General features: G+C 35.8%; 8 protein-coding genes and 1 long non-coding RNA gene across 14 annotated transcripts in view; 4 read left to right on the top strand and 5 right to left on the bottom strand.

Annotated features, from left to right (window-relative positions):
- LOC150092294 (tetratricopeptide repeat protein 39B-like) overlaps window positions 1-28027 on the bottom strand; it is a 240941-nt gene extending 212914 nt beyond the window's left edge. For both annotated transcript variants that reach the window (XM_090414906.1, XM_090414907.1), the window contains exon 1: window positions 27990-28027. In XM_090414906.1, coding sequence (XP_090271032.1) covers window positions 27990-28022 — 33 coding nt within the window. In that variant the 5' untranslated portion in view covers window positions 28023-28027. The remainder of the gene's footprint in view (window positions 1-27989) is intronic.
- Window positions 28028-60857: 32830 nt separating this feature from the next.
- Window positions 60858-106020, top strand: LOC150092293 (nucleoredoxin-like protein 2). 2 transcript variants are annotated; one of them, XM_090415066.1, is made up of 4 exons: window positions 60858-61048; window positions 73340-73420; window positions 76832-77127; window positions 94445-106020. In XM_090415066.1, exons 3-4 carry the CDS (start codon window positions 76835-76837, stop codon window positions 94581-94583), a joined length of 432 nt encoding a protein of 143 aa, XP_090271192.1. In that variant the 5' UTR covers window positions 60858-61048; window positions 73340-73420; window positions 76832-76834; the 3' UTR covers window positions 94584-106020. The 2 variants fall into 2 exon arrangements, with proteins under 2 accessions (XP_090271192.1, XP_090271191.1); XM_090415065.1 differs by having other exon boundaries at window positions 73294-73420.
- A 12808-nt stretch (window positions 106021-118828) lies between these two features.
- On the bottom strand, window positions 118829-186163 carry LOC150092292 (glutathione peroxidase-like). 2 transcript variants are annotated; one of them, XM_090414934.1, is made up of 7 exons: window positions 186095-186163; window positions 151003-151067; window positions 139575-139672; window positions 135560-135707; window positions 132980-133125; window positions 126625-126709; window positions 118829-119110 (listed from the first exon to the last, which is right to left on the bottom strand). In XM_090414934.1, the coding sequence occupies exons 1-7, from the start codon at window positions 186117-186119 to the stop codon at window positions 119069-119071; spliced, it is 609 nt and encodes a 202-aa protein (XP_090271060.1). In that variant the 5' UTR covers window positions 186120-186163; the 3' UTR covers window positions 118829-119068. The 2 variants fall into 2 exon arrangements, with proteins under 2 accessions (XP_090271060.1, XP_090271059.1); XM_090414933.1 differs by lacking the exon at window positions 186095-186163 and adding an exon at window positions 185908-186080.
- A 30668-nt stretch (window positions 186164-216831) lies between these two features.
- On the bottom strand, window positions 216832-232007 carry LOC150092291 (uncharacterized). Its single transcript, XR_016550586.1, has 4 exons — window positions 231941-232007; window positions 230131-230199; window positions 229543-229635; window positions 216832-217243 (listed from the first exon to the last, which is right to left on the bottom strand). It is a non-coding gene; the product is annotated as an uncharacterized LOC150092291 (long non-coding RNA).
- A 39289-nt stretch (window positions 232008-271296) lies between these two features.
- Window positions 271297-732922, bottom strand: LOC150092290 (glycogen debranching enzyme). Its single transcript, XM_090414998.1, has 28 exons — window positions 732784-732922; window positions 725355-725508; window positions 712557-712779; window positions 708448-708784; window positions 683234-683452; window positions 662872-662977; window positions 642839-642971; window positions 615110-615322; window positions 603507-603831; window positions 593410-593533; window positions 566170-566333; window positions 552158-552259; window positions 529341-529493; window positions 507528-507678; window positions 481012-481243; window positions 457292-457551; window positions 440360-440493; window positions 425833-425966; window positions 410711-410892; window positions 395119-395221; window positions 390106-390331; window positions 387181-387292; window positions 370490-370625; window positions 348942-349054; window positions 323269-323477; window positions 312909-313006; window positions 303601-303688; window positions 271297-275287 (listed from the first exon to the last, which is right to left on the bottom strand). Exons 2-28 carry the CDS (start codon window positions 725494-725496, stop codon window positions 275006-275008), a joined length of 4701 nt encoding a protein of 1566 aa, XP_090271124.1. The 5' UTR covers window positions 725497-725508; window positions 732784-732922; the 3' UTR covers window positions 271297-275005.
- A 60-nt stretch (window positions 732923-732982) lies between these two features.
- LOC150092289 (coiled-coil domain-containing protein 130 homolog) lies at window positions 732983-848833 on the top strand. 3 transcript variants are annotated; one of them, XM_090414952.1, is made up of 8 exons: window positions 732983-733116; window positions 744122-744255; window positions 753253-753427; window positions 777605-777689; window positions 796147-796319; window positions 805631-805769; window positions 813901-814312; window positions 848817-848833. In XM_090414952.1, exons 1-7 carry the CDS (start codon window positions 733114-733116, stop codon window positions 814308-814310), a joined length of 1119 nt encoding a protein of 372 aa, XP_090271078.1. In that variant the 5' UTR covers window positions 732983-733113; the 3' UTR covers window positions 814311-814312; window positions 848817-848833. The 3 variants fall into 3 exon arrangements, with proteins under 3 accessions (XP_090271078.1, XP_090271077.1, XP_090271076.1); XM_090414951.1 differs by lacking the exon at window positions 848817-848833 and adding an exon at window positions 830667-830684; XM_090414950.1 differs by lacking the exon at window positions 848817-848833 and adding an exon at window positions 823671-825716.
- Window positions 848834-859057: 10224 nt separating this feature from the next.
- LOC150092288 (guanine nucleotide-binding protein G(I)/G(S)/G(O) subunit gamma-12-like) lies at window positions 859058-891501 on the bottom strand. Its single transcript, XM_090414948.1, has 2 exons — window positions 891311-891501; window positions 859058-861872 (listed from the first exon to the last, which is right to left on the bottom strand). The coding sequence occupies exons 1-2, from the start codon at window positions 891400-891402 to the stop codon at window positions 861767-861769; spliced, it is 198 nt and encodes a 65-aa protein (XP_090271074.1). The 5' UTR covers window positions 891403-891501; the 3' UTR covers window positions 859058-861766.
- Window positions 891502-910337: 18836 nt separating this feature from the next.
- Window positions 910338-928508, top strand: LOC150092287 (uncharacterized). Its single transcript, XM_090415137.1, has 4 exons — window positions 910338-910418; window positions 918014-918135; window positions 923695-923936; window positions 927511-928508. Exons 3-4 carry the CDS (start codon window positions 923861-923863, stop codon window positions 928377-928379), a joined length of 945 nt encoding a protein of 314 aa, XP_090271263.1. The 5' UTR covers window positions 910338-910418; window positions 918014-918135; window positions 923695-923860; the 3' UTR covers window positions 928380-928508.
- A 15017-nt stretch (window positions 928509-943525) lies between these two features.
- On the top strand, window positions 943526-1046737 carry LOC150092286 (acid-sensing ion channel 1B-like). Its single transcript, XM_090414837.1, has 9 exons — window positions 943526-943904; window positions 950969-951188; window positions 962075-962256; window positions 974429-974559; window positions 977988-978165; window positions 990579-990650; window positions 1003656-1003743; window positions 1018299-1018393; window positions 1046456-1046737. Exons 1-9 carry the CDS (start codon window positions 943526-943528, stop codon window positions 1046626-1046628), a joined length of 1518 nt encoding a protein of 505 aa, XP_090270963.1. The 3' UTR covers window positions 1046629-1046737.
- The last annotated feature ends 65423 nt before the right edge of the window (window positions 1046738-1112160 follow it).

The following is a 1112160-nucleotide window of genomic DNA, read 5'->3' as shown; positions in this document are numbered from 1 at the left end:
CTAGATTTGAATCCAAGTGTTTTCGAAATGGATTCATCGGTATCGATTACGACATGGGGAAAATTTCAGATAAAATATTGGATGGTGAGCGAATTAAGAACTATACACAGATTATACGAGCAAATGAAGAGTGCCCAATATTTTTACAATATTTTCAAACATAGAAATCTTATATAATGGCTACAGATAACAGCAATGCAGTCTTTCTCCAAACTTTAATTAATGAAAAAATAAAGCAAGAAATCACATGATGTAATCATAATTAAATAAATTAAATCATGGTTAATTTCCATAGAGAAATTGGAAGAACGACCTTCTGTTGATGGTTACTATACTAATTCCTACGACTGGACAAGACTTGGGTTCGATTCTCGTCGTAAAAAGAGGAAAACTTGAGTTTTCATCCCACATACAGGCAAATCGGCAAGGAAAACATTTAATTTACAGACAAAAAAAAATACTATTGGTGGTGGTGGTGTGCGGTAGATGGTGTGTGTAGATGATGGTAATAGAGTTGTGTATAGTTGGTAGGTTAGTAGTGGATATGGTGAGCTGTGCGTAGTAGAGTAAAATAGAGTAGAGTATGGTGTCCTTCCTCGATGAGTTCTTAGATTTTGAGGAGGTGTCGTGTAGTTCGAGTGTAATGAGCATTAAACATAGTATTTTAGAAACTATTGTCTTTAATAATGTCTTTTATTTTTTTCCAGTTTAAAATATAGAAAAAAGACCTATGTGATGTACACCTTCCGTCAAAAAGAAACCGAACTTTTCGAAAATAGAAGAAACTAATGGCGACACCTTTTGAATCTTTTTATTGTCGAAAGCGGCAACCTTCATTAGTGTTGTGTCAACTGTTCATGAAATTTGTTTCATTAGAAGCCGAGTTTTAGTGCCAAGAGTGACAGTGTGTTTTCAAGAACGGTCGGAAAATGAGTTTCAAACAGAGTGCTGTGATTGACTTTTGTGTTAAACTTGGTAAACGTTTCATCGAAACGCATCAAATGCTTCAGAAAGCATACGGTGAAGAATGCTTACCCGTACTCAAGTTTACGAGGGGTTTAAGCGATTTCAAAGTGGTCGTGAGTCGCTTGAGGACGACGAAAAGCCGGGCCATCCAAAAACTGGACTGAGCGAAGTTAACATCCAAAAACTGCGTGATTTCATCAAAGAAAACCTGAAATCGTCCGTGAGATTGATTGAAGATGAATTGGGGATTCCAAAATAAACCTGTGCACAACATTTTGACCGAGAGTTTGGGCCTTCGTAAATTGAATTCGCGATTTGTTCCCCACAAGTTGACCGACGACCAAAAAAAAGTATCGAATTGAACACTGCAAGAACCTCATTAAAACCGCTCGTAAGGACTCAATCTTCCTTGAAACGATCGTTACTGGTGACGAAACGTGGTGTTTTGATTATGAGCCCGAAACAAAGTGCCAGAGTGCTGAGTGGAGACCACCAGAAGAGGGGAAAAAAGTCGCTTGGAGAAGTCAAAAGTAAAGACAATGCTGATTTGTTTCTACGATTCCAAGGGCATTATTCACAAAGAATTCGTTCCTCCTGGCCAAACGATCAACGGTGAGTTTTATCTCGAAGTTTTGAGGCGATTGATAGCAAGAATTCGTACGTGCTTATTAATATCGTGACGACCGACCGTTCGTCAAAACACACTGTCACTCTTGGCACTATAACTCGGCTTCTAATGAAACAAATGTCATAAACAGTTGATACAACACTAATGAAGGTTGTCGCTTTCGAACAAAAAAAGATACACCAGGTGGCGCTACTAGTTTCTTCTATTTTCGAAAAGTTCGGTTTCTTTTTGGACCGATGGTATATATTAGTTCCTCTGCTCGTTTATCTCACTTCCAATGCAGGGACCGCATGTTACACTTTGATGCGCCTTTTGTTAGTACAATCCTCAAACCGGCCTGCCGCTTTCGGAGGGGGGAGGGTGTATTTTTGACTGTAGCAGCGTGTTCACGGGAATGGTTGCCTCTTCTGAGGGACGCAACACCCGAGTTTCCGGGAGAAAAAACCCTACCCACATATGAGACCGGCTAACTCACCTTTAGTCGAAAGAGACCAGAGAAAGGTTCACTCAATTGACGGAACATTACGGAGTGGAAATAACTAGAATGAAAGACAATAACTGATATAATTAAATAGTTTTTAGGGCATATCGATCGTAAAGGGGACACATTCCCTTATGTCAAATGACGTCTCCTTTAGGAGGAAGATTTACCAAGTAGCACGAGACGGTTGCCTTAGAGCAATGATCGTTTTTCCTTCCGCCTTTTTATACCGAGGATGAGTGGCGGAAAGGAGATACTAGTACACAGCATGCTTCAGGAAGTGATTTCTATTTAACCACACCTACAATATTTAGTGAACCACATTGTAAATTGTATTCTTTTAGAAGGTTTTGGAAATTTAGGAAGAACCACTCAGATGAAGAAAAAATATATCTGTGATTACTGATGTGAATGTTTCCAGTTGGCAGCACACTTAAAGATTTTTTTTTTTTTGTCGAGACAGTTTGAGTTTTTAACACGGTGAATGTAACTTCGGGACTTAATTTAGTCGCTCCTTCCTTCTGAGATTCAAACACAATAAGTGCTTCGTTGAAGTAAATACTAATGGCGTATTTTCCCTTAACAGATTTTACACTTGTTCCAGGAAGTCTTCTTTATAAAAGTCAAAATAAACTGTAAATAATAACAAAAACATTCACAACCAATCAACCAAAATTGTTTACTCTAATTGAAAGAGTAATTTCCCGTGAAATTCCAAATAAAGATGTTATTTCGGTTACGATTTCTTTGATAACTTTGAAATGTGGTTGATGTTCGTCTACTTATATTCGAACACCGATTCTAACCTACAAGAATTATACTCGAAATATACCAACTTATTGTGAATTACAACGGATCTATTTCGCAACAGGTCTCCTTCATAATAATTATACTTCACCAGTACGGATGTTGTAATTATGTTGACAGCATTTCTTAACCTGTGGCCTCAGCCGCCTGGGAATCCTTGATGCCTACACAGGGGGGGGGGGGGTCTGAGAGTGTTCAGGAAGTTAAGTAATTGTTCCTCATAGATTATAAATAGAAAAAAAAAGCAAAATATGAAAAATTGAAGTTTCCATTAATGCATTTGTGTAGTTTTAAGCAATTTTCCTACCCCCAACTCTCGCACATTTTAATGTGTGTGTGTGTGTGTGTGTGTGTGTGTGTGTGTGTGTGTGTGTGTGTGTGTGTGTGTGTGTGTGTGTGTGTGTGTGTCAGTTACTGAACTACGCTTGATTTAGAACTACACCCTCTGTCCAAAAAGAACCAAACTTTTCGAAAATAGAAGAAACTAGTATAGTTGGTAGTTCGGAAAATGAGTTTCAAACAGAGAGCTGCGATTGACTTTTGTGTTAAACTTATTAAAAGTTTTACCGAAACGCATCAAATGCTTCAGAAAGCATACGGTAAGGAATGCTTATCCCGTACTCAAGTTTACGAGTGGTTTAAGTGATTTCAAAGTGATCGTGAGTCGCTTGAGGACGACGAAAAGCCAGGCCGTCCAAAAACTGGACCGAGGGAAGTTAACATCCAAAAAGTGCGTGATTTCATCAAAGAAAACCTGAAATCGTCCGTGAGATTGATTGAAGATGAATTGAGATTCCAAAATCAACTGTGCACAACATTTTGACCGAGAGTTTGGGCCTTCGTAAATTGAATTCGCGATTTGTTCCCCACAAGTTGACCGACGACCAAAAAATGTATCGAACTGAACACTGCAAGGACCTCATTAAAACCGCTCGTAAGGACTCAAACTTCCTTGAAACGATCGTTATTGGTGACGAAACATGGAGCGACCGTTCGTCAAAACACACTGTCACTCTTGGCACTATAACTCGACTTCTAATGAAACAAATGTCAAAAACATTGACAGAACACTAATGAAGGTTGCCGCTTTCGACAACAAAAAGATACAACAGGTGGCGCCACTAGTTTCTTCTATTTTCTAAAAGTTCGGTTTATTTTTGGACAGAGGATGTAGTATTCGCAACTGCTTACAGAATATATCTAATCCGATAAATGATCTGCATAGTTTTTTTCTGATCAATGTTCAGTACTTAGTGTGGAACTTGAGAAATGTTGAGAAATTTTGTTCCTGAGTCCTGTTCATCAAAGGGAATATTACTTTTGGAATTTGAATGTGCCTGGTATTAACTGCAGACAAATCTTTAATTTCCACAATTTGACCTAAGAGCGTCGAGAGGAATACGTGACATTTGTCTTTCGGCTGGAAAGACACTTGGATTCGAATCTCGTTTAGAACGCAAGGAATTCATGAGGGTTTTCAACTGAAAATTTAGTTGGTCTCATAAGGATGTTGGAGGATTATTTTTCTGTAAGAAACGGTTTTTTTTATCCCACAAAACAAGCAAATCAACAAGAGAAGACACTCAGCTAATGGGCAAATACATAACCTCCATAGCCTTAGCTGATTTGGTCTCAATGACTTTTGTAATTCGTACAATAGTCAATAGAACTTCGGTCTTTTTTTTTTTTTATCATACTAAATGCACAAATTCCTAAATATAATCACAGTTACATATAACTTGTCGATAAGCATATTATATGTAATTGGAATTCGCTCAACAATTAGCAAGCGCATGCAAAGCTAAATGCTATGATTATTTTGGTCATAATTGACATACATTTCATTTTTGACATTTTATCAATCGAGCATGTTATTTATCCTGGTCAGATTTCAAATTTTAATGATGCAAAAAGTAAAAAAAAAAGCTGTCGTGATCTTATTTCAAGAACTTGCAGAAAGCCCTTGGACATGTACACTGGAAACAACGCGTTTATGGTTATAATTGACCTCCATTTGTTCAAAATGAAGGTAAAACAACTGGCGTTGCTTCAATTTTTTTATTATCTCACAGAACAGGAAACAGTCCTACATAAGGGCCTAGAAATGACCTAAAAGTTACAGTGAGAACAAAACCAAAAGAAATAAATCAAGTTTCCTCGAAAGTGACTTCGCATTAAGGAATAGCTTGTGGATAGAGGAGTGAATGTTCATTTTCTAGAACGACCAGGGGCGAATTCTCCATACTTGCTGCGCAAGCTCATTACTTGAGAGCGAAGTAATATTTATTTGTTAATAAATGCATGCATTTATAAGCATTCCATTTAGGCTTTTATTTTTGTAGACAGAAGACGTCTTAAGCTTGCGCGGCAATAACTGTGCTTTGTGTATCGAAGCCCGATGCTTGCTCGTCTAGTCAAAGCTACCTTGGCTTGCTCAGTTGTAGGAGCTTCCAGGTCCTCGCAGCAGCACTGTGATTTCATGCGCGCGCATAGCCATTTCACGTCGTCTCACTCTGTTGCTTAAACACAGGCCATACGCAGTCAACGTAGCTCTAGCCAGTGAGCTTCAGCCAGCCTTTACAAGTGTGCGTGTTGCTTGGGAAAATTAAGTTACAACCAACTTTTTATGGCGATGTTATTGACCAGTTCATAAAGAACTGTAGGGCAGAATTTATATTCAAGTAGTTAAATTGAAAAAGATAGAATATCATTTGTAAAATAAATGTTGTATTTGTATGATTAAATGTACATACATTTCTAATATATAATTTTAAATGGTCAGTAATTCATTATTCCGCTAATCAGACTTCAATCGCACTTCTCACTCCCTGAATGATAACAACAGTAAGCGTGAATTTCAAGACCAGCATTCGCCCCTATTTGTATTCAATGTTGGAGGAGGTCATCACTGCCACGTTTTTGCATAGGGCTTCGTCAAATGAAGCAAGAACTATTTCTTTTTGCGAGCACTTTTTTGTTGTTTTAAAGCAAAATATTAGGTGTGTGTGTGAGTGTGTGCGCTCGCTCGCACCAGAAGTATTAAGGAAGATTTCAATATCTCTACCCATTTCAATTTCAAAATCAGCATTACCATTGAAAGAAAATACCAGACTTTTTTTGTGCACGCAAGATACGATGTCTGTAAGAAATTTCTGTATAATCAGTTTCCTTTGAAGCATTATTTTTAAAGCAAGAATTATATATGTGTATTCTTACCGGAATGGTAAAGAGATTTTATAGTTCCTGCCAACCACGTTTGCGAAATAAAAATTGCAGCATTTATTTTGCAAGAAAACACAATGAGTCATATTTTATCATCGGTTCGATAATCACACTCCTTTTCGAATTTAAAATGGGGGGGGGGATACGAATTTTTACGATGATAGAAATCAGAATTACTATTATTAAATCTCCCTCCCCCCTTCTTTCCTCTTGGCAAACAATGCAGTTTATTATTAGATTTTATTGATTTGCCGGTAATCAGTGGCGGCTCGTGGCTTGAAATCGTGGGGGTGCTGCAACCAACTTTCGAAATATACACACACACTGTAAGTATACGTGTTTGGATAAAATATCAAAATTATGGTAAAAATTTAAAAAAAAATTAAACATGAAACAATATTGTTTATTATCGATAAAATTATACAGTTTGATATAATTCAAAATTACTTCAAAATAAAATCCATTATCATAACCCCAATAATGTTCTAAAATAACAAACGTTATGTCTTTAACTGTAATGTCCAAATATTTAAAGAGACGGAGTAAACACGATAAACAGTACGAACACACTACTACTGGCGCAAACTGCATATAAAGAACAGTGGAACTGCGCGACGGACAATGCCGCATTACGCTCATAGCTCGCATCTTACTATGGCGTGCATATACTTGCGCGCGTAGCAATATGACAGTGTGGTAAACACAGTGCTGCTAGCGCCCTCCTAAGTGCTATTAGATGGATTTTTATTATTTTTTCTACAAAATAAGAGAATTGTGGGATTGTAATGATAAAATTAAATATTGCAAGCAAATATAAGTAAATTAATAAATATATTTATATATCGAGAAATATTGGGGGTGCTGCAGTTCCGTACTGCCTATGCACGAGCCGCCCCTGCTTCCCAAATTCTAGAAGTCGTCTTCTCTTTCTTCCACTTGATATCCTCACTAGAATCTTAATTCTTCACAGCCAGTTATTCTAACAGTCAGTTCACCTCCTTGGGGGGTTTAAACGACCACCGTTTCAACTACCCTTTTCTAAACCACTAACCAAGCTGTAAGAGAGATTGATGTTGAGGTAACTTCTCACTCCTAGAAAGAGTCATTAAACTGTTCATCTTTTATTTTTAAATCCTTTAGTGTGTGTGCGCGTGTCGTTTCTTGATATTTGTACATCTCTCACCTTCATATGATGATGGTTTTTGTTTTGTTTTTTCGATAATGTTATTTTCGTTAAATCACGTGCTATCCAACTTGCATATACCAAAGTGAGCATTATTTACATTTTGCACTTCGATTCTGAAAAACCAGTCTAGTCACGCTAGACTGGTTTTTGCTCAACGTGGCAAGTCATATTTATCCAAATGGCAATGCACGTTACAGCACATCGATAAGAACAAGGTCAATGTCATTTCGTATACTTTTGTGCGAGTAATGTTGTCCCCACGTTCTTTTAAGCTCAGGTGTAATTGTATCAACCGGATTGAATTAGTTATAGATAAGCTAAGAATACCGCACTCAATTCTTCCTTATAGTTCAACTCCAGTGTTCTGGGCCACTGACCTAAGACAAAGTTTATTATGCAGTAACAAAAGATTAGTTCGAATTGCTAATTCAAACAACAAAATTAGAAAAAAATATTGACGGTACACTATTTTTATGTACTATATTCTAAAGGCTTACAACTTTTCGTGATGGTATTCACATGCTGTATACATCTAAATATTTCTAACCCATCTACTGTGGACTAAGGATTACATAATCTGCGAACTCAAGCCTCTAATAATTATTTAGAGTACTTAGACAGATTCCCAATAGCTGCCTCAACGTTTCAAAGTTTAATTCAAGATAGAAATGAAAAAAAAAATGTTTCTAACAAAAGTATTTTGGCCTTTCAAAGTTTAACTTGACATAATATACCCAATAATGTATTGGTAGATCACTCCGGTCTTGTTTGCTTTGTCCTATTTTCCTTTTAAAATTGACATAATATATTTTATTTTGCAGGGTCCGCGTGTTACTTAGATGCGACTTCTTGTTAGTACTACTCCCAACCGACCCGTCGCCTGGTCTGCCGCTGGGGGGAATATATTTTTTTGACTGTAGAGGCGTATGTTCATGGGGCCGGTTTGCCTGCTTGCGGGATGAAAAACGCCAGATAAACTGGCGGAAAAAACCCTACTCACCGCGCCCAAGACCGGCTAACTTGGCTATGCCTGAGGAAGATCCTCAAATTCCTCACGTCTACAACGGGAATCGAACCTGGGACACTCCTTCCCGAGGCATATGGTTGCGAAGCGCAAAGCCACTATGCTAACCGCACGGTACATAATATATTTTATGATGCATTATATATAGGTACATACATCAACAGAGCCTTTCAAGCAGCTTCTTGTCTAAATTATCCTATTTGCCTTAAAGAGCAGTCAAACATTTTTTTTTAAAGGAATCTTTTTCAGCTATTATCTAAAAATATGCTAAGGAACTTGTACAAAAATTCAATACAATGACGAGAGGCTCCAAAATAACAGTATTAATCGTTATTTAATGTATTCTTCGACAAAGTGTATACTGGATCGAGATCCATGGACGTATATTAAGCATGTGTTAAAAAGCGTAGCTTTATTTTGGGGAATATACAGTTAAAGTTATGTCCTAAAAATTTATAAAAATCCTTTATGGAGTTTGAAGTTTTTAAAGATTATCAAACTTCTGCACCCATTTCGTTATAAGGACTTTTCAACTGAAGGTAAGTTAACAGGTCTTATACACAGGTGAGATGATTGTCCTTCTGCAAGTCGGATGGTTTTTTCGTGAGCAAGAAATGCACCCTTGCCAGAAAATATATGCAAGCGAGAGATGCAACAGGCTGTAAATATATTGTTGATACATCCACATCTGGATTCCTGTGCTCAGGTCTAGTCACCTGGATTCCTTGAAGGTGAGGAAGTGGTAGAAAAGCTTCAAAGGCGAGTGACCAAGTTTTTTTTAAAAACTGGGGAAGGGGTAGCCAGTTACCACCATTAGCAATCAGAGATAGTTGGCCCAAAACTATCAATGATTTTGACTGGCATCCAGGGAAGAGTATAAGCAGATCACTCTGCCATCTCGTGGTATCTGACCTTAACACTACATATTATTGTCTGAAATAGTGAGGGCTATGCAGTCGAATTTCTTGAGCTGCAAGATTAAAAACCTCAGTTTCCTGGTCGTGCCAGGTATCGACTAACTCGGAAACGTGTCGAAGAAAGGCTTAGAAAAAGTTCCTCTAGTCTATGACTAAAATAAAACTTAGAATGACTGTTCTCTGAGCAGACTCGCGCTAGGATGCAAACATTTCCTCATGGTCATGCAGGCTTGCGAAATAAGATAGCAATAAAACTGCCTGGGAAAGTTAGATGAAATAGATGAAAGACCATCTATATTATAACAAAGTAATGTTTGAAGGAACATAAATGAGAAAATTTGTATTTTTAAAGTTTTCAGAAAAATTGGACAAATACTCTTTATTGAAAAATGAGGTTCTTATCTATTATTGTTCTGTAACATATTCAGCATATCCAAAATTAAATATAAAAAATTCGTTACAAATTATATATAAATAACAGTCTGCATAATTGTTATGAAGGAAATAGTAATCACTTATGCGACTACTGTTAGTTATACATACATTCCATAGGTCCTTTTCTGCATTGCGCTACTGAAAAATTATCAACGACATAACTGACTAAGAATTTGTGAACTGTCATGTTCGATCCTCAGTAAACACACTTTTAAATGCGGTTACTTCAGGCAATATTTCAGTTTTTGTTAATTTAAATTTGTATTGTTTTTCACTATTTTAAATGCTACCTTTTATTATTAATTTAAGTTTGTAGAAATCGTTCATATTCTAGAAATATTTAGAGCCATAATAGAGCCGAGATATTGGTCATAAATAAAATTAATGCTTAAAAAATTCTATATTAATTTCCGTGTTTTTTTATTTTTTTAATGTTAATCTCACCCACGAAAGACTGTAAACCTATATTACCATAGTGGGATTGTAGATAATCTGCAAATCCTATTAAATTTCGATTTTTCATTGATGTTATTATAAGTTGTCGACGGCCCTAGTATGCAAATATAAGGTAAACGTCCCCAGATTAATAAGATTAATAAGAAGGAGGAATAAAGACAAAATGTGAATGGATTTGCTTTATGCTAATTGGATTGTTAACTGGTTCAACTATTTCTGCAGGCAGACCGAATTAAATTAATGCGACTTTAAAAGGAAAGAACTAAACTTGTTTCCATTGATCTGTTAACATATGATCTATTGACCTAAAAGTGTCCTACCGTAACTACATTTTGTAATTGATTAACCTATTTACATAAATATACATAAAGATCTTTCTTCAAATCAAATTATAAATTATTTTAGTGGCTTTTTTACTTGTTCTTAAAAGACTGATGGTCGATTCAAATTTTGAGAATTCGTTATTAGCTGAGTCATGTTAGAAACACAAATTTATATTCGCTTAAATGCTTTTATGTAGAATATGTTATATACTTAATATATGGTAATTGTGCACACACACACACACACACACACACACACACACACACACACACACAAAAGTTCAGGACAGCATGCAAATCTATGGGACTTTTTATAATCCATAAAAATAACATATACTGGAGTTCTATTGGTCTGAAGATTAAAATTCTTAATAATTCAAAATTAATTAAATATTGAAATCCCTATTAATTCTTTCAAAATGGATCTGTTTATTGTACGAACTTTATTCCTACGATTTTCACTTCAGATCATTTTAATTTTTCCTTTTTCGAACTCTGACTAAATCATGTCCAACTACTAATTGGACTCATAATCTACATAGCTCATTATTTTTACTACGGTAAAAATAATGAGCCATGGTAGATGATTAGTAGTAGAGCCTAGAGGTTCGGTGTAATGGTCGAGAGGGAGAATTGTACAGTGTGTCCTCCCGCGATGAACCGTTGGACTCCTTGGAGGTGTCACGAATAATAATAATAATAATAATAAATTGTAAGCAAGTATTGAACGTACTCAAGCGAGCATTAGTCAGCCACCAAATTGTTGTTTACTTCTGAAATAGAGGAAATATAAAAGCAGTGTGTGCGTGTGGGTGGGTGGGTAGGTAGGTGTGTTCTACTGGCCGGTTTGCCTACTTTGAGGGAATTAAAACAAGAGTTTCCGTGCGGAAAAGCTCTTCTACCTCCATATTTACGTGATTGGTGTGATGCTATCATATTCCCATCGTTTACTAGAGTTCTGATGTGCTTGAAAGCGTTTAGTGTTTGGTCTCTACAGTAGATTCCGAATTAGTTTAACATTTAGCACATTCAGAGTAATATGCAATGGGTATCTAACCTTTCATGAACTGGATTCATATTAAAATATAAAAATTATGATGATCTTCACTGCTCATTCCAAATTGGTGGATCAGCATTACAGTTTTGGGGGAAAAAACTGTCAGATATACAAACTCAAACTTACCAATGATATCTGTATTCTGTGTATCTGTATATCTCTGGAACTAATGGTTAGATAATGTATAACCCTGCTCTATAGATTAAACACACCGTTTTCAAACCAATTCAGACATCCATTGAAGTCATCTACCACCTAAAGACATTCACAAAGTATCCACGCCTGTGATGGGATACGAATCTACAGCCGGACAGCCAGGGCGTCATCCTATCCCCTCCTTTGTGGCTATTGGACAAAAATTGCAATCCAGTTGTATGTATATTGCTTCCCATAATGCGTCCTCATATTCAACATTTCATAATCCAGCTTATCACTTCAACTATGCGTGTATGTTCTTTATGTGCACTTTTTTTGTATTTAACTGAAATCCAGGCATTCAGACATACGCACAGTAGTCTAGATAAAGTTTGATCAAGGCTAAATAAAGAGGAAAACAGTGAGTGAACATAATTTCCTTATGTTCGAAAATGAAATTTATATCTTATCTTCACAGGCCTTGATCTATTGTTTCCTTGAAAGGAAACAATGAGGGCTTCATCTTTGTAAGTTGGGTACAAGAGTCATTAGCAAGGAAAGCAGGGTTTTTTAATGAAAATTACGGCAGGCATTGAATGCGGCAGAATGAATCTGCGAAAAGTCGTGCTATTCATTGTAGAAGACACCCTACAATCATGTAAGACATTAATCTTCAACTTACGATCCCAGCCGGATATATTATTCATACAACAATACTTTTTTCTGTACTCATGTTACCGAGGAAGTGATTCAATATCTAGTTTGGCTTTGAATCACCTTCTTGCTCCCAGTGAAAGTAATGTGACAGCCAGATTATTTGGTTTAAAAAATACAAAATTATCCTTGACAAAATTGCCAAGAAAATCATAACGTAATTGATGCTTAGCAGAGTGGACAACGTATCCGTTCTCCAACCAACAGGCTGTGGATTGGAATCCCAACGTGGAGATGGATGTTTGCGAAAGCTTTCAGAGATGAATTTCACTGTTCGGTGTGAGACCACCGCCCTCTAATTGGCCACCTGGTGGCATGAAAAAGTTCTATGTTTGGTCTCGCGACAATAGTTATGGCGAAAACTTATTTATTTCGTGCTTATGTCTATAAGCACAAAATAAAAAAGACACTCAAGGAAATATACAAAATTTAAATCATTATCATTATTTTGATAAAGATATCAAAATAATGATAATGATAATGAGAATCATATCAACATAAAGATTAAATCACCTGAGTGAAAAAAAAATAATAGGCGTATTGTATTGTTTTTAAATCTCACACATGCAAAGAAGAAATCTTTTCTATCATTTTATTATTCTTTATGTAGCGACAGGTTATCATATCAGAACAGCTAATTAGTTATCATAAAACGAACCCACATCCTATTGGAAAGAAGAAACTTTCCCCATTAGGTTGCCAAGGCCGATATTCATATGGTGATTGATGATCATGCTTGTTTATTTCTGTAATATAAACCAACTCAAGTTTATTTTGTAGTCTGATTTTCCTGAAATCAATTAGCGTTTGTTAATAAAGTTTCCTCTAGTGATAGTTGAGTTCACCTGATTGCCATCTATTGTCTGCTAGATGAACTGCAATTTTATGGGGGAAAAAAAATAAACTCCAGAAAATCTCTGCTGTTTGGAATTATAAACGCAACTAAGACAATGATGATAGTGTGTTATGTCTCCTGGCAAGATATGCTGTTGTTATTTGACGGATAAGGAAAGTCATGTTGGCTTTATATGAGAAGTAAATTATCTGTTGAAAGGCCCTTATGAAGGTTGTTTACATTCCAGACAGGATTCGATACAAACATCCAGTGCCGGCTCTAGGGTCTTTGTTGCCCGCATGCAATTTCTATCTAAGCGCCCATGTAACGATCCGGGCGTGTGTGGTTCTTTTACGACAATAAAAATTTAAATTATTTGAAATTTCTTAAATAAATTTTGACAGAACAGCCACACGTTGGTTCGCTAAATGTAACGAACCGGGGATGTTGACTAGGCAGGATAATCGTTAAAAACTCGAATATTCAAAAAATTCTCAAAAGTTAGAGCAAATTTTGATAAAGCCACTTATAATGATACAGGGATTATAGCCTTCTCACCGACCCGAATCGCTAACAAAATTAAAATGAATTTTAATTAAAGTTAAAATTAATTTGAACTAAAGTTTAAAAAATTCTTGCATTTTACAAGTTACTAAATTCTTAGTAACTTGTAAAAAAGTTTTAATAATTTTTATAAGTGGAACTGTCTTTTAGGAAAATAAAAGACACTCAAGATAGATGAGAAAATAAGAAAAGAATTCAGAAATAATTAGAACATTTAATATAAGTATTCGAAAAATAAAATCTTCACAGAATAACAGAAAATAAATTAAATTACATAAATATACTTGACATTTTTTTATTAAAGTTTTAGGGTTTTTGATTTCATATTCATAAAATTAGAAATAATGGTCTTAACGTCTAATTCCGCACATACATCATTTTCAATAGCTATTAACGCCAAACTAACAAGCCTCTTTTGTGACATACTTGTTCCTAAGTAGATTTTAATCAATTTCAACTTGGAAAAAGAACGTTCACCGCTCGCTACAGTAACAGATGAGGTTAGTAGTATTCTTAAAGCAATTGAAAAGTTAGGGAAATATAAATTATTAGACACAATAAAATTAAGAATATCGAAAGGGTTTTGAATATTTAAATTATCCTTCCGAAAAATATCCCGGAAAGCACATAACTCGTCATATTGTTCTATTGCATTTACGTCTTTATTGTCGCCGTCCTTCAAGAGAATCTCTAAATCGTCAAACTTTTTTCGTAAATCTTCGTTATTAATTTGTAGTAATCTATACAAGAAATTGAAATTATCATAATATGTTTTTGGCTGTTCAAAACATTCTATTAATGAACACGTTGCAACTTCTAGAAGTGTATAAAACACATTCACTCTAAATTTATCTTCTGGCGATTGTGGAGTTTCGTCATGACGCTCGTAGTCAAATTGTCGCGTCTTCTTTTGTCGTCGGACTTCCGTACCAGGTTTAAATTCTTGTTCTCCATCCACCTCTTCACTCAGTTCTTTTGCCGTTTCAGAACTTCTTTAAAATTTATCTGATCCATACTCTTGTAAGAATATTTTTAAGTTTTCGATAGATTCTAAAGCTAGTGTAATGTTCATATTTTTGTCTTGAAGCATTTTACTCACAGGTTTATTCTGTTAAGTAAATCATGCCCAGTTATAAGAGAGCAAATAAATTTGTAGTCCTTTATTTTAGCACATAATGTTTGTGCTTCCTGCTGAGTTTCTTTATTAAAATTTTCATTATTTAAAATTTCAAAAAGTGCATCGTAAATTTCTCCTAACTGATATCGTAGAGGGCGGATTGCATTAATTTTACTTTCCCATCGCGTTTCTGATGGCTGTTTCAATGTCAAATTTTTTACGAACTTTAAAAGAATTGCCCAACGTTTGTGAGAGAATGAAAAGAAATTGTATATTTCTTGAATAATTGCAAAGAAACTAATTGTATCTGCATTCACTTTGGCTGCATCGTTGATTTAAATTTAGAGTATGAGCAGCACATTGCACGTAAAAAGCTCGAGGATTTTTGTTCAAAAGCAAATTTTCGAGCCCATATTTTTCCCCTTCCATATTTGTCCCATTGTCATACCCTTGACCTCTCATGACTTCAATGGGAATGTTCCATCTTTCCAGTTGTTCCATTATTGTTGCACATAAACCACGTCCTGTGGAATCTGATATATTTGCAAAACCTAAAACGTTTTCCCTGATCTTGACAATTCCATTGTCACAGGAAACAAAGCGAATAATAATGGTCTGTTTTACTTGCATCAGGTGTGCAGTCTAAAATTATGGAATAATATTTAGATTTTCGAAGTGATAATAAAATTGTATCCCTGATTGCGTTACTTAAAGTTTCCAATATATCATTTTGACTGTCTTTACTCAAATAGTGTACTCTATTGTTTCATTGTAGGGCCATATTGACATGACTTTCCATAACGGGATCAAACTTCCCAAACAGTTCGACTAATTTTAAAAAATTGCCGTTATTCCTTTCATATAATTTATCAGATGATCCGCGGAAAGCTAAATTTTGGCTACCAAGGAATTTTATAATTTCAATCAAGCATTCTAAAACACTCGTCCAATGTTCCTTTTCCATTCCATACATGCTGTGAGATCTGGCAATCAATAGTAGTTTTGTTTTTTAAATTTTTGTCGAGTTCCTTCCATTTTAAGAAATTTTTCATGTGAGTTAAACTAGTCTCATGTCTATGCAAAGTGGTACTTACATTTCTCCAATCGTTATAACTTTCTACAAGACTACTTGATTCAGTAGGTGCGGAATAAATGAGCCATGTTCTTGGCACGAGCTCCCCGTTTTACATTTTTCTATTATAGTACGTGTCGCCAAATTTACGACCATATGTATCTCTGGGATATATTATATTTTTCTATTGAACAGGTCCCATTTCAATTAAAACAACTCTTAATTTTTCATCAATATTTCCCCATTCACCTGGATCTTCTAAATTTACAGAGACTAACAATGTGTTAGTTTCGTGGTCAACTACAACTAAAATCTTCTCCTAACTGTTTTTCACTTAAATCATGCGTCTTGTTATCTTGTTCAATAGTACTTTCATGCAAACTGGATGATATGCACGGTTCTTCAACTCTGATTTCTGATGTATGGAGTTGGTTACAATCTGCATCAGAATATTTTAACAAATTTATTAAGAGCCCCAGTTTGTTTCTTATTATCTGCTTCTTTCGCAGCATAACGCTTACGATTTTGTGCACCGGAGAACTTTTTTTTTAAATTTTTGATTCCATTTCTATTTTATATCCACAAGAAATTATTACACAACGCGACACAGAGACGAAATAATAGTCTGCACTGCGCTACTGTCAGTAGGCTGTTGTTGCTAGGTAACAAGTCATATGATATGACTAGTTACCTAGCAACAAATGTTTTGTACGAAAATTCGTTTCTGCGCATAAAAACTGTTCATCGTTTCACTTTAGATAGATTGCAGTAGAAACAACAACTTGCAGGCAAGCATTTAGCCTGCTCTCGCTGCAAAATTATAAACATACAATTTATATATAATTTTTTTTTTTAATTTTTATTCGGTGTATCATTATTTATTTATTTTAATATTGATCATTCTAAGAATTTTTTGTTTTTATGATAAAAATTTTGTTTCTTAAAAATGAACTTATGAACCGTACCCCTGCGGTCGATGCCCACATATCCCGCATGTTCTGAATGCTCGCTTCCGCTGGCCCTGCAGACATCGCTCAAAGACATTCACATTAGGCATTCACAATGTTTCCGGATTGGAGTATAATTAGATATCAACAGTTTGTTTTTTTATCACAGCGACTTTAGGCAAGTGAAGTCATCCTACTATGATGGACCTGCCAGTTGAAGAACGTGCTTGGTTTGTTTGGTGAAATTTTGTTATAAAATCGGCAAAAACTTTAGTGAACCATGATTAACAAAAATAGTATTTGAAGACAATGACCGGGGACATACAGAAGTTTGAGTGAGTTTTTTTTCAATCTATCTTTTTAAATAAGGATGAATCTCACTCGAAACTGATCTGCCCTCTGGATGACCATCCAGGTCGGAAAGTGGAGAAGTTGTCCAAGTTGGCGAACCAAATGCGACAACTTGGGTCGAATCATTTCGAACTAACTTGGCAAGTTAGTTCGAAACGGTTGAAGATTAAATATGTAAGAATTTGCAGAAAATTTTGGAATCTCCATGAGCTCGTTGCCACTCTGTCAGCTAAGGTTCTGCACGCAAATTGTCCCAAACTATGCGCACGTCTGCTTACATTTTTTTTTTTAGCTGAAAATCGAACGCCGTACGTTTCTTAACTGTCACATTCGCCGGATTTGACTCCACTGTGTGTGTGTGTGTGTGTGTGGCTTGATGACATCACCAAGGCATTAAACGAAATTCATTACACATAATTGTAATCACAAACAAGCCAGGTGCTTTTTTTGAATATTCATACACTTTTAGCGTAGTTAAGGGAAAACTAAAATACTTTATTATTTAATACCCACAAATCATGATTAATGGCTTAGAATTTTGTTTTAGTTTTCTCAAACATTACTCATACATATTGATTGATAGGAAGATTTTTTGAATCGCCAACACTATCATTTTTACAATGGCCTGTACAACTTGGTATCAACAAATATACGTGCAGGTTAATGAGTCATGCTCTACATGGTTTCTAAGTAGAAGAGGGGCAGTAGGTTGCTAAGTATTTCCTGAAAGATAGAAGAATTCAAGGAACTCAGTCGTAAACTGATCATTCTTCAAGTTCTACGAAAAGTAACAAAAGAGGATATTTCCTATTAAACTAAGCATGTGTCCGCTGAAAGTTATTCATGCATGCTTGTATTAGTTGGGAAAATTTGACGAAAGCACGTGATTTTGCGTGTTGATTTCGAAAATTTCGAATATTCAAAATCTTTGCACTATGATGATGTAAATTGGAATGAGTTCTCGAAAAAACGGCACCATTTACACACAGTCGGTGGTCTGACAATCTCTGCTTAAAAAATCCCTAGAATCATATAAATTAAGTGAGTATTAAATCCAACATCATTTCAAAGCCGAATACAGAAAATATAAAAGTTTCGTGCGAAAATTGACCACAGAGCTTGCGGGAATACACTTTTATAGTTTCTGTATTTGGCTTTGAAATGATGTTGGATTTTGCATCGCCTAAATGAAGCCTTTGGCTCTTTATTTTAGTGAACCCTAGAATCATTTCCGGTCATCGCACAAAAGGAACCTTTACAAGGGCTCTGATTTAAAGTAGAGTTAGCGTGTCATTTCTGAAAGCAAAATAACACTTACAGTTTATATATATAATACAATACTGTCACCTCGTGGCCTTAATTGCTTGCCATAATCGAGCCACAAACTAGCCAATTAACCAAACTTTCGAAAATACCTAACACAAGAGTCTATATTTTCCAAAACTAGGAAGCATGTCGTGTAAGTTGCGCAACCACTATGTTGACCTCCCCTTTTTTCCCTCAGCCCCTTTTGGAGATGGGAGGAAAAGGAGGTCAACATCATAGTTACACGAATTGTTTAACTCTTAGTCCAACTTAGTACGGTCTACAACATATCACGTTAATGTATGATGGATCAACAATGTTTCGTGGATGGAATTCGCATAAGAAAAAGCAAAATATCACTCTAAAGGCGCTATTTATTTATTTATTTATTCATTGATTTAACCATCTGACAAGTGTGAATATCAATGATCTCTGCAACTAGCAGTTCAAGGCAATGGTCTATAACATATCCATAAAATTATATCTACAGTATATATCTATATATGGGAAGCACATATGCTTTCCAGTCAACACATTGGGGCGTGAAATCTCACTGTAGGCATGGATCTTTAGGTAATAGATAATCTTCTTCACCACCACCCTGTGGTGATGAAGATTATCTTATTGTAAAGGATAAAGTTTATAACCTTTCCCGGGTGTGATTCACATTAAAAATAAATAAAAATCAAAACTTGTATCGGATGGAGTTTACAGTTGGGCAACTTAAAATTAAGCACAGATTGAAATAAATGATATGATCAGAAATATTCTTCGAAAACAGTACTTACACTGATATATCCTATCAATGTTCTCGTTATGTATTCAAGTGAGCTACAGTTTTTACTTTTAGAGAAGTCTAGAATCTTCTTATATCGAGAACATGACAGATGCCTTCCATAATACACAATAATAATGCATTTTAGTTTTAAAACAATTTCGTGTGTGTGAAGATTCTAAACGTCATAAAGAAAAAGAATTGTTGTTTTTGTGTTCAACGTACTTGAATTACTGACCGCTAAACATGTTCAAACTCCATAAATTATGCAAACCTATGTTGTTTTTAGTAAGTGTCCTACCAACTGCAGGAAAAAATTAGTCGCAAAAACTTTATAAACACATTAAATCCTCATTACATCCGTTTTTTTTTTTTTTTAATGTTCCAAACGGATGATAAATGATTTGTTTACAAATACTACCCCTATGTTCCCAGCTGATAATTTTCTGTTGACATTCGCCTGGACGACATACATATTCAACTGCTGTCTGCGCATAATAGTCTTAGTTAATTGTCATAATTATATTCTACTCGCACAGAATACGTTTCCTTGCTTCAACATTTTGAAAAAAAAAACATTTTATACTGATAACGCACTTTCAGATTTGAGATAAGACATTCATTTCGCAGCATCTAACTACAAGCTTATTTTGTTATGAATCTCTAGATTTTGATTATACAGGGTGTCCCAAAATTCAGGCAAGATTTAAATTTAGCGCTATTTGTGCGGTAAAGTGTTGCCAACGAGAAAAAAAAAAGACAGCGTGACAGCTGACAGTTCAGGATTATTAAAAATGGAGGGCTACACGAAAGAACAACGCATTTTCATTGTTGAGCAATATTTTAAAAATAATGAAGGTTTGGCAGCTACGGTTCACAATTTTCGTACAAAATATGGTCGGAATAGTGATTTAACTTCATCAACTGTGAAAAGATAAATTAAAAAATTCAAGGAAACTGGATCGATTAGTGATATTATACACTCTGGCCGTCCTTCAACAAGTCGTTCAACAGAAAACATCGAAGCAGTTCGTGAGCGTGTTGCTGAGAGTCCAGGAACATCAATTCGGCACCGTGGTCTTGAATTGGGCATTTCGAGAAGCTCTCTACAGCGTATTCTCACGAAAGATTTGTATCTTTATGCTTACAAAGTTCAAGTGACTCAAGAACTGAAGCCTACTGACCACACACGCAGCGAAGAGAGTTCGTTGAATGGATTATGGAACAACAACAAGTGGATACTTATTTTTCGAACAAAATCATCTTCAGCGATGAGGCTCATTTTCATCTTGATGGCTTCGTTAATCGACAAAATTGTCGCATTTGGGGTTCAGAAAATCCACGAGCGATTGTTGAGAAACAAATGCATCCACAACGTGTCACTGTTTGGTGCGGATTTTGGGCTGGAGGCATCATCGGTCCATTCTTCTTCGAAAATGCGGCTGGTAAGGCAATAACAGTTAATGGTGCTCGCTATTCGCGACATGATAATCCATTTTTTTGTGCCTAAATTGCAAGATATGGATGTGGACGACATGTCGTTTCAACAAGACGGTGCCATATGCCACACAGCCCTAGAAACAATTCAATTATTGCATGAGTCATTTCCTGGTCGTGTAATTTTTCGTTTTGGCGATCAGAATTGGCTGCCCAGATCATGTGACTTAACGCCGTTGGACTTTTTTCTGTGGGGTTTTTTTGAAGTCTAAGGTTTATACCAACAAGCCCACGACCACCCACGCCTTGAAGGAGGAAATTGAGCGCTGTATCAACGAAATTCAGCCACATTTATGCAAAACGGTCATGGAAAATTTCGACAAAAGAGTGCGTATGTGCCAGCAAAGCCGTGGAGGCCATTTACCCGTTTAACCCTATACTGTATACTCTATGAATCAATAAGAAATTACAATTTTTAATTAAAAACCTGTGTTTTCTATCAAAATTACTTCTTGCGTGAATTTTGGGACACCCTGTAAAACCCAGCACTCAAGAGAAGGCAGAAACATCAATCGTAAAGTAAAATTTTAAACTCCAGTTATAATATTTACCATGACTGATGAAAAAAGCCTTTTGAAAAGACACTTTTGAAATAAAAAAAACAATGAAATGTTCTCTCATAACAATTCGCGGTCCAAACATAATGAAGCAGGAAGAAAACGTAAAGAAATATTTTTATCTATATTTATGTGTTGGGTTATTGAAAATCACTTGGCATGGTGAATATTTTCTGTCATATATTTGTCTTCATTACTTTCATCATCATTTGTAAAATACGCCTTCCAACTAGTTCGTACAAAGGAAAGCACTACTTCGCTTTTAACAGATGCATTTCCCTTCTGATAAATAGGTGAAGGGCAGCGGTTGTCACTTTAGCGTTACAAAGTATTTATGCTACCGATGAAGGTAGTGGAATCTAGTAAATAGAAATGGCCATGACTGTTTTACCCTCGGTATTAAAATAACATGGCTGTATTCAACAACAAAATACCTTGTTTAAATATTTTAAAAGCTTTCTTCATTCTCTTGGAACTGTCAGCAATTGAGAAACTTCTTTGTTCTTGTCAACGCACCATGCACTTAATTCAATAAAAATGGTCATACTCAAGAGCAAGATAAATATTTTGTTTCCTGGAAATTCTAAAAACGAAAATGCTTAAGAATAAATTTCGATGAAATATTCAAATCTTAAGCCGCATGTATACGGAGCACCCATAAAGAAAACGAAGTTACTCTCAAGATGGAAAAGTTCAGGACTGGTTCTAGTAGCTGTTGAAAAGTGTGCGGTTTGTCAAAGTTAGCAAGTAATGAATTTATGACAGACAATCACAAAAAAAAATAAATAAAAGCGCATTTCGTAATGTTCTTGTATAGTGAAACAAGAGATGCTAACCCTAAATAGCTATGTAATTTAAACAAGGTTAAGCAGTGTCCCAGTTTAAATGAGTTCTAGGTTGTGCATACTTGATGAAAGATTGGTTTCCCAATAAAAATAGGATAATCCTAATAACTGGTTTTACTGGCATGAGCTCATAGGTATAATTTTTCCCCTAATTTTGTCATTACAAATGCTTCGATTAAAACCAAAATTGAAAAGTTTTGGCAAAATTGAACAGATCTATTTACATTTATATCTTCCCATTAAACACATGAGATTCAATGGTATCATACCCACTTAACTGGGCTTGGTAGATATCGAATTAATGTTATGATGGGGCAGCTTATCCTGCCTGCATAGTTTATTGCATAAACTATTTAATTATGCCATTAAAACTATGAACAGATTGCAGTTATCCGGTGCATAACAACAGCTGTATTATATCAAAATATATATGTAAGCCTGAGGATTTCGCAAAAAGTTTCAAAAGTGAAAAAAAAAAAAAAAACGAAGCAAAACTATTGCTTCGTTCGTTTTTATTTTTTATTACTATTATTACTGTTGTTCTTGGTATGCTTGGACTACATCTTCCGGACCATCAACGCGGAAGATCTTGGTTTTACCATTAGAAAATCCACCCACACCATGCAAATAACCGATCTTATCTTTGCACTTATTGATACAGAACCAAAACTGAGATGCACAACAACATCTCAGTGTACTAGAGGCACAGGCTAAACTTATTGGTCTGCAGATCAACATCCAAAAGTCCAAAGTATTCTCAATAGGTTGTGAAAAGTTTATACTTCATATCAACAATAAACCCTTAGAAAGGGTCAAGGACTTTCAATATCTTGGTTCGCACATCAGCAATACAGAAAATTATATCAAAAAACATAAACAGCTGGCTGTAGTCTTCCACAACAAACTCCGTCCCATATGGAAATCATTATTAATATCATTAAAGACAAAATTAAGGCTACACCATGCAACCAGTAGATCCATCTTCTTGTATGGTTCTCAAACCTGAACAATAATCACCAAAAAACTACATATCTAATTAACTCCTTCGAAACTACGTCTCAGACTGATCCTTGGATACACTTGGCATTGACCGTGTCACTAACTCTATTGTGCCAAAACTGGCTAAGCAAGAACCACCTGTCAGTACAGTAAAAAAATTACAACTCAGATGGCTTGGACATTAACTCAGACATCCTGAAGTTTCACCCTTTTTGGAATCCCTTATCCTGTACGAACCAGAAGATGGCAATCAAGTAGAGGAAGACCATGTAAACAATTTTGGAAATACATCTGGGAAACCATCAATAGGATGAACTGTAAAACCCATCTGATATCAGTAAAGTTTGCTACCAGTTAGCTCTAGATAGAGAGACTTGGAAGACCATAATTTGCAATCTTTAAATTTTAATGTAAATCTCTTTTCCCTTTTCACATTTATTATTATAATATTGTGAATAAACTATGATGATGATGATACAACAAATTGGTGCGAATACTATAACAGGAAGACTGTAGAAATTTGAAAAAAAAATGTGGTTATATTTTGCTTTTATCATGAAGAGTGGAAAAGAATATGATTTTGATATTTTGATTTGTGAATTTCGGATTACTAAAATTAATTTAAATATAGTGTATTTCGCTGCTGTAAAGATGAAGGAACATCAGTAGAAAATTATGAATGACGGTCCCCCCCCCCCACACACACGCGCCAAATAGACATGAAGAGTTAGCTGTTGACGTGATTAAGTGTTCCGTGATGTCAATGACCAATCCGTGTATATTTAAACATTGAAGTAATTCGGGAAAGGGAATACCGCTGTTTATGACCGGTCATAAAAATTGCCTGCAAGCCGATTGCAACAATGGGCGGCGTATCCTCTGTTCTCAAAACTGAACGAAATGACATCTGTGTAGCAAATGTCAATGACCAATCAGCAAGGAAGTATAAAGAAAATTTTTCCACCGAAATTGAAGATCAAGGTAGTCTGGATCCGGTTCTCAAATCTAGTAATACTGAATACTTTCTTAGTAAGGGCGTATTGTAGGGTGAAAGTTTCGAAACCGTAGTGCCGTGATTTTTTTAAAAGTAACAGGCATGCAGATTTAAATTTTAATATGAATAAGAGACAAGGGACTTTGTTTAATTTTGGTGTTAAGAAATCTTTTAGTGAAGGTGTTTGTGACGCAACAGATAGTAATTCATCCACCTCCAGCCTACAAAGCAATCTCCAAGATGTACAAAAGGAGGGGAAAACTACCAGCACACATGTGTACTAATACTCTATGATTATGCCATAATTATTTATTAATATATTACAAAATAACCAAGGTGTTCCGTGAAAATTTCAGGATTTGTGAAGTGTTTCGTCGTAGGAAAATTCTGGTAAACGCTGATGTAGAAGATAGCGTGTAAACACGCAAAAGGCGACATCCGGGAAATAAAAATTTTGTTTATCCAACATCTCTGCATATTCACCTCAAACTGTGTTGCAACTTTGGGCTAGACAGCATCTCATTGGCGCAATAACCAGATATTTTAAAACGCAAAAAGATTTGATAATAGCAGTATAATTTAAAGACAAGACTAGGAGGCGTTGTACTACCAACAATTGAATTTGAATGGCTTCTCTAAGTGGCAGGAAATCGAGTGTCTAAGGCTCCTTGAAAGATGTACATTTTGGTTTATAGTTTCAGTGCTGGTTATTTTTCATTATCCTTCAATTTTTGGCACTCTTGGGTAATGACAACTGATTATAATATTCAATAAGGGGGGGGGGAATTCTTTTCTTATGCATTTTTTATAGTTATCTTGCATGTAATTAGTCTATAAAAAGAACCAGTGGCGCACGTAGGATTTAACCTTGCTTAATTTAAAATAAATAAATAAATCGAAGCACATTATTCTTAAACAAAATATAACTTTGGTGGAGATATTATTATTGCTCTCAGAATAAAACAGTATGAATAGTTAAATTTTCATTGCTCTCTCTCTCTCTCTCTCTACGAAATCAAGATTTAACCAATCGTCAAATAAGAAATAAACTTTTATCATTACGGTTATTTTTAATTATTACTATATCATTGGCCTAAATTATTCTTATCAGTATTTTCATTACTATAATTAGTCTGAAGCTAAAAGAAAAATCGACAGAGCTCAGACGATTTCACAGTTGCATTCCTATCCCAATAAAGGGTATTATCAGTACTTAAACATTAAATTAAAAAAAATTAAAAAAAAAAAGTAACCAAACCACTAAAGGCGTTTTAGTTGCCCAACACACCAATCAATCAACAATAAACGCTTTATTACAGAGCGCTATCTGAATACGTCTTCTGACACGAATCAAGTACTGTTTCTTGCAGAGGTAGCTTTGAAGGAAGAAGGAGACTACCTGTAGCCTCGAGGTGCTTAGTGGCCTCTTACGGTTACGCTCTAACCCCTTAAAAAAAAATCAACAGGCCTCGAGTTTCCTTATCTACCTTGTGACTTAAAAAAAAAAAAAAAAAAAAAAAACTAGCCGTCATTAAACAGAGCCAGTTTAAAGTTCCAGACAATATGAGGAGAATTCTGGGAAAAATTTTGGGACTACAACTACATGAATAAATTCTAAGCAGTTGATTAGGAATCTAGAAATAGTGGTGTTCGTATTTCATAACAAAATTTGAATAAGGGGGATTCCAATTTAAGTTTGATTCCTCTTAAAGTGATGAGAGAGAGATGAGAAAAGATACCTACGTTACTGTTACATGTATACTACACTTGTAACATCATGCGATTAACGTGTAATGTGTTAATCCCAAAAATGCAATTGTTCGCTCGTCGTTAACCAGTATGACATCAAACAGTTATAATATCATTAGCCTGATCAAGAAGGCGTATCCATTTATCATAGGACGCTGTTCGGGTCGTCGCACATGTTTCCGATGACAGCCTGGGGGGGTAGCCTCAGGAAACACATCCACATGTCTGAAGTTGTCCGTTTGTCGGTTCATTAAGCTATCTTTTTAATTTTATTAGGAGGAAACGAATCTGATAAATCAGTTTCTTTGTTTATTACCTAAAAAAAAAATGCAGTTGCTTTAACAATTCTATAGTTCGTGAAGGATGCTTAGCAACAGTATTAAAATATAATCTTATTTTTCGGTTGTCCTCTAGGGCGCGTAAACTATATAGGTCGCATCTCTCCTTTCCTGTATTCGGTCGTGCGCCCCCTCTTCACCTGAGCTGGTTCCGTTTTATAAAATGTCGACCGTAGAGTCACTGAGCAGCTTATGAAAGAAAACGACAATCTAAATGGTCTTTGTCTTATATCAGCAAAGTGCTGAAGAAACAAAAAAAAGATCCTAAAAGCGTTGTACAATAGAATATTGCAAAACGTCTCCAATTTGAGTAATGACGTGAAAAAAAGTAATAAATAAAAAATAAGGTTTTTTGTGACTTTTAACAAAATGGATCTGCTGCGTTTCTGTTTGTAATGATTCTACTAAGCCACTGCTAAGGAATTTCAATTAATTACTTTGTTGGTAGAGTAACACAATGAAGTTGAATCCTCCCAAACAGGTTCCAGGCCTCCCTCTGTGGAGAGACTTCCATGCTCTCGCTGTACCTGTTCAGAACCTTCACTGGACCCTGAACTGTCGCCCTTTACTCTACCTCATATCCAAACACTGGGTTTCACTTTGCAGTTATGCAACAAATAAGAGTATACGATACTTTAGTACACTATACGATATTGACTCCTGCAGTTAGTATCTTGTTTTTTTTCAAGCTTTTTGTTTGTTAGTATATTCAGTATGAACGAAAAAAAGTCTATAAAATAGTTCTTGTTATAAAAAAATTAATATGCAAAATTATCTTGTCAAATTACAAAAATCTTAAAAAATAACTTTGTTACATCCATCAAACTTTAGTTTTTATTTTATAAACAATGCACTTATGATTATATTTATGTTTTACTGTTTACGGTATCCCTTTGAATAGGTTTATAAATTTTAGTAGCCCGCAAGGGAATGTTAATACAGAAAACAGTCCTCAGCAGCAACAATTGCTCTCCCCCCCCCCAAAGGGGCACTTGCAGCAGACCTGTCAGCGAACATATACAACAAAACACAAAAAATGAAACAGAAAACCGCGTTGTACCTGGATTAGTTTAAAAATAATAATAATGGTGCATGGAATTTACGTGATAGATTGAAAACACTGTTGCCTAGTATGTAAAATCCTTTGCTACTGCCTTTAAAAAATCATACTTAATATTTTCTTCATCACATTAACTTTTATTTAAAAAGCACTTTTAGATTTATTTTATTTATTATAGAATTGAGTACACTTTTTTTTTTCAATGCTAGCTTATTCAGACAAAAAAGTGAACAAAGCTGAATCTCTCCTCACACCTCTCATTTAAGAAGCGCGCATCCATGTCGTGACAACGAAATAGTAAATATATTGGTTTATGGCTATTTCATTTTAATATGTGCTACTAGTTCATATTGATAGATTGGTCAAAAACTAGTCGCATTAATCAAAAATTAAAATGTAATGGCAACCCCATCACAGGAAAATTAGATCCCATAAATTACCGCACAAGCCATTGCTATATATTTTCGTTTTCCACATTGCTAGAATATTAAAATATGATATTTTAATTATAAATTAAAATGTACTTTTTTACAGCATTTTATAGTGAAATACGAAGTTTAGTAATTAATAAAAAAATGAAAGTAAAAATAATACTCCAATCAATTTCTTAATACAGACGTTTTTCCTACTTACTTCAGGTTCACATTCATCCCCATCCAAAGCCATGCTTGTTGTTCTTTCAAGTATCACTATAGAAATACTGTAAGAACAGCATCCGGCCTGTATTCCAATATGCACTTCATAACCCGGAAATAAAGCGCCATCTTTTGGCCAAATATTTTCCTCTGTTTACTTTTTTGTTCACGAGACGTTATGACGTTGAACAAGGGGTAGCGAAAACCGGTTAGTTTCAAATGATTACAGTGACTGAAGAGGGACACGCGGAGACGTTTACTTCACCTCCCCCCCCCTTATTCTTACAAAGAATCATTTGTATACCCTTTCTTTTAATGAAATAAATTATGTGAGCTAAGTTAAACGTAGGGCTGTCGTATGTTTTTGGGTTAAACTCCGGAAGATCGTAAGCCAGTAATTGGCTTTTCAGGCAGATTTTTTTTTTTTCCCAAAAAAAATGGAATGCTTATAAATGCATGAATTTATAAGCATTCCATTTAGGCTTTTATTTTTGTAGACGGAAGACGTCTTAAGCATGCAAGGCAATAATTGAGCTTTGCGTTGTGTATCGAAGGCCGATGCTTGCTCGTCTAGTCAAAGCTACCTTGGCTTGCTTGGTTGTCGGAGCTTCCAGGTCCTCGCTGCCGCACTGTGATTTCATGCGCGCGCATAGCCATTTCCGCTCCCTTCATGTCGTCTTAAACACAGGTTACAGTGGCGCACTGGTCGCATTGCATACGACCTATGATTGAGCATCTGCAATGATCGCTAATGCATAAGTAGTATAGAAATAGAAAACACGACGCAACATAAATAAAAAAAAATGAATTTTAATTAGGAAAAGATTTTTGGAAATTTTTCTGGTGTTTTTTTCCTTTTTCTCTTGGAGGGGGCCAGGGTCCCTTGGCCCCCTCCCTGGGTGCGCCACTGACAGGTCATACGCAGTGAAAGTAGCTCTAGCCAGTGAGCTTCAGCCAGCCTTTACAAGTGTGCGTGTTGCTTGGGAAAATTAAGTTACAACCAACTTTTTATGACGATGTTATTGACCAGTTCGTAAAGAAGAACCGTAGGGTAGAATTTGTATTCAAGTAGCTAAATTGAAAAAGATAGAATATCATTTGTAAAATAAATGTTGTATTTGTGTGATTAAATGTACATCAGTTTCTAAATATATAGTTTTAAATGGTCAGTAATTCATTATTCCGCTAATCAGACTTCAATCACACCTCTCACTCCCTGAATGATAACAAGAGCAAGCGTGAATTTCAAGCCCAACATTCGCCCCAGTATGTATGCAACTACTATTGAACTGTTCAGTTACTCCTAATAAAGTTTTTTACACTACTTACTGCCTTGTGTTATTTCTATATCTTTGTGTCCCTGTTAGTACCTTCCGGCAGCGTTTCCGGTCATGCTTTTCTATGTGAATATGATTGATTTTTATATTCTCTACCTCCAATCAAAGTTTGTACGTATAATTTTGAACCACCCTGTATACAGTTCTCTGACATATCCGGGAGTTAATTGCCTGAGGTGAAACTACTAGACTCCATACGATGGGAAGGGACAGACAGAAAAAAAATCTACTGAGTAACGCGTTGAGAAGCATGTCGGAGTCATAGAATATCATAGGAGTGAGACTAAGGCGCTGCCATCAAGTCTTGTCTTCAGCTGATCCGAATTGATTCCTCAATGGAAGGACAAATTCTATGGAATCAATCAGAAGTCATATAACGCGGACAAAACCGAGAGAGAAATCTGCAGAGATCTTTTTAGACTGTGCATGTTGAATATAATGCCTAGCATTATGTTCAAATATATTGATAATTATTCAAATGCTTTCGAGCTCTAGTACGCAAACAGAAGTAAGTTAGCGTGCACAATACATGTTCATAACTAATTTGAATTATCACGTGATAATTTATGAATGGTAACATGTATTATTATACAGCAATCCCTCGATTAACGCGCCTAATGCGTTCTTTAAAACAGGCGCATTAATCGAAAACACACTAATAAATCCCACTAACGTGGAATTCTTCTTCTTTTCCATCACTGATAGTCCTTTCTTTCAAGGTTACAAAGAGACAATGCTTTTGATTTAATAAGGCAAGTGTTTAGCGGGATCCGTTTTTGGTTACAATCTTCGATCCATGTAAAAAGAAGTCTCTCTAATTTAATCATTCTAATACTTTGATTTTCAGTGCATGCATGATGAAATTCAAGCAGCCTTACCTTTCTCTTTGTATTCAGCAGTTGATTCATTCATTTTTGTGTTCTTGTCCTATCTTTGCTCTGGACTCGTCTTGTTCATTTTTTTTTATTATTTCAAGTTTTTCTTTTAATGAGATTACTTTTCGAATCATTTTCACACTTTTATTTTTTGCTCTAATTCTTTTACTTATGATTAAAGGTTAAGAAAATAATTTATAATAAAAAAAAATAAGGAAAACAATTGCACGAGATATGATCAGCAAAATGCTACGTAAAGCAGACGACATAAATTTTGGCGGTAAATTTTGGACATAGTGTACGTGGAAATAGTGTAGTATGCCATTAATAATTAACTTTGTAAAATGTTTCAAATCGGTAACTAAATTATTTAATCCAGGTGAGTGATTTTTTTAAAATAGTTAGCCATAAAAAATGTATAAATCGAAAATGTTTAAAATCTGTAACATTTATTTTTACGATGTATATAGGCGCACTAATCGAGTTAAAATTAATTATCATTTTTATTATCGTGATTTACGTGAAGTCCGAGAGTGGTGTTATAGTAGTGCATGAACTGCTCCTTAGACGTGTTAGCCCGTGAGCGTGCTTGCTAGTGGCCATCTTAATAGAAAACGAAATTATAATGCGGGACGTGTGCATGCATAATAGCAGATTTATTAAGAAATTCATTTTTTCGCCGAAGTTTTTCTGAGAAGTTTTTCTGATATTAAACTGTGCAGATGAACTCGAAATCCGTTTGTATCATTCGACACGCCACATAAAAAGTTTTGAATAATACAGTCATAAAATACATAGAATTTATTCTAATAAAAGTCACCTTGTGCATTCAAAATTGCATTTTTATGAGTGAGAAATTCCACAGTTTCAGTCATAAATCTTATACTTCTAGGAAGGTTAAATTGCCAAATAATATGGAAAAATTTTCGCATTTTTTCTCAGTTAAATTAAGAATATGGACTATTTATATATTAATGACTGACAACACAGATGAAATAATATGCAAGTTATTTAAATATGTTAATTAACTTATATAAAAAAGTTTCGTTACAGAAACCTTTGTAACGAAACTAAAATGACTGTTGCTTCAATAATGTAAAATATTAGTGCAATTAATATAATAGTGAATTGAACTGTAAACGCTTTTTTTATTAAAAAAAATTTCAACAGCTGCAAATCTGTCTTTGATAAGGCAAGAAGCCCCTCTTAACTTCAGATACGTCAGAGAGCATGAATAGTACAAGCTGAAATCAACAGTGCGTCTTCGTAAGATAAATATATATAAAAAATAGCGTTTATATGATGCTAGAAAGAATATGCCAAACTTCAGGAGTTAATTTCTTGAGTGATTTTAAGCTAAAAGTTAATATATAAAAAAACTCAAAGTTGTATTCATGATAAAGCACTAGTAATAACACAGATGCTTATCTGAACTCGTATCACACATGGTGTGGTTCCCACGAGTACTCATGCATTTTCAGAGCTTGTAAACAATATACCGTTGTGTGCGTTGGCATATTTAACTGTGTGCTTTTACTGGAAAGAAGCAGGTTAAGTTTTCAAACAAGTTGTATGCTGGCATCCATTTCATTTGAGTTTTTGTATTGAATACAGCTTTCGGCAACGCGAGAGCTGTGGTCGAGGACTCACCCACGGCGATTTCTCAACTGTATGTTCCTAATGGACAAGTTTTTTATATCTCAATAACTTTAATCACCAAGTTCAAAACACCAAAAGTGCTTCAAGCAGTACAAGGTAGTCCTGTAACAAATATTCAGACAAAATCAACGCCTTGGGTTCTTACCACAATTGTTTGGAGGATGTTGAGTAAAGCGCATACAACATTGTTTTCAAACTGGTCACGTGACATAATTTCGAACACATAAATGACGATATTATAGCAGTTTCTGGTAATAATTTTTTTTCCAGGAAAAAAAAATCTTGCGTTTTCATCTAGCAACTTATCAAAATCTACACACACACACAACACACACACACACACACACGCCTCAATAAGAGAAAGTAGGTAAAAACGTATACAAAATTTTGCACTCAAATGAAAAATAGAGAAACTCCGCTTCCAAATTTCACAATTTACATGATCAGACCTTACTTGCCCCTCCCACTGCAGAAAATTAAATAAATGGATAATTAAAATTATCGCGAAGTATTCAATTACCATTTTATAGATAGACGTATGGTGATATAGAAATATGTTCAGAAAGGCCATTAGATCGATATACGATATAAAATTTGAAATTGTTGACTCCATTATGATAGCTCTCTTTGAAAAGATAACGATGGTATGAAGACTAGTTGCGTATCCCATTTCCCAACACAACTCCCTGTCTTCCAATGAGTTCCACTGTGTAACAAGTTTTTCAATGCTGTATCACTTGGATAATGACAGGGAACAGTAAATTCAGTGCTATGCGAAGCTCTGGAAGTAGAAGCAACGAATTCATCTTAGTGAATTCGTTGCTCGTGAGTTGCCCTTGAACATTATGCAAGGAGTCAAAGAGATCAAATTTGAAACTGTGGAACATTCTTTCTACAGCCAGGACTTGGATCCATGACTCTTGTTATTATTATTATTATTATTATTATTATTATTATTATTATTATTATTATTATTATTATTATTATTATTAATACACAGTCAAAACAAGATATCATATAAATAAAAATATGACTGGTGATACAGAACAATTCAGATTCTACCCAAGAATCTAAGAATAGTCCGTCAGGTAGCTTCGTATAATATGGACTGTTCCAAGTAATGCAGTTTTTTGTAGGTCATATGAGGTCACTTTGTTGATGTTTAATTGCTGTAAATAGTTGGATGGCTTCTTTGAAGTTGCATCAAGTGCACCGATAACTATTGGGATGACTTTGGTGTGTTTAAGCCACAGTCGGCCAACTTCGATTGCCAGATCTCGATATTTAGTAATTTTTTCTAGTTCTTTGTCGTTAATGATGTTATCACTGGGTACTACAATGTCGATAATCCAAACCTGTAGATGTTCGATAATGGTGATGTCAGGTCTATTGTGTTCCAAATGCCGATCAGTTCGTATTCTAAAGTCCCAGAGAATTTTTGCTGTTTCGTCTTCCATTACAGTCTCTATTTTATGCTGCCACCAGTTATCAGAAGTAGGAAAGCCATATTTTTTGCATACATGCCAATGAACTGTTTTGGCCACTTGATCATGGCGGTATTTATAGTCAGTTTGAGCTATTTTGTTACAGGCACTGATTAGATGTTCTACAGTCTCATCTTTCTGATCGCATAATCTGCATATGCTGTTATATTGATATTATTATTATTATTATTATTATTATTATTATTATTATTATTATTATTATTATTATTATTATTATTATTATTATTATTAATACACAGTCAAAACAAGATATCATATAAATAAAAATATGACTGGTGATACAGAACAATTCAGATTCTACCCAAGAATCTAAGAATAGTCCGTCAGGTAGCTTCGTAAAATATGGACTGTTCCAAGTAATGCAGTTTTTTGTAGGTCATATGGGGTCACTTCATTGATTTTTAATTGCTGTAAATAGTTGGACAGCTTCTTTGAAGTTGCACCAAGTGCACCGATAACTATTGGGATGACTTTGGTGTGTTTAAGCCACAGTCGGCCAACTTCGATTGCCAGATCTCGATATTTAGTAATTTTTTCCAGTTCTTTGTTGTTGATGTTGTTATCACTGGGTACTACAATGTCGATAATCCAAACCTGTAGATGTTCGATAATGGTGATGTCAGGTCTATTGTGTTCCAAATGCCGATCAGTTCGTATTCTAAAGTCCCAGAGAATTTTTGCTGTTTCGTTTTCCAATACTGTTTCTATTTTATGCTGCCACCAGTTATCAGAAGTAGGAAAGCCATATTTTTTGCATACATGCCAATGAACTGTTTTGGCCACTTGATCATGGCGGTATTTATAGTCAGTTTGAGCTATTTTGTTACAGGCACTGATTAGATGTTCTACAGTCTCATCTTTCTGATCGCATAATCTGCATATGCTGTTATATTGATATTATTATTATTATTATTATTATTATTATTATTATTATTATTATTATTATTATTATTATATTTTTGTCTCCAATCGCAGGTAAGTGTAGGTCTATTCTATAATTAGATTTTAGATGTCGTCTTTGATCTCTATGTCTTCCACCTAGAAGTTATTGAAGTAGCTTTTTTGGGTAGTTTCGAATTGTTCATTCTTTCAATATCTTCGATTCATTTCTTGTATTTTTTATGTGACCCTTCCTGTCCACGAAAGATTGTAACCCTCCAGTGCATTCGCACCATGGGCGGACATAATAATTTTTTAAAAGACCAAATTATTAATTGTTGATCCATTCTCAGACCACCAGCACGTAACTATTCTTGAACTTTATAATATCATTAGCATCCAAAAGTAATCGACTCATAACTTTTAAGGTAAAAAAGTAACATTTGAACTAGATGCAATGAGAACATAACTATCCTACGTGTGTTTGGGGGATAAAATTATAATTGCAATAAAAACATACATCCCTCAGATTTCCTAAAGGAAATTAATGCATATATTTGACTACACAAACATTAACATAAATTAGCAACGCAAATTCTTTCAATGTTTAAATAAATAAGGTTATGGATACAACAGTTAAGACATTGTTGTTCTTGTTTGCACGCAAAGCTGATTTTAAAGGTCATGCGCCGAAATTTGACTTCATGGATGCATTTTTTTTCATGCTCTTCTGAATACAAAGTCAAAGATGTCATGCGTATAAAAGTTTTGTTTCTTATAATAATCCAAGTAAGCCTCGATGTTTCTGCTTATAATCCTTTAATAATGTACTGCTAAGTTCCTCTCTCTGTCTTTTATTCATTTTTCATTATGGACGAAGTTAAAATACCGGCCAAGACGTCTATAGACGTTCACTTTATCATGGATGCGAAGTGCTTATTAAAATTGTAATACCATTGTTATAACAATGAAATATGTGATGGATACGAAGCGTATGCGGATGCGTATTTGATCCACAACGGCCGGTAAGGTGGTTAAACAGGCTTACATAATATACTAGTCCCACAACATAATAACGGGCACATTCTTTTGTCTGACTTTAAAGCGCATCTACAACCATGTGATGAATTTATGTAACTACTTTCATTGTGAAAATGACCCACATCATCGTTAACACAGATTCCCTTTGAAAATGAGGGATACTCTTTTCCCTGTCGCAATATTTTGCGTAAGTGGGATACCTCATATGAAACAGAAATCTTGAGAATGGTAATTTACTGATTTAGCTAATAATTTATGAAAAATTTCCAAACTGGATTCTCTGACACTTATGAATCTGTGACTTAGTAGTTCTGTGAAAAGCTTCCGGTATTAAAACCACAATTCAATATAAATAACTAGTTAAATAAAAAATAAACAATTAAAGAATAAATAACCTTACAAGTTTCGTAAGTTGTTAGACTTACATCATTAGGGATATCAGTAAAAAATAATACTGTGCGCAACCAAAGACTAGAAAAATTCATTACGCATATTAGATGTTATCAGAACTTTATAATTGGTACATACAAGTAAGTAACCTGAATAAAAATGTTAAATTAATTACTATATGAGTGTTTGAACCAGTGGCGACAGGTGAAAATTTTAAATCGGGTGCTGCATATACAACATAAGAAAAATAATTCATTTTTCCTAATCAATAACCAATTTATTAATAAGTAAATTTACATATTAAAGATTTGCTTTATTAAAAATATTTCACCCTCGCCACGAACAAACACCAATAATAAAAGTTTCGTATCTCACAGAAATAACGCGCGCAAGTATACAAGTTATCTATAGCGACATTGCTCCACGAGCAGTTTCGGATTCACTTGTTACGTGCAGTGATACACGTGCAAAACGAATATCAGAATCTAGCGGCAACTGACCGAACGTGATATTTTTGATACTGCGTTAGATCGCAGTGCATTTGTTTCGTAATCTAAAGCGTTAATCGAAACAATTCCAATTATTAACTATTCAATCACTGTCGAAACGTAAGCTGTAACCTTTAACATGTATTGCATTTATATAATTTTGTGAGCATTGTTATTATTTATAAACACAAACAAAATTTAATTTTTTTCATTTTTTCCTTGGGGGCGCTGCAATGTTGCGGTGCTTATGTACAATCTTCCACTAGTTGGAACACTGCTAGTAGTTGCGTTTACGTTCTGTGACATTAGAACCATTAAAACCAAACTACTTGATTTATGTTATTTTCTTTTTTTTGACGTCTTTTACATGTTCAGACATACGGATCTCCCCCGACCTTCCAATTTAGCCTACATAACCATTCGGCCAGCTTAGCACAAGGCCGTCACCAGATTAGTGCGCCCCCAAGAGGCAAACAGTTAAATATCGCCCCTGATGGATTATAAGACAAAAATATAAGAAAATCTCCAATTGCTATTTTGTCTTTATTACAAGAGAAACATTAATACAAAATAATTACATAATAATACATAATAATATTAATTAAATGTTTGCTCTACAGGGATATCACACCATAAATTAAACTGTTTATAAGCTCTTCTAAATTTAAATTATAAGCTATGTCCACCTCTATCGATATAGTTGCTAGACCAACCGATCTTTCTTGGGTCATTGCTGTTCACAAATAATTTTTAATCAGTTTAAGATTGAAAAACTTCTTTACTCACTTGCTATGCTAACAGGAATTGTTAACAATATCCTTAGCTGGGTGATTACATTGGGATAAATTTCTAAAAGATTTTGTTTATATATATATATAATGAAATTTGGTGAGGATCACTTTATTTGTATTATTTTTGAGAGAATTTTTAATTCTTCCAATAAATCTATGGCATCTACACCAGATGTAAAATATCTTGTAGCCCTAATACGGTGCTTACAACAATATGACTAAGTGTGTATCCTTAATTAAGTGGAGCCGTGAGGTAGGCTGCCTCTATGCTATACCCTGTCGATGGTACTTGGTTAGCTTGTCCACTCTCCAGTCAAGAGGCTGTGGATTCGAATCCCACCATGGGCATGCATGTTTGTGATTATCTGTGGAAATACTAGTGGTGGTGATGGTCGGCGGTAGATGGCGTTGGTGTAGTTGCGGTCAGCTGGTGGATTGTGAGTGGTGGAAGCAGAGTTGTAGAGTAGATTTCCTCCCTCGATGAGTCTTTGGACTCCTTGGAGGTGACAAGTAATAGTAATAGTAATAATAATGCCACAAGAGCAATGAATCTCATAAACGCCTGATTTTTCATAGGATGATGTACTGTTTTTGGTGGATCTAAGAATCTGGAGACTTTAGGCAAAGGTAAAAAAGCCACTTTGATGTTGTGCTCATGGAGCAATGTAGGCACTTTGTCTATAGGTGTCTGCAGAGGGGGGGGGAGGAAACGGGGCACTTGCCTTCCCTGGAATCGTTTAAAAAATTCCACAAATTACAATCTTAAAAGTGACTGAGATGTGTAACCTTTCACTCTTGACCATGGGATGATTCGTTCATCTTAAAATTTTATTAAGGGTTGGCCAGTTTCTTCCCTCAGCAGGGTTACCATAGAACATGTGCTTCATCTATTGCAGTAATAAAACACGTGTTCCTGCTTTTGGTTCATCTTTTTCTGATATGTGAAAAAAAAATGTTCATTACTGTTGTGAACAGCGACCAGCTCGTTGCCCTCTGCGTCTAGTGAGTCACTGAGCGAAGTGCAAATTGTGAATTTATAGTGAAACAGATTTAAGAAGAAAAATACATTTTTAAAAGGTAAGTGTATGTAATTCTATAATCTCCTTGTGAAAAAAAGTAAATAATTAAATAAAAATTTATTGATGTAATTATTTATCTCCAAGCTTTTCCCCTCCTCCTGGCAAATTTTGTGCTGACGCCCATGGCTTTCGGATACACAAATCGATGCGATTCTTGGAACATCGATTCAAAATGACTCTGTCTAGTCAATTTCATCAAATAATTTATTAGAATATGATATTGGTTCTTACTTTGGAGTTTATGCTATAACACCAACTGTAAAATTTGAAATCCTAATACTTACGATGTTCCCAAAAAAGGACTATGATTTCAAAAAAGATTCTTCTGGAAAGAGACAGCTTAGATTTGCTTGGTTAAAGGAGTACTCATCATGGTTGTGTTATCAAAACTACAAAAAAAGTGTGTTTTGCAAATTTTGCGTTTTGTTTGTACCAAAAGTACATCTAGGATGTCAAGGCGCATTTATAAAATATAAAAATTTTAACCGAGCCACCAGAAATCACGTCATCCCAATGGCACAAAGAAGCCTATTGACGCACAGAATTTTATAATAATCCATAAACATCCAAAAAAGCTATAATTTGTCAAATTGATAAATCAATAATATAGAGTCCGATAGAATTAAATTAGGTTCTATTTTATCAGCCATTGTATTTTGTACCACAATTTGCCGTTAGGGGGAAAAGGAGTGATTCTGGAAATGTACATGATTTATTTCAATTTTGGATCGAAGCGAGAGAATTAATTTTAAAAGGTCATTTGATGAAAGCTTCTGCAAATGGCCAGTGCTTCTGTAAGAACTAAACATCAACTAATAGAACTTTGTGAAATGGAAATATGAACGCATTGTATCTGCTGCAAATAAATCTATTGGAATTTCAATGTTAGTTGACGAAGCAGCAGATATTTCTGGGATGGAACAGCTTTCTCTTTATTAGGTTTGTTGACGAAAAAAAAAATATATAAGGGAAGAATTTTTAGGATTTACAAAATTCTATGATATGGAGTTATTTTATTTTTTAATTATGTATTTTATTTATTTCTTTATTTTTAATTAATTAATTTATTTATTAATAATTTATTAATTTTAAATTTATTCATTTATTTTAATTATTCATTAATTATCTATTTTATTTTATTATTTAGTTCAATAAATAATTAAATGGATGAACAATTCTTCCATTGTTCTTGACCAAATAACAAAAATATCGTCAAATGTAACGTAACCAAAATTTTGGTTTCTTCTGATAGTTTTTGATTGTATTCGTTTCAAACTATCTAAAGCTTACTCATGGCACTAAATTAATATAGATTTACAGCCTTCTGTAGGTGAATTTATCTAAATATCACCATGGTTATGTTATCAAAACTACAAAAAGGTGTGCTTTGCAAATATTGCGTTTGGTCTGTACCAAACGTACATCGGGAATGTCGTTCGCCTTGGTGCGCCACTGTTGTCAACTATTCAATAAATTTAGATGGAAATAGATTCTGTATATGAATATACGCATTCATGTGAATTTATTTTTAGCTAGTAGTCCGGTATGAATTTTTCTTAAAAGGAAATATTGGTAATAAATTACTATAAAATAAAAGCAGGGACATGAATATTGCTATCAAACATATGGAAATTATTAGAATTTCTCGAGGACTAAAGAAAATTTTTTTAAAAAAAAAGTTTCGAAAATTGCTTTAATATTTGCAGAACAAATTGCTACCCACTTAGACGAAAAAAAAAATAGAGAACGCAGTATTATATATATAAAATAGCTTGGTATCTTTAACATATATTATACCCAGGGTAAAAAACTTTTTACATCTATCTTTCATCCTGAGATTTTTATTTAATAAGGTCAAAGCACCTTTTGGTAACTTGTTTTGGTAAAATACTTATAAGCTCTGTATTACTTAACTTTGGTATTTCTAAGCCTGGCTCCCACTGATGAGACCTCAATAAAGGTCGAAACCGGTCTGGGTAGTGGCCCCTTGCCTTTAATGCATAGTAGCATACATCTCCTCAAAGAGATGGGCTTTGCATTAAAGGTAAATATTAAGAATAGTGATTAGAGCTTATTCCAACTTTACCAACGAGTTGCCTTGGACTTGTACTACTTTACGGATTACTTAGACTTGCAATTACGTGCAGGCGCAAACTTGACTTATTTGTCTGTTTGCTTACTTGGGAAATGGAGTAAAAACCAGGTTTAAAATAGCTTGGTATCTTTAACATAATTATATCCAAGGTTAAAAATTTTCTACACACACACACACACACACACACACGCACACACACACACACACACACATATATTATTTTATAAATTATTATATAAATTATTTTTATTTTTCTGTCCTAGATGTGACATGAACAATGCATGCAGACAGAAGAAAATGCGAAATTTTTTTGATCCACAAAAACTTTTCGGCGCTTTTTTTTTTTTTTGGTAAGTAATTTTAAGCCACACATTCATATTTTGCACAATGGACACGCAAAATATAGGGTAGGTCCCGCTCTGTATAGATTCTCTGTGTAGATGACGTTGTCCCAAAGTGTCTTTTTGAAATTTAAAGTTTCCCAACTTGATATAATTAGAACTAGTCTACTTAGAATAAGAGCCCTGCAGTATATTTAGAGGAAAAACTGGTTAAGAAAAAAGAAAAAAAAATCTAAATGGTTGAGAAAGGTGATCTGATATTTTGGTTACTAGATAAACGATTTGATTTGGATCATTGCTCAAATCAAATACATCAACATCAGTCTCTCTTTTGCAGCTTGGTTAGTGATTTAGAAAAGGGTAGTTAAAACGGTGGTCGTTAAAAACCCCTAAGGAGGTGAACTGACTGTTAGAATAATTGGCTACACGCGTATCCTACTGTAATCATAGCAGGATACGCTTGTACTTCCTGAATTGCTCCAGACAAAATAATAAACAGTAAACTACTAAAAAACACACGTACTAACCACAGTGATAAGTTTTAATACGTAAATATTTCATCCCAAGTATCTTGGGATATCCTCAGTGCAGTAATTCAAACAATACTAAGAATAACTCTTTCCAGAGTGATTCGGATAACGTAAAAAAACAGTGCAAGAATGAGAGAGTTTCTGAAATGAAGGAAAGAGTGTTGTATGGTGACTCGTTATTAAGAGGGGTGATAGATGGCAGTGTAACTAAATCGTACTTACCGGGTGCGAAATTTAAGGATGTAAGTGAGAGTATTAGAGTGCAAAAACAGAGGGTGAAAGAATTAATAATTGTGGCGGGTACGAATGAATTGAAAGGTGATAAATTTTTTATGAGAGAGGACTTGAAAGTATTGTTAAAGGTAGCGAAAGAAAAGAGTGACAGAGTTAGAATGGTTAGTCTGTTGCCGCGGTATGACAGAGACGAGTTTAGGAGGAGGGCCATAATTGCAAATGACATTATGCGTAGGTTATGCAGACGGTGTATGGTGTGGAATTCGTGGACGTGTGGAATGAGTTTGAAGGGCGAAAGGACTCATACAAGATGGATAGCCTGCATTTGAATGGAATTGGTGTGCGGAGACTGGAAAGAGTGTTGCTGAATGAAGGGAAAATGGATGTGCAAAACCAGGGAAACTAGATCTATCAAGGAGAGGGGGGGATGGATATGCAGACATCAGTGAGACAGATGAGTGTAAGAATGTATATAATGTACCCGAGCCAGCACTAAGGACAAAAAATGGGAATTGGTCATTTAGAATAACGTATCAATATAGGGGTGGGACTAAGGGATCACTGCATTTCATGTATACTAATGCCAGGAGTATTAGGAACAAAAAGGAAGAATTTTTGGCCTTGATTGGCTCTTCCTGGCCACAGGTTATTGGCATTAGTGAAACATGGCTGACGGAAGATATAGATAGTGGGATAGAATGTGTAGGTTATAGTGTGTTTAGGAGGGACAGAGAGAATAAAATGGGGGGAGGAGGTTATTGATGATAGCTGATGAACTGCAGCCAAGGAGAATTAAAGTTGTATCGCAGGATAGTGAAAGGAGCTTATTTGAGGCTATTTGGTGTGAGATTGAGACTGGCAGAATAAAATATACAGTTGGGTGCTGCTATAGACCAGGTGATGGATAGATGGTGGAGATAGTATGCATAAGGAAATTGATGAAATGAGTGTAAGAAGGGTAATTATTATGGGGGATTTCAACTATGGTAACATTGATTGGAAGGAGGAGAGGACACATGTGAGGAAGGAAATGGATTTTATTCAATTATTAAGGGAAAACTATCTGAGACAGCATGTAATTGAAAATACTAGGGGTGTGAGAGTGCTTGACCTGGTAATAGCATCTCAGAATTTGACTGTAATGAATATGACCACGTTGCCACCAACTGGTGAGAATGATCATAAGGTCTTGACCTGGGAGGTGGCTAAAGGTGTGGAATTTTCGATTAAGACAGGGTATATGTGGAATTACCATGCTGGCAAGTATGACAAGCTTAGGGGGATTGCTTGGATCAGAGCCATGGCATGTACAACTGCAAGGGCTGGTCGTCGATAGAGCATGGGAAGTGGTCAAGGAGCATTTACAGGAGGTAATGGCTGATTGTATACCTAGGGTCAGAAGAGTAAAACAAGTAGGGGTTAAATGGATGAATAACACCATTAAGCTTGAGCTGCAAAAAAAAAAGAAACAACTGTGGAGGGAATTTAAAGAAAGGGGTGACCTGCAGGCACACGAACGGTATAAAGTGCAGGCCAGAAAGGTAACGAGTGTGGTAAAAAAAGCAAAAGCGGACTATGAAAGGAAACTAGCTTTGCAAGCAAAAGAGAATCCAAAACAGTTCTTTCAATATGCTGCAAGCAAGAAAAAAAACTGTGCACGGTAAAATGATTTTAAGAAATGACGATGGTAAGGAGGTCACTGAATCAGTCGATATAGTGGAGTTACTGAGCGCGCACTTTGCAAAAGCATATCATCCAGGTGGTGACATTGAAAAAATGAAGGAACCACTAGTTTATACGGGAATAGTGCTGAATGAAGTGGAGGTGACTAGTCTATTACAGAACCTTAATGTGAACACATCTGAGGGATTGGATGGTATACCGGCACGGGTCTTGCGTGAAGCGGCTAAAGAATTATCAGTGCCCTTGACCATGTTTTTTAATCTGAGTCTCAGGTCTGGCTTAGTCCCGAAGGTGTGGAAAGAGGGGAAAATAGTTTCACTACATAAAGGAGGATCCAAGACTACAGTTGCAAATTACCGACCGATCAGCATATCAGGAGTCGTTGTCAAGGTCTTAGAGAAAGTAGTCAAGGGAAAAATACAGGAATGGATTGATGAAAACGAGATACTGTACAGGGGACAGCATGGCTTTGTGAAGGGTAGATCATGCTTCAGTAACTTGCTCAAGTTTTATAACAAGGTGACGGCTGAACTGGATAAGGGAAATGGGTTTACAGTGATACTGCTGAACCTGGCAAAGGCGTTTGACAGGATACCACATGGAATACTAATCCGTAAACTACAACATATGGGAATGGATATAGGGCTGGTGAGGTGGATAGGTGGTTGGTTGATGGAGAGATATCAAAGAGTAGTTTATTCAGGAGTAGAGTCCAAAAGACGGTCTGTGACTAGTGGTGTGCTGCAGGGTTCTATTCTTGGACTACTGCTGTTTAATCTGTTCATTAACGATATAGGGAAGGATCTAAGTGGAACAATTCATTTGTTCGCTGATGATGCAAAGTTGGGTAGGGCAATAGCGAATGCAGAAGATGTCAAAGTCTTGCAGGATGACTTAGATAGATTGGAGTTCTGGGCTAAGGAGAATGGATGTCAATTTAATGTGACAAAATGTAAAGTTATGCATTTTGGGGCGAAAAGATTAGCAGCAGTATACCACATTGGTGGAACTGTACTCCAAGAGATTGATGAGGCCAGGGACTTGGGTGTGTTGGTGATTAGGGAGATGAAGTTTAGGAGGCACACTGCAAAAGTAGCTAAATCAGCTCATCAACTCACTTGGTTGTTGAAAAATACCTTGACGAGCAGAGACAAGCAAGTTATTCTACCTCTGTACCGAGCCTTGATAAGACCTCATCTCGACTACTGTGCCCAGATTTGGTCACCTCGGTTCCTTCTTGATGGGGAGGAGGTGGAGAGGATCCAGAGGCGAGTGACTAAGATGATAACAGGTCTATGGAATGAACCATATGAGAACAGGTTGAAGATTTGTGGGTTGCAGAAACTAGTTGATAGGCGGAGGAGGGGAGATATGATCGAGGCATTCAAATTGCTAAAGGGATTCTATCGGATTAATTCAGAGGATATTTTTGAGATCAGGACTGGTGGTGGGAGAACTAGGGGACACCTATGGAAGCTGGGCAAGAGTATGGTTAGCAGGGGTGTTAGAGCTGGGTTCTTTACTTTTAGAGTGGTAAATGAGTGGAATAAGCTGCCAGAGTCTGTTGTGGGTGCTATGACGGTGAACGAGTTCAAGACAAGGTATGATAGATACTGTGAGAATGTAATCGCATAGTTGTGTGGACATGATGTTTAGGGCCTCCCTCGATGAGTCTAAGGACTCCCGGAGTCGCCCGAAATAATAATAATAATAATAATAATAATAATAATAATATGCAGTTAGGGCGCATGATTACAATGGAATCTTAATATGCGTGCAGTAACGTGTTATGGAAGTAAATAAAAAATATAACTGAACAAAAAAAAAAAATTAACATATATAAAGATTATTTTACACAATTTTGTATGACAATTTTCCATACTTTAAGGAATAGTAAGAACGTCGTTGCGGTTTAAATTTGGTCTGTGTAGTAGGACTTCAGCACTTTCTTTATATAAACCTTCATGTTTATATAAAGATATATGTAAATCTTTATATATATTAATTTTTTGTCAGTTATATTTTTAATTTACTTCTATAACACGTTACTGCACGCATATTGAGATTTCATTGTAATCATGCGCTCTAACTGTATGTTATTTTTAGCATTGTTTGAATTACTGCACTGAGGATGTCCCAAGATACTTGGGAATGAAATATTTACGAATTAAAACTCATCACTGCGGTTAATACGTGTGTTTTTTAGATAGGAATTCACCACGGGGTTCATGATATTAAAACAGTAAACTAAATTGATTTGCAATACTATCTTTTGTTATTAGCCATCCCACAAAGGACACTAACAATCCCTCTGCTTTCTACAGAACCAAATTACTCATGTGTATACTGAAATAATTAAAATTAAATAACAAATTTAATACTTCTTAGGATCAATTACATACCTTGGTTCGTTTGCATTTTCAATTGACAGAAACTGCTTCTCAGCAGTTTTACATGAAACTGCATTTATGTAAGGTCTGCTCACCAAAGTTGGGAAACGTATAGTAGTGTATTTTAATGCAACCCCCCCCCCCCCCTTATCTGCGTTTTTTTTTTTTTTTGTTCATATTGTTCCCACCCACAAATCACGAAATGTTATTTGCAAAATTCATTATAATGTATTTCGAATGAAAAAAAAAATTAATTAAATAATATTTATTTAAAAAAATAAAAAAAACGGAATACAAAAACCATCAAGGTGTTAGTTTCTAATATGAATTTACATATATTCCTTTTTCTTGTGACCAATTAGTAATTACAGATTCTAAGATAATCTTCAGAAAGCTGTTCTGAATCTAAAAGAAATAGCCGAAAATTTCAGAACGATAATATCAACAGAAGAATCAAAAACAATGCCACGTACTAAAATACCATGGTGTACCGCTGAGAGGTGGAATTTACATTAAAAAATATAAATAAATAAATTAAAAAAAAAGCATAGTAAAGAACATAACTTTTCAATAGTTCTCGGATGACAAGTAATTTTAGCTACTAAAAATAAACTAAAAATAATATATCAATTAATCTATTATTACTCTAATCTACACAGGCTCCCGGGAATAAAAAGGCGTTAGCTGATTTTTTTTTTTTTTTTACTCTAATCTAACTTAATCTAACTTTTTAAATGGGAAGTTTACATTTTTTTTAATATGTTGCATACAAGATCCGTTTTTGTCCTTGTATGATAAAAAGTGAACCAATTAGAAATTTCACTTAACATTGAGAGTATAATGTTTATCTCAGTTATAAATGGGACACTACTGCCATCTGATAGGAGTTTTTGAAAATTGGTGACGATTGTAAATACGGTAATCAGTGGAATGTGTGTTGAGTAGACTGGTGTCAAATAAAACTATTAAAAAAAAAAAAAAATCAGCTAAAGCCTTTTTGTTCCCATGGAACAAATGAACAGCATATTGATTTATAAAGGTCTTATCATATCGCAGATATTTGCTATTGCAATATTTAACAGGAAACAGCTTGCGATAATAAATTGGAAAGAGGAACTGGATGGAAAGGATATCAATGCTGCTTGGGCCATACTCAAGAACTATTTGGTGGAGTCAATATCAGAGTGTATTCCAAGGGTCAAGAGGGTAAACAGAGTGGGTGTAAAATGGATGAATCAAGAGATAAAGTATGCAGTATGGAAGAAGAAGGTATTATGGAAGAAACACAAAATGAGTATATATAGCAACAAGTTGCATGAGAAGTACAAAGAGCAGGCGAAGAAGGTGACTAGCTTGATAAGGGTAGCAAAAATGCAGTATGAGCAGCAGTTAGCTAAAGTGGCCAAAAAAAATCCTAAGGAGTTTTTTTCGATATGTCGCCAGTAGAAGAAAGAATGATTATGGTAGAATGGGATTGATTGGTGAAAACGGAGGAATGATAACCGCTGCGGAGGATATAGTTGAGATATTTAATGAGCAATTTCTAAAGGTATTTTATTCTTGCGAATGTGACATCATGCAGAACTTGAAAGTAGTGGGAGAAGAGGAGGAGGAATTGTTAGTAAGTGAACAGGAGGTATATAAGGCTGTGGGACTTGATGTGAATAAGGCTGTGGGACTTGATGTGAATAAGGCTGTGGGACTTGATGCTATTTCACCACGTGTCTTGAGGGAATGTGCCAGAGAGTTAACAACAGCTTTTGTATAACTTTTCAACATGAGTCTCTCACTGGGCCTAGTTCCAAAAGAGTGGAAAGAGGGTAAAATTGTTCCAATTCATAAGGGAGGTGATAAGAGTAAGGCTTTGAATTATAGACCAGTCTGTATGTCTGGAGTGGTGGTCAAGGTATTAAAGAAGTTAGGAAGAAAATTCAGAATTGGGTTGACAACAGAAAAATACTCTTTGGTGGCCAGCATGGAAAATCATGCTTTAGCAACCTGCTTACTTTTTATAATAAAGTGACAAATGCGTTGGATAAGGGTATTGCATATACAGTGGTATATTTAGATTTTGCAAAGGCGTTTGATAAATTGCCACATGACAAGCTGGTAATTAAATTGGAACGGATGGGGGCTGAACAGTAGATTGCTTCACTGGATTGGAGATTGGTTGTCTGATAGGTATCAGCGAGTTGTCTATGGAAGAGCGATATCCAAGAAGAGGAAAGTTACTAGTGGTGTACCTCAAGGGTCTGTTTTGGGTCCATTGCTGTTTAATTTGTATGTAAATGATATCTGGAGAGGTCTGAATGGTGATGTGCAGTTGTTTGTAGATGATGCAAAGTTGGGCAGAGCTATCAGGAGTGGTGTGGATGCTGTAGCTTTGCAAGAGGACTTGAATACACTGTCTGAATGGGTAAATAAGTGGGGATGTCAATTCAATGTCTCAAAGTGTAAGGTTTTGAAATTTGGGAAGCAGAGATGGGATGTAAAGTACACAATCGGTGCGAATATCTTGGAAGAGGTAGAGCAAATGAGAGATCTGGAAGTGATTGTAGACAAGGACCTAAAATTTCGGGGACATGTTACTAAAATAGTGAAGACAACACAGCGGATAATGGGAATGATGCGGAGGACATTGACTTGTAGAAGTAAGGATGTTATGGTTCCTTTGTATAAGGCTTTGATCAGGCCACATATGGATTACTGTGCATAGATCTGGTCACCTGGTTTTCAAAAAGATGAAATTGCGTTGGAAAAAGTTCAGAGGCGATTGACTAAGGTGGTTTCTGGTCTCTGGAATGTAGAGTATGAAGACAGATTGACAAAATGCAATTTGCAGAAATTGGTGGATAGGAGGAGGGGGGGGTATGATTGAGACATATAAGCTGTTGAGTGGTTATTACCAGATTAACGTCGGGGAGGTTTTGCACAGAATAGGTGAGGATAGCAGGAGAACAAGAGGTCATTCCTGGAAGCAGTATAAGGAGGGTGTGAGCAAGGGAGTGAGGAGCAGGTTTTTTGCATGGAGAGTGGTGAGTGATTGGAATGCTTTGCCCGAGAGTGTGGTGTGTGCAGAGACAGTGAATATATTTAAGGCACAGTATGATAAACTGTGTGTATAACAGTGGACCTCCCACGATGAGTCTTTGACTCCATGGAGGTTTTTATAATAATAATAATAATAATTAAATTTTAGTGCTCTTTTAAAAACGTAAAAAAATGATTATTTATTTTAATAGCAATAAATATAAGCAGAGCTGGTTCTTTGTCAGTAAACAGCAAAAGAGGATCAGCTAACGACTTTTTATTTCCGTACAGGGAGTAGGCGAGGCCGAAGGAATAAAAAATAATTCTGTTTATAAAAAAAGATTCTAGTTGCCATTGCATAATAAATAAAAGAGCCCTGACTCTTTCTACGTGTAAATAAAATAAAATAAAAAAACTAGGAACAAGAAGGATGAGTTTTTGGCCATGGTTGGCACTTCCAGACCACAGGTTATTGGTATTAGTGAAACATGGCTGACTGTAGATGATATAGCTAGTGGGATTGAATGTGATGGATATAGTGTGTTCAGGAATGACAGGGAGAATAAAATGGGGGGAGGAGTATTGTTGATGATAGCTGATGAGCTGCAGCCAAGGAGAATAGAAGTTGAATTGCAGGATAGAGAAAAGAGCACATTTGAGGCCATTTGGTGTGAGATTGTGGCTAGCATAACTAAATATACAATTGGGTGGTGCTATAGACCAGGTGATGGAATAGATGGTGGAGATAGTATGCACAAGCAAATAGAAGAAATGAGTGGAAGGAGGGTGATTATTATGAGAGATTTCAACTATGGTCATATTGATTGGAGTGAGGAGAGGACGCACGGGAGGAAGGAATTTGATTTTATGCGGTTATTAAGGGATAACTATCTGCGACAGCATCTAATGGAAAATACTAGGGGTCAGAGAATGCTTGACCTAGTAATTACATCTGAGGATTTGGCTGTAACAAATATGACCACATTGCCACTAATCGGTGAGAGTGATCAGGTCTTGATTTGAGAGGTGGCTAAAGGTGTAGAATTTTCAATTAAGACAGGATACATCTGGAATTATCGGGCTGGAAAGTATGACAAGCTTAGGAGTTTGATTGGTTCAGTGCCATGGCATGTACAACTGTAAGGACTAGAATTCGATAGTGCATGGGAGGTAGTTAAGAAGTGTTTGCATTAAGCAAGGCTGACTGTATACCTAGAGTCCGAATAATAAATCAAGTAGGGGTTAAATGGATGAATAAGCTTGAACAGCAAAAAAGAAACAACTATGAAGGGAATTTAAGGAGAAAGATGACTGGCAGCCACACGAACGGTATAAAGCGCAGGCCAGAAGGGTAACAAGTGTGGTAAGAAAAGCAAAAAAGGATTACGAAAGAACATTGGCCATACAGGCTAAAGAGAATCCTAAACAGTTTTTTAGATATGTAGCAAGTAAAAGGAAAAATGTACATGGCAGAATGATTTTAAAGAATGCCAATGGTAGGGAGGTAACTGAATCAGTTGATATAGTTGAGTTACTGAGTGAGCACTTTGCAAGAATATATCATCCAGGTGGTGACATTGCAGAAACGAATAAACCAGTAGATCATATGGGAATTGTGGTGAATGAAGTGGAGGTGAGTAGTCTATTGCAAAACCTCAGTGTCAATTCATCTGTAGGATTGGATGGTATACCAGCTCGTGTTGTACGAGAAACAGCTAAAGAATTATCAGCACCCTTGACCATTTTGTTTAATTTGAGTCTCTGCTCTGGGTTAGTCCTGAGGGGGTGGAAAGAGGGGAAAATATTTCCACTGCATAAAGGTGGTTCCAAGACTGCTGTTGTAAATTACCACCGATTAGCATATCAGGAATCATTGTCAAGGTCTTAGAGAAATTAGTCAAGAAAAGAATACAGGATTGGATAGATGAAAATGGGATATTGTATGGTGGACAACATGGTTTTTTGAAGGGAAGATCATGCCTCAGTAACTTGCTCACGTTTTATAACACAGTGACGGCTGAACTGGATAGGGGTAATGGGTTTACAGTAATACTACTGGACCTTGGCAAGGCTTTTGATAGGATACCACATAGAACCCTAATCAGTAAACTGGAGCAAATGGGGATAGATATAGGGTTGGTGAGATGAATAGGAGGGTGGTTGAAGGAGAGATACCAGAGAGTGGTTTATTCAGGAGTTGAGTCTAAAAGACGGCTTATGACTAGTGGAGTACCACAGTGCTCTGTTCTTGGACCACTGCTTTTCAATTTGTTCATCAATGATATAGGAAAGGATTTGAGAGGAAGTGTTCACTTGTTTGCTGATGATGCAAAGTTGGGTAGAGCAATTATGAGTGCACAGGATGTCAAAATTTTACAGGATGATTTGGATAGTTTGGAGGACTGGGCTAGGAAAAATGGATGTCAATTTAATGTGGCAAAGTGTAAGGTTATGCACTTTGGGGTGAAAAGAATAGCAGCAGTATATCGCATTGGTGGAACCGTACTCCAGGAGATTGATGAGGCCAGGGATTTGGGAGTGTTGGTGGATAGGGAGTTGAAGTTTAGGGGCACATTGTAAAAGTGACTAAAACAGCTCACCAAATCACTTGACTTCTGAAAAATACTTTAACATGCAGAGACAAACAAGTTTTTGTTCCTCTGTATCGAGCCTTGATAAGACCCCATCTGGACTACTGCGCCCAGTTATGGGCACCAGGGTTTCTTCGTGATGGGGAGGAAGTGGAGAGGATCCAGAGACGAGTGACCAAGATGATAGCAGGTCTGTGGAATGAACCTTATTAGAATAGGTTGAAGATGTAGGTTGCAGAAATTGGTCGATAGGCGAAGGAGGGGTGATATGATTGAGACATTCAAATTACTGAAGGGTTTCTATAAGATTGATCCAGAAGATATTTTTGAAAATATGACTGGTGGTGGGATGACTAGGGGCCATGAATGGAAGCTGGGAAAGAGCGTGGTTGGCAACGGTGTTAGAGCTAGGTTTTTTACTTGGAGAGTAGTGAATGAGTGGAATAAACTTCCAGAATCTGTTGTTTGTGCTACGACCGTGAATAAGTTCAATGCAAGGTATGATAGATACTGTGTGAATGTCGAATAGTTGTTATTGACATGATGTTAGGGCCTCCCTCGATGAGTCTGTTGACTCCTTGGAGTTGCCCAGAACAATAATAACAATAATAATAATAACAAAATGGTGCTATTTATTTGACGGGAAACAAACTTAATTTGAACTTAAACTCAAAACAAACTTGTTTAATCTTTTACCCAAGTGTAAGCAAAGTTTTAGTGTGATGCATCTTCACAATTAGGCTACTTGTATATAGAGGCTAATGACTTCACATCAGTTGCTTCAATATCCCATAATGCAAAGCACACACCCTTTTCCTTTCGGACATGTGTAATGCTATGCATTATGAGAAGGACCACTACCCAGAACAGTTTTGACAGTTATGGAGGTCCTGTAAAGTGCGGGGGCCTCTCCAAAAAGAGGTTCTCAGTTTTTGGAGTTTTAGTGATGACTCAGTGGAGCAATAGCTTCACTTAGTGATAAGCAAAAATCTACCTTAGCAGAACCACTTCACTTCACAATACGAATGAAATGTTCAAAACCGCCCAATTTTCAAAAACTTGGAACGGTGATACTTCAAAGGTCACCGTCCACTATCTACAGTGTCCTAAAATGGGTCACTGTCTCAAGTAGTTCACAAGTAATCAATGCCCAAAAGGGTCACTGTCTGGAATCAGGAAAACTCCACCTGTAACTAAGTCGAACTTCAGTCCAGCACAACCAGACACAAGTTCCATCATAACCCAAGCCTTTGCTCAGTGAAGCTTTAAACAAACCACCAGAGTGTAGGGGCCCATCGTTCTTTTCAGAGACAGGCAGAAACCTGAAGAGAGTTAAAACTGCTTTACTTGACAGGTAGCAAACCCAACACCAGTAACATACAGACACAGGAGCTATACGAGGTTGTATTAATGGAGAAGTCATATATTTCCAATACCACTGAAGATCTATCACCTTATTGTTTTTGGTCCTGAAGAAATTTTTGGTCCTGTTGGCTTCTTCTCCTTTTGATTCCACGAAAGGTAGAACTATGTTCATGTGAAGTGGTGCGATGGTTTATTGAAAATGACGTGTGAAGTTACATGGAATTCAGGTATTAACCTTATTGTTGTTAAAATACTCTAGATCAGAGATAATTATGGAAAGTGTTTTCGATTACCATTAAATTAAATTTGCCAAGAAAGTATATTCTTTCATAAAGTGTATACAAACAAAATTTGCACTTGAAGTATATTCATGACTAGACTTCATATATATAGTTGCCTCATTGTAAAGTTTTGATACGCATCACCTGAACTATTGTGTGTGCTGATCTGGTCTTCTGGTTTTTCAAGTGATTCAGATAGAGTGCAGAGTGTGCAAATGTGAGAGTTAAAGATAATACAATAGTAGGACTGTAGAATAGATTATGAGGACAACAATGTTGAGAATTTTCGGACTGCAAACACTAGCAAACAGGAGAAAGCGGGGTGGTATGATACACAATTTCAGACTTCTGAAAGGATTATATAGAATGACAGTAGATGGAATTTTTCATTTAACAGAAAGAATGCAGAAAGGATGAGAGGTCATCCATCCAAGTTGAGAATGAATACTATCATGAAAGGGGTGAGAGCTGGTAATTTCCTCTCATAGAGCAATGCATGACTAAATTCGCTTGCGTTTGGTGGTGATGAGTGTAGATAGTGTGCATAAATTCAAACGAAATATATGGAATAATTTAAGAATTTTTTCAAATAAAAAAGGAATAAACAAAATCCACTAATGCCTTTTTATTTTACAAAAGAGAATAAGCAAAATTTAGCTCTAACTTTTTTAAGACAAGTGGGTAGCCAGTCTACATCCTTGAAGTCTATACTTATAGTGAACCAAGGCTATCGGTGAATTAAGACTTTACAGTAGAGAGAGAGAGAGAGAGAGCAGATGGTTGCTGCCCTCTTCTGCCTGAAAACCTTAACAATCACACACACACATATACATATATATAATTATATTAAATTAAATCAGTTACATTCAATTTAAATGTCTTTATTTGTAAATTTTTCTGCTACGTGGCTTGTGTGGAAGTGGCGCTTGCATCCTCTGCACTAAGCCGCCCAAAGGTAGACTTAAGTTCAAGTCTAGTCGTCGACTGGAGGAACTTTTGTAAGCCTTTCGTCGACTGGTTCTTCAGTTAGTCGATTTCTGCACAGGAAATCGGTTTTTTCTCCAGATAACTCAATAAAATCGACCATAGAATCTACATTATCTCAGTCAGTAACATATCCTGTTAGGATTAAGTACCAAGATAGCAGTACCTGTTTTCCCATCACTTCATCGATTGCCGCTTATAATTAACGATGTCATGGGCCAGCTATCTCTGATTGGCTACATGGAGAGATTGAACTGTTCACTCAGTCTTCAAAAGCTAGACAGGGAAGAGCTCATCTACTCCCTATAAGGGAATAAAAGGCAACTAATTTTTTATGGGCAGTAATATAAACTGAGTGAGAGGCTGGAACTCTTAACGTGAGCTACTGAATGGATTACTTTGGCATGTTTGTTGAAACCAAGACTTGGGAATTTTGAGTTAAATGAAAAATAAAAATGCTCATCCCAGCAAGAATAATTTCAGTAATTAGGTCATAAGAAGTACTTTGATAAGGAGAGCAAAGCAATAATCAGACATGGAAAAGAGGGACAGAAATCCTGAACAGCATCTTGTTGGAGACCATAGTACCATAGGATATGATGCTGAGATTAGCTAGGAGAAAGACGATCTGTGAAAAAGGAAACACAAACCAGGATCTGGTCAGAGTTGTCGAAAGAAGAGCTAACACAGCAGTGAATTTGGAGCAGCTCTGGTTAAGAAACGACCACAGTGGTTACAAGAATTTTGAGGAATTCTGGTAGGTAAATAGGTTAACAAACGCTGTTGGATCACTAGTGACAGCAAATAATTTTGCTTCTATACCAGCTTGGCCTGTGAAGTTAGAGAAAGGGTGCCAGTTGGAAATGTGGTTGTTGATGATGAAATTATTATTTCATTGTTTGGGTGATTAGACAGTATTTCAGAGAAAGATAATCACAACGGTCAGTATACTCATCAAAATTAGTTCAGCCATAAAGGTGAGCCATGAAATGAAGACAAAATGAGACAAAGAAATCGTGAGGCAAAGCAAGCTTTATAAAGGAAATTTCTGGTGTGATAACCTGTCTGATAAAATCTAACAAAAGCACATTCCCATTTCCCTTCCTACAGAAGGCATCCTTTATGATGTAGTAGATAAAGTTTAAGTGTGCTTAAATCATAGAGGATGCCAGTTGCTGTTCTGTGATGAAAGAAAAGATTGGGTTTGGTTGTCTGTAAGTAGGTGGTGTACATTTATATTTTGGTATTAATCTTTCAGATGATGGCAAAATCTATGTAAATGGTTTCTTTACATGAGGTTTGCTGGATTTTTGGACACATTTCTGCTCGGTGGGGTTGGGGACAACGAGATGAGAACATTTACTTATCTCACTTTACCAGATGCCGTTTATAATTAGTGAAAATCTTGGGCCAGCTCCCTGTGATTGGCTACCAGTGTAGATTAAACTGCCTCTCATGCCTTAAACGTTACACAGGACGAAAACGTCCTCGCCTGTTTCATATAAGGTAAAAACGCATTAGGGTTCTATTATTAGTGTTTATTTGCAATTTTTTTCCAAATGTATTAATTTTTTTGTAGACTTTTAACTACAGTAACAATATAATGTTTCATCCTGTCTTTCAGATCAATGACGTATTAAAAAGTATAGAGTATAGGTTATGCAGTAGGTTTAAGGATTTGTGGATACTGCTACTCTGGCACGGGGAGTTCCCAGGCTCCAATCCAAGCATGGCCTAAACTGAAACCCTCTGCAAGCCATATTCGGAGTCTTTGCTGATAGAGTAAGCAGCAGGATTATATGCCAGCTGATGGGGAAGCCTCTCCAAGTGTTACCAACAGCTTCGGTCCCCTGTAATATCTCACAGAAGCCTAAGGAAACTGCTTTACAGCTGCCATTCAGTGGGGGGGGGGATATTCTGGATCCTTAGTTGAATGACATATTGAGCAAGACCATCAGCAGCAGTGCGTGTAGGAAGAAAGAAAGAGGACAGAAATTCGGTAGAGTCGAAACTTGAAAACAGCCACTTCACATTCCCAGAGAGCAGGATGTTTCTGGTCGAACAGTCACCTACCACTCAGAGGTTTAGATGGCATTTTCTGAAGTTTTTTTTTTTTTTTTGTGTGTGTGTGTGTGTGTGTGTGTGTGTGTGTGTGTGTGTGTGTGTGTGTGTGTGTGTGTGTGTGTGTGTGTGTGTGTGTGTGTGTGTGGACTCTCATGCATGAAACGTTGTAAACCTAGAGTCCATTATTCCATAATTAGGAAAAGCTACGCTTTTATCACAAGAAGATGGAGTCGGTATTTATTTATTATGTTATATTTAGGTCAGGTTTACTTGGGTGGGAAGGGTTATATATTGAACGTCACTTGCCCATTAATGCCTACTGTACATAACATTCATATTAATAATGGTGACGTAATCACTAGGAGTTGCTGGCGCTTTACTGCAAAAATCACTCATTCCATACACTTTCCCCCTATAGAATTTTTTAGGTTGTCACTTTAATGTTTTCATTCCACTTCACTCTCGACCACCAAGCGTGGCAGTGTTTCACTGAATAAGATGAACATGCAGTGGCATAACCAGGTGATATGCACCAAGAGCGAGTGATTATTATGGACTGCCCTTTAAACTTTCTCGCTAATTGTTATTTTAACATACACACACGTAAGAAATCAGTTTTTAAATATTTCAGTTATTCAGAACTGATTCATAGCATAAATAAGGTAATCAAAATCAATTCTTAGGTATTATTATTAAATCAGCTAACGCCTTTTTATTCCCGTATATAGGGAGTAGGCGAGGCCATTTAGCCCTATCTACTTTTGGAGACTGATTGGGCAGTTCAATTTCCACTGGTACCCAATCAGAGATAGCTGGCCCATGTCTATCACTAATTAAGCAGAACGCATTAAAGAGAGACGGCTCAATAGGTGCCGCCATCTCGTGGTCCCTAACACTCGTATTTAATGTCTGAAATAATGTGGGTTCTACGATCGATTTTCTTGAGATTACGGGACGAAAAACCCGAGTTTCCGGAGAATAAACCCGCTTGCCGTGCCAGAAATCGATTAATTCGGGAACCAGTAGGAAAAAGGCTTAGAGAAATTTCTTCTAGTCGCCGACTAGAATCGAAACCAAGAAGTCCCCCTTTATGCGGCCAAGCGCCGTGGTGTGCAAACGGCACATTCACTGAGTTACACAAGCTCTCAAGGTATTATTATTATTATTAAAACATCCATGGAGGTTTTAATAATAATAATAATAATAATAATAATAATAATAATAATAATAATAATAATAATAATAATAATAATAATAATAATAATAATAATAATAATAATAATAATAATAATAATACTTTTTAATAATAATAATACTTTTTAATAATAATAATAATAATAATGAGCCTGTGTAGCTCAGTGGATGTGGCGTTTGCACACCACCGCGCTAGGCCGCACGAAGGAAGTCTTGGTTTCGAGTCTAGTCGGCGACTAGAGGAAATTTTTCTAAGCCTTTTTTCGACCGGTTCCCGAGTTAGTCGATCTCTGGCACGGGCAAGCAGGTTTTTCCTCCCGGAAACTCGGGTTTTTCGTCCTGTAAACTCAAGAAAATCGACCGTAGAACCCACATTATTTCAGACATTAAATATATTGTGTTAGGGTTAGAGACCACGAGATGGCGGCACATTTGAGCCGTCTCTCTTCACTGCGTACCGCTTAATTAGTGATAGCCTTGGGCCATCTGTCTCTGATTGGGTACCAGTGGAGATTGAACTGCCCACTCAGTCTCCAAAAGTTAGATAGGGCTAAATGGCCTCGCCTACTCCCGTATATACGGGAATAAAAAGGCGTTAGCTGATTTTTTTATTTTTTTTTAATAATAATAATTTTTAATAATAATAATACTTTTTAATAATAATAATAATAATAATAATAATAATAATTTTTAATAATAATAATACTTTTTAATAATAATAATATAATAATAATAATACCTTGAGAGCTTGTGTAACTCAGTGAATGTGGCGTTTGCGCACCACGGCGCTTGACCGCACAAAGGAAGACTTCTTGGTTTCGAATCTAGTCGGCGACTAGAAGAAATTTTTCTAAGCCTTTTTTCTACTGGTTCCCGAGTTAATCGATTTCTGGCACGGACAAGTGGATTTTTTGTCCCGTAAACTCAAGAAAATCGACCGTAGAACCCACATTATTTCAGGTATTAAATACTAGTGTTAGGGACCACGAGATGGCGGCACCTGTTGAGCCGTCTCTCTTCATTGTGTACCGCTTAATTAGTGATAGCTTTGGGCCATCTATCTCTGATTGGTACCCGTGGAGATTGAACTGCCCACTCAGTCTCCAAAAGTTAGATAGGGCTAAATGGCCTCGCCTACTCCCCATATACGGGAATAAAAAGGAGTTAGCTGATTTTTTTTTTTTGATTTTTTTAACAAAACCCCCATGGAGTCAAAAGACTCAACGCAGGAGGTCCACTGTTACACACACACAATTTATCACAGTGCACCTTAAATCTGTTCACTATCTCTGCAACCACCACACTAATCAGCAATGCATTTCAATCACCCACCACTCTCCATATACAGCTTCCATGGATGACTTCTTGTTCTCTCCCTATCTTCACCCATTCTATGTAAAACCTCCCAACATCCCCCTAGGAATTTTGCCGCCCGATGCAATAGCATATTTTGCCTTCCCTTCCTTCTACAAAAAAACCCTTTTAATGACGCCTTAAAAGCCATGATGATAAGCAAAGCTTCAACATGTCTGATCATAAATTCTAAAATAGAGCATTAGCTAATTAAAATTCATAATTAATGAAAAATTATCATAAACTATATATTTTTTTTTACAGAAAGAGAGAGACAATTAACCCTTTAACGGTGGAATTTTGTTCTGAAAATATACATTTGCATGGGCAATTAAAATCAAGCGAAGACGAGTAAACTCATCAAATGCAGAGTAAATGCACCTGTAGTATATTTTAATTAAATTATAACAAAGTGGCAATTATCAAAGGTTAGGTTATTTGAAAAATCAATAATTTTATTGCTCCAAAATTCATTAATATCACAAATACTATCCACACAATCTAAACAATATTTTGTGATGGAGGCGAAGAGTTGTGGTAAATATATATATATATATATTTTAGATTTTAGAACACGTGTCATATTAGACGCAACTTTAAAATAAAAAATCAGCTAACGCCTTTTTATTCCCGTATACGGGAGTAGGCGAGGCCATTTAGCCCTATCTAACTTTTGGAGACTGAGTGGGCAGTTCAATCTCCACTGGTACCAATCAGAGATAGATGGCCCAAGGCTATCACTAATTAAGCAGTACGCAGTGAAGAGAGACGGCTCGAATGTGCCGCCATCTCGTGGTCCCTAATCCTAAAACAATATATTTAATGTCTGAAATAATGTGGGTTCTACGGTCGATTTTCTTGAGTTTACAGGACGAAAAACCTGAGTTTCGGGGAGGAAAAACCTGCTTGCCCGTGCCAGAGATCGACTAACTCTGGAACCGGTCGAAAAAATGTGCCGCCATCTCGTGGTCCCTAATCCTAAAACAATATATTTAATGTCTGAAATAATGTGGGTTCTACGGTCGATTTTCTTGAGTTTACAGGACGAAAAACCTGAGTTTCGGGGAGGAAAAACCTGCTTGCCCGTGCCAGAGATCGACTAACTCTGGAACCGGTCGAAAAAAGGCTTAGAAAAATTTCCTCTAGTCGCCGATTAGACTCGAAACCAAGTCTTCCTTCGTGCAGTGGTGTGTAAACACCACATCCACTGAGCTACACAGGCTCTAGACGCAACTTAATACTACAATATTTTAAATGATTATGATTTTTAAAAATTATACAGTACAATGAAGTTTTATTATGTCAAAATGTAACTAACAACATCCTGAAGTCTTGTTTCAACAGAGAAGGAATAAATGCCTTCATGATTTTTTTGCGTATAGTTTAGGCCAATTTTGCCGTCCCTCAAAAAAAAAAAAAAAAAAAAAAACTTGTCCCCCCGTGCAAATGCAGTGTTTCATCGTCGGTAGAGCCGGACCTAACCCCGACATTAATTTGTTACTAACCTCTTAACATCTTATATGTAGGCTGGCCATATTTCCTTGAGACTAAAACGGGACATTGGGATGGCAAAAACGGGACAGGGGTTATGTAATATTCATCAAAAATTAGACGATAAAAAAGTTCTATTGCATAAACATATTGAGCTTATCATTATTCTTCAGTGACAGAACCCATACAAAAATTTAGATAGACGTAGAGGGGAGATTGTATTTCACCACGATCGTACCATAAATATTTCTCCGATGAATTGATCTTATGCAGCAAATTTCGGTCTTTCAACATCTTATCATAAAACTTCTCACATTTCATGACACAATTTTGTCTTACAAATGACATAGCCCTCATTATCCCAACACTAAATCTAGATTTCTCCTTTGACCACATATTCTTCATAACAAAATATTCTCTCAACAGGTGCTGTACTTCCTGGAAGACAAAGAAAAAAAAAAACCTTATAATATTACAAAAGTTTTGAAAGGCTAAGCGTTTTTCGCTCATGTCAGAAAAAATCTGTACTTTTGTTCCATTACTTGTACATAGTTTGTCCAGTTAAATAAATTTGAATTCTTTCTGTAGATTATCATTAAAACTGCAGTTTCTCCTCTTTAATATTGCAAGGATAAACATAAAGCTTTAAAAAAAAATGAAATTTAAAACACCGGCATTGAATAACAAATGCCCGGTTAGCATACGGGCAAAACAAAAACTAACGCTAGCAGAACAGACACCGCGTCTGAGACTTGCAAGTGTTGCCAACATGCATTTTTTAAAAAAATTTTCTCTGAATAAATCACTGCAGTTATCGATATTTAGTATCGAACAATGCGACTCCATGGTTATACAAATTACTGGTATTCATGATACTGATATACGATTATATGTTATGAATAATAATTTATGATTGACCAATATTAAAGTATATTTATAGTTTTTATTAAAAACGGGACAAAATCCTAGCTATCTTTAGTAATATGTCCATAAAATTTTAGGTCCCTGTCCCATTTTCTGCACAGAGAGTAGCAAACTGAAAAAATATTGCAATCCTCAAAGGGATTTTTCCGCCCTCTGGATTATGGAGTTATGTGACAGTCAACCTTCCACCAATTACGTCACCGTGTATAGGTTGCATTTTCTTCAACTTACGGAGGGTAATTTTCTTCAGCCTATTAAAAGTTTAGTAAAAGAATTTGGTTTCTGTGGTATTCATTTGCGACATGTATATTTATTAATTTTTGAATCTAATACATAAACACCAGTACGGTCATTCATATTTATTTTAAACAATATTATTATTATTATTTTTAATAGACGGTAGATTGTAAGTACACACGTGACGACTTTGAGTTCTGCTACACGTGCAGTGGACCCTGAGCAGGTAAGATCGAAGTAGCCTTCTATGTGATTTCAAACTTTTACTCGAAGGTGTGAGTACGTTGGAATGCAAGAAAAATTCATAAAGAGAAAGTTTACAAATAGTTAAGAAAGTAAACGAAATTTAAAAAACCATGAAAATAAAAATATTGTAACTTATAAGTTCGGTCTTCTATATCGTAAAATCGCGGCGTTGTAGATTCTTTCGAGCGGAATGTTCAGCTAAAGAAGGGTAGAATTTTATCTTGTCTAACGTTCTTTAAATTGTTATTTTTTTTTCGACAAATTTAATATAATGACGAACTTCACCAAAGTAATTAACGGTAAATTCGTGCAACGTGTCATTTCGTCCACTGATAAGTGCAGAGGTATGCACCCTTATCAGAGAAGGGAATTCATACTCTGAAAGCATATGCAACCGATTTGGACATAGTACCTTAGCATTTAAATTACGTGTTGAATAACAACGTAGCTCTTTCAAGTGGCATATGTGTTTGCAACATACAACTATTTCTCCCCCCCCCCCCCCCCCGAGTTTTTTTGGAAAGAAAAAAATTCATTAAAAATTGATAATTTTTTGTTCAAAACGTTTGTTTATAAAATTTAATTATGCTAATTAAATTATCTAACCACATGAAAATAAGTGTGTGTGCACGTGCATATATGTATAAATATATAAACTGCGAAAGTTTCAAAACTGACCGTAGAGCTTGCGAGAATACAGTCTTTGGCATGGTGTTGCCTTAGTATGCACTATTTAAAAGAGTGTTTCAGTGTTGCCATGTCATCATATATTTGCCTTTTATCAGTTCTCAAGTTTCACTGTCCTTACAGCTGTTTTGAACTGTTGGTTCTCATCGGAGATCAGGCAGAAACCTTAAAATGACAAGAATCCTCAGTCAACCAAAGAAGTTCTGTTGCAGAGAATTGTATTTTTCATAAGTGAACAACAATCGGTGCTTCCGAGTAGTTATCAAAGAAGAGTATTTCAGTGTTGTAAAATAAACAGATCGATCCATATTTCATGCACTACTTAAGAAACTCAGAAAGGCTTTTTTTTTTAAGTAGTGCAAGTTAAGGCAACTCTGACATCTTTATTAGGAATTCTGAGTTTCTACATATACACCATTTGACTACAAAATAGGCATGTATTTTTAATATCTCCTATTTCTGTTTATTTTCCATTGCCGAAATGAAGACTTTTAGGATCTTCTTTTGATGAAAAGAGAAAATAAAATTTTGCTATCTCTAAATATTAAATAATAGCTGTCAAAATTTTAAGTAGAGTCAAGATGCTCCAATTTGAATAAGTGAGATAGATATTGAAATGGAGGATATTATAGATTCGTTATTTTATAGTTAAATGTAGAAGCAACTTAAAAGTTTTGAAAATTTACCAGAGAGTTTGTAAGAACAATAACCCTGTCATAAGCTTTATAGAAAAATTTTCTCCATTTCTTACTTTAGTTTGTTTCCTTATTTTTCTATAAAATATAGATCTCTCTGTCAGTTATATAGCAAAATAAGTCAAATATCAGTTTCTCGGCTCTATTGTTTAAAATTTGATTATGTACCTACCTAAATATCACTTATGATGAATCAAATGTATGTGTTAAGGCTTGATGAATCTATCTTTTGGGAGTGTTGGTGGATAGGGAGTTGAAGTTTAGGGGGCATATTGCAAAAGTGGCCAAAACAGCTCATCAAATCACTTGGTTGCTGAAAAATACTTTAACAAGCAGAGACAAACAAGTTATTGTTCCTCTATATTGAGCCTTGATAAGACCCCATCTAGACTACTGTGTCCAGATATGGGCGCCAGGGTTTCTTCTTGATGGCGAGGAGGTGGAGAGGATCCAGAGACGAGTGACTAAGATGATAGCAGGTCTGTGGAATGAAAACCTTATGAGAACAAGTTGAAGATTTGTGGGTTGCAAAAATTGGTTGATAGGCGGAAAAGGGGTGATATGATTGAGACATTCAAATTACTGAAGGGTTTCTATAGGATTAATCCAGAAGATATTTTTGAGAATAGGATTGGTGGTGGGAGGACTAGGGGCCATTACATGGAAGCTGGGCAAGAGTATGGTTAGCAGGGGTGTTAGAACTAGGTTTTTTATTTGGAGAGTGGTGAATGAGTGGAATAAGCTGCCAGAGTCTGTTGTGGGTGCTATGATCGTGAATGAGTTCAAGGCGAGGTATGATAGATACTGTGTGAATGTCGAATAGTTGCTCTTGACATGATGTTAGGGCCTCCCTTGATGAGTCTGTCGACTCCTTGGAGTTGCCCGAGATAATAATAATAATATCTGACAGTTACAGTGGTGAAAATTTTTTGTCTTCATTTCTGCATGTAAGTGTTTTGAACTTAGTCAGTTTGAAGCCTGGGGTTTCAGGCTAATGAAACTTATTCAATGCATTAATAAAAGGTGAATATTCAGGTTGTAGGTGGAGTTTGTGTTTAAATAGTGCAAGCCAGGGTAACTCCGATTCCAGTCTTGTTCTCATAAGCTTGCTTGTAAATTTTTGAAACTACACTTTCTTTCTACATTTGGCTATAAAATATAGATGGATTCATAATATCCTCCATTTTGATATAATAAAACTATCATTTAATTTGATGGAAAACATTGTTTAAAAAACAGTACAGCATAAAAATCAGAAAAATTATTGCACTTATTATTTCAAATAACAAATATTAACGGAGAATTTTAAATTGTGTAATATAGAGAATAATTATGGATTTAATAATCCAAATGAATTTGTGATAAATTATGATGTAGGAAAATGAATGTTTCAACATTTTTTGCAGTAGCATACCTGGTTTCTTCATAAATATTTCTGACTTCTGAAAAAATCTCTTTCAAGAAACACACCGGTAGCTAGTGCTGAAAGGAATATTCTGAGAAATTGTACCGTCTAATAAGTCTGCTAATTTGCCTTGGAAAACCCTTCTATTTGAATGGTCACACAAGATAAGGGGTGCCTTTTCTGACATTGTTATGAGACGTGACAGGAATTTTTCTGCCAGATACGGAATCTTTCTACAGATTAGGCCAAAGCCAAATATTATTATTATTACATAACATCTCGAGGGAGGGTACCTACTCTACAACTCTCCATCTCCAATCCACCAACCACAACTACCTTCATCATTTACACCATCGGCATCTACTGCCAACCACCATCACTAGTATTTTCACAGACAATCACAAACATCTATGTCCATGGTGGGATTCAAACCTGCAGCCTTTCGGCTGGAGAGCAGATATGCTAACCACTTGATTAGCATATCTGCTCACCTGCAAAAATATATCTGAAAAACTAAATCGGCTGAATACTGAAGCAAAACTGAATATTCAGCACATCCCTATTTGAATGGTCGCACATTCAAATGTGCGATCATTTTCAAATTTTAGTGTTCCACTTCATGTGTGGAAACAATATTGTAATATAGGGCAAATTTCTTTTCCTTTCGTTCATGCTTACATGGTGATCAGAATACATTATGGAAAATTATGGAGACATCTACCGTGTTAGAGCAAAACTTTAGTTTAATATAAACCAAAATGAACACTCGACGTTTCGACCTTCATATTAAGGTCATCATCCGAGCATACACATATATACAGAGAAACAAGCTGCACTACAATCTACATGGTTTGCTAAAGTTACTGACCAACCATTACAACAATTATTGACCTGATCTCTGGTGAAAAAAAAAAAAACCTTTACTACATCAAAGTTAGGATCCTATTATTATTATTATTATCTATTGGGTTACAAAATTAAATTGGGCTGGAGAGCAACATGTTTTTATATATATATATATATATGACAGAATGATCATTGACTCGGTTAACATACATAGTTTTATGAAAAAAATTGAATGACTAGAACCGAGATTTAATTAAAAAGGTTTTAATATAAACACACTACTAGTTTCGGCCTGTAACAGCCTTCTTCAGGTGACATTATAAAAGAAAAAACACTAAACATTGAGGGTTAAAAGACTATGAACAACATAGACAGTCTTTATACATAATTAGCATTAAAACGTTGTAGTTGTATTTGAAGCTGTTCTTTCATTTGTTGCATTGTTGGGAGAGTGCGTGCTTGCTGCATCACGTGAACGCCAATACATGATTACAGCTGAATGACTATCTGGGAGGTTGTAGCTTAAGTTGTTATTTAGATGAACAGGATTGAAGATGATTTCTCTCGATTCCACAATTTTTCTCTCTATTTCGTCACTGCAACGGAAGATGTTTGTAGATTTTTCCCAGCAGACTTTGTGACTTTGGTTATCATCATTAGGATTAGCCGAGAAGAGGATATGACTTGATAATGCACTTGCTCGCTGTCTCTTGTAAGTAATGTCTCTCATGTGTTCTTCCATACGCATTTCTACAGATTTGTCTGTCTGACCGAAATAAGGAATATCGCAGTCACATAATATTTTATATACGCCAGGGTATTTGAGTTGATGATGGCAAGGTTTTGGGTGGCTAATTAAGGAACGGATCTTTGGAAGTGGAGTGAACAAGGTTCTGATATTGTATTTATTTAGAACTTTTGCTAATTTATGTGAAACAGTACTTATGTAAGGAATAGATATATTGCTTTTGAATCTATTTGTTTCTTCTGAGTGATGTCTGGGAGGATTAAGAAGGAATTTGTTAATGATTTTCTTGGAATATCCATTAACTTCGAAAGAAGTTTTCAGATGGTTTATTTCTGTAAGCAGTTTTACTGCTGAGCTTGAAACGGATAATTCCTTGCCTTTTCTTGATGTCAAACTGACTCGCCCTTCTGCTGGTAAACTAAAAATATCGATATATAGAAAACCCACACATACCAACAGATATCTGCACAGTCAATCCCATCATTTCCCTCCTCATAAGCTTGGAATAATTTCCACCTTGGGACATAGAGCCTGTTCTCTTCTTGATGATCCAAATGAACTGCTTACAGAAATAAACCATCTGAAAACTTCTTTCGAAGTTAATGGATATTCCAAGAAAATCATTACCAAATTCCTTCTTAATCCTCCCAGACATCACTCAGAAGAAACAAATAGATTCAAAAGCAATATATCTATTCCTTACATTAAGTACTGTTTCACATAAATTAGCAAAAGTTCTAAATAAATACAATATCAGAACCTTGTTCACCCCACTTCCAAAGATCCGTTCCTTAATTAGCCACCCAAAACCTTGCCATCATCAACTCAAATACCCTGGTGTATATAAAATATTATGTGACTGCGATATTCCTTATTTCGGTCAGACAGACAAATCTGTAGAAATGCGTATGGAAGAACACATGAGAGACATTACTTACAAGAGACAGCGAGCAAGTGCATTATCAAGTCATATCCTCTTCTCGGCTAATCCTAATGATGATAACCAAAGTCACAAAGTCTGCTGGGAAAAATCTACAAACATCTTCCGTTGCAGTGACGAAATAGAGAGAAAAATTGTGGAATCGAGAGAAATCATCTTCAATCCTGTTCATCTAAATAACAACTTAAGCTACAACCTCCCAGATAGTCATTCAGCTGTAATCATGTATTGGCGTTCACGTGATGCAGCAAGCACGCACTCTCCCAACAATGCAACAAATGAAAGAACAGCTTCAAATACAACTACAACGTTTTAATGCTAATTATGTATAAAGACTGTCTATGTTGTTCATAGTCTTTTAACCCTCAATGTTTAGTGTTTTTTCTTTTATAATGTCACCTGAAGAAGGCTGTTACAGGCCGAAACTAGTAGTGTGTTTATATTAAAACCTTTTTAATTAAATCTCGGTTCTAGTCATTCAATTTTTTTCATAAAACTATATATATATATATATATATATATATATATAATAAAAAATAAATAATAAACTGTGATTATACATATAAATTTCAACCAATTGGTATGGAATAGTTTCCAATAAAAGCTGAAAATTGCTTCAAGTCCTCAAGCCTGCTATCTACTAAGTGGGCTGAATATGTGTCATCCAAATTCTTGGAATTTTTATGCCATCATTATTGTTGAGGTTTGGGTGGTTAATCAGAATTTCACAGGCTTCTTTAAATTTTCTTTCATACCAGGTTTTTGTATGATGTAGTTTTCCAATCGATTTGGTGTAGAGTGTTGAGAGCGTGATCTGAGAGGCATGCTTCACCAAAATTGTTATATTAATGTGTCTTTTGTGTTCTTTTTTTATGTTTAGGGATTGTATGTTCAGTTTCACCAATATAAGGTAAGTTACAGGTGCAGTAGATGCAACAAACTCTAGGATGTGCCAATGGGAGGAGAGGATCTTTAGAAGAGTTGAATATGTTTTTTAATTTTATAGGTAGTTTAAAAGTGGCATTGAGATTATAATGATATAGGATTCTGTTGATTTTTTCTGATAACCCTATAATGTATGGGATGGCTATGGTTTTACTGTAATCTATATTCTTTTCTGATGAAGTTTTATGAAGAACTTTATTAATAGTATTTTTGTTATAGCCAGTATTTATAAATGTGTCGCTAATAATCTTTAATTCTTGTTTAAGAGCTTGTTGATTAGAGAAAATTGTTATAGCTCTGTTTTTAAGGGTGTTAATGACTCCAAATGTTTGCGATGGGTGATAATATGAGCATTACCATATCACCACCCATCGCAAAAATTTGTTAGTCCAAGGAGAGAGATCTGATCTTGTGTGAAGTTTGGGGTATTATAAAGGAGAAGTGAGGTGTGCTCTTTTTGCATGAAGCAAGGCAAGGTTGTTTTGAATATGGTGCTTGCCAGAAGTTGGTTGACAAGCTAACCCATTTATTGGCTGGTTAACTGGTGGTTGGTTATTTGAAGGTTGAACTCTTACAAGTTATCAAGAAATTACTGGGCTAAAGGGATCTGATATGGTTTCCTTGCTTTGCTGGTGTTAGTTGTTAGGAATATGTTGCTTCATTGTAGGTTGAGGCTGGTCTGAAAGCATTCAAAACCAGAGTTAGTAATTATTTTAATGTTGAAATGAGTAGACTCAGGTGCTTTTTTTTTTATTGACTGCATATATATAGTAAGAAAATTTCAATTTGGTGGTGAGTTTTAGAGAGATCAGTTAACATAAAACCTTCAGCTAGACAATTTTCTTTGTGTGCTATTGTTAACTATAGACTACATAAAGGTTTTTATTTATTAATACCTTTCAGAAGTAGTTTATTTGGTCACCTGATTTGATCACTTGGTTTTTGAGGGAGATGATATTTTGTAATGGCACCTGAGGAGAGTGAGAGGTCTATGGAATGTTGGGTACAGATTAAGAGAAAATTATTTACAGAGCCTTGTGTATATGAGGAAGAAGGGTGATATCATTGAGACATAAATTGGAAATTTTTTTCTAGATTAATTTGGAAGAGGTTTTATATAGCATGGATGAAGACAGAGATTAGAACCAGAAGCACTTCATTAAAGTTATATAGGCAGGTTTTAAGCTAGGAAGGAGCAAGCTTTTCACATAGAAGGTGACATGTAGAATTGCATTTCCCAAGAGCATGCTGAGTGCAGAAACAGTGAATAAATGATAGAGGAAATAACCTGTAAGGAAATGTTGTTTGCTGATGATGATGTGAAATTAGGTAGAGTAATAATTAATCAAGGCAACATGGAGTGCTTGCAGGATGATTTAAATAGGCTGCCAGTGTGGGCAAAAGATGATGGGAGTCAGTTTAATGTGGAGAAATGTAAAGTTATACATTTTGAGATAAATAGATTACAAACCGTGTATCACATTGATGACACTGTATTCCAGGAAATAGATGAAGCTAGAGATTTAGGGGTGGTGGTGGTAGACAGAGAGTGAAAGTTTAGAGGCCATTTTGCTAAGATAGCCCATAAGATTACTTGGCTATTGAAGAACACTTTAACAAGTAGAGATAAGGAAGTTGTTATTCCTCTTTATAAGGCCTTGATATGTTCACGCCTGGATTACTGTGCTCTCAATCTTCTGAATCCTCTTTACGTAAGTGATGGAAAGAATTCAGAGGTGAGTGACTAAGATAGTGAGAGGCCTGTGGAATGTTCCAGATGAGGATAGATTAAGGGTGTATGGATTGCAGAAGTTAGTTGATAGTAGAAAAAGAGGGGAATATGATAGAAACATTTAAATTGCTTAAAGGGTTTTATAGGAAATGTTATATAGGAAATTACAGGGGAAATGTTTTAGTACTTGGCTAGAGGAACCAGAAAAATAAAGATGTGGTTAGTAGGAATGTGTGGATTAGATTTTTTTGCTTGGAGAGTTGTGAATGAATGGAATGGGTTGCCAGAGTCAGTTGTGAGTGCTTTGTCTGTTAATGGATTCCAGGAGAGATATGATAGATTAGGTCTTCTGCGATGAGTCTTTGGACTCCATGGAGGTACCCATATAATAATAATAAATGTAAGAAGTTTAACATCAGTTAAAATTATAAATACTCAAATACTGTAGTTATGTTCCCCCAAAATAAGTTTGCCATTAGCATTAGCAGCTGAAAGGTTTTAGGATAAGGATAACCTTTCACCACTGATAAAAGAATAAAACCTCTGCTTCTAAAATTGTCAGTTTTTTTTTTTTTAATCATCATCTGATGTACAGGATAACAAATAGTACTGTATAATTAATTTCATGTTCTTACTTGCTTCCTATCAATTTTTTTTTTCCATGTTAATTTATTTGTTGGATTTGGCATTTCAATTTTCTAAAGTACCACTAACTGTTTCAGTCTATATGTATCTTTATGTTCATAGTTTATAGTTTTTTTTACTGCCACCTTGATCTCAAATACTGTCTTGCTAACTTTTTCTCTCCCATTCTGTTTAACTACCAGCATACTATTTCAGGTTAGTTTTGCTAACACATTTGTGATTTATAATAATTATTAAAAAAAATAATTATTTCTAACATGGTTGTAATCTCCATAATTGAAATGAATTCTGATCACTGTGTAACACTAAAGGAAAGAACACATTTGGGAGTTCTCCTTCATCACTGTGTAAAGGTCTATCATCCAAGAGAGAAGATATTTGTTGTGACAAGAACTAATGTGAGAATGGAGGTTGATGAATTGTTGAAGTACTTAGGATATTTCAGAATCTCACTGCAAATATGGCCAGGAGATTAGATGAATATCAGATTGCATTATCTCAGGCTATTTAACTTAAGTCTCAGCTCTGATAATGTCCCAGTGGAGTGGAAGGAAAGAAAAATAGTTCCTTTGCATAAAGGAGATAAGATAGGTAGTAAATTATACACACCCATCAGTATCATCATTGGTAGTAAAAATATTGAAACAGTTTGATCATAAAGAATTCAGAAATGGATGAATAAGAATATAATGCTCTATGGAGACAGTATGGATTTGTGAAGGGGATAAGTAACGTCTTGGTAATTGCTAATAGGTATAGGTAATGCTGTAATATCTTTCAATTCTTTGTTTTTGCTTTTTGGTTTATACTTATTTTATCTGTCTATCTATTTCCTTACTTAACATTACTTCTCCCCCCCCCCTTTTCTGCTGCTAGTTAGACCTCGTTTTGAACATCTATCTAACGTGACAGTCCCTGAACCATCACACAATATCAATTAAGAAATTTATTTTCTTTACGACTGTGCCACTTAATTGATCTTTTATGCTTGAAAGTCAGGGCGAGAAGAGGACAAAAACTAATCTAACACTTCTATACAGTTTCCTAAAATGTAAGTCGTGGTTCGATACTAAATTGTACTCCCGCAGGTTCGTTAATGTTTTTCGGCATAATGCATTGGCTTAGGAATGAGAACCAGGTAATTATAAGAACAAAACATTTATTATCAAGTCTAAGATATGATACATAGCATAGAAAAAGTTGATTAAAGATTATCTTAAACAAACTGCACTTTAAATCACAAATTAACTCGCTATCAGAACAACATAAACTATAATGTTTTCACTAGCAGAATGACTTAATCTAGCTTGATATAAAAGTATCTTCTATAGCACAATCTAGCTCATAAGTATGCACAGTTATTCTAGGAAGGATATTACACTTAATTCTCTTCCAACACATTCACTACTTATATAACACTATTTCAAGCAGCTTATGAATTAGGCAACATTAACAAAACAACTTCTTCCCTTATAAAAATATTCACATATAACCTCCAGTTAACAAATAAGCTCTCTCTTTCTTTTACGATTTCTAGTTATAATCGTATTACATACTGCAAACAAAATGAAGGCTTACTTGTTAATAAATCTCGAGAGGAAGGTCCGATTTCTTTAGTGACACATGTAGAAACTCTCAACAGGTCAATCCTCGATAGTTTTCCTTCGACATACGCACTGGAGTTCTACCCATAGCTATCCACAGCCTAGAGCAGGCATACATCTGCCATCGGCGGCGGGAGGAACGATCATCCTTCTACTCGGGAAGGAGCCCTTGTAGGTGAAGAGCACAGGTCCAAGAGAAAATCAGCCAAAGGTCGAAAAGCCTTGAATCACGTGCTGCATTGCCCTTTTATTCTATTCTCAGTCCTTTGTTCTAATTTCAGAACATCCCAGGATTAGCCACAAGCAATGAATGAATCTACGTCATCGCTAGCCGCGTGACCTTACGATTTTGGTGGCATTCGGCGCTAATCTGGCTATCTTTTTAAGCTCTTAATAACAACTCTAGAGTGCAGGTGCCTTTAACAGCATTTATACTTTCACATTTTTATATTATTGCAACTAACTAAGTACATTCTTTTATTTTATTATTTCAGACAAAATTTATTGTAAAATATTTAGCGAAAATTCTTTAAACAAAACTTATTTATCACGATATTTTACAATGCCTTGATTGATTACTAACTTTTTTATAATATTGGTGGCTGAGTTAGATAAAGGGAATGGCTACACAATAATACCACTGGATTTCAAATGCATTTGACAGGATACCACATGGAATGATGTCATAAAAATTGGAACAAATGGAGAAGAATACAAAACTGACCATATGGATACGAGAGTAGATGATAGAAAGATACCAATAGTAGCATGTAGAGGAGCAGAAGCTGACAAGCAGGTGACTAGCAGTGTTCTGCAAGGTACTGTGCTTGGACCATCATTGTTTAATTTGTACATAAATTGTATACAAAAGATATGATTTAAAGAGAAATTCAATTGTTTGCTGGTGATGCAAAATTAAGAAGTGTAATAGTTAATCAGTGCAATGTAGAGAACTGATAAGATATTTTCGTAAGCTGACAGTGTGTGGGCAAGAGATTATGGGTATCAATTTAATGCAGAAAAGTGCACGAAAACAATGAATCCAGGGATTTGGGGATGTTGGTATAGAGTTGAAGTTCACAGAACATCTTATTAAGATGGCCAAGGTAGCTCATAGGATTACCTGGTTATTGAAGAACCCACTAACAAGTAGAGATGAGGAGTTATCATTCTTCCTTATAAGGCCTCTATTCAGTCACATCTAGATTACTCTGTGTAGGTCTGGTCATCTAGGTTTCTTGTGAATGAAGAAGTGGTGGATAGGATCCAGAAGCAAGTGGCCAAGATGGGGAATGGTCTGTAGATTGCTCCCTGTGATGATAGATTGAGGGTTTGTGGGTTGCAAAAGTTGATTGATAGGCAGAAAATTAGGAGATATGATAGAAACATTTTGAAGTTACTAAAAGGGTTTTATAGGATTGATATAGAGTAAATAGCACATTTTTTGCTTGGAGAGTAGTAAATAAGTAGAAATGGTTGCCTGCCTGTTTTGAGTGCTTTGTCAATCAGTGAATTCAAGAAGTACAATAGATATTGCATGTTAGTTTGGATCTCATGGATGAGTCTTTGAACTCCGTGAAGATACACATGCAGTAATAAAAATAATGAATAATAAAAATATATTTTCATATTCAGTTAACTGTTTTTTGCAGTTCAGCTTTCATAAATTAAAATTACTTTGAACTGTTGTGTATTACTGATTTAGTATTTTGGATAATTTTTTATCATATTATTTATTTGTTTGTTTTTTATTGTAATTAAAAAAAAGGAACAAGTAACAACAGCAACAATAAATCAAAATTTGCAACAAAAAAACAAGTAATATGACAGTGAAAACAGAAATGCAGAAATCAGCTGTTTAAAAGCAGAAGAAAAAAAAAATTTTTTTTCTTATATATATATATATATATATATATATATATATATATATATAAAATTAGTACTGTTAGTTTTGCTTTGAACTTGTTTATCTGACTAGTTCCTGGAGGCAAATGTAACTTCCTGCTTCTCCTATCTCTGAGTAGACAGAAATATTATCACTACATTCTGGGTCTTCATTGCTGTTTTTGGATTTGCTGTTACTAGTTGGACTTCAACAGAATAATGTAAGTTATTTTTATGTTTCATTTTGCTTGGCTTATTTTAAATAGCTATATAGACTTGTTATGTTCATGTCAGTTTATTCATAAGTATGGAAAGAAATATAATCCTGAGTTATCTATTTTATTTGCTGTTTTTTATATTATGATGTGATCTGTTTTATTAACTGCCTAAAAGACTGTACCATTGAATTTTGTATTCCTCTTCTGCTTTTGACTTTTGTGTGTTAAGATCTCATTGATTAATTCATTGTTAGAATTCATTTAAACACATGTATAACATTTTTTGGGTTTCAGGTTATTTGGTTTATTCATGCTTAAAAAATTATAACTTCAAGTGAATATTTTATTTTGTTTATTTTATTCATATCTGCTTAAGTAGATGCTCATAACGAATTAATAACAGAATTACTTTGTTAATTTAAATCTTTTTATTTGTAGAATTTTCAGTTATGTTTCATAGCCATTTTTAGTATAGGAAAATAATCACAATAATACAATAAAAAATAATATAATAAAATAAATTATCAAGTCTAATTTATTTTATTGTAATTATTTTAAAATAATATCACATTTTCAATTGAACTGGTGCTCTCTTTTTTGTGATTGTTTTCCTATAATCATATTGAAAATGACTATGAAATATAGCCAAAAATTCTACAAATAAAAACATTTAAATTAACCTAAGTGGTATTGTCATTTAGTTATAATGAATTCGTCCATCTATAATCGAGACATAAGGTCTCTGTTTTAGGTTGATAAGTACGGGATATGGCTATTAAATAACGAGACCGGTTGCAAAAATGTGGTTTATTATTACAATTCTACAACTTAATTGTTATCCCCCTTCAACATACCCCCCTCTATCTATACACCGTTGCATATGATTTTTCATTGTTGGAAGCAGTGCTGCAAGTCATCAGGTGTTATCTGCTTTAGTAGCATTGCTGTTTTCTCCTTTACCTCATCCACTGACTGAAGATGGGTGCCCTTCAATGCAGATTTCAACTTAGGAAAAAGGTAAAAGTCACATGGAGCTAAGTCCGGTGAGTAGGTGGATGGTCCAACACTGGGATCTTCTTATCAGCCAGATACTGCTTTACAGACAGTGCACTGTGGGCTGCAGCATTGTCCTGATGGAGAATCCAAGCATTGTTCTTCCACAGATATCAGGTCTCTTCTTCCTCATTTGTTCGCTTATCTTGGTCAGAACCTCAAGGTAATAATGCTGGCTAACTGTCTGACCCTCTGGTACCCATTCAACCATTACCACGGCATTGATATAAAAAAAAAAAAAAAAACGATCGACATTGCCTTCAGTTTTGACTTGCTCATTCATGCTTTTTTCATTCTTGGTGACGTGGGAGTTTTCCTGTGCATCAATTGTCTCTTTGTTTCTGGATCATACTGGAAAATCCACGTCTCATCACATGGAATTTCACAAGGAATTTGAGATGAATGCGCTTCACATTCATCCAACAAAGCGACTTCACATGTGTTTCTTTTATGACGAACTACGAGTGACAGCAAACAATGCATATCTCAACTGCTTCTAGAACAAGTAGGATCGTACTGGAAAATCCATGTCTCATCACATGGAATTTCACAAGGAATTTGAGATGATTTGCTACTCGAGTTTAACATTAGACATTATTCTAGCAAAGCCACTTCACATGTGTTTCTTTTATGACGAACTACGAGTGACAGCGAACAATGCATATCTCAACTGCTTCTAGAACCTTCAAGGTCATTCACGGGGCAAGCGCATCCCACTGCTACGAGTACATGATTCACAGCGCACCTTGCCTCATTATTTAATAGCCACACCTCGTAGATGCTGATATAATGATGCATATAAATAGAAGAAGAGAACAGTGAATATTCCAACAGAATATGTTGATGTGAATAAAATAAACAAAATATTTACTTGGTGGATTAAGCAATAGTGTGAATGATGCATATTAACACCCCAACCAGCCATGACATGTGTAGACATAGAGCAAAATCTGGATAAGATTCTGTAATACCTATTGAATAACATGGATAAGAAGTGCAATTTGATTTGCACTTCTCACTATTTCATCCACCACGGCCGGTAGAGAGGTTAAGAAAATATGCACATTTGTGTATAACAATATTAAGTCCCAATGCAAATGATGTTAAGGGAGTGAAAAACACATGACATTTCCATAACATAAAGTAGGATCAATGAAGAGGTGGGGGGGGTAATAAATTGGTCAGTATCTCTGAAGCAGTGATTTAGGCTTGAATTTTGATGAAAGTGTTAATAAAAATATGATGCTGAGGAATGAGACATGACTTTGTGTGTGTGTGGGGGGGGGGAGGTACCTTGATGATATATTCACGTTCTGCAATAAAGTGACTGTTAAATTAGAATAATGGAAATGCTACAACCATAATATTGTTGGACTGAACGTTTAGACAGAAGACTGTTGTATAAATAAAATTTTCACAAATGAAGATGGATATATAGAACTTGTGATATAGATAAGGTGGCTGATAGATATTAGAGTACAGCAGAGTACATTTGAGTAAAAAAAAAAAAAATAAATAAATAAAAAAAAAGAGAGTAAATATATAAGATAAAATATATTTTAAGTGATTGTAAATGGCAGTAGTGAGTAACAATCAAAGTGAATGAAATATGAGAGAGTAGAAAATGATTACAGACATAAGAATGTTTTGGGAAAATTTGGAGAAAAGAACAAGGCTAATAATAATGGTAAGTATTATTAGCCTGCTAAATATCTGCGCAGGACATGGACTAGTTTTACTAATACCATATTCCAACATAAAAATGTGTACAAATTCACATGGAGAGAAGATGCAAGAAATAAAAAATCTTGTTAGCTATGTCGAAAGTGATGCTATCATAATGGTGATATAAAAACTGAAGAAAGGATGTTCCTAATGTCAAAGCAGTTTCAGTAAATTGCACTTTATTCAGCCATTCATTAGCTATTTAATATTCAGTTCATATTACTCACTTGCAGAGATGATGATAGCTTATCAATGGCTGCTGTCATGTGACTTCTTATACTTTGAAAAATTATTAAATGAAATAATGACTGACAGAGCAGTGGAAGAATATCTTCTCTATAGGTGGAAGATGAATTTCACCACCTAGTGTGAGCCCTACCGAACTTAATTGGAGACCTTAATGGGCTTCAAAAATTATGTTTGGTATTTAGAGCAGGGGTTCAGGTTATGTAAAAATAATTATAAAAATAGTTTAAAAATAATAAACTTAACCTATCCATAATACTAGCATCACATAAAAAGTGAGTTATTACAAAAGCATTATTTTTGTTATTGTATTTCCAAGTAATGATGGTACTGTTGTTTATTTTATATATTTATTTTGCTTGCTATTAAATATTTCATTAATATCAACAGAAAATGGAATTTGTCAGTGGTCAGAATTTGGTAAAAAAGGACAAATCAGAAGTTTCTGCTGATGAAGTTTTGGCTGATAAAGAAATAATTGGTTTCTACTTCTCTGCCCATTGGTGTCCACCATGTCGTAATTTTACTCCAATCCTTGCAGATATGTATAATGAACTTAAAGATGATAATACTCCTTTTGAGGTCATCTTTATATCCTCAGATCAAACTGCTGAAGCTATGTTTAGTTACATGAACCAAAGTCATGGTGATTGGTTTGCAATGCCATTTGATTCACCAAAAGCAAAGTAAGTTTTTACAAGTAATGATTTTATGACTCAGATTTCCCTTTTACATTTTATTTTATCATTAACTCTGATTTTTTAAATTTATTTTGTTATTATTATTGTTAACCTGTTCTTATCATATATGAATGATATTTGAAGATTTAGAAAATAGAATTGCACAGCCTGTTTTGTGAATCTTTTTATTATTTATTCATTAGAAAATAGAATTACACAACCTGTTTTGTGAATCTTTTTATTATTTATTCATTTTGCATATCAGTCCTGCACACAAAAGGACATTCACAAGACATTTATAGAACCTCTTAGTCAGAAAAATACAGATATAGACATGGGGGGGGGGGTTAATTCATGGTGTAAGCAGGAATGATTAACTATTGCTCATGTTTTAGAAGAAAACTTGTGGAGATGCCGCCTTAGCTCGACAGAAGCCATAAAAGTACCTAAAGGGCAAACGTAAACCAACTAGATGTTATACTGAAGAGCTTGTCACTATAGCAAAGAGGTAGACTATTTAATTAAAACTAAAAGAACAGTGGAAAATTTAAATGCAACTGATTATAACTCTGTGGTGTAGCAATGGTTATTTTTTTAAAATATAATGGCACGTGTTCTTGATTTGAACTATAACCATTATCAATTTCCTGATATTTACCTTCAAGGGGGTGTACAGGCTACTATGACAGTACTACACGATTATTATCATCATCATCGAATTCCTGCGATGTAAACTCGAGAGGTGTACAGGATATGATAGTACTACATGAAAAATTTACATCATTACTAACTTCCTATCTACAGTTTTCCTCCAAATCACTCTGTTACCTGTCAAGACTCCTACATTATCAGATCTTATATTTCTATCTTCTAAGGCACTTTTTACCATATCAATCATCTCGGTCTTCCTCTGGTTCTTTTTCCTGCCAACCTGGCAGAGAACATTTGTTTTGCTAATCTTTCATCTCCCATTCTGTTTAAGTGACCATACGGCCTGAGCTTAGCTCTGCTAATGCATTCCTGGATGCTGACAATGTCAAGTTCTTTCCTAATATCCTTGTTGATGCCATCTGTTCATGCCCCTAATCTTTCTCACGACTCTTATCTGTGGTCTCTAGTTCTTTGTCAAGTGTTTTTCTTCTAACCCTGTTCTCAGATCCATAAGTTAAAATTGGATTGAACACTGTCTTGTACACAGCTAATTTAGTGTTTTGACTAACTTCTCTCTTATTCCATATCAATTTATTCAGTTGACTTCCTACCATACCAGCTTTGTTGAGTCTGTTGTCTGTTTCCATATTTAATTTACCACCATCATCATCATTATATTCCTGCCATGTACAGGATATGATAGTACTACATGAAAAAAATTACATCATTACTAACTTCCTATCTACAATTTTCCTCCAAATCAGTCTGTTACGTGTCAAGACTTCAACATTATCAGATCTTACATTTCTTTTGTCTAAGGCACTTTGTACCGTATCAATCCACCTATATCGTGGTCTTCCTCTGGGTCGTTTTGCTGCCAACCTGGCAGAGAACACTTGTTTTGCTAATCTTTTTTCGTCCATTCTGTTTAAGTGACCATACCACCTGAGATTAGCTCTGTTAACGAATTCCTTGATGCTGACAATGTCAAGTTCTTTCCTCATATCCTCGATTTTAATATGATATTGCCATTGATGCCATCTGTTCACGCCTATAATCTTTCTCAGGACTCTCATATCTGCGGTCTCTAGTCTTTGGTCAAGTGTTTTACTTCTGACCCAACTCTCAGATGCATAAGTTAAAACTGATTTGACTGTCTTGTATACACCTAATTTAGTGTTCCAACTAATTTCTCTCTTATTCCATACGAATTTATTCAATTGACTTCCCACCATACCAGCTTTGCTGATTCTGTTGTCAATTTCTATATTTAATTTACCATCTTCATTAAAAATTGTGCCTAAGTAGCTGAAATGTTTTATTTGTTCCACAGTTCTCCATTCACAACAGAGTTGACATTTTCAATGATTCTGCCTATTTTCATTGTCTTTTTATTGCTGACCATACCATATCTATGACAACAGTTATTCAATTTAGTCAGTGAATCTTGCAGACTGGTAACGGATTTATTTAGAAGTATAACATCATCCGCATAAAGCAAAGAGCTGACATTAACATCTCCAATTTTGATATCATGTTTAATACCATTTTCCTTCATAATGTGATCCATATAGATAATGAATAACAGAGGGGATAATGTACATCCTTGTCTTCCCAGATTTAACATTAAACCATCTCCCTGTACTTCCTTCAATTCTAACTGCTGACTTACAACTCAAATAAAGACTAAGTATTGCTTGATATAATACCCCATTGACACCATATAACTGTAGCATATTGAATAGCTTCTCTCTTGGCACCTTGTCATATGCCTTTTCCAAATCGTTAAAACTTAAATACAGATCTCTGTTATATTCCCATGCTTTCTCAACTATTTGTCGTAAAGTGAAGATCTGATCCTGACAGCCTCTATTTGGCTTGAATCCAGCTTGTTCTTCACCAAGCTTTTCTTCCACAATTCTTCTCAACCGTTTCTCAAGTATACTTGCATAGATCTTGCCAGGAACAGTAAGTAGGGAAATACCTCTGTAATTCTCACATTTAGTTTTATTTTCCTTTTTATATATGGGTACTACGAGAGCTCTACTCCTATCATCGGGAATTCGTCCCTCTGTCCAGGCTTTCTGAACTATGCAGTGCAGCCACTGTAAGACTCTTATACCACCATACTTCAGCATTTCTGGTCGAATATCATTTACTCCTGCTGCCTTTCCACATTTCAAGCCTTTGGCTTTTTCTACTTCAAGTATGGATATGTATTCCTGGCTGCATGCCTGGTCAGTGTTTTTTACCACTGTGCTGTCATCACTGCTTGTTTCATTTAGCAGTTTTTCAGATTAATTACTCCATACTTCAAGGATATCTTTTTCTCCTGTTTTCATGTTACCTTTATCATCTCTAACTCCTTTTACAGCACTCTTTCCTCCATTCCTAAGCTTCTTCTTCAAGAACCTCCAGAATATTTTGCCACCTTCTTGATATTTATTTTCTATATTCTTGCCAAAGTCCTCCCCTGACTTTTGTTTAGCTAGTTTTACACAGTGTTTAGCATTCGTGCATTTGTCTCTGTATTCTCTAAGAGCACAAGCTGACTTATTTGCCAGGAATTTTTGATATGCTTTCTTCTTTTCCTTCACTGCCTCTTTAACTTCCTATGTCCACCATGGAGTTCTAATTTTTCTATCCTTGCAGACAACTTCACCACATGCCTCTCTAGCTGAATCAATCAGGGCTTTCTTCAAGGCTTGCCACTGAATCTCCAAGGTTTGATTCCTGTTCTCAAACTCTTTCATTTTTTTTTCAACAATCTTTGTGTATTTTAGTCTACAGTTCACATCTGAGAGCTGCTCAACTTTTATTCGCTTTAAAACCTTCTTACATGTTATTCTTTTCAATATGAAATTCAATTTTATCCTGCTCAAGACTAAATAGTGATCACTTCCAATTTCAAATCCTCTTTACACTCTTGTGTCCAGCACCAGGGAGAAAACATCACTATCAACAATAACATAGTCAATGAGACGTTTTTTTATTCCTCGCCTCTTCTCTCCATGTGAATTTGTGCACATTTTTATGTTGGAATATGGTGTTAGTAATAACCAGTCCATGTCCTGAGCAGAAATCCAACAGATATTTGCCATTATTATTAGCTTTGCTCTTTTCTCCAAATTTTCCCAAAATATTTTTGTATGTCTCACAATCATTTCTTACTCTGCTATTTAGATCCCCAAGAAGGACCAACTTTTCCTTTTTCATTGTGTCAGTTGCTTTTTTCTAAAGTCTCAAAAAATTCCTCCACTTCTACCTTGTAGAACCTTCTATTGGACCATAGGCACAAATACGTTCTCATATTTGCCCACATTACTCTACTTGAGACTGACTGCCATTCAAGTAGATTAGCCTCATATTTTGTGTTGAATACTATGGCTACTCCTTCTTTTCCTTGATTGTCATTGGCTGAATATAACATTTTGTATTTATTGCTGAGAAAGATCTCGCCAGTTTTTGTCTTTTTTGTTTCAGTCACCCCTATTATGTCAATTTTTTACATATCTAATTCATCAGATAGCTCCATTTCTTTGCCATTCAGGCTTCTTATGTTGATAGTACCAATCTTTAACTCTGGAAATGTTGAGTTGTAGTTTGTTTTCAGATTTGTTCCAGTAGCTGACTTTTCGCTGTTCACCCTGGTTCCCTGGCGAAAACAACGGGGGCCTTGTTTAAACGAGTGATACCCTAGCCGGCATGAAATTTTGTCATTTTGTATTTTGGTTTAACCAATAAGAATACAATTTGGTCGGCTAAATCCCAAATTGCCAGCCCATCCTCGTTCATTCAGTATCCAAGTAGATACCCAACAGGGTGCACCATGAGAAGGTGAGTGTTGGACATTAGGTCAGAAGGCTTGGTCGTTTCTACACATTCCTTTAAAGGCTATGTGGAGGTCTCCTCTCAGTTATACAGCTCTGACCCTTAAGCACCGCATTTAATTTACCATCTTCACTAAAACCCTGCCTAAGTATCTGAAATGTTTTACTTGTTCAATAGGTTCTCCATTTACAATGCAGTTGATATTTTCAATGCTGCTGTCTATTTTCATTGTCTTTGTCTTGTTATTGCTGACCCTCATACCATATCTATTACAACAGTTATTCAATTTAGTCAGAGAATCTTGCAGACTTGTAGCAGATTTATTTAGAAGTATAACATCATCCGCATACAGCAAAGAGCTGACATTAGCATCTTCAATTTTGATGTCAGGTTTAATACCACTTTTCTTCATAATGTGATCCATATAGATAACGAATAACAGAGGGGGATAACGTATATCCTTGTCTGACACCAGATTTAACCTTAGACTATCTTCCTGTACTTCTTTCAATTCTAACTGTTGACTTACAACTCAAATAAAGACTAAGTATTGCTTGTTATAATGCTCCACTGACACCATATAACTGTAGCATTTTGAATAGCTTGGAACCTTGTCATATGCCTTTTCCAGATCTACAAAACTTAAATACAGATTTTTGTTATATTCCTATGATTTCTCAACTATTTGTCATAAAGTGAAAATCTGATCCTGACAGCCTCTATTTGGCCTGAATCCAGCTTGTTCTTCACCAGACTTCTCTTCCACAATCCTTCTCAACTGGTTCTCAAGCATACTTGCATAAATCTTACCTGGAATACAGAGGTATGTGAGAAATACCTCTGTAATTCTCACATTCAGTTTATTATGATTAGAGTAGAGCTCTCATAATTTCCTTTTTATATATGGGTATTACTCTAATCATCTGGAATTCATCCCTCTGTCCAGGCCTTCTGAACTATGCAGTGCAGCCACTGTAATACTTTTATACCTCCATACTTGAGCATTTCTGGTCAAATATCATCTACTCCTGCTGCCTTTCCACATTTCAGGCTTTTGATGGCTTTTTCTACTTCAAGTATGAATATGTATTCCTGACTGCATGCCTGGTCAGTGTTTTTTACCACTGTGCTGTCATTACTGCTTGTTTCATTTAACAATTTTTCGTAATTACCCCATACTTTGAGGATATCTTTTTTCTCCAGTTTTCATGTCTCCTTTATCATCTCTGATTCCTTTTACAACACTCTTTCCTCCATTTCTGAGCTTCTTCAACAACCTCCAGAATATCTTGCTTCCTTCTTGATATTTATTTTCTATGTTCTTACCAAAGTCCTCCCATGACTTTTGTTTAGGTAGTTTTACATAGTGTTTAGCTTTCTTATTTGTCTCTGTATTCTCTAAGAGCACAAGCTGACTTATTTTCCAGGAACTTTTGATATGCTTTCTTCTTTTCTTTCACTGCCTTTTTAACTTCCTGTGTCCACCACAGAGTTCTGATTTTTCTATCCTTACAGACAACCTCGTCCATGCAGTTAGCCTGGTGGCTGTGTTCTTTGCAACCATAAGCCTGGGGAAGGAATGTCCTAGGTTCAATTCCCATCGGAGACATGAGGAGCTGAAGGATCTTCCTCAGCCATAACCAAGTTAGTCGGTCTCGGGCATGGATAGTAGGGTTTTCCCCCAGTTTATCCTGGGGTGTTTCATCCCACAAACAGGAAAACCGGACTCGTGAACATACAGGATATTATCATAGGATATAGTACTGCAAGGAAGGCAACAGGAAACCACCTTGCTCATAGTCACTTCCCTAGTAAGGTAGTGTAATTTTTTTGTTCTTTCATGTCTTTTACTATGCTTTGACTTTAGTTTCTCTTATGTATTTTTCCTTCTCTATAGAGCCTCTAGGATATTCTATTAACTTGATTTCTGTAAGACATCCCCTTTTCGAGCTCAGGCAAACTGATTTGTTCAATTACTCTGCCAGCCTGGGTCTAAAGATAGAAATGTCTTATCCTGAGGAAAGTTCACAGAAATAAAGTGCCACTAAAGTTATCTAATTATATTAGGAAGCTGTAGATATCCTAGCCTTGCAGTCGTAGCCCCTTTACTCTTATTTTAACCTGGATATTCCCCACACTTATAGGTTCGATTATTTAATGAGTGGTGAGTCAGTCATCCTGGTCAGAATACACATATGCATACTGAATAACTAAGAGATTACAAACATTTAATAAAATATTAAGGCAATACTAAGGTAAATTCTGTCTAAAGTTTTACACTCAACTCTCGTACTTAATATACACAAGCCATGATTACATTTAAGACACCTGATTAATAAGTTTCACATTAGTCAGACGTGAGATGGTGCTCCTCTGGCACAAAACATTTGTTTAAACTCTAAAGGCATATATAAGTTTAATTATCAGTTCTATTACAACTTCCGTTGAAATCACATAACACTAGGATTCTCAGACAGATAGTTAATGAGATTCCTTTGATAGTTCCTGAACGTTCTTGGGTATCAAAGTTCACTTTCCTTTCACTGAAGATCTTAAACTCTTTCACTCACTATTATCAAATAATATGGGTACGAAATGAAAGTACTTATCTAGACTGCTTGGGTCACATCAATTCCTTCGTCTGTTTCTTTGTGATGGAATGTTGCTGCTGCCATAACCTGTTGCCACGTGGGATTCACCTGCATGATATGAATTTTGGCACTCGCTCTAGCTTCCTAACATCGGCATGTTCTCGCCGATGGCCCGCACTTTTGTTCTGGCGTAATCTGGTGCTTCATCTAGCCAGGATATGCTAGTCTGCGGGAGCATAGGAACTGCCCACCACGGGCACTGCACACTGAGAAAATTCTGGAACAGAAAAAACGAGGGCAGTTCAAACCCGCGCTGCCATATATATTTCCTTTTTCAGCGCCCTCTATTCTGAGCTCGAACTTCACACACAGGAGTTCCTTATTTGTTCCTACTCGGTGACGTCATTTCATTACCTTACGGAGTCATGTTTTCAGGAACGTGTACCATGAACATTTTTCCGTGAATTCTATAGCTACGAGCGTTACATCACGACTGTGGTATTTCCATAACCTTCGACCTTTTGTTAGCAGTGTACTCAGTGCACTAACTTTCTTGTTTACACAAGTTTTATACTATTGCTGAAATTTTATCATATATTTAAATTTACATTAATTCTGTTGGATTGTCTTAGATTGTAGAAAGCCTCAGACTTAATACTTTTTCTTTAATCATATTCTACTAGTTTGACATGATAATATTTCACTACTAAATTTAAATTGACTGCAAAAAGGACAAGTATGTTTCTCCAGTTAGATATATCTTGTTAGATCCTGTATGGGTGATTCTTATTTTAATAAAGTCTCCCATTCACGATCTAACAGTAGCATAGCTGTCCCTACCATCCTTATGGATGAAAGGGAGCTAATCGTCATCATCATCACAGGCAACCTCACCACATGCCTCTGTGGCTGAATCAATCAGTGCTTGCCACTGAATCTCCAAGGTTTGGTTCCTGTTCTCAGACTCTTTCATTTTTTCTTCAATCATGTTTGTGTATTTTAGTCTACAGTTCACATCTGAGAGCTGCTCAACTTTTATTTGCTTTAAAACTTTCGTACATTTCAGCTATTTAGGCATGATTTTTAGTGAAGATGGTAAATTAAATATGGAAAATAGGCAGAAACATTAAAAATATCAATTGCATTGTGAATGGAGAACCTATAGAACAAGTATAACATTTCAGCTACTTAGGCATGATTTTTAGTGAAGATGACAAATTAAATATGGAAATAGACAACAGAATCAACAAAGCTGGTATGATAAGAAGTCAACTGAATAAATTTAATAAGAGCAAAATTAGCCAAAACACTAAATTAGCTGTATGTATACAGCTAATTTACATTTACAATTTACATCTAATTAGACAGTATTCAAGCCAATTTTAATTTATGGATCTGAGAGCTTGGTCAGAAGTAAAACACTTGAACAAAGACTAGAGACTGCAGATATGAGAGTCCTGAGAAAGATTATGGGCATGAACAGATGGTATTGATGGCAATATCATATTAGAAACGAGGATATTAGGAAAGAACTTGACATGGTTAGCAGATCTAATCTCAGGTGGTATGGTCACTTAAACAGAATGAGAGAGGAAAGATTAGCAAAACAAGTGTTGTCTGCCAGGCTGGCAGGAAAAAGACCCAGAGGAAGACCGAGATATAAGTGGATTGATAAGGTAAAAAGTGCCTTAGAAGATAGAAATATAAGATCTGATAATGTTGGAGTCTTGACGGGTAACAGATTGATTTGGATAAAAATTGTAGATAGGAAGTTAGTAATGATGTAGATTTTTCATGTAGTACTTTCATATCCTGTACTCCTTAAGGGTACGTGTCAGGAATTGATAATTAATAACATCACTTGCATGAAGTAAAGTGCTGAATTGAATATCTGCAATCTTGATAGCAAGCCTAATACCACTTTCTTTCATGATGCAATCTATATAGATAATGAATAACAGTGGAGATAATGTTCACCTTTGCCTCACATCTAATTGAATAACATCCAACATAACATCCAATTGAATAACATCCAAACATCTTTGTATATCTTCAATTCTAACTGCTGACTTACAACTCAAATATAGACTAGATATTGTTCAGTATGACATCCCATTTACACTATATAATTGTAGCATTTTGAATAGTTTTCTCTTCACACTTTGTTACATACCTTTTCCAGTTCTGTAAAACTTAAATATAGATGTTTGCTATTTTTGCTGATTTTTTCTGAACTTTGTGTTAAAATGAAAATCTGCTACTGTCAACTTTTATTTGGCTTGAACCCAGCTTGCTCCACTTATACAAGTCTTACCCAGTAAACTAATTTCGCTGCAGGTCTCACGTTGTCATTTAATTTTAATTGACAAAATCATTCGAAGTGATCAATAATTCTGAACCTGGCTGGATAGAATTTCACGAAATTTGATATTTAAATCATTATTGAAATTTTTCTAGTTATTTCAACATTTTGACAACATATAAAAGAAAGAAAAAGGTTCCGTGACATGGTTGCCAACCTCCTTCTAGGGGATGACACTTGAAGAAGATTTCAACATTGGTTTCAGTCAGACTTCATAGTTCAAAATTAGGGAAAAACAAAATTATATCCTAAGGTCTGTAACTATACAAACATTCAAAAACAATGAAATACTTCAAAAACAAGAATCAAACCTTGGAGTATCAGTGACAAACTCCTGAAAACATTGATTCAGCTAGGGAGGCATGCAGTGGCATTGTCTGCAAGGACTGAAAAATAAGAGCATCGTGGAGGACACAAGAAGTTAAAGAGGCATTCCTGGAAAAGAAGATAATATTTGAAAGAATATTAAATGAAACAAGCAGTGACAGAACAGTGTTATAAAATATTCAGGAGAACATGAGGTAAAAAAAAAATCTATCAAAAGCCTGAAACATGGAAAAGCAGCTTGAGTAGATATTTGAACAGAAATATCAAGAGGATGGTAAATTTGGAGGTATAAAAGTTTTGGTGGCTGCGTAATTCAGAGGACCCCTGGCCAGATGATCAAATTCCAGATGACTGGAGCAGAGCTGTTATAGTTCCTATCTATGAAAAAGGGGTAAAAAAACTGAATGTGAGAATTCAGAAATTTAGCAGAGAAATTTCTCTGCTAAATGTTCCAGGTAAGACTTATGCACAAGCATACTTGAGAAGAGGCTGAGGAAAAATTGTGGAAGAGAAACTTGTGGAATAACCAGCTGGATTCAGTCCAATTAGAGGTTGTCAGCATCATATTTTCACTTTACAGCAAATAGTTGAGAAATCATGGGGATATGACAATGACCGTACTTAAGTTTTGTAGATCTGGAGAAGGCATACAACAAGGTGCCCAGGGCAAAGCTTTTAGTATATGTTACAATTATGTGGTGTAAATGGAACATTATGCACAGCCATACATAGTGCATATTTTAGTTTAAATCAGCAGTTATTATTGAAGGAAATATGGGAAGATAGTTTCATGTAAAATCAGGGATTAGAAAATGATGCACAATATCCCCATTCTCATTCATCTATACAAATCACAATATGAAAGAAAGTGGCATTAAACCTGATATTTGAATTGGAGATAATACAAATGATGATTTACTTCTGAACACATTCATTTTAAGTCTCTGGGATTCCTAAATTGAATACAAATTTGGCAGGAAACTTTAGCTGCATTCTGAATGGAGCCTATAGAACAAGTAAAATATTTCAGCTATTAGGCACAGATTTTATGAAGATGGCAAATTAAATCTGGACATAGACAACAGAATAAGCAAAGCTGGTATGGTGGGGAGCCAGTTATATGGCATGAGAGAAAAAATTTAGTGAAAACACTAAATTAGCAGTATAAGTGTTCAAATCAATTTTAAGTTATAGCTCTGAGTTAGGTTACAAATAAAGCTCTTGATCAAAGATTAGTGACCACAGATATAAGAGTTCTGAGAAAAATTTGGAGCCTGAACAGATGGCATCAATTTCAGGATCATATTAAAACTGAAGAAATTAAGATGGAACTTGACATTGTTTACATTCAAGAATGTGTGATCAGGGTAATCTAAGATGGTAATCTTTCCTCTCCCATTCTGTTTAAGTAACAGAAAGGGAGAGGAAAGCTTGATCCTAAGATGGCAGGAAAAAAGACCTCAAGGAATATCCATGTTGATTGATTCTGTCAGGAGTGCCTTAACAAATCAAAATTAGATATGATAATATTGAAGTGCTGAGAAGTAAGAGACTAATTTGAAGAAAAATTGTTGATAGGAGATTAGTAATATATAAACTTAATCACGTAGTACTCTCCTAATAGCCTATACATTTCTTGAGGGTATATATCTTAGGAAATTGATGTTGGTGGTATGTAAAGCCAGAAATGTGTTGCTTGTCATAAACATAATATAACTTTTGATGCACTTGTCATATTTTTACAAAAGGTGTCATCAGTTAATAGAGTTCTTTAAATAATTTAAATTATGGCACAGACATCACGATCATTCTTGAAAATATCTACTAAAATATCAACAGTTGTAAATTCAAATCCAAATATTACTTTATGTAAATAATTATAGTTGGCCCTCACTACAGCAAACACCATTATAACAAACCATTTGCTGTAATAAACTACTGGAAAGTCTCAACCAAAACTCCATAAGAATAAGGCTGTGCTAGAAGAAATTCATTGGGTGAACTCTCCACTAACAAACTATTCCCTTGGTTTGTAAGTTTGCTATATTGAGCATTTGCCCTATAAGAGATGCTAAACCTAGTATCTCTTTGGTACAGTGGGTGTGTGTGCTACAATAGTTTATTTTCATTGTTAATTTTAGGTTCAAGGTTCTTGATGAAAAACCCCTTTCCTATTTTTTACTGATAAAAATGCTTGAAATGATTTGTGTGTGTGTGTATGTATTATTTTTTCTTCTGTAATTAGACTTATGCGAGTATACCAAAAGTGGTTGTAGATGTGTTGTGATGAAAATGCATCTTTTTATAATCATCTTCAGTCATTTCCTTATGTTGAAATTATGTCATTATTCAGTAATTCTGTCAGACTTCTGAATTTATTTTATCCTAAAATGGTTACAATCTCTTTATTAAAATGTAATACATTTTAATTATTTTTGACCATTTTTACAATCATGAGATACTTCATTTTACAGATGAAGTATTTCATGTCATTAAATAAAAATGTGTCACAACCTGCATGTGGGTTTCCCTCTGTTAATCTTCTGAAAATAATATTTGCTTTTATGAATCTTTGTTATATCCTTTATCCTTGTCAGTTCTATCATCAGTATCAGCATTAGCCTCAAGTATGTAAAATTCATAACTTCTTCCACTGCATATTGGTTATATTAATTTATTTTTGGTATTTATTATTCAGTTTACAAACTTTTATTTTATTCATATTTAAGTCCATTGATATATATATATATATCTATGGGGTAGCCAACCAAACTATATGCTCTGTTGGCTTAAACCAGAAATAAGATGAAGAAATGATGAGATTTCATGCTGGTTAGGGCATTTCCTGGTTAAACAAGACAGACCCACACTGTTTTCATCAAGGACCAGGATGAACAGTGAAAAGTCTGCTACTAGAACAGACTCAAGCTCAACTTTTAGAAGAAAAAGAAGAACAAACCCAACATCAGAAGAATTGAAGATAGCAACCATCATTATAAGGAGTATTAATGGGAAGAAAATCGAGCTTACAGAACTGGAAAAGATTTAAAAAAATCAAAACAGGTGAGCTCTTACTATATAATAAATATAGGATGTTATATTCTGGCAATAATAATCAAGGAAAGGAAGGAGTAGTGACAGCATTCAACACCAAACATAAACATAAAGTCTGAAAAAGTTTCAAATAGATTTATGTGGCCATATTTCAAAATGTGGAAATGGACAATGAAACTTATTTGTGCCTATGGTCCCACAGAAGGATTGCCCAAGGAAGAAGTAGAGGAATTTTTTGAGTCGGTAGCTGACATAAAGAAAATGGAATAAATAGTACTCGTTGGAGATCTAAACAGCAGAGTAGGAAGTGAATCCCACCAGGCATATAGAAATGTTATGTTAAAATTTGGAGAAAAGGAAAATGACATTAGGAACTTGAGATTGTTTGCATTCAAGAATCTGTGAGTAGGGCTAATCTAAGGTGAAGGACAAAGCTAATAATAATAAGTATCTGCCGGATTTCTGCTCAGCATATGGACTAGTCATTATTAACACCATGTTCCAATATAAAAATGTGCACAAGTTCATGTGGAGAGAAGACATAAGAAATAAGAAAAGCCTCATTGACTATGTTATTGTTTATAGTGATATCTTTATGCTGATTCAGGATACAAGAATGTACAGAGGGTTTGAAAATGGAAATGATCATCATTTAGTTTTAAATAAGATAAAACTGAACAGCACATTGAAAAAGAACAGTATGTAAAAAAGTTCTAAAAAGAATTAAAGTTGAGCAGCTTTTACAGGTAAACTGTAGACTGAAGTATACAAACATTATTGAAGAAAAAATGAAACATTTCAAAAATAAGAACCTAACCTTGGAGTCTCATTGGCAAACTCTGAATAAAACAGTGATTGATTCAGGCTAGGGATGCATGTTGTGAAGTTATTTGCAAGGATAAAAAAAAATAAGAATGACATGGTTGACACAAGAAGTTAAAGAAGTCCTGGAAAAGAAGAAAGCATACCAAAAGTTCCTAGCAAATAAGTCAGCAGATGCCCTAAAAGAATAGAGAGAACAATGTAAGAGAGCCAAGCTATGTGAAAAAGTAGCTAAACAAAAGTCATGGGAAGACTGGTAAGAATATAGAAGGTAAATATCAGGAAGACTGCAAAATGTTCTGGAAGCTATTGAAAAAGCTTACAATTGGAAGAAAGGATACTAGGAATCAAAGATGATAAAGATAACATGAAAACAGATGATAAGGATATCTTATATGTCTGTAATCTAAATACAGGTATCCCTTGATATATGTGGTTTTGATTAGTGCACAAAAAATTATTGTGACCATAAATTTGATATATGCGGTATCAAATTTGATTAGTGCTACCCAAAAAGTTTGAAAATAAGCAAAGCATTGGACTCGGTCAATGAAACCGATCAGATCATGTGGTACAAGTTGTGCTCCAATGTTAGTAACTCACTCTTGGCCTCAGTCTCAGTGCTTCAGTTTATCAGCAGAGCGTGGCATGTATAGACATATATGTATTACAGTGTATGCTTATGCCTATCTGCATATCACATAATTTTCAAATTATGTAAAGCATTACTCTTCGTAACCATGGCCTCAAAAAAGAGTAATAAATGAAAACTTATAACTTTGGATATTAAAATTGACATTATTAAAAGGTTTGATAACGGAGAAAGCAAAGCAAACATCAGAAGAGCTCTAGGCTTTGGTGAATCAACTATACGAGTCATTTTGAATAAAGTGACTGAGTACTGCGAACAAGGCAAAGTGACATTTGCATCTTTGAATCTTTTGCCTGAATCTGCAAATAAATTTGGTAGTTCTATTAATCACGTCAACGAAGTTATCGATAATATTGTTTTGATTGGAAGTGCTCTTGGCTTTGAGAATGTCAATTCAGAAAATATTCGGGAATTATTGGAATCACATTCAAAAGCCCTAAGTAACAAAGATCTTCTTGGAATCGAACATCAACAGGCATACGAAGAGGAAGAAGAAGAAAAGGAAAGTGAAGAAATGGAAGATGTATCTAAAGCAATCACTATCAACGAACTTGAAGAATTGTTGTTTAGGACAATTGAGAAGGCAAAAGAACTTATACTAGAGATAGATCCAAATGTAGAGAGAGAAGCATGAACATTAGTTACGGTTTAGATAAACAAATTGATTGTTATCGCAAAATCATGGAGGAGAAAAAAAAAACTGCTACCACTGTTCAATTTACATTAGATAAGTTTTGTTTTATAAAATATAAATATTTAGATAAGTTTTTATGTAACAAATATGTATAAATAAAATATATAAATATATGTCACCTTCATAAATAAATGATGTTTAAATTTTTATATTTTGCAGGATTCATTATAATTATTCCCATTAATTCTTAACATTGAATAATGCGGTTTTGATATATGCGGTGTCCATCAAGGATTAATTAACCACATATATTAAGGGATACCTGTAATTACTTTGAAAAACTGTTGAACGAAATAAGCAATGACACAATGGTAATAGAAAATTTTCAAGCAAAATGCAAACAGGAAAACATATCAGTACTTGAGGTAGAAAAAGCTGTGAAAAACATGAAATGGGGAAAGGCAGCTGAAGTAAATGATACTCGATCAGAAATTCTCAAATATGGAAGTATAAAAGTTTTACAGTTGCTACACTGCATAATTCAGAGGGCCTGGTCAGAAGGTCAAATTCCAGATGATCGGAGTACAGCTCTCAGTACCTATCTATAAAAAAGGGAATAAAGCCGAATGTGAGAATTATAAGAATTTCTCCAATAAGTCCAGGTAAGATTAATGCAAACATACTTGAAAAGAAGCTGAGGAAAAAGTGTAGAAGAGAAACTGCGAGAAGAACAAGCTTTATTCAGGCTAAATAGAGGTTGCCAGGATCAGATTACACAGATAGTTGAGAAATCATTGGAGTATGACAAGGATCTGTACTTAAGTTTTGTTTCAATACACTACAGTGATATGAAGTAAATGGAACATCATACAGGGCAATACATAGCCTATATATTAGTTGTAAGTCAGCAATTAGAATTGAAGGAAGTACAGGAAGATGGATTCATGTAAAATCAGGTGTAAGACAGTGATGCACATTACTCCACTCTTATTCATTAAATGGATCACATTACGAAAAAAAAAGTGGTATTAAAATAGGAGATATTAAACTTACCCCTTTGCTTTATGCAGATGATGTTCATGCACTCCTAAACACATCCATTTCAAATCTCTAGGATTCTCTAACTAAATTGAATAACATCTGTAACAAATTTGGCATGAAAATCAGCAATAAAAAATAGGCAGGAACATAGAAAACTTCAGTTGCATTCTGAATGGAGAATTTATGAAACAAGTAAAATAGTTCAGCTATTTATGCACAGTTTTTAGTGAAGATGGCAGGTTAATCTGGGAATAGACAACAGAATAAACAGCTGGTATGGTGAGTAGCCAGCTGAATAAATTATATGGAATAAGAGAGAAATTAGCCAAAACACTAAACTAGCAGCATACAAGACAGTGTTCAAATCACTTTTAAGTTATGGATCAGAGTACTGAGTTAGAAATAGAGTAGTAGATCAAAGATAGAGAGAGATCATAGATATGAGAGTTCTTGGAAAAATTAGGGGTCTGAACAGATGGCATCATTGGCAGAATCATATTAAAAATGATGACATTAGGAACTTGAGATTGTTTGCATTCAAGACTCTGTGAGTAGGGCTAATCTAAGGTGATATTGTCACTTAAATAGAATATGGGGGGGCAGATTGCAAAACAGATGTTTGATACCAAGATGGCAGAAAAAAAGACCCAGAGAAAGACCAAGATCTGGTTGCATTGATTCAGTCAGACAACATTCATTGAGGGTGCACATCAGGAAATTGATGAGGATGATGATATCAGTTTATGGTTCTCACTTTTCCATGTAGCTAATTTCTCCAATAACTTCGTGTCTTTTCAGTTTGAAACTTAGTTCTAACATTTTTATCTAAGTTTTCTTCATTTAGTGAAAGTGGTGATCTCGTCTGTTTCAAATGTTTGAAACAGATACTTTACGAGATAAAGTTTCAAGACTATTGTTTTGCAATAGCCTTGAAACTTTATTGATGCATTACACACTTGTAATGATCATCTGGAATCCTGCAGGTTATTGTACTTTGTATACTTACCTTAGCATACAACAGTGGAAGTCTTGTAACTGTCAGTGACTGATCTGATATATACAAGACAAGGACCATGCAACATTTAAAGAATAGTCAAAATAGTACATAAAATGTCTTACCATTATATTAAAACCTGATACTTTTTAAATCATAAATTACTATATTTAAAAAATGGTGTCTGATTTTTAAAGTCTTATTAATTGTCAATGACTAGATCTGTTACTTTTTTTTTTTTTTTTGAATTCTGCTTTGAAATATCATAGAACATATTTCGATAATTTAAGCTTTTATACCCCTCCCCCCTACACACACTGGCATCTGTGTAATATTTTGCTGTTTGACTAATTTTTTTTTATAGGGACATAAGAGAGAAATATAAGATTCAGGGCATTCCTATGTTGATAATAGTGAAGAAGGATGGCACGCTTATAACTGAAAATGGCCGTGCTGATGTACAAAGCAAGGGCCCTACAGCATTTAAAGAATGGTCAAAATAGAAAATGTTAAGAAATACTGAATATAATAATGCGAAGTTTTCTATACATCTTGGAGGTAGCTTATTCTTCGTATACTGTCAGGTTATTTCTCTATCTGTCTATCCTTTGAGAGATATTTTAGATGTTTTAGATTTTAAACTACAAGTCTTAAAAAAACTTTTTCCTTATAATGGCTAATTAACACCTTGTACTTAAATTGATAACTATCAATTATTTAGTATGCAGTTTTTGTGTATGTAATACCCCACTTGTGAAGTGACAAAACCTGTTAGCATCGGTGCTATATGTGGACAAGTGGTTAGCAAAAAAAGAAGGAATCTACTGATGTATATATTACTTGTTAATACTTAATTAAATTTTAAAGGTGACTGTTCCTAGACAAGTATGGTATGGTACTAAGTATTAAGGAATTTTAGTATTCCATAATACATACTACTTGCAGCATTTAAAAAATAATCAAGATAAAAAAGCACTGAGTATAATACTGACATGTAAGATTTTATATTATTGCCTTATCATCAGGATAATATATTATATTAATTTTTTAAATTAAATATTATAATAATATTTTATATTATTACTTAATATCAGAATTACCTTATCTTAGTATAAAGATATGTTATTTTAATATATATCTAGTTATTCTTTTATTTCCATGTATCTCATAATCTGAATAGATTATCTATTCCTACCTTTTAAAAAACATACCTACTTATCTGTCATCATTATTTCCTAAACATTACAGAATACTCTGAATAGCTTATCACAATTAACTTTTCATTATTATTAGCTACCTGTCAACAGTCTTCTTCTGAATTAAGCTGTTATTTATCAGATCTCTAATATTTTCAGCCCTTACATTTTACTCTTTGGAGGCACTGCTAACTCGTTATTCTACACATTTTAGTCTTTCTCCAAGTTTATCCTGCCATTCTTGCCACCTGTTATGCTACTGTTTAAGTACCATACCATTTGAGATTAGCTCTCCTTACACATTTAATATTATTAATATAAATTTTCTTGTTGGTGTCTTCATTTTTAATATAATTCTAGTATTGATGTTATCTGATTCTCAAAACTTATACCTGTTATTTCCAAATTTCAATATGGCTGTTTTATTTTAATCCAGATTTCAGATCCATAAGTTGAAATTGGTTTTGCTTGTATACTGCTAATTTGGTTACTGCCGATTTCCAATTTTTTTTCCTCTCAATATTCTCTAAGAGCATGTCCTGACTCACTTATTATGAACTTTTATATAATTTCTTGTGTGTACTTCCATGTGAACTTAAAAGTTCACATGAAGTTCTGGTGTTTCTCTCTTTCAGAGACCATTCACATTCTTTCCTGTCTGACTCGGTGTTTTCTTCAAATTTTGCCACTAATCTGTTTTATTTTTGTTTTCAAATTTCCTCCACTCACTAATTTCATCTGCAGTTCACATCAAGAAGCTGCTCAAATTTAATATTATTTTTAAAACTTTCATACATGTTTTTCTTTTCATTGCAATACCCATTTTAATTCTACTCCAAACTGGATAATAACATCATATTGAAATCCTTGTATATTCTTGTATTCTGAAAGATATGACTATCAACAATAACATAAGTGGGTTTTCTCACTCTTTTGCTTGTGAATTCATGTACATATTTGTTGTATGTGGGTTAGTAATGATTAGTCTGTCATGAACAGAAATCCCATAGGTATCCCAGATTTTTCCTGTATATTTGTGACTTATTTCTTACTCTGCTGTTTAGATCACAACAAGAATCATCTTTCCTTTGGCTGTATGTTAGCTGTCCTCTGTCGCATGCCTTTTTCCTCAATTTATTAACGACTTTTCAATGGTACCATAAGCACAAATAAGTTGCATTTTTGAATTTCTGATTTTGAAATTTGTCCATAACTTCACTTGAAAATACCTCTCATCAGGAAGCTTATCTCAGGTTTAGTATTAAATGAAAGAGTAAATAGAGTTTTTTTAATTGCTATTTTCTAAGTAAATCATCTTTTATTATTATTTAGAAATTTCCATCCATTTTAGTCCTGTTTGTTGTCAATATCGGTTATATTTGCATGGTGTTTCTGTTATTTCTTCTGCTAGTTCCTCTTTTCCATTGATGGTACCTTTTGATTCTCTAAAGGTTTTTCCATTGACTTATCACTGTTTTCTCTAATTCCACAGTTAAAGGGAAGGAACCTTGTTGAGCTGTGTGATGTCACAGTCTTCATGACATTTGATTATGTTGCACTATCATAATGTTATGAGTGGTGATTTTCCAAATTGCGGGCCTGTCCTTATATGTTCAATATTCAGGTGGCTCTGCTAAAAAAGTATGGCATAAGAAAATAAGAACTGACATTAACTCTGGTTAGTTCTCAGTATTCCTTACAGACTATGCAGAGGTTTCCTTCCAGTTATCTAGCTTTTACACTTAATTAATCCCATATTTAGTTGCATGTTTGTGAAGTAGGTCCTAATGTATGCATTTCTAATGTAGAAATAAAATTTTTTGACTTGGGTTATATAAACACACAGATAACAATGCCAATACTAACTAGTACTAATTAGCATCCATTTGAAACTGGAAATATATGTGGTGTCCTTATCAAAAACATATTTTTATAATCTGATAAATATATATATATTTTATAAATAAATCCAAAAATATAATTATATTGCAAATAAGATATATCATTATTATTCTTCATCAGTATAAATGTATTCCTTATAAGCAATAATACAAACATTCCCTTCTCATAATTCCATGTTAATCTGATTACCTTGTCCTTTTCTTATGAAGTTATATTGATGTGAATGGAATTTACTTTATCCAAACTGGAATTTATGATGAAATTGTCATTTATATATAAATTAACATCTTTAGAGGGGTCCAAGTTGGATGATTGTTGATATATTTATAACCATTTCCATGTCTAGTTCCTCAGCAAGACATATCTTCTGATTAAAATATCCTTAAGTCCAAATATTTAAAAGGAAACACACACACATAAAATGCCTGTTGATATAGTTAGATATGTTTAAATGCAGGTATCTTTATTAGAGTCCTAGAACTCGGGAGATATTCTACTTGACGCCTCCACAGCTCAGCATGACAAATGCCCTTAGTATGGAAAGATTTGAGTTTGAACTAAATCTAGGATGTAGAAAACACTTATGAGAGAGCTTTACTAATGTACAGTGAGTTACCAGTCTCATGCAAATTTGCAGGATTTTCCCCATAGAACTTTTGTTCCCTTTCCCTGGAAAAAGAGACAAATCAGCCAGTGAACACACATGTCTGTTATGATACTCCACAATGATAGTTACCTTGGTATTCTTATTTCTTATTCCTTCCCTTCTTTTTTACCTTGTGGTGTCGAGGATTTTTCTACATTTAACTGCTACCATATTGAAGATAAGTGGTTAGCCCTATGTCTCCAAGTGTGTCCTATGTCTGTAGACGCGTCTGTTCACGGGCTGGTTTGCCTGTTCTGGAGACAAAAACCCCGAGTTTTCAGGTGGGGGGAAAAACCCTACCTCCATATGAGACCAGCTTATTCACCTTTAGTTGAAAGAGACCAGATAAAGACCTCGCATCACTGATGGGAATGGAACTCAGCTCTTTCTGGCCAAAGGGCTTTGTCTATACCTATGGAGGCTCTTACCTTGGTATAATATTAAATAAATCTTCAATCATTCCAACATGAAAAAAAAATTAGTCCTCATACCCTTTCTGACCAACCATTATTTTTAATTCCAGGGATACCACCCCTTTCTGCCATATATTGCAAAATTTCATCTGTCTAAAATTCCTTGCTCTTTGTTATATTGATCTCTGTTACCCTCTTTTCTACTTATTTACCAAAAACATATACTCTTGTAATCTAATAAACCTGACAAACTGTCTCATAATCTTTCTGATTATGAGACAGTTTGTCAGGTTTTCTGGTTCTGAAAAAAAAACCCAAAAACCAAATTTGAGCATAATAGTCTAAATAAGGTGATATCATAAACTTACAAAGAGAAACAAATTTGTTATGTTTTGCTCTTCAGTCTCTTTTCAGATATCAAACTGTTTTACCACTTGTGCAATGTATCCTTGAAATTTAACCCATTGTCTGTATGATCAGTTCTTGCAGCCAAATCCTGGTGGTATAATGTAGTCACTTCATTCAGAATGTAAAACTTGATACTTGACAACTTTGAACTGACAACCATTATCATCTGTCCATCAGACTTGTGGTTACTAATGTCCCTGAATTTCAGTTTCTGACATTCATAACATCGATAATGCACAGTGTGCAATCTCTTCAATCCAGAATGCAAAGCTTCCTATCTGGAATGGGAAATGGATAAGGAATAATCAGAATCATTCCTTATCATGTTTCTCAACTAGCATCATCATCAGATCCATTTGAACTGTATCTTCCATCATTAATCTATAAATTAAACAGTTAGTCCGAGTACAAGGCCTGTGCCATGCACGAGTTATTTTCTATCTCTTAGTTTCTGCTCAATCACGAGTGAAAAATAATCTATTAAAAATTGCTAACATAGGATAGGAAAGAGAATCATTATTCCAATTACTAATATTACTTTATTATTGAAAACTATTTACATTTAAAAGCAAAATGAGGAAAAAACTTAAGACTATTACTGCTTCAGTAATAATTTTAATATAGATTTAATTGCTTGATCTTTAACATCAAGGTTAACATCTGGGTGCATGCATATATGTATGACATCATGCTCTATTTCATCTTACTACAGCAAATCACAAAATAACTAATTTAGCCAAATGTTGACTGTAGTGAGACCTATAGTGTGTTTGTAGGAGAAAATTTATAATCATAAATTATAAGTCTGGTTCCTAAACTGTGCACTGCAACACCCCAGGGTACTCTAATGCACAGTTGGGATTATGAAAGCAGTTCTATTTATTAAGTCTTAATAAACAACCTGTTAGGTATTTCTTTTGACCTAGGGGCAAAAGAAATATGGGAATCTCTGTGTAAGCTAATTAGTGAGTTTCACTGGTATTAATTAGTATTGATTGTGTAGCTTCCACCATGATAGTTTAGGTGGCTGTATATGAACATGTGAATAATGAAATTTCATTTTATAAAATTATCAACTAGTAATTAGATTGATCAGTTATCTATGAGTATAGATGTACATGATTGATTTGGTTTTGGAAGGTTCTGTTGTATGGCTTACTCATTTGATTTGAAATTGGACACCATGTACCAAACAATATCTTAAAAAAAAAAACATAGTCCTTAGTCTTCCTCTTATTTTTGGTTAAAAAAATGAAGGTTATCTGAGGCTTCACTTTACTGAGATTTTATAGGATAACTGCATTTAAAACTTTTCATTGCATGATAGAGTCATCCTTTAGGTTAAATAATAGTGTGGTTGGCATGGGAGATGTTAAAATATATTTTTTATAAGAAATGGTGAGTGGAATATCTTTCCAGAAGAAGTTGTGAGTATTGTGATCTTCAAAAAGAAGTGTAACAGACATATAAGTTAGGGTTATCCTCCCACAAATGAGTCATGGAATTTTGTTAAGGTGCACAATAAATAATATATTATTAATAATGTTCTTGTTGCTTCAGTGTATACAAAATATTTTTTAAAATAAGAAATGGCATACTGTTTTGCATGTGTTAATCATGTAAGTTTATGTTAAACAGCTGTTGTTTAAATTTCTATATGAAAAAAAAAAAATGTATATATATTGTATATGTATATGATAACATCAGTAACTACAAACATGTATTTCAGTTGATGAAATACTTTGGACCAAAGCCATTGCTCAGGAAAAGTTTTTGGTTAGTCAGAAAAAAAAAAAATATATATATATATATATATAATAAATTAAAAAAACACAAAGAAAACTTTAATTTTATTGCTTATCTAGGTTTTAAACACACACATACAGTACATATATAATAAATACCCAGGAATGAAATTATTATGCATTGCAAGGTTTGCTATACTCAAAAAAGACTAATAAAAACACGAAAACTGCTTCTGTTTTCTTATATCCTACTGAAGTTGTATTAAAATCAGTGTTATACTTATTTGATAATCTGTTTTTGTGTGGCAGTCCTACCATAATTTTAATTTTAAATCATAATTCGAAGTTATAGTGTAAATCAAGTGGGCCACAAACTAGATTTTCTTTGTATTCAGCATTTCTTTGAACTGTTTAAAAATGGATTTTAAAATGTGTTTGTTTTGTTTTTTCTTCCTAAGCTAGAAACTTCCTTCCAGCTTTTTCTTCCTTTCTAAGCTGGAAACTTCAGTTTTCTAAGAAACTGCTTGGATTTTGTGACATTTCAATTATTATCCCCATCCTCCATATCAAAACTTTTCTAACTTTTTTTTCTTCCTCCTCTCTCCACAAAAAAGGTACATCATTTCAGGATAACACCTGAAGCTTCAAGCACAGAAAGATACTTTTCAAACAATGCAGTTGAATCATTTTGAAATATGTGGAATGAGTAGTAGACCTCTCTTTGGTAAATATTCATAGGGCTGAAATCATTTCATTTAAATGAGTGGACTAGGACAATTTTGCATTGGTAATATAGCTTTATATGCAATTTCATGTTAAAAAAAGATTTCACATTTTCTTGATATATATACAAAAGAAAATACTTTTGAACATTTTCTTTTGCTTTCATCTTTCAACATTGCAAAGCTAGGAAATATGTGATTTCCATGCAGTGTACTAATGCTCTTCAAAACACACAAATTGATAACATACAGATACAGGCTTACAGATAAATAAAATTGCTGATTTCTGTGACGTCACACAACACAAAAAATGTGTTTTCTCACAATTGATGTGAGAAACAACATAAGAAATGCATCTGTAACTAAAATTATGGTAAATCAAGAATAGCATATCCTTCTCTTTTTACAGATTAAATGGTAGACACTGCTCTTTGCTGCACAGAGACCATTGCAAGACTCAGGCCTGCGAGAGGCTATACGTTTATACTGATTCCTAATTCCATACGTGAGAGTTTAAGGGACCTATAAGCATATCACTGCTGTGTGTAGAATACAGATGAGGACATAAATTCGTTGATTTTTTTTTTTTCCCCCGAAGAGTTTAGGTTTGTTCTTGGAATACTTCATGAAAAAGGCTGTTGCAGAATAAGAGGAAGAATAGAAGCAGATTCAGTGTTTGCAGTTGCACAGGATTCTAAGCAGCTGTTGCTCTTGTGTTAACATGTGCAAAGTGGAAGAATGATGGTTGGCAATTCACTATAACGGTGATCATGGAAGTAATGTAGAATAGATAGTGCTGAAACACTGCACCTGTGAGGCAGAGGTTGAAATGGATCTGTGGAAGAGAGAGAGAGAGGGGGGGGGATCATCTGTAAGCCTAATTGCTCACATCTAGATGTTATCAAGGATTTTAAGGGAAGTTTTAGGTACACTATTCCCCCCCCCCCCCCCAAATCTGAGCAGTACTCCAAACATGGACAGATTTGGGATTTTAAGATAGTTAAGAGTTGGTTAGTGGTAAAATAGGCTCTTGAATGAAAGAGAATGCCAAGGAGCCTATTGATTTGTGTATTACTGAGGGTAAGTGTAGGCGAGCTGGGATCTCTTTTGTGTGAGAAAATAAAGACTGTTTTGGTGGTATTGAACAGGACAAGGTTGTCTTTGTACCATCGAAGATTAGTATGTAGATCAATGTTTAAGACTGGATGTTGTAGCCTGAGATGTCAAGTACTGCATGATTTGTCAAATGAGTAGGATGAGCTTAGAGTACTATCACCTCCAAAGTTGTGGATAGGATTAGTGTTATTGTAAGTAGATCATGTATATACAGAAAAAAGTAGGTGATAGGACAACCTTGAGACACTTCAGAATTGGTAAAGCTTGAAGAGAGAAAGCTATCTACAATGGCTTGCAGAGAAAAAGCTGGTTACTCAATTACAGAGGGTGGAAGGAAGGGAGATGAAAGAATGACAGTTTGTTTAGTTGGCCTCGATGCCACACGCGGTTGACACCTTTGGAAATATTGAAGGTGACAGCACAAGTTTCTCCAAACCTTGCCATGGTACATGTTCTGTAGTGGGTAATGTAAGCTATGAGGTTGGCTGTGGATCTTGAAGGGTGGAATTCTCACTGGTTGGCCTCTAAGTATTGGAGAAGTTGGCTATTGATGACTTTCTCCATTATTTTAGAGGGGATAGGTGAAGGTAGTTGGTCGGTAGTTTGACTACACTTCTGTTGTCCTTTTTGAAATAGGATGGATATGAGATTGCTTCCATGCATTGGGATAAGCACCAGATATTATATTAAATCAGAGACGAGTGTTAGCTCAGGAGCACAATGTTTGAAAACAGTTGGAAAGATGCCATCATGACTAGAAGGCTTTTTGGTATTCAAGTGTAGTTCTTTTTGTTGAAGAACTTAGGAGGCATATATTGTGCTTGCTTGTATTCTGATATTCCTTTGTTTATGTAGGAATTCAAGTAAAAGAGTGATGTCAGGAGGTTAACTTTGTATTTGGGTGAAGCAACAGAGGTGGTAGGATGAGAGGGATGGGAATTCAGGAAAGCAGAAGTCTCATCCAACTGCCTTATCAATGATTGATTTGCATATGTTGTGTGCTTTGTTATAGGCAGAGTATGACGCTGGAGTTCTTGATGTTGAGCCACATGCGGTAAGCTGAATTTTTTTTTTCAACTGCTTTGATACATTTTTGGGTGGGCCAGGGCTTGGAAAGCAGTGAGGATTATGGGTTGAGTGGAGAATGAAGGCTTTCATACCAGTGAATATAATTTCGTTCACAGCAGGTGTTATTATCAGGTGAGTGGAAGCAATAATCAGACCAGGGAAAAGAGTAGAAATTCCAGAAGTCATCTCAATTGACTTGTGCGAAAGGATGTAAGGTCAGAAGTGAATGGAGGAGTGGCGTTCTGTGAGAGATGTACAAGATTAATGATCTAAGTTGTAGAGAGGAGAGGTGACCTCTACTGTATCTGGAAGGAGAACTGATCAAAAAGAGATACGAAATAGTCGGAGAGTTATCAGGAATTTAAGTTGATGTGTGCTTTGTGTTTGATCATTAGTTACAACAGACTTGCTTTTCGTCTTGCTTGGTCAGTGATGTTGGAGTAGGGGAGCCAGCTGGAATTGTGGATGTTGAGATCTATCAGAAGGATAATCTCACTGTTAAGATAGCTGGATTAGAGGTGGTAGAGTTTCATGGAAAGGAATGTGAAGAGATCTGAGTAAATATCAGTTTGGAGACCAGTAAATGCAACAAATGAATTACTAAATGGGACAAGGAAACCATGAGCCAGAGGTCAAAAGCAGTGAATTCTAAATTAGCCATTCTCTGGCAGGCTGTGTCAGATCTCACAGGTGCAGGTGTCACCCTTGTGGTGAAAAGAAGTAGTTTGGACAGTGGCAGATGCTACAATCTGGGTTTGTGTCAGGAATAAGATGTCTAATTTGTAAGACCAAGTACTGAACATCATTTATGTTGCCATGATGTTAGTAAAGTGGTTATGAAAGTGAGGTTTTAGTGAAGAGAAGTGACTTGAAATCAGCATCAGCAGTGAAGAATTTCCTGACCTTCAACAAGTATGACCATTAATTTCTTAAAATTTGGGAGAGCTGCATTAAGACTAGTTAGCCAAGTTGTGGTTTTATTATTTGGGATTATAGTCAGAGCAACAAGGGCTATGAGGCAAGTTTACTAATTGTGTGCTTTGCATGATAAAATACTACCTCATGATGAGACAGCTAGGATTTATTAATGTCATTGGAAATTGTAGCAGTCAAAGCCTAATTTAAGTACTCCATAGCTGACAAGTTCTTCCTTGTCTATGTATATACAAAATGCAAAAAAAAAAAAAAAACTTTTCACCTTAGAACATGAAACAAGACATGTAAACAGCTCATAATTGCTTGTCTGTAGTGGTCTCAAATGATTGTTGGAGTAGATGAATTCTGTGGTATTTAAACATTGGATCAAAGACTTCCACATAACATGTAAATTAATGCTTAGTTCCTGTTGAGGGAGCCATGTGAATGAATCGTTTTTGTAAATTCTTGAATGCTCTGAGATATGCCTGATTTAATCCATTAAATCAAAATACATCTGCTGTCCAAAAAAGAAACAGAACTTTTCGAAAATAGAAGAAACGAATAGCGCCACCTGTTGTATCTTTTTGTTATCGAAAGCGGAAACGTTTATTAGTGTTGTGTCAACTGTTTTATGACATTTGTTTCATTAGAAGCCGAGTTATGGTGCTAAGAGTGACAGTGTGTTTTGACATACGGTCCGACAATGAGTTTCAAACAGAGAGCTGCGATTGACTTTTGTGTTAAACTTGGTAAAAGTTTTAAAACGCATCAAATGCTTCAAAAAAAATACGGTGATGATTGCTTATCCCGTACTCAAGTTTACGAGTGGTTTAAACGATTTCAAAGTGGTCGTGAGACGCTTGAGGACGACGAACAGCTGGTCCATCCAAAACCTGGACTGAGCGAAGGTAACATCCAAAAAGTGCGTGATTTCATCAAAGAAAATCCGAAATCATCCGTGAGATTGATTGAAGATGAGTTGGGATTCCGAAATCAACTGTGCACAACATTTTGACTGAGAGTTTGGGCCATCGTAAATTGAATTCGCGATTTGTTCCCCACAAATTGACCGACGACCAAAAGTATCCAATTGAACACTGCAAGGATCTCATTAAAACCGCTCGTAAGGACTCAAACTTTCTTGAAACGATCGTTACTGGTGACGAAACGTGTTGGTTTGAGAATGAGCCCGCAACAGAGTGCTGAGTTGTGACCACCAGAAGAGGGGCATCCTAAAAGAAGTCGCTTGAGAAGTCAAAAGTAAAGACAATGCAGATTTGTTTCTGCGATTCCAAGAGCATTATCCACAAAGAATTCGTTCCGCTTGGCCAAACGGTCAATGGTGAGTTTTATCTCGAAGTTTTGAAGCGATTGATAGCGAGAATTCGTCGCGTATGGCATGAATATCGTGACGACCTACGTTCGTCAAAACGCTGTAACTCGGCTTTTAATGAAACAAATGTCATTAAAAATTGACACAACACTAATGAAGATTGCCGCTTTCGACAACAAAAATATACTACAGGTGGCGCCGCTATTTTCGAAAAGTTCGCTTTCTTTTAGGAAACCGAAATTTTTTCCATTCTGTTTTGTTCTCACTGTAAAAGGGCATATAATGCTGCAGTGTTATTTGCACTTTTGTAACAACTAAACACATTCTGTATTTTCAACACGTGTTTCACTCTTTCATATATGGTATATTCATAGATATAGATGTTAATAGTTTACTTTTTATTATTATTTTTTTCTTCTGACGTTTAAGGAGCCATTCTTTGTGTATTTAGACCATTAAAAAGTTACTAGCTCTAGTTTTGTCTTTGCATTGTTTTTCTTCAAAATTTCTGAATAACACTACCTTCCTATCTCTTATTTCCTTATAGAGAGTAGGCGAGGCCGTTTTAGCCCCCCCCCCCCCTCTAGATTTTGGAGTGGGCTGTTAGTTAAATATCTAATGGTAGCCAACAGAGATAGCTGGCCCAAGACTCTCTAATTTTAATCGACATTTAATGAAAAGACGGAAGATAAGTGTAGCCCTCTCGTGGTCCTAACACAGTATCTTATTATCTGAAATAGTGTGGTTTCTGCAGGCAATTTTTTTGAGTTTAAAGGATATAAAAATCTGCTTGGCCGTGCTGCCAGAGATCGACTAACTCAGGAACCTTCGAAGAAAGGCTTCTAAAATGTTCATTTAGTACGCGACGAATTCAACCTTCAATTCAATCTTTCCTCAGGCAGCCTAATACTGCAGATGCAAACTTCACTGATCTATAAAGGCCTGTCTGCTACAATTATAAATTATTTTCAAAATTATTTCCGTAGACACTTGAACAACGTGGGGGTTATAGAAGCGACTCCCCCCCCCCCGCGTTGTTCGAAAATCCGCGTATAACTTTTGACTTCCCAAAACCTTAACTATTAATAGCCAACTTTGACCAGAAGCCTTACCGATAATATAAACACTCGATTAACACACATTTTGTATGTTATATGTATTATATACTGTAATCTTACAATAAAGTAACCTAAAGAAAAGAAAATGTTATTAAGAAAATCATAAAAAAGAGAAAATCCATTTATAGTACTGTGCTGTATTTATCAATATCATAAGTTTACGTGAATCGTCTATCAGTACCTACATCAATATTGTCTTATAAGATACAAAACACTGTAGATGTTAAACGTATTACTAACACTAGACATCAAAATAAAAAGATAATGTGAAAAGGAAATTCACCTTTATTTACAGGTATAACGATTCACGCATTGATAACGAAGAAGTATCAATATGATTGCTTTATGGTAGCCTAGTGTAATCAATACGATTGCTTCGCGGTAGCCTAGCCTATAGACTGATGAATGAATTATTTATTATTATTTTATGCTAAGCCCATTTATTCTCCAAAACGTTAGATAGGGCTGAAATAGCCTCGCCTACTCTCTATACGGGAATGAAAAGCGTTAGCTGATTTTTTTGATGATTTAATACTGCATATTTACGTTTTACATTTTTCTAGACTGCGAATGGCGCCATCTACTGTCTAAGTTTGTGTGCGTAATTGTTGATAAATTTTACTTTTTATAATAGATTTATGTATACTTAATAGTAGTAAATGATAAAATAGACTAGTATCTACATATATTTTATGCATTCACGACATACGAACTTTTTCTTAATTTTTTCGATGTTTCTATGCCACGCGGTTCGTTTCCGAGTTTTTTGAAATTGTTGCAAATCTCCAAAAATTTTTTCAAATATATTTATTCGAAAAAAATTCCGCGTATAAGTGGACCCGCGTTCATCAAGGGTCAACTGTAATTAGTACATAAAGGTTGGTCGATTAGGGCATCTGCTACTAATGACTCACGAAAAAAGTTAAGCAAGTTTGAGCTCGGTTAGTAGTTGGAAGAGGCCAATCGTTCAATGCTGTTGACACATTCACCCTCGATCAGTTTTTGGACTCCCTGGAGGTGTCACATAATAATAAAACCTGGTATTTATCATTCAAACAAACCACTCTGTCACTCTCTTGTAAAAAGTAATAAATTATCAAGTCACTGCGGGTTCGAATCCCGCCGTGGGCATGGATGCTATGATTGTGAAAGTACCAGTGGTGGTAATCGGCGGTAGATGGCGTTGGTGTTAGGTAATGAAGGTCGATGGAGTAATGAGATGAAGAGTTGTAGAGTAGATGCCCTCCCTCGATGAGTCTTTGGACTCCCTGGAGGTGTGATGTAATAATACTAAAATGATTTATCATTCTGTAAAACCATGCTGCCCCTCATAGAGAAAAATGGGTGTATACGAATGTTAGAGTAACATTCGTATACACCCATTCTTGAATTCTCTTTTTGACTAATTTTTCTAACACTTTTACCATCACCACTCTTGAGAAATTGATTGGGCTACAATCTGCTACTGCAGTCTTAGAACCTCCCTTATGCAAGGGAATTGTTTTTCCTCTTGCAACTCAACTAGAGCTGAGGTTTAATTAAAGAGTTTAGTCAGAGACATTGTCAGTTCTCTTGTACATTTCTCCATAACGTGAGCTGTTATCCCATCTAATCCACAGAATCTCAATGTAAATTGAGATTCTGTGGCCTTAAAATCTCGAACGCATCCACCTCTGTTCCCGCATAAGTCACAGTATAATATACCCTTGCAAAGTGGTCCCTCTTAACTATTTTATCTGCTTGTCACCTCACAACTATAAGCACAGGTTATTCTTCAATAGTCAGTCTTCCTCTTACTTGCCATATAGGGAAAGAACTCTGTAGGATTCCCTTTGGCCTGGCCTGCTAATTTCTTCTCATAATCTGATTTTATCCTCCTTATCATACTGATCACCTTTCTTGCCTTACTCATCTTTCTCTTTCTATACCCTCTGCAGCATTTTCTTTTTCTGAAGCTCATGCTTAATGTTATTATTCATCCAACTCCTTCCTGATTAACGCTTGTTACCTTAGGTATACAATTTGATAAAGCTTCCTCTAGTTGTCCCTTAACTATTTCTTTCTAAGCCTGTGGTGATCACCTGCCTTATAGTTCCACATACATACTCCTTAACAGAATATTCCTTATTTTTTAACAATCACCACTTGGTCATTTCACAATCAGAGGCAATGTAGCTCCATAGATTACAGATGACTTCTGATCCTATGCCAGGTCTAAACTCTTGCTTTACAGGTGTATAAATTCAATTTCCTTCCTGCCACGTGATCATTCTTCAGTATCTCCATAGCAAGTTCCCAGTGACAATCACTCGACCTGCACTCGTACTAATTTTCTGATACGTCTTCCAGATTATCGTTGGAACTCCCCTGGCCTATATCAGCAACCACCCATATATTTTGTCTTAGTGGCCTTGATGTCACACCTGACAGTTTCATATAAACAACCACCTTCCTGCCTATTGGTTTTGACTGCAATTCATCAGTTATCATTAGCAGTTCCCATGCCTTGATCCTATCTTCCCTAACCATACTAAACTTTCACAGTCTATCCTTATAACTACATCTGTTAGCTAAGTCTCAACTATACCTTTAACTTTTGGTTCTAACGAATGCCAAAAACTACTTGTTCTGGATACTTCGGGAATTAGTGTATAGACTGTTAGGACCTCAACCACCTTTTCTTCCTGCATTAAGATTAGATTCCACACTCACTTGCCTCGTGGGTGTCTTCACAGTCATTCACCCTAATTGCTCAAGTCTTCTCGACTTTGTGCTTCAGCATTCTTGGTGAACAAAACTTTCCCCAGATGCCTAACACCAAAACCATCTAGATTCAGTCTGTTAGCTCTGACCAAAAGTTCAAAATCTCTACATCATTCCTTCTGCACAGCCTGGTTATTGATTTGTTTGCTACCAGGGCTCGATTCCTCTATCACAGCATAACAGACAATCTTCACCTTCTTGCTCTTCATTGTTGCTTTGTCCAACTTCTTCACATCCTCCCTCATAGAATACTTCTCACCTCTCAGATCATTAGTACTAACCAAGACTATTACTTCTTTTGTCTTATCTTTTTGCATCTGGATGGCATGACTAATATCATTACTTTCAGCAACAAGGAAACATAATTTTGTTATACTTTCGTTAATTACTCCACTGCTAATAGTCTGTTTACATAATTTTCTCTTACCTTGTTTTTCTCGTTTGTTCACATGATTTCAATTATTTACTTTGAACCACCTACTTTTTTTTCCAATCTCTTGCTGCATCTTTTCGATTTCACGCTTTGTCCTCTGAAGGATAATGTGCAAATCACGCTATTTCCTTATTTAGGTCTATTTTGTTCCCCTTTATTTTCACCGCCGTACGTTCAGTATTCATTCCGACTTTAGCATTTTCCATTTTACCGTCGATATTGTCTACTCTATTAACATTCGCCTCGTTCTCGCAACCTAGCTGGCACTCACTATCAAAGCACTTAATACACACTCATCCACCAGTTTCACTCTCCATCCATTAAACCCTTTCATTTTCGTGGACTATATCTCACACACACGCTACACTGCACAAAATCACGTAAATTCAAATCTCAGTTACTTCATAAGAAACTTATTCGGTTCTTGAGAGAGATCCCACTTGAGAACTTCACAATCGCACTAATAATCTTAAGACCATTTTGGAGTTCCCTAGAGAATTAAGATTATATCTTCATTTTCTGCACCCTCTCATTCCTTGCACGTACAAAAATGCATAAGGAAAATACTCCATTGCAGCTAACTGTAGAAGTTGACCCATTTACTCATAAGTTATCTAACCATCTGCCTAAATTATTGAAAAGTTTAAGTTTTACACACTCCCACATGAAAAATTCTGATTGTATTCATAATTGAAGACAGTCTACAAAGGGGTGAAATCATGGCCAGTTTTAATGTCTCTTCTCTCTATTAAAGTACTCATCAAAGAAGAATTAACCCTTTTAAAAGATAACTTATCTAAATAAAGTTATGCCACTATTGTTTCATTATTGTATAAATTCAGGATAATTTTTACTTGGAAACACTATCTACAAACAGAAATCCACTCCAAAACTCCCACTTTTATGCAGCAGCTTAAGTACAGATTCTTGGTTCCACAAATTCTCAACTATTTGTTGTAAAGTGAAAATCTTGAAATCTGCTATTGGACCTGAATCCAACCTTTCTTCTCCAAGTTCATAATTTATCTTTGCCACTTCCCCAAGGATGCTTACATTTCTCTTACCTGGAACATTTAGTAGAGAAATTCCTCTAATTCCGACATTAAAATTTATTTCTTTTATATATACAGGGTGTTCGGGATAAATTTGACATATTTATAATTAATTATATTTTTCCGTAAGTTACATGTATTAACACACACTTCTCTTCATTTAAAAGTTTGGACCCTTCTTCATTCATATACAAGATGTCAGAAAGGATGGATAGCTGGAACCCACCTGAATCATGGAAGAGAATAACTTGTATCATGATGATTCGTGCCCGCCATCAAAATAAGGATATTACGACTGCTGCCCAATGCTCCCTGAATACAGTAAAAACAATCAGGCATGAACTAGAGACTTGCAATGGTGACTACGAGGATGTAGCAAGAAGAAAGATCCCTAGCAGACGATCTGATTGCGTTCGTACAGCAGAATTCCTCGCAAATCTGCAGGAACAGGTGTTGAAGAACCCTGGCATTGGAATTCGGGCTTTGTTCGTGGAGTTGATAACTGTAGTCAAGCCCTGGATAACAAGGGTAGCCAATGGTAGGCCGTATGTATGGCAGCAGGATTCGGCCCCTTGCCACACCTCTGGGAAAAGTCAAAAATGGTTGTCTGAAAATTTCTACGACTTCACCAGTCCAAATGTTTGGCCTCCAAACGCCCCAGACCTTAACCCCATGGATTATTTTGTATGGGGCGCAGTTGAAAAAGACACCAATCGCACTTCCAGTAATACAAAAGCCCAGTTAATGGATAAAATTAAAACAGTTTTTGCGGCCCTTCCCAGGGAGACTGTAGCATCAGCTTGTTCGAGGTTCCGAAGCAGAATTGAAGCTGTGATCGATGCTAATGGTGGTTATTTTGAGTAAATCTTGTTGATAGTATTGTAATTAACTCTGCCTGTAATGTTTTTTTGTCAATTCATTAAATTTAATAGATACAAAGAAGATTTTCTTTTTCCTTACGAAACTGTCAAATTTATCCCGAACACCCTGTATATAAAAGGAACTACGAGAACTGTAGTCATAGGAATTAATTCGACCTTTTGAACAGGGGCTTTCTGAATTATCCAGCATAACTTTAATATCTCCGTAGTTGAGCATTTCTGCTTGAATATTGTTACTCCAGATGCCTTTCTATATTTCAGGCTTTCGACAGATTTTTCTACCTCATGTATTGATATTGTCTACATTCATCTTGATAATTTTCTACAACTGTTCTGTTATCGATTGGGTCATTTAACAGTTCAAACTAAGTATGGAAGACTTCTAGAATATTATTATTTTTCATGTTATCTTTATAATCTTTGATTTCATTTATAGTACTCTTATTTCTAAGCTTTTTTTTTTTTTCTTCAATAGTCTCCAGAAAATCAAGTCACCTTCTGTCTGTTATAGAATCGCCTTACACACTCTTCTGTTTTTAAACAGTCCTGAAACTTTTGAGACAATTTTAGATTATGGCATGTTCCTTCTGAAGCACAAAGTTTGGAAACTGCATTATCTTGTATTCTTAATGGACATGTATAGCTCAGTTAGAAGTGACATTTACACTGTCTGTACTAGGCACAGCCTGACAGAAGACTTAAGTTCATGTTTTGTCGCAAATTAGAGGGAACTTTTTTTTTCTAAGGCTTTCTTCAACCAGTTCCCGAGTTAGTCGATCTCTGACACAGGCAAGCAGGCTTTTCAACTTGTAAACTCAAGAAAAATCAATGACAGAATCCACATTTTAGACAATAACATTGTGTTAGGGAACACGAGATGACACATCAGTTCTCTTCATCACATGCCACTTATGAGTCTTCAGTCAGCCATCTCTAATTGGCTACCAGTGGAGATTGAACTATCTACTCAGTAAATAAAGGTCAGATAGGGCTAAAATGACCTCACATACCCCTATAAGGGAATAAAACAGGTTATCAGATTTTTTTTTTTTTTTTTAAATGAACTCTAGGACTTTTGCTTAGCTGCTTTCACACATAGCTTAGGTCTTAAATTTTCTCTGCATTCTTTTAGGACATTTGCTGAATTATTTGCTAGGAGCTTTCGGTATCCTTGCAACTTAACAGATGCCTGATTCAATGTTATCTGGAGAGTTTGTCTGTGATACACCAATGTTCAGTTTGTGAACTGTTTCATTTTTTCTTGATGTTTGTATAGTTGAGTCTACAGTTTATCTGTAAAAGCTGCTCAACTTTAATTTATTTTTTAAATTTTTGCACACCGTTCTTTTCAATCAGTTCACTGAAAATTCTTAGAATTTGCCTTTGAAATTTCCCTCAATGAACTGTGAATCTATGTTTTCAATGCGATATTCGTTTTTGCCCTATTTAAATCTAAGTGATCACTCTTGATTTCATATCCTCTGTATACTCTTGTATCCAGAGTCTACTTGAAGATATCAGTCAACAGTCAATAACTCTGTTCTCCTCATGTGAACTTGTGCTCTTCTTTATGCTGGATTATGGTCCTAGTAATGACATCTATATCCTGAAAAGAAATCAGAAGGTCCCATTATACCCAAAACGCTCATGTATGCCACAGAAGTGATTATGCCAGGAAACACTAGGAGTGAGTGTCTAAGAAGAGATCTGGTCTTGACAGTTATTGTAAATGATCTTAAAGCTTGAGTGAGCACTACAAGGTTTATCATACGAGGATGAGTAGAGAGTGCTATAATCAGCAAAACTGAACAGGATTTTGAAGTTCATGAAGTGAATAACCTGATAAACAACTGGCACTCCAATTACAAAGACAGACCATAAGATGGGAATTTGCCAAGAAGCCCTAATGCCAGATCACAAAGACATGGGTTTCTCCAAGCTTTTCAATGGCATGTTTCCAGCAGTGAGATCTGCTGTGGGTCTTGATTGGCAGACATTAACTAATCAGACAACCATTGGCCATACACAGATGCCAGCTGAGTATAACAGTGTACAGTGATACAGTGCAGGTGTTCTTTACCACATGCACAATAATAATAATATATATTATTTCATATTATTCAGGGAATCCAGCAGACACCATTATTATTAGCCTTGCATTTTACTCCAAACATTTCTAAGTTAAGAATTCCTAATTTGTTGTTCGAGTCTTCACAAGGACCAACTTTTCATGCCTTTTCTAATGACTGGAATAAGTTCTGTTTCTTTAATTTAAGATCTCTTTACTACTGATTTTCAAAATCAAATTTGTTTCAACAACTGTTCAAGTTAAGAAATCTGCAGAAAGACAAATTATTTAGGAGTATTATATCTACATCACTCAGAATTCAATTTTTTCTTAGCCTCTTTCTGAGTATGTTTGCATAAATTGTAGGGCCACAGGCAGAAACGAATTTCATCCCATTCTCTATTTTGATGTTTTCCATCACTATTCCTGGTCATTCAGAAAGAATATTTTATGTTTAGTGTTGAATACTACAGCCCAGGGGCGCACCGACAATATGTGCAACGCACACAGGTGCCAGGATAGTAAAGGCACCAAAGATTTCAGGCGAGGAGGAAATACTTTAAAAAAATATTATTCATTAATTATATTTTATAGATTGGTCTTAAACAAGTTCTTTATAATCACTTATTTTTTTTTATTCCTTAAGATCTTATTTTATTCTGATCCTAGTTCTAACAAGTAGTTTAGCATAAACTAGTAAAAACTTGAACTTGCATGAGTTGACTATTTACAGGATGACGCTCGTTTGAATTTGTTTAATCTTGTTCACACTTGCATTTGCTCTAAACATATACAAGAAAATCTGCTGCAGTTTTTAACTTCATTCTATATTCTGCTATTTATCAGCAGAATATAGGCAACATCTTGCAATATACCTGAATCGTCATGAGAAAAATGTAAATCATTTGAACAATTATAAAAAATGGACAATTAATTACATCCTTAAAAAATAAAACTTGTATTGATCATTTGCAACAAACAGTTTTAGATAAAAAAGGAAATGTTGGTATGAAGTTATAAAGAGAATAATTTTTGTAGTACAGTTTTTAGGCAAACAAAATCTAGCTCTTCAGTAAAAGTAATAAACTTTATAATCGCAATTTTTTAAAATGCATTGAGTTGTTAGAAAAGTTTGATCCTTTTATATCGGAACACACGCGACATGTAGCTAATGATCCCGACTTTAAAAATATGCCCTCCTATTTAGGAGATAAAATTCAAAATGAAATACTCACTTTATTGACATCAAATATTAAAAATAACGTTTTTATAAAGTTTTTTTTTTTTTTTTTAATTGAGGGGAGGGGTCTAGGGGCTCCAACAAAAGTTTTGCACACAGGCGCCGGACACTGCTGGCACACCCCTGCTACAGCCACTCACTCTTTTCCCTAACTGCTTAAATATATTTCCCAATAAAAATAGCATAGGCCTTGTTTAACCTGGATGATGCTCCAGCCAGCACAGTATTTCATTATGATTGAATCATGCAACAAATGAAAACCATCGGCACATCCAAAATGACTGAAATGGACAACAGCAGAACTCACCTCCTGTTCAAATGGCAGCCATGCCTTCTGGTCTTTTGCAAAATAGCTTGGATGCAACTTCTGCGCTCCACCTCTCATCCAGATTGCAACAGTCTTATTAGAATGCTGACTGCTCTCACCTCCGTCTGATCCAAAAAATGGCCATCAATAGTCAACCTTTTTTTTACTATCCTGAGCAGAGGCCCAGTAGTCAGTTACCACCAGTGATATGGATTGCTGTACCACATGGTAGATCTGAGCATACACCATTCCGATGTAGGGTGGATTACAAGCCACGGAAAGGTTAGGAGGAATGTGCTATTGCCATTGACATTTGATCATGTCGTGCACTGAGGCTGCTCAGTAAAATAACATTTGGTCCACTTTCTGCCCTCTAATTGGGTCACCAGTTTTTTTCTCTAATCATTAATTCACTTTGTCATTGATGGATAGCTTCCCCACCAATGCCTCAGTGTTCAATTATCTCCTAAATGAAAATGACCTCTCATCGGACAATAATCATATTCAGTTTTTCTGATCATACACTCCATGCCTTCTACTCATTAGACAAACTGCAGCACACAAGCATTCCAAGCTTCAAATATTCTTAACCAGTGCCCTAAACAATTGCCATGCCATTTTTTAAAGGGGCAAGAATTATCTAAATCACCTTCAATACCACCAAAAAGTTTTTTCCTGACAAAAAAATTTTCCTTCAATAACACATAAATCACTAGAAGTTAGGCATCTCCCCCCCCCCTCTGCACAAAATGTTATCTACTACAACTTAAGAGAAATGGCAATGTTCTTTCTTGCTTAACATACACAAACATCATTAATGCATTGAGTTATTTAAACATGCTTCTTGTGTGGGATTGATTACATATGTACATAAACAGAAGCATGCTACAAAGATCCAGAATCTACTCCATTTAAAGGTACAGAAGAAAAAAGCAGTTCTGAAGACTGGTCACATGGATCAGAAACTGACAATGCACTAAGATCCATCTCTCTGTAGGTCAAGTTGTTAGTGTCACTGAAGGTAAAATTCTTATATGATACTACATTATTTAGAACTATTATTTAGTTCTCAAAATGGTTCCTATCAAATCTTTCTTAAGGAAGCAGGAAAAGTTTGATCGGTGGAGATTAAGAAATAAGGAGTATAGGCAAGCACCAATTTTAAGTACAGGTTACCATGGATGCAAAGTGCATATTAAAATTGTAATACCATTGATATTACATTGAAATATATGATGGATACAAAGCATATGATGATGCATATTTGATCCATAATGGCCAGTAAGGTGGTTAAATTAGAAATGAAAACTTCATGTTGACTGCTCTATGAGCAAGAAAGTTATCATGCAAAAATCTCCATCCAAAACATTCCAAATGTGACCTCATGTGTTTGATTCTTGCCAATACTTCATTATCTCTTAATGAAACTTGCATTTGAAAGTCTCTTCTATGAAGGCATAAATTCATTATTGATTGCACCCATGTAATCAAAGAATTTGATTAACAATTTCTGAAAATGAATTTATGTTTGCAAGTTATATCCCCATTCTACACTAGTTTTTTCTTTAGGATCCACATAAAGAATGCAGTATGAACTTTGCAGTTTATCTTACTCAAGTATGTATTTAATACATACTTGATCTTACCAACTTGTTCACATTCAGTTCATCTGCCATCAATAAGTGTCCATGTACCACCTCTTGCAAATACAGGGTGCACTTGGCATACTAATTATGGGTTGGAGGCAGTTTTTGTTCTGCACTACAAGAATTACTTTCCACATCCTGTCCTCTTGAAAAACAAACCACTGAATTTGTGTTTGGGACAGAACCACAAGCTATTTCATAACATTTCACATTTCAGTGCAGCTTTACATAATACTTGATTTTGAGCTGTTGTTCCATTGTCAGGACTTAAATGCACAGTATTTCACAATGCAATCTCAGTTAATGGTTAACAGAGGAGCTAGCAAGCTCAATTCAATGCATTTATAGTGGAGACCCTCGTGGAATGATCCTCTTACTGTAAAAGTTTTATTCCGGCCCCATTACTTCCTTGGAACATGGTTTACACCAATATTTAAATACACCCAGACCTGAAATGATTTTCAAATACAGCTACTACTGATATACAGAGAGTGCCAAAATTATACTATTCTTGTCACATGAATAGCAGCATTTGTTCAGTGAGATATCCCATTTCAAAGGATGCAAGATCTAGATTATTATTTTTTTTTTGTGACATTTCTGGCTTAAGGCCTCCTGTTCAATTGTGTAATTATTATTATTATGTAACACCTATAGGGAGTCCAAAGACTCATCGAGGGAGATATCTACAACTCTGTCTCCACCAACCGCAACTACCTTCATCTACACCAATGCCATCTACTGCCTACCACTAGTATTTTCACAGACAATCACAACGTCCATGCCTATGGCAGGATTCAAACCAGCAGCCTTTTGGCTGGAGAGTGGATACACTAACCACTCGGCCAACCAGGCTGGTAATAACAGTAATCTGTCTTTACTACTCTCCAAATTCTGAGGTCACCATGTCTTCTTACCCAGAATCAGGATTTTCTGGCAATACAACAGCACTGAGTAACAAAATGACAAACTAAAACCAAGAAAATACATTTCATTTATTATTATACAGCTTAGTAGCTGTTAATGAGATATTAGCAGAAATCACCAGACCTAACAAGTAAAACTTTTATATTTCAGTATGACATTATAGATCAAATCTTGTTAAGTACACAAGAGAAAATAGGTTAGTACGATTTTTTCTTTTACCGCCACATCAGCTCTAGCATCACAAACCAGCATATTTGATTGTCAATTTCAGTTATAAAATCTTTCACCTTTAGATATGATCTGTTGTGGCACTGTTTACTGAAAGTTTTTTCATCAACTGTTCATTAAAAAAAAAAAAGAGAACAAGCTTGTATGTCAAGGTTACAAGCTCATTCAGAGCAGGCTTTTACAAACACTCATGCCTATGGTGGGATCTGAACCCATGCCCTGTTGATCAGAGAGCAAGTGTACTATCAACTCAGTTAAAATTTAGTGCTTGATTTCTATTTTCCTAAATTTATTTTTTTACATTCATTAACATGCTTTTGTGATTTCTTTTATCTGTTCATTTACTGGCTTTGGCATACTTTATATATCTCTTCCTTTCTGATCAAATTTTGTTTGTTTTTCTCCAAACACTAAGAAAACTGTGGGAAATTATAAATTTCAATTATGCAACTTTGTAAAGGTTTACTTGAAAGAAGTTTGGAAATCTTAGGTATTAAATAAATTTAATTCCAATCTATTTTTACATTCTCAAGAGAGCAAAGAAATGAAATATTTCAGCATTCAGTGATTATATGCGTGAATGTCATGTAATTTCAGATCCTTAAAAACAGCAAACAGTAAAACTGAAATAGTAAATTTTAATTATCAGAAACTATCATTTCTACAATGGTGAATTTCTAATCAGTTATATAAGTGATCCTTTAGAAATTCAAAAATTCTATCTCCTTACAGAATAACTGATAATCTGCATTGGAAAAACTTTCATCAGATTCTACCTAGCCACTGTTAAGAGGTTTACAGGTAAATCATCATTGTTGCATTCCGTTTAGCATGAAAACAGTTATCTATAGGAGCATGCTAATCTTCAGCGAAATATTTCAAAAGATCTGGTTCAATTGCCTGTTAGAAATGAAAAATATTGTTTTAAAAATTGAAAAGATTACAAATGGTTAAAAAAAAAATGTTTAATTGTCAAGGTGATTAAAAATAAATTCAAAAATTTCAAATATTAATGCAATTCCAATCTAACAGCAATGAATTCACATAGAATGCAAGAAAAATAAATACATTTTAAAGAAACAGAATTAGGGAAAGGGAATTGCAGTTCGATTCCCATTCCCTAATCTGTGTTGTCTCCTAAATCTCACCTGTTTAACACCAATTATGTCAATATGGTATTCTTTTGTAATTCCTCTGATAGCTCCAATTCTTATTTATTTTTTATTTATTTATTTTTTTGACACCTCTTATATTGATGGTGTCAATCTTCAAACTCAGATTCTACACATGATTTAACAAACTTTTTATTGGAATCTGAAGTTATATCTTGACCAAACAAAATAAACACTACTGCACCATCTGAACTCGTGTTTCCAACTAAGGTTTCACTGAAAGTGAATGAACTATGGAGATAGAGTAATTATCAGCATAAATTTTAACATTAATGAATTGTTAAAGAATATTATACAAACAAAATGAATGGAAATTTTTGGTTATATTTTTAATTCAAGTGCATTATTGTTTTTAAGCTGCAAAACACTACTTGCAGGAATATCCAAATTCAGTTTTATTTCTAACCAATTAGTCAGTTTTAAGATTACACTGAGATATACGGTTTTGATTAGCTTTAGAACTTTTAACTTTATATTAGGCCTAATCGCTGCTGCAGGTGGCAATTAAGTCTAATTCAAAGTCAGAACTGGCTCCCCCCCTGCCCCCGTCAGCTATCTTCTCTAAGCACTTGAATTTTTTTTTTTTTTTTACTTGAATCACAATGGGATATTTTTCTGTTATAATCAGAAGTATCTATAACTAAAAGAGCTCTTCTTTTCCTTTGTTAGCTTTTGCAATAATTAAGTAGCTGTTGTATCAAGGATTTCAATGCTTTATACTTGCTGGAAACAGGTTAGAGTTTAAACATACAATTTTCAAACATAATAAATTATAATTTTCTATGACAATATAGAATATGGAATAAGACTTCTCTTCCAGTTTTAATGTGCCTTAAACCTGGAAAGAGTTAGGGGAAAGGGAAACCTTTCATAGAGATCACTGTACAATGTTTAATACTGTGAAACTGCCAAAATCATAAGGTGTAGAGAATTTAACTCTGCTGAGTGACTTATGAAGGCAGGAGGAAAATTTTAAAAATGGAAGAAAAAGGAATCAAAGATGACAAAGGCAATATAAAAACTGAACATGAGGATATTCTGCCATTTCTTTTTCCTCTCTGAAGTAATTAACTTGACAAATAATTCAATAGCATCAAGTGACAGAGCAACGACAGGAAAAAATATTAGAAGCTTGAACATGGAGGGACAATAGATACCTAGTGTTCTTCCACTTTCATGATTTGATCAGAAATGCTGAAGTATGTAAAGTTTAGTTACAGCTACACTGCATAATTTAGAAAGCTTAGATAAATGAAATCCTAGAGGACTAGAATAGAGTAAAGATCTTTATACCAACATATAAAAAGAGGAATAAAACTAAACGCAAAATTTACAGATATTTTTATATTAAGTATTTCATAAAAGATTTAAGCAAGCATACTTATCTTAAGTTGAGAAAGGCTAAGAAACACCAAAGGGAAAACCGATGAAGAGTGTGTCAAATTTAGACCAACAGGGATTGCCAAGGCTGTTGTATCAAGATTTGTACTTTATAGTCAGCAAATCATGCAAGTATAAACAAATATCGAAGTGCTACTGATCTTGTTTATACTCATGATTTGTTGACTATAAAGTACAAATCTTGATACAACAGCCTTGGCAAATATGTACCTTACATGCTTGTTCAAAAGGAAGAAAGATGCAACTGCTCAAAACACAATCTGTGTACACCATACAGAGCAACAGTTTAAATCATAAATCTGGGTTGCAGAAAAGATTTTGTTTGGTTATCAAGTAAATTATAATAGACAAATTATATTTCTGTTTAATCCTATACCAAAGTGCAGACAAACAGTTTGCACTGAAGTATCTTTATTGACCAGGTATAATAGAGATTGATGACTTTGAATCAATTGCCTTAGTATCCTATAATGCAATGCACTATGGGAAAGGTCACTATCCAGATTGGTTTCAACCTTTAAGGATTCCTCAGTATCGAGGAATCCTCAAAGGTCAAAATCCTGATATTTTTACTTTATATTGCAATAATGTTTTTGAAATTTAATTTCAAAAACAGGAAATTGTTTATAATTAGTAAGTCTTGGGCAGCTATATCTAACTGGCTACTGGTAGAGAGTGAACTATCCCTTCTGTCTCCACAAGGGCTAAAATGGCCTCACATACTCTCTGTAGGGAGTAGGTAAGGCCAAGTGAAATGTGTGATAATTTAATAAAATTTTATGTACTAAATACTTAATAGACAGTGAAAAATCTAATATCATTAAATTACGTATGATTATTTGCCTACTAAGGAAAGAAAAAAAACTTTATAAATTTCTAAACATACATCTGTGTGTGTGTGTGAGTCACTCTTAAAGATGCCGGTATGACATAGTCACACTGCTCAGCATGAATGTGTTAACTGTTTCTATTAAATCTGAGTCATTACATAATCGTTTGGATGACTATTCCTGATTGGAAACAATTAATTTGCAAAATAATTTTATTTTTCTGCTCAAAATCATCTCATAAGTTGTATTTAGATATATGGAAGACAGCTCATAGGGCACTTTAGAGATTATCCTATATGCACTCCATTAATTTTTGTAGTCTTGCAAATGGGCTGAAAAATGGATTGCCTGTTTCAGCAAAGGGTTATAACAAATAGAGAAGAGGCTTTCAATTTAAGAGTTGCCAAGGAGAGACTGACTTGGTTTATAGACACTAATGCCACCTCAATGCATCTGTGAATAAGCTATAAACTAGTACTTCTGCATTTTATCGCTATTGCAAGAGCTTCCCATTCAAATTAAACATCAACTGGAAATCTTAACAGCAGGTACTAAGGAGCAGAAAACTCCAGCACAACCTGTAAGTACTTTTAATGCATTAAACCAGATATATTTTGATCTAAAAATCGGCCACATGCAAGCACCTGCTATGCCTACCGTATGAAGCAAAGATGGCGGCACAAAAGCCAACGATGAACAAGCACCCTGTGCTTCGTCTGCAACCGCAAAATTGATATCAGCGATAAAAAAAGTGCGAATTCTGTTGCCACTGGATACATACTTCCTGCACAAAAATGGAAGAATCGGCACACAATATATATATATATATATATATATATATATATATATATATATATATATATATATATATCGACCTTAACCAGCCCTATTTCTGTTCGCTGTGCCTCCCGTCTGTAAAACAGCTCCTGAACTTAGGCAAATGAATTAAAAACCTCTAACAACACATCAGTGCTATGAATGAAACTTTCCTCCAAAATACGAGCACTAGAAACCAAGCTCAAATCAATTGATGATCAACGGTGCACGACTCGATGGATGCCAAAAACAAAAAAGAAAACAGAAAAGCATCGAAAGAAGACCAAATTAGTAGAAGAATGCGACATAGATCCTAAAAATATCGTCAGGTGCCATTATTTCAGACCCATATACAACAGAAAGGACGGAACGAACATTCTATGCGTCGTAAAAGTGACTTGTGACAAGCCAACAAGCACACCAAAACCAATAACAGGGATCAACAGGTTCAAAGACACTTGTCCACAATTGCACATATATGCTCGAGCAGATTTATCATTTGCACAAAGAGAACAAGGACATCACCTTCGCAACTTGCAGAAAAACATCAAAATGGTGACTACAGCTTGACCATCGGCTACAGACAAGCTAAATTGGTGCAAAAACCAAGCAATGCAACTAGCAGCCACCATGGTGACCAGTAAGCAGACACTGCATAGAAAATATGCAAGACCCCCCTGCAGTCAAACATGACTCACAAAACCCTACAAATCCAATAGCTTCATTTGATATCAAATCTCACCTCCCCTCAAGCACTATTCACCTCACCCTCGCAAACTACACAATCTAACTCTTTCGACCTAAGAGTGGCGTCTGTACATCTGTTCTGACATACCTTGCCAGAGAGCACCCAACATAGAATTGTCCAACTCTGACCTTTTTTGGATGAAGATATCCCTATCCAACTCAGTCAAATTCACAAACTGTCTATCGCTCCCCTAATGCAACCAACCACTCTGAGCTCTTCAATTTCCTCTCCTTAAAAATTGACTTTCTCCAGTCTCACTTTCCCAAAAGCGAAATCATTCTCCTAGGAGATTTTAATGTCCACAACACCAACTGGCTTTCCTCCTCCAGCTGTACAGATCTTGAATGCAGAGATTCTGAAACATTCATCATCACCAATGACCTTACACAACCAGTTCAGATGCCAACCAGAATACCTGATAACCCAAACCACTCTCCAAATACCCTAGACCTCTTCCTGACCGATGACCCTTCCAAATATACAGTGAATGTAGAGAGCTAGGCAATTCTGACCACAACCTAGAGCTCATCTCCTCCCCCATGCAACAATGCATACACAGCCACTCCTATACAATAGTTTGGCATTATAACAGTGCCTGTCAAGTAGGACAGCCTCCGCAACTTCTATGCCTCATTCCCATGGTTAGACTATTACTTCCGACCCTCCAACCCAAACACTTAACTCATAACCAAAGTAATCCTCACTGGCATGGAATCATACATTCCCCACAGTACTCTGACCTGCCATTCCCTAACTAAACTCTGGTTTTCCAAAAGATGTGCCAAGGCTGTACAAATGAAAAACCAAACATACCATTACTGACTCAAATCAAGTATCCCATCTTCCTTTAGAGCTTATACCCAAGCTCAAAATAAATGCAAAAAAAACAATCGATGCTTCCAAAACAGAGTCCGAAAGAGCAAAAAGCAGGAAATTAGCAGCCAAGCCTTTTGGTCCCTTGGCAAAGCAATTGGTCATAACTTCTGCCCATCACTATTCCCACCTATATCCTACCCAGATGGATCCAATGCATCATCATCCATAGAAAAGGTTAATCTCCTGGCCTCACACTTTGCTTCCAATGCACTCATAATTGACAATGGTAAAATATCCCCCAACCATTCCAGATGCCCAACATACAACGCCCACTATATCCTTTTTCCAGAAAGAGATCAGCAAAATAGTGTCCAAATTAGACACAAAAAAGTCTCTCGGCCCTGATGGCATTCCTCCAATTGTCCTGAAGGTTTGTGCACCAGAACTGTCTCCTGTCCTATGTCGCTTAAATATACTGTCTTACTCCACTGGTGTCTATCCCAAAGCCTGGAAATTGGCCTATATTCAACCATTCCCAAGAAGGGCGACACGTCACTGCCATCCAATTACCGCCCCCATCTCGCTCACCTTAGTCCTGTCTAAAGTAATAGGAAAAAAAGCATCAATTCCCAACTCCTACACTACCTTGAAGCTATCTGCCTAATAAACAACCGCTAGTATGGATTCCGTTGCTGCCAATCAACAGGAGGTCTGCTCACACGTGTCACCCATCTCTGGACAAATGCCATGGAGAAGTTTGGCAAATCTCAAGCGGTTGGACTTGATATCGCCAAGGCATTTGACCAGGTCTGGCACACGGCTTACTAAGTAAGCTGTCATCGTTTGGTCTATCTCAAGACCTCTGTAGTTGGATTGCCAGCTTTCTGTCTGGATGCACACTATGTGTGGTGGTGGATGGTTCCTTATCCTCTCACCATTCAACTAATGCCAGGTTTCCTCAAGGTTCCGTTCTCTCACCAACCCTCTTCTTACTATATATAGCAATGATCTACTCAAGCTTACCTCCACCCCAATACAGTTTTGCAGACAGCATACTGCACTTCTCTCTTTCTTTTGATAAACCTTACTCCACAGAACAGCAACCACCACTGCCCTCAATTCAGACCTCCAAGCCATCCTTAAATGGGGTTCAGATAACCTAGTTGATTTCAATGCAAATAAAACCCAGTACTATCATTTCTCATAAAAAACCATTTTCTCCCAGTATTATTTCTGACAACACCCAACTTTCCACACAATCTGAGATTTCTCTTCTTGGAATTACTCTGACATCAAGAGTCTCTCCTGGCATAAACACAAACATTGCATCCTCAGCTTCTAAAAAACTAAGATTTCTCTTTTGCTGAAGATGTTACTTCACCCCTGAACAGCTGTTAACCCTATACAAATCCGCCCAACCATCGAATACTGATCCAAATATGGGGTGGGGGCTCCCCAAAAAACTCCCTCAAAATGCTCAACTCAATACAGAGGTGAGCAATCAGACTTATTAATGACCCATCTCTTACCAACTCACCCCCACCCCCCCACTTTCACACAGACAATCTTTGCACTATGTGTTTTCTACAAATATTTGCATGGAAAATGTTCATCCGAAATAGCATCAATAACTCCCCCACTTAGTACTAAGCTCGGAACACGTGCAGCAGCTGCTGCACGTGTTCCGAGAAACCCACAGAACAAGTTTCTTCTCCTTCATCTGCTATACTTTATAACAGCCTTCCCCTTGATGTGTTCCCTAAGGAATACAATATATAGTTCGCCCACAGTTTGTCTCTGCTTGGCATCTTGCAATAGTCGATTCATGCTGAAGGGGAGAAAGAAATGAAGGACGTACGAATTGGTAGCCAACACGCGAAATCACGTGCTTTTTAGGTAATATTTTCCAACTGTTATACAGAGTCTCGAATCTGTGGGCAAACTATACCAGGGCTGTCTGACCTTAGGTAATCCAAGGTCACATTAAAAAAAAAAGTGTACCAGAGGACCGCATCCAATGCGTATCTAGTAATTTAGTGAACAGCAGCGACACAACCTCATTATTGCGCACTAATCATGCGCTCTCGTTCTCTGAGCGCCCAGAGCATGAGCATTAGAACAAAACACTGTAAGAATGCTACTTTGACACATCTAATATTTGAAAAACACGTGGGTATATAGTGATGTAAAAACACCAAATAAAATAACCGACATCGAGATTATCAATTAGTGATAGAATTAGTATGCATTCGGTTCAAATTATTATTTTTTTTTGCTTGTGAAAATCAAAACCCACAGGTGGCCACACCATAGGCCGCGTTATGGACAGTCCTATAATATACAGTCATTCAAATACAATGTGAACAAGTACCTTCTTTCCCAACCCACTAATATAGGTGTACTATAGGTGTAATATATGGTACTAATATAGGTTGATCTATCAACCTCTCATGTATGGGCGCAACATAAAAAAAATAAAATAATAATGCAACTCCATTTACTAGATTAAGCTACATGTCAATGAATTATTTGATAGGCTCAGTTTATAAGCCACTGCAAATTAAGTCCTTATGAAAGACCAATTTCTATTAATTACAAAGAACATTCAGTAAAATGTAATGAAATACATACATTTGGATCAACGTTTGGTCCATATCTCTTAACTGGTAATCCCTTCTTGTTAATTAGAAATTTTGTGAAGTTCCACTTGATAAAACTAAGAATAAAAATAGATAAAATAATTACAGAAGAGTTGCTTACATTGGATTAAAAAATTGAATGTTCAAGTGAATACGACATAGCAATGCTTATTTTTCTTAAGCAGCACCCCTGGGGTTTGAATGCACTAGCTTTTTCCTGTGATTTAATGAAAATATATTATGCCATAGATGATGCATATTCAGACACGTACCTGGAGTACTTTATCTTCTTATCTTCCTAACTTGAAGCATAAACTGAGACAATACATCATTGATGAGTTTTAGAATTATAAAACCAAATAACCATAAAAGAATACATGAAAAACTATCTATTTTCACTTCCTAGAGTAGAGCGCTCTTGGCACCTTTGAATATGTCACGTTATAACAGCCCATAAACTGTAATGTTAACATTTTTATTCATTGATTTTTGGAGGTTTCATTATATCACCACATCATTCCTTTCTGGTTTTAATCTTGCCATGTATTTTTAACTTTCACTTTTAATTTTCCAGTTAGTTTTAATTCCATTGTAATTTATTCTTTTATGGTTGTTCGGTTTTATGATTCTAAACAACTCATCGATGATGTATTATCCCAGTTTATACTCTAAGTTCCATATTTTCAAGATAAGGAAGAAACGAACAAAGTACTCCAGGTCTACCCCAATATATACATGCATATACCTTAAGTTTTCAAGAAAATAAGCATTACTATGCTGTACTGAGAAATTGATAGGCTCAGTTTATAAGCCTATTAATTTCTCAGTACAGAAGAGCTACACGAAAAAAAAAATGTCAGAAACAGGGTTTAAATGAATATTCAAATTGGCATGTTTGATTACATTTTAAATGCTCATTCCCTTCAGGTAAGTGCTAATGTTGCACTGCAAACAGCCAAATATGTGTTTGTTGGTAGGCAAAGAATGTTCCAGATTTTGTATGTCTTCTAAATATAATAAACTTAACTCCTCTCCTTCCCACACATTCAGAGTAATAGGCAGCTGAGACATAATATTCTTTTTTAAATTGGCATCTATTGGATGAATTTAAATGTTTGGAGGTACATTTTCAATATACTCGGGAGTGTGGAAAGTTAATATATAATACAAAATCATAATACTATAACAATTTTTTCTACTTGATTACAAAAGTGAATTATATTCTTGTTTAATCTTTTATCCAAGCATAGCAAACAAAGCTTATGTAAAGTATCTTAATGATTAGGCTACCAGTATATCAGAGGCTGATGACTGCACATCAACTGCCTTAGGTTCCCAACAATGGAAAGCACACATCCTCTTGAATGTGAATAATACTATGCATTAAGGATGGGGGATTATTATCCGAACAGGTTGACCTTTACTGAGATCTCATCAGTGGGAGCTAGACCTCAGTAAAGGTCGAAAGCGGTAATGGCAAAACATTTTGCCAGCAGTAAAGAAAACAACACTAGTACATCATGAAAAAAGAAAGTGTGCTATTTGGATTTAAAAGAAATGAAAATATATCAAACAATTCACAGGCAAGCAAGATTATTTCAAAATCTGTTAACTAGGAGTAGAGATTAAAAGGACTGTATTGCAGTTTGTTAGGGAAGATATTTCCAATATTGAGTACAAAGAGAAAGCACCAGGTCATTGATGGAAGGTAAAGTTCCATCAGAAAAGAAATTGGAAGTTGATTTTTCTCATGGCAAGAGAGTAGAATATGTTGCCCAAGGGAAGCAAGTGAACATCAGTAAATAATGTTCAAGAATGAGAGGTAATTGTTGAAAGGTTATTATTTTAGGTGGATCATTAAATGTAAATAAACTGATACAATATAAATAAGCTAATATGCAGAGCAGATCTGTATAATGAGTCCTGGACTCCATAAAGATTACAAATGTTATCACACTACAGAAGTTGTAAAACCAAACTTTGCAACCCTACATGAAACAAAAAGCAGATGTGTATTTCATGCTCCACAACTCAAAAAATTATTTTTTCCTTTCTCAAAACCCAATGCAATGAACTATATGCTAAATGAGCAGTCAGTCAAGTGTTAAATTTTTTTCTGCTATATAGCCCAAACTGTATATATCCTGAATATGTATGGATGCTAAGAGTACTACATAATTAGATGTGTGGGAGAGAAAAGTCAACCTTTCAAGTATGTTGTTTAAATATGATCTTCAGATCAGTTTTCTCATGCATTCTTGAATGATAATGTCTAGTTCTTTTCAATGTCTTCATTTTTAATATCATTTTAACGTCATCTGTTTCACTCTATTTTTTTCTCAGAACGCTTGTCTCAAGTCTCTTCAATTAACTATTTTATTTTCAACTTAAATTTCAGATACATAAACCAGAACTGGTTTGAACAATGTCTAGTGCATTGTTAGTGAAGTGCTTGCTTTTTTTCTCTCTCATGCTCCAAAGAAATTTATTCAAATGACTCCCCATCACATCAGCTATATTTATTCTATTATCTATTTTGTCAATATCACTAAAAAAAATTGTGCTTAAATATTTTACTGGTATAGGTTTCCCAAAGAATGTGGTCTATGTTTTCAAGTATTTTCATTAGTTTTATTGCTGATTTTTATACTAAATTTGCTACAGCAGTTATTCTATTTAGTTTAACTAAGTTCCAATTTATTTATAGTAGATTTAAATGTACATTAGTACACATTTCCGAAAAGTAAAAAGCTTAGTTTTAACCTCTTTAATCCTGACATCAGGTTTAATGTACTTTCACGATGTTATCCACATAGAAGTCCAAATGTAGAAAACATCCTCTGGCTGCAAAGGCCAAAGTGCTACTTTTGCCATTTCATTTGTGCATCCACTTCTTAGACAGCACCACTGTAAAAATCTCTAAAGAGACAAAGCTAATCTCTTGACAACATTCCTTTAATTTCTATACAAATCATTTATTACTATGCTAGATATATTGCACATGCCACTTCTGGTCTTTTAGCAGAAAGACCAAAGTAGTTTGATAAATTAAATCAAAATTTAAGTAATAACCTAGATACCAACTCTTTTCTAATCCTGATGGTATTGCCTTTAATTGCATGCAAGTTATGCTTTGGAACCAATGCCTATCTTATGTCATTTCTACATTTATACTCAAATATCATCATACTATAACATGAAACAAACCAATACTCAAGAACACTAAAAACATAAGGAGGAGGGGGAGGGGGAATGTACCCAAACTATCAAATTTATGACCTCACCTCAGTTCTCTTTAACACGTTCATTGCCAAGCTGAAAATTGGAATTTCGTGTGGTGGCCAAATTTTTTTACTTGATAGCAATGTCCACGCAATAATGCATGATCGGCCGACCGGTGAGAACTCGCATCACGCGATATCGCCTGATTAGCAATGAACGTTTTAAAGTAATACAGAATTGTCATCAATAAATGGTTATTATCTATCCCAGTTTCGTCTATATATGAAAACAAATGACGCTATAGTTATTCTTTTATTAGCATAACTATAGCGTCATACTTCTAGTCATTTTACATACCATGTGGTGCACCACTCAACTTATACTAACACCAATCTTCAATGCCTTAGTACCATGAAATAGTCTTCTTTTCTACAGATCAGTAAAATTTCCTTTTTGATAATATCCAGAATCACATCCAGCTTTTAACTAATTTCTTAACAAGATTTCTGAACATTATTAACTATGGAAATTGGCATTTTAGTTAAATGCCAATTTCCATAGTTAATAATGTTCAGAAATCTTGACTACTTCTCTTCCCAAAAGGGATGCCTTGTTTATTTAGCTTTATTGACAAAGTAGTATCCCTTTCTTTCTATGGACTCTTTGCCCAATGTCCACTTTATTAATTTCTTAAAGAAATTTGAACAGCTTTAGCAACTTAAATCCTGATGAAATGTCAAATAGTTAATTAAAAATTCTCTATATTCAAATGTAGATCAGTAAATCTTATTAGCCTTTGAAGTAAACTTTAATTTTTTTCTGCGATTTCTAAATCCATTTCATGGTATTAAAAGAATTCCCTAGTCCATAAAATTTGTCTATTACTGTACCTCAGTAGAGGTACAGTAATGATTTTCACAAATCCCTTCAATATATGCTCACTAGCACAATACACATTTTGCAAGTTCTGTCTTTTATGGAGATGAGAACTGTGTTAGAATAATAATGTAAACCAAGATAATTGTCTGACATTTCATCCTTCATATTACAGTCAGCATCTTGAGTACACATAAGATATGCTAGACTACAATGCACAGAGTATGCCTAAGTAACACTAATTTAGTCAACTCTTGAAGCTACTGACAACCTCTGGTGGAAAAAAAAAAAACCTACACCAAAGCTAAAGTCCTGTTATCCATATGACTAGAGATCACTAGCAGTTAAGTAAAACAAAAATAGCATTAATGGTGGTCAAATCAATATCTAAAATAAGAACTTAAATTATTGCATAGTTCTGGAGTAGGATTTGACAGAGAACTTGAAACAGAAGTTATATGGGTTGAATGTCATCCTGTCATCTATATTCTTGAGATTTTAATCCATTGTTGAGTTTAAGATAGTTGATAAGAATATCACAGGGTTCTTTAAATTTGCATTTATACCAAATTTTGCTATGAAGTAAGGAACAGGATACAGTGCATGAACAGAAAGACACCAGTTCTTTACATTGTACCAAACTCAGTATGAATGCAAAGTTAAAGCCTGTGAAGTTCTAATCAACCACCTAATCTCAACAATAATGGCATATACACCTCAAGAATATGTATGGCACACATTCAACCATATTAGCCTCAGCATAACTTGTTTCAAGTTCTAAAGCAATCCCTACTCCAGGACTCTAGGCAATAATTTCAGATTTTGATGTTAGTGATATCTAGTCATTAAAAAAAGTTCCACTCCCTCTTCACAAGAGGTCTAACTAGTGTTAACAGTTGACGAAATTATTGATATGTTGTGTGGATTGCAATGTACCTTACCTTGTAGGTGTGTATGTCGCAAGACTCTTGCATCCTGACAAGAGAATTCAGATGATTAATATGAATTTTTTTTAAGCATTACGTAATTATCTTATCTTAGATTTATATTATTACAATAACTAAGTTTTTTTGTTTTTTTTTAAATTTCATAATGATTGCAGATCACTAACTACTAAAAGAAAGGTTTATAGTAGTCATATACTGCATGACTACTATAAACAATGAATATTTATAGTAGTCATGCAGTACAATTAAGAATTCTCATATGACAACTTGAAAAATCCACAATTTACTGAATATCAATAATTTTCCACACACATACACAGCAGAAGTAAAGATAACTAAATACAATAAATGTTAAGAATGTATACTTGATGCATTAATGTATTTTAAAACAATCATCAAATCTAAACTATGTAGTTAATTAAAATGCAAAAAAAGATAGTGAAGACTAGGTAAATGAAGCTTATCAAGGTAAATAAAGCTTATTTTGTTCTAAATTTTTTATTTTAATAGTATAATCTGCACATATTTAGTTTATTATGAAGATTGCATGCAAGTGACAAATTTAAGATAACCTAACATTTTGAAATTTAAGCATTCATTCCACATTTTCATACACTTATGTCTCCATTGCTGTTTGCATTTGTACTTTTTTTTTTTATGTTTTGTGCTCTTATGCTTGAATAAAAATCAAGAATTAATCAATATTGTAAAAGGGAAAAACAGCCTAGGCCTACTTAGGACATCTAAAGAAACCATAAATGTAACATTCTCCAGGTAATACTAGAAGGTAATATCTGGAAGAATAAAAATATCATGGCTAGACAATATTAATAACTGGATTAAACTGAACACAGCTCTTAATCAGGGCCACTAAAGACAAGTAAATTTGCAAAAGGTGGTTGCTGAACTCAGTTAGGAAATACCGCTTAAAGAAGGTGTTTGGTTCAAGCCAATCCACTAGTGTTATGGTTGTTAACGTACAATTTCCCATGACTTCCTTTGTTTATGTATGTTTGCTGCCATTTCCTTTGTCTACTAATTGTGATATCAATTTGCTAGGAAGTTCAGTTTGCTATTACAAACTGTTTCTACTTTTATTTGTAATAGTGAGCTTAAAATAGAATTGGTCCTATGGCTTAGGCTAGGGACTTTTCCACAGTCAGATCAATTTGTTAGTGTTTTTTGCTATAATGCAAATCTACTGTAAACGCCAATATATTGCTAGGATCAAGCATCACTGGTTGGTTAAAATGAACAAGTGATAAATGAATTTGAAATGAAAACAACTTTAAGAATACTTACTTTCCTAAAGTTCCACCCTGTTTAGTTTTTAAATATTTCCACAGAGGATGAGCATCTTCACCATTCACATTAATTTTACTAAACATATCAAACTGTACATTAAACTTCTTTACAAACTCCTTAATCTCAGCTTCACAGCCAGGTTCCTATATAATATAGTTAAAAAAATTAGTGCAATGACTCAAATTGTTAAAACTAACTTAATAGCACAAATAAAGAAACAAGACAATGATCTTAATGTTTAAATGTAATTTATTCTCACTGCACCATGTGAGACTACTGCTACCATCTTATTTGATGCCAGAAGTGGTTTGAAAGTTCCATGTTTACTCACTAAAACCAGTTTTCTAGTACTGTGAGCAATTACTTAGAAGTACTTTAAATACTGTGGGTGAGCCTAATGGTTCTATGTGCTAAAGAATTATCTTTCATGGGTAAGAGTTGCATTAAAAAAGTGCTCACTGTGAAGATTCATAATGCTGCCTCTGTAGCAGGTGTGTGTGTGGGGGGGGGCAACAGGATAAGACATTTGATTTTTTCACGAGAAGTCTTTACATGGACCTTTTTCCATAAAGGCCAGTTAGCTAGTCTCATACAGAGGAGGTAGAAAGGTTTTTCCTTTCCAAGAAATAACATTGTTTGCAAGATGGAAACCTAATGTATAGGATCTAATTTTTCCCCATCCTATAAGACTAAAAATCATCAATTTCCTGATATGTACCCTCAAGGGGTGGCTACTATAATAGCACTACATAAATAAGTTTACATTATTAATCTCCTTTTCAACAATTTTCCTCCAAATTAGTCCATTACTTGTCAGCACTCCAATATACTGTTGTTATATAGCAATTTGTTCTAAGGCACGTCTGAATGAATCAATCCACCTAGATCTTGGTGGATTGATTTCCTGCCATCAAACAGCTGTTTTTGCTAGTTTTATTATTATTCTACTATTGATGCCATTTATTCACTCTCTTTATTTTTCTAAGAACTCTAATATCTGTTGTGTTTAATCTTTGATCTAGTGCTTATTTCTAACCCAATTCACAGATCCATAACTTAAATTTGGTTTGAACATGTCTTGTATACTGCTAGTTTAATGCATTGGCTAATTTCCCTCTAATTCTATATAAATTTATTCACGTGGCTCCTCAGAATACCAGCTTTGTTCTGTCGTCTATCTCTAAATTTAATTTACCATCTTCCCTAAAAATTGTGCCTAAATAGCCGAAATATTTTACTTGTTGTACGAGGGTGTGCTGAAAAGTTGTCAGTTCCTTCATGGTGATTATCACATGTCTTATATATCCTAAAAGAAAAGAACAAATTATTACAATTTGGGTTATAGCAATGATTATAGCAGTTGTTTTAAAGGAATGTTCTTTCCTAATATCCTCATTTTTAATATGATTCCTGCGATTGATGTCAGTACTTGAGAGAATCTAAGAGATTCTCTGAAGTACTAAATAGATTCTCTGAGAATCCTGATATAGAAAGCAGTCTTGGAGTCACTTTAGGCCTCAAATAAATGTGGCAGCAGGCATAATAGCAACTGAAAATCATCTACCACCTAAATACTCGCACAAACATTCATTCCACAGTGTGACTCATCTTTAGTTTCTGTTTAGTTGCAGATGGGAAATAATGTAAATGTGAGAACGTTTTAATCTAAAAATTTTAGATTCAAATGCTCTAACATTTGTTGTACTATAAACAAAATCAAACCTGGGTCATTCCAACTAAAGAAACACAAACATCATTCTCAGATATTTCAAAATAACAAATTGGCAAAAATATACATAATAGAGCCATCCCCGGACTTAGGAAATACTCAACTTAAAAAAAAAAATAAAAAGGATTCATGGAAATTTTTTTTTCTTGCAAATATGGCAGTATTTGTTCTTGTTCTATCTGAAAAGAGAAAGTGGCAGTAAGAGTGATAGACACATAAGTAAATATAAAAAACAGATTTGGAGATGAAGATGAAGACAAATTATTAAAGTGGACAAATGTCATCCATTTAACATAATATATGAACTGTCTCAGTATTTATAGTTGGGTTGGTATGATGATAAATACTGATAATATGAAATAAATCAAGGAATCTACACTTTTAAAGCCAAACAATTATAAAATGGCAATGTTAAATGCTACTTATGAAACTTAAAATATCACTGAAAGACAACATACAAAGATGCTCTTTTAACCTATTGATGACCCCAAACAGCTAGTCTAATACAGATAAAGAAAGCCCCAAGATGTTTCAGAAACCTGTGAGTAGTAACAGTTGGTTCAATCCTTTTAATAATGCTAGATTTTATAATGCGAATGCAAGTTGTAAAAAGTTTTTTTTTTTCTTTCTTTTTACAATAAAAAAATTCCCAATATTTGTCCCAAATCATCTTTCATACCAAGTAACTCGCACCAATATCCACTACTTGGTAATATCATTACCAAGGGAGACATAAAAAATGACCTAACACTAGAGTCGAATTCTGACTTACAAAAATATTCAATTCAGCAAACCATTTTGTAAGTTTGGGAATGTTTATATAGGTAAAAAACTAGAAGGGATCTTACCTGACTAGCAAACTGATTGCAAGGAAATCCCAGGATACGCAGGCCCTGAGAATCCGAATATTTTTCATAAAGAGCCTGCAACTGGTTATAATTTTTGTTGGTTGCACCTCACTTAGAGGCAACATTGACAATTAGGGTGACATGGCCTCTGAAATTGAATGAATTTAAAAAAGGTTATTATTTTTCAATATAATAGTTTAACAGAATATTCTTATCCTTTAAAAAAAACAAAGCAACAGTTAAGACTGACTGAACAGTAATAGTGCATTGAGGTTTAAATTAGGATTCATGCTGGTCTGTAGTGGAATATTTTGGTGAATTAGCAATTACAGGTACACAAGTTATATTCCTGATTTAATCCTTTATCCAAGTATAACCAAACAAAAATTTGCATGCAAAGCATCTTCACAACTGAACTAGTGCATATAGAGACTAATGACCTTACATCAATTGCCTTAGTATCTCATAATGCAAAGTACACATCCTTTTGAATGTGTATAATGCTGTGCATTATAATTTTTCACTGGGTGTATAACCAAGTGAAAAAACTTTCAACATACATCGAACAGTAATATTCTTTGTTGAAGATGCAGGACATTCCATTAGTTTAAATGATAAATTAAACATATTTGGTCATTTGAAAATTAAACATACAAACTTATTGTTTTAATACTGACCATATGTAATGCATACAAACATCGTACATTCTTTGCCTACCAGTTTCGCTAGCAAACTGTCTAGCTTTTTCAAGGCGTAACGGAAAAGCATTAAAAAACTAGTAAATGCAAATTGAAAGGAACATAAAAATGTAAACAATCTAGTAGCCAAGGTTACATGTTCGCGTGACAGACTATTCATTAGCACGCATGCGTGTTTGTTGTAAACGCGTAATGTGATTACTGGCTAGCTGTAGTTCAGATGGATTTAGAGAGAGGATCAGGTTTTTCCATGAACTGTTCAGAATAGTACCCTGATTTCTGCTGAGGTTTCTGCCAGTTATTAACACTATTATGGCTTCCTTGAATAAATGATGTCTGTAGTCGTCATCCAAATACGGCATGGTTCTGTTTGGTAACTCTATCGTGTGGTTAGACGTACAGAAATGATGTGCTAAGCCGGAAGAAATACTTCTGTTGTGGTTTACATCATCAACATGTTTTTTTTGTCTGGTCTCTAAACACCATGAAGTTTGTCCAATGTAGACAAGACCACGTTTTTATGTTCCTTTCAATTTACATTTACTAGTTGTTGTTTTTTTTTATGCTTTTCCATTATGCCTTGAAAAAGCTAGACAGTTTGCTAGCAAAACTGGTAGGCAAAGAATGCAAGATGTTTGTATGCATTACATATGGTCAGTATTAAAACAATAAGTTTGTATCTTTAGTTTAAGATGTTCATTGCCCCAAGCTGAAAATTGGAATTTCGTGTGGTGGCCAAATTTTTTTTACTTGATAGCGATGTCCACGCGATAACGATCGGCCACCCGGTGAGAACTCGCACCACACGATATCGCGTGATTGGCAATGAACATACTGTCTCATACTATCTTGAATCATGAAGTTATTCTTGGATCAAGCAGAAGTAGACTTTTAAACCTGACTAACTGTTTAAATACTTTAGTTCTGCTCCCCTTCCTCCAAATACATTTTCCAACTTTGAAACAGAATTTGATGCATAGCTTTAATATTATTCATTTTTTAATTCTTCTTTAATCACATTCTCTCTAAAACAAAATGTAGCTTATAGTCTTAAGTTATTACTTAAAAAATAAAGGACATGGGCTGGAATGGCATGCCTGGCAAAGGATAAGTATCCCTGTCTAGTCTGGAATTTTTTTTTAATTTTTTTTTTTTATCAGACCTTGAATATCTAATGCTAAAAATTTAAGGTAATTAATAAACAAATAAATATTAAAAACAAATTATATAAACCTTTCGATGACTAAATGTCACTGAAATGTCCCCTCTACTTCTGATATACAGGCTATGTGGAAATCTGAAATATTTAATTCAGCTCAATGGAAACAAAGCAGGATTAGGAATCATGTAAACATTTTTAAAACTCAATACACATAATGTAAAAATTTATGTGTTCATGACAGTACAACAACTTAGAACTGCCATCTTTCATTTGATGGATCTACATCTCTTACCAATACTTGCAAAACAGGAAGACCCAATAATTTTAAAATAAGAATAGGAATGAGCCAAAATTTTAAAGCAAAAATTTCGATGAAACGAACCTCAAATATTTCATCATCTTCAAACTGGCATGTACCCTCAAGGGGTGGTACAGGATATTATGATAGTACTCAATTAAAAACTTACATCATCAATAAATTCCTATCAACAATTTTCCTCCAAATCAATCTGTCAAGCTAATATTATCAGATCTTATATTCCTGTCTTCTAAGGCACTTTTTGCTGTATCAATCCAACTATATCTTGGTCTTCCTCTGGGTCTTTTTCCTGCCAACCTGGCATGGAACACTTGTTTTGCTAATCTTTCCACTCCCATTAAGTGAACATACCACCTGAGTGAACATATTAAGTGAACATACCACCTGAGATTAGCTCCACTAATACATTCCTGGATGCTAACAATGCCAAGTTCTTTCCTAATATCCTCGTTTTTAAAATATGATATTGTCTTTGATGTCATCTGTTCATGCCTCTAATCTTTCTCAGGACTCTCATATCTGTGGTCTCAAGTATTTTATTTCTAACTCTGCTCTTACATCCAATAAGTTAAAATCTGTTTGAACACCCTCTTGTATACAGCTAATTTAGTGTTTTGACTAATTTCTCTCTTATTCAATATCAATTTATCCAGTTGACTTCTTACCATACCAGCTTTGTCAATTCTGTTTCTATTGTCTATTATTTCCATATTTAATTTACCATCTTCACTAAAAACTGTGCCAAAGTAGCCGAAATGTTTTACTTGTTGTATAGGTTCTCTGTTCATGACGCAGTTGATATTTTCAATGTTTCTGCCTATTTTTATTGTGTTTATCTTGTTATTGCCGATTTTCATACCAAATTAAGTATTTTTGGTGTATTAAAGGCAAACTTAATATGACTGGAAAAGTCCTTTTATTATTTGCCTAGTCTATTTCTTTTTTTTTTTTTTTTTTTTTTTACCTTGATGAAAGAACATACCTCAGTATATCAAGTTGCTGAGTCATCTGCTACCACCTATCCTAATTCCCATCTTAAACTCATCCAGTACTAGATGCATGATGTCCTCAGATATTGAACATGTGAGAAGAAAGTAGATATTTTTGCTTACCCACATCCAGTTAGTTAACTATATACCTGTTCTCACAGCTCTTGCTCTGTGTAAAAGTTGATTATTAAGCTGATAATGTGCTGAGAAAAATCCATTTCCTTCATTAGTCCCCACAATTCTGTATGTCAAACAGTCAAAATATTTTGGGTAATCTATGAAGTACATAAAAAAACCTTCTATACTTCTCAATCTGCATAAGATCTGATCTGTGGCATGTGTGCCCTTAAAATAAACCTGCTTGTTCCTCAGACATCTCAGCCTCAATCCAGTGTAGAATAAAATTTATTTTAATTTTGTATGAATGAGATCAATAGCATAGTGCTATTGTTCTTGCAGTCCTTCACATCACTCTTCTCATGCAGCAGTACAATACTAACCTCTTCTAGTATGCGTCATACTCTCAATTCCATCCTGAAATCCAGCTTTTTCTTATCCTCTTCTGAAGTATGCTTGCATAAATCTTACCTAGAATTAGAGGGAAATTCCTCTGTAATTCTCACATTTTTTTTTTTTTTTTTGCTTTTTAAAGATGGGTACTAAGAGTTCTATTCCAATCATCTGTAATTCAATCTACTGACTATCTTAAAAACTTTATACCTTCATCCTGGATCATTTTTGGTCAAATGCATTTATTTAAAAGTATAATATCTGCATAAAGATATCAATCTAAAATAAAATCAATACATTTCATGTTTCAAAAGTAAAATTTACTAATTAGCCATACCTGTATTTATCCAAAGATACTTCATTCCCATCAATATCTGTGGCTGTGAATTCATAAATGGAAGAGGCATTCTTCCAATTTTCCTGACCTGATGTAGCCTATTAAAAATAACATTTTAATAGTAATATAAGCAGCATGCAAATATTTCAGAATGCATAATCATTATATATCAGCCCAATGCATAAGCGATAGAGTAGCCTATAAGCACCTAGTAATAATTGCCTATAATAAGCACCTATAACATCTAGTAGGTCCCTTTTTCATAAACACAGTGTCTTAAACACATTCAAATTCTCTGCAAACACCATGCTCTCAGGCAATGCAATCCAATCATTCACAATTCTCCATGCAAAAATCTAACCTGCTTCTCACTCCCTCCCTATATAGCTTCTGGGGATGACCTCTTGTTCTTCCCTAATCTCTCACCATTTTATGAAAAACCTTTGACGTTGATCTTATAACAATCCCTTACTAACTTGTATGTTTCTATCATATCCTTTTAAATAATAAATTACATTGATAACCACAGTAATTAACTTTAATGAAATAAAGGTGCAAATATTTTCTCCTAAAATTAACAATTAATTTACGGATAGGTACTATGGCAAAGTTAAGGCCTAATGCATTAGTTTCAGTGTCAGATAACGGACATCCAGAAATATTCATAATTTTTTTCTTTTGCTTACGGTATAAAGATACCATAAGCAAAAGAAATACTTTTGCATCAGTTTGAAGCAATGTTTTTCATAAGAACGGACTAAAAATTGTTTAGAAACATGAAGAACGATATCCAGTAATTTGTCATCCAGGACAGCTGAAATTCTTCTTTCAAGATCCAAAATAGAATGCAAAATGAATATTAGATGCTAAATCTTTTTTAGTCGCCCGAAGTTGGTTCCATATCAAGGAAAAACGTGCATGAATATAAATTGCCTGAGCTCCAGGAGACCAAATAGTTTCTCTAAATCTAGCAAACGTAGGAATAACTTTGCTATCACAGCATTTTTTGAGAAAGGCAATCTGGGCGCGAAACTTACCTTGTAAAACCGATAATTTTCCTAACTTTCATGTTTTTTTAGCGAATTCTTCCCCGCAAAGGATAACAAGTCTAATCTTTAAAAAGGTACCCATAGCATGACTATAAATAATAAATAACCACAGTAATTAACTTTAATGAAATAAAGGTATAAATAATTTGTACTGAAATTAACAGTTCTGTAGTACCTAAATGCATCCTGTATCTCGATTTTTTGCATAACATTGAATGCAATCTGTTGGGACTTTCTAACAGATGCTAATAAACTACAATTTGAAGTTGCTGCTTCACTTTTTAAAAGCAAATTACCTCCATGTAATTTATCAAGTGCTGAAACCTGTGTGCTAACCTCATTAAAAAAAAAAAAAAAAAAGCAAAATATCTATTTCAAAAGATGATAAAGGAAAGCGGTAGTGGTAATGAATAAGGCTGATGACTATGAGAGAAAAGTAGACTGCCTTTTGAAAGATACCTCCAGCTATCAAGAAATCAATCATAACTCTACAAAATCGCAAATTAAACAATTACATAAGCTGCTTGAAGTCAAAATACCATGGACCATTCATTTTGGAAGAACTCATTTATATGGCCTCCCAAAAATTCACAAAGAAGGTTATCCAGGAAGACCCATCGTGAATTGTACTGACTCTCCCACTTACAGAATTGCTAAATTTCTATCAAGTTCATTAACTGCCCATACTGGACAATCCAGATCTTTCATCAAAAATTAACACACATTTTCTTAAACAAATCAAGGATGTTCAAATACAAGAGTGACTTGTAGTCAGTTTTGATATTGTTTCCCTCTTTACTAATATTCCATTATCTGACACTATCAATTTACTATATGATGATTACCCTCTGGATATTGCAAAGATTTTTGAATTTGTTATACTATTATGGGTAGCCCTCTGTCTCCACCTTTGGCAAACTATTTTTTGAACCATCTGGAAGACACCTTGTTCTCATCCATTCATCCCCAACCTTCTCTTTGGTTTCATTATGCATATTGGGCGACCTTTGCCCCTTCTTACTGAATTATTGGCATTCTTTCATGTGTAGAAATTTGCTGATAATTATTCTCATGTAATGTGAGCCCTTTTTGTTGACTTACAGTTACATTAAAGTATAAACACACTAACTACAATACAAACAGTTCTTATTCTAATTTGCCAGTTGCTATTTATTTTAAAACATAGTTAGATTGTGCCAAATGATAACTATGCTCATTTAATGGATATCTTCTGTTAGACTCTGGGAAGGTGACCTCATTTAGAATGAGGTCGCCCGTTTCAGATCTAACACTGTATTCCCACAGTAGAGATGTTTCCATTGAAATGAATTGCTGCTGTGGCATTGGTGTATGCTGATTTGATGGTGCTGATGTAAGGCTCCTCCACTTGTTGGTTTCTTAATGCTTTAAGTATTGCACAAGTTTTAAGTGAATCAAAGGCTTTCTCATAGTCAATAAAACCAAGACATAGTGGTAATTGATATTCATTACACCGTTCAATAATCTGCTGTACAACTTGAACATGGTCCATTGTGCTAAAGTCCCTTCAAAAGCCTGCCTGTTCTTTTGGTTGTACTAGGCCCAGAGTCGCACAAAGTCTATTAGCTAAGACTTTTGTAAACACTTTGTAGACCACTGATAGTAGACTGATAGATCAGTAATTTGTCAAGTCTTCTATATCACCTTTTTTATGTATCAGAATTAGGGTAGCCTTCTTCCATGTTGTTGGTACACCATTTTTCTTCAGGCATAAAGTAAATAGTTTTGAAGAGTTCGTAGATTATTTCTCCACCTGTTTTTAGAAGTTCAGCTATAACTTCTAAAAACAGGTGGATTTTGGAAGCTTTGGATGCTCTGCATAACTTCTTCTGGTAGAATCTGTGGTACTTCAGCTGTGTTGTAGTTGTCTTCTTCATTTAACTGATCATCCTGGTATAATATTGAGTAGAATTCTTCAATTCTTTTTGCTATAGCATATCTATCTCGTGATGGTCCTGTCTTGTAGTTTGACTGCAACCATCTGTTTGCTGTCCATCAATTGCTGTTTGGCTTTTTTGAGACTATGGTTGTTTTCAATTGTTGTATGAATTTACAATTGAATTTTCTTATTTCTTCTGTGATACATTTTCTGATTGTTTTGCACAATTCCGTGTATTCAATTTTATTCTGTAGGTTAATTGATTGTTTCATTTCTTCATAAGCTGTTTTGTTTCTTCAGAGATTGTCTTGTTTCTGTTTTGTGGTACCAGCTATTTCAAGTGAGCATTGTAAAAGGCTTTGGATAATAATGTCATTACTTTCTGATAGATCAGCATTGTCATCTATAATAAGATGTTTAAATCTATTGTTTAGTTCATGTTGGAATATATCTTTTTTAATGTTGAGTTTGTGTACATCTATGTTTTGCTTTGATTTCCAAAACATGTTTTCTTCTTTCTTTTTGGCAGTTTATTTGAATCTTACTATGTACCATACGATAGTCACTTCCAATGTTGAAAGTGTTTATAACAGAGCAGTCTTGAAAGATGTTTTTCTTATTGCTGAGGATAAAGTCAATTTCACTAGCTTTTCCATGTCCACTTTCTATGTGTTTTTTTTTTTTTGAAGAAGGAATTCATGATATACAGATTTTCTTTTTCTGCAAATTCTATTAACCTTGCTCCTCTGTCATCTCTCATCCCAAAATTTCCCATTGAGCTTTCATCAGAATGTTGAATACCAATTCTAACATTAAAGTCTCACATTACAATTCTGAAATGATGTTTTCCTTTATTGTAGAACTGGAATATATCATGATAGAAGGCTTCAATTTCTTCATCAGTATGACTTATTGTTGGTGCATACACTTGGATGATTTTAAGAGTATCTTTTCGAGATTTCAATAACAATACTTGCTATTCGATTGGATACACTGTCAAATTCCATTATGTTGTTCTTCAGTTTTTTGTTAATCAAGAATCCAACTCCACTGATTCTTTATCTTGACCTCTATAATATAATATGTCTCCATTTTTTAATCGAAGAATTTCTTCACCATTACGTCTGACTTCGCAGAGTCCAAGAATGTCCCATTTTAGTCACTTTAGCTCTTCAGTTAGTTCAGTTAACCGTGCTTCACTGCTCAGAATCCTACAGTTTAATGTTCCAGGCTCTAGTTTCCAATGGCAGCATGATCTGGTTACCGGGGGATTCTTAGCACCCTCTGCCTTCATGTTTAACTGCCTGCTGCCATAGGTAATGGCAATCCAGCCTCCGAGGAATTAGGGCCCATTTTATTTCTGTCAGATTCATCTTAGAAGGTTAGGCCATTAATTCACCTAACCTTCTAAGATGAATCAGACAGAAATAAAATGATCGGATAATCACGCTGGCCAAGTGCAGGCTGCTGAATCGCAATATTTTCACATGAGATTGCCAGTCCCAAAACCACTGGTCGACTGCTCTTTATTCAATATATTCAGAGCTACCCTGATATCCAATGGATGGCAGTCAGGGTTTCCCCCCATCCGCCACTTGGGGGAAGTGCTCGGTAGCCCCGAGTTTATTAAATAATTCTTACAGAAGTAAGAATTATTTAATATTTATTAATATTAATTTCTAGCATGCAGCAACAATTTTAATTGGTAATCCATCGACTGTTATGTACTTTGTATTCCATTCCTCTGAACTGTTTGTTCTACACTGATGTACTGTTAATTTCAGTACAAAATATTTGTACCTTTATTTCATTCAAGTTAATTACTGTGGTTATCGTGTAATTTATTATTTATAGTTATGCCACAGGTACCTTTAAAGATATCATCCCTTTTCCTATCCACTAGACTCTGCAAACTGCATTGTCTTAACCTTTCTTCATATTCAACATTCCAGAGATCAAACTATTTTATTCAGTTGACTTTGGACCCTCTAACATTGCTTGATCCTTTTGAAAAACAGGTGATCATATATGCATAGTCCATATATGATCTAATCAGAGCCTTATACAATGGAATCAGAATCTCCTTACTTCTGTAAGTCAGTGTCCCCTACATCATTGCCAGAATTCATTGTGTTGTCATCACAATTTTGACGTGTCCTCTAAATTTTAGATCCTTACCCACCACCTCAAGATCTCGCATTTCTCCCAACAATATATCCCCGCCAAGAGTAAATTCTTGTTTTCCAAATTTTAAAACCTTACATCTAACATTGAACTGTTAAAGCTGTTAATATCATTAACATCTTTTGTTTATGATAATTTTCCAGACAGATTATTTAAGAAAATGAAATCATATTTCCTTCCATCTTGATTTTTTTTTTTTTTTTTTTGTTGCAAGCTTGAAACTATTTACATGATTATGCAATTACTAGATCCATAAAAGTTGGAGATAAAACTTCAAGGAATAGTTTTCATAAACATCCAACTTCCTGACATTATGGGATAATGTGACAATACTACATAATTAGGTTTACATTACTATTATCTCTAGTCATTAATCATCCTCCAAATTCATTACAACTTTTTAGCATTACAGTATTGTCACATCTTATATTTGGTTCTAGGATACTTCTAACTGCACTTATCCATCTAGATCACTATCTTCCTCTGGGTCATTTTCCCCATCTCTTGGCATAGAACACCTGATTTGCTAACCTTACCTTTCTCATTTTGTTTATGCATTCTGAAATGCTAACTATGTCAAGTTCCTTCCTAATATCTTAATTTTTAATATGCTTCTACCATTGATCGAATTGTTTACTCTAATTTTTCTCCCCCATATCTGTCATCTAGCTTTTGAACAAATGTTTTATTTCTAACCAAACTCAAATCCATGCACCAAGGGGTGCTTGGTGCATGGATATGCACCAAGTGCATGCACCTTAAGCACCAAGGGGTGCTTAAGGGTCAAAGCTGTATAACTGAGAGGAGACCTCCACATAGCCTTTAAAGGAATGCGGAGAACCGACCAGGGCTTCTGACCTAATGTCCAATCCTCACCTTCTCATGGTGCACCCTGTTGGGTATCTACTTGGATACTGAATGAACGAGGATGGGCTGGCAATTTGGGATTTAGCCGACCAAATTGTATTCTTATTGGTTAAATCAAAATAAAAAATGATGGTACAACATGACAAAATTTCATGCCGGCTGGGGCATCGCCCGGTTAAACAAGGTCCCCGTTGTTTTCGCCAGGGAACCAGGGCGAACAGCGAAAAGTCAGCTACTGGAACAAATCTGAAAACAAACCCCAACTCAACATCACTAGAGTTAAAGATCGGTACTATCAACGTAAGAAGCATGAATGGCAAAGAAATAAAGCTAGCTGAGGAATTAGATAAGTACCAGATCGACATAATAGGGGTGACTGAAACAAAAAAGACCAAAACTGGTGAGATCTTTCTGAGCAATAAATACAAAATGTTATATTCAGGCAATGACAATCAAGGAAAAGAAGGAGTAGCCATAGTATTCAACACAAAATATGAGGCTAATCTTCTTGAATGGCAGTCAGTCTCAAGTAGAGTAATGTGGGCAAATATGAGAATGGGGAACTGGACGATGAGACTTATTGGTGCCTATGGTCCCACAGAAGGTTCTACTAAGGTAGAAGTGCAGGAATTTTTTGACGCTTTAGAAAAAGCAACTGACACAATGAAAAAGGAAAAGTTGGTCCTTGTTGGGGATCTAAATAGCAGAGTAGGAAATGATTGTGAGACATATAAAAATATTTTAGGAAAATTTGGAGAAAAGAGCAAAGCTAATAATAATGGCAAATATCTGTTTGGATTTCTGCTCAGGACATGGACTGGTTATTACTAACACCATGTTCCAACATAAAAATGTGCACAAATTCACATGGAGAGAAGAGGCTAGGAATAAGAAAAGTCTCCTTGACTATGTTATTGTTGATAGTGATGTTTTCTCACTGGTGCAGGACACCAGAGTGTACAGAGGATTTGAAATTGGAAGTGATCACTATTTAGTCTTGAGCAGGATGAAATTGAATTTCATATTGAAAAGAATAACATGTAAGAAAGTTTTAAAGCGAATAAAAGTTGAGCAGTTCTCAGATGTGAACTGTAGACTAAAATACAGAAAGATTATTGAAAAGAAAATGAAAGAGTTTGAGAACAGGAATCAAACCTTGGAGATTCAGTGGCAAACTCTGAAGAAAACATTGATTCTGCCAGAGAGGCATGTGGTGAGGTTGTGTGCAAGGATAAAAAAATCAGAACTCCCTGGTGGACACAGGAAGTTAAAGAGGCAGTGAAGGAAAAGAAGAAAGCATATCAAAAGTTCCTGGCAAATAAGTCAGCTTTTACTCTTACAGAATACAGAGACAAAGTAAGAAAGCTAAACAGTGTGTAAAACTAGCTAAACAAAAGTCATGGGAGGACTTTGGCAAGAATATAGAAAACAAATATCAAGGTGGCGGCAAAATATTCTGGAGGTTGTTGAAGAAGCTTAGGAATGGAGGAAAGAGTGCTGTAAAAGGAGTTAGAGATGATAAAGGTGACATGAAAACAGGAGAAAAAGATATCCTTGAAGTATGGAGTAATTACTTTGAAAAACTGCTAAATGAAACAAGCAGTGATGACAGAACAGTGATAAAAAACACTGACCAGGCATGCAGTCAGGAATACATATCCATACTTGAAGTAGAAAAAGCCATCAAAGGCTTGAAATGTGGAAAGGCAGCAGGAGTAGATGATTGCCACTTTCTAGCTTTTCCTACTTAATTTTCTGATTTAGCAAATTGACCTCAACACACTTTATTCTTCTCAGCATAGCTGTCAAAAACTGTGGTCAGATTAAAATGACATTTGATGCACATATACACACGTGGGTTAGAGAATAAGAGCTTAAAAAGTTAATGCTGGCACAGCTAGTAGAATAAAGGGTATAAGTTCTCTTGGGAGGAAGAAAGTGATCTGTTTAATATATACCATCAGTAAAACAATGTTATATCCCAATTATAAAGCTTTCAACAGCCCTTTGTCACAATAATCTATTGCTAACCAAGATTTTAAGCATAGCTGGAAATTGGAATAGCCATAGCTGAATTGGATGTACTAAATCCCATCAGTGAAATGCTTTTGCACAGGTTTTGCATAGATTGATCTGAGGTAATTATCATTCTACATAAATGTCATCAATTCACACCTCAGCTATTTAAGTGCAAGAATGAAAGTTCTGATCTCAGACATGTAACAGTACATCATGCTATACAGCTATTTTCAGCAAGCAATGCATTATTTTGCTTAGCACACAAGGATTTTCCAATATGCTCTGATGCAACTACAGATATTCACACTATTTCCATTCAAACATGAGGGACTCTTTCCAAAGGATATTCAAACTACTGATTGTCTACCTCCATGTGTGCTATAAGCTATGCAAGTGCAAATCACTGATTTTAATTTAATTGCTAGCTCACTTTGTGCAAAGACAGTACACTGCCTATGAGGAATTGGAGAATGAGTGTTGAGAACTTTTTTGTATCTGTATTTAATATATACTGCAGCCAAGGAGAATTGAAGTTGTATCGCAGGATAGTGAAAGGAGCTCATTTGAGGCTATTTGGTGTGAGATTGAGACTGGCAGAATAAAATATACAGTTGGGTGCTGCTATAGACCAGGTGATGGAATAGATGGTGGAGATAGTATGCATAGGGAAATTGATGAAATGAGTGGAAGGAGGGTAATTATTATGGGGGATTTCAACTACGATTGATTGGAAGGAGGAGAGGTCACATGTGAGGAAGGAAAAGGATTTTATTCAATTATTAAGGGATAACTATCTGAGACAGCATGTAATTGAAAATACTAGGGGTGTGAGAGTGCTTGACCTGGTAATAGCATCTGAGAATTTGACTAATGAATATGACCATGTTGCCACCTATTGGTGAGAGTGATCATAAGGTCTTGACCTGGGAAGTGGCTAAAGGTGTGGAATTTTCAATTAAGACAGGGTATATGTGGAATTACCGTGCTGGCAAGTATGACAAGCTTAGGAGATTGCTTGCTTGGATCAGTGCCATGGCATGTACAACTGCAAGGGCTGGACGTCGATAGAGCATGGGAAGTGGTCAAGGAGCATTTACAGGAGGTAATGGCTGATTGTATACCTAGGGTCCGAATAGTAAAACAAATAGGGGTTAAATGGATGAATAACACCATTAAGCTTGAGCTGCAAAAAAAGAAACAACTGTGGAGGGAATTTAAAGAAAGGGGTGACCTGCAGGCACACGAACGGTATAAAGTGCAGGCCAGAAAGGTAACAAGTGTGGTAAAAAAAGCAAAAGCAGATTATGAAAGGAAACTAGCTTTGCAAGCAAAAGAGAATCCCAAACAGTTCTTTCAATATGCTGCAAGCAAGAAAAAACTGTACATGGCAAAATGATTTTAAGGAATGACAATGGTAAGGAGGTCACTGAATCAGTCGATATAGTGGAGTTACTGAGCGCGCACTTTGCAAAAGCATATCATCCAGGTGGTGACATTGAAAAAATGAAGGAACCATTAGTTTATACGGGAATAGTGATGAATGAAGTGGAGGTGACTAGTCTATTACAGAACCTTCATGTGAACACATCTGTGGGATTGGATGGTATACCGGCACGGGTCTTGCGTGAAGCGGCTAAAGAATTATCAGTGCCCTTGACCATGTTGTTTAATCTTAGTCTCAGGTCTGGTTTAGTCCCGAAGGTGTGGAAAGAGGGGAAAATAGTTTCACTGCATAAAGGAGGATCCAAGACTACAGTTGCAAATTACCGACCGATCAGCATATCAGGAGTTGTTGTCAAGGTCTTAGAGAAAGTAGTCAAGGGAAAAATACAGGAATGGATTGATGAAAACGAGATACTGTATAGGGAACAGCATGGCTTTGTGAAGGGTAGATCATGCTTCAGTAACTTGCTCAAGTTTTATAACAAGGTGACGGCTGAACTGGATAAGGGAAATGGGTTTACAGTGATACTGCTGGACCTGGCAAAGGCGTTTGACAGGATACCACATGGAATACTAATCCGTAAACTACAACATATGGGAATGGATATAGGATTGGTGAGATGGATAGGTGGTTGGTTGATGGAGAGATATCAAAGAGTAGTTTATTCAGGAGTAGAGTCCAAAAGACGGCCTGTGATTAGTGGTGTGCCACAGGGTTCTGTTCTTGGACCACTGCTGTTTAATCTGTTCATTAACGATATAGGGAAGGATCTAAGTGGAACAATTCATTTGTTTGCTGATGATGCAAAGTTGGGTAGGGCAATAGTGAATGCAGAAGATGTCAAAGTCTTGCAGGATGACTTAGATAGATTGGAGTTCTGGGCTAAGGAGAATGGATGTCAATTTAATGTGAAAAAATGTAAGGTTATGCATTTTGGGGTGAAAAGATTAGCAGCAGTATACCACATTGGTGGAACTGTACTCCAAGAGATTGATGAGGCCAGGGACTTGGGAGTGTTGGTGGATAGGGAGATGAAGTTTAGGGGGCACATTGCAAAAGTAGCTAAATCAGCTCATCAACTCACTTGGTTGTTGAAAAATACCTTGACGAGCAGAGACAAGCAAGTTATTGTACCTCTGTACCGAGCCTTGATAAGACCTCATCTCGACTACTGTGCCCAGATTTGGTCACCTCGGTTCCTTCTTGATGGGGAGGAGGTGGAGAGGATCCAGAGGCAAGTGACTAAGATGATAACAGGTCTATGGAATGAACCATATGAGAACAGGTTGAAGATTTGTGGGTTGCAGAAACTAGTTGATAGGCAGAGGAGGGGAGATATGATCGAGACATTCAAATTGCTAAAGGGATTCTATAGGATTAATTCAGAGGATATTTTTGAGATCAGGACTGGTGGTGGGAGAACTAGGGGACACCTATTGAAGCTGGGCAAGAGTGTGGTTAGCAGGGGTGTTAGAGCTGGGTTCTTTACTTTTAGAGTGGTAAATGAGTGGAATAAGCTGCCAGAGTCTGTTGTGGGTGCTATGACGGTGAACAAGTTCAAGACAAGGTATGATAGATACTGTGAGAATGTAATCACATAGTTGTGTGGACATGATGTTTAGGGCCTCCCTCGATGAGTCTAAGGACTCCTGGAGTCGCCCGAAATAAATAATAATAATATGTTAATATACAGATACAAAACATATGTTATGTATTATAATCATACAAAATTAACTAAGCTTTTCAATATTGCGCTATAAAATATCCAAATTTTAGAATTTTTGGATCACCCTTATATAATTCACATGGCGTTTCTACAACTGAATTATGTTAAGCACATCTACTTTAGACTTTATGGATAGTCTTAAGGTAGAGTGATCCTATTGAATTAAAACAAAAGTGAGTAGTTTAGAAAAGAGAAAATTTTAGTTACCAGAAATAACTTACCATTAATGAAAACTTTGAAGTTAAACTCCACAGAAAGCCACTTGAAGCAATTAATGATCCTTTTACTTAAAAAAAAAAATTAAATACTAACTGTAAAATTCATAATTTTTACTCTGAATTTTTGTAAAAAAGTTTCTTGATGGCATTTAAAAATACTTAACATCTCAAAAATGGGTAAAATATTCCTAATTATATCAAAATTATTCAGAAAGTCATTCTAAATCAGTTATGCCAATAATTCTAGATCAGTTAAAAACAGTATAAATGGGACATATTCAATTTATATTACTGATATACTGAGCATGAGATAGAGCCTTGATTCAATATCCATCACATTTTTGTGATGTACCCAACTAATAGATATCTAAGATAGGCTAATAACTGAGACTTAGTTTTTCAAATTGTATTCTGTATTAGTTGAAACATTAAAGCATGTGTGTCCAACCTTTTGTCTTTCTGGGCCACACTGAGTGAAGAGGAATTGTCTTCGGCTGCATATAAAATTTATAATATATGCTAAAGTAACAAAAAACTTCCTTTATTTTTTAAATTTTTTATTTTTTTATTAACATTTAAAAAAAAAAAGAAGTTAGCATAAACACAAAACTAGTGAGATATTTGGCCTTATGTGAAACCAATGCATCATTGTTCTGGTTTGATGGAAGTAGTTGCAATTCGTAATGAGCTCTCAAGGTTCTGGTCAGAAATTTTTGATCCAACTTTACTCTTCGTATGCTTCATTCTTGAAAATAGTTATTCACAAATGTACATACTACTAAAAACCGATGACATGAATAAAGCATGATTGTGAAGCAAAGGATATTTTTCTCTTGGAAGATAGGTCATATAAAAAAAAGAGCAAATTTTTCTTTGAGTTGAATATCTGATTGCAACTCTATACATTCCATTTGAAAATTCAAAAGATAATGTATTTATGTTGACTGAAAATAAAAGTCGCAAATATGCAAAAAAAAAACTAATTTTTTCTGAAATCTTGAAACCTATTCTCAGTCCATGCAGTTAGCCGAGTAGTTCTGCACTTCACAATCATATGCATGGGAAAAGGAGTGTCCTGTGTTCAATTTCTGTCGCAGACATGAGGAGCTTAAGGATCTTTCTCAGACATAGCCAAGTTAGCAGGTCTTGGGTGTGGACCGCAGGGTTTCTCTCCTGTTTATCTGGGGTTTTTCCTCCCACAAGCAGACCCCATGAACACACACTTCTACAGACATAGGATTCCTCCAGGAATAAGAAGTAACCAACCTACTCCGTAGGATTTCGGTTCTGAATGTCCACACGGTAAGAAGTGTAGGTCTACGCATGAGCGTAAATTGGGATGATTCTCAAATTCTTGTATCAAAACAAAAAGAAAGACAGCATATTTTTCGCATCACATAATAATGTTAAAAGTTTAAGATCTTATGAGACCACACGTGGCCTGGACACCGCTGCCTTAAAGTATGTGGTTTTATATATGATTGTGCAATGGAAAAGTGATGAGACTGAAGAAGGGAAGGGAGCAGTTATTGCAGAGATGTAAATGAGGCATTGTGGAATCACAGGATTGTTAGGGACAATGAAACAGGGCTGTAAGTGTTAACCACAATATAAGAGGGAGATGAAGCTGTTATGAATGGCATAACAGGTTGGATGTGTAAGAGATGATGTTCTTCAGTAGAGACAAAATACAAATTGAAAATACAAAAGAGTTGGTTGCTAGAAATGGTTTGCATCTGAGTGAGAGGCAGTGTGAAGACAGGCAGATTGCTGCTGAGGGAAAGGGGTATGCCTGTGTCCAAGTGGAAAAAGAAACACAAATTAGACAGTGGGAATGCACTGTTCGTATGTATAATGTTATGCATTAAGGGAAATTCAATTTTATCCTGCTCAAGACTAAATAGTGATCACTTCCAATTTCAAATCCTCTGTACACTCTGGTGTCCTGCACCAGGGAGAAAACATCACTATCAACAATAACATAGTCAATGAGACTTTTGTTATTCCTTGCCTCTTCTTTCATGTGAATTTGTGCACATTTTTATGTTGGAACATGGTGTTAGTAATAACCAGTCCATGTCCTGAGCAGAAATCCAAACAGATATTTGCCATTATTATTAGCTTTGCTCTTTTCTCCAAATTTTCCCAAAATATTTTTGTATGTCTGACAATCATTTCCTACTCTGCTATTTAGATCCCCAGCAACGACCAACTTTTCCTTTTTCATTGTGTCAGTTGCTTATTCTAAAGCATCAAAAAATTCCTCCACTTCTACTTTAGTAGAACCTTCTGTGGGATCATAGACACAAATGAGTCTCATTGTCCAGTTCCCCATTCTCATATTTGCCCACATTCCTCTACTTGAGACTGACTGCCATTCAAGAAGATTAGCCTCATATTTTGTGTTGAATACTATGGCTACTCCTTTTCCTTGATCGTCATTACATGAATATAACATTTTGTATTTATTACTCAGAAAGATCTCACCAGTTTGTCTTTTTTGTTTCAGTCACCCCTATTATGTCGATCTGGTACTTACCTAATTCCTCAGCTAGCTCAATTTCTTTGCTATCAGGCTTCTTATGCTGATAGTACCGATCTTTAACTCTGTCGATGTTGAGTTGGGATGCGTTTTCAGATTTGTTCCAGTAGCTGATTCTTTGCTGTTTGCCCTGGTTCCCTGGCGAAAACGGGGGGGGGGGGGGGGGGGCTTGTTTAACCGGGCGATGCTCCAGCCAGCATGAAATATTGTCATGTTGTACCATCATTTTAGATTTTGGATATACCAGGGAAATATCCAATAGAATAACAGATAGTAGTGATGGGAGAATAACAGTTTCATCCTTGTAAATACAAAGATTAGATGAGTAAAGAAGCAATTTTTTTTTGCAGAGAGAATTATAAACCAATTGAATGCACTGTTGAAGTGGATGATAAATGATATATATATATATATATATATATATATATATATATATATATATATATATAGCATTGAATACAATTGCAGTCTGCAGAGTTGTGCCTCTCAAGATGTGTTGCAACTCTATGGAGGCCCAGAAGAGAAAAGTCACTAGCACTGTGCACCTAGGGGAAAGGGGGGTCTGTTTTAGGACCATTTCTGTTTAACCTATATGTTAATGATAGTAGGGAAGATTTGGATGATTGATATTCAGTTGTTTGCAGATGCAAAGTTGGGATGAACTATGAGGAATAGAGCAGGTGTGGACGCACAAGAAGACTTGAACCGGCCGAGTGAATGGGCACTGGAATGGAAATGCTAATTCAATGTTGCAAAATGTAAGGTTTTAAAATTTGGAAAACAAAGATAGAAGGTAGAATTTATACGTGATGGGGATATAGTCATACCCCGAAGTTACGCGGTAGGTGGGACCAACTAAAAGCGCGCAAGTCGAATTCACGTAACTCTGGTATAATTTTGCATGTAATTTATATATACAAACATACAAAATATTAGTTAATTGGGACCAAAGGTTTACAAAAACACATATTTTAAGAAATATAATCATAATTTTAGTTTTTCATACAATTATACATAAAAAAATAAAAGTTATTTCTATGTTGATGGTTTCATAAAATCTAATAGATTCGTCTGACGGCATAATGTCTTTTTCTTGTCACGAAAAATTTCTTCATAGCAAGCTAATGATTTTTTTATTCCTTGCCTTGTGGCTACAATTCGTTCCTCGTTAGAATCTATGTCCTCCAAAATCTGTAAACCTTTCTTTTATGATTTGTTCTTACTGTGGATTCCTGTATATCGAACTTCTTTGCTAGCTCACAAATTTTCATTCCGCCTTCAAAATCCATAATAATGTTGAGTTTTGTTTCCAAAGTCAATGTTTTTCTTTTCTTGCTAGCTGTAGAAGAATCGGACTTGCTTCTTTTGGACGACATTATTATATTTTATGTGATAAAATTTTTATCAAGAACATAACATTTAAACAATCGCATGGTTTGTAGACTATAAAAATCGTGTATGAATGGAGACCGTGTGAAATGAGGTGTGAAGCAGGACAGGAACACATACATATAAGAAACCGCATAACTCCGGATTCGCGTAAGTCGGGGTATGACTGTACTGTTGGAGGCAGAGCAAATTAGAGATCTTGGGATGATGCTGGATAAGGATCTAAAATTTAGAGTCCACATTGCCAAAATTGTGAGGACAACAATTGAGGGCACCGACTTGAAGTAAGGAAATTCTGGTTCCATTGTACTATGCCTTGATTAAGGTCACATATGTGCTAACAGTAGTCCATATGTGACCATACAGATTTGGTCACGTAGTTTTCCAAAAGTATGAAGAGATGTTGGAGAGGGTCAAAAGGCAACTGACACTAAAATAGTTTGATCTCAAAAATGCTGAATGGAAAGAAAGGTTGAGACAATGCAATTTGCAAAATCTAGTGGATAGGGGGAAAAGTAATGATATGATAGAATGTACAAGTTGGTAAAGGGATTGTTATAGGATTAACCTCCCTACCGGCTAGGACGTCTATAGACGTCCAGATAAATCTGGATACGATTCAATACACCTGTTGAAGGAACATGGATAAGAAGTGCAATTCGGCCAGCATGTCCATTAGAAGGTGTGATAATCCCTCTCGCTGAAGAGAGCACTTAATCAGATTATCTCAGGCTCATAGCTGTGTCTCAGTTACCTATAACAAGAAATGCACTTCCTTGTTCTATCCTGGGTAACTGAATTTTAGTTATATTGGATAAACTAAAAATATAGAAATTATTTTTATTTTCTCTTTTTATCGTAAAATACAATTTTAATGCCTGGACAAAATAAAGATCCTTGCCTAATTTCTTCACTTAAATATTGCGTTACATTCCAGAACCAATTTAGTTTTTAATTTTTTTTTCTAATTGCTTACTCTACAAACCATTTTCTTTGTTCTCGAAGAAATTAATTCACAATAATTATTTGAAATATTATTTAACAAAACCAGCTGCCGACGTTTGATGATATATTATATTTTTGTTCAAAATCATGATTCGAAGTATACTTCCCAGATTTCCTGAAGGACATGCTTGAGCGACTTTGCTTTATAAAGAATAATGAAATTCTTTAAACATATCACTAATTTTTTTCTTTATATTGTATTCTACTGTTCTTTTCACTTTCACCTTCTTGGTTTCCCGGTCATTACAAAATAAAATTAACGGTTATGATTTAAATTGATATGTATATATTTTCTGCTAGTTCAGATATTATGCTCCAAATTTATAATAAGCAATACTTTTGCTTATATATGTATATATTTAAATTACAAAGTTTTGTATTAAAAATTTCCACTATAAAAGTTCGACAGAATCAACAATATTATTGTCATATTTCTTTTTCTCGTGTGGGAGGAAAACGATAAAATGCCACTCTTGTAATTGTATCAGATGTTCTAATGGCAAAAATAGTAAGAAAAAAAAAATCATTTGTACTTTCTTTTCAAAACACAAAGTGAGAACATTGTAAATTCACCCATTGAAAAAGAAAATACTCCATATTTTTGTTGTGCTATCTGATTTTTTTCTTGTAGTACAAAGAAGAAATCACTGCGCATAAGATGGTAGAATACAAGAGGGCAGAAATCTGTAGATTGATTACATTATAGCTGATAGAGAATTCATGCCAGAAAAATTATTTATGTAAGAGTTCTAACATCAGCAGATATAACGATATTTTCTTCTAGTTTAGATAGGTGACATTATTGAAGTAGCTAAATCTTTGCTACTATTTACACTAAAATGAATGGGCACGTTTCCGAAGTGATTTACGTTCAAAACAGTTGTCTTGTGAACGATTTATAAAATAAATTCTCTGAAATATATGCAAATTGAATAAGTCTTCAATATAACCTTCCTGCCCTCCCCAAAAAATAAGATTATGTGAAGTATATGGTCCTTTTCTTTTAAAATAATTCAAGTCCTCTTTTTCAAGATAATTATATGAAATAATTTATAATTTTTCGATAATAAAAATGAAACTGATCGTTATAAATTAAGAACTTATTTCAGCATAAATACTGTATCAGCCTGTAAAAGAAATGTCTGTATTTTCTTCTATGTTATATGTCTACTAATCAACAATTGAAAACAAAACACGACATTCTTGATGTATCTCGGACTATAGCTTGAGGCACTTTAGTGTCCCTTCTAGCTAAGCGTTCTCAATTTTCTTCCTCAATAGCACTGAGTAATCTAAGCCTTTACCTTTCCCACCAGCTAAGAGGATTACTACAAGTATTTCTAAGACGTAGATTACTTCAGATACAGCACCCAGAAGCATAAGTAAAAATATTTCGATTATTTTAAGAAAAAGAAACTAAAATAATACTACTGAACTTTCTTTTGTGTGGTATGCATATAAACAATTTTATGTGGTGAAAATATAGCATAGTATTTCTAAAATTTCAAATCATTTCAGCAGACAGTAGAACAGCTGGTTTTAGATTGCAAAGAAATAGTGCAGAATTAGAAGCTTCAGGGTACAACAATCTTATTGCCTTATTTCTTTTATCGAAACGGTAAAAGAAGTAATAGATTTTGAATACTGTCTAGAAACGTTTTCTAACCTGCAGAAATTTAGAGTGGTTATGTAATTGAATTCCAGGAGAGGATAAGGATGGGGAGGGGGTAAGCATTAGCAAATATTCAAAATGAGCATAAATGTTGAATTATTCTGTATATGATATCCTTCATATTATATTTTCAACATATCTACGGTGGTTACGCATTGGATATTATAGTAATGTGCATCCTACAAAAAAAAAAAAGGCTAAAAATCCCTGCTAAAACATCATTGGATATAAATTCTCAATACTAAAAAGATTCACAATCGGAAACCGAGTTATGCAATATAACATCGTTTGTTGTTCATAAAACAAAAAAAAAAATCGTTTCTAGAACTGAAATGTGATAATCCATATAGCAGTATTTTGCTAGGAAAGAAAGCAAAAGGTCATATTTATTTCAATAAATATTATTTTAAAATATAAATACGTGCCATAATATGTTCAATGCAAACATCTGAAAATTCGCGAAAAAAGTTGTTTCTATATTGGAACAACCAGTGCAACTGTTCCGTTGCAGTGATTTGAAGAATAAATTTAAAATACAGCAGAATTTGCTACTACTAAATAGATTCATTGCAAAGGCTGATCGATGGTCATTTCAGGATTAATTATTTTCGCACATGTGAAATTCGTTTCAAATTTTGCGAAGAAACACAAATCATTTTAGAGGCAAAAAAGTCAAATATTTTAGGACAGTAAAGAAAATTCCAAGTAAAACAGTGTGTGTAAAGACAGGTGACACAAACTGTTAGTCAGACACTAACAGTTAATCCACGAATGGCTCTAAAATAACCGTAAAGGGATTAACGGTGGAGGGAGGTAATGGCATGATGAAAGGGACAATGCCGATGAAGTTTTGATCCATGCAGAATGCTATGGTGGGGTGGATATTTCATCCACCTCAGCCGGTAGGGAGGTTAACACAAAAGAGGTTATTCATAAAATGTTGGCAGAACAGGTCATACCTGGAAGCTATATAAGAAGGGTGTGAACAAGGGAGTGCAAAGTAGATTTTTTGCATGGAGAGTTGTGAATGATTTTGAATGCATTGCCTGAGAGTGTGAGATCTGCAAAGAATTTGAAAGCATTAAAGCACAGTAAGATGAGCTGTGTGTATGACAAAGACTTCCTAGATGAGCAACTCCAAGATGCAAAATTAAATATGAAAATAATGCACAATGAGAGAAATCTGCTGTTCAGGATTATGCCCAAAGAAACTAGTTCTACAAGCCAGTGTGTATTATTGTAAACTGTGTGTTCCAGCCACTGTTTTGTGGGATGGAAAACCCTGTCACCAACAAGACTCACTAACCTTCAGATGAACAAAACCCTTATAAATTTCTTCACATCCCAAAACAGGATCTGAACAAAGGTCTAACCAAAGACATTTGTTGATATTGACTGTACTAGTCTCAGAAAAATTTGCCAAAACACCAAACTGGCAAGATTACGTTCAATCCAATTTTAACATATGAATCTGAGAGGTGTATTATAAATCAACAGACTAAAAACTGAGACCATGGATACAATAGTTCTGAAAAAAAATAGAAGACTGAAAACAGATTGTATCATTGACAGAAGAATATTAAAGATGGAAAAAAAAAAAAAAAAAAAAAAAAAAAAAAAAAAAAAAAAAAAAAAAAAAAAAACATGAATATTTAAGAATATAAACAGTTAATTCTTGATAGTATGAACACAAGGGGATGGGAAATGAAAGATCTGCAAAACAGGTGTCTAAACAAAATTTGCAATAAAAGACATGACGGGGGGAAAAAAAATGAACTGAATTGATGCAAAGTGCTTCAGAAGTTTAAAATTAAATCAACAAACATGACACACGTCAATGTTTGAAATATTCTGTTGAACTACCACATCTAATACACCTCATGACATGGATATGCTAGAAATTTTTTTTTTTTTTGTTCATCCCAATTCACCAATCCACAAAGATGGTAACCCTACAGTACATCAGTACCATTGGCAGGATAAATTAAAGACAATTGTTTCACGTTAAGTGAGAAATGAATTTCATTACCTGAAGACAATCTCAAACATCCATGCGTTTGTATGATTTGAACATATAGCTTATTGGTTGAAAAATGGATATATTAACCATATGACTAACTAGGATAGAAAATTACCGTATAAGACGATGCCTAAATTTTAGACTATTTCTAGGTTTTAAGTTTATGTCGGTTGTATAAGACTGTCCCCAATTTCTTCTTTCTTGTATTAATGCAACATTAGGTATTGTTGTTCACCAATTGATCAACTATTCACCTTAAGACAGCTAATAGAAAAGACACTAGAGTACAACCAAAGTTGCTACATAAATTTCATAGACTTTCGTCAGGCATTTGATTCAATCCGTAGAAGAGAACTATGGAAGAATTTGGAATTCCCAACAAAACCATAAAAATAATAATCTATATGAGAAATCTTAAAGTGCAATACAAATGGAGGACACCTTAACCAACTGGTTCCACACAGAGAGCACAGTAAGACAGGGATGCAATCTGTCACCAGACCTGTTCAATCTTACACTGGAAGAAGCAACCAATAAGGCCTTAAACAATGAAGACTTCAGAATCAAAATTATATGGGAAAAATGTGACAAATTTAAAATTTGCAGACAACATTGCATTACTTGCAAGCACAGAAGAAAATCTACAGCGAATTTCTGATAAAATCAAGGAGGAGTGTATAAAATCTGGATTCAACATAAATATAGACTAAACAAAAAGTATGCAAATGGGAAAAAGAAGCACCAATCTGAAAATTGAAATTGAAAACTCCACCTACCTTGGAGGAGTTATCGAGTACAATGGTGAAATTATAAAAGTTATAAACAGACGAATCAGTCAAGCATCCCAAACTTTTAGACGACTTAATAAAATATGGAAGTCAAGAGACATCAAACGAGTAACAAAAGTAAGAATCTATGAAACAATGGTCCTCCCAATACTCCTCTATGGAAGTGAATGCTGGAACCTCAAAAAGGCTGAAGAGACAAAATTATTAGTTAATGAAATGGGTCGGCTAAGATTACCTGGAGTATCTCTGCTGGATCGACTAACGAAGACATAAGAAACGACTAAAACAAGAAATAACAATAATAGACAAAATCCAAGAAAGAAGACTGCGATGGTTTGGCCATGTGACCAGAATGGGAAAAGAAAGACTACCATCTAAAACGACGAATACAACAATGGAAGGCAAAAGATCCAAAGGACGGCCCAAAATTAGATGGATAGAAAAATAAAAGAGGACCTGAAAACCAAATCACAACAAGTGACACCAAACTGGACAGAATTGTTCGGACTCTCTCGGGACAGACAGAAGTAGAAAGAGTTCATTCGGCCTCATCCACATAGATGATGGGAGAGAGAAGAAGGTATTGTTGTTATATCCGTTATTTTTATATCTATGCAAATCCTTTATTTTTTGCATAGCACAGATTTAGTATTTACTTGAATTACCCTAATTTATTTATTTTATTTAGAGTATGATGTACAGGTCTCAGGATAATACATACATATTACATAAAACAAAAACAATTTGTAAAAATCATTAAAAGGGGTACACTAGGTTGAAATGATTAAACATCAAAATTAAGAATCAGATCCTTAAATTCTGGATCCACTTCAGGGATTCTGGGGTCAGTTTAAAAAAGTCCTCATTTGAGAATGAGTAGATAGGGCACTCAAGCACAATGTGATTGATGATCTGGATCCCTCTTCCGCATGCACAGTTTGGAGTATCGGACCAGCTCCATTTATGCAAGAGATGCTTGCATCTCCCATGTCCTGTTCTGATCCAATTTAAAGTGGTCCAGACATGTCTAGGGAGATCGAAGCCCTCCAGACGAGATGTCAGATTTGAAATGTGAATTTGAAGATTGGAGGTATGTTGAAACCAATACTCTCCCCATGACTTGCATTGGTTGAAGTTCTGGTTATTTATTTGTATTGCACTCCTCCATGCAGGATGCCTGGATTTCAGTCTTTGTGAAGTATGGAAGGAAATGTGTGGATAGGCAAGGAACTGTTTCCAATTATTTTTGTCCATAATTTGTTTAAGGCTTGGGTCACACAGAGCAAGGGAGGGACTATATTACTGAGAGTTGGGAGCCAGTAGCCAGAAGTAGATCTCAAAGCTCCAGAGATTATCCTCATAATTTGATTCAGCTGGGCATCAACTAAAGAAGCATGTGCACTGTTCAGCCACACAGGAGCACAATACTCAGCTGTAGAATAGACCAAAGACAGTGCAGTAGTAAGCAGTGTGTTGGCATCAGCAACCCAAGAAGTACCAACAAGTTTATGTATTATATTTCAAGTTTTTAATTTTCCAGCAATATTTTCTAGATGATATTTAGATGTCAAACTTCTGTCTAGGGTAACTCCTAGGTATTTTGGATGACTGTTAAATTTCACCTGTTTATTTCTGAAATAAACTTTTGGGATATAGTTGGCCTGGATATTACTTAAATGAAAGGATGCTACTTCAGTTTTGTTCAGGTTAGGTTGTAATTGCCATCGTCTAAAGTATTTATCAAGTACAACCAGATCTGCAGTTAAGGTGTTCAGTTTTTTGGCATGTTGAGTTGCAATGGCAATATCGTCAGCATACATGAAGCTCCGTGATGCTGTCTCTGGGATATCACTAATATATAAGTTAAAGAGCAATGGGGCAAGAACTGACCCCTGAGGGAAGCTATTTTTAATCTTAAAGAATTTACTTTTGGATTCATTGAGAGATACTTGTATCCATCTACTAGTATTTGATTAATTAGGTTGGCTAGTTTTGGCAATGGGATAGTTTCTAGGAATTTTAAGATAAGACCCTCTCTCCACACTGTGTCATAGGCAGTAGAGAGGTCTACGAATATCGCTATTGCTTTCAATTGTTTTTCATAACCGTTCTCTATAAAGGTTGTCAAGGCCAGTACTTGATTGCAACAACTTCTGTCAGGTTTGAAGCCAGCCTGTTCCTGTGGAGTTCTGTTATGTATATTTGAAGAAATTCTATTGTATAGCATTCTTTCAAGAAGTTTCAGGCAGATGCTTAACAAGGCAATTGGACAGTAGTTGGAAGCAATTGTAGGATCTTCGCCAGGTTTTTAGATAGCAATGATTCTAGATATTTTAAAAATTGATGGAAGTAGGCCAGAGTCCAGGATGTTGTTGTTGTACATGGCAGTAAGCCATTTAATAGTTTCTGGTTAGTGAGTCCAGCTGCCTTCCCAGTCCTCAATGAGTTAACTGCCTGGGAAGTGAAAGCCTGAGATAGTTATGATGGTGATAGATCTGTTTTAAGATTTTTTAGTTTTTGTTTCACCTCTCTCATAGCTACTTTATCTTGAGGATATTTAGTCATCAAGACTATATGCTTTGCAATGCGTTTTGGATCTATGGTGGGCAGTTTACTAGAAGTCCTTGTATTAGGATGAAGCTTCCTAATCAGGGACCAAGCTTTTCGACTGGAATGAGTAAAATTGTTCATTATTTTAATTCATTTGTCTTTTCTAGCATTGTTAAGAGACTTCAGTAACTCAGTGGCAACTGTAAGGCTATTATTAATACAGAATTCTTTATACAGTTTTTCACTGTCACTATTCCAGCCTGGGATATAATCTCTCCTAAAGCCTCTTGGAATGGTTCGTTTGGCAGCACCTGTTTCTTAAAAGAGTCCCAGTCAGCTTTGAGAAAGTTCCACAAGACCCTCATCCATTCTACAAGTACTTTGGAGTATATAATATACCTTGTTCCTGTGGTGTTAGTTACGTTGGTCAGACCTCTAGAAGCGTCGAAACGAGACAGAAAATACTGTTCTTATGATTGGAATTTTTAGGCCTACTTTATAGATTATAGGTCGATGTTGGCTACTTGGAAAACTAATACTTTCCTAGAGATGGGAATTTGGCCGCCATTATCGTCTGCAGTACAGAAGCACAAATCAGGGTTATATTACCCTAATTAAGTGATTAGCCATTATTTTAATTAATTATTAATTTTGCATTTTTTTTTAATTTTAGGATTATTAAAATTGTCATTTAAAATCATGGAACCAGCAACGAAACGAAAAAAGTATGAGGCTCGATTTAAAATAAGGGTAACTGAAATGGCAAAGCAAACTAAAACTGTGCAGGAAATTATGCCAACCGAGGAGTATACTGAGTTCTGTGGAATGGGGATCAGTTGCTGGATGGAAAGGATATTGACAGTGTATGGGAAACATTTAAACAATATTTAAATGATGCGATATCAGAATGTGTCCTGAGAGTTCGAAGAATAAATAGAGTAGGAGTCAAATAGATGTATAATCTTATTAAGCAAGAGATTCGTAAGAAAAGGACCATGTGGAAGGAATACCGTTTGCATAAGGATGATGTCTGTTATGAACGTTATAAGCAGCAGGCTAGAATAGTCACAACTGTTGTACGGAAAGCAGTCTGATTATGAAAAGAAACTGGCTCTGCATGCGAAAGACAACCCACAAGAATTCTATCAATATGCTGCAAGTAAAAGAGAGAATGAATATGAAAGAATAACTCTTCTAAATCCAGATGGAGTGAGGGTTACTGATGCAGAACAAGTTGTTCAGTTAATGAGTGCCCATTTTGTTAAAAGCTATCAACCTAGTGAATGCAACATTGAGCTCACTGTTACCTCTTCACTAGATGAAGAAAAACACAGGTATGTGAGGCCAAGGTATTAGAGCTGTTGCACAAACTGAATAAGAATTCAGCAATAGGGACTAATGGAATATCAGCATGTGTGCTAAAAGTGTTCAGCTGAATTGATCATTCCTTTAATATGAGTCTCAGAACAGGGAAGATTCTGCAGGAATGGAAGCAATGCATGGTAATTCCATTGCACAAGGGTGGTGCAAAGACTGATGTATCAAACTATCGACCAATTAGTATCTAAGGAGTGGTGGTGAAGATTTTAGAAAAATTAGTTAGGGCCCACATTCAGAAATGGGTTGACAGTGAATCTCTACTTTGCAATGAACAACATGGGTTTACTAATGGAAGGTCATGTTTTAGTAACTTGCTCACATTCTATGACAATGTTACCATTGAACTAGACAAGGGGAATGGATACACCATGATACTTTTGGATTTTGCTAAGGCTTTTGACAGAATACAACATGACAGACTGCTGCATAAATTGGAGAAAATGGGTTTGGGTTATACAACATTAGCATGAATAAGAGGATGGCTGACTGACAGATATCAAAAAGTGGTATATGGGGGATCTGAGCCTGCAAGGTTTAAGGTAACAAGTGGTGTACCACAAGGATCAGTGCTTGGTCCACTGTTATTCAATCTGTACATTAATGATATTGATAAGGATTTGACAAGCGACATAGTTATTTACTGATGCAAAGATATGCAGGGCAATCGTGAATGCTGCTGATATGCAATCCTTGCAAACTGATTTGAATAAGTTGGAATTGTGGGCATTGGAAAATGGGTGTCAGTTCAATGTCAGTAAATGTAAAGTCATTCACTTTGGCATGATTACTTATCCAATGTCTTATTATGTTGGTGGGATTAGGCTAGGGATCTTGGAGTGTTAATAGATAGGAAGTTTAAGTTCAGGGGCCATGTGGCAAAGATTGCAAATACAACTCAAAAGATAATTGCAATGCTCAAACGAACGTTCACATGTAAAGATAAGGAAGTTATTTTGCCTCTTTACAAGGCTTTGATAAGACCTCACTTGGACTATTGTGTGCAGGTCTGTCTCCTGGTTTCCGATGTGATTCTGATATATTGGAGAAAGTACAAAGGCGAGTGTTAAAAATGATATCAGGATTGTGGAATAGTGGTTATGAAGACAGCTTGCGAATTTGTGGATTGCAGACACTAGCAAATAGGAGAAAGAGGGGTGATATGATTGACACTTACAAACTGCTGAAAAGGTCATACATACAGGATTTCAATTGATGGAGGGTAAGGAAAGGACGAGAGGTCATCCTTGGAAGCTGAGAATGAAGGGTGTAAGGGCTAGATTTTTCTCTCAGAGGGTGGTGCATGATTGGAATGTATTGTCATTGGATGTTGTGAGTGCAAGCAGTGTGAATGAATTCAAGAATAAGTATGATAGCTGGTGTGTGTAGTATGTGGCCTCCCTCGATGAGTCTGACTCCCTGAAGGTCTCTCTTAATAATAATAACTGAGAAGACGGTAAGAGAATGGAGGAAGAAAGAAGATATTTTAAAAAAATTGCCAAAGAAAAAATGTGCGATGAGAACAGGGATCACCCGAATCACGTTGTAGAATGGGTAGTCAAACTAAGGCAGAATGGTTATCTTGTTACAAGAAATATGATTAGAGCATATGCACTAAAATGATCAAAATTGAATCCAGATGAACGTATAGAATTTCAAGCTACTTCAGAATGGTGTAATCTTTTTATGAACAAAAATCTGGTAATACGACAAAAAACTACCAGCAGATCTTGACCACAAACTTACCAGTTTCCATAAATTTATTATTCAGTTGAGACAAGAACATAAATTTCTATTGTCAAATATTAGAAATATGGATGAAACTTCTGAGCTTTGATATGATAAGCAATAAAACAGTGGAGTGTAAAAGGTAGTAAGAGTGTGCTAGTTTGAAGTACAGGTCACGAAAAAACAAGGTTTACAGTTGTGTTGTCATGTTTGGCTGATAGAACCAAGTTAAAACCAATGATCATCTTCCTTCAGGTGTTTTTGTACATTTTCACAAAAAAGGATGGATGGACGAAAATGGTGTGAAATTCTGGATAAATAATATGTGGAACACGTGACCACCTAGTTGCATGTTCCACACATTCCATGTTCCATACTAATAAACACTGCCTATTTTCTTATATAATGATGTATTGTAAATACCTAAATGTTCATCCAAGAAATTAAGCTTCCCTTTTTATACTTGCCGTAATACAAGACGACCCATGATTTCGAGGTTATCTTGGGGTTTTCTGTAGTATTTGAGAGTAGTCTTATATGCTGACATATATGGTATATTCTAAAAATGGTCATTTATAACCATTAACAGTTCATGGATCTAGAAGGCTCATAAGAGATTAACAGGCTAACACCTTTCTCAATCTCCTAATAGTTTGAGTTAATTAGCTGTCATGTATTTATAATTCTAAGTTCATGAACCTTACCTATGAAAAGCTGTTAAGCCAATAATGCTTACATACTAGTACTATGAAAGGGCTTAGGGTTAAATAATACAGTAATCCTGCTCCAAAGATAAAACAAAACTGAAAATATGAAAGACCATGTTTACATTGTTGTCCAAAATCTTCCCTTTAATTGCAACACTTCATATTGAGTTAATGCCAAAATTTGTCACTTGCTATACTTAATATTTATTGTAGTTTAATGAATCAAGATGTCTCTGCACTTCTAAAGGCTAGAAGCTAAAAGAAAAATAATTTTTGTTCAAAGAAGTAACAATTGTTTGTGTGATTATTCACAAGAGAAGCATTACTTTTGCTAAATGGTATAATGCATTTGTTATAGCTCAGTCGGTATAGATGAAACCCTTTGGCTGGAAAGACCTGGGTTCAATTCCCATCCAAAACGTGAGGAACTATATCTGGTCTCTTTCAACTAAAGATTGAAAGAGACCAGATATAGTTAACCAGTCTTATATGGAGGTAGGTTTTTTTTTTTTTTTTTTTTTTTTTTTTTAACCTAGAAACTTGGGTTTTTTGTCTCCCAGAACAGGCAAACTGGCCCCATGAACACACACACTAACAGACATAGGTGGCCTCATGAACACACATCTACAGACACAGGGCTAATCATCTTATTCTGTAAGCAGTTGCAGTTTCAAATCTTAATAGGCCACACCTAATATGAACATAACAGGTCATATGAACATACATCTACACACATAGGGCTAACCACTTTATCATCTAAGCAGTTGCAGTTTCAAATCTTAATAGGCCTCACCTAATATGAACATAACAGGTCACTAGAGCCTAAAATGGGAAAGGAGGAGGATAATGCATTTGTTACAAATTCTTGTGATGATCTCAATTACTTAAACAAAACCTGGCAAGAAAATATATTCTTGTTTAATACTTTATGCAAGTGTGAAAAAAGTTTGTGTGTGAAGTATCTTCATGACTAGGCTACTTGTATATAGAGAGTAATGACCTCACACCAATCGTCTTAGTATTACCATAATGCAAAACACCACTTTTGGACATCTAATCCTATGCATTATAGCAAGGGCCACAACTCAGACCCAGAAGAAATACCAAGGTTGAGTTAATGTAGAAGTCATATTTTCCCTAAACAAGTATGAGAGAAAGGTATCAACTTTATTAAAATACAGATATTTAAATCCTTTATCCAAGTGTGAGGAAAATGTTTGTGTGTGTGAAGTATCTTCATGACTAGGCTACTTCACAATGAAGATACTTCAAGCACAACTCTGTTTGCTCACACCTGGATAGAGAATTAAACAAGAATATAATTTCTTGGCAAGTTTAATTTAAAGTCATAACCAAGTGAAAAAACTTCCTACAACTATCTGTGATCCAGAGTATTTTATAAGATGATACACCATGGCTGCCTGCTTCCTGAGAAGTAGAGGTTCTGCTCACTGAGTGGAGTCACTGCTGAGTTTAGTAGTAATCCTTTAGGATTGCTCAATAAGATTTAGTGATCTTGTACATCACTCAGTGTTTCGAGAGGCACCCCTGCAATTTAACAATATCTCAGGAAAGGTCAAAACAAGTCTGAGTAATGGCTGGCCCTTCCTATAATGTACAGAATTATACATATCGGAATGGGTGCATTATGGGATACTAAGGCAATTGATGAAGTTGTTAGCCTTGTCATGAAGATACTTCACATGCAAACAATTTTATGACAAAATTGTTTGCATGTGAAGTATATGCAAAATGAAGTATAACACAAAAGCACTTAAAGGAAAATAAAACATGAGATTTGGCAGATTGTATAGCAAAAGTTAAATAACAGTGGAGAGGATAAACAGGTATTAAGCAGGATATTACAGATATTGTGAAAGAAAAAGATAATGGTGAAATAGATAAAAGGTAGCAGTAATAAGTAAGGCATACAAAGTACAAGCTAGAAATGTCAGAAGTATAATAATAAGAGAAATGAAAATAAAGGAAACTAGTGAGACAGGCTAAGATTTTTTTTTTTTTTTAAATGCTGCCAACAAGAAAAAACATTTATGTAAAATTCCGTAGTTAGAGACAATGCTACTAGAGTTGAAGATAGAAGATATAGAATTATTTAATGATTATTTAGGCATTTCACATACTGGATGAAGTTTTATTCCAATGGGCAAGAAACAAGTCAGAGGTAAATGAACTGGAACTGTTTAAAAGGATACCAGATTAGATTTTGCATCTAAGAATGTCTTAAATTTAATCACAGTCCTTGCCCTCAACATTCTCTGCCAGTGTATTCTAATCAGTCAATACTTCCTATGCAAGAAAATGTTCTTCATCAAGCTTTTATGCATTTTCAAGAATAGCTTCTCTTTTTTTTAAGCATTTCAAAAATCCAATATTTATCTGGTAAGCACTTCAGAGAGGTGATCTGCTAGCAACATTCAAGACACGAGTAAACTGGATAACATAATATTAGAATCCAAGGGAAACAAGTTAGTTTCTGTAATTTAAACAGAGGGCTACATAATTCATTTAGTGTATACTCTGAAACTTGTGAAACTTTACAACACTCCAAATCTCAACCTCTCTCTCTCTCATCATAATCAGTTACATAATCCTCTATTTAAATTATAAAAACTAACCTTTTTATAGTGTATTCTCCTGTTTACTCAGCTGTAACCATCACAAGGAAATTATACAAGGAAATATTAAACAGTGCGACTCGTGACTCACATTTCGAATGTCGCAAATGATCTGTTTAATGATGTCCTTGTAATAAGGAAGAAATGAGTTAATTTATTATTCAACATACGCATGCTAACCATGTCTACAGTTTACATTTCTCCAATTTATCCTCAAACCAAATTCTTGAATATCCACAGCACTGGAATTATCTTCTTAATTCTTGTTCTGCATCCTTTCTGTGAGATCCATATCACAAAGAAAACCAGATAAACAAATGTGCATAGCAAGATAGATATGGTTTGATCAAAGTTTTATATATATATATATATATATATATATATATATATATATATAAAAAATCTTGTATTTATCACATCTTGTGGCACCATTAAATCTAAAACCTTGGGTCCCCCTATCACATGCACAAGCTCCTGCTGTGATGGAGTTACATTACAAAAAGTAGATCTCTTCTAAAGATATTCCATATTTGTTTTCTGGACAAAGCATAATCATTTCCTTTAACACACACGAGCTCACGCTATATTTTTGGGCCTGCATGAAGCCAGAAGACTCATTGTAAGAGGCCAAACTCTCAGATTACAAATACAGATTATTCCCTGGAAATGAACACATCTAGTATTGGGACATTTAACCAATCCATTTATTCACCACTAGCAATGGAGAAAGTTTCCTTTTTTATTTCCTTACTTGCATGACACTAATACAGTTTTCAGGGATGCCTTCTGGTTTCCAGTCGGCTATGCATAATTAAAGGAGTCATATTTTTCAACAAACAGTGCAATTAGAGACAACTGGGATAAAACTGCACTAACTAATGAATCACATCCCCTCTCCAACAGAAACTGCCATATAGATCAAGCAAAACCATATGTTGTCGGTGGAACATAAGGTTTTGCTCGACACCACCCCCATCGTTAACATGTTAAAACTAAGAAATATATAGCGAATGTGTTTCAGATATTATGGAATTCAGTTGAAGGGAATTAGCATTTCAACTCAACTGTTGAAATGCTAATTTGTCTTTGGTTCGCGAGATCTTTTGTTAATATCGCACCAATCATATGCAGTTCTTCGCATCTCAAGTCTTGTAAATTACTGATAATTTTTGCTTGAAATAATGGGAAAGAAGATGAAGCTATTTGGGTAGATGAAATTTGATGATGCACACACAAAGAAACTGTTCTCAATGCCAAAAGTAGTGATAGCGAGTAGGAGCTTCTTGGTAAGACGCACCATTTTCAGTTTTTTTCTGAAAACTTTAGTTTCCAAAAATTCCCACACTATCTCGCAACACGATTTTTTAGCCTTTAATTTTGAGAAAAAAAGTTAGAGTTATATTCGAGTAAATACAGCATTTTTTTTAAACTTTTAAATTCTTACGTATGGATCATTGGTTATAGATTGGATTTATAAAACCCCCAAAAGAGAGCAATATAGCAAATACAATTAGCTGTAAACAACAAGGAAACATTGATATTGCATCTGGATCAAATGAAATTGATGAGTGTGTTGTCTGACATCTCTACAGAACCAAAATTTAAAAATAAATCATATTTTTTGTTTACATGAACATATAAATTCAAATAAAATAGATATTTAATTTTAATTAATTAATTAATTTTTTAATTAATTTATTTAAATATTTTTTATTAATTAATGTATTTATTTTTTTATTTTTAATTAATTAGGAGTACTTGGTAATAAGGAAAATTTAAGAGGAGGTACACGATATCTGAAGTTTGAGAAACACTTCCCTACACTAAGAGAATCTTCTCACCAACTTATGTTTCCATCATATCGCCTCTTCTGTCTGCCAAGCTCTGCATGCACATTCCTTTAATCTCTTCTGTCTGCCAAGCTCTGCATGCACATTCCTTTAATCTGTTTCATATTCATGTTTTCATTTCATATTAATCTGGCTATGCACTAACATTTTCTTATCATACAACTATCCCAGTAACCAAATCTATTTGTAGAAATTCTGTTGTTTCCTGATTAGTGCTTTATAGTGGAATTATTGCTTCCTTATCCATATTTGTTAACATACTTCTTATAGCAGCAAATTTTCTGGGTAACCTTCACAACATTTGTGATGAGCTTCAGCTGTCTATCTCCTAAATAGATCTTCTATGGAAAGTGCATGACTACACTTATGCAACAGTGAACTGATATCCAAATTCATCTGCCCAAAGAACAACTTATTCAAATCCTCAAGTAATAGCATCACAGAGCTTCCTGAAATTGCTCTTCCCAATTCAGCATCACCAGCCAACAATCTAATATCGACTCTCAAACCTAACTATATCAATATACATAAGCAACAACAGTCCCAAAACAAAACCCTGTAGCATACTTATTACCTTTCCCTTTTGAGGCAATGTACCTCCATACACAACTTGCTGGCTGTTTTCAGCCAACCATCCCTAACATCAGGTTATCAACTGATCAATCACCACCTTATTCGATTTCAACAGCAGTTTGTAATATGGTAATTATCAAATGACTTTGCAAAATCTAGAGAATGCTAATGGCTATTGGACAGAATCACCACCATCCACTTTTTAATCCCCAGACAACTATTCTGGAGTGGAACAATATATATTTTTGGAAATATATTTCTAACCTATTGAAACAATTTATGTTTAAGTTCAAGAATATCTATCTTTTAGGATTTAATCCAGAGCAAAATATTTTTCACCTGGGTAAATCATTCCAGTTGGGAGCAAAAAATTTCACGCTCAGATAACAATGCTCTGAAATATGTGTGCACACGTGTATATATTTCTGAAGATATTTCCAGGTCAGAACAAGAAAATTCTCTCAGAAAATAATGATCTGTCTGAAAAACGCACATGCACATAGCGTGCGTGCATGCGTGTTAACACTAATGTTCGAAAGTTGTTAATGTTGACATTTCCTAATTACTGTCAACATTAACTGAATCATATCATTAAAGTACGAAAAAAAAATATTATTTCTCGCTTTAACTAGTCAATATTCAAATTAACTGGTAGAGAAAAGTATGTCTGAAAACCCATTAAAACCGCTAACGTAACCTAACCAAATGCTATGCAAAATAAGATAACTTGTTGATAATAAATTGCATACGTAAAATACATCACATGAGAAGATAGGTACTCATTAGATAATCTTTGCATGTTTGAGATAAAATTTCAACTTTACCTAATGATATTTAGTTAATGTGTACATCAAATTAGTTTGTACATTATCTAGTTAAATGTACAGAGTGCATTTTTATTTTTCAACTTCTGAAAGGTACAGGTAATGTGAACATCACCTATGGAATCTGCAGATTCTGGTTCCACACATAAATGGTAACATTATGTATAACACACACAGTATAAGTGTGTACACGCATGTTTTTCAGATGGAGAATTATTTTCTAGGAGTGAATTTTTTGCTCCAACCCAGAAATATATCTTCAGATATATATGCATTGTGTGTATGCACGTGCATGCATTTTTCAGAGTGAGCATTATTTTCTAGGAGTGAAATTTTTTGCTCCAACCTGTTAATATATCTTCAGAGGAATAAATTGTTCCAATCTGTTGAGATAAAAAATTTCTATCTGGAATTATTGATTGATCTGAGAAGAACATTTTAAAAGGAACTTTTTCTTTTCCCTACTCCAAGGTATTCTGTTTCAAGGCTAAGCATATTTTTCCTCATACAGAAGTTTTTAATTTGTCATCTGCACCTCAAACAATACCTATGAGTTGCAAAAACTAACTACATTTAAGGAGGAAAACACAGAACTAAAATTTACTGTCTAGAGAAGCATCTGAAACCAAAAAATGTATAATTATTACAAGTGATGAATTAGGAATCATGAATAGAAGCTATTATGCTCACTATAATTTCCAGCTTTGCATCATACTTTAAAATGAATTTTTTAGTTATAGATTAGCCATATCACTACATGTGCTGAATGCCAACTTATGAAAGTTCAAACTTCTCCAATATAACAACTTATTTGTGAACGAAGATTTCTATTGAATATCATTGTCTGGCAATGTATTTATTATTCTTTACAAACTAAACCAAAACTACTTATTACATGTGTAAGCAGATGTAGCAAGTACAGAAAGAATTGAATCTTCTCAAACTGGATTTACAAGTCAGCTGGTTCAGTTGAGCATTTTCTGAAAAGTAATGAAATTTTACCACTCCTTTCCATGTTCGGACTATTCCTCCCATTCTCCTGATCTAAAACCTGCTCAGACCAATTAACAAACAATTCTCACTGGAATGAAGGTATTCATCTCTCATTCCTGACTACTTGACTCTGATTCTCCAACAAGTGTGCCAAAAATTGAGAAAAGAAGTCTGAAAGATGAGATTAGGCAAATGGAAGGGATGGATACAAGGCAAATCAGAATAGGAGTGAGAGTTATGGGAATGATAGAAGAGGAGAGAACAGAAACAGTAAAAGAGAGGGAATGAGAGAGATTTATGGGAATGATAGAAGAGGAGAGAAGAGAATAGAAACAATGGGAGAGAGGGAATGAGAAGAATGCGAGGGAGTGCTGGAAACAGGGATAGAATGATGCCATGAGGACAGGGTAAGTAGGGAAAAACAGAGAGAAAGTGTTGGGGAGGGAGTGAGGGATGCAGGTGCAATCAAGGAACAGTGGTAAAATGTGATGTATGATCGATGATCCGTGGTGCAAGATAGGATGCCAGAGGAGTGTTTGCCTGGAGGAATGATAGGAAGTGTGGCTATGGCAATTAGACGGGGCGAAAGGATGGATGAGATTGTGATGGTGGGCATGAACTACTTGAGAGGCAGTCTAAATCGGGTGGTAAGAGATCTAAGATTCATGCTTGAGGTTGTACAAAAGAAAAGCATAGAGGAAAGACAGTGTGTGTATGTGTTGTCCAGGTATGATAATTATGAGCTGAGTAGAAGAGCAATAATAAGGAATAGCATGATAGCCAGAATGTGTCAGAAGAGAGGAATGAAATACATGGATGCTTGGAGGGCATTTCAGGAGAGAAAGGAACTGTATGCAAGAGACTGCTTGGTCTCTCGCATACAGTTCCACAACATGTCTTCCAAGTCAAAACCACATGGTCACTCTCTCTCTACCTGGGGAAGAGACGTCATCTCAGTTATGAGCTCTTCTGATGCTATGACCAAATCCAGAACTCTTGAATCTCTTGCTCCCTTTATTACATGTTGTGTAATAGACATGCAGGAGTATTAAAAGTGTTACACCTGATATCTTAAGAATGTAGAATTCTCAGCTATCATGGTATAACATGAAGAATAAATAAATTAAAAACCCTGCATAAAAGATAATAGATGAATTATTTAAAAGAAAAAGAAATATTCTTGCATCCAATAAAATATATAAAATATAAAGGTGTTTGTTGAACTAACAAAAAAAAAGAAAGAATATACTAATGTTGTAATATGATATAAGAGAGAAAATTTAACTAAATAAGACAGAAAAGGATTAGTCATAAGAGATGGTATGTGAGAGGCTAGAGATTAAAATATTAAGTAAGTTCATTGAGAAATTTTGGAAAGGGGATTAAGTTAGAGGCTAGCAAAAGAAAAACAGACTATCGCTCCGGGCCGATTCCCGGATTAAGACATTGTTACGGGCTCACCGACCAAAGGATGTTTGGCAGAAAAACGCCACCCTAATTGGTCGGTGAAGTAAAATCAAGTAGGGAGCGGAGAAAATAAGTTATAGAAGGTGCTGTTAGGAGAGCAAGTATAAAAGGGTTGGAAACCCCCCTCCCCACAAGGCTTTTTTAAACTTTTAGGCTTTTGGTTCTGTTCCAGGAGAGTTCTTCGCGAGCTCCTTCGTATGGGTTTCACGGTGTTTTCCTGAGTGGCAAGATTGGAGTTATATCTCCGTCGTCACAACACGGAAACAAAACTGAGCGGAATTTCGGTTCCGTATTTCCTATGTAAGAAGCGAAGAATGCCATATAGTCGAGGTAAAGAAAGCATAATTTTTGTGTTTTAACTTCAGCGACAACCACGAAAAAGGGAAAGCTGTAAAGAAATCAATATCCACGTCGCGAGTTGCACAGCCGTTATTTAGACGATTCAAAGTGTCCTGAATAACGAAAGGTAAAGACCGCGTAGGCATAGTTCAATTCAAAAGGGAACATAGGAGAAGCAGATTATCGGAGCGGTCATACCAGGATACTTCAATCAGAAAAAGATAGAGGCCCATATGGAAAACTCAGGAAAGAAAGGTACTGTAAATTATATCTTGTGTTAACTAAGATTCGTCTGTATTAGTTATCATTATTCTAATACTGAACTGTTGAAGTGACCAAGAAAACAATACTAGGACTTTAGTATCTGACAGAATATATTGAAAGTAAGCTGGCTAGTGTTAATGTTATATGAGTAATTAAGTGTCCTGAGAATTTTGCATGTCTAATATATTGTATAAGAAAGTTTAAATGTCATGGTTATGTGTTAGTGCAGTAAATGGTTTAGTTAATCTACTTAAGTTTGGATAGTTAAATAGTATGAATTAATCTTACATGTCCATGTCATATGAAATTACGTGTTGAATGTGTATGGCGGCATGATCGTAATACCCATTATAGGATCATAGCTTAATTATTTATGATAAGCTAATGTCAGTTTGTAAATATTTAGTATAGCATTGAATTGAGTAATAACTAAAATTTGAATTGTACCATGTTAAGGAATTTAATAAACCTTTTGTCCAATGATAAAACAGTTGTCTGCAATTGCTGTCCAATGCACCACTTGAAAAATTACGAACCTAATCACGCGGGAAAATAATGTGTTAAGAAACGAGATAAAGTGGCACGACTGCAACATAGTTACACTTTGACATATTTTAGTTCTTTCTCCTTGAGAAAGAACTAAAATCTTAAAATATAAATTCTTAAACTAAATGTCCCAAAAGGTGCAGTATAATACAAATATTAGGGATACTAAGGGGAGAAATAACTTAGATATTAGTAAAAAAATCATGGTGATATCTCGAGCATAGATAATAGTAGAACATAGATAAGTGGAAATTATTAGATAGAATAAAAATCATAAATTGGGACACAACATTATATAAGAAAAGGGAACCTATGTGGAATTATAAGGCAGGTGATTATAATAGTCTTAGACGTCAACTTGGGAAGTTCCATTGAAAGAGGAATTAGAAGGCCAGGATATCGTTAGTACTCGGAAAATTGTGGAGGAATATTTGTTGGCAGCAATAGTAAGCTGAATTCCACAAGTGAAGAGGACACAATTTGGAATAAAGTGAATGACAAACAATATTAAACAGGAACTGCATGCAAAAAAGATGCTATGGAAGAGATAAAAGGAGACAGGTGAAGAGCAGATGCATGAAGAATATAAGACACAGGCCAGAAGAGTGACTAGTATGGTAAGGAAGGAGAAACTGGAATATGAGAGAGATTGGGCCCTAAGAACCAAAGAAAATCCTAGTGAATTTTTTAGCTATGTGGCCAGTAGGAGGAGAAATGATTGTGGAAGAACGACATTGTGGGATAAAAATGAGAATAGAGTGACTGATGCAGAGGACATAGTGGAATTGCTCAATGAACACTTTATTGGAGTATTTCATCCTGGAGGAGTAAATTTTAATACTAGAGAGATAAGGCAGGTTTAAGGTTTAGAGGCTAGTGTGTTCCAAATACTGAGTACTCTGGATGTCAGCAAAGCTGTGGGACTGGATGGTATATCACCATGAGTTTTTAGAGAATGTTCTAAAGAATTGACATCTCTGTTGAACTAGCTTTTCAATGAAAGTCTAGCTATAGAGAAAGGTGCCCAGGGAATGGAAGGAAGGTAAGATAGTGCCATATATTGTTGTCAATGACATTGTAAGCAGATTGCAGGGGAGGGGGGTATTCAGTTTGGGACACTGCATACTCTATTAGAGGAGCTATACTTGAGGAAGTGGCATTGCATAAGGGCAGAAGCAGACTAGAAGTGTCTAATTATAGGGCAGTTTGTGTGTCATCAGTAGTTGTTAAGATCAGGGAGAAATTGAGGGATGGTATACAGCACTGGGCAGATGAGGGTAATGTTATCCGTGAAAGTCAACATGGATTTGTGAAGGGAGCACTCTTGTTTTAGTAAAATGATAGCCTTCATAATAAAGTTACAAGAGCAGTAGATGTAGGAAATGCATATACTGCCATTTTCTTGGATTTAGCAAAGGCATTTGACAGGGTACCACATGATAAGCTGATGTTTAAGTTGCAGCACATGGGTCCAGATGTCAGATTGGTCAACTGGATTCAGGATTGGCTGTCCGATAGGTATCAGAGTTGTGTATGGTAGGGCAGTTTCAAGGAGGCAAAGGGTTACAAGTGAGGTCCCATAGGGACCAGTACTGGGACCTACATTGTTTAACCTTTATATCAATGACATCGTCAGCAGACTGCAGGGGGATATTCAGTTGTTTGAGGATGATGTGATGTTGGGAAGGGTTATTAGTAATAGTGCATATGTGGTAGCCCTGAAAGAGGATTTGAATAAGCTAGACAGATGGCAAATGAATGTATGTGTGTGTGGGGGGGGGGGGAGTAATGCAGCAAAATGTAAGGTCCTGAGGTTTGGGATACATCAATGGGACGCTGCATACTCTATTGGAGGAGCTATACTGGAGGAAGTAGGAGAGACAAGAGATCTGGGATTGATGAATGATAGAAACCTGAAATTTAGAGAACATATTGCAAAGGTGGTGAAGATAACACAGACGATTGCTGCAATAATGAGAAGGACGCTGACCTGCAGAGATAAAGGAGTTATCATTCCGTTGTATAAGACCTGATCAGACCACACTTAGACTGTTGTTCTCAGATTTGGTCGCAGGATTTGAATGGGATAAATTAACTGTGGAAAGAGTTCAAAAGGCAAATAACAAAGATGGTTTCAGGAATGTACAATGTTAGTTATGAGGATCGGCTGAGGGAATGTGGACTGCAGAGTTTGGTGGATAGAAGGAGAGGTGATATGATTGAGACTTTTAAACTGTTGAGAGGTGGTTACAGGGTTGACACTGGGGAGTTCTTTCACTTTGTTGAACAGCGGGAAGGTGTGATGACAAGGGAGCCATCCCTGGAAGTTACGAAAGGAAACTGTGAGCAAGCGGGTGAGGAGTAGTTTCTTTGCATTGCATGGAGAGTGGTTGAACCATGGAATGCATTGCCTAATAGAGCAGCGAGAGCAAGAACGGTCAATGAGTTTAAGGAGTGGTATGATAGACTAGGACTGACCTCCCATGATGAGTCCTTTGACTCCATGGAGGCCTGAATAATAATAAAATATAAAAATAAAATAAATTTCTTTTACCATGGAACCTGATTCACTCTGCAAGTCTTGAGTATTTCGGAATTACAATGCTACAGGTATACCTTCATGACTTTACTTCTTTTCATGGAGTTATTACTATTTTCATGCTCCTGATCCAAATAATTCTGTAGTTCTAACTGTAATGAAAGCTTTCATCTCCACTTTCATTCAAATTCCCACCTACTATCCAAGCCTGGTTTCTTATAACAAGTGCAGCATTCACATAAAGTCAACATTTCATAAACGACTTGAATTCGGAATTATATTCATACGTTGACTACAAATGCAGCTCATAATATATGGGGAAAAAATAAAATAATTCAAAGTTGATTTTTAAAGGGCCAAATAAAATAAAAGGAAAAAAAAACTTGCTCTTGTCTAAATGGTAGGTGAACCTTCTATGCCAGGGATACTGGATGCATCCACTGTCCATGCTTCCACCACTGCATAATCACCCAAGGATATAGCAGATCTACTTTTCTTCTCCAACTCCTGCACAGTTAACAGCAAAATTCTTCCCACAATACCAAACGAATTCATCAAGTAGCTTCTAGTTCTTGTCAGAAAGAACTATAGAAGCTTATACAGAGACAAGTCTTCTAGTTCTGATAGTATTCCTCTAGCTGTGCTCAAAAGCTCCAGAATTAATACTGGCCCATTCATATCGGATGTGATCCAAGTCTTTTCAATCTTTTCTACTCATCTGGCATTTACCAAACAGTATGGAAATAAGCAAGAAAAAATGGTGAAAAGTTATCCAGCAAATTATTATCCAAAGCGTTCTCGTATTATTCATTATTCTTAATAAATCATGAGGGCAATCAACAGCCAACTTTCTTACCTGAAGGACTACCGAATAATTACCAAACAGAGATACCGATTTGGCCACTCAATTCAAAGCAGATCTCCTAGATATCAATATGTACATATGTACCTCTGAACACAAGACATGGAAAGATTTGAAGAACCTCAAATGGCTTTTGACATTTCGGAGCATTTGATTAAGTCTGTCACAAAGACCAGCTCTACAATTTGGTAATGGCCTGCTTTCTGTTCTTTGTAAATGACTCACCAGCATCCTTTCAGTTATTCTATACTGATGGGTTTCCTCTCCTGAGATTCTTATTATTACGGACAAATGCAAGGAGTCCTTAGACTCATCAAGGGTGGCCCTAAACATCATGTCACAAACTATTCAGCATTTGTACAGTATCTATCATACTTTACTTTGAACTCATTCACAGTCATGACACCCACAACAGACTGGCAGCTTATTCCACTCATTCACCACTCTCCAAGTAAAAAACCTAGTTCTAACACCCTTGCTCAGTTTCCATGGATGGCCTCTGATTCTCCCACCACCACCACACCTGTTGTGAAAATTTTTTCTGAATGAATCTTGTAAAAACCCCTCAGTAGCAGGCCTGGCTGGCCGAGTGGTTAGCATATCTGCTCTCCAGCAAAAAGGCTGTGGGTTCGAATCCCCCTGTGGGCTTAGATGTTTGCGATTTTCTGCAAATACTACTGGTGGTGGTGGTGTGTGGTAGATGGCGTTGGTGTAATTGGTGGAGATAGAGAGCTGTAAAGCAAATGCCCTCTCTCGATGAGTCTGTGGACTTCCTGGAGGTGTCACGTATAATAATATTAATAATTTGAATGTCTCAATCATATCACCCCTTTTCTGCCTATCAACCAGTTTCTGTAACCCACAAATCTTCAACCTGCTCTCGTAAGGTTTATTCCATAGACCTGCTACTATCTTGGTCACTTGCCTCTGGATCCTCTCTACCTCTTCCCCACCACCAAGAAACCCTGGTGCCCAGATCTGTGCACAGTAGTTAAGATGGGGGTCTTATCAAGACTCGATAAAGAGAAACAATAACCCACTTGTCTCTGCTCGTCAAAGTATTCTTCAGTAACCAAGTGATCTGATGAGCTGCTTTAGCCACTTTTGCTATGTGTGCCCCCCCCTAAACTTCAATTCCCTATCCACTAACACTCCCAAGCCTCTGGATTCATCAATTTCCTGGAGTATAATTCCACCAGTGTGGTACACTGCTAATAATCTTTTCACCCCAAATTGCATAACTTTACACTTTGCAACATTAAACTAACATCCATTCTCCTTAGCCCAGTAGGGCTATTGCCCTACCCAACTTTGCATCATCGACCAATAAATGAACAGTTCCTCTCAGATCCTTTCCTATATCATTAATGAACAAATTAAATAGCAGTGGTCCAAGAACAGAACCATGTGGCACACAGCTTGTCATAGGCCTTCTTTTGGACTCTACTTCCAAATAAACCACTCTGATATCTCTCCATCAACCATCCTCCTATCCATCTCACCAACCCTATATCCATTTCCATGTGATGCCATTTACTGATTAGAATTCCATGTGGTAACCTGTCAAAGGCTTTTGCAAAGTCCAGCAGTATCATTGTAAACCCATTACCCTTTTCCAATTCAGCCATCACTGTATTATAAAACATGAGCAAGTTACCGAGGCATGATCTACCCTTCACAAAACCATGCTACCCCCCCCCCCCATCCAATATCCAATTTCCATCTATCCATTCCTGTATTTTGCTCTTGACCAACTTCTCCAATACTTTGACGACTCATGATATGCTGATCGGTTGGCAATTTGCAACAGCAGTCTTGGAGCCTCCTTTATGCAATGGAACCATTTTCCCCCTCTTTCCATCCATTTGGGACTAACCCAGAGCTGAGACTTAGATTGAACAATATGGTCAAGGGCACTGACAATTCCTTTGCTGCTTCACATAAGACTCAAGCTGGTATACCATCCAATCATACAGATGTATTCACATTAAGCTTCTGTAATATGCTATTCACCTCCATTTCATTCACCCTAGTTCTCATATAAGCCATCAGTTCCCTCATTTCTGCAATATCACCACCTGGATGATGTATTCTTGCAAAATATTCACTTAGTAATTCTACTATTTCAACTGATTCAGTTACCTTCCTACCATTGGCATTCCTTAAAATCATTCTGTCATATACATTTTTTTCTTTTACTTGCATATTGAAAGAACTGTTTAGAATTCTCTTTAGCCTGTTTTGCTAACTTCTTTTAATAATCTGCTTTTGATTTTCTTACAACACTAGTTACCCCTCTGGTCTGTGCCTTGTACTATTCGTATGCCTGCAGATCACTTTTCTCCTTAAATTCCATCCACAATTGTTTCTTTTTTGAAGCTCCAGCTCAATGGTGTTACTGATCCATTTAACTCCTACTTGATTTACTCAGATTCTAGATATGCAGTCAGCCATTACCTCAACTCGAACACTCCTTTACCACTTACCATGCACTATCAACATCTAGCCCTTGCAGTTTTGCATACCATGGCACTGATCCAAGTAATCTCCTAAGCTTGTCATACTTACCAGTCCAGTAATGCTGAAGTAACCTGGGGTCCAGTACATAAATGACCTTACTGATTACAAACCACCAACTAATCCCAACTTTGATTATGTTAATACTCCATTCCTCTTCCAAAGAATGAAATGTTATCCCTGACAAACTTGTGTATAGCATAATTTCTTAAATAATGGCTTCACACATGTAAGAAAAAAACAAATAGAATTTATTACTCCTATATATTTTGTTCAATATGCCATGAGCTTCATCCAGGGAGAAGGCAGAAGAACTGGTAACATTTAAATTCTGAATACAAGGACGAGTCATGCAGCATGTGTATATGTGTCTCATATACACATGCTGCATGAGTAATGAGGTAAAAGAGATTTTTTGCCTGGCAAGTGGTGAACGAGTGGAATGCATTGTCAGAGTAGATAGCAAGTGTTCTAACACTGAACGTGATCCAGGCAAGGTATGATAGTTATTGTGGTCTGCGAGTGTTTGACCTGCTGCGACGAGTCTTTGGACTCTGTAGACTTACAAATGTTGTATCAATTATTTCTTCAGCCTCCAAAATCTAGGTGTCTTTTTCTACAAGAGACTACTCAGCTCTACAACTGCTAAAACTATAAATCCCCACTCTGCCAATCCCTGGAACAACATTATCCCTAGACCTCAATGGAGTCAAAGACTCATTGTGAAAAGTCTCCCTGTCATACATACATATAGTTCACCATACTATGTCTTAAAAACATTAACACTCTCTGTAGACACCACACTCCCAGGCAATGCATTCCAATCATTCACTACTCTGCATGCAAAAAAAAAACTCCTCTCTTTTGCTCACACCCTTCTCATACAGACCAAGGCAAGAAGGAATTCCCCCCCCCCCACACCTCTCCCAACATTCTACGAAAAAACTTCAACATTAATCTGATAATCCCTTGCCAACTTGTGTCTCTTATATCACGCATCCTATCTACCAGACTAGATTGCTTCTTAACCTTTCTTCATACTCAACATTCTACAGACCAGAAACCACCTTAGTCAAATGTCTCTGAACCCTTACCAATACCTCTTCATCTTTATGAAAGACAGATGACCAAATCTGTGCACAGCATTCCATACTGACCTAATCAAGGGCTTTAAACAAGAGAACTAGAATCTTCTATAAGTCAGTATGCTCAGCATCATTGCCAGAATTTTGTGTTATAAGCAGAACATTTCCCATAAGATTATGGGCAATACTCTGCTTTCCCCTAAGAAAGCAAGGACACAAGTATCTCCAATGCTCAACATTTTCACTCACTGACTCAAAAGCTAATTTCTCCTCCCGCTCTCTTTCATGCTGGCAGGGTTGGCTGATTGTTTAGTGTATCTGCTCTCCAGCCTGCAGGTTCAAATACCACTAAGGACATGGATGTTTGTGATAGTTCTACTAACCATTTACCATATGCACTGCTATAAACCCATGTCCTGACACGGCATGACCTTGGGTATCTTTGTGCCATAAAAAAAAAAAAATCAATGTAATTATTATTACATTAATCTGTTCATTGAAACAGCCTCCCTTCCTCCTATGTTTCTGTAAAACTAAAACCATCAGCTGTTCAAGAAACAGATTATTTTCTCCTTGCCCTCAAAAGTTCACAATAAGGTACTGATATATTTGGCAACCTTTCATGCATGGAATTGATATAAATAATGGATTTTAGCACTACTTTTGAAAAAGAATAGCATGTCAAAGATACTTTTGTCTCCAATCCCCCCCCCCCCCCACTTCAAAAAATAATCAATCTAATTTACATTCAACTTATTTTTGGGGTGAAATTGTGATACTAAAAAGTTGTAAAGAATTGAATTTCAAAATGAAAAACAAAATTTAACTAGGAAAAATTATTTTCAATTCCAGTTTAATGCAGGAATATAAATTTAATGTATTATCTGAAATTATTATTATTACATTAACTATCCTGGAGTCAAACACTCATAGAGGGGGAAAGATTTTTATACTATTAATAATACAATTTTTTACATTACATTACGGTGTGAAAGAAGTATACATATATTACAAAAGTCCAGACTTACATTCTCTCCAGCCTGCAACATATCTCTCATACCAAAGCTTAAACTTATTCACAACATACTCAGGCAATGTATTCTGCTCACCCACCATTCTCCATATAAAAAAAATGCTTCTCAATGTCTTATCACTACTCCCTTGTACAATTTACAAGGATGTCCTCTGATTCCTGTTCATTCCTTATTATCCACTATGTGAAAAATCTCTCATATTCATCTGGTAAATATCTCTCAAACTTAAATGTCTTCATTCCCTCCAAACTAGGTGACCAGATTTGAGAACAATAATCCAGAGGTGGCCTGATCAGGTTCTTATACAATGGAATTACTACCATTTGATATCTGTTGTTTAATGGTTGTCTTAATATTGCAGCATGGCCTTTAAAGTTCAAATTTCGATCCATTATAACCTAATGATCCCATGCTTCCCATCATCTCAAATATCGCGTTTTCAGATCCCAAAATTCAAAACTTTACAGAGGTAGTAAGCCTTTCTCCTGGAAACTTAAATTTTTCATTGCACATACAGGAAAATTAGCCATGAGAGCACATGCAATTTACAGACAAAAAATACTGTTGGTGGTGATGGGTGATAGATAGCACTGATGGTAGTAATGTCATGCATATTTAGAGAATTAAATGGTACAGGAAATGGCAAGATGCATGTAGTAGAGTGCCCACCCACAATGAGTCCTTGGATTCCTTAGAGGTGTTACGTAATAATAATCTGGCATTCCTATTAATTTGCCCATTTTTCCAGTATTCAGCATAAGTTCAGATCCTACTGAAGAGTCATTACATCAGTACTACACTCCAGTGGCACACTCAGGATTTAATCTTGGAGGGGGCTGAGAGCTCAAGATTTAACCTTGAGGGGGGGGCGAGTTGAGTAGACGATTTGCGAATACACACTACGCATCACATACGACCTATGACTGAGCATCTGCAGTGATCGCTAATTCATAAGTAGTATAGAAATAGAAGACAGGACACAACATAAATAAAAAAAAATGAATTTTAATTAGGAAAAGATTTTTGGAAAATTTTCTAATGTTTTTCCCTTTTCTTTGGGGGGGGGGGGTGCCCGGGCCCCTTGGCCCCCACTCTGGGTGCGCCACTGCTAAGGAATTGTTTTTGTTTACGCATTTCGATTTGTTTACAAAAACCACTTAGAAAATAGTTGAAGATTATAGCGAGAAATTGCGTGCCTGGTGGAGAAATGGTATGTTAGTAGCTTGTTAAATAAATAACCAGAAATGCAAATTTTTCCATACGATTATTTCAGCCCAATAAAATTCACGGTTCTAAGTTCGTTTGGTTAGTTACTTCATTTTTCTATCTTTCGAGGTAACGTACTTCAACCATTAAACAAGACAGTGACCGGAACGTAAGGACTATTATAAACATCAGCATTCTTCATACACATATATGAATTTTTTTCATTAAACATGCTTATCTAATAATGAAATGCCGTTGAGAATTCGCTATTTTAACTTATTCCAAGGAAAGGCAATTACTCGTGACCTCCGAGAAAGGTTCGTTGGCAAGTTAAATTTCAACGTGAAGATTGCAACTTCTCAAACTCCATTAAATTCGAATTTAAATCTACTCACGATTTAATTTCTGATACCAGTTGTTATTAAAGCTGAACAAAATATAACCGATGCATCCGACTAGAAGTATCCCTAAAACACGATTCATATTGCATCTATTCATCTATTTCATTCTTAATTTTTTTTTTTAATTACATATATTATATTTTTAAAAAAAGCATATGACTAGAAAACCTCCAACACTTACAATGCCGAACAAACATGCAATGCATTCCACTACATGGGCTCCACTATACAAAACATGTATGACGTAATGAGTAAAGCGCCACCTTGTTGTTAACCCTTTGACATATAAATTATTTTTAAATTCTAAATTCGTTTGAAATTGACGCGAACTTCGTAACGTCTGCGATACATGAAAATCAATTTTGGTGCAATAAACAAGTCTTTTGTTTATTGCACAAAAATTTATTGCACTAAAAAGAATTTACCTATCCCATCCTCATCCGTCCCCTAGGACAGGTTGAGTCTCCTAATGAGGGGTTTACAACGAATTAATGCAGCCGGCTCGTCACTCCTCTGCTGCATCCACTAAGGGCAACTATTTATGACTGTAGATCCGTATGGGGGTGTGTTTACGGAGCCTGGGAGACGAAATTTTTTTCTGGGTGTAAAAAAACCCTAAATCCGTATAAGACGGGCTAACTCACCTTTAATCGAAAGAGACATGATAACGGTTCCTCACGCCTTGGACGGGAATAGAACCCAGGTCTTTACCGGCATGGTTGGCCGACTGGTTACCAAATCCGCTCTCCAGCCAACAGGTTGTGAGCTTGAATCCGTCGTAAGCATGGATGCTTGTGATTGTCTGTGAAAATATTAGGTGGTGGTGGTGGACAGTAGATGACGATGGTGTAGATGTTGCAGTTGGGGTATGATGGGTGGATGAGGTTGAGTGGTGGAGATGGAGAGTTGTAGAGTTAGGTGCCCTCTCTCAATGAGTCTTGGACTCCCTGGAGGTGTCAAATAATAATAGTAATAATAATAAATAATTGAGGCCTGTGTAGCTGAGTGGGTGGTGCGTCCTCTGTGCTGGGTCACTCGAATTCAGACTTAAGTTCAAATCTAGTTACTGACTGGAGGAACTTTTTCTAAGCCTTTCTTTGACCAATTCCCGAGTTAGTCGAGCTCTGGCACCGGCAAGCGGATTTCTTATCCCGTAAACTCAAGAAAATCGACCGTAGTACCCATATTATTTCGATATATCTTGTTAGGGTTGGTAAGAGCAGATGACAGCACTTTTGTTTGCACAGCCTCTTCATCGGTGGCTTCTATAATTAGTGATAGATATGGACCAGCTGTCTCTGATTGCTACCAGTGGAGATTGAACTTCCCCTCAGTCTCCAAATAAGTATAAAGATAGGGTATAAAGGATTCACCTACTCCCTATAAGGGAATAAAAGGAGTTAGCTGATTTATTTATTGTATCAGATAAATCAACTAACGCCGTTTTATTCCCGTATAGGGAGTAGGCGAGGCTTTTAGCCCTATCTAACTTTTGGAGACTGAGTGGGCAGATGAATCTCCACTGGCAGCCAATCAGAGATAGCTAGCCCAAGGTTATCACTAATTAAGTGACATACAGTGACGACTCAACAAGCGCCGCCATCTCGTGGTCCCTAACCTTACATAATATATTTAATGTCTAAAATAATGTGGGTTCTCCGGTCGATTTTCTTGAGTTTACAGGACGAAAAACCCAAGTTTCCGGGAGAAAAACCCCTTATTGTGCATAAATGAAAATAAAAGAAATCATTTAACAGCTTTTTTTTTTTTACCGTAAAGGAGTTGGTGGAACATCTTCGGTCATAACTAACGTATTGAAGAAAATAGACAGCCAATCTCCCTCATTTAAGTCTTCAGTGATTATGGGCGCAATCTATTAATGAAGAAATGCTTATCAACAGAGGAAATATGGCAGGTGAATAGAGTCGCTCTTCTGGGAAAAACTCAACCCTCTCACTAAAAAACGTCGAAATCACACTGTTACAGATAATAATACAAGTGTTATGATTAAGAACCACGAGATATACTTTTTTCTTTTTTTTTTAACATCATCTTCAAAAGTCATGAAAGCATTAAATTCTAGTTTTGAACATCGAATTTATGTATAGCACGACCGACAAACATAAATTCGATGTTCAAAACTAGAATTCAATGCTTTCATGACTTTTGAAGATAATGTTAAAAAAAAAGAAAAAAAAGTATTCCATTCTAAAACGACAGATTGAAAAAGATGAATCCAGAATTTTCACTCCAATTAATGACAGAAACAAAAGACATAAAAGTCATACCGAAATCTTTGCAGAGTAATAAGGATATCGTTGTTATTATGGTAAATGTGCTATTCCTAATTTCCCTTCCACTAATAGTGAATATATACTGTTCACCAATAATTGTCCAGACTCAGAAAATTACATTTGATACCAGCAGGCGAATCCCGATACCGGATATGTCCACATTTGGCTTTGATGACCTTCTGCACTATTTGGGGGAGCCTTTCCACCAATGGGCAGCAGACATCAGGTGGAATTTGTCTCCATTGAGCTGCCTTCATGGGACCATTGACAATGACCAGTGGTCCCACTCCAAACCAGCCGAATGCATCCCACACCATTACTACTCCACCACCAAACTTTACTGCAGGTACAATGCAATGTGGTAACAAGCATTCACCAGGCTACTTCCACTCCCACACGTTGCCATCAGACTGGAAACAGGTGAACCTTGATTCATTGTTCCAGAGGACCGTTTTCCACTGGTCAATTGTGCATTTCACATACTCTTTGCACCAGGCCAGAACAATCGACTTGTTGGTTGTTGTAATATTCAGCTAATGTGCCGTTGCTCTTCCGTTGAAATCCAGTAAATTGAATTATTTTCGTACCGTATTAGTGCTTACCATGGTGTTACTGGCACTCTGGAACTCAACATGGATGGTCTGTGTATATTGTAACTGGTTTTTGCGTGCAGCCAGTTTTAACACCCTCTTGTCATTGTCAATCATTTTCAGTGGCTGACCTACGTGATTTCCAGTACGTGATGCCAGAACGTTTCTATCACATCGCCATTGATTTTGGATGCTCCAGTTGAGCGGCCATGGCACGTATGGACATGCCACCAATGTGACAGCCCACGATGACATGACACCTCTCTCGAACTCAATTAGTTCACATCGTGTTCTCATACCACCTGTATTCAACCACTATGATGAAATACTGCTTGCTATTAAGTGTACACCTGTTTTTATGTTATTAACAAAACTGGAATGTTCAATAACTTCAGTTAACAGGAGGATCTAGACAATGATTAGTAGATAGTGTGTATTAAAATCTCATTGCTTGTCTGCTTTCTTTTGGCATTTATTAACCACCTTACCGGCCATTATGGATTAAATACGCATCCTCATACGCTTCGTATCCATCATATATTTCAATGTAATATGAATGATATTACAATTTTTATATGCACTTCGCATCCATAGTAACTTGGACGTATATATCCGTCCTGGCCGGTAGCGTGGTTTTACACTGTTACTTCAGGCTAAAAATACATCCGCGACTGTGATGTAGATGTAGCACATATCTCTTTCTCATTTATAAATCATCTAAGCTTAAGATAAGCAAAATTCAACCTCCAAATTTCTCTCAAATAAGTGAAAAGACTGCTGTTTGTCAACGAAGGACACATCTCCTGATTGCAGCAGATTATCTTCTTCTTCTCATGTCGAATCAAATATTTACCTCTCTTGAATTCCTCAAATGTATGTAATCGCTTTTGCTTTAGGAGTTTTTACATCTGGGAAACTATTGGACATTTAGTTAGTCAAGCAGGGTAATAACTTGATATAGCTATGAAATTCGAATACAGTTTTAATATGAATGCTTGCAATTGTCATTAGGTAGTAGATAATTCGTTCTATATATCACTGCCACAATATATATACTGTGCATCTGAAATTGCTTGAAAAGATATATATTTGATGAATACATCAGAATTTCTACATGATCTAGTTCCTTCTTCTCTAGCTATATATATAGAATAAATCGACAATGTTTTGTCAGCGAGTTTTTCATAAAATAACCAAATCATATTACACAGCATTCCTGATGTTCTTGCTAATGTTAAATTGACTTCAACACCTTAAAGATAAGCGTCTTTGCTTAAAAAAGGATGCGAAGCATTTACATTAGTTTGTTGTCTAGTTCTAAATAAAGAGAGCAGGAGGAGAAGAACCAGAAACGCATATATCTTTGGCACATGCAGGTTTATGATGAACAATACATTTCTAACTATATAACATATAACAGAAATAGAATCTGATGTAATATGATAATCTGCTACAACTTTCATTTTAATGAGCGCTATTCAATAGTTTAGAGATATAATATCATCCCACTTCGATTATTATGACTTTATTTACAGAACGGAAACAAGCCAAAACAAGATATCATTCAAGCGACAACTAAACTGGTGATACTGCACAATTCAGGAACTGTGCAATATCACCATCCAAGAATCTGAGAATAGTCTCTCACATCGCGTAGTAAACAGATGATACAAATAACGCGCTTTTTTTGTAGATTATATAGATAGATAATAGATAGATGGATGGATAAGTACGAGTCAGAAATTATTGTGAAGAGCTGTATGCAGTTTTCCAGGTTTTGAATCTGAATGGGACGGTAAACGAATAAAAAACGCTCACTAACGAGGAAGAGTTCTAGTTTGTGGAAAGATACAAGTCAGAGGGAGCTAAATCTGAGGAATAGGGTGGATGTTCCAACAATTCATAGTGCATATCCCTTAATTTACCCATTGCCAAAACACCTTTGTGGGTAGGTGCATTGTCCATGAAAGATGATTTCTTTCTTCTGCAAACGGGGTCTTTTCTAACGAATTTTTTTCGTCTAGTCTGGGTAAAAGATATGAATTCCCCATTATTGTTTTACCCTTTTCAAGATAATTCATAAAAAAAATGCCTTTAGCATTCCAAAATACCGATGCCTTATCCTTAACTGCTGATGGTACCGACTTTGTCTTCTTTAGCGCTGAACAACCGACGTCTCCACTATTTTGACTGCTGTTTGGATTCTGGTGTGTAATGGGGAATCCAAGTCTCATCCATAGTAATAACTCCACGCACAAAATCAATTTTATTCTTGTTAAAGCGCTCCAACCACTCTTCAGAGAGAATTTCATGCAAGTGCGTTTTGGATCTGCTGTGAGCAAGCGTTGCACCGATTTTGCACAAAGGTTTTTCATTTGCAATTAATCAAGCACAATATATCCTACACGTTCTTTTGAAATACTTATAGTCTCTGCAATTTCACGCACTTTGACTCGCCCAGTCATGCAATACCATATTGTGCACTTGATCAATGATTTCTGGTGATGTTACACTTTTTAGACGTCCTTCAAGTGGCTCATCTTCAAGGCTGGTACGGCCACGTTTAAACTCGGAAGCCTATTTCTTAATTGTAAAACGAAGGAGAAGAGTGCCCATAAACTTTTATGAACTTCGAATGAATTTCGTTTGGCGTTAAACCTTTTACAAAAAATTTTATAACCGCACGATACTCAATTTTATCGATTTCAAGGGATACAGACAAGGTGTGCCAACTTAAGATGCACCAACTCACAAGCAAATAAAATTAAAAAAATATATATATATTTATATATATATATATATAATTCTGCAGATAGTGTTAGGTTCTATGGTCGAGGCCTAGAACCTTTCAGATCACCATGGTACATAAAGGAGGGGAATTTCTGACATTGGTCAGCTCGACTTAGTCAAAAATATTGGCGTAAGTGAGACCTGGTTGACAAAAAATGATGTGGTTACAGGGATAAATTGTAAAGGGTATTGCATTTTCAGAGAAGGCAGAGAGAATGGGACTGGAGGAGGAGGAATATTAATAATCGCTGAAGAACTTCATCGAACAAAGATATAATTTAAAGAATATTGTAGATCTGAGGGAAATGATTGATTTGAGGCTCTCTAGTGATAAACAGAGGCCAATAGGACAAAAATTTATTTTTTATTATTGCAATTGACAATCAAAAGGATCAAAAATGTGGATTAAACACATCGGCAGATTAGCACAGTGAGTGCAGGCTGAGCAATTATAATGAGAGACTTCAACTATGGAGATATAAAGTGGAAGGAGGAAAGGATATATAGGAAAATGGAATTGGAATTTATACAGTTACTAAGGGATAATTACCTGAAACAGCAGGTGATCGATGAGACCGGGAGTTTGAGAGTGATCTGGAAAAAGCATCAGAAGATCTGTCTATAACTACAGAAGCAACTCTGCTTCGATTGTGAATAGTGACCATGCAGTCTTATCCTGGCTGGGAGGTTGCTTGTCACGTAGATGTATTAACAAGAAAGAGTTTATGTTAAACTAAAAACGGGCGATTATTAGGAGGTATCTTGAAGCAGTGTCATGGCATAAGACGCTACATGGAGTGAATGCATGGGAAGTAATCAAGGTTTGTTTGAGTGAGACAATATCAGGGAGCATAAACCACGTAGTGAATATAATTGAGTATAAACCGAGTAGCGAATGTGCAAGTGGATGAGCAGCAATATAAAGCAGGAGCTGCAAAAAAAAAAGCAACGTGGAAGGAATATAATCAAAAAAGTGATCAGCATGCTATAAAAGTAGAAGCAAAAAGGCATCTAGTTTGGTCCTAAATCAGATTTTGAGAGAAAATTAACTAAGCTGCCCAAAGTAAATCGCCAGGTAGCAAGTTTAGCGAAAGAATGCTTATGGAAGGATTACTTTACTCAGTGCTCATGCTAGGAAAGTAACAGAAGAAATATTTTAGTTACTAAGGATATATCATCCAGGTAGCCTTTGAAATTACTTACGTGACAGAGACTGATATGAGAATTGAGATAGATGAACTAGAGGTCCTCGATATTGAAAAATATCGATATGAAGAAGTCGATATCTTCCATGTAATTTTAGGACAGCCAGGCTTTCTCTTTCTTTCTGGGTTCCATTCCAGAACTACATGCCAGATTTCTTCATGATCTTCCTAAGTGTATGCCCAATCCATCTAAGTTTTCGTTTTTTGATTTTTCGAGGTTGACTGTTTGCTGGTTTATTCTTTTCCAGAAGTCTTCGTTAGTAATAATTTGTGGTCATCAAATTCGAAGTACACTCCGCAGACATCGGTTTATGAATATTTGTAGTTTTCCTTGTATTTCCGTTGAAACCAGCCACGTTTTAAAAGAACTGATTTAATACATTTATTAAATATTTTTAATTTTGTATTCGTGTGAAAATTTTTCATTTTCCATACTCGACTAAATTTAGTAGCACCCGATGCTTTATTTATTTTCCATGATATTCCTTTGGCATGTCGCATTGTTGTCTGTTCTAGCCCATGATGTCTGCTATCTCCCTTATTATTTATACTGGTGCTAGATCAAGATCAAAATGCACTCCAGATACATTTTGAAAGGGATGTGACAAATATCCACCATGAAGCACCTGGCACTGGAATTCGTTACGTCCTTTCTGTATGAGGTTTATTATCTTCTGTGGCATTACTTTGTTTTGAAGTGCATTCCACACACAATCTCTAGCAATGGAATCGAAGGCTTTTTCATAATCCACAAATATTAAATATAAAGGAGAGTTAAATTCACCCAACTATTCGATTATTATTCTTAAGGTGTTGATGTGGTCTATACATGATCTATTTGGCCTAAAACCAGGTTTCTCTCTTCTCATGCCCTCATCTAAAATATTAAACATTCTTAAAAGAATAATTTTGAAGAAAATTTTGTTAACGACATATAATAGGTTTATCCCCCCAAAAAAATCCCCTAACGCTTTTTATTCCCGTATAGGAAGTAAGTGAAGCCTATTCAGCCCTATCTAACTTTTGGAAACTGAGTGGACAGTTCAATCTCCACTTGTAGCCAATCAGAGACAGCTAACCCAAGACCAGTGGCGGATTAAGGATAGTTGGGGCCGCTAGGCAAATTATATTTGTCCCCCCCCCCCAAAAAAAAACAATAAAAAAATTTAAAAAAAAAGTTAGGTGGAAATACATGAAATTTTGTACTTTTGAAATTTTTGACCTTCTGGATTTTTCAGCCTGTTAAAGGGTTAAAGGATGATAAATAATAAAATTTTTTATTTTTACAAATTTTTTTAAAAATTTTTATCAGATTTTTTTGTATGCAAGTGTATGCAAACAAAGTTTGTGCCTGAAGTATTTTCAGGACAGGGTGACTCGTATATAGAAGCTAATGACTTCCTATCACTAGCCTTAGTACTCCATAATGCAAAGCACATATCCTTACGGACATGTATAATGCTATGCATTATGGGAAGGGTCACCACCCAGACTGCAGACTTTGTTTGCTTACACTTGGATAAAGGGTTAAACCAGGATTATGATTTCTTGGCATCTTTAATTTATAGTATAATCACGTGGAAAAACTTCCTAAGTGAATAAAGTTTAAGACATATTTAAAAAAAATCAGTTAACTCCTTTTTTTTGTTCCCGCATAGGGAGTAGCCGAAGTCGTTTTAGCCCTATCTAACTTTTGGAGACTGAGTGGACAGTTCAAAAATCACTGATTGCCAATCAGAGATAGCTGGCCCAAGGCTATCACTAATTAATTGGTATGCAGTAAAGAAGTGGCCACCAAGTGTCGCCATTTCGTGGTCCCTGACCCTAACACAATAATATTCCCATTTATGACAACAGTGTCGGTATGTGGGTAGGAAGGCCGATTTTTTTGAATTTACAGGACGAAAAACCCGATTTTCTTGGAGAAAAAACCCGTTTGCCCATTCCAGACAACAACTAACTCGGGAACCGGTTTAGAAAAGGCTTAACAAATGTTCCTCTAGTCGGTGAACCCAAGTTTTTGTCATGCAGTCAAGGGTTAAAGAGTTCAATCGCCACTTCTACAGAGCTACACAGGATTATTATTATTAAGGGAGTCAGTGGCTCATTGAGAGAGACCATATTATCTGAACGATTTATATATGTTCTCGAATTCATTCCCACTACTTGCACACACTCCACATTCAGTAGCAATCCATTACAATCACGCACAACTCTATCAGAAAAAAAATCCAGCTCTCTCTCCACCTTATCAGCATTAACTCTCAACTTTCAAGGATGCCCTGGAATCCTTTCCCCCAAACTCCATAAAATGAAAATTTTCACTTACTGAAATTTTGCATGCCTGTTTTGGAGTAGTTTAGTTAGTGTAATGATCATAGAATGTTTTGGAGATCATCCACGAAAAGCGTTTAGAATTACAAAAGGACTGACTTATTTGAATCGAATTTAAGAATTTCTTCACGGGGACCTATTGCAGTGGATATAAAAGTAACTTCCATTGAGCTAGAGGGACTTTAAATTTTTTTTTAAATATTTATACATACATTAAACATCTTGTGTGACACTGCACCTTATAATTTTACAGAGTTCAGCACTAAGTGCTGCAATTCCGATATTGAATTTCAATTAAAAATTTTTAGTAATACTTTTTGCCATTATATTATGTATTTACAACACATGTTTTTCCAATATTAACAATGAAGATAATACAGAATATTTTGAATAATTTTTTGTTTTTTATTTTAATTTTTATTTATTTATTATTATTTTTTTAAGTTTGAGAAAGAATGATTATACATACAAATCTCTGCATTTGCTTATAAGGATTACTTGTAGATCAGTGAGGCAGGTTAATCCCACCTACTTCAAAGCTTGGGTTAGCTTTTATGAAGAGAGTGGGATTTAGCCTTCACTGTTTGTGTTGTTGCTACTGTTTATGGGATGTAGGTTGGATGCTAGTGATTTGAATTTGTGTATATTAGTGTTAATGGTTTCTTAACTTTGTTGGTGTATTTTCCAGAGTTCGTTTTTTAATGTTCTGTAGTTATCTACGTGTTTAACTTTCTTGGTAGGTTGTTGAGTTGCGTGGGTATCTGATGTGATCTCACAAAAGAACCGTATGAGTTGTTGAAGGATGTGGGGATGTAGAGAGTTGTAGGTCGTGTTATACGATATGTGTCTCTGTTGTTTCGATAAGTGATGTTGAAATAATTCCTTGTTAATGTCATGTAGTGTTTTAGGTTTTTAATGCTCAGAATTCTGTGTATCGCCATGTGCTTGTCGGATATTGATTGTTGCGTGTAAGGTGTCCATATCACTGTTGACACGATTTTCCTGTGTAGCATTTCTAATTTTGTTAGGTGGCTGTTTGATGTATTTGCATAGACTGTTATTCCGTATCTGAGTAGGGATTCGCAGATACCGTGATATAGGAGTTTTTTATGTTGGATGGAATAATGTCTTTAACTTAGAAGAGTTTTGCTGCGATGATCCGGAGTTTGGTGTGTGTAGGTATTCTATATGTTTTGTCCATTTAAAGTGGGAATCTATATAGAAACCAAGGTATTTTGCGTGTGTTACAGGTTTGATTTCGGAACAATGGAAGGTATTTTTGCTGTTAATGCAGCGGTATGTGTGAATGCAGGGAGTATGATTCTTGAGTTGTGTATTATCAACATCTGTGTTTTGGTGCCGTTGATTAGAATTACGTTTTGATTGAAGTATGTTGTGATTTCGTTTAGGTCTTGTTGTGCTTTGCTGAGAGCTGTGTTAATGTCTGTATGGATTGTTAGTAGTGCAGTGTCATCTGCGTATTGAAATATTTCACTTCTTATGGATATGTTATGAATATGTTATATGTTGAATAGAGTGGGTGATAATATGGCACTTTGAGGTACACCGTGTTTTACTTGTATACTCCGACTGTGACATGTACCTATATTTGCTACTTGGGTTCTGTTTGAGAGGTAGTTCTTGAACCATGTATGCAGTGTTCCTCTTATACCTATTGAGTATAGTTTGGTGAGTAGTACGTCATGTTCAAATGTGTCAAATGCTTTGGTTAGGTCCAGCAGTATAAGGACGGAGTACTTGTTTTTGTCGAGAGCTCTGTTTATTGTGTCTGCGATGTCTTCTAATAAAGTGATGGTGCTTTTTGTTTTCTGAAAGCCGTATTGGTTTTGTGGGATGATGTTATACTTCTGTAAATAGCTTTGTAGTCTGGTGTGTGTTATTTTTTCAAGAATTTTTGAGATGACTGGTAGGTAGCTATTGGTCTGTAGTTCTGAGTATCGTTTCCTTTGCCGTGTTTGTATATTGGCGTAATTACTGCAGTTTTAGTTGTTGTGGAATAATGCCTGTGTCGAGTATTATGTTCACGCGTTTCAAGAGATTGGATTTATTTGCTCAAAGTGTGTTATAAGTCTACGAGTCTTATTTTGTCTATTCCTGAAGTGGTCTTTGGTTTTAGTTGTAGGAGTGCTTCTTTCAGTTCATGTTTTGTTATGGATGCAAAATACATCGTTTGTTGTTGAGTTTGTGTCGGTAGTTTTGTGTTGATCGTTGGTAGTTTGTCTTTTTTGAGTTGTGTCATGTGGTTTGTGAAAGCATGGTTGAATGAGTCTGCTAGTTCCTCTTAGTTTGTGTCCTGACCGAAGCTTTTTGCAATAAAATCTTTTGCTGAAGTTTTCTTTTTTCGGGTTACTAATTCGTTGAGTGTGGCCCACGTTTGTTTAATGTTGTTGTTATATTCCATGAATTTTTGGAAGTAGTATCGTCTTTTTGCCCTACGAATTTTTGTTGTTAGTTTATTTATTGTGTTGTTCTATAAGGTTTGTAAATGTGTGTTACTGGGTGACTTTTTAAGTTTTTTCCATAGATTTTCTTTTTCAGTAATAGTATTTAGTATGTCGTCATTTATCCTTGGATTATTATCTGTTTGTCGCTTCTTCGTTTGTGTAGGTATTGTTGCTTTTTTGTATATTTCTGTGAACTTTAGTTGAAAATTCTCGTATAATGTTACAGGATCGTTTATTTTAAGTAGGGAATTCCAGTTTGTATTTTTTACTTGGTTATCGACAATGCTCTTTAGTATGATCGAGTTTTGTCGACTTTTGTGGCGGTGGGGGAGGGTAGGAAACGTAATAAAACGAAATTTAGACAAAGTAGTGATCTTCAATTTTTACGTTAATTACTGATGATGTATATGTATGGATGGGAGCCCGTATGTTGATATGATCACTGCATGATTGTGTTAGTGAGTTATTGAGTATTTCTTCTCTTGTTGGGGAGTTAATGGTAGGGTTTATGTTGTACTGACTTAGTATATCAAGATAGGTGTTAGTGGTTGAAGAAGCGTGGTCAAGAGTATTTATGTTAATGTCTCCTATTAGGATGAGCCTGTGTGTTGTACGCGGTTCAATGCCGCTTAGCCATATTTCTAACTCGTGAAGAAAACTGAGTGGATTATTATCTGGGGGTCTGTACATTAATATATAATAATAATAATAATAATTTTTTTAATAATAATAATAATTTATTGATTGCTAAAATATTTACACATACAATAAACATCTCGAGTGGCATTGCAACTTATAATTTTACACAAGTGCTGCATTCTCTACATTGGATTTTAATTAAAATTTTCAATAATACTTTTTTTGCCGCTATATTATGTATTTACAACACATGTTCTTCTAATATTAACAATGAAGTTTATACGGAATTTTTTTGTATAATAATAATAATAATAATAATAATATATATATATATATTTTTTTTTTTTTTTTTTTTTTAACTGTAATAACATTATATTTATCATCATACAGAGTATGATACATGTATACAATAAAGTATACTATTATATTTTCTGTTCAGTACAAATGTAGAGTACGGTGATTTTATTTTTAAATATAAATGTACATAATTTTTTTTTTCAATATCATAGCTTATTATTATACAGCCTATTTACATATACACAATTTGTTTTAATTTTTTATTTATTTATTTATTTTGACAATGACAAGGTTAATAATAATAACAGTAATAGTGATTTATTGATTTCTAAAATATTTACACATACAATAGACATCTCGAGTGACATTGCAACTTATGAGTTTACAGAATTCAGCACTAACTGCTGCATTTTCTACATTGATTTCAACTAAAATGTTTAATAGTATTTTTTATATTATGTATTTACAACACATTTTCTTCTAATGTTAACAATGAAGATTGTTCAGAATTTTTTGTATAATAATTTTTTTGTTTATATAATTTTTTAATTATAAGAATAATTGGTTGCATTATTTTTTTCATGTTACATACGAGTATTATATTAATCATATTATCACATAATAATCAGTATCTTCAGTATCTTCTTTATTGTTGTATACTATACCAACTGTTTCATTACATAGTCTGCGTCTTTGGTTATAAGGATTACATGTGGTTGAATGAGGCGAATTAATCCCACCTACTTCGATGCTGGGTTAGTTTTTGTGAAGAGAGTGGGATTTAGGCTTCACCATTTATTTTGTTGCTGCTGTTTATGTATGGGATGTTGCCATTGGATGCTGGTGATTTCTGATGTGTATATTAATGTTAATGGTATATTAATTTTGTTGGTATATTTTTCAGAGTTCGTGTTTTAATGTTCTGTAATTATTTATGTGTTTTAAATTTCTTGGTAGGTTGTTGAGTTGCGTGGGTATCTGATGTGATCTCACAATAGATCCGTATGAGTTGTGGAAGGATGTGGGGATGTAGAGAGTTGTAGGTCGTGTTATACGATATGTGTCTCTGTTGTTTCGATAGGTGATGTTGAAGTTATTCCTTGTTAATGTCATGTAGTGTTTCAGGCTTTTAATGCTCAGAATTCTGTGTATCGCCATGTGCTTGTCGGATATTGGTTGTTGGTGTAAGGTGTCCAGATCACTGTTGACAAGATTTTCCCGTATACTGTTTCTAATTTTGTTAGGTGGCTGTTTGTTGTGTTTGTATAGACTGTTATTCCGTATCTGAGTAGGGATTCGCAGATACCGTGATATATGAGTTTTTTATGTTGGATGGAATAATGTCTTTAACTTGGAAGAGTTTTGATGCGATGATCCGGAGTTTGGTGTGTAGGTATTCTATATGTTTTGTCCATTTAAGGTGGAAATCTATATAGAGACCGAGGTATTTTGCATGTGCAACAGATTTGATTTTGGGACATTGGCAGGTATTTTTGTTGTTAATGCAGCGGTATGTGTGACAGTGTATCGATAGTTGTACGGGACGCATGATTCTTGGGTTGTGTATTATCAACACCTGTGTTTTGATGCCGTTCATTAGAATTGCGTTTTGGTGGAAGTATGTTGCGATTTCATTTAGGTCTTGTTGTGCTTTGCAGAGAGCCGTTTTGATGTATGCGTGGATTGCTAGTGGTGCAGTGTCATGCGTAATGAAATATTTGACTTCTTATGGATATGTTATGAACATCGTTAATGTATATGTTGAATAGAGTGGGTGATAATATGGCACCTTGAGGTACACCGTATTTTACTTGTATACTCCGACTGTGACATGTACCTATTTTTGTGACTTGTGTTCTGTTTGAGAGGTAGTTCTTGAATCAAGTATGCAGTGTTCCTCTTATACCTGTTGAGTATAGTTTGGTGAGTAGTATGTCATGTTCAAGTGTATCAAATGCTTTGGTTAAGTCCAGCAGTATAAGGACGGCATACTTGTTTTTGTCGAGAGGTTTGTTTATTGTGTCGCGGATATCTCGTAATAAAGTGATGGTGCTTTTTGTTTTCTGAAAGACGTATTGGTTTTGCGAGATGATGTTGTACTTCTGTAAATAGTTCTGTAGTCTGATCTGTGTTATTTTTTCTAGAATTTTTAAGATGACTGGTAGTGTAGCTATTGGTCTGTAGTTCTGAGTATCGTTTCTTTTGCCGTGTTTGTATATTGGCGTAATTACAGCAGTTTTTAGTTGTTGTGGAATAATGCCTGTGTCGAATATTATGTTCACGAGTTTCAAAAAGTATTGTATTTATTTGTTCAAAGTGTGTTATAAGGTCTGTGAGTCTTATTTTGTCTATTCCTGGAGTGGTCTTTGGTTTTAGTTGTAGGAGTGCTTCTTTCAGTTCCTGTTTTGTTACGGGTGGAAAATACATCGTTTTTTGTTGACTTTGTGTCGGTAGTGTTTTGTTTTTCATTGGTAGTTTGTCTTTTTTGAGTTGTATGATATTGTTTGTGAAAGCATGGTTGAATGTGTCTGCTAGTTCCTCTTGGTTTGTGTCCTGACGGAAGCTTTTTGCAATAAAATCTTGTGCTGAAGTTTTCTTTTTTCAAGTTACTAATTATAATAATAATAATATATTTTATTGATTGCTAAAATATTTATACATACAATAAACATCTTGTTGTGACATTGCACCTTATAATTTTACAGAGTTCAGCACTAAGTGATGCAATTCCTACATTGGATTCCAATTAAAATTTTTAAAGGAGTTTATACGTGCCCGCAAGTGCTAAACGATGTATAAAGATGAAGCAAAATCAAGGCTGCTTTGCTTGGAAGTCATAAAGCTGGAAAAATGTTTCCATAATTCATGTAATATTTGGCACGTGTAAAAACACAGCATTCAGCGGGGTTCATTCTGGATAGCGACGCTAGGAGTTACACAAATTCCGAGCGTTTTAACATGTTTCAAATAGCTGTCATAGAACTTCAAATGACAAACGAACACAAGAAATACTTGTAAATGTTGCTGTTAATATTACTAATATGTTGCTGAGCACAGAGACATAAACAAACCTCTTCTTGTTTCTTACTACTACCATTTGTTTTTCCCACTTCTTGTAATGGTTATCTATTAATACAGCAAACACTTAGCGCAATACTTAATCAGTTATCAGACAGACACTCCAACTGACAGTGAGCCAAAATGTAGATCAAAATGACCTTGTCTACAGAATACTAAACATTATGCTGAAGTGATTAGTTTTTGTTAGTATACTATAACATCGATATTGTTTATACAAATAAAAATAACTTCACACAAAAATTCCAGATTAGAATAAATTATTACACAATTTCTTATCTTTTTCTTAACTAGGGAATTTAGGGAAAAAAGTTAAGAAACGTTAAAAAAAACCCAGACAAGATAACAAATATAGCAGATAAATAAGAGGAAGTTGGTTAGATGACAATGAATAATATTAATAATAAGAAAATAAGGCAATTAATATCTAAGAAAAAAGAAGTAGTATTGCATGGTGATTTTCTCATGTCCTTGAGAGTCAATACTTCGAGTTTTCCGGGAGCGAACTTTAATGATACGACAGACGCAATCAAGAAACAGAAAGAAAAGTAAAGAACATGGTAGTGCTTGTACGAAAAATGATTTAAATAGTCATAAATATAGCATGGGAGTGAAAGGATTGGTGGAAACAGCAAGAATGAAGACTGAGTGAGTGAAAATTGTTAACATATTTCCGAGATACGATAGTACTAAGTAAGACGTCTCTATGAAATGTTTTCAGTCGACTTTTTTGCTACATAAATAAAACATTATTAAAAATGGCGACTTCATGATAGTTTTAAGTAAGACAATCCAGATAGTGGTTTCAAGCATTCTAGCCATACTTGGTGCAATTTTTGTATAAATACCGTTACACCAAATTTTATGTGAAGTGAAAATAATTATTTATTCATTTCAAATATACATCCAGATGAAATGGCCATTAACACAATAATTTAAATTTTATAAATTTATGCGAAAATTTAAATAACGGGATTGGGATGCTTTCACCTGCTGTGTCAGTAGACTACATTGCCTAATCAATTCAAATATAAGATGTTTTCAGTGGAACTCTAGAAAGGCATTCATTTGATATCATTCACAGATATATATGACTGTAGTAGAACCTCGTAGCTCAGTTGGTATAGATGTTTGAAATTTTTATGCTAATTTAAGATACCAGTACAAGAGGTGAAAGAATTTGTGAAAATCCAAACTATAATTATGCTGACTGCCCTTCACTAGATTTAAATTAACACCGCATTCGAAAGATCTGCTTATAAAAGTCGCTGTTTTAAACCAAATTCAAGATAACTACCAAATATAAAACGAACAGAACAGAGAAGTACTTGAGCAAGGTTATTGGTTATTTGAAAAATGATATGACATTTATACAAGATATCTGTGTAACATTGTGGAAACTTCGATAATACTTGTTTGTAGAAGAAAAGCTACTATAGAATCGATTGCAATCTTTGAATAAAGGAAATTTATCTACGCCTATTTCAACAGTTTCACGAGTTGGTTGATTTTTTGTGCAGACAAGTAGGGTTCGCCCCTGCCTCTCCAGAAAACTTAGGTTTTTAAACCGCATCTAAGATATCCCCCTAGAAACATTTTCATACAACCCCTGTTCATTATTTTCTACTAAAATACGAGTATATCAGCTCCCTTCGTTCATATTTGGTTTGGTTAGTAGTTGGAAGGGGGTCAATCGTTCGATGCTGTTGACACACTCTCCGTCGATGAGTCTTTGGACTCGCTGGAGGTGTCACATGAAAATAATAATAATATACTGTGCTATTCTACTAGAGACCGTTATCCTAGACTTACAAGCATTGTCAGAATTCGCAATTGTTTCTTTTATTTGTGGCCTCTGCTTTAAGCTCTTGTGACATACTTTATTCACTGTGCCAAAAGAAAGAATGAAGTCCCTCATAGATATAGGTTTCTCCATTGAAAGCATATTAAAGAATGCTGCGAAATAATGCTCATTATCATAGGCTCAATTTCAACCTCATTGGTTGCGTTAAATTATTCTAGTTATGATTTGTTTCACCACTGGTGAGCATTTTTCTACTTTAAGTATTATTATGATCTACATCATCAATTTTACTTTTAACCACATTAATAATCCGTGCTCATTGAACACATTGGCCACGTAATTAACCTCATAAGAACTGCTATGAAATGCTATGAACTGCAATGTAGAAAGTGATGCATAGCATCACTTTCTACATTGTCCTTTTTTGTTCAGTTAACTTCAAACTAGTCTCAAAAGGCTAATATTAAATCCTTGATTAGTATTTGGCCAAACTGTTTGAAAATAACCATCTCTGTATTCTGTATTTTGTTAAATTATTTTTTTCAGTGATTTAAGAACATATAAATTGCTAAATTTCCATCCTGCTTAAAGGAGGCTTCAAGTGACTTAAAAAAAGCTTAATGTGTGGCCTCTGGAAAAGAATTCCTGGATTATCTAACCAATAACTTGCACCTCATTCACAGTAATAATGCGTGATAGATTTAAAACCTTCTGAGGGTAGGATTCATGTAAAAAAAGGCTTTCATCACAAATCTCCATCTTCACTTCTTTCAGTATGTTGGCAATAGTATGATTTCAGTATGATTTCAATCGAAGGTGAGTTAGCCGATCTCATACGGAGGTAACAGGGTTTTTTCTCCCGGAAACTCGGGTTTTTCATCCCGCATACATACAAATAGGCCCTTCAGAACACACGCAATTTACAGACAAAAATTACTAGTTGAGGTGGTGTTGGAGGTAGGCGGTAGATGGCGTTGATGGAGATGATTCGTAGTAGAGGTTAGGTGTAGAGACAGTTGTAGGTGTCCTCCCGCGATGAGTCTTCGGACTCCTTAGAGATATCAGGAATAATAATAATAATAATAGTTACACACAAATTATTAACAAATTCAGTTATTATTATTATTATTATTATTATTATTATTATTATTATTATTATTATTATTATTATTATTATTATTATTATTATTATTAAGGGAAGGCATTGTTGCCTAAATGTTAGTATATTCATGTAATTATATGAGAGATAATAAACTAAAAAAAAAAAATTATAGAGGGCGCTGTGTAGGCATACGAACGTGCGTGCGATGATATCGCTGCTGCAGTTTGTTATAGTTTTAAAGTGGTTCCAACCCCTGTTTTAAGTTAAAAGTGTTCCCAAGGAACCCTACTTATCACGCCGAAGACAGTGATAAAAAATTCAACGAGATCGGCTAAGAAGAAACCGAATTTTGAAGTATTGAAAAGTGAACAGAGAGGACCGTGGTCAACAACGAGCGAAGAACAAAGGACGTCGCCATCTTTACAATCACGCCATAGCTGCCCGAGGGAAGAAAACTGAGTCATGAAATGTATCAAATGCCTGGAGGATTTATCGTCCGCAGAAATAATATAATTTGCACGAAATGTAGTAGGATTTTACACTTAAAATGTGCCGGCCTTTCAGAAACAACCGGGTAACATAAATATAAATCCGATGTAACACGCGAGGAATGGAAGTGCGTACTCTGTAGGATGAACAAAGAAACGCACCTAAAGTAGCCACCTACGACGCAGCCGATTATACCGGAGGCAAAATCAGACAACGAACTGAACAGATAAAAAATGCAGGTGAGTCCTGTAATTTCAACTCTTTAAATATACTAATAGAAAACGGTCTACAGACCATAAAAGCCAGCTTAGTAGACCTTGTACAAGAACTCTTTAATAAACAGAACGAACAAATAACACAAAAATCTAGCGAATATGAAGATTTGGTAAAACATAATAATTTAGCGGTGATAGAAGTGTTGCAAACGGTAAAAGAAATTAAAATGAGAATTAACACACTAAATGACAGGAAACACAATTTGATGAAAGAGACATCCGAACCCCGTCAAGAACTTCATTCTCTAAAACTACAACATGAGCGTTTAAATCAGCAACAACATAAAGAAGATCTTGTCATATACTGTCTTCCTGAAACTGCACCTGCAGAAAACCTCAGGGATGTGGTTTTAAAATTAGGCAGTGCAATTGATATCCCCCTACAGCTTAACGACATTCAGACCGAAATCGGATTCCTAGGAAGAGCAAAAACCAAGGCTTGCCACGACCTGCAGCAGTCATAATTCGTCTTATGAGCAAGTCCACAAGAGGCAATCTCATAAAAGCCAGTAGGCAGAAAAAACCAGTTGCCAAGGACTTGAACGCAGAGCAAGATAATACACCAATCTTTCTATCCGAATATTTAACACCATTCAACCAGAATCTGTTGCACCAAGCAAGAAAAGCAAAAATGGAAAAAAATTACCAATTTTGGTGGACCAGAGATGCCAAGATATTCATAAGGAAGTCACAAACTTCAATGCCAATACAAATTCAAAGCTCAGGCAGACATATAAAGGCTGCTACAGTGAAACAAAATCCTCCTAATTAGCTCAAAAAGAAGCTCACAATAAAAAAGAATGTGAACCATCAAAACAGATGCAATAACACAGAATATATCGGCAATTTCACTTTGATCAGATCTTTCAGATCATTCATTTGACTTCCCAAACACCTGCCTACTTCCAACACAGCAACCAAATCAATACTATATATATATATATATATATTAGGATAACCAAGCAATTTTATATGCTTGGTTATTTTAGCTCCTAATCCCAAGTATGCAAACAATTAAGTTTGCGCCTGAAACAAAGTTCAAGTCTAAAGATGGTACAACACCAGGGCAACTCATTGTAAAGGTGGTTAAAGCTTTGATCACTATTCTTAGTATTTTCCCATAATGTAAAGCACATCTCACTAGAAGATGTATACTGCAATGCATTATGGGTGGGGTCACTACCCAGGAAAATATGGGAAAATAGTAAGAATAGTGATCAAAGCTTTAACCACCTTTGCAATGAGTTGCCCTGGTGTTGTACCATCTTTAGACTTGAACTTTGTTTCAGGCGCAAACTTAATTGTTTGCATACTTGGGATTAGGAGCTAAAATAACCAAGCATATAAAATTGCTTGGTTATCCTAATATACAATATACCCAAGTTAAAAATTTATTCTCATATATATATATATATATATATATATATATATCAATCCATGAATAAATGACGACATACTAAATTCTATTACTATAAAAGAAAATCTATGAAAAAAACTTAAAAAGTCACCCAGTAAAACACATAACAAACCTTATACAAAAACACAAGAAATAAACTAACAACAAAAATTCGTAGGGCAAAAAGACGCTACTACTTCCAAAAATTCATGGAATATAACGACAACAGTAAGCAAACATGGGCTACAGTCAACGAATTAGTAACCCGAAAAAAAAACACTTCAGCACAAGATTTTATTGCAAAAAGCTTCGGTCAGGATACAAACCAAGAGGAACTAGCAGACTCATTCAACCATGCTTTCACAAACAACATGACACAACTCAAAAAAGACAAACTACCAACGATCAACAAAAAACTACCGACACAAACTCAACAACAAACGATGTATTTTGCACCCGTCACAAAACATGAACTTAAAGAAGCAATCCTACAACTAAAACCAAAGACCACTCCAGGAATAGACAAAATAAGACTCACAGACTTATAACACACTTTGAGCAAATAAATCCAATCTCTTGAAACGCGTGAACATAATACTCGACACAGGCATTATTCCACAACAACTAAAAACTGCAGTAATTACGCCAATATACAAACACGGCAAAAGAAACGATACCCAGAACTACAGACCAATAGGTACACTACCAGTCATCTCAAAAATTCTAGAAAAAAATTACACACGCCAGACTACAGAACTATTTACAGAAGTACAACATCATCTCACAAAACCAATACGGCTTTCAGAAAACAAAAAGCACCATTACTTTATTAGAAGACATCGCCGACACAATAAACAAAGCTCTCGACAAAAAGAAGTCTGCCGACCCTATACTGCTGGACCTAACCAAAGCATTTGACACATTTGAACATGACATGCTACTCACCAAACTATACTCAATAGGCATAAGAGGAACACTGCATACTTGATTCAAGAACTACCTCTCAAACAGAACACAAGTCACAAAAATAGGTACATGTCACAGTCGGGGTATACAAGTAAAATACGGTGTACCTCAAGTTGCCATATTATCACCCACTCTAATCAACATATACATTAACGGTGTTCATAACATATCCATAAGAAGTCAAATATTTCAATACGCAGATGACACTGCACTAGTAGCAATCCACACAGACATTAACACAGCTCTCTGCAAAGCACAACAAGACCTAAACGAAATCACAACATACTTCCACCAAAACGCAATTCTAATCACCGGCACCAAAACACAGATGTTGATAATACACAACCCAAGAATCATACGCCCCGCATCACTATCGATACATTGTCACACATACCGCTGCATTAACAACAAAAATACCTGCCAATGTTAAGAAATCAAACCTGTAACACACGCAAAATTCCTCGGTCTCTATATAGATTACAACCTTAAATGGACAAAACATATAGAATACCTACACACCAAACTCCGGATCATCGCAGCAAAACTCTTCCAAGTTAAAGACATTATTCCACCCAACATACAAAAACTCCTATATCACGGTATCTGCGAATCCCTACTCAGATATGGGATAACAGTCTATGCAAATACATCAAACAGCCACCTAACAAAATTAGAAACACTTCACAGGAAAATCGTGTCAATAGTGATCTGGACACCTTACACGCAACAACCAATATCCGACAAGCACATGGCGGTACACAGAATTCTGAGCATTAAAAACCTGAAACACTACATGACATTAACAAGGAATTACTTCAACATCACCTATCGAAACAACAGAGACACATATCGTATAACACGACCTACAACTCTCTACATCCCCACATCCTTCCACAACTCATACGGATCTATTGTGAGATCACATCAGATACCCACGCAACTCAACAACTTACCAAGAAAGTTAAAACACGTAGATAACTACAGAACATTAAAAAACGAACTCTGGAAAATATACCAACAAAGTTAAGAAACCATTAACACTAATATACACATCAAAAATCACTAGCATCCAATGCCTACATCCCATACATAAACAGTAGCAACAACACAAACAGTGAAGGCTAAATCCCACTCTCTTCATAAAAGCTAACCCAAGCTTCGAAGTAGGTGGGATTAACTTGCCTCACTTATCTACAAGTAATCCTTATAAGCAAATGCAGAAATCTGTATGTATAATCATTCTTTCTCAAACTTTAAAAAAAATAAAATAAAAATAAAATAAAAAATTATACAAAACATTCTGTGTAATCTTCATTGCTAATATTAGAAGAACATGTGTTGTAAATACATAATATAAAGGCAAAAAAGTATTAATAAGTATTCAGAATATTGTCTACCTTTTAATTGAAAGCTAATGCTGAAAACAGTAACTCGAATATGAATGATCTATTTTAGTTACAATAAGAAAACGAGACTTTCAGAAGTGTATGATTAATATAAACGAAGACAGTTTAATATGGTTTAATATTAACCACTTTTTTGTTAAAATATTATAATATTTCAAAACGTCGGATTTTAAGACATGCATATTTGAATATGCACATTTTTTTGATTTAACTATATGACACAGTACTATTCTATCTATAGCAATCGAGTGATGTACTAAAAATACACCAGATGGCAGACAGAACGATTGAATGTAACGAAAAAATTCGTTTAATTGTTCGGCGATGTATTTTATTATTAATATAACGATTCGTTCACTGTTTAAAACTAATAATTGAAAACAGACGAATAAGGTCAAGGAAATATAACACTTCAAAGTGATGTACTGAAAATACACCAGATGGCAGATAGACCGCCTGAAAGACCGAAAAATTCGTTAATTGTTTGCCCTTGTATTTTATTATTAATATAAAGATGTGGTCACTTTTTAAAACTAATAATTGAAAACAGACGAATAAGGTCAAGAAAATATAACACTTCAAAGTGATGTACTGAAAATACACCAGATGGCGGATAGACCGTCTGAAAGTAACGGAAAAATTCGTTAATCGTTTGGCGTTGTATTCTATTATTAATATAACGACGCGTTCACTGTTTAAAACTAATCATAGGAAGCAGGCGAATAAGGTCAAGGAAATATAACACTTCGAAGTTTTCAGGAAACAGATGTCATTGAGAATAAAGAAGTCATAAAGTTTCTAAGAAAGACAAGGTTATATCGTTTTCTTGGAAGTTTTCAGGAAACGACGCATTTATCGGAAATGCTGATCACCTGCGTTCTCAGTCGATGTAAGAAACTAAACTAACGGACTGTTTTCGATATTCCATTAAGTTAAAGATCTAGCTTCAGTATGATGTATTAGCATTTTCAAAATATTATTGATCAATGACAACTGCAAAATGACAATAAGATATTCATAACTCATTTCCTTTTTCTTCTCTTTCTGAATTGATATACCCTTATAAAATTGTGGCTTCTTTCTATGCTGGGGAAACAGTCATGGACCTTATAAGCAATATATTTTCTAATTTATAACTAAACGTGTGTTCACGTTTTTAGATAAGGGTGTATACGTGTCTGGTCTCACTCGTATGAAGTTAGCAAGGTCTCGTCCCTACCAGAAAATAGTTTTTCTTCTTCTTGTTGTTCTTTTTTTCCCCCATCCTGTAACACAAATTAATTGATCAGAATCCCCCAATTAACAGGCATAATACATTGGCCTCAAAACTTTAGCTGTTTTAGCCGTAATTCTACGTAACAACAACCCGAAGACAGCCTGCAGATAATGCATCAAGACAAAATCTGCTAGCATTAGGTTTCTTCAAAGGCAGTTGATGCTGAACGAATTAGTGATCTACGGAGGTAATACATAAAATGAGTTTGGTATTATCTTATGTTTAAGAGATTATCAGAAAATTTATACTCATGCGCTCCATTTTTTTTCTTTAATATCCTCAAAAAACATTTCAATCAAAGCACAGCAAGTTTTTTGTTCTGCAGCAGTAAGCAACATCATTGAAAAAAAAAGAGATAAGAATAAGAAAGAAAGATAAACAGTAAAATAAATAAATACCTTCTCGCAGGATCGAAAATTCTCTCAATAAATATACGTGTGCTAAGTCGGTGTATTTTCATGCCTCGAAACCTATTAGCTCTTCTTAACTAACATCCAGTCAGCTTTCACAAATTATACGTCACCTTTTTTATATTACATGTTCAAGATCCTTCCTTTCCTCAGAGAAGGAATTTATGCACATCTTCAATATCTCATAAGGCCTATGTTGCATAATGGAAGTGGCGCTTGTGTTCTCTGCACTTGGTCGCTCGAAGTTAGACCTAGGTTCAAGCATAGTCGCCGACTAGAGGAACTTATTGTAAGCCTTTCTTCGACCGGTTCCCGAGTTAGTCGATCTCTAGAACGAGTTTTTCCTCCTGGAAACTCGGATTTTCTTGAGTTTGTCCCGTAAACTCAAGAAAATCGACCACAGTACCCACATTATTTCAGAATGACATATCCTGTTAGGGTTAGGTACCAAAAGATGGCAGCACTTGTTTGCTGGTCTCTTCATCAGTAGCCGCTTATAATTAGTGACAGATGGGCCGTCTATCTCTGATTGGCTACCAGTGGAGATTGAACTGCCTACTCAGTCTCCAAAAGCTAGATATGCTATAAAGGCCTCAGCTACTCCCTATTAGGGAATAAGAGGCATTAGCTGATTTATTTATTATCAATATCTCATATGAGAAACTGTGTAATGAAACCATTTTTGGTTTTTAATTCCTTTACCAATGTGGCATTTTAATTCTTGATTGTATTGCTTCAAATGAAAGCTCCTCTGTAACACAATGCCACGCCCCTTCAGCATTTTCTTTTTGTTTGGAGAAAGACTAAGATTTAAATCTCATGCAGAAAGTGAGAAATTTCTATATGGACTTTTCAACCGAAGGTGAGTCAGTTGATCTCGTGCGATAGTAGAGTTTTTCTTCTTGAACCTCGAGAGTTTCATCAAGAAAAGTGCTTTCTTAACAAAAATTAGTACGTCTCATTCTTAAGTGGTGGTGGTGGTGTTTCGCTTTCCAAGCATCGACTCATATAATGGGCCCACAAGTGAAGTCTGGGTGTAAAGTGTTGGTTAAAAGTATTCTGGAGGTTTTCTAAGCCTAATTTGAACTAGGCTAAAAAGAATACCGGAATTAGATATTTAGGAGGAAGAAGAGTCAGGAACTTGGATTAGAGACGGTAAAGGAACATGAAATAACAAGCTACCTAGGGTAAGGGATAACCCCCCCCCATTAAGCCAAACAACTATCACTTTAGATCTTTCCTTACCAATAACCCTTTCAAAAGAAACCGAACATTTAAATAATAGAAGAAACTAGTGGCGCCACCTGTTGTATCTTTTTGTTGTCGAAAGCGGCAACCTTCATTAGTGTTGTGTCAACTGTTTATGACATTTGTTTTATTAGAAGCCGAGTTATAGTGCTAAGAGTGATAGTGTGTTTTGACGAACGGTTGAAAGTCACGATATTCATGCCGTACGCGACGAATTCTCAATATCAATCGCTTCAAAACTTCGAGATAAAACTCACCATTGAGCGTTTGACCAGGCGAAACGAATTCTTTGTGGATAATGCCCTTGGAATCGTAGAAACAAATCAGCATTGTCTCTACTTTTGACTTCCCCAAGCGACTTTTTTTGGGATGCCCCTCTTCTGGTGGTCTCCACTCAGCACTCTGGCGCTTTGTTTCGGACTCATACTCAAAACACCATGTTTCTTCACCAAAAACGATCGTTTCAAAGAAGTTTGAGTCCTTACAAACGGTTTTAATGAGGTCCTTGCAGGGTTCAATTCGATACATTTTTTGGCGTTGGTCAACTTGTGGGTAACAAATCGCGAATTCAATTTATGAAGGCCCAAACCATCAGTCCAAATGTTGTGCACATTTGGATTTAGAATCCCCATTTGTTGTATTGCAGTATACCAAATGATTAATGTCCGTAATTTCAATAGTACTTTTCCTGGTTTGTCTATCTTTCAGTCCAGTCCCGAAACTTTCTTTTAAGTATAACAAAAGTTATTATATATATAAATATATATATAAATATGTATATAAATATTATATATATATATATATATATATAAATTGCAAATCCCCTCATGCCCAAATGGCAGTTATCGGATTCTTGGTCCTTGATAAAAGTGTTGATCGTAACTCCTACACATCCCAACTACTCACTAGATGTTTTTCTACACAGATGATTATTGGAAAAATTTTCCTCCCGATGCATCAAAGGCGCCGCCCAGATGTCTCTTATATTTTTTCATCATGAACAGGAAAATCTTGAGTAACTTTTACCAATAATCAATGATACCAATAATCTTTCGATAATGACAAATATGGCATATCCCTCCCATTCTATACAAAGACCTGGCTAACAGAGCGAATCCCATCTCACGCCATCTTTTAACACTTTTATTTTACTCGCATCTATCATATAGCTTGGAAATGGGTCCATAACCAACCTACTTCAAAAAATACTTAGATCATCTGATTACAAATACATTCTCAATGAATAAGGGCTTTCCAAAATAACGGAAAAATCCACTAACCACCAATTTCTGCACATGCTGGAAGTTTCCTCGTTGGCAATGAATCACCACAGCTGTACCACAGACACCTTTCTTATGTTGATCCTCACTGGATGAACGCTATATACATTTTTTTTTTTATGTTGGGCCCATATACGGGAGGTTGGCTGGTCAACCTATAGTATGTTAATACCGTATATGGGTGATGGGTTGGGAAAGGAGAAACTTGTTTATATTTGATTTGTACGCCTGGGAAATACGTCAGGGGGGAAGACTGTTCCACAGTACCGCAGTAGCAGGGATGAAGGAGAAGAGAAAGAAACTTGTTCTGTGGGTTTCAAGGTGTACTGTGAAAGGATGTTGGGCGGCAACTTCGTGTCCAATGGGTTTAGTACAGAGTGGGGGAATTATTGATGCTGTTTCAGATGAACATTTCCCATGGGAATATTTATAGAATATACAGATTGCAGATACTAAGCGTCTATGTGAAAGTGAGGGGAGCGAGTTGGTGAGAGATGAGTCATTTATCAGTCTAATTGCTCTCCTCTGTATTGAATCAAGCGTTTTAAGGGAGTTTATAGGAGCTTCACTCCAGATGTGAGAGCAGCATTCGATAGTTGGGCGGATTTGTGACTTCTATAATGTCAACAGCTGTTTAAAGGTGAAGTAGCGTCTTGAGAGAAAGAGAAAACCCAGTTTTTTGGAAGCTGAGGATGCAATGATTGTGATGTGTTTATGCCAGTAGAGGCTTGATGTCAAAGTAGTTCCGAGAAGAGAAATTTCATCTTGTCTGGGACTTTGAGTGTTATCGAAAACAATGCTATGGGAAAATGGTTCTTTTTTTGTAAGAAATAAGACAGAACTGGGTTTTACTAGCGTTGACGTTGACGAGGTTATCTGAGCCCATTGGCGGATGTCTTTTTTTTTTTTTTTTGTCCAACTTCATTTTACTACTCATGTTAATATTATTCTACAGACAAATATTTGCCCATGAATGGGTAACAGTAGTGGTGATAATGTTTATGCCAAGTACGATCAGTATGGACTCCTGAGCTGGACTCCTTACTTTGATTCAAAAATTATATTAAAAATAACTGTTGTTTATTGAAGTATAATAGAATGCATATACGTGCATGTTTAAATACACATTAATCCATACCCGTTTGCGGAACTAGTATCAGATACCATTAAAATATCAGCTATTTTTTTGCTGGTATTATAAGTCCAGTTAACTGGATGAAATATATCACGTATCCATTCTTGTTATAACCAGATGTAGAAACGTCATAATTCCGATTTAAGTTTCTATATCTGACTATAAGAATGGTACATCATACCCTTCATGGTATTAACTTAACTGTTTTGTTCTAATTTTAATTATTTATGTATGCGACTGTCAAGAGTTCATTTTGAATAATATAACTTTCTGACAAGGTTTGCTATACTTTTGAACAATCAGTTCAAACAGCTACCAGGCTGGTGAAATCTAAAAGTACTAATAAAAGGCGAATAAAAGTATGGACTCCTGAGCTGAGTTCATGTGTTTTAAGTACCAAGGATACTTACTCCGATGTCAAAAATTATATTACCATAAGCCAGTGTTTCCCAACATTTTTTGGATCATGCCCCATCTCAACGCCTCAGATTTTGATGCCCCCCCCCCCAGCATAATAGTCAGCCAAGTTCTGAAAAAGTACAATATAACTAGGTACTTTAAATAAAAAGGGAGCATGGGTAAAACTGTTTTAATTTGACTTTCTTCAATGAATATAAATTTTATATTACACTTTGTATATTATAAAACATAAATCGACCTGAACTCGGAAAAATAAAATCCAAATTAATGCGATCCTTGAGCTTGATGTCTGCTGCAAAGAGTTTTTATTTGAGGTACTAATTTAGTCATTTTCAATCTCAAATCCGCACGGTTTGTGATATCCAGATGATTTCTTTTTTTCAGCAACAAGTCATTTAGAGCACTAAAGCCACATTCAACTATATATGACGACGGGAAGGGCATCCGTTTTTTTTTTTTTTTTTTTTGCAAAACTAGTTTGAATTTCGGTATTTCGTTTCTGCCTCGTCAGAAAGCCATGCCATTGTTCCTTTTATATTAAATAAATTTCTAATAGACTCATCATTTTGTTTTTCTGAGAGTTCTTCTTGATACTGTATTTATGTTGACTCCTGTTCTAGTGATGTCAACTTTTTTCTCGGAAAGTCAGAGTTGAAACATCGACAATTTATCGCGGACAATGGTGAATTTTTTGAGTATATCGGTGATGAGGTGACGAATGCAACGTCATTTTCTAACTGTCCCCCAAAATATTCAAATTGTCCCCCTGTGGGGTGTACGCCCCACGTTGGGAAAAACTGCCATACGCTCACTGGTAAGTTTTGAAGCTTTTAAGTCTCGGTATCCGGCTATAACATGAATAGTTATATAATATTCATTATGTTAACTTATCCTGCCAAACTGAAGCCTTTTAGGCTCTGTATTTTAACACAAATCTTAAATTTTATACACACACACACATTCATGTGTGTGTATAAAAACGGTCCTCAGCTGAGGACGTTTTTATATGTAAAATTTGGGAAATGCTTCTCTGTGATACTAACATATTGTCAGGTTTTGAGCCTTTAGATTGAGGATAACTATGTATAAAAAATATAAATAAATAAATAAGGATAAATGGTTGGTTTAATTTTTCCCAACTAAATTACTGCTAAATGAATATCAATATCTCATATTGATATTCATTCAAAAGAGGATTACATAGATTTGTTCATCAAAGTTGGAAAAATAAATAAAATTGATGCTCATTGAAAAAAAATATCCTTAGTCCACCCACAGTACAAGATGTGTTATAGGTTTCCTAACTTTTTGTGAGTGAGAGCCACATAACAAACAAACAAACAATGAATACAATGCATAAATGACTTTTATGGCCTTGTCAAAAATAAATAAAATACTGTTAAAAACCTTTATTATTGTTGACAAAGATCGATTTCATTTATGATTAGTAATAAGATGATGGCGACCTTAAAAAGATGAATTTAAAAATATTCTTCAGAATTCTTGAAGGGTGATTTATCTTTCGCGTTCACGGTAGTTTGTATCTACGCAGTTTAGTTACATCATTTATATCATAACTTCGTGTATTCAGCAGGACTGATGAAAAATCCGAAAATTGTGAGAAAGATATTTATGAAAATATGAAAAGATTTTTCATATCTTTTTATTTATTTATTTATTTTGTAAAAAAGAAACTGAATAATTGTTTCCCTGACAGTATGATATAATCATTTACTATTTTCGAGATATTTTAATAGATATATTTTCAGGTATATCTTAAGGTATTTAAAGTAGTAACGAAGGTTACAACCTGCAAAAGTGCTGCCATCTTGCGGTCCCTTATCCTTAAAAACAAAGTCAGCAGTAGAATTCGCTTATCAGAGATAATAGTAATACTATGTTTAAGGATTAGGGACCGCAAGATGGCAGCACTTATTTACCCCTTCTTTCCAAAAGACATTAAAGGAAACAATTAAAACAGCAAACAACTTGACTTACTAGATTTATTTATACAAATATAATTTAAACAAACAGTGCTTTTTATAAAATGAGGTGAATTTGTTTACATTGAAAGTATTTTATTGAAATTGATTTAAGTACATCACACTTGCATTGCGCTTTATTGTTATAAATTGTTATAAATAAAACTAATTAATTTTGCAATGTGCCTTTTATTATTTCGATGATATTACTAGAAAACACTGGCTGAATTGGAATAAAAATATCTTCAAAAGAAGACTAATAGCGCTCTGTGAAGAGACATCATCAGAATGGTTTCGTTGATAATTAGAAGTACGCTAATATTCCTTCCAATGAAATAAAGAGCCAATGTTTACCCCCCCCTCCCATCTTCCTATAATTCAACCATATTTGTACCTTAGTCCCCGGATTCGAACAGCAAAATGGTGTAAGTGATAACAGTGTTTACGATCTGAAAGGGGGAAAAATACATTAATCCACTTCAGTGGTTCATTTGTGTGAATCAAAATTAGCAGCATAAAATATTGATGTTTCCTATTGTAAGTTGGACTTGAATTAGTCGCAACTTAATGTATTACCTTCTCATTTTATTATTCTTAAAATTCTGATATCTTTCTTATAATATAAACTTTTATATTTTAAAATAAACGTTTTTTATTTTAAATATTTACTTATAAATAAATATGTGTTTATTTATTTAAACAACATGTAATGAGTTGTAATAAAATAAAACACGTTACAATAGTAAATAAATAAACATATACATACACCTTTCCAAGATGAACTAGAGATCCATGGAAGAAGTAGACCCAACTCTTCTCTATTACGGGAGAGGCTATCGTCAACAGTTAGGATTTACAGGCTGAATTTCTATAGAATGGCAATATTATTTTCTCTAGAAGTTGGCATGTAGGTCACACTCTCAACTGACGTCTTAACTCCGATTTTACAAAAGATACCTTATAAGATTGAGATCAGTTCCATGTACTCCATGCTCTTGCATAACTGTTGCAGATGATATGGAGCATTAATATCTGGATACACAATTCACTTCCCTGGCACCGCTTTTAAGCAACATACTATTGTCCAGAACGTTCATATAACGTTTCATGTTAATATTTCAGATGATACATGCCATGAAAGGGCAAATCAGAAGCATATTCACCGTATTATCACAGCCATCACACTAAAGGGAGGATAATACACTCTATTATTACATAATTCTCGTAGTAGCCATATCCCAAAACGTATTGATATCGTTTATTGTGATTTGTCTCCATAAGACAGCTTTCCAACAGCTATCGCTCAATCATATTTCTGCTCCATAAACGTCTAACCCGAGATTTGTTTAGGATGAGGAGGACTGACTGGAAAGGCATTATTATGAACTGCGTGTTATTGATGTCAACTGCATGTGTTTTCCAGTTAAATTGTCTGTTCCATTGGAGTCTTTCCGATCTAAAGCCATTATCGCCAATCACGCTAGGGCTCCTCAGAAATTCTATAAATTTAATATCTTACTGCAAATGTAGAATTTAAAAGTTTGTACATGTTTAACAACAAGAGCCTGTGTAGCTCAGTGGATGTGGCGTTTGCACACCACGGCGCTTGGCCCCACGAAGGAAGACTTGGTTTCGAGTCTAGTCGGCGACTAGAGGAAATTTTTCTAAGCCTTTTTTCGACCGGTTCCCGAGTTAGTCGATCTCTGGCATGGGCAAGCGGGTTTTTCGTCCCGTAAACTCAAGAAAATCGACCGTAGAACCCACATTATTTCAGACATTAAATATATTGTGTTAGGGTTAGGGACCACGAGATGGCGGCAGATTTGAGCCGTCTCTCTTCACTGTGTACCACTTAATTAGTGATAGCCTTGGGCCATCTATCTCTGATTGGTACCAGTGGAGATTGAACTGCCCACTCAGCCTCCAAAAGTTAGATAGGGCTAAATGGCCTCGCCTACTCCCCGTATACCGGAATAAATAAAAAAAAAAAAAAAAAAGGCGTTAGCTGATTTTTTTTTTTTTTTTAAGAATTTTGAAAAAGAATAAAATTCATTATTAGAGATATAGCTTCTCATAGAATAAAATTTTTAATTGGTTTTAAAGCCATTTTACAATATATAGTTTCATCAATAAGGACATCAGGAAATTCACGATCAACTTGTGTAGTTCGAGATCGAACCAGAAGAAAATTTCATCAGTAAACATGAAAACCACAGACTATGAAGCGCACAACTATTCCTATTGGGAACTCTGTACTGGTATTTTAGTTTTATTCTCATTAACCAATAAATTAATAGACAGCAGTTTTGAGGCTTCGTCACCAGAGGCGGCTCGTGCATAGGTACCACGGAACTGCAGCAACCCCAATTTTTATTAATTTATTTATATTTGCTTGTAATATTTAATTTTATCATCAACAATCCTATACCATTCTCTTATTTTGTATAAAAAATAATAAAAATCCATCTTGTAGCACTTAAGAGGGCGCTAGCAGCACTGTGTTTATCACAGTGTCACATTGCTACGCGCGCAAGCATATGCACGTCATAGTGAAATGCGAGCTATTAGCGTAATGCGGCACTGTCCGTCGCGCAGTTCTACTGTTGTCTATATGCAGTTTGCGCCAGTAGTAGAGTGTTCGTAGTGCTTATCGTGTTTACTCCGTCTCTTTAAATATTTGGACATTACAATTAAACGATTTAATTCTAATGTCCAAAAATTGTAAATCCATTCCTTTAATTACAATTAAAGGAATGGATTTTATTTTTAAGTAATTTTGAATTATACTATGTATAATTTTATTGATAATGAACAATATTTTTTCATGAAACAAAACAAGAATATATTTTAATTTTAAGTAATTCTACTGTAAGCCACAAAGCGAAATATATTGACATCATTCTCCTATTTTATTCATTATTTATTTTATAACGTCAGAGATCAGCTAACGAACTGTTTATTTGAATGATATAATCACGTAATCACAAGAAAGATATTTATTTAACCAAATATTTCGGTCTGGAAATAGCAGACCATCGTCGGTGGTATTACAAGAACAGTTTAAAAAATATACAAGCTAGAATACTAACAATAGATCGTTGAAATTAGAACATGCCGCGTGATGTTATATCACTAAGTATGAAACGAAATATTTTGAAGTAGAAACATGATTGAATTTGCTATTAAAAAAAAAAAAAAAAAAAAAAAAAAAAAAAAAAAAAAAAAATTAATGGGTAATCTTGATTAGGCTTTCCCAGATTTTTGATATAGATATGCAGTCATTACGATTCAGGTTGGGATGATGGAGCAAGGCCTCCACGCTTTCCTTGAACAAACGTTCGAACCTATAACGGGATCTATGTAAGAGGCGCGTTTTGGACCAAAGGATGCTGTGGTCAGTTTCAATCCCGTGTTGAGCCAAACCAGACTTTTCAGGTTTATTGTGAAGAATGGATGATTGATGTTCTTGGATTCTTTTTTCAAGAGAACGTCCAGTCTGTCCAAAGTAAGAGAGATCACAGTTGCAAGGAATTTGATAAACTCCAGGAAGAGATAAAGTTGAGCGTTTGTCTTTAGGAGAAGGAAATTGAGAAGACAATTTGTTAATAGGAGAATACGTAGCTGTTAAATCATATTTCTTCAAAATTCTTGCGATAGGTTCTGAAATACCGGAGATATAAGGAATAGGTACTCGACGTATTGAATCTTTGTTGTTTTGTGGAGGATTATAAGATGTAAGAAGACGTTGAATACTTTTTTCAGAAAAGCCATTGAGTTTCATGTGTTGCTGGATAGTAGAAAGTTCTTTCTGTAGATAATCAAAAGTAGAACAATTAGTTTTGGCTCTTTTGATGAGACATTTTATAATTCCTGTTTTATGACATGGATGATGGGCTGATTCTTTCAGAATATAACGACCTGTGAATGTTGGTTTCCTGTATACTGTAGTTGTAAGAATATTTGAAGATGATCGGATGAGGAGAACGTCTAAAAAAGATAACTGGTTGTTTTCTTCTAATTCCATAGTAAACTTTATGCGATGATGTAAGGAATTAATACTGTTTAAAAAGGAAGATAAAGTGTTTTTACTGTGAGGCCAAATAGCAAATATGTCATCTATATATCTTACCCAAAAAGATGGTAGAGGGAAACTAGATGTGAAGAGGACTTTTTCTAAATGTTCCAAATAAAAGTTGGCTAAAGCTGGAGAAAGAGGACTTCCCATGGCTGTTCCTTCTACTTGGCTATAAAATTTGTTTTGACATATGAAATAACCAGAATGTATAACGAAATCGAATAGTTTTATAATATCTTGAGGAAAGATGTCAGCAAGTAGTTTTAAAGTTTCCTTAAGAGGTACATTGGTGTATAAAGATTCTATATCAAAACTAACCATAAGATCTGTAGGTTGTAATGAGACATCTTTTAATTTTTCTAAGAAATCTGAGGAGTTTTTTAAAAAAGAACTCGAGTTGCCAATGTAAGATTTCAGTAATTTAGCTAGATATTTGGCTATACGGTAAGTAGGAGAATCAATGCAATCTACTATTGGACGAAGAGGATAGTCAATCTTATGGATTTTTGGAAGGCCATAAAATCTAGGAGGTCTTGCAAAATGAGTTTTAAGTCTTTCAATTGTGTCTTTATCCAAACTGATGACTTCATCAAGGAGAGAATTTAATTTCTTTAGTTGTCTGTTGGTTGGATTATAATCAATTTCTTGATATGTGGAGCGATCTCGAAGCAAAAGAGAAAGTTTTCTTCTGTAATTTACTGAGTCCATAACTACTGTTGCTTTTCCCTTGTCAGCTTTAGTGATAATGAGGTGATTATTTTTTCTCAAGGACTGTAAAGATTTCATTTCAGAAGGAGATATGTTAGAAGGAGGAAGTTTAGCCTTAAGTAGAGAAGAAGCGACTTCTAGGCGAAGAGCATTAGCTTTATCGCTGGTTAGATGATTAAGATTCCTTTCAATGTTAACTAGGAAATCTAGATATGGTATTTTATTTGGAACAATAGAAAAATCATGTCCTTTTGAAAGGATGAGGGTTTCGCTTTTAGTCAAAGGACGTCCGGATATATTTACAATCCAATTATCTGGAGTTATGAATGGCTTGGATTGTTTAGACGAAAGAGCCTCATATTTACGGTTAAGATGTTGACTTAGTTTATTATAAGCACGTTGAGTAGAACGTTTAGCTACATTTAGAACTATGTGAGAAAGATGTGGATCCAAATTTGTGGATATATAGGTGCGTAAATCAGAAGTCTGATGACTGTGAATAGCAAGATCACGTTTAGCAGCTTTAAGTTGATTACGGATTAGAGATAAACTTGTGTTCCGGTAAATATTATGAGCTCCAGGAGATTTTATTGTTTCTTTAATCTTAGCGAAATTGGGAATAATCTTGTTGTCGCGGCACTTTTTTAAGAAATTAATCTTTGCTCGTAACCTACCTTGTATAACTGAAAGTTTTCCTAATTTACCAGTTATTTTGGTAGCATTTTCCCCGTGAAGGATAAGAATTTGTTGTTTTAAGGATACTTGCGACATAAGACTGAATGATATAATCACGTAATCACAAGAAAGATATTTATTTAACCAAATATTTCGGTCTGGAAATAGCAGACCATCGTCGGTGGTATTACAAGAACAGTTTAAAAAATATACAAGCTAGAATACTAACAATAGATCGTTGAAATTAGAACATGCCGCGTGATGTTATATCACTAAGTATGAAACGAAATATTTTGAAGTAGAAACATGATTGAATTTGCTATTAAAAAAAAAAAAAAAAAAAAAAAAAAAAAAAAAAAATTAATGGGTAATCTTGATTAGGCTTTCCCAGATTTTTGATATAGATATGCAGTCATTACGATTCAGGTTGGGATGATGGAGCAAGGCCTCCACGCTTTCCTTGAACAAACGTTCGAACCTATAACGGGATCTATGTAAGAGGCGCGTTTTGGACCAAAGGATGCTGTGGTCAGTTTCAATCCCGTGTTGAGCCAAACCAGACTTTTCAGGTTTATTGTGAAGAATGGATGATTGATGTTCTTGGATTCTTTTTTCAAGAGAACGTCCAGTCTGTCCAAAGTAAGAGAGATCACAGTTGCAAGGAATTTGATAAACTCCAGGAAGAGATAAAGTTGAGCGTTTGTCTTTAGGAGAAGGAAATTGAGAAGACAATTTGTTAATAGGAGAATACGTAGCTGTTAAATCATATTTCTTCAAAATTCTTGCGATAGGTTCTGAAATACCGGAGATATAAGGAATAGGTACTCGACGTATTGAATCTTTGTTGTTTTGTGGAGGATTATAAGATGTAAGAAGACGTTGAATACTTTTTTCAGAAAAGCCATTGAGTTTCATGTGTTGCTGGATAGTAGAAAGTTCTTTCTGTAGATAATCAAAAGTAGAACAATTAGTTTTGGCTCTTTTGATGAGACATTTTATAATTCCTGTTTTATGACATGGATGATGGGCTGATTCTTTCAGAATATAACGACCTGTGAATGTTGGTTTCCTGTATACTGTAGTTGTAAGAATATTTGAAGATGATCGGATGAGGAGAACGTCTAAAAAAGATAACTGGTTGTTTTCTTCTAATTCCATAGTAAACTTTATGCGATGATGTAAGGAATTAATACTGTTTAAAAAGGAAGATAAAGTGTTTTTACTGTGAGGCCAAATAGCAAATATGTCATCTATATATCTTACCCAAAAAGATGGTAGAGGGAAACTAGATGTGAAGAGGACTTTTTCTAAATGTTCCAAATAAAAGTTGGCTAAAGCTGGAGAAAGAGGACTTCCCATGGCTGTTCCTTCTACTTGGCTATAAAATTTGTTTTGACATATGAAATAACCAGAATGTATAACGAAATCGAATAGTTTTATAATATCTTGAGGAAAGATGTCAGCAAGTAGTTTTAAAGTTTCCTTAAGAGGTACATTGGTGTATAAAGATTCTATATCAAAACTAACCATAAGATCTGTAGGTTGTAATGAGACATCTTTTAATTTTTCTAAGAAATCTGAGGAGTTTTTTAAAAAAGAACTCGAGTTGCCAATGTAAGATTTCAGTAATTTAGCTAGATATTTGGCTATACGGTAAGTAGGAGAATCAATGCAATCTACTATTGGACGAAGAGGATAGTCAATCTTATGGATTTTTGGAAGGCCATAAAATCTAGGAGGTCTTGCAAAATGAGTTTTAAGTCTTTCAATTGTGTCTTTATCCAAACTGATGACTTCATCAAGGAGAGAATTTAATTTCTTTAGTTGTCTGTTGGTTGGATTATAATCAATTTCTTGATATGTGGAGCGATCTCGAAGCAAAAGAGAAAGTTTTCTTCTGTAATTTACTGAGTCCATAACTACTGTTGCTTTTCCCTTGTCAGCTTTAGTGATAATGAGGTGATTATTTTTTCTCAAGGACTGTAAAGATTTCATTTCAGAAGGAGATATGTTAGAAGGAGGAAGTTTAGCCTTAAGTAGAGAAGAAGCGACTTCTAGGCGAAGAGCATTAGCTTTATCGCTGGTTAGATGATTAAGATTCCTTTCAATGTTAACTAGGAAATCTAGATATGGTATTTTATTTGGAACAATAGAAAAATCATGTCCTTTTGAAAGGATGAGGGTTTCGCTTTTAGTCAAAGGACGTCCGGATATATTTACAATCCAATTATCTGGAGTTATGAATGGCTTGGATTGTTTAGACGAAAGAGCCTCATATTTACGGTTAAGATGTTGACTTAGTTTATTATAAGCACGTTGAGTAGAACGTTTAGCTACATTTAGAACTATGTGAGAAAGATGTGGATCCAAATTTGTGGATATATAGGTGCGTAAATCAGAAGTCTGATGACTGTGAATAGCAAGATCACGTTTAGCAGCTTTAAGTTGATTACGGATTAGAGATAAACTTGTGTTCCGGTAAATATTATGAGCTCCAGGAGATTTTATTGTTTCTTTAATCTTAGCGAAATTGGGAATAATCTTGTTGTCGCGGCACTTTTTTAAGAAATTAATCTTTGCTCGTAACCTACCTTGTATAACTGAAAGTTTTCCTAATTTACCAGTTATTTTGGTAGCATTTTCCCCGTGAAGGATAAGAATTTGTTGTTTTAAGGATACTTGCGACATAAGACTGAATGATATAATCACGTAATCACAAGAAAGATATTTATTTAACCAAATATTTCGGTCTGGAAATAGCAGACCATCGTCGGTGGTATTACAAGAACAGTTTAAAAAATATACAAGCTAGAATACTAACAATAGATCGTTGAAATTAGAACATGCCGCGTGATGTTATATCACTAAGTATGAAACGAAATATTTTGAAGTAGAAACATGATTGAATTTGCTATTAAAAAAAAAAAAAAAAAAAAAAAAAAAAAAAAATTAATGGGTAATCTTGATTAGGCTTTCCCAGATTTTTGATATAGATATGCAGTCATTACGATTCAGGTTGGGATGATGGAGCAAGGCCTCCACGCTTTCCTTGAACAAACGTTCGAACCTATAACGGGATCTATGTAAGAGGCGCGTTTTGGACCAAAGGATGCTGTGGTCAGTTTCAATCCCGTGTTGAGCCAAACCAGACTTTTCAGGTTTATTGTGAAGAATGGATGATTGATGTTCTTGGATTCTTTTTTCAAGAGAACGTCCAGTCTGTCCAAAGTAAGAGAGATCACAGTTGCAAGGAATTTGATAAACTCCAGGAAGAGATAAAGTTGAGCGTTTGTCTTTAGGAGAAGGAAATTGAGAAGACAATTTGTTAATAGGAGAATACGTAGCTGTTAAATCATATTTCTTCAAAATTCTTGCGATAGGTTCTGAAATACCGGAGATATAAGGAATAGGTACTCGACGTATTTCTACTTCAAAATATTTCGTTTCATACTTAGTGATATAACATCACGCGGCATGTTCTAATTTCAACGATCTATTGTTAGTATTCTAGCTTGTATATTTTTTAAACTGTTCTTGTAATACCACCGACGATGGTCTGCTATTTCCAGACCGAAATATTTGGTTAAATAAATATCTTTCTTGTGATTACGTGATTATATCATTCAGTCTTATGTCGCAAGTATCCTTAAAACAACGAACTGTTTATTTTTTGTATTCTGCACGTGTTAATGCATAGTAATAACTCTTAATACCAGTTGATGCCACCACATTGTTAAAGGGTGTCCAATGAAGAAGAAGGAGACCGAAAAAGAAAAAAAAAAACAGTTAGTTGGATTGTGGTTTAATAATATCGGCCAAAGCAGAGATCGGTGTCTACAGATTGATAGTAAACTGTCACAAAGAGATAGAATAACCATAAATTCAATATCATCAATCATCTGAAACCTCACGTTTTTATTATAAGGTACTTAAGTGTGGTTAACTTGAACTGCCTGGCAATAAGAATGTCATTTGTCATCTGTATACACTTGGAAAAGAGGCTGCAGTATATATTGATTTTCTACATATATCACTTTTCTGGAAATCAGAATACTAAACTTTAATATTTTACTCAATTGCAGCTTCCACTTCTTGTTTAAGCATCATTTCTGTCATAAAAAGCCATTATAGTTGCACAAGATTGTTCCGATGAGTTTAGCATAATGTTGAATCGAAAATATTATCGAACTTATGATCCCAGATATACCAAATTATTTTCATTATTTATTTGTTTGTTTTTGAAAAATCTATTTTCTCTTTTAAGAAAACAAGCTATTGTGTGACGTGTTTCAAATGAAATACGTCACACAATAGAAAAAAGTGAAAATAAACATACAGGGTGGCCATAAAATACCTTTCCCGCTTTGGAGGCATCTATAGTTAAACCAATAAACGGAATGAGACCAAAATTTATATTGAGACTTTTGAAGGCATGGGGAGATGATTTCTGCGAGAAAAAAAAAGTGGTACCAAAAGTCACCGATAGGGGAAATTTTGGCGCTGGCGGAGCCGAAAACAAGCGATTAATTACATTAAAGGCAGATAAAATGGAATAATAACATTTCGACGGTGTAAGCGACAGCCGTCACTCATTCCAGCTGGATATTGAGCGTTACAATGATAATAATAATAATAATTAAACTAAACCAACAACTTGCGAGAGACACACAAATCAGTGTAGTGATTGAACTCACAGGAAATAATGTTTTATTCATCAGAATCAGGGTCCCCTGGACCACATACACGATTTTCAATGTGCTGACCTTTCTTGTATACAACAAATTGCATCCGGTGTGCCACATGCTCTACAGCTGAGCATAAGGAGTCCGATTGGATGTTCATAACAGCCCTTTTTATGTTCTCTTTCAAAACATGCAAATTGGGAACGCCACCAACATACACAGTGGATTTCAAATACCCCCAAAGCCAAAAGTCACATGGAGTGATATCCGGGGATCGAGGCGGCCTATGTCGTCGGAAAGAACTGACTGATAACCCGACAGTCATTCGAATAACTGCCTGAACGTTCCCAATCTGTTTTTAAGTGGAATTGGTGGCGCTGCTGTCACTTGCGCACAGTAAAATTTGAATAATCCTTTTTACCTGCGTTAACTGCAAATATTTGTCTGCTATCGGCTCCGCTAGCGCTAAATTTCCCCTATCGGCGACGTTTGGTACTAAATCTTTTTTTTCGCGGAAATCATCTCCGCGAAAAATCATCTCGCCTTCAAAAGTCTCAATATAAAATTTGGTCTCATTCCGTTTATTTGTTTTTAACTGATGCTTCCAAAGAAGGATATTATTTTATGGCCACACTATAAGAAAACTAATATGAAAATCGTTAGTCTAAACTTATTTATTGGGATTTCTTGTCAATTTTTATATTCCACTGTACTGTGTTCAGCGTTTTCAAGTTTATATGCAGGTCCAAACCATGCTTTTCAGTATTACTCATTATTTGTACCACACAGAAGACAGTTGCTAGTTGCTATGAGAATGCTATACTTGCAGGAAATCAGGAACTTATCAAGGAACGCTATAGATGTTCTCAACTGCGTTCTAACCAAATATATGTTATGAAGTTTGGTCCTTAGTTGGTTCACTATGGACCAACTCTTTAGAGGGAGTTGGCCCTTAGTGGAACAGAAAAGGTTACTTAGTGTCAGGTGGGGATTGAAAGCTCTGCATGGTTTGTATTTGTTCAGAATTTTGGCTACGGTATATATAGAATTCCCTGTTCCTATAAGTTTAATCTACTGTGGACAGACAAGACGATCAGCCGCCATCCGCACGGAACACAAATAATATTGGCAATCGTGATCTAGATACTAAGTCATGATTCTGTGACCAGAATCTAAAGTATGGTCTTGCAAACTATGTTCCAGATACATTTCTCAGTAGATCCGAGGCATCCAACAGGTACCAGCAAAGACCACCCCATCTAATTAGGATGCTAATCTTTTGTCCACCTGTTTCACTTAGTTATGTGTTGCCTTTGTTTGTGTGTGTGTGTGTGTGTGTGTGTGTGTGTGTGTGTGTGTGTGTGTGTGTGTGTGTGTGTGTGTTACGTTTTCCTCCCAAAAGTAACCCTACCAGGGTTACTTTTGAGTTTACTTATAAATGATTAGCAATGGTCGAGTAGAACAGCAGTGCATGCTTGATGCTCAAAATTCTATATCACGTCAATATGAACAGACAGTGAAGACTCGTCATGTACTAAGTACATGACGAGTTATGGTGTCCCCATTTCCGTCTAGAATCAACACAAAAGTGTGTATGTCCATTTTCACTATGATGGAATAAGGTTTATGTTTTTTAACTGTTATTAACAGAATACGCTGTTTATCCTGACAGTCAAAGTTTATTCTGATTGTTTATATATAGTGCTATAATAATACATGTAATAATTTTAATTAATAATAATAACACCAGGCTATGGCGATTATGATTTTCAGTAGAAAATAGTTAAATAACTGACAAAGAAAGTGACCATGAGACGTTATTTATTGATCCTAGAACTGCAGCCCCCCCCCAAATTTTCTCGATATATAAATATATTTATTAATTTATTTATATTTCCTTGTAATATTTGATTTTATCATCAACAATCCTATACAATTCTCTTATTTTGTATAAAAAATAATAAAAATCCATCTTGTAACACTTAGGAGGGCGCTAGCAGCACTGTGTTTACCACAGTGTCATATTGCTACGTGCGCAAGCATATGCGCGTCATAGTGAGATGCGAGCTATTAGCGTAATGCGGCACTGAGCATCGCGCAGTTCCATTGTTGTTTATATGCAGTTTGCGCCAGTGGTAGAGTGTTCGTAGTGCTTATCGTGTTTACTGCGTCTCTTTAAATATTTGGACATTACAATTAAAGACATAACATTTGTTATACTTTTTATTTTAGAACATTATTGGGGTTATGATAATGGATTTTATTTTTAAGTAATTTTGATAAAATTATACCAAACTGTATAATTTTATCGATAATAAACAATATTTTTTCATGTTTAATTTTTTTTTTAATTTTTACCATAATTTTGATATTTTATCCAAACACGTATACACTGTACTTATAGTGTGTATGTATATTTCGAAAGTTGTAGCACCCCCACGATTTCAAGCCACGAGCCGCCACTGGATACTATACATGAAAATTGGTTTGATACATATTTCTTCATTCATTCAATGAACAATATCAATCTGGTGATTCACTTTAAACAGATGATTATTCATTTGTCATTAATCCAATGTTGCTAACAATGTGGAAAGTATATACTTACACTTGTAGTAAGAGGAAGGTCCAAAGTGAAGAAATACGATGCAGTAAAGGAAGGTTGGTCCTTTTCATGCAAAGAAATCATGAAACTCAGTATCTGAAATCGAAAGAAAAAGAATGTCTTAAGAATTCTACGAAAATAGATTATATTGAGTAAATCAGTTTTTATTTCTTCTTGAAGCTTTTTATATTCTAATTAACACTAATGTGTGTTTTTCAGAGAGAGAGAGTTTTGGTTATGTGCAATTGCAGCCAATGTAGCTGTGAGAACAATGCAGTATGTTTGTTAATATAGTACGCTCACAGATCGAGACCATTCGACACTTCTGCGCATGTCAACAGAAGGAGAATCCATTCCGATAATAGGGTAATCAATCTGTATTGTGTGGTCGGACTTATACACGTGTTTGCCCAGCCGTTTGCTTGCTTTGTCAGTAGGATTTGAATCTCAACTAAACGTCATCATTTGGTTGAAAACCAGAGACGACAATCCCTCTCACTGTCTTTCTATTTCTAGCCTACGACTGAACACACACGAGAATGGAACAACAGAGAGAATGGAATGCTAACATTATTAGAATATTTCACATACCTGAACATAATCTTCAATTGGCAAATCCTTAACGGCCAGTTTTCCTAATAGCGAACGGGTCTGTGATGCCTGAATAAAAATAAATGAAAATATTTAGAAAATAATTTTTTAAATCCCCTGTAGTTCTTTAGAAAATATTTTTTTTAAAAAAATCTTCTACATTTTCATTTAAATTTGAATAATATATTTAATTTGCATGTTGTTGCTTTCCCCCCCCCCCCAACTAGGTGACAGTATTTAAGTCCTAGTAATTCGACTGCAAATTATTATTATTATTATTATTATTATTATTATTGGTTATTCCATTGGAGTTCATGGAGTCCTCCAAATCTGCTAAAAACGTCCATACTTTTTATGCATTCTAACAAAACTAGTGAATCATAAATAAATAAATAAACTTTACACTCGCATATCGATTGGGCATTATGATCTCAGCTACTATTTACTATTTCTATTATTTCGGCCTCTGCGCTCGTGCCCTCTTAGAGATGGCAGTTAATCTGTTGCGATATATTAACAATAAACACAAGTCAATCAGCTGTATGTTCGAATTTTCATACCTTTTCGTGAGGTTTCAGCGATTATTGCACACTAGGGGAAAATAACAGCAGGGAAGTGACGGCATTTGTGGCAATACTGAACGATGACATTTTGTGTTTAATGTTCCCGAAGTATCTAACGTATATATGTTTGTGTGCGTGTATATTTCGTTAAGGATATTATCGTCTTATAGTGTTAAAATGTTAGTCTTAAAATGTTAGTCCTTCATGGCATGAAACCACATCCTTTTTTTACCTCTCCTTAATTCAATACGTCGAAGATCGCTATAAAACAAGAGTTAACTAACAAAATTAAATAATCTTACAAAATAATAATAAAAAACTTATCTGTTGCTGGTGTCTATCAGTGTAAACAATAACATCATGTTCATGGAACAAAATGAAACGTTTGTAACCGCCAGTTATAAAGTAGTAACACGGATAGTTTTTTTTTTTTTTTTTTTTAAACTACGAAATTAACACAAACTACTATTTTAAACATTTCAACACTTACGCCCCACTCGGTAATATTTCAAAGCTTAGATACTAATAAAATGCATATGCTGCTTTTGACATTTTACATAATTTTTCCAATATCTATCATGAACCATTTAATCATGAGTATTGAAGTGTAAGTTAGGAACAGGGCGAATTGAAGAAAACTTTCTTCCGAAAAATAAGTCAAAATACAAACGTGTTTTTCAACGATATGGTTAATCTGATTAATTTTTATTCATTAATGTTCTTTGTATATCTTAATAATTATTTATGCATTTTAAATAAGTTAAAGATTTATTGCCGTAATTATTCATAAAATTAAATCAATAAAAAATAATGAATAAATAAATGAATTTATGAAAATGAAGTGGTGAGTGCATAACCATTGAATCAATTCAAGATAATGTATGACACACATAATCTCTGTTAGATTAATAATAATAATAATAATAATAATAATAATAATAATAATAATAATAATAATAATAATAATAATAATAATATTTGTACTATTATTGTATATTTGTATAATAATATTATTATTAAAAGAAAAGGTGGCGCTTTGAAAAATTTTCCGTGATGTTTTTACGTCTGCTTTTTCGATAAACGAAAACTCATTCTGAAATCCTGTAAACAGGGCTAGATGTTGGTATTTCCTTTTATTGTTCACGATATAAAACAAAACATTATAAAAACATTTTTATTATTCTAATCTAATAACTAAAGGAACATTGCAATATTTTCATTATATAAGAATATACTGTGACACTTACTTCTTCTTGCATTTGGGCAATGGCGAATGCAGGAAGGAAAAGAAGCAAATACGATGCCCATGCATAAATTGCACTGCCCAGAAGCAGCCACATGGGTATGTCAGTTCTAACAACTTGATAAGTAGCAAGACAGCATCCGATTGTATTTCCTACACAGAGATAAAGTATTGCAGGAGAGGTTGCTTTGCAGTATTCATTAACCAATCGACAGCAATCCAAATATAGCAGTCGAAGTTGGCAAACGTTGTAAGGATATTTTGAAGGGTCTGAATGAGTAACTGGAGATGCATTTGCCAAATGTTTTATCTCGGAATTAATACGACGGAAAACAATCTGAAAATACTTAGAAAAATACATCATCCAACTAGGAATATAGATCCAATCGATTAAAAACATACTGTAAACTATATACACCAATACTCCAAATATGATAGCTCGTGTTGGACTAATGAGGAACTTGGGAAGAGCTTGAACAGAATAAAACTGAGAAGCTGTATGCAAAGAGAGAAATATAACAAGAAAAAGGGTAGATAAATAAAGCCCTAACATTAGCAATCCATATAGCTTTAGTTCCTTAATATCAGCTCTTGTCAATAAAGCCTTTTTCATATTCTTAGTACAATCTTGTAAAAACTTCAAGAATTGTTCCTCTTTTATGAAATTCATTGTCCTCATGAAGAGAGAGGTTATTAATAAATAAGCAGCAGCTGCATAATAAACTCCGACAATTGTCTTGCGTTTTGGGTCTCGTCGGAGGATATTCCCATTTTCGGAAAGAACCACAAAACCTTGGACAGCTATATAACAATAAATTAAAACTGCATACAGCATTTGGAAGCTACATTTCTTCACCTTCATTTGAAATATGTTTTTGGATCGCAGTCCATTCATTATGGAGAGTCCTACCAAAATGTGTAAAACAGAAATCATTTTAGAGCCAGGTAGAATATTCCAAGATTTGTTAACAGCAACTTCATCAATAGGCAATATTTCTTCAGATGATTGACTTTTTGTTCGACAGCAACTCATCTTGAATTCCTGGGTGCTATATTCCGGTGGGGAAAAATATCCTCCAGAAATGAGAACGATCACTGGAATAGAACCTCAGAGTAAAATCTAGGATTCTCCTTCAAGTGGAATGCAATTCTTTGCAGTGAACCATTACAAAGCTAAGTTTAGGCTACTCGCTAAATTTTGTGCCATTAGAGGAATATCAGAAACTAAGCAATTTTTAAGAAACGCCCCCTCACGGCACACTCCTTGACTACTATCAGCAGTGATGCTTTGCACGTAACATTCGTGATTCTACTGTTTTCGATTTTTGTATAATCGTTTATAGATTTTTATTTTTTTATTTTTTCTGTAGAAATTATCATGGATACAGTGGGAACGAGACAGCTGATGACAAGGTGGGTGGAGTCGAAGCTTGCTTCAGAATGATGGGTTAAAGATAATGGAAATTCTGTAGAGAGGTTTAATGGTAATCTGATTATAGACTTCTATTAAACGACAGTGGGTTTTCCTAATATATTGGGAAAAAAATAAACTTTTGCTACAGAGTTGAAGTAGTAGATAATGTGCGTTGGGGAGAGGTATTTCAACATAACTTTTCTTGTTATAGCACTATTTGTACATAGCTCCTTAGATAAACCGTGCATTAATACTCAGAGAACGATGTATGGGGCCATATATCGTTACAGATATTTTCTAGTCGTATGAAGGACGAAAGGAACATTATAAGAGATTTCAAGGTAAAGATAATTTATTCGGTTTCAAGAAAAATTTCAAATTTCTGAGAAGAAATCCTCTGTTACTTCTATAGGCAATTGAATGAATTACTTGCATTGGTGTAATTCTAACTAACCAGCGATCATTGGAAAGTAGTGCGTTTTTTTAATTCAAATTTGATAGAATAGAATACTAGCCTTCTTCCATTGTACTGAACTTGGTTGAGAACAAATGCAGTTAGCATCGTGAAGCAATTTAGTCAACTATGAACAAATGTACTTATGTGCATGACTTTCTAGTAGAAATTCTATTGTTGTTGTGATTAATATCTAATAAAAATAATTAATAAATTCACAGTTTGCTAAGTTTCTAGTGGCGTGTGTTCTCCAATTTTTCTTTCTCGATCATCTGGCTTATTTACTTTCCACTGAAAAGTCCTTAGAAGTATTACTAGCACCACAAACGGTATTCAAACAGTATCCAATCAAAAGGGCGTCCTTACTACCTGATAATGTATGGTAACGCTTCAAAAAAGAGAATATCTACTTAAATTATTCGTAATTATTAATAGGAAAGGACGTCTTTATATATTATTGAAAGAAAAATTGATTAGTAGAGTCGTGATTAGTGTGACAACGTAGCTGTATGCCAGTGGAGTTAATTTTTTTTTTTAAGCTTTCCTTTCAAATCGCATCAAAATAAGCTGATATCTCAAAGTTTAATTTTTAGTGAATAGATTCATTGCAGTTTTATTTTATTTATTTTTTAATTTTTAAAGATTTACTGTCTTAGTTCAACGATGCAACAATACAATACGACTAGCTATTTAGAAAATGAATACTTGCAAAAGTAGGATTATTCAAATTCATGATATTTATATAATAATTTATCGAGAGCTTCTTTGTTAATAGGCTTATTTTTCTTCAAGTTCCCCATTCATCCAGAACGGTAATAGATTGAAACCTCTCACGTAAAGCTTTACTATTAAAATTCCCTTAAATTAAATTAATTATTTATTAATAATGATAATAATAAATACTCTTTACAGTACCTTTATAATTGTTTAAAAGGTCCCTAAATAGGACGTATTTCATTTAGGCTTATTAATAACATATGTTAAGGTAATGAATTAATAAAGTAGCGTTTAAAGTTTCACCTTTCAGGAACTCAGGTACGGAGATATCAAGCTTTTTGTTGTTTTTTTATCCTGCGTGTAAATAGTCCAGAAAACATGCGCCATTAACAGACGAAAATACTATTTGTTTACAGTGACGTAGTATGTACGGTGGTTGTGTGGTGTGGAGCGCCCTCTCGCAAATGAGTCCTAATAATCATTTTTATTTTTTAAGTGCCGATAAAATGAAAATCAGAAGATAACATATTTTATAAAGTTCTTCAGGAATGACTCGAGAATAAGTAAGTAGATTTTGTAAACTTTTGCGTGTTTTGATTAAAAAAAAAAGAAAACTGAATAATTAAAGTATGATATTACTTTTTACATTTTTAGAATATTTGAGATTAGGAACTGTTGAAAGCTATATTTAAAACGATGACAGATACGACTTAGTAATAATGCTGTATGCGATTCTCCAAGAAGTGCAAGATCACTATTGAATGCCTTAACAGCAAACTTCAATCTAACTAAATTAATTTTCCCAAGTGAACTGTTTTATTGAAACTAGAGTAGATAGATACATTTACTACAATACTAAATAATATCCCAGAAAATCTTCATAAAGGCTAATTAATTTTGCCTCTTGTCACAGTTTATTGTCATGTATCACGTGAGAACAGTCAGTGTTCGCTTGTCATCATGCAGAAGTTCAACCACTGTCTGATTACTGGAATAGAAATGTCGACAAAATAAGATTCCGTTAATGACAGAATGTGCTGTTGCAGTATATTGTTTTGGCTACGTCTTCAGTCTCCGGATTCGTACAGCAAAATGGTGTAGGTGATAACAGTATTTACAATCTGAAAGGGAAAAAAAGATGCATTAATTACTTTGCTCATTTTAACGATAATTAAAAAATTAGCAGTTTAAAATCTTGGTGATATTTCCGTTGTAAATTACTCATAAATTAACATCGCAAATGCAAAATAGTTCGTTTGGTAAAATCTATCGCTACATACTGTGTATGTTAACGATTCTATTCTGCTTGTGAATCAATAATTAAAGTAAATTTTTAATTTCTGATCGTAATAGGCTATGTCTAATACAGGCCACTAGGGCCTAATATATATGTAAGCAGGAGGAGGATATGGTTATATAGTATAAATAATTAAACAACACTTAAATACGATACGAGAGTTCTAAGGAAGATTATGGAGGAAGAAATTTGACATTGTTAGCATTTAAGAGTGTATAAGCAGAGCTAATTTAATGTGGTATAAGAGGAAAGATTAGCAAAACAAGAACTCGAGGAAGACCATGACCTAGATCGATTGATTCATTCAAAAGTGCCTTACAACAAAGAAATGTTAGATATTGCAATATTAACGTTCTAACAAGTAATAGATTAATTTGGAAAAAATTGTTGATAGGAGATCAGCGACAATGTAAACTTAATCAAGTAGTACTCTCATATCCTGTACGAGGGTGGTCTGAGAAGTTCTCGGCCTAACGATGAAAAAAAGGATTTATAATTTCAAAATTATTTTTATTTTTCAACATAATCTCCCTTGAGACTAATATATTTATCCCAGTGATGCTCCAGTGCCATTATCCAGTCCCTGTACTCAGTAAGATCTGCAAAATATCCCTATACAGCTGCATTCACCTCTTGATTCGAAGAAAAAAAATGCTGACCAGCAAGGTAGAGTTTTAGTTTTTTGGAAGAGATAGAAATAAGAGGGAGCCAAATCTGGAGAATAGGGTGGATGTTCCAACAATTCGCAGTGCAGCTCACTTAATTTTCTCGTTGCCAAAACACCTTTGTGGGAAGGTGCATTGTCCTGATGAACGATGACTTTTTAATTCTGCAAACCTGGTCTTTTCTCACAAATTTTTTCATCTAGTCTGGTTAAAAGATCGGAATAATATTCCCCGGTTATTGTTTTACCCATTTCAAGATAATTAATAAAGAAAATGCCTTTAGCATCCGAAAACACCATTGTCATGGCTTTTCCTACTGATGGAACCGACTTTGTCTTCTTTGGCGCTGAACAACCGGCTTCTGTCCACTGTTTTGACTGTTGTTTGTATTCTGGTGTGTAATGGTGAATCTAAGTCTCAATCATAATAATAAATCGACGCACAAAATCAGTTTTATTCTTGGTAAAACTCTTCAAGCACTGTTCAGAGATTTTCATGCGAGTTGGTTTTTGATCTGCGCTGCACCCATCTTGCTCAAAGCTTTTTCATTTGCAATTCTTTATGTTAATATATCCTACACGTTCTTTTGAAATGCCTGTAGTCTCAGCAATTTCACGTATTTTGACTCGCCGGTCATCCAATACCATATCAATGTGCATTTGATCAATGATATATGGTGTTGTTACGCTTTTTGAACGTCCTTCATGTGAATCATCTTCAAGGCTGTTACGGCCACGTTTAAACTCGGCAGCCCATCTCTTGATTGTCGAAAACAAAGGAGAAGAGTGCCCATAAACTTCTATGAACTTCGAATGAATTTCGTTTGGCATTAAATCTTCTTTTACAAAGAATTTTATAACCGCACGATACTCAATTTTATCCATTTCAAGGGATACAGATAACACTTTTGCTTCAGACAGTTGTATAAAACAAACTACTTGATAGAATGACTCGCAATTTGACATGGATACTTATGACAGATGTCTCAACTTAGAAAAAACATCGTGCCGATAGTGTTGCTATCTATGGTCGAGGCCGAGAATCTTTCAGACCACCCTCGTATATAATCAGTAAATGAGAATACAAAACAGGAAATTGGTGACGATGATGAACATCATATTTCAGATTGACTTTTCACTAATTGTTGATAATGGGAAGAGTGAGAAAAACAGGAAATTTTGCCCTTTTATGCACCAGAATGGACAATCGTTTCCCATAGGAGTTCAACGTGTGTTACCTCTTGCTCTGAACTAACATGGTAGATATTCCCCAGTTGTTACAAGGAAGTATTATAAAATGCTAGTGAAGAAACAGTTAGAACAAATCAGAAGTGTTAATTTTTGACAGTTAAGTTTGGAGAGTATATGAAATGATAATATTAATTAAATTAATTTAATTTAAACTTAAATTCATTTAAATCAAGAATGAATTAGATGAATCTCGTAGGTTAAATAATATCAACTGGTTTAGGTTGATTAGCATATGCAATTAGTAATTAATATATTATTGATAACATTACAACTTTTCTGGGATGTCGGCGTATCGTGGCCTCAAAGGAAGAAATATTAATAGGCTCTATTTTAGTCAAAAAGTTTCGACTAGAGGAAATATTTCTGGACTTTCCCCCCTCGGTAATCAGCAATTCGATTTTTCCAATTCGAATCCGAAACTGTTTCCCAGTGATTCGATCTGTAGAACAGATCATTTGAATCCTTGTTAACTGAGTGAATAATATGCTTGCTAATTTTTGTTCAGTATACCAAGTGGCATTGTTGATATCTTCTGCATTTTACCAAGATATTTACTTCATTTTCGATTCCTTTATGAACTGATAAAGAAATGCAGTCAGAGAGGAGGAACTAAAAATTCCACATTTCTGACTGCATATTTTCATCGGTTCATCAAAAACATCCACTTAAGCCTTCATCACAGGGATTAGATAGAGCTTCCAAACTAATTTTTTTGGTTTAGAAGCTGTCGCCATATCATAGCCTTAACAACAACAAAATTAACGTCGTTTTTGGAGATGCGGGATTAAAAACCCGAGTTTCTAGAAGAAAAAATCTACTTGCCCATGCAAACATCGACTAACTAGGGGACCTTTTTAAACAAAGGCTTAAAAAAGTTCAATAAAAAGACTAGAATTGAACCTATAACGCTTTCTTTGGGTGGTCTAGCACTATCGATTCAAATGCCATATCCACAGAACCATTAAAATAAAGTGTTACGTGTGTTTAGTTGGTAGCTACTTAATCAGTTTGCAGATCTAATTCCAAATATTCAATATTTGTTTTCGGTTTTCTATGAAAAAAAAAAACGTTTTACATAAAAAAAGACGTCATTAGTATTATGGAAATAATAACAACAACAAAAATCTACTTACGCTTGTCATAAGGGTAAGGTCCAAAGTGAAAAAGTACGATGCCGTAAAGATAGGTTGGTCCTTTTCATCTAACGATAGCATAAAACTCATTATCTGAAATATTAAAAGACAGAATAAGTAACATTAGTACATTTAGTTATGTTACTCAGTCTGGTTTTATCTAATAAAATAACTATTTTTCGTACAATAATTAAGTTTTTTTTTTTTAACAAGTAAATACTTATAAGGTGTTAATGCTTATTTTAACGAATAAAGTCTTACAAAATAGAGACTTTAAAGCAATTATAAACATAAAAATTACGGTTAAATGTTTTCTACCTTTATTTTCTGATCAGTTATGACTGCCAGAGGGCTAAATGTTAAGGTGTGGTTAAAATCTTTAACATCACCCACGCTTTTGTAGGATGCTGATTACATTTCATACATTAAAATTGGAATCTAATGCCTGTGCTTCGAATAACAAGTATTGGTTTCCAAAAGATCTGAAATTATTATCGTTTACATTTTGGGAATGATTATCGACAAAGTAATCTTCTAAGCTAATGAAGAGATTGAAAAAGATATTAAAATATCCATAAATAATATAAATAAAAAAATGACGAAATTAAAAAATATATATGTATTCAATTTACAGTACTTCATCATCATCATCACGAACCATGGGCTCACTGCCAGATGGTGTCCGATGCCTGTTTCACTATCTTCTTCCACCTTTCTTTGTCCACTGCAAATTGTCGCAGTTTCTGTACACCCATTCCACACCAGTCTTTTATATCGTCTATCCGTTCTCTGTATGGTACCTCTTCTGTTTAAACCATCCAAAATACCAAACATAAATGTCTTTATCTTCCGGTTCTCACTCATTCTACAGATGTGTCCAAATAATTGCAGCTTCCGTTTTATAATCTTCTGCATTAGATTCAGTTTTGGTTGTATCTTCTGATAGAGCTCTTCATTGGTGATTTTCTGTACCCATCCTATTCTTAGAATCTTCCTGTAACAAGTTCTTTCAAATTCCAAAATTCTTTTTCTTGATTCCTTATTTATTACCCATGTTCAAGATCCATACAGTACACCGCTAAAGATGCATGTTTCCACTACTTTTAGTTTTGTTCGCAGACTGATCACTTTACTTTTCCAGATGTTATCCATGGCCTTCAGATTTGTTCTTCCCTTTGCAATCCTGAACTTTATTTCTCTTTTACAGTCCAAATCATATGTCAGTTTACTTCCCAAATATGTGAATTGTTCTACATTTTCTATATCAGTTCCATCCACTTGTATCTTGGTTTCATGTTCTTCTCACCAAATACCATTGTCTTTTTTTTTTTCAAAGTTCATAACAAGTCCAAATCTCTTCCCTTCCTCATTTAACAGTTTCAGTGTTTTTTGTAGTTCTCTTTCGTCTTCTTCAATAATAACAATGTCATCTGCAAATCTCAGATTGTTAATTCTCATTCTGTGTACAGATATTCCTTTGGCATCTTTTTCCATTTTATCCATTGCTCTTTCTAAATGTGCGATGAAAATGCCTGGTGATATTAGGTCTCCCTGTCTAGTAACTCTGCTTGTTCTAAACCATTTCCCCAAATCATCACCTATTCTACTGCAACTGCATTCTGATAACAGTATTATATAATATATTATAAGTATTGTATAACATAACAGTAATAACATACTCGTTACAGTACTTAAGAAATTATATATTGCTTTTTTTGGTTGTTGTTTTGTGTCTAGAGCAGGGTTTCCTAAAGTGTGTTCGGAGCTCGGAAAATTATGCAAAATCTCACTTGCCATGGTAAAAGAAAAAAGTACTTTTTCAAGACCCCCCCCCCCACACACACAGTTTTTTTTTTTTTTTTTTTTTGAGTGATACGTCCTAGTAAGTCGATAGGAATTCCATAAAGTAATTAATAATGCCGTACTGTTGTTTGCAGAATATTTCGTTTGTGTGAAAACCATTCCAAGAACGAAAAGTCAATAAATAATAAACATACGAAGAACCAGTAAAAACAACATTGATCTTTAGGAAAATATAACTTGTTACATTAATATTTGTTGCTGGAATGACCTACTAGTATATCATTCTGCGTGTTTTTTTTGTTATTTTTTGTCGCCATAAGCAAGCAAGCAAGTGAACGTATTTATCGTGTGTGTGTGTGTGTGTGTGTGTGTGTGTGTGTGTGTGTGTGTGTGTGTGTGTGTGTGTGTGTGTGTGTGTGTGTGTGTGTGTGTGTGTGTGTGTGTTAAGTGACAGAAACGTCCAATGATTCCATAACCAAGTTTAATATTGTGTATACTCATATATAAGATAAAAATATCAGATGTTTCACTGGTATTATATACGGTGGTGAGGCCGGCGATGCTCCATGGAGCGAAAACGTGGCCTATAGTAACGGCACAGGAGAGGAAGATGGAGGTGGCGGAGATGCGGATGTTGAGATGGATGAGTGGTGTGACAAAGAAGGACAGGAAAAGGGAATGAATACATCAGAGGGACGATCAAGGTGGGACCGATCGGTAAGAAGGCACAAGAAAGCAGGCTGAGGTGGTTCGGTCATGTAGAGAGAAGGAGGTAAGGAGCATGTTGGTAAACGAGTGGAGCGTATGGAGGTGGAGGGAAGGAGGAAAAGAAGCAGGTCCAAACTCAGATGGAGGGAGAAGGTGGCAGAGTCGGGAAGATGCCCTGGACCGGAGAATCTGGAAGAAGACGATTAAAGATGGGAACGCCGATCCCGTTTAACACGGGATAAGGCATAGCGAAAGAAGAAGAATATACAGTGGTGGCTCGTGGCTTGAACTTGAGGGGGTGCTGCACTTTCGAAATATACATACACACTATAAGTACAGAAGTACAGAGTATACGTGTTTGGATAAAATATCAAAATTATGGTAAAAATTTAACATGAAAAAATATTGTTTATTATCGATAAAATTATACAGTTTAGTATAATTCAAAATTACTTCAAAATAAAATCTATTCCGAGCCTGTGTAGCTCAGTGGAAGTGGCGTTTGCACACCACCGCGCTAGGCCGCACGAAGGAAGTCTTGGTTTCGAGTCTAGTCGGCGACTAGAGGAAATTTTTCTAAGCCTTTTTTCGACCGGTTCCCGAGTTAGTCGATCTCTGGCACGGGCAAGCAGGTTTTTCCTCCCGGAAACTCGGGTTTTTCGTCCTGTAAACTCAAGAAAATCGACCGTAGAACCCACATTATTTCAGACATTAAATATATTGTGTTAGGGTTAGAGACCACGAGATGGCGGCACATTTGAGCCGTCTCTCTTCACTGCGTACCGCTTAATTAGTGATAGCCTTGGGCCATCTGTCTCTGATTGGTACCAGTGGAGATTGAACTGCCCACTCAGTCTCCAAAAGTTAGATAGGGCTAAATGGCCTCGCCTACTCCCGTATACGGGAATAAAAAGGCGTTAGCTGATTTTTTTTTTTAAATCTATTCCTTTAATTGAAATTAAAGGAATGGATTTGCAATTTTTGGACATTACAATTAAATCCTTTAATTGTAATGTCGAAATATTTAAAGAGACGGAGTAAACACGATAAGCACTACGAACACTCTACTACTGGCGCAAACTGCTTATAAACAACAGTGGAACTGCGCGATGCACAGTGCCGCATTACGCTAACAGCTCGCATCTCACTATGACGCACATATGCTTGCACACGTAGCAATAAACATCATGCTGCTAGCGTCCTTCGCCCTCCTAAGTGCTACAAGAAAAAAAAAAACTATTTTAATAATGTACAATAGGTTTACGATAGGTCGGATTGACATTAATGTTAGTGCTTTTTTGGAATATGATCGTGTTTTTAACTTCGAAATTGACCAAAATACACCATAAAGGCACATGACTGAATACATTTAATATTAAGAACAGGAAGTAGAGGCTGTCTGTGGTGTTCTCATCATCTTTCACGTAGTACACTAGCAGATAATACACTCAACTATGGCAATGGTGAAGCTGTAGACCAAGCAGCTGGATGAGTTAAAAACAGACAGAGCTAAAATACTTTATCATACATCTCTGAGGTTAGATCTTTATTTTCCCATACTGTTCAATTTAAACTAACTGTTATTGTATTAACTTTTAAGTAGCTTTTTTTTTTTCACTTCTGTCTGTGTTATGTTTTCACTATCAATAGTTATTCCGAAGAATTTAAATTCTACTGCTTGTTCAAATAGCTTTCCAGCTTAGTTCCACATTACTTATTGTTTCTTTTGCAAGTACCTTACTGTTTTTTCTCTTTTGATATTTCCATGTTAAAAATGCTAAATATCTGTGAGAATTATCGAGGTAATCTTCATCACCTGCAAGTCCATTTCCTACAAGTTCATCTTCGTTTTCTGCAAGTAATACCACATCATATCCATCTGGAAAGCCTTCTAAAGCATAAAAATGAGAGAGTCAAAATTATTAGTTAATTACCAAGAGTTGTTACAGACCTAGCGAATCAGTTGGTGGTAATGATGAAGAGCATTGCCAATCACCCTGATTGGTGCTAAACGAGAAACCATCATTGATTTGATGCATCAGTTAAAGACGTGGCAATGCTTTCGTTTGGTGAGAGTGATCATGTGATACGACATGAGAAGTAGCTAAGAATGGCAATGTTCCATTCAGAAATGATTACACGCTGAACTGTAAAGCAAACAGTTATGACCAACCAAGAGAATACCAACAAATAAGGTTGACAGTTTGCCTGTTAACTTGGTATATGCAACATGGAGCGCTACCTCTACACTAGATGAAGAAATTCAGGTGTATGAGGAGGAGGTACCACAACTATTTGTATAAACTGAATAAGAATTCGGCATTGTGAGCTCATAAGATATCAGTTGAGAAAGAATGTATGAAGATTTCAGTCTTGTATCAATGACCGATGTATGACACATCAGTATCTCTTGGAGTGATTAAGAAAATTTTGGTAAGAACTCGCGTACATAAATGGGTTGACAGAGGACCTGTACTTTGCAACAAATAACATACGTTTATTAAGAAAAGGTCATGTTTGAATAAATGACTCTATATTTATGCTGCTGCATTAGATAACAAGGGAGATGATTGCACCATGATACTTTTTTGGCTTTTCTAAGGCTGTTGATAGGATACAGAATGGAAGGCTGTTGCATGAGCTGGAGGATCTGGGACGGTATTAGAAACTATTCAGTTGGATAAGAGGATGGCTGTAGTTCAGTATATAGACGAAACTCTTTGGTCAGAAAGACCTGGAATTGATTCCAGTCAGTGACGTGAGGACCCTTTATTTGGTCTCTTTCGACCAAAGGTGAGTTAGCCGATCTCGTACGGAGGTAGGGTTTTTCCAACCGGAAACTCGGGTTTTTCGTCCCCAGAATAGGCAAACCGGTCACATGAACACACACACATTACAGTCATGAAATCGCTCTTAGGGGGATGCAGCAGCGGAGTGACGAACCGGCTGCATTAATTCGTCGTAAGCCCCTTATTAAGGGGAACTCAACCCGTCCTAAGGGACGGATGAGAATGATAGAATAGGAAGAGGATGGTTGACTGACTGACAGATATCAGAAAGTGGTACGGTGGCGGTGAGCATGCAAGATTTATGGTGACCAGTGGTGTACCCAGGAATTGGTCCTTTGTGCATTGTTATTCAGTCTCTAATCATATTTTGATGGATTGTACAGAAGACCTAAAGATGTTTGTTGACGATGCAAAGATGGGCAGAGTAATCAGGTATGCGATTGACATGTAGCACTTCCAAATGATTAGAATATACTGGATTTGTGGATATGTTAATGCGGTTATGAACTGAATGTTAGTAAACGTAATGGTATGCACTTTAGTTTAATGATTTATCAATAGCGTATTATACAGTTGAGATTATGCTAAAAGAAATTGATTAGGTGAGGGATTTGGGGGTTTAAGAAGATAGGGAGTTACAGTTTAGGGATCATATAGGATGATAGCAATTCCGTAGATAATTTCAATGCTGAAAGGAATACCGACATATAAGGAAGTCATTTTTCCTTTTTTGCAGGCTGATGCGATCTTACTTGAGCCACTGTGCACAAATCTGGTCTCTTGATTTTCGACGTGACACAGATACATTGGAGGAGGGGATTAACAGGGAAGTATTCAAGAAGATTTGGGACAGTAGGATGTAGATTATTAGTAGAAACTGAAAATGCGGCTGCAGATGCTAACAGACAGACGAAAGAAGTGATATCATAGTGATCTACAGTCTTCTGAAACAGCCATACAGGATACCTTTAAGTGGAATTTTTCATTTTACTCAGGACATGTAGAGGACGAGAGGGCATCAGTGAAAGTTCTGAAGTCAAGAAAGGGATGAGATCCAGATTTTTCTTTTATAGGGAGATACGTGACTGTAATTGTAAGTTAATAGATAGGGTGAATGAATTCAAGAAAAGGTACAATTGCAGGTGTTGGTGATATTTGGCCTCCCTGAGACCCCTGTAATAATAATAATAATAATAATAATAATAATAAACATTCGAGCAAATTTAAATTATATTTTTTCATTTTTATTTCAGTTAAGTTATATTTCTAAAATTCTGTTATTAACTGTTATTGCATCTATAGCTGTAATAATAACAACAAAAAAAAATCAGCTAACGCCTTTTTATTCCCGTATACGGGAGTAGGCGAGGCCATTTAGCCCTATCTAACTTTTGGAGACTGAGTGGGCAGTTCGATCTCCACTGGTATACCAATCGGAGATAGATGGCCCAAAGCTATCACTAATCAAGCGGTACACAGTGAAGAGAGACGGCTCAAATGTGCCGCCATCTCGTGGTCCCTAACCCTAACACAATATATTTAATGTCTGTAAATAATGTTGGTTCTACGGTCGATTTTCTTGAGTTTACAGGACGAAAAACCCGAGTTTCCGGGAGGAAAAACCCGCTTGCCCGTGCCAGAGATCGACTAACTCGGGAACCGGTCAAAAAAAGGGAATCGGTTATAAAAATTTCCTCTAGTCGCCGACTAGACTCGAAACCAAGTCTTCCTTCGTGCGGCCAAGCGCCGTGGTAATAATAACAGACTTTTAGAAACCGAACTCGTAATTTAAAATTACAGTGTATTTAAAATTCCAAAGAAATTACTTATTTTATATTTGTCATTTCGTGATTATTTTTTCCCAAATAACAAAGATTTTGATTATTTAAAATAGGTCAGTTGCATTATACGAATTTCTCCTCTGTGTATAAGTATACGCAACGATATTTACCTGCACACGTTCTTCAGGAGGTATATTCTGAACAGCTAGCTTTCCTAATAATGTTCGAGTCAGTGATGCCTAAAAGAAATAAATACTTATTAAAATTAAACAAACATTAAACAGCTAGAAAATTAGCGTACTGGAACTGAAATGCCAATAATCTTATACAAACGTTAATAAGAATATATTTTCCATAATATAAATAAACTAATCTTATGGTTACTTAAATTAAGGGGATATTAAATCCCACATAGTTTTAAAACCGAATAAGAAACTCAAAGATTGGAATCAGAGAGTTTCTTGCCGAATATAGTAAACTATAAAGTATCGGCGACACTAGCGTTAGCCAATGCAAGTGACCCTAGTACGTAGTACAATACCGGGCAGCTCGTTGCAAAGGTGGGGAAGTTCAGATCGCTATTCTTAGGTATTTTCCATAATGTAAAAACACATTTCCTAGGAAATGTATGCTGTTATATTTAATGCCCGGTATTGTACTACGTACTAGGATCACTTGCATTGGCTAACGCTAGTGTCGCCGATACTTTATAGTTTACTATATTCGGCAAGAAACTCTCTGATTCCAATCTTTGAGTTTCTTATTCGGTTTTAAAACTATGTGGGATTTAATATCCCCTTAATTTAAGTAATGTTTTCATTACCGAAATGAAGCTTATTAGCTCTTTATACTTAAGTAACTTAATGGTTGCACCTGTTTGGAAAACTCGTTCGCAGAGTACATAAGTTCTTTTTGCTATACACTTTGGTATTAGGTCTAGCTACTCACTGATGAAGCCTCAAAAAAGGCTGAAACCGGTCTGGATTGTCTCTTTATTCGGTAATGTTTTCATTGCCGAAATGAAGCTTATTAGCTCTTTATACTTAAGTAATCTTATGGTGATTCCAAAAAAGTCAGTTTGCTCAAATATAAAATATAATAGTGTGGATGGCTATTCTAGCCATAAAATCTCGGAAATAAAAATGAAACTTCTGAAGATTAGATTTAAACGCATGCCATTTTCAGGAAATAGACGAGGGTGGTCTGAAACGTTCTCGACCTCGATCATAGATGGCGACACTATCGGAAAGTTTTTTCTTCTAAGTTGGTACATCTGTCATAAGCATCCATGTGAAATTGCAAGTCATTCTGTCAAGTAGTTTGTTTTATACAGCTGTCTGAAGCAAAAGTATTGTCTGTATCCCTTGAAATGGATAAAATTGAATATCGTGCGGTCAGAAAATTCTCTGTAAAAGAATGTTTAACGCTAAAAGAAATTCATTCGAAGTTCATAAAAGTTTATGGGCACTCTTCTCCTTCGTTTTCGACAATTAAGAAATAGGCTGCCGAGTTTTAACCGTGGCCGTACAGCCTTGAAGATAATTCACGTGAAGGACGTCCAAAAAGTGTCCCACCACCAGAAAACATTGATCAAGTGCACAATGTAGTATTGGATGCCCCGCGAGTCAAAGTGCGTGAAATTGCTGAGACACTAAGTATTTCAAAATAATTGCAAATGAAAAAGCTTTGCGCAAGATGGGTGCCGCGCTTGCTCACAGCAGATCAAAAATGCACACGCATGAACATCTTTGAACGGTGCTTGGAGCGTTTTAACAAGAATAAAACTGATTTTGTGCGTCGATTTATTTATATAGATGAGACTTGGATTCACCATTACACACCAGAATCCAAACACCAGTCAAAACAGTGGACAGAAGCCAGTTGTTCAGCGTTAAAGAAGACAAAGTCGGTTCCATCAGCAGGAAAGGTCATGGCATCGGTGTTTTGGGATGTTAAAGGCATTTTGTTTATTAATTATCTTGAAAAGGGATAAAACAATAACCGGAGAATATTATTCCGATCTTTTAACCAGACTAAACGAATATATTTGTGAGAAAAGAAACCTGGTTTGCAGAAGAAAAAAATCGTCTTTCATCAGGACAATGCACCTGCCCACAAAGGTGTTTGGCAATAGGAAAATTAAGGGATCTGCACTACGAATTGTTGGAACATCCACCCTATTCCCCAGATTTGGCTCCCTCTGACTTCTGCCTCTTCCTCACTGGTCAGCATTTTTCTTCGAATCAAGAGGTGATTGCACCTGTAATGGGGTATTTTGCAGATCTCACTGAGAATCACTACAGGGACGGGATAATGGTGGTGCTGGAGCATTGCTGGAAGAAATGTATTAGTCTGAAGGGAGATTATGTTAAAAAAATAACTTTGAAATTATGAATTCGTGTTTTCATTGTTAGGCAGAGAACTTTTCAGAACAGTTGTGGTCAGTTTTATAGAAACGCCACAAATTGAAAGCATTGCATCGTCCGGAATGTTGAGATATCTCTTGGAGTTTAATGTTCATGACACTACAAACAGAGGTTCAATGCCAAACCCGGAAAAACAGGACCATACCATCGCCACCTTCAAATTTCATATTTGGGATTAATCACTATGGTAAGAGACGTTCACAGGGTATCCGCCACACCAACACCAGTCCATCTGCTTGGTAGAGAGTGAAGTGTGGCTTGCATATTCGGTCCTGCCATGGCAACATATATTGTAAGTCATGGTTGAATATTTTTGTGCAGATTGGTGTTCCAGTCGATGTCCGAAATTCCGAATTCAACATGTCGGCAGACGAATGGCAGGTTCTACATTTATCCTTCTTGGCAATCTAAGGTCACGTTCGATGAGTGTGGTGGGTTATCTACTGTGGGTAGCACTTGCAGTTGATTCCCTGCGCTTCCATATCAGTATGGTGTCATGAACTGTTGACTTGGAATGACTCAATTTGTCAACAATTTTCCGAACAGATAGGCATGCAACATGACATCCTATCACAAAGCCTCTTTCAAACTCCGTCAGTTCCTTTCTCGCAGCCATCTCAACCAAATACAGTTGCACTGACTCGGGAGCTTCATATTTATCCAATTCATACCGGCGACAAACACGTGACTCGTTACATGGCACGATTCATCTTGTTCATGGAGGTGTTCGTTGACTTCTTCTTTCCAAGTAGTGTATCTTAAAAAAAAATTAGTGATGCAATATACGAATGTGATCCTAGATGTCAAAGAACAAATAGGGTAGGAGTGAAATGGATCAAATCTTATTAAGCAAGAGATTCCTGTGAAAATATGATTTGGATGTCAATTATGAAAATTTTAAGGCACAGACCAGAAAGGCTACAATTATTGTATGGGAAGATTAGTGTGACTAATAAAAGAAACTGACTCTGCAAGCTGAAGACAAAGGATTCTATCTTTATGTCGCAAGCAAAAGAATGAATTAATATGAAATAATAACTCTCATCAATGGTATACGGGAGAGGAATCAGAAGAGATCGTTCAACTAATGAGTGCTTATTTTGCTAAAAGCTGTAATAGTGTATATAATGAGCTAAACGCTACCTCTACACTGGAGAAAGAAACTTAGGTGTATGAGGTACAAACGGAATATGCATTCAGCAATAGTAACTGGTGGGAAATTAGGACGGATACTAAGAGAGCGTTCTTTTGATTTGGCTGTCTCTTTGACTTTAGTTGTATAATTTGAATCTAGTAACGGAAGATTCCAAGGAGTAGAAAGAATGAATAATAATTTCATTGCACAAGGGTAGTCTGTCTAACTATCGACCTTTCAGTATCTCTGGAATGGTGGCGAAGATTTTGGAAAAGTCGATAAGACATCGCATACCGAAATTGCTTTACAATGAATAGCATTGGTTTACTAAAGGAAGCTCATGTTTATGTAACTTGCTCGCATTTTATGATGTCAAGATTGAGTTAGAGAAAGGAAAATGCATACTCCATAATACTTTTGGACTTTTCTAAAGCTTTTGGCAGGGTTCAGTATGGAAGGTTGTTGCATGAATCGGAGGATATCAGATTCGATTATAAATTACTAGTTTGGATATGACGATGGCTGAGTGACGGATATCAAAGAATGGTCATGGGGGATGCAAGCCTGTGAGATTTAATGGAAGTTTATTTTGCACTTGGTTGGACTATAATAAATTTAGTTTAAGCCTTTATCCAAGTGTAAGCAAACAAAGTTTGCACCTGAAAATATCTTCAGGACTGAGGTAAGGTGGTACAACACTAGGAAACTCGTAGCAAAGGTAGACCAAGCTCTCATCACTCCTTGTCTCAGGCGCAAACGTTCTTTGCTTACACTTGGATAAAGGATTAAACTAAATTTATTACTGTAAGATTTAAGGTGATCAGCTTTATACCCCCAGAAATCAGTGCAGTGACATGCAATACTTTGAGAATGAGTTGAATAATCTGTAATTGTTATGTACTTTGGTGTGATGAGATATCCAACGGTGTGTTATATTGGTGGGATTATGTAGAAGAAACTAACCAAGCAAGGGTCTTTTGAAATTTTAGCAGACAGGAAACTGAAGTTCAAGGGTCATATAGCGAAAATCGAAAGTACAACTCAGGGAATAATTGCAATGCTGAAATTAACACTGACATGTAAGAATAAGAAAGTCATTTTGCTTCTTTACAAGGTTTCGATACAATCCCATTTGAACCATTGTGCGGGATCTGGTCTCCTTGTTTTCGAGATGATACGCAAAATGATATCGGGACTATGGAAGGTAGATTATGAAGTAAGATTGAGAATTTCTGGACTAGAGACGCTAGCGGACCGAAGGGAGAGAAAGAGGGGGGATGATATGATAGACTTACATACTTCTGAAGGGTTATGCAGCACACTAATGAATGAAAATTGTCATTTTATGGAGGTGGGGGAGAGAATGAGAGGACATTCATGAAAGTTGAGAATTAATTCAGTCAAGAAAGAGGTCAAAGCTAGATTTTCCTCTAGTAGAAGGAATATCTAGCTTTCACCACTTTCTTCACTGGAATGCTTTGCCTTTGGAGGTTGTGAGTGCAGATAGTGTGAATGAATTCAAGAGAACCTATGACCAGTGCCGTAACGAGGGCGTGGCGAAAGAGGCGCCTGCCACGTTGCGCAACTTGGTTTGGGGCGCAAAATGTATAACATTTTTGGGTTGGGGGGGGCGCAAGTTAGACACTTGCCACAGGCGCTTCATACCCTCGTTACGTCACTGCCTATGCCATGTGGTGTGAGTGATATGCGGCTTCCCCAATGAGTCCCTGACTCCATGGATCTCTAATAATAATGATAATAATAACAGAAACTGAAGATCAGTATGATAGCAAAGCGAATCGGCGAAACAGGTATTAATCAATTTAAGTGATCTTTGTTGTATGCAGTTTTTCAGGGATTTTAGGAAGTTTTTGGAAATTCATAAAATATATAATGTATAAAATAAAATAAATCAAATCTTCAATTTAATTTATCCCAGAGGTAGAAATTTTATCCTTATCTAAGAGTAAAATTTCTGTCCACAGCACATTAATAAATTCAGTACTTGTGATTTCTTTTGAGCTTATGTTAATTTTTGTGATTTCTTACTAGAACTGTTGATATTGAGATCACCAGATGTCACTGACGCCCTTAGTGACAGTTAGTAGTTACAGTACAGTACATTAATTAGTGGTTACAGACATAGATATAGACATGTGCGAAATTTTATTCATCTGTAAGGCGTCTTGCGTAATCTTGTGGTAGCGTTCTGTCAGGCTAGCTAGAATGACAGGTGAAAGATTGTTATAGTTTCTGTTCTAGACACTAAATAGAAACGGTTTTGTTGTTGCTTTACTTTCCTGAGCCGGTTCCCGAATTATTGATCTTTTGTGCAGACAATTAGGGTTTCGTAGGGATGCTGTATTTTAACGCCAAAAATAATTGACCTAAGAACTCAAATAATTATACGAAAGCAGACATATGGAATGGATACCAACTTCCCACCAATTTCAAAATTTATAACTAAATATTCACACGTATACCACAGTAATTAAATCTCAATAATATGTAGATATTTCGTCTTAAGCATCTTAAGACATCACAGTACAGTTATTACAATGCTAGTAATTATATTCAAAGGAACAGTTAGTGCGCATGCTTACATTAGAATCCCTCTTTGCATACAGTAGCGTGTTTGAGAACTAAAAAAATTCGGCGTAATTTAAATTAAATTAAATATATTTGATAAATTTATTTTATACAATTAAGAATAATAATTTTCCAGACTTTTGGGATAGTGAGACAGTCATTACAGTTAAGATTGGGTCTGTGACGTAAAGCTTCAGCACTTTCTTTATATAAACGCTTATGTTTATATAAGGATTTATGTAGCAGCTTGGTGTTTTTCCATTGTATCCTACGGTTAGGGTTTTCAACTTCATGTTGAGCGAGGCCAGATTTGTGTAGTTTGATTAGACGCATGTGGTCTTGATGTTCAGAGATGCGTTTACTTATAGATCTTCCTGTTTGTCCGTAGCGCGACATCTTACAAGAAAACTGAACTTCATATACGCCAGGTAGCATCATAGGTGAGAATTTGTCTTTTGGAGAGAGAAGATGGAAAATTGTGGATCTGGTGGATTGGTTTATATTTCTTCATTATTTCTGACAGACGTTCAGAGATACCTTTGATATATATGGTACAGGAGTCCTAAGGGCTTCTTCTTGTCTGAGCTGATGATTTTTTGAGTTACAAAATACTCCACAGATGAAGATTCCACATTTGTATTGAAGAAATAAATTAATATCATATCAGAATCAGTGTAATTTTCATGAACGTTAGTATTTTGAGATAGTTTTCCTTACCTCTTGTTTCATCTTTGTTGCCATCACAGCTGCAAAAAGGATACAACTATAACATGACAATCCGTATGCTATGGATCCTAAATATATCCAATACGGTATTATGTCACTTCTAGTTAACATGTAGGCTGAAAGGAAGCAACCTACAGTATTACCCACACAAAGAACAAATATACCTGGAGAAAGTAATTCATTAACTGTAAGCACTAGTTGGTAGCAATCAAGGTAAAGCAGGTGAAGTCGATCCACTGGTATTCTGCATGGTAAATAATTGTTTCTTAATCGAAGATAATCATTGATAGCACCAAAGAAAGTCTGGAATAACCGTGACAAATAAATGACCCACAAAGATATGATTCCTACATCAGTAATAATAAAAGCATAAAAAATGGCAGTTAATATACCGAAAATAATTTGCAAAAACGTGGATGAGAGCACAAATGTTGGTAATGCTCCAACATTTTTCAGATGTACCACAGTTAAAGAAGCCGTTAAGCAGCAAAAGCTATAATTTAATCCAAATACAATGGCTACAATCTTCACAAGAAATTCTACTTTTGATCTTTGGCTTTGGTTTAGCTTTATGGACAGTTGGGTGTTACTACAATCTTTAAGAAAATTCATGAATCCTGATGCACGGAAAAGTAATATTAGCCGATAAATTATCGAGGATATTAACAACTGAGACACGGCGATGTAGTACACAATCATGATTACCTTTCTTTTTTTATTTGCTCTAAGATCATTGGCATTCAAATAACACACGTAACAGCCGAATGTTGAATTAAAGATCGTACAGATGATTCCATAAATTTTCAGAAAACTGAATCGTTTCACATAGATCTCGAAAGCGTTGGCTGATCGTACTCCATGGATAAAGAACATTCCTTGGAGGGTGAAGAGAAAAGCCATGATTCGAATCCCAACAAGTGAATGCCCCCGAAGTTCTCTTCTTTTGTTGAAAGGTTTAGTGTCAGAAATTATAACAACACCGTTATCTTGAAAGCCTCTTCTACGAACCATTGTCGCTATATAATTTCCTAAATTAAGTAGTTAAAACGAAAAATTTTTGAAGAGAAAGAACTGCGTATCTTGAAGTATTGTGGACGAATGGATATACAAATCTTCAGTACATAACAGACGATCAAACTCATGCTTTTTTTTTCCTCAAATGTTAGCAACTTTATATATATGATGGAAACTTCTATATCGAAGTGATGCATATCGAATATCCTGTAATCGAAAGAAGTTATGTTTGTAATGTTGTCGATGTACTATAATGATGTTCGGAAACAGAGAACCATTTTCTCATCAACATATGCAAATCTATGTGTAATACCAAAAACGGTTATCGATGTCTAAATATATATGTAGATTCGACAAAGGTTATCGATGTCTAAATATATATGTAGATTCGACAAAGTTATTTCATTTATGTACTTTGTGCATCAACGCATGTTTCAACTGTATATTGAAATCCGATATCGAATTCTCAATATCAAATTACCGAATGATTTTCTTTATTTACAATATTATTTTTTGAAATGTTATAAATCTACTTTTCTGTGATAAAATGACTGTTCCTGTTACACGTTTTACAAATCTTGTTATTAATGCATGCAAGAGAAAGAGTAACAAAACATTATGATTTTAATGTCCATACTGCAGAAATTGATCCATTATCAGAGTTTGTTCCGAAATACTAAGAAAACTGGGAGTGCCACACATTTATTAAATGTTTAGCGACCCACATCGTCACCACTATCAACCAAAAGTATGTTTATGCTTTAGGAGTATATACAATACATTCCAGTTGAAAAGACTTGGATTAGTTTTGAGCAAGGATTAAATCCCCGTCTTTGCAATTCACCACATACAAACAAGTACAGAAACATAAACACATTTATAGCGGATCTTCAATGGAAGCATTTTCTTGTAACTGTTAATATTTGGTCTCTTGACACTAAGTATGAGAAATATTATTTTTGGATTTATTAGTGGACCTTTGTTCGTTATAAATATATAGAATCGTCGAAAAACTTCGCTATCTAAGTCTGTCTGACTTCTTCACAGCAAGAAATGGGTACACTAACGTTAAATGCTAAAAAAAGAATGAAGTAACAACATTTAAATTAAAATTGAAATGACAAGTAACATCAAGAGCATGGACGGGGAGTCTTAGTCATTGTTTGTTGATCGCGTTTTATAGTTTTTCGCGAAGTTGAGTTCTGCTAAAGATAATGAATTTATTGAGCTTTTCTGAATGTCTTTTAGTATCATGAGTGAATCCGACACTGCTCGTTAAGCAGTGTCGGATTCATTTCTTACGTGTAGTGACAAGTGCAAACGAATATCAGCGAGTCTAGCCGGAACTGAACGAACGAACGTGATAATTCTGACACTGCATTAGATCGCAGTACATTTGTTTCGTAATCTAAAGCTTTAATGGAACAATACCAATTATTAACTATTCAATCAATGTCAAAACATAAGCTGTAACCTTTATCATGTTGTATTGCATTTATATAATGTTGTAAGCATTGTTATTATTTATAAACACAAACAAAATGAAGCCTGTGTGGCTCAGTGGATGTGGCGTTTGCACACCACAGTACTTGACTGCACGAAGGAAGACTTTGATTCGAATCTAGTCGTCGACTACAGGAAATTTTTCTAAGCATTTTTCCGACTGGTTCCCGAGTTAGTCGATTTCTGCCAAGGGCAAGCGGATTTTCCTCCCGGAAACTCGGGTTTTTAGTCCCGTAAACTCAAGAAAATCGACCGTAGAATCTCCACTATTTTCAGACATTAAATATATTGTGTTACAGTCAGGGACCACGAGATGACGGCACTTTTTGAGCCGTCTCTCTTCACTGCGTGCTGCTTAATTAGTGATAGTCTTGGGCCAGCTGTCTCTGATTGGCTAGTAGTGGAGATTGAATTGCCCACTCAGTCTCCAGAAGCTAGATAGGGTATAATGGCCTCCCTTACTCCCTATAAGGGAATAAAAGGCGTTAGCTGATTAATTTATTTTTTTTATTTTAACTGTATCGCATCAGATAAAATAAGAAAAAAAAAAGATGTGCTCTTTCTTTTGCAGAGATGTGTGCAAAACGTTAAATGAATTTTCAGGCAACTGAAGATCATTTCGATATAGAAGGAACAAAGTGGATAAAAATAGACAGAAGAAACCTGACACAGTCACCATTTAATTGTAACCGTCTAGAATAAAGGTTGATTCACGTGTATGCATAATATATGACCATGAGAAAACAGGAAACTTAAGTTTAAAAGACAAACGACAGACCATAAAATGGGAACTTACATAATAAAATTTCATCCCAAACCCATTTTTCTATTCAGTGATTATTTATTAGTTTTATGTAAAGTTTAAATTAACGTTTATTGGATTATTTTATTATTATTATTTTAGAAAAGATCAAAGCAAAAGCATCAAGGTGATAATTTGGTTCTAAAAAGGTGTCTTCTGTTCTTAGGAATAGGTTGGATTAATTTCCACATATCAAGATAAATGCGGAAAAATTCCAGAGGAACATAAAAGTATGAAAGAACAATACGAAAAAGGACTCAATTGTAGTGCACTGCTCTTTGAGCAACTGGAGAAATACCAACAAGTTGCTAATTGAAAACGAAGAACTGAGTACTGAAGAAATCTAGAAATAAACTTTTGTAATAAAAAAAGAAGGGTGCAATAATTATAATTAATATTAATCTGATTTGGTGTTTAATTTTGATATACTGTTAAATATCTAAATTTTTTTTATAATCAAAGTTGTGGTAATTTGTCATGAAAGTTAAATTAATATAAGTCCTCAAAAGTTCGTATTTTCTCAAGTTGCGAAATACTCAACAGATGAAGATTCCACATTCGTATTGAAGAAATAAATTAATATAATATCAGAATCAGTGTAATTTGCATGAACGTTAGTATTTTGAGATAATTTTCCTTACCTCTTGTTTCATCTTTGTTGCCATCACAGCTGCAAAAAGGATACAACTATAACATGATAATCCGTATGCTATATATCCTAAGTATATCCAATACGGTATTATATTACTTCTAGTTAACATGTAGGCTGAAATGAAGCAGCCTACAGTATTACCCACACAAAGAACAAATATACCTGGAGAAAGTAATTCGTTAACTGTAAGCACTAGTTGGTAGCAATCAAGGTAAAGCAGGTGAAGTCGATCCACTGGTATTCTGCATGGTAAATAATTGTTCCTTAATCGAAGATAATCATTGATAGCACCAAAGAAAGTCTGGAATAACCGTGACAAATAAATGACCCACAAAGATATGATTGCTACATCAGTAATAATAAAAGCATAAAAAATGGCAGTAAATATACCGAAAATAATTTGCAAAAACGTGGATGAGAGCACAAATGTTGGTAATGCTCCAACATTTTTCAGATGTACCACAGTTAAAGAAGCCGTTAAGCAGCAAAAGCTATAATTTAATCCAAATACAATGGCTACAATCTTCACAAGAAATTCTACTTTTGATCTTTGGCTTTGGTTTAGCTTTATGGACAGTTGGGTGCTACTACAATCTTTAAGAAAATTCATGAATCCTGATGCACGGAAAAGTAATATTAGCCGATAAATTATCGAGGATATTAACAACTGAGACACGGCGATGTAGTACACAATCATGATTACCTTTCTTTTTTTATTTGCTCTAAGATCATTGGCATTCAAATAACACACGTAACAGCCGAATGTTGAATTAAAGATCGTACAGATGATTCCATAAATTTTCAGAAAACTGAATCGTTTCACATAGATCTCGAAAGCGTTGGCTGATCGTACTCCATGGATAAAGAACATTCCTTGGAGGGTGAAGAGAAAAGCCATGATTCGAATCCCAACAAGTGAATGCCCCCGAAGTTCTTTTCTTTTGTTGAAAGATTTAGTGTCAGAAATTATAACAACACCGTTATCTTGAAAGCCTCTTCTACGAACCATTGTCGCTATATAATTTCCTAAATTAAGCAGTTAAAACGAAAAATTTTTGAAGAGAAAGAACTGCGTATCTTGAAGTATTGTGGACGAATGGATATACAAATCTTCAGTACATAACAGACGATCAAACTCATGCATTTTTTTCCAAATGTTAGCAACTTTATATATATGATGGAAACTTCTATATCGACGTGATGCATATCAAATATCCTGTAATCGAAAGAAGTTATGTTTGTAATGTTGTCGATGTACTAAAATGATGTACGGAAACAGAGAACCATTTTCTCATCAACATTTGCAAATCTCTATGCGCAATACCAAAAACGGTTATCGATGTCTAAATATATATGTAGATTCGACAAAGTTATTTCATTTATGTACTTTGTGCATCAACGCATGTTTCAACTGTATATTGAAATCCGATATCGAATTCTCAATATCAAATTACCGAATGATTTTCTTTATTTACAATATTATTTTTTGAAATGTTATAAATCTACTTTTCTGTGATAAAATGACTGTTCCTGTTACACGTTTTACAAATCTTGTTATTAATGCATGCAAGAGAAAGAGTAACAAAACATTATGATTTTAATGTCCATACTGCAGAAATTGATCCTTTATCAGAGTTTGTTACGAAATACTAAGAAAACTGGGAGTGCCACACATTTATTAAATGTTTAGCGACCCACATCGTCACCACTATCAACCAAAAGTATGTTTATGCTTTAGGAGTATATACAATACATTCCAGTTGAAAAGACTTGGATTAGTTTTGAGCAAGGATTAAATCCGCGTCTTTGCAGTTCACCACATATAAACAAGTACAGAAACATAAACACATTTATAGCGAATCTTCAATGGAAGCATTTTTTGTAACTGTTAACATCTGGTCTCTTGACACTAAGTATGAGAAATTTTATTTTTGGATTTATTAATGGACCATTGTTCGTCGAAAAACTTCGCCAGCTAAGTCTGTCTGACTTCTTCACCACAAGAAATGGGTACACTAACGTTAAATGCTAAAAAAAGAATGAAGTAACAACATTTAAATTAAAATTGAAATGACAAGTAACATCAAGAGAATGGACGTGGAGTCTTAGTCATTGTTTGTTGATTGCGTTTTATAGTTTTTCGCGAACTTGAGTTCTGCTAAACACAGTGAATTTATCAAGCTTGTCTAAATGTGTTTTAGTATCATGAGTGAATCCAACACTGTTCGTTGAGCAGCATCGGATTCATTTGTTACGTGTAGTGACAAGTGCAAACGAATATCGGGGAGTCTAGCCGAAACTGAACGAACGTGATAATTCAGATACTGCGTTAGATCGCAGTACATTTGTTTCGTAATCTAAAACTTTAATGGAACAATTCCAATAATGAACTATTCAATCAATGGCGAAACATAGCTGTAACGTATAACATGTTGTATTGCATTTATATAATGTTGTAAGCATTGTTAATATTTATAAACACAAACAAAATTAAGCCTGTGTAGCTCAGTGGACGTTACGTTTGCACACCACAGTACTTGACTGCACGAAGGAAGACTTTGATTCGAATCTAGTCGTCGATTACAGGAAATTTTTCTAAGCCTTTTTTCGACCAGTTCCCGAGTTAATCGATTTCTGCCATGGGCAAGCGGTTTTTAGTCCTGTAAACTCAAGAAAATCGACCGTAGAACCCCCACTATTTTCAGACATTAAATATATTGTGTTATAGTCAGGGACCACGAGATGACGCACCTGTCGAGCCGTCTCTCTTCACTGTATGCTGCTTAATTAGTGATAGTCTTGGACCAGCTGTCTCTGATTGGCTACTAGTGGAGATTGAACTGCCCACTCAGTCTCCAAAAGGAGTAAGATCGGGTAAAACGGCCCCGCCTAACTCCATATATGGGAATAAAAGGCATTAGCTAATTTTTTTTTTTTAAACAAAATTTAAATTTTCCGTTTATCCTTGGGGGTGTGCAGTGTAGCTGTGCTTATGTACAAGTCACCACTGGAAATATCCCTATCAGATATCTGTTGATTATATTTGATTATGTCGACATTTCTTACTTAATATCCTAGAGTGCCTGCTGTAACCAGCTGTATGGTTCTTAACATCACCTGTTCCTTTATGCATTTATTAATAAATTGAAGAAATATTCTCAGAAGGCTTTATCTTTTCCGCGTACATAACGGTGGCAGTTCTATCCCAAGTTGTTTTGACCTGTTTTTATACGTTGTAAACTTTAATCACATTTCTCCTGTATATGAGATTGTCTGTCACCTAATCCAATACTGATAATACTAGATAGTTTATTGTCTATCACATTTCTCCTGCAAATCTAAAATATCTCTTAGAAGGATCTAAAAGTTCGCCTGCATACTCTTTACAACCCTTGATAGTTAAACTTTCAGCAATGCTAAGAAGTGCAGAAAGCTGGTCCTGCGAAATGTCGACTTCACTTCCATACATGAAACTCACCATCACTTTCGGATTTATGTTTTATCCTTGACGGTCATAATGGAATGTTTTCAAGAATTGTCAATAAATGACCTGAAAAATGATTGACCGCACGCATTTATTCCAGCGACGCTCCAGGGTCATTATCCCATCCCTTTAGTGGTTCTCATTAAGATCTGCAAAATACCACTCTACAGCTGCAATCACCTTTTGATTCGGAAAAAAAAAAAAAAAAAAAAAAACTCTGACCACCGAAGAAGAGTTTTAGTTTTTGGAAGAGATAATAGTCAGAGGGAACCAAATCTGGGGAATAGCGTGGATGTTCCGACAATTCATAGTGCAGACGCCTCAATTTTCCCATTGCCAAAACACTTTTGTCAGCAGATGCATTGTCCTGATGAAAGATGATTTGTTTCTTCTGCAAACCGGGTCTTTTCTCACGAATTTTTTCATCTAGTCTGGTATATTCCACAGTTATTGTTTTACCCATTTCAAAATAATCAATGAACAAAATGCCTTTAGCATCCCAAAACATCAATGCCACGATCTTTCCTGCTGAACAACCGGTTCTGTCCACTGTTTTGACTGCTATTTAGATTCTAATGTATAATGGTAAATCCAAGTCTCATCCATAGTAATAAATCGATGCACAAAATCGGTTTTATTCTTGTTAAAATGCATCAACACTGTTCAGAGATTTTCATGCGTGTGTGTGTCTTTTTGATCTGTTGTGAGCAAGTGCGGCATCCATCTTGAGCAAGGATTTTCATATGCAATTCTTCATGCAAAATATATCCCACACGTTCTATTGAAATGCCTATAGTCTCAGCAATTTCACGTATTTTGACTCGCCGGTCATATGGACCATGAAGGATGGGGAATACGGACATTCCGCTATGCCTTCGCTTCTAGTGCATGCACTGTTCACACTGCCTGTTGATTGTGCCACTAGGGCATTCATTACGAGCTGCCAGCAGTACACCGTCGCTTTATAGAACTCTCATTCCTAAGCATCTGCAAATGAGGCATGCGGTACAGCGCCCTCTATCGGTGAAAAATTTTAACTAAATTTTTCTCCCTGCCAAAAATAAATTCCCCTCCTTGAGATTCACTTTCATTCAAACCACACTCTAACATACCAAATTTTCTGATTTTGATGAATTATTGAAATATTGCAGAACTTATGGGACACCCTGTGTGTGTATGTATATATATATATATATATATATATATATATATATATAAAACTGTACTGTATAAAAAGTTGAATAGCTGTTGTAATAGATATGGTATGAAGGTCAGCAATAAAAAGACAAAGACAATGAAAATAGGCAGAATCATTGAAAATGTCAACTGTGTTGTGAATGGAGAACCTGTGGAACAAGTAAAACATTTCAGCTACTTAGGCACAATTTTTACTGAAGATGGTAAACTAAATATAGAAATAGACAACAGAATCAGCAAAGCTGGTATCGTGGGAAGTCAATTGAATAAATTCATATGGAATAAGAAAGAAATTAGTCGGAACACTAAATTAGCTGTATACAAGACTGTGTTCAAACCAATTTTAACTTATGGATCTGAGAGCTGGGTCAGAAGTAAAACACTTGACCAAAGACTAGAGACCGCAGATATGAGAGTCCTGAGAAAGATTAGAGGCGTGAACAGATGGCATCAATGGCAATATCATATTAAAAATGAGGATATTAGGAAAGAACTTGACATTGTCAGCATCCAGGAATGCGTTAGCAGAGCTAATCTCAGATGGTATGGTCACTTAAATAGAATGGGAGAGGAAAGATTAGCAAAACAAGTGTTCTCTGCCAGGTTGGCAGGAAAACGACCCAGAGGAAGACCAAGATATAGGTGGATTGATACGGTACAAAGTGCCTTAGACGATAGAAATATAAGATCTGATAATGTTGGAGTCTTGACAAGTAACAGACTGATTTGGAGGAAAATTGTAGATAGGAAGTTAGTAATGATGTAATTTTTTCATGTAGTACTGTTATATCCTGTACACCCCTTGAGGGTACATGGCAGGAATTTGATGATGATGATGATGATGATGATAAAACTGTACTTGAAAAGAAATCATATTATTGTTTTAATCCTTACCCAAGTGTAAGCAAACAATATACACTGCTTAGAAAGAATTCACAGATACCATAGTGTGAGGAACAAATGGCCATGGCACCCACCTTAATAAGGTGTAGAACATCTTTTGCTTTGATTACTGCAGTAATCCTATGGGGAACTTTGATACATGTATGATAGCGATCAATGGAAATTTTGGACCATTCTTTCTGGAGGCATGTAATGAGGTTCTGGCTTTGTGGAGCAGACATCCGTTGACCTCACCTAATGCTCTAGTTCATCCCACAGATGTTCAATAGGGTTGAGATTGACACAGTGCATTGTCTTGCTGAAAGGGACAATGTTGTTCTATAGAAGTATTACGTTGTTCAAAAACCACAAAAACAGGAAGTATTACGTTGTTCAGAAACCACAAAGAGTTAAATGTTCATGACACCACAAACAGAAGTCAGAAGCCAAACCAAGAAGAAAAGGACCAAACCAGCACACCTCCACCTCTGAATTTCATAGTTGGGGTTACGCACTCTGCTAAGGAATGTTCACCGGGCATCCACCACACTCACACCCATCCATCTGCTTGGTAGAGGGTGTAGTGTGATTCATAACACACCTTTTTCAAGTTTCCATGTCCCACTGTACATGCTCTTTGCACCACTGAAGACAACGCTGCATGTTGGTTTGGGTAACGTGGGGATCACATATTGCAGTCCTGCCATTGAAACCTATGTTGTGAGCTTCAGTTCTGAATGCTTTTCTGCAGATTTGTTTCAGTTGATTCCTGGAAATCTGCATTCAATGTGTCGTCATGCCAAATGATGGTTGTTATATATTATCCTTCGTAGCATCCTATGGTCATGTTGGCTGAGCATAATGGTTATACCACTTCATATAGCACTTGTGATTGACTGAATTTGCTTAACTCTCAGTTGATTATCACTGCTTGTTAACCTGTGATGACCAAATTTGTCAACAATTTGCCAAACAAGCATCCTATCACAACACCTCTTTCAAACTCCATTAGTTCTCTTGTTGCAGCCATTTCGTTCCGTACACAGGTGCATTGACTAGGAAGCATCATATTCCTCCAATTTATACTGGCTACAAACACAACTTGTTATATGGCATGATGTAACTTGCCCATGGGAGGGTGTCTGTTGACTTCTTTCCAAGGAGTGTAAACATTTATAACCATATGGTATAGGCAGAACTCTTTAACCAATTAAGCAGTCATTAAAATCTTTAAATAACTCTTTAAATAGTTAATCAGCTGGTCTGTACCCTCAGTATCATTGACAGTTGAGACCACAGATACTGCTGATTTTGAAGATCCATTATATGGGCACTTCCATGGAGTAAAAAGATTCGTCGCGGGAAACAATCTATCATACCTCTCCTTGAATCTGCTAACAGACAAAGCATTCACAACTGACTTTGGCAACCCATTCCACTTATTAACAACTCTCTAAGCAAAAAGTCTAGTCCTCACAACCCTACACACCACATCTTTATTCAACTTCTAGGGATGATCCCTTGTTCTGGTCCCTCTAGCCAAGAGCTGAAACATTTCTCCTGCATCAATCCTATAAAACCCTTTAAGCAACTTAAATATTTCTATCATATCCCCTCTTTTTCTCCTATCAACCAACTTCTGCATTTCACACACCCTCAATCTATCCTCATAGGGAACATTCCACAGACAACTCTCCATCTTGGTCACTCATTTCTGAATCTTCTCCACTGCTTCCACATCACCAAGAAACTCAGGAAACTAGACCTGAGCACAGTAATCCAGATGTGGGCGTATCGAGGCCTTATAAAGAGCAATAGCTTCCTTATCTCTACTTGTTAATGTGTTCATCAATAGCCAAGTAATCTTATGGGTTACCTTAGTAATGTGTCCTCTAAACTTTAGTTCTCTCTCTCTCTCTCTCTCTATCACCACATCTAAATATCTAGCTTCATCTATTTCCTGGAGAACAGTGCCATCAATGTGATACACAGCTTGTAATCTATTTATTTCAAAATGCACAACTTTACTTTTCTCCACATTAAACTGATACCCATTATCTTTTGCCCACACTGGCAACCTATTTAAATCATACTGCAAGCTCTCCACATCATCTTGATTAACTATTACTCTACCTAATTTTGCATCATCAGCAAACATCTAAATATTTCCATTCAGGTTATTTTCTATATCATTTAAGTACAAACTAAACAGCAATGGTCCTAGTAATGAACCTTGCAGCACACCACTAGTTACCTTTTTTTTCCACCTCGATTCTGCCCCTCCATATACACCTTTTTGATATCTGTCCAACAGCCACCCTCTTATCCATTTAACAGTGTCATATCCATCTCCATTTGTTCTAGTTTGCATAGCAGCATTCCATGTGCCACTAGGCACATGGAATGCTGTCAAATGCCTTGGCAAAATCATCATGTACAATTTCCTTTTCCAATTCAGCTGTTACTCTATCATAAAAAGTTAGTAAATTACTAAGACATGACCAATTCTTCACAAAGCCATGTTGACCCTCATACAGCATCATTTTTTATCTATCCATTCTTGAATTCTCTTTTTTGACCAATTTTTCTAGTACTTTTACCACATCTGAGATACTGATTGGCGTATAATTTGCTGTTGCAGTCTTAGAACTTCCCTTATGCAAGGTTATTTTGCCCTCTTTCCACTTCCTTGGAACTCTACCAGAGCTGAGACTTAAAGAGCCTAGTCAAAGGCATTGCCAGTTTCCATGCATATTCTTGCAAAACCCTTGCTGACATCTCATCTAATTCCAAAGCCAAACACCTCTGTTCCCACATTAGTGTGTCACATAGATTAAAGCAGTAACCTCACTAGGATGATGTATCATTGCAAAATGGTCACTCAGTAACTCAACTATTTCATCTGCTTCTGTCTCCTTGTGACCATCATCACTCATTAAGGTTAATTTTCCATAATCATTTTTCCTCTTACTTGCCACATAACGAAATAACCCTCTGGAATTTCCTTTAGCCTGCTTGGCTAGATTCTTCTCATAATCTGATTTTACCTTCCTTGCCATGCTGGTCACCTTTCTTGCCTGAATCTTGTATTGTTCATGGGTTTGCTGGCCACCTTTCTCTTTATATACCCTCCATTAATATTATTCATCCATCTAACTCCTACCTGATTAACCTTCCTTACTCTAGGTATACAATTTAATACTGCTTCCTCTAGATGACCCTTAACTATATCCCATGCATTACTAACACCTTGCAGTGTTTTATGCCATGGCTCAGATTTAAGCTTCTTTCTAAGCTTGTCATAATCATCTGACTTGTAGTTCCACACATACCACTTCTTGACAGAATATTCCTCATGTTGTACAGTTTCCAAGTCAAGACCGCATGGTCACTTTCACCAACTGGAGGCAATGTTGTCACCTTGGTTATGGATAGCTCTTCTGATCCTAAGACCAGGTCCAATATTCTCCCAGCAAGTGAATAAATTCTATTTCCTTTCTGTCATGTGATCTTTCTTCCTTCCAGTCTATGCCTCCATAGTTGAAGTCCCCCATAATAATCACTAACCTGTACTCATTGTGCTAATTTGGCGATGCATATCTTTCAGATCATCTGTGGAACTCCCTGGCCTATTGCAACAATCAACTGTATATTTTGTCTTACTGGCTTTAATCTCATACCAGATTGAATATCAAACCTATAAGCATCTTTCTTCTCAAGGACTAGGATTACGAAACTGGGAACGTTGTCCAAAGGCTACACAGGCACATTTTTGTAAGTTTTAATAGATTTAATATTATCAGTTTTAATTCAGTTTTTGAATATCTATTATTAAATTTTATTTATCATAAAATAAATCCATTATTGCTTTTTATTTACCAAAAGGAGTAGGCAAGTGGGTAGCACCTCCACTGTTATTTATCAAAGATAGCTGAGCCTGTGACTATTAATGAATTTGAAGGTATCAAGTATGATAGAATACTGCTGTCATTCTTTAATCCTGAACCTTAACTGGTATATCATCATCAAATTATTGATATGTACCTTCAAGGGGTGGAGAGAATACTATAATGGTATAGTATACTGTAACTGTATTACACATAGTAATACTCTTATCTCCATTTCCTCCTCTCTTTTCAGATGACTTACAGCATGATTGGCAAGGATTTGCTAATCATGCTGTAAGGGCCCCATTTGAGAATAACAGTAAAACAGTTTTGTAGCTAGCCCTAATTAGTGTGTGGGACCAAATCTCATAGTAATAGATCTGAAAGCTTCTCGATCAATAATTGCTAAATCCTGCTGCCACTTACTCTGCCAGTTCATATCTTCAGGGAGAAGATCAAGTGCTGTGGTATGAAGGGAGTACTGTCAAGATCACATGTGGACAGGAGACTGAGCCCTCTCTGTATGGGCGATATGTTTGCGAGTCTATGACCAGACCCCTACTCCCTCAATGCATGCTCTTATTCCTTATTTATTTCTTCTTCCTTATATAATGAATTTCAACTCCATACTTCGGATTATAAAAAAAAATCTCCCACAAAAACAGTTCAAAATAACAACATAAAAAAAAGCAAAAAAATCCAAACAAACCAAAAAAGGAAAAACAAAAACTTAAATGCAAAAAAAAACCCCACAAACATTAATTCTTACGAAGAAAAAAAGTTTCCATATCCATTTCACCAACATTCATAGCTTAAACAGCAATATAAATGATGTGCACCACCACCTACAGTCATTCAAACTGGATTTATTATTCCTAACAGAACCTCATCTGGAAACCTCAGTAACTACTCTCCACCATGACTGCCCAAACACACACATTCTCTCTCTCTCTGCCAATCTCTTTTCATATGCCAATTCTCCATTCTCAAGACATTTGATCCCCTTCCTGGTTAGTGTCTTATATTCCTCGTGCATACGAGTACCCTAATCTAAATACCTTTCCTATTACATTTTCATCTTCTTCCAAAACATTCATGATTATTCCAAAACAATTATTCATGACATAATTTCATGATTCAGTTATTTTTAGCACCATGCCTTATATTTTTCATTCAGCAAACTGTTCTCTGATCTTCTTCCTCTTCAGCAACTGCATAATTTCATAATTCATCCTAAATCTATTTATCTTCCTGTATTTAGGAATACAGTCTGCTACCGCCAACAACAGAGATTGACCTAAGCAACAGTATTCACTGATTTTACTTCTCTTTTATCCTACAAGGTCACCTCTCTGAGTTTAGTGACCTTTTCGGATAAGAGAAGTAAAAAGATGTTTGAACATGAGCACAGAAAATTACTCATTTAACTTTTTCAGCAAAATTAAAAAAAAAAAAATGCATGAAATATATCCATATTTACATGCACTAATACAGGGTGTTCGGGATAAATTTGACATATTTATAATTAATTATATTTTTCCGTAAGTTACATGCATTAACACACACTTCTCTTCATTTAAAAGTTTGGACCCTTCTTCATTCATATACAAGATGTCAGAAAGGATGGATAGCTGGAACCCACCTGAATCATGGAAGAGAATAACTTGTATCATGATGATTCGTGCCCGCCATCAAACTAAGGATATTACGACTGCTGCCCAATGCTCCCTGAATACAGTAAAAACAATCAGGCATGAACTAGAGACTTGCAATGGTGACTACGAGGATGTAGCAAGAAGAAAGATCCCTAGCAGACGATCTGATTGCGTTCGTACAGCAGAATTCCTCGCAAATCTGCAGGAACAGGTGTTGAAGAACCCTGGCATTGGAATTCGGGCTTTGTTCGTGGAGTTGCTAACTGTAGTCAAGCCATGGATAACAAGGGTAGCCAATGGTAGGCCGTATGTATGGCAGCAGGATTCGGCCCCTTGCCACACCTCTGGGAAAAGTCAAAAATGGTTGTCTGAAAATTTCTACGACTTCACCAGTCCAAATGTTTGGCCTCCAAACTCCCCAGACCTTAACCCCATGGATTATTTTGTATGGGGCGCAGTTGAAAAAGACACCAATCGCACTTCCAGTAATACAAAAGCCCAGTTAATGGATAAAATTAAAACAGTTTTTGCGGCCCTTCCCAGGGAGACTGTAGCATCAGCTTGTTCGAGGTTCCGAAGCAGAATTGAAGCTGTGATCGATGCTAATGGTGGTTATTTTGAGTAAATCTTGTTGATAGTATTGTAATTAACTCTGCCTGTAATGTTTTTTTGTCAATTCATTAAATTTAATAGATACAAAGAAGATTTTCTTTTTCCTTACGAAACTGTCAAATTTATCCCGAACACCCTGTATATTATTTTTTTGACCTCCACAGAGTCAGGATTCATTGTGGGATGTCAACACTAGTCAATAAAAAGTCTATCATACCATTCGATAAACTCATCCATCATTTGAGATTTCACCACTATCTCAGGCACTACATTCCATGCTCCTATCACTCTCCATGCAAATAAACTTACTTCTTACTCACTACTGCTTTCTATAACTTCTATAGATGGCCCCTTGTTCTACCATATGAAAAATCTCAGTGTTAATCTGATAGCACTTTAATATCTCAATCATTTCCTCCCCCTTTTTTTGTCTTCTATCCACCAAACTTTGCAGTCTGCATGCTCTCAGTCTATTATTAAGTCCACCTACATAGGACTTTAGTGTCACCCACGTGGTTGGGCTTAGTATTGTATGATATTTGTGTGCATGTTACGTTAATTGTTTTTGTAATCCCCTTAGATGTCCTAGTGACTAGGACGAAATATAGGAAGTATTAAATTCTATTTTAATTCTTTTTGAGTGTTGTAAAAAATCCATTAAGCCTCCAACATGATTACGGACATAGGATACACTGGGGCGTAGAGCTATCCACCTTATCCTGTAAACAGTTTGAGGTCCGATGATTAATAAACCCTCGACACCGCAAGGTAAAAGAGAGAAATGGAAGATGAGATGAGATGAGATAATAATAATAATTATTACTTCCCATTTTTTTACCAGTGAGTAGTAGCATCCCCTATTGTTATCAGAGATCTCCAGGAGTTAAAGACTTATTGAGGAAGAAGGCCATATATCAATAACACAGTCTATCATCCCTTCGCTTAAAACTGATTCATGCTTGATGCACTCATCATTTTAACAGGTAAACTCTTCCACTCATTCATTGCTCTGTGAGGGAAAAATCTGGCTCTCTCCCCTTTCTTAACTGCACACAAACTCTCAACTTCTATACATGTCCACTTGTCTTCTTTACATTTTCTGTATAATGAAAGATATCAACTAGTATCCTTTCAGAGATTTATAGGGTTCAATCATATCACCTCCACCTTCTCAAGTTTAGAAATGTTGGCAGTCCACACACACTCTTGATCTATCTTCATAATCTACATTATTTAATCCTGATATCATCTATGAAGCTCTTTTTTACATCCACTCCATGGCTTCTTTCTCTTGGACAATGGGAGGCTAAATCTGCATATATCAGTCTAGGAACAGTCATATCAAGGACTTGTAAAGAGGCAAATGACTTCCACATCAATGTTTGTTTTCTTGAAGTAATATCTACAGTCTCCTTTACGTGACTCTCAAACTTCAAATTCCTATCCACTATATTCTAAGATTCCTAGTCCCACCAGTTTCTCATAGCATAATGCCAGTATTATAATATGCCATTGGAAATATTATGCCAAAGTGCAAAACTTTACACTTACTAACATTCATCTGAATGTTAGTAAAGTTCAAATCATTTTGTAAGCCCTATATATCAGTTGTATCCCTAATTGCATTGCCTATCCTGCTATTGTCATTATTACTCTTTGACATCTAGATAATTACTGAGTTATTTGAAATGCTCAGTGTACTATTCTGAACTAAAAAAATTATGAATAGCCATAAGTAGTTCATTTTTTAAAGTTATGCTTAACATTTGAAAACATTTAACAACAATAAATATATGCATGCCTTTGACAATTTATTTCTGAAAATATAATACTTTCATGCAGCATAACTAATATGAAGTGATAGAGTAAAACATAAGTAAAAACTAATAGTGTTAAAAATGCCTCTTGAGCTTGAAAATTCTCTACAAAGATTACATAACTTTATAGGAAATTTATTTATGCAAATAAAGGATGCTTAATTAATACTTATTAAAATTATTATTTTTCATAAACTTATGGGAAGGGCAATCAATTAAGCACCAAACTATCCTGATGTGTTTATATGTCTTTAATTACATGGATGTGAGGTTATTGAATAATATAACATTTTGATATTCTTGAAATAAGTTGGATATGAAATTAACAATTTTGATATATTTTATCTGTGTGACCATTTAGCTGTTAAACTTCAGTCTGTTTTTCTTCCGATGGGAATAAATAAATTTCATAATTTTCTCATATATGTGTATGTTCTTGTTCTGAAATACGAGAGTATCAATAATTAATTAAATAACTGTATTTTATTTGTAAATAATAACTACACATTTTTTTTACCATTACAGAAAATTTAAAATTCGAATGAGATATTTCATATCACAGTAACTATCTTTATATATATTAAAAATAATTTATATTTTTATTTATGTACACTAATAATAACTAACAGAAGTCTTTTTGGATTTATTTGCATGTTTTTTACTTTTTTTTTTTTTTCAACTTTAACATGCAGCATATGAATTAAAACACTACCTCATTCATCAAAATGAATGTTTTTAAAATAACACAATCTTTGAAACAATCATATTACAACACAAAGACAGTTTAGTGCACGATTCCTATATAAATCCATTTCCACTCACCATTCACTATACTTAATTACTTAATAATAAGAAAAATAGGACTTTATGATTTAAAATTTAAGAAGCATTACAGAATCTATGCTAAGCTCTGTCATTTAATATTTTGCAGATGTTTCTTACAAAACTGCATTACAAACAATTCTATGTTGAATGTTTTTTTTTTTTTAAATAAATTTTTTTTTGAATTTTCTGAATGGAATCTTTGTACTTCTCCTAGGATACATTAGCAAAATTAACAAGTTTGTTAAAAATAACAAACTTGTTAATCCAAACTTTCTTAGCAGACTAAGAAAGGCTTCCTTAGGTTACTTTGGAATAAATATGATTACAGTATATGTTAATGCTGAATGTAATGGAAGACAGAGGTTGGCAAAATCGAATTACTGATTGATATATATATATCTAAAGACGATAAAAAAAATAAACCTGTTCTCAGAATAAATAAGAATAATTATTGTCTGTTTAATTCTTATATTTAGAATTACATGGTACTGGGAAACTTAAGAGGAGAATTAAATTGAAAGAACAATTCCAAATTTCACTGATTCGAAATGGAATATAAAACAGGAGCAAATATATAAAAGTACAAGTAAAGAAGTGAAGTAAAATAAAGTAACATGGGCTATAAAGTGCTACATTTGACTTTATACTGCTTAATATATCTGCAAAAAATTTATATATATACCATTTCAAATCAATGAAATTCAGAATTGTTCTGCTTTCAGTTTAATTTTTCTCAAGATGTACTCTTAAGTTTTACCCAAACCATCTAATTGATATTCAACTGAAACATTTCCTAGAAGTGTTCTGTTAAACATTGACTTGCTAATCCAGCCATAAACTTAACTTAGGTTATTTTACCTGTTAAGATTCATACATAAGAAATAACATCTTGTCTCTGTTTCTTTTTGCTTTCCAAATGCTAGTGATAGTGGTAATGATTTCTATCAAGGATAATATAAAGCAGGTATATAAAGGGTGAGGTGTCTGGAAAGTTCTGATAAACACCTAGAACAAAAATCTTTTGTCATATAAAAATCTTTTTAGGATATATAAGAGGACATAAAAATTAATTTTTTGTTCTATGTGTGTATCAGAACTTTCTAGACCCCCCCCCCTCATAGTTATACAAGGAAAGGGAAGGGGGGGGTACAGAAGATTTGAATTGCATACTGTTTTGCACTTCTGGAGTTAGGAATAGGATTCAAAATTAGATTGAGGAGAATGCAAGATATAGGCCTTGTGACCTCTTGTGTGTGGGAATAATATAAAAATTGACTTAGACTTTCAAAGATTTTTGAGAGACTGCCACCTGTTACATTTTTAAAAAAATTAAACTGAGGGAGGGGTTGAACAACAGATCAGCAGACAGATAGAAGATAATTTGTTATTGTGATAGACACCAGCAAGTTGTCTCAAAAGAGGAGGGTGAAAGCTGGTGGTGAAATGTTCTAGGGTGCTGTTGCTTAACATGTATATTTATTAACAACAATGTGAATGCTATCTAATTGTTTACAAATCTGGAGCTAAGGGATGATGCTCATAATATAAACCTCCAAGAGAATTTTGAATTGGCATGTAGTGTAAGTCAGTAAGCAAGGCTAACAATTCAATGTTGTGGTGTAAATTTTAACAATTTGGAAGCATGATTCAAATGCTGTACATTCCAAGTATGGAAATGTATTGAAGAGATATGCCAGGAATCAGAGAAGAAAAGGTAATGAGAATTTTGAGACAAAAATTATTAAAGTGAGGACACTGGCCTGTACAAATAAGGAAGTAACTTATGTACAGGTAAGTGCTAATAACTTATCTGTACCTCATAACCTTGATCTGATCACATCTTGACTACCATGCACAGAACTAGTCATCTGGTATTTGAAGTGATGAGTCGATGAACATGTTGGTTATGAGGACAGATTAAGGAAATGCATCTTCAGAGTGACAGGAGAAAAGAGATAACAGAAACGCATATCTTATGAAGGAATCATTAATAAGCACAGAAGATGTCAATCATAACTGAAAGGGAACAGGAGGCATCCCTAGAAGATGTAAACAAGAAAGTGGAAGAAGCATGTATGGATTATATTATTTCATAGTGTGATTGTGTACAAGAACAGTGACTAATTTAAGGGCAATATGAAAGACACAATCATAGTTTTGAGATGCATTTGTAATTCCATGAAGGTCTAATAATAAAAAATTTGGACAAATTATACAGTGAGCTGTTTCTGAATGTAACTAAGTTTTCCTTTCACTCTGCATTTTATCAAATTGGATTACTACAACACCCAGCTATGCATTAATGGTGTACAATATTAGGATGCAATCATAATAATTAGTCAACTTATTTATTATCTGCTTCTTACTCAGTTGAATGATTGTAAGTATGCATGCATGGACATTATACAGGATAATAACTATTTACAATAAAACTTCAATAATACAATATAACTTTTTACGCTGTTAACTAGTTCATGGTGTAATAATTAACAAATAATAATAAAAGTGGATGATAAGCTAAATTACTTATAAAAAATCAAATGTACATTTGAGAATGATAACAGGCATTTATATGGATTAGAGAAACCTTCTGGAGTTTCTTAAATAGCATGGTAGTGCCCAATTGTAATAATGCCATTTTTTTTATTATTTATTTATTTATTATTATTTAAATAAGCAGAAAATACACTTTGGAGCACATAACCTGCTTTTCCTTTAATTCTTTTTATTTTACAAACATACAATTTTTCTCTTATAAAGTTCATTTTAATACACATTCTCTCCCCTCCTCCCCATCTTTTTACAATAGATAATTTACATGTTTTTCATATTTTATCTTAAATTTATTAAGAAAAGAAGTTTCATTATATAAATAAATATATACACATGAATTGCATAAAAACCATTTTCAGTTACACATGAATGGAGAAGAGAACTTAAAATGATGGCAATGACAGATATTTTAATTTCAACAAATCATGGAAAGGAAATGAAGTGATCTATTCTATTTTAATAGTCAGAAATTTTACTTATGAATTTATCTTAACTTCTGAATTAGATTAACTGATGAATATTTCATATGCTAAATGCAATACATGTTAATCTAATTTTTAACAAATATCTACTAGATATCACTGGTAAACCAGATGTCTAGCAAATTAAACGAATAAAAATAAAGGACATTATTAATGTTTAAATGTCCAAGAACTTTCGATGGTTAACTTAGACTTTTAGGTTCTATCTTACTATTTTTACCCTGTACTATGAAATTTTTTATTCTGCAGCTATAAAGCTATTTTGCATATCTTACATATCAAATGTGCTTTGAATGTGTTTGATATTTTAGTTCCTGTAGTACATAAATTTCAAGCAAATTTTCAGCAGATACCATTTACAATTCATATTAAAATTGTGAGAATATTAAAACTAAAATTAAATATTCAAATTGACCATTTACAATAAATGGTGAATTTACTTTTATTAAAATGCAGAAACTTTCTCCTCTGTTTTTAGAGCAAATGCAAATATAGTGTATACAATAATATATATATATGCTAATCATAAAATTTCTTACTTGAATATTGCTGCGCAGAATAAATATGAATGTATTATAGAAAAGCAACAACTGCTACTAAATATTTCACAGTTGTGAATGCTCAAATTCAGAGATGTGATACAAAAGTTCATTCAAATCAGCTTCTCATTAGCAATCTCACTAAAATTCACAAGTTTCTGATACAAATTTGAACTTACTAATCAAACAGTGATACAATCACCAAATCACAGCAATAAAGTAAAACATCAAAAAAACCTGATTGTAATATGGAGTTATGCTGTATTTTCACGGATTGACTATAGTGGTAACTCAGCAGAAAATTTATCTAAATCATAAAGAACTTCTAACATTGATGCATGACTCCATGCCTGAATGGGACAACTATCAGGACAAAAATGTCCATTTGCATTAGTAAGTTCTGGAAGTCCTCGCCATTTTGATTCTTGAATTGCTTTAAAATGCATGGATAGTTTACTTTTGATTAAAGAAAGAGTTCTATCTAGTTCAGAAGGTTCGCCTATTACTTTGACAAAATGCAGTTTGGCACGCAGAAAATATCCAAGAGGCCAGAGCCATTCCTGAAAAATAAATGTATTGAGATTTAAAGAAACATATGTCAGACACTTCTCACAAGTCAACATTTATACAGATAACAAATTATGCAAACAACAGAGTATTTATTTAGGCAACAGAAAAAGCAAAGTTTGTATGGTGGGAAGCTAGGTGAATAAATTTATATGAAATATAAAGAGAGAGGGAGTGATAGAAGAGGAGAGAATGGGAACAGTAGAAGAAAGGGAATGAGAGAGAGTTGTATGAATGATAGAAGAGGTGAGAATAGGATAAGCAGAAGAGAGAGAGAGAATGAGTGTCAGATATAGGAATGACAGAAGAGGAAAGAATGGAAATGGCAGGAGAGAGGGAATGAGAAGATGCAAAGGCGCACAGGGACTAGGGATAGTGATGTCAGGAAGGCAGGTAAGTAAGGGAGCACAGAGAGAAACTGTTACAGGAGAGAGAGAGAGAGAGGAGGTGGGATGTATGTGAGCAATCGAGGAATAGGGTGGTAAGAGGTGTAATGTATGACTCAATGATCCGTGGTGTTCAAGATAGGATGCGTGAGGAGTGTTTGCCAGGAGGAATGGTAGAAAGTGTGACTATGGCAGTTAAGAGAGGTGAAAGGGTGGATGAGATGATTGTGATGGTGGGAACAAATAACTTGAGTAGTGGTGTAAATAGGGCAGCGAGAGATATGAGATTCTTCCTTGAGGTTGTACGAAAGAAGACACAGAGAGGAAAGATAGTGTGTGTGTTGCCTAGGTATGATAGTGACGAGCTGAACAGAAGAGCGGTGATATTGCATGGCATAAAAGCGAGAATGTGTCAAAAGAGAGGATTGGAATATGTGGATGCTTGGAGTGCATTTGAGAGCAGACAGGAATTGTATGCGAGAGACCACTTGTATTTGAACGAGGAAGGATAGGCATCTGGAGAGATTGCTGTTCTGAACAAGTCAGTGTGTTCCAGGGTGGATGGCAGCAGGGGTGGCCTCTTGTGGGAATGGGTACTTGGGAGAAGGGGGGGGGGAATGGCATCAGGTAACGCTGAGCCCAGTGGAGTCTAGAGGGGATAATGCTGAGTATAGAAACAATGGCATTTTTATGCAGTATACTAATGCTAGGAGTATTCGGAATAAGGGAGAGGAATTGGTGTGCAGATAGCATCAGCCTGGCCAAAAATTATTGGGATCACTGAGACGTGGTTGACAGAAGAGGATATAATAACCGGAATTGAAGTGGCAGGGTACAGCATTTTTCGGCAGGATAGGAAGGGAAAGCGTCGTGGTGGAGTACTGCTCATGATGAGTGATGACCTATGTCCTCTAAGAGTGGAGGCTTTGGAAGGCTGTGACACTAATGATTTTGAAAGCATATGGTGTGAGGTGGAGGTGGGCAAGACAGGATATTTAGTGGGGTGTTGCTACAGCCCAAGGAGCAGAGAGTGGGGACAGGAGATGTTGAGACAGTTGAGTGTGGCAAGTGCAAGAAGAATGATTGTTATGGGAGATTTTAACTACAGCAGTATAAATTGGGGAGAGGAAGATGCATGTAGCAATAAGGGAATGGAATTTCTAGAATTCTTGAGGGACAAATGTCTTAGGCAACATGTAACAGAGGGAACAAGAAGTTCAAGAGTTTTGGACTTGGTTATAGCATCAGAAGAGTTGATAATAACTGAGATGACATCTCTCCCACCAGTTGGAGAGAGTGACCATATGGTTTTGACTTGTAAAATGAATAGACATGCAGGAGTATCAAAGAGATGGGAACGTATGTGGAATTATAAAGCAGGTGATTATAATAGTCTTAGACGTCAACTTGGGGAAATTTTGTGGAGTGAGGAATTGGAAGGCTGGGATATCATTAGCTTGGGAAATTGTGGAGGAATATTTGTTGGCAGCAATGGTAAGCTGTATTCTACGAGTGAAGAAGAGGACACAATTTGGAGTAAAGTGGATGACAAACAATATTAAACAGGAACTGCATGCAAAAAAGAGGCTAGGAAGAGATATAGACAGGTGAAGAGAAGATGCATGAAGAATATAAGACACAGGTCAGGAGAGTGACTAGTATGGTAAGGAAGGTGAAACTGGAATATGAGAAAAGATTGCCCCTTAGATCCAAGGAAAATCCTAGGGAATTTTTAAGCTATGTGGCCAGTAGGAAGAGAAATGACTGTGGAAGAATGACATTGTGGGATAAAAATGGGAATAGAGTGACTGATGCAGAGGACATAGTAGAATTGTTCAATGAACACTTTATTGGAATATTTCATCCTGGAGGAGTCAATTTGAATACTAGAGGGATAGGGCAGGTTCAAGGTTTAGAGGTGCAGGAGGAGTGTGTGTGTTCCACATACTTAGTACTCTGGATGTTAGTAAAGCTGTGGGACTGGATGGTATTTCACCATGAGTTTTGAGAGAATGTGCTAAGGAACTGATAGTGCCCTTGATTTTTCAATGAAAGTCTGGCTGCAGGAAAGGTGCCCATGGAATGGAAGGAAGGTAAGATAGTGCCATTGCATAAGGGCGGTAGCAGACTGGAAGTGTCTAATTATAGGCCAGTTTGTGTGTCATCAGTAGTTAGTAAGATCTTGGAAAAAGTAGTAAGGGACTGTATACAGCATTGGGAAGATGATGGTAATGTTATCTGTGAGTTATTACTACGATAAAGAGCCAAGAGGCTATTTTTCCGGCGGCGTAAATTAAGTTAAGGGGATAATAAATCCCTCATTATTTTAAAGCTGGATACAAAACGCGGAGATCGAAATCTAAGAGTTTCATGCCGAAGAACTATCAGTGAGTCCAAGTAAGTCAACACCTGGGTAGTACAACACTAGCACAACTCGGAGCAAAGGTGGAGCAAGCTCCATCACTATCTTAATATTTTCTCATAATGTAAAACAGTAATACATCTAGGAGATGTATTACTGTTTTACATTATGAGGTCACTATCCAGCCTTTTTTCGACCTTTATTGAGGTCTTATCAGTGAGTAGGTAGACCTGGAATACTAAGGTTTAAGTGAACCGAACTTGTCAGACCGGTGTACCCACATATTATTATTACTACGATAAAGAGCCAAGAGGCTATTTTTCTGGCAGTGTAAATTAAGTTAAGGGGATAATAAATCCCTCATTATTTTAAATGCCAGATACGAAACATGGAGATCGAAATGTAAGAGTTTCATGCCGAAGAACTATCGGCGAGTCTAAGCGTAAGCCAACACCAGGGTAGTACAACACTAGGGCAACTCTGAGCAAAGGTGGAGCAAGATCCATCACTAACCTTAATATTTTCTCATAATGTAAAACACAGTCACAATGTAAAACTACCCAGGTGTTGACTTAAGCTTGGACTCGCCGATAGTTCTTCATCACGAAACTCTTAGATTTCAATCTCCGAGTTTTGTAGCCAGCTTTAAAATAATGAGGGATTTATTATCCCCTTAACTTAATTTACGCCACAGGAAAAATAGCCTCTTGGCTCTTTATCATAGTAATAATAATATATGGGCACACCGGTCTGGTAATTCGTTAGTAGGGGTATATTTAAGTTCGGTTCACTTAAACTTTGGTATTCCAGGTCTATCTCCTCACTGTTGAGACCTCAATAAAGGTCGAAACTGGTTTGGGTAGTGACCTCTCCTCATAATGAGAAAATATTAAGGATAGTGATGGAGTTTGCTCCACCTTTGCTCCGAGTTGCCCTAGTGTTGTACTACCCAGGTGTTGACTTAGGCGTGGACTCGCTGATAGTTCTTCGGCATGAAACTCTTAGATTTTGATCTCCGAGTTTCATATCCGGCTTTAAAATAATGAGGGATTTATTATCCCCTTAACTTAAGTTATCTGTGAGAGTCAACATGGATTGGTGAAGGGATGCTCTTGTTTTAGCAATATGCTAGCCTTTTATGATAAAGTTACAAGAGCATTAGATGAGGGAAAGGTATATACTGCCATTTTCCTAGACTTAGCAAAGGCATTTGACAGGGTGCCACATGATAAGCTGATATTCAAGCTGCAGCATATGGGTTCAGGATTCAGGATTGGCTGTCCGATAGGTATCAGAGAGTTGTGTATGGTGGAGCAATATCAAAGAGGCGGAAGGTTACAAGTGGGGTTCCACAGGGCTCAGTACCAGGACCTATATTGTTTAACCTTTATATCAATGACATTGTCAATGGATTGCAGGGGGATATTCAGTTGTTTGCAGATGATGCGAAGCTGGGAAGGGTTATTAGTAATAGTGCAGATGTGGCAGCCCTGCAAGAGGATTTGAATAAGCTAGATAGATGGGCAAATGAATGAGGGTTTCAGTTTAATGCAGCAAAATGTAAGGTCTTAAGGTTTGGGACACATCGATGGGATGCTGCATACTCTATGGGAGGAGTTAAACTGGAGGAAGTAGGGGAGACAATAGATCTGGGGTTGATGATTGATGGAAACCTGAAATTTAGGGGACATATTGCAAAGGTAGTGAAGGTAACACAGAGGATTGCTGCAATAATGAGGACACTGACCTGCAGAGATAAAAAGGTTATCATTCCGTTGTATAAGACTCTGATCAAACTACACTTAGATTATTGTTCTCAGATCTGGTCCCCAGAATTTGAAAGGGATAAATTAACTGTGGAAATGGTACAAAGGCGGATAACAAAGATGGCATTAGGACTGTACAATGTTGGTTATGGGGATCGCAGAGGGAGTGTGGACTGCAGATTTGGTGGATAGAATGATATGATTGCGACTTTTAAACTGTTGAGAGGTGGTTACAAGGGAGTTCTTTCACTTGGTTGCACAGTGGGAAGGAGTCATGACAAGGAGCCATCCCTGGAAGAGGGTGAGGAGTGGTTTCTTTGCATGAAGGGTGGTTGAACCATGGAATGTATTGCCTGATAGAGTGGTGAGAGCAAGAACGGTCAATGCATTTAAGGAGTGGTATGATAGACTTTGTGTTTCCTAGGAGGGACCTCCCTCAATGAGTCTTGATAGACTTATGTTTCTTAGAAAGGACCTCTCACAATGAGTACAGTCCATGGAGGCCTGAATAATAATAATAATAAATAACAGAGAAATTAGCCAAACATTAAACCAGCAGAAATTAGTCAAACATAAAACAGCAGTCAATTTAACATATGGATCTGAGAGTTGAACTCTTAGATTCATATGTTATTTTTGATATGATGGAAGCATCATATCAAAAATGAAGATAGTAATCTTCCTTCCATGCTAGCATTAAACAGATTTTTACTGCTAGGATGGAAGGATGAAGACCTAGAAGAAGAACAAGATCTAGGCAGTGGATTGATGCAGTCTGACATGATAGAAAGAAGATAAAAATATAAATAACATTGAACTTGCAAAGAAATTATATTCTTGTTATCTTTAATCGAAGTATAAGTAAAGTTTATGTGTGAAATATCTTCATGACTAGGCCACTTGTATATAGAGGCTGATGACTTCACATGAATTGCCTAAGTATTCCACATCTGTCTCTAATCCAAACGCCTATTTTTTCTGGCGAAGTTAATTAAATTAAGGGGATAAAAATCCCTTATTATTTTACAGCCGTAAAGAGTTTCATGCCGAAGAACTATCGGCAAATCCAAGCGTATCACCTTGTACTACCAGGTGTTCAATTACACTTGGATTCGCCGATAGTTCTTCGGTATGAAACTCTTAGATCGTAGTTTTCGAACTCAGAGTTTCACATATTGGCTGTAAAATAATAAGGGATTTTTATCCCCTTAATTTAACCCGAAGTGCTGTCAAGTAATAGACAAATTTGGCGGAAAATTGTTGATAAGATATTAGTAACAATGCAAACTTAATTGATAATGATAACATTTCAAATAAACAAAAATGGAATGGGAAGGCATTATTATAGTGATAACAACTGATAAAAGGAGAAAAAAAAATGTTTTTTTTTTAGTACTTTCACTTCTGCTCCAACATTTTTGAATTTCTTTAATTTATCATTATGGCACATTTAAAAACGTATTATGTAAGCAGTTCATTTACAAGCATTATTCAGTGGCACACCATCACTCATAATGATTAAGAACTGCATATGTTCATTACTTCAGATATGAAATAGGGAAATAAGATTTTCTTAAAAAAAAAAAAAAAAACTCTTCATTATTGATGCATATTATTATTATTATTATTCCTGATACCTCCAAGGAGTCCAAAGACTCATCGCGGGAGGACATCTTCAACTGTCTCTACACCTTACCTCTACTACGAATCAACACCATCTACCGCCCACCTCCAACACCACCACAACTAGTAATTTTTTGTCTGCAAATTGCGTGTGTTCTGAAGGGCCGATTTGTATGTATGCGGGATGAAAAACCCGAGTTTCTGGGAGATCAGCTAACTCACCATCGATCGAAATCGACCAGATAAAGATTCCTCCCGTCACGACGAGAATCGAACTTAGGCCTATTCCAATCGAAGGGCGCAATGTACCGTCATTCTTCCAATTGCACTACGGAGGCGCTAATTATATCTTCATTTGTCTCAGGAAAAAGACTGGCCTATAAATTTTAAAGGGTGCCAATGATTTGGAGAGAATCACGAAAATCAAGTAAGTTAGCAAAAAAGGTGCTTAATGGTGCTTAATGGCAGGAAAAAGACCTAGGGAAGGTCAAGATCTAGGTGGGTGGAGTAATGCAATCAGACATTTCAGTTAAACAGAAGTTTAACTGGCAGCTGAAGTAGATGAAATTCGATTAGAAATATCATATATGGAGGTATAAAAGTTTTACAGTGGCTATTTGAATTTGGATTTTTTTATGAAAACAAAACATTTGATATCAGATAACTTAGAATCTGCCATAAGAGCAGTGATGAATGATGAACCTCCTGCATATGGCATGTGCTGTCATCATCACACAAAAGCATTTCTGAAGTTGTCAACAAACTTCATCCAGATGAATAAATTAATTAAACAACCCTGTGTTTAGCGATGGAACTTCGCTTCCTGAATGAAACTTTCTGTTTTTAGAAGAAAAAAAAAGAGATATACATATAGGTTGGTCAATTGATAGGCCTCTGCTACTAATGGCTCACAAAAAAGTTAAGCAAGTTTGAGCACAGTTAGTAGTTGGAAGGGGTTATCATTCGATGCTGTTGGCACACTCTCCTTCAATGTGTCTTTGGACTCCCTGGAGATGTCACATAATAATATATATATATATATATATATATATTTTTTTTTTTTAAAGTTTTTTTTTCTTTAATTATATTGTGTAGATTTGTATAGTAGTGCTTTGTGTGATAGACAGGATAAATCATTGTACTGTGGTATTATGGTTCTGAAAGTGTTGCTACGGTTGCTATTGCAATTTATGTGGAAGTGCTAGTTAACATTACAAAAATGATGGCAGTAGCAGCAAAGAAGTATATGCCATATGATCAACCAACCTCTCATGTATGGGCCCAAGAAAATGCCAGCAGCGTGGGAAGTAACTCAGAGATCGAGTTTTTCCTTGGAGTTTTCGCAGTGAATAAGATGCAACAATTGTTTTATGTATGCATCCAAAAATGCTAAATATTTATGGAGTGTCAGATCGAATAATAAAAAGGAATATATTATAGTATGTGAGAAGTGCAATGAAGGACTAGGACGAAATCAGAAAATCAACACAAATCAGAAAATGGATGGGAGAGCTTGCGACGGTAATAACAGAAGCAACGTGGAAGAGTTTAGGCAAGAGTCAGGTTAAATGTATGGAGGGGGAAACTGAAAGATGATAGGGTTGCTTTACATGGTGACTCAATCATTAAAGGTGTATTAAAAAATAAAATAAAAAATAAAAAAATTAAGTGCACAAGACATGTTTTACAGGTGGTACAATAAAACAAATATCAGATGTTTTGCACAGAAGGAAGGAAGGAACAGGCGTCAGAATTAGTAGTAGTAGTAGTTGTGGGCACAAACGACTAGGTTAGTGAGACAAAGAATGTGGAAAGGGATTTAAAGTTGTTGAAGGAAGTGAAGGAAAATGGTGTCATCACTGGGAAAGTGGTTAGTTTGTTGCCCAGATATGACAGTAGCAAACTGAGCAGAGTAATATAATGAACTGTGTCAGGAGGAAAGTGTTCAAGGAATCAGAGATGATAAAGGTAACATGAAAACTGAAGATAAAGATATTCTAAATGTCTAGAGTAATTATTTTGAAACACTGCTAAATGAAACAAGCAGAGTCAGCACGGTGGTAGAAAACTCCCAATACAATGCAGTCAAGAATACATATCCATACTAGAAGTAGAAAAAGTCATCAAAAACCTGAAATGCAGAAAGGCAGCTGGAGTAGATGAAATTCAATTAGAAATATCATATATGGAGGTATAAAAGTTTTACAGTGGCTATACTGCATAATTCAGAAGCCTTGGTCTGCAAGTATTCTTGAGAAACAGCAAAGAAAAATTGTGGAGAAGAAACGCAGAGAACAACAATTTGGGTTCAGGATAAACAGCGGTTGTCCAGATTAGATTTTCACTTCAAGACAAATAGTTGAGAAATCATGGGAATATAACAACAATCTGTATTTAAGTTTTATAGATATGGAAAAGGCATATGACAAGGTGCCAAGAGGAAAGCTATCCAAAAAATGCTCCAGTTGTATAGTGTAAATGGGACATTATATCAAGCAATACATAGTCTGTATTTGAGGTGTAAATTAGCAGTTAGAATTGAAAGAGGTACAGGAAGATGGGTTGATGTAAAGTCAGGTGTGTGACAAGGATGTACATTATCTCCACTATTATTCATCATCAGTATGAATCCCTTTATGAAGGAAAGTGGTATTAAACCTGAAATCAATATTGGAGATGTTGGTTTCAGTACTTTACTTTATGCAGATGATGTTATACTCCTAAATAAATCCAGGACAAGGCTGCAGGATTCCCAGACCAAATCGAATAACTTCTGTAATAAATTTGGTATGAAAATCAGCATTAAAAAGACATAGACAATGAAAATAGGCAGAAATATTGAAAACATCAACTGCATCCTGAATGGAGAACCTATACAACAAGTAAACTATTTTTTTCAGCTATTTAGGCCCAATTTTTAATAAAGATGGCAAATTAAATTTGGAAATGGACAGCAGAATTAGCAAAGCTGGTATGGTAGGAAGTCAAATAAATAAATTTATATGAAATAAGAGAGATTAGTCAAAACACTAAACTAGTGCATACAGGACAGTGTTCAAACTAATTTTAACATGGATCTGAGAGCTGGGTTCGAAATAAAACTCTTGATCAAACACTGGAGACCACACATATGAGAGTCATAAGAAAGATTAGGGGGGGGGAGGATAAACAGATGGCATCAATGGTAGTATCCTATTAAAAATGAGGCTATTAGGAAAGAACTTGACATTGTTAATAGGAAGTTAGGATAATAACAATAACTAAGACCCAATGGAGTCAAAGACTCATCTAGGATGTTCCTTTGTCATACACACAGCTCATCATAAGTTAGTAGATTACTAAAACATGATCTCCATTTAGCAAATCCATGCTTTCCATCAAAGATGATACCATTGTTGTCAACCCAATTCTGGATCCTGATTCTTGAATTCTCTCACCTCCTTTATGAAGCAGTACAATCTTGCCTTCCTTTCACTCCTTTGGAACTTGACCAAATGAAAGACTCATATTAAACAAATATGCTAAGGCAGATGTCAACTGCCTGGCACATTTCTTCAAAATACATAGTGATATATCATCAAGTTCTACATTCTTATTAACATCAAGTTTGCTTAATTTCCCATATACCTCTTCCTCATTCACAGGCAGTCTCTCCTCATCCACTGCTCTCAAACTCTGTATGATGTCTTCACAAGGATGAAAGACCTTTATGAACTGCTCCTTAAATATCTGAAAAATATCCTCTGCAGCAGTTGTTCTTATACCATTTTCTCCAATCAATGTCATCCTTTCATAATCATTCTTTTTTTTCTCTTTTTTTTCTGTAATGATGTAACTTTTCACATAGTATTATCACAAGATCCTGTACATCCCCCCCTCCCATGAAGGCATATGTCAGAAATCTGATAATGATGATTATACATGTATCTCATAGAGTCAGAAGACTTATCTCGGTAGATCTATTATTCGCACAATAGCTATCATCTCTCTCTCTCTCTCTCTGTCCTTAAACTCATTTGCTGGATGAAGCACCTCTGACAATCCCTTCCATCAATTTACCACCCTCCAAGCAAAAAAAATCTACATCTAATCTAACATCCTTGCTAACCACATTCTTACACAATTTCCATGGGTGAACCTTCATTCTCTCCCTTTCTGCCATGTACTGAAAGTCTTCAGTATGACAATCCTATAAAATCCCCTTAATAACTTATAAAATCACATATACCAATATAAAAATCACATATAAAAATAACTTATAACAATCCTATAAAATCCCTTTTATATGCTTGTATCAGGTCTTCTTTTTTTTTGCCTTTCAGCTAGTTTTTGAAACCTACAGACTGTCAATCAATTCTCATTTGGTGCATTCCACAGACTTGCCACAATCTTTTGTTACTCACATCTGGATCCTCTCCACCACTTCTTCATCCCCAGGTAATCTGGGTGTCCAGATCTGTCCTTATAAAAGCATTATACAAGGGAACAATAACTACTCTATCCCTACTTGTTAGTTTGCTCTTCAACAATCACCTAATTCGATGTGCTGTTTTGTCTGCCTTTGCAAATTAAGCTTCAACTCGCTATTCACAATCACCTCCTAAGTCCCTGGCTTCATCAGATTCCTGCAGTTCAGTTCCATCAATATAGTTCTTGTGATCTCTTCTTCCCTTTGGGAAGAAGAGATCACAAGTACTATATTGATGATGACCTTACACACTTAGTTATATTAAACTAGCAGACATTTATCTTTGCCCACACTGCTAGTCTATTTAAGTCTTCCTGCAGGATCTTTATATCACCTTCATTCTCAGTTTCCAGTTTAGCATCTTCAACAAACAACTGAATATTTCCTGTCAAATCATTTCCTAATCTGATACAAATTAAACAACGGAGGAGGACTTACTGAGCTCTGTGGTACACCACCTGTCACCAGCCTTCACCTGGATGCCCCAAATCCTCTATAAACCACTCGTTGATATCTGTTCATCAGCTACCTCTAATCCAAATCACCAGATTCATATCCATCCCAATTTGCTCCAATTTATGCAATATAATTCTATGTAGAATCCTGTCAAATACCTTTGCAAAGTCTAGCAATATCACTGATTAGCCATTCCCCTTATTCAACTTCATTCATTGTCACTTTATCATAGAAAGTAAGCAAATTATTAAGGCAAGATCTACTCCTCACAAAACCATGTTGTCCCTTATAGAGCACCAAATTCCTATCCACTCAGTCGTGAATTCTTTCACCAATTTCTCCAATATCTTTAACCACCTGGATTGGCATATAATTTGCTACTTCTGTCTTGGAGCTCCTTTATACAGTGAGACTAATTTGCACTCTTTCCACTCTACTGACAGCTTTCCAGTTAATTAATTAATGTAATTAAATTAAGAGCTGATAATTCCCTTGCACATTCTTGTAATATGGACTGATAATCTATCTAATCCCATGGCTGTGTTTGCATTTTGAGGTTCTGCAATATTTTAAGTGCCTTCATTTCTTCAATCTCTATTCTCCCATCAGTCAATGTCCCATCTGGCATTGCAACATTACCACCTAGATCAGTGATGGCGAACCTTTTTACCCAGGTGTGTCAAACATCTTTTTTTTTTAAATATTGACGTTGTTGATGTGCCACTTGCATACATGCATTATAAATATAACTACATAATCATAGATGGTGACTTATATATATCATATTAGGCTATTTATTTAATAGGACATTGATATAAAATCTATGAATTCATATTATAAAATTAATTTAATAAACTGAAATTACAAACTTACATTACATTTAATGACTTTTCTGTTGCTGACTACTGGTAGAAAGTTCTTTCAATGATCAAACCTATCTTCACCTTAACTGAGAGCGATCTTATCATGATTTATCACAGTTTTTTCATCAGAATACCAATATTTTTCAACATCCAAGGTGTGTCACCTGAAACCCTCAAGTGTGTCGGTGCTGACACACATGTCATAGGTTCACCATCACTGACCTAGATGGTTCCCCAATGCAAAATGTTCATGCAGTAATTCAACTATTTGGTTTGTTTCTGTTACCTCTCTTTGTAGTCACCCGTTTTATAATTCCACGTGGCCCTTCTTAAAAGAAAAATTCTGCATGTATGGCAATCTCCCTGGTCAAAACTACATGATACTTTCCTCAAGTGGAGCACCATAGCATCACTTACAGCATTACTAACATCCTTTATCTTGGCACCAGGAAATTATAATTTTGTCATGCTCTCCTCAAATGCTCCTCTTATCAATGAATCACCATTCAAAATCCAATTCTTATTTTTATGCTTCTGCTCTTTCATACTCTGCAATTCTCTGTGTTTCTTTTGCTTCTGTGTCATATCATCTGCCAGGTATTTCTGCAAACACTCAATCTCATGTTTTGCTGTATGAATGAATGTAAGGTAACTAGCATACAACTGGGAGAGTGAAATGGAAGAAGTAAGGAAGGTGATGGAGAAGTTGAACATTAAAATGTAAAGTAAGTTATACTTAACAAGAAATTATATTATTCTTTAATGCTTTATTCAAACATAAGCAAACAAAGTGTGTGCATGAAGTACTTCACATCAATTGCCTTAGTATTCCATAGTGCAAAGCACACTTCCTTTCAGACATGTATATTGCTAAGCATCATTGGAAGGTTTTTACATTTACAAAGGCTTTTGTCAGTTCAAGGTAAATGCATCATAGGTCTCCTTGGATTCAGTAAATAATGGTAAATCATCCTATTATCATTACTATCTCTTTTTTTTTATAACCTCAAGACTTATTTGCAGGCATTTATCCTACTTCCTTACAGACTGTCAGATAAAAAAAATAATAAATATATATATATATATATAAAAGAATCACAGAACCAAAATTTTTATGTACACAAAAAAAAAAAAAAAAAACTAGAGAAAGAAACAGTTTTATATTTATTTATTTATTCTTATGGCAAAAGGAATACAAAACATCTACGGGTCAATCTGGAAGAGCCAATCCAGGGCCTCATCAGTCGCCTTGTGGATGTACTAAAGGCCACCACCATGAAATTGGCGTCTTGGGCAGTCACTCACAATATGAATAATTGTGGGGGCCACAGGAGAACAATCACAATAAGGGTGGTCTAACAGCCTCCGTTTATGTAGTAGGTAGCCACATCTGCCCTGGTTAGCTCTGATCCTGTTGATAGATGACCAAAACTTCCTAGCAAGAGTAAAACTAGGCTGCAGAGCACAGGGCTCTTCTACCAGGAAGCTGTTTGTTGGAAGATTGTTGGACCAATATTCTCTTCACATGTCAGATGTTGATGGTAGGGCAGCTGAAGAGAGTTTGTCCATGGACCAGAAAGGCTTTCTAGATTTTAAGTGAAGACTAGGTGGATTTATGGGAGTCTAGTGCAGGGTACTACACCAGACTCTCACTTTATTAAATTCTTTATTCCACATTTGTCTTCTCTGCATATTTAGGTGGAGCAATGTTAGGACAGAGAGCCAGGAGAGAGGGGTAATTCTCACTGTCCCACTAATTGTGTGCATGGTAGAATTTAGCTGGGTGTCTATAATGTTAGTGTTTGCACGTCTGAGCTAGTGTAGATGACTTTAGGATTTCTGCACCAAAACCCCAGGTTGTTCCAGCAAGTCTGGAAATGATATTATTTCTCGTTTTAATTTTGTTGGACAGGTTGGTGATGTGCCTTTTATAGGTTAGGCTTCTGTCCAGGCTCATACCAAGGTATTTCGGGTGAAGCTCATGTTCTACCATTTTTCCACAAAAAGAAAGGTTGAGGTGTCGATTTGCCTCTGCATTGTTCAGGTGAAATACTGTGGACACATTTTTTGTTGGATTTGGCTTCAAGTACCACTGCTTGAAGTACTCTTCCAGGATGTTCATGTCTGTGTTGAAGGTTGATTCCAGGTTGGTAAAGGAGGTAGACTGATGTAGGATTGCTAAGTCATTGGCGTACATATACTTGCTTGAGCTGGTATGTGGTAAGTCATACACATAGATGTTAAAGAGTAACGGGGCTAACACAGAGCCCTGTGGGAGACCATTGTGAAGGAATCTGGGCCTACTCTTTTTTCCACCAATATGGACCTGGATCTTTCTGTTGGAGAGAATCGATTCAAAAAGCTGAAAAGTTCTTTTGCACCTTATAATATTTCCTTACTTTAGGAGGAGGCCCCTGATCCAGACTGTGTCATAAGCTGATGTTAGGTCAATGAAAGTGGCTCTGGATTTAAGTTTCTTCTGGAAGCTTGCTTCAATCTATGTTGTCAGGGGCAGGACCTGGTCACAGCAACTTCTTCCCGGCCTGAAGCCAGCTTGTTCAGTAGATAGTGCTCTTTCAACGAGTGGTGAAATTCTTTTAAGGAGAATTCTTTCAAAGAGCTTAAAGGTGGAGCAAAGCAAGGAGATAGGCTGTAAATTTTTGACATCATTTGGATCTTTCTCTGGTTTGGGTACGGTAATTATTTTGGCTTCCTGCCACAGATTTGGTAGTTTTCTAGTCATTATAATTTTTGAGGAAAGGGTGGCCAGCCATATTTGAGCTCATTGACCGAGATGTTTTAGAAACTCAGGGAGGATATCATCCACTCCTGCAGCCTTGCCATTCTTGGTGAGTTTTAAGGCTTCCTGTACCTCTTCCTGAGATACTGGTTGTACATGTTCAGGAAGCTTGGGGCCGGTCTTCAGGATTTGTCTGATGGAAGATTGCATAGTAATTTTCTTGATAGAGCTGGACGACGACTACCGCAAATGCAAATGTACAGCTAACCAACCCTGTTTCCCGAGACAACAGAATAGTAATTTTAGTAATCGAAAATACCCCAATAGAAAAGTACCTAGACGAAGTAGTGCAGCATGTTCCACCAAAAAATATAACTCACATTTCAAGAGTTGCCGGAACCATACAAATGTACTTTAACAATGCATCTTGGTCTGAGACATTAATTGAAAAGGGGATAAACATTGGAGCATAACATATGAATGTCTCACCAATTACGCTAGCTCCCACAAAAGTAACAGTGTCAAATGTCCTACTGGAAATAAGCCATCACATGCTTCGCGGATTAATGTCAAAATATGGTGCAGTAACAGGTAAAATCCGAACGCTACGAGCCGCTACAACTAGGCCTGAATTTGCTCACATCAAGAGCTTTAGAAGACAGGCTCTAATGCACTTTGGCGACAACACAATCAGCTCCATACCTAAAATAATCAACACAGAAATATATGGAGTACCCTACACCTTTTATATTACTGTCGCTGCTCAGTGCTTTTACTGCGACAAAGAAGGTCATGTAAGGAAGTTATGCCCGTATCTACCCAAACATGAGAAACCGGTTAATAATACTACCAACCCTAGCGGATCAGAAAACCAGAAGCAGCAAACAACCAATCCCCAAAAAACAGAAACATTCCTAACAAACAACAAAAGTCTCATGGAAACAAATCTTAGTCGAATACTGGGGAGACAAAATCAAGTGGTGGCACTAACGAAACCCAACTTTCGGACGAACGTCCACCAACATCGATTAAAAGCAATCCTAGAGAAAAGGAAACAGAAAACGGACAACTAACCAACTCTGATAAAGATAAACATAATGAAGAGGAGCAAGAAACAAAAAAAGGAAAAACATCCACAGACGAACCAGTGTAGCTGGAACAGGGAATCTTTGCCTCTAAACATTCCGGAACCCTTCCAACAGCCTGTAGAGGGGGATGAAGAGATCGAGCTTCCTGAGTTCTCAGATGTTGAAGAGGAAACTGGTCTTCCTCACACTGAAGGCCCACTAACAAATCAGCAGCTTCAGAGCTTTCTTTAAAAAGTTCGAGGCTCTTCACAAAAACTGCTGACAGCATATGACTACACTGCCAACATCAGTGGCCTTCTGACCCAGCTGGAAGAATTAAGAACCGTTCTGGCAGGATAAAGAGGAAGAAAAAAACCATCAATCTCAGGAAACGAATATACTACCTGATCAATGGGCTTGAATCCCAGCGGCTGCGTAACTATCCGTAAAGAAAGTGAGGATTACCGCACCAAAAAAACTAAACAATAAAATAATAAGCACCTCAGTAAACCTTCTCTCAATGAACGCTAGAGGATGTGCCACACTACTGCGAAACTGGTTTGTCCTGCTGCAGCATATCCTTGCCCACCAGCCAGGAATAGTTATGCTGCAGGAAACTAACTTCCATTGCAACAGCAAAGCTTCAGATCAACACTGGAGGAACTGGCCTTATACCATGCACCACTGTCCTGCCATACAACTTCATGGATCAGGAGTCAGCATTGGAATTCACCAAAACAGCGCTCTAAAATTAGGAATAATTGATACCTTTCCTGGGTGTGCAACATATGCACTCATTACAACTCACAGGAAAGAAAACACATATTATTAATATATACATACCACAAAGCGAAGAGCTTGCAGTGCAGGTACTAGAGTTCGTCCGAAACCACCTAAGCAAGGTCAATGACCACCTCATACTGGCAGGGGAATTCAACTGCACTCTGGATTCTGCAATGGACAGACAACAATGCTAAGAACATCGATACTCACTAGCTCAGCTTCTCCAGGATGTAATAAATGACTACGAGCTGACTGATACTTTCAGACCCTTGCATCCACATGAGAAAGTGTTCCCCTGGAGGGCCAAAGGTGGTCCTACCAGTGTCCTATACCAGGCACAGCTCGATAGATACTACACATCGATGCACACAATACCCTACGTAAGGAGAATCACATACCATCCATCTCATGCATCAGACCATGATTCCATCCTTCTGAGCATTTGCATTCCTGGACACACCGGACACAAAGGAGGAGCGTACTGGATATTTAATAACAGCCTACTACAGGATACAGATTATCTCAGAACCACCAACAACTATATCGAAACTCTCATCAGAGATATACCTACTTCCCAATCAATTTCTGAGTGGTGGTCAGAAATTGACCTTTAACTCTTTAAATCCAAAGTTAGGGTATTTACCCAAAAATATAGTCACCAGAGGAATTTAAATAAGCATTCAGTACTTAAAGATTTGCAACAACAACAACAACAGCAATTACATCATCCGGAATCTTAGGAATACCAGTCCTTAGATGTCACCATACGCTCAAACCCAGAGCACTCTGCACAAGGAGCACTAATAAGAGCACGACGCAAACACATTAACTTCGCAGATGCGCCCACAAAGTATTTCTTTTCACTGGAAAAACACCAACAAGAGTGCACAACTATATCTGCTATAACAAGAGATATTGGAAACATCATAGAAAATCATACGAAATCCTCTTATATATACCTTGCAGTACTACAAACATTTGTACCAAGCAAACTCAACATCTATGGATGCCACGAATATAATTCTCTCTGATGTGAAAAAACTCACACCAGCAACTAGGCGTAACAGAGAACTCCCCATCACACTACACGATTTGACAACTACCTGCACCTCCTAACCTAAAAAAGAAATCTCCTGGCATAGACGGGCTCACCACTGAATATTACCAGTCCTTCTGGGAATATCTTGGACCTATCCTCTACAGAGTATATGTCGACGCCAATACCAATGGCTTCCCACTCAATATGACAACATCTGTTATTAAACTTATTCCAAAGAAATGAGACTCGACGAAATTAGGAAACTGTAGAACCATCTCCATCATAAACACCTACTGTAAAATAATATCAAAAGCCATTGCCAACAAATTTAAACCCCCCCCCCCTCTGAACGAAATAATAAATAGGCATCAGAGCTATTCCATCCCTAGACGATCTATCCACGAAAACGTACACCTCATAAGCATAGCTAACAACGACAACAGTGTAACAATGGGTCTTGTAACACTAGACCAAGAAAAAGCTTTCGACCGCATTGAACACCTATACCTATTCAGCTGCCTGAAAGCATTCGGCTTTGGCTCAGGCATCATTCATTCTATTAAGATGTTGTATGCTAAAGCACACATTTACATGAAAATAAATAATAGTTTCATACAGCAGAGGTATTAAATAAGGCCGTCCACTTTCCGGTACTCTTTACACAATTGCCATTGAGCCTTTTTTGTGTAGATTAAGCATGCTGATTAGGGCATCCAGTCCTAAATTTTCTTACCAAACATAATCCTGACAGCATATGCTGATGATGATACAATTATAGCCCGCAAAGAAGAGGATTTCCATAACATACAAACAGCATACCAACAATACCAAGCAGCCTCAGGAGCCAAACTAAACACAAATAAAACCACAGGACTGTGGTGTGGCAAATGGAAAAACCGAACAGATTCCCAAATGTCTGGTCCGCAGAGGGAATAAAATACCTGGGGATTTGTTTACCTAGGAAACACGCCATCTTATGTGGATAAGAACTGGAAAAAACTAAATAAACGTTTCAAGCAAGTACTAGGAAAGTGGGCAGCAATACAAGCCTCTGCCTCCACAAGAGGGAGAACAATAATTGTTAACCAAATAGCCACCAGTGTCCTTTGGCATACACTAAAGATTCTCAAGCCACCACTGCAATTCATCAAACAAATAAAGTCAACCATCTATCAATTTATATGGAACAAAACAAAATGACTCTCCTACTCCAAGCTGTGAACTTTTCTCAAAGATGGAGGACAAAACTTGACCTCCATTGACAACAGGAAATAACACACAAATGAACCACTGAATATATTTTCACTTCTGCCACTAGAGGTCTCTCTCTCTCTCTCTCTCTACAACCTTAAGAATGACAACAGGCCAGTGAATCTAACAAACTTCTACGAAGATGCCCTTCGAAGATGGAAGAAACTAAACCTCCAGCACACAATGAAGACAGCATCCCTTCCTGAAATCTTCATGGAACCCATCTTCCACAACACGGTGGGTAACAAACCCGATCACTCAGAAAGAGATTTTTTTAAGTAGTAGTAAAATTTATTTGTAAGCTTCCTATAATAGTACAAAATGTTGAACGATCATATGTGTAACCTAAGAGCAACAGCTCATCCAGGTTACGATATGCATAAAGTTACAATAATTTATGTAATGCATTTTCATTATATACACCTACGCTCATTCATATAATATACATATTAAATATTATTATAATATAATTACATAATAAAATCGCAGGAGATATGCTAATATGTACAGATAAAGTTGCATAACAATTAATTAGGAACAAAATAAAGCAGTTAAATTGCATTAACAATTTTACGTTTTACACATTAGACTGAATCTTTGAATACAAATATGCTAAAAACCAATAATTCCTCAATTTTACACAGAGGAAAATTAATAGGCTTTGTAACCTTATTGATGGCTCTCAAGTCTAAGACAAATCTCAGGCTTCCATTTGGTTTTTCAATTAAGATGAATGGACTGTTCCACTGAGAATTTGACTTCTCAATTATTCCTGCCCTTTCATATTCCTGTAGTAGTTTCTGACAACACTCCATATATTTCAGTGGAGTCTGATATAGCTACTATATGTATATTTTTACAATTTGTAATCTGGCATTTAAGTAATTTTTGAACCAGTTTAGGGCAGTAAATATTGAATAAAATAAGTAAGTATTCCTATGATTTCTAATTTTTTTATTAACATTTCATGTGATACAGAGTCAAAAGTTTTGTGTATATCTAGAAATAATGCTAATGTTAGATGTTAGTTTATGTTCGTCAAGGGAGGTATAAATTGCGTTTGTGAAGTTCAGTAAAGCATGTTCTGTGCTAAACTGTTCCCTGAAAATTGATTCTTTGAAAAGAAGTTGTTTTTGTCCAAAATTTCACCAGTCTAATTTTTTTTTTCCAAGTTCTCTAATATTTTCGAAAAGGCCGAAAAGGTAGAAAGGAGATCGGTCTGTAATTTTTCAAGTTCTTTGTGTTTCCCTTTTTTGTAAATAGGTACAACTACGTGTTTCTTAAAATCTGATGGAAACGTGTCTGCCATCAGTGATAAGTTAAAAATGTACATTAGGGGGTTCTATGATGTACATTTAGTATTCTTTCGCAATGTTTGTGTTAATACCATCGTATTCTGAAGTTTTGGAGGGGCCAATCGTGTTTTTAGGCTAGCTATGACATTTTTGAATTCGTTTTCACAAGTGAGGAAAAGATATATGGAGTTATCAAGTCTCTTGAGAGTGCAATTCTGAGGGGTGGGTTTAGCATTTTTCAGAATGCTTTCATTGACTGTGGCAAAATGATTATTGAATTCTTCAGCTAATCCTCTGTCTCCATTTTCTCTATTGCTGTTGATATCTTTTAGTATGAGAAAGGTATGGTTGTGTATATCTTTGCCGATTAATTTATTCAAAAACTCCCATTGTCTTCTGGGGTTCCCTTGGCATTTTAGGAATTCATTTCTGTAGTATTCGGTTTTTACTTTCTTTTAATTTATGGTGTATTAGATTTCTATAGTACTTGAAACTGTGTTCATAATATTGATTGTGCGGACTTCTTTAAACTTTTTATACACTTTATCTCTAATATTTATGTAGTGCCTGATTCCCTGTGTAATCCAGGGCTTTCTTTCTTTCATCTTGTCTATTATTTTAACTTTAATCGAGTCTTGTATTTTATTGTTCAATTTTGCAATAATTATGATACTAGGTATAAATATTTGTTTCCGTCATTATATCTTCCCAGGAGACATGCTTAAGTTACGCTTTTCTTTCCTCCATGGTGTTGGTGAGACGTGAGGATCTTGGATGACATTCTTTCTTCGAGCCTTACCTGGCGCTTTCCAAATTCGCTCGAAAACCTGGAATACGGGAATCAGGCGGAGCAGATACACACTGTAAAGGCCGCTTTTCAAGCCGCTATGCCTGATAACATAATGAAAGAGGGGGATTAGCCCTCCTAACTCAGAAGATCCGGTGTCTATCCTTCTGATAAAAACTAATAATTCATGGGAGAAATTTACACCCAGCAACACCAACAAACTCTACAGCATCCTAACACAACAGGCAAACCAAAGCACTTTATTGGAAAATCCTGCATCATCCCACCAAACACTATTTCAATGGGACCTACCATATCGTACAAAAGCCATGAAACCCGACCCAGATATTCAGTGGAGAATGTGGCACAATGTATTACCCACGCCAACTATATTACAAAAATTTAACTCAGATGTCTCAGATAACTGCCTATTCTGATACCGATTAGGAACAGTCCGGCATATCTACTTGGAATGCCCAGTAAACACCCAATTAATCAGTTTGTCTCTGGAAACGGCAGCTCTCACATGTGGTTTTCTTCATACAGAAGAGGAGTATTTCAATCTCATCCATGCAGAGTCAAATAATCATTTATTCTGCAATTACCTCGTCATCACTGCAAAAGCGGTAATATACAGCTTCTACCTCAGATGTACAAGACCAGATAGCACAGCAACTTCGCAGAGAGAGAGGCAGCTGACCAACTCCTTGCAGCCTTCAAACAAAAGATGAGAAGTCAGATCCTACACTAGCATCACTACCAGTGGCAAAACAACACCTTAGATCTTTTCTACCAAGACTGGAATCTACAGAATCAACTCCTGACTGAGCAGGGCGACTGCATCATAGTCAGCTTTCCAGCATAGAAGTGACATCATCCCCCCCAAGAAAGGGGGAAGAAAGATTTTTTGTGCTTAACAGTGCGAATATTAATCAGCTGTCACTCTCATGTTTATAGATAATATTGTCCTATAGTAACTGTTATGTTCTTCCACATACATGTCAGATTTTATGTTCTTATATAATATCATGTCAAAATAACTGTTAATGGCTTAAATGGGGAAAACATGTAATTCACCTCATAACTGATATTTCGATGTAACATACCTCAACAAGAGTATGAGCATGTAACCTCTCTGCTTGACTGCAGAGAACCAAAAACCAGTTAATCTGTACACAAGATTGTTATGTTTACAATAAAAAAAAAATATATTATATAATGGTCTTAACGAGATATGACACAGGAGGGATGTTTATTTCTCTAATAGCAGAACATTGCTGCAAGGATTCTATGCAAAGGCGAAGAGTAGAGGACACAAAGGACAGCCCTCCCTGATCTTTCTCTCTCCACACCAGAATGGAATGGGATCGGACAAAAATTGGTTGATTTGTGGTCGTTCTTTTGCAGATCTTTGTTATGACCTTGGTAAGTAGAAGGTACTGCTTACCTTGCAGTACCAAGAGTTACATGATTTTAAGCTATGGTAAAGGTACTCATGTCACACACTTTCTAAAGACTCATTTAAATCTATTGACAGTAATGCACAAAGATGAATTATATCTCTGATGAGTAATAAATTAAAATCAATTGTTCTTCCTAGAAAAAAAAGTGTCATATTAGGAAAATGAAGTAGTGGTAGAGAGGGCGAGATGTATTTAATGAAGTAGAGTAGATTACCCTCCAGTGATGAGCCCTTGGACTCCCTGGAGATGTCATGTAATAATAAAAACCACAGATTCGTGTACTTTGAATCAGTTCTTTTAAGTGGTTTTTGATTGTGGTGTTTATGATCTTCATAAAAATTTTATAGTCTACGTTGGTAAGAGCTATGGGTTTACAGCTTGTAATATAGTCTCTTTCCTTCTTGGAGATAAACATGTGTAACTTTCCACAAACTTCTCAAGGATACTTCCAAGTATTAGGATGTTATTGTAGAGCATTACTAGAACTGAGAGTAGAAACCTCCAGATAATGTGGTAGACTTATGTTCCCAGCTTGTAAAGTATCGCAGCTTTACCTTTTTTTAAAGCTTTTAAATGCAGTTGTTATTTCTTCTGGTGTTATAAATCCATCTAGCAGAGTAGAATGATGTTCTGTGAGAGCTTGAGTAGACCAATTAAGAAAACCATTGTTTTTCAGAGGATTGGAAAAAAAATATGTTAGTAGTTAGCATGAAAGGCCTTTAAGATGTCTTCAGTATTTGTAAGGTACTTGAATTACTATTAATTTTTAATATATAATAATAACATTTAGCCAACAAAGGTTGGTCGATTGGTAGAGCCTCTGCTACTAATGGCTCACACAAAACATCAAGCAAGTTTGAATACGGTTAGTAGTTGGAAGGGAACAATCATTTGATGCTGTTGGCACACGTCTTTGGACTCCCTGGAGGTGTCACATAATAATAATAATAATAATATAATATAATATTATAATAATTTTGCTTTTTTTTTTGAGATTTCATCATCTGCTTGATGCAGAAGACAGCAGAAGGGGGGGGGGTCTGCAGCTCGCAGATGTACCCTGGTTTTAAAACTGTTTTCTTCAACTGATTTTTTTCTTTCTACTTATATTTCAGCTGTGATCTCCTTTATGACATCTTTACAGTTGTTTACATACCCTTTGTGCACTGATAAACCAGTGTAATTGTTATCTGTGTAGTTTGTATAGGTTTGTTGTCTTTGTTTATAGATCCTTTCAAATAGAAGTCAAGCAGTTCTGAATGAGAACTGCTTGAATTGACTGCCATGTGAAAGGAAAACTAAGGTAGTGGAATTCCACATAATGCAGAATGTGGTGTGGAATTATGTGGAATTCCACATACTTCCACACCACAGTGCAAAAGCCAACCAATTGATTTTTGAAAACCTAAGGGAAATTATCTGGCATCCTTCAGGGGCACATGAGCCAACTGTTACCTCATGTTTAATATCTTGATTGATAAGGACAAGTTTGTGGTTAGTGATGTTGGTCTCTTGTATTAAATTGATATGCTGAATGTATTTGATTTCATTCTGCAGGTAAGTAGATATAGACCTGGTTAAGGCAAGTTTGGACGGTTGGTTTTAGCCAGATGACTTTTCTTATCACTAGGATTTTTCTTTTCCCATGTAATTGCTTGATTCATATTTTTGCAACATTTTTTTTGTTCTCTGATGCCGATGTTTCCTATGTAAGAATTTCCTCCAATCTTTTCATATTGAGAATATACAGTTCTAGTATCCCATCATAATAATATTAGAGGTACCATTGAAGTAGGGTTGTATAGCTGAGAGGAAGGTTATTTGCTCTCTCGGATTATTGGGCTAGTAAATCTCCATCAAAAAGTTTCCCTTTCTCTTCTATCTCCAAAACAACAGCAGTGTTATGTCCCACATCTTGTTCAATTTACTCATTAAACCTGCTCTGTATGGGTACAGAGCAGGTTTAATTAAAATTAAAAGCAATCATAAAGAACAGAATATATAAAATATAAGAGTAAATCATTACACAAAGTGAGTTGTCATTTGTATCACAACTTTATATTCAAATTCATCAAATCTAAACTCAGCTGCATTCAGTGAGAATATTAACAAAATTAATACTCTCACTGAACTTTGTAAATACAAAGTACAAACTTTGTATTAAAAGTTGTTTATTGTTTGGCATCAAAGATAAGTTGCAAATTATTATCACCCCAATAATATACCAGGTCTTTTCCATCTTTCATCACTATTCTTATATTTCCACTATGTGTGATTATTAAAATAACCAATATAGTGGTATTAAACATGATATCAAAATTGGAGATGTTAATGTCAGCTCTTTGCTTTATGCAGACGATGTTATACTTCTAAATAAATCTGCAACAAGTCTGCAAGATTCTCTGACTAAATTGAATAACTGTTGTAACAGATATGGTATGAAGGTCAGCAATAAAAAGACAAAGACGATAAAAATAGGCAGAATCATTGAAAATGTCAAATGTGTTGTGAATGGAAAACATGTGGAACAAGTAAAACATTTCAGCTACTTAGGCACGATTTTTAGTGAAGATGGTAAATTAAATATGGAAATAGACAACAGAATCAACAAAGCTGGTATGGTAGGAAGTCAACTGAATAAATTCATATGGAATAATGGAATAAGAGAGAAATTAGATGGAACACTAAATTAGCTGTATACAAGACAGTATTCAAACCAGTTTTAACTTATGCATCTGAGAACTGGGTCAGAAGTAAAACACTTGACCAAAGACTAGAGACCACAGATATGAGTCCTCAGAAAGATTACAGGCGTGAACAGATGGCATCAATGGCAATATCATATTAAAAACGAGGATATTAGGAAAGAACTTGATATTGTCAGCATCCAGGGATGTGTTAGTAGAGCTAACCTCAGGTGGTATGGTCACTTAAAATAGAATGGGCATGGAAAGATTAGCAAAACAAGTGTTTTCTGCCAAGTTGGCAGGAAAACAACCCAGAGGAAGACCAAGGTATAGGTGGATTGATACGGTACAAAGTGCCTTAGACGATAGAAATATAAGATCTGGTAATGTTGGAGTCTTGACAAGTAACAGACTGATTTGGAGGAAAATTGTGGATAGGAAGTTAGTAATGATGTAAATTTTTCATGTAGTACTATCATATCCTGTTCACCCCTTGAGGGTACATGGCAGGAATTTGATGATGATGATGATATATATTGCTAGGGGGTCATATAGAGGTGAAACTGACTGTGGCTAAAATGTACCAGGAGGTTTGTAGACATTGACTTTTTTTAAGACTGCAGGGGAGAAGGATAGTTATTATTGATATACTGTGGATTTGTTCTAGTTTTGTGAGGAGGAGTGATATCCCTCTGATGGTGCTTCTTGAGCATGTGGCACATCTATACATTTTGGGATGCAGTGCCAATAACTGTATCTGGGGATAATACATTTTACAATGGCATTTGACAGGTCTTTAATATGTATTTCTTGCATGACAATTATATTAATGCTCTCTTTGAGAAGCAGTTTTCACAAAACTTGACACTTGCTATAGCTTAAACCTTCTATGTTTATCTGTAGTACTCAGGAGTACACAGAGTATAACGAACTATTTCTGTTGCCTTTAAGAATCAATTATATATAAATATGAAAATGTGTAAAGAATGGAGTGATCTTTGTCTCCTTGTGGTCTTGTGGTTTATGTGTAACTGCTTTACTACTTATTTGGTTCCTGCTATATAAAAAGAAGACAGAAAAGATCCTGATGTCTCATGGTGGAAATCATGGACTGATGACTAAAGCCACCAGTTTTGCACTTTCAACACAACTCTCATTTGCCAGGAGTCCACGAAGTGGCAGTCTGGCACCCAATATTGCTTATGCACATTTTATTATTATTATTATTATTATTCAGGCCTCCAAGGAGTCAAAAGACTCATTGTGGGAGGTCCTTCCTAAGAGCATAAAGTCTGTCAAGACTCATCGAGGGGAGGTCCTCCCCCCCCCTAAGAAACACAAAGTCTATCATACCACTCCTTAAACTCATTGACCGTTCTCGCTCTCACCACTCCATCAGGCAATGCATTCAACGGTTCAACCACCCTCCATGCAAAGAAACCACTCCTCACCCTCTTGCTCACAGTTTCCTTTTGTAACTTCCAGGGATGGCCTCTTGTCATCACTCCTTCCCGCTGTTCAACCAAGCGAAAGAACTCCCCAGTGTCAACCCTGTAACCACCTCTCAACAGTTTAAAAGTCTCAATCATATCACCTCTTCTTCTCCACCAAACTCTGCAGTCCACATTCCCTCAGCCGATCCTCATAACCAAAATTGTACAGTCCTGAAACCATCTTTGTACCCTTTCCACAGTTAATTTATTCCATTGCAATCCTGGGGACAAAATCTGAGAACAATAGTCTAAGTATGCTCTGATCAGAGACATACAATGGAATGATAACCCATTTATCTCTGCAGGTCAGTGTCCTTCTCATAATTGCAGCAATCCTCGGTGTTACCTTCACCACCTTTGCAATATGTCCCCTAAATTTCAGGTTTCTATCAATCATCAACCCCAGATCTCTTGTCACCCTTACTTCCTCCGGTATAACTCCTCCCATAGAGTATGCAGCATCCCATCGATGTGTCCCAAACCTTAAGACCTTACGTGTTGCTGCATTAAACTGACACCCCCATTCATTTGCCCATCTATCTAGCTTATTCAAATCCTCTTTCAGGGCAACCACATCTGCACTATTGCTAATAATCCTTCCCGGCTTCGTATCATCCACAAACAACCGAATATCCCCTTTGCAATGTCATTGATATAAAGGTTAAACAATATAGGTCCTAGTACTGAGCCCTGTGGGACCCCACTTGTAACCCTCTGCCTCCTTGAAACTGCTCCACCATACACAACTCTCTGATACCTTTAGGAAAAACATATTTTTCTGAAAATCTGAATATTTTAGGAAAAACATGTCTCTTAAATGAAGAGGAGGGATTGATATACTGTAGATTTGTTCTAGTTTTGTGAGAAGGAGTGATATCCCTCTGATGGTGCTTCTTGAGCATGTGGCACATCTATACATTTTGTGGGATGCAGTGCCACTAATTGTGTAGTAGTACTAATTTCACAATGTAGTACTATTTTTAAACTAGATTTAAATTCTCTAATATTAAGAGATGCAATATTAAACTATTATAAATCTGTATTTATACTAGTAATTCCTTATATGGTTTTATGCAGGATGGTCATCACTTCAATGTTCAGCTTTTGTTCATGTTTTTAAAAGTGATCTGAAAGCTTGCCATGATCTGTTCCCCTTCCCACTTGAAATCGACTGTTTGGACTTTTGAATCCTTGCCTTTTATTAAACAAAACTGTGGATCTCCTACTTGATCCTTTAAGCAAACTGATCACTATAACAAACTCATGAGAGAAGTTTAATGGGGTGAAACACATTAGGAAACCATTAAAATTAGTATTTAATGCATCTAATATTTCATCTCAGTTACAGAGACATAGTTAGGAAGTACAAAATGAGACTTGTAACACACACACATATAAAGGCAGCACAAAACTAACTAAAACACATGGATGAAAGATTAGAGTTCTAAGTGGGGTACCCTCCATAGACACCTGTCCACAGAGGGTAAACTATAACACATGGAGTATAACAAAGTATTTCTGTTGCCTCTAAGAGTCAATTATATATAAATATGAAAATGTGTAGAGAATGGAGTGATCTTTGTCTCCTCATGGTCTTGTAGTTTATGTATAACTGCTTTACTACTTATTTGGTTCCTGCTATATAAAAAGAAGATAGAAAAGATCCTCATTATGCAGTATTATAATTCCTGAACATTTTTATCCATAACTGCAGATAATGAAATACAGAACAAAAATATCTGATAATACTGAAGTAACATGTATAAAGATTACTTACTGGCCCATTGTGATAATTATATCCATTTGCAATCCTACTATCAGATGAATCATTACTATTTTCATAGTTTCCACAATATTCCCAGTCACTGTGTGGAATAATAAAAATATTACCAAATGTTAGATTTGCAACAATATTAGCTACAAAAGAAAACTAAATAATTAATATTTAATACTACACACTGGAAACAACAGCAGAATGATATGCCAGCTGAATTATGTCCTGCCAACTCCTAGCCATCCCAGAAATAGAATAAGAATTATATAACAAAATAAATAATTATCTACTATGGAATAACTAACATGAAACATTTTATTTAGCTTAAACTTCCACCTTTAGCCCAATCTAGTGATCTATCAAATACCATGCTAGTATGTTATTATACTTTGGCCAAACAGGGAGAATGATAAACATGTTGACTGCATTAAATTCTATGAGTTAGAACAGTCTGGACTTACCAGAACATGTGCTATCTCAAAAATATCACACTTTTTGGGAAAAGATTAAAGTTCTTCCTAAAAGAAATTTTTGTGGAACAATTATACAAAGAGAGTTGTGAAACCTTGCTTCACCATCTAAATACACATATCAGTCACTGAATTAGAAACAATGCAGATGAATGTAAACATCAGTTACACAATGTATATGCAAAACACTTGGTCACGTCTGTCACCATGTGTTCTAGGCAACTATTTAAGAATGCTGCTGGTCAGCAATCATCAACAGTGTTGATCACAATGGGAAAACATAAGTACTTTTGAGTTCGATAAAGGGCTTATTGTAGGTGTCAGTCTGGGTGGACCCACAATTCTGAATACAGAAGAGCTGACTGATTTCTCAAAAGGTGAGATATCCTTGGTGTTTAATTAGTGGAAAAATAACCCACATTGCTTGTCTAAGAAGGAATGAGATCGCTGCGTCTTAGAAGGCTTGTATGGACAAATAGAACTTTTTATGTGCCGCAATTGATTAAAGCATTTAATGAAGGCTGTTCCTGATCCATATCTCACTGAACTATGTGCAGGGAATGGAAGAGGATGGGTATCAGCAGACGCATGCCTATATGGAAACCAATGATTTCTGCAAAGAACTGAAAAGTTCATCTACAGTAGTGTCAGAAACATCATGTTGGACACTGGAAAAAAAGTCTTGTGGTCTGACGAGTCATCATACACCTTGTTCTGTACCAATGGTACAGAACAAGGTGTATTCAAGGCAATCTGGGTTCATAAAGCAATGAACCCAGATTGCCTTGTAAACACAATTCAAAGTTCTGGAGGTGGTGTCATGGTGTGGGGCATATTTTGTTGATAAGGAATGGGTTGCCTGATATCACTGGATGTATTTGTGTATGTGTAGCTCATGTGTTTTCATTGTTGAGTCTACTTGTTTAATTTGAAAGTCACACTGAAGATGCTCTAGGACAAAATTTTTGTGTTACATTACCAACATAGTAAAAAATTAATTATTTTGTTGATTTTATTAAGTCAGTTATACAGTGACTAACTTAACTAACGTTAATGGTTGTTATGTTATTTTTTTTTTACAGACATGTTCAAGACAACCTTACATTCTGAAACAGTTCTTCATACCTGCTGGGATGTTGATGTTGTTGTTTTCATGGTATTTCAGCATCTTAAGGTATGTGGCACATTATACCTTAATAAAAATTAGCATATCAGAATACATAGTTCTAAAATGTTATATACATGTTTAAAGATTAATTTCTTGTAAAAATTTAAAAATGCTGGGTATATATAGTGTGTAGGATAAAATTTATCTAAATGTATAAAGCTCAGATAGAGATTAATAAGAATACTAAAATGACATGCATTTAATACAATGACGAGAAAGTGGATGAAGAAGTGTGCAAGATGTGTATAATCTATGTGGAGCTGTGCAAGAACAACTTCATCTCTATAAACTATGCATAGACTGGAATGCCTTAAGATTAATGTTGGGATTAATCTAGTATTGCTTGGTGTTCTCTCTGTGCAATGATGTTTGTAATCCATGTAGGAAACATGAATTACAGATAGATGTTAAAGAAAGAGTTAATCTAGTTGCAGCATCTGCAGCCTTATTTCCCTTGATCCTAGTATGGTTAGGGAACCAACAAAGGTGAATGTCCAGCTTCCTTATCTAATGCATTAAGGAAGATTCTTGAATTAGTATACATAATGTGCATTTGGTATTATTTCAATTTTATGTAATTTAGTGCATACTTTATGGTATTCAGCTCAGCAAGATGGTACATACTGGCAGGATCTGATTACATATTATGGTGTCTGGGAAGACAACTGCAGAATTCACTAGGAATTCTGCTGAACTGCCTGTAGAGATAGGTACAAAATCAGAGCATTGTGTCCTATGTATTTGTAAGAGATGCTGGCACAGAAAGAGAGGTAGAATTTTTAAACTAATCTGCACTAAAAGAGGCCACAAGATGGAATGCAGCTGTATGACTAGTAGTGCATTTCACAACATCCATGCAGTATTATTAACCCTGATGACAGATGTTGTAATAATGCTTTATTTGCAAATCAAAGAGATGTGTGGCAGTCTGGCAGATACTGTACAGTATCTGCCAGACTGTAGAGTATGCAGATAGGAATGCAGCTGTATGACTAGTAGTGCATTTTGCAACATCCATGCAGTATTATTAACCCTGATGACAGATGTTGTAATAATGCTTTATTTGCAAATCAAAGAGATGTGTGGCAGTCTGGCAGATACTGTATAAATTCAATCATCACAAACAAACAAAAAATAATTGGCCAAACAGGATGGTCCAGCAAGGATTTCGTTTACATTATATACAGGGTGGTTCAAAATTCCATGTACAAACTTTGAGGGAAGGTAGATAACATCAAAATCAACCATATTCACATAGGAAAGCATGACCGGAAACACACCTGAAAGTGATAGGTGGCGCTGTTTGCCAGCGCTCCAGGTGAGCAATTGAGGTTTCCTCATTCAAGCTTTCGATGTCATACAAAGAACATGAGTCCTTTTACGAATGCTGAGATGACAGATATGCACCTCGTTTACCATATTATGTATCCAATTACTATTGAACTGTTCAATTAAGTCTAATAAAGTTTTTTACATTACTTACTGCCTTGTGTCATTTCTGTATCTTTGTGTCCCTGTTAGTACCTTCTGGTGGCGTTTCCTGGTCATACTTTCGTATGTGAATATGATTGATTTTTTCAACCTCCCCTCAAAGTTTGTATGTGGAATTCTGAACGACCCTGTATAGTAAGGACAGCTGCTGATGTTAAAGCGACAAAGATGGTTCACAATTGCTTTGATGTACAGGCTAAGAATAGGAGATGTTCAAAATGTTCACTAATCAGTTCTGATAGTGCATTGGATCCAACCACTGAAGTGGAAGAAGTATAGACTTGAGACCCTGTAATTGAGTCTGATAAGTATACTTGATATAAGTTAATCAATGAACAACTGTATGCAACGAAAGCGATGGAAGGTAGGGTGAGAAGGATACTCATCTTTCTTTGGTGCAGCATGCAACTGATGAATATGAGACAAAAACGTCCTTTTTTTAACGATTGAATATGAATTCAATTTTAAAAAAAATTTACAACTAAGATTATAGTTTATTTTGTTCTGGTCTCAGCTCTGGATAAGGATAAACACCAAATTGCATGCAAAAGGTTTTCTGCAGTGAAAAATCTGAACCCATTTACAAGCACTCAGGTTTGAAAGATGGTAAAGTCATTCACATGGAAGGCACGACTTATGCCGGAATAAGCTCTGCTATAGAGATACTGTTGGTGACAAACAGTGCGACACTTAATATACACAACCTGGTGGGACTCTGTCCTCTTACAGAAAGGTTGAGAGAAGGTTGTTCCCACTCAGAACATTCAGTCATATATACAGTTTTTAATAAAGGGAAATGTTTCCTCTGAGATCAAAGTAGTGTATGGTTTTTAGTATACCAAATTTTTGTAGGCTAAAGAAAATCAATACTAATTGCTCTTGTTTATTTATTTTTATTAGTTTATTTTATTATTTGGAAAAATTTTATTTATAAAAATAATTTTTTTAATTTTAATTTTTTACAATTTTTTTTAAAAATAATTTTATTTTATTTTATAACACCTACCTTGAATGGATGCTTCCAGTCAGACAACACTGAATAAGTATATATAAGTATTTTGGACCCTTACTTGGCTTTGGAATGGCAATAATAATTGCCTTTTTCCAAGATTACAGAAATCCTGTTAAATTTACTATCTTACATAGTACTGTGGCTACTTAAATACTCCATTAAGAGTATGGGGGTGGCAACTATAACATGAGGTCATCAATGTCATCCTAGGAAATATCTGCACCAGGTAGTAAATACATGCAGCATAGGCAGGCTGACCATATTTCCTTAAGACAAAAACGGGACATTGGGATGGCAAAAATGGGACGGGGTTATGTAATATTCTGTATTCATGAAAAACTAAGACAATAAAAAAAAAGTTTTATTACATAAACATATTGAACATTATTTTTCAGTGACAGAACCTATACAAAAATTTAAGTAGACTTAGGGGGGGGGGAACTGTATTTCACCACGATCGTACCGTGAATATTTCTCAGATGAAGTGATCTTATGCAGAAAATTTCGGTCTTTCAACATCTTATCAAAAAACTTCTCATACTCCATGACACAATTTTGTCTTACAAATAACATAGCCCTCATTGTCTCAGCACTTAATCTAGATTTCTCCTTTGACCACATACTCTTCATAATAGAAAATATTCTCTCAACAGGCGTTTTTCGTTCATTTCAGAAAAAATCTGTACTTTTGTTCCATCACTTGTACATAGCTTGTCCAGATAAATAAATTTAAATTCTTTCTGGAGATCGCTATTCAAATTGCAGTTTTACCTCTTTGACATTGAAAAGTCTTAAAACTTTAAAAAATATGAAATTTAAACCACCGGCTTTGTTATTCAATGCTGATCACGGCAGATCACATGACGTGTCTGAGATGCGCAAGTGCTGCCAGCATGTATTTTTTTATTTTCTCTGAATAAATCACTGCAGTTATCAATATTTAGTATTGAATAATGTGACTTCATGGTTATACAAATTACTGGTATCCATGATATTGATATATGATTATAGGTTATGAATAATAATTTATGATTGACCAATATTAAAGTATATTTATAGTTTTTATTAAAAACGGGACAAAATTGACATTTTTATTAAAATAACGGGATGGCCGGGAAATATGAAAAAAAAAACGGTACTGTCTCATTCAAAATGGTACATATGGTTAGCCAAAGCATAGGAGATTTTAATAAGAGGCAGATAGCAACTATCCTTATGCCAGTTCTTAAGTGGGACTTGTTAGAATGGGACATGGTTGCCCGCAAGGATGGCAAATCCTCCATGGGCATATTCATCCCCTCTCCTGTTCTTGCAGATGACAGAGGGTATACTGCAATGTAGGATCTTCACCAGATTTCAAGTATGTCTCTTGTAGACAGAAATGTGTTGTGAATTCTACCAAACATGGCAGAATTCACAATTATATTGTAAGATGATGTTAGTTATTTATCTTTGGTGGTATCTTCTGGCTTTTGGATTCATGAAGATTTGCTTTTATTAGTCTTGGATTTTTCTTTTTTAGGGAACTGTGGATGGCCAGGGTCCATTTCTCCCTCTTTAGGAAAAATATCCAAGAAGGTCATGAAATTTTATTCCATCCAGAATACTGGATGGAATACAGGTTTTAATTGTTTTTTATAGATGATTTTTACAGTTCAGAGTTTTTTTCCCCTTTATAGTGGATTTGTTGGCACATCCTTTATTCTTTGAAGTGAACACTCCATATTATTTTTGGTGTGTTTTTAGGAGCAAAAGTATATTGTTTTCTCTGATTTGATCTATGAAGATTGTGAGAATACCATGCTGGAATAATGTAGCTGTGAGACAGTGGGACAGTCATGCATGTAAATCTCCTTAGGTATTTCATTTGCTGTTACCTATTCAGTTTAGGAGAATTTTCCACTAGATGTTGTTGCTGTCACATACTACCTCTTTGCCTTCTGATATAGTTCTGCTTGGTGTTGATTTTTTGAATTTCCTTTTCATCCTTCCACCTTGGCATACTCAGAAGTAGGCTGGATGTTCTCCCTACACTTAGTAAGAATCTGAGCATTGAAAAGTTTTCCACTAGATGTTGTTGTTGTAGCATTATACTTTTTCTTTGCTTCCTGATAGAAAAGATCAAAATTGAATAGAACATACTGTATCTCCTTTACATCCTTTGGCGTTCTTGGGATATATTGCCGGCCTGGTTGGCTGAGTGGTTAGCATACCCTCTCTCCAGCCAAAAGGCTGTGGGTTCGAATCCCACCATGGGCATGGATGTTTGTGATTGTCTGTGAAAATACTAGTGGTGGTGGTGGACAGTAGATGGCGTTGGTGTAGATGATGTGGTTTGATGTAGTTAGAGGATTGTGTGTTGAAGACGGAGAGTTGTAGAGCAAGTGACCTCCCTCCCTTGATGAGTCTGGAACTCCCTGGAGGTGTCAAGTAATATATATACCCAAACGCAGTTTTTATTCCCATGCTTTTTTACTATCACAAGGGGCAGAAAAAATGGTAGAGCCACGACAGACAGTTTGAGCTTGACAATATTTCTGACATTTAAAGCAGCATAAAGGGTTGAGAATATAGAGGCTTAAAAGGGCAACAGAGATAACTGGCTTTCACTGATGTTGGAAGTTTAGGGGTTAAATCTAAACCCCTAAACCTTTTCTTCCTGGTTGGTATATTGGTTAATTCGGACCAATCTCCTTGTCAGGAACATTAAGGTAGTCCACTCTGATATTACACCTCTAGAAAAGTTCAGAATTGCTTGATGGGGTTACTGTGATTAATATCAACCACTGACTGATGCTGCATGAAGCAGTTGTTCCGAATGTTTCTGAGAGAATGACTCTTGAGAATCCTGTTAACCTTTCCAAACCTTTCTGGATAAAGAAGGATGACATTTCCCCAACTGCATGCTCACCTGTTGAATGCATAATCAGAAAATATAGTATATTTGAAGTTGTTTATCAGATTTTTTTTGTTGTTCTTTTTTGATATAGGCTGATGTACAAATGGTTTCTGTATAGGGTTGAGTCTTGGTGTGCAGCCCTGATAAACTTGAGAATGAAACCCTCATTCTCAAATGAAAAGAAAATTCATTGCCTGACTCAAACTCGCCAGCCACACGTGGTCACCCACTATCCAGCAAGCAATGCCTACACTCAGAGAAGTAGAATGCAAGATGCCAAACCAGCACCAGAGCAAACTCCAGTCCCTGTTACCCACCACCGTGGGTAACAAGGACTGGAGCAAAACACTAGAAGAGGTGACATTTGACAATACCATTGGCTTTGCAGGCAAGCTCACTAATTCATTGATCCTAGCTGAACCATCCAGGACTGGCTGTCTAACCAAAGCAGGGACCAAAGTAGTGCAAGAATACCAGAATTTCCAACCACACACCTTTTCTGGATGTCCATGGGTCACTGGATCCATAGTAATGGTAGTCTGGAAAACAGAAGGATAAAAGATACAGGAGAAGTAGAATGAATAATACAGGACAAAAGGAATAGACAAAGATGAAAAAATGAAAATGGCCAGTACCATCAATGGGAGGTCCCTCCACTGTGAAGGGTTACTAATCTCTTAATATTCATTTATGTGATTATGCATACTCATCATTCAGAAATAATTACATATTCTCTTATATTTAATATGAAGTAGAAAGTGTGTGGGATGGCTTCAAGAACATTGTGCACAAAATTATCAGTCTGTTTGTAGGATTAGAAAGAAGCAAAAACAGAATTATTTGGGCAATGAGGAAATGCAATTAACTGCTGAAAGAACTGATTGCAGGAAGAGGTTGGAGCAGCCAAATGAGAATAAACTAAGGATAGAGAAATCAGTAAGTAAGTAAAAGTATATTTAAAATAGATAAAAAATTGGATTCAACAGCATTACAGAGAATAATCAAAAAGGACTACATGAAGTTGTTATTAATAAGTTATGTAGGAAGAGAGCAAATGGAGTTAAGTCATTTAAAGAGAAAAGTAAATAGACTACTGAAGGGCAAGATCCCATCACGGCAAAGTGTGCAGAACATTTTGATTATCTTTTAAACAATACTGTCTTGTGACCAAATACTGTCCTTAGTGAACAGACTAGTTCCACTTCCTAATTTGATATCATTCCCATCACACCATCTGAGTGGCTATAAATAAATGAAAACGAATCACCAGGATGTGATTAGAGTACTGCAGAAATGCTAAAGAGAGGTGAGAAGAGTATAATGGCTCGACTGACTGAGATCTTGAACATTTTCTTTCCGAGTGGTAAAGTTCCTAGAGACTTCACCAGAAGCAAAACAGTATCCATTTTTAAGAAAGGGGAACTGCACAGTGTGTGTAAAAATTATTGGGAAATCAGTTTATTTTCTGTTCCAGGAGCTGTGCAACTGGAAGAATATAGAGTTCAAAAACATAAGAAAGTTTGCCAAGACAGCAGAATAGCAATAAAAACAAAATTTAAAATTTACAATAGTCTGGTTCTCTGTTTCAGAGGCTTGATGCTTTTGATAAATTTAAGGATGTTTTGTTCAACAGACTTGGGAGTCTATTGGTATGGAGTTGTGAATAATTATGAGCTAATAGAGGGCAATCAGGTACCTCTTAGAACTATCCTATGTGAGGAAAGGCTACGATGGCTTGGTCATGTTGTTCTGGATTACTTAACATAATTGTTAAGTAATCCAGAAGGTTTTAGGAAAAGAAGCAGGCCTTAAATAAGTCAGATTCACAGTATCAAACAATGCCTTAATAGAACTTGCTTACAATGGCATGAAGCAGCAATGGATGTTCAGGACAGACATCTAATGTAGGAAGCTGTTCTGTAACTGTTAATTGCTTCAGGAACTTGTTTCTAAACCCTTTTAACCATCTAATTTAAACATTAGAGAAAATATGTGCTGAATTGATCATGTCATTTCTTCATGTCCGTTTCTCAAATAAAGTAAGTAATGTGATATTAGCTGAACAATTTTTTTTTCTCACTTTACTGGCTAAATAAGCTTACTTAGCGTTAAACTTTCAAACTATGTAGTCAATTTTACCAACTATGAGGTAGACAATTTCTATATTTTTTTTAACACGTGAACTAATTCTATACTTATGTTTTGAAATCTGCCTTATGTTTAAATATCACTTCTGAAAAAAAAAAAAGTATATTTAATGTTGACATTTACTCTGGGTCTAATGTCTTCATCCCAAGTGGTCCTGCAAGTAGCTCTTCAGCCATTTTTAAAGCAGTTACAGCATTCTTAGGATCAAAAAGTTCTGGAGCCTAGAAAACAATAAGAGGAAACGAAACAAAATGTATTTTTATATGAAAAAATAATAAATATTCATCATTATTTTATACTGAGTGTGCAAGTAGTGTTTCATATGAATTGAAGTTTTAAAAGTGACCGAAGGCAAATGAAAATACAACAACAACATGCTTATGTATCATCCTCAGTTAACTACTTGTTGGCTCAAGAATTAATAGTGGATGGGAAACTTGGTTAACTAAGGATGATATATATGCAGGTTGTTACATGATACATCAACAACTACGGCCATAATGTGCCAAGCCAATATTTAAAAGAATAAGACTCAACTGCTGTATTTAAAGGGATTTGTATCTAAATTTTTTTTTTTTTTTGTCTATATCAAAATACAGCTCATATATAAGTACTTATGCATATTTTAAGGAAATTATATTTCTTTAAAATATGCATGTTGGGCCCAATGACCTGTCATGGCCAAGTAACTTGGCATCTTTGATACCTGATTAATACTCTGATAGGACAGTTAATCCTATATGCATAGTACAGTGTTTTGCAAACCATGGGTCATGACTCTTTAGCAGATCGTGAAATCAGTTTAGTGGATCACAACCAGTATTTTTTAATTAAATGGAATAGAAAATATCAGAGTGGATCTCACAGTTGCAACTTTAAAATACTTTGATTTGATTTTGTACAAGTGTACAAATCAAATTATAAAACACACAATAGATACCACACGTATGAAAATGTTGTTCACACTTGCTAATATACCAAATATGTGGGGAGAATTTTGTGACATTTGCCTTCAGTAGAGACTTCTCACAACATTTGACTTTATAAGTATTAAAAAAATTCGCTTTTAGAAAAATTCACTGATTAGCTTTTAGACCAATGTTGGTTATGAATTAGCAGCATGTTTTTCTGAAAGAACATTATCAAGTGAGGCATTTTCAAGTTTGTAACAGTATATTTCAGGTGCAAACTTTGTTTGTGCCTGAAGTATCACCTCTAGGTCTGGCTTCCACTGATGAGACCTCAATAAAGGTCGAAACCAGTCTGGGTGGTAGTGACCCTTCCCATAATGCATAGCATTATCCATGTCTGTAAGGATATGTGCTTTGCATTATGGGATACAAAGGCAAGTCATTAGCTTCTATATACAAGTTACGCCAGTCCTGAAAACACTTCAAGTGCAAACCTTTTTTTGCTTACACTTGGATAAAGGATTAAACCAAGTATATAATTTCTTGGTATCTTTAATTTATAGTATAACCAAGTGGAAAATCTTCCAGCATCTTTCTCTAATCCAGAGTATTTTAATAATAAGGGGAGACACCTTTTGGCTATTTGTATATGAAAATATGACTTCTGCATTAGTTCAACATTGGTACCACCTGGCTGGTAGATCTGAGTCCTTTTTAGGACTTCCAGGGAAACAAATGGCAATGCTGTAGCCAATGAAGTTTTAACTGAGGCTCGGCTATTGCCGTTACTTTGCCATGACTAGAGCTTTTAGCTCAATAACACCCCATCCACACAGATTATCTTCATTCAGATGACGGGATAAAGAGTCAAGGACTCAGTCCATCGCCCAGTTCTTTTAAGAACTTTAAGAATTGGTACCACCTCTTGGTCTGGCTTCTATTGATGAGACCATCAATGCATTATACATATCTGTAAGGATTGCTTTGCATTATGGAATACTAAGGCAAGTGACGTGAAGTCATTAGCTTCTATACATGAGTTGCCATCCTGCATGCACATACCAAATATGGTATGTGCAAGCAGGCACTAACAAAAGCAAATGAGGAAGAAGGCAAGAAGCTAATATTGTTCCTAAAGTCCTAATGGTGCCCCCCCTAGCAGGCTAACTGGGTTGTCTTGGCCGTTAGGGCTGAAGTTCTCATGATGTAAGTCTCCCAAATTTGGGACAGTCTTATGCACCCAAATTTGTTGAGGTTTGGAATGTTTTTTTAGAGCTAATGATGATTCCATGAATAATCTTTCGTACTTGCTGCGGTGTATTATTTTAGTTTTCTTCCAATGAATTCTATTTCATGGTCTGCAAACCCAGAGTGGCTGTACTGGTGAATAGTAGCTTCTTGCCTTCTTCCTCAGTTGCTTTTGTTAGTGCCTGCGTGCACATACCATATTTGTATGTTCCTGAAGATGGCAACACGACGTTGCCGAAATATTGAAGGTATTCATTAAAGTTTCCTTTAATTAATATCCGTTTGATGCATTGTAAATTCCTTAAGTCAATTACCTTTATGATGTCTCATGCACTTTGGCAATAAAAGAATTCAAAAAATATATATGACCAACGTATAAGCCTTGCTACAAGAATTACGATCATCCAAGGAGATTCTATCACATGGAAGGCCTGCCAATGCGGCAAAAGGAGGTTGAAGATATCGAGACAACTAAATTGTCTGACCTTCCTAAAACGCTGCTGGGATAACAAGGTAATCCCAAATTGTGTTAAAAATTAAGCACCGTTTTACTTCACAGAAAGCTCTCCATATTTATAACCGACGAGCTTCGCCCTACTATGAGAACAAATTACTGCGACGCGTGTTCTCCTTGCCAATGAAAACAAAACCTTACTGGCGCTAGAGGAAGAGCTTTCAGATATGCTCGCCATTACCTTTGGACAATTCTTTATGATGTCTCATGCACTTTGGCAATAAAAGAATTCAAAAAAATACGTAGTCGACACATGACAAAATATGATAACTTGATAAAGAATTCTACTTCCATACTGCAACAACCACTCAACACGGTAGTCAACTTCTCTTCCATAGTTTTCAAGCCTGAAGCACTCATTGCACTTTCACGTGGCCATAATTTCGCCCTAGCTCCTAAAATGATACCTTCCAAGGAAATAATGATCCAAATAGAACGTGGGATTCGCAACCTTCCTAACCATATCGCCAACGACGTTAGACTGGATTTAGCTGGTGTTCTCACCAAAGCAAGACCTCCAAAAAAGCAACTTATCCAAAGACGAATATGCAGCTCTACTAGAAATTAAAACAAAAAAAAAGTAATCACCAAAGCGGATAAGGGAAATGCCACGGTGGTTCTCAACCAAAAGGACTACACAGGTAAGCTTAATGCTTTATTATTAGACCGTACTACCTACCTACCTCCCTATTGAATATAATCCTACCAGCTCTCAGATTAGAACTCTTCACAGACTCCTAAAGAAGGTAACTTCTTGGCCTGTGGAAGTTACTAACAAACTAAAACCTTTTAACTCTAGACATCCCCCAATTATATGGACTTCCAAAAATACATAAACAAAATGTGCCATTACGTCCCATAGTGGATGGCATTGATTCCCCACATATAATTTAGCCAAAGCACTCACACACTATACTGGCAACACACCATCACACATAAAACACTCAGCTCACTTCAAAGCCAGTATAGAAAAACCTCTTACTGCAACACACTGACATAATGGTCAGTTTTGACGTCTCCTTCCTATTCACAAATGTCCCACTCAAGGAAACCCTAGAGCTTATCCAAGCCAAATTTCCGCCCGATATCTCAGCCCTATTTCAGTTCACAATGAACTCAAGCTATTTTGTTTGGCAAGGAAAATTCTACAAACAGATAGAGGGGACATCCATGGGTTTACCACTTTCCCCACCCTTGGCCAACTTCTTCATGGAGACCTTTGAAGAAAAAGCCTTAAATTCTGTCCCACAAAAACCCACTATTTGGCTTCGGTGCGTGGATGATGTTTTTGCTATTTGGCCACATGGCTCAGATACACTCCACTCCTTCCTAACACACTTAAACAACCAACACCCCAGGGTCCAGTTCGCCTTGGAAAAAGAGGAAAACAACACCCTCCCCTTCCTAGACACTCTAATCACTCGCCAGCCTGATAGATCTTTGGTTTTCTGTTTATAGAAAACCCACCCATACAGGCAGATACATTCACCAACAATCCCCATCCCCTCACAACAATATGGGGTTATAAAAACACTATATAACAGGGCAAAATTAATCTGCTCAGATGACAATGCCCCTAACCACCGAACTAAACCACATCCTCAACACTTTCTTAGCCAATGGCTATAATCCCCAAAAAATACTAAAACCAGTAAACCACAACTCCCCTCCCACCCTTCACAATAAAGATTACATTAAATCTATCACCATCCTCTACATCCGGGGCACTTCTGAGAAAATGATCAATATCCTCAAAAAATATGACCTAACTTCTTGCTATAGACCATATAAAAAGTTGGAATCCCTTATCCGCTCTATCAAAGACCAACCACTTACCTTAGACCTACTTGGTGTATACCAGGTCCCTTGCAGCTGTAAATTGTCCTACTTTGGCCAAACAGGCAGGACAGCAAATATCAGGATTTCAGAACACAAAGACTACATCCGGTTTCACTAGTACAGCCACTCTGGGCTTACAGACCACACCACAGATACCCGCCATAGAATTCGTTGGAAGGAAACTAAAATAGTAGACCCCAGCAAGTTCAAGTATGAAAGATAAGAGATATTAAAAAAGGTTCCAAACCTCAACAAATTTGGGTGCATGAGACCGCCCCAAATTTGGGAGACCTACATCATGAGAACTTCAGCCCAAACGGCCAAGACAACCCAATTAGCTAGCTAGGGGGCACCATTAGGACTTTAGGAACAATATTAGCTTCTTTCCTTCTTCCTCATTTGCTTTTATTAGTGCCTGCATGTACATACCATATTTGTATGTTCCTGAAGATGGCAACATAACGTTGCCGAAATATTGAAGGTATTCATTAAAGTTTCCTTTAATTAATATCTGTTTTATGCGTTGTAAATTCCTTTATCCAAGGTACACCTCCTTCATAGAATTTTATTTTCCATCACAGTTTAAGTGAAAACTTTAATCTGAATATATAACCTATCATTTTAGGGATTTTAGCTCTATTATTCTTCTGTTTTTCTTAGCCTAAATACCTGTTCCTCCTAGGATTTTATTTAAGGAAATTACAAGGTACACTACATACATCAATTAGTATAACTTTTAATTAATATGTCCAATATTCTGGCAAAGTCCAATTGCTATCATCAGGGCACAATGAACAAATTACCATGTACACGCAGACAATGCATAAGGTAAGAATGACTGAAGCACAACAAAGGTAAGTTTAAAGTACTAAACAGTATCTCTCATAGGCTAGGATAGGTAATTCTAGGATATTGGACTGATGTTCTAAGAACTAGTGCTTTCCAGATTTGAGGCAGTTTCATATAACAAAATATGTTGTAATCCTAGTGTTTAGGCTTACACATTGATTCTCCAATATCATATATTGTTTAAGGAAATTAACAATGTATTTGTTAATAAATAAACTTATTTACTTATTATCCTATATTTCACTGAAGTCAAATCAGCATCATCAGGGGAAAATACACTTGTATTAGACATGCACACGAAAGCACACTTTCAGTAACAAAGATGAAGAAACTGGAAAGATATAGGAGAACTAAAGTCCTACAATTATGCCACCTATTGGCTTCAGTTGGGAATTCTTGATTGTTGGGCTGACTGTCTGTGGATGAGGGTTTCCTATATGAGGGAGGGAGAGTCTAATACAACCATATTTGTTTAGGTTGGGATAGCTGGTAAAAGCTGCAGCTGATTCCAAGAAAAGCCTCTCAAACTTGAATTTACTTCAGTGGAATAAGGTGGCTTTTTTCCACCGGATTCTCTGTGAGGTATCCAGGGCATGGTCTGCTAATCCAGAGCGGCGATAGTGGTGAAATCAGATGTAATCTTGGTGCTCTGTTATAAGGATGTTGGCTGTCTTACCTCTGTCCATAATAAGAAAGGTTGTAGCTGCAGGGTACCTGGTAAACTCTAGGTAAATCCAGAGGTTGTAGCTGGTCTTTTTTTAGGGGGGGAGGGGGTGGATAGGAGCTGCTAGCTTTTTTTGCATTGGTTTATAGGTGGTCACAAGATTGTGCTTTTTTAAAATCTTGGCCACCTTTTCTGAGATGCCATGGAGTAGGTGTGTGTGGTGTTAAAATTCTTTGTATTTGGTGCAGTGGCAAATAAAGTGCATTTTATGTGGGTGAGCTCTGTGTTGTGCACTGTTATCTGAACAAATGAATTTTGCCTAGTGGACTAAGGTTTTTATAGTCCCAAATTGTTGTTGGTGGTAGAGGGGGGGGGAGGGGACAATGTGACTGGTGATGGATGTATCTCCCTACCTGTATGTTTGGGTTTTCTGTAGACTGTGAAGGACAGGGATCCATTTGGTTGTCTTGTAACTAGGGTGTCTGGGAAGGGCAAACATTGTTACTTTCTATTTCTGTTGTGAATTGGATCCTTGGATGCTGTTCAAATGGGAAAGGAAAGTGTGCAAGGTGTCCCAGGACATGTGGCCAAATTGCGAACACATTGTCTACACAGTGTAACCAAATAGTGGGTTTAAGGTGGGAGGAATTTAGGGCTTCTTTTCAAATGTCTCCATGAAAAAGTTAGGTTGAAGAGGGAATGGTGACAGATTTGAGGAATAGTGCATGGCTGTACCCTTGACTTGATTTTTTTCATAGTGAACTGAAAGAAGGGCTATATCAGGAGGAAATTCTGCTTGGATAAGTGCCAAAGTGTCTTCAAGTGGGACATTTGTGAATAAAGCAGAGACATTGAAACTGACCATAAAGTTAGTGTTGCAGAGTGTGAGGTCTTGTATACTGCACTTAAAATGGGCCGAGTTTTTGATATGTGATGAGGTATTGCCAGTAGTACAGGAAAACACTTGGGCTAAATGTTTAGCTAGTTTGTAGGTAGGTGAGTCTATACCATCTATAATTGAGCATAGAGGTACATCCTCTTTATGGATTTTTGAAAGTCCATAAATACGGGGGGGATCAGGAATTGTGGGGCTTTAGTTTGTTGATTTGTCTACCAGCCAGCAGGAGGTAACATTTTTTTTAGTAGTCTATGAATGGTTGTAATCTGTGTCTGGGTGAGATCATAATTTAGTAGATGGATTAGTCTTTCAGAAGGTTGCAGACAGTCAGCCCAACGACCAAGAACTTCCAACCGAAGCCAATAGGTGGCATAATTGTAGGACTCCTGTATCTCTCTCTCTGGTTTCTTTATCTTTGTTACTGAAGTGTGCCTGCATGCACATGCCTAACACAAGTGTATCTTTTCCTGATGATGCTAATTTGACTTCGACAAAATATAGGATAATAAGTAAATAAGTGGATTTACTTTATGCAAATGTGCTGAAGTTTGGGTGGTTCCTTAAGGCTGAGTCGTTCATACTTAATTTGCTCTAGTGATAAGGTGACCTTTTCTTATTGTGTCCTGTGGTGGTTGTTCAAGGCATGATCAGAAGAACTCTGAGTGGCTGTACTGGTGGAACCTGGTCCTTGTGGTCAGTGATTTGACGATGGCTGTCCTGCCTTTAGACATAGTAGGACAGTTTACACTACAAAGTACCTGGCTACTTTGTAGTTTACACTACAAAGTAGTTAGTACCTGGTAGACAACTAGAAGGTCTATCAGGTACTAGCTACCAGGAACTAGTAGTGTCCATGAAAAATGATTTTTGCTAGTTTTTCTAATGTGCCTCTGATATATGGTATGGTAACAGATTTAGTGCAGTCTTGGTTTTGGAGTTAGAGGAGGAGTCTGGATTTGAAGTTTTAATATTTTTTGGATTTCGTGGGAATTGCAGCCATTGACAGGAAATTTTACTTGGATAAGGTCAGGGGAACATTGTGAATAAAGAGGAGATGTCAAAACTGACTATGTTAGTGTGTGGAGTTGTGAGGTTTCTATACTGAACATAAAGTGGGTAGAATTTTTAAATATTTAGCTAGTTTGTATATGGGTGATTCAATGCCATCCACAGGTAGGCATAATGGCATATTCTGTCTGTGGATTTTTGGCAGTCTCTATATCTGGGAGAGGGAGAGTCTGGAATTGTATAGTTTATTTGCAATTTCCACAGGCTAGGAGGTAATATTTTTAAGGAGCAGGTGGAGGTTACTGATCTATGTGTTAGTAAGATCACAGTCCAAAGGGTGGTAGGCAGAGCAATTGTTAAGCAGAGAGGTAAGTTTGTGTGTGTAATCATGTTGGTTAACAACTACTATGGCATTCCAAATATCCACTTTTGTGATTATAATTCTTTTGTTTTTCTTCATCTATACTAGAACTTCAAATTCCATGTTGGAGAGATTGATTTTTGGTGGTTTTGCTTGTATTACAACACTCACTATACTCAGTCTGATATTTTTTTTTTTTCAATACGTGTAAGAAGGTTGTAAATTCTTACTCTTTCGTCATGCATCATAATTTCTTTGGTAGATAATTCCAGCCAGAAACTATGCGTTGATGATTTCTGGCTGGAATATGTAAAATAACAGGTTTATCATGTTTGTTTCTGGTGGTTGTTGAAGCTTGGAAGTAGAGTTTTTAATACAATTGCCAATTTACTGATGTGCTGACTTCTGACTCTTTGAAATTCTAATCTGCTGAAGAGATGGAGATGCCAGAAAGGATAATCCAGAGATTGGCATTGAACACACCAGTAGACATTTCTTCCAGTGCACAAATAGCTTGGTTGGTGTTAGCAAGTAGAATGCATGCAGTGCAAGTCTGTTCACACAAAAAGCCAAAGCTAGTGCACTTATATCTGTGAGAGTCTTTGGTGAATTCAAGCACTGTTTTAATTCACCACTACCTGCTTAGACATCTCAATTATATATGAACATAATGGAGCCTTGGTATTCTTGGTTTACAGAATCTCCTCCCATCCATCCCACTAATAGATAGATACAGTCAGCCACTCTTCACTTCCAACAGTATGGTATTATTAGAATCCTGTACAACAGGACAAAATTAATTGGCTATGATAATAATTCTCTCACCCTGGGCATGAACACAATTACAACGATGTGTTCATGTCCAATGGCTTCAATACTGACCAAATCCAAAAATATTAAAATCTCCCAAACCACACTGCTCTTTACCTTGCAGAACAGAGACTACACCAAATCTATTACCATCCCATATACCTGTAGCACATCTGAAAAACTAGCAAAAATTCTAAAAAAAAAAAAAAAACAGCATTATTACCACTTACAGACCATATACAAAATTAGCATCCTTTACCTCATCCCCAAAGACCAGCCACAATCTCTGGAATTGCCATGTCTACTAGGCACTTTGCAGTTGTGAAGTACCTGGTAGTTGTATGTGACAACCAATATGTTTGGCAGGCTAATCAACACATCTGAATTGCCAAACACCAGAACTACATCCAGTTCTATCATAACATCCACTCAAGACTTGCTGACCACACCTTGGACATCCACCACAGTATACAATGGAAAAAGGCCACCTTACAAATGACTTTTCCTGGAATCCGCCTCAGCCTTAAAGAACTATACAAACCCCAAGAAATTTAGCTATATGGAATATGCCATCTGGAAAGCATTCGTCCTAAGATTTCAGCCCAACAGCCAAGAACACCCATCCTAGTCCATTAGGGGACGCTATTTAAGACATTAGACTTACCTTTGTTGTTCAGTTTCCGTCATACGTGCCCTATATGGTGCTTGCATGCACACAGCAATTTATTCATTGTTCCTTTATGGTGATAGCTGGTTTGGTTGGCCAAGTGGTTAGTATACTCACTCTCCAACCAGCAGGTAGTGGGTTCAAATCCTGCTGTGGACATGGATGTTTGTGATTGTAATTTAAACTCACAATTAGCATACATAATACACTGGTCTCATAGTCTGAGTTGCTTTGGCCGTAAATATAAATAAACCAAACCAAACAGTGATGGTTGCAATTTGTCAAAATATTGGAAATGATAATTAAAAGTTACTCTAATTGATATATGAGTACATTATATATGTGGTAATTTCTTTAAATAATATCATTATGAATAACCAGCATATAAACCTTACTAGAGAATGTAATTGTTTTTTTCATAATGAAAATAATTTTGTTATGTAGTTCTATTATTATTAAACAGTCAATTTGATACACATCTGAAGAAATATCTAATACTGCAATTTTTCAATAACTATTTATGTTAGGAAGAGTTGCTGGTCAGTAAACTGATGGTATGCTTAACTGCATATACAGTTATAAGTCTGTACAATGAATGAGTTGACATATTAATCTATTCAAGGACTGGTTTGATTAACTGAAGGTTTGATTATTCAAGGTTGGATATCTAAGGGATTACTGTAGTTATTAATTCAGTTAATTGTTTGTACTTACCACAACCATAGCTACTGTAAAATTGGGACGAAACTGATAGTCAGCCCAGGCACGTGAAGCTTTGTATGAATCTTTGTATATTCCTCTTTTATTGATAAGATCAGGAAAAAGTTCATTTTGAGAAGGTTTGGTATCTATCCAAAAGTACTTTTCAAAGTTTTCCTTGATCTGCTGTTCCCATTCTTCAAATGTTACAATGGTTGTTTCATCTACAAAAATGTTAATAGAGACTACATATATATATATTTCAGTGTCAGGCTTTTTTTGAAATGAATATGTAAATACAAACACAAAGGGAAGGGAAGAGAAGCGCTGTGGCAATAGTATTAATAATGTTCAATATGGAAAAAAAAAGAGAAGATTTATAGAGCTTTAATTTAGCTTCATTATGTTTTAATTTTAATTACGTTAATTAATAGTGAAGAGATTAAAAATGAAATTCAATATATATCAACCTCATACACTGAATTCATATCTATTAAGTCTCAGTAATTCAGAAGATGGAAAGACAGTAATATTAAAAATTATTATTATTATTATTTGACACCTCCAGGGAGTCCAAAGACTCATCAAAGGAGGGCACCTGCTCTGCAACTGTCTCCACCAAATCCACTCCACTCAATCAATCCACCAACTGATCACAACACCAACACCATCTACTGCAGACCACCACTAGTATGTGTGTATATATACATATAAAAATGAATTTAAATGACTCTATACCAAGAAAGAAAAGTTTAATGTCAAGATACGACTAGTTTCATTGAAATTCAACTTCTTCAGGTATCACAGGCAAAGAATTAAATAAAATATAACAGAGACATGATAAAATACATTAACAGATCTAGTATAAAACACACAAGTACATTTAAAAACAGGAATGCGTGCTTGAGTTCCAAATGAAGTTGACTACATGCGTGAGCTGACATGAGTGCGCCAGCATTGGACAGTGGCAATGTGTGCATCAGAAATATTGTTGCTAAGGCTGTTATTAATATTAATATGAGATGAATCAAGTGATATTTCTCTAGATTCAATTATTCTTCTTTCAAGTTCATCATAGCACACATGGATATTAGAAGTTTGTGGCCAGTTTATGAGGTGTTGGCAGCCTTCATCCTGATGATCCACCCTTAATGAATAAGCATAACCCTTGCAAACTTCCAATCCAAATTCAATTCTATTCTATTCTATTCTTAATCTCAATAACTCACTGAAGATGATCGATAGTTGATATATTAATGCTGCCATACATTTTATTATAATTAGAGATATCATTCATTCCTCCAACTTTAACTGCTAAGATACCAAATATTTTCTCCTCTTTTGTTATGTCTTTTGGTAAATTCTTTCAAGCTATTTGGTAAATCCCTTCAAGCTATTTCTCTTCTGAACAGTAGAGCCTGTATATAAGCACTGCGACACTGCAGCAACCCCAAGGAAAAAATGAAAAAATTAAATTTTGTTTGTGTTTATAAATAATAACAATGCTTACAACATTATATAAATGCAGTACGACATGTTAAAGCTTACAGCTTATGTTTTGACATTGATTGAATAGTTAATAATTGGAATTGTTCGATTAATGCATTAGATTAAGAAACAAATGCACTGGGATCTAACACTGATATTCGTTTGATCTTGTCATTGCATGTTATGTCATTCCTAACTGTAACTGCTCAAATGGCAGTGTATTTTTAGTATGCTTACGTGCCTTATTTCTGTGAGATATGAAACGTTTATTATTGGTGCATGTGCGTGGTGAGCTATTTTTTAAATCTTATTTTATTTTGTTAAAATAACACATAATTATTTATTTATTATAGATACATGGCTGAATTATGACAAGTGTCACTGTAAAATATGAAAAGAATAATATTTTTCCAATTATCGTTACACGAAACAAATGCACTGCGATCTAATGCCGATATTCGTTTGCTGTCGTTGCACATTATGTCATTAGATATGGTGAGCTATTTTTTTTAAATCTTATTTTATTTTGTTAAAATAACATATAATTATTTATTTATTATAGATACATGGCTGAATATTGACAAGTGTCACTGTTGAAAATATGAAAAGAATAATATTTTTTCAATTATCGTTAAACGAAACAAATGCACTGCGATCTAATGTCAATATTCATTTGCTGTCGTTGCACATTACATCATTAGATACACTGCCGCTTGGGCAGTGTATCTTATGCCTGCACTCGTTATTTCTGTGAGATATGAAACGTTTATTATTGGTGCGTGTTCGTGGTGAACTATTTTTTTTTTTAAATCTTATTTTATTTTGTTAAAATAACATATAATTATTTATTTATTATAGATACAAGGCTGAATTATTACAAGTGTCACTGTTGAAAATATGAAAGGAATTATATTTTGCAATTATCGTTACACAAAACAAATGCACTGCGATATTCATTTTTTGTCTTTTATTAGTCTTTTGCCACGGTATGACAGTGAAAGGTTTAAAAGAAGGGCCATAATTGCAAATGACTTTATGCGTGAGTTATGTATGACGAGTGGTGTGGAATTTGTGGACGTGTGGAGCGAGTTCGATGGGCGAAAGGATCTATATAAGATGGATGGCTTGCATTTGAATGGTTACGGTGTAAGGAGACTTGAGAAAGTGTCGCTGAATGTAGGGGATGTGCAAATCCACTAGATTTATTAGGGGGGGGAGTAGATATACAGTCCTTAGGGAGGCAGTTGAATGTATGAATGAATATAATATGCTCGAGCGAATAAGGACAACAAATCAGAGTGGGATTGTTAATATAAGGCATCATGGTAGGGTTGAGGCTAATGGGGATCTTAAATTGATGTACACTAATGCTAGGAGTATTAGGAACAAGAAGGAAGAGTTTTTCGCCATGGTTGGCACTTCCAGACCACAGGTTATTGGTATTAGTGAATCATGGCTGACTGTAGATGATATAGCTAGTGGGATTGAATGTGATGGGTATAGTGTGTTCAGGAATGACAGGGAGAATAAAATGGGGGGGAGGAGTATTGTTGATGATAGCTGATGAGCTGCAGCCAAGGAGAATAGAAGTTGAATTGCAGGATAGAGAAAAGAGCACATTTGAGGCCATTTGGTGTGAGATTGTGGCTAGCGGAACTAAATATACAATTGGGTGCTGCTATAGACCAGGTGATGGAAAAGATGGTGGTGACAGTATACACAAGCAAATAGAAGAAATGAGTGGAAGGAGGGTAATTATTATGGGAGATTTCAACTATGGTCGCATTGATTGCAGTGAGGAGAGGACACACGGGAGGAAGGAACTGGATTTTATGCGGTTATTAAGGGATAACTATCTGCGACAGCATGTAATGGAATATATTAGGGGTCAGAGAGTGCTTGACCTAGTAATTACATCTGAGGATTTGGCTGTAACAAATGACCACACTGCCACCAATTGGTGAGAGTGATCATAGGGTCTTGACTTGGGAGGTGGCTAAAGGTGTGGAATTTTATTAAGACAAGGTACATGTGGAATTATCGGGCTGGAAAGTATGACAAGCTTAGAAGTTTGATTGGTGCGGTGCCATGGCATGTACAACTGCAAGGACTAGAAGTTGATTGTGCATGGAAGGCAGTTAAGAAGTGTTTGCATGAAGCAATGGCTGACTGTATACCTAGAGTTCGAATAATAAATCAACTAGGGGTTAAATGGATGAATAACACCATTAAGCTTGAGCTGCAAAAAAAGAAACAAATATGGAGGGAATTTAAGGAGAAAGGTGACCGGCAGGCACATGAACGGTATAAAGCGCAGGCCAGAAGGGTGACGAGTGTGGTAAGAAAAGCAAAAAAGGATTACGAAAGAATATTGGCCATGCAGGCTAAAGAGAATCCTAAACAGTTTTTTAGATATGTACCAAGTAAAAGGAAAAATGTATATGGCAGAATGATTTTAAAGAATGCCGATGGTAGGGAGGTAACTGAATCAGTTGATATAGTTGAGTTACTGAGTGAGCACTTTGCAAGAATATATCATCCAGGTGGTGACATTGCAGAAACGAATAAACCAGTAGATTATACGGGAATTGTGGTAAATGAAGTGGAGGTGAGTAGTCTATTGCATAACCTCAATGTCAATACATCTGTGGGAATTGGATGGTATACCAGCTCGTGTTGTACGAGAAGCGGCTAAAGAATTGTCAGTACCCTTGACCATTTTGTTTAATTTGAGTCTCGGGTCTGGGTTAGTCCCGAGGGGGTGGAAAGAGGAGAAAATAGTTCCACTGCATAAAGGAGGTTCCAAGACTGCTGTTGTAAATTACCGACCGATTAGCATATCAGGAATCGTTGTCAAGGTCTTGGAGAAACTAGTCAAGAGAAGAATATGGGATTGGATAGATGAAAATGGGATACTGTATGGGGGACAACATGGTTTTGTGAAGGGTTGATCATGCCTCAGTAATTTGCTCACATTTTATAACTCAGTAACGACTGAACTGGATAAGGGTAACGGGTTTTCAGTGATTCTACTGGACCTTGCCAAGGCCTTTGATAGGATACCACATGGAACTCTAATCAGTAAACTGGAGCAGATTGGGATGGATATAGGGTTGGTGAGATGGATAGGAGGGTGGTTGATGGAGCGATACCAGAGAGTGGTTTATTCAGGAGTGGAGTCTAAAAGATGGCTTGTGACTAGTGGTGTGCCGCAGGGCTCTGTTCTTGGACCACTGATTTTCAATTTGTTCATCAATGATATAGGAAAGGATTTGAGAGGAAGTGTTCACTTGTTTGCTGATGATGCAAAGTTGGGTAGAGCAATTGTGAGTGCACAGGATGTCAAAATTTTACAGGATGATTTGGATAGTTTGGAGGACTGGGCTAGGAAAAATGGATGTCAATTTAATGTGGCAAAGTGTAAGGTTATGCACTTTGGGGTGAAAAGAATAGCAGCAGTATATCGCATTGGTGGAACCGTACTCCAGGAGATTGATGAGGCCAGGGATTTGGGAGTGTTGGTGGATAGGGAATTGAAGTTTAGGGGGCACATTGCAAAAGTGACAAAATCAGCTCATCAAATCACTTGGCTTCTGAAAAATAGTTTAACATGCAGAGACAAACAAGTCGCTGTTCCTCTGTATCGAGCCTTGATATGACCCCATCTGGACTACTGTGCCCAGTTATGGGCACCAGGGTTTCTTCGTGATAAGGAGGAAGTGGAGAGGATCCAGAGACGAGTGACCAAGATGGCAGCAGGGTTGCAGAAATTGGTCGATAGGCGAAGGAGGGGTGATATGATTGAGATATTCAAATTACTGAAGGGTTTCTATAAGATTGATCCAGAAGATATTTTGAAAATATAACTGGTGGCGGGAGGACTAGGGGCCATGGATGGAAGCTCGGCAAAAGCGTGGTTGACAAGGGTGTTAGAGCTAGGTTTTTTACTTGGAGAGTGGTGAATGGGTGGAATAAGCTTCCAGAGTCTGTTGTGGGTGCTACGACTGTGAATGAGTTCAAGGCAAGGTATGACAGATACTGTGTGAATGTTGAATAGTTGTTCTTGACATGATGTTAGGGCCTCCCTCGATGAGTCTGTCGACTCCTTGGAGTTGCCCAGAACAATAATAATAATAATAACAATTTAAGCATTAAATTATACTAGATGTGCCTCAGTACTATCCATTTGGTATCAGCATTTCTTCTATTTAAATACTGCCACCCAGTTAATACTTTTTTTAATTCTCATAACATGCCATCAATGTCAGCTTTTGTTGAAATTCCATCCTTCAACTTCCTACCGCAGTTTTAAATCTCGAAGATCAAATTCTTAATGTCACAAAAGATTTTCAAATGATTAATATGGTTGATCACTAATTCCTCTGATGTCATTATTAAATTCAAGACCCTAGTCCATTTAGTACATTCCTGTACATGTTGCTTTAAATAACCATCACAAAGTTCCTCTAAAAATTCATTACAATCTTTCAGTCTCCCGGTCAAGATTTTCATATTAAAATCTTCCATTAACAGTACTTCATTTTTGCTTATCTCTTTTAACGGGCGCATAATAGGCACCACCTCCTCTACTACAGTAACAACTTTGCCAAGATTCGCACTCACCATTTTCTCATTCAACTCACCACTATCATTACTCCTTTCCTGTCACAAATAGGAATTCAATATATCACTGATTTGATAGTCATACTTCATATCTTCCTTAATATGCAGTACCTACTCTTCCATCATTTACTTATCCAGTATCTTCTGACAACATTATAATTACCATTATGCATTTTGACACACTGGATCTGATCATTAAGTAAAGATTTAGAAATTCCCACAATACGTGGCTTAATTTCTCTAGTTAATAATTTAAAACCACACAAGTTTACATACCTTACATAATCTCTTTTTCACTTGCAATTCCTGTTTAGTTTCTCTAGTCACTTGATCCCAAATAACTTTAGTTTCTTCATTCCAGGTATATAATCTGCTGTTGCTGTTAAAATTTTTTTCTTAATTATATCACATGCACTACTGACCCTATTCCTTCAAATTCTTTCATCCATTGTACTGCTCCACCAAGCTGGTTTTTAAGTCGATGAGAGTTGCTGCCTTATAATGTCATATAAATTCCTTCTGCCTTGATATCTCAACATGCCATTTATGCTAAGTCAGGATTGCATGGTCACAATCAGATCCTCTAATACTATCAAGAAGTTCAAAATTCTTAATCATTGTGTTCCATCCACTACATTTTGCCTAAGAACAGTTATTATTATTATCTGAGACCTCCAGGGAGTCAAGGCCTCATCGAGGAAGGTTATAAATCACCCAAACCAGCTATCATACCTTCCCTTAAATTCATTCACACTACATGCACTCACTACCCCTAAGGACAAATTATTCCACTCACTCACTGCTCTCTGGGAGAAAAACCTAGCTCTTATCCCTTTCTTGACTGTGAACAAACTTAACTTCCATAGATGCCCCGTGTTCTCTCCCCCACCTTCCATATAACAAAAAATTTCATCAGCTGTTATCCTATAGCACCCATTCAAAAGTTTATAGACCTCTATCATATCACCCCCCCTCATATTTCTCCTGTTAACTAGAGTCTGCAATCTACAAACTTGCAATCTGTCCTCATAATCTAAATCCCATAATCCAGATATAATCTTTGTAACTCTTCTTTGCCTCTTGGGGGACTCTTTAACCCTTAGAGCGTGCATCCCCTGGGTGGCGGATAGGGGAGCCCACCATGTGTATGTGTATGGTGGGGTGGTCCGAATATACTGAATAAGGACTTGTGGGCCAACAGGGCCATAATGGGCAATCATCTTGATTGTAAGGGAAGCGGCACTCCCATGGACCCCTAACTGGATTTATCCTCTCTTTCTACTACTTTGAGGAAGGTCCACTTACTTTATTCTTTCCTATAAGGCCTTATCAGCCAACTCTTCTTATTTTATGACCCTTATGCTATTAGAGTACTTGAGGGCCAGGGGGTCTTTTCATTTCTGGCCTTACAACTATGCCCTCTCTATAAAGCTTACTATAATACTTCTATAATCTACTCTTTCCCCCTTCAATATACCCTATTCCTCCTATGGGTTTAAATTCGGAAGAAGGCTAGTTCAGAAGCCTTAAGATAGCAGCCCTACAACTGAACTATTCCATCGTCAGGCTAGTCCCCTGACATGGAGAACATAATCCTACTTGTAAGCTGACAGAAAAAGATAATTGGATTGAATCTATGGGAAATAACCCTGGAATGGAAAAGGGAAAATGAAAATGGAAACGACAAAATATAATACACATAGCAAACTGGAATGTAAGAGGAATAGCATATAAAGAAATAGAATTAGACTGATTATTAAATGAAAAAAATTTTAAAATAGCAGTAATCACTGAAACAAAAAAGAAATTAAAAGGAACCATGAGAACTGAAAATTTTAATGTGATATACAGTGGAGTTGACAGAGACCAAAGAGCATAAACAGGAGTCATGATTTGGATTCATAACTTCCTTTCAAAACAGTTAAAACATTATAAATTATGGAATGAAAGAATAATAGAAGCTAGAATAAAAATAGATAGAGGCTATTTAACAATAATTGGTTTATATGCACAAGAAGAGGGAAGAGAACAAGATAATATTGATTTTTATAATCAGCTACAAAACATATATAATAAAATAAATAAAAATGATTACATAACTTTAGCAGACTTAAATGCAAGAATCTGAAACACAAAAATTAATAATAATATAGGAATACATGGAGAACATACTTTAAACAGGAATGGTAAAAAATTGATCGACTTTGTAGTTTATATAACCTAAAAATAATGAATTCCTTCTATAAACATAAAGACATACAAAAATATACTTGGGCAGCAAGAGGATGGAAATCAATATTAGATTACTTTATATTAAATGAAAAGACATCAAAATTTTCACTAGATGTTACAGTTCACAGAGGATATGACATAAGCAGTGACCACTTCCTTGTTAAAATAAAATTAAGATTACCACCTAAATGGCTACAAGTAACAAGAACAGAAAGAAAAATTGAAACATTTGTTTATAAAACTAGACTATTGAATGACACAAATGTATAATGGCTATATGAACAAAGAATTAACCAATACCTAGATAAAATAAAACAAAATGAAGAAATAGAAGAAATAGAATGGCTTAATATAAAAACGATACTAAATGCAGCAGCAAAAAATTCAATAAAAGAAAAAAAACTGAAGATCTGGGATGATACAGTGAAAGAAATAATCAAAAAGAAAAAATAAGCCTATCACAAATGGTTAAGCAATAAAAGATTAGAAGATGAAATAGAATATAAAAGAATAAGAGCCATAGCTAAAAGAGAAGTCAGAAAAAGACATAGAGAATCATGGAACAAATTTGTTTCTAATTTAGAACATGATTTATATAAAATAAGACCCAATGTATATAAAATTTTGAAACACTTAAATGCAGATACCAAAGAAAACATAAAATTAAACACTGAATTGAAATTAGAAGAATTTCTAAATTACTACACAGAATTGTGGACAGACAAATATTTTAAAAAAGACAACTGGCAAACAATTAACGAAAATGAAAAGGAAATAACTAAAGAAGAAGAAGTAGAAATCAGTCTGAAAGAAACAAGAAATGGAAAATCACCTGGAGAAGATAAACTAGGTTCAGAACTATATAAATATGCAGGAACAAGATTCAAAGAAAGACTTATTATTTTTAAATAAAATTTCTTCAACTGGTATCCCCCCATACAATGGAAAAAAGCAATTGTGATTCCTATCTTTAAAAAAGGGTAATAGAGATGACCCTAAAAACTATAGAGGTATCAGTATACTAAATTCCTGTTACAAAATATATAGCAGAATCTTAAATAGCAAACTAATGAAATATTCCAAAAACTTTATTTTAGAAGTACAGAATGGATTTAGAAAAGGATGATTATATATAGACCTGGCCTTCTGCCTAAAATTAATAATAGAGAAAAGAAGAGAATACAATTTGTTGTTTTATATCATTATATAAAATTCTCAGAATGATTATATCATTCTGAGAATACAATTTAGAAACACATATTGCATTTATTGACTTTGAAAAAGCATTTGACAAAGTTAAAAGAAACATATTATTTAACATATTAAAAGAAAGACAAATACCAAATAATATCCTAAAAGCTATCACAAGTATATATGAAAATAATCAAATACAAATAAGATTAAATCATGAGCTATCATATACGAGAGAGATAAACCAAGGGGGTCCGACAGGGATGTCCCCTCACAGCAACTCTTTTTAATATCTACTTAAATGAAATAATAATAAAATGGAATAAAAATTTACATCAAGTAATTAAACTTTCTCCTATAGTAAACTTAAACACTCTCCTCTTTGCCGACGACCAAATAATAATTACAAATTCTGAAGGTAAACTACAGAAAGCTATTTTAGATCTAAATGAGATATCCAAAGATTATGGTATGATAATATCAACAGAAAAATCAAAAACTATGGCCTTTAAAGGAGAAGATCCGGCAAGAACTAAAATAGTAATAGATAACAAGATCTTAGAACAGGTGAATTCATTTACCTACCTAGGATGTACGATCACATATGAAAATGAAAAAGATATAAACATAAAAATTGCAAAATATTTAAAAATAACAGGTGTAATTAACTCTATATTTAAACCAAACCTAGTTCAAAAACAAACCAGACTAAAAGTATACGATACATTAGCCCTACCAGTCTTAATGTACGGAAGCGAAATCTGGACAATAAAACAAAAAGACAAACGAAGATTAATAACAGCAGAAATGAAGATTGTGAGAAAAACTGAAAAGTATACTCTATTTGATCACAAAAGAAACGAAGAAATTATGAAAGAATTAAACCAAGAACCAGTAATAGAAAAAATTAAAAAATATAAACATAAATGGATGGAACATGTTCAAAGAATGAAAACAGAAAGATTACCAAAACAAGCCTTAAAGTACAAGCTATTAGGAAACAGAAAACCAGAATGTCCTCTTAAACGATTCAACGATGACTTCTGAGGCCGGAACAGGCTATGCTAGGCCTAAATCCTTGATACGCATGATGATGATGACTCTTCTTTGCACCCTTTCCAAAGCTTCTTTATCCCGTTGGAGCCCTGGAGATCAAATCTGCGCACAATAATCCAGGTGTGGTTTTATCAAAGCCTTATAAAGAGGCAAAATGACAATGCCAAGGTTCACTTCAATATCGCAATTATGCCCTGAGTTGTATTTGCAACTTTTGCTATGTGACTTTGAACTTTAAATTCCTATCCACCAATATGCCAAGATCCCTTGCCTCTTCAGTTTCTTGTAGCATAACCCAGCTAATATACGAGGGCTGTTCAATAAGTAATAAGACTAATTTTACTGTCGTGAAACCACTCATCACAATATTAATTTCTGTGGAATAAAGAAATGTTGCTGTCTGTATTAACAAAAGAGGTTAATAGATGGCGTATACGAGTTGATGTGCCAGAGTGTCACGTGACTAAATGCAAGCTTGTTTCAGTGTGCCTACGAGCCGCGACCAGTCGTCGAAATGAAAGTGTCCTTGGAACAGCGTTATGCGATTAAATTTTGTGTGCGTTTGCAAAAATCGGCATCGGACACTTTTAACATGATACGCGAAACTTTCCACAATGAAGCAATGTCGAGGGCAAGTGTTTTTCGCTGGCATAAAACTTTTAAGGAAGGAAGGCAAAATGTGGAAGATCTTAAACGTGAGGAAAGACCTTCAACGTCCATCACAGAGACAATGATCAACACAGCAGCAATTATCAACAAGGAGGATCGCAGAATTACAGTACGCCAGCTGCATGTTTTCCTGAATATTTCTGTGGGAAGTGTTCACTCAATCATGGCTGAACATCTGGGACTGAAATGTGTTTGCACCCGATGGATTCCCAAACTCTTGCCACCAGAGAAAATGCAGCATTGAGTGGATGTGCGCACAGAATGGAAAGAAAGACTGGAACAAGAAGGCGACGACTTCTTAAAATGCATCATTATAGCAGATGAAGCTTGGTTGTATCACTATGACCCTACAATGAAACAACAAAGCAGTGAATGGAAGCATCCATCTTCGCCTACCCCCCAAGAAAGCAAAAACTGTAAAATCGGCTGTAAAGTTATGACCATAATGTTTTTTGACTACAAAGGCATTGTTTACCGACACGTTGTAGAACCTGGAAATATTGTAAACGGCTCATACTATGTGGATGTTTTATGGACAATGGTACATCCAGTCAAAAGGAAGCGTCCATTGCTGAAGAATGGCTTCTTATTGCACCACGATAATGCAAGGCCATATATTGCTGGTTGTGTAGGATGTTTTGCAGAAGGACAACATAGATATCCTACCACACCCTCCATACAGTCCTGATCTCGCACTGTGCGATTTCTGGCTGTTTCCTCAGTTCAAGAAACCACTAAGAGGCCGCCATTTCGAAAGCAACAAAGCATGTGTAAAAGCTGCGGAGGCAGTTTTGAAAGAACTCTCAAAAAACGGACTTTCACATGTGTTTAAGAAGTGGACGCAACGTTGGGACAAATGCATTGTGTCTCACGGTAGTTACTTCGAAAAAGACCATGTAAATGATGACGATTAAAGGTAATCTGTTTTCTGTATAAATATAGTCTTATAACTTATTGAACAGCCTCTGTAACATGCCACTGGACCTCTAATCATGCCAAAGAGCATAACTTTACACTTACAAACATTAAATTGGCAGCCATTTTTGTTTGCCCAAATTTCCAGTCTATTCAAATCATTTTTTAATTACTGAATATGAGTAGCATCCCTGATTGCCCTGCCTATCTTCGCATCATCGGCAAACGATTGCACATCTGATGTTAGATCCTTCCTGATGTCATTAATGTATAGATTAAACAATAATGGCCCAAGGACTAAACCCTGAGGGAAACCACTGGTCGCCTTAAATCTGGGAGATTCACACCCACTGTATACCACTTTTTGATATCTGTCTGTCAACCACCTGCTGATTCCAATCCCATATTCTTCAGTTTATGCAACAGCCTTTTGTGTGGTATCCTATCAAATGCCTTAGAAAAATCCAATATTACCAAGTGTATCCATTCCTTTTATTCAACTCGGCCATAACATTGTTATAAATTATGAGCAAATTGCTTAAACATGACCTTCCTTTAGTAAACCCATGCTGTTCCTTGCAGAGCATAGCATGTTTGTCTACCCATTTCTGTATGCAAGTTCTTACCAACTTCTCTGAAATCTTCACTACCACACCAGAGATACTGATATGTCAGTAGTCAGCCACATCAGGTTTTACACCACCCTTAAACAATGGAAAACTATCATACATTCCTGTGCTGAGATTCAAGTTATACAAGCATGTGAAAGCCGTAACCAATTCGGCTGAATATTCCTTTAGCAAACAGGCTGATATTCCATCTGTCCCTATAGATAAATTCTTATCCAAGTTATTGAACAGCTCTTCAATCTCATTTTCATGAACCTCTAACTCTTCATCCAATGTAGCATGTTACATACACCTAGGTGATATAGCTCAGCAAAGTGAGTACTCATTAACTGAACAATCTCATTAGCTTCTGACACTTGAGTACCAACTGCATTCAATAAAGTTATTCTAATGTCATGGCTAATTTCTTTTCATATTCTGATTTAGCTTTCCTCACAATACTCGTTACTTTTCTGGCCTGAACATTATATATTTCATAACTCCTCTCATTCTTATTCTCACGATATTCTTTCCACATCATCTTCTTGTGGATTTCTTGCTTAATATGGTAGGACATCCATTTCACTCCCAACCTATTTATTATTATTATTACATATTACTGAACAATCCTCCAGGGAGTCCAAAGATTCATCAAGGGAGAGTACCTACTCTACAGCTCTCTCTCTCTCCACTAACTACAACTTCACTAACATCTACTGCCCACCACCACCAGATTTTTCACAGACAATCACAAACATCCATGCCCACGGCAGGATTCGAATCTGCAGCCTTTTCGCTGGAGAACTGGATACGCTCTTGAACACTAGGGTTACATTCAGATACTGCCTCATTTAAACATTTTTTCAAAGATTCTCATGCATTGCTGACATTTTTCCCATTCAGTAACTGATACCATGAGACAGTCAAACAATACATCCCACTCCACACTGTATCACTATTAGAAATAGCATTTTACTGTGGGATGCAAACCACTGTTTATCTAAAAAGCTATGGCTCTATAAGAAGATATTAATAGTCTGACCATGTGGCTATATGAGTGGGTGGTGGAAAAAACCATTAAAATGAATGGAAGATTCATAATAAGTAACTCAACTCTTAAAAAATATATCTAAGTATTTCAAATTCACTCACACTATTCATGTATGAAACATATTCTGGAAATACAACCCACTCACCTACTATAAAGATGTTGGAAGTTTATTTTCCAACAACTTTCTCTAAATCCAAAGTAAATTAATAATAAGGTAGTACACTTTTTGGCAACTCGTATAAGTAAATATGACCTCTCCATTGCTTCTGTCTTAGTATCACCACTTCTGGGTCTGCCTCCCACTGATGAGACCTCAAGAAAGGTAGAAACCAGTCTGGATAGTGGCCCTTCCCTTAATGCATAGCTTTATACATGTCTGCAAGGAGATGTGCTTTGCATTATGGGAGATACTGAGACAAGGAGTGATGAGAGCTTGGTCCACCTTTACTACGAGTTGCCTCAGTCCTGAACTACTTCAGGCACAAACTTTATTTGCCTACACTTGGGTAAAGGATTACACTACATTTATTATCACCTACTATAAACTATTAAAAATAGCATTTTGCTTACATGCTAAATGCAAAATTCTGGTAGTTGATAATGCAGGTTAAAAAAAATTAAAAAGACATGTAAATTTTGCTTTTAATGGGAACAAATGTATCTGAAAAAAGAAATGTAGAAAATATATGAAGAATTAAGTAAATTCAATGTCAAAAAGGCAACAGGACTCCTTAAGGGAGTGTTCCAGGAAGTTAACAGTAGCTTAATATGCTTGTTTATGAAGAATCCGAACAGAGAGTGTCCGTAGGAGTGGAATCAGCAAAAAATTATTCTACTTAATGAGGAGGGGGGGGGTAATAATGACTGAGGCTTGAAATCACATAACAGTTGCACATCTGGAGTTATGGTTAAGTTAGAGAGAGAGAAGCAGGTGTTAGGATCCAGAAATAGGTATAACAATAAAGTTTGCTATGAGTGCCAGTGCAGATTTATTAAGCAAAAATCATGTTTTATAGCTATCTGCTTATGTATTATAAAAGACAAATGTTCAAGATGATGCAAAGATATGCACATACACACACACAGCACTATGACAAGTTGATATTAAAATCAGGACAAAAGGGATTACATAACAGATTAGTGAGTTGAATAGGATACAACTGTGATAGTATCAGCAAGTTGTGGGAACAACATCCTAGAAACAGAAAGTTATTAGAAGTATGTGACATAGTGGTTTGTTTTAGGGTCTGCTGTGTAACTTATATATGACTGGGAGAAGTTTAGATCATTTGAAAACAAGCAGCTATTTGAGATGATGCAAAGTTGAAGAGAGCTATGAGGAGTGAAGCAGATGTTATGGAGGATATGAATAGACTGGCTGCATGAATGGGACACATGAGTGGGGACAACAATTTAATGTTGCAAAGTGTGAGAGTTTTTGAAATTTGGAAGAAAAGGATAGGATGCAGTGTATATGACTGGCATGGATATCTTGCAGAAGGCAGAGGAGTAACAGACTCAGTTATGATACTGGAGGCTTTGGCTTGAAATTCGAGGGTCATGTTGCTTGAATTGCAAGGACAACACAGAAATTAAGGTAATGATAAGGAGAAGATTTACATGTAAAAGTAAACAGGTTTTTGTTTATTTACAAGAACTTGATCACATATAGATTATTGTGTGCATATTTAGTCAGATGGTTTTAGAGAGAGAGAGGGGAATGAAGATATTTGAAAAGAGTAAAGAGAAAATTTAAAATAATAAAAATGTCTCTGGAATGTTTGGTATGATGACAGATTCAGGCATCATTTGCAGTCTAGGAGTAATATGATTGAAATATATAGTTTGAGGATTTTTTTTTTTTTTTACCAGTTAATGTTAAGGAAATTTTTCAGAGTGGGGAATACAAGATAGAACAAGAGCCATTCTTAGAAGTCTTTGGAAGGAAGTGAGAAAGTTTTTTTTGCATGGACTATCATAGGTGAGGCGAATAAATTGCCTGAACATGTGGAAACAGTGTACAGTTTAAGGCACAGTTTTTACAATGAGTTTGACTCTTTGAAGGTCTGATGTGACAACAGCAATAATAACTTATGAGTATAATATGATGCAACTGCTAATATTCGGAGTAATTATAATTATTATTATTATTCGTGACACCTCCAAGGAGTCCGAAGACTCATCATGGGAGGACATCTATTGTACAACTCTCCGTCTCCACCTTTACTACCAATCATCATCAGTGCCATCTACCGCCCACCACCACCACAGCCAGTATTTTTTTGTCTGTAAATTGCGTGTGTTCTGAAGGGGTGATTTGTCTGTATGAAGGATGAAAAACCCGAGTTTCCAGGAGAAAAAATCCTGCTACCTCCGTATGAGATCGGCTAACTCACCTTCGATTGAAATCATTCATAATACAATAATACAGCATTATTATTGTGGACTTGTACGATGGTACCATTAAAACTGCAAAAAAGAGATTCTGTGTGCTCTACAAGATATTCACTGCCAAAAAGTTTCAAAAAATAGAATTGATGATGTTTTACTAATATTGCATTACTAATAAAAAGAGTACTGTGTCTCTTCAAGAAAAAAATTGAGACGGTTGATGTGAAAAGAAAATTTAGAAGACACTGTATGACAAATTAGGGCTACTACTTGAGATAATTATCAATGCAGCGAACTTAAACATTAACAAACTTGAGCTTATCAAGTGAATCATCAAATGAACTTAGTGGAATGTTAACAGAGAGGTCACACAGTCCAAAAAAAAAAAAAAAAAAGCCAATTTTGCTCATTCCAACTAAAAATATGCATGCTATATGTTTAAAAAAATATTATTAGTGAAATATAGATAAAAAGAATACTGTATTCTTTTTATCTATATTTGTAACTTTGTAACTTTTTTGAACAGATTTAAGTTCAACCTACAGGATTCATATGGAATTTGATATGTGAGATATAGATCTGATAAGGCTTCTTTAACAAGATACATGGGGGGGGGGGACTCCCCAATGTTAAAATAAAGGGTTGGTTACTGACAATTTTTGCAAGGAACAACACTTTCAACACTGATGTCCTCTTGAAAGGATGGTTGCTACTACCACCCATTAGTGAACACTGTTACATCTGAAAACTATGTGATGATGACTTTGCACAATATCACTAAGCAAAAAAAAAAAAAGGGACATTATTTTATACTTCCAGTGATTACAAGATATAAGTATAGGATCTTTTCTGTATTTCCACTAGCATGTAATCTTCCCTCTCAGGGACCCTGTAACCCCTAGAGAGCGCGTCCCCTGGGTGGCGGATAGGGGAGCCCACCATGTGTATGTGTGTGTGTGTGTGTGTGTATATATATATATATATATATATATATATATATATGGTGGGGTGGTCCGAATATACTGAATAAGGACTCGTGGACCAACAGGGCCATAAGGGGCAATCATTTTGATTGTAAGGGAAGCAGCACTCCCATGGACCTCTAGCTGGATCTATCCTCTCCTTCTTCTACTCTGAGGAAGATCCACTTACTTTAATCTTTCCTATAAGGCCTTATCAGCCAACTCTTCTTTCTTTATGACCCTTATGCTATTAGAGTACTCGAGGGCCGTGGGGTCTTTTCATTTCTGGCCTTGCAACTATGCCCTCTCTATAAACCTTACTATATTTCTTCTATAATCTACTCTTTCCCCTTCAATATACCCTATTCCTCCTATGGGTTTAAATTCGGAAGAAAGCTAGTTCAGAAGCCTTAAGGTAGCAGCCCTACCACTGAACTATTCCATCGTCAGGCTAGTCCCCTGACATGGAGAACATAATCCTACTTGTAAGCTGACAGAAAAAGATAATCGGATTGAATCTATGGGAAATGACCCTGGAATGGAAAAGGGAAAATGGAAACGACAAAATATAATACACATAGCAAACTGGAATGTAAGAGGAATAGCATATAAAGAAATAGAATTAGACTGATTATTAAATGAAAAAAATTTTAAAATAGCAGTAATCACTGAAACAAAAAAGAAATTAAAAGGAACCATGAGAACTGAAGATTTTAATGTGATATACAGTGGAGTTGACAGAGACCAAAGAGCACAAACAGGAGTCATGATTTGGATTCATAACTTCCTTTCAAAACAGTTAAAACATTATAAATTATGGAATGAAAGAATAATAGAAGCTAGAATAAAAATAGATAGAGGCTATTTAACAATAATTGGTTTATATGCCCAAGAAGAGGGAAGAGAACAAGATAATATTGATTTTTATAATCAGCTACAAAACATATATAATAAAATAAATAAAAATGATTACATAACTTTAGCAGACTTAAATGCAAGAATCTGAAACACAAAAATTAATAATAATATAGGAATACATGGAGAACATACTTTAAACAGGAATGGTAAAAAATTGATCAACTTTGTAGTTTATATAACCTAAAAATAATGAATTCCTTCTATAAACATAAAGACATACAAAAATATACTTGGGCAGCAAGAGGATGGAAATCAATATTAGATTACTTTATATTAAATGAAAAGACATCAAAATTTTCACTAGATGTTACAGTTCACAGAGGATATGAAATAAGCAGTGACCACTTCCTTGTTAAAATAAAATTAAGATTACCACCTAAATGGCTACAAGTAACAAGAACAGAAAGAAAAATTGAAACATTTGTTTATAAAACTAGACTATTGAATGACACAAATGTATAATTTGTGTCAGGGGATATACGACCAGGGGAACGGTCGTATTTTCAGGGAGCTCCCGAAAGCTAAGTACAATTTTGAATGGAAATTAGAATAAATGTTAAAAATCATAACGTAATATTGTCTAAATTTGGTAGCTTGTTGTGTTTGTGTGATTTTGGTGTAAATTCCGTAAATTAATTTAGTCTTTAACGATACGTTTCATATATTTGAATATGGCGGCAATGCGACGTAAGATAATGGCGTCCAAAAATACGACGCCATTGTTCAAAAACTGTAGTGTGAGAGAGTTTGTCCGGTGTGATGTGTGTGGAATGTATGCATTCCCGAATGAGTCTGGAGTATGGGTTGAAAGTGATAGTGGTGGGAGAATGTGTAGAAAGTGTATGCAAAGTGAGGAGTCGAAGTATGTGTCAGGTTGTGAGACAGTTATGGTTGAAGAAAGCCAGAATGCGAGTGAAAACAGTGGCTCGATAGGGAATTGCGGTGTACAAGATGGCAATGTGAGCGGTGATCTAAGAAAGAGTGAGAGCAATTATACAGAAAGAGAAAATGGTTTGAATGATAAAAAAAATGAGGAATTATTTGTAGGAAGTGAGATTGCTAGGCTGCGCGCAGTGATAAAGGATGCACAGCGGCAATTAGAGCACCTGCAAAACTCTTTCCAGAGTGATTCGGCTAACGGAAATAAACAGCGTGGGCGAGTTTCCGAAATGAAGGGGAGAGTATTGTATGGTGACTCGTTATTAAGAGGAGTAATAGATGGGAGTGTAACTAAATCGTACTTGCCGGGTGCGAAATTTAAGGATGTAAGTGAGAGCATTAGAGTGCAAAAACAGAGGGTGAAAGAAATAACAATTGTGGCTGGTACGAATGAATTGAAAGGTGATAAATTTTTTATGAGAGAAGACTTGAAAGTATTGTTAAAGGTAGCGAAAGAAAAGAGTGACAGAGTTAGAATGGTGAGTCTGTTACCGCGGTATGACAGAGAGGAGTTTAGAAGGAGGGCCATAATCGCAAATGATATTATGCGCAGGTTATGCGGACGGTGTGGTGTGGAATTTGTGGACGTGTGGAATGAGTTTGATGGGCGAAAGGACTTATACAAGATGGATGGACTGCATTTGAATGGACTTGGTGTGTGGAGACTGGAAAAAGTGTTGCTGAATGAAGTGAAAATGGATGTGCAGAACCAGGGAAACTAGAACTACCAAGGAGGGGGGGAAGTGGATATCCAGACATCAGTGAGACAGTTGAGTGTAAAAATGTATATAATGTACCTGAGCCAGCAATAAGGACAAAAAATGGGAATGGGATATTTAGAATAACGCATCAAGATAGGGGTGGGACAAAGGGAACACTGCAATTCATGTATACTAATGCCAGGAATATTAGGAACAAGAAGGAAGAATTTTTGGCCTTGATTGGCTCTTCCTGGCCACAGGTTATTGGCATTAGTGAAACATGGCTGACGGAAGATGATATAGTTAGTGGGATAGAATGTGTAGGTTATAGTATGTTTAGGAGGGACAGAGAGAATAAAATTGGGGGAGGGGTGTTATTGATGATAGCTGATGAACTGCAGCCAAGGAGAATTGAAGTATTGCAGGATAGTGAAAGGAGCTCATTTGAGGCTATTTGGTGTGAGATTGATACTGGCAGAATAAAAGATACAGTTGGGTGCTGCTATAGACCAGGTGATGGAATAGATGGTGGAGATGGTATGCATAAACAAATTGATGAAATGAGTGGAAGGAGGGTAATTATTATGGGGGATTTCAACTATGGTAACATTGATTGGAAGGAGGAGAGGACACATGTGAGGAAGGAAATGGATTTGATTCAATTATTAAGGGATAACTATCTGAAACAGCATGTAATTGAAAATACTAGGGGTGTGAGAGTGCTTGACCTGGTAATAGTATCTGAGAATTTGACTGTAATGAATATGACCATGTTGCCACCTATTGGTGAGAGTGATCATAAGGTCTTGACCTGGGAGGTGGCTAAAGGTGTGAAATTTGTGATTAAGACAGGGTATATGTGGAATTACCGTGCTGGCAAGTATGACAAGCTTAGGAGATTGCTTGGATCAGTGCCATGGCATGTACAACTGCAAGGGCTGGACGTCGATAGAGCATGGGAAGTGATCAAAGAGCATTTACAGGAGGTTATGGCTGATTGTATACCTAAGGTCCGAATAGTGAAACAAGGAGGGGTTAAATGGATGAATAACACCATTAAGCTTGAGCTGCAAAAAAAGAAACAACTATGGAGGGAATTTAAAGAAAGGGGTGACCTGCAGGCACACAAACGGTATAAAGTACAGGCTAGAAGGGTAACGAGTGTGGTAAAAACAGCAAAAGCCGATTATGAAAGGAAACTAGCCATGCAAGCAAAAGAGAATCCCAAACAGTTCTTTCAATATGCTGCAAGCAAGAAAAAAACTGTACATGGCAAAATGATTTTAAGGAATGACGATGGTAAAGAGTTCACTGAACCAGTCGATATAGTGGAGTTACTGAGCGCGCACTTTGCAAAAGTATATCACCCAGGTGGTGACGTTGAAAAAATGAAGGAACCATTAGTTTATATGGGAATTGTGATGAATGAAGTGGAGGTGAATAGTCTATTACAGAACCTTAATGTGAATACATCTGTGGGATTGGATGGTATACCGGCACGGGTCTTGCATGAAGCGGCTAATGAATTATCAGTGCCCTTGACCATGTTGTTTAATCTGAGTCTCAGGTCTGGCTTAGTCCCGAAGGCGTGGAAAGAGGGGAAAATAGTTCCACTGCATAAAGGAGGATCCAAGACTATGGTTGCAAATTACCGACCGATCAGCATATCAGGAGTCGTTGTCAAAGTCTTGGAGAAAGTAGTCAAGGGAAAAATACAGGAATGGATTGATGAAAATGAGATACTGTACAGAGGACAGCATGGCTTTGTGAAGGGTAGATCATGCCTCAGTAATCTGCTCAAGTTTTATAACAAGGTGACGGCTGAACTGGATAGGGGAAATGGGTTTACAGTGATACTGCTGGACCTGGCAAAGGCGTTTGACAGGATACCACATGGAATTCTAATCCGTAAACTACAACATATGGGAATGGATATAGGGTTGGTGAGATGGATAGCTGGGTGGTTGATGGAGAGATATCAAAGAGTAGTTTATTCAGGAGTAGAGTCCAAAAAACGGCCTGTGACTAGTGGTGTGCCACAGGGTTCTGTTCTTGGACCACTGCTGTTTAATCTGTTCATTAACGATATAGGGAATGGTCTAAGTGGGACAGTTCATTTGTTCGCTGATGATGCAAAGTTGGGTAGGGCGATAGTGAATGCAGAAGATGTCAAAGTCTTGCAAGATGACTTAGATAGATTGGAGTTCTAAACTAAGGAGAATGGATGTCAATTTAATGTGACAAAATGTAAGGTTATGCATTTCGGAGTGAAAAGATTGGCAGCAGTATACCACATTGGTGGAACTGTACTCCAAGAGATTGATGAGGCCAGGGACTTGGGAGTGTTGGTGGATAGGGAGATGAAGTTTAGGGGGCACATTGCGAAAGTAGCTAAATCAGCTCATCAACTCACTTGGTTGTTGAAAAATACCTTGACGAGCAGAGAAAAACAAGTTATTGTACCTCTGTACCGAGCCCTGATAAGACCTCATCTCGACTACTGTGCCCAGATTTGGTCACCTCGGTTCCTTCTTGATGGGGAGGAGGTTGAGAGGATCCAGAGGCGAGTGACTAAGATGATAGCAGGTCTATGGAATGCACCATATGAGAACAGGTTGAAGATTTGTGGGTTGCAGAAACTAGTTGATAGGCGAAAAAGGGGAGATATGATTGAGACATTCAAATTGCTAAAAGGATTCTATAGGATTAATTCAGATGATATTTTTGAGATCAGGACTGGTGGTGGGAGAACTAGGGGACACCCATGGAAGCTGGGCAAGAGCGTGGTTAGCAGGGGTGTTAGAGCTGGGTTCTTTACTTTTAGAGTGGTAAATGAGTGGAATAAGCTGCCAGAGTCTGTTGTGGGTGCTATGACAGTGAGCGAGTTCAAGGCAAGGTATGATAGATACTGTGAGAATGTTGAACAGCTGTGTGAACATGATGTTTAGGGCCTCCCTCGATGAGTCTAAGGACTCCTGGAGTAGCCCGTGGTAATAATAATAATAATAATAATAATAATAATAATAATGGCTATATGAACAAAGAATTAACCAATATCTAGATAAAAAAAACAAAATGAAGAAATAGAAATAGAATGGCTTAATATAAAAACGATACTAAATGTAGCAGGAAATGAAAGCTTAGGAAAGACCAAAAAATTCAATAAAATAAAAAAAATGAAGATCTGGGATGATACAATTAAAGAAATAATCAAAAAGATAAAAGAAGCCTATCACAAATGGTTAAGCAGTAAAAGATTAGAAGATGAAATAGAATATAAAAGAATAAGAGCCATAGCTAAAAAAGAAGTCAGAAAAAGACAGAGAATCATGAAATAAATTTGTTTCTAATTTAGAACATGATTTATATAAAATAAGACCCAATGTATATAAGATTTTGAAACACCTAAATGCAGATACCAAAGAAAACATAAAATTAAACACTGAATTGAAATTAGAAGAATTTCTAAATTACTACACAGAACTGTGGACAGACAAATATTTTAAAAAAGACAACTGGCAAACAATTAATAAAAATGAAAAGGAAATAACTGAAGAAGAATTAGAAATCAGCCTGAAAGAAACAAGAAATGGAAAATCACCTGGAGAAGATAAGCTAGGTTCAGAACTATATAAATACGCAGGAACGAGATTCAAAGAAAGACTCTTATTATTTTTAAATAAAATTTACTCAACTGGTATCTCCCCAATAGAATGGAAAAAAGCAATTGTGATTCCTATCTTTAAGAAAGGTAATAGAGATGACCCTAAAAACAATAGAGGTATCAGTATACTAAATTCCTGTTACAAAATATATAGCAGAATCTTAAATAACAAACTAATGAAATATTCCGAAAACTTTATTCTAGAGGTACAGAATGGATTTAGAAAAGGACGATCATGTATAGACCCAGCCTTCTGCCTAAAATTAATAATAGAGAAAAGAAGAGAATATAATTTAGAAACACATATTGCATTTATTGACTTTGAAAAAGCATTTGACAAAGTTAAAAGAAACATATTATTTAACATATTAAAAGAAAGACAAATACCAAATAATATCCTAAAAGCTATCACAAGTATATATGAAAATAATCAAATACAAATAAGATTAAATCACGAGCTATCATATACGAGAGAGATAAACCACGGGTCCGATAGGGATGTCCCCTCGCAGCAACTCTTTTTAATATCTACTTAAATGAAATAATAATAAAATGGAGTAAATATTTACATCAAGGAATTAAACTTTCACCTACAGTTAACTTAAACACTCCCCTCTTTGCAGACGACCAAATAATAATTACAAATTCTGAAGATAACTTACAGAAAGCTATTTTAAATCTAAATGAGATATCCAAAGATTATGGTATGATAATATCATCGGAAAAATCAAAAACTATGGCCTTTAAAGGACAAGATCCAGCAAGAACTAAAATAGTAATAGATAACAAGATCTTAGAACAGGTGAATTCATTTAACTATTCATTTAACATATGAAAATGAAAAAGATATAAACGTAAAAATTGCAAAATATTTAAAAATAACAGGTATAATTAACTCTATATTTAAACCAAACCTAGTTCAAAAACAAACCAGGCTAAAAGTATACAATACATTAGCCTTACCGGTCTTAATGTATGGAAGTGAAATCTGGACAATAAAACAAAAAGACAAATAAAGATTAACAACAGCAGAAATGAAGTTTATGAGAAAAACTGCAAAGTATATCCCATTTGATCACAAAAGAAATGAAGAAATTATGAAAGAATTAAACCAAGAACCAGTAATAGAAAAAATTAAAAAATATAAACATAAATGGATGGAACACGTTCAAAGAATGAAAACAGAAAGATTACCAAAACAAGCCTTAACGTACAAGCCATTAGGAAAAAGAAAACCAGGACGTCCTCTTAAACGATGACTTCTAAGGCCGGAACAGGCCATGCTAGGCCTAAATCCTTGATACGTATGATGATGGTGATGATGATGTAATCTTCCTCAACCATCTTTTCAGATTTTAATACTGTTGAGTTGATGACATTTGAGAAGAGGAGAGCAAAATAAAAATGCAGGAAACAGTAATACAAATGTGGTATAATGAATCTAATACAGGTAATGTATGCAATCTGATATTTAAGATATAATAAAGGAAAAAGTTTGTTAGATAAAATACCAGTGAGACAATAAACAATGCACTGCTCTAGCAGAACAGGATGTATTTCCATTTGCATGATACTTCATATTTAATGTGTCTTTATATAGGGAGGAATCTTTATATGAACTTTTTCATTCGAAGGTGAGTTAGCTGATCTCATATGGAGGTAGCAGGGTTTTTTCTACCAGAAACTCGGGTTTTTCATCCTGCATACAGACAAATCGGCCCTTCAGAACACACGCAATTTACAGACAAAAAAATACTAGCTGTGGTGATGGTGCTGATTTAGATGATTGGTAGAGGTTCGGTGTAGTGGTGGAGACAGAGAATTGTACAATAAGTGTCCTCCCGCAATGAGTCTTCGGATTCCTTGGAGGTGTCACGAAAATAATAATAATAATAAAAAAATGTTCAGCAGTGTTAATGAATTTCAGAAGGTATGACCATTTTGGCTACATGTTTCACTGCTTCAATTTTTGTAATTTATGAAAAATACATAAATGGAAATGTTTTGGAAGCTATTTTCTTTATTTTGTAGAGAGGATGTACTTTCCAATAAAAGCATTATTTTCCATTCAAAACAGTGTATTGTATACACTGTCCAACACTAAGAGCAAAACTATTGATGTTACATTTTTAAAATAATGATTGTATTTACATACATTTATATTAAACTGTTCAGTTTCAGAGATGAGAATCTTAGTAATGTCATGCATAGCATTTATCAACACAAGTCAGATAACTTTCATAAGAAGAATATTTTGCTCTGAAACAAATCTGAGCTTACCACCTTCTTTTCTTTCTACACTGTTATAAGGATAGTAACCTTTCTTGTACATAAGATTCAACCAGCGAAGTGCAGATTTGCAAAGGCCAACAAGTTCTACAGCTGAACCATCTCTGAAAACAGAATTAAACAAATCAAACAAACACCTTTAGAATGTATTTTAACTTTTTCTCCATATCTAAATCAAATATAAAGTATTAATAAACTGAATATAAAATTCTAGTTGAAAGGAATGTAAAGTGAAGATGAAATATAAAATTCAGTCAAGTTCTCCCACAGGATATAATTCCACCATATTTTGGCTATGTCTCAATTTGTGATAAAAATTTGTGTTTTTATTTTTTACATTATCCAGAAATCCTGCTCTAGAGACCAATCATGGAGTATTTTCAAACCGCTTCAAGTCTTTTTGATAAGCAGGACAGCTTATCAAAGAAAAGATGTCACACTAGGCAATGAAGTTCATTTTCCATTTAATACAGTTATCCACATCCATGCCTATTGCAGGTTTGAACCCATCATCTTGGTTCAAAACTAGATATACTAACCACTCAACCAACCTGGCTAACAAATTAATACAGAATTTGTACTTTACAGTTTTTGTTGAGATTGCAAGAGCATTTTCATCTTTTTTGGAAAAAGAATTTGAAAACTTTGAGCATGTTGTTTTTTAAAGCCTAACACACACACACACACACACTAAATCACAGCTGGCAACATCCACTAAAAACTTGTTGAGAAAAGTGAACAGCATCTCCACTCCAACCTGTAAGCTATGGGTTGGAAACTGCAGCATGGATGTTTGTGTATGTTTTTTTATTTGTAAAAATCATTCACAAAATCAATGTGAATAAAATTTTATTCACGTTGATTTCACAATTTATTCACATTAATAAAATTTTGGTGGAGCAGGCCTTCTGTATTATCTAATACAGGGTGATAGTGGATAAGGATCTGAAATTTAGGGGATATATTGCTAAAATTGTGAAAACAACACAAAGACCTTTGGAAAGGATGCAGAAGACACTGACCTGTAGAAGTAGGGAGATTCTTGTTCCATTGTATAAGGCTTTAATTAGGCCACACATAGACTATTGTGCCCAGATTTGGTGACCTGGTTTTCAGAAGAATGAAGAGATGCTGGAAAGGGATCCAGAGGTGACTGACTAAGGTAGTTTCTAACCTCTGGATTGTCAAATATGAGGAAAGATTGAGAAGATGCAAATTACAGAAACTAGTGGATAGGAGGAAGGGGGGGGTGGTATGATAGAGACCAACAAGTTATTATTATTATTACTACTACTATGGGCTCCAAGGAGTATTTAGACTCATCGAGGGAGGCCCTAAACATCATGTCCACACAACTATTCGACATTCTCATATCATACCTTGCCTTGAACTCATTCACTGTCATAGCACCCACAACAGACTCTGGCAGCTTATTCCACTCATTTACCACTCTAAAAGTAAAGAACCCAGCTCTAGCACCCTTACTAACCACACTCTTGCCCAGCTTCCATAGATGTCCCCTAGTCCTCCCACCAACAGTCCTGATCTCAAAAATATCTTCTGAATTAATCCTATAGAAACCCTTCAGCAATTTGAATGTCTCAATCATATCTCCTCTTTTCCGCCTATCAACTAGTTTCTGCAACCCACAAATCTTCAACCTGTTCTCATAAGGTTCATTGCATAGACCTGCTATCATCTTGGTCACTCGCCTCTGGATCCTTTCCACCTCCTCCCCAACAAGAAGAAACCTAGGTGATCAAATCTGGGCACAGTAGTCGAGATGAGGTCTTATCAAGGCTCAATACAGAGGAACAATAACTTGCTTGTCTCTGCTCGTCAAAGTATTCTTCAGCAACCAAGTGATTTGATGAGCTGATTTAGCCACTTTTGCAATGTGCCCCCTAAACTTCATCTCCCTATCCACCAACACTCCCAAGTTCCTGGCTTCATCAATCTCCTGGAGTACAGTTCCATCAACGTGGTATACTGCTGCTAATCTTTTCATCCCAAAATGCATAACCTTACATTTTGTCACATTAAATTGACATCCATTCTCCTTAGCCTAGACCGCCAATCTATCCAAATCATCCTGCAAGGTTTTGACATCAATTTTGGAGAAAAGAGCAAAGCTAATAATAATGGCAAATATCTGTTGGATTTCTGCTCAGGACATGGACTGGTTATTACTAACACCATGTTCCAACATAAAAATATGCACAAATTCACATGGAGAGAAGAGGCTAGGAATAAGAAAAGTCTCATTGACTATGCTATTGTTGATAGTGATGTTTTCTGCAGAAGTCACTAACAAATTAAAACTGTTTAACTCCCCCCCCCCCCCCCGTATATATGGACTCCCAAAAATGCATAAAGAAAATGTGCCATTACCTCCCATAGTCGATGGCATTGATTCCTCCACATAGCCATGGTCTGCCAGCCCAGAGTGGCTGTACTGGTGAAACCTGATGTAGTCTTTGTGTCCTGAAATCCTGATATTTGCTGTCCTGCCTGTTTGGCCAAAGTAGGACAATTTGCAGCTGCAAGGGACCTGGTATAGACTAGGTAGGTCTAGGGGAAGTAGTTGGTCTTTGGTAGAGCGGACTAAGGATGCCACTTTTTATATGGTCTATAACAAGAAGTCAGGTCATATTTTTTGAGGATATTGGTGATTTTCTCAGAGGTGCCCTGGATGTAGGGGATGGTGATAAATTGTGTAATCTTTATTGTGGAGAGGGGTTGTGGTTTACTGGTTTTAGTATTTTTTGGATTTTTTGGGGGTTATGGCCATTGGCTAAGAAAGTGTTGAGGATGTGGTTTAGTTCAGTGGTTAGGGCATCGTCATCTGAGCAGATTAATTTTGTCCTGTTATATAGTGTTTTTATAACCCCATATTGTTGTGAGGGGGGTGGGTGATGGGATTGCTGGTGAACGTATCTGCCGGTATGGGTGGGTTTTCTGTAAACAGAGAAAACTAAAGGCCAAACAGGCAGGACAGCAAATATCAGGATTTCAGAACACAAAGATTACATCCGGTTTCACCAGTACAGCCACTCTTGGCTGGCAGACCATGGCTTAGATACCAACCATAGAATTCGTTGGAAGAAAACTAAAATAATACACCGCAGCAAGTTTAAGTACGAAAGATTATTCAAGAAACCATCAGCAGCTCTAAAAAACATTCCAAACCTCAACAAATTTGGGTGCATGAAACTACCCCAAATTTGGGTTACATTATGAGAACTTCAGCCCAACGGCCAAGACAACCAAATTAGCCTGGCAGAGGGCACCATTAGGACTTTAGGAACAATATTAGTTTCTTGCCTTCTTCTTCATTTGCTTTTGTTAGTGCCTGCGTGCATATACCATATTTTTATGTTCCTGAAGATGGCAATGTGACATTGCCGAAATATTGAAGTTATTCATTAAAGTTGCCTTTAATTAATATCCTTTATATGCGTTGTTAATTCCGTAAGCTAATTACCAGTTATGTATGACGTATAAGCCTTGCTACTAGAAAAAAGACTATATAATAATGCTGATACCACAGGGCACTTCAGAAAAAATAACCAGAACTTTGAAGGAATATAATCCTTCCACTGTTTTCAAACCTCATTTGAAGCTGAGGTTTGAAAGCAGATCCTTAGGAAAGTGGCTTCCCTTCTCCACTTTCCTAAGGATCTGTTTCCTCCCTCTCTATTCTAGGTGTTTACAAGGTTCCTTGGCTCTTGCAAGTTATCATATTATGGTCAGACTGGGAGATCTGCCTAGAAGAACAAAAAATACATCCACTACCATAACGATGGTAAATCAAGTCTAGCAGCCATTCCTTGGATACCTTACACAGAATCAGATGGAAGAAAACCATTGTGATCCATTGCAGCAAATGCAAACTTTACTCTTTTGAGAATCCACAGTAGACTAAAGAAACCAGCCTAATTTGAACAAATATATTACATTAAACTTCCCAAAATTTGGGAAACTTTAATTCTTAGGCATCCCACCTAAGGGAAGCCAATAGCACCCATAGAGGGCACCTCCTCATAGGACTTGAGTATTTATTTATCCTACCTCATTTCTTTCACTTATTGTTTCTTGTGTGTTATTACAATTTTAACATTGTATTCCTAATGATGTCTCTTTGACTAAGATGAAATATTGAAATCAATTTAACTTGTTTAATTATTTCTCATTATGCTGTAATTATTTCATTAAGGTGCAGCATGAATGTTAATAGATAGTATGGGTGTCCCATGAGGAGTCTTTTGACTCCATGAAGTATCTGTATAAATAATAATAATAATGTCAGTCTATTTTAATAATCTTGAAACATCTCTACATCATCTTTATCAACTCTGTCCGTCTAAGATTTGCATAATATGGAAACTAAATATTTCCCCCAAGTCATTCAACTATTATCATTAATGTACAAATTAAAAAGCAATCACCTAAGTATAGAGCCAAATGAGACCAATATTCATCTTCCTTCAGTTGGATTCTACTCTGTCATATACTATTTTTTGGTATCTGTCCATCAGCCACCCTCTTATTATCATTGTCATTATTATTAAGAGAGACCTCCTGGAAGTCAGGTACTTATCGTGGGAGGCTACACACTACACGCATCAGCTATAATACATCATCATCATCATCAAATTCCTGCCATGTACCCTCAAGGGGTGTACAGGATATGACAGTACTACATGAAAAAATTACATCATCACTAACTTCCTATCTACAATTTTCCTCCAAATCAGTCTGTTACTTGTCAAGACTCCAACATTATCAGATCTTATATTTCTATCGTCTAAGGCACTTTGTACCGTATCAATCCACCTATATCTTGGTCTTCCTCTGGGTCGTTTTCCTGCCAACCTGGCAGAGAACACTTGTTTTGCTAATCTTTCCTCTCCCATTCTATTTAAGTGACCATACCATCTGAGATTAGCTCTGCTAACGCATTCCTGGATGCTGACAATGTCAAGTTCTTTCCTAATATCCTCATTTTTAATATGATATTGCCATTGATGCCATCTGTTCACGCCTCTAATCTTTCTCAGGACTCTCATATCTGCGGTCTCTAGTCTTTGGTCAAGTGTTTTACTTCTGACCCAGCTCTCAGATCCATAAGTTAAAATTGGTTTGAGCACAGTCTTGTATACAGCTAATTTAGTGTTCCGACTAATTTCTTTCTTATTCCATATGAATTTATTCAATTGACTTCCCACGATACCAGCTTTGCTGATTCTGTTGTCTATTTCTATATTTAGTTTACCATCTTCAGTAAAAATTGTGCCTAAGTAGCTGAAATGTTTTACTTGTTCCACCGGTTCTCCATTCACAACACAGTTGACATTTTCAATGATTCTGCCTATTTTCATTGTCTTTGTCTTTTTATTGCTGACCTTCATACCATATCTATTACAACAGCTATTCAATTTAGTCAGAGAATCTTGCAGACTTGTAGCGGATTTATTTAGAAGTATAACATCATCCGCATAAAGCAAAGAGCTGACATTAACATCTCCAATTTTGATATCAGGTTTAATACCACATTCCTTCATAATGTGATCCATATAGATAATGAATAACAGAGGGGATAATGTACATCCTTGTCTCACACCAGATTTAACATTAAACCATCTTCCTGTACTTCCTTCAATTCTAACTGCTGACTCACAACTCAAATAAAGACTAAGTATTGCTTGACATAATGCCCCATTGACACCATATAACTGCAGCGTATTGAATAGCTTCTCTCTTGGCACCTTGTCATATGCCTTTTCCAAATCGACAAAACTTAAATACAGATCTTTGTTATATTATCATGCTTTCTCGACTATTTGTCGTAAAGTGAAGATCTGATCCTGACAGCCTCTATTTGTCCTGAATCCAGCTTGTTCTTCACCAAGCTTTTCTTCCACAATTCTTCTCAACCGTTTCTCAAGTATACTTGCATAGATCTTGCCAGGAACACTCAGTAGGGAAATACCTCTGTAATTATCACATTCAGTTTTATTTCCCTTTTTATATATGGGTACTATGAGAGCTCTACTCCAATCATCGGGAATTCGTCCCTCTGTCCAGGCTTTCTGAACTATGCAGTGCAGCCACTGTAAGACTCTTATACCACCATACTTCAGATTTTCTGGTCGAATATCATCTACTCCTGCTGCCTTTCCACATTTCAAGCCTTTGATGGCTTTTTCTACTTCAAGTATGGATATGTATTCCTGACTGCATGCCTGGTCAGTGTTTTTTATCACTGTGCTGTCATCACTACTTGTTTCATTTAGCAGTTTTTCAAAGTAATTACTCCATACTTCAAGGATATCTTTTTCTCCTGTTTTCATTTCACCTTTATCATCTCTAATTCCTTTTACAGCACTCTTTCCTCCATTCCTAAGCTTCTTCAACAACCTCCAGAATATTTTGCCACCTTCTTGATATTTATTTTCTATATTCTTGCCAAAGTCCTCCCATGACTTTTGTTTAGCTAGTTTTACACACTGTTTAGCTTTCTTACATTTGTCTCTGTATTCTGTAAGAGTAAAAGCTGACTTATTTGCCAGGAACTTTTGATATGCTTTCTTCTTTTCCTTCACTGCCTCTTTAACTTCCTGTGTCCACCAGGGAGTTCTCATTTTTTTATCCTTGCACACAACCTCACCACATGCCTCTCTGGCAGAATCAATCAATGTTTCCTTCAGAGTTTGCCACTGAATCTCCAAGGCTTGATTCCTGTTCTCAAACTCTTTCATTTTCTTTTCAATAATATTTCTGTATTTTAGTCTACAGTTCACATCTGAGAGCTGCTCAACTTTTATTCGCTTTAAAACTTTCTTACATGTTATTCTTTTCAATATGAAATTCAATTTTATCCTGCTCAAGACTAAATAGTGATCACTTCCAATTTCAAATCCTCTGTACACTCTGGTGTCCTGCACCAGGGAGAAAACATCACTATCAACAATAACATAGTCAATGAGACTTTTCTTATTCCTAGCCTCTTCTCTCCATGTGAATTTGTGCACATTTTTATGTTGGAATATGGTGTTAGTAATAACCAGTCCATGTCCTGAGCAGAAATCCAACAGATATTTGCCATTATTATTAGCTTTGCTCTTTTCTCCAAATTTTCCCAAAATATTTTTGTATGTCTCACAATCATTTCCTACTCTACTATTTAGATCCCCAACAAGGACCAACTTTTCCTTTTTCATTGTGTCAGTTGCTTTTTCTAAAGCCTCAAAAAATTCCTCCATTTCTACCTTAGTAGAACCTTCTGTGGGACCATAGGCATAAATAAGTCTCATTGTCCAGTTCCCCATTCTCATATTTGCCCACATTACTCTACTTGAGACTGACTGCCATTCAAGAAGATTAGCCTCGTATTTTGTGTTGAATACTATGGCTACTCCTTCTTTTCCTTGATTGTCATTGCCTGAATATAACATTTTGTATTTATTGCTCAGAAAGATCTCACCAGTTTTGGTCTTTTTTGTTTCAGTCACCCCTATTATGTCGATCTGGTACTTATCTAATTCCTCAGCTAGCTCAATACATATTCTTGAATTCATTCACACTGCTTGCATACACAACATCCAATGACAATCCATTCCAATCATACACTACTTTATGGGAGAAAAATATAGATTCATCATCCCTTTCTTAGTAGGCATTCATTCTCAGCTTCCAAGGATGCTGTTTTGTCCTTTCCCCACCCTCCATAAAATGAAAAATTTGATCAACTGAAATCCTGTATGACTCACTCAGAAGTTTGTAAGTCTCAATCATTTCACCCCTCTTTTTCCTTTTTGCTAGTGTCTGCAGTCTACAAATTCTCAATCTGTCTTCACAATCAGTATTTCATAATCCTGATATCATTTTTAACACTCCCCTTTGCACTCACTCCACTGTATCAGAATCACAACAGAAACCAGGAGACCAGACCTGGACAGTTCATGGTTGAGAAAACTGCAGCTTAGGTTGCGTGTATCCAAGAGAATATTATTACTAGTATGTGTTGAAATGTGATAAAACTTAAAAAAAAACACTTCAAATACACGATGGTTTATTTTCAGTTACAATCTAGAAATTATTGGGTAAAGAAATATAAAGAATAAAAATTTTTGTTACAAAATAATGCAAACATGGATAATGAAAGAAAATAAAACTAAACAAATGCATTTAACATTAATTAATCAGAATCTTCAATAGTCGGATTTATAAAATGGCCATAACAGTCATCGCAAACATTATTGCTATGCTCAAAGCATAAATACATTTTAAATACTTTTTACTTGCAAAAATATTTTGTTAAGCGACTCGTTTTGGATGCATAGTACATAAAACATCTTTTTCTTTTTCTGTTTATTGAGAGAGCCATATGTATGTTTCATGAAGTTTCAGGTGTAAAGGCTTATGCACACCTGTAGGGATTTCTGAACACCTTTTTATTTGTTCTGACACTAACTCCGTTACAAGATTTCTAATAAATATTCTGTGCCGTATTTTCACATTGTTATTCAGCATATGAATAGTCTGAGCATTTATTCCTGCAATATTCAAAATTGTGTAGAACAGGGCTGTGCAACCTTAGGTAATCCAAGGGCCACATTAAAAAAAAAAAAAAAAAGATTTATCTGAGAGCTGCATCACAATGCATATCTAGTAATTTGGTGAGCAGCAGATAAAACACCAAATAAAATTACCAACATCGAGATTATCAATTAGTGATAGAATTAAAACATCTAATATGCATTCGATTCAAATTGTTATTTTATTTTTTCGCTCATGAAAATCAAAACCCAGGCAGGCCGCATGCAGTGCTTTGGACAGCCCTGGTGTAGAATATAACCCATAGGCCATCTTCTGGTATTCCTGGCTACATTAATTGTACCAATCATTTGGTCCAGTGTAAACTCCTGACTTAGTTTGATTGTAATATTCTATTATGTCAGGATTTTGGGAATCTAAATTCAAGCTGTTATCAAAGCGCATACTTGAAACTAAAATTACATTTTTTTTCCCCTTTTTTTGGTATATGAGATACAAGTGTGCAATCTGCACCAAAAGCAAATATGTTGAATTTTTTGGACCTGTTTTTAGGAGACACCAATTCAGGTCGTAGTTTGGGTTTATTCTTATGAACAGTACCAACATATGAAAGTTGCTTCTTTTTCAAGTCGGCGATAAGATTTATATCAGTGAACCAATTATCAGCTGTAATATTATTTCCTGAAGTGCAAGGCTCTTGATTACATCTACTGGTTTATTACCAATCAAGTAAGGTCCTTCAGGCTACTTACCTACATGTATTTCAAGATTTCCTGTGTAAAATACTTTTGAATCGACCATAGCAAACACTTTTATTCCATATTCACTGGGCTTTGATGTAATATATTATCTAAACCCAGATAACATTTTGTCTATTGTTACATTCTGTCCCATAGAGCAGCATAATTACAATTTTCTACAAATGGTGAGAAAACGTCTCTCACAGCTGCAAATATGTCAACTTTCAGGCATTCTAAGTGGGTAAGTTTGTCATCAAACTTGATACAATTGTGAATAAATCTAAATCTCCGTAAAGACATAGTAAGTCTAAAAGGCTCAATCCCACTACCATCTGTAGTGTTGGATTCTGAATGAAGAGAAATTAAAGTTACTGATATTTCTTTCAGAATCCAACATAATCTTCCATATCATAAGCAAGACTTGTAAATATTGTTTATTGTTTGTCTCTTGCTTAACTGTGTTACTCATATAATTGCCCTGAATTTTGTTTATTACTAAATGAAAGCGTGATCTTAAGTAACTATAATATTTTTTTTATTTTTCATTACTGTATGTAAAGGTATAATTTTATGTAATGCTTCTGTTTATGTTTTGTTTTGGCTGTTGTCATGTACACAGAGTTAAAATTAGATAGTGCGAGCTTAGAACGTGAGCTATGGTATTCAAGGGGATAAAGAATTAATATGAGCTGAAGTGTGAGAACCGATTTTGGCGGGGAAGAAGAGTGGAGGTATATAAGCGGAAAGCAAAAGTATATGGGGGGGGGGGGGAAGAACCACTAATGACAATGCAGAGAAGAGGGAAGGCGGGAGCACTCATGGCAGCACGGAGTAAAGTAAGGGGCTGCAGTAATAGAAATTATAGTGCTGTAATTTGATTAATAAAGGACCGGGAAATTAATAGGCATCCCAGAATAATTCTACTGAGTTCTAGAATTACTACGCATTCCAGTCACATTTAAAGAAGGATAGTGCAAAGATGAATTTATTATATAAAAGTAAATATGAAATTAGTATTCTGCCTTATTACAAGTGCATCACGACTTGTGAAGCACGATGAATAATAATTCAGTTATCATTGAGAAGATTTCTTTGGAATAGTGTTGCTTCAGTGCGATAAGTAAATATAGTTTTAAAGTGGGTCTATAGTGAACAGATGTGCAAGGATTTAACCCGGTAAGAACAATCCTATTTTATTGTATTTTAGAGTGAAGATATAAGAATTGGCTCCTCCTGTTATATCCTATCATTAACTGTGGTGTTTTACTGAGATTAGCCGTAGTTCATCATCATCATCAAATTCCTGCCATGTACCCTCAAGGGGTGTACAGGATATGATAGCACTACATGAAAAAAACTACATCATTACTAACTTCCTATCTACAATTTTCCTCCAAATCAGTCTGTTACTTGTCAAGACTCCAACATTATCAGATCTTATATTTCTATAGTCTAAGGCACTTTGTACCGTATCACTCCACCTACATCTTGGTCTTCCTCTGGGTCGTTTTGCTGCCAACCTGGCAGAGAACACTTGCTTTGCTAATCTTTCCTCGCCCATTCTGTTTAAGTGACCATACCACCTGAGATTAGCTCTGATAACGCATTCCTGGATGCTGACAATGTCAAGTTCTTTCCTAATATCCTCGTTTTTAATATGATATTGCCGTTGATGCCATCTATTCACACCTATAATCTTTCTCAGGACTCTCATATCTGCGGCCTCTAGTCTTTGGTCAAATGTGTTACTTCTGACCCAGCTCTCAGATCCATAAGTTAAAACTGGCTTGAACACTGTCTTGTATACAGCTAATTTAGTGTTCTGACTAATTTCTCTCTTATTCCATATGAATTTATTCAATTGACTTCCTATTATACCAGCTTTATTGATTCTGTTGTTCATTTCCATATTTAATTTACCATCTTCAGTAAAAATCGTGCCTAAGTAGTTGAAATGTTTTACTTGTTCCACAGGTTCTACATTCACAACACAGTTGACATTTTCAATGATTCTGCCTATTTTCATCGTCTTTGTCTTTTTATTGCTGACCTTCATACCATATCTTTTACAACAGTTATTCAATTTAGTCAGAGAATCTTGCAGACTTGTAGCGGATTTATTTAGAAGTATAACATCATTTGCATAAAGCAAAGAGCTGACATTAACATCTCCAATTTTGATATCATGTTTAATACCACTTTCCTTCATAATGTGATCCATATAGATAATGCATAACAGAGGTGATAATGTACATCCTTGTCTCACACCAGATTTAACATTAAACCATCTTCCTGTACTTCCTTCAATTCTAACTGCTGACTTACAACTCAAATAAAGACTAAGTATAGCTCGATATAATGCCCCATTGACACCATATAACTGCAGCGTATTGAATAGCTTCTCTCTTGGCACATTGTCATATGCCTTTTCCAAATCAACAAAACTTAAATACAGATCTTTGTTATATTCCCATGCTTTCTCGACTATTTGTCGTAAAGTGAAAATCTGATCCTGACAGCCTCTGTTTGGCCTGAATCCAGCTTGTTCTTCACCAAGCTTTTCTTCCACAATTCTTCTCAACCGTTTCTCAAGTATACTTGCATAGATCTTGCCAGGAACACTCAGTAGGGAAATACCTCTGTAATTCTCACATTCAGTTTTATTTCCCTTTTTATATATGGGTACTATGAGAGCTCTACTCCAATCATCGGGAATTCGTCCCTCTGTCCAGGCTGTCTGGACTATGCAGTGCAGCCACTGTAAGACTCTTATACCACCATACTTCAGCATTTCTGGTCGAATATCATCTACTCCTGCTGCCTTTCCACATTTCAAGCCTTTGATGGCTTTTTCTACTTCAAGTATGGATATATATTCCTGCCTGCATGTCTGGTTAGTGTTTTTTACCACTGTGCTGTCATCACTGCTTGTTTCATTTAGCAGTTTTTCAAAGTAATTACTCCATACTTCAAGGATATCTTTTTCACCTGTTTTCATGTCAACTTTATCATCTCTAACTCCTTTTACAGCCCTCTTTCCTCCATTTTTAAGCTTTTTCAACAACCTCCAGAATATCTTACCACCTTCTTGATATTTATTTTCTATATTCTTGCCAAAGTCCTCCCATGACTTTTGTTTAGCTAGTTTTACACAGTGTTTAGCATTCTTGCATTTGTCTCTATTTTTTTTTTTTTTTTAAATAACGAAACCTGTGGTGCGTTCATAATTAGAAGAAACACACGTATAAACCACTAAGAGCACAGGGTGACTTATTTGACAGGAACTTTTGATATGCTTTCTTCTTTTCTTTCACTGTCTCTTTAACTTCCTGTGTCCACCAGGGAGTTCTCATTTTTTTATCCTTGCAGACAACCTCACCACATGACTCTCTGGCAGAATCAATCAATGTTTTCTTCAGAGTTTGACGCTGCATCTCCAAGGTTTGGTTGCTGTTCTCGAACTCTTTCGTTTTTTCTTCAATAATCTTTGTGTATTTTAGTCTACAGTTCATATCTGAGAGCTGCTCAACTTTTATTCGCTTTAAAACTTTCTTACATGTTATTCTTTTCAATATGAAATTCAATTTTATCCTGCTCAAGATTAAATAGTGATCACTTCCAATTTCAAATCCTCTGTACACTCTGGTGTCCTGCACCAGGGAGAAAACATCACTATCAACAATAACACAGTCAATGAGACTTTTCTTATTCCTAGCCTCTTCTCTCCATTTGAATTTGTGCACATTTTTATGTTGGAACATGGTGTTAGTAATAACCAGTCCATGTCCTGAGCAGAAATTTAACAGATATTTGCCATTATTATTAGTTTTGCTCTTTTCTCCAAATTTTCCCAAAATATTTTTGTATGTCTCACAATCATTTCCTACTCTGCTATTTAGATCCCTAACAAGGACCAACTTTTCCTTTTTCATTGTGTCAGTTGCTTTTTCTAAAGCCTCAAAAAATTCCTCCACTTCTACCTTAGAACTTTCTGTGGGACCATAGGCACAAATAAGTCTCATTGTCCAGTTCCCCATTCTCATATTTGCCCACATTACTCTACTTGAGACTGACTGCCATTCAAGAAGATTAGCCTTGTATTTTGTGTTGAATACTATGGCTACTCCTTCTTTTCCTTGATTGTCATTGCCTGAATATAACATTTTGTATTTATTGCTCAGAAAGATCTCACCAGTTTTTGTCTTTTTTGTTTCAGTCACCCCTATTATGTCGATCTGGTACTTATCTAATTCCTCAGCTAGCTCCATTTCTTTGCCATTCAGGCTTCTTACGTTGATAGTACCGATCTTTAACTCTGGTGATGTTGAGTTGGGGTTTGTTTTCAGATTTGTTCCAGTAGTTGACTTTTCGCTGTTCGCCCTGGTTCCCTGGCGAAAACAACGGGGGCCTTGTTTAACCGGGCGACGCCCCAGCCGGCATGAAATTTTGTCATTTTGTACCATCATTTTTTTATTTTGGTTTAACCAATAAGAATACAATTTGGTCGGCTAAATCCCAAATTGCCAGCCCATCCTCGTTCGTTCAGTATCAAAGCAGATACCCCACAGGGTGCACCACAAGAAGGTGAGGATTGGACATTAGTTCAGAAGCCCTGGTCGGTTCTCCGCATTCCTTTAAAGGCTATGTGGAGGTCTCCTCTCAGTTATACAGCTTTGACCCTTAAGCACCCCTGTATTAGCCGTAGTTAGAAACTTTAAAGTGTTCCCCCCCTCCTGAAGTTATCATAAAGAAGATCTCTTTTGAATAGTGTGGCTTCAGAGTGATAAGTAAATACAGTTTTAAAATATGCCTACAGTGAATCTGATGTACAAAGGATTTAACCCGGTAAGAACAGTCCTATTTTATTGTATTTCAGTGTGAAGATATAAGTGTTAGCTCCGTCTGATATACCCTAACATTAACAGTGGTGTTCTACTGAGATTAGCCGAGGTTAGAAGCTTGAAAGTATTTCCCCTTGAAGTAATAACTGCCACCATTAATGAATTTAGTGTTAGCTAACTGAGTGATAACAGCAAGAATATTTACTGAGAGATTCTGTAATATTGAACTGTGTGAACAATTTTTATTATTAGGAAAACTATAGATTTAATGACTAGTTGAACTAAGTTATTTGCATTATCTTGTTTTCAGAGTTAAGCTTATGTACTTTTCATATAACCCTGCATTAAATGTTTTGTTTATTTGATTTCAATTTTGTGTGTGTGCCTGATTCTCTTTCATTGCACCGTTCATAAAGATATCAGACCTTATGGAAGCCTTAAATGTTAATTTTTAAACTCGGCCTGTATGAATAATGAGATTGCTAAATTAGTTGAAGATTGATTCTACTACTTTGCATAGGCTAATCTGAATATAGGGTGGCACAGTATAAATATAAATTTCTCTATATTTTGATTAGTAATCAACCAACAATTAATTAATTTAATTAAGAACAACGTTTCGACAAGATGGCGGATTCAAAGCGAGAAAAGACGACACAACAGTAGCCTATAAATTCTGCAAATTTAGCTGACTGTTGTGATATAAACCAGCTAGATATAAGAGGCTTAAAAATGCTTTCAATTCTGTTTTCTATTCGTTTAGCATCTCTTTCTCTTGAATACTGGTTTGAAATAGAATTGATGTATTTATTTGTATATAATAAGATTAGATCTAAAATATCATCTGCGATAAAGCAATTCCAAGTTTCAAGTTCTGTCTTGGCATTTTCTGCATTTGGCTGAACTAACGGAAGCTTACACAAAATATTCTGCAGCTGTCTTCTTATTGGATTTTTCCTCCATTTTGATTCTTTATCCTTTACAAGAAAATACTCTTCATTTGTGTCTAATTCATCTTTACTTTCTTCACTAGAAATATCTTCTTCGGTATCCGAATCTTCTGAACGAACTTTCACATAATCATCATCATCAAAATCACTTTCATCTTTGCATTCGACTCTAACATTCTCATCATTGGACTTGAGTAACATTCATTGAATCTCTTCAACATCTGATGGATTATCTAATTGATATATTTTTCCAGCCATTTTCAATGGTAAATAAAAAAAAAACAAAAAAAAACGAAACCAATACTATACTGACATCGGAGTTAGTGGTATCTCTCAAATACAATTTACTATTAAATTTCACACCCCTTTACATAACACATGTTAAACCACAAACTGGTGGCATAAACAGTGCGGAATATCACTCATAATATATGCATGCACAGCTAGTCATGACCTCCAAGCTATACACTGGATATGTGTAAGAATATTTATATTAAAACAATTCGTTTGTATCTGTCAGATCAGATGTGACCTCCACAGGGTTAAGGTCTTATAGAGAGGCTAAATGACATCCTTATCTTTACATGTCAAAGTTTGTTTAAGTATAGCAATTATCTTTTGAGTTGTATTCACAATCTTTGCTACATGGCCCCTGAACTTCAACTTCCTATCTACTAATACTCCAAGATCCCTTCAAATCCTTCCCAATATCATTAATGTACAGATTGAATAACAGTAAACTAAGGAATGATCATCGTGTACGCCACTATTTAATTTAAATCTTACAGACTCATCCCCTGAATACCAATTTTGATATCTGTCAGTCAGCCATCCTCTTATTCTGGCTAATATTTTATAATCAAAACCAATAATCTCTAATTTATACAAGTCTACCAAAAGTATCATGGTGTATCCATTCCCCTTGTCTAGTTCAATGGTAACATTATTACAGAGTGTGAGCAAGTTGCTAAAACATGACCTTTCCTTAGCAAACCATGCTGTTCATTGCAAAGTAGAGATTCGTTGTCAACCCATTTCTGAATGCAAGTCCTAACCAATTTTTCCAAAATCTTCACCACCACTCCTGAAATACTAATTGCTTGATAGTTGGATACATCAGTTTTAGCACCACTCTTCTGCAATGGAATTACTATACATTCTTTCCATTCCTGTGGGATCTTCCCTGTTCTGAGACTCATATTATATAGTCTGGTCAAAGAAATAGCCAGTTCCACTGAACACTCTTTTATCACCTGCACTGATATCCCATCAGTCTCTATTTAGTCTGGTCAAAGGAATAGCCAGTTCTGCTGACACTCTTTTATCACCTGTGCTGATATCCCATCAGTCCCTATTGCCGAATTATTATTCTGTTTGTGCAACAGCTAATACTTGTCCTCATACACTAGAGATTTTTCACCCAGTTAAGAGTTAACAGTGAGCTCAATGTTGCATACACCAGGTTGATAGCTTTTAACAAAATGAGCACTCATTAGTTCCGCAACCTCTTCTGCATCTGCATTCAGAAGTTATTGTTTCTTATTCTTTCTTTTACTTGCAGCATATCAATCAAATTCTTGTGGGTTGTCTTTAGCTTGCAGAGTCTGTTTCTTTTCATACTCAGACTTTGCTTTCCGCACAACAGTTGTGAGTCTTCAGCTTGCCACTTATAATTTTCATAACAGACATCATCCTTATGCACACCATAATCCTTCCACATCATCTTTTTCTTATGAATCTCTTACTTAATAAGATTACATGTCCATTTGACTCCTACCCTATTTATTCTTCGAACTCTCAGGACACATGCTGATATTTCATCATTTAAGTATTTTTTAATTACTTCCAATGCACTATCAATATTCTTCCCATCTAGCAACTGATCCCATTCCACTATACTCAGTATACTCTTCAGTTAGTCATAATTTCCTGCTTTATAGTTCAGCATGTAACATTTTCTGAATGGAACATTCATAAACTTAGTCACTTCTCAAGTGAGTACCACATGATCACTGTCACCAACTGGAGGCAGAATAGTGACATCTAACTGAAATGCCTTCTGACACTGTAATCAAATCTAACACTCTTTGACCTCGAGTTCTTTTTGTCACATTCTGTTTGAGGAAGTTGTCTTGCAACAGATCAATAAATTCATTTTCATTCTTCTCATGAGATTTTACTACCACCCAATTAATATTTGAATAATTAAAGTCAACCATTATGATTACTCTTTTTGCGTTCATCTTTTTCTATTTGGTGATGCATTTCTTCATCACTAGCAACTGATCCACCAGGTCTGTTATAACACCCCCTATGTAATAACCTTGTTAAATTCCACCTCATAACTGATGGCTTCAAACTCACTGCCACAAGATCCATCTCAAAAGCTTCATGTTAGAGTGTATATGTAACATATGTAGCAGTTTTATGCAATATCCAGTGAAATGCCTTTGCAGAGTCCTTGAGAATAGCTACACTATGATATATTTTGTATCATAGTGTAGGTATTTCCTTCCTTTATCCCACTCAATTGTCAACTTTATTGTAGAAGTGAGTAAATTACTAAGACAAGCACAAAGTCTTACTGTTCTGTTGCAGATTATCATATTACTTTTATAATATCCTATTTCTATCATCTATCTCTATTCTTACATCTTTCTCTGTCATCACTGTAATATAACCACCTGGATAAAACACACTTGCAAAACATCACTCAATAATTCAACAATTTTTCCTGCTTCTCTCATCTCCTTATCTACCATCTTTATTCATTAAAGTTATCATAACTGATCTTCCTTTTACAATACAATACCTTTACATTCTAACCCTATATCATTTTCTTTCAACCAAGTCTCACTAATGCTAATCATTTTTTGCCAATATCCAAAACTCCCAGATGAGTTTTTGACTCCATGAGGTCTTGGGATAATAATAATAATAATAAAAACTCTTAATCCTATTCTTAATCCCATATCTGATTCTATTGGCATTAGTACAATTATGATAGAACACGCACTTGCTCCTATAGCTCTCAATGTATCTTGTATGCTTTTAATGCAGTATTTTTTTGATTGTGCTTGTTCACTGATATAACTACTCTGTACTTCTTGGTATCTAATTCTGATTACTAATGCTAAAATTTTTAAATTGCAGAAAGAGAGGAGTGTGAGAGAGAAAGAGATTTTAAAAGAAATATTACCAACTAATCATCATCTGTTCACTGAACATCAGAGGCTGCTGTATGATTGCTCAGATTCTCGGTGATGTGACAAATCAGTCCTTGCTATGTGATCCTGTTATATGCTTTTCTACATGCTTCAACTCTCTAAGATCTATCACTCCAGACACCATCCATCCATCCATTTCACTGACAGTCTACTCTTTCCTGTTTTTTAGGAACTTGACCTTCTATTACTGTTTTGAGAAGTCCTCCTTCCATCCTTTCAGTGTGTCCAAAGTATTTCAACTTCTGTCAATATTCTTAAGGAGTCTTAAATTTCTACTGATCCTTTCTAGCACCCATCCATTTATCCATCTTTCAGTATACCTTCTGTAACACATCTCAAAAGCAGCTATCCTTTTCCTGTCAAACTTCTTTAGGTTCTAAGTCTCCCATCCATAAGTCGCTTTTGGGAAAAAACAGTTGTATCCAAAATCCTCAACTTTCTTCCCATGGAGATAGATCCATCCTTCCAGATTTTAGACTCTAACTAAAATCTGTAATTTTAGTCAGTCTCAAATCTGCCTGGCTGGTTGGCCGAGTGGTTAGCATATCTGCTCTTCAGCTAAAAGGCTGCGGGTTCGAATCCTGTCATGGGCATGGATGTTTGCGATTGTCTGTGAAAATACTAGTGGTGGTGGGTAGTAGATGGTGTTGGTGTGTAGACGATATGGTTCGCAGTAGTTGGTAGATTGAGTGATGGAGACGGAGAGCTGTAGAGTAAGTACCCTCCCTCGATGAGTCTTTGGACTCCTTGGGGGTGTCACATAATAATAATAATAATTAACAATTAATTTTAAGTCTCTCAACAAACTTTCAAAAGTCTGTGGGCATTCCTAATCTTCTTCTAACGTTCTCTGAACAGCAATTCTTCACATTAATAATGGATCCTGAGATCCATTATTAATGTGTAATAATCACATTAATAATCATTAACCTGCTACCTTCCTCAATTTTTTCTCTTTTAAGGTACACTTGTTTCTCAGGACATTCCCTGTCTGTATTTCCTTTCAGAATCATAATCTTTGTCATGCTAGGATTAAGCTGAAATTCTCTGTTCTTACTGATCTCGTTACCTTTATCAAGAATTTGTCCTACTTCTTCCTTGTCATTACAGAGGTGTACTATATCATCAGCATACCTAAGATTACTGATCAATCTACCACCTATCCGAATTCCTGTCTTGAGCTCATCCAATGCTACATGCACGATGTCCTCAGCATAGATACTAAACAAGTGAAGAGAAAGTAGACATCCTTGCCTAACTCTCTTTCCAACCTGAAGCCAATCTGTTAATCTAATACCTGTTCTTACTGTAGCTTCTTGCTCCCCTGTACAAGGTAACTAACAGCCTGAGAGTGTGTGGAGGAAAACCCATTCTTTCATTACTTCCCACAATTTCACATGCTGAACATAGTCAAAAGCTTCAGAGTAGTCTATGAAACACATTACCATACAAAGTCTAAATTCTTTATACTTTTCTATGATCAGTTTGAGGCTAAGGATCTGATCTATGGTACCATTACCTTTCCTAAAACCGGCTTGTTTCTCAGGCATCTCTGCCTCAACCCTATTTAGAATAATCTTTAATAAAATGTAGCTTGCATGAGATATTAAACTAACAGTTCTATACTTCTTGCAATCTTTCATATCTCCCTTCTTATTTAATGGTATGAAAATTACTTCTTTCAGTCCCTAGGCCACGATCCTGTCTCCCATATTCTTGTAATCAATCTATGAAGCACTCTTATCCCTCCATCCCCTGTGTAGCCTTAATTAACTCTGTTGGGATTACATCTGCACCACCTGGGGCCTTATTGCTATTAAGCTGTTTAACTGCTCTTTCAACCTCATGCCTAAGTAGAAGAGGTTCCAAATCAAAATTTTCCTTGTGAAAGGGTTCCTCCAAATTTTCATTATCTTCTCTGTTGTACACAGTTCTTCACAGTATTCTTTCTATCTGTTTTTGATTTGGAGTTCTTCTGTTAGTGCTGCTCCATTAATGTCTTTAGTAGCATTCAATCTGGACTCTTGTACTTCAGTCACAAACTAAATGAAACTAATAAGTAACTACAACAAAAAAAAAATGATAAAAAAAAATAAGAATTTTACACTTACAATTGACTCTCACTACAGCACACTAGTAGAGAACACAGGAATAGTTTGATGCATTGAATTGCTTTTAGCTTAGAATTCTACCTATAGGGCTTTGGTAAGGACTTTTCAGTAGTTTATACAACAGACAATTTTGTTATAGTGGTGTTTGCTCTACTGACAGTCAACTGTATACAATTTGTTACACATATTCATCAACACACACAAAAGAAACTTTCTGAGAAAGAATTTCTGAAGTAGTTCTTTGTTACTCATAATTTAAATTTTTTTTTCTAGAGTAATTTTCATGGAAAATCTCATTTGAATATATAAAAAGGCATACTTGAATAAGTATTTGGCTAATGCACTTTCTTTCAGAGATAATGGAGAACCTGTGGAACAAGCAAAACATTTGAGCTACTTAGGTACAGTTTTTGTGAAGATGGTAAATTAAATATGGAAATAGACAACAGAATTAACAAAGCTGGTATAGTAGGAAGTCAGTTGAATAAATTCATATGGAATAAGAGAAAAATTAGTCGGAACACTAAATTAGCAGTGTACAAGAAAGTGTTCAAACCAGTTTTAACTTATGGATCTGAGAGCTGGGTCAGAAGTAAAACACTTCATAAAAGACTAGAGACTGCAGATATGAGAGTTTTGAAAAAGATTAGGGGCACGAACAGATGACATCAATGGCAATATCATATTAAAAATGAGGATATTAGGAAAGAACTTGACATTGTCAGCATCCAGGAATGTGTTATCAGAGCTAATCTCAGATGGTATGGTCACTTAAACAGAATGGGTGAAGAAAGATTAGCAAAACAAGTGTTCTCTGCCATGTTGGCAGAGAACACTTGTTTTGAGAGGAAGACCAAGATATAGGTGGATTGATATGGTACAAAGTGCTTTAGACGATAGAAATATAAGATCTGATAATGTTGGAGTCTTAACAAGTAACAGAGTGATTTGGAGGAAAATTGTAGATAGGAAGTTAGTAATGATGTAAATTTTTCATGTATAACTATCATATCCTGTACATCCCTCGAGGGTACATAGCAGGAATTTGATGATGATAATCTAAAGCAGGAATAATTTTCTAATTTTAAATACTAGCAGAAATTAAGTATACCTTGGAGTCGCTGGTTTTCCTTTATTCTTTGCTTTTTCAGAACTACCCATTTTATCCATCCAAGTACCACAATTGTGTTCATTACCACCAAACACAAATCCTGTTTTTAAATCAACTCCTATTCTGTTATGAAATCCTGAAATAAAAATTTACATGAAAATATAAGGATTAATCAGGAAGAGACTGCTGAATTGGATTATTGGATTAACAAAGGCTGTTATTTATTATTATTATGAAAGCATGTTTTTGTTATCAGTAAATGGGATCTAATAGTAAAGCCAATAATACATTATTAACATAATTTCAAAGCATTTTAACATTTGTCAGCTCTAACTCCTTGGAAGCAAGCAGATACTTTTAAGGTAAAGTGGTGAAAAAATGTGTACAGTGGTATATCACTTACTATAAGTCTTAACAATATAATGATTTTTCTTTTGGAATGCATTAAAAATGACTAAATTTGCTGGGCTGTGATTTTCCATGGCAGGCAATTTTTTTTTTTTCCTTTCTTTCCCAGATCAAATGAGTGACATTTTATACCATCCATTAACTACAAATATGTACTTGGAGTAAAATACTGAACTCACAAAATGTCATACCATAGAAAATATACTAAATAGAATGTGCAATTGATTTCATCAAGGTCACCAAGTTTTGATCTGCTTTTTTGCATAGTTATCTATAATAACCATTTTTGTTTCCATTTCTTGGAGAGAAATAACAAATCCTTCAATTTTTCATCACATCTTATTATATTATATATCTTCTTAATGTCTGTCATTAAGAAGATATATCATGCAGTTGCAGCAATAGTGAAAAGCAGATGCACATAAATATTCTATGGTGATGCATCAAGAGGTTGCACACCAGGAGTATATACATATGTCTGTTTTGGGTTTTTGGAAGATATGAAGATTATCGAAAGCAAACGTTTAGTGCTTGGCTATAATTTTATGATTTGGTGACTCATTTACCTCATTATGATGTACTCACAAAAATGGAAAAATGATATTACTGAATCTTGCTTCAGATGAAAGCAAAAGTAGCGTAAATATTTGCAAATCTGAATACTTTTTTTGTCTCAAATCATTTTCATACCAATTTAACATTTTCTCATCTAAATGTTTTGTTATGATTTTCACATTGTGTTGTTTGAGTGCTATTTTGTGTTTTGAGCTTCCTTTAAGCTTTACTGTTAAATTTTCAAGTTTTTTTTTGTGTTATTATTATTAAAGTGTAATTTACAGATGTATTATTTAAACCTTCTTGAAAAAGAAAAGGTCATCAAAACATTTTTTTTTACATATTCTTTTTTGTGAGCATTATCATTATAATAGCATATATATCTACCCTATATATATATATAAAATGATAAGCCTTTTTATGTCATGTTTTTTCAAACATTTTTAAACTCAGGGGCTACCCTGAGTGTTACCCATCAGAATTCAACGAGAACCTGCCTACCGTCCGGAACTCAGGGGGGGTTGGGTGCTGTAGGCGCCAGGGGGTATACCCCCCTTTTCGAGTCTTCAAAATTCAAGGAGAACCGGCCTACCAGTCTGGAACTGGGGGGAAGGCGCCGGGGGGAAGAATCCCCCCTTTCCAGTCTTCAAAATCGAGTCATCAGAATTCAAGGGGAACCGGCCTACCAGTCTGGAACATGGGGGTTTGGACGCTGTGGAGGAACGTAGCCCTCCTAGTATATATATGTTATTATAAATGCATTGCATAAAAGGAAGGAATGAATAGGCATCAGAATTAGTGGTAGTGGCAGGCACAAATGACTTGAATAGTGAGACAAAGAATATGGAAAGGGATTTGAAGAAGTTGCTGCAGGAAGTGAAGAATAATAGTGTAATTGGGAAAGTGATTAGTTTGTTGCAATGACACTGAATGATAAAATGGCTGAATTTTTCTGGCGGAGAGTGTTCAATTTGTGAATGTATGGAATGAATTCAAAAGTAAGTTAGATGGTTCAAAGCTGATGGAATGCATTTCAATGGGATTGGTGTTGGTCATTTGGAGCAACTGATGTTTAATAAGAGTGCACAGGGTCCATACAAAATTAGTATCACTAAGAGTTCAGAAAGAGGTTGTAGAAGGATGGGAAAAGGATGAACACAAAGGTGAGGAAGTGATTATAGCAAAGCAAAGTGATGCAGTGCAAAATGGTGGCAATCATAAGAATATAAATGAAAATCAGAGTCAGGATCAGGGAAATGAAGATGGTCAGAACGAAGAGCACTATAACAGAGAGCGAGAGTAAAGAGTGTAGAATTTTATGCTTGTATGTATGAAGTATCAGAAATACGTTTGTAGCATTGATTCAATCAGAATGCCCAAAGATAGTTGGAATACGCGAAACTTAATTGGCTGAGGATGATATACTATCAGGACCTGAAATGGTAAGAAACAGAATTTTCCAAAAGGATAGAAAGATCAAGAGAGGAGGGGGAAGTATTGTTAATGGTGGAATTGTGTCCTTGAAGAGTCAAAGTGGAAAATAGTAGTATGTGTGAAAATTTTGAAGCTGCTTGGTGTGAAGTTGAGATCAATAGGATAGTATATCTAATAGGATGCTATTATAGGCCAGGGAATGTGGAGAGTAGTGATTGTGAAATGTTTAGACAAACTAGTTGGGGCAAGTAAAAGGAAGATGATCCTATTGGAAGCTTTTCCATTAATTCTACTATGTTACTGTCATGAGAGTATAAATTAAAGAGGCCAAGAAATTATATACTTGGTTTAATCCTCTATCCAAGTGTAAGCACACAAAGTCTGCACCTAAGTATTTTCAGGACTTGGATAATTCGTATATAGAAGCTAAAGACTTCGCATTACTTGCCTTAGTATCCCATAATGCAAAGCACATATCCTTACAGACATGTATAATGCAATGCATTATGGGAAGGGTCACTACCCAGACTAGTTTTTCACTGTATAAGTAAAGTCATCTTTAAAAATAAGGCGATCCCCCAGACCACTCTCTATGAGTGACTGAGCATTAGTTCCACTCAGTGCCAGGAGCAACTCATATTCCAGGGAAAAGCACCCACCGACTTGACCCCAATAGAGACCCTGCCCGAAAACGGCAATCCCCAGAGACTCAAGTTGCTCTCTCACAAAGCAAAACTCCTCCAAAATCCCCCCCCCCCCCCACCTCAGCAGGAATTAGATCCAGAAGAAACCTTAAGAGAGCAAAACCTCATATACCAGAGAAAGGGACTCCTTCTGCACAAAAGCACATCACTGGGAAAAGTCATATTTTCATATATGAGTAGCCAAAAGGTGTCACACCTTATTATTAAAATACTTTGGATTAGAGATAGTTGTTTGAATTTTTTCCACTTGGTTATACTATAAATTAAAGATACCAAGAAATTATATACTTAGTTTAATCCTTTATTCAAATGCAAGCAAACAAGTTTGTGCCTGAACTATTTTCAAGACTGAGGCCACTCGTATAAAGAAGCTAATGATTTCACATCACTTGCCTTAGTAACTGAACATAGCTGAACTATAAGGTGGATGAATATGACAAATCATGAGGTGGTTTGTAGCTATATCATGGAATGAAGAATTGGAAGGGAAGGAAATCAATGCTGCTTGGTTCCTACTCAGGAACTATCTTACAGAGGGTAATGTCTGAGTATTCCAAAGGATATTATATATATATTATATATTATATTATATATATATATATTCTGTATTCCAAAGGATATTATACAAGCTAGGTGTAAAATGGATAATTGAAGTGCAATCTAAAGGAAAAAGGCAATGTGGAAGCAACATAAGATGACTGGAAATAATCAGTTACATGAAAAATACAAGGAGCTCACTTGGTGAGGGCAGCAAAAGTGCAGTATGAGCAGCAATTAGCAAATTAGGCCAAGAGAAATCCTATGGAGTTTTTTCAATATGTGGCCGATAGAAGAAAGAATGATTATGGAAGGATTAATAAAACGATAACTACTGAGGATGATATAGTGAGGATTAAATGAGAAATTCATTAAGGTATTCCATCCTTGATGGTATATCATCACATGTCTTGAGGGAATGTTCCAAGAAGTTAACAGCTTTGACTTACCTTTTTAACATGAGTCTTGGACTGGTCCAAGTTCCAAGGTAGTAAAAAGAGGGCAAAATTGTTCTGGTGTTCTCCTTTGCAAATGGGGAGATAAGACTAAAGCTTTAAATTAAAGGCCAATCTGCTTGTCTGCAGTTGTGGTCAAGGTGTTAGAGAGGCTAATGAGGACCAGAATTCAGAACTGGCTTGACAGATACAAATTCTCTTTGATGGACAGCATGGATTTGCTAAAGGAAGATCACGTTTTAATAATCTGCTTACTTATTACAACAAGGTGACAAATGGATTGGATAAGGGGAATGCATATAAAGTAGTATATTTAGATTTTGCAAAGGCCTTTTGATAGATTGCCACATAACCAACAGGACTGGAACAGATGGAGTTGAATGGCAGATTAGTGCATTGGTTTTGAGACTGGCTGTTTAATATCAGCAGATTGTGTATGAGAGAGAGTGATATCCCAAAAGAGGAAAGTCACCAGTTGCATGCCCTAAGGGCCTGTTTTTAGGTTAGATGGTTGTCTTATGGTTTATTTACTGATGCAAGGACAGCAAAGGTCATACTGTGCCATAGTGAAGGTTACATAAATACACAAGGTATTAACAAATAGTCAGAGATAAATTAGTAAATAATATGTATGTACAAATATTAAGTTAAACAATGCAGTATAAATAAAATTTATAACCAAATGTGTTGTATAAATTAATTCATTGTATAAAGTTAAAAATATCATGCAACTTGAGATACTTGAGTATGAACATCTCCCTGAGTGTAATATAGCTTGGCTAGATAGGTAATAATTTCATTCCTCTCTTATGTGAAGTGAGAGAATGGTGGATGCAGGAAATGCACTTAGACAATTTCAGAGGATAATTTCAGAGGGAATACACACAACGAATGAGCTTAAGGACTGGTGCAACAGACTTTATGTCAACTAAAGCAGACCATCTGTAAAGAGTATCACAACTTCATACAGGGTTCTGTGTTAACAATTAATAATCAGGTGTTACCAAAAGGGGGAGGAGTGTCATCTGATTTTTCACAAACTGTGGATAATTTGAAACTAACTGAAAGAAAATGTATATAAAGTAATTATTTTAATTTTGTATTATTTTAAGTCCTTGTAATTTATTGTATGATGAAAAAAGTCAATTGACCATTCCTATATTTGTGCATCAATCAGCATTGCAAATATTGAACAGAAATTTCTGGGAATTATTACTACCAGAAAAAGAATTCATTTTTTTTTATTAATAAATGCTTGAATTTAAAATATAATTGTAACAATTATTCAGAAATAATTAAGCGATTTCAGATAATATTGATGTTTTATTAATTTTCTATGACAAAAGTTTAATAGAGTAGGGGCCATAAAATTTATTTGCAATAGTATATCTTCTGATCTTTTCACTTAGGTTACAACCTTCGAAGACAGTTCATTGATAATATACTGTAAACATGCTTCATACTTTCCTATTTTTGTGGTTACCATATTTATAATATGACAACACTAAAGGTTATCCATGCCACAATGACACAGGAACATAACATCGCACTGCAACGTTAACTTATATTTAGTCTGAAAAGTGAATTCACTGACTTATTAGGTGCATATAAATCCATTTAAGAATAAATGAGTTCTGCAATTAAGATCTGATAATACTGGAGCCTTGACCAATAAGATTAATTTGGAGGAAATTGTTGATAGGAAGTTAGTAATAATGTAACTTTTCATGTAGTGCTATCATGTACATGACAGTGCTACATGTTAGAAATTTGATGATGAGTTCTGGAATTTCTTTCTTTCTTTTTTTTTTTTTTTGACTGAAGTGAATAATTTTTATATTTCTTAGACTGATGAAGAAAACAGTAATAATTAACCAAAACATTTATGAAAACAGCTATTAATAAATCATTAATCCTGTTGTTAACATAATTTTAATTACCATTGTGCATCCTTAGGTGTCAGAATTCAACTAGTTATGAACATTTAGAAGAAATGCTAAAACAATGCAGTAAATAAAAAAAAAAAAATTCTTTAAAGATCTGAAATGGACAAATTGTTCTTTTTATAATTGTAACAAGAGGACATCATAATTCAATACTGGAGAGTTAAAGTTCTGAGAATTGCAGCTGTAAGCATTACAGGAAAGCAAAGAGCAAAGTATAACTAAACATTATTTCAATTGGTATACCAGGTATGTCACGTACAACATGAGCATGGTATACCAGCTCGTGTCATACATGAAGCAGCTAAAGAATTGTCAATGCCCTTGACCATTTTGTTTAATTTGAGTCTCAGGTCTGGGTTAGTCCCAAAGGGGGGGGGGGAGGAGAAAATAGTTCCACTGCATAAAGGAGGTTTCAAGACTGCTATTGTAAATTACCGAACGATCAGCATATCAGTAATCGTTGTCAAGGTCTTGGAGAAAATAGTCAAGAGAAGAATGCGGATTGGATAGATGAAAATGGGATACTGTATGGGGGACTACATGGTTTTGTGAAGGGTAGATCATGCCTCAGTAATTTGCTCACGTTTTATAACACAGTGACGGCTGAACTGGAGAAGGGTAATGGGTTTACGGTGATTCTACTGGACCTTGCTAAGGCCTTTGGCAGGATACCACATGGAACTCTAATCAGTAAACTGCAGCATATGGGGATGGATATAGGGTTGGTGAGATAGATAGGAGGGTGGTTGATGGAGAGAGAGTGGTTTATTCAGGAGTAGAGTCCAAAAGACGGCTTGGAACTAGTGGTGTGCTACAGGGTTCTGTTCTTGGACCACTACTGTTCAATTTGTTCATTAATGATATAGGAAAGGATATGAGAGGAACTGTTCATTTGTTTGCTGATGATGCAAAGTTGGCTAGAGCAACAGTGAGTGCACAGAATGTAAAAATTTTTTAGGATGATTTGGATAAGGAGAATGGATATCAATTTAATGTGGAAAAATGTAAGTTTATGCATTTTGGGGTGAAAAGATTCGCAGCAGTATATCACATTGGTGGAACTGTGCTCCAGGAGATTGACGAGGCCAGGGATTTGGGAGTGTTGAGTGTCGCAAGAGTGGCTAAATCAGCTCATCAAATCACTTGGCTGCTGAAAACTACTTTAACAAGCAGAGACAAACAGGTTATTGTTCGTCTGTATCGAGCGTTGATAAGACCCCATCTAGACTACTGTGCCCAGATGTGGGTGCCAGGGTTTCTTCTGGATGGGGAAGAGGTGGAGACGATCCAGAGACGAGCGACCAAGATGATAGCAGGTTTATGGAATGAACCGTATGAGAACAGGTTGAAGATTTGTGGGTTGCATAAACTGGTTGATAGGTGGAAAAGGGGTGATATGATTGAGACAATCAAATTACTGAAGGGTTTCTATAAGATTAATTCAGAAGATATTTTTGAGAATAGGACTAGTGGTGGGAGGACTAGAGGCCATACATGGAAGCTGGACAAGAGTGTGGTTAGCAAGGGTGTTAGAGCTAGGTTTTTTACTTGGAGAGTGGTGATAACTGTTAATTTTAAGGAAAGAACAACGTATATTATTCATCATCATCATCATGCATATATAGGATTTAGACCTAGCATGGCCTATTCCAGCCTTAGAAGTCATTGTTGAAGAGGACGTCCTGGTTTTCTTTTTCCTAATGGCTTGTACTTTAGGGCTTGTTTTGGTAATCTTTCTGTTTTCATTCTTTGAACGTGTTCCATCCATTTATGTTTATATTTTTTAATTTTTTCTATTACTGGTTCTTGGTTTAATTCTTTCATAATTTCTTCATTTCTTTTGTGATCAAATAGGGTATACTTTGCAGTTTTTCTCATAAACTTCATTTCTGCTGTTGTTAATCTTTATTTGTCTTTTTGTTTTATTGTCCAGATATTGTCAGTTTTTCTCATAAACTTCATTTCTGCTGTTGTTAATCTTTATTTGTCTTTTTGTTTTATTGTCCAGATTTCGCTTCCATACATTAAGACTGGTAGGGCTGATATATTGTATACTTTTAGTCTGGTTTGTTTTTGAACTAGGTTTTGGTTTAAATATAGAGTTAATTACGCCTGTTATTTTTAAATATTTTGCAATTTTTACGTTTATATCTTTTTCATTTTCATATGTGATCGTACATCCTAGGTAGTTAAACAAATTCACCTGTTCTAAGATCTTGTTATCTATTACTATTTTAGTTCTTGCTGGATCTTGTCCTTTAAAGGCCATAATTTTTGATTTTTCTGTTGATATTATCATACGATAATCTTTGGATATCTCATTTAGATCTAAAATAGCTTTCTGTAGTTTATCTTCAGAATTTGTAATTATTATTTGGTCGTCAGCAAAGAGAAGAGTGTTTAAGTTTACTGTAGGAGAAAGTTTAATTCCTTGATGTAAATTTTTATTCCATTTTATTATTATTTCATTTAAGTAGATATTAAAAAGAGTTGCTGAGAGGGGACATCCCTGTAGGACCACTTGGTTTATCTCTCTCGTATATGATAGCTCGTGATTTAATCTTATTTGTATTTGATTATTTTCATATATACTGTGATAGCTTTTAGGATATTATTTGGTATTTGTCTTTCTTTTAATGTGTTAAATAATATGTTTCTTTTAACTTTGTCAAATGCTTTTTCAAAGTCAATAAATGCAATATGTGTTTCTAAATTGTATTCTCTTTTCTAAATCCATTCTGTACTTCTAAAATAAAGTTTTGGAATATTTCATTAGTTTGCTATTTAAGATTCTGCTATATATTTTGTAACAGGAATTTAGTATACTGATACCTCTATAGTTTTTAGGATCATCTCTATTACCTTTTTTAAAGATAGGAATCACAATTGCTTTTTTTTCCCCCCATTCTATTGGGAGGGATACCAGTTGAATAAATTTTATTTAAAAATAATAAAAGTCTTTCTTTGAATCTAGTTCCTGCATATTTATATAGTTCTGAACCCAGTTTATCTTCTCCAGGTGATTTTCCATTTCTTGTTTCATTCAGGCTGATTTCTAATTCTTCTTTAGTTATTTCCTTTTCATTTTCGTTAATTGTTTGCCAGTTGTCTTTATTAAAATATTTGTCTGTCCACAATTCTGTGTAGTAATTTAGAAATTCTTCTAATTTCAATTCAGTGTTTAATTTTATGTTTTCTTTGGTATCTGCATTTAAGTGTTTCAAAATTTTATATACATTGGGTCTTATTTTATATAAATCATGTTCTAAATTAGAAACAAATTTGTTCCATGATTCGCTATGTCTTTTTCTGACTTCTCTTTTAGCTATGGCTCTTATTCTTTTATATTCTATTTCATCTTCTAATCTTATACTGCTTAACCATTTGTGATAGGCTTATTTTTTCTTTTTGATTATTTCTTTCATTGTATCATGCCAGATCTTCAGTTTTTTCCTTTTATTGAATTTTTTGGTCTTTCCTAAGCTTTCATTTGCTGCAACATTTAGTATCGTTTTTATATTAAGCCATTCTATTTCTATTTCTTCATTTTGTTTTATTTTGTCTAGATATTGGTTAATTCTTTGTACATATAGCCATTGTACATCTGTGTCATTCAATAGTCTAGTTTTATAAACAAATGTTTCAATTTTTCTTTCTGTTCTTGTTACTTGTAGCCATTTAGGTGGTAATCTTAATTTTATTTTAACAAGGAAGTGGTCACTGCTTATTTCATATCCTCTGTGAACTCTAACATCTAGTGAAAATTTTGATGTCTTTTCATTTAATATAAAGTAATCTAATATTGATTTCCATTCTCTTGCTGCCCAAGTATATTTATGTACGTCTTTATGTTTATAGATGGAATTCATTATTTTTAGGTTATTATAAACTACAAAGTCGATCAATTTTTTACCATTCCTGTTTAAAGTATGTTCTCCATGTATTCCTATATTATTATTAATTTTTGTGTTTCAGATTCTTGCATTTAAGTCTGCTAAAGTTATGTAATCATTTTTATTTATTTTATTATATATGTTTTGTAGCTGATTATAAAAATCAATATTATCTTGTTCTCTTCCCTCTTCTTGGGCATATAAACCAATTATTGTTAAATAGCCTCTATCTATTTTTATTCTAGCTTCTATTATTCTTTCATTCCATAATTTATAATGTTTTAACTGTTTTGAAAGGAAGTTATGAATCCAAATCATGACTCCTGTTTGTGCTCTTTGGTCTCTGTCAACTCCACTGTATATCACATTAAAATTTTCAGTTCTCATGGTTCCTTTTAATTTCTTTTTTGTTTCAGCGATTACTGCTATTTTAAAATTTTTTTCATTTAATAATCAGTATAATTCTATTTCTTTATATGCTATTCCTCTTACATTCCAGTTTGCTATGTGTATTATATTTTGTATAAAGTGGTATAAAGCTGATGGATTACATTTGAATGGATTTGGTGTTGGGCATTTAGAAAGGCTATTATTTTCTGAGAAGGCACAGAGTCAAGAAGTTAATGTAGCAAATGATCAGAATCTACTAAAACAAGATATCACAAATCAACAGATTGTACAGCAGGAAGAAGATGGATATGAGGTGGTTGCATCCAAGGTGATGGAATGCATAAAGGTGAGGATGAGACAGGTAAGAATGGAAATCACAGTCAGGATCAGGGAAATGGGAGTGGTACATCTCTCTCTCTCTTCAAACCGAAGAGAGAGAGAGAGAGAGATGTGGTATAGCAGCTAGAATACAGAATGTTGGTGCTGTAGGATGGCCTCAAACACACAGCGATTGTTATGTTTATACATAGATGTAAAAAGTATTCAAAACAAGAAAGCTGAGTTTGTGCCATTCTCAATCAATGTCACAAACTCAGTAATTGGAATTTGAGATGGCATGCCGAAAAGTAATTGGAATAAGTGAAACTTGGTTGTCTGAAGAGGAGGATGTGATGTCAGGAAGAGAATTAGAAGGATATATAATTTTCTGGAGGGATAGAAATGCGAAAAGAGGAGGGGGGAGTGCTGTTAATGATTGCAGAGGAATTGTGTCTGCAAAGTGTGGAAGTTGATGGTGCATGCACAGATTCTGAATCTGTGTGGTGCGAAGTTGAAATAAACAGGTTAGTATATCTGATAGGATGCTGTTATAGGCCAAGGAATACAAAGAATACTGATTGTGAAATGTTTAGACAAATTAGTTGGGCATGTAAAAAGAAGGTGATCCTAATGGGAGACTTTAATTACAGGAATATAGACTGGAAGGAGGAGATAGTGTATGGGAACAAGAAGAGCGAGTTTGCGGAATTTCTGAGCAATAAGTATCTTAAGCAGCACGTGACTGAAGCAACTAGAAGCTTTAACGTTTTGGATTTGATGATAACTTCAGAGGATGCAGTTGTTAACGAGGTGTTGACAGTTGACACTGCCGCCAGTTGGTGAGAGTGATCATGAGGTACTTGTTTGGGAAGCGATGATGTGGAAATACAAAGTGGATACATGTGGAAATGGGAAGTAGATACATGTGGAAGTACAAAGCAGGTGATTATAGAAAGCTACGTAGCCACTTAGCATCAGTACATTGAGTAGATGAGCTGAGCAGAAAAGATGTTGACAATGCATAAAAACTAATAAGGCAGTATCTGACAAAAGCAATGTATGACTGCATACCGAGGGTTAAGTGAGTAAACAGAGTGGAGTAAAATGGATGAACAGTGAAATCAAGCAAGCTGTGCTGGAAAAGAAAATGCTATGGAGGAGGTATAAGACAGTTGGTGGTGATTATATCCATGAAGAGTATAAGGTGTAGGCTAGAAAGGTGACGAGCATGGTAAAAAAGAAAAAGTGCAGTATGAGAGGAGATTGGCTGGTCAGGCCAAGGTTAACTCAAGGGAATTTTTCTGCTACATGGCAAGCAAGAGGAAGAATAATTATGGCAGACTAATATTGGTGGATAGTCAGGGCAGCAGACTAACAGCTGCAAAGGATATAGTTGAATTATTGAACGAGCACTTTATCAGTGTATATCATACTGGTGTAAATGATCCAGTGCAATATATAGAAGTGAGGCAAGTATTAGGAGAACTGAAAGTAAAAGAAACAGAGGTGCATCAGGTGTTGGTTGGGTTAAATGTGAATAAGGCTGTGGGAATGGATGACATATCACCACGTATGCTTAAGGAATGTGCGCCACAGTTGGTTATTTAATGAAAGTGTTGCAGTGGGAAGGGTTCTTAAGGGGTGGAAAGAAGGCAAAATAGTGCCACTCCACAAGCATGGTTCTAAGACAGAAGTCTCCAACTATAGGCCAGTTTGTATAACTGCAGTTGTGGTCAAGGTATTGGAGAGATTGGTAAGGAATAGCATACAGAATTGGGTTGATGGACATGGCATTTTTTATGATGGTCAGCATTGATTTGTAAAGGGTAGGTCCTGTTTCAGTAATTTACTTGCATTTTATGATAAGGTGACGAATGTGTTAGATAAGGGAGAATCATATACAGTGATATTCTTAGACTTTGCAAAAGCGTTTGATAAATTACTACATGATAAGTTGGTGTACAAGTTGCAGAGGATGGGAATAGACAGTATATTGGTTAGATGGATCAAAGATTGGCTCTCTGAACAATACCTGCTGGTATTGTTCAGAGATGGAGCAGTGTCTCAAAAAAGAAGGGTAACCAGTGGCATACCCCAGGATTCTATTCTTGGGTCCCTGCTGTTTAACTTGTTTGTAAATGATATATCATCGTTTGCAAACAAGTGGACTGACTGGGGATATTCAGTTATTTGCTGATGATACAAAGTTGGGAAGAATTATAAGTAGCACTGCTGATGCTAAATCACTTTAGGAAGTTTTGAATACTTTTTACTTAGACAAAAGAGTAGTTTTAATATCAATAAGTGTAATTTGTTGCATTTTGGAGTGCAGAAATATAAGGTTGCGTACTATATCAATGGTGCCGTACTGCAGGAAGAGGATGAGATTAGAGATTTGGGAGTGATGGTTGACAGTAGACTAAGTTTAGAGGACATATTGCTCCTCCTGTTATAAAGGTTGCACATCGTAGTGCTGCTATGATAAGAAGTACTCTAACATGCAAGGATAAGGAAGTGGTTGTGCCACTGTATGAGGCACTGATCAGACCACACTTGGACTGTTGTGCCCAGATCTTGTCACCTAGTTTTCAATGTCATGTGGAGACATTGCAGAGGGTCCAGAGATGAGTGACTAAGACAATATCATGACTTTGGAATGCTGGCTATGGAGAGAGTTTAAGAGATGTGGATTGCAGAGTTCTGTGGATAGGAGGAAGAGAGGTGATATGATAAAGACGTTTAAGTTAGTGAGAGGATTTTATCAAATTAATCCAGAGGGGATTATAAAAAAAGTAGAAGGAGAGAGGGAAAGAACAAGAAGTCATTCCTGGAAGGTCTGTAAAAGTGTGGTGAAGAAGAGTGTGAGAAGTAGATTTTTTACATGGAGAATTGTCAGTGAATGGAATGCATTACCAGAATGTGTTGTTAATGCAAGGAGTGTTAAGGACTTTAAGATTCTATATGATAAATATGTTGTCAGTTGAATGAACCTCCCATGATGAGTCTGTCGACTCCATGGAGGATGTAATAATAATAACAAAAAAAGAAACAGCATAAAAATATTATACACATTAATATTTTTTAATGAAATTCTGAAGTGCTACAGGCACAACAGAGAACAGTGGTATTACGATAATGTAATTCACATATGCAACACATGATGATGCCACTTCAGCAGATGCAAATATATTATGGTGAAGTGCCATTCCAGGTGGTGTATCTACTATGGAAAAAATCCATTCTGAAGCTATTCAAATAACACATAAATTATTGCATTTGTGTATTTGAGTCTAGAGATCATTTTAACTTTGATTCTTTCTAAAATTTTGTACATATAATTTTATTTTCAAGATGATATTCATTTTTATCCTGCTCAAAAAACAAAAAAATCACTTCCTATTTCAAATCTTCTATATACTCTTGTGTTCAGGACCAGTGTGAAGCTATTACTATCAACAATAACTAGTTAATGAGATTTTTCTTATTTCTTATGTCTTCTCTCCATGTAAATTTGTAGAGATTTTTGTTGGAACATATTAGTAATGACTAGCTCGTGTGCAGAACATTACTGTGCAAATATCAGGTAAAAATGTTTGTGTGGCTTTTCATAATAAAACTAAACAACTGCAGAAATTTTCATAAAATGTTTTATTAATTAAAATAAGTACCTTCACAATCTACAACTCTTTCCCAATGAGATACAAGTTTGTAAATTTCGCTTTTATAAAATCTTTTGTCTTTAGAAGTAATAAACCTAGCAACCTCTGCTTCAATCTTTGTTTTATTGCAGAACTGTCTATTTCTCATGTGATTGTCTAGGGCCAAAAAAAGGTGATACTCACTTGGAGAAATGCCAGGAGAATATGGAGGATGAGGTAGTATCTCCCATTCTAAAGCACAAATCTTCTCACAAGAGTAAGTTTTGCAGTACGAGGTATTGCATAGTCCTGTAAGAATAGCACTCCCTTCCGATTAACTAGTCCTAGATGTATCTGAAGTAACACCTCCTGCACATGCTTAAGCTGCATTGAGTATATCTGACTGTTTGGCCTGCAGTGAGAAACTAGTAGTGGACAATACCAGCTCCAGTCCATCAAGCATAGTCTTCTTTTCATATCATAAAAACACCTTGTTTTTATGATATGAAAGAAGTGAAGAACAAATTGATAGCCTTTGAAGTTTATTGTCATTTGATAATGCATGTGGGAGCCAATTGCTTAGCTTCCATGATTTTCCCAGTTGATGCAGGTGTAAATGAATTGTTTCAACACTCACATTAAACATTTGTGAAATTTCTTGACATGTTAATCTTGAATTATTTTCAACAGCGGCATGTAATTCTTCATTATCAATAATGGAGAGTCTTCCTGAATGTGGTGTATCTTCAGGTGAGTCATCACCAGAAACAAATTTTTAAAACCATGACTGTACAGTACATTCTGCTACCGCATCTTTTCCAAATGCCACACACCTTATGGGATGATTCTGAAGCATTCGAACCAAGTTTAAATTCGTAAAGCAAGCAAGCGTGAATTACACCATGTTCAAGTGACATTTTAAAAAGGTTCAAAGTCACAGAAAAAGAGTACACACCAAGTTAGAGCACACCAATTGACTGAGGCATATCTGTGCCTTATGACACACATAAAAATTGTGTTCTGCAAACCACTACAAAATAAAACAAGTCACTGCAGTGAACACTACCGAAAACTGCACGAACTTTTTTGATCAGCTGACACTTACCATTATTATTAGCTTGGCTCTTTTTTTTCAAAATTCCCCCCAAACCTTTCTATGTATCTGGTATGCATTTCCTGCTCTGCTGTTTATGTCAACTGCCTTCTTTAATGACTCGCCAAATTCCTAGACTTCCTACTTAGTTGAACTTTCTGTAGGATGATATGAAAAAATAGCTCGAATTGTCCAATTCCCCATTTTTGATGTTTGCCACATAAAGTGTTTGAAATTTTAAACGTTTCATGTTAATAAGGGCATCTGGCCTTAATATTAAGTGAATGTACAAACATGATATCAACAAGTCTCTGAAGAGTGGAAGAAAGGAAAAATAATACCAATACATAATAAGAATTCAGGTCAGTAGTTGAAAACTACTGACCTGAATTCTCACTTGTGATGAAACTTATTCTTTTCAGAGGGCAGCATATGTATATAAAGGACAGGCTTGTACAGTGATTTTTCTGGATTTAACAAAAGTGTTCAGCACAATATTTCATCAAAAACTGCTGTTAAAATTGAAGAGGAAGAGAATTGAGTTGGATAATCAACCTGCAGCCTGGATATAGGAATGGATGACCGATAAAACACATTCATTCAATGAGCTGTGTAGAGGAAAAGCAAAAAACTTAAAGAAGGTTATAAGCAAACATGATATCAACATGAGTACCAGATCCATTTTTCATCACAAGTGAGCAAGTAATCCAAAAACATCTCATTTTTATGATGTGTAAGAGGTGAAGAACAAATTGTGCCATAAGCTCTCTTCTGAGATCATTATTGTTTAAGGAACAATCAATTTTATGCCAATGTTGCTTAATAGCTCACATAGTAAAATTTATGCAGAAAACAACTGACTTAATGCAATGGATGCTGATAAATAAGGATAAGGAGGTGATGCCAATTTTTAAGAGACTAATTAAGCCATATCGGAATTGAAGGAGAAAACACGTAAATAAGCTGGGGACATAAGTTAGTGAGAGGAGCTTATAAGATAGAAACAGATCAAATACTGCATAAGGATAACAGGGCAGTGTGAGATCAAGAAGTCATCCCTGGAAACTGGATAAGGATCATGTTAGTCAGGGAGTGAAAGATTTTTTACACAGAGAGTGGTGAATAAGTGAAAGGTACTGCTGGAGCTGGTAGTGAGTACACAATACTGAATGTATTCATTTTCAGTAAGTTTTTGTGACATGAAGGTCTGGAAATGAGATAGATGGAGAGAGAGAGGTTTATCATGATGGTGAAATAAATAGTATTTGAATTATCATATAAAATAAATTTAAATATCTTTATATTCTTTATGATACAAACCTTCATCTATCATGTGCATATCCAAATCTTTTCCTGCATTTCTTTCAATAAACTGGACACCTTGAAAATGCTTCTGAAGTGCTTCTTGAATCACATCATGAAGTGGCTGATCCTATTAAAAAACAGCAAGAGTGAATAATAATATGGATAAGATATTGGGGTGTTGCACAGACCCAGGAGCACAGAGGGTGGGGATGGGGACCAGGAGATGTTTAGACAGTTGAGTTTGGCAAGTTCAAGAAGAATGATTGTTATGGGAGAGTTTAACTACAGTAGTATAAATTGGAGAAAAGAAGATGCATGTAGCAATAAGGGAATGGAATTTCTAGAATTCTTGAGGGACACATGTCTTAGGCAACATGTAATAGATGGAACAAGAGGTTCAAGAGTTTTGGATTTGGTTACAGCATCAGAAGAGTTGATAATAACTGAGATGACATCTCTCCCACCAGTTGGAGAGAGTGACCATATGGTTTTGACTTGGAAAATGAATAGATATTATTCTTATTATTCCTGACACCTCCAAGGAGTCCGAAGACTCATCGCGGGAGGACACTACAACTGTCTCATCTCAACTGATACAACTGCCTCAACCACTACACCGAACCTCTACTATGAATCATCTCCATCAACGCCATCTACCGCCCACTTTCACCACCACTACTAGTTTTCTATGTCTGTAAATTGCGTGTATCAAAGAGACGGGAACGTATGTGGAATTATAAGGCAGGTGATTATAATAGTCTAAGACGTCAACTTGGGGAAGTTTCATGGAGGGAGGAATTGGAAGGCCGGGATATCATTAGTACGTGGGAAATTGTGAAAGAATATTTGTTAGCAGCAATGGTAAGTTGTATACCACGAGTGAAGAAGAGGACACAATTTGAAGTAAAGTGGATGACAAACAATATTAAGTAGGAATTGCATGTGAAAAAGAGGCTATGGAAGAGATATAAGGAGACAGGTGAAGAGAAGATGCATGAAGAATATAAGACACAGGTCAGAAGAGTGACTAGTATGGTAAGGAAGGCGAAACTGGAATATGAGAGGAGATTGGGCCTCAGATCCAAAGAAAATCCTAGGGAATTTTTTAGCTATGTGGCCAGGAGGAGGAGAAATGACTGTGGAAGAATGATATTGTGGGATAAAAATGGGAATAGAGTGACTGATGCAGAGGACATAGTGGAATTGTTCAATGAACACTTTATTGGAGTATTTCATCCTGGAGGAGTCAGTTTTAATACTAGAAGGATAGGGCAGGTTCGAGGTTTAGAAGTGCAGGAGGAGAACGTGTTCCAAATACTGAGTACTCTGGATGTCAGTAAAGCTGTGGGATTGGATGGTATTTCACCACGAGTTTTGAGAGAATGTGCTAGGGAACTGATGGTGCCTTTGACCTGGCTTTTCAATGAAAGTCTGGATGTGGGAAAGGTGACCATGGCATGGTAGGAAGGTAAGATAGTGCCATTGCATAAGGGTGGTAATAGACTGGAAGTGTCTAATTATAGGCCAGTTTGCATGTAATCAGTAGTTGTTAAGATCTTGGAGAAAGTAGTGAGGGATCGTATGCAGCATTGGGTAGATGAGGGTGGTGTTATCCGTGAGAGTCAACATGGATTTGTGAAGGGGAATTCTTGTTTTAGCAATATGCTAGCCTTTTATAATAAAGTTACAAGAACATTAGATGAGGGAAAGCCATATACTGCTATTTTCTTAGACTTTGCGAAAGCATTTGACAGGGTGCCACATGATAAGCTGATATTTAAGTTGCAGCACATGGGTCTGGATGTCAGATTGGTCAACTGGATTCAGGATTGGCTGTCCGATAGGTATCAGGGAGTTGTGTATAGTGGGACAGTTTCAAGGAGGCAGAGGGTTACAAGTGGGATGCCACAGGGCTCAGTACTACGACCTATATTGTTTAACCTTCAGTGGATTGCAAGGGGATATTCAGTTGTTTGCAGATGATGTGAAGCTGGGAAGGATTATTAGTAATAGTGCAAATGTGGTAGCCCTGCAAGAGGATTTGAATAAGCTAGATAGATGGGCAAATGAATGAGGAATGTCGGTTTAACAGCAAAATGTAAGGATTTGAGGTTTGGGAAACATCGATGGGATGCTGTATACGCTATGGGAGTAATTATACTGGAGGAAGTAGGGAAGACAAGAGATCTGGGGTTGATGATTGATAGAAACCTGAAATTTTGGGAACATATTGCAAAGGTGGTGAAGGTAACACAGAGGATTGCTGCAATAATGAGAGGAACACTGACCTGCAGAGATAAAAAGGTTATCATTCCATTGTATAAGTCTCTGATCAGACCACACTTAGACTATTGTTCTCAGATTTGGTCCTCAGGATTCGAAGGGGATAAATTAACCATGGAAAGGGTACAAAGGCAGATAACAAAGATGGTTTCAGGACTGTACCATGTTAGTTATGAGGATTGGCTGAGGGAATGTGGACTGCAGAGTTTGGTGGATAAAAGAAGGAGAGGTGATATGATTGAGACTTTTAAACTGTCAAGAGGTGGTTACAGGGTTGACACTGGGGAGTTCTTTCGCTTGGTTAAACAGCGGGAAGGAGTGATGACAAGAGGCCATCCCTGTAAGTTACGAAAGGAAACTGTTTGCAAGAGGGTGAAGAGTTGTTTCTTTGCATGGAGGGTGGTTGAACTATGGAATGCATTGCCTGATGGAGTGGTGAGAGTGAGACCGGTCAATGAGATTAACTAGTGGTATGATAGACTTTGTGTTTCTCAGGGGGTGACCCCCCCTCGATGAGTCTTGATAGACTTTGTGTTTCTTAGGAAGGACTTCCCACGATGAGTCTTTTGACTCCATGGAGACCTGAATAATAATAATAATAATAATAATAAAAGGAAAAAACATCAAAATTTTATTAACATAATTTTTTCAACTTACATAGGATCCTGGTTCTTTAACTGGAGAATCATCAGTTGGATATAATCTAGATACCTTATCTTTAAGAATTTCATAGCCTTTTGGAACTATATTTGTATAATCCTGAATGCATTGCAGCCACCACCATACAGAATCTCGACAATTATATCGTGCATGAATGCCTTTATCAAGAAGATTAGGAATGAGCCCATGCCGAAGACAGCCTCCATAAGCCAGAATCATAAATCTATTGAAAGCATTAAATATTATCTTTATTAATGATAGAAAACAAGGCATGAAATAGCAACTTAATATCAAAGCAACTTTAAATAATTTAATTTTTTTTTTTTTTTTTTTTGCAACCAGCACATTAGTGTACAATATTTATAGCATATCAGACCTGTGCATCTGTTCATATACTGAGACATATTTTGTATACCTGATATCTAATCAATGAAAGTTTGTCACATATGCCAGTGCATATAGTGAGAGAAAGAATCGCAGAACTGCTATAATATTCCGATGAAATATTACTTACAATCAGTCAATACATTTCAAATTTGAAAGAGATTTAAAACATTTAATGATTTATATAACTAAATAGGGAATTCATTTTATGAAAGTATATATAAATGATGACATCATGACTATCAAATTTCTGAATGATGTATATCCTAAAAGGTTGTACAGGATGGTATAAGTTTATATATTAAAAAAAAAAAAAAAAAAATGTCATTTATTCTCCAAAGAGAGCATGCAATGCCATTTAACCCTAACTAATTTTCTGGACTAATGGCTAGCTAGTTTCCACCTTTAGCCAATCACAGAATAGCTAGTGCAAGACTCATTAAGAGCTGGCGATTGTGCAATATAGTCTATCCGAGTCAAGTCATTAATTCCCAAGTTATGGCCTGTATCCACAAATAGTTGAATAGTTGAAGTACCAAACTTAAAAGCATACCTTCATTAGATCTCTAGATGACAGTCTTCCATCATACTTTTGGAGGTATGAAGTGTCTTTGCCACATTTCATCTTTAGAGTAGTGTTTACTGTTTCTATCCCATCCAACCTTTTTTCCTGCATGTAGTGTGAGTGGAGGCTTCCATGTTCATGCTTTCTGCATCTTAACTAGGGAGACAGTACCTCCTCCATTTGAGAGTGGTACAGCACTATAAAGCAGTTTCAACAGGCTGGCCACCAGACAGTATATGAGAACAAACCTGTTGGTTTATTCTCATATACCATCTGGTGAAGGCAGTATACTGTCTTCAGCAGGCTTCCTGATCAGCTGGCAAATAATCCTGCTGCTTATTTTGCCAGGTTGTGGCTGGAGGGAGTGAGTATAGTAGCTTCAAGCAGATACTGTCCAAAGGCCACACTTGGGCTTGGACTGGAGTCTGGGTACTCCTTGTGCAGTGGTAGTGATCTGCAAGTTCTTCATCTCCCTTCTGCATGCCCCTATTCTTTAAATTTCCCATAATCTTACTCACAACCAAGATCAATAGTACAAAAATTTCAGAGTAACTGTGGTTAAAAGAATCTTCCATATAAACCACCAAAGTGGGATTAATACACAAGATGATGGGATCAAGCAGTTATCTTGCCTAAAAGAAACCCAACACTCTACTAGCAAGGTGGTCATAATTCTTTAGCTCATGAGGGTATATTGCAGGATAAATACAGTGGAATAAGATAGTATTTAGAAGATACAACATAAATCAGTGTGAGGCACAAATCTTCACAAATCTAGGAGACTTTTTCTGGTGTACCCAGTTTGGACAAAGATTCGAAGAATATATGTCCAAACATTGCTAATGCATTATATGTATTAGCAATGTTATCGCCATTTCACATGCAAAAAAAAAAAAAAAAAAAAAAAAATCAGAGGGATAATGCATGTGAAATGGGGATAACATTACTAATGCATACAAAAAAGATTGAGAAAGCAAAAGTTGTCTGTTGCCAAGGTATGATAAAGGCAGAGATGACGAGCTATGTTCACGAATAAGCCAATGCATAGATTGTGCAGGAGAAAAGGTGTGGAGTGAGTCTGATGGTATAAGTTAATATACTTATATAAGGAAGGGAGGATTTATATAAGGTGGATGGCTTGCATTTAAATGAATTAGGGGAAAGAAGGTTTGAGAAAGAGTTGTTCAGTGAATCAGGGGAAACTTTGTTTTTGCATCTTAACTAGAATGTTAAAGAAACGAGAATGTTTTTGGGGGTAGGGGATGCAGGTGAGCAGACGGCCCAGGTAACCTGGAAGTTGGTGAGAGAGTGATAATGATAATGTAGTACCCCAGGTTCTTAACTGTAGTTAGAGTAAATAGGCTAAGCAACAGGCAATAAGCATTAGAGAGACTTATTTGACCAATGAATGATATGGTTGTAGGAATAGAATGCAAGTGATGTGGTGTCTTCAAAGAAGATAGATGGAACAAGCTAGTGAGAGGGGTACTGCTAATGATATAGGAATTGAAGCCAAAAACAGTAGAAGTACACTAGGGGAACAGGGATTTTGAGAACAGTTCATTTGAGGCCAACAGGAAAAAATATGTAACTGGTTGTCGCTATAATTCAGGGATTATAAGGGACAATGTGGATAACATGCATTGACAAACTAGCATGATGAGTTCAGGTCAAGTAACTATTATAGGAGATTTCAACCAGGGGAACAAAAACTGGGAGGAGGAATGGTCACAGGCAGGGAAGGAAATGGAATTTCCTTCTGAGAGGGGGACATGAGGTTCAAGAGTGCTGGATCTGATCATAGCATCAGAGAACTCAACAGTGACCAATCTAGCTATGCTGTCATTTCTTGGAGAAAATGATCATGTAGTATGTAGACCTGGGAGATTGCCAGACATAAAGATTCTGTTAAGAAGGAATATATGTGGAATTATAAAGCAGGTGATTATGACAAGCTGAGGAGTCAGCTTTGCAATACCATGGCATAAGAACTTGTAGGGGAGAGATGTTGGTGGTGCATGGGAGGTGGTCAAGGGGTGTTTAAAGAAAGCAGTATCAGAATGTATACCCAGAGTCAGAAGGATAAATCAGATAGGAGTTAGATAGATAAACAGCATCAGCATCATTAAGCAAGAGTTACAGAAAAAGTTATTGAGGGAATATAAAGAAAAAGGTGTTCAGCATGCCAGTGAGCAGTAAGAGACACAGGCAAGATGAGTGACCTGTATAGTAAGGAATGAGTGACCTGTATAGTAAGGAAGGGCAATGCTAATTATGACAGAAAGCTAGCTGATGACACCAAAAGAAATCCTGAAGGTTTATTTTGCTATGAGGCAAGTAAAAGGAGGAATGACTATAGAAGGATGACTTTAAAAAGTGCTGATGGTTGGGAGGTAACAGAAGCAAACCAAATATTTGAATTACTGACTGAGCATTTTACAGGACTATACCATCTAGGTAGTGAAGTTGCAATGCTAAATATGACATTAACTGATGGGCTTAGCATACTGCAGAATCGCAATGGAAACATGGTTATGGAATTAGATGGCATAATGGCCTGTGTATTGCAAGAATGGGCAAGGGAATTATCAGCTCCTTTGACCATGCTGTTTAATTTAAGCCTGAGTACTAGAATGGTGCCAATGAAGTTCAAAGAGCAAAATACACTTCATAAAGAAGGCTCCAAGACAAAAGTAGCAATTATAAGCCAATCAGCATCTCAGGAGCAGTGGTTAAGGTATTGGAGAAATTGGTGAAAGACAGAATTCAGAAGTGGGTGGATAGGAATAAGATACTCTATAAGGGACAACAGAGTTTTGTGAGGGGATAGATCTTGCCTTAGTAATTTGCTTACTTTTTATAATAAAGTAACAACAGATTTGGATAAGGAAAATGGCTCCTTAGTGATACTGCCAGACTTTGCAAAGGCATGTGACAAGATTCCAAATAGAACTCTGTTGCATAAACTGGATGAAATAGGAAACAGATACGAATGTGGTGATTTGGATTAGTGGGTGGCTGATGGACAAATATCAAAGAGTGGTTTATGGAGATGAATCCTGGAGAATGCAAGTGACCAGTGGCATACTACAGGCCTCAGTACTTGGTCCTATGTTGTTTAATCCGTACATCAATGATACAGGAAATATTCAGTTTGTTGATATACTAAACTAGGACGAGCAATGGTAGATGAAGGTGATGCAGAGATCCTGCAGGAAGACTTGGGCAAAGATAAATGGCTGCCAGTTTAAATGTGGTGAAGTGAAAGATATACACCTGGGAAAGAGATTTCAAGCTGTGTAACTATACTGATCAAATTCAACTGCAGGAAAATGGCCCAGTCGTGAAGTTACTTCACACAGAAACTTTGTTTGCATACACTTGGATAAAGGATTAAACCAAGAATATAATTTCTTGGCATCTTTAATTTACAGCATGCTAATTTTGCAGTCAATGCACCATCATGGATATGAATCTGAAATGTTCTAACAGTCATAAAATATCAATCAGTCTTCCCTATGTTCAGGCTACTAATTGAGATGCGACTGAGACATAAATTGTTCAGAAGTATTTATTGAACTAATACTGAGTAGATTTTTAAACAGCAGAACAAGGGAAATGGATAAGAGGCTATGCCTGTAAGTGGTGTAAGTGAGAAGATGGTTTATATGGAGAGGTGTAGAATGCATTTGTTTGATAATGAATGCACATGATAAACGAGCTTCAGATTGCCTGTCATGGTAAGACAGAACAATGCTGCTTACAGATTGCATCTCCCACAATGAGTGTTGCACTCAACAGAAATTCTGTGATGATAATAATGTTCTAATGCTGATTTAAATGTTCAAGAGTTTATGAATGTAAACAAATTTGAAACTGTTTTTATTTCATCTTGCATGTGATTCAATGATTGGAAATTAAGATTACAGTACTTAGTGGCTGTTTTCATTCTTATTAATTTGGTTATTCTATGCAAGCTTGACTGCATACCCAAAAATACGATTTTAATAGCAATTTAAATTTAATTAAAAAGGTAAAGTGTATCAAAAATTAACACAAACCTGGCTTCTTGATGCATTCCTGTAATAATGAAGAGTCCACGAAGAGATATAAATGTGTCACGTCCCCAGTTTCTCATATAACCAGTGGCAAAATGGGGAAGTCCTAAGAGTACATTGAAAAAAAAATTTAACAGCTAAAATTTCACTTACATAACATATTAATTTCACATATACATGCATGCATGCACACCCTTTACCATCAGAACAGCCTCAGTTCAGTGGAGCAAAGACTCCAAGAAAAAAATATTCTATTCTTAATAGATTAACTAAGCCTGGGGAATCTAACAAGTCAAGTAATGTTTGCAACACCATCATATTACCATCAGCATATAATACTGTTATTTGGTATCTGGAGAGTTCATTGAAAAGGCAATTCATTGAACGACAATTCGTCACAAATGCAATTCATCGAAAAAACAGTTCACCGAAAATTTAAAATTTTCGAAAATGTTATGAGAAAATTGATCCATTTCGAACAAATCCTGAACCGTGAATAAGGAGATTACAATGTTACTTTCATAGGGAAAAATTATAGAACAATATGGTTCTTATAGTCTTTCTTGTCCGATAACTGTTTCATGTCTGTTCATGGGACTGATTTGCCTGTTTCCAGAAGAAAAGCCCAGCCGTATCTGGATTATGCCTGCTAACTTGCCTTTAGCAGAACAGGACTGTCTAATAAAAATTATGCATAAATGGGATCCAACTACCCAGGTCTTTCTAACTAAACAGCTTCGTTTTTACCGACTGAACTACGCAGGCTCCATTATTATTATTGTTGCTAGTGGCAATATGCGACTTCAATACAGCAATTATTATGGGATGAATTTTACTCAGATTCGCTATTTGAAACTTTTACAAGAAAATGTCGAACCGTTCCAGTTTTCAGTTCAGCTATATTCGGGGCGACAAAGAAATAATGTGTCCAAATTATGTACTGTATTACAAAAACTCTGACTTAAATGACTTAGTAGAAGTTGCTGGTACAAGAAGCTGTCTGCATGGTTCAGTTTTTGTTCTAAATGGATTACTTTTACCATAACATTATCGAAAATTTAAAATTTTCGGTGAATTGTTTTTCGATGAATTGCATTTGCGATGAATTTTCCTGTAACCTGTTATTTGGCATAATGGATCCAATGGTTCATGCTGCTATCAACACGCCCAGCCATCAGCATGAAACAAATAGAACCGAAACTCACCAAATGAGGCAACTTTTCCACTCCAAGGTATTCAGCATCAGTGTTTTTATCTGTACCTGCTTATATTTTAGAAGAAAAAGAGTGGAACTTGGCAAAGTTATCTGCTGCTATATCCTCCTTGACATGGTCTAACATTTTGAGAGGACTGCCTTTGCAGATTGTACTGTACTGCTATTTAACCAATTGTGGGACAACTGATAGCCCACACAATTCTTTTGACTTTTATTGTAAGCTTCTCACATCAACACACTGTCTTTAGCCACAGGACTGCAAATTGCTAAATGTTTTCAAGTGATATGACAATTCCTGGCAAAAGCTAGACACTTGCTCTATGTGAATGCACCACCATGAAGAAAGTCAAGTATCTAGGATACTTGTACATTTGCCAACAATCATACTGTGCTAGCATAAAGTCAATTAAGTTGCATTGTAGGGTCAGTTGTCAAATTGAACTATATATTGCCAATGACAGAACTTCTGACAATAAAAGTTCACAAGAAAGGAGCAGAATCTTGATAGACTATCTGGTGTGAGACAGAAACAAACAGAATAAAAAATATCTTCAATTGATGCTATAGGTAATGCAAAGAAAGATATAAATGGCATGCACCAACATATCAGTGTAATGATAACAGGGCATGCAATAATAAAAGACTTCCACTAAGGACATAATGATGATAAAGGTGATCACTCAATAAGCCAACTATTTCTTTTGCTTCCTCTGGAAGGGGAAGAGAGGTGGCAGACATGATGAGGAAGAGGAAGTTGGACATTTTATGCATGCAGGAGACAAGGTGGAAGGGGGAAAAGGTTAAGGAACCAGGAGACGGGTATAAATTGTTCTACTCTGGAGTGAATAAAGAGGGAAGAAATGGTCAGAATTGTGGTATGTGTGTGTGTGTGTGTGTGTGTGTGGCAGAATGAAGGGCAAGTACTAGAAGTGGGTAGAAGGAACAACAGGATCATGCAAATGAAACTGGGTCTTGAAGAAGAGCAACAGGTCGTCTTATGTGTATATACCCCACAAGTTGGCTGTGCAGCAGAAGAGAAAGATGAATTCTGGAATGTGCTAGATGAAGAAATGAGGGAACTGGAAGAAAACAAGATGGTGGTTGTCAGATTAGACTTGAACGGACACACAGGGAGACAGAATAGGGACTGTGAAAGGGTGCATCGTGGCCATGGAGTGGGAATGATGAACCAGGAAGGAGAGAGGATTTTGGACTTTGCAGTAGCATTTGATCCGGCAATTGTGAACTCCTTTTTATGTAAGAGGGAAGAGCATTTGATAACATTTAGAAGTGGCAACAACAGTTCACAGATTGACTACATTTTGACTAGAAGAAAACATCTTAAGGCAGTAACAAATTGTAAGGTAATCCCAACAGATCAAGGCATAGTAACACTGGCAGCTGTGTGCAGACTTTAAAATAAAGTTGAAGATAAGAACCTTTGGAAGCCATGGGAGGAAGACAATTAAGTGGTTTTGCTTAAAAGAGTGTGAAGAACCGTTTTAGGGAGAAGGTGTTAGAGAGGATTTCGGATGGACTAGAAAGTGTACAAGATTGGTGGAGACATAATCGAAAAGCAATTCTAAGCTGTGCAATTGAGGTGCTTGGTGAAACATTCAGAAAGATTCGAGAGCAGAAGGAGGGATGGTGGTGGAATAATAATGTACAAGAAGCAGTGACGGCTAAGAGGAAGACAAAGCAGAAGCGGGACAAGTCAAGAGTGGAAGAGGACAGAGAGGAGTACAGAGAGAAAAAGCGAGAAGGCAAGAGAGTTGTTGCACAGGCGAAGGCCATGGCATATCAACACCTTTATGATTAATTAGAAACAAAGGAAGGACAGAGAAAGATTTATCGATTGGCAAAATGTAGAAATAAGGTATTAAAGGACATTATACATGTGAGACACAGATCAAAGACTCTGGAGGAAGGGTATTAAGGAGGTATGTGGATATAAGAAACAGATGGAGAATATACTTTGAAGGGCTTTTGAATGAAGAAAATGCAAGGAACTCACAGAGAAGATGGGGAGCCTTATGAGGGGATGGTGCAGAACATTAGTAGAGCGGAAGTGAAGGAAGCCATAAAGAGGATGAAGAATGGAAAATCGGTGGGCCCTGATAGGATCCCAGTGGAGGCATGGAAGCAGTGGCGGCCCATGAAGTTTTAAGTGGAGGTGCTGCCTATACAAAATAATTTTTAAAAAATTCTTTTTTTCCTAATCTTCTTCTTCTTATTGTGCTATCTTCTATCGAAGGTCAGCGACCATCTTGGCGAACAAACTGCGGTCTTGTGCTAATCTGAGCAGTTGTGCACTGCTCTTTCCTGTCCACGTCTTGATGTTGTCAAACCATGATATTCTTTTTCTTCCTCTAGTTCCTTTGCCATTAATTCTTCCTACCAAAATAGTTTGTAGAAGTTGGTATTTGCTGTTTCTCATGATGTGGCCAAGATATGATGTTTTTCGTTTCTTGATTATTTGTACAAGATGTTTAGCTTTGCCAATGGATTTTAAGACCTCTTCATTGGTAATTTTTTCTGTCCATGATATCTTTAGCATTCTTCTGTATAGCCACATCTCAAAGGATTCGATTTTCTTGATGGTTGTCGCCTTCAATGTCCATGTTTCAACTCCATAGAGCAGAATAGACCACACATAACATTTCAGCATTCGGCATCTGACTTCCATGTCTAGGTCTTTATTGCAGAATAGTGTTCTCATTTTCATGAAGGACTGCCGTGCAACTTCAATCCTTGTCTTTATATCTATTTCTGGATCCCACTGTTCATTAAGCCAACAACCAAGATATTTATATATTGACACTTGATCAATATTTTTCCCATTGAGTGTCAGTTTCATTGATGAGGCTGGATGTTTGCTGATGATCATGTATTTTGTCTTGTTGATGTTTATATTTATTCCCATTCTTTGGCTTTCTATGAATAAATCTGTAGATTTATTTATTAATAAATTGGTTACTGATTAGGAAAAAAAAGAATTTTTTAAAAATTATTTTGTATAGGCAGCACCCCCACTTAAAGCTTCATGGGCTGCCACTGCATGGAAGGCACTGGGGAAAGAGGGAATTGACCTGCTGTGGGGCCTAATAAAAGTTTGTCAACAGGAAAATATACCCGAGGAATGGAGGGAAAGTACTCTTGTACCCATCTGCAAGAGTAAAGGGGATGCACAAGACTGTAAGAATTACAGAGGAATAAAGTTGATGTCCCACATAATGAAAATCCTAGAGAGAGTTTTTGATGGTTTGATTTGATTGGCAAAATGTAAAAATAAGGCATCAAAGGACATCATACACATGAGACAGATCAAAGACTCTGGAGGCAGGTTATTAAGGAGGGATGTGGATATAAGAAACAGATGGAGAATATACTTTGAAGGGCTTTTGAATGAAGAAAATGCAAGGACTCACAGAGAAGATGGGGAGCATTATGAGGGGATGGTGCAGAACATTAGTAGAGTGGAAGTGAATGAGGCCATAAAGAGGATGAAGAATGGAAAATCGGTGGGCCCTGACAGGATCCCAATGGAGGCATGGAAGGAACTGGGGGAAGAGGGAATTGACCTGCTGTGGGGTCTTAATAAAAGTTTGTCAACAAGAAAATATACCCGAGGAATGGAGGAAAAGTACTTTTGTCCCCATCTACAAGAGTAAAGGGGATGCACAAGACTATAAGAATTACAGAGGAATAAAGTTAATGTCCCACACAATGAAAATCCTAGAGAGAGTTCTTGATGGAAGATTGAGGAAGGATGTGGAGATTGCAAAGGAGCAATTTGGCTTCGTGGCTGGTCGATCGATGACAGATGCTATCTTTGGGTTACGACAGATGGTGAAAAAGTTTTGAGAGATTAGAAATATATACACGTTAGCACAAGAATAATGTTTAATTTGCCAAATATTTCGGTCTGAATATTACAGACCATCTTCAGTGGCTACATAGAAATAGTTTTAAAAAAAAAAAAACTAAGTGGAATACGAACAATTGATCATTCATACATAGAACGAGCCGCGTGATGTCATATCGCTAAGTATTAGAAGAGTAAACATTTTTAAAACATAATTAAAGATATTATTTCAGAAATTCATATAATGATCTTAAATAACATTAGACTGAAAAAAAAATAAAATAAAATAATGTGTTATCCTGATTAAACTTTCCCAAATTTTTGATATAGATATACAGTCATTACGATTCAAGTTAGGACGTTGAGGTAAGGCCTCTACACGTTCTTTAAATAAACATTCAAATTTGTAGTGACATCTGTGTAGGAGGAGAGTCTTGGACCAAAGAATGTTGTGGTTTGTTTCTAAACCATGCTGAGCTAATCCAGATTTCTCAGGTTTGTTGTGTTGAATTGATGACTGATGCTCTTGAATTCTTTTATCTATGGAACGTCCAGTTTGTCCAAAGTAAGAAAGATTACAATTACAAGGAACTTGATACACATCAGGTAGAGACAAGGTTGAGCGTTTATCTTTAGATGAAGGAAAATGGTTGGATAATTTGTTAATAGGTGTATAAGTGGCTGTTAGATCATATTTCTTTAGAATTCTCGAAATTGGTTCTGAAATCCCAGAAATGTAAGGAATTGGAACTCAACGTATTTAAATCTTGGTTGTTCTGTGTTGGTTTGTAATAATCGAAAAGATGTTGTGTACTCTTTTCGGAGAAGCCATTTAGTTTCATGTGATGTTTGATAGTCAAAAGTTCCTTCTGTAATAAATGAGAAGTTGAACAGTTAGTTTTGGCTTGTCAGATTAAACATTTTGTGACTCTTGTTTTTTGACAAGGGTGATGAGCAGATTCTTTGAGAATATAACAACCTGTGAAAGTTGGTTTTCTGTAAACTGTTGTTGTAAGAATACCAGAAGGTGAATGGATGAGAAGGACGTCTAAAAAGGATAACTTGTCATCTTTTTCAATTTCCATGATAAACTTTATATGAGGATGTAAGGAATTGATACTGCTTAAAAAGGAAGGTAAGGAGTCTCTGTCGTGAGGCCATACAGCAAACATGTCGTCTATATATCTAACCCAAAAGGATGGTTGAGGGAATATAGATGAGAACAGGACTTCTTCTAGATGTTCTAAATAAAAGTTTGCAAGAGCAGAAGAGAGTGGACTTCCCATAGATGTTCCTTCCACTTGGTTGTAAAATTTATTTTGACATAAGAAATATCCAGAGTGCATTACGAAATCAAATAGTTTTATAATATTTTGTGGGAAGATGTCAGCTAGTAATTCCAAAGTCTCTTTGAGAGGTACATTCGTATATAAAGATTCTATATCAAAGGCAACCACAAGATCTGTAGGTGTAAAGAGAAGATCGTTATATTCTCAAAGAATCTGCTCATCACCCTTGTCAAAAAACAGGAGTTACTAAATGTTTAATCCGATGAGCCAAACTAACTGTTCAACTTCTCATTTATTACAGAAGGAACTTTCGACTATCAAACATCACATGAAACTAAATGGCTTCTCCGAAAAGAGTACATAACATCTTTTCGATTCTTACAAACCAACACAGAACAACCAAGATTCAATACGTCGAGTTCCAATTCCTTACATTTCCGGGATTTCAGAACCAATTTCAAGAATTCTAAAGAAATATGATCTAACAGCCACTTATACACCTATTAACAAATTATCCAACCATTTTCCTTCATCTAAAGATAAACGCTCAACCTTGTTTCTACCTGGTGTGTATCAAGTTCCTTGTAATTGTAATCTTTCTTACTTTGGACAAACTGGACGTTTCATAGATAAAAGAATTCAAGAGCATCAATTCAACACAACAAACCTGAGAAATCTGGATTAGCTCAGCATGGTTTAGAAACAAACCACAACATTCTTTGGTCCAAGACTCTCCTCCTACACAGATGTCACTACAAATTTGAATGTTTATTTAAAGAAAGCGTAGAGGCCTTACTTCAACGTCCTAACTTGAATCGTAATGACTGTATATCTACATCAAAAATTTGGGAAAGTTTAATCAGGATAACACATTAAATTTTATTTTTATTATCAGTCTAATGTTATTTAAGATCATTATATGAATTTCTGAATTAATATCTTTAATTATGTTTTAAAAATGTTTACTCTTCTAATATTTAGCGATATGACATCACGCGGCTCGTTCTATGTATGAATGATCAATTGTTCGTATTCCACTTTGTTTTTTTTTTTAAAAACTATTCCTATGTAGCCACTGAAGATGGTCTGTAATATTCAGACTGAAATATTTGGCAAATTAAACATTATGTCACTAGTATCGTTAAAAAATCAAGTTTTGAGAGAAGCAACGGGAGCTACATTTGGTATTTATTGATCTGGAGAAAGCTTATGATAGAGTGACAAGGTAAGGTCTGAAAGTGTCTGAGGGAAAAGAAGGTAACGGAGAAATATGTCAGGCTGGTGCAGGAGATGTACAGCAATGTGAAGACAAGAGTTCGGATCTGCCAAGGAGAGACAGAAAGTTTTCCAGTGACAGTTGGCTTGCATCAAGGGTCAGCATTAAGTCCGTTCCTGTTTAATATTGTGATGGTGGAGGTGAGAGAAGATGAGCCTTGGACTATGTTGAATGCAGATGACATCATGCTGTGTGCAGAACCAAGAGAAGAAGTGGCAGCTAAACTGGAAAGTTGAAGGAAAGTACTGGAAGAGAGAGATATGAGACTGAGCAGAAGTAAGACAGAGTATATGTGTTGCAAAGTGGATGGCAGCCAGGAGACAGATCTGGAGCTGGAAGGAAATGTCATCAGGAAGGTCAGAGACTTTAGATACTTAGGGTTAACAATCAAAGAGGATGGTGAGGCTGAGAAGGAAGTGAATTCAGGATACAAGCAGGATGGAGGAACTGGATATGCTATAAGAGGGTGCCGACCAATCTAAAATTCAAAATCTACAGGACAGTAGTGAGACCATCTATGACATATGCTATGGAAATTGTGGCCCTGAGGAAAAATAACATCAGCAGGATGGAGGTAGCGGAGATGAGAATGCTTAGATGGATGTGCAGTGTGATCAGAAAGGATCGGCTGAGAAATGACAATGTAAGGGGAATGGTGAAAGTTACGAACTTAGGAGCAAAGATACAGGAGGTAAGGTTGAGATGGTTTGGTCATGTGATGAGGAGGGAGGATAAGTATGTGGGAAGAAAGGTCATGAAGATGGATGTGCAGGGGAGGAGGAAGTGCAGGCAGCCAAAGAAGAGATGGTGAAGGAGGACTTGAGGATGAAGAACTTGGATGTGGCTACAGCCCAAGACAGGAGGTTGTGGAGGAGACTTACTACAAATAGCGACTCTACTTAAGTGGGAAAAGCTGCAGAAGAAGATCCACATATGAAAGGTCACAAGACCTATAAAGCAGATTATGCAAGAGGATAAGAATAAAGGAGAAATCTGTTCACATTTTTTTTCGAACAGTTGAAGGGTCATATTATTTATGACCCTTCAGCTGTTCCAAAGAAGAGAAGCAGATGGAATGAAAGATGAGGAGGAGGAGAAGTTGGTTCAGTGAGTTTCAAGATGGTCTGTAAAAGGGCATTGGTTAGAGTGGCTCTAATGATTTTTTGGAGGAAAGTGGAAGAATAATATTGGCCAATTCAGCAGAGTACTCTCCATTAAGGTATCTGTAGAGGAGGTACAAGATTGAAACTGAAGATCTGTGAGAGAGGGATTGAAGTGGCTATGTGAGAGAAGGATCATTAATTAGCCTGACTTCTCTCTTCTAGATAGAATCCAGCAATCTTAGAGAGGATTTTGGTGCACCACCCCAAATATGAGAGCAATATTCCAAGGTTGGGCAGATTTAGGATTTGTATAGTCAGCATGTGTTTGTGTCAAGAAAGATAAGATGTGTAGGTCTATGGGTATTGTTGAAGGTAAGAGGGGAGGGAAGGAATGTGAATTCTTTCTTGCAACAGATCTGACATGACTGAGTTTTGGTGGAATTGAAGTCTACAAGGTTGTCCATTTCCATTGGGATATAGCTAGGAGACTGGATTTCAGGCCAATGGTTGTGGTGGATCTTGATGATTCTAATATTTGAGCACTACAAGAGTTCTGTAACTGGATCTGGAGAGCTGTCAAATGAAAAGAGGAATGGAGTATTGTTATCATCAAAAGTATGGATAGGATTGGAAGTCTGTGAAAGCAGGTCATTTATATACAAAAAGAGAGTGGACAAAATAATGGGGCCCTGGGGGTAATCATACATTGGTGGGGAAATATGAGGAGAGAAACCATCTATCATGACATATAGGGAGTGACTAGTGAGACACTCACTAGTCACTAGCTGGCGATCCAGTTGCAGAGTGTGGAAGAAGGATAGCAGTTTACTAAGTAGACCCATGTGCCAAACCTGATCAAATGCATTTGATATGTTGAGGGTAACTGCATGAGTTTCTTCAAATTATTCCATGACTTGAGTCCAGAAAGCTAGAAAATCACTGTAGATCATGAGTGGCATAATCTATACTGCTGGTAACTGATTAGTTGGTAAGTCTCTAAGTGCTTGAAAAGTTGGTTGTTAATGACTTTTTCCATAATTTTAGAGAAAACAGAATTGAGAGCAAGTCGGTAGTTTGTTAGTTTAATCTTCCACTAGAAAGAAATCTTTCTTATTGGTGGACATAGAGAGCAGTTCCTGGTGGAATGGAGAGAATTTTACCCAGGTCATTAATGCAGGAATTGGAAAAGAAGAGTGATGCCAGTAAGTCAGCCTTGTCTTTAGGTGAGGTAATTACAGTACTATCTAGATGTGAGAGTGGTGGAAACCTGGATGGACAAAAGTTGTACCCAATAGCTTTGGCAAGAGACCAGAAGGAGCAACTGCTACTTGAGCAGGATTCAGGCTTGCAGCATTTGGCCCTTTCAAAGTCTGATTTGGATTTGGTGATGATTCTTTTACATCATCACCAGTATAGGCAGAGCGAGCAGCTGGAGTTTTGGTCTTGAGCCATTTGTGGTATGAAGAGTTTTTTTTCTTTTACTGCATTGGCAAGTTTTTTTAAGAACCAAAGCTTAGATGGTGGCCATGAATTTGGAGTGAAATAAGGGATGAACACCTTCATTCCTATAATAAATTTAGTTCTTTATCCAAGTGTGAGCAAACAAAGTTTGCGTCTGAAAGTATCTTCAGGACTGGGGTAAGGTGGTGTAACACCAGGACGACTCCTTGCAAAGGTGGAGCAAGCTACTAACACTCCTATCTCAGTATCTCCCATAATGCAAAACACATCTCCTTGCAGATGTGTTTTGCTTGTGTTTTGCATTATGGGAGATACTGAGATAGGAGTGTTAGTAGCTTTCCCCACCTTTGCAAGGAGTCGTCCTGATGTTGCACCACCTTACCCCAGTCCTGAAGATACTTTCAGGTGCAAACTTTGTTTGCTCACACTTGGATAAAGGATTAAACTAAATTTATTATATTCTAACCAAGTGAAAAATAAACTTTCAACACCTTCATTCCTGTGGGAATGATTTCTGTTATTTGGTCTGAGCAGGTGTTTGGATCAGAAGAAATGAAGTAGTACTCAGACCATGGAAAGGAGGAATAGAAGTCATGGAAGTTGTTCTACTTGGCACCCTAGTAGCATCAAAGGACACAAAAGTGAGAACCAATGGGTGAAGGTGTTTTGTGGTAAAAAAAAATATATATATATTTGTATAGGGTTGTGATCCGAGTTATCAAGAGAACTGACCTTCACATTATACTTGTAAGGGGAAGTTTGTTAGGAAGAGGTCAAGAGTATTTGTACATTGGAAGGGGATGTATTCTGGTAGGGAGATTGATGATTTATGATAGGTCATTGCTAATGGTAAACACTTCAGCATCCTTGCCTGCTTATTTGGTTAAACTGGAAAAAGGAAGCCAATAAGAGTTGTGGATGTTGAAGTCTCCAAGAAGGATGGATTCACTATTAGAGTATTTCAACTGTAGAAAGTCGAGCTTGAGAGAGAGAGAGAGAGAGAGAGAGATGAAGAGGTCAGAGTTTTTAACAGAGTTTGAAGAGAGATTGGTTTAGTAAGGAAATCTTCAGCGAAAGCAGATTAAATGGGGTGTGGATTCGAAGTTTTGTAATCTCTGGCATAACATGCCAGTTCTGATGAATGCACACACACACACACACACACACACACACACACACACACACAGTCTGGGTAGGGGTCCTTCCCATAATGCACAGTATTATACATGTCCCAAAGGGGGTGTGTGTGTGTGTGTGTGTGTGTGTGTGTGTGTGTGTGTGTGTACTTTGCAGTATAGAATGCAAAGGTAATTAATGTGAAGTCATTAGCTTCTATATATATATATATCATCATCATCAAATTCCTATATATAAGTAGCTTAGTTGTGAATGTAATCCACTCACAAACATTGTTTGCTGACACTTGGATAAAGGATAAAATAAGAATACAATTTTTTGGCAAGTTTAATCTAAAGAGAATTTTTGATACCACCTGAACTAAAAGAGAAACTGGAGCGAGAATATGTATTAAGTGTTTTAAAAGTGAGTGTCTGTTAGGTAATGAGAATGCAACAAATACCGCCGATAAGATGGAAAATGATGTTAATAATATCGAATGTGCTGCCGTGGAAATAAATGATAACGAATACAGAAATAGCGCACTTAAATGTTATCTTTCATAGGACAAAGTATGAAATTGAAAAACTGCAGAAGTGGCAAGAGTTAAGCAGGGCTGAAAAAAGAAAGAAGCAGATGAGCCAAAAGAATAATAAAGACCAACCAAACAAACAAGAAAAACATGTAAAGGAGAAAATTATGTATGGAGACTCAATAATCAGGGAAGTACTTAACAAACTTAGTATGACAGGACTTAGTATGACAAAATCATGTTTCTTGGAAGCAAAAATTCATGACAGGTGATTATGACATCCAGGTGCAAAAAAGGTAAGTCGAAAGAAATGATTGTCTTTGTTGGTACCAATGATTTGAGAGGTGAGAAATATTCTATGAGAGAGGATGTAAAGGAGTTGTTAGAAAACTGAAGGGTGAGAAGGTGAAGATTGTAAGTCTCCTACCACGCTATGGTAGAAGACTTACTATAGAGGTGAACTGAGGAGGAGGGCATTGATAGCAAATGAGCTTATATGTAGACTGTGCAAAAGAAATGATGTAGAATTTGTGGATCTGCAGTCACTGTTTGATGGAAAGACGGATTTGTACAATGTGGATGGACTGCATCTGAATGGTTTTGGTGTCTGGAGAGAGCTCTGTTCACCGAGCTTCCTGATATGTAAATTCAGGGAAACTTAAGCAATTAGAGTGGAAGCAAGTGAGTTTGTGTGAAGGCAACCATGAAGTGAGTGAGTGTGAGAATGACCAAGTGAGGAATCTAGTCTCTCAAGCAAAAATATTGAATAGGTTAGTCAATTCAGAAAGTAAAGGTGGGGTGGGGGCAATAAAGGGATGTTGACATTTTTATATACTAATGCTAAAAGTATCAGGAACAAGAGGGGCAAGTTTTTGGCATTGATTAGTGCAACCTCGCCAAAAGTTATAGGCATTAGTGAGACTTGGCTAACAGCAGATGGTGTAGTTACAGGGATTGAATGTGGAGGGTTTAGTATTTTCAGGGAAGATAGAGAAGATATGATGGGGGAGGAGAAGTACTGTTGATGATAGCAGATGAATTGCAACCAAAAAGAATAGGAGACAGGTGGGACGGTGGCTGTTCATTTGAAGCAATCTGGTAAGACAAAATATACAGCTGGTTGTTGCTATAGGCTAGGGAATTCCACAGATGATCTGGAAGACATGCATCGGCAAATTAGTACAATGAGTACAGGTTGAGTGATTATTATGGGGGGGGGGGTCTTCAACTATGGAGATATAGACCGGAAGGGAGAAAGGAAATAGAATATTTATACACCTGCTGAGAGATAATTACTTAAGGTCACATGTAATGGAGGGGACTAGGGATGGGAGAATATTGGACCTGATCATAGGATCAGAAGAACATTGTCTTCAATTGGCGAAAGTGACTATGCAGTCTTGACTTGGGAAATTATAAAACATAAGGAATATTCTATCAAGAAGGGATACTTGTGGAACTATAATGCAGGTGATTATGACATGCTTAGGAAGAAGCTTAAATCTGTACCATGGTATAAAACACTGAAGCATGAGGATGTTAGGTGCATGGGATATAGTTAAGGGTCATCGAGAGGAAGCAGTATTAAACTGTATACCTCGGGTAAGGAGGGTTAATCAGGTAGGAGTTATATGGATGAATAATATCATTAAGAACGAGCTGCAGAAGAAAATGCTGTGGAAGGTATATAAAAAGAAAGGTGATCAGCCAACTCATGAACAGTATAAGGCTCAAGCAAGAAAGGTGATCAGCATGGCAAGGAAAGCAAAATCAGATTATGAGAAGAATTTAGCCGAGCAGGGCAAATGAAATCCCAGAGTTCTTTCGTTATGTGGCAAGTAAGAGGAAGAATGACTATGGAAGAATAACCTTAATGAGTTATGATGGTCAGGAGGAGACGGAAGCAGTTAAAATAGTTCGGTTACTGAGTGACCACTTTGCAAGCATATATCTTCCTAGTGAGGTTACTACTTTAATCTATGACAGACATTAATGTGGGAACAGAGGTGGATGGATTGGAGGTTCTTACAATATTGCAGAATCTCAATGTAAACACAGCTGTGGGATTAGATGGGATATCAGCTAGGGTTTTGCGAGAATGTACAAGAGAACTGGCAATGCCTTTTTACTAGGCTGTTTAATTTAGGTCTCAGATCTGGTAGAGTTCCAAGGGAGTGGGGAGAGGGCAAAATTATTCCTTTGCATAAGGGAGGTTCTAAGATTACAGTAGCAAATTATAGACTAATCAGTATCTCAAGCATGGAGGTAAAAGTATTAGAAAAATTGGTAAAAGAGAGAATTCAAGAATGGATAGATAAAAATATGATAATGTATGAGGGCCAACATGGCTTTGTGAAGGGTTGGTCATGCCGTAGTAATTTACTCATTTTTATAATGGAGTAACAGCTGAGTTGAATAAGTCTACACAATGATTTTGCAAAGGCATTTGGGGATGGATATGACACTGGTTAAGTGGATAACAGGGTGGCTGCTGGACAGATATCAAAAAGTGGTATATGGAGGGGCAGAATCTAGGAGAAACAGGTGACTCGTAGTGTGTCACAAGGTGTGCTGGGACCATTGCTGTTTAATTTATACATAAATGATATAGGAAATAACCTGAAAGGAAATATTTAGTTGTTTGTTGATAATGAGAAATTAAGTAGAGTAATAGTTAATCAAGGTGATGTGGAGAGCTTGCAGGATGATTTAAATAGGCTGTCAGTATGGGCAAAAGTTAATGGGTGTCAGTTTAATGTTGTCATGAAATGTAAAGTTGTGCACTTTGGGATAAATAGGTTACAAGCTGTGTATCACATTGATGGCACTGTACTCCAGTAAATAGATGAAGCTGGAGATTTAGGGGTGGTTGTAGACAGAGAGTTAGAGGACATATTGCTAAGGTTGCTAAAGTAGCACATAAGATTACTTGGCTAGTGAAGAACACCTTAACAAGTAGAGGTAAGGAAGTTGTAATTCCTCTATATAAGGCCTTGATATGCCCACATCTGGATTACTGTGCTGAAGTCCAGTCCCCTGGGGATGTGAAGGCAATGGAGAAGATTCAGAGGCGAGTGACCAAGATGGTGAGTGGCCTGTGGAATGTACCCTATGAGGATAGACTGAAAGTGTGTGGATTGCAGAAGTTGGTTGATAGGAGAAAAAGAGGGGATATGATAGAAACATTTAAGTTGCTTAAAGGCTTTTATAGGATAGATGCAGGGGAAATGTTTCAGCATTTGGCTAGTGGGACCAGAACAAGAGGTCATCCCTGGAAGTTGACTAAAGGTGTGGTCAGTAAGGGTGTGAGGACTAGATTTTTTGCTTGGAGAGTGGTGAATGAGTTGCCATAGTCAGTTGTGAGTGCTTTTTCTATTAATGAGTTCAAGGAGAGGTATGGCAGATTGTGTGGATAGATTGGATCTCCCATGATGAGTCTTCGGACTCCATGGAGGTGTCCGTATAATAATAATAAGAGGTGAGTGACTACCAGATTTAGTGATTGTGGAAGATGGATATTGTCAATTTTTTCCATTTTGTGCCTGGTTGATTATGGGATTAGTTTGTAGTTGAAAATTAGCACTAATTTTGCAGATATTGTAAAATAAGAAACAATAAAGCCAAGAATAAACTATTAAAAACAACAGGCAGGAAAAAATCATGCCACTAATGATTATATTTTGTCTGATATCTCTGTTATTCTAGGGAAATTACAGCAAATGCTTAAAATATTTTACCTGCTGCAAGAGTGATGCAAGATTGCTCCATCGTTTGTGTTTGTGGATTAATTTCCCGTGGAGGTTGAGGTTTAGCTAAGTTTGGAGATAGTCCTGGAAGAGGAGAACTGAAAACCACACCTCCCAGTGCAATAGCACCCAATGCAAGGGACTTTATGAAGGCAGATCCATCATTTACAAAGCTGAAGAGAAAATAGCAAAAACATAGAATTAAACTTTAAATTTACAGACAGTTTGAGAATAACTAACTACATCAGAATTACACTAATTTAAATAGCAACTGGACCCTTGTCATCCAGGTCTTACCTTATTCAGCACTAAATGGAAACACACTTATTGGAATAAATTTCAAGCAGCATCAAAATCTGAATCTGGATAACAAAATTTATTTGTGCTAGGATACTCCAGTAGTGATGAAGCAGAGGAATTTTTTGAGTGTGTGTAGTAATTGAATTTATTTAATCATGTCATATAGCTGAGTAAATCTTGCATCAAAAAACACACACATACACAGAGAGAGAGAGAGAGAAAAGTTGATATATTATTATTATTGATGCATCTTCATAGAGTCAAAGCCTCATTATGGGAAGTCCACACTAACCATTAAAGACACAATGCCTCTCATATTGCGTCTTAAAGTCATTCATGGATGATAAGCTCATGGCTGGGCTCTGACATCTTATTTCACTTATTTACTACTACCCAAGCAAATAATCAAGTCTTGATATCTTTCTTACTCATAATATTACAATACAAAAAGCACTGAATTATAGAAAGATTTTATTAATTAGCTTATATTTCAATGAATTTCAAACCAGCATCTTAAGAGCACAGCTACTTGTTAGAGTCTACAAATGAAATAGTAAGTGAAATAGTGCAAATTGTAACAGACAAAAGATCTAAAGTCCTAATGTTGTGCCTGCTAATGTTGCATGAAGTTATTACAGTTAGTGCATTGAAGTTGGTCTTAAGATGACTGTCCCCCAAATTCTAGGCAGATTAATGAATCCTGCTTGTTAAGGTTAGGAGAATGTTACAGGTCACTGAACTGTGGGAACCAAAGTGTGGTTTCTCAGTCCTGATTTGCAATAACGATGGTAGGGAATTTATTTCTCATATTCTCTAAGGAATCGTGGTTCCAGCCAGACAGGAACCCACAATAAGCCCTTTATTGAACTCCAAAAAGAACCTTTGTTTTTCACATTGTGATCAACATTATTGTCAATTACTGATGAGCAGTATTTTTAAATAGATGCTTAGAACATGTAGTGATGTGTTCTAGGCAACATGCAGAACACATAGTGATGTACATGACTATGTATTCTATATATACAATGCATTAGAAACTTTTACACATATCTGCATAAAGGTTTCTAACTCAATGGCCAGTATGTGCAGAAACTTGCTGTTTCATTTCCTGTCTGAACTTGGCTCCTGATTAGTAGTTTGTCTCTAGTAGTGAGACCTCTTGTGATGACTTGGTGATGAACACCACGTCATCACAATAAATAAGTATATATTGTTTGCCTGTCTCGTAATTCTTTGATGATTTCTTTTTGAGGTGCAGTAATTTCAAACTGGAGGGTTTTTATACTCTTGGAGGAAGAGAAATCACTTTTAATTAATTTCTGCATTAAAAGGAAAAATCAAAGAAGAACAGGCCTGATAGAGATTCTGTCATGAGATCTTGCACACCACTAGCAAAAGGTATGAAAATCTTCAAATCCTGTGATAAAAGCACTTACAGCACAGAAAAAATTTCTCACTGAAACAACAGTAGTGCCTGCAAGGAAAAAGAAGGAATCCCAGACAAAAGAATAGTGCTATAAAAAACAAGGAGAAAATTTCCTATATTTAAGAGTGCCTGCAAAGAAGTAGAGACCACTAGGATAAAGGACCCCCACACTGAGCAGAAGCGAAAGTCAATGTGCAATGGCTGAAGCCAGCAGAACACAATACACACCACCATACCCACTCTGTGAACTGACACCTACTAAGGGAGATATTCTGAGAGAGCACTGGGAGATTTAAGCTGTCATAGTGAAGAAAAACTCAAACCGAAAAATACTCTGTAGGAAAACCCTCCGGATCTACTGGGACCCAAGGTTAACTATTAATTGTTCTGGCAAGATGGATTGATTTGACCTATGGTCCTATATCCTTTATGTTGGATTTACAGCAAAATTTCTGGATTAAGGCATATTAATGAGCACTTGGCTCACGCATTGTCAGCGAGTCTTTTTTTTTATAATAAAAAAAAATACTTGTTCAGTATGGTTTTTTTTTAGAATGTTTATCCTGAGATATTTGTTTTAGTCTACTGCTAAGTAGTACACCATAACAGGCTTGGAATATTATTGAGCCATAGACTCACCATTTTGAGCTTCTGGCAATGGCTTAAAAAACTTACTTGTTCAATATGGTTTATGTTTTGCAGGGTCATGCTCTCTGTAGTCTACTGATTGACATATTAGTAGATTTTTTATTTATTTATTGTATGGGTACAGAGCAGGTTAAATTAAAGATGACAATCTTAGAGAACAGAACACAATATAGGAACAGAATGGGACTAGTGGGTTAGGGTGGATGACAGCATTTGCAAAGAATTTTGCAGCCTTTTCCCACAGGAAAGTTTTGATCTCAGAGATGTTGGCTTTTCAGTTAAGCTATACGTTTCTTACAAACCATGTGTGTTATATTCATAAACATTTGTTTTGGATTGTCCTAGTTTGCTAATGTTTGAATCTGCTGTGGGACTCCATGTGGATGAGGTATATATCAGGACCGGCCTGATCAGCATCTTGTAGCAGTCAATAGTTCAGTGCTTAGCTGGCTATGATGATTCAGTAATGGGGATAGCTTCCCCATTGCCCTATTTGCTTTTGAGTTGTAAAGTGAAGTCCTTTATCTTGTTGTATCCCTAAGTATTAGGCTGCTGTTTGCCATAGAATGGGGGTATCAAACATGACAACTTTGCCCTCTGGCAGCAAAGTTGTCATGTTTACTCATCTTATCATGTTTACTTATCTTCTTGTGAAGAGCACTGCAGTGCTATTGTCTGCATTAACATTGATTTGCCATTTTCTGAACCACTGTTCTAGTACTGAGACTGCATTTTGCAGTTTTTGGTTGCCAATCTGGGTTGAGAGGAACAGACTTTTATTGCAGTATCATCTGCATTACCATTATGCAGTACCATTATGATGGCAACTGTACAAGGGATGTCAACTACATAGATAGCAAAGAGCAGAGGTGATAGCAGGGAGCCAGTGAGGTGGGGTGGGGTGGGGTGGGGGATGCCTACAGTGATGTTGTATTCAGATGATCTATTTCCCTGTAGCTTCAGTCAGAATTTGCAATCACTGAGGTACGATTTGGTACCTCAGTCCTAGTGGGAATTTGGCCTAGTTTGAAAAGAAGTCCATTGTGCCATATTTTGTCAAATGCCTTGGCTGTTTTCAGGAAGATCACTGTGTGATGCTTCCACTTGAACCCTACACCGATGTTTTCCACAACTCTTAAAACATGTTCTGTGGAGTGGTTCTCCCAGAATCCAAACTGCACATCGCAGATGAGATTTCTTTAGTGACTTTCTATAGTCTTCTTACTACTACCCTCTCAGCAATTTTCCTAGGCAGGAAAGGAGGCTAATTGGACAATAGTTTTGGGGAAGGTGTGCTGCTTTTCCTGGTTCTGGGATTAAGATTATATCTGCTGCTTTCCATCGTGCAGGGAAATAGTGATATCTAAATGTTGTATTAATAATAATAATAATAATGTGCATTACAACTTTATATGGCAGGAATTTAATAATTTTGTCAGAAATCCCAACTGGGACTGGTGCTTTCCAATTCTTAAGGTTGGTGATGATTTCATGTACCTCAGCAGGTGATATCAGTTGGATGGGGTTTATGTGCTCTGTAGCATTTTAGTGTACAATGTATCCAGGTGTACATTTCACCGATAAAGTCTAGATCTGCATGAGTGTAGTTTGGACAACACTGCTTCTCTAGGTCATCAAGCAAAGGTTTCAATTTTGCCAATGCCACAGTAAATCAGACCACATATGGTCTGTGGTCTGTGCATACAGTTTTAGCCATTTTCCAAAGTGCCTAGTCTTCTGTGTTTAAGGACTGACATTTTGTCTTCCACTGTTGATTTCGATAGTTTTGAGCATATATATCGAACTTTCTTTGTAGCCTGATTGAGCACTCATCAGTGTTCTGGGACAAGAAATTCTGTGGTATTGATGCCTGGCTCTCTTCTTTTCATGGATCAGGTTTTTAATCTCATCTGAAAGTTGGTCAGAGAGTTTGTGCATGGCACATCCACAGTGGCAGTTGTTTACTTTTCTAAGCTTGAAACTGAGTCATTGATTTTTTCCCTTTGAGTCAATGGTTGGAACTATGCCAACAGATTTGTATAGAGTAGTCTTTAGTTTTGTCCAGATGAAGTTGGGACCATTGCAGTAAAACTGGGTTGTGGTCACACATCAATACCAAAACCCAGTTTTGGTATTGATGCCTCAGGCAGTATGTAAAGGAGAGGACACAAGGATCAAGAGTGTGAAATCTGCTAATTTCATTAGAGGATATGATTGTGAGTGGAGTTCTGCATTTCTCTTCAGTTGGTGAGAGTGATCATGAAGTGATCACCTGATTTGTGACTAGCCAGAAAGGATTTATGTGAACTTACACAGCTGGTGATTATGAAAAAGTTATTTTTTACTTTTGAGAGAAACTTGTGACATGAAATTAAGAATTATCTACACGTTAGCACAAGAAAAGTATATTTAATATACTGCCAGATATTTCAGTTTTAAAATAAACTACAATCAGTGGCTAGATAGAAAACAATTTTTTACAAGGTAGAATACAAACAATTGATCATTCAAAATTAGAACGAGCCATCTGGTGTTATATGGTTAATCACGATATCATTTTACTGAAGAAAGGCAAACATAAGAGTGAAGAATGTTTACATGTATACATTTACAATGTCATACAAAAAAACTTAATTTATAAAATCATACTAAAGATATCATTAGACAGATGTAGTATCTAGAAGGTCTTCATTAAAAAGATATTAAATAAATAAATAAATAAAAAATTAATATGTTATTCGGATCAGTTAATAAAATATCCACCTATTTCCCCTCATCTAAAGATAAAAAAAAAAAAAATGCTCAACTATATCTCTTCCTGGTGTATACCAAATTCCATGTGAACTACCATCTTTTTTTACTTTGGACAAACCGGATGCTCTATAGAAAAAATAATACAAGAACAATCTTATATTCTTCACAACAAATCCAATAAATCTGGATTGGCGCAACATGGAATAGACACAAACCACAACATTCTCTGGTTTAAAACTTGCCTTCTACACAGATGTCAGCATAAATTCGAATGTCTATTCAAAGAGAGTGCTGAGGCCTTACTTCACTGCCCTAACCTGAATCATAATGACTACCTATCTATGTCAAAATCTGGGAAAGTTTGATCCAAGTAACACATTAATTTTATTTATTTATTTATTTTATTTATTTATTTTTTTTTAATGAAGATATTCTAGATACTACATCTGTCTAATGATATCTTTAGCATAATTTTATAATTATGTTTATAAATTAAGTTTTTTGAATGACATTGTAAATGTATACATGTAAATATTTGGACTGACTTTTTTTAATGACTATTACTGACTATTTAATGAAGACGTTCTAGATACTACATCTGTCTAATCTTTAGCATGATTTCATAAATTAAGGTTTTTGTATGACATTGTAAATGTATACACGTAAATATTCTTCACTTTTATGTTTGCCTTTCTTCGGTGAAATGATATCATGATTAACAACATAACATTATGCAGCTCGTTCTAATATTGAATGATCAATTGTTTGTATTCTACTTGTAAGAAACTGTTTTCTGTCTAGCCACTGATGATAGCTTGTTATTTTCAAACTGAAATATCTATATTAAATATACTTTTCTTGTGCTAACGTATAGACAATTCTCATGAAAAAGTTAGGAGACAGCTTGGAGCTATAGCATGGAATGAGGTGTAGACTTTGTTTGCTTACCCAAGTGTAAGCAAAAAAAGTTTGCACCTGAAGTATTTTCAGGACTGAGGCAACTTGTAGTAAAGGTGGACCAAGCTCTCATCACTCCTTGTCTCAGTATTGTCCATAATGCAAAGCACATCTCCTTGCGGACATGTATAATGCTATGCATTAAGGGAAGGGCCATGACCCAGACTGGTTTCGAACCTTTATTGCGTTCTCGTCAGTGGGAGCCAGACCCAGAAGTGGTGATACTAAGGCAGAAGCAATGGAGAGGTCATATTACCTATACGTTTGTTTGCTTACACTTGAGTAAAGGATTAAACTAAATTTATTATAGTCTAATCAAGTGGAAAATAAACTTCCAACATCTTTCTCTAAATCCAGAGTAATTTAATAATAAGGTGGTACACCTTTCGGAAACTCGTACAGGTAAATATGACCTCTTCATTGCTTCTGCCTTAGTATCATCACTTCTGGGTCTGGCTCCCACTGACGAGACCTCAATAAAGGTCGAAACCGGTCTGGGTAGTGGCCCTTTCCTTAATGCATAGCATTACACACGTCCACAAGGAGATGTGCTTTGTATTATGGGAGATACTAAGACAAGGAGTGATGAGAGCTTGGTCACCTTTACTACAAGTTGGCTCAGTCCTGAAAATACTTCAGGTGCAAACTGTGTTTGCTTACACTTGTGTAAAGGATTAAACTAAATTTATTATAGTCTAACCAAGTGGAAAATAAAATTACAAAACCAAAAGATACTTAATAACAATGGTGTGTGAATGTATTCTGAAGGTCAAAGGACTGAATAAAGTACATATCAAATGGATGAAGAAAGAGATTAAGCAAGAAATTTAGAAGAAGAGGACACTGGGGAGGCAGCACAAGATGAAAAATGGTAGCAATCAATTGCATGAGGAGTATAAAGAGCAGACCAAGAAGGTGGCTCAGTTGGTAAGAACAGCAAAACTACAGCATGAGCAGAAATTAGCAAATCAGGCCAAGAAAAACCCTAGAAAGTTTTTCAGATATGTGGCCAAGAAAAACCCTAGAGTGTGTGATTTTCTTTCTTGACTACTTGTATAATAACTATAACACTTTTTTTGAATGTTAGTCAAGTGAGTTTTAATTTATCATCCTACATGTTTCAAAGCTATATGAAGGTAACAGACTAGGTTTTAATTGACAGTTCTAATTCATACAAAATTAGTATTGTGCGAGACAATGCGTGTGTCTCGGGAACATGATTTATTTGTTAAGAGACATAATGTAATTGGCGTGAAAGTTCATTTCTTTGATGTTTGGTGATCTAATTAAAGCTTTCCAAATTTCCGGTAGGATTAGACCTTGATTCTTATTTAGGTTTCCTGTTGAACGGGTGACCATAGCAGCCTCCTTGAAGGTTCGGAATGGTAGTTCTCTTCTATATAGGGTATATGACTCCTATCCCACTCAATGAAATGGTTGGTAGAGGCAAAGTGGCAAGAAAGGCCTGAAATATCTTGTCTGTTGTTTCTGACATATCCTATGACTATAAACATTCCAGTTATGGAAGTCATCAACATCTTAGACAACTTGTTCCCAAGAGACATCACTACTTTGTTCAATCATTGTTTAGTTTTGAACTATTTCATTTGGCGAAAATCAGTCTACAAACAACTTACCGTATTAGCCATGGGTAGCTTCCTCTCTCCTTCTTGTGCTGACTTATTCATGGAAGACCTAGAGGATAAAATCTTATCTCAAATTACCGCAAAACCGAAAACTTGATACAGATATGTTGATCGCATCTTTATCATTTGGAATCATACAAAAGAAGAACTAATGGATTATCTCAACCAAATCAATAGTTTCCACCATACCATCAAATTCACATCAGAAATTGAAAAAGATGAAAAACTTTCATTCCTAGACATCCTAATAAAGAAACAAACTAATAACAGTATCAACCTGTCTGTGTATAGAAAACCTAGGAATACTGGATGTTACCTCCATTTCAACTCGTCACATCATATATCCTAGAACTTAGCATTATCCATATGCTTAAGAAAAGAGCTATACATTAAACAACAGACCAAGATGACTTACAAAAAGAATTAACTACAATATCCAGAGAGCTATCCTTAAATGGTTATCCAAAACGATTCTGCAACAAAATTCTCTTTTCGGATATACCACAAAGACAACGTGATGACCCCCAATAGATCAGTACTATAACTATTCCATTTGTCAGCAGCATTTCCAAAAAATTGCCTATCCTTCTAAAACCACACAATATTAGAGTAACATTCAAGCCGGTTAATACTATTCGGAATTTTTAAGATCACCAAAAGACCCTCATCCATTCTGCAAGTACTCTGGAGTATATAATATACCTTGCTCCTGTGGTGTTAGTTACATTGTTCAGATCTCTAGAAGCTTCGAAACGAGACAGAAGGAGCACATAGGATAGGTCAGAAACAACAGACAAGATATTTCAGGGCCTTTCTTGGCACTTTGCCACTACCAACTATCTCATTGAGTGGGATGAGAGTCATATGCCCTATATAGAAGAGAACTACCATTCCAGAACCTTCAAGGAGGCTGCTACAGTGGCCCGTTCAACAGAAAACCTAAATAAGAATCAAGGTCTAATCCTACCGGAAATTTGGAAAGCTTTAATTAGATCACTAAACATCAAAGAAATGAACTTTCACGCCAATTACATTATGTCTCGTAACAAATAAATCATGTTCCCAAGACACGCGCATTGTCTCACACAATACTAATTTTGTATGAATTAGAACTGTCAGTTAAAACCTAGTCTGTTACCTTCATATAGCTTACCAATTGTATTCCCTGGATATGCCTATAGCAAAAATCAGTGAAACATGTAGGACGATAAATTAAAACTCACTTGACTAACATTCAAAAAAAGTGTTATAGTTAAAATCTCTAGAAAGTTTTTCAGATATGTGGCAAGTAGAAGGAAAAATGATTATGGTAAGATGATGTTAATAGATGAAGATAATAGAATGGTAAATGCTGCAGAAGGTATCACGAGGTATTCAGTGAACAATTTATAAGGCTATTTTATCCTCATCAGAGTGAAATAATGAAAAACTTATGTGTATTGGACATAGGAGAGGATGGCTTAAAAGTGAGCAAGCAGGAAGTATATGAGCAAAAAAATAAGCAAAACGAAAATAAATCAATAGGCTTTAATGACATATCACCACATCTCTTAAGGGTGGAATGTTCCAGGAAATTGGCATTAGCATTTGCATACCTTTTTAATAATAGTCATGCAACAGCACAAGTTCCAAGACAGTGGAAAGAAGATAAAATTTTTCATTGCATAAACAATCTCTTCTGCATCTGTCATCCACATACCTTCTGCATTTAGTAGAGTTTTTACATATTCATTCTTTCTTTTACTTGTAGCATAATGACAGAATTCTTTTGGAAATAATGGAGACAATTACCATGTTTGAATGTTTCTAACACGGTAGTTGTCTCCATAATTTTCAAAAATGCATTCGGATCACCGTGTAAGCCTAAAAGAAAAGAATTCTTTTGGATTGTCATTAGCTTGCAGAGTCAACCTCTTTTCATACACAGGCTTTGTCTTCTACATAACAATTGTAACTCTTCTGGCCTGCTCCTTATAATTTTCATTACTGACATCATCCTCATCCACCTGGTATTTCTTTCACATTCTTTCCAAATGCTACGAATATCAGAAACAAAGTAAAGTTTGTTGCCTTGGTCAATATGTTCGGACCTCAAGATTGTAAGCATTAATAAGAGTGGCTATCAGAATCATACTAACTGGTATCGAGTGTAAAGGGTACATTATTTTTAGGAAGGATAGACAGGATAGGAGAGGAGAGCATGCTACTAATGCTTTTGGACTCAAATCCAGTTAGTGGTGAGAACTATGATTGCAATACTAGTAATAGTTTTTCATATGGCAATGAGTTTGAAACCATCTGGTGTAAGGTGGAATCTCTTCTTCCTTTCAGGCTTATAGGTCAAGTGGCCTGTTCCAGACCACGTTCCATATAGGAAAGTTTAAAAATCAAGGGGGGGGGGCAACCTCAAAGAAGAGGGAAGAGAGGATAACCTAGCTAGGGGACTAACTTCCCTTAGCTAGGTTTCCTTGCTAAGGGGACTAACTTCCCTTAGCAAGGAAAGCCACTTCCCTTGCTATTGAGACAATAGCCCCCTGTGGCCCTGTTGGTCCACGAGTCCTTCTTCAACATATTCGGACACCCCATCATATCTGGTGGGATACCCTATCTGCCACCCAGGGGACATGCTCTCTAGAGGTTAGGGTTCTCTGTGAGTGTAAGGTGGAAACTAACAAGATCGAATAAGTAGTGGGGTATTATTACAGACCTGGTGGTTCGGTTGCTAGTGATGAAGAAATGCATCACCAAATAAAGATGATGGGTGGGAAAAGAGTAATCATAATGGGAGACTTTAATTAGCCAAACATTGATTGGGCAGCAGTAAAATTTCATGAGAAGAATGAAACTGAATTTATTGAGCTGTTATGAAACAACTTATTATTACAGACCTGGTGGTTCGGTTGCTAGTGATGAAGAAATGCATCACCAAATAAAGATGATGGGTGGGAAAAGATTGATTGGGCAGCAGTAAAATCTCATGAGAAGAATGAAACTGAATTTATTGAGCTGTTATGAAACAACTTATTATTACAGACCTAGTGGTTCGGTTGCTAGTGATGAAGAAATGCATCACCAAATAAAGATGATGGGTGGGAAAAGAGTAATCATAATGGGAAACTTTAATTAACCAAACAGTGATTGGGCAGCAGTAAAATCTCATGAGAAGAATGAAACTGAATTTATTGAGCTGTTATGAAACAACTTCCTCAAGCAGCATGTGACAAAACGAACTTGAGGTCAAAGATTTGATTATAGTGTTAGAGGGTATCTCAGTTAAAGATGTAACTATTTTGCCTCTGATTGGTGACAGTGATCATATGGTCCACACTTGGGAAATGGCTAAATTTAGAAATATTTCATTCAGAAAAGGTTACATGATGAAGTAAAAAGCAGGAAATTATGACCAACTGAGAAGTATACTGGGTTCAGCATAATGGTATCAGTTGTTGGATGGGAAGAATATCAACAGTGCATGGGAAGCATTTAAAAAATACTTAAATGATGCAGTTTCAGAATTGTGTCCAGAGAGAAAAATAAATAGGGCGGGAGTCAAATGGATGTGTATTCTTACCAAGCAAGAGATTTGTAAGAAAAGGATGATGTCCATTATGAAAATTATAAGCAGCAGGCCAGAAGAGTCAGAACTGTTGTACAGAAAGCTAAGTCTGAGTAGGAAAAGAAACTGCCTCTGGAAGCTAAAGACAAATCCCAACGAATTCTATCATTATGCTGCAAGTAAAAGAAAGAATAACTCTACTGAATGCAGATGATGTGAAGGTTACAGATGCAGAAGAGGTTTTTCAAGTAATAAGTGCCCATTTTGCTAAAAGCTATCAACCTAATGTATGCAACATCAGTGGACGAAGAAATTTGGGTGTGTGAGGAGGAGGCAACAGATCTGTTGCACAACCTGAATAAGAATTCAGCAATAGGGAACGATGGGATATCAGCACAGATAAAAAAGTGTGCAAAGCATCTCAGGAGTGGTTGTAAAGATTCTGAAAAAGTTGGTTAGGGCTCGCATTCAGAAATGGGTTGACAGAGAATCTCTACTTTGCAATGAACAGCATGGGTTTACTAAGAGAAGGTCTTAGAGAAGGTTTTAGCAACTTGCTCACATTCTACAATAATGTTACCATTGAGCTAGACAAGAAGAATGGATACATCATGAATGACTGTTGTATAAACTGGAGAATATGGGATTGGATTATAAATATTCTCATGGATATAAGGATGGTTAACTGACAGACATCAAAAAGTGGTATATGGGGGATGTGAATCTGCAAGATTTTGGGAATCTGAAACGTTGTTGTCTTGGCTTGCACATCCCCTGAGACACTTTGCAAGTGCAGCAGTAGGCGGCCTCCTAGGGGCGATTCCTGGACACCTTCGGGTGACTAACTAGCCTGCTACACTATTCCTCCCTTCGAGAGTTAGCAGCCCTGGTAGGGTTAAGGTTCCTCGCTTGCAATAACTCATCAGACGAAGGCTCCGACTCTTATAGGCCGGAGCCAGGAAACTCATCGAGTGTGATTCCAGATGTCTGTTTCTTGTTTGGAGGTGATCCTGCCACCTGTCCCAGTGGCATCCTCAGGAAGAAAGTTAAAAGAAAGGACTGTCATCAACCCATTTTTTCAAGTTCTCATCATGCTTGTTCCAGAGGTCAAGGAGTTCCAAATCTTAGCCACTTCGTATGTCAAGTCTGCAATTGTGCATTCTCCACTGCAGTTGGCATTGGTGTGCATCACACCATGAAACATCCAGCTGAAGTTCAATAAGAACTGAGCACGTCAGAGCACATTTGACTGCCGAAGAAGAAAAGATCCTCACCGCTCATGAGATCGATTTGACGGCTAAAGGGCTTTATTTAAGGTGTTGCCATTAAGATCTTTGGATGCCATCAAGTGTCATAGATGGAAAGCCAGTTACAAAGCCTTAGTTCAAGAATTGGCAGCCCATCCACCACAGGTAATATCTCCATATCTCCTGTCCCTGCCTCTCCATTTTCCAGCCACCACCCTGCTGTTGAAGAAGAGGCTTTGATTCTCAGACTGACATCATCTCTAGATGATCCTCCTCTTCCGGAATATAACCATCAAATTCTTAAATCTCTCATCCAGACTCATCTTCTGGGAATGGATATCACAGATCAGTTAAATGACTACCTCCATGCTGAATTCTCCGAACACTTGATGCCTCGTCAACATCAGCCTACATCAAATTCTACAATGACTTTGTCAAATAGGAAGCAGAGGAACAGGGCCTATGCAGCTATGCAGGCCCTCTATAAAAAGAATAGAGGGCAATGTGCCAAAACCATCCTTGACGATGCTCCTCCTCTACCTCTAGCTTACATGATGATTTTGATACTAAGGGAAGGTCATGTTTTAGCAACTTGCTCACATTCTACAATAATGTTACCATTGAGCTAGACAAGGGGAATGGATACATCATGAATGATTGTTGCATAAATTGGAGAATATGGGATTGGATTATAAAATATTCTCATGGATCTGCAGATTCTGGAGTACAGTCTTTTCTGCTCCACCTCCACAATTCTCTGATGATGACCATCCTACAGTATTGAGGTCCATTCCTGCCCTTCAAACATACCAGCCTGTCTCCATCCAGGAGATCAAAGCAGCTCTTCCATCCAATTTTTCAGCCTCCAACTGATGACTTTTCTGCGTCTAGGCTTCGGAAGGTGCTGCTGAAGATTCTTCAAGACTTAATGGACATTCTCCTTTCCAGTAAAACAATGCCACCATACCTACACGCTTCAAGAACTATCTTCATTCCGAAGAAAGAAACTTCGAGCTGTGCATCAGACTTTAGACCTATTACCATCTTCCCATGATACTTAGACTCTATCATAAAATCTTAATGAAACGACTTCAGCAACATATACAGTATGATTATAGACAGAGAGCTTTTGTCCCTTCGGATGGTGCCGAGAATATATATCTCCTTTCTTCTCTTCTCTCTGATTCCTGCCACCGCCTTAAGCCTCTATATATGGCGTCGCTGGTGCTCCAAAAGGCCTTTGATCCTTCCTGCTCTCCTTGTAGCGCTGTCTATTGCTGAATGTCCAGAACCCTTTCTTTCCTATGTTATGAAGCTATACTTGGGGAGCTCCATCACTATCAGTACAGGTTCCCATGTGACTTCTATTCCCGCAGTGTAGGGTATTCGGCAGGGTGAACCTCTATTTCCCCTTTTCTTTAACTGCATCACAGATGAGTTTCTTCACTCTCTTCCTAGCCATATAGGCTACTCTCTGTGCGCGTCTTCCTTTAACGCTATGGCCTTTGCAGACGATCTTATTCTCGTAGCCGCTACTAAGGTAGGCTTGCAGGAACTCCTTGACCGGGCAGTTGACAGTTTCTATATTCGAGGCCTTTCTATTAATGTAGAGAAGTCCTGCTCTTTAGCTCCAGTTCCCTCTGGTCATGACAAGAAGCTTAAAGTCGAGACTATAGAGTTTTCCCTGCATGGGAGGCCATTGCATGCTTTGACTATCCTGGAAGAGCGGAGATACCTTGGCATCATCATGTTCACCCTAAAAGGAAGGTCTTCTGTCCCTTCTATCCTAGAAGCTGGGATCACTTCTTTGAGGAAAGCTCCTCTCAAGCCCCCAGCAAAGACTGTTTCTCCTTTCCCACTATCTCCTACCTCGCTTTTACCACAAGTTGGTAGGACATATCTCGGTACTGTCCCGAATGGACAGGGCTATCCGTTCAGCCGTGAGATCATGGCACCAACTGCCGCCTGACACTCCTACTGCATATTTCCATGTGAGGGTGAAGGATGGTGGGCTCAGGCTTCCATCACTTAGATGATGGAATTTTCTTCTGAATTTTCCTTATGTTCTAACTGCATGAAGAATTTGCATGAAGATAAATCAAAAAGATAGAGAGAGAAAAATGAGAGAGGAACTTTTAACCAATAGTAGTGAAAAAAAAACAGACAAACCTCAAGACCCAAAAGATAACTAAAATACAATAAATACATAATTTTTTGTGATGATAATTTTGAAGAATAATTCTGAGATTTGGACCATATCTACATCTTCATGTTTCTGGTGAATAGAAATACCATCGGTAAGAAACTGGAAACAAATCTAATGACTGTCTGATTATAATAGGTTTAACTATCAGAGCTTCATTTTGTACCTTAGATAAGATAGATCAATTATTGTATCCTTTTGCTTTCTGAGAGTGATAAATATTGTAGATGAGAAAGACTGCATGTTTTAAAGTGGCATCTCTTGCAAAAATAAATTACTTTTAGCAGAAAGATTTCTAAAATAAGATATCAAATTTTAAATAAGCATTTTATTTATAATCAAAAGTAATAGAAAGTAATCAGTATTAAATACTTACACAGACATTTTCCTCCAAACAGCTGTGAGGAGTCCACAGTATGCTCCAGTAATTATTGTGTCAAAGTAGCATGGAATAAGATAGCGAGGGATCTTACGGAGATGTGAAAATACATCTTGGAACCAAATGCCAAGCTAAAGTTCAAATGACACAAAATATGAATTATGAAATAACTGATAAGATTATGATGAATTCTGATAATATGTAATATTTACAATAATATATCATCTCATCTCTCATCTTCCTCTTACCCTCTTTTACCTTGCAGTGTCGAGGGTTTATTAATGATCGGACCTCAAACCGTTCACAGGATAAGGTGGTCAGCCCTACGTCCCGGTGTATCCTATGTCTGTAGTGGTGAGTTCTCAAGGCCAGTTTGCCTGCTTTGAGGGATGAAAACCCCCAGAATAAACTGGGGAAAAAACCCTACTGTCCACGCCTAAGACCAGCTAACTTGACATGCTCCTCATGTCTCTGATGGGAATCGAACTTAGGACACTCCTTCCCCAGGCATATGGTTGTGAAGTGCACAGCCACTAGGCTAACCGCACGGACTACAATACAATATAATATTTAATATCAAATACAACAATATATTTAAACAATAATATTAACTGGCTGAAGCCCACAAAATATTTGTAAGAAAACATCAAATTAGTATCTTCACTGCATGATGTTTCACATAGCATGTTTTACTAAGCCTCTGGCTCTGTTTATGTTTCCAACTTTGGCAAAGGTAACATAATCAAATTTCATATATAAAAAAAAAGCAATAATATTATGTTTAACATAGCACCTTGCTATTTTAAAATTACATAATTCACCACATGACTTTGTTGATGCTTCTGCTTTTACCGATTAACTTTTTTTTTTAATGAACTATGATTGCAAGAAAAAAAACAAGATATTATTTTGTTCAACATAAATATTTATTTTTTACTAATATTTCAGTGCATTTCAAACTCTCAGATCACAAACAACTTGTCAACTAGTAATTAACACTCAAATGGTAGTTGAAACATGTCCAAATTGTATTCTAGTGCTCTCTAAAGTTTACAGCTGTTGGAAGAGAACTGATATTAAAATGATTCTCGCAAATTCTGGTAAATTAATGCAAGCATACTTATTCAAATTTGGAGAATGAATCATTGCTGGTGACTCAAAAATATAGTCCCTTCAACTTGGTGCTGTAGTTTCTTTTCTTTAACTAATCCTGTGTGAAGAGATGTCCAAAATGTGTTCGTCAGTCCTGATTTAACATAATAATGGTAGTAAATGTATTTCTTCTTTTCTCCAAGGGTGGATGTCAACAGATCTTCCTGTGTGTGTATGTCCATAGCAAGCCAAGTTACAAGGCATGTTACATACATTGGATGTGACAGAAAATGAAGCTTGTTCTTATGTGAATAGATGAATGTCATTAGAGTGGTACAGAGATTATAGAACTTTGACTATCATTTTTTTGACATGCCTCAGGTAGAGTAGATAGGTTTAGGTTTATTCTTGTGTAGCTGGTGAAAGGATTGGGGCCATTGTGCATTTTATACAAGTTATAGCATTGATTAAAAATGTGTGAAGTAGCTGAATTTTTTGCATTAAAAATTAATGTTTAGGCAATGAGTCAAACAGCAAACACATCATCTACATAGCAAAAAATATTCAAGTGTAGCTGTGTTGAGAGTACTTTGTTCTCTAAATGTTCTATAGAAAAATTCAGGGAAGGAGAGAGGGAAAAACACATTGCAATTCCATCAAGCTGTCTGTATATTTTACCATTCCATGTAAACCATTCAAAACAGCATGATGGAACTCTAGAGTAATTTTCAAATTTCCAAATATGCTCCACTTCAGAGATGTGGGATTTTATGAAATCAGGGTCTTTGTTAGTGGTATAATAGTAAATATATGTAATATTAAAACTATTCATGCCAAAATTTTTAATCATGTGGTGTTTGGTGGAAATAAACAAATTTTTTAAAGGGAAAGAGGGCGGGAGATAGAATACTTGTGAAGAGAAAGGCAAGAGATTTTGTTAACATCCTGGCAATTTGTAAGTAGGAATGTTTAGATTATCAACTACTGCATGTGGTAGGTAACATATCAGGTGTATGAATTTTTGCCGTTCCATAAATTTGGAGTAGTTAACAAAGTTTATGTTATGCTTACCACTTGTTTAGTGATTTCACTGGGCCAAAACAAAAAATTTAGAACATTTCTTCTTCCATGTATAGCCCGATCTTGAATTATAATCTGACAAGCATAATAATATTTTAAATTGTATTCTGTTTGATTTATTATGACAGTAACACTTTCATTATCAGCTTTGATATTATCTTATAATAATTATGATTCAGACCTCCATGGAGTCACAACACTCATCATGGGAGGTCCACCTGAGAAAAAATAAAGTATATCATACCACTCCTTGAACTCATTAACCATTTGTGATCTCACCACTCTATCAGGCAATGCACTCCATGGTTCAACTACCTTCCATGCAAAGAAAGAACACCTCATCCTCTTACTCCCCCCTCTCCATTCTACCAAATGAAAAAACTCCCCAGTGTCAACCCTGTAACTACCTCTTAACAGTTCAAAAGTCTCAATCATATCACCTCTCCTTCTATCCACCAAACTCTGCAGTCCACATTCCCTCAGCCAATCCTCATAACTAACATTGTACAGTCATCCTGATACCATCTTTGGTATCAGGACGACTGTACAATATTTTGTACTGTTTGTACAACAAAAATTGTTGTACAAACAGTACAACAAAATTCTTTGCAGAGTCAGTGTCGTCAGTATTGCAGCAATCCTCTGGGTTACCTTCACCACTTTGATATTTTCCTTGAATTTCAGGTTTCCATCAATCATCATCCCCCCAAGATCCCTTGCTCTCCCCATCCAATTCTTCCAGCAGTTCTGCCAACAGGGTATGTAGCCACCCATCAATATATTTATACAATGGAATGACAACTCTTTTATCTCTACAGGGTCAGTGTCCTCAGTATTGCAGCAATTCTCTGAATTCCCTTCATCACCTTTGCAATATTTTCCTTGAATTTCAGGTTTCCATCAATCATCACCCCCCAGATCCCTTCCACAATCATTTCTGAAGGGTCAATCTCTCCTCATAGTAGAGATCGACCCTTCTCGTAGTAGAGATTTGCCTTGAGATGCCTTCCTAATCATACAAGTCACTCTCCTAGCCTCAGTTATATTCTTCATGCATATGCTCGCCACCTCCCCCCCAATCCTTATATCTCTTCCATAACCTCATTTTAACTTACAGTTCTGTTTGATATTGTTTGTTATCCATGTTACACCAAATTGTGTTCTCTTCTTCACTCGTGGTATACAGCTTTCTTTGCTGCTAATAAATATTTCTTCCCAAGTTCCCAAGCACTAATGATATCTTGCCATTCCAATTCCTCTCTCCATGGAACTGCCCCAAGTAGATATCTAAGATTATTATTCACCTGTCTTATATTGGGGTGCTTAAGGGTCAAAGCTGAATAACTGAGAGGAGACCTCCACATAGCCTTTAAAGGAATGTGGAGAACTGACCAGGGCTTCTGAGCTAATGTCCAATCCTCACCTTCTCGTAGTGCACCCTGTTAGACATCTACCTGGATAATGAACAGACGAGGATGGGTGGAAATTTGAGATTTAGCTGACCAAATTGTATTCTTATTGGCTTAAACCAAAATTTCAAATGATTGTACATCGACAGAACTTCATTCCGGCTGGGTAGTCACCCGGTTATACACCCCCCCCCCCGTTGTTTTCACCAGGGAACCAGGGCAAACAGCAAAAAGTCAGCTACTGGAACAAATCCTAAAACTTACCCCAACTCAATATTACCAGAGTTCAAGATCAGTACTATCAACATGGAAGCCTGAATGGCAAAAAAATGGAGCTAGCTGAGGAATTAGATAAGTACCAGATCGACATAATAGGGGTGAGTGAAACAAAAAAGACAAAACTGGTGAGATCTTTCTGAGCAATAAATAAAAAATGCTATATTCAGACAATGACAATCAAGGAAAAGAAGGAATAGCCATAGTATTCAACACTAAACATGAAGCTAATCTTCTTGAATGGCAGGCAGTCTCAAATAGAGTGATGTGGGCAAATATGAGAATGGGGAACTGGACAATGAGGCTTATTTGTGCTTATGGTCCCACACAAGGCTCTACTAAGGTAGAAGTGGAAGAATTTTTTGAGGATCTAGAGAAAGCTACTGACACAATGAAAAAGGAAAAGTTGGTCCTTGTTGGGGATCTAAATAGCAGAGTAGGAAATAATTGTCAGACATACAAAAATATTTTGGGAAAATTTGGAGAAAAGAGCAAAGCTAATAATAATGGGAAATACCTGTTGGATCTGCTCAGGACATGAACTGGTTATTACTAACACCATGTTCCTACCTAAAAATGTTCACAAATGCACATGGAAAGAAGAGGTAAGGAATAAGAAAAGTCTAATTGACTATGTTATTGTTGAGTGATATTTTCTTCCTGGTGCAGGACACCAGAGTGTACAGAGGATTTCAAATTCGAAGTGATCACTATTTACTCTTGAGCAGAATAAAATTGAATTTCATTTTGAAAAGAAAAACATGTAAGAAAGTTTTAAAGTGAATAAAAGTTGAGTGGCTCTCAGATGTGAACTGTAGACTAAAATACACAAAGATTATTGAAGAAAAAATGAAAGAGTTTGAGAACAGGAAACAGTTTGAGAGCCCAAACCTTGTAGATTCAGTGGCAAGCCTTGAAGAAAACCCTGATTAATTCAACCAAAGAGGCATGTAGAGGTTGCCTGCAAGGATAGAAAAATCAAAACTCCATGGTGGACATAGGAAGAAATGAAAAAAGTATATCAAACGTTCCTGGCAAATAAGTCAACTTGTGCTCTTAGAGAATACAGAGACAAATGTAAGAAAGCTAAACACTGTGTAAAACTAGCTAAACAAAAGTCATGGGAAGACTTTGGTAAGAACATAGAAAATAAATATCAAGAAGGTGGCAAGATGGTCTGGAGGTTGTTGAAGAAGCTCAAAAACGGAGGAAAGAGTGCTGTAAAAGGAGTTAGAGATGATAAAGGTGACATGAAAACAGGAGAAAAAGATATCCTTGAAGTATGGAGTAATTACTTAGTTAGCACTGCATAGTTCAGAAGGTCTGGTCAGAGGGACGAATTCCTGATGATTGGAGTAGAGCTCTCATAGTACCCATATATAAAAAGGGAAATAAAACTGAATGTGAGAATTACAGAGGTATTTCCCTACTGAGTGTTCCTGGTAAGATTTATGCAAGTATACTTGAGAAACGGTTGAAAAGAATTGTGGAAGTAAAGCTTGGTGAAGAACATGCTGGATTCAGGTCAAATAGAGGATGTCAAGATCAGATTTTCACTTTACAACAAATAGTTGAAAAATCATGGAAATATAACAAAGATCTGTATTTAAGTTTTGTCGATCTGGAAAAGGCATATGACAAGGTGCGAAGAGAGAGAAGCTATTCAGTACGCTTTATATGGTGTCAATGGGGCATTATATCAAGCAATACTTAGTCCTTATTTGAGTTGTCAGTCAACAGTTAGAATTGAAGAAAGTACAGAAAGATGGTTTAATGTTAAATCTGGTGTGAGACAAGGATGTACATTATTTCCTCTGTTATTCGTTATCTACATGGATCACATTATGAAGGAAAGTGGTATTAAACATGATATCAAATTGAAGCTGTTAATGTCAGTCTTTGCTTTATGTGGATGATGTTATACTTCTAAATAAATATGCTACAAGATTCCCTGACTAAATTGAATAAATGTTGTACAAAGACAATGAAAATAGGCAGAATCATTGAAAATATCAACTGCATTGTGAATGGAGAACCTATAGAACAAGTAAAATATTTCAGCTACTTAGGCATGATTTTTAGTGAAGATGGTAAATTAAATATGGAAATAGACAACAGAATCAACAATGCTGGTATGGTATGGTAGGAAGTCAACTGAATAAATTCATATGGAATAAGAGAGAAATTAGATGGAACACTAAATTAGCTGTATACAAGACAGTATTCAAACCAGTTTTAACTTATGCATCTGAGAGCTGGGTCAGAAGTAAAACACTTGACCAAAGAATAGAGACTGCAGATATGAGAGTCCTGAGAAAGATTAGAGGTGTGAATAGATGGCATCAATGGCAATATCATATTAAAAATGAGGATATTAGGAAAGAACTTGACACTGTCAGCATCCAGGAATGCATAAATAGAGCTAATCTCAGGTAGTATGGTTATCTAAACAGAATGGGCGAGGAAAGATTAGCAAAACAGGTGTTCTTTGCCAGGTTGGCAAGAAAACGACCCACAGGAAGACCAAGATATAGGTGGATTGATATAGTAAAAAGTGCCTTAGATGATAGAAATATAAGAACTAGTAATGTTGGAGTCTTGACAAGTAACAGACTGATTTGGAGGAAAATTGTAGATAGGAAGTTAGTAATAATGTAAATTTTTCATGTAGTACTATCATATCCTGTACACCCCTTGAGGTACATGGCAGGAATTTGATGATGCCTTATAATTTCATATACATTCCTTTCTCTTTGATACTCCTGCATGTCTATTCATCTTCCAGTCAAAACCACATGGTCACTCTCTTCAACTGGGGGCAGAAATGCCATCTCAGTTATAATCAGCTCTTCTGATGCTATGACCATATCTAAAACTCTTGACCCTCATGTTCCTTCTACTACATGATGCCTAAAACATTTGTCCCTCAAGAATTCTGGAAATTCTATGCCCTTAATAGTACATGCAGTTTCTTTCTCCTAATTTATACTGGTAGTTAAAACCTGCCATAACAATCATTCCGCTGCACTTGCCAAGCTCAACTGCCCAAACAATTTTTCTAAAACTTATTTCTTTCTACAGAATACTTTTTTTTTTTTTTAGGGACAGAAAGAGAGATTTGGTTAGGATGTTCATTACACAGCCAAACTGATATTGGCTTGCCATTAGATCAAGTATATCATAGATCCTATGTTTGACATTCAGCATTTTGATATGACAGCAAAGATATGAACTCAACAGATTATGACCCAACTGGGGGATGGTAATTACTGCTTCTGTTATTACAGAGAGTGATGAGAAATTTACAATAACACAAGCAGTCAATCAATATATGCTATTGGAGGATTTCAAATTTTTCTTATGGATGCTTTTATCATCATATTCTTGATATGTACTCTAAGTGGGGATAGGATACAATAATAGTACAGGTAGCCCTTGCTTAACGCGGATTTGATTATCGTGTCAAAATTAATTGCGGCAATCCCTTGATATACGTGGCAAGAGTTTTGATTAACATGGCTTTAACACTGAGGAGCTCGCAGCTGATCTGAGAGATACAAGCAAAATGCTTAATATAAATATTCTCACACAATTCAGTGTATAGCTTGGAGGTCATAAGTATCTGTGTATTCATATGTTACAAGTGATATTCCACACTGTTTTTTGCTGTCAGTTTGGTTTAACACTGTAAAGGTTTGTGATATTTGATAGTAAACTGTATCTGAGAGATACTGCGACCTCTGATGTCAGTATAGTATGGTTTAGTTTTTTTTTTTTTATTCTTTGTTCAATAGTTTTTAGATTGTAACTGAAAATAAATAAACTATCATGTATTACAATAGAGAGCCAAAGACTGATTTATCATACATGTCCTCTAATAGATGTGCTTTACATTATGGAAAATACTAAGGAAAGTGATCTGGAGCTTACTCCACCTTTACTACGAGTTGCCCATAATTTTTTATGTTTGCTTATGTTTGCCTCCATCGAAACTTTTGGTTTCTATATATTCGGCACGAAACTCTTGTAATTTCTATATTCGGCTATGAAATAATGTTGGATTCAATATCCACTTAATTTGTACCATCATGTATTATCGCAGTGTTTTTTTTCTTTGTTTCATTGCTTGTTCGCCGAGGTCTGGAGAGTCATTTTGCTTGTTATCATAGAATTTATGCCGATAAGAAAAAACACTAAACTCTTCAAATGACTCTTGATAACTTCTTTTGATAAAAAATGCAGTAAATAATGTAGGTACAAGTATTTATTAAACAATTACTTTGCATTCATTTTTTATCTTTCCCAAAAGAGTACCATACAAAACGAATTATTAATACAGTAATCAATCATGGATGAATTGTAATTTTTACCATTGATTATTATATTTGATTAGCGTGATTTTGATATACGCGGTAACATCGAGGGATTAATTAACTGCTTTAATCGAGGAATACCTATATTACATAAAAGTTTACAATGTTATCAACTTTGTATCAACAATTTTTCTCCAAATTAGTCGATTATCTGTCTACACTCCAATATTGTCAGATCTTATTTTTCAGTGTTATAAGGCACTTCTGACTACATCAATTCACCTAGACCTTGGTCTTCCTCTGGGTCTTTTTCTGTCACGTAAACATCAAACATTTGCTTTGCTAATCTTTCCTCTCCCATTCTGTTTAAATGACCATACTTACCAAAATTACCTCTGCTCACATGCTCCGAATGATAACAAAGTCAAGTTCTTTTCTAATATCTTCATTTTTATACGTTAAAGATGCCAAGAAATTTTATACTTGGTTTTAATCCTTTTCCCAAGGAAGCAAAACAAAGTTTTGCACGTGAAATATATTTTCACGTCTGAGCTACTTGTATATAGAGGCTAATGACTTCATATCATTATGGGATACATATCATTATGCATTATGGGATACATACTAAGGCAAAGCAAACCCCCCTTTCGGACGTGTATAATGCAATGCATAATGGAAAGGGACACTACCCAGACAGGTTTTGACATTTATTGAGGTCTCTTCAGTGGGAGCCAGATAAGAAGTCATTATCAAGAAATATAATATATACAAGTAGCTCAGACGTGAATATATTTCACAGACAAAACATTGTTTTGCTTCCTTGACATCTTTAACATATAATAAACCCAAGGTAAAAAACTTTCTATGTCTTTCTCTCATCCAGAGATTTTTATTAATACGATTAAGCACCTTTTGTCTACTTGTATATGAGATATATATGACTTCTGCATTACTTCAACCTTGGTATCTCTCCTGAGTCTGCTCCCAATGATGAGACCTCAATAAAGGTCATATGTTACCAATTGGAAACAGTAGAACATGCATTCTACAGCTTCCCTCTTGCCCTGTATTTGGAACAGATTATGTAATGTATTGGGCATTCCATTACTTATAGACAGAACAGGTTATTTTTTTTTTTTTTTGCAATATCCACCATCTGTAAGCAATGGGAAGAGAATTTTGATTTTTATAATTAATGAATTAAAATACCATTTATGGAAGGTCAGAAAGAAACATGGATTTGAAAACCAGCAATATGACATACAAATGCTTTATAACATTGTATTGTATCAACAATTTTTTTGTTCAGTCAGATTTTTGCATTTAGAAAGAAGCATTCTAGGAGATATCGAATTTTTGATTAGATGGTGTGGCCACCCACATTATGCAATATTCACCAGGGGAAGATAAAATTCTGTCTATTTTTACTATGAGAGGTTTTTTAGATGGTATTATCCTTTTAGTTCAAAGTGGTCTTTATGGTTAACTGCAAGGATGACTGGAGAGAAATCCCAGGCTGAGAAGGCCAACTATCTGGGTATCAGTAATCTTTGTGCTTTAGTTTCAATTGGTCTTTTGGTTGTTCATCTACTTGAGATTGGTGAAAAAGGAAAACTGATAGCCTTTGGCTATATGATGATATAAAAGAGTTGAGGCCTTTTCTCTGTCTCTCATGCTATCTATCTGTCTTTTCTTTCTCCTAATACTATCTGGTTCTCTTGCATCCCTTTACTTTTGCACCTCAATAAAGGTCAAAACCAGTTGGGGTAGAGGCCCTTCCCATTATGTATTGCATTATACACTCCTGAAAGGTAGTTTGCTTTGCATTAAGAGATACATATTAAGGCAAGTGATAAGAAGTCATTAGGCCCCTATATACACAAGTAGCTCAGAAGTGAATATATTTCACGCACAAAACATTGGTTTGCTTCCTTGGGAAAAAGATTAAAACTGAGTATAAAATTTCTTGGTATCTTCAATGTATAATAAACCTAAGGTAAAAAACTTTCTATAATCTTCATTTTTATTATGATTTTGTCATTGATGCCATCTATTTACTCCTCTAATTTTTCTAAGAACTCTCATGCCTGTGATCTCAAGTCTTTGATCAACTGTTTTATTTCTCATATAACTCTGAGATCCATAAGTTACACTTGATTTTCACACTATCTTATATACATCTAGTTTAGTGTTTTGACTAATTTCTCTCATTCCACATAAATTTATTTATTTGTCTCCCTACTATACCATATTACCTTTACTTATTCTGTTGTCTATTTCCATATTAAATTTCTCACCTTCACTAAAAACTGTATGCAAATAGTTGAAATGTTTTACATGTTCTATGATGTCTTCATTCAGGATGCAGCTGATGTTTTCAATGTTCCTACTTAATTTTGTAGTCTGTTTTTTATTATTGATTTTCAAGCCAAATTTGTCATAAGTCATTCAATTTAGATAAGGACTCCTGTAGACTTGTACTGGATTTACTTATGAGCATAACGCCATCTGCATAAAATAAATGGCTGACATCAACATGTAGAATTTTATTATTCTACTCAGTGTTATGTTGGTTCATAATGTCATCCATATGGATAAAGAATAACAGTGGAGATAGTGTGCACTAATTATACCTGAATTCACATCAAAACATCTATATCCTTCAAATTTAACTGCTGACTTAAATATAAACTATGCATTATGGAATCTAATGTCCTGTTGACACCATTCAAATATAGTAATCAAATACTAGACATCAATAGTCTCTGATTGCCCTGCCTATCTTTTCATCATCAGCAAACAATTGTATATCTCCTGTTAGACCCTTTCTAATGTCATTAATGTATAGACTGAACCATGAGGTATGCCACTAGTCACCTTAAATCTGGCAGATTCACACCCAATGTATACCACTTTTTGATATCTGTCTATCAACCATCCACTGATCCAAGTCAAGAGCTTATGTTCCAATCCCATATTTTCCAGTTTATGCAACAGCCTTTCGTGTGGCCATTAAATGCCTTAGAAAAATCCAACATTATCATAGTGTGTATATAAACATTCCCTTTATCAAACTTGGCCATAACATTGTTATAAAATATGATCAAATTGCTAAAACATGACCTTCCTTTAGTAAATTCATGCTGCTCCTTGCAGAGTATAGCTTATATCTCAGTTCTTGCCAATTTCACTGAAATTGGCCTCAAGAATGGGAATTACCACAGGAAAGGAAGGAATGTATGATAGTTCTGTTATGTAAAAGTTGTGCAAAAACTGATGTGTCTAACTACTGACCTATCAGTATCTCTGGTTCTTACCAGTTCTCAGTTCTTGCCGATTTCTCTGAAATTGGAAAAAAAAACTGAGAACTGGTAAGAACCAGAGATATTGATAGGTCAGTAGTTAGATACATCAGTTTTTGCACCACCTTTGCACAACAGAACTATCATACATTCCTTCCATTCCTATGGCTGAGCTCAGACTGAAGTTATACAAACATGTGAAAGGCCTAACCAATTCAGTTGAACATTCCTTTAGCAAAAGTGCTGATATCCCATCTGTCCCTATAGGCAAATTCTTATCCAGGTTATGCAACAGCCTTTCAACCTCATTTTCATTTACCTCTAACTCTTTATCCAATGTAGTAATACCATGTGCACCAAGTTACATGGACCTGGTTGATATATCTTAGCAAAGTGAGCACTCATTAATTGAAATTTCATTAGCTTCTGATACTAGAGTACAATCCATATTCAGTAAAGTTATTCTTTCACATTCATTCTTTCTTTTTCTAGTGGCATAACAATAATTCTTTTGGACTGCCTTTAACTTGCATAGCCAATTTCTTTTCATGCTCCGATTTAGCTTTCCCCACAATACTCATTACTTTTCTGGCCTGCACTTTATATATTTCATAACCCCGCTCATTCTTATTCTTGCAATATTTCCCACATCATCTTCTGCTTGTGGATCTCTTGCTTAAGATTCCCATGCATTGCTGACATTTTTCCCACCTCCTAAGTTGATCATAACTTCCAGCTTTGTAGTTCAGCACGTAACCTGTTCTGATAGGAACATCAATATAATTCGATACTTCCCAAGTAAGCATGCCATGATCACTGTCACCAACTGGTGGTAAAATAGTCATTCTTAATAGAGATCCCCTCAATGGTATAAACAAATCTAACACTCTTTGACCTTGAGTTCTTTCTTTCACATGCTGCTTAAGAAAGTTGTCTCACAACAAATCAATAAATTCCTCTTCATTCTTAGTATGAGATTTCTCTTCTACTCAATCAATATTTGGATAATTAAAGTCACCCATAATGATCACTTATTTAGTACAGTGCCGATGCATTTCTTCGTCCCCTGTGATAATTGAGTTGGATTAATTAAATGGATACACAATAGTGATGCCGGACTTTACAAATGCATTTGACATGATACTGCATAGAATATATTACATAAATTGAAGCAAATGGGGATGTATATGAAGCTGGTGATACGTATAAGAGGTTGGCTGATGGAGATAGCAAGAGAGAGCAGGTCTCTATAATTGGGGTGGAATGAAATTTGCATTCATGATACAGGAAATCATTTGAGGGGAAATATCCTGTTGTTTGCTGATAATACAAACTGGAGAGGACAACAGTTAATATAGATGATGTAGAGCAGTGTTTCCCAAACTTTCAGTGCTGCATACTCCTTTTAAATTTTAGTAACACCTGCACACCTTCTCTGACAATTTGGGAGAAATTATAATAATATTTCATTCAAACTCAAATAATTTAACCATTTAACCTTTGAGTTATAAAAAAAAAAATAAATAAATCTGCCAACACCTTTTATTCTTGAAATGGAGTAGTCAAGGCCATTTTAGTCCAAACTATCTAGCTTCTGGACACTGAAGGACAGTCAATTTCCACCCTTAGCCTATTAGAGAATAGCTAGCCCAAACTATCTATGATTGTAAACTGACATCAAGTGAAGAGAGTATAGCAGATAACAACCACAATCTCATGGTCCCTAACCCTAATGCAATGTATCGTCTGTAAAAGTGTAGGTTCTACAATCTTGAGTTGTGGATTAAAAAACCAGAATTTCCGGGAGATAAAACTCTACTTGCCTACACCACAGATAGACTAATTTGAGAACAGATAGTGATAGTGAGTAGAATTGAATTTACAATGGTCTTTCTTTGGGTAGCTGAGTACAATGGATTCAAACACCATTTCCACAGAGCTACACAAGCTCATTTGCATTATAATAAATTACAAATATGTGAAACTTTTTTTTTAATTATTAAATGCATTTTAGTTATACAAATCCAATATACAATACAGTACAAACAAAAGTTGTGGAATTTAATGTAGCAAATTAGCAGTTAAATTAGCAAAGTATAAGGCTATGCAGTTTTGGATGAAAAGATTACAACCTGTGTGCAAAACTGAGTAGAATAGAAAACTACGAATTTGGGGAGGTAATCATGGACAGGTAGTTGAAGATCAGAAGCCATACTGCAAAAGTTAGAAAAACAGCTCAAAGGATCACATGTATTGAAAAACAGTGACAAGTAGCAGTAGAGAATTTATTATACATATTTGATCACCTAGGTTTCTTGGAAATGAGGAAGTGGAGAAAATTCAAGGGCAAATAACTAACACATCAACAAGTCTGTGGAATGCTTTTATGAGGATAGACTGAAGGATTGAAGGAGGGGATACAAAGTTGGCTGATAAGGGGAGAAAGAGTGGATGAGATAGAAACAAATAACTAAAGAGCAGATACTGAAGAAATGTTCAAATGCATGGCATGACATGACAAGAAAGAACAAGGGTTATCCTGGAAGTTGTATATGAATGTGATTAAGAAGGATAGGAGGACTAGGCTGTTTGCTGGAAAGTAGAAAATGAGTGGAATGGGTTGAAAGAGATGGTTATAAGCATTTGTCACTGAATGAGAGAGCTATGATAGGTATCGTGTGATTAATGGTTAGCGTGGATCTCCTGCAATGAGTCTCATGACTCCATTGAAGTTTCAATATAATAATAATAAACACACTCTTCTGTTTTCTTTCTGGCAATTAATTTCCCAATTTCTTGTGATATGAGTAAAAAGACAGGTATAATAATTCTATGAGAATCCCATGGATCCAACTGAAATTAGTTAACTGATAAAAATGACAACCATTAGAAAATTTTCATAACAGCAGCAGAAAAAAATTGAACATGTAATTCTTTCAGTGGGAAGATATGCTTCCAACCCATCCAATGATGAATCCTGTAGACAGATCTTATGCAAGTTTGGAATTAAATTGCCAATAAGAATAGAAAGTAGATATATAATGATTCTTACCTCTCTTGTTGTTGGAAGTATTAAATGATGTTTAATAATGTAATCAAGAAGCCAGTCTCCATTTCTCAAGTTATCACAAAGGGGATGACTCAAGTCATTTTTCATATGAATGCCTGACAGTTCGGACATCACACCTATGCAAATATTAATCAATATTTACTATATTAGAAATCATAAAACAATAAAATCATGATATATAGGTTGAAAGTTAATCCCAAATTGTTAATTATTTAGGTTTTAAGTTAAAATATTCAGATGCCAATGATGGCAAAAGCTGCCACATTAAAAGTGCTTTCACATGAAATTTCACTGGATGCCCCCCCCTTTTTTTTTTTTTGCATAATATCTTTCACAGCTTTCAAGCTAACTCAGGGCAGTTTTTGATAACAATTTAACTTTGACATTTTTAGCAGTAACCATTTAATTTCAACAATTATAATAAATGCAGCTCTTAATGGCCAGGCTGGTTGGCAGAGTGGTTAGCATATCCACTCTCCAGTCAAAAAGGCTGCGGGTTCAAATCCCGATGTGGGCATGGATGTTTATGATTGTATGGAAATTCTAGAGATGGTGGTGGGTGGTAGATGCCATTGGTGTAGTTGGTGGAGACAGAATTGTAGAGTAGATGCTCTCCCTTGATGAGTCTTTGGACTCCCTGGAGGTGTCACGTAATAATAATAATAATTCATAAGGCTGTTTCACATTCATAGTTTGCCTTTACAATGTGTGTTACAACATCACTGTTATGAAATTTTTTTTTCACAAAGATATTATTACAATGACTACTCAAGAATTAAATTTGTAGTAAATCCCACCCAAGAAAGGCTATAAACCTGTCACACATTTAGTACCACAAATGGATTAAAAGCTAGATAATCCAGTTCTCTGCTCGAGAGACTAATCATGGAATTTTTTCAAGCCACTTCTATCCTTTAGCAAGCAGTACTATTATAGACGACAAAAATTTATCTACCATGTACTATTGGTTTTCACATTCATGCCAGTGGGATTCAAATCCACAGTTTGTTGGTTAAGAAAAGAGACAGTAATCACACAGTCAACCATGTAAGAAGATAATGAAAAAATGAAAATTAAGTCCATGTCAAGATAATTTGCAAATGACTAGTATGGTACTTGAATAATCAATTTAGAGTAACCACAACCTCTCTTTTAAACCAAGTGGAAAACACTATTTGACACATACCAGAGACAATTATGGGAATACCCATATGTCATTGTTTATGCATAATATTAGATTACTGTTGTAAGCTGCTTCAATAATACAGATATAGATGAAGTTAAAAAATGCATAATAAAAGTGACAGAATCACTTCATAAAGAAGTAATTATGATAATCCTGAACAATATAGATACCAAATTGGTTTCTAGCATTGAAACCCTACCAACTGTAGGGGTAGTGGGGTTCTAACACCTGTTTGTTATTATTACACTCTACCAGTGTTTTTTAAACTCTGCAGAACCCTAGGGTTCTGCAAAAAAGAGAATACCTGAATACATCAAATGACTTTTTTAAAGAAAAGAAAATGTAAAATCTCAGAAAAGACTGATATGGTATATACCAAGTAATGAAAGTGAGTTCACTTTACAGTGCAAAATCAAAAACTTTCACCATCGAAGAAGACTTGATTTCGACTAATAGGCATGTGATATGCAATATATAACTTCCCTGTCATATCAATCCTACCTTCAAATAGTGTGGGCTGTTTTCACAAACCCAGAAAGTATTGAAGGTTTGGAATAAATTTAGTTTAATCCTTTATCCAAGTGTGAGCAAACAAAGTTTGCACCTGAAAATATCTTCAGGACTGGGGTAAGGTAGTACAACACCGGGAAACTCATAGCAAAGGTGAACACCAAGCTAACATCACTGCTATCTCAGTATCTCCCATAATGCAAAACGCATCTCCTTGCGGATATGTATAATGTTATGCATTAAGGGAAGGGCCACTACCCAGACCAGTTTCGACCTTTATTGAGGTCTCTTCAGTGGGAGCCAGGCCCAGAGGTGGAGATACCTGGCAGAAGTCATCTTTACCAATAGGAGTTGCCAAACCATGTGCCACCTTTTTAAATTACTCTGGATTTAGAGAAAGATGTTGAAGGTTTATTTTTCACTTGGTTAGACTATAATACATTTAGTTTAATCCTTTATCCAAGTGTGAGCAAACAAAGTTTGCACCTGAAAATATCTTCAGGACTGGGGTAAGGCAGTACAACACTGGACAACTTGTAGAAAGTATTCGTACCACAAAAGGACATCTTCCTAGTTGGAGAAAATGCCAAGTAGACCAACTACATGGTAGATAACTTTCCTCACCCGTGAAATATCATCCCCTGGCTTAATGAAGGCCTGAAGTGGTGAATGTCATATTTGGGCTCCAGAGGAGGGGGGGTGGGGGGAAGATTTCATGTTTCTGTCCCACAATCTCTTCTCCACGCAGTGCAAGTGATACCCTTCATTAACTAATCAGAAGGCTTCCAGCTGCCACATACTCTGACAGGCTGTGTCTGGAATGGGAGTCTGAATACAGTAAAATCTCTCATAACCGCAATACCAAAACAATGGCACTTTTGAAGGTCTACATTTAAACTCAAAATTTAAGCCTATGAGATAAGAAAAATATGCAATGGGCTTGTATTCTGGCTGCTGCTCATTGGCTAAGAGAGATCACATGGGTTGTTTTGTATATTGCCCAGCCAGAACTCTCGCCAACAAACTGCATTCGTATATGTACGCTCCTAGCTCACGTGGTGTCACTATGGCTACTAGCACAAAGCGTAAGAGAAATGTTCTCTCTCAAGTTGAAACTCAAATTGCTAGAGTAAATGGAGAGAGGTGTCAGCAGAATGAAATTAATGGAGGAATATAAAGTTGGAAGTTCAACTTTGTACAATATAAACAAATAAGGTGGTCAAACTCCAGAGATTCATGATGCAAACAGAATCTACAAAAGCTGCAGAAAATCAGGAAACTGTACATCAATCCCGGTGAAAAGTTTTCTGATTTGTGTGTGTGGTGTGAAGAATTAGACTGTGTGTTATACGAGTGATTTGCCCTGAAAAGATCAGAGGAAGCTTGCACTTCTGGACCAATGCTGCAAGAAAAAGTGAAGGAATTGCATGGGAAAATGAAGATGCAAGGCAAGTGTGGATTTTCCATTGCGGCTTAACTGATTCAAAGAAAGGCATGGAATCTGGAAGTTAGATGTGTCTGGTGAACAGAGGAGTGCCAATGAAGTGTCTGCGAACGAATTTATTGAGCGGTTTCAGAAAATTTTGGATGAAAATAATATGACTGTGGAACAAATATACAATGCTGATGAGACTGGAATGTTATGGAAGTGTCTTCCCACGTCAACTTTGGCTTGTGTGATGGAAGCCTCACCGAAGGGCTTAAAGCCCTTCGGTGAGGCTTCCATCGCACAAGCCAAAGTTGACGTTGTCAAATTTTCTACCACCTATACATGGCTCTACCACCGTGTATAGGTGGTAGAGCCATGACAGGCAGTTTGGGCATGCCCACATTTCTGATATTTAAAGCATCATAGTGGATTAGTGACATACAGTCTAACAAGGCAGTTGAGATACCCCGTGTTTGCAATGTAAGAGGGTTAGGTGCATCAAAAGTAAGGAGATGATAGATGTTCCTGGCTGGTACCTGGTGACCATCCCTACATATCAAGATGCACTTCACACCTGACACTGCCTGATTTTTAAGCTCTGAACATATCTCCTCATCATGAACATCAAGAAGATTCCATCCTGATATCACTCCTCTATAAGAATTGTGTTTTTTGAGGTGTTACTGTGATTAGTATTCCACCCATTGATGTTGCTTTCAGCAGTTTCTCAATGTTGCCAAAATTATGTTTCCACAAGGATATCACTAGAACATAGTTTAACTGTTTTATGAGATCCTGCCAGTTCTTATAAACCTATCTGAATAATTTTGAATATTTTCCCTACTGGCTATTCATCTATTGCATGGATGATCAGAAACACTGGTGCATTTATACTGATTTCCCATATCTTTTGATTCTGTTTTTTGTTATCACATGATGTCTCAATGATATCATTACTTCGTTGGGACCTTGTTAAGGCCCTTTAAACATTTAAGAATGAAGAATTCATGCTCAAGGGTTTTTGTTCAGTGCCAGAGCTTCCCACCTGCCATGGAGCCACACATGAATGCCCACTGACCAGTAAGCAATGACAGTGCTCGGAAGTGGAATGCCAAGACTACCCTGGATGCAATACCAGCACAGCAAGCTTTGGGTCCTGACCCTGGAAAATGGGTGTGAAAGACTTACTGAAATACTGTTGACCCTTGAAGGCAAGCCCACTAGCCAACTGATCCTGGAATGCCTGTCTTGCTGAAGCAGAGGACAAAGTAATGCAAGACTACCAGGATCTCCTTCTCCAGATGTTCATGGATTGTACTGCATGGCAAACACTGCTGAGGTGTTAGATCCCAGTGATGGTGGCCTGGAAGAAAGGAGACAGTAAAAAAAAGACTCAGAAGTAGAGTCCAGAAGTAAGATGGGGTGATGAGATAAGATGCTATGGATATTTATGGTAGAGAGAGAGAGAGAGAGAGAGATGCACAAGATTGGCAAAAATGGAAAAAAAAATAGTGAGATATTTTTTTAACAGTGGACTGGAGAAAGCTGTTGATGATGATTATGATGATGATACGGTCATCTGAATACTATTAATACAATGTCATGGAAAGGGAAAAAGATATGCAGATTAATGATGAAAGGAAGTGACAAAAGGTACAAGTTTTAGACAAAACTGCTGGCATGAAAACTGACTGTCTTTGCACATTCAGTGCTCAAGAATCATTATGGCCATTCATAATCATAAAGGTTCTTCACATTCTAAGTGGGATTCAAATCCAAATCTTTTCAACAAAAGGACAAAGCTCATGCTGTCCTCATGACTACACTAGTGTCAATTTTTGTTATGCTAGATGGAAGAGGTGTGTGTTTGTATATATGTGAACTAAGAATACAACTACCTTTACCAACTTTATATTGACTACTCGTTCAATTTTGTAACCTCAAAGAATAGATTCTGAATTTGTCATTCTCACACTCACTCTCCTCACACATACACTTACCTGCATTCCTCCAGCAGCTCTAATTTTCCTGACTACACTCTAAGTGAACAATACTTTCTTGAGACAAACATAACTTCAAATCCATTTAAGTACATTACAAGCCTTAAGTTCTTCCCTCCATGAAATTCAGTACAAATAGCACATCATTCTTTCTGCACAACCTACACATTGACTCATTTGTAGTCATGGCTCTCCTCCTGAACTCTGCTTCTATCATACTGTTGCAAAAGACACATTTTTGCACCCTGACAGCATTATTGATATTAGTAATTTTCACACCAGTGAAACAGGATTTAGTCACACTCTTTAAATACTCCTTTATCATAGAATTACCATAAAAAAATTCTCCTTACTATCCATGATCATGCATTCCTTTTCTTACCTTGTGCCTCTTCTTTGCTCTTCCACTCACCTGACAGGGAAAGTCTTGTCAAAAACATCACTGGAATGATTGTTGGAAATATAATCCTTTACCATTGATATAAAATAATTTTCATGCCTGTTTCATCAAGCCTTCATGGCACAGCTTTAAGCTTCCTCATAAGCTTTCATAATAACCTGCTTTGTAGTTCCACATAAACCCCTTTCTTGACTGAATATTCCTCATATTTTACAATCTCCCAAATCAAAACTGCATAGTTACTTTCTTACTTTCCTCAAGTGGAAGCAATTTGGCCACTTTGGTTATGGATAGCTCTTCTGATCCCATGATCATGTCCAATATTCTTGCACCCTGAGTTCTCTCCATTACATGCTGCTACTTCAAGTCATTGTCTCTCAGTAGGTGTATAAATTCCATTTCCTTCCTGCCAAGTGATCTTTCTTCATTCCATTCTATATCTCTATAGTTGAAGTCCTCCATAATAATCACTGGGCCTGCACTCGTATTAATTTGCTAATATATGTCTTCCAGATCATCCCTCGAATCCCTGGCCAACAGCAGCAACCAACCGCTCATTTTTCTTATTGGCCTTGATCTCACACCACACTACTTCAAATGAACCCTACCCATCCACCTATCTCCTATTCTTTTTGGCTGCAATTCATCTGTTATCATCAGCAGTATCCTTCCCCCGATCCTGTTTTCTCTACCTTACCTGAAAATACTAAACCCTTCACATTCTATCCCTGTAAAGCTCTCTAGACATCTAACACTAAAACCATTTAGATGTAGTCCATCAGCATTATACAACTCCTTCTTTCCATCAAACTCAGACCACAGGTCCACAAATCCTACATCATTCTTTCTGCACAACCTCATATCGATTTGGTTACTATCAAAACCCTCCTCCTTCTCAATTCATCTCCATCATAGTGTGGCAGGAAATTTACAATATTCACCTTCTCAATGTTCATTTTTATTTCATTCAACAACTCCTTCAACACCTCCACATAGCCTTTAAAGGAATGTGGAGAATCGACCAGGGCTTCTGACCTGATGTCCAATCCTCACCTTCTCGTGGTGCACCCTGTTGGATATCTACCTGGATACTGAACAAACGAGGATGGGCTGGCAATTTGGGATTTAGCCAACCAAATTGTATTCCTATTGGTTAAACCAAAATACAAAATGATGGTACAACATGACAAAAGTTCATGCCAGCTGGGGCATGGCCTGGTTAAACAAGGCCCCTGTTATTTTCGCCAGGGAACCAGGGCAAACAGCGAAAAGTCAGCTACTGGAACAAATATGAAAACAAACCCCAACTCAACATCACCAGAGTTAAAGATCGGTACTATCAACATAAGAAGCCTGAATGGCAAAGATACGGAGACAGCAGAGGAATTAGATAAGCACCAGATCGACATAATAGGGGTGACTGAAACAAAAAAGACAAAAACTGGTGAGATCTTTCTGAGCAATAAATACAGAATGTTATATTCAGGCAATGACAATCAAGGAAAAGAAGGAGTAGTAGTATTCAACAAAAAATACGATGCTCGTCTTCTTGAATGGCAGGCAGTGTCAAGTAGAGTGATTTGGGCAAATATCAGAATAGGGAACTGGACAATGAGACTTATTTGTGCCTATGGTCCCACAGAAGGTTCTACTAAGGTAGAAGTGGAGGAATTTTTTGAGGCTCTAGAGAACGCTACTGACATGATGAAAAAGGAAAAGTTGGTCCTTGTTGGGGATCTAAATAGCAGAGTAGGAAGTGATTGTCAGACATACAAAAATGTTTTGGGAAAATTTGGAGAAAAGAGCAAAGCTAATAATAATGGCAAATACCTGTTGGATTTCTGTTCAGGTCATGGACTGGTTATTACTAACACCATGTTCCAACATAAAAATGTGCACAAATTCACATGGAGAGAAGAGGCAAGGAATAAGACAAGTCTCATTGACTATGTTATTGTTGATAGTGATGTTTTCTCCCTGATGCAGGACACCAGAGTGCACAGAGGATTCGAAATTGGAAGTGATCACTATTTAGTCTTGAGCAGGATAAAATTGAATTTCATATTGAAAAGAATGACATGTAAGAAAGTTTTAAAGCGAATAAAAGTTGAGCAGCTCTCAGATGTGAACTGTACACTAAAACACACAAAGATTATTGAAGGAAAAATGAAAGAGTTTGAGAACAGGAACCAAACCTTGGAGATTCAGTGTCAAGCCTTGAAGAAAACCTGGATTGATTCAGCTAGAGAGGCATGTGGTGAAGTTGTCTGCAAGGATAGAACAATTAGAACTCCATGGTGAACACAGGAAGTTAAAGAGGCAGTGAAGGAAAAGAAGAAAGCATATCAAAAGTTCCTGGCAAATAAGTCAGCTTGTGCTCTTAGAGAATTCAGAGACAAATGTAAGAAAGCTAAACAGTGTAAAACTAGCTAAACAAGAGTCATGGCAGGACTTTGGCAAGAACATAGAAAATGAATATCAAGAAGGTGGCAAAATATTCTGGAGGCTGTTGAAGAAGCTTAGGAATGGAAGAAAGAGTGCTGTAAGAGGAGTTAGAGATGATAAAGGTGAAATGAAAATGGGAGAAAAAGATATCCTTGAAGTATGGAGTAATTACTTTGAAAAACTGCTAAATGAAACAAGCAGTGATGACAGCACAGTGGTAAAAAACACTAACCAGACATGCAGGCAGGAATATATATCCATACTTGAAGTAGAAAAAGCCATCAAAGGCTAGAAATGTGGAAAGGCTGCAGGAGTAGATGATATTCGACCCGAAATGCTGAAGTATATAAAAGTCTTACAGTGGCTGCACTGCATAGTCCAGAATGCCTGGACAGAGGGACGAATTCCTGATGATTGGAGTAGAGCTCTCATAGTACCTATATATAAAAAGGGAAATAAAACTAAATGTGAGAATTACAGAGGTATATCCCTATTGAGTGTTTCTGGTAAGATATATGCAAGTATACTTGAGAAACGGTTGAGAAGAATTGTGGAAGAAACGCTTGGTGAAGAACAAGCTGGATTCAGGTCAAATAGAGGCTGTCAGGATCAGATCTTCACTTTACGACAAATAGTGGAGAAATCATGGGAATATAACAAAGATCTGTATTTAAATTTTTTCGATTTGGAAAAGGCATATGATAAGGTACCAAGAGAGAAACTATTCAATATGCTACAGTTATATGATGTCAATGGGGCATTATATCAAGCAATACTTAGTCTTTATTTGAGTTGTCAGTTAGCAGTTAGAATTGAAGGAAGTACAAGAAGATGGTTTAATGTTAAATCTGGTGTGAGACAAGGATGTACATTATCCCCTCTGTTATTCATCATCTATATGGATAACATTATGAAGGAAAGTGGTATTAAACATGATATCAAAGTTGGCGGTGTTAATGTCAGCTCTTTGCTTTATGCGGATGATGTTATACGTCTAAATAAATCTGCTACAAGTCTGCAAGATTCTCTGACTAAATTGAATAACTGTTGCAATAGATATGGTATGAAGGTCAGCAATAAAAAGATAAAGACAATGAAAATAGGCAGAATCATTGAAAATGTTGTCAACTGTATGGCATAAGGCTCTTATCCCACTCAATGTGATGATTAGTAGAGGCAAAGTGGCATGAAAGGCCTGAAATGTCTTGTCTGTTATTTCTGACATATCCTATGTCTTCATTCTTTCTCGTTTCAAAGCTTCTAGAGGTCTGACCTACGTAACTAATACCACATGAGCAAGGTATATTATATACTCCAGAGTACTTGTAGAATGGGTGAGGATCTTTCGGTGATCTTAAAAATTTCCGAATAGTGTTGATATGGTTTGAATGCCACTCTGATCTTATGTGGTTTTAAAAGGTTAGCTAATTTTTTGGAAAGGTTGCTGACAAAAGGAATCGTAATTGTACTGATGTATTGGACGTCATCACGTTGTCGATGTGGTATATCAGTAAAGTGAATCTTGTTATAGAGTCTTTTTGGGTAACCATTTAAAGAAAGTTCTCTGGATGTTGTGGTTAATTCCGTTAGTAGGTCATCCTTGTCTGTGGTATACTGTATAGCTCTTTTCTTGAGACTATGGATAATGCTAAGTTTCTGAGCTATGTGATGAGCTGAGTTGAAATGGAGGTAACGTCCAGTATTTGTAGGTTTTCTGTATACAGATAGGTTGATACTATTATTGGATTGTTTCTTTATTAAAATGTCAAGGAATGGCAGTTTTTTATCGTTTTCCATTTCTAATGTGAATTTGATGATATTGTGGAAACTACTGATTTGGTTGAGGTAATTCATTAGTTCTTCTTTCGTAAGATCCCAAATGATAAAGATGTCATCTACATATCTGTACCAAATTTTCGGTTTTGGAATGATCTGGGTTAAGATTTTTTTCTCTAGATCTTCCATGAATAAGTCAGCACAAGGAGGTGATAGGGGGCTACCCATAGCTAATCCAGTGAGTTGTTTGTAGATCGTTTTTTGCCAAATAAAATAGTTAGAAGTTAAACAGTGATTGAACAAAGTAGTGATGTTTTTTGGGAACAAGTTGTCTAAGATGTTGATGACTTCAACCACTGGAATGTTAGTAAACAGAGATGTAATGTCCACGCTTGCTAGTATATCCTCTTCAAAAATAGGTAAAATAAAATATAGATAAAATAAAATTTTATAGATAAAATTTTATTTTATCTATAAAATGTTTTGAGTTTTTAATATAAGTATCCGAGACATGAATGTGTTGTTGTAAAATCTTCGCAAGATACTTTGACAGTTGGTAAGTGGGAGAATAGATTCCATCAACTATTGGACGTAATGGTATACCTACTTTATGAATTTTTGGAAGGCCATACAATCTAGGAGTAAGTGGGTGCATAGAATGCACCCACTTACTCCTAGAATGGCAGTTTTTTATCGTTTTCCATTTCTAATGTGAATTTGATGGTATTGTGGAAACTATTGATTTGGTTGAGGTAATTCATCAGTACAATTATGATTCCTTTTGTCAGCAACCTTTCCAAAAAATTAGCTAACCTTTTAAAACCACATAAGATCAGAGTGGCATTCAAACCAATCAATACTATTCGGAAATTTTTAAGATCACCGAAAGATCTCACCCATTCTACAAGTACTCTAGCGTATATAATATACCTTGCTCATGTGGTATTAGTTATGTAGGTCAGACCTCTAGAAGCTTTGAAACGAGAAAGAAAGAACACACAGGATATGTCAGAAATAACAGACAAGACATTTCAGGCCTTTCATGCCACTTTGCCTGTACTAACCATGTTGTCAACTGTGTTGTGAATGGAGAACCTGTGGAACAAGTAAAACATTTCAGCTACTTAGGCACTATGTTTAGTGAAGGTGGCAAATTAAATATGGAAATAGACAACAGTATCAACAAAGCTAGTATGGTAGGAAGTCAATTGAATAAATTCATATGGAATAAGAGAGAAATTAGTCGGAACACTAAATTAGCTGTATACAAGACAGTGTTCAAACCAGTTTTAACTTATGGATCTGAGAGCTGGGTCAGAAGTAAAACACTTGACGAAAGACTAGAGACTGCAGATATGAGAGTCCTGAGAAAGATTAGAGGTGTGAACAGATGGCATCAATGGCAATATCATATTAAAAATGAGATTATTAGGAAAGAACTTGACATTGTCAGCATCCAAGAATGCGTTAGCAGAGCTAATCTAAGGTGGTATGGTCACTTATACAGAATGGGCGATGAAAGATTATCAAAACAAGTGTTCTCTGCCAAGTTGGCAAGAAAACGATCCAGAGGAAGACCAACATATAGATGGATTGATACGGTACAAAGTGCCTTAGACGATAGAAATATAAGAACTAGTAATGTTGGAGTCTTGACAAGTAACAGACTGATTTGGAGGAAAATTGCAGATAGGAAGTTAGTATTGATGTAAATTTTTCATGTAGTACTATCATATCCTGTACACCACTTGAGGGTACATGGCAGGAATTTGATGATGATGATGATGAACAACTCCTTCATATGCATAACTGCATTACCAAATTGAATCATTTCACTATGCCTGGAGGAAAGCATTGTAACAACAGAAATCTGACGAATTTTTACAAAAGAATCGCAGAGGCTAGTATTTGGGGAAAAAAAAAAACAGTTATCTTTAAAACCTACAGATATCATGATCAGTTTCAGCATTCAGTCTTCTTTTATTAATATTCCACTGAATGAAACTCTATCACTGTAATCAAAAGTGTTCCCTGACAAAGAAGTTGTTTGTTTTCATCATCCATTAAAGTTACTGCTTTATTTGAAAATAAAAAAATTATAAGCTGATCAAAGAATCTGCCACTGGAGATCTCACCCACCCCAAATGTTCTAGCAAATTACTACTCTGAACATCTATGAATACTGTTTTCCTCCATACAACACCAACCATCTTTCCGGATATACTATGAGGAGGATGTCTTCCTTACATGGCCACATGCTTTTTTAATCATTAAATTAAAAAGGCACACATTACTTTTTTTTTTAATCATTAAACTTTCTATTGATTTTCCTCCAAATTAATCTGTCATCTGCCAAGACTTCAATACTGCCAGATCTTATATTTTTGTCTCATAAGACATTTGTTACTGTATGACTCCACCTATATCTTGGTCTTCCTCTGGGTCATTTTCCAGTCATCCAAAAAAAAAAACTTTTTTTTATTAACCTTTTCTTTCATTTTCTGTTTAAGTGACCATACCATCTTAGATTACTTCTGTTTATACATTCCTAAATGCTAACAAGATCAAGTTACTTCCTAACATCCTCATTTGTAACAGGTTTCTGTCAGTTATGTCAATTTGTGGACGTGTGGAGTGAGTTTGATGGGCAAAAGGATCTATATAAGATGGATGGCTTGCATTTGAATGGTTACGGTGTAAGAAGACTTAAGAAAGTGTTGCTGAATGTAGTGGATGTGCAAATTCAGGGAAACTAGATTTGTTAAGGGGGGGGAGTAGATATACAGTCCTTAGGGAGGCAGTTGAATGTAAGAATGAATATAATATGCTAGAGCAAATAAGGACAACAAACCAGAGTGGGATAGTTAATATAAGGCATCAAGGTAGGGTTGGGACTAATGGGGGTCTTAAATTCATGTACACTAATACTAGGAGTATTAGGAACAAGAAGGAAGAGTTTTTCGCCATGGTTGGCACTTCCAGACCACAGGTTATTGGTATTAGTGAAACATGGCTGACTGTAGATGATATAGCTAGTGGGATTGAATGTGATGGGTATAGTGTGTTCAGGAATGACAGAGAGAATAAAATGGGGGGAGGAGTATTGTTGATGATAGCTGATGAGCTCCAGCCAAGGAGAATAGAAGTTGGATTGCAGGATAGAGAAAAGAGCACATTTGAGGCCATTTGGTGTGAGATTGTGGCTAGCATAACTAAATATATAATTGGGTGCTGCTATAGACCAGGTGATGGAAAAGATGGTGGTGACAGTATGCACAAGCAAATAGAAGAAATGAGTGGAAGGAGGGTGATTATTATGGGAGATTTCAACTATGGTCGCATTGATTGGAGTGAGGAGAGGACACACGGGAGGAAGGAAATGGATTTTATGCGGTTATTAAGGGATAACTATCTGCGATAGCATGTAATGGAAAATACTAGGGGTCGGAGAGTGCTTGACCTAATTACATCTGAGGATTTGGCTGTAACAAATATGACCACATTGCCACCAATCGGTGAGAGTGATCATAGGGTCTTGACTTGGGAGGTGGCTAAAGGTGTAGAATTTTCAATTAAGACAGGGTACATGTGGAATTATCGGGCTGGAAAGTATGACAAGCTTAGAAGTTTGATTGGCTCAGTGCCATGGCATGTACAACTGCAAGGACTAGAAATTGATAGTGCATGGGAGGTAGTTAAGAAGTGCTTGCATGAAGCAATGGCTGACTGTATACCTAGAGTCCGAATAATAAATCAACTAGGGGTTAAATGGATGAATAACACCATTAAGCTTGAGCTGCAAAAAGAGAAACAACTATGGAGGGAATTTAAGGAGAAAGGTGACCGGCAGGCACATGAATGGTATAAAGCGCAGGCCAGATGGGTGACGAGTGTGGTAAGAAAAGCAAAAGAGGATTACGAAAGAACATTGGCCATACAGGCTAAAGAGAATCCTAAACAGTTTTTTAGATATGTAGCAAGTAAAAGGAAAAATGTACATGGCAGAATGATTTTAAAGAATGCCGATGGTAGGGAGGTAACTGAATCAGTTGAGATAGTTGAGTTACTGAGTGAGCACTTTGCAAGAATATATCATCCAGGTGGTGACATTGCAGAAACGAATAAACCAGTAGATTATACGGGAATTGTGGTAAATGAAGAGGAGGTGAGCAGTCTATTGCATAACCTCAATGTCAATACATCTGTGGGATTGGATGGTATACGAGCTTGTATAGTACGAGAAGCAGCTAAAGAATTGTCAGTACCCTTGACCATTTTGTTTAATTTGAGTCTCGGGTCTGGGTTAGTCCCGAGCAGGTGGAAGGAGGGGAAAATAGTTCCACTGCATAAAAGTGGTTCCAAGACTGCTGTTGTAAATTACCGACGGATTAGCATATCAGGAATCATTGTCAAGGTCTTAGAGAAATTAGTCAAGAAAAGAATACAGGATTGGATAGATGAAAATAAGATATTGTATGGGGGACAACATGGTTTTTGTGAAGGGTAGATCATGCCTCAGTAACTTGCTCACGTTTTATAACACAGTGACGGCTGAACTGGATAGGGGTAGTGGGTTTACAGTGATACTACTGGACCTTGCCAAAGCCTTTGATAGGATACCACATGGAACCCTAATCAGTAAACTGGAGCAGATGGGGATGGATATAGGTTTGGTGAGATGGATAGGAGGGTGGTTGAAGGAGAGATACCAGAGAGTGGTTTATTCAGGAGTGGAGTCAAAAAGACGTCTTGTGGCTAGTGGAATGCTGCAGGGCTCTGTTCTTGAACCACTGCTTTTCAATTTGTTCATCAATGATATTGGAAAGGATTTGAGAGGAAGTGTTCACTTGTTTGCTGATGATGCAAAGTTGGGTAGAGCAATTGTGAGTGCACAGGATGTCAAAATTTTACAGGATGGTTTGGATAGTTTGGAGGACTGGGCTAGGAAAAATGGATGTCAGTTTAATGTGGCAAAGTGTAAGGTTATGCACTTTGGGGTGAAAAGAATAGCAGCAGTATATCGCATTGGTGGAACCGTACTCCAGGAGATTGATGAGGCCAGGGATTTGGGAGTGCTGGTGGATAGGGAGTTGAAGTTTAGGGGGCACATTGCAAAAGTGACTAAAACAGCTCACCAAATCACTTGGCTTCTGAAAAATACTTTAACATGCAGAGACAAACAAGTTGTTATTCCTCTGTATCGAGCCTTGATAAGACCCCATCTGGACTTCTGTGCCCAGTTATGGGCACCAGGGTTTCTTCGTGATGGGGAGGAAGTGGAGAGGGGTCCAGAGACAAGTGACCAAGATGATAGCAGGTCTGTGGAATGAACCTTATGAGAATAGGTTGAAGATTTGTGGGTTGCAGAAATTAGACGATAGGCGAAGGAGGGATGATATGATTGAGACATTCAAATTACTGAAGGGTTTTTATAAGATTGATCCAGAAGATATTTTTGAAAATATGACTGGTGGTGGGAGGACTAGGGGCCATGCATGGAAGCTGGGCAAGAGCATGGTTGACAAGGGTGTTAGAGCTAGGTTTTTTACTTGGAGAGTGGTGAATGAGTGGAATAAGCTTCCAGAGTCTGTTGTGGGTGCTACGACCGTGAATGAGTTCAAGGCAAGATATTATAGATACTGTGTGAATGTTGAATAGTTGTTCCAGATATGATGTTAGGGCCTCCCTCGATGAGTCTGTCGACTCCTTGGAGTTTCCCGGAACAATAATAATAATAATAATAATTACGCCCAGGGGTGGCTTGTGCATAGGCACTGTAGAACTGCAGCACTCCCAATTTTTCTCGATATATAAATATATTTATTAATTTATTTATATTTGCTTGTAATATTTAATTTTATCATCAACAATCCTATACAATTCTCTTATTTTGTATAAAAAATAATTAAAATCCATCTTGTAGCACTGTGTACCACAGTGTCATATTGCTATGCGCACAAGCATATACACATCATAGTGAGATGTGAGCTATTAGCGCAATGCGGCAAATGTCCGTCGCATAGTTCCACTGTTGTTTATATGCATTTTATATCCAGATTTGGCATGATTACTTTGAAAGATGGTTAACTAAACAACCAGTGATAAAACAGTGGCACAAAATTTTTAAAGAGAAAGATTTTCAGTAGTCTGCATATCAATACTTTGGGTAAAAAAGTCACCAGAAATCTGAAATATGGAAAGTCAGCTGGAGTTAATATTTATCAGAAATCCTCAAATATATAACATAAAAGATTTTCATTGGCTATACTGCATAATTCAGAGAGCATGGTCAATATCCAGATGATTAAAGCAGAGCTCTTATTTCCAGATCAATCTATAAAAAGATAAATAAAATGGAATGTGAGAATTAGAAGACTTTTCCTGCTAAGTGGTCTGGGTAAGATTCTACAAGCATACTTGAGAAGAGGCTAAGAAAAATTATGGAAGAGAAACATGAAGAAGAAGAACAAACTACGTTCAGACCAAAATAAGAGCTGCCAAAATCAGATTTTCACTTTAACACAAATAGTTCGGAAATCATGGGAATATAACAAGAACCCTAAATTTTTGCAGATCTAGAAAAGCATAAGAAGGTGCTAACAAATTATATATAGTAAACAGAAGTTTAATTCTTTTTTTTTTTAATTAATAGTGAAAGATTCTAATGAGAATATCACTACTTATCTTCCACTTCTAAGCCCTTTTTATATCTATTTTTGGTTTAAGTCTCACCTTATTTACTACTACATATGATGTTAGAGACTGGCTTAATTGGCAGAGTGGTTAGCGTATCTGCTCTCCAGCCAAAAGCCGTGGGTTCGAATCCCACGACAAATATGTATACACTCTTCCAAGATGGTGTGAGTAAGCATGGGAAAAGTAGGCCCAACCATCCCACAATGGGAAAAACCTTCCCAGCAGATGGGAAGTTACATGCTGTTTTCATTCATTCATTCATGATGTTAAAATAAAATCAATTAATAAATCCACAGGTATAGTAAAGAAATACCCTCTGAAAGCTTTATTTTATGGATCTCTTCAAATTTTCATTTCTTACTTAACTATAAGTATATTTATAAGAATAAAAATATTAAGAATATAACTTATTTTTAATGCTTAATAATATTAGCATGAGAGTAAAGTCATAAAAAACTTCACTGGTGTTTACCTTGTAATCCAGCATATATTAAATGACCATAACCAGGTATTTTGTAAACACCACCAACTCCATTATCCTTCTCTTCTGTATCACACCTGAAAAGAACCCAGTTCATATCTGATAATGTTAAACGGGATATAACAGATTCAAAATCGGTGCCTGGACGCTGAAGAAGGCTTCCACTATAAGATCGCATACGATAACCAAACTGTGCAACACATGAACGAAGCCGAAGGATAGCAGCTCTAGCAGAAGAATCGAGCGATACCCTAAAATTAAAAACAGAGATGACAACTGCTACTCAAAATTTAATATCTGAATGAAAATAACAAAATAATAAGATAATGTATTTATTACCAAATTAATTATATAGGCAAGAAAATAATGCATTATAAAATTCATTACTAATACAGTAACTGAGGACTTACATAAAATCAAATGGATTTTATCCATTTGAATGCAATATGAATTACAATCATCAGTATATATCATATCAGCAGGACAAAGGAAGCAACAGACTTATACAGTATCATCTTCTGCTTAAATTTATCCATAGGTTTATAACTTATGAGGGAGTACTTAAGGATTGAAACTAGAAATGGGGGATGAGACCTCTACACAGACTTTTAAGGAATGAGGAGAACCAAACAGGATTTCTGACATAATGTCCAATTCTCGCCGTTTCATGGCACACCCTGTTAGATACCTACTCTGTTAGAAACCACACTAGATAATGAATGACTGTGGATGGGCTGATAATTTGGAATTTAGTTAGCCAAATTGTATTCTTATTAGCTTAAATCATTATATAAAATGATGGTATAACATGACAGACTTTCATTCAGGTGGGAGAATTGCTTGGTTAAACAAAGCCCTCATTGTTTACATCATGGTACCAGGGTGAACAGCGAAAAGTTGGAACAAATTCCAACTCAACATCACCAGAGTTCAAGGCACACGCCATCAACATAAGAAGCATCAATGGAAAAGAAATGGAATTAGCAGAAGAACTGAATAAGGTGATCGACATAATCTAATTACCAAAATAAAGAAGACAAATACAAGATGTTAAATTCAGGTGAAACAATCAAAGAAAAGAAGGAGTAAGTATTGTATTAACAATAAATATGAGGATAATCTTCTTGAATGGTAGGCAAACTAGAGTGATGTGGGTGACCATCAGAATGGGGAACTGGACAATGAGACTTATTTGTGCTTATGGTCCAACAGAATGGTCTACTAAGAAAGCAGTGAAGAATTTTTTAAGGCAAGAGAAGGCAGCTGACAACACAACAAAAAAGAAAAAGTGGTCCTTGTTGGAGATCTAAACAGTAGAGTAGGAAATAATTACAAGGTACAGAAATGTTCTGGGAAAATTTGGAGAAAAGAGCAAAGCTAATAATATTAAGTATCTGCTGGATTTCTGCTCAGGACATGGAGTAGTTATTAATGAAACTATGATCTAATAAAATTGTGTGCAAATTTACATGGAGATAAGATAAAAGAAAAGTCTCAGCGACTGTTATTGATGATTGCACTGTTTCTCGACTTGTTCAAGACACAAGAGTGTAACGAGGATTTGAAATTGGAAGCAATCACCATTTAGTTTTGAGCAGAATAAAATTGAATTTCATAGTCATAATAATGTTTTTCAGTATGAACAACATTAAGAGTAGAAAAAAAAATTATTAATAGTAATAATAATAATATCTATAATATTTATAATAATAATAATACAAATAATAAGAATATTATCTGAGACTCCAGGGAGTCAAGGACTCATCGAGGGAGGCTGTAAATTACCCAACCCAGCTATCATACCTTCCCTTAAATTCATTTACACTAGATGCACTCACTATCCCTAAGGGCAAATTATTCCACTCACTCACTACTCTCTGGGAGAAAAACCTAGCTCTTACCCCTTCCTTGACCGAGAACAACCTTAACTTCCATGGATGCCCCTGTGTTCTCACCCCGCCTTCCAAATAACAAAAAATTTCATCATTTGAAATACTATAACACCCAACACTTTAACTTAATCTCTCTCTTTATCTTTGGATAAAGATAAAGAGAGAGATTGAGTTAAAGGGTTGTCTTCTTTATTCCTTTAGAACCCGGGAGACCAAATCTACGCACAGTAATCCAGGTGTGGTCTTATCAAAGCCTTATAAAGAGGCAAAATTACTTCCTTATCCTTATATGTTAAGGTTCGCTTCAAGCAATTATCCTCTGAGTTGTATTTGCAACTTTTGCTGTGACCTTTGAACTTTAAATTCTAATCCCCCAATACACCAAGATCCCTTGCCTCTTCAGTTTCTTGGCATATTATATTAGCATAACAACCATGCTAATATAATATGCTGCTGGAACTCTAATCATGCCAAAGTGCATAACTTCACACTTACTAACATTAAACTGATAGCCATTTTTGTTTGTGCAGATTTCCAGTCTATTCAAATCATTTTGTAATTGCTGAATATCAGTAGCATTCCTGATTGCCCTGCCTATCTTCGCATCATCAGCAAACAATTGCAAATCTGATGATAGACCCTGCTTGATGTCATTAATGTATAGATTGAACAATAATGGTACAAGGACTGAACCCTAAGGTACACCACTGGTCACCTTAAATCTGGCAGATTCACACCCATTGTATACCACTTTTTGATATCTGTTTGTCAACCATCCTCTGGTTCAAGTCAATAGATTATATTCCAATCCCATCAGTTTATTTACACAACAGCCTATTGTGTCGTATTCTATCAAATGCCTTAGAAAAATCCAACATTATCATAGTGTATCCATTCCTTTTATCCAACGCTGCCATAACATTGTTATAAAATATGAGCAAATTGTTCCCTGCAGAGTATAGAATGCATGCCTACCCATTTCTGTATGCGCGTTCTTACCAACTTTTCTAAAATCTTCACTAACACAGCAGAGATACTAATAGGTCAGTAGTTAGACACATCAGTTTTTGTACCACCCTTGTGCAATGGAACTATCCTACATTCCTTCTATTCCTGTGGTATCATTCCTGAGCTGAGACTCAAGTTATACAAAAGTGTGAAAGGCCTAGCCAATTCAGCTGAACATTCCTTTAGCAAACAGGCTGATATTCAATCTGTCCCTATTGACAAATTCTTATCCAGGTTATGCAAAAGCTCTTTAACCTTATTTTCATGAACCTCTAACTCTTCATCCAACGTAGCAGTAGCACTGTGCACCATGCTACATACACCTGATTGATATATCTTAGCAAAGTGAGCACTCATTAACTGAACAATCTCCTTAGCTTCCGACACTCGTGTATCATCTGCATCCAATAAAGTTATTCTTCCATATTCATTCTTGCTTTTGATTATGGCATAAGGATAAAATTCTTTTGGATTGCCTTTAGCTTGCATGGCCAATTTCTTTTCATACTCCATTTTAGCTTTTCTCACAATACTAGTTACTTTTCTGGCCTGAGCTTTATATATTTCACAACTCCTCTCACTCTTATTCTGATGATATTCTTTCCACATCATCTTCTTCTTGTGGATCTCTTGCTTAATAAGGCTGCACATCTATTTCACTCCCAACCTATTTATTCTTCGAACACTAGGGCTACATTGAGATACCACCTCATTCAAGCACTTTTTCAAAGATTCCCATGCATTGCTGATATTTTTTTTCGTTCAGTAACTGATACCATGGGACCAAAGATAGTACTCTTCTAAGTTGATCATAATTTCCGGCTTTGTAGTTCAGCATATAGCCTGTTTTAATTGGAGCTTCAATACAAGTAGATACTTCCCAAGAAAGAACAGCATGATCACTGTCACCAATTGGTGGTAAAATAGCCATATTCTTGACAGAGATCCCTTCTGACGCTATGAGCAAATCCAACAGTTCGAGTTCCTTCTTTCACATGCTGCTTGAGAAAGTTGTCTCGCAACAATTCAACAAATTCCTGTTCTTTCTTATCATGAGATTTCTCTTCTACCCAATCAATGTTTGGAAAATTAAAGTCACCCATAATAATCATTCGCTTCGTACCCATAAGGATAAATTGCCGATACATTTCTTCGTCCCCTACCACTGAGCCTCCAAGTCTGTAGCAACACTCCACCATATATTTCATTCTGTTACCCTCCACTTCACACCAGATAGACTCAAACTTATCGCTACATAGGACATTGTTACCATCATTGTTTTCTTGTATTTCTACCCTAACTGGACTTAAGTCATCTGATATCATTAGTAGCACTCCTCCTCCTCCTCTCCTATCTCTTCTGTCATTCCTAAAAATAGTATATCTGTTACACTCAATCTCACTCACCATATCTGATTCTGATAGCCAGGCTTCACTAATGCCAACAATCTTAGGCCACATCGTATTCAATAAAGCAACTACTCAACCCCTTTGTTTCTAATGCTTTTGGCATTTGTGTATAGACATAATAAATTATGACCAAGCCTATTCTTATAATTAGATATGCAATCTATTTGGTCTTGTTTCTAGAATTTTCTCTTTTCCCTCCCCAGATATACTTAAAAGGTCCGAACCCAAAGCATATTTTTCCACTCCTTCGCCACATACATAACCATGTTCAAAGGCATTCATATCTTTATCACATTTGTATACCATAGCTGAACTTTCACACACATTTTTCCTATTCCTCCCTTGATGATCTAATTTCCCTGACTCTCTGCATTGGGTCTCATACCAAGAAGTAATTTCTCCAGGTTTCTGATGCCAAATATCAAATAAATATATATATATTTAATATTATTTATTGAATTTAATATATTTAATATATATATATTAAATATATATTTAATATTTATTAAAGTGTGCTTTCCATACTTTAAAACATTAATAGAAAATATAACTTTGATGGATTCTGACATCATGGTCAGTTTCAATATTACTTCACTCTTCAATAATGTACCTCTGACAGAGATCTTAAACCTTGTTAAGTCATATTTCCCTCCTCAAGTAATTGAATTATTCAGATTAACCATATTAGCAGGTTATTTTCCTATTCAAAGGAAATATATACAAACAACTGGATGGGACTGCTATGGGTTTCTAGGCCTATGATGAGCAACTTGCTCATCATAGGCCTAGAGTAGTTAGTATAGGGGTGCAAGAGAGCCTGATAGTATTTTTCTTCTTCTATTGCACCAGTTTTATGACTAGTAGCTCAGCAGCATTTCCTTCCATTCTTCTCTTCTGTTTTCTTTCCTCTTTATTTTGTAGCATGTTTTTAGTCCAGTACTTTGTTTTATTTGATCAAAGTATCTTTTCCTCTTCCGCTTTCTCTTTTTCTTTTGATTTTGCCTTCTATTATTCTTCTCGTCAGAATATGTCCAATCCATTTGTGTCTTCTTGTTATTAATGTGTTTATCAGTGTTCTGGATTCATTTACTTCCTTAAGCACTTCTTCATTAGATTTTTTGTCTGTCCATTTTATCTTTTGCATTCGTCTCCAACACCACATTTCAAATGCCTCCAGTTTTCTAATATCTCCTGTTCCCATTGTCCATGTTTTGCTGCCATAAAGTGCTATACTCCATATATAAGTTTTTAAAAGTTTTTTCCTTAGTTGTAGACTTAAGTTTCATTTTAATACCTTTTCCATTTTATTGAATTGGTTTTTTTTTTGCTATGCCTATTATTATCTTTATGTCTTCTTTTGATCTTCCTTCCTCATTTATTGTACTCCCTAGGTATTTGTAATTCTTTTACTTGTTTTATCTCTTTCCCATTTAATTTAATTTTCTTTATGATCTTTGGTTGCTTGTTTGTCAGTAGAATTTTGGTTTCTTCAACACTTATTTTTATGTGGTATTTATTAAATATTTCATGTTTGTTTTGATTAACTTTTTCTTCTTCTTCTTCTGCTTTTTGCATGAATGCAATATCATCTGCAAATCGGAGGCAAAAAAATTTCCTCTCCACCAATCTTTATGCCACTGCTTGTTTTTTCTTTAACATCTCTGATGGCATTTTCAATATATATGTTGAAGAGCAAGGGTGATAATATGCACCCTTGTCTTACTCCACATCTAATATGTACGGTTACTGTTCTTTCTAGGAGAAAGAAAAGACAGATAGCATGAGAGATAGAGAAAAGGCCTCAGCTCTTTTATATCATCACATAACCAAAGGCTACCTAGTTTTCCTTTTTTCACCAATCTCAAGTAGATGAACAACCAAAAGACCAATTGAAACTAAAGCACAAAGATTACTGATACCCAGGTGGTTAGTTAGCCTTATCTCAGTTAACTGCCTTGAGTTTGGCCTTCTTTGCCTACGATTGCTCTCCAGTCATCCCTGCAGTTAAATATAAAGACCATTTTGAACTAAAAGGATGGAACCATCTAAAAAACCTCTCATAGTAAAAATAGACAGAATTTTATCTTCCCCTGGTGAATATTGCATAATGTAGGTAGTCCACACCATCTGATCAAAAATTTAATATCTCCTAGAACGCTTCTTTCTAAATACAAAAATCGTCTGACTGAACAATAAAATTTCCACAATACAATATTATAAGGCATTTGGATGTCATATTGCTGATTTTCAAATCCATGTTTCTTTCTAAACTTCTTTGGAATCATAAAGTTCCAAGGATACCCTGACTGGAAGGCGATGATATGCAATTCTTCAAGCAAGATCTCTTCTGGTATCCTTGGAATTTCAATAAGTTATGAAACAAAGTGTTGTTATCAGTATTCAACTGTGGAAGCTTGCCGCAAAAGAGATCAAACATTTCTTTATATCAAATTTTACTTTCTTTAATGGAAAGAATGTCAATGCCAGAATGTTAAAGCAGTCTTAGAGTTAACCACAGAATATTGTAGTATTCAGGAATTGGACCTTTATAATCATTTACTCCAAACAGGGGAAGATGAAAATCCAGGTAGTACAGGAGAAGGTCTGCACATGTGCAATTGGTCTGCAATATTTTATGGATTTTTGAAGTGGTATTGCATATAAACAGCAGAATTTTAAGACTGGAAGCCCAAATCTTCTGTGCTTCTTTGATCATTGAAATAATTCCTTTTTAAATTCTTGGTATTGGCTAGACAAAAAAATTTCACAGGCTTACCATATAATTGCTTTTCTTCAGCTTCTGTGATGTCTGTAATAATTATTATGTATAACTGAGCAAGGGAAAATTAAGGTTTTGAGTACAATGGCTTTAGAAGAAAATGAAAGTGGCCCAATTTTCCAGTCTTATAAGGTTGCAATGTTCTTGTATATAAGTTCTTAGACTGGTAATATTGGGTAAGTGGAGAAGGGTATTTTATGTATAATGAGTGGCTCTCTCTCTCTCTCTCAGTGGTTAGCCCAAAAGGAACGCTTCCAAGATCCCACTTTCCAAAAACTTTTAATTTTGTCTTATCTGCATTAGTATTTAATCCACTGATCTTACTGAATTTTTCCAAAATACCAAAAAAAGATGTATATGGAATCATTATCCTTCAAAGTGCTGACTACATCATTAGCATATGCTAATACCTTATTTTCCTTCATAGTTGAAGGAATTGTTATTCCTTGCATAGCATGTGTATTGTCAACTTCCTGTAAGAAAGGTTCAAGAACCAATGCAAAGAGCAGTGGACTAAGAGGGCAACCTTCCTTGACTTCTTTTTGAATTTTGACAGAGTCTGACAGGAACCCAATAGGCAGGTAGTTGAACTGGCATAGGCTCCTTTGATAACAGATAGAAGTTTTTTACCCACACCAATTTGCTGGAAAATGTGGAACAGAAAGGGATGCCATTATCAAATGCTTGAGTAAGGTATACTGATAGCACTGGCATTGACTGCTTTTTCATATTAACTAAGCGGAGTAGATCACATAGCAGAAACAGATTAAATTCTACTGCTCAGCCTGAACTCCATACACCTGTGCGCTTTTAATTATATATCTCATTCCCACTTTGAACCTGTTATTGATAATGCAGAAAAACATCTTGTGGTCAGTATTAAATAGAGAAATAGGTCTCCAGCTGCTGTTTAAGGTGTGATCACTATTAGGTTTTAGAATGAGGATGGTATGGCTTACTACAAATTCACTTAGTATGTGTCAGGTGAGAGAAAATAATTAAACAGTATAGCTAGAATGGGAAGAATAAAATCCCATGCCTCATAGTAAAGTTCTATTCCTAGACTATCAGGGTATGGGGATTTTCTTGTCTGACATTCTTTATAGGATTTGGTAACTTCAGATGCTATAATGGGTCTGTCAAGCCCATCTTAGAAATGAACAGGAAAGCCATTAATGTTCCAAGAATTATAATTTCCCACAGTGCTATTGTTTCAAACAGATTTTTGTAGTGTTTTTGAAAAGGAATCAAGGATGTCTTGAGTGGTGGATATGTCTTCATCATCGACACAGATATGAGTGATAGTCCTTTCTTTGTGGAATTTAGTGAATTGTCTATTGAAGAATGCAGCTGAGGGGCTATCTGCTAAGTGCTGCTGAATTCTTATTTTATTCTTTCAAATTTTAAACTTAAATTAAGAATACAGAGCACTTAGCAGATAGCCCTTCAGCTGCATTCTTCAATAGACAATTCAAAGTCTTCCATTCCTCGTTCAATCATATTCTGTTTTACTGCTTGTTTGAGTTCTCATCTGTGGGAGCCAGACCCAGAAGTGATACCAAGGTTAAAGTAATGCACAAGTAGTCAAAAAGTGTCACACATTATTACTAAAATACTTCGGATTAGAGAAAGATGTTTGAAAGTTTTTTTTCACTTGGTTATGCTATAAATTAAAGATGCCAAGATATCATATCCTTGGTTTAATTCTTTATCCAAGTGTAAGCAAATAAAAATTTACATTTGAATAAAGGATTAAACCCAGAATATAATTTCTTGGCATCTTTAATTTATAGTATAACCAATAAAAAACTTTCAAACTCTAAGCCTTTCCATATGAATTTTATGTTGTAAAGAAGTGTAAGAAAGTTTTAAAATGAATCAAAGTTCATGAGCATTTAGAGGTGAACTGTAGACACAAACATTATTCAAGAAAAAATGAAAGAATTTGAAACCAAAAACCAAACCTTGGAGATTCAATGGTAAGTCCTGAAGAAAACACTGACTGATACAGCTGGAGAGGAATGTGGTGAGGTTGTCTACTAGGACAGAAAAATCAGAACTCCATGATAGACTGAGGAAGTTAAAGATGTAGGGAAGGAAAAGAAAGCACACAGAAAGTTCCTGCCAAGAAAGTCTACTTGTGATCTTAGAGAATACAGAGAAAAATGTAAGAAAGTGAAGTACTGTGTAAAACTAACTAAACAAAAGTAATGGGAAGACTTTGGCAAGAACATAGAAAATATCAGGAAGGTGATAAAATATTCTGGGGGCTATAGAAAAAGCTTAGAAAATGGGGAAAGAGTACTATTAAAAAAATCAGAGATGATAAAGATGGCATGAAACCTGAAGATAAAGATATTCTAGATGTCTGGGGTAATAACTTTGAAAGATATATAAATCAAGTGGATGTTAAATCCAGCATTATTTCAAAGCTGAATACAGAAACTATACAGGTTTCATATGAAATTTGACCAGAGAGCTTATGGGAATACACTCACTGGCATTTACGAGTTGCCCTAGCCGGACCTTATAGGAGACATGATCGCTTTGCCCAAGCGTTCATATATTCGCCTCCTATTTTGATAAGGTTTCACTGGCCTCACAGCTGTTTCAAACTGATTGGTTCTCCTCAGGGGCAGAAACCATAAGAGAACAAAAACTCTTGTTCAGTACTAAGGAACTCGAAGTGTTGGAGAGGCGTATTTTTCATAAACCAACTCTCGGTCAGTGCATAAACTATTTACTAAAATAAAGAGCCAAAAGGTTTCATTTTGGCAATGCAAAATTATAATGAAGCCTTCTGGCTCTTTATTTTAGTGTATTTAGTGTAGGAAGTTGAGACTGAGCAGATATATGTGGTAAATGGTGATAAAGGTGATTGGGCAGGTGTGATGGGGAAATCAGAACCAATACAAAGCTTGGATAGGACTGGCTATAGACCTAAAAACAAATGCTGTGTTTGTTTACAAATGCCAGACCAGAAGTATCAGAAAATAAGGGGGGGGGTATGAAATGGTTTCAGTGATTGAGTTTATTCACCACCAAAATCATTGGAATAAGTGAAACATGGTTGAATTTGAATGAAGATGATATTGTAACAGGAATAGAAATGGAAGGATAGTAAGTGCAAGAAGGGAGGGGGGAGTACTGCTGATGATAGCAGGAGAATTAAGTCCACATAAGGTAGACATGATAGGGGAAAATAGTGGCAATAGTTATGAGGCAGTGTGGTGTAACATGGAGATTGAGAGGAAGACATATTTAGTTGGATGTTGCTATAAGGCCTGGGAATGTGGAGGGTGCTGATGAAGAAATGTATACTTGGATAGTGAACAAAGGAAGGGCAATTATTACAGGTGATTTTAATTATGGCAGTATAGAATGGAATGAAGAGATAGCATTTGGGAATAAGAAAAATGAATTTCTCGAGTTCTTGAGAGATAACTATCTCAGGCAGCACATAAAGAAGGGCATGCAAGGTGCCCTTCAAGGTGTAGATCTGATCATTTCATCAGAGGATGTAATTGTGAGTGGGGCTTCATGCTTTCCTCCAGTTGGTGAAAGTGATTATAAAGTAATCACCTCTGTTGTGGCTAGTCATATGCAGACTTTTGTGAGGAAAGGATATATGTGGAATTATCAGGCTGGTGATTATGACAAGTTTAGGAGACAGCTTGGAACAATAACATGGAATGAGGAGTTGAGTGGTAAGGAAATAAATGTTACACGGGAACTGACAAAGAAATACATAACAGCATTAATGTGTAAATGTATTCTGAAGGTCAAAAGGCTGAATGAGGTAGGTGTAAAATGGGTGAATGTGGAGCTTAAGCATGAAATTAGGAAAAAGAAAGTACTTTGGAGGAAGTACAAGATGAATAATGGTAATAATCAGTCACATGAAGAGTATACAGAACAAGCCAAGAGAATGACTCAATTAGTAAGGAAAACAAAAGTAGAGTATGAGCAGAAATTGGCAAATGTGGCCAAGAAAAATCCTAGAGAGTTTTCTGGATATGTGGCAAGTAGAAGGAAGAATGATCATGGCAAGATGAAGTTAATGGATGAAAGTAGTAGAATGGTAACTGTGTAGAAGGCATTGTTGAGGTATTCAGTGATCAATTTATAAGGCTGTTTCATCTTGATCAGGGTGGGAAATTAAGTGTAGAGGATATAGGAGGGGATGACTTAATTGTGAGTGAGCAGGAGGTATTTGAGGAAATAAATAACACTGACATCGACGAAGGTTATTTATTTCCTCAAATACCTCCTGCTCACGGCACAAGTTCTGAGGGAGTGGAAGGAGGATAAAACTGTTCCAATGCATAAAGGTGGTGATAAGGCAGTAGCTTCAAATTATAGACTGGTCTGCAGTTGTGGTGAAGGTCCTGGAGAGATTGGTGAGAAGTAGGATACAGAAATGGGTTGATAACAGCCGTATTCTCTGTGGTTATCAGCATGAGTTTGTTAAGGGGAGATCATGTTTCACTAACTTACTTATGTATACTATAACAAGGTGACAAATACCTTGGACAGGGGAGATGCAAATACAGTGGTGTACTTAGATTTTGCAAAGGCTTTTGATAGACTGTCCCACGACAAGCTCTTAAATAAATCAAAACAGATGGAATTGGATAATAGACTTCAGAGTTGGATCAGTGACTGGCTGTTGGATAGGTATCAGAAAGTTGTATATGGTGTGTGGTATTCCGAAAGAGAAAGGTCACTAGTGGTGTGCCACAGGGATCAATTTTGGGGCCATTATTGTCCAATTTCTATGTTAATGATATTAGTATGGGTTTAACTAGTGATATGCAGCTGTTTGTAGATGATGCAAAACTGGGGTGAGCAATGAAGAGTCAAGCAGATGTTATGGCTTTACAAGAGGACTTGAGTAGATTGCATGAATGGGCAGGTAAGTGGAACTATCAGTTCAATGTGGCAAAGTGTAATGTTTTGAGATTTGGTAAGCAACAATGGGATGCAAAATATATACTTGGTGGGGAAACTTTAACAGAAGTAGAGGAGATGAGAGATCTAGGAGTTATGGTGGACAAGGACCTGAAATTCAGGGGCCACACTTCACAAGTTATGAGGACATCACATCGGATAATGGCAATGATGTGGATAACCCTGACATGTAGAAATAGAGACGGTATGATTACATTGCATAAGGTCTTGATCAGGCCTCATATGGATTATAGTGCACAGATGGTCACCGGGTTTTCATATGTAACGAGGATATGTTGGAAAGGATCCAGAGAAGATTTGCAAAGGTGGTCAGTGGTCTTTGGAATGTGGAGTATGAGGACAGATTGCGAAATGTAAGTTGCAGAGCCTCGTGAATTAGAGGAAGAGGGAAGGAGGAATGGATATGATTGAGATATATAAGCTATTCAGGGATTGTTATCAGGTCGACAAGGAAGAGATTTTTCATGGAAATGGAGAGGGACAGAACAAGAGGCCATCGCTGGAAACTGTATAAGGAGGGTGTGAGCAGAAGAGTGAGGAGAAGGTTTTTTGAATGGAGAATGATTGGTGAGTGGAATGCACTGCCTGAGTGTGTTGTGGGTGTAGACACATTGAATCAGTTTAAAGCATGGTTGGATGAGCATTGTGTGCAATAGTGTGCATCTCCCACGATGAGTCTCTGACTCCATGGAGGTCAAATGTTAATAATAATAATAATAATAAAATCTTTGAAGTTTCTGAAACAATAGATTTCATGCCAAAAACAAGAATGTTGCAGTCTGAATTTTCTTGGTTTTATGTGGTTGTATGGCATCATTTATTTGGCACAGCTGACATGGAATGATCTAAGTTTTGTGCTCAAATATTTTGCTTACATGATGCAAGAAATGATTATCTTTTTTGCCCACTCTAGTTCTCAGCACTCTCCATTTCACAGTGTGTTTGCTAAGCCACCAGAGACATAAACAGCAGTAAGTTTATCAGAGCCAAAACAAAATGATTTACAAAATATGACACAGGCAATGTATAGGTGTGTATGTGTGTGTGCGTGCGAGTGTGTGTGTGTGTGTGTGTGTGTGTGTGTGTGTGTGTGTGTGTGTGTGTGTGTGTGTGTGTGTGTGTGTGTGTGTGTGTGCACGCGCGCATGCATGTGTTTGGTGCAGATAAGAAATCCTGTTCACATAAGAAGTCATTCCTAGAAGCTATATAAGAATGTAGCAAAATTCAATGCATGGAGAATGGGTGCGGAAGTCGAATGGACTACCAAAGTGGACAGTCAGCTTGACAAACATGAAAGAATGCTGAGGTACTGTTATACAGAAGAGAACAATTTCCTAAGATGAGGCTTATCATGTGGATGAATCACCATGTAAACCAAGGAGGATAATAATAAGTGAAGTATAACAACATTACAGTAAAAACTAATTATTTTAATTGGACTTTTTAATAATGTCATTACCAAACACTTGGAGTCCCCAAATGGCTACTGACATGATTGGTATCATGAATTAGGATCTCTGATTTCTTATCACATACATAGAAAGTGACACACTTCATGAACATCCTCGACACACTATATTTAGCCAGTAACTCCTCCATATAAGAGTACAGTAACAAAGTGCTTCCTCAAGCAGAGGACCTGATGGTATAATGTACCAGCTAGCAAATAATTCTATAACCACTAACTTTGTCATATCATGCCTATCAGGAGTCTAAACATAGCAGTATAATAGGAATCCTATCAGCACTACAGAGGACAGAAGGCTTCTCCCTGTTTGACAGCTGTTCACTAGTGTTTAAGCCTTACAAAGTATGTTCCTGATCTCCAAGTTTCTAACTTTATAACTCATGAAAGGCATCCATAAAAACAGTAACATTACACATTATAAAAAATTAAACTAAATTTTTATAATGTGTTTCAAATTAGTCTGTTATCTAGCAGGATAATTCTTATATGAATCCTACATACAGCTAATCTTGTATAAGTTTTTATAGCTGTCTTGTATGGGACAATTATAAAAACAATTAGTTTAGTGTTCTGATTAATTTGTCTCTTATTCCATATAAATTTAAGTAGCTGACTGCTAACAATACCCACTCTTCTTATTCTGTTTTTTTTTTTTTTTCAATTTTTACTTTACCATCTTCACTAATCATGGTGCCTAAATAACTGAAATATTTTACTTATTCTATAGTTTTCCCTCTAAAATGCTGCTGATGAACATTTCTGGTCAACCAGTTTTCAATATTCATGCCTATTTGCACAATCTGTCTTTTTATTGCTGATTTTACCAAATTTGTTACAGCAGCTATTCAACTTAATTAATGAATCCTGTAGACTTATAATGGATTTATTTAAGAGCATAATATCATCTGTATAAACAGCTGAGAAGATTAACATCTCTAATTTTGATCTCAGCTTTCCTTATGTGTAGGGCCATACTTACACTTTTTCCAAGGCAGGCAGACAGGGGCCCAAGCTGCTAAAGTGTTCAGGGACCCCTCCCTTATTCCTAATTTTTTGGAGCCCCCAGCTAACACCTCATGCGCCTGTGCATAAGTACTACCCTGTTTATGTGATCTATATGGATCAAATTATTAAAGAAAGCAGCATAAGCCTTGATTTACATCTGCATTATTGGTGATGAATAATAGCATAAATAGTATGCCCATTTGTCTTGCAAGAGGATATATTATTTTATATCAAACCATCTTCCTATACATCTTTCAGTTCTAACTGACTCATAAATCAATATAGACCATGCATTGCTCAATATAATATTTCATTTACATTTATATAATTGTAGCATTTTCAACAGTTTTCCTTTTAGCACATTGTCATATGCCTTTTCTAGCTACAACAATCCCAAAAAGTATTCATATGCTTTTTGTAGGAAAAAGCATATGACAACACTTAAATACAAATCCTTATTATATTTTCATGTTTTCTCAACTATTTGTCTTAAAGTGAACAATCTGATTCTGACTATCTCTATTTGGCTGAACTCAACTTTTTCTTCTCCAAGTTTATATTATTCTATTTTTCTTAAATCTTTCTCAAGTGCACTTGCATAAATCTTACTTGGAAAGCTTGCTATGGAAATTCCTCTGTAATTGTCAATTCAGTTTTATTTATATTTTTTTACATATGTACCATGAAAGATACTCCAATCATCTGGAATTTGACCTTCTGAATTATGAAGTGCAGGACTTCATTATATTGCAAAACTTTGATACCTTCATATTTGAACATTTCTGGTCAAATATTATCTATCTCAGCTACCATTACACATTTTAAGTTTTCAATAGTTTTTTTCTATCTCAGTATTGATATGCACTCCTGACTGCATTCCTTTGAATATTTTCTACCAATGTTCTGACACTTCTTGTTTCATTTAGCGATTTTACTAAATCGTAAAAAAAATAAAAAAAAACACAATATAAAAAATATAGCTTTTAATTTTTGGAAATTAATATGTTATACTAGAATACTAATTAAAAAACTTTAATCAATACCTTCCTATATTTCAGAGATATTACATTGCCATCATCAGGGATTACAAGAACAATGTGTTGTATTGGTGGGATCAGAGTCTATTAGACTAAGATCTCACCAACATGTGGCCTGTGGAAGTTACAAACAGGCTAAAACCTTATAACTCTAGGACCACCACCCCTCCAGGATATATGGACTATCAAAAATCCATAAACAGAATGCGCCATTACATCCCATTGTGGATGGCATTGATTAACCTATATACAAATTAGCCAAACGTTCAGCCAAAGTGTTGGCAAAACACTTTGGTTGCCTTCACACATAAAAAACTCAGCCCACTTTAAAGCCAGTAAGGAAAACCTCACATTCTAACACATGAACATAATGGTCAGTTTTGATGTCTCTTCCTTATTCACCAATGTCTCACTCAAAGATACCTTAGACCTCAACCAAGTCATATTTCATCCTGATATCTCAGCTCTATTTCAGTTCATCATGAACTCAGGCTATTTCATTTGGCAAGGAAATTCTACAAACAGAAAGAGGGGACTGCCATGAGTTCTCCCCCCCCCGGCCAACTTCTTTATGGCGACCTTTGAAGAAAAAGCCTTAAACTCTGTTCCACACAAACCCACTGTCTGGCTGTGCTACACAGATGATGTGTTATCTATTTGGCTGTATGACCTAGACACACACCATAATTTCTTAACACACCTAAACAATCAACACTCCCATATCTAATTTACATTGGAAAAGGAAAGCAACAACAGTCTCCCATTCCTAGATACTCTGATTACATGCCAGCCCAATGGATCCCTGGCATTTTCCATTTTCAGAAAACCTACCACATGCAGGTAGGTACATTCACCAACAGGTCCCCCCCCCAACAATATGGGATTATAAAAACTATATAAAATGGCAAAATTAATCAGTTTGGATAACAACACCCTAACTACTGAACTTGACCATATCCTTAACACTTTTCAACTCAATGGCTACAACCCCCCCAAAAATCCAAAAAATATTAAAACCATGTAACTGCAACCCCTCCCCCTCTCCCTTCAAAGCAGAAATTACTCAAAATCTATTACCATTCCATATATATGGGGCACATCTAAAAAATTAACAAAATTCCTAAAGAAATATGACCTTATAACCAGTTACAGACAACATAAGAAATTGGCATCTCTTATCCACTCCACCAAAGACAGCCACGTCCCCTAGACCTACCAGGAATATACCAGGTCCCTTGCAGTTGCAAACTTTCTACTACAGCCAAACAGGCAGGATAGTCGATATCAGGATATCAGAACACAAGGACATTAGGTTTAACCAATACTGTGAGATAATCTTCAACTTAGGCAGTATGTAAAAGAGGGCACACAAATCATGAGTTTTAGATCTGACCAATTTTAGAACAGAGGATGTCATTGTGAGTGGGGATTTCATACTTCCTTCCAGTTGATGAGACTGATCATGAAGTGATCGCCTGGGTTATGGCCAGCCATATGAAGACCTCTGTGAGAAAGGATATATGTGAAATTACAAGGCTGGCGATTATGAAAAGCTTAGGAGACAGCCTGAAACTACAGCATGGAATGAGGTGTTAACTAAGAGGGAGATAAATGCTGTATGGGAACCGACCAAAAGATATTTAACAACATTGATGTGCACATGTATTCTGAAGGTCAAAAGACTAAATAAAGTAGGTGTCAAATGGATGAATGAAAGGATTATGAATGAAATTTAGAAAAGAGGATACTGTGAAGGCAGCACAAGATGAATAATGGTAGCTAGTAATCAATTGCATGAGTAAAGAGCAGACTAGGAAGGTGACTCAGTTGGTAAGAACAGCAAAATTGCAGTATGAGCAGAAATTAGCAAATCAGACCAAGAAAAACATTAGAGAGTTTTTCAGATATGTGTCAAGTAGAAGGAAGAAAAATTAGTAAGAATCATTCTTTCTTCTACTTGCCACATATCTGAAGGAAGAATGATTAGAGCAAGATGATGTTAATGGATGAAAATATAATAGTAGAAGATTATAGTAGAATGGTAACTGCTGCAGAAGACACAGTTGAGGTATTCAGTGAATAATTTATAAGGGTGTTTCATCCTCATCAGGATGATGAGGATGAAACACCCTTATAACTTATGTACTATAACAAGGTGACAAACATACAGTGGTATATGAGGTGTGACAATTTAATTCCTGGAATGTACCTGTAAAAAACGTACATTCAGAACTATACATTAGTGGCTACTGTTGGCTTTGAAGTAGTCCCTTTGTGCATTTATACACTGGTTTAGACAGTATTTCCATTTTTGGAAACAGGGTTGGAGCTCTTTTTCTGGAATACTCTTAAGTGTCTTTATCACATTATGCTGGATATCAGCGATGTCATAAAATCTTCGTTCTTTTAGCACAGTCTTTAATTTTGGAAAACAGCCAGAAATCACAGGGAGCTAAATCGGGTGAATAAGCAGGATCACCTAATTTGGTAATTGATTTCTTGGCCAGAAACTCTCTCATGATCAGCGGACTATGGCTTAGTGTGCTCATTGTGAGTGCATTGTTGTGATGGATGATCCACTTGTCAGGCCACAATTCAGATCTTTTTCTCTGAACAGAATGTAATAATCTTCTTCAGCACCTCTAAATAGCATTGTTAGTTGACAGTTTGCCCTTGTTCAATGAATTCATAGTGGACTATCCCCCCATGTGATCAATGAAACACACCAGCATGGTCTTGAACTGTGAATGTGGCAAACTCGGGGTTTTCCACTGCATGCTCTAACATTTTGTTTTGAGGTCATACTGGAAGCACCAGGTTTCATGACCCATAATTACTCTCAGAAACATGTGCTTATTTGCAGAAAAATCAGTCACAATCTGAAGCTGCCGCTGCTTCTGTTTGTCCATCAAGCTCCAAGACACTAACTTTGCAGAAATTCTTTTCATACCCAATTCTTCAGTTAAAATTATTCTGTTTCTTGATTTGCAATTCATCAGCCATTAATTGCACACTTAATCATCTGTCAGACCATATCAAATCTCGCACTGTGTTCACTTTTGGGTATGCAAATGGCTCTATCAGCTTGAGGTTTACATATGGATTAGTTAAAACATGTACAAAGACAATTACTCATATGTCTCCAACCAAATCACCACATGGGCAGCACTATGCAGCCGTTCTGGGAATTAAATTGTCACACCGCATACTCAGATTTTGCAAAAGCTTTGGACAGACTGCCACATGACAAACTGTTAAATAAACTGAATTGGATGGGAATGGATGACAGACTAGTCAGTTGGATCACTGGCTGTCAGATAGGAATCAGAAAGTTGCATGTGGAGATGCGGTATCCAGAAAGAGGAATTTCACTAGTAGAGTACCACAGGGATCTGTATATTACGACTATTGTTGTTTAATTTGCAATTGTTTAATTTAATGCAACTGTTTGTAGATGATACAAAATTGGGAAGAGCAATACAGAGTCAAGCAGATGGCCTTACAGGAGGACCTGAATAGATTGCATGAATGGGAAGGTATTAAATTGTCACATCTCGTATTGAGATTTTGCAAAAGCTTTGGACAGACTTCCACATGACAAACTGTTCAATAAACTGAAATGGATGGGAATGGATGACAGACTAGTCAGTTGGATCATTGGCTGTCAGATAGGTATCAGAAAGTATACACTCATTGGAGAATGTTCAAAGGAGCCAGAGGACATGAGAGATCTGGGAATGGTGGTGGTGGTGGTGGAGGAGGACAAGGACCAGAAATTCAGGGGCCATATTGCACAAGTTGTGAAGTTGTCACATCAGATAATGGCAATGATATGGAGGACCTTGATATGCAGAAGTAAAATGTACATCACTAGACAGGAGAAAAAAAAAGATCACATTGCAAACCCTGAATAATCTTGATACTAATAACACTCCTAGTCCAGATGGTATGCCTCCAGTTGTGCTCCAGAACTGACACACATCCTGTATCGCCTATATAAACTATCATATTCTACCGGCATCTACCTAAAAGCATAGAAACCAGCCTACATCCAGCCTGTATCAAAAAATTACAAAAGTCAGTCATCTAATTATTGATCCATTACCTGGAGACTCAACAGTTAATTAGTAATCACCAATATGGATTCTGCCATTCTCTCATTCTACTGATCTTCTAGCCAATCCATCTCCCTTTAGACACAGGTCATGAAAAGATTCAGAGAAATCCATGTTACTGAACCCTGGGATACTCCATCAATGCTGGAATGTCCCAGGGTTCTATGCTCTCACCAATGCTCTTCCTCTTTTACATCAATGACCTATTTTCTCCTGGCTTCATATCCTATTCAGAGCTTTGCCATCAACAGTACTCTTTACTCCTCTTCCTCATTTGAGGGAGAGGAGTAAAGAGTACTGTTGCTGCTGCTACACAAACCCGGTAGTACTCTAATGTTAGATGCCTCAAGATCTTCCAATAATCAGTGACTTAAACACTGACCTCTTCAACATCCTCAAATGGGACGATGACAACTTAGTAAATTTCAATGCCAAAAAACTCAACTCAAGCCTGCCTTATTACCTACAAGAAGAATCCCACCTCATCTCCCTCTTACCTTTGATAATGTTCCAGTTTCCTTTCAAGATCAGCATTCTCTTCTTGGGTTGACTGTCACATCCAGTTGATCCTGGCACAAACATATTACATACATAGCCTCATTAGCCTCTAAAAAGCTTGGTGTTCTTTTCCATTCTAAACATTACTTCTCTTTCTCTCAATTCCTAACACTTTATAAGTCTCAGATCTGATCAACCTTGAAGTATTGTTCCCACATTTGGAGTGGAGCACCCAAGACCTCACTAAGAATTCTTGATGATAATCAAAAGAGGGAAATCCACTTAATAGATGATCCTTCCCTCACAAATTCCCTTCAGTCACTTTACCATAGGTGCTCTGTTTCAGCAGCACTGTGCTTTTTCTACAGGGACTTTCATGGGCATTGCTCCTCTGAAATGGCTGCTACCATTCCCCCCACTTTCTTCTAACCATGTAAGAACTAGGGTAGCCACTGGCCAACATCCATACAATGTCTAGCTCCAAACAAACTGAACTAACTTTTCACCATGTTCCTTCATTGATCCACCTCTATTCTTTGGAACAATCTCCCCCATACTGTTTTTCCGACTGAGTACAACCTCCCACTCTAAGAAACATATCAACAAGCTACATTTTTTCCTTAATCACTTGCCCACATATGGCATTGTAGTGTTATAGATCTTGTGACCTTTCATGCATGGGATCATCATAAAAAAAATTAAGGGTAACTTTAAAAGCTCACTCTTAGATGTTAAAGCAAAATTTCAAATTTTGAAGAATGAGAAACTAGAAAGTGAGAAACAAAGCCTAGAAAATATGACAGAAAGAAGATGGAAATATTTTAGGATAGTATATATGAAGTGACAAGAGACCATTTGGGTGCTAAGAATGGAAAAAAGAAAAAAGTGTGGTTATCAAACAAGATGCAGAAACAGAAAAAAATGCATAAAAATTAAAATATCATTTGATGCTATGAGGGTGTGCTGAAAAGTTGTGAAGGAATTGAGGTAGAACCATGTAACTTATATATTATTCTACATATTCCCCATGAAGTTATATACTTGTTAAAATGCTGCTACATCATTTGCAATCCCACAGATGACTTCATCATCTGTGGTAAATTTTGTTCCTTTTAGGTGTTTCTTTAATTAATGAACCTAACTCATTCCCTGGATATCCCAAGAGTCTTTGCAATGTTTTTCGCTGGTATTCAACTGTTATCCAGGATCATGGTATGCACTGCATCAATGTTTTAAGGTTTGATCGGTGTGGAAGGTCTTCTTGACCTGGGGGATCTAGAACAAAAATAATATTAAAGCAACTGATATAACCATAAGAAAGAACATATCTTAAAACCAACCCCAATGTTTCATCAAATTGTAATAATTTGTTAATTTTCTTTTAGGATATATAAGAAAACATGTCAGAGGTTTTGAAAAAATTCGAAGATAGAGGTGCAGGTCATCAGCAAGTTTTTTGTGCTGCAAGCAAAGTCTGCAACTGAGATCCCTAAACTTTGTGTGAAACTTTAGGTGACTGTGCCTCAACATATCCAACAGTTGCTAGATGGCAGCCAAGTTTAAAAGTTGAGGCACAGTCACCTAAAGTTTCACACAAAGTTTAGGGATCTCAGTTGCAGACTTTGCTTGCAGCACAAAAAACTTGCTGATGACCTGCACCTCTATCTTCGAATTTTTTCAAAACCTCTGACATGTTTTCTTATATATCCTAAAAGAAAATTAACAAATTATTACAATTTGATGAAACATTGGGGTTGGTTTTAAGATATGTTCTTTCTTATGGTTATATCAGTTGCTTTAATATTATTTTTGTTCTAGGTGTTTATCAGAACTTTTCAGTCCCCCCCCCTTGTAAGTCACAGAGAATTAAAGATATTCATTTGATAAATTACAGAGAGAAAGACAAGTTAGTTAAAAGATCAGAAAGAGAATAGAAGATATGAGGAATTGTGTGGACAGCATGATAGAGAAAGTGCTGAAGATTGTAGTATCATGCCGCATTGGAAAACTGCTAATAGAAGAAGATAAGACTGTTGAAAGATGAAGATATCATTTTGATGAGATTTTAAATGCAAAAAATAATGTAGCTGACATAATAAGGAGTTGAATAACAGAGGAGTCTCTTTTATTATTGAACTAAACATGTAAATATTGTATCAGAACCAACATCTGAAATTAAACAATGGACAAAATAAAAGATGAAAGTGGAAAGGCATGTTGCAATGTTAATATATCAATAGAAAATGCTTCAGAAAACTAAAGAAATTGCTGTTGATAAAATGTAATGACTTTTAATAATTTGCTAGAGATTGATTTTGTGAACACTATTTTCAGTTGTATTAATTTTTTTGGATAATGTAAGAAGAGCTTGTTGCTCCAGATGCAGTGCTGGTCCTGAAGACAGAATTCATTCTGCTATGGAGGTTAAAATTTTGACAATTCCAAGTTTCTGGACAGGATGGCGATGTGAAATGGTATGTAGGTATCTACCTGTGCAAGTGGGCTTAGAGCAGACTGAACATTAATTATTGTATTTTATTTTTATTTCAGTCACATAGTTTTTCTTCCAGAAGCTCCAACATGAATCTGCAAGCTACAGAAGTTTGAACAGGAAATACAATGTTAAGGCCATATTGCTTATATGAATCAGAGACTGAAAAAGAAACAAGAAGCTAAACTAAATAATTTTAAAATAAATTTTTTGCATAAAATATTAAAAGCTATTTTGCACCAACATATAACACTGTTTATGAAGATTTACATAAACAGTGCAAAAAAGTATTGCCAATGAAATAAAAAAAACGCAGATTGAAATGGACTGCATATATACTGAAAATGGACAAAGTAAAGATTATTACAAGGGGGGTAGCTTTTATATGGATCCCAGTAACTTTTATATGGATCCCTTTGTGCCCTGTGGCTTTATGTGCCACAGGGCACAAAGAGAATAGTTAGATAAGCAGGTATAGACTCCAAGATCCGATAGCTGACAGCACAGTTCCACTTATAAACTTGCCAAAAATGGTTAACAAATTCACTTGTCTCCCACAGGTAACCCTGTCTTATATTTAAAAAAAAAAAAAAAAAATTATAATAAATATTCCTGCAGCTCAATGACAACCACAGAACAATTTCTGCTTTAGGTTTCGAAGAAATCCCAGATCGATAAAGCAATCAACTGTCCTAGCTTATTGTTCCTGTTAATGGGAAGTATTTCTTTGGCAGATTAGAATTCCTCTTCAGGATTCTTCAGTTGGCTTAGGAATATATTATCCAGATCTGCAAGAAGCTTTACCAAGCTCTTCTACAATTTCATCATGAGGAAGCTGCTGACGGAATATGTTTATGCATTCTGGGTAGAAAAATCTATTCCATCTAGGTAACTGGGGTAACGAATCATTTTCCAAATATACACATGCACATGTATGTATGTGTATATTTTTTCTAACATGCACACACACACAGAAATATATATTATTTAAATATATTAATTTTACAAATAAAATTAATATAAAATAATTTTAGTTACCTGAAGGCTATGACTGATCCAGGAGGAAAATTTGTAAAATCTATAACCTTTTCATCACTTTCATCATTTCCATCTTTAATTTCTACCATCTCAGTCTCAAAGGGCTGAATATGCTCTCTGATTTCTATCTCATAGTCCAGTAATCCCATGATAAAATCAGATGAGTGGTTTGATATTCCACCGCCATATTTATGATTCAGCTTTACTTCCAATAAAATTTCTTCAATTATGCCTAAAAATGGATCTAGTATTAAATTATTTTGTGGTGAAATATAGAACATATATAGAAGCTGAATTATGATAATTGTAAGCTTTTTCATTAAAAACAGTTTTTTATTCATTACTCATGATGAAAATTCAAGTATAAATCGAATACAAAGTGATGATAATTATTATTATTCCTGATACCCCAAGGAGTCTGAAGACTCATCGCGGGAGGACACCTACAACTGTCTCAACCACTACACCGAACCTCTACTACGAATCAATCCATCAACGCCATCTACTGCCCACCTCCACCACAACTAGTATTTTTGTCTGTAAATTGCATGTGTTCTGAAGGGCCGATTTGTCTGTATGCGGAATGAAAAACCCGAGTTTCCAGGAGAAAAAACCCTGCTACCTCCATATGAGATTGGCTAACTCACCTTCAATTGAAATCATCCAGATAAAGATTCCTCCCGTTGCGACGAGAATCGAACTTGGGCCTATTCCAAGCGAAGGGCGCAATGTACTGCAAATGATAACAGATAGAATCCTTTTAGTCATTTAGTTAAATGACTAAAAGGATTCAAATCTGTTGATGAAACTATTACTAATCTGATCATTTGCATTTTAGAAGCTTGAGGTAAACCAAAACGTTTACACTTCTCAAAGAAAAAGCTAAAATATTTCAATGCATTACATCTTATCCAAGCGAAAAAATTGTTTACTATTACTCAGTTTCAATATATGCTAATCAGGCCAATCAATCATGAGCAGTAAACTAACACTATTCAGAGAATGGCACCTACAGTATTCAGAGTAAAAGGGAAGCCTGTGTGTACCAGGAAAGATTTGAATTTCATCTCTTGTTATGTCACAACAACCAACAAACTCTATACCTTTGTTTCTGATATTCCAGTAATTAAAGTGGAGTATCAGAAACAAAGGTATAGAGTTTGTTGGTTGTATAAATATGATAAGGCCTCAAATCATAAGCATTAGTGAGACCTGGCAATCACATGCAGACAGGGCCGGTTTTATCATTAGGCGAACCTAGGCAATCGCCTATGGGAGTCAAGACTTTGGGGTGCTAGATTTTGCTAAATATAAAACTAACAGGAACTCCTGTATTCCATAAAATTCATGTATGTAAGCGTACCATTTCTTTGCTGGTCGTATATACACGCCTAGCAAACCTGGATAACATTCTGTCCACCTGCTGAAAGAACATGGATAAGAAGTGTAGTTTGACAGTCATGTCCATTAGAAGGGGCAATAATCCTTCATGCTGAAAAAACATTTAACTAGATTACTTGGCATATGTAGTAACTATGTTCAGTTGCCTACAGCAAGAAATGCAGTTGATTGCCATTTGCTTAGTAAACAGAATCTAAGTTATATCAGACTAAATACCGACGAGTTATATTCGTTTTGCTGCTTGTTTTTATCGTATAATTATAGTTTTTAATGCCAGCGCAAAATAAGAAATCCTTTCATACTTTCTTCACTTCATATTGCATCATTATGGAAGATCAATGTCACTATCCATTTTTTGGCTAATTATTTTAATCACCAATACATTTTTAAAATTCTCCCAGAACTTGATTGAAGATAATTATTTTTGTCAAACAATTATGAAATGGAGTAAAAATTTACACCAAGGAATTAAACTTTCACCTACAGTTAACTTAAACACTCTCCTCTTTGCAGACGACCAAATAATAATTACAAATTCTGAAGATAACTTGCAGAATGCTATTTTAAATCTAAATGAGATATCCAAAGATTATGGTATGATAATATCAACAGAAAAATCAAAAACTATGGCCTTTAAAGGACAAGATCCAGCAAGAACTAAAATAGTAATAGATAACAAGATCTTAGAACAGGTGAATCATTTAACTACCTAGGATGTATGATCACATATGAAAATGAAAAAGATATAAACATAAAAATTGCAAAATATTTAAAAATAACAGGTGTAATTAACTCTATATTTAAACCAAACCTAGTTCAAAAACAAACCAGGCTAAAAGTATACAATACGTTAGCCTTACCGGTCTTAATGTATGGAAGCAAAATCTGGACAATAAAACAAAAAGACAAAAAAGATTAACAACAGCAGAAATGAAGTTTATGAGAAAAACTGCAAAGTATACCCTATTTGATCACAAAAGAAACGAAGATATTATGAAAGAATAAAACCAAGAACCAGTAATAGAAAAAATTAAAAAATATAAACATAAATGGATGGAACATGTTCAAAGAATGAAAACAGAAAGATTACCAAAACAAGCCTTAAAGTACAAGCCATTAGGAAAAAGAAAACCAGGACGTTCTCTTAAACGATGACTTCTAAGGCCGGAACAGGCCATGCTAGGCCTAAATCCTTGATACGTATGATGATGATGTCAAACAATTATTTTATAAATTCATGAAAATTTGAATCTAAAAATGAATACAGCCTCCATTTGTTCCAAATTAAGTTTTCTTTTTTATTCATAATCTTAGTATGAAGGTTAGTTTGCAGATTGCGTGAAGGTTCGCACTTTCAAACCAGTCTGTTATACATAATGGGAGAGTCGAATTGACCCATTAAAGCTCCTAAGATATAATTTGTCTGATGTTTGCAAAGCACTGCAAGAAATATCTCAAGATGATAGTTTATGTGGATTAAGTGGAAATACCATGAAATTAGGTGCAAGTAGTCTTCTTAAAACTTTAAAGAAGTTCAAATTTATCGCATCCTTAGTAATGTCATATAATATACTTTTAGAAATAAACTTTACAAGTAAACAACTTCAGAATACAAGCCTTGATATAAATGGTGCCATAAATTGTACTGATGATACAAAGAATTTCTTAATGAAAATCCGGAATGAGGATGAATTTGAAAAGATGTTAACAGATGTGGAAAAAATCGCTGAGGTCTTAGGTGTAACGCCTAATTTTGAACAAGAAACAGACTTAGAAAAAAAAAAAAGAAACAATTTGTGTATGAAGCAGAGGATGAATTCATAACAGATTTTAAACAAAAATTTAAGGTAGATTTTTATTTTTCAATTATTGATACCATAATTGCATCTGTTGATGAAAAATTCAAACACATGTCTACAATTAATGAAAAGTTTGGTTTTCTTTTAAATATATATGAATTTCAAAAAATTACTTCGGCAGAACTGCTTAAAAAATGTTTGATATTGGAAAATTATTTAACACATGATCCTTCTAGAGATATTGACGGAACAGATTTATGTAGTGAATTACAAATAATAAATAGCAAGGTGAATTCTAGAAAATACTTCATTAGATGTCCTGTCATACATATGCAAAAATAATTTAGAAAATAGTGTTCCAAATGTGTTTATTGCTCTGAGAATTTTTTTGACATTGCCAGTATCGATAACAAGTTCAGAAAGGAGTTTCTCAAAATTAAAACTTACAAAAACTTACATTCACTCTACGATGGCTCAGGAACAACCCACTGGTCTAGCAATAATATCTATAGAGCATGAAATTGCATCTACAATCAATATAGATGAATTAATTCAAAACTTTGCCAAAGCAAAAGCCCGAAAGATTAATTTTTCATAATTTTTGTATTTAAGATGTAATAATTTTCTTGCTATACAGATATTAGTAGTAATCATATATGTATACAAATGTATTGGTTTTGATTAATAAATTTTATATATAAACATTTATATATAAATTTTATATTAAATGTTCATAATGATATTATTTTTATAAATATCCACATGTGTAGGTGTACGTGTGAGTATGACAAAAAATATATACAGTAATCTCTCGATTAGTGCACCTAATGCATTCTTTAAAACAGGCGCATTATTCGAAAAAAACGCACTAATCGAATATAATAACCTATGGGAAAAAGTATAATTTGTTCCTCAAATTTCTTTTTTGAACTTTTTTTTATAAAAGAATTAAGGTATATCTCAGGGCCTAGTTAAAGTAAAATCATGAAGCTGAAAGACTATAAAGCATATTCAGAATATAAATTTTATTATTTTACTTCTTAACGAAGAATTGAGCTAACGTAGTTTGGCGGGCATTTTGTTTCTTTTTTTCATACAACCAACGGTATTGCCCTATTGCCTCTTCTACACTTCTGCAAATTTTACTGCTTCTCTATTCATCAGGGTCAGCCTCTGCATTGCTGCTTAAAAACTTCTCTTGTACGAAAAATATTATATGCCGCCAATTGTTATAATCCGCTTGCAGGCAATTTTTATGACCGATCATAAACAGCAGTATTCTCTTTCCCAAATGTTGAAAGGTTTTGATGTGTGAAAATTAATGATACACAAATGTTATTAGGCATTCTGGGTCTGAGCTTTTCGACATATTCTTGAATATTATTCTCCTCAGAATATTTCCACTATAAAATATGTATTCATAAAAAATGCTTAGAAAACTAAAATGACAAATTCCAAGAACTTCTCACAGAACACAGTTTGGAAAACCCTGGTATACATAGTGTACATGGAAGTAGTGTAGTATGCCATTAAAAATAACTCTGTAAAATGTTTTTAATTGGTAACTAAATTATTTCATTCTGGTGAGTGATTTTTTTAAATAGGCATAAAAATGTATAGACAGAAATTTTTTTAAAATTGTAACATTTATTTTTAAGATATATAGGCCACTAATCGAATTTGGGTATCAAAAAAATGACACACTAATTACTGCATTGTATAGGGGGCGCCTAAATTTTCTTTGCATAGGGGCGTCAGATACTCTCGAACTGGCCCTGGATGCAGATGTACTAACTGGTATATCAAGTACAAAGAGTACAGTATTTTTAGAAAAGATAGACAGGATAGGAGAGGAGGGAAAGGGCATGTGCTGCTAATAATATTGTATGATTTGAGTTGAGTTAGGAGAGAAAGATATGACTGCAATACTAGTAACAAGTGCATTTGAAGTCATCTGGTGTGAAGTGGAGTCTAATAAGATTAAATATATAGCGAGGTATTGTTAAAGCCCTAGTGGATCAGCTGCTGCTGATGATGAAATGCATTATCAAATAAACATAATGGATGTAAAACAGGTAATGTTTAAGTATCTTTAAGTATCCAAACAGTGATTGAGTAGAGGTGAAAATTTCATGAGAAGAATGAAATCAAATTTAGTGAGTTGTTCCAAGACAACTTCCTCAAGCAGCATATAACAGAAGGAACTAGAGGTCAAAGAGTGTTAGATGTGATTATTGTCAGAAGGGGGGGGGGGTAGATAAAGATGAGTGTTCTGCCTCTGATTGGTGACAGTCATCATGCTGTACTGACTTAGGAAATGGTTAAGTTAATGGATTTCATTCAAAAAAAAAAAAAAAGGTTACATGCCAAATTACAAAGCAGGAAATTCTGACCAACTGAGAGATATATTTGGTTTTCTGTGTCATAGTATCAGTTGCAAGATGAGAAGGATATTGACAGTAAAGGAAAGTATTTAAAAAATACTTAAATGCTGCAATATCAAAATGTGTCCAAACAGTTTAAAGAATCAATAGGGTAGGAATGAAATGGATGTGCAATCTTATTAAGCTCAAGATTCTTAGGAAAAAGATGATGTGGAAGGAATACAGCATGCATAAGGATGATGTCAGTTACAAAAATTATAAGGAGCAAGCCAGAAGATTCATAACTACTATACGGAAAACTAAGTCTGAGTATGAAAAGAAACTGGCTCTGCAAGCCAAAGACAACCATATTATTATTCTGTAAATACAGGAAAGAATGAATGTGAAAAAGTAACTGTACTGAATGTAAATGGCATGCAGGTGACATGTTCAGAAGAGATTGTTCAACTAATGAGTACCCATTTTGCTAAAAGGTATCAAACTGGTGTATGCAATATTGAGCTGCTACCTCTTCTCTGAATGAAGAAACTCAGGTGTACAAGGAGATACTACACCTGTTGAACAAACTGAAAAAGAATTTGGCAATAGAGGCAATAAATTTAGTTAATCCTTTATCCAAGTGTAAGCAAACAAAGTTTGCACCTGAAGTATCTTCAGGACTGAGGCAACTTGTGGTAAAGGTGGACTAAGCTCTCAATTGTCTTAGTATCTCCCATCCATCTCCTTGCAGACATGTATAATGCTATACATTAAGGAAAGGGCTACTACTGGTTTTGACCTTTATTGAGGTCTCATCAGTGGGAGCCAGATCCAGAGGTGGTGATACTAAATGGGAAGTCATATTTACCTATACGAGTTGCCACAAGGTGTCTCACCTTATTATTAAATTACTCTGCATTTAGAGAAAGATGTTGGCAGTTTTTTTCCACTTGGTGGAAAAAACTTCCAACTATAAAACTATAAAAAAAATTTATTATAGACTATAATAAATTTACTAAATTTATTATAGTCTAACCAAGTGGAAAAATAAAAAAAAAAATCTGGCAATTGTGGGAATATCAACACAGATGTTAAAAGTGCTCAGTTGAACTGGCAATTCCTTTGACAGGGCTATGTAATTTGAGTCTCAAAATAGGGGAGATTCCACAGTAGTGGAAAGAATGTATAATAATCCCATTGCACAAGGGTGCAAAATCTAATCACCTGTCAGCATCTTTGGAGTCATAGTGAAGATTCTGGAAAAGTTGATAAGAGCTTCATACAGAAATAGGTTGGCAGAGAATCTATATTTTGTAATGAACAGCATGGGTTTAATAAGTGAAGATGTTTGAGCAACTTGCTGATATTTTATAATAATGTGACCATTGAGTTGGACAAGGGGAATGGATATGCAATGATACTTTGGAACTTTACTAAGGATTTTGACAGAATAAGCACAGAAGACTGTTGCATAAACTGAAGAATAAGGGACTGGATTATAAAGTATTAGCAATTAGCATGGATAAGAGGATGGCTGACTGACAGATCTCGAAAAGTGGCATATGTGGGATGCAATTCTGAAAAGTTTAAGGTTTCTAGTGGTGTACTACAAGGATCTTTCGTTACTCTGCTGTTATTCAATCTTTACATCAATGATCTTGGAAGGATATGACAGGTGACATGCAGCTGTTATGCAGCACTTGCAGAATGGTTTCAATAAGCTGGAAATTACGGCATGTGAAAATGGCTATCAGTTCAATGTTAGAAATGTAAAGTTATGCACTTTGGATGAGATATCATATCCAATATCACATCTATTGGTGGGATTATGCTAGAAGAAACAGATCAGGCTAGCTAGTGACTTTGGAGTTTTAGTAGATAGGAAGTTCAGGGCCATACAACAAAAATTGTAAATGCAGCTCAAAGTATACTTGCAATGCTGAAACAAACACTGACATATGACGATACGTCAGTGATTTTTGCCTCTGCAAGACTTTGATGTGATCTCCTCTGGACTATTATGTGCATCTCTGGTCTCTTGGTTTCTGAGATAATGCAATCACAGTGGAGAGAGCATGATGTGGAGTAGATGATGATATATTAAGAATTTGTAATACTCTCTCCACTGTATAAAAAGAAGTGATATGATAGACCTGCATACTTCTGAAAGATCATACAATATATAATGGTAGATGGAATTTTTAATTTTACTGAAGGTGAGAAAGAGGATGAAAGGGCATCGATGAAAGTTGAGAATGAATGCAGTCAAGAAAGGGATGAGGGCTAGATTTTTCTCTTGTGGAGCAGTACATGATTAGAATGGATTGGCTTTCAAGTTGATACGTGTAAGTAATGTGAATGAATTAAAAAATAGGATAGCTGGTGTGCTGATCAGGGCCTTCCATGAGTTTCTAACTCCTTGGAAGTCACTGGGAATCATAATAATCATTAGTTTAAATGAATTCAGAAAGCTGTTTAGATGTTTTCCTAATTTTCATTAAGTGGATATTTAGCATTAAGACAATAAACCCCTTTATGTTACTTTAGCCTATCATTAGTAATGAAGCTGATTACTAAATGATCATTGAAATTTAAGGATAAGGAAATAATGAAATAATTTTCTCTCTTTATAAGATACTGATAAGATCTCACGTGGACTACTGCAAACAGGTCTGGTTAGGTTAGGATGGTTCCGTGTTGATGCTGATACAGTGGAGAGAATGTAAAGAAAAGTGTTAAAGATGATATTGGGATTGTGGCATATAAATGATGAAGACAGTTTGAGAATTAGTGGACTGAAGACATTAGCAAACAGAAAAAGAGAGGATTGAAATATTAAGATTTACAAACTTTTGAAAACATCATGCAGGATACCAGTGGATAGATTTTTTTTTAATTTTTTATAAAGGGTGGGGAAGGACTAAAGGCATCTATGAAAGTTGAAAATGAATGTAGTTAAGAAGGTGTGAGAGTCAGATTTTTCTCTGGTGTGTAATTGGAATGGTCTGCCATTGAAGGTGATGAGTAGAGAGATAAGTGAATGAAATCAAGAAAAAGGTATGACAGCTGGTGAGGGTGATATGTAGCCTCCTTCAACGAGTTCCTGACTTTCTTAGGTCAGGGCCCTATGAGTTCTCTCTCTTAATAATATTTATACTGATAAATTGTACATGATGTTTGTTAAAGTGCTAGGAAATGAAAGATACAATGGGTATACAAAAAACAATGAGTATCTTTCATTCTCTGATAATCACAATTCCAAAGAAAGAAAAACCATTTAACACTAAATGTGAAAACTAGAGAGGAATTAGCCTATTGCCAGCTAGACTGGATGACTTGGCATATCCACTCTCTAGCCAAGAAGCTGTGGATTTGAATGCTGCCATGGGCATGAATGTTTAGAACTGTCGTTTAGGGGATGAAGTTCATTGCTCAAGATCTTCTCTCAACTTATTGGAGGTTGTTTTTTTAGAAAAGTTGGAAGTACTGCAGACCATATTTTTACTTTGTAGAATATAACTGAATAGAGTACAGAATTTAGAACCTCATCATCACCATAATTTTGTCATGTTCAGTAATGTTTTAGTAATCTACTTACTTATTACAATGAGGTGACTGCTTTCATGGACAGAGGAGAAGGATACACAGTAATATACTTAGATTTTGCAAAGGATTTTGAAAGATTATTGCATGATAAGTTGATAGTCAAACTAGAGTGGATAGGGTTGTTATATTAGATTGGTGCATTGAATTGGAGACTGCTTATCTGATAGGTATCAACAAGTTGTGTAACGGGGAGCGATATCCAGGAAAAGGAAAGTTGCTAGTGGTGTGCCTCAGGGGGTCTGTTTTAGGGCCATTGCTGTTTAACTTGTATATTAATGATATTGGTGAAGATTTGGATGAAGATATTCAGTTGTTTGCAGATGATGCAAAGTTGGGACGAACCATGAAGAGTAAAGATGTTGTGGCCTTACAAGAAGACTTGAATAAATTGAGTGATTGGGCACGTGAATGGGGATGCGAGTTAAATGTTGCAAAATGTAAGGTTTTAAAATTTGGAAAACAAAAATGGGATGCAGAATTTATGCTTGGTGGCGAAATATTGTCGGAGGTGTAGGAAATAAGAGATCTGGGAGTGATAGTGGATAAGGATCTGAAATTTAGAGGACACATAGCCAAAATTGTGAAGACAACACAAAGGCTTCTGGGAATGATGCAAAGGACATTGTTGACTTGTAGAAGTAGGAAGATTCTTGTTCCAATGTATAGGGCTTTGATTAGGCCACAGATGGACTATTGTGCCCAGATTTGGTCACCTGGTTTTCAGAAGGATGAAGAGATGTCGGAAAGGATTCCAGAGGCAACTGACTAAGGTAGTTTCTAACCTCTGGAATGTCGACTATGAAGAAAGATTGAGAAGATGCAACTTTCAGAGTCTGGTGGACAGGAGGAAGAGGGGAGATATGATAGAGACCTACAAGTTATTAAGGGGCTGTTATAGGATCGATGCTGGAAAGGTTCTACAGAAAATAGTGGGAGATCAGGGGAGAACCAGAAGTCATCCCTGGAAACTGTATAAAGAGGATTTGAGTAGGAGAGTGAAAAGCAGGTTTTTTCATGCAGAGTTGTGAATGATTGGAATGCCTTGCCTGAGAGTGTGGTGTCTGCAAGGAGTTTGAGTGTGTTTAAGACAGAGTATGATGAGATCTGTGTGTGTGATAAAAGGACCTCCTGTGTGTATGATAAAAGAGGATATTAAATGGATAATGAGACTGTAACACACCAGTATGGTCTGTATCTGTAATAAGCACGATTATTATTACCCCATGGAGTCAAAGACTCATTATCCATTTAATATCCTCTTTTGAGGTCTAACTAGCCTTCTCCTTTCAACTGGTTTAAATTTTATTAATTGTTTAGATATCAGGTGTTGGCCATTTTAGAACCTTTTTATACTTAAATCACAGATGTTCCAGAGTTTGTCATAATATCGATAGAGAAACAATGTGGACAATTATCAGAAGCTACGAATTCCTGAAAAATGTGAGAATGATAACAGAAATGTATAAAGGCAGTAAAAGCCACGTAACTGCACGACATTAGAATTTTTGGGAAAAGAACTATTGGATAATTAATGTCTGGAGTGCTTTTTAATGGTCACTGACTGTATATTATGAAAAATAAAGTTTATAAGCATATTAATAATAATAATAATAATCTGCAGTACTTACAGGCCTTTTAGGGCAAAATGACTTCTTAACCTAATTTTTAGGATAAGGTGATTAAGTCTTATACCTGAATATATATTTTTCTGTTTCAACTGTGTTCTTCTGGCTAATTTGCCTGGTTGCAGGATGAAAAACCTGAGTTTCAGGAGTTGCTTCAGTGTTGCACTCCCCAAAGGGTCAGCTGTAACACTATCCAGGTATTTGCCTATGCTTGGACTTGCTGAACTTTATATATTTACTATATTCGGCATGAAACTCTTTGAGTTTCTTATTCGGCTATGAAACAATATGGGATGTAATATCCCTTAACTTAAATACATTTTACTTCCATATTGACTGGCTAACTCATCTTCAACTGAAAAGCTCTGATAAAGGTTCATCATATGGGATTTGAACCCAGGTATTTCCAGTCAAAGTCCTTGCAAAAATAACTGAGCTATGGAGGATCTAGTTTATGAGAATAAAATAGAATCTCACATTGTAGTGGGAAGATCTGGGATATGCAGGTGATGGTTTTAACATCATCAAGGCATTTTGATATGAGCAAAATCAAAAGTATAATATAACAAAGACAGTTGAAAAGGTTAAATATGAATAAAAAAAAAAACTCTTAAATTGAACAACAAATGCCAGAAAGAAACTAAAAGTAAATGACAAGCAATGGAAGAAATTTGGAATTTTACATACCTTTACACAGCTAAGATAATACTGATAATGAAAGTAGAACTGGAAGGATATAACATTGTTATGAAAGTAAGTACAGCTTTAAGAAAACTGAATAATATAACATAATAAAACCAAAATAAGGATATTCAATAGTAATGTAAAGGCACTATTATAATATGGATCAGAGAAATGGAAAATGACAAGTGAAAAATATTTTGGTCACAACATAAGCACGAGTGATAAAAACAGATAAAGAAAAAAATTGCCAGCGAAATAGAAAGATAAAGAAGTGACAGAGGAAATATTCTAAGGGTAGCTCTGATACCAATCCCAGAAGGAAAAAGGAAGGCCTGAATTAACTGAAAGAATGACAGCTGATAGATGATAAAAGCTGATGAGAAAGAGAGACAGAATTAGTTGCTAAAGACAAATGTAAATGGAGATGATGGATCTCAGCCTTATATTCCACAGAACATGCAGAGAATAGGTAAACCAGTTTATTGTGGATAGTGTTATTCTCTAAGCAGATGAGATCAAAATCCGTCACTGCAGTCATCGCCCATGAGCAGTGCTCACATAGCCACTGTTAACTAGGCATTATCTTTGCCTTCTTCCTTTTCCTTTGCTTCCTGTATCATTAAGTACTAGCATCATAAAGGCATAGGCAACAAATGTGTCTGTTAATCAGGAGCACTGTATTCGACATACATAAAAGGGATACGACTTTATCCTGTTAGACTATTATTTCTAAAGAAAGGATGTATTCTGTGGCTAGTTCACATGTTTATAGGAAGAAAATCATCTGTGTTTTAAAAAGGAGAACCCCTGTCACCTCGATATGAGACTGGCTAGCTCACCTTCACATGAACAGTCTTTAATTAAAGTTATTCATATTCAAAATGGAAATTAAACCTAATCTGGTATTATAAGAATGCCTAGTGGAATCTTCGTAATTTCGATGGTTTATTTAAAGAGAATTATTGTTTCCAATTTTTCTTTTCCTGCACACTGAACACATCCCCAACCCAATTCTTTTAATCAGGGAAACAGTCCTTTCCAATTCAACTTTAAATTCTCATCCATTATCTACATCGTGCTTCTGAGAAAAGTGTGCCAAGATAAAATCAAGCATAGTACAATTCGCATTTGCTAATATCATTGTATTTTTTTTTCTGTTGATCCAAAAACTTAATGTGTTATAAGCAAATTATGGGTTTTCTTTCTTTTAAGAAAGAAATGTCCATAAATTACATCATCATCACGAATCAAGGGCTCACTGCCCATTGATGTCTGATGCCTGTTTCACTATCTTCTTCCATCTTTCTTTGTCCAGTGCACAGTGTCGCAATTTTTGTACACCCATTCCACACCAGTCTTTTATGTCATCTATCCATTCTCTGTATGGTCTACCTCTTCTGTTTACACCATTCAAAATACCAAACATAAATGTCTTTATCTTCCGGTCCTTACTCATTCTACAGATGTGTCCAAATAATTGCAGCTTCTGTTTTATAATCTTCTGCATTAGATTCTCTTTTGGTTGTATCTTCTGATAGAGCTCTTCATTGGTGATTTTCTGTACCCATCCTATTCTTAGAATCTTCCTGTAACAAGTTCTTTCAAATGCCAAAATTCTTTTTCTTGATTCTTTATTTATTACCCACTTTTCAGATCCCATACAGTACACCGCTGAAGATGCATGTTTCCAGTACTCTTAGTTTTGTTTGCAGACTGATCATTTTACTTTTCCAGATGTTATCCATGCCCTTCAGATTTGTTCTTCCCTTTGCAATCCTGATCTTTATTTCTTTTTTACAGTCCAAGTCATATGTCAGTTTACTTCCCAAATATGTGAATCGTTCTACATTTTCTATATCAGTTCCATCCACTTGTATCTTTTGTTTCATGTTCTTCTCACCAAATACCATTGTCTTTGTTTTTTCCAAGTTCATAATAAGTCCAAATCTCTTCCCTTCCTCATTTAACAGTTTCAGTGTTTTTTGTAGTTCTCTTTCGTCTTCTTCAATAATAACAATGTCATCTGCAAATCTCAGATTATTAATTCTCATTCCATGTACAGATATTCCTTTGGCATCTTCCTTCAATTTGTCTACTGCTCTTTCTAATGAAAATGCGATGAAAATGCTTGGTGATATCGGGTCTCCCTGTCTAGTACCTCTGCTTGTTTTAAACCATTTCCCCAGATCATCACCTATTCTAACTGCTGCAACTGCATTCTGATAAACATTTTTTAATATAGCTATTAGTTTTTTTATCAATTCCATAGGATTCTAGAGGTGCTAATGTCACTTTCTGGTCAATACTGTCAAATGCTTTCTGAAAATCAACAAAGCAAGTATATATGTTTTTGTTTTTTCTCCTAGCTTTCTCTGCTATTAACTCATCATCATCATCAAATTCCTGCCATGTACCCTCAAGGGGTGTACAGGATATGACAGTACTACATGAAAAAATTACATCATTACTAACTTCCTATCTACAATTTTCCTCCAAATCAGTCTGTTACTTGTCAAGACTCCGACATTATCAGATCTTATATTTCTATCTTCTAAGGCACTTTGTACCGTATCAATCCACCTATATCTTGGTCTTCCTCTGGGTCGTTTTCCTGCCAACCTGGCAGAGAACACTTGTTTTGCTAATCTTTCCTCTCCCATTCTATTTAAGTGACCATACCATCTGAGATTAGCTCTGCTAACGCATTCCTGGATGCTGACAATGTCAAGTTCTTTCCTAATATCCTCATTTTTAATATGATATTGCCATTGATGCCATCTGTTCACGCCTCTAATCTTTCTCAGGACTCTCATATCTGCGGTCTCTAGTCTTTGGTCAAGTGTTTTACTTCTGACCCAGCTCTCAGATCCATAAGTTAAAATTGGTTTGAACACAGTCTTGTATACAGCTAATTTAGTGTTCCGACTAATTTATTTCTTATTCCATATGAATTTATTCAATTGACTTCCCACGATACCAGCTTTGCTAATTCTATTGTCTATTTCTATATTTAGTTTACCATCTTCAGTAAAAATTGTGCCTAAGTAGCTGAAATGTTTTACTTGTTCCACAGGTTCTCCATTCACAACACAGTTGACATTTTCAATGATTCTGCCTATTTTCATTGTCTTTGTCTTTTTATTGCTGACCTTCATACCATATCTATTACAACAGCTATTCAATTTAGTCAGAGAATCTTGCAGACTTGTAGCGGATTTATTTAGAAGTATAACATCATCCGCATAAAGCAAAGAGCTGACATTAACATCTCCAATTTTGATATCAGGTTTAATACCACATTCCTTCATAATGTGATCCATATAGATAATGAATAACAGAGGGGATAATGTACATCCTTGTCTCACACCAGATTTAACATTAAACCATCTTCCTGTACTTCCTTCAATTCTAACTGCTGACTCACAACTCAAATAAAGACTAAGTATTGCTTGATATAATGCCCCATTGACACCATATAACTGCAGCGTATTGAATAGCTTCTCTCTTGGCACCTTGTCATATGCCTTTTCCAAATCGACAAAACTTAAATACAGATCTTTGTTATATTCCCATGCTTTCTCGACTATTTGTCGTAAAGTGAAGATCTGATCTTGACAGCCTCTATTTGGCCTGAATCCAGCTTGTTCTTCACCAAGCTTTTCTTCCACAATTCTTCTCAACCGTTTCTCAAGTATACTTGCATAGATCTTGCCAGGAACACTCAGTAGGGAAATACCTCTGTAATTCTCACATTCAGTTTTATTTCCCTTTTTATATATGGGTACTATGAGAGCTCTACTCCAATCATCGGGAATTCGTCCCTCTGTCCAGGCTTTCTGAACTATGCAGTGCAGCCACTGTAAGACTCTTATACCACCATACTTCAGCATTTCTGGTCGAATATCATCTACTCCTGCTGCCTTTCCACATTTCAAGCCTTTGATGGCTTTTTCTACTTCAAGTATGGATATGTATTCCTGACTGCATGCATGGTCAGTGTTTTTTAACACTGTGCTGTCCTCACTGCATGTTTCATTTAGCAGTTTTTCAAAGTAATTACTCCATACTTCAAGGATATCTTTTTCTCCTGTTTTCATTTCACCTTTATCATCTCTAATTCCTTTTACAGCACTCTTTCCTCCATTCCTAAGCTTCTTCAACAACCTCCAGAATATTTTGCCACCTTCTTGATATTTATTTTCTATATTCTTGCCAAAGTCCTCCCATGACTTTTGTTTAGCTAGTTTTACACACTGTTTAGCTTTCTTACATTTGTCTCTGTATTCTGTAAGAGTAAAAGCTGACTTATTTGACAGGAACTTTTGATATGCTTTCTTCTTTTCCTTCACTGCCTCTTTAACTTCCTGTGTCCACCAGGGAGTTCTGATTTTTTTATCCTTGCACACAACCTCACCACATGCCTCTCTGGCAGAATCAATCAATGTTTCCTTCAGAGTTTGCCACTGAATCTCCAAGGTTTGATTCCTGTTCTCAAACTCTTTCATTTTCTTTTCAATAATATTTCTGTATTTTAGTCTACAGTTCACATCTGAGAGCTGCTCAACTTTTATTCGCTTTAAAACTTTCTTACATGTTATTCTTTTTAATATGAAATTCAATTTTATTCTGCTCAAGACTAAATAGTGATCACTTCCAATTTCAAATCCTCTGTACACTCTGGTGTCCTGCACCAGGGAGAAAACATCACTATCAACGATAACATAGTCAATGAGACTTTTCTTATTTCTAGCCTCTTCTCTCCATGTGAATTTGTGCACATTTTTATGTTGGAACATGGTGTTAGTAATAACCAGTCCATGTCCTGAGCAGAAATCCAACAAATATTTGCCATTATTATTAGCTTTGCTCTTTTCTCCAAATTTTCCCAAAATATTTTTGTATGTCTCACAATCATTTCCTACTCTACTATTTAGATCCCCAACAAGGACCAACTTTTCCTTTTTTATTGTGTCAGTTGCTTTTTCTAAAGCCTCAAAAAATTCCTCCACTTCTACCTTAGTAGAACCTTCTGTGGGACCATAGGCACAAATAAGTCTCATTGTCCAGTTCCCCATTCTCATATTTGCCCACATTACTCTACTTGAGACTGACTGCCATTCAAGAAGATTAGCCTCGTATTTTGTGTTGAATACTATGGCTACTCCTTCTTTTCCTTGATTGTCATTGCCTGAATATAACATTTTGTATGTATTGCTTAGAAAGATCTCACCAGTTTTGGTCTTTTTTGTTTCAGTCACCCCTATTATGTCGATCTGGTACTTATCTAATTCCTCAGCTAGCTCCATTTCTTTGCCATTCAGGCTTCTTACGTTGATAGTACCGATCTTTAACTCTGGTGATGTTGAGTTGCCGTTTGTTTTCAGATTTGTTCCAGTAGCTGACTTTTCGCTGTTCGGCCTGGTTCCCTGGCGAAAACAACGGGGGGGCCTTGTTTAACTGGGCGACGCCCCAGCCGGCATGAAATTTTGTCATGTTGTACCATCATTTTTTTTATTTTAGTTTAACCAATAAGAATACAATTTGGTCGGCTAAATCCCAAATTGCCAGCCCATCCTCGTTCGTTCAGTATCAAAGTAGATACCCAACAGGGTGCACCACGAGAAGGTGAGGATTGGACATTAGGTCAGAAGCCCTGGTCGGTTCTCCGCATTCCTTTAAAGGCTATGTGGAGGTCTCCTCTCAGTTATATAGCTTTGACCCTTAAGCACCCCTATTATTTGACCCTTAAGCACCTGCTATTAACTTCATTGTCAAAATCTGTTGAATCTATCCTTCCTAAATCCTGCTTGCTCATCTGCAAGGTATGCTTCCAATTGTGTTCTCAATCTTTCTGTCAATATGATCATCATCACTTTACCAAGGTGACTTATCAAGGCAATTGTTCTATAATTTTTACATTCTAGCTTATTTCCTTTCTTGTATAGTGTCACTAATATTGATTTCACCCACTCCTCTGGCATTTTCCCTTCTTTCCATACTATATTACATAGTTGGTGCATTTCTGTAACCATACTTTCACCACCATATTTAATCATTTCTCCAGTAACGTTATCATTACCAGGACTCTTGTTGTGTTTTAGCTGTCCTATTGCCTTTTCTACCTCTCCTCTTAAAATGTCCATATCATGCTCATTACCTGGTAGTGATATTTTCTTCAATTCTTCAGTCAGTTTCCCAATGCTATCTGAATCTAGTTTTTCTTCATATAACTCACTACAGTATCTTGTCCACTGCTGTACAATTTTTTCTTTATTCATCAATACTTTGCCTTTTTCATCTTTAATTGTGGTCTGTTTTGGTTGCCACTTTCTATTAACGGTTCTGATCATTTTGTATACCTCCCTTGTTTTATGCTCTCCATAGTATTCTATATTGTTGCATTGGGCTTCTAACCATTTCATCTTATCCATTCTGACTGCTTTTTTCACCTCATTACATTTTCTTCTATATTGCTCTTCTATTTGTTCTGATGTATCCCTTCTTATCTTCAACATTCTTTTCTCCTGTACTAACTTCAGTGTTTCTTGTGTAATCCATTTCTTCCTGATCTTCTCTTCTTCTGGTACAGTTTCTTCAACTGCATCTTCTATCGCCTTCATTACTCTTTTCACTCTTAAATTCCGAGTTTTTTTCTTTCTCCACACTTTTAAGTTTCTCTTCTAACACTGTTCTGTACCTTCTTCCTATTTCTGCTTCACTTATTCGTGCTGTATCTCTTCTATTCTAATGTTGGGATTTATATTTCTTTTTTAATTTCAACTTGATGTTTGCAATCACTAAACTATGGTCCGAGTCTATATCGCTCCTTGTAAAGTTCAACATTGCTGTACTGATATTATCCATCTTCTTTTAATTATAATCACATCAATCATGTTTTTGGTTTTCCCATCGTTTGATCACCACGTCCATTTTCTACACCCCTTTTGTTGGAATAAATTACATGGTGGTTGGTATTCATTGTGAAGAATTTATGGAGACAAACACACGTTAGAGTAATTACTTTACTTATAATTATGAAAATAACACTCCACATTTTGACCTATGCATTGTGGTCATCATCAGGAAAGCATACATATGCACAGGACACAAGCTACATGACACTAGACAAAAGTAAGATAAATCTAAATGTTTTCTTAATCATTTACCCTAGTCTGGTGAAAAAAATAAAAAAATAATAAAAATAATAATAAATAAATAAGTATACATAAATATAAATTAAAAAAAATATATATATATGTGTGTGTGTGTGTGTAAGAATATACAGATGATAAAAAAAAATCTAAATAAAAATAAAGTTCTCATAGCAAAAAAATTATGGAGACAAAAATATGCACGTTGGAGTAATTACTTAGAATTTAAAAAATTATGTTCTAAGTGAAAATTATAAGTACATGTAAAGTAATTACTCTAACATGTGTGTTTTTGTCTCCATAAATTCTTCACTATGAATGCTAATAACCCTGTAACCTTAAAAGAAAAAAAAAATAATAAAAATAAAGTTTTATAGTAGAACTGCATTAAACAAATCTCTAGTACTCTTCTTCTTATTATTTATACGGGTACCTCCATGGAGTAAGAAGACTCATCGTTGGAGACCCAAAACTATCAAAACAATATCTATCATACCTCTTCTTGAATTCATTAATAGACGAAGCACTCACAACTGAATCAGGCAATGCATTCCATTCATTCACCACTCTCAAAGCAAAAAATCTATTTCTCACACCCTTGTTAACCACACTCTTCCTTAATTTCCAGGGATGACCTCTTGTTCTTCCATCACTATCATAGAGCTGAAATATTTCCCCTGCATCAGTCTTATAAAAACCTTTTAGTAATTTAAATGTTTCTATCATATCCAATCTTCTCCGCCTATCAACCAACCTCTGTAATCCACAAACTCCTATATTAAGGTTTTCTGTGTTAAGATTCTGCCACCATGTTCTGAATGTTAAGTGAGTTGCAGATGGGTCCTTCAAATTCTTGGGATTACTAATCCATCATTTTTGTTCAGATTCGGATGATGTTTTAGCATCTCAAAATCTTTCTTGAACTTTCTTTTAAACCAGGTGGGTGGGCAAGGTAAGAAAGGGAATCTTTTGATGAGCTGAGTATACTTCTTAATTTTGCAGGAGGCTTGAAGGTTGTCTTAAAGTTGTATTTATATTGTCTATTTTTGCTGATATTCCCCTATGGCTATGGCATTCTTGTAATCATTTTTGCTTTTAGTGGTATTATTATGAAGGATCTTTGAAATTATTTTTTGTTGTAGCCATTTTTTTTTTAATAAATGTTTGGCTAATAATTTCACATTCCTTCTTCAGTGCTTGCTTATTGGAGCAAATTGTTAGGGCTTCTATGTTTGAGGGTGCTGATGGGCCCCTAGTTTTGGTAATGGATGGTGGTATGAATTTTTATATATGTATTGGCCTGTGTGTAGGTTTGTAGTAGACTGTGAATAACAGGCAGCCTAAGGGAAGATGTGTGACGCATGTCTAGAAAAGGAAGAGAAGTTATGATTGATTGTTTGTTCAGGTAACTTAGGAATGTATTTAATGTTACACAGCCATGGAGGCCAAATGGCAAAAATATCATCAACATATCTGAGCCAGACTTTGGGCTTTAGGCTTGCTGAATCTAGAGCTCGTTGTTTGAAGTCTTCCTTGTAAAAGTTAACTATAGGAGTAAAGTAGTGAGCCACTGGGCATACCTTCTTTTTGTAGGTAGAAATTATTTTGCCACACAAAATACTCAGAGCAAAGTACATGAGCAAAGAGAGAGCCGTGATAGGCAGAAATATGTTCTGTATCAGAAGAATAGTATCATTGATCCGGATATCAGTGAAAAGGGCAGTTATGTCAAAGCTCACTAATAAATCTTTGTTGTTGAGGAGTATGATGTTTTTAATTTTGTTGAAGAAGTGTATATTTTTTATGTAGGATGGGGAATGACCTACCAACTCCTTTGAGTGTAACCACTAGTTTCTTGGATAAGGGATAACTGGAGCTGTGTGGCAGTGTGTTTGTTTTGTGCATTTTAGGCAGGACATAAATTCTGGGAGATTAGACATAATGCATAATAGCTTTTTAACTGTTTCCTCTGGCCACGTAATCATTAACTTGATTAATTCTGTTCTTTTCTTTTTGATGCGGTTTGTAGGATTGTAGTTAACCGATCACAACACTGGTATGTGTTGTAGTTGGATACCAATTGATTCATTTTTCCAAGGTATGCTGCCTCAAGAATGACAGTAGCACTGCCCTTGTCATCTTGGTAATAACAATGTCATGGTTATTTCTTAGAGATTTAATGGCTAATTCATCTGCTTTGGTTAAATTGCAACTTAGCTGTTTATTAGAATTTAGTATAGTGGATGTTTCCATCTATTTTATTGGTTACATTGGAGGGAAAGGATTTTAGACCTCTTTCAATGTTATATAAGTCTAGTTTGTTTACTAGCCTTGGTGCAACAGTGTAGTTTAAGCCTTTTTTGCAGAAGCAAGAGTTCTCGATTGTTCAGGTTGTAGCTGGATGGTGATAACTTGGCCTGTGGTCTGTTGGTGGTTGGTTGCTCTTTACTTCGCTTGTTTGTGATTGGATGTTGCTTTCTTGATGTTACAGTATTTGGAACTTCACTGTTAATTTTGCTTTGTTTTTATGTAACACGTGCTTTGCATTCTACAGAGGATCTGTGATCCTCTGTAGAATATTTGAAATATTGAGATTTATGTTGCTCAATAGCTCTATTAGTTGTAGAACACTGTTTTGGGTAATTGCTAGATTTTTGTGCCTCGTGGATTTTTCTCTCAATGTAGCTTTTTTCATATGGGAATCAAAATGGATTACTTTGGCTGAAGTAAACTTCCTTTTAAACTTAATGCAGTTAGGTATCAAGTTGTTGTCTCTACATATTTTAGAAAGGCAAGCTGATTAATTAACATGGAAACAGGTATTTTTAAAACAACTAGGGGTAATCAGCACTCTCAAACATAAAGCACAATTTGCTTCAATGAGCAAGCACTAAAGAAGGAACATGAAATTATTAGCCAAACATTTACTAAAAATTGCTACAACAAAAAACAGTTCAAGATCCTTCACAATTATCTTATAATTCTGAAAATAACACTCTACATTTTGTATCAACATCGTCATTAGGAAAACATACATATGCATGGGACACAATCTACATGAATACATAAAAGTAAGATAAATCTAAATGTTTTCTTGATCATTTACCCTAGCCTAATATCTGGTGAAAAAAATAAATAAATAAAATAATAATAATAAATAAATACATAAATATAAATTAACATAGATTTTTATACATATAAGTATAATAATATACAGATGACAAAAAAAAAATCTAAATAAACAAAAAAAAAAAAAAAAAAAAGGCTTTATAGCAGAACTACATTAACACATCTCTACAGTAATTGTATAAGGTTTTCTGTGCTGGGGTTCTGCCATCACATTTTGGATGCTATATAGGTTGCAGATGAGTCCTCCAGATTCTTGGAATTACTAATCCATCATTATTATTTAGATTCAAATGATGTTTCAGCCGCTCACAAGCTTCCTTGAACTTTCATTCAAACCAGGTTTTGGTGTGATGGAGGGACTTGGTGCCTTTCCAGTTGATTCTGTGACATGTCTGAAATGCATAGTCGGACAGGCCTGTTTTATGAGGCTGGTCTGAAAAGATCGGCCTAACAATGAAAAACAAATTTATAATTTCAAAATTATTTTTATTTTTCAATATGATCTCCCTTAAGACTAATACATTTATTCCAGTGATGCTCCAGTGCCATTATCCTGTCCCTGTAGTGATGTAAAGATCCTCTTCATTCGAAGAAAAACGCTGACCAGCAAGGGAGAGTTTCAATTTTGGGAAGAGATATGAGTGAGGAGCCGCATCTGGGGAAATAGGGTGGATGTTCCAACAACTCATAGTGCAGATCCCTTAATTTTTCCATTGCCAAAACACTTTTGTGGGCAGGTGCATTGTCCTGATGAAAGATGATTTTAATTCTTCTGCAAACCAGGTCTTTTCTCATGAATTTTTTTTGTGTAGTGTGGTTAAAAGAGTGGAATAATATTTCCCAGTTAATGTTTTACCCTTTTCAAGATAATTAATAAACAAAATGCCTTTAGCATCCCAAAACACTGATGCTATGACCTTTCCTGCTGATGGAACAGACTTTGTCTTCTTTGGCGCTGAACAACGGCTTTTGTCCACTGTTTTGACTGCTGTTTGGATTCTGGTAAGTAATGGTGAATCCAAGTCTCATCCACAGTAATAAACTGATGCATAAAATCAGTTTTATTTTTGTTAAAACTCATCGAGTACTGTTCAAAGATTTTCATGCGAGTGCATTTTTGATCTGCTGTGAGCAAGCATGGCACCCATCTTGCGCAAAGCTTTTTCATATGCAATTCTTCATGCAAAATATATCCTACACATTCTTTTGAAATGCCTATAATCTCAGCAATTTCACACACTTTGACTTGCCAGTTATCCAATACCATATCATGCACTTGATCAATGATTTCTGGTGTTGTAATTCTTTTCCTTTTATGGGCACTCTTCTCCATTTTCGACAATTAATTTCTTAATTGTCGAAAATGAAGGAGAAGAGTGCCCATAAACTTTTATGAACTTCAAATGAATTTCTTTTACAAAGAATTTTATCTATTTCAAGAGATACAGACAACACTTTTTCTCCAGACAGCTATATAACATAAACTACTTGATAGAATGACTTGCAATTTCACATGGATGCTTATGACAGATGTACCAACTTAGAGAAAAAAATCTTGTCAATGGTGTTGCTATCTATGGTCGAGGCCAAGAACTTTTCATACAAACCTTGTACCATAGTGGAGGAAATTACTGTGCTGTTTATGTCCATTTTTTCTTATTCAGATGGTGTGACCTGTTTCCCCTATGTAGGGTAAGTTGCAGATACACTGAATTTTGTAAACCACTGGGTGGGCAAGGTAGGGAAGGGGATCTTTGATTGAGGTGAGTATGCTTTTTAATTTTGTAGGAAGTTTGAGGGTTGCCTTAATGTTGTATTTATGTTGTGTTACTACATTGAAAGAGGTTTAAAATCCCTTCCCTCCAATGTAGCTGATAAAATATGAATGGAACCATCTAACATACTAAATTTTAATAAACAGCTAAGCTACAATTTAACCAAAGCAGAAAAATTAGCCATTACATCTCTACGAAATAACCAAGACATTGTTATTACCGAGGTGGACAAAGGCAGTGCTACTGTCATTCTTGATCAGACAGCATACCTTGAAAAAATTAACCAAATGGTATCCGACCACAATGGATACCAATTGGTTAACTACAAACCGCATCAAAAAGAAAACAGAATTAATCAAGTTAGTGAATATGTAGCCAGAGGAAACAATTAAAAAGCTATTACCACATTATGCCAGTGTTCACAGAATTTATGGCCTGCCTAAAATGCACAAAAACACATCACTACATAATAAAATTAGTTTAATCCTTTATCCAAGTGTGAGCAAACTTTGTTTGCTCACACTTGGATAAAGTGTGTGGTATGGTGTGTGGCCCTGGTGTGGTATCACCTTGCCCTAGTCCTGAAGATACTTCAGGCGCAAACTTTGTTTGCTCACACTTGGATAAAGGATTAAACTAATTTTATTATACTCTAACCAAGTGAAAAATAAACTTTCAACAACCTTCTCTAAATCTAGAGTAATTTATTAAAAAAGGGTGGCACACCATTTGGCAACTCCTATAGGTAGAGATGACCTGCGAATGCTTCTGCCTAGTATTTCCACTAGGGCCTGGCTCCCACTGAAGAGACCTCAATAAAGGTCGAAACTAGTCTGGGTAGTGGCCCTTCCCTTAATGCATAACATTAGACATATCCGCAAGGAGATGTGTTTTGCATTATAGGAGATACTGAGATAGAAGTGTTGGTAGCTTTCTCCACCTTTGCAACGAGTTGCCCTGGTGTGGTATCACCTTGCCCTAGTCCTGAAGATACTTCAGGCGCAAACTTTGTTTGCTCACACTTGGATAAAGGATTAAACTAATTTTATTATACTCTAACCAAGTGAAAAATAAACTTTCAACAACCTTCTCTAAATCTAGAGTAATTTATAAAAAAAAAGGGTGGCACACCATTTGGCAACTCCTATAGGTAGAGATGACCTGCGAATGCTTCTGCCTAGTATTTCCACTAGGGCCTGGCTCCCACTGAAGAGACCTCAATAAAGGTCGAAACTAGTCTGGGTAGTGGCCCTTCCCTTAATGCATAACATTAGACATATCCGCAAGGAGATGTGTTTTGCATTATAGGAGATACTGAGATAGAAGTGTTGGTAGCTTTCTCCACCTTTGCAACGAGTTGCCCTGGTGTGGTATCACCTTGCCCTAGTCCTGAAGATACTTCAGGCACAAACTTTGTTTGCTCACACTTGGATAAAGGATTAAACTAATTTTATTATACATCACTACATAGCTCCAATTATCAGTTAGCCAAGAAATTAGTGGTTACACTCAAAGAAGTTAGTAATGATGTAACTTTTTATGTAGTACTATCATAAGATCCTGCATACCCTTGAGGTATACAGGCCAGGAATTTGATGATGATGGGATTGAATTATAAAATACTGGCATGGAGAAGAGGATGGCTAAATGACAAATATCGAAAAATGGTCCTTTGTCCATTGTTATTCAATCTTTACATTAATGACATTGGGAAGTATTTTACATATGACACACAGCTATTTGCTGATGATGCAAAAATAGACATGATAATAAGGAGTGTGGCTGATATGCAGTATTTGCAGAATCATTTGAATAGGCTAGAACTGTGGACATGTGAAAAGCACTAGCAGTTCAGTGTTAGTAAATGCAAAGTCATGCACTTTGATGTTATGAGATATCCACCATCATATTATATTAGTGGAATTATGATAGAAATATTTGATCAAGTTAGGGATCTTAGAGTTTTTTTAGTATATAAGAAATTGAAGTGCAAGACCATATAACAAAGATTGTAAATAGAATTCCAGGATAATTGCAATGATGAAATGAACTTTGGCAAGTAAAGGAAGTCATTTTGCCTCTTTACAAGGTCTTGATAAGACCTTACTTGGACTAGTGTGTGCAAGTCTGATCTGGTTTCCATCATAATTCTGATATAGTGAAGAGAGTGAAAAGTAGAGTGTTAAAAATGATATTAGGATTGTGGAATGCAGATTATGAAGATAGACTAAGAAATTGTGAGCTGCAGACACTAGCAAATAGGAGAAAGAGAGGTATTATGACTGAGACCTCAGAGCTTCAGTAAGTGTTATTTACAGGATACCTACAGAAAGGATTTTTCATTTTATGGAAGGTGGAGAAAGGATGAGAGAAGCGTCCTTGGAAGTTGAGAATAGTGCTGTGAAGAAGATAGTGAGAGCTAGATTGTTCTCTCATACAGTAATACATCATTGGAATGAATTGCTACTGGATGTTGTGTATGGAAGTAGTATGAATGAATTGAAGAACAAGTATGGCAGCTGGTGCAGGTAGTATGTGGCCTCCCCGATGAGTCTCTGACTCCATCTCTTAATAATAATATTATTATTTATCATTGCCAAAATAATAGTTTCAAATCTTAATTGCAGAAATGCAAATTGCCTTGTAATTTGATGCTCCTCTTGTGACACTCAGAAGCCATTATATTGTTGCAAGTGAAAATATAATGTTATTTGTAGTTATCTGAAGCAACTAAGGCGAAAGAGAGGTATTATGACTGAGGTCAGTGTATTATGTCTGTTCACTATAAGTTTGCAATTATGAATGCCAATTGATTTGATTGCATCCATCTGCCACTTGTAACACATAAAATACTACTTTAATCATTTAGCATATTTGACATTTTTGCAAAAAATGTCAAATATTGTACATTATTTATAAAATGCAGAACAATTTAGTGTGAATAGAATATAAAACAAAGAATAAAATTAAAACTGACTCACACCTGGTAAAGTCATGGAGGGTATAAATCCTGTCAGAGTTGGATTAATAGGTGAATGAAATGATGTTCGTGCAACGAGAACAACTGACTGATGGGTTGCAGGAGAGTGACGAGTAACAGCAACAACATCTGAATCCAGCTGGTAAACAAAGACCTATAAAAATACATAAATGTAACTTTCCAAAGCAATTGAATTAAAATAAGAGTATATATTATGCTGAAAAGAGAAATATAATTTATATGAAATAAGAATTAAATAAAATCACATCCATGTTAGCTTTTGTAATGGAACAGTAATATCCTGTGGAGTGAAATTTGGAGCTTGTTAAATTAAAGATGCCAAGAAATTATCTTCTATTAGACTTAAGGCTCAGCCTATCAATGTATGAAGCATGATAGTTTATGCCCCTCACATAGATAGGCCTGAAGAAGAGATTGAGGAATTCTATGAAAACTTACAAACTGTTTTGGACTGCCTACTTGCCATCTTAGGGGACTTAAATGCAAAAGTGGGTAAGAGTATGAGAGTCAGGTCAGAGTGTGGCACGTTTGGTCTGGGTGAACACCAATGGTGAAAGAGTGTGGAATTTGCCAGTGCTAACAGATTAGTTATTACCAATACCTGCTTCCAGAAACATCCACGATGGACCTATACTTGGATATCTAACACTGATAGGTTAAGGCACCAGATTGATTATATCCTGGCTCTCCAGTGGTGGAAGACGAGCATCTCTGATGTGCATAATTGTCCTGGAGCAGATTTAGCACATACCATCAGCTAGTAAGAGTGAAAACTTCCAGGTAAGGCACACCTCACTAGATTGGATGTTACAGTAATTCTTAATGGATTCACAGAAGAAACATCAACTCAGTTGGATGATTTTTTGGATACCAATGAGGAGAACTCATCAGAAATGCTTTGGGAAGGAGTCAAGGTGATAATACAGGATACAGCAAAGAAGTATCTTGGCCAATAAGAAGACCAAGAGACCCATGGATATCAGATTCAACATGGGAACTAATCAAAAGAAAGTGGTGGGAAAAACAAAAGACACAGGGACTGAAGAATATAAGAAATTACACAGAGAAGTCAAGAGCCATCAAGCAGGACAAGGAAAAGTTCTATACCGATAAATGAGAAGAGATAGAGTTCCAGATGAGGAGGCACAATTATAAAAGGATGTTTTATTTAGTTCTCGACTTAAAGCACAAGTTTAAGCCCATACTGAATGTCATCAAAGACAGGAATGGAGCATTACTAACAGAAATCAAAAATGGATGGAAAAAAATATTGTGAGGAACCGTACAGTAGAGTGGATAAATAAAATGTCTAGCCCTCTCACCAGGAAAATTTAAGCAGTTAAGCAGAGTTAATTAAGGCCACAGGGGATGGAGGGATAAGAGTGTTTTACAGATTGATTACAAGGATATGGGAGAAAGGATCATGGCCTAGAGACTGGAAGAAGTCAGTTTTCATACAATGAAGGCATGCAAGAACTATAGAACTATTAGTTTAATATCTCATGCAAGCAAAATTTTATTGAAGAATAAAATTTAAAATTATAAATATGATTGATGCCAAAGTTGAGGCAGAGATGCCCCAGGAACAAGCAGGTTTTAGGAAAGGTAAAGGCACCAGAGATCAGATCCTTTGCCTTAGACAGATCATAGACAAATATAAAGAATACTGACTCCTTCTGGTAATGTGCTTCTTTCCTAAAGTTTTGACTGTGTCGAGCATGTGAAACTATGGGAAGTAATGAAAAGAATGGGTTTCCTCAAAACACTATCAAGCTTGATAGCCAACTTGTACAGGGAGCAAGAAGCCACAGTAAGAGCAGGTGTTATTAACTGATTGGCTTGAAGTTTGAAAAGGAGTTAGGCAAGGATGTTTATTTTCTCCTTACTTGTATAGTATATATGTGGAGGACATCATGTGTGTGAAGCATTGGATGAGCTCAAAACAGGAATTAGGATAGGAGGTAGATAGATCAGTAATCTGAGGTATGCTGATGATACAGTACTCCTTTGTAATGACATAGAAGAACTAGGACTAATTCTTGACAAAGTTAACAAGATCAGTAATAACAGAGAACTTCAACTCAATTCTAGCAAGCCAAAGATTATGGTTCTCAAAGGAAATATAAACAGGGAAGCTCTTTAGAAACAAATGTACCTTAATGGAAAAAGAATTGAGGAAGTCAACAAGTTTGAGTACCTGGTATCCATTATTAATGAAGAACTGCTGTTCAGAAGATGTTAGGAATGGCTAAAACAACAGTCAAAGACTTCTAAAATCTGGATCTATCTCCATGGGAACAAAGTTGAAGATTTTGGATGCAGTTGTTTTTTTTCCAACAGAAACTTATGGACGTGAAACCTGGAACCTAAAGAAGTCAGATAAGAAACTGATATCTGCTTTTGAGATGTGGTGTTACAGAAGGCTGTTGAGGATATCATATACTGAAAGACGTACAAATGAATGGGTGTTAGAAACGATCAGTAGACCTTTAAGGCTCCTTAAGGATATTGGCAGAAGAAAGTTAAAATATTTTGGATACATTGAAAGGATGGAAGGGGGACTTCTCAGAACAGTAACAGAAGGTAAAGTTCCTGGAAAAAGAGGAAGGGGTAGACCATCAATGAGATGGATGGATGGATGGATGGATGGATGGATGGATGGTGTGTGTGTGTGTGTGTGTGTGTGTGTGTGTGTGTGTGTGTGTGTGTGTGTGTGTGTGTGTGTGTGTGTGTGTGTGTGTGTGTGTGTGAAGTGACTGATCTTCAGACAGTTGAGGCCTCCAGAAAAGCAAACAATAGGTCTTCAGTTTTAAAACTATGTGGGATTTAATATCCCCTTAATTTAAGCAAACAATAGGACTACATGGCAAGGACTGGTGTGGCACATAGCATCAGACTGACCATACGGCATCCGTAGATGCCCAGTGAACATACAGATAGATAGATAGATAGATAAGAAATTATATTCTTGTTTTATCCCTTATCCAAGGCTAAGCAAACAAAGTCTGTGCATGAAGGAATCTTCATGACTAGGCTACATGTATATAGAAGCTAATGACTTCACATCAATTGCCTTAGTATCCCATAATGCAAAGCATACACACCCTTTAAGGTGTGTATAATGCAATGTATTATGGGAAGGGCTGCTACACAGACAGTTTCAATCTTTATTGAGGTCTCATCAGTGGAAGTTAGATCCAGAAGAGATACCAAAGTTGAAGTAATGCAGAAATCATATATTACCCATATCAGTAGTGAAAAGGTGCATGCTAACTTGCCCTAAAATCTCATAAAGAGCCAAAAGGTTTCATTTCGAAAATGCAAAAATTATAAAAATCAAGTGGATATTAGATCCAGCATTATTTCATAGTTTCTACATTCCATAAGTCACAAGTGGTCCTACACGAGGACCAATGTGTGACTTACATTGATCCCCGTGTACATATCAACATTTTTGTTGGAGGGCATGCATGCTAACTACTTGATCAACCAAATTAGTAAATCAGATGAGGCAACATTATGGAAAGAGAGAAAGCAGTATAAATTTTTGCCCTACAGAAAACCAAACATAAATTTGACTATTATACCCTACATTGAAATAAGTGCTGGATCCCTCTTCTAGTATAGAATGATGATGGGAGTTGGAATTATGGCCTGAAGCAACTTTTATGGATTTTATATGATTGTAGTTGAAGGAGGTAAGCCTCATCCTCCTCCTCGTCCACAAGATTCATGTATTATATAATAATGGATGTAAAGGAAATAATTTATTGACAACTCCTACACAATTTGCTCACTATAACATGAGAGCAAAAGAATTGGTTACAATATTCAAAATATTAACACAAAAATTTGTCTGTGACTGAGACATGGAAAAATATGACTCATGCTATAAATTAAAGATGTCAAGATATTATATTCTTGGTTTCATCCTTTATCCAAGTGTAAAAAACAAAGTCTGAGCATGAAGTAATTTCACGACTGGGCTACTTGTATATAGAGGCCGATGACTTCACATCAATTGCCTTAGTATCCGATATAAGTGAAAAGACTTTCAGTAAGACTCATGCTGTTTGACTCATTATGTTAATATTGTGAATATTGTAACCAATTCTTGTGATCTCCTCCTGAATGATTCTCATGTTACAGTGAGCAAAACATATAGGGGTTATTAATAAACACATTTCTACAAAACGTCTAGTTAATGAATTATGTCTGTTAAATCGCTGTGTTCCTTTGGTTGGTTTGCCTAATTTGCAGGAAGAAAAACATGTTTTTTGGAAGGGAACATTGTGGAATGAAACACTAAGCATAAATCTTAGCATCACATATGGCTATATTGCTACTAGAGACTATACTCCTTGCATTGACTGTACATCTACATACCGTTAATGGTACATGGCAGAAAACTTAACAGTGGCCTCCACTATTCATGATATTGATAAAAATGTACCAATGCTTCAAGACGAGGACACTTTTTTGATGCGTAAACATTGTTCACATTAATAGCCTGAGTGTACGGTCACAAATACGGACACCTCTGAACTGACGTACATATGGCATACTGGATCAAATTCTTAGAGTTCCAGTGGTTTAAAACAATCCAGAAGGTGAGGCTGGATGTGCGTGAGACAACAGCACCTAGAAATCAGTGGCTCTGATTGGTTATTGCTAAATGAAAGTTGTCATTTGTAATGAGCTGCTGTTTTTGTTTTCTGAGTTTCATTTGTTTTGCATGCATGAAGTGTGAACTGATGTGTTTAGGACACTGATATAAACATATTTTTAATATATAATTTTCTATAAATAATTTATAACTTTTTGTGCCCATATTTACAATGGGAAACTGTTGACGATCTACTAAATATCCCATTTTCTGCAAGAGCGTTTGTGGATTGTATGATTGTAGTTGGAGGTAAGCCTCGTACTGCTCTTTCAAATTTACTGAGCAAGCACAAAGATTCAAAAATTGAGTACATAAGATACTTCTATTTCACAATACATGTTTAATACATTGTTCCCCACTCTACATAGATCTGGTTACAATTGATTGATAAATTAAAGAATTCAGAGTTATCCTACAATTAATTGCATTAGACCAATTAAGATGAGCTCTGATGTGCTATGCACTCCTATATCGATCAAACTTTCATGCATCAATAAAAATGCATGGATTGCATAAGCCACATGACAACACACCCAACCAAAATGGGCACATGATGCCACTGATATATACAGGGTGTTCGGGATAAATTTGACATATTTATAATTAATTATATTTTTCCGTAAGTTACATGTATTAACACACACTTCTCTTCATTTAAAAGTTTGGACCCTTCTTCATTCATATACAAGATGTCAGAAAGGATGGATAGCTGGAACCCACCTGAATCATGGAAGAGAATAACTTGTATCATGATGATTCGTGCCCGCCATCAAAATAAGGATATTACGACTGCTGCCCAATGCTCCCTGAATACAGTAAAAACAATCAGGCATGAACTAGAGACTTGCAATGGTGACTACGAGGATGTAGCAAGAAGAAAGATCCCTAGCAGACGATCTGATTGCGTTCGTACAGCAGAATTCCTCGCAAATCTGCAGGAACAGGTGTTGAAGAACCCTGGCATTGGAATTCGGGCTTTGTTCGTGGAGTTGCTAACTGTAGTCAAGCCCTGGATAACAAGGGTAGCCAATGGTAGGCCGTATGTATGGCAGCAGGATTCGGCCCCTTGCCACACCTCTGGGAAAAGTCAAAAATGGTTGTCTGAAAATTTCTACGACTTCACCAGTCCAAATGTTTGGCCTCCAAACTCCCCAGACCTTAACCCCATGGATTATTTTGTATGGGGCGCAGTTGAAAAAGACACCAATCGCACTTCCAGTAATACAAAAGCCCAGTTAATGGATAAAATTAAAACAGTTTTTGCGGCCCTTCCCAGGGAGACTGTAGCATCAGCTTGTTCGAGGTTCCGAAGCAGAATTGAAGCTGTGATCGATGCTAATGGTGGTTATTTTGAGTAAATCTTGTTGATAGTACTGTAATTAACTCTGCCTGTAATGTTTTTTTGTCAATTCATTAAATTTAATAGATACAAAGAAGATTTTCTTTTTCCTTACGAAACTGTCAAATTTATCCCGAACACCCTGTATATATATATACAGAAGGGTAGCTATATATAAGACACACAGCAATAACGGTGCAGACTCTGGCCCATGATATGGAGCAATGATTCACAGCATGTCATTTCCTGATTAGATGTTGTTGTAGGAAGTGCCTTATGCCTAAGAGTACTATCCCAACCATGCAGTTTTGTGGCTTAGGTGTAATGGCTTGGAGATGTTCCACTTGATATGGACTGAGATGTTTAGTGTAGTTTGACGGAATGAACCATCAAATATGCAATACTTCTAAATAATGCAATACTACCTGCACAGTAGTAGTTTTACAGAACATTTCTCTTTCAATACAACAAGATGTTCTAAAGAAACAAAGAAAATAGAAGAGAATCAGAAGAAGTCAAAATCCTGGAAAAAGGAGAGCAGAGAGAAATGTAAATCAGGAAGAAACAGAAAGATCAGAAGATACAATTACAAGAAAGATCAAAGAATACACTGAAAACTAGTTTAACAGTAACTTTTACAGGAGATGGAAACAATTTTTTTATTATTATTATTATCCCATTGTATTATTACAACAGATCATAGAGGTCAAGTTCATGTATTTTATACAGCACCTTTTCTGGGTAATTATAGAGTTCACATTTGGAAATATTCATACAGTTTATCAAATGCATTGGTGATGCTTCTTTGATGTTACAGATTTTGCAGGTGGGGAAGACTTATGCCATTGCTAAATTTGATTGATCTTGTGTGGTCGGTCTTGAGGTGAGAGATCATGGTAGTGGCACTACGATTAAACTTGGAGTTGATGGTAGCTACTGGATTTTCTGCTGAGTACCAGTGGTGAGTCATGTCCTGAAGAATTGTTCTTTTTATGTTTTCTTTTTGGGTGGTTTTAAAAAGATCGAAATCTGTGGTATCACTTGATGTTGCAGCCATTTTTGCTACTTCATCTGCAGTTTCGTTGCCCTTTAATCCCACATGGGATGGGATCCATTGGAAGATTATTTCGGAATCCTTATGTAGTTTGTTTATATTTTTTGCTATGTCTCGTTTTTTGTTTCTACACATTTAAGTATTTCTTGATGTGTAGTGTAGCAGTTCTTAATAGCTTGAAGGGCTGCTAAGGAATCTGTGAAAAATATAAACTCCTTCAGATTTTGCTTGTCCAAATATTGCAGTGCTGTTAATGGCTATTAATTCTGCATGGTATGAGTTGCATCCAATACTGTTAGTTGTTTTTAGTTCTATATTATGAGAGCCATAGATGAGTATTGAGTATGTCACTCCCAGAATTGCCATTTGGATTTTTGGAGCCATCTGTGTAGATCTTTATTGAGTCGGGTCCATATTCCATTATTTTTGAAAGGGCTAATGATCTCAAGATTTCAGGGTTTTCTAGGTTTTTTTTCTCATGTTTCCCTATTTCAGCTGATAATTATATTTTTTCTGTCCTGATTTGGAGGAAATGCTGGGTAGATGGCTATTTTATTTGGACTATCCAAGAGAATTTTATTTTCTATGATTTCATGCATACAGATGGAAACAATAACTAGTTTTAATATAATAAAAGCAAACTGTGAATCTGAAGCAAAAAATAATATGTTCCAAACTGGGGGAAGAAAAAAATCCCTTCAAGATGCTGGTTACATAGCTTCTTTACATACAGAAGCTTGAATATAGCTGGTAAAACAAGTTTTACCAGCTGTATTACATTGCAGTTTTAAACATAAAAGACCTAGCTTCATATTAAATAATGCAACTTCCCTTTAGTATTGTCAAATTAAATGTAAGAGAATTTCATAGTCCAAGAAGACAGCAGACTGTAAGGGAAATTATGATGTGGCATAGCATCCAATTCATGTTCCCTCAAGAAATTTCTTTCACAGGTATCAGGATATTCAGAGTTTCTCAGACAGGTACCTGCTCTGTCCTACCAAAGTTTTGGAAGTGAACACCAGGCTGGAAAAGGTACAGAAGGCTGAATACTTACCATAAGTTAGAAAAGCCAAGGCTGCACCATCAAAATCATAAATATATGTCCCGGCTAGACACAGAGAGAAAGATATCAAGATTCTTTCTGACTATACAGCCTTATTTATATGGTGCCATTATGTTGTAGCTGCAGAAGGTTAGAGAAAATCAACAGTAGATAAGATGGGGGAAAACTCTAAATTGGGAAGAATAGGATGTTCTTATCTTAAAGAATGTCTAAATACAGTCCAGCTAGCCAATGCATGGCACATTAACATGGCAACACCTGTACCTACACTTGCATGAATAGAGGAGTTGGTACACAAAAAGATAGAATCTATATCTCTTCATCACTCCTTAATAAAGTAGTACTAAATAAGCATCTCAACATAGGTGCAGCAGACCACAAGTCAGTCTTAATTAAATTCTGCCTCATTATGAGTATTGAAGTTGGTTCTGAAACTTGGAGGCTTTTGTCTGGCTTTCGATTGACTTTTCTTAGCAAACTTAAAGCCCTTCAAGATGAGTGGAAAAACATCACTTGGAACTATAATAAATGGGCCCACTTCAATAACTACAAAAAGAAAACATGCCTATCAAAAAAGGGACAAAGGAGAGAGACTTCTACAAGGAAAGGAGCTAGTTTACAGCTAAAAAGAGTAATGGCAGAGTGAGAACTAACATCATCAGAACATCAATCCAGACAAAGAAAAGGAGATGAGAAAACAAACAGAAAGAGAATATGTTTGTATAAATTGAGTCAGCTCAGGAAAGATCCCACAGGAATGGAAAGAACGTATGATAATCCCATTGTACAAGTGTGGTAAAAAGACTGATGTGTCTAACTACAGATCTATCAGTATCTCTGGAGTAATTGTAAAGATTTTAGAAAAATTGATAAGAACTTGCTTACAGAAATGGGTAGACAAAAAATATACTTTGCAAGGAACAGCATGGGTTTACTAAAGGGGGGTTCATGTCTGAGCAATTTGCTCATATTTAATAGTAATGCTATGGCTGAGTTGAATAAAGGGTATGGATGCACTATGATACTGTTGGAATCTCTGATAAGGTATTTAATAGGATACCTTATGAAAGGCTGCTGCTGCAAAAAAGATAAAGAACATGGGATTGGAATATAAACTATTGGCTTGAATAAATGAGTAGCTGACAGACAGGAATCAAAGTTGTATATGGGGGATGTGAATCTGCCAGATTTAAGGTGCACCACTGGTCAGCTAATAATTAATCTATTACATTAATGATATTTGGAAGGACCTGACAGGATGTTCAATTGTTTGCTGATGATGCAAAGATAGTCAGGGCAATTAGGGATGTAATGATATACAGTGCTTATAGAATGATTTCAATAACCTGGCAATGTTCTAAGGTGGGATCACATTACAAGAAACTGATGCTCAAGTTCTTAGAGTTATAGTGGATAGAAAGTTGAAGTTCAAAGGTCACGTAGATGAAATTGCAAATACAACTCAGAGAATAATTACCACGTTGAAACAAACATTGCCATGTAAGGATATAGAAGTCATTTTGCCTCTTTGCAAGGCCTTGATACAGCTGCACCTGGACTACTGTGTGCAGATTTGGTCTTTGGGTTTCGAAAGAGATAAAGAAGCCATGCAAAGAAGAGTTACAAAAATGATATCAGGATTTTGGAAAGTAGATTATGAGGACTAAGAGTATGTGGACTGCAACACTAGTAGACAGAAGAAAGACGGGTGATATGATAGAGGTCTATAAACGTTTGAGAGAGCATTATAAGATATTGGTTAATAAAATTTTTCATTATATGGAAGGTGGAGGACAAGGGCATGTCTGTGGAAGTTAAATTTGTGTGCAGTTAAGAAAGGAGTGAGAACTAGCTTTTTCTCTCAAAACCATGATTGAATGGAACAGTTTGCCTGTTGATGTAGTGAGTACATCTAGTATGAATGGGTTTAAGAAAAAGGTACGACAGCTGGTGATGATGGTGTATGGCCTCTCTCAATGACTCCCAGGAGGTATACTAATAATAATCCTCAATATCTTCATTAGTTTCTGAAATGGCATGATTATGTTCACTGGGACTAGTCATCTTGTTATTCATTTCCCTAGAATTCATCTTTATTGTTCTTGGAAGATTTTGGCAAATCTTACAGTACTACTTTACTATTACACTAATCAAAATATATCAGAAAATATATATCAATTACTATTAATACACAAAAAGAGATAATTCAACTAATGAGTGCCCATTTTGTTAAAAGCAATCAACCTGGTGTAAACAACATTAACCTGAAAGGTACCTCTGCAGCTGAGGAAGAAATGCGAGAAGGAGGTACTACAGCTGTTGCATAAACCAAATATGAATTCAGCAATAGAGACTAATAGGATATCAGCACAGATGTAGTACCTCCTCTCTCATAAATGTTCAGCTGAAATGAGTGTTCCTTTGATCTGGCTGTATAATTTGAGTCTCAGCATAGAGAAGATTCCAGAGTAGTGGAAAGAATGTATGATCCTATTGCACAAGAGTGGTGCAAAGACTCTCTAACCATCGACCTATCTGTATCTCTTGAGTGGTGGTGGTAGTGAAGATTTTGGAAAAGTTAGTAAAAGATTGCATAGAAATGAGTTGACAGAGAATCTATGCAGTAAACAGCAATGGTTTACTAAAGGAAAGTCTTGTTTGAGTAACTTGCTCATATTTTATAATAATGTGAACACTGAGTTAAACCAGGAGAATAGTTACATCATGATACCTTTGGACTTTGCTAAAGCTTTCGACAGAATACAGCATCAAAGACAGTTGCATAAACTATAGAACATGAGACTGAATTGTAAAATATTGGCATGAATAAGAGGGTAGCTGACCGGACAATATCAAAAAAGTGATGTATGGGAGATACGAGTTTAAATGTTCTTGACTCAACAGGGTGTACCCCGAAGATCAGTCTTTGGGGTACACCCTGTTAATGATATTGAGAAGGATTTAACATGTGACATACAGCTATTTGCTGTGATTCGAAGATAAGACAATCAGGAATGCAACTGACATGCTATACTTGCAGAATGATTTGAATAAGCTATATTTGTGAGAATGTGAAAATGGCTCTCAGTTCAATCTTAGTAAATGTAAAGTTATGCACTTTGATGTAATGAGATATCCAATGGCATGTTATATTGGGGAGGTTAGAAGAAACTGACCAGGCTGGGGATTTTGGAATTTTAGTAGATAGGAAGTTGAAGTTCAGGGGATGGTCATATAGCAAAAATTAAAAATGCAAATCAGAGGACAAATGCAATGCTGAAATGTACACTGAAAGGTAAGAATAAGAAAATCATTTTGCCTCTTTATGAGGCTTTAATATGACCTGATCTGGACTACTATGTTCAGATCGGGTCTTCTGGTGTCTGAGATGATGCTGTGGAGAGGGTGCAAAGGAGTGTTAAAGATAATATCATGACTGTGAAAAAAGATTATGAGATTAGAATTTATGGACTGCAGATGCTAGCAGAAAGGATTAAGAGGCGTGATATGATAGATATCTAGAAATCTTTGAAAAAGATACAGTAGATTACATTTTTCATTTTATGGAAGGTGGTGATAGGACATCCATGGAGGTTAAGAACAAATGCAGTCAAGAAATGGGTGAGAACTAGATTTTTTCTCTCATAGGCATGACTGGAATGTAACTTTGGAGTGTGCAGGGCTAGCGTGAATGATTTTAAGAGAAAGCATGATGTGGTGGAGTGATAGGTGGCCTCCCTTGATGAGTTCCTGACTCCCTGGAAGTCTCTTATAATAATAATAATATTTATGGACTATGCAAAGGCATGTGAGAGAATGTCATATGAGAAAATAGTTGAAATAAATAAGAATGGATAATTAATTAATTGGAGAGAAAATTAGATTCCTCCTGATTTCTTTTTTAAATATGTAAATCCTACTCACAAAAGAATGTCATTAGCACTACTCACACTGTAATTCGAACCCAAAGTCTGTTAGTTACCAAATTGATATGCAAAAATACCAGTTAGTGATGTTTAGAGGAGCAGTGTTCCAATTTTAAAGGAAAATAGAAAGTAAATACTACAATGTTGTATTCTGCTGCAAAATTATTCTTCCTGTTCATATTCATTAATAATACTGAATGTGGCTTGAGAAACGGTATTTAGTTCTTTGCTAATGATGCAAGGGAGGAGTAAGTCTGCACCAGAATACCACAATGGAAATGCTATTTGTCTTTCTAAACTGCCTGCCTGTTTAGTTCTTTCTGGATTATATAAACAAGCAACCAGTTTGGAAAAATAAACTGCATTTCCATTTTAATATTGATGAGGACAGAGTTTTGTACATACTCTACAGCAGATGAGTATAAATACTGCATACTGTATTAGTGGCATTTAAGGTGTTAAAAGAAATTTAGAATGTAGGATGCCAGTTTACAGGATGATGAAGTTCAGTAGACTCTTGCAGTGCATCCGTTGAATTTCACATTTACATAGTATAATGCTGTTATAAGGAAGACAAAGAAGCACTTGCAACATATAAGGCATGATCAGACCATATTTGAATTATTGTGCACAAATCAAATTCTCTGGTTGCTGAGCTGAGGATCCAGAGATGGCAACTTAGGCAATAATTAAGCTAAAAAACAACAGTTACAAGAAGAGGATGAGAGAACAAATTGCAGTGTGAACTAGCAGGGAAGGGTGATGTGACAGATATGATGTTTAAGTTGATAACTGGATTTTACATTGTAATATGGAAGGAATTATTAATAGAGTGGAAGAAGAAAGGGGAAGAGGAAAAATGAGAAGCCATTTCTAGAAGAGTTATATAACTAGCAAACAATTGTCAGAAGGAAGAGTAGATTTTTTTCCATGGAAAGTAGTGGAGGAGGTGTGATGAATATTACCGAGTGTTAAGGTGTAATATAAAGATGTTTCTGATAAAGTGGATCTCCTACAATGGATTTATTGATTACACATGTCTGTTAACAATAATATTTATTTCTCTTGTAAACCAATATGAGAAAAAAAAAAACAAACAATGGGAAAAACGTGTTAACCTAAATGCCAACTGTACATATTCATTTAACCAGCTGATTTCCAAGAAGAAAGAAAAACCTGAATGAGATAATTAAGTTTCAGATTCAGGAACCTTTTACATCAAAATTTCCATTGCATTTAATCTGGTGATTTATCCATCAAGAACTAAAAGCTTCAGCTAAATTACACTTATCAGGACATATATACTTTATTGGTGGTGTAATGTATGGAGATTCGTTAGTACGAGGTGTGACAGTAGAGAATTTGACAAAATAGTACCAACCTGGTGTGACCATTAAGGACATAAGCGAGTCTATTAGAGAGCAAAAGCAAAGGGTGAAAGAAATGATAGTGGTGGCAGATATGAATGATTTGAAAGGAGATAAAATGGAAATGATAGAGGACCTGAATAAATTGTTTGAGGTAGCAAAAGAAAAGAGTGAGAGAGTTAGGATGATTAGGCTTTTGCCACGGTATGACAGTGAAGAGTTTAGAAGGAGGGCCATAATTGCAAATGACTTTATGCGTGGGTTATGCAGGATGAGTGGTGTGAAATTTGTGGACGTGTGGAGTGAGTTTGATGGTCGAAAGGATCTATATAAGATGGATGGTTTACATTTGAATGGATTCGGTGTAAGGAGACTTGAAAAAGTGTTGTTGAATAAAGTGGATGTGCAGAATCAGGGAAACTAGATTTATTAAGGGGGGGGGGAGTAGATATGTAGACCTTAGGGAGGCAATTGAATGAATGAATGAGTATAATATACCTGAGCAAATAAGGACAACAAATCAGAATGGGATAGTTAGTATAAGGCAACAAGGAAGGGATGGGGCTAACGGGGATCTGCAATTCATGTACACTAATGCTAGGAATATTAGGAACAAGAAGGAAGAATTTTTGGCCTTGGTTGGCACTTCCAGACCACAGGTTATTGGTATTAGTGAAACACAGCTGACTGCAGATGATATAGCTAGTGGGATTGAATGTGATGGGTCTAGTGTGTACAGGAATGACAAGGAGAATAAAATGGGGGGAGGGTATTGTTGATGATAGCTGATGAGCTGCAGCCAAGGAGAATAGAAGCTGAATTGCAGGATAGAGAAAAGAGCACATTTAAGGCCATTTGGTGTGAGATTGTGGCTAGCGGAACAAAATATACAATTGAGTGCTGCTATAGACCAGGTGATGGAAAAGATGGTGGAGACAGAATGCACAAGCAAATAGAAGAAATGAGTGGAAGGAGGGTAATTATTGTGGGAGATTTCAACTATGGTAGCATTGATTGGAGGGAGGAGAGACGAATTGGGTTTTATGCGGTTATTAAGGGATAACTATCTGCGACAGCATGTAATGAAAAATACTAAGGGTCAGAGAGTGCTTGACCTAGTAATTGCATCTGAGGATTTTGGCTGTAACAAATATGACAACACTGCCACCAATCGGTGAGAATGATCATAGGGTCTTGACTTAGGAGGTGGCTAAAGGTGTGGAATTTACAATTAAGAAAGGGTACATGTGGATTATCGGGATGGTAAGTATGACAAGCTTAGGAGTTTGATTGGTTCAGTGCCATGGCATGCACAACTGCAAGGGCTAAATGTTGATAGTGAATGGGAGACAGTTAGGAAGTGTTTGCAGGAGGCAATGGCCGACTCTATACCTAGAGCCCGAATAATAAATCAAGTAGGGATTAAATGGATGAATAACACCATTAAGCTTGAGCTGAAAAAAAAAAGAAACAACTGTGGAAAGAATTTATGGAGAAAGGTGACCCACAAGCACAAAAAAGGTATAAAGCCCAGGCCAGAAGGGTAATAAGTGTGGTAAGAAAAGCAAAAGCGGATAATGAAAGAACATTAGTCATGAAGGCTAAAGAGAATCCCAAATAGTTTTTTCAATATGTGGCAAGTAAAAGAAAAAATTTATACGGCAGATTGATTTTAAAGAATGCCGATGGTGGGGAGGTAACCGAACCAGTTGATAAAGTAAAATTACTGAGTGAGAACTTTGCAAGAGTATATCATCCATGTGGTGACATTGCAGAAATGGAAGAACAAACAGCTTATACGGGAATTGTGGTGAAGGAAGGGGAGGTAAATAGCCCATTACAAAAGCTCAACGTCAATTCATCTGCGGGACTGGATGGTATACCAGCTCGTGTCATACGAGAAGTGGCTAAAGAATTGTCAGTGCCTTTGACCATTTTGTTTAATTTGAGTCTCGGGTCTGGGTTAGTCCCAAGGGGGTGGGGAAAGAGGGGAAAATAGTTCCAATGCATAAAGGAGGTTCCAAGACTGCTGTTGAAAATTACCAGCCGATCAGCATATCAGGAATTGGATAGATGAAAATGGGATACTCTATGGGGGACAGCATGGTTTTGTGGAGGGTAGATCATGCCTCAGTAACTTGCTCACGTTCTATAACACAGTGACGGCTGAGCTGGATAAGGGTTTACAGTGATTCTACTGGACCTTGCTAAAGCCTTTGATAGGATACCACATGGAATTCTAATAAGTAAACTGCAGCATATGAGAATGGATATAGATTTGGTGAGATGGATAGAAGGGTGGTTGATGGAGAGATATCAGAGAGTGGTTTATTCAGGAGTAGAGTCCAAAAGACAGCCTGTGACTAGCAGTGTGCTGCAGGGTTCTGTTCTTGGACCGCTACTGTTTAATTTGTTCATTAACGATATAGGCAAGGATTTGAGAGGAAGTGTTCACTTGTTTGCAGATGATGCAAAGTTAGGTAGAGCAATAGTGAATGCTCATGATGTCAAAATTTTGCAGGATGATTTGGATAGTTTGGAGGACTGGGCTAAGGAGAATGGATGTCAATTTAATGTGGAAAAATGTAAGGTTTTGCATTTTGGGGTGAAAATATTAGCAGCAGTATATCACACAGGTGGAACTGTACTCCAGGAGATTGACGAGGCCAGGGATTTGGGAGTGTTGGTGGATAGGGAGTTGAAGTTTAGGGACACATCGCAAAAGTGGCAAAATCAGCTCATCAAATCACTTGGTTGATTTGATGAGCTGATCAAAGGCTCGCTGATCACTTGGTTGCTGAAAAACACTTTAATGAGCAGAGACAAACAGGTTATTGTTCCTCTGTATTGAGCCTTGATAAGACCCCATCTAGACTACTGTGCCGAGATATGGGTGCCAGGGTTTCTTCTCGAGAGGATCCAGAGACGAGTGACTAAGATAATAGCAGGACTATGGAATGAACCTTATGAGAACAGGTTGAAGATTTGTGGGCTCCAGAAATTGGTTGATAGGCGGAAAAGGGGTGATTCAAATTACTGAAGGGTTTCTATAAGATTAATTCAGAAGATATTTTTGAGAATAGGACTAGTAGTGGGAGGACTAGGGGCCATACATGGAAGCTTGGTATGAGTGTGGTTAGTAAGGGTGTTAGAACAAGGTTTTTTTTTTTAATTGGAGAGTGGTAAATGATTTAAATAAGCTGCCAGAGTCTGTTGTGGGTGCCATGACTGTAAATCAGTTCAACGAGAAGTATGATAGATACTGTGTGAATGTTAAATAGTTGTTCTTGACATGACGTTGGGACTCCTTGGAGCTGCCCATAATAATAATAATTTATGTTCTTTTCAAATTGTATTTCCAGTGAACAATCAATCAACTCAGTAGTAATGCATCAATGCAATGGTTTTCAAGCTGTTTTCATTTCTGATTTAAGTTGTCTGTCAGTTTTTAGATATTGTTACAGTTTTGATATTCTGAAGATCATCACTATGTTCATTATTATGGATATGATCGTATTTCTAATTAGTTCTAAACTTTTATATTTACAGACTACCATATGCAGTAGACCAGGGATTGGCAACCGGCAGCCCACAGGCCATATACGGCCCAAAAGTGTATTTTTGGCAGCTCATAAAAGGTTGACCATACTTACATGGCATGTGACCCATATTTTGAGTGATTTAAATAATACACTTTATAATATGAATAATAACTTAAAAATAATTTTATACCTACACTTTGTGATATCGCCCGTGTAACAAATCTTGTTGATTTTCATAAAAATAGCATTGAAATGCGATTATGTTTGAACTCTTTTAATGTCGGCATTGATGATGTACCAAACCAACTACAGATGGAAGTTTTGGAATTACAACACAACGAAACATTAAAGAATGCATTTTCATTAGAAAATATCCAAAAATTTTATCGACGCTTACCAAAAAAATTTGATGTAAGTTATTAATCAGTTTCGCAAAGAAGATGATAGTCGCATTTTGAAGCACATACATTTGCAAATAAGCATTTTCTGACATTTTTTTGTTTCCTGTTGGGCCCATATACGAGAAGTTGGCTGGTTAACCTATAGTACTTTATACCATATATGGGTAGTAGGAAGGGAAAGGAGAAACTTGTCGACATTTGATTTAAAACTCTGTATATTGTATTCTTTGAGAAATACATCAGGGGAAGACTGTTCCACAGTTCAGCAGTAGCAGGGATGGAGGAGGAGGAGGAAAAGAAACTTGTTCTGTGGGTTTCAAGGTGTACTGTGAAGGGACGTTGGGCAATTTCTGTACGTGTTCCAATGGGTTTAGTACAGAGTGGGGGAGTTATTGATGCTGTTTCAGATGAGCATTTCCATGAAAATATTTATAGAATATACAAATTGCAGAAACTAAACGTCTATGTGAAAGTGGGAGGAGTGAGTTAGTCCTCTGTATTGAGTCAAGCATTTTGAGGGAGCTTTTAGGAGCTCCACTCCAAATGTGAGAACAATACTCGATAGCTGGGGAAATTGCGATTTGTATAAGGTTAACAGCTGTTTTGAAGTGAAGTAACGTCTTCAGCGAAAGAGAAAGCCTAGTTTTTTGGAAGCTGAGGATGCAATGGTTGTGATGTGTTTATGCCAGGAGAGGCCTGATGTCATGGTAATTCCGAGAAAGAGATTTCATCTTGTCTGGGAATTTGAGTGTTATCAAAACTAATACTGGGGGAAAATGGTTCTTTTTTGTGGGAAATAAGAGAGAACTGGTAATGAAGGGGATTCTTTGATGTTTATCTGCCAGTAAGCGAAACTCTAAGAACTAGGACTAAGATCTATGAGTTTCATACCGAAAAGCTATCGGCAAATCCAAGTGTAAGTAACCACTTGGTAGTACAACATCAAGGCAACTCGTATCAAAGGTGGAGCAAGCTCCCTCACTATCCTTGATATTCTATGTTATTCTAGAGAGAACTGGATTTTACTAGCATTGAAGCTGACAAGGTTATCTGAACCCCATCGGAGGATGTTTTGGAGGTCCAAATTAAGGGAAGTTGTGGTGGATGTTCTGTTGGTTGAAGTGAGTTGTGTTGGATAAGGTTTATCAAATGAAAGGGAGGAGTGCAATGTGCTGTCATCTGCAAAACTGTGTATTGGGTTGGAGGTCAACTGAAGTAGGTCATTGATGTACAGAAGGAAGAGGGCTGGTGAGAGAACTGAACCTTGTGGGACCCTAGCATTAGTTGGATGGTGGGAGGATAGGGAGCCATCTACCATTACACATAGTGTGCGTCCAGACAGAAAGCTGGCAATCCATCTGTAGAAGTTCTGAGACAGTCCAAATGATGGGAGTTTGCTTAGTAAGCCTTTGTGCCAGACCCAGTCAAAGGCTTTAGAGATATCAAGTGCAACTACTTGGGATTTGCCAAATTTTTCTGGCATATGTCCAGAGATGGGTGATATATGAGAGCAGGTCACCTGTTGATCGGCATCGACAGAATCCGTACTGGTTGTCACTTAATAGCTGGGTACCTTTAAGGTAGAGTAGGAGTTAAGAATTGATGGTTTTCTCCATCACTTTAGATAGGATTGAGGTGAGTGAGATAGGGCGGTAGTTAAATGGCAGCGATTTGTCATAGGCACTGAAGGAAGATGGAGTTCTTAATTTGAGCCAGTTGTGGTATATGTGTGATTTTTCATTTGTACAGCCTTCGCATATCTTTTGGAGAACTAGGGTCTCGATAAGGGATGGCAGTTCAGAGAAGTGTGGGGAATATATGTTTTCATGCCAGTGAGGATTACTTTGGTGATATGTTCGGTGCATATGTTGGGATTGGAAGACTGAAAACAATAGTCCAACCATGGGAATGAAGCATAGTAGTCTCGGAGGCTGTCCCATTTGGCACTGTTATAATGCCAAACTATTCGTGCAGGGGTGACTGTGTAAGCGTTGTTGCATGGGGCAGGAGATGAGCACTAGGTTGTGGTCAGAATTACCCAGGGGGGGGGCTCACTACATTCACTGTATATTTGGAAGGGTTGTTGGTAAGGAAGAGATCTAGGATATTTGAGGAGTGATTTGGGTTATCTGGTCGCCTTGTGAACAATTTGTGTAAGGTCGTCGGTGATGGCAAATATTTCAGCGTCTCTGCCTGCAGGATCTGTACAACTAGAAGAGGAAAGCCAGTTGGTGTTATGGACATTAAAATCACCTAGGAGGATGATTTCACTATTAGGAAAGCGGAACTGGAGAAAATCAACTTTTGAGGAGAGGAAATTAAAGAGCTCGGAGTGGTTGGTGGTATTAGGAGAGTGAAGATGTTGAAAGAGCAAACTTTGTTTGCTCACACTTGGATAAAGGATTAAACTAATTTTATTATAGGAGAGTAAAAGAGACAGCAGATGAAATTGACTGAGTGGGGGGAGGGATATTTTTAACCAAAGAAGGTCAGAGTTGGGTAATTCTAGGTTAGTTGCTCTCTGGTAGGGTATGTCAGAGTGGATATATGTGCACACACCACCCTTGGGTCAAAAGGAGTTAAATAGTGTATAGTTTGGGTGGTTGAGTTGGATAGTGCTGGGAGAAGGTGAAATTTGAGTTTCTGTTAAGAAACTCAAATTTCACCTTCTTTGGGGTTTGGTTGACTGCAGATGATAGTGGACACTATTAAGGTTGGAGTTGAGACCATGGATGTTGGTGTAGTGGATGCATGGCTTTGACTGCAAGGGTCTTGCACATTTCCTATGCAATGCCTGCATACTGGTCTCCTTGGTGGCGTCACTTAGTTTTTGCACTAGTTTGGATTGTTTGTAGTCTATGGTCCAGCTGTTGTCTCCATTTTGGTGTTTTTCTTCTAGCTGTCTTCGGAGTTGGCATCTTTGTTCCCTTTGTGCAAAGGTTAAGTCAGGGTGAGCATGTACAAGCGATTAGGGCAACTGTCCTTTAGCTTGCTATTTATCGCCGTTATTAATTTGGACATGTTTGTCGGTGTATCACAGATCACTTTCACGAGATGTGGAAAATTTGTTCCATCCTTTCTTTTGTTTATGGGTCCGAAACAATGACATTTGTTGATATTCCTGGGATCTAAGTAGCATTCACCTGCTAGTTTGCTAGCATCTTCATTTAAAGATTTACTGTTTTCCTCTGGGAAGTTCAGAATAACAGCGTTGAGTCTCATGTTTTCGGCCTCAAGCGACGCATGTACTGTTGATGCGATTAAATCTCGGAGTTTGTTAGCAGGTACAGATGCACTTGCGATCAGCCGCTGGTTGTAGAGTATTCCAAGCTTTGTTTCCAACTTTCGGATTTTGGAAGAGAAAGTATCGATCATGTTATTAAGGTGTTGTTAGAGATTTTCAACTCATTTGCTTAGGTTCAGCAGCTGTTTAACAGAAGGAAGGCACATCGAAGAGAAAAAAGGCTGGTTTAGTTCGATAAAAAGCTTGAGTACTGATTCACCTATTTTCGCGAAGGAAGTATGCATCTTTCTTCGCGAAATCGCACAATATACCTTTTTTCTTTCGGTAACTTCAGATTCGCAACTGCGGCACTTCATATTGTCTTTCGGTTTGTTGACTATCGGCTGCGCTATGCTGACGGGACTCGAAGTAATCTTTTGTAGTTGGCCTTTGTTGCAGCCATCTTTACTTTGTATGGTAGGCATAGCAAGTACTTTCACGTGGCTGTTTTTTTAAATGTAAAACTAACTGATATGAATGACTATGGGCACTTATGAGTTGTGTAGAAGTAATTGGCTACTTAGTACCCTCTGTTTTCCATTTACTGGTTATTTTGCACAAAAAAATACTTGCAAATTATGATAAAATTTGAGAGCACAAGTTTAACGAAACTTATTCACAGGCCACAGTTCGGGTGCCATGAGTTTTAAAAAAAATAATAAATTTTCTTCTCGACAGACTGACTGATGAACATTTATATGCTTTGATTCGAATTTATACCTCAGGTTTAAAGTGGATATAGATAATTTGGCTAAGGGAAAACAATCACAAAAGTCACATTAAGCAGGGAGACACACATATTGGGATACTTTGTAATAAACTATATTACTTTGTTTTTATGTGATAATTTTTCATTGAGTTTCATTTTCATGCTTGTTTCATATCTAGTACTTTAAATATTTTTTTAATTGATATAATAAAAATTGATAAATTAAGTATTTCCTTCACTCTCTATTTTCTCTTAATTAAACGCTTGCGGCTCGATTATTAAAAATAAAAGTTGAATGTGGCCTGCAAATCTGAAAAGGTTGCCGATCCCTGCAGTAGACAATGATTTAAGACTGCATTAATTTTTAAAAATAATGCTTATTTACTCACATCTTATTCTTTAATGTATTAAAAAAGATAAACTTTCTGTTGACCACATATACCTGAGAAAAACCTCCAATTGCAAGTTCCTGGTGTAATTTATTCAAAGCTTTTTTACCAGCAATAATGCCAGACTTTAAATTTACATTGTATGGTTCTGTTTGATCTTCAGTTGGCCAGGATGGATAATGTCTTTTCTCATCTACTACATCAATCTGTATAAAGAGGAAACTTTATTATAAGATTTAAAAAAAAAAATTAAAACATTTATATATTTTTAACATATATAATAAATGTTTTGTTTTCAATGTAACTTCACTGTTGAAGATCATAGATTAATAAAAGGAAATTTTGTACTTTCATCCAAGATTAAAAGTACAAAAGTTTCATAATTCATAAAACAATTTTCAATTTTCATAAAACAATTCCATTCAAAAAAGCAGAGCATTCTACTTTGTTTAGAACTCCAAACTATTTACGAACATAGTTAACTTCCAATTGACTCTATTTTACTATGTTTTCCAGTTTTACATATATTGGTTAGTGTAACCTTATAAAAAAGTCATAGGCATTAGTGAAATTTGGCTAACAGCAGAAGATACAGAGAAAGAATGTGAAGGGTTAAGTATTTTCTGTATGGACAGAAAAGACAGGATAGGAAGAGGAAAGAGTACCAAGATGATAACAGATGAGCTGCAGTCAAAAATATAGCAGATGGATGGTTTTTTCTTCTGAGGTAATATGGTGTGAAATTGAGGCCAATATACAGTTGATTGAAACTATAGGCCAAGGGTGGGTTTTCTAGGCATGATGTGGAAGAAGGATCAGCAAATTAGTATAAGTGCAGGTTGAGTAACAAGTATGCCTCCCTTGATGAGTTCTTGATTCCTTGAAGGTCTCTCTTAATAATTATTATTATCTTAATAATAATAATAATTATTATTATTATTATTATGGGGTGGGTTCTTCAACTACGGGCACACAGACTGGAAGGAACAGAGATCACATGACAGGAAGGAAATGGAATTAATACACTTACTGAGAGATAATTACTTGAAACAGCATGTGATGGAGGGGACTTGGGATAAAAGAGTTGTAGAGCTAGTTATACAATCAGAAGACATGTTCATAACTAAGTAGGCCAGACTGCCTGCAAATGGGCATTGATCATGAAGTCTTGACTTCGGAAATTGCAAAACATGAAATTTTCAGATAAGTGGTGTATGAGGAACTGCAAGGCAGGTGATTATCACAAGCTAAAGAAGCAGAAGAGTGCATGGCATAAAAATCTGCAAGAGATTTTTATGCCATGGGGATTTCAGCAGTGCATGGGGATAATCAAGGGCTATCTGGTGGGAACAATATCAGACTATATACATATATATATATATATATATATCCAAAACTAGGAGGATAAATCAGGTAGGAGTTAGATGGATAAATAATATCATTAAGCAGGTTGCAAAAAACCATGGAACATATATAAGGAGAAAGGTGACCAGGCATGGTGGTAAGGAAGTCAAAAAGAAAGCTTATGTATTCATCATACATGTTGATTAATTTTGATGATATATATTAGAACACACACTGACAAGTAAATAATAATTTATTGACTTATTGCTGATGTTTCACAGGTATTCTAACCAGCATCTTCAGAGCACAAACAATAGTTTGTCACAGTGCGTGAGACAACAACAATCTGGTGTAACAATGGGACTAGTTAGAACAATTGTAGCTACAACACAAAGACTAAAGTCCTAATTAGGCACCCTCTATGTAAAAAAAAATAAAAAAATAAAAAATAATAAAAAAATTCTCAAAATTTGCCATTATATGGCAATTTGGCTACTCTCATCCATTCACCCAAGGACACTCTCCCTTATCACATCCAGGAATCTACGAAGTACCCTGTTCGTAATCAAGCTTACTATAGTTCGCCCACCATTTGTAGATCCCTCCTTGGCATTTTGCCAAGAATAGTCAATTCATGTTGAATGGGAGAAAGAAATGAAGGATGTAAGAATTGGTCACCAACATGTGAAATCACGTGCTTTCTTGTCTGTCCCTGTACTAGTACTAGCTTGATTTTTGTTGTCGCTTTTTTGCATTTTTTTTTAATTATTAATTTGTATGATGGATCCAGTACAGTCAATAAGTTCTGTCGTTAAATGTTTCAGTAGCTCTCACAAAAAAATATTGAATAATGTGCTGACATTCTGCGAAAAAGAATCATCAGAAGGCTGTCTTCTTGTTCCGCTTTTTCAAGTCATAAAACGTGCAACTGCAATTGCAGGCATATCAGGAGTCGAGTGTTAAAAGAATTCGTAGGGAATCAAAAGGTGAAGGTAAGCCAAAATTTAAATCTCCTAAAAAAAGCGCCAGAGAAAGAAAACCATCGAAACCATAGCTTTGAATGATTTTGATGAAGACATTATAAGAACAACTATTCACAAATTTCACATGGTCGAGAAAATCGAAATTGATTACTGTGCTTAAAGAAAAAATTAATTTTCTTTGGAAAAGAGAAACTTTAAAGAAAATTCTTCAGGAATTTTGTTTTTTTTTTAAAAAGTCCCAGAATAAAAGGAAACTTATCATGGAGCGAAGTGACATTGTTTTATCTAGAACGCAGTATTTGAGAGCAATAAGACGTTTCAGGGAGGAGAAAAGACCGATTGTGTATCTAGATGAAACTTGGATTGATAGTAATTTAACTTATGGAAAATGTTGGCAGTCTAAAGACGAATGTGGAGTGCTACAAACCGGAAATGCCTCGTGGCGCATAATAATTTTGTGTGCGGGTGGAGAAATGGGTTTTTTACCGAATTCAAACTTACTATACAAAGCCAATTCGACTATTGGAGATTACCATGGGAAAATGAATTCTATGATCTTCAGAAGAAACACTGATTCCAAACCTTCCTAAAAATGCTGTTGTTATAATTGATAACGCTTCATATCACTCTATTCAATTAAACAAAGTTCCAAATTGGTCTAATACGAAGCAAGTTCTTATGGATTGGCTCTCTGCAAATAACATTTCCCATTCCCCAGATATACAAAAAATTGAATTGCTTAATTTGGTCAAAAGAAACTCGCCCACAACTAAACTATTTAAATTCGACACGATGCTCAAAAAGCATGGATTTCTAGCTTTGAGGCTACCACTATATCATTGCGATATTAATGCTATCGAGTATGTTTGGGCAGAAGTGAAAAGTTTCATTCACCATCGCAACGTAACTGGGGATATTGACATATCGAAACTTTTTAAGCTTTCAGAACAGGTGATTGAAATTATTACAGTTCAAAACTGGGGAAAATATTGCTTTCATGTCACCTGATTGGAAAATATATATTGGGACAGAGACGGAATTATCGAAGAATTATGTGAACCTTTGGTGATCAGTTTAAGTGAAAGTGATGGCGATTCGGATGCCGATTCAGATGACTCTGAAGATTAAAAGAATTTGACTATAGTATTTTTTCCAACATTTTTTTTTGCATGGGTTTGTTAAAAGAGTCGCAACATTTCATAAATAATTAATCAGTTTAGAACATTAAAGTGACTCAGTTCTCTCAACTGTAAGTTTAGAATATCTAAATTCATTTGAAATAATTTCTGTTTTTCTGTATAATTATTTTTATTTTATAGAAAACTTTCTTAAAAATAAACATGTTTATTTCTGACAAAGGACGGAGAATTGTTTGTGAGAGCGACCAGTTACATTTTTGTTTTATGCTATACCTTTTTTAATTTTGTTAACACTCTACGTACATTTTTCCAACTGTTATACAAGCAAAATAGTTACACTTTAAAAACAGCAATGCTCGTAAAAGAAAAGCTAAATTTTCCGACCTGTAATAATAAACAAACTCATCCCAGAAGACAGACTGATTACCCTATTATCGGAATGGATTCTCCTTTTTCTGACATGCGCAGAAGTGTTGAGGGACCGCTAATCGGTGGGCAAACTATACTAGCTTTTCCAGTATGACTTTAGCAGATCAAGGGTTTCAATTAGCAGTACAGTTGTGAATAGTGAGGTAATATCAAAACTCACCATTATGTCTGAAATTTTTAAGGTATAGTTTTCTAAAATACCTTTTAGGTGGGTAGAATTTCTGACAAAGGACGAAGAATTGTTTGTGAGAGCGACCAGTAGCTTAGCTAAATGTCTAGCCAGTTTGTATGCGGGACTGTTTATACTATCCACAATAGGGTGTAAAGGTGTACCTTGTTTGTGAATTTTTGGTGCTCCAAAAATTCCTGGGTGTTTTAACAAGCAAGGGCTTAAGTTTGTTTACTGTTTCTTTAGGCCAGGATGTGACTTTTTTTAAACTAATTTATGCACCTTATTCTTTTGTGAGTTGGTGGAATCTCGATCTATAATTCCGTATGTTGACTGATCTTGTAGAAGTGTGTGTATTTTGTTTTCATATTCTGTTGCATCCATCACCACAGTCGCATTCCCTTTGTCTGCTTTGGTTATGATAATGTGGTTATTATTACATAGCTCTTTTAGAGCAATGATTTATTTATGTGGGATGTTATTTCTGGGAGGCTTAGAATGGATGTTTGCCACATCTAAATGTATGTTATTGGCTGGTGCTGAAGGCAGATCGTATATTCCCCGTTCAACAGATACCGTTATTTTAGCTTTCGGAACTTGCTTGGGAATAACAGCAAAATTGTGCCCTCGACTTAAAGCACTAATGGCTTCTTTGGTTAAGATTAATGATGATAAATTCACAACAACATGACCTTGTTGTAATTGCAGTTGTTGTGTAGCACATTGTGTTGTTGGAGAATTTCAAATGTTCTCTGGTGAGATTTTCACTTTCACCCAAATGAGGATATTAATGTGACAGGCACTGATGTGAGAAGAGATGTTGATGAAGTGCAGGTGCTGAAGATAACGCAGAATGTCAATGCAAATATGGCCATGGGATTGGATGGGATATCAGTTCACATTTTAAGATAATATGCAAGTGAAGTGGCAATGCCTCTGACTAAGCTGTTTGTGTGGCAAAGTCCCCAGGGATTGGAAGCAGGACAATAATTTCTTTGCATAAAGGAATAGCTAAGACTGCAGTAGCAAATTATAGACCAATCAATACCTCAGGAGGGATGATAAAAGTACTGGTAAAGTTGGTCAATGAGAGAATTCAAGAATGGGTGGATAAGAATATGATACTCTATGGAGGTGCAGAATGGCTTTGTGAAAGGTCAGTGATGCCTTAGTAATTCACTAACTTTTATAAAATGAGGAGGGGCTGAAAAGTTCTGATAAAAGCCTGAGGTAGATGAGGACTTGTTTGTGCAACAAGGGAAAGACTGTTTTCCTCAGAGGATTGCAAACAGTACAGCAGCATTGTAACAAGTGTATAACACTTTGTGGGAATATGTAGAATAATGTGTAAGTTAAATGGTTCTACCTCAATTCCTTCATGGTAATTATCACAACTTTTCAGACACTCTTGTAGAGTGACAGCTGAGTTGGATAAAAGGAATGGATACACAAACTGGGGAGAGTGGTTGATAAAGGTGATGTAGATATCCTGCAGGATGATTTAAATAAATTGATAAATGATACTGCTGGATTTGCAAAGGTGGTTGATAAGGATGGCACACTGAACTTTATTACAAAAATTAGAATAAATGGGGTCATATATGGATACAAGGGTGAATGATGGACAGATACCAAATAGCAGCATATGGAGGAGCAGAATACAGGAGAAAGCATGTGACTAACGGTGTGCCATAAGGCTCTGTGCTTGAACCACTGCTGTATAATTTGAACAGCTCTGGTAGGGTTCCAAGGGAGTGGAAAGAGGTTAAGATAGTACCATTGCATAAAGGTGGCTCCAAACAAACTACAGACTAATTAATATATCAGGAATGGTTGTTAAAATACTGGAATAGTTGGTGAAAGGTAAAATACAACAGTGGGTGGATAGGGATGCAATACTCTATAGTGGACAGAATGGCTTTGTAAAGAGTAGGTCCTGTCTTAGTAACTTATTCACATTTTATAATAAAGTGACAGCAGAAATGGATAAAGGTAATAGCTACCCCATGATATTGATCAACTTTGCCAAGGCATTTGAAAGAATACCATATGGAAAACTGTTACAAATGGGAATGGATATGAGGCTAGCAGCACAGATGGGGGTGGCTGACAAACAGACACTATATGGTGGAGTGGAATCTAGGAGAATGATGGTGGCTAGTGAAGTACCTCAGGGTTCGGTACTAGGGCAACTACTCTTTAATTTATATATATATATATATAAGTGAAAGAAATATAGGGAAATCATAGGGAAAGATTTAAGAGGGATATTCAGTTGTTTGCTGATGATGCAAAACTGGGGAGAGCATTAGTTGATAAAGGTGATGTAGATATATCCTGCAGGATGATTTAAATAAATTGATATTGTGAGCAAAGAATAATTTTTGCCAATTTAATGTTGCAAAATGTAGGGTTATACACTTCAGGTTGAAAAGGTTGCATATAGTGCATCATATTGATGATATTGGATTGCAGAAAATTGATGAGGCTAGGAACTTTGGGATGGTGGACAAAGAAGGTGCAGAGGGCCTATCGCAAAAGTTGGTAAAATATGATGGTAATACTGTTATTTTTGACCACACGAACTATAGGAGAGAATAAATAACTATTATTCGGTGTTTTTTTTGGTCAAATATATTTTAAAACAAAGTCATACTAACTAGTTTCACCAACTGTGGCTGCTGGCTTCATCAGGGTAAAAGATGTATAAAAATAGTTTTCTTCTTCTCTCTTCCATCATCTATGTGGATGATGATGAGGCCGAATGAACTCTTTCCACTTCTGTCTGTCCCAGGAGAGTCCAAACAATTCTGTCCAGTCTGGTGTCACTTGTTGTGATTTGGTTTTCAGGTCCTCTTTTATTTTGTCTATCCATCTAATTCTGGGCCATCCTTTGGATCTTTTACCTTCCATTGTTGTATTCAGGGCTTTAGATGGTAGTCTTTCTGTTCCCATTCTGGTCGCATCCATGGCCAAACCATCGCAGTCTTCTTTCTTGGATTTTGTCTATTATTGTTATTTCTTGTTTTAGTCATTTTTCCTTATGTCTTCGTTTCTTAGTCGATTCAGCAGCTCCAAGTAATCTTCTTAGCCAACCCATTTCAGTAACTAATCATTTTTTCCCTTCAGCCTTTTTGAGATTCCAGCATTCACTTTCATAGAGGAATATTGGGAGGACCATTGTTTCATAGATTCTTACTTTTGTTACCTTTATACTCAATAACTCCTCCAAGGTAGGTAAAGTTTTCTACCTGCTCTAGATTCTTACTATCAATTTCCAGATTGGTGCTTCTTTTTCCTATTTGCATAATTTTTGTTTTGTCTATATTTATGTTTAATCCAGATTTCATACACTCCTATATTTTATCAGAAATTCGCTGTAGATTTTCTTCTGTGCTTGCAAGTAATGCAATGTCATCTGCAAATTTTAAATTTTCACATTTTTCCCATATATTTTGATTCCAGAATCTTCATTGTTTAAGGCCTTATTGGTCGCTTCTTCCAGTGCAAGACTGAACAGGTCTGGTGACAGATTGTATCCCTGTCTTACTCCGCTTTCTGTGTAGAACCAGTTGGTTAAGGTGTCCTCCATTCATACTGCACTTTCAGATTTCTCATACAGATTTCTTTATTATTCTTATTGTTTTGTTGAGAATTCCAAATTCTTCCATAATTTTCCATAGTTCTCTTCTATGGATTGAATGAAATGCCTGACGAAAATCTATGAAATTTATGTAACAACTGTTGTACTCTAGTGTCTTTTCTATTAGCTGTCTTAAGGTGAATAGTTGATCAATTGTGCTTCATCCTGGTCTGAAACCTGCTTGTTCTTCTCCTAGTGCTAGTTCTATATATGGCTTAATTTGTTTATGGAGTACTTGCGTAAAAACCTTACTTGGAATACTGAAAAGGCCAATGCCTCTGTAATTATTGCATTCTGTTTTATCTCCTTTTTGGTATATAGGAGTTATAACTGATTTAACAGTAGGCACTGCTTCATTTTTGTAGATCCTTTCAGATAATGTTTTTAATGGTTCCAAAAGTGTTCCTTTCCTGCTTTTAAGAGTTCTGTGTGTATTTGATCAATGCCAGGTGCTTTCCTAGTTTTGAGTTTTTCTATGCTGTGTGCTGTTATTTCTTAAAGATATTTGTTTCCTCTTCCATTTCAGTGCTGGAATAGTAATATCCAGGGAGCTGTTTTTATTATATAAATCTCTGAATATTCTTCCCATCTGGCCATTCTTTTTGTTTTACTTTCAATTAGTTGTCCCTCTTTGCTTTTGATCATTATAATTTTTGTTGTCCGTGTCTTACTAATTTGGTCTATTTGTTTATATAATCCATGAAGGCTATTTTCTTTTGATAGTTTCTCTGCCATTTTGCATTTTTCTTCTAACCAGTTATTCTTGCCGCTTTTAATTAGTTTTCTAATTTCTCTGGTTAATCTATTATATTTATTTCTGTTATAGATCTGTTTTAGTTTCATGCTTTTCCTTTGATCACTTAACCTTTTTACTTCATTCGAGATCCAGTCCTTTTTATTTTCTCTTTCTGTGTAACCTATTGTATTTTCTGCCAATTTTAATATTATTTCCTTTAATTTGCACCAATGTTCTTCGATGTTTATATTCTGTTTTGGTAGTTCCTTCAGATTTTTATCTAGTTCTAGTTGATATTTTCTTAGAATATTGTTGTCTTGCAGTTTTTTTTACATTCAGTCTCCTTTTGACTCTAAAAGTGTTTTCAGATTTTAACTTTATTAGGTTTGCTAATACTAGCTTATGGTCTGGTCCACAATCTACATAAAAAGATCTGCAATTTAGGATACTTGATTTCCATATTTGGTTGTACTCTAGTGTCTATCATATTCTTGGTTTGTCTGTCTGGTGATATCCATGTCCATTTTCTTTGGGGTTTTGGTTGTTTAAAGAGAGTGTTGGTTATTGTTAGTCTATTATTTGAGCAGAAGTTTAGCAGTCTTTCACCATGTTCATTGCTTTCTCTATACCCGAACTTTCCGATTACTCTTGGTCTGGTATCCCAGTCTTTGCCTACTTTTACATTTAAGTTGCCATTACAATTAGGAGATCTTGACTTGATGTCTGCTGTACTGCTTTTTGCAAATTTATATAGAACTCCTCAATCTCTTCTTTTAATGATGTCGAAGTTGGTGAGTATACTTGATTAACAGTTAGTGATCTGAATGATGTTTTAAATCTTGCTTTAATTATCCTAGGTGAGATAGGATTGTAGGACAACAGAGAGTTTTGAGCCTTTGGTTTTAATATAAGTGCTACGCCTTCTTGGTGTTTGTTGTCCTCCCTGCCCGAAGTTAAGATTTTGTACTGTCCATGGTGGAATTCTCCTTTTCCAATCCATCAGGTTTCGCAGAGTCCAATCACTTCCCATTGGTAGTTGTCTAATTCATGCAGTACTCATGAATGCTCCTTCCTGGTGAGGAGTTCTTACATTCCATGTTCCTATGCTTGTTATGTTTTTCCTATCTATTAGGTGATGTTTTGTTCCAATAGCATATTTTTTGCCTTCACTATCTTGGTTCCCTAAATAGTAGGCACGACCCTTGTTTGACTGGGCGACGGTTGAGCTGGCATGTATCTTTAGGTTGGTTAGAGCTCATTCGGTTTCAATGCTTAAGTTTTTGGCAAGTGTCAACCACCACTCCTTGACCTGAATTTAGCCGCTTTTTTAAGTAGATAGTGAAAACTACAGTTTGAGAGGAAAGAGTCACCCCCTCGGCCTCGAGTTGCTCTAATAGCACTGGGGGAGGGGTGGGGAGTAAGAAGTAAGAGAGTAGAGGGAAAGAAGAGTAGAAGACCAGTCTCCAGATATGATATACCAAGTGTATATTGTATGAAGTAAGATCAGATCTAGCTTATATATTGGGTTTGTCATGCCTGTACTCACCAATGTGAGCCCCTGAGAAAATAAAAATAGTATGACCACTTAAATGCTAAAAACTGTTAACACTAAAACCATAAAATAAACCGAATACAATTATATTTTTTATAAAAGCAGAAGAACGCGTACATCACACACATAGCACGTGTATGATCTGTAGTTGTTGTGTAGGAACAAATTGTAGTTGGCAGCAAAATTCAGTTCTGGCATGTTGAAAGATCTAATAAGGTCTTCCAGATCTCGGGCAGAATCAGTCCTTGGTTTCTATTAAGGTTTTGTTCTGATCGGAGAACCGTTGTGGCTTCTTTTATAATTCGGGAGCGGAAGTCCTCCTCTAAGTAGGGCATTGAGCTTTTATCCCATTCTATAATGTGATTAATCCTAGCAAAATGAAAGGCTAACCCCGATTTGTCTTCTCTATTATTACTGACGTCTCCTATGTGCTCCTTCTTCCTGATTTCAAAACTTCTTGAAGTCTGGCCAATATAATTCAAGCCGCACGAGCAGAGTATGTTGTAAACTCTGGCATATTTAAAAAAATGGATGATGTCTTTTGGAGATCGTAAAAATTGGCAAATGATCTGTGCAGGTTTAAAAGCTACTCATATACCATGTGACTTGAGGAGTCTGGCAATCTTATTAGAAATTGTCCCTACAAATGGAATCCCAATGGTAGAATTATAACGTATATCTTCAGGTTGTCTTTGTGGAGTCACAGAAAAGTATCTTGTGGATCAATTTCTTAGGATAACCATTCTTTGTAAGGTCATTTGATATCCAGGAAAGTTTAGCTTGGAAGTCTTTATCATCTGTCGTAATGAGAGAGGCTCTATTATTTAGCATGTGTACAATGCTGAGTTTCTGAGAAATATGATGTGAAGAAGGGAAGTGCAAGTATCTACCTGTATTGGTGGGTTTACGATAAACTGTAAGGTTGATACGTCCATCTATTGATTTCTTGATTAAAATGTCAAGAAATGGTAATTGGTTATCTTTCTCAAGATAACCATCAAAAAATTTCATTTTTTGATGCAAAGAGTTAATCTTGCCTAGAAAATTGAGCAAATTCTTTTCCGTATTTTTCCAAAAAATAAAAATATCATCAACATATCTCCACCAAACTATGGGTTTATGGTCTAGTTGAGATAAAATTATACTTTCAAAAAAAAAACCCAAATAAGAGTCATTTATTCTCTCCTATAGTTGGTAAAATAGCTCAAAGGATAACTTCGATGCAGAAAAACATGCTAACAAGTAAAAATATGGAAGTTATTATCCCTCTTTATAAGGCAATGTGATTCTGCCATATCTTGACTACTGTGCACAGATTTGGTCACCTGGGGATCTTGGGGAACAGGAGGTGGTGGAGAGGATTCAGAGATGAGTGACTAAGTTGGTGACAGGTCTGTGAAATGTTCCCTATGAGGTTAGGTTGAAGGTTTCTGGGTTACAAAGTGTAGGTGATAGGCAGAAAAGATGGGACATGATAGAAACTTTTAAGATATTAAAGGTGTTTTATAAAATTGATGCAATATATAAACTTTTCCAATATATGACAAATAGAGAACTAGGAGCAATCTGTGGAAGTTATGTAAGAGTGTGGCTAGTAGGGGAACCAGATTTTTTTGCATGGAGCGTGATGAGTGTATGCAATGGATTACCAGAATTGGTTGAGAGTTCCCAGATGGTGAATGATAGGATTTGTGTGTATGATGGTTGATTTGGGTCTCCATGGAGTCCAGAGACACCATGGAGATGCCATAAAATAATAATACCATATGATTCCATTTTTATGATACTGTTTCCTCCATTTTCTATGGTTTTTTTTTCAAAAGCCTCCCAAAAATTTTGTGATATTTGTGATATTTATCTTCTACATTCTTACAAAAGTCTTCTGATGACTTGTTTAGCCACCTTTATAGCTTTGACTTTCTTCCTTTTCAACAACTGCCCAAGTTCATCAAAGTAGTTCTAAGTTTTCTACTCTTGTAGACAACTTTACCACACGTCTCTCTGTCTGAATCAATCAATGTTTTTCTTTTCTTTTCTTTTATTTATTTTTCAACATAGTCTGTCAATTAGTGTCCAATTCTTGGTTTAATTCCTGCTTTAACTTGTTCATCTTTTCTTGAATGAAATTTATATAAATATTTGAGTCTACAGCTCAACTTTGAAAGCTGCTTGATTTAGATTCTTTTCATAACTCTTACATATTTTTCTTATCAATATGAAATTCATTTTATCCAGCTCAAAACAAAAATGGTAATCACTTTCTATTTAAAATTGTCTGTATGCTATTATGTTGCAAACCAACATGAAGATATAACTATGAACAATAACAGCAATGAATTTTTTTTTTTTTTTTTTTTTATTCTTGCCTCTTCTCTCCATGTGAATTTTTGCACATCTTTATGTTAGAATTGGTGTTAGTAATGACTAATCCATGTTCTGAACAGAAATTCAACAGGTACTCACCACTATTATTATTAGCTATACTCTTTTCTCCAAATTTTCCCTAAATGTTTTTGTATGCCTGGTAATCATTTTTTACTCTGCTGTTTAGATTTTCCACAAGGACCAACTTTTCCTTTTTTTTTCCCCTCCCGTGTCAGCTACCGTCTCTAATGACTCAACAATTCCTACACTTCTTCCTTAGAAGAACCATCTGTGGGACCAAAGGCACAAACAAGTTTCATTATTCAATTCGTCATGTTAGTGTCCACATCATTCTACTTGATACTGCCTTCCATTCAAGAAGATTATTCTCGTGTTGATTACTATAGTCACTCCTTTGCTTTCTCGGTCATTACTGCCTGAATATAACATCTTGTAGTTGCTACTTGGAAGATTTTCATCTGCTTTTGTCTTTTTTTGTCTTGGTAACACCAATTAAGTCAATATGTTTCTTCCTTATTTTTCTACTACTTCCACTTCTTCCAGTATTGCTGGAGGTTTCAACGGAGAAGAAAATTTTTAATTTTACAGTCTGACACACACACACCTATATGTGTGACTTTTCAGAGCTGATCTTTTGTTAGATTAATATAACTCCTTTTGTAAATCATCTTTTCTACATGAAATTCTTGAATGCTATCCCTTAATTTAACATCATTCTATTTTTATTCTGCAGTGTATGGGTGTGTGTGTTTCATTTTGCACAATTCCTTACATTTTTTATATTTTTGTTTCAATGTCATAATCTTATCAAATGGTCTTATGATGCTTTTCTTTTGTGATGTGCAAAGCTGGTCATTACTAATATGCTTCAACATAAAGCTCTGTAAACAAAAAACAAAAAGTCTTACTAAGTTATTGCCGAGAATGATATCTTCTCTCTAATATAGAGGAAGGTAGTCAACAGTTAGTTTTGAGCAAGATAAAAATGAATTAAAAAAAAAAAAAAAAAGAAAGAAACTTAGGTTGCAAATTTTTAAAAAGAATCAAAGTTTTGCATCTCTCAGAGGTGAATATATAAATATTTACCTCTAAATATACAAATATTATTCAAGAAAAAATGAAAGAATATGAAACAAGACTCAAACCATGGAGAATATGTAGCAAAATACATAGAAAACATTGAGCAATTCAACTAGAGAGACATCTGAAATTGTTTTCACAAGGATTGAAATATCTAAGCTTCATGGTGAACTCAAGATGACAAGGAGAGAATCTTGGAAAAGAAGAAATATCAAAAATTCTTGACATATAGGTCATGCACTCTTATAGAATATAGAGATCAATGTAAGAAAGCTATGTATTAAAGTAGATAGGCATTGTAGGTAAGACTTGAGACAAAAGACAAATATCATGAAAATTGCAAAATACTCTGGAGACAACTGAAAATGCTTAGAAATGAGAAAAGAGTAATCTATGAAAGGAATCACAGATGATAAAGTTGATTTAAAAATTGAAGATAAAAATATTTTGCATGTCCGCATGGTTAGCCTAGTGGCTATGCGCTTTGCAACCTGGGGAAGGAGTGTCCTAGGTTCGATTCCCGTCGGTGACGTGAGGAGCTGAAGGATCTTCCTCAGCCGTAGCCAAGTTAGCCAGTCTTGGGCGTGGACAGCAGGGTTTTTTCCCCAGTTTATTCTGGGGTTTTTCATCCCACAATGCAGGCAAACTGGCGTTGAGAACTCACCACTACAGGCCATAGGATACACCGGGGCATAAGGCTGACCACCTTATCCTGTAAACGGAGTGAGGTCCGATGATCAATGGACCCTCGACACCGCAAGGTAAAAGAGGGTATAAAGAAGATGAGATGAGATGAAATATTTTGCATGCCTGCAGTAAATTACACAGGTGCTTGGCCAAGTGAATAATATACCTGCTCTCCAACCAACAAACTGTGGTTGTTGTGAATGTCTAAGTAGAAGGTTAATTTCACTGTCCAGTGTAAGACCACCACCTTATTTACTCAAGGCCTGAAATTGCTTGAAAAAAAATTCGATATGTGCTTTTTAGAGTACTTTACCAGATTTCCAGATTGCTTAACCCTTAATCAATATGCAGTACTGATACTAACGTATCATAGGTTTTCAACCTTTTGAGATCAGATTCACATCAAAAATTTACACTGAAAGACTTAAATGAGATAAGTGATGACAGATCAGCAGTAGAAAGTATTTAAGAGAAATGGTGGTATAAAATCTGAAAATAAAGTTATTCTGCATGTCTGCAGCAATTACTCTAAAATACTTAAATGATGTAAGCAGTGATGGAACAGTGAACTATGCAAGAGGAATGCAATTAGGAGTAAATATATCAATACTTGGGGTAGAAAAAGTAATCAAAAGCCTTAAATGTAGAAATCCTACTAGAGTACTCTTTCTTTTAAGGTTACATGGTGATCAGCATTCATATTTACGAATTTAGGGACACACTTATTATTATATTAATAATAATACGTAAAATAATCATTTCAACACGTGTGTTTTGTGTCCCTAAATTCGTAAATATGAATCCTACCAGAGTAGATGATATTCAACCAGAAATGCTGAAATATGAAGATATAAAAGTTTCACAGGGATCACACTGCATAAATTCAACAGACATGCCAATTTTGAATTTGAAAGGTGGAATTCCAGATAATTGGAGTAGAGAACCCAAGAAATAAATACTTCCTGCAGTAAACATTAAAACTAATCTGGGCCTCTCTCCCCATCCAACTAATTCATAATTTCTTCAAATACTGCATTCTGTGTTAATTTTCTTATTTGAAGACTAATGAAAATTCATTCAGTTTGTGTGTGTGTGTGTGTGTGTGTGTGTGTGAGAGAGAGAGAGAGAGAGAGAGATGTTGAGAATTTTCAAAATAATTTGAAAAACAATCCTCTTTCTCTTCAAAGCTCATATGATGGTCCCATTAGTTTCAACTAATATATAGATATATTTATAGTGAATAAACAGAATTACAACAGGTTTTTTATTTTTATTTTTTTTATTTACTAAGTTTTTGTGATAGTTATGAGTGAATCATGTTGATAATTCCTTATTTTGAGAGCAATTACTTTTCATGTGAATATATCCCATTCACAAAAAGTGTAGAAATTTACTGCAGCTTGTATAGCAATTCATCTGGCTCTCTTTGCAATTTTCATATTGAACTCTTCCTAGAGTAACTTGAGGTTATCATATGACTCCTTTCAAATGAAGTGATTTATTTATTTATTTATTCGTATGGAGTTTCCTCCCTTTTTCTCCCCTGTCCCTATTGGGGCGAGTTGAGCCCCCCCCTCATGGGGGGTTAAGTATTTATGGCTGTAGATCCGTGTGTGTCCATGGGGCCTGCTTGCGGGATGAAAAACGCCAGATAAACTGGCAGAAAAAACCCTACTGCCCGCGCCCAAGACCGGCTAACTTGACTATGGCTGAGGAAGATCCTCAAATTCCTCACGTCTTCAATGGGAATTGAACCCGGGACACTCCTTCCCCAGTCATATGGTTGTGAAGCACACAGCCACTAGGCTAACCGCACGGACAATGAAGTGATAAGCAATAGTAATGAATCCATAAATAGATATATATTTTATTATTTTTTTCATTACGAAACAGAACCTGTAAGGGTTTTTTGGGTGAACAAATAAGTCTCTAGTTCTTCAAATCATAGTTAATAGTACACCAATGAACTATCTTATACAAACTGTGGGATGAAAGCTTTTACAATTTCTATAAAAATTAAAATATACTCCTTAAGAAATTAAGTCTTTTACCTCTGCAACCTAACTGTTCAATAGAATATATAGTGAGAGATTTAAATAATTCAACAAACCATTTAGTTTGCCTTAAGTAAAAAATTTTGGATTACAATTTTGCAGTGGTTTGTAGGATATGTCAGTAAATTAGATAAAATTTTATGAGGGCCCAGAACTTATCTTAATCACTAACGTAGATGTAACACATTTTTTTTACAAAGCCAATAATGCCTTGAGTTTATTTACTCAAAGTAACCATCCCCTATATAACCATAAACAGAACCTGTAAGGGTTTTTTTGGGTGAACAAATAAGTCCCTAGTTCTTCAACAGAATTTGGTTCATTTATAACAAATGCCATAATAAACAGCACTATTTCCAATGCATGATTTTTATCACAAAAAAAAATGGAAAATTTTGATTTAATAAGAAATGTGGATTTTCCACTTTTTCAAATTTGAAAATCCCAATAATACCATGGTTAAAAATGAAACAAAATCAAGCTTGAACCTAAGATACAATCAAACCACATTCTCAACAATGAAACTAAGTTGTATGCTGTTGCAGCATGTTTATATTCCAGATGTGGTTTGAATATTTGTTGTGACTGGCCAAGATGAGAAAGAGAAAATGGAGGTCCAATTAGTAGGATGCTAATGATGGTTGTTGGTTAATTATGAAATCCTTAGTGTCTAGAGAACATAAAATTTGTCCTTCTGAAGGACTATTCAAACAAAAAACTGGAAACTACCAAACAAATATCTTTACTAAAAGCTACAACTCAAGAATAGCAAAAAAAAAAAAATAATTGACATTCTTCCTGTACAGCATCCAAGGGAAGTTGAAGTCCCCAGAACTCCTGTATTGTATATTAAGGGTGTTTCTGAACATGTAGCAAAGCTTATGGGGAAATATACACTCATCGCTACATTCATGTCCATTAACCAAATTCACAGCCTCTTACTTTCTCAAAAGGACAAATATTAACCAGTAATGCTATCACTGGTGTTACCAAGTTTCATGTTTATGTGACTTGTTTTATTACAAAGGTAAGATCACTCAAAAAAATATATTTCTGAACAACAAGATCATATCCAGCTTATCAACATCATAAATCTTATCACCACATGGTAAAAACACTAGCTACGGGATCCAGTGGGATAGCACCAAACTTTTACAGAGCTTGATGTATAATATAAAAATTTATTCAAGGAAAGTGCTGAAGCCCTACTTTATTCACTGTAATTGCAATGACTGCTTTTTCATCCCTAAAATTTGGGAAATTTTATTTCTCAACTGTATGAAATAGTTTTTATGTTTATTTAATTTATTAATAATATAAAAATATTAATAATTAATATTAAAATATAGTTTAATTAATAATTAAGTAATTATTAATTAAACTATTAATAATTGAATAATAATAATATTTTTGGGGAAGAGGAGGAATTTAATTCCCATCCCAGCTTTTTTCCTTAAATCCCTCCTCTTCCCCCCCAAAATAATTTCTATATTCAGATCCTTCTCTCACTCCCCTCTCTCCCAAATGCTATCTACCCACCCTTAATAATAATAATATTATACATATATAAAAAACCAAGGTTTTTCCAAATAATTCCCCCACATTACTTTATCCCCACTTCCCCCCAAAAACACCTTTCTTTAACAGCTTAACAGCATATGAAGCACATTGCCAGAATAAGGAGACAGAAAACAACATCCAAAAAGGTATGTCCAAATTATCTTCTATTTTTATTCTTCATAGATTAGTTTTATAACACTTCAGTAATGCCTAGAATTTGGGTAAAAAGCCAATGACATTGTAAAAAAAGGCACACTCCTAAACAAAAGTAGGCTATAATATCCATTAAAATAATAGCTTTATCCAAAGTTTTCACATGAAGTATCTTCAGGACTAAGACAATTAGCAATGGGATACTAAAGCAATTCATGTGAAGTCATTAGCCTCTATTATACAAGATTTTTTTTTTTTTTTTAATATCCAGTTCACACACAAAAGGCCAGAAGACCTATAGCACACTAGTGCCATGTGTGGGTAAGAGGAATAGAGGAAAGGAGGAGTCAGTTCACATTTTGCTTGAACAGCTGATGGTTGGGGAAGGCAGAGTGAAGGAGACTGTTCCAAAGGACAGAAGTAGATGGAATAAAACAGGAGGCAATGAAGCTGGTTTGGTGAGTTTTAAGAGACTGTAAAAAGGAGTTGGTTAGCAGTGGCTCTTGTTTTAATGATTTTGGAAGAGGGTGGAAGAATAATAGTTGGCCAATTCAGCAGAGCACTGTCCATGAAAGTATCTGTATAAGAGACAAGGCAGAAACTATAAGTCTATGAGAAAGGGACTGAAAAGGGTCTGTGAGAGAGGGATCATTAATTAGTCAGGATTACCCTCTTCTGGATAGATTCAAGCAAACTTAGAGGGGGCGTTTGGTGCACCACCCCAAATATGGGAGAATTATTCCATGGCTGGGTGATTTTGGCTTCATATAGAGTCAGCAGCTGCAAAGGTGGGTAAAGTAGTCTCATGTGCAAAAAAAAGTACACCAAGTTTTTTGACAGATACAGAAGCTATAGTTCAAATATGGTTGTGCCAGGAAAAACTGGAGGTGCAAGTCAGTTCAAGAAGAGAATCTGATCATGTTTGGATATCTCAGTATTACTGAAGGTAAGGTGGAGAGATTCAAGCTCTTTCTTGAAAGAGATCAGACAGAACTAAGTTTTGGTGGCATTGAAGTTTACAAGGTTGTCCTTGCCTCACTGTGATATAGCTAGGAGATCTGAATTCGGGTTCCTCAACGTTGTAGATCTTGAGGATTCTAATATTTGAGCCCTAACACATTTACCAAATGAAAATGAGGAATGGAGTGTACTGTCATCAGCAAACCGATGGATATGATTGGAAGTCTGTGAGAGGAGGTTGTTTATATACAAGAGAGTGGGTGAAAAAATAAAATCCTGGAATATTCCTGCATTTGTGGAGAAATCTGAGGAGAGTAGGCCATCCACCATGACACAAAGTGAGCAACCACTTAGAAAGTTGGTGATCCATTTGGAGAGTAGGAAAGACAGACCAAAGAATCGTAGTGTGGTGAGTAGGCCGCTGTGCCAAACCCAATCAAATGCCTTTAAAATGTCGAGGGCAACCATGTGAGTGTCTCCAAATTACTCCATGGCCCAAGTCCACAGGCAGATGGTGAAATCAAGATCAGCTGTAGATCACGAGTGGCAGACTCCATACTTCTGGGCAATGATTAGTTGATATATATCTATAGATGACCCTCCCATAATTTTGGAGAGAACAGAAGTGAATGGTAGTTTGTTGGTTATTTTTATCACTTTTCTTTGGAATTGGCTGGATGTGGACCTGTTTCCATGCTGTAGGATAAATGCCAGTTGAATAGGATAGATTGAAGAGGCAATACAGCATAGGTGTTAGTTCTGGGGTACAATTTTTTTAATGCAATAGGTGGGATACCATCAAGACCAGATGGCTTGTTTGGGTTCAGGTTGTTAAGGATTCTTTGGATTTCTTTTTGTTGGAAGACTATGGGAGACATGAAGGGAGTCGTTCTTGGTAGAGTAGAGGGAACTTTGTCCAGGTCATCAATGCAGGAATTGGAAGAGAAGAATGATGCAAGTAAGTTGACCTTGTCTTTTGGTGAGGTGACTACAGTACCATCCAGATGTGAGAGTGGCAAACATGGGTGAGCAGAAGTTGAATACAATGGCCTTGCCAAGGGATAAGAAGAAGGGAGAGACTGCCATTTGGGCAGGAGGCGAGTTTGCAGCATTTGGCCCTTTCAAAGTCTGACTTTCACTTGGTGATGATTCTTTTACAACAGTTGCATGCTGCAATGTAGGCACAGAGGCAGCTGGAGTTAGGTCTTCAGCCAGGAGTTTGGTAAGCAGAGGTTTTTTCTTTTACAGCATTGGCACCCTTTTTTGAGAACCAAGACTTGGATGGTGGCCGAGAGTTTGGACTGGAATATAGTATGAAAGCCTTCATTCCTGTGAGAATGACTGCTGTTATTCAGTCCTGAGCAGTTGTTTGGATCAGAACTGAAGCAGTGGTCAGACCATGGGAAGGAGGAATAGAAGTCACAAAGGTCTTCCCATCTGGCACTCTTATAGTGCCAAAGAACACAAGACTGTAAATCATTGGGTGTAGGTTGTTCTGCAGCAAAAGAGACTTGTATGAGGTTGTGTTCCGAGTTTCCAAGAGTAGAACAGCAACCACAGCATACCTGGACGGGAAACTTTAGGAAAAGGTCAAGTCAAGTCTGTTGGCAAATTGGAGGGGTTTGTCTGGCATTAATGATCTGAAATAAGTCATTGCCGATGGTGAACACCTCACTATCCCTGCCTATTGATCAGTGAAACTGGAGAACGGGAGTTGTGGACACCTGAAGTCCCCAAGAAGGATGACATCACTATTGGGGTACTTAGACTGCAGAGAGTTGAGCTTTAGAGATACAGTTGAAGAGGTCAGAGTGGTTGATGGAGTTTGGAGAGCAATAAAGGAAGCATATGAAATGAGCAGGTTGATTTGGTAGAGAAATTTTGAGCCAAAGCAGATCAAATAGTGGTGATTCAAGGATTTGCAACCTCTAGCATGGTAAGTCAGTTATCACAAATGCACCAGTTCCACCCTTGTGGCAGAAAGAGCTGTGTTATGTGTAGTTTGCGCTGAGGTGTACAATGGTTGGGGTTCTGATGGAATAGTAGTTCTGGTTCAGATGACTGTAGGTGGTAGTGTACATCATTAATATTGCTGTTTAGGCCACGAATGTTGGTGAAATGGATGTGTAAACTTTTTTTTCACATAAGAATTAGTGTTGGTTGGATTTCTGTTGCCTTTTATGATTTTTTTTGGTTGGATTTTTGATGTTTTTTGTGTTTTTTTTTAAACTATTTTGTATGGGAGAATTTTTGAGATCCATAGTAAAAATAACATTTTTTTTTTGTTGTAATTCATTATGTTTGATGAGGAAGAGATGAAAAGGAGGTCTCGGTCTCCTGTCCTCAACTGTGTCTTGGTGGCCTCAACTGTTCACCCTGCAGCCTCATTATTTGGTCTATCTCCAGTCACAAACTGGCAAAATACATGGGTGCAGGATTTTCGCTAGCTGATCAGGAATCCTACAAGTTTGTTACTATCTGGTCCCGTGTACTAATCAGTGCCCATCCTGAGGAACAATTTTACTGCTGTGCCCTTGAATGGGAAAGAGTAGGGCCTCTACAGTGAGATTGGTATGTCTTTGAGGGTATTACTTTCACTGAATGTGGGAAGAGTGGGGGGGGGACAGCTAAAGTAGCCTTAGGGTGAAGTAGCCTAGTTGTGAAGATATTTCACATGCAGACTTTGTTTGCTTACACTTGGTGATAATTTAAATTATGATCAAGTGTATTTTAATAATAATTTTAGTAACCTCTTCTGGGTCTAGCTCTCACTGATGGTGGCCTGATCCCTGGGAAGTTCAGTGGTTTTGGTTGGTGTTCTGCCTTAGCTAACATTACTCCTGACCTGGAGAATTTAGGTCAGGAGTAACAGAGTTTAGTTGTGATCCTTTTGGGTCACTCAGTAAGATTCAGAGTGATCTGGTAGATCACTCTAAAAATCTGGTATTAATTTTTCATATTAAAGTCTTCTCAGGTTTTAATTTGAATTCTATCCCCAAAAGGTAGTAAACCTATTTTGCATACTGTGAATGAATCATAATGTGTTTTTGGATTATACAAAAGATAATCCAAAAATCCCCTACGGCAGAGATCAAGTGTGATACTTTTCAAGCCACTTTAGTACTCCAAATAAGCAGGATAATGCTCTCAAGCCAAGTGGCGAAAATTTACCACCTAGAGTCATTCATAAACACTAACAAAGTGGGATAAACTTTGAGATGGAAACACATTGCAATGGTGAGACAAGCCAAGAATTTAATTATTTTTATGTATAACTTTGCTTATCTACATTGTTCTTTGTATTTTTCATCATCATCATGCATATCAAAAGGATTTAGGCTTAGTATGGCCTGTTCCAGCCTTACTATTCATCGTTGAAACGATTCAACGATGACTTAGAAGTCATCGTTGAATCGTTTAAGGGGATGTCCTGGTTTTCTTTTTTGCTAATGGCTTGTACTTTAAGGCTTGTTTTGGTAATCTTTCTGTTTTCATTCTTTGAATGTGTTCCATCCATTTATGTTTATATTTTTTAATTTTTTTCTATTACTGATTCTTGGTTTAATTCTTTCATAATGTCTTCGTTTCTTTTGTGATGAAATAGGGTATACTGTGCAGTTTTCTCATAAACTTCATTTCTGCTGTTATTAATCTTTGTTTGTCTTTTTGTTTTATTGTCCAGATTTCGCTTCTATACATTAAGACTGGTAGGGCTAATGTATTGTATACTTTTAGTCTGATTTGTTTTTGAACTAGGTTTGGTTTAAATATAGATATACATATTTAATTAAATTTATTTATTAAATATTTATTATATAAATGTATATATTTAATTAAATATATAGATATTTAAATATAAATCTTTGTGTTTTTGTAGGGGATAATACTGATTTGCATGATTTATTTTCTAAAACTATCTGCCTTTTCATAATGAATAATGTAATAAAAATTATAAAGCTGAACTGTATGGAGTAAAAACATTTTTTAATAACTTACCTGATAAGGAACCAGTTCATCATAACCACGAGTACTTCCACTTGCACAACATGCCATGGAAACTAATGCAGTACTTGGTAAAAGATCATACACAGATCGTTTCTAAAGTTGAATCCATAATACAGCAGGAAACAAATTAATTTTTTGTTATGTGAAAAGATACAATTACATTATTTAAAATGACAAAAAATATTTAATATTTTAATTGCTCTGATTTCTTGTTTTCTTTAACATTCTTTCTTTCTTTTATCTGTTGTTAAAACACCAAATAATAAATTCATAATTTGTATATAATGACTAGATAATTGGAAGTACATGTACTTTTTACGCTGATATATGAAATATACATACACAAGATATATTTCAGACATTCAGATACAGATATGATAATGTCCTCTGGTTAACAAGACTTGGAGTTTGAATCTTGTCTAGTATACAAGGAACAGTTAGAATGACTTTTCAATTTAAAGCACATTAGTCAATCTCAAAGAGTGATGTTAAGATTTCTAGAAACTAGATTTCTAGATGTCTAGAAACCCCTCATGTTTCTCTGCCCGTTTTTCTCCTGTAAGCCAAACTAGCAAGAAAATGCAAGCCAAGTTGGCTTGTTTGGAATTACTAGCCTGATAGATTTAAGTACTTTGGATTCATTACATTTACCATATTATGTCTGTTAAAAGTGGATACTGTCTTTAGTTTGCCTCTTTTGCAGGAAAAAGAAATTGTTTCTCTTCAGGAAGAGATAACAATAAGAGATTACTGAGAAAGAATCAACTGCACTGTCATTACCAAAATTAGGTTTCTATAAGTTAAGCTACTTGTCTGTTACAAATCACTGTAGAAGTGGTATGGCATTCAAGAAGTTAGTAATGTTCTATACTGAACATATAAATGTTGCTTTTTCTCTCTCTCTACATATATATATTCCTCTTGTGAGCATGGATGTTTGTGATTGTCTGTGAAAATACTAGTGGTGGTGGTGGCCAGTGGATGGCACTGGTGTAGATGATACTGTTTGCTGTAGTTGGTGAACTGAGTAGTGGAGATGGAGAGTTGTAGAGTATTACCCCCTTAACTTAACAGACAGAGAGTATTATCCCCTTAACTTAATCACTATATATATATTTCTTAGTTTTAACATGTTTATGAATTTTAATAAGTTCGGTTGAATTTTATTGCTGCTATCACAGTATCTAACTATAGTTTTTAGTTAGATACTGTGTTTGCCGGTATAACATATGGTTTTGCTCGAGTCTATACAGAATAGTTTCCGTATGAGGGGACATGTAATTTATTAATTAGTGTTATTTTTATCCCAGTTGTCTCTAATTGTACTATTTGTTGAGAAATATATTACATAGACTACTCATATCTTATTCACTGACAAAATAAACGTACTTGTTTTTCTTGCCTCTGCAATATAGCGGCTGTTGGGGAGGGAGTGTTGTTTAATGCTGCAAGCGAGTTACTATCGCCTGACATGAATGTATTTAAGCTTTTTTTCATGTGTGAAGTATACGTGAAACTTTTTAATTTCTTTTTTCAAAAAATAAAATCAAGGGTGTGAGTTATATGTGAGGGCGAGTTATATTCAAGTAAGTATGGTATTTCAACTATGGATAAGTACATTGGTACCTTCTTTAAACAGAAAAAATAACTCGGATGACAGTGATAATACAAAACAAGTTTGTAATGATAGTTCGTGTGTAGTTTCTGAAGAGAAAGCGGTCTGTAATGAATCCACAGAAACACAAAATTCCCATCAGTCACAATGCAATAATATTAATATGCTGAATGAAAGGAAAGATTTGCTGACTTGCAGGACACTCGACGAGTGGATCGCATTCAAAGGTAAATGCAATTGGTTATTTGTAGGAACATTTTTCTGTTTCGTGACTTTTCTTCCTTTACGGTAATTATGCCTACATTATTGTGTTATTATTCAACAATTGTTTACAGTTTTGAATGTGTATATAAAGTCAATATCAACATGCGCCTGATTATGAATGCATGATGAAAGGGACGGGGAGGTTTGGAGCTTCCCCAGATAGCATTCAAAGGAAAATACAATTGGTTATTTTGTATAGGGCCCTGGAAGTTATTCGTTCAGAATTTAACCACTAGAAACTTCTATAGGTGACAGATCATCATCAAATTCCTGATATGTACTCGTACTATCAATGGGCATAATAAGATGCTATGATAGCACTACATGATATGTTTAAATGATTAGTAACTTCCTATCAATTATTTTCCTCCAAATTATTCGGTTATTTGTTGCAGCTACCAAAAGCATAAAATCTTATATTTTGGTTTTATAAGGCACTTCAATTTGTTTCACTTGTTTGAAGCCAGGATGGAAGGGAAAATAAAGAAGAACAAAAATAAAGAAGAACATAATACAGATGAGAAAGGAAAAGCATCTATATTATGTTTCCTTTCTCATTCTGTTTATATGGGCAGAACTTTCATACAAGCAAACAATGCAAGTAAGTTCCTTCAGAATATCTCTTATTTTTTTTTTTTTTTAATTTTTAATGCCATTCTGCTATCAAAGTATATATTAACCATATTTTTCTCAACTAAAATATCTATGGTCGATCCACTGTTTTATTTTGTAACCCAGTTTTCAGATGCCTAGATTAAATGACTTAACACTGTCTTGTATAACTCAGTGTTTTGGCAATTTCTACTCATTCCAAAAAAAATAAAAAAATAAATAAAATCAACCATTTCCCTGTCATACCAGATATACTTATTCGAATGTCTATTTTCGTATTTACTTTTCTATTTTTACTATAAAAGTATGCCTGAATAGCTGAAATATTTTACTTTTTTTTTTATAGGCTCTCCATTCAGAATGTAGTTAGTGTTTTCCATGTTCCTGCCTATTTTCATAGTTTTGGTCTTTTTACTGCTAATTTTTATGCCATATTTGTTACTGCAGTTATTCAGTTTATATAAACTATCCAGAAAAAGATTTGGATACTCACTGGAGTTGAGATTAACATCTCCAACTTTGACATCAGGCCTAATACCACTTACTTTCATAATGTGATCATAAAGGTGATGGATAATGGAGGAGATAATGTGCATTCTTGTCTTACATCCAATTCTACATCAAACTGCCTTCATGTATCTCCAATTCTGAACTGCTAACTTACAATTTCAATATGAATGATGTATTGCATAATCTGATGTTCTTTCTACACTATATAATTGTAGTGTTTTGAAGGGCTGGGTTTATCTCTTGGGACTATTATCTTCCTTTTCCAGGTCTACAAAACATAAGTACAAAAATCCTTGAGATATTCCAAGTTGTGATTTCTCAACTATCTGTCTTCAAGTAAAAATCTGATGCTGACAACCTCCATTTGGCTCAAACTGGACTTGTACTTCTCCAAGTTTGTTTTGCTTTGATTATTTTTCATAGCCTCTTCTCAAGTATGCTTATATAAATCTTTCCCAGAACATTCAGTAGGAAAATTCCTCTTTAACTCCTCAAACCTCTTCAAAGAAGCTATTGAAGAAGAAGCTTCGAAGCTTCTTCTTCAATAGCTCCTGTAGGTCTAATCCTACAGGAGCAAGGTATATTATATACTCCAGAGTATATAATAAGATCACTGAAAGACCCTCATCCATTCCACAAGTACTCTGGAGAATATAATATACCTTGCTCCTGTGGTGTTAGTTACGTTGGTCAGATCTCTAGAAGCTTCGAAACGAGACAGAAGGGGTGCATAGGATATGTCAGAAACAACAGACAAGATATTTCAGGCCTTTCTTGCCACTTTGCCTCTACAAACCATCTCATTGAGTGGGATAAGAGTCATATGCCCTATATAGAAGAGAACTACCATTCCAGAACCTTCAAGGAGGCTGCTACGGTCGCCAGTTCAACAGGAAACCTAAATAAGAATCAAGGTCTAATCCTATTGGAAATTTGGAAAGCTTTAATTAGATCATTAAGCATCAAAGAAATGAACTTTCACGCCAATTATATTATGTCTCGTAACAAATAAATGATGTTCCCGAGACACGCGCATTGTCTCGCACAATACTAATTTTGTATGAATTAGAACTGTCAGTTAAAACCTAGTCTGTTACGTTCATATAGCTTACCAATTATATTCCCTGAAGATGCCGATAGCAAAAATTGGTGAAACATGTAGGACGATAAATTAAAACTCACTTGACTAACATTCAAAAAAAAAAAAAAAAAAAAGTGTTATAGTTATTATACAAGTAGTCAAGAAATAAAATCACACTTCATGGCAATATGTTTCTAGGTAAGTGCAACCAATGTTTCAGGCTGTTTATAAGAAATACAACATCAAAAACTGTTGGCCAAAAATGCATAGGGCAGATGTATCCTTTTCCTAAAAAAAAGTAGTAAGCCGTGCAAGGGCAAACTTTGTGATACCACTCTGGATTGGGAGGATGAATTACCTCTACAGGATTTACAGTTAGCAGAATTAAATTCAAGGAAGGCATATTTGAGTATTTGTCTAGAGACAACATTACAAATTCTTCCTAGTGGTAACTTGCCTCTGAAAACTAAGGAAAATGGAGGAAAATTAGTCATTTCAATATTCCTCTTGATTATTTCTACCACTGCTCAGTCACAACTTGTTTCCTTTAATAATCTTTCAAGGTAATTATTCCAGACATCAAGAATATCTTTTATCTTCAGTTTGGTCTATTTATCATCCTCTGATTCCTTTTACACTGATCTTTTCTCCATTTTTAACATTTTTAAGCCTTTCAATAGCCAACAGAATATTTTGCTACCCTCCTGATATTTATCTTCTATCCTCTTACCAGAGTTTTACCATAATTGTTGTTTAGCTATTTTTGTAAACTGCTTTGCTTTCATACAATTTCTTTTTCTATATCCTCTCAGAGCACATGCACATTCAACATTTGCTCTGAGAGGCACTTATAGCACATATAACTTTCAATATGCTTCTTTTCCTCGACTGCCTGCTCAACTTCCTGAGCCCACCATCGAGTTCTGATTTCTCCTTGATTGCAAACAACTTCACTTCTCCATAGATGAATTGATGTTTGCTAATGAGACTCCAAGGTTTGGTTCTTACTTTCAAACACTGATTTTTTTTTTCTTGAATAATATTTGTAACTTTGAATCATAAAAAAAAGTTCGCCTCTAAAAGTTGCTCAACTATGATTCCTTTTCAAAATTTTGTACATGTTTTTGTCTCTCAAAATGAAATTCCTTTTTATTCTGCTACAAACTAAATGACCATCACTTCTTATTTCAAACCTCCCATAGAGTTTTGTGCCTTGACCAGCATTAAGATATCACTATCAACAAAGTTAATGAGAATTTGTCATATTTCTTGGTAATTACTAATTATCTTCTCTTCATGTAAATTTGTGCACATCTTTATGTTGGAATATAACGTAAGTGATGACTAGTCCATTTCTTTCCTGGCCAATATTATTAGCTCTGCTCTTTTCTTCAAAATTTTCTCAAAAGTTTCAATATGCCTGGTATTTACTTCCTGCTCTGCCGTTTTGATATCCAACAAGAAGCAATTATTTCTTTTACATGTCAGGTGCCTTCTCTAAAAAAAAAAAAAAAATCCTCCACACCTTTTTTAGTAGAACCATCTGTGGTACTATATGCACATATAAATCTCATTATCCAATTCCCCATTTTTAGCTTTACCCATGTTGTTCTACATGAATCTGCTGACCATTTAAAATTATGTTCATGTTTAACATTAAATACAGCTGCTTCTCTTTTCTTTTCTTCTTTAAACTGATAACTGCCTGAATAATAACATCTTGTAGTTGTTACTCAAAATAATCTCATCTGTTTTGAAAAACAGATGAGATTATTTTACTGAATGAAAAAGAAGATGAATCTTCTTTGTTCATCCAGTAATGCTAATCATGTTGATGTGGTAGTTTTTCTACCACTTCCACTCATTTTCAATTGATTTTACCTATTAAGTGGATCTTCCCTATCTTCAATTATGGCAGTGTACAATTTGAGTTTGATGTACAGTTTGTACAGTTCAGTAACACCAATTATATTGATGCAGTACTTCACTAATTCCTCTACCACTTCCACTCCTTGTAACCAATTGTAACCAATTGTAACCACCCATTTTTGATTGATCTTCCCCATCTTCAATTATGGTGATGTACAGCTCGAGTTTGCTTCGGTAGCTGACTTTCACCTGGCATTCCTTGACAAAAACAGCAGAGATGTTTAACTGGGAAATTCCTAGCTGGCATATTTCATTATATTGAACCATCATTGTCTTTTGATTTAGCTAATATAGCTAAATCATATATACGTCTGCAATAAAGACCTAAACATGGAAGTCAGGTGCTGAATGCTACGTGTGGCCTATTCTGCTCTATGGAGTTGAAACATGGACATCGAAGGCGACAACCATCAAGAAAATTGAAGCCTTTGAGATGTGGCTATATAGAAGAATGCTAAAGATATCATGGACAGAAAAAATTACCAATGAAGATGTCTTAAAATCCATTGGCAAAGCTAAAGATCTTGTACAAATAATAAAGAAATGAAAAACATCATATCTTGGCCACATAATGAGAAACAGCAAATACCAATTTCTACAAACTATTTTGGTAGGAAGAATTGATGGCAAAGGAACTAGAAGAAGAAAAAGAATATCATGGTTTGACAACATCAAGACACAGACAGGAAAGAGCAGTGCACAACTGCTCCAATTAAGGCAAGAATGCCAGGATGGTCGCTGACCTTCGATAGAAGATAGCAGCATAAGAAGAATACAATTTGGTTGGATAAACACCAAACTGCAAACTCATTTCATTCAGTATCTAAGTCGATACTTACTAATGGAATGAAACACACTCAAAGGTGAGGATTGGCCCTTAGGTCAATTCTTGTTCAGTTTTCAATTCCTGAAAATTCCTTAAAATACTATATGGAGATATCCTGATCCCTTAAGCAACCTCATCATTGGAAAAGTGTGTCAAAATTAGTTTAAAGTTACTCCAGCATGGTAGTAGTTTCCATTATTTTGCCATAATGAAGTGCTTCAAAAGTTAGTGCAGCTTGTATGAAACTTGTACTCATTTTTGTCTGGTATACAATAAACATACAATACTGTTACAACAAATGGCCCAATTAAAACAAAAATTGAAATGAATTAACAAATATCAAGAGAGATCCTAAGAATGAAATTTTGTTATATTCCATATTGATCATTAACAAAATAATGTTAATAATAGAATTATTATTAACAACATTTTGGTTAGATGCAAAGACAGGTTGCTGTGCTTGATAGGGAATGCTATTTTCTATCTTTGAAATGAAAGATTAGTGAACAGAGTAATATGAATGAGGCGTAATGCAACCAAGAGCCTTTGTAGCTCAGTTGGTATAGACCAGCGCTTCCCAAACTGTGGGTCGCGGACCCCTTGGGGGCTGTTAGTTTTGTTGAGGGGGTCGTGAAATAATGAAAACAAATTTAAAAATATTTTAAGGCTAAGTGTGTGCCATGTCAAATGTGTACATAAGATGTTAAAAATGTAATATTTGCATTTGATTTTTGCGATATTCGCTGCGTATGTTTTGTATTGAATACAAATACAATAAATATTATAATAATATATGTCTGTATTACAATTTTCTTTCGATGGAGCCGTGAAATATTTTAATTTTTCCAAGGGGGGGGGGACCTTTACATCCATAAGTTTGGGAAGCACAGGTATAGACGAAGCCTTTTAGTCAGAAATACCTGGGTTCGATTCCCATCCAAGACTTGAGGAACCTTTATCTGATTTCTTTCAACTAAAGGTGAGTTAGCCGGTCTCATATGGAGGAAGAGTTTTTTTTCACCTGGAAACTGAGGTTTCTCATCTCCCAGAATGGGCAAACCAGCCCCGTAAACACACGCAGCTACAGACATAAGACACACTAGGAGGCATAGGTCCAACCACCTCATCCTCAAGATGGTCACAATTGTGAAGTCAGCTAAGAACCTTACTGGTTCGTGAAAGCGTAAGAAGAAAAAGTAATGCAACCAGTATGATTATTGATAAAATTTATTATTATTATTCTTAGAAACTTCAATGGTCACAGATATTCACTTTCCAAATTCTTTTTTTCTTTCTCTTCTCCCTATATCAGAATTCTGATTTTCTAATAGCTGTGATTTTTCCCTTTTTTTTTTTTTTTGTTAAATTCTGAGTTTTTTTTTTTTTTTTTTTTAACTTAAAAAAAAAAAAAAATAAAATAAAACAAAAACTCCTCTGGAGCAGCTCCTCTACTGATCCACCTGTCATCCAGAGACTTTTGTACCAGTGTCACATAGTGACAGGGGGTCCCATCCTGTTGGAAAATAGTTTTATTCATAAGATTTGATCTCTTTAATTCAGGAATATAAAAATTCTGAAGCATTGCTAAATAAGATTCACTCCCTGACAGTGGGCGCATCGAAAAAGAATGGCCTGATAATACAACACCTCCTAATAGAGCGCCACACATTAACCTTTGGTGAGTCTCTTTTGTATTGCCACATTTCCTAAAGCTTCTCTGTACCCTAAATGCAGTAATTGCGATGGGTTAACTTTCCCACTTATGTAGAATGTTGCTTTATCTGAAAAAGTCAAGATGTCAATAACATCTGTGTCATTTTCTATTTGTGTCTTCATCAGTTGACAACCTGGGATTATCATCACAGGTTGTCAACTGGGATTAATCCCAGAAATCGAACCTGGGATAATAATCCTCTTCTTGTAGAATTTGAACAGTCGTAATTTCGTAAGCATGTTCATGGAGTTGTCTGGTTAGAATTCTGTGCACTGTGGTTTTTGGTACGTTTAACTCACAACAGCACATTGCACTTTCTTCGGACTCTTATCAAATGCCTTTTTGATTTCAACCACATTCGCTTCCCTTGATGAACACCTCCCTGATCTAGGCTTGTCATGAATTGACCCAGTTTCTTTGAATTTTTTCATCCATTTATTAATTAAATTTCTGTGGGGAGTCTCCTTGTTATAATGGGCAGAGAATTTTTTTCTTACTGCTGTTATGGACTTCAGTTCAGCAAGCCACAGGACGCAACTGACTTTTTCTTCAACATTTGCCATCTTCAATCACACCAGTCTAAAGAAAAATAAGAAAAATGTAGTGAAATAATAATATTCAAGCATCAAAAATTCTGATAGTTATACTTTCAAATGATATTTATTGCAACTCTGTAAGTGATACTTTTGATCAAAAGTATAAAAACTGCACTAAGAATATTGTATAATAAACTGTATAATAAACAAGAAGAAATTTTTCTATATGCATTTTTTAAATAATATGAAAAATTTAAAAGAAACAAAAAAATTAAAATATTATCAAAGAACAATTTAAATTTTATATATATATACATTATATATATTTACTAATTTAATTTGAATGACTAATACACCGAGAATTATAAAAAATAAGGTTCAACGGGGACACTACTAGTTTCGTTGGTAAACCAACTTCTTTAGGTGTCAAAGTAGTACAAAGAATTATACATAATAATCAGACAGAAACATTACATAATAATAACATAGTTTAAATTGGAGTCCGCGCTAAAGTTCCAGCTGTATGTTTATGCATGCATGTTGTGCATATATATACATATATATAATGTGTGCGTGTGTATATATATATGTATATATATAATGTGTATGTGTGTGTATATATATATGTATATATATAATGTGTATGTGTGTGTATATATATATATATATATATATATATATATATATATATACAGGGTGTTCGGGATAAATTTGACAGTTTCGTAAGGAAAAAGAAAATCTTCTTTGTATCTATTAAATTTAATGAATTGACAAAAAAACATTACAGGCAGAGTTAATTACAATACTATCAACAAGATTTACTCAAAATAACCACCATTAGCATCGATCACAGCTTCAATTCTGCTTCGGAACCTCGAACAAGCTGATGCTACAGTCTCCCTGGGAAGGGCCGCAAAAACTGTTTTAATTTTATCCATTAACTGGGCTTTTGTATTACTGGAAGTGCAATTGGTGTCTTTTTCAACTGCGCCCCATACAAAATAATCCATGGGGTTAAGGTCTCGGGAATTTGGAGGCCAAACATTTGGACTGGTGAAGTCGTAGAAATTTTCAGACAACCATTTTTGACTTTTCCCAGAGGTGTGGCAAGGGGCCGAATCCTGCTGCCATACATACGGCCTACCATTGACTACCCTTGTTATCCAGGGCTTGACTACAGTTAGCAACTCCATGAACAAAGCCCGAATTCCAATGCCAGGGTTCTTCAACACCTGTTCCTGCAGATTTGCGAGGAATTCTGCTGTACGAACGCAATCAGATCGTCTGCTAGGGATCTTTCTTCTTGCTACATCCTCGTAGTCACCATTGCAAGTCTCTAGTTCATGCCTGATTGTTTTTACTGTATTCAGGGAGCATTGGGCAGCAGTCGTAATATCCTTATTTTGATGGCGGGCACGAATCATCATGATACAAGTTATTCTCTTCCATGATTCAGGTGGGTTCCAGCTATCCATCCTTTCTGACATCTTGTATATGAATGAAGAAGGGTCCAAACTTTTAAATGAAGAGAAGTGTGTGTTAATACATGTAACTTACGGAAAAATATAATTAATTATAAATATGTCAAATTTATCCCGAACACCCTGTATATACAGGGTGTTCGGGATATATCAAATTATAAATTTGACATATTTATAATTAATTATATTTTTCCGTAAGTTACATGTATTAACACACACTTCTCTTCATTTAAAAGTTTGGACCCTTCTTCAAATTTATCCCGAACACCCTGTATATACAGGGTGTTCGGGATATATCAAATTATAAATTTGACATATTTATAATTAATTATATTTTTCCGTAAGTTACATGTATTAACACACACTTCTCTTCATTTAAAAGTTTGGACCCTTCTTCATTCATATACAAGATGTCAGAAAGGATGGATAGCTGGAACCCACCTGAATCATGGAAGAGAATAACTTGTATCATGATGATTCGTGCCCGCCATCAAAATAAGGATATTACGACTGCTGCCCAATGCTCCCTGAATATAGTAAAAACAATCAGGCATGAACTAGAGACTTGCAATGGTGACTACGAGGATGTAGCAAGAAGAAAGATCCCTAGCAGACGATCTGATTGCATTCGTACAGCAGAATTCCTCGCAAATCTGCAGGAACAGGTGTTGAAGAACCCTGGCATTGGAATTCGGGCTTTGTTCGTGGAGTTGCTAACTGTAGTCAAGCCCTGGATAACAAGGGTAGCCAATGGTAGGCCGTATGTATGGCAGCAGGATTCGGCCCCTTGCCACACCTCTGGGAAAAGTCAAAAATGGTTGTCTGAAAATTTCTACGACTTCACCAGTCCAAATGTTTGGCCTCCAAACTCCGCAGACCTTAACCCCATGGATTATTTTGTATGGGGCGCAGTTGAAAAAGACACCAATCGCACTTCCAGTAATACAAAAGCCCAGTTAATGGATAAAATTAAAACAGTTTTTGCGGCCCTTCCCAGGGAGACTGTAGCATCAGCTTGTTCGAGGTTCCGAAGCAGAATTGAAGCTGTGATCGATGCTAATGGTGGTTATTTTGAGTAAATCTTGTTGATAGTATTGTAATTAACTCTGCCTGTAATGTTTTTTTGTCAATTCATTAAATTTAATAGATACAAAGAAGATTTTCTTTTTCCTTACGAAACTGTCAAATTTATCCCGAACACCCTGTATATGTTAAAAATACCAAGCAATTTTAAACCTGGTTTTACTCCATTCCCCAAGTAAGCAAACAGACAAACAAGTCAAGTTTGCGCCTGCAAGTGATGCAAGTCTAACTGATCCTACAGGTAGTGCAAGACCAAGGCAACTCGTGGTAAAGGTGGCATAAGCTCTGATCACTAATCTTAATATTTACCGTTAATGACAAAACACATCTCCAAGAAGGGGATGTATGGTGTTTTGTATTAAAGGCAAGGGGCCACTACCCAGACCGGTTTTGACCTTTATTGAGGTCTCATCAATTATATATATATATATATATATTAGAAGAATTCATTTTTACTCGGTTGGAATATTATAAAATAAGTTTAATGACTATTACCGAGAGAAAAGATGGCAAGATATATTTAACAAGATACTACTAGTTTACTAGTTTCGTTACAAGAACATCATCAGGTATCATTACTCAAAGAAATATATAAAAAATTACAGACTTAAAATTGTACTAACAGAACAAGTGAAAAACAGTAGCATGTTTGAAAAAATGCAAGTATGAGTTCCATACAAAAGAATACTATTACGCGCTGTCGCGAGTGCGCCAGTACTGAACAGAAGCAACGTGTGCGTCCGAGAGATTGTAACTCAGGCTGTTGTTGATATGAGAGGAATCTAGAGAAATTTCTCTTGATTCAACAATCTTTCTTTCGAGTTCATCGTAGCACACATGGATATTAGCAGTTTGAGTCCAGTTTACAATGTGCTGGCGGCCTTCGTCTGAGTTAGCAGAAAAGAGAACGTGGCTAGAGAGAGCGCTAGCTCTAGTCCTGTTATAGGAAATATCTCTACGGTGTTCATCCAAACGTAGAAGGATGGATTTAGCAGTCTATCCATAATATGGCTTTCCGCAATCACACAAAATCTTGTAGACTCCTGGAAACTGAGTAGGAAGATGTTTCTGTTTAAGTTTGCAAAGTAATGAACGAAGTTTTTAGACCTCAAACTTACCAGATGTGCTGAGAACATTAAAATCTCAATTTTTAGAAAGACTACTCATACTGACAGACCTTCATGCTTCCTCCCATCATTATCCTCCACAAAAATGTGGTATCATTTCAACTTTAGCTAACCGAGCCAAATCATTACTTACCGAAGAAACAGAAATTATAAATGAACTCAGTTTTCTTAAAAAAACGTTTATTAACAATGGCTTCTCTCCAAAGAAGATTGACAAATTTCTTTCCCCCAGGCACTCAACTACTGCTGAAGATCCCCCTCCCCCAAGAGCCTTCATCTCCTTGCCTTACATCAGCTCTCTTTCACCAAAACTGGCAAAGATTCTCAAGAAATTTAACTTCAAAACGTGCTACACTATGTTTCCAAAACTTCTTTCATTACTTTGCAAACTTAAACAGAAACATCTTCCTACTCAGTTTCCAGGAGTCTACAAGATTTTATGTGATTGCAGAAAGCCATATTATGGACAGACTGCTAAATCCATCCTTCTACGTTTGGATGAACACCGTAGAGATATTTCCTATAACAGGACTAGAGCTAGCGCTCTCTCTAGCCACGTTCTCTTTTCTGCTAACTCAGACGAAGGCCGCCAGCACATTGTAAACTGGACTCAAACTGCTAATATCCATGTGTGCTACGATGAACTCGAAAGAAAGATTGTTGAATCAAGAGAAATTTCTCTAGATTCCTCTCATATCAACAACAGCCTGAGTTACAATCTCTCGGACGCACACGTTGCTTCTGTTCAGTACTGGCGCACTCGCGACAGCGCGTAGTATTCGTTTGTATGGAACTCATACTTGCATTTTTTCAAACATGCTACTGTTTTTCACTTGTTCTGTTAGTACAATTTTAAGTCTGTAATTTTTTATATATTTCTTTGAGTAATGATACCTGATGATGTTCTTGTAACGAAACTAGTAAACTAGTAGTATCTTGTTAAATATATCTTGCCATCTTTTCTCTCGGTAATAGTCATTGTGTGTATATATATACTTGGTATCTTTAACACATTATATATATATAAAATGATAAATATTTCCAAATGGCTAGCCCCATATGTCAATTACTCCTCCTAACAAAAATGAATAAAGGCTAGATCAACCATTAAATGCAAGCTATTGTTGAAAAAAAGAAGGGAAGAAAATTAGAAACACTTATACTTTAACTTGAAAATGTTATTTAAAATGATAGAATGTACAATTATATTCTGAAAAACAATTACCTGAATAGGAGAAGGATTATCATGAGTTAAGTCTAAAAATATTGCATGTGCAATATCTGGGACCAAAGGTCGAAGTGGTGGTTGAATAAATGCTCCCACTGACTCTCCTCCAAATCGATATACTAAACGACCCAATTCATGAGCATCACCAGCACTCATTGCTTCTAAAATAATCATTTAAAGATCTTAATTAGTTATTTTCAAATTTTGTTTAAGTTATGCATAACATATGGAACTAAGCCATGGTTAAAATTAAAGAAATAAATGTCGCAAATTTCAAATTGTACTGAACAATAAATTATATTGTTAAATCCTTTACCCAAGCAGGACCAAACAAAAGGTTGCATGTGATATGCGAAATGATTTTACAACTAGATTACTTGTAAGTGTGTGTGTATATAAACTGTTGACTTGATATTAAATTGTCCATCCCAAATGAACAGCATAGTTTCTCTTTACGATGTATATATTGCATAAGTAGCTTAATAATGAAGATACTATAAACAAACTCCTGTTTGCTCATGCTTGGGTAGAGGAATAAACAAGAATTTAATTTCTTGTCATATAATTTACTTTCAGAGTAAATAAAAACACATGCTACATCTCAAATTACATAATTTTATAATTAACTTAATCCAAGAAGAAAATAAAATGCATATTATTTCATTTACCTCAGCTGTATTTAAATACCAAAGGAGTCTTACAATACTCAAGTACAAAATATAAGGTTTGCTATGGAATTAAAATGTCTCAGTAGATCTCATAAGTACACCACAGAGAAGTGGATATAAGTCCAAAATCTGCTAACAGACCAGAATAAGTCAAGAAATTTAAAGTATCATAATTTTCTTTGTAAGATGAAAAATAGTTTTCTTGGGTAGCTTAAGGCAAAAAGCCAAATAATTGGAAGAAGAGCTCTACATAACCTTTAAGGAATGTGAAGAACTGACTACAGCTTCTGACAATGACCAATTTGCACCTTTGTACAGTATGTCCCATTAGTAGGTATCCACTTGGTACTGAAAATGAAGGCAAATGAACCAGAAACAAACAAGATGGTACAGTGCCTTTGTAGTACTGTGCCATCTTGTTTAGCTGATCTCAGGTTTTTCATCCTGCATACAGAAAATCAGCCTTCAGAACACACAAAATTTACAGACAAAAAATACTAGTGGTGGGGGTGGCAGTAGATGGCATTGGTGTATATGACGGCAGTGGCAGTTCAGTGTAGTTGGTGGATTTGAGTGGTGGAAACCAAGACTTTTAGAGGAGGTGCCCTCCCTTAATGAGTCTTTGGACTTCTTGGATGTGTCACAAAATAATAACATGATGAAATTTAATGCTAGCTAGGGCACTGCCTTAGTTTATCAACAATGCCACTGCTTTAGTCAGGAAATCAAGACTAATGAAAAAGTCAACTACTGGATCAAACACAATGTCAGAAGAATCAAAAATAGGTACTGTCAGCATAAAGAGCATTAACAGTAGGCAAACTGAACTTGCAGAAAAACTAGAGAAATATCAAGTTGACGTAACTGATGTTAATGAGACAAAGAAGAATAAAACAACTGAAGATCCTGATAAACAATAAATATAGGATGTTATATTCAGGCAGGAGTAATAAGCAAAGGGAAAGAGTTCTAACTGTATTCAACACAACTCTTGACTATTAGTTAATTTCAAGTAGAGTTACATGGGGAAATTTCAAAATGAGGGACTAGACAATGGCATGTTCCCAAATAAGGTTCTACTAAGGAAGAAGTGGATAAATTTTTTGAATCATCAGAGAAAACTTCTGACATAAAGAAAAAAAAAAAAAAAACGGAAAAGCTGGTTCTTAATGGAGATATGAACCGCAGGGCAGGAAATGAATCCAAGTCATATATAAATGCTTTGGGAAAGTCTGGAGAAAAGGACAAAGCTAACAATCATGGAGAGGATCTGTGGATTTTTGTTCATAACAGAATAGTCATCACTAACACCATTTTTCACATAAAGATGTACACACATTCACATGGAGAGAAAACAAAATAAAAAAGAAAGTCTAAATGATTATGTTATTGCTGATATCTTCAAGCAGGTTCAGAATGCTTTATACAGAAGATATAAAATTGGAAGTGATCACTTACTTTTAAACAAATGAAAAATAAATATCACATCAAAAAGAAAAATACATAAAAAAAAGAAATAAAAAATCAAGTGGCTTTTACAGGTGAAGTGAAGACCAAACTATACAAATACTATTCAACAAAAAAATGAAAGGATTTGAAAACAAGAACCAAACTTCAGCATCTCAATAACAGGTTCAGAAGAAAACATTGACTGATTCGGCCAGAAAGGCATGTGGTGAAGTTGTTTGTAAGGATAGAAAAATCATAAAAATCAGAACTGTATCAAAAGTTTCCAACAAGTAAGCTTACAGATGCTCAGAGAGTATAAGAAAACAATGTAAGAGAGCTAAGCTATATGATAGTCATGAGAGGACTTTGGTAAGAATATGGAAGAAAAATGTTATTATTATACAGTATTTCTATGGAGTCCATAGACTCATCATGGGAGACTCAAACTATTATACACACAAAACCTATCATACCTCTCCTTAAATTCACTCACTCACTGTCAGGGAACTCGCAACTAATTCTGCAATCCATTCCACTTATTTACCACTCTCTCTCTCTCTCTCTCTCTCTCTCTCTATGCAAAACACCTGGTCTGCACACCCCTACTAACCACATGCTTACACAACTTCCACAGAAGGCTCCAAGTTCTCTGACCATTTGTGATATACTGAAAAACTCCTTTCTTCTTCCTTTCTAGTAATAGACCCAATGGCTTGTTACAGTCTCTTCCCATCTTTTCAAAGATCGTCCTCTATTCCTTCTCCCTTGAGGTCGATATCTCTATCTCTCTGGGGAGTCTTCCTTCTCTCATTCTTTCTGTATGTTGTCTCCATCTCACACTATAAAGATCGATGTAGTCTAAATCAGATGTCACCTCAAGTTCCTTTAAGATATCACTATTTCTTTTTACTCACACTGGTGAATATGGTCATGGAAAACCTGAGATACCCAAGCTAGACCAACTTACTTCCTACAATATGAACTTGGTATATTATCACAGTAGACTGGTCTTCTACTCTTCTTTCCTCTACTTTCTCTAACTTCTTACCCCCCCCCCCAAGTGCCATTAGAGCAATTTGAGGGTGAGGAAGTGACTCTTTCCTCTCAAACTATATTTTTCCACTATTTACTTTAAAAAAAAAAAAAGCAAGCTTAGTTGCTCAAGATGTCACCTGGTGCTTTGACTAGTAACCAATTCACAAGTATTCTAATTGCTTCAAGTCTCAAAGAAAGAATTCAAGGAAGGCTCAAAAATTTCCTTTGCATCAATTTAATAAATTTCCATTAATATTTTAAAAGTTTTTATCATGTCCCCTCTTTTTCCACCTATCAACTAAACTTTGTAACCCACAAACGTTCAACCTATCTTCACAGGGAACAATTCACAGACCTGTCACCAACTTAGTCACCCATCTCAGAATCCTCTCCCCACCTCCTAGTCCCAAGATACCCAAGTGACCAAATCCGTGCACAGTAGTCAAGATACAGCTGAATTATACAGACGTATAAAGAGGGATAATAACTTCCATATTTTTAAGTGTTAGCATGTTTTTCAACATCATAATCCTTTGAGCCATTTCAACTTTTGCAGTATGCCTTCTGATCTTCAAACTCTCTTTCCATCATTATTCCCAAGTCCGTAGCCTCAACCGTACATTTTGCACATTAAAATGACAATAATTATCTTTTTCCTACAATGCCAATTGATTTAAATCATCTTGCAGGATACTACTAAAGGATACTACTACTGGGGAGAGCAATAGTGGCCCTGTTCTAGGGCCACTATTGCTCTCCCCAGTTTTGCATCATCAGCAAACTGAATATCCCTGCTTAAATCTTTCCCTATATTACTGATATACAAATTAAATAGTGGCCCTAGAACAGAACCTGAGGTACTCCACTAGTCACCCTCAATCTTCTAAATTCCACTCCACCATATACTACTCTCTGGTCTCTGTTTGTCATTCCCCCTCCCACAATCATGCTGCCAGCCTCAAATCCATTCCCATTTGCTCTGACTTTTGTAATAGTTTTCCATGTGATATTCCATCAAATGTCTTTGCAAAGTTCAACAGTATCATGGTGTAGCTATTTCCTTTATCCAATTCTGCTGTCACTTTATTATAAAATGTGAATAAATTACTAAGACAGAATCTACTCTTTATAAAGCCATGCTCTCCATCATCACCATCAATGTTTTCCATGCCTGCTGGCACATAAGGCTGCAACACTGGTAACTCTATAATGGTAGAGTTGCCAGTATTGCACTATAGTGTATTGAATCCCTATATGTTGGATTTTACTTTTAACTAACTTTTCCAATACTGTAACAACCACTCCTGATATATTAATGGATCTGTAGTTTTCCACCTCTGTCTTGGAGCCACCTTTATGCAATGGAACTATCTTATCTTCTGTCCACTCTGCTTGAGTCCTATCAGAACTGAGACTTAGATTGAACAGCTTCATCAGAGGCAATGCCAATTCTCTTGCACATACACTCAGTACATGGGCTGACATGCTATCCAGTCCCACTGCTGTGTTGTCAATCATATTTTTCAATATGCTGAACACCTCCTCTTCATTAGCTAAATTTTCACATGTGTCTCTGTCAGTTCAACAACTGTAAAGTCACCACCTGGTTGATACACCTTTGCAAAATGATCACTCAGCAACTCAATTATTTCTTTTGCCTCTGTCACTTTCTTATCATGAGCATTGTTTAAAGTCATCCTCCAATAGTCATAATGAAAAAACTCTTTTGGGTTTTCTTTGGCCTGCTTAGCTAATTTTCTCTCATAATCTGATTTAGTATTTCTTACCAAACTAGTTATCCTTTTTTCTTGTACTTTGTACTGCTCATGAACAGGCTGATCACTTTTTTCTTTATATTCCCTCCACAGTGTTTTCTGTTTTTTCAGATCTTACTTTATATCTCTACTCCCCACTTAATTACCACTTGGTTTATTTTCCTGACCTTAGGCATGCAGTCTGATAGTGTTTCTCTCAAACAATCTCTGACCACATCCCATGCACTGACATTTTTTTTTTTTTTTTTTGGTAGCTTCTCAAGCCATGGCATTGCTTCAAGATGATCCATAAATCTATCATAATTACCAGCTTATAGTTTAACATAAACCTTTTCTTGATAGAGAATTCCACATGTCTGACAACTTCTGAAAACAAGACTTCATGGTCACTTTCCCCCAATTAGAGGCAGAGTGCGTACCTTGGTTATGGTTATATCTTCTGATGCTATTATCAGATCCAACACTCTCAAACCCCTTGTCCCCTCTATAACATGTTGTCTCATGAAATTATCCCTTAGCAACTGTATAAATTCCACGTCTATCTTGCCATGGTCCCTTTCTTCCCTCTAATCTATGTCCCCATAGTCAAAGTCTCCCATAATAATTGTTTGGCCTGCACTCATTGTGCTAATCTGCGGATACATGATATCAACATTTTCCTGTGGAACCCCTAGTCTTTAACAGCACCCAACAATATATTTTGTCCTATTGGCTTCTATCTGATACCAGACAGCCTCAGATGAACCATCTCCGCAGACCTAAAATCCTCTTTAACTTTTATTTATTTATTTATTTATTTGTTATAATTCTTCAGCTACTATCATCATCAGCAATACCTTTTATATTCTATCCCTGTAACTATATCATTTCTGTTGCCCAGGTCTCATGATGTCTATAATTTTTGGTCAAGTCAAACTGACCAATGCCAAAAACTTCTCTCCCTTATTCCTGATGTGTTGCATTCATGAACATGCATTTCAACGTCCCCTTGTGCCCACAATTACCCTTGTGTAATGTCATTACCACCCCCCATTCAAATTGGAAACCTGTGAAATCACAATTCAGCATTGATAATCATTTCTGTATACATGCTCATTTATCACAGGAGTGACCAGACACATGCTTCACATTTCTGGTTTTGCATTTCCAAACTCTTACTAAAGAATAATTTTTCTAAATATCTAACTCCAAAACCATTTAAATGTAGTCCATCAGATATCATGAAGCCTATAAAAGGAGCTTCTAAAAAAAATAAATAAATAGTACTGCGAAAGCAATTACAGACAATAAAGGTGATATCAAAACTGAAATAGATATTAAAATGGAGGACATTATGTATCCACCCATATGTTATAGCCAAATATAAAAAGAAACTTAAAAAAAGTTTTGAAAATTTACTAGAGAAGCTTGCGAAATTATAACCATTGGTATTTGAGTTGCCTTGATTTACAAAACTTAAAAGAATACAAGTTCTGCCTAGGAGCCCATATTTCCTTTTTACTAGCACTTAAATTAGGTTTCACTGGTCCTGTTTTTTTTTCAACTATTGGTTCTCATCAAAGATAAGTGGTGGAGGTGGGTGGTAGATGGCATTGATGGAGATGATTCATAGTAGAGGTTTGGTGTAGTAGTTGAGACAGTTGTAGGTGTCCTCCTGCGATGAGTCTTTCGACTCCCTGGAGGTGTCACGAATAATAATAATAAAGCAGAAACCTAGAAAGGAAAAACACTCAAAATACCATTGCAATCCTATTTCAGAAAGCTAAATTCAAAACCAGTGAACTCTCTCTCAGTAGGTGTATAATCAAATTACTAAACTATAGAGCCAAAAGGCTTCAATTTGACATGTAAGATATTCAAATGGAGGTGCTTAAGGGTCAAAACTGTATAACTGAGAGGAGACGTCCACATAGCCTTTAAAGGAATGAGGAGAACCGACCAGGGCTTCTGACCTAATGTCCAATCCTCATCTTCTCGTGGTGCACCCTGTTGGGTATCTACCTGGATACTGAATGAATGAGGATGGGCTGGCAATTTGGGATTTAGCCAACCAAATTATATTCTTATTGGCTTAAACCAATATAGAAAATGATGGTACAACATGACCAATTTTCATGCCGGCTGAGGCGTCGCCCGGTTAAACAAGGCCCCTGTTGTTTTCGCCAGGGAACCAGGGCAAACAGCCAGCTATCAATATAAGAAGCCTGAATGGCAAAGAAATGGAGCAAGCTGAGGAATTAGATAAGTACCAGATCGATATAATAGGGGTGAGTGAAACAAAAAAGACAAAAACTGGTGAGATCTTTCTGAGCAATAGTGAGATGATAAAGGTGACTTAAAACGGGAGAAAAAGATATCCTTGAAGTATGGAGTAATTACTTCGAAAAATTGTTAAATGAAACAAGCAGTGATAACACAGTGGTAAAAAACACTCAACAGGCATACAGTCAGGAATATATATCCATACTTGAAGTAGAAAAAGCCATCAAAGGCTTGAAATGCGGAAAGGCAGCAGGAGTAGATGACATTCGACCAGAAATGCTGAAATATTGTGGTATAAAAGTCTTACAGTGGCTGCACTGCATAGTTCAGAAAGACTGGACAGAGGGACGAATTTCCAATGATTGGAGCAGAGCTCTCATAGTGCCCTATAAAAAGGGAAATAAAACTGAATGTGAGAATTACAGAGTATTTCCCTACTGAGTGTTCCTGGCAAGATCTATGCAAGCATACTTGAGAAACGGTTGAGAAGAACTGTGGATGAAAAGCTTGGTGAAGAACAAGCTGGATTCAGGCCAAATAGAGGCTGTCAGGATCAGATCTTCACTTTACGACAAATAGTCGAGAAAGCATGGGAATATAACAAAGATCTGTATTTAAGTTTTTTCGATCTGGAAAAGGCATATGACAAGGTGCCAAGAGAGAAGCTATTCAATACACTACAGTTATATGGTGTCAATGGGGCATTATATCAACCAATACATAGTCTGTATTTGAGTTGTAAGTCGGCAGTTAGAATTAAAGGAAGTACAGGAAGATGGTTTAATGTTAAATCTGGTGTGAGACAAGGATGTACATTATCCCCTCTGTTATTCATTATCTATATGGATCACATTATGAAGGAAAGTGGTATTAAACATGATATCAGAATTGGAGATGTTAATATCAGCTCTTTGCTTTATGCGGACGATGTTATACTTTTAAATAAATCCGTTACAAGTTTAAATAAATCCGTTATTGTTAAAAATGTCAATTGTGTTGTGAACGGGGAACCTGTGGAACAAGTAAAACATTTCAGCTACTTAGGCACGATTTTTACTGAAGATGGTAAATTAAATATGGAAATAGACAACAGAATCAACAAAGCTGGTATGGTAGGAAATCAATTGAATAAACTCATATGGAATAAGAGAGAAATTAGTCGGAACATTAAATTAGCTGTATAGAAGACGGTGTTCAAACCAGTTTTAACTTATGGATCTAAGAGCTGGGTCAGAAGTAAAACACTTGACCAAAGACTAGAGACCACAGATATGAGAATTATGAGAAAGATTAGAGGCGTGAACAGATGGCATCACTGGCAATATCATATTAAAAACGAGGATATTATGAAAGAACTTGACATTGTCGGCATCCAGGAATGTATTAGCAGAGCTAATCTCAGGTGGTATGGTCACTTAAACAGAATGGGTGAGAAAAGATTAGCAAAACAAGTGTTCTCTGCCGGGTTGGCAAGAAAACGATCCAGAGGAAGACCAAGATATAGGTGGATTGATATGGTACAAAGTGCCTTAGACGACAAAAATATAAGATCTGATAATATTGGAGTCTTGAGAAGTAACAGACTGATCTGGAGGAACATTGTAGATAGGAAGTTAGTAATGATGTAAATTTTTCATGTAGTACTATCATATCCTGTACATCCCTTGAGGGTACATGGCAGGAATTTGATGATGATGATATTTGTGTATTTTTTTTTTTTAATCTTGAGCCCATACACGAGAGGTTGGTAGATCAACTTATAGTACATTAGTGCGGTGCATGGTTGTAATGTATTTATTTAGAATTTTTGTTAATATTTTGGATGTGCCCAGGATATATGGAATGGTGATAGATTTTGTGGGGATTGCATTGGCTAAGGAAGTATTGAAAATGTGGTCAAGTTCAGTAGTTAGGGCAGTGTTATCAGAAATGATTAATTTTGTCCTTATATAGAGTTTTTATAATCCCATATTATTGGAAAGGGGAAGGGGACTGCTGGTGAATGTATCTACCAGTATATGTGGGTTTTCTGTAAACAGAGAATGCCAGGGATCCATTAGTTTGGTGTGTAATCAGAATGTTTAGGAAAGGGAGACTTTGTTGTTTTTTTCTTTTTCTAAGGTAAAATGGATCCTGGGATGTCGATTGTTTAGATGTGTTAAGAAAATGGAAGTATCTAGGCCTTGTGACCAAATGGAGAACACAATCTACTTAGAGAAGCCAAACAGTCGATTTATGCGGGGCTAAGTTTAAAGCATTTTCTTCAAAGATCGTCATGAAGAAGATGGTCAGAGGTGAAGAAATTGAAGATCCCATATCTGTCCCCTCTATATGTCTGTAGAATTTTCCTTGTCAAATGAATAACAAGGGTTAATGCAAACTGAAACAAGGCTGAGATATCGGGAGGAAATATAACTTGGATAGGGTCTAAGGTATCTTTGAGTGGAACATTAGTGAATAGAAAAGGGACATCAAAAGTGACGATTATGTCAGTGTGTGAGGTTTTTATGGGGGCTTTAAAGTAGACTAAGTTTGTGTGAAGGAGTGTTGCTAGTATATTATGAAAGCACTTTGGCTAAATGTGGGTGAATCAGATTCATTCACAATGGGATGTAAAGGCGCATTTTGTTTATTGATTTTTGGTAGTCCATATATGGGGGGGGGGGCTGGAGTTAAATGGTTTTAATTTATTGATGATGTCCACAGGCCAATAAGTGATCTTTTTAAGGAGCCTGTGAAGTATTCTGATCTGTGTAATGGCAGGATTATATTATAAAGGGGAAGGTAAGCAGAGCAATCTTATCTGTATAATCTTCTCTTTTATTTTTTTTTTGCTGATTCCTTACTTTGAGTGATGCCAGCCCCATTTACTGAAAACCCAGACATACTAGTAGATACATTCACCAGCAGTCACTCCCCCTTTCCCACCAAACAACATGGGATTATAAAAACTATATTAAAAAAGGCAAGATTAATCAGTTCTGACAGCAGTGCCCTAATTACTGAACTTGAGCACATTCTCAACACTTTCTTAGCCAATGACAACCCTCCACAAAATATTAAAACCCTGTAAATGCAACCTCCCTGTTGCAGTTACAGGAGAGAGCTTACACAAAGGAGAGCTTATACAAAATCATTTCACATATCTGAGGATTATCTGAAAAATTAACAAAAATCCTAAATAAATACATTATAACCTTCCCACCATAATGTAATAACAGCATACATTTCCTAGGAAATGTGTTTTTACATTATGAAAAATACCAAGAATAGCGATCAGAACTTACCTCCTTTGCTGCGAGTTGCCTGAGATTGTACTACGTACTAGGACTAGGACTACTTGCATTAGCTCACACTAGTAATCGCCGATACTTTTATAGTTTACTATATTCAGCATGAAACTCTCTGATTCCAATCTTTGAGTTTCTTATTCGGTTTTAAAACAATGTGGGATTTTATATCCCCTTAATTTAAATAATACATTACAACCACTTGCAGACCACATAAAAAAGTGGTGCATGCCTTACTCATTACACCAAAGACAAGCCAAATTTCCTAGACCTCAGATATGTTTTTAAAATAGGAGAGGGAATGACCTACCAAGAAACTAGCATCAACACTCAAGGAGTTGGTAAGTCATTCCACCTCCTATATTAAAAACACAGAACACTTTGAAAACAAAATCAAAGACATCACACTGGGAAAAAGTGATTTATTAGTCAGTTTTGACATCTCTGCCCTCTTCACAAATAACCCAATCAATGACACAATTCTTCAGTTACAAGACAAATTCTCTCCCGATATCACAGCGCACTTTGCCCATGTACTATGTTCTGGCAATTTTGTGTGGCAAAACACTTTTTACCTACAAAAAGAAAGTGCAGCCATGGGCTCACCATTATTTCCCCAATTGCTAACTTTTATGTGGAAGTTTTTGAGCAATGTGCTCTAGATTCCTCTCCTTTAAAACCCAAAGTCTGGCTTAGAGATGTTGATGATATTTTCATTATCTGGTCCCATGGCTGCCAGACATTAGACACTTTCCTCAGCCACTTAAACAAACAACACAAATGCACACAATTCACAATTGAGACTGAAAGGCAGAACACGCTTCCTTTTCTAGATTCACTTGTCACACATCTTCCTTATGGCAGTCTTTCCTTCACTGTTTGCCAGAAGCCTACATATACAGATCAATATATACACGAGCTCCTAGCATCACCCAACACAAAAACCAGGTGTCATTAACACACTAAAAAACAGAGTTTTGAAGATTTGCTCCAATGAAAAAGCACTTAAAGATGAATTAAAAGTTATTAGCAATACCTTTTGTTGCTAGTATTTTACTAGCAACAAAATTCTTTACAAGACCTCATCTAAAAACAAAAATAAACTCGACTACAATAAAACTGTAACTATTCAATACATTAAAGGGATATCAGATAAAATAAACAGAATACTACAGAAATATAACCATAAAGCCACCTTTAAACTTCCTGCAAAATTAAAGAACTTACTCAACTCATCCAAGAATCCACTTCCTCTGCAGGCCCACCCAGGATTATGATATTCATTGCACCTATAATTTGTCCTATATAGAGGAAACAGGACGCACAATTCCTATCCGAAAAAAGGAACATACACAGAGCATTAAATTTAATAACTATGGTAAAGCCAGCCTTTCTGATCATGTCCTGAACTCTACATAATTGATTGGAAAGGCACCTGCTGTCCACATCACACCAAAACATGGTATGAACGTAAATTTAAGGAGGCCTGTGAAATTCTTATCAACCACCCTAATCATAACAATAATGATGGTCTAAAAATCCCAAGAATATGGAAAGCACATTTTCTATCTGCATAACCTTTCTGCCTAAAAGTCAATTATAAATACAAATATAGGTAAACCAGGATCTTAACTCTAATATAACAACTCTCATGTTAAATTAGGGCATCACTTTTGCTGTAATAAAACTAACTATATGAAATTGTTCCCTGATTGATCTGGAACCCTGCTGTAGAGAATATTCCTAATAGTCCAAACTTTGATGTTACTCCAAAGCATGGTCTTCCAGACCCAACTTGTCATAGCAAAAGTGCCAGATATATTTTTTGTGTTCACTGAGGCAGATGTCCACAGTTCTTCCTGTCTGTCTGTAGTAGGCTCGATGACAAGAATAGGGCACTTCATAGACTCCTGGATGTGATAAAGGAGTGAATCCGGTGAACGGATGAGAGTTGCCAATTTCACATAAGGTTTAAATACGGTGTGCAGTTGGTGTTTGTTAAGCACCCTAGATATCTTTTCAGATGTGCCTTTAATGTATGGGATGATGATAGTTTTGTTGTAGTCTTCTGTGGTAGATGGTGGGGATTTCTGGGTAGCATTTAGTATTTTATCTATCTTATGGGAATTATAGCCATTGGTTAGGAAGGTGCGACACAGGTGAGAAAGTTCAGCAGTGAGAGCAATGTCATTGGAACAGATTGCTCTAGCTCTATGGATTAGTGTTTTTAAGATACCATATTGTTGAGAAGGGTGATGGTGTGATTGTTTGTGTAAATATCTCCCTGTATGTGTGGATTTTCTATAAACAGAAAATGATAATGAACCTTCTGAAAGACGTTGATCAGTGTGTCCAGGAAGGGCAGGCAATCATTGGCTTCTAGTTCCATTGTAAAGCAGATTTCAGGATGCTGGCTATTTAGATGCACTAAAAATGTATTTAATGTGTCTGGGCCATGTGGCCAAATAGCAAACACATCAACATAGCATAGCCAGAGACTAGGTTTGAAAGTGGCTATGTTGATAGCTAGCTTTTCCAGATGTTCTATGTAGAAGTTGGCTGGGGGGGGGGGGAGAAAGGGGGAATCCCATAGCTGTCCCATCTAATTGTTTGTATATTTTCCCTTTCCATGTAAAATAACCTGCCTGTACTATGAATTTAAATAGCTGAAATATATCAGGGGGAAAATTGTGAATTTAGTAAGTTAAGCATTTCAGTCAATGGTACATTAGTGAATAATGAGGTGATATCAAAACTCACCATTAGGACTGAACTATTTAAGGTGTGGTTTTCTAAAATACTTTTTAGGTGGCTAGAATTTTTAACAAAAGAGGGAGAATTGTTTGTGCAAGTGGCTAGTAGTTTGGCTAAATAATAATAAATTTACTTTAATCCTTTATCCAAGTGTGAGCAAATAAAGTTTGCGCTTGAAAGTATCTTCAGGACTGGGGTAAGGTGGTACAACACCGGGAACTCGTTGCAAAGGTGGAGCAAGCTAACATCAGTCCCATCTCAGTATCTCCCATAATGCAAAACACATCTTGTAGATATGTATAATGTTATGCATTAAGGGAAGGGCCACTACCCAGACTAGTTTCGACCTTTATTGAGGTCTCTTCAGTGGGAGCCAGGCCCAAGTGAAGATACCAGGCAGAAGCATTAGCAAGATCATCTCTACCTATAGGAGTTGCCAAATGGTGTGCCACCTTTTTATTAAATTACTCTGGATTTTAGAGAAAGATGTTGAAAGTTTATTTTTCACTTGGTTAGTTTAATCCTTTATCCAAGTGTGAGCATTGGAGTGATGTTAACTTGCTCCACCTTTGCAATGAGTTGCCTGGTGTTGTACCACCTTACCCCAGTCCTGAAGATACTTTCAGGCACAAACTTTGTTTGCTCACATTTGGATAAAGGATTAAAGTAAATTTATTATAGTCTAACCAAGTGAAAAATAAACTTTCAACAGTTTGACTAAATGTTTAGCTAGTTTATATGTAGGGGTGTTTATACTATCTACAATAGGGCATAAAGGTGTACCTTGTTTGTGAATTTTTGGAGCTGCATATATTCTGGGTGTTTAACGTGAAAGGATTTTAGTTTGTTGACTGTTTCTTTTGGCCAGGAAGTGACTTTGTTCAATAACTTGCACACCTTATTCTTTTGTGAGTTGGTGGGATCTCGATCTATAGTTTGATATGTTAACCAGTCTTGGAGAAGTGCATGCATTTTGCTTTCATATTCTGTTGTATCCATTACAACAGTTGTGTTTCCTTTGTCTGATTTGGTTATTGTAATGTGGTTATTATTCCGCAGCTCTTTTAGAGCCATTATTTCTTTATGTGGGATATCATTTTTGGGAGACTTAGACTGGATTAGGATAATGGCCACGTCTAACCTAATATTATTGGCTATTGCTGGAGGCAGGGTGTATATTCCACGTTCAACGGAAGCCATCATTTTGGTTTTAGGAAATTCTTTAGGAGTAACGGCAAAACTGTGTCCACGACTTAATACATTTGTGGCTTCTTTGGTTAAGGTTGACGATGATAAGTTCACAACAACAATGCCAAAATCAACAGAAGCCTTAAAACATACTCCAAACAAGTATGGCTGTATAAATCTACCAAAGATTTGGGAGAAAGTCATCCTAAGACCAAATTAATATTTATTTATTTTTATTTTATATTTTTCATAACTTTTAACTACCGTTTTTTTTTTTTTAACTTTTCATGTTGGAGGCTTAATGGATTTTTTATAACACTCAAAAAGAATTAAAATAGAATTTAATACTTCCTATATTTCGTCCTATGATACACAAATATCATACAATACTAAACCCAACCACGTGGGTGACACTAAAGTCCTATCTAGGTGGAGCACCCTCTAAGGGCAGTAGTAGGTGGCCTGGAATATAAGGTGGGACCTCTGGCGATGAGTGTTTCCCAAATCTTCGGAAGCTTAATGCAACCGTATTTATTAAGATTTGGTTGGTTTCTGAGAGTTGCTGCTGCTTCTAAGAAAAGTCTCTCTTTCTTGAATTTGCTGTGGTGGAGCATGGTGGTTTTCTTCCATGATACCCTGTGGGTGGTGTCCAAAACATGGCATTATTAAAACTCTTACCAAGAGAGCCCACAACCTTTGTGCCAGTGGAACCGCCTTAACTGCTGAGCTTAACCATACACAGCACTTTCCTCTCCAATGGCTACAGCAATCACAGTATCAAAAAAATAATCAGTTCTTCCCCCATTCCCCATCCTTCTCGTCAACAAGATTTTAAAAATGCCATCACCATACCCTACATCCGTGGCACATCCAAAAAAATAGCCAAGATACTAAAAAAGTACAACCTACACACAGCATATAAGCCCCACCACAAACTTGCTACCCTTATCCGTTCTATGAAAGATCAGCTCCCTCCTCTCTCTCTGCCTGGAGTTTACAAATTACCCTGTTCCTGTAAGCTGGCGTACTTTGGACAGACAGGCAGATCAGCATCCATCCGCCTAGAGGAACACAAGTCTTACATCTTCAAACACAACTATGGCCATTCAGGCTTGGCTGACCATGTTTTGGACACCACCCATAGGGTATCATGGAAGAAAACCACCATGCTCCATCACAGCAAATTCAAAAAGAGAGACTTTTCTTAGAAGCAGCAGCAGCTCTTAATAAATACGGTTGCATTAAGCTTCCGAAGATTTGGGAAACACTCATCACCAGAGGTCCCACCTTACATTCCAGGCCACCTACTACTGCCCTTAGAGGGCGCTCCACCCAGATAGGACTTTAGTGTCACCCACGTGGTTGGGATTAGTATTGTATGATATTTTGTGTGCATGTTACATTAATTGTTTTTGTAATCCACATAGATGTCCTAGTGACTAGGACGAAATATAGGAAGTATTAAATTCTATTTTAATTCTTTTTGAGTGTTGTAAAAAATCCATTAAGCCTCCAACATGATGTCCTCACAGCACTTAAGCCTCTACACACGAATGTTTTAAACTTAGATGGCACCGTATTAGGACTTTAGTCTTGTGTTGCATGCTGCAATTACTTATACTAGCCTCACTGTTACACTGGATTGTGGTTGTCTCGCATTTGTAACAAACTTTGTGTGCTCTGAAGATGCTGGATATAATACCAGTGAAATATTAGCTTTAAGTTAATAAATAGTTATTTTCTTATCAATCTCTGTTCGCATCAATACCGTTTAAATCCAATTCAACATTTAGAAGTTTATATATATATATAGCACAAGGTTTAGGGAAGATATACAACATCTAGATGAAACAGTAATGGGCTCCTCCCTTTCTATACCTTTAGCCTATTTCTACATAGAACACTTGGGAAACCTAGCTATAAATACAGCCACTCTCAAACCAATGGTGTAGCTATGCTATGTTGATGGTCTAGATACATGGATACATTTAAATAACCAACACCCTAAAATCAATCCACTTCACAATGGAACAGGAAGCTAATGATTGTCTGCGCTTCCTAGATATGATAATCACATGGCTTTCTAAAAGTTATCTTTATTTTTTTTTTTCTATTTATAGAAAACATACACATACAGGGAGATATCTGCACAAACATTCACACCATCATCCAGCTCAATAGTATGGTATTAAACGTGGAGATGTTAATGTCAGCTCTTTGCTTTATGCAGATGATGTTATACTTCTAAATAAATCTGCTACAAGTCTACGAGATTCCCCGACTAAATTGAATTACTATTGAATAGCTTCTCTCTTGGCACCTTGTCATATGCCTTTTCCAGATCGGAAAAACTTAAATATAGATCTTTGTTATATTCCCATTCTTTCTCAACTATTTGTCGTAAAGTGAAGATCTGATCCTGACTAAATCCAGCTTATTCTTCACCAAGCTTTTCTTCTGCAATTATTCTCAACCGTTTCTCAATTATACTTGCATAAATCTTGCCAGGAACATTCAGTAGGGAAATACCTCTGTAATTCTCACATTCAGCTTTATTTCTCTTTTTACATATGGGTACTATGAGAGCTCTACTCCAATCATCGGGAATTCGTCCCTCTGTCCAGGCCTTCTGAACTACAGCCACTGTAGGACTTTTATACCAACATACTTAAGCATTTCAGGTCGAATATCATCTACTCCTGCTGCCTTTCCACATTTCAAGCCTTTGATGGCTTTTTCTACTTCAAGTATGGATATGTATTCCTGACTGCATGCCTGGTCAGTGTTTTTTACCACTGTGCTGTCATCACTGCTTGTTTCATTTAGCAGTTTTTCAAAGTAATTACTCCATACTTCAAGGATATCTTTTTCTCCTGTTTTCATGTCACCTTTATCATCTCTAATTCCTTTTACAGCACTCTGTCCTCTATTTCTGAGCTTCTTCAACAACCTCCAGAATATTTTGCCACCTTCTTGATATTTATTTTCTATGTTCTTGCCAAAGTCCTCCCATGACTTTTGTTTAGCTAGTTTTACAGTGTTTAACTTTCTTACATTTGTCTCTGTATTCTCTAAGAGCACAAGCTGAGTTATTTGCCAGGAACTTTCGATATGCTTTCTTCTTTTCCTTCACTGCCTCTTTTACTTCCTGTGTCCACCATGGAGTTCTGATTTTTCTATCCTTGCAGACAACCTTACCATATGCCGCTCTGGCTGAATCAATGAGGGTTTTCTTCAAGACTGCCAATGAATCTCCAAGGTTTGGTTCCCGTTCTCAAACCCTTTCATTTTTTCTTCAAGATCATGTTTGGTTAGTCAGCATGTTGTTTGTGTTACAATGTACACAGGTCAGATGGACAACTTCTACGATCTTAGTTGGAGCCGTGAGCTGCTTGATTGTTGGGCTGAACAAGATGGTGATTGGAATTTCACAACAATCCTGGAAAATAATGAGGAAATTGAAGTTTTTGTCCCTACTGCATCCAGAGGTGCAGCATGTTTATGTCCTTACAAATTGGAAATATCTTAATTACAATCATTGTAGAGGACCTGATGGATGGTGAGCAGAGCGAGTGCGCTGAGCACAAGTTGAATACAATTGAATTGAGGGCAAGGGGATGAAGAAAAAGTTGGTGTAAAATAAAGCACGAATGTGTTGATAGGATCAATGCATCTGCTCTAATGAAAGCTCATACAGTAGCAAAAAAAAAAACCAATAACAAGCAAAAAAAAGAATTAACTGATATGTATGTGCACGTGCTAATATAATGCATAATCCAAACAGAGACATGGGATGGAAAGTCCGAATAATTACTGATCATCTGAAAAGTATAAATTTTATATATCACTTGAGAATGATTTTTTGTAAATATATGAAGAGGATATCTTAGCAAAATGTACAAAAAGAACTAACAAAAGTCATCTTACTTTGTATGGATATAACAGATCCTGGTAAAAAGTTTTTATTTTCAAATTTTATTTATTTATTTTTTAATGTGACTCCCACCCACAAAAAGTTGTAAAGCATGGGTGAGCTATTTAGATGAGGTGTTTACTCACTTTAAAATGAAGTTTTCAGGGTTTAAACAGCATTCATGAAATTACTGAGGGAGGGGGAGTTGCAAAAACTGTATCATGAAGTAAATGTCACATTGATTACCTGTCTGCATTTGTTATCATTATCCTTTCTGGAATGGACCCTTGGTGGGTAGTACAACATGCTATTTTAGCATCCTTAGTCTTTGTGCCTTCTTATTCTTAATGTGCTTTTATGCTTTGGGTGGGCTGAGGATTTTAATTATTCTTTATATATATATATATATATATATATATATATATATATCGTATTTATTTATTTTTTACATGACCTAGAAACTCTGTTCTAGAGATCAAACAAAATTTTTGAGTCCATTTCAGGTCTCCAGTAAGTAGGAAAACTGTGTCATATTAGGCAATGAAATCTCCCAACTGAAAGCCATCACAGACATCCGTGGCTAGATTTGAACATGTAGCCTGTTGGTTCTGTTGGTTGGAGAGCAGATATATTAATCACTGGGCCAACCAGGTCAGCTAATTATACTTTTCTGAAAAATCTTGATTCACTTGTTATGATTTTTCATGTTCTATTGTTGTGTTGGCATTGGTGTAGATGATGATGATGGTAGTTGCAGTTCATTATTGTTGGTGGATTTGAGTGGTGGAGTAGGCGTCCTCCCTCGATGAGTCGTTGGACCTCTCTGGAGGTGTCACGTAATAATAATAGTCTTAGTGTATTTTAGTCTACAGTTCCCATCTGAGAGCTGCTCAACTTTTATTCTCTTTAAAACTTTCTTACATGTAATTCTTTTCAATATGAAATTCAATTTTTATCCTGCTCAAGACTAAATAGTGATCACTTCCAATTTCAAATCCTCTGTACAGTCTGGTGTCCTGCACCAGGGAGAAAGCATCATTATCAACAGTAACATAGTCAATGAGACTTTTCTTATTCCTTGCCGCTGCTCTCCATGTGAATTTATTACTGTTAACGACTCCTTTAATTGTTTCCTGGCTTCACGTTCATAAAATTAAACACTATATATTAATGATTCATGAAGAGGACACTTTTCAAAGCATAAACATTGTATCACATTTGCATTAATAGCATGGGTGTGCAGCCACAAATACAAAAAAAAAAAAACTTTGATCCCTTTGAACAGACATGAAGATGGTGAAGCAAGTCAAATTATTAGCATTGGTTTTAAACCACCCAGAAAGTAATGCAGGGTGTGCACTGAAAAAATAGAACTCAGAAATCAGTGGCTGTGATTGGTTATTGGTAATGAGTTGCTGTTTTTGTTTTATGAGTTTCATCTGTTTTGTGTACATGAAGTTTGAACTGATATGTTTAGGACACGGATATAGACAAGTAATTTTCCATAAATAATTTATAGATTTTTGCCCATATTTATAATGAGAAACAGTGTTGACGACCTACTGAATGTCCCGTTTTCTGCCAGAGCTTTCATGGATTGTATGATTGTAGTCAAATGAGGTTGGTCATTGTGTGAAGGATATTCACTGTTCTTTTGCACTTTTTTTCTAAATTAATGAATGTGGGCTTTCTGTCAAAAATGAGTCTTAAGAACTTGGATTCTGTTGCTACTGGAATCATATTGTACCATCCATAACTCTGGGTGTAAATCAGGGGTGGTAAACCTTTTTTCTGCCAAGGGTTATTTGGATATTTAAAACATCATTCGCGAGCCATACCAAATTATCAACTTAAAAATTAGCCTGCTATATTTGGTCAAACATTTAATTAACTCGCCACTAATGTGATGGCTGAGTCTTAAAAATGAGTCTTAAGAACTTGGATTCTGTTGCTACTGGAATCATATTGTACCATCCATAACTCTGGGTGTAAATCAGGGGTGGTAAACCTTTTTTCTGCCAAGGGTTATTTGGATATTTATAACATCATTCGCGAGCCATACCAAATTATCAACTTAAAAATTAGCCTGCTATATTTGGTCAAACATTTAATTAACTCACCACTAATGTGATGGCTGGAGCTGCTTCTCTTTGGTAAGGGGTATTGATGATGATGCTCCTCACAACTGCTTTTTTCCAGCATTGCGTGGGTCGGTCTGGAGCACAGTTGACTCTTTGGGTTGGTAAGTTTTGAAAAGAAATGCTTGAAGCAATAAGTTGCATATTTCAATGCAACTTATTGCTTCAAATATGCATCCGAACACAGATGCATATTTCAATGCATATCTCCTCGAAGTGAGAAATTCATCATTGCTTATGTAACGTTTATAGAACTCAAGCAGTGGAAGGTTGTAGTACCTAGCTTTCAGCTCATCATCACTTTGCAGCTGAATGATTTCATGTTGTAGGCTATCAGGCACATCAGTTGGTTCCACATTGAACAGTGTAGCAAAGATGTTCAGTTCCATTTATTTACTTTTCACATCCTTGAATCTTTCATTAAATGCCTCAATTAGTTTTGCACATTCACCAGCATATTCAAGTGTCGTAGAAGGCTTTTGTCCTTCCGGAGTGGGGAAATGCACTGTGTTATTCCTTTTGAGTTGCACTTTCCACAGCCTTAGTTTAGCTTCAAATGATTTCATGTTTGAAAGCATGGAGCTGAGAAGCTGGTTGGGGCCCTGCAGCTTGACGTTCAGCTCTGAGAGGTACTTGGTAATGTCCACCATGAATGCTAGATCACACAGCCACTTGCTATCATTGAGTTCCCTGACAGGTTTTCCCTTCATCTCTATGAACTGCTTGACTTCATCCTGCAGTTCATAAAACCTCATGAGCATGTTCCCGCAACTCAGCCACCGTACTTTACAGTGATAAACAAGATCACCGTACTCATTCTCAAGATCATTCAGTAACTAATTAAACTGGCTGCTGTTAAACCCTCTGCTTTTGACAAAATTTATGCATGACACTACTGTTGACATCACATTGCTGAGCCACAACGAATGTGCACAGACTTTCTTGTTGTATGATGCAGTGGCATATAATTAAATCACTTGGATCAAGACTCAGACGATTCAGTTCTTTCTTGACAAATGCAATTAACTCTTTTTGCAAGCCAACCATGGCTGGAGCTCCATCTGTAGTAAGACTACTTAACTTTTCGAATGTTAGCTCAAGTTTTTTCATTGATAAAACAAGTCTCTCAAACAAGTCCTCACATCTTGTAGTGCCACGCATGGCATCCAGTGACAGCAGTTCCTCTCGCGTGTTAACTCTGCAGTTATCCCAAGAACGAAAATGGCCAGTTAAGCAGTATTTGTTATGTTATATCTGTTGTCTCATCACAAGCCAGAGAGAAAAATTGGAAATCTCTTGAAGAATCCTTCAACATTATTTCAATATCTTGTACTGTCAGTAATCCGATCTGAGATGGTTCTCCAAGACAACTAACACTTAGAAATAATTTTAATTTGTCTGGTGCTAACAACTCCATAGCAGTCACCATGCATTCTTTCACAACTCTCCCTCTACATGAGGCCTCAGCTTCTTTGCAATTAGCTCACTCGCTACGTAACTCATCTGAATAATGTTGTCTCTGTCACAACGAGGCCTAGTGAAAGCAGCTTGATGTGATTCCAAACTCCGCTGAAGAGCACTGATTTTATCCAGACGCATTTGGCCTCTCAATTCATTGAGTTTAGCATGTTTTAAGCCAATGATGCTCAGATTGGCTTTTTTTTATTACTGCTAACTCACTGCCACAAACTAAGCACACGGGTTTGCCTTTGGCCACAACAAAAAAATAATCATTTGTCCATTTCTCTTGAAAAGATCGACACTCTGCATCAACTTTTCTTTTCTTTGTAGTCGCCATTTGCAGGATGTCACACCACTTAAGTTTTAATAACTATCCAGTGTGTGTGTTGCCAGCGATGCGATTATTTTGGTTTGATCGCTGTTCTAATGCATCTTGGATTTGGAACATATCCAATGTTCGTACCATCGACTCTCGAGGTCTTGTTGTTGACAAGAAGCATACATGTCTGTCTCACCATATACTCGTATGTGTCCTGTCTATCCCGTAATGGACGTTTCTTTCTTATCCCTCAAAATTTAAGTCATTATTATGATTAATATAAATTTATGTTGGTATGAAAAAATCTCCTAGATTTATATTGAATTTCAAGTCCCGCCTGGGACTCGAAATTCAATATAAATTCAAATATAAAAATTCAAAATTGATGAGTTCCATTGAGGGATATTCATGATCATAAAGTTCAGGTATACTGAAACATCACTTTTGATATTTTCTTAACTGCCATCTTCTCAGCATAAAGGATTTCAAGACAGGTGGCTAGCTTCCTCTCTACATCCAGAGGTAATATATTTTGTTCTGTTTTTATTTCTTTTCATCTTTCCACCTTTGGTAAGCATGGGAGTAAGATGGATATTCTCCCTGCCAGTTGACACATTTAGGTCCTTTTTGCTGAGCAAGATTTATTATCATTCTTTTTTCTACTATACTGGGCACAGGTAGTAGAGCCATAATAGGCAAGTTTTGGCATGGACATATTTCTCACGTTTAAAGCATCTTAGTGGATTAAGGATGTGTGACACTGATCTGCTATAGGTCTTTGACCTTTTGTGTGTGGCTCATATAATAAAAAAATGTAGAACTTAACAAGAAAACTGAGATATCTTGTTTTTACTGATTGGAGGTTTAGGTGAATCAATAATGTTTCTGGTGGGAACCAGGTGATCATTTCTACATATCAAGATTTGCCTAATACCTGTTACTTCTTGATCTTTAAAGCTCTGAACATATCTCCTTATCTGGAACATCGGGGGAGATCACATTCTAATATCACATCGCTAGAACTGTTCAGTGTTTTATGAGGTGTTAAGTGGCATTCCATCCATTGATGTTACTCTGAGTAGTTTTCCTGAGTGCTATTGATATGATGTTTCCACAAGAATATCAATGTAGTTTTTTAACCATTTTGTGAGATCTAAACCCTTTTGAATAAAGAAGGGCAATATTTTTCTTATTGACTCTTTGCCTGTTGCATGGATGATGAGAAATACTGATACATTTATATTGGTGTCAAATGTCTTTTGTTTCTTATTTCCTTTATCAAATGATGTATCTATAAACATACTTGATTGGGGGGTGGGGGGTGGGGGGGGCCTTATGAAGGTACCCAAAAATCTGAGGATGCAGGATTCATGTTCAAAAGATTTTCTGTTCACTGCCAGAGCTCTCCATCCACCACGCTACACCAGCACTGAAGCGAGCCTTGCCCCTCTATCCCCAGACCATGGGGTAAGAAACTTGCTGCAGTACCTTTGACCCTTGCAGGCAAGCCTACTAGCTGATTGATCCTGGCCCAGCCATTCAGGACCATCAATCTTACTAAAGCAGAAGCTAATGCAAGACTGCAATGATCTCCCTTTCCATATGATGGGTTGCACCACACAGAAACATAGTAGCAGGATGTTGACCTGCAAGACAGTATAGAAAAGAGATCAGGAGAAGGAGAGAGTAAAGAGAATATGGAAAGAAAAGCAGAGAGAAAATGAGGAAGAACGAAAAGGGCTAGACCCATCACTGCGAGTTCTCTTTATCATCCCCCCCCCCCAATCTAGAAAGTAGAGGCAGCATCTGAAAACATATTCAGGGTAAGCTCCCTGTAAATGTAAGCTCCATGCTACATTCAAACCAAATATCAAACTAGCAACTCTCATCTGTTACTCCTAAAGACAAACTCAATCTTTTATCATAACCAAGAGTATATGAAATATCCTATACTTGTGATCTGACTTAGAATGGGCAGAAAGAAAGATCTGACATCTGGCTTGGATAACATAAGAAATACATTTGCTACAATCATTATAGCATGTCAAGACACTATGCTCTGAACAACTCATCATACAGGACAAGGGTAAAAAAAAATGTTACATAGCATTCATTATTAGTTGGAGAAACTGTTCCATTTTTGGAGTCAGCAGTAGCTATGTAACATTCATAAAACTTCAACAAATAAGGCTGTATCAATTTACCAAAAATCTAGGACAGTTATTTTAAGACTGAACTAATACTTGTAAAACTTCTCTTTAATCAAACAATATATCACACCCAAATGAGGAATTTAGTTCTTTGTGTTGTCCAGTATAATTTTAAACCATTCCACTATTAACTAATTGTTGCTGTTTGTGCTTTAAAGATGCTAAAAATAAAACAGTGAAATATCAACTGCTAAATAATTTTTTTTATTTCTTTACTTTGTATTGTGAATTAAACTGCAAAAAAAAAGCAAAGCTGAAATGAGAGAAAATATTCAAGAGAAATTACTTAGATAGAAAAACCATCAGAAACCTGAAATGTGGAAATGCAGCTGGAGTAGCTGATATTGATTAGAAATACTCAAATTTAGAAGTATAAAAGTTCTACTGTATAGTAGCTATCTGCATAATTCAGGTCAAATTCCAGATGACTGGAGTAGAGTTCTGATAGTACCCATTTATAAAAAAAAGGAAACAAAACAATCCTGAGTATGAGAATTATAGATGAATTTCATTACTGAGTGTTCAAGTAAACTTTTTACAAGCATATTTGGGAAAGGGCTAATAAATATTGTGAAAGGGGTGAAACTTTAAGAAAAAGTTGGGTTCTGGTCAAATTCAGGTAGTCAGGATCAAATATGCATTTTAAGACAAACTGTTTAGAAGTCATGAGAATGTAACAAGGAGCTGTATTTAAATTTTGTAGATTGTGAAAAAGCCATACCACAAGGTTGCAAGAGAAAAGCTGTTCAAAATGCTATAATTATATAGTAATGTGTGAACATTGTACAGAGCAATAAATAGCCTATATTTTAGTTATAAGTAAGCAGTTAGAACTAAAGAAGATACAGGAGTGGTTTGATGTAAAATCAGGGTGACAGAAGATTATGCATCATTTATATGGATTACATTTTTGAAGGAAAGTTGCATTAAATATGGTATCAAAATTGGAGATGCTAATCTCAGCTCTTCATGATGCAGATGTTATACTTTTGAACACATCTAGTATAAGTTTGCAGGATTCTTTAACTAAATTGAATAACTGCTATATCAAGTTGAATATGAAAACTAGCAATAAAAAGACAAAGACTACCAAAACAGAAATGAACACTGAAAATATCAGCTGCATCCTAAATGGGAAACCTATAGAACCAATTTTAACTTACAGATTTGAGAGCTGGGTAAATAAAACAGTTGACCAAAGGTTGGAGACCACAGCCATTAAAGTTCTGAGAAAAATTAGAACAGTGAACAGCCATCAATGGCATAATCATATGAAAAATGAAGATATTAAAAAGGAATCTATCAATAGGAATCTAATCTCAGGGTATTGGTTATTTAAATAGAATAAAATGGGGTGGAACAAAATTAACAAAATAGGTGTTTCATGCAAAGATGACAGTAAAATGACACAGTAAGCCGAAGACCTAAGTGAACTAATGTAGTTAGAAGTCTTAGAACAAATAAAATATATTTTTTTAAATAACGAAACCTGTGGTGAGATCATAACTAAAAGAAACACACATATTAACTTCAGTGAAAATTATTTAATTGTAAATATTTCATCCTAAGTATTTTAGGACATCATCAGTACAGTAGTTTAACCAATAATAGGAATAACATACAGTTAGGGCGCATGATTACAACAGAATCTCATTAAATGTGCGTAACGTGTTACAGAAGTAAAAAATAAATAAAAAATTATTTTACACAATTTTGTATGACAATTTCCCATGCTTTAGGAATAGTAAGAACGTCGTTGCGGTTTAAATTTGGTCTGTGTAGTAGGGCTTCAGGATCTTGAACTTCAAGACCACATTCGTCTTTTTAAACTGCAGAAATCTGGCCTATCTTTCAACACAGAATTGAAAATCCAAGCCATGGAATCCATTGGAAAAAATCTACACTTTTACATAGATCTTTATATAAACATGAACATTTATATAAAGAAAGTTTTGAAGCCCTACTACACAGACCAAATTTAAACCGCGACGACGTTCTTACTATTCCTAAAGTATGGGAAATTGTCATACAAAATTGTGTAAAATATTTTTTTTTACTTCTGTAACACGTTATGCACGTTTAATGAGATTCTATTGCAATCATGCACCCTAACTGTATATTATTCCTATTATTGTTTAAACTACTGTACTGATGATGTCCTAAGATACTTAGGATGAAATATTTACAATTAAATAATTTTAACTGTGGTTAATATGTGCATTTCTTTTAGTTAAATAAAATATATGATTTGACAATAAAGGAGTCCAGATAGATAACAGACTAATCTGGAGGAAAATTGTCAACAGTAAGTTAGTGATAATGTAAACTTTTCATGTAGTACTATCAAAGTATCCTGTACATTCCTTCCTTTGTGAGGAACTACATCTAAGCATGCTATTTCTTTCATCTGATCTTTCAGCAACACACTTTCATCAACAATCTCACGACACATTTTACCATTGACTGTCAACATTCACCATTTAACCCTCATGCATTTTATTCCCTCCACACAACTACTCTTGCTTATCTTGCACAAAATTTTCGCATTTCAGTAAGTAACAAATTCATTTCACACACACACACACTCCACCAAACAAAATGTCTTATGAAACTGTGCTTAATAGTTTTCATAAATTCATTTGATAATATATCATTAAGCATTTATTGAAAAATGGGTGTTTAGTGACTTGTTTCTTGTATAATTATGCACAAATATCATGATGAACAGTTCTTAATAATCAAAAACTATATACACATCATCTTTTAAATACTAACCTCTGATAAGTGAATTTATGCCTAATCGATTAACAAAGACATTATCAACAGCTTCATTTGAAGTGAAAAGTTCAGCAATAACATACAGTTCAGGTCTTACTTTACGAGCAGCATCCATTAGGTACTAAAAATGAAATCAACGATGTAATTATGCAAGCAATTAGTGAAATGCCTCAAACAATGAAAGAATTCTAAAAATAGAAATAGAAAAAAAAATTATAATTATAAATAACAAAATCCTAAGGATACACAACCTTGCAATCACTTACAGACCACATAAAAAAAATGGCATCCCTTATCTGCTCCACCAAAAACCAACCACATTCCCTAGACCTACCAGGTCCCTTGCAGAATCTCTGAACACAAGGACTACATCCATTTCCACCATTGCAGACATATCTGGTATGGTAGGAACTCAGCTGAATAAATTTATATAGAATAAGAAGGCCTGTGTGTAGCCACGGAACTGGTGGTTGCTTCCATAGCACTGGGCTGCCCGAAGAAAGTTGCTCTCAGCTCAAATGTAGTTGCTAACTAGAGAAACTTTTTTTTTTTCAACCTTTATTTGAGTGGTTCTTGAATTAGTTGATCTCCAGCATGGGCAAGTAGATTTCTTTTCCAAAAACCTCAGATTTTTTGGTCCTATGACCAAGAAAATCAACCATAGGACCCACACCATTTCAGACAATAAATAAATTGTGTTAAGGTTCACGAGATGCCATTACTTGTTATCCATCTCTGAATGCCATTTATAATTAGCATTATTCTTGGACAAGCTACCTCTGATTAACTTCTGGTGAAGACTGAACTGCCTCCCTCAGTTTCCAGAGGTTAGATAGGCCTAAAATAGCCTTGTCTACTATAGAGTGAGTTATCTGCTATTGCCTATAGGCAATTAATAGATATATAGAATAAGATAGAAATTACTTAAAACACTAAATTAGAGATTTACAAGACAGAATTCATGCCTCCTTTAACTTAGAGATCTGAGAGCTGGATTAGAAATAAAATACTTGATCAAAGACTGGAGACCACAGATATGAGAGTTCTGAGAAGGATTGGGGAAGAGTAAATAGATGGCATTAATGGCAGTATCATATTAAAAATGAGGATATTCAGCAGGAACTTGATATTGTTAGCATTTAAGAGTGGTTGAGGAGAGCTAGCCCCCACATGGCGTAGTTACTTAAACAGAATAGGAGAGGAAAAAGAAGCAAAAATAAGTATTTTTTTTTTCCAAGATAGCAGGAAGAGGTCCTAGATGAAGACAAATATTTAGACTGATTGATACTGTAAAAAGTATCATTAGAAGAGCAATACATAAGATCTTGTACTATTGGAGTCCTGACAGGTAAGAGATTAAATTTGAGGAAAACTGTTTATTATAATTTAATAATCATGTAAACTGTTCATTTAGTACTGACAATATCCTCTCTCTCTCTCCCATGTGAGTATATAATCAAAGTTTGATGACAAGGATGAAAAGCGAAAAAAGAATAAAGATATTAAGTAATGCAGCTATTATTGATAACAGTGTCCCAAATTTTAGACACAGACAGTCCACCAGAATGGTTTAGGCTTGGATGGTGAAGAAGGTCCTGCATATCTCCTAGCTTCTGTATAGTATAACTTCATTATAGAGATGATATGGCTAATATTGTTAATTCCATTTTTACCAAGGCCAAATCTGTGGTGGTGTTTTTGAATTTAATACAAGACTGAACTTCTGAAATATGTTTTGCAATAGATCAGGCTGTTTAAAGCAGAACAAACTGCAGTTACAAGGAATCTGATCTATGCCAGGTAAAGACTGTACTTCAGAATCTGAAGAAGGTAACAAAGAACAGATTTGGTTGATAACCTTAAACTTGGCTGCAAGATGAAATTTCTTAGGCATATGAGCAACATGTGCAGAGGTGCCTCTAATATATGGTAGTCATCTCTTCTTGATTCTTTTTCAATGAAAAAAAAAAAAAAAGACTCAGATGAGGAACATACTGACAGTAAGCATTTATGTAAGCACCTCCTTATACAGCTTAGAGGAATGGCCTCTTGACTCCCTCTACTCTATGAGAAATCTTTTGAAACATATAAGTTAGTGAGGGTTGTTACCACATTAATCTGGTAACAACCCTCACTAACTTATATGTTTCAATCACATCCTCTCTCCTTCTATTCACAAGGCTCTGCAAGTTACATTCCCTCAACCACTCCTGATATCTGACATTCCATAGACCTGACATTGACTTAGTAAATCTTTTCTGGACCTTCTCTAAAGCATCCTCATTCCCTTGAAAACCAGGCAACCAAATCTATACAGTAGTACAGTAGTCTATATGTAGACTGATCAATCCTTATACAAGGGGAACACAACTTCCTTGCTTTTTTGAATGTCAAAGTCCTTCTAAGTCATTGTGATGTTCTTATAATTTTAGCAGCATAACTCCTAAATTTCAATCCTCAGTCCACCATCACTCCCAAATCTCTCAACTCTTCAACCTCCTTTAAAATTTCCCCACTAACTGTATTCTCTGCATCCCAACCTTGCCTACCAAATTTCATCTCGCACTTCGCAACATTAAATTAACAGCTCCACAAACATTATCTATTGAGATCCTACTTCAAGGCCAAAACATCTGCTCTACTTCACACAGTTCTTCCAAACTTTGCATCATCAAACAGCTGCATATCCCCAATTAAGTTGATCGCAATATCATTAACATGCCAGTTAAACTTTCATAGTTAAGAATTTATGGAAACCCAAAACACGTTAAATTAATTGCTTTACTGAATATTAGGAAAGTAACATTCGACAGTTCAACCTCTGTGTTGAAGTCATCATCAGGAAAATACATTATAAGCTACATGCTACTGCACTTTACAAAGGTAAAATGAATCTACCTGCTTATTAATCTTTTACTTAACCTGACCTCTTGTGGAAAAACTAAAATAATAATATTAAATTTTAAAAAATTATACATTAAAAAATTAAATTAAAAAAAAGATAAATATAAAAGTAAATTAAAAATTAAAATTAAATTAAAATAAATAAAAAATAAACAAAATATTTTTTAAAAATAAATGAATTAAAAACAGAACTACATTAAACATTTCTAAAGTCCTCTTGTATTGAGATTTTCTTCTGGGCTTGTTCTGGTTGCTATAAGGGTTGCAGATGGGTTCTCCACATTCTTGGAATGATTAATCCATCATTTTTGTTCAGGTTTGGATAGTGTTTTAGCATTTCAGAGGCTTCTTTGAATTTTCTCTCAAACCAGGTTTTGATGCGATGTAGGGACTTGGTGCCTTTCCAGTCAATTCTATGGTATGTTTGGAGTGCATAGTCTGATAGGCTTTTTTTACCATAGTGGAGGTATTTAATGTGTTGTTTGTGGTCTTCTTTTCTGATTGGGATTGTGTGTCCTGTTTCCCCCTATGTAGGGTAGGTTATATGTACATTGAATTTTTTCGTAAACACCTGGGTGGACCAGGATCTTCGGAAGAACTGAGTACATTTTTTTATTTTGTTGGGGGGAGCGGGTTGAAGGTAGTCTTAATATTTAGATCTTCTTCCATAGATCACCTGCCCAGGGTTTACGAAATCCAATGTATATTGGATTTCGTAAACCCCTGGGTGGATTTGAAAGTGAATTTTCTTGAAATTCACACTTGCTCTTGTTATCATTCAGGTTGTGAGAGGTGTGATTGGAGTCTGATTAGCTGAATAATGAATTACTGACCATTTAAAATTATACATTTAGAAATTTATGTACATTTAAATCATACAAATACAACATTTATTTTATGAACGATATTCTATATTTTTCAATTTAGCTACTTGAATACAAATTCTACCCAACGGTTCTTCTTTATGAACTGGTCAATAACATCGTCATAAAAAGTTGATTGTAACTTAATTTTCCCAAGCAACATGCACACTTGTAAAGGCTGCCTGAAGCTCACCGGCTAGAGCTATGTTGGCTGCGTATGGCCTGTGTTTAGACAACAGAGCGAGACGACATGAAATGGCTATGCATGAGCATGAAATCACAGTGCTTCTGCGAGAACCTGGAAGCTCCTACAACCAAGCAAGCCAAGGTAGCTTTGACTAGACGAGCAAGTATTGGCCTTCGATACGTAACGCAAAGCTTGATTATTGCTGCCCAAGTTTAAGACGTCTTCTGTCTACAAAAATAAAAGCCTAAATGGAATGCTTGTAAATGCATGCATTTATTAACAAATAAATATTACTTCTTTCTCAATTAATGAGAAAGAAGAATGAGGATAGCAAGCATGGAGAATTCGCCCCTTATCTGGAGTATATACAAATATACAAGGACAAGCTGAGTTACTTTACACACAGTAAGCTAAAGAAACAATGATTTGATCACCGGTTATTCTACTGGCATGACTTCTAGTGAAAAAAAAAAAAAAAATTACAATTAATTAATTATTTAGAAACTACATCAAAGCTAAATTCTATTTAAGATAACATGAGAAAAACATTCTTTCTTATAGATAGTCTTCTTTCAGTAATAATGATGTCCTATTTTTAACATTACAATTGTTATTTTAGATTTAGGATTCTGGATTATCTACAGTCCTGTTTATAGTTAAGTCTTAGAGAGAAAGGTTCCGTGGGTAGAATATGTGCCTTCCATATGCTTGGGATATTTAGACCATTATTATTGTTCAGATTGGGGTGGTTGATAAGAATCTCAAAGACTTCCTTAAATTTACGTTCATACTCCATGAATTATCAGGATTCTGATAATTCATGGAGATTCGACCCACAAGCGATGCAATCGATATGGTAAGCTGAAGATTCATGTTTCTGGTTTGATCAATTGACTGGCTTTTTAAAAATGGTGTAGGGACAGCAATGTCATTCCGAATTGCAAACTAAAGAGAAAATTTATCTCAACAAAGGTGTAATGAATATATCACTGCATGGAGAAAGTGTTACTCAGAGAACAGATCCAGGCTACGAGAAAAAACTTGGCCGTTACTCAAAACCAGGTACAAAATGAACTTACAAGTTACTTGAACGCAGATATTTGGATTATCCTCGAAAAGATTACAGACAACATGGCAAACCATATCCTTCAAACTAAGAAAGAAAATCTCATATTCAAACTTCATAGATTAAAAGATCAACAAAATCAACGGACATATTTGAATTTCTCGACATGTTAACAACCAACCAGAAGCAAGAATCAACAGGAGCCACCAATCGCCGGCAGGTAACAGTAACATAGTCAACCTATCCAACCCCTCCTTAAACAAAGATGAACACTCACTACTCAGCAAAGGTCTAAATTTTGCTGTAGCAGCAAGATCGATGAACAAACTGGATTTTATTTGTAATATTGAAAGATGCTTAAGATTCATCCCAAATAACATAGCAGACAAAATACGTTTAGAAACCACCAACATTTTAAATATAAATCATAAGAAAACAATAACAAGTAAATTAACGAAACACGAATTAATGGCAGTGAAATCATTAAAATCAAATCCGAACATCATAATAACTAGAGCCGATAAAGGAAGTGACACTGTTATTCTAAACCTAACCACTTATTTAGAAAAAATTAATTTGCTAGTCTCGGACAATAGCACATACCAACGTTTGAACTATGACCCAACCAATAGAATAAAAAAGAAAACAGAGAAACTACTTAAATCTATTACTACATGGCCTGATGATACAGTCAAAAAACTACTTCCACACTAAGCTTGTTCACCAAGAATTTACGGTCTACCAAAGATACACAAACAAAACACACCATTCTGGCCAACAGTCGAAGGTATAGATAGCCCAAATTACCACCCAGCCAAGAAATTAGCACCAACACTCAAGGAGTTGGTAGGTCATTCCCTCTCCTATATCAGAAACACACAACACTTCATAAACATAATCAAAGACATTACATTTGAAAAAGATAATTTATTAGTCAGTTTTGATGTCTCAGCCCTCTTTACGAATGTCCTGATCAATGACACAATCCTTCTTTTATAGAACAAATTCCCTCCAGATATCACAACACTCTTTGCACGTGTATTATGTTCTGGTTATTTCGTATAACAAAATGCTTTCTACCTACAAAAAAAAAAAAAAAAAAAAAAAAAAAAAAAAAAAAAAAAAAAGGCACAGCCATGGGCTCACCATTATCCCCCCCTCCCCATTGATAAATTTTATATGGAACATTTTGAGCAACATGCTCTAGATTCCTCTCCTTTAAAACCCAAAGTCTGGCTTAGATACATTGACGATGTTTCTGCGATCTGGTCCCATGGCCACCAGACACTTTTCTTAGCTACCTAAATAAACAACGCAAATGCATACAGTTCACAATTGAGATTGAAAAATAGAACACACTTCCGTTTCTAGATACACTTGTCACACGTCTTCCTTCTGGCAGTCTTTCTTCACTGTTTACTGGAAACTGACATATACTGGCCGATATATATAGACATAAACTCCTACCACCACCCAACACAAAAACTAATTGTCATTAATATTCTAAAAAACAGAGCTTTGAAGATCTGCTCCAATGAACATGTGCCGAAAGATGAATTTAAAGTTATCAACAATACTTTTCTAAAAAATGTTACAGCCAAAACACGATTAACAAAATTCTCAACAAGACCTCAATAAAAAAACAAAGATGAACCAGTCTACAATAAAACTATAACCATTCCTTACATTAAAGGGATATCAGATAAAATAAACAGAATACTACAAAAATACAACCTCAAAGCCACCTTCAAACCACCTGCAAAATTAAAAAGCTCACTCAACTCATCCAAAGACCCACTCCCTCCGCTGGCTCACCCTGGAGTATACCGTATTTATTGCACCTGTAATATACTATATATAGGGGAAACAGCATGCACAATTCCTATCAGACAAAAGGAACATAAACGATACATTAAATATAATAACTATGGTGAAGCTGACCTTTCTGATCATGCCCTAAACACTTTACATAGAATTGACTGGAAAAGCACCAGTTGCTCGCATCGCACCAAAACATGATATGAACACAAATTTAAGGAAGCCTGTGAAATTCTTATCAACCAACCCCATCTGAACAATAATGATGGTCTAAAAATCCCAAGCATATGGAAGGCACATATTCTACCCACAGAACCTTTCTCTCTAAGAGTTAACTATAAACAGGACTGTACATAATCCAGAATCCTAAATCAAAAATAACAATTGTAATGTTAAAAATAGGACATTTTTAACATTACAATTGTAGGTCGAAACGTGGGGAAATTAAGAGTCATTTAAATTCAAAGTTAAGATTCTTGAATTGATAATTTTAGCTGCTTATTCTGAATATTAAAACATCACTCAATGTTTTAGTCCTACTATATTAATACCTCTATTTTAATTAATCCTACTATATTTTAATTAATCCCACTATATTTATATCTCTATTGCTCTCTTACTGGTTTCCTGATTTAATTCTCTCATTTTTTAATATCTTATAATTAAATGGTGTATAATTTGCTGTTTTTCTTATGAATTTCATTTTGACCATTTTTTTCCCTATCACATCCACCACCCTCTGCATAAAAAACATTTTTCACTTTCTTATTCACCACTCTTATTCTTATTTAAAGAGACAAACAATCTTTTGTGACTTTATCCAAATACAAATCTATGTATATATCTCAATCATATCACCAATTGGCCATCTATCCATCAAGCTCTGCATTTTATTAGTATGAGGATTAGTGAGGATTCTTTTTCTTCTGCTAAGCCCTTTTTTTTTATAACCATTTATGGTTATAGGCCTCACTCAAGTATTATTGTTATTATTATATGACAACTCCATGGAGTTCAGTGACTCATTGAGGGAGGGTACCCACTCTATAACTCTGTCTCCACCATTCCATTCACCAACTACAATGAAACCACAATTACAATAATCATCTACATCAATGCCATCTACCACCTCACAGACAATCACAAACATCCATGCCCGTGGCAGGATTATAATGATATAATTTTAATATCATTAAATAATAATGATAATAATACTGTACAAAGATAAATTCCAAACATGGTCAGGCCATCCCAGTAATAAGGACGACATGATAAAAACACAGTTCGTTTTTTGATAGAATGTTAAGGAGCAGACAGTGTCCATAACCAGACTATTCAATAAGTACTACCTTGTCAGGGAGGTCCTAATGAAATGAAAGTAGCCTAAAACCATCATGTGTAAAGACATTACAAAACAGAAGCTAAAATTACTCTTATTTATTTTTGGAAGAAGGATTAGACATTGAAAAGGTTGGTCAGGACTAGGATACGATACAAGGTTGATGAGTACAAGTTCTTTGTGAAAGTTTGTATCATTTTGATATTATTCATAAAATGAAAAGAGATGGAAGAAGAGAGTGGCCATTCCCAAAGTTCAATAATGAAATGATAAACAAGAGAATGAGAAGTACAGGATAATATCAAAAAGAAACTGGACTGTGCTGGACACTTGGCAACAGATTGAGTTCCAGTCTTCTGACACCATGTGTCATTGGCATAGACATCGTCGAGACAGCCTAGCTCGTGGCATTGAGCTGTGTGCACTAGAATTCATGTAACATGCATTATTTTTATCACATGTTTATATCATTCTGTGATTTTGCCATGAAAGCCAAATTAGAAAAGGATAAATGTAAAATTTTGCATAAAATAGAAATCTGCCACAGAGACCCCAAATTAGTTCATAATGCATATGAAAATGAAGCCATGAGATGAACTCAGTGTTTTGAGTGGTATACTCATATTTTAAGAAGGGCCAAACCACCTAGAAGAATGACAAAAATCTGAGACGCTCGTCCACCAGCACAACCCACAAAAATTTCACAGATCATCCTTGCAGATCAACGCATCACCATGCAGGAAGTTGCTGACAGAGTTGGGATTTCATATGGAGCAGTTCTAGCGATCATATCACTGTCAACTTCATTTCCCATCTCTTGACCTCTGACAAGAAGGAGCACCATATGAATGTCTGTTGGGATCTTCATCCACAGGCGATTGATGACCCAACCTTGATCTCAAGGGTCATAATAGGGGATGTGGGTTTACAGCTACTGCCTGAAGACAAAACAGTAATCATCACAGTGGAAGAGTCTGCATTCTCCAAGACTGAAGAAGGCAAGTCAAATCAGGAGTGTCACAAAGAGCATGCGATCATCTTTTTCAATATTAAGGGGATTGTATATTGAGAATTTGTACCACTTTTTCAGATGGTCAACACAGAATTCTACTGCAACGTTTTAAGGTGGTTGAGAGAAGACATTCATCACAAAAGACTAGCTGAAACTGTGGTGAAGCTGGCTCCTCCACCACACAATACTCCCTTTCACTGATCCTCAAAAACACAGAAGTTTTGGGTGGCCAACAGCATGGCAGTCATCCCACATCCTCCATACTCTGCCAGATTTAGTCCTGTGTGACATCTGTTTGTTTCCAAAAATGAAATTGAAGCTGAGTTCAACACTATTAAGGAGATTCAAGATGAATCACAAGTGATGCTTGATGCACTTCAACAAAAAGACTTCCAGGTAGTATTTGGACCATGGAAAAAGAGGTGGGATCATTGCATAAACTCAGAAGGGGGATGTTTGAAGAACGTTGAGTCCAAATTTAAATTGGATAAGTTGTAAAGACTTTATTAGCCTAGTCCAGTTTCTTTTTGATAGCACCTCATAAATTTTGTAAGTGGAACAAGTTGCAAATAAGTTTAAAACACAGCATAACAGATATTATGATGGTGAGTGCAAACCTTGTGCAATAAGTCATAACTCAATGAAGATCTAAAATTGATGACGATTTGTTTTCATGTATAAGTTTTCTTAAAAAAAGAGAGAATTCTAAGAATTTAATTTCTGAATCAATAGCAAAACTGGGCATAATCTCTCAACTCCAATCTCAGTAAACAAGCATCAAATTTTATTTTTTAAACAACAGGAAATATGAATAATGACACCAGTCTATTTCTTATGCAGTGAAAATCTATAACTATAAATCTTATTATCACAGCTGTGTATAATAATATATAATTAATCTTTACCTCAGCAACATGAATTGGGGTGCTATGACAATTATCTAGTCGTATTCCATGAAACACTTCAGCCACTTGTTGGACATATTTAGTCATGTAATTCCAAAGGAATGGACAATCTTGTGGACTCATTTGATACCGGAGTTTAACGCTATCTCCCCATGCTATAAGTTCACGTCTAATATAAACATTAGATCCTGGTTCTGCAAAATTACGCAAAGGATCATCTCCCATCACCCATCCATTGTGGGCCATTAAATAGCAAGCATCTGGACCAAACATGATTCCTTCTTCTTCTTTGAATGGAACCATTGAACCATGATGGGTGAAATACCTATTAAAATAGTTGATAATGATTTGCAAGATTACAAAATATTATTAGTACATTTAAAAGTGTCTGTAAATATTCTGTAAGACAAAGACTCTCGATATGGTTGGAGGATAGAAATCATTAAATCTCTTTTGAACTAAATTGCTTTATATAGCAAAGATTCAACTTGAAGTTATTCAAAAACATTACCATTTTGTCTTCATTAAACAAATAAGAGCATCATTTATGTGATGGAAAAGTAATGGGGGGGGGGGAAGATAGTTGAGCAGACATAAATTATCATTAAATCTCTTTTAAATTAATGATTTATATTTTTCAATTAATAATTACAGTGGTATCTCGCTAATCCGAACCTCTTTAGTCTGAACCCTCCAGTAATCCGAACTGCGGTTTGAAAAAAAAAAAGTTGTACTTATGTATTATTATTTTGTGTACTACTATTTTTATTTAATAATTATTATTTTAACTATTTATTTTATTATTATTACTACGGTACAGTATTTTTTTTTCATACTGTCGATTATACGGTTATACTGGAGGCCTATTTTGATTTATTGTGTGTACACGTTTGTTTTTTTATACTGTACAGTAGGTACTGTATTGTCGGCATGAATCACAAATATACACAAAAAGAGGAAATTCCAAACATGCATAATTTGGTTAAAAATATAAATCCAGAGGTTGAAATTTCAAAACAGATGCTACAGAATGGATTACAGGTAGAAATGAAAGTGAATTCGAAATCAAATCAGATGCTGAAATTATAAATATGATGCTACACTATGAATTACAAGACGATGATGACGATAAAGAACTTGAAGGAAAAAAAAAGTAAAACATGAAGAGGCAGTTGACAGTTTTAATATGTGTATAGAATGATACGCCATTCCACAAAATTTTATTGCTAATGCAGCTCCAAGAGAAGCATCTGAAAAAAGATTAGCTTCCAACAAGCAAAAGAAAACCAGCTACTTTTTGACAAAGAAATTAAAAAAAAAAAAATTGTGTTATTTTGTGAACTTTTTTGTGTGTGTCGTTGTACAAGAAAGTGATATTTTTTACGCAAATTAAATTACATACTGAACACTGCAATTTTATTAAATTGGAATCCTCAACAATACAGGTACATACAAATTAAATGTTTTACTAAAATAAACTTGTGTACTGTATTTTTTTTTTGTTTTACTTTACAGTACAGTAGCTTTTTTCTATCAGTTAATTTATTTACAGAATTAAATTGATGTACCATTAGAATCTGATTATTTTTGTCTTAAACTAAAATTTTGTCTTAAACGCTAGTTATTGTCTCTTGGGGGATAATTCGCTAATCCGAACTTTTTTCTAATACAAACGAGCACTGGTTTTTATTAGTTCAGATTAGAGAGATACCACTGTAATAACAATTTTATTAAAAATAAATGCAATTACAAAATGAAATTTGTTTAATGATTGTCAGCAATGATTACCATGTTGTTTTAATTTTTTCACTATTAATCTTAAATTTTCCAGCAGTTTAAAATAGAGTCCCACTGAGCTTGAGTATTCTTAAGCTCGTTTCTGCATTAAAAAACCTTTGCTGAACCCACTTTTCAACACATTTCAATTGTGAGTGTGGTAGTGTGGTGACATCCATTATGAATATAATTCAGTTCAACTCACTTACTAATGGCTAAATTTTTAAAGGATGAAGTTAGGTAGAATGTTCAGTCTTGTATGAAAATAATACTGAGCAAGATTTTTAGTAAAATATAAATTGCAGGCGTAGACTTCTGTGGCTAATTGGTTCAAAAGACATATTTCGGTGATTACACCACATTTTTTATTATTCAGTTATACAATATACTGAAATAATAGTTCCCGACAAGTTTCATAAATCGTAGAATTTACATTTCAGGGGTAAATAGTATAACTTAAAGTTTAAACAAGAGAAATTAATAAATACAAATCATAACCATCTGGCTATTCATAAACTCAAATAACAGAATGCAGATATAAAACGTTATTGACGTTGAACAATACTGGACGATGTCATATGTTCTTGTTCATACAGTCAGAGCTCAGATTGAGGAAGATTTTTTTATTAGAGCTGACCAAACTTGATGGAGAATTAAACCTTGATTTTTATTGTATGGATTTGGTTTTTCAGTATATTAGCAGCTTTTTTAAATTTTCTTATGTAGCAGTTGTTTTCTATGTATGACATCGTCGTTTTCTGCCAGAGTACATCGTGTCCAGTGGAAGTGGTATAGAAAGCAAGACCCATTTTTTGTTCTCTTTTGTATTGTACGTCTTTTTAGTGTTCAGCCATGCGTATTTCTCCAGATCTTCCTGTCTGTCCTACGTAGCAAATCCCGCAAGAGTAATGGATTTTGTAGATTCCTGGTTTTTTAAGAGAATGATGAGGTGGTTTTGGTGGATGTAGGAATCTTGAGATTTCTTTCATAGGAAGGCAGGCTACTTTTACGTTGTGTTTGTTCATTAATTTGGCTAGCTTATCTGTAACATTTTTGATATAAGGAAGCGAGATTGCATTTTTGTAATCCTGTTTTATTGTGTTTTTAGTTGGAGGCATTTTAAGGATTCTCTTGATGATTTTTATTTCATACCCATTCTGTTGGAGGATTTGTGTTGAAGGAATTTGAGGATTTTTTATGAAGGAAGATGTTTTTCCTATAAATGCTACAGAATATGATAATAAAATGAAAAGTCTCCTGGAGGATACAAACACCTACAAACCCTTAGACAGAGACCCGACTTCGCATAGACGTAAAAAAACAAATGATCTCATAAAAAAGTGCCTCTCTGGACGGAAGAACTTAAAAAACACTTACAATCAAAACATCCTTTGATACCAAGAATCTATGGTGTTCCAAAGATCCACAAGACAGATATACCTTTAAGACCAATAGTAGATGGAAGAGATTCACGACTTCCAACTTGGCAAAATACATCACCAACATATCTCACATCGTATAGGAAAAACATCTTCCTTCATAAAAAATAGTACACATATCATAGAAAAAGTGAATGATATACATATCGGTTCATCATACATCTTAGCAAGTCTAGACATTATCAGCTTGTTAACAAATGTTCCGAGACAAGAAATTTTGAATCTCCTAGAAGACCTCTTCCCTCCGGACATCTTAGATCTTTTTAAACATTGTATAAACAATACTTTTTTCACCTATCAAGACAGAATCTAGAAACTAAAAGAAGGACTGGCCATGGGTTCATCATTATCACCGGTATTAGCAAACCTATTTATGAAAAAATTTGACAACAATGCTCTAAAGAATTACCATAAAAAACCAAAAATATGGCTACGCTATGTAGACGATATTTTCATCATATGGAATGGAACAACAGATGAACTTATCAATTTTAAAGATTATCTCAACAATTTGCACAACACCATAAAATTCACTTTAGAACAAGAAGAAAATAGAAAACTTCCATTTCTAGATATTCTATTAGAAGTTAATGAAGAAAACAAACTCTCCTTCTCAGTATATAGGAAGCCGACTAACACAGGAAGATTTCTAAATGCAGCCTCACACCACCATCCTTCACAAAAAATAAGCTTAATTAAAACTCCACAAGACAAGAGCATACAATATTTCCAGCACACAAGAGAGATGTAATGAAGAATTAAAATACTTAACACAAATCCAATCCTCCAACAGAATGGGTATGAAACAAAAACCATCAAGATAATCCTTAAAATGCCTCTAACTAACAACACAATAAAACAGGATTACAAAAACGCAATCTCGCTTCCTTATATCAAAAAGTCACAGATAAGCTAGCCAAATTAATGAACAAACACAATGTAAAAAGTAGCCTTCCTTCCTATGGAAAAAATCTCAAGATTCCTACATCTACCAAAACCACCTCATCGTCCTCTTAAAAAACCAGGAGTCTACAAAATCCATTGCTCTTGCGGGATTTGCTACGTAGGACAGACAGGAAGATCTGGAGAAATACGCATGGCTGAACACCAAAAAGACATACAATACAAAAGAGAACAAAAAACGGGTCTTGCTTTCCACACCACTTCCACTGGACATGATGTTCTCTGACAAAAAACGACGATGTCATACATAGAAAATAATTGCTACATAAGAAAATTTAAAGCAGCAGCTGCTAATATGCTGAAAAACCCAACCCAATGCAATAAAAATCAAGGTTTAATCCTCCATCAAGTTTGGTCAGCTCTAATAAAAAAACTGCCTCAATCTGAGCTCAGACTGTATGAACAAGAACACGTGACATCGTCTAGCATTGTTCAATGTCAATAACGTTTTATATCTGCATTCTATTATTTGAGTTTATGAATAGCCAGATGGTTATGATTTGTATTTATTAATTTCTCTTGTTTAAACTTTCAGTTATACTATTTACTCCTGAAGATGTAAATTCTACAATTTACGAAACTTGTCGGGAACTACTATTTCAGTATAATGTATAACTGAATAATAAAAAATGTGGTGTAATCACTGAAATATGTCTTTTAAAATATAAATGTCACAATTTTGCATGTTATTTTTTTAGTTTGAATTATAAAATAAAATTGAAAATTAAGTCAGTAAGGAGAGTTTATCTGTTTTTTTCAGCAGTGAAAAGATTTAGTTCAAAACAAAGAAGTCACCTATTATTTCTGAGAGGATGGAAGACAATCTTCTATATAGATGGGATTATCAGTTCTATCAAAGACTGATCTTAATACAGTTTCTGGTTTATGTTTCTTTGGTGGACAATACATATGATGATGGTGGTGGTGGTATGAATTATGATTTCAATTTAACAACTTTAAACCTGCTTTTTTATAGGCGCCTGATAATTCTTTTATGGATATAGGTAGTGGATTCTGGCAACTGGTGCAGTCTGAAAGGAGCACAAGCACCAAACATCATCAATCATTCAATTCAAGAATTTAGGACAATTATGACTTGTTTCAACCTCAAAAACTATTCGTCTGCCTGGATGGCCACCCGGCCTCCATGTACCAAGTGATTATGACTGAAATGCTTGTTTAGGCAATCTTTCTGTTTGCATTCTTTTAATAAGTTCTATCATACTATATTTATATCTCTATTACTGGTTTCCTGATTTAATTCTCTCATTTTTTTTAATATCTTATAATTAAATAGTGTATAATTTGCTGTTTATCTCGTGAATTTCATTTTGACTATTTTTTTCCCTACCACATTCACCACCTTCTGCATAAAAAACATTTTTCACTTTCTTGTTCACCACTCTTATTCTCATTTAAAGAGACAATCTTTTGTGAATTTATTCAATACAAATTTATGTATCCAGTGTACAAATCAATGTATATATATATATCGATCATATCACCTATCGGCCATCTATCCACTAAGCTCTAGGTTTTATTAGTGTGGAGGATTAGTGAGGATTCTTCTTCTAAGCCACTTTTTTTTTTTTTTTATAACCATTTATGGTTATAGACCTCTCCTATTTGTTTCCATCTTTCTCTGTTGAAAGTTTCCTGAAGCCATCTTACAGCCATCTCCACTAGGTCTTCTTTCCATCTTCTCTCTGATTGTCCCAGCATTCATCTTCCTTCATGTGGATGTTACCAGGTGATTGTCTTAATCCATCTATCACTTTTCATCTGTGCAATATGTCCTGTCCATCTCAGTTTTAAAATCTCTTCCCCTATATACAACACTTTTCTTTTATCAAATTATCAGATATATCATAAAAATAAATATATCATAAAAATTTAATCAGATTATCTCAGGCTCATAGCTGTGACTCAGTTGCCTATAACAAGAAATACAGTTCCTCGTTTTATGCTGGGTAACCGAATCTTAGTTATATTGGATAAACTAAAAATATAGAAATTATTTTTATTTTTTATTTTATTGTACAATACAATTCTAATGCCTAGACAAAATAAAGATCCTTGCATAGTTTCTTCACTTAAATATTGCCTTACCTTCGAGAACCAATTTCATTTTTATGATTATTATTTTTTTTTGCTTATTTTTTCTAATCGCTTACTCCACAAAACATTTTCTTTGTTCTCAAAGAAATTAATTCATAATAATTATTTGAAATATTATTTAAAAAAACTGGCGGCCAATTTTCGAGATTATGTTATATTTTTGTTCAAAATCATGTTTCGAAGAATACTTCACAGATTTCCTGAAGGACCTGCTTGAGCTACTTTGTTTTATAGAGAATAATGAAATTCTTTAATCATATCACTAAATTTTTTTTCTTTATATTGTAATCTACTGTTCTTTGCACTTTCGCCTTCTTGGTTTCCCTGTATAATTGGGAAACCAAGAAGGTTTCCCAAAATTGGAGCATAATATCTGAACTGCTAGTTCAGATATTATGCTCCTATTTTATAATAAGCGATACTTTTGCTTATATACACATACATACATACATATATATATATATATATATATATATATATGAATGATGATTCATTGACTTGGTTGAAATACATATTGTGAAATGAGTTGAATGACTTAAACCAAGAGTTAGGTAAAAGGGGGGGTTTAATAGTAAAACACAACTAGTTTCAGCTTATAACAGCCTTCATCAGGTGACATTATAAAAGGAAAAACACTAAACACTGAAGGTTAAAAAAAACTATGAACAACATAGAGAGTCCCTATACATAATTAGTATGAAAATGTTGTAGTTATATTTAAAGCTGTTCTTTCGCTTGTTGTATTGTTAGGAGAGTGCGTGCTTGCAGCATCACGTGAACGCCAGTACATGATTACAGCTGAATGACTATCTGGGAGGTTGTAGCTCAAGTTATTATTTAGATGTTCAGGACTGAGGATGATTTCCCTAGATTCTACGATTTTTCTCTCCAATTCATCATGGCAACGAAAGATGTTAGTAGATCTGTCCCAGCGGACTGTATGACTTGGGGTTTCATCATTAGGATTAGCCGAGAAAAGGATATGGCTTGATAAGGCACTGGCTCATTGTCTCTTGTAAGCAATGTCCCTCATGCGTTCCTCCATGCATAATTCAATAGATTTGTCTGTCTGGCAAAATAAGGAATATCACAATCACACCAAATTTTGTACACACCAGGAAATTTAAGATGATGATGATGACATGGTTTTGGGTGGCTTATTAAGGAGGCAGATTTTTGGAAGTGGAGTGAACAAAGTTCTAATATTGTATTTTTTTAGAACTTGAGTGAATTTTTGTGAAACTGAACTTATGTAAGGAATAGATATATTGCCTTTAAATGTATTTATTTCTTCTGTGTGATAACTAGGAGGATTAAGAAGGAATTTTTCAATAATTCTTTTAGAATATCCATTAAGAGATAGAAATAGATTTGAGATAGAAATCAACTATCTTAAAACTACAAAAGTAGTTTTGAGATAGTCTATTTCTTTTTGAAGTTCATTTGGGTCATCAAGAAGAGAGAGAGCTCTATGTCCAAGGTAGAAATTATTCCAAGTTTTTGGGGAGGGAAGTGAACTGACTATGAAGATATCTGCTGGTATGTGTAAGCTTTCTATACATTAAAATTTTAAGTTTACTAGAAGACCGGGTCAGTTTCACATCTAGGAAAGGCAGAGAACTATCAGTTTCAAGCTCTACTGTGAACTTTATACTTGGATGTCGACTAATGAGATGTTCCAGGAAATCCATTAGGGAATCATGTCCATGGCTCCAAATGAGGAAAACGTCATCCACATAACATTTCCAAACTTTAGGTGTTAAAGTAAAGGAAGAGATAGCCCTGGCTTCAAAATCCTCCAAGTAAATATTTGCAAGAACAGGGGATAAAGGATTACCCATCGCCAGACCATGATTCTGCTTGCATATAGTATCTTGGAATCTAAAGTAACCAGACTTGATGCAATTGGATAACTTGTCCTTGAGTAATGTTATGACTTCATCTGTTGGGATATTAGTGAACAAGGAAATTATGTCGAAGCTAGCCACGATTTCATCTTCATTAACTGTCACATTCTTAATGTATGAAACAAAGTCCGCTGTGTTATTGATAAAGGATGAGGACTTGCCTGAAAAACATTTGAGGTATTTTGCAAGATGTTTAGAAAGTTTGTATGTAGGAGAATCAATACCTTCCACAATGGGACGTAGTGGGATGTTTTCCTTATGGAATTTTGGAACTCCATATATGCACAGAATAAGAGGATGGAGAGAGCGTGGAGACAGACGAACGTTTCAAGATAGTTCAGTGGTAGTTTTCAATAAGTTGTTGTACAATTTTGAAGTTCTCGAGTTGGATCTCTCTCAAGTATTGAGTAAGTATCACTTTGTAGTAATTCAAGCATCTTATTTTGGTAATCTTCAGAGTAGAATACAAGAGGGCAAAAATTCATAGTTTTTTAACCTTCAGTGTTTAGTGTTTTTTCTTTTATAATGTCACCTGATGAAGGCTGTTATAAGCCAAAACTAGTCATGTTTTACTATTAAATCCCCCTTTTACCTAACTCTTGGTTTAAGTCATTCCACTCATTTCACAATATAAATAAATAAATATATATATATATATATATATATATATATTTAAATTACAAAGTTTTGTATTAAAAATTTCTGCTACAGAAGTTCGACAGAATCAACAATATTATTGTCATATTTCTTTTTCTCGTCTGGGAGAAAAACGGTAAAATGTCACTCTTATAATTGTATCAGATGTTATAATGGCAAAAATAGTAAGAAAAAAAATCATTTGTACTTTGTTTTCAAAACACAAACAATGAACATTGTAAATTCATTGTAAAACAACATTTTAAAAATATGTAGTATTTTCTTTTTCACTGAGTAAATTACCCAATGAAAAAGAAAATATTACATATTTTTCTTGTGTTATCTGATTTTTTTTTCTTGTAGTACAAAGAAGTAATCACTGCTCATAAGATGGTAGAATACAAGAAGGCAAAAATCTGTAGATTGATTACATTATAACTAATAGAGAAATCATGTCAGAAAAAATTATGATTTCTCTTTATGAGTTCTAACATCAACAGATATAACGACATTTTCTTCTAGTTTAGATACATGGCATTGTTGAAGTAGCTAAACCTTTGCTACTATTTACACTAAAATGAATGGACATGTTTCCCCAAGTGATTTACATTCGTAACAGTTGTATTGCGAATGATTCATAAAATAAATTTTCTGAAATATCTGAGAATGAGTGAAAAATAAGATTATGTGAAGCATATGCTCCTTTTCTTTTAAAATAATTCAAGTCCTCTTTTTCAAGATAATTGTATGAAATAATTTATAATTTTTTGATAATAAAAATGAAACTGATCATTATAAATTAAGAACTTATTTTAGCATAAATACTGTATCAGCCTGTAAAAGAAATGTCTGTATTTTTTTTCTACGTTAGGATGTCTACTAATCAACAATTGAAAATGAAACACAACATTCTTGATGTATCTCGCACTACAGTTTGAGGCACTTTAGTGTCCCTTCTGGATAAGTATTCTCTCTTTTCTTTCTAAATAGCACTGAGAGTAATCTAAGCCTTTACCTTTTCCTCCAGCTAAGAGGATTACTATCAAGTATTTCTAAGACGTAGATTACTTCAGAAATAGTAACCAGAAGCATAAGTAGAAGTAAAAATATTTAGATTATTTTAAGAAAAAGAAACAAAAATAATACTACTGAACTTCCTTTTGTGTGGTATGTATATAAACAGTTTTACGTGGTGAAAATATAGCATAGTATTTCTAAAATTTCAAATCATTTCAGCAGATAGTAGACAGCTGATTTTAGATTGCAAAGAAAGAGCACAGAATTAGTAGCTTCACAGCAACAATATTATTGTCTTGTTTCTTTTGTCAAAACAAAACGGTAAAATGAAGTAATAGATTTTGAATTCCAGGGGAGGATAAAGAGGGAAGGGGTGTAAGCATTAGAAAATCTTCAAAATAAGCATAAATTCTGAATCATTCTGTATATGATATCCTTCATATTATATTTTCAACATATCTACAGTAATGTGCATCCTACAAAAAAAAAAAAAAAAAAAAAAAAGAAGAAAAGATGAAGGCAAAGAATCCCTGCTAAAACATCATTGGATATAAATTTTTGATACTAAAAAGACTCACAATCGGAAACCGAGTTATGCAATATAACATCGTTTGTTGTTCATAAAACAAAACAAAATAAAAAAAATCATTTCTAAAACTGAAATGTGATGATCCATATAACGGTATTTTGCTAAGAAAAAAAGCAAAAGGTCATATTTATTTCAATAAATATTATTTAAAAATATAAATATGTGACATAATATGTTCAATGCAGACATTTGAAAATTCGCAAAAAAAGTTGTTTCTATATTGTGAGTAAAGTGCAAGAACAATCACTGCAACTGTTCCGTTGCGGTGATTTGAAGAATAAATTTATACAGCAGAATAATACAGCGAAGTTACTATTACTAAATAGATTCATTGCAAAGGCTGATCGATGGTCATTTCAGGATTGATTATTTTCGCACATGTGAAATTCATTTCAATTTTTGAAAAGAAACACAATAACTCATTTTAGAGGCAAAAAATTCAAATATCTTAGGACAGTAAAGGAAATTCCAAGTAAAACAGTGTGCGTAGAGAGACAGGTGACACAAAAGTCAGGCACTAACAGTTAATCCACTAATGGCTCTAAAATAGCTGTAAAGGGATTAACGGCAGAGAGAGGTAATGGCATGATATAAGGTACAATGTCGATGAAGTTTTGATCCATGCAGAATGCTATGGTGGGCTGGATATTTCATCCAGCTCAGTCGGTTAAGCAACAAGCAGTGAAGAAACAGCTAACAAGTGTCGCCATCTCATGGTACCTAACCCTAATACAATATTTTTTAATGTCTGAAAATAGTGTGGGTTCTACGGTCTATTTTCTTGAGTTTATGGGAAGAAACACCCGAGTTTCCAGGAGGAAAAAACCCATTTTCCCATGCCAGAGATCGACTAACTTGGGAACCGGTCAAAAAAAGGCTTAGAAAAAGTTCCTCTAGTCAATAACTAGAATTGAACTCGTGATGCTCTTTCTTCAGGCAGTTTAGCGCTGAAGGGCATAAACACTACTTCCAATGACTTACACAGGCCCCTATATTCCTTGTCTAATAATAATAATAATCTGAAATGTTTAATAAGTATTTAACAAATTCAACTTGATACTAGGATAATTTAGTGTGAATTTATCAAGTAGTGAGTATATAATATACCATACCATATTATATACTAATAAATCTAAGTCTAAATGCTATGCTGCTTACGGTGGAACAAGAGGATGTCGTCTGTTCAGTTCCTTAAGTTTAGGTCCATCATGCTGCAGTCTTTGATATCTAATTCCTTTTAGGATATTTTCTACAGCTGCAGTCAAATGGTTCTGTATCTCCTTCATTACACTTTCATTTAACTCCTTAATTTTGGGTCTGAATGCTTTACAACAGTCCAGGATTCTGCTGTCTTCTGTTTCACACCCTGGTCTAATGAAAACAAAACAGATATATAAAATAAATAATATGAAGCAAAAGATGAAGAAACTTCATTTATTTCAAAAAGTTCAAAATAAAATCTCAGCTTAATATCAAGCATGAATTGAAAAGGTAACAGATTATATAAATGCATGTTTTTATATATATATATATATATATGTGTGTGTGTGTGTGTGTGTGTGTGTGTGTGTGTGTGTGTGTGTGTGTGTAGGAAGTTTATTTTTACCTTGGGTATAATACACATTAAAGATACCAAGCTATTTTATATGTAGATAAATATAAACTTGGTTTTAATCCATTTCCCAAGTAAGCAAACAGACAGGTAAGTCAAGTTTGTGCCTGCAAGTAGTGCAAGTCTGGGTGACTCCGTATGTAGTGCAAGTCTTAGGCAACACGCGGTAAAAGGGGATGTGCTTTGCATTAAGGGTAAATACCAAGAATAGTGATCAGAGCTTATACCACCTTTACCACGAGTTGCACTACATACGGAGTCGCCCAGACTTGCACTGGTCTACCGTGTAGGCGCAAAACTTGTCTGTTTGTTTACTTGGGAAATGGATTAAAACCAAGTTTATATTTATATACATATAAAATAGCTTGGTATCTTTAACACACACACACACACACACACACACACACACACACACACACACACACACACACACATATGCATACAAGTTTTGTAGTAAAAGAAAGGATAGCATAAGGATTTCAATATTTCTACTGAATCAAATTAATGCACACAGGACCTAAATAACTACAACTAAATAACTGAACCTAAAACCAAAATAATATGGTATGTCATTTCGGTTTTAAATGCTCTAGTTTTAAATACTTCCTCAAGTGTGTAAGGTTAATATGTACACACATCAGCTATGGATTAGACAAAACATTTGTGATCAATCTAGACATTTTTGGTATCTGATTGAGTGTGGCACAAAGGTCAACTTACCAAATTACTATCATCTGGTCTATCTATCTATCTATTTATTTATCTATCCACTGCAAATTCCTCTATCCACACAAATTTATCTATTTACTGCAAAGATTATCCTTCAGAATAATCTTCCTCCTAAAGACACTTCAGTTCAATCATACTTATGTAACTACCTTTGATTACATCCCATCATCCACCAGAGGACTTACACTTTCCACAATCTTCTGAATGGCCAGTTCTGCACCATCTCCTCCTAAACTACCTCATTTTTACAGAGATGCTCTACAGCGGTGGAAAAACGCAGAACTTCATCACACACTGACAGGATCAACAGAGTCAGCTGTACTTACAGAACCACTATTTTCAAACAGAAACATAACAAGTCTCACAACTGGCCAGCCCTTTGTTTTCCCTACATGGAACTGGGCAGGAATAAGAATCATAGGAGACCTCCTGACCCAGGCCCTAAAGTGGAAAACATTCACAAGCTTACCAATGAAGAACCCAAAAACTGAAAAGCAATATCAACAGATGCAAGTTGCTATTATAAAAGCCTATCCAGATATCGCTACACCTCAGGGAGTCCGTATTCCTTCTAGAAACTGCTCAGAGCCGATATTTCATCTTGTATCATCTGAAGCCTCACTTCCAATTCTTCCCTCCAATTACAAGAAAATAAACCATTTTTTTATGTCAGTGTCTCCAACTTTGCCCTTCGTATATTCATCCTAAACCCTCTCATCTACAAGACTGCACATGCCACTCAGTTTTCAGTGGGATCTTCCATATAAATCGAAGTGTGCCAAACCAGATTCCAACATACAGTGGAGACTATGGCATAACATCTTGCCAACTCTTAAGCTCTACACATTTCAGCTCAGAGAAACGGATCTGTGTCTATTCTGTGAAATTGCAGGTACCTTGAAACACACATATCTAACCTATCCCGCAAACAAAGCGATGATCACCTATGTCCTGAATACTGCCTCTAGCACTTGTAACTATGCACAGAGCCAAGAAGACTACTGGAATTTAGTCCATACAGAAGAGAACAGACACAAAATATGCAATTTCCTCTTCATCTGCACTAAGCCCATCATCTACAGCTTCTACCTAAAACACACAAGAAATAACCAGCACCCATCCATCACTGAATCGGCACAAACCCTCATGTATAGCCTATGTTGGAAACTACAAAGCAGGCTTACATTGGAACTTGATTACTACAAATAAACAAGAACTGTTGCAAAATTCATAGAGGAGCGGAATCCAACCAGTACCCTGTTCTGGATTGCCGATGACAATACACTTCATCTGAAATAGTATTATTATTATTATTATTATTACATAACACCTCCAGAGAGTCTCATCGAGGGAGGTCACCTACTATAAAACTCCATCTCCACCAACCACAACTACCTACATCATCTACACCAACGCCATCTACTGCCGACCACCACCATTAGTATTTTTTTTACAGACAATCACAAACATCCATGCCCATGGCAGGATTTGAACCCATAGCCTTTTGGCTGGAGAGCGGATATGCTAACCATTCGGCCAACCAGGCCGGCAAAATGTAAAATAACTTTCCACAGCTGACAGGACTCGAACCTATGCGGGGAGACCCCAACGGATTTCAAGTCCGTTGCCTCAACCACTCGGCCGCGACTGCCCTATAACTAAGAGTGAAACTGAACTGTAATGTTGATTCATTTATTGCATTTTCTATTGTATATCCAAAAGGAAAATCTTCCTTTCTCTGTAATATATATACTTATACTATGTAAATAGTCATTTTGTTACCTATCTTCTAATGTATATTTTATCAAGTTAAATAAAATATATATATATCCACTGCAAATGGATTACTAATTTCTTCTCTGGTTGTTCAGTATGAGTAGTTCAGTGTCACGATGGATGGCTTCCTTTCTTCAGATTTCCCTCCAATGCATCATGATGTACCCAAATTCTGTACTTTCACCCATACTCTTTCTCCTATTAATAAAAGACCTTCTGTCAATAACCTGAAATTCTATCCAGTTTTTCTGATGACAGTATGCTCCATTCATTTGTTTCATTAGACAAACTTTTCAGTGCTTATAGATCCCAAGCTAAAAGATCAAAATCATCCTTATAATGCCTTAACTACTGATTTCTTTACCATATTTCAGAGGGCAAGAACAACTTTGCCAACTTCAATGACACTAAAACACAATCCTGTTTAATTCATGCAAAAAAAAAAAAAAAAAAAAAAAAAAAAAAAAAAAAAAAAAACACTTCACCGTCTCTATGCTAGATCAGATGTCTCTTCTTGAGCTGACACTCCTCTAAGCCTCTCCTGGCCAAAGTACATCACATTTATATGTGTCATCTCATCCATACAATTCCTTCTACTACTGCATAGATCCCAAATCTACCCTAGCTTAAAAATATCATTTTCATATATGGCGCCAGCCAAAAACCTCTAAAATTGCTTGAGATCAATTCAAAAGAATTTATTCTGGTTCTCGTGATCACTCTTTCACAGCCTTACTCTACTCAGTATCTCATAGATATACTCTTTCAACTTTATGACTCTTCCACAAGTATTTTCAAGCATGCTGTTCTGCTGAACTTGCAGGCACTTTCCTTCCACTTTCTCTCAATCCCAACAGAAGCAGTTATTGATCACATCCATACAATATCCTGCTCCAAACATAATGAAACAACTTCTTATCTCCTTTCATTCCATCTAATGCTGTGCTTTGTATCAGATTTTCCATATGTTTTCCATAAGGACAACTTCCAGATGTTTAAAAATCATAATAGGTTCCTTCTTGACTCGCCTACATATAATACTGATGTGCTATACACTACGCAACCTTTCACACATGGTACTGTTATTAATAAAATAAAATAAAATCTAAACATTTTACAGGTTATAATTCATATATTTTATATACCAGTCCAGAATCGATTAAGAGTGAAAGTAACTTAATCCTAATTTTTCCTGTTATGTGCCCAATTATTAGGTTACCCACTGGATACTGTATAAATAAGTATGAGTTAACAGTTTGGCATTTAACTGACATTGCCACTTAGGGCAATACCTGATAGAACAAGCCCCTTGCTGTTTCTGTCAGGGTGAAAGATAAAATGACTTTTCAGTGTTTACCCTGGTAACCTGGACAAGAAACCTCAAATTCAGGAAAACAGAAGAGAAAGACACCATCAACATTACAAGAACAAATGAAAAAGAAGTGTAACTAACAGAAGAACTGCAGGATATGGATGGCGAGACCAAATATTAACTTCCTCCTTTTCGTGATCATTTTCGGAATCAATGATCATGAAAAGGTGGAAGTAGCCATAGTAATATTGGCTACTATGGCTATAGTAGCCAATATTACTATGGCTAATATTGGCTAATAATAAGATGTAATTTGCAGAGTCTCGTGGAGAGAAGGAAGAGGGGAGATATGATAGAGACCTATAAGTTGGTAAGAGGTTGTTATAGGATCAATGGTGGAGAAGTTCTACAGAGAATAGTGGGAGATCAGGGGAGAACCAGAGGTCATCCCTGGAAACTGTATAAGGAGGGTGTGAGTAAGGGAGTGAGAGGCAGGTTTTTTTCGTGCAGAGTTGTGAGTGATTGGAATGCCTTGCCTGAGAGCGTGGTGTCTGCAAGTAGTTTGAATGTGTTTAAGACACGGTATGATGAGATGTGTGTGTAAGATAAAAGGACCTCCTAGATGAGTCTTTGACTCCATGAGGTCTTGTTTAATAATAATAATAATAATAATAATAATAACTGACTCTGCTAACCCTTCTCATTCATCAAGCAAAAAATCTAGTCCTCATGCCACTACTAACCACACTTTTATTCAATTTCCAAGAATGACCTCTCATTCTGCCTCTCTAACCAAATGCTAAAACATTTCCCTGACATCAATTCTGTAAAATCCTTTAAGTAACTTGAATGCTTCTATCATATTCCCCCCTTTTGTATCTATTAACCAACTTCTACAATCCACACATCCTCATAGGGAACATTCCACAGGCCACTCACCATTTTGGTCAATCACCTCTGGATCCTCTCCATAATTTCCTCATCCCCCAAGAAACCCAGGTGACCAGACCTGAATAGAGTAATCCAGATGTGGATGCATCAAGGCCTTATAAAGAGGAATAACAACTCCCTTATCTCTGCTTAGTAGTGTTCTTCAATTATCAAGTAATCCAGTGAGCTATCCTGACTGCTTTAGCAATATGTCCTCTAAACTTCAGTTCTTCAACTACCACCTCTAAATCCCTGGCTCCATCTATTTCCTGGAGTATAGTTCCATCAATGTGGTTGTAATCTATTTATCCCAAAATGCATAACTTTATATTTTGCCACATTAAACTGATGCCATTTTCTTTTGCTCATACTGACAACAACAACCTGCAAGCTCTCTACATCATCTTGATTCACCATCATTCTACCTAATTTTGCATCATCAACAAACGATTGAATATTTCCTGTCAGGTTACTTCCTATATCCAGTCAGGGACCATACTTAGACTTTTCCCGAGATGGGTAGGGACCAGTGCTAGAGTGTTCAAGGGTCCCAAGCTAAAGCCTCATATACCTGTGCATAAGTATGGCCCTGGTCCTAGCTGAACCTTGCAGCACACTACTAGTCATCTGCTTTCGTCTGGACTCCACTCCCGCATATACTATTTTTTGATATCTGTTCAGCAGCCACTCTCTTATCCACATAACCAGTATCATATTAATTCTCATTTGCTCTAACTTACATAACAGAATTCCATATAGTATGCACCAGATGCCTTTGCAAAATCTAGCAGAATCATCGTATAGCCATTTTCTTTATCCAACTCAGCTGTCACTCTATTAGAAAAAGTTAGTAAATTACTAAGGAATGACCAACCCTTCACAAAGCCATGTTGCCCATCATAGAGTATCATATTCTTATCCACCCATTCTTGAATTCTCTTTTTGACCAATTTTTCAAGGGCTTTTACCACCACTCCTGAGATACTGATTAATCTATAATTAGATACTACAGGCATAGAAGGGAATTATTTTGCCCTCTTTCCATTCCATTCCCTTGAAACTCTACAAGAGCTGAGGCTTAAAGAGCTAAATCAGAGATAATGCCAGTTCCCTTGTACATTTCTGCAAAAAAAACATGAGCTGATATCCCATCTAATCCCACAGCTGTATTTACATTCAGATTCTGAAACATCCTAAGAACTTGCGATTCATCCACCTCCATTTCTACATAGTCTCTGTCACATATGTCAAAGTTAACCTCACGTTGATGATATGCCCTTGCAAAATGGTTACTCAGTAACTCAACCATTTTATCTTCTTTTGTCACCTCGTCACCATCAGCACTCATTAAGATTATTCTTCCATAGTTATTCTTACTCTTACTTGCCACATAATGAAAGAATTCTTTAATATTTCCTTTTGGCCTGCTTGGCTAGTTTCTTCTTGTAATCTGATTTTGTCTTCCTTACCATACTGGTCACATTTCTTGCCTGACCCTTGTGCTGTTCATGAGTTTGCTGGTCACCTTTCTCCTACCCGATTAACCCTCCTTATGTTAGATATACAATTTTAAATCCCTACCTCTAGATGCTCGTTAACTATCTCCCATGTACTATTAACATCCTATGAAAGTTTGAAAAAGAATCAAGAATCAAGCCACTTTCAGAGATGGACCAAAGATTTAAATTAATGTTTAGGATTTTTCAAAAAAACACATGTCTAGAGTTAATGTTATCATTATTATCAGAGAATCACAGGGAATCAATAACTCACCATCAAGGGAGACCACACAATATGCACACCAGCTTCATACCTTTTCTTAAACTCATTCAAATTAGATGCACACGTCAACAGACAAATAGTTTTACTCATTTTGCCGCTCTGTGAGGAAAAAAATCTCTCTCTCATCCCTTTCTTTTAACCCCCACACAAATTTATCTTCCATGGATGCCCCTTGTTCTCTCCCCCACCTTTCATATAACAAAAATTTTGTCAACCAATATCCTATAACACCTTTCCAGAAGTTTATATAATCCCTTCCATCATATAATCCCTTACCCTTTTGCCTGCCTATCAATGCTTGGTGCATGCTCTTCATTTGTTTCATACTCTATACTCCATAATCTCAATATCATTTTTGTAACACTTCTTTGCAATCTTTTCACAGTTATTTTATCCCCTCAGAAGTTAGGAGAGCAAATCTGTGCACAATAGTTCAGGTACAGTCATATTAAGGCATTGTAAAGAGGCAAAATAACTTTCTTATTCTTACATGTCAATGTTTGTTTCAACATCACAATTATCCTCTGAGTGTTTTTTTTTTTCATTTGCAATTTTTCTTAGGTTACCTTTGAACTTCAAATTCCTATCCACCATAACTCCAAGATCCCTAGTTTCATCAGTTTCTCCAAGCATAATCTCACCAATATAATATGCCACTGGAAGTGCATAACTTTAAAGGTATTAACATTGAATTGGCAGCCATTATCAATGGCTCACACTTCTACTGTATTCAAATTATTTTGTGTTGTATATCAGTATCATCCCTGATTGAATTGCCTATCTTTGCATCATCAGCAAAACAACTGAACATATCCTGTCAGGTCCCTATGAATATCAATATATAGATTGAACAACTATTGTATTACTAATCCCTGGTGTATACCACTAGTCACCTTAAATCCATTGGATGTGCATCCCTATATACCACTTTCTGATATCTGCTATTGGCCAACCATCTTACAAGTCAATAGTTCCTATTCCAATCCCATATTTTCCAGTTTATGCAACAACCTTTCATGTAGCATCCTATAAAATGCTTTAACAAAGTTTCAAATGAATCACAGTGTATCCATTCTCTTTATTTGACTCAGCCATAACACTATTATAAAATAAGAATAAATTGCTCACACGTGGCCTTCTTTTAGTAAGCCCATGCTGCTACTTTCAAAGTAACAGCATGGGTTTACAGCTTGTTTACTGTTTGCAGCAATGGGTTGACAGCTTGTCTGTCAACCCATTTCTGTATGTGAGTTTCTTACCAACTTCTCTAAAATACTTCAGAGAAGTTGGTAAGAAACTCACAACTCACAACTACTTCACAGATACTGACAAGTCAATAGTTACACATACCAGTTAGCATCATTCTTGTGCAATGGGATATTTCCTGAACTGAGACTCAAAATTATACAAACATATCATGGGTATAGCTAGTTCAACTGAACATTCCTTTATTATACATGTTGATATCCCATCTGTCCCTATTGCCAAATTCGTACCAGATTACGCAAAAGCTCTTGAACCACCTTCTTATTCACTTCTATCTCTTCGTCCAATGTACTTGTAACACTGTACACTATATTGCATACATCAGATTGACAGATCTTTGCAAATTGAATGCTTATTAACTGTACAATCACATCTGTTTCTGATGCCAGAGTACCATCTGCATTCACTAACATTATCCTTCCATATTCAATATTTCTTTTACTGGTAGCATGATAATAAAATTATTTTCTGTTATCTTGAGCCTGAACAGGCAATTTCTTTTTATACTCCAACTTAGCTTTCTGTACAATATTTGTAACTTTTCTGCCCTGTGCTTTATGTTTCATAACTCATCTTATCCTATCCACTTATCCAAGATATTCTTCTCATGATATTCCTTCCACATCATTTTCTTCTTATGGCTTTCTTGCTTCATAAGGTGGCACCATGCTTCACTCCCACTGTATTTGTTTTTGAACTCTTGGAATATATTGAAATACCACAATATTTGAGAATCTTTTCAAAGTTTCTCATTCATTGATCTTTCCCATTTAGTAACTGATACCATGGGATCAAATATAGTATTCTCCTGAGTTTGTCATACTTTCCAGCTTTGTAGTTTAGTATGTATTCTGTCATAACTGAAATACCCATATACTTAGCTATTTCCCAGGTAAATATGGACATGATCACTGTCACAAACGGGTGGCAAAACAGTCACATCCTTAACTAACATCACTTCTGATGATATTATCAAATCTAACACTCTTTGGCTTTGAGTTGCTTCTTTCACATACTGCATGAAAAAGTTGTCTCACCACAGTTCAAGAAATTCTCCTTCGTTCTCATTATGAGTTTTTTCTGCTACCCAATCTATGCACAGATAATTTAAGTCACCCTATAATGATTACTTGTTTATTCCCTCCCCCCAATTTTTCAACATGCAGCGTGAGTGATACCTATCAACAGCATGCCAGGTTCCGGATCTCTACAGAGATCCAGAACCCCCCACACACACACCCCAATCTTCTAGAGTACATCAGTTCTGCAAGCTAGCTGCCAGTTAGTATACAGGACTGAAACATTTTAGGAGGCATCCTAATCAGCTGGCAGATAATCTTGCTTACATCAACACTGCTGAGTCTTGCTTGGAGGAAGACGGTGTAATGGTATACAGGGAGGGCTGTCGAGGCAATGGAATGGTGTGGTATGGAGAATGGGTGCTTTCTGTATGGAGACATGTCCAAGAGTATTTTCTCCTACTCTATGTTCCCCTTCTCTTTTTCTCTTCACCCTTAAACTACTAAAATTAGAGTAAACCTAAAAAAATTATAGTGTCACTTTGATTAAATTAAAAATAAACCTCCCTCAAAAATATCCCCCCCCCAAAAAAAAAAATCTTAACAAAAACTTACAAAAAATTTTTAAAAAATTAAAAAACTAAAAAAAACAAAATTCCTCCATACACACTTCACTAACATTCGTGACATCATCAACAGTAACTTAAATTATGTGCATCATCATTTAAGACATTCTAACTGAACCCAAAATCTCCACCACAACAATCTCAGTCCATCTGTCCACATTAAACCCTGCATGATTCCTTCCTCTACAAGGATGGTACTCATGCTGCTGCTGTGTGATCTAATATTCCTAGCAAAAGGATGCCTAACCTAAAATCTTCCCTTTTTTTTGACCTTCTGTAGCATAAAATTTAATTGTCACATTTTAATAATGGCACTTCATGGTGCCATTATTAATTGTGCTAAAACACCACGATAAGAGGAAAAATTATATTTATTAAACTTACTATTATTTCACTGGTTTTCTATCTAGAATCTTCAGAGCATGATTCTAACTGTGATAAGCACACAGCACTGAACAAAATAACTGCAAAAAACAATTCGAATTGCAACTGAAACAGAATTAATGTCCTTATATGATGCCCTCTATGGGCCCAGATAAAGTTAATTTAGAGAAGTCAGGTTATCAGGACTCAAAATGGCAGTCCCACAGCTCTTTGCCAAATTAATTGCAAACCTTACTTGTTGAGGTTGGGAGAGCGTTTCACTGATACTGATTCTAAAAATAGTCTCTTAGACCTATAATGACTTGATGTAATATTGATGTTTTCCTCAATCTAATCCTATGTGAAAGATCATCCAGAACACAGTCTGCTAATACTGATTTTCCATTCAGATAATCACAGATGTTGACTATCAGTCTGTAAAGTAGGCTAAACTGCAAGCACAAGAAATTTTACACACTCTACAATGCAAGAGGATGAAGTTTATTTTTAAGGGAATGAATAACTAATAAAAGGTTTCAAAGAAAATTTGCATGAAAATCATCTTCACAGAGAACTTTGGCATTTTTTTAAATGTATTCTTAATATATGGGATGAGAATGGTTTGGGCCAAATAATGAAGAAGTCAGGGGAATACAAGAAGGATCAGTATGTGGTTAAATTAAAAAATAAACTTCCCTTAAAAATGCTCACCCCTCATCCCCGAAAAAAACTTAAATCACTCAAATCTTATAAAAAATAGATTTTTTCAATATATATTTCTCACTAATATTCATGCCATCAATAGTAACTTAAATGATGTGCATCATATAAGTTACTTCATCTCAGGCCTCTTTATTAGGAACACTTTCCCATCTAGAAAAATGGGGGGGGTTCCTAATAAAGTGACCATTAAGTGTATATAAATAACCTGCTCTCATTGACCACAAACCCTATTCATAGTTTTCCAGATGATAGCATTCTCCACTTATCCTGCTTATACAAGAAGCCTTGAGGTGCTCAAACATCTCAAGCTTCAAGATCACTTGTGACAAGTGTCCTGAACAGTGATCTCTGCAGTTAAGTTTAATAAATGTAATTTTTCCTCTCATTGTGATGTTAATACTATGAAATGCTATTATTGAAATGTAGCAATGAAATCTTATGCCACAGAAGGTCAAAACATGGGGAAACTGCAGATCTGGAAAATGCATATGACAAGGTGACAAGAGAAAAGCTGAAGGAGGTTCAGGAATATGGTTTGATGTTAAATAAGATGTGAGATAAGGATATACATAATCTCCACTGTTATTTATCATCTATATGAATCACATTATGAAGGAAAGCAGTATTAAACCTGATATCAAAATTGGAGATGTTAATCTCAGCTCTTTACTTTATGCAGGTGATGTCCTTCTTCTATTGCATCAGTCTTATGACTGGTAGCTCAGCAGCATTTCCTTCCATTAGCTTTCCTCTTTATTTTTGTAATATGTTTTTAGTCCAGGTGATGTTATACTTTTAAATAAATCCTGGATATGTTTGCAGGATTCCCTCACTAAACTGAATAACTGCTATGATAAATTTTGTATGCAAATCAGCAATAAAAAGACAAAGACAATGAAAATAGGTAGAAACACCGAAAACATCAACTGTATCCTGAATGGAGAACCTATAGAATTATAGAATAAGTAAAGCAGTTCAGCTGTTTAAGCACAATTTTTAGTGAGATGGCAAATGAAATATGGAAATAGCAGAATTAGCAAAGTTGGTATGGTAGGAAGTCAACTGTATAAATTTACGGGGAATAACAGACAAATTAGTCAAAACCCAAAACTAGCTATACACAAGAAGTGTTCAAATGAATTTTAACTTAGGGATCTGAGAGATGGGTTAGAAATAAAACCCTTCATCAAAGACTGGAGACCACAGATATGAGAGTTCTGAGAAATATTAGGAAAGTGAACAAATGGCATCATTGGCAGTATAATATTAAAAAATGAAGATATTAAGAAAGAATATGACATTGTTAGCATTCAGGAATGTGTTAGCAGGAAAAAGAAAAAAAACAGAGGAAGACTAAGATCAAGACTGACTGATAAAGCAAAAAAAAGTACCTTGGATGAGAGAACTATAATCTACCCTATAGAAATAAAATGATAAGCCTTTTTATGAAATGTTTTTATGTAACGTTTTTGTGTCACTTTTTTTGAAACTCAGGGGCTACCCTGAATGTCGAGTCTTCAAAACTCGAGTCATCAGAATTCAAGGAGAACCAGCCTACCAGTCCGGAACATGGGGGTTTGGGCGCCGTAGGCTCCAGGGGAGCATAGCCCCCCCAGTATGTGATAATATTGGAGTCGTGACAAATGTTGTTGTTGTTTTCATGTGACAACACCAAACCATGAACCCTTTTCATGGGAAGGTATGGCACCATCAATCATTGTCCCCTTATTTTTTATCTGGGCTCAGAACCAGCATAGCTGACGAAAATCAGACCTATGGCTGGGACTTAAGTATTCCTGACTGATCTGTGTGTGTTCACATGAAAAACCTGAGTTTCTGGGTGAAAAAATTCCCTACCTCTGTATGAGACCAGCTAAATCACCTTTCATCGAAAGAGACTAGATAAAGGTTCCTCACTTCTCAGACAGAAATCGAACCCAGGGCTTCGTTTATGCCAAGTATTTGCTTGCGCTTGGAATCGCCGAACTTTATATAGTTTCTATATTCGGCATGAAACTCTTCTTATTCGTTTCTTATTCGGCTAAGAAACAATATGGGGTGTAATATCCCTTTAACTTAAATAAGTTATGTCACAAATTGAAGCCTTTGGCTCTTCACATAATTAGTAATTTATTAGGACACCTCTTGGCAATTCTCATAGAAAGGATGTAAGTTCTGTTCGCTATAAACTTGGTATTATTAACTAGGTCTACCTACTCACTGTTGAGACCTCAATAAAGGTTGAAACCAGTCTGGGTAGTGACCTTCTCTCATAATGTAGAACAATAATACAGCTCCTAGCAGCTAAGTTCACATTATGGATAAATATAAAGAATAGTGATCAGGGCTTGCTCCACCTTTGATATGAGTTGCCTCAGCTTGCACTACCTAAAGGGTCAGTTGCTGCAGTATCCAGGTATTTGCTTATGCTTGGAATCGCCGAACTTTATATAATTTCTATATTAGGCATGAAATTCTTTGAGTTTCTTATTCGGCTAAGAAACAAAATGGGATGTAATATCCCTTTAACTTAAATAAGTTATGTCGCCGAATTGAAGCCTTTGGCTCTTCATATAATTAGTACTTTAAGTCACGTAAATGTTTCTGTCATATCCCCTCTTTTTTGCCTACCAACTTTTGCATGCTACACACACTCAATCTATCCTCACAGGGAATATTCTACAGACCACTCACCATCTTGGTCACTTGTCTTTAAATCCTCTCCACCACTTTCTCATCCCCAAGAAACCCATGGGATCAGACCTGAGCATGGTAATCCAGATGTGAATGTATCAAGGACTTATAAACAGGAATAACAACAACAATCACACTAACAACAACCTTATCTCTAGTTGTTAGTGTGTTCTTCAATAGCCAAGTAATCTTATGAGCTACATTAGCAACCTTAGCAATATGCACTCTAAAGTTCAACACTCTGTCTATCACTACTACTAAATCCCAAGAGCTCGATCCATTTCCTTGAGTACAGTAACAATTTAACAATATATCTACAAATATATTGTAGATACAATATATTTGTAGATATATTGTAAGACTAAATACAATAAATCCAGTAAAAACCATAATAATATATCAGAAAATACACCATCTAAAAACATTCAATAAATAACAAATAAAAATAAAAATCACCTATCTTACAAGAGCTGCAAATAACACATCCATGCTCAAAAAATTATAACAATTAACTAACTAAATTTATTTAGCTATCAAATTATTAGGCAATATTTCATCTAGGTCACTAAGGCCTCTTCATTGGCACAAATAAATTTACTAAGTAGCTCATGCACACAAGCATAACAGAAGGAAGGCAAACAGTGTAACATTGACGATGTAACTGGATCTTGCTTAAAATCTCAAGATGGTCTCCCAGATTTCAAGCAAAATGTGATTGAGTGTAACAGTAGTGGAGGGAGAAAAAGCATCATCATCATCAATTTCATGAATTAGGAGTGAATAAGAAGAAAAAGGAGATATGATTGAGACATTTTAAAGGGTTGTTACTGGGTTAATGTGGAAATTTTTTTACAGAATGGGAGAAGGGCAGTAGAGCAAGGAAGACATTGCTGGAAGATGTATAAGGAGATGCATAAGCTGTATGAGCAGGTGCATAAGGAGCAGATTCTTTGGATGGAGAGTGGTTCTTGAGCAGAATGCACTGCTTGACAGAGTTTTGAATGCAGATATAACACTGAATAAATTTAAACATGGTTTGATTGGGTTTGCATGCACCTCCCATGATGAAACTTTTGACTCCATGGAAGTTTGATGTTAATAATAATTATTCCAGACATTCAGAATAGCTTTCACTTCAGTTCTCAGGTCACCTTTATCATCTCTGATTCTTTTCACAGTATTCTTTCCACCATTTGTGAGCTTTTCAATAGCTCTAAAATATTTTGCTATATTCTGAAAATTTATTTTCTATGTTCTTATCAAAATCTATCCCTGACTTTTGCTTAGCTAATTTTATACATGGATTCACCTTCTTACAATTTTACCAGTATTCTCTCAGAGCACATGCTGCCTCACTTGTGAAGAACTTTCAAATAGGCTTTCTTTTTTTTCCTCAACTGCATCAATTACTCATTCCACCTTTTTTTTTTTATCTTTGCAGAAAAGCTCACAAGTCTCTCTAGCTCAATCAAGTTTTCTTTAGAGACTTCACTGAAATTCCAAGGTTTAGTTCTTGTTAAACTCTTTCATTTACTCTTGAATATTTGTGTGCTTAAGGATGAAAGTTGTATAACTGAGAGGAGACTCCACATAGCCTTTAAAGGAATGCGGAGAACCAACCAGGGCTTCTGACCTAATGTCCAATCCTCACCTTCCCGTGGTGCACCCTGTTGGGTATCTACCTGGATACTGAACGAACGAGGATGGGCTGGCAGTTTGGGATTTAGCCGACCAAATTGTAATTCTTATTGGCTTAAACCAAATTACAAAATGATGGTAGAACATGACAAAATTTCATGCCGGCAGGGGAGTTGCCCAGTTAAACAAGGCCTCCATTGTTTTCATCAGGGAACAAGGGTGAACAGCAAAAAGTCAGCTACTGGAACTAATCTGAAAACAAACCCCAACTCAACATCACCAGAGTTAAAGATCAGTACTATCAACATAAGAAGTCTGAATGGCAAAGAAATTGAGCTAGCTGAGGAATTAGATAAGTACCAGATCGACATAATAGGGGTGACTGAAACAAAAAAGACAAAAACTGGTGAGATCTTTCTGAGCAATAAATACAAAATGTTATATTCAGGCAATGACAATCAAGGAAAAGAAGGAATAGTCATTGTATTCAACACAAAATACGAGGCTAATCTTCTTGAATGGCAGTCAGTCTCAAGTAGAGTAATGTGGGCAAATATGAGAATGGGGAACTGGACAATGAGACTTATTTGTGCCTATGGTCCCACAGAAGGTTCTACTAAGATAGAAGTGGAGGAATTTTTTGAGGATTTAGAGAAAGCATCTGACACAATGAAAAAGGAAAAGTTGGTCCTTGTTAGGGATCTAAATAGCAGAGTAGGAAACGATTGTCAGACATACAAAAATATTTTGGGAAAATTTGGAGAAAAGAGCAAAGGCAATAATAATGGCAAATACCTGTTGGATTTCTGCTCAGGACATGGACTGGTTATTACTAACACCATGTTCCAACATAAAAATGTGCACAAATTCACATGGAGAGAAGAGGCAAGGAATAAGAAAAGTCTCATTGACTATGTTATTGTTGATAGTCATGTTTTCACCCTGGTGCAGGACATCAGACTGTACAGAGAATTTGAAGTTGGAAGTGATCACTACTTAGTCTTGAGCAGGATAAAATTGAATTTCATATTGAACAGAATAACATGCAAGAAAGTTTTAAAGCGAATTAAAGTTGAGCAGCTCTCTGATGTGAACTGTAGACTAAAATACACAAAGATTATTGAAGAAAAAATGAAAGAGTTTGAGAACAGAAACCAAACTTTAGAGATTCAGTGGCAAGCCTTGAAGAAAACCCAGATTGATTCAGCCAGAGAGGCATGTGGTGAGGTTGTCTGCAAGGATAGCAAAATCAGAACTCCATGGTGGACACAGGAAGTAAAAGAGGCAGTGAAGGAAGAGAAGAAATTATATCAAAAGTTCCTGACAAATAAGTCAGCTTGCGCTCTTAGAGAATACAGAGACAAATGTAAGAAAGCTAAACACTGTGTAAAACTAGCTAAACAAAAGTCATGGGAGGACTTTGGCAAGAACATAGAAAATAAATATCAAGAAGGTGGAAAAATATTTTGGAGGTAGATGATAGAGATGATAAAGGTGACATGAAAAAAGGAGTTAGAGATGATAAAGGTGACATGAAAATGGGAGAAAAACATATCTTTGAAGTATGGAGTAATTGCTTCAAAAAAATTGCTAAATGAAACGAGCAGCGATAGCACAGTGGTAAAAAACACAACTAAACACTAAACACTTAAAGTAGAAAAGGCCATCAAAGGTCTAAAATGTGGAAAGGCAGAAGGAGTAGATTTTATTCGACCAGAAATGCTGAAATATGGTGGTATAAAAGTCTTGCAGTGGCTGCACTGCATAGTTCAAAAGGCCTGGATAGAGGGACGAATTCCCGATGATTGGTGTAGTCCTCTCATAGTACCCATATATAAAAAGGGAAATAAAACTGAATGTGAGAATTACAGAGGCATTTTCCTACTGAGTGTTTCTGGTAAGATTTATACAAGTATACTTGAGAAATGGTTGAGAAGAATTGTAGAAAAAAAGCTTGGTGAAGAACAAGCTGGATTCCGGCCAAATAGAGGCTATGAGGATCAGATCTTCACTTTACAATAAACAGTGGAGAAATCATGGGAATATAACACAGATCTCTATTTGAGTTTTGTAGATCTGGAAAAGGCATATGATAAGGTGCCAAGAGAGAAGCTATTCAATACGCTACAGTTATATGGTGTCAATGCAGCATTATATCAAGCAATACTTAGTCTTTATTTGACTTGTAAGTCAGCAGTTAGTTAATATTGAAGGAAGTACAGGAAGATGGTGTAATGTTAAATCTGGTGTGAGACAATGATGTACATTATCCCCTCTGTTATTGGTTCACATTATGTATGGATCACATTATGAAGGAAGTGGTATTAAACATGATATCAAAATTGGAGATGTTAATGTCAGCTGTTTGCTTTATGCAGACGATGTTATACTTATCAATAAATCCGCTACGAGTCTGCAAGATTCCTTGACTAAATTGAATAACTGTTGTAATAGATATGGTATGAAAGTCAGCAATAAAAAGAAAAAGATAATGAAAATAGGCAGAATCGTTGAAAATGCCAACTGCATTGTGAACGGAGAACCTGTGGAACAAGTAAAACATTTCAGCTACTTAGGCACGATTTTTACTGAAGATGGTAAATTAAATATGGAAGTAGACAACAGAATCAATAAAGCTGGTACAGTAGGAAGTCAACTGAATAAATTCATATGGAATAAGAGAGAAATTAGCCGGAACACTAAATTAGCTGTATACAAGACAGTGTTCAAACCAGTTTTAACTTATGGATCTGAGAGCTGAGTCAGAAGTAAAACACTTGACCAAAGACTAGAGACCACAGATATGAGAATCCTGCAAAAAATTAGAGGCGTGAGCAGATGGCATCAATGGCAATATCATATTAAAAATGAGGATATTAGGAAAGAACTTTGATATTGTCAGCATCCAGGAATGCGTTAGCAGAGCTAATCTCAGGTGGTATGGTCATTTAAACAGAATGGGCAAGGAAAGATTGGCAAAACAAGTGTTCTCTGTCAAGTGGACAGGAAAACGACCCAGAGGAAGACCAAGATATAGGGAATTGATACGGTACAAAGTGCCTTAGATGACAGAAATATAAGATCTGATAATATTGCAGTCTTGATAAGTAACAGACTGATCTGGAGGAAAATTGTAGATAGGAAGTTAATAATGATGTAAATTTTTCATGTAGTACTATATCCTGTATAGTACTACTATATTCCCTTGAGGGTACATGGCAGGAATTTGATGATGATGATAATATTTGTGTATTTTTTTTTTTTTTTTAATGTTGAGCCCATACGTGAGAGGTTGGTAGATCAACTTATAGTACATTAATATGGTGCATGGGTTGAGAAAAAAGGTACTTGTTCACATTGGATTTGAATGGCTGTATATTGTAATCCTTAGGGAACGCATCAAGTGGAAGACTGTTCCATAGTATAGCAGTTGCAGGGATTTATATATATTGGTGCAATTTCAGATGAACATTTTCCATGGAAAAAATATTTTTAGAAAACATATAATGTAGAGACCAATCGTCTGTGCGAAAGTGGGGGAGTCAGTTGGTAAGAGATGGGTCATTAATAAGTCTGATTGCTCTCCTCTGTATTGAGTCAAGCATTTTGAGGGAGCTTTTGGGGTTCTCACCCCATATGTGGGAGAAGTACTCGATGGTTGGGCAGATTTGTATAAGGTTAACAGCTGTTCAGGGGTAAAGTACTGTCTTGAGCGAGAGAGAAATCCTAGTTTTTTAGTAGCTGAGGATACAAAGGTTGTTATGTGTTTATGCCAGGAGAGGCTTGATGTCAGGGTAATTCAGAGAAGAGAAATCGCAGACTATCTGGAAATTTGGGTGTTGTCAAAAATACTACTGGGAGAAAATGGTTCTTTTTTTTTTTTGAGAAATGAGACAGTACTGGGTTTTATTTGCATTGAAATTGACTAGGTTATCTGAGCCCCATTGGAGGATGGCTTGAAGGTCTGAATTGAGGGCAGTTGTGGTTACTGCTCTGTATGTAAAGGTGAGTTGTGTGTGGTTGAAGTTTATCAAAAGAAAGGGAGGAGTGAAATGTGTTGTCATCTGTAAAACTGTGTATTGGGTTGGAGGTAAGCAGAAGTAGGTCATTGATATATAGTAGGAAGAGGGTTGGTGAGAGGACAGAACCTTGAGGAACCCCGGCATTAGTTGAAGTTGAATGGTGAGTGGATAAGGAACCATCCACCGCCATACATAGTGTATGGTTTCTTACACCGCCAGACAGAAAGCTGGCAATTCAACTACAAAGGTCTCGAAATAGACCAAACGCCTTGGAGATATCAAGTCCAACCACTTGAGTTTCACCAAACTTTTCCATGGCATTTGTCCAGAGATGGGTGACATATGTGAGCAGATCTCCTGTTGATCGGCAGCGAAGGAATCCATACTGGCGTTCGTTTATTAGACAGGTAGCTTCAAGGTAGCATAGGAGTTGGGAATTAATGATTTTTTGCATTACTTTAGACAGGATGGTGAGTGAGATAGGACCATAGTTGGACAGCAGTGACTTGTCGCCCTTCTTGGGAATGGGTGGAATATAGGCCAATTTCCAGGCTGTGGGACAGATACAGTGGAGTAAGATAGCATATATAAGCAACATAGAACAGGAGACAGTTCTGGTGCACAAACAAAAGGACCAGGAGACTTTTTTTTGTGTCTAATTTGGAGTATTTTTCTAATCTCTTTTTGACAAAAGGATATAGGGAGCATTGTATGTTGGGAATCTGGAATGGTTGGGGGAGCATTTACCATTGTCAGTTATGTGTGCATTGGAAGCAAAGTGGAGATTGGATTTTTCTGTGGGTGATGATGATGCAATAGAGCCATCAGGGTATGAATAGTGTTGGGCAAAAGTTACGACCAATCACTTTGGTAAGAGACCAGAATTTTCCTGCATTTTGCTCTTTTGAACTCTGTTTTGGAAGTGTTGATGGTTTTTTTGCATCTATTTTGGGCTTGCATATAAGCTGTAAAGGAGGATGGAGCTCTTGATGTGATCAAGTTATGGTATGGAATCACAGAGTTCATATGCAGGTAAGGGTGAATTTGCAGTTTGAGATCTGGTCATCAATTAGCTCAAGCTTAGCTTCCAGCGCTCGTTGGAAGAAAAAGTTTCGTTTACAGTATTGCTTGTTCAAGGTTTTTGACACATTAGCCTAAGTTCAGGAGCTATTTAACAAAAGAGAGGCACAGCAAACAGAAGAAGGGCTGGTTGAGGTCAATAAATAGCTTATGTGCTAATTCATCTAGGTGTTTCTAGAAATGGTAAATGGCATTTAGAAATGGTATTTCTAAAAAGGATATCTTAAAGGAAAAATAGGGAAATCCTCAAAAGAATAGCAAAATGTAGATGGAATGGTGCAGTTTTATGATATCCTGTTCAGATTGGTTTTGTAATGTGAATCCTATGCACAAAAGACTATACCAATTCATGGTACATTAGTACCACGAGTAGCTGAGGGTTAGAATATCTGAAAATTATGCTGTAGAGACCAAACTTACTTGAGGCCCTGAAGATTTTAAGTTGCTTGAGAGAGTCAAGCATGCATAGTGGTGGTCTCATGCTAGGCAGTGAAATTCATTTCCCACTTAAAGAAATTCATTTCGGCTGGTGATTAGAAGTTTTTTTTTTCATGAACAGATCTACTATTCATCTATTCCTGAACAGATATTGAACAGGTACTCACCATTATTATTATTAGCTTTGCACTTTTCTCCAAAGATCTCCTAATCATTTCTGTGTGTTTGGTAATCAATCCAGACATCCAGAATACTCTCCTGTTTAGATGTCCACCAAAGAGACATGGAATCTAGGAGACTACTCTTTAATTTGTATATCAATGACATAGGGAAACATCCATAGCTCAGTCGTTATAGATTAAGTCCTTTGGCTGGAAAAACCTGGGTTCGATACCCGTCCATGATTTAGCCGGTCTCATACAGAGATAGAGGGGTTTTTTCACCTGGAAACTCAGGCAAGAAAAATTTGTTTATTAATAAAATTAATAAAAATTTAAAGAAAAGGGTTATTAACTGTTATATTTGGAGTATGACCTTATATAGGTCAGAAACATGGACAATTGGGAAGAAAGAAGTTAAGCTGTTGGAGGCATTTGAAATGTGATAATGGAGAAGAATGGAGAAAATAAAGTGGACTGAAAAAATTACCAATGAAGAAGTATTACAAAGAGTTGAAGAAGAAGGGAATTTACTAAAGACCATAAGACAAAGAAAGCATAACTGGATAGGACATGTATTAAGAGGAGACAGCCTACTGAAAACAATGATAGAAGGGAAAATTGAAGGAACGCAACCAAGAGGAAGGAGATGAGTAATGATGCTTGATGATATAATGGGCACAAAAGGATATCAAGAGATGGAGGAGGAAGCAAAGTCAGAGGAAATTGGAGAAAGAGAATCTGCTGAGATATACCATTGGACCTATCAAGAGACAAAACACTAATGATGATGATGATCCAATTGTTTGCTGATGATTCAAAACTGGGAAGGGCAATAGTTGATAAAAGTGATATAGATATCCTGCAGGATGATTAAAATAAATTTGCATTGTAGGCAAAGGATAATTTTAATGTCAATTTAATGTTGCAAAATGTAAAGTTATGCACTTCAGATTGAAAAGGTTGTATACTGTATATCATGTGGTATTGAAATACAGTACCATCGATGCAATACACATAGATGATACTGTATTACAGGAAATTGATGAGGCTAGGGAGTTGCGGATATTGATGGAAAGAGTTGAAGTTCAGAGGGCATACTGCAAAAGTTAATAAAATAGCTCAAAGGATTTCTTGAATGTTGAAAAATGCCCTAACAATTAAAGACAGGGAAGTTATTATCCCTCTTTATCAGGCTATGATTCAGCCATCTTGACTAGTAAGGAAGAGATCCTCACTGGGTTTCTTGGAGCTCAGGATGATATGGAGAAGATTCAGTGATGAGTGACCAACCTGGTGACAGATTTTGTGGAATGCTCCCTATGAGGATAGGTTGAAGGTGTGTGGATTTCAAAGTTTGGTTGATAGGTGAGAAAGAGGGGGCATGATAAAAACTTATAAGATATTAAAGGGGTTTTATAAATCTGACACATAGGAAAATATTTCAATATATGACAAATAGAGAACTAGGGGTCATCCATGAGTGTTGTGTAGGAATGTAGTTAGTAAGGGTGTGCAGTCTAGATTTTTGCATGGAGAGTGGTGAATGATTGGAATGGATTGCTAGAATAGTTGTGAAGGTCCTGACAGTGAATGAGTTTAAGTGTAGTATGACAGTTTTTGCATATATAAAAGTTAGTGTGGGTCTCTGGACTCCATGGAGATACCCAATAATGATAATATTAATAATAACAACAAGGGCTGACTTTTATTTTTCTTTGTACTGCCTTATGTCTGGAGAAATTCCTCCACTTCTTCAATAGTAGTGCTTCATGTGAAAACAAAGTTTGCATGTGAAGCAATTTCATGACTGGGATAAGGATGAAATCGAGAATATAATTTCTTGACATCTTTAATTGTATATAGAGGCCAATAACTTCACATCGAGTGCCTTAGTAATGCATAACGCAAGACACATATCCTTATGGATATGTATAATGCTATGCATTATAGGAAGGGTCACTAACCAGACTGGTTTCAATATTTATTGAGGTATGTTTAAGTGTTGGGATACCTCTCCAAAAACTTAATTGATCTACAAGATCACTAAATTTCACTGATTGATCCTAAAGGGTCAGTACTAAGCTCATCACTCCTTACCTGCAGCATCACTCCAGGACACAGAAAACTCAGTGCCAGGCAAAACCAGCCACCAAGCAGAACCTCTCTAGCCCCCCCCAGAGCATGCTACCAAGGTTGAAGTAAAGCAGAAGTGATATACTTCCCATATAGAAATAGTCACATCTGATTATTAAAATACTCTGGATTACAGATAGATGTTGAAAGTTTTTTTCACTTGATGATACTATAAATTAAAGATGCCAATAAATTATATTCTTACCTGAATATAATACAGGTAGCCCTCGGCAATTCAATTTAAGCTGATTCACAATAACGCCAAATGCCAGCACTTGCTTTCTTACTGCATTGTGGGCTGAGCAGGCACTCTAGTATTTCAGTTTTTACCGAGCTACTACGATGTATATGTATCAAACCTAGTTTTACTGTTGAATCTACCTAATTGTTCTATTTAATATTTTTTACATACATACGTATTTAAATTGATAAAGTACATAATTACATACCATGTCTGATAAAAGAAGTCCAGAAAAGTTAGCAGAACTTTGTGTTAAGAAGGGATGGAAATCAATCGCACTTGAAAAGAAGATGGAGGTGATTCGAAGAATGGAAGATGGGCAGACATGTGCTAATGTCTGTAGAAGTATTTACTTACCTCCATCGACTATCACTACAATTATGAAAAATGCAGATAGAATAAAACAGTCTGCGCAACAATCTATGCCAGCACTAAATGCAAAACATGTACATTATAGCAGGGGTAAACTTCATGAAAAAATGGAAAAATCATTATCATTATGAGTGGATGACTTGAATCAGAAAAACATTCCTCTGACACAGGATGTTATAACTGAGAAAGCAAAAACAATTTTTGAGGATCTTAAAAAGAGATGGAGGCGAAGAAACATTTTTAGGAAGCAAAGGTTGGTTCATGAGATTTAAGTCTCAAATGGAAAAAAATTGCCATCAAGCACCTTCATTTCCTGTGAAGAACATTCTGCTCCAGGTTTTAAAGCTGCAAAAGATAGACTTATGCTTCTGTTGGGTACAAATGTCTCCAGAACTTAGAAGCTTAAACCAATGTTGGTGTACCATTCGCAGACACCACCACCAAGAACAAAAAAGCTTGGGTTACACAAGACATTTTCATAGATTGGTACACAAATTATTTTTGTCCTACCATGCTTCGCTTCTGTAAAGAAAATAATCTGCCAGCCAAGGCGTTGCTTCTCTTGAATAATGCCCCTGGACATCCTCAAAACATTACTGAAGTAAGAACACCATTGGATGTTACATGCCCCCAAACACAACATCGCTTTTGCAACCAATGGATCAGGGGATTATATCAATCTTCAAAGCCTATTACCTCCTATAACATTTATGAAAATGGTAAGAGTCTTGGACACTTCAGGAAAAACTATTGAAGACTATTGGCAGTCATTCGATATTTTGAAGGGCATTAACAACATCAAGGCAGCTTGGAATGAAGTGTCAGCAAAGTGTTTGAAAGGAGCATGGCGAAAACTTCTTCCAGTATTTATACACAACTTCGAGGAATTAGAGCAAGAGGAGAATATTATTGAAGACATAACTAAGCTTGCATGAGAGGTGGGATTGGACGATATTACAGCTGAAGATGTGACAGAAGTCTTGGAGAGTCATGATAAACTGCTTTCCAATGAAGACTTAAAAGAAGTTAGCCGAACAATTAAGTCAACATCCAAAGGAGGAGAAAGAAAATGAAGAAGGTTCTCTGAGAGATATAAAAATGGCTCATTTACAGCATATCCTTGCAAGCATAGACACATTGACTGATGAACTCTGCGAAATGGACCACGATTGGGCACGGAGTGTGAACGTAAAAAGGAATGTAATCGCATCTATTCGACCTTGCACTGAACTCCTTAAAGAAAGAAAGAAAAAGAAAATCTAGGCAGTTAACACTGGATACTTTTTTCAAAAAAAAAAATGCAGGTGATCCAAAACCAGGAACTTCAACATAGAAATATGTAATATCTTTTCAAAGTTTCATATTTTTTGTATATAATTTTGTTTCGTTTCTAATAATTTTATTTTAACAAATATATATATATATATATATATATATATGTATTATCAAAGCTTTAAATATAATAATGTCAGACATACTTCATGTGCATATTTTTTGACTGCATAGAGCATAACTTTGTACCTCCCATTAAAATTGGGTTCATTTTACGCCTGTTTTTTCAGGAACGGAAGCGAGGTATAAACCTAGGGATGCCTGTATTCTGTATTTGTTGCTAAGAAAAACTCAGCCTTTTTTTATTTTTTTTCATGTGTTTTGATAACACCTATTATGTCAATCTAGTACCTATAAAATTCTTCCACTAGTTCCATTTCTTTCCTGTTGATGCTTCTCATGTTGATGGTGCCAATATTATACTCTGTTAATACTGAGTTTGTGTTTGTTCCAGTAGCTAATATTCTACTCTTCATCCTTGTTTCCTGATAAAAACAGTGTTGGTGGGTGAAGGGATGGGGGGTCTTGATTAACTTGTAAACATCCTACTAAAGCTTTAAAAGTTTTGATTTGTTTACATTACTAAGTTTATTCTCCTTTCTTTCATGTATTGATTTTGAAACATCTAAGTGTTTTATGGAAAACACTGCCGTTTGTGAAATCAGTAAAAACGTTTCTCACAATAGTTTTTATTGATACCATGCAGTGAATTTTGATCAGAATATAATGCAATATATTTCAACCCTAGAATTACATACACACAGTTAAAACACTAAAATTAAATAAAACCTGAACCCAAAGACAGCTTCAACTCTATTCAATATTTAATATTTTATAAAGTTTGAAGCTTTTTTCTGAATAGTATTTTCCCTGTGAGCAACTGCTTATATTATGTAAATCTTAGATCCACTTAATAACAATGGAGAATGTAATGCTATAGTGTTTAGAGAAACTTTCTAAAATCTTCATAGTTTTACTTCTCTCTGTGTATCAATGTAAGCATTCATCACCAATTTGCAATCCAACATGCAACTCCCAACCACTTCTGTCATCCCACCTACTGTATCTTATTTGAAAGGCCACTAGTAGTTTTTTTTTTTTTTTATAAAGTATAACCTAAAACTATTCAGAACTGAAATAAATTTGTTCTGTATTTCTCTTTCTAGTCTAGCAGTATATGAGAAGACATCTACAAACGATTGTTTGTAAATGTGATTACTGCACAGTAGCATATTCAGGATTTAATCTTGGGGGAGGGGAGCCTGAGCTGATTAGACGATTTGAGAATACACACTGTGCATTGCATACAACCTATCACTGAGCATCTGCAATGATTGCTAATTCATAAGTAGTATAGAAATAGAAGACATGACACAACGTAAATAAAAAAAATGAATTTTAATTAGGAAAAGATTTTTGGAAAATATTCTAGTGTTTTTTTTCCCTTTTCCTTTTCTTTTTTTTTTGGGGGGGGGGGGGCCTTGTCACACCTCCGCTGGGTGTGCCACTGTTACCGCATAATAAAAATATTGTTTTTTGAGTATTGAGTATGTAACTATGTCATTTATTATTATTATTTTATGTAGCTAGTATTCTACTCTTCATCCATGTTTCCTGATGAAAACAGTGTTGGTGGGTGGAGGGAGGGGGGGAGGTCTTGATTAACTTGTAAACATCAGGTTCCTATATAATTTGTATATAACTTGACAAATTTTAGTGACATCATTATCATGTAGAGCATAAGAGAAATGAGTAAGTAAATAATGCCAACCATAAAGAGATAGTGAAATAATTGAAATTTCTCAATTTCAATGGACTTATAACTATTTTTTTTTTTTATGTATAACTAGTACATCAAATAATGTAAGCATTCTTTTTTAATTGTTTACTCAAAACAATATTGCAAATCTATCAATTCGTTTAACAGTTTTGAAGTTATAAAAAAAAATCTAAGATGTGTAATTAATCGTCAATAAGCTTTTGTTGTGTAGAACTTTTATGTACCATTACTGCTGATGATGTAAGTCTTATGATGCACACAACTTGTTGGATTTTTTAATTGTTTATTTTAATAAACTCTTTATATTATAATGTGGTCTCAATACCGAAAACTACCTACAGCACTGCTTAACCACAGAAACCTATGTCTACAGTTGCAAATCTATATTATGTATAGTACTGTGGTTAATACTGAAACACTGCTCTAGATACCAAAAAGGAATTTAAAGTCGCTTTAGACCTCCAATAAGCAGAGTAGTTTCACATCTGTGAACACCTAACCAAATAAAAATATATAGTTGTTTCATTTATGAAGCATGCTATGTGAATCACTTAAATTATAAGTTTTTTTATTATTTTACAGATGCTTGCTTTCTTTTATTAAGCTACAACATGAATTCAAATCAGCATTTAAATATTCCTAACAGATATCAAATTCAATGCAGCATACTTTTCAATATAATAAACTCTTTCTTTGATCACTATGAGTTATAGATGGTGCATTTTCTGAATTTTATGTTTATTATTACCCCCCCCTTTGTTTTAACAATTTATATTTTTTTCTTAGAGATATTAAAGAAGCATTAATACGAATAAAACTATGTGAATTAAAAAACAAACAAACAAACAGGTAAATTACCTAACAATATTGTACATACTAAGAGCTATATCCATATCCACTCTACTCATAAATCGCCTATATTCTGGATCTTGAATCACCTCTAAAGTTTTATTTTCTCCATGCTGAAATGGACTTGGCCCACCAAGATTTTCTGAAGGAATAAAAATACTGCATCTTAATTCACTGATAATTTATAATTGAAAAGAGTTGTGATATCAGTTATACTATGTTTATTCATGTTAAGTAAAAGGCATCTCAATAACAAAATCATTTATAACTGCTACTGATATATATGTCTATATTCTATTCACACATTCCTAAATGAAATATGCAATATTCACTATTTAATTTCTTCAGGGAATTTGCTTTTGCTTTGTAAATGAAAGAAAAAAATTAGAATCAAGCTTTACAAATTTAACTAAACAAATTTCAACCAGATAAAATTCATTTTAGCTTGATAAGATTATATTGCCTTAGAGAGCAATATAATCTTATTTATGATCACCAAACTGTTAGCTAGAACAAACTGATGTTGAACTGTTTATGATCCCAGGAGTTTTCCATTCAATGAATTTAATGCTTCACGTAATTTATACATTTTTGAATGGTATTTTAAAAAAAAAAATACCTTATAAAATAAAAAAATAAATCACATTTATTCACACAATTGATGTTTCACTACTATGTTACATTGATTTCACATTGATACTGAATGCATTGACAAACATACACAAAATCCACCCCCTTCCTTTCAATATATTATTTCCCACTTTTGAGTCATTATTCTTTACTATACCTTATTAAAAAATACCTTATAAAATTATTTTGGTTTCTTTGGTGACTTCTTTTAAATGAATTATTATATGATTCCATACACTTAAAAGGACTACACATGAAAACTTGCACATAATGCCATAGATCAAACAGCTATCTTAAAATCCTGATATGTACTTTGAAAGAGGATACCATGACAGTACTACATAAAAAATTTTATATTATTACTAACTTTCTACTGAAAATGCCAACATTGTCAGATCTTATATTTCAGTCTTTTAGGCACTTCTAATTATGTTAACACACCCAGATCTTGATCTTTCTCCAGAGCTTTTTCCTGGCATCTAGGATCAAACATTCATTTTGCTAACTGTTTTCTTTTCCATTTTATTTTAGCATACCACCTGAGATTAGCTCTGCACGCACACCACTCCTGCATGCTAACAATTTCAAGTTTTCCAAATATCTTCATTTTTAACAAAATCCTTCCATTAATGGCATCTGTTCACTCACCTGATTTTTCACAAAAATTGCATATTTAAATAAATATAATACCGGAATTAACTCACGTAAATCATTAGTTATTAATATAATTTTCTCCTGAAAGGAGAAAATTATACTAATAAAGTATTTCACAGGCATCTTCAGTACAAAGCTGATAGAACAATAACTGACAATTCCAAAAGGTGACACCTAAGTAGCTAATGTAAGATAACTAAAAAAAGGTCATTAAATTTCCTAGCTTATTAAAAAATAATAAAATAAAATAAATAAATAAATAAAATTAAAATAATATATATATATATATGCACACACAGATGCACACACAATTAAAAAAAAACATTAGGAAAGATTAGCTGATTTAAAAAGTACTATCTCCCACAAAGGGGATAGACATACAAAATATTTTATTTCTAACCCAGATCTCAGATCCATAAGTTAAAATTAGTTTGAACAACACTGCACTGTGCACAGCTACTTGGCATTTAGGCCACCCACTTTCTATCTCTTATTCCATGCAGAAAGTAAAAAAGAAAGGGTTAAAAATGAACAAAGACAAAGCAAAATAAGGGATAATAAACACATCACCAAAAAGCCATATGGAACAGCAGGAAATTGATGTAGTAACATCCTATGTTTACCTAGCACAAAAGATCGCAGTACACGGAGACTGTGAAGAAGAAGAAATTATATGTAGAATTCAACTTGGTTGGATAGATTCTGGAAAACACCATGAAGCACTCAAAGGAAGCAACCCGGTCTGCCTTTAAAGCATTATAATTGACAGTTCTATACTTTTGGTCATGACTTATGGTAGTGAAACATAGACTTTGACTAAAAAACTGACCAACAAGTTGAGGATTACCTGGAAGGAAAATGGAAAGATCATTAACTGGTATTACCATTCTAGACAGAAAGTGCAATACTTGGATCAGAGCTCAGACAAGGGTAACAGACATTATAATACCCATTTAAAGATCCAAATGGCAAGGCAGGTCATATTGCAAGAAGTAAACTCAAAAATGGACAACGTTGATAACTGAATGGTATCCTAGAATTGGAAAGAGCTACAGGAAGACCAAAGAGAAGGTGCAAGGATGAGATTAAAGAGATGGCTGGAATGCAGTGGCATAAGAAAAGCTCAAAACAAAATTGAAATGGAGCACTTTGAGGGGGGGCCTTCATCAAGCAGTGGGCAGAAAATAGCTGATGATGATGATGATTCCATACACTATTCAGTTGATTCCCTAGCATGATAGCTTTCCTTATTCTGTTTTCATATTTAACTTATCACTTTCACCAGAAATTGCACCTGTTTTCCATTTCGGATGCAGTTGATGCTTTCACTGTTCCTATCTATTATGTATTTTCACAGTATCAATAATAAAACAGAATGATAAGAACATAATATTTATTAACTTATTTACTGATATTTTGCTGGTATTATATCCAGTGTCTTCATAGCACAAAAACAAATTGTTACAGTATATGAAACAAAAACAATTTGGTATAACAGTGGGACTAGTTTAAAAAAATTATTTATTGCTATTTGGCCACATGGTCCAGACACATTGGATACATTTTTAGTGCATTTAAATAGCCAACATCCTAAATCCACTTCACAATGGAACAGGAAGCTAATGACTGTCTAATCACACTGCTTCCAGATGGTTCCTTATCTTTTTCTGTTTATAGAAAACCCAAACATACAGGGAGATATTTGCACAAACAGTCACACCATCATCCAGCTCAACAGTATGGTATCCTATAAACACTAACTCACAGAGCTAGAGCAATTTGTTTCGATGACAATGCGCTTATTGCTGAACTCACTTATGTCACACCTTCTTAGCCAATGGCTATAATCTCCATAGGATAGAAAAAATACTAAAACTCCCCAGATATACCCTCCTACCACACAAGATCACAGCAAAACTGTCATCATCCCATATATTCAAGGCACATCTGAAAAGATATCTAGAGTGCTAAAAATCTATCAGCTACACACTGTATTTAAACCTTATGTCAAAGTGGCAACTCTCTTCTTTATCACATCCAGGAGTGTACGAAGTACCCTGTTCTTGTGACTGGGCTTACTATGGACAGACAGAAAGAACTGTTGACATCTGCCTGGGTGAACATAAAAAATACATCCAGCATTATCGTTATGGCAAGTGAGGTCTAGCAGACCATGCCTTGGATATCACTTCACATAGGATCAATTGGAAGAAAAAAGTGCTACAAAGAAGTCAATACACGTCAGAAAATTGTTTTTGAAATCAACAGAAGCTTTAAAACATACTCCAAACCTCAACAAGTATGACTATATAATACTTTCTTTTAAGCTCACACGGTGATCCGAATACATTTTTGAAAATTATGGAGACAACTACCGTATTTGAATAAAAACTTTAGTTTAATATAACTAAAATCTACATTTGACATCTATTCATCATGAAGGTTATTTTCTTGATCATAAATTAGTAAATAATAATATTTGGTTTACCGATCAAGTGTTGATCAATATTATTAACTGAACCAACTAGTTTCGCCACACTGATCTGTTGGCATCTTCAGGGCACTTACATATAGGTTTAAACAATCTCACGATTATGCGTAACTGCAAAACTGACAAGAATAAAAAACTGACTAGAATAATTACAAATAAAATAGTATCGAACATGAGTGAAACACGTATCGCGTGTACAAGATCAGCTAGCTGTTGCTGAGGAACTTTCTGTAGTTTGTATTAAAGTTCATTTCTTCCGTTTTTAAGGTTCTGATTAGGGTTTTCCATATCTCTGGGAGTATTAGGCCTTGGTTTCTGTTAAGGTTTACAGTAGAATGGGCGACTGTAGGCTGCTTCTTTGAAAATTCTTGAATGGTAATCTTCCTCTTAATTTAATGTTCTGATGTTGATTATTTAAATGGTTTAGGAAGTTTTGAAGTTCCTCTAAACCATGTTCCCAGATAAGGAAGAAGTCATCATGTGGTTACAGTTTAAAACCTAAACTGTAACCACAGTTTAGGTTTTAAAGTAGCTATAGAAACACACACACACTGATAGATATTTGCATGGTTCTTCTCATCACTTCCCTCCTCAGAAAATGGGCATCATCTCCACCCTTGCCCATCGAGCAAGATGTCTCACTTCCACAGAAGAAGACCTTCAAACAGAGCTTAACTTCCTGAAAAACATCTTTTTAAATAATGGATATTCATCTTGTAACATCACTAAATGTTTGAGACCATGCCAACAACCTCGACAAGAAGATGAATCCAACCCTATCACTCATATACAGTTACCATTTATCAGCTCTCTTACCCCAAAACTATCTAAGATTATGAAGAAATTCAACATAAAGACTGACTATACTACTCTGCCAAAACTTCATTCTTTTCTGAGTTGACCAAAACCAAAACACAACCAACTGCATTTTCCTGGTGTTTATAAAGTTGTGTGCGACTGTGGTCGACCTTATTTTGGCCAGACAGATAAATCTGTTTCACTTTGTCTTGAGGAACATAGACATGACATCTACAGTAGAACACGAATGAGTGCCCTTTGCAGTCATGTGCTTTTCTCCCCAAACTCTAACCTCGAAGAACGGCCACACCAAGTTGACTGGAACCGCACAACCAATTTATATATCTGCAAGGATGAATTTGAAAGATGTATTATAGAATCAAACGAAATAGTTCTGGACCCGTCACACTTGAACAACAATCTAAGCTACAATTTTCCTGATTCACATAGCATAGTAATCCAATACTGGCGATCTAAAGTTAGCTGTCACACACATTCTACTCATGCCAACAGCAGCACATGATCACCTATTCAAATATGACTGTTACTATTCTGCTTCTTTTTTATTAAGCTGAAAAGTCCATGTTTTTTACCTTGTTATTTTTTATAAGTCTTATGTTATTTCTTACTCACCTGAAGAAGTCTGAATACCGATGAAACTAGTCGTGATTTATTAAAGGTTTTTGTTATACTTTCTCGGGTTATAGTCAGTTAAATTTTAATCTTATAAATGCATACATCCCGAGTCAATCCTTACTACAACAATATATATATATGTTATTGTATGGAAAAACAAACATAATAAATAAATCATGATTATTTGAGATTTTTACATAATAACCATGTTGATGCAGTACTGCTGTAATTCTTCTGCCAGTTCCACTATTTTTCATTAAATTTTAATCTTATAAATGTATGTGTGTGTATATATATATATATATATATATATATATTATCGTTCATATTTACTCGGTAGAAATTGTTATAAAAAATTAGTTTGAATGATTATATACCGAGAATGAAAAAAAAAAAAGGTTTTAATGTAAGATACTTCTAGTATCTAGAAATATATCAGCAAATCTTCCTTTTCACATAAAAAAAATTCAGTTGATTTTATGTCCAAAATCAAAGACATCAAAATCAACAAATCAGATTTAATGGCAAGTTTCGATATAGTTTCTCTCTTCACAAATGTACCTACTCAAGAAGTCCTTCATCTTCTTCAGAACAAACTATACAAGAAATACTTTTCCTTACTTTCTCACTGTGTAAATTCAGGATACTTCAAATACGAAAACAAGATTGGCTATGGGCAGTCTGCTCTCTCCGATTCTTGCTGACATATTTCTTAAGGATTTTGAAGAAAAAGCAATTAATTCCTCGACTCTTAAACCCAAAATATGGTATCGTTATATAGCTGATGTATTCCTCATCTGGTAACACGGTGTCAACAATCTCAATTTTTTTCTAGACCACTTCAACAAGTTTCATGAGAAAATCAATTTTACCTATGAACTAGAATCCAACGACAGTCTCCCCTTTCTGAACTTAAAACTTACGAGATGCGCTGAAAATATCAAAATCTCCATTTTTAGAAAACCCACACACAGAGACAGATACCTTCATGCTTCTTCCCATCACTACCCTCCACAAAAATTTGGTATTATTTCAACCCTGGCACATCGAGCCAGATCTTTACTAACAGATGAAACAGAAATTGAAAATGAACTCCATCTACTAAAAAGGACTTTTGTCAATAATGGTTTCTCTCTTAAAAAGATTGATAAAATTTTTCTCTTTCCATTGCTCAAGTGCTACTGAAGATTCTTCTCCCCCAAGAGCTTTTAAATCATTGCCATACATCATCTCTCTCTCCCAAAAACTGGCAAAAAATTCTTAAGAAATTCAACATTAGAACTTGCTTTACTACGTTTCCAAAACTTCGCTCCATACTAAGTAGACTTAAAGTGAAACATCTTCCTATCCAGGAGTCTGTTGAAAGTTTATTTTTCACTTGGTTAGACTATAATAAATTTAGTTTAATCCTTTATCCAAGTGTGGGCAAACAAAGTTTGCGCCTGAAAGTATCTTCAGGACTAAGGTAAGGTAGTACAACATCGGGCAACTCGTTGCAAAGGTGTAGCAGCAAGCTAACATCACTCCTATCTCAGTATCTCCCATAATGCAAAACACATCTCCTTGCGGATATGTATAATGTTATGCATTAAGGGAAGGGCCACTACCCAGACTAGTTTCGACCTTTATTGAGATCTCTTCAGTGGGAGCCAGGCCCAAGTGGAGATACCAGGCAGAAGCATTAGCAAGGTCATCTCTACCTATAGGAGTTGCTAAATGGCGTGCCAAATCTCTAAATCCAGAGTAATTTAATAAAAAGGTGGCATACCATTTGGCAACTCCTATAGGTAGAGATGACCTTGCTAATGCTTCTGCCTGGTATCTCCACTTGGGCCTGGCTCCCACTGAAGAGACCTCAATAAAGGTCGAAACTAGTCTAGGTAGTGGCCCTTCCCTTAATGCATAACATTATACATATCTGCAAGATGTGTTTTGCATTATGGAAGATACCGAGATAAGAGTGATGTTATCTTGCTCCACCTTTGCAACGAGTTGCCCGATGTTGTACTATCTTACCCTAGTCCTGAAGATACTTTCAGGTGCAAACTTTGTTTGCCCACACTTGGATAAAGGATTAAACTAAATTTATTATATCCAGGAGTCTACAAGATTTTGTGTGAATGTGGCAAACCATATTATAGCCAGACAGCTAAATCCATCCTTTTACGTATGGAAGAACACCAAAGGGACATATCCTACAATAGGACCAGGACCAGCGCGCTCTCTAGCCACGTTCTCTTCTCTATTAACTCGGATGAAGGTCGCCAACACCTCGTAGACTGGCTGCAAACTTCTAATATCCATGTGTGTTATTATGAACTCGAAAGAAAGATTATCGAATCTAGAGAAATATTGCTCGATTCATCCCATGTTAACAACAGCCTTAGCTACAATCTTCCTGACACACACGTTGCCACTGTCCAGTATTGACATTCTTGTGACAGCTCACGCACGTAGTCAACTTCAGTGGGAACTCCTGTATGCATTCCTGTTTTGAAATGTACTATTATGTTTTGTACTGTTTTGAAATATACTAGATCTGTTGATGTAATTTTATCATGTTGCTGTTATTTTATATAATTCTTTGCCTGTGATACCTGAAGAAGTTGATTTATTCAACGAAACTAGTAGTATCTTAATATTAAACCTTTTCTTTTTCATTCTCGGTATATAGTCATTCAAACTAATATTTTATATATATAAATTAAAGATGCCAAGAAATTGTATTTCTTGATTTTAATTCTTTATCCAAATAAGCAAACCAATGTTTGCACTTGAAGTATATTCACGTCTGAGCTACTTGTATATAGAGGCTAATGACCACATCAATTGCCTTAATATGTATCCCATAATGCACATACCCTTTCGAATATGTATAATGCTACGCATAATGGGAAGGGCCACTACCCAGACTGGTTTCAATCTTTATTGAGGTCTCATCAGTAGGAGCCAGATTGGGAAGAAATACCAAGATTGAGGTAATGCAGAAGTCATATATTTCTCATATACAAATAGTTAAAAGGTGTCAGATCTTATTAATAAAATACTCTGGATGAGTGATAGATGTTGAAAGCTTTTTAATTTAATTTTCTTTTTTAATGATCTTTTAAACTATATAATTTATAGTTTAAAAGATTTTATTTTATCTATTTTATTTTACTATATAATTTATAGTAAACCAAGATCTATTTTGCTATATAATTTATAGTAAACCAAGTTAAAAAAAAAAACGTTTAACATCTATCACTCATCCAGAGTATTTTATTAGTAAGGTCTGACATTCTTTATAGACTGTTGTAACTTCAGATGCTATAACACCTTGGTATCTTTTCCCAGTCTGGCTCTCACTGATGGGCTTCACAGACCAATTACAGCATCTGAAGTTACAACAGCCTATAAAGAATGCCAGACAAGAAAATTCCCAAATGATGGTCTAGGGACAGAACTTTACTGCAAGGCCAGGGATTTTATTCTTCCCATTCTAGTTATGCTATTTAATTCTTTTCTCTAATCAGGACACATACCAAGTGAATTTGTAGCAAGCCATATGACCCTCAATCCAAAACCTAATAGAGATCACAGTTTAATCAGCAGCTGAATATCTATTTCTCTATCTAATACTGACTACAGGATATTTTTCCACATTATCAATAAGAGGCTCAAAGCAGAAATGAGATACATAATTTGAAACAAATTATGTAATGTGTTGGGAAGATTTCATCAATTACAACAGAACAAGTTATTTTTTTTGCAGTACCTACCACCTGTCAGCAATGGGAAGAGAATCTTAAATTTTATAATTAATGAATTAAAATACCATTTATGGAAGGTTAGAAAAAAACATGGATTTGAAAACCAGCAATATGACATCCAAATGCTTTAGAATATTATGTATTTAGAAAGAAGTATTCTAGGAGATATCAAATTTTTGATTAGAACTCACATTTTTACTATGAGATGTTTTTTAAATAGTTCCATCCTTTTAATTCAATGTGCTCTTATAGTTAATTGCAGGGATGACTGGAGAGCAATCCCAGGCAGAGAAGACCAACTCAAGGCGGTAAACTCAGATAAGGTTAACCACCGGGTTATCAGTTATCTTCGCAGTTTAGTTTCTATTGGTCTTTTGGTCATTTATCTTTATGAGACTGGTGAAAAAGGAAAACTGATAGCCTCTGTCTATATGACGATATAAAAGAGCTGAGGCCTTCTCTCTGTCTCTCATACTATCTATCTATGGATGGATGGGAAGAATATTGACAGTGCATGGCAAGCATTAAAACAATACTTAAATGATGCGATATCAGAATGTGTCCTGACAGCTTGAAGAATAAATTGGGTAGGAGTTAAATAGATATGTAATCTTATTAAGCAAGAGATTCATAAGAAAAGGATGACGTGGAAGGAATACCACGTGCATAAGGATGATCTCTGTTATGAAAATTATAAGCAGCAAACTAGAATAGTCACAACTGTTGTATGGAAAGCTAAGTCTGAGTATGAAAAGAAACTGGCTCTGCATACTGAAGACAACCACAAGAATTCTATCAATATGCTGCAAGTAAAAGAAAAAATGAATATGAAAGAATAACTCCTCTAAATGCAGATGGCATGAGGGTTACAGATGCAAAACAGATTGTCCAACTAATGAGTGTCCATTATTTTGCTAAAAGCTATTCACCTGGTGTATGTGACATTGAGCTCACTGCTACCTCTTCGCTGGACGAAGAAACTCACGTGTATGAGGATGAGGTAATAGAGCTGTTGTATAAACTGAATAAAAATTCAGCAATAGGAACTGATGGGATATCAGCATGTGTGCTAAAAGAGTGTTTCAGATGAACTGGCTATTCCTTTGACCAGGCTGTTTAATATAAGTCTCAGAACAGGAAAGATTCTGCAGGAATAGAAAGAATGTATGGTAATTCCATTGCACACGGGTGGTGCAAAGACTGATATATCCAACTATTGACCAATTAGTATCTCAGGAGTGTTGAAGATTTTGGAAAAATTGGTTAGGGCTCGCATTCAGAAATGAGTTGACAATGAATATCTACTTTGCAATGAGCAACATGGGTTTGCTAAGGGAAGGTCATGTTTTAGCAACTTGCTCACATTCTATAACAATGTTACCAATGAAGTAGATTAGGGGAATGCATACATCATGATACTTTTGAATTTTGCTAAGGCTTTTAACAGAATACAGCATGGTAGACTGTTGCATAAATTGGAGAATATGGGTTTGGATTATAGAATATTAGCGTGGATAAGAGGATGGCTGACTGACAGATATCAAAAAGTGGTATACGGATGTGAGTCTGCAAGATTTAAGGTAACCAGTGGTGTACCACAAGGATCAATGCTTGGTCCACTGTTATTCGTTCTGTACATTAATGATATTGGGAAGGATTTGACAAGTGACATGAAGCTATTTGCTGACATGCAAAGATAGGTAGGGTAATCAGGAATGCTGCTGATATGCAGTACCTGCAGAATGATTTGAATAGGCTGGAATTGTGGACATGGGAAAATGGATGTCAGTTCAATGTCAGTAAATGTGAAGTCATTCACTTGAGTGGGATTAGATATTCAATGCTGTATTATATTGGCAGGATCGTGCTTGAAGAAACTGGTGAGGCTAGAGATCTTGGAGTGTTAGTAGATAGGAATTTGAAGTTCAGAGGCCATGTAGCAAAGATCGCAAATAAAACTCAAAAGAAAATTGCAATGCTGAAATGAACGTTCAATGTAAAGATATAGATCTCATTTTTCCTCTTTACAAGGTCTTGATAAGATCTCACTTGGACTATTGTGTGTAGGTCTGGTCTCCTGGTTTCCATTGTGATTCTGATATATTGGAGAGAGCACAAAGGAGAGTGTTAAAAATGATATCAGGATTGTGGAATACTGATTATGAAGACAGATTGAGAATTTGTAAACTGCAGACATTAGCAAACAGAAGAAAGTGGAGGTGATATAATTGAGACTTAAAAAATTCTGAGAGGATCATACAGGATTTCAATTGATGGAATTTTTCAATTTATGGAGAGTGAGGAAAGGACAGGAGAGCATCCTTGGAAGCTAAGAATGAATGCCGCTAAGAAGGAGGTGAGGGCTAGATTTTTCACTCATAGGGTAGTGCATGATTGGAATGAATTGCCATTGGATATCATGAGTATGAATTCAAGAATAATATGACAGCGGTTGTGTGTAGTATGTGGTCCCGCTTGATGAGTCTCTAACTCCCTGGAGGTCTCTCTTAATAATAATATCTCTCGTTTCTTTCTCCTAATACTATCACACTCTCTTGCACCCCTGTACTAACTACTCTAGGCCTATAATTAGCACCACTTTACTTTTTCACCTCAATAATGGTTGAAACTGGCCTGGGTAGTGGCACTTCCTATTATGCATAGCATTAAACACATCCAAAAAAGGTATTTATTTCATATGATGATACAACGGCTGTGAACCTCTTTTAAAGAGAAGTACGGCACCATCTCATTCCCCCCAAATTTTTAGCTGGGCTCAGGACTGGCATAGCTGACAAATCAGGCCTGTGGCTGGGTCTTAAGTATTTCTGACTGTAATCCATGTGTATTCACCAGGCCGGTTTGTCTGTTCTAGGGGATGCAAAACCAGAGTATCCAGGTGAATAAAGTTTCTACCTTCACGTGAGACTGGCTAACTCACCTTTCATCAAGCGAGAGACCAGATAAAGATTCCTCACGTCATGGACAGGAATCGAACCTAGGGCTTTCTGACCAAAGGGCTTTGTCTATACCGCATGAGCTATGGAGGTTTTGAAGGGGTGTGTGCTTTGCATTATGAGATACATACTAAGGCAAGTGATGTGAAGTCATTAGCCTCTGTATACAAGTAGCTCAGACATAAAGGTGCTTCATGCTCAAAACACTGTTTTGCTTAAGTAGATAAAGGATTAAAACCAAGAATATAATTTTCTGGCATCTTTAATTTATAGTAGAACCAAGTTAAAAAAATTTTCAAAACACACACACACACACACACACACACACACACACACACACACACACACACACACACACACACACACACACACACACAGGTAACCCTCATATAACACAGATGTCAGGTTCCATAGAAATGCCACGTTATATAAATCGCGTTATGTGAGACTCAGATCACATAGAAAAAGTAGGGTAAGATTCCGAAATGGTTATTTTTTCTAATTATATAAACAACAATGACATATCCAACAAAAAAATATTTTTATTTAACTCAGGTAATTCATGCAAGTTAAAAAAACAAACCATAAAACACATGCATAGTATAAACTTATAAAAATTACAAATTGTATGTAAACTTCACTGCACATAATGCATAAATGTTTTAGGCAAAATAAAAGAAAGTGCATATTTTAATCATCATCACTGTCTTCAAAACAGACATTTCGTAGATGTTCTTTATTTACGATTGGCCGCACATAGTCATCACTTGAAATCTCTTGGACATCATTTGCATAATTCTCATTGCCTACTTCGGCTGGTTCTGTTATCAAGAAGTCAATAAAAAGACCTTGCTTACCACTATGCTGAAAATTCTTATTAAGTTCATAATATGGAGCTAAACAAATATCCAATTGTTTCATGAATTTTCCGGAGCACTCCATTGAGGTATTATTACCCATAAAATAACTTCCTAAATTTCTTGGTAAGTCAAATCCTACTGATAATTTCTTTAAACTGAATTCTTTAACGGATTCATCACAATCAGAAACTTTGGCAGAACTTTCCCCACCCTTTGGTTCTACGTCATCTATTAATTGTACCAGTTCCTCCTCATTTAAATCTGTTTCCCCATCAATTAATTCACTAATTTCGTTTTCAACCACATTACAAAAGCCCTCTCCACCAAAAATGTGTATGACATTTATTATACGACTTAGCTTTTCATCCACTGGAGGTACGAAATTTTGTTCCAGAATGGCTTCAGGCCATATTTTTTTCCAGCAAGCATTCAGTGTAGAGGGTTGTAATTCCATAATGGACAGAGAAATAATTTTCCCACACTTCAATATTGAAAACTCTTTCCACACTTCAGGCAGTGGCATGTTTGGATTAGATTCCATTTTTTCCGAAATTAATTGGAATGTTTGACGAATATAATATGACTTAAATGTTGATATTATTCCTTGGTCAAGTGGTTGAATACGTGAAGTAGTAGGTGGCAAAAAAGTTATTTTAATATTCAAATGGCTAAAATTTGTTGGGTGGCCTGGTACATTATCTAAAATTAGTACAATTTTGAAGTGAACATTCTTTTTCTTTGTACAAAGAAAAAGAATCGGGTACAAAACACTTGAAAAAACAATTTTCAAACATGCTAGCTGTAACCTGTTAAAGGGTATTTCCCCTAATATAAATTCGCTACTTATAACTATATGCACAACATAATAAACACTTTATACGATAAACAATTGATGCCATACACACACACACACACACACACACACAAAAATATTTACATGTGTGCTAAAGGATATTTCCCCTTATATAAATTCCCTATTTATAACTACATGCTCGATACGGGCAGACACAAATTTAAGAAGATAAAATTTAATTTTTAAGTCGCGTGGTGAAAAATATATGAAAAGATAAAGGGTTACTACAATTTGTAGACCGCGTTATATTGAAACTGCGTTGTATAAGTACTGCGTTATACGAGGGCTACCTGTATACACACACACATATACATATATATACATAATATGTAATAAAATTTTTACCTTGGGGATATTGTATATTAGGATAACCAAGTTATTTTATAAACTTGGTTATTTTAACTCCTAATCCCAAGTATGCAAACAATTAAGTTTGCACCTGAAACAAAGTTCAAGTCTAAAGATGTTACAACACCAGGGCAACTCATTGTAAAGGTGGGTAAAGCTCTGATCACTATTCTTAGTATTTTCCCATAATGTAAAGCACATCTCACTAGAAGATGTATACTGCAACGCATTATGGGTGGGGTCACTACCCAGACCGGTTTCAACCTTTTTTGAGGTCTCCTCAGTGAGTAGCTAGACCCTAAATACCAAGGTTATAGTAATACGGAGCCTTATCAACTTTACCTATAGGAGTTGCAACAAGGTGTTTTTATTTTTAATAAAAATCTCTGGAGGAGATATAGATGTAATATACAATATCCCCAAGGTAAAAATTTTATTACATCTATATCTCCTCCAGAGATTTTTATTAAAACTAAAAACACCTTGTTGCAACTCCTATAGGTAAAGTTGATAAGGCTCCCTGATATTGTAACATCTTTAAACTTGAACTTTGTTTCAGGGGCAAACTTCAGCAGTCTTCAGCAGTGAGCAGACTCAATACATACACATATTATTCAAATAAAAATAAGAGAAAACAAGAATCAAATCTTGGAGACTCAGTGGGAGGTTCTGAAAAAGACATTAACTGATTCAGCACAGAAGTATGTGGCGAATTTATTTGAAAGGATAGAAAAATCTCAACTTCACAGCATACTCAAAGAGGCAATCCTGGAAAATAAGTAAGTATAATGAAAGTTTATAGCAAGTACGTTGGCATGTGTCCTGAAAGAATACAGAGAAAATGTGAGAAAGCAAAATGTCTAATTGTACCCTAAACAAAAGTTATGGGAAGACTACGACCACAGAAGGTAGCAAAAAGTTCAGAAGGCCATTGAAAAATCTTAGAAATGGAGGGGGAGGGAAGAGAGAATACTGTTAAAGTGTCAGGAATGATATAACACCCACAAAAACTCAGGATAAAGATATTCTAGATGTCAGGAGTAATTATTTTGAAAGACCATTAAATGTAAAAGCAATGACAGGACAGTGGCAGAAAATGCTCAAAAAGCAATGCAATCAAGAATACGCATCAACACTTAAGATAGAAAAATCCATCAGTAACCTGTAATGATTGGCTAGAAATTATGAAATATGGAGGTAGAAAAGTTTTCCAGTAGCTGTATTGCATAATTCAAAATGTCCGGTCAGAAAGTTGAATTTGAGAAGACTAGAGAAGAGTTCTTGTATTTTTTATTTATGAAAAAGCAATTTATGAACCGAATGTTCCATGCAAGAGTTATGCTAGTACATTTCAGAAGAGGCTGAGAAAACTTATGGTAGGGAAACTTGGAGAAGAACAAGCTGGGTGGCCAAGAAGGGGTTTTTATTATTGAATTTGCACTGTACGAGGGTTGTCTGAAACATTTGGTAAAAAAATAAGTTAAACACATTTTTTTGGAAAAAAAAAACACCTTTATTTCTCAACATAGTCTCCATCGAGGTCTACACATTTGGTCCAGCGAGTTTCCACCAATGTTTTCATCCCATTTATAAAGTACAATTTGTTAAATTGTGCAAAATAATAAGGACAGCCTTGATGACATCCTCATTCGAAGAAAATTTTTTCCCACTGAGCCTAATTTTTAAGTTGACTGCTGCTTGGACTCAGTGTGTAGTGGTGGATCCAAGTTTTGCAGTCATGAATCGAGGCAAAAAATCCTGCAAATTGTGATCAAACATCGCCAAACACTGGGTTGAAATGTCTTTTTGCACAGTGACAGTCAACAATCGCAGCACCCATTACATAGCTTTTTCATGTGCAATTTTTTGTGCAATATATTATACACCCATTCAGTTGAGATGCCTACAAATCTGCAATCTCATGCACTTTCACTCGGCGGTCTTCCATAACAATACCATGGATTTTGCCAATCATTTCCTTCGTAGTGACCTCAGTCAGGCGTCCGGAGCATGCTTCTGTCGTGACGTTCTATTTTCATGTTGTGTTCTAATTTACCATCTAGTTTCAAGTCACTCTTATAAATAACTAATTGCGAATTGATCACCGATCCAAAAGTAGGGAAATTTATAATTATACTGTGCCACCCTATTTTTAGATTAGTCTATATAAAATAGTAGGATCAATTCTTAAGTTAGCAGTCTTCTCATTAGGCCGAATCATTTATTATTATTCTACTTGGGGCACCCGCAAGATTCGAATTTTTTATGAACGGTGCAATGAAAGGGAATTCAGGCAAACACAATATTTAGATTAACAAATTAAAACATTTAATATATGATATATAACAAATACAAGAATTCTACTTTTAAATGGAACAATACAAATAACTTAATACATCTTGCTAAGTCACTCATTCCAATTCAATGTTCTAAACTTTAACATACAATTCACAGCTTCAAAATTACAAGCTTTCTTAATTCAAGTTAATAAAACAAAACTTCTCATTTGATTAGTCTGCACATAACTATCAGTTGTACTTAATGTTTAAATTCACAGCAGGCACTAATCAAGGTAGACAATATTCCAAGCAATCTTATTTCGGACCTTGAACTTCGAAGATACGTTATAGTTAATGTTAGAATAAACAAACATGTATGACTACTCTTACCAGATACAATCTTCAATACATCAATTTATTGTGAGCACACTTATGAATTAACTTATTTAAACTAGCGGAACACATTAAATAAAATTCTCCAATGCTTTAACTGAACTACTGTTAATCGCGGTTCACTACTCTAAACAACAGCAATAAGGTACTGATATCTTTCCTTGTTTACTTTTCTCCAACTTGTTAAATTCATTATAATTCTTCTCAGGGCAACATAGAATTAAGACGTAATCCTAGACTAACTGGAACTAATCAGAATTTCCCATTGAATGTCCAGTTCTTTATTTATCAGATTACGACATCAATTTTCCTCTACAACAACAGCTGATTTCACTTGCAGCTGAGTATATGATTCACTACGTTTTTGCTCACTTCAAAACACTATTCTCATGAATTTCTGCCCTAAAGAATTTATAATTTTCTTTCACTTTTTTGCTTGTATCCTACCTTCCTTCAGGCTCTGCAAAACTCTCTCCTTTTTTCTAATTAAAAATCTTATTGCCTTTCTTTCTCCTTTTGGTTCCAAGGTCACGCACTCTTCGACTCGTGCTTGTTTATTTCATGCGTCTCCATGACAACAAATGAACGCAAACATTTCGCTAATGTAATACAACGCTCTACTACTACATAAGGATTACATAACGTTAAATTTTTACAAATAAGAATAAACAGAATATTTGAGCTACTTAATCAGCTTGTTCATTACGTATACAATTATTTATAATAACACTTTTCGTTACTTTATATATATATTTTAGTTATCATAAATTTCTACACATATTATTATTTAATAAATTAATAGTAGGTTAAGTTTAGAATAAATATTTAAATTAAATTAAGGAACAATAAATAATTTTTATACAAATCATGATTAATATATAATAAGCAATGTTAAATGTGAATGAAAAAAATAAATTACACAACATAGTTTCATTCACAATTTAACATTTCATCTTCGATGGACTTACAACCACATTTAAATTCATTTATCAAAAAATAAAGTCTTTAATGTCGTGCAGCGTCCCTATGAACTGCATCTAACTCGGCATTGATCTGCGCGGCTGTCTGCTTCTTCAAATAGAAGTGTTTTATCACTGTGCGAAACTTGTTTTTCTCAATTTTTATGAAAAATGTGAACATGGTCATTTCAAACATTTGTCAAATGTGAACTACGCATCACAAGTGGCTAAAATTTTGCCTGGGGTCATGAAAAAGATGACACATGCCGACACTGGTATGAATGAATGAATTGTGTTGTCGCTGTCTATTGGAAATTTACCAAACTTTTCAAACAACCCTCATAAGATAGATCATGGGAACATAACAAGGATTTGTATTCAAATTTTGCTTCTCAATATTCACTAGTCAGAATTAACAGAAGTATAAGAAGATGGTTGATGTAAAATAATGCAAAACAAGGATGCACTATCTACCACTATTCATTGTCCATACAGATCACTTTATGAAGTGGTATTAAATCTGATATCAAATTGGAGATGTTAAGCTCAACTCCTGGCTAGCTCAACTAATTATTTCATGGTTTCACATGATTCCTAAAATTAAACACAATATACTAATGCTTTGTGAAGAGGACACTTTTTGATGCATTAAGAGTGCATCACATATGCGTTAATAGCCTGGATGTGTGGTTACAAATATGGACACCTTCAATTACTTTGATCAGACATACAGATGGTGCAGTGGGTCAAATATTTGGCATTGCATTCCAATGGTTTTGAAATCAGTGGCTGCGACTGGTTATTGTGTCGACCATTCCAATTGAACATTGTCATTTTTCAAGAGTTGCTGTTTTTGTTTTTTGAGTTTCAACTGTTTTGCATGCATGAAGTGTGAACTCACGTGTTTAGGAGACTCACAGAGACAAGTTTTTAATATATAATTTTCTATAAATAATTTTTTGGGCAAAAACGTTTTATCCAGTGTTGACGATCTACTGGATGTCCCATTTTCTGCCAGAGCCTTTACAGATTGTATGATTGCAGTCGAAGAAGGTAAGCCTCCTCTTCAAATTTACTTAGCAAGCACAAAGATGCAAAAATTAAGTACATGAGATACTTGTCTGTTTCACAATATAATACTGTAGAATAGTTAACTGGACGTGAAGTGTGGTCAAGACTTTTTTTTGTTGGCTTTGTTTATTATTCTCCAAAGAGAAAGACATTTAGAATAAGCATGGATATTCTGACCTTAATGAGATGTAGCAGTGCAAAAACATGAGCACTCCCAAACACATTGTCATTTTTAAACCTTAAGATGTTTGGAAAATTAACTGATAAATTAAAGTATTCAAAGTTATCCTACAATTAATTGCATTGGACCAATTAAGATGAGTGCTGATGCACTATAGACTTAAAACTTTCACACATCAATAAAAATGCAACAATATGGTCAAACTGATATGACTTTTGTAGTGCAGGTTGCATAAGCCACATGACAGCACACCCAACCGAAATGGGCATGCGACACCTCGATAGGAAGTCAATTGAATAAATTTATATGGAATGAAAGAGAAATTAGTCAAAACACCAAACTAGCTGTATGCAAGATAGTGTTCAAACCAATTTTTACTTATGGATTCAAGAACAGGGTTATAAGTAACAGTTGATCAAACATAGGTATTATAGATAGGTATTATAGAGACTTCTGAGAAAAATTAGGGAAGTAAATAGGAGGCATCAATGGGAGAATTACATTCAAAATGAACATATCAGGAGGAAATTGACATTCCTGGCATCTGGAACATGCAAGCAGAGTTAATCTAAGATGATATGGTCACTTAAACAGAAACAGGAGAAGAACCTTAGCAAAACAGGAGCTAGGATGGCAGGAAAGACCCAGAGGAAGACCAAGATCTAGGCATAATAGAGTTAGAAGTGCCCTAGAAGACTAAAATGTAAGATCTGAGAATATCAAGAATTTTGATAATGAAGATGATATTTTTATTTATTGTATTCTCTTCATGTGAATTAATGCATGCTTTTTGTTATAACATTTGCTCACAACATTACTTGAAATTTCTTGTCATTCAAGAAATATTCTTGTCTATATCCCCTCTCTGATCACTGGTGTCTGAATAAGTCATGTTATTGGTAGGTACTCTGTTCTCAGTAACACCAAAGTTCTACCCAAATTCTTTTGGATATTGCAATAATTTTTCTGTCAGTGGGTTATATGGTGATGCAGTACTTATTTTCATTATTGCATACCAAAAACAAACTTGATGTATCTAGGTAATAGTATTAACATCATATCTACTATTACTAAAAGAGTACTGGGCTTTCATTTAAAAATGAATCTTTGATAAATCTTAATCCTTAGATGTTTCATTTAAAACATAGTAAATACATCTTGATTACAGAAAAAATCTTACTAATTAAATCTCTAAACTCATTCACAGTATCATCAACATTCAGCATGTAGAATTCATGAATTTTCACTTTGGGAAGAAAATAGCCAAGTAAAGCATCTTTGATAGCCTGAAAATGAAAAACTTGAGTAAAAATTTAAATAATATGCATATGACAGTAAAATAGAAAGTATTTAACAAGCATAAAATCCATCTAGTTGAAGTACCAAACTACTTCAATATATTACTACGAATTGAATTCTTTGGAAAATCATATGCTTCCAGTTATGAGATTATATTTTGATTTTTAGTAACAGCATATACCAAGTAATTTTTAGGTTACTGAAACTCTTAACATAAAATATCACAGTGGCTATTCTAATAAATCTAATTTTGCTTCCTTACATCTATAAAGATTTTTTGAATTATCTATGTATATCCCATGTAAGCATTCAGTAAGTTTTGTCAAACAAAGTACCCTGAAGACAATATTTTGTACAACTGAACATCACTTCAGTAGTCTATACATTTCACATAATCAGCTAATTTTCCTTTTGCTTACAATGCTTATGCTTATAAAAGAATGTTTACAAAAAAATAAAGTAAAGGATGCTTACAGAAATGAGCTGAAAATAACTGAAAACTGGAGTAAACTGAACATCATTATGTCATTACACTGTTGACAGAAAGCAAAAGTGCTACTATCTGAAACTGTCAAACATTTGAGGAATGTATAGGAAGAATCTATCTCATTTGTGCATACAATTTTGAGAAAGTATATTGAATTTAAATATAATTAATAGAGACTTGCAGATGACCTCAGGTGTGTTGTGCTTGTCCTTGGATTGCAACAGTGTTCTTCTCATTTATTTCTTTGGAAAGGACAAACAATCACAAGGAAATACTATGCTGTTCCTAAGGTAATTTTGCAACAGCATCAAGACTATGAGATAACGAATATATTTCTGAAAGATCTTGTTTCTTCACATGTTTCTCACAGGTAATAAGTGGCAATAATAAAAATAATGCAGCTGAGGATGAATCTTCATTGCACCCATCATATTCACAAGACACCTCACAGCATTTTTCTTGTTTGGGAAATTGAAAAACTATCATTGAGGCAAACATTAAGATAATTCACTGGGCAGTGGCAAAAAAGCAAACTGAAAATTTATACAAAGAGCTTCTGAAGGTGAAGCACAAATACAATATATTTAAGTAAATTATACAGTGAAGTCTAACATTCTGGCCAAATTTTGTAGCTCTGATGTGTGAATTCTTATTCCTTCAACTTTAAAAAAGTTCTCACCAAATGAATTGTATCATAAAATCCAAATTTCATAAAAAAGTAAATAAAGAAAAAAAAAGGGGTCTTTTTTAGAAAAATACCCTTTATAATCACTTAAGATCAATAGTGATCTTAAGTGATCAAAATGCTTCTTGTGTGTGTGTGTGTTCTTGAATGGAGACACTAATCTGAATCACAAGCTCCTATTTAGTATTAATACTTAAAGGAATTTATATATTTTTTACATAAAGAAAATTTATTTCTATATTTTCAGCACTCTTAGAAGAAACTTTTAATGCAAATTATAGTAACTGCAACTGTACCAAAATGAAACATGTTCGAAGAATTATTATCTGATTTTACAAATACGGAAGAGGGCATTGATGAATAATTGGAATGGATTGCCGTTGGATTGTGTGTGCGCATGCATGCAAGCAAATAATATGAATGAATTCAAGAACAAGAATGACAGCTGGTGCGTAGCCTTCCTTGATGAGTTCCGGACTCTCTAGAGGTATCTCTTAATAATAATAATTACTTATCAAGTTTCTATGTATTTTAATTATTATCAATAAACTCCTATCATAGGTTTCAAAAATCGAAACCTATTATATTAAAAATTTCAATTCCAGTCTCAGATTTCAGGTCTGTACTAATAAAAAAAAAAACATTACCTATCAGAATGAAACATACCTACTGTAATAGAAAGGCAATTTATAAAAAAATGACACTGCTGTTTACTATCAAATGTGTGTATCAAAAGTATCAAAAGTAATGTTATCAAAAATTACTTTAGTGTTGCAGTATAAACTTTCATTTGGTGATATGGCTGAGAAAAAATATGGGTTTTTAATTATTTCTTGTTAAATAAAGATAAAACACTTTACTTAGTACTCTTTTTGATACTGGACACCAAAAATACTTCTGAAGTATTTTTGCTAATTCTGCATAGCAAGTCTCAAGTAACTATACCCAATCACTTTAAAATATGTTATGTTTCGAGTAGGCATTAATCATTTTATATTAAAACAGACTGCAGACCAGAATGAAAACATGCACTATGATTAATTAATCAACTCATTTTACTTGATATTATTATAAAACACATAACAATGTTCCAATAATTTCATTTTAACAAATTCTAAATCATTTGTATTATGGAAGAAGGGATATATAAAACATGTAATAGGGTCATATTTACAAGTAAAACTAATTACTTATTGCATGAATATATAAAATTTCCAAATAATTCATTAATATCAGGGCAAGATCTGAAATGAAGGACAGTAATACAGAAAAACAAACAGTAGTTAATAAAAGCATATGTTAATGATTTTAAACGTTTCAATATTATTTAAATTAAGGGGATATTAAATCCCACATTGTTTTAAAACCGAATAAGAAACTCAAAGATTGGAATCAGAGAGTTTCATGCTGAATATAGTAAACTATAAAGTATCGGCGACCACTAGCGTGAGCTAATGCAAGTGACCCTAGTACGTAGTACAACACCGAAGAACTTGCAGCAAAGTCGGTAAAGTTCTGATCTCTATTCTTAGGTATTTTCCATAATGTAAAAACACATTTCCTAGGAAATGTATGCTGTTATTACCTTATGGTGGGAGGTCACTACCCAGACCAGTTTCAGCCTTTTTTGAGGCTTCATCAGTGAGTAGCTAGACCAAATTAATACCAAAGTGTATAGCGAAAAGAACTTATATACTGTGCTATATGAGTTTCCAAACAGGTGTAACCATTAATTTACTTAAATATAAAGAGCTAATAAGCTTCATTTCGGAGATATAAACATTATTTAAATTAAGGGGATATTAAATCCCACATTGTTTTAAAACCGAATAAGAAACTAAAAGATTGGAATCAGAGGCTTTCATGCCGAATATAGTAAACTATAAAGTATCGGCGACCACTAGCATGAATACCTAAGAATAGCGATCAGAATACCTGAGGCTGATGTGTAAACTCAAGGGGTGTTCAGGCTACTATGACCACACTGGGCAAATCTGAATTCCATCAAATTTGCAATGAAAATATGGAAAAATATGCATCAATTTCCTAATATGTAACCTCAAGGGGTGTGCAGGCTACTATGACCACACTACATGATTAAGTGTATATTATTATTAATAAACTCCTATCATTAAGTTTCCCTCAAACTAGTCTATTACTTTGTGAGCACTCTTTGCTTGTGAGCACTACAATTTTTGGTCTTTAACACTTTTGACTGAATCAATTGATTTATATCTTGGTCTTCTTCTGGATCTTTTTCCTGCTATATATTGACAATGAACACTTGTTTTTCTTTCAAAGTTGTCGCAGTCCCGAAAGATACTTCAGGTGCAAACATTGTTTGCTTACACTTGGATAAAGGATTAAACCAAGTATATAATTTCTTGGTATCCTTAATTTATAATCTTATGGACCAATTAGTTGAAGAGATAAATAAAAGTAAAGTGTTATGGGGGATTTTAAAGGAGAATGAAAGAGCTGACAATTAAATAGAATAAAATATTGCAAGATTCCCTGACCAAATTGAATAACTGTTGTAATAGATATGGTATGAAGGTCAGCATTAAAAAGACAAAGACAATGGAAAATAGGCAGAAACTTGGAAAACATCAACTGCATTGTGAATGGAGAATCTATAGAACAAGTAAAACATTTCAGCTACTTAGGCACGATTTTTAGTGAAGATGGAAAATTAAACACGGAAATAGACAACAGAATCAACAAAGCTGGTATGGTAGGAAGTCAACTGAATAAATTTATATGGAATAAAAAAGAAATTAGCCAAAACACTAAATTAGCTGTATACAAGACAGTGTTCAAATCAATTTTAACTTATAGATCTGATACTGGATCAGATGTAAAACACTTGACCAAAGACTAGAGACTGCAGATATGAGAGTCCTGAGAAATATTAGGGGCATGAACAGATGGCATCAATGGCAATATCATATTAAAATCGAGGATACATGTATTAGGAAAGAACTTGACATCCAGGAATGCATTAGCAGAGATAATCTTAGGTGATATGGTCACTTAAATAATGGGAGAGGAAAGATTAGCAATGCAAACGTTCTCTGCCAACCTGGCAGAACGTTTTGATACCTATCTGACAGCCAGTCACTGATTCAAATCAGAAATCCGTTATCCAATCCCAAATTGATGGTATTGGATAACAGATATGGGACTTCTGGCATTTGTAAATAAACATAGTAGTTCACTTTTAGGTCTATAACCAGTCCTACCAAAGCTACTTGTTGATTGTGATTTCCCAACCACACCTACCTTTGCTCAATCACCTTTATCACTGCTTACCACATGTATCTGCTCAGTTTCAACCTCTCCACCTATTCCATTTCTATGCTGAACATCCTCATACATTCACTGCTACTTCCAACATCCACTCTCCCTATGCCATGTCTCTCTATCCATCCAGACTTCTCCATTTGCTGTTCTTCTTGCATTCCGATTTTCTCTTCATTACACTGCTAAGCACTTCTGTCTCTTCAGTACCACTCTCCTGATCTTTCACTTCATCTGTTACTTCTGATCTCTTACTTGCATCACACTGCACTTCCTTTTAGCAATTTTTTCTCCGGTACACTCACTCCAAAGCCATTTAAATGCAATCAATCACATTTAATTCCATTCTTCTCTCAAACACATGCTATATATCCACAAACTGCTCCCTTCTCCTCACACAGCTCAGCTAGCATACTCACGATTCTGGCTCTCCATCTCAACTCATCGTCATACCTTGGCAACACACTGACAACCTTTCCCATTATACTGTTATTTTTCACTCTTCCTGATATTTGCTCTTACATTCTCCTTATGTCCTCTTAAATCAGTTGTTTCTCTTTCTCGTTTCCTCCTCATGTCCAAAACATGAATTATCTTGCTCATTCTAGGATGGGCAGATTTGTACAGAGTTAAAGCAAAAAAAAAAAAAAAAAACAATGCCTAGTTTTTTAGAGGAAGAGGAAGCTATTGATAAGTATATGACAGGGAAGGCAGGAGGTAAATGTCAGTCCAAGGAGGGAGGGAGGGAGGGAGGGGGAGAGAGAGAGAGAGAGAGAGAGAGATCTGACTCTGTATGGTGATTTTTATATGACTGAAGGTAAGAGAAGATGAGCTGAGATCCCTTTTGCAAGAAAAATGCAGGACTGCATTTTTGTGACACTGAAGCTGATAAGGTAATTCCAGCCCCCACTAAAGGATGATATGGAGATGTGTTTAAGGAATTGGTTACAGGTGATCTTGAAAAAGTAGGATAAATGGACAATACTATGGTCAACAAAGCTGTGGATAAGATTAGTAGTAATAGAGAGGAAGTCATTTATATATATACGAGAAAGAGGGGTAGGTGACAGAATGAAGTCCTGAGGCACTCCTTCATTGGTAGTAAAGATCAAAGAGAGGGTCCTGTCCACCATATCGCATGGTAAACGGTAAAAAACCAGAGAGAAAGCTAACTATTCCATTACAGAGAGCAGCAGGTAGACCGAAGGCAGGCATCTTGCCAAGTATGCCTTGATGCAAAAAATGATGAAAAGTCCAAGAAATGTCAATGGAGACTTGTGCATGTTTTTCTAAAGCTTTCTATGGCATATATATTAGTGGTGAGTGACATAGACTAAGAGATCAGCCATGGATCTAGATTGGTGGAATCCATACTAGTGGTCGCTGATTAACTGGTAGGCTGCTAGGTAGTGGAGAAGTTGACTGTTGATAACTTTCTCCATTATTTTGGAGAGGATTGAGATAATGGCAATTTGCCAGTTCTTTTATCTCCCTTTTTTGGAATAGGATAGATATATGCACTGCTTCCATGTGTTGAAATAAGTGCCAGCTGAGTACAGAAAGTTGAAGCCACAATTGAAAACTTGTGTTAGCTCTGGAGGATAACATTTGAGTACAGCAGGAGGGATGCCATTAGGAGTACAAGACTTCTTGGTGTCCAAGTTATTTAGTATTTTTCTTATGTCTTTTTTGCCAAAAAATTATAGGAGGCATATGGTGCTCAGTTATTGGCACAGGAGGCAACTGGCCTTTGCCATCTATGCAGGAGTTGGAGGAAAACAGTGATGCCAGGAGATTAGTTTTATCTTTGCCTGCTGTAAGAATGATGCCATCTGGATGAGAGAAAAGGGAAGAGATGAAAGTGTAGATCAGCAGAAGTTGTAGCTGATGGCCTTTGCAAGGGACCATTGAGCATGGCTTCCATTTAGATAGAGGTAAGTTTTCTACTTTGTAAAGTCCTTATGAAGATGGATTTAGAATTCCTGATGGTTATTTTACATTTACTGCATACTTGAATAGATTGAGTATGAACTGGAATTCCTTTAACAAGCCACCTAGTAACTAAAGTTTTTTTTGTCTTTCAAATGATTCCTACATCTTCCAGTGAACCAGGGCTTAGATAGTGGATGAGAATTTTTACATTTTAATTTTTACATTTTACACATGAAACTGGATCTATGAACACAAATATGCTAAAACCAATCATTTATACAATTATTTTGAACAGAGATTCCTCATTCCTGTGGGAAAATAAATATTCTTTCATTAGAGTTTTGTATTTATTTTGGGTTAGTTTCATTTCTCATTGTTAAAGGCAGTGTATTGAATATTTTTGGTGCTGAATAAATATAATGTTTGTGTATTGCTTCTTTGTTTGCTTTAGAAACTATATTTTATGCCTAGATGTCTACTAAGGAAAGCATCTTGTTTAATATTTATATATTTTTTATCATTTTTATGAATAGCAGTGCCCTATAAGTGTATAAATATCTAAGGTAAAAATCTGATTCATATTATCTCCACATCTTATTTTAATCATCATCAAATTTCTGACTGAGCCTCTGTAGCTCAGTTGGTACAGACAAAGCCCTTTGGTTGAAAAGACCTGAGTTCGATTCCCAGCCAGTGACGTGAGAAACCTTTATCCAGTCTCTTTCGACTAAAGGTGAGTTAGTCAGTCTCATTTGCACATAATCCAAGTGTGGGGGCTTATCAAAGCTTATAAAGAGGCAAAATGACTTCCTTATCCTTACATGTCAAGGTTCACTTAAGCATTGCATTTATCCTGAATTGAATTTGCAACTTTTGCTATGTGACCTTCAAATTCCAATCCACCAATATGCCAAGATCCCTTGCCTCCTCAGTTTCTCGTAACATAACCCTGCTAATATAATATGCTGCTGGAAATATAATCATGCCAAAGTGCATAACTTGACACTTACTAACATTAAACTGATAGCCATTTTCATTTGCCCAAATTTCCAGCCAATTCAAATCATTTTGTAACTGTTGAATATCAGTAGCATCCCTGATTGCTCTGCCTATCTTCAAATCATTGGCAAACAATTGCACATCTGATGTTAGACCCTGCCTTATGTCATGAATGTATAGATTGAACAATAATGGCTTGAGGACTGGACCCTGAGATACACCACTGGTCACCTTAAATCTGGCAGATTCACACCCACTGTATACCACTTTTTGATATCTCTCTACCAACCATCCCCTGATCCAAGTCAAGAGTTTATAGTCCAATCCCATATTCTCCAGTTTATGTAACAGGCTTTCATGTGGTATCCTAAATTTTTCTAAGGGATTTGTATCTTATCAAATCCCTTAGAAAAATCCAACATTATTATAGTGTATCCATTCCCTTTATCCAACTCGCCCATAACACTTTTATAAAATATAAGCAAATTGCTAAAATATGACCGTCCTTTAGTAAACCCATGCTGCTCCTCGCAGAGTACAGTTTGTTTGTCTACCTATTTCTGTATGCAAGTTCTTACAAACTTCTCTAAAATCTTCACTACCACACCAAAGATAGTGATAGGTGCGTAGTTAGGCACATCAGTTTTTGCACCATCCTTGTACAATGGAACTATCATACATTCCTTCCATTCCTGTGGTATCATTCCTGAGCTGAGACTCAAGTTATACAAACATGTGAAAGACCTAGTCAAGGCTGAACATTCCTTTAGCAAATGGACTGATATTCCATCTGTCCCTATAGACAAATTCTTATTGACACTATGTTCCACCTTAAAGATGTGCACAAATACACATGGAGAGATAACTAAGACATAATGTCCTTACGTGGCATCATCTATGGGTTGGATAATTACAAAGTTAATTTAGAGAAGTCTGGCTATTAGATCTTAAAATGATAAATCACCCAGATCTTTAGTAAATCAATTAACTTTGTAGGTTATCCAATCCAGAGAGAGAGAGAGAGCACCATGTAAGGATATTAGGTGTCAGTTACAATTTGAATCGTTTCTACCATTACTAGTTTGATGCTGTGTGCCTGTCACACAGGCACACAGCATCAAACTAGTAATGGTAGAAACCTTGTAATGGTAGAAACTGTGCCTGTCACAGTTATCATTGTGCTCAGATAATACTGGGTAGAAAACTAGCAAAATATTACCGAGTTTAATAAATGTGTTTTTTCCTCTTGATGTTGATTATACTGTTAAGTATTGTTATGAATAATGAATACTATATAATTCCAAAGTACTGGATAGGGGGTTGCATTCCAGAAAATTACAGTAGAGCTCATAATACCATCTATAAGGGAATAAAAGTGAATGTCAGAATTACAAAGGAATTGCCCTACTGAGTGTTCCTGGTAAGATTTGTGCAAGTATACTTGAGAAAAGGTTAAGAAAACTGTGAAAGGGGAGCCTGGAGAAGAACTAGCTGGATTCAGGCCAAAAAGAGGTCGCAAGGATCAGATTTTCACTTTAAGACAAAGTGATAAAACAAAGATCTATATTTAAATTTGATAGATCTGGAAAACGCATATGATAAGGTGCCAGGAGAAAAGCTGTTCAAAACACTGCAGTTCATCAGCAAATTCCTGGCATATATCCTCAAGGGGGTGTACAGGATATGATAGTACTATATTAAAAATTTACATCATTACTAACTTCCTATCTGCAATTTTCCTCCAAACCAATCTGTTACCTGTCAAGACTCCAACATTATCAGATCTTATATTTCTATCTTCGAAGGCACTTTTTACTGTATCAATCCTCCTCGGTCATATATCTTGGTCTTCCTCTGGGCCTATTTCCAGCCAACCTGGCAGAGAACACTTGTTTTGTTAATCTTTCCACTCTTTCATTCTGTTTAAGTGACCATACCACCAGAGATTAGCTCTACTAACACATTCCTGGATGCTAACAATGTTAAGTTCTTTCTTAATATCCTAGTTTTTAATATGATATTGCCACATGCCATCTATTCACACCTCTAATCTTTCTCAGGACCCTCATATCTGTGGTCTCTAGTCTTTGGCCAAGTGTTTTCCTTCTGACCCAGCTCTCAGATCCATAAGTTAAAATTGGTTTGAACACCGTCTTGTATACAGCTAATTTAGTGTTTTGACTAATATCTCTCTTATTCCATATAAATTTATTCAGTTGACTTCTTACCATACCAGCTTTATTGATTCTGTTGTCTATTTCTATATTTAGTTTACCATCTTCACTAAAAATCATGCCTAAGTAGCTGAAATGTTTTACTTGTTCTATAGGTTCTCCATTCATGATGCAGTTGATATTTTCAATGTTTCTGCCTATTTTCATCATCTTTGTCTGTTATTGCTGATTTTCATACCAAATTTATTACAACAGTTATTCAATTTAGTCAGAGAATCTTGCAGACTTCTAGTAGATTTATTTAGAAGTATAACATTCCTCATAAAGCAAAGAGCTGACATTAACATCTCCAATTTTGATATCAGGTTTAATACCACTTTCCTTCACAATGTGATCCATATAGATAACGAATAACAGAGGGGATAATGTACATCCTTGTCTGACATTAAAGATTTAACATTAAACCATCTTCCTATATTCAATTCTAACTGCTAACTTACAACTCAAATAAAGACTAAGTATTGCTTGATATAATGCCTCATTGACACCACATAACTGTAGCATTTTGAATAGCTTCTCTCCTGACACCTTGTCATCTGCATTTTCCAGATCTGAAAAACTTAAATATACCTTTGCTATATTCCCATGATTTCTCAACTATTTGTCGTAAAGTGAAAATCTGATCCTGACAGCCTCTATTTGGCATGAATCCAGCTCATTCTTCACCAAGCTTTTCTTCCACAATTTTTCTCAACCATTTCTCAAGTATACTTGCATAAATCTTCCCAGGAACACTCAGTAGGGAAATACCTCTAATTTCTGTAATTCTCACATTCAGTTTTATTTCCCTTTTTATATATGTATAGTATGAGAGCTCTACTCCAACCATCTGGAATTCATCCCTCTGTCCAGGCCATCTGAACTATGCAGTGCAGCCACTGTAATACTTTTATACCTCCATACTACAGCATTTCTGGTCACATATCATCTACTTCCACTGCCTCTCCACATTTCAGGTTTTCGATGGCTTTTTTCCTACTTCAAGTATGGATATCTATTCCTGATTGCATGCTGTTTAGTGTTTTTACTACTGTGCTGTCACTAATTGATTTGTGACCATACATCAAAGATATCTTTTTCACCTTTTCATGTCACCTTTATCATCTCTAATTTTTATTATTATTATACCCCAAAGTCAAAGACTCATCTTGGAAATCCTTTTATCACACACACACACACACAGCTCACCATACCATGCCTTGAACACATTCAAACTCCTTGCAGACACCACACTCTCAGGCAAGACATTCCAATCATTTACAACTCGGCACGAAAAAAACCTGCCTCTCACTTCCCTACTCACACCCTCTTTATACAGTTTCCAGGGATGACCTCTGGTTCTCCCCCGATCTCCCACTATTTTCTGTAGAACTTCTCCAGCATTGATCCTATAACAACCCCTTACCAACTTGAAGGTCTCTATCATATCTACCCTCTTTCTCCTGTCCACGAGACTCTGCAAATCACATGTTCTCAATCTTTCCTCAGACTCGACAAGCAAAAGGTCAGAAACTACTTTAGTCAATCGCCTTTGGACCCTTTCCAACATCTCTTCATCCTTCTGAAAATTAGGCGACCAAATTTGGGCACAATAATCCCTGTGTGGCCTAATCAAAGCCTTATACAACAGAACAAGAATCTCCTTACTTCTACATGTCAGTGTCCTGAGCATCATTCCCAGAAACCTTTGTGTTGTCCTCACAATTTTGGCTATGTGTCCCCTAAATTTCAGATCCTTATCCACTATCATCCCCAGATCTCTTATTTATTCCACCTCCAATAATATATCCTCACCAGGCATAAATTCTGCATCCCATCTTTGTTTTCCAAATTTTAAAACCTTACATTTTGCAACATTGAACTCACATTCCTATTTCTGTGCACAATCACTCAATTTATTCAAGTCTTCTTGTAAGGCCACACATCTTCTCTACTCTTCATGGTTCGTCCCAACTTTACATCATCTGCAAATCCATCCAAATCTTCACCTATGTCGTTAATATACAAGTTAAACAGTAATGGCCACAAAACAGACACCTGTGGCACTCCACCAGTGACTTTCCTTTTCCTGGATATCTCTCCCCCCATACACTACTTGTTGATACCTATTAGATAGCCAGTCTCCAATCCAATGCACTAATCTAATATCCAACCCCATCTGCTCTAGTTTGACTGTCAACTTATCATGAGGTACTCTATCAAAAGCGTTTGCAAAATCTAAGTATATATGTAATATATATATATATGTAATACTTATATTTACTTCCTTCTCCTCTGTCCAAGGAAGCAGTCACTTTATTGTAATAAGTAAGTAGATTACTAATGGACAGCAAATTCATGCTGTCCATCAAAGATAATACCATTGTTGTCAACCCAACTCTGGATCCTAGTTCTCACAAGCTTCTCCAACAACTTAACCACAACACCTAACACACAGATAGGGCTATAGTTTGATGCTTGAGTTCGATCACCTCCTTTATGAAGTGGCACAATCTTGCCCTCCTTCAACTCCTTAGGGACTTCACCGAGTGCAAGACTCGTATTAAAAAAATATGTCAAGACAGGTGTCAACTCCCTGGAACATTCCTTCAGAATACGTGGTGATATATTATCAAGTCCCACAGCCTTATTAACATTTAGTTTACTCAACTCCCCAATTTCTTTTACTTATTCCTCCATTTCTGATCTTTTTCAACAGCCTCCAGAATATTTTGCCACTTTCTTGATATTTATTTTCTATGTTCTTAGCAAACTCTTCCCATGACTTTAGTTTTACACAGTGTTTAGCTTTCTTACATTTGTCTCTGTATTCTCTAAGAGCACAAGCTGACTTATTCGCCAGGTACTTTCAATATGTATGCTATCTTCTTTTCCTTCACTACCTCTTTAACTTCCTGTGTCTGAGTTCTGATTTTTCTATCCGTGCAGAGTAACCTCACTGCATGCCTCTCTGGCTGAATCAATCAATGTTTTCTTCAGGAATTGCACTGTATCTCCAAGGTTTGGTTCCTGTTCTCAAACTTTTAAATTTTTTCTAGAATAATGTTTGTGTATTTTAGCCTACAGTTCACATCTGAAAGCTGCTCAACTTTTATTCGCATTTTATTCGCTTCCAAATTCAAACCATGTGTACACTCTGGTGTCATACACCAGTGAGAAAAATCACTATCAACAATAACATATTTAATGAGACTTTTCTTATTCCTTGCCTCTTCTCTCAACATGAATTTGTGCACATTTTTATGTTGGAACATTGTGTTAGTAATAACCAATTCATGAGCTGAGCAGAAATCCAACAGGTATTTGCCATTAGTATTAGCTTTGCTGTTTACTCCAAATTTTCCCAAAATATTTTTGTATGTCTGACAATCATTTCCAACTCTGCTACTCTGATTCCCAACAAGGACCAAATTTTCCATTTTCATTGTGTCAGTTGCTTTCTCTAAGGCCTCAAAAAATTCCTCCACAGGATCAATAGCACAAATAAGTCTCATTGTCCAGTTCCCTATTCTGATATTTGCCCACATCACTCTACTTGATTTTGCTTGTCATTCAAGAAAATTAGCCTCATATTTTGTGTTCAATACTATAGCTACACGTTCTTTTCCCTGACTGTCATTGCCTGAATATAACATTTTGTATTTTTTGCTCAGAAAAATCTCACCATATTTTGTCTTTTTTTGTTTTAGTAATCCATATTATGTCGATCTGGTACTTATTCAATTCCTCAGCAAGCTCTATTTCTTTGCCATTCAGGCTTCTTATGTTGATAGTAGCAATATTGAACTCCGGTGATGTTGAATTGGGGGTGTGTTTCAGGATTTGTTCCAGTAGCTGACTTTTTGCTGTTCACCCTAGTTCCCTGGTGAAAACTACGAGGACCTTGTTTACTCAGGTAACATCCCAGCCTGGATGAAATTCTGTCATGTTGTATCATCATTTTATATTTTGCTTTAAGCCAATAAGAATATAATTAGTTCTGTCTATTTTTTCAGAAATGCCTCTAACATAAGGAATGGCAATGGCATTCTTGAAATCTTTTTTGTTCTTACTGGTATCTTTATGGAGGATATTGTGAATAGTTTTTTTATTGTATCCATTTTTGATAAATGTTTGGTTGATGATTTTGTATTCTTGGTTTAGAGCCTGTTTATTCGAACAAATAGTTAAGGCTCTGTGTTTAAGGGTGCTTATGACACCTAATTTTTGTGTTGAGTGGTGGTAAGAATTTTTGTGTATGTATTGGCCTGTGTGTGTAGGTTTGCGGTAAACTGAGAAGGAGAGACAGCCAGAGGGAAGACGTGTGACAAGTGTGTCTAGGAAAGGAAGAGAGTCGTTTTTTTCCATTTCAATGGTGAATTGGATACGTTTGTGTTGTTTTTTTAGGTGGCTAAGGAATGTATTTAGAGCTAAGCGGCCATGGGGCCAAATGGTGAAAATATTGTCGACGTATCTGAGCCAAATTTTGGGCTTTAGACATGCTGTCTCTAGAGCACGTTGCTCAAAGTCTTCCATATAAAAGTTAGCTATTGGGGGAGAAAGTGGTGAGCCCATGGCTGTACCTTCTTTTTGAAGGTAAAAATTGTTTTGCCATACGAAATATCCGGAGCGGAGTACGTGGGTAAAAAGGGCCATGAGGTCATGTGGAAATATGTTCTGTAGTAGCAAGATCGTGTCATTGATTGGGACATTGGTGAAAATGGAAGTTATGTCAAAGCTGACTAATAAATCTTGGTCGGTGAGTGTAATGTTTTTGATTTTACTGATGAAATGTTGTGTATTTTTTATGTAGGAAGGGGACTGACCTACCAATTCCTTGAGTGTGGCAGCTAATTTTTTTGCTAAAAGATAATTTGGGCTGTCAATTCCTTCAACGATCAGGCGAAGTGGTGTGCCAGGTTTGTGTATTTTTGGCAGGCCATAAATTCTGGGTGCACGGGCATACTGAGGTATTAATTTTTTTGTCGTTTCTTCGGGCCATGTGTGGACGGATTTGATTAATTCAGTTGTTTTCTTTTTGTTACGTTTTGTGGGGTTGTAGTTAACCTTTTGGTAGGTGTTATGGTCCGATATTAACTGGTTCATTTTTTCAATGTATGTCGTATGGTCTAACAGGACGGTGGAATTGCCTTTATCGGCTTTCGTTATTATAATATCCTGGTTATTTTTTAAGGATTTAAGGGCTAGATTTTCGGTTTTGTTTATGTTGGTGTTTAGTTTTTTGTTAGAATTTAGTATACACAATGTTTCCATTCGTATTTTATCAGCCAGAATGGTGGGGAGGGATTGTAAACCTCTCTTGATATGATACACGACATACATTGAAAAAATGAACCAGTTAATATCGGACCATAACACCTACCAAAAGGTTAACTACAACACCACAAAACGTAACAAAAAGAAAACAACTGAATTAATCAAATCCGTCCACACATGGCCCGAAGAAACGACAAAAAAATTAATACCTCAGTATGCCCGTGCGCCCAGAATTCATGGCCTGCCAAAAATACACAAACCTGGCACACCACTTCGCCCGATCGTTGAAGGAATTGACAGCCCAAATTATCTCTTAGCAAAAATATTAGCTGCCACACTCAAGGAATTGGTAGGTCAGTCCCCTTCCTACATAAAAAATACACAACATTTCATCAGTAAAATCAAAAACATTACACTCACCGACCAAGATTTATTAGTCAGCTTTGACATAACTTCCATTTTCACCAATGTCCCAATCAATGACACGATCTTGCTACTACAGAACATATTTCCACATGACCTCATGGCCCTTTTTGCCCACGTACTCCACTCCGGATATTTCGTATGGCAAAACAATTTTTACCTTCAAAAAGAGGGTACAGCCATGGGCTCACCACTTTCTCCCCCAATAGCTAACTTTTATATGGAAGACTTTGAGCAACGTGCTCTAGAGACAGCATGTCTAAAGCCCAAAATTTGGCTCAGATACGTCGACGATATTTTCGCCATTTGGCCCCACGGCCGCGAAGCTCTAAATACATTCCTTAGCCACCTAAACAAACAACACAAACGTATCCAATTCACCATTGAAATGGAAAAAAACGACTCTCTTCCTTTCCTAGACACACGTGTCACACGTCTTCCCGCTGGCTGTCTCTCCTTCTCAGTTTACCGCAAACCTACACACACAGGCCAATACATACACAAAAATTCTTACCACCACCCAACACAAAAATTAGGTGTCATAAGCACCCTTAAACACAGAGCCTTAACTATTTGTTCGAATGAACAGGCTCTAAACCAAGAATACAAAATCATCAACCAAACATTTATCAAAGATGGATACAATAAAAAAACTATTCACAAGATCCTCCATAAAGATACCAGTAAGAACAAAAAAGATTTCAAGAATGCCATTGCCATTCCTTATGTTAGAGGCATTTTTGAAAAAATAGACAGAACACTTCGCAAATACAACATTAAAACCACCTTTAAACCCCCAAATAAGCTAAGACACCTACTCAGTTCCTCTAAAGATCCTCTTCCACACCTAGCACACCCAGGGGTATACAAAATACACTGTATATGTAACATACCATACATAGGGAAAACAGGGCGAACTATCCCAATCAGACAAGACGAACACAAACAACACATTAAATACCTCCACTTCGGTAAAACAGGCCTTTCTGAATATGCACAGCAAACATACAATAGAATTGACTGGAAAAATACAGTCCCTACACCGCACCAAAACCTGGTTTGAGAGAAAATTTAAAGAGTCTTGTGAAATGCTCAAACACAACTCAAATCTCAACAAAAATGATGGTCTCACCATTTCAAGAATGTGGAGGACCCATCTACAACCTGTATAACATCCTAAACTAGCATTAGAAAAATTCCCGCTACAAGAAGACAACCTGGTGACCTGGTGAAGTGTTTAGAACATTCAATAGCAACTGAAAGAAATCATTTTGTAACTATCCAGAATATTAATACATGAGGACTCTAACAGTTTATTGTAGTTACATTTATCTATTTATAATATATATATAATTTTTTTTTTTTTTTTATATATGTGCACAGGTGTACAACAATAGAACTTTAACTCGGATTGTAGTTCAAGCTCATAATAACTGTAATTTACAGTCGAATATTATGGCTTTATAATTGTATAGCTTTAGAGTGTATCAATGTTAATTTCGTGTCTTTTAATATCTTTCTATGTTGTTCTTATTGCCTGATGAATGTCATTGTGTTATAATTCTCGGGTTTTAAGTCAGTTAATTTAGAAAAATGAATATATATATATATATATATATATTTTTTTTTTAATAATTTTATTTCTTTCTTTCTTTATTTTTGTTTTTCCTTTCTATCACTAGAGGTCAGGCTAGAAAAAAGATTTATTAACTATGTAGATTTAGTTTACTGATATAGAAAGCATGAGCATGTAGCTTGGTTCTGTATACAGTTGTATTCTTCCGATGATGACCTCGATATAGAGGTCGAAACGTCAAGTTTTATTTTATTTGTAATTAATAAAATAATCTGTTCAACACGTGTGTTTTTGAGTCCCTAAATCTACAAATATGAGTGCTGATCACCGTGTAACCCTAAAAGAAAAAATAAAGTTAGGAAAGATTAGCAGATTTAAAAAGTACTAACTTTATTTTGTCTAGGTGTGTGTGTATATATATATATATATATATATATTTTTTTTTTTAAAATAAGTTGGGAAATTGACCTTTTTAGTCATCTTACATTAGCTACTCAGGTGGTATTTTTTAGAATAATAATTGTCTGTTATTATATAATTGCCATTCTGTGATCTTGTACTGATGATGCTTATGATACATAGGCAAAAATTCTATATTAGTAAAGTTTTTTAAGTGAATTTTCCTACTTTTATAATTTCATTATGCCAACTCAAGGTATTTCATTATGGAAAGAAAACATCAAACTAGTTATATAAAAGATAGTATCCCAACCAATTTTAACTTATGGATCTAGAACTAGGTCAGAAATAAAACATTTGATCAAAAACCTTGAGGCAACAGATATGAGAGCTCTGAGAAAACTTTGCGGAGTGAACAGATGTTATCAATAGCAATGTCATATTAAAAATGAGGATAATAGGAAGAAGCTTGATGCTATTTGCATTCAGAAATGTGCTCACAGAGATAATCTCAAGTGATATGTTCACCTAAACTGAATGGGAGAGGGAAAGGTTAGCAAAACTAGTGGTTTTTTGACAGAATGGCAGGAAAAAGACCCAGAGGAAGACTGAATACAGTGAGATGTACCATAGAAGATAGAAATATAATACTGGAGTCTTGATAGATAGATTACTTTTTGATAGGAAATTAGTAATGATCTAATTTTTTCAGGCAGTGTTATCATACTAGTCTGCACACCCCTCTAATTGAGAGTACATATAAGAAATTTGATGATGATGTGCATTTCCTGTCAGTTTGTTCAATCCAATTCATTCCTTCAGTGAATAACTATCAAAGTCTACTTACACTTCATTACCGGAGGTCTAATTCATTACCATTGTAACTGAAGTTCAGGTACCTCTACCTTCTCAACTAGTTGCCATTTCAAAATGCTATCTCCATCTGAAACTTAATCATGTAAAATGAACAAGTGTAATGATAATGTTCTGTGACACATGCATATGTAGCAGAATACTCCATTTCTCTTGAAAAAAATACCATAAAAATTCCATAAAGTGCATAACTGGAAATTAATGTAAGTAATATTTCATTATGTAATTTCACAAACTATTATTTGCCTAACAACAAATAGGTACTTACAATACATATTTCACTGCTTAGAAAGAAGTCAATGGACATCATAGCAGTGACCATAATAAGATGTGGGACCTCCTTTTGCTGTGATGACCATAGCAATCTTAGGGACATACTTTCCACAAGCATATGATAGCAATCAATGGGAATTTTGGACCATTCTTTGTGTAGGCATGTAATGAGGTCCTGGACTGTTGTGGAGTGAAAGTCCCTTGATCTCACCCAATGCTCCAGTTCATCCCACAGATGTTCAATAGGGTTGAGATCAAGGCTCTAAGAAGGCTAGTCAAGTGTGGTGACATTCATGTCAACAACCCACATAGTTACAGCAGCAGCCTTATGACATGGTGCATTGTCTTGCTGAAAGAGACAATAATCAGGTCTGTAGAAACAGGACAAAGTAGGAAGCATTGCATTGTCTAGAATGTTCAGACACCTACAAGGCCAAACCAGGAGAAACTGAACCATACCTTCACATCCCCACCTCTGAATTTCATAGTTGAGGTTATGCACTCTGATAAGAAATGTTCACCAGGCACATATGTCAAACCTAAACCTGCCCATCTGCTCGGTAGAGGGTGTAGCATGATTCTTCGCTTCATAACACTGCTTTCCAAGCTTCCACATCCACTGTACATGCTTGCACCACTAAAGACGAAGCAGCATGTTGGTTTGGATAATGTGAGTTTCAGTTCTGAACATTTTTGTGCAGATTTGTGTTCTAGTCAATGCTCAGAACTCCTCATTCAATGTGTCGGCCGATGAATGGTGGTTTTTACATATCCTTCATAGCATCTTACAGTCACGTTCGGTAAGAGTGGTGGGTCATCCACTGTGGGTTGCACTTGGAGTTGATTCCTTGCATTTTCATCTCAGTATGGTATCAATGATAGTTGATCAGGAATGGCCCAATTTGTCAATAATTTGCTGAACAGATAGGCCTGCAACATGGCATCCTATCACAATGCCACTTTCAAACTCAGTCAGTTCTCTTCTCACAGCCATTTCACCCTGACATAGTTGGTTGCACTGATGTGGGAGCATCATATTCCTCCAATTTATACTGGCTAAAAACATATGAACTCATTACATAGCACAATGCATCTTGTCCATTGGGATGTTCGTTAACTTCTTTCCAAGCAGTGTATATTTAGAATACACTGCCTTCATACCAATGTTTATCAGAGAAAGAACTAATAAAGTTATGATTTTTTGTCTCGAGTTTTCTATACTAAATTAATAATAAACCTTAGTGAATTTTATCTTTTGGATTTTCTTAGAAAGTTTTATCTTCCAAAAATAACATATAATTTTGTAATATCTTGCGAGTTATTTGACCATAAGAACTATATCAGTTTTCATATTACTTTTACTTAAGTAATTACTTCTGACAACACGACAGAAGTTGTGTTGTCGGAAGTGTTATGTAAAAATTGTTTATTGTAGCATTTTTGGCTATGTTTCATAGCCATTTTCAATACATTAAAGGAAGAAATCACAAAAAAGAGAAAACATTTACATTGAAAGTACATGATATTATTATATAATACATTGTATAAGTGATCATGTGTGCATGTGTGCTGAATCAAGAGGTAAAACATATTTGTTGCTGTGGACTGCAGTCAGAAAAGTTTGAAAAACTGGCTTAAAATTATAATAAATTTAGTTTAATCCTTTATCCAAGTGTAAGCAAACAAAGTTTGCACCTGAAAATATCTTCAGGACTGAGATAAGGTGGCTTAAAATTAAATATGATGACAATATAATACAAGATAATAAATAACACAAAAAAAAATTTACAAAACATTATAACTTACATTAAGATGCTCCTCCTCTGTAATCACTGGTGGAATCCCACTAAACTCCCACTTCCCATTTGCTATTTCTAATCCAAGGTGAAAGAGAACCCGATCTAACATGTAAGCTGGTCTTAAATGGGGAGAATTTTGGAGATTATACGCACATTCAGGATGCTTTTTAAGCCAAGGAGTCTCATTAGCTGTATGATTAAGAACAACATCTGTGATAGCAATTACCTAAACAAGACATGTTTATTTAAAATACAGTATTAAATTAGTGTAATAACATAGAAAGTAAATAGTAGACTACAATAAATGAAAATCATCCTTCAGAAATTCATAAATAACCTCACATAAACAAAAGTATTTATAACATAACTTATTCACTTTGCAATACTTCTTTGACCCATATGCATTCCTCAGGACAGTAGAGTCCCCTGTTTAAGTAAGTGTCACAACAAATTAATGAGGCCAGCATGCCACTTCTCTCTCCTGCATCCTCTAAGGGCAAGTATTTATGCCTGTAGATCTATGCATTCACAGGACCAGTTTCCCTGTTTTAGAACATAAAAAAAAAATCTTGATTTTTCCAGGAGAAAACCCTACATAAGAAACCGACTGACTCACCATTTGACTGAAAAGATCTGATAAAGGTCATGTCATAGACAGGATTCAAACCTAGGTCTTTACAACCAACGGGCTCGTCTATACCTACTGAACTATGGAGACTATAGCTCAGCTGATATAGATGACCTCATTTATATATATATAAAATGAGCTCCCAAGTGCATCCCCCTACATGGGGGATGGGAAGGGTAAACCCTGACTACCACCCGTTGGATATCAGCGCAGCTCTGAATATATTGAATCAAGACCTGTGAACCAGTGGTTTTGGGACTGGCAATCCCATGTGAAAATACTGCCACTCACCAATCTGCAGTGGGCCAGCATAAATTTATGGTCTAATCTTCTAAGATGAATCAAACAGAAATAAAATGGCCATCATTCCCCAGAGGCCACATTGTTACCACCTATGGCAGCAGGCAGTTAAACATGAAAGCAGAGGGTGCTAAGAATCCCTGAGTAGCCAGATCATGCTGCCATTGGAAACTAGAACTTAAAACTCTAGGACTCTGAGCAGTGAAACATCACTAACTGAATTGAAGAGCTAAAGCGACTAAAATGGGACATTCTCAGATTGTGTCAAGTTAGACATAATGGTGAAGAAATTCTTCAATTAAAAAATGGAGACATATATTATAGAGGCCAAGATAAGGAAAGAATCAGTAGAGTTGGATTCTTGATCAACAATAAATTGAAGAACAGCATAATAGAATTTGACAGTATATCTGATCAAATAATAAATATTGTTGTTCAAATCTCAAAAAGATACACTCTTAAGATCATCCAAGTCTATGCACAAAACAATAAGTCATACTGATGAGAAATTTAACACTTCTATCATGATGTATCCCAACTCTACAATAAAGAAAAACATCATTTCAGAATTGCAATGGAAGACTAATACTAGAATTGGTATACAACAATCAGATGAAAGCTCAATGGGAAATTCTGGATATGGCATGAGAGATGATAGAGGAGCAAGGTTAATAGAATTCGCAGAAAAAGAAAACCTGTACATCATGAATTCCTTTTTCAAGAAAAAAAAAACACACAGGAAGTAAACATGAAAAAACTAGTGAAAATGACTTTATCTTCAGCAATAAGAAAAATATCTTTCAAGATTGCTCTGTTATAAACACCTTCTACATTGGAAGTGGCCACTGTATGGTACACAGTAAAATCCAAATAAGCTGCCAAAAAGAAAGAAGAAAAATGTTTTGAAGATCAAAGCAAAACACAGATGTACACAAACTCGACATTAAAAAAATATATATTCCAACATGAACTAAACAATAGACTTAAACATTTTATTATAGATGACAATGCTGATCCATCAGAAAGTAATGAGATTATTACCCAAAACCTTTTACAATGCTCACTTGAAATAGCTGGTACCACAAAACAGAAACAAGACAAAATTTCTGAAGAAACAAAACAGCTTATGAAGAAACGAAGAGAAATGAAACAATCAAATAACCTACAGAATAAACTGAATACAGTGAATTGTGCAAAACGATCAAAAAACGTATCACAGAAAAATTAAGAAAATTCAATTGTAAATTCATACAACAAACAATTGAAAACAAAAACAACCATAAAAACCAAACAGCAATTGATGAACAGCAATAAAGAAATGGTTGAGGTCAAACTACAAGATGGAACCATAACCAGAGATAGATATGCTATAGCAAAAAGAATTGAAGAATTTTACAATATTATATTCACCAAGAACACGGAAGAAGGCTACCCTAATTCTGATACATAAAAAAGGTGAGGTAGAAGACTTGACTGACTACTGACCCATCAGTCTACTATCAGTGGTTTACAAGTCTTAGCTCATAGGCTTTGTATGATTAGACCTAGCCCAACCAAAAGAACAGGCAGGCTTTCAAAGTGGCTTTAGTACAATGGACCATATTCAAGTTGTACAGCAGATTACTGAACGATGTAATGAATATCAGTTACTATTATGTCTTGGTTTTATTGATTATGAGAAAGCCTTTGTTTCAGGAAAAACTTGTGCAATACTTCAAGCATTACGAAACCAACAAGTGGAGGAGCCATACGTCAGGACTATCAAATCAACACACACGTACACCAATTTCACAGCATCAATTCATTTCAAGGGAAACATCTCTATTATGGAAATACAAAGCGGTATAAGACAGTGACACAACATCTCCAAAATTATTCACAGCATGCCTAGAAGAAATAACCAAACTTCTTGATTGGGAAGAAAAAGGTCTGAAAATAAATATTTAAACCATTTATGCTTTGCAGATGACATAGTTATCTTTACTTTAACTGCACATGAATTACAGACTCATATCTCATGAACCCCAAATTGCTAGCAAAACAGTTGGCCTAAGGAAAAACCTAAAAAAGACCTAAGTTATGTTCAATAGCTATGTCCAACCAGAAATAATAAAAATCAATAACAATGAAATTAAACAAGTAGATCATTACATACACAGGGTGTCCCATAAGTTCCTAGATATTTCGAAAATTCATAAAAATTAGAAAAACTGGTATATTGGAGTGCAGTTTGCACAAAAGTGAATCGCAAGAAGGGGGATTTTTTTTGGCAGGGAGAAAAAATTACTTCAATTTTTTACTGATAGAGGAGGCTGTACCACATGCATCATTACAAGCTGCTGACAGCTCATAATGACTGTGTGCAAATTCCCAGTCACTGGGAGTGAACAGAATTGTTTTTGTGAAAAGAAAAATTTGTTGCTATAATGCTTACTTTGGTGGTATGATTACACATCATGAAGGATGCGGAATAGTGACAGTACTGTTTACACCACTTGTTGATCGTGCTGCTAGGGCATTCATTTGCGATACCACAATGCTGGTATAGGCTTTGGATAACACTGGTCTGCATGTTCGAGGGCAATCTGACAAATTTCCAGTTTTCTCAAAACTTCATATTAGAGACTGTATTATGGGAGGAGTGAATGGAACTTGACCTTTCTTCATTCTTTACTGTGTTTGAAATTTTCGTAAAACTTCAGCTACCGATTCCCCACTTATGTAAGACAACTTCACTAACAATATCTTATCCACCAAAGTAAGCATCACAGCAACAAATTTTTCTTTTCACAAAAACAATTCTGTTCACTTCCAATGACTGGGAATTTGCACGCATTCATTACAAGCTGCCAGCAGTACACCCTGCGTTTTACAGAACTCTCATTTGCACATTTTTGCAAATGATGACGCATGTAGTACAGCACCCTCTATCAATGAAAATTTGAAGTAAATTCTTTCTCCCTGCCAAAAAAAATCCCCTTCCTTGCAATTCACTTTTATGCAAACCACACTCTAATATACCAATTTTTCTAATTTTTATGAATTATTGAAATATCTAGGAATTTATGGGACACCCTATACTTAGGACAACAGATATCAGTGGAACAAAATATCATGAACAAAATTAAAAGATACACGATGCTAGGGTGGAAAGCATTTGGAAAATTCCAGTCAACATTCAAAAACCAATTACCATTATATCAGAAGAGAAAAGTTTTTAACCAATGTATTCTTCTATATTGGCATATTGACATATAACTGTGAAATATGGACACTAAATGCAAAGGAAATTCAAACAAAAGAACACACAATTTAGTATACGTGTGTCAAGGCTTAAGTGCTGTGAAGAATTCATGTTGGAGATTTAATGCAATATTATCAGCACTGAGAAAGAGATTAAAAATAATTTTAATACTTCTAATATTTCGTCTCTTGGTTTAACACGTGTTATGTAAAGGTGTGTGATATTTGATAATAAATTGTATCTGAGAGATACCACAAACTCCGATGTCAGTAGAGTATTGGTTTAGTTTTTTTTTATCGTTTGTGAAAAATTTGTTTCTCAATAATTTCTAGATTGTATCTGAAAATAAATAAACCATAATGTATTATATTTGTAGTGTTTTTTTTTTAAGTTTAATCACATTTCAGCATATTATTATTATTATTATTATTATTTCGGGCGACTCCAGGAGTCCTTAGACTCATCGAGGGAGGCCCTAAACATCATGTCCACACAACTATGCAATTACATTCTCACAGTATCTATCATACCTTGTCTTGAACTCGTTCACTGTCATAGCACCCACAACAGACTCTGGCAGCTTATTCCACTCATTTACCACTCTAAAAGTAAAGAACCCAGTTCTAACACCCCTGCTAACCACACTCTTGCCCAGCTACCATAGGTGTCCCCTAGTTCTGCCACTACCAGTCCTGATCTCAAAAATAACCTCTGAATTAATCCTATAGAATCTCTTTAGCAATTTGAATGTCTCAATCATATCTCCCCTCCTCCGCCTATCAACTAGTTTCTGCAACCCACAAATCTTCAACCTGTTCTCATATGGTTCATTCCATAGACCTGTTATCATCTTAGTCACTCGCCTCTGGATCCTCTCCACCTCCTCCCCATCAAGAAGGAACCGAGGTGACCAAATCTGGGCACAGTAGTCGAGATGAGGTCTTATCAAGGCTCAGTACAGAGGTACAATAACTTGCTTGTCTCTGCTTGTCAAGGTATTTTTCAACAACCAAGTGAGTTGATGAGCTGATTTAGCTACTTTTGCAGTGTGCCCCTTAAACTTCATCTCCCTATCCACCAACACTCCCAAGTCACTAGCCTCATCAATCTCTTGGAGTACAGTTCCACCAATGTGGTATACTGCTGCTAATCTTTTCACCCCAAAATGCATAACCTTACATTTTGTCATATTAAATTGACATCCATTCTCCTTAGCCCAGAACTCCAATCTATCTATCTAAGTCATCCTGCAAGACTTTGACATCTTCTGCATTCACTATTGCCCTACCCAACTTTGCATCATCAGCGAACAAATGAATTGTTCCACTTAGATCCTTCCCTATATTGTTAATGAACAGATTAAACATCAGTGGTCCAAGAACAGAACCCTGTGGCACACCACTAGTCACAGGCCGTCTTTTGGACTCTACTCCTGAATAAACTACTCTTTGATATCTCTCCATCAACCAACCACCTATCCACCTCACCAACCCTATATCCATTCCCATATGTTGTAGTTTACGGATTAGTATTCCATGTGGTATCCATGTAGTATTCCAGGTCCAGCAGTATCACTGTGAACCCATTTCCCTTATCCAGTTCAGCCGTCACCTTGTTATAAAACTTGAGCAAGTTATTGAAGCATGATCTACCCTTCACAAAGCCATGCTGTCCCATGTACAGTATCTCGTTTTCATCAATCCATTCCTGTATTTTTTCCTTGACTACTTTCTCTAAGACCTTGACAATGACTCCTGATATGCTGATCGGTCGGTAATTTGTAGTCTTGGATCCTCCTTTATGCAGTGAAACTATTTTCCCCTCTTTCCACACCTTCGGGACTAAGCCAGACCTGAGACTCAGATTAAACAACATGGTCAAGGGCACTGATAATTCTTTAGCCGCTTCACGCAAGACCCGTGCCGGTATACCATCCAATCCCACAGATGTGTTCACATTAAGGTTCTGTAATAGACTAGTCACCTCCACTTCATTCATCACTATTCCCGTATAAACTAATGGTTCCTTCATTTTTTCAATGTCACTACCTGGATGATATGCTTTTGCAAAGTGCGCGCTCAGTAACTCCACTATATCGACTGATTCAGTGACCTCCTTACCATCGGCATTCCTTAAAATCGTTTTACGTATACAGTTTTTTCTTGCTTGCAGCATATTGAAAGAACTGTTTGGGATTCTCTTTTGCTTGCAAAGCTAGTTTCCTTTCATAATTCCCTTTTGCTTTTTTTACCACACTCGTTACCTTTCTGGCCTGCACTTTATACCGTTTGTGTGCCTGCAGGTCACCCCTTTCTTTAAATTCCCTCCACAGTTGTTTCTTTTTTTGCAGCTCAAGCTTAATGGTGTTATTCATCCATTTAACCCCTACTTGTTTTACTATTCGGACCCTAGGTATACAATCAGCCATTACCTCCTGTAAATGCTCCTTGACCACTTCCCATGCTATATCGACGTCCAGCCCTTGCAGTTGTACATGCCATGGCACTGATCCAAGCAATCTCCTAAGCTTGTCATACTTGCCAGCACGGTAATTCCACATATACCCTGTCTTAATCGAAAATTCCACACCTTTAGCCACCTCCCAGGTCAAGACCTTATGATCACTCTCACCAATAGGTGGCAACATGGTTATATTCATTACAGTCAAATTCTCAGATGCTATTACCAGGTCAAGCACTCTCACACCCCTAGTATTTTCAATTACATGCTGTCTCAGATAGTTATCCCTTAATAATTGAATAAAATCCTTTTCCTTCCTCACGTGTCCTCTCCTCCTTCCAATCAATGTTACCATAGTTGAAATCCCCCATAATAATTACCCTCCTTCCACTCATTTCATCAATTTCCCTATGCATACTATCTCCACTATCTATTCCATCACTTGGTCTATAGCAGCACCCAACTGTATATTTTATTCTGCCAGTCTCAATCTCACACCAAATAGCCTCAAATGAGCTCCTTTCACTATCCTGCAATACAACTTCAATTCTCCTTGGCTGCAGTTCATCAGCTATCATCAATAATACCCCTCCCCCCATTTTATTCTCTCTGTCCCTCCTAAACACACTATAACCTACACATTCTATCCCACTAACTATATCTTCTTCCGTCAGCCATGTTTCACTAATGCCAATAACCTGTGGCCAGGAAGAGCCAATCAAGGCCAAAAATTCTTCCTTCTTGTTCCTAATACTCCTGGCATTAGTATACATGAAATGCAGTGATCCCTTAGACCCACCCCTATATTGATACGTTATTCTAAATGACCCATTCCCATTTTTTGTCCTTAGTGCTGGCTCGGGTACATTATATACATTCTTACACTCATCTGTCTCACTGATGTCTGCATATTCATTCCCCCCCCTCCTTGGTAGTTCTAGTTTCCCTGATTTTGCACATCCATTTTCACTTCATTCAGCAACACTCTTTCCAGTCTATACTAGTAACTAAACATTACTAGTAACATATACTAGTAATGAATGCATCTCTTTTTTAGATCGCAACTTCCGCAGGGTTAAAAGGTACCAGTGCACTTATCCATAGTTGAAATACCGTACTTACTCGAATATAACTTGCCCTTTCATATAACTCACACCAAGTCTAATTTTACTTTTCGAAAAAAGAAATTAAAAATTTCGCATATACCTCACACATGAAAAAAAGCTTAAGCACATGCATGTTGGGGCGATGGTAACTGCTCCTGCGATGATCAACATGCCCTCCCCAATAGCCACTATATTGCAGAGGCAAGAAAAGCAATTACTTTTATTATGTCAGTGAATAAGATATGAGCAGTCTGTGTAATATATTTCTCAATGTATAGTGTAATTAGAGACAACTTGGATAAAAATGGCACTAATGAATAAATCACATGTCCCCTCATACAGAAACTATGCTGTATAGACTCAAGCAAAATTATATGGCAAACACAGTATCTAACTAAAAACTATTGTTATTAATTAGATGTTTTCATTGCTGCTTTGCGAGTTCGCAAAGCAGCAATGAAATTCAACTGAGTGTGTTCAAATTTGTAAACATGTTAAAACTGAGAAATGTATATATAATGAATATTATTATGGCAGTTTCACATATGGAATCCGGTTGAAGAGAGCATTTCAACTCAACTGGCGGCTTGCTTTTATCTTTCGATCATGCAATCTTTTGTTAATAAATAGTGCACCAATCATATGCACTTCTTAATAACCTGTCACTGCTATCTGTTTCACATTAGGCTTAATTACTGTAAAGGGAGAAAAGTCACAAAACAGAAAAATGTTCTGGGTTCGGTGCATAAAAAAGTTCTGGGGCAGGAACCCAGAGAGCCCCGGCTACATTTAACTACTGGTTCCCAGAGTATAAAAGGTTCTGTTTCACTACTATGTTGGAGCTGCTACTGTGAATATATTCCTGCTTAGATATTTGAAAGTGAAGGTCTGCTGAAATTTCAAAATAAACACTTTTATGTCATATGTTCTCAGAGTCCGATCCCTGACATTTTTTTCTATTGGTAAGTGTTTAAAAGTTCGAAGATTAAGAACCAATTTATAAATTAATTACAATTATTGCACGATGCCTCCTGAATTTATTTTAAGCGAGAAGATGAAGTATAAATTGAGTGATAATAGTCATTTATTTATAAAAGACAAAGAAAATGAAGAAAAGATTTTTTGGAAATGATCAGTTTCAAAAAATGCATTGCCATGCACGAATTCATACAGCTTGTGACAACATTATCAAATTAATTAACCAACATAATCATGCTGTTAACATGGCACAGGCTGAAGCAGCGAAGCTACTTAATGAGATTACAGATCCAGCCTGTACAACTAGCGATAGGACTCATCAAATTATCATGGAAGCATACACAAAAATATCTCCTGCCGTCATCGGCCAAATGCCGAGCAATGCCTCTGTAAAGACGTCTATTCGAAGAACCCGAAATCAAGCAGGACAGGTACCACCAAATCCAAATTCGTTAAGTAATTTAATTATTCCATCTATATATAAAATCACCTATGGAAATGAAGAGTTCCTTTTGCATGACAGCAACAATGGCTTCAACAGACTGCTGATATTTTCTACTAAACGAAATCTACAGTTCAGATTTCAGACAGAATGAAAGTGAACCACAGAACGCGACATCAAATAGCATTGTTTCCAGCTAACACGCATTAACGGTTGTATAGATCTGTTATTCGGTTTTTTTTAACAAACTTTTTTGATGTTCATAATACCAACAAATGAACTTGTTTTTTCGTAATTTCTTATAGTTTGTGCTTTAAACTGTTAGTTCTCTTTACCCCTGAAGATGTTAGTCTAACAAAACTTGTCGGGTTTGTTTTTTAGTACTTGTTTAGTTTTAAAAAAACAGCCTTTTTTAATAAAAACGTGGTCACAAAACCGGAATAATTCGATTGAAATCTACAGTTATTGTCGTAATCGACAACATGGTATGCAGATGGCACTTTTAAAACTATTCCTCCTCTTTTTGAGCAGCTGTACACAATTCATGGCATTATAAATGATAACGTGATTCCTGCTGTTTATGCATTTATGCCTCAAAGAAATGAAGATACATACCGTAGAGTTATAAACACGTTAAAAAATTTGGAACCAAATTTAATCATGACAGATTTTGAAGTAGCTTCAATAAATGCGTTCCGTGAAGCATTTCCAAATAGTCACATGTATATTTTGCAACATTCAAGCAAATGGTCTTCAACAACGATATGAAACCGATTCCAAATTTGCAATAAAAATATGCATGATATCGGCAATTGCTTTTGTGCAGAAGACACCTGGATTGGCAAACCTGATTGTCGATCACTTCGTCGTCCACCTCGCTTTCCCCATGCCTTATGGAATTGTTACCATGCTGTTCTGGAAGGATTACCAAAGACAAACAACTCATGTGTAGGGTGGCATCGTGTGTTGTTTCTTATCCGACAATATGGAAGTTTCTAAAAACTTTGAAGGATGAGCAACATTTCAATGAGGGGAAAATAGAGCAATATATAGTTGGCACCCAACCTCCTCCTAGTAAGAAACGCTATTGAGATACCGCAAAAAGACTTCAGCTCATCGTTAGTGATTATGAAAATCGTGAAACTCTTGATTACTAAAGAGGAGTTGCCCATAATTTTTAATTTGAAAACTTGGTGGCTGTACATTCACCTTTTTGTTTCATTTTTTTTCCCATACTGCTCAATTTTGAATAGTATGAAATAAAAAGTGTTCCTTTTCATGATCAGGCATCTCTCTATCAATATTTGCAGTCCTAAAAAGGACTACAAACATTGATAGAGAAATGCCTGATTGTACTGATTCCAGATAAATTTTTAAGTTGTTTTAAATCCAACAGAATAATAATTGCTCCTTCGAATTGGCTAATAGTACAATTTTGAAGGAATAAAATAAAAACAGAATATCACAACATTCATGCCTTCTAGGTGCACAAAGAAGTACTGTGTCCTCACAACAAAGTTACTCAATTTTGGCTGTTTATTTTATATTAAACTCTTAGATGATGAGAATATTAAAGGCCTGTATCAGAATACAATTAGAGATTGGCTGAGCAAAATCAAGGAAAGCAGGACAGTGGAGGAAGAATGGTCAAACATCAAATATATATTAGAAAATGCTGCAAGAGAGTGTTTGGGAACAAAAAGAAAATGGATAAGACGCAAAAGTCTAAGACTATGGGACGAAGAGATCAAACAGATAATTGGGGGAAAAAAGACAGCATATAAACAATACCTAAATTTAAAGACAGATGAATCACTCATTGAATATAAAAGGAAAAGAGCAATAGCAAAGAGAGAATGTAGAAAAAAAAATAGAGAAACGTATGAAAATATTATAGCAAAATTAGAAAGGGACTGCACATTAAAAAGACCTAACACATAGAATCCTCAAACAAATTAATAACGATTTAAAAGAAAGAACAAAAATTGATATGATCGAATGGAAATACTCCTGCCAGAAACTTGGCAGGAGTATTTCCAGAAACTATGGCATGATATCTCCTTGATACAAGAATATTTCCAGAAATATAACATCAGTAATATAGATGAGTTTATATACGAAGAATTACAAAATACCCTCAAACAAAGCAGAACAGGCAAGTCACCAGGAGAAGATAATATAAACACAGAACTGATTTTAAACACAGATAATATAAACACAGAATCTACAAATTTAAATAACTTGTTAAATTTGCAGGTAAAGAATTAACATCAGGTTTCTAAAATTTATAAACCAAATATACAAAGAAGGGAAAATCCCCAAAAAGCTGGGGTAGAGCGCTAGTGATACCAATTTATAAAAAAGTCTAAAAATAGATTCAATAACTATTATGGCATCAGCCTCCTCAATACAGGATACAAAATATATGCAAAAATGTTAACAAACAAATGAATATCCTATATAGAATCACATCCGTGAGAAGAACAGAATAGATTCCGTAAGGGAGATCATGTATAGACCAGCTCCAGCTTTTATTTTTTAAAATAATTATAGAAAAGCATAGAGAATACAATATTGAAACACACATAGCTTTCATCAATCATATAAAAGCATTTGACAAAATTCTGAGAAATAAACTATGAGAAAATCTACAGGAATATCACATTCCAAACCAACTATATAATGCTCTATTAAACATATACCATAATAATGAAATAGCAATAAGGCAAAATGATATCATATCTACTTGGAAACCAATCAATAGAGGAGTCCGTCAAGGCTGTCCTTTATCACCAATATTATTCAACATATATATGGACAATATTATCAAAAAATGGAGAGAATAAATACATGTGGCTTCCAAATCAATCGACATACAAAAATAGACACACTACTCTTTGCTGATGATCAGATCATCTTTGAAAAGACTGAAGATGAACTGCAGAAATCAATTTATAATTTAAATAATATTATACAATAATATGTCCTAGAAATGTCAATGGAGAAAACTCATGGCTTTTTATGGAAATAACCCTGTCAGAAGTAAAATGGTAATAAATAATAAAATAATTAAGCAAGTTAATAATTTCAAATACCTAGGCTGTAAACTAACTTACATAAATGAAATAGATATTGATTTTAAGATGACGAACTTTATAAAAATCACTGGAGTAATTAACAGAACCTTTAAACCTAACTACATCCAGAAACACACAGGACTCAGAGTCTACAAAACAATAGCCAAACCTACATTATTATATGGAAGTGAGATCTGGACCTTCGGAGAAAGAGTTATTACAGAGAATTCAGGCAGCAGAAATGAAATTCCTTAGGAAAGCAGAAAAACTTACTCTATTAGATAAAAAAAGAAATAGTGAAATAATTAAAAATCTCAAAATCAATCCCATAACAGACTCAATAATTAAATATAGGAAAAACTGGCTAGACCATAGCAAGAATGCAGAGATAAAGGTTACCAAAAAAGATCTTAACATATATTCCTAGAAGAACAAGGAATAAGGGATGACCAAGAAGATGGACCGAGTCCAGAACACACCACCTGGTCTAGAACCTGGATAGGAAGATGACAATGACTTTATGTCAATTAATTCAGTATCCCATAATTCAAAACACAATTCCTTTTCATATGTGTTTATTGCCATGCATTATGGGAAGGATTACTACCCAGACCAGTTTCAACCTTCATTGAGGTTTCATCAGTGAAAGTTGCAAGGTTGAATCAACAACTATCTCTGATCCAGAGTATTTTAATAATAAGGTGATATGATACACCTTTTTGCTACTTGTATTTGGAAAATATGAATTCAGCATATCAACCTTTGTATCTTTCTGAGTCTAGCTCCCACTGATGAGACCTCAATAAAGGTTGAAACCAATCCGGGTTGTGACCCTTCCCATAATACACAGTAATATACATGCATGAAAGGTGCTTTGAATTATGGGATAATGAGGCAACTGATGTGAAATTAACAGCATCTATATACAAGTAGCTAGTTGTGAAGATACTTCAGATGCATTTTTTTTTTTTTTTTTTGCTTACACTCAGATAAGAAGAAAAACAAGAATATAATTTCGTGGCAAGTACAGTTTAATCAGGTAACTACAATCTGACAAAAAAATTGTCCTACTTAATTACATTTCAAGGATGAAGTAGCAATTGATCCATAACTCTAGATTAAGTGCTATTTTTCTTTCTTTTACTCTTCCTTCTTTTCCTAATGCTATTACAGCATTTGATGGCTAGGGGTAAATATTTTCAGTCTTACTTTTTTTTTTTGCCTTATGCAGAGGAGTATGTCTTCTCTCCCACCATGTCTGGCTAAAGCTATGAGGTAAATGCAACAGAGTAGCAAACCAGCTGCATTAAAATTATCAAAATCTCCTACAGATAGAGAATTATTACAGCTAAAACAATGCTACTGAATTCAGGACAGCCAACACAACTGTCTTTAGACTGGAGGAAACAGTTGAGAAATATGCTATGTGATCAGCTCAAAAAATAACCCACCTCCTAATCTTAAATATAAGGACTCTTTTTACACCAGTACTTGTAAACTGTACTTGCCACGGAATTATATTCTTGTTTTTCTTCTTATCTGAGTGTAAGCAAAAAAAAAAAAAAATGCATCTGAAGTATCTTCACAACTAGCTACTTGTATATAGATGCTGTTAATTTCACCAGGAAAGATAAAAAGTGATGGAGAAAGAGTAAGAGAGGAAAAATTTGTGAGATGATATAATTGGTACTGCTGAAACACACTGGCTAAGAGAAGGAATAGTAAATCTGAAGAATGGAGGAATATTTTACTCAGGAAAAAGAAGATAACGTCCACAGAGAAATAGTTATGATATTAGTAAATAATTACTTACAGTAGCTTAGCCATAGAACCACCTAGTCCAAAGATGATAATGAGATTTAAATGCTATTACATTGAAGGCATTCAAAAAAAAAAATATCCTCCTGGTTATTTGGCTTTGTCACTTAAGGGTCAAAGCCAAATAACCGGGAGGATATTTTCACATCACCTTTAAAGAATGCAGAGAACTTGCTGGGGCTTCTCACCTACCTCATTAGTAGGTATCAACAGGGTACTGAATGAATAAGGATGGGATGGCAATTTGGGACCTAGATGACCAAACTATTCCCTACTGGCTTAACACTCCAACTGGCCATGATGTCTATAGAAGTCCGGCTAAATCTGGATACGATTCTGTAACACCTGTTGAATAACATGGATAAGAAGTGCAATTTGGTCTCTCTATTTCATCCACAGAGCTGGTAGGGAGGTTAAACCATAAACAGTATGATGGGGCAACATGATGAGATTTCATGCCGACTGAAGTGTCACCTGATTAAACAAGGATCCCACTGTTTTTGTCAGGGAAGCAGTGAAAAGTCAAATACCAGAACAGACTCAATCTTAATGTAAGATAAGAAGAACAAACCCGCCATCAGAAGAACTGAAGACAGGAACCATCAATATAAGGAGTATGAATAAAAAGGAAATCAAGCTTGCAGAACTGGAAATGTACCATGTGAACATGACTGGCATCACTGAAAATAAAGAAGAAGAAAAAGAAGAAGAAGAAAACAAGTGAGATCTTACTAAAGGATGTTATATTCAGACAATAATGAGATCAAACAAAGGAAGGAGTAGCAATAGCATTCATCACCAAACATGAAGATAAACTTAATGTAAACTTCCTGATTGGAAGGAAGTTTCGAGTAGAGTTATGCAGGCAAACTACAAAATGGAGAAATGAATAATGACCATTTCTATGCATGGTCCCACAGAAGTTCCCTAAGGAAGAAGTAGATGAATTTTTTGATTCACTAGAGTAGGCATCTGGTATAAAGAAAATGGAAAAAGTGATACTTGGTGCAGATCTAAACAGCAGAGTAAAAAGTGAATCAATCACACCAGGCATATAGAAATGTTCTCCAAAAATTTGGAGAAAAGGGAAAGGCTAATAATGATCATAAGTATCTGCTGGATTTCTGCTCAGGATATGGACTAATCATTACTAACACCATGTTCCAACATAAAGATGTGCATAAGTTCACATGGAGAGAAGACACAAGAAATAAGAAAAGCCTCATCGATTATATTATTGTTGATAGTGATATCTTCATGATGGTTCAGGATGAGAGTGCGTATAGAGGATTTGAAATTGGGAGTGACTATCACTTAGATTTAAGTAGGATAAAACTGAATATCACATTGAAAAGAACAGTATGTAAAAAAGTTTTAAAAAGAATTGAAGTTGAGCAGATTTTAAAAGTAAACTGTAGACTCAACTATTTCATATTTTCTTCAATAATGTTTAACTATATAAACATTAATTGAAGAAAGAATGAAACAGTATGCAAACAAAAACAAAATCTTGCCGTCTCAGTGACAAACTCTAAAGAAAATATTGATTGATTCGGCTAGGGAGGCACGTGGTGAAGTTGTCTGCAAGGATAGAAAAATAAGAGCAACATGGTGGACAGAAGAAGTTAAAGAAGCAGATCTGGAGAAGAAGAAGAACAAAGCATTTCAAAAGTTTCAAGCAAATAAGCAGATGCCCTAAAAGAATACAGAGGAAGTAAAAGGTATGTGTGAAAGTAGCTAAGCAAAAGTCACAGTTAGACTTTGGTAAGAATATAGAACGTAAATATCAGAAAAGTGGCAAAATATTCTGGAGATTATTGAAAAAGTTTAGATAGAGTACTGTAAAAGGAATCAAAGACAATAAAGGTGACATTAAAACTGAACATACAGATATCCTACATGTCTGGAGTAATGACAGAACCATAGTAGAAAATTTTCATGAGAAATGCAAACAGAAGTATATTTTAATACTTGAGGTAAAAAAAGCTGTTAAAAACTTGAAACGGGGGAAGGCAGCTGGAGAAGATAATATTTGACCAGAAATGTCTCAAACACAAAGGTATAAAAGTTTTACAGTGGCTACTACACTGCTTAATTCAGTAGACCTAGTCAGAAGGTCAAATTCCAGATGATTGGAGTAGAGCTCTCATAGTTCCCATCTTTAAAAAGGAAATGAAGCTGAATGTGAGAATTACATAGGAATTTCTCTACTAAGTATTCCAGGTAAGATTTATGTAAGCATTCTTGAAAACAGGTTGAGAAAAATTGTGAAAGAGAAACTGGGGGAAGAACAAGCTGGATTCTGGCTGAATAGAGTTGTTAGGATCAAATTTTCATGTTATGACAAAAAGTTGAGAAATCATGGGAATGACAAGGAGCTATACTTAAGTTTTGTAGATCTGGAAAAGGCATACAACAAGGTGCCTAGGAAAAAGCTATTCAAAACAAAACACTTCAGCTGTATGGGATAAATGGAACATTATACATGGCAATACATAATCTATATTTAAGTTACAATTGAAGGAAATACAGGAAGATAGTTTGATGTAAAATCAGGTGTAAAACATTATCTCTACTCTTATTCATCATCTATATAAATCCCATTATAAAAGAAAGTGACATTAAACCTGATATTAGAATTGGAGATATAAAAGTTAGTTCTTTTCTTTATGCAGATGATGTACTCCTAAACATACCCAGTGAAATTATCTAGGATTTTTTTTTAACTAAACTGAATGACCGCTGTAACAAATTTGGCATGAAACTCAGCAATAAAAAGACCAAAACTATGAAATTTGGCACATTCTCAATGGAGAGAACAAGTAAAATATTTCAGCTCTTTAGGCATGTTTTTAGTGAAGATTGCACGTTAAATCTCGACATAGACAACAGAATAGGCAAAGATGGTATGGCTGGGAGCCAGTTGAATAACTATGTGGAATAAGAGAGAAATTAGCTGAAACACTAACAGTATACAAGACAGTGTTCAAACCAGTTTTAAGTTATGGATCTAAGAGTTGGGTCAGAAATAAAGCACTTGGTCAAAGATTAGAGACCACAGATATGAGGGTTCTGAAAAAAATTAGAGGAGTGAACAGATGGCATCAATGGTAGAATCATATTAAAAATGAAGATATTAGAAAGGAATGTGTCAGCAGAGCTAATCTAAGGTAGTAGGTATGGTCACTTAAACAGGATGGAAGAGGAAATGTTAGAAAAACAGGTGTCTGATGATGCCAAGATGACAGGACCCTTACCCTCAGTAACACACAAATCACCAGACAAGATTAGATTTCTCTGCTTAGACTACCATTTACCTTCGGTCTCTTCTGACATAAACACATCACAGCAAAAGCCTCCTCAGCATCCAAAAAACTAGGTATTCTTTCATTCAAAAGGATATTTTATACCCAACCAACTCCTGACTATACACAAATCAAAAATCTTCCCATGCCTAGAATACTGCTCACATATTTGGGGCGGTGCCTAACCTCCCCCCCCCCTTAAAATCCTTGATGCTGTTCAGAGATGCACAATTAGGCTCATTGATGATCCTTCTCTTACAGATTCTCTTCAACCTCTTTTTCACAGATGAAGTTTCAGCACTGTTTATTCTACAGATGCTTCCACTGTCATTGCTCCAGTGAATTGGTAACTACCATTCCTTCACTTTCAGTTGCACCTGTTAATACAAGAGCAGCAGCTGCCCGGCATTCCTTTACTGTACAATTGCAAACACCCCAAACCTGCTTCTCCTCTTCCTCTTTTATTCTTTCCATCTCTGTCTTCTGTAACAGCCTTCCTCATGAAGTATTCCCAAACAAGTGTATGGAATCAATATGTATATTAAAAAAAAAAAAGTCATGCAGAGTTGCCTACTTTCACCAAATTTATTTACTATCTATCTTGAAGAAATATGCAAAACCATAGTGGAAGAACCGAGTTTATAAATAAACAAAACAAGTATCAACCACATTAAATATGCAGACAATATTATTATTCTTGTAGAATCTAAAGCACAACTGGAAGAAACAATAAGAATTTTAAATGAAGAACGCAAAACTTTTGGAATGAAAATCGATTTAAGCAAAGTAAAAATAAGAGATCAATAAAAAACCCTTCAATAAAAAAACCTTCAATAAACTTGGAACTTCATATACTTGAACAGGTAAAGAAATTTACATATCTTGGCAGTTCTCAATCATAACCTTGATGACAAAGAAACAGTAAAATATGGACTTAATATATGGTCTAATATGATCAAATTAGACCATAATAATAGCATTTCAAAAAGCTTCAAACTAAAATTCTATAAAACCATTATTATATCTAATGCAACATATGGAATCAAGACATGGAGACTCAGAAAGAAATGCAGAAAATCAGAGCACTCGAAATGAAACGCTTAAATGAGCAAGTTAAACATAAACCAAACCAAACCACACAGAAGATATCAGATATAATTCTTAAACAACAATTATGATGATTTGGACACCTCCAGAGAATGTCTTCTCAGAGATTACCAAACATAGCCTTGAATGGAATCACTGGAGGAAGATAATCAAGAGGGAGACCAAAAAGAACATAGCTACAGTCTTTGAAGGAAAGGTCACAATTATCAAGCATCAGAGAGATGATAGAAATGGCCAAAAATAGAGCTGGATAACAGATTTGTCCATAGGGGATAACTCCACCCATCATCTGACAGATGAGAAAGGGCATAGTTGGGGGGGGGGGGGGGAAGAGAACAAGTTCATATGCATGGATAAATAATACAAAATATTATGAAATCAAAAAAAAAAATTAAATGTACTTTTTGGAATGTGAAGTTCTTAAACTTCTAAAATAAATATAAAGCATACAAAATAAATGAAGGCAAAAACAAAAAAAATGTCAACAGCAATTAAAAGCATAGTGAATTAAATATTTGCAAATGAAAGTTAGCACCATGCGGCAAGGTTTTCTTCTCCCCCAATTCCATAGTGCCTCTATGACATGTTAATGTGTCCAAAATAAACCTGAAAATAAAGTGAAAAAAAAGAAAGATTTTTCAGATAGTGTGATTGTATTTCTTTTTGTGATAAAGTCAATTTTTTCCTTAAATTTTTATTTTACATTTATTTCCTTCATGCTGTATCATAATTTAGTATAAAAAACAATCAAATTAAAGATTATATATATATATATATATATATATATATATATATATATATTTAAAAAAGAATTGAATGACTTAAACCAAGAGAAATTGAAAAACAGTTTATTAGTACTACACAACTAGTTTCAGCTTTTTTTTTTTTTTTTAACAGCCTTCGTCATGTGCACATTATAAAAGAAATAACCATTAAACATGGAAGAAAAAACTGTAAACATCACGGAAAGTAGATGTGTATATATTTAACGTTAAAACGTTGAAGTCAACGTATTCAAAGCTGTTTCCTCATTAGCTACATTGTTAGACGTGTGTGCATATAGCATCTCGTAAGCACCAGTATTGAATCACAGCAGAATGACAGTCTGAAAGGTTGTAGCTTAGGTTGTTGTTTAGATGTACAGAGTTGAGGATGATTTCCTTAGATTCTATAATCTAAGGAAATATTAAATTTACCAATTCGTCATGGAAACGAAAAATGTTGTTAGATTTGTCTCAAAGGATTGTATGGTTATGGTTTTCTTCATCAAAATTGGCCAAAAACAGAACATGGCTAGATAAAGCACTGGTACATGTTCTCTTTGCTCTTCAATGCGTAGCTCAATTGACTTATCTGTTTGGCCAAAATAAGGAATGTCACAGTCACACCAGATCTGATAAACACCAGGATATTTAAGATTATGATGACTAGATTTTGGATGGCTTACTAGAGAACGAATTTTTGGAAAAGGAGTAAATAAAGTTTTGATGTTGTATTTTTTAGGAACCTTGGCTAATTTGGGAGAAACAGAGCTTACGTATGGTATGGAGATATTGCCTTTCACATTATTTGTTATGGTGCCCAGGAGGATTAAATGGGAATTTTTTAGTAAATTTTTTGAGAATATCCATTCAGTTGAAAAGTAGATCTAAGAAAATTGAATTCTTTATGAAGTTCAATCGGATGATCAAGTAGAGAGCGAACTCTATGTCCCAAAGTAGAAATTATTCCAAATTTCTGAGGAGGATAATGATGGGATTGACTATGGAGATATCTATTGGTGTGGGCAGGTTTCCTTAGATTGAGATATTCAGTTTTTCTGAATAATGGGTCAGTTTAACGTCTAAAAAAGGAAGGGAACCATTAGCTTCAAACTCAGCCGTAAATTTAATATTTGGATGTTGACCATTTAGATGTTTGAGGAATTTCAGGAGAGATTCACGGCCATGGCTCCAAATTAGGAAAATATCGCCAACATATTGTTTCCAAATTCTTGGTTTTAAGGGATGGGAAGAGATAGCTTTAACTTTCAAATCTTCAAGATAAATGTTGACAAGTACAGAAGATAAAGGATTACCCATAGCAAGACCATGATTTTGTTTATAGATGGCATCCTGAAATTTAAAGTATCCTGACTTGATGCAATGAGTAAGTAAGGCTAAGATCTTTTTAGATAATTTATCCTTGAGTAGTACCAGAACCTTGTCTGTAGGAAGATTTGTGAACAAGGAGACTATGTTGAGTAGTACCAGAACCTTGTCTGTAGGAAGATTTGTGAACAAAGAGACTATGTTAAGTAGTACCAGAACCTTGTCTGTAGGAAGATTTGTGAACAAGAAGACTATGTCAGACGAGTTTCTGGTACTACTCAAGGATAAATTATCTAAAAAGATCTTAGCCTTACGTACTTATTACATCAAGTCAGGATATTTTAATTTTCAGGATACCATCTATAAACAAAATCATGGTCTTGCTATGGGTAATCCATTATCTCCTGTACTTGCCAACATTTATCCGTTCCCATGACGAATTGGAGAGGAAGATTATGGAATCTAAGGAAATCATCCTCAACCCTGTACATCTAAACAACAACCTAGGCTACAACCTTTCAGACTGTCATTCTGCTGTGATTCAATTACTGGCGCTCACGAGATGCTATATGCATGCACACATCTAACAATGTAGCTAATGAGGGAACAGCTTTGAATAAGTTGACTTCAACGTTTTCATGTTAAATACATACATCTACTTTCCATGATGTTTACAGTTTTTTCTTCCATGTTTAATGGTTATTTCTTTTATAATGTGCACCTGATGAAAGCTGTTAAAAAAGCTGAAACTAGTTTTGTAGTACTAATAAACTGTTTTTTCAATTTCTCTCAGTTTAAGTCATTCAATTATTTTTAAAAATATGTATAACAACCGAGTAAATCAATCCTCATACATATATATATATATATATATATTCTTCACTGAATTACAGATTACAGGTGCAATTAAGAGCACTCATGTTGTGATAACAAAATTCACACATAATTGGACACGATACAACAGTACATATTCATGCATTGCATAGACATGCCATTCCAGGGAGTAACTTTAATATCCTTAAAAAGTGATCAAGACCTGTTTCTCAAACTCTTGGATAAAAGGCTAATTACTATACAACTAAAATACTTCAAAATAGCATAGTGAATCAAATTAGTCTTCTATTTACAAATAAATTTATCTTTCAAAACTAAGATATGATTAAAAGCTGTTCCTGCTAAATTTTCTTGAAAAATTAATTTACTAGCCTATTTTACAGATTCATAAATATAATAGCATAAATAATAAATGAATGTATATAATTATTATTATTATTATTTGTCACCTCCAGGGAGTCCAAAGACTCATCGAGAGAAGGCATCCACTTTATAACTCTGCTTCCACCACTCACAATCCACCAACTGACCACAACTACACCAACACCATCTACTGCCGACCACCACCAGTATTTCCACAGACAATCGCAAACATCCATGCCCACAAACGGGATTTGAACCCGTAGCCTCTTGACTGGAGAACGGACACGCTAACCACTCGGCCAGCCAGGCTGGCAACATGATTAACATATTCAGAAAAATACTCTATAAATTTCCTATCATCCAAACATAATAATAAAATATGAAGGATTAATATAATAATATAATAAAAATATAAGATGTGATATCATAAATCTAAAGAAAATGACAGAAATTGGAGATGTTTATGTTTGTGGGAAATGAATAAATTAAAACTTAGTTATTTAAAAGACTGTGGGAGGACTTTTTGGCATTTATATTAGTTGCTAAAGCAAAGTACAAAAGCTTCTTTTGATTTATCATAATGCTTAATAAGCATGGAATCTCTACAATTCAGAGTATAGGTGTTTTACCATAGTTGAGGAATACTTCAGGCCTTTTACTATCAACAAAAAGAGAAGAAAAAGCAAATTATTACTGAAGAGGGAATTTAATAATGGGAGCAAGTGAGAGAAAGAAATGGTTGATAAAAATGGACCGTCAATTTTGGGAGCAACTTTGTGATAGTTATCTGGAATGACCATATGTATGTAAATCTATTTGAGGAAAGATCCTTAATTTCATAATAATTGAGAAATTACAGTTGAGCCATATCAACTATCAACTAGAAGACCCTTCTGTGATAGTGATCATTTATTCTCAGAAGGGTAGGACTAAGGCGATAAGTGAAACAGAAAGCATCAGATGTGAAATTTCAAGAATGCTAAATCTGAAAATGTAAGAGAGTTATGAAGAATGCCAACTGGATTATTATGAAAAATTTCTTGCATCATTTAATGTTTAGGTTCATTTCAAGAAGCAAATTTCATAATAAATTCAGAGTTGGATTTATTATGACATGCTACTGAGTCTATCACAGTAAGGTGAAGTTGAAAGTAGATCAAGAGTTGGATGAACAGTCAATTTCTGAAAGAAATATGTAAATAAATGTTGAAGTACTGCTAAGATAAATCAACTATCAATTAAGTATAACAACTAAACTATTGAAAAGTGTTAATGAGTGTAGCAAATTTTGAATTAGATAGATAAAAATGCCAATTTTAATAAAAAAAAAATGTATGGGTATGTAGAAAAACAAGGGCAAAGAAAACAGAAACAAATTAAGAATAACCAATTCCTCAAGAATAATTCTGCATAATCTAGTTGTGGTTGCAGAAGAATTTAATTAGTATATATGATTGTATATATCAATACTAATCAAGTAGAAAAGGAAATGCTGCTTGAGAAGTAAGATATACCTAATGACAAACAAAAAAAACTGATGCTATCTTAAATAATTTAGCAACTAATAAGATTAGAGACAGGGGACAATATACAATCTTTAGTAGTAAGTAAATATTTATCAGGTTCAATCAATTCATTTTCGTTCATTATATTGGTATATGATTAGAAATAGCTTCTGATTAAAAATTATGAGGATTATACCATTTCATAAGGGACGTTCCTGCATAAAGGGAAGAATTATAAACTAGTTAGATGTATTAACATCATAATATATTTTTCCATTCTAACATAATGGAAAAATCATATAAGAATCACATGCACCATCCTTGATAAGGATCACTTGCTGAGCGCAGCATAGCAAGAACAGCATTGGTTATTAAAGTGATTATAAATTAAGACAAACTGTTTTGCTTATTGATGTTAGTGGAGAAAACATGCTTAAAGATAATTAAATAACTAAATTTATTCAGCTAATATTTTGTCTTTGTTACCAAGGTATCTTCATGGACACAAAGAAATATATTAATCACGTGAACACAGGCACACCAGAAGGAATGCAAGCACAGAATGATTATAAAAGGTGGTTCCTACAGTGTTAACTGTAACCCTCTATGTGAGCATTGTAGTATCTTGGTGAAGGTTTGCTAGATTTTTGGTAATGTGATGCAGCAAAATTTGTTTAGGTTTTGAGAATGTTGTACTGTTATGGGCTACTAGAGTCAAGAAAGAGTTGCTCTCATTTATATCTGATTCTGTATTGGAGTTTTTTCTTCTTCCATTTGATGCAGTGATCTGTATCCATCTGCCACTCCAAAACAGCTAGTGCAGCTGTTCTGGAGTGGCAAAACTGCTGTAGTGCTGATGATGAACAGAGTTTGTGTTATTCTAGCTGGATAGGGACTGTTCTTCCAGTTTGTCCAAAGTAAATTTTCAGAAGCAAAAGATGCTATAGAACTCAGGACAATCTAGATGATGGAGAGTTTTTTTTTTTTTGATAAGCAAATAAGGATAGCTAATTTTTGGTACAGCCTGAAGGAGGTCTGTATGTTATACCTTTTAAGAATAGATGCAATTTTTTCTGAGGTGCCCTGAATGTAAGGGAATTGCAATGGATTTTTTGTGTCCTGGATTTTTGGGGGTGGGGTTGAATTTTAAGGACAGGCAGTCCATCCTTCTAAGTTTGTGAAGGAGAAAGCCACTGTCTAAAAAAGTATCCCAAATATGATTGATTTTGACAGAGAGGCTAGTGTGTGGTATCAAAACCTTAGCAAATAGTTCTATTTGCTAAGGTTTTGATAACACCCTACTGCAAAGGGCTGTGGTATGATAGATGATAAATAAACCTTTCAGTGTTGACTAGTTAATTATATCTCGAGATAAGTATTTTCTCCACAAAGCATCAACATGACTGATAATCAACATCTAAACATTCATACCAAAACTGTTTGCTTTTTATGATGTAGATCAAATAATTGCTATGAAATAAAGAACTAAAACTGAGAAAATGAAGGAGCTGTTCAACTATGATCACTCTTATGAGGACATAAATACACAAATCAAATCATGCAGATAATGGTGAATCTCGTATCATAAATATCACTTTGGCAACAGTGGTTATTATTACTCAATATTTGAATCACCTTCACCTGATGCTAGGTCCCCTCTCCTTTCTCTCTTGGTTAGTTGGCCTCTGGCTGAGACTGTAGGTGGAGTGGTTTCCCTCCAGATTGTCTGGTTTTCTCTCAAACATGTTTAGTAGTAGTTACACATATCATAAAAAGTGTAAAAACATCAAATGAATTTGGATAATCTGTGAGTTCATGCAGCTACCACTCTAGATGGACTTGGTCCTTTGTAGGAAAACTCTATATAATCATAACATTTATCAAAAGAAAACAGTAATACTACATACTGGGTAAGGAATGCTTCTTGATCACAATATTTAACATTAAGGGAAAAAAATCCTTACCTTCCATTTAGTTCTCATTTTTTCTACCAGTGTTGAAACATCCTTCATGGTACACGATTTATCCTTTGAATTAAACATTGGGTTTAGTTTTAATTGATCCTTCAAAGAATATGATGAAAGTGACATTCCCAGTTCCTGTACAGGAGTAATATGGACCATATTATAACCACTTTCTTTTGCAACTTGCAGTGTAGATTCCCAACGATCAAATGGCCCAAGACATTTGGCCAAATAAGTCTGGCATTGAATACCATCCAGAGGTAGAATTTCATCTGTACCATATGTCAGGACAGGATCCACGATAAAATAACCTGATCCTCTGGATAGTTGAGGGTCCCTAATATTTAAAATCAATAACATTCATTACTTAATTAAAAAGTTAGCATTTTTTCTGAATTTTAAAAGCGCATCAAGTTATATAACAAACAGTGTTCAAGAAAGTGATATGTTTCAGACAAATGAGATATCGTTTGTCTTCATGAATAGAAAAGAGTGCAGTTTGAATGTATGGGATGAGTTTGGGAATAAATGAATGGAGATATATAATAGTGATGGACTGTATTGGAATGGTTTTGGTGTGAGTCACCTTGAAAGACTGCTGCTGAAAAGAAGTGTTATTAGTGAAGTGAACATGGTATGAGCAGGAGAGCAGACTGAGATCACAATGGAGATGAGCATGTTAGAACAAAAATGCAAGTTGAACAGGGTAACATAGTGGACGAGGGAGACACAAGTTAAGGAGAGTGGATTCTGGAAGCAGTAGTGAATGCATGTATAGGGATGGAATGGCCTGGAATACATGGGGGGGGGGAGTTAAATCTGCAGGGATATATGGGACAAAGATTAAGGTTAAGCAGACAGGAGCAAATGTGAGGACCAGGACTCAGAAGTGGAATGATAATAGCAGTATTCTCTATGATGGTTAGCAAAAGTTTGTTTGGGCAGTTCGTGTTTCAGCAACCTGCCATGTATTACAACAAGGTGACAAATATACTTGATATATGCATCTCCTTTATCAAGTGGTATACTTTGAATTTTTAAAGCCCTTTGATAGGCTATCAACAAGCTGGTAGCTAAAGTGAAACAGATGAGATTAGATAACAGACTAGTGAGTTCAGTAGCCGACTGGTCTTCAGATAGGTATCAGCAGGTTGTGAATGGAGGAGTATTATCCCAAAAAAAGGAAAGTTGCTAGTGGAGTGCCACAGGGATCTGTTTTTGGGCCATTGTCTAACTTGTATGCTAATGACACTGGGACTGGCTTATCTTGAGATGTGCAGCTGTTTACTGATGATATTGCAAATTTAGGAAAAACCTGATATATTTCCAGATGTTGTGGCCTTGCAAGAGGATCTCAATAGACTATGGAGTGAGCAAGTGAGTGGAGACACAATTAATTTCCCCAATTAATTGGGAAAATTTTGAAGGAGGTAGAAGAGATGAGAGATCTGGGAGTGATTGTGGACAGAAACTTGAAGGTAAGGGATCACACTGCTAAAATTTTAAGAACATCACACAAAGGATTGTGGTAATCCTTTCTTTTGGTGTTGCAGGGTGATCAACATTCATTTTAGAAATTATGAACTTTACAGCCATGTTATAAATAACTATTTTAATTTTCTGATGTTTCGATCTTCATATTAAGGTCATCATCTAGAGTATATACAGATATACAAGAATAAGCTGAGTTACATTTCACACAGTAAGCTAAAGAAACAATGATTAGATCAACGGTTATTTTACTGGTATGACCTCTAGTGAAAAAAAAAAATACAGATAAAATTAAAAATTAATTAAATATTTAGAAACTACATCAAAGCTAAATTCTATTTAAGATAACATGGCAGAAACATTCTTTCATATAGATACTTTTCTTACAGTAACAATGATGTCCTATTTTTAACATGACAATTGTTATATTAGATTTATCTAACATAACAATTGTCATGTTATATCAGATTATTGTTATATTAGAGTATTGTTATATTAGATTTATCTAATATAACAACTGTCATGTTAAAAATAGGACATCATTGTTATCGTAAGAAAACTATCTATATGAAAGAATGTTTCTCCCATGTTATCTTAAATAGAATTTAGCTTTGATGTAGTTTCTAAATAATTAATTAATTTTATCAATTTTTTTTTTTCACTAGAGGTCATGCCAATAGAATAACTGTTATTATTATTATTATTATGCAGGCCTCCATGGAGTCAAAAGACTCATCGCAGGAAGTCCTTCCTAGGAAACACAAAGTCTACAAAGACTCATAGTGGGAGGTTCCTCCTAGGAAACACAAAGTCTCTCATACCACTCCTTAAACTCATTGACCGTTCTCGCTCTCACCACTCTATCAGGCAATGCATTCCATGGTTCAACCATCCTCCATGCAAAGAAACTACTCCTCATCCTCTTGCTCATAGCTTCCTTTTATAACTTCAAGGGATGGCCTCTTTGTCATTGCTCCTTCCCATTGTTCCACCAAGTAAAAAAACTCCTCAATGTCAACCCTGTAACCACCTCTCAATAGTTTTCTCGATCACATCACCTCTCCTTCTTCTATCCACCAAACTCTGCTAGAAAAATTGGTCAAAAACAGAATTCAAGAATAGGTAGATAAAAATATGATACTTTATGAGTGTCAACGTGGCTTTGTGAAGGGTGTGAAGTCATGTCTTAGTAATTTACTGACTTTTTATAATAGAGTAATAGCTGAGTTGGATAAAGGAAATGGCTTCACAATCATTCTGCTGGATTTTGCAAAAGCATTTGACAGAATACTACATGGAAATTTGTTATACAAATTAGAACAAATGGGGATGGACATGACACTGGTTAAGTGGATAAGAGGGTGGCAGCTGAAAATGGTATATGGAGGGCTAGAATCAGGCAACAGGTGACTAGTGGTGTGCTGCAAGGTTCAGTGCTGGGACTATTGCTGTTTAATTTATACATAAATGATACAGGATATAACCTGAAAGCAAATATTCAGTTGCTGATGATGCAAAATTAGGTAGTATAATAGTTAATCAAGACAATGGAGAACTTGAATGATGATTTAAATAGGCTATCAGTTAGGACAAAAGATAATGGGTATCAGTTTAATGTGGAGAAATGTAAAGTTATGCATTGTTATCACATTGATGGCACTGTGCTCTGGAAACAGATGAAGCTAGAGATTTAGGGGTGGTGGTAAAAAGAGAGCTTACGTTTATAGAACATACTGCTAAGGTAGCCCATAAGATTACTTGGCTACTGAAGAACACATTAAGATGTTGAGATAAGGAAGTTATTATTCCACTTTATATGGTCTTGATATGTCCACATCTGGATTACTGTGCTCCAGTCTGGTCTCCTGGATGGAGAAGATTCAAAAGGTAAATGACCAAGTTGTTGAGTGGCCTATAGAATGTTCCCTATACGGATAGATTGAGGGTGTGTGGATTGCAGAAGTTGATTGATAGGAGAAAAAGAGAGGATATGATAGAGACATTTAAGTTGCTTAAAGGGTTTTATAAGATAATGCAGTATAAATGTTTCAGCACTTGGCTAGAGGGAAAAGAACAAGGGGATCATCCCTGGAAGTTGAATAAAGGTGTGGCTAGCAAGGATGCAAGAACTACATTTTTTGCTTGGAGAGTTGTGAATGAGTGGAATGGGTTACCAGAGTTAGTTGTAAGTGCTTTGTCTGTTAATGGGTTCAAGGAGAAGTATGATAGAGTGTGTGGATAGATTGGATCTCCTGCGATTAGTCTTTGGACTCCATGGAGGTGCCCATATAATAATAAGAATAATAATAAAGTTTGGAATTCCTTGCCTTGCATAAAATGCAAAGACAACCATTAGGCCAATGGTCAAAGAATAACAGTTATACAAGAATGCACTTGAATAGTTACCAGAATGCAGATTTTCAAGTACACAGATTGTTAGCCTTTGTTTGAACTTGTTCTTAATTACCTCACAACAATTAATTTCTAATTAGGTGCTGCCAAAAGGCATTATTACATTTCTGAAGTGCATGCAGTGATATCAATTATTAGCAATTTTTCTCAACAATTCAAAAAAATATTGAACATACATACTTAAGAAATGAAACAAATATATTTACCTTCCTTCATACACAAAATAATAATGAAAAGATCCAGCAAGTGTAAATGTAATTTCAGCATACAAAGCTGTATCATCTGATTTATTCATGCTTTCTGATTTCCATGATAAAATCCTGTAGTTACTTCGAACAAAGTCTGTGGATAAATCATGTGGATGGTTAATATACAATGTGACTTTCTTTCCAAGAAGAGATGGTCCAAGTTTAAATTGTACAGTCCATCCTAAAAAGAAATCATTCTTATTAATGTAATCTTAAAATACCTAATACCAAATATCAAATACTAAATATGAAATACCAAATGCTAAGAAAATCTTTTTAAAACTTGGGGAAAAATCGAATGGGTTGAGGTCAAATAACAACTATCATAAGAAAATTTTTATTTTGAGACCAGCAGTTAAGAAATACTACTTGGTATGTCTGCACATAAAAATTTGTTAAAATCTACTAGTAACAAATAAAAACAAAAAAATATAAATAAATAAATAATACTAGCCTTGCGAGTCCTCTTTTTTCGTTCTTTCCTATCTTGTGCCATTTCTTCAGTTGCTCCACACTCTTCCATGTCTCTTCTCACCATTTCTCTCCATGTCTTTCTTGGTCTACCTTTTCCCATCCACATTCAGATTCAGTCCTATCTACACTGTCAGCTGCTGAGCCCTGTTCAACATGTCCAAACCATCTGAACCTGATTTCCCCCATTTTTTCAACTATTGGTACCACTCCCAAACTACCTCTGATAAATTCATTTCTAACTTTATCCTTTCTTGTTATTCTATGCATCCACCTTAACATTCTCATCTCTGCCACATTCATCCTTTGCTCATGTATTTTCTTTACAGCTCAACATTCTGATCCATACAACATGGCAGGCCTTACAACTGACTTATAGAACTTCCCCTTTAGATGAATCGGAACATGCTTGTCACACAAAACAGTGCTGGCTTCTTTCCACTTTATGTGCAAATTTCCATCCTGTGCAAATTCTACTAGTCACCTCTTCATCAATCTCACCATCTCTCTGTTTTCAACTATTGGTACCACTCCCAAACTACCTCTGATAAATTCATTTCTAACTTTATCCTTTCTTGTTATTCTATGCATCCACCTTAACATTCTCATCTCTGAGATGAAAAAAATGATGAAGAGAATACCTCATTACTGAGGTATTCTCTTCATCATTTTTTTCTCCACTAAAATAAAAGTAAACCCTGAGATAAAGCTTTGATAAGAAATTACTATTCAATTACTGTTTTTATACAATATTTTTATGTTCTTCTTCAGATTTAAAACAAAAGAGAAATACAGAGAAAAAAAAGCATTCAGAAAGATTTCCAAATTAACCACTGTCATACAAAATTATACTTGAGCAAGACGGTGAATATCACAGACAGATGTCAGATATATAACTGATTGTTGCAAAGTGCTATATAACTTCTCTCATAGCCTAAATCATTAATATGAAGGTCTTCAATATATTGTGTCCATAGCTGATTTAAGATGAGACTTTGGATTACATTTCATTGAGTAAGACACCATATAATTTCACTTGTTTCTTTAAATCTATATACATAACTGATGAATTCTATCTATGGCAGTTTAGTGAGTTGCTTTGGTGGTGTAAAATGCCAGTCCTGATTCATGTGCTTACTTTTTTTTCTTCATGTCCTTGACATTCTTTTCTGAAGGTTTTGTACAAGTCAACCTCTCTGTCCATCATAACAAATGATACATGTAGAGAAGACGCTGTACACTCCTGGTCATTTAAGATGCAGGTAAACAAATTTGTGTGCAGTAGTCAAGATGTGGCCGAATCATAGCCTTATAAAGGGGAATAATAACTTTTTTTTTATCTTTACTTGTTAGTGTATTTTCAACATCCAAGTAATTCATTGAGCTATTTTAACAACTTTTGTAATATGCTCTCTGAACTTTAACTCTTTGTCCACCATTATCCCCCAAGTCTCTAGCCTCATCAATTTCCTGCAAACCAATACCATCAATATGATACACCATGCGCAACCTTTTTGACCCGAAATGCATAATCTTACATTTTGCAACATTAAATTGACAATCATTATCCTTTCCCCACAATGCCAATTTGTTTAAATCATCCTGCAGGATATCTTTTATTATTAAGTGACATCTCCAGGGAGTCCAAGGACTCATTGTAGGAGGGCATTCTACTTCACTAAATACATCTCACCCTCTCAACTACTGCTTAATTCTCCTACTACAATACTACTATCAACAATGCCATCTACTTTGAGAAATAGATTCTGGTATTGAGACCACATGTTTATTAAATATGAACAGGATACGTATGAACAGAACGTGTGAAAACTTGACAAGTTTCGTAAGTCGTAAAACTTACATCATCAGGGGCATTGGTGTATAAAAAAAGTTAAACACAACTAACAAAGATTAAATTCATAGTCCATTAGATGGTTCCAACTGTAACATTAAAAAACTTAAACATTCGTTACTGAATGTTTGTTGGAACATTGTTATTTGTTGTCACGTTCTGTGCTTCATGTGTGTTATGTCCGAGATCTGAGGAAGTTAGATTTTTTATGAATGCCGACCACATTTGGTGTAATATCAAACCTTGGTTTTTGTTGCACTGTGTAGGAATTCTAAGCATTTTTGCCGCTTCCTTGAATTTCGTTGTGAAACAGTTTTTATTAATATATGACATGATCGTTTTTTCCCAAAATACTTCATGGCCAGTGGGAATTGTGTGGAAAGCTAGGCCTGATTTGTGTTCTCTTCTTTTTTCTACGTCTTTATTATGTTCTGCCATACGGGTTTCTCCTGACCTTCCAGTCTGGCCTATGTAACAAATGCCACAAGAACAATTGATTTTATAGAACCCTGGTTTTTTTTTATGGGATGGTGCGAAGGTTTCGGTGGATGTAGGAATCTTGATATTTGATATCCCAAGATACATATGATACAGTAAAAAGAATTGAAGCATTTTACTCGGTATTATATCAGGATGGCAAATCAAATGGAGCAATCAACTACAAAATAACTGAAGAGTGACAGATTCTATCAGAAAAAGTTATATGGAGCATCCAAAGCTTGCAAAATAGAAAAGCTGCAGGTGAGGATGGAGTTATAGCTGAACTTCTAGAAGCAAATGGGGAAATTATCTACAAAATCTTGGCAAAACTATTTACCCTATGTCTGAAGAAAAATGATGTACCTAGAACAATTCCTAGAAGAAGGCTATCCTAATTCTGATACATAAAAAAGGTGAGGTAGAAGACTTGATGAACTACCGACCCATCAGTCTACTATCAGTGGTTTACAAAAGTCTTAGCTCATAGGCTTTGTATGACTCTAGACCTAGCACAACCAAAACAGGCAGGCTTTCGAAGTGGCTTTAGTACAATGGACCATATTCAAGTTGTACAGCAGATTATTGAAAGGTGTAATGAATATCAGTTACCATTATGTCTTGGTTTTACTGATTATGAGAAAGCCTTTGATTAAGTAAAAACTTGTGCAATACTTAAAGCATTATGGAGCCATACATCAGGACCATCAAAACAGCATGCACCAATGCCACAGCAGCAATTCATTTCAATGGAAACATCTCTACTTAGGAAATACAGAGAGGTATAAGACGGTGACACAATATCTCCAAAATTATTCACAGCATGCCTAGAAGAAATAATCAAACTTCTTGATTGGGAAGAAAAAGGTCTGAAGATAAATATTAAGCCATTTATGCTTTGCAAATGACATACTTATCTTTACTTCAACTGCACATGAATTACAGACTTATATCCCATGAACCCCAAATTGCTAGCAAAACAGTTAGCCTAAAGATAAACCGAATTAAGACCCAAGTTATGTTCAATAGCTATGTCGAACCAGAAATAATAAAAATCAATACCCAAATCAGGCCCAAATGTGGAGATACTATGGCAGAAGCAATAGGAAAGGTCATATTTACCTATAGGAGTTGCCAACAGGTGTACCACCTTATTATTGAATTACTCTGGATTTAGAGAAAGATGTTGGAAGTTTATTTTTCACTAGGTTAGACTATAATAAATTTAGTTTAATCATTTATCCAAGTGTAGGCAAACAAAGACTGCGCCTGAAAATATCTTCAGGACTAAGGTAAGGTAGTGCCCTGAAGATATTTTCAGGCACAAACTTTGTTTGCTTACACTTGGATAAAGGATTAAACTAAATTTATTATAGTCTAATCAAGTGAAAAATAGACTTCCAACATCTTTCTCTAAATCCAGAGTAATTCAATAATAAGGTGGCACACCTGTTGGCAACTTCTATAGGTAAATAGGACCTCTCCTATTGCTTCTGCCTTAAATCTCCACGTTTGGGTCTGCTCCCACTGACGAGACCTCAATAAAGGTTGAAACTGGTTTGGGTAGTTGACCCTTCCCTTAATGCATAGCAGTATATATGTCTGCAAGGAGATGTGCTTTGCATTATGGGAGATACTGAGACAAGGAGTGATGACAGCTTGGTCCACCTTTGATCAGAGTTGCACTACCTTGCCTTAGTCCTAAAGATATTTTCAGGTGCAAACTTTGTTTGCTTACACTTGGATAAAGGATTAAACTAAATTTATTATTTCTTCAACTTTACTTCTGTTTTCAAACTTTCTTATTCCCCTTACCCCCAATTAAATTTGTGTATTCAAATCTGTAGTTGACATCTAAAAGCTGCTCAACTTTGATTTTTTAATATTTTAATACTTTGATATATATTTTTCTTTTCCATATAATATTAATTTTTAAAAGGTCCCTCACATCGGATGGGATTCGAACTTGATTCGACATTCGAACTCTGATCTTTCCAGTCAAAGGGCTTATCTAAACTATCTGAGCTACAGAGGCTCAAGTTATTACCTACTTCAAGGCAAATACAACAGGTGACCTAAAAGAATACAGAGAAAAATGGAAGAGCAATAAGCAATGTGTAAAAGTAGCAAAAAAGTCATGGAAAATCTTTGGTAAGAATATAGAAGATAATATCAACAAAGATGCAAAATTCTGGAGACTAGTGAAAATTCTCAGAACTGAAAGAAAGTGATAAAGGAAGGACATGAAAACTGAAAATAAAGATTATCTACATGTCTAGAGCAATTACTTTGAAAGACTTAATGGAGACAAGCAGTGGTAGAACTGTTTACAAAATATTCCAGAGGCTACGATGAGAAACACATATCAACAATTGAAATAGAAAATGCCAAAACCTGAAATGTGGAAGTCAGTTAGAGTTCCACCATATTCAAACAGAAATTTGAATATGTTGGAGTTCCAAGATATTCAAATATAAAAGCTTTACAGTGGCAAGCTACGTATTTTCTGCACCAAATTCCAAATGATTAGAGTTGAGCTCTTTATAATACCCAACTATAAAAAAGGAAATAAAGCTAAATGTGAGAATTATGAAGGAATTTCTCTACTGAAAGTTCATGAGAAGACACTAAGAGAAACTATTATTATTATTATTATTATTATGGGCAATTCCAAGGAGTCCTTTGACTCATCGAGGGATGCCATAAACATTTGTCAAGAACTATTCAGCATTTGCACAGTATCTATCATACATTGCTTTAAACTCATTCACAATCATGACACTCACAGCAGACTCTAGCAGCTTATTCCATTCATTCTCCACTCTCCAAGTTAAAAACGTAGTTCTAACACCCCTACTACCTACACTCTTACTCAGTTTCCATGGATGGCCCTTAGTTCTCCCATCACCACACCTGTTGTGAAAAATTTTCTCTGAATTAATCTTGTAAAAACCCTTCAGTAATTTGAATGTCCTCAATCATATCATCCCTTTTCTGCCTATCAATCAGTTTCTGTAACCACAAATCTTCAACCTGTTTATGTAAGGTTAATTCCATAGATCTGCTACCATCTTAGTCACTCGCCTCTGGATCCTGTCTATCTCCTCTCCATCACCAAGAAATCCTGGCGTTCAGATCTGTGCACAGTAGTCAAGATGGGTCTTATCAAGGCTTGATAAAGAGGAGCAATAACCTGCTTGTCACTGCTCACCAAAGTATTCTTCAGTAACCAAGTGATCTGATGAGCTGCTTTAGCCACTTTTGCTATGTACCCCCTAAACGTGAACTCCCTATCCACTAACACTTCCAAGTCTCTGGCTATGTCATTTCCTGAAGTACGGCTCCACCAATGTGATATACTGCTGATAATCTTTTCATCCCAAAATATATAACCTTGCACTTGGCCACAGTAAACTGACATCCATTCTCCTTAGCCCAGTCTACCCATCTATCCAAATCATCCTGCAAAATTTTGACATCATGCGTATTAACTATTGCCCTATCCAACTTTGCATCATCGGCAAATAACTAAACAGTTCCTCTCAGATCCTTTCCTATATCATCTCATCTCATTTCCCCTCTTTTACCTTGCAGTGTCGAGGGTTTATGGATCATTGGATCTCAACTGTTTACAGGATAAGGTGGTCAGCCCTATGCCCCAGTTTATTCCATGTCCATAGTGGTGTCGAGTTCTCAAGGCCAGTTTTGCCGGTTTTGTGGGATGAAAAACTGGGGAGAAAAACCCTACTGTCCATGCCCAAGACCGGCTAACTTGGTTATGGTTGAGGAAGATCCTTAAGCTCCTTACATCATCGATGGGAATCAAACCCAGGACACTCCTTTCCAGGCATATGGTTGCGAGGAGCATTGCCACTCGGCTAACCACGCAGACAATGTTTGTGATTGTCTTTTAAAATACTAGTGGTGGTGGTGGTAGTGGTGGGCAGTAGATGGCATTGGTGTAGATGATATGGTTCTCTGTAGTTGGTGGATTGAGTGGTGGAGCTGTAGAGCAGGTGCCCTCCCTCGATGAGTCCTTGGACATTCCAATTACCCCTGCCTCTCCATGCAAAAAATCTACCACACCCCCTTGCTCACACCCACCTTCTAAGGGATAATTACCCCTTACCAACTTATATGTCTCAGTCATGTAATCATGGCTTTGTAATTTGCATTCTCTCAATCTGTCCTCATATTCCACATTCCAGAGACCAGAAACCAACTTAGTCAATGGTTGCTGAATCCTCTCCAACATCACATCATCCGTTTAAAAACCTGGCAACCAAATCTGTGCATAGTAATCCATATGTAGCCTGATCAAAGTTTTGTACAATGACATCAAAACATCCTTACTTTTATATGTCAGTGTTCTCCACATCATTCCCATAATCTGTTGTGTTGTCCTCACAATTTTAGCAAAATGCTTACAAAATTTCAAGTTTCTATCCACCATAACACCCAGAACTTCCATCTCCTCCTCCCCAAAAATATCACCATCAATTTTATAATCTGCATCCCATCTTTGCTTCCCAAATTTTAAAATCTTACACTTTGCAACATTAAACTGACATCTTCCCACACTCAGTCTATTTAGGTCCTTTTGCAAAGCTACAGCTCCTCTACTTCTCATATAGCAAACAACTGTATATCACCATTTAAGCCTTTTCCAATGTCATTTTACATACAAATTAAACAACAATGGCTCCAAAATAGACCCTTAAGGCATGCCACTAGTAACTTTCCTCTCCTGTGTATATCACTCCCACATACACAACCTGTTGATACATATCAGACAGCCAATTTACAATGCAATGCTATCTAGTATCCAACCTCATCTGTTCCAATTTAACTTATAGTTTTCCATGTGATAATCTATCAAAAGCTTTTGCAAAATCTAAATATACTACTGTATATGCATCCCCACTTGTCTAATGTATTTGTCACCTTGTTATAATAAGTAAGCAAATTGCTAAAAACATAACATTCCTTTAGCATGGGTTCCACCATTAAAGAGAATTCTACTGCTGTCCACCGAGTTCTTAATCCTCGCCTTCACTAGCTTCTCCAACACCTTGAACACAACTCCAGACAAGTAGGTTGACCTATCATTCGAAGCTTCAGTCTTATCACTCCTCCTATGAAGCAGAACAATTTTGCCACCTTTTCACTCATTGGAACCTCGGCTTCTCTAAGACTCATGTTAAAAGTGTACGTTATAATACGGTTCTCTGTATCATAAGCTGGTGTTAACCCCCCTAGAATATTCCTTCAAAACACGCAGTGATATACCATCAAGTTTACTAAATTCCTCATATACCTCATGCTCACTCACCATCATTGGTTCCTCCCCCATTTCCCAATGCTCTTAAGTTCTGCATTATGCAGTATCAAGGATAGAATACTTTAATAAACTGCTCACTGAACTCCTCTACAATATCATCTTCAGTGTTTATCGCTCTCCTATTATCACTGATCAACATCATCCTACCATAATCATTCTTTCTCCTACTGCTTACATATCAAAACAACTCCCTGGGATTTCTTTTCGTGTCATTTGCTAACTGCTGCTCATACAGCACTTTTGCTACTCTTACTAAATGGATCACTTTCCTTGCTTACTCTTTGTACTCCTCATGTAACTGATTATCTCCACTCATTTTATGCTGCCTAGACAATGCCTTCTTCCACATTGCACGCTTCACATCTTCAGTCATCGATTTAACACCTACCTTATTTAATCTCCTGACCTTTGGAATACATTCAATCATTGCCTCTGCCAGACACTTCCTGAGTAGAGACCAAGCAGCACTGATTTCCTTTCCATGCAATTCTTCATTCCATGATATTATTATCCAGGCCTCCATGGAGTCAAAAGACTCATTGTGAGAAGTCGTATCATACCACTCCTTGAACCCATTAACCGTCCCCACTCCAACCACTCTCTCAGGCAATGCATTCCAAGGTTCAACCATCCTCCACGCAAAGAAACCACTCCTCACCCTGTTTTTTCACAGTCTCCTTTCATAACTTCCAGGGATGGTCCCAGGTCATCACTGAAAGCTGCCTCCTGAGTTTGCCATAATCATCCGCCTTATAGTTCCACATATAACCCTTTCTCAGAAAAGTCTTGATATAGCTGGCTACCACCCCAAGTGATCTTCATAGTCACTTTTACCAACTGGAGGAAGATGCGACACTTCATTTACAACAATATCTTCTAATGAGACAATCAAATCCAAGACCCTCGATCCATGTGTGGCCTCTGTTACATGCTGCTTAAGGTAGTTATCCCTTAAACATTCAAGAAATTCATTCTCTTTGGTTCCTGATACTGTCTCTTTATTCCAGTCCATATTACCATAATTGAAATCACCCATAATGATCACCTTTTCATTATTAGCCAGACGAATTTGTCTAAATATTTCCTTCTCACTAATATATTGCTATAGACCATATTACCAGGTCTATAGCAACAACTTACTAAACATTTCATACTGCTTAAAAACCACTGTCAGTATTTGTTCCTTGCATCTCAACCATAGATGGGCACAACTCCACTGCCATCATCAATAATACTGCTCCTTTCTCTTTGATTTGTCTATCTTCATGAAAGACTACATATTCCTCCAATTTTATTCCTGTTCAGAATGTTCAACCACGTCTCACTTATACCAGCAATTTTTGAGTGAATGAACTCTATCAATGCTACAATTTCATTCCCTTCTTTCAAAGGTTGGTCGATTGGTAGAGCCTCTGCTACTAATGGCTCACAAAAAATTAAGCAAGTTTGAGCATGGTTAGTAGTTGGAAGGGGACCAATCATTCGATGCTATTGGCACACTCTCCCTCTATGAGTCTTTGGACTCTCGAGGTGGCAAATCATATATTTTTTTTTTTTGCAGGGTTAAGATTTTTTTATTTTTTTTTTAACATTAACATTTTATTTATCATCTTACAGAACACTTACATATATACACATATTTACAGTGAATTTCATACAATTTTTTCCATTTTTTATATTCTAAAATGCATTAATAATAGTTACTTACTGTGGATGGTAATTTATAGTTTTGCAAATGGATAAGGTGATATTTCTTTAACAGCATTTATAGGATAACAGTAAGTTATATATATTTTACAATTTTTGCTTTTTAATGTTTTTAACCACTGTAACTACAGCACTTCAATGTAATAAATAATTCTTTTTTTTTTTTCCCTTTCTGTTGATCTCAGTTGAGATGTAATGTCTCAGCTTGCGTCCTCGAAGCCTTTTAATGAACTTATCTGAGGATGACACCGGTTAGGTATATGTATTTTTTTTTTTTTATTATATTGATTTGATTGCTGTGTTGGAAGTAGGCTGATGTTTGGGAGGTCAAAATGAATGATCTGAATGGTCTGATGAAAGTGAAACTGCCAGTATGTTCTGGTGTTATTGCATCCGTCTTGGTGGTTCACATTCATTTTTATTGTGGCCTTCTTTTTGAACTAATTAGGAGACTTTTTTTTTTTTTTCACTGTGGTAGCCTTTCTATGTCTTCTGAGCTTTTAATTTGCATTGGTTTTGAAGTTTGTGACTTCCTCAAGAATATCTTGGAATCTCTGATCCACAAAAATTGGTAATTTTTGTGGATCAGAGATGACTGGTGCAGGTTGTGGCAAGCCTTGTTTTTTGCTCTTTCTAGGAATCTGATTTACGGTCTGAATGTCATTAAGCTGTAGGGGAATGTCAATGCATGGCCTAATTTTAAAACTACGTCCCTGAGGTTTTCTGTAGGTGCAGTTTCAGGAAGACCATTAATGATAAGATCTTCTTTATGTTGTTGCTGATTTAAACATTCATATTGTAGTTTTAGAGAATGAAGTTCTTGACAGAGTTCGGATGTTTCTTTCATCAAATTGTGTTGCGTATCATTTAGTGCGTTAATGCTAATTTTGATGTCTTTTACCATTTGCAACACTCCTATCACTGCTAAATTATTATGTTTTTACCAAATCTTCATATTTGCTATTCTTTTTATTATTTGTTCATTCTGTTTGTCGAAGAGTTCTTGCACAAGATCTATTAAGCTGGCTTTTATAGTCTCTAGACTGTTTTCTATTAGTATATTTAAAGAGTTGAAATTATAGGACTCACCTGCATTTTTTTTCCGTTCGGTTCATCATCTGATTTTGCCTCCAGTGTAATTGGCTGCATCATAGGTGGCTGCCTTAGGTGAGTTTCTTTGTTCCTCCTGCAGATTACACTTCCTCACATGTTGCATTGGTTTTACGTTGCAAGGCTGGGTCTGAAAAGCCGGCACATTTTAAGTGTAGAATTCTACTGCATTTTGTACAGGTTATTTGATTTCCATCGGATGCTAAATACTCCAGGCATTTGATACACTTCATGACTCACCTTTCTTCCCTTGAGCAATTGTGGCGTGATTGTAAAAGATGGTGACATCCTTTGTTCTTCGCTCGTTGTTGACCACAGTCCTCTCTGTTCTCTTTTTAACACTTCAAAATTTGGTTTCCTCTTAGCCAATTTTGGTGAATTTTATGCCACTGTCTTTGCCGTGACTGGTAGAGTTACTTCAGAACACTTTCAATTTAAAAACAGGAGTTGGAACCACTTTAAAACTATAAACAAATGGGAGGTGCAGCGATATCACCGTGCACCTGTTCATATGCCTACACAGTGTCCTCTCAATAATAATAATAAATACTTCCAGCATTTGTAAACATACACATTAGCTTCTATAACTAGTTCCACTAACCCCACTTCTTGGACATGACTCCCTATACTCTCCTCTGTACAGATTTAAATGTCACCTCCACATCCTTGACTGTCTTATCCTTTCTTGTACACTTACATGTCTACTCCTGAAACCATCAGCCACACTTTTTGTGCAGTGTCCCCCTGTCCACCATGACTTTCCCCATTTTCTTGTCCGCTCTGTGTTCCTTCTCTCTTATTCTCATCACTCACAACACTCACCTCTCTATTCACAAACTTAGCTACCTTATTCTCTTGCTCTTTGACAACACCTCTTTCTTCCTCAGGTCTTACATTCACTTTGGTCATTCTCTTTCTCTCTCTCTTGCAGCAACAGTTTCTCCAACTGACATGCACCAAATCCGTTCAAATGTAGCCCATCTCTTTTATACAGCTCTATCTGTCCCTCAAACTCATCCTATATATTCACAAATTGAACTCCTTTCTCCTCACACAACACTGCTAGCATACTATTTTTAATCTTTGCTCACCTTCTCAACTCATCATTATCATACCTGGGCAAACGCACCAACTACCTTACCTATTGTACTGTTATCGTTCACTCTCCTTAACAGCCTCATGACATCCCTCCTTATTCTTCTTGCTACCAATCAAATCCTTCATGCCAACTACCACTACCAAATGTATGTGATATGTGAAATGAAGGTAATAATACTAATGTCTTAGCAAATAACATTAATTTGTGAAAAACTTTTGACAGGAAGCTAGCAATAATATCAACTTTATTTGTATATCACCCAGAGGGGTATTATTATTTCAGGAACATGATGATGCAGTCATAATAATTTGATTTTAACATGATCTGACAATTGAAGTGAGTTAATTACAATGAACTGTTCCTTGATTCCATCATATGTAACACATAGTCTTAGATATTAACTCTTGATTATGACACTGAATATAGAAAGAGTGCAGATAACTAATAGTTTAGCATAATTTTCCAAAAAATTAAAAAGGCATTGTACATTATTATGAACCTCAACTTGATTAATGAACAATAACTAAGACATTTATGAAGTATTAGTTTTTGAAAAATGCAGAAAAATCTATTTCTCAAAGTAAAAGTAAACAAAAAAGAAAATAACATCATGCAGAAAAGTAATGAAGCAAAAATATGATTAAAGTTTTTTTTGTTGTTGTTTTTTAGCAAATCGTATACAATAAATCAAGTTGCTACCTTTCTGGATGCGGAACAGCTGTGTTTCCAAATTATCTCCATCATGTAAATAATGTACACGGATTTGCATGATAAGCGGATGAGATCCTGGAAGACTAGCTGAGCTAAGCTGACTCCCAACTGGTATTTCATTAGATGTCATGACAGGTGATATCTGAAAACCAACAGTTGTTTCAGTTGATATGTATGAAATATACCTGCAAATATTTAAAGAAACAGTATATAAAATTTTTATATTATTATAATTATTACATGACACCTCCAAGGAGTCCAAGACACATCAAGGGAGGGCACCTGCTCTACAACTCTCCATCCCCACTACTCAATCCACCAACTACAGCAAACATCATCTACACCAACTCCATCTACTGTCCATCACCACCACCACTAGCATTTTTCACAAACAATCACAAACATCCATACCCATGCTGGGATTTGAACCCGTGGCTGGAGAGCAGATATGCTAACCACTCAGCCACCCAAGCTGTCAATATAGTCAAACTTTCCCTATGGTAATCTTAAAGAATGAAATATCACTTTTAGTAGAGTTGAAATAAAATATGTAATGTCAGGAAAATAATAATAAATATATACAAAACTTTTGTACAATGGCAAGGGCACATATATATATATATATATATATATATATATATATGCAATATCTGGGACTCAGTGATCAGTTGTATTTCTAAAGTCTAAGAATAAACTAAGTGGGAATGAAACAAATGAACAGAGACATTATAATGCCAACTAGGATAGTTATGTCTATTAATCACATTGACATCAGTATGGATGAACCATATCACTTCTCATGCACTTCTTATTCATGATATTTCAGTTTAAAATCAATGGTATTACAATTTTAATAATTGTAAATAATAATAATAACAATTTTAATAATTAATAAGGTCTTGCATGAAGCGGCTAAGAAATTATCAGTGCCCTTGACCATGTTATTTAATCCGAGTCTCGGGTCTGGTTTAGTCCCGAAGGCGTGGAAAGAGGGGAAAATAGTTTCACTGCATAAAGGAGGATCCAAGACTATGGTTGCAAATTACCGACCGATCAGCATATCAGGAGTCGTTGTCAAGGTCTTGGAGAAAGTAGTCAAGGGAAAAATACAGGAATGGATTGATGAAAATGAGATACTGTACAGAGAACAGCATGGCTTTGTGAGGGGTAGATCATGCCTCAGTAACTTGCTCAAGTTTTATAACAAGGTGACGGCTGAACTGAATAAGGGAAATGAGTTTACAGTGATACTGCTGGACCTGGCAAAGGCGTTTGACAGGATACCACATGGAATTCTAATCTGTAAACTACAACATATGGGAATGGATATAGGGTTGGTGAGATGGATAGCTGGGTGGTTGATGGAGAGATATCAAAGAGTAGTTTATTCAGGAGTAGAGTCCAAAAGACGGCCTGCGACTAGTGGTGTGCCACAGGGTTCTGTTCTTGGACCACTGCTGTTTAATCTGTTCATCAACGATATAGGGAAGGGTCTAAGTGGGACAGTTCATTTGTTCGCTGATGATGCAAAGTTGGGTAGGGCGATAGTGAATGCAGAAGATGTCAAAGTCTTGCAAGATGACTTAGATCGATTGGAGTTCTGGACTAAGGAGAATGGATGTCAATTTAATGTGACAAAATGTAAGGTTATGCATTTCGAAGTGAAAAGATTAGCAGCAGTATACCACATTGGTGGAACTGTACTCCAAGAGAATGATGAGGCCAGGGACTTGGGAGTGTTGGTGGATAGGGAGATGAAGTTTAGGGGGCACACTGCGAAAGTAGCTAAATCAGCTCATCAACTCACTTAGTTGTTGAAAAATACCTTGATGAGCAGAAACAAGCAAGTTATTGTACCTCTGTACCGAGCCCTGATAAGACCTCATCTCGACTACTGTGCCCAGATTTGGTCACCTCGGTTCCTTCTTGATGGGGAGGAGGTGGAGAGGATCCAGAGGCGAGTGACTAAGATGATAACAGGTCTATGGAATGAACCATATGAGAACAGGTTGAAGATTTGTGGGTTGCAGAAACTAGTTGATAGGCGGAAAAGGGGAGATATGATTGAGACATTCAAATTGCTAAAAGAATTCTATAGGATTAATTCAGAGGATATTTTTGAGATCAGGACTGGTGGTAGGAGAACTAGGGGACACCCATGGAAGCTGGGAAAGAGCGTGGTTAGCAGAGGTGTTAGAGCTGGGTTCTTTACTTTTAGAGTGGTAAATGAGTGGAATAAGCTGCCAGAGTCTGTTGTGGGTGCCATGACAGTGAGCAAGCTCAAGGCAAGGTATGATAGATACTGTGAGAATGTTGAACAGTTGTGTGAACATGATGTTTAGGGCCTCCCTCGATGAGTCTAAGGACTCCCTGGAGTAGCCCGTAGTAATAATAATAATAATAATAATAATAAACACTTTGCATCCATGGCAACTTTGATACATATACACATCAAGGCTGTTTAAAAAAAAAGAGAACTCAGAATATCAAAAGATATTATCAAAGCAGGCAAGAAAATTCCAATGATTTTTTTTCTTATGTAGATAGTAGAAAAAGGAAATCGTTATGAAAGAATAAACTTCATCAATAAAGTTTGTGGTAAAGTAACTATTATAGAAGAACTAAATGAAGCTATTTAGTTATTCAGCTTACTAAGGTGGCTCACAGTAGTCAAATAGAGAGCATCATTGGATAAAGAGCTGTGGGATTAGAGGTGAATGAACACTGATGTAATGAGTAACCTAGATCTGAAAAAGAAAGTTGTGGGATTCGATTGGATTTCTCCTTGCATTTTAAAGAAGTGTGATAAGGAATTGATGACACACTTGATTTAGTTATTTAATAGAGAGCCTTCCCTGGAAAAAATATCAATGAAGTGAAAAACTAAAGTAATGATATGTCACAAAGGCAACACACAGACAAACATTAAATTAAAAAGCAATTTTCATTTTGGTGTATCAATTATGACTTTGGAGAACTGGTTAGAGCTAGAGAACAGGATGGGATGAGTAAGAATATGATTCCTTATGAATGTCAGCACAGGTTTGTTAAGTATGCATATATTCTGCAGTATTTCTTAATTCTGGAAAGTATTTGACAGGTTGCCACATGATTATTTTTTTAAAACTGTGACAAACAAGTGTATATAGTGTATTGGCAGACAGGATAAAAGAAAAAAAATTTTTTTTTTCTTCTATCCTGGAATGGTGTTTGAAAGCAGTGTTATAAGTGACAAAGCAAGAGAGAGACAGGACTCTTTGCTTGGAATATTTTTGTGCTGCCCACAAAAATCTATAATTATAATAGATCAGTGCTGATAAGGTGGGCTAAGGATTTTTTTTTTTTTACAATTTAATTTTTTTTTCTGTTTATTTTTATATAGTCTGGAAACTCAGTGGTAAAGACCAAACATGGAACATTTTCAAGCCATTTCATGTCTCCAATACACAGAGTGGTGGTCTCACACCAGGTGCTGAAATTCATCTCACACCTAAAGATAATCATATCATCAATAATAAGGGTGAGATTTGATCCTGCAGCTTGCAGGTTAGAGAGTAGGTACATTAACCACTAATTAGGCTGGCAAATTGCCTCAGCCATCACTACTCAACCTGTTTGGAAATGATATCTTAAATAGTTTAGACAGAGGGAATATTTATTTGCTGAGGATGCAAACACAGGGATGAGTTTTCAGAAATGCAGCTGATGTGGTAGCTCTTCTGGAAAGTATAAATCAAGAATATGAAATATCGATTCAATAAAGTGTTTTTACACTGTGGAATTCAGAGATGAGGCAAGAGATCTTGGAATGATAATGAACAGAGCATTTAAATGCCAAGAGAACATTACAAAAGTAGTGAAGAAACCTCACTGTCTTCGCCAACCAGGAGACTGTATCCAAATCCATTGCAGCTTGTCCAGCTGTAGAACACTGCAAAGGTGATGAAAGCAGCCAAACCTATCTTTGTCAACCAAAGCGGCTATAAATTCAAATCTGAAAGTGGTAAATCTGAGATTTAGAAGATTTCTATAATGATGTAAAAAAAAAAGTCCTAGAAAAGCAGCACAGAGATAAAATATTGTTACTACTACTACTCTGAAGACTCAAGGCAGAAGGCCTAGATTTAACCATTATTCACATTGAACTGACTTATTGACAAAGCATTTGTGAATGACTATTGGCAATTCATTTCACCTATTCACCACTCTCTGACCAAAAATTCTAATCTTCTAATCTTGCTAATCACACTCTCAACACAGTTTCTAGGAGTGACTCCTTGTTCCCTCCCATCCTGTCATGTAATGAAAAAAATGATCAAGTCAAATATTCTGATATTTATGACTATAGATGATAGTGGAGTGCCACAGGGATCCGTTTTGGGAACATTATTGTTTAACTTGTACCTTAATGACATTGGGATCAGCTTAACTGAAGATGTGCAGCTGTTTGCCAATGAAGCAAAGTCATAGCACCAGATGTTGTGGCCTTGCAAGAGGATCTGAACAGACTATGTGAGTGGGCAAATAAATGGAGCTATCAGTTTAATGTTGCAAAGGGCAAGGGCCTGAAATTAGGTGGGCAAGGTTGGGATACAGAGTGATAGCATACTCAGGGTTTAATCTTTGGGGTGAGGGCCAAGTTGAGTAGACGATTTGAGAATACACACTACGCATTGCACATATACCTATGACTGAGCATCTGCAATGATCACTAATTCATAAGTAGTACAGAAATAGAAGACACGACACAACATAAATAAAAAAAAAAATTAATTTTAATTAGGTAAAGATTTCTGGAAAATTTTCTAGTTTTTTTTCCTTTTTTGGGGGGGAAGGAGGGGGCAGAGCCCCTTGGCCCCCCCTATGGATGCACCAATGATACAGAGTCTACAATTAATGGACAAATTTTGAAGGAGATGTGATATCTGGGAGTAATGGCGGACTGAGACTTTAAGATTGGGGATCATTTTGCTAAAATGCCATGGGTATGGATGTTTGTGATTGCCTGTGGAAATGCTAGTGGTTGTGGTGGGAGGTAGATGGCATTGATCATTTTGCTAAAATGCCATGGGTATGGATGTTTGTGATTGCCTGTGGAAATGCTAGTGGTTGTGGTGGGAGGTAGATGGCATTGGTGTAGCTGATTGAGGCAGAGCGTTGTAGAGATGGTGCCCTTCCTCGATGAGTCTTTGGACTCTCTGGAGGTGTCATGTAATAATAACAATAACAAATTGTAAGAACATCCCAATGATTATGTCAATAATGAGGATGACATTGACATGAAGCAATGAGGTTATGGCTCCTTGTATAAGGCTTTGATCAAGACATATATGAACTACTGCACACAGATTTGGTTGCCTGGTTTTTATAAGAATGAGGATCCAGAGAAGTTTACTAGAGTTAATATCAGGAAGGAATGCAACTGAATTTACAGACCCTTGTGAAGAGGAGAGAGGATATGATTGAGACATATGAGTGAGGGATTGTTACCAGATTAATGTAGAGGAGATTTTTCATAAAGGAGAGAGAGAGACATTGGTAGAACTAGAGGCCATCCTTGAAAGCTGTATAAAGAGGGTGTGAGTGGTGGATTGAGAAGCAGGTTCTCTGCATGAAGAGTGATTGGTGAGCAGTTGCATTGCCCTGAAAACGTGATAAGTGCAGAAACTATGAATGGATTTAATGTATGGTTCAATAATCTTTGTGCATAAGAGAGTACAGACCTTCTTCAATGTGTCTTTTGATTCCATGGAGGTCCATGCTGACAGACAAATCTAATGTAAATCATATTCTTGGTTTCATTCTTCACCCAATATTTCAAAGTGTGAATGTGAAATATTTTCAATTAGAATGAGAGATAGTCCTAGCAAGTTTTTTTTTTTTTTTTTTTTTTTTTGTTGTTTTGAATAATCAGTAAGTAAATTATATTTGACAAATTATATTCTTGTAAATTATAATGTACTTCCTGGCAAATAGATAAAACTCACTATAATCTGCTGTGACTAATTCATAGAATCCATTAATTAGTATTACATTACATCCCATGGCATCCAAGGACTCGCTGTGGGAGTCCTTGGATGCCATGGGATCCACGCAACCTGCTGGTCTACACTATATGCTACATCAATGCTAGACTATCTAGCTGTCCATTAACAGTACTTTTTGTGCTCTCTGGCTGATGTTTTTATTAGAATGTGACACCTCCAAGGCTCATCGCGGGAGGGCACTCTACTGTACTTTGCTATATAGCTCAATTCTCCAATTACGACGGCGTATTTTTGGTCTGTCAATTGCGTGTGTTCCCATGACCGATTTACCTGTACACGAGAATAAAACCCGAATTTTTGAAAGCTGCAACCTGCGTATGCGATCAGATAATTCATCTTCAAAAGAATTCGTCCATGTATAAAGATTCTGACGCGAGAATCTAACTAAGAACAGTTAATACTTGCGAAATATATTATGTTAATATCGGATTTATAAATTGCCAATGATTGCTTGCAACTTCTGTCTCAACAATTTGGTTACAAATGACGCGATTAAGAAAGAAAAAAAAAAAAGGAAAAAGAGAAAAAAAAAAAACAGGGGTCCAGTTAAGTGGCATTTCGCATGCTCCGACAAGCATGCGCATTTATTGCTCACACTGAGCCGCGGACAGGCCACCCATTAATAGATGCGCACAGCGCAACCATAAAAGGTTACGGGAGCATTTAAGGCCTCAGACATATATAATATTAGTCTAGCATTTTTATATAGCAAGTTGACATTAATTAGGAAAGGAGCTTCTGCATCAAACAAGACGGCTTTTATATATACATGCATGCGCCTACATATACTATCAAATCACGTGATCCAGCAAACACGCTACAAAACTTCGGTTTACTACAGGAGAGCAGCTATACAAGAACTCGCAAATAGATATTTCAATTTATAATTAAAAAACAATAGTATGAACTGCTATATTGAATATTGTGAACTTATTGCTGAAATGAATTTTAAGAGAATAAAAGCTCTTTCTCTCTCCCTTTGACTCTTGATTTTGATCATTCTGTCCCTACTCGAAGAAAGCAGGAAACCTTAAAATATTTTGTTAATATAGGAAGCGCCTTCACATTGTCTCAATATATAGAGACAGGTTCATTTTTATCAACTGAAAAATTCATGCCCTTTGGATTATCAATTTATTATCCTCCCACATTCTTAATCATAACCCGCAACATAACCATTAATTTCTTCTAAATAAAAACTATGAAACTTCTAAGCAAAATACAATAAAGTAATTTAGCAGGCACACAAATTACACACTGGTTTTTAATTTAAAGATGTATATAATATTAAAAAAAAAAAAAAAGTTGATTAGCTAAACGAGAATGTTTCATTTGTTTATATGCACAATGATTAAGGAAAATGTGTTTACCTTTAGTTCTATTAGTCAGTGATAAAGTTAAGAAAATATTACAGAAAATCAGAATCTAAAGGAGGTATTATTCATACTAAACGTAAAATAAAGGTTGAAAACCAAGGAAAGGCAACGTTTACGATTTAAACAGACTACCTCTCCAAACAGAAGGTCACCTCAACTATAGCGACATCTACGCTAGTAACGGTTAGATAATCGTCGCTCCTGCGTTTTTATTTCATTTATGTGTATGCAGCGTGTGAATTAATTTTTAAGGGTGTTGTTTTTCGCAAGTGTTACAGATATTGATTTCATTTGTGCGATATTAAAAATACGTAACTTGTTAACATGGTAAGTATTGTTTATTACATATTTGAAATCCATGTCTTACAATGTTGACATTATCTAAAAGCATGTTAAATGGCTAATCAAAATAGTCACTTTGTATAATTGCAGGACAGTATTTACTACTCATTTAACCTGGAGAAAAAAGCCTCGGTAAAACATACAGAATTAATTAAAAAATGTAATTATAAAGCCTAAAATTACTTTCCGTAATGTCTCTCCATTATCTCTTGTTAAAAAATACAGAAACTGTTTTCATCCTCCAGTTGCATTTTATTATAAATGCCTATCCATTTCCCCTTATAAAAGTATATTTTTTTTACCAATCCTGCATGTTAGATAAAATCTTATATAGACTCCTTTCTCCGGGTTGTATGTAACTTATATTTCAAGTTTCTTTCAAGGACATTCTCAAAGAACTACATTAGCAAGAAATACACTGTACTTACAAATGAACCAGACGCTCGCATTTTACACTGAAATTTAGTGGCAGCTGCTTGAGGAAAAATATATTGTTAAATAGGCCAATTGAACAAATGAAACAAAATTAACAAACAAAACATTTTTTTTCAAAAATAAATAAAATATTATTTAAAATAATAATAAATGACAGATTAGTGTTTTAACCCTCCATCCCAGATGTTGAAAGTTTATTTTTCACTTGGTTAGAGTATAATAAATTTAGTTTAATCCTTTATCCAAGTGTGAGCAAACAAAGTTTGTGCCTGAAAGTATCTTCAGAACTGGGGTAAGGTGGTACAACACCAGGGCAACTCGTTGCAAAGGTGGAGCAAGCTACCAACACTCCTGTCTCAGTATCTCCTATAATGCAAAACACATCTCCTTGCAGATATGTCTAATGTTATGCATTAAGGGAAGGGCCACTACCCAGACTAGTTTCGACCTTTATTGAGGTCTCTTCAGTGGGAGCCAGGCCCAAGTGGAGATACCAGTAAGGTGGTACAACACCAGGACAACTTGTTGCAAAGGTGGAGCAAGATACCAACATTCCTGTCTCAGTATCTCCCATAATGCAAAACACATCTCCTTGCGGATATGTCTAATGTTATGCATTAAGGGAAGGGCCACTACCCAGACTAGTTTCGACCTTTATTGAGGTCTCTTCAGTGGGAGCCAGGCCCAAGTGGAGATACCAGGCAGAAGCATTAGCAGGTCATCTGGATAAAGGATTAAACTAAATTTATTATACTCTAACCAAGTGAAAAATAAACTTTCAACATCTTTCTCTAAATCCAGAGTAATTTATTAAAAAAAGAAGGGTGGCACACCATTTGGCAACTCCTATAGGTAGAGATGACCTGCTAATGCTTCTGCCTGGTATCTCCACTTGGGCCTGGCTCCCACTGAAGAGATCTCAATAAAGGTCGAAACTGGTCTGGGTAGTGGCCCTTCCCTTAATGCATAACATTAGACATATCTGCAAGGAGATGTGGTTTGCATTATAGGAGATACTGAGACAGGAGTGTTGGTAGCTTGCTCCACCTTTGCAATGAGTTGCCCTGGTGTTGTACCACCTTACTCCAGTCCTGAAGATACTTTCAGGCGCAAACTTTGTTTGCTCACACTTGGATAAAGGATTAAACTAAATTTATTATCCTCCATCCCAGAGCTTGAAGATAACATACAATCCCAAAGACTGAGAATTAGGTGATCACAAATTAAGTCACAGGTTGAAACAAAAAGATGGTCCAATTTAGAATAATCTATTCAATATGTATTTGGTTCCAGCAGATTCTGTTTTTGATGGAAATAACTGTAGTCTGCAGCACCTAATTTATGACTCTAGGGGACTTGATATAATCTTTGTTAAGACAAAGCCACATCTGCTGTTGGCATTGATGGGTCTGTTCAGTACAGGATACCACCCTCCCCAACACACACACACACACACTACCACCCAAGAGGCAGCTAACCATCACACTATAACACACTGTCTAGGAGTGAGCTAACATAAGCAGAGGGATAGGCTATAGTATCGACAATGCTCAGAGGAGAGCCCAAGTCTCTAGGGTTCTAGATATCACTAGAAAATGGATATACTATAAAATAGTATGAGGAAAGTGTTCAAAAGATTAGGTAGATGGAATGAGGAAAGTTGATGAGAAGTTCTGTTTAGTAAGTTTGGAATTTAATTATTTTGACCAACAGCTGCTTAAGTCCTTACAATTAAAGGAAAGCAGAGGAATGGTAGTGGCCTCATTAGTCAAGCAGAACACATAAATGTCCCATAATGTAGAAACAGGGCATCTATGAGAAATCATTCAATGGTAAAGAGGTCATTTATTAAATGAATTGCTCATTTCTGGATGCAATCAAGAATTCTTAAGGAGGTTTTGGGTGGATGTTATCTCAAACGTGAGTTGGGTGAAATTGGGATTCATAACATGCTAAGAGTTTAGTAGGATCTCTGAGAAGTAGCATCTTGAAGAAAAAATAATACAGAGTTTTTTGAAGACTTACATTAGAAGTTATTTAGGTTATGTGCTTATTCATGGATAAGCAGGATGTAAACGTCTCTTCTTGGATATCAACTCGTGAAAATTGTTCTTGCCTGAACGCTCCCTTGTGCTCTGTGATTGGATTGACAGAAAGAAGAAGCCAATGGCAAACTACTTCTGCATATATTTTGCTAAGAAAATCTTATGAACAGCGGCTTCAGTTATTGCGATATGGTGCTGGAAGATGGGACACCCAGGACGAAAGGCATTGAAATAGCTACTGGGGAAAAGCAGAGCGTAACTTCCAATGAAATTAACAAGAATAATGAAGCTGGATCAAAGCCTTTTGGAAGTTCATCTTCTAATAGAGTTAATATGAGAAGCAGATGCCTCTGCTCAGTGCTGGATTTACGTATAAGCTAAAAAAGCTACAGCTTAGGGCCTCGCAATCTGGTGGGGCCTCAAATAAAAAAACAAAAAGACCAGCTGATGTAATTTAAAACAGTAGGGGGCCTCTGGGTTTTGTATAGCTAGGGGCCTCAGCAAGTCTAAATCCGGCCCTGCCTCTGCTTTACTAATTTACATAAAATAGAAACATGAAATGTATGAAACATGTATACAAGGAAATACTGGAACTGATAAAGAAAGAAATGAGAAAAACTCAAGTTAAGATTTTAGGAACCAGTGAGCTGAAAAGGACAGGAATGAGTTACTTTGATACTAATGATTTCATGATGTATTATCCTGACATGAAAACCTTCAAGGAAATCAGATTTATCACTGCTGGAATACCAAGGTTCTGCAGTCACACCCATTCTTTTCCTCCTGTACATCAGTGACTTTCTCTCTCTGGCTTCAAATCCTATTCATAATTTTGAGAAACCCTCTAGTACTCAAATGATTGAAGCCTTAAGATTGTCTATAACCATTGACTTAAATACTTATCTCCTCACCATTCTCAGATGGAGTAAAAGATGACATGAATTTCAATGATCTTAAAACTCAGGTCCGTCTTATTATTCACAAGAAAGAATCTGCCTCACTCTTACTCACTTTTGATAATGTTTCAATATAATTTCATGACCTTCTTTCTTTTCTTTGGCTGACTGTCTCATCCAGCTTTGAACTTGCATTGAACAAACTTTGGAATATTGTTCTCAAACTTGAGGTAGTTCATGCAAAATAGTCCAAAAAAATTCTTGATGATATACCAAAGAGAATTGACTACTTACAGTAGTGAACAAATTTATCCAAACAAGCCAAATTTTTCAACACATTCATGACTCAAAAACAAATTGCCAAGGAATGTGTGGTGTTGGTTTGGATACTGCTAATATGATTTTAAAGAGGTTTAGGGACACGGGTACCTTTTCTCCTGACAGAAAATGAAAATTTGAGCAAAAAAGGAAAACTACATTTACTCAAGATTGTTTACTAGTTAGGAAAAACAAAATGAATCCAAAACGAATCCTGCTGTAGACTTAAATAGAGACATGGCAGTTAGTGCCATGTCTCTATTTAAGTTCACATATCTAATGTCATATCAGAAACATTAATCTGCGATTAATGTTTCTGATATGACAGTCTTTCGAAGATTGTTGGAAGCAGGGAGGACTGCACTCAGACCAAAAAAAAAGAAACAACTATTGATGAAGGCTATGCATAAAAAAGAGGCTCCAGTGGACAAAAGTATACAAAGATTGGCCTGTAGAGAAGTGGAAGAAGGTCATATTCTTAGATGGGAGCCATTTCTTTGTCCAAGGAGTGAGTACCCTATGTTCTCAAGTCGCTGAGAAGACTTCTCCCACCCACCTTCATCAAGCTTCATCTTGGGCCTGTTGACAGTATAACGAAAAGTGACCAATACATAAAAATATTGGAGAAAAGAGTGGTCCCACAGATCCAGAAAGACAAAGAACTCATCTTTCAACAGGATCTCGCTCCATACCACACTTCAAAAAAAGTGAAAGAGTTCCTCAAAAATCACAACATCCAATTGCTTCATTGGCAAGTAACTCTCCTGACATTAACCCAATAGAAAATTTGTGGGCCATATGGTGAAAAAGAAACTTGGAAAATTGAATTGTGATTCAAAGAATAATTTAATACATCCATTATAAAAGTATGATTCCAAGATGCACAAATAAGAAAATGTGTTCTATGTTTGTAGAATTCATGCCTAAGCTAATTAATGAACTTATTAGGAACAGAGGAGTATATATAAATTATAAAGTACATTTTTATACTTATATTCTTGCAAAAATAAAATTTTTCTATGTGAGTGTTCAGATTAATTTGTTCACTACTGTGGTAGGTGACCCCTCTCTCACAGACTCCCTTCAGTCTCTTTTCCCATGGGTGCTCTGTTCCTGCACTATGCCTTTTCTATGGGTACTTTCATGTGCGCTGCTCTATTGAATTGGCCATTACCATTCCTCCAGATGTAATTCCTCTTCTGTGAATTCTGTCAGATGAATACAATGAATTAATGAAAACATAATACTCACTGTACTCCTTTCACACAAAATACAATGAATCTTGTATAATTATTATTATCTCAAGACCCCATGAAGTCAAAGACTCATTTAGGAGGTCCTTTTGTCATACACACAGCTCATCATACCACACCTTAAATCTAATCTGCTCAAATCTAATATCCAACCCCATCTGCTCATGTTTGACTTTCAACTTATATGCAGTAATCTATCAAAAGCCTTTGCAAAATCTAAGTACACTATGTATCCCTCTCCTCTATCCAAGGAAGCCGTCACCTTATTGTAATAAGTATGTAGATTACTAAAACATGACCTCCCCTTAGCAAATCTCTGCTGTCCATCAAAGATAATGCCATCATTGTCAACCCAATTCTGGATCCTGGTTCTTACCATCTTCTCCAACAACTTGGAGAAGATGGTAAGAACTTGGAGGTGTTGTGGTTAACAACTTAACCACAACACCTGACACACGATAAGCCTATAATTTGATGCTCAAGTTATATCAACTCCTTTATGAAGCAGCACAATCTTACCCTCCTTCTACTCCTTTGGAACTCAACCCGGTGCAAGACTCATATTAAAAAAATATGTCTAGTCAGGTGTCAACTCCCTAGCACGTTCCTTTAGAATACGTGGTGATATATTATTAAGTCCCACAGCCTTATTAACATCAAGTTTGCTCATTCCCCATACACCTCTTGCTTGCTTATAGTCTCTCCTCTCATTCATCAACTGCTCTCAATCTCTCCATGTCACATTTACAAGAATGAAAGATCTTTATGAACTGCTCATTAAGTATCTCCACTCTATCTTCCTCTGCAGTTGTCTTTATACCATTTTCTCCAATCAATGTCATTCTTTTTTTTTTTTTTCTTTCTTTTTTTTGCTAGTTACATTGGAATTAGTTATTACAACTTCTCTTATGCTGCCTTCATAATGCCTTTTTTCTCTATATCACATGCTTAATCTTTTCATTCATCCATTTCATACCTTCCTTATTTAACCTTCTGACCCAAGCTGTCTCCTGAGTTCCTCATAATCACCAGCCTTGTAGTTCCACATATATCCTTTTCTCATAGGTCCTCACACTGCTGACAACCACCCAGGTAATTACTTCATGGTCACTTTCCCCGACTGGAGGGTGATTGGACACCTCATTTATAATTACATCCTCTGATGAGATGATCGAATCCAAGACCCTCTATCCTCATGTGCTCTCTGTCTATCCTCTATCCTCATGTGCTCTACTGTCTGAGGTAGTTGTCCCTCAAAAACTTAAGGAACTCGTTTTCTTTACTTCCAGTTGCTATCTCATCATTTCAGTCTATACTGCTATAACCCTTTTCTTATTTGCTTGACTAATTTGATTATATATTTAATAGTCACTACCATCCACATTACCAGGTCTATAACAACATCCAACTAAATATTTCATTCTATTCACCTCTATCTCACACTGTACTGCCTCAAAACCACTGGGACTATTTCCCTCTTGCATCTCTACTTTGTATGGACATAACTCTTTCTCTATCATCAATAGTACTCCTCCTCCCTTTTACCCTTTCTATCTCACGAAACACATTATACCTTTCCATCTCTATTCCTGTTAGGATGTCGTCCTCATCCAACCATGTCTAACTTATTCCAACAATTTTTGGGTGAACAGACTCAATTAATGCAACCATTTCATTTGCCTTCTTTCTTACACTTCTAGCATTTGTATACAAACACAGCAGCTTATTACTGTATGTATAGCTAGTTCCACTGATACCGCTTATTTGATGTGACTTCTCCATGCTTAAATTGAGCCATTTCTTTTTCTCCTTCTTAGAACCTCCTTCAAATCCAAATGTGTTCCTTTGATCCCAGGTCATTCCGTTCCCTTTTTATGTACATATCCTCTTGGAGTATCTACCTTTCTCATGCTGTGTTCCTTTATCCATCCTGAGCCTCCCCGTTTCCCTGTCTGTCTTGCACACCTTTCTCTATATCCATACCGCTCGCTTCTTCATTTATAACTACCTCTTCAATCTCTTGAGTCTTACTTTCTCGTTCTTCCACATTGCTTTCCACTTAATCAGATTCATTCTCTGCACTCACTTCTTTACCTTCTAGCAGCAGTCCCTCCACACCATAACCACTCAAATGGAGGCCATTGCTCCTATACAGTTCACTTTGTCCTTCAAACTCATTCTACACATTAACAAAGTGCGCTCCTTTCTCCTCACACATTTCCGCTAACATATCATTCATAATCCTTACTCTCTGCCTCATCTCACTTCTCTCATATCTGGGCAACATGCTTACTACCTTTCCTATCATACTATTCTCTTTTCCATCTCAACAACCTCCCAATATCTAATTCATATCTAATGCCTCAATCACTCTACTCATTCTACCTCCAGTAAAACATACTTTGTGCATCCTCCCACTCACGGGTCTTTCATTACCTCTTTTATACCGACATTGTTTGTTTTCATCATTTTCACTCTTCGATATCTCGAATTCTCTTAATTCATCTCTTGCCTCATCTTAACCAACTCAACTTTTCAAATCTTGCGTCACATTTTCGCTTTCATTCATTCTTTAAAATTTTTGAACCTAGCGTCACACTTTCGCTCTAATTTATTCTCTCAATTTTGTTGCCAGGCCATACACGCTTGTTTGCAGTCGACGCCTAATGACTATTAACTGTATAGATTTTAGAGAATATGCATTCCTTGTATCAAAGACTTGGTTCATTGATTAGGGGTTTATTGGCCTAAGGACAACTAAGGTCATATACTGTATCATGCAGAAAGGTTATAGCAGTACTCAAGATAATGACTATCAAAGGCATCTCAGTATAGATATCTCTAAACTTCTCCAAATGACCTACAAACAAATAAAAAAACTTTTTTCCTTTAATACCCTAAAGATAAACTTCTTCTCTTAATGCACTTGGAGTACACCAGATTCCCTATTCTTGTAGTATTTTCATATTTGCAGGATTCATTACTTGCTGATATCCACCAGTCAAAACACGCAGATGTGGCAACTTTTTTAGGTAAAATTTATGAGCTCTGCATTACTTCAACCTTGGCATTTTTAGGTCTGGCTCCCACTGATGAGACCTCAATAAAGGTCAAAACCAATCTGGGTAGTGGTCCTTGCCTTTAATGCATAGCATTATACATCTCCACAAGGGGATGTGCTTTGCATTAGGGAAAAATACTAAGGAAAGTGATCGGAGCTTACTCCACCTTTACCACGAGTTGCCTCAGACTTGTACTACGTGCAGGCGCAAACTTGACTTACTTGTCTGTTTGCTTACTTTGGAAAAAAAAAAGGATTAAAACCTAGCTTATAAAATTGCTTGGTATCTTTACACATGCAGATTTTATCTGGTTTCTGGAACCTGAGAAGACTTGTCTTGCCAAATTTCATGTTTCTACAGTATCCTTTAAACCTTTGTAGCAATGCAAACATCCTTCATATTGTCACAAACAACTAGCTTTACGTCTCCTATTTTTCACCAGAAAGTATCAGAATTAGTCTAAATACTAATAAGTCCTAGTCAGGTGGTATCTCCAACTGTGTTCAAAATCTGCACTCCATAATGTTGTGTTTATATAGTTTATCTATCTATATATATATATTCCTGAAGATAACCTTGATGTAATGGTCAAAACATGTGGGATAAGCTTATTCAAATTATTTAATTGAAACAGCATTCATTTAATAAATCTGATATAATAAGCATTGTTCACTATACATGATATAATAAGCATTGTTCACATTGAAAGAAAGGTGCCTAACTTGCCATAATCATCTTCCCTGTAATTCCACATATATTCCCTTCTTAACTGAAAATTCCTTATTTTTGGCAACCTCCATGTGGAGTCAAGACTGCTCAAACACACTTCCCAGTCAGAGCCACTGTGGTGTGGCTACGTTGATTATGGACAAATCCTGTGTTGTCACTAGATTCAGCACTTTCAAATCCTTAGTCCCCACCATCACATGCTGTTTCAAGTGTTATCTTTTAGTAGGTTTATAAATTCCATTTCCTTCCTTCCATGTGATATTTTTCCTTTCCATTCTACAAGCCCATAGTTGAGGTCTTCTGTAATAATTACTTGGCTTGCACTCATTATGCCAATTTGCTGTTGCATGTCATTGACATCTTCCTTTGCATCTTGTTGCTATACCGGCAGCCAGCAATATATTTTGCCCTGTTGTCTCTCTCTCTTACATTAAATAGTCTTAGGTGTTGTACATTCCACACTCTGTCTTCCTGCTGACTTCCTATTCTTTTTGGTTGCAGTTTATCTACTGCCATTAGAAGTACCCCTTCCCCCATCCTGTTCTCTATGATGCTTGAAAATACTATATCCCTGCCATCCTGTCTCTGTAATTACATCATCTTCGATTAACCCCAAGTCTCGTTATGCCTATAACTTTTGGCCAGGTAGCACCAACCGCTGCCAGGAACTCCTCATTTTCTAACTTTTGACATTAGTATACAAAAGAGTGTATCTCCTTGTGTCCACAACTGTCTTTACATTGTGTATTGATCTGAACATTCAATATTGTTAGAAAGACTACATTCGGTATATTTTGGTCATTCCAACATATTTACCTGCAAGCCTCCCCCCCCCTCACCACATACACACACTAATAGCTCTAGTTTCCCTGATCATACACCTCTTTATTCTCAGTGAACAATGCTTTCTGCAGCCACCTGTCTCCAAATCTATTCAAGTATAGTCTATCAGTCTTATGTGTTTCCATCTATCAAATTCAGCCCATATGTTAACAAACTGCATGCCATTCATTCCTCTTATACACACACACACACACACAGCTCACTTGACTCATTTGTAATCATGCCACTCCCCTTTCTCAGCTTATATATTATCATCATCATCATTATTTCCATGGAGTCGGGAGACTAATTGTGGAAAACCACACTAACTTTTATATGCACAAATCCTATCATACCTCTTCTTAAACTCATTCACTGCTGGGTACTCACAGCTGATTCTTACAATCTATTCTATTCATTCACCATTCTCCACATAAAAAAATCCAGTCTGCACACCTTTACTAACCATGCTCTTACACATCATCTGCGATGACCCCTAGTACTCTATTTTCCATATATTGAAAATTTTTCTTTGCATCAATTTTATAAAACCTCTTTGATATCTTATAAGTTTCTGTCATGTCCCCTCTTTTCCACCTATCAACTAAATTTTGTAATCCTCACATTCCACAGACCTGTCACCAACTTGTTCACCCATCTCTGAATCCTTCCTACCTCCTCCTGATCCCCAAGAAACCCAGGTGACCAAGTCTGTGCACAGTAATCAAGATGCAGCCAAATCATAGCCTCATAAAGAGGGATAATAACTTCCTTACTGTTACTTGTTATATCTTTCGACATCCAAGTAATCCTTTGAGCTATTTTAGCAACTGTTGCAATATGTCCTCTGAACTGCAACTATCTGTCCACCATTATTCCCACTTCCCTAGCCTCATCAATTTCCTGCAATCCAGTGCTGTCAGTGTGATACTGTGTGTGTGCGCGTGCGTGCACGCGCCCTTTTCAACCCGAAATGCATAACCTTACATTTTGCAGGATTAAATTGATAATCATTATCCTTTATCCACAATACCAATTTATTTAAATAAATTAAATTTGTTAAATTTTTTTGTTTTTGGTAATGTTTGTCAACATTAAATATGAATCATTAATATTTTATTCAAGTATTGAAGTGGCATGAAAAAGTTTTCTGTTTGGTCTGTAGAACAGGCTTTCTGGGTTATTTAACTCTGCTCAGCCATGACTAATATACAATGGTTTTACAACCTGATGGGTGTAAAGCCATTGTTAAACCATTCTAACAGTCTCATCTGCTAGAATAAAAAATGTTATACTGAATCACTTATTAGTGTAATGTCATCAATTTCAGACCTTTTTTGATTATTTGTTCAGTAATTGAAAGCAGTATTTTAGTAGATAGCTACACTTCGTGTCTTCCTAAATTATAATTGGTTTTATTCCTATTACAGGCAGAGAGAAAGGCCGTTAATAAATATTATCCTCCAGAATGGACTCCTGACAAAGGTTCAGTCAATAAATTTAGGGGTACCCATCCTTTACGTGAAAGAGCTAGAAAGCTTCATATGGGCATTTTAATTATTAGGTAAGAAAGTAAACTTTTTTTTTTTTTTTTTTGTAGTTATATGGTATTTTGTGCTGAATAGTATTGCTCAATCCTTAAGTATGGGTTTCTCGTCTGTGAGAATGAGTGTATATTTTTCTTGTTTATGCTCCCACCTTACAGTTTCCTTTGTAACTAGAGCCCCTCTCAGTACTTCAAATAATTGTTGTTGCATTGTTAATCTTGTAGTGTATAGTCTTGTTGGTCTATATTTTTGTTGCAGAGAAACCTTACATCATTTATGACATTTTATTACAGTTTGATATAAGCCATCTGACAAATTGATCTGTGGTCTCACAGGCATGTTTTTTTTTTTTTTTTTTTTTTTTTTTTTTTTTTTTTTTTTTGCTAGTTTAAAATATGAGATTTGTTACTGTTTTTAAACATAAATAATTCTCATCCAGGACTGATGTTTATCTGCAATTCTTTCAGGAAATTATAAGTAAATAATTAGATGACTGTTATGATGAAGATTTGAATTCCAGAATGAAAATTGAACAATGAATTGAATTGGCGTAGATAGAACATGGACATTAGACGGTGTGTGTTAATCGTGTCATAGTGTGTAGTAGGAGGATTGGTTAGGGAAATGGTGAGTTGTGTAAGGGAGTAAAGTGCCCTCTCATGATAAGTTCAAGAACTCCTTGGAGGTGTCATGTAATAATAATAAAGATGACAACAGTAATAATAAAATAAATTACACACATTGCCTATGATTACAAATTTGGAAAAGGCACTTAATTATGTATAGTATAACAGGCTGTCAAAATTGATGGAAAATTAGAATTGACTGTAAAGCTAGAAGACTAATCAAGAGATTGTTTGATATCCAGAATCATAATAAAAATATAGTAAAATGAATCAGCACCAAAGGTATAAGGTTGTACACTATAATTTTTCTTTTTAAATCAGAAGATGCACCTTTGACTATGTTGTATGCAGATAACATCATGTTGTGTGCAGAATCAAGAGAAGAAGTGGCAACCAAACTGGAAAGTTGGAGGAAGAGAGAGGTATGAGACTGAGTAGAAGTAAGGCCGAGTATATGCATTGCAAAGTGGATGGCAGCTAGGAGACAGATCTAGAGCTGGAAGGAAATGTCATCAGGAAGGTTAGTGACTTTAGATACTTAGGTTTAACAATGAAAGAGGATGGTGAGGCTGAGAAGGAAGTGGGATGCAGGTTACAAGCAGGATGGAGGAACTGGAGAGAGATGGCTGGAGTGCTATGTGATAAGAGGGTGCCGATCAGTATAAAAGGCAAAATTTACAGGACAGTAGTGAGACCAACTATGATGTATGCTTTTGGAAACTGTGGCCCTGAAGAAAAATAACATCAGCAGCATTGAGGTAGCGGAGATGAGAATGCTTTGGTGGCTGTGTGGTGTGACCAGAAAGGATCATCTGAAAAATAACTATGTAAGGGGAACCGTGAAAGTTACGAACTTAGGAGCAAAGATACAGGAGGCAAGGTTGAGATGGTTTGATCATGTGATGAGGAGGGAGGAAGAGTATGTGGAAAGAAATGTCATGCAGATGGATGTGCAGAGGAAGAGGAAGTGGGCAGCCAAAGAAGAGATGGTGGAGGAGGACCTGAGGATGAAGAACTTGGATGGGGCTACAGCCCAAGACAGGAAGTTGTGGAGTTGACTCACCACAAACAGCGACCTACTTAAGTGGGAAAAGCTGCAGAAGAAGAATATCTGCATATGTAGAGAATGCAGTGAAGGAGGAGTAGTGACTATAGATGGAGTACAGATACATATGGCATGCTTGCTGATAATATAGCTTTATTAGCTGATAATGAACAGGATTTAAAATATAAGATGGAAGATAGATTTCTATTGAATATAGACTCAATATAAATACAGCGAAAAATGAAATTGTAAGTGAAAAATTAGAGATAAGGATGTAGGTTACAAATATGAGGAAGAATTGCATTGCTGTAACAAAAGAAACATTAAAGAAAAGGGGTCATTTATTACAGACAGCCATATGAAAAATATTCATAAAAATATTTTGTATGGACTGCATCATTATATTGTTCTGAGACTGGTACTATTATAGCAAAAGCGTGGACAAGAAGGGAAGCCTTTGAAATATACTGTTTCAAATAATTAGGAGTAAATAAAATAAAATATAAATTTCCAAAAGGAGATAGGTAGAATCCCTTTAGCTATAACTAACTTTTTTGGGAATCAGTAGGCAACCAGTCTAGCTAGGTTCATTACTAGTGATAATTTGAAAGTGTCAGAGACAAGGGTATGGCATACAACCTTTTTATTTATGTATTTATTATTGTTATTATTTTTATGTCAAACCCACACATGAAAGATTTTTTACCATTTGTAGGATGAAACCACTTCTACCATTCCATCATCTTTCTACTTCGTTCTTCTTCTTACTCTCTTGCCTACAGCAAGAGAGAGAGAGACAAAAGAAGGCATCTGAAGGTTGCAGTCTGGAGAAGACACTGAAGGAAACTGTTCTGAAGAGCAGAGGTAAATACAATGAAAGAGAAGGAAGCAAAGTTAGTTCATTAAGTTTCAAGCTTGGCAGTGAATGGATGTTTACCAGCAGCTGCTTGTGTCCTTACAACTTTTGAAGTTATTCCTCTGATGTCTTCTTCCATTTTCCATTTGTTCAGCAAAACAAATGGAAAAATATAAATTTAAAAATACATCTAAGAGAAAGTGATTAGAGTGCTCTGTGAGAAAGGGGTCATCAGCTAATTAAATTGTCTTCTTCTGGATAGCATCAAGCATTCATTTAGATGTACCATCCTAAATGTGTGAGACTTTTGAAACTCTCTATCACCCAAAATCTTTACAGCAGTCCTTCAAGAAATATTTAATAATATAAACTGGACAAACCTTGATATTAAAATTAATAACAGAAACTTAACACACCTAAGATATGCAGATGATATCATAATTTTTGCAAACACTCCAGAAGACCTTCATACAATGATAGAAGACCTATATCATGAAAGTGGAAAAGTCAGTCTAAAAATAAACAGCAAAAAACTAAAATCATGTTTAATCGTTTTGTAACACCAAAAAACATAATAGAAAACAATTTCTTGGAAAGAGTCTCTTCATATACATACTTAGGTCATCGCATTGATCTTAATTGTAGACTCCAAAAGGAAATAAATAGGAGTGTTCAACTTGCCTGGAGTGCATTCAGAAAATTGAAAAGCATTTTTCATAACAATGATGTCCCACTCTATTTAAAAAGGAAGACATTTAACCAATGTATACTTCCAGTCATCACATATGGTTGTGAAACTTGATCTCTAACAAAAGCACTGGCAGATAAACTAGCAACAACTCGAACAAAAAAAAATGCTAGGCATCACATTAAAAGATAAGAAGCAAAACACCTGAATAAGAAGCCAGACTCATATCATTACATCATTCTTCACCATAAGCGCGACTAAAATCAAAATGGACCAGACATCTATCCAGATGAGCAATGGACGACCATACTAACGAACTGAATTCCAAAAGAAGGGAAACAAGGCCTAGGATGTCCTAAAAGAAGGTGGAGTGATGAATTGTCAAATTTTGTTGGGGAAAATTGGTCAACCATTGCCAAGAACAGAGAAAGGTGGAAAGAACTGGAGGAGGCCTTTGTCCAGCAGTGGATAATGGCTGAAAAAAATAAGAAGAATAGTTGTATAAGTGAGAATAAAAAATATATATACCAAATTTTCTAGATGCTGAAGAATCATCATCATCAAATTCCTGCCATGTACCCTCAAGGGGTGTACAGGATATGACAGTACTAAATGAAAAATTTACATCATTACTAACTTCCTATCTACAATTTTCCTCCAGATCAGTCTGTTACTTGTCAAGACTCCAATATTATCAGATATTATATTTCTGTCGTCTAAGGCACTTGGTACCGTATCAATCCACCTATATCTTGGTCTTACCTCTGGGTCGTTTTCCTGCCAACCTGGCAGAGAACACTTCCTTTGCCAATCTTTCCTTGTCTATTCTGTTTAAATGACCATACTACCTGAGATTAGCTCTGCTAATGCATTCCTGGATGCTGACAATGTCAAGTTCTTTCCTAATATCCTCATTTTTAATATGATATTGCCATTGATGCGATCTGTTCATGCCTCTAATCTTTCTCAGGACTCTCATATCTGAGGTCTCTAGTCTTTGGTCAAGTGTTTTACTTCTGACCAAGCTCTCAGATCCATAAGTTAAAACTGGTTTGAACACTGTCTTGTATAGCTAATTTAGTGTTCCGACTAATTTCTCTCTTATTCCATATGAATTTATTCAATTGACTTCCCACCATACCAGCTTTGATGATCCTGTTGTCTATTTCTATATTTAATTTACCATCTTCAGTAAAAATTGTGCCTAATTAGCTGAAATATTTTACTTGTTCTACAGGTTCTCCATTCACAACACAGTTGACATTTTCAATGATTCTGCCTATTTTCATTGTCTTTGTCTTTTTATTGCTGACCTTCATACCATATCTATTAGAACAGCTATTCAATTTAGTCAGAGAATCTTGCAGGCTTGTAGCGGATTTATTTAGAAGTATAACATCATCTGCATAAAGCAAAGAGCTGACATTAGCATCTCCAATTTTGATATCAGGTTTAATACCACTTTCCTTCATAATGTGATCCATATAGATAATGAATAACAGAGGGGATAATGTACATCCTTGTCTCACACCAGATTTAACATTAAACCATCTTCCTGTACTTCAATTCTAACTACTGACTTACAACTCAAATAAAGACTAAGTATTGCTTGATATAATGCCCCATTGACACCATATAACTGCAGCGTATTGAATAGCTTCTCTCTTGGCACATTGTCATATGCCTTTTACAAATCGACAAAACTTAAATACAGATCTTTGTTATATTCCCATGCTTTCTCGACTATCTGTCGTAAAGTGAAGATCTGATCCTGACAGCCTCTATTTGGCCTGAATCCAGCTTGTTCTTCACCAAGCTTTTCTTCCACAATTCTTCTCAACCGTTTCTCAAGTATACTTGCATAGATCTTGCCAGGAATACTCAGTAGGGAAATACCTCTATAATTCTCACATTCAGTTTTATTTCCCTTTTTTATATATGGGTACTATGAGAGCTCTACTCCAATCATCGGGAATTCGTCCCTCTGTCCAGGCTTTCTGAACTATGCAGTGCAGCCACTGCAAGACTTTTATACCACCATACTTCAGCGTTTCTGGTCGAATATCATCTACTCCTGCTGCCTTTCCACATTTCAAGCCTTTGATGGCTTTTTCTACTTCAAGTATGGATATGTATTCCTGACTGCATGCCTGGTCAGTGTTTTTTATCACTGTGCTATCATCACTGCTTGTTTCATTTAGCAGTTTTTCAAAGTAATTACTCCATACTTCAAGGATATCTTTTTCTCCTGTTTTCATGTCACCTTTATCATCTCTAACTCCTTTTACAGCACTCTTTCCTCCATTCCTAAGCTTCTTCAACAACCTCCAGAATATTTTGCCACCTTCTTGATATTTATTTTCTATATTCTTGCCAAAGTCCTCCCATGACTTTTGTTTAGCTATTTTTACACACTGTTTAGCTTTCTTACATTTGTCTCTGTATTCTGTAAGAGTAAAAGCTGACTTATTTGCCAGGAACTTTTGATATGCTTTCTTCTTTTCCTTCACTGCCTCTTTAACTTCCTGTGTCCACCAGGGAGTTCTGATTTTTTTATCCTTGCACACAACCTCACCACATGCCTCTCTGGCAGAACCAATCAATGTTTTCTTCAGAGTTTGCCACTGAATCTCCAAGGTTTGATTCCTGTTCTCAAACTCTTTCATTTTCTTTTCAATAATCTTTCTGTATTTTAGTCTACAGTTAACATCTGAGAGCTGCTCAACTTTTATTCGCTTTAAAACTTTCTTACATATTATTCTTTTCAATATGAAATTCAATTTTATCCTGCTCAAGACTAAATAGTGATCACTTCCAATTTCAAATCCTCTGTACACTCTGGTGTCCTGCACCAGGGAGTAAACATCACTATCAACAATAACATAATCAATGAGACTTTTCTTATTCCTGGCCTCTTCTCTCCATGTGAATTTGTGCACATTTTTATGTTGGAACATCGTGTTAGTAATAACCAGTCCATGTCCTGAGCAGAAATCCAACAGATATTTGCCATTATTATTAGCTTTGCTCTTTTCTCCAAATTTTCCCAAAATATTTTTGTATGTCTCACAATCATTTCCTACTCTGCTATTTAGATCCTCAACAAGGACCAACTTTTCCTTTTTCATTGTGTCAGTTGCTTTTTCTAGTGTCAAAAAAATTCCTCCACTTCTACCTTAGTAGAACCTTCTGTGGGACCATAGGCACAAATAAGTCTCATTGTCCAGTTCCCCATTCTCATATTTGCCCACATTACTCTACTTGAGACTGCCTGCCATTCAAGAAGATTAGCCTCGTATTTAGTGTTGAATACTATGGCTACTCCTTCTTTTCCTTGATTGTCATTGCCTGAATATAACATTTTGTATTTATTGCTCAGAAAGATCTCACCAGTTTTGGTCTTTTTTGTTTCAGTCACTCCTATTATGTCGATCTGGTACTTATCTAATTCCTCAGCTAGCTCCATTTCTTTGCCATTCAGGCTTCTTACGTTGATAGTACCGATCTTTAATTCTGGTGATGTTGAGTTGGGGTTTTTTCAGATTTGTTCCAGTAGCTGACTTTTCGCTGTTCACCCTGGTTCCCTGGCGAAAACAACGGGGGCCTTGTTTAACCGGGCGATGCCCCAGCCGGCATGAAATTTTGTCATGTTGTACCATCATTTTTTATTTTGGTTTAACCAATAAGAATACAATTTGGTCGGCTAAATCCCAAATTGCCAGCCCATCCTCGTTCGTTTAGTATCAAAGTAGATACCCAACAGGGTGCACCACAAGAAGGTGAGGATTGGACATTAGGTCAGAAGCCCTGGTCAGTTCTTCGCATTCCTTTAAAGGCTATGTGGAGGTCTCCTCTCAATTATACAGCTTTGACCCTTATCTTTCAGATTGGAAGTACGTTGAAAGTAATGAAATCCATATTGCTGGTCACTGATAAGTTAGTGGGCTTACATGTAGTGAAAAAATTGGCTGATGATGATGTTCAAGGCAGGATAAGATATGCTTGTGTTCTGGAGCACAAACTTTTGAGTGCAATAGGCAAGATGACTTGGTGTTTGAACTATTCAGGATTCTATAGAAAGACTATAGAAGGCATTAGGAGAATGAGAACATTATTAAGAGCATGTAAAGGTGAAGTTGCAGTGATTATCCTATTTGGCACCTTTGGCTTTAATCTGGTTAAATAAAGGCTTAGAACAATTCCTCCAGTTAGTGACCAGAATTAAAAATATAATAGTCTAGCATTATATAGAAAGTTTTACCACTAGGTTACAAATAAACAAGAAATAATTTCTTGTCAAATATAATATAAAAAAAAAATACATTGTGGAAGCAGGCATTTTTACCAGTACTGCATATACTGTAAACTTAGAGTAAAGTAGGGGGAGGGAGAAGCAATAAGAAGTCTTACATAAAATAAAACAGTTGAATGAGAACACTCTTGTGAAAAAAGTTGAAATTCATAGACTGACTTAAACTGATATACCATAGTTGCGGATGTACCTTGATCCGCGTGGTTAGCCTAGTGGCTATGCGCTTCGCAACCATATGCCTGGGGAAGGAGTGTCCTAGGTTCGATTCCTGTCGGTGACGCGAGGAGCTGAAGGATCATCCTCAGCCATAGCCAAGTTAGCCAGTCTTAGGCGTGGACAGCAGGGTTTTTTCCCCAGTTTATTTTGGGGTTTTTCATCCCACAAAGCAGGCAAACTGGCCTTGAGAACTCAACACTACAGGCCATAGGATACACCGGGGCATAAGGCTGACCACCTTATCCTGTAAACAGAGTGAGGTCCGATGATCAATGGACCCTCGACACTGCAAGGTAAAAGAGGGTATAAGGAAGATGATGATGATAAATTATCATAAATAATTGAACAGATAACAGAAATGTTGAAGAAAAAGAATTAATTTATTACAAAAATAGATGACAGGTGCATTGGATAAAGGGAAAGCATACATGTGGTATATTTAGATTTTGCTAAAGCCTTTGATAGATTGCCACATGACAAGCTGAGAATTAAATTGGAACAGATGGGGTTGATAGTAGATTAGTGCATTGGATTGAAGATTGACTGTCTGATAGGTATCAAGTTGGTATTGGGGAGTGATATCCCAGAGAAGGAAAGTCATCAGTGGTGTGTCCCAGGGGTCTGTTTTGGGTACATTGTTGTTTAATTTGTATGTGATATATTGACTTATAGACAGGCCTTAACATTGTTTTCACAAAGTGAAACTAACCAGTTATGAAGACAGCAGAACTAGTATGGAAACAGCTGCATGAGGCAGTTTACCATTCTCATCTCACTCTGCTGTCAACAGGGTGAAGGAAGTAGTGAATAAATGGATGATAGCATCATCATATATTTAATTATTACTGTCTATCAGTTCATAACACAATCCTGAGTAACTTCTCTCTTATAAGATAATTATGCTTGAAAAATGATAATGCACTTATTCATTTTCTGTCAGTGGATTGCAGAATAAAATGGTGATATCAGTAGTCTTCTGCACTCCTCAAGTCGTAAAGGATACCATCCTATTCTCAACTTGAAAGATGAGAATACTGACCTTATTGCTTAAGGGAATAGAGGCATTTACACATACAATGCTTCATATCTCCAGATATACCTTTCAGTCATTGCCACATTAAATTCAAGCTCTATTAGGATGTGAAGATATGATACCAAGGTTGGGGTTCTGATTTTTTGGCAATTAAATATGCATACAATTTTTTAAAGGAGCATTATTTATTCCGATTTCAGTCTTTCACTGTTTAATGTTTCTTTTCTCCCTTGTACAGATTTGAAATGCCATTCAATATTTGGTGTGGTGGCTGTGGAAAGCATATAGGCATGGGTGTAAGATATAATGCAGAAAAATCTAAAGTTGGAATGTACTATACAACACCAGTCTATAAATTTCGGATGAAATGCCATTTGTGTGACAATCATTTTGAAATCCAAACAGATCCTCAGGTAATATATACAGTGAAGAGCTGAATTACTGTGAGTAATTTAAGATCACCTGACCAGGGAATTTTACTATTATTTACATTTCTTTGTTTTTTTACTCAAATCTATAGTTATAATATTATAAAGGGAGGTATACTGAAAGATTTAAATTTTTTAAAAATGTTTTAGTATTGAATTCTGATACCAAGCAAGCAAACTTTATATGATATGATTATTAAATATAAAAAAATTATGGATGTTTCTAATTTCAGTTTAATATAACATAGAAAATTGCTAATATGTACTTTTGTGAAACATAATACTAAACGACAAGAAATATTGAAATAGATGATTACTGAGGCAATCCCTTTGGAATTTTTTTTCATTAAATCTCACAAAAATTTATTTAGTAAGTATGTTTAATAAAATATCCCCTAGAGTTCTGTTATTGATGGCCTTTGGTTGGAAAGACCTCTGTGAATCTTACCTACGATGCAAGAAACTTTTTCAGCTGGTTAAGGCGACTTAACCAGTCTTTAGAGAGGTTGCAGGGTTTCTCTCCTATAAATTGAATTTGTTTCTCATTGCATAAATCAGAAACACCAGAGCATGCCAGCCTGGTTGGCTGAGTGGTTAGCATATCTGCTCTCCAGCCATGTGATTATCTATGAAAATACTAGCATGGGGGGGGGCAGTAGATGAAATTGGTGTAGATGGTGTGGTTCGCTAACAAAATATGTTACATGTTTACCTCATAAGCAGTTATGATAACAGACCGTATTATGGGACTTACCACTCTTGGGTCATTTTCTGAAAGAATATGCTTCTGTATTCCTTAAGAATTTTATGCAAACAGTTATTCTTTCAGAAAATTGCTTTTTTGAAACAAATCCCACTTTTTATATATATTATAATTAAGAGAGACCTGAAGGGAGTCTGGGACTCATTGAGGGATGCCCTCTATCTCATATTACCCACACTAGTTGTCACACCTGTTTTTGAATTCATTCACACTACCTACTCACCACCTCCAATGGCACTCCATTCATTTTCAACTTCCAAGGATGCCCTCTTATCCTTTCCCCACCCTCTGTAAAATGAAAAATTCCATCTACTGATATTCTGTATGGCCCTTTCAGAAAGTTATAAGTCTCAATCATACTCCTCTCTTTCTCCTGTTTACTAGTGGCTGTAGTCCACAACTTCTCAGTCAGTCTTCATAATCTGCATTTTCCATAATCCTGATATCATTTTAACACTATATTTTGCATCTCTATACCGTATTCAAATCACTACAGAGACCAGACATGAGCAAAGTAGTCCAAGTGAGGTCTTATCAAGGTGTTGTAAAGACGAAACGTGACTTATCTCTACATGTCAGGATTTGTTTCAGCATTGCAATTATTCTCTGAGTTGAATTTGCATTCTTTGCTATTGGCCCTTGAACTTCAACTTCAACTTCCCTATGTACTAAAACTCTAAGATCCCAAGCCTGACCAGTTTCTTCTAGCATAATCCCACCAATATAATATGACATTAGATATCTCATTACATCAAAGTGGACTGGACATTTACTAACATTGAACTAAAAGCTATTTTAACAAGCTCATAATTCTTGCTTATTCAAATCATTATGCATGTACTACATGTTAGTTGCATTCCTTATTACTCTTCCTATCTTTGAATCATCAGCAAATAGTTGTATGCTATCTGTTAAATCCTTCCCAATGTCATTAATGTAAATTTTGAATAACAGTGGGTTTTCACTGCTCCCTGTAGTATACTGCTCGTCACCTTACATCCTGTAGGCCTACATCTCCTATAAACCACTTTTTGATATCAGTCACTCATCCATTTGCCATTCTCTTATCCAAACTAGTAATTTATAATCCATTCCCATATCCTCCAACGTATTCATTTATGCTGAATCCTCTCAAAAGCTCTTTAGCAGAGTCCAAAAATATCGTGATGTTACCATTCCCCTTGTCTAACTCATTGGTCACATTATTATAAAATATGAGCACATTATTCAAACAAGTCCTTCCCATAGTAAACCCATGGTATTCATTGCAAATAGAGATTTTCTGTTAACCCATTTCTGTATGTGAGCTCTAACTTACTTTTCCAAAATTTTCACTGCCATTCCAGAGATCTTGATAATTCAATAGTTGGATACATCACCCTTGTGCAATGTGATTACCATATTTTCTTTATACTCCTGTGGTATCTTCTGGTTTGAGACTCAAATTATATGAACACTCTTTTAACATCCTTGCTAATATCCCAACAGTCCCTATTGCCAAATTCTTATTTAGTTTGTGCAACAGCTCTAGTATCTACTTCTCGTATACTTGAGTTTCTTCATCCAGTGAAGAGACAGCAATAAGCTTAGTGTTGCATACACTAGATTGATAGCTTTTAGCAAAATGGGCATTCATTATTTGAACAGTCTCTTTTGTATCTGTCCTTTGCATACCATCTACATTTTCACTTGAATTTTTCTCTGATAGAATTCTTTTGTGTTGTCTTTAGTTTTCAGTGCCATAACCAGAGTTTGCTTTCTACACAACAGTTGTAACTTTTCTCTGGCCTGTTCCTTATAATTTTCATAACTGACATCATCCCTATGCACATGGTATTCCTTCCACATAATCTTTTTCTTACAAATCTCTTGCTTAATTAGATTACACATCTATTTCACTCCTACCCTATTTATTTTTTGAACTCTAGAGGCACATTTTGATGCTGCATCATTGAAGTACAGTTGAGCTTTGTTGTAACTAGCAACAAAATAATGAGAGCATGTCTGTAATGAGCAATTACAGACGTGCTACCCAAACAATTAAGAATGTGAGCATTCTTAATTGCTTGGGTAGTTCTTGGAATAGACAAAAATGAAACGAGTGGCTTAGTTTTTATGACTACCTGCATCAGTTTAAAGGCCTTGTTTATAACCTAATCTTGTCCTTGGGAAACACCCCACTCTACCTGCTCCTCTAATTTTTAGTCTCCTGGGATCTCCTCTCACTTAACCCAAACACAGCCACAACTGTAAAATCAGTTATACACAACCCCTTCCTTCAGAAACATGTCTATTAAAAGAAAGTGTCTCTTAGTTTGTTAAAAAATTGAAATTATTCATGAGTTATAACGTGTAGGGAAATTGTTGAAATGCGTAAAAAAGTTTTCTTTGTCCTCTTCAGCAGTATCAACATTGTCTAAAAACAAAGATGTTTACATATTCGCACTGGAAAACAACATAACCAAAACCAAAAAAATTAGAACTGCGAGATTATGAACATTGATGAAGTATTGTTTCAAATGTTCACTACACAAAGAAGTGCTGGATTATCAGTAGACAGTTCAATCTTGAAGGCTCAAGTGGAAAAATTTGCTAAACAATTTAGATGTGACGATTTTGTATCTAAGTTGTTGACTGGATTGATTTAAAAACCAAACATTACGTGTTCATGCAAAAATTAGGGAGTCTTGATCTGCAGAGCCAATAATGGCAAATGAATGGATCGAAATCATGTTTATTATGATTAGTATTGTTTTTTATTATGGAGAAGTAAACTGTGTTTAGTATTAAGTATATGGTTTTAAAATCTTGGGCAAATAAATTGTGTTTAATATTACATGCATTGTAATTTATACAAGCATATTCATACAAATAATATCTAGAACAAAAATTAGGGAAGAATGGGAAAAATATGTGTTAAAGTTCAGCTATAGTATGCAAACATGATAAAGATATGAACCTCTTCGAACATGGCTATGTATATAGCAAAGGAGTGGGAAAATATGCTTTGGATTCGGATGTTTTGAATATGTCTGGGGAGGAAAAGAGGAAGTTCTAGAACAAGACAAAATAGATTGCATATCTAATTATAAGAATAGGCCAGGTGGTAATTTATTATGTCTATACACAAATGCCAGGAACATCAGAAACAAAGAGGCCGAGTTCGTTGCTGTATTGAATATGATGTGACCTCAGATTGTTGACATTAGTAAAACCTGGCAGTCAGAATCATATATGGTAAATGGGATCGAATGTAATGGGTATACTATTTTTAGGAATGACAGAAGTGATAGGCAAAGAAGAGGAGTACCTAATGATATCAGATGACTTAAGTCCAGTTAGGGTAGAAATGCAAAAAAATCAACGATGGTAATAATGTCCAGTGTAGTGCACATTGTTACCATCATTAATAATCGTTACATCGTTCTTCTTCTTGAGTTTAAGTCTGTCTGGTGTGAAGTGGAGGCTAACAGAATGAAATATATGGTGGGGGTGTTGCTACAATCCTGGCAGCTCAGTTTCAGGGAATAAAGAAATGCATCACCAATTTAGCCTTATGGGTTCAAATGAATGATCATTATGGGTGACTTTAATTTTCCAAACATTGATTGGGCAGAAGAGAAATCTCATGATAAGAAAGAAGAGGAATTTATTGAATTGTTGTGAGACAACTTTCTCAAGCAGCATGTGAAAGAAGGAACTCGAGGTCAAAGAGTGTTGGATTTGCTCATAGCTTCAGAAGGGGTTTCTGCTAAGAATGTAGCTATTTTACCACTAATTGGTGACAGTGACACGCTGTGCTTTCTTGGGAAGAACCTAATTGTATCGATGCTCTGATTAGAAAAGGTTCTTCTTCTTCTTCTCTCCCATAGTCCTAAATGGACCGTTGGGTCATTCATGGCTGGTAGATGATGTTCTTTGTTATCCTCCTCCAGTCATCTCAGTCTCTTGTTCTTGATGTCAGTTAAGAAAGGGAGGAATTTGTCTATTTTTTGATGTTATCAGTCCATTTTAATCGAAGTCGACCCTGAACCCTTGATCCCGGAACGATTCCTTCTAGTGTTTGCTTTGGAATGCCATTAGCCGAACCATTTCCGAACCATCCGAACCATTTCATCTGTCTTCTTCTGATGACTGTCAGAATATTTTCCCTTTTTTTTTTTTTTTTTTCCTGTCTATAAAATTAATCAGTTTCCGAACATTTTCATTGGTTTCGTGAACAGTATAGGGAATTCTCAAGAGTCTTCTGTAAGTTTTCATTTCAAGAGACAGGAGTCTCCTCTCATCTTCCCTCAATAAAGTCCAGGCCTGGTTGTGATTTCTATTCTGTTATCTCTCCACAATGGTTTTAACTTTTGTAGGGCCACAGTTGCCTTAGCAATTTGGTATTTAATGTCAGTTTTGGAGCAACCATCTTAACTCAGCGTGCTTCCTAGATAAGTGAACTTGTTTATATTCTCAATTTGTTTATTGTCGATTTGTATCTTTAAGGGTTCAATGTCTAATTTTGAGGTTATCGTTGTTTTGTTTTTTTGCAGGTTTATGTATAATCCATATTTTTTTAATGTTCCAAAAATGCGGCTGGTTATCTCTTGTAATTCTTCTTCACTTTCTGCCAGAAGATCGATATCATCTGCAAAACGTAAGTTGTTTATTCTTAGTCTGCCAACTACTATTCCAGTGTCATATTCATAAAAAAGCTTCATCTATGACATATTCCAGAAAACAATTAAAAAGAAGAGGGGACAAGATGCATCCCTGTCTTACTCCCCATTCTGCCCGGAACGGTTCACTGCTGTAATTTTTAATTTCCATTCTCATATCAGAAGAGGAGTAAAAGATTTAATAATCCTGATGATTTTATTGTCTATACCATAATATTCTAAAATTTTCCATAATGCCTCATGCCATATTGAGTCAAAAGCTTTTTGAAGGGCTAAAAAGTTGTAACAAATTATTTTGTTATGTTTTATGTATTTTTCACCTACTATGTGTATTGTAAAAATATGGTCGATTGTATTTGTGGACTTCCAGAAACCTGCTTGTTCATCTGATAGTCTGCTTTCTATTTTTTTTTTTTTTTTTTTTTTTTTTTTTTTTTGACAATAACATTTTTAACATGATTTTGCTTGGATGGCTAATAAGGCTTATTGTTCTATAGTTGAGGTTGCATATAGAAAAGGTTTACATGCTGGAAATTATTATCAACTTAGGAGAGTACTATCTTTGGTCCCATGGTATCAGTTACTGAATGCATGAGAATCTTTGAAAAAGTGTTTAAATGAGATGGTATCTGAATGTATCCCTAGTGTTTGAAGAATAAATAGGTTGGGAGTGAAATGGATGTGCAACCTTATTAAGCAAGAGATCCACAAGAAGAAGATGATATGGAAAGAATATCATGAGAATAAGAGTGAGAGGAGTTATGAAATATATAAAGCTTAGGCCAGAAAAGTAACATCTTAGTTTGATTATTGTACAGAAAGCTATATCATAGTATGGAAAGAAATTGCATGCAAGCTAAAGACAATCCAAAAGAATTTTATTGTTATCCCACAAGCAAAAGAAAGAACGAATGTAGAAGAATAATTTTATTGAATGCTGGAAGCTAATGAGGTAGTTTAATTAATAAGTATCACTTTGCTGAGATATATCAACCAGACATGTGTAACATGGTACATAGTGCTACTGTTACATTGGATGAAGAGTTAGATGTGAATGAAAATGAGGTTGAAGAGCTGTTGCATAACCTGGATAAGAATTTCTCTATAGGGACAGATGGAATATCAGCCTGTTTGCTAAAGGAATGTTCCACCAAATTGGTTAGGCCTTTCACATGTTTGTATAACTTGAGTCTCAGCTCAGGAATGGAAGTAATGTATGATAGTTCAATTGTACAAGGGTGGTGCAAAAACTGATGTGTCTAACTACCGACCTATCAGTCTCTCTGGTGTTATAGTGAAGATTTTAGAGAAGTTGATAAGAACTTGCATACAGAAATGGATAGACAAACAAATGCTATATGCTGCAAGGAGCAGCATGAGTTTACTAAAGGAAGGTCATGTTTTAGCAAATTGCTCATATTTTATAACCACGTTATGACCGAGTTGGGTAAAGCGAATGGATACACCATGATAATGTTGGATTTTTCTAAAGCAGCATTATCATAGTATATCCATTCCCTTTATCCACTGGTCACCTTAAATCTGATAGGATATCACACGAAAGGCTGTTGCATAAACTAGAGAATATGGCAGAATATACTCTTGACTTGGATCACAAGATGGTTGACAGGCGGATATCAAAAAAGTGGGAAACCATGAGTGTGAATCTGCCAGATTTAAGGTGACCTGTGCTGTACTCAGAGTTTAGTCCTTTGGCATTATTGTTTAATCTGTACATTAATGACATCAGACCGGGTCTAACATTAGATGTGCAATTTAATGTTTGCTGATGATGCAAAGATAGGCAAGGTAATTAGGGATGCTACTGATATTCAGCACTTAGCACTTACAAAATGATTTGAATAGGCTAGAATTTGGACAAACGAAAATGGCTGTCAGTTTAATGTTAGTAAGTGTAAAGTTATGCACTTTGGCGTGATTAAAGTTCCAGCAGCATATTATATTAGTGGAGTTATGCTACAAGAAACTGAAGAGGTAAGGGTTCTTGATGTATTAGTGGATAAGAATTTAAAGAAATACAACTCAGAGGATAATTGCAATGGTTAAGCAAACCTTGACATGTATGGATAAGGAATTCATTTTGCCTCTTTTTAAGGCTTTGATAAGACCACTTGGATTATTGCAATAATCCAAGTGTGGTCTGCAAAGAAGAGTTACACTTTCCACAGCTTCTAATAAAGAAGCTGTGGAAAGGGTGCAAAGAAGAGTTACAAAGATTATATCTGGATTATGGGATTTAGATTATGAGGACAGATTGTGATTATGTGAATTACAGACTCTGGTTAACAGGAGAAAGAGGGGTGATATGATAGAGGTGATACTTAAATTGCAGCACATGGGTCTGGATGTCAGATTGGTCAACTGGATTCAGGATTGACTGTCCGATAGGTATCAGAGAGTTGTATATGGTGGGACAGTTTCAGGGAGGCAGAGGGTTACAAGTGGGGTCCCACAGGGCTCAGTACTGGGACCCATATTGTTTAACCTTTATATCAATGACATTGTCAGTGGATTGCAAGGGGATATTCAGTTGTTTGCAGATAATGTGAAGCTGGGAAGGATTATTAGTAATAGTGCAGATAGTAGCCTTGCAAGAGGATTTGAATAAGCTAGATAGATGGGCAAATGAATGGGGTTATCGGTTTAATGCAGCAAAATGTAATGTCTTGAGGTTTGGGAAACATCGATGGGATGCTGCATACTCTATGGGAGGAGTTATACTGGAGGAAGTAGGGGAGGCAAGAGATCTGGGGTTGATGATTGATAAAAATCTGAAATTTAGGGGATGTCAGTGGATGAAATGTCAGTGGATTGCAAGGGGATATTCAGTTGTTTGCAGATAATGTGAAGCTGGGAAGGATTATTAGTAATAGTGCAGATAGTAGCCTTGCAAGAGGATTTGAATAAGCTAGATAGATGGGCAAATGAATGGGGTTATCGGTTTAATGCAGCAAAATGTAATGTCTTGAGGTTTGGGAAACATCGATGGGATGCTGCATACTCTATGGGAGGAGTTATACTGGAGGAAGTAGGGGAGGCAAGAGATCTGGGGTTGATGATTGATAAAAATCTGAAATTTAGGGGACATATGGCAAAGGTGGTGAAGGTAACACAGAGGATTGCTGCAATAATGAGAAGGACACTGACCTGCAGAGATAAAAGGGTTATCATTCCATTGTATAAGTCTCTGATCAGACCACACTTAGACTATTGTTCTCAGATTTGGTCACCAGGATTTGAAGGGGATAAATTAACTGTGGAAAGGGTACAAAGGCAAATGACAAAGATCGTTTCAGGACTGTACCATGTTAGTTATGAGGATTGGCTGAGGGAATGTGGACTGCTGAGTTTGGTGGATAGGAGGAGGAGAGGTGATATGATTGAGACTTTTAAACTGTTGAGAGGTGGTTACAGGGTTGACACTGGGGAGTTCTTTCGCTTAGTTGAACAGCAGGAAGGAGTGATGACAAGAGGCCATCCCTGGAAGTTACGAAAGGAAACTGTTTGCAAGAGGGTGAGGAGTGATTTCTTTGCATGGAGGGTGGTTGAACCATGGAATGCATTGCCTGATGGAGTGGTGAGAACGGTCAATGAGTTTAAGGATTGGTATGATAGACTTTGTGTTTCTCAGGGTGGGGACCTCCCCTCGATGAGTCTTGATAGACTTTGTGTTGCTTAGGAAGGACCTCCCACGATGAGTCTTTTGACTCCATGGAGGCCTGAATAATAATAATAAACTTTTGAATGGGTATTATAGGATAGCATCTGATGAAATTTTTTGTTGTATGGAAGGTGGGGATTGAACATAGGGGCATCCATGGAAGTTCAGTTTGTTAAGTCAAGAAAGGAGTAAGAGCTGGGTTTTTCTCCTACAGATCAGTGAGTGAATGGTTTGCCTTTAGGGGGTAGTGAATGCATGTAGTATGAATGAATTTAAGGGAAGATATGCCTCCCTCAATGAGTCCTTGACTCTCTGAAGGTCTCAGATAATAATAATAATTTTTTCTCTCTCTAATACTTTGTTTTTTGAATCTATTTTTTTATCGAGTAATTCAGTGCTCATTATAACGAAGTTCGACTGTATTTTTTAAATACCTCCCATGCACTGCCCATATTCTCTCCATCTAACAGCCAGTACCAAGGCACAGAACCCAGCATACTTCTCATTAAGTCATAATTTACTGCTTTGCAGTTCAGCATGTAATGTTTTCTGAATACAGCATTTATGAACTTAGTCACTTCCAAAGTTAGTACTGCATGAACATTGTTATCAACCAGAAGCAAAATAGTTATATTTTTAATTTAAACTGCCTCTGATACTATAATCAGATACAACACTTTTTACCTCGAGTTCCTTCTGCCACATGCTGCTTGAGGAAGTCTTGCAACATCCCAATATATTCAGTTTCATTCTTCTCATAAGATTTCACTGCTATCCAATCAATGTTTGGATAATTAAAGTTTCCCATTATGATTACTTGCTTTGCAGCCATCATTTTTATTTTGTAATACATTTCTCCTAGTTTCTTCTTCGCAATGCAACTAGCAATGCACTTCCGCTTTTCGTATGTGTGTGTGTGTTTCTTAAAAATAGCAAATTTTCAATGTTTTGAATTTCGTATCAGGAACCTGTTCATTGTTTTCGCAATAATAAAAAAAAAAAGAAAGAAAGAAAAACTGAACATTTAAAACAGTTGAAAGTATGCTTAGGAATCTCAGTGAATTTTAATATGTCAAGATCTATACACTTAATTAGTAATTTTTAACATTTATTTTTTGAAATAAATGTGAATTTCAGTTATAGAGGAAATGAAATGTAACTTTATTATTCAAACTTTATACAAAGTTTACAAATTTTAAAATTTACTAGTTTTATTGCTATTATTTTTAGCAGCTTTGTGATCAGGACACTTTTTCCTGTAGTCACTTATGACCAACAAAAGAAACTGTTTCTATTCTTTGTCCTTAGTGTGCAGTTTGTTGTATTCTTCTATCATGGCTGTGACTCTTTTTTTATGCATGAGGGTTGTCAACAGTGTTGTTGACAACCCTCATGCATTGAATGGTCTTTTTTACCAACTGGAATTACTTTTTTTTTCATTCCACTCATCAGCATCCTTGTTCAGGCAATCAAAGGAAAGTTTGGTGATAGAGAACTGCAGTGTTTGATGTCACAAAGTCTTCTGATTGCATAGAAACTATTATGGCTGGATCTACTCTATCTACTCTAGCAGGTGTAACTTGTTTAATTTTCATTACTTCCTTCTACAGATAAATGTCCTTCAGGTACTGCAGATCATTCCTTCCTAGGACGAGATGGAGCTTGGAAGTAGGCTTCGACATAGAGCCTAATAGTAAATATGCGAATGTTCAAAATTCCTTTGCGCTTCTTAATTAATTGAACTGACTCCTGAACATCCAGATTTTCAAAACCTAGAAAGTATTCATCTTCATCATCTGCTTGTTCATTGTAAGAATCATTTCCCTCACTTTCAAATAATGAAGACATCAAAGTAACCTGCTGAAAGCAGTTAACCTTCTTTTCATTTTCACTTTCCATTCTCTTTCTAAAATTTTCTTCTCACTTCTCTTCTGCAGCTTCTTTCTTTGCAAGTGCTCTGTCTACACTTCCCATTTTCCCTTTGTAACCTTTTTTTTCTCTCTGTGATAACAGGAATCTTGTCTTCTAGGATTTTCAACATGTTGAAGTTATTGGCATGGTCTATGTCAAAGAGATCTTTGACTTCCCCACTCATTTTCCATTTCACATTGATATCTCTGAATTCCCAACTTTGTTCTTACTCTTTTGAAGATTTTCCCTTTCTCTAACTTTGTAGGTATTCTTGCCTTTTCCCTGATCACCAAAACATCCTAGGCTGTGGAATGGGCTGCCTCTGTTGTTGTTTGCATAATTTCTTTTTTTTTTAACGAAAAAACAATGCCATGACTTCTTTTGTGGAAGGAAGTTTTGAGTGGAGTAGGGTGGCTGACACCTGTCCAGTAAGCCATATTTCTGTCGTCTTCCAGTTATCAATGCTTCTTGCCATTTTTAATAATGCTGTTCTTTAAGAGATACTTGTGCCATGAGATTTCTTTAATTCACATGAAAACACATGGAAGTAAGTAAATAATATTTATTTAAAGCCATGTTCAAAAAAAAAAAAAGACCAAACTTTTGGTATAAAGACTTTATTGCTCATTTTACAACACTGTCCCCTTCAAAGTGGTCCCTTCTACTGGTGATACACCATTCCCAACATTTCTGGCATTGTTGGAATGCTTCCAGGAACACACTTTCTGTGAAGACAACAAATTATCCTTTTTAGACATTCTTCTCAATCCGTTCACCTTCAGGTATTCTAACAACAACAGTTTACAGAAAACCCACTTTCACTGGATGTTATATTCTGAAACAATCTGCTCATCATCCTTATCAAAAAACAGGAATCATAAAATGTTTAATGCGACGAGCTAGAACTAATTGTTCAACTCCTCATGAATTACAGTCACATTTTCCTGAATCTCCTCTATGGTTTGGAAATGACATCCTTTCAAAGTGGTTTTAACTTTGGGAAACAGGAAAAAGTCTTCTGGGACTAAGTCTGGAGAATAGGGTTGATAGTGCATGATGGATGTCAGATGTTTTGCTGTTTCTGATCATCAGTCAACAAACACGGATTGGTTGTTTTTGCACTGACGCGACACATCTGAAGTTTTTCAGTCAAAATTTGATGACAAGATCCTATGCTGATGTCCACTTTGTCAGCAACTTCTCGGACAGTTAAACAACGATTTCCATGAAATCAGCACAAACTCTCTCGACATTGTCATCTTCTGTTGATGTGGAAGGTCGTCCAGGCCTGGGATCTTCACCGACTGACATTCTGCCCTTTTTAAAATGCTTAAACCACTCCTAGCACTGCATTCGGCTCATACAGTCTTCCCGTATGTTTGGTTAAGCAATTGAAATGTCTCTGTAAAATTTTACCAAATTTGCAGCGTAATTTCACACACACAAACACATTATTCTTCAAGCTCTTTCATTGTCACTAATCTGACAAACAGCTTGTGCACGTGCTCATTTGGCACAATGGCAGTTCTTTGTCATAATCTGCTGCTAGGTGCACTCAGCATGCTCTCTGTACCGGTTAGCATGCTATTTGAAAAGTTTTTTTTTTTTTTTTTGAACATGATTCATATTTCAGCCTGAATATTACAGGCCATCATCAGTGTCAACCAGTGGTGAATTCTCCGTGCTTGCTGCACAAGCTCATTAATTGAGAAAGAAGTACTATTTATTTGTTAATAAATACATGCATTTATAAGCATTCCATTTAGGCTTTTATTTTTGTAGACAGAAGAAGTCTTAAACTTGCGCTGCAATAATTGAACTTTGCGTTGTGTATCGAAGCCGATGCTTATTCGTCTAGTCAAAGCTACCTTGGCTTGTTCGGTTGTAGGAGCTTACAGGTCCTCGCAGCGGCACTATGATTTCATGCATGCATAGCCATTTCACGCGTCTCACCCGTTGCTTAAACCACGGGCCATACGCAGTCAACGTAGCTAGCCAGTGAGCTTCAGCAGCCTTTACAAGTGTGCGTGTTACTTGGGAAAATTAAGTTACAACTAACTTTTTATGACGATGTTATTGACCAGTTCATAAAGAACCGTAGGGTAGAATTATTATATTTTTTTTTAACTAGTAAAATTTATTTGTGTGAACTTCCTATAATAGTACAAAATGTTGAACAATCATGTGTGTGTAACCTAAGAGCAACAGCTCATCCAGGTTACAATGTGCATAAAGTTACAAAAATGTATGTAATTCATTTTTATTATATGCATATATATGTACATTCATATGACATACATATTATTATAATATAATTACATAATAAAATCGCAGGAGACATGCTAATATGTATAGAGAAAGTTGCATAACAATTAATTGGAACAAAATAAAGCAGTTAAATAGCATTAAAATTTTTATGATCTTTGAATACAAATATGCTTAAAAGCAATAATTTATACAATTATTTTGAACAGAGATTCATCATTTCTGTGGGAAAATAAATACTCTTTGATTAGAGTTTTGTATTTGTTTGGGATAGTTTCATTTCTTATTGTATAATGCTTGTGTATTGCTTCTTTATTTGCTTTTAGAACTATACATTTTAGGCCCTCATGTCTACTAAGGAAAGCATCTTGTTTGATATTTACGTATTCGTTGTCATTTTTTATGAATAATAGTACCCTATAGATGTATAAATATCTCAGGGATAGTATGTTTAGTATAGTGTATTTATTACACATTGCAGTATCCGTATATTTGTTTCTAAATAAGATTTTAATTACTTTATGCTGAGTCATGACTAAAGGTTTCAGCATAGTGCGAGAGATTCCTCCCCAACTTAATATACCATATTGTAGTGCACTTTGAATCCAGGCAGAATATAATATTTTTAGCATATTTAAATTTAAGAATCTGTTTAGGTAGTAAAATCCTTACTTTATTTACAACATCGGTAATATACAGTTTCCAGCTTAAACTATTATCAATTTTTAATCCCAAATAAGTTATTACACTGACTTTTTCTATTTTCTCGCAGTTGCAATTTGAATTTGTCCTGCAATTCCAATCATGCAAAATTAATTGTGCAGTGAAGTTCATTTTGCCAGTTGTATTTCGCAAGTTAAAATTTGCGTATTTAGTTTTTGAGACATTCAGACTGAGTTTGTTTGACTGGAACCAATTTGTTACTTTCAGAAGATCAGCATTCACGATGGTTTTCATTTGTTCAGCTGTGTCTGTAGAGAAAATTAGTACTGTATCATCTGCAAAAGTATTTATTCTACTGTTTAGTTTAAGATTGCAGAAGTCATTGATATAAATATTAAATAAAATTGGTCCCAAAACAGATCCTTGTGGTACGCTGCAGTCTACTGTTTTGGAGCTGCTATAGCTATTGCTTATTTTTACAATTTGTGATCTGGCATTTAACTCATTTTTGAACCAGTTTAGTGCAGTACCTCATATTCCTTTGACCTCTAATTTTTTTATTAAAATTTCATGTGATACAGAGTCAAAAGCTTTGTGTATCAAAAGTAGCTAAATTGAAAAATATAGAATATCATTTGTAAAATAAATGTTGTATTTGTGTGATTAAATGTACATAAATTTCTAAATATATAGTTTTAAATGGTCAGTACAGGTAACCCTCGTATAACACGGTACTTATACAACGCGGTTTCGATATAACATGGTCTACAAATTGTAGTAATAACCCTTGTTTAACGCGGTAAGAATACAATTTGGTCGGCTATCCCAAATTGCCAGCCCATCCTATTCGTTTAGTATCCAGGGATACCCAACAGGGTGCATCCACGAGAAGGTGAGGATTGGACATTAGGTCAGAAGCCCTGATCGATTCTCTGCATTCCTTTAAAGGCTATGTGGAAGTCTCCTCTCAGTTATACAGCTTTGACCCTTAAGCACCCCGGGGAAAAAATGAATATTGAAAAGAAAATTTCTCTCATAGAAAAAAAATTAAAATCATGGATCGGTTGAAAATGGAGAAAAACCAGTTGTTGTAAGGACTTTGAATTTAAATGAATCAACAATTCAAACAATCAAACACAATGAACATAAAATTCGAGAAAGTGTTTATTGCTCTGTCAACAGTAAGTGCAAAGCTCGTTGCTCGTGTACGCAATTTTCTAAGAGAAAAATGACGAAATCTCTAATGATTTGGAAAGATAATGGACTCAAAAGAAAATTCCTTTTGATGGAAATTTTATTAAACAAAAAACTCTCAACGTTTATAAACATTTATAATGCAGATATGTCAATGAAAATCAACAGAAATTAATTTAATGATGTTTAATTGATGTTTAATTAATTATTAATGAATAATTAATGATCAATTATTAATTAATACATTACAAAATAACCAAGATGTTCCGTGAAAAATTCAGGATTTGTGAAGTATTCCATCGTAGGAAAAGCTTGGGAAACACTGATCTAAGATATGGGAGAGGCTTATTCGAATTGCACATCATTAAAGGTTTTTTAGTTACTGAATGACTAATAAGACAATGTTTTATAAGTTATACCTTCCTTGGCATTATTTTATGTATAACATCACACAGCCCTCACTATTTTAAATCAATCCATTGTTTGCATTCTACCTTAATTAACTATCATTGCCACCAATAAAGCCTGTAATAGATAAAAATGATTACATATCTGTTCTTGGAAACCTTAATGTCACAATTGGAAACACCCCTATTTCTTATTGTGTAGGAAACTATGGAGAACATATATGCAATAGCAATGGGAGAAAAAAATTTAATTGATTTTTCAGTAGTTAATAGTTTAAAAATCACACATTCATTCTTTAAGCATAAAGACCACCATAAATATACTTAGTCAGCACGTGGTTCGCAGACAATTATAGATTATTTAATAGCTAATAAAAAACTTGCAAAATTCATTCTAGATATAAAAGTATACCGAGGTTGTGAATTAGAAATGGATCACTTTCTTCTTGTTTCAAACCTAAGATTCCCACCTCAATGGTTAATGAGAAAAGCCCATTCATCTGAATAGGAAACCTTTTTTAAGATTGGCATTTTAAAAGGCTCTTAAAAAAATAATTAATGAAAAAATAGAAAATATAAACTTAAGCAAACTGTCGCAGAAGAATGGAATAATATCAAAACAATTATAATAGACGTGGCCAATGGATCACTGGGAAAGAAGAGGAAATGGCAGAGAAGATAGGGAATTAGAAGATGGGATGATCAGATTGCCTAAATCATTGAAGACAAAAGGAATGCTTTTAAAAAATATTTAGCAATCATATCTGAAGATGACTATATAGAATACAAGAGAAAAAGAGCAATCGCTAAACAACCTGTAAGAAAAAAACAGAGAGTCCTGGGACAACTTTGTCTCTGAATTTGAAACAGATATTACATGCTCGCAGTCTAAAACTTTTAAAATATTAAATAATTTAAATAGAGATCTAAGAGAAAACTCGCGTCTTTCACCCATCGAACAGAATACCTGGCTATGTTATTATAACCTTTGGACTCATAATAAAGATTTTGAAACAATAACTTCGATAATGAGACACTCTTGGATCCTATAACAATAGATGAGTTAGAAACTATTCTAAAAAAGTTGTAAAAACCATAAAACACCAGCTAAGAATGGGTTAAATACTGAATTAATCAAATATCCAGGCCCAAACCTCAAAATTCGTTTCCTTAAACTAATAAATAAAATATGGAATGGTGAACCACCACCAAAAGACTGGCAAAAGGCAATAGTTATTCCTATACACAAGAAGGGCGATATTAATAAATATGGAAGTTATAGAGGAATTAATACAATGTGGAAATCCATATTGCTTTTATTGATTATTCTAAGGCATTTGATAGAGTTAACTGCAGTAAACTTTTTGAGATATTAAGAAATGATAGAGTTCCTCATTGCCTAATTAAAGCGATCCATGATACATATACAAAATCTGTTTTGACAATACAGTTATCGAACAGGTCAACTCTTTCAAATACCTAGGATATCACCTAACCTACAGAGAGGAAAAAGACATAGAAATGAAAATTACAAATTTCAATAGAACTTTAGATATTATAAATTGATTATTTAAATTAAGGGGATATTTAATCCCACATTATTTCAAAGCCGAATGAAGCCTTTTGGCTCTTTATTTCATTAAATTATAAATCAAGTTTTTAAACCCTCGAAGGTACAAAAACATACTCAGATTAGAGCTTATAAAACATTAGCAAGACTAGTGCTAACTTATGGAAGTAAGGCATGGACGATCAGAAAAGGAAATGAGAGAAGCATAACTACAGCAGAAATGAGATTTATGAGGAGAACTGCAGGATACACTTTGTTAGATCATAAAAGAAATAAAGAAATCATGGAAGAAATGAATGAACAACCAATAATAGAATGTATCCACAACTATAGATGAAATGGAAACAGCACATTGGAAGAAAGGACAGTAGTAGAATCACCAAACAAATCCATGAATATAAACCTGTGGGCAAAAGATCAGCTGGAAGACTATATAAAAGATCAAATGACACCGTAACAGACTCTGAGGCATTAATACAAGATAGGAAGATGCTGAAAGCCTGTAATATTCTGACTGAAATCATCATCAACAGCTTTCTTCAGTCCACTACTAGACAAATGGCTCTCCATGCTTCTTCCATTTTGGACGGTTTTGTGCATCTCTCCACCATTTTTCTTCTTCGAGTGCCATCTCCTATCGGAGGTTGGTGACCACCTTGGCAAATTTTGAGCAATTCTCAGCCACTCTGAACAGTCCCTCAGAGTTCGTGCCAGTCCACTGGCTGATGTCTGCCAGTCAAGATCTTCTTCATCTTCCTTGTGCTCTTCTTTCATTTATGTGCAAGCTTTTACACAGGTCTATTGAGCTGAAGGCTTTTTCATAATCTATGATAGCCAAAGAAATGGTATATTATATTCTTTTGTTTTTTCCATTACTTAATTTGAGGCTTGTAAGTGATCTAAAGTTGAGAAGGATGTTCTGAAATCTTCCTCTTCTTTTGGTTGATGAAAATTTAATATATTGTTTATTCAGCCATCTATAATTTTTGTAAACAGCTTGTGAAGGACTGGTAGAAGGGTTATAGATCTGTAACTTCTTATGTCAGTTTTATCACCTTTCTTATATAGAAGGAATATATATATATATACATACACAGAGGCAAGCTATATTATATTGAAAACAGTATGCCAACGAGAATGTGATTTGATCAACAATTATTCTACTGGCCTGACCTCTGGTGAAAAAAATAAAATAACTACATCAAAGCTATATTCTACTTAAAATATCATTAAAGAACAATTTCATATAGGTAGTTTTATTACAGCAAAAGTGGTGTCCTAATTTAACATGAGAGTTGTTATATTAGAGTTAAGATCCTGGATTATGTACAGTCCCATTTATAATTAACTCTTAGATGGAAAGGTTATGTGGGTATAATACGTGCCTTCCATATTCTTGGGATTTTTAGACCATCATTATTGTTAAGATTAGGGTAGCTGATAAGAATTTCACAGGCCTTCTTAAATTTATGCTCAGACGACATTTTGGTGTGATGAAAATAACAGGAACCTTTCTAGTCAGTTCTGTGTAGAGTATTCAGAGCATGATCAGAAAGGGCAGATTTACCATCATTATTAAATTTAATGTGTCATTTATGTTCCTTTGTTTAGATAGGAATTGTGAGTTCCTGTTTCACTTATATAGGGCAAATTACAATTGCAATGAATACAGTATACTCCAGGGTGGGCCAGTGGAGGAAGGGGATCCTTGGATGAGTTGAGTAAATTTTGCAGGAGATTTAAAGGTGGCATTAAAGTTGTATTTCTGTAGTATTCTGTTTATTTTATCTGATATCCCTTTAATGTATGGAATGGTTACATTTTTATTGTAATCTAGTTTATTTTTGTTTTTGTGCAGAAGTAGTTTTTTTAACTGTATCCTTGGGCCAAGAAGTGACTGATTTAAGTAATTTTTCCTTTTACACACACACACATGTATAGGAGACCTCATAGTTCATTGGGTAACTGTATTTTTAAGGAAATTATGGTGTGGAATAATATGTTAACTAAAAGAGATTTAATTAATGCTTCTAGTATTTTGTCGAAGTCAAATTACCATCATCATGGAACACAAAATAATGTATGTGCATGCAAGCAACTACACTAAGGAATGAGGCTGAAGAATATCAACTGAGAGTAAGCTTGGCATCCTAAATAGCATCCCATTATGGATATCCTTGGATATTGGGCTTGAAGTACAGAGGATGAGAGCTTTACAAATTTGGAGCAGTTTCACACAACCAAAAGTTGCTCAGGTTTGGGTAGTTTCTTTAAACAGAAGCAAATTCAAATTAAAGTTTTTTATATTTATATTTGTTGCAATGAATAGAGTGGCCTTCTTCTAGCATGTCCTATGTTGGTCAGTGCAAAGTTGGTCAAAGCATGGTCAGTGAGTCCTGAGTGGCTGTAGCGATGAAAACAGATATAGTCCTTATGTTCAGCATTTCTGATGTTGGTTGTCCTGACTGTTTGGCCATAGTAGAATAGTTTACAACTACAAAGGATCTGGTAAACAGCTGGCAGGTCTAGGGACTGTGATTGGTCTTTGGTGAAGTGGATAAGGGATGCTAATTTTTTATATGGTCTGTCAGTGGTTGGGAAGTTTTTTTTTTAACTTAGTTTTTCAGATGTGCCTTGAATATATGAAATGGTGAGAGCTTTGGTATAATCTCCATTTTGGAAGATGGGGGTGGGGGTGTATGCTTATGAGGTTTTGATATTTTTGGATATGGTGGAAATTGCAATCATTGGCTAGGAAGGTTTTGTGCTAAAATGAGGGGGGGGTCTGCACAACATGCATTTGTATCATTGGCTACACATTTATACTCCATTACTCTATCCACAATACTCAAATGAGCAGTGCATCAAAATATAACATAAAAGGTTAACAACAATTTTATTACATACGAGTACCCCAGTGTTCTGTTCTTTCACCCACTCTCCTCCTCTTGTATATAAATGACCTGCTCTCACAGACTTCCATTCCTATCCATAGCTTTGATGATGACAGTACACTCCATTCCTCCTTTTCATTTGACAATCCTGTTAGTGCTCAAGTATTAGAATCCTCAGGTTCTACTATGCCTAAGGACCTGAACTCAGATCTCCTAGCTATATCCCAGTGGTGCAAGTGCAACTTGTAAACTTTAATGCCACCAAAACTGAGTTCTGTCTGTTCTTACATCCCTCCTTCTTACCTGCAGTGATACTGAGATATCTAAACATGATCAGATCTCTCTTATTGGACTGACTTGCACCTCCAGTCATTCCTGGCATAACCATATTTCAATTATAGCTTCTGCAGCCACCAAAAAACTTGGTGTACTTTTTTGTACAAGACACCTACTTCATACCTTTGCATCTGCTAACTCTGTACAAAGCCCAAATCTGCCCAGCCATTGAATATTGCTCCCATATTTGGAGTGGTGCACCAAAATCCTCTCTAAGATTATCCAATCCTATCTAGAAGAGGACAATCCAGCTAATTAATGATTCCTCTCTCACAGACATTGTTTCTGCCTTGTGCCTCTTCTACACATACTTTCATGGACCTCTGCTGAATTAGCCACTATTATTCTTCCACTCTCCTCCAAAATCATTAAAATAAGTGCCATTGCTAACCAACACCCTTTTACAGTCCATCTTAAAACTCACCAGACCAACTTCACTGCCTCCTCTTTTATTCCATCTACTTCTGTCCTAGGGAACAGTCTTCCCTACTCTGCCTTCCACAAAGAATTCAAGCCTCAGCTATTCAAGCAAAATCTTTGAACAGACTCCTCCTTTCTTCCATTTCTCTTGTCCACACATGGCACTAGCATGCTATAGGTGTTTTGTGACCTTTCGTGTGTAGATCAGATATTTAAAAAATAAAAAAAAAAGAGGTTAACAGCATAGCAATATAAGCCCCAAAAAAAAGCTTATAAATTAGAAATGGTTGTCTTTAAATGTCTCTTGGCACTTGTTATTTATGTCTGTCTTTTATTTATAGTTGTATAAAGTTGAAGTAGGAATACTTCAAAGTTTTTCTGGACACTTCTGCAAAAAAGTAATGTCTTTATAACCAGAGTTCATTCGGTATGGACAAAGCCCTTTGTTTGAAGGACTAGATTTAAATCCCATCTAGGATGTGAAGAACCTTTACGATTTTTTTTTTTTTTTTTCATTTGAAGGCGAGTTAATCTTGCCTCGTATGGAGATGGCAGGGTTGTTCATCCAGAAAAACAGGCAAACGAGTAAGAAAAACACATGATGCAATTTACAACCATAGCACCCAATGCAGTTAATAAAGGGTGTTAGGGATTAACTGCTCTGTGCTTGTTTGTAACAGGCCATTGAGCCAACAATGATAAGGAAGATGAAATGTTATATATATTTCATAGATTATGTTTTCATGGCTGTTGGACAAGTTTCAAAAAATAACTTATATGACTATATAGCCAAATGATAAAAAATAACCAATTTATTTTTAAAGGCACTACTAGTTTCGTCTTTCTAGAAGGCTTTATCTGTTGCATTACATAGAAGTGAAAAAACCAGAGATACACAAAAGCATTACTCAAGTACATCTACCATGGTTTTAAATTATCATTGGATTGCTCAGATTTGAATGAATTCTTGTACTAACTGGTTGTTGTTCTCATGCACGAGGACGTGGTCTCGTGACCACCATAGCTGAATAGCAGAGGAGTAATCATCAGAAAGGTTGTAGTTGAGATTGCCATTAACCCTTTCTGACCTGAATTTTTTTTACAAGTGAAAAAATTTTTCTTTCTATTTATTTTGTCTTTAGGTTTAAAAAAGCAAGGATATCAAGTATTTTTTTGAAAAATACATTTTCATTTTTCAGAAAATGAAAATGTATTTTTTTTTTCAATGATTCATGGAAATTTCATTTTCATTTTAAGAGACTATAAACATTTCCCACAACTAGCAGGCTAGCTGTGGGAAATGTTTATAGTCTCCTTAATGCTAGTTACTAAAAGAAGGCTTCCTGATAAAGATAATTTATTTTTAAAACTGAAAAAGAAATCAGCTGTTTCATAGATCAGTGCACAGTCTTTTAAGTCTCATCAACGTGACTTGATTGATCACCTAAAACCAGGACAGGACTACTTGACTAATATTTCTCTACTCTTAAACTTAGAAAAATCTCTCAAATATTTGTGGCCTTCTAATTGCTTCCTTTTCAAATGCTATCCACAAAGGTCTTTGTGCAAATTGGTTGCTCTTTTTCATATCATTGTTTATTGTGCTGTGGTTTACATTTCAAAAATCACAGAATACAGTAGACATATCTGAGCAGTTTATCAACATTTACATGAAGAAACTGAAAGTAGTGTGGTGATTAGTAATAGTGGCTTGTCAAACTTCCAGCCATATATGCCCATTTATTGTCTGTTTCACGAATTTGTGGGTAGACTACGCTACATGTTTCTCTAGTTATTGTTCATTTGAAGTGGTGTCCATAAATTTTAAAATATATGCAGCATTTAATGAAGCCATATAAATTGGATGAAGAGCCTCCACAGGTCAGTTGGTATAGATGACCCCATTGTTTGGAAAGACCCAGGTTCGAATCCCACTCATGATGCAAGGAAACTTTATCGGGTGTTTTCAATCAAATGTGAGTTAGCCAGTCTCATACAGAGGTGGTGGATTTTTATCTCTGAAAACAGGCAAACCAGTCTGGTGAATACACAAGTTCTATAGGTACCAATACTTGCCCTTTGGATGCAGCAGAGTAATAATATCAAGCCAGCTGCATTAATTGCTTAAAAGTCCTGATTAGGCTTTGATGAAATTGAATGAAATTTGAGTTTCCATCCAATTCTCATCTGTCCATTTCAGCTATCTAAATGAGGCAGGTGGATACCAAGGTGTGTGCGTGCATGTGCACGTATGCACAGATCAACAGAATAATTGGCAAAACAGATTGCCTAAAATGATTTTGAGCATAGGTATTACTAGCATGTGTATTTGTGGAAATAGTTATTCTGCTGGAGATATCACACATGCACACATACCAGTGTCTGCCCTATATCAGTGGACATGCAGCGAGTGGCATTCCTGTGACAAAATATTGTGATATGAAAGGAATGGATGGAGCTATAAAAATCGTTCATCCTAACACATCCTAACAGACACAGTTAGTCAGATGATAGAGCAATACGAGTGTGTACAGGGTCCACTTTTGTGCTGTTCATCTGAAACAGGATCCATTATACTGTATATTAAAATGCACAGCATGTTGTACCCTATCCCAGATGGCATATAGCATGCAGGCACCCAATAATGAACACTTGAGAGTGGAAAAAGGTTCAGTTCAGATGGCAATTTTTTTTCTTTAATCTTCTTTTATATTCTTTGCCTCTTCTCTCTAGACCAGCCTAACTCCAGTATTTCCTAAGGATTTCAACCCACAATTATTTACAACTAATAATACTTCCTTCTCTCTTTTAGTATACTAATCCACCTGTTGGCATTAATGTGCTGTAGGGGTTTCAACCTCTGAATGTGGGGTTGCTAAAAAAATTTATAAAAAAAGTGAGTTCAGACTGCTGTAAGAAATAATAATTATTCCTGTCCTAGTTTCCAGCAAAGGATAATTTTATCTTACTAATGCAGGCTATTTGTTCATAATAAAAGTTTTATTTAACAAAAATTCCCAACTAAACCTTTTGTTCTTTATTTAGTTATAATGGTATAAGAGTAAAATATGAGAGACCTTGGTGATTGAATGCCCTCTTATAAGAGTCATTAAACAAATATGATTTACCAAGATCCTATGACAGTTCACTCAGTGTTGCAGGGTGTTATTACCCTTCTCCTATGTTTTTATTCATGGTTTTGTAGTAATTCTACTTTAAAAGTCATTGAAAACTTGATTTTTGTCTAATTAGAAAAGCTGGTTCAAACAAACATTCTAAAAATCAGGTTTCTATTTAGGTTTAGGATTTATATGGTTACCTTTGATTTTTTACAGGAATAATAAAATAATAAATCACTGTTAATTAATCCTTATTCCTGGCCCTCATTCCTAGAATTTGGACTATGTCATCTTAAATGGAGCTACTCGTCAGGAAAGAAGATGGGATCCGACACATAACGAACAGGTTGCACCAGAAGGTAAATAACAAATACTGTTACTCTTACTTCAGCCAGCACCATAAAATACCAAATCATTCACTCTAAGAAACTACCATAAACTCCCAACTGAAGTCCTACAAGCACAGTTCTTTCCTAAAGAAAATTTATTATATCAAACTATTGTTATGGTCCCTATGATTTGCTCTAGTGAAAGTTGACTAGAGTTGTAGTCTGTTAGCTACTACATTATAATAGATCCAATTTATAAAAGAATATAAATTACTTAGAAATGAATAAAATAGAATAAAAGCAGTTGAACTTTTGGAAAAGTTAACAGCTTATATGTCACTCTGTTAACTGACACTGCATCATCTAGCATCAGAAACAATCTCACACACCATCAAAAACAGTTCTACCATGTTGTTCATTTATCGTAGGGCATTTTTGCACAGTCAAGCTTCCTACACACTAATCTTTCATTAATAAAGAATTAATGTGCACGATTTCATGATCATCAATTTCCTGATATATACTCTGAATGAGTATACAGGTTGTTATGACAGCGCTACATGATTTCATGATAAAATTTACATTATTATTAATCTGCTATCAACAGTTTTTCTCCAAATAAGTCTACTACTTCTCAATACTAATATTGTTGTATCTAACATTTCAAGATCTAGGTAGATTGATTCAATCCACCGAGATCTTTTTTTCCCTACTATTTTGGTATCAAACGCCTGTTTTGTTGGGGAGCTTAAGGATCAAAGCTGTATAACTGAGACGAGATCTCCACATCGCCTTTAAAGGAATGCAAAGAACCGACCAGGTCTTCTGACCTAATGTCCAATCCTCACCTTATCAGGGTGCACCCTGTTGGGTATCTACCTGGATACTGAACAAACGAAGATGGGCTGGAAATTTGGGATTTAGCCGACCAAATTGTAATTCTTATTGGCTTAAACCAAATTATAAAATGATGGTACAACATGACAAAATTTCATACCGGCTGGGGCGTCGCCCGGTTAAACAAGGCCCCTGTTGTTTTCACCAGGGAACCAGGGTGAACAGCAAAAAGTCAGCTACTGGAACAAATCTGAAAAAACACCCAAACTCAACATCACCAGAGTTAAAGATTGGTACTATCAACATAAGAAGCCTGAATGGCAAAGAAATGGAGCTAGCTGAGGAATTAGATAAGTACCAGATCGACATAATAGGGGTGACTGAAACAAAAAAGACAAAAACTAGTGAGATCATTCTGAGCAATAAATACAAAATGTTATATTCAGGCAATGACAATCAAGGAAAAGAAGGAGTAGCCATTATATTCAACACTAAATGCGAGGCTAATCTTCTGAATGGCAGGCAGTCTCAAGTAGAGCGATGTGGGCAAATATGAGAATGGGAAACTAGATAATGAGACTTATTTGTGCCTATGGTCCCACAGAAGGTTCTACTGAGGTAGAAGTGGAGGAATTTTTTAATGCTTTAGAGAAAGCATCTGACACAATGAAAAAGGAAAAGTTGGGTCTTGTTTGGGATCTAAATAGTAGAGTAGGAAATGATTGTCACACATACAAAAATATATTGGGAAAATTTGGAGAAAAGAGCAAAGCTAATAATAATGGCAAATATTTGTTGGATTTCTGGACTGGTTATTACTAATACCATGTTCCAACATAAAAATGTACACAAATTCACATGGAGAGAAGAGGCAAGGAATAAGAAAAGTCTCATTGACTATGTTATTAGTGATGTTTTCTCCCTTGTGCAGGACACCAGAGTGTACAGAGGATTTGAAATTGGAAGTGATCACTATTTAGTCTTGAGCAGGATAAAATTTAATTTCATATTGAAAAGAATAACATGTAAGAAAGTTTTAAAGCGAATTAAAGATGAGCAGCTCTCAGATGTGAACTGTAGACTAAAATACACAAACATTATTGAAGAAAAAATGAAAGAGTTTGAGAACAGAACCAAACTTTAGAGATTCAGTGGCAAGCCTTGAAGAAAACCTTAATTGATTCAGCCAGAGAGGTATGTGGTGAGGTTGTCTGCAAGGATAGAAAAATCAGAACTCCATGGTGGACACAGGAAGTTAAAGAGGCAGTGAAGGAAAAGAAGAAAGCATATCAAAAGTTCCTGGCAAATAAGTCAGCTTGTGCTCTTAGAGAATACAGAGACAAATGTAAGAATGACAAACACTGTGTAAAACTAGCTAAACAAAAGTCATGGGAGGACTTTGGCAAGAACATAGAAAATATCAAGAAGGTTGCAAAATATTTTGAGGGTTGTTGAAGAAGCTTAGGAAATGGAGGAAAGAGTGCTGTAAAAGGAGTTAGAGATGATAAAGGTGACTTGAAAACGTGGGAAAAAAGGTATCCTTGAAGTGTGGAGTAATTACTTCGAGAAATTGCTAAATGAAATAAGCAGTGATAGTACAGTGGTAAAAAACATTCAACAAGCATACAGTCAGGCATACATATCCATACTAGAAGTAGAAAAAGCCATCAATGGCTTAAAATGTGGAAAGGCAGCAGGGGTAGATGATATTCAACCAGAAATGCTGACATATGTGGTATAAAAGTCTTGCAGCAGCTGCACTGCATAGTTCAGAAGGTGTGGATAGAGGGACGAATTCCCGATGATTTGAGTAGAGCTGTCATGGTACCCATATATAAAAAGGGAAATAAAACTAATGTGAGAATTACAGAGGTATTTCCCTACTGAGTGTTCCTGGTAAGATATATGCAAGTATACTTGAGAAACGGTTGAGAAGAATTGTAGAAGAAAAGCTTGGTGAAGAACAAGCTGGATTCCGGCCAAATAGAGGCTGTCAGGTTGAGATCTTCACTTTACGACAAATAGTTGAGAAATCATGGGAATATAACAAATATCTCTATTTGAGTTTTGTAGATCTGGAAAAGGCATATGATAAGGTGCCAAGAGAGAAGCCATTCAATACGCTGCAGTTATATGGTGTCAATGGGGCATTATATCAAGCAATACTTAGTCTTTATTTGATTTGTAAGTCAGCAGTTAGTTAATATTGAAGGATGTACAGGAAGATGGTGTAATGTTAAATCTGGTGTGAGACAAGGATGTACATTATCCCTTCTGTTATTCATTATATGTATGGATCACATTATAAAGGAAGTGGTATTAAACATGATATCAAAATTGGAGATGTTAATGTCAGCTGTTTGCTTTATGCAGACGATGTTATACTTATCAATAAATCCACTACGAGTCTGCAAGATTCCTTGACTGAATTGAATAACTGTTGTAATAGATGTGGTATGAAGGTCAGCAATAAAAAGACAAAGACAATGAAAATAGGCAGAATCGTTGAAAATGTCAACTGCATTGTGAACAACTGCATTAGGCACGATTTTTAGTGAAGATGGTAAATTAAATATGGAAATAGACAACAGAATCAATAAAGCTGGTATAGTAGGAAGTCAATTGAATAAATTCATATGGAATAAGAGAGAAATTAGTCAGAACACTAAATTAGCTATACAAGACAGTGTTCAAACCAGTTTTAACTTATGGATCTGAGAGCTGGGTCAGAAATAAAACACTTGACCAAAGACCAGAGACCGCAGATATGAGTCCTGAGAAAGATTAGAAGCGTGAACAGATGGCATCAATGGCAATATCTTATTAAAAATGAGGATATTATGAAATAACTTAACATTGTCAGCATCTAGGAATGTGTTAGCAGAGCTAATCTCAGGTGGTATGGTCATTTAAACAGAATGGGCGAGGAAAGATTGGCAAAACAAGTGTTCTCCCAGGTTGGCAGGAAAACAACGCAGAGGAAGACCAAGATATAGGTGGATTGATACGGTACCAAGTGCCTTAGACGACAGAAATATGAGATCTGATAATATTGGAGTTTTGGCAAGTAACAGACTGATCTGGAGGAAAATTGTAGTTAGGAAGTTAGTAATGATGTAAATTTTTCATGTAGTACTATCATATCCTGTACACCCCTTGAGGGTACATGGCAGGAATTTGATGATGATGATGAAGACCTGTTTTGCTAACTTTAATACCTTAGATTACTCCTGTTCACTTTCTTGAATGCAGCCAATGTTAAGTTTCTTCATAATGTCTTCATTTTTAATATGATTCTGCCATTGATGCCATCTGTTCAAGCCAGTATTTTTCTGAGAACTTGCAGATCCATAACTTAAAACTGGTTTGAACACAGTCTTGTATACTGCTAGTTTAGTGTTTTGGCTAATTTTTCCCTTATTCCATATAAATTTATTCAACTGACTCCCTCACCATAACAGCATTGAGTATTCTTTTTTCTGTTTACAAGTTTCATGCGATTTTCAATAAAAGCTGTGAATATATAACTGAAATATGTTACTTGTTCTATAGGTTCTCCGCTGAGAATGCAGCTGAAGTTTTTTATGTTCGTACCTATTTTCATAGTTTTGGTCTTTGTATTGCTGATTTTCATGCCAATTTGTTATTCAGTTTAGTTAAAGAATCTTGAAGACTTGCACTGGATGTGTTTAGAAGAACATCATCATCTGCACAAAGCAAAGAGCTACATTTGATATCTCTGATTCTGTTATCAGGTTTAATGTCACTTTCTTTCACAATGCAATCTATATAAATGATGAATAAGAATGGAGATAATGTGCATCCTTGTCTTTCAACAGATTTTACATCAAACCATCTTCCTGCATGTCTTTCAATTCATTCTGTATAATGTTCCATTTACTCCATATAACCGTAATGTTTTGAAAAGCTTTTCTCTGGGCCCTGTCATATGCCTTTTCTACAAAACATATCTTCAAAACTGAAATACAGATCCTTGTTATATTCCCATGATTTTTCAATTCTTTGTTGTGAATTGAAAATCTGATCTTGATGACTGCTGTTTTCCCTGAACCTAGCTTGTACTTCTCCAAGTTTCTTTTCCACAATTTTTCTCAGCCTCTTTTCAAGTATGCTTGCTTAAATCTTGCCTGGACCACATGGAGAAATTCTTTTGTATCTCTCACATTCATCTTTATTCCATTTTTTATAGATGGAAACTATGAGCTCTACTCCAGTCATCTGAAATTAGACCCTCTGACCAGGCTTTCTGAATTATGCAGAGTAGCCACTGTAAAACTTTTATACCTCCATATTTAGCATTTCTGTTCAGTTATTATTTACTCTAGCTGCCTTTCCACATTTCAGGTTTCTGATATCTTTTTCTACCTCAAGTATAAATATGTGCTCCTGATCCCATGAATGTTTTCTACCACTATGCTCTCACTGCTTGTTTCATTTAACAGTCTTTCAAAGTACAGACATCTAGGATATCCTTTTCTTCAGTTTTTATGTCATTTCATTCTTTCATTTCTTTTACGGTACTCTTTCTCCATTTCTAAGCTTTTTCAAATAGCCTTGGATCCATTTGTCATCTCCTTGATGGCCATGGAGAACCTTTTTGTGTCTCCACTCCATTGACTGTTGTTTGGTCTCTGGATCATAGTGATGAAGCCATGTTTCATCAACAGCCACAATATGTGTCAAAACATTTGCACCTGATTTCTCAAAATGTCCAAAAATCCCTTGAGGTGATAGCACACATTCTCTCTCTCTCTCTTTTGGTCAGCATTCAAACATTTTGGGGACCCAGTTCTGCATGTCCAGATGTTAGTTGATCATGACCCCAACTCATTCCCTGGATATCCCCGGAGTCTTTGCAATGTTTTTGGCTTGTATTCATCTGTCATCAAGGATCATAGCATGCATTGCATTGATGTTTTCAGGTGTGATCACTGTGTGAGGTCTTCCTGATCTGGGGGCATCTGTTGTCTCAGGATGCTCAGTTTTAAACTTGGTTACTCATCTGGCAGCTGTTGGATATGCTGGGACACAGTCACCTAAAGTCTAACATCAAGTTTGGTGAATCTGAGATGTGGACTTTTCTTGCAGCACAAAAAACTTGATGATGGCCCACACCTCTGTGTCTTCGAATTTTTTCAAAACCTCTGACATCTTGTTCTTAATCCTTCAACTTTGGTATCACCCAGAGGTGATACCAAGGTTGAAGTAATACGGAAGTCATATTTCCATAATAAATTTGGTTTAATCCTTTATCCAAGTGTGTGCAAACAAAGTTTGCGTCTGAAAGTATCTTCAGGACTGAGGTTAAGTGGTGCAACACCGGGCAACTCCTTGCAAAGTCCTTGCAAGGTGGATCAAGCTACCAACACTCCTATCTCAGTATCTCCCATAATGCAAAACGCATCTCCTTGCGGATATGTATAATGTTATGCATTAAGGGAAGGGCCACTACCCAGACTAGTTTCGACTTTTATTGAGGTCTCTTCAGTGGGAGCCAGACACAGGTGGAGATACAAGGCAGAAGCATTAGCAAGGTCATCTCCTCCTATAGGAGCTGCCAAACGGTGTGCCACCTTTTTATTAAATTACTCTGGATTTAGAGAAAGATGTTGAAAGTTTATTTTTCACTTGGTCAGACTATAATAAATTTTGTTTAATCCTTTATCCAAGTGTGTGCAAACAAAGTTTGCGCCTGAAAGTATCTTCAGGACTGGGGTAAAGTGGTACAACACCGTACCTACACCTGGGCCTGGCTCCCACTGAAGAGACCTCAATGAAGGTCGAAACTAGTCTGGGTAGTGGCCCTTCCCTTAATGCATAACATTATACATATCCGCAAGGAGATGTGTTTTGCATTATGGGAAATACTAAGATAGGAGTGTTGGTAGCTTGCTCCACCTTTGCAAGGAGTTGTCCGGTGTTGTACCAGTCCTGAAGATACTTTCAGGCGCAAACTTTGTTTCACACCCTTGGATAAAGGATTAAACTAAATTTATTATAGTCTGACCAAGTGAAAAATAAACTTTCAACATATTTCCATATATAACCAAGTGGAAAAACTTCCAACAACTATCTCTAATCCAAAATATTTTAATAATAAGGTGTGACACCTTTTGGCTACTCGTATGTGTAAATATGTCTTCTGCATTACATCAACCTTGGTATCGCCTCTGGGTCTGTCTCCCACTGATAAGACCTCAATAAACGTCGCAACCAGTCTGAGTAGTGACCCTTCCCATAATGCATAGCAATATACATGTCTGTAAGGATATGTGCTTTGCATTATGGGATACTAAGGCAAGTGGTGTGAAATCATTAGCTTCTATATACGAGTTACACTGTCCTGAAAATACTTCGGGCACAGACTTTGTTTGCTTACACTTGAATAAAGGATTAAACCAAGAATATAATTTCTTGTCATCTTTAATTTATAGTATAACCAAGTGGAAAAAGTTTCCTAGTGCTTGTTTTACTCCATTCAGATTTTATTTGATCTCAAATAACAGGATTCAGCTTGTGAAACCCTTTATTAATTCTGCAGTTATATTAATAATTTCAGAATTATTATTCAAGTATAAACCACAGCCACCACTCAACACTGTAGTCAACCTCTCGTCAGTAGTTTTAAAGCCTGAAGCACTCACCGCACTATCACGTGGCCACGATTTCGCCCTAGCTCCTAAAAGAATACCTTCCGAGGAAATCATGATCCAAATAGAACATGGGATTCGCAACCTTCCTAACCATATCGCCAACAACGTCAGACTGGATGTAGTCAGTGTTCTCACCAAAGCAAAACCTCCAAAAACCAACTTATTCAAAGACAAAAATGCAGCCCTACTAGAAATGAAGAAAAACAAAAAAAATAGTAATCATCAAAGCGGATAAGGGAAACGCCACTGTGGTGCTCGATCAAAAGGACTACAAAGGTAAGCTTAATGCTTTAGTACCGTACCTATTGAATATGATCCTACCAGCTCTCAGATTAGAACTCTCCACAGACTCCTTAAGAAAGTCACTTCTTGGCCTGTGGAAGTCACTAACAAACTAAAACCTTATAACTCTACACCCCCTCCCCCCCAATTATATGGACTCCTAAAAATACATAAACAAAATGTGCATTACATCCCATAGTGGATGGCATTGATTCCCCCACATATAAATTAGCCAAACATTTAGCCAAAACACGCACACACTATACTGGCAACACACCATCACACATAAAAAAACTCAGCCAGTATAGAAAACCTCTCGCTCTGACACACTGACATAATGGTCAGTTTTGACATCTCCTCCCTATTCACTAATGTCCCACTCAAAGAAACCCTAGAGCTCATCCAATCCAAGTTTCCTCCCAATATCTCAGCCCTATTTCAGTTCACAACAAACTCAGTTTCGTTTGGCAAGGAAATTTCTACAAACAGATAGAGGGGACATCCTGGGTTCACCACTTTCCCCACCCTTGGCCAATTTCTTTATGGAGACCTTTGAAGAGAAAGCCTTAAACTCCGCCCCACAAAAACCCACTATTTGGCTTCAATACGTGGATGATGTGTTCGCTGTTTGGTCACATGGCTCAGATACACTCCACTCCTTCCTAACACACTTAAACAACCAACACCCCCAGAGTCCAGTTCACCTTAGAAAAAGAGGAAAACAACACCTTCCCCTTCCTAGACACTTTAATCACTTGCCAGCTTGATGGATCTTTGGTTTTCTCTGTTTACAGAAAACCCACCCATACTGGCAGATACATTCACCAGCAATCCCCCCCCCCCGCAATGAAATGGGGTTATAAAAACACTATATAACAGGGCAAAATTAATCTGCTTAGATGACAAGACCTTAACCACTGAACTAAACCACATCCACAAAACTTTCTTAGCCAATGGCTATAACCCCTAAAAAATTAAAAAAATACTAAAACAAGTAAACATAATCCCCCCCCCCCACACACACACACAATAAAGATTCACTAAATCTATCACCATCCCCTACATCCAGGGCGCCTCTGAGAAAATAACCAATATCCTCAAAAAATATGACTTACTTCTTGTTATAGACCATATAAAAAGTTGGCATCCCTTATCTGCTCTACCAAAGACCAACCACTTCCCCTAGACCTACCTGGTGTATACCAGGTCCCTTGCAGCTGCAAATTGCCCTACTTTGGCCAAACAGGCAGGACAGCAAATATCAGGATTTCAGAACACAAAGACTACATCCGGTTTCACCAGTACAGCCACTCTGGGCTGGCAGACCATGCCTTAGATACCCACCATAGAATTTGTTGGAAGAAAACTAAAATAATACACCGCAGCAAGTTTAAGTACGAAAGATTATTCAAGGAATCATCAGCAGCTCTAAAAAAATATTCAAAACCTCAACAAATTTGGGTGCATGAAACTACCCCAAATTTGGGAGACTTACATTATGAGAACTTCAGCCCAACGGCAAAGACAACAAAATTAGCCTGCCAGAGGGCACCATTAGGACTTTAGGAACAATATTAGTTTCTTGCCTTCTTCCTCATTTGCTTTTGTTAGTGCCTGCATGCACATACCATATTTTTATGTTCCTGAAGATGGCAACGTGACTCTGCTGAAATATAGAAGTTATTCATTAAAGTTGCCTTTAATTAATATTCTTCATATGCGTTGTTAATTCCTTAAGCTAATTATCAGTTAAGTATAATGGTCCTTAGTACAGAGATACAACAACAGGCAACGTAGTTTTCCTGTTAAACATTTCAAGTTAAATGTTCACCAGTAATGTGACGTGTTATGATACAGGTTAGTTTCATCATCTCTATTTCAGATAATCTCTTTGATATTTCAGCTTTTATAGAGGGTTATTTGTTTTGTTCCATTAAATTGTGACTGAAGAAACTGCATTTTGAGCAAGATCAAACTAGTCAGATTTTTTATGCCAAATGTAGTCGTAATGCCAATCTGGTTTGTTTGGTGTACAATAGGTCATATGATCAAAACATATGGTAAACTCCTGCACGGGACCGTTGAATGTTATCTTATCTGATTGCCTGTCATAAGAAATGGAGATCCTGTGGATATCTTTTGGAGGCAGCAAAAAATAATGACTTAATTGTCAGAATCATTGGAAACAATTGTGGTTAAATGATTCTAAATTTTATTGTGAGAGTGCATCTGTGAAATAAAGGTAAAAAGACAAGCATGGTGGATTAATGTTTGGATAGTACCCATCTCTTGAGTGGGATGCTGCTGATGATGAGGCTTCATTGAAGTATCTTCCTACTCAGTGGGAGGTATCCATTTTTATTTATTTTTTTTTTCAATGCATCCCAAAAGAGAAATATTTACCATGAGGTTGAATTTGACCCATTATTTTCTGTGCAATCTAAAAGAAAAATGTTTGCTGTAACCTTTAATTTAGAGTTGTATTGAAATGGTCATGTTCGACTCGACCATGATTTTTGGGGCATGCTTTTTTTTTTCTCCATATCAATCAAATTATTTATTATATTTCCAATTATTTTGTGCATAATTTTAAAGTTGTGCAAAGAAAATTTCTTCCTCTGTAAATTCTAGACTTTTGCTGTCTCCTTTCTTGAAGATAGTGATATTGTTAGACTCTTTTGTCAGTCATTTGTTATTTTTCTTTCTTTAAATACTGTCTTTGGAATATTGCATAATTAACTTGTTAATTGGATATCTCCATTTTCTATTATTTAGATCTTTGAGGGTTTGTTGAATATCTTTTTCTGTTATTCCAAAAGTTATACTGTCCTTTTCATAAACATTATCTTTGATTATATTATCCATTATTCTTTTCTATGTTATAGATTTTTAAAACAATCTGTTTCCATTTTATTTGTTACTTTATACTTTCTTGTAGTTCTCTCTTTTGAATTTGTATTATTATCCAGATTCTTCTTTTATTACCATAAAAAAAAGGCTGGTCATTGTGTATGCTCTTCAGTCAGAAGGCTGCAGGTTCAAATCCTGCCATGGGCATGGATGTTTGTGATTGTCTGTGAAAATACTAGTGGTGGTGGTGGGCAGTAGATGGCATTGGTGTAGATGATGACATTCGCTGTACTTGGTGGTTTGAGTGGTGGAGACAGAGAGTTGTAGAGTAGGTGCCTCTCCCTCAATGGGTCTTTGGACTCCTTGGAGGTGTCACGTAATAATAATAGTAATAAAAATCGTGTTTTAATTCTTTGCAGTAGGTATTCCATTATTCCTGTTTAATTTTTTTTTCTGATCTCACTATTTACTTTACTTCATAAAGATTTATAATCTTCATACATTGAGGTATTTCACTTATAAAATCAATGAAATGCAGTTTTCTTTTGATCAGTTTGTAGGCTAATTGTTTTTCTCCTAATGCCACTTTATGTACCATTGATGTCTTTAAAGACTGTCCATTTTTCTTGTACTGCTTGTCTGTTTTTTTGTCTCTTTCAGTTTATCTAACAGTAATAGGTATCTTATACTTTTTTCTTGAATTTCTATCCTATATTTTGTTAATCTGTGTTTTTCTTTATTCTTTGATGCCTTTGCTAGTTTTATTTTTCTAAGAACTAACTACTTATGATCATAATATAAAGATACCAAGAAATTATATACTTGGTTTAATCTCTTATCCAAGTGTAAGCAAACAAAGTTTTGAAAGTTTGCACCTGAAGTATTTTCAGGCTGAGGCAACTCATATATAAATAGAAGCTAATGACTTCACATCACTTGCCTTCCTATCCTATTCCCACAGCCATACCGCTGGGGGGGGTAACTATATGCTACCATACTAGGGAGATGATTATGAGCAAGGTGGTTTCCTGTTGCCTTCCTTTCTGTAGTATATTTTATGACTAGCTTTGTGTGTTCATGCAACTGGTTTGCCTGTTTTGAGGGATGAAAAACCTGAGTTACCGGAAGAAAAACCCTCCACTTGTATAAGACTGATTAACTCGCTTTTAGTTGAAAGAGACCAGGTAAAGGCTCCTCATGTCACTGACGACTGATGGGAATCGAACCCAGGTCTTTCAGACCAAAGGGCTTCATCTATACTGACTAAGCTACGGAGGCTCCCATCACTTGCCTTAGTGTCCCATAATGCAAAGCACTTATGGGTATGTATAATGCTATGCATTATGGGAAGGGTCATTACCCAGACCGGTTTTGACCTTTATTGAATGTTCAAGTACAAGTCAAACTCCAAAAACTCAGCATTGTTCCCTACAGTAACAGGCTCACCCTGCCACTAAGAAGAACTCTCAGCGTTGGCTCTACCTCGTGGCACGCTCATCCCACCACCGAGCAGAGCCGCTCATATGTCATCTGCCATTCCTCTTTTTTTTTTTTTTTATTTCCACTTATAGGTTATAAACTTTTTTTTTTTTCAGATTTTCAAATCTGAAAAAACCTGCCAACTCAACATCACCAGAGTTAAAGATCGGTATTATCAACATAAGAAGCCTGAATGGCAAAGAAATGGAGCTAGCTGACGAATTAGAGAACTACCAGATCAACATAATAGGGGTGACTGAAACAAAAAAGACAAAAACTGGTGAGATCTTTCTGCGCAATAAATACAAAATGTTATATTCAGGCAATGACAATCAAGGAAAAGAAGGAATAGTCATTGTATTCAACACAAAATACGAGGCTAATCTTCTTGAATGGTAGGCAGTCTCAAGTAGAGTGACGTGGGCAAATATAAGAATGGGGAACTGGACAATGAGACTTATTTGTGCCTATGGTCCCACAAAAGGTTGTACTAAGGTAGAAGTGGAGGAATTTTTTGAGGCTTTAGAAAAAGCAACTGACACAATGAAAAAGGAAAAGTTGGTCCTTGTTGGGGGATCTAAACAGCAGAGTAGGAAATGATTGTCAGACATACAAAAATATTATGGGAGAATTTGGAGAAAAGAGCAAAGCTAATAATAATGGCAAATACCTGTTGGATTTCTGCTCAGGACATGGACTGGTTATTACTAACACCATGTTCCAACATAAAAATGTGCACAAATTCACATGGAGAGAAGAGGCAAAAATAAGAAATGTCTCATTGACTATGTTATTGTTGATAGTGTTGTTTTCTCCCTTGTGCAGGACACCAGAGTGTACAGAGGATTTGAAATTAGAAGTGATCACTATTTAGTCTTGAATAGGATAAAATTGAATTTCATATTGAAAAGAATAACATGTAAGAAAGTTTTAAAGCGAATTAAAGTTGAGCAGCTCTCAGGTGTGAACTGTAGACTAAAATACACAAAGATTATTGAAGAAAAATTGAAAGATTTGAGAACAGGAACCAAACTTTAGAGATTCAGTGGCAAGCCTTGAAGAAAACCTTGAATTGATTCAGCCAGAGAGGCGTGTGGTGAGGTTGTCTGCAAGGATAGAAAAACCAGAACTCCATAGTGGACACAGGAAGTTAAAGAGGCAGTGAAGGAAAAGAAGAAAACATATCAAAAGTTCCTGGCAAATAAGTCAGCTTGTGCTCTTAGAGAATACAGAGACAAATGTAAGAAAGTTAAACACTGTGAAACTAGCTAAACAAAAGTCATGGGAGGACTTTGGCAAGAACATAGAAAATAAATATCAATAAGGTGGCAAAATATTTTGGAGGTTGTTGAAGAAGCTTAGAAATGGAGGAAAGAGTACTGTAAAAGGAGTTAGAGATGAGAAAGGTGACATGGAAATGGGAGAAAAAGATATCCTTGAAGTATGCAGTAATTACTTCGAGAAATTGCTAAATGAAACAAGCAGTGATAGCACAGTGGTAAAAAACACTCAACAGGCATACAGTCAGGAAAACATATCCATACTTGAAGTAGAAAAAGCCATCAAAGGCAGCAGGAGTAGATGATATTCGACCAGAAATGCTGAAGTATGGTGGTATAAAAGTCAGTGGCTGCACTGCATAGTTCAGAAAGCCTGGACAGAGGGACGAATTCCCGTTGATTGGAGTAGAGCTCTCATAGTACCCATATATAAAAAGGGAAATAAAACTGAATGTGAGAATTATTATTATTATTATTATTATTAAACAAGACCTCATGGAGTCAAAGACTCATCTAGGAGATCCTTTTATCTCACACACATCTCATCATACCGCATCTTAAACACATTCAAACTCCTTGCAGACACCACACTCTCAGGCAAGGCATTCCAGTCATTCACAACTCTGCATGAAAAAAACCTGCCTCTCACTCCCCTACTCACACCCTCTTTATACAGTTTCCAGGGATGACCTCTGGTTCACCCCTGATCTCCCACTATTCTCTGTAGAACTTCTCCGCCATTGATCCTATAACAACCCCTTACCAACTTGTAGGTCTCTATCATATCTCCCCCTCTTCCTTCTCTCCACTAGACTGCAAATTACATCTTTTCAATCTTTCCTCATACTCGACATTCCAGAGGTCAGAAACTACCTTAGTCAGTCGCCTTTGGACCCTTTCCAACATCTCTTCATCCTTCTGAAAACCAGGTGACCAAATCTGGGCACAATAGTCCATGTGCGGCCTAATCAAAGCCTTATACAATGGAACAAGAATCTCCCTACTTCTACACGTCAGTGTCTTCTGCATCATTCCCAGAAGTCTTTGTGTTGTCTTCACAATTTTGGCGATGTGTCCCCTAAATTTTAGATCCTTATCCACTATCACCCCCAGATCTCTTATTTCCTCTACTTCCAACAATATATTCTCACCAAGCATAAATTCTGCATCCCATCTTTGTTTTCCAAATTTTAAAACCTTACATTTTGCAACATTGAACTCACATCCCCATTTGCTTGCCCAATCACTCAATTTATTCAAGTCTTCTTGCAAGGCCACAACATCTTCACTACTCTTTATGGTTCGTCCCAACTTTGCATCATCTGCAAACAACTGAATATCTCCATCCAAATCTTCGCCAATATCATTAATATACAAGTTAAATAGTAATGGTCCTAAAACAGATCCCTGAGGCACTCCACTAGTGACTTTCCTTTTCCTGGATATTGCGCCCCCATACACAACTTGTTGATACCTATCAGATAGCCAGTCTCCAATCTAATGCACTAATCTAATATCCAACCCCATCTGCTCTAGTTTGACTATCAACTTATCATGAGGTACCCTATCAAAAGCTTTTGCGAAATCCAAGTATATTACGGTGTATCCTTCTCCTCTGTCCAAGGAAGCAGTCACTTTATTGTAATAAGTATGTAGATTACTAAAACACGACCTCCCTTTAGCAAATCCATGCTGTCCATCAAAGATTATACCATTGTTGTCAACCCAACTCTGGATCCTTGTTCTCACAAGCTTCTCCAACAACTTAACCACAACACCTGACACACAGATAGGTCTATAGTTTGATGCTTGAGTTCGATCACCTCCTTTATGAAGTGGCACAATCTTGCCCTCCTTCCACTCTTTAGGGACTTGACCAAGTGCAAGACTCGTATTAAAAAAATATGTCAAGGCAGGTGTCAACTCTCTGGCACATTCCTTCAGAATACGCGGTGGTATATTATCAAGTCGCACAGCCTTATTTACATCTAGTTTACTCAACTCACCAAACACCTCTTGCTCACTTACAGTCAGTCTCTCCTCCCCATCATCAACTGCTCTTAATCTCTCCATGAAGTCACATTCACAAGATTGAAAGATCTTTATGAACTGCTCATTAAGTATCTCCACCACACATCCTGCAACAGCTGTCTTTATACCATTTCCTCCAATCAATGTCATCCTTCCATAATCATTCTTTCTTTTGCTGGCTACATATCGAAAGAACTCCCTAGGATTCTTTTTAGCTTCATTAGCTAACTGCTGTTCATACCTCTCTTTAGCTACTCTCACCAACCAAGTCACCCTCCTTGCCTGGTCTTTGTAGACCTCATGAAATTGGTTACTTCCACTTCTCTTATGCTACCTCCATAATGCCCTTTTTCTCTGTATTGCATGCTTAATCTCTTTATTCATCCATCTCACACCTACCTTATTTAACCTTCTCACCCATGGTATACATTTAGACATTGCATCCACTAAATATTTTTTGAAAATCTCCCAAGCTGCATTGATCTCTTTTCCAGCTAACTCCTCATTCCATACTACACCTGCAAGCTGTCTCCTGAGCTCTTCATAATCACCCCCCTTGTAGTTCCACATATACCCTTTTTTCACAGGGGTCCTTGCACTGCTGGCAACCACCCAAGTAATCACCTCATGGTCACTTTCACCAATTGGTGGATGATTTGATACCTCATTGATAATTACATCCTCTGATGAGATGACCAAATCCAAGACCCTTAATCCTCTTGTGCCCTTTGTTACATACTGTCTTAGGTAGTTATCCCTCAAAATCTCAAGAAACTCATTTTCTTTACTTCCCGTTGCTATCTCTTCATTCCAGTCTATATTGCCATAATTAAAATCACCCATAATGATCACCCTTTTCTTATTTGCTTGGCTTATTTGACTATACATTTCACTATCACCACCATTCACATTACCAGGTCTATAACAACATCCCACCAAGTATTTGATTCTATTCACCTCTATCTCACACCATACTGCCTCAAAACCACTGGCCCCATTTCCCTCTTGCATCTCTACCTTGTATGGACATAACTCTTTCTTTATCATCAATAGCACTCCCCTCCCTTTTTACCCCTTCTATCCTCACGAAACACATCATACCTTTCCATCTCTATTCCTGTCAGGATGTCATCCTCATCTAACCATGTCTCACTTATTCCGACAATCTCTGGGTGCACAGACACAATTAGTGCAACCATTTCATCCGCCTTGTTTCTTATACTTCTAGCATTGGTATACAAACACAACAACTCATTTCTGGATCTACAGCTAGTTCCACTGATACCACTCACTCGATGTGATCTCTCCATGCTGGACTGGAGCCATTTCCCTTTCTGCTTCTTCATTTTAGAACCCTTTTCAATTATAGAGGTATTTCCCTACTGAATGTTCTTGGTAAGATATATGCAAGTATACTTGAGAAACGGTTGAGAAGAATTGTAGAAGAAAAGCTTGGTGAAGAAAAAGCTGGATTCCGGCCAAATAGAGACTGTCATGATCAGATCTTCACTTTACGACAAATAGTTGAGAAATCATGGGAATATAACAAATATCTCTATTTGAGTTTTGTAGATCTGGAAAAGGCATATGATAAGGTGCCAAGAGAGAAGCTGTTCAGTTATATATACGTTGACACCATATACGCTACAGTTATATGGTGTCAATGGAACATTATGTCAAGCAATACTTAGTCTTTATTTGACTTGTAAGTCAGCAGTTAGTTAATATTGAAGGAAGTACAGGAAGATGGTTTAAAGTTAAATCTGGTGTGAGACAAGGATGTACATTATCCCCTCTGTTATTCATTATCTATATGGATCACATTATGAAGAAAGTGGTATTAAACATGATATCAAAATTGGAGATGTTAATGTCAGCTCTTTGCTTTATGTGGACGATGTTATACTTATCAATAAATCCACTACGAGTCTGCAAGATTCCTTGACTGAATTGAATAACTGTTGTAATAGATATGGTATGAAGGTCAGCAATAAAAAGACAAAGACAATAAAAATAGGCAGAATTGTTGAAAATGTCAACTGCATTGTGAACTGAGAACCTGTAGAACAAATAAAATATTTCACCTACTTAAGCACGATTTTTAGTGAAGATGGTAAATTAAATATGGAAATAGACAACAGAATCAATAAAGCTGATATAGTAGGAAGTCAATTGAAATAATTCATATGGAATAAGAGATAAATTAGTTGGAACACTAAATTAGCTGCGCATACAAGACAATGTTGAAACCAGTTTTAACTTATGGATCTGAGAGCTGGGTCAGAAGGAAAACACTTGACCAAAGACTAGAGACCACAGATATGAGAATCGTGAGAAAGATTAGAGGCGTGAACAGATGGCATTAATGGTAATATCATATTAAAAATGAGGATATTAGGAAAGAGCTTGACATTGTCATCATCCAGGAATGCATTAGCAGAGCTAATCTCAGGTAGTATGGTCATTTAAACAGAATAGACAAGGAAAGATTGGCAAAGGAAGTGTTCTCTGCCAGGTTGGCAGGAACGACCCAGAGGTAAGACCAAGATATAGGTGGATTGATATGGTACCAAGTGCCTTAGACGACAGAAATATAATATCTGATAATATTGGAGTCTTGACAAGTAACAGACTGATCTGGAGGAAAATTGTAGATAGGAAGTTAGTAATGATGTAAATTTTTCATGTAGTGCCATCATATCGTGTACACCCCTTGAGGGTACATGGCAGAAATTTGATGATGATGATGGTTATAAACTTATAGTATGTTAGCCATGGTAAGTTTCTTCTCGCTTCCAGCCTTCTTCCTATCCAGTAATACCTTAGATTAAACAACTTCTTATCACCATTCAGATAGTGAATAAATAAACTGTCACATATCATGAATGTGTTAATAATGAAGCATCTGTAAATTCAAACATAAATTGGTTTATTCTTTCTCATTATCAAGAAGTTCAGTTTGCATAATTCCTGTAAGTTTTAAATATATATATTGTATCAATTAAATTAAAATGATCTTTAAATTATTATAATTAATTCTCTATTAATCTTTAGATAAAGATGTTGTCAAGAAATTGTCTACAGATGCTATGTTCCAGTTAGAGCATGGAGTAGAAGATAAAAGCAAACTAAAGAGTGTAATGCCCTCAATTATCCATCTGGAAGAATATCAAGAGAGATGGAAAGATGACTATGCATTAAACAAATTAGTCAGAAAGAAGTTTAGAGTAAGTAATTACAGCAATGCCTTTTGATCTAATTTTGCAATAAGTTAAGATAAATAGAAAAAAAAAAAAAAACATTTATTCAGAGTATCTAGAATAATCAATTTACTAAAATAAAGAGTCAGAAGGCTCATTTCAGCAATGTACAATTATATAAATCAAGTGGATATTAAATCCAGCATTATTTCAAAGCTGAATGCAGAACCTGTGAAAGTTTCATATGAAATTTGACCAGAGAGCTTACAAGAATACACTCGCTGGCATTTACGAGTTGCCCTAGCACAGACCTTATAGGAGACATGAATGCTGCCTGAACGTCCATATATTCGTCTTCTATTGATCCATTTTGATAAGGTTTCACTGGCCTGACAGCTGTTTCAAACTGGTTGGTTCTCTTCAGAAACCAGGCAGAAACCTTAAGAGAGCAAAAACGCTCATACCCGTAAGCTGTCTGGTCAAATTTCATATGAAACTTTCATAGTTTCTGCATTCGGCTTTGAAATAATGCTGGATTTAATCCACTTGATTTATATAATTGTGCATCTCCGAAATGAAGCCTTTTGGCTTTTTGTTTTAGTAAATACTTTATGCACTGCCGAGAAATTACGAAAAATACACTTCTCCAACACTTCGAGTGCCTTAGTCCTGAATGAGAGTTTTTGCTCTCTTAAGGTTTCTGCCTGGTCTCTGAGGAGAACCAATCAGTTCGAAACAGCTGTCAGGCCAGTGAAATCTTATCAAAATGGACCAATTGAAAGTGAATATATATATAATATATAATGCTTGGGCAGCATTCAAGTCTCCTATAAGGTCTGTGCTAGGACAACTCGTAAATGCCAGCGAGTGTATTCCCTTAAGCTCTCTGGTCAAATTTCTTACGAAACTTTCATAGTTTCTGCATTCACTTTGAAATAATTCTGGATTTAATATCCACTTCATTTATAGAATAATCAATATTATAGTGGATGCTCTCTACATTGAACCCTAGAAAACAATGCAGTTTGTTAACCTTTCATTATAGTAAATTTCATGGAAGGGGTTTTTTAAACTGGATGTCTAGAATAATATCTTCAAACATATTGAAATTCAGCAGGATGAATTTTCAACTTGGTAAGAAATTTTTCAGTGAATTCCTACTTCTCAGCACTTTTAAGTTCTCAGGATTTTTGTGGGTGTTTTATAGGTTTAGCAGAGATATTAGTGTGCAATCATACAGTTATATCTTCTGCTCATAACAAAAATTAGAAAAATAATATTAATAATAAGAAAGAACTGCAAAATTACATTATTTAACCATAAATGAAATTAGAATATATTAAATTAAATATTAAAATTAATTGTTACCATATCTTCTCTCCATCCAGCAAGTTGTAGGTTCAAATTTTTGTGATTGACCTTAGACAGTAAATAAATTTCATCGCCTGTATGAGACAACTGCCCTGCTTATTGGATATTTTGATTTCTATTTTTCTGACTTTGCACTGAAAATGCTACATACTATGGTCCCATATGTAGGATCAGAAGAGGCCCAACTCTAGACCTGAGGATTTGAGAAGTCATTCTCTGGTAGGTCCTGCATGCTGCCAGTGTGCCTTGCAAGGTACAAAGAGAGTATCTTGAAATCAGAAATTATTATAATAATTTTACTTACTATTTCCAATATTTTGGCAAAGTCAAATTGCCATGATCAGGGAACACAGTACACTGTGATATATGTATACAGGCACTAATAATGGATAAATGAAGCTGAAGCATGGCAACCAAAGTTGAGCATAAAATCCTAAAAAGTGTCCCCCATTAAGCTGATGACCATTGAGCTGAAGTTCAGTGATGAATGCTTGCCAAATTTGAGGCAGTTTCATACAACCATACTTATTGAAGTTGTTGTAGTTTCTTAAACTGAAGCAGATTCTAGAAATAATCTCTTGTGTACTTCAGAAAGCATAACAAACATCCTTAAAAAAATAATTACAACTATTTAGAGACCATATAAGAAATTGGCATTCCTTATCCACTTCACCAAAGACTGCATACAACCCCTACACCTACTGGGTGTTTACCAGGTTCCTTGTAGCTGTAAATTACCCTATTACAGCCAGATAGACAGGACAACGAACATCAGAAATGTTGAACACAAGGACTAAATCTGCCATTACAGCCATGTAGGACTTCCTGACCATGCTTTGGACATCCACAAGATATGCTGGAAGAAGCCACTCTACTACTGCACTCAAGCAAATGTAAATACAAGAGATTATTCTTAGAATCTGCCTCATCTTTAAGAAACCACCCAAACCTCAATAAGTTTGGTTACATGAAACTGCCCCAAATTTGGAAAAATTTATTATAATTAATAATTAGTTACATTGCAATTTCCTTAAAAAACACAGTGATGAATAGCCAGTGTATAAGCCTTTCTACCAGGATTATCGTAAAATCACAGAGATTCAGCAGCATACAAGGCCCACCAGTGCAGCAAGTTGAAACTGAAACTTTCAGGACAGCTGAATAGATTAGCCTTTCTAAAATTCTGCTATCAGGTAACTGTACTGTCATTTTTAGCATTAAGTTTTGAAAGGATATAAAGGATAAATCACTTGCTAATTTAATGAACAGGAGAGAAAGAAATGGCGAAGCATCATCAGGAAGGTCATGAGGAGATTCGAGAGAGAGAGAGAAATTTAATCAAGTATATATTTTCAACAGCAAGGGGAGTCTTTCAAGCTAAAGTTCCTTTGTCAAAATTTTTGGAACCATCACTGGCACTTTTACAAATTAAAAACATTACGCCATACATTTCTTGCACATTTTTTGCAGTGTTAGCAGCATTATTGCCTTTTGTGAACTTATAAAGCATGATGTGCCTAATGTGCTCTTCAGTGACCTCCATAAAGGGGTTATGTATGATGTTCTTGCAAGATGGAATTCTTTAGAATGAGGCTGTCTCTGCTTAGTGGAACTTATAAAGCTCTTTAAAAATTCATGTTTAGACAAGCTGAGACATGTTTGAACGAGTACAATATAAAAAATTACATTACTTTTTGAATGACTTCATTAGATAATGTCATTCATAATTGTGTTAACTTGAAACATTGCTTTACTTCATGTAAGGCTCTCTACATATACAGATGCACTAGTTTTGCTCTTCTAGGTGAACAGACTGGCACAATGCACATTCTAATAGCCAATACCAACGAAGATATCCATGTGCTAGAAGAGGTGCTTGCCACTACATTGAACTCTGACCTTTAGAATGATGCTGTCAGATGTCTCTAATGTTTCAGCAGCCAAAGAATTTCAGGAAGTGCACATTTAGTGCACTTTCTTATGGCCATTATTATGCGCTCATGTTACCGAAAGTTCTTACAAAAGAAATTATGATCCAAATAGAATGAGGTGTTTTCATCCTTCCTATCCATATTGCTAACTACATCAGACTGAATGTAGCTAGTGCACTTATGCAAGCAAAACCAGCAAAAAGTAACCTCTCTCTCTCATGAAATGAAATTATTACTCAACAGAAAAAGCAGATTAGGGGAATGCCACAGTAGTTATAGACAACCATGAATATACAGGTAAACTTTCCTCTTTACTTAAAGATCATTCAGCCTACCTATTTACCCTTAAACTATGATTCAATCAATGCACAAAACAGGACACTTCACAGACTCTATAAAAAAAAGTCACCTCCTGACCTGTTGAAATTGCAGACAAACTAAAACCATATGTTTTAAGGACCTCCCCCTCCAGACATACGGGCTGCCTAAAATCTACAAACAAAATGTGCCATTATGCCCTATTGTGGATGGCATTGATTTACCCACATACAACTTGACCAAACATTTAGCTAAAGTGCTCTCCTAGTATACTAGCAGCACTCCTCAGACATAAGAAATCTAGCCCACTTGAAAGTACTATAGAAAACTTCACACTCCAATGCACAATGGTCAGTTTTGATATCAGGCTCTTCTCTATTCACCAATGTCCCACTACCTTGAACATTATTCAAGCTGAATTTCCTTCTGATATCTCAGCTCTGTTTATGTTCACCATGAACTCTGACAGCTTCATTTGGCAAGGAAAATTCTACAGAGGGGACAGCCATGGTCTCTTCACTTTTTCAGCCACCTCCCCAACTCCAACTATATCATGGAGACCTTCTAAGAAAAAGCCTTAAACTCTGTCCCCACATAAACTTGCTCTTTGACTATGCTACATAGATGGTGTGTTCTCCATTTGGCTGTATGCTTGGATGCTCAACATTTTTTTAACACATTAAACAATCATTATCCCAGATTCCAGTTCACCTTAGAAAAGGAAAAACAATTAACAGCCTCCCCTTCCTGGACACTGATTGCACACCAGCATAATGGATCCTTGGCATTCTTGATCTACAGAAAATCTACATGCCCCTGGCAGATACATTTCCCAACAGTCACACTGATGCCTATGCAATATGCGATTATAAAAACCCTATATATTAGGCCAAAATTCTGTTCTGAAATTAGTGCCCTCCCTGCTTAACCTGACCAAATTCTCAACACCTTCTTAGCCAATGGCTACAATCTTTACCAAATTCAAAAAATAAAATTTTAAATCTCAAAACCACACACACCAAATCTGTCATCTTTCCATATATCCAGGGTACTTCAGAAAAACTAACAAAAATCCTTAAAAAATACATTGGAACTGCTTACAGATCATATAGGAAATTGGCACCTCTACACCCAATAGGTATTTACCAGGTTCCTAGCAGTAGCATGTTTTCCTGTTCTGGCCAAACAGGCAGGACAACCAGCATCAGAATTTCTGAATACAAGAGCTACATCCACCACTACAATTGCTTAGGACATCCATTTGGATACACATCACATGATATGTGGAAAAAGGCAATTTAATGGAGTAATTATTTGGACAATAGATCAAGTGTTAACTAATAAATATTTACTAAACCTACTAATTTCACCAAACTTTAGCTGTTGGCATCTTCATGGCACAAGCACTTAGGTTAAAAAACCTAAGTGCTTGTACCCTGTAGATGATCAAGAAAATAAACATTCATTATGAAGGCCATTTACTGTACCACAGCAAATATATTTATAAGTATGAGAAATTATTCCTAGAATCTGTCTAAACCTTAAGAAACTATCCAAATCTCAACCAGTTTGGTTGCATAAAACTTCCCCATATTTGAGATACACTCAGCTTCTGAACTTCTCTCTAACAGCCAAAATCTCCCCAGTAGACCACTGAGGGGGGGGGGGGGGGTAACTATTTAGTACTAAGCTGAAGAATGGCAACAAAAGTTGCCATTCTTCAGCTTAGTACTAAATATATAGAATTGGAAAAGTATTCATTGCATGCACATATCATTTTATACGGCGTTCCCTGATGGCAATTTGACTGCCAGAATATCAGAAATATTAAACTTATAACAATTAGTAATTAGTCTACATTGTAATTTCCTTAACAAATGATGTCCAAGTGGCAGTCATACCTTCCAATCTTCCACTCAAGCTATAATAGGCATCTTTCACTAATCTTGACCAAATTTCCCCCAACCATTCCATGTACTCAATGCTCTTTGACGCTTCACTCAAAACAGATCATAAGAATCTTAACCAGGTGGATACCAAAAAAAGTCTTGTAGTCCTAATAGCATTTCTTCAGTTGTTCCAGAAGTTTGTGCAAATTAAGGGTGTATAAAATATTACCTTAATCTGTTGTTATCTATCCTATAGCACGGAAATTTCTCCAGATACAATCCATTATGGTTACAAATCTTTCCCATCAAACTACTACCACCACTCTTTCATCTCATTCTCACTGAACTAATGGAAAGAATCATCAACTCAGCAAATAAATAATTGCCAGTATTAGTCAACAAGAGATATGCTTATTTAATGTCACTCATCTTTGAATAAATAATATGGAAAAGTTTGTCAAATGTCAAGTGGTTGCTTTTGATATCTCTTAAGATTTTTGACTGGATCTGGCACAAAGGTACATGAAATAAACTTCCATCATTTGGTATTTCTGCCTTCCCCAACTGTGCCAGCTTTCTGACTGGATGCAAACTACACATATTAGTAGAAGGTTTCTCATCTTCTTAACTGTGCAACTGATGCTAGGATTCAACAAGGCTCTCTTCTGTCATAATACAATTTAATGGAATAATTACAGTACAAAGAGAAATAATTAAACATTAAGGTTTAATCATTTCAGTAGTTTGCCTCTGTTGCAGAGACAGCTTCAGGAATACAATGTTAAAATCGTAATTACACACAAGAAAAAATAAGTGGAATTATTAAAATTAGACTATATAGAGATTCAAGTCTTATGAGGGGGGGGGATGCTGTTAGTCTTAGTTGTTCAGCAGGAGACCTATGAATTAAAGTTTTCCAAATCTTGGGAAGTTTAACACATTCATATTTGTTAAGATTAGGCTAGTTTTTTAAATCTACTACTGATTCTAAAAGGTCTTTCAAGTTTATATTTACTGTGATAGAGTATAATAGTTTTCTTCCATCTGATTCTGTGCAAGCTATCCAAAGCATGATCAGCTGGATCTGACTGACTATAGTTGTGATGGTGGGTTTTTTGTGTGTGTGTTTAAAGTTCTGGCTTTTTTCTGAAGTGCCTCCAGATATAGGGAATAGTAATAGCATTATTGTAGTCTTTATGTTGAGAGTGGATGTGAGGAGGTGGAAAGGACAGATAATTTGTAAATCTTTTTTGACATTGCAACAATTGGACAGGAAGGTTTGATGAATAAAGATGAGTTCAGCTGTAAGGGAAGTGTGGGTGGAACAGAGGTTACAGGCTATGTTGACAAGGGTTTTGATGATACCATATTGTGGAGAAGATGGGATGATAGGAAAGTATATGTATGTATCTATCTATGTGGGTAGGTTTTCTATAAACTGCAAAAGAAAGGGTACCATTGGGTAGACATGTGATTAGAGTATCTAGAAAAAGGCAATCTGTTATTTTCTTTGTCTATGGTGAAGTGGATTCTGAAGTGCCAAATGTTAAGTTGAAGAAGTAAAGAATCTAATGTGTCTGAGCCATATGCCAAATATGAGAGCATATCATCAATATCAGTTACGGAAGCTTGTGCTGTAAAATGTGTAGGTCTGTGCGAAAGCGTAACATACGATGATGATCATCAATATATCTTACCAAAATTGAAGGTTTGAAAATAGCAGTTTCACGAGCATATTTTTCAAAATGCTCCCTACTAGCTTGGGGGCAGATTGAAGTATTGTCTATGCAGTATCATCTGTCTGCTTACATAAAATGCCCTTCCAAGAGAAGTAACAGCATAGGTAGCAAAATTAAAGAAATCAGTAATGTCAAGGGAGAAAGCATTTTTCAATAAATGTGGAGTGTCAGAAAGGGGAATGTTTGTGAATAAGGAGGTGACATCAGAACTCATCATGATATCATTATTGTTTAACTAAATTTTGGATTAAGGATTTGAAGTGTGTAAAATTTTTTATATAAGAAGTGTGGCCAGTAAGTGGAATTAAAGATTTAACTAACTGTTTGGCTAATTTAAAGGAGGAGGAGTCAGTAATGTCTACTATGGCTCAAAGAGGATAATTCAGTTTATGAATTTTTGATAGTCTGTATATCTGTGAGTGGGGAGGAACTAAAAGGTTTGAGTTTTTTAACAACTTCAGGAGGCCAAGATGTGACATTTTTTTCTGAGACTTGGTGGGATCATAATCTAGCAGTTCATAAGTGGTGCAGTCTCTGAGCAGCACATTAATTTTCTGATTATAATCACTGGAATTGAGGATAATAGTAGCTTTACCTTTGTCAGCTCCAGTAATGTTGTTGTCTTTGCAGATATTACTAGTGCATGGAGAGATTTCTTGTTTTTTTTTTGGCAGCAATGTTTGTGATAAGATGTTAGTGATGTCGAGCCTGATGTTTGCAATATTAAGAGGTAAGTTGTGCACATTGCACTCTATATTTTGCATGATTTCTGAACTATGAACTTGTCAAGGCGCTACTGCAAAGTTTTGAACAAGGCTAAGTGCACTAATGGCTGTTTCACTAAGTCATTTCGTCAAATGTATGAAATAGCATCAATAATTCAGTACTAAGTTCGTTGGAACACATACGTCTGCCACCCAATATCCTTCACAATACAACTTGAAATTCACACAACAAGTTCCTTTTCCTCCATCCCTGTTACTGCTGTATTGTGAAACAGACTTATCCCTTATGTGTTTCCCAAGGAATACAATATACATTTGTATTCCTTGTTTACATTTGTAAATCAAATGTAAACAAATTTCTCCTTTCTCAATCCACTATCCATATACTGTACTAACATACTATAGGTTGATTAATCAACCATAAAAAAAATTTAAATATATATTCATAAATATATACAGTTTTGCATTATCGACTTTCAGTAAAGTTATCTCAAATAGTCCAAAGGAATAGTTCGTTATTGTGGAGGATACAGGATAATTTTCCTTGATAATTGCAATGATGCTGAGTGCATTGGCTGAGATGTTTCAATATTTTATTATACTGAGTGAGTTTAATGTAGCAGTGTTTGCTGTAGTGAGGATTAACTGTATCTACATATGTTAGATATAATTTTTTAATATTTTATATTTAAAAAAATAAATAAAACTAATTAGGTCCAAATATTTGTGCAGCTTTTATATGTTAAAATTACTTAATTGCAGTTTCACATATATACACATAATCCTCTAATGCCTTGTATTCCCAAAAGGAGATGAAATGTCTTTGGCCCTAATAATTAACTTTTGGAAGAACAGTAAGCAGGCATTTCTGAATTTCAATACTAGACTTTCAGGGGAGAGATGATGGTAGAGACAAGCTGCCATCTTCTGGTCCTAAACTGCAATGATATATATATTTTTAAGTAGTGTTGAGATCTACAGGAAAACTCTACTTGTTTGTTCTAAAGCTGATCTAGCTACCAAACTGGATAATGAAAGTCCTATAAAATGTTCCTCTAGTTGGTAACTAGAATCAGACCATTAATGATTTTTCTTTTGGGCAGCCTAGCATTATGAAAGCAAATGTTATTTTCACAGAGCTATGTAGACACTTATATTAAGCTTGAATATAATGTATATACATATCATTTTTTTAATTTTCTCTAACTCACAGAGTTTTGTTTTTGCTTACAATTCAGTTTATTGTGATTTGACGTTATCATTTTTAAAAAGGAGGGAATGTTTTGTCAACAATTTATTTGCATTATCCATATGGATTATATAAAAGGATTCATTGCAATGAAATTTACATTATTATATTAATAGGAAAAGAAAAGAGAAATTAAAGCAGTATCTGATAGAGATAGAGCTCTTCTCACTAAATCTTCTCTTAATATTCCACTTCTTCCTGAGACTGAAGATGATGAAAAGTTATCAAGTTTGTTAAAACTGACACCCATTAATAGTATGTTTAGTATATTATATGTACACAGTTTTAATGCTTATTAGATTATATATATTTGTTTTAATTTTAAGTTAACCAGAGTGTTTTTCATTTTGAATGTTTTCATATTTCTCACAACTTCTCATTTGAGAAGTTGTGAGTCATCAATCTTGAATGTCAGCAATCTTGAACTTCCTTGCAGTTGACCTGACATGTTACTGTCCAAATTGTGCAGCTTTTATATGTTAAAATTACTTAATTGCAGTTTCACATATATACACATAATCCTCTAATGCCTTGTATTCCCAAAAGGGAATATTATTCAGAATATTATTATTAAGGAGACCCTCCAAAGTCTCATCAAGGAAGGTCACATATTACCCACACTAGCTTTCCTACCTTTTCTTGAATTCATTCACAGTAGTAAAAATAAAAACATTTCATCATATCTACAATTCAACATCTACAATATCTACAGCAAAAAGCCTTCAATTTGGTGAAAATACACAGATGATGTCTTTATCTTCTGGAAAATTTCTGAGTTGCAATTTTAATAAAAACGAAACCACTGATTATACAGATTTACGCACCAACCACATCTGAATATGATGAAGATATTGAAGAATTTTATGAGAAAATAGAGAAGGCTATTCTATTCAGGATATTGAAAGAGTGAAAGACGGTGTTAATCATTACGGATGACTGGAATGCCAAAATAGGAAAGCAGAGAATAAGTTCTGTTATAGGTCCATAAGAAATGATAGAGGTGATAGATGTATTGAATTTTGTTTAAAACATGCAAACACTTTTTATGAGCAAAAAAGAAAAAGCAAGATATATGTGGAGCACACTGATCAAATAGATTTTTTTATGATCAATCAAAGATATGGAATAACAAATGCAAAAGTTATGCCAAGTGCCAACTGTGGGTCAGACCACAGACTTGTGAGAATTACAATAAATATAAAGTAAAAAAAGATAACAGATTTAGAACATTCAAGTGATATACAGCTAAATTAAATAACAGTAGCACTAAGGCTTTATTTCAGAATAATATGTTTAAATGTATATTATATATATATATATATATACATATAATGAACTATATAATGACCACAGACCGTGAAACCTATGATCAGTGTTAACTCAAATAATCCAGGTATACTTAATGAAGAAATAGTAAGTGCAATAAAAGAACTACGTAATGGTAAAATAATGGGATGTGATTGAATATTTGCTGAGTTTATAAAACTGATATGGGAAAAAAGGAGCAGATTTGTTTAATAGAAATAATACAGAATACATATGATGCAGACATACTACCAGGAGACTTCATGAAATCTGTTTGCATTCCTATACCAAAAAAGAATATTGCTGCAAAATGTAAAGATTTTAGAACAATTAGTATCATATCCCATACTTCAAAAATACTATTGAACATAATAATAGAATGTTTTTTAGAATTATATGCCATAAAAGTGAAAAGGATACATGCCAGGAAAAGGTACAATTAATGTAATTTATGAATTAAAAACTTTATTGAAAGGTCAGTAGAAATAAATAATAATAATAGAAATAATAAGATATCTATGCTTTATAGACTTTCAAAAAGCATTTAACACAGTAAGCCATGAAAAGTTAATAGAAATATTAAAAGACATTCAAATTGATACAAAAGACCTCAGAATAATAATAATAATGGAATTATACTGGAATCGGAAGACACAAATTATAAATGAAATTAATAATGAAACAATAAATATCAAAAGAGGAGTAAGGCAAGGGTGTATAATATCCCTTATACTTTTCAAATATATACAGTGATACCTCGACTAACGAAGATAATTCGTTAGCCGAAACATGATTTCCTGTAGGTTTCTATAGAAAATCGTTTAATTCGTTCTGGATGCTGCCTACTATTTAAAGATAAGTTTTATAAAATGGATAAAAAGCACACTATAAAAGGACAAAAACTCACCAAAGGCTGAGATGAACAGTTACTCAATTAGATGAAGAAGAAAGGAAAGTAGAATGAAAAACTGATGATCTTTACACTATTAGATACACTTTATTAAACTGAAAATATGTACACAACGTTTTTACTATTCTTCTTCCAAATTTTCAAAGTTTATTCAAGGTAAGTCTCCTCTTCTTCAGTAGCTGGCCTCTGTCTCTTTGCTAAAGGAGAAGTCAAAAATCTGTCCAAAATTGATTGAACTTCTCTTTTTTTCAGAATGTTGATAAAGTGATTCAGTGTGCCTTGGTTGAAGATAAGTGACACTTGTCTTCAACCAAGGCACAAAGTCTGTTCATTTCAGCTTTGTTGGGTTGCTACTTTGTAGCCAAAGACTGAAACTCTTCCCAGTAGTGCAGCATTTTTTTTAATGTCACCTGTTGGCATTCTTCCTTTTTATTGCTCTCCTCCTCTGATGAGCACTGCTTATCTTCCTTGTCTCTTTCCTGATTCAGTTGCTTTTTCAACTCTTCAAGATCTTTTGAGTATTCTTCAACTAATTCTTTTACATCTTCTTCATTTACCTCTACATGTAATGCTTTGCCCAAGGAGACTATCTTATCTACAATGTCAGCATTTTCAGCAGCATCTTGAACACTGGAAACAGCACTTTTTATCTTGCAGCAGTCTGGCCATAACTTTTTCCAGGCAGCATTAAGTGTCCTAACTGACACTTCGTCCCATGCCATGCCAATGACTTGAATAGCATGAAGGATATGATAATGATCCTTCCAGAATTCCCTCAGAGTCAGACTGGTAAAGGAAGTTGCATCAAAACATCTTTGGAACGTAAACAACCCAGTTAGGTTGGTGGGTCTCCATTATGTGATGTGGTCAGCTCATTTCTTTGTCACACACACACATACAGATGGAAAAGATAAGTTCCTGGAATGGCCCGACCGTTCATGTTTGCTGCTTTATGTTAGCACACACATCCACTAAAACATTTGTTAACCGAGTCCGAAAAACAACGAAAAAATCTTCGTTAGCCGAGGTATCACTGTACAATGAAATAATAATGAAAGAATATGAAAAAATTCAGGAATAAAAATAAATGGCAATAAAACTAACAATATGAGATTTGCTGATGCTTTGGTGTTCATAGTGAAATCCAAAACAGAGTTAAAAAATATGGTTGAAATACTAATCAAAAAGAATCAGAATTATGGCTTAGTATTAAATACAACTAAAACCAAGTATATGGTAATAAGCAAAAAACAGTAACAAAACACAAATTTAAAGAGTATCAGTGGATTTATTAAAAATGTAAAGGTTTATAATTATTTAGGAATAATGATTACAGAAGACGGAATAACAGTTATGGAAATGAAATCAAAAATAGCTAAGGCAAAAGCAGCATTCAGGAATATAAATTACTAATGACCTCTGGAATAAATAAACAGACTAAAATAAGAATAATAAAATCCTTTTTATGGTTAATAAAAAATGAATTTATTTTTCCTATTTTAGTCTGTTTATTTATTCCAGAGGTCATTAGTAATTTATATTCCTGAATGCTGCTTTTGCCTTAGCTATTTTAATTATATACAAAATCCATAATCAGGAAATTGCAGGCCTTTGTAATGTAGTGCTATAGGAGAGCACTGAAGATTTCTTGGAATGAGAAAAAAAACTAATGAAGAGGCATTGAAGTTAATGGGAACCAAAAGAGCACTCGTGGAAGACCTTATGAAGAGAAAATGCAAGGTGGCAGGACACATTAAGAGGATCAGCAGGGAAAAAGTGAAGGAAGAAAATCTCCTGATAGTCCAAGAACTTCTTGGGTTGATGATGTAAAGAAATGGATGGGTAACAAAAGTTATTAAGAGATCAAAGGAATGGACACTCTGGCATATCGTAATTGCTAACCTCTAAATAGAAGAAACTACTTAAGAAGAAAAGTTACATGAGTTTCTTTTGTCTATCAACTCCTTCCACTATAAAATAAAATTCACTTTGGAACTTCAAAATGAAGACAGATTACCTTTCCTAGATGTTTTATTTCCGAAAAAAAATCTGAAGTAAACTTCTCTCTTAGCATATACTGCAAGCCCACTCATACAAGTCGTTATCTACACTCATCCTCATTGCACCATATATCACAAAAATGGTATTATACATACACTCAAAAAAATGGGCAGTCTCCATTACAAGAGATGAAAAAAACTGAAGGAAGAATTACGGTCTCTTCTCCCAACTACTTGTGAGTAACAGATATGCTAAGAAAATGGTACGAAAAATACTATTCTCTGCTTCTGCTCCACAACAGAATCTGAACATTCTCTTTCCATCCCTTATATTCATAGACTTTCTCTCAAGATCTCCAGTCTCCTCAAATCTCATGGCATAAGAATGGCTTTTGAAGCCTGTTTTGACTATATGAGGTTTATTACATTCGCCTACCTAAAGAGTGCAACCCCTTTTCAACAAACATTCTAGGGTTTATAATATTCCATGTTCTTAACCTTTCTTACATAGGGCATACATCTAGAAGTTTGGAAATTAGACAATAAGAGCATATTGGAGATCAATAATAATAGAGAAGACAGCTCGGGCCTAGTTATTGAATGGGATAAGAGCTCCATGGCTTACATAGAAGACAACTTCACTGCTTGCTACATCAAATAAACTGTGGTCATCTGCTCAAGGCAGACTTAATAGGAACAAAGGAATGATCCTGTGTGATATTTGGAAATCACTCATTAGAGCTTTCTGCACATCACAGTTTTCAACCAACTATCTTGCATACGTCAATGAACATTAGCTAACCTGTGCCAACTCCCACGTCCCACATGGTTTCTGTTTTCAACTTATATTGTAACGGTTCCTACATGTTCGGTATTTTAGTAATGTTATAGTTCATCTTAGTCTTTTACAATGTTTTTTTGTTCATCCTAACCCAGAAGAAGCCACAAGTATATGCAACGAAACTAGTCGGTTTCATTTATTTATTATTACAGCCAAATAAACCTAGTATATTTCTTCTTATAATTGTTTTTACTCATTGAAAGTATACATATTCAGTATTCACACTACCTTCACTCAACTTCTAAAGGTAATCCATTCCAATTACACACCACTTTATGAGAAAAAAATATAGCACTCATCCCCTTTACACTGAATTATTCTCCACTTCCATGGATGTCTTCTCATCCTCTTTCCAGCCTCCATAAAATGAAAAATTCTGTCTATTAGTATCTTGTATGACCCTTGCAGAAGTTTGTAGGTCTGACTCATATCATCTCTCTTTCTCCTATTTATTAGTATCTGCAGTCCAGAAATTTAATCAGTCTTCATAATCTGTATTCCTCAATTCCTCAGACTGGCCTGCTTTGTAGTTTAGCATGTAAACTACAAAGTTTAAAAACTACTCTGTCATCAACTGGAGGCAAAATGGTCATAATTAGAACTTCTCTTTCCATCCCTTATATTGGTATACTTTCTCTCAAGATCTCCAGTCTCCTCAAATCTTATCACATTCTGTGATCCAACACTCTGTGACATCGAGTATCTTCTCTCACATGCTACTTGAGAAAATACTGTACCTAACTTGACACTCAATACTAGTTTATCTACCTTTGATAACCAGGTCTCCCTAATGCCTACAATCTAAGGTTCCCCAACATGTTCACCAAGGCAACAAACTCTATCCTTTTGTTCTGATTCTACTCATAGTTGTGTCCAGACATAATAACTTATCTTCATGCTTTTGTGTATAACTCATTACTGTAGTCTGTGTAAGCCAATTGGATAACTTGTATATTCCTATTCTTATCTAATGACTTAAGCAGACATCCTTGCACTTCCTTAATGTCTGAACCAGACAAACATACACTGTTTATCTGGTTCAGTTTTGTTTTTCAATTGTATTGATTAAATTTTTTATTTTAACACCCCTCATATTTTATGATTCAGTCTCCATACCATACAATATCCTTGTTTTTATAATTTTACTTATCTGATTATCTTTGTGTGAAATCTTACCTGATTCAGCATTTTTGTTGCTTATTCTTCTTTTTGTACTTTTGATGCTTTTCTAATTGCTTTTCAACTTTTTTTAATTCCCTTATTATCCATCTAGTGATTTGCTTTAGTCTAGAATATTTCTGAAGTTAATTCATACTTGATATTGATATCCTTGTTAGTTTCCAAAATGGCATGATCCTTTTCAGTGGGACAAGCCATTGCTCCATTGTTCTTGCAAGATACTATTTTAATATTAACAATATTCATACAGAATATCAGTAAATAGATTGAATACTATAAATCCATGAAAATACATAATATAAAATCTCTTTTTGCAGATAATCACATCAAAAAGAGTAATAAGTCTCCTTGGGGGTGGGATGATAAGTGAGAATTAGAATTCATAAGAAGAGTCGTTTATTTTTGGACACTATCATTAAAAGATTCAGTACAATGTAAAATTAATAAATTCGTGCCACTTTGAAGTGACATCGGAAAAACATTTCTCGTGTTTTTTTTTTTTTTTTTTTTTTCAGAATTTTATTCATTAATTTTTTAAATAAAAATAGCTTTTTTGTCAGTTAGGTGTTACAAAATTTAGAAATTAATACATATGCAAGTCAAAGTCTGTTTATGTGAGGGACAGTTCAAAATTAATGTCTCTTATTTTCATTCTCTTATTAGTGAACAGTAGTAGTCTCTAGTTTCACTACAGTCAATGATTCTGCAATCAGTTACATGAATACGAGTAGTTCAAAATGGTGGCTGTTACAGATGCATGTTCAAAGCAAAGAAAGATGATTGAATTCCTAACTGAGGAAGGTATGAGTTCAATGAAAATTCATACCTATCTGAAAAATATGTATAATGACGATACTGTTAATATGAGCACAGTCAGACACTTGAGGGGAGAGTGGCAATTTTACCAGTCTGCTTTCATCGGCAGTATTGTCTGACTGTGCTTGATTTCACCACTCAAATGTCTGGGTCAGATACTTGGAGTGGTGTGTAACTGAGGTCAGAGACACTTCTTATTCATTTGCATACAAGGAATGCAATTTCAACATTTGGATTCACTGGATTGATCTTCCCCAGATCTGGCAGCCTTTGAATACTGTTTTGTGTGCATGATGAAGAGTTCTGACATTGGAGTAATGACTTATGGTGTCGGCATACGATGTCTCACTCGGCAGTGGCTAAAGTATGTGGAGAATGATGGAAACTTTGTTAAAAATTGACAGAATACTGACTAAAGATGATGGATTAATCTGTGTAAAAGCCATTGTTAAATTATATTTTTTGAGAAATAAAAAAATAGGAAGCATTACTGTTGTACCAACTCTTATAATATATGTTATCAGAAGTTGTTCCCATTTAGAGCCTCTGTAGCTCAGTCAGCATAGATGAAACCCTTTGGTCAGAAAGACCTGGGTTCAATTCCTGTCCATGATGTGAGGAACCTTTATCTGGTCTCTTTTGACTAAAGGTGAGTTAGCTGGTCTCATACAGAGGTTTAGGGTTTTTTCTTCTGCAAACTCGGGTTTTTTGTTCCTCAGAACAGGCAAACCGGCCCCGTAAACACACACACTACTACAGACAAAAATACCCCCCCCTGCAACATCAGGCTTCTATGACAAGTCGATTGGGATTGTGCATGTAAGATCACATCACATAAGAAGGATGACCCCAAATAGATTGGACAAAAGCACAAGAGGAAGAAGAAGAAGTTCTCATTTGTTCATACAAGATAGTACAAAATGGTATTGTGCTGGAAAATTAAATGGATTTTTGAATATTCCTTTCAAAAAATTATTTAAGGAATATTCATATTTTTTAAATGATTAACCTTCTAACCTTTTTTTAAAAGCAAAATAGATTAGAAGAGACTGCAAATCACAGGAGCTAATTGTAAAGTCTAATAAATTTTTGGGGTTTTACTCTTTCCACATTATGAGCAATTGGCAACAAGATAAACTATTGTGGAGATGCCATATTATTTGAATTTCTTTTATTCAAAGCTGATACCTTTCAGCCTCTTGAGGCTTCAGATTAACTGGATTTACTGGTTAATTTGAAGTCTGCTTCTTTGTTTATTAGTTTCTGAATTTATCTTATGAGGAATTGAAATTGTGAAAACAGGTTTGACTTTTTTTTCTTGTTTTGTTAATATAGCATTTGAAGAGAAACAGAAGCAAAAAAGAGATGAAATTGAATCAAGGTCACTTTTTTCGACTTCAGCAGATGAAAAGTGTTTTCTGCCAACTGCAAGAATTCCTCTTGATAAAATGAAATTAGCTCATACTATTACACAACAAAAAATGCAAACACTCAACAAGTCTTTATCTGCTACACAACTTGGAATCATTAGGAAAAATGAAAAGGAACAACAGCAAGTTATTTCAAAATACATCAACGAAGAAGACACACTAAACTCTGAAATATCGTTAGACAGAGATTTTGAGAATAAAAACATACAGAATTTTACAACACAAAATTCAGTAAAAGACTGCATTTCATCTAAACGCTGTTTGGTATCAAGTGAATATAATTGCAGTGATTCTGAAAGTGGAACAGATAATTAGAAGTAAGCATTTTGTTTAAAAAGTGATGTAAAATTATATTGTAATAACATTCATGCAAAAAAAGACTGCTGTTTTTTTAATCCTATAAGTTTTTTTTTCTTCAACTTAAAATATTGAATCAAAAAAAATTTCTTAATCAAGTGCCATATCGGTATTAATTAATATATTTGTTAATATCAGTAGTTTGAGAATGAGAGAGCATTCCTGATTTTCAGACATTTCTTCTAAATGAATATATATATGTACATATATTCCCTGTTTCTTCTTGCTTAATCAAATTACTGCCTCAATAGTTTCTTCTCTTTATATTTCAGACTTTAAACATTGCCAAATTATCCTATTATAATTGTTTTTCAGTGTGATGCTCTCTTTAATACTCAGTATATTTTCTATTATATCTTTTTTGCACTGTTCTCAAGATATCTACTGCTATTTGTATTGGTTTTTGTTTTATTTATATATATTTTTCTCATATCCTCATTTACACATATCAATATATAGTTTGATTTCTTAAAATATTTAGATAATTAAGAGAACAGTTATTTATATTAATTTAAATTTTGTTGATTTTAAAAAAGACGTTTGAGAAAGTGCAAAAGATTTAAAAATAAATAATTAAAATACTAAAATTGTATGGTATGAATGAAAGTTTTTAGATAGCAATATATATATATATATATATATATATATATATATATACACACACACACACCCATATTTTACACTTTCCAGGAGACTGATGGAAAAAAAGTGTAAATATCAGGAAATGTAAAAAAACATTAAAAAAAGGGGCTAAAAGATGACTTACTGCTAGTATGTGACTCTACATACTAGATTACAAAATTTAATGACTGAAAATAAATGAATTTACAATTACTTACATTTATCTATTTAAAAAAATCTTTAATTGTTGATTGTTTTTTCTGCACTCTTATTAGTTCCACCTGCCTCTCCACAGTGTATAAGGCATTAAATGTCCCATCTTCTCTTGATGCACATGCAATATACTGCTTCAAAACAGCGATATCTTCCATTGCTTCTTTACTGGTAGGGACAGTAGGTTCTTGATCACAGTCTTCTTCACCAAAGTGGTTGGAAAGGATGTCTTCTACACTTGGTACCATTGATGTAATCACACCAGCATCAACATAGTCTTGAAATGAGGAAGATTCATCCATCACATATCAGTTGTTGGGCTCTGACATATCTTCTTCTTCCTCCTGTAGTTGTTCCTCCTCTTCCACAAACGTAACTCCTGCCTTCTGGAAACAGTTGGATATGGTTTCAGGAGTAACATGCAACCATACTTTGGCTACATAAAGCATGGCATCAAGGATTGATATGGTCATTTGTTTTGGGTCTGTACCATTATCATGCATAAACACAACTTTTTCAACAAGCATTTTTCTATATTTCCATTTAAATGCATGGATGATGCCCAGATCTAATGGCTGAAGCCCACTTGTACAATTAGGGGGAAAAAACACTAATCTAATGTTTCTGAGCTGCAAATCTTCAGGATGTGCAGGACATTTGTCTAGCATTAGTAGTATTTTGCGGTGATTTGCCCCCATTTTAGCATCCAGAGCATGCATGGTGGATGTGAAGATGCTGCTGGTCATCCACTGTGCTGTTGGCATCATACTTAGTAGGCAGATTTTTCATGTTCTTAAAACATCTTGACTTTTTTAAATTTACCAGGAGGTAATTTTTCTGATCCATCAGCATTGACCATGAGCAAAACAGTTATCCTCTGCTTGCTGAGTTTTCCACCGTGACACTTCTTTCCTTTAAAACACAATGTTTTACTTGGCAGAATGTTATAAAAGAGCCCAGTTTCATCAGCATTGAAAATATTTTTCGGTTCGTAGTCCTGAATAATAGTCTTTAATTCGTGTTTCCACTGGTTTACAGTTTCCCCCTGCAACACTATTACTTTCTCCACACACTTGATTATACAAAATATTGTGACGAGTCTTGAAACAATCAATCCAATCATTTGACACATTAAAACCATTAATCCTCAACCTTGCAGCAAATTCAAGGGCTTTCGGAGTATAATATCATTGACTGGAATACCCGATTGTTCCGAAACGAGAACCCAGATGTTCTTGTAGAAACAAACCACTCCTCCACAAGTTTGTCCAGTTCATCGTACGTCAATGTCCAGATATATTTTCATTTTTTTGACATAGCGCCAGATTGCTTTGCATTGAGTTCAATGCTTAGCCTGTTCGAAAGATCTTGTATACAGAGAGTCCAAGATCTTTTTGCTAATTGCACACGTGTTCCAGCATGCCAATCTACATGTCACAGAATTGCCATCTTTTCTTCTACCGAAATACATTTTCTGTCTTTTTTTCTGTATGTTACTAACATGGATCATCCACCAACTCAACTTGAAAGCAACTATCACACACTAAATTATGTAGCAGAAATTCTGCAATATACACGTGCTTCCGAATTGCAACTATGAACACCGACACTGCAAGCTAGTGAAGCGATATTTCATGAACTGTGGTTTATTCACTGATATCTGATATTCACGAGTAATAATTGTTACTTGGTAGAAGTGTTAATGTGATTTCACAATTTGTGTATGATCCTTGTTCACGATTTCAACACAGCATTGTGAATGTGAAATCACATCACAGCACGTTACAGGTACCACGAGCTACTGACAGTTTAAAATTACTGATATGAAAACTTCACGTTATCAATTCGTACTTTGATTGAAAAATCATGGTATTACTCTTCGCTACATCGCTGCTGCAAGCGTCAAGTCACTGTGATGGCAGAAACAAAACTACAGCTGAAAGCAATGCCACCTGGGAACAGAAATGTGCAAATTTCTGCAGAAATCGATTTGAAAATCAGTGTTGCCACCCAAGAAAAATCCGCAAATCATGGGAAATAATGTCCACGTTAAATTGTTAATGGTGGGGAAACAATATATCGTAAAAATATGCCTTAAGATAGGACGGAAAATGACATAAATGGCGGGAACGTAAAAATGGGGTTTTTACTGTGTATATATATATCAGATAACAAGATCTTAGAACAGGTGAATTCATTCAACTACCTAGGATGTATGATCACATATGAAAATGAAAAAGATATAAATGTAAAAATTGCAAAATATTTAAAAATAACAGGTGTAATTAACTCTATATTTAAACCAAACCTAGTTCAAAAACAAACCAGACTAAAAGTATACAATACATTAGCCCTACCAGTCTTAATGTATGGAAGTGAAATCTGGACAATAAAACAAAAAGACAAACAAAGATTAATAACAGCGGAAATGAAGTTTATGAGAAAAACTGCAAAGTATACCCTATTTGATCACAAAAGAAACAAAGAAATTATGAAAGAATTAAACCAAGAACCAGTAATAGAAAAAATTAAAAAATATAAACATAAATGGATGGAACACGTTCAAAGAATGAAAACAGAAAGATTACCAAAACAAGCCTTAAAGTACAAGCCATTAGGAAAAAGAAAACAGGACGTCCTCTTAAACGATGACTTCTAAGGCTAGAACAGGCCATGCTAGGCCTAAATCCTCGAAAAGCATGATGATGATATATATATATATATATATATATATATATATATATATAGCTTATATGTAAGTCAGCAGTTAAATTGAGCTTAGTATCTTCTGCTGTGTATCCTCATATCTATAATATAGGGCTCGACAGTTCATTCACTTGCCTGTGGTGAATATCTGCAGACTGAACAAAATAGAATATTTTTTCTTTGGCAACAACCGTTCAACAGAAACTGTCAGGTCTGGTGGATCAGATCTCTCCATTTCTTTCTATTTTCCCAAATTCCTCCTTCGTGAACACTGCACCTAGTTCAGGTTTCTTTTTCTAAATCTTCTCATATCTGTCTCTTCATCTGTTATTTCCCTTTTGGTCTCTCAAATTTCATTTCTTGATGTTCTTTCTAAATTTATTCTCATCATTAGATGTCCACACCATTTTACGAATATTTTTTATTTAATAAAAAAAAAAAAAAAAAAAAAAAAAAAAAAAAAAAAAAAAAACTCCAGCCATAGTACAATACTATTAATCATTTTGTGGAACTCCTATTGGCTTAGATCGTATTTAAAAAAAATGGGATTCTTAAACAAATAAATTTTCTGTGTGGCAGATAGGATTTTTGTATAATTTGTCAAGCCCTGTATGTGTATATAATTCTCAGCGGTTTACATCAAGTAATCTCCTAAATAAATTATATATTTAATTTAATCCTTTATCCAAGTGTAAGCAAACAAAGTTTGCACCTGAAGTGTCTTCAGGACTTGGGCAACTCGTGGCAAAGGTGGATTGAGTTCTCATTACTTTTCTTAGTATCCCATAATGCAAAGCACATCTCCTTGCAGACATGTATAGTGCTATGCATTATGGGAAGGGTCATTACCCCCAGACCGGTTTTCCTGTATTAACTGCGGGATTACCTCTCCAAAAACTCATGAGATCGCCAGATCACCAAACAATGAGCAACCCAAAGGATCAAAACTCAGTATTCTTCCCTTCAGTAACTAGCTCACCCTGTCACTGAGAAGACTCTCAGCGTTTGGCTCTACCCAGTGCCAATCTCACCCCACCACAGAGCAGAACCATTCATATTTCATCTGAGGGGCAACAGCCATGCCTCATTTAACTTCACAGGCTACAGCATTGCCATCCATTACGCCTCCACCTGAGTAACAGCAACAGCCGAGCCTCAGTTAGAACTTCATTGGCTACAGCATTACCATCCATCCATCACCCAAGCTTCAAACCAGTTTTGACTCTTAATGGTCTCATCAGTGGGAGCCAGGCCCAGAGGTGATACCAAGGTTGAAACAATGCAGAAGTCATATTTCCTTATGCTAGTTGCCAAAAGGTGTCACCTTATTATTAAATTACTCTGGATTAGAGATGTTACTTGGTTAGATTATAAATTATATATTTAATTTAATCCTTTATCCAAGTGTAAACAAACAAAGTCTGCACCTGAAGTATCTTCAGGACTGGAGCAACTTGTGACAAATGCGGACTGAGTTCTCATCTCTTTCCTTAGTATCCCATAATGCAAAGCACATCTCTTGCAGACATGTATAATGCTATGCATTATAGGAAGAGTCACTACCCAGACCAGTTTTGACCTTTGTTGAGGTCGAATGGGAGTTCATGTTTCTCATCATCGGCCTTTGGAGTAAAAAGCATGCTGAGGGATCAGCAGACAGTGTGAGGGGAAAGAACGAAAGTTAGAGTAGGATAGTAGGAGATAAAAGAGGCCTCAGTCGACCTGTTTTAGCCGTTCCACAATGTGGGTTTGGCTAAGAAGTCTATATACATAACCTCCTGTTACCTGTTCTTTTTTTTTTTTTTTTTTTTAATATAAAGAAAAAATTACCATACATAAAACAAATTTAAAAATAAACCCAAAACCCTGAGGTTCACATTTAACTTTGTCCAAATCAAAAAAAAAAACTTATCAGGTGTTTGTAGAGGATATCCGTCAACCACCTGCTTTTGACCGCTATTTAAAAATTGCTATTAGCTGGTGATTGTTGTTGTCACTTATTAAACTTCTTGCTTAATAAATATGCTAACTCTAAAGTTACTTGTTCTTCGGTTTCGCAGGGAGTAAGTTCCAGGAAAAAAAAACAATAGATTAAGTTTAAAGTGATTAAAATTACATTTTTTTAATTTTTTTTTTTTTTTTTCAAAGAAACACTGTTTCAAAAAAACAGTGCAATTAGCAAGGACAAACCTAAAGTAAGAAACAGCTGGGTGACATGAATAACCAATTTAAGACTGAAAGAAGCGGGGGAAGAGCCTGGCCTGGGTGATGCAGCCCGCAAGGAGCTGCACCGCCTTGATGTAGGCCTTCGCAGCCCAGGTTCACAGGATACATCCTCTCCTATGTGGACCAAACAGAAACAAAACTTAATTTTTTTTTTTTTTTTTTTTTTTTACTAGCAGAGCTGTACTAATAATCTAGAGCCTTTTCGAAATGTCGAAAATTAATTCTTCCTGTTCACTATTGTAGGTTTTAAGGATTAGCGCGGGTAGCTTGCCATTACCGTAGTAATTTGCCGCTGCAAGGGCTCTGCGCAAAGCTATCTCCACTTCATCGCCTCCATTCGGGCCTGGGTAGCAATCCTCACTGTCGATTTTATCCCCTTTTTTAGCAGATTCTTCTGCTCGGAGTCCCCTTTGAGATAATGCAGTAATAATGAGTTCGCTTTCACATAGGGGATCTCTGTGGGTTCTGGTATTGCCCTTGTTTCTGTTTTGCCTGGAGTTCCATTATGAGGTTGTCCTATTACTTCTGAGACCTCTCCTTGTTCCTCCATTGTTTCAATTTCAGCTCGTGTGTTGTTAGTAGGTGGTTTTTTGACCGACGAATCTTTGGTCTTCTTCGCTGATCGTGTGGTTACCCTTTCTGTTTCCTTTGGGCTCTCTTGTTTGTTCGTTTTTCCAGTAATGATGGCATCTTCCGAATTCACAACCTTGTCTTTTTTTTTCTTTTCTTTTCCTTCTTTTTTCTTCATACGTTCTGGGTTTTTGCATGGAGATTTCTTAAAAGCTTCTGTTGTTGTAGTTTTATCTTTTTTCTGGCTCTTCGAGTCTTTTTCGTCCTCACTTGATGTCTCGTCGCTTTCATTATACCATTTCTTGTGAGGCCGATTGGGGAGAGCATCATCTGTTTTCTCTTCGTTTTCTGTTTCTATTTCATTTAATGCTGTGAGTGCTGGAAAGACGTCCGGGTCTAAGATGTTTGTGCCTGTAGCTGTGTTGTCTGCGGTCAGTGAGTCTTGCCTTGTAGCTTCTGTGATTGGTGAAATAGTGCCTCCTGCTTTTTCTGCAAGTGTCCGACTAGGACAAACGTTGATTTTGTGGGTGGTGTTCCTACATTTCAGACAGGGTGCTTCACACTGGGATAGCGCATGTCCTGCACTTGTTCTTGGGGCAGTCCGCGCCTAAGTGCTCCAGTGATCCGCACCGAAAGCACTGCCTTTTTACACCCGGATAGCTAACCATCACCCAGGCTGATCCGATCATGGCGAAGTTTGGGATTTCCTACTTCATCATGATCGAGAATGAGACCTCTCCCGACTTCCACTGAGGAACCTCAGCATCCATGCCAATTTTTATGTCCTTCACGGCTCCCCATCTCGAGAAAACTTTGATTATGATATCTTTATCTTCTTCTAGATATTCTAACGGGAACCTTTCTATTTTGACTGTTTTTGCAACACTTCTGACCACAAAAGGATGAAAGACTTTCCCATTGCACTCTATACCACTCAGCAGTTGCTCACGTGTTGCAGCATTCGCGCAAAAGACGTGATATCCCCCCCCACACACACACACATACGGTGTAAAACCGGAAATTTTGTCCGCTCCCACTCTATCTATGATGGTTTTCGCAAAGGTTCTCTTATGGATCTCTATGTCTCTTTCGAAACCGGGGGTTCTCATGCTTGGTAAAACCGAAGACATTGTTTTAAAAAAGAGAGGACGTCCCTATATCACGAAAGTAAGTTCCCATACAATTTGCGTTGGTCAAAACGGAAGGGCCGTGAATTGAAAACAAAAAAGCCAAAAGAACAAATAAAGCAATTCTTACCACTGATGTCAGTCTTACCACCAGCTTAGAGCTTTTCGGACGACCGCAGGAGCACAATCCAAGCCTTAAGAACATTGAAAGGAAACTTCTGGAGCTCTCTCGGGGATCTCGTGGTCTGCCACTGGAATCCTCAAAAGTAACCGGACGCTCTGACCTTGAACCGCAACTGCTCTGCTACTGGAATTCTGCTTACAAGTGATCCTTAAGGTAGTCCAAACTCGGAGACATACGTTGACCTTGAAAACTTGACCTTAGGTCTCTTCAGTGAGAGCAAGACCCAGAGGTGATACCAAGGTTGATGCAATGCAGAAGTCATATTTCCATATGCCAGTTGCCAAAAGGTGTCACACCTTATTATTATATTACTCTGGATTAGAGAAAGATGTTGGAAGCTTTTTTCACTTGGTTAGACTATAAATTATATATTTAATTAATCCTTTATTCAAGTGTAAGCAAACAAAGTTTGCACATCCACAAGATGTGCTTTGCATTATGGAATATTAAGGAAAGTGATGAGAACTCAGTCCACCTTTGCCATGAGTTGCCCCAGTCCTGAAGATACATCAGGTGCAGACTTTGTTTGCTTACACTTGGATAAAGGATTAAATTAAATATATAATTTATAGTCTATCCAAGTGGGGGAAAAAACTTCCAAAATAATCTCCTAAATAATAAACTCTATAGCCACCACACCAAGTGTTGTAGCCATAGAATTTACCATTAATACCAGAAATACCCACAGAGTGATGTGGATTATAAATAGAAGAAAAAACCTTCATTTTTTTATTAGCAATAAACAAATGAAGATTTTGTAAATCCATATCACTCTTTTTTTTTTCCCCTACATTGTTAACTAATGCATGATTATAACCAGGGCTCCAGAAATGCTCTTGCCCACTTACCACAAAATTATCAGAGACAAGTTCTTAGTGAATTTTTAGCTTCTTTCTAAATGCATTCAAAATATATTTATTTATAATATAATATAATAAAATATATATTGATATATATATTGATTTATGGGGTTCGAGGCTACATTGGGGTTGGTCAGTGAATTGGTTGTGTAAAATTGGTGATTTTTTCTGTTTTATTGTGTTTTTCCCTTAGAAAATTAGTGTTTTATAATATATTTTTGTTAAGATATTACAATAATAAGTATAGTTTAAAATGGTGCCAAAAACACACAAGAAACTTGCTGAGAAGAGCAGTGAAGTCAAGAACAAGAAGGCTTATCCCACTAAGGAGGTTATTGGAGATATTGTGAAAGTTATTGAAAATTAATTGGCCTCCAAAATACTGAAATTAAAGTAGATTATCATAGAGATGACGTGGGAATTACAATATGTGAAGAGGCATTTAAATGAACATAAGGAAGAGGGAAAAAAAAATTAAACAGCAAAATAAGAAACAGAGCACAGAATCAGGTAAGTTAGTAAGTAACAAAAATATCAGCTATCGTCTGGACTATACACATATATACAAAGAAACAAGCTGCACTACAATCTGCATGGTATATTGATTTGATCAACTGTTAAAACTACTGGCCTGACCTCTGGTGGGAAAAAAACAACCTTAATACATCAATGCTAGAGCCCTGTTGTTATTATTATTATCTATTTGGTTACAAAAATAAATTAAGCTAGAGAGTAACATGTTGACACAAAAATACTCATATAAGTACAGGCAAGCTGCAGGTTACTTAATCCTCCTCTTCTATCTTTACAGTGTCGAGGTTTGTAGAGCACTCTCCATTCCTATTTTGTGTGAGTTTTCTGGCTTGGTTCCATTCTATTCCTCTCACTCTCAGAGCCTTTCTAACTCCAACATGACAATAACAATGCCGCGTGCAAGTAAAAAATTTTTGTGGCTAGTAGATTTAAGTTATATTTCTGGAACCCTGATTATAACTGCTTTTTTATGCTAATTTCAAAAATATGTTTTGCACCTACCTGGTCTAGCCATAAATACTGTCACAACTTGAACAGTTCATAAACCCTTAGTCTATCAGTAAATCGTTTACAGCTTTCAGCACATACAAACCACATGTATAATGTGTATATAGCATCACTCAATGTTCGAAATGCCCCCCCCCCCATGCTTTTCCTTCATGCATAACCAAAGTCTGTGAGGCCACATATCAACAGTGGCAAGCACAACATCCAACAGAAATGCTGCCATTACACTCTCCAAATCCATTTTCAGGCTGGTGATGCTGAGGGTGTTGTTTCTTGCAGGCTACTCTCAATCTCCAACCACAATTTGAAGTCCAACAGATTCAGATCAGAACTTCCAGGCAGCCAAGCAGATGCGGATATGTGGTTGGGCACATTTGCTTCCAACCACAGTTGTGTGGGCCTTGCCTTGTGTTCAGGGGCTGAGTCCTGATGGAAGGTCCACTGCCTCCTACCGTGAAACAAGGTATTGTTCAGGGACCATACCACATGTTCCAACACGATGCCTTGATACACTTTGGCAGTGGTTTTGTCCCCTTTCTTGCAAAAATGCAACTTGGATATCCCCTCCCCTTGATATGCTGGCCCCTACCAAACCATCACTCTGAATTCTTGGTGCTGTACAACCATCCAGGTCATATATCATTTTGGCAGTTAAATGACGCTTCAGTGATGAAAATCTTCTCATCTGTGAAGAGGCTATTTCTGTGTCTACTGTTCATGTACCACTGTAAAAGTGCCTTTGATTTTATCACCCTCTGCTTTATAAATTGTAGTATAAGGAAGTGTCCAGTAGAATGACCATAGGCTCTCAATCCCAGATCATCAGTTAGTACACATGACATCATTCTTTGTGAAATAGTCATCTCTTGCAACATCACTTTCTGCATTCTCACAGGATTATGGCGGAGGCATGGCCCTCACAAGCTGTTACATCCTAACGTAGTGTGACCTACCTGTTCTTTGATGGTCAGATACGTTTTGTGTATTATTATACTGGTTAATAGTCTAATACACAAACATCTTACTGACCTGAGTGTTTTTAGCATGTTGTGAAAATAACAGGTGGCTGCAGTCCAACTTTGCAAAGTGCAATTACAGCTGCACACTTTTCATAATCTCCCCACTCCACATTAACCCATACAGCTAGACAACTCCCTCTCTACTGATAAACACGCAAATGTTGGCTACACACAGCACCATTAACAGAACCAGGCTCGTGCAATTCTGTGGGCCAGGGCCAGGTTGTGCAAAAGTTGTAACAGTATTTTTGGCAAGACTGTGTATTATATGCTAACAGAGAACTGTTGTGTAGCTATCTGTATTGCATCACAGCATTACCTTTTCCCATCATACACTAGCCAGTGTCTTAAATGACATAATTTCAAAGGGTATTTTATGCAAATTTTAAAAATATGTTTGAAGCATATGTTGCGCTCCTAGAAAGTTATTATACTCCATCAAAGAGTGTAAAAATGACTTCTGATGTTCACATATCTTACAAGGACAATAAGTAACTTATTACATTTGTATTATGTAATCATGATTGTCTTCTAGAGTTGAAGTTCACAACTGAAATGAGACTTCCCTTATAAAAATATAATAAATAGTATCTGCAAAAACCTCCCTGTATATTGCTTTGTTTAATATTAATTTTATTACTGTTTTATAGTTTATTATAAATATCTCTTTTAATATAACACAGATTTATAAATTATATCATCGTCGTCATCACATTCCTTAGATGTAACTTTCCCTCGGATAGTATACAGGATACTATGATAGCACTGCATGATTAAGTGTGTGTATTATAACTAACTTCCTATACATGATTTCTTCCAAATTAATCTGTTATTTATGAGGTGTCCAGTATTTTCAAATTTAATATTTTGGTCATCTAATGCAATACTGACAGCATCAGTCATAACTCACTTCCAATAGAAATTTCTTATTTTTAAACACTTAAAAAATATGGCTAATGCACATTGAGAAAATATACAATTTATTTAAAAAAAAACAAAAAAACTTCAGTGTATTTCATCTATTGTAACATGCATATTGTCAGGGAGAAAAAGGAAGAAGAGTAAGTACATTCAAAATGTGAATCATATGATGAGTCACATAGTATGTGCTTACTTATCTGTATTCATTAGATAGGAATGCACTAATAGAGTTCATAGGAACAATTGGAGAAAGTTCTGCAAATAAATTTAAATAACCTAATAAAAAATATATTAAGGTTTTTTTGTTTGTTTTTTAATTATGAACAGTTAATGCTGGTCAATTCCCAAAAATTTGAAATTGATGTACAATCGGAGCAATTAAGGTTTGGATTTTGTAGTGTTTCACATATTTCAAGTAAAAGATGATGTTGCTGTATTTGTTTATTTATGTATATGTGTGCACACTGGATGCAGTTCTTATAGGTGCATCTTACTGTTTTCACTCTCAGTGTTAAGTCAGCTTACAAGAGCTGTGTCTAGAGTTCAATATCCAATTGGTGCAATGAGTTTTAACTTCTGTTCCTTTTAGAATCCAGGAAATGATTAACTCAAGACCAAATAAATAATATATATTTATTGAAACTAAAAACTATGTACATGGTTAATAAAATTAAATCATCATCATCATCATCATCATCAAATTCCTGCCATGTACCCTCAAGGGGTGTACAGGATATGACAGTACTACATGAAAAATTACATCATTACTAACTTCCTATCAACAATTTTCCTCCAAATCAGTCTGTTACTTGTCAAAACTCCAACATTATCAGATCTTATATTTCTATCGTCTAAGGCACTTTGTACCGTATCACTCCACCTATATCTTGGTCTTCCTCTGGGTCGTTTTCCTGCCAACCTGGCAGAGAACACTTGTTTTGCTAATCTTTCCTCTCCCATTCTATTTAAGTGACCATACCATCTGAGATTAGCTCTGCTAACGCATTCCTGGATGCTGACAATGTCAAGTTCTTTCCTAATATTGTCATTTTTAATATGATATTGCCATTGATGCCATCTGTTCACGCCTCTAATCTTTCTCAGGACTCATATCTGCAGTCTCTAGTCTTTGGTCAAGTGTTTTACTTCTGACCCAGCTCTCAGATCCATAAGTTAAAATTGGTTTGAACACTGTCTTGTATAAGCTAATTTAGTGTTCCGACTAATTTCTTTCTTATTCCATATGAATTTATTCAATTGACTTCCCGCCATACCAGCTTTGCTGATTCTGTTGTCTATTTCTATATTTAGTTTACCATCTTCAGTAAAAATTGTGCCTAAGTAGCTGAAATGTTTTACTTGTTCCACAGGTTCTCCATTCACAACACAGTTGACATTTTCAATGATTCTGCCTATTTTCATTGTCTTTGTCTTTTTATTGCTGACCTTCATACCATATCTATTACAACAGCTATTCAATTTAGTCACAGAATCTTGCAGACTTGTAGCGGATTTATTTAGAAGTATAACATCATCTGCATAAAGCAAAGAGCTGACATTAACATCTCCAATTTTGATATCAGATTTAATACCACATTCCTTCATAATGTGATCCATATAGCTAATTAATAACAGAGGGGATAATGTACATCCCTGTCTCACACCAGATTTAACATTAAACCATCTTCCTGTACTTCCTTCAATTCTAACTGCTGACTCACAACTCAAATAAAGACTAAGTATTGCTTGATATAATGCCCCATTGACACCATATAACTGCAGCGTATTGAATAGCTTCTCTCTTGGCACCTTGTCATATGCCTTTTCCAAATCGACAAAACTTAAATACAGATCTTTGTTATATTCCCATGCTTTCTCGACTATTTGTCGTAAAGTGAAGATCTGATCCTGACAGCCTCTATTTGGCCTGAATCCAGCTTGTTCTTCACCAAGCTTTTCTTCCACAATTCTTCTCAACCGTTTCTCAAGTATACTTGCATAGATCTTGCCAGGAACACTCAGTAGGGAAATACCTCTGTAATTCTCACATGCACTTTTATTTCCCTTTTTATATATGGGTACTATGAGAGCTCTACTCCAATCATCGGGAATTCGTCCCTCTGTCCAGGCTTTCTGAAATATGCAGTGCAGCCACTGTAAGACTCTTATACCACCATACTTCAGCATTTCTGGTCGAATATCATCTACTCCCGCTGCCTTTCCACATTTCAAGCCTTTGATGGCTTTTTCTACTTCAAGTATGGATATGTATTCCTGACTGCATGCCTGGTCAGTGTTTTTTATCACTGTGCTGTCATCACTGCTTGTTTCATTTAGCAGTTTTTCAAAGTAATTACTCCATACTTCAAGGATATCTTTTTCTCCTGTTTTCATTTCACCTTTATCATCTCTAATTCCTTTTACAGCACTCTTTCCTCCATTCCTAAGCTTCTTCAACAACCTCCAGAATATTTTGCCACCTTCTTGATATTTATTTTCTATATTCTTGCCAAAGTCCTCCCATGACTTTTGTTTAGCTAGTTTTACACACTGTTTAGCTTTCTTACATTTGTCTCTGTATTCTGTAAGAGTAAAAGCTGACTTATTTGCCAGGAACTTTTGATATGCTTTCTTCTTTTCCTTCACTGCCTCTTTTAACTTCCTGTGTCCACCAGGGAGTTCTGATTTTTTTATCCTTGCACACAACCTCACCACATGCCTCTCTGGCAGAATCAATCAATGTTTCCTTCAGAGTTTGCCACTGAATCTCCAAGGTTTGATTCCTGTTCTCAAACTCTTTCATTTTCTTTTCAATAATATTTCTGTATTTTAGTCTACAGTTCACATCTGAGAGCTGCTCAACTTTTATTCGCTTTAAAACTTTCTTACATGTTATTGTTTTCAATATGAAATTCAATTTTATCCTGCTCAAGACTAAATAGTGATCACTTCCAATTTCAAATCCTCTGTACACTCTGGTGTCCTGCACCAGGGAGAAAACATCACTATCAATAATAACATAGTCAATGAGACTTTTCTTATTCCTAGCCTCTTCTCTCCATGTGAATTTGTGCACATTTTTATGTTGGAACATGGTGTTAGTAATAACCAGTCCATGTCCTGAGCAGAAATCCAACAGATATTTGTCATTATTATTAGCTTTGCTCTTTTCTCCAAATTTTCCCAAAATATTTTTGTATGTCTCACAATCATTTCCTACTCTGCTATTTAGATCCCTAACAAGGACCAACTTTTCCTTTTTCATTGTGTCAGTTGCTTTTTCTAGAGCGTCAAAAAATTCCTCCACTTCTACCTTAGTAGAACCTTCTGTGGGACCATAGGCACAAATAAGTCTCATTGTCCAGTTCCCCATTCTCATATTGCTCACATTACTCTACTTGAGACTGACTGCCATTCAAGAAGATTAGCCTCGTATTTTGTGTTGAATACTATGGCTACTCCTTCTTTTCCTTGATTGTCATTTCCTGAATATAACATTTTGTATTTATTGCTCAGAAAGATCTCACCAGTTTTGGTCTTTTTTGTTTCAGTCACCCGTATTATGTCGATCTGGTACTTATCTAATTCCTCATCCAGCTCCATTTCTTTGCCATTCAGGCTTCTTACGTTGATAGTACCGATCTTTAACTCTGGTGATGTTGAGTTGGGGTTTGTTTTCAGATTTGTTCCAGTAGCTGACTTTTCGCTGTTCGCCCTGGTTCCCTGGCGAAAACAAGGGGGGCCTTGTTTAACCGGGCGACGCCCCAGCCGGCATGAAATTTTGTCATGTTATACCATCATTTTTTATTTTGGTTTAACCAATAAGAATACAATTTGGTCGGCTAAATCCCAAATTGCCAGCCCATCCTCGTTTGTTCAGTATCAAAGTAGATACCCAACAGGGTGCACCACGAGAAGGTGAGGATTGGACATTAGGTCAGAAGCCCTGGTCGGTTCTCCGCATTCCTTTAAAGGCTATGTGGAGGTCTCCTCTCCTCTCAGTTATACAGCTTTGACCCTTAAGCACCCCATAAAATTAAATTAATAATTAAAACTATTTGAATCCAAGGCCTTCTAAATTAAAACTATACTTTTTAAGAACTTCTTTATCTTTAGAGGATAAATGCATTCTCTCACTGACTCATTCTATCATTAGTTTATTTTAGTTATATTTAATCAGTCTACCAGATGGAACATTTTGATTTTCACAACAAATTCCTACAAAAACAATAAATATTCATTAGAGAGTTCTTTATCAGGCCCTTTCTTAAAACATAAAACTTCTCTTTTGCTTCCATTGTACTATGCAGTGTTTCCTTATTTAGTGTATATTTTTCAATTCAATTTGTTTCACTGAGTATAAATATTCTTACCTCAGGCAGTTTTATAGAAGCACAAATCACAAATTTTTCCAGAAAAAAATAATTTCTTTTAATACTTTATGAACAAAATGTATCAAAGTAGAGCTCTTCATTAATGCCACTTTTATGTTGCAGATTCCTTCTGAGAAAATGATCAGTGATCACTGATGTCCTTAAGACAAGAAGAAACTTTCCATTTAGCATTTATTTGAATGTTTAAAGAGGTTGTCTGTTTAATATCTCATTTTATGACTATTCACTTGTTGCCCGTATCAGCTTTTCCAAAGATTCACCTTACTAAGATTCCTTTTCAGAGCCTTTTATTAATATATATATATTTCAACTGTCAAATTTTTCAAAAACTTCCTAAAACAAAATTCTCTGGTCTGCATTCTTAAACTTCCATTTTCTTTCTCTCTTTAGGCTTCTCTTTGTTACTCTGATACTGAATGTTTTCTCTTTCAGCTGTCAATCACCCATCAGTCTCCTTAATGAGCATGCACACTTATTCAATTAAGTGACAAGTGAAAAATTAGTAATGGCTGACACATTGTTGTCATTAGCGGAAGGAGAATGTTTTGACGACGAACGAAGATATCACAATAAACTTAACAATTTGTGAAACAAAATAAAGAACCATTGAAAAATATTAGTTATCACATATCTGGTAAGTACAATTTATTTTTTTTTTACAATTAAGACAAGCCTATAAATTCAAGCTCATCTGGAGCAGGCTTTTGCAAACATCCATGCCCAAGGTAGGATTCAAACTCACCTTGGGCATGGATGGTAATCTCCTAGGTAGTTACCACCTAGCTCATTCCCTTGATATTCTGGATAATCAGGTGCTGACTAGACTGTGGAGTTTTTATGGAATTGACCTGTGTTACTATCAAGATAATGCCCCATGCCACAAAGCTGGAGCTGTTATGGAATGGTATGAACCCCATTGAACATTTGTGTGATGAATTGGGGCGGCGATTGAGGTCCAGAGCAGCATGTCCTCGATTCATTGCTGAACTCAGTGCTGCTTTGATGGAGGAATGGAGACAAATTCCACCGGATATCCACTATGCACATTGGTGGAAAGACTCCCTCAAAATGTGCAGGAGGTGATCAAAGCCAAAGATGGACACACTGGATATTAGTTTTTGCCTGCTAGTATAACTGTAAATTGCTAAAGTGTCCTGACAATTATTGGTAGATAGTGTATATAAAATTTAAGTTTTCAGCTGGTGATATTGTTAATTTTGTGTTGAACCAGGCCAGATTTCTGAGTTTTATAAGTGAGATATGTCTTTGATGTTTTGATATACATTTTATGATTGATCATTCTGTTTCACATTTTGAGTACTAGGTAGCATCATTAGTGGGAATTTGCAAATATGGTTAATAGGTATGAAGGTATCGAATGCTCTCAATATGAGGTATGGGAGTTCTAAAAAAAATCCACGAATGCCTTATTCCGCAAAGAGAGAGTAAGCGACGTCATTTTAGCCCTATGTAGCCTCTGAAGCCCAGGGAGAAAGTCAATCTCCACCCATTAGCAAATCAGAGATAGCTGATCAAACTGTCAAATGATAGTATGGCAAGCAGCTAGCTCCATCTCTTGGTCCTTAACGCAGTAGGCATTTGAATTATGTAGTTGATTTTCTTTAGTTGTGGGATTAAAATCTCGACTTTCCAGGAGAAAAACCCTGTTTTGTGCATCCTAGAGATCGACTAACTTTGAAACTGGTCAACAAACTTCCCCTCTAGTCAGTGACTAGTATCAAACAGAATGCTCTTTCCTCCTTCAGCCTTGCACTGTGGGCAGAGATGCCATTCGTACACAGGCATCCTGTGGGAGTTTTATGAACTTCCATTCATTTTGATGATGAAGAGGGAGACTTAATTACTTTTTGTTATTCTTAGGTTATGACAATTTAATGAAAGGCATTTTTGAGTCTCCAGTTCTTGTTGAGATCGTTTGGAGAAGGAACTTTTGTGCACTTTATACAAGAATTTACAATACTGTTCTTTTGGGATGGGGAATCCATTCTTCACAGAATGGATTCTCTTGTGCTGCATACGTTTTACTCTTGTTTTCAGATTTCATCACAGTTCTTCACATACACTAATGATGTTTTTTAATATGTAAGCCAAAATATTTTTCCAATGAATAATTTTTACTCTGGTGTACACGTGTTTATTATCTTATTTCAAATCGTTTTCCACATAAGAATGAAATTGTAAGGGAAGGAGGACTTTTATCTTCCAATCTCCAGCCTTTCAAAACAAAATTAATACATTGCAGTGTAGTATGGCTAAATACATCGTGCTAGCAACATTTTCAGTTTTCATCGGTTTCATATCGTTCAGAGCTTAATTTTCTCTTATAGGTATTTCTTTTATTTTTGTGAGATGCATGATGGTGATCATGATAGATATGCTATTCAGAGGACAATATAGAGTGGTTTAATACTTTATAAAAAAGCTGATTGGATCGTGCAAGCATTCTTTTCAATTTTTGTCTTTTAAAAGAATTTCATATTAAGGCCTGTGTAGCTCAGCGGAATTGGTGCTTGTCTCCTCTGCACTAGGCCACACAAAGTTAGACTGAATTTCAAGTCTAGTCGTTGACTGGAGGAACTTATCTAAACCTTTCTTCGACCGGTCCTGAGTTTGTCGATCTCTGGCACGGGGGTGGGGGGTTACAGAAACTCAAGATTTTTGTCCCGTGAACTTAAGAAAATTGACCATAGAACCCACGTTATTTCTGACAAAAACATATCCTGTTAGAGTTAGGTACCAAGAGATGGCAGCACTTGTTTGCCTGTCTTCATCAATTGCCGCTTAAAATTAATGATAGTCATGAGCCATCTATCTCTGATTGGGTACTGGTGGAGATTGAACTGCAAACTCGACCTCCAAAAATTACATAGAATTAAAACGCTTTGCCTACTCCCTATAAGGGAATAAAAGGCATTAGCTGATATATTTATATTTGAGAGTTTAATTTTCTATTATAGATATTTCTTTTATTTTTCCGAGACACATCACATTGTGATAGATATGCTAGAGTGGTTTAATACTTTATATTAAAGTATTAAAAAAATCACAGCACCCATGTAGCTCAGTGGAGATGGTATGTGCCTTCCATGGCGTTAAAAGAGACATCGCCCAAAGAGAGTGTGTCGTGAGTTCAGTTCTTGTCACCGAGTAGAGGGACTTTTAATAAGCCTTTTTTAGACTGGTTCCCGAGTTAGTCGATTTATGGCACGGGTAAGCGGGTTTTTTTTTCTCTTGGAAACATGGGTTTTTGTCCCGTAAATTTAATGTGAAATAGGAATAGTGGAATTTTTAGGAGTAAAAGAAGCTGGATACCAAAAAGGGCTTAAAAACGTACTGACTTTATAGGCTTAACATCACATTATTACATCATTGTATGTATGTGTTGTAAGGAAAACTATCTAAATATAAAAAGAAACTGGCTCTGCAAGTTAAAGACAACCCAAAAGAATTCTATCGTTATGTTAGAAGTAAAAGAAAGAATGAATTTGAAAGATTAACTACTGAATGCAGATGGTATGCAAGTCACTGATGCAGAAGTGATTGTTCAACTAATGAAGTGCCATTTTGCTAAAAGCTATCAGCCTGGTATAATCAACATTGAACTCACTGTCTCTTCACCGTATGGGAAAACTTATGTGGATGAGAAGGAAATACTAGATCTGTTGCACATACTGAATAAGAATTCCACGATAGGATCTGATGGAATATTAGCATGAATGATAAAAGAGTGTTCAGCTGAACTGGCTATTCCCTTGACCAGGATATATAATTTGAGTTTCTGAACAGAGATGATTCCACAGGAATGGAAATGTATGGTAATCCCCTTGCACAAGGGTGGTGCAAAGAACAACCTATCCAGATACCGACTCAGTATCTCAGAAGTGGTTGGTGAAGATTTTGGAAAAGTTGGATAGGGCTCGTATTCAGAAATGATTGATAGATAATCTACTTTGCAACGAATTGCATGGGTTCACTAAAGGAAGGTCATGTTTTAGCAACTTGCTCACATTCTATAATGATGTTACCACTGAGACAAGGGAAATGGATACATTGATACTTTTGTATTTTGCTAAAGCTTTTCACAGAATACAGCATGGAAGACATAATTGGATTGGAGGAGTATAAGTTATTGGTGGAAACGGACGATCAGATTTGAACCCTCTGTAGTGTTCCAGTTTCTAGCGTCGATGATAATGAGAAAAGTCCTGAACCTTCAGAATCCAAAAATCTTATATAATCGTGATGTTCTATTCCAATAATACCAGAGTGACTAGTGTGTCCAAAGTAGCAAATATGACAAGAACACGATATTTAATAAACACCAGGCAAAGATAAATGTGATAATGTATCTTTGTTAGGTGGTAAGAAAAATTCCAACTTCCATGCTGGTTTGAAGGTGGTGTACAAATTATATCTGCAGAGTCTTTGCTGTTTGTTCACGTTCCTTTAAGATAGGGTATGCTAATATCCTTTTAACATCAGATTTCAACCTGGAAGAAGGATAATTATCAGATATTTTCTGTATTATGGTCTCACTGTATCCATTAAGTAATGGAGTAAGAGACTCAGAAGAAAAAAATTGTGCATGTTCGGTCCTTAACAGGCCGATATATCCAGGCATGTGAAAATGATAGTTTGGGGGAGGGGAGGTAGTGGCGTTGGTGGAGACAGTATTGTAGAGTAGGTGCCTGTGCCCTCCCTCGAAGGATCTTTGGACTCCCTGGAGGTGTCATATAATAATAATGTGATATTGCGTGGATATATCGGCCTGTAAAGGACAGCTTCCTGTAAACACCAAATTCAACATGACCAGCAGAATAACGATGTATTAAAGTATGCAAAAAGGGAAGATTTTGTTAGATTCGCGTTCAATAAGGAATTAATCTTAACTAGAAACTGAACTAGTTCTATTTCAGAGTGAGACCAGATTGCAAAGTTGTCATCTACAAAACGTAGCCAAATGCGAGATCGAAGAGAAATGATGTTAGAAATCTGATCTTCTAAAAGCTCCATATCCATAAAATAATTTTATGGATAAAATTAACTCATATATTCGCATCAAGTTCACTCTTCGACAAGAATCTAACAACTATCTTCTCTTTTTGAATAATTGAACACATAACTCTGCTGGGAATATTGAGTTTTGTGTTTACAGGAAGCCATCCTTTACAGGCCAGTGTATCCACCCATCTTCACATCATCATCATCCTTCATAAATAAATAAAAATAGGTATTAATTAAAGATACCAAGAAATTATATACTTGGTTTAATCCTTTATCCAAGTGTAAGCAAACAAAGTTTGTGCCTGAAGTATTTTCAGGACGAGCAATTTGCAAAGGTGGTGGCTTCACATCACTTGCCTTAGTATCCCATAATGTGAAGCACATCTCCTTGTGGATATGCATAATGCTATGCATTATGGGAAGGATCACTACCCAGACCAGTTTTGGCCTTTATTGAGGTCTCTTCAGTGGGAACCAGACCCAGTGTTACACGTGATATCTTAAGAATGTAGAATTCTCAGCTATCATGGTGTAACATGAAGAATAAATAAATTAAAAACCCTGCATAAAAAATAATAGATGAATTATTTAAAAGAAAAAGAAATATTCTTGCATCCAATAAAATATATAAAATATAAAGGTGTTTGTTGAATTAACTAACAAAAAAGAAAGAATATATTAATGTTGTAATATGATATAAGAGAAAATTTAACTAAATAAGACAGAAAAGGATTAGTCATAAGAGATGGTATGTGAGGCTAGAGATTAAAATATTAAGTAAATTCATAGAGAAATTTTGGAAATGGGATTAAGTTAGAGGCTAGCAAAAGAAAAACAACACTATCGCTCAGGGCCGATTCCCGGATTGAGACATCCATAAAGGCTCGCCGACCAAAGGACGTTTGGCAAAAAAACGCCACCCTAATTGGTCGGTGAGTAAAATCAAGTAGGGGCAGAGAAAAGAAGTTAAGGAAGGTGCCGTTAGGAGAGCAAGTATAAAAGGATTGGAAACCCCCACACACACACGCACACGAGACTTTTTGGCTTTGAGACCTTTTTGGTTTTTGGTTCTGTTCCAGGAGAGTTCTTCGCGAGCTCCTTCGTATGGGTTTCACGGTGTTTTCCTGAGTGGCGAGATTGGAGTTATATCTCCGACGTCACAACACGGAAACAAAAGTGAACGGAATTTCGGTTCCGTATTTCCTATGCAAGAAGCGAAGAATGCCATATAGTCGAGGAAAAGAAAGCATATTCTTTGTGTTTCAACTTCAGTGACAACCACGAAAAAGGGAAAGCTGTAAAGAAATCGATATCCACGTCGCGAGTTGCACAGCCGTTATTTAGACGATTCAAAGTGTCAATAACGAAAGGTAAAGACCGCGTAGGCATAGTTCAATTCACAAGGGAACATAGGAGAAGCAGATTATCAGAGAGGTTATAGATAGAGACCCATACGGAAAACTCAGGAAAGAAAGGTACTGTAAATTATATCTCGTGTTAACTAAGATTCGTCTGTATTAGTTATCATTATTCTAATACTGAACTGTTGGAGTGACCAAGAAAACAATACTAGGACTTTAGTATCTGACAGAATATATTGAAAGTAAGCTGGCTAGTGTTAATGTAATATGAGTAATTAAGTGTCCTGAGAATTTTGCATGTCTAATATATTGTATAAGAAAGTTTAAATGTCATAGTTATGTGTTAGTGTAGTAAATGGTTTAGTTGATCTACTTAAGTTTGGATAGTTAAATAGTATGAATTAATCTTATATGTCCATGTCATATGAAGTTATGTGTTAAATGTGTATGGCGGCATGATCGTAATACCCATTATAGGATCATGGCTTAATTATTTATGATAAGCTAATGTCAGTTTGTAAATATTTAGTATAGCATTGAATTCAGTAATAACTAAAATTTGAATTGTACCATGTTAAGGAATTTAATAAACCTTTTGTCCAATGATAAAACAGTTGTCTGAAATTGCCGTCCAATGCACCACTTGAAAAATTACGAACCTAATCACGCGGGAAATTAATGTGTTAAGAAACGAGATTGAGAAACTATGTTGTCACAAGTGCAACATAGTTACACTTTCTGACATATTTTAGTTCTTTCTCCTTGTTTTTGCATATAATATCTTAAATTAAATGTGCCAAAAGGTGCAGTATAATACAAATATTAGGGATACTAAGGGGAGAAATAACTTAGATATTAGTAAATAATTTTGGTGATATCTCGAGCATAAATAATAGTAGAACATAGATAAGCGAAAATTATTAGATAGAATAAAAATCATAAATTGGGACACAACACCATAGGTGATACTAAGGTTGAAGTAATGCAGAAGTTATATTTTCATATACCAGTTATAGTGCTTTGCATTATGAGATACTAAGGCAAGTGATGTGAAGTCATACAACCTTTACCACGAATTCCCCCAGTCCTGAAAATGCTTCAAGTGCAAACGTTGTTTGCTTACACTTGGATAAAGGATTAAACCAAGTATATAATTTCTTGGTAGCTTTAATTTATAGTTTAAAGTTAAACTATAAATTAAAGATAAAAAAACTTCCAATAACCTTTCTCTAATCCAGAGTAATTTAATAATAAGGTGTGACACCTTTTGGCAATTGGTATATGAAAATGTGATTTCTGCATTACTTCAACTTTAGAATTACCTATAGGTGTGGCTTCCACAGAAGAGACCTTAATAAAATCCGAAACCGGTCGGGGACCCTTCCCATAATGCATAGCATTATACATGTCTGCAAGGAGATGTGCTTTACATTATGGGATACTAAGACGAGTGATGAGAAGTCATACCACCTTCACCACGAGTTGCTCCAGTTCTGAAAATACTTCAGCCCGCAAACTTTGTATATTATAACACAAGTATATAATTTCTTGGTATCTTTAATTTATAGTTGGAGCCTGTGTAGCTCAGTGGATGTGGCGTTTGCATACAACGGCCCTTGACTGCACGAAGGAAGACTTTGTTTCGAATGTAGTCAACTAGAGGAAATTTTTCTAAGCCGTTTTTCGACCGGTTCTCGAGTTAGTCGATCTCTGGCACGAGCAAGCGGATTTTTTCGTCCCGTAAACTCAAGAAAATCGACCGTTGAACCCACATTATTTCAGACATTAAATGTATTGTGTTAGGGTCAGGGACCACAAGATGGCGGCACTTGTTGAGCCCTCTCTTTACTGTGTGCCGCTTAATTAGTGATAGCCTTGGGCCAGCTATCTGATTGGCAAATCATTTTCTTTACAGAAGCGAAGCACAGTAGGACAAAAATAATTTGTGTACCAATCTATAAAAACGTCTTGTGTAACCCAAGCTTGGTTGTTCCATTTCCAATACACTGGCTGCATGGCTTTTAGATCCTTGAAGGCGCGTGGTGTCTGTGAATGGTACACCAACATTGGTTTAAGCTTCAAAGCTTTGCACCCAACAAAAGCGTAAGTCTATCTTTTGCAGCTTTAAAACCTGGAGTGGAACGTTCTTCACAGGAAATGAAAGTGCGTGATGGCAATTTATTCCAGTAGAGTCCAGTCTCATCAACATTAAAAATGAGATCAGGAGGATAACTTCCTTGTTCTACACAGTCTTAAAATTCTTTAGGAAAAGCTGCCGCAACATCTACACTTGTCCCCTCACCACATAATTTGCCACTATGGCATTTACTTCGAGACGTAAATCCCATGAACCAATCTTTGCTTCATAAAAATGTTTCTTCCTCTCCATTTCTTTTTAAGACCCCTAAAAATTGTTTTTGCTTTCTCAGTTATCCTGCGTCAGAGGAATGTTTTTCTGCTTTAAGTCATCCACCCATAATGATAATAATTTTTCCATTTTTTCATGAAGTTTACCTCTGCTATAACGTACATGTTTTGCATTTAGCGCTGCCGTAGATTGTTGCGCAGACTGTTTTATTCTATATGCATTTTTCATAATTGTAGTAACAGTCGATGGAGGTAAGTTCATTAGCACATGTCTACTCATCTTCCATTCTTCGAATCACCTCCGTCTTCTTTCCAAGTGTGATTGATTTCTGCGCCTTCTTAACACAAAAGTTCTGCTAATTTTTCTGCACTTCTATTATCAGACATGGCATGTAATTACGTACTTTATCAATTTAAATACGTATGTACGTTAAAAAAATTAAATAGAACAATTAGGTAAATTCAACATTAAAACTTGGTTTGATACATATACGTCGGTCGATAAACATTCAAGCACTTGAGTGCCTGCCTGCTAGCGTCGTTTCTGTCAACCACACCACAATAAGAAAGCACGCTCAGGCAACCGGCATCATTGTGAATCGGCGTAAACCGAGAGCTGCTTGTATAACACAGATTAAAGCAAAACAATAATACCTGAAGACTAATAAAATATTAGGTTGTTTAAATTTAATTATATGGAAAAAGTAAATTTAGAAATCAGTAGTCCGACCAGTATTAACGTATGCATGTGTTACAAGAATAAAACATCAAAAATAAACAAGTAAATACAACTTGGAAATAAAAACGTTAAACAAAAATAATTAATGAAACGAATTATTAAGAATATCAGTGACAACCTAAGAACTAATGGATATAGAAGTAAAGAATAAAATTAGCATAGTCAACAGAATGGATTTTTAAAAAAAAAAAATAGATAAATTATCAAGAAACTGGAAACCAAATACAAAAATATCATTTGGCGCACGCGCACACACGAGATACACAGATTGCCTAAGTTGAAATATTGCTTAAAGAATATAAAGATGGAATAAAGCCAGAAAAAGAAGAAATTTGGCAAAAAAAAACACAAAGGTTTAAAAAATTATAATACACATTATCATGGAAAATATGAACTGCAGAATAAGTAAAATATTTCAATTATTTTAGGCGAAACTTTTAGTAAAGATGAAACATGGAAGTAGACTGTATAATATAATAAGAAAAGCTAGTATGGTGGTGTCGGTCAAATTATATTTTTATGAAATCTTAAATGAACCACTCAACTCCCAGTATTCAGACTGTGTTCGAACTAATTTGAACTCATGGATCTATGAGTAAGAAAAAAAAATAAAGACTAGAAACTACAAATATGAGAATTCTGAGAAAAATTAGGGGACCAGGTGGCATCACCTGACAAAATCATATTAAAGGTCGAGATATGCGTTGTCGTGTGTAAGTGACTTTTGCATATCCATAGCGCTACACCGCTCAAAGAAACGCAGAACGTCATTCTTCGTTTGATTCTAGTCGATGACTATAGGAACTTTTTCTAACCCTTTCTTCGAGTTAAAGCGATCTCTGCCTCAGGCGAGAGGAGATTTTTCTCACGGAATCTGGTTTTTCGTCCTGTAAACTGGATAAAATCGGCCGTATAACCCTTGCTATTTTAGACAACAATGTATTGTTTGGGATTAAGTACCACACGAACGGTGGCATTTCTTTTGTGCTCTTCACTGGATGTCGTTTGAAAGTAGTGATAGTGTTAGGCCAGCTATGTGATTGGCTAACAATGGAGTTTGATTTTCCCTCAGACTCCATAAGTTAAAAAGAACTAAAACTACCTTTGCTTAATCCCTATGGGAATAAAAGGCATTAACAGATTAAGATCTGTCTATTATTACGGGCGACTCCAGGGAGTCCTTAGACTCATCGAGGGAAGCCCTAAACATCATGTCCACACAACTATACGATAATTATCACAATTTCTCAGCCCCCCCCCTCATAGGATCTTCTACTCCTTTCCCAATACCAAATTTCTTTCCCTGATGTTCTAGCTTTTACTGGCTGTTGAGCTTTGATATACAGTTTTTAATAATCTTATATACTTTGTTGGGATGGCTTATTTTTTAAAACTATTTATTATTTCTCTATTTATCTGTCTATTAAATTCCAAACATTCCAAAATTTATCTTATCACTATCCATCACGCATAATGCCATATGCAAACCATTTACTTATCTTCAACTCATAACAATACACATCCAAGACACTGACGTTGCTTTCCCCCATTCACCCTACTCCTGTTTTGTTCATAGTATCCTACCAATCACGACACGAATCTTATCCACTAATAATATCTTCCTTTTCCATTCAAAACAATAATGTCACTTATTTGCAACTAACAAATTACGTCACTTATCTACATCTCATAACAAACATTCACGTCACGATTCCTTATCTTGATCTGGTGAGAAGTGTCCCACCAATCACGACACGAATCCTTATCCACTAATATATCTCCCTTTTCCATTCAAAACAACAACGTCACTAATTTACAACTAACAAATGACGTCACTTATTGACAACAACAAATGATGTCACTTATCTACATCTGAAAACAACACACACCCACGACACTTCATCTAGTCACTAGTGTCCCACCAATCACAACACGAATCCTTATCTCTACCATCACCCATAATTCCATACGCGAACCAAAAAGCAAGAACTGAGCCCATTGACACATATGTCCCCAGGGAAATTCCAAACATTCCAAACTCATGACGTTACACAGAATGATGTCATCGAATGAACAACCAATCACGCCATGATTCCTTATCTTATCTTGATCTGGTCACTAGTGCCTGCCTTACTACTAGTGTGGATGATTTGTTGCAGAGAATCTTTGCTCTGAATCCTTCTCGTTCTGCAACATCCAAAAACGTGATTCTATTTAATGTAGTGGATATTACTGTTTTGTACAGTTTTGATAGCAAACTTATTGGCCATTGATATCATCTCTGCTTTCCTTTTTATATAATGAAATAATCAAGGGTTTATGCCACTGTACTGGATTGTTTTCCGTAGTTAAAATATCATAGAACATATGACCTTATGATTGTGTGCCTCCTGATTTTATATGTTCTGCTAATATGCCATCTTCAAGAGTTTATTATTTTTTGCTGACTCGAGAGTTTTCCACAAGTCTTCCATCACGATGGGTGGTTCTGTATCAGCCTCATATAAATATAGTAGAGATTCATATGTTTCCTTGCCTGTGTGCCTATAAAACTCACTATATTTTCATTATTTCCTCTCTGTTGTATTGCATTGTATTCTATTATTCCTTGCTTATTTTTAAATTTTGAAATCCGATTTTGCCTTCCATTTAATCCTTGTTTGATCATTTTCAGAATCGTGTTTTCTGTTATGTTCTGAATCGTTCTTAACTTATATTTTCTGATATCATTTTTGATTTCTTCTCTAACTTTCGCATTTCCACAAATTCTATATTGTCTTTCGTACTAATGTGTCTACTTCTCCTTAATTCCATTTTTCTGATTAGTTCAAGTGGCCTTAAAATAAATTTTTCTAAAAGTGCTACTTACTGATATGCTTTTCTTAAACTTTTAGTAACTTCTGTTATTGCTGAAGGTATTTCCTTCATTCAGCTTTCCTTCCATTATTTACTGATTTTTTTTCTTTATTTCTTTTCCTTTCCTTTTATCCATTCTCTCACTAGCCTATGATCACTACATAATTAAACTGGTTGATAACAGATACATCTTGTAGCATTTCCATGTTGTTCACCATAATATAATCAATTTCAATAAAAACTTCTGCATTTGGTGATATGCATTTCCATTTTCCTTTAGTTTACTTTTTAAAGAAAGTACTTCCTATATACTATCGCTCGCTTTCTGCGCATTCAACAAATCTTTGTGCTCTCTCATTTCTTTGGCCCATGCCTTTCGCACATAAAGCACTTTCTCCCTATTGGTTTTGCCTACTTTACAGTTAAAGTCGCCCATCACACTTTTCCAGCGACAGGCACTGTCGTTGAAAGTGTTGGCGAGAACCTCTTAGAAATTGTTAATTTCTTCATCCGAATCGTTGGAGATTAGAGCATATATTTGTATCATACAGTACTTAATTCACACTGCTTATTGATTTTCAACCTGCGCTATAATTCTCTGGGAAACTTGTTTAAGTTCAAGAATGTTTTTTTTTTTTCATCTTTTATGGACCATAGTTCCAACTCCTGCTCCATCATGATCTCCACCAGTTGTATATGTAAAGTATACTTTACATATACTTTCTTCTTCTATATTTGTTTCAGAATGTCCAAGAATATCCCAGTTTATGTTCGCCAGTGCTTTACACAGCCTCCTTCTTTGCTGACATAATACCTACCATTTGCACAAGTTTTACCATCATCCAAAAGGCATACACCAGTTGCACAAGCACAGGAATAATATGGCTTGCTTAGAGACATCAAACAAATTTGTGAACAACCGCCATTACTATTATCACAAGGTGTTGAACTTAAGAAAATATTTAAAAGTTAAACAAATGTGATATGAAAAAAAATTCTATATTAGAGCCCAATGTAATGAGTAAATCTGAAATGGGAAGTTTGTTAATATGTATGTTGTGGTGTGCGCAGTATAAGTACAGATGTTCATCATCATCATTATGGCCTGTGTAGCTGAGCTTCTGCATTTGGTGATATGCATTTCCATTTTCCTTTAGTTTACTTTTTAAAGAAAGTACTTCCTATATACTATCGCTCGCTTTCTGCGCATTCAACAAATCTTTGTGCTCTCTCATTTCTTTGGCCCATGCCTTTCGCACATAAAGCACTTTCTCCCTATTGGTTTTGCCTACTTTACAGTTAAAGTCGCCCATCACACTTTTCCAGCGACAGGCACTGTCGTTGAAAGTGTTGGCGAGAACCTCTTAGAAATTGTTAATTTCTTCATCCGAATCGTTGGAGATTAGAGCATATATTTGTATCATACAGTACTTAATTCACACTGCTTATTGATTTTCAACCTGCGCTATAATTCTCTGGGAAACTTGTTTAAGTTCAAGAATGTTTTTTTTTTTTCATCTTTTATGGACCATAGTTCCAACTCCTGCTCCATCATGATCTCCACCAGTTGTATATGTAAAGTATACTTTACATATACTTTCTTCTTCTATATTTGTTTCAGAATGTCCAAGAATATCCCAGTTTATGTTCGCCAGTGCTTTACACAGCCTCCTTCTTTGCTGACATAATACCTACCATTTGCACAAGTTTTACCATCATCCAAAAGGCATACACCAGTTGCACAAGCACAGGAATAATATGGCTTGCTTAGAGACATCAAACAAATTTGTGAACAACCGCCATTACTATTATCACAAGGTGTTGAACTTAAGAAAATATTTAAAAGTTAAACAAATGTGATATGAAAAAAAATTCTATATTAGAGCCCAATGTAATGAGTAAATCTGAAATGGGAAGTTTGTTAATATGTATGTTGTGGTGTGCGCAGTATAAGTACAGATGTTCATCATCATCATTATGGCCTGTGTAGCTGAGCTTCTGCATTTGGTGATATGCATTTCCATTTTCCTTTAGTTTACTTTTTAAAGAAAGTACTTCCTATATACTATCGCTCGCTTTCTGCGCATTCAACAAATCTTTGTGCTCTCTCATTTCTTTGGCCCATGCCTTTCGCACATAAAGCACTTTCTCCCTATTGGTTTTGCCTACTTTACAGTTAAAGTCGCCCATCACACTTTTCCAGCGACAGGCACTGTCGTTGAAAGTGTTGGCGAGAACCTCTTAGAAATTGTTAATTTCTTCATCCGAATCGTTGGAGATTAGAGCATATATTTGTATCATACAGTACTTAATTCACACTGCTTATTGATTTTCAACCTGCGCTATAATTCTCTGGGAAACTTGTTTAAGTTCAAGAATGTTTTTTTTTTTTCATCTTTTATGGACCATAGTTCCAACTCCTGCTCCATCATGATCTCCACCAGTTGTATATGTAAAGTATACTTTACATATACTTTCTTCTTCTATATTTGTTTCAGAATGTCCAAGAATATCCCAGTTTATGTTCGCCAGTGCTTTACACAGCCTCCTTCTTTGCTGACATAATACCTACCATTTGCACAAGTTTTACCATCATCCAAAAGGCATACACCAGTTGCACAAGCACAGGAATAATATGGCTTGCTTAGAGACATCAAACAAATTTGTGAACAACCGCCATTACTATTATCACAAGGTGTTGAACTTAAGAAAATATTTAAAAGTTAAACAAATGTGATATGAAAAAAAATTCTATATTAGAGCCCAATGTAATGAGTAAATCTGAAATGGGAAGTTTGTTAATATGTATGTTGTGGTGTGCGCAGTATAAGTACAGATGTTCATCATCATCATTATGGCCTGTGTAGCTGAGTAGAAGTGGCATTTGCACTCTTCGGCGCTTGCCTGCACGAAGAAAGGCATAAATTCGAGTCTAGTCGCCGACTGGAGGAACATTTTTCTAAGCTTTTTTCGACCGGTTCTCGAGATGGTCAATCTCTGGTACGGACAAGCAGGTTTTTTCCCGTAAACCCAAGAAAATCGGCCGTCGAACCCACACTATTTTCAGACATTAAAAATATTGTGTTTGGGACCACGAGATGGCGGCACTTGCTAGCCGCTGCCTTCACTGCATACCGATTAATTAGTGCTAGCCTTGGGCCAGCTATTGCCGATTGGCTACCAGTGGAGATTAAACTGCCCACTCAGAAGTTAGATAGGGCTAAAACGGCCTCGCCTATTCCCTATAGGGGAACAAAAAGATGTTAGTTGTTTTTTTTTAATTTTTTTGTTTTTTACATGACATCTCCAAGGTGTTAAGATGTTCTTCACAAAAGCTATCCAGAAAGGATCTTCCATTTGGGTTCGAGTCAAATTTATCATTAGTCATAACAGTTAGTGAGGGATAATTACCTGAAAAAGCACATGATAGAAATGATAAGGAGCTTGATGAGAGCATTAGGTTATCTATTTATAATTCCAGTAACAACTTTACCTCCGATTAGGAAAAGTGAACATACAGTTCTGAGAAGTTGATCAACATGTGGAATTCTCAGTCCTGAATGGATTTATGTGGAACTGAAAAACTGGAGATTATGGCAAACTTAGTTGGAAGCTTGAAGCAGTGCCGTTATATAACAAACTATAATTAATGGATGCAAGTAGTGCATGAATCGTTGTCAGGGATTGTTTGAGAGAGGTAGTATCAAATTGCATACCTAGGGTCAGGGGGATAAAGCGACTAGGGATTAAGCAGATGAATAGCAATATAAAGCAGGAGCTGCAGAAAAAGAAAGCATTGTGGAAAGGAACTTAAACGATAAGGTAATCAGCATGTTCATGAACAATGCAAAACACAGGCAAGAAGGTTAACTAGAATGGTAAGAAAGGCTAAATTAGATCATGAGAAAAAATTAACTAAGCAGGCGATAGTATATCCAAAAGAGTTTTTAGCCTACGTAGCCATTAAGAGAAACATTGATCATGTAAGGTGACAGAAACAGAACTGAGTTACTAAGTGATCTTGCAAGGGTGTATCATCCAGGTGGAGACTTTACAGTGAGCGATGTGAGAGAGATTGCTGTGATAATTGAGGTAAACGAACTGGAAGTACTTAGTGTACTTGAAAATATCAATGTGAATGCAGTAGTGAGACTGGACAGCATGTCATTTCGCGAGAATGTATAAGAGAACTGTCAGTGCTTCTGACAAAGTTGTTTAATCTAAGTGTTGGCCCTGGCAACTTTCTAAGGAAAGGGCAAGAGAGTTCTATTACATAAAGGTGATTCCAAAACAAGTATCAAATTTCAGGCCCGTTGGTATATCTGAAGTGATGAAAGTACTGGAAAAGTTGGTAAATATTAAAATTCTGAAGTGAGTAGGTAGGTATATGATACCTATAATAATGACATGACTTTCTCAAAGGTAGGTTCTGCCTTAGTAATTGATTCACATTTTGCATGTGTCCAAAACCTAAAGGCGGAAAGTATTTCTGAAAATTACAATTGCAAATTCAGACGAATCAGTTTGCAGTAATATGTATAAATGACGATTTCGAATAGAAAGCCTATTCAAATTTTCAAATCATTGTTTGAAGGAAACTCTACATGAAGGAATAAAGTTGCTAACTAGAATGTCTGGTAAAGTCTCAAAGAACATCTCATTTCAAACGGGGAGAAGTATTAGAAGTATTACTGATATTTCCAGAGAGTTTGGAATCTCACATAGTATCCGGTATCCGGGCTCTGGAAAGCGTTTCAAACCAATGGAATGTGTTACAGTCATTTGCTGAGAGGTCACCCTCGCCCTACCACGGAGCATGAAGACAGATTTTTAGTTATAACAACAAAATAGTAAGCGAGTTCAGTTGCAATAGTCGGCTCCATTGAAGCACAGGATAGCGGATATCTAAACAAACTGTGGCAAGACGTCTGCAACCAGTAGGCCTATATGCCCAAAGGCCTGTAGTCTGCATTCCTTTATTCACAGCTCATCGTAGAGACATGTTTACAATGGTGTTGTATCCATAAAAGTTGTACTGGACCAATAAGCTAATGTATTCTTTACAGATGAGGGTCGTTTTAGTCTTTACTCCGATTGTAGATGACACTAGATCTAGCGTGAAAGTGGCATCGCTTACCATCGCGAGAATATTCTTGAAAGGAATAGATACGACAGTGTCATGGTGTGGGGAGGTGTTATGCTTAATGAACGGTCGAACGATATTGCAAAGAAGTTCTTCAACGTCATGTTCGATTGTGCCATGGTGCTGTAGGCAAAGAATTCATTTTTATGAATAACATATCCACACCACATCGTACACGAACAGTGGCGATACTTCTGGAGACCGAGAATAATTGAATCAAGTGACTAGCATGCTCCCCGATTTCAACTCATAGTACATGTCTGTAGTGCAATAAGGAGACGTATTGCTGCTCAAAAATTCCACTCAAGAAAATAAACAAGTCCTTATCCTTGCTCTGAAGGAGTGGGTCAGTCTGCCTCAAGAACTCCTGAATCACTTAGCGCTAAGCATGGTGCAACGTTGTGAGAGCTGCATTGCAGTTCTAGGTGGACATATTTCATATTGAAATGTCTCTCGTCATTGTTTTCTGTAATCACTGTACATTAGTTCCTTAACTACTTCCTTAGCAAATTTGTTAAACAATCAGCTAGCCTTTTATTCCCTTATAGGTAGTAGGTGAGGCCGTTTTAGCCCTTTCTAACTTTTGGAGACTGAGTGGGCAGTTCAATCTCCACTGGTAGCCAATCAGAAATAGCTGGTCCAAGGCTATCACTAATTTACCAACCCATAGTGAAGAGATGGCTAAACATGTGCCACCATCGCGTGGTCCCTAACCCTAACACGTTTTTTTTTAATGTCTGAAATAGTGTGGGGTTCTACCATCGATTTCCTCGAGTTTTACAGGACGAAAAACCCGCTTACCCACGCCAGAGATCGACTTCGTCGGGGACCGGCCGAAAAAAGTTGTCTCGTTGGTGACTAGAATCGAATTAATGAGGTTCTTTCTTTGGGTTTTTTAGGGCTGAGGAGTGCAAATACCACTTCTTCAGCTACACGTACTTCAGTTTAATTTCGTAAACCAAAAAAACGTACTTCAGTTTAATTTCTACGAAATTTATAACACATTTTTGTGTAATATGATTTATTAGTATGCTGGCAATAAATTTCTGTCCACATTTGACTGTAGTCATTAATTTTGTTTTCATATACAGGTAAAAATGTAGTTCTTCCTTAGCTTGTGGACACCAGTGTATAATAAAATGACAGTAGAATGAGGGAGGCAGGGGTGCTGACAGACAGATCAGAGGGTAGTATAGTGGAGTGGAATCAAGGTGAATGAGGTAAGTAGTTCAGGGCTCTGTACTAGGGAAACTAGTCTTTAATTTGCATAATGGCACTGCGGACAATTTCTGGGAGAATATTCAGTTGTTTGCTGACAATGCCAACTGGATGGCAATAGTTGATAAAAGTGTACCCATCCTACAGGATGATTTAAATCAATTGGCAGTGTGAAAAAAAAGGGATGTCGTCAATTAAATGTAAAATATAAGATAACATACTTTGGGATGAAAAGGTTACTATTTTGTATCATATTATTGGTACTAGATGACTGGAAATTCGCAAGGCTAGAGACCAAGGGACGAAAGTGAAGTTCAGAGGATCTATCGCAAGTGTTGGTGAATAGCTAAAAGGATAACTTGCATGTTGCAGAACGCAATAACAAATAAAAACAGAAAGCTTTTCTTATCTCTTTATAAGGCCACAATTCGGCTATATCTTGACTACTGTGCACATATTTGGTGACCTGGGCTTCTTGGAGATAGGGAGATGGTAGAGGATGCAGAAGTGTCCAATCTGGCGACAGGTGCAGGAGAAGGTATATTATAGAAACTTATGCAGTGCTAAAGAGAACCTATAAGATCAACACAAAAAAAATTTTAAATACATGAGGCGTACGTGGAGAACATTAGCCCTTGGGAATTTTGTAACAGTATGGATAGTAAAGGTGTACAGACTAAGTTCTTTTCTTAGAAAGTGAGAATGAGTGAAATGGACTGCTAGAGGTAGTTGGGAGTGCCCTAACAGAATAATTGTAAGCACAGGATGATAGGTATTGTGTGAATACTACTTAATATCGGTCTCTTGCCATGAGGTCCTTTGACTGCATGAATAATAATACTTCATGGATTTCAATCCTAGACTGGATTTAAACAAAACAAAACAGGTCTTTCTGACTAAGGCATGTTTGAAAACAATTGAGCTATGGAATCTCCAAGAACTATGGTAGTTAAGCAAATTTTTGTAAAGATATAAATCAGCTTACAGCCTTTTATTCCTTTAAACAAACATCTATCTATATATATATATATAGTAGGCCACATACTACATGTACCAGCTATCATACTTATTCTTAAATTCATTCACACTGCTTGCATTCACATCCAATGGCAATCCGTTCAAATCACTCACCACCCTATGAGAGGAAAATCTAGATCTCACCCCTTTCTTAACAGCATTCATTCTCAGCTTTAAAGGATGCCCTCTTGTCCTTTCCCTACCCTCCATAAATTGAAATCCTGTATGACCCTTTCAGAAGTTTGTAAGTCTCAGTCATATCACCCTTCTTTCTAGTGTCTGCAACTTACAATTTTTAATGTCTTCATAATTAGTATTCCATAATCCTGATATCGAGCCTGAGTGAAATGGACTGCCAGAGGTAGTTGGGAGTGCCCTAACAGAATAATTGTAAGCACAGGATGATAGGTATTGTGTGAATACTACTTAATATCAGTCTCTTGCCATGAGTCCTTTGACTGCATGAATAATAATACTTCATGGATTTAAACAAAATGGCAATCCATTCAAATCACTCACCAGTTCAAAGCTCAGTGGATGTGGCGTTTACACACCACCGCGCTTGGCCGCACGAAGGAAGACTTGGTTTCGAGTTTAGTCGGCGACTAGAGGAAATTTTTCTAAGCCTTTTTTCGACTGGTTCCCGAGTTAGTCGATCTCTGGCATGGGCAAGCGGGTTTTTCGTCCTGTAAACTCAAGAAAATCGACCGTAGAACCCACATTATTTCAGACATTAAATATATTGTGTTAGGGTTAGGGACCACGAGATGGCGGCACATTTGAGCCGTCTCTCTTCACTGTATACCGCATAATTAGTGATAGCCTTGGGCCATCTATCTCTGATTGGTACCAGTGGAGATTGAACTGCCCACTCAGTCTCCAAAAGTTAGATAGGGCTAAATGGCCTCGCCTACTCCCTGTATATGGGAATAAAAAGGCGTTAGCTGATTTTTTTTTTTTTAAATCCTGATATCATTTTTAACACTCTCTTCACTATATATATCAGCACCACAATGGAAACGAGGAGACCAGACCTCCTTGCACACAATAGTCCAAGTGAGGTCTTATCAAGGCCTTGTAAAGAGGCAAAATGATATCCTTATCTTTACATGTGAATGTTCGTTTCAGCATTGCAATTATCTTTTGAGTTGTTGAAAGTTTATTTTTCACTTGGTTAAAGTATAATAAATTTAGTTTAATCCTTTATCCAAGTGTGAGCAAACAAAGTTTGCACTTGAAAGTATCTTCAGGACTGGGGTAAGGTGGTACAACACCGGGAGCACTCTTTGCAACCACCTTACCCCAGGCCTGAAGATACTTTCAGGCACAAACTTTGTTTGCTCACACTTGGATAAAGGATTAAACTAAATTTATTATACTCTAACCAAGTGAAAAATAAACTTTCAACATCTTTCTCTAAATCCAGAGTAATTTATTAAAAAAGGGTGGCACACCAATTGGCAACTCCTATAGGTAGAGATGACCTGTTAATGCTTCTGCCTGGTATCTCCACTTGGGCCTGGCTCCCACGGAAGAGACCTCAATAAAGGTCAAAACTAGTATGGGTTGTGGCCCTTCCCTTAATCCATAACATTAGACATATCCGCAAGGAGATGTGTTTTGCATTATGGGAGATACTGAGATAGGAGTGTTGGTAGCTTGCTCCACCTTTGCAAGGAGTTTCCCGGTGTTGTACCACCTTACCCCAGTCCTGAAGATACTTTCAGGTGCAAACTTTGTTTGCTCACACTTGGATAAAGAATTAAACTAAATTTATTATATCTTTTGAGTTGTATTTGCAATCTTTGCTACATGGCCCCTGAACTTCAACTTCCTATCTACTAACATTCCAAGATCCCTAACCTCATCAGTTTCTTCAAGCATAATCCAACCAATATATAATACGACATTGGATATCTAATCACTCCGAAGTGAATGACTTTGCTGTTACTGACATTGAAGTGACATCCATCTTCCCATGCTCACAATTACAGCCTATTCAAATCATTCTGCAAGTTGCATACAGCAACCTTCCTGATTACCCTACCTATCTTTGCATCATCAGCAAATAGCTGTATGTCACTTTTCAAAACCTTCCCAATATCAAAAAGCATATGTGATTCATTTAAGCATCTTGACATGTAATATAAATTATACTGTGTATATTCAAATATATTATATATATATATATATGTCTTCATAATTAGTATTCCATAATCTTGATATTATTTTTAACACTCTCTTCAATATATATCAGAATCGCAACGGAAACGAGGAGACTAGACCTGCACACAATAGTCCAAGTGAGGTCTTATCAAGGTCTTGTAAAGAGGCAAAATGACATCCTTATCTTTACATGTGAATGTTCGTTTCAGCATTGCAATTATCTTTTGAGTTGTATTTGCAATCTTTGCTGCACGGCCACTGAACTTCAACTTCCTATCTACTAACATTCCAAGATCCCTAACCTCATCAGTTTCTTCAAGCATAATGCCACCAATATAATACGACATATATCTAATCACTCCGAAGTGAATGACTTTGCAGTTACTGACATTAAAGTGACATCCATCTTCCCATGCTCACAATTACAGCTTATTCAAATCATTCTGCAAGTTGCATACAGCAACCTTCCTGATTACCCTACCTATCTTTGCATCATCAGCAAATAGCTGTGTCACTTTTCAAATCCTTCTCAATATCAAAAAGCATATGATTCATTTAAGCATCTTGACATGTAATATAAATTATACTGTGTATATTCAAATATCTTATATATAGTAATAAATATGTATTGCTAAATTGCCACAAATTGTAATTCTATTTTTTGTATGGATGTGTATCCGAGGAAGAGGGTATGGCAGACAACTGCAGCCATCAAGTTGTCCATAAGCCGAACAATATATATTATCTTTAATAGAGTTATTTCTACAATTGATTTTCTTGTGTATGTTGATTTTAACAGGATTGGGTAAATCCTCTTTATCCAACAGATATACTGAATGTTCATTCGATGGAAGTACCTGTAGAGGTATCCATAGAAGATGGAATCTCTTCTATCCACAGAACAGACAAGAATGATGACATAGACCATCGTCTATGACAGAGTGGTTGAAGTAAGTCAATGGGAAAGGGTTCACTGATTATACACACCTCTTTGCTCATTAAGAAGAATTTTTTGGAAGTCACTTGTGTACTACCTGAAAGTGACAATGAAAGTGTATCGCTTATGAGTCCAGAGAAAATCGGCGATATGTGCTTTTACCAGGAAAGACGAAGTAAATGTCTCTCTCTGAAAATATAGAGCTGGTCTATCTGATAACAGGAAGTGAACTTGGTTGCACTGAAGATGACTATGAAATGAAGAAACCACCTAGTTCAAGCTTGGTGCTTGGACTAGGTGGTTTCTCAAATGAGTAAACCAATGTCTATTCTCATGAATAAAACCAAGGCCAGGATAAGTGTAACTATCGCAAAATGGTTATAAAAATATAAAATAGAAAAAATTTAGTGCTGCAGTTGCATGAGGATGTGTTAATCAGCTGTGACTGCAGAAGCTCTATAACCGTACAATATATTGAACAATGCATATAATTAGAAAGATGCTGCAGCAGCAGGAAGTAAAGGTAGCTTTCATCACCCCTCCTCAACAAAATGTCCCTACTTTTATATCCATCTAAATCCTCACTAAAAACCTGGAATTTATGAAATCCCATGCTTATGTACCCTGCTAGGCACGATATGTATGCTTCTGGGAAAATCAGCATAGAACAACACGTCAACAAAAACTTGAATTTTGCATTCCACACAGGAAATTAAGTTGAGAGATTCAGAAAAATCTTTAGCAGAAAACATCAGAATCATCAACTTCCTGACACTCCCTTAAGTGTGCAGGATACTGTGATAACACTACATGAAAAATCTGTATCATTACTAATTTCCTATCAACAAGTTTCATCTGTTATCTCTTATTCACACAATATTATCAGATCTATATTAATCAGCTGTGACTGCAGGAGCTCTTACAAAACACTCCTCAATCCACCTAGATCTTGGACTTCTTTGTCTTTTTCTTGCCATCCTGGCAAAGAATGCTTGTTTTACTAATCTTTCCTCTCTCATTTTATTTTAGTGACCATACAAACCTTATATATTAGCTCTGCTGACATATCCCTGAATACTACCAATGTTATTTCCTAATATCCCAATTTTTAACATGCTTGCTTTACTTAGTTTAGTATTTTGGCTAATTTTACTTTTAATCCATATAAATTACTGCAACTGACCCATAATACCAGCTTTGTTTATTCTATTGTCTATTTCCATATGTAACTTGCCATCTTCACTTGAATAGAAAATCTTTAAGTTTTCCATTCAAGTTGATGATTTTAGTTTCTGCCTATTTTCAGTGGTGATTTTCATACCAAATTTACCACAACTATTGTTCAGTTTAGGCAGACCTTATTTTAGCGCTTCTATTGCAATTTATGTTTTCAATAGCTTTTCTGCTTCAATAAAAGTAAAGGACTTATACTAAACTATGCTTGGTTCTTTCTGATGCATCACAACCATGTAGCATTTAGAATATCATGGATATGAATTAAGGACATTATTCTGTTCATCTGAACAGTACCTCATGCAAATGATAACAATATCTATATGCATATAACTTTTTAGTTTATTTAACCCTTTTATTCTATTACTGTTTGAATGTTGTAGTTGGCTTTGGTTTTAACTGGTCTCACAAGAAAACAGTCAGATTTAATGAGAGGTACATTTTTTCTACTTTTTATAACTCTTATTCCAGCACAACTTTTACACTCTTTTTTTTTTTCATGTAGTTAGAAAAACGTCAGTTGAACCAGAGGTAGAAAAAATGAGAGTTCGAAGTTTTTTTTCACTTGGTTACTATAAATAAAGATGCCAAGAATTAAATTCTTGGTTTAATTCTTTATCCAAGTGTAAGCAAACAAAGTTTGCATCTGAAGTAATTTTAGGACTGGGCAACTTGTATATAGAAACTAATGACTTCACATCACTTGCCTTAGTATCCCATAATGCATAGCACATATCCTTACAGACATGCATACTGCTATGCATTATGGGAAGGGCCACTATCCAGACCAGTTTCAAGCTTTATTAATGATAGATGGTGAAAGTTTTTCCACTTGGTTATACTACAAGTTAAAGATGCCAAGATATTATATTCAATCATACTGAATGTGGTTTATTGAAGTCATTAGTTTCTATATACAAGTTGCCCAGTCCTGAAATTACTTCAGGCGCAAACTTTGTTTGCTTACATTTGGATAAAGGATTAAGCCAGGAATATAATTTCTTGGCATCTTTAATATGACTTCTGCATTACTTCAACCTTAGTATCACCTTTGGGCCTGGCTCCCACTAATGTGACCTCAATAATGCTAGCATATCTTTACAGAACATGCATAGCATTATACATGTATGATATGTGCTATGCATTATAGGATACAAAGGCAAGTGATGTGAAGTTATTACTTTCTATATACAAATTGCCCAGTCTTGAAATTACTTCAGGCACAAACTTTGTTTGCTTACACTTGGATAAAGGATTAAACCAAGAATATAATTTCATGGTATCTTTAATTTATTTTAAAGAAATGAGAGTAATAAGAATCATATTATAAACTGTTATACTGCATGTTTTTGAAAATTTTCAAATCAGTTCAACATGTATGCTATTATGAATCTCCAAAGTGCTCCCAATACAAATAAGATTTGTAACTTGTTACTTTTATGAAAACTGTCTTTTTTATGTCAATTCCATTTCAGCTGTGAACATAAAAGTATACATAGCGACAAGGTCAGTCCTGGAGCTCAACATTTAGATACTTTTCAAAAATGTGATCAATACCAGATAAATTTGTTGAAGAAAAGTGGCCTGATATCAAAATTGGAGATATATTCAAGTATATAACATTTCCCTATGGAAAGAATGTTAATATATGAATGTGTTTTAATTTGCAATATGCAGTTTCGTGTGTACCTTGGTAATTATTTATATATGAGAAATTAATGATTGTATTTAAATAATTACCGAGATACTCTTATGTAAGATAACTGAACTACAATTTATATTATAGATACTGTTATTGAATTAATCTGTTTAATTTATTTAGAATTTGTAGAGATTTATTTATTTTGTAAAAATAATGCATAGCATGCAATGCCCAAGTAAGACATTTCATCTGGAAGAGTTGTTTACATAACTGGCCAATTGGATTTGTTGAAAGTCATGTAATTGGGTGAAAGCAGAAAGGGGGGTGGGGAGAGAGAATTTTAAGAAATAGTTTCTTCCTGGTGATCCTAATCAGCAGGTATTTATTCACCATAGGTTGAAATGGTGAAATTTTCAGCATTCACTTATAATGGTGTCAAAAAACTTTTCTTCTAATTAAGGATTCCATGTTATAAAATAAAATGTGATTCTAGTGAAGTGGCACTAACAAAATTTCAGTGTGAATGTTTAAGGAAATAGATTTGTAGTCTAGTCATTGTTATAAATGACATCAGTATATTCTAACTTTTATTCAGAATATGGCATAGGTAATATATTCTTATTTTTGTTGTGAAAAAGAAATAATCTATATATTCCTTTCAGTTTTTTTAAGTAGTTTTGTTAGAATACAAGAAAAATTACTTCAAATTCTTAGAATTTTATGTAAACCTGAATTTATATTTTTATTACCTCATGGAGTCAAAGACTCATCTGGGAGGTCCTTTTATCACACACACACATCTCATCATACCGTGTCTTAAACACACTCAAACTACTTGCAGACACCACACTCTCACGCAAGGCATTCCAATCATTCACAACTCTGCACAAAAAAACCTATTTTGAATGCATTTATATACGCAGCTACCTCAAAAGGATTCAAGGCTTGCATACAGTTTCAAGTATTACATGCAAATGTCATGTTTCTCTAATTAAAAGGTACAGACAGTGAAAATCCATGTTTGATTTGGCTTTAGGAGAATCTGTCATATATTCCTTTGTTATATTTGTATTAAGGAAATTTTATTACTGTCTTAAGATGTTCTGGGAAGTATCAATAAATTACATGTTGTGAGACTTGATTTTTGAGATGGAAATTTTAAAGTTTTCTTTATAAATAAAACATGTTTCATTAGTCTAAAATTCATACTTAGAAGTTCACTGAATGTTTATGTACCTTCTAACCCAGATGTGAAGATATGTAAGATTCTATATTATTAGCAAAGTTACTAGATGTTTTATAACAGCACAATAAGCCAACAGGAGGATATAATTATTGGTGTAGTCAACAGTATATGAAGCAAAATATTTTTACTTTATGCAGATGATAATTGTGCTCCTAAGTAAATCCATCACAGAATTCTTTTATCTATACTCAATAACTGTGGTAACAAATTTGGTCTTAATATCAGCAATAAAAAGACAAAAACTATGAAAATGGCAGGAAGATGGGAAAACTTCAACTGCATTCTTGATGAATCATGAAAGCAGATAAACCATGAACTTACAGAACAAGTAAAATATTTCAGTATTAGGCACTATGTTTAGTGGAGATGGCAAACTAAATATGGAAATAAAAACAGAATAAGCTAAGCTAGTATGGTGTGGAACCAGTTAAATTGGTATGAAATAAGAGAAATCACTCAAAACACTAAACCAGTATATACAAGCAAGTGCTGAAACTAAGTTTAACTGAAACATCTGTGAGTGAGGTTAGAAGTAGAGCAACTGATCAAATACTAGAGATCCACAGAGTTTTGAGAAAAATTAGTGCATCAGGGAGAAAACAGTATCAATGGTAGCATAGCATCAAAAATGAAGCTATTACATCAGTATTCTGGTGCTGTTGCATCTTCCCAAGGTATAGTATATATTGGGATGGTCCTTGGCACTGTTAAGAATGTCTGAGAACAAATCTACAGTGCTCATTTAGAATGGGAAAACACAGAGAATATGCTCAGAGGAAGAACAAGTTCCATGGTTTGATGCAGTATGAAGTGTCCTAGATCAGCGCTTCCCAAACTATATACGGCCCCCAAGGAGGCCATGAAATAATGAAAACAAATTTAAAATGTTTTAAGACAATTTTTTTTAATCTTAAAAGAAACGTATTTAATTTTTATTATTTCTTTTATGTTATTTTTTATATTTTAATGGAAAAAATCACACATTGGTGTTGGTTCATAAATTTTGCTTCCTGCGTATTTCAGCGCTTAATGAATATTAATAAATATATGCTTATTCATATAAGTTTCATTCATATTGATAAGCACAAAAAAAAGCTTACAAATGCAAAATCTTGAATATAAATACAATAAATATTATAATAATAATGTCTTATATTATGATTTTTTTTTCGATGGGGGCCATAAAATATTTTAATTTTTCCAAAGGGGGCCTTTGGCATCCATAAGTTCGGGAAGCACTGTCCTATTTGACTTAAATATAACATATGACAATACTGGAGCTCTGAAAAATAACAGAATAATTTGGAGAAAAACTGTTCAGAGGAAGTTAATAATAATGTAAATTTAATCACGTGATGCTATCGCAATATCCAGTACATATCAGGAATTTGATAATGATTGCTTATAATTTCTTTGCTAAGTGAACTTAGTACTGTTATAAAATTTAAAATAATTGGAAAGCATTAAAATTCAATATAACTGAAATTATACTAGAAACTATGGAAAATAATCTAAGACGGGCAAGCCCACTGATTTCTGCAGGATTGATTTCTAATACAGAATTTTCCATATCTGTGAAGACCAATTGGTTGGAATAGCAATTCAACTTACTTATCTTGTTATAAAAATGTTATGAGCATAAATCACTATAAATAAATGCAATAAAGGGATTACATTCATATTTTTTAATGTTGCGATTTTAAAGAAAATTCCAATATATATATAATGCATGTTTTTGTGAGTCTTCAGAGTTTTTCTAGAATGTAGAAAAGCTCTTCTCTACATTTTTGTGATATAGGGAAGTTATACATAGCAACTTTCAATGTAAGCATGTGGGCCTAAATCCCACTGTGGTATACTTGAAAACTCAATGTTTACAAATTTATAACAGTTATTTATTATAACAAAACAAAAAATACATTAAGTCTGCAGTGCATAACTACCTCACTTACAAGAAGAATGAAATAGCAAACACAGTTGTAGACATTTTCACTGGCTAATGCTTCCAACCTTTTAGTGATTTCCATAAAAATTATACATATAATGTACAGGTAACCCTCGTATAACACGGTACTTATACAACGCGGTCTACAAATTGTAGTAACCCTTGTTCGACACAGTTTCGATAAAAACACGGTCTACAAATTATAGTAACCCTTTATCTTTTCATATATTTTTCACTACGTGAATTAAAAATCAAATTTTATATTAGTTAAATTTGCATTTGTTATAAGTAGCGATTAGCGAAAATACCCTTTAGCATGCATGTACGTCAATTGTTTACCGTAGAAAGTGTTTATGGTTGAAAATTATCTTCGTTTTCTGCCAGGAAAAATCATGTGTCTTAATCTCAAGCTGAGCACTTTATTTTCTGGTAAGTTACATACAATATGTAATGCTTTTTTTATGTAAAAAAATTATTTTTATAGTAATGGCCACTTTTTGCGATATGGTTGAAAATGAAATTAGTGAATTAATTGATGGGGAAACATATTTAAATGAAAAGGAATTGGTACAATTAATAGATAACATCCAACCAAATGGCAGGGAAAGTTCTGCCGAAGATTCTGATTGTGATGAATCCGTTAAAGAAATTAGCAGACGGATTGGACTTGGCTAGAAAGTTAGGACATTATTTTACGGATAATGGTCCCTCAATGGAGTGCTCTGGAAAATTCAGGAGACAACTGGATATTTGTTTAGCTCCATATTACGAACGTAATAAAAAATTGCAGCATAGTGGTAAGGAAGGACTTCTTGATAACTAAACCAGCCGAAGTATGCAATGAGAATTATACTAATGATGTCCAAGAAATTTCAAGTGATGACGACGTTCTGACACTCATAAATAAAGAACATCTACGAAATGTTCGTTTTGAAGACAGTGATGACGATTAAAATCTGCACTTTATTTTATTTTGCCTAAAACATTTATGCATTATGGGCAATAAAGTTTACATGCAATTTGTATTTTTATAAGTTTATGCTATGTATTTTGTTTCATAGTTTATGTTTTCTTAACTTACATGAATTACCTTAATTAAATAAAAATATTTTTTGTTGGATATGTCATTGTTGTTTATATAATTAAAAAAAAAAAAAAAAAAACGATTTCAGAACATAACCCTACTTTTTCTGTGTGATCTGAGTCGCACATAACGCAATTTATTTAACGCAGCATTTCTGTGGAACCTAACATCCGCATTATACGAGGGTTACCTGTACTTATATGTGCAATATGAAACTTTGAAAAGGTTTTGTTTACATCCTTGTAAAATGTTAAAGAGATTTGAAGGTTTACAATCAAATCTGAACTGTTACACTGTATACAAATAAGATTTGTATTTGTTTATAAGAAACTTGTTACTTTTATGAAAACAGTCTTTCTTTCTTTCTTTTTTTTATGTCAATCCCATTTGCAGGTTAATAAATGTACAGCATATTAGTACTATGGGTATAATTCAAGGATAAATAACCTAGAAATTCTGCCCTAGAGACTAAATAACAGACTTCAAGCCACCTTAAGCATCAAATAAGCAAGGCAGTGATCTCAACAGGCAATGAAAATCATCATCAACCAAAGACATCCATAAACATCTAGGCCATTGTGGGATTTGAACCCACAGTTGGCCTAAAGTGATTACAAACAATTTTCATTCCATGTTGATGTTTGACTTGTAGTGTCTATAATACTGTGTTTATGTGCATGTGGGTGCCAGAATTCTATAGATAATTGAGTACAAAATGGACTTACACTTGGAGTAGGGACTGATTCCTAGTAGAATAATGGGAAACATTTTTATGCATTTCTCAAGCAATAATAAAATCAATACTGCCAAAGACCATATAGTGTATTGTATTGCACTATTTAAATGAAATAATATATAAATATAATTTTGTAAATACATTATTGATGGCACAACAGTTTTCTTTATATATATATATAAGTGGTATAACCTATATTTCTCTGTTCACCTGACTGCAAAAAAGTAACTATACATAGATAAAATATTTACCAGCATGAAAATTTCAGCTAAAGAAATGAAGAAAAAAAAGACCAAAAATTATAAACTTACTTTAGATTCTTACACATGATAATAATATAATAAACTATGGATAAATAATGCTCAATAAGTTTTAACATAATTTCTTATAATCAGAAACAATGACTATTAACTAGAATTTATTTTACATATTCCTAAGAGGAAGGAATAATGCATGTTGCAATAATTTCAAATATGGAAAAGTGATTTATAAAAAACTATTAAATATCTAAAATTTAAAATATTCCAGGTTAAAATAATCAAGTTACAGTTCGTTTTCCCTTTCTAGTTAAATTTTCATACAATAAGAAGAAAAAATATTGTGTGTGATAAATATATTTTATGGAGTCTTCATACATTTAAAAAACAAAGAGAACATCATCGTGGTAAGAAATACTACTCTAAGAAGCAACTCTAATGTATTTCTGGGATTATCCAGATGACATAAGCAAAGTCTAAACATCAGGAAATTGAAAAATACATTTCAGTGATATGAATTTTTCTCAATTAAAAACTTCATGGTGATTATATTCAGTGCATCAAATTAATACACATCCTTTGTTTTCTTTGAATGGATTTTCTGATTGTGTGATCCCCGTCACAAGTGCATCCGTCTTTTGGTGTTCCACACAGTACTGAATCAGGCTGCAAGAGAGTATGGATCTTATAAATATTTCCAGAAAATTTTCCATGTTGCTCCAATAAATTGATATTAATATTTATGGCTATTTTGCCTATTTTATTAAGGAGTACCATTTGTATAAAGTCATTGGCTTCTTTTATTTGAGTTATTTAAGGCATTAATAATATTTTAAACACACAGATAAATGAAAAATATGGAAGGAATAATTTTGGACATACCTTTGTAGGATGCTTGAGGTTGTCTTATTTTGGAGCAGCAGCAGTCATATAATGATAAAAAGTTCATATATCTGAACTGCAAAATATAACTGAGAGGAAAGGGGGAGGGTGGCAGAAATGTGGAGAGAGAAATATGTGCGAGCTAAAAATGCAGAAAATCAAAGATATGTGAATTAAAAGCCAAATTTCCAAGAATGGACTTCAGTTTTGACTGAGTGTAGTCTTCAGAGCTTGTGTGCAACTTTGCCCACGAGCACCAAAGACCTAGGCTCACACAATGAGATAATGGCTCACACTCCATAACTCCCACCCCTACTCTTCATTCATTATATTCTTTCTCCTTTTACCAAAAAAAAAAATTTTTAGTCCATCCTTGGAAATTCGGCTTTTAGTTCACATATCTTTGATTTTCCGTATTTTTAGCTCTCACATAATTCTATCTCCACATTTCTGTCCCCTCTCCCATCATATTTTGCAGTTTAGATACATAAACTTTTATCGTTTAGCCTGCTCCAAAAGAAGACAACCTCAAGAATCCTACAAAGGTATGTCCAAAATTATTCCTTCCATATTTTTCGTTTATCTATGTCTTTAAAATATCATTAATGCCTTAAATGAATTGAGTAAAAAAAAAGCAAAATAGCCATAAATATGGATCTTAATTCATTATAGAAATACAGGAAAACTTCGTTTACCGCAAATATGATATGCGCAATTGAGTGAAATGATACTATTTCCCGCTTTAAGTGAGTGATTAATCAGTTAACGCGATTTTATTACATTACCCAATATTTTTTGTAGCCAATCTGCAGTGAGTGGCGGCACTTATCAATGTAGTAGCCAGTGGCAGTGCTGGGGTGGCTGGCGACACTCGGCAGTTGACTCAAAGCTATCATTGCAAGCACATGTTCAAAGTAAGAATAACTGGGGAATCTGCTAGTGCTGTAAAGATTCTGTGGCTAAGTTTCCTAAAGAATTGCAAAGGTTAATTCAGGAGGATGATTATGACAATCGCCAAATATTCAGCGTTGACGAAACTGGTATGTTTCAGAAGCGCATGTCAACAAAAACTTTCTTCTCTTGCTCAAGCACTTTTCCTTCAATTTGCTTTAATTTAGATACCTATAAGGGTTTATTATATTCAACCCCTGATATGGAAAAGAGAAAGACCGATAAAGAAAGCGACAATAATAAAAACAGAAGAAAATTAATTACGTTAAAGGAAAAGCTGAAAGTCATTAAGAGACATGAAAGTGGAGCTAGTAATACAATGACTGTGTGAGCGAGTCTACAGTTGGACTATATTAAATAAGAGCAAAATATACAAAGAATAATGAAAAGTTGCTACTACCTCAAATACAAGGAATATTCAGGCAAAAAGCTCTCGATATTTTTACATCACTGAAAGAGATCTAATTTCAAGAAGAATGTGAAAGCTTTACTGCAAGTTTAGGATGACTTGACCATTTTAAAAATAGAGCTGGACTACATAATGTAAGAATAACTGGGGAATCTGCTAGTGCTGTAAAGATTCTGTGGCCAAGTTTCCTAAAGAATTGCAAAGGTTAATTGAGGATGATTATGACAATCGCCAAATATTCAGCGTTGACGAAACTGGTATGTTTCGGAAGCGTATGTCAACAAAAACTTTCCTAGCTAAAATGGAAGCACCTCAACCAGATACAAAGTATCTAAAGATCATCTTTTGCTTTTATTAGGAGGCAATGCAGAAGGAGACTTTGAACTCAAACCTATATTAGTTTATCATGCGCAAAATCTAAGATTAACATTATTGAAGAAATCAGCACAATTTGAACTGAATAAAGATGTGAGAAACTTGCTCGATTCCCATTCACAACAGTTAAGTGAGAATGATCTCCTTCAACTAGAAGAACAGTGTGCATTTCAAGAAGATAAGGAGTGAGAACAAGAAAATGTTATGACTAAGAAACTAATGCAAAAGAACTTGAGCTAGTTTTCAATCACATTGAGCATGCTAAGGAAATTTTGTTTGATGCTGATCCTGATATCTTCAAAGTCTGCCGAAATCTTTATAAAGTGATCGCCAGCTATGGCAAATTGCATGACAAGATGAAAAAGTCAAGCACTATTCAAACATCTTTACTTATTTATTTATTTTGGCAAAAAAGTAGCTCTATCAAATGTTCAGAGATTAAATAAAAATTTAAGCAATTGATTTTTATTCATTTTGATGATTTTATCCTCAAATAAATTTTTCACTGTAATTTTTTTTTTCAGATTTACGCTAACTAATGGATGAATTATAGTTATTCTTATTGTTTATTGCATTCGCTTAACGCACATTAATTGATGGATAATTAATCATATTAAGCAAGGTTTTCCTGTAGTTTATATTATACAATATGTACAGAAATTATAATAAAAATCATAACCACAATTAAGATTTAATATAAATAGATTTAACACTTGCATAAAGAGAGGGAAAAATTATTTCATAATAAACTTTACTATTTATCCTTTCATAAGTCATCTTTAGAGTAAACTTTCATACACAAGGAAGAAAAATGCACAAGAGTATGAGTGTCAGACAGCTATATTATGTTTAGAATAAGAAACAATTAGAATAAAAATAGTTTAAAAATGGGAAAAAAAAAAATATATATATATATATATAAAACAGGCCTGTATGTTCCTATTAATAAACAGTCCTCTTGTCATGTCTCCTCTAGTCAAGTGCTGAAACATTTCCCATGCATCAATCATATCTGAAAGGAGTTAATCAATAGTAATCAGAAAGGAAATATTCAGTTGTTTGCTGATGAGGTAAAATTAGGTAGAGTAATAGTTAATCAAGATGATGTGGACAACTTGCAAGATGATTTAAATAGGCTGTCAGTATATATGCAAAAGCAACAGGCATCAGTTTAATATAGAGAAATGCAAAGTTGCATTTTGGAATAAATTGAAAGCTGTGTACCACATTGATGAAACCATACTCCAGGAAATAGATGAAGGTAGGGAATATGAGTGTCAGACAGTTATATTAGTAGTTATATAAGTAGGTTTAGCAGTATGCTCTCTAATCAATTATGATTAGAGAGCATACTGCTAAAGTTGCCTTTAGCAGTATGCCTGAAGTGGTGGAGAGGATCCAGAGATGAGTGGTCTGTGGAATGTTCCCTATGAGGAACATTTAAATTACTTAAAGGGTTTTATAGGATTGATGCAGGAGAAATATTTCATAACTTGGCCAGAGGGGTACAGAACAAGAAGTCATCCCTGGGAGTTGAGTAAAGCTCTGGTAAGTAAAGGTTTGTGGACCAATTTTGCTCTGAGGTAGGTGAAGGAATAGAATGGGTTACAGTGTCAGTTGCGAGCATTTTCTCTGTTAATGGGTTCAAGAAGAGGTATGACAGATTGTGTGGATAATTTAGGTTTCCTGCAGTGAGTCTTCAGACTCCATGGAGGTGCTTGTACAATAATAATATGTATAAGATCCTTTAAATAACTTAAATGTTCCTATTATATTCTCTCCTTTTCACCTATCAACCAACTCCTGCAATTCACACACCCTCAATCTATCCTCATAGGGAACAATCCACTGACCTCTCACGATTTTGGTCACTTCTGATTCTCTCCGCCACTTCTTCATCCTCAAGAAACCCAAGTGAGACCTGAGCACAATAATCTAGATGTGGTCGTATCAAGGCTTTATAAAGTGGAATGAATGATAACTCTCTTATCTCTGCTTGTTAGTGTGTTCTTCAATAACCAAGTAATCATGTGAGCTACTCGGGCTACTTTAGCAATGTGCCCTATACACTTCAACTCTATCAACTACTACTCCCAAATCCCTCATTAATTTATGAAGTACTATTCTCTCAATGTGGTACACAGCTTGTAACGTTTGTATTCCAAAATGCATAATGTTACATTTTTCCACATTAAACTGACATCAATTATGATTTGCCCAAATCATCCTGTAAGCTCTCTCTCTACATTTACCTTCATTAACTATTACCCTACACAACTTTGCATCATCAACAAATAACTGAATATCTCCCTTCGAATTATTTCCTATATCATTTATGTATATATTAAACAGCAGTGGTCCTGCAGCACACACCACTTGTCACCTGCCATCTCCTAGATTCTGCTCCTCCATATAATACTTTTTGGTATCTATCCATCAGCTACCCTTTTACCCTTTTATCCATATCACCAGTTTCATATCCATCCCTATTTGCTGAAGTTTGCATAACGGTTTCATGTGATATCCTGTCAAATGGTTTTGCAAAATCCAGCATTATCATCATGTAGCCATTCCCTTTACCCAACTCAACTGTCACTGTTAGCAGATTACTAACACAGACCAACCCTTCACAAAGCTAATATAAATAAGCTTTACTCAGTAAAACATTCATAGAATAATTATTCCATAAATCTTGCGCATTCCTCAGCAATATTTCAAATTTGAATAACTGTACACATTTCTATTTCTATTGTCAAACTGTGTGTTTCAAAACTGAAATATATATATATATATATATATATATATATTTCAGTTTTATTAAATTAAATTTTAAACATTAAATTTTGAACAGTGCAGACGATTACGAAATAGGAAAAACAGATGCTTGGAAACTGTCGTCCATAAACAGTGTTGCCAGATTGTGTTTCTGTCATGCCACTATGCTGCCATAAGCTCAGTTTTGCTTAGGCTACCATCCAAGGAGACATGTCAAAGCAGTGGTTTCCCATTACTGTATTTCATATTCTGTAGAAGTTCACCATGCCCAAAAGGAAAAGTGATATGCCAGTGAAATCTGATAAGAAGAAATGTAAAGTTATTACTTTGAAAACGAAACTTGACATTATTAAACAGTTTCATAATGGACAAAGCAAGGCAAGCATTGGCATTGTGATAGGCCCAAACGAGTCTACGGTACGACTAATTCTGTCCAAATGTAAGGAATACATAGAGCAAGATAAAGTTGCATCAACATCATTCAGTATGCAATGCACTAGAAACAGAAGTCCTATTTTGGTTGAAATGGAGAATTTTTTAATAACTTGGCTAGAAGATTGCAACCAAAAATGAATTCCAGTTGGTACCAACAGCCTGTTTTCATCGCTCAAAGAAAACAAATTCAAAGGGGATATCATGATATTTTATATCAGCAGAAGATGGTTTGAAAAATTGAAAGCTCAAACTGGAATGCTTAATGTCAAGTTAATGGAGGGAAGTGGCACGTGCTGATAAAGATGCAGCCAACAGTTTTCCTGCATGTTTAAAAACATAATTACAATGACTGCCAAATTTTTAACATCAATGAAACCAGCCTTTATTGGAAGAAAATGCAATCTAGAACTATTAGCTAAAAATGAAGAATTGCAACCTGTTACAAAGTTCTCCAAAGATCGCTTAACTCTTCTGTTGGGAGGAAATGATAGCGATTTCAAATCGAAACCTTGGATTTAGTGAATTTACCATTCACTAAGTCTGAGAGCTTTAAGAGGTTGCAACAAAGCCTAAATGCCTGTAATTTGGCAGGCAAATAAAAACTCACAAGCTTTGTTTGAAGGCTGGTACAAGAATTTTTTTTTTTTTGTCCAGTAGTTGAAAACTATTGCAAGCAAAATAATCTTACATTTAAAGCCCTCTTAGTTCTTGACAATGTTCCTGGTCACCCTGCTGTGCCAAATGACCTGTGTGAAAATGTAAAAGTCATATTTTTAACTCCAAATGCTATATCTTTGCTACAGCCAATGGAGCAGGGAATAAATAATTTCTTATTATCTACAAAGAATTTTTGTGCAAGCTACAATGGAAGAAGGTGCAATTTCATTGACTGAATTTTGAAAGAATTTTAACATTAGGAAAGCTAGTGAAAACATTTATGAGTCATGGCAAGAAGTTACGACTAATACAATGAGGGATGTATGGAAATATCTTCTGCCTTACTGCACAAATGACTTCTGTCACTTCGAAAATCGAGTTGACAATCTTATTGAAGAAATTAGCATCATTGGAAAAGCTCTTGTTAAAGATACCAAGGAAACCAGTCTGGGTAGTTGCCCTTCCCTTAATGCATAACATTATACATGTCCACAAGGAGATGTGCTTTGCATTATGGGAGATACTAAGGCAAGTGATCAGAGCTTATTCCACCTTTATCACGAGTTGCCTCAGACCTGAAAATACTCCAGGCACAAACTTAGCTTACTTGGGAAAATAGGATTAAAACCAAGTTTATAAAATTTCTTGGTATCTTTAACGTATAGTATACCCAAGATAAAATACTTTTTACCTTGGATATACATCTTTCTCTCATCCTGAGATTTTTATTTAATAAGGTCAAAGCACCCTGTGGCAACTCGTATAGGTAAATATAAGTTCTGCATTACTTCAACCGTGGTATCACCACCTCAGGGTCTGGCTCCCACTGAAGAGACCTAAATAAAGGTTGAAACCAGTCTGGGTAGTGGCCCTTCTCTTAATGCATAATATCATGCATGTCCGCAAGGAGATATGCTTCACACATCTCCTTGCAGACATGTACTTCAGGTGCAAACTTAGCTTACTTGGGAAAACATGATTAAAACCAAGTTTATAAAATTTCTTGGTATCTTTAACGTATAGTATACCCAAGGTAAAAAACATTTTACATATACATACATACATACATATATATATATATATATATATGTTAAAGATGCCAAGCTATTTTAAACTTGGTTTTACTCCATTTCCCAAGTAAGCAAACAGACAATTAAGTCAAGTTTGCACCTGCATGTACCGCAAGTCTAAGTGACCCGTAAAGTAGTACAAGTCTAGGCAACTCGTGGTAAAGGTGGAATAAGCTCTGATCACTATTCTTAATATTTACCCTTAATGCAAAGCCCATCTCCTTTAGGAGATGTATGATGCTATGCATTAAAGGCAAGGGGGCCACTACCCAGACTGGTTTCAACCTTTATTGAGGTCTCATCAGTGAGCCAGGCTTAGAAATACTAAGGTTAAGTAATTCAGAGCTTATAAGTATTTTACCAAAACAAGTTACCATAAGGTGCTTTGACCTTATTAAATAAAAATCTCAGGATGAGAGATAGATGTAGGAAATTTTACCTTATATAGTTAATTTTCTTTTTACAGGGCTTTTTTCCCCACAATTTCGAAATAACATGGTTTAGAAAACAAAACAATTCTATTTTTACACTGTATATTTTGATTTAACACAGTTCAAATAGCGCTATTTTTAAAATTTCTGTTTGAATTCAGTTCTGTTAAAAAGGGTATTTCCATTATAATTATCATTTCCTAGTACGGTACAGGGGTGCTTAAGGGTCAAAGCTGTATAACTGAGAGGAGACCTCCACATAGCCTTTAAAGGAATGCGGAGAACCGACCAGGGCTTCTGACCTAATGTCCAATCCTCACCTTCTCGTGGTGCACCCTGTTGGGTATCTACCTGGATACTGAGGATGTGCTGGCAATTTGGGTTTTAACTGATCCAATTATTCTTATTGGCTTAAACCAATATACAAAATGATAGTACAACATGACAAAATTTCATGCCGGCTGGGACATTGCCTGGTTAAACAAGCCCCCCCCCCCCCCCATTGTTTTCGCCAGGGAACCAGGGCGAACAGCAAAAAGTCAGCTACTGGAACAAATCTGAAAACACTCCCCAACTCAACATCATTAGAAGCCTGAATGGCAAAGAAATGGAGTTAGCTGAAGAATTAGATAAGTGCCAGATCGACATAATAAGGTTGACTGAAACAAAAAAGAAAAACTGGTGAGATCTTTCTGAGCAATAAATACAAAATGTTATACTCAGGCAATGACAATCAAGGAAAAGAAGGAGTAGCTATAGTATTCAACACTAAATACGAGGCTAAGCTTTTTGAATGGCAGGCAGTCTCAAGTAGAGTGATGTGGGCAAATATCAGAATGGGGAACTGGACAATGAGACTTATTTGTGCCTATGGTCCCACAAAAGGTTGTACTAAGGTAGAAGTGGAGGAATTTTTTGAGGCTCTAGAGAAAGCTACTGACACAATGAAAAAGGAAAAGTTGGTCCTTGTTGGGGATCTAAATAGCAGAGTAGGAAGTGATTGTCAGAAATTTGGAGAAAAGAGCAAAGCTATTAATAATGGCAAATACCTGTTGGATTTCTGCTCAGGACATGGACTGGTTATTACTAATACCATGTTCCAACATAAAAATGTGCACAAATTCATATGGAGAGAAGAGGCAAGGAATAAGAAAAGTCTCATTGACTATGTTATTGTTGATAGTGATGTTTTCTCCCTGGTGCAGGACACCAGAGTGTACAGAAGATTTGAAATTGGAAGTGATCACTATTTAGTCTAGAGCAGGATAAAATTGAATTTCATATTGAAAAGAATAACATGCAAGAAAGTTTTAAAGCGAATAAAAGTTGAGCAGCTCTCAGATGTGAAATGTAGACTAAAATACACAAAGATTATTGAAGAAAAAATGAAAGAGTTTGAGAACAAGAACCTTGGAGAATCAGTGGCAAACCTTGAAGAAAACATTGATTGATTCTGCCAGAGAGGCATGTGGTGAGGTTGTCTGCAAGGATAAAAAAAATCAGAACTCCCTGGTGGACACAGGAAGTTAAAGAGGCAGTGAAGGAAAAGAAGAAAGCATATCATAAGTTCCTGTCAAATAAGTCAGCTTGTGCTCTTAGAGAATACACAGACAAATGTAAGAAAGCTAAACACTGTGTAAAACTAGCTAAACAAAAGTCATAGGAAGACTTTGGCAAGAACATAGAAAATAAATATCAAGAAGGTGGTAAGATATTCTGAAGGTTGTTGAAGAAGTTTAGAAATGGAGGAAAGAGTGCTGTAAAAGAAGTTAGAGACGATAAAGGTGACATGAAAACAGGAGAAAAAGATATCCTTGAAGTATCGAGCAATTACTTAGAAAAATTGTTAAATGAAACAAGTGATAGCACAGTGGTAAAAAACACTGACCATGCATAGACAGGAATACATATCCATACTTGAAGTAGAAAAATCCATCAAAGGCTTGAAATGTGGAAAGGCAGCAGAAGTAGGTGACATTCGACCAGAAATGCTGATATATGGTGGTATAAAAGTCTTACAGTGGCTGCACTGCATAGTTCAGAAAGCCTGGACAGAGGGACGAATTCCCGATGATTGGAGTAGAGCTCTAATAGTACCCATATATATAAAAAGGGAAATAAAACTGAATGTGAGAATTGCAAAAGTATTTCTCTACTGAGTGTTCCTAGTAAGACATATGCAAGTATTCTTGAGAAACGGTTGAGAAGGATTGTGGAAGATAAACTTGGTGAAGAACAAGCTGGATTCTCGTTCCTCCAATATCACCATGTGGATGATATATGCTTGCAAAATGTTTACCTAGTAATTCTACTATTTTCACTGATTCAGTTACCTCCCTACCACTGGCATTCTGTAAAATCATTCTGCCATATACATTCTTTCTTTTACTTGCAGCATATCGAACTGTTTGAGATTATTTTTAGCCTACATTGCTAACTTCCTTTCATACTCTGCTTTTGCCTTTTTTTTTTTTTTTTTACCACACTAGTTACCTTTCTGGACTCTGCCTTGTAATTGTTCATGTGCCTGCTGGTCACCTTTTCTCCTTAAATTTCCTCTACAATTGTTTCTTTTTTTTTGCAGCTCCAGCTTAATGATAATATTCATCCATTTAACTCCCACTTGATTTACTCTCCTGACTCTAGATATGCAGTCTGCCATTAACAAAAATAAGCATTATGATTATGAAATATTTTACTAAGGTTGACACTGTGTGCAGCAGGAAAAGTCTTATGAATTAAAACGTGATGTTTCATTTGCTTTTTGTTGGCATTTTGCAGAAGAAAAACAATGACACATTAAGTGTCATTGTTTTTCTTCTGAAAAGGACAACATATACCTTATTAAAGAAACAGCAACAAAACACCTGGGCTACCAGACAAGAGTAAATAAAGATTGGCTTACACCAGAGATTTTAGATTTATTAGAGAAAAAAAGAATATCCCAAACTAACCTCTCAAAAGAAGATAATGAAGAAAATAGAATATTACACAAAAATTTGAAAAAAGAAATAGACAAAAAATGCAGATTAGCAAAAATCACATATTTCGAAGAAAAGAGGAATATGTGAAGATGCATACAAAAAACATGACTCCAAGACCATTTGTGAAATAGTTAAAGAGATAGCTAGACCATACTCACCTAAACAAGTTTCAATATTGCAAAAAGATGGAACCACAACAAGTAGCCATGAAACAATAAAAGAAATATAGACTGATCGTTTTAAAGAAACATTTGCAGCTGAAGAAAACATAGATCAAGATGCCTTCAACCCAGAAGAAACTTCTGACACAAAAGGCATCCTAAATGAAGAAATACACTGAGCAATCAAACAAATGAAAAATAATAAAGCACCAGGCATAGACAACATTCTTCTAGAAGAAGGGGAGAAAGCATAATAAATTACCTAAGGAAACTGTTCAACAAAATACTAAAGAAAGGAAATTTACCAACAGAATGGAGAACAGGACAGATCATACCCATCCACAAAAAAAGGAGATATCAGATCCTGCACTAACTATAGACTTATTACCCTTCTAAGCCACTGCTATAAAATATTCATCAGATTCTTCAAAACAGAGTTAAACATTCCTATGAAGAATGGATGGAAGAAGAGCAAATGGGATTTAGAAATAGCAGAAGCTCAATAGATGCAATTTTCACATTAAACAGATTAGCAGATCTTATGAGAGACAAAAATAAAAAACTGTACTGCTGCTTTATTGACTTCAAACAAGCTTTTGACTCAATTAACAGAAGCAAACTCATTAAAATTCTAGAAAACAGAGGGTTCGACAAATACCTATTAAATTGTATCAAGAATTACTATTCAGAAACAAGCAATAGTGAATTACAAAAACACAGAAACAGATCAAGTAGCAATTAAAAAGGGAGTTATGCAAGGCTGTCCATTGACACCATATTTATTCAACCTCTACCTAATAAGTAGTAGTAGACGAAGGACTACAGATGTGTGAAGGCATAACTGTAATAGAAGAAATATAACCCATTTAAAGTATGCTGACAACATAGTTATCACTACAGACAGCATAGAAAAATTAAAAAATATCCTGGCCAAGCTGCATCAAACAAGTAACAAATATGATATGAAAATCAATTTTATTAAAATAAAACTAATGGTAATAGGAAGAAAAAGGGAAGTAATCCAAATGAAAATAGGAAACAAATATAGAGGGGTGCTTAAGGGTCAAAGCTGTATAACTGAGAGGAGACCTCCACATAGCCTTTAAAGGAATGCGGAGAACCGACCAGGGCTTCTGACCTAATGTCCAATCCTCACCTTCTCGTGGTGCACCCTGTTGGGTATCTACTTTGATACTGAACGAACGAGGATGGGCTGGCAATTTGGGATTTAGCCGACCAAATTGTATTCTTATTGGTTAAACCAAAATAAAAAATGATGGTACAACATGACAAAATTTCATGCCAGCTGGGGCGTCGCCCAGTTAAACAAGGGCCCCGTTGTTTTCGCCAGGGAACCAGGGCGAACAGCGAAAAGTCAGCTACTGGAACAAATCTGAAAACAAACCCCAACTCAGCATCACCAGAGTTAAAGATCGGTACTATCAACGTAAGAAGCCTGAATGGCAAAGAAATGGAGCTAGCTGAGGAATTAGATAAGTACCAGATCGACATAATAGGGGTGACTGAAACAAAAAAGACCAAAACTGGTGAGATCTTTCTGAGCAATAAATACAAAATGTTATATTCAGGCAATAACAATCAAGGAAAAGAAGGAGTAGCCATAGTATTCAACACAAAATACAAGGCTAATTTTCTTGAATGGCAGTCAGTCTCAAGTAGAGTAATGTGGGCAAATATGAGAATGGGGAACTGGACAATGAGACTTATTTGTGCCTATGGTCCCACAGAAGGTTCTACTAAGGTAGAAGTGGAGGAATTTTTTGAGGCTTTAGAAAAAGCAACTGACACAATGAAAAAGGAAAAGTTGGTCCTTGTTGGGGATCTAAATAGTAGAGTAGGAAATGATTGTGAGACATACAAAAATATTTTGGGAAAATTTGGAGAAAAGAGCAAAGCTAATAATAATGGCAAATATCTGTTGGATTTCTGCTCAGGACATGGACTGGTTATTACTAACACCATGTTCCAACATAAAAATGTGCACAAATTCACATGGAGAGAAGAAGCTAGGAATAAGAAAAGTCTCATTGACTATGTTATTGTTGATAGTGATGTTTTCTCCCTGGTGCAGGACACCAGAGTGTACAGAGGATTTGAAATTGGAAGTGATCACTATTTAGTCTTGAGCAGGATAAAATTGAATTTCATATTGAAAAGAATAACATGTAAGAAAGTTTTAAAGCGAATAAAAGTTGAGCAGCTCTCAGATGTAAACTGTAGACTAAAATACAGAAATATTATTGAAAAGAAAATGAAAGAGTTTGAGAACAGGAATCAAACCTTGGAGATTCAGTGGCAAACTCTGAAGGAAACATTGATTGATTCTGCCAGAGAGGCATGTGGTGAGGTTGTGTGCAAAGATAAAAAAATCAGAACTCCCTGGTGGACACAGGAAGTTAAAGAGGCAGTGAAGGAAAAGAAGAAAGCATATCAAAAGTTCCTGGCAAATAAGTCAGCTTTTACTTTTACAGAATACAGAGACAAATGTAAGAAAGCTAAACAGTGTGTAAAACTAGCTAAACAAAAGTCACGGGAGGACTTTGGCAAGAATATAGAAAATAAATATCAAGAAGGGGGCAAAATATTCTGGAGGTTGTTGAAGAAGCTTAGGAATGGAGGAAAGAGTGCTGTAAAAGGAATTAGAGATGATAAAGGTGAAATGAAAACAGGAGAAAAAGATATCCTTGAAGTATGGAGTAATTACTTTGAAAAACTGCTAAATGAAACAAGCAGTGATGACAGCACAGTGATAAAAAACACTGACCAGGCATGCAGTCAGGAATACATATCCATACTTGAAGTAGAAAAAGCCATCAAAGGCTTGAAATGTGGAAAGGCAGCAGGAGTAGATGATATTCGACCAGAAATGCTGAAGTATGGTGGTATAAGAGTCTTACAGTGGCTGCACTGCATAGTTCAGAAAGCCTGGACAGAGGGACGAATTCCCGATGATTGGAGTAGAGCTCTCATAGTACCCATATATAAAAAGGGAAATAAAACTGAATGTGAGAATTACAGAGGTATTTCCCTACTGAGTGTTCCTGGCAAGATCTCATAGTACCCATATATAAAAAGGGAAATAAAACTGAATGTGAGAATTACAGAGGTATTTCCCTACTGAGTGTTCCTGGCAAGATCTCATAGTACCCATATATAAAAAGGGAAATAAAACTGCATGTGAGAATTACAGAGGTATTTCCCTACTGAGTGTTCCTGGCAAGATCTATGCAAGTATACTTGAGAAACGGTTGAGAAGAATTGTGGAAGAAAAGCTTGGTGAAGAACAAGCTGGATTCAGGCCAAATAGAGGCTGTCAGGATCAGATCTTCACTTTACGACAAATAGTCGAGAAAGCATGGGAATATAACAAAGATCTGTATTTAAGTTTTGTCGATTTGGAAAAGGCATATGACAAGGTGCCAAGAGAGAAGCTATTCAATACGCTGCAGTTATATGGTGTCAATGGAGCATTATATCAAGCAATACTTAGTCTTTATTTGAGTTGTGAGTCAGCAGTTAGAATTGAAGGAAGTACAGGAAGATGGTTTAATGTTAAATCTGGTGTGAGACAAGGATGTACATTATCCCCTCTGTTATTCATTATCTATATGGATCACATTATGAAGGAATGTGGTATTAAACCTGATATCAAAATTGGAGATGTTAATGTCAGCTCTTTGCTTTATTCGGATGATGTTATACTTCTAAATAAATCCACTACAAGTCTGCAAGATTCTCTGACTAAATTGAATAGCTGTTGTAATAGATATGGTATGAAGGTCAGCAATAAAAAGACAAAGACAATGAAAATAGGCAGAATCATTGAAAATGTCAACTGTGTTGTGAATGGAGAACCTGTGGAACAAGTAAAACATTTCAGCTACTTAGGCACAATTTTTACTGAAGATGGTAAACTAAATATAGAAATAGACAACAGAATCAGCAAAGCTGGTATCGTGGGAAGTCAATTGAATAAATTCATATGGAATAAGAAAGAAATTAGTCGGAACACTAAATTAGCTGTATACAAGACTGTGTTCAAACCAATTTTAACTTATGGATCTGAGAGCTGGGTCAGAAGTAAAACACTTGACCAAAGACTAGAGACCGCAGATATGAGAGTCCTGAGAAAGATTAGAGGCGTGAACAGATGGCATCAATGGCAATATCATATTAAAAATGAGGATATTAGGAAGGAACTTGACATTGGCAGCATCCAGGAATGTGTTAGCAGAGCTAATCTCAGATGGTATGGTCACTTAAATAGAATGGGAGAGGAAAGATTAGCAAAACAAGTGTTCTCTGCCAAGTTGGCAGGAAAACGACCCAGAGGAAGACCAAGATATAGGTGGATTGATACGGTACAAAGTGCCTTAGGCGATAGAAATATAAGATCTGATAATGAAGTCTTGACAAGTAACAGACTGATTTGGAGGAAAATTGTAGATAGGAAGTTAGTAATGATGTAATTTTTTCATGTAGTACTGTCATATCCTGTACACCCCTTGAGGGTACATGGCAGGAATTTGATGATGATGATGATGATGAACAAATATAGAACAAGTAAAGCTGAACTGCTTTACTTAGGATCAATGAAGATCTAGACTATTTCAAAACTATCAAACACAGAATCAATAATGGATGGATAACAATGGGCAGACTACAAAAAATATGGAACAATAAAAGATTAAGCAAAAAATTCAAAGATATATATAAAACAATGATAATTCCCACAGTGCTCTATGACTCAGAATGATGGATCTTAAGAAAAAAAGAAATGGATGAACTCAATGCTATTGAAATGAAATACCTAAGAAAAATCAATAGAACAAACTGGATAGAAAGAAAAACAAATGAAAAAGTCAGAGAACTTAACTTTAAAGAAACAATAATTACAGCACTAAAAAAAAAAAAAAATCAACTAAGCTGGTTTGGACATGTTTCAAGAATGAACCCAGAAAGACTATCAAACATATTATTAAATTGTAGAATTAAAGGACAGTCCAGCAGAGGAAAACCGAGAAAGAAATGGATTGACAACATTAAAAAAAGCACCCAGTTAAACTTCATAAAAAGACAGCAGACAGAAAGAAATGGCAAAAATTCGTCTTTGAGGAACCCAACCCACCATGAGCAGAAGAGAAGAAGAAGATTGGCTCTAACTTTAAAAGGTCAGGTTAGCTTGCAAGAGATGTTGCCTCTCAGCATGCATTGCTGATATTGGTTTTTGTGTACTGGCTTCATTAACTTTAAAAGGTCACCAGTAATACATACACAAAAATCAACACCAGTAGCAAGAAGCAATCACCTCTGGCATGCATCCTTCAAAACCTAATCTGACCTTTCAGTCAATGAAACCAATATATCACCCCTTCAGAAACAGTCAGGTAAGGTTTTTCTTTGTGCCACTGCACATACAAAACCTTACCTGTGGTTCCAGAGTATCAAGTTATGGATGTCGGTGCTAGTTTCAGTAAGGTAAAATATAATTTCATAATGCTAATTTTAGGGGACATACATGTGTTTTTAATATATTTATTTTCACTTTATTCCTTTAAAAAAAATGCAATTATTATGTGACAGTTCCAAGGAATTATAGCTGGAGCATTTTACTTTTTCTGATTTTAATGTGAGCTAGGATTGTTAAAGGTGTACAACTATAGCCTCCAACTCCTCAAGAAAAATGAGAAGAGATTTCTTTCTCAATCCCTACAAGCACCCAACATGACAGTTATATGCTGTAGGTTTTTAACTATTGTGTATGGAATTATTATATTAACAAGCACATGGCAATGACCAGATAGTAGTACAACAGATTAACATCATCCACAAGCATATTAAAAGTATATATATAACTTAAGTATAAAGAGCTAATAAGCTTCATTTTAATAAGCTTTCCTAGGAAATATGTTTTTACATTATGGAAAATACCTAAGAATAGCGATCTGAACTTCTTCCTCCACCTTTGCAACGAGCTGCCCAGTATTGTACTATGTACTAGGATCACTTGCATTTGGCTAACGCTAGGGTTCGCCGATACTTTATAGTTCACTATATTCGGCAAGAAACTCTCTGATTCTTATTATCTTTGAGTTTCTTATTCGGTTTTAAAACTATGTGGGATTTAACATCCCCTTAATTTAAGTATATATATAACTATTATTACTATTGCTATTATATACATCTTTGCCAAGAGCAGCTGGAGTTTGGCTTGAGAGCGATAGTAGTGGGAGAGTGTCATGAAAGAGAAGATCTGAAGTGTGTCTCAGGTCAGAAGATTGACGTGGTGGATGAAAGTCAGAATGCTATAGAAAATTGTGAATGTGGGAGAGAAAATTGTGGTGCAATGCCAGATAGCATAGAGAGCAAGTTTAAAAGTGATACAGTTGATGGTGACAGTAAAAGTACAGGCTAAGATAATGGTTTGACTGATAAAAAAAAAATGAAGAGTTAGCTGCAATGGGAGAAATAGGTTGGTTGGGTGGAGTGATACATAGGGCGAAGTGGCAGCTGGAGCGATTACAAAAATGTCTACCGAGTGAATCGGCTAACAAAAAGAAGCAAGTGCATGATAAGATAAATGAGAACATGATCAGGAGTGAAAGAAAAATTAAGGAGCGAGTGTTATATGGTGATTCAGTAGTAAAAGGTAATAGATGAGAGTTTGACAAAATCGTGCTTTCCAGGAGCGAAAATTGATAATGTAAGTGAGGCTATTAGAGCACAGAAGCATAAGGTGAAAGGAATTATTATTATTACGGGCAACTCCAGGGAGTCATTAGACTCATCGAGGGAGGCCCCAAATCATTTTCATCACAACTATTCGACATTCATACAGTATCTATCATACCTCGCCTTAAACTCATTCACTGTCACAGCATCCACCACAGACTCAGGGAGCGCATTCCACTCATTCACTACTCTAAAAGTAAAGAACCCAGCTCTAACACCTTTACTAACCACACTTTTGCCCAGTTTCCATGGATGTCCCCTAGTCCTCCCACAACCAGCCCTGTTCTCAAAAATATCTTCTGAATTAATTTTATAGAAACCCTTCAGTAATTTGAATGTCTCAATCATATCTCCCCTCCTCCGCCTATCAACCAATTTTTGCAACCCACAAATCCTCAACCTGTTCTCATACGGTTCATTCCACAGACCTGCTATCATCTTGGTCACTCGCCTCTGGATCCTCTCCACCTCCTCCCCATCAAGAAGAAACCTAGGTGACCAAATCTGAGCACAGTAGTCGAGATGAGGTCTTATCAAGGCTCGATACAGAGGAACAATAACCTGCTTGTCTCTGCTTGTCAACGTATTCTTCAGCAACCAAGTGATTTGATGAGCTGATTTGGCCACTTTTGCAATGTGTCCCCTAAATTTCAATTCCTTATCCACCAACACTCCTAAATCTCGTGCCTCATCAATTTCCTGGAGCACGGTTCCACCAATGCAGTAAAGTGCCTCCCATCTTTTCACCCCAAAATGCATAACCTTACATTTTGCCACATTAAATTGACATCCATTCTCCCTAGCCCAGACCTCCAATCTATCCAAATCATCCTGCAAAATTTTGACGTCATCTGCATTCACTATTGCCCTACCCAACTTCGCATCATCCGCAAACAAATGAACTGTTCCTCTCAGATCCTTTCCTATATCATTTATGAACAAATTAAACAGCAGTGGTCCAAGAACAGATCCTTGTGGTACACCACTAGTCACAGGCCGTCTAGTGGACTCTACTCCTGAGTAAACCACTCTCTGATATCTCTCCGTCAACCACCCTCCTATCCATCTCACCAACCCTATGTCCATTCCCATATGCTGCAATTTACTGATTAGAATTCCATGTGGTATCCTGTCAAAGGCCTTAGCAAGGTCCAGCAGAATCACTGTAAACCCATTACCCTTATCCAGTTCAGCCGTCACTGTGTTATAATACGTGAGCAAGTTACTGAGGCATGACCTACCCTTCACAAAACCATGCTGTCCCCGATACAGTATCCCATTTTCTTCTATCCAATCTTGTATTTTCCTCTTGACTATTTTCTCTAAGACCTTGATAATGATTCCTGTTATGCTGATTGGCCGGTAATTTTCAACAGCAGCCTTGGAACCACCTTTGTGCAGTGGAACTATTTTCCCCTCTTTCCACCCCCTTGGGACTGACCCAGTCCTGAGGCTCAAATTAAACATAATGGTCAAGGGCACTGACAATTCTTTGGCCGCTTCACGTACGACACGAGCTGGTATACCATCCAATCCCACAGATGTATTGACATTGAGGTTCTGTAATAGACTAGTTACCTCTACCTCATTCATCACAATTCCAGTATAAGCTGTTGGTTCCTCCATTTCCGCAAAGCCACCACCTGGATGATATACTCTTGCAAAGTGCTCGCTCAGTAATTCCACAACATCGACTGATTCAGTTACCTCCCTACCCTCAGCATTTTTTAAGATCATTCTACCATGAGCATTTTTCCTTTTACTTGCAACATGTTGAAAAAACTGTTTGGGATTCTCTTTAGCCTGCATGGCCAATTTCCTTTCGTAATCTGCTTTTGCTTTTCTTACCACCCTTGTTACCATCCTGGCCTGAGCTTTATACTGTTCATGCACCTGATGGTCACCCTTCTCCTTAAATTCCCTCCACAATTGTTTCTTTTTTTGCAGCTCAAGCTTAATAGTGTTATTCATCCATTTAACCCCTACCTGATTTATTATTCGGACTCTTGGTATACAGTCAACCATTGCCTCCTGCAAACAGTTCTTAACCACCTCCCATGCACCATCAACATCCAGCCCTTGCAGTTTTACATGCCATGGCATTGAGCCAAGCACACACCTAAGCTTGTCATACTTACCAGCCCGGTAATTCCACATATACCGTCTTAATTGTAAATTCGACTCCTTTAGCCACCTCCCAAGTCATGACCTTATGGTCACTCTCACCAATTGGTGGCAACATGGTCATGTTCGTTACAGCTACATTCTCAGTTGCAATTACTAGGTCCAGCACTCTCTGCCCCCTGGTATTTTCCAATACATGTTGCCGTAGATAGTTGTCCCTTAATAACTGCATAAAATCCAATTCCTTCCTCCCATGTGCCCTCTCCTCTTTCCAGTCAATGTTACCATAATTGAAATCACCCATAATAATTACCCTCCTTCCATTCATTTCTTCTATTTGCTTATGCATACTATTCCCACCATCCACTCCATCACCCGGTCTATAGCAGCACCCAATTGTATATTTTGTTCTGCGAGATTGTATCTCACACCAAACAGCCTCAAATGTGCTTTTTTCCCCATCCTGCAGTTCAACTTCTATACTCCTTGGCTGAAGCTCATCAGCTATCATCAATAACACTCCTCCCCCCTTTTTATTCACCCTGTCACTCCTGAACACGCTATACCCATCGCATTCAATCCCACTAGCTTTATCATCTTCTGTCAGCCATGTTTCACTAATACCGACAACCTGTGGCCTGGAAGTGCCAACCATGGCCAAAAACTCTTCCTTCTTGTTCCTAATACTCCTGGCATTAGTGTACATGAATTGCAGAAGCCCATTTGTCCCATCCCTACTTTGATTCCTTATACTAATTATCCCATTCTGATTTGTTGTCCGTCGTACTCGCCCGGGCGTAATATACTCATTCATACACTTAACTGCCCCCCCTAAAGTCTGCATATCTACTCCTCCCCCTCTTAATAAATCTAGTTTCCCTGAGTCTGTACATCCACTTCCACATCATTCATCAACACTCTTTCAAGTCTCCGTACACCAACTCCATTCAAATGTAACCCATCCATCTTATATAAGTCCTTTCGCCCATCGAACTCATTCCACACATCCACAAATTCCACACCACTCTCCATGCATAACCCACGCATAAAGTCATTGGCAATTATGGCCCTCCTTCTAAACACTTCGCTGTCATACCGCGGTAAGATACTCACCATCCTAACTCTCTCACTCTTCTCTTTTGCTACCTCAAACAACTCCCTCACATCCTCTATCATTTCCATTTTGTCCTCTTTCAAATCATTCGTTCCTGCCACTATTATCATCTCTTTCACCCTCTGTTTTTGCAGTCGAATAGATTCGCTGACGTCCTTTATGTTCGCACCCGGCTGGTACGACTTCGTTAAACTCTCAATTATTACGCCTCTTAATAGCGAATCCCCATACAGCACTCGCTCCTTCATTTTATTGACGTTTACGTACATTCTATTTTTTGCCGTCACAGACTTACGCCGGTTATTTGTCGGTACGTTCAACACACATTTTTGCATACGCTCCAGTTGTCGTTTGGCTCTGTGTATCGCGCCATGTAAACGGGCAATTTCGCTACTCGCATTTATCTCACCATTTTCATTATCGATCAAATCATCCATTCCTTCGGTGTTTCTACCTTCATTTACACTTTCAGCGACACTCTCACACATATCTGGCACTACCACGCAATTCTCTAGTACACCGCCATTTTCTACATTCTGACTACCGTTAACGATATCAGTCTCGATACCCGAAACACGCTTGAAGTCCTCATTCTCTTTACACTTTCTACACATATTAACTCCACTATCACTTTCTAACCAGACTCCTACCGCTCTTCGCAAGGCATACATCTCACAGACAGCACATTGCATAAATTCTTTTACATCAAAACTCTTAAGCAAGCATGGCGACCTGGCCGCCATTTTTTTCTTTATCGGTGCCATGTGTACGCTATCTTTTCTTAAAAATAATAATTAAAATAACAGAAAACACGCAAAAATTGCACAGACACACCAAGAATCAAAAAGCAAACAATACTACTTAAAATTCTGGTAAAATATCTAATGTTAACACAAAATAATACTGATCTTTCCAGGAGCTCTCGACAAGCCGACGATCTAATCCGTGCGACACCAAGCGACCTCCAATATATAATGATAGTAGTGGCTAGAACGAATGATTTAAAAGGTGAAAAATTTGCTATGAGAGAGAGGACTTGAAAGAATTACTAGCGGTAACAAAAGGAAAGAGTGAGAGAGTTAAGATAGTTAGTCTGCTGCCGCGGTATCACAGAGTAGAGTTGAGGGCCATGATTGCGAATGACTATGTGTAGGTTATGCAAGAGGAGTGATGTATAGTTTGTGGATGTGTTGAGTGAGTTTGATAGGCGAAAAGACTTATACAAGAAGGATGGTTTGCATATGAATGGGTTTGGTGTTCGGAGATGGGAATAACTGTTGCTGAATGAAGTGAAAGTGGATGTGCAGAATCAGGGAAACTAGAGCTTTTAGGGAGGGTAGGGATGCTGTTAAGTGGGCATGCAGATATCAGTGAGGCAGTTGAGTGTAAGAATGTGTATAATATGCCTAGGTTAGGACGAAGGATAACAAACCAAAATGGGATAGTCAGTATAAGCCGTCAAAATAGGGGTGGGACTAGGGGACTTCTGCACTTTATGTACAATAATGCCAAGAATATTCAGAATAAGGAGGAATTTTTGGCCTTGGTTAGTTCTTCCTGGCTAAGGTTATTGGCATTAGTGAGACATGGCTAACAGAAGATGATATAGTTAGTGGGATAGAATGTGAGGGGTATTGTGTATTCAGGAAACACAGAGAGAGAAAAGAATGGGGGAAGGAGAGTTATTGATGATAGCTGATGAACTGCAGCCAAAGAGAATAGAAGTTCAATTTCAGGATAGTGAAAATAGCACATTTGAGGCTATCTGGTGTGAGATTGAGTTCAGAAGAACAAAATTTACAGTTAGGTGCTGCTATAGACCAGGTGATGGAATAGATGATGGAGACAATATGCATAGGCAAATAGACTTAATGAGTGGAGGATAGCTAATTATTATGGGGGATTTCAACTATGGTAACATTGATTGGAGGGAGGGGATGACAAATGGGAGGAAGGAAATGAATTTTATGCAGTTACTAAAGGATAACCACCTGAGACAACATGTAATGGAATATACTAGGAGTTTGAGAGTGCTTGACCTAGTAATTGCATCTGAGAAACTGACTATTATGAAAATGACCATATTACCACCAACTGGTGAGAGAGTGATCATAAGGTCTTGACCTGGGAAGTGGCTAAATGTGTGGAATTTTCAATTAAGACAGGGTATATATGGAATTACCAGGCTGGTAAGTATGACGAGCTTAGGAGATTGCATGGATCAGTGCCATGCATGTTAAACTGCAAGGGCTGGATGTTGATAATGCATGGGAAGTGGTTAAGGAGCTTTTGAGGGAGGTAATGGCTAACTGCATACCTAGAGTCCAGAGAGTAAATCAAGTGGGAGTTAATGGCTGAATAATACCATTAAGCTTGAGCTGCAAAAAAAAAAACAAACAACTGTGGATGAAATTTAAGGAGAAAGGTGACTTGCAGGCACACGAACAGTACAAAGCACAGGCTAGAAGGGTAACTAGTGTGGTAAGAAAAGCTAAAGCAGATTATGAAAGTAAATTAGCAATGCAAGCTAAAGTGAATCCCAAACAGTTCTTTCGATATGCTGCAAGTAAAAGAAAAAATGTATATGGCAAAATGATTCTAAGGAATGCCGATAGCAGGGAGGTAATTGAATCAGATGAAATAGTAGAATTACTAAGCAAACACTTTGCAAGACTATGTCATCCAGACTGTGATATTGCAGGAATGAGAGAACGAATGGCTGATACAGGAATTGAAGTGAATGAAATGGAAGTGAATAGTATATTACAGAACCTTATTGTAAATACATCTGTGGGATTGGATGGTACACCAGCTGGAGTCTTACATGAGGCAGCAGAGGAATTGTCAGTTCCCTTAAGCATATTTAAGTCTCACCTCTCGGTTAGTCCCAAGGGGATGGAAAGAGGGGAAAATAATTCCATTGCATAAAGGAGGTTCCAAGACTGCTGTTGCAAATTACCGACCAATCAGTATATCAGAAATCGTTGTCAAGGTTTTGGAGATATTAGTCAAGAGCAAAATACAGGAATGGATAGATGACAATTGCAAGATGATTTGGATAGTTTGGAGGACTGGGCTAAGGAGAATGGATGTCAATTCAATATGGCTAAATGTAAGGTTATGCATTTTGGGATGAAAAGATTAGCAGCAGTATACCACATTGGTGGAACTGTACTCCAGGAGATTGACGAGGCCAGGGATTCGGGAGTGTTGGTAGATAGGGAGTTGAAGTTTAGGGGGCACATTGCAAAAGTGGCTAAATCAGCTCATCAAATTACTTGGTTACTGAAGAATACTTTGATGAGCAGAGACAAGCAAGTCATTGTTCCTCTGTATCGAGCCTTGATAAGACCCCGTCTTGACTACTGTGCTCAGATTTGGCCACCAGGGTTTCTTCTTGATGGGGAGGAGGTGAAGAGGATTCAGAGGCGAGTGACCAAGATGATAGCTGGTCTATGGAATGAGCCTTATGAGAACGGGTTGAAGATTTGTGGGTTGCAGAAATTAGTTGATAGGCGGAAAAAGGGTGATATGATTGAGACATTCAAATTACTGAAGAGTTTCTATAAGATTAATTCAGAAGATATTTCTGAGAATAGGACTGGTGGTTCGAAGACTAGGGTCATACATGGAAGCTGGGCAAGAGTGTGGTTAGCAAGGGTGTTAGAGCTAGGTTTTTTACTTGGAGAGTGGTGAATGAGTGGAATAAGCTGCCAGAGTCTGGTGTGGGTGCCATGACTGTGAATGAGTTCAAGGCAAAGTATGATAGATACTGTGTGAAAGTTGAATAGTTGTTCTTGACATGATGTTAGTACCTCCCTCGATGAGTCTAAGGAGTCCTTGAAGTTGCCTGTAATAATAATAATAAAAATGGGATACTGTATGGAGAACTGCATGGTTTTGTGAAGGGTAGATCATTCCTCAGTAACTTGCTCATGTTTTATAATACAGTGAAGGCTGAACTGGATAAGGGTAATGGATTTACAGTGATATTGCTGGACTTTGCTAAAGCCTTTGACAGGATCTTCTTCTCTTCCATCTAAGACGAGTTGAGTCTTCTTTTGAGAAATCTTCCAGTCTTCTCTATTCCTTGCTGTTCGAAAAAAGTTCTTTATATGTTCTGCTTCCCGAGATGTTTATTATTAATTTCAGCCAGGTAATTCTTGGTCATCCAGGTCTTCTTTTTTCAGTTGGAAAAGTATTGATTAGGACGTTAGGAAGTCTGTCTGCATACATGCGTACAGTGTGGCCAAGCCATCTCAGTTGTTATTTTCTAATTTTTTCTATTATTGTCTTTTTATACAATAATTCTTGTCTGACTGTGCTGTTTGTTTTCTTTTCTATCCACCTTGTTCTATTTATTTTTCTTAAGCATTTCATTTCAAATGCCAGTAGTTTTTTCTCCTCTCTTTTCTTAACTGTCCACGCTTCTGCTCCATAGATGACTGTTGGTATAATTATTGATTCATATAATTTGATTTTGGCTAGCTTAGATATGTTATTTATTTTCCAGAGTTTGTAATTTTTTCCATGGTGGTCCATCCTATCACTATTCTGTGCTTGATTGTTTTGAGTTCATCTATTGTTTCCATTAGTTTTGATCCAAGATATATTAAATTGTCTACTTGTTCTATTTGTTTTTTATTTCGGGTGGCTGAGATGGTAGTTCTGTTCCTCCCTATTTTCATCACTTTTGTCTTTTGTATATTTATTGTCATGTCATATGTTTTACAGGTTTTATTTAGCTTGTTTATCAACCTTTGTAGTTCATTTGGGGTTGTTGCAATAAGCATGAGATCATCTGCATTTGACAGGATACCACATGGGGATAGATACAGGGTTGGTGAGATGGATAGGAGGGTGGTTGATGGAGAGATATCAGAGAGCAGTTTATTCAGGAGTGGACTCCAAAAGAATTCCTGTTACTAGTGGTGTGCAGCAGGGTTCTGTTCTTGGATCACTGCTATTTAATTCGTTCATTAATGATATGGGATAGGATCTGAGAGAAACTGTTCATTTATTTTCTGATGATGATGATGATGCAAAGTTGGGTAGAGCAATAGTGAATGCACATGATGTCAAAATTTTGCAGGATGATTTTGATAATTGGCAGTCTGGGCTAATGAGAATGGATATCAGTTTAATGTAGCAAAGTGTAAGGTTATGCATTTTGTAGTGAAAAAATTAGCAGCAGTATATCACATTGGTGGAACTGTACTCCAGGAGGTTGACAAAGCCAGAGATTTTGAGTGTATTGGTGGATAGGGAGTTGAAGTTTAGGGGGACACATAGCAAAAGTGGCTAAATCAGCTCATCAGATCACTTGGTTACTGAAGAATACTTTGATGAGCAGAAATAAGCAAGTTATTGTTCCTCTTTATCGAGCCTTAATAAGGCCCCATCTTGACTACTGTGCTGCCCAGATCAGGACCCCTGGGTTTCTTCTTGATGGGGAGGAGGTAGAGAGGATCCAGAGGTGAGTGACCAAGATGATAGCTGCTCTATGGAATGAACCTTACAAGAACAGGTTGAAGATCTGTGGGTTACAGAAATTGGTTGATAGGTGGAAAAGGTGTGATATGATTGAGACATTCAAATTACTGAAGTATTTTTACGAGATTAATTTACAGGAAATTTTTCAGAACAGGTTTGGTGATGGGAGAACTAGGGGCCATCCATGGAAATTGAAGAGTTTAGCTAGCAAGGGTGTTAGAACTAGGTTTTTTACCTGGAGAGTGGTGAATGAGTGGAATAAGCTGCCAGAGTTTATTGTGGGTGCCATAACTGTAAATAAGTTCAAAGAAAAGTATGATAGGTACTGTGCGAATGCCAAATAGTTGTTCTTGATATGACGTTTAGGGCCTCCCTCGATGAATCTAAGGACTCCTTGGAGTTGTCCGTAATAATAATAATCCAGGAACCTCTATAGTGTCTGCAGACTCATCGCAGGAGGTCAGTTTCAAAAACATTCATCAACATCAATAGTCATCAATGCCTGTACAATATCTGTCATATTTTGCCTTGAAATCATTCAAGCAGAACATCTAGTCCTCACTCCCTTACTAACCACACTCTTATTCAATTTCCATGGATGACATCTAGTTTTCCTCACATTACATTAAATATTTCTTCCACATCAATCCTATAATCCCCCCCCCAAGAAACTTATATCTCTATCATATTGTCCCCCTTATCTCCTGATCAACCAGCTTCTATAATGCACAATCTTCAATCACTCCTCATACAAAAATCACACAGTCCTGCTACCATCTTAATTACCTATGAATCCACTCCTTGATCTTCATATGTCAGACTCTATATGTCAGAATGTCCATATAGGTATTCTGGCTGTTATCATACAATAAACATCCCTATTTAGAATCTCTCCATGGTTTCAATAGCTAGCCCAAGAAACCCAGGTGACCAAATATGTGTGTGCAGTAATCCAGATGAGGCCTTATCAAAACCTTATAAAGTGGAATAATAATCTTATCTCTGCATGTCACAATAAGATTATTCAATAATTAGGTAATCCTATGGGCTGTTTCAGCCACTTTTTGCAATATTCCTATGAATTTCAACTCCCTATCTGCCAGTGCACCCAAATTCCTGGCTTCATCAAGTTCCTGAAGTATACAGTCCTATCAATAGGGTACATAGCTAGAAAACTTTTCCCTCCAAAATGCATAACCTTACACTTTGCTATATTCAACTGGCATCCATTCTTTTTTTGCCCATACTGCCAATCAATTTAAATCATTCTGAAATATCAACATCTTTATTGACTACTGCTCTACCTAATTTTGCATCATCTGCAAATCAAATGACTGAATATTTCTCGTCTGATCATTTCCTATATCATTAATAAACAAAATAAACAGTAGTGGCCCAAATATAGAGCCCTGTGACATGCCAGTAGTCACAGGCCTACAGAAGGAAAAAGCTTACCTGCTTTTCCAATCAATAGGCTGCAGATTCAAATCCCACAGTGGACATGGATGTTTGTGATTGTATTTAAGTAGGAGAGGAATGTCACTGCCCAGTGTGAGGCTACTCTCCTGCTTACTGAAGGCCTGAAGTGGCTTGAAAAATTCATTGTTTGAATTCTAGAGCAGGGTTCTAGATACATTAAAAAAAAAAAAAAAAAAAAAAAAAAAAAAAATATATATATATATATATATATATATATTATAAAATTGATAAAAGACAGGAAAAAATATCCCTATCACACCCACAGTACAAAATGTACCATAGGTTAACAAATAACCTTTTGTGGGTGATAGCAACTGAAAAAAAAAAAAAAAATCTCTTATGCACATCACCAGTTTCATATCCATACCCATTTGACGTAATTTATATATCAGGATTCCATGTGGTATCCTATTAAACGCCTTTGCAAAGTCCAACAGTGTGACCGTGTAGCCATTACCTTTATCCAACTCAGCTGTCACCCTATTATAGAAAGCAAGTTAATGAAGCATGACCTTTTGTGGGTGGTAGCAACTTAAAAAAAAAAATCTCTTATGCACATCACCAGTTTCATGTCCATACCCATTTCACAAAGCTATGACCCCCCCTCCCTGCAATATTCCGTTCTTAACTACCCATTCCTGAATTTTGTCTTTAACCAACTTCTCCAATACTTTGACCATCACTACTGATAAACTAATCGGTCTATAATTAGCTACTTCAGTCTTGGAACCACTTTTATGAAATGGAACTATTTTTACCTCCATCCATTCCCTTGGGACTCTGCCTGAGCTGAGACTCATATTAAACAATCTAGTCATAGGAACTACCAACTCCCTAACACATTCTCATAACACACAAGCTGATATCCCATCCAAACCTATAGCTGTATTCACAACCAGATTCTGTAATATCCTATGTACCTTGACTAATTCTATCTTTACTTCTACATTTATAATCCATTTAATTCTCTTAATTCTGTGTATGCAGTTATCTATTTGTTCTTTCAAACATCCCTGTACCACTTCCCATGCACAACTAACATCTTCTCCCTGAAGTATATCCTCTTGTTGTACAGCTCGAAGCAATTTTTGAATGATCACTCATGCCAAATGGTGGCAATATGTCATTCTTAGTTATACACAAATCCTCAGATGTAATCACAAGGTCTAGCACTCTCAATCCCCTTGTACCTTCCATTACGTGTTACCTTAAGTAATATTCCTAAGAAGCTCGATAAATTCTATTTCCTTCTGCCTATGACCTCTCCTCCTTCAAATCTATATTTCCATAATTAAGGTCACCTATAATAATTACCTTCCCTCTACTTACTGAATTTATTTGCTAATACATATTGCCCATATCCTTTGCATTCCCTGGCCTATAGCACAGTGCATAGCAGCTAACCAAATACTTTGTCATGTTAGCTTGTATCTATAGCAGTGTTAAAGCACTGTTTAACACTGCTGTAGAACAACAAGAAGTTACTGATATCCTGTTGTTCTAGCACTCTTTTAGGCTGCAACTCAACAGCAATACAGCACCCTATATATATATATATATATATATATATATATATATATATATGATTAAAAGTTTTTGTAAGGGAAGGAGAGGAGTAGTTATTTAAGAAAAGCTGAAGTGGGGCAAAAACCGACAACAAATAAATGTAAAGATTTTTCCTGATCCAAGATTTGTAGTAGTAGTAACAAGCTCTCGCTTAATTTTTGGCAGGAAGGAAGTTTACTTCAATCTCATTTAGTCCGTAGATGAAGTAACACCATACAGCATTGTTTCTATTAGAGATCTGATTTCATTATCCGTTGGGCTTACTATAACCAATTCTAACATGGGAGGCTTCAGTACCTTAAATAATTTAAGTGTAAACACCATATGTTCAAACGCGAACTTCCATTCAGCCACACAAACCCATTCAATCATTATACACAGGAATTTCCTTCCTGCAGGAAGGCTACCTGTCATGCACTTCACTGGGTATGTCATTTATACTTACTCTTTGCATGCTTCCGATACGTTGATCCTCTGTATACTAGCTTCTTGCTGCAAATGACGTACAGTCTCTTTAAGCGTTTGTAGCTGAGACATTTTATTCAGACGCGACCGTGTTATAAATGCACTTGAATAATTTCTCTCTAAACTTGCAAACTACTAATCCTCTTACCAAGATTGACAATCGATCTTCGGCCTATGCAAGGTTTACATGAATAACATTAGGTGGCGCTATATTCTTTAACTTACCAAAAATAGTGCATTATTATTACATGAGGACGCATACATAGAGACAATAACATATTTTTGTTAACTGCACGTGTTCTCACCGGAATACCTGTTGTGCAGGAGGAAAAATCCTGTTATCACCCTATGAGGCCGAGCAATACACCTTTAGTTAAAAAACTCATATCAATAATCAAAGAAATATAAATATTTATATGAAGTTTATATGAACATAATATCAATTTAATTCAAATATATATATAAATATTTACATGAAGAACCTGTGTAGCTCAGTGGAAGTGCTGTTTGCACTCCTCAGCACTAAACCACCCGAAGATATACAGGGTGTTCGGGATAAATTTGACATATTTATAATTAATTATATTTTTCCGTAAGTTACATGTATTAACACACACTTCTCTTCATTTAAAAGTTTGGACCCTTCTTCATTCATATACAAGATGTCAGAAAGGATGGATAGCTGGAACGCACCTGAATCATGGAAGAGAATAACTTGTATCATGATGATTCGTGCCCGCCATCAAAATAAGGATATTACGACTGCTGCCCAATGCTCCCTGAATACAGTAAAAACAATCAGGCATGAACTAGAGACTTGCAATGGTGACTACGAGGATGTAGCAAGAAGAAAGATCCCTAGCAGACCATCTGATTGCGTTCGTACAGCAGAATTCCTCGCAAATCTGCAGGAACAGGTGTTGAAGAACCCTGGCATTGGAATTCGGGCTTTGTTCGTGGAGTTGCTAACTGTAGTCAAGCCCTGGATAACAAGGGTAGCCAATGGTAGGCCGTATGTATGGCAGCAGGATTCGGCCCCTTGCCACACCTCTGGGAAAAGTCAAAAATGGTTGTCTGAAAATTTCTACGACTTCACCAGTCCAAATGTTTGGCCTCCAAACTCCCCAGACCTTAACCCCATGGATTATTTTGTATGGGGCGCAGTTGAAAAAGACACCAATCGCACTTCCAGTAATACAAAAGCCCAGTTAATGGATAAAATTAAAACAGTTTTTGCGGCCCTTCCCAGGGAGACTGTAGCATCAGCTTGTTCGAGGTTCCGAAGCAGAATTGAAGCTGTGATCGATGCTAATGGTGGTTATTTTGAGTAAATCTTGTTGATAGTATTGTAATTAACTCTGCCTGTAATGTTTTTTTGTCAATTCATTAAATTTAATAGATACAAAGAAGATTTTCTTTTTCCTTACGAAACTGTCAAATTTATCCCGAACACCCTGTACTTCCAGTTCAATTCTGGTCGCCGACTAGAGGAACTTGTGTAGCTCAGAAGTGGCGTTTGCACTCTACGACACTTGACCGCACGAAAAACTTGGGGTTCAAATCTAGTCTCCGACTAGAGGAACATTTCTAAGCCTTTTTTCGATCCATTCCCGAGTTAATCGATCTCTTGCACGGGCAAGTGGTTTTTTTCTCCCAGAAACTCGTGGTTTTTCGTCCTATAAACTCAAGAAAATTGGCAGTCGAATCCACATTATTTTTAGACAAAAAATGTTGTGTTAGGGTTTGGAACCATGTGGATGGCGGCACATGTTTAGCCGTCTCTTCACTGCTGGCTGCTTAAATTAATGATAGCCTATTTCTGATTGGCTTCCAGTGGAGATTGAACTGCCACTCAGTCTCCAAAAGTTAGATAGGACTAAAACGGCCTCGCCTACTCGCTATACAGGAATAAAAGACGTTACTGATTAGCTGACGTCACTGTCCACAACCCTACACCACAATCCATGAACTGCACACAACGTTATCTACCACTTTTTTATTTATAAATGTGTGTGTGTGTGTGTGTGTGTGTGTGTGTGTGTGTGTGTGTGTGTGTGTGTGTGTGTGTGTGTGTGTGTGTGTGTGTGTGTGTGTGTGTGTGTGTGTGTGTGTGTGTGTGTGTGTGTGTGTGTGTGTGTGTGTGTGTGTGTGTGTGTGTGTGTGTGTGTGTGTGTGTGTGTGTGTGTGTGTGTGTGTGTCGATTTTCCAGTATGCAGGATGAAAACCTCGCTTTTCCGGAAGGAAAAACACTGCTTCCCGTATATGAAATCCAGTAATTCACCTCAGTTGAAAATGTCTCCATATAACGATTCTTCTCTTCACGACGAAAATTGAACTCAGGTCTTTTTCTAAATTGTTGTTTGATAGTCAAGTGTGAAAAGAGTGCTGTAAAACTTAAAAACAAAAAAGTAACAAATCCACTAACACCTTTTATTCCACAAAGGTAGTCGAGGTCACTAAGCCCTAACTAACTTTTCCAAACTAATGGATAGCTAACCTTCATCCTTAGCCAAGAGATGAAGGTATCACAGAAGAGATGGCCCAACTATCGGTGATTTTGACTTGCATCCGGGGAGGACAGTAGTCAGGCAACGCCGTTTACTATGTCCCTGACCTAGTAAAATGAGACCAAAGCTCCCATGACAAAGGATGATGGAGAAGGAAAGAAATGAAGCTGGATGGGCGAGCTGGTTAGAATCGAGAACACAACTCTCCATCTCCACCACTCAATCCACGAAGTACAGCGAAACGCATCATCTACACCATCGGTTCCCGACCAAGTGTGAAAATCATACATCGGATGTACGCGTACCCGCGGGAGTACGCGTACATCCATAGCCTTATAGTAGTAATTTTCCTTTCCCAATTACCTCATGAGTTGGGAAAATTATTGTATTAAGATGGACACTGAATAAAAATGTCAGTATTTGAAAGCAGATATTTAAAAAACAAGGAGTACAATTTATAGAAATGGGTTTAAAAGGGTACACAAGTGGAAAAAGGTGGGGAACCATTGATCTACACTAACGCCATCTCCAGGGCCGGTCCGAGAGTATCTGAGGCCTCTAGGCAAAGAAAATTTAGGCACCCCTATACATTGTCCCTCTCTCTCTCTCTCTCTCTCTCTCTCTCTCTGTATATTTTGTGATACTCACACAAGCACACGTACACTTACACATGTGGATATTTATAAAAAATAATATCATTATGAACATTTAAAAAATTATTAATCAAAACCAACACATTTGTATACATATATGCTTACTCCTAATATCTGTATTTCCCGCTCATCTTGGGACAGATGCCAAAAGGAGGACAAATCTCTGCACTTGAGGTTAAGTATACAAAGAGCAGGGGAAATGGAAGAAATAGAGAACATAATGTAGGATCATCAGCTAGCACCAGGAGGGCTTGACTTATTTCAGTTTTTTTATTAATAATCAAGGTTTTACTAATTTTTTTCGAAGGTTGAAATTTTTCCCCGAACTATGTAGCAAAATCTGAAGCCCATAGGCGATTGCCTAGGTCGCCTAATAATAAAACCGGCCCTGGCCATCTCTATTGCCCATCATTATCACCAGTACAGGGCAGCTGCGTGTATGTGTGTAGGTTGTTTGCACAAGAGCGGTATTTTGATTGGTTATATGTATAATAATGTGCGTGGTAAACATAACAAAAAAGTATTGAAATCAATGATAGAGCTTTCTTTGTTTCATGTTCTACACACTCATTATATTTAGTAGTTTATGATGTGGCAAAAATATCTTTTGAAAGAGTTGCTTTTTTTTTTTTTTTTTTTTTTTTTTTTTGCAATGTCCAAAAATTGTACAATTATTTTTCCACTTCTACTAAGCGATGGGCTATATTCAATTCTCATATTAAAATTATTTAACTTTAAAAAAGTTGTCAAATACAAGTGGGGAAAGCCGTATAGAAACAATAAAGCCTCTTAAAAAAGCGAATGATGAACCTCTAGTCTATTTTAAAAGATCATTTTAAAATACACTTCTTTTTTAATATATTAGACAGTACAGTGCTGCTAGAGTACTGTACCGTCTCTAACAGTACAATATTCTAAGGTTTATGTTGTTAAAGGAGAATAATGAAATATTTAAAATCATCCATAATGTCAACACATTGAAACAATGGAAGGAGAAAGATATCTTAAAACATTGCAAAGATTTACACTTGAAATTACGCAATAATAAAAATCCAAATGAGCGTGATATTGATGGCAATGTCCTTTTCGAGGAACTCAAAACTTTACAATGTTTTATAAAGAAAGTTATATCCTCTCACGATCTGTTGAACTATTTTCATGATACGTTTCCGAATATTTCAGTTGTTTTAAGAATTTATGTAACACTACCAGTATCAGTGGCTTCAAGGGAAAGAAGTTTCTCGAAACACAAAATAATTAAAAATTATTTACGATCAACCAACCAGTGGCGACTCGTGGCTTGAAATCGTGGGGGTACTGCAACTTTCGAAATATACATACACACTGTAAGTACAGTGTAGAGACGTGTTTCGATAAAATATCAAAAAGATGGTAAAAATTAAAATTTAAAAAAATTAAACATGAAATATTGTTTATTATCGATAAAATTATACAGTTTAGTATAATTCAAAATAAAATCTATTCCTTTAATTGTAATTAAAGGGATGGATTTACAATTTTTGGACATTACAATTAAATCCTTTAATTGTAATGTCCAAATATTTAAAGAGACGGAGTAAACACGATAAGCACTACGAACACTCTACTACTGGCGCAAACTGCATATAAACAACAGTGGAACTGCGCGATGGACACTGCCGCATTACGCTAATAGCTCGTATCTCACTATGACGTGCTTGCGCGCATAGCAATATGACACTGTGGTAAACACAGTGCTGCTGGCGCCCTCCTAAGTGCTACAAGATGGATTTTTATTATTTTTTATACAAAATAAGAGAATTGTATAGGATTGTTGATGATAAAATTAAATATTACAAAAATATAAATAAACGAATAAATATATTTATATATCGAGAAAAATTGGGGGCGCTGCAGTTCCACAATGCCTATACACGATCCGCCGTGAGTCCATAATCCAAAAACGTTTAACAGATTGGTATTTTATATGTATAGAAATCGATATTTTGGATAGTTTAGACTTGGATGAATTAATTAAGAATTTTGTGGCATTTAAATCACGAAGGGAACAAATTTTGTGATTTTATAAGGTACATGGTGTCATTCATGATGTGATTGTATTTATAAACTTATATATTTCTCATGTATACTCATATATTAATCCAAAATTATTTTGTTATACATATAATTTTACACTCTACTCTTCGTATGTAATTTCCTTGTTTTGTTTTGTTTTCAGAATCATGGCTCCAGACAGACGGGCAATAAGTCATTTATCAAACTCCGATAAAGACCACGTGGTGACGCATGATCATGTGTTTTGCATTTGCGCTGCGTTAGTGACGTTTACGCATGTCTGCATAAAGATTTCTAATTCAGTAGCTGATATATGTCGTTGAAATAATCAGTTATTTAAACAAATTTAAGGTGTTGCAAGTCATCTACTTTCAACACATTCCCCTTGCTAACTTATACATGGAATCCTTTGAAATTTTGGCAGATAAAATGGAATAATAACATTTCGACGTATAAGCCGCGTCACTCATTCCAGCTGGATATGTGGCGCGTTACAATGATTTTTTTTTTTAAAGCATTTTATTATGTCTCTGATAAATTACATACATAGATACAACAATAGTTTTATATACACGTATATATATATATATACATAATATTTATAATACATTACAATTGTGAATAACAAATGCTGGGAGTTATTAATATTTTTAAATTATAATAATTTCCAACTCACGGCCAAAAGTCACTCCATGTGACTTTTGGCTGTGGGGGTGTTTGAAATCCGTTGTGTATGTTGGTGGCGTTCCTAAGTTGCATGTCTTGAAAGAGAACATAAAAAGGGCTGTTATGAACATCCAATCCGACTCCTTACGCTCAGCTGTAGAGCATGTCGCACACCGGATGCAATATGTTGTACACAAGAAAGATCAGCACATTGAAAATCGTGTATGTGGTCAAGGGGACCCTGATTCTGATGAATAAAATATTATTTCCTGCGAGTTCAATCACTACATTAATTTCTGTGTTTCTCACAGGTTGTTGTTTTAGTTTAATTAATATTATTATTATTATTATTATTATTATTATTATCATTGTAACGCGCCACATGTCCAGCTGGAATGAGTGACGCGGCTTATACGTCAAAATGTTATTATTCCATTTTATCTGCCTTTAATGTAATTATCCGCTTGTTTTCGACTCCGCAAGCGCTAAAATTTCTCCTATCAGCGACTTTTGGTACTAAACCTTTTTTTCGCGGAAATCATCTCCCCATGCCTTCAAAAGTCTCAATATAAAATTTGGTCTCATTCCATTTATTGGTTTTAGCTACAGATGTCTTCAAAGAGGGAAAGTTATTTTATGGCCACCCTGTATTATGTTTTTCTTATACATATATACTTATGACAGTGGTGTTCAACCTTTTTTTATTACGCGAGCTACTTTTCTATAATAAGTTATTCGGCGATCTACTCTCTTATATAGATCACGTTCCCCCAACCTGATATCTGATTACGCACAAATAAACAACTAAAAAAAATACACAACTAAAAACTTCATTTGTGTATTTAAAATTTTTTTTATCAGTTTTAATTATTTTAATACAACAAAAAAAATATTGGAATAAAATGTTTATTTCTCTATTTTGGAAAACCAAAGTTAGAAAAAGCAACAGATTGATTACAAACTCACAAGTTACAGGAAATGCCGGTTGATTTAAAAAAAAAAAAAAAAAAAAAAAAAAAAGTTAATGTGAAATTTGGCATTGTTTGGACCTCGCAATATTTTCATAGTCAAGTTGATATGAAGAAGTGGCCAATCGCAGATAATCATCCAAATGATCATTTCTAATTTGGTTTCTTAACTGGTTTTTTATGGAGGTCATATTTGAAAAAGCGGATTCTGACGAGTATGTCGATCCGAAACACGATAGAATTTTTCGCGCAATATCAGTTAATATTGGGAATTTTTCATGTGCATACTTCCAAATGACTTCATTGTTTATTGATTTTAAATGTAAACTATTCTGAATGTTTATTATCTCAAGTTCTACATCAGCTTGGTTTATATCAAAGAGCCCACTAATTTTATTTGAAATTTCTGTGATGTTCAAGTTTTCTTGAAGTGGATTATTGATAAAAGATACAATCGTTTCAATTTTATTAAAATCTTTAAATCTTGAATTTATTTCTTCCTCAACTAATTCGATTTTGCGAATAAATTCTTTTAAATCATAGCGAAGAATTTCTTGATTTTGTTCAAAAAATTTTAATCAATATGGGAGATGTCTAAATTCGCGGTCATTTATATTTTCTTTAATAAAAGTAAGTATTGTTGGAAAGTTTTTATTGAACTTAACATGTCAATTAAATTTTTATCTCTACCTTTTAACTCTAAATTTAAATTGCTTAATTTCGTACAGAAATCTACTAAAAATGATAACTGTAACAACCATCTTTTATCACTCAATTGTGGATAAATATCTCCTTTTTCATCAAGAAAAAATTTTATATCGTTAATTAATACAAGAAATCTTTCTAAAAATTGACTTCTGCTGAGCCAGCGAGCATTATTGTACAACAGAAGTTCCCATCATCATCTGCCTGTAATTTAAACAACCGCCGTTGGAGGGCTTTTCCTCGAAAAGAATTTACAATTTTAAATGTAATATCTAAACATCTTTTGTGTTTAATCTTTTACTACACAGTACTTGTTGGTGAATAATACAGTGGTACGTTAAAAAATCTGGATATTTGTCATCGTTCATTTCATTATGTAAAAATGTATTCATTTTTACATAATGAAATGAAGCCTGATTTATTACCTATCATTACAGGAGCACCATCAGTAGTAATAGACACAAGTTTAAAAAGCGGAAGTTTGTGTTGTTTCACAAATTCATCAAATGCCGAAAACCTTCCCAATAATGGTGTTATTTTCAAAAGTTCTTTACTTGAATAATCTTGAAATACCATGCGAATAAATACCATTAACTGAGCAATATCAGTGAAGTCGTTTGATTCATCAAATTGTAATGGAAACGCAACACACTGGTGAATGTCTGACATTAACCTGGCCTGGTTAATGTCAGACATTCATGCTTTTCTCCGGCAATTGGAATTCATCCTTTTGGCAATTTGAAACCTTGTCTGCGGCCCAGAAGTAGTCTCTCTCTAGCGACTTCTCGAACCGAGAAGCTCCTTTCTGGAAGCGGGAAACTCCTCTCTCAAGCAAAGTGGATCTGGGCAGCCTCCTGTCTCTCTGACGGCAACTCTGGACCGGGCGGTCTCCTCTCTGGCAGCAATTCTAGAACCGGGACCCCTTCTGCTTGCTTCAGTCCCTTTTTATTAGGCCTCCTCTGAGACCTCGCATGAAGTTTGGCAGCTCCCAAAGAATCGGTATGAGTCTTTCATCTTAAGTTTCAAGTCCGGCGCACGCCTTTGGTTCTCCTCCGCTTCCTTTTGATTGTAAGTTGCCGGCCATCGGAAAGTTGTTTGAACTCTTTCTGACTGACTTCGGAGATGTTTACACTTAGAGCCTGCAAGCCTTTCTCATACATACAAGTTTCAATAACAATCTTTCTAATGCCGCCATGTACAGCTTCGGCGACAAAAACGTTGCCTTTGTTTTTAACACTCTAACATTTTCTTATTAAAGCAGTATATACAGTTAGCTTCAAAAGAATTATTTACAAAAACATCTAATACAAATTATACCGAGACAAACAAAGTTTATTTTTTTTTACAATCTTCACATGGGACTTAACCTAAGTAAAAAATCGATGTAAATATGCGTTTGAATATTTAATGTTTAAGCTACAATCGAGTTTTTACACTTTGCTTATAATCGTATTCACTCGGCTCGCTGTTTGACTTCCACTGATCCAAATTAATTCATTTACCCGGACTTATAAGAAAATTACTGATTTGACAATTTTAACGAAAAATAAATAAACAATAGCAATAATATAACTAAAAAAGGTCAATAAATTTCCTGTCCACGCGGTTAGCCAAGTGACTTTGCGCTTCGCAACCATATGCCTGCGGAAGGAGTGTCTTGGGTCGCCGATGAGGAGCTTAAGAATCTTCCTCAGCCATAGCCAAGTTGGCCGGTCTTGGACTTGGACAGCAGGGTTTCTCCCCCCCCCCCCAGTTTATCTGGGGTTTTTCCTCCTGCAAACAGGCAAACCGGCCCCTTGAACACACGCAGTTACAGACATAGGACACACCGGGAAGCATAGGACTAGCCACCTTATCCTCGGTTTAGAAGGGCTGAAGATAGTTCCGTAAAAGACCACTAGGCCTAATACTTGAAGGGAAAAAGAAGATCTATCAGAAATTTTGCTTCAATAGCAGTGGCGGCTCGTGGTTTGAAATTGTGGGGGTGCTGCAACTTTAAATATACATACACGCTGTAAGTACAGTGTATACGTGTTCGGATAAAATATCAGAATTATGGTAAAAATTAAAAAAAAATAAACATGAAACAATATTGTTTATTATCGATAAAATTATACAGTTTGGTATAATTCAAATTACTTAAAAATAAAATCCATTATCATAAACCCAATAATGTTCTAAAATAAAAACTATAATAAATGTTATGTCTTTAATTGTAATGTCCAAATATTTAAAGAGACGGAGTAAACACGATAAACATTACGAACACTCTACTACTGGCGCAAACTGCATATAAACAACAGTGGAACTGCGCGACGGACAGTGCCGCATTACGCTAATAGCTCGCATCTCACTATAACTTGCATATGCTTGCGCGCGTAGCAATATGGCACTGTGGTAAACACAGTGCTGCTAGCGCCCTCTTAAGTGCTACAAGATGGATTTTTATTATTTTTTATACAAAATAAGAGAATTGTATAGGATTGTTGATGATAAAATTAAATATTACAAGCAAATATAAATAAATGAATAAATATATTTATATATCGAAAAAAATTGGGGGTGCTGCAGTTCTGCAGTGCCTATGCAGGAGCCGCCCTTGCAAGGAATACTTATTTGCTTAGTCAGTTTATATAATTTACGCAAACATTTTGTTTGAGAACGAATTAATTCAGCTTACTGTTTTTTTTGGTTTCCATGTCTGATTTATAATAAGCTATTTATAATAAGCTACTGCTATTGAAAAATCTCTATTTTGTCCTTATTATAACTTAATCCCTGCAATATACCCCTGTCAGTTCCAACCCAAAGTATGTAAGATCCCCAACCTTGTCTACTGCATATTGATCGATTTTAATTTCTCTGTGGTATTCCCGGTCAATTTGAAAACCTTTTGTTTTAGTCATATTCATCTCAAGACCAAAAGCTTCAGCTGTTTTATATAATGCTTCCGATTTTGATTGTATATATATATATATATCAGTGTATTTTGATGATATCATACAGTGTCATTTCAATAATCCAGAACTTCCAGCTGTGGCATAAGATTTTATTTAATTCTTCTTACATCTGTAACTTTTCTCATAATCCATCAATGACCATGTTAAGCAGTAAACCAAACACGACACATCCTGTCCCACATCAGTCCTTATCTCAAACCATTCTGATTCGATTAAATGCTCAGTCATGGATATGAACAGTTGCAATTTTTGGTTGTCCATTTTATGATTTGTTATTAATCTCAATTGTGCCATCGCTGTTTCTTGTTCAACCAACAGGCTAGAAAGCTTTCAAATCTACTCGCTCATTCTCCCAGCGATGTCCGCTGCTGGCGTAATTTCGAATGCCTCCTCGAAGATTTGCCTGCCATCATTAAGTACAAGTGTGGTGTTTGTGTCTCAGATTACACCACTGTCTTCACATCTGGACCACTCATTCATAGGAGGTGTACAGAAATCGATCTCGCCTTCTTGCAATTGTAAAATAGTCGAATTTTAAAAGGTGACGTATTGGTATGGTCGATTTCAATCCAAAGAAAACTTCTCTCTAATCAGCATAACAATAATTTTTTAAGCTAAAACAGGAGGTGTCTGTAAAGCCTGAGGGTAAAGATCAAAATCTTATTCATACTTATCTAAATCGGATTCTGTTATTCAGTCAGAATCTGATCACATTAATTGCATCCCATGTTTCTTCTTAGGTGTGTGCAAGCTTATCGGCTCTCCCACCTGTCAAAAAGGGAGCGCCGATACCTAGTAACTACGTGCACAAAATGTTTTATTTTAGAATTTCTAATTTACAGTCAATAATTTTTGAACGTAATATAATAAATTTAGTTTAATCCTTTATCCAATCATCGTTTCTTTATTCTATTCAATTTCTCTTTCTTTATTAATTTCAATTTCAATTTCTATATCAATCCTTTGTAAGCAAACAAAGTTTGCGCCCTGAAGTATCTTCAGGATTGAGGCAACTCGTAGTAAAGGTGGACCAAGCTCTCATCACTCCTGTTCTTAGTATCTCCCAGAATGCAAAGCACATCTCTTTGCCGACATGTATAATGCTATGCATTAAGGGAAGGGCCACTACCCAGACCAGTTTCGACCTTTACTGAGGTCTCATCAGCGGAGCCAGACCCACCTCTGGGCGTGGCTCCCAACAACCAAAACTTCCAACATCTTTCTCTAAATCCAGAGTAATTTAATAGTAAGGTGGTGCACCTTTTGGCAACTCATATAGGTAAATATGACATCTCCATTACTTCCACCTTAGTATCACCACCTCTGGGTTTGGCTCCCACTGATGAGATCTCAATAAAGGTCGAAACAGGTCTGGGTACTGGCCCTTCCCTTAATGCATAGCATTATACATACATGTCCACAATGAGATGTGCTTTGCATCATAGGAGATACTAAGACAAGGAGTGATGAGATCTTGGTCCACCTTTACCACGAGTTGCCTCAGTCCTGAAGAACTTTGCTTACACTTGGATAAAGGATTAAACTAAATTTATTGTAGTCTAACCAAGTGGAAACTTCCAACAATTTTTGAACGTGCTATAAAAACAAGTTATATGATAAAACATACTTGTTGCTTATTTTATTTAGTAATTTTTCCAATATTCTTCTAACCTATTCCAATTAAATACACTCAAAATTAGACCCTGCGCCTTCTGGAAGAACTGATGCTGACTTCCCCAAAATCATAACGTCCGGTTACATAGGCATATCTGTTTAGAGGGACAGTAGAACCACTTGAACTAGTGCAAACCGTAATGGATTTTTACTACTAGGATTTACGGCAATTAATTTAGTGCCTGCAATTTTACGGGTTGTAGCTGAAAGAAAAAAAGGGCAACATTAATATGAAAAATATTACCCTCAAAATTTCATTTTCGAAATTAAGTGGAAAGAACTACAAATATGAATTTAAATTGAAACTCGTCACCAATTTTAGGCTTATCAAATTAAGAGTTTATGGTTTGTGACTTCCACTATTGAGCACAAGCTACCGTACACATTGAGTCTGAGACTGGCAACTTGTGCGCAAAATGTTTTTCATGCGCACATGAGCCTGCTAAATTAGAAGAAATATTGGTTGCAACCCTGCAGAGCCAGGTCTTGCAAAGTTCTGCCTGCATTATTTAGTCATTAGACTATGAAAACTTGGGTACAGATGGATGTTTTTGCCTGTGAAACCCTCACAGAACTTTTCGTGGATAACAGTAAATTTATTCAAGATATTAAGCCTACTCTGCTGTTGCTGGTTGGTTGTGTGTATATATGAGGACAACGGTTCTACCATGCATCCTGAGTTTGCCCCGGGTTGCAGAATCGCTTTCCAGATGCATAACTATTTAAAATTCTGTATATTTTTCAACCCTTTTTGCCTTATTCAGTTTCCAGTATTTCCCTTGAATCAGATTCCTGATACTCAACCTCCAAATCCAGGTACAGCTCAATGCAATTCCCTAACTCCATTTTTCGACTTCCTTAAACTATCAATATTAAACCAGTATCCTGTACTGAAACCAGGGGCGAATTCTCCATGTTTGCTGCGCAAGCTCATTAATTGAGAAAGAAGTAATATTTATTTGTTAATAAATGCATGCATTTATAAGCATTCCATTTAGGCCTTTATTTTCGTAGACAGAAGACAGAAGACTTTGGGAAGATAAAATTATAGGAGATTACTGGGCCTTTACGAAAATAATTGCTATCTGGCGCAGTATAATCTTCACTGTCAATTGCCGATTTCCTTTAAAGGGGTGGAACGGAGTACTTCTGGCGAATTAAGAATTTCTCAAAACTTTTGGCCAGTGATTTCCATTAACTGCTTATGATTTTTATATTTTTATTTATTTATTATTTTTAAATCGATTAATTAATTTGCTTTGTATTATATGTGCTATATAGCAAACTAAACTATGCAATGATATTTATGCACGTTTCAGTCATTTATAATATAACTTTACATCATCTTATATTTTCCTAAGCATGTTACACTCAATGTCCTATCATGGCCAAGAAATTTGTCTTCATAAAAACTTTATTGCCGTCAGGTTGCGCAGTTAATTTTGTTTCCATAATATGCTTTCAATTGCTGGTGTCTTCTGGCCGATTTGCATGTTTTAGAAGCATTAGAAGCATTGTGGTTACAACAGTGAGGATAACTACTGCATTACAGCATCATATCGCAGTTTCGTGATTCAAGTTACTGCATCACGTAACTTGCCATATAATAAGCATGAGATCGTACCCAGTTTCAAACAGATGGAGTGAGATTATATAAAAATTTTATCACGTGTGATTATTATATAATAAACGTGCAGAACAATGTGTTTATTGTAATACAAGTGTCTTGCTATGAAATTATTTGATAAGCAATTGTTGGATTTTATTATAACACTGTGATAATAAGAGCACATAACAAAATATTGATATCGTTCTATGTAGCATTATATAAAAAGGAGTATTTTTTTTAAAAAAGTGCAAATTAATTACTTACTTTAGTCATTTTTAGTAATTAATTAATTGCAAATTAATTACTAAATATAACTTTCTTTTTTTATTTTATTTTTATTTATTATACATGTTTCCAATATTTTACGAGTAAGATAGACTAATGTTAACTAAACTAAGTGCATTTAGTAGTGTAAAAAAAAAAAAAAAAAAAAAAAAGATTATGTAAAAATGATATAAATGCGAGAAAATATTTATATACTTATTATATTCACTTATCATTATTATTTTATGTTGCGCGAGGCAGTAAACTAAATGGAAACAAATGGTTCTTTTTTTTTGTTTGTTTGTTTTCTTTTTGACTTTACTAAGTAAACAGCTCCAAATGTCTAACTTGTATTACATTTTAATTAAATATTTTTATTAACTTACGAGAGCGTAGCAATAAAGCAAAAAAAAAAAATAGTTCTTTCAAAAAGGAACATTTAAAAAATCAGCAATAATTTTCTGCCAATTTTGTTTAAGAAACTTTAGATGGAGTTTATTAAAAGAAGTCATTTCGTTTTGAAATGTGTACCGTTTAAAATGTTCAAGTTAATGTCACGTGACAAACTCTATATGCTCAAGCGCCAGGAATGTTAAAACTTTGTGATTGTTTGTTTTCGTGCCGGTAAGAAGTATGTCGTCTGAAAATGAAATTATCGAACTAACTACTCTGGCAATTAAAGAGCGCAATTATAAAAAAGCATACGAATTGATTCAGGTAAATAATACGTTATTTGTTCACGTGTCTTATTTAAATGTATTAAAAGTCAAACGTATTTTTAAATACATAGTCTATATATTTCTTTCTTTTCAAAATGGCTGGATTATATTTTCCGTGTTATTTTTCAATTATTTTCTTTATTTATTTCAATATCAAGAGCGAAGACTTGATTAAAATAAATGAATTTTTTTCTATTATTTCGGATACGTTATTGTTATAAATATATAATTCCACTAGCATTTAATTAATTACCATACATTTAATACTACTTTTAGTTCAGCAAACAGCCATAAAAATCAATTAGTGATATTAATCGTTTGTACATATCATACTTTCATCATCATCATCATCACGAATCATGGACTCACTGCCAGTTGATGTCTGATGCCTGTTTCACTATCTTCTTCCACCTTTCTTTGTCCAGTGCACAGTGTCGCAGTTTTTGTACACCCATTCCACACCAGTCTTTTATATCGTCTATCAATTCTCTGTATGGTCTACCTCTTCTGTTTAAACCATCCAAAATACCAAACATAAATGTCTTTATCTTCCGGTCCTCACTCATTCTACAGATGTGTCCAAATAATTGCAGCTTCCGTTTTATAATCTGCATTAGATTCTGTTTTGGTTGTATCTTCTGATAGATCTCTTCATTGGTGATTTTCTGTATCCATCCTATCTTAGAATTTTCCTGTAACAAGTTCTTTTAAATGCCAAAATTCTTTTTATTGATTCCTTATTTATTGTCCACGTTTCAGATCCATACAGTACACCGCTAAAGATGCATGTTTCCACTACTTTTAGTTTTGTTTTCAGGCTGATCACTTTACTTTTCCAGATGTTATCCATAGTCTTCAGATTTATTCTTCCCTTTCCAATCCTGATCTTTATTTCTTTTTTACAGTCCAAGTCATATGTCAGTTTATTTCCCAAATATGTGAACTGTTCTACATTTTCTATATCAGTTCCATCCACTTGTATCTTGGTTTCATGTTCTTCTCATCAAATACCATTGTCTTTGTTTTTTCCAAGTTCATTACAACTCCAAATCTCTTCCCTTCCTCATTTAACAGTTTCAGTGTTTTTTGTAGTTCTCTTTCGTCTTCTTCAATAATAACAATGTCATCTGCAAATCTCAGATTGTTAATTTTCATTCCATGTACAGATATTCCTTTGGCATCTTCCTTCAGTTTATCCATTGCTCTTTCTAAATGTGCGATGAAAATGCTTGGTGATATTGGGTCTCCCTGTCTAGTACCTCTGCTTGTTTTAAACCATTTCCCCAAATCATCACCTATTCTAACTGCTGCAACTGCATTCTGATAAATATCTTTTAATATAACTATTCATTTTTTATGAATTCCATAGGATTCCAGAACTGCTAATGTCACTTTCTGGTCAATACTGTCAAATGCTTTCTGAAAATCAACTAAGCAAGTATATATGTTTTTGTTTTTTCTCCTAGCTTTCTCTGCTATTAACCTCATTGTCAAAATCTGTTGAATTGTAGTTCTATCCTTCCTAAATCCTGCTTGCTCGTCTGCAAGGTATGCTTTCAATTGTGTTCTCAATCTTTCTGTCAATATGATCATCATCACTTTACCAAGGTGACTTATCAAGGCAACTGTTCTATAATTTTTACATTCTAGCTTATTTCCTTTCTTGTATAATGTTATTAATATTGATTTCACACACTCCTCTGGCATTTTCCCTTCTTTCCATACCATACTGCATAGTTGATGCATTTCTGTAACCATACTTTCACCACCATATTTAATAATTTCTCAGTAATGTTATCGTTATTTTCTTGTTGTGTTTTAGCTATCCTATTACTTTTTCTACCTCATCTCTTAAAATGTCCATATCATGCTCATTACCTAGTGGTAATATCTGCTTCAATTCTTCAGTCAGTTTCCCAACGCTATCTGAATCTAGTTTTTCTTCACATAACTCACTACAGTATCTTGTACACTGCTGTACAATTTTTTTCTTTATTCATCAATACTTTGTCTTTTTCATCTTTAATTGTGGTCTGTTTTGGTTGCCACTTTCTATTAATGGTTCTGATCATTTTGTATACCTCCCTTGATTTATACTCTCCATAGTACTGTTCTATATTGTTGCATTGGGCTTCTAACCATTTCATCTTATCCATTCTGACTGCTTTTTTCACCTCATTACACTTTCTCCTATATTGCTCTTCTATTTGTTCTGATGTATCCCTTCTTATCTTCAACATTCTTTTCTTCTGTACTAACTTCAGTGTTTCTTGTGTAATCCATTTCTTCTTGATCTTCTCTTCTTCTGGTACTGTTTCTTCAACTGCATCTTCTATCGCCTTCATTACTCTTTTCACTCTTAAATTCGAGTTTTTTTCTTTCTCCACACTTTTAAGTTTCTCTTTTAACACTGTTCTGTACCTTCTTCCTATTTCTGCTTCACTTATTCGTGCTGTATTTCTTCTATTCTGATGTTGGGGTTTATATTTCTTTTTTTAATTCCATCTTGATATTTGCAATCACTAAACTATGGCCCGAGTCTCTATCTTGCTTTGGTATTGTTTCTATTGTCTCTGTCAGATCTTTGTAGAATAAGTCAATATCCTCATCTGTGCTGTCAGATGTGGGTGCATATATCTGGACTATTGATATGTTAAATGGCTTTGCCTGAAATCTTGCTACTATGATTCGTTCATTAACTGGTTTGTAGCCTAACAGTGCCTCTCGAGCTCTTTTGCTGAGAAGGAAGCCAACTCCTGCTTCGTGCATGGTATCATGTCCTGACCATATTACTTCGCATCCATTGATCTCTCCAGATGATGTCCATCTCATCTCTGCCAATCCTAGTATATCCCACCGATATCTCTTTATTTCCTCAGGAAGTAGTTCTAATTTTCCTGACATCTAGAGTGTCCGCACATTCCACGTTCCTACTGATAACAGTTCTGTTAGTTTCAGTTTCTGTTTCCTTTCGGTATCCCACTTTTCGATCCAACCCCGATCGCTCGATTGGTATCGCGGGCCTTGTTTATCCTGGCGACGCCCGAGCCGGTATGTTGTAGCTGTTGGTTGTATAGGCATCAGATAACAATCGTGTTTTTTCTTTACAGTCAGAGCATCGACACTCATCTGACCAACCCTCCTCCTTTATCCAGGCTTGGGACTGGCATGAGACCCTTAAGGATCCTATGGTGGAGTTTATCATACTTTGGCGTCTAATAAAACTCCAGTAAATGATAGATTTTATATAAAGCGAAAAAAATATTAAGTACAATTATAGCACCGATCAATTTAAACTGTGCCTACTTTCCACACTTGATTCGTGTGGAAACAGCAAACAGCATAATATATGCTGTTTGTACGAGCAAAGAAGAGCCAAATACGCCAACCTAAATCTTTCTCTTTGCAGTTGTTTATTGCATTGATTAATGGTAACAACAGATAGTACTCAGAATTCTTACTGGCAAATAAAATATAAGAAAGTAGGATTTTATTCGTGTCAAATCGAAGACCTTTGGCTCTATATTTTAAAGCCGAAGGTCTTCCATATTATAAAAAATAATAAAATATAATAAGATTTATAACTTGGTAGCATACTGGAGGAGCAAACAAATGCTCCGCAGATTTCATTCAAGTTAAATTTACGCACTTTTCCTAAATCAAAGCAAATGAAACTTTATTTTTATTTTTTCGTGTGCGTGTGTTTTTATTCATGAATTTTATGAAATAAATAAATACTTAGTCACGGAGTATATATATATATATATATATATAATATATATATAAATATATATATATATATATATATATATATATATATATATATATATATATATATATATATATATATATATATATATATATATATATATATATATATATATAATGAGATTTAATTAACTCTTGGACGTTATCATTGAAGGGGAGAAAGAAATGAAGGACGTACGAATTGGTCATCAACACGCGAAATCACCTGCTTTATAGATAAAATTTCCCAACTGTTATACAAGCAAAATAGTTACCACTTTAAAAACTACGATCATAAAAGAGAAGTTAATTTTCCGACGTGTAATAATAAACAACTCATCCCAGAAGACGGATTGATTACCCTATTATCGGAATGGATTCTCCTTTTTGTGACATGCGCAGAAATGTCTCGAATCTGTGGCGTACTATAGCAGACGACATAAGTTTTGGCGGTAAAAATTTAGAATACTGTATACATGGTGTACATGGAAATTGTGTAGTATGCCATTAAAAATAACTTTGTAAAATGTTTTAAATAGGTAACTAAATTATTTCATTTTGGTGAGTGATTTTTTTAAATAGTTAGCCATAAAAAAAATGTATAGATAGAATTTTTTTTTTTAAATCTGTAACATTTATTTTTGAGATGGATATCGGCGCACTAATCGAATTTGGTTATCGAAAAAAAAAATGACTCGCTAATCGGGATTACTGTATTGTCTTACCTGATTGATTCTGTAATCATACATGTTATGAATAGTTCCCGCTGAAGCACTACGTATTTACTTATTTCATTTTCAACAAACAAACATTTCTGCTATTCAAATAAGTACAGCATGGTCAAATTAAATTAACTACATTAAACAGTCACAACTCACGTCGTGTTTATTTTCGGCCTAAAATAAAACTGAATTAAACACTTCAGTGTAATGAAGACGCTGAATTAATTTGTTTTGAATTATGGCCGAAGGAACTAAGCAGGACAGAAACCTAAGTGGATTTTTGATTTTAAACTGAAATTTCTCAATAGGCTTGCCTATGTAATTGATTTGTATTCTTACTTTTTAATAAAAGGAATGAGGAATCAACAGACAGCTTTTATGCGTGTATTCTCATAAAATATTCTGTAATTCTTAAAAAAAAAAAAAAAAAAAAAAAAAAAAACAGAATGACATATTTTCCCCATTATTTAAATTTCTCGAAAATTACAAAAATTACAAATTACAACAAACTGCCATAATATCTATTAGGATTTCCTGCCTAGTTTGCTATCAGCAACTGTCTTCCGAATTGGTCTGCTGTTTATCAGCTGTCTGAATTTATCAGTTCATATATTTTGATTTTCTTGAGCACTTCTAACTGCATTGAGTCATCCATTGCTTGGTCTTCCTCTGGGTAATTTACCTACGATGTTGGTATCAGTAATCTATTTTGCTAATCTTCTATTTCAAATTCTGTTTTAATGATCACACCATCTTAGATAAGTATTGCTTTTCTCGTTCTTGAATATTACCAGAGGAAAGCTCTTTTCTGATATTTTAAATACAGTTCTATAGTTCTGAGTTTAAATGCAGTTCTTCTGCAGCCTATGCGTCTTTCCTTTTACTAATTTTTACTAACATATTAATATATTTATTAATATATTTATACTTGCTTATAATATTTAATTTTATCATCAACAATCCTATACCATTCTCTTATTTTGTATAAAAAATAATAAAAATCCATCTTGTAGCACTTAAGAGGGCGCTAGCAGCTCTGTGTTTACCACAGTGTCATATTGCTACGCGCGCAAGCATATGCAGGTCATAGTGAGATGCGAGCTATTAGCGTGATGTGGCACTGTCCGTCGCTTAGTTCCACTGTTGTTTATATGCAGTTTGTGCCAGTAATAGAGTGTTCGTAGTGCTTATTGTGTTTGATAAAAATTCTCTTGACAATTCCTATGACTACATCTGAGCCTGAACGCTGTTTTTCAACATTAAAGAGAATAAAAACATTTCTGAAGAGCACTATGAATCAGGATAGGTTAAATGCATTTGCGATGATTTCAACGGAGAAAAAATTCTTCAACAGTCATACAAACATCAAGGAAAAAGTTATTGACCTTTTCGAAACAAAACAAGAAGAATGGATTTTATTTTTAAGTAATTTTGAATTATACCAAACTGTATAATTTTATCGATAATAAACAATATTTTTTCATGTTTAATTTTTCCCATAATTTTGATATTTTATCCAAATACGTATACACTGTACTTACAGTGTGTATTGCAGCACCCCCCCCCCCCCCCCCCACGATTTCAAGCCAAGAGCCGCCACTGATCATAGGAGTGTGGAATTACCCTGCATATAGATTATAAATAACAGTTAAGATAATCTAACACTCTGCTTGACATCTCATCACCATCATCATGCATATCAAGGATTTAGGCCTAGCGTGGCCTGTTCCGGCCTTAGAAGTCATCGTTGAATCGTTTTAGAGGACGTCCTGGTTTTCTTTTTCCTAATGGCTTGTACTTTAAGGCTTGTTTTGGTAATATTTCTGTTTTCATTCTTTGAACGTGTTCCATCCATTTATGTTTATATTTTTTAATTTTTTTCTATTACTGGTTCTTGGTTTAATTCTTTCATAATTTCTTCGTTTCTTTTGTGATCAAATAGGGTATACTTTGCAGTTTTTCTCATAAACTTCATTTCTGCTGTTGTTAATCTTTGTTTGTCTTTTTGTTTTATTGCCCAGATTTCGCTTCCATACATTAAGACTGGTAGGGCTAATGAATTGTATACTTTTAGCCTGGTTTGTTTTTGAACTAGGTTTGGTTTAAATATAGAGTTAATCACACCTGTTATTTTTAAATATTTTGCAATTTTTACGTTTATATCTTTTTCATTTTCATATGTGATCGTACATCCTAGGTAGTTAAATGAATTCACCCGTTCTAAGATCTTGTTATCTATTACTATCTTAGTTCTTGCTGGATCTTGTCCATTAAAGGCCATAGTTTTTGATTTTTTCTTTTGATATTATCATACCGTAAACTTTGGCTATCTCATTTAGATCTAAAATAGCTTTCTGTGAGTTATCTTCAGAATTTGTAATTATTATTTGGTATTTGGCTTGACATCTGATTTTAATAAAACACCATCTTCATGTCTATCTTTCATTTCTAATTGCTAATTTGCAACTTAATTGGTAAGCTATGTATCGCTGCCTAAAATTTCTTTCCGTTTTAGTGTTTCGAACAGCATATTTCGGCACTTATCACGCACTCTCTTGGAATTATTAAAATTTAAATAGAGATGCAATATATAATTCCACAATTTTATAACTAAAAAGATTTTCCTGTATTTAGTTCTCCCTCGTCTCTCCAGTTTTCCCTTCAGTTGTTTTTCTGAGCTTTTTCTCAAATTTTTTTTCCCCTGGATAATTTGAGTAATCTAGTTCCTCTGTGATCCTCACAACGAGATTTATTTGTCTTTTTATAAAAAAAATTGCACGATAAGAGTTCTAACTCTCCAATTATTCAAAATTCTACTTTGTGACTAAGCCTTCTGGATAATGTAATATAGCAAATGGGAATTTTTTTTTTATACTCCATTCCGATAATAGGGTAGTCAATCCTTCTTCTGGGATGAGTTGTTTATTATTACACGTCGGAAAATTAACTTCTCTTTTATGATCGTTGTAATTTTTAAAGTGGTAACTATTTTGTTTGTATAACAGTTGGGAAATTTTATACGAAATCACGTATAAAGCACGTGATTTCGCGTGTTGGTGACCAATTCGTACATCGCGTTATTTCTCCCCTTCAACATGAATTGACTCTTCTTGGCAGTCTGCCAACGAGAGCTCTCGCTTTTGTGGTTGGACTATTCATTCAAAGTTGCTGATCGACATAGAAAAGGAACATGATGTGATGAACTTCAAAAAAAAAAGGAATGATTATAGGATACTGGTTGAAGGATGGCATTATTCATTGTTGCAGGCTGTTGACAATATGCTGCAGTTAAAGAAGAGAAGGGTGCTTGGCAGTACAGCAGTCTCAATGCCAATGATGAGCACGAACCCTCATAGTTTCTCGTGGTGAATGGCGGTTGTTAAGTTTTTGCAAACCTATTGAGGAAAAACCGTGGAGCGATTGACCATTGAATTTCTTCAGAGGAAAATAGTAGTGTTTCTCAGACCACATTTTCCAACACTTCCTACGTATGGGCCTTCAGAGTAGGCGTCGTCAAAGTAGCCATACTAACTCTTCACACCGATGATTGCATCTGAGAAACGCCGCTGGATCATTGAAGATGAGAAGAAAGGAATGTAACCAAAGCTTTACTAGGCTTTTCGGATGAATTTCACTTCTAGCTATGCCATGTGGACGATAGTTGTGTAATAAACAAAAACTAAGGACAGGAATCAGTTGATATCATGGTCCAGCAGAACCAGGCAGTAGAGCTATCGTATAAGGAATGATCTCTGGGAATCTCTTGGAGCTTTGGTACCCGTAGGCCTACGAAAGCTACAAAAAGTACCTATTCCATCGTGGCTGATCAGCTACACACCATATGCGGTGACTGTCGTCTCAGAGGACGCAGGTGTATTCCAGAAAATTACAAAAAATAATCATAATACTCCGTGCTAGTTTGCTGGTACCGTTTGAGTGCAACATCTCTTTGATTATGAATGTCAAGAGATCAGGCATTTGAATCCATCAGGCTTGAACACTCGCAAAGCTGAGGGAAGCCAATTTGACGACATGGGACAGTATATCTCCTGGAAAGTTCAAAGTTTTCATAAAGTCCATGTTCAGACAGTTTAGCAGCAAGAAGTTTAGCACCACGGACTATGATGGTGGTCACAACATTTTGATTGGACTATGCATTTCAGGTCAAATATCATTTACTCTATCTTTCCACTCTTTAGGTTTTTTCACAGTTTTTTATACCTCATAATGATTTTAAAAACTCGTAATAGTTTTTATATCACTCAAGAACTCTTTCGAACAGTGGCATGCTTTCAGTGGCATATATATATATATATATATATATATATATATATACTAGGGGTCCCCCCCCTGGCGCCTACGGCGCCCAACTCCCCCGTGTTCGGGACTGGTAGGCCGGTTCTCCTTGAATTCTGATGACTCGAATTTCGAAGACTCGACACTCAGGGAATACCCTGAGTGTCGAATATATATATATTAGCGTTCATATTTACTCGGTAGATAATGTTATAAAAAATTTGTTTGAATGACTATATACCGAGAAAAAAAGAATATGGTTTAATGTTAAGATACTGCCAGTTTCGTTGAATAAATCAACTTCTTCAGGTATCACAGACAAAGAATTATACAAAATAACAGAGACATGATAATATTACATCAACAGATCTATATAAAAGACAATAGTACATTTAAAAACAGGAATGCGTGCTGGAGTTCCAAATTGAAGTTGACTACGTGCGTGAGCTGTCACGAGTGCGCCAATACTGGACAGTGGCAATGTGTGCGTCAGAAAGATTGTAGCTAAGGCCGTTGTTAATATGGGATGAATCGAGGGATATTTCTCTAGATTCGATAATCTTTTTTTCGAGTTCATCATAACACACATGGTTATTAGAAGTTTGGGACCATTCTGCGAGGCGTTCAAAACTATTTTTTATTTTTCAACATTATCTCCCTTAAGACTAATACATTTATTCCAGCGATGCTCCATCACCATTATCCCGTCCCTGTAGTGATTCTCAGTAAGATCTGCAAAATATCCCTCTACAGCTGCAATCACCTCTTGATTCGAAGAAAAACGCTGACCAGCGAGGAAAAGGTTTAGTTTTGGAAAGAGATGAAAGTCAGAGGGAGCCAAATCTGGGGAATAGGGTGGATGTTCCAACAATTCGTAGTGCAGATCCCTTAATTTTCCTATTGCTAAAACACCTTTGTGGGCGGGTGCATTTTCCTGATGAAAGATGATTTGTTTCTTCTGCAAACCGGGTTTCTTTTCTCACAAATATATTCGTCTAGTCTGGTTAAAAGATCGGAATAATATTCCCCGGTTATTGTTTTACCCTTTTCAAGGTAATTGATAAACATTAATTATCTTTAGCATCCCAAAACACCGATGCCATGACCTTTCTTGCTGATGGAACCGACTTTGTCTTCTTTGGCGCTGAACAACCGGCTTCTGTCCACTGTTTTGACTGCTGTTTGCATTCTGGTGTGTAATGGTGAATCCAAGTCTCATCCATAGTAATAAATCGACGCACAAAATCAGTTTTATTCTTGTTAAAAACGCATCAACACCGTTCAGAGATTCTCATGCGAGTGCGTTTTTGATTTGCTGTGAGCAAGCACGGCACCTATCTTGCGCAAAGTTTTTTCATATGCAATTCTTCATGCAAAATATATCCTACACGTTCTTTTGAAATGCTTATAGTCTCAGCAATTTAACGCACTTTGACTCGCTGGTCATCCAATACCATATCGTGCACTTGATCAATGATATCTGGTGTTTTTACACTTTTAGGACGTCCTTCACGTTTGTCATCTTCAAGGCTGGTACGGCCACGTTTAAACTAGACAGCCCATCTCTTAATTGTCAAAAACGAAGGAGAAGAGTGCCCATAAACGGTTATGAACTTCGAATGAATTTATTTTCACGTTAAACCTGCTTTTACCTTTTACAAGTATTTCGCATACAGAATCAAACTGGCGAGGTGTCACTCACCACACTATAACAAAAATTGGCCAGTCACTCAATCATTTTACAAATTACTCTTCTCCAGAAACATAGTAATCTAATTTATAGTTCTGTTATTTAAATGTACTTTCAACCACAACTATAATGTTCTAATGCATACCAGTATTTTGTTCTCTTCCAAAGATATCTTTTTTCAATTTTTTCAATTTCATTTAAATACGTTTTAGCTACTTAAAACTGCTCTGAACTTCCTGTTTCTTCCATCTGCCAACCATCTTAAGGCCATCCTGAATACTTTAGATTTGATCAGGTGTAAATTCAAATTTCGCTGCATTAATGCCAAAAACGATATGAAATAAATTGATCTGACTTTTAATCGATCCAGTGTTCTGTGTTTAACAAGTGTATTGAAAAACAGTAGTTGTCTATTTCGTTAGTATAATTTTACTTCAGAATCATACATATCACATTCTTTAAATGGTCTTACTGAAAACAAAATCATAATAAAATGTATTAATTAAAACGTGTAGCACTAAGGAAAAATTTCGACTTTATTGTATTAATGGTACTGCCTCATTCTGCCCTGGATAATTTTTACATGAATCATATACAGAACAAATGACTTAAACTACTCTCAAACCTTGAGTCTGGTGACGCTCTGTACATGATGTTTTGCCATTTGGCCCCATTGACAATTATTATTATTATTATTAATAATTTATTATTATTTATTATCTCAACTACTACACAGAACCTCTACTACGAATCATCTCCATCAACGCCATCTACCGCCCACCTCCACCACTACTACAATATAAACCAAGGAATAAATATTTTTTTTTATTGTTTATTGTTGTGGTGTTGTAATACATTGTAAAATAAGAGATGAATACGCAAAACATTATTATGCGTCTGAGTTTATGATTAACAGGTCGATATTTCATAAATCACAACATACTTTTTGAATCACGTTTGTTTTACAAAAATGCTTTTTCCCGTGTTTTCGACAGTGCCATATTGGTACGCGCGCAAGCATAGCGAGATGCGAGCTATTAGCGTAATGTGGCAATGTTCGTCGCGTAGTTCCGCTGTTGTTTATATGCAGTTTGCGCACAGTAGTAGAGTGTTTACTCCGTCTCTTTAAATATCGGAACATTACAATTAAAGACATAACATTTGTTATAGTAATTTTGAATTATACCAAACTGTATAATTTTATCGATAATAAACAATATTTTTTCATATTTAATTTTTACCATAATTTTGATATTTTATCCGAACACGTATACACTGTACTTACAGTGTGTATGTATATTTCGAAAGTTGCAGCACCCCACGATTTCAAGCACGAGCTGCCACTGCTTGCTTCTATTGTAATTTTGTATGCTGTGAATTTTTGCAGTATCTAATCATTTGAAATTCGGCTAAACTTCTGAAATAAATTAATTTATCTGTGCTTTCAGAATACCAACTTTACTAACAAGGCCTCAGCATTACGTCTTTGGGACGAAGCCCATTATGCTGAAAAGAGCGACATCTATGGGAAACCATTAACTCCACTTATTAAATTTCGTATTCGTCAAAGGTAAGTTATAGAATCTTCTAATAATTTAAATGCCTTTATTTTGTACTTAAATTAATCTATTGAAATTCTGCAGTGAAATAAAAACAGAAAAATGGTTCACTGTCATTTTATTCAAGTGCTGTATACACATACAGAACTTAAATAAATTTTTAAATGTATCTGCAGCATCCGCTAGTCTTCATTGCATTTATATTGTATAAATGCTCTGAAGACAATGAACACTAAATTAACATTTAGTGTGAATGAAGGGCATTGATATAAAACAGGAAGGAAGTAAAAAGAACAGGGCTTTGTACTAGCATGATAGAAAACTTCGAGCATGAATCTCTTCTATCAATGTTGGTACAAAGCTCAATTAGCTAGTGTTGCATTAGTTGTCAGACGATCTCCAAATATATAGTATTCTCAAATAAAGAGCAGAATTCCACAAAGTGGTAACTTGATCCGTTTGCAATGTAAATCGCATAGAGTAGATTTATAGGAATCTTTCCAAACTGTTTGTTCAAAGCTAAACGCCATAAGAAGGATCGCTGTACATCGGTTAGCCTAGTGGCTTTGCGCTTTGCAACCATATACCTGGGGAAGGAGTGTCCTGGGTTCGATTCCCGTTGCCGACGTGAGGAGTTTAAGGATCTTCCTCAGCCATAGCCAATAATAATATTAGCCATAATAATAATATTAGCCTATAGTACAGTGGGTCTTTCATGATGGAATTCACATAATGTTCTGTATGTATATACGCCAGCTAACAAAACGGGATGGGGAAATTGCCAATTCATGATATTTAAGCAAGTGCAAATGATCAGTTAAATATCAATAAAAACATTTTAGTTATAATATAAACAGTGGCGGCTCGTGGCTTGAAATCGTGGGGGTACTGCAACTTTCGAAATATACATACAAACTGTAAGTACAGTGTATACGTGTTTGGATAAAATATCAAAATTATGGTAAAAATTAAAAAATAAAAATAAACATGAAAAAATATTGTTTATTATCGATAAAATTATACAGTTTAGTATAATTCAAAATTACTTAAAAATTATCATAACATACATCCATTATCATAACCCCAATAATGTTATAAAATAAAAACTATAACAAATGTTACCTCTTTAATTGTAATGTCCAAATATTTAAAGAGACAGAGTAAACACGATAAGCACCACGAACACTCTACTACTGGCGCAAATTACATATAAACAACAGTGCCGCATTACGCTAATAGCTCGTATCTCACTATGACGTGCATATGCTTGCGCGCGTAGCTATGACACTGTGGTAAACACAGTGCTGCTAGCGCCCTCCTAAGTGCTACAAGATGGATTTTTATTAGTTTTTATACAAAATAAGAGAATTGTATAGGAATGTTGATGATAAAATTAAATATTACAAGCAAATATAAATAAATCAATAAATATATTTATATATCAAGAAAGAGCCTGTGTAGCTCAGTGGATGTGGCGTTTGCCAACCACGGCGCTTGGCCGCACGAAGGAAGACTTGGTTTCGAGTCTAGTCGGCGACTAGAGGAAATTTTTCTAAGCCTTTTTTCGACCGGTTCCCGAGTTAGTCGATCTCTGGCACAGGCAAGCAGGTTTTTCCTCCCGGAAAGTCGGGTTTTTCGTCCTGTAAACTCAAGAAAATCGACCGTAGAACCCACATTATTTCAGACATTAAATATATTGTGTTAGGGTTAGGGACCACGAGATGGCGGCACATTCAAGCCCTCTCTCTTCACTGAGTACCGCTTAATTAGTGATAGCCTTGGGCCATCTATCTCTGATTGGTACCAGTGGGGATTGAACTGCCCACTCAGTCTCCAAAAGTTAGATAGGGCTAAATGGCCTCGCCTACTCCCCGTATACGGGAATAAAAAGGTGTTAGCTGATTTTTTTTTATATATCAAGAAAAATTGGGAGTGCTGCAGTTCCGCAGTGCCTATGCACGAGCCCCTGAATATAAACCAACTTATAATACGTGGACTGTTCAATAAGTAATAAGACTAATTTTGCTGTGGCGAAACCACTCATCAGAATATTAATTTCTCTGGAATAAAGAAACGTTGCTGTATGTATTAACAAAAGAGGTTGATGGATGGCATATACAGGCTGATGTGCCAGTGTCACGTGACCAGTCTTCGAAATGGAAGCGTCCTTGGAATAGCGTTATGCGATTCAATTTTGTGTGCGTTTGCAAAAATCGGCATTGGACACTTTTAACATGATTCGCGAAGCTTTCCACGATGAAGCGATGTCGAGGGCAAGTGTTTTTCGCTGGCATAAAACGTTTAAAGAAGAAAGGCAAAATGTGGAGATCTTAAACGTGAGGGAAGACCTTCAACGTCCATCACAGAGACAATGATCAACACACAGCAGCGATTAACATCAAGCACGTCAAAAGGAAGCGTCCATTGCTGAAGAACGGCTTCTTATTGCACCACGATAATGCAAGGCCACATATTGCTGGTTGTGTAGTGCAGCACTTCCCAAACTGTGGGCCGCGGCCCCCTTGGGGGACGTAGGTTTTATTGAGGGGGCCGTGAAATAATGAAAACAAATTTAAAATGTTTTAAGACTAAGTAGATTTTTTTCTTTTAAAAGAAACGTATTTAACTTTTATTATTTATTATTTCTTTTTTGTTATTTTTTATATTTTAATGGAAATATTCACACATTGGTGTGTTGGTTCACAAACTTTGCTTCCTGCGTATTTCGGCTCTTAATGAATATTAGTAAATATTGCTTATTCATATGTTTCATTTCAAAGCAGTGGTTAATTGTGTTTACTTCGAATGCTCTCCAGGGAAGCTCCAAATCTTCCTGTCCCTTTCATCACACGTTCGTAATCAGGGACTGCTGATATTGACTATATATACATATCAAAACTCGTTTTATATTATCACTGTCATCCGAGCTAGTTTTCTGCCACCAATAAAAGTTTCGCATATACTTCACACATGAAAAAAAGCTTAAACAAGTTCATGTGGGGAGATAGTAACTCCTTGCAGTGGTAAACAACAGCCCTCCCTAACAGCCACTATACTGCAGAGGCAATAAAAACAAGTACTTTTATTATGCCAGTGAATAAGGTATGAGGAGTCTGTGTAATATATTTCTCAACAAATAGTGCAATTAGAGACAACTGCGATAAAAACACACTAATTAATGAATCACATGTCCCCTCATACAGAAACTATGCTGTATAGACAAACCAAACCATATGTTGTATGGGCAAACACAGTATCTAACTAAAAACGATTGTTATTAATTAGATGTGTGTGAGTTCGATTTCCCAAGGCAGCAATAAAATTCAACCGAACGTGTTAAAATTCGTAAAAGTGTTAAAACTAAATAATATATATATATATATATAATGAATTTTATGGCAGTTTCACATCTGGAATTCGGTTGAAGAGAGTTAGCATTTCAACTCAATTGTCAGCTATGCTTTTATCTTTCGGTTGCGCGATCTTTTGTTAATACCGCATAATGCAATCATATGCACGTTTTAATAACCTGCCTTGGCTGTCTGTTTCGCGTTAGGCTTAATTACCTTAAAGGGAGAAAAGTCACAAAGGAGAAAAATTTTCTGGTCCGGTGATTCCCTTATTCAGGTAATATTCACTAATTTCATGTTATCAGTCTGTGGTGTGCCAGTATCGGTAAGTGGTGATATTATTTGATCTATTCTATGTTAAACAATTTAACCCTGAGATGGATAATTGGCAGATAAAAAATAAAAAAAATTCCCGCGAACAATCAGAAACACGAAAAAAAAAGGACAGTATTTCATATTTTACCAGAACAGCCCGCATCGTCTTCAGAACCAAACGGTAAGAGGCAAAAAATGTAATACATGCATTTGATTTTTGCAATATTCGCTGTGTATGTTTTGTATTGAATATAAATACAATAAATATTATAATAATATATCTCTCTATTACGATTTTTTTTCGAGGGGGGCCATGAAATATTTTAATTTTTGCAAAGGGGGCCCTGACATCCAGAAGTTTGGGAAGCACTGGTGTAGTGGACGTTTTGCAGAGGAACAACACAGATATCCTACCACATCCTCCATACAGTCCTGATCTCGCACCGTGCGATTTCTGGCTGTTTCCTCAGCTCAAGAAACCACTAAGAGGCCGCCATTTCGAAAGCAACAAAGCATGTGTAAAAGCTGTGGAGGCAGTTTTGAAAGAACTCTCAAAAAACGGATCCTCACATGTGTTTAAGAAGTGGACGCAACGTTGGGACAAATGCATCACGTTTCACAGTAGTTACTTCGAAAAAGACCATGTAAATGATGAAGATTAAAGGTAATCTGTTTTCTGTATAAATATAGTCTTATTACTTATTGAACAGCCTACGTACATAATTTACTAATAAACTGAAATAAGTTCTATGATAATTGTAGCTTCCCCGTGTGGTTGCTGGGATAAGAATAGCACCAATGTAGCTCATGCATATCGTACGAGGCGACTAAAATGGGTATCCAGGGAGGGTAATGGATGGCAATGCTGTAGCCAGTGAAGTTCTAACTGAGGCTCAGTTATTGCTGTTGCTCTCCTGCCATGATCAGAGCTTTATATAGCTCAGTAACACCCTATCTTACACTGTCCTCTTCAGATAATGGGGAATATGAAAAGCATTCTTGCTTCGGCCATCTACCCACTCCTTTTAAGGACTATAATTGTAGCCACTGTGTCTCACATCTATGGTTATCTTGATTCCCGCTTAATATATCCAGAATTTTCAACAACAAAATTTCCATGGTTCAACATATATTAGCTAGATTCTAAATGCTAAATTTCATCAAAATCTTTCCAGTAAGAATGGATTTTTTAAATGTGTGCAATGGCTTTTATCTTGCTACGAAATACATCATAACAACAGTAAGATATACGGAAACCATTTTGCCAGCCTGGTTGTCGAAGTAGATAGAATCACTAGTTCCAAACCGAAGTCAATAGGATATGGGTTTGAGATTTCACCCCTGACCTACACCCTACTTATCGGTGGCCTAAAGTGACCTGAAAGAGTTCCATATTCAGTCTTTGGATGAAGAATTTGCGGATTATGACTCTTAGCGCACCCATGTTGCTATAGGGTTATTTACAACCACCTGTTGATGAGATTCACAGATGAAAAATTGCATGTACGCTCTGGAAAGCGTTATTTGGTTTGTTTGTTCTCAAACAAGACATCTCAATCTGCCATACACACTAGTATTCAGGGTAAGTTTTTTATTTTATTTATTTATTTTTCTTCCCCATCAAGGCATGTGCTTACCACCTTTGTTCACATAAAACAACTCGAGAACCGATGTGTATTGTTGTTGATGAAAAATTGTTGACACAATTTTAATTTTTGCTAAAACTAGATAATAATAATAAAAACTATGTTTGTGGTGTTTTATTAAACTATATCACTCATTACCTTTAATATAGACGTTATTAGAAGACAGATATTAGTATTAAAATGTTAATTTTATCTGCTACAAACGAATCAAAATGATTGAAAGAATAGGGCAATTCACAGTGGAACATGATACTTTCAGGAACCCTCCTCCTGCAAACATCAGCAAGAATGGACAGAGGCCAAGCATTGTATTACCGTTCAGTGCAAAAGCAGTGCTAAAGAGGTGGGTTACAGATCATTACTATTACCCTTACCCGACTAATAGAGAGAAAGAAGTTCTGTCAAAGGAATCCAGACTCACGATAATGCAGGTGAATAACTGGTTCGCTAATGTGCGCCGTCGTAGGAAGGAGCATATCCGGAAAGCAGCTAAGAAAAAGGGTTAGTGCTCATTGTGTGGTATCTTTTCTTAATTTCATGTCCTCATCATTTATTATAAAAACATTCATAAAAAGTAATATTGTGTATGTATTATTTCACTAGATTACTGTTGTTATAATGATGTCTGTTTGCTTTGTAATAATGATAGATCAATCGTTTTTAACACATATCAGACAATTCAGTATGCCATTTTAGACATACTATAGTATTCCATTGTTGTGGTACGTTATGACAGTATGATGTTTCTGCGATTTTTGCTTAAATAATAAAGTGAACGAGCTTCCCTCTAATTCCTCTAGGTGGCGCCTAAATTTTTTGTGCTCTTACGTCCATGAATGCACAGACTTTTTTCGATCGAGATCATCTCTGAAATTGAATTTATTTGCGAACTAATTATTTTTATAGAAGAATAGGCATTAAAAAAAAACCATAACTAATTTAAAAATAATTTATTTAAATTTGAAGAAGTCATACAAAGTACAGAAAATTAAACCCGTCTTAAATGTAAACTCGTCAAAACGTAATTATATGGGGAAAAAAACTGCAATTAAGTCACAAATGGATAAAGATATTACAAGTATTTCATTAAGTATACACGGATATATTTTTTCTTCTATTTTCGAAAAAACTATTGGTGCCTCCACCTGTTTTTTTTTTTTTTTTTTTTTTTTTGTGGAAAGCGGCAATCTTCATTAGTGTTGTGTCAACTGTATGACATTTGTTTCATTAGAAGCCGAGTTTTAGTGCCAAGAGTGACACTGTGTTTTGACGAACGGTCGGAAAATGAGTTTCAAACAGAGAGCTGCGATTGACTTTTGTGTTAAACTTGATAAAAGTTTTACCAAAACGCATCAAAGGCTTCAAAACCATACAGTGATGAATGCTTATCCCGTACTCAAGTTTACGAGTGGTTTAAGCGATTTCAAAGTGGTCGTGAGACGCTTGAGGACGACGAAAAGCCGAGCCGTCCAAAAACTGGACTGAGCGAAGTTAACATCCAACAAGTGCGTGATTTCATCAAAGAAAACCCGAAATCGTCCGTGAGATTGATTGAAGATGAATTGGGGATTCCAAAATCAACTGTGCACAACATTTTGACCGAGAGTTTGGGCCTTCGTAAATTGAATTCGCTATTTGTTCCCTACAAGTTGACCGACGACCAAAAAATGTATCGAATTGAACACTGCAAGGACCTCATTAAAACCGCTCGTAAGGACTCAAACTTCCTTGAAACGATCATTATTGATGACGAAACGTGGTGTTTTGAGTATGAGCCCGAAACAAAGCGCCAGAGTGCTGAGTGGAGACCACCAGAAGAGGGGCATCCGAAAAAAAGTTGCTTGGAGAAGTCAAAGGTAAAGACAATGCTGATTTGTTTCTACGATTCCAAGGGCATTATCCACAAAGAATTCGTTCCGCCTGGCCAAACGGTCAATGGTGAATTTTATCTCGAAGATTTGAAGCGATTGATAGCGAGAATTCGTCGCGTACGGCATGAATATCGTGACGAACGACCATTCGTCAAAACACGCTGTCACTCTTGGCACTATAACTCGGCTTCTAATGAAACAACTGTCTAAACAGTTGACACAACATTAATGAAGGTTGCCGCTTTCGACAACAAAAAGATACAACAGGTGGCGCCACTAGGTTCTTCTATTTTCGAAAAGTTCGGTTTCTTTTTGGACAGATGGTGTACATGCTTTTGTATAAACAACTCTTTCTTTATTGCGATGAAAACTTTAATCATTCTTATGGCCATTAAATAAATGGCTAATAAGCATTTCTTTTTTTGTTTTCCCCGCATGACATCATTTTGGTCAAATTCAGATGACGTCATACTTTCCACGAAATCGCATGTTAATACGAAATATTTAAGAAAAGAAGCATTACAGTCAAAATCGTTTTCGTGTCGCTTCCCTTGAAGGTCAGCTCAACTTTGTAAATCACCCAGAAATATTAATGATGAAAATACACGGAGATATAACTCCACTCTGTTCAATTGCTTCCTGTGGTTGTTTAGGCGTTTTTAAAACAAGCTACGAAAGCTTTGGAAATGATTTTACTTTCGAAACCAAATTGAGAATTGGTGAGTGCTTGCAAAAATTGCTAAATAAGAAACGTTGTCGAATGTTGCATACGGGAGCGTCCAGATCTGGATCACCAAACGGTGTTGTTCATGCGTGACTTTGGAGGTAGCTACAGATACCTCTAAAGAGAGAAAAAAAAAATATCGATATTAAAATTTTGACTGATTTAAATTGTACACACACGTGGCACACAGATCGGCAAAAACCTGAGTAGGCTTAGTAGTAAGGATAAAGTTAAGCCTTCATTTTTAACTAATATTGAGCCGTACACAAATAGTTTAGTAATGCAATATCAGGCTTAAAGTAGTTGTTAAGTTCGTTTAACGTAGTTAATGTTTACTTCATAAATGAGTTTTTTTTTTCTTTTACCTTTCCGATTGTAGCTACACCGTTATAAACAAACCACAAACTTTTTTTTTCAGTTTTTTTTTTTTTGCATTAATTTTTATCTAATTCTTTTAAAAAATAATTGTTGCATAATTTTAATATACAGGGTGGCCATAAATTAACTTTCTCTCTTTGGGGGTATCTGTAGCTAAAACGAATACACGGAATGAGACCACGTTTAATATTGAAACTTCCGAAGGCATGGGGAGATGAATTCCGCGAAAAAAAGAATTAATACCAAAAGTCGCCGACAGGGGAAATTTTGGCGCTGGTGGAGCCAAAAACAAGCTGATAATTACATTAAAGGCAGATAAAATGGAATAATAACATTTCGACAGTGTAAGCAACAGCCGCATCACTCATTCCAGGTAAATATGTGGCACGTTCCAGTTTCTTCAAACTTCTTAATTTTTTGACGCTGGAAGAGGAGAAAGCTGTCAAATATTTGCAGTAAATGCAGGTAAAAAGGATTATGCAAATTTTACCGTGTGTATGTGACAGCAGCGCCACCAATTCCACTTAAAAAGGGATTGGGGAACGTTCAGGCAGTTATTCGAATGACTGATGAATTGTGCTCAATATGCGTCCTGCCTAGCCTCAGCGTGCTTTACTTGTTAAGTTGTTTTACCTTAAACAGTGCAATGCCGTAGCGGCCCTTCGGAAATTTAGAAGGCTTCATAACCTGCGTACATGTCCTATGTCAGCTGTAGCAATGAGAGCTATGATTAAGAAGTTTGAAAAAACTGGAACGTGCCACATATCCAGCTGGAATGATTGATGCGGCTGTCGCTTACACTGTCGAAATGTTATTATTCCATTTTATCTGCCTTTAATGTAATTATCAGCTTGTTTTCAGCTCCACCAGCGCCAAAATTTCCCCTGTCGGCGACTTTTTGTACTTTTTTTTTTTTTTTCGCGGAAATCATCTCCCCATGCCTTCAAAAGTGTCAATATAAAATTTGGTCTCATTCCGTTTATTTATTTTTTTGATGGTAGGCCTTCGTATTTATTCAGCTTTAAATGTGAGCGATACTTCGTAGTCCATTGCACTTAGAGTCGAATAATAATTTTAACTGTAATCTTTTCTTTTATTATAGAACTTAGAAAGGAAGAAGAAAACAAACCAACTCGAATATCTTTGTTAAATAATGACGCACAAACTGTTCTTGGAACCTCTCCTTGGATTCAGGTGTCTGCGTCAGACACATCGGAGGATATTAACAACAGCGACATGATTGCCGCCGAAAGTTTATTACAGTTGAGCGAGTTTCAAATGGAAGATTCCTCACTCAGTACTCCTCCATGTTCTCAGTGTGCATCGTATCCTCCTGTTTCTTTCACCTATGAACATAATCAGAAAGCCGAAGATTGCGGGATGTCATTTTCACAGCTGATCAGTTCCTCCTTGCTTCTGCAGGAAGGAAGCGATCAGTTTTCCAATTGCAACGGATATTTCGCTTGTACACCAGGACATTTAAGGATGCCTTGCTTTCCAGCAAATCCATTCCAAAAATTTACGTCCTTCCCAACCATAATTGCAAAAGCTCCTTCTGCTTCTGACTCTCAACCTTCTTCATCATCGTCTTCTTCTATGGGTTCGCCTTTTGCACGAGTTAATCAGCTTGCAAGATATAGTCCGGATTCAATCAACAGAAGTAACATTCACAGTGCCCTGTCCAACCATTCTAAACACTCAGCTGTACTTCATCTCGTGGAAAATAACATGGGACCTTATCTTCCTGTTGAATATGCGGATAACGGTTTTACACGTGCCTTAGAAACTCCCTTCCAAAACTATGACTTCAGTGAAAAATCAGATGTCAACTCCCTTGCCTTGAAATATTGCCAAACACATATCGCCTTTGAAAGGGACAATTTCTATTCTTTTCCTACTGATGTTCACTTCGATTATCAGCCAACGTGCATGTTTTGCTGCTGCAATTCGGTACCACCCATGGAGAACTGATATGAACTATAGAGAGGGAAGAGACTCAATACCAGATGAGAAATCCGTTTGTGAAGAAAGCTCCTGATTTGCATATTAAAGTTCATTCATTAAATTTGCTAAATACATTAAATTTTGAAATTTGTATCAGTTTAAAACAATATAAAATATACCGAATTTAAGAAAATTTTATTTTAAGTTCAAAAATTAAATTTTAGAACTTAAAATTTGATTTCATGTTTTATTTTCAAATTTAACATGAATCATTAAATGATATTTTTCTGCCATATTTAATTAAATGCAGAAATGATTTTGTTTCAGTTATATCCTATAAACATATTTACCTAGAAAATTTCCCAACGTAATATCAACTGCCTTTCTTAAATCTTTACTCACTATTTTAATTTCAAGGAATGACGTAATCATTATTTTTGAATTAATTGTAATGCATTGCTAAAAATAGATTTCTAAATTCAACTTGTAATTGTTTTATCTGAGTGAGATAAAACCAAAATTATATTTAAATTAACTTATGTAAATCTTTTGTGCTAATTTTCCTGTAGCAATTGTTTATTTTGTTTTTCATCAAAATAATAATCGTCTGCCTGTTTTAGACGACATTGGCAGGTTTGTTTAACTCGATTTTTTATAGTTTGCATTTTATTATTTTATTTGGTGTTGTCATTTTTATTATTGATATATAAATCTACTCTTTCGTTTAGTAAGTATATTTAACCATTTATCAGTTTATTATGGTTACTTCTTTATTGAAAACAAATGTATGTACCAAATTGTTTAAATGAAATATAAAATTAGGTGCAGATATTAGAATTTGATAAAAGCCATATATCTGTACATTTATTTATGTATTCGTTTTCAATTTAGAAATTACTGTCAAATTCTTGGTTAGTTATTTGCATATTTGCATTATATGACATTATTTGCATATTCTTAAATAATAATTTGGAAAATGATGTTCATTTATGTTTGAATAGTTTTATTCGAATAAAAACATACTGTTTTTTATATTTCTTTCTGTATTGCCCTATTATCATCTCATTTGATTAATATAAATTAATATAAAAATTCGTAATATTAAGTTTTGAAATTATGTAAAACCTTTATATTAATCTAAGGGTTTGTATATATATATAACAATTTCTGTTTCGGGCTTTTGCAGAATTCAAAGTCGTGAAATAGATCTTCAATATTTTTTTTTTTTTTTTTTTTTTTTTAAGAACATCGTGCTGTATAGAGATAGTTGGCAGTCTTGTCAGTCGCTCTTCAGACATAGTTGATCTGAAATAATTTTTAATAAGTTTTAATTTAGAGTAACTTCTTTTACACGATGCTACAGTTATTGGGAGAGTTAATATGAATTGCAACGCATCTAATGGTGTCCAATCTAATTTTATTAAAGGAGACAGTGCTGTTATTTTCTCTAACATATCCGAGCCATCCAAGTCATTCTCATTGATGTCATTTGCGTTTGTTAGTGCTGCTGCTTGTACACACTCTGTCCATAAAGAAACCGAACTTTTCGAAAATAGAAGAAACTAGTGGCGCCACCTGTTGTGTCTTTTTGTTGTTGAAAGCGGCAACCTTCATTAGTGTTGTGCCACTAGTTTCTTCTATTTTCGAAAATTTTCTCTTCTACAACTTCTAAGGGTACACGTACATTAATAAAAATTATCCCGAACCATTTCGCTCGTAAACAGCTTACTTATTCTTTCATTAATGACTTCAAGTTCAATCACTGATTAAAATAATTTTTCCCGATAATGAAACCTGTTTTAAGTTCATGTTTACTATTTGAGTTATTTCCTCTATAAAGTTGTTTTTTTTTTTTTTCAAATTACTATCCCCTAATCCTTTCGTCACTTATATTGCCACTAAGCACCGAAAAATATTTGTAAGTTTCACACACACACACATACACACACACACACACACACACACACACACACACACACACACACACACACACACACACACACACACACACACACACACACACACAGAAACTTTAGTGTACTCCATAAGCACTTGTTTATTCCTATACTTTGACCCTTCATTTTTATTTTCAGAAACCTATTAATATAAAAATAATTGCCTACAAAATAAAAATAATCTGTATAACTGAAGGCAAGAAAATTCTTTTTTTTTTCTACTTGTTCAAAGTGCTTCTATTAGATTAATAATATATACTTTAATTTCGAATCTTGTTCCTAACGCAGCAGCAAAGGATCGAACTACTGGTAAAACATTAACGTTATACTAATATATCAGGCTAATATTGTTAGGGCGGCACTGCCTGTCAATATTAGCCTGATATATTAGTATTAGTATGATATATTAGTATTAGTATTAGCCTGATATATAAAGGGGGGCCCTGACATCCAAACTTCTGGATGTCAGGGCCCCCTTTGCAAAATTAAAATATTTCACGCGCCCCCCCTCGAAAAAAATCGTAATAGAGAGATATATTATTATAATATTTATTGTATTTATATTCAATACAAAACATACACAGCGAATATTGCAAAAATCAAATGCATATATTACATTTTTTGCCTTTTACCGTTTGGTTCTGAAGACGATGCAGGCTGTTCTGGTAAAAAAATATGAAATACTGTCCTTTTTTTTTTTTTTTTTTTTTGAGTCTGTTTCTGCTTCTTCTGATTGTTCGCGGGAATTTGTTTTTATTTTTTATCTGCCAATTATCCATCTCAGGGTTAAATTGTTTAACGTAGAATAGATCAAATAATATCACCACTTACCGATACTGGCACACCACAGACTGATAACATGAAATTAGTGAATATTACCTGAATAAGGGAATCCCCGGACCAGGAAATTTTTCTCTTTTGTGACTTTTGTCCCTTTAAGGTAATTAAGCCTAACGCGAAACATATATATATATGTATGTATATGTATATATATATATATATATATATATATATATATATATATATATATATATATATATATATATATATATATATATATATATATATATATATATATATATATATATTATTTGGTTTTAACACTTTTACGAATTTTAACACGTTCGGTTGAATTTTATTGCTGCCTTGGGAAATCGAACTCACACACATTTAATTAATAACAATAGTTTTTAGTTAGATACTGTGTTTGCCCATGCAACATATGGTTTTGTTTCAGTCTATACAGCATAGTTTCTGTATGAGGGGACATGTGATTCATTAATTAGTGTGATTTTATCCCAGTTGTCTCTAATTGCACTATTTGTTGAGCAATATATTACACAGACTCCTCATACCTTATTCACTGGCATAATAAAAGTACTTGTTTTTATTGCCTCTGCAGTATAGTGGCTGTTAGGGAGGGCTGTTGTTTACCACTGCAAGGAGTTACTATCTCCCCACATGAACTTGTTTAAGCCTTTTTTTATTGTGTGAAGTATATGCGAAACTTTTATTGGTAACAGAAAACTAGCTCGGATGACAGTGATAATATAAAACGAGTTTTGATATGTATATAAAGTCAATATCAACAGTCCCTGATTATGAACGCGTGATGAAAGGGACAGGAAGATTTGGAGCTTCCCTGGAGAGCATTCGAAGTAAATACAATTAACCACTGCTTTGAAATGAAACATATGAATAAGCAATATTTACTAATATTCATTAAGCGCCGAAATACGCAGGAAGCAAAGTTTGTGAACCAACACCAATGTATGAATTTTTCCATTAAAATATAAAAAATAACAAAAAATAAATAATAATAAAAGTTAAATACGTTTCTTTTAAAATAAAAAAATCTACTTAGTCTTAAAACATTTTAAATTTGTTTTCATTATTTCACGGCACCCTCTACAAAACCTACGGCCCCCAAGGGGGCCGCGGCCCACAGTTTGTGAAGCGCTGCTTTAGAGGACACCGGATATCACAAACACATCCAAAAAATGAAAACAGATTTAAAATGTTTTAAGACTAAGTAGATTTTTTTGAGATATCCGAAATCAATCTTATGAGCAAATAAATTCTATGGAATGAATATATAATTTATGAATTATGCATGTCTTTACTTTATCGTTTTCATCCAAACATCAGCCAATCAACAGAAAGCCCTGCTTGAATCATAATTAAATTCAGTCCGTCTTCGATATTCTCCTGACTTTGACACGTTTTCGATTTGTCTGGTTATGAAGGTAGAGTATATTTGTCAAGGTAGTAGAAGAAAAAACTTGTTTTATTTAACAGTTTGTTAGCTTTATTTATAGTTTAAATATTTAGTAGCGGACCACCATTTGTACTCTTGCCTCGAGCTCCGCAAATGTTAGCGGAGAGCCTGTTGACAGGGAGAGTCCCATTTAGATGTCCATAAAATTTATCAAAAACAACTTTCATAAAAAAAGCATCGAATTATTAACACGTATTGCAGAAAAATTTGCTATAATTGCTCTCAATATAACTTTTGATGTAATAAAAATGAGAAAAAAATAAGAAATAAGAAAATGAAGAACGCTTCAAAGATAATTAAGACATTCTTATGCTGGTAAGCGACAGATGTAAACATTTGCTAAAAATCGATAGTACAGCAATTATCTTTCTCATTACGTAACTCTGAAGTAACAAATTCTTGTCATTTATATTCTGTTGTCATCTGGGACTCGGGCATGACGTTTTTAACTTGGTGTGTGTGTGTGTGTGTGCTCACTTCCCATACAACGACAACACAATAAATTACTTCTTCCAAGTATCAGGTTTTTAGTTTGGTGTATGTGTTTACTTCCCATACGATGACAACACAATAAATTACTTCTTAGATCTTCTATTTTTATTCCAAAAGTGTGGCAGTTCATTGGATACTATGATCGATTACTAACCATTTCGTATTTCCTGCGTAAATAAACTAGGGATATTGTGGTTACTGCTGCTCTGCATTATTATTCCAAAATTGCAATTCACAATACACAACCCATCTTTTCATCTCTCCTTGATCACACTAATCCACGAACATACGATAGCTGTTTGCTGTATGCTGCGCATATCGCACTGGAACATTAATGTAAGGTCAGTTCACATCAACTTTGCTGTAATTTTATATATATGCAGATACTGCATTGCTTAACTTAACTTTTGTACACACGATTATTTGCTCATTTATTTTTGACTATTTATGTATTCTTCTTTGCGCCAATAAACCATAAACCACCGGTACTACCCTGTCAGTACATCTCGTAATAGAGCATTACTTAGTCTTTTTGAAGTGATAGTTACTTTATGGGTACCAAAAGGATATTTACTTTATGAAACTTTAAATTGGAGTATATTAAAATTGAAATGCAACCCTTTTTTTTTTTTTTTTTTTTTTTGTACCAATGCAGTCGCAAGCTGTTGATTGCCATGATGGATGTTTGGCTTATTCGCAACTGTCTTACATAGAAAACGTCACTGTGGAGCTCTTTACGAAGTTTCCTAATAATATCAACCTGTATCTCTGTGTAAATATTGAACTCCTGGTTGATCGTTTCTACATCGAACTATTGATATCTAAGAGAGAAAGAATGTGCTTTTAGATGCGATTCTAACATTCGGGATAAAAATAAATTAAATTCAATTATTCCCGGATAACTTGATCCGAACAGGATAGATAATTTTATTAAAATCCGTTATATGGCCTGCTTATAATAATTCATTGGACCATCTCAATTATTTTAAGAATATTAAGAATAAAATTAAGAATGTCGAAAGGGTTTTGAATATTTAAATTATCCTTCCGAAAAATATCCCGGAAAGCACATAACTCGTCATATAGTTCTATTGCATTTACGTCTTTATTGTCGCCGTCCATCAAGAGAATCTCTAAATCGTCACAATTTTTTCGTAAATCTTCGTTATTAATTTGTAGTAATCTATACAAGAAATTGAAATTATCATAATATGTTTTTGGCTGTTCAAAACGTTCTATTAACGAACACATTGCAATTTCTAGAAGTGTATAAAACACTTTCGTTCTAAATTTATCTTCTGGCGATTGTGGCGTTTCGTCGTGATGCACGTAGTCAAATTGTCGTGTATTCTTTCGTCGTCGGACTTCCGTACCAGTTTTTAAAACTGGTACAGTTTTAGAAACTTGTTCTTGTTCTTGTTCTCCGTCCACTTCTTCACTCAGTTCTTTTGCCGTTTTAGAACTTCTTTAAAATTTGTATCTGATCGATACTCTTGTAAGAATATTTTTAAGTTTTCGATAGATTCTAAAGCAAGTGTAATGTTCATATTTTTGTCTTGAAGCATTTTACTCACAGGTTTATTCTGTTAAGTAAATTGCCCAGTTATAAGAGAGCAAATAAATTTGTAGTCCTTTATTTTAGCACATAATGTTTGTGCTTCATGCTGAGTTTCTTTATTAAAATTTTTAGTATTTAAAATTTCAAAAAGTGCATCGTAAATTTCTCCTAACTGATATCGTAGAGGGCGGATTGCATTAATTTTACTTTCCCATCACGTTTTTGATGGCTGTTTCAATGTTAAAATTTTTACGAACTTTAAAAGAATTGCCAAATGTTTGTAAGAGAATGAAAAGAAATTTTATATTTCTTGAATAATTGCAAAGAAACTAATTGTATCTGCATTCACTTTGGCTGCATCGTTAATGATTAAATTTAGAGTATGAGCAGCACATTGCACGTAAAAAGCTCGAGGATTTTTGTTCAAAAAGAAATTTTGGAGTCCATATTTTTTTCCCTTTCATATTTGCCCAATTGTCACACCCTTGACCTCGCATGTCTTCAATGGGGATGTTCCATTATTTCAGTTGTTCCATTATTGTTGCACATGAACCACGTCCTGTGGAATCTGATATATCTGCAAAACCTAAAACGTTTTCGCTGATCTTGCAATTCCATTGTCACAGGAAACAAAGCGAATAATAATGGTCATTTGTTCTGTTTTACTTGCATTAGGTGTGCAGTCTAAAATTATGGAATAATATTTATATTTTAGAATTTATAATAAAATTGTATCCCTGATTGTTACTTAAAGTTTCTAATATTTCATTTTGACTGTCTTTACTCAAATAGTGTACTCTGTTGTTTCATTGTAGGGCCATATCGACATGGCTTTCCATAACGGGATCAAACTTCGCAAACAGTTCGACTAATTTAAAAAAATTGCCGTTATTCCTTTCATATAATTTATCAGATGATCCGCGAAAAGCTAAATTGACTACCAAAGAATTTTATAATTTCAATCAAGCGTTCTAAAACACTCGTCCAATGTTTCTTTTCCATTTCATACATGCTTTGAGTCTGGCAATCAATAGTAGTTTTGTTTTTTAAATTTTTATCAACTTCCTTCCATTTTAAGAAATTTTTCATGTGAGTTAAACTAGTCTCATGTCTATGCAAAGTTGTACTTACATTTCTCCAATCGTTATAACCTTCTACAAGACTACTTGATTCAGTAGGTGCGAAACGTTTGCAACAAAAGCAAAAAACAGAATTTAAAGTTTCGGAATAAATGAGCCATGTTCTTGGCACGAGCTCCCCGTTGTCCATTTTTCTATTATAATACGTGTCCCCAAATTTACGACCATATGTATCTCTGGGATATATTATATTTCTCTTTTGAACAGGCCCCATTTCAATTAAAACAACTCGTAATTTTTCATCAATATTTCCCCATTCACTTGGATCTTCTAAATTTACAAAGACTAACAATGTGTTAGTTTCGTGGTCAACTACAACTAAATCTTGTCCTAACTGTTTTTCACTTAAATCATGCATCTTTTTATCTTGTTCAATAGTTGCAATAGTACTTTCATGCAAACTGGATGATGTGCACAGTTCGTCAACTCTGATTTCAGATGTATCGAGTTGGTTACAATCTGCATCAGAATATTTTAATATTTTAACAAATTTATTAAGAGCCCCAGTTTGTTTCTTAACATCTGCTTCTTTCGCAGCATGTCGCTTACGATTTTGTGCACCGGATAACTTTTTTTTTTTTAATTTTTGATTCCATTTCTATTTTATACCCACAAGAAATTATTGCACAACACGACACAGAGACGAAATAATAGTCCGCACTGCGCTACTGTCAGTAGCCTACTGAGATGCGTACCATATGACTGGCTAACTAGGAACAAATATTTTGTACGAAAATTCGTTTCTGCACATAAAAACTGTTCACCATTTCACTTTAGATAGACTGCAGTAGACATAACATTCTGCAGGCAAGCATTTAGCCTGCTCTCGCTGCAAAATTGTAAACAGCCAGCTGATCAAAGAGGCGGCAATATACAATTTTTCTTAATTTTTATTCGGTGTATCCGGCCTTATTTATTTTAATATTGATCATTGTAAGAATTTTTTGTTTTTATGATAATTTTTTTTTTCTTAAAAATGAACTTATGAACGGGTCCCCGGAAGTGGCGCCCCCTTCGTAGCGGCGCCCGCATGCCCGCGTCCGTCGGCCCTGCTGATTTCATTTAAAAAATAAATTCACTATTTCATACTGTGCAATTTCAAAATGTTTTGCTCGTGAGAATATTCAGATGAAATAAAAATTGAGATGGTCCAATGAATTATTATAAGCAGTCCATATAATGGATTTTAATAAAATTATCTATCCTGATCACTTCAAAAAGACTAACTGTTCTGTCTATTACGAGATGTACTGACAGGGTAGTACCGGTGGTTTATGGTTTATTGGCGCAAAGAAGAATACATAAATAGTCAAAAATAAATGAGCAAATAATCGTGTGTACAAAAGTTAAGTTAAGCAATGCAGTATCTGCATATATATAAAATTACAGTAAAGTTGATGTGACCTAACCTTACATTAATGTTCCAGTGCGATATGCGCAGCATACAGCAAACAGCTATCGTATGTACATGGATTAATGTGATCAAGGAGAGATGAAAAGATGGGTTGTGTATTGTGAATTGCAATTTTGGAATAATAATGCAGAGCAGCAGTAACCACAATATCCCTAGTTTATTTACGCAGGAAATACGAAATGGTTAGTAATCGATCATAGTATCCAATGAACTGCCACACTTTTGGAATAAAAATAGAAGATCTAAGAAGTAATTTATTGTGTTGTCATCGTATGGGAAGTGAACACATACACCAAACTAAAAACCTGATACTTGGAAGAAGTAATTTATTGTGTTGTCGTTGTATGGGAAGTGAGCACACACACACACACACCAAGTTAAAAACGTGATGCCCGAGTCCCAGATGACAACAGAATATAAATGACAAGAATTTGTTACTTCAGAGTTACGTAATGAGAAAGATAATTGCCGTGCTATCGATTTTTAGCAAATGTTTACACCTGTCGCTTACCAGCATAAGAAGAAGTCTTAATTATCTTTGAAGCGTTCTTCATTTTCTTATTTCTTTTTTTTTCTCATTTTTATTACATCAAAAGTTATATTGAGAGCAATTATAACAATTTTTTTCTGCAATACGTGTTAATAATTCGATGCTTTTTTATGAAAGTAGGTTTTGATAAATTTTATGGACATCTAAATGGGACTCTGCCTGTCAACAGGCTCTCCGCTAACATTTGCGGGGCTCGAGGCAAGAGTACAAATGGGGGTCCGCTACTAAATATTTAAACCATATAAATAAAGCTAACAAACTGTTAAATAAAACAAGTTTTTTCTTCTACTACCTTGACAAATATACTCTACCTTCATAACCAGACAAATCGAAAACGTGTCAAAGTCAGGAGAATATCGAAGACGGACTGAATTTAATTATGATTCAAGTTGGGCTTTCTGTTGATTGGCTGATGTTTAGATGAAAACAATAAAGTTAAGAAACCGAATTTTTCTAAAATAGAAGAAACTAGTGGCGCCACCTGTTGTATATTTTTGTTGTCGAAAGCGGCAACCTTCATTAGTGTTGTGTCAACTGTTGTTGACATTTGTTTCATTGGAAGCCGAATTATAGTGCCAAGAGTGACAGCGTGTTTTGACGAACGGTCGGAAAATGAGTTTCAAACGGAGACCTGCGATTGACTTTTGTGTTAAACTTGGTAAAAGTTTTACCGAATATTACATCATTAAAGTCCTTTTCGTTAATTATTTGACGAAAATAACCTTACAGAAAGACTGTAATAAAAAAACAACTGGTGCTGAGGTAAAAGTGACGTCAGAATTACAGCAAATTATGTCGTCCAACTGGTTTTAAATATTTGCAGTGACATTTGCAGTTAACGTTCGACACGAGACAGTGTCTATTTTTAAATTTTTACTTTGCTTGAATAACTTCTTTATCATTTGTAAAATAATGTTCTAAAATCCTGCGTATGAAGGCAACATAATCAGCCACAGAATTCTTTAAAGATAATTTACTTTTGTTGAAGAAAAAAAAAAACTAACTACCAAGCGGTTAATGTCGGCTGATTATTGATCTCGTTCTTTCTGTTACCGGAAGTCATTAATTGCTTTTCCAAGCGTTTCCTGCTTTGTTTACTTTAACCTAATGGCAGCTGCATTAGCGATCAAAGCTACAAGAAATGACATTTTTTATATACAGCACGTCGCACATATAATTTTCTTGAAGAAGATAGTGTACATTTTCGGCATTTGCTTTTCTCAATATTTCCTGTATGTCAGCAACTTTAGCTGTCATTTACGAAATTTTATGTGCGTTTCTGGCGCATTTCAGTTTCCTTATTACTTGCATTTGATCGATATTTCGAAGAAACATAAAGGGTTTCATGGCAAAATAAAATGCGTTCTGAGTAGAACCAGTAAAGAGAACAAAAAACCTTTTGTAATAGCAATCAAGTAGACGGATCAATAAAATAATGAAGAGTCTTATTACTAAACACTAGCCTATGTAAAATCTTTAAAACCAATTTAAACTCATGGCCAACCTATTTTATATTTTCCATCTATATATTTTATATAGATGGAAACAACATATACAGGGTGTCCCAAAATTCACGCAAGAAGTAATTTTGATAGAAAACACAGGTTTTTAATTAAAAATTGTAATTTCTTATTGATTCATAAAGTATACAGTATAGGGTTATGCATGGAATAGCATATCGGGTAAATGGCCTCCACGGCTTTGCTGGCACATGCGCACTCTTTTGTCGAAATTTTCCATGACCGTTTTGCATAAATGTGGCTGAATTTCGTTGATACAGCACTCGATTTCCTCCTTAAAGGCGTGGGTGGTCGTGGGCTTGTTGGCATAAACCTTAGACTTCAAAAAACACAAAAAGAAAAAAGTCCAACGACGTTAAGTCACATGATCTGGGCGGCCAATTCTGATCACCAAAACGGGAACTTACACGACCAGGAAATGACTCGTGCAGTAATTGAATTGTTTCTCGGGCTGTATGGCATGTGGCACCGTCTTGTTGAAACCACGTGTCGTCCACATCCATATCTTGCAAGTTAACAAAAAACTGTTAACAGTTAATGGTGCTCGCTATCGCGCGCACCATTAACTGTTATTGCCTTACCAGCCGCATTTTCGAAGAAGAATGGACCGATGATGCCTCCAGCCCAAAATCCGCACCAAACAGTGACACGTTGTGGATGCATTTGTTTCTCAACAATCGCTCGTGGATTTTCTGAACCCCAAATGCGACAATTTTGTCGATTAACGAAGCCATCAAGATGAAAATGAGCCTCATCGCTGAAGATGATTTTGTTCGAAAAATAAGCATCCACTTGTTGTTGTTCCATAATCCATTCAACGAACTCTCTTCGCTGTGTGTAGTCATTTTTAATAACCCTGAACTGTCAGCTGTCACGCTGTCTTTTTTTTCTCGTTGCCAACACTTTACCGCACAAATGGCGCTAAATTTAAATCTTGCGTGAATTTTGGGACACCCTGTAGTAACCTTCAAGGAACTGTAGAGGTCGGTGGCAGCCGGTGAAAATTTTAAGTGGGGGTGCTGCATACACAAAATAAGAAAAATAATTCATTTTTTCCTAATCAGTAACCAATTTATTAATAAATAAATTTACATATTAAAAAAATTGCTTTATTAAAAATATTTCACCCTCACTACGAACAAACACCAATAATAAAAGTTTCGTATCTCACAGAAATAACGCGCGCATGCGTACAATATCTGTAGTGACACATTACAGCGGATTCGCTTATTACGTGCAGTGACAAGTGCAAACGAATATCGGCCAAGTTTAGGGTGATAATTCCGACACTGCGTTAGATGTCAGTGCATTTGTTTCGTAATCTAAAGCGTTAATCGAGCAATTCCAATTATTAACTATTCAATCAATGTCAAAACATAAGCTGTAACCTTTAACATGTTGTAAGCATTGTTGTTATTAGGCCCGTATAAAGATTTCTCTCATCAGGTAGGTTTAATTTGTGACCTATCCCAGTGTTCACTAAATCATCGTCACTAAATTTAATAATTTTAACCTTGGTACCCAGTGTAATAGGTTTACGCATCTTTTCCTTTCACTGGAAGCAATAGCACCAGTATTTTGAATTTTATCTGCCATTTTTAACAACAATAAAAAAAACAGTTCGTAATTCATAGCGAAACATCCAAACACGGACATAGCGAGCAATGACGTAACCACACAGTTCACAAAAATTGCGCATTGGTTGATTTAAGACAGCGAGCGCCATGTGGCTAATAGCCTCGTATTAGCGCACATCGGATAAATGCAGTAGTCATAATTGAAAAATCGTCGTAAAGCGAAGCGTCCTAAGGCGTGGTATTGTATTTACGATATTATCAGTTGTATGAAGCATAATTAATTATGTTAATTAATTCTAGGCAATAAAATAATGTCTAGGCAACGGGGAAAGAATGTTGTTTGGATTTGCAATCTCGGTCAACTCAGGCTACGGCCAGCGAATTATGTCAGTTGATTGCGTGTGTTATTCTTTACCTGGTTGCCTGTTTACAGGGAGGGAAAACCCTTTACCAGAATGGCTAACTACCCTTCAGTTGAAAAAAAGGCTTATAAAAGACAAAGACGGAAAACAAATTACATACTATTAAAATAATATTTGCATTTCATTCACAAAATAGAAGAAACTAGTGGCGCCACCTGTTGTATCTTTTTGTTGTCGAAAGCGACAATCTTCATTAGTATTGTGTTAACTGTTTATCACATTTGTTTCATTAGAAGCCTAGTTAGAGTGACAGTGTGTTTTCACGAATGGTCGGTCGTCACGATATTCATGCCGTACGCGACGAATTCTCGCCATCAATAGCTTCAAACTTCGAGATAAAATTCACCATTGACCGTTTGGCCAGGCGGAACGAATTCTTTGTGGATTGTAGAAACAAATCAGCATTGTCTTTACCTTTGACTTCTCCACGCGACTTTTTTTTCGGATGCCCCTCTTCTGGTGGTCTCCCCTCAGCACTCTGTTTCGGGCTCAGACTCAAAACATCACGTTTTGTCACCAGTAACGATCGTTTCAAGGAAGTTTGAGTCCTTACGAGCGGTTTTAGTGAGGTCCTTGCAGTGTTCAATTCGATACATTTTTTTGTCGCCGGTCAACTTGTGGAGAATAAATCGCGAATTCAATTTACGAAGGACCAAACTCTCTGTCAAAATGTTGTGCGCAGTTGATTTTGGAATCACCAGTTCATCTTCAATCAATCTCACTGACAATTTCTGGTTTTCTTCGATGAAATCACGCACATTTTGGATGTAAACTTCGCTCAGTGCAGTTTTTGGAACTGCCCGGCTTATCGTCGTCCTCAAGCGTCTCACGACCATATTGAAATCGCTTAAACCACTCGTAAACTTGAGTACGAGATAAGCATTCATCACCGTATGATTTTTGAATCATTTGATGCGTTTCGGTAAAACTTTTACCAAGTTTAACACAAAAGTCAATCGCAGCTCTCAGTTTGAAACTCATTTTCCGACCGTTCGTCAAAAACACTGTCACACTTGGCACTATAACTCGGCTTCTAATGAAACATATGTCATAAACGGTTGACACAACACTAATGAAGGTTGCCGTTTTCGACAACAAAAAGATACAACAGGTGGCACCACTAGTTTCTTCTATTTTCGAAAAGTTCGGTTTCTTTTTGGACAGAGGGTGTATAGTTTTCTAGTAATGTGGTTAACCAAAGGTTAGAAACAACATTGAAAAAAGTCCCTCCTAAACTGAGTGCAGTTTTCAATTGCAGGAAAATAATGAAGCACGAAGTCTATTTCACAGGACCAAACAATGAGACAAATAACGAGGAGTTAATAAAGAAGACATAACTGATCTTTTGGATTTTATTAATCACATGTATTTCGCATTTGGACTGAATCCCACTAAAGTTTGTGAATTGATATTCATATAAAAATGCCTGTGTAAAATTTAATCTAGACTACATCAAAAATAATCTACGTACCAGATTGTGACTGACAAATTCGCCTATAGGTGTCGCTGTGAAATTCGTAGACGCATTATCTTAACTTCTTTTATATATATACCGCATTTTAGACATTATTACACTTATATTCTGAATGTGTGTGTGTGTGTGTGTGTGTGTGTGTGTGTGTGTGTGTGTGTGTGTTCTGATGGTAAAGAAATCTTTTCAAGCTTAGTAAAATATATCACAGTAAAAATTGTTCTAAGTTAACTTCCCGATGTAAAAAAATAATAAAAAAATCTTTGAAGTTTTATGAAATGTCAGCATTTGCAATTTCAATTTTATTTTAAAGAGAGGAAGTTGTTATTCGTGTGTTTTACCAGTACTTCAAACAACAATGAAAATTTCCTTGCAATTTTATTCGCCCTCTCTGTTTTACGTACAAAACTTGTAAACGAATAACTGATTCCCAAAGTATGGTACATGAAACTGTTTCTATGGTAACGTTGGATAGCATTTAATATATGTAAGCTTTCTAAGGCAGACCAGTCGAGCTCTGGCTAGCTACTGGCTATGCATTAGAAGTACTGTATATAGATAATTTCACCTTAATCCGATACAGACCAGTGGAGTTTCTTACTCCTGTGTAGCACAAAGTTGATTTTCCAATAATGTTATGAAATCCGGATTCAATTTTACATTTAGCAACAAACACATGCTTACGAACTGCCGTTAGTCTTAGCAGCGCTTTGTTAATAAACAAATTGAAAACAAAGATATATCAAAAAAATAAAATTTTATGCGTCTAATTGATAAATGAATAAATTAGAAAAGTCATGCCCAAAGCATTACGAATTTCTCCAACGGACTTAGAACAGAGTGCTCAAAATGTCAACAACCAAGATGCTTTGAGGAAATCAGACTGCCCTTATGATTCAGTAACTAATCATTTCTTCTGCACGTGTACAATACACGGATTGTCTCATATATCTAACCAACCAGCAAAGTGGAAAAGGCGGCTTTGGATGCTAATTATAGGAGTGTTAACTACAGTTCTCTGTTTCCATGTAGGTTACCTCATTTCAAATTATGCGAAAGGTTCACAGTTCCATTCCATAGTGTCCGTAAAAGAACCACCAACCAATGAAACTGAAGCAGACGATAAAATCCCTTCTTATCCTGGCGTAACTATTTGCAATCTAGCTCCATTTAAAAGTGAGTATTTTTAACTTTAGTGCATGTTTTTTAAAATATTTTATTAACATTTCTGTTGATGAATTCGACATTCAGTATTAATGTCTGATTTATTTTTAATAAAATTATGTGCTATTTTATTTACTAAAGTATAGTGGTTAAAAACGCGCTTTTTAAACAAAACAGTTTCAAATTATTTTATCTAAAATATAATATTTTAAAGGTGCAATGTAAAAAAAAAAAAAAAAAAAATTCTACATCCGACTGGTTACTTAGAGGTTACTTAGACTCAAAGGCTAGCCTTTGAGTCTATCCAGTTTCAAATAATTCTAAGATTTATATATCGGGAACCTAGATTAAGGAGGTACTTTAATCTAGGTTCCCGAAAAACTATGAACACCTACTTGGTAGTGTGCTGGGCAGGGGCGGCTCGTGCATAGGCACTGCGGAACTGCAGCACCCCCAATTTTTCTCGATATGTAAAAATATTTATTAATTCATTTATATTTGCCTGTAATATTTAATTCTATCATCAACAATCCTATACCATTCTTTTATTTTGTATAAAAAATAATAAAAATCCATCTTGTAGCACTTAGGAGGGCGCTAGCAGCACTGTGTTTACCACAGTGTCATAGCTACGCGCGCAAGCATATGCACGTCATAGTGAGATACGAGCTATTAGCGTAATGCGACACTGTCAGTCGCGCAGTTCCACTGTTGTTTCTATGCAGTTTGCGCCAGTAGTAGAGTGTTCGTAGTGCTCATCGTGTTTACTCCGTCTCTTTAAATATTTGGACATTACAATTAAAGACATAACATTTGATACAGATTTTATTTTTTTATTTTAGAACATTAATTGGGTTATGATAATGGATTTTATTTTTAAGTAATTTCGAATTATACTAAACTGTATAATTTTATTGATAATAAATAATATTTTTTCATGTTTCATTTTTTGTAAATGTTTACCAATAATTTTGATATTTAATAAACACAAAACTTATTCTTATATAAGACCATCGGTTTAATACAACTATGTACAAGAACGCCTACTAGTTTCGCTAGCCTACTGTCTAGCTTTGTCATGACTAAAAAGGTGAAAAAATAATAAATGCAAAAAAACTTATACAAAACCGTTTACAAGTTAGTACACCAAAATTAACAGCTCGCGTGACAATGTGTGCATGTAACGAGAATGTAAACGGTTCTGTATTACTTCGTTTTTAGCATTTATTATTATTTCACCGTTTTAGTCTTGACAAAGTTAGACAGTAGGCGTTCTTGAACATAGTTGTATTAAACCGATGGTCTTATATAAGAATAAGTTTTGTGTTTACTAAATATACAAAGACCAAATATGAATAATTTTGATATTTTATCCAAACACGTATACATCGTACTTACAGTGTGTATGTATATTTCAAAAGTTGCAGCGCCCCCACGATTTCAAGCCACGAGCCACCACTGTTAATAAATATAAATAAATATAAACGACGAAAATCGGGAGAAAAAAAAATGAGATAAAGAAATAAATAACTGCGTCAAAGATCGACCACTGGGAACCATTGAAAACAGACCGAACATTCTTCTAGTTACTGACCAGAATCGAGTCTATAAGCCTTTTTTTTTTTCTTCCTTTCCTGTGATTTGTCTAGCGAAGCAATTGTTACCGATGTGACTATAAAGGCAATTTGAAAATAAACATGAAGCATTAAATTATATTTATTTTGGAATTAATTAAACAGAGCAACTCTTAAAAATATGAATTTCAAAGCACATTCGGAAAATATCCTCCACAAACGAGTTCAATCTTTATTGGCCAGTCTGTACAAACGTTTTATATGATTGTGATAAATCTCTAAATAAAAAAAAAAATTTTTTTTTCTCTAATCTCTAAAATAAATCTCTAAATAAATCATACTTAAATATTTAAAAAAAAAATCTATTTTTAAAGGTGGATTTTCTTTAAAAAAACTTTAATTTCCTATTCCTCCTGCTCTTGTTTGTTGTTAACACTTCCTCCCCTCCCCCAAGTAAGACTGTAATCCAAACAAATAATAATCAAAGTAATCTGTTAATCAGGAATTGCGAAGCAACTGTTAACTGTTAACTTCTGTGGCTAGATGGATCTCAATCCCGTGGATTATAATCCCTTCATCGCTAGGAAGTTGATTTAAATTATTAAGAGATTATTGAGCACCTGGCTCGCCCAATTTAGGGTTGTGTGGGAGTGTACCGATGAGCAGAGCCGCTTTGGGGGGGCGCTTGTGCTTCCACCTGTCTTTTTCATCGTAGTTAGATGACTCTCTAATGAGTTTGTTTGGGTGAATTGCTGCTTTGCTTTTCTCTGCATTGACTTCTACTCTCCATTTCCTGAACCAGTCTTCCAGGCTAGTTGCTGCGTTTTGTAGACGCTGCGTGGCTAAGTGTGGTCTGAGAGATCTGCTCAGAATCGCCATATCGTCCGCATAGCTAGCAATGGTGGTTGATACTGCGTTTGGGATATCTGCGACGAAGATGATAAATAGTAGTGGCGAAAGTAGTGATCCTAGGAGGACGCCCGCGGTGATTCTTCTCGGTGAGGATCTGAGTCCGTGCAGCTTCATCTGGAATTTCCGGTCTTTTAGGAAGGAGTCTCTGAGTTTGGTAAGATAGAGAGGTATGTTAGCTGTAAGTAGTTTATATACAAGGCCTTTGTGCCACACTTTATCAAAGGCTTTTTCAACGTCGAGAAAGATAGCTCCTGTGTGTTGTCCCCAGTTGAAACCAGTTGTAATGAATTCTGTCAACCTGTGGACCTGTTGGGTAGTGTTATGGTCAGCACGGAAGCCAAATTGTTCACCCGGGATCAGGTTGTTTTTGTCCACGTCAGCCTGCAGTCGGTTTAGAATGACTTTTTCCGCTATCTTTCCCAGGCATGATAAAAGGCTGATTGGTCTGTAGTTTTGCAGGAATTGTGGCGCCTTACCTGGTTTGTGGATGAGAATAATGTCTGCGTGTTTCCATCGAGTGGGAAAGTAACTAAAACGGAGTATTGCATTAATAATGGCAACGAGGTGCATTATTGCCTTATGCGGGAGCGCCTTGATGGTTTTATTTGTAATTTCGTCTGGTCCTGGGGCTTTTTTGTTGTTGATTTTTCTTATTATGGAGTAGACTTCTCTAGGCGAAGTATTGCAGACATTTTCACGGCTGCAGGGCTGGCGTAGTGCGTTTCGGACATGTCTGTGTATTCTCTCTATGAAAAATAAGTCTGCATGTGCATAATTTGGGCTACATTGAAGTTGTAGGGCGTCTGCAAAGGGTTCAGATTTTTCATCATCTCTATAGACAATACCTCTTTCACCGTGAATGGGCTGTATGGCAGAGCGGTTCGTTCGGAGAGCTTTAGTCATCTTCCATATGGAGTTGTCTTCCGCTTCAAGGGAACACAGTTTTCTTTCCCACTCTTGGTTTCTGTAATCTTTGAATGCGTAGCGAATTAAATTCGTCGCTCTATTTAGCTCCTGGCGATCTTGAGGAGAGAGTGTGGTGTGATAGCGGCGCCTGATCTTATTTTTATTGCGGATTAAAGTGTGGATGTCTTCCGGAAGTAGGTTTTCTTGGACTGGGATGTGGGCAGTGGAGGCTGCAGATAAGCCAACATGTATTTTATTTTCAAGGTACTGGACCGCTGCATCAATTTTTTCTCGCGAAGAGATAGTTGGTACTGAGCCTATTAGGGTTCTGAGAGTAGTATTAAATTTTTTGAAGTTAATACACGTCTGGCTGGGAATGAGTTCTGGATCCCCTCCCAGGCTTAAAAGTACTGGATTGTGATCAGAACTGAGGTCATTAACGACTTGTAGTTGAAAGTGATATGATGTGTTCTTGAAGATGGCAATGTCAAGCACATCTGGTCTGCCTCGCGGCCCGTAGTGCATTGGTTCAGCCGGGCCTGTGATAACGATGTTCCTTAGTGAGGCGAAGTTGTGTAGAACGTGTCCGTTGCTGTTGAAGCCTTTGCTATTCCATAGTGGATGTTTAGAGTTAAGATCACCTGCCACAATTGTTGCTTCAGTTGTATCGAGCAGCTGAGAAAGATCAGAGGATAATAGAGTGTTGCCAGGGGGGTTATAGACTGAGAATATTTTGAGACTGCCTGCGGTGCCGATTGGTGTGGATTTCGACACCAGTATTTTCCAGATTTGTTGTGTTGATCTCTTTGATTTCATTATGTCGGATGTTCCTCTTGACGTAAATGGCAGTACCGTCACCTCTGGCATTAGATCTGTCGTTTCTGAGCAATGAGTAATATCTGAGTTTAGGGTTATCACAGGGTCGGAGGTGAGTCTCATTTATCAGGAGTATATCAATTTTGTAGCGGTCTGCAAATTCTCGTAGCTCCAGGAGTTTATTATTGAGACCGTTGGCATTCCAAAATGCGATCTGTAAAGAGTTCGTTGTGCTGGCCGGATTATCCATTAATCATTGTGAAAATGACTTGGGTGTTCCTCAGGAATTTGTTGGTGTCAGCCTGGGAGGGGTCTGTTTTGCTGAATGCCAGTAACATCTCTCCCAGAGTAACGGCAAGCGTTGCGGTGGAGTTTTAGCTGCTCGATCCCGGCATGTTATGTGAAGAGACCGCGGAGGCATATGATTTGTTGGGTGTTACTGTCCCCGCTATGACTTCCGGAGCAGGTTGTGTGCCACGCTTCTGAGTGGGCGGGGATGTTGCCTCTCTCGTCTTCGACAGGTTAGATGGGCAGAAAGAACAGCCCTTATAGTTGGCTGGATGTGGGCCACCACAATTTGCACATTTTGCAGGCGTTGTCCGTGGCTTAGTGCAAATGTGTGAGGGATGGTTGTTACCGCACTTTACACATTTGTACTCTGCCCTGCACAGCGTCTGCGCATGTCCATATTTTTGGCATTGACCAGCCAATGCCTTTCTTCTCAGTGGCTCAGTCCTGATCACTAAGTTGCAGACTATTCTGAGATCATAGATTTCTCTCTGATCTTTACCGATCTCCACTAAGACCAGAGGCATGGGACGCTTGTCCGCTCTATACATACGAGAAATCTTGATTGGCTCCAAGTCTTGTGATCTGAGGTCAGTAGCTATCTCTTCTGATGTTATGTTTTCTACCAATCCTCTGATCACCACCTTAAGGTTCTTTTCACTTTTTAGTTGATAAGTATATGGTATGGTAGTTTCTGTTCATCCATAAGCCTGGTGAGCTGGCGGCAGTCCGTTGTTCCTTCCGGCTGTATGCGGACTCCATCATTTGTGTTTTTGGCTGATGAGAACTTGATGTTATTGTTCTTCATCATTCGTGCAAGTGACGACCATTTTTCCTTAGATCTCAGGATTATTGGTGGTATCCTCTCTTTGGGCTGTGTCAGTATATCTGTCTCTGTTCTTGCACCAGATAGCACTGATGTGTCCATTTGATGTACTATTTCAGGTTCTGCTGCTGGTGAACTCTTCTTACGCTTTTTTCTGCTGAAAACTTGATAGTCTGTAGAGTTATCTGAGTTCACTAGGGGTTGGTCGTTTACCGGTGACATAATCTCTCTGGTGTTATCTTGAGAAGTGCTGGGGAGAGGGTCAGGGGATTGACAGTCCTCTGTATCCACCTCTTCTACTTGGTGGATTGCCACCTTACCTGGCCATTTCCTTTGTAGAAGGCCACCAATGTGCTTAAAGACAGCCAAAAGCTGTTTGAAATCAAGCTCGTCGTATGGAGAGTCCATAGTTTGACTTCAGAGAAATGAGCAGTTTCTCGGGTAATCCTGTGGACCGAGAGTCTACTAGCAAATCCCGTAGACAGCTTAGAATAAGCGTCTACCAGCAAAAAGTTAGTCTGTTATAGGAAACTACCCTAAAAACGAGGGAAAAGGAGTTTCAGGGGCTTACTTGGACACAGTGCAGCGATCTACCTCCCTAAAAAACCATTCAACCACCACTGGTCCACATTGCGGGTGGGGCCTGCCGGCCATTAGACCTCTGCATATTTCATACAGAGGGGGAGATAGTAGATCACGAACTGTGCAACTGTGCTCGCATTGCACTGGAATTAATTCCAGTGCAATGCGAGCTTCCCGAGAAACCCTATATAAAAATCAACTAGGCAGAGTCTAAAGGAATACGTCCGATCAATTAAAATCCTCTACTGACGAGAGATCAAGACAAGTGATCGAAAATCGGAATAATAACAACAACATCACCTTCACCACTAGCAGTTTTACCTTGCATTTTACTTGACTTAGCCATACTTCTCACTAATTAACAACACAACGACTACCGAATTGTGAAGCATTTTTAAACTGTGCTACTTTATTCAATTGCCATTCGCGAAACATAGGAGTGTATAAGAGATAAGCGTACGGTATTGGAAAATTTGTCATATATACTTGATTAAACCTATTAAAAAACATTGCAAAATTTCGATAAAATCCTTCTAAGAAGCAGTAATCATGTTAACCTAATTTTGAAACAAACAAACAATAACAACAAAAAAAAAAAGAACTGTCACAGTTGATATTTCCATTAAGTTTATATAGCCTACGCTTATACTCTGAATCCGTTATCATTTAAGAATTAACACTAGATCCACACTGCAGATTAAATTCGAGCCTGTGCAGCCTAAGTTTATTATCTTTGCATATTACGTAACACATCGGTAGTGTGTTATGTAATATGCAAATTTTTCGAGTTTCCGTTCAAGTCTTTTCTCTCCTCTAGTTAATTAAGCTGTCAAAGTACGTTAACATTCATCTTGCGCTTGTTTACGTCATGCATTCTAAAAAGCTGGTTAATGAGTGAATTTTTGATTCTTGGGTACCTGGAAATTACATCAGAAGTTGAATTTCGATTGCTTTGACAACCCTTCCAGTGTTCAGTTATACTGTATTTTCCAGATAATTTTATCTTTGCGGAATAGACTAAAATATTATTTTAAAATGTCAGTCTTCACTGTAGACTACGCTAAAGCTTAATGCATATTAAACGCATAATTACTCTTGGAGAATAGTTTAATTTTTCATAAAATCTGTAAGTTTGCGCGATGTTATTATAAACTGATCGGTTACTTTCGTAGGAAACGCAACTGATCCAGATTTGCTGAAGTATTTATCCATTTCGCTGGGCCATCCATTTGTAGGTCTTTCGATAAAAGAACGCATCGATCTTTATCAGATTATTAGAAAGCAAAATAAAGTAGAAAGTTTCCAACAATTCCTGGACGAAGGAGAAAAGAAAATGAATAACGTGCACGCTTATAGTGATCTAATGACGTCCCTTTTGGATAATGGTATACAGTAAGTATGATTTCATGTTAATTTTGATGTTGCATACTTCCATTTCTTTCTTATACATGTAAGAATATGACAATTTTTTTTTCTCCGAAGAGAACTGAAATTTAACAGATATTCTGCAATTTTCCGATTTCTGTTTCCACAGTCACTCATAATTATCGCTGTCACAGGTTGAAAGCGCTGTCCGTATAAGATTGATTCGAACTAACGAATAACAAGTGGACACATACAGAAGTGCTGTTGTCATGGAAACATTAATTCACGTCTCTTTAGCAAGCAACAAGCAAACGATACTATTCTGTTATACGTGCCTAGGGCTTGGAATTGCTAGAAATTCCTCTTCGAGCTTTTTATTTTTTTATTTTATTTTATTTTATTTTATTTAAACTTTAATTTTTTTATTTTATTTTATTTTTTTATTGAATTACGTTCCTGTGAGCATTTATTACATAAAAAGATTTCATATGTAAAAGATTTTCTGCAGTTAAGAGGAAGCTATACTTAGTGACTTGACACTTTACTGGCAATTTTTAATAATTAGAGATATTGCTGATGTTGCTAGTAAATTGCTGAAATCTCAAAAAAAAATTTACATTTTCAACGCAGAAATTATCTGTGCACTTTAAGTAACATAAGAAACAATTATACACCAAATTAGGTCGAAAATAATTCAATGAAACGACCTCTAGAGATGTCTGCGGATAAAGAGAGCTCTCCCTTCGTTTTACTCTGATTAGGCTAAACTTCCTCTGCAAACATGTACATCTCTCAGACGTATTTTAACGTACTCTAACCTAAACTAACCGAATTTTCAAGTAATTAATTAATGGATAATTAATTAATCGATAATTAATTACTTGATAAATTAATTAATTAATTAATACTTAATTATTAATTATTTAATTAACAATTAATTAGGCTAGTTATTATTAGTTATTAATTATTAATTACGTAATACTTAATTATCAATTAATTAATTAATTGCTTATAATTTATAATATAATTATCTACTATTAATTAATTGATTATATGAAGTGATATAATTAATATTAATATTAATTATATCACTTATATATATTATATAATTATTATATATAATAATTATATATTAACATTAACATTTCTGGCTAGATGGGTGAAGCAAAATTGCTTTTCATATTCCCTATATTCCCTTTTGTCTTGTAATGAAAGAACTTTGAATGGAGTGTTTGTGAGTCCTATGCTCGCCCATTGAGGGCAGCGAAGTTAGCTGTGTTCAGCTGGAATTAAGATAGACTTTGGTCTTTTATATTTGTTAATTTCTGCTTCATTATATTCCAAAGCTTCCTTGATTAACGAGTTTGGATGGTTGCTTGTCTTGGTAAAGAACTTCTCAGCTAGATTTAGGAGAAAGGAAGAGATATACGGGATATTAACTTCTCTATGGATCTGGGTGTTTCTTATAAACCAAGGGGCATCCAGAATCATTCTCAGGCACTTATTCTGTAATTACCATCTTGTAAATTGTTAATTTTGTTTGCATGTCGAGTTTACTTTGTCTGTTGATCATAGGGTAGAGATGTGGTAAGACTTTGGATGTCTTTGAGGTAATGTAACTAATACGTTTGCTTAATAGGAGTTTACTATCCAGAATCACTCCAAGATATTTAACTTCAGTCTGCCATGGAATCCTTACTACCAATAAATAAATATCCTCCATGGTATGGATTTTCTTTCTAGTAAACAATATAGCTGAGCTTTTCTGGGGGTTAACTTGGATCCTCCAGTCTGTCATCCACTTTTCTGAAATGTGTATGCTGGTTTGGAGTCTTTTAGTCGCCAGTTTTGGGCTCAGTGATCTTGCCATCAGTGCAGTATCATCTGTATATAATACAGTGAATGTTGTTCTTGGGTTCAGAAGGATATACGTTACATAGATTGAGAACAGAAGAGATCCCTGAGGTACGCCTGCTGAGATCCTGCGTCTGGTAGAAACCGTTTCACCGACCCTGACCTGCATATATCTGTCTTTCAGGTAAGAATGTATTATTTTTATTAACTTAACTGGCAAGTTAAATTTAATCAGTTTGTAGAGAAGGCCTTGATGCCATACTTTATCAAACGCCTTCTCTGCGTCGATGAAGATGGCAGCTGTGTTGAGTCTCCAGTTAAAGCCTTTAGTAATGATTTCTACCAGCCAGTGCACTTGTTGAGCTGTACTATGGGCCTTACGGAAGCCGAGCTGTTCTTTAGGCAAAATTCATAACTTATCTGTTTCTGCTTAAAGTCTTGAGACGATCACTTTTTCTGTCACCTTTCAGAGGCTGGACAATAAGCTTATGGGTCTGTAGCTTTCGGGAAGGCGAGGGTTTTTTCCAGTCTTCTTCGGTGGCATGATGGTGGCTGTTTTCCATGTAGTAGGGAAATGCTGGAATCTAAAGATGGCATTTGTAATGTTGACGAGATGGACTATGGCCTTTCTTGGAAGTAGTTTTACTATTATGTTGGTTATGCCATCCGGTCCTGGAGCTTTTTTACTGTTTAGATGGGAGATGATATTTATCATTTCTGCCGGATTTGTAGGAGTGATATGTTCGGAGTTAACAGTGTTCTGACTTAAGGTTGTCCTAACATGACGATGAATCTTGTACATAAGATTGATATTTAGATTTGTATGAGATGGATTGCACTGAGATTCTAGGTTATCTACTAGTGCTTCGGCTTTCTCTTCATCTTTGTGAACTGTCCCTTTCTTGGTTTGTATAGGGGGTATGAGTTGCTTTTTGGTGCGGATTGCTCTTAAGAATTTCCATACAGAATGATCTTCAGTGTTGATGTTAGCCAATTTGGTTTCCCATTGATGGTTTCTGTGTTTTTGAAGAGCTTCCCAGACCTGCCTGTTTAGATTGTTAAATACTGTTTTATCTTGTGGGGGCTCTGGTATTGTGGTATCTCTTTCTGGCTCTATTTTTTGCTCTGATAAGCTCCATGATTTCTTCAGGGATACGGTTGGTTGGGTGGAAGACAGTGGATTGTCTGACTGATTCTATTGCTTTCTGAATTTGTATGGTTAAGTTATTTATTGCTGTGTCAATCTGTTCCTTTTTACTGATATTGGGCACCGGACCAATATGATTGGGAAGAACCTTGGCTAACTTGTCCCATGGTATGAATGTGTGCAGAGGAGAGAATTGATCTGATGAACCTAGATTAAGCACTATGGGACTGTGGTCAGAAGATAATTCGTTGACTGATTCCAAGTTGAATTGGTATCTTAAATTTTTAAAGATGACAATGTCTACCACATCCGAGTTACATGAAGGGCTGAAGTGGGTGGGCTTGGTAGGGCCGGCCACAACAACAGAGTTGAGCATTGCAAAGTTGAAAAGTGTGTGGCCTTTGGTGTTAGTTGATGAGCTGTACCAAGCTGTGTGTTTTGAGTCGAGATCTCCTGCTATTATTATAGAATCTTTCGGACCAAGTATGGAGTCCAGATCTGTTGTCAGCAGAGGAATGCTTGGAGGGTTATAAGCAGCGTAGATCTTGAGACTCCCAGCATTGAAGGTATGTACCTCCACACTGGTCACCTCCAGGTTTACTGTTTTGGGCTTGTCTATTGTATTATGATTCAAATAACTCTTAATATATATGGCTGTGCCTCCACCTCTTGTGCCAATTCTGTTGTTTCTGTACACAGTGTATCCACGAATTTTGGGGTTATTAGCTGGTCGTAGGTGTGTTTCACCAATTAAGATGATATAAGCACTGAGACGGGTTGCAAATTCTTGAAGTTCCAAAACATTGTTCATCAATCCATTTACATTCCATGTGATTATCTGAAGAGCTTTTGGTTTGAATTTATTACTCATGACAGATGGCTGTTATAATGTTTTGAGTGCCTTGCAGGAATCTCTTTCTGTAAGATGTTGAGGGGCATGTCTTGCTGAATTCCTGCAGCATAGTGGCAAGTGAATCTGTTAATACGGATGTTATGTTATAGCTTTCTAGCTCGAGAGATGTAGGAGGCTTAGTTCTTGCAGCCTCAGCATATGTTTTGGTCATGGTTATTTCTTCCTGTGATGTTGAAGGCGAGGTGTTTTGGACTGGAAGACGATTTGTTTGGTTACTTTAAACGTTGTTACGTGGAGGAGCAAGATTGACTTTTGTTGATCCTCGATTTTTTGGATTGGAAAGGCATCCCTTGTAGTTGGCGGGGTGAGGTCCTCTGCAGTTTGCACAGCATGTTGGAGTTGTGTGTGGTTTGGTGCATGTGATGGTCTGGTGTCCCTCGCACCACTTCAAGCACCTGAAGGCTGCATTACATAATTTTTGGGCATGACCAAACCTTTGGCATCTATGACATTGACCTGCAGATGCTCTTTTCCTAAGAGGCTCAGTTGATATCTTGAGTCTGCACACTACAGTCAGTTCATTGATCTGCTTTTGTGTGTTTGTTATTTCCACCAGCACCAAAGGCATTGGTCTTTTATCAGATCTGAGCATTCTGCTCACTTTTACTGGGGACAGGCCCTGTCTGGAGAGATCAGTGCTCACATCTTCAGGAGTGATACCTTCGGCTATCCCACGTAGAACTACCTTCAGGTTCTTTTCGCTGGGTAAAGTGAAGGTATGATATGGGACGTTAGCATTGTCCATTAATCTGGTCAACTGTCTGTAATCCGATACAGTAGTGGGTTGTATTTTAACTCCCTCATCTGAGTTTTTGGCCCATGAGAATGAGATGTTTTGTTCTCTGAGGGATGATGAGACAGGGATCCATTTTTCCTTATCCCTTAATATGACTGGCGGTATTTTTTCTTTAGGGCCATTGAGTGTTTCTATCCCTGTTGTTTTGGGTCCTTTCACTTTGGTGGAGATTTTCTTCTTCTTTTTGACCATTTGTTGCTCTGTATCTGTTTCCAAGGCATGATAACTGCTATCTTGGGATGTAACATCTTCCATACTTGGGGAGTGTGCAAAATCTGATTGTGTCAGAGTTATGGGCTCTTTGCTTATGTCATCCATATTGTCCTCTGTGACTGCTGTGGGTGGGAATGTGTCAAAGAGCTTGACTTTTCCTGGCCAATTATCACTCAGCAGCTTTCCTAGTCTGAGGAATTCCACGTATACTTCCTCGAATTTGGTCTCATTCAGAAGTTTTGCCATTACAATAATTTAAAATGTGTTAAGACACAGATGGAGAAAAAGTAGAGAATTCTCAGGTATCCCGAGCAGGTAAAGATAATCCTGTGGACTTTTGAGGGTCCACTAGCAAATCCCGTAGACACTCTTAGGTGTCTACCAGCAATAAAATGTCACTATAAGAAACAATGGCGATACTAGCGGCAGTAGGCCTAACGTATCCTTGTAATTACAAATGACTTACCTGGATAAATCACTATGGAAAATAAAGTGTTTGTTTATGGTAGCAAGCAATTAACTACTATTAATAATGAATAAGCATAAATAAATTGCTATAAAACATATCAATCAAATTCACAATTCACCATCAATAACACACGACAGGAAATACTAACACACGAGCCGCCATCTTGTTCAATTCCTTAATAATTATATATAATTTATATATAATTATAATATATAATTATTATATATAATATATATAATTATATATATATATATATAGATATATAATTATATATATATATATATATATATAAGTTTCAGTAAGGAAATACTGTGAGTAGACATATTACTAACTATTATAATAACGGAATTAACTGAAGTAAATGATTCTTTATTCGTAGAATTTTCACCTGAGTATCACAGGCATCATCAGTACAGGTACAAGGCGAATTAAACAATAACTTATATTCACAAAGCGCCACCTAAGTCGCTAAGGTTAAATTTCCTAAATTTATTTAATTATTATGATTAGTTATTATTTTTTTAAATTATTTAAATTTAATTATTTATTTATTTAATTATTAAATAATAATTATTTAATGATTCAATTATAATAATTTAATTTAATTTATTATTTTTTTTTATAAATATATATATATATATATATATATATGTGTGTATACAATTATATGTTAGGAAAGATTTGCTGCTTTATAAAGTACTATCTCTCACAAGGGGGAAAGACATAGACCATTGGATCTGTTTAGGTTAGGGGAGTGAAGTAATGTTTTGCATGTTTCTTTGTATAGCCGTTCCATTAGGAACCGACTTTTGTGAATGACTTTTGTCTTGTTCCACTTAACTCTATGTCTGGTGTTGATGGCATGTTCTGCAATTCCAGACTGTTCGGGTTCAAGGTACTGGATGTACAACTGGTGTTCTTCTAACCGGACCTGAGCAGATCTTCCTGTTTGTCCAAAATATGATAATCCACATGAGCAGGGAATCTGGTAGACACCTGTACAGCTGAGATGTGGGAGCTTGTCCTTTGGAGACATTAGGAATGTGGAGATTTTTCTGATGGGTCAAAAAGCCACACAGATATTTAGTGGTTTTAGCACCTTAGCTATGCGTTCACTAACCCCGTGTACATAGGGGATAGGTATACGTGTAGGTTCTTCTGTACTTGAAGAGGATGCTGGAGCATGACTACTTAAAGCTCTTTTGTGAAGGACGTCTTGCCATTGGATGAAGGAGGAATTAATATACTGTAATTCTTTTTGTAAAAGTTCTTCTGAAGAACAAAAGGAGTTGGCTCTATGAACTAGTGTTTTTATAGTACCTGCCTTTTGGCTGGGATGGTGATGTGATTCAGCGTGGATGTACTGGCCTGTATGAATCTCTTTTCTATAGATTGTGAATTGTAGATAACCATCTGGTTGGCGAAGGATGAAGAGGTCTAGAAAGGCTAACTGCTTATTTACTTCTACTTCTAGGGTGAACTGGATCCTTGGATGAAGTGCGTTGTAGTTCTTCCGAGGTGCCCTTCCGTATGGCAAAAATGTCGTCCACATATCTGAACCAAATGTTAGGTCTGGGTGTAATGTTGTCAAAGATAAGCTGTTCAAAATGCTCCATGAAGTAGTTGGCAATAGCAGGAGACATTGGATTACATATTGCTGTCCCTTTGATTTGTTGGTATAACTGGTTTTTGAAGGAAAAATAACCGGACTTTATTACAAATTCAAATAATTTGACAATGTTTGGAGGAAATTCTTGGTGTAGTAATTCTATGCTGTCCGCCAACGAAACATTCGTAAATAGCGAAACAACATCTAGACTAATTATAATCTCCTAATCGTCTAGATGCAGATCGGAAATTTTATTTCTGAAGTCCACAGAATTTTTTATATATGTAGCAGTTCTTCTAGTCGAAGAAGTGAGTAAATTTGACAGAAATTTTGATATTTTTTAAGTGAGACAACCTATACAGTCTACAACCGGTCTTAATGGAATTCCTAGCTTATGTACTTTTGGAAGACCATATAATCTCGATGGGCGCCCGAAGGAGGTCTTTAGTGTTTTCTTTTTATCTTCATCCCATATCGATATTTTTTCTATAAGGGCATTAAGCTTTTTTATTTGACTACCGGTAGGATCTGAAGTGAGGAGCCTATAGGTTGAATAGTCGCGGAGTAACAGTGATATTTTTCTCTCGTATTCTCTTCTGTCTTGGATGACTACAGCCATCCCTTTGTCAGCTTTCGTAATAATTAGGTTCTTGTTATTTTTATTTTTTAGCGATTTCAGTGCTTTTTGTCCAGCATACGGTAGGTTCGGCCGCGGAGGCTTGGCGTTAAAAAAGAATTTTTGCACAATCAAATCTTGTTCTCTTAGCTGTTTTTTGGGGTAAGTACTTTATTCGGAGCAACGGCAAAATTATGCCCTTTTGACAGAACGAAACGTTCGCTGTCTGTCAATGGGCGGCCTGATACGTTGATCACTACTCTATCTGTATCAATGACAGTATTACTAGATTTGGGGTGGCTCACCAGTGAATCAAACTTGCGTTTCAATCTATCACGGAAAGTATTAAAAACCTATCGGTATGACATCAATGGAATGCGTAAAACGGTGTTAAAATTTTCAGTCTCTAATACTGGTTCTATAGCGTTCTTAATATCTATTATTTCTTTGTTCAGAAGGGCAAGAAATTTCTTTGCTTCTTGTAGCTGACAATTTAACAATGACCTACTCGCCTTTATATAAATCCGATGGACTCTTTGAGAATTAAAAACTTCTTTTAGTTTACGGCAGGTAGGAATAACCTGAGCCAACTTACATCGCTTTAGGAATATTATTCTGTTAATGCAATTCGCCTTCTTAACTAATAGTTTACCTTATCTGGCACATCGTTTGGAAGTAGACTCTCTGTGAAGTCTTGATATAAGATACTTAGGTGAAAATTCTACGAATAAAGAATAATTTACGTGAGTTAATTCCGTTATTATAATAGTTAGTAACTATATATATATACAATTATAATATATAGTTATATATATAAAATATATAATTATATAATTATAATTATATATATATATTATATTATATATAAATATATTATAATATATAATTATATAATATATATATATATATATATATATATATATATATATATATATATATATATATATATATATATATATATATATATATATATATATATATATATATATATATATATATATATATATATATATATATATATATGTAGAAAGTATTTTTACCTTGGGTATAAATATGTTAAAGATACCAAGTAATTTTAAACCTGGTTTTACTCCATTTCCCAAGTAAGCAAACAGACTAAAAGTCAAGTTTGCACCTGCAATTGATGCAAGTCTACCTGATCCCACAGGTAGTGCAGGTAAAAATACTTTCTACATTTATATCTCCTCCAGAGATTTTTATTTAATAAGGTTAAAACACCTTATGGTAACTTGTTTTGGCGAAATACTTACAAGCTCTGTATGACTAAATCTTGGTATTTCTATTTCTAGCCTAGCTCCCACTGACGAGACCTCAATAAAGGTCGAAACCGGTCTGGGTAGTGGCCCCTTGCCTTTAATACAAAACATCATACATCCCCTTCTTGGAGATGTGTTTTGGCATTAAGGGTAAATATTAAGATTAGTGATCGGAGCTTGTTCCACCTTTGCCACGAGTTGCCCTGGTCCTGCACTACCTGTGGGATCAGTTAGACTTGCATCAATTGCAGGTGCAAACTTGACTTTTAGTCTGTTTGCTTACTTGGGAAATGGAGTAAAACCAGGTTTAAAATTACTTGGTATCTTTAACATATAATAATTAATATACTTAAAGACCAACTATACTACTCTGCCAAAACTTCGTTCTTTTCAGAGTCGACCAAAACCAAAACACAACCAACTGCATTTTCCTAGTGTTTATAAAGTTGTGTGCGACTGTGGTCGACCTTATTTTGGCCAGACAGATAAATCTGTTTCACTTCGTCTTGAGGAACATAGACGTGACATCACCTACAGTAGAACACGAGCGAGCGCCCTTTCCAGTCATGTGCTTTTCTCCGCAAACTCTAAACTCGAAGAACGGCCACACGAAGTTGATTGGGACTGCACAACCAATTTATATATCTGCAAAGATGAATTTGAAAGACGTATTATAGATTCAAAAGAAATAGTTCTGGACCCTTCACACTTGAACAACAGTCTAAGCTACAATTTGCTTGATTCACATAGCGCAGTAATCCAATACTGGCGATCTAAAATTAGCTGTCACACACATTCTACTCATACCAACAGTAGCACGCGGTCACCTATTTAAATATGACTGTTACTATTCATATGGAAGTGGCAGTGTTTTAATTCCCAGAAACTTGGATTCTTCATCCCGCAAATCAGGAAAACCGGTCATTAGAATACACGCAATTAACAGACATACTACAGCCTCATATAGCATTCTAATGATAATGGTAATGCCATATCTATGAAGTAATGCCATACATGGTGATGAAACGAATTAGTATTGATTCCGATTAGTATTGATGTAGAGAAGAGAAAAAACAGTTCAGATATAAATGCTACACAATGCATCTCATTCGTTTCCGATCAAATGCTGTTCCCTATTTATATCATTTCGTAAATGAACACGAAAAAAGGTAGTTGATTACCACAGGAAGTTTGTTCCACACAGGAAGTTTGTTTCATATACAGAACATCATATGAAAGTGGAGAATGAACACTAAACCAATATTGAACAGAGAACAAATCCACCAGTATTTACAGAAAGTACTTACTGTATTTACAGAAAGAGGGTTGGTAGTTCTTTTGTTATGAACTGCATTCATATTTATAACACAGTTATCCGGATATATGTACAAATTAGAATAGCACTAGACATCCAAAATGCAGGTAATACGTAAACTTGGTTTCATGGATGAGCTATGTCTACTAATGCACAGTTACAAATGTTACTGATCATCGATAATTAAAGTGGTACTCTGTCCACAGAATTTGGACTTTAAAAGTTTAAAAACGGAGTTTGAAGACACAATCAAGCGATGACGATGCACTGGTCTTAATCCAAATAATTTCTAATTATCTTAATCCAAGTAATCCATTTGCTGATATAAAGACTTCAATAATCTTGTAGTACTTCCATAACAAGCTATTCAGACAAAAAGAGGGGGAATACTAAAAGGCTATCACAAGTTCTATTCCAGTATAACGACTGAACATTTTTTACAACATTTTTAAACAATTTCAGAATTAGATGTTTCTCAGAGCAGCAATAATCTTTTTTGAAAAAGAGGTTCACTTTTGGCTCCCAATTTCCAAAACATTAGTGTAAACGAGTACTGTATACTCTCTTGGGAATTGAAAACCTATTGGGGTGTTTGTTTATTATTATTTATTTCTATAACATTTTTCTTACTTTATGTTTCAGCATTTTTGAAAATATTACCAAGCGTTTCTTATCTCTGCTTTCTTTCTTTTTTGCCCCTGCAGATGTGAAGACTTTTTTGTTCAGTGTTTTCTAGAATATATACAACTGAATTGCTGTCGAGTTTTCCAACCAGTTTTATCGAATACCGGAGTCTGCTATACCTTAAATACATCAAAGATTGCAATGCTATCGTATTTAAAGATGGAAAATCTGATTCTAGATTTGAATTCTTCATCTGGAACTGGTAAGGACTAATTGTTATTAACTGATCGTTACTCCATTTACACTGAATAGCATGTTTATTAAGTGGATCTATATCAATTTCAAAAAGTGCATTTTAAGAACTGGATCAACTAGTATTATGAAAAATACAGGATAAATTAATGCCTCTTCAATGACTATTTTTATTTCTTCATTATCCCATTATAAGTGAATGGAGATACGAAGGAAGGTTCTTTGCCTCTTCTATTATTCGTCGTTCTTCAACTTTGAATGTAGGCAAAGAACAGCTAGCAAGATAGTAGAAGCAGATCTCAGTTTTAGTTTTGGGAGTGCGACCGGGACCTTAGGATGTTATGGAATACCTATGTTTCTAAAACTTCTTGTTTATATTAGCAAAACTTCTTTCACATTTTCACTACTTTCATTTAAACATTAATTTCTATTATTAAAAAACAGCTAACGAATTTTATTCCCTTATTAGGATGAGGCCTTTTAACCATAGCTCTTGAAGACTGAGTGGGCAGTTCAATCTCCACCAGCCAATCAGAGATAGCTGGCCCATGTCTGTCACTAATTATAAGCGGCATCGATGTCGAAGATAGGCTCACAAAACGTTCCTCCTGTCGGCGTCTAAATTTGAACCCAAATTCAGACAGCCTAACACAGGGGATGATAGTGCCACCTCCACTAAGCTACGTGGATTTTTTTAAATTTTTATTTAACTGAAAATTTACAACCCTATTTTGGTCTCATTTGTCGAGAGGGAATCCTCTTGAGAAATATCTTTTCCTCTGGCGCTGCTGTAATTGATGTTCTTGAGCTGCAGTCATTTAACCACATTCCTATCCAAGGATAAAATAATCCATGGACTAATCTCTCCAAAGAAGGTTTTAATAACGGCAGCGACACTATAATTATTTGAATCAGTTTAAGTTCGAGAAATGCGATGCAAGACGAAGCGCTGTTATTAAATGCTTTGTCCATACAATTCTGGGATGACAGCTCTATATGTTAGCGAGAACGTGGCCTCGGCAGAATGCACAGCAATAAGATTATTTTCTAGCTAGTTGGGAAGCTTATGAATTCATTGGCATAAGCTTCATTCTAATGAAGGATGGACGAACTTTTTGAGAACATGTACTAATTTGCTGACAGTATTATAAATAAAATTCTATTTATTAGAAAGGTTATGATGGCAAGGGAATCGATGCTTAGGCTGTGTAGAAGAAATGGAGGCTAGTGTTTGGATGTGTGGAGTAAATATGAGGGAAGATTGAATTTCTATAAAAGGGACAGCCTACACTTGAATGAGTTTGGCATCAAGTGTCTTGAAAAATTATTAATTGATATGAGGCCTAACACTGACAGTCAGGGAAATTGAATTCTGATGGGAGGAATCGTCTGTTTGTAAGAGTGACAATGTTAGGTAACTATGTTAATGATGGGAATGATTATTATTATGAAAATGATTATGAAGAGAGAACGATGCTATGTTCGTCCGGTTCGGACCTATCAATCATACGTAAAGATGTCTGATTAAGTAAGGAACTAGATAAGACTAATCTCTCCAAAGAAGGTTTTAATAACGGCAGCGACACTATAATTATTTGAATCAGTTTAAGTTCGAGAAATGCGATGCAAGACGAAGCGCTGTTATTAAATGCTTTGTCCATACAATTCTGGGATGACAGCTCTATATGTTAGCGAGAACGTGGCCTCGGCAGAATGCACAGCAATAAGATTATTTTCTAGCTAGTTGGGAAGCTTATGAATTCATTGGCATAAGCTTCATTCTAATGAAGGATGGACGAACTTTTTGAGAACATGTACTAATTTGCTGACAGTATTATAAATAAAATTCTATTTATTAGAAAGGTTATGATGGCAAGGGAATCGATGCTTAGGCTGTGTAGAAGAAATGAAGGCTAGTGTTTGGATGTGTGGAGTAAATATGAGGGAAGATTGAATTTCTATAAAAGGGACAGCCTACACTTGAATGAGTTTGGCATCAAGAGTCTTGAAAAATTATTAATTGATATGAGGCCTAACACTGACAGTCAGGGAAATTGAATTCTGATGGGAGGAATCGTCTGTTTGTAAGAGTGACAATGTTAGGTAACTATGTTAATGATGGGAATGATTATTATTATGAAAATGATTATGAAGAGAGAACGATGCTATGTTCGTCCGGTTCGGACCTATCAATCATACGTAAAGATATCTGATTAAGTAAGGAACTAGATAAGAACAAAGATCTATAAGTTGTCAAACTGTGTCATGCAGACAATAGACAAAAGTATACAAAAGAGCATGCAGGTAATTTATTATGTCTACACGAATGCAAGGAGTATCAGAAATAAAGGAGCAGTGTTTACCTTGGTTAATATATTAGGACCTAGTATTGTAGGTAGTTGTGAGACCTGTCTATCAGAAGCAAACATACTAATTGTTATCGAGTGCAAATGGTACCGTATTTTTAGGAAGGATAGAGTGGATAGGAAAGGAGGGAGCTTGCTGCTAACGATATCAAATGAGTTGCATCCAGTTAGAGTTGAGACATATGATTGCAATACTAGTAATAGGTTTCTTATGTGACAGTGAGTTTTGAAGCCATCTGGCGTGAGAAGGAGTCTAATATGATTAAATCCATAGTGGGATGTTGTTACATACCTGGTGGATCGGTTGCTAGTGACGAAGAAATGCATCACCAAATAAAGACGATGGGTGCGAAAAGAGTAATCTTAATGGCGGGGGCTTTAATTAACTGAACATTGATTGGACAGCTGTGAAATCGCATGAGAAAAATAAAACTAAATTGATTGAGCTGCTATGAAACAAGTTCCACAAGCAGTATGTGACAGAAGGAACTCGTGGGCAACAGATCTGATCGTAGTGTCAGAGGGGGGTTTCAGTTAAAGATGTAACTATTCTGCCTTTGGTTAACAGCAATCATGTTATTCTCACTTGGGATGTGATAAGTTTATACATTTATGCATGTTCTGTTCAGAAAAAGTTACATACTGAACTAAATAGTAGGCAATTATGACTACCTGAGGAGTATGCTAGGTTCTGTGCCATGGTATCAGTTATTGGATGAGAAAGATATGCACAAAGCGTGGGAAGTGCTTAAAAATACTAAAAGCATTTTACTAAAAGCCTGGTATATGCAATATTGAACTCGTCGCTACTTCTTCACTGTATGAGGAAACTCATGTGCATGAGGAGGAAGTACTAGAGCACTTGCACAAACTGAATAAGAATTCTGCAATAGGAATTAATGGGATATCAGTAATGCTAAAAGAATGTTCGACTGAACTGGCAATTCCTTTGACCTTCCTTGTTCTGAGACTCAAATTATGTAGCCTCAGAACATAGAAGATTCCACAAGTGGAAAGAATGTATGGTAATTCCATTGCACAAGGGTCGTGCAAAGACCGATGTATCCAACTATCGACCAATCAGATCTCAGGAGTGGTGGGGAAGATTTTGAAAAAGTTTATTTCGGCTCGCATTCAGAAATGCATTAACAGAGAATATCCATTTTGCAATGTACAACATGGGTTTACTAAGGGAAGGTCATGTTTTAGCAACTTGCTCACATTCTATAATAATGTTACCACGGAGTTAGACAAGGGGAAAGGATGCAACATAATGCTTTTGGATTTTGCTGTAAGGCTTTTAGACAGAGTACAGCATCGAAGACTTGCATAAATTGGAGAATATGGGATGGATTAGGGACAATTGGCATAGAGAAGAAGATGGTTGACTGACAGATATCAAAAAGTCGTATATGGGAGATGTGAATCTGCAAGATTCAAAATAACCAATGGTGTGCCTCAAGAATCAGTCCTTGGTGCATTGTTATTCAATCTGTACATTAATGACATTGGAAATTCCATATACGACATACAGCTATTTGCTGAGGATGCGAGGAGCGGTAGGGTAATTAGCAGAGCTTGTGATATGCAGTACTGGCAGGATGATCTGAATAGGATGAAATTATGGGCATATGAAAATGGCTGTCAGTTCCATGTTATTTAAAATGTAAGTTCATGAACGTTGGTGTGATTAAATATCCAATATCGTATTTTATCGGTGGTATTATGCTAGAAGAAACTGATGAGGCTAGAGAACATGCAGTTTTCGTAGGCAGGAAGTTGAAGTTCAAGGGTTATATAGCAAAAATTGTAAATCTCGGAGATTAATTGCAATTTTGAAACGAACCTTGATGTATAAAGATAAGGAAGTCATATTGCCTCTTTACTGGTAATTGATAATATATAATTATTGATAATATATAAAAAAATGATAATAATGGACCTTGATAATACCTTACTTGGATTACTGCGTGCAGGTCTGGCCTGCTGGTTGCCTTAGTGATTCTGATACACTGTCAAAAATGATATGAGGTTTGTGGAATACTGAATGAAGACAGATTAAAAAATTGCACGTTGCTGACACTAGAAAACAGGACAAGGAGGGGTGATATGATTGAGAGTTAAAAACTTTTGAAAGGGTTATACAAAATTTCAATAAATGGAATTTTTCATTTTAAAGAGGGTGGGTGAAAGGGACATGAGGGCATCCTTGGAAGTTAAGAATGAATGCTGTCAAGATTTTTCTCTCATTAAGTGGTTGGTGATTGAAATGGATTGCCATTGGTTGTTATGTGTGCAAGTAGCGTGAATGAATTCAAAAACATGTATGACACCTCGTGCGAATAGTAGGGCCTCCCTCGATGAGTTCCTGATTCCCTGGAGGTATTTCTTAATAATAACAATGAACAGTGGCATAGGAACGCTATGGAATTGTAGTTGTCAAGAAAGCCAATGTCATGAAATAGCCAGAGGAAGGATATTTTACTGATTATTAAATTGTCACACTGTAAATAGCTCTTATTCCGATTTTGCCTAGGGTGCCGGAAACAAACCTATGCTTTTGCAAATGATGCAAATGCAAGTATTTTCCGAAAGTCTATATTTTTTTTTAAATTAGAGCATATCAATAATAGTTTAAAAGATATAATCAAAATAGTAATTAATAATAATAATAATAATAATAATAATAATAATAATAATAATAATAATAATAATAGAGTCAGAAGACTCATCGCGGGAGACCCAAACTATTCACTCAATATCAATCATACCTCTTCTTGAACTCATTTACAGACGAAGCACTCACAGTTGAGTCAGGCAAAATTCCATTCATTCATCATTCTCCAAGCGAAAAATTGTAGTCTTCACACCCAACAGCAAAATATGCGCAGAGTACCTCATAAATAAATATACAGAAAGTAACAGACAGAACATTGTTACTACCACTATAAAGTAACAGAAATCTTTTGGTTCATATTAAATCAGCCCTGAGAACACACAATTTACAGGAAAAAAATACTGGTGTTGATTGCGATAGATGGCATTGATGATAATAATATGTTCGTTTCGTGTATTTGAAGAATTAAGTAGTAGGGAAAATAGTGAGATACGTGTTGCGGGTAGAGAGTCCTCCCGTGATGAGTCCTTGGATTCCTTGGAGGTGCTACGTAATAATAATAATAATAATAATAACAATAATAATATATTAAAAACAGGTAGATAAATATACTTTTCATTATCAGTGAATCTGTTACTGTTACACCACGGACGACATCTATTTTGTATCAGCGTTGCAATTAGTTATTATTATTATTATTATTATTACAGGCAACTCCAAGGAGTCCTTAGATTCATCGAGGGAGGCCCTAAACACCATATCAAGAACAACTATTTGGCATTCGCACAGTATCTATCATACTTTGCTTTGAATTCATTTACAGTCATGGCACCCACAACAAACTCTGGCAGCTTATTCCACTCATTGACAACTCTCCAATTAAAACACCAAATTCTAACACCCTTGCTAACCACGCTGTTTCTCAGTTTTTATGGATGGCCACTAGTTCTCCCATCACCAGACCTGTTCTGAAAAATTTCCTCTGAATTAATCTTGTAAAAACCCTTCAGTAATTTGAATGTCTCAATCATATCGCCCATTTGTCGCCTATATCAACCAATTTCTATAACCCACAGATCTTCAACGTTTATTCCATAGACCAGCTATCATCTTGGTCACTCGCCTCTGGATCCTCTGTACCTCCTTCCCATCAAGAAGAAACCCTGGCGCCGAGATCTGGACATGGTAGTCAAGATGGGTTCTTATCAAGACTCAATAAAGAGGAACAATAACTTGCTTACCTCTGCTCGTCAAAGTATTCTTCAGTAACCAAGTGATCTGAAGAGCTGATTTAACCACTTTTGCTATGTGCCCCTTAAACTTCAACTCCCTATCCACCAACACTCATATCTCTGGCTTTGTCAACCTCCTGGAGTGCAGTTCCACCAATGTGATATACTGCTGCTAATTTTTTCATCCCAAAATGCATAACCTTACACTTTGCTACATTAAACTGACATTCATTCTCATTAGCTCAGAGACTGCCAATCTATCCAAATCATTCTGATGATACCAACTTTGTATCATCAGCAAATAAATCAACAGTCTCTCTCAGATCCTTTCCTATATCGTTAATAAACAAATTAATTTAATTTTTTTAAATCAAAAAAATAAATTTTTTAATTTAAAAAATTAAATTAAAAAGCCTTCTTTTGGACTCCATTCCTGAATAAACTACTTTCTGATATCTCTGTCAAAGGCCTCACCAAAATCCAGCAGTATCACTGTAAATCCATTGATTTACAGATTTTGATCTTAACTTGATTTTTGTGGGTAGTTGTGTCCAGTTTGTGGTTGTAGGGTTTGTTGTTGTTTCGTCTGGTGTAGCGCCCAGCTGGAGTAGGACTGGGTTATGGTCTGAGCTTAGATCATTTATTGTTATTAGCTGGTATTGATGGTTCACGTTTTTCAGGATAACTATGTCTAATACGTCTGGTCTCCCGATCGTGCCGTAGTGTGTGGGTTCGATCGGTCCTACGACTACAATGTTCCTGTTAGCGATGAAATTGTGTAGGATTTTGCCGCTTTTGTTTGCAATCCTGCTATTCCATGCCGGGTGTTTAGCGTTTAAGTCTCCAGCCATTATTATGGCTTCATTATTGTCTAGTAACTGTGACAGGTCTGTGGTAGATATGTGTTTGTTTGGTGAGTTGTATGTGGCGTAAATTTTGAGACTGTTTGTGTTGGCTAGGTGACCTTGTAGTCCTGTGACTTCTAGGGTTGTGAGCTGGGGGGGTGGGGTTATTTCGTTAAATCTGAGTTGTTTTCTGATGAAGATAGCAGATAGCTGTTCCTCCACCTCTGGTTGTTGTTCTGTCGGTTCTGAATAGGTGGTAGTTACATAGTTTTAGGTTGTCTGATGGCCATAGGTGAGTTTCGTTTATTAGTATTATGTCTGTTTCTATGCGTTGTATGAATTCTCTTAGTTCGTGCATTTTGTTGAGTATACCGTTTGCATTCCAATATATTATCTGTAGTGAATTGTTGGTGTTGATTGTGTTTATTCATGAGTGAGGGTAGAGAAGATTACTTGTGCGTTTTTGATGAAGTGTTTTGTTGAGTCTTGGGCGGGGTTTATCTTACTAAATGCGAGTAGCATTTCGCCTAGGGGCGGCTGTTATTTTGGCTGAATTGGGTGGTTGGTTGTAGGTAGGGGGTTCTTGGTTTGTTCTTACTATATCGGCATATGTTGTGTTTACGCGGGTAGTCGTGGGAATTACTGGTTTTGATGTCGGTGGCGCATGTTTGTTTGTGTCTGTTGTGGAGCTTGGTTCTCTTGCTTTCCGTGTTGTCACTTCGTTGGTTGGGTGTTTAGGATATCCCTTATAATTTGCAGGGTTAGGGCCGTCACAGTTTGCACATTTTGCTGGAGTTGTGCGGCGTTTAGTACAGGAAGCTGTGGGGTGTTTGTCCCCACACTTCAGGCATCTGAACTCTGCCTTGCATCGGCTCTGGGCGTGTCCGTACTTTTGGCATCGGTGACATTGTCCGGTTGATGCCCTCCTTCGAAGTGGTTCCATTCTGATGATGAGGTCGCACACTGTTCTTATATTGTATATTTCATGTTTGTCTTTATCGATCTCTATTAGGATTAGCGGCATCGGGGTTTTGTCTCCTCTGTGCATTCTCGAGACTTTTATGGGTGCCAAAGCCCTGTCTTGTTAGGTCTGCTTGAACTTCATCTGTTGTGATCGATTCTACTACTCCTCTTATTACAACTTTTAGGTTTTTCTCGCTTTTTAATGCGAAGGTATGGTAAGGGATCAGTGAGTCGTCTAGTTTTTTAGTGAGATTTCTAAAGTCTATTACTGTTTCGGGTTGTATTCGTATTCCCTCTGCTGTATTTCTTGCTGTAGAGAACTTGATTTGGCTGTGCTTCATGATATTTGCTGTCTCCGACCATTTTTCCTTCGATCGGAGGATAACTGGAGGGATGCGTTCTTTTTTTGTGTTGCTTGATGCGTCCATTGGTGTTTCCTGTTCTACTGTGTCTGTGACCTTTCGTCGTTTGTTTCTGTTGATTACTTCAAAATCTTCAGTCTTGTCTTTTGAGTTAGAGTAGTGTTCTTGTGGGGAGGGTTCTGGTTGTTCAACTTCTAAGTCGGTGGGGGCCATGAGTTGCTTGGTCGTTTGGTGCTGATTGTATGAGTGTTACAGTGCCCGGATATCTGGTTTCTAGTTCTGAACCTATCTTCCCGAAGAGTGTTATTAGTCGGTCATAATTAAAGTTTGCTAATGTTAGTTCCTCCATTTGGTTCTGCTGGTGTGCTACTGTTAGTTGGTAGTGGATGGGTAATAGTAAATAGAAAATTTACTTACAAGTCCGGATTTTCTTCCATGCACTTTCTTTAGTTGTTTCGTTGAAGACGATCCTAATCCACTTGTAGATGCACTGATCACGAATTTGGTTCACACAATTTGTATACTCTAACCTATTCGACTATAACATATACTATATGTGATCAAAAGCTCTCAAAAACACTTTAAAACTGCTGCCTGAAGAAAACCTACCACACTCGATCTCCATCATCAGAATATCAAAGTTTAAGTGAAAAGAACTTACATACTTTTGCTATACGATTGCCAGAAAGGTGTGTCACTATATTAAATTATAACATATTATAACTAAGATGAAAAGCCAAACGGCTATTTTTTTCTGGCGAGGTTGATAAGTTAAGGGGGAGCCGTTTGGCTTTTCATCTTAGTTATAATATGTTATAATATAATATAGTGACACACCTTTCTGGCAATCGTATAGCAAAAGTATGTAAGTTCTTTTCACTTAAACTCTGATATTCTAGGTCTAGCTACTCACTGATGAGACCTCAAAAAAGGTTGAAACCGGTCTGGGTAGTGACCTTTCCTCATAATGTAAAACAGTACTACATCTCTTAAGAGCTGTGTATTTTTACATTATGAGAAAATATCAAGAATAGTGAGGGATCTTGCTCCACCTTTGCAACGAGTTGCCCTGGTGTGGCACTTACGCTTGGATCCGCCGACAGTTCGTCGGCATGAAACGTTCAGATCGTAGTATTCGATCTTAGTTTCGCTTACTGGCTGAAAAACAATAAGGGATTTTTATCCCCTTTAACTTATCAACCTCGCCAGAAACAAATAGCCGTTTGGCTTTTCATCTATTTTAAAAAATATTTACCTAACGTTTTTGATGGATTTTTTCTAACACAAAGAAAAAAAAACATACTTTGGAAAAAGGCAATTGATTACCTGTAGCCAATATTAACTCCCCGTTCCTCCCTGTTTTCTGGGTACAAGATGATTACAGTATTGATTTTCCGATCTAGTAATAACACAAACTGTTATATCACGTTACTAGACATTATAATCTTGTTGACCTTCACTTAGGATATAATGAAGTTTCATTGTGGTCCAATGCAGATGTTTGAAGATGGAAGTTATTAGAAGTAGCAACACCATACAACTGCAGCTTCTGCAAATTTCATTCATTTATTCATTTTTTTAGTTTTCAAGTAAACGCAATGAAAAATGAATTATATAGCATAATAAATGCATTCAGTCTTTTATGTATTTCAGGCCTGTATGAATTTAAACATAAATCACAAAGTCAAAATACGTTGCTAAATATCACAGTTCTATACCAATCAGTGTAGGACACAAACGGCCCCAAATAATGAGGTAGGGCCCCAGACTCCGCTTCAGGCTCCGCCTACCTTGGGGGAAAAGTGTGAGTACGGACTTGGAGGCCACTGTGTATTTCGGTAACCCGAAACCCCGAATCGCAAGGATCATGAGTTCTTTTTTGCAGCTGCAAAATATTTATATGACACACAAAGATGCACCTGCTATCAAAATATTAAACGTTATTTCCAGCCTTATGATGAATACTTCCATGACTTCCGCGTCGTCTTCTCATTTTAAAAGATCAGAAGAACAAAACAAGAGTAAATAGGAATAAAATTAGAGCACATTTTGTAACCACAATATCTTACAGTTAGAAAGACCAGGATTCCAACCTGTTTAGATAGCAAAGAATCTTTGTAATGGTTTTTCATCCGAATTTGAACTATTCTGTGTAATGCAGAAGTGGCAAAGGCTTTCATCTCCTGCAGAACAGGCAAGATAAAATGCTCTCTCAGGCGTCGTGACAGAGGTGTTGTAAAAACAGCAACTACACTCTTTGTCGGTCTAGTGATGAGCTGATGATGAATTGCTGTAATTTATTGCCAATATCGTTCGTAAATTCTGGACTATATATACATATAATCATAAAATCAGCTCAAGCTTTTTTTATTCCTTATAGGGTGAGGCCTTTTAACCCCATCTGTGCTTTTGGATACTGAGTGGGCAGTTCAATTTCCATTGGTAGGCAATCAGATATAGTTGGTCCAAGACTAATTATGAACGGCAACCGATGAAGAGACTGATAATAAAAAACGTTCTGCCATCTCTTGCTACCTAACCCTAGTAGGATGTATGACTGTCTGAAATAATGTAACTTCTACCGTCGATTTTTTTTTTTTAGTTCACGGGACAAAAAATTCGAGTTTCCGGGAAAACACTCACTTGCCTATTCAGAGATCAACTAACTCGGGAAGCAGTCGAAGAAAGGTTTAAAAAAAGTTCCTCTAGTCGGCGACTAGACTTAATCTTAAGTCTATCTTCGGGCTGCCAAGCACAGAACTATTGATGGGCATGGGCCAGCTATCTTTGATTGACTACGGGCGGAGATTAAACTGCCACTCAGTCTCCAAACATCTCCAAAAGTCCAAAAAGTCTTCATCATCAGCTCACCATCAGTGGCGCTACCCACTAGATCCACAAAAGACTAGTTGGTGGTCTTTATTTTCGCAACACCTTCCAAAGTTTACTAAGCAGTATTACATACTTCCCATCTTCAAGAAAAGCAGGTTAGTTAGTTATGCTAGGACGCGATTCCTTTTTGTGTTTGTGTGCTCATTAATATCCAACTTCAGAAAGGACAAAGTGAAATAAACGACTAGTTATATTAAATGTTAGAAACCTGAGAGAGAGAGAGAGAGGGAAAGAGAGAGAGAGAGAGAGAGAGAGAGAGTATGTGTCATGACTGTTTTGTAGTTGGAGTTACAAATATAGGCTTTATTATTATTATATAATGGAGTTCAGATAAATTAAAACATAATCTGTAGATGAAAAATTTTTATTTTTAACTGCCAGTTTGGTGTAAACAATAAATCATTGCCAGTGCCACGGTATTGCATCTAAATCAAAGTTATGATTAGAAAATCACTCTTGTGCTCCTTTTTATGGCTTAATTTCACCAGTTTTATAAGTTGTCATGTCAGTGAACATCTTCGGCCAAAAATGTCAATAAACTGGGATGATTCCATTTGAACGAATTGCTATTTCATAAAAAATAATAACGCCTCTCCCCTCAGCTTCACACAGACTTGAAACTTGCTACGTCTAATGAATATTTATAACACTGCATTGAGTTCCATTTCCATAAATGAAAGTGAAATGAGAGAAAAATTTGCTGTGCACATTGCTGATTTCTTTACCATTGAAATGGTAACTTATTACAAAGTAATTCACATTTTTTATTTCGACTATTATTTCAGTCAATAAGAGATTGTTTAAAGCGGAAGTAATATGAAATATTAATAATTAAACAATAAATATTGTATATCCAAAAATAAATTTCAATAATTTTTTTTCACCGTTTCGTTTTTCATTTGCAGGAAACGGTATCGAGGAGAAAGGATTTACACTCATATTTCACGATCCGCAATCTGTTGGAGCTGGATGGATGCAGAAGGATGTTTTAGCACCTCCGGGATTCCATTTAAAATTGGATGTAGCTTTAAACGTGGTACTTTTTGGGCTAATTTCAATAGTTCTCAATTTTTAATATTAATGTGTGTAAATTGGTATTTGGGTGAGTGAATACTTAAGGCAAATATGCTGAATATGTTTTAAGGCTAGATTCGCTGGCCATATGCAAATGAATTGAACTTCCAGGAGAACATCAATGCAGTGTTACTCTGTTTATAGGAATTTTCCACTCCATATCAGAATGCAAACATGTTAATGAAATCAGAGATGGGAGGGGATGAGATATTATAGACGATGCTTTACATGAGGCTAGATGAGTGAGCTAGATTGTTTTAATTTATGGAGACAGAGAGCCTCTGTAGCTCAGTTGGTTTCAATGGTACCTTTTGGTTGGATAGATCTGGGTTCGAATCCTGTCTACACCCTCTGTCCAAAAAGAAACCAAACGTTTCGAAAATAGAAGAAACTAGTGGCGCCACCACCTGCTGTATCTTTTTTTTTTTTGTAGAAAGCGGCAATCTTCATTAGTGTTGTGTCAACTGTATGACATTTGTTTCATTAGAAGCCGAGTTATAGTGCCAAGAGTGACAGTGTGTTTGGACGAACGGTCGGAAAATGAGTTTCAAACAGAGAGCTGCGATTGAATTTTGTGTTAAACTTGGTAAACGTTTTACCGAAACGCATCAAATGCTTCATAAAGCATACGGTGATGAATGCTTATCCCGTACTCAAGTTTACGAGTGGTTCAAGCGATTTCAAAGTGGTCGTGAGACGCTTGAGGACGACGAAAAGCCGAGCCGTCAAAAAACTGGACTGAACGAAGTTAACATTCAAAAACTGGGTGATTTCTTCAAAGAAAACCCGAAATCGTCCGTGAGATTGATTGAAGATGAATTGGGGATTTCAAAATCAACTGTGCACAACATTTTGACCGAGAATTTGGACCTTCGTATATTGAATTCGAGATTTGTTTCCCACAAGTTGATCGACGACCAAAAAATGTATCGAATTGAACACTGCAAGGACCTCATTGAAAACGCTCGAAACGATCGTTACTGGTGACGAAATGGTGTTTGAGTATCAGCCCGAAACAAAGCGCGAGTGCTGAGTGGAGACTACCAAAAGAGGGGAAAAAAGTCGCTTGGAGAAGTCAAAAGTAAAGACAATGCTGATTTGTTTCTATGATTCGAAGGGCATTATCCACAAAGAATTCGTTCCGCCTGGCCAGACTGTCAATGGTGAGTTTTATCTCGAAGTTTTGAAGCGATTGATAGCGATAATTTGGCGTGTACGGCATGAATATCGTGACGACCGACCGTTCGTCAAAACACACTGTCACTCTTGGCACTATAATTCAGCTTCTAATGAAACAAATGTCATAAACAGTTGACACAACACTAATGAAGGTTGCCGCTTTCCATAACAAAAAGATACAACAGGTGGCGCCACTAGTTTCTTCTATTTTCGAAAAGTTCGGTTTCTTTTTGGACCTAGGGTGTAGAAGGGGGAAGTACTTTATTGTGAATTTTCGGATTGAAGATGAATTAGCCGGTCTCAGTATGGATATAGTAAGCTTTTGGCATCCAACAAACCAGCTTTTTTCATCCCGCAATCTGATAAACTGATCAGGAGAAACACACGAATTTACATACAAAAGTTTATTTATATAAAGCATAGAGCTAACTACCTTTTCCTAGAATTATGATTACGAAATCCAAGAATATTTGAAAGTTTGAGCGATTATGTGCCTCTTAAAACCACTGATGATGATAATTATTGAGGTTGGGAAGTGCTTTGTAGCATGTTGATTCAATAAAAATAGCCTCTCAGACCTATAGCGACTTCTACGGTATGTAATACTGATATCTTATTCCATTTAATCCTATGTGTATGTGTAGGAGGATCCAGAGCATGATCTGCCATTTTAGACTTGCTACACAGATGACTGCAGATGTAATTTCTATATTCTTCGATGCCGATGTTAACTGATCTTCCAGACTCTACAAAGTATGCTAAACTGCAGGCACACGGAACTTTATACACTCTAGCATGTGCAACAGGATGAAGTTTGTTGTTAGGAGAATGGATGAAAAATGCCAAGCTGAATAATTTGAAAGTAGCATGGAAATCGCATTTGCACACATTTTCTCTCAAACATTAGTTCTCTTTTCTAATATATTCTGAATATAAGGGATAGGAATAGGTTTTGCTGTGGTGTTGTGTGTTGCTTTCAGGCTAGGATTATAGGCATTAGCTAAAAAGTGTTGTATATGTATCATTAGTTCAGTTTCAAGGGCTGTATCATTTGAACAAATAGCCCTGGCTCGGTGTGTAAGGGTTTTGAGGTTGCCATATTGTTGGGATGGGTTGGGGTGGGACAGCTTCTGTAAATATCCTCTGTATGTATACTTTTCTATAAATGGAAAAGGTTATTGAGCCATTAGATAGTCGTGCCACTAGTTTGTCTAGAGACAGGAGACATTCTTTGTTATTTTGTTTGCAGAGAAACTGTAACTATATCATACTGCTTTATCAAAAAAACCATAAATCATAAATTACCTTCGTCTGTTTTCCTAAAGATTACTTTATCCTCTTGCACATCCTGGAGTGTGTAAAGTTCCGTGTCCAGTGTAGCCTACTTTGGACAGACTGGTAGATCAGTTAACATCCATCCTGAAGAACACAAAAATTACATCCTCAGTCATCTGAACTGGCAGACCATGCCCTGGTCGTGCCTTCACATAAAATTAGATGGAAGACGATCCTTGCCAAAAATCTGGGACAAAATAGCTTGACTTGTCTAAACTTTATGGTTATACAACCCACAGAGGACACCGCATTAGGAGACTGGTCCAATTACAGTTTCAATTTGAATTGCAATGATTTAGTTGAGTACTGCTTGCAGGGCTGGATTTATGAATAAGATGGATAAGCTACAGATTAGATCTAGTAAATGAGTGTCTTAAAAGTTATGGCTTATGAGCCATAGCATCCTTAAATATGGTGTTGGCTGTGTGCTCTTCACAGTTATAATTTATGCTCTGGAGATGCTGGGTAGAAACCTACCAAAATATTAATAAGTTCAATAAATTAATTACATTTTTTCTACTCTTTCCAATGTTGTTTACACTTTGAAATGCTATTATGAATAACCAACACCTAAGCCTTTTAATATATGTACTTACCTTCTTTATGCATGCCAACAGCTAATTCTCTGTTCTCATTTGTTTCAGCTTTCGGAGTCGAGATTGATAATCTGTAAACCTTTCCTCTTTTTTTGAAACCAAACCAAACTAAATATGAAATGGTTTTTCAAGCAATTTCAGACTTTCAGTGAGAGTGGTGTCTCACATTGGAGGATAAAAAATAATTTTCCACCTAAAATTTTCATTATATTCTTGCTCCATTATGATATAATATAAAATGCATGCTTATGTTCGTAATTTTGTTTCTTTATTTAAATAGAAGGACCATTCGGAAAAATACAATCATCTATTTGGACTGATTGATGGGTGTCCAAAATGGCCACCAAGCAGCATGCTCATAAATTTTAAGTATACACTTGAAAACTGCCAGGCATACTGTTCCAGCAAGATTTTTCTTGAAGTATGTAACTGTAGACAGTTAATAAATGATTATGAAGGTGAGCAGCTCTCTTTTTATTTTCCTGTTTAAACTTTAGCATACTTATAACAATTCCAGATGTTGTGCCAACTCTGATATTAGAACATATTCTCGTTTATTATTAATCTAGTATAGAAGTTCCCAAACTTTCTCAGTTTACAGCGCTCTTAGTGTCTGTAATTTTTTTCACTGCACCCGTAAGTCAAAAGAAATACCTAACAGTTTCGTTTATTAAGTAGTTAGGTCCAAACTACTTAATAAGTAAGTTTGTTTTAGTAGCCGTCTAAGAAAATAATACACATCAATTGCAGTTTGGGAACTACTATTCTAGTACATTTTGCCATGGACAATGAATCCTGGGAGAACCGTACAGAGTGTTATCTAATAATAATAATAATGTGCCATTTCTCTTGAATTTACGCATGAATGATGACCGTAGCGATATGTGGGCTGCAGCAAGGTAAGTTAATTTTATAATTGTGTGTGACGATATTGTTTAATTTTTATATCGAGTGTTGTTTTGTGATTGGAAGGAGGTCTTCGGTTAAATTTTTAAAGATTATGATTTTAAATTCTCTGTTTCTTGTTTCGTGCCCTGGAACAAAATGGTGGCGAAATGGAGATCATTGCGTAGGTCGGGTGAGAGAAAAGTAAAGTGTAATAGTAAATGTCGTGGATTTTTTGAGAATGGTACTGGGTCGCGAGTGTAATTTGTATGCTTGAGGAAATGTTGCAAATGTTAATATGGATAGATTGCAAAAAGAGATGATCGCGAGTAGGTATGCAGGAAGTGTAATATGCTGATGGTTCACGAGATTGTTCGAATCAGAGTAGGGAACATGATGTCTTAAGTAAAGCGTATGTCGTGCACAACTGTAAGACAGACAGTTAATAAATGATTATGAAGGCGAGCAGCTCTTTTTATTTTCCTGTTTAAAATTTAGTATACCTGTTATAATAATTCCAGATGTAGTGCCGATTCTGATATTAGAACATATTCTCTTTTATTATTAGTCAAGAGTAGTATAGAGGTTTCCAAACTTTTTCGAGCTGACGGCGAAGAAAAAATAAATGCGATTGATGGTAAAATAGCGAGAGTGAATGGTAGAAAGTGATGCAAGAGTTGAAAGCAGATACCAGACGTTTATTAGAGACGTGTGTTAGACTGTATGTTTTGAATAACGGCACATGTAAGATAAAACTGAAGAGTATTACTCATATATTTTGCTCAGTATGTCATGAGTTTCATTCAGGGAGAAGGCAGTTGAATTAGCTACAGCATTTAAATTATAAACACAAGATCGAGCTATACAACATGATGAGTATAATATCGTATCTCAATCGTAGCTGTATACAAATAGGAGGAAACAATATTCTGTTCAGAGAAGTATAGATGTATACTTCTATATAGATGTATAGTTTTAAAAAATTATAAACAATTAACAGCAATCATTTCCCAAAGTTAGAGTTAGGCACACCCCTGATGGATTATAAGACAAAAATATAAGAAATCTCCAATTGCCATTTTGTTTTTATTACAAGAGAAACATTAATGCAAAACGATTATATAATAATATTAATTAAATGTTTGCTCTACGGCTATCTTACAAAAACCTGTTTATAAGCTCTTCTAAATTTAAATTATAAGCTATGGCTCCCTCTTTCGATATAGTTGCTAAACTAACCAATCTTTCTTGGTCATTGCTGTCCGCAAATAATTTTTAATCAGTTTAAGCTTTGAAAAACTTCTTTCCCCACTTGCTACCCTAACAATTCCTGTTGAATGTAGCGAAGGCGCCTACCGCAATATGGCCACGTGAGTCAGGTTGCCTCTATGCTACACTCTGTTGACTGTACTGGGCATACAGTCTGTCCGATTATGATTAGGACGGTAGGGTAGAGCTTGGTTCCAGTGAAATGTGTCTAGTGTCGATATCTGTATTAATAAAGAAAGAGCCATACGGTTCCTTTTCGGAGTCGTAAATTACATAGAAATAGTGTATATTAAAGATCCAACATTATTTCAAAGTAGAATGTTTGTAAAAACTATAAAAGTTTCGTAAAAGTGACCGAGAGCTTACAAGAATATACTAGGTTTGCACTACTTAAAAGAACACGACCGCTGCCCAAGAGTCGGCATATTCACCGTTTATTAGTGTGTTTGTTAGGCCAGTTAAACCTTATCAAATGCACAAACACTAATAAACGGACGCCTGGGCAGCGGTCGTGTTCTTTTAATTAGTGCAAGCCTAGTATATTCTCGTAAGCTCTCTGGTCGCTTTTACGAAACTTATATAGTTTTTACAAACATTCTACTTTGAAATAATATTGGATCTTTAATATACACTATTTCTATGTATCTGTCTTAAAATTCAATTATCCCACAAGTTAAAAATATGAAAATGAATTAAAGTTGTTAAACATATGCTTGTATGTCGCTAGCAAGACATTTTTAAATGTTATATCTTATCTTTCGCTACTGAAGTCTTGCTTAGATATAAAGTAAATTTATTTAGATATTAAAGCGTAATAGCGGTTTGGTATCAGCTGTCAGTTTTACGATGTTAGTGCAGTCTGTATGTAAACAAACGTTGTTTACAAAATGTTATCAATAACAAAAGAATCGAAAGTAACCACTGTAATTCACATTGAATGAACAATTAAATGAACTTACCTCAGCACATGAAAGATTGTGAAATGAAGAACTGTTATAATTTCTGGTCGTTTCGTTTTGAAATGATAATTAAATAAACTTTTTTGCTCCGTGAAAAAAGAACTTCGTTGTTTCAAGTCCAACGCTGCGAAGCAGTAATGGCGCACGCGATTGTGGGCATTTTCGTGGAAGTAAAAAGAACATTATCGAACATTGCTAAGAGTTCAGCTGTCCGTAGAGTAGGAAAGGACCACAGCAGAAGAAAATTGTGGAGTTTCTGTGTATTCAGTATATGAAGATTGGACAAAAATTAGAAGAAAAGTTAGAAATAGAAGACAGAGAGGATATCCTTGTATAAACAGATAAGTGTGAAGTTTACTATGGTCATTAATCCATATAGGATTTATTTCAGGTTAAGGCCAGGTCATGTCGACCTGGTTGGCGGAATGGTTAGCCGCTCTCCAGGCAAAAGACTGTGGGTTGCCGTGGGCATGGATGTGTTTGTGATTGTCTGTGAAAATACTAGTGGTGGTGGAGGACGGTAGATGGCGTTGGTGTAGATAATGGTAGTTTCCGTTCGTTTAGTTGGTGCAGGCAGAGAGTTGTATAGTCGGTACCCTCTCTCGATAAGTTTGACTCCCTGGAGGTGTCACGTATAATAATAAAGTTGAAAGGAAGTTTATTGCTCTTCAGTTCATATAGAAATGGACACACACACTAAAATTTTTTTATTTAGGATTCTCAGTCTGATAAGTGATTTCTAACAATTTAAATGGTTTAGTTATTTCTTCAGAAGCTTTCATGTAGAAGGAAAAGTTGTTCAGAAGTATTAAAACTGTTGATAAGGCTTTACGAAGAATGTTCACTTGCACATAGAAAGTTAATTCATTCCCAAATAATAAGGTTTTTAGTAGTTTATCCAGTGGAGCTTGCTGTTAGTTTCATATAGCAAAGTTACAGAAATGTCTTGGATGAAGACAAGATATGCAAGACAAGATTTCAGACTTCAGTGTTCTGTGCTTTTAGGATGCAAGAAGAATTTGTCTTATGTTGCTGTCTTGTAGAGAGCCTTTTTGTTTTGTGTTAATCTTTCTCCTGGGTGAACTGAAGAAGGAATAAAAGTTCTGTTGCATAGTTCCAGGAGTTTTGTCTGCATAGGATAATTACTGTTTGTCTATTGGATTGATTGAAAAGAAGTTGTGTAGTTATAGTGTTTTTCTTGTTGTGAATTGAGGAATACACTGACACTTGCATAGTTGTTTTGTAGCTTAAAGATTTTTTGTTTTAGTTATGACAGGTTTGAAGACTCAATCTCTTAATGGGTTATTAAGGTTATTTAAGAAGTTAAGTTACTTATGAGATATTCTGGGATACTAACCTGTGTGCAAACTGGATTTGGAGTTATGTTTGGTGTTTTGTTTTATTTTGATTTAAGAGTTTTAAGCACTCATAGTGTGTGAGAGAAGTAAATAAAAATATATACACTCCTACCCCCTCCCCACACACGTACACACACATATATATATATATATATATATATATATATATATATATATATATATACACACATATATACACAGTCTGTCCGATTAAGATTAGGTTGATGGCGTAGGGCTTTACACAATTAAAAAAAAAAAATAGTCAATCAAATTTGTGCTACTGTAGTGCAGCATTTTGGGTTTGGTTCCAGTGAACTGTGTGTAGTGTCAATGGCATAAGAAGCAACCTGAGCCTTCTGATTTGATATCTTATATAATCTTGATGTTCTTGGATTCTAATCGTACAGAATGGCCACTTTGTAGCAAAGACTATAAGAACAGGGTATTTGATAAACACCAGGTAAGGATATAGGTGATAATAACTTTGATATGTGGTAATAAAGACAACTTCCAGGCTGGTTTGATATACAAATTTATATCTGTGAAAGTCCTTGCATATTTGTACATATGTACCTTTAAGGTACAATTATATGGGGATTCTATTATAAGAGGTGTAGTAAATTAGATGATGCACCAAGTTTGTTTTCCAGGGAGGTGGAATGAGTAGAGTGATAGATAGGTGTTGGATATGAGGAGTAAGTGAGCAATAGAGTTTGTAGTGGTAGTAACAAATGAATTGATTGGAAACAAGGAGAATGTAATATCAGGAGGCTGTTGTGAACAATTATTATTATTATTATTCAGGCCTCCATGGAGTCAAGAGACTCATCATGGGAGGTCCTTCCTAGGAAACACAAAGTCTGTCATACCACTCCTTGAACTAATTGCCCCTTCTTTCTCTCACTACTCTATCAGGCAATGCATTCCATGGTTCAACCACCCTCCATGCAAAGAAACTACTCCTCACCCTCTTGCTCACAGCTTCCTGTCGTAACTTCCGGGGATGGGTCCCCCCTTGTCATCAGTCCTTCCCGCTGTTCCACAAAGTGAAAGAACTCCCCAGAGTTAACCCTGTAACTGCTTCTCAACAGTTTAAAAGTCTCAATCACATCACCTCTCCTATCCACGAAACTCTGCAGTCCACATTCCCTCAGCCGATACTCATAACTAACATTGTACAGTCCTGAAACCATCTTTGTTATTTGCCTCTGTACCCTTTTCACAGTTAATTTATCCCCTTCAAATCCTGGGGACCAGAATTGATTACAATAGTTTAAGTGTGGTCTGATCAGGGTCTTATACAATGGAATGATAACTCTTTTATTTCTGCAGGTCAGTGTCTTTCTCAGTATTGCAGCAATCCTCTGTGTTACCTTCACCAACTTTGCAATATGCTCCCTGAATTTCAGTTTTCTATCATTCATCACCCCAGATTTCTTGTCTCCCCTATTTCCTCCAGTACAGCTCTTCCAATCGAGTATGCAGCCTACCATTGATGTATTCCAAACTTCAAGACTACATTTTGCTGCATTAAACAGACACCCATTCATTTGCCCATCTGTCTAGTTTATTCAAATCCTCTTGCAGGGCTGTCACATTTGCACTATTACAAATAACCCTTCCCAGCTTTACATCATGTACAAACAACTGAATATCCCCTTACAGTCATTGACAATGTCATTGATATATATTGACAATGTCATTGATATAAAGGTTAAACAATACAGGTCCCAGTATTGAGCCCTGTGGAACCCCACTTGTAATGTTCTGCCTCCTAAATATTGCCCCACCATACACAACTCTCTGATACCTATCAGACAGCCACTCCTGAATCCAATTGACTAACTTGACATCTAAACCCATGTGCTGCAACTTAAATATCAGCTTATCATGTGGCACTCTGTCAAATGCCTTTGCAAGATACAAAAACATGACAGTATATGCCTTTCCCTCATCAACTGCTCTTGTGACTATATTATAAAAGGCAATCATATTACTAAAGCAAGAGCACCCCTTAACAAATCAATGTTGATTCTCACGGATAACATTACCCTCATCTGCCCAACACTGTATATGGTCCTCGTGTGTAGAGGCTTAAGTGCTGTGAGGACATGTTGGAGGCTTAATGGAATGTATACAGCACTCAGAAAGGATTAACATAGGTTTAATACTTTCTATATTTCATCCTAGTCACTAGGACATCTTCGGGGAAAATAAACCTGTGTTAATCCTTTCTGAGTGCTGTATACATTCCATTAAGCCTTCAACATGACTGTATATATGGTCCCTTACTAATTTCTCTGAGACCTTAACAACTACTGACGAAACACAAACTGGCTTATAATTAGACAATTCTGGTCTGCTACCACCCTGCAAATGGCAAATGCAATGGCACTATTTTACTTTCCTTCCATTTTGTGTGTCATCAGTAGTTGTTAAGATCTTGGAGAAAGTAGTGAGGGATCGTATACAACATTGGGCAGATGAGGGTAATGTTATCTGTGAGAGTCAACATGGATTTGTGAAAGGGCGCTCTTGTTTTAGCAATAAGCTAACCTTTTATAATAAAGTTACAAGAACATTAGATGAGGGAAAGGCATATACTGCAATTTTCTTAGACTTATCAAAGGCATTTGACAGGGTGCCACATGATAACCTGATATTTAGGATTTTTGGTGTTTTTTGTGTGTGTGTTTTTCCTTACAAAAATTGGTTTTATAGTATATTAGAACGATTTTCGTGTTATTAGAGTATTTTGTGTGTTTTTATAACATATTTTATTGGGGCTGTCGCCGCTAGAGGAATTCGTAGTGTGTAGTGTTTGTGAAAGCTCCGGATAAGATAAGTATTATTTTCAGTTATCGTTGATAAATTTATTTAATATTGCGTAGTTTTGTTTGCCTTGCGTCTCTTAGTGCATCTTTTTGTGTGTTTTTGGTGTGTTATAATTTGATAAAATACGTTGCAAGTAAGTATGGCTCCAGTACGAAGGAAAATGGCGGCCAGTAATGATGATGGTTCGCCATCTTTATCAAAGAACGGTAGTATAAAAGAAATGATTCAGTGTACTAGCTGCGAAATGTACGCTTTGCGGAGTGCAGTTAGATGATAATAAAGGAGTGAATGTGTGTTGTAGAAAATGTAGGGAGAATGAGAAATTGAAGAGTATTTCAGATCGTGAGTGTGATATTTTTGTCAAACTTCAGAATGAAGAAAATAGAGATATGGGAAGAAATGGCAAGGTTGTACCAGAGAATTGTGAGAGTGTGAATGATAGTATTAATGGTTTTACTGAGAATAAAAAAGATGAGATAGACGCAATGAGTGAGATCACGTTGTTGAATGGTGCGATACAAAGGGCAAAACAGCAGCTAGAGCGTATGAGCAAAAGTCGACTGAATGAACCAGCCAATAATAAAAAGTATGACAGGAAAAATATACGTATGCGTGTGAACATGAACAAAATGAAGGATATAGAGTACTGTATGGAGACTCGTTAGTACGAGGTGTAATAGTAGAGGATTTGACAAAATTGTATCAACCTGGTGCGACCATAAAGGATGTAACTGAGTCTATTAGAGAGCAAAAGGAAAGGGTGAAAGAAATGATTGTTGTGGCAAGTACGAATGATTTGAAAGGAGACAAAATGGAAATGATAGAAGACCTGAATGAATTGTTTGAGGTAGCAAAAGAAAAGAGTGAGAGAGTTAGAATGATTAGTCTTTTGCCACGGTATGAGAGTGAAATGTTTAAAAGGAGGGCCATAATTGCGAATGACTTTATGCGTGGGTTATGTATGACGAGTGGTGTGGAATTTGTGGACGTGTGGAGTGAGTTCGATGGGCGAAAGGATCTATATAAGATGGATGGCTTGCATTTGAATGGTTACGGTGTAAGAAGACTTGAGAAAATGTTGCTGAATGTGGTGGATGTGCAAATTCAGGGAAACTAGATTTATTAAGGGGGGGGGGAGTAGATATACAGTCCTTAGGGAGGCAGTTGAATGTAAGAATGAATATAATATGCCCGAGCAAATAAGGACAACAAATCAGAGTGGGTTAGTTAATATAAGGCATCAAGGTAGGGTTGGGGCTAATGGGGGGGGTCTTAAATTCATGAACACTAATGCTAGGAGTATTAGGAACAAGAAGGAAGAGTTTTTGGCCATGGTTGGCACTTCCAGACCACAGGTTATTGGTATTAGTGAAACATGGCTGACTGTAGATGATATAACTAGTGGGATTGAATGTGATGGGTATAGTGTGTTCAGGAATGACAGAGAGAATAAAATGGGGGGAGGAGTATTGTTGTTGATAGCTGATGAGCTGCAGCCAAGGAGAATAGAAGTTGAATTGCAGGATAGAGAAAAGAGCACATTTGAGGCCATTTGGTGTGAGATTGTGGCTAGCAGAACTAAATATACAATTGGGTGCTGCTGTAGAACAGGTGATGGAATAGATGGTGGAGATAGTATGCATAAGCAAATAGAAGAAATGAGTGGAAGGAGGGTGATTATTATGGGAGATTTCAACTATGGTCGCATTGATTGGAGTGAGGAGAGGACACACGGGAGGAAGGAATTGGATTTTATGCGGTTATTAAGGGATAACTATCTGCTGACAGCATGTAATAGAAAATACTAGGGGTCAGAGAGTGCTTGATCTAGTAATTACATCTGAGGATTTGGCTGTAACAAATATGACCACATTGCCACCAATCGGTGAGAGTGATCATAGGGTCTTGACTTGGGAGCTGGCTAAAGGTGTAGAATTTTCAATTAAGACAGGGTACATGTGGAATTATCGGGCTGGAAAGTATGACAAGCTTAGGAGTTTGATTGGTTCAGTGCCATGGCATGTACAACTGCAAGGACTAGAAGTCGATAGTGCATGGGAGGTAGTTAAGAAGTGTTTGCACGAAGCAATGGCTGATTGTATACCTAGAGTCTGAATAATAAATCAACTAGGGGTTAAATGGATGAATAACACCATTAAGCTTGAGCTGCAAAAAAAGAAACAACTATGGAGGGAATTTAAGGAGAAAGGTGACCTTCAGGCACACGAACGGTATAAAGCGCAGGCCAGAAGGGTAACGAGTGTGGTAAGAAGAGCAAAAAAGGATTACGAAAGAACATTGGCCATGCAGGCTAAAGAGAATCCTAAACAGTTTTTTTAGATATGTAGCAAGTAAAAGAAAAAATGTACATGGCAGAATGATTTTAAAGAATGCTGATGGTAGGGAGGTAACTGAATCAGTTGATATAGTTGAGTTACTGAGTGAGCACTTTGCAAGAATATATCATCCAGGTGGTGACATTGCAGAAACGAATGTACCAGTAGATTATACGAGAATTGTGGTGAATGAAGTGGAGGTGAGTAGTCTATTGCATAACCTCAATGTCAATACATCTGTGGGATTGGATGGTATACCAGCTCGTGTTGTACGAGAAGCAGCTAAAGAATTGTCAGTACCCTTGACTATTTTGTTTAATTTGAGTCTCGGGTCTGGGTTAGTCCTGAGGGGGTGGAAAGAGGGGAAAATAGTTCCACTGCATAAAGGTGTTTCCAAGACTGCTGTTGTAAATTACTGCCCGATTAGCATATCAGGAATCATTGTCAAGGTCTTAGAGAAATTAGTCAAGAAAAGAATAGAATACAGGATTGGATAGATGAAAATGGGATATTGTATGGGGGACAACATGGTTTTGTGAAGGGTAGATCATGCCTCAGTAACTTGCTCACGTTTTATAACGCAGTGATGGCTGAACTGGATAGGGGTAATGGGTTTACAGTAATACTACTGGACCTTGCCATGGCTTTTGATAGATACCACATAGAACCCTAATCAGTAAACTGGAGCAGATGGGGATAGATATAGGGTTGGCGAGATGGATAGGAGGGTGGTTGAAGGAGAGATACCAGAGAATGGTTTATTCAGGAGTGTAGTCTAAAAGACGGCTTGTGACTAGTGGAGTGCCACAGGGCTCTGTTCTTGGACCACTGCTTTTCAATTTGTTCATCAATGATATAGGAAAGGATTTGAGAGGAAGTGTTCACTTGTTTGCTGATGATGCAAAATTGGGTAGAGCAATTATGAGTGCACAGGATGTCAAAATTTTACAGGATGATTTGGATAGTTTGGAGGACTGGGCTAGGAAAAATGGATGTCAATTTAATGTGCCAAAGTGTAAGGTTATGCACTTTGGGGTGAAAAGAATAGCAGCAGTATATCGCATTGGTGGAACCTTACTCCAGGAGATTGATGAGGCCAGGGATTTGGGAGTGTTGGTGGATAGGGAATTGAAGTTTAGGGGGCACATTGCAAAAGTGACTAAAACAGCTCACCAAATCACTTGGCTTCTGAAAAATACTTTAACATGCAGAGACAAACAAGTTGTTGTTCCTCTGTATCGAGCCTTGATAAGACCCCATCTGGACTACTGTGCCCAGTTATGGGCACCAGGGTTTCTTCGTGATGGGGAGGAAGTGGAGAGGATCCAGAGATGAGTGACCAAGCTGATAGCAGGTCTGTGGAATGAACCTTATGAGAATAGGTTGAAGATTTGTGCGTTGCAGAAATTTGTCGATAGATGAAGGAGGGATGATATGATTGAGACATTCAAATTACTGAAGGGTTTCTATAAGATTGATCCAGAAGATATTTTCGAAAATATGACTGGTGGTGGGAGGACTAGGGGCCATGAATGGAAGCTGGGCAAGAGCCTGGTTGACAAGGGTGTTAGAGCTAGGTTTTTTACTTGGAGAGTAGTGAATGAGTAGAATAAGCTTACAGAGTCTGTTGTGGGTGCTACGACCGTGAATGAGTTCAAGGCAAGGTATGATAGATACTGTGTGAATGTCGAATAGTTGTTCTTGACATGATGTTAGGGCCTCCCTCGATGAGTCTGTCAACTCCTTGGAGTTGCCCAGAACAACAATAATAATAATTTAAGTTGCAGCACATGGGTCTGGATGTCAGATTGGTCAACTGGATTCAGGATTGGCTGTCTGATAGGTATCAGAGTTGTGTATGGTGGAGCAGTTACAAGTGGGGTCCCACAGGGCTCAGTACTAGGACCTATATTGTTTAACCTTTATATCAATGATACCAGTGGATTGCAAGGGGATATTCAGTTGTTTGCGGATGATGCGAAGCTGGGAAGGATTATTAGTAATATGCAGATGTGGTAGCCCTGCAAGAGGATTTGAATAAGCTAGATAGATGGGCAAATAAATGGGGGTATCAGTTTAATGCAGTAAAATGTAAGGCCTTGAGGTTTGGGAAACATCGATGGGATGCTTTATACTCTATGGGAGGAGTTGTACTGGAGGAAGTAGGGGAGACAAGAGATCTGGGGTTGAAGAGTGATAGAAACCTGAAATTTAGGAGACATATTGCAAAGGTGGTGAAGGTAACACAGAGGATTGCTGCAATTATGAGAAGGACACTGACCTACAGAGATAAAAGTGTTATCATTCCGTTGTATAAGTCTCTGATCAGACCACATTTGGACTATTGTTCTTAGATTTGGTCCCCAGGATTTGAAGGGGATAAATTAACTGTGGAAAGGGTACAAAGACGGATGACAAAGATGGTTTCAGGACTGTACAAGCATAGTTATGAGGATTGGCTGAGGGAATGTGGACTGCAGAGTTTGGTGGATAGAAGAAGGAGATGTGACATGATTGAGACTTTTAAACTGTTGAGAGGTAGTTACAGGGGTGACACTGGGTAGTTCTTTCGCTTGGTTGAACAGTGGGAAGGAGTGATGACAAGAGGCCATCCCTGGAAGTTACGAAAGGAAACTGTGAGCAAGAGGGTGAGGTGTGGTTTCTTTGCATGGAGGGTGGTTGAACCGTTGAATGCATTGCCTGATGTAGTGGTGAGAGCGAGAACGTTCAATGAGTTTAAGCTGTGGTATGATAGACTTTGTGTTTCTTAGGGGGGGGACCTCCCCTCGATGAGTCTTGACAGACTTTATGTTCTTAGGAAGGACCTCCCATGATGAGTCTTTTGACTCCACGGAGGCCTGAATAATAATAATAATTGTTACACCTCCAGTTTATGTAGAATTGTTTATTCCTCTAAAGACAATAAAAGATATTTGAAGTAATAATAGCGACAGAAAAAAAAAAAAAAGCTGACACATGAAAATTATCATCATTCAATTATAGGTGCTTTGTGAATGTTTTTAAATTTCCAGAGTTTTTTATATAAGATGATGCTTTTTTTTTTGCCTTTGTGTTTGTTGAGTTTCATATGCCAAACACTGAGTTAGCTTATGGGTTAGACAGTTAATGACACTAGCAATGTCATTAATTTTCCATTCAAATATATGTCATGTGTTATCTTATTGTTCTCAAGGATAGTTTAGTATTTCATTTTTTTTTTTCCCTCTAGTTAGCAACTTATCATATTGTGGTCCAATGGATTTAATAAAGTGTGTTGGACAGACTTATCTAAAAATATCTAGTAAGTAACTTGATATATTTATTGAGCTTGAACAGTTGTTAGAGTTACTATGCAGAGGGAAATTCAAAAGTAATGCCTGTTTGTGCACAGTGCTTGGAGTGAGAGTAGCTTGAAATGTGTCTGGGCTTGTTTTGTTCTTTCATCCCTCTACTGCTGTTCAGTATATCACAGTGTATTTTTGTATTTTTCATGTTATTGCAAACAGTGTATATGAATCTTTAACAAGTTTGTTGAAGTGTTAAAACAACACCAGTAATGTGAATGCTATTGAACTTACCACTGATTACAAAGTTTTTTTTATGGCGAAGAAATTTCATGCGAGTACTGTATGTTGGACATGAAGAATAAGAAATAGTGATGGTGGAGTTGATATTTAATAGCTGATCATGAAGCAGGCTTCAGACACATTAGTACTGAAACTGACATTAGATCAGCACAAAGTCATCCAGACTATTATAGAACTCTGCTGTAATAAAGGGTGAGTATGTTCAACACCTCTTCATATGACTGGTGAAATGAAACAGAAGACTGGAGTTTGTTGCCGATTACTTCAACTTTACCAAAAGGAAAGGTAATGCTTTTCTTCATGGAATCATAACTGGGAAGATTGTTGGATCCATCATAACCATGGAATGAAAATTCAGTCTATGGAAGAACACCACTCTGCTTCACTGGGGACCTAAGAGTTCATACCCCAACTCCTGCAGAAAAGTGTATGTTGATTGTCTTTTGAGACAGCTGTATGAAGGCTTTGAGAAAGTTGAAACAATAAACAGTTTTCATTCCGAGGGATAGCCATTGTGACATGACAACACAAGTCTGTATACAAGTGCATTCACTTCAACAGCTATCAGAGTGATCAAATTTGAGTTGTGGATTCTCTCTGCAGCCTGGACTTGGCTCTTTCAGACTTCTGGCTGGTTACTCCTAAGTTGAAGACACATCTGAAGGGGTATATCTATTTTGAAAATCATGAACAGATCAAAGCAGAGGGGAGAGAAAATGATTTTACTATGATAACTTACAAAACCTTGTTACATTGATGGAGAAAACATACTGAAAGAGAAGGAGATTATGGTGAGAAACATAAATATAAAGGCTTTTAAACTATTTTTTTAAAATAGTTTAAAAATGAAATATGTCAGGGAAATGAAAAAAAAATTTTTTTTTTTTTTTTTTCATTTCCCTGACATCTCTCTTTTGGGAGCAATCACAATGGAGGCATTACTTTTGAAACACTCTGCATGATTTATAAAGAAATGCTATAAAGAGTTTATGGCACTATTTTTTTTCCCTTGGTTATTTTATTAAATTGTAGACAGGTACTGTATGAAGTTGTTTGCAATGAATGTATCAAATGGCCAAAGGCCTCAGACAATTTTCAATGAAAAAAGATTAGCTTATTCCTTTCCTGTTATAGAATGTAAAGCTTTTGTAGTGGAAACTTAAGAGATAAACAGTAATTTCTTCTTCGATGTTGTGACTTCCATATTTAGGTCATACTTTAGAGCATATTATTGTTAGAACACACTTCTATTGGAGTTAAAAAGTCTTACATGGAAAGTTTACCCTTAATTCATTCACTGTCCTTGCAATCACAACACTGGCCAATCACCGAGCATCCTCAAAAATAACAAATTAAAAATTTCTTCTCCTGTTGAAAAATCTTGATATTTATCCATTAAGTTTCTCTCATAACTCATATGTCACAATCATATCCCTTGTTTTCTTTTCCTATTTACCATGCTCCGTAATTCACATCCTCTTAATCTACTTCATAATCTACATTTTGCAATCCTGTAGTTACCTGTTTCTGAATCCTTTCTAAGATTTCCATATCATGAAGAAAACAGTGAGGTAACTAGATCTTCACACTGTAGGTTGTGTAGCCTGATCAAAGTTAAAGAGAACGATCACTTTCTGGTCTCTACATATTACCATCCTCTTTCCTAGAGCAACAATATTTGGGCTTGTCTGAAGACAGTCACCACATTTACAGTGTATTCCTTGAGCACCTTTAATACCATATTCACTACTTCTGAGATCCTTGCCAACTCCACTTTAAGTATCTCCCTCCTGCTCCAGTATAGTGTGCAACTTTCCATTTTTTGTATTTTAAAGTACAGAAACCTGTACTTTAAAAGTGATTGAAAAATCAGATGTGAGGAAACCATCCACCATGATATGCAATGAACAACCAGAGAAGAGGTTTGGCAAACCATTCACAAAAGGTAGGATGGAAAGCATAAAACAGCTTGGAACAGAAGAACTGTGATGCTAGACTTGAGCAGAGGCCTTGAAAATATCAAGAACAACCACAGAGCCAAATTATTTTGTATCCAAAGGTGGGTAAGTTTAGCAAGGAGGTCTGCTGTAGAATGAAAGCACAGAATGCATATTGATGATCACTAATAACCAATGTTCTCTAGGTTGTGAAGAAGCTTTTTGTTGACAACCTTCTCCACTTTTGAGAGTATCAAAGTGAGAACAGTGGGATGATAGTGTAATATGAGGATTTTATCTCTCTTTTTAGGAAGAGACTGATAAAAGCTTGCTTAAATGCTGTTGGGTAGATGCCAGATGAGTAGGATAGCTTGTAAAAGCAATATAGGAAAGGTGTTAGTTCTGGAGCATAAGCTCTTAATATGGCTAGAGGGATAATATCTGGGGGCTAGAGGACTTATTATTATCAAGGCTCTTAAGTATTTTCCTGTTGTCCTTCAGACAGAAGATCACAGGGACATATGGAATATGGTTTGAGGAATAGTAAGGGGAAATTTGCCTTGATCATGTAAACAAGAGTCAGAGATGAAGACTGCTCCCAAGTGAATCTGCCTTATCTTTAGGAAATATTGCCAGTATTTGATCAGGATGAGAGAGGGAGGGAGGTGGAAATATAGTAGGGCATGTATATTTCTCTTGCAACTATTATATAAAATTAATTTAACATTTAATGCATTTAACATATAATATATTAAAAAAAAAACACTTTTTCTGCTTATCTACTAAACTATGTAACTTACAAAACCTCATAATCTGTCCTCAAAGGCAAACATTGCAGAAACCTGAAACTCTTATTACCTTGTGGATAGTCATATGCATTAGAGTTATTCATGATGCTTTACCAGTATTACACAACACTAAAACTATAAGTAATAAATGATATATGTATTTCATTGGATTTATTATTATTATTTTCCTGACCCCCATGGAATTGCAAGACCCATCGTGAGAGGTCAACACTAATGAACACAAAGTCTATCATACCACTCCTTGAAATCATCCACAATCTGCACGGTCCATTTTTAACCAACATCTTCACATGATGATTTCTTGTCATGATACAGGTGACAGTAAGTTTAGGAAACAGTTCATTTGTATTTTAGGGTGTTGGCTGTTTAGATGAGTTAAAAAAAAAAATTCTTTAATATCCATGTGGCATTAGTCTCTATATACAAATTGCCCAGTGGTGAATAACTAGGTTAAATAGCTAGCACCCAAAAATTCACTTTACAATGGAACTGGAAGCTGATGATTGTCTGCCCTTCCTGGATACACTAATCACACATCTTCTTGATGTTTCCTTATCATTCTCGGTTTATAGAAATCCCACACATACAGGGAGTTATTTACACAATCAATCACATCACCACCCATATCAACAATATGGTATTCTAAAAACACTAACCCACAGAGCTAGAGCAATTTGTTCTGATGATATTGCTCTCACTGCTGAACTACTCACTTATGTCACACTGTCTTGGCCAATGGCTATAATTCCCATAAGATAGATAAAAATACAAAATGCTCCCCAGAAATCCCCCCCCCATTGTCTACCACAGAACACTACAACAAAACTGTCACCATTCCATACACTAAAGGCACATCTGAAACGATATCTAGAGTGCTTAACAAACACCAACTACACACTGTATTTAAACTGTATGCAAAATTGGCAACTTTCATCTGTTCACCCAAGGACAGAATCTCTCCTTTATCACATCCAGGAGTCTATGAAGTGCCCTGTTCATGTCATCGAGCCTACTATGGACAGACAGGAAGAACTGTGGACTTCACCTTAGTGAACGTAAAAAAATATATCTGGCACTATCGCTATGGCAAGGTTAGGTCTAGCAGACCATGCTTTAGATACCCCTGCACATAGGATTGATTGGGGAAAAAAAAAGTGCTGCACAGAAGCTTTTACAAATCAGAGAGGTTGTTCTAGGAATCAACAGAAGCCTTGAAACATACCCCAAACCTCAATAAGTATGGCTGTATAAATTTGCCAAAGATTTGGGAGCCAGTCATCTTAAAACCAAATTAATACCTGCTTTCTCACTCTCTCTCTCTTTTTTTTTTTACATAGATGGCACCTAATTAGGACTTTGTGTTGCACATTACAATTGTTCAAACTAGTCCCATTGTTATACTGGATTGTGATTGTCTTACATACTGTGACACTGTTTTTTGTGCTCTTTTTGTGGGTGGGAGCAACATAAAAAAAACTACCACAATGCACAGCAACAACCTCTGCAAGCCTGCACAAGTCTTCGTATTCAATGTGTACAAGTTCCTTTTCTCAATCCTCTTCCCATACACACTACTAATGTAATATAGGTTGACCAACCAACCTTTTGTGTATGAGCCCAACATTTAAAAAAAAAAAAAAAAAAAAAAAAACATATTTATAAAGATACGTATCTGTGCATGTACGTATCAACAGTTAAATCAACACCTGGCTTGCCGTGGGTACTGCTATAAAACCACAAAACCACCACAACTATCTAATATCTTCCTCAGATAAGCTCAGTACAAGCTTCAAGGAAGACAGTAGAAATGCCACCTGAACAAACAGCAATAACAAAAACAATCATGGATATTTATAAAAAATGAACATTCTCAGTATTTTATATTGAACAGAAAATATAAAGTAAAATATACATGCATACATTATATATATATTTATCAAAAATGAATGCACTCAGTAATTTGCGTACAGAATTTTTATAGTGATAAAAATTTAATAATTTTTTTAACTGTGTGTGTGTGTGTATATATATATATATATATATATATATATATGGGGTGGGAGGCCACGTGGAAGGCCAAGGACTCGCTGGATAGATTATATCCAAAACCTTGGGTGGACACGTTTGGGAATCCCACCAGAACACCTGAGCTTGGTGGCAGAGGATTGTGACCATTGGAAGTTCCTCTTGCAGCTGTTGCCCCTCACAACCCAATTAGGAAAGGTGGGCCTTGAAGATGTATGTATTTATATATGGTGTATAATAGTAAACTATGATACTGATATTGAAAAGAACAAAACAAAAAAACATCCGACTTCCCTGGAGTCAAAGGCCTCATCATGGAAGGTGCATACTCTCTCATGCAAAAAAGATCATGCCTTAAACCCATTCATTTTCAACACTTTTTGCAGAATACACTTGACATTTGTAAAAGAATCAAATCAATACTAGTCACACATCTTTCAAATAGTTCATTAACCTTTTTTCTATAATTGATATATTCCCAGGGTGGATGGTAGCAGGGGTGGCCTCTTGTGGGAATGGGTGCTTGGGGGAAGGGGGATTTGAGAGGGAACAATGATAGGTATAGAAGCAGTGACATTTTTATGCTCTATACCAATGCCAGGAGTATCTGAAATAAAGGAGATGAATTGGTGGCGCTGATAGCATCAACCTGGCCAAAGATTATTAAAATCTCTGAGACGGGGTTGACGGAGGATGATATAATAACCGGAATTGAAGTGGTAGGGTACAGCATTTTTTGGCGCAGCATAGGAAAGGAAAACGTGGTGGTGGAGTACTGCTTATGATAAGTTATGACTTATGTCCTCTAAGAGTGGAGGCTTTGGAAGGCAGTGACAAATGATTTTGAAAGCATATGGTGTCAGGTAGAAGTGGCCAAGTCAGGGAGCACAGAGGGTGGGGACCAGGAGATGTTTAGGCAGTTAGCTTGGCAAGTGCAAGAAGAGTGATTGTTATGGGAAATTTTAACTACAGCAGTGCAAGCTGGGAAGAGGAAATTACAAGTAGTAAGAAGGGGATAGAAGTTCTGGAATTCTTGAGGGACAAATGTCTTCGGCAGCATGTAATAGAGGGAACAAGAGGTTCAAGAGTTTTGAATTTGGTCATAGCATCAGAAGAGCTGATAATAAGTGAGATGACATCTCTCCCATCAGTTGGAGAGCGTGACCATGTGGTTTTGACTTGGAAAATGAACTGACATGCAGGTATATCAAAGAAAAGGGAACATATGTGGAATCATAAGGCTGGTGATTATAATAGTCTTAGGTATCAACTAGGGGCACTTCTATGGAGGGCAGAATTGAAAGGCCGGGATATCATTAGTGCTTGGGAAATTGTGAAAGAATATTAGTTAGCAGCAATACTAAGCTGTATTCCATGGGTGAAGAAGCGAACACAATTTGGTGTAAAGTGGATGACAAATGATATCAAATAGGAACTGCAGTTGAAAAAGAGATTATGGAAGTATATAAGGAAAGGGGTGGAGGACAGATGCACCAAGAATATAAGACTCAGGCCAGGAGAGTGACCAGAATGGTGAGGAACACAAAACTGGAATATGAGAAGAGATTGGCACTAAGATCCAAAGAAAATCCTAAGGGATTTTTTTAGCTATGTGGTCAGAGGCGGAGAAACGATTGTGGAAGAATGACATTGCTGGATAAAAATGGGAATAGAGTGACTGATACAGAGGACATAGTAAAGTTGTTCAATGAGCACTTGATTGGAGTATTTCATCCTGGAGGAGGTTTTAATACTAGAGGTATAGGGCAGGTTCAGGGTTTAGAGGTGCAAGAGGAGAGTGCGTCCCAAATATTGAGTACTCTCTGGATATCAGTAAAGCTGTTGGATTGAATGGTATTTCACAACGAGAATGTGCAAAAGAACTGACAGCTCTGTTGACCTGGCTTTTCAATAAAAGTCTGATTGCGTGAAAGGTACCCAGGGAATGGAAGGAAAGTACGATAGTGCTGCTGCGTAAGGGCGGTAGCAGACTGGAAGTGTCTAATTATAGGCCAGTTTGTGTGTCATCAGTAGTTGTTAAGGTCTTGGAGAAAGTAGTGAGGGACCATATACAGCATTGGGCAGATGAGGATAATGTTATCTGTGAGAGTCAACATGGATTTGTTAAGGGGTGCTCTTGCTTTAATAATATGATTGCCTTTTATAATAAAGTGACAAGAACAGTTGATGAGGGAAAAGCATATACTGCCATTTTATTGGATTTTGCAAAGCCGTTTGACAGGGTGCCACATGATAAGCTGATATTTAAGTTGCAGCACATGGGCTTAAATGTTGGGTTAGTCAAATGGATTCTGGATTGGCTGACTGATAGGTATCATAGTTGTATATGGCAGGGCATATCAAGGAAGCAGAAGGTTACAAGTGGGGTTCCACAGGGCTTAGTACTGGGACATGTATAGTTCAACCTTTATATCACTGATATTGTCAATGGATTGCAAGGGGACATTCAATTGTTTGCAGATTATGTGAATCTAGGAAGGGATATCATGAATAGTGCAAATGTGGCAGCCCTGCAAGAGGATTTGAATAAACTAGAAAGATGGGCAAATGAATGGGACTTTTGGTTCAATGCAGCAAAATGTAAAATCTTGAGGTTTGGGATCCATCGATGGGTGGATGCATACTCGATTGGAGGAGGTAGGGGAGGCAAGAGATCTGGGGGTGATGATTGATAGAAAACTGAAAATCAGGGAGCATATTGCAAAGGTGGTGAGGGTAACTTAGAGGATTGCTGCAATACTGAGAAGGACGCTGACCTGCAGAGATAAGAGTTATCATTCCGTTGTATAAGACCCTGATCAGACCACACTTAAGACTATTGTTCTCAGATTTGGTCCCCAGGATTTGAAGGGGATAAATTGACTGTGGAAATGGTACAGAGGCAGATAACAAAGATGGTTTCAGGACTGTACAATATACGTTATGAGGATCGACTGAGGGAATGTGGACTGCAGAGTTTGGTGGATAGAAGGAGAGGTGATATGATCGAGACTCTTTTAAACTGTTGAGAGGCAGTTACAGGGTAGACATTGGAGAGTTCTTTCACTTGGTGAAATGGTGGGAAGGAGCGATAACAAGGGGCCATCCCTGGAAGTTACGAAAGGTGGCTGTGCACAAGAGGGTGAGGAGTGGTTTCTTCATGGAGGATGGTTGAACCTTGGAATGCATTGCCTGAGAGAGTAGTTGGAGCAGGAATGGTCAATGGGTCCAAGGAATAGTGTGATAAACTTTGTGTTTCCTAAAAATGACCTCCCACTATGAGTCTTTTGACTCCATGGAGGCCTGGATAATAATAATAGAAAGCCAACACACACATGCACAGTCATGCCAGCATCATCACTCAGCTCAACATTATGGGGATCATAGAAACACTAACTTACAGAGCTAGGGGCTGTTTATTCTAATAATGTAGTTCTTGCCACATAGCTTAATTACTTTCACTGCAGTTTTTTTTTTTTTTTTTCCTTAGCCATTAGTATAACTCCTATAAAATTGATATAATGTAACATATTCCTACCCTATCTCTCCCTTCACTAACACACAAGACCAAAGCACTGCTATTTCTATTCTATATATTCATTGTACATCTGAAAGACAGCTGAAATACTAAATAAATATAATCTTTACAATACTGTACCTTCCAACTAATAACTCTTAGTCACTCACCAGAGGCAGACCACCAGGGCACTTCGTACACACCAGGATGTGCCTCTGTCACATCCTGGTCTGTACGAAGTGCCCTGTGATTGTAACTTTGCTTACTATTTACATACAGAGAGATCTGTTAACATCTTTCAAGAACACAAGAAATGCATCATCTACTATTATTATGGTATGTCGAGACTGCAGAATGGCAGACCATGTTTTTGGACACTTTTTTCACACAGAAAAAGCATGATAATTATCTTGGTTTCCATCTCTGAATTTTTGTATCATATTCTTTTCCCTAGAGAGCACAGGAGATAAATGCTGAGCATAGTAGTCCAGATGTGATTAAACTGAAGCCTTAAAAAAAAAAAAGCAATAATAGCTTCCTTATTACAATACAGCAATAGCTTTCTCAAGATCTGTAGATCTTGATACTGTTTTTACCACTTTTGCAATGTAACCCTGGAAGAATTTCAACTCCTTTTCCCTCAATCACTTTGTAAAAAATCATAATTTATAATTATGATTCTTTTTACAATTGTTTTTGTAACTACGAATAATCAGCACTTGTGATGTGCCCGATATATATATCAAATACTTCGCATTTCATATGTTAAAATGAAATGTGAAGTATTTGAGATTGATGTACTTAATGGATATATGATAATTATAATCATTTCATCATCATCAAATTCCTGACATGTACCCTCAAGGGGTGTACAGGATATGATAGTATTACATGAAAAATTTACATCATTACTAACTTCCTATCTACAATTTTCCTCCAAATCAGTCTGTTACTTGTCAAGAGTCCAACATTATCAGATCTTATATTTCTATCATCTAAGGCACTTTGTACCGTATCAATCCACCTATATCTTGGTCTTTCTCTAGGTCTTTTTCCTGCCATTCTGGCAGAGAACACTTGTTTTGCTATTCTTTCCTTTTCCAGTCTGTTTAAGTGACCATACCACCTGAGATTAGCTCTGCTAACACATTCCTGGATGCTAACAATGTCAAGTTCTTTCCTAATATTCTTGTTTTTAATATGACGAAAAGTGGCCACTTTTCATCCAAATAACTAACACTCTTAAGTTTCAGGTCCTTTCTTCTTCATCAGCCATTTTCTCTTCAATGCTGGACAATGATCTCCCCTAAATTACTCCATTCTGCCCTATCTTCAGGCTCTTCTGTGCAATGATAATGCTCCTTGGTTAGATGAGATTGAATCCTGTGTGGGACAAGAACCTTCATCAGGACTTTTCACTTGAAAATGAGTTAGCCAGTCTCATGTGAAAGGATTTTTCCTCACCAAAAGTCAGGTTTTTCATCCCACAAAATAGGCTAATCAGCCAGAAGAACACATGCAATTTACAGACATCATATACTAGCCTCACCTTAGTTGTTTTGGCTGTAAATACAAAACAACCAATCTTCTGTGCAATTGATATTCCAGCCATTTCTTTAATCTCATCCTCATATGTCTCTTTAGTCTTCCTATAGATTTTGGAGGCATATTCAGATATGATCTTTGTTCATTTTGGAGTGTTACATCTTGCAATATAACCTCTCAATTTCTTCTTAGATCTTTTGATGACTATTACAGTGTCTATCATTTTAGTCTTTTTTTTTTCACTAATACAAGAACTGCATTTTCTATCTTAAATGTTAATACTTAGCAGTGATCTCTCAATTTTTCTCTGCTAGTACAGAACTTGTCAGTCACTTTTTTTTTCTGCTCAGAGTAAATGTTTCATTTCCATAATTGTCAAATATTTTTCTTTTAAGATAAGTAAATGCTCTGTTTAGTGTTTTGCAGTGTTTTTTCACCAAGGCTTCCCACCCATATGTAATTCTTCATACAACTACTTCCTCACAGCCTCCCTCTGTTAAAATCTTTCATCCTAAGTAAACAAGTTAATATATTGATGTCCTAGTTTCCATCAGTACTTAGTTTTTGTTAAGTATTTACATACATTAGTTTTGTTCTATATGTTTATATTTAGACCTTTCTTTTTTTGCTTTCTACATTCAATTCGTTGATAATTTAGTGAACAACTTCTGATGAATTTCCTAAAAGAACAGTGTAATTAGCATATCATGGTTATTTAGCTCTTTTCTATTTTCTATATTTCCTCTGTTTTTCCATTCCATCATTGTCATCCAGTAGCTTCCTTTAGCAAGAGGGTTGCAGCAGATGAGCAGCCCTTCTCCGTCTCTCTCTGTCTGTCGCTTCGGTCATTTTTAAACCAGTCCAATCCACGATGTCATTAAACCACTCTCTAGTTGGTCTTCCATGTCTTCTCTTCCCCTCAACTTTTCCATTCCAGATTTTGAAATATTTCTTCTAGGACTGCCATAGTGTAGGAGAAATGGTATTATACACCTTGTTTAATTGCCTTTTTTTATTGAAAATTTCATATTTCTTTCATATTTTATAGATGCAGTTGAATATACACTGGTGTCCAAAAGCTATGGAAGAAATACATTTTTACCTGTACGTGAAAAGATTTTCATGTACAATAGATACTGTAAAATGCGGACATAAATTTATTGCCAGCATACTAATAAATTATATTATACAAATAATGTTACAAATTTCCTAAGGACATAGTTATGTAATTAATATACAGTGCTTACAAAAAACTATGCAGAGAGACATTTTGGTAGGGAATATGTCCACCCTGAACTGGGATGTAGCTCTTACAATGTTTGTTTCCTGGAGGGGTAATTCTGAGCAGTAATGCTTTCTACTTATTGCATCCCAAATGTGTTCTGTCAGAATGAAATCTAAGGAGCGTGCTGGCCACTCGATTTGATTAATATCCTCAGTCTCCAGAAGTATCTCCACTGCTCATGTATGATGTAGTGGAATTGTCATCCATAAAAATGAATTATTCACTCACGGCATCACAGAACAATCGAACATGATGTTGAAGAACTTTGTTGCCATATCGTTCACCAAACATGATCTCTTTTTCCAGCAATTGTAGCACTTTGCTTCCATTAAGCATAATGCCTCCCCATACCATGACCCCAGCACTGTTATATCTGTCCCTTTCAAGAATATTCTCACAATGGTAAGCAGTACCACTTTGATGCCAGATCAAGTGTCATCTAGAATTGGAAGAAAGATTAAAATTACTCTGATCTGTAAAGAATATGTTAGGTCACTGGTGTTTTATCCAATGTTTATGGATACAATACCACTGAATACCAATACCACTTCAGACATAGGCCTACTTGTCACAGACATTTTGCCATAGTTTGTAGAGAGATCCATGTATCTGTGCTTGAATGGAGCCAACTTGCAAGCTGACCTGCCATGGTGCAGTGATTACATTTTGCTGTTATAACCAAAAATCTGTCTTCATGCTCTGTAGTAGAGTCAGAGTGACCTCTTAACAAATGACTGGAACACATCCCATTGGTTCGAAACTCTGCCCAGAGCTTGGATACTATGTGAGATTCCAAACTTTCTGGTAATATCAGTAATTCTGCAGTCTTCTAAAAGCTTTCCAATAATTCTTCCCCACATAAAATCATCTAAATCCTTGTTTTTCAACCTGTGGTCTGTGAATTGGCACCGGTCCGCGAAAATTTCCTGGCTGTTCGCCAAAAAATTTCTTTGTCTCTCAGAAACAACGCTCCAGCCACGTATATCAAATTTTCTAACCTCTAAGCAGCAGATGTCACAGCAGCTAAAAATTGTAATTTTATAACATTGGATTTAATAAATACTGTCTACATTGGTTTATGTTTCTGTCTTAGCCGTCAGCCAGTCCGCAAAATATTTCTCCTATTTTCCCTGGTCCGCAGGTGTAAAAAGGTTGAAGAACGCTGATCTAGATGATTTCTTTGAGACATTACAAGACATCCAAATTTGCAACTTTATTCCTTCACAAAAAGAGCTTCCTTCAAACACAATTCTCTTAGCTCCGCCTGTAGCCTTTTACCTTGTGAGTGCTACCACGTGACACCTTTGTGGGCAATTCGAAATTTGAATGTGTACCCACTTTCTACTCAAAGTCATCAGTTATACAAATTGTTTATGGATACACAAAGCTATTTCACCACAAGCTATTTCATCTGAATATGTGGTTTAATCTTCAGAAATAGTGTTTGTTCTTAGGTTTTGGACACCTGTGTGTGAGACAAAATTCCAATTTGTAAATTACCTTTCTTTATTTCCATGTGCAATTGATTACCTATGCAATATATTAATCTAATGAATTAATTTTATATACTTATAAAAGCTTATTTTCGTGTATTTTGACAGGCTGCATGATGAAATGTAAGCCACCATGTACTGAATATGATTATGATGTGTCAACATCATATTCTCGACTCTCACTTTCTGACAACAGGTAGGTACTTGCTGTAAATAATCTTCTTTTTTTTTTCTTTTTTTTTACTAATTCTTAAATATGATTCTTTATATATTTATGTAGTTACTGAGAAATAATTACCTGACACAGCATGTGATGGAATATACTAGGTGAGAGTGCTAGATCTAGTAATTGCATCTGAGAATTTGTCTGTAACCAGTATGACTGTGTTGTTACCAATTGGTGAGAGTGATCTTATGGTCTTGACCTGGGAGGTAGCAACACAGTCATATTCAGTTAAGGAATTTTCAGTTAAGAAGGGGGGGTGGAGGTATGTGGAATTACAGAGCTAATGGGTATGACAAGTTTTGGAGATTGTTTGGATCAATGCCCTAGCATGTGAAACTGCATAGGCCGAATGTTGATAGTGGCAAAGGAGTTTTTGAGAGAATAATGGCAGACTGCATACATGGTCAGGAAAGTAAATCAAGTGAGAGTTAAAGGGATGAATATCATCATTAAGCTGAAGCTACAAAGAAGAAAAAATTGTGGAGGGAATTCAATGGTAACCAGCAGGCACATAAGCAGTACAAAGCACAAGATAGATGGCTAACCAGTGTAGTTAGAAAGGCAAAAGCAGAATATTAAAGGAAATTATCAGTAGAACAGGCAAAAGTAATCCCAAACATTTCTTTCGATATGTTGCAAGTAAATGGAAGAATGTTTTTGGAATGATTTTAATGAATGCTGATTGTAGGGAGGTAACCGAGTCAGTCAAAATAGTAGAATTACTAAGTGAACACTTTGCAAGAATATATCATCCAATTGGAGACACTTCAGCAACGAGAGAAGCAAAGCTTTATATCAGAACTGAGGTAAATGAAATGCAGCTGCAAAGCATATTACTGAACCTTGATGTGAACACAGCTATGGGATTAGATAGTATACCTGCTTGAGTTTTACATGAAGGTGCTAGGGGGGATTGTCAGTGCCTTTAACTACATTATTCAATCTAAGTCTCAGCTCTGGAATAGTCACAAGGGGTGGAAAGAGAGGAAAATAGTTTCATTGCATAAAGGAGGCTCCAAAAAAAGACTGATGTAGCAAATTACTGACTGAGGAGTAGTTTTATCATGGTACTGGAGAAGTTGGTCAAGAGCAAACTATAGGAATGGATAGACAGAAATGGGATACTGTATTGGGGGGGGCAGCATGGTTTTGTGAAGGATAGGTCATGCTGCAGTAACTTGTTCATGTTTCATAATACAGTGACAGCTGAGTTGGATAAAGGAAATGGGTTTACAATGGTAAATCTGCTGTAAGCAGGGATGTTTGAGATTGCCAGTGGAAATACTAGTGACGGTGGCCGGTGATAGATGGCGTTGATGTAGCTGCAGTCAGTTGGTGGATTGTGAGTGGTGGAGACAGAGCTGTAGAGTAGATGCCCTCCCTCGATGAGTCTTTGGACTCTCTGGAGGTGACAATTAATAATAATAATGATACTGTTGGACTTTGCAGCAGGTTACCACATGGAATTCTAATCAGTAAACTGCACGTGGGGATGCTGAGATGGATGGGATGGTTGATGGAGAGAGATCGGAGAGTAGTTGGTTCAGGAGTAGAGTCCAGAAAATGGCCTGTAACTAGTGGTATGCCACAGGGTTCTGTTCTAGGACTGCTACTGTTTAATTTGTACATTAATGATATAGGAAAGGATCAGATGTTGTCAAAATTTTGCAGGATGATTTGGATAGATTGGTAGACTGGGCAAAGCAGAACAAATGTCAGTATAATGTGGCAAAGTGGAAGGTTGTGCATTTTGGGGTGAAAAGCTTACCAGCTGTATACCACATTGATGGAACTATACTCTGGAAAATTGACACAAGTCAGAGATTTGGGATTGTTAGTTTGATAAGGAGTTAAAGGTTAAATGAAGTTAAAGGTCGCCCGGTTAAACAAGGCCCCCGTTGTTTTCGCCAGGGACCCAGGGCGAACAGCGAAAAGTCAGCTACTGGAACAAATCTGAAAACAAACCCCAACTCAACATCACCAGAGTTAAGGATCTGTACTATCAACGTAAAAAGCCTGAATGGCAAAGAAATGGAGCTAGGTGAGGAATTAGATAAGTACCAGATCGACATAATAGGGGTGACTGAAACAAAAAAAGACAAAAACTGGTGAGATCTTTCTGAGCAATAAATACAAAATGTTATATTCAGGCAATGACAATCAAGGAAAAGGAGTAGCTATAGTATTCAACACAAAATACGAGGCTAATCTTCTTGAATGGCAGTCAGTCTCAAGTAGAGTAATGTGGGCAAATATGAGAATGGAGAACTGGACAATGAGACTTATTTGTGCCTATGGTCCCACAGAAGGTTCTACTAAGGTAGAAGTGGAGGAATTTTTTGAGGCTTTAGAAAAAGCAACTGACACAATGAAAAAGGAAAAGTTGGTCCTTGTTGGGGATCTAAATAGCAGAGTAGGAAATGATTGTGAGACATACAAAAATATTTTGGGAAAATTTGGAGAAAAGAACAAAGCTAATAATAATGGCAAATATCTGTTGGATTTCTGCTCAGGACATGGACTGGTTATTACTAACACCATGTTCCAACATAAAAATGTGCACAAATTCACATGGAGAGAAGAGGCTAGGAATAAGAAAAGTCTCATTGACTATGTTATTGTTGATAGTGATGTTTTCTCCCTGGTGCAGGACACCAGAGTGTACAGAGGATTTGAAATTGGAAGTGATCACTATTTAGTCTTGAGCAGAATAAAATTGAATTTCATATTGAAAAGAATAACATGTAAGAAAGTTTTAAAGCGAATAAAAGTTGAGCAGCTCTCAGATGTTAACTGTAGACTAAAATACAGAAAGATTATTGAAAAGAAAATGAAAGAGTTTGAGAACAGGAATCAAACCTTGGGAATTCAGTGGCAAACTCTGAAGAAAACATTGATTGGTTCTGCCAGAGAGGCATGTGGTGAGGTTGTCTGCAAGGATAAAAAAATCAGAACTCCCTGGTGGACACAGGAAGTTAAAGAGGCAGTGAAGGAAAAGAAGAAAGCATATCAAAAGTTCCTGGCAAATAAGTCAGCTTTTACTCTTACAGAATACAGAGACAAATGTAAGAAAGCTAAACACTGTGTAAAACTAGCTAAACAAAAGTCATGGGAGGACTTTGGCAAGAATATAGAAAATAAATATCAAGAAGGTGGCAAAATATTCTGGAGGTTGTTGAAGATGCTTAGGAATGGAGGAAAGAGTGCTGTAAAAGGAGTTAGAGATGATAAAGGTGACATGAAAACAGGAGAAAAAGATATCCTTGAATTATGGAGTAATTACTTTGAAAAACTGCTAAATGAAACAAGCAGTGATGACAGCACAGTGGTAAAAAAACACTGACCAGGCATGCAGTCAGGAATACATATCCATACTTGAAGTAGAAAAAGCCATCAAAGGCTTGAAATGTGGAAAGACAGCAGGAGTAGATGATATTCGACCAGAAATGCTGAAGTATGGTGGTATAAAAGTCTTACAGTGGCTGCACTGCATAGTTCAGAAAGCCTGGACAGAGGGACGAATTCCCGATGATGGGAGTAGAGCTCTCATAGTACCCATATATAAAAAGGGAAATAAAACTGCATGTGAGAATTACAGAGGTATTTCCCTACTGAGTGTTCCTGGCAAGATCTATGTAAGTATACTTGAGAAATGGTTGAGAAGAATTGTGGAAGAACAAGCTGGATTCAGGCCAAATAGAGGCTGTCAGGATCAGATCTTCACTTTACGACAAATAGTCGAGAAAGCATGGGAATATAACAAAGATCCGTATTTAAGTTTTGTCGATTTGGAAAAGGCATATGACAAGGTGCCAAGAGAGATGCTATTCAATACGCTGCAGTTATATGGTGTCAATGGGGCATTATATCAAGCAATACTTAGTCTTTATTTGAGTTGTAAGTCAGCAGTTAGAATTGAAGGAAGTACATGAAGATGGTTTAATGTTAAATCTGGTGTGAGACAAGGATGTACATTATCCCCTCTGTTATTCATTATCTATATTGATCACATTATGAAGGAAAGTAGTATTAAACATGATATGAAAATTGGAGATGTTAATGTCAGCTCTTTGCTTTATGCGGATGATGTTATACTTCTAAATAAATCCGCTACAAGTCTGCAAGATTCTCTGACTAAATTGAATAACTGTTGTAATAGATATGGTATGAAGGTCAGCAATAAAAAGACAATGAAAATAGGCAGAATCATTTAAAATGTCAACTGTGTTGTGAATGGAGAACCTGTGGAACAAGTAAAACATTTCAGCTACTTAGGCACGATTTTTACTGAAGATGGTAAATTAAATATAGAAGTAGACAACAGAATCATCAAAGCTGGTATGGTGGGAAGTCAGTTGAATAAATTCATATGGAATAAGAGAGAAATTAGTCAGAACACTAAATTAGCTGTATACAAGGCAGTGTTCAAACCAGTTTTAACTTATGGATCTGAGAGCTGGGTCAGAAGTAAAACACTTGACCAAAGACTAGAGACTGCAGATATGAGAGTCCCGAGAAAGATTAGAGGCGTGAACAGATGGCATCAATGGCAATATCATATTAAAAATGAGGATATTAGGAAAGAACTTGGCATTGTCAGCATCCACGAATGTGTTAGCAGAGCTAATCTCAGGTGGTATGGTCACTTAAATAGAATGGGAGAGAAAAGATTAGCAAAACAAGTGTTCTCTGCCAGGTTGGCAGGAAAACGACCCAGAGGAAGACCAAGATATAGGTGGATTGATATGGTACAAAGTGCCTTAGACGATAGAAATATAAGATCTGATAATGTTGGAGTCTTGACAAGTAACAGACTGATTTGGAGGAAAATTGTAGATAGGAAGTTAGTAATGATGTAATTTTTTCATGTAGTACTATCATATCCTGTACTCCCCTTGAGGGCACATGGCAGGAATTTGATGATGATGATGGTTAAATGATTCATAGCAAAAGTGGCTAAAGCAGCTCATCGATTACTTGGTTACTGAAGAATACTTTGAAGAACAGAGACTAACAGGTTATTGTTTCTCTTCATCGAACCTTGATAAGACCTCATATTGACTCCTGCATGTAGATCTAGCACCTGGGATACTTGGTTATGAGGAAGAGGTGGAGAGAATCCAGTGGTGAGTGACCAAGATGGTAGCAAGTCTATGGAATGAACTTTATGAGAACAGGTTGAAGGTTTTTTAGGTTACAGAAATAAGGGGGTGTTATGGTTGATATTTACAAATTCTTCTTCTTCCTTCTTCCGTCATCTATGTGAATGACATTGATGTGGTTGAATGAACTCTTTCCACTTCTGTCTGTTCCTGGGCTTTGGGAAATCCGAATGATTTGGTTTTTGGGTCCTCTTTTATTTTGTCTATCCATCTAATTCTGGATCTTTTACCTTCCATCTTTGTTTGCAGGGCTTTAGTTGGTAAACTTTCTATGTCCATTCTGGTAGAATGGCCAAACTGTCCCAGTCTTCTTTCTTGGATTTTGTCTATTTTTGGTATTTCTTGTTTTAGTAATTTCCTTATGTCTTTGTTTCTTAGTCTATCCAGCAGAGATACTCCAAGTAATCTTCTTAGCCAACCCATTGCAGTAGAATAATTTTTTTTCTTCAGCTTTTTTGAGATTCCAGCATTCACTTCCATAGAGTGAATTGTTTGATGTCACTTGACTTCTATATTTTATCTAGTCATCCATAAGTTTGGGATGCTTGACTAATTCATCTGTTTATATCTTTTGTAATTTCACTGTTGTACTCGATTACTCCTCTGAGGTCGGCGAAGTTCTGTACTTGCTCTAGATTCTTACTGTCAGTTTCAGTTTTCAGATGGATATTTCTTTTTTCTATTTGTATAATTTTTGTTTTGTCTATATTTAGATTTAATCCAAATTTTATACATCTCCCATTATTTTATCAGAAATTCATTGTAGGTCTTTTTCCATGCTTGCAAGTAATGCAATATCATCTGCAAATTTTAGATTTGTTATATTTTTCCCATATATTTTGATTGTGGAGTTGTCTTTGTTTAAGGCCTTATTGGTTGCTTCTTCCAGTTTAAGATTGAATCGGTTCGGTGACAGATTGCATCTCTGTCTTACTCCACTCTCTGTGTGGAACCCATTGTTTAAGGTGTTCTCAACTCGTACTGCACTTTCAGATTTCTCGTATAGATTCCTTATTATTCTTATAGTTTTGTTAGGAATTCCAAATTCTTTCATAGTTCTCTTCTACGGATTGAATCAAATGCCTGACAAAATCTATGAAATTTATATAGAAACCTTGGTTTTACTCTAGTGTCTTTTCTATTAGCTGTCTTAAGGCAAATAATTGATTAATTGTGCTTTTGTCCTAGTCTGAAACCTGCTTGTTCTTCTCCTAATGCATTTCTATATATATATATATATATATATATATATATATATATAAAATTTATTACACATACATATATATGTATGTGTAATAAATTTTTTAACTTGGGGATATTGTACATTAGGATAACCAAGTTATTTTATAAACTTGGTTATTTTAACTCCTAATCCCAAGTATGCAAACAATTAAGTTTGCGCCTGAAACAAAGTTCAAGTGTAAAGATGGTACAACACCAGGGCAACTCATTGTAAAGGTGAGTAAAGCTCTGATCACTATTCTTAGTATTTTCCCATAATGTAAAGCACATCTCACTAGAAGATGTATACTGCAATGCATTATGGGTGGGGTCACTACTCAGACTGGTTTCAACCTTTTTTTGAAGTCTCCTCAGTGAATAGCTAGACCCTAAATACCAAGGTTATAGTAATATGGAGCCTTATCAACTTTACCTATAGAAGTTGCAACAAGGTGTTTTTTATTTTTAATAAAAATCTCTGGAGGAGATATAGATGTAATAAATTTTTTTAACTTGGGGATATTGTATATTATAGTTAAAAAAATATACAATATCCCCAAGTTAAACAGTATCCAAAAGTCTTGAACCTCTTGTTCCCTATATTACATGTTGCCTAAGACATTTGTCCCTCAAGAATTGTAGAAATTCCATCCCCTTATTGCATGCATTTTCCTTTTCCCAGCTTATACTGCTGTATTTAAAATCTCCCATAACAATCATTCTTCTTGCATTTGCTAAGTTCAACTGCCTACACATCTCCTGCTTCCCTCTTCACTGTGCTCCCTAGTTTATAGCAACACCCTACTAAATATCCTGTCTTGGCCACTTCTACCTCACACCATATGCTTCCAGAACCATTAGTTTCACTGTCTTCCAAAGCCTCCACTCTTAGAGGACATATGTCATCACTTATCATAAGCAGTACTCCACCACCATGTTTTCCTTTCCTATCCTGCCAAAAAATGCTGTACCCTGCTACTTCAATTCCTGTTATTATATCATCCTCCATCAACCACATCTCAGAGATCCCAATAATCTTTGGCGAGGCTGATGCTATCAGTGCCACCAATTCGTCTCCTTAATTTCAGATACTCCTGGTATTAGTATATAGCATAAAATGTCACTGCTTCTATACCTATCATTGTCCTATCTCGACCCCACTGCACTCGATGTTACCTGATGTTGTCCCCCCTTCCACCAAGCACCCATTCCCACAAGATGCCACCCCTGCTACCATCCACCCTGGGAATTCTAGTTTCCCTGCATTGACACACCAACTCATTCAGAAAACAGCAATCTCTCCAGATGCCTTCATTTTTCATTCAAATTCAAGCAGTATCTTGCATATTCCCCTCTGTCCTCAAACGCCCTTCAAGCATCCACATATTCCAATCCTCTCTTCTGACACATTCTGGCTATTCAGCTATTCAGTATTACTGTTCTTCTGCCCAGCTCGTCACTATCATACCTGAGTAACACATACGTAATCTTTCCTCTCTGTGTTTTCTTTTGCACAACCTCAAGCAAGAATCTTGGATCTCTTGCTGTCCGATTTACATTGCCTCTGAAGTCATCGAGCCCACCATCACAATCCTTTCACCCCTCTTAATTGCCTTTGCCACATTTTCTATCATCCCTCCAGGCAAACACACCTCTGGCATGCTATCTTGCACACCTGAGATCATCTAGTCTCCATACATCACACCTCTATCCATTCTGTTTCTTGATTGCTCACCTTCATTTCCCACTCTCTCTCCTCTAACCCTTTCTCCCTGTGTATACCTACTTGATGTCCTGGCATCACTCTATCCCTGGTTCCAGCACTTCTTTACATTCCCTCTCTCTCTCTCTGTTTCCATTCTCCCCTCCTCTATCATTCCCATAACTCTCTCTCACTCCCTCTCTTCTACTGTTTCTATTCTCTCCTCTTCTATCATTCCCAAACTTCTCTCTCCTACTGCTTCTATTCTCTCCTCTTCTATCATTCCCAAAACTTTCTCTCACTCCTACTCTGATTTGCCTTGCATTCATCTCTTCCTTTCTCCTAATCTCATCTTTCATACTTCTCATCTCGTTCACAAGACATTCACCTCCTATTTCAGCTCATCTATCCCTCTCTGCAACTTTCACTCTTACTCGCCATTCATTTAACCAATCAAAGCCATCTCCAAAAACTTCAGTCATTCAAGCCTTCCACACTCCCGAATCTTATTTTCTCATTCATATTTTGCCCGTCATTCTCTCTTATCACACTACTCATCTCCCGACATTCATTTCCCTTCCATGAAGCAACTAGGTCGGTCATCGAAATATCTGTTTCATTTTCAGTGATTTCCTCCCACTGCCTGCATTTTGCGCATAATACACATACCCCCTTCTCTCACCCACCACATATCCAACTCCCAGGAAGCATACATGCTGCAAAGTCCTTTATTATGTTACTTATAATAGAGTTCTTAAATGGCGGAGGAATTGGTGACACGCCATTTGTGATTACAGCTGCGTCTGCCGTCATTCCTTACTGCCAAGTAACTACTAAACTAATCATTAAAATAAGCACTATATAAACACTGTATCATATATATATATATATATATATATATATATATATAGATAGATACACACATATACATATATATGTGTCAGCCTGGCTGGCCAAGTGGCGCTCTCCAGCCAAAAGGCTGCGGGTTCGAATCCTGCCATGGGCATGGATGTCTGTGATTGTCTTTGGAAATACTAGTGGTGGTCGGCGGTAAATGGCATTGGTGTAGTTGCGGTCAGTTGGTGGATTGAGTAGTGGAGACAGTTGTAGAGCAGGTGCCCTCCCTCGATGAGTCTTTGGACTCCCTGGAGGTGTTTAATAATAATTTAATTTTTAAAAAAAATCACCACATGCTTCAGCAACCCTAGCGCTACCCATGTAGTTGATCATATTCTTGGTTTGTTTATCTGGTGATATCCATGTCCATTTTCTTTGCGGTTTTGGTTGTTTAAAGAGAGTGTTGGTTATTGTTAGTGTTAAGGTTTAAGTTCCCATTACAATTAGGTCTTGACTTGATGTCTACTATACTGCTTTTTGCAGATTTGTATAGAACTCCTCAATGTCTTCTTCTGATGATGTTCAAGTTGGTGAGTATACATGAATAATAGTCAGTGACCCAATTGATTTTTTTTAAATCTTGCTTTAATTATCCTGGGTGAGATAGGATTGTAAGACAGCAGAGAGTTTTGAGCCTTTGGTTTTAATATAAGTGCTACTCCCTCTTGGTGTCATCCCTTTCTGAAGTTAAAATTTTGTACTGTCTCTGGTGAAATTCTCCTTTTCCAGTCCATCTGGTTTTGCAGAATCCAATCACTTCTCATTTGTAGTTGTCTAATTCATGCAGTAGTATTTCCAATGCTCCTTCCTGGTGAAGGGTTCTTACGTTGTTCCTGTGCTTGTTATGTTTTTCCTGTCTACTAAGTGATGTTTTGTTGCAATAACATATTTTTCGCTTTCACTATCCTTGTTCCCTAATAGTTGGTGCAACCCTTGTTTGACTGGGTGACAGTCGAGCTGGCATGCATCTTTAGGTTGGTTTGAGTTCTTTCAATTTCAAACCAACCTAGTTTCATCAAGTGTCGACCACCACTCTTTGACTTGAATTCAGCCTCTCCTAGCATGGAGTACAGACACTTTTTGCAGCCAATTCACTGAATACATTTGCTGCTTGAGCTCGCCATATCTGACTGCCCTCACTTAGTTTAGCTTGTAGGTCGACAGAGTTTACCAGGGTATAACTGCTACCAGTTTAAAGTAGCTTCTTGGAGCCATAAGTGAGAGTTGGGTGTCCAATGAGAACCAATCTATTTGAATCACAATTATGTATGACCATCGAAGCAGAGAGGTACTATCTCTCCTCAACACCCCAATACACCCCAGGTATACAAATAAATAAATAAATAAACATACAAATTACTGAAGGGTTTTTACAAGATTAATACACAGGAATTTTTCAGAATGGGTCTGGTGGTGGGAGAACTAGGGGGGCCATCCTTGGAAACTGAGCAAGAGTGTAATCACAATTTGTTAGAACTGGATTGTTTGCTTGGAGAGTGGTGAATCAGTGGAATACATTGCCATAGTCTGTTGTGGGAGCCATGACTGTGAATGAGCTCAAAGCAAAGTATGAGAGATACTGTGCAAACGTTGGATGGTGTTTGGCATGATATTTAGGACCTCCCTCGATGAGTCTAAGTACTCGATGGCGTAGCCTGTAATAATATGAGTATCATTTATCAGTAGTGTCTGTGAGGAGCCTATCAGATAGTACAAGGAAATTATTGCACATTGTAGTAGTGATTGGAGTACAAGAGGTCATCCTTGGAAACTGTACAAAAGTAGTGTGAGTAAGGAAGTGAAAAGTGAGTGGTGAATGAGTAGAAGAATGCATTGCCAATGCCAGTGATGAATATTTGAATGCTAAAATGTTTTTATGGCAAAGTATGAGTTATTGTGGTCTGTGAGTGTTTGACTTCCTGTGATGAGCTTTCTGAATCCATGAAGGCTTGGAAATAATACTAAAATATGAGGGTCACTCATATTTATATGGTGGGATGGAGTCTAGGAGAATGATGGTGACTAGCGGAGTACCTCAGGATTTGGTACTAGGGCTACTATTTAATTTGTATATTCATGACAGTGGGAAAGATTTAAGAAGGGATATTCAGTTGTTTGCTGATGATGCAAAGCTGGAGAGAGCAATAGTTGATGAAGGTGAAGTAGATATCCTGCAGGATGATTTAAATAAATTGGCATTGTGGTCAAGGGATAATGATTATCAATTTAATGTTGCAAAATGTAAGGTTATGCACTTTGGGTTGAAAAGGTTGCATATGATGTATCATATTGATGAGGCTAGGGACTTGGGGATAATGGTGGACAAAGAGTTAAAGTTCAGAGAGCATATTACAAAAGTTGTTAAAATAGCTCAACGAATTACTTGGATGTTGAAAAACACACTAACAAGTAAAGATAAGGAAATTATTATCTGATTTGACCAAATCTGTGTGACTACTGCACATGGATTTGGTCATCTGGGTTTCTTGGGGACCAGGAAGTGGTAGAAAAGATTCAGAGATGAGTGATCAAGATGGTGACAGGTCTGTGGAATACTCCCTATGAGGATAGATTGCAGGTTTGTGGCTTACAAAGTTTAGTTGTTAGTGACAAGGACATGAGAGAAACTTTTTAAGATATCGAAGGAGTTATAAAATTGGTGCAATCAAAATGTTTCAATATATGAAAAATAGTCAGAGAACTAGGGGGCCATCCATGAATGTTGTGTGAGAATGTGGTTAGTAAGGGTGTGCAGACCAAATTTTTTGCATGGAGAGTAGTGATGGAATAGATTGCCAGAATTGGTTGCGAGTTCCTTGACAGTGAATGGGTTCAAGGAGAGGTGTGATAGGATTTGTGTGTATGATGGTTGATTTGGGTCTCCTGCAATGAGTCTCCAGACTCCATGGGGATGCTGTAAATAATAATAACTTATAAGCTTCTATCATGTCTCCTCTTTTTTGACTATCAGTTAGTTTTTAAAGCCCACAGACTTTTAATCTTTTCTCACAGGGAACATTCATAGATCTGCCACAATATTTGTTCACTTGCTTGTGGATCCTCATAATCATAGAATCCAGGTGACCAGATTTTTGCACAGTAGTCCAAATGTGGCCTTATTGAAGCCTTATAAAGGGGAACAATAACCTTCCTCTCACATCTTGTTATTATTTAACAAACATCAAATCTGATGTGCTGTTTTGGACACTTTTGCAATATGCCCTCTAAACTTCAAATTCCTGTTAACAATCACACCGAAGTCACTTGCTTGTCTCATCAATTTCCTACAATTTAATTCCATCAGTATAGTACACTGCTTGTGATCTCTTCTTCTCAGAGTACATCACCTTACACTTGGCCATGTTAAACTTGTTGCCATTTATTTACCTTTGCACATGCTGATAACCTATTTCAGTCTTCCTGCAGGATCTCTACATTACCTTTATTAACTATTCCACTTTCTAGTTTTGCATCAGCCCACAACTGAATATTTTCTGTGAAATCATTTTCTATATCATTGATGTACAAATAAACAACAGAGTATCAAGTACTGAATCCTGCACTGGTAACCTGCCTTCTCCTGCTCCTCCATAAACCACATTTTGATATCCCTCCATCAGCTAACCTCTAATCCAAATTTTCAGCTTCATATCCATCCCCGTTTGCTCCATTTTATGCAACAGAGTTCCATGTGGAATCCTGTAAAATTCCTTTTCAAAGTCCAGTATTCACTGAGTAGCTATTTCTAAAGTATCATATTTTTATCCAACCAATCCTGAATTCTGTTTTTTACCAACTTCTCCAATATCTTAATTACCACTCTTGAGATACTGATGGGTGTATAATTTGCTACTTCTATCTTGGAGTATCCTTTGTGCATTGTTAAATGACATGTTAAATTAAACATGTTGGTCAGAGGAGATGCTAATTCCATACCACATTTTTGTAATACATGGGTTAATGTGCTAACTAATCTCATGGCTGTATTTGCATTAAGGTTCTGCAATATCCCAGTCACCTCCAATTCTTTAACTTCTATTCGCCCATCATTCAATGCTACATCTAGCATTGCAGTATCACCACCTAGATGGTCCGTCTTTGCAAAACGATCACTCCGTAATTCAATATTTTTTTTTTTTTTTCCTCCCCCGTTATCTCCCCAAACACCCATCAGGACTTTTTAAAGTTCATACTTCCATAGTCCTTCCTCCTTTTACTTGCCATATAGAAAAGAACTCTTTTTAGGATTTCTTTTGGCCTCATCAGCTAACTTTTCTCTCATAATTAGCTTTAGCCTTCCTTACCACTCTTGTAGTCTATACCTTGTGCTGCTCATGTGCATGCTAATCATCTTATATATATATATAAATAATTTTTTTTTTTTTTTTTTTTTTCCCTGCACGACTTTTCTTTGTGTGCAACTCCTGCTTAATGATTCTGTTCATCCATCTAACTTCTACAGTTTGATACTGCTTTCTTGGAGTGTGCTAAGTTTCCCATTATCATCTGGTTCTTCTCTCTCCCTACACTTCTGGCTCTAGTTCTTGGAACATTTACAGCACACCCACTGAACTAGTTTTGTTCTCTTTCCATAAATTGTTCATTTTACAAGTGTATACTTGCACATGCTACAATGAACAAAATGGCACATGTGGAAATTGCTGACTGTTGTTCTCACATTAGTGCCATAATGTACAATGCGGTAGGCAGTAGTGGTGTCGCATGCCCAAGTCTGTAGGGTGTGATATTGTGTAGCTTATGCAACCCACGCTACAAAATTCACATCAGTTTGACCGTGTAATTGCATTTTTATCGAAAAGTTTTAAGAGTGTATAGCACATCAGCACTCATCTTAATTGGTCCAGTGTAATTGTAGGATAACTTTGAATACTTTTAATTTATCAATTAATTGTAACCAAATCGATATAGAATGGGGGATAATGTGTTAAACATGAATAGTGAAATAGAGAAGTGTCTCATGTATTCGTTTTTGCATCTTTTATCTGTTGATGATGATAATAATAATAATAGTCAGTTTTGAGTATTTTATCTGTTAATGGATTCAGGGAAAGGTACAATAGATGTTGTGTGGATAAGTGGAGTCTCCCATTATGAATCTTCAGATTCCATGGAGATGCTCATACATTATTATTACTGCATTTATATATTTTGTTTACATCTCCTGTCAAATTAATCATATCTTCATGGACTCTGCAAAACTGGCAGTATCAGTTCTGATAGTTGCCTCTACAAACTGATATATTTTATTGTTTTCCTGATGTTTTTAGTGATTTGAATAATGGTACTACTTTGTGCTTAATGATAAGGGAACTGAAAGAATTACACAATTAAATATTTTATAAACCACTGTTGAGTCTTCTTTCTTTAGAAGAAACTTTAGACAAAAATACTTGTCTTTTTGTCTAAAGTTTCTTCTAAAGAAACTTTAGAAAAAAATACATTGAATATATAACATATGGAACAAAGACAGTTTTCTTATTTTAATTTATGTTTAGTAAGGAAATACTTTTATTGTTTTTCAGAAAAGATAATGAAATATCCCGAGTAGTCATCAATTACCACAGAATGTTTTATATCCATGTGAAGTATCATAGCAGATCTATTTCTTCCTTATTCAGTAAGCATTCTGTAATTATTTAGCTTATTCACTTAATTTACTACTTATTAAAATGAAATAAGTCATAATGTCCATCCATCCATCAGCGGTTTTAATAGACACTTAAGCACCCATGACCTTCCAACTATTCTTGGACTTCTCAATTGTAACTCAAGGATAAGGTGATTAGTCCTATGCCTCCTGAAGTGTCCTATCTCTGTAGATGCATGAACACATGCATCCACAGAGATAGGACCGGTTTGCCTGTTCTAGGGGACGAAAACCCCAAGTTTCTGGGTTAATCCCCCCCCCCCCCACATACACCTTTGCACGAGTCCGGCTAAACTCACTTTTCGTCGAAAGAAAGTCGTAATATACTGATTATAATCGAACTAACTATATTCAGAGCTGTGTGGAGTACTAACTATCAAACAGCAAAACTTTGTAATGTGTATACCTCACAATACATAGGAGAAAAAATACAGAAATATATTACAAGGTTACACAACTATGGAGAGAAAAATGGCAATGTATATGACCTATTCTGCATGTGCTGTGAAATTAGGTGCTGTGAGAAGCAACTGCAGTAACAGTAATAAAATTCCTCTAACCGTATCAGTACTAGCTGTGAGTTCTGTGAGAATAGTGCAATGGCTGGGATTATGAAAAGCTCTATCAGAAACATACTTGCAGCATGGTCCTTTTGACACAATATTATCCAATACGTAATATGATAGTGAAATCTGAGAATTTTATGAGGAAGCAAAAGTGCCAAGACTGTTCTATTCATACAAAAATCTACCTAGTACAACAAATTGCAGACTAGAATTGGAGGAAAGGCTACTGCATAAATGATTAGGGTTCTGTTGCATTTCCTTAAATTCATTAAAACACTTGGTTATCTCTGTAGTGAACTTATGACCAAAGGAATTGGATTTGTTATAATCTTTGAGGGACCTCAGGAATATGTTATAGTGGGTAGTTTGCTATACTGTATAAATTTTCTTTAGAACAGCATTTTGCCTCTGAGACTGTGAGGACGTTTCAGTATTTTGTTAAAATGAATGAATTTGTTATAATGGTGTTTGTTACGATGACAGTTGACTAATTTTTTATAGTATAAGATTCATTAGAGAAAATTTACTTTAGAATAACATTAATGCATTGGATGGAACTGTTTTTAGTAGTTTACCATAGAGATGTTTTTTATAGTGAGAATTGACTGTATTTTCTTATCAAAAACATCTGAAAATGATATCCTTTGGTTGGAAAGAACTGGATTGAATCCACGAGGAACCTTTATAAGAGCTTTTCAGCTAAAGGTGAGTTCCATCCTTCAGTCGCACAGAAGTGGTCAAGATATAGTTTTGAAGCATCTTTCAGCACCATTCTAAACATATGTTTAGAATGGTGCTGAAAGATGAGTAATTTTTGCAAATTTAATTAATAATATTAAGTTAATTTGTTGTAGTTTTTTATGAGTGTGATAGATTGAGATTTTTAGATTCTAGGAAAAAATTATATTTTGTGTTAAAGTAGATATTGTCATTATGGTGTGCTAGTGCATAGTAGAACTGCAGTGGCCAAGACATCTTTGTTGCAGTTGAATATGCAATATATTGCACTGTGCAGTGTGTTAGATGCATTTGTCATAAAAATTGAAAGATTTATTGAAGGCAAGTGAAACTGATGAACAAATATATAAGAAGTGTTTACGCTCTATGTACAACTGAGCAGTTTTACATAGAGAGTAAAACACGTGATGCTGGAGTAGAGAATGTTGGAAGTCTGGCAAATGATAGTGATATTGTTAAAAGTTCAGTGATGGAAGATCAGAAGAATGAAGAGGACCTCATAAAAGAAGTAGCATGCTTGCAGAAATGTTAGGTGACTGGTAGAGCTGAGAAAGGGGGGAGAAAAAGATGTGCAAGGTTAGAAACAAGAATACATGGCTAAGCAAGAGTAGGAGGATAAGGAGGGTAATTTTTATGGTGAGTCATTGATAAGAGGATTACTTAATAAATGAATCTTGTTTCTATGGTGCAAAAATTATTACTATTAGTGAAGCTGTCAGGAAGCAAAAATGTAAGGTGAAAGATTGGCACTAATAACTTGAAAGGTGAAAAGTGTTGTCTGAGAGAAGATAAGAAAGAGTTATTGGATGAAGCAAAAAAGAATGGTGAAAGATAGAGTTAAGATTGTCAGTCTGCTGCTGTACTGTGATAGAGGCAAGGTGAGGAGGGTAATGATTGCAAATGAATCGATGTGCAGAAGGAAAACGTTTCTAGACCTATGGACTGAATTTGAACAGATGGAAGGACTTAAATAATATTGATGGACTGCACATAAATAGATTTGGAGTTAGGTGTCTAGAGAAAGTTTGTTCACTGAGAGTGTGGAAGTTCAAAGTCAGGAAAGCTAATGCTGTTGGGATAGATACAGGTGAGTGTGTGCAGGCACCCATGAGACAAGTAAATGTGAGAAATACTAAAAAAAATGTGGAATCTAGTTTCTCAAATGGCAAGATTGTCATGACTAGGTATAAAGGGTGGTTGGGGGCAGGGACTAAGGGGATGCTACAGTCTATGTATACTAATGCTAGAAATATTAACAATAAGAGGGAGGAGTTTTTGGTATTGGTTGGTGTAATAACCTTGCCAAAAAATTATATGCATAGAGATAATTACTAGAAAGGAATGTGATGAAGGGAATTTAAAGTTTGAGTGTTAGATCTGGTCATAGGATCAAAAAATCTGTCAATAACTAAGATGGTCACATTTTCTCCAATTAGGAAGAGTGCAATCTTGACTTGGGAGGTTGCAAACATGCATTTTTTTAGTTTAGAAAGGCTATGTGTACCTTGTAATTTTATATTACAAGGCATGTGATTATGATAAACTCAGGAGGCAGCTCGAAGTAATGCCATAGCATAATACTCTGTAAGGGAAGGAATGCTGGTGGTGCATGGGAGATAGTTGTGGGGTATCTGAAGGAAGCAGTATCATATGATATATCCAAAGTCAGGAAGATAAATCAGGTAGGAATTAGACAGATGAGTAGTATCATTAAGCAGGGGCTCTAAAAAAAAAGAAAATGTTGTGTGGTGGCCAGAGCCTTGTAGCATTCATAGCACTACAAGGCTCAGGCAAGAAAGGTGACTAGCATAGTAAGTAAGGCAAAATCAGATTATGAGAAGAAATTAGACAAGCAGGCCAAAGGAAATCTCAAGAGCTCTTTTGCTGTGTGGCAAGTAAAAGGGAGAATGACTATGGAATGATGACTTTTAAGCTGATGGTGGCAAAGTGACAGAATTAAGAATGAATGGGTAAGAATATGACTCTGTGGGAGAGGGATAGCTTTGTGAAAGGTGGGGCGTTAATACTTTACTAATTTTATATAACAGAGTAATGGCTAAATGACAAACTTGCATGATTTGCAAATATGTGTAACAGGATACCACATGGAACTTTGTTATGCAAATTGGAACAAGTGGGTGGAAAACTAGTGATACAGATACCAGGGTGGCTGATGAACAGATACCAAAAAAGTAATATATGGAGGAGCAGAATCCAGGAGAAAGCAGGCAACTAGTGGTGTGTTGCAAGGCTCTGTGTTTGGACCACTACTGTTTAATATGTACATTAATGATACAGGAAATAACTTGAAGATAAATATTCAGTTGTTTGTTGATGATGTAAAACTGGGCAGATGAAAAGATCACAAGTTGCATAATAATTGATAGAACTGTACTTTAGGAAATGGGTGATGCTAGGGATTTGGGGAAAGTTCAGAGGACATATTGCTAATATGGCTAAAGTAGCTCATACAATGAGCTACTTGGTTATTGAAGAACACACTGACAAATAGCGATAAGGAAATTATCATTCCTCTTTATAAGTGCTTAATATGGCCACACATTGGATTACTGTGCTTGGGTCTGGTCACCTGGATTTTTGGGAATGAAGTGGTGAAAAGGATCCATAGGTCCAGTGACCAGTGTAGTTTATGGACTGTGGAGTGCTCTCTATGATGATAGATTGAGAGTTTATAGGTTGCAAAAGTTAATTGATAAACAGAAAAAGGGATTTTTTTTTTTTTTTTTTGTGGCTCCAACACATTAAAGGTTTTAGGAGAAAAGGTTTTAAAATCTATAGCAAGTTACAGGTAGTGAGTACATCTAGTGCAAATGAATTTAAGGGAAGGTATGATAGCTGAGTTAGGTAATTTACAACCTCCCTCGATGAGTCCTTGACTCCCTGGAGGAGGTCTCAGATAATAATAATAATAATAATAGTACATTCGTACCATAGGTGGGTGAATGATTTTTTCCCTATTTTTCTTACTTTTAATGTCTTTTTTTGTATCTTTTTACTTATTTTTCACATAGTCCAGAAACCCTCCTCTAGAGACCAAACAGGGAACTTTTTCATAAGTAGATTTAAATTTAACTATCTTCTCCCAGAAATGTGTGAATTGCTCTGATTGTATGATTATTTAATTATGATTACTTTCCAGAACTTATATACTACAAGTTCTGGAAAGTAATCATAATTAATTGTCTGTGGTTTCTTGAATGATGGCATCCTAAATATCTAATTAACATAAATGCAGTGCTCATTGTTTTCTTTGAACTGGAATAGCATGTTATGTTCCTTTTCTCATATATCTGTGACTAAGATGAGTGATGATTGCATGCTGTATGACATTTGCCAGTTTTGAATGTTGCTTCCTTTTATTCCTATTTTCTTTTATTCTATTTGACAATGTTCCTGTAACAAGGATGAGATATTTGTAGACAATAAATCTATTTTTGCATTGAGTATTATTTACTTTGTTAAATGCTTCTTTATCTGTGAACATTATAGTAGGACAATAAAGTTATTTTTATTTTAATCCAGTTCTGTATTACTGTGGTGCAATTTAAAAAAATAAAAAATTATACAAGAAACCAATCATGATGATACTCCATGATATACAGTATCATCATGATCAGCTTTCATTCAATGAAAGGGGCTCCTGGCTCACCAAAATCCATGAAGATGACATACCACTGAGACCAGTAGTGGAAGAAATTGAGCCCTACCAACACTAAAGGAGTTGGTAGGGCTTTCCCCTCTCCTACATAAAAAATATTCAACACTTTATTACAGAATTAAAGACCATGTTTTAGATAACCAAGATCATCTCTAAGTCAGCCTTTTACATCACTGCCCTCTATGTTCCCATTAATGGCAGTTCTCCTTCTACCTGACATTATGGCCCTCTTTCCTCCCAAATCATAAACTTCTTTATGGAAACTTTTGAGCAAAAATTGCTTGAATCCATAAATTTAAAACTGAAAGTTGGACTTAGATGCATTGATAACATATTTGTAATTTGGCCACATAGTCATCAAAACCTTGAATACTTGCCTCAGCCATTTAAGCAAACAACACGAGCACATAGAATTCATGATAGAAATAGAAAAACAAACTACCTTACTTGGATACACTCGTAACTTGCCTTTTGTTGGGCTGTTTGTCATTTGGCATTTATTGCACACCTACACATACTGGTCAGTTTTTACATGTGGACTCCTACCACCACCCAACACAAAACTAGGAATAATAAGTATTCTTAAAAAAGAGAGCAATAACAATTTGTTTGAATGATAATGATCTCAAAAAAAAAAAAACTGCAATAGATAAGAAACACCTTTGTTAAAAATGGATATATTAAAAAGAAAATTGACACCATACTGGACAAAAAGATAACACACTCAAACAAAAATGATTTCAGCAAAGCTGTCTATCCCTTATATTAACAGTATCAGAAAAAAATAAGTAGCAATCTAAAGACAACATAAAAACTACCTTTAAACAACCTCCTACAAAACTAAAACATTTATTCAGAACATCTAAATCCTTCTCCTTCTTATATTCAGGAGTATACCAACTTAAATATGTGTAACCTTCAGTATATTATCTGAAAGAAAATTTAAAGAGGCATGTGCAATATTCATGAAACAACTAAATTTAAACAAAAAATGACAGGCTAAAAATCTCCAAGTTTTGGACAATATATATATACAAGATAAAAATGCACATCCTTAGATTGACTAAAGTATCTCACTGCAAGTGACACTGATCTCTACAACAAAAATTTAACATGAAATAATAGCAACTTAAGAGAAAAATCAACAGGAGATCCAGGTGCTTTTTATTAAAAATATATATAATGGCTTCTAGACTAAATACTATTAGGTCAAACCAGTGAATGAATATAGTAATATAAAGCATCAGAACTAAAAGTAAGGTGTAAGAAGGAGTGCAAGATAGGATGCCAGAAGAGTGTTTGCCTAGAGGAACGGTAGAGTGTGTGGTTATGGCAATTAAGTGCGGTGAAAGGGTGGATGAGATGATTGTGATGGTTGGTACGAATGACTTGAGAGGCAATGTAAATCAGGTGATGAGATATCTGAGATTCTTGCTTGAGGTTGTATGAAAGAAAACACAGAGAGGAAAGATTTTGTGTGTTTTGCCCAGGTATGATAGTGACGAGCTGAGCAGAAGAGCTTTAATAATGAATAGCATGATAGCCAGAATGTCTCAGAAGAGAGGATTAGAATATGTGGATGCTTTGAGGGCATTTGAGGACAGAAAGGAACTGTATGCGAGAGACATCTTGCATTTGAATGAGGAAGGACGTAGGCATCTTGAGAGATTGCTGTTTTCTGAATGAGTTGGTGTGTCAATGTAGGGAAACTAGAATTCCAAGGGTGGATGGTAGCAGGGGTGGCCTCTGGTGGGAATGGGTACTTGGAGAAAGGGGGACAACATCAGGTAACACTGAGTCCAATGGGTTCTGGAGGAGATAATGATAGGTATAGAAGCAGTGACATTTTTATGCTTTATACTAATGCCAGGATTATCTGGAATAAAGGAGATGAATTGGTGGCACTGATAGCATCAGCCTGGCCATAAGTGATGGCCTGTCCATCACTTATGGGCTATCACCACCAAAACCTGTAAGAGAAGAGGCTTTGGAAGGCAGTGATATTAATGGTTTTGAAAGCATATGGTGTGAGGTAGAGGTGGGCAAGACAGGATATATGTAGTGGGGTTTGCTACAAGCCAAGGAGCACAGAGGATGGGGAGCAGGAGATGTTTAGGCAGTTGAGCTTGGCAAGTGCAAGAAGAATGATTGTTATGGGAGATTTTAACTACAGTAGTATAGATTTGGAGAGCGGAAGATGCATGTAGCAATAGAGGAATGGAATTTCTAGAATTCTTGAGGGACAAATGTCTTAGGCAACATGTAACAGAGGGAACAAGTAGTTCAAGAGTTTTGGATTTGGTTATAGCATCAGAAGAGTTGATAATAACTGAGATGACATCTCTCCCACCAGTTGGAGAGAGTGACCATGTGGTTTTGACTTGGAAGGTGAATAGACATGCAGGAGAATCAAAGAAAAGGGAATGCATGTGGAATTATAATTCGGGTGATTATAATAGTCTTAGATATCAACTTGGGACAGTTCCACGGAGGGAGGAATTCGAAAGGCGAGATATCGTTAGTGCTTGGGAAATTGTGAAGGAATATTAGTTAGCAGCAATACTAAGCTGTATTCCATGAGTGAAGAATTGAACACAATTTTGTACAAAATGGATGACAAACAATATCAAACAGGAACTGCAGGTGAAAAAGAGATTATGGAAAAGATATAAGGAGAGGGGTAGACAGCAGATGTATGAAGAATATAAGACTCAGGCCAGGAGAGGGACTGGTATATGCTGAGGAAGGCAAAACAGGAATATGAGAAGAGATTGGCATTAAGATCCAAAGAAAATCCTAGAGAATTTTTAGCTATATGGCCAGGTGGGAGGAGAAATGATTGCGGAAGAATGACATTGCGGGATAAAAATGGGAATAGAGTGACTGATGCAGAGGATATAGTGGAGTTGTTCATTGAGCACCTTATTGGAGTATTTCATCCTGGAGAAGAAAGTTTTAATACTAGAGGGATAGTGCAGGTTCAGGGTTTGGAGGTGCAATAGGAGAGTGTGTTCCAAATACTGAGTACTCTGGATGTCAGTAAAGCTGTGGGACTGGATGGTATTTCACCACGCGTTTTGAGAGAATGTGCTAGGGAATTGACAGTGCCTTTAACGTGGCTTTTCAATGAAAGTCTGGCTTTGGCAAAGGTGCCCAGGGAATGGAAGGAAGGTAAGATAGTGCCATTGCATAAGGGTGGTAGCAGACTGGAAGTGCCTAATTATAGACCAGTTTGTGTGTCATCAGTAGTTGTTAAGGTCTTGGAGAAATTAGTGAGGGACCATATACAGTGTTAGGCAAATAAGGGTAATGTTATCTGTGAGAATCAACATGGATTTGTTAAGGGGCACTGTTGCTTTAGTAATGTGATTGCCTTTTATAATAAAGTGACGAGCAGTTGATGGGGGAAAGGCATATCTTCTTCTTCTTTGAATGCCATCTCCAATTGGAGGTCAGTGAGCACCTTGGCAAATTTTGAGCAATTCTCAGCCACTCTGAGCAGTCTCTCAGAGTTCATGCCTGTCTACTGTCTGATGTTTGCCAGCCAAGATTTTCTTCATCTTTCTTGTCCTCCTGTTCCATTTATCTTCCCTTTTATAATCAATTGAAGTATCTTATATTTTTCATTAGAAAGTAGGTGACCAAGATATGCAGTTTTCCTTCTTTTTATGGTATGTAAAAGTTCATGTGATTTCTCCATTTGTTCCACTACTTTCTAATTGGACGTTTTTGCTGTCCATAGGATTTTTAACATTGGTCTCAAAGGCTACAAGTCTTTTTATTGATGTTGTCTTCAAGGTTTCCAAGTTTCTGCACCGTACAGCATGCGTACAGACCATACAGAGCATTTAACCATGTGTACTCTAAGCTCTAAATTTAAACTGCAGTTACAGTGTTGATTTCATCAAGAGAAAATTTTTTCTTGCCATTTCAATTCTAATTTTTATTTCCATTTCTGGATTGCAATCTTCATTTAACCAACATCCGAGATATTTAAACTTTGCCACTCTTTCTATTTGTTTTCCATTTAAAGAAAGTGATGAAATAAGAATTAGTTTCTTGCTTATGACCATGAATTTAGTTTTGGTGATATTTATTTTTAATCTCATTTTTTCACACTCTCTTCATTCACTAGTTTCATTCACTGGCTGAATATTGTCAGCCAGGAGAGCTGTATCATCAGCATATCGGATGTTACTGATGATTTCACCATTTACACTAATCCCTTCCTTTCTTCCTTTCAAGACGTTTTGAAATATGGCTTCTGATTATATGTTAAAAAGAAGAGGTGACAGCACACATTCTTGCTTTACTCCTCATTTGATGTTAATGGAGTCTGTAATAATGTCATCAACTTGAACAGATGCCTTTTGGTTCCAATATAAGTTTTCAGTGATCCTGATGTCTTTACTATCTAATCCAATTCTTTTTAATAGTGCAATCAATTTAGCATGTTAGTCTTTGTCAAATGCTTTCTTGAAGTCAGTGAAGCAAAATGAATATTTCCTTGTGTTTTGGTCAATACATTTTTGGAATAAGATTTGAGAACAGAAAAGAACCTCTCTTGTTACCAAACCGTTTCTGAAGCCGAATTGGGTATCACTGATGGTGTCTTCACATTTTCTGTATATTCTTTCTTTGAATAATTTTAGAAACATTTTGAGAACGTGACTCATTAGGCTGATCATTCTATAGTCATTACAAGTTTTCACATTTGCTTTTTTAAGTAGCATGATGAAGGTCAACTGTAACCAGTCGACCAGTCTTGAGGGATTATGCCTGTATCGTAGATCTTATTAAATAGCTTTACTAATATATTAATGTTGTCACCTTCTAATAACTTTACTATTTTTGCTGGTATTCTATCCAGGACTAAGGCTTTACCATTTTTAGCTGAGTTTAGTGCACATTCTACTTCTGGTCTTAGAATGCTTGGACCTTCCATATGTTCATAAGTATTTTCTGGGTTCTGTCTTTTATCAGTAAAGAGTTCTATATATTTTACCCATTCTTATATTTTGTCATCCTTTTTGGATATTGTTTCTCTCTTTTGTTTCAAAGGATACAGAATTGTTTTTTCTTAAATATACCTGAGGTCTCTTTCAGCTTTTTGTGTAGATTAAAATTATCATGCTTTTCCTGTAGAATTTCTATTTCTTTACATTTTTCATTCATCCAGATTACTTTTGTTTCTTTGATCTTGTCTTTAATAATTTTCTGAACTTCTTTATATTTTGTTTTCTATGATTTTTATATGATCTGCATTGATCCATGAGAAAGAGAATTTCATCAGTTATCCAATTGTTCTTTCTTACTGCTCTTTTAGGAAATAAGGTATTGGTACATTTCTCTATGAGTACAGATTTTAATTTGTCCCATGATTCATCAACCCTCACGATGTCATTGTTCTTGATAAGTGCTAGCTCTTGATTCAGATCTTGACTCAATTTCTTTCTTATCTCTGTGTTTTTTAATTTTCCTAAATCAAACCTTTTTTGTTGATGTTTCTTAAGTATATCTTTCAGTCTAAGTTTTAACTCTGCCACCAGTAGGTTATGATCAGAAGCAATATCTGCACTAGGATAGGTTTTTGTTCTCTTTATAGAACTTTGAAATCGTTGATTAATTAGCAAGTAATCAATTTGGTTTCCGACTATATTCCCATTATTATCCTGTGGTGATCGCCAAGTATACAGTCTTCGGGATGGTAGCTTAAACCATGTGTTTGTGATTATTAGCTCCTCTTCCTGGCAGAATTGAATAAGACGGTCGCCTCTCTCATTTCTTGTTCCCAGTCCATGTTCACCAGCTACATTTCCACTTCTACCTTTTCCAACTTTAGCATTGAAATCACCCATGACAATGTTAATATCATGCTTTTTTGTGTTTTTCATTAATTCTTTTAATTGATCATAAAATTCTTCGATCTCGGTATCACTCTTGTCAGCAGTAGGGGCATATACCTGTATAAGATTAACATCTAGTGGTTAACCTTTCAGTTTTAATCATCCTATCTGAGTAGGGGATGAAGCTCAACAGTGACTTCTTGACATCTTTGGTTAATATTATTCCAACTCCGTTTTGATGGTCGTTTCGCTACTTCCAGATGATACATTGTCGTGGCATTAACTTGAGTTTTGCCTGATCCTGGCCACCTAACTTCACTCATTCCTAAAATCCCAATTTCAAATCTTTTCATTTCTTAAATAGCATTTCTTAGCCCCTCCTTCATACAGGGTTCTGACATTCCAGGTTCCTAGTTTTAATGGATTTTGGATTTTTTGGGGATTTTGCAAAGGCATTTGATAGGGCACCAGATGATAAGCTGATACTTAAGTTGCAGCACATGGGTTTAGATCGGGTTAGTCAACTGGATTCAGGATTGGCTGTCCAACAGGTATCAGAGTTGTGTGTGGTGGGGCATTTTCAAGGAAGCAGAGGGTTACAAGAGGGGTCCCACAGGGCTCAGTGCTGCTGGGACCTATATTGTTTAACCTTTATATCAATGACATTGTCAATGGATTGCAAGGGGATATTCAGTTATTTGCAGATGATGTGAAGCTGGGAAGGGTTATTAGTAATAGTGCAGATTTGGCAGCCCTTCAAGAGGATTTGAATAAACTGCACAGATGGGAAAATGAATGGGGATTCGGTTTAATGCAGCAAAATGTAAAGTCTTGAAGTTTAGGATATATCGATGGGAGGCTACATACTCAATTGGAGGAGCTGTACTGGAGGAAGTAGGGGAGACGAGATCTGGGGGTGAGGATTGATAGAAAACTGAAATTAAGGGAGCATATTGCAAAGGTGATGAAGGTAACCCAGAGGATTGCTGCAATACTGAGAAGGACGCTGACCTGCAGAGATGAGAGTTATCTTTCCATTGTATAAGACTCTGATCAAACCACACTTAGACTATTGTTCTCAAATTTGGTCCCCAGGATTTGAAGGGGATAAATTAACTGTGGAAAGGGTAGAGACGCAGATAACAAAGATGGTTTTAGGACTGTACAATGTCAGTTATGAGTATTAGACTGAAGGAATGTGGACTGCAGAGTTTGGTGGATAGAAGACGGAGAGGTGATGTGATTGAGACTTTTAAACTGTTGAGAGGTGGTTGCAGGGTTGACACTGTTGAGTTCTTTCGCTTGGTGGAACAGTGGGAAGGAGCAATGACAAGGGGGCCATCCCTGGAAGTTATGAAAGGAAGCTTTGAGCAAGGGGGTGAGGAGTGGTTTCTTTGTGTGGGGGATGGTTGAACTGTGGAATGCATTGCCTAATAGTGGTGAGAGCAAGAACGGTCAAGGAGTGGTATGATAGACTTTGTTTCCTAGGAAGGTTCTCCCACAATGAGTCTCTTGACTAAATGGAGGCTTGAATAATAATAATAATGATCCAGATGTCAAAAATATGAATATTCTGATTGGATGATGTAATTAATTATTTATTGGTCTTACTTGATTTTTTTTATTTTGTAAATTTTACTTCTTATTGTGTTTAATTTTATTATCTTATTTCCTTATTTATTTTTTTCTTTTGTACCGCAAAAGGCAAGATGGGTTTAATTAGTTCTAGACTTGATGTAGTTTACTATGGCATTTATATAGGTGTATATATTTTTGAAAATGACTAATGCTAAAGGTCATCATCAAATTCCTGACATGTACCCTCAAGGGGTCTACAGGATATGATAGTACTACATCATTACTAACTTCCTATCTACAATTTTCCTCCAAATCAGTCTGTTACTTGTCAAAACTTCAACATTATTAGATCGTATATTTCTATCATCTAAGGCAATTTGTACCGTATCAATCCACCTATATCTTGGTCTTCCTATGGGTCGTTTACCTGTTTCCAGAGAGCACTTGTTTTGCTAATCTTTCCTCACCCATTCTGTTTAAGTGACCATACCACCAGAGATTAGCTCTGCTGACGCATTCCTGGATGCTGACAATGTCAAGTTCTTTCCTAATATACTCGTTTTTAATATGATATTGCCATTGATGCCATCTGTTCACACCTCCAATCTTTCTTAGGACTCGCATATCTGCGGTCTCTAGTCTCTGGTCAAGTGCTTTACTTCTAACCCAGCTCTCAGATCCATAAGTTAAAACTGGTTTGAACACTGTCTTGTATACAGCTAATTTAGTGTTTCACCTAATTTCTCTCTTATTCCATATGAATTTATTCAATTGACTTCCTATCATACCAGCTTTGTTGATTCTGTTGTCTATTTCCGTATTTAATTTACCATCTTCACTAAAAATCATGCCTAAGTAGCTGAAATGTTTTACTTGTTCCACAGGTTCTCCGTTCAGAACGCAGTTGATATTTTCAATGCTTCTGACTATTTTTATTGTCTTTGTCTTTTTATTACCTTTATACCATATCTATTACAACAGTTATTCAATTTAGTCAGCGAATCTTGCAAACTTGTAGCAAATTTATTTAGAAATATAAAATCGTCCGCATAAAGCAAAGAGCTGACATTAACATCTCCAATTTTCATATCATGTTTAATACTACTTTCCTTCATAATGTGATCAATATAGATAATAAATAACAGAGGGGATAATGTACATCCTTGTCTCACACCAGATTTAACATTAAACAATCTTCCTGTACTTCAATTCTAGCTGCTGACTTGCAACTCAAATAAAGACTAAGTATTGCTTGATATAAATCCCATTGACACCATATAACTGTAGTGTATTGAATAGCTTTTCTCTTGGCACCTTTCGTATGCCTTTTCCAGATCGACAAAACATAAATACAGATCTTTGTTATATTCCCATGCTTTCTCAACTATTTGTCGTAAAGTAAATATCTGATCCTGACAGCCTCTATTTGGTCTGAATCCAGCTTGTTCTTCACCAAGCTTTTCTTCCACAATTCCATAAATCTTGCCCGGAACACTCAGTAGGGAAATACCTCTGTAATTCTCACATTCAGTTTTATTTCCCTTTTTATATATGGGTACTATGTGAGCTCTACTCCAATCATCTGGAATTCGTCCCTCTGTCCAGGCTTTCTGAACTATACAGTGCAGCCACTGTAAGACTTTTATACCACCATACTTCAGCATTTCTGGTCGAATATCATCTACTCCTGCTGCCTTTCCACATTTCAAGCCTTTGATGGCATTTTCTACTTCAAGTATGGATATGTTTTCCTGACTGTATGCCTGTTGAGTGTTTTTTACCACTGTGCTATCACTGCTTGTTTCATTTAGCAATTTTTCGAAGTAATTACTCCATACTTCATGATATCTTTTTCTCCAGTTTTCATGTCACCTTTATCATCTCTAACTCCTTTTACAGCACTCTTTCCTCCATTTCTAAGCTTCTTCAACATACCTCCAGAATATCTTACCACCTTCTTGATATTTATTTTCTATGTTCTTGCCAAAGTCCTCCCATGACTTTTGTTTAGCTAATTTTACATAGTGTTTATCTTTCTTACATTTGTCTCTGTATTCTTTAAGAGCACAAGCTGACTTATTTGCCAGGAACTTTCGATATGCTTTCTTCTCTTCCTTCACTACCTCTCTTACTTCTTGGGTCCACCATGGAGTTCTGATTTTTCTATCCTTGCAGACAACCTCACCACGTGCCTCTCTGGCTGAATTAATCAGGGTTTTCTTCAAGGTTTGCCACTGAATCTCCAAGTGTTTGGTTCTTTTTCTCAAACCCTTTCATTTTTTCTTCAATAATCTTTGTGTATTTTAGTCTACAGTTCACATCTGAGAGCTGCTCTACTTTAATTCGCTTTAAAACTTTCTTAATGCTAAAGGTTGAAACATCAAATTTTAATATTATTAAAGGTGTTTTTTTTTATTTATTTTTTAATAATTTCGCTGACAGAGGAGTCAGGGAAACTGCATCATCAAGGGAGGAATGAGAAAACCATGTGAAAGTTTGAATATAGTATGCTAATGTGAAAAAGATATGACAGGCTTCGAATATAGTTATGCAGCTGAGAAAGGGGTGGAAATATATGCTTTGGGTTTGAACCTTTTGGGTATGTCTGGGGAGAGAGAAGAGAATGTTCTACAACAAGGCCAAATAGATTGCATATCTAATTATAAGAATAGGCTAGGTGGTAATTTGTTATGTCTATACACAAATGCCAGGAGCATCAGAAACAAAGAATTGAGTTTGTTGCTTTATTGAATACAATGTGGCATAAGATTGTAGGCATTAGTGAAACCTGGCTATCAGAATCAGATGTAACTGGAATAAAGTGTAATGGGTATTTGGTTTTTAGGAATGACAGAAAAGATAGAAGAGAAAGAGGAGTACTACTAATGATATCAGACAACTTAAAGTGGTATAAGTCCAGTTATGGTAGAAATGCAAGAAAACAATGATGGTAACAGTTCCATGTAGCTGGGAGTTTGAGACTACTGCTGTGAAGTGGAGGCTAACAGAATGAAATATATGGTGGGTGTTGCTACAGACCTGGCAGCTCAGTTGCAGGGGACAAAAAAATGCATTGCCAATTTAGCCTAATAGGTACTAAATGAGTATCATTATGGGTGACTTTAATTATCCAAACATTGATTGGATAAAAGATAAGAATGAAGAGGAATTTATTGAATTGTTGTGAGACAACTTTCTCAAGTAGCATGTGAAGGAAGGAACTCAAGGTCAAAGAGTGTTAGATTTGTTCGTAACGTCAGAAGAGGTCTCTGTTAATAATAGCTATTTTCACATCAGTTGGTGACAGTGATCATGCTGTACTTTATTGGGAAGTATCTAATTATATTGATGCTCCCATTAGAATAGGTTACATGCCGAATTACAAAGCTGGAAATTATGATCAACTTAGGAGAATACCATCTTTGGTCCCATGGTATCAGTTACTGGGTGGAAAAAAAATGTCAGCAGTGTATGGGAATCTTTGAAAAAGTCCTTAAATAAGGCAGTATCTGAATGTATCCCTGGTGTTTGAAGAATAAATAGGTTTGGAGTGAAATGGATAGGCTACTTTATTAAGCAAGAGATCCACAAGAAGAACATGATGTGGAAGGAATATCATGGGAATAAGAGTAAGAGGAGTTATGAAATATATGTATAAAACACAGCAGAAAAGTAATGAGTATTGTGCAGAAAGCTAAATTGGAGTATATGAAAAGAAATTTGCTATGCAGGCTAAAAGCAATCCAAAAGAATTTTATCATTATGCCGCTAGCAAAAGAAAGAAAGAATGTGGAATAACTTTACTGAATGCAGATGGTACTCTAGTATCAGAAGCTAATGAGATTGTAATGATACCACAGGAATGGAATGAATGTATGATAGTTCCATTGGACAAGGGTGGTGAAAAAATGATGTGTCTGACTGCTGACCTATCAGTATCTCTGGTGTGGTAGTGAAAATTTTAAAGAAGTTGGTAAGAACTTGCATACAGAAATGGGTACACAAACGAGCTTTATACTCTGCATGGAGCAGCATGGGTTTACTAAGGGAAGGTCATGTTTTAGTAATTTGCTTATATTTTATAACCATGTTACAGCTGAGTTGGATAGAGAGAATGGATATGCTATGACAATGTTGGATTTTGCTAAGGCATTTGATAAGATACCACACAAAAGGCTGTTGCATAAGTTTTTGAATATGGGATTGGAATTTCAATGGATGCTTGACAGACAGACAGATATTAAAGAGTGGTATATGGTGGGTGTGAATGTGCCAGATTTAAAGTGACCAGTGATGTACCTCAGGTTTCAGTTCTTTGGCCATAGTTGTTCAATCTACACATTAATGACATTAGGAAGGGTCTAACAGGAGGTAGGCAATTGTTTGATGATGATATGAAGATAGGCAGGAATGCTACTGATATCCAGCACTTACAAAAATGATTTGAATAAGCTGGAATTTGGGTAAACGAAAATGGCTGTCAGCCTAATGTTAGTAAGTGTAAAGTTATGCACTTTGGCACAATGAGATTTCCAGTGATATATTAGCTGGTCATGCTACAAGAAACTGATGTGGCTAGGGATCTTGGCATAATGGTGGATAGGAATTTGTAGTTCAAAGGTCACATATCAAAAGTTGTAAATACAACTGAGGATAACTGTGATGTTTAAGCGAACCTTGACATGTAGGGATAAGGAAGTCATTCTGCCTCTTTATAAGGCCTTGATAAGTTTGCACCTGGATTATTATTATTATTACGGGTATCTATATGGAGTCAGTAGACTCATCGCAATAGACCCAAACTATCAAAACAATATCTATCATATCTCTTCTTGAATTCATTGACAGACGAACTCACAACTGAGTCAAGCAATGCATTCCTCTCATTCACCGCCCTCCAGGTGAAAAACCTCGTTCTCACACCCTTGTTAACCACACTTTTTCTTAATTTCCAGGGATGACCTCTTGTCCTTCCATCACTATCACACATCTGAAATATTTCCCCTGCATCAATCTTATAAAAACCTTTTAGTAATTTAAATGTTTCTCATATCCCCCTCTTCTCCGCCTATCAACCAACCTCTGCAATCCACAAGCAATCCATAAGCTCTCAATCTATCAATGTAGGGAGCATTTTTTACATCACTCACCAACTTAGTCACTCTCCTCTTAACCCTCTCCACAACCTCCTCATCTCCAAAGAATCCAGGTGACCAGACTTGAGCACAGTAATCCAAATGTGGAAGTATCAACGCCTTATAGAGGGGAATAATAACCTGTTTATGTCTGGATGTTAGTGTGTTCTTCAATAACTAAATAATCTTATGTGCAATCTTGGACACCTCAGCAATGTGTCCTCTGAACTTCATCTCCATATCCACCAACACCCCCAAGGCCCTAGCCTCATCATTCTCTTGGAGTACCATTCCATCAATGTAGTACACAGCTGGTAATCTTTTAATCCCAAACTGCATAACTTTACACTTTTCCACATTGAACTGACATCCATTACCTTTTGCCCATTTTGCCAGCTTATTTAAATCATTCTGCAAATTCTCACCATCAGTGTGATTTTTTATTGTGCTACCCAACTTTGCATCATCAGCAAACAACTGAATATCTCCCTTTAAGCCATTTCCTATATCATTTATGTACAAATTAAACAATAACAGCCCAAGCACAGAGCTCTGAGGCATACCACTGGTCACCTGCCTCATTCTGGACTCTGCTCCTCCATACACCACTTTCTGGTATCTCTCCCTGAGCCATTCTCTTATCCATATCACCAGTTTAGTATCCATCCCCATCTGCTCCAATTTGTGCAACAGTATTCCATGGGGTATCCTGTCAAAAACCTTAGCAAAATCCAAAATTGCCACTGTGTAGTCATTTCCTTTGTCCAACTCAGATGTCATTCTATTATAAAAAGTTAATAAATTGCACTAAGGCAGGATTGACCTTTAACAAAGCCATGTTGCCCCTATAGAGTATCATCCTGATCCACCCATTCTTGAATTCTGTCTTTAACCAACTTTTCCATTACTTTTACGACCATTCCCGAGATGGTGATTGGTCTGTAATTAACTACCGCAGTTTTAGAGCTATCTTTATGCAAAGGAACTACTTTGCCTTCCTTCCACTCCCTAGGGATCATACCAGAGTTCAAACTTAAGTTAAATAACCAAGTAAGAGGCGTTAACAATTCCTTCGCACATTCACGCAACACCCGAGCTAATATTCCATCTATACCTACAGCAGTGTTTGCATTTAAATTTTGCAGTATACTAAGTACCTCTGCTTTTTTAACTTCAATTCTCACGTTAGTTATTGCTACAAGTACAGAGATATCCTCACTTGGGTGATAGACTTTTGAAAAGTGTATCACCCAAGTGATAGACTTTGAAAAGTGATCACTCAGTAAATCTACTATTACATCTGAATTGTTCATCTCAATACCATCAGCATCCACTAAAGTTATCCTTCCGAAATCATTCTTCCTTTTACTTGTACAGTTTTTATACATAGCAGAAGAACTCTTTGGGATTACCCTTGATCTCCTTGGCTAAGGTCTTCTCATAATCTGATTTAGCTTTTCTTACTATGCTGGTAACCTTCCTAGCTTGAGCCTTGTACTGCTCATGTACAAGGTTCATGATTCAATCAGAAGATTCACAAAGGTACTGATTGCCTTTCGCCTTGTAAATTCTCCATAACATTTCCTTTTTTTGCAGATCAAGTTTGATACTACTAATCATCCATCTGATGCCTACTTTGTTTGTCTTCCTGACCATGGGGATACATTCTGATATTGCCTTCCTCAGATACCTGCTGATTTTATTCCATGCACTGCTAACATCTTTCCCTTGCAATATGTTCTGCCATGGGACAGCTGTAAACTCACTCTGAAGTTTGTTATGATTGCCTAGCGCCGTAGTTCTATATACACCACTTCTTAAGAGAGAAATCCACAAATTTTGCAACCTCCCAAGTCAATACCACATAATCGCTCTCACCAATTGGAGGTAATTTGGACACCTTACTTATGCATATGTCCTCTGAACTAATGACCATGTCCAGCATTCTCACACCACGTGTCCCTTCCGTTATGTGCTGTTTCAAGTAATTGTCTCTTAGAAGATGTATGAATTCCATTTCCTTTCTGCCACATGATATTTCCTCCTTCCAATTGATATCACCATAATTAAAATTCCACAAAATAATCACTATCCCTGCACTCATTGCACTAATTTGCTGATGCATGAATTCAGTATCCCCCCCATACCCCCCCATGGCCTATAGCAGCAACCAACTATATATTTGGTTGTGTTGGTCATTATTTCACACCAGACCACCTCAAATGAACTATCATTCACATGTATATCCTCCTGATATAGTACTTTCTTTGGCTGCAACTCATCAGCTATCATCAACAGTACTCCCCCCCCATTCTATCTTCTCTATCTTCCCTGAAAATACTCGACCCATCGCATTCAATTCCATTATGATGCACAGATTTGGTCTGCTGGGTTCCAAGGGAATAAAGAAGCTACAGAAAGGGTGCCAAGAAGAGTTACAAAGATTATATCCAGATTATGGGATTTAGACTATGAAGGCAGGTTGCAAGAATGTGGATTACAGACTGGTTAACATGAGAAAGAGGGGTGATATGATAGAGGTCTATAAACTTTTTGTTATATGGAAGGTGGGGAGAGAACACAAAGGCATCCATGGAAGTAAAGTTTGTTCGCAGTAAAGAAAGAGTAAGAAGTAGTAGCTTTTCTCTTATAGAGCAGTGAGTGAGTGGAATAGTTTGCCTTTAGGTAGTGAGGGCATCTAGTATGAATGAATTTAAGGGATGGTATGACATCTAGTTTGGGTGATTTATAGCCTCTCTTGTTGAATTCTTGACTCCCTGGAGGTCTCAGATAATAATAATATCTCAAACAATATCTCCATCAATCTTGCAAAGGCTTGATTTTGCAAAGGCTTTTGATAGACTGCCACATGACAAGCTCTTAATTAAATTGAAAGAGATGGGATTGAATCTTGGGATTGTTGGGTGTTGCTACAGACCCAGGAGCACAGAGGATGGGGACCAGGAGATGTTTAGACAGTTAAGTTTGGCAAGTGCAAGAAGAATGATTGTTATGGGAGATTTTAACTACAGTAGTATAAATTTGGAGAGAGGAAGATGCATGTAGCAATAGGGGAATGGAATTTCTAGAATTCTTGAGAGACAAATGTCTTAGGAAACATGTAACAGAGGGAACAAGAGGTTCAAGAGTCTTGGATTTGGTTATAACATCAGAAGAGTTGATAATAACTGAGATGACATCTCTCCCACCAGTTGGAAAGAGTGACCATATGGTTTTGACTTGGAAAATGAATAGACATGCAGGAGTATCAAAGAGATGGGAACTTATGTGGAATTATAAAGCAGGTGATTATAATAGTCTTAGACGTCAACTTCGGGAAGTTTCATGGAGGGAGGAATTGGAAGGCCGGGATATCATTAGTGCATGGGAAATCGTGAAAGAATATTTGTTAGCAGCAATGGTAAGTTGTATACCACGAGTGAAAAAGAGGACACAATTTGGTGTAAAGTGGATGACAAACAATATTAAACAGGAATTGCATGCGAAAAAGAGGCTATGGAAGAGATATAAGGAGACAGGTGAAGAGAAGATGCATGAAGAATATAAGACACAGGCCAGAAGAGTGACTAGTGTGGTAAGGAAAGTGAAACTGGAATATGAGAGGAGATTGACCCTAAGATCCAAAGAAAATCCTAGGGAAATTTTTTAGCTATGTGGCCAGTAGGAGGAGAAATGACTGTGGAAGAATGATATTGTGGGATAAAAATGGAAATAGGGTGTGATGCAGAGGACATAGTGGAATTGTTCAAAGAACACTTTATTGGAGTATTTTATCCTAGAGGAGTCAGTTTTAATGCTAGAGGGATAGGGCGGGTTCGAGGTTTAGAGGTACAGGAGGAGAGTGTGTTTCAGATACTGAGTACTCTGGATGTCAGTAAAGATTTGAGACTGGATGGTATTTCACCACGGGTTTTGAGAGAATGTGCTAGGGAACTGATAGTGCCTTTAACCTGGCTTTTCAATGAAAGTCTGGCTGCGGGAAAGGTGCCCAGGGAATGGAAGGAAGGTAAGATAGTGCCATTGCATAAGGGTGGTAATAGACTGGAAGTGTCTAATTATAAGCCAGTTTGTGTGTCATCAGTAGTTAAGATCTTGGAGATAGTGGTGAGGGATCGTATACAGCATTGGGCAGATGAGAGTAATATTATCTGTGAGAATCAACATGGATTTGTGAAAGGGCACTCTTGTTTTAGCAATATGCTAGCCTTTTATAATAAAGTTACAAAGAACATTAGATGAGGGAAAGGCATATGCTGCAGTTTTCTTAGACTTAGCAAAGGTATTTGACAGGGTGCCACATGATGAGCTGATATTTAAGTTGCAGCACATGGGTCTGGATGTCAGATTGGTCAACTGGATAGGTATCAGAGAGTTATGTATGGTGGAACAGTTTCATGGAGGCAGAGGATTACAAGTGGGGTCCCACAGGGCTCTACTAGGACCTATATTGTTTAATCTTTATATCAATGACATTGCCAGTGGATTGCAAGGGGATATTCAGTTGTTTGCAGATGATGCGAAGCTGGGAAGGATTATTAGTAATTGTGCAGATGTGGTAGCCCTGCAAGAGGATTTGAATAAGCTAGATAGATGGGCAAATGAATGGGGATGTCAGTTTAATGCAGCAAAATGTAAGGTCTTGAGGTTTGGGAAACATCGATGGGATGCTTCATACTCTGTGGGAGGAGTTGTACTGGAGGAAGTAGGGGAGACAAGAGATCTGGGGTTGATGATTGATAGAAACCTGAAATTCATGTGACATATTGCAAAGGTGGTGAAGGTAACACAGAGGATTGCTGCAATTATGAGGACACTGACCTGCAGAGATAAAAGGGGTTATCATTCCGTTGTATAAGTCTCTGATCAGACCACACTTGGACTATTGTATCTCAGATTTGGTCCCCAGGATTTGAAGGGGATAAATTAACTGTGGAAAGGGTACAAAGACAGATGACAAAGATAGTTTTAGGACTGTACAATTTTGGTTATGAGGATCGGCTGAGGGAATGTGGACTGCAAGGTTTGGTGGATAGAAGAAGGAGAGGTGATATGATTGAGACTTTTAAACTGTTGAGAGGTGGTTACAGGGTTGACACTGGGGAGTTCTTTAGCTTGGTTGAACAGCGGGAAGGAGTGATGACAAGAGGCCATCCTTGGAAGTTACGAAAGGAAACTAGCAAGAGGGTGAGGAGTGGTTTCTTTGCATGGAGGGTGGTTGAACCGTGGAATGCATTGCCTGATGGAGTGATGAGAGCGAGAATGGTCAATGAGTTTAAGGAGTGGTATGATAGACTTTGTTTCTTAAGGGGGACCTCCCCTCGATGAGTCTTGACAGACTTTATGTTCTTAGGAAGGACCTCCCACGATGAGTCTTTTGACTCCATGGAGGCCTGAATAATAATAATAATCTATTCAAGTCCTTATAAGAGGACTTGAATAGATTGCATGAATGGGCAGGTAAGTGGAACTGTCAGTTCAGTGTTGCCAAGTGTAAGGTTTGAGATTTGGTAAGCAACGATGGGATGCCAAGTATACACTTGGTGGGGAAACTTTAACAGAAGTAGAGGAGATGAGAGATCTAGGTGTGATGGTGGACAAGGACCTGAAATTCAGGGGCCACGTTGCACAAGTTGTGAAGTCATCACATCGAATAATGACAATGATGCAGAGAACCCTGACATGCAGAAATAGAAAGGTTATGATTTCATTGTATAAGGCCTTGATCAGGCCTCATATGGATTATTGTGCACAGGTTTGGTCGCCGGGTTTTCATGGTGACGAGGATATTTTGGAAAGGGTACAGAGAAGATTCACAAAGGTAGTCAGTGGTCTTTGGATTTTGTGGAGTATGAGGACAGATTGAGGGAATGTAAGTTGCAGAGCCTCGTGAATAGGAGGAAGAGGGGGGATATGATTGAGATATATAAACTGGTCAGGAGTTATCAGGTAGACATGGAAGAGATTTTTCATAGAATTGGAGAGGGAAGTAGAACAAGAGATCATTGCTGGAAACTGTATAAGGAGGGTGTGAGCAAAGGAGTGAAAAGCAGGTTCCTTGCATGAAGGGTGGTTGGTGAGTGGAATGCATTGCCTGAGTGTGTTGTGGAAGTGGACACATTGAATCAGTTTAAGACGTGGTTGGATGAGCATTATATGCAATAGTGAGTACCTCCCACGATGAGTCTCTGACTCCATGCAGGTCAGGTGTTGATGATAATAATAATAATAATCTAGTATAATGATTAACAATCATGATCAACTACTTGTATAATGAGAACCATTGACCACTACAATCAGCCAATAAACTAAAATCAATAATAATAATTATTGTTATGGTTCTGCAAAAGATAGGTCTTGTCTTAGTAAACTGCTTGTGTTTTATATAAAAAGACAATGGAGTTGGATAAGGGAAATACTGCAGTGATACTGCTGGACTTTGCAAAGGCATTTGACAGAATTAATGCTCCAGTTTGTTCTAATTATGCAACAGAGTTGCATGATTAGAGGGTGGTGGATGGGTAGAATATGAATAATGGATCTCTTGTGATGAGTCTTCTGACTCCATGGAGATACCTGTTTAAGAAGTTCACAAGGTTTGTTTTCCTGGAGGTAAAATGAATAGAGTGATTGAGGCATTGGATATGAGGAGTAAGTGAGCAAAAGAGTTGGTAGTTGTAATAAGGACAAATGACTTGCCCGGGAACAAGGAACACATAAGATTGGATATCAGGAGGTTGTTGAGATGGATAAAAGATAGTAGTGTGATAGGAAAGGTAGTCAGTGTGTTGCCTAGGTATGACAGTGATGAAATGAGTCAGAGATTGAAGATTGTCAAGTAGTGATATGTTAGAGGAAATGCGTGAGGAGAAAGGTAGGTCTAGTAGAAGTTTGTTAATGTGTGGAATGAGTTTGAAGGATGAATTGAACCGTATGAGTGATGGACTGCATTTGAATGGTTTTTCATGCGAGTCACTTAGAGAGACTGTTGCTGGAAAGTAGAAAAATGAATGCAGAGAATGAATCTGATCAAGTAAGAAATGATGTGAAAGAGCAGAAGAGTAAAAAGGAGAGATTGAAGTGATGGTTATGAATGAAGAAGTGGGTAGCATGAGTATAGAGAATGAGAGAACAAGTGTGCAAGAAAAACAGGGAAACAGGGAGGGTCAAGGTGGACAGGACAACATAGCTTGAGAAAGGTGGATACTCCGAGAGGATGTGAATGCATGTGTAGACAAAAAGGGAAAGGGATGACCTGGGATCAAGGGAAAACAGTTGGATTTGAAGAAGGATCGAAGATGAATAAGGAGAAAAAGAAATGGCTCAAGTTAAGTATGGAGAAATCGCATCTAATAAGTGGTATCAGTGAAACTTGTTATAGATCCAGGAATGAGCTGATGTATACAAATGTTAGAAATGTAAGAAACAAGTCAAATGGAATGATTGCATTAATTGAATTTGTTCATTCAAGAATTGTTGTTTATTTTTTGATGGTATATATTAGAACACAGAATAATAAGTAAATAATTATTTATTGACTTATTGCTGATATTTCACTGGTGTTATTACCAGCATTTTCAGAGCACAAAAACACAGTTTGTCACAATACGCGAGACTATAACAACATGGTGTAATCAACGTACTAGTTAAACAAAATTGTAGCAGCAACACAAAGACTAAAGTTCTAATTTGGCTTCCTCTATCTGGAAAAAAAAAAAAAAACTTGTAGCTGCCACACAAGACTAGAGTCCTAAAAAAAGAGAAAAAACCCAGTACTAGTTTTTTTCTTAAGATGACTGTCTCCCAGATTTTAGGCAAATTTATACAGCCATATTTGTTGAGATTTGGAGTGTGTTTCAGGGCTTCTGTTGCCTCTAAGAACAATCTCTCTGACTTGTAAGAGCTTTGTTCTTTGTTTGATCAATGTTGAAAAGGTGTTTCATAAAATGGTGGGGAGGCCAGGGGAGAAGAAGAGGTTATCCCTGGAAGCTCTATAAGGAGGATGTGATCAAGAAATGAGAAGCAGGTTTTTTGTATGCTGAGTTGTAAATGATTGAAATACCTTACCTGAGAGTGTGGTGTCTGCAGAGAATTTGAATGTGTTTAAGGCACAGTATGAGGAGCTGTGTGTATGACAAAGGGACCTCCTAGTTGAGCCTTTGACTCCACGGAGTCTTAGGATAATAATACTATTATTATTATTATTGTAACACACGCATATCTGTGAAGTCAGAAGATTCAACACAGGAAGCACAGACTAACTATCCATTATTCACGTAATATGTATCATACCTCTACTTAAACCTAATTTCCTGACAGCACACTCAAAACTACCTCTGACATTCCATTCTATTTTTTTCACAAATCCCCTCCCATGCAAAAAAGTTAGTTCTCACATCTTTGGTAAATGCAGTCTTATTTAACTTTCAGATGTCTCCTTGTTTTCTCCCCTTCTGTCCTGATGGGTGAAATATGGGGAAAAAAATGTTTGCTTACTGTCCTATAAAACCTGTTTAATAACTTATGTTTCTCTCATTTCTCGCCTTTTCTGTTTTTTAACCAAATCTTTAATCAGTCCTTATAAGGAGCACTCACTCAAATCATCAGCTTAGTAATCTGCCTCTGATCCTCTCCACCACTTCCTGATTTCCAAGAAACCCAAGTGATCAAAAGTGCAATAAGTGTTTTATCTCTATTTTATTTAATTTAAATTTTTCTTTTTTTTTTTTTTAAACGCAAGTAGGATTTCTCTTTTCAGTGTGTTTTTCAACATCCAAGTAATTCTTTGTGCCAGTTTAACCACTTCTAGAATATATCTTCTGATCTTCCATCCCCTCTCCCACCATCACTATCAACCATAGTACAATTGTAGAATGTTATGCAGTGTTATCAAAGTAACACAGCTTGTAATCTTTACAGCCCGTATGGTTTATGCTTGTCATCAGCCTATCCAGTTTTTTCCTATCCATCAGCAAACCAGAAATACCTGCAGAATAATTTTTAATCTTTATCTTTGTTATTAGTTAATGAAATAACTTATGGATCTATAATTATTATATCATGATTATAATTGTGATAACTATTAGCTAGAATGCTTATTTTCCCAACAGCTACATGTGTTTTTCTTATCTAGAGTTTCACTAAAAATGTCATGTTAAATGCAGATATTTTTCAAACCAAATTGTCCATAGTTGCCTGCAGTTACTCAAGTGCTAATAGTGTTATGAACATATGCGTGCCCATGCCACTCTAAAGGTGTCAAGATGGTGACAGTTCAACTGCAAAACTATTCTCAGAATTATCCATCAGTTCATCTAAATTCTCATTGCATATCAATCATTGAGGAATGTAAGTATACAGTGTATCTGCAAACTTATCAAGAAATTGTTTTCCAAATAGGTGATTAGAGAGAAAAGAAATAATTACTTGTAGTTCCAACATTTCATTCTTAGATTTTTTTGTAAGGGATTACATGAAAGATAAACTACACAAATTAGTAACGATTTTAGATTTGTACTGTTTATCTTTCATGAAAAATTAGAGATGCCACCCTTCACTCTGGAAATGTTAAGAGCACATGTAAAGAGCTAAGTTGTAGATTCAGTGTATATAGGAAATTACGCCTGTAACTTGATCTTAATAATCCCATTAAAAACTACACACTCCAAGCTACCATTCATGATATTTGTGAATGCTCTGCCTCTTAATTTTTTTCAATAAATATGAAAACCAGGTCACCATAGATTTTTATAGGTTGCATCTGTGCAACCAGGTGTGCATAGATTTGTCAATCAGGTTTTCATAAAGGATGAAGAGATGATTGACTATTGACTTTGGTCTCTAGAATGTTTTGTATGAGGACAGATTGAGTGATTGCAAATTTGCTGAGTGTAGTGGATAGAAAGTGGACATGATCATGATACAAGTTCATAAGGGATAATTACTGGATTAATGTGGATAAGATTTTTCATACAATGGGTGGGGACAGGGGAGAACAATAGGCCATCCCTGGAAGTTGTATAAGGAGGGTGTAACCAAGAGGGTGAGGAGTAGGTTTTTTGCATGAAGAGTTGTGGATGACTGAATGCTTTGCTTGAAAGTGTGGTGAGTGCAGAGACAGTGGATGCATTTAAGTCACAGTGTGATGTGTGAGAGTGGGATCTCCCATGATGAGTCTTTTGACTCCATGGAGGTATGATGATGATGATAATAATATTTGCATTTAAAATACTGACATGTTTTTTTTGGAAACCTTATATATTAGTATACCACCATAAGCCTATAACTTTGGAAATGAAACTTTATATATAGCATTAATTTCTTCTATTCATGCACATATTTTATTTCATTTTGAAAAGAAAAGAAGCAAATGTATTGATTTCTTTGAGTATACATTGCATACCATTGTCGTCACTTTTTACAATAATAAGCTGACAGCAGTTTTTGTGATGCCGTCTTCCTTTATTTTTCAGGTGAAATTGGTGGTGCTTTGGGACTGTTATTAGGAGCAAGTGTGGTGAGCTTATTGGAAACCATAATTTTTTTGATTCAGTGGCTTAGATCCAAACTGCACAAATCTCAGTTGATCCAAACAACAAGCTATCAGACACGAAAAGAAGCACTATGTGTGAGAGAAAAAGATTAAAAGCCATACTGTTATGTCTGTAAAATACATTTAATCAGTTAAATCACTTTTCAGTCACATCCATAACATAGTCAGAATCAGTAATATTAAAGTATCACTTGTTGACATATTAGCACTATTTTAAAAAATATTCTTATTTACATTTAAAAGTCCTTTCAAATATTCAAAACATTTTATAGGTGAAAGAACCATCTCAAAGTTCTGTAGGCCATGTGAAAAATTGTTTGTAGGTAGAGAAATCACTGTAATAATAACATAGAGAAACATGTTGATTAACCTTAATCTAATAATTCTGTAATTATGCACACAATTTTCTTGCTTATCTGGTCAAAGAATACCACTCTTTGATTTGTTAAAGATGACTCTTCAAGAGAATTTAAACAGGCTGGAGAGGTGCACAAAGATGGGTATAGATACCAATGTGACTATTGAGGGAATTTTAAATATGGTCATGTGGAATCATTATCTCATATTTTGTTCAGTTATAAAATATATGTTTATAAAATTTTAAAGCATATGTAAACTAATACCTCCTATGGAGTAATGTAAATTTAAAAAAAAAAAAAAAAAGTCGCATAAACATAGCACAATCAAAGAACACATGCTATTAATCCAAAATAAACACCTTTTATTTTATTGTTTTATTTTGGTAGATAATATCACTGTTTTTGGTAGATATATCACTGTATTTGAAGATGTGCTGTGGCTGCTCTTTGAGAGAACAAGTTAAGCACTAAATTAAACTATTATTAAAGGAAGATCCATAATTTATGGATCTAAGAGCTGGGTTAGAAATAAAACACTTGACCAAAGACTAGAGACCACAGATATCAGAGTCACGAGAAAGATTAGGGGCATGAACAGATGACATCAATGGCAATATCATATTAAAAAAGAGGATATTAGGAAAGAACTTGACATTGTTAGCATTCAGGAATGTGTTAGCAGAGCTAATCTCAGGTGGTACGGCCATTTAAACAGATGGGAGAGGATAGATGAGCTAAACAAGTGTTCTTTGCCAGGATGGTAGGAAAAAGATCCAGAGGAAGGCAAGATACAGGTGAATTGATATGGTAAAAAAGTGCCTTAGAAGACAGAAATATAAGATTTGATAATGTTGGAGTCTGGACGGATAACAGATTGATTTGGAGGAAAATTGTTGATAGGAAGTTAGTAATGATGCAAGTTTTTCATGTAGTACTATCATAATATCCTGTACACCCCTTGAGGGTACTTGTCAGGAATTTGATGATGATAATGATTAAAGAAAGATAGGAAAGAGGTATGTTTTATCTTGAACAGCATCAAGTACTCATACTTGATGCTGTTCAAGATAAGTGGTGGTTATGGTTACAACTTACCATATTTACTAGAATATAGCTTAGCCTCGTGTATGTCTTGCACCATTGATTTTACTTTATGAAAAAGGAAATTAAAAAGTTTTGCATATACCTCTCACAGGAAAAAAGCTTAAAACTTTAAGAAAAAGATAGTGAATGTTGTTATGGCAGTTTCAAATATTTTGGAATTCAGTTGAAGAGAATCAGCGTTTCAGCTCAGCAATCGTCAGCTTGCCTTTGTCGTTGAGTTGCACGATCTTTTGTTAATACCGCACCAATCATATGCACATCTTCATAGCTGTGCTATCTCTACCGGCTTACTATTGCTGTCCATTTTTTTTTTGCTTGAAATATGGAGAAACAAGTTATAGTGCTGATTTTAAACTCGAAGATCATATGAATCCGAAATGATAAAAAGAAAAACAATAATGAAACTGTTTGTTTTAATTTAATTACAGAAGCACTCTTGTTAAAGATTCAACTTTATGTATCACTTGATGAAGATAATTATCAATACTATTTATGCCAATCGCATAAATAGCATTGATAATTAAAATTTAAATGCATTCATTTTATAAATAATGTTAGCAGTTATAAATTATAAGTAATTATTATTATTACCCCAAGACCTCATGGAGTCAAAGACTCATCTGGGAGGTCCTTCAGCTCACACACACACAGCTCATCATACCATGCCTTGAGCACATTCAAACTCCTTGCAGACACCACACTCTCAGGCAAGGCATTCCAATCATTCACAACTCTGCATGAAAAAAACCTGCCCCTCACTCCCCTACTCATGCCCTCTTTACACAGTTTCCTAGGATGCCCTCTGGTTCTATCCCAATCTCCCACTATTTTCTGTAGAACGTCTCCAGCATTGATCTTATAACAACCCCTTACCAACTTGTAGGTCTCTATCATATCCCCCCCCCCTCTTCCTCCTGTCCACCAGACTCTGCAAATTACATCTTCTCAATCTTTCCTTATACTCGACATTCCAGAGGTCAGAAACTACCTTAGTCAATTGCCTTTGGACCCTTTCCAACATCTCTTCATCCTTCTGAAAACCAGGTGACCAAATCTTGGCACAATAGTCCATGTGTGGTCTAATCAAAGCCTTACACAACGGAACAAGAATCTCCCTACTTCTACACGTCAGTGTCTTCTGCATCATTCCCAGAAGTCTTTGTGTTGTCTTCACAATTTTGGAAATGATGCAGAGGACAGTGACATGTAGAAGTAGGGAGATTCTTGTTCCGTTGTATAAGGCTTTGATTAGGCCACACATGGACTATTGTGCCAAGATTTGGTCACCTGGTTTTCAGAAGGATGAAGAGATGTTGGAAGGCGATTGTAAGTATGTGCCCCCTAAATTTCAGATCCTTATCCACTATCACTTCCAACAATATATCCTCACCAAGCATAAATTTTGCATCCCATCTTTGTTTTCCAAATTTTAAAACCTTACATTTTGCAACATTGAACTCTCATCTCCATTTCTGTGCCCAATCACTCAATTTATTCAAGTCTTCTTGTAAGGCCACAACATCTTCACTACTCTTCATGGTTTGTCCTAACTTTGCATCATCTGCAAACAACTGAATATCGCCATCCAAATCTTCACCTATATCATTAATATACAAGTTAAACAGTAATGTCCCCAAAACAGATCCCTGAGGCACTGCGCTAGTGACTTTCCTTTTCCTGGATATCGCTCCCCCGTACACAACTTGTTGATACCTATCAGATAGCCGGTCTCCAATCCAATGCACTAATCTAATATCCAACCCCATCTGCTCTAGTTTGACTATCAACTTATCATGAGGTACTCTAGTAAATCCATGCTTTCCATCAAAGAAAATACCATTGTTGTCAACCCAACTCTGGATCCTAGTTTGGATCCTTCACCTATATCATTAATATACAAGTTAAACAGTAATGTCCCCAAAACAGATCCCTGAGGCACTCCACTAGTGACTTTCCTTTTCCTGGATATCGCTCCCCCGTACACAACTTGTTGATACCTATCAGATAGCCGGTCTCCAATCCAATGCACTAATCTAATATCCAACCCCATCTGCTCTAGTTTGACTATCAATTTATCATGAGGTACTCTAGCAAATCCATGCTTTCCATCAAAGAAAATACCATTGTTGTCAACCCAACTCTGGATCCTAGTTTGCACAAGCTTCTCCAACAACTTAACACAACACCTGACACACAGATAGGCCTATAGTTTGATTCTTGAGTTCGATCACCTCCTTTATGAAATGGCACAATCTTGCCCTCCTTCCACTCCTTAGGGACTTGACCGAGTGCAAGACTCGTATTAAAAAAATATGTCAAGACAGGTGTCAACTCCCTGGCACATTCCTTCACAATATGTGGTGATATATTATCAAGTCCCACAGCCTTATTAACAGCTAGTTTACTCAACTCCCCATACACCTGTTGTACACTTACAGTCAGTTTCTCCTCCCATCATCTCCCTGCTCTTAACCTCTCCATGAAGTCACATTCACAAGATTGAAAGACCTTTATGAATTGCTCATTGAGTATCTCCACCGCACATTCTGCAACATCTGTCTTTATACCATTTTCTCTTATCAATGTCATCCTTTCATAATCATTCTTTCTTTTGCTGGCTACATATTGAAAGAACTCCTTAGGATTCTTTTTGGCTTCATTAGCTAACTGCTGTTCATACCTCTCTTTAGCTACCCTCACCAACCAAGTCACCTTCCTTGCCTGGTCTTCATAGACCTCATGGAATTATTATTTTTACTTCTCTTATGCTGCCTCCACAATGCCCTCTTTCTCTGTATCGCATGCTTAATCTCTTTATTCATCCATCTCACACTTACCTTATTTAACCTTCTCACCCTTGAAATACACTTACACATTCCATCTACTAGATAGTTTTTGAAAATCCCCCAAAGCTGCATTGATCTCTTTTTCAGCTAACTCCTCATTCCATGCTACACCTACAAGCTGTCTCCTGAGCCCTTCATAATCACTCCCCCTTGTAGTTCCACATATAACCTTTTCTCACAGAGGTCCTCACACTGCTGGTAACCACCCAGGTAATCACCTCATGGTCACTGTCACCAATTGGTGAATGATTTGACACCTCATTTATAATTACATCCTCTGATGAGATGACCAAATCCAAGACTCTCAATCCTCGTGTGCTATCTGTTACATACTGTCTGAGGTAGTTGTCCCTCAAAAACTGAAGAAACTCATTTTCTTTTCTTCCAGTTGCTATCTCATCATTGCAGTCTATATTGCCATAATTAAAATCTCCCATAATGATCACCATTTTCTTATTTGCTTGACTAATTTGATTATACATTTCATTATCAACACCATCCACATTACCTTCTATAACAACATCCAACCAAGTATTTCATTCCATTCACCTCTATCTCACACCATACTGCCTGAAAACCACTGGCATTATTTCTCTCTTGCATCTCTACTTTGTATGGACGTAACTCTTTCTCTATCATCAATAGCACTCCCTCTCCCTTTTTACCTCTTCTATTCTCACGAAACACATCATACCCTTCCATCTCTATTCCTTTCAGGATGTCATCCTCTTCCAACCTTGTCTCACTTATTCCAACAATTTTTGGGTGAACAGATGCAATTAATGCAACCATTTAATCTGTCTTATTTCTTATACTTCTAGCATTTGTATACAAGCACAACAGCTCATTTCTGGACAGCTAGTTCCACTGATACCACTCACTCAATGTGATCTCTCCATGTTTGACTGGGGCCATTTCCCTTTCTGCTTATTCATTTTAAAACCCTTTTTTAATTCCAGCTGTCTCCTCTTGATCCCAGGTCATCCCATTTCTTTCCTGTCTACACATGCTCTCACCTCCTCTCGGGGCATCCTCCTTTCTCACGTTGTGTACCCCTGTCAACCCTGAGCCTCCCCATTTCCCTGCTCCTCTTACACACCCATTCTCTCATTTTCTATTCATACCACTCACTTCCTCATTCATATCCCACTCTTCAATCTCTCCTGTCTTACTCTCTCTTCCACATCACTACCTGCTTGATCTGATTCATTCTCTCTCACTCTACTCACTTCTCTACCTTCCAGCAGCAGTCTTTCCAAGCGACTCACATCATAACCACTCAAATGCAGTCCATCAATCCCATACAGTTCACTTCTTCCTTCAAACTCATTCCACACATTAACAAACTTTACTCCCATCTCCTCACACATTTCAGCCAGCATATCATTCATAATCCTTAGGATTTAATATAAATGTCAATTTAGTTTTTTCCTGAAAAACTTTAGTTTCAGAAAATCCACGAATATATCTCACATCACCATTTTTTAACTTTAATTTTGGGAAAAAAAGTGCTAGTTATATTAGAGTAAATATGGTAGGATAGGACAGGAAAACCTAACGATAAAACCCTTTATCTCTTCGCTTGCTCCAGATAACATATTGATTTGGAGGAAAATGTAGATAGGATGTTAGTAATGGTGTAGGTTTTTCATATAGTACTATCATAATATCCTTTGCACCCCTTGAGAATACTTGTCAGGAATTTTATGATAATGAATTTATACAGGTGTAAAATATTTTGGAGGTAAAGATGGTAAAAACTTGACACAAGATTTGAATAGAGCTGAGGTGGTATAAAATTAAGTGTTGAGCACAAGATAACAACAGCTGAGCATAGAAATAAGATTCAGATAATCAAAAAATGCCAAAACCAAAAAAAAAAAAAAAAAAAAAAACTGAAAAGATGAATTATGTAAATTTTGGATTTTGAAAGAACTAAGAATGAAGAAAAGGAATAAAAACCTGTTATATATATGGTAAGCTAGCTTTGTTAAAATGTCATCAGATGTGGAAAGCTGAAAATTGTCAGACATTTAGTAAGATTCAGAGTTATTTTGTGATAACTCAGTTTTTGAAGAGGCATCTCCCATACTTTAACAGTACCCCAAAAAAAGGTCAAAACTGATCTGGGTAGTGACCCTTCGCATAGTATCATACACACCTGAAAAGATGTGTGCTTTGCATTATGGGATGCTAAGGTAATTGATGTGAAGTGATCAGTCTCTATACACAAGTAGCCTAGTTGTGAAGATGCCTCATGCACAAACTTTGTTTACTTACATTTGGATAAAGGATAAAACAGGAATATAATTTCTTAGCAAGTTTAATTTACTCAGTAATGCAATTGGAAGAATGACAGAACGCTGTGTCCCTGAACTAGAAAAGTCCTAACTTGATTATTTGATTCTCATTTGAAGACAGGAATCTTTATATGGGCTTTGAATTGAAGGTGAGTTCACTGATCTCATACAGAGGTAGCAGGATCTCCCCCCCCCCAGAAACTCGGGGGTTTTTTCATCCTGCATACTGGCAAATCGGCTGTAAAAACACCTGCAGTTTACAGACAAAAAACACTATTGGTGGGTGGTAGATGGCATTGCATGGTGAGTAGTGAAGTGGGGTGCCCTCCCACATTGAGTCCTTAGAGATGTCATGTAATAATATCATCCCAACTATATCCTCTGCAGTTGCTAACATTCTGCCATTTTTGCTAAACAGCATCATTCTTCCTTCTACTGACCACATCAAAAGAACCCTATGGAATTTATTTATTTGCCTCATTAGCTAATTGCTGCTTATACTGCATTTCTGCTATACTTTTCAAACAAGTCACTTCCCTTACATTGCTTCTGCTAAATAGTTCCTGAATAGTGCTTGAGCAATAGTGATTTCCTTCCCACCCAAATCATCATTCCCTTATTATACATTATTTGAGTTGGAAGAAAATCACTGTTGGGTGGAAAGGAAATGGGAAGAAATCACTTGCACATCCTTGCCACCACTATTGTGATCACCTCATGATTACTTTCACCAATTGGATGGAGGGTGACCCTCAATCTATGCTTGCCCTCTGTTACTTACAGTATAAGATAGTTTTCCCCCAGAAACTCAAAGAATTTGTTCTTTTAGTCCCCAGTTGCTATCTCATCATTCCAATCTGTGTTGCTATAATTAAAATGCCCATAATGATCATCCTTTTTTTATTTGCTAAGCCGATGCATTTCCTTGCCACTGCCATGTCCTGTACCATCAACAGGGTGTAGCATAGAGGCAGTATGTGCCATATTATGTCAACAAGATATTTTACAAATATATGGCATTTAGTTTGTGCTTATTATATTTTAATAATAAAAAAAATTATAGTCATACATACTTAAACTAAACATTTTAGAACCCACTTATAGATCAGTGTTTCTCAAAGTGTGGTACTCATACCCTTGGGGTATGTGTACCACACTATTTAAGTGTAAATTTAAATATTGGCCATGCCTTAGAGCAGTTTGACATCATCCTGAAATTTTTAACCAATTATAGGAAAAACAGATTTCAACAAATAAAAACAACTGCAGTTGAAATTGCAGAAAAATTTGATGTACCACTGGAATTTCCTCATGTAAGAATAATAAGAAAAAAAATGTTTTCCTACGAGAGCCATAATGAGCCACAAGTGACACCAGAAAAACTTTTCGAAGTTAATGTTTTTAACTTCTTAATTGACACAGCTATAAATAGCTTACAAAATAGATTTGAACAGCTGAGATCACACGATGATCTATTTGGATTTTTATATAATATAAATAATTTACATAACTAGAGTCTGGTTCCAAGTCTTTACAATATTAAAACATTGTAAAGACTTAGAAATTGTTTTGAGCAGTGGAAAAACATCTGATGTAGACGCAGTAGATTTATTTGAAGAATTAAAAATTCTCTCAAAAATAATACAAGAGAAAAGTGGTCCTCACTAAATTTTATCATATATATAACCAAAATCTTGTAGAAATTTATCTCAACGTAACCACCGCCCTAAGGATACTGTTAACAATTCCTGTTAGCTTAGCAAGTGTGGAAAGAAGTTTCTCCACGCTTAAACTGATTAAAAATTATTTGCAATGACCCAAGAAAGATTGGTTGGTCTAGCAACTATATCGATAGAGGTAGACATAGCTTATAATTTAAATTTAGATGAGCTTATAAACAGTTTTATTGTGCGATATCCCCGTAGAGCAAACATTTAATCAATATTATTAAATAATTGTTTTGCAGTGATGTTTCTCTTGTAATAAGAACAAAATAGCAATGAGAGATTTTCTTATATTTTTGTCTTGTAATCCATCAGGGGCAATATTTGTTTGCCTCAGGGCACGATCTAATCTGGAAATAGCCCTGGCCATGTCTAACTAATATCCAACTAAATATTTCATCATGTCCATCTCTACCTCACAGTGTGTAGTGGCAGTATCTCAAAAAGATACTGCCAGAGTTTCCCTCTCTCATGCATGGGCATAACTCCTCTGCTATCATAAACAGTACTCTTCCCTCCATGCCTTTTTTATCTTCCAGAAAAACACCATACACTTCTATCTCAATTCTGTATAGGATGTTATCCTCATCCAATGTCTTGCTCATTCAGACAATTTTTGGATGAATTCTCTCAATCAGTGCAAGAGTTTCATTTCCCTTATTTCCGATATTCCTGTCATTCATAAACAAAAAAATAGTAGTTCACTTCATGATCTATAATAAGTCCTATTGATATGACTTCTCAAATATGATTCCTGCCCTTGGCCATTCCATATTATCACCCCATGTTTCATGATTTTCTCCACATTCAAATGCTTCCCTTGCATCCCAGTTCTTTATGCATATACATTTGCTACTTCGTCCAGCATCCACCTTTCTCATGCAGTTTCCTTCTCTATGCTGACTGTCTTGCATTCCACTTCTCTCCTCACTCACAGTACTCACCTCTCCATTTACAAGCATTTATTCAGTCTCTACTAAGTCTGCTCTCCTGTCCTTCCAAATCACCTCTTACTTTCTTGAATGTCCTGTTCACTTTTTTGCTGCCAGAAGGGGCTGTAATTTCTGCCCCTTCTGGCAGCAATATCTTTAGTTGGCTCACTTTATTCATATAAAATATAAATCTGATAACACCTTTTATTCTCCAAAGTGAGTAGGCAAGGCTATTTAAAGCCCTAATTTAGAGAAACTGGAGTCAGCCAATCTCCACTCTTAGTTAATTCTGATAGCCATCCAAGACTATCAATGACTTTTTAATTGGCATTTGGGAAAAAGAGTATGGCAAGCAACTGCCATCTCATTGTTCCTAACACATGACAAAATTATTTAAATGCAGCCTATTCTTGCATCCATCAAACTTATCCCTTATATTCATAAAACTGCACTCCTTTCTTCTACCTTCCTATCAAACTGTTATCTGTCACTCACCTCAACAACCACTTGACATCCATTCTTACACTCTCCTTGTTCTCAACTAAATCATTTGTTCTTGCTACCAACTCTCTTTCTTGGTTAATCCTCATATCCAACTTCTCACTCTCCTTGCTCATTCCATCTCCAGAAATTTCATTTTGTTATTCCTCACTCTTTCCATGCATATCTATACTTCTCATTTTACTTCACATATGCTCCTAATGGGCAGGGATGCACCAACATACAGCCTCTTCCAGTCAAGTCAACCCCACAGGAAAGCCACACCACTAAGGGCATTGGATGCAACTTCTGCTCTCCTGCACTTTCACCCCTCTCTCCTCCTGATTACACCACTGCTACTTCATCCACACATAAAGCTGACCTCCTGGCATCACTCTTTTACCCCATTTAGTAACATTCATTTGTTACATTTACAAGTCTCCAAACTGATAACCATTTTGACTTCTTCACATTCCTTTCCATGAAACTCGATCATCTACAATCCAGCTATCCAAATAGTGAGGTTATCTTCCTTGGGCGACCTCAACGTCCACAATTCCAGCTGGCTCCCCTATTCCAACACCATTGACCAAGCTGGTCGAGAAGAAGTTGCATCCAAGAAGTCTTTGCCATAAGTAACAACATAACATAAATCGTATACTTACCTACTCGAATTCCCAATAACCCGCTTCATTCTCCAAATACTCTGGATCTCATTTTGACCAGTTTTACTTTGAGATGCATTATACAGGTCACCTTTCCTCTTGGCAACATGGATCACAATCTTGCACAAGTCTCCTCTCTTATAGAATCGCATGCCCCACTCCCAACCTCACGTCCTCTGGTACTACAAAGGAGCCAACTGGGATGACCTCCAGAATTTCTACTCCTCCTTGATCTAACTGTTGTTTCTGTTCACTGTGAATGATTTACAGAAATTCTCACTACATGAAGACCTTCATCTCCAATTCAAGGCATAATCCACATCAGCTTTCTAAGCCCTGATTCAACCCAAATTGTACCAAAGCAATCAAAGAAAAAAAATACAGCTTACTGCAAGTAGCTTGCTTCAAGAACTCTGCCTACACTAAAGCATGCAGCATATGCAAATCAGTCATCAGCAGGTCCAAATCTGATTTCATGAAGGCCAACAGCAAAAAACTTGCCTCCTGTCTAAATGGAAGCTATTCCTTCTGGTCTCTCGCTAAGGCTGTTGGATGCAACTTCTTCTCTCCTGATTACACCACTGTTACTTCAGCCAAAGATAAAGCTAATCTCCTGGCATCACTCTTTTCCTCAAACTCTTGCATTGATGACCAAGGGAAATCACTTCCTCCATATCAGAATCCAAGCTCTGTATGCCTCCTTTAGATTTTCAACAAAAAAAAATCAGGAAACTAAGTCTTCTGGTCCTGATGGCATCTTTCCTGTTGTTCAGAAACATTGTGCTCCAGAATTAACACCCATCCTGCATTGTCTCTACAAACCACTGTACATATCTGGTACTTATACCAGTGCATGGAAGAAATCTCATATCCATCCTATTCCAAAAAAGAGTGATAGAAATCAACTATCAAACTATCGACCAATTACCATCACCACAGTCCTCTCCAAAATAATGGAGAAAATCATCAATAGTCAACTCTCCACTACTCAGAGGCCCACCAATTAATCAGTTACCACCAATACAGATTCTGCCATTCGAAATCCACAGCTGACCTTGTAGCTTACATCACCCACCACTGGACATGTACCATGGAAAGGTTTGGAAAAACTTGTGATCCACCTTTGAAATTTCTAAAGCCTTCAACCATGTGTGACATCATAGCCTGCTCAACAAATTGCCATCCTTTGGTCTTCCTGCCACACTGTAATTGGGTAGCCAGCTTTCTTTCTGATCGTTCTGTGTGAGTCATGGTAGATGGTCCCCCCCCCTCTCTCCCCCTCCAAGCTTTACCATGAATGCCAGAGTGCTTCAAGGCTCTGTCCTATCACCTGCTCTCTTTCTCTTCTTCATCAACAACCTACTCACAGTTGCCACTAATCCTATCCACAGTTTTCCGACAATAGCACTCCCCATTCATCCTACTAATTAGACAAACCATGCACTACTCTATCATCCCAGGCTACAAGATAATCTACAACCATTACCCTAAACATTGATCTTCATATTATCCTTTAATGGGGCAAGGACAACCTTGTCATGTTCAAAACACAGTTTTGTCTTTTCTCTTGCAAAGAAATCTCAGTTCACCTAATCTTTTAGGTGAACTGATCAGATCTCTCTCTGCTTCTCTTGGCACAAATACATTACATCAATATCCCCCTCAGCATCCAAGAAATTAAACACTCTTTTGTTCAAAATTATATTGTACACCCAACCAACTTCTAACTATATACAAATTTCAAATCCACTCATACCTAGAATACTGCTCACGTGTTTAGGGTGATGCACCTAAAACTTCCCTTAAAATTCCTGATGCTGTCCAGAGGTGCAATTAAGCTTATTGATGATCCCTCTTTTATGGATTCACTGAAACCTGTTATTTTTTTTGCAGACGGTGCTTCGGCACTGTTTGTTCTACAGTACTTCCACTGTCACTGCCCCAGTGAACAACTATCATTCCTTCACTTTTAGCCAAGCATCCCTTTACTGTGCAACTGCAAATGCATTGAACCTGCTTCTCCTCTTCCTCTTTTATTCCACCTCTGTCATCTGGAACAGCCTTTCTCATGAAGTATGAAATATTTACAACTTACAGACCTTCATTCATCCAAAAAAAAAAACAAATTTCTATTTCAGCCCTGGCTGATGGAATGAAAGAGCATAACTGCAGTAGCAAATCATTGGATGAATCATGGAACATAAGTGAGTGAGACTATGAAAATGAAAGAAAGTACAACAGAAGAAACAAAAGTGAGTGACACTGAAAGCAAAGGAAAGTAGGATTGAGGAATCGAATGATAGACCAACAGATAGTGTACTTTCTAGGATGTAAGACTTGAAAAATGAATTGATCAGAATGAGAAGCGGGATGAAAAATATGTAGTGAGATGAGAACTTTGATTAATACAAGAATGAAAGAGCGTAAAAGGTTAGGATGAAAAAAATCAGACAAAAAGAGTTGATGCATGACTAGAATAGTGATTTATGAAGATTTCATTATTAGAGATGTAAAGGAGAGATTCCATGAGGTGTGTTTTCCAGGAGGGAGAATTAGCAGGAAAACTGATGTGTTCGATATCAGAAGCACATGAGCAATCAAGTTGGTGGTTGTTGTTGAAACAGATCACTTGGTTGGAAGTAAGAGGAATATGAGAATGGAGATATTGAGAGGTTGTTAATAAGAGTGAAAAATAACATGGTTGGAAAGGTACTCTATGAGATGGAGAGCAGCAATTATGAATAGTATGTTGGCAAAGCTGTATAAAGAGAATGAAGTGCAGTTTGTAAATGTGTGGGATGCATTTGGGGAAAGGATAGATGCATACAAAAGTGATGGGTTGCATTTAAATGGAATTGGTGTATGTCAGCTAGAGAGACTGTTGCTGCAAGGAGGAGCAATGAGTAATGTGAGCAAGAGAGTAGAAGAAGTAAACCGAAGGAAATGACCAGTATAGTAGAACTGGGTGACACTGAAGTGGCTGTAAATGAGAGTCAGTAGTCTGAGAAATAATGAAGAGAGAACAAGAATGCAAGATAGACAGGAAAATTGTGTGTGTGTGTGGGTGGGGGGGGGGGGCAAGGTAGAGAGGAAGACACTCTGTGAGAGGATGGTCAGCATAGGAATGGAATGTAATGGTTATAGTTCAGTCTGAGGAGATAGGGTAAGTGGTAATAAAAGCATTTGGGAATGGTCACGTGTGAGGAAATCTCAACCAACAAGTGGCATGCGTAGGACTGATTATAAACCTAAACGTGACTTGCTGTGTTTATTTCCAAATGGCATTAGCATCAGATATATAATTGTTGGAATAAGTGAAACATGGTTGAATAATAAAGGTTGGTCAATTGGTAGAGCCTCTGCTACTAATGACTTAGCAAAACGTTAGGCAAGTTTGAGCGCAGTTAGTAGTTGGAAAGGGAACAATTGTTCAATGCTGTTGGCACACTCTCCCTCGATGAGTCTTTGCACTCCCTGGAGGTGTCAAATAATAATAAGGAATGGGAGGGTGTGATGTTTTTCATGAGGATAGAACAAACAAATAATTTGCCTGCTGCAGACAAATTATATCTACATAAATTGGAAATGCAAGAGGAAAACAGTGACAATGGATTAGAGATTGTATGATACAATATGGAGATTGACAGGAAAAGATATTTAGTCAGATGCTGCTATAGGCCAGGGAGATTCGAGGGGAGGGATGAAATGAATAAGCAACTTGTGTTAGCAAATAAAGGAAGGGTAGTCATTATGGGTGATTTTTAATTATGGTAATATAAACTGGCATAAAAAGGCAGCATTTGGGTATAAGGAAAATAAATTTCTTGAGTTCTTGAGAGACAACCATTGTAGGTCTAAGGGGACATGCTGGGATCAAGAGTTTAAGATCTAATAATTTCATCAGAGGATTTAGCTGTGAGTGGATTGCCATATTTCTCCCCCAGTTATTGAGTGACAATTCGGTGTTCACCTGGATGCTAGCCAGCCATATGAAGACTTCTATGAGGAAAGGATATATGTAGAACTAGAAGACTGCTTGGGATTGTATCAGGGGATGAGTTAAGTTGAGAGAGAGAAAGAGAGAGAGAGATAAATGCTGCATGGTAAGTGATCAAGAGATATTTAACATTATCAATGTGTGAATGTATTCCAAATCAAAAGGCTGAATAAGGTAGGTATCAAATAAATGAATGAAGGGAATAAGCATGAAATCTTGGAGGCAGAAGAAATGAAAAATGGTAACCATCGATTGCATGAGGAATATGAAGTGCTGTACAGGAAGGTGACTCAGTTGGTAAGGACAGGTAAAAATATTCTGTATACAAATGCTTGGAGCATTAGGAATAAAGGTAATGCATTTGTGGCACTGATTAACTCAGTCTTTCAAAAGGTTGTTGGGGTCATCATTGAAACTTGTTAAACTGAGGAAGATCTAACATGAAGAGAAATTGAAAGGTGTAACATGTTTTGGCAGGACAGAAGGTAAATGTGGTCGTGGTGGGATGTTACTCATGACAAGAGTTGAATTGTGCTCTCTCAGGGTGGAAGATCTCTCAGGAAATACCACTAATGGCTTTGGGAGTATATGGTGTGAGATGGATGTTTATAGGACAAGATATTTAGTAGAATGTTGTTACAGACCAGGGAATATACATGGTAATGAGCAGGAAATGTTTAGGCAAATTAGTTTGACAAGTTCAAAGTGGGTGATCCTTATGTAGGACTTCAACTATAAGTTAGAGTAAACAGCATGCAGTAATAAGGGAACTGACTTTTTCGATTTCTTGAGGGATAACCGTCTTATTCAACATGTAGTGAAGGGAATATGAGGATTGAGAATTCTGGATTTGGTCGTAGCATGAGAGGATCTGATTGTGATCCAAGTTAGAAAAAGTGACCATGTTGTCCTGACTTGAAGAATAGTCATGTGAAGGCATCAAGGCAGAAGGAATTTATGTGGGGTTATAAGGCAGGTAACTATCGTAGACTTAGAAACCAGCAGTATAATGGTTGAAAGAATTTAAAGGAATGGGGTCAATATTGCATGAGAGGTACTTAAGAAAAAATTGATGACAGTATTTGCAGATTGTATACCTCGAGAGAAGAAGATAAAGCAATTATTATTAAGCATAACCTCCAGGGAGTCAAGGGAAGCTACATACTACACACACCAGCTAACATACTTATTCTTGAATTCATTCACACTGCTTGCACACACAACATCCAAAGGCACTCCATTCCAATCACACACCATTCTCTGAGAGGCCCTCACCCCTTCTTAATGGCATTCATTCTCAGCGTCCAAGGATGCCCTCTTGTCCTTTCTCCATCTCTTTTTCTCCTGTTTGCTAGTGTCTGCAGTCTACAAAGTCTAAATTCAGTCTGTCTTCATAATCAGTATTCCACAATCCTGATATCATTTTAACACATTCTTTGCATTCTCTCCACTGTATCAGAATCACAACAGATACAGTGGAGAGAATGCACACCAGGAGACCACACCTGCTCACAATAGTCCAAGTGAGGTCTTATCAAGGCCTTCTAAAGAGGCAAAATAACATCCTTATCCTTGCCTGTGAAAGTTCATTTCAGCAATGTAATTATCTTTTGAGTTGTATTTTTAATCTTTGCTACATGGCCCCTGAACTTCAACTTGCTAACACTCCAAGATCCATAGTCTGATCAGTTTCTTATAGCATAATCCCACCAATATAATACAACCTTGGATGTCTAATCATGTCAAAGTGCATGGCTTTACATTTACTGGCATCCATTTTCCCATGCCTGCAATTCTAGTCTATTCAAATCATTCTCCAAGTACTGCATATCAATAGCATTCCTGATTGCCCTACCCATCTTTGCATCATCAGCAAATAGCTGTATGTCTCTTGTTGAATCCTTCCCAATATCATTAATGTACAGATTTAATAATAGTGGACCAAGAACTGATCCTTGTGGTACATTACTGTTACCTTAAATCTTGCAGACTCACGTTCCCATATACCACTTTTTGATATCTCTCAGTCAGCCATCATCTTATCCAAGCTAATATTTCATAATCCAATCCCATATTCTCCAATTTACGCAACAGTTTCTCATGTTGTATTCTGTCAAAATCCTTATCAAAATTCAGAAATATGGTGTATCTCCTTGTCTAGTTCAATGGTAACATTATAGAATGTGAGCAAGTTGCTAAAACATGATCTTCCCCTAGTAAACCCATGCTGTTCATTGGAAAGCAAAGATTCATTGTTAACCCATTTCTGAATGTCAGCCCTAACCAATTTTTCCAGAATCTTCACCACCACTTATGAGATACTGATTGGTCTTTGCACCACCCTTGTGCAATGGAATTAGCATACATTCTTTCCATTCCCGAGGAATCTCCCCTGTTCTGAGACTTGAATTATATAGCCTGGTCAAAGTCATAGCCTATTCATCTGAATACTCTTTTAGCACCCATGCTGATATTCCATCAGTCCCTAATTGCTGAAGTCTTATTCAGTTTGTGCAACAGCTCTAATACTTCCTCTTCAACACTTTCTTCATTCAGTTAAGAAGTAGCAGTGAACTCAATGCTGCATACACCAGGTTGATAGCTTTTAGCAAAATGGGCTCTCATTAGTTGAACAACCTCTTCTGCATCTGTTACATCTGCATTTAGAAGAGTTATTCTTTCATATTCTTTCTTTTACTTGCAGCATATCGATAGAATTCTTGTGTGTTGGCTTTAGCTTGCAGAGCCAGTTTATTTTCATACAGTCTAGTTTTTTTGTACAACAGTTGTGACTATCCATCCTGCTGCTTGTAATTTTCATAATGGACATCATCCTTGTGTTCACAGTATTCCACATCATTCTTTTCTTGGGAATCTCTTGCTTAATAAGATTACACATTCATTTGACTCCTACCCTATTTATTTTTCAAACTCTTGGGACACATTCTGATATTGCATTATTTAAGTATTTTTTAAATACTTTCCATGCATACTGTTCTGCTGAACTCAGTGTACTCTGGAGTTGGTCAAAATTTCCTTCTTTGTAGTTCAGCATGTAACCTTTTCTAAATGGAAAACGTAAACTTAGTCACTTCCCAAGTGAGTATCACATGATCGCTGTCACCAGCTGGAGTCAGAATATTTACATCTTTAACTGAACACCCTCTGACACTATAATCAAGGTCCTTCTTTCTTCTGTTTTTTTTTTTTATTTTTATTATTAAAGATGTTGATAAACTGATTTTTCCCATTCATTACATGTAGTTATTTGGCTTTTATTGAAAAAGAAAAAGCCTCATCAAGTAGTCTGATTTAATTCCTTTGAGCCTTCATTCATTTCAGCAAGTTTAATTAATTAATCTGTAGCAATTTGCAGTTAAATTGATAAGAGAAATAAAAGGAATTGCAGATAAATAAAGTGTTTATGGAAGACAGAAAGATATATGTATAAACAATTGCAATAGGAATATAAGGCTCAGGCTATTAAAGTAATTAGTATTGTAAGGATAGAAAAATTAGAATATTAGAGGAGACTGGCACTGCAATCCAAGGAGAATCTGAAGGGATTTTTCACTGTGTTGTAAGTAGGAGAAAAAAATTGTTGTGGATGGCTTACCTTGCTATATAGAGATGGAATTGGTTGACCAATACAGAAAACATACATGAACTGTTTAATGATCATTTTATTAGTACTCCATATTGGTACAGCAGGCTTTAAGGATAATGAGTGGTGAAGTGAATGAAGAGGGTATAATTGCAAATAGTATCTGTATGGGTTAGTAAGCTAGGCAGGCTAGATCGAATTTCACTATGTGTGTTAAGGTCATGATTCACAATAAAAGATGAAGAATCACCGATTTTTGCCATTCATTACATTTAGTTATTGGGCTTTTATTGAGAGAGGGGGGAAAAATGCAGGTCCTCAGCAAGTAATATTTATTTTAATTCATTAATCTGTAGAAAGAGAACTAATGTATAAGAACGCCCTCTTGATGGCATGAAGAGAGAAATAAACACCTATCTGATTGCTTTACACAGATAATGACAGAATTTGATTTCAACGAAGTTATAATTTTAGTTATTAAAGAAAACGTCTCTTGGAACAAAATTTGGACGCTAAGCTACTCAGATTTTGTGATTTTTCAAAAAAAAAAAAACATGCAGAATACCCTGCAATTGCTTTTATCAATTTTAATAAACAGGGACGGCTTGTGCATAGCCACTACGGAACTGCAGCACCTCCAATTTTTCTCGCTATATAAATGTATTTATTAATTTATTTATATTTGCTTGTAATATATTTAATTTTATCATCAACAATTCTCTTATTTTGTATAAAAAATAATAAAAATCCATCTTGTAGCACTTAGGAGGGCGCTAGCAGCACTGTGTTTACCCAGTGTCATATTGCTACGCGCGTAAGCATATGCACGTCATAGTGAGATGCCAGCTATTAGCGTAATGCGGTACTGTCCGTCGCGCAGTTCCACTGTTGTTTATATGTAGTTTGCGCAAGTTTTTTTTTTTTTTATTATTTATAGATATAGTAGAGTGTTTAGTGCACATTATCTTATTTACTCCGTCTCTAAATATTTCGGCATTACAATTAAAGGATTTAATTGTAATGTCCAAAAATTGTAAATTCATTCTTTAATTAAAGGAATGGATTTCATTTTTTAAGTAATTTTGAATTATATTAAACTGTATAATTTTATCGATAATAAACAATATTTTTTCATGTTTGTTTATTTTTTTTTACCATAATTTTGATACTTTATCCAAACAAGTCTACACTGTACTTACAGTGTGTACGTATATTTCGAAAGTTGCAGCACCCCCACGATTTCAAGCCACGAGCCACCACTGTTAATAAATATAACTCTGCTAACGCTTTCCCCCCCCCCCTCTAAAAGGAGTAGGTGAGGTGAGCATTAATTAATATGAATAGTCATGGACAGCTAGCCTGCACCCTTAGACATTCACTTAATAGTTAGACAGAGAATATTTGTGATTTTAATTGGCACCCAGGAGGAGAGTATGGCAGATAATTGTTGCCATGTTGTGCTCTCCAACATTTATCTTATTGACTGAAGTAGCATGAATCCTATGGTAAGTTTTCTAGAGTTTAAAAGATGATTAACTCAAGTGTCTGGAGCAAAAAAAAAAAAAAAAATTATTTGTCATGCAAGAGAGAGCGACTGTTTTGGTATATATATGCCGAAAATCCACTGAAAATAATTAAATGACAATTTATCAAACGACATTTCGCCGAAAGCCAATTTATCGGGGGGGGGGGGGGATCCACTTAGAATCGCCTGGAAGTTGTGTGCAAATGCTTTTCGTCCTAATGTTAAACTCAAGAAAGTCGACCATAGAACTCGATCTATTTCTGACAACAATCAATTGCGTTGTGAACTACTAGGTGGTGGCACTTGTTTGCCTTTTCTCACTGAAAATCCTTTAAATTATTGATAGAATTAGCCCATCTGTCTTGGGCTACACTGGAGAAAGACTTCCTTTCCGGCGCCGAAATTATGGCTAAAACAGTTTCACCTTCCTATTGGGGAATAAAAGGCATTAGCTCGTTAATTACAATTCATTGAAAAAGCAGTTTTTCAAAACAAAAAAAAAAAACATTTCGTTTATCGTTACTTCGCCATAAATACAATAAGGAGAGACTATATTTTTAGCCCCAAAAGTTAGACAGGGCTAAAATGTTCCCCCTTCTCCTTTTGGGGAATAAAAGGCATTAGCAGATAACCCCCCCCTCCAACTTTTCATCAAAAATCATGTGGAATTGTTCGAATTGCTTTTTTTTCGATGACTTACCATTCGGTTAATTGTTTTTTTGATTATTTTTATGGAACAGACAGACTCAGAACCGGTCAAAGAACAGCTTAGAAAAATGTCATTTAGTCTGCGACTAGAACGCACTTTAAAGTTACTTTAGGTGGCCTAGTGCCATGGATTCAAATGACATTTTCACTGGGTTATAGATGGTTTTCCTGGATTTTATACTTGTTCACTTATATCACTATTGGGATAAGAAACATTACTTCATTGAGTGAAATTATGCATTACAATATTCTGTATACTTAAGTAGCATACATAAAGAAAAAAATTCTTTATGCTACTGATAAAGAATTATTCTGATATGGGGTAATCTCCAAGAGAATCAGGATAGATGTTATGGGCTAGACAAATTATAATGAATATTTGTTCAATGTCATCAAACGAAAAATAATGCATTTTGTATTGACAAGAGACATGATGGCATGTTCTCCTAATGAAAATATGTTCAAAGAAATTAAAATTCAGTGATCCTTTTTGAGCCTATGTAGCTCAGTGGATGTGGCGTTTGCCAACCACGGCGCTTGGCCGCACGAAGGAAGACTTGGTTTCGAGTCTAGTGGGCGACTAGAGGAAATTTTTCTAAGCCTTTTTTCGACCGGTTCCCTGTCGATCTCTGTCGCGGGCAAGCAGGTTTTTCCTCCCGGAAACTCGGGTTTTTCGTCCTGTAAACTCAAGAAAATCGACCGTAGAACCCACATTATTTCAGACATTAAATATATTGTGTTAGGGTTAGGGACCACGAGATGGCTGCACATTTGAGCCGTCTCTCTTCACTGAGTATCGCTTAATTAGTGATAGCCTTGGGCCATCTATCTCTGATTGGTACCAGTGGAGATTGAACTGCCCACTCAGTCTCCAAAAGTTAGATAGGGCTAAATGGCCTCGCCTACTCCCGTATACGGGAATAAAAAGGAGTTAGCTGATTTTTTGATCCTTTTTGAATAAAGTTGATAAAACGAAACAGTAACAGCAATACTAAGAATACTGACATAAGAAAGTCATTGTGCATTTCAACTACTTCCAGTATTCAAAAAGAGATATGAGAGAGTGAATACCCAATGGGATAGCAGGAGATTTGAAGATATGAGTAGTACTAATTAAGAAAACGAATGCTACAAATACTTGTGAATAGACAAAACAGGTTCTATTTATATTTTGATAGACGTGAGTGAGAGGAATGGGTATCGATAAAGATTGTGTTATACATCTTCCTTATATGAATTTAAGGACAGATGGCATGTAAACTGAGGGACTCTAAAGATATTTTTTGATTTTTCATGTATGCTGCTTGAAAAGAAATCAACAGATACCCCATGGGCAAGGTGCACTATACCATGTAATGAGGCACGTGTTTGTAACCGGTATAAATTACCTGGATATGTCCAGGTAAAAAGGCTGCAAGAAGGGAACTAACAGTTTGAAAGCAGCGTTGTGACAGGATGCCATGAAGCAGGCCTATCTCTTTGGCAAATTGTTGACAAATTGGACTATCCTAGGTCAACAGTTAGTGATACTATACTGAGATGGAAGCACAGGGAGTCAACTGCATGTACTATCTGCAGCAGACGACTCATCATACTTACCGAACATGAGCTTAGGGTGCTACAAAGGATAATATGTAAAAACTTCCATGCATCGAATGTGGAGTTCCGGAAATCTAATGGAACACGAATCTGCCCCAAAACATTTAGAACTGAGGTTCACAACGTGGGTTTATTTATATGGTAAGACTGCAATATGCAAGCCCCACATTATCCATACCACCACACATCATTGTCTTCATTGGTGCAAAGAACGTGTACAGTGAGACGTTCAAAGTTGGAAAGCTGTGTTATGGAGCGAAGAATCACGCTACTCATCTACCGAGCAGATGGATGTCTTGTAAACAATTCTTATCAGAGTGCATAACCTCAACTATGAAATTTGGAGGTGGCAGTGTGGTGATATGACTTTGTTTTTCCTGGTTTGGCCACAAATATTGAACTCTGAGAGGTATCTGGACAATGCAATGTGTTCTACTTTGTGGCGTTTCTACGAAGTGACAATCGTTTATTTCAGAAAGACGCTGCACTGTGTCATTAGGCTACTGCTGTAACTGCGTGGTTTGTGGATATCTCCACAGAGCCTTGATCTCAGTCCTACTGAACAGCATATAGGAATGAACTGGAGCATCGGTTGAGGTAAAGAGACATCTACAGCACATTCCATGACCTCATTACATCCTTACAGGAAGAATGGCCAAAAATTCGCATTGATGGCTGCCTGACTTCCTACATCTTATTAAGGTGGGTGCCATGGCTGTTTGTCCCTCATGGTGTGCGCTGACTTCTTTCCAAGCAGTATACAATAAATAGTTTGGCTATGTTATCAAGAAATGTTTTTGCTTGAATAGTGTGGTACAATGACGTCCACCTCTATTTCATATGCGCCAGGTGATGACAGTAATATTGTAGCAGATATGTTGAGCTTTAACTTAATAAAATGAAAGTTCTGTCGAAAGGAAGTGTCGCTTCTATTTTTTTCAGTTCAACTGGTAGTTTGCTTCGTATTGGTCTTTTAACCTTCCTATCGGCCGAGGTGGATGAAATAGCCAGACCACCCCAGCATTTTTCATGGATCAAAACTTCATCGGCATTCTACCTTTTATTAAGTATTTACCCTCCTCCACCGGTAATCCCTTAAGAGCCGTTAGCGGATTAATTGTGGTGGTGCGACTTTTGTGTCATTTGTCTTTACATGTACTGTGTTACTTGGAATTTCCTTTACTATACTAGGATATTTGATCGTTTTTTTTTCCCATAATTTATTTGTCTTTTTCCAAAAATAAAAACGAGTTTCACATCTGCCAAAAGAAATAATCAATCCTGAAATAACCACAGATCAGCCTTTGAATGAATATAGTTTAGTAATAGTAAATTTCCTTCACTTTATTGAAAATATAGATATATTTTCATGAATTTTCAAATGTTTGTTTGCCTTTTAAAATATTTTGTCAAATATTAATATTTTTATTAACATAAAATATTAATATTTGACAAAATAGTGCAATACATATGACATTTTGCTCTCTTTGCAAAATAGCTTTATATGGATCGTCACATTTCAATTTTAGGAACGATTTTCTTTTTCTTCTTTTTATGAACAACAAATTATAAATTGCATCACTCGGTTTTCGATTGTCTTTTTCAGTATCAAAAATTTATATCCAATGGTATTTTATCCAGTGCTTATCCACTGTAGATATGTTCAAAATATAATAGAAAAGATATCCTGTATGGAATGATTCAAAATTTATGCTCATTTTTAAGATTTTTTACTGCAACTTCCCCACCCTCCTGGAACTCAGTTACATAACTACTTTAAATTTCTACTGGTTTTCAAGCTCTCTATTTTCCCCCCCTTATATAGGGAGTTGGCGTGGCCGTTTTAGCCCTATCTAACTTTTGGAGACTGAGTTAGCAGTTCAATCTCCACTGGTACTCAATCAGAGATGACTGGCCCAAGGCTATCACTAATTAAGCGGCACGCAGTGAAAAGAGACAGTTCAACAAATGCCGCCATCTCGTGGTCCCTAACACTTTTTTTTTTAATGTCTGAAATAATGCGAGTTCTACGGTCGATTTTCTTGAGTTTACGGGAGAAAAAACCCGCTTGCTCGTACCAGAGATTGACTAACTCGGGAACCTGTCGATAAAAGGCTTAGAAAAATTCCTTCTAGTCGCCGACTAGATTCGAAACCAAGAAGTCTTCCTTCGTGCGGTCAAGCGCCGTGTGCAAACGCCACATCCACTGAGCTACACAGGTTCTGATGTGAAATCTTTCAGACAGTATTCAAAATTTCTTATTTCAGTTTACCGTTTTGACCAAAGAAATAATATTGTATATTCGAGGCTTCTAATTCTGTTGCATCTGAAATCAGCTGTTCAGCTGAAATTATTCTAAGATTTAGAAATACTATGCTATATTTTCAATATGTAAAACTGTTTATGCATACCACACAAGAGAAAGTTAACTTGTGTTATTTTTGTTTCTTTTTTTTATAAAAAAAATTTGAATATTACTACTTCTACTGCTTCTGGTTGCTATTCCTGAAATACGTCTTAGAACTACACGACAATAATACTCTTAGTTGGAGGAAAAGCTAAAGTCTTAGATTACTCTTACTGCTTTTGAGAAACACAAGAAAGTTTCCCCAGAAGTCACATAACTTCCTGATTTATAATAATCAGGAAATAATGTGTATATTTTCTGATTTATAATTTGCTAATTTATAATAATCAAAACCTAGTTTCTGTGTCGGAAAAGTAAATGTTATGTGCAACAATTACTATGGGAAAATAACGAATTAAATAAAAACTGTACCTATGTTTCGTAACAGTTTTCGGGTGTGTGGTAGTGTTGCGGGGGGGGGGGGGGGGTAAAACTATCAAAGTCGAAATAAAATTCAATTGTGTTGTGAAATTTCACATTTGATGCATGCAATATACATATTTTGTATGAGAGAATATACGCAAACGTATCGCTTACTTTAAAATTGGAGCAAAATATATAAACTAGCGGAAAATATATACATATCAATTTAAATAACCGTTTATTTCATTTTGAAAAGACCAATTATACAGGGAAACCAACAAGGTGAAAGCAAAGAACAGTAGTTACGATATTTTGAAGGAAAAAAAAAAAATAGTGATTATAAAGCAAAGGCGTCGAAGAATAATTCACAGATTTCCTTCAGGAAATCTGTGAATTATTCTTCGAAAAAATTGATTAATTTATTCGAAGAATTAATTATCTTAATATGATTTTGAACAAGGATAACATAATCTAGAACGTCGGCAGCCGGTTTTTTTTTTTAAATAATATTTCAAATAATTATCCTGAATTAATTTCTCCGTAAACAAAAGTGTTTTGTCGAGGAAGCGATTAGACAAAATTAGCACAAAATATTAAATATTGGTTCTCCAAGATAATACAATATTTAAGTGAAGAAAGTATGCAAGGATTTATATTTTGTCCTGGAATTTAAAACTGTACAATAAAAAGAGAAAAAAATAATTTCTATATTTTTAGTCTTTCTAATATAACTAAGAGTCCAGTTGCCCAGCAACTGCGTTCCTTGTTATAGAGAACGGAGACTCAGCTTTGCGAGATAATCTGGTTAAGTGTTGTCTACAGCGTGAGGATTATCGCACTTATCCATGTTCTTTCAACAGGTGTATTGAATCGTATCCAGATTTAGCTGGACATATATATACGTCCTGGCTGGTTGGAGGGTTAAAACACTCTTAGCTTTTAGCTAGACTTTCTGTGAGAAATCTTTACTTATTCAATGGTGGAATCGTATTATTCACAGCAGCATCAAGGGACCTTTGTAACTCAGTGGAAGTGGCGTTTGCACTTCACTGCCCAACAAAAGACCTAGGTTCAAATCTAGTCGCAAACCAGAGGAACATTTCGAAGCCTTCTTTCGAGCGGTTCCCGAGTTAATCGATCTCTGGGACGAGCAAACGGATTTTTTGTCCCGGAAACGGGTTTCTCGTCCCGCGAACTCAAGAAAACTGACCGTAGAACCCACACTATCTCATACAATAAATATATATTGTCTTAGGATTAGGGACCAGGAGATAGTGGCACTTGTCAGCTGCCTCTCTTCGCCAGATGCTGAATATTTTTAGTCTTTGGGCAGCTTTCTCTAATTGGCCTTTGGTGGAGATTGAACTTCCGCCTCGGTCTCCGGAAAAGTTAGGGTTGAAACCAGCTATCAATGATTGCCTACTCGTGGAAATAATATAAAGATAGGTTTAAAACGGCTTTGTCTAATCCCTAAAAAGGAATAAAATGCGTTAGATTTTCTTCGCAGATCTGAATCTAGTCCTCATCGGGACGACTTGTGCATAGGCACTGCAGAACTGCAGCAACCCCAATTTTTCTCGATATATAAATATATTTATTAATTTATTTATATTTGCTTGTAATATTTAATTTTATCAACAATCCTATACAATTCTCTTATTTTGTATAAAAAATAATAAAAATCCATCTAATAGCACTTAGGAGGGCGCTAGCAGCACAGTGTTTCCCACAGTGTTATATTGCTACACACGCAAGCATATGCCCGTCATAGTGAGATGCGAGCTATTAGCGTAATGCGGCACTGTCCATCGCGCAGTTCCACTGTTGTTTATATGCAGTTTGCACCAGTAGTAGAGTGTTCGTAGTGCTTATCGTGTTTACTCCGTCTTTTAAATATTTGGACATTACAATTAAATCCTTTAATTGTAATGTCCAAAAATTGTAAATCGATTCCTTTAATTAAAATTAAAGGAATGGATTACAATTAAAAGAATGGATTTTATTTTTAAGTAATGTTGAATTATACTAAACTAATTTTATCGATAATAAACATATATAGCTCAGTGGATGTGGCGTTTTCACACCATGGCGCTTGACCGCACGAAGGAAGACTTGGTATCGAGTCAAGTCGGCGACTAGAGAAAATTTTTCTAAGCCTTTTTTCGACCAGTTCCCGTGTTTGTCGATCTCTGGCACGGGTAAGCGGGTTTTTTTCTCCCGGAAAACTCGTGTTTTTCGTCCCGTAAACTCAAGAAAATCGATCGTAGAACCCACATTATTTCAGACATTAAATATATTGTGTTAGGGACCACGAGATGGCGGCACTTGTTGAGCCGTCTCTCTTCACTGCATGCCGCTTAATTAGTGATAGCCTTGGGCCAACTATCTCTCATTGGCTGCCAAGTGGAGATTGAACTGCCCACTCAGTCACCAAAAGTTAGATAGGACTAAACCGCCTCCCTTACTTCCTATACGGGAATAAAAAGGTGTTAGCTGATTTTTTTGAAACAATATTTCTTCATGAAACAAAACAAGACTGCATTTTATTTTTAAGTAATTTTGAATTATACCAAACTGTATAATTTATCAATAATAAACAATATTTTTTCATGTGAAAAGTTTATTTTTTTCCCTTGGGTATAATACATGTTAAAGATACCCCTTGATTTTAATCCTTTTTCCCAAGTAAGCAAACAGACAAGTCAAGTTTGCGTCAAGACTTATGGTGGTGCTGCAACACCAAGGCAAACTCGTGGTAAAGATGGATTAAGTTCTGATCACTTTCCTTAGTATTTCCCATAAATGTAAAACACATCTCCTAAGAGATGTATGATGTTATACATTATGGGTGGGGGTGTCACCACCCAAACCAGTTTCAACCTTTATTGAGGTCTCATCAGTGAGTAGGCAGACCTTGAAATGCCAAGGGTTAATACAGAGCTTATCAATTTTTTGGAAGCGAATGCTTTCCAAGATTTTTCTAGCCAAATCAGAGAAATCTCAGCCTGGTTATAAAATCGCAAAGTCGAATGAAATTACCGCTAGCAATATTATTACCCCAAAACCTCATCTGGGAATATGCGAGCTGTTTGGAAGTACAGTGCAAATGATTTTAGAGGCTTTTCAAATGAATCTAAGTTAATTAAATCTCATTATGAGAAGTTGAGTGATTCTGATCTGCTAAATTTAGATACACAGCGGGAAGATCCTGAAGAATATGAAGAAAATTTAATGTGACAAGCCCAAAGAGGTTTCACAGAAACAATTTGAAAATAGTTTTCGTACAATCGAAGTTTTTAAGCAGCAATGCTTAGAAACTGACCCTGGTGAAGAGAGAACCAGTAAAATTTGCAGAAGAGGCAATAGGGCCATACCGTCAGTTGTATGAAAAAAAGAAACAGAATGCCCGCCAAACTATGTTAGCTTAATTCTTTGTTAAGAAACAGAATAATAAATTTATATTCTGAATATGTTTTAATGTCTTTCAGCTAAATGGTTTTCCTTTAACTAGGCCTTGAGACATACCCTAATTCTTTTATAAAAAATATATATATAATATATATTAAGGGTAAAAAAAAGAAATCTGAGGAACGAATTATACATTTTCCCATAGGTTATTATATTCGATTAGTGCGTTTTCGATTAATGCGCCTGCTTTAAAGAACGCATTAGGCGCACTAATCGAGGAATTGCTATATTTCGAAAGTTGCAGCACCCTAACGATTTCAAGCCACTGGTCCTCACCAACATTACCACACTTAAAAGACACAGTGGCCTGTAATTCAAAATCGCAAATTGCAAAGGATTTGACACGATTCCACCTAGAATGCTGTTACATAAATTGGAGCAAATTGTGGTGGTGGATCTAGTGATTTGAATTAGAGGGTGATTTATGGCAGAGGCGTAGCTAGGGGGGCGGTCCGCACTTTGAACTTTTGTAGTTAATTCTAAAATACAGTAATATTGTAATACTACTGCGACTTTACCTCACAATTGCTGTAAGTGTTGCTAGTTGTGAGAGGAGTTTTCATAAATATAGAAATATATACACATTTGCACAAGAATAATGTTTAATTTGCCAAATATTTAAGACCATCTTCAGTGGCTACATAGGAATAGTTTTAAAAAACAAAGTGGAACACGAAAATTGATCATTCACACATAGAACGTGCCGCGTGATGTCATATCGCTAAGTATTAGAAGAGTAAACTTAAATAATGGTTGCACCTGTTTGGAAACTCGTACAGCAAAGTATATAAGTTCTTTTCGCTATACACTTTGGTATTCGGTCTAGCTACTCACTGATGAAGCCTCAAAAAAGGCTGAAACTGGTCTGGGTAGTGACCTTCCACCATAATGTAATAACAGCATACATTTCCTAGGAAATGTGTTTTTACATTATGGAAAATACCTAAGAATAGCGATCAGAGCTTCACCATCTTTGCTACGAGTTGTCCGGTATCGTACTACGTACTAGGGTCACTTGCATTTGCTAACGCTAGTGTCGCCGATACTCTATAGTTTTCTATATCGGCATGAAACTCTCTGATTCCGATCTTTGAGTTTCTTATTCGGTTTTAAAACAATGTGGGATTTAATATTCCCTTAATTTTAATAAAGAAGAGTAAACATTTTTAAAGTCATAATTAAAGATATTAATTCAGAAATTCATATAATGAATTTTCGTAATATTCAGACCGAAATATTTCGCAAATTAAACATTATTCTTGTGCAAACGTATATATTTCTAATCATTATGTCACAAGTATTGTTAAAAAAACAAATTTCATAAATATAATTGATTAAGAAATACCTATATTACTATGAAATAGACTTCGCCAATGTCATCGACGATTTTGCTAACAGAAAAATAACATTTTAGAATGTTGAAATTAATGTGTTACTTCAATTTATTTTTTATTTTATTTTATTAATTTTTTTGTAGTATTTTTGGTGTGTATTGAGAGGGGGAAGATTCTCAGGGACCCCTCTCACATCTCAGGGAAAGCAACCACTTCTGCACAAAAACACATCAGTGGAAGCCAGACCCAGAAATGGTGATACTAAGTCCTTATAAGGACTGGCTTAAAGGGGCGAAGCAAGAATGCTTTTCATCTTCCCCGTTATCTATAGAGGACAGTGTAGGGATAAGGTGTTATTGAGCTATTAAAGCTCTGATCATGGCAGGAGGGTAACGGCAATAGCCAAGCCCCACTTAGAACTTCATTGGCTGCAGCATTGCCATCCATTTCCATTACCCTCCCAGGGTTTCCATGCATGGTGATACTAAGCTGAAAGTAAAGCAGAAGTCATATTTACCTATACAAGTTGCAGAAGGGTGTCACACCGTATTAATAAAATTCTCCGGATTAGAGATAAGTTTATGGACGTTTTTTCACTTGGCTATACTACTAATTATATGTTGGGTTTTATCCTTTATCCAAGTGTTAGCAAACAAAGTTTGTGCCTGAAGTACTTTCCGGACCAGGAAAACTCGTGTAAAAGTGGTATAAGTTCTCATCACTTGCCTTAGTATCTCCCATATGCAAAGCACATCTCCTTTCAGACATGTATAATGCTATTAATTAAGGGAAGGGCCACTAACATGGGTCTGGCTCCCACTGATGAGACCTTAATAAAGGTCGAACCGGGCTGGGTAGTGGCCCTTCCCTTAATGCATAGCATTATGCATGTCTGAAAGGAGATGTGCTTTGCATTATGATAGATGCTAAGGCAAGTGATGAGAACTTATACCACCTTTACTACGAGTTGTCTCAATCCTGAAAGCACTTCAGGCACAAACTTTGTTTGCTAACACTTGGATAAAGGATAAAACCCAGTACATAATTAGTAGCATAGCCAAGTGAAAAAACTTGGAGATTAGTGGCAAACTCAGAAGAAAACATTGATTCAGCTAGGGAGGCATGTATTGAAGCTGTAAGATGCCATGTGTACACAAGAAGCTTAAAATGTAGTCCTGGAAAAGAACAAAGCTAAGCTAGAATAGCTAAACAAAAGTCATGGGAAGACTTCAGTATAAATGAATATCAGGAAGATAGCTAAAGCTTAGAAATGGAGGAAAAAGTACAAGGAATCAGAGATGATAAAGTTGATGTGAAAACTGAAACTACAGATATTCTGGATATCTGAAGTAATTACTCTGTTAAATGAAACAATAGTAACAAAAGAGCCAGAAAAAACATTCAAGAGAATGCAAACAGAGTACTTATTAATACTGGCGGTTGGAAAAGCTATCACAAGCTTGAAAAGCAGAAAGGCAGCTATACACAAAGGCTCAAATATGGAGGTATAAAATGCTTTTCAGTTGCTACATTGCATAATTCAAAAGGCCTAGTCAGAAGGTCAAATTTCAGATGATTGGAGTAAAGCTCTGGTAGTTCCAATCTATAAAAAGGAAAAGAAAACTGGATGTGAGAATTATAGAGGAATTTCTCTATTAAGTGTTCACAAGCATAAGGATAAGAGGCTAAGCAAAACTGTGGAAGAGAAACTAGGAGAACGAGTGGGGTGCCGGACAAATAGAGGTTGCCAAGATCAGATTTTCACTTTATAACAAATCAAAATGTCATGACAAGATGCTAAGAGAAAGCTTTTCAAATTGATACAATTATGTGGGATAAACTGAAAATTATACAATGCAGTACATAGTCCATATGTAATTTGTAAGTTAGAATTGAAGAAAGCACAGGAGGATGGTTTGATGTCAGATCAAATATTGAATTAATATTGGAAATATTGAAAAATGAATTAAGAAGAAGAGCTATGATGGAAAACGATTCAATGCATAAGCTATGTAGAAGGAATAGATGCAAGTTTTTGGATGTGTGGAGTGAGTTTGATGGAAGATTGCATTTATATAAGAGTGACGGCCTACACTTGAATTTATTTGTTATCAGGTGTCTTGAAAAACCAATAACTTGTACGAGACCTAACACAGAGATAGGAAAACTAAATTATAATGGGAGGAATGGTGAGAATGTTATGTAACTGTGTTAATGAGAGGGAATGGGCATCATCATGGAAATGATTGAGAAGAGAATGATTTTGACTTTGTGTTTGTCTGGTTTGGACCCATTAAACATGTGCAAAGATATCTGCATTCTAGAGAAGAGCAGAGATCTGCAAATTGTCCAACTGTGTCACGCAGACTACAGTTGTATAATAATCAAGAGTACACAAAAGGACATGCTGGTACCTTATGTCTGTACATGAATGCAAGGAGTATCAGAAACAAAGGTGTAGAGTTTGTTGCCTTGGTCAATATGTTGAGACTTCAGACTGTAGGCATTAGTGAAACCTGGATGTCAGAATCAGACATACTAACTGGTATCGAGTGTAAAGAGTACAGCATTTTTAGGAAGGATGGAGAGGAGGGGGCATGCTTCTAATGATATCAGATGACTTGAATCCAGTTAGAGTTGAGACCCAGGATTGTAGTACTACTACTACTAACAGTATTTCATGTGCTAGTGAGTTTGAAGCCATCTGGTGTGAGGTGGATTACATAGTGGGTGGGGTGTGGTTACAGACCTGGTGGATAGGTTACTAGTGATGAAGAAATGCATCATCAAATAGAAAAGATGAGCGCAAAAAGAGTAATCATAATGGGGGACTTTAATTATCCAAATACTGACTGGGTAGCAGTAAAATCTCATGAGAATGAAAACAAATTTATTGAGCCGTTGCAAGATAACTTCATCAAGCAGCATACGACAGAAGGAACTCTATGTAAAAAGAGTGTCAGATTTGATTATAGTGTCAGAGAGTGTTTCAGTTAAAGATGTAACTATTCTGCCTCTGATTGGCAACAGTGATCGTGCAGTATACTCACTTGGGAAGTGGTTAAGTTTATGAATGCTCCATTCGGAAAAGGTTACATGCTGAACTACAATGCAGAAAATTATCACCAACTGAAAAATATACCGAGTTCAGTGCAATGATATCGGTTGCTGGTTGAAAACAATATCAACCGTGCATGGGAAACATTTAAAGATATTTAAGTGATGCAGTATCAGAATGTGTCCCTAGAGTTTGAAGAATAAATAGGGTAGGAGTCAAATATATGTGTAATCTTATCGAGCAAGATATTCATAAGAAAAGGATGATATGGAAGGAATTCCATGTATATAAGGATGATGTCCATTATGAAAATTATAAGCAACAGGCCAGAAGAGTCACAACTGTTGTATGGAAAGTTAGTCTGAGTATGAAAAGAAACTGGCTCTGCAAACTAAAGATAACCCCAAAGAATTCTATTGGTATGCTGCAAGGAGTTAAAGAAATAACATATATGAAAGAATAACTCTACTGAATGCAGATGGTGTGAGGGTGACACATTCAGAAGAGGTTGTTCAAATAATAAGTACCCATTTTGCTAAAAGCTATCAACCTGGTGCATGCAACATTGAATTCACTGCTACCTCTTTACTGGATGAAGAAACTTAGGTGTACGAGGTGGAGGTATTAGAGCTGTTGCACAAACTGAATAGAAATTCAGCAGTAGGGACTGATGGGATATCAGCACAGGTGCTAAAAGAATGTTCACTGAACTGGCCATTTCTTTGACCAGGCTATATAATTTGAGCCTCAGAACAGGGAAGATTCTGCAGGAGTGGAAAGAATGTAAGGTAATCCCATTACACAAGGGTGGTGCAAATACTGACATATCCAACTATCGACCATACATTATCTCAAGATAATGTATTAATGTATTATCTCAAGAGTGAAGGTGAAGGTTTTGGAAATGTTAATTAGGACTTAAATTCAGAAACGGATTGACAGAGAAACTGTACTTTGCAATGAACAGCATGAGTTTACTAAGGGATGTTCATATTTTAGCAACTTGCTAACATTCTATAATAATGTTACCATTGAGCTAGACAAGGGGAATGGATACAGCTTTAGCAAAATCCAAAATACAGCATAGAAGGCTGTTGCATAAATTGAAGAATATAAGTTTGTATTATAAAATATTAGCATGAATATTAAAATACTGAGCTAAATTTGAGCCTCAGAACAGGGAAGATTCTGCAGGAGTGGAAAGAATATTAAAATATTCTTTATTTTAATTAAAAAGTGGTATACAATGATGTGATTCTGCAAAATTTAAGGTAACTAGTGGTGTATCACAGGGATCAGTTCTTGAGAAACTGTTATTCAGTCTGTACATTAATGACATTGGGAAAGATTTGACAAGCAACATACAGCTATTTGCTGATAATGCAAAGTTAGGTAGGTAGAGTAATCAGGAATGTGGCTGATATGCAGTACTTGCAGAATGATTTGAATAGGCTGGAATTGTGGGCATAGAAAAATGGGTGTCAGTAGATTTAATGTTTGGCATGATTAGACATACATTGAAATATTAAAATGCTAGAAGAAACTGATCAGGCATGGATCTTGGAGTGTTAGTAGATAGCAAGTTGATGTTCAGTGGTCATGTAGAAAAGATTACAACGACAACTGAAAAATTAATTGCAATTCTGTAACAAACTTTGGAGCCTCCATAGCTCAGTTGGTATAGACGAAGCCCTTTGGTCGGAAAGACCTGGGTTCGATTCCTGTCCAAGGCATGAGGAATCTTTATCTGGTCTGTTTCGATTAAAGGTGAGTTAGCCAGTCTCATATGGAGGCAGGGGTTTTTTCGTTTCCCAGAACAGGCAAACCGGTTTCGTGAACACACACGGATTTACATTCATGAATATTTGCCCTTAGGGAATGCAGCAGAGAAGTGATGAGCTGGCTACATTAATTTCTTGTAAGCCTCTCATTGGGGGGGGGGGGACTCAACCCATCCTAAGGAACGAACTTTGACATGTAAAGATAAGGTTGCCATTTTACTTCTTTACAAGGCCTTGAAAAGACTCCACACCTGCACACAATAGTCCAAGTGGTCTCCTGGTTTCCATTGTGATTCTGATGCAGTGGACAGAATGCAAAGGAGAGTGTTAAAAATAATGTCAGGATTGTGGGATGCTGATTATGAAGACAGATTGGGAACTTATAGACTGCAGACACTAGCAAACAGGAGAAAGAGGGGTTATATGATTGAGACTTACAGACTTCTGAAAGGGTCATACAGGATTTTAGTTGATGGAATTTTTCATTTTATGGAGGGTAGGGAAAAGACAAGAGGGCATTCTTTAAAGCTGAGAATGAATGCTGTTGAGAAAGGGATGAGATCTTTCACTCATAGAGTGGTATATGATTGGAATGGACTGCCATTGGATGTTGTGTGTGTGTGCAAGCAGTGTGAGTGAATTCAAGAACAAGAAAGCTAGTGCATGCAGTATGTGGCCTCCCTTGATGAGTATCTGATTCTCTGGAGGTCTTTCTTAATAATAATAATAAATGTCATATTGTACTTAGCTCTATTCTTTATGCAGATAATGTTCATTCCTAAATAAATCCAATGCAAGTCTACTGAATTCAATTAAATTGAAAAACAGTTGTAATAAATTTCAAGGTATGAAAATCAGCAATAAAAAAATCCAAAACTAAAAAAATTGGCAGGAACATAGAAAATTTGAAGTGTATTCTTTAAAAAGAACGCATAAGTTCTTTTTAAAAAGTAAAATATATCAGCGTTTTTTTGGATCAATTTTATTATTATTATTACCTTAAGACCTCATGGAGTCAAAGACTGATCTGGGAGGTCCTTTTATCACACACACAGCTCATTATACCATGCCTTGAACACATTCAAACTCCTTGCAGACACCACACTCTCAGGCAAGGCATTCCAATCATTCACAACTCTGCACGAAAAAAACTTGCCCCTCACTCCCCTACTCACACCCTCTTTATACAGTTTTCAGGCATGACCTCTAGTTCTCCCCCGATCTTCTACTATTTTCTGTAGAACTTCTCCAGCATTGATCACATCTACCCTCTTTCTCCTGTCCACCAGACTCTGCAAATTACATCTTCTCAATCTTTCCTCATACTCGACATTCCAGAGGTCAGAAACTACCTTAGTCAATCGCCTTTGGACCCTTTCCAACATCTCTTCATTCTTCTGAAAACCAGGTGACCAAATCTGGGCACAATAGTACATGTGTGGCCTAATCAAAGCCTTATACGACGGAACAAGAATCTCCCTACTAATACACATCAGTGTCCTCTGCATCATTCCCAGAAGCCTTTGTGTTGTCTTCACAATTTTGCTATGTGTCCCCTAAATTTCAGATCCTTATCCACTATCACCCCCAGATCTTTAATTTCCTCCAACTCCAACAATATATCCTTACCAAGCATAAATTCTGCATCCCATCTTTGTTTTCCAAATTTTAAAACCTTACACAACATTGAACTCACATCGCCATTTCCGTGCCCAATCACTCAATTTATTCAAAGTCTTCTTGTAAGGCCATAACATCTTCACTACTTTCCTTTTAGTGAAGATAGCAAATTAAATAGGACATATGCAACAGAATAAGCAAAGCTGGTATGGTGGAAAGCCAGCTGAATAGATTTATATGGAATAAGAGAAAAATTAGCTAAAACACTAAACTAGCAGTGCACAAGACAGGTTGCATACCAATTAACTTGCAGATTTTGAGAGCTGGCTTAGAAATGAAGCAGTTAATCAGAGACTAGAAAACATATGAGAGTTCTGAGAAAAGGTGGTTGAGTGCATCAGTGGCAGAATCATATCAAAAATGAAGATATTAGGAAGGAACTTGATATTGTAAGCATTTAGAAATGTAAATAGAGCTAAGGGTGGCATGGTCACTTAAACAGAATGGCCAACAAAATAGCTGTTAGATGTCAAAATGGCAGAAACAAGACTTAAAGGAAGACCAAGATTGACCCTTCTTCTCTGCCTATCAACCAACTTCTGCAACCCACAAATTCTCAATCTATCAATGTAGGGAGCATTCCTCAGACCACTCACCAACTTGGTCACTACCTCTGAATCTTTTCTATCACTTTCTCATTTCCAAGGAATCTAGGTGACCAGACCTGAGCACAGTAATCCAGATGTGAATGTATCAATGTCTTATAAAGAGAATAATAAATTCTTTATCTCTTCATGTTAGCATGTTCTTCAATAACCAAGCAATCCTATGAATTACAATGGACACCTTAGCAATATGCCCTCTGCACTTCAACTCTATCCACCAACTCCCAAATCCCTATCCTCATCAGTCTCTTGGAGTACAGTTCCATCAATGTGGTACCCAGCTTGTAATCTTTTAATCCCAAAATGCATAACTTGACACTTTTGCACATTCAACTGACATCCATTATCTTTTGTCCATACTGCCAGCTCTCTATATAAGTTTGATTAATTATTACACTCTTTTCAAATCATTTCCTATATCATCATATACAAATTAAACAATAATGGTGCAAGCACAGAGCCTTGCAGCACTCAACTGGTCACCTACTTCATATTGGACTGCTCCTCCATACACTACTTTTTGGTATCTGTCCATGAGCTGCTCTTGTATCCACATCACCAGTTTAATATCCATCCCCATTTGTTCCAATTTGTGTAAAATATTCCATGAGGTATCCTGTCAAATGCCTTAGCAAAATCTAGCGGTATCACTGTGTAGCTTCCCCTTTGTGCAACAGCTGTCACTATTATAAAAAGTTAATAAATGACTAAGGCAAGACCCATTTTTAACAAAACCATGTTGTCCCCCATAGAACATCATGTCTTTAACCACTTTTCTAATACTTTTATCACACTCCCGAGATGGTGATTGGTCTATAATTTTCTATCACAGTCTTAGAGCCTCCTTTATGCAAAGGAATTATTTTACTCCTTCCAATCCATAGGGAATCTTACCAGAGCTAAGACGTAAGTTAAATGCCAAATAAGAGGCATTATCAATTATTTTGCGCATTCATGTAATACCCAAGTAGATATTCCATTCAACCCAGCAGCAGTGTTTGCATTTAAATTCTGCAATATCCTCGCTCGGGTGATACTTTTGAGAAGTGGTCACTCAGTAACTCTACCATTACATCTGACTCAGTCACCTTGCTACCATCAGCACTGACTAGTTTTCCTTCCACCTGGTCTTTACTTACCATCTAGTGAAAGAATTTTTTGGAATTTCCTTTGACCTGCTTAGCTAGGCTCTTCTTATAATCTGATTTAGGCTTCCTTACTATGCTGGTGACCTTTCTAGCCTGAGCTTTGTGCTGCCTGTGAGCTTGCTGAACATCTTTCTTGTTATAAATTTTTTCTTTTTTTGCAGATCATGCCTATTACCGCTACTCATCCATCTAATGCCTACACCTACCTTATTTATCTTCCTGACCATGGGAATATATTCCGATATTGCTCCCTTCAGATAACCCGTGATCTCTAATGCACTGCTATTTTTTCTTTCCTCCTCAATTTCTTATGCTATGGGATGGCTGTAAGCTGCCTCCAAAGCTTATTATAATCACCTACTCTGTAGTTTTCCATATACCCTTTCTTAAGAGAAAAACCCACAAATTTTGCAACCTCTGAAGTGAAACCACATGATCACTCTCGCCAATCGGAGGTAATGTGGACACATTACTTATGAACAGACCTTCTGAACCTATGACCAGATCCAATTCTGCCACCATGAATCCCTTCAGTTATATTCCGTTTCAAGTAATTATCTCTTAGAAGGTGTATGAATTTCATTTCCTTTTTTTGCCTTGTGATCTTTCCTCTTTCCAGTTGATATCTCTGTAGTTAAAATCTCTCATAATAATTACTCAACCTGCACTCATTTGCTGAGTCTTGTCTTCCACATCACCCTTGTTCCTCCTGGCCTATAGCAGCAACCAACTGTATATTTTGTTCTGTTTGGCACTTTTTCACCCAGTTTGCCTCAAATGAACTACCATTCACATGTCTGTCTTCTTGATATCCTACTTTTTTTTTTTGGCTGTAATTATTCAATCATCATCACCAATACTCCTTCACCCCCCCCCCCACACACACACATTCTATTTTCTCTGCCCTCCTTGAAAATACAATGCTTATCACATTCAGTTCCAGTAAACATAGTTTCTGCCAGTGCCGTAATGAGGGCGTAGAGAAAGAGGTGCCCGCCACGGGTGCAACTATGTTCGGGGCGCAAAACATTAAAAATAAATAAATAGATATAAAAGTCTGCTATTTTATATTGTATTTTTAAATTTCAGCAATAAGCGGCTTTAGACACACAAATTCTGCAACACACTGCAACTCATTTTCATGGGGTTAATAGTAAGTATTTAACATGCTGCATTTAAATTTTTCAAAATTTTTGGGTTGGGGGGGAACACAAGTTAGACACTTGCGTTGGGTTGGGGGGGGGGGGGCAAGTTAGAAACTTGCCACAGGCGCTTCATACCCTCGTTACCGTACTGGTTTCTGCTATCAGCCAAGTTTCACTAATGCCTATAAATTTTTGGTGAGATTGCACTAATGGCAAAATCTCTTCCCTCTTATTTCAAAATGCTTCTTGCATTAATATACAAAAACTGTAGATTCCCTTTAGTGCTCATACCACCTTTACACTTTATATACATTCTAACAGATTTAGTATTCTCAGTGGCACCATACTGATTTTTATCCACTTTATTCTCCAAATTATTCCATGACAGATGATCACCTAAAACAAATATCCTCCATAAGCTTCTCCCTTCTACTCTCAACCTTATTAATTTTAATTTCCCTACCCAAATACTTCAACTTGCTCAGAAAACAGCAACCTCTTCAAATGCAGCCCATCTCTTGCCATGAAACACACTCCAAACATCAATATATGCTAGACCTTAGTAATAATATTTTTTGGTTTACAGATCAAATGTTGATCAATTTTATTAACTTAACCAACTAGTTTTGCCAAACTTTAACGGATGGCGTCTTCAGGGCACTTACATATAGGCTGAAACAATCTCACAATTATGTGTAACTATAAAACTGAGAAGAATAACTGTAAAAAACTGACTAGAATAATTACAAATAAAATAGTATTGAACGTGCGTGAAACGCGTATCGCGTGTACAAGATTAGCTAGCTGTTGGTAAGGAACTTTCTGTAGTTTGTATTAAAGTTCATTTCTTTTGTTTTTAAAGATTTGATTAGGGTTTTCCATATCTCTGAGAGTATTAGGCCTTGATTTCTGTTAAGGTTGACAGTAGCTGCTTCTTTGAAAATTCTTGAATGGTAATCTTCCTCTAAGTAAGGGGAACAATTTTTGTCCCACTCGATGACATGGTTAGTTGTAGAGAAATGAGACAATAGGCCAGAAATGTCCTGTCTGTTGTTTTTGAAATAGCCAATGTGCTCTTTTTGCCTGATTTCAAGGCTTCTCGAAGTCTGTCCGACGTAACTAGAGCGACACGAGCATGGAATGTTATAAACTCTAGCATATTTATAGAAAGGGTGGTTGTCTTTTGGAGATCTTAGTAGTTTATGAATAGATTCTATTGGTTTAAATGTTACTCTTATTTTGTGTTGTTTGAGGAGGCTGGCGAGCTTGTAGGAGATGCCACTTACAAACGGAATTGCAATAGTTTTTATATATTGAATATCTTCTTGTTCTTTTTGTGGTGGTTCAGAGAAAAGGACTTTATTGACCAGTCTTCTTGAATAGCCGTTCAAGTACAGATTGTTGGAAATTAATGTTAACTCATCTTGAAGGGTCTCGTCTGTTGTGATGCGAATCGCTCTCTTCTATAACGTGTACAATGCTGAGTTTATGTGAGATGTGGTGAGAGGAGCTGAAATGTAGGTAGTGACCTGTATTGGTCGATTTTCTGTACACCGATAGATTTATACTGCCATCAATTTGTTTTCTGATTAAGATGTCTAAAAACGGTAGTTGTTTTTCTCTTTCAAGTTCCAGAGTAAATTTAATAGAATGATGGAAGGAGTTGATCTTTTTGAGAAAATCATATAGGTCATCTTTGTTGTTTTTCCACACGATGAAGATATCTTCGACATATCTGAACCAAATTTTAGGTTTGGGAATAATTTGGGATAGGATTTTATTTTCTAAGTCTTCCATAAAGAGGTCAGCACATGAAAGTGAGAGTCGGCTCCCCATCGCCAAGCCTGTTAATTGTTGGTAGATCTTATTTTTCCACGAAAAGTAGTTAGAATTTAGGCAGTGAGCAAACAATGAGGTTATATCTTGTGGGAACAAGGTACTTAAGATGTCAATGACCTCCACTACAGGAAAGTTCGTAAAGAGAGAGGTGACATCTAGGCTGGCTAGAAGATCATTATCCGATATGTTGATGTTTTTTAGCTTTTCTGCAAAATGTTTGGAGTTTTTAATATAACTCTCTGAGTTGTGGATGTGTTGTTGTAAGAGTTTCAAGAGATGTTTTGACAATAAGTAGGTAGGAGAGTTTATTGCATCAACGATTGGGCGTAAAGGAATACCATCTTTGTGCACTTTTGGAACGCCGTAGAGTCTCGGAGTTAAAGGATGCATGGATTTTAGTTTTTTTAATCAAGTCTCTTTAGTTGGATAAATTGCATAGTAATTCATTGGTATCATGGTGGTTTTTTAATGTCAGATCTTTCGTTAAAAGAAGGTAAACGGACAAGTCAGATAGTAGATAGTTTACTTTGTCTTCATAGTCCTTTCAGTTCAGTATTACAGTACTGTTTTCTTTATCTGCTTTAAATATTATGATGTCCTTGTTGTTTTTTAAATTATGAATAGTTCTTCTATCCAATGAGAAGTTTTGTTTTGTGGACTAGGGAGAGGAAAATATTATACAACTTTTTAGTCTTAGATCATTTGCTGTGTGAGGTGGTAATAATGAGATTCCTTTTTCTAGACTACAGATGAAATCCACCTTAGGAATCTGTTGAGGAACTATTGCATAGTTGAAACCTTTCTTGAGAATAGCGATTTCACAAGATATAACCTCATTGTTTGTTCACTGCCTAAATTCTAACTACTTTTAGTGGAAAAATAAGATCTACCAACAATTAACAGGCTTGGCGATGGGGAGCCGACTCTCACCTTCATGTGCTGACCTCTTTATGGAAGACTTAGAAAATAAAATCCTATCCCAAATTATTCCCAAACCTAAAATTTGGTTCAGATATGTGGAAGATATCTTCATCGTGTGGAAAAACAACAAAGATGACCTATATGATTTTCTCAAAAAGATCAACTCCTTCCATCATTCTATTAAATTTACTCTGGAACTTGAAAGAGAAAAACAACTACCGTTTTTAGACATCTTAATCAGAAAACAAATTGATGGCAGTATAAATCTATCGGTGTACAGAAAACCGACCAATACAGGTCGCTACTTACATTTCAGCTCCTCTCATCACATCTCACATAAACTCAGCATTAAATGTACACGTTAAAGAAGAGAGCGATTCGCATCACAACAGACAAGACCCTTCAAGATGAGTTAACATTAATTTCCAACAATCTGTACTTGAACGGCTATTCAAGAAGACTAGTCAATAAAGTCCTTTTCTCTGAACCACCACAAAAAGAACAAGAAGATATTCAATATATAAAAACTATTGCAATTCCGTTTGTAAGTGGCATCTCCTACAAGCTCGCCAGCCTCCTCAAACAACACAAAATAAGAGTAACATTTAAACCAATAGAATCTATTCGGATCTCCAAAAGACAATCACCCTTTCTATAAATATGCTGGAGTTTATAATATTCCACGATCGTGTGGCTCTAGTTACATCGGACAGACTTCGAAAAGCCTTGAAATCAGGCAAAAAGAGCACATTGGCTATGTTAAAAACAACAGACAGGACATTTATGGACTATCGTCTCATTTCTCTACAACTAACCATGTCACTGAGTGGGACAAAAGTTGTTCCCCTTACTTAGAGGAAGATTACCATTCAAGAATTTTCAAAGAAGTAGCCACAGCTGCCTGTTCTACTGTCAACCTTAACAGAAATTTAAGGTTGACAGTAGCCTGTTAAGGTTAAACCTTAACCTTAACAGGCCTAATACTCCCAGAGATATGGAAAATCCTAATCAAATCTTTAAAAACAAAAGAAATGAACTTTAATACAAACTACAGAAAGTTCCTTAGCAACAGCTAGCTAATCTTGTACACGTGGTACATGTTTCACACACGCTCGATACTATTTTATTTGTAATTATTCTAGTCAGTTTTTGACAGTTATTCTTGTCAGTTTTATAGTTACACATAATTGTGAGATTGTTTCAGCCTATATGTAAGTGCCCTGAAGACGCCAACAGTTAAAGTTTGGCAAAACTAGTTGGTTAAGTTAATAAAATTGATCAACACTTCATCTGTAAACCAAAAATATTATTACTAATTCTCAGGATCAAGAAAATAAACCTTCAATATGCTGGACCTCTTTTTCTACACATTCTTGCAATCATATCATTCATTGTTACTGCTCTTCTACTTAACTCATAGTTATCAAAATGAGGTAATACACCCACTATCTTCCTTTGACACTTTTCTGCTTTATAACATTATAAGACTTCAAAAATATAAAGTAAAGATGCCAAGACATTATATTCTTAGTTTTATTCTTTATTCAAGTGTAAGCATACAAAGTTTGTGTGTGAAGTGACTTCATGTTGATTGAGACTTTTAAACTGTTGAGAGGTGATTACAGGGTTGACACTGGGGAGTTCTTTCGCTTGGTTGAACAGCGGGAAGGAGTGATGACAAGGGACCATCCCTGGAAGTTACGAAAGGAAACTGTGAGAAAGAGGGTGAGGAGTGGTTTCTTTGCATGGAGGATGGTTGAACCATGGAATGGTGGGAGGGAGAACGGTCAATGCATTTAAGGAGTGGTATGATAGACTTTATATTTCCTAGGAGGGACCTCCCTCGACGAGTCTTGATAGACTTGTGTTTCTTAGAAAGGACCTCCCACGATGAGTCTTTTGACTCCATGGTGGCCAGAATAATAATAATAATAATGTGCAAACTTTGTTTGCTTATACTTGGATAAAGGATGAAACTAAGAATATAATTTCTTACCATCTTTAATTTATAGTATAACCAAGTGAAAAAACTTTCAATTTCAAAAATATCCACTTTCAAGTTCCGAAAATCTCCTAAACAAATGTCTCTCACAGCAATATTATAGTTCTTTCCACTCTTCACATGTTCCACCATGCAAGCCACTGTTACTTGTTATAGCATTTTATTTGAACAGCAAATCTTATGCACTTGAAGTGTGGAGAAAATGTGTTTTTCATATCATATATGCATTTAATTAAATTGTAATTATAATTTCCAATAAATATTAATCAAATCGATGCATTCATTTAGTTCAGTGTGCAGTATGCATGATAGACAATTTAATTAAATACCGCAGTACATCTACATTTTATTCTTCGAACACCTTTATCCTTTAAGTACACATTTGTATTGTTCTAAGCTTAGTTTCACAGCTCACAACACGAATTAGTTTAGTGTAATTAAATGTGTAAAAATTTTACATAACACAGAATTTTTTTTAATACTGTTATTTTAAAACAAAATATCTTTCAAAGACAAGTCAAACTGGATCATGTGACTAAGTGCATTGTGAAAAGTGAGTCTAGCTCCACATCAAGTACCACCTACTTTTTTGTTTTCGTGAATTTTATTATTTTTCTTCCCTGTTAAATTATTATTTATGGATAATTTATATAAATCCACCCTTCATTATGAACACTAAATGAAAGAAAACACAAACTGAGGTGTGATAACTGTGTTGTGTCATATATTTTAAACCCACTTTAAAAGAAAGCCTATTTCTGCATAATGTATAGTATGTGTAATGTATAGTGAGAATTAAAGAATGTATTACTTTGTTTTGTCAATGTATCATTCTTTTTTTTTTTTTTTTTTAACATCATCTATAACAATATTTATAAAAAGTAGATCAATACTGTGGACGAGTACTTTTTTTCTGGCTAGTAGATTTAAGTTGTATTTGTGAAGCCCTGGTTAAGAGGCAGTAGTGTGTGTGAGGTAGAGGTGGAGAGGATGAAATATGTAGTTGAATGTTGCTATAGAGCTGGTAATGTAAAGGACAGCAAGAAGAAAATGTATAGACAAATTAGCCTGGCAAATAAGAAAAGGTTGATCATTATGGGTGATTTTAATTATGAAAATATGGATTGGAATAAAGAAAACATATGTGGGTAAAGAGAATTAATTTCTGAGTTTTTTTGAGAGAAACTTCCTTAGGCAATAGCAGCAGAGGATACCACGAGGATCAAGAGTGTTGGATTTAATCATCTCCTTAGAGGATGTTGTTATAAATTAGATGCTGTTGGTGAAAATGATCATTTATGCTGTGGCCAGCCATATGAGGACTAATGTGAGAAAGGGGTATATAAGTCAGGAGACAGCTTGCAGCTGTATCATGGAATGAGAAATTGGATGGAAAGATCAGTGCTACTTGGGTTCTACTCAAGAACTGTCTGAATATATTCCAATGGTCAGGAGGTTAATAAGGTAGGTGTGAAATGGATGATTGAAGAGGTGAAGCATGCAATCTGGAAGAAGGCATTATGGAGACAGCACAAGATGAATGGTAATAATCAGTTGCATGAGGAGTACAAAGGGCAGACAAGGAAGGTATCTACTTATAAGAATAGGAAAAATATAGTATGAGCAGCAGTGTCAACTAAGGTAAAAAAAAAAAAAAATCCTGGGGAATTCATTTCATATATGTAAAAGAAAGTAAAAGAAAGAAAAAAATAATTATGGAAGGATGTTACTGGTTGGTGAAAATGATAGTGTGCTAACTGCTGTAGAAGATATAATTGGGATATTAAATAAGCAATTCATAAGGTATTTCACCCTCCTGAATGTGACATCATACAAAACTTAAGTGCAGTGGGAAGGGATGAGGAGGAGAAGAAGACAGTGAGTGAGCAGGAGATAGATGAGGAAATGAGTAGTAAACTTGTTAATAAGTTGGTAGGACTTGATGATCGCTTGTTTTGAAAGAATGTTCCAGAGAGGTAACAACAGTTTTGACATATATTTTTAACATACGTCACATATAGAACAAATCTCCAAGGAGTGGAAGAGGGGGAACAAAATTTTTCTACATCATAAGGGAAGTGATAAGACTAAGGCTTGGAATTATAAGGTCAATCTGTATGTCTGGAATTGTGATTAAAGTGCTAGAAAGGTTAGTGAGGTCCAAGATTCATAAAGAATAAATTTAGTTTAATCCAAGTGTGAGCAAACAAAGTTTGCGCCTGGAAATATCTTCAGGACTGAGGCAAGGTGGTGCATCTGTTGGTAACTCGTAGCAAAGGTGGACCAAGCTATCATCACTCCTTGTCTCAGTATCTCCCCCCATGCAAAGCATTGACCTCTCCATTGCTTCTGCCTTAGTGTCCACCACTGATGAGACCTCAATAAAGGTCGAAACCGGTCTGGGTAGTGGCCCTTCCCTCAATGCATAGCATTATACATGTCCGTAAGGAGATGTGCTTTGTATGGTGGGAGATACTGAGACAAGGAGTGATGAGAACTTGGTCCGCCTTTGCTACGAGTTGCTAACAGATGCACCACCTTGCCTCAGTCCTAAAGATATTTTCAGGCACAAACTTTGTTTGCTCACACTTGGATTAAGGATTAAACTAAATTTATTATAGTCTAACCAAGTGCAAAATAAACTTCCAACATTCATAACTGGATTGACAAGCAGCATTCTCTTTGATAGACAGCATGGGTTTTCTAAAAGAAGATTGTGTTTTAGCAGCCTGCTTATTACTTATCATAACAAGGTGACAAATGCATTGGACAAAGGAGAGTGCATACACAGCGGCATATTTAGATTTTGCAAAGACCTTTTTTATATTGCCACATGACAAGCTGGTAATTAAACTGGAATTACTATAAGGGGTGAGCAGTACCCAATGGGAATCAGTATGCCAACAGCTGGTAAGGCTGCATTTTTGTAACATAATGTTTTAGTTTTTTGGTGATTTTCTTCTCCACCCGAAATGACAGACTTTAAGGAGCAAAAGAATCTTCATCAAATTTTGCTTCAACTTCAGAAACCTGCTGCAGAAACTCACCAGATGCTTAAGGAAGTATTTGGTGATAATACTATGAGCCAAAGAAACTTTTTTGTGGTATAAATGCTCCAAGGACAGATGAGCATTCTAGATGACTGTTGACAAGCACAACACTGGAACACTGCTATCCATTATGTTTGTGAGATCCTAGGACTATTGTACATGCCCATTCAATGCATTTTTTGTGGACTGCATTTTACATTGCTGTAAAATGGTGTCCACACATCACTGGTTTGACAGTTCCTAGTTTCCAAAAACAAGTTCCTGGCTTCTTTTCCATCTACCCCCATTTGCCTGGCCTTGTCCCTACTACTTTTTCCTGCTTCCTTCCCAAGATGAAAAATTCTGGCTGAAAGGGCATTATTTTGACACAATTGAGGAGATCCAGGCAGAATCACATGAGGTACTCAAAAAAAAGTCACACTGGAGGACATTTGTGGTAAAATTCCCTGAATTTCTGGATAGCACTTTGTGTGTGGGGCAATATTCTAGAAGAGGAAGGTCACTAAAGATGTGTCCCAACATTTTTGGAGATAACTGTTTTTTAATTGTATATTAATGATATTGAGTAAAGTTTGAATGGGGACATGCAATTGTTCCCAGATGATGCAAAGTTGGGAAGAACTATCAGGTGCAGAGCATATGTTGTTGCTTTAGAAGAGGACTCAAAGTGGAGATGCAGTTAAGTGTTGCAAAGTGTAAGGTTTTAAAATTTTGGAAGCAATGATGGGATTGGGATGAAAGCATAAATTTGGTGCAGGATGCCTTACAGGTATTCCCACTAAATGTATACTGTGCATATATCTTTTATCTCTTCCACCTTAAGAAATAAAGGATCTTAGAGGTAAAGATATTATGGTTCCCATTGTATATTCCTTAATCAGGTTACTTATAGATTACTATGCACAAGATTTGGTAACCTGGTTTTTAAAAGATGAAGAGATATGCTCTTCTGTAGCACAATTGGAAGAACAGAAGAAAAAACTTGTGTTTGATTCGCATCGTGATGAGAGGAATCTTTATATGGGCTTTTTCAATTGAAAGTGAGTTAGCCGATCGTATAGAAGTGGCAAGGTTTTTTTCTCCCAGAAACATGGTTTGTATATTCTGCATACAAGCAAAAGCAGCCTTGAAAACACATGTAATTTACAGACAAAAAAAATTAAATAGTATGGGAGATGATGAGATGTGTGTAATGGAGAGAGAGAGAGTGTCCTCCTCTGATGCGTTCTTGCAGGCATCACATAATAGCAATAGTAATGATAAATTTAATAAGATGATTGACTTAGGGGGTTTCTGGTCTCTGGAACGTTGAGTATGAAGACAGATTGAGGAGGTATAATTTGCAGAGTCTAGTCAATAGGAGGAAGGGGTAGTGAAAGATATGGAGTCATATAAGTTGGTAAGGGGAGATAAAAAGGCCATCCCCTGAAGCTGTATAAGAAGGAAGTGAGTAGGAGAGTGAATGTACATTTTTCACATGGAGAGTGGTAGGTAATTGGGATGCATTGCCTGAATGTGTTGTTAGTGTAGAGATGATGAATGCATTCAAGGCACAGTATGATAAACTGTATGTTTGTGACAGTGGAAGTCTGATGATAATAATAGCACTAACTGTGGATACTTTTTTGCAATTGGAAGCCTTTAAGTTATTAATTTAATAAACAGACAATGTAGTACTATGAATAAAAACATTTTTTATTATAAATTTGATAACTGCTGTTGCATATTTTTTACATTACCAGTACATACATAAGCATTATGTAGGTCCCTGATGTGGACACTATTATAGGATATTAATGTATGTTGAGTGAAAGCTTTCGTAAATATGTCTAATATAAATATTGTGCAACTGTTCATTCTTAAAAATCTTTAATTTTGGATTATCTTTATATTTAATTTTTTATATCCTTAGTCGCAGACAACATGGCCATCAACAAAAGCTGAAATATATCACAAACACACTTACATGTACACATAGAAAAGCAGCAGTTTATGATTTGAGCTTTATTTCAGTATTGTTGACAAGAGTACAAGCATTGCTGAACTTAAAAAAAAAAAAACTTGCATTCTGTAGTATAGTATAGTACAGTACATTTCATAAAATCTTATATTTAAAAAAAAAACAAACAAAAGAGGGATAAATGGATTTGAGTATAACATGACCAAAATGTTCAAAAGACATTTAGTATAAAGCTTGAATTTTATGAGGTATGGTAAAATATAATGGTGATTACAAATCTCACTCCTCGACTTTCCTAATCGCCAACATTTCTCTGAAAATAACTTTTAGATTCATTAAATCAACAAAGAAATAAGCTGTAGATTGCAATAGCAACTTTTTTTTCCCTGGTTAATTTACTCAAAATTGATTTTACTACATTAAATTAAAGACAGAAGATAACAATAACATGACGTTGAAGAGGGATTTTACTTAGTATAATGTCGAGAAATTTTACTTTCTTTAAAAATCACCAAAATATGTTTCTAGTCATTATGATAATATGAAGATTCATCATATAGCAAAAAAAAATAAAGAAGTGGATTTTATACGGTTCCTGCATAAACATAACTTTTGAATAAATTAAAGAAATTCTCTAGCAGCTTAGCAATTCATCAGCCTTATAGAAAGATTCAAAAAGAATGCTTCCTGATATGTGACAAGGTAATAATTATGCTATTACCATATTACTCTTTTGGACACAGTTCTTTATTTAAATTTGTATGAGACAGACACTGTATCAAATGTTTGTTGGTTTTTTCCAAATGATTAAAAGATAATTTATTAAAAATTGGGCACATACAAGTTAAAATAGACAAAAAATGTAAGCTTATATAATATTTCATAATAAGGTTCTAGATGATGCATTAAAATTGTTTCATAAAGTTGCATTCAGTTTTCAGGTCACTTGTGAATTTTTAGAAGAATGCAAAAGGCAGTCATCATCAACATTTGATATGACTTGATTCCAAAGCTGGAGGTCCCTCACAGGTGAGGGAGGAAGGAGAGAGGGAAGTAGTCATTATGATATGCTTAAATACAAATATCTAGCTTTCTGCAGACTGTTAGAAATTATTACACATTTGGTGGCAGCATAAAATGAGCAAAAAACAAAAATATGGCCTTCAAAAATGTACATTGTTGTTGTTGATATTTATACCACAGTGGATGTTTTGTGATTTCAAACTGAAACTTAACACGAGATTCTCTTAAATAATGAAAAATGAAAGGAAGAAGTATTTGTGTAAAAGTCTATTGTTTGTATTACAGTACTATACACGAATGAACATGTTTTTGCAGATTTGGTGTTTTGAAACTAAAGTATTCATGAAATTTGGTCACTAAAAATTTAAAAAAGAATCCCAATACTGTATACCACTTCTTCACACAGAAAACAGGCAAATACCCATGACTATTAAACTAAACTTATTTGGTGAATATACAGTAATTTTTATACTATACATAACAAAAATCAATCTAACAGTTTTATCAAAATACAGTATACAGCACTTGAAAATAACTATACTATCTGCAGTGGCAAATTAAGAAATCAAGCCTAGGTAGCTAATAGCTATCTAGGTTATCTATCCAATCTGTCGCTGCATACATATCTGATTATGACTGATATAAAATTATCACAAATTTTTTTGAAGCCAGATTCTATGAAGTGACTAATACAAAAATCGTCAGTAATGAAACATGTGATTAGATTATTCTCCAGAAAGTGAGCAATTTAAAAACAACAACATGCACGCACACGCATGCACGCACACACACAAAAACACACAGTTCCAAAAGAAACCTACTAAACAATACAGTTATGAGATTTAAAGCATTGTTAGCTTATTCCTCTTTTATATACACAGTGTAACAGATACTAAAGTATTACTGGAAACTTCTCCAGAGTACAACTTCTTTATTTATTTATTTTTTTCTTATCAAAAAATATCAGCTGCCCTCTTAGTAACTTCTTACATTAAATACATATCTCACAAAACATTTCAAAAATGCTAAAAAATATTACAAAAATAAACAGATTGATTAATGGCACTGTTCAAATTATGAAACTAAAATTTAGAAATAAATTTACTCAAAAGTATCTAATATGAATCTTTTTTTTTACTTTATATTTACTATTATGAACTATTCATCTATTACGAATCTTGTAATTATTATTTAACTATTACAAACAACTTAATTAAACACAGAAAAGTGTTAAAAACTATTGAAAAAATGTAAAACAACATGTAAGAATTCAAATGATTAAATTTGAATTATTCAAATCCAATTATCTTTGATGTAATCAGTGAAGCAAAATTTCAAATGTAAAATAAATGGCTTGGTAGATGTCTGCAATGTGTGTGTGTGTGTGTATATATATATATATATACACACACACATACACACACAGATATATTGCAGTGTTTTTTTTGTTTTTTTTTGTTCACTCTTTTTTTTTTATCTTTGTTACTTTCTGGAAGATGATTTTCAATGTTGTATGGGAGGTTAATGCACACTATAATACTCAATGATAGCCAAAATTCCAATCACTCAACAATTTGCAGAAAAACTGCATGATTTAAATCATGTGATAAACTATAACACAAAGAATCTGGAAATATGCATTGGGGTCTCACATATGTTTATTAATATACTGATGATAAATAATAAAATATGATTTATGAGTATTCAAAAGGAAGTCTAACAAAAGGTCCATCAAGATCAAGAGTGGTGTGTGTGTGTGCAAGTAGTGTGAATGAATTCAAGAACAAGTATGATAGCTAGTGTGCAGTATGTGGCCTCCCTTGATGAGTCCCTGACTTCCTGGAGGTCTTCAAACAGTTGATTTTGAGAGTGTTTCCAAATTTGTTCTCTGCATTATATATAGAGAACTAACAAATCCTGATATATCTAGTATCCAGGAATATCATATACTTCACAAGATTTAGAGAGTTATTAAAGAATGATGCATCCCTTGAAAGATAAACAAAAGTACACTGGACACAGTGACCAAATGAGTGAGATGATAATTCATAACTGTCAAATAGAGAGTTACACTATAGACTGAAAAAGAAGACCTTTGTTTTATATATATATATATATAAATCCATATATATATATGGATTCTGAAAGAAGTAAACGAAGGTAGCAGACGATGGATAAGTACTTGAAGGACATGCTGCAGTAAAAGTAAAAACAACACAGATAATTATTGGAATAATGAAAAGAACGCCACTGAAAAGCAAGGAAGTAATTATATCACACCACAAGGCCTGAATCAAAATATATGTAAATGATCATCTTTGCAATCCCCTCTCCCATCCAAGAGGAGGAGATATAAAGAAACACTAGAGAAAATCCAAAGACAATTCCCGAAATTAATATTGAGAAAATATTATTTTATAGAGCTTGATAAATGAAAGAAAGAAGGACATATTAGGGAAACGTGTAAATTGGAGATAGATTGGCTCTCTAAATGGTACCAGCAAATTAAGTATGGTAGGCATTACCACAGAAAGAAAAGGTGGTTGGGGTAATCAGGTGTGTTGCATGGTACTGTTGTTGAGTCTTAATCTTTAACTTATTTCTTAATGATATTTTATATGATTGACAGAAAATCTTGAGTTGTTTGATGATGTTTGAGAGTTAGAAAGATGCTGATGTTAAAATATGTGAATAGATTGGTATAAATGAATGGGATTGCAGCTTTAATGTTATTAAGTGAAGGTGGTGTTGCACTGTATAGCAAGAGGTTGATGAGATTCAAGATCTAAGGGTGGCAGTCATCAGTAGCATGAAGCACACTGACATGCGGGGATAAGGAAGTGGTTATGCCACTGTATAAATCATTATTCAGACCAGTGCAACATATTTCAACACAACAGTCACATGTAGATTATTGTGCTCATTAGTCATCTATTGTTCATTGTGAAGTGGAAATTCCAGAGAGGGTTCAAAGATAAGTAACTAAGGCAACATAGAATGTTGGTTATGAGAACACATGGAAGGAATGTAAATTGCAGAGCTTAGTGGATAGGTGGAAAAGAGGTAATATGACAGTTAAGTTAGTGAGGTGATGTAATGGATAATATACAGAAGGAATTATACATAGAGTTGAGAGCAAGTGGGAGGATGAGAGAGCATCCTTGAACGTTGCATAAAAGTGTGGTGAAAGGGAGGAGTACATTTTTAATTTGGTGAGTGGAATGTATTGTGAATGCTAGCACGAATGAGTTTACAATTCAATATGATAAGCTGCTCGTTGGGTTGTCATGGGAGGGAAACCTCCCATGATGAGTCTTTTATTCCACAAAGGTTTGTTATAATAATAAAAATAATATAACTGATAAAAGGAACTTATCAGATGAATATTGACTTTGTTTTGTAGCTTTTCTTTTTCTCCTGCTAAGAAGGAAATACTAAGCTGATCATGTTATTCACTTATATTATTTATAAATAAGGAAGGAAGAAAGAAAAAAAAAGTATGAATTCACATAGAGAAAACTCAGAACTTTACAGTTCATTTGATTTCAATGATATCCTTTGGCTGAAAGACCTGTGTTTGAATCCCATCTAGAATGTATAGAACCTTCATCATGGCTTTCAGCTGAAGGTGAGCTAGCTGGTTTCATACAGGGGCAGGGGTGGTAGGGTTTTTTCTTCCTGGAAAAGTTTTTTTTTTTCATTCTACTAAACAGGCAAACTGGCCAGTAGAACACATGCAGCTCATGGCTATAATACACTGTGCAGATAGGATTTCAAGGTCACAACCAAGTAGAAGAGATACACACACCACACATACGCACAGTTACTCCTTGACTTATGATGGCCATTCCAACAAGATACCACTTCACTCCTGTTTCTGCTGCCGAGGAAATCTTCAGAGACTTAAGGAATATAGTATTTTGCATTGTACAGAGAATGCAAATGCAATATGGAGTTACATGGCACAATGATGTTTTGAAAAAAACGAACTGCTGAAAGTAAATGTTTTCATATATTCATAGGATTCAAAGAAGACAGTCCTAGAAGAGATAGTGCACTCCTCCTGCTCTGCAGCATGCAATTTGCATTTGTATTTTCAGAAGTTATTTTAATGGTTATTCTGATTGTAATATTTTAGTTTTACTGCATGCTGAAGATAATGATGAAATGTAGTTAAAAATTACACATTTAATAAATGATGTTTATATGAGTAAGAATTATGATAAAAATTATGGTATGTAAGAATTACAATAAGATTTCAAGGCTGTTCAAAATACTATATACAGTAAAACCTCCTTATACGAATGCCTCCAATTATGAACAAATCATTTTTTGAACCTTTCCATTGAAAAATAATTGTAAAGATTAGCAAACGTTCGTTTTATGAATGCACCAATGCTCACGAGCCGGCACTATCTCTGCAGTTATTGATCAGTTTGTGTCAGTGCATTTGGTTCTATTCAAGTGCTGTGAATCCACTCTTTAGCGTGTATCGTAATTTTGATAAATTTACTCTCTAATTCAAAGTTTTTTTTTTTTTCAGTTGTGTTGTGGTGTTTATTTAATAATTGGTTAATATGGCTCCTAAAAAGTGCAGTGATGAAAATAAACAGAAAAAGAGAGCACCCAGACCAACTATTGAACTCAAGAAAGAACTTATAGCTAAATGGGAAAATGGAACTCGTATTTCTGAACTTTCTAAAGATTACAGCATGGCAAAATTGACAAGCTGTATTATTATTAAAAATAGAGATGTGATTAAAAAGGCTGATGTGGCGAAAGGAGTGAAAACTTTGTATCCTAAAAGATCTCAGGCTGTTAAGGAATAGAGAAACTTTTGTTAGTATGGATTAACAAAAGGCAGGGACAAATATATTTTCAATAATTTGTGAAAAAGCTAAGCAACTACATAGTGACTGAGCATTTTAAAAATACAACTGGGATCCATAGTGTAGTAAGGCATGGAGAGGCTGCCAGCGCTAACAAAGAGGCTGCTAATCAATTTGTGGATGAATTTAAAATGTATGTAGGGATTTATTCCTCAGTGTTTAATTGTGATGAGACAGAACTTTTCTGGAAAAAGATGCCTAAGCAAACTTATATCACACAACAAGAGAAATCATTGCCAGGACAGAAATTGATGAAGGTACGATTAACTCTCTTGTTGTGTGGTAATGCTAGTGGTGACTATAAAATTAAACTTTTGTTAGTGTTTCACTCAGAAAATTCCAGAGTGTTTAAATCAAACAATGTAATAAAAAGTAACTAAATGTGATGTGGAAATCGAACAGTAAGTCTTGGGTAACAAGGCAGTTTTTTATAGAGTGGATCCAGGAAGAGTTTGACCCCAGCATAAAAAACTACCTTGAAAAGAACAATCTACCTTTGAAAGCACTTCTTGTGCTGGACAATGCCCCCCCCCCCCTCAGGGGAGGGGACATTGTGCTCAGTACAAGTTTACAAAAGTCAAATTCTACCTACTAATACTACCCCTCTTATCCAACCGATGGATCAGCAGGTTATTTCTAATTTCAAAAAATTTTATGCAAAGGCTTTGTTCAAAGGTGCTTTGAAGTGACATCTGACCCTCAGGGACTTTTGGAAAAAGCACTTTAACATCTTGCATTGTTTGAGGCTTGTAAATAAAGAATGGGGGGGGGGGTCTTCAAAATCTATGAACTCTGCCTGGAAAAAAATGTGGCCTGAGTGTGTGACAGGCACAGATTTGAAGGTTTTTCTGCAGAACCAGCAGAATTTGTGGTTGATGAAATTGTGTCTGAGCAGATCCATGGGATTAGAAGTGGACAATGCTGATGTAAAGAAGTTGGTGGAAGATCATCAAAGAGAGTTTACCACTGAGGAGCTGAAGGAACTGCAAAAGGAGCAGCATGAGGAAGATGTTAAGGAATTTTTTCAGGAGGAGGGGGCCCAGTAAGGTAACCATTTCTACTGCTGAAATTAAAGACTGTGCTTCCATTGGGTAAAAATCCAAACTACTGTAGAAAAGTGGCACCCTGATGTATCTATGGTTAATTACAGTGTTAATATGTTTAATGATAATATCATTGCACATTTTAGAAAAATTTTAAGAACAAGACAAACCCAGACTACTCTAGATAAGTTTGTAATCAATGCTAAAGAATCACGATCTAGTCCATCCACAAAAAGACAGAAAAGAGCAGTGACACCTGAGGGACAGTTACCCAACATTTTTATGGAGGGTGACTCACCTTCAAAACAATAACTTCCTTCCTCCTTCTCCCCATATATCTTCAGTAAAGGTAAGATTCATGTTATATTCTTATTTTTATTTTAATTATGATAATAGGTGAAAATTTTTCATGTGGAACGGATTAATTTATTTTACATTAATTACTACAGTAAAAATAATTTCACATTATGAACTTTTCTTTATATGAACAGCCTTCTGGAACGAATTAAGTTCGTAAAATGAGATTTTATTGTGTATATATATATATATATATATATATATATATATTATTGGTATTATTATCAATGGACAATTCCATAGACTCATCGAGGGAGGCCCTAAATATTATACCAAGCACTATCCAATATTCATGCAATGCTATCATAGTCTGCTTTGAACTCATTAGAATGACATGCCACCCACAACAGACTCTGACAATCTATTCCACTCATTCACCACTCTCCAAGCAAAAAAAAATCTCTTCTTATACTCTTGCTAACTAATTTTTGCTCAATTTATTTTCAGGGAAGATACCTAGTTATCCCTCCCCCCTCCCCAGACCTGTCCTAAAAATTTCCTCTGTATCACTCCTAATGTGTAGAATGAGTTTGAAGGACGAAGTGAACTGTATGGGAGCAATGGACTGCATTTGAGTGGTTATGGTGTGAGTCGCTTGGAGAGACTGCTGCTAGAAGGTAGAGAAGTGAGTACAGAGAATGAATCAGATCAAGTGGGAAGAGCAGGAGAGATTGAAGAGGGTTATGAATGAGGAAGTAAGTGGCATGAGTATGGAAAATGAGAGAATGGGTGTGCACGATGAACAGGGAAACGGGCTGAATAAGAGTATGCTTCCATTTTTGTAAAATATAATACAAGTTTGAGTACAAAAGAGTGTAGGATTTGATAAAGGATATATTTTAAGGAGCACACTTTAAGTATACATTAGAAGGGTTAGCAGAATAGCATCTAATATGGTTGGAAATGATTTGCCTTTCATCTAATGAGAGTCAGCAGAGAAGAATGATGCCAGGAAGTTTTGTATTTTGGTGTCGTTACAATAGTGTCATCTACAGTACTGGTTGGTGAAGCTGATTGTAACATCCATCACCCAGCTTATTAGAAGCTTGAAGTGTCTTGAAAATGCATTATGTGTAGTCTCCAGAGCTGAGCTCCTAGATTCTGTTACCATTAATTCACCCATGTTACTAATGTACTTGCATGCTTTTATGGGTATGACTTACATAAAATAAAAAAAACTGGGATAAGAAAGTGAAGAGAGAGAGAGAGAAAGAGAAGTACAGATAGACAAAAGTTGCACTCAATGGCTTCTGCAAGGGATTAGGATGCACAATTACTATTTGTACAAAAAAGGTGAACTATCTGCATTTAGTTCTTTATAAGGCTAAGAATGAAGTAGGTTGAGAATAAGCTGGAATTTTTGTTTCAAGACACTTGCAATAAGCTGAATCTTGGATTGGCTTAGCACACTTAATGAAATATCAAGATTTGGATAATGGGTAGGAATTTTGAATGGAGTGGAGAATGAAGGCTTTCAATGAAGATAACCTTTTGTAATGCTATCAGAAATAAGCATTTGGATCTGGAGAGTGGAAAAAGTAGTCTGACCAAGAAAAGAAGTTCTGAAGGTCATTCCACTTACAGTGTCATTTAATACCAAAGGACATGAGGTCAAGAGAGGAGGCTGAGGGGAAAGCAATTTGTAGAAGAGATAACTTGTACATAATTATGGTCTAAATTACTGAGCAGAAAGGTGAGCTCTACAGTATATGTGGAATAGTTAAGATCAAGAGTGTGTCTGGTATTCTGGTTAATAGGTGAGAATTTGCATAGATCATTCTTACAGCATGGTTATTTGAAATGGGAAAGGATGTTGACTGGGATAGTGAAGTCATAAAGCATGATGAATTTACTGCTAGAGTAGTCTGACTACAGGAAATCTAGATTTAAGGATAAGAAGACAGAGCTATTTTCAGAATTTGGGAAGAATGATAGAATATATATAATTCCATTTACACCATATATATGATGTAAATAGAATCACATACAGAGGGTTAGCATCTGACTCCTGAAACAGAACTATATAACTGTTAAGTTATATAGTTTGCTTTCAGCTAACTGATCAGCAAATTGATTTCTCAACATGGCCGTATAATTGAGACATCAATATCAGGATTGCAAAATGTCTTCTAGAAGACTATAAAGGAAAGGTTGGAGGAATGCAATCTGCAGAGCATCACACAGAGGAAGAAATGGAGAAAAAGAAAAACATATAAACTGGCAAGATGATTTTAAAAGAGGAAATTATTATCACTTGGAACCTCCATAACATCTCAAGGCTCATCCCCTATGTAGTCTTCATGTTCCACTCCATGTTTTTTTGTCTATGAATTGCATATGTTCTCAAACCAGTTTCAAATATGTATATGATTGAAGGAGAAGATATGGGGCAGAAGAATAAGATTGTTGAACAAGATCTCTTGGTTAGAAGATGAATAAGAAAGTAAGAAGTAAGATGTGAAGTAAGAAGCAATTTTTTTTTTATGTTTAGAGAGTTGTGAATCAGTAGAATGTTGGAGAATGGGGAGTGTTTACACAGTGAATAAGTTTAATGTATACATCTTTAGTTTGGATGGTATAACATGTAGTGAAGTTATGATGGGTCTCTTGCAGTGATGTTGTGGAGATATGATAATAGTAATAAATATAGTAATTTTTTCAATTTGTTTTGTAGATCTTCAATAAACTTACTGGAATTATTTCAAATGGTATAAAATTTTATTTAATTCAGCTATTTCAAAATCTACACTTCTCTGAATTTAAAATAATGACCAATTTACTTATCTGAAAGAATCTGCATCTGTGTATTCCAGTGGATAACTTGTATTTTTCAAGTGACATGATATAATGCTAATATAATTCATATTACTTATATTATTTATGGGGGGGGGAGTTCATGTATGTGTTCTCTAAGAATTTCTTTTTTTGAATATAACTTACCATCAAAATATTAATAAACATATAGATTTGTGTATGCATGCCAATGTGAAACAATAAATTTTAACTTTAAGTAACATTCTTTATATATTTATAGAATATAATCTGATCATAATACTAAACATTTTAAAAAAGTGAAATTCAAGCAAATTATTGTTCTTTAAATTTAAATCTAAATGAGTGGTGCACTATTTTTTCATGTACACTTTTTTTAAAGGAATTACTAAACAAGTGTATTATTCAAATGATTACACCAAAACAATACATTATAACAGAGAAAGAGTACAATTATAATACTCTATAAAGCAGCCAAAATTGTGTCAAAGTATCACAGTCCATAAGATATGGGTAGGAAGCCCTAGAATGATACTTGAGTTATTTCCTTTTCCCTGACAAAGTATGCAAGAAAAGAAAAAAAAAAAATCATTTTTGAAGGAGCAGAATTTGAAAGGAATTTTTGTTTTGCTGAATGTTAGAATATTAGCCATCATTTTTCCCACTGCAAATTATCATGATTTACAGCAATCCTAGAAAATTCCTTCCAGGAAAGGCGAGATATAAGATAGTGCTTATGCACTGTAATATAAAGCTAAATGAAATTCCTTATCAAATATAAGAAAGGACATATGTAAAGGTATCCACTAGCTCTCCAAATTAATGCAAATTCAAAAATGATATGATGAGTTCATTATTTCCTAATAATTTTATGCAAGGAGGTTGTAAATATGCACATTACTGTCTTTCTGTTTATATTCCCCAGCTATTTCACAATTAGATTTTTCATATTTCTGCAAATTTGCATTATATACTTACAAATAATCTACATAGATAGAATCTAGAGGTATGGTTTAGAGGTATGCATGTGCATTATATTGCATGTATCATTACCATTATGAAGTAAATAGTGAACAGGAGTTCACTCTTGGCAGTTGTGTAGCAGTGTGGTTAGCATGGACATGGGGACCATACTTTTTGCTTGAAGAGTGGCGAATGGATTGGCAGAGACTGCTTGGTCAGTGAAAGAGTTTAAGAAGTGTGAGTAATGGTTAGTATGGGCCTTGTGATGAAGACACATCATGATGTGTCTTCAGAACTTAATGGAGATACCCATGTAATGTTGATGATAGTTTAAGAAAGAAAGAGACATTATAGCCCAATGTAGAAATATCATTGTTTAGTAGTAAGTAAATTGTAGGACAATAAATAGAGGAGTAGTGTGCTAAATGCAGAGGAAGATAAACGAAGCAAGTGATAAAATGATATTTAAAATGTGAAGCATTATGGGGAAAATGATGAGTCCTCAATAAAACTAGCATGATCTAACATATACCACTAAGGTTTTACTATGATATAAAAATTAAATTAACTCTGATTCCTAGATTCTATTCTTACACAATTATAATTGAACAATGCAGCCTTAACTGAATTAATGCAACACTTTACTTGTAAAAATTGATTGCACCATATAGAAAGTGAATAAACTGTTCAAATTTGCATATAGACTTTTATTCAGTTTCTTAATGATTATGTAATTTACTTATGTATTTGTGTCTAATATTTTTTGAATCTAATTATATAATCATTACAATAACTAGTTTCTTGTATCTCTGTTTATTAAACAGCCTATGTCCATCAAAATAAACCTTTCCTTTATTGCAGATTACAAACCTTCAAGTCCATCCTCTTAGGAAGCATCCACAGATCTGTCAATTTTCTGGTCACCTGCCTCTGGATCTGCCACTTCTCATCCCAAGAAACCAAGGCAGCCAAATCTATGCACAGTGGTCCATATGTGGTAAATACAACCTTATATCCAGCTATTCATGTGTTCTCTGACATCCAAGTAATCCTTTAAATTATTCTGTCAACTTTATCAATATGTCCTCTGAATTTCAACTTCTGTCTACCATCACTCCAAAATTCCTAGTCTCAAATTTCTTGCAGTCCAGTTGTTGTTGTTGAGTCCATTGAAGAGCTTCTAGATATGACTGTGGATCTGTAGAACCGCTTTGGCAATATGCTGAACTTCAATGGAGTAGAGCTTTTCTCTAGGGTTATTGTCAATTTTCTGTAGCGCAGCAGCAATTGCTGGACAAGAATAGATATGGACAGGTGTTAGTTCAACTCCTGGAAAGTTCTTGCATGTTTCATAGCTCCTACTACCATCTGGCTGAATTTTCATGCCTTTAAAATGTTCCATCCTTAGTCTGGTGATGGTTATTTCTCTATTTACCATAGCATCAGTCAGTGATAGTGAGTGTAATTTTTGAGGTAAGTATCTTGCTTCTTTGGCTAATCTGTCTGCTCTTTCATTGCCTTCAATATTTACATGGGCTGGCACTTACTAATAAGTAGTCTATAACTCAGTAACCCCCCCCCCCCTCTCTCTTTCTCTCTCTCTTGCAGTGTACAGGTCTTATTTTTTGAATTTACTATTGTAATCTAGTACCATCAACATAATACAAGATTGTAATCCTTTCATCACAAGGGACATTTTCTTCGTATTGTCAATCTATTTAAATCATCTTGCAGGTTCTTTACATCACCTTTAACCATTGCCTTACCTATTTTAGCATCATCAACCAACAACCAGATACTCCCCCCCCCAATTATTTCTGATATCATTAATTTACAAATTAACTACGTATAGAGTCCTGTGATATGTCATTGATATCTTTGCTTTATCTATTCTAATACAGTACATACAGTTCTTTGATATTCCATCAGTCACTCTCTTATCCATGTCACTAGCTTCATATTTATTCCCATTTGCATGAGCTTACATAACAGTTTTCATGAATGTCAAATGACTGAAAAATTCAGTCATATCACAGGGTAGCTATTTACTTTATCCAGCTTAACTGTCACTTTTTTTTGTAGAAAGCAAATAAATCACTAAGGCAACTATCCTTTATAAAGCAATGCTACCCTTCATAGAGTAGCATATGCTTATCCAATCATTCCTCAATTCTGTCCCTACAAAAGTTTTCTAATTTTGTAATCACCATTTCTGAGATACATAATAAGTAGCCTATAACTCAGTAATCCCCCCCTCTCTCTCTCTCTCTCTCTCTCTCTTGGGGCCACCTTTATGATATGGAACTATCTTGTCCTCTTTACACTCTGTGACCCGCCAGTCATGAGGATTAAATTAAACAGCAGTTCATGGGTACTGTCAGTTCTCTTGCACTTCTCATACACACTGGCCAATATTTCATCCACTCCCATGAAATTCTGATATACTAGCCAATCTCTGCACAGATTTAGTTATCTGGTTTCAAGGTGATAAGGATATAATGGAGAGGGTACAGAAAAGAGTGACTATGGTGGTTTCTATTCAGAGCTTCCTGAATAGAAGGAGTAGGGGAGAATATGATTGAGACACATAAGTTGTTACTGAATTAATGTGGAAGATATTTCTGAAGATATTAATGTGGAAGGTTTTTTTTTTTTTTTTAATGTGCAAGATAGTTCTCGTCATGACAGGGGAATTGTTATATGGTTTTTTTTTCCAATTTAATGTGAGTTAGCAGATTTCATATGGGGCTAGCAGTATTTTTTCCTACTGTAAACTCGGGTTTTTCATCCTGCATACAGACAAATCAGCCTTCAGAACACATGCAATTTACAGACAAAAAATACTAGTGCTGGTGGGCAGTAGATGGTAATTGGTGGAGATGGAGGGTTATAGAGTAGGTGCTCTCCCTCAATGAATCTTTGGGCTCCTTGGAGGTGTCACAAAATAATAATAATTAATAATAATAATATTTTTCAAATATCTTCCACATTATGGAGTGGGAAACTGCAGTAGAACAAGAGACCATCCCAGGGAGCTATATAAGGGAGGGTGAGCAGGGGATAGATTAGTAGGTTTTTTTTTTTTTTTTTTTTTTTTTTTGCATAGAGAATTGTTGATGAATGGAATGCATTGTCTGAGAGTGTAGTGAATGCAGAATTTAAGACATGGTTTGTTGGGCTATGTGTGCAACCTTGCATGAGTCTTTTAACTGTATGGAGGTATGATGATGATGATAATTTCTGTAGAATCCAATTAATATTATAGTAAACTTCACTATTTTTTAAAAAAAATCTTTGGCTTGTAGTCTACTGAGTAGTAAATCACACACACATACAAAATGAAGATTGTTATTATTGTTCCCCCCCTCCCCCCATGGCATCAGAAGACTCATCATGTAAAGTAGGTCTACTTTACATGACACGAAATCTAGCATATCATTCCTTAAAGTAATTACAGCATTCTCACCAATCTCTTAGGCAATGCATTCCACTGCTGCACCACAAGGAAAAACAAAACAAAACTGCTAATACCTCTTACAAACCCATCCAGGAATAGCTCCTTATCCTACCATATGAAAAATCTCTTCTCAATGTCAGTCTGGTATATACCTCTGAGAAACCAAATGATGAAGATGCTAAGAAATTTTTAATTACTTTTTTTGTGATTACTTTTTTGAAAAATACTACAGGGAAAAACCTAAATTAACATGCCTGGACCATGCCATGTTAGGTTGCTTCCAATTATAGTTGTGAAGCCAGGTCACAATTAGATAATAATGGTTGTGAAGCAGGTAATAACTGATTGATTAAATATTCCTTTAAATAAGTTCAGAATTTTTGTATATATGCAGATTCATGCATTCAGTGTAAAAAAAAAAAAATAGGATTCTTTAAGCATTTATTATGTTAGAAAATGGTACACATAATTCACACTCTACTTGAGATTCGTAAAGCATGATATACTCAATATTTAATATGCATAACGATGTTTTTTATTATATGTGTATATGTAAGTGCATATGCATTTTCATTAGTTCCTCCTTGTTCTAAGAAATGGATTTATTTGTATCTTTAATCCTCCAATTCATTGTAAATGGTTTACAACATGGTAGTATAATTTGTAAAACTATTTAGAACAATCAATTTAATCTTCCAAATTTATACTGGAGAGCTAGCAGATATGATACAGTAAATTGTATGATATAAACACATATTCATATCTTTAAAAAGCTTATAAAATCAATATGTTCTAATCATTAAATGAGAACATTTTATAAATCAAGTAATAAAATTCATTAATGTAGGATCAACATAACAGAATATATTATGAATAATCATATATGAAGGGGAAGGCCTCAGTGTGACTTGGGCACAGTTGCCAGTGTATAATTATATATTCAATGTATATAAATCTCTCTCTCTCCCTCTTTCTCACACACATACACACATGCATGCATGCACTCATACAGTTTACATGGACTTGAAGTACAAATGCCACAGACTGCCATATAGTCCTCAGTGATGTACGTGTATTAAACTGCTCAAGTAATAGTAATATTATTTTGAAACTTCATACATTCTGTAAAACACAGCTGATTTGTGGAGGCAGAAACTGCATGGCTTCTTAATAAATTTTTCTTAATAATAAGAAAAAATGATTTAAGTAGCATTTTAGTAATTTTTAAAAATGCAAAATAAAACTTTAAAATTGGCATGCTATACATTTGTACTATTAAGAATAAAAGAATCAATAATTATTATTAATATATTTATTCCAAATAAGTCATAGTGGTAAGAGCCACCAGAATAAAAATCAGAGAAACATGTATGTAATTACATACAGTGAAAAGATCAAGTTTAGAATCATACTGTATAATGAAAAAATATATTTACAACTGCTAAAAATTAATTGAAGTAATTTGGTATATTGGTTTCTAATGTAATATCTTTGAAAGAGATAAAATGTGAAAGGAGATATGAAAGCAGTAGCAAAAGAAGATGAAGAGTTTGATACAATGGCAGAAATTTCAAAGCTTCTCCAGGTACTTCATAACACCATGTGTGAGGCAAATAGCAGGAGATGTAAGAAAGAAAGAAAACAAAACTCATGAAAAAAAGTAGAGAAAGCAAGAAGAAAAAAAAAGGATGATAAAGGATATGGTAATTCCATGATTAAGGGCACATTAGAAGAATGAGCAATGAAGGTTATCTGTAAAGTTATGGAACTATATGTAAGCAGGTGGAGCAAGTGAATGATATGATTGTCATGTTGAAATCAATGACCTAAAATAAGAAACGTTTGGTGTTATTATTATTATACTTTCCATGGGATCAGCAGACTCACCGTGGAAAGTATAAGAGAAGATATGAAAGAGTTACTGAGTGAGGTGAAAAATAATAACAAGAGAGTTAAGACTGCATGTCTCTTGCCACATTATGATAGAAGCAAGCTGAGGGAAAGTGTGATTGCAAATGACTCAGTTAGGAGTCATTTGCAATCACACATGTTAGAAGAAATCGTGTGCAGCATGTTGATACATGGGATGATTCCGATGGCCGGATAATGCTTAAATGGGTTTGGTATTAATTAGGTGATTGGAGAAATTGTTGTTCAGTGAAAGAGCATATATAAGTAATCTGTATCTTAACTTAAAGCAGGCATCCATGTGATGGAAGGAAGGTGGAGTACAAGAACACTGGATCTGGTAACAGAATCTGAGAATTTCTATGAGGTGACCTTTATGTCACCAAGTGGAAAAAGTGATCATCCATTTCTAATATGGAAGGCAATAATGCATGTAATAGCTCTTACCCCTTTCTTGACTGTGAACAAACTTAACTTCCATGGATGCCCCTTGTGTTCTCTCCCCACCTTCCATATAACGAAAAATTTCATCAGATGATATCCTATAACACCCATTCAAAAGTTTATAGGCCTCTATCATATCACCCCGTTTCTCCAGAATCTGTAATC

The sequence above is a fragment of the Typopeltis vanoorti genome, chromosome 26 (assembly GCF_054136105.1).
Source record: "Typopeltis vanoorti isolate ZY-2024b chromosome 26, IOZ_Tvanoo_1.0, whole genome shotgun sequence".
In the NCBI taxonomy this organism is placed as follows: domain Eukaryota; kingdom Metazoa; phylum Arthropoda; class Arachnida; order Uropygi; family Thelyphonidae; genus Typopeltis; species Typopeltis vanoorti.
This window is presented reverse-complemented; position numbering and strand designations above follow the sequence as displayed.

Excerpts from the sequence above, each read along its gene's own strand:
- LOC150092286 (XM_090414837.1), top strand. The coding sequence starts at position 943,526 with ATGCCCAAAGCATTACGAATTTCTCCAACGGACTTAGAACAGAGTGCT. Across the intron at positions 978,166-990,578 it reads GTTAATAAATGATTATGAAG|TTAGCAACTTATCATATTGT; the intron begins GTGAGCAGCTCT and ends TTTTCCCTCTAG. Across the intron at positions 1,003,744-1,018,298 it reads CTCTCACTTTCTGACAACAG|AAAAGATAATGAAATATCCC; the intron begins GTAGGTACTTGC and ends ATTGTTTTTCAG.
- LOC150092288 (XM_090414948.1), bottom strand. The coding sequence starts at position 891,402 with ATGTCTCAGCTACAAACGCTTAAAGAGACTGTACGTCATTTGCAGCAA. Across the intron at positions 861,873-891,310 it reads GTATCGGAAGCATGCAAAGA|CCTGATTCAGTACTGTGTGG; the intron begins GTAAGTATAAAT and ends ACTCTCTTGCAG.
- LOC150092293 (XM_090415066.1), top strand. The coding sequence starts at position 76,835 with ATGGAATTTGTCAGTGGTCAGAATTTGGTAAAAAAGGACAAATCAGAA. Across the intron at positions 77,128-94,444 it reads TTTGATTCACCAAAAGCAAA|GGACATAAGAGAGAAATATA; the intron begins GTAAGTTTTTAC and ends TTTTTTTTATAG.
- LOC150092290 (XM_090414998.1), bottom strand. The coding sequence starts at position 725,496 with ATGACATCTAATGAAATACCAGTTGGGAGTCAGCTTAGCTCAGCTAGT. Across the intron at positions 708,785-712,556 it reads TATTTTGTGTATGAAGGAAG|GGACCCTCAACTATCCAGAG; the intron begins GTAAATATATTT and ends TTTAAATATTAG. Across the intron at positions 457,552-481,011 it reads GGATCAGTCATAGCCTTCAG|GGTATCGCTCGATTCTTCTG; the intron begins GTAACTAAAATT and ends TTTTAATTTTAG.
- LOC150092289 (XM_090414952.1), top strand. Across the intron at positions 744,256-753,252 it reads ATGGGCATTTTAATTATTAG|ATTTGAAATGCCATTCAATA; the intron begins GTAAGAAAGTAA and ends TCCCTTGTACAG. Across the intron at positions 777,690-796,146 it reads CGAACAGGTTGCACCAGAAG|ATAAAGATGTTGTCAAGAAA; the intron begins GTAAATAACAAA and ends ATTAATCTTTAG.
- LOC150092287 (XM_090415137.1), top strand. The coding sequence starts at position 923,861 with ATGCAGGTGAATAACTGGTTCGCTAATGTGCGCCGTCGTAGGAAGGAG. Across the intron at positions 923,937-927,510 it reads GAAAGCAGCTAAGAAAAAGG|AACTTAGAAAGGAAGAAGAA; the intron begins GTTAGTGCTCAT and ends CTTTTATTATAG.